This window comes from Ambystoma mexicanum, chromosome 7q (assembly GCF_040938575.1).
Source record: "Ambystoma mexicanum isolate Mex_15411 chromosome 7q, UKY_AmexF1_1, whole genome shotgun sequence".
NCBI lineage: Eukaryota > Metazoa > Chordata > Amphibia > Caudata > Ambystomatidae > Ambystoma > Ambystoma mexicanum.
In genome coordinates this window covers 690125126-691278558 of record NC_090941.1, presented here as the reverse complement: position 1 = coordinate 691278558, position 1153433 = coordinate 690125126, and the positions used below count along the sequence as shown (strand labels likewise).

Here is a 1153433-nt window from a genome sequence, read left to right as displayed (position 1 = left end):
GCGAAAGTGCACATAGCGTGGCGCACACAACAAAAGTAGGTGGAACAGGGGGCATAACACGCGGAATGGGGAACAACGCATAAAAATGTGGGTGGCACGGGGGAAGTACAGGAGGCAAATGCACGGAACGCCCACACGCACTTTCAAAACACATATTCATGGAATCAAACGGGGCTAACGCGTGCACCAAAAAAGATGCGCTAATCCGGAAACACGTATGCCAGCAGGAAGCAGGCGTACATGGACCTGCGCAGCATAACAGTGGGCGCAAACAACAAACAAGCTCAGACTCCAGGATGAATATACCAATCCTAGCAGCAGTGGTCGTGGGATACCGCAGGAGGAGGAGGAGGATAGTCAGGCCCAGAATTTTTACACCCAGAACCAGCCTTTTTGGGATGCCTGATGACCAGGTGTATGGGAGGTACAGGTTTCCACCTCACATAATACTCGACCTGGTGAGTGAGTGGGAGGATGACCTCATATCACCCACCCTGTGCTCCCAAGCACTCAGCCCCTTGGAGAAGGTCCTCAATGTACTGCACTTCTTGGCCACTGGATCGTTTCAGCGGACAAGTGCTATAGTGGGGGGGGTGTCACATGCCACGCAGTCACGCTGCCTACACCAGGTGTTGGCCATCATGACTGCATGCCCATCAGTCCGCAGGCGCATATACCTGCCCAGAACACCTGCAGAAAGGCAGGCTGCCGTCCAGGATTTCTACGGGGTGGCACAATTCCCCAAAGTGCTATGTGCCATTGATTGCACCCATGTGGCTCTACGTCCCCCCAGGGCATCTGAGCACATCTATAGAAATCGCAAGCACTGGCATTCCATCAACGTGCAGGTAGTATGTGATGCCAAGGGAATCATCACCTCAGTATATGCCAACTATCCAGGGTCCACCCACAACAGTTTCATTTACAGAATATCAACCCTAAACCGGGACCTAGAAGCTGGCCGGCATGGCGATACATGGCTGCTTGGTTAGTACAAATGCCACTGCACATGCATGCATGTCAGATACTGAGTAATGTCACAACCCCACTAATGATATCCATCACCACCTCCCCAGGGGACACTGCCTATGCTCTGAGCCCCCACATGATGACGCGAATTCGGAACCCCACCACGCCACCCGAGGTAAGATACAACACAGCCCATATTGCAACCAGGGGCATAGTGGAGCGCACATTCGGAGTGCTCAAGTCACGCTTTCGCTCCCTTGACCACTCTGGTGGGCAGCTGCTATATGCTCCCCCAGTAGTGTGCAGGATCATAGTGGCAGCATGTGTCCTGCATAACATTGCAACACGCCGGGGCCTGCCGGTGGACATGGTGGTGCCCCCACATCCCCAACCACATGCACGCCCGCTGCGCATGGGAGGGGAAAGGGCACGTGGTGAGGCAGCCCGTTCGCAGCTGGTGGCTAATTACTTCACATAAAATCACACCCCTGTGGAGTGCACAAAGCCCTGGTACATACCAGCTGACAATCAATGATGATGACATAAGGGACAGTCAACTGTCACAACCATACCAGCCTGAGATTGGTCACCTGGAAGTGTTACATTGTGTGCATCCCTACCTACACAAACACCACCAATGCTGTGTCATCAAAAGACATACATCTATGCTGTTAAATTCATTACCCCCTAGCAAAATACAACATGAAAACAGCGCCATGTCACCCAACCCCTCCCCAGCTCCGCCACCCAACACACCATGGCATGTAATGCAATGTCAAAGCAAACAAAGAAATGCACAAAACCTGACACAAGTGTCACAAAGTACACTGTCCCCAATGGAAAATGCCCACACACAATATGCTCCCAGTAATGTATACCTAACAACACACATGACCAAATACTTACCAACAATACAATGCAGCAACACAACATCAAAAATAGCAAAAACATGACAGTACTAAGTTAAAGTAGTCGTAGTCTTACTACCTGAATATGCCACCACATCGACCCCTTCCAACTATACAGTGTTGCTGCCACGCAAATGTCTCAGTGTACTGCATACAACATAAGCTGCATCTGCTAAGTGGACGGCCTTGTGAAGACACGAGGAAGGAACCTGCAGATTAGGAGGAAGACATGGATGCACAAGCACATATCAATACACCATTCAGTGTACAATACAACAATAATATCCACTAGGGATGTCTACACAGTATTGACTACAGACTGCCCACACAGCTCATGGGAGCCCAACGTCACTGTGTAATTCAATGTCACTTGGTCACACCCTTTTCAAGCCCATGGAAACGGGAAGCAGGAGGGGTGTGTGTCTCACGAAACCAAGCATCTAACCCAAACTCAGGACAAGCCTGCATGTGCCCAGCCGGAATACAGTGGATGCCCACGGGAGCCACACAAGGCAACACACTGTACAAAACAAATCAAAAATCAAAAATGGCCATGTGGGGGCCAGGGGGTGTGGGGGAGGCCACCCAGGAGGTTCAAGGACAGGGTGCACACCAACACCCACCTGCGTGGATGTTGTGGAAAAAATAAAGCCTCCTTGGGCTCATGGCCTGCACGGCTGTGCAATTGTGGGAGAACTGCTGTCGCTCTGCTCATCCTCTGCTGCTGCATCAGGAGGCGGTGGCACTATGGGAGGCAGCCCACGCAAAGCCCTGGTATGGTCCTCCATGGCAGCAAGCATGCAGGTCTGGAAGGTCTGATTCTGGAGGATTAAAGTGCGGAGATCCCCATGCAGCACATCACCGGTTGCCTGCATTTCTGCATGCATGGCCTCGCGTGATGCCCGGATCGCCTCACGTGTTGCATGCAGCTCAGCTGAGAGCGAATGTGTGAGCTGCTCCAGCTGCTGTTCTGCCCTTAAATTACTGGAAGCCTCAAGTGCAACCAGAGTCTGCCTGAGGTTATGTAGTTCTACCCTCAGGGCTTCCCTGTGGCCCTGGGACTCAATTGATATGGATTCGCGCAGAGTCTCCAGTGCCGCCCGTCTGTCCCTGTTGGACGCCAACATGTCTTCCCTGTGTGATTGGCAAATGGAGTCTGTTGCCTGCTGTTGTTGCTCCTTTCAGGGGGGATAATGGATAATGGAAGTGGCCACCCTCTCCATTGCCTGAGCCATCATTTCTACTGATGCTACCTGGTGGGTTGCCATACGGTACATGGAGTTTTCCCATACAGTATTGCCTGGTGGGGCACAGCCACCGCGTTGACGGGCACCACACCTGTTTGGGGCAAGGCGATCTGCACCTTGCTGTGCTGGCACTGCCTGAGGCTGTAGGACTGCATTCCCCCTCTGATCTGCTGGTCCAGGAACAGGATCAGATGCTGTGGAGTGTGACCCTGCATCCGTAACCGCCAAAGGCGGACCTACCAACATTGACATTCCCATAGACAGTTCTACCCCTGGTCCAGGTGGGTTGGACAGAACAGAACAGAATCCCTGCCAGAAACACTTACCTGCGACTGCACATAAGTCTCATCATCCGACTCAGCACCTGAATAGAGGTCTGGGGAGGTGCACCCAGAGGCACCCCTGGACAGTATGGTCTTCAGTAACATTGGGTTTTCACCCACCAGCATACCACGTCCCCCACGGGTGCCCGGTCGTGCCTGAGATTCCTCCTGGGTCTGCACCATCTCCTCAACCTCAACAGCACCAAGTGCGTCATCATCTGCAAAAACATGAAAGACAACAAATGGAAACAGGCATGAGCACCATAGCACACACATAGGCTTTGACAAGCCAGAGATCCAGTACATGAATTACACATGTCCCACATGACTATAAACCTGCCATGCATGCACTGTCAAAGAGTTGGAAGTGGAGTCAAAAAGGCAGACACTGGGGAGAGCAATGTGGATATGTAACACATTTGCAGCATGTTGGGTAGCACTGGCATCACACATCAGGCTGTGAGTGGCATGTCCAATGCACATACATGACACATGCCACCACACAGATGTCATGTAGCATAGCCACGGTAAATTACAAAACTACAGCAATATGTCAGTGAATGAGTAATGTCACACATCCATGTCACATCGGCATGATGTGAAGATTGATGCTGAATAGTGTTGCAAAATATGCATGTGCCACACACTGAAACACATCCACTGTCCAATAATACAGTCATTGTGGGCTGATCAATGGTTGGTCCCTTTGACATCACAGGAAACACCTGTCATCTTCCACATGCAAACAGGCCCTTATGAAAATGTTCTGCAGGCCAAGACTCCATCGGCCTGAATGGTCTAACCATTAACATAACCATGTGAAAATAGCGCCCCAGTGTGGGCTGTGAACAATGACCGAAACATAGCACATATGTCGCAATAGTGCAGAAAAATGTCTAGCAAAAAGGGGAGAGTGGAAACAATCAGCCTGAATGTACACTTACAAAATGTGAACTATGTAGTTGCAAGATGACAGTTCAAGGTAAAGTGCACTAATGTGTGCCTAATTGGCAACTGTGGGCAGAAGGGATACAGTCATACCCAAATCCAAGGCACGTGAATATATGGGAGGAAGCAAATGGGTGACCCATAACACTCAGGAGTACACACCCTCACCTGGTACTGAATCAGAACCCGTCACCCAAACAACATACACATGGATTACACACACACGCATGGCCACTCACCGGACAATGCTTAGTAATTAGGTAGATCTCCCACACCTTGGATCTGTTCTTCTGTGATGAAGGCCCAGCAACTGACTCATGCTCAGTGAGTTTGTTGTCCTCTTGTGGAGACCCACCACCAGTCACCACAGAGTAGCAGCATGATTTGAGGCCAGCTTGTTCTTTGCTCTGTGTTTCAGGTCATTCCACCACTTGTAGCAATCATCAGCTGTGTGCCTTACAAATTCAAGGGCACTTATCGGTACGCGATGGTCTGCCAGTGTGCCCTACGTTGACCAAGTGTGGTCTTGCACCCTGCAGTCACCAACATTTCGCGGCTATGTGGCGAACATAGGTCACATGTGCATCAAGTTCCGGGTCATTAAAGCTAGGCTTCCTTGACATGCCGGAGTGTGTAGCCATGTCTGGGGTCTCAGCCTGTTTTGCCAGAGCACCCTTCTTCCTCTTCTTCAAAGGTGGAGCGGAGCCTGAGTGGCTTACGCCGCTCTGGTCAGTAGGGGCAGAAGCACAGGTGGACTAGGTACTGGGAGTGTGTGAATGCACAATGACCATAGGTCTTGGTGTAGGCATTGGTTGCAGGGTGATGTTGGCAGGGGGAACGTCAGTTTGATGGACCTGGACCGACACTGTCCTGGCTGGGAGAGTCAGAGCTGGGGCGGATGGAGCTGCAGCTGCCCCTGCAGCCTCCTCACCCTGCATACTTGGGGCAGCAGATGACATGGCTGCCCCAGATCCACGTGGCTTGGTGACAACAACTTGCACCGCCACACGTGGCCCAGACTTGCTGAACTGGAAGTCAGCCTGGGAGTCATCCTGTGCCAGGTCAGGTGGCACAATGGGCTGGTCCAACAAGGACTGAGCTTGGATTTTGTCAGCCACGTTTCCCTCAATCATGGGGGGGGGGCATGGGTGTCCCTGATTGGTCCTCCACACATGGGTGTATAGGGGCACCCTGCAAATCCCGGCCACGTCCCCTACCGTGCCCACCACGGCCACCTTTTGAAGGTCGGCCACCTTTGCCTCCCTTACCGCTTGGTCGCCTCCCAACCATGGCACTGTTGTTGTGCATATGGGAGTTGCAGTAAACAATTGTCCTGGGCAATTGGGGGTCAAAGTGGTAGGGTACTAGATGGAATTCGTACCCTAGTGCTCTAAAAAGGCAGTCTGTGACCCCTGGGGGAAGATGACGGGTCACGCAACGCACAGGCAGCCCAAAATCAAAAAATAACGTGCACGCAATCCCTCGTAGACCACGTGCGTGAAAAAATGAACACGCACTACGCTGTGGCACCCAGAAACACAAAAATAAGCGTACGCGTAATACACGCAGCCTACAATGACCTCTGAAGGGGTACGCGACACACGGGGAAAGCACAGTTGTTAAATACGTGCGCGACTCACCGTCTGCCTGGAAAAAGAACGTGAAAAATACACGCGTGTGCGCGTTGGCAACACCCCCGCCAAAAGAAAAATTGTATGCTGTCTGAGGAGACAGGACAAAAGAAGAAGTGAACGCTGTTTGAGGAAACAGGCCCAACAGAAAATCAGAAAAAAGCTGTCAGAGGTAACAGGGAGTACGAACTTGAAACACTGTGAAGTAATCGCGTGTGAACCGACAAGAAGTACAGATTTCACCCACTCGCTCTCCACGAAAAGCACGTACAAAGAAATGGCATCCTACACGTAGCTTTTAAACTGGCCCACACGTACATGTCACATACGCGTGTACGCGGGCCCTTTCCTCCAATTACACGCGATGACACTCGGACGTGCAGTTTTTCCACGTGTGCTCTGTCATCACATGCTATGAGGGACACGCCCGCGCGCGTAATGTAACTTACGCGCTTACGCGCTAAGGGCCTTTGGTCCAATGAAATCGCGTACGTGTGCTGATGCGCTTACGCGCTAAGGGTCTTTCCTCGAATTACACACTGACGTGCACTTTTTTCACGTGCCAAATCACTCCATATCAAGCTGGCCACACGAAAACACACGGAAGACCATGCTCCTGCCCAGAAGGCCGAATTACTGCCCCCCAGAGACCCGAGCACGCTCCCACCTGCCATCTGCTGCTGCCTGACTGCCTGCTGCCCACGTGCCCTGCCATTTGCTGCCTGCACGTTAGCCAGGGGTGCAGTTGCTGTGACCACCCCTGCTGGAACCGAAGACTCCGGACTGGGATTCCATCGCTCCACAGCCCAGCCCCAGGACCCAGTTGCCCACCCACTCCTGCCTCTGGGGTTGCCATGTCGGGCACAACACCATCTGAGACCACTGGCAACCCCCAGCCAGAGAGGCAGAGGGCCACCAGCTTCAGTGCCAGGGAAGTTGGTGTCCTGGTGGAGCAAGTCCTGGGGCAGTATGATGCCCTCTTTGGAAGTTTGCGCGCCGACTATGAAGGACGGACCAGGATCTGGATGGACATCGTGACTGCCATCAACGCGGAGGGGGTGGCAGTCCGCGACTTACATCATGTCAAGAAGCGCTGGGAGGACTTCAGGTCCAGGACCCTCAACAAGGCCCGGCGCCTCTCGAAGGCAGCGGATGCCAAGGGGCGCCGGGGGCCAGCTGTTGGACCACCAAATGAGGGTCCTGGAACGCATGTGCCCAGCACTCTACATCCAGATCCTTGAGAGGCAGACCCGTCTGGAGTCGAGCGGTAAGTGTACATGCATGGTGATTGGACGCTGTGCGTGTGGTGGTGTTCCAGTAGTGTGCAGGTTGCACATGTGTTTTCGTAGGGCCATGTAGGGATATGTATGAACATGGGCGTGAGGTTGCCAAATGTGAGTCATCTCAGGTGTGAGACACATTGATGGTGTATGTGTTGGTAAGCATGCTGGGCAAATGCAGGTGTGGGAGCACACATGTTTGAATTTCTGTGTATGTACATTGGCATGGTTGTGGCATGGATGGTGGTTCATAATGCATGTATCTGCACTGTTTACATGTGCATGTATGTGTATTTGACAAGTGTGCAACTGTGATGCAACATGGGAGAAGGCTGAATGTCAGATGTGACATGTATGGCGATCTCATCACTGCGACAGTTGGAGGAGATGTACACATGCATCTAAGTGTGGTGGCATGTGTGTATGTCTAGTGCACTCCCAGTGTTTCATGTGATGTCAGGCTCACCTTTGGCTGTACATGCTGTTTTATGTGTATGGATGGTGCTGCCTGGTGCAATATTGCTGTGGAAATGCTCATGTGTGTGAGTTAAAATGACATGTGTGTCGTGGCGTGTGATGCTGTGTCTGAAGTTTGACAATGCCACTCATGTACAACTGTCATGTGTGCATCAGTCCAATGTACAGTGCCCTGATGCCTGTGTTTTATCTCTCCCTGTCTGCAGTGTCGACTGATGAAGAGGGCGGAGAGGGTGCTGTGGAGCACAGCGGCAGGGATCGCACCACCAGCCGGAGACGCAAGGCCCGGCTCCCCTCCCAGGTTGTCATCTCGTTGCGGAGTGAGGAGTCTGGTGCCACGTCCCAGGCTGCAGCTGCCGAGGGTAGGTCCAAGAGGCGGAGGTTGGAGGTGGACTCCTCAGCAGCAGAAGGGGCAGCTGAGACCCCACAGGGTCCAACGGAGGAAGATGGCATGGAGTCATCCAGGTTGGTGGGGGGTTTGGTGGAGGAGGAGGCCATGGAAGGGACACATACGGGGTCTGGAGGTGGGGATTCCACTGGTGCTAGTGGTGCAGTGCAGGACCAGGGACAGGAGGCAGCACAGGCCGCCGCGGAGGTGCCTGTGTGCAATCCTGTCCCTGATCCTGTCACTGCATCATCTAGCACCAGCAGGGATGCCTATGTCCAGACCCATTTTCAGGGACGGGATGAGCGCACAACAACTGGCCTTCCTCTCCCTGCGGACGTAGCTATCCGGGACCGTGTTGAGCCTGTCCTGGCCAGGATAGCGTTGCGTCAACGGGGCATGCGAGTTGACGTGTGGTCTTTTCGTGAAGAGACTGCACGTCATCTCGGGTGCCTCTTTGACCGCGTTCACCTGCTGGGACGCGTCACCAGTGCTGGATTCCTCCGTGTGCTGGACCTTCTTGCGACCCCCTCCTTACCTGAACCCCCCTACGCGCCAGTCGTCCTCCATGCCATCTTCCCACCCATGTATCACCTGGGTACCCTGTGGAGCTGCCTCTGACCCTGCAGCCAGGCTGGTGGAGGACACATCCCTGCCACAGTCGGGAGTCGGACGTCCATCAGGGGTGGCCACCTCATCAACTGCACCACAGCCGGAGGAGGATGTGCAGGCAGCAAGAGCCAGGGCACAGGCAGAGGCACAGCAGCAACAAGGTGGGAGCCATAATTGCTCGGGGCCTTCAACATCGGAGGGGCAGGCATCGGCCAGAGGGCAGGAGGACCCAGGACTGGAAGTGTCTTCCGTGTGGCAGCGGTTAGGCCATGCTATAGATGCGGAGTGCAGCGGGCAGAAGAGGCACGGCTCACGATGGTCAGGGCGGAGAACTCCATGCGTAGGGCTCTGAGGCAGGCCGAGTGCCTCGAGGCAATTCGCAGGGACCTGGAGGTCCACATGTCATCGTCCCTGCGAACCCTCGGGCCATGGAAGAGGACCGCCTCCGGGACATCGAGCAGGAGTTCGATAATGCCCTGGCCCGGAAAATCAGGAAGTGAGCCGTCAGACTAGCCCACTGCCATTGTAAATAGTTTTTAGCATTAGGTTTCCTTTTCCTTTTCCTTTTATTTGTGGTCAATGGACTGCTGGGGGGTGGGATGCAGGGGCACATGAGTGGGACATGAGTGAGGGCCTGCTGGCAGGTGCCCCTGACTGATGGGGGGTGGGGGTGCAGGGGGACATGAGTGGGGGCCTGCTGGCAGGTGCCCCTGACTGCTGGGGGGTGGGGGTGCAGGGGGACATGAGTGGGACATGCATGGGGGCCTGCTGGCAGGTGCTCCTGACTGCTCGGGGGTGGGGGCGCAGGGGGACATGAGTGGGACATGAGTGGGGGCCTGCTGGCAGGTGCCCCTGACTGCTGGGGGGTGGGGGCGCAGGGGGACATGAGTGGGGGCCTGCTGGCAGGTGGCCCTGACTGATGGTGGATGGGGGTGCAGGGGGACATGAGTTGGTGATCACTAGTGGAAGGTGACATGTGTGCTGGCTGGGGGGCATGGCCAGGGGTGCAGGGTAGTCCCCTGTGTTGTGGGTTGCCTGCAGGGGTCGTGGATGGGGTGGAGGGCACACCTGGGAGGACCCACACTGCCAATTCACATGTGGGACTCTCCGTGCACCCCACTAGATACACGTACCCGCTCTGACAGCGGAATCGCGTGTGAAAATTCCCGCGAAACCCAGTAATACACGTACCCCACTCGCACAGGGCCAATCGCGTGTAAAACTTCCCGCGAACCCAGTAATACACATACCCCACTCGCACAGGGCCCTTTTGCGTATAAAACTTCCTGTGAACCCCAGTAATACACGTACCCCACTCGCACAGGGCCCTTCGCGTGTGAAAATTCCAGCGAACCCCAGTAATACACATACCCCACTTGCACAGGGCCCTTCGCGTGTGAAAATTCCTGCGAACCCCAGAAATACACGTACCCCACTCGCACAGGGCCAATCGCATGTAAAACTTCCCGCGCACCCCAGTAATACACATTCCCCGCTTGCCGTGTGCTGTGTGGCGGCCATGTATACTGGTCCCGGGTTAGCGCAGCCCTTTGCGCTGGATTGGGGATTTTGATGGCTTTTCCCTGCACTAGGGGCGTTCTTGGGGGTGTAACTGGCGCTGCTGCAGGGTCGCTGCGCCACTGTGCGCCGCGGCTGGTTTTGGTAGCTAAAATCCATGAATACGCTGTGCGTGGAAATGGATTTTAGCGCACGCGGCTGGTGCAGACAATCGCACGCGCACACTGTGCGCCAGCCGCGTGCGCCACCTGTGCACTAAATTCTATTAATTACCCCCATAAAATGTAAACTGAAAATGCATTACTTGTGCACACACACTTTTTCTTTAAAAAGCTGATATTGGTCATTTGTATAGCTCCAACCGGCTAAACACCATACTTCAAGGCATCTACCACATATAGGAGCTCATGTGCCAATGAGCCATAACGTGAGAATGAAAGGCATCAAAGCCTCGAGTAAGGCAGCAAGGCCTTCCATTTCCGCCATGACTCATTTTCAATCATTTGTATGGTGGAGAGGAGCGGCGGAACGCAACTTACGTTTCCACCTCCTTTCTTCCTCTCCACCATACAAATGCTCCAGCATTTGTGCCAGCTTGAATTTTCATCCTGGCGCACATGCAGGAGATCCCTGTTGGGGTACACCAGCTATATGGACCAGCATAGCAGGCAGCATTTACAATTACAAGAAAATGCTGTCCGACATGGTCGCACGGCAGGCAGGATTTTATTGTAATTTAGAACATTAGGCAGAGTTTAATTGCAATTGTGAACGCCGCTTGCCACGCGAGCAAGGCAAACGATGCTCACAATGGAAATTAAATACTGCCTGGCAAGCGTACATACCAGGAAGTTTTTACTCACTTTGCACAGTGGAGTGCAAAAGTGCAGGGCAAAAAATGGCATACACATGTTTATGCTGCCATTTGTCCTGCAGTTTTGCACTCTGCCGTGCAAATGACGAAAACTTGGCGGTGTGAGCTCTACTTGTATATGTTAAATTACAATTTTTAAAAACATAAGCTCCATAGTGGCTATGAACTGCCGTTCAATACCATAGTTGGTCATTGTATAAGATACAATATGTCTTGGGCTGTACACTTCTTTCGAACGTTTATATATGGTTAGTATCGTTACTCGACCTTCTTAACTCCCGCTCTTCCAAATCGCGAAGTTTTTTAAAGCATACTACTAGCGATTGCTTTCCATCAAGGAATCCTGAATCTATATTACAATACTTTTGTATTTCAAGTGAATGCCCGGAGAACTATATTTTTCTCAGTGTTTTGCTGCCATCTGGTGGTAATCATGAATCCCGGGTCCGCCATTATTTACACAAATCGTGAGAGCAAAAATAATTGTGAACTAATTTGGGAAATACTTGACAACACAGCGAGGCAAAGAATATTCTTGTCTTGAGAGAGATTCTATCCAAACATTTTATACAAAAGCAGGAACTGATGCCAAATTAAGACATCTTGTAGTTACATCATTAAAGATAACATTATTAGACTAACTTACAGTGCCTTACAGCACCTTCAAACCAGTGAATTTTGGGATCCGCTCTACATTGGCCAGTGGAGGTGAGGGGGGGTGCCTTCTCTAGACAAAGTGACATTACACCACCTAATCTACCAGTGTCAGTCATGTTTTTAAATCAAGAACAACCAACTGCAAAAATGGTCCTGACGATTATGTAACTTAATATAAGATATGTAACCAAGGAAGTGTTGTTTATGTCAATATGTGTGAAATTATTATGATGGCATTGCAATTTGATTTCCCTGAGAAAGCACAATGTCAGCATAACGTTCCTGCCCTGCCTTCAGTTCTTTTGTCTTTGCAGTACCAGCAGAGGTTCAGCTCTCAAGAGAGCCTCATTAGGACAAGTAATGTAATGCAAGTGTTTTTCTAGAGTGGCCGTCTGCTACTATTGGCCTCGCTGTGCCTGCTCGGTGAGAAATTTGGCGGGAGGGGGGGCGGGGGGCGGAGGGTGGTTTATCAATGGGACATTTGGAGAGGCAAATGTAAAACCTGTGGGGTTGATGGGTGCAGGTCAGAAGTACCCGCTTCTGTGTGTCAATTTACTTTCTATGGGTTTGACGAGACACTTGGGGCCTAATTCATGGAACGTTTTGATATGGGATTTCACCATTATAAAACGCTATCATGAATCGGGCCCTAGGGAGCATGTTATCCATAGGGATGCACCAAAGATCTGATAGACTACAGTGCTTTGGGTCTGGTTGGCCGCTGATGTGGGGTGCAGGTGACCCGGTTAAACAACAGAGCTTAGTTATGGCTTAATTAGTGTTGGTGTTCTAATGGCTGGGCTTCTGACGGCCATCTGTGGGAGGGTATTGAGCGTATGTGTGTAGTGCAAGGTGGTAGGAGGGCTTAGAGGGGAGACAGTAAGTCAGGGATGAGGGAAGTAGGACTCAAAATTGGAAAGCAACCTGCACTCCAATCACGGGCCTCCTTTAACCAGGTCCCATTTCACAATCTCACAATTCGACTGACAGTCCCTCCCTCCCACTACCCATCTCTCTCTGCCTCTCTCTCTCTCTCTTTGTCTGTCTCTGTCTCTCTCTGTTCCTTTCTCTCACTCACACTCAGATACATTGCACCCCATTTGCAACAAAACAAGGATCTGAGAATGTGCAGATGAGGGAGAGGGGTCAGCCTGGAAACCCTAAGGGTAATGAGAGGCAAGAATGTTTGCTTCAGACACTGGTCTACTTGGAATTTGGGGGTCACAGTCGCCCATTTCGATGTCTTTAATATGTTGGTTAGCAGGCTGAGGCACAGCTCAAACCTTTTTCGGACATGCTCAGGTGCTGTCTAGTGTGACCTGATGAGACTTTTGCCCACAAGGGCATTGCCCGTCAGGGACAGCGCAGAGACGTTTTTATGGAAGGGCAAAAGGGGCACGTGCCCTGGGCCCACATCTTTCAGGGGACCCCACATGGCTGCCCGATCCAGAGAAGTGAGTTCCCGTGGAAACGTAAGAATATTTGATGGTGCTCAGCTAAGGCTCCACACTTTCTACCTAACCTTTGTTGAAAAGTACAGTCTGCTTGTATCTATTGATGCTGTAATGCTTTCTGTGTTAGCTGTGTTATAAATAGTTTGTGTGTTCATTACTAGCATAATCCCGGTAGTATTCTCATGTTTCTATGGAGAATATATTGATCACCTGCAATAACAAAAGTTGAAAGGCTTATTCATCATTTTGAGTTCCTCAATGGTTCAGAAGATAGCTCAGTGCGTTAAGCACTAATTACAGCTATTTGTGTTCATATGCAGATCACAGGACCACATTCAAGAAAGACTGACTCAACCTTTCCTATGTCCTAGGTTGATAAGCCAGCAAGTGTGTGCACACACTTTAGTATAATTATCACCTATTATGGTGCAAAACAATGTAACTGCACCATACATGCAGCTATAAAAACAAACACAGCATCTGTATGGTGAAGACCTAGAACTTGGTTCCTCCAGACAGGGACTGTAAAACCTGAACAGCCACCTCCAATGATGACAATACATTGTCAGTTAAGAGAGGTGATTAGGATGGCTCTGAAAACAAAGTTTCCAGGCTTGTATCCTGACTTTGCCAGTAGACGATATAGTGATCCTTGACAACCCATTTTATGTCACTGTATAGTATTTTGCTGTCTTCCATGAAAAAGTTTGCCTTCTCACATGCTGGTGGCATTGTTTAGCCCATTGCCTGATTTTTCTTTTTACGTAGGATATTTGAGTGAGGGTGCCATGAATGGAAGAGAAACAAGCAAATATCACAGGCTTCTGGCGAGCAGATTTTCAGGTCTGATATTTGACACAGAAACTGTTTACTTTCCTGTACAACTTCAAAGGTTCTTCTACATTAGAAATAACAAACCACAAGTCTGTGCGTCAGCAGTTTTTATTTTAAGAGTGAAAAAAAACAAAAGAAAACCCTGGGTGAAATAGACACTAGCCGGTGTGCCAATACCGCAGTGAGCGTTTGGAAGAAGATACCCTATTAGAGAACCTTATTGAATGTACCCCCGAAGTGACGACAACCTGCTGGAGGAACTCCCTGAAGGAATATGAGCAGGAGCCAAGAAGAGGAGCTAATGACATCATAAAACTGTGCACGACGTCCTGAGATACTGGATGATGTATAGATTCTGAAGAAACTAATGACGAAGTAAAGAAGCGAGTGAACTCTCAAATGTAAAAGAAGAGGATTGCATGTGCACAAAGTGCTTCAGAAAACAACCGTTCAACAAATGTACAGACGCTAAAACGCAAGGTAGATTAAGTCATCATAAAAGCTCTCTATGAGTAGTGAATAGAATGCAGGAGTGCCACCGCTATACAGAAAATGGCCAGAAACCATGAAGCGGGAATGGAAAACTTTGTTGCAGCAAGAAAAATAGGCTCATGGAGCTGCGCTGCAAGACTGTCTGGCCTAAAATCAAGATTCTAGAAGGCGAGGTCAGCTATCCCCTCTGAAGGACGAGTGTGCAAAGGATGAACCTTCTCAAGTTAAGGTGTAAGAAAGAACTCTAAGGATGCCAAGCTTTAATTCATTCAGAGCATTTAAAAGCTGCAAAATGGACCAAATTGTGGTCTCCTGTCACGTGAGCCAAGGATGGAAATAGAGGTTGAACTGGAAGTTCCAGACACGATAGTGAGTGCCCTCTCTCCTGTGCATTCTCAAAGAAAAGGATACTCTGCAAGGCCAAGTACAAAGACAATTCCATGTCAGAAGGCATGGGTGATGATAGATGCTGGGCTAATTGGATGGTGAGGTAGCTTCATATCTGATCTCCGTGTACCTGGGTCTGGGCTTACGTGCTGCTAAATGAACTGTATGTTCCAGACATGGCATAAGTGTGCCAATTGTATCAGTCTATATAACAAAGGATCTTAGTTCGAAGACAAATAAGAAACTGTGCATCTAATATTTCTGAAATGACATGTTTTTAGAAGTAGACATAAATTGTCCACCTGCTAACGTGCAGCCAATAACAATCCTAGCTCCTATAGAAATGTATACTTAGATGTTTCCCTTAACCAATCCCAACCATTGATAGGCTTTTCACTATTGCCACGTAGTATGACGTCACTCTGATGCATTATTTAGTATAAGAACCATATTTTGTGTGGAGATCATTGAGAGACTGAGCGTACATCCATTGGTGTTAATTGGAACCTCCCTGTTTTAGATAATTGTTAATAAAACAGTACTTTGCCATCTTCCTGAGTTGGTTCAGTTATTTCAGTGTAATCCCATCCATTCCACATACACGTTCCTGAGGGCCATAAGCCCACTTGGTAGTATTCCAGAGGGTTTCAGATCCAAACAAGTTTGGCTCCAGAGTTTCGGACGATCGGGCATCCTCCCCCATTAGCTGGAAGATCGTGGAGTTTCCTGCGGAGAGTGGCAGATAGAAATAAACTTGCAAGAAGAATCGAGACAGTGGGCAGATCCCCCTTTGAAGAAATCCCTGCTCGGTTTCCACGGGTGCTCTACGGACGCAAGGTGAAGTGGTCAGATTGAAGGAGGATTCGATACCGAAGGCCTCGAGTTGATTAACGGATGTAAGTAGAATAAAGGAAATGGCAATATAAAGGGGGGGGGATTGTGATATTTTGAGTAACAGGACATTTTGTGTAGATAAAGGAACACCTAGGTAATCCTAAGTGGATAGAAGAGGACGTCTCAAACGCGAACCGGAGCATTAAGAAAGGGTATACGCACAGTCAGGACTGTGAAAGGTGATATCTCAAACCCTGCATAGGCTAAAATAAGTAGAGGTGTGGGGCATACACCCCTTATTATAAAATATTACAAATAAAGAGAAGGTGATCATGGGGGTTATTAGTGTGCAGTATGTTAGTATTTTAAGTATTATTTGTTGTGTGAAGTTTTAAGAAAAAACAAGCTGTGAAGGTTAAATGAGAAGTTGTTTGAAGTAAGGCATAGTAAATTAAAAGCCAGATAGGTTGCTGAAACAAAAGAGGATTGAGCGGTGATTGATGGTGCTTGCTCATATTTGTTGTTTTTCAAGATTAAAGATGGTGGCTGGCTAAGCCTTAAAATAGAGGTTTTATTAATGATCTGGTAAGTATCGACAGTCGATTGTGACTTGTCATTATGGAGACACTCCTCACATGCATCTTTGTAAAGCACTACCAAAACATGCACCCAAGCTCAAATAGTACAGTGCAGAATGGGCAAAGGGCACAGCTGATAAAATGTTCATGCCATGGCCACAAGAGGATCATTGTCGAAAGCGGTACTGCAACACATGACCACATACGTACATGCTGCATACACAGGAAAGAAATTCGAGAAAAGGCTGGCAATTTTAGAACTTTGGAAAATGTACCAAGAGGAGAAAGAGGACCCACCATCAGAGGGGTGGAGGCCGTTGACCCCTCAGCTCTTCTTATCTTGTCAGGGATTAACAGTGTAACTACAGAAGAGATAAGAGTTTATCCTTTAAAGGAACTGAAAGCAGTGGATGGGTATAGGGACCCAATATATGAACCCCCCGCAGTGACAATAGTCCAGAAGAGAGCAAAAGAAAGGATGATGCCTGTAAGTCTATACAAGATAAAGAAGAAAGAGGCAAGATATCCATTATATCTACAGGAATAGACTGAGAAATTAAACGATGAAAAGGAGAAAATGATAGGGCTGACGAGGTAATGTTCGTACAAAACTAATGGATGGAAGGGCAGATACTACTCAAGTTAGATGGGAAAAGCATTGAGGAGGTTAGGCAGAGAGAATATAAGGACGAGCCAGAAGACAAGGACAGGGAATGAGAGAAGAGATTGAGGGAGGATGAGCAAGGAAGAAAAAGCAGGGATCAATGGGAACAGATATATAGAGAACAGGAAAAGGATGGAAAACGGGAAGAGGGACAAAGGAAGTATGACAATAGACAAAGAGATAGTAGAAATAGATAGATAGAAAGGAAAGAAAGAGAGAGGAGGAAGAAGCACAAAGAGTGAAGGACAGTAGGTTACAAAGGAGAAAAGAAGAAGAAGAATGAAGACAGGAAGTGAGAAGAGGGGAACAAAGTCAAGAGGAAGAGAGGGTAAGAAGGGATGCGAGAAAGCAAAGGGAAGTGGATGAAGAAATAAAACAGAATAGGAGGCAGCGAAGTCTGATGTCAGTTTCATCCTTAAGGAACAATTGAGGCAGAGAGAAGATAAACGATGGGATAGAGGAAGAGAACAATTCTCACGGTAATGGAAATAACGCCAGAAACACATAGAGTAGCACTAGAAGAAGAAAGATATGATGCAGAAAATATTGGAGAAAGGATCGATAAGGTCTATCAGCAATTGAGGCAGAACAGCGAGTATGGAACTCAGGGGAGCCGCAACCGATCCCTGGTACCTCCACTATGAAAAGAGGATGAAAACATGTTTAGTGATGTCTTTGAGCAGAGTAAATTTAGATAAAGATGAAGGGGATGATAGTCACACTAGTTGGGGTTTAGCAATGTCAGACCAGGAAAGAGAGTCAGGTCGTGAGATAGGAGGAGAGGGTGGGTGCGCCACCCCAGGAAGCCAACAGGTGGATAAATAAGAAAGATGGTCAGATCTGGAACACCCTAAGGAAAGGACACCAGATCCCATATCATATCCCGAGCTTCCCCGAAGACGATCATATAGTGAGAAAGGAGAGTCTCCACTGTATATGAGTAGGTTAAAGGAGAGTTCCGGGACTTTTTTTTTATTGTCCCTACGGGTCGGCCATGTGTTTGTAAGCATAAATCGGTAGATCGTAGGAAACTTTCCTATGGACCTTACCCGACTTTTCGCCCCTTATCGCACTCGAAATCAGCCTCCATTTTGTGATAATCCTATCATTCCGCCGCATCGACCTGGCTCACCTGCCTTTGCGGCACTAAATCAAATCCCCCGCCCCTGAAACAGACTTTATCAAAACATTCATATTCCCCGCCTATATCCGTGACGTGACTGTGCTGCGTAGGCAAACGCGCCCAGGCGTCTTCTACGCGACTCCACACAGACCCCGGAAATCAACACAGATCAGCTCACAATACAGCGCGCCACAATTCGGAATATGAAACTGTACTTTGAAATCAAACCGCAAGATTGTAAATGTGGTAAAGTACATTTATTTGACATCAAATGTTTAGAGAATATTCAGCGATTTACATTTTTATTTGCTCACGTTCCAAAAAGTTCGTATTGAGGAACGCGATGGTCCTTTGCTGTACACAGGGTCTTAGAGCATCTCACAATACAGCGCCACAATTCGGAATGTGAAACCGTGGTTTAAAAGCAAACGGCAAGATTGTACATTTGGCAAAGTACGTTTATTGGACATCAAATGTTTAGAGAATATTCAGCGATTTGCATTTTTCTTTGCTCTCGATCCAAATTAGTTCGTCTTGAGGGAAGCGATGTTCGTGTGCAGTACACAGGGTGTTGGTTTACGATAAAAATAAGCTCTTCGGTCGCACTGATAATCGCATGGCTGTTCCAACAACCAGGCACTAGGCCACCACAACGGTAGGTATGTTGCATCTAACCGTTAGTACCGCGTAAGGGCATACTTGTACTTGGCGATCGTCCCATAAAATGGTCAGGGTGGTAACGTTGTTCACGCGGAGAAGCAACTGGCGGCTGTAGAACCCGTCCGCAGGTGTCTGGTACTCGTGACACAGACAGTAGTGAATGATGTACCTAAAAACATAAAAAATGAAATTAGTCTCACCATCAGATCCTTATTAAAATTATTCATTTCATAGCGAGGACAGCGCTACTGGGTGTACACAAGTGTTTAAAGGCGTGGCGAGGCATGGAGGGGGGGGGAGTGGAGTACAAGGTAAGTAGCATAAAATAATAAATAAATAGGGCCAGCTGGTGGCAAGTGCAAGGTAAGTGCAGAACAAGTGCTGGGAAGGGGGGGCTGTAGGATACTGAGACAGTCCCCCAGTGCAGGGGTTGACAGGGAGGCAGTGCAGGTGGAGAGTGGAAGGGCCCAGGACCGAGGTCGCAGACAGTGGACCAGTTGTAGCAGGGGAGAGGGAGAGAGAAAGCAGAAGCAAAGAGGAAGGTTTTGAGGTGCTTCAGTAAAAGCAGATGTTTCTCCTCAAGATAGTGCGCGGTAGAAAACAATATGCCACATAGAACGAACAAGTACAACTGAACCCGTCTTTAAAGCCACTGTATAGTAATGAAATTGCGGTATAAACTCATCAAAAGTTACTTACATTATATTTGCATTTTCCATTGTGTCTCTGTGTAGGGCAGACCCGAAACACCACTCCTTCTTTGCCGACGTTACTTCTTCTAATTAACGTGGCTCATCGTTTCGTTTCTGAATTTTTATTCATTATCTTTTCTTAGTCTTTCAGGATGGTCCCGGCCTGTCAAGGTCAAATCACAATAGAACCTTATATTGGGTCGTGGGCCGTTCCGCCACCCGAGCAAAACATCAAAGCAGCTGACCTTCACTTTGAGCGAGCACACATTTCTAGTTAGCTGCAGTTAGTTTTAGGGACATCTTGTCTGCGTGCCTTTTTTTTTATTGTCCCTATGGGTCGGCCATGTTTTTGCAATACGGAAACATTCTATAATTTTTGTAAAAATGATTTATATTACTGTTTGGTTTAATTGCAATGGGCCTGCAACATGAGGAGACTCGAGAGAACAGACAATCAAATTACAATCATTTAAACCGTGATGTGTATTTCTCAATGAGCTCTGCTTTAGGTGGACATGGAACAGAGGCAATGTTGGGTGGCAATGCAGTTGTCCCCTGCATAGGTTCGTTCACCACTCCATGTATGTGCCTATCGAGGACATCTACGATAAGTCTCTCAATAAACTCATATTGCATATCCTCAAACACTGGTTTGATCACCCATTGTTTACTTCTTTTAGTGAAGGCCTTATTGTAGCGAAGCGTCCCTAAAGTTCCGGTCGTCCTACTTTGTTGACGGCCAACATTATGGTTATGTGCCAAGACCGCTAGAAGAGTCCGATTTTTCATGCCTTCCATGCCAAAATGCAATCTTTTGGGCCTGTACTTTAGGCACATATTGTGGAACACCTCCAAATCTCCTGTGTGGCAGAATTCCGTGAGTCCCCTCAAATCTCTTGTTATAGTTTTATCAAATACAATCTTTTCAATGGCCTTGTGAGTGGGTGATGAAGGAATCAACCACTTCTTCTTCCGTGCCTCCTCTGTGGACAAATGGCCATGTTCACATTTGTGGAAATGCTCATTTGTCGACCATCGATGTACGTTGCTACAGTGCAACATTACTGACCGCCATTTTTCCAGTAGAATTTCCAACGACCCTTCACATGTTTTTGAGCTCCACCAAAGATGGTTGCTGATTGACTTGGACCACTGTGAAATACCTTGCATATCTTTTTTTTTTCCTGCAGCCGACAATTTTTTATTGATTGTTTTTGCAAGATGCCATACGTCAAATTGGTGATTTATATTTTTGTACTCTTCTCTCATTGTCTTGGCAATTGAAACGTGTCTGTCCGTGGCTATCAGGTCGATCACCATTCCCCGCAATTGTAGTTCTTGCAATGATGCTACAAAGCCAACTTTCTCCATGGCCACTGAGGATGTACTTTGTGACACCTGCACGAGCACCGAACTCACAATTTTCTTACTTTCCATGTCCTGAAAGTGGTAGGTGCAGTACTTGGCTGAAAATCCTGGGCTGTCGCACTGTCCATCACCGGCTAGCCTGAAGCGTTTGCCCGCGAATGTACTTTCCATTGACATTTTTTCCATTCTCCAAGCTTCGCTGATGGCTGGAAATAGATAATCGGTTTGGTATTTGTAGAACTGACTTTTCGCAATGAAATGGATTCCCACAAACTGAAAGAAATACTGTAACTTTTTAAAACTTGAACCACTAAAAAGTGCGGCCGCTGCACAAAGTAGATTGCCTGCTGGCAGTTGCCCCAGCATGGGTTGTGCAGACCATGCGAACGGATGATATTGTGTACAGGTGGCATGTATTTTAAGGTTAGTGCCTCGAATTGCACGAGTCACATTAATCAATGGCTCCCCACATACTTCCCCACCAACCGAATGCCCACATTTCATCATCATAATAATATCCATCAAACAGCTATCGAATACAATGAATTTGGCCTCTTTCCTTATACTGTCACTCTGCATCCCAGCTGGTTCGGCCTGTAACGTTGAGGACATGTCACTCGCATGAAAGGTACAATCTCTGATATCGTCTTCCGCTATGCTGAGTGATATTGATGGTGTTTCATTGTCGTCCACGTCATTCTCTTCCATTGCAACATCTGTTCCTTGTCCGGAGATGGGAGAAAAAAACAATGTCTTCAACTTTCGCGCGCTCTTATTTTTTGCGGGTGTGGATTCTGTGAATTGATCTCCGACTGCATCCAAACTACCAGGAGGACATTCACTATCAATGGCTGGTGGTGGTATAGCTCCGTTGTCAATCACTTCATATTCTTCCCATTGGCACGATGCATCTCCAGTCTCAAGTCCCTGCCAAAAGGTTTGACAAGCAACATCTCTCGTTCGCTTCACTGTCTGTGTAGATCTAGTTCTTACACCCACTCGCAACTAGAGGACAGATTAGAAAAGGGATGTTCAGTTTAAACACAACTTACAGTATTGAACTATTGACAGTGAAAGACAACATAATATAGTGAACAGGACACTAACCTTCTTTTGCTTTCTTTTCTTTGAAACTTTCTTGCCTCGAACTTCAACATCTGGACGCTGTTGCTCCGACTCGTGTGTGCATGTCTCCACTTCCTCTCGCGCTGCAACGACTATATTTTCATGATAAGCACATCCATCACTCACTGAGGCTCCATCGACTCCCTGAAACATAGAACTTTCATTAGTATGTATAATAATATTGAAAACACAAAATGTACTTGGGGACCAATACCCATACGTACATCTCAATAGCAAAACACGAATGAACGCATTGTGTAGAACATTCAAACGACAATAGTTCACGCATTGTTGATCTAGTTAGATTGAACTGTCAAGATCCATACCTCGGGCTCCGCATAGACTTCCATTGATGATATTATTGAAGATGACGCTTCAGCAACTCCCTGAAACACAGTAATTGCATTAGTATGCTTTTCTATTTTGTTAAAAAGAACATAAACTTTGAGCAGGCGTCAACGGCTCATCTAAATAGACCTGCACAAATGATCAGTTGTCTAAAATAAATAATGGATATGTAAATATGATTCGATTTGCTCGATCGTTGGAAGTGTCACCACCCAGAGATCTGCATCAACTACTAGGGGTGATGTTCTTGTAGAAGAAGCTCCGTCATCTCCCTGAAACATAGTACTTGCGTTAATAAAGAAGGAAGTATAGCGGATGTAATCACGTCATATGATTTCGCTTGATCGAACTGTCAGTATCCATACCTCGAAATGCATAAGAACATCAAGGGACGATGTAACTGCGGTGCACACTTCTGCAAGCTGTTGCGCCGACCCGTAACTGCATGCTCCCCCTTCTACTTGGACTAATGCTCCATCGACTCCCTGAAACATAGGACTTTCATTAGTAATGAACACAATATTGAAAAAAGAAGACAAATAGGAGGGCGACGACAGAAGGACATATCAATGGCTAAAAACGAAAGAAACATTGTGTGTAACAATCACGCTACAAGAATGCAAGATCTGATGATCTCCATCGATGGAACTGTCCGGAAACGTACCTCGAGCATCTGAGTGACATCTACGGTTGTCGTCAATGCGTTGGACTCCTCAGCATCTCCCTGAAAGACAGTACTTGCATTATTTTGGATAACAATAATTATAACTGAAAACAAAGACTAGAGGACGAGTACAAGGGTGTACCATTAGGTAAAATAATTACACGATCAATTAAAACTATTGATTTACATGCCTAAAACAAGTCAGTGTCAGAATAGCTAAGTAAGATTACCCGATAGGCGCTTGAAGTGGCTGATGACTGCAATAACGACACGGATGGAGAATCTTCCGCCTTCATATTGAGTGGATACATAAATGGGGAAATTATTGTTAGCTACTTCTACACACTACCGCAAGGCCGAGAGATAAATACGTAAACTTGACTCACCAGTGGAGGGATGTGGACGAATAGAGTGGGAATAGCGGTTGAGAGCAATTTTCGCCTCGCTCGCGGTGTTTTCTTCTTTATTAGCAATGATGTGGAGTACATGTCTGGGCTAAAGTGCCTGCTGCAGATGCGGTATCGATCACCCCTCTTGTCCGCAAAGACTTCTAGGACTCTACTTTCTAGCTCAGAGGCTGGATATCCGCAATATCGGACCCATTCTCTTATCTGATCTATTGTCTTAGGGAAAACATGCATTATAGTACCTTCAGATTTGTTATGGGTCTTCGAAGGGCAACCGCCAATGGAACAGGCAGGCATTATGGAAAGTTCTGAAAAGTAAAGATCAACAATTCTCTATGAATACCAATGTGTTAAAACAGTAAATGACACATAAAAGGTTCAATGCAAGGTCCGTTTTGGTTCTTGGAACTATACACGTTATTCACATGCGGATAAGTATTTCAATAACTTTCAAAAAATAGAAAAAGTAATTTGACTAAACTCAGAACATGTGACTAGTTCCTTGCATGTACTGTCGTGAACGAAAAGAAAACATGGATGCAATTTGATGACTACTAGCAAATAGATATAAATTAAAAAATTGGACGCAAAATGATTATGGTACATGGATTTACCTTGACGAACAAACAGTTAGATGCAGGGATCAGAGTAGTTTCTTGTCGTAGAACAGGGAGCAGTTCACAGGTTGCAAACTGACGAGTTTGCTCAAAGTGGTCACGGAAGTTCACAGAGACGAAGAGCAGATAACCAGCACCTTCACGGGTTGACTAGCAAAGCGCAAAGAAGTTCTCATTAGAAATATGAAGTGGGTTATAAAGAATTCGAACCAGGGGTGTGTTTGTGAATGAATGACGTGTATATGTCGTGGCATTATGTGGATTGCAGGGGGCCGTCCAGCGTGAGGGGGATGCTTGGCAGGAGACACGGGGTCTGGAGGTAGACATGGGAACAACAAACCCATGCTCTATAGACCACTTTGAAGTGTACATGGTCTTTGGCACCTCTTGGCCTTTATCGCTCCCTGACAGCTCCACTTGCCAGCAGCGCAAGTACCCCGGTGCGAACTGCCTTTGATAGGGCGGGGGGTGGATCGGGGCGGTGGTCGTGCAGACAAGACACAGGAAGACTCGTGAATGGAGACACACTTATGTGGATTGCAGGGGGCCGTCCAGCGTGAGGGGGATGCTTGGCAGGAGACACGGGGTCTGGAGGTAGACATGGGAACAACAAACCCATGCTCTATAGACCACTTTGAAGTGTACATGGTCTTTGGCACCTCTTGGCCTTTATCGCTCCCTGACAGCTCCACTTGCCAGCAGCGCAAGTACCCCGGTGCAAACTGCCTTTGATAGGGCGGGGGGTGGATCGGGGCGGTGGTCGTGCAGACAAGACACAGGAAGACTCGTGAATGGAGACACACTTATGTGGATTGCAGGGGGCCGTCCAGCGTGAGGGGGATGCTTGGCAGGAGACACGGGGTCTGGAGGTAGACATGGGAACAACAAACCCATGCTCTATAGACCACTTTGAAGTGTACATGGTCTTTGGCACCTCTTGGCCTTTATCGCTCCCTGACAGCTCCACTTGCCAGCAGCTCAAGTACCCCGGTGCGAACTGCCTTTGATAAGGCGGGGGGTGGATCGGGGCGGTGGTCGTGCAGACAAGACCCGTTTGCCGCAGGGCCTCACCAAGGAGAGGCCATCTAACTGAATGTAAGAGGATGGCTGCAGGATCTACTACATGGAAGGCAGGGGGGTGAGTTTATAAATACCTCACCCTCCCAGGAGAATATACACTAGATTCATTTAAAAAATCAAAACAACCATTGTTAAAATATATGTTGGGCTTTATTTTAGATTTTAATTAAACATAAATAATAAACATTACACATTGTAAAGTTGAGGTTGCAGCACATCGAGGGAAAATCCGCGGTATTGTCCACTGTCACTGGGGAAATGTTGTCTAATGGCAAGTACCGCACAGGCAGGTATTACTCTCCGAACGCGGTGTCCGAGCCTCCCGTGAAGCCACCAAGTGAAGCAACGATAGGCCACCAGCCTGTACCACCTGTGAAAAAAAAAGATGCAAACTGTATTAAACTGACCAAACTTTCTTATCAATGTCGATTCAGGTAACACATGTCATTTTCCTTAGAAAAAAATTATATCTAGAAAATGCACTATATGGAACCAATTTACATGCGTTCCAATGATATGTAAATGTAATTTTATATGTGGGAGACGACCATGAAATAGTGGTGGCATCACTGACATCACAAACAGAGTATACTTACTCGTTACTCGGATTACGCGGACGAACAGTGCCACGAAGTTCGTGCATAAGCACCATCATCATCCTCAACACTGTCCGTGAGAGGCAGGCTTCCCTGAACTCTGGCAGCTCGGTGATGCATTGCGGACTTTGCTCGCCTTCCTGCTGACTTTGCTCGCTTTCCGAAATGTAGGCCAAGCACCCGGAATTTTCACGGCAGCAGCAGTTCTCCTCCTCAGTTGGCATTAGCTCGCACCGATTGCACGTGCACCAGGTGGAGACGCCGTCCATGCGACATGGTCCAGGCTCTTCATCCGTTGACTGGTCCTCCCAACTGCCGTCCGAATCCCCATCGTTTTCGCGTGCTTGCCTTTCCAGTAGTTCTTCCTCGGTGTACTCGGGCTCGTACATATACGGCATTATTGTGGCCATTGTGCGGTAAAGATAGTAAAATAATTTATAGCGGTGGTACTGGTATCTGTTCACACGGGCTACAAGCGGCGAAGGTAGCTGACCAGAGCACTGAAACGAGTCACATAATACTCAAAGTAACACAGAGAGAGGAATGGAATCGAAAATCTGCTGCTGTATGTTGTGAAACGGTCTGTTTATACTTATTGGGGAAAGAGGCGTCCTGCCATTTCCATGGCAACACGTCAATAGCTGAGGCGCAGCGATTGTTGACACGAGACATGCTTGAAATGGGCAGTACGCGTCTGCTGATGTCAGGCTCAGGGGCGGGGGATTTGATTTAGTGCCGCAAAGGCAGGTGAGCCAGGTCGATGCGGCGGAATGATAGGATTATCACAAAATGGAGGCTGATTTCGAGTGCGATAAGGGGCGAAAAGTCGGGTAAGGTCCATAGGAAAGTTTCCTACGATCTACCGATTTATGCTTACAAACACATGGCCGACCCGTAGGGACAATAAAAAAAAAGTCCCGGAACTCTCCTTTAAGGTCGCCATCAGCAGAAAGATGAATAGGGGCGATTACCCCTGCCATAGATAGACGACTAGTGGGACCCTACTATGGGATGGGGTACTCAGATTTCCCCTTGTAAAAAAAGGCGGGAGCAAGACCGCAATACATCCCATGGCCACATATGGATAAGGATAACTTAAAATGCAAGCTCTCTTGTTTAACTTTGGGGGCTGAAAATGGATATATGAATTAAAGAAATTGACAGCAGGAAACGTGCTGGCCATAAGAGACATAAAAGGTCTACTGGCAGCTATTTTTGAGGAGAGGGATGACGACATTTGGGGGTGAGTGGGGTATGTAAGTGTGACAGCACAAAACACACGCATGATGGAGTGCCATTTAATAATTGTAGGGCAGATGGTTGGAGGGCTCTCAGGGTAAAGTATCCTGACACACCAGGTATGGGTGCAATTATGACACATAAAATGAAGGAAGATGAAGACCCTGTTGCATACATTCAGGATATTCATGAGAAATGGCAGCTTGAAACGCGTGAGCCTTGGGAAAAAACAGTGGCACTATTCTATCATATTTTGTGTCAGGGATTGCCAGAACCGGTATAGCGACAGATGAAAAAACAAGTGGGGATGGAAGCAGACCCATGGGCTGAGATGCAGTTGACTATTGTACATCATTGTTGGTTGCTACAAGAGAAGAACAGAAAAAAAGATGAGAACAGAAAAGTGGAGGAAGCTAAGTTAGTTCAGAAATAATTGTCAAAGTTTGCCATATAAGGGGCAGTATTGACAAGTGGAGAAGGAGTAGGAATGCAAGAAGCAATAGGTATGTCGCAGGTGAATAATTCACACCCGATGAATCAAAGTGGGTACGGGTTTGTGCCACTAGGTAGAGGTGTAGGTTTTAGAGGAAGAGGAGGCTGATTCCAGGACACCCAGGGTGGATTTCAGAATACTCAGAATGAGAGTCAGAATACTCGGGGAGTATATAACCAAGGAGGGTTTGCCAGAGCGCCACCCCATGTATGTTGGAATTGTGAAATAATAGAGCATATTGCGTGCATGTGTATGAGCCGACAACAAAACTGACCATTTTCAAGAGTGGGGACACCCACATGCACCGCCATACAGCAGACAAACAAGAGAGGGCTTTGCCCAAGATCACACATCCTATAAGTACAGCAGGTACAACAGCAAGGGCAAGTACAAATGCACGGGCAGTCGCAACAGGCACCTATACAAACACAACAAAATGTGAATACAGGGCACATGCTAACGCCTAGGATAGGGGTTGTCAATGTGGTAGGAGGAAATACTTTCACAGGAACAGGGATGAGTTTATACCCGCAACAGGACAGCTCATAGGGTGACTTGATATTTTCAGTACTATATGCAACACTAGACCACCAAGAGGAATCAAGGGTCGATATGACGATAGGGGTAAAATCCTTTTCTTTTCTTTTAGACACTGGGGCGAACCGCTCTTGTATCTAGGAGGGAAAAATATAAGTATTGCCACGAATGCTCAAAGGTTCTCTGGAGGTACGAATTTAGTTCCTTTTACTGATAAGTTGCCTGTTTCTATAGGGGAATGTGATATGTCTGTCTCCTTGTTATAGTCACGACAGACGCAAGTTAATATTTTAGGAAGAGATCTGATGATGAAACTCAACATGACCATTTAATTTACTAATCAGGGTATAGTGTGCTTCACTCCAGGAATACACTATTCAAATGTAGGAGAGTTCATACTGCCATTTAGGGCAAGTGGCTCTACGAGGAGTCGGGGTAGATCCGGAAGTCTTCATGTATGGAGGGAGCATTTTATTGACATGGCTACCTGGGCTAGTAGGGAAGAGGGTGAGGATACCTCATGAGTTCTTATTTAGACCACAAATCCCTATGGATGAGGAAAGCAGACAAACCATTCTTATAGAACTGGAAGCAGCTACAGTATGAGGAGAGATAGCAATGCTTCAAGGGGTGGATGACGAAGGTAGATCATGGAGAACAGTGATAGCTCTTGAAGAGGGATACAACTTGAATGACATAACAGATGAGATATGTTCAGAGAAGAACGTATCTGTTAGGCAGAATCCTGTGCAGTTCCCTTGGGGACCACTGCAAAAGATTTAGGACTACAGGTGGTGGCAGTAAACCCACTTGGTAGCAGTCTGCACCACCCAGATTTACCTGGTAGCTGTGGCTGAGCAGTCAGACTTCCCTCAAGAAGAGTTAGGCAGAATGTAAAGTATACACAATAGGCACTCAGACACAATACCACAAGCAAATACTGACCAGAGCTTTGGTATCAAGGTATATATTTATTTATTTTAAAACACACTTATTGAAACACTCCAGCACTATTATTGTAAATCACTCTAAACGCAGTTACTATTATTATATATACATCCCTTATTCCTTATCAGACAAGTCTTAGTTAACACCACTTATTTCCAGACGGAGGTGAGCGCTTAACTATAGATGGCACTCCAATAAGTTAACGAAAAAGGGAGGGGAAAAAGGCAGAATGTAGGAAAATACACCACACTAATACTTAGGAACTCTTAAGCAAGGCAGGAAAGTCAAAAGTTACTTGTGAGCCAAAGTCCATAGGCCGGGCCCACTCTTGGAGAGAGCAGGGCACAAATGCACACAAGATCACACAATGACAACAGGCTTAAAAAGTCTTGCAGGGAGTTCATAAAGGTTTTATTTAGGCTCAGAAAAGTTTAGCCAGGGTGTCCCAGGCTAACCCAGGTTGGAAAGCCGGGGACTAAATCTACCCCGTACAGTCGGTTGCAAGGGCAGCCAGGCGGAACACAGTACCTTAAGTGGAAAGGATTCTCCAACGGGGCAATTGTTCCTGGCAGCGGGTGCAAGTCACGGCGTCGTCAAGAGGAAGAGAAGATCTCGACATGGAGGAAAGCTGAAGGTCGCTGCACTGCCAGGGAAGAAACCAGCCGCTGAGTTTTTCGGTTAAAGGGACTACCCTTTGATTCGCGGTAGTGGTAAAACGTGGTATCCCAGTTGCTGGGGTGCTTGGCACAGGCAAGGCAGCCACGAGATGCTCCAGGAAGCGAAAAAGGAAGCAGACTGGTTATCCCTACCAGTCGAAGGAAGAAGACTCTCTGGGCTGGAGATCTCCTCTGTCGTTGGGAAAAGTGGTGAGACGGTTCAGCAGGGCTCCACCGGTAGTGTCGTCGTAGCAGGTCAGCTCAGCTTCTCCCTCGTCGGATTCTTAGGTCCTGTGGCGACTTCTAAAGTTCCAGTCCCCAAAGCCCTGCTTTTATCCATTCACTCAGCCTAGCTGTCACTCAAACATGCTAAGTGGTGAGTCGGCCGGCTCACCACTTGGGCCAATCAGGACGGAGTGCGACTTGAGTTGCCTAGGCAACTCAGTCCAGGCTGCCTAAATCCCCCTCCACCCCTCCTAAGTACCCCAGACAGAGTGGCACCACTTTGGAGGGCTTCTGTGGAGAAGCCCACCAAAAAGTGGAACAAAGGGCTCAACTTGGGTTGGAGTCACAGAAGCGAACACAAATGCCGTTTTAGAACTGAGTTCTGGCAAAAAATACCAACCGGAGAATTAATATTAAATAAATAAACCGGCGGTATGTTCGAGGCTATAGGAATTAAATAATTAAAGTTGGTAGCCTCGAACAATGGGAAATCCCATAGAGATATATTCACGGTCGAATATAAAAAGTAGTATCCACTGCCACCAGCCAAAACTCGATCAGGGGGGACGGAGATGTGCCCCCTCGACTAACAGACCCCGGGGCAATCGAATTGCCCCGGCCAGTACGTCCACAATATGATGGTCTGTACTGGTTCTGTTCAGAATTTGAGACTAGTAAAGTCAATGGTGACTTTACATGCCCTGGGAGACAGTAGTCAGTCCCAGGGTATGGAGTCTATATTGGGAGGTCACTATGACACCCCTGTGTTACTGCACTGAGGGTGCTGTGTAACACACATCACAAAAACACATGAAGCCCTATGGAGTAAAGGACCCCATAGCCCATTAAACACATCTAGAGTCAAAGAAACACACTCAAATCATGCCCAGGAGTGAGGGTAAAAGAGTCTCACTCTTGGCAGGAGAAAAAAATAAACCCCAAAAATCCAGCAAAGCTGCTAGGGGACTCACTAGGTTAGGAAATTCAGCCTAAACAGAGAATTCTCCCTAACAGTATCAATGATGAGGTGGTGTTTTTTTATTAGCATTACAAACTGGATAAAGATTGAAAAAAAGAGAAATCCCACAGCAAATGGCGATAATGCGGCAACAACCAGCATTTTTCCAGGAAGACCTGGAAAAGGTGTCAAGTGTCCTGTGGACCACCAGCACCAATGACGTAGGCCTATACAAGGGAATAGAAGAGCTGAAAATAAAGCTTAAACCAGTAGCAATTTTACCCCAAGCAAAACAGTACCCTATGTCCTGAGAAGCACTAATGAATCAGGGAATTCAAGTACCATCAGAATCCCTGTGTAACTCTGCAGTGTATCCAATTAAAAAATCTAAAGTGGGGTAGTGGAGATTTATCCAGGACTTACGCCCACTGAATCAGATTATACAGGCAGAGTTTCCTTTAGTTCCTAATCCTGCAACAATATTGTGTAATGTACCAGTTGAAGCTAAGTATTTCATCGTGATCGATTTGAAAAATGCGTTTTTCTCGATCCCATTGCATAAGGACTCACAAGACCTGACTTCCTTTATGTTTAGACAAAAGAGATTAAAACATACCTATTACCTCAAGAGTATTGTGAGTCCTCGTTGATCTTTGATAGGGTCCTACAGATGGATCTTGGTAACATTGAACTTAAAATTGCTGCAATTCAGTACGTAGATGACATATTGATTTGCAGTAAAACAGAGGATAAATGCAGACAAGACTCTGTTCAGTTAATGAATATGTTAGCAAACACGGGATACAAGGTGGACAAGGAGAAACTACAGTATTGTCAGGAAGAAGTGTTGTACGTAGGTCAGTTAATTTCACATCAAGGAAAGAAAGTAACACCTGAAAGAGCTGAGGCTATTATGAAAACACCAAAGCCAAACACAGTGACGCAAATGCAGCAGTTTCTGGGCTTGTGCAATTATTGCAGAGCCTGGGTTTTTGATTACAGCACGATTACAGCTTTAAACCAAGCCACTTTTGCAAGCGTTAAAAAAAGCACAAGTTGGTAAGGAAAAGATAGAATGGATCGAAGGAATGGAGGAAGGATTTGAGAAGTTGAAAAGAGCTATTTGTACAGCTCCAGTTTTAGGTATTGCCAACTACGGAGAGGAATTGTATTTGTTTTCACACACAAATGGGGCAGTAATGACAGCAGTGCTCACGCCAAAGGACAAAGTTGGGGCATAAGCCTATGGCATACTACAGTGGGATTTTATACCCAGTTATGAGAGGACATTTTCCATGCGAACGATCTTTGGCTGCTGCCTCATTTGCAATTGAGAAATCCAAAAGTATTGTCATGGGCTGTTCCATGGCTCTTTGTGTGGAACATGCCTTATTTGGCATTTTAGAGAAACCCAAGGGGACATTCACGTCCCAAAGAGCTTCAGCTTATGAAGTGATGATTTCAAATCAAGTGATTAAAAACATAAGGTGTAAAATAGTGAAACCAGCCACGTTTGTAGCTGAACCTGTAGAAGAAGGTGATCATGTGCATGACTGTGCAAACTATGTTGAATTCTATGATATATAACCTGTTTGAAGGAAAATGCTTTGGCGTGGTGGGGCAATTCTTTTTATTGATGGTTCTTCAAAAATTGACCAGACTAGTGGGGACAGGCATTCAGGCTCTGCAGTTGTAAGACAAAGATTAAATTGTGAATTTGAGGTAGTGGCGAGTGCAAGACTACGTCTCACTTTTCAGTGTAAGCAGCTGAATTAGTAACACTTATTGTCGCACTCGAGAAACATGAAGGCCAGATAGTGACGGTGTACAGTGTCTCTGCCTAGGTGACATCAACCATACATGCGGGGCTGTCACGTTGGAAAAGGAGGGGCTATCTCTGTGCAGACGGCTCTCCAGTGCAACATGTGGCCTTATTGGACATGCTCATTAAAACACTAAGCCTCCCAGTGGACATAGAAGTCATAAAATGTGCAGCACATACTAAATGAACAGACTTTATCTCTCTCAGAAACAAAGCCGCAGACATAGAAGCCAAAAGAGTTGCATATTCTCCAGACATTTTGAGTTTTGATACTGAAGATACTAAAGAAGTTTTGATTAGAAGCATGCTAGTACGAGAGGGGTTTCATATGCTGTCAAATATGCAACTCATAGAAATTCATGGCAGAGCCCCGCTAGGGGAGCAAGAACTATGAAAATGTAGGGGGTGTTCTTTAACCCCAGAGAAGCATTATGGCAACAGGAAACCACTGGAAAGCCAGTGATGCCAGCGGCATTATTGAAAGTCGCACTTGAGCAATTGGATTACTCCACGCATATAACCAGAGAAAGTCTTGCTGTCATAATTGCGGCAGACTGGTTTGTTCCCAATCTGCTGGAACACGTTGCATAGTTCATGGTGAATTGCTTCGTCTGTCAAATGTTTACTTCTGGGCATACACTGAGAACAATTAGAAGAGTAATACCTTGACTGAAATGGTCCATTTTAACATATACATTTCGATTACGTTGATATGCTGCAAACGTGTAATGGATACAGCTTTCTATTAGAAGTGGGATGCCCCTTCTCAAGGTGGATCGAAGCTGGTCCATTTACACACCCTGATGCCACTTGCGCAGCAAAGGCTTCAGTGCACAAAGTATTCCCAAGGTGGGGTATGCACAAAGTACTAAGATCTGATAATGGGCCACATTTTGTCAATGAGTTATTCGAACAAATAGGGCTTCTATTGAGCATAAGGCATAGGTTTTCTTCCGCTTATCACCCACAAGCAAACGGAATATGTGAGAGACTCAACAGCCTCCTCAAAGAGAGGATCGCCAAGATTAAATTGACTTTAAAGGGTGGCCTTATATGCCCTGTGGAACCAGCCAGGTTCTGACCACCACCTCACTCCGCATGAGTTTGTGACAGTGCATCACATGAGAATGCCTCTTAAGCCTCCATCTAGAGTAAGGAGTGATGCCCAGAGTGTAGTGAAGCCTCTAGATGATGAGATGCATGATTATTTGACATGTATGACTACCAGTGTTTCTGTCATTTTTGCAAGACCCTCCCTCCAGCGGTTGCTGAACCAGAAGGAAGACAAGAAGAAGAATTTCCACATCTGCAGGCTCGATCGATGACAAAGAAGAAGGACGACAAAACAGCAAGTGTTTAGCACATATTTGTTTTGCACTGGAATTCAGTGGACACTCCTTATATATTTTAGCATGAAGTGCATAGACTTGCAGAGAAATTCCAGAGGATGTAACAAACTTTTCGAAATTCATTGAAGAATAAATATTGCATCAGTATTACGCATAAATGTCAGTTCCGGATTAGAAATTGGAAGAGAGATAAGTATCAAGATTCATTTCATGGAGAATATCTGTTTTAATTGATAAATACATGATACCTGTCGACATTGACACACATTGGCTTGTGGTTGCTATTTTTATGTTTATACTTCAGCCTTACCCTGCTCTTGTCAGAAGAGACATCAATATACATAACTTTTTACAGGATTCCAAAAATGGTACAGTGATAAGAAGACTCCTGATCGCTATCATTGAACAGAGTGAGCAATTACAAAGGTAAAAGAATTGAATATTTGTATTCAAAATGATTTGTGAGAAGGATAATGTGATTATAGACAGAGCACAAGTTCAACAAGTGTTGGGATGGCACACCAAATGTTTCTCCAGACCTCTATGCTTGATATTTAAATGCATGTGTATTCTCTTTATCTTTTTGTATCTTACATTTCGAAGTCTCTATTATCCTAATGGTCCCATTGAAGAAAGAGCTCCTATGATTTTCCCTACAATAAGTACAAATGATGACAATTTATTTGATCTCTATGGGCATGTTAGATGACATAAAAGAGATGCAGCGGAAGATAACCAGGTGATACCTATCTAGATAATTTTGCTCAACTGGGGAATAATATGTGATCAACACATGAAAAAGGTAGGGGAAAGAACATCTGATGAGAATTGCTATGTCTGCTCTCTCATCCCCTATGCCATGAATACAATAAAGACTTTCATTTCAAAGGAGGCATCAGCATCCAATGCAAAGTGCCTCAGCCATCCTGCAGCATGTACTATTCGGGGACTATTCCAAGGGAGTTGGGCAACCTTGCGATGGAGAACAAGACAGTCATTCCCATACCAGGATGACTATATTATGACTACTAACATGGAGAAGGAGCTTGGATGGACAGACAATATGCTTGTGTAACTTGCTGCAGGACAAGATAAGGTGATTATTGAGGAAATGAAGAGGATGAACTGTTCTGATATGTCAGAAAAATCGTGGATGCCTGGACGCTGGGACTGATCACAGCTGCTAATCTATGGACGAGTAAAGGATGGGAAGATGGAATGATGTCCTGTGCAGCTCATCTGCTGAGGAAGGAAGCAATATGAGGAATTCAGAAGGTGAATGATGAGTGTCTGAAGTCTTGGGCCAAGTACTCCAAATTACTGACCTGGGTGGAAGACGAATCAGGGCCAGTGGCTGTAGTCCCTTTGGTTAATGCAACAATGTGTTTCCGAAGTCATGAAAAGAATCACGTTGGACATGATAAAGGGTGTAAAACCACAATTGACGTACCAGGAATGACAAAAGGGACAGCTATCCTAATGGATTGATATTGGGCCTGCGGATCTAAAGCATATATGAAATTGCGCAGGAATTGGGGTAGAGTGTGTTCCTTGGTGTTCGTCCATGTACCAGCATTGGTGATTCCTCAGAGCGATCTAAACATAAATGAATTCCCAAAGGTGAATGATTATTTGAGATAAAGAAGGTCACTTGAACTCCGACGGATGAAAAGAGAGAATTTTTTCTCATCAAAATCAATGAAGGCGTATGAAGCCATTCCTGATGAACACAAGTTGTTCAGCAAGACTGCTATGATAATGACATCTATATTTATACCTGGACTTCAAACAGCGGTGAATGCCAAATGGCTACAAATCACCAGGTGGGAGCATCTGCAGACAATCAATGCTACTATAAAAGGATTCAACACGATCAGAGAAGAGAAGAGGGCCATAAGGTTGATGACCCCCATAATAGGTATTTCCTTGACATGATCACAGCAATGGAAGGAGGAGTTTGTGCCAAGATTGGTCCATCATGTTGCACATTCACACCTTCTCACGACGGTGAGAATGGGACCTTGACAGATGCCATATCAATGTTGACAGACCTGCATACTAAGATGGAGAAAGTGACAGATGGCATTGAAGATGACAGTTGGTTTGTATTCTTATTCTCATAGATTCTTCATTGGGTGGGAAATGTATTCAAGTTTCTTGGAGCAATATTGGTGCTGATCATGTTTGGATTCTGTATAATAAGGATAATAATTGCACAATGTAAGAAAACGGCAAAGAAATCAGTAGGATTGAAGATCATGATTGATGCCAAGGTTGAGCCAGAAGCCAAAGAGCTAACTGATGACGCTGTCAGAGATGATATAAATGCCAGAATTGTAGCACCTGAAGGAACAAAGGTCTGGTATCCAAAGGATCACAAAATGTTTGTGGGACGATGGGGCTACTGTGCCCTAAATGGACAATGTAATTACATGACCTGGAGTGTCAATGAACACATTAAAACAGCAGGCACCCTATGGGGGGTGATGAAAATATGAAAACCCAAGAAACACTTCTTCAAGAGAAGATACAAGGAAGCAGAAAAACTTAAGAAGGTGGTTGAGGACTCGACCAGAGGGGGGAATGTAGAGGAGCAGCTGTATACATCTGCAGGAGAGCCCACACCCTACCTCCCCTGTATTGGAGACATCTGACTGTGCCATGTTTGACACCAGCCATAGTGCAAATACCGCAGCAAATGTTTGGAAGAAGATACCCTATCAGAGAACCTTATCGAAAGTACCACCGAAGTGACAACAACCTGCAGAAGGGACTCCCTGAATGAATATGAGAAGGAGCCAAAAAGAACAGCTAGTGACTTCATAAAAAGTGTGCATGACGTCCCGAGATACTGGCTGCTGATGAGGTACAGATTCTGAAGAAACTAATGACGAAGAAAAGAATTGAGTGTACTCTCAAATGTAAAAGAAGAACATTGCACGTGCACGAAGTGCTGTAGAAAACAACCGTTCAATAAATGTACAGATGCTGAAACGCAAGGTCGATTAAGTCATCATAAAAGCTGGCTAGGAGTAGTGAATACATGTAAGCCAGAAACCATGAAGCAGGAATAATAAACCATTTCACAGCAAGAATAATAGGCTCATGGAGCTGCGTGGTGAGGCTGCCTGGCCTAAAGTCAAGATTCTAGAAGGCGAGGTCAGCTATCTCCTCTGAAGAAGGACGACCGTGCAAAGAATGAACCAATTTACATTAAAGTGCAAGAAAGAACACTAAATGAACCGAATGCTTCAGACAGCATATAGCACATAAGTTACGCGCTGAGGGCCTTCCCTCCCACCTCCACGCTGCCTTGTCATTAGATGCCACAGATCTGATTCCTCCTGCCTCTGTGCCTTTTACTTTGCCTCCTCCAGCCCTGTAATGCCTCCAAACCCCACCATCTGCTGCTCCCTATGGTTTGTGAGTGTCCACTTCCCACCAGTACTGTCTTTGATGGCCTGCTTTTCCACCATTACCTGTTTGCCTGTGGTTCACCTGTGAGGCTCTGTGACTACCTGTACTGCCAACAGGGAACCTCCACCTCTCTGAACATCCAGCACCACTGCTCTACAGCATGTCAGGACCCGGCTGTCCAACACCTTATCTTGGGGGTTGCCATGTCTTGCCCATCTTCCCCTCCATCTAGCAGCACCCACAAGCCGAGGCATAGGGCTTCCAACTTCACCCACAAAGAAGTTGGCATCCTGCTGGATGAGGCCCTGGCCTACTTCAATGCCCTCTTCAACCCAGCAACTCAGTTCCAAAGGGCGGACGTGTGAAGTGCTGGGAGTACATCACGGCTGCCATCAACAGGTAGGGGGCGGCAGTCTGTACCATCAACATTGTGAAGAAGCACTGGGAAAACCTGAAGCACAGGAGCCATGAGAAGGCAAAGGCCACCCTCAAAGCAGGTGCCACTGTGTAGGTGCACCGTTCAGGCAGCCTTATGTTGTCAACCCCTTCAGCTCAGTGTCCTTGAGACATTCTACCCAGCGCTCCACTACCAGATACTTCAGTGGAAGTCATGTCTGAAAGCTGCTGGTGAGTAGCCATGTGGTGCACTGCTCTACATTGTGTGTGTGTTCTGCATGGGTATGTATGATTGCAGGTACTCATTCATGTACATTACATGTGTGTTCCACTGCTCTTCACCAGTATGGAGCCTCATGCTGATGCTCTGTGTATGTAGGGTAGGTACCATGTAGGTATGGAGGACAGATTGCGGTGTTGGGTGCATGTGAGGGCCATATACACACATGAACTCTATGCATCGCACATTATCAATTGAACATTGGTTCATCAACACTCAGCAGCTGAGATTGAAACATGTGTGTGTCTGCTCTCGAATTGACATGTGGGAGCATCGACCTCTCAGGGACTGCCACGTGTTCTGTCAGACCAATACATGAGTAACCAGAGATGACGTGTGATCATGACATTTGTTTATGCTGGGGGCAAGACCATAGGTGCTTGAACCTCATCAATGGGTGCCTGTACGTGTTGCAGACTTTCTGCTCAAACTGACATGTATGTATGTTGCAACATGTAATAGGATGTAGAATTGCCCAAGCTGGTACCATGTGATGTATTCACTCACTCGCATGGCCATTTATTTATTGGGAATTTTGTAATGCACCTATATAGCAAACGTGTTGCAAGGGGCAACTGGACAAAAGAAGGGGAGGCAGGGTTGAGGAAAAAAAAACGGTCCTACTATGCCTTGTCATTCAGATTGTGTCATTCAGCTATGCTGTGCATATTCAATCCATAGCTGTCAAGTTTCCCTGTCCCATGCATGACTGCTCGTGGCCGTCGCATTTGTGTCCTTTCCTACACTGCATGTCTAAGGGAGCACACAAGGTGTTCTTGCGAGACATCCTATGGTGGAACTGAAACATGTACCCAGGTGCATTTCCCATGGACATGCCTGCATGTCTAACTTGTGAACCTTTGGCCTTGGTGTGGTGACGTTTGCTGATTTGGTTTCATGTGTATGCGACCACACTTTCATGTGCTGGGGTGATGATTGGGAGTCATCTTTCTACCTGCACCAGTGTATTACTATTATTGATGACTGCATGGGTGTGTGTGTGTGGGGCAGTTGATGGTTGATTAGTGCTGAATCCATGGTACTATTGATGCTGTGTATGTGGCGGCACATGCATTGGCAATGTTGACTGATGTCTATGTTCTTTGTCTACTTTTCCACAGTTGCTGCAGCTAGCAGAGAGGACACTAGCTGTGCTCTGGAGCATAGGAGCAGAGACAAGACCTCCAGACCCTGGCGCAAACTGCAGCCACGCAAGATTGAGTCATCATCTTGGGAGAAGGATGTGGCTTTGGCAGCGCCTATTACATCGGGTGTGGCTGCTGAGGGGAAGTCCAAGGAGGTTGTTGTCATGGGGGACTCCTTAGCAGCGGGACAGGGTGATGCCACACAGTGGCCAACTAGGTCAGAGGGCTCCCTGTGGCCTTCTGCGGTAATGGAGGTAGATGTAGTGGAGAAGGCCATTGCAGGCCAGCACACGGGTTCAGGTGGGGGCATCATGGAGGGTGTTCAGGCTACACCTCTGGCCCAAGAACATGAGGATGTGCAGTCCACCATGGAGGGTTGGGCACAAACTCCTGTCCATGGGCCACCCTCTGCAGCATTGACCACCTTCCGTGATTCCTCCACCCAGACTGTGGCCCTACTTGGGGGAGGCGGGCGATGAGACCATCCATTGTATAGTGCAGCCCCTGCTGGCAGGCATTGTCAGGCGGACGGCTACCATTCGGAATGCTGTTCAGGTTACGCATGCAGATCTTGAACAGCATCATGAGCAGGTATCTGTCTACCTGGAACAGTTGACGACTGCACTCCTCTCGAGGTATTCCAGAACTTGGGCACTCACTCCCAGGCAGTAGCAGATGGTGGTTATGTGGAGGCAAGTTGGCGCCCAGGTTCGTCAATTGAGGCAAGGGTCAGGATCAAGTTGGAAAACCTGGTGTCTGCCAGGGTACAATATGCACTGCTACAGGAGGTGGAGAGGCAGCGGGCATGGGATGTGGCCTTTATATTATGTATGTTATGTTCTAACAACTTGTCATGCGCATGTTCACCCGAGGGCATCTTGGCGCAAGGATGTCCACGGAACAGTGGAAATGGCCCTCAAGATTGAACAAAAAGTTCAGTTTTTAGCAGATGGTGAAAGAGCAGATGGTTCTCAGTCCTCCTGTGTTGAAGGGGGAGACTGTACCATGGTTTACTAGCAGCTACAGAAAAAGCCCAGCCACCCATTCACTGAAGGTGAAAATTGGGAACCTGAACCAGGCGACCATTGCCAGAATGCAATGGTCGACAAGGAATATAGGGTTGAAATTTGTCCCAGAGAAACTCAGCCCCAACTTGATGACAGGCCCGATGAACGAGGCCAAGGGACTTGAAAGCTTTTCTCTGTTTCACCGGGAGCCAATGCAGACGATGTAACACCGGCCTGATGTGAGAGCCATACGATGTGTCTGTGGCTACCTGAGCTGCCAGATTTTGAAGCAGCTGAAGCTGATGGATTAGGCCAACTAGTTGGGCCAGATACAGAGTGTTACTGTAATCTAGCCTAATGGAGATAAGAGAGGCAAGGACAACCGGATGAAGAAGAGGGGGAAGAAAGGGCAGAACCTTCCAAAGAACCCTCAATAAAATGTACCCATTTTGGCAAACCGCACTGACTTGCTGGGCCATGGAAAGAGATGCAGAGAGATAGACCCCCAGGTTCTTCACCACTGTCACTGGAACCGGAAACTCACCTAGCGAGGAAGGTCAAAAGTCAGAAGACAAAGAACAAGATTTAGAGGAGGTACCAACCACAAGAACCTCCATCTTGTCCCCATTCACCTTCAGCCAGTTGGCACTCATCCATTCCCCCACAGCCAGAGGGCAGTCTGGCAAACAAGACGACACCCCTCCCCGGTCAAGATCTAATCAGACCTGTACCTGGGTGTTGTCTGCATACAAGTAGCACCTGAAGCCGAGGGAGCGGATGGGGCCGATCAGCGGCTGAATGTAGATGTTAAATAACATCAGGGGCAAGGCGGAACCTGGGGGACCCCACATGAAAGAGAGTTAGAGCAGAGAGAAACATGGAGAGAGAGACTGATTGGCCCCTGCCAGTAAAGAAGGAGGTAAACCACACTAGGACCGGACCCGAGAGGCTGATTGAGACCAGGCGGGCGAGAAGCAAGGGCTGATCCACAGTGACAAAGGCCGCTGACAGATCGAGCAAAATCAGGGCCCCCAAACCACCACCATCAACCAGCCTGGCTATGTCATCTATCACAGAGACTTGAACCCTTTTGGTTCCCCTCCTGTGGCGCAAGCCAGACAGGAGTACCAGGGCTGAGACAGATGAGTGTTGGGCAAGGGGTCAGGCAGCCATCCTGGTGGAGTCTTGCAGGGCAGTGGGCGAGGTGGAGGGATACTTTATGGACACCCTGCAAGCACTCCAGGAACATACAGAGGCCTGCTTACAGGATGAGGATGTTCTGGTGGATTCAGCCCTGGTGGTAGACCTGTCCGACATCCCATCGGACTAGCCCACTACCATTGTAAGTACTTCATTAGTGTTAGGTTTTATTTTGGACCTTTATTTGATTTCATCCTTGGACATTTTTCCCTTCCCATTTTAATGTGTACATCATTTTAATACAAGTTTTGTGTCTTTCAAATCACACTTGTTTTAGTGTCTTTGCCCATGTGCACTTTTCTTTTCTCAATGTTCTCAGAGTGCATGGGTCCAGTGGATGTGATGTGGGTTGGGTCCTCAATGTGTGTGTCATGTTATTACTGTGATGGTTGCTGTGGGACATGTGTGCACGCATTTAACGTGAAGGAATATTTCCATTAGAGAGCTTAAGGTGGCAATAGCTGGTTATCTGTTCCCATTCCTTGTGCAGGACCACTATGTATTTAGTGTTGGTGTGTTGGTGTTGTTTCAGTTCAGTTACGTTTTTTGGTTTGTGTGTAATGGTGTACAGACAGGATTGGTTGTGTTGATGTGTGAGATATGTGATGTGTTTGTGCTCTCTCATTGTGGATGTATACTCACTTGTTCATGTGTCTTGCCACATTTTCCACTCTGTTTATGTGTGTGTTTTGTCTGGTGACATTTCATTTACCTCTGCACATTGACTACTGCAGTTATAGTTTGTTGTCTGGTGCATTAATGTCATGTCCATTGATGTTTCAGTGTTCTTTTTGCACTGGTTTATGAATGTGGAAGTGCTGACAATTTATTTCACTATTGTTGGTATTTTTCACAGTAAGTGTTGTGAGAAACCTGATGGTATTCGTCAACCTACGCCCCTGGGATCTTCCATTCAGGTGGCCAGTGAAGGGTCATCACTTTTGGATCCTGACCCTGCAGGTGGACAAGTGAGGGAGGATCACCTGAGTGGTGGGTCACGGGGGATTAGGAGGAGAACATCTGATGGCGAGACGTGGTACTCCCCCCTTTTCCATTCCACCTCAAAACCCTTTCCCTCAGCTTTCATGGGGTATTTCCAAACCCATTCCATCTCCACCTCCCATTTCCAACAAATACTGAGACAAGGAACAGGCAACTGGGAGTAGTCAAGATTTCCCATAGGAATAACATGGGGAGTTCAAAGGAAACCGGCTGTAGAAAGAACTTAAGTTATCCCTTTGACAGAGTCAGGCAGAGTCAGGCATTTACTAATTATCACTCACACCTGACTCCACTTGACTGTTTTTCCAACTATAAAGGCGTTGTTCTACACACGTGAAAGAACGAGCTGGGGATGTTGTTTGGACCAGAGAAGCCAAGGAGCAGGGAGAAGCAGGATCGATGGTCCACAGGAGAACGGCATGCTGAGACCCTGGCCCAGTGTTTGTGAGGGGCTGCAGCATGGCTAGAGAGCTTTGTCTCCAGAGAGTCAGAGAAAAGCACCCTGCAGGCTGTTATTGGCGGTCGGAACATTGCTTGTTCCCTTGCGACCTGTGCCAGCCCCAAAGGCATCTGAGGGGCAGGTGGTGAGATCCTAACCTCCGACCTGGACAACCAGAAGAGACCGCTTGCCATCGCACTGCTGCCCGGGTGAGTCTTGTGAAAGAGAGTGAGTGACTCAGGAGCACGCGGCTGATTGAAGAGGAGTGGGCGAAAGGAATGCATAAAGCAGCACAGAGCAGAAAAGAGGAAAGGAATCTAGTAAATCAATATAGATTTAAAGAAGAGTGACAAGATTAAGAGAAAGTAAAGGAAAGCAAAAAAAGGGGGACCATGCAAGGCACGCAAAGTGAAAGAACTGTAATAAAGAGGCCAGTAGCGACCCAAAACGAGAGAGATGGGTGCAAGCGACCCGGCAGAATGGAAAGTGTGCAAGTGTGCACAGGAAAGCTGGAAAAGGTGCCAGTGGGCACAGAAAGGTAAAGAGAGTGCAAGTGTGCATGGTAAAGCTGGAGAAAGTTCCAGGAGGCACAAAAAGGACAAATAGGTGCAAGTGTGCACAGAGGAAGTTAAAGACGATGCCAGTGTGCACAAGAAGCAGAGGAAGGTGCAAGTGTGCAGGAGAAGGAAAGAAAGGTGCCAGTGGGCATGAGAAAGAAGTCAAGAAAACAGAGGGGAACAAGAAGTGACGCAGAAAGCCCCTGAAAGTAAAAGGTTAAGAGCAGGAAATAAAAGAGAGGGGTTAAATCTCAGAGTGGTCGCGCTTAGGCAGAGCAAAGAACCTGGCATTTTTTTAAAGTATCTGATGCAACCCTTTGAAAGAACTGTATATGAAAGAAAGGTACATCCTGACAAACCAAATTCGTGTTTTGAAAGTCAAAAGGGGACTGAGCTTGGGGAAGGGAACCCTGAGAGGCTTAACATTTGAACTTGTTGTAGTAAGAAGTCGGGCAGGTAAGGACACAACGTGGTACTTTTAGTATGTTTATTGTCTCTTAAAGTAAATTGGTATCATTGGAGAGACACTGGCAGCACCCCACCCGGCAGGCATTAGATCTCCTCCAACTGTCAACCGTCGGAGCACACGCACGTCATTCAGCATCACACACCAACATTCCAATATCCAGGAACCGCGTGTGCACTCCCCACCACAGACATTACACTTCAGATACAACACTTCTCCCCCCGACAGATTCTTCAAAAGAACCAACGAGGTCAAATCCAATTCAAGATACACGACATGTGGCCACCATGCCATGCACCCAACCCATAAGCAGAGAAAGCTCAAACCGCCCACAAGGACCCATAATACCCAAAGTACAGAACGCTGCAACGGAACACTACATTAAGAAAAACAGAGCGCCAAAACGCCCCTCCCATGTATCAACGTACCCAGATAGTACAACATCTCAACTCTCACTCACCATTCCTACTCACCATATACAGTGGCAACAAAGCCCACCTGCGTACTGCAACCAACTAACTAGGATAACAATAACCAACAGCAACAAGAACCAGCAAAACCAGCATAACTAGCAAAACCAGCAAAACACCTCCCGACTCCTACCTACTCAAATCACAATGGGACCAACACCCCCGAGGGCATAAAAAAAACTGTGCACTACCACCAAACCCCGAGCTGCCCCTCTGAGCTCAGGCCTGCCACACCTGACACACCCTGAATAGCAAAACTAACAACCCTGAAAACCATCCGTGCACACTTTACACCTCCCGCCCTGGGCTGACCCTCAGGGCCCCCAGCCTGCCACACCAGAGCACTAACCAACCCGCCAATGGACCCTCCTGGCCATCCACGACCCACAACAAGCACAACACACAGGCCCCGTGACCGACCAGAAATGGCAATAGAAACCACTAGACAGAAAACCAAAGAAAGAGCTAAACACCCCCTTACCAGCTGAAAAACACCATCTAGACAACAACCCATACCCACTGGAAACACCACACACTCGCCACACACACACCTCAAACCTCAAACCATCACACTCGCCCACACCAAATAACCTTTCACTAAACCAGGCACTGACGCCACAATGAACACACACTGCCGCCAATGACACGTGCCCGTCAACCTAAACACATCACCATGCAAAACAAGTGAGGACTGGCAGGAACCGTACTAGCCAGAGAAAAACTCACTAGGAATACCCAAATGCTGTGATAGATCCACCCGGCAATCTATAGCAGCAACAAAACATCATAGCCGTATTATGAACATATGGTACTAGCGCTTCTCACACTAGGGCTGAATCAACAAAACAAGACATGGAACACCAGTGAATGTAGGCATCACTAACCTCACCAACCTAGTCCGCACCAACCTAATCCGAACCCACCCGGCATTCAGAACTACAAGACCCATAACATCGAAACACGGGCATCAATAACCACACCAACGTAGTCCAAACCCACCCGGCACAACTACACGCAACCACCTGACACATACAGGCACCCTAATCGCCGCGTACATCTCTACAACTGCACAATGCACATGCAGGCACATCAGCACAAGCGTAAAATCACTGTCAAAGTGAACTTGCAACATGGAACTTAATAAAAGCACTTATCTCCTTGTGCACACTATACTTAAGTCCGTAAGCACACCACCCTCAAATCCAGGCCAAACGTCCCAAGGGCATGGCAAAACCGGAAGTATGCCTAAAAATTGAAATTACCCTTACAAAAGGAAACAACTACCTCGAGTCCAACTCCATCCCAAGTCCACATCCCTCGAGTCCGACCATTACCCGGGGAAAGAAACAAAGTTGTACGGACAACGGATCCCCACTGCACCTGTAAGAAAATATAACGTAAAAGGAATCAACATCACATCCCCCCAGGACCAACGAAACAAGTATCAGACAATGGGCCACGACATAAACATTCATACATCACTCACACCACCAAGGCCCAACAATTTGCAACAGGAAAAAGGCCACAACATGAAACAACTATGCACTTACATGCTGGCCTGGACGACACTGAACAGTTATGCCTCTGATATTGCAAGGTCATTTATCTTCATGTAAAAATCGTATATCTCTTCATCAGATTGCTTGAGGGCTCGTAGACGATCGCGACACGTGGAACAAAAGGACTTGTGCAAACACCCTTCCTGTTCGTACACAGTGCACCGATGTAAACACTCCTTCGACCGAAATACTGAAGAATGTCCATCTCCTTGCTTCCTCTTCATGGAAGTTGCTCCGCCGCCTCTTGTGCCCACGTCAACAGCCTCCCCCTGAATGGAACAAATGGAGCCCAAAGATTCCATGCTCAACCGCGGGCCAGCTGTACCTCTCACAGACTTGATGGTCAGGTCGCTGCACACTACGAACGCACCAACCCTGCGTTCCACAGCAGGTGTGCGTTGCGTTCCACCAGAGCGCATGCGCCTTGGTTATTCTCCCCAAGGTTGTCAGGCTCCAAGCCCAGTGAACAAGCCCCAGAACCAGTCCTACAGCTGGCTCAGTGCAGGTCGTGTTCCTCTTCAGATGTAGCGGCCATATCTCAATACCGTTGTTTGTGCTTCAGTGTTGAATGAAGTACTTGGCCACCGCAGCACCCACTGCCAACCAGGGGACAAAGTCCACAACTCAACCAACAGCAGAGGGCACTTTATGCAGGTACAGGACTGCTGGATGAAAGCACACTCCTCAGGCCCAACGCCAGATGTTCAAGACTGGACCCGGGGGTTCCCGCTGCCACCCGTTACAAACCACACTCCTCGACCCGAAGGCTGGACCCTGGCACTGGACCCAGGGGCTCTGCTGCCCTTGCTGCAGACCACAGGGCGTTCCTCAGCCCAACCATTGGACTCTCGGCACTGGACCCAGGGGCTCCGCTGCCCCCGCTGCAGACCACAGGGCGCTCCTCAGCCCCAAACGTTGGATGGACCCTCAGCACTGGACCCAGGGGCTCCGTGACTCCGGTGGCCCCTGCTACAGACTACAAGGCGCTCCTCAGCCCAAATGTTGGACCCTCGGCACTGGACCCAGGGGCTCTGCGACTCCGGTGGCCCCCGCTGCAGACTGCCGGAGAGAGAACACTCCTAGACAGGAGCAGCACCAGGCCCAGCGCCCCGCTGGGTGGGATGATCAGGCTGGAGGGCAGTGTCCTCTTCCGCTCCGCTGCCCTCTCTGCAGCAGCACAAATCCTCGTCGCCAGTGTAGTAAGTAAGAAGTCAGGCAGGTAAGGACACAACGTGGTACTTTTAGTGTGTTTATTGTCTCTTAAAGTAAGTTGGTATCATTGGAGAGACACTGGCAGCATCCCACCCGGCAGGCATTAGATCTCCTCCAACTGTCAACCATCGGAGCACACGCACGTCATCCAGCATCACACACCAACATTCCAATATCCAGGAACCGCGCGTGCACTCCCCACCACAGACATTACACTTCGGATACAACACTTGTGTTTGAACTTGGAAGAGTCCTAAGCATGGGGAAGGGAATACTGAGATGTCCAAGAATTGGATTTGTGTCTGACTTAAAGAGAGGCCTAAGCTTGGGGAAGGGAACCCTAAGAGGCCTATCAAAGTGGAATCTTGATTATTTTGTGTTACTGAAGGAATTGAAACTTGGGGAAGGGGTCTCTGAGACGCTTAAAAAAAGAACTGTGTTTATTTGTGTTATGTTTTGAACTTGGAGGAACTAAAGCTTGGGGAAGGAACCCCAAAGCATTAAAGACATTGGGCCTCATTACAAGTCTGGTGATAACCCTGCCGGTGCTAACGGCGGGTTGCTGCCGGACTTGCAATATTTACCGGCACCTGGCTTGCCTGAAACATAGGGTGCTTATGAACCCAGCGTTCCGGGAAGTCAGGCGCCGGTAAATGTTAATACGCATTCCCATTTGAGTCCGGTAGGACTCAATGGGAATGGGGGCCACGGAAGCACCAGCACCGTTAATAAGGTGTTGGTGCTTCCGTGAATCTCTGTGGGCGGTTGCCGTTCTGCCCGCCAAGTCTGACCCTGTCGGGTGGGACGGAACCCGCCCGCAGCTTCGTACTATGCTGGTCCAGTAACAACGGTGTCGGTAGGCTTACCAGCACTGTTGTTACTAGACAGGCATGGTCAGAATGAGGACCATTGACACTATGCAGAAGGTCCTGTGAACAGTCCCTTTTCTTTGAACTCACTCTTTTGAAGCTGATCAAACAACACCTGATGAGAAGACCACCTGAAACCAATCATGGTTTTCCTATTTTTGTTGAACCACCACATTTTGCTGTTAAAAGACTTCCTAAAACATTTTTGTCAAAGAATGAGGACAAGCATAGGTTTAGACACACACAGGTTTTTATTTTGGAATTTCAGACTTCGACAGCCCTTAGAAACATCAGAGAAACCATCCCTTTAGTGTTATGGCCAGTTAGACATTACGCCAACCCAGGAACTTAAGTAAATAAAGGTTTTGAAGCAATCATCTTTGAGTCTATGGCCCTCATTACGACCCTTGCGGAAATTGACTGACCGGACCGCAACAGCGTAAATAGCGTTTCCGCCATTGCACGAAGGAGCAAAGTGCGGCTAATTACGACCCATCGGGCACGAGCATTACGCCATGGCGGAATCCGAAAGGCTGCGATGGCGGAAATGACCCCAAAACGGCCCTTACCGCCGCCGTACGCTGCACCAGGTGCAATACCGCCACCCATCTTAGCGGTCACCGTAATGAGCGGGCACCGTAATGAGCGGGCACCGCAAATTACGGGCACCGTAAATATACGGAAACGGAAGTAAAAGCATGTGGCCGGAACGGGAAACAGCACGCCGCACAACTATAAAATCCGAATCCCAACACAACCATTAAAAATCCGACCCTGACACACATCCCAACCCGTTAGCAACCCCAGTTAAAAAAATAAATATGGGAAAGGTAGCCAAGAAAGCGTGTGATCGCAAGCGGCAGGTCCACTTCTCCCGAGAGGAACTGACCGTGCTGACCGAGACCCTGCAGGAAAATGCCGCCGTCGTCTTCTCCAGTCAAATGACCAGGACGGCCCTTGCCAACAAGAAGGCCATATGGGCCCTTGTGGCACAGCGCGTAAGTGCGGTGGGGACAACACCCCGCACGCCACAGCAATGTCGCAAGCGGTGGGACGACCTGCGGATCCGCGTACGCAGCATACTTTCTGCGAACAGGAACATCGCCACAGCTACCGGGGGGGGATCAGAGTCGCCCATCAAGTTGACCCCCTGGGAGGAGATCTGCGCCTCCACCATAGGAATGGAGAGCATAGAGGGAGTCGGAGGGATGGAGAAAGGAGTGCCGACATCCGGAGAATCAGGTAGGTTTGCCAAGAGAAACAATGCGAAATCCACAAACCACGAACATGTGCAGTACCATGTGACCCCATAGTGCAATACATACTTTGCCCTGACAGCGCCCTCTAAAAGTCAGAATGAATAAACAAATTAATCAAGATGCCATAAACAACCCCTACATGTGCAGCATGCACCCCCTAACTGCAGGCAGCCAAATGAATGCATCCTCAATCCACACGAAAATGAGACCACCTCCAAGGCCCAGTCCCATATCAGCCTCATGTACCACCCCAATGCATTTGATACGTTGCCATTCCAAATCCGACAGACCCATAACTAACGCTCGCCCCTCTTTACTCCACCACAGGGTCCGATACCAACGACGAGCTGCAGGACACCCCTACCAGCACGCCTGCAAAGAGGGCCAGGACCAACGTCCCAAGAGCCTCCACCTCAGGTGCAAGGATCAAGACACGGCAGCAGCAGGAATCAAGTGCCAGCACACTGGAGGGGACTGCAACAGGCACCCCAGCAGCCAGCAAGTCCACAACCCCAGCACCACAGGTCCCCCCAAAGAACGTATCTGATGGCACTGCCTCTGGTGGTAGCAGCACCATAGGTGACACAGCTGTCATGCCAGCATGCTCCGACACGGAAAACAGTGCTGGCGACGTAGGTACCATCCATGACCTTTCCCAATCCCCCTGCATGTTCCATCCCCTACACCATGACGAAACCACGCAGGGGCACCCTGAAGACGACGACTGGCCAACCCCCACAAGTCCTGTGCCAAGGCAACATGTGTTGAGCAGCCCCCCTGTCACACCACCGCAAATGTCCATGGCCCAGCAGAGGCAACAGTCCCTCGACCTGCTGATCGAGCAACAGCAGGAAGCGTCCACGCTACTCAAGGACCATGCAAATGAATGCGGGGGTTCCAGGGCAGCCATGGAAACATCCACCGAGACACTCAGGGCACAAATAGAGAAAAGTAGTGAGAGCCTCAGGGGAGAAATGGAGAGAAGCACCGAGAGCCTGAGAGCACAAATGGAGAGAAGCACCGAGAGCCTGAGAGCACAAATGGAGAAAAGCACCGAGAGCCTGAGGGGGGAACTGCATGCGACGTCCAAAGACGTTTGTGCTGAACTTGCTGCTGTGCGCCGTGTGCTCTCGGAGCTCTCACAAACCCTCAGAGACATGCATGGACGCGAGCAGGCAGAGACGTCATCCGTGGCAAGTTCCGTCCAGGGCAGCCCCCAACGCAGATCTGGCAGGAACCTGCGCTCCACGGGCAGGGGTGCCCCTGATACCCGTAGAGGGGGCTTGCAATAGCGTCTACCCACGGGCAGCATGCATATCTGGACACTGGTGTTGGGGGGGGAGGAAGTAGGGTGGAGGGGGTGTGTTGGGCTTCACTGGGTGGCGGGTCCATAGGGTGTATGAATCAAATCACATTAACAATACAGCACTTCATTATCATCCAATGACATGTGTGGACATTGATATTTGCGTACGAGGCCTTCATAGGCGTACAGTCCACTATGTGCCTGTACTACACACACACAGTGCCACAGGTCCCCTTTCCGTGTAATAGGCACCATGCGTGGTTGCTAGAAGCATGCATCTATGATGCTCTGTCGGATTGCACGTGCATCCTGTGCCTCATGGACTCCCTGGGGTGCCTCCACATCCCCACCCTCATCATCATCATCTTCAGGTGCATGCAGTACAGCGTCAGGGGGCATGGGCACATTCCTACGTATGCACATGTTGTGCAGCATGACACATGCCATGACCATCTTAGAAACCCTCTCATGGCTGTACATGAGTGCCCCGCCAGACCTGCTGAGGCTGCGGAAACGAGCCTTCAGTAGGCCGAATGCCTGTTCAATGACCACACGGCTACGTGAGTGGGCATGGTTGTAGTCCTCCTCATGCTGGTTCTGTGGGTTCCGGATTGGTGTAAGGAGCCATCTCTTCAGTGGATACCCGGCATCACCTGTATGGGACGAATAAAGGGTGTCAGTGGAATGATAGTGCTAAGTAGCCCCCCCCCCCTCCTGCAAGGTCATTGACGCATCAAATGGGCCACGATGTCATGCATGGAATGAGACTCACCGAGTAGCCAGGATCTGTGCCCTGCGTGTCGCTCCATGTAGCGTGGTATTCTTGTGTTCCTCAGGACCATAGAATCATGGGTAGATCCTGGAAATCTGGCACAACAATGCGTAAAGATCTTGTTGGAGTCACACACCATTTGCACATTGATTGAATGAAATTGTTTCCGGTTGCGGTACTGGACCTCCATGGCATGTGGGACAACCAATTCAACATGGGTGCAGTCGATGGCACCAATGCAACCCGGGATGCCGCCAAGTGCATGGAATCCCACCTTTGCGTTGGTAATCTCCTGGTACGTGCGTGGTAGTGTGATGTGGTCGTCGGCGTGCTTCAGGAGGGCATCGTGCACTTGGGAGAGTGTCCGTGAGAACAGTGGCTGTGAAATGCCATGCAACTGTCCCACTGTGTGCTGGTAGGTGCCTGTGGCCAGGAAGTGGAGTACAGACACCACCTTCAGTAGGGGTGGGATGGCGGTTGGGCTATCTATCATGCTCACGAGGTCAGCATGTGTCATGTCCACAATGGCGATTATGGTGTCCCGGTCCAAACGGTAGAGGGTGTGGATCTGCTCAGCAGTGAGGTTGAACGGATCAGCTCGGAGGCGTGGGATTGCGGGCCGCCTGCGTGGTGGTAGTGGCAGTGCTTGTGGGCCTTGCTGACCCTGCCTTGCCCTCCTCCTCCTCCTTCTCCTCCGTCTCCCCTGTGCGCCTGGTTGTTGTACCTGTTGTTGTTCGTCGTCTTCTTGTAGTTGTAGCACTTGCAGTGCTATCTGGTGCCCCAGGCCCAACATCGCTAGTCCTGCCGGTAGCATTTTGGAGTGGGAGTGGTTGTGGGAGGGGTTTGGGTCTGCTATATATGTGCTGTCGGCCTGTATGGCCTCCACCTGTGCTGATTGAATGAATCTGTGGCAGATGCAATCCCTTCTGGCCGAGCACGTCCCGCACGTAAGGCTGCATTTGGCCGCATGGCATCTTGGGATTGGAATCATGTATCAAATCCCGATGGCAGTGTGATGTACTTTGACTGATTTTCATGCTATGCTCCCATTGTTACACATGCTATGATTGCAGCCGCTTACATACCTGTGAAGAGTCAGTGGTATGTAGGGCTCGATCGATGGCCGACCCTCATGCAGCACAGTATCGTACTTCACCGACGGGCGTGGCGTCCCATTTGTGATTGCAGCCAGTTAGCATTATGACACACAGCCGCACTACATTGATGTAATTGTGAATGCAAGCGTTCACAGAAGCCTTTTCGACGTAATGTTGCAAGTGAGGAATTCGAAGGCCAGGATTTTTGGTTGCGAAGTAGCGGTGAGGAGACGCCCACAGGTCTGCCTGGAAATGTAACGTTCTATTGTTGAATGTCCTTGGGACAGGGCCCATAACGAGCAAGCAATGAATGACATGAATTGAATGGGATGCGCAATAGCGTAGTGGACGATAAGGCAGGACGTTCCCAAGTCCATCTAGCTTCACGACACTACAGATCCGGCCAGGAGCACAGTGGTTTTTGCAGACTGCATTACGCACAGACGCGATGGAAGTTTCACATATTATGTGAGTGAATGTTCATGCGTTTTCATTGCGGGATGAGGGAATGATGAATGGATGCATGGACAGATGATTCCATTTAGGGTCTGCCATGTACATGTGTTTTTTGATTCAATCCCCTTCCCCTGCGCTATGTGATGCAAGGCTGCCATAGTGGGACTTACGTCTATCTGCCCTTGTCGGATCCTCCCTGTCTCGACGCGCCTTCATACACTTGTGTCTAGGCACGTTACTAATCCCATGTCATGGGTTCTATCTTGACGGACGCATGCACAGTAACCGACGTTGCCAATGGTGTATTAACCTCGATTGGTTTCGTTATGTATCGATACTGATTTAGGGGTGTGTATATTCCTTTGGAGTGGGCTAGCATGCATATGGGTGTGGATTTGGTGTGTTGAATGAAGATAGTGATGCATCATGTGTCATGTAGTGCAATCGGTTAATTTGTGTTTCATTTTGGTGACAGGTATCTCCTGCCCTATTGCAGATGCCATCTGTACGCCACTCCTCCAGATGGTTTTTACTCTCGACACCTGCAGCTTCGGGTGAATCAGTGGAGCAGCATTACGATCTTATGGGACGATCGCCAATGGGCCACATGCCCTTACGCTGTTCTGGTGGCTAGGTGCAACATTTCGGCCTTTCAGCTGGACTAGTGCCTGCCTCATGGGACGGACCTGCGGTTCTTGCCGCTTCCATGTTGCCTTTTGGAACGTTGATGTTGGCCCTGTGTGCCATGATGGTACAGGGCGTCACACAAGTGGAAGCTGGTCAATTATTGCAGATGCAGCCCTCGGTGATGATGGATGTTTTGGTGTTATTTTACAAATTGCTGTGAGGCCTTTGTCATTTGGATGTGCATTTAAATTGTATTCCGATATTTGGCGTGTTGCGTTATTCTTTGCAGGTGATGTGGCGATTTTCGATTTGTGGCGGTATGTATTGCGAGATGATCTGCATTGTGTTCCGCCTTCTGAGTTGAGTTGTGTGGTACAGTACTGGCCGCTTTTGCCTACGTAGCACAGTGTGGTCACGGATAGGGGCTGCCATTGTGACTGTTTACATGATGTGCTGTTCAGGGGCGGGGGATTGGCTTTTGGCCGACTGGTGCCTGTCAGCCAGGTCGATTGATGGTATGATGGGATGTTCAGAATGTGGCTGGTCACAGGTGCCTGTGTTTGCGTGCGTTTGTTGGAGGGGGACTGGGGTCATGTCCATTGGAATAGCTTCTGTATTCATGCCATCTGTGCCCTGCAGCTCCCATCGGCCCCTCTTGGGATGTGCCTGGCTGCTCAGTCACTCTGCCAACTTGTGTGGTACATGCTTCTGCTGATGGTTGGTTTGTTTACTGGCAAGAGTACAGGTCTGGTGCAATCCCCCTCAGGATGCTGTTTTGGATGTTGCCTTGCGCTGGTGGCAAGCGATGGGGGACTACTGTTGTTTTGTGTCATGTGTTCTTGATTTCCATTTTGATGTCTTGTACCTTCACATGCCTGTGCTGCATCAGTACGGCTATGGTGAAATGCCGTACATGGATGCCCACTCACGGGGCGCTTCGAACACCTGCATGCATTTCTACGTTGGCATGCATGGGTGAATTGTAGATTTCACTTGTTGCATGGTGTGAGTACATTGCGCCTGCCAGGAGTTGTGCAATGTGGCCAGGGAGTGGAGTACAGGCACTCAGTGGGCCATTTACGGTTGGTTCACGATGCCGTATTTCTCGCCATGGCGGAATGGTCCATTCCGCCATGCCTGATGGCGTTAGGTACATGTCCGCTAGGGTCGGAATTGGCGTACCGTTGCACCATGGTGGTGTTTGCGGTTTGGCATGGTGCGCGCGCGCGTGCTTAGTGCAGTTAGCGTTGGCGTTCACTACGGTGTCGCTAATGGCTTCGTACTTTGCGGTGACGGGTCATAGTCGCACCGAGCGCTTTTCGATGGCGGTATTGCATTTCCGCCATCGTTTTCCCCTTTCCGCCAGGGTCGTAATGAGGGCCTATGTCTCTTTTGATACCATGCCTGTCTCTCAGTGTTCAATGTGTATTATTGGGCTACACTCATCATGTGTGCACTCCATGGGAGATTGCTGTATCCCTCACAAGGTACGGCCAACCACACAACCACCGACCCACATTTGCAATCAGCCACTACCCGCTCTCATATCATGCATCACCTCTGCCACTGGTATCCAGATTAATCCAATGATTGATGGTTTAGTCTAGTTGCTACAATTTTTATTCTCCCTGAGTTCCTCACTATCTGACATGCTTCACATCACTCCGGCACAGGCCTGTTCTGCTTTGGTCACTGGCATGGGCTTTGCCACCCCTACCTAACTGCCTACATTTGCACAGGCTGGGATGTAAACAGACATTTTTTGGATTATCCCCATTCTGTGATTTGTTGGACTTCTGTCTTACAAGGGCATTCCCTTGAAGTAATTTGAGGACATTGCAATGGCACAAAGACATTATACATGTGCCACATTGGATTGCATTACCATGTCACATGTACATTGGGTGGTCACAATGTAGGTGGGGAAACAGTTTGCTATCCTGTTGATGTGCAGATGAGTGTGGTCCACCAGGGAGCAATTGAAGATGCTGCAGGCCTGGCTTCAACAGCAGTGCTCTCAGTTGATCGTGGTGGAGGATATGTGGCAGGTATACTTCATGGTGGAGGCAGGCCAGCCGAGTTGACGTAAGTTGAGGATCCAAATTGGACTTTTAAGGGGTCAGACTAGCAGAGGCCTGCTTGGGGCTTTGGGCGGAATTGAGGAGGGGTGGTTGGTGGTGTCAGGACTTCACGGGGCTGCCCGGGAGTTGGGGCTGAGGTGGGGGGGTTGAGGGGGTGATGTCAGGACTTGATGGGGCGGCCTAAGGCTCAGGACAGGGGTCAGTGGGGTGGTGGGTGGTGTCAGAGATGGCTGCCTGGGGGTTGGGGCGGAGGTGAGGAGGGGTGGTAGGTGGTGCACAACTTGAGGGGCTGCCTGGTGCTTGGGTCGGATTTTAGTGGGGGTGGTGTCAGGACTTGAGGGGGCTGCCTGGGGCTTGGGGCAGAGGGCAGTAGGGGTGGTATAAGTAGTTGAGGGGGCTGCCTGGGGTTTGGGGCAGAGGTGAGGGGGGGCGGGTGCTGTCAGGACATGATGGGTGTGCTACTGGAAATGCCTAATGGAGGGACAGGGCCTCCTAGTCCTTGTCCTACCAATTTTCTGTATGTGTTTTCCTGATGTTTTCTGCCACTGAGGTCCAGCCTGGACCTCTGGCAGTGCAGCTGTTCATTTTATCTTTTGGTGAACAACACCCATGGGATACCCCTACTGCACCCATGAGTGGGGGTGCACCCTTGTACAGCTTATGTGTGTGTTTTGGGCACCTGTGTGTTGCCCACAGAGTAGGGTGTGGGCTGGTGCTGGTGCCAGCTACATTCTGACTTGGCAGTGTCCTCCCTTTTTGGGATACTCAGGCCCTGCCATATGAACCAATGGATTCCTACACAAAGGCTGTCCTCTTGGTTTCTATTGCCTTTTACAGTTTTTCCCAAAGTTATGGGAAGCCCTGACTCTGCCCCTTCCTCCTGAATGGTGTTCGGGTGGAAACACTATATATGTCTGTGTTGTTCCCTTTCCACCTGACTGGCTGTTGGGTGGAACACCATATATGTCTCTGGGGCTGCCTCCTGGCAGACTGACTATAACCTTCCCAGGGACTGTGTGTTGTGGGTATGCCCTAGGGGTGGGGCTTGTGTGAATGAAGTTGAGAGTCAACTCACATTCTCTGTTGTGGGTGTCTGGTCTCTGTGTGTGTGAGACACAATTAATGAGTCAGCCCTGACTGAAATTGACATGAATGCAGTGTAGTGTGCTGAAAGGCTGGGTACTTTCCCCAATCCACATTCTTTGTTATGGGTGTCTGGGCGGAGTGAATGGCCTGAAGGCCTGTGAGCCTGATTGGCTGCCTGCCTCCACGAATGCCCTTCTTTGTCAGTGTCTGACTGAGTCTAGCTCAGCCAAAGTGAATAGGGAACAGATGTGTATATCTGGGGACCTCTCATTTACCAATTTGTTTAGAAGGTGAAGTTGAAGCTGAAGCAAGAAGAAGCTGTTCCTTGAAGCCCAGATGGAGGAGAAGTCTGCTGCTGAATTTCTTCACTATAATCGGAATGTTCTTGTGTCTCCCAAAGACTGATCCAGAGAAGACCTGCAAAGGAGACCTCTGCCTGAGCTACAAGGGACCTTCGTGCAAACAGCTCTTCTTCATCCAAAGTGCCCTGGAAGCCAGTCCTGTGTGCCTGCCGTCCGGAAGAAGGGGTCTTTGTGAGTCCTGAAGAGGAGTGCTCAGACATCTTGAGTCAGAGAAGTCCATTGGTGTCAACCAGGGTGCATTTCATGACTGCTGGAAGCGTTGCTGTCTACCGCCCAGAAGAGGGGCTACCCTGGCATAGTGCTGCTGGACACCCATAGCTGTAAAAGTTCCAAACTGCCCAAGAACATTTGAAGGGACATCCTCACCACCATCACTGACCACTTTTCCCCCCCATGGAGAGTGCAGAGTTTCTGAGTGCCGAGGAAGGTCATTCGGTGGTTTTCCACCACCAAAAGTTAAGGAAGACGTCCACAGAGTCCAGACCTGGTGAGGGTCCTAGGTCCACTCCAGTGGTCGAATCCAGGTCACCAGAAGCCATCCAGAGGTTCGTGCTTCGGCTGCAGCACCGAAGAAACAAAAGTCAGAAAGCCACAACATTCCAAACCCCAACACCGAATGTGACCTATGCACCCGTCGCCGCCAGAAGTCATTGAAGGGTCTCATGGATCTTACTCTCATCTACAAAGCCTATAATGAGGCTTCAGCAAGTTTGATCTTCACAGGACTTCTACAGTCGGAGAAATCATCGATCAAAGGAGAGCACTGTGAAGAGCCAAACTGCTGCACTTTAGAAAGATGTTGGTTGCATTTTTCTTCTTGGACTCACCATCCCAGTGGCTCCTCTTCTAAAGGGGGGTCCTTCTTTGGAGGGAATCATCAAGTGATACAGAGAAACTCTGCCACCTCGCCTGCCAGGGCACCAAAAGTACTGTGACGAGGAAGAGCCTCTTCTAGCTTCAGGAGTAATCCAGGGGTCCCAGATTCGTCTTGGATCCTGTTCTTCTGTGGTCTCTCAAGTATGTTGAGGTGGCAGAACCTTTTAAAAGAAAGCACAAGGTTATTGAACATTATTGGACTGAGCTGTAAAAGACAGTGGCCCTCATTACGACCCTTGCGGAAAGCGACTGACCGGAGCGCCACAGCGTAAATAGCGTTTCCGCCATTGCACGAAGGAGCAAAGTGCGGCCCATTCCGACCCATCGGGCACGAGCACCACGCCACGGCGGAAGTGCAAAGTCCGCGATGGCGGAAATGACCCCAAAACGGCCCACACCGCCGCCGTACGGCGCCCTAGGTGCAATACCGCCACCCCTCTTAGCGGTCACCGCAGTGTGCGCCTACCGGAAAGTACGGTGACCGGAAATATACGGAAACGGAAGTAAAAACATGGGCCCGGAACGGGAAACATCCCGGCGTACACCTATAAAACCACTAAAACCACACAACCACTAAAATCACTACCCTGAAACACACCCCAACCCGTCACCCACCCTAGCGAAACCAAGACAAATGGGAAAAGTAGCGAAGAAAGCGTGCGACCGCAAGCGGCAGGTCCACTTCTCCCGCGAGGAACTCACCGTGCTAACAGAGACCCTCCAGGAGAATGCTGCCGTCGTCTTCTCCACGCAAATGACCAGAACGGCACTTGCAAACAAGAAGACCATATGGGCTCTGGTGGCACAGCGGGTAAGTGCGGTGGGGACCGCACCCCGCACCCCACAGCAATGCCGCAAGCGATGGGACGACCTGCGGATACGCGTCCGCAGCATACTCTCTGCCAACCGCAACATTGCCACAGCCACCGGGGGAGGTCCTGAATCACCCATCAAGTTGACCCCCTGGGAAGAAATCTGTGCCTCCACCATCGGAATGGAGAGCATAGAGGGAGTCGGAGGGATGGAGAAAGGAGTGCAGACATCCGAAGATTCAGGTAGGTGTACCAGATAAAACAATGCCAAATCCACACAGTCCATCCATGTGAAGTACCATGCGTCCACATAGTGCAACAGAAACACATGTCCAGGAGAACGGCCACACACATCGGCCTGATAGCGCACGTTAAAACCCACAATAAATACATAAATAATTAAAAACCCCTAATACACGCACTACACGTGCAGCAGGCACACCCTAACTGCAGGCTGCCAAACAACTGCACCCTCACTCCACACACAAATCAAAGCACCTCCAAGGACCCGACCCAAATCACCCTCAGGTACCACCCCAGAGCATGTGATACAATGCCATTCCAATTCCCACAGACCCATCATTAACCCTCGCCCTCCTTTACTCCACCACAGGGTCCGATCCAAACGACGAGCTACAGGACACCCCTACCAGCACACCTGCAAAGAGGGCCAAGACCAACGGCCAGAGACCCTCCACCTCAGCTGCACGCATCAAGACACGGCAGCAGCACAAATCAGGTGGCAGCACAGAGGAGGGAACATCAACAGGCACCCCAGCAGCCAGCATGCCCACAACACCACCACCACAGGTCCCCCCAATGGATGCCACAGAAGGCACTGCCTCTGGTGGCAGCAGCACCATAGGTGAAACCCAATTGATGGCAGCATGCTCCGACACAGAAAACGGGGATGTCGAAGTCAGATCCATCCATGACCTGTCCCAATCCCCCTGTCTGTCCCATCCCGTACAACATGAGGATACCACACAGGGGCACCCACAAGACAACGACTGGCCATCCCCCACAAGCCCTGTGGCAAGGCAACATGAGGACAACAGCCCCTCTGTGACACCCCCGCAAATGGGCATGGCCCAGCAGAGGCAACAGTCCCTCGACCAGTTAATCGTGCAACAGCAGCAAATGGCCACGCTCCTCAAGGACCATGCCGATGAATGTGGGGGCACTAAGGCAGACATAGAAACATCAACTGAGACACTTAGGGCAGAAATGGAGAGAGGCACAGAGACGCTGAGGGCACAAATGGAGAGTAGCACCGAGAGCCTGAGAGTCCAAATGGAGAGAAGCACCGAGAGCCTGAGGGGGGAACTGCATGCGACGTCCAAAGACGTATGTGCCGAACTTGCCGCAGTGCGCCGTGTGCTCACTGAGCTCTCGCAAACCCTTAGGGACATGCATGGACGTGAGCAGGCAGACACATCATCCGTTGCAAGTTCCGTCCAGGGCAGCCCCCAACGTAGATCTGGAAGGAACCTGCGCTCCACAGGCAGGGGTGCCCCTGATACCCGCAGAGGGGGCTTGCAATAGCGACAGCCCACTGACAATGAGCATCTTTGGACACTGGGGTTCGTGGGGGAGGTAGGAGGGTGGAGGGGGTGTGTTGGGCTCACTTGGGTGGCGGGTCGATAGGGTGTTCAACATGACATCACATATGCCATAAAAAGTGCACGATCAACCAATGAGATGTGTGGACATTGATTTCTGTGTACTAGGCCATCATAGGCGTACAGTCCATATTGTGCATGTCCCAGACACGCACAGTGCCACGAGTCCCGTGTCCATGTATCAGCCACCAGGCGTGAGTGCTAGAAGCATACATCAATGAGATGCTGACGAATGTCACGGGCCTCCGGTGCCTCGCAGACTCCATGAGGTGCTGCCACATCCCCACCCTCATCATGACCATCATCATGTGCTTGCAGTTCTGCGTCAGGGGGCATGGGCACATTTCTACGTACGCACATGTTGTGGAGCATGACACATGCCATGACCATCTTTGCAACCTTCTCATGGCGGTACAGGAGTGCCCCGCCAGACCTGCTGAGGCAGCGGAAACGAGTCTTCAGTAGGCCGAATGCCTGTTCAATGACTACACGGGTACGTGAGTGGGCATGGTTGTAGTCCTCCTCATGCTGGTCCCGTGGGTTCCGGACTGGTGTGAGGAGCCATCTCTTCAGTGGATATCCAGCATCACCTGTATGTGGACGAGAAACGTATGATGTGGAATGCCATTGCTACGTACGCACACCCCCCCCCTTCCTGCCAGGTCATTGCCAAATCACATTCCCCACATAATCATGCATGTAATGAGACTCACCGAGTAGCCAGGATCTGTTCCCTGCGTGTCGCTCCATGTAGCGTGGTATTGTAGAGTTCCTCAAGACCATAGAATCATGGGTTGATCCAGGGAATCGGGCACAACAATGTGTAATGATCCTGTTGGAGTCACACACCATTTGTACATTCAGGGAATGAAATTGTTTTCTGTTGCGGTACTGGGCCTCCATGGCATGTGGGACGACCAATTCCACATGGGTACAGTCGATGGCACCAATGCAACCCGGTATGCCGGCAAGTGCATGGAATCCCACTTTTGTGTTGGTAATTTCCTGCTCCGAGCGTGGTAGAGAGATGTAGTCGTCTGCGTGCTGCAGGAGGGCATCGAGCACTTGCAATAGTGTCCGTGAGAACAGTGGCTGAGAAATGCCATGCAACTGTCCGACTGTGTGCTGGTAGGTGCCTGTGGCCAGGAAGTGGAGTACAGACACCACCTTCAGTAGGGGTGGGATGGCGGTTGGGCTATCTATCATGCTGACAAGGTCAGCCTGTGTCATGTCCACAATGGCGGCTATGGTGTCCCGGTCCAGACGGTAGAGGGTGTGGATCTGCTCATCAGTGAGGTTGAACGGATGTGCTCGGAGGCGTGGGATTGCGGGCTGCCTGCGTGGTGGTAGTGGCTGTGCTGGCGGCCCTTGCTGGCCCTGCCTTGGCCTCCTCCTCCTCCTGCGTCTCCTTCGTGCGGCCGGTAGCACTTGGTGTTCGTCTTCTTCTTGGAGTTGGAGTAGTTGCAGTGCTATCAGGTCCCCCAGGGCCAACATCGCGAGTCCTGCCGGTAGCATTTCGGTGTGGTTGTGGGAGGAGACTGGCTGTGCAATTTATGTGTTTTCAGGCTGTATGGCCTCCACCTGTGGTGATTAATTCCACCTGTGCAAGCTGCTCTCCCCTTTGGCCGAGCACGTCCCGCGCACAACGCTGCAAATCTGGGAATGGCATCTTGCTATTGCAATCATGTATTTGTACCCGATGGCCGTGTAACATTGGTTGACATGTTCATTCTGCTGTGGTCCCATTGTTGCACATACTATCTGTGCAGTCGCGAACAGACTTGTGAAGGGTCAGTGGAACGTAGTACTCGAGTAACGGTGGGCCCTCATGCATCACTGTACCGAGTTGCAATGACGGGCGGGGCGTCCCATTTGTGGGTGAAGGCAGTTGCCATTTTCACACACAGCCGCACTCGATGGAATAATTAGTGATTTCAAACGGCCACAGATGCCTTTTCGGCGTGATGTTGCAAATGTGGAATTCCAAGGGCGGCGCTTTCGGTTTCCAGCTAGCGGCGAGGAGATGCCCACAGGTCTGACTGCAAATATAACGTTCTGTTGTTCAATGTCCTTGAGACAGGGCCCATGGCGAGGAAGCAATGATTGATATGAATAGTTTGGGATGCGCAATTGCTACGTGGGCGATGAGGCCGGCCGTTCCCACATACATGTTACTTCACAACACTGGAATTACGGGCTGGGGCACTGTGGATTTTGCAGGCTGCATAACGCACAGACTCAATGGATGTTTCTAATGTTATGTGAGTAATTATTCAGGCGTTTTGATTCCGGGATGAGGGAATGATGAATGGATGCATGGGCAGGTGATTTGATACAGAGTTTGCCATGTACAGGGCTTCTTGGGATCTATCCGCCTCCCCTACGCTATGTGATGCAGGGCTGCCATGGTGGGACCATCGTCTATCTGGCCTTGTTGAGCCCTCCCTGTCTCGACACGCCCTCAGACACTTGTGTCCATGCACATTAACATTCCCATCTGATGGATTCTGTTTTGACAGACGCCTGCACAGGTACACTCGTTTGTGATGGTGTTTGCACCTCGATATAGATGGTTAGGAGTCGCAAGTGGTTTTGGGGTGGTGATGATCCTTTGGAGTGGGCTAGCATGCATATGGCTGTGGATTTCGTGTGATCATTGAAGTGAGTTGTTGGAATGTAGTTCTGATGGCCATTCTGTTCTTTTTCTTTTCTTTTGGTTGACAGGTATCTCCTCCCCTTTTGCCACTGCCATCTGTATGCCACTCCTGCAGATGGGTTTTACTCCCGACACCTGCTGCTTCGTGTTAATCAGTGGAGCAGCATTACGATCTTATGGGACGATCGCCAATTGCCCACATGCCCTTACGCAGTACTGGTGGCTCGGAGCAACATTTCGGCCTTTCAGCTGGACTAGTGCCTCCCCATTGGGACGGCCCTGCGGTTCTGTGCGCTTCCATGTTGCCTTTTCGTACGTGAATGTGGCTCTGTGTACCATGAGGGAACAGGACGACACACAAGTAGTGGCTGGTCATTTCTTGCGGATGCAGCCCACAATGGTGATTGGTGTTTAGGAGTTCATGGCCTGATGGCTGTATGGGCTTGGTGACTTTGATGTGCATTAAATTTCTATTCTGATTTGGCCCGTGTAGCGTTTTTCTTTGCAAGTGATGTGGCATATGCCTATTTGGGGGGCGATGTATTGTGAGGAGATCTGCATTGGGTTCCAGCTTCGGAGTTTAGTTGCGTGGTACTGTACTGGGCGCGTTTGCCTACTAAGCCCGTGAGGTCAGGGATGGGGGCTGCCAATATGACAGTTTGAATGTTGTCATGCTCAGGGGCGGGGGATTGGGTTTTGTGTAACAGATGCCGGTCAGCCAGGTGGACTGGTGGAATGATGTGATTCTCGGAATATGGCTGGTCACAGGTGCCTGTGTTTGCGTGCGTTTCTTGGTGGGGGACTGTGGTCATGTCCATTGGGATGGCTTCTGTATTCGTGCCATCTGTGCCCTGCAGCTCCCATTGGCCCCTGTTGTGTTTCTTTTGTTCGTTGGCATGCATGGGTGACTTGTACATTTCAATGGTTGCATTGTGGCTTCATTGCACCTACGGGGAGTTGTACTTTGTGGGCAGGGAGCGGTGTACAGGCACTCAGTGGGGCCGTTTACGGTTGATTCGCGATGCCGTACTTCTCACCATGGCGGAATGGTACATTACGCCATGCCTGATGGCGTTAGGTACATGTCCGCTAGGGTCGGAATTGGCGTACCGTTGCGCCATGGTGGTGTTTGCGGTTTCGCATGGCGCGCGCGCGCGTGCTTGGTGCAGTTAGCGTTGGCGTTCACTACGGTGTCGCTAATGGCTTCGTACTTTGCGGTGACGGGTCATAGTCGCACCGAGCGCTATTCGATGGCGGTATTGCATTTCCGCCATCGTTTTCCGATTTCCGCAAGGGTCGTAATGAGGGCCAGTATAAGTTACTTGCTAACTTTTCCCTTTCAGGTTGCCCAGGTGGGGGATCCTCATTCAGAATTACCTACCTAGCCAAAGTATTCTGCCACTGTTTACCCCTAACCTGCCTTTCTTCCAAATTCTATGCTATTACACCTCACTTAAGAATTCACATGCCTATTTAAAACTTCCTGCAGTGGATCTATGTGATCACTGCGACCACACATAATTGTGATGGCCGAAAATGACGACTTTTTTTATTTTTATTTTTTAAATTAAACCCCCTTTACACCACATAGATATGCGGGGGGAGACCCCCTGCATTCCCCCCATATTACTATAATATCCCATACCCCCCACATATATATGTGATGTAAAGGGGATGTTTAAAAAAAAACAGTCAGGCATTTCGGTCGTCGCAATTGTCAGGGTGAAGTTTTGGGCCATTTCCGCTTCCAGTTAGTGCATTTCTTACTGAATTTAAGAAGTGTGTGGTACCACATAGAATGTATATATTTTCCATTCTTTGAATAAGTATTCCAAGTACAAAGTGTTATTATTTATATAAGCAATATGACCCTTCCAGCGGGGGCATTACCGACTCAGGTAATGCCCCCGCCGAAAGGGTCATATAGCTTTCAGTACCCCGGCCTGCATTATGTGCGTGACCGGGGCAATAAAAGCATTTTTTTCTGGACAGGAAAAAAAAAAAAAACGACCAAGAAAATGGCCGCCATGCAAAGGGAAAACGGAGTCCGTTTTCCCTTTCCATGGCGGCCATCGGGAGCGGACGCGCTGAGAACACAAGTGTTCCCAGCGCGTCCGCTCCTGAAAAAGAAGCAGAAGGTAAGTGGGGTTTGGAGGGAGGGGATGAAAAAAAAAAACGTACCGGCGTCCCCGACGGGGGACGATGGAAGCTTTCAGCCGTGTGGAGGTGCGGAGCGGGGATGGCCCCACTCCGAGTCTCCACTCATACAAAAGTGTTTCAGAGCACGACCAAGCAAATGGAGGGGAACAAGAGGGAATGAAAAAAACAAAAACAACGATCTTACTAGGCCCAGTGACATTAAGAACGTGCAAGTGCATGGAGAAAAGAAAAAGGGGTAAAGTGCGTGGAAGAGGGAGAAATGGAAAGTACAGAACAGAGGAGAGAAAAGAATAAATAATAACTGAAGTAAATAAATACCGGGAATGAAGAGGTGGTAGTGCAGCTAGCAAGTGGCAAGTGCATGATTGGTCAGATAGTGTATATCTGATAAGTGCAGACGAAAGGTGTGGGGCTGTATGGGTACAGATACAGATCTCAGTGCAGTGGGTGGGCTGGAGGCAGTGCAGGAGGGAGGCAGGGTGAGCAGGTACCTGGGCCAGAAGGACAGTGGGTGGCCAGGGGAACAGTGCCAAGAGAGAAAACAGGTCATCAGGGGAGAAGAGGGACAAAGGAAGAAGAGAAGAGGAAGATCTTGAGGTGCTTCCGGAACCGGAGATGGTTCTCCTCAAGTTTCAAGGTGGCAGGGAGGCTGTTTCAAAGGGAGGCCCTGTAACGCTCACCTGATTCCCGCAGAGGCGCCGGTCTTGACTGGGTGAATGCCGTATCTTCAAAGGTGATGTGTTACACACGGTTGGCTCTTTGGGCTGGACCTCTGTGCACTGTATGTCTGACTCGAAGAGTAAGATGTCTTAGGTAAGTGAACGCCGAGCTCTCCATCTGCCTCGGGGCAGGGTGCCGTAACCAGTTTCTTCACTGGATAAGGATGCAGGCCTCTTGACCTCAGAGGACTGCTGTCCGTCGTTAACTGCACGAACGGTAAGTTCTGGGCACTTCAAATGTCTTAAAAGTCTTTTGTAATGATATCTCTTGTTTTGCAGGGTTCCGGCGATGGCGGATGGCGGGCTGATGAGAGTTGAGGATCGAACCCGCGTGAGGAATAGAAGCGCCTGGAAGCACGTAAGTAAGCGCTTGTAGCCTGCTTCACGATGCGCACTAACTGTCCCTTTTATCTTGCAGGTACAAGTTCGGAGCTTTAGAGAAGCTGAAGGGTGCTGGAATACCCACTGGATTCGGCGTGGGAAGGAGTAATGGCACGTGAGTAATAAAGTTGCCCAATGTCTTTAAACGCACCTTCTTTTGTCTTTCAGATGCCGGAATGCAGCGCGAGACGTTGGTGACAGCCGATGGACCAGGTAAGAGATGCGCTGCCACTGAAGACCGTAGTGCTAACCTGTTCTTTCTTTGTCTTTACAGGTGCTGCTGAAGACTGGATTCCAGGATGGTAAGCCTTTGTTCCCTTAGGCCCAGGATCAGAAGCAGAAGACACGATGAGCGTTCTGCTGCAGAGAATGCAGAATAACACAAAGCAAGATTCATCCATCGGGTGTGGTTTAAATAGCCTCCTGTAGTACTTAGGTGTCTCCTTCCACATCCACGCCTAGGTAAGAAAAGAGTTCCTGCTTTCCAGAAGAGTTCCAGTGTTCTGAACCTAGGGAGTGGCTCCTGCCCCACCCAACAGGAAAAGTAGTCCCAAACAGAAGAGGATCAGGGGTTCAACTGGCAGGTAAGTAAGCAGCATGGTCTGCTGCAGGTAAGTCCACCCAAGCATTATGAGCCCGGCGCTTCCAGCGCTGGGACTGGGCATCTTTATGAGCCTGGTGCCACTGGCGCCAAGACAGGGTCCAAAAGGTCCCAATTGGGACTGGCTGGCACTCGGAACCGGGGTTATGGGTCTGCTTCCAAGGGAGTCGGGCAAGTCCTGATCTTTTGGAAGCAGAGATCATGACAGGCCCCAGGTGAAGACGGAGATCTACCCCCAGCTCTTTTCTTTGAAAAACGACTGACCCTGAGGGAATTTGAAGTAGAGGAGTGAAGGGCATGGGAGGGGAGATATTTACGGAGGGATAGTTGAAGGTATTTCGGCCGCAGGCCCCAAAAAGCCTTGTGGACAATGCAGAGGGTTTTAAATGTATTACTTGCATCCATTGGGAGCCAATGAAGGGATTTCAGAGCTGGAGAGATACAATCCCAGGGCTTGAGGTCAAGGACAAGTCTCGCAGTCCTGTTCTGGATTAGTTGTAGAGGACGGAGAGTGGAGGCAGGTAGATTTAGAAAGAGGCTGTTACAGTAGTCCAACCTGGAGAGTACCAGAGCTTGGGAGACAGTGAGCTTCGGGGGGGGGGGAAGTACCTCTGAGGAGCTGAAGTAAGAAGTTTGACTTTTTAGAGACGTCAGATATATGGGCGGAGAAGGAAAGTGTGGAGTCAAAGATGACCCCGAGGTTCTTAGCCTCGCAGGTAGGGTTAGGAAGAGGGACAAGGGAGGCCAGCCAGAGAGTGAGGGGAAAGGATGGTGAAGGTGTACCGATGAGGAGGATCTCAGTCTTGTTGGCTTTTAGACAAAGATCATTGGCTGTACACCAATTTTGAATGGCGATTAGGGAATCAGAGATGAGGGAGAGAGAGAGGAGGTGGCCGAGGGCAGCCTGAAAATGAGTTGAGTGTCATCAGCATAGCACTGGATGTTTGAGCAGTAAATGCAAATGCAGTAGGCGAGAGTTGCAGGTATTGGTTGAAAAGCCAGGGTGAGCGATTAGACCCCTGGGGAACACCACAGGTAGGGAGGGAGATTGATGAAAGGAAGGACCCAATTTGTACCTGGGAGGGTCGATAAGAAAGGAAATTGTATCATATGAATTGGTGATGTTTATGAATTTGATGTTTATGAATTTGTGTATTTGGTTAATGTGCTTAAAGTTTACATTTAACTAATGCACAATAAATAAAAAAATAAAAAAGTGGTCTTGTCTTATATATAGCACCATTCTGACACTAATAGTCTCACTGTGTGTGGCTCTGTATGAAAAATGGGTGTTGTATTAGCTGTGGCAAAACCTGTGGTGTTAATGGGCGCAGGTCAGAAGTACCCATTTCTGTGTGCCAGTCAGCTTTCTAAGGATTTATCACAGAGACTTGGCAATATGTTATCCATAAGGAAGAGCCCAAGATCTGACAGACTGAAGCGATTGGGGCTGGTTAGCCACTGATGTGGGTGAGTGAGATACTGCTAAAAAGGAGAGCTTTATCGTTGTTATGTATGGTTGTTGTGCTGATGGCTAGGTGTGTGATAACCATCAGTGATGAGATTGTGTGTATAGTGTAAGGTGGCGGGAGATCTTAGAGGGGAGCCAGAGAGTCGTGTGAAAAGACAAATAGGCCTTACAAGAAAAAACAGCCTGAAACTCGGCAATCCTACCGCTGACCTCTTGCAAACAGGTCCCATTTGACTAATTCACATTGCCACTGTCAGTTCCTCGCTCTCTGCATTCTTCTTTATGTTTACATTCTGCCATACTGTAGATAGGTGCTGTATTATCTTTTTCGCACAGATGTGAGTAGGGCTGTGGGCCATTGTGACCATTGCAGTCACATAAGAATTTGGCAACATCCAGTTTCTAGTTCCCTTGTCCACCCAACAACCCTCCAGATCTAACTCAGCAGAGTCCTTTTCCCACCCTTGTATTTCATCGGCCGTGGCTTTGGCCTGCATTTCTTTGACAGTGGCAATTCCATCTTCTATCATACAGGGTACTTCCTCGGTCTGGACTGTCATCATCTTAATATTTAAATCAGTGGCAGTTTGTTTCGCAATTCTGTCTGCAAACGCGTTTCCCTCTCCTACTTTGCATGTTACCTTTTTATGTGCCTCGCATTTCACTATTGCTAGGTGCTTTGGAAATGTGAGTGCAGATAGTAACCGTACAATCAAAGGGGCATGTTGAATTCTGGCACCATGTGATGTCAAGAAACCTCTCTCAGCCCAGAGTCGACCAAACTTATGAACCACCCCAAAAGCATACTGACTATCAGTATATATATTCACATTCAAATTTTCAGAAATCTCGCAGGCTCTGGTCAATGCTATTATCTCTGTGGCTTGTGCCGAGTTGTAGGGGATTCTTTTGCTTTCTACAACGCTCTCTAGGGTAGTGATAGCGTAGGCGGCAGTTGTCGTGCCATCAGGTAATTTAAAATAAGAGCCGTCACAAAATAACTCTCCATTTGGCTCTTTCTGTGGGGTGTCACTTAAATCAACTCTCCCCTTTGTTTCTTCCTCAGTGACCATTAAGCAATCATGGGGGGGTTATTACTTGTCACCAATTTCTTTTATAGGTAGTGGCATTAATTCTGCAGGATTCAAAGCGCTAGACCTCATAATTTGGATATGGGGCGCGAACAAGATGATCTCATATCTTGTCAATCTAGCAGAGGTGAGGTGTTGCGTCTGTGTCCTATTTGATAGAACGTCTATGGCATGTGGCACCATCAAAATTAAAGTATGCCCCAATACCATTCCTTCCGTTTGTTTCACCGACGCAGCAGTCGCCGCGACAGATCGCAAACATTGTGGTAGTGCACGCTACAGGGTCCAGCGCAGAAGAGAAATAGCCGCACGGCCTATTTCTTCCACCTTGTTCCTGAGTCAAAACTGCCAATGCACATCCTTCACTTTCACAGACAAACAGTCTAAAAACCTTTTCATAATTTGGTGTACCCAAAACTGGAGCAGAACATAATGCAGTTTTCAATTGATCAAACGCTCTCTGACATTCCTCATCCCATTGTAAAGGCATACCCGCATCCTTTCTAATCAAATTCACCATCAGTTTCACAATTAACGCAAAATTACCGATCCATTGTCGGCAATACGAAGCCATGCCTATTATGGCTCTGACTCCTTTCTGTGTGTTTGGAATAGGCATACAAGAAATACTTTCTATACGTTCTGGCGTTAGCCTTCTCCCCTCTTTCGAAAGTAGGTAGCCCAAATTAAGCTAACTCCTTTCGATTATTTTGAAACTTCTTCAAACTAGCTGTATGGCCATGTACCGCTAGGTGTGACAGTAGTAATACAGTGCTTTCTTTACAAATCTTTTCTGTGTCAGCAGTTAACAACAGATCATCTATGTATTGCAAGAGTACGCAACCCACTGGTAATTCTAGCATGTCTAGCTGCTCTTTTAACGCTCTACTGTAAATACTCAGACTTTCCGTGTATCCTTGCGGAATCCGCGTAAATGTAAATGATCGTCCTCCTAATGTGAACGCAAACAAATATCTGCTGTCCTTGTCCACCGGAATGCTAAAGAACACATTTTTTGGATCAACTACACTAAAGTATTCTGCTGAGACAGGTATCATTGTCAATATTGTAGTGACATCTGGGACTAAAGGAAATTGTGGATCTACTACTTTGTTTAGCGCGCGCAAATCAATTATGAAACGATATGGTACTTCATTGCCTCCTTTTTTATAAACTGGAAGAATCGGGCTGTTGCATGTACTGCCTGCAATTTCTTCAATCACCCCTAATTTCACCAAATCTGTAACAATACTCTTCAATCCTTTCTCACCTTCAGCTGAAATTCTGTATTGGGGAATTGGCGGTAGGGTAACACCCTCTTTCAAAAGGATCTTTATTGGCTCTATTTTCAAGCATCCTACATCGTTGTCATGCATTGCCCATAAACAGGTTGGCACTTTACTTAGTTCTCCTGGTAAAGTTTCAGACATGAATTCTGACACAGGGGCATCCTGTGGCCAAATCGTCAGGAACACCCCGTCTGCCGTGCAATTTATAACCGAACCTAACTTTTTCTACAAATTTAATCCCAACAGGTTCTCCCCACAATTTTCTGTTAAAAGGAAAGGACAATGTTCAGTGAATGGTCCTATAGTAACTGGGACTGGTTGGGACACTGGGTTTATGACTGGTGTAACTGCGAACCCTACGGAAACATTCTTTTGCCCTGACAGTGGTATATCCGGAACCAAGTGATGGTCTATTGCACACTTTTGCGCTCCTGTATCTACAAGGAAGCGGTGCTCCTCATTCCTGACTCTCATTTCTACATAGGGTCCTCTCTGATTCACGGGAATAGACACTGGTTCCGACCCCTGTCCTGGGCTGTCCTATTGGGGAAATAACACATCGTCCAATGTGTAATCATTACTATTACTGTAATACATATTTGGCTGTGTATCGAAAATGTTCCCACTCTTCCCTCTATTTCCCCCACTCTGGTTTCCATACTGTTGGTTTTGCTGACCCTGACTCTAGTTAGGAGCACTTTGGTTTTGGGCTTGGTTTTGATTACCTCCATTATTTTGGTGCTGTTGCATACTATTCCTATTTGGTCCATTCACTCCTTGGTGCCCTCTGTGCTGTCTTCTCTGACCAGACCCATTTCTATTCTGCAGATGTGGACATTGCGCTCGCCAGTGTCCTTCCTCCTTACAGTAAGCACACTGATTTGGTCCCAATGGCCCCCCATGCATATTCAAATTACTCCTTCCTTGTGCATTCCGTCTCCCTCTATTATGTCCTGCTACTTGCTGTAGTAGCACCCGTGTTTTCAGTATGCATGCTTTCAAGTCTTCCCCCACCTGTTTTAACAACAATAATTCGTCCACCATCACCTTCTGCCCCGGCGATGGTAACTGCTGCCGTCCATTATGTGACCCCTGCATTCCCTTCCTATCTCTCCCAATATCCTTACCCCTGTACCCAGGTGCAGTAAACATTTCAGCATAATCATTATCTAATTCATTTTTAAGTTCAAAAAGTCCATATACATGTTCTCTCACTTCTTCATCCCTCTCTTTACAGCGTGGTAATGCATTTAAATCTAACAATCGCTGCGGTGGTAACTTCCCAATTAACTGTTTCCATCTCTCCACCAAATATTCACCCATACATTCCAACACTACCTGTCTTTCGTTGCTTCTTCGGAAGTCATATATCGAAGCCAATGTTGTCGTCCCATCATTCCCGCCTATGTACATTTCTGCCTGTTGCTGTAATTCCACCTTCCTTTCTTTGCTGATCGCACTGTGAGTTACCCTTGTGCATCTACTTTGTTCTGTCCTGCTTCTCGGCCCCGTCGTTTCTATTTCACCCCCGGGAGGGACAGACGGTACCGAGTCTGTATCTAAGGCGGGAGGTGCGGATGGGACAACAGAAGCGGGGAGTGTCTGCTGTGGGCCTGGTTGGCTAATAGGAAGTGTTACGTGCGAGGTCTGTGGCTGTGGGAGGGCTTGAGGTACAGGAGGGAGAGTTTGAGCTCCGGGCGGGGTTTGGGCAATAGTTACTGACGTGTTTGGCCTCGCTTCTGATCTTGGGCCTTGTTTTGTATGGATCAATATGTTTTCTATCAATTCATCTGCTATGTGCAATTCTCGTTGTGGGTATATTTTTTCTATCTTCAACTGGTCACGTCTACCTGACCTCCTTAGACTCTCAGTCCACGCCTCCTCCTCTTTTTCCTCCGCTACTTCACCTTTCGATTTATGCCTGCGCGCATGCTTCGCTCTACTTCTAAGTCGGAGCATTGCTTCCCTTCTCCAGTCCTTAACAATATCAAATGCTGCAGGACGCGCTTTCTTTCTTATCAACACCCTTTCCAGGTTATCTATTCTCGCTATCTCAAAACTACCATTAATCGGCCACTGATGGTCTTGTTGCTTTCTGGTTTGCCTATGCCAAGTCTCACAGAATATTATTAATAATAATAATAATAATAATAATAATAATAATAATAATAATAATAATAATAATAATAATAATGTTTGCCTATGCCAAGTCTCACAGAATATTATTGCACCCACTCCATACTTCACATACATCTCATATGCTGGCGTTCCCCCAGGTGGTGCAATTTGGCCATATTCCAAAGATTGTCTACCACAGCGGAAAAACCCGCTAGGGTGGACAGTACCCCAGGCATGTTTCAACCTTCTCCCTGGTTAATCAACCTTACCTAGGGCATTTGATTTTGCAAAGTCAACTCTCAACCAATATCATGTTTACTTTGAATCGGGGAATGACTCACCTGATAAATCAATTTGTCCTTCAGGACACAAGTCGTCTGTATACTGACGCAACCAATGACGTCGTGTCTGCGTTTCTTGGCTTCCTCCTTGTTTCGGGACCCTCGCCTCCTTGTTCTCTAGCCGGGTTCATCGATCAGGGATCAGATGTGTGCAGATCTGCAAAGGAATCTCTCATCTCTTCTACAGGGCGCCCCGAACACCCCTTGATCCCGGCTCGATCGTCCGGTCCTCGCCATTCTCTGCCTTTACTCAATTACAACGTATATGATGGAACAAGTGGGGGAGGGTCCCTATTCGGGCACCATCTTGAAAGGGGCCCCTAGGGGTCCCTCACGTCTATGGAAACAAGGAAAGTCACCACACATGATAGATACGCCAGACACGAGGTTGTATTCCCAAAGCTAGGGTTTATTGCAAAGCAAATAGTCTCAGTTGGCCAACTCGGTCTCATGCCCCGCAACTTGTATCTCTAGACCTCGAGGGACGCAAGAGAGTGAATTACGTACATCAGTTACATATATACAAAATGCTTATCATACAATCAGTTATGACATGTTTAACACCCCCCTTTATTGGGTTTCTTTGAACTCGGTGTGATGATGGACATTTCCAACAATTATGACACTTATGACACCTTCAAATAACTATTCTAATAACAATATGCAATTTTGCAAGTGCGGAGGCATCTTTTAGTTGTTGAACAGAACACAGTGTTTCTGTTCTTGGAAGTGAGCTACATACGGGGGAAGAGTCACATTCCAGACCTTGCTATCTATGAGGTGCTATTCGTGTCCTGGGAGCCGATACGCTCTACAGGGCTCGGTAAAGGGGGGCCATAAGAAGAGCATAATTCAAGCCTTTAGCTGCTTTATTCTAACATATTCTACCATATAACGAGACTGGCTGGCAGCTGTGAAATGATTAAATGCCCTGCGGCTCTGCTTCAAGGCTTCATTCGGGAGGCAGCCGGGCATTCCTTCCCGGCGCTGCCTACGTTGTGTTTCAACGAACTCTTATTAGCCTCACGGCCCTGCGGCCTTGTCCTTTCACATTCAGGCAACAATATTAACAGTCGAGCAGTATAAGCAGAAAATGTGCTGCGAAGCAATAAGAACAGAAAGCAATGAGCAATTGTTAGAACACAAAATGGCGATCCTTGTTACATCAAAATGGCCGTTCATTGGTAAACTCGGAAACCTGTACTTCTATCGTATCGTGCATGAGACGGTTGGCCCACGGCCACCAAAATACGCTTGCCGTCAATCATGAGAGGTATCCATTTTTCTAGACTGACAAGGCGAGTACGAAAACATAGAATAAGAAAACTGAAACAGGTGGGTGTTTTTTAGGGGTGCAGCCGTCATGTTGTGTAGCAGAATGCAACACAAGTAGCTTAGAGTTAATTTTGCCACACTGTAGGGAACTAGTTTCATTAGAGGGCGATTTAGGGTGCAGAACACAGACAGGGAAAGCACTGAATGGCGGCAACACCCAAGGCAGTAGGAGTAATTGACAACCAATAAGCGCAACATTTTTGTTATAATGTCAGCATATTGTGGTGCCAACCATTTAAAAGGTGTTTAGATCATGCTCATGAAGTTATGTACCTGTTGGGATGGATCCTTGTCCGTGGTTGAAGAATAGGGATTGACAAATGTGTATTGGCAACCTAAAGAATAATAGGTAGTTGTATGTCCACAATGAATTAACAAGTTAGAATAGTATTGTCGTATAGCTATGACGATGTATTAATTTTGTTTTATATCTTCTTGTTAGTTGAAAATACGTCTTGTACCTTCTTCCGGCCACTTTACTTGTGAATAAAGCTGGTTTCCATCGTGCACTTTCGTCCGCTCCATTACTTTGGATTAATATGTATGTGTGAGTGTTTGATATGATATTTTTTTATTTTTAATATATACTTTATTTATATCGTGCTTATACACAGGTGTTTCAAGGCGCGACAGAGCGAGGGAAGGGAACAGGAGGGAACAAGACAACGATCTTACTAGGCCTAGTGACATTGAAATCGCGCAAGTGCATGGGAGAGAGAAAAGGGAGAAGTGCCCCCATAAAGGGAAGGAGGAGCAAGTGCAGGACATAGGATTAAACATTGAAAACAAGAAGTATGGCCCGCAGGAGACAGTGAAGGGTTAAGTGCAGAACAGGTGATAGATAAGTGCAAGTATAGGTGGGTTGTAGGGTTCCAGATACAGCCCCAAGTGCAGGGTTGCCAAGGGGGCAGTGCAGGTGTGCACATGGCAGGGCAGGAACCTGGGCCCATTGTTCAGAGGGTAGCCAGGTAACCAGTGCAGAAACAGGCAGGAGATCTGCAAGGTAGCGGAAGAGAGAAGGCAGAAGCAAAGAGAAATATCTTTAGCTGCTTCCGGAACCAGAGATGGCTCTGCTCAAGTTTCAGAGAGGCAGGGAGGCTGTTCCAGGAGGAGGAGCCATCCGAAGAGAGAGATCTGCCCCCAACTCATTGCTTGTGAAAGCGACTGACCCTCAAGGAGTTGGAGGTAGAGGAGCGAAGTACTCGAGTAGGAAGATACTTCAGAAGCGAAAGCTGGAGATATTTTGATCCCAAGCCCCAGTAGGCCTTGTGGACAATGCAGAGGGTCTTGAACTTGATATTTGCTGCCACTGGGAGCCAATGGAGATATTTCAGTGCTGGAGAGATACAATCCCTGGGCTTAAGGGCAAGGACAAGTCTTGCATTCCTGTTCTGGATGAGTTGCAGAGGACAGAGAGTAGAGGCATGCAGATTCAAAAGGAGGATGTTACAGTAGTCAAGGCTAGAAAGAACCAGAGCTCTAGATACAGTGAGCTTCTGGGGGAAGGAGAGGAAAGGAAGAATACCTCTGATGAGGTGCAGTTGGTAGTTTGACTTCTTAGAGAGGTTGAAAATATGAGGAGAGAAGGAGAGAGAGGAGTCAAGGATAACCCTGATGTTCTTAGCCTGGGAGGTGGCAGAAGTAGGAGGTCTAAGGGAGACTGGTTAAAGAGTGGCGGGAAAGAGGAGTGCGGGTGTGCCGATAAGGAGGATCTGTCTTGCTTGCATTCAGGCAGAGATCATTGGCGGCGCACCAGTCCTGGATTGCAGTCAGACAATCCGGGATGAGAGAGGGAGAAGAGCGGCAGAGTGGAGCCTGAAAGTGAGCTGGGTATCATGTGTATATCACTGGAAATTGGAGCAGAGAGCGGCAATACGGTGGGCAAGAGGTGCCAAGCATTGGTTAAACAACCAGGGCGAGAGGTTAGACCCCTGGGGAACACCACAGGTGCAGAAAGAGAGGAGGAGAGAAAGGACCCAAGTTGGACCTGGGAGGGCCTGTCAGAGAGGAAAGAGGTTAGCCATGCCAGAGCCTGATCAGTGATACCCAGGTTATCATGGAGCCGGTTGAGCAGGATGGCACGGTTGACCATGTCAAAGGCAGAAGAGAGATCAAGTAGGATGAGGACAGAGGGGAGACTGGAGTCAAGATAAGAGAGCAGGTCATCCTGGATGTTCAGTAGAGCAGTTTCCATGATTCTGGCCGCTCTAAAGCCAGACTGAATGGTCATGGAGACAACCAACAGATTCAGTGGGAAGAGTAAGCTGCGAGATGGCCGGTTTTTCCAGGCGTTTACCCAGGAAAGGTGTGATAGATATTGGGTGATGGTTAGCCAGAAGGTAGGGTTTGGCTGAGGATTTCTTGAGAAGGGGGTGCACAAGAGAGTGCTTCATAGGGGAAGGGAAGGTTCCAGTGGTGAAAGAGTGGTTGCAGAAGTCGGGCAGGGCTAGAGCAAGGGGAGAAGAGAGGAAAGGCAACAAAGGGAAGGGGGTGGCTGCAGGGTGGCCAGAGGAAGGGGAGAGAGTGGAGGGAGAGGCAGGAGAGGCTGAGAGGGTGGACAGGATGTACTGGGTTTTAGAGATGAAGTGAGAGGCCAGGGTGCAACAGAGGGCCTGGGAACGGAAAGGAGAGGTAGAGACTGTGGAGGGATTGGCCAACTCCTTACAGATTTTAAAGAGTTCAGCCACCAAGTTGTTTTATACCGCAGAAACGTGGCCTTGGATGTGGGCTTTCTTCTTAGTGAGAAAAGAGAGTCGATATTGCCTTTGGAGTAAGCGGCAGGTCAGTTTGTCAGAGGATGTACAAGATGCCAACCATTTCCTCTCAGCCACCCTACACTTGAGTTTAAGGGTGATGAGGTCTGAGACGTACCAGGAGTTGCACTTGATTTTAGGCTTCATGTGGATCCTCGTGACAGGTGCAAGTACATCGAGAGTGTCAGAGATAGCAGAGTGGAGCATCGAAAGGCTGTGTCAGGGTGTGAATCAGCCATAGTTGCAGGAGGGGGAGAGAAAGATGCAGCAAAGGTCCCAACTGACACATGCTTCATGGGTCGAATGACTGAGAAGGTGGGGGGCAGTGTGTGGGTAGGCTTGGGCTGAGGGGTAGTGAGAGAGAGAGATGTGAGGAAAGGAGAAAGTGATCATTCCAGGAGAGAGGAGTGGGTTAGAGTAGGGAGGTCAGAGGAGATAAGAACATCAAGAGTGTTCCCTGCAGAGTGAGTCAGGCCAGAGGGAATAATAGAGAGAGGAAGAGTTGTAAAGGTCGTGAAAGAGTCCAGTGGCGGGACAGGAAGCATTCAGGTGGATTTTGAAGTCGCCAAGGAGGAGGAGTTGAGTGGTCGATGCAAGGAGGGAGAAAGAGAGGTCGGCCCACTCAGAGAGGAAGGAGGTGATCTGACCAGGTGGCCAGTAGATTGTAGCCACGGTGAGAGAGTGTCCAGGAGACAGAGAAAGCCTACAGACCAGACACTCAAAGGAGGAGTAGGCGCCTACGTAGGAATGATAGAGGCAGGAATCCACTCCAGGAAGATCAAGGCTACACCCCCACCAGAGCGGTTGGATCTGGGAGCGGAGATGGTCTTGTAGCCATCAGGAAGGAGAGTGTCAAAGTGTGTGACAGAGCTAGCCCTGAACCATGTTCCGGTGAGACCAAGGACATCAAGGTCATGTTCTTCCAGGAGACGGCAGATGTCAGAGGAGTGTTTGACAGCTGAGCGAGAGTTAATAGTGGCGAGGTGAAGAAGTTTGCCATCCTTTAAAAATTTCGAGGGAGGGGTACAAACCAGAGGTACTCCCTGCGGAGGTGTAGAAAGAGCTCGAGGTAGGGCAGAGGAGTTAGGAGGAGGGGGCAAGGTAGCCAAAGAAGAGAGAGAAGAGACAGCAGGAAAGGAAAAGAAATTGATAAGGCCCAAGGAACGTCTATCAAAGAAGAGGAGGTTTGACTGCGGGCCTTGGACCAAGACGGTGCCATTAAGGTAAACATTTGGGAGCATTTATACACTTGGAGGCACCAGCGAGATTTTCAGCATCCTCGGAAGCTGAAGGTTCCTCTCTGTGCCCATTTGGCAGTGGTGTTTGCCCATTGAGACTGGAATTTGTGTGCACAAACGAGGAGGTTGGCAGGAGACGAGTTCTGCGATAGTCCGGCCCGATCTCGCTGGTGGCATGCTTTGCCAAGTGAGGTGCGGGAACTTGGAGGATGTTCGGCAGTGGAGAACTTCGGAAATCTTAGAACGTGAGTATGCCTGTGCACAAATAAAACAGCAGTGTAGAAAATGTAATATTTGTTGTTTGTGTTTATGTTAAGAGATTAAGAAGAAGAAATAAATAGGGTACCTGCAGTCCAGGAAAGCTGGGGAGACCAGGTAGTTGTAGAATTAGACATTTTAAGAGATATTTTGAAGAAGAAGAAAGAAAACCGCATTGTGTAGTTTAGAATTTGTATACACTCCCCAGAGTAGAATATGGTAAGGATTATAGTTTTGGTTATATTAGGGTATGATTTGGTGTGCAAGGTTATAAGCGCTTTGGGGTATATAATAAAAGGTGGGAGGGTGATTTTATTTAAGGGGGAAAAGAAGAGAGGTAAGAAAACACTGCTGGAAAATTGCTGATTGAAATTGGTAGGAAGAATATATTGGGCCTCATTGCACGTTGTGCGGTAAAAATCGCAAATTACCGGCATGTCGCTATTAACGTGTCCACCCTTGCAAGAGGGCACTAATAGCGTACCATTACGAGTACGCGGACACGAGCATAGCGCCATGCCGGTAATGACCCTACCGCCATGCCGCTAAAGTCCCCAAAAAGTCCCTTACCGGCTTCGACGAAAGTGCAGACAGCACCTCCGCCCTCACGCTACATGCAAATAGCGGTCTTGCTGAACCGGAAATAGCGTCATCGCATAGGAACGGGAAGGAGCACGGCGGCCATCCTTAAAAACACAATCCATTTCCATCCCCTGCCCCCTGGACCTGTTTTGAGTTGCTTGCAATTGGAAATCCACAGGGACACCCTTGACATGCCTAAGGCTGTTAAAAAAACCACGGCCCGGCAGCGCAAGGAAAAGTTTACCACGGAGGAGCTAATAATGCTAATGCTGCTGTGGTCTTTGCGAGCGACATGCAGCGGGAGACCCTCATACGAAAGAAGGCAATCTGGGCAGAGGTTGCATTGAAAGTGAGTGCTGTGGGCACCACCACCCGAAATGTGCGTGAGTGCAGAAAGTGGTGGGATGATCTCCGCCTCTGGGTCAGAAGCATCCTGTCTGCAAACCACAACATTGCCACAGCAGGTGGATCTGATTCGCCCATTAAATTAAAGGAGTGGGAAGAGACCTGCGCCAACCTCATTGGAGTGGAATCAATAGAGGGAGTTGGGACAATGGAGCATGGCGTGGCAACCATTTCAGATGGAGGTGAGTGTACACATGAAAGTATGCACTGTGAATCTTCAGGTCCCCCCAAATGTGAGCCCAGAATCACCTCATGGATGCCCAAACATCCAGTCATGCATACAACCCTGCCCATGTCAGTGTCAAACCCAAACACACACACATGCACACATCACCAGAGACAAGTGCTACACACAATCATGCATGGATGAGCCACTGAACTGACACATCACCTGCATCCTTACCAATGAAGTCCAAATGCCCACAACTGCTTTATTAACATATACTGCATTAAGTACATAGAACCGTAACCAATACCATCCCCCTCTTTGTCCCCGACAGGCTTACATACAGACAGTGAGGATACTGGCACTGCATCTCAGGCACCCCCAGCAAGTAAAAAATCAAGGGCACAGTACACAGAGGACACCCCCACGACATCAAGGGGCAAAGGTAGAAGAGGCCACATGCAGAGTGGCAAACATCCGTGGAGCGCCACTGCCAAGATGCAACTGTCCACACCACCAACAACTGCCCCACCTCCTGAGGAGAACCCACCACCACAGATCCCAGCCACGGAGGGCCCACCCTCAGCTACAACTAGTTCCACAGGAGAGGCGGCAGCCACTGCACCACTCTCAGATGTGGAGGATACAACAGATTTCCACATGGAGATGCACACCCCAACCCCCCCTGGAACTCCTAAGCCATCACCACAGCAGACACCTGGGTCCAGTGTCCCTGGCGAGGACAACATGGGAGGTTTCAGTAGCCCACCGGTGGCTTCACCTGTTGTCCTGGTTGCATCAGAAGGCGCAGCAGCCACACCACCAGAACGCAACAGTGCCCTCGACCTGGCCAGCATCAGCCAGCGCCAAGAGGACATAACTGTGCTGGTTGGGCAGCATGTGGAGGAGGCTGCCCGTCTAAGGGCGGAGATTACCGAGACAGCCAGGCACTCCAGGGAGGCGATGGAGGCCTGTACAAACAGGCTGTGTGGGGAGATTGTGCAACTTAGGGAGGTCCTCACACGGATAGCGGACGCAATGGACCACCAGTTCCCACCACCACCAGGACAGTCAGCCACTTCCTCATCCACCAGTTTGAGGCAGACAAGTCCCCTCCGCCGCTCCTCACGCACCACCAGGCGCACGTCTAGCCAGCCTCCTAATGCTGGTGGTGGCAATGGCAAATAGGGAATGCATGGTCAAGCTTCCACGTGTATAGCTGGACAACAACATTGTGCCAGACACATAAGGAACTGTTGTGGGGGGTGGGGGAAGGGTGTTTTTGGGCTGTTGTCAGGGGTTGGGGGGAAGGGTGTTTTTGGGCTGTTGCGGGGGGTGGGGGGAAGGGTGTTTTTGGGCTGTTGTGAGGGGAAGGGGGAAGGGTGGTGGGATGTTTGGGGACATGCACTCTTACATCTTTACATTTCTTAATACACTGGTGTTTGATCCATACACAGGCTTGGACTTCTTCATTGTGTATGTGTACTTTATTGGCGACAGGGTCCATTGTGCGCTTCAAACAGACACCAGTGCATTACTACCCATATCCATTCCTACAAAAAGAAAAAATGTAACTCAGAATATTTGGTTGATCAGATGCTGTCTCACAGCATGTCCCTCCTGGCCATCCAATCTTGCATGACCTGCATCCTCGTCAACTCCGTCCTCATCACCATCATCATCCTCATCAGGTACGTCCATTTCTACGTCAGGGGGCAGTGGCACATTCCGTGTGATACACATATTGTGCAGCATGACACATGCCATGGTGATCTTGGCCACCTTCTCATGGCCATACAGGAGAGCGCCACCAGACCTGCTAATGCACCTAAACCGTGTTTTCAAAAGGCCAAAAGTCTGCTCAATCACGACGCAGGTACGGGTATGTGCACGATTGTAGTCCTCTTTGTGCCTGTTCTGTGGGTTCCGTACAGGGGTAAGCAGCCACCTCTTCAGGGGATAGCCGGCATCACCTGTATGGGGGGACGAATGGGGTCTGGTTACTGTTCACCTCAAGAGCGGCCTGTTCATATCACACAAATTGACTTTGCATTGTGATTGAAGTCCACAATTAACAGCATGCATGCAGACGATCTGTGTGACTGCAATGTGCAAAGGTGAGCTGGAACCTGCAAGTGAACATGCCCCATTGATGCCTCCTAAAGTAATTGACATGTCCTGGGTGAGGCCCGATCTTACGTGTCCCTGGGCCCAGGCAGAATTGGTACCACACTGCTAGTGTACTGCCATTTAAACATTTATGTTGCCATGCTGAGAGGCATCACTTCAGTGGTGCTATAGGTGTGTGGTACAATACTATGGGTAGGGGTGATCCCTTTGCATGCACTCAAGGGCACATTGCATTATTGTGGTTGTGCAGCGCTGATTCTGTATGACTGTCTCGACGGCATGTAGGAGACTTGTGTATTTTGTGGTGTTGAATGTCGTGCAATGTGGATGTGGATGGATGTTTGATGTTTGTAGACCTCTATTTTTCGCTATGTTGTGTAGCTTATACTTGCATGTCGGTTCATCTCAGGTAGATTGCGGCCTTCCCAGATGGACATTGGCGTACATGTGTATGTGCATTTGTCCTACAGACGACAAGCTACACCCAGTTGGAGTATGTATCTCCCCCCCAATCATCTCCCCCCCAATCACACCCAGTTGGAGTATGTATCTCCCCCCCCAATCACACTGCCATGTTCTTGCCCTGCTACTCACCAAGTAGCCACGAACGTTGTCCGGCTTGTCGCTCCATGTAGCATGGGATGGTTGAGTTCCGCAGGACCATGGAATCATGGGTTGATCCGGGAAATCGGGCACAACAATGTGTGATTATCTTGTTTGCGTCACATACCATTTGGACATTGATGGAGTGGAATTGCTTCCTGTTTCGGTAGACAACTTCATTGTGATGTGGGACCAATTCCACATGGGTACAGTTGATGGCCCCAATGCAACTTGGGATGCCTGCCAGTGAATAGAAGCCAACTTTGGTGTTTGCAATCTTTTGGGCAGTCCGTGGCATGAATATGTGTTCAGGTGCATGCCTCATGAGGGCATCGAGTACCTGGTTCAGCGTGCGTGAGAATACTAGTTGTGAGATGCCATGCATGTGCCCCACTGTATGCTGGTAGGTGCCTGTGGCCAGGAAGTGGAGCACGGTCACAACCTTTAGTAGAGGGGGGATGGCAGTTCTGATTGTCTATGAGGCTCACAATGTCATCATGTATCATGTCCACGATGCTGGTGATGGTATCCCGGTCCAGACGGTACAGGGTGTGTATCTGCTCAGGGGTTAGGTTAAATGGACTGGCTCTGATCATGGGGATTGGTGGCTGCCTCTGTGGTATGAATAGGTGCCGTGGTGGTGCTTGCTGTGCCTGTCTTGCCCTCCTCCTCCTCCTCCTCCTCCTGCGTCTCCTCTGTGCTGCCTGTTGTTGTTGCTGCTGCACTGCAATCATGTCCTCCAGCCCATGTTATGCTGCTAGTATTGGGAACATCTTGGTGTGGGAAGGGGTGTGTGAAGGGGTGTGGTGTGCTCCTTTTGTGCTGCCACAGTGTCCATTGCTTCCACCTGTGCTGATTGTGTCCACCTGTGGCAGGTGGGAACACTGCTCCGTTCTCTTAGCAGGTGGTTCGCGATGCCGGTATTAGCGCCATGGCGGTAAGGGATTTAGGGGGCTTTACCATGCCGCTATTGGCATGTCCGCTTGGCTTGTGATGGTGTGCTATTAGCGGCATGGCGTTATTTACGGGATGGAGGGTCGCGCGCACGTGGACTGGCCGCTATTAGTGGCACCGTACTTAGCGGTGCCGCTAATAGTGGTGAGCCGGGTCATAATTGGCATGGGGATTTAACATTACCGGTATTCCATTACCGGTAACGTTAAATCCCTACCACCTATGTTGCATGATGGATTCACTATAGGTTCACATGTGTAAGGAACTCCACCAATATCGGGAGAACATTGTTAACTTTTTAACTACCATCGGTTTTCCCCCTCAGTGCCAAGGCCTTTTTTGGTGATTTTGGTATTTTGCCATTCAATTCCTTCTAATACCTTTTCTGTTTCATTAGCCCCTTAAGTGCCAAGGACGAGGTATCTCGTCCTTGGCAACGGGGAAGGTAATACCAAGGACGATATACCTCACCCTTGGAACTTAAGGGGTTAAGTATTATAACGAAAGGGTAAGTGAGATGGCAGGCCTAATGTTTATGCCATGGCCAAAACAAGGAACACATGCAAATAATGTTTTGAAGCACATCTATATACATTTAACAGCTACGTATAAAGGGAAGACATTGAAAAATAGATTATGCTTTCTCGAACTATGGAAAATGCTTGAGGAGGAAAGCAAGTATGATTGTAAAATACAGAAGCGCAATGAAATAAGCGTGCCACCGACTGCTCCTCATCTGCAGCAGTGCTACCTAGCATTGACTGTGCCTGGACACTATCCATTACAGCCAGCCGCTGGATATGTAAATCCTTGGTTTGTACTCCCTGATGAAGATAGAGACAAAGTGATAAGACAGAGTACAGATAATACAGGAGAGGCGCTCGCGCTGCAGGTAGAGAATGATGAGCGGGGACATCTAGAAGCACACTTGCGAAAAGTGCAAGAGGAGTTAGTGAGAGGAAGGCAGGAGAGGGGCAAGGGACAAGGAGAAGGAATGGCTCTGGAAAAGTGGAGAGTAGGACATATTAAGTTTAAAATAGACAGCAGAGATGTTGAAGATCCTCATATTAGAGTTTAGGAAATGGCAAACAAGCATAGGGGGGTAGATGGTACCCCGAGTGTGCCCGACAGAGCGGGTTAGCAGAGAACAATGAGTGTAGGAATGCCCTGAGTGTGGGGTGCCCCACTTGTATTAGTTATGATTCAGCATATGGGGAGAGGAGGAGGACTGGGAATGTGTGGAAGAAGCGGTTGACACTTCTCGCGATGACGAGCAGCAAGTGAGCGAGCAGGCGCCCTCAATGCCCCAGTTGGTGCAAGAACCTCAGGGTCACCATTGATTCCACACTTTCTTTCTCTACCCACATCGCTGATGTCTCAAAAAAATCAAACTTCCTACCGCACCTCCATTAGAGGTACTCTGCCTTTTCTCTCCTTCCTCCAGAAGTGCCTTTCCTCTCCTTCCCCCAGAAGCTCACTGTCTCCCAATCTCTGGTTCTCTCTAAATTGGACTATTGCAACAGCCTCTTTCTAAATCTACCTGCCTCTTCTCTCCGCCCTTTGCAATTTATCCAGAACAGGACTGCAAGACTTATTGGCCTCAAGCCCTGGGATTGTATCTCTCCAGCTCTGAAATCTCTCCATTGGCTCCCAGTGGATGCAAGGATTAAATTCAAAACCCTCTGCATTGTCTACAAAGCTTTCTGGGGGCTGAGACCAGCATACCTTCAACTATCACTCCGCAAATACCTCCCCTCTTGAGCTCTCCGCTCCTCTACCTCTAACTCCCTCAGTGTCAGTTGTTTTTCAAAGAAACAAGCTGGGGGTAGATCGTTGTCTTAAGATGGGCCTCCCTCTAGAACAGCCTCCCTGCCACTCTAAAACTTGGGGAGAACCAGCTCTGGTTCCAGAAGCACCTCAAGACCTTCCTCTTTGCTTCTGCCTTTGCCCCCCTCTCCCCTGCTGATTCTGATCACCCTCGGCACCATGCACCTGGCCACCTTCTGTCCTCAGGGCCCAGGTACCTGCTCACCCTGTAACAATCCTGCACTGCCTCCGGGCCACCCCTTGTACTGGGTTCTGTATCTGTACCCATACAGTTCCCCCCTTTTTTTTTCTTCCTGCACTTATCAGACCTACCCAGTCTGCTGCCTTAAACCCAGCACTTGCCACTTGCTGGCTACACTACTATTGTTTGTTGCCTTTATTATTTATGAATGTATTATTATTTATCTGTGTGTCCTTTCTCCGAAACTCTCCTTTTCTCCCCCTTCCATGCACTCTCCCCCTCTGCATCTCCCATGCACTTGCGCATTCTCAATGTAAGATCGTTGTTTTATTCTCCCCTGTTCCCCTTCCCTTGCACACTCTGATACATTTCTTTATGAGCATGATAGAAATCAAATATCATATCAAGAAGAGACCCATTGTATAGAAATAGAATTCGACAGTTGTCAGGTCGTATAGCAGTGTGATGGGAAGGAAAGAAGGGAACACATTTGTGCGCAAAGAGCAGGGTACAAAGTTCCTTCTGTTAAAGAAGGGGACGGGGCTGGTTCAATATGTCCTGTGGCCCCAGACAGATAAGGACAACTTAATAAATAAGTTGCCGTCCCTTACAGCAGGTGCAGGTAAATGGATTCATGAATTGGAAAAAAGAACAACAGGAATAACTTTAGTTGTAGGCTCACAAAGAGTTTATTTGTGTCAATATTGGGAGAGCAGGCAGATGATCTTTGGAGGAGAGCAGGATACATATAAGTAACAGCAAATAGTAACCGCCATGATGGCTCACCATTTAATAATTACAGGGCAAACGTATGGAGCTCATTAGGAGTAATGTACCCAGAAACATCATACATGAGCGTCATGATGATACAGAAAATAAAAATAGATGAGCACCCCACACAACATATTCCGAAACAAGAGAGGCATGGGATAATAATGTGCCAGTATTTTATAATATAGTATGTCAGGGTCGTCCTGAAGACGTACAGACACAGTTGCGAAAGTGAGGGGGCTGGAAATGAGACAGTGTCCCAAAATACAATCACACATCATTCATTTTTGTAGGTTGAAACAGGAAAGGTAAAGGAAAAATGTAGAACAAAGAGAGAAGGAGGAAGTTAAATTGGTGCAAAAGAAATTGGAAAGGATTGCGGTAGAAGGAGCATAGAGGAAGGGCAGCACACCCTAAACCCATAAACTCCCACACTATATCAGACAAAGTATCCATAAATATGCTGCAGGCACAGCAGGCATCATACACTATGACAAACACTTTTGATTATGTACAGCAACAGCAATTTCCAAATGTAGCAATCCAGCAACAGCAAACAAATGCATTACAGATACAAGCCCAGCAATCAAAACAGCAGTGGGGCATGAATTCTAATACCATAGGGTGTTGTGCTGCATTTTGATGGGGTTACAGTTATAGAAGGGAATCCATTTACATGTCCAGGTATCACTACATTTCCACAATAGGACAGCCCACAGAGGGCTCTGGCGTACCCAGTACTATCAGTAACTCCAGACCTGGAAGAGAAACCATGGGTGGGAAAGAGAAATGAAAACAGGACATTTTTCTTCTTAGTGGACACAGTGGTTACTAGGTTGTGTGTTAGAGAGGCTGGATTTCCGTTGTCAGAAATAATCATGGACACAGAGGGATTTTCTGGGGCTTTATTAGTGGTTTCATTCACAGAAGATTTGCCAGTTACAGTAGGAATGCACACAATGTTAGTACCTTTGTTATATTCACAAAATACAGCAGTGAATATATTAGGCAGGGATTTGAAGAGCAGGTTGAACAAGACTATTTCATTTGTGGAGGACTGAATAGTGTGCACTACACCAGGTATTCATTGCATAAACACACATCAAAGCACTCATGCAAGCTTTTTGGGACCAAAACATTTTGAGTGGGGTGCCGCTCGATACAGATTTATTTTCTTATACAGGAGAGGTGTTATTAGGTTGGATCACCAGAACAAAAGACCAACTTTAATGATTGCTGACAGAGTTTTTGTTCAGACCAAAAGTACCAACAGACATTGAACATGGGACAGTGATTATAGGACATTTGGAAACAGCAGTGCTGAAGGAGGACAGAGTGATATTCCATATGACAAATGGAGAGGGTATTAATTGGTGTGCAGTTTTAGTTATTGATCCAGCATTGTGTTTGACAGACATGACTGAAGAATGGTTGTTCCAAGATGAGGACGATGATGTGAGTTAATTTTTCAAATTTGCGTACCATGGGCCTCATTACACGGAAGGCGGTAATGGTTAACGGCCACCGTTAATGGTAACGGTGACCGTTAACCATTACCGCCTTACTACGAGGTCCCTTAGCGGGTTGGTGCTTTAACGCCTGCTTTTTGCAGGCGTTAAAAACCAACCCGCTAAGGGACCTTGGTGCTAATTACGGCACCGCAAAATTGCGGTGCCGTAATTAGCTCCTTCCCCATTCCCATTATGCCCTATGGGGCAAAAATAGGAATGGGGAAGGGCAATGGTGGAAGGGGGAATTACCGCCCCACCAACCTTGGAATAGGGCGGTAATTCCCCTTTCCACCAAGGCGGTGCCGTTAATTTACCGGCATGGTCCAGGGTGCTAATAGCACCCTGGATTACCGCCTTCCGTGTAATGAGGCCCCATGTCAATTAAAAGTAGAGCGCAGAGAAATTCCACAGAGAACATTATTGGCAAAAGATTGTCACTGCATTTTCAGGAAGATTTACAAAAAGTACCTAAATAACTATGGGCCATCAATCCCCATTATGTGGGTCTCCTGGAAGGAATAGGAGCAGTACGAATAACAATGACGAAAGTGGCAATACTATCTTAAGTAAAATGGTACCCCATATCAAGGAAAGCAGATGAAGGGATATATGACACCATTGCTGCATTGTTGCAGCAAGGAATAAAAATACCATCAAAATCGCCATGTAACACAGCTGTATACCCAGTGGAAAAAGCTAAGGGAGGGTTGTGTTAATTCATACAAGATTTACACCCCTTAAACAATATACTAGAGGCAGAGTATCCAGTAATTCCTAACCCAGCTAACATTCTCTGTAATGTACCTACTACTGCCACATACATTACAGTAACTGATCTTAAGAATGCTTTCTTTTCCATTCCACTGCATTCAGACTCACAATATCTCACAGCATTTACCTATAAAAGACAATGATTTCAAAACACAAGTTTGCCTCAGGGTTACTGTGAATTCCCCAGTATGTTTACAGGCCGATTCATGGAATTAATGTGCGCTGAAATTTTCAGCGCAAGCGTGCAAAAGCGTGCGAATCGCAGTACCAGTGCAAATATCGCAGCGAAACCCGCGCACAGCGATTCATGGAAGTCCGTGCTCGTGTAAATCCCAGGATGTGCGCCAAAATTCTGTGTGGCACACGCTGGCGCACACGTCTCCAAACAGAGTACGCTACGCGCACAGCAAAATCGCACATAGCGCGGCACACACAACTAAAGTAGGAGGAACAGAGGGCGTGACACGCAGAATGGGGAAAAACGCATGAAAATGTGGGCGTCACGGGGGAAGTACAGGAGGCAAATGCGCGGAACGCCCACATGCACGATCAAAACACGTATTCATGGATTCGAACGGGGCTAATGTGTGCGCCAAAAAAGACGCGCTAATCCTGAAACACGTACGCCAGCAGAAAGCTGGCATACGTGGACCTGCGCAGCATAAAAGTGCGCGCAAACAACAAACAAGCTCAGATGCCAGGATGAATATACCGTTCCTAGCAGCAGTGATCGTGGGATACCGCAGGAGGAGGAGGAGGATAGTCAGGCCCAGAATTTTCACACCCAGAACCAGCCTTTTTGGGATGCCTGATGACCAGGTGTATGGGAGGTACAGGTTTCCACCTCACATAATACTCGACCTGGTGAGTGAATGGGAGGATGACCTCACATCACCCCCCCTGTGCTCCCAAGCACTCAGTCCCCTGGAGAAGGTCCTCAATGTACTGCACTTCTTGGCCACAGGATCATTTCAGCAGACAAGTGCTATAGCGGGGGGGTGTCACAGGCCACGCAGTCACGCTGCCTACACCAGGTCTTGCCCATCATGACTGCATGCCCATCAGTCCGCAGGCACATATACCTGCCCAGAACACCTGCAGAAAGGCAGGCTGCCGTCCAGGACTTCTACGGGGTGGCACAATTCCCCAAAGTCCTAGGTGCCATTGATTGCACCCATGTGGCTCTATGTCCCCCCACGGCATTAGAGCACATGTATAGAAACCGCAAGCACTGGCATTCCATCAACGTCCAGGTAGTATGTGATGCCAAGGGAATCATCACCTCAGTATATGCCAACTATCCAGGGTCCACCCGCAACAGTTGTATTTACAGAATTTCAACCCTAAACCGGGACCTAGAAGCTGGGCGGCATGGCGATACATGGCTGCTCGGTGAGTAGAAATGCCACAGCACATGCATGCATGTCAGATACTGAGTAATGTCACAACCCCACTAATGATACCCATCACCACCTCCCCAGGGGACAGTACCTACCCTCTGAGCACCCACATGATGACCCCAATTCGGAACCCCACCACGCCACCCGAGGTAAGATACAACACAGCCCACATTGCAACCATGGGCATAGTGGAGCGCACATTCAGAGTGCTCAAGTCACGCTTTCGCTCCCTTGATGGTTCTGGTGGGCAGCTGTTATACACTCCCCCAGTAGTGTGCAGGATCATAGTGGCAGCATGTGTCCTGCACAACGTTGCAACACGCCGGGGCCTGCCCGTGGACATGGTGGTGCCCCCACATCCCCAACCACATGCACGCCCGCTGCGCATGGGAGGGGAAAAGGCACGGGTTGAGGCAGCCCATACGCAGCTGGTGGCTAATTACTTCACCTCAAATCACACCCCTGTGGAGTGCACACAGCCCTGGCACATACCATCTGACAATCAATGATGATGACATAAAGGACAGTCAACTGTCACAACCATACCAGCCTGAGATTGGTCACCTGGAAGTGTTACAATGTGTGCATTCCTACCTACACAAACACCAAAAATGCTGAGTGATCAAAAGACACACTTCTGCAAAATACAACATGACAACAGTGCAATGTCATCCAACCCCTCCCCAGAACCGCCACCCAACACACCATGGCATGTCATGCTATGTGAGAGCAAACAAAGCAATCCCCAAAACATGACACAAGTGTCACAAAGTACAGTGTCCCTAATGGAAACTAGCCACACACAATATGCTCCCAGTAATGTAGAAATAACAACACACATGACCAAATACTTACCAACAATACAATGCAGCTACACAACCTCAAACATAGCATAAACATGACAGTACTAAGTTAAAGTAGTGGTAGTCTTACAACCTGATTATGCCAGCACATCGACCACTTCCAACTGTACAGTGCTGCTGCCACGCAAATGTGTAAGTGCACTGCTTACAACATGAACTCCATCTCCAAAGTAGACGGCCTTGTGAAGACATGAGGAATGAACCTGCAAATTAGGAGGAAGACATGGATGCACAAGCACCAAGCACATATCAATTCACCATGCAGTGTACAATACAACAACAATATCCACTAGGAATGTATACACAGTATTGACTACAGACTGCCCACACAGCTCATGGGAGTCCAACGTCACTGTGTAAGTCACTGTCACTTGGGCACACCCTTTGCAAGTCCATGGAAATGGGAAGCAGGAGGGGTGTGTGTCTCACAAACGCAAGCATCTAACCCAAACTCAGGACAAGCCTGCATGTGCCCAGCCGGAATACAGTGGATGCCCACGGGAGCCACACAAGGCAACACACTGTAAAAAACAAATCAAAAATCACAAATGGCCATGTGGGGGCCGGGGGGGTGGAGGTAGGCCACCCAGGAGGTCCGAGGATCAGGCCAATACTCAATCAGCCTGAATGGTCAAATCATTCACCTTACAAGGTAACACATGTGGGCCAATGTGGGGTTTATCAATGACAGAAGCAAGTCACAAATGTGACAATAGGGCTGAGGAATGCATAGCAAAAGTGGCAGAATTGAAAGAGCACCCTTCTTCCTCTTCTTTAAAGGTGGAGCAGAGCCAGAGTGGCTTACGCCGCTCTGGTCAGTACGGGCAGAATCACCGGTGGACTGGGTAGTAGGAGTGTGGGCATGCACAATACCCATAGGTCTTGATGCAGGCATTGGTTGCAGGGTAATGTAGGCAGGGGGAACGTCAGTTTGATGGACCTGGACTGACACTGTCCTGGCTGGGAGAGTCAGAGCTGGGGCGGATGGAGCTGCAGCTGCCCCTGCAGCCTCCCCACCCTGCATACTTGGGGCAGCACATGACATAGCTGCCCCAGATCCACGTGGCTTGGTGACAACAACTTGCACCGCCACACGTGGCCTAGACTTGCTGACCTGGTGGTCAGCCAGGGAGACATCCTGTACCAGGTCAGGTGCCACAATGGGCTGGTCCAACAGGGGCTGAGCTGGGATGGTGCCAGCCATGTTTCCCTCAACCATGGGGGGGCATGGGTGTCCCTGATTGTTCCTCCACACATGAGGGTATACGGGCACCCTGCAAATCCCTGCCACGTCCACTACCGCGCCCACGACGCCCACCTTTTGAAGGTCAGCCACCTTTGCCTTCCTTACCGCTTGGTCGCCTCCCAACCATGGCACTGATGTTGTTGTGCGTATAGGAGTTGCAGTAAACTATTGTCCTGGGCAATTGGGGGTCAAAGGGGTAGGATACCAGATGGAATTCGTACCCTAGTGCTCTAACAAGGCTGTCTGTGACCCCTGGGGGAAGATGACGGGTCACGCAATGCACAGGCAGCCCAAAATCAAAAATGAACATGCACGCAACCCCTCGTAGACCATGTGCATGAAAAAATGAACCCGCACTATGCTGTGGCACCCAGAAACACAAAACTAAGCGTACACGTAATACACGCAGCCTACAATGACCTCTGAAGGGGAACGCGACACACGGGGCAAGCACAGTTGCTAAGTACGTGCGGAACTCACCATCTGCCTGGAAAAAGAACGTGAAAAATAAGAATTGTATGCTGTCTGAGGAGACAGGACAAAAGGAGAAGTGAACTCTGTTTGAGGAAACAGGCCCAACAAAAATTCAGAAAAGAGCTGTCAGAGGTAACAGGGAGTACGAACTAGAAACGCTGTGAAGTAATCACGTGTGAACCGACAAGAAGTACAGATTTCACCCACTCGCTCTCCACGAAAAGCACGTACAAGGAAATGGCGTCCTACACGGAGCTTTTAAACCGGCCCACACGTACACGTCAGATACGCGGGCGCTTTCCTCCAATAACACGCGATGACACTCGTACGTGCAGTTTTTCCACGTGTGCTCTGTCATCACGTGCTATGAGGGAAACGCCCGCGCGCGTAATGTTACTTACGCGCTTACGCGCTAAGGGCCTTTGGTCCAATGAAATCACGTGCGTGTGCTGACGCGCTTACACGCTAATGCCCTTTCCTCGAATTACACGCTGACGTGCAATATTTTCACGTGCCAAATCACTCCGTATCAAGCTGGCCATGCGAAAACACACGGAAGACCACGCTCCTGCCCAGAAGGTCGAATTACTACCCCCCAGAGCCCCGAGCACGCTCCCACCTGCCATCTGCTGCTGCCTGAATGCCTGCTGCCCACGTGCCCTGCCATTTGCTGCCTGCATGTCAGCCAGGGGTGTAGTTGCTGTGACCACCCCTGCTGGAACCGAAGACTCCCGACTGGGATTCCATCGCTCCACAGCCCAGCCACAGGACCCAGTTGCCCACCCACTCCTGCCTCTGGGATTGCCATGTCCAGCACAACACCATCTGGCAGCACTGGCAAGCCCCAGCCAGAGAGGCAGAGGGCCACCAGCTTCACTGCCACAGAAGTTGGTGTCCTGGTGGAGCAAGTCCTGGGGCAGTATGATGCCCTCTTTGGGAGTTAACGCGCCAACAATGAAGGAAGGACCAGGATCTGGATGGACATCGTGACTGCCATCAACGCGGAGGGGGTGGCAGTCCGCGACTTACATCATGTCAAGAAGCGCTGGGAGGACTTCAGGTCCAGGACCCTCAACAAGGCCCGGTGCCTTGCTAAGGCAACGGATGCCAAGGGGTGCCGGGGCCAGCTGTCGAACCATCAAATGAGGGTCTTGGAACGCATATGCCCAGCGCTCTACGTCCCGATCCTTGAGAGGCAGACCCGTCTGGAGTCGAGCGGTAAGTGTACATGCATGTTGATAGTACGCTGTGCGTGTCGTGTTGTGCCAGTAGTGTGCAGGTTGCACATGTGTTTATGTAAGGCCATGTAGGGATGTGTATGAACATGGGTGTGAGGCTGCCACATGTGAGTCCTCTCAGTTGTGAGACACATTGATGGTGTATGTGTTGGTAAGCATGCTGGGCAAATGCAGGTGTGGGAGCACACATGTTTGAATTTCTGTGTATGTACATTGGCATGGTTGTGGCATGGATGGTGGTTCATAATGCATGTATCTGCACTGTGTACATGTGCATGTATGTGTATCTGACAAGTGTGCAACTGTGATGCAAAATGGATGCACCTGACACTGATATGTAGAAGGATGAATGGCAGATGTGACATGTATGGCGATCTCATCATTGCAACAGTTGGAGGAGATGTAGACATGCATGTAAGTGTGGTGGCGTGTGTGCATGTCTAGTGCACTCCTTGTGTTTCATGTGATGTCAGGCTCAACTTTGGCTGTTCATGCTGTTGTATGTGTATGGATGGTGCTGCCTGGTGCAATATTGCTGTTGAAATGTTCATATGTGTGAGTTAAAATGACATGTGTCTCATGGAGTGTGATGCCGTGTCTGAAGTTAAACATTGCCACTCATGTGCAACTGTCATGTGTGTATCAGTCCATTGTACAGTGCCCTGATGCCTGTGTTTTATCTCTCCCTGTGTGCAGCGTCAACTGAAGAAGAGGGCGGAGAGGGTACTGTGGAGCACAGCGGCAGGGATCGTCCCGCCAGCCGGACACACAAGGCCTGGCTCCCCTCCCAGATTGTCATCTCGTCGGGGAGTGAGGAGTCTGGTGCCACGTCCCAGGCCGCAGCTGGCGAGGGTAGGTCCACGAGGCGGAGGTTGGAGGTAGACTCCTCGGCAGCAGAAGGGGCAGCAGAGACCCCACAGGGTCCGACGGAGGAAGATGGCATGGAGTCATCCAGGTTGGTGGGGGGTTTGGTGGAGGAGGAGGCCGTGGAAGGCACACACACGGGATCTGGAGGTGGGGATTCCACTGGTGCTAGTGGTCCAGTGCCGGACCAGGGACAGGAGGCAGCACAGGCCGCCGCGGAGGTGCCTGTGTGCAATCCTGTCCCTGATCCTGTGCATCATCTGGCACCAGCAGGGATGCCTACATCCAGACCCGTTTTCAGGGAGGGGATGAGTGCACAACAACTGGCCTTCCTCTCCCTACGGACGTGGCTATCCGGGACCGTGTTGAGCCTGTCCTGGCTGAGATAGCGTTGCGTCAACGGAGCATGCGAGGTGACGTGCAGTTTTTTCGTGAATTGGGGTACGTGTATTCCTGGGGTTTGCGGGAAGTTTCACACGTGATTGGCCCTGTGCGAGTGGGGTACGTGTATTCCTGGGGTGCGTGGGAAGTTTCACACGCGATTTTGATGTCAGAGCGGGGTACGTGAATTTCGGGGGTGCGCGGGGAGTCCTACACATGACTATGGTGAGCCGCGCCTCTTCCGCCCGCCGCCGCTCCGCATCTATCTGCTGGCCCAACTGGTGCCACACGGAAGACACTTCCATTCCTGGGTCCTCCTGCCCTCTGGCCGACGCCTGCCCCTCCGATGTTGATGGCCCCGAGCCATCATTTCTCCCATCTAGAGCCTGCTCCTGCTGCTGCTGTCCATGTGTCGTGTCTGATGGTGCCTGCACATCCTCCATCAGCTGGTCTCCAGTTGTGGTGTCCACCCCTGCTGGGCCGCCGACTCCCGACTGTGGCAGGATGTGTTGGTCGGGCCAGGTCCACAGGGGACCCTGGTGGAATCTGGGCCGGAAGACGGTGTGGAGAATGACTGGTGCATAGTCTCCACAGAGGAGGAGAGGTCCGCCAGAGTGCGCGACACATGTAGGAACCCACCAACCAGGGCCCCTCCCAGCAGTGCCACATCACGACGCTGCTCTCCGTGATGGCGTGCGTTCTCCGCCCAGGAAGAACGCACGTCATCACAAATGACACGCGTGCGCAACGCGACACCAACCAGGACGGAGCCCATACGTTCGTGGGACCCCTCGTCCACAGGTAGTGGTGAGGCAGATGACATGGCACTCTCCCCTACCTGCGGACGGGCCTGGGACGGGGCCTCCCTGCTGGTGCATGGTGGTGCAGTCACAGGGTCAGGGACAGCGACATGCACAGGCCCCTCCGCGGTGACCTGTGCTGCCTCCTGACCCTGGCCCAGGACTGCACCACTTGCACCAGTGGTACTACCCCCACCAGGCCCCATGTGCGGCTCAGTAGCGGGCTCCTCCTCCTCTGTGGAGACAACCAACCTGGATGTCTCCACACCGTCTTCCGGCTGGGCAGCGTCACCCGGCCCTTATGCCACAGCCGTTGTGGCAGACGCAGCACCAGCCCCCTCGCTCCCAGATGATGGTAATTCCTGGGAGGGTGGCTGGGCCTTGCGTCGCTGCCCAGTGGAGGCATCCCCGCTGCTTGGCTCCACAGCGCCGTCTCCGCCCTCTTCTTCACTTGACGCTGCGTAGAGGGAGACATAGAACACAAGCATCAGGGTACAGTACAAAATACCCTAGACAGCAAGCAATAACACATGAGTGGCACTGTCAAATGTCACTTCCATCCTGTCATTCCACAACACATGGGTGAATGCACACAACACACATGCAGAAACAGTCCTGGCGCCTGCAATCAATATCAACATCCATGTAGAAGGGCCCCTGTAAACCAAGATGTTGCCTTCAAAGTCACATGCATCCATGGCGTTTCAAAGTCACACACACACTTCTCAGGCACACACACACGCATGTGCACCATACATGTACCTGACATCAGCACCCATTCCTCATCCCCCCTCCATGTCCAGGAACAGAGACAGCCATGCTTTCATGTGTGCATTCGCATAGAGCTCCTCATGTTGCATTGAAACACATGCACCAACCATGTGGTTCACACATAACTGGTCTCACATGCATGACCATGATGTCCCTGCACACACACATCCATACATGGCCTATGTCATACATGCAGGCAAGCATCAGACTACCAGCATACTGCAACATGCCCTGTCTCACACAGCAATGCTTGGCCACTTACCTCTCAACTCCAGACGGGTCTGCCTCTGAAGGATCTGGCTGTGGAGCGCTGGGCCTACGTGTTCCAGGACCCTCATCTGGATGTTACTCATGCATGCCCGGCCCCCCTCCGCGAGGCACCGGGCCTTGTGGAGGGTCCTGGACCTGAAGTCCTCCCAGCGCTTCTTGACGTGCTTGATGTCGCGGGTTGCCACCCCCTCCGTGTTGATGGCAACCACTACATCGTCCCAGATCCTCTCCCGTCCTTCCTTGGTGGCGCGTGAGGTTCCGAAGAGGGCATCATAATGCCCCAGGACATGCTCCACCAGGACACCAACTTCGGTGGCAGTGAAGCTGGTGGCCCTCTGCCTCTCTGGCTGGGGGTTGCCAGTGGTGCCAGATGGAGATGTGCCCGACATGGCAACCCCAGAGGCAGGAGTGGGTGGGCAACTGGGTCCTGGGGATGGGCTGTGGAGCGATGGTATCCCAGTCGGGAGTCTTCTATTCCAGCAGGGGTGGACACAGCAACTGGACCCCTGCAGATGGCTGATGTGCAGGCACCACATAGCAGGGCACGTGGGCAGCAGACAGTCAGGCAGCAGCAGATGGCAGGTGGGAGCGTGCTCGGGGCTCTGGGGGGCAGGAAAATGGCCTTCAGGGCAGGAGCGTGGTCTTCCGTGTGTGTATGTGTGGCCAGCTTGATACGGAGTGATTCGGCATGTGAAAAAATTGCACGTCAGCGTGTAATTCGAGGAAAGGCCCTTAGCACGTAAGCGGGTCAGCACACGTCAGCGATTTCATTGGACCAAAGGCCCTTAGCACGTAAGCGCGTCTGTGATGTATCGCACATGGGTGTTGCCCTTTCGCGTGTAAAACTTCATGCGAACCCCAGGAATACACGTACCCCACTTGCACAGGGCCCTTTCGCATGTAAAACTTCACACGAACCCCAGTTATACATGTACCCCACTCTCACATGCCCTTTCGCGTGTGAAACTTCCCGCGAACCCCGTAATACACGTACCCCGCTCCAATCGTTTGTGAAACTTCCCGCGAACCCCAGTTATACACGTACCCCACTCGCACAGGCCCTTTCGCGTGTGAAACTTCCTGCGCACCCCCGAAATACACATACCCTGCTGAAATCGCGTTTGAGACTTCCCACGAACCCCAGGAATACACGTACCCCACTCGCACAGGCCCTTTCGCGTGTGAAACTTCCTGCGCACCCCCGTAATACACGTACCCTGCTCCAATCGCATGTGAAACTTCACGCGAACCCCAGTTATACACGTACCCCACTCGCACAGGCCCTTTCGCATGTGAAACTTCACGTGAACCCCAGTAATACACGTTCCCCGCTTGGTGTTTGCTGTTTGGCCACCCTGTTAACTGGTCCAGGGTTAGCACAGCCCTTTGCGCTGGATTTGGGATTTTGATGGCTTTTCCTTGCGCGAGGGCGTTCTTGGGGGCGTAACTGGTGCTGCTGCAGGGTCGCTGCACCACTCTGCACCACGGCTGGTTTTGGAGGCTAAAATCCATGAATACGCTGTGCGCAGAAATCGATTTTAGCGCACGCGGCTGGTCCAGACATTCGCACGTGCACACTGTGCGCCAGCCGCGTGCGCCACTTGTGCACGAAATTCTATGAACTACCCCGTTAATACAGTGTTGCAGATGGATTTAGAAAACATACAAACACAGAGCACAATCATACAATATGTTGACAACCTCTTGGTATGTAGCCACAGACGAGCAATGCAGAGGAGAATCAGTGTTACTATTGACTTTACTAACGGAGAAGGGGTACAAAGTTGACAAAGAGAAAGTGCAGCATAGTCAAAAAGAAGTGATTTACTTGGGAAAAATAATATCGTCAGAAGGGAGAAAGGTGACACCACAAAAAGCAGAAGCAAGTCACAATATGCCCCATCCCACTACAATAAAAGAAATGCAACAGTTCTGGGGATTATGCTGTCACTCCTGGGTCTTTCATAACCCAACTTACATTGAGCCCGTGGGGCAGGGATTGAAGAGAAAGGTACACTTGTGTGGACAAGAGAAATGATGGAATCACTTGATGAATTAAAGAATGCGATCAGTACTGCCCCAGTTTTAGCAATGACAATTTCTATGGGGTAAAAACCCCTTGCATATTACAGCATATTATTATTATTATTATTATTATTATTATTATTATTATTATTATTATTATTATTATTATTATTATTAGTGGACATTTCCCATGCAAACACAAATTGGTTGCAGCAGCCTTTGCTATTGAGAAGAGTTCAGCAATAACAATGGGTTACACAGTCACATTTTAGAGCACGCCCTATTTGAAATTTTGCATAAGCCAAAATCCACGCAATGAGCATCTGGATATGAAGTGATAATATCCAACCCTGCAATTAAAGTTGTACAGTGCTGCACAGTGAATACAGCAGCATTTATCACAGAACCAGTAGAGAAAGGTGATTATGTGCATGATTGCTCCACATATACTGACGTATATGATATCATAGCCCAGGTTAAGGAGAGCAAACTTGAGCGGGGTGAGATTGTCTTCATTGATGGTTCGTTGACGATCAATAAGAGTATGGGATAGCGACATACTAGAGCATCACTTGTACATAGTGAAGATGGAGACCTTAAGGAAGTAGCAAAAGCAAGATTGCCATTCCACTACTCTGCGCAAGTGGCACAACTAGTGGCATTGATAATGGCACTTGAAATGTACGTGAATAGAGAGGTGAGAATCTACTCTGATTCCACGTATGTGACATCAAGAGTGCATTCAGGACTGTCTTGCTGGAAACGCAGAGGATTTCAGAGATCAGACAGCATACTGCCATGTTGCCAAGACTGATCGATGTGCTGTCACTGCCTGAGTCAGTGGCAGTCATCAAATGCCCCTCCCATTCAAATGGCACTGATTTGGTAACACAAGGTAATGACACATAAGATCCAGCAGCTAAAGAAGCATTATATTTGTCAGAGACATTGCAGCTAGCAGTAACACAGAGTAAGGAGAAAAATAAAGAAGTGCAGATAAATGCACCCTGTAATACAGTACCCCTCACACAGATAATAGCGCTATGTGCACCACAGCAGGAGCAAGAGCTCTGGGCAAAAAGGAGCTGTGCACTGTTACCTGCTGATTTAGTGTGGAGACAGAGCTTGACAGAAAAGCCTGTGATGCCTGTAGAATTATTGACAGTAGCATTGGAACAATTTCACTACCCTGCACATAAATCGAGAGAGTATATTGCGGCAGAAATAAGTTGTTAATGATTTGTTCCTAACCTAAATGAGCATATTCAAAATGTTATTGTTAATTGTGCAGTCTGGCAGCAATTTACTTCCGGTCATAGATTAAGGACGGTGAAGGCAACATTACCCCACCCTTTAGGGCCATTTCAGCATCTCCATATAGAGTATGTTGACATGGTGCAAAGATGTAACAGCTATAATTATATGATAGTATTTGTATGTCCCTTTTCATGCTGGATACAGGCAGGACCTTGTGCCCATTCAGATGCCATATCAGCAGCATCATTCCTTGTACCTGAGGCATTCCCCCACTGGGGAGTATGCAAAGTGTTGTGATCAGATATGGGCAACACTTTCAAATCACTTATTTAAGGACATTACATCCTTATTGGTCATCAAGCATAAATAACGTTCTGTTTATTGCCCCTGCACTTGGCAACAATTGGCTCCATTGTTTGCCTTTGGCTCTTTTTGCCCTACGCAATCAGCCAAGTTCAGACCACCGCCTTGCTCCACACAAGTTGGTTACTGGTAGAAGAATGAATGTTCCCCTTTCTCCTGTACATGTTCAGCCTGACGCCCAGAATTTGGTGCTGTATTGGGTGATGAATTTCATGCATATTTGACTGCAATGACTGATGCTTTAAAGTTTGTATCTCACCATGTAAACCTCTGAGAGGGGGCATCGCCCAAAGACAAAACAGGACAGAAAGAAGTTCATGATCTGACAGCAGTGATTCCACAGCTCTACCCTGGAGATCACGTTATTGTGCGTAACTTTGTACGAAAATCAGACCCACCCCATTTTACAGGACCACACGTGGTTCAGTGGACAACTGGACCAACAGTGAAGATATGCAGAGGGAGGGGATGGCTCCACCTCAGAGACATGAAGAAGAGCAACAGCAAGGCCCCGTCCGAAGAGATGGAAGAGGAAAAAGCAGCCGTGGAACAATGCTGAAATTGAATTTTTTTTATTCTGTGTGCCCAGTAACAAACACTGATTCAGTTCCTTTTTTCCCACAATACGAGAGACAACAATGGTTAATAAGTAAATTGCCATGGATAATAATGTGTATCATTATTTTCCTGCTTTCTCTTATTTTTCTTTGGCTTGAATATCAGATAAATATGACACAGCAAAAAGTAGAAAATATATTTGGACAAGTAAATATTAGCTGAAAGAAATAGAAGAGTAAAAGAGAAATATATAATGAAGAATTGAGTTTAAGAAATAAGTATGAAGGATTTGGGTCAGAAGTAGATAACATGTAGTATGTCCAGATGCAAGTGGTAGGAAGGGAGAGAAGGAATGAGACTTGCATGTGCTCTCTCATTCTTCATGCCATGGGTGCTCCCAGACTGTTTATAGCACAAGAGGTACAAGTATATACAAAACACTGTCAGGGCCATTATGAGTTTGGTGGTGTGGGAAAAAAGTGGAGGTAATACCGTTTATCTCAATTTTTCTGACACCGTCAAACTACAAGTTTGCTGGCATTGCTGCTGCCTGTATTACTGGATGGTAATACTGGCAATTATTGGAGGTAAAAGGTTCGAGTTAAGCTGGAGGTAACTCCTAAACTTTACCTACAAAAATCACTGGTATTGCCATCTTGCAATACTGGCAAAAATCCCCAATGGAGTCCTAGACCGGTAAAGTGCCACTTGTAATCAGTTGGTATTACCGATAAACTTGTAATGACCCCACTCTGATCCATCGTGCATTTGGCAAAACGAGAGTGTTGTTTCAGGGTTAGTGAGCTCATGCAAAGTTTATGGAGAAGGAGGATACTGTTCTTGTGGATCATTTTATTAAGTAGAAAAAGAATGGCGGATAGGCCAGGATAAAAAAAATATTGCTATGCACTACACTTTACAGTGACCCCATAGAGGAGAACTAACATACAGGACATAAGACATAAAAAGTACCAATTATATGGGAGCAGAACTTCCATGGTGCTGGTGAAGGCCACAGTTACATATCACTGAAGGAGTATTCACAAGAGGGTCTTGGTAGACGGTATAAACGGATGCAGAGCAGAGGTACTGGTTGGATTTGAAAGAGAAACAGTAGCATTTATTAATGATACTTGTTTTGCTGATTGGGAAACATATGCAAGATTACTGTCCTGGGTGGATGTAAAATAAGAGTCCATACACATACAAAGGATGGTACGCCCTTCCTTATGTTTCAGATACAATGCGACATTGCAAGTGGGCAGGAACACAGGGCGTAAGTGTATAATGGATCTGCCAGGAATTAAATTGGGCACCACACTATTAATGGACCGTTATTGGTCATGTGGCATGGGGGCATACATGCATCTCCAACCAAATTGGAGTGGTATTTGTTCCTTCACCACTCTGCACTTACTGGCACTTGTCGTGCCTCAGAGTCACATTGTGGCACTTGATGAATATCCAGCAGATAAGGATGTGGCCACAAAGAAAAGAGCTCCACAATCTTTGGTTTGTAAAGGAGCAAACAAGGGAATTATTTCTTGCAGGCATCTACTGACAGATTAGCAGCAATCCCAGATAAATACAGGCTGTTTGTCCAAGGCCTCTGTATTTTGTACGTCTTTCCATGCCCCTGGTATACAGTTATTGGCACATTCTAAATGACTTCAAATTACCAGGTGGGAGTTATTGCTCTTAGCCAACGCCAAAGAAAAGGGTCTGAATGCCATTCAAGAAGAATTAAGAGCTGTCAGAATAACTGCTCTCCAGAATAGGTATGTGGTTGACCTCCCCACTGCCATCAAGGGGGGCATGTGTGCAAAAATATGGGCCACTTGCTGTACATACGCACCAGCAAACAATGAACATAATGACAGTTTGGCAGATACCATAGCTGCCCTGCACACGCTGCATACTACGAAAGAGAAGAAGAATAGTAAAATAGTAGATGAGGATTGGTATCATCTGATGTTCTCATCGGTGCCTTCCTGGATGGGGAAAATATGTAAAGTAGGATTACCTCACTTCACTGTATTATAGGTCAGTCTCTGCATTTTATAGAAAGTATTGGGATATTGTAAGGGAGTAGGAAAGAAAGAAGCACAGGCACACATGATGTCCCTTACATTTGATACTTTGGGAGGGACTGCTCTTTCAGTGCACACTCATACGCAGAAAGATATTGCACCTGGAAAAGAAGAAATTTGAATTATCCTATTTGAGAGGCCTATTGGTCCATCTAGAACTAGGTTCACACCCCCTTTTGATCACAAGAATTACACCCACCACTGAGTAGATTGTGAAGGAGACATGCACTGCTCTTTCATCACTTGTGAGCAGGATGAATATGTAGCACAAGGCTGAGGGTGGGTCTCTACAGCTTGGATACCGAAGGATGGGTATGATAAGATGATAAATGGAGGGTTTTTTGTCAATAAATTGGTTGGGGGTGGGAGTGTGATGGTGCAGATAAGATCTGGGCAGCACAAGGCCATGTCCCCTCCTATCCCCAGGTAGGAATGAAAATATAAAGGGGTGCAGCGGCCATGTTGTGTAGCAGAATGTAACACAAGTAGCTTAGAGTTCATTTTGCCACACTGTAGGGAACTAGTTTCATTAGCGGGAGGGTTAGGTTGTGGAATGCATAGACAGGGAAAGCACTGGTTGGTGGCATGCATAGTGTACACGTAAGCATATTATATAAAGTACATTCACCATTATTTAAGCAGAGCCCTGGAAGGCCCTTTAGTTAGAGCTGCACAGTATTGGAGTTTGAATTGTTTAAAAGAAGATTTCTGGCAACACAGGGTGTTCAGACGGCACTGTGATACCAAGACAGAGGAGGAAGGGAAGACACAATGGGCCTCATTACGACCCAGGCGGAGAACCATGGTGCTATTAGCACCATGGTCCATGCCGGTGTCCGCCATGGCGGAATGGGGAATTACCACCCCATTCCGAGGTTGGTGGGGCGGTAATTCCCCATGCCACCATGGCCCTTCCCCATTCCCATTTTTGCCCCACAGGGCTCAATGGGAATGGGGAAGGCGCTAATAACGGTACAGCAAAATGCGGTACCGTTATTAGCGCCAAAGTCCCTTTGCGGGTCCCTACTTTAATGGCTGGAAAAACTAGCAAAGGGACCCCGTAATCAGGCGTTAAGGGTTTAACGGCGCCAACACCTTTTACAGCGCCGTTAAACCCTTAACGCCAGGGTCGTAATGAGGCCCAATAAGAGAGAGCAGAAAATGTATGAGTTTGCCTTTCCCAGTGCTTAAGATCAGATATGTAACAATTAGCATTGACAGGTGCAGCAGCAACATTGCCAAGGAGACAGTGGCAAGATACACATGTAGAGGCCCAATGGTAAAAGAGGTTAGGAAAACAATTGCAAAGTGAATAAGTGAGAGGAATTAATTTTGCACAGCGATCCCACATCACATAGATTTTAGATTATGCACCTCCAAGGAACATGTGCATTGTGAAGAAGGATAGCATAAGCTGGCCAAGGTTAGGAAACTGTCTGGGATGTTACGGCCCGGCATGAAAAATTGAGATGGGAGTAAGTTTGGTAGTTTTGTTCAAGACAATGCTTCTGTCTCCCCTGTCACATCAAAGGATAATTGGGTTGTTGAAGAGAAATGCAACACTCAAGGCCGTAGGAGTAATTGCTGACCAATTAGCACACCAATATTGTGGTGCAAACCAATTAAAATGTGCTTAGATGACACTCATGGGATTGACCCTCGGCATGGTTGAAGATTAGGGATTGACCAATGAGTATTGGCACTTATAGAATAATATAGGTAGTTGCATGTTACCAACCAATTAACAAGTTAGAATAGTATTTTTTCTAACTATGACAATCAATTTTGTTTTATATCTTCTTGTTTGTTGAAAATATTTTGAGAACGTCTTGTACCTTCTTCCGGTAGCTTCAATTGTGAATAAGGTGAATAAAGCTGGTTTCCAGTGTGCATTTTGGTACGACCCATTATTTTGAATTCTTTTGGATGTGTCAGTGTTTGGGAGCATTTATACACTACCATGCTCTGTGGCCTGCTAGTTGATCGAGAGCAGGGCAAAGACATTTGTTAGTCATTTTGACAGGTGGGCAGGCAAGAATCCATGTCCCTTTCTCCCAGAGGTCTATGCTGCCGTCTCCCACAAGCACCAAACTCTTCTCACAGTCCACAATTACCTCCCCTTCTACAGAAGGCCACAATTCCACGGGATTTGGGTATCACATTGAGGCTACAACCCTGCAGGGGGCTCTTCAGGCTGGAGCATGGTGTAGAAAAGATACAGGGTAGAGTGTGGATTCCTCAAAAGTGCAGCAACTAGGCCTAAAAGGGAGGTATGACAGCTGCCGGCTGGTGAAGAGCAGTATTCCAGCAGGCAAAAAAGTGGGTTTCAGAGGGGGGAATAATATGGAATTTCCAATAACACTAGTATCTTGAGTTTTCAGTCTCTCTGGCCCCTTGCTAGGTAAATGTCTTTCCAAATCTAGGTGTCACAGCTAAAGGATGGTACTAGCGCAAAATCAGACATGCAATGTTCATCCAGATTTGATGGTCTCTCCTTTCAAGGGAAGGTAGGAACTGTCAGAGATTAGCATATACTCCATGTCTGAGCTGTTCCCCACTCGTGTGCTCCTGGAGCCAGGAAGGTACTTGTTCTCCCATTGAAACATATTTACACTTCAAAATAAGCAAGGGCCTTTCTGCAATAAGTGGGCTGTAGATTGTATTTCGCTCTTGCATTCACAACTTTTACACCAGTTCAATTGATGTCTGGGGAAGACTGTCAAAGAATTGTGTTTGCATAATTTTGAACTGTTTCCAAAAGCTATGGAAAAGCATATGTTTTGGACACATGGGTTCCATTTGGTTGCCTGGTCATTTTCCACTTTCTTGTGGCACCTGTTGTCTAAAGATTGAGCATGAGCATATCCATCTTTGGGAGTCCATCTGTCTTTGGGTATCTATCTTATTGCCTTTGGGTGTCTATCTATCTGTCCTGTAGGTATCTAACTACCGATCCAGCTATCTGTCTATCTATTTCACATGTCAAGTATCAATGGTCACCATGCCTGGGATGAACAAAAGGAGACTATCATTGTCAGCTTTGCCTTTTTGTCTTGTTTGCAAAGTGACAGTTTTCAGATCATTGCAAAGGGAGGAAATTATAGTGTATTCCGGGACCCATGACTGAAAAAAGGTGTCTGTTGTTTTCTGGTCTCCAGCAGAGGAACGGAGGGAGTTGAGTGTTTAAGCGAGAGGCCGAGATACAGACTGAAATGGTCCCACTCCTTCTGCGGCTCTGTACAAGTCAATCGACTGGGTCTTCCCAATGGCATGAATAACAGTCGTGTACTGTATTTTGGTTCCATGGGGCAAACTCTGCCTGAATCTTGGGTTGTCTCATAAGACTTGACTGAACGAGATGGTCAAATCCAACAAGTTCTTGGATATTTTCCCGCTAAACTGTTAGTATGCGTGCATATTGTCCATTTTATAATTAACTGCCCACTGAATTTTTTGTTTCATAAAACCTTGTACTGCTACGGATCCTGCAGGATTGTTTGAACACTTTTCTTTGACCTTTTGAAGAGCTGTGTAGTACAACAGAGCTGGAAATATTGGCTGAATCAAGGAAGAGAGTAGGCCTATATATTCCCCTTTCAGCCAACAAGTGACATATCTCTTTCCTTTTATCCACAATGAAATAAACTATACAAATTGAATTTTCTGAGATGGGTGCAGTTATGACTTGTCGCAGTAGATCAACAATCCTAGCTTTACTAGTAACTCAACTACTTTTTGAACTACTTTGTGTGTGTATTTGTGCCCTGTCCCTTGCTCTGGTCCTTTGATGAGCATATTGTATATATCTCAACAAGTATGCCCTGTGCTCTCAGTATGGCTCCCACTGGACACAGCAACTCTGGGATGCACCAAGGCGCTGAAGTTAGCCTGAATGACAAAGAGCAAAACCAAAACACTTGTAATTCATAGAAAGAATGCAATAATCCCAATGTGCCTGTACAGAACAAATTGGTTGAGGCATATTAGATTGAATGATGACAATTTTTGATGATGATGAGTTTATTTGAAATTAGATTCCATAAAAACAAGCCGCACAGCAAAACATCATTACAAAATCTAGTAAAACACAATTGAAAAAACAACAAAATATATTAAAAATCATAAAAATCACATAACATTCTTATAGATAACTACGCAAGAGCTATATATGCATTGTTAAGTTGAAATATACAAATAAAAATGCTATATAGCTTGTTAAATAGCCATTAAAAATGTCCTTCTATTCAGAAACTTCTTCAAATATAACAATAACGCCCAACTAGACCTATGTGAAGTAGCCCATAGTAGATACGTCAGGGTCGGAGGACATTGAGTTAAACTCAGTTTGCGTAATATTGGGCTTATAGTTCTATCTCTGATCTTCCCTGCAGTCAACAAAGTGCCCAATTATTTTTTGATGAATGCTGAAGCTGTTTGCCAAATTCCCCTGGGCACCCACCTCTCCCCGAAATCCAACAAGTGATGAGAATCAAGTTGCTGGCTAGAAACGAGGGATGCAGTTTGGTTCTCTGGCCACTCTATAGCATCCGGCCATGACAAAGATTCGAGATTGAAATAACTGCCTAAATGAATTTTGCACGTTTCTAATACAGTACGGGTGGAAACAGATGTCCCCATTCCTTTAACCAGCTCTTCGCTGAATAAAGACCATCAATTATGGAAGTCTTCCAAGCCTACAAATTTGGGACTCATTTTCATTAGTAGTCTATTTTTTCTTTCTCGTATTAGAGAAGTGCTTGCTTCCCCCACACCCCAAAAAAGAGCCTTCTGTGTTTATCCATTCATACGGTCTGGGCGCAATGATTTATCACTGGCCCTTATCCTCTTCCAAGGAGTTACCCAGTCATGTTTAGTAAGCGATCGTGGCATGTTGCCCAGGCTTTATTGATGGTATCAAGGTTACATAGAGTATTAGCTGCAACTAGTTATAGTAAGGATAAAAGTGCATTGTGGTATAACCACATATGTGCAGATTTCAGTTACATGGCTATAGTAGATTTGGAGATGTGGTAGAAGGAGAATTGCAAATGAGAGGGACACTGAATATAAAGAAATTCACTATTTCATATTGTGCCATTCTCCTTTTTGAAGCTGGGTCTCTCAGGAGACTTCATATGGTGTCCTCCACATTTGTCATATGTAAATAGTTGCATAAAATTAAATTAAACATATTAAACAGGAGTTCTGTGCGTCACAGCCTGTGGGATATCCTCTCTAGACATGCCTGAGCCATAATTTCATCTACCCATGTACTCATTTTGTCACATTGATGTGGTATGATTTTCTGCCTTACCGTCAAACCTCTGATTATCAATACCTTCTTGTATGACGCTCTAGCATCTATCAATCCCATGGTGTTGAACTGAACCATAATTTTATATAAGCATACACTTATATGCACTGCCTCTGAAATGAAGCAATTTATGTCTTTCCACCATTACTTTAGATTTTAGCATTCCCAGATCATGTGACTCAGATTCGCCTTTGCTTCTTTTCAGTGCCAACATGTGTTCCTTACCTTTCGATATGCTCTTTGCAACTCTGGGAAAACTAGTTCAAGATCTAATACTGATGTGGCTAGTTGTTTCCCTCTCCTGCACGGCTTGGGACACTCTACTTTTCAGCTTTGTCTTCAGCAAATGTTCCACAGCCCCCTCCACATGAGGTAGTGTGAACTGTTATGAAGTATTCAGGTAGTCTAAGTCGGATTAAACATGGGTTATGTGCTTGCCACTGATGGAACGGCGTCATCATAGAGGTCTATTGGTGGTTTTACTGGGCAAAGCAGGAGTACTATTGGTGATCATAATATTAATCTAAACAAATCATTTCCTGGTGATGAATTTAGGGTGTTAGCCTTAAAGCCATCCTGACCCAACATTGTGCTTCTTCTCTGCCCTTGGAGATATCTGGTGAATCCAAGTCACCTGCCAACTGCACACCTTGCTGCCCCACTATCCTGGGGCATCTAGACTATTCAAATCGTGATATAGCAATATGATCATTGTTCCTATGCCTTATTTTTTGTGTGGGCTGTATGCACTGTTGTGATTGTCCCACATCACTGCTCATTCTGAACTTGGAATTTCTAAACAGTCCTTTGTGAGCCAGCCTCTGATAGAGAGAAACCAATTGCTAAATTGGCCGGTGAGGTTGCAATGACCTTTGGAACTGTAGTGTGTTTGGCATTGTGCCCCCCATGAAATCAGCAAAATTCAGCCCTGTGCCTCATCATTGTCTTTCACTGTCTGTAAATCCTCTGCCGGTATCACTGTACTATCCTGACCCAGCTCCACTCCTTCTCCCTTTGTTTTGAAGCTCTCAGCTCACTTGCAACAAAGTATCGATATTTCCAGTAATTCTGTTGACGACGTAGGGTCCATTCCTTTAATAGGACGTGCGTATGTCAGCAGAATCCTGGATGCATCTGCGTAATGGTCTGAAGCTTGGTCCCTGCTGCTGGTCTCTCCCATTACCTGTGTTAATCCCCCACTTACGTTTTGTGTGTATCAGCCGCTTCCTTTGTCGCCTCCGTGGGACCCTACTCTTATTCATGTGGTTGTCAGATACATGGGGTACCTATTTAGTCTACGTGGGTTTCAGACATTTTACTTCAATATTTTCTATGTAAGAAGGGCAACTCTTGTCATCTGACCTCAAAGCTGTGAGTCATTTTAACTAAAACAGTCCATCAGCACTTTTGCTCCACCTATGCCCTTAAGACTACTTTAAGGTTTTTATCGAACCTGAGTTTTAACTATCTATGATAAACAAAAGGCCATATGCTTTTTAGAATTTTTAATGACATGAAAATTACCTATCTGCAGGAGAGGAGGAGTAAGAAAAGTCCACTTGCTGGCTCCACAAGAGGAAAGATATACCAAAGGAATTGAGCATGATTGGTGGAGGACTGAAACGGGGGGTGGGGACAACCCAAAGGGTTATGGGAGCTGCAATTTAAGTTTTTCTGTTTGCTATTCAATTTAACAAGAAAAGAGAAGTGCATAATGGGAGATTTAGTGCCATGCCATAGAATAGTTTGCCATGCCATGCCCCATCGAATTATAGGCCTATTACCAACACTGCCTTTATTCTTAAAATTCTAGATCGGGTGGCATATAACCAGATCTCCTCATTCATGCAACAGAATCAAATTCTGCATGAGTATCAATCAGGATTCTGTGCCAATCATGGAACGGAAGCAGCACTCCTAGCCCTTAAATCCCATCTCATTCAGGGTATGGATAAGGGCCAGACTGCCTTACTGATGATCTTGGATCTTTCGGCGGCTTTTGACCTGGTGGACCATTCAATACTGTCCACCAGGTTAAGAGAAAATGCGTCCTTTTCGGAAGAGGCTATCCTTTGGATATCATCCTTTCTAAAGGATAGGCAAATTAGAGTAGCCAGCGAATTGGCAGAAGCAGATCCAATGCTACTACTATTTGGAGTCCCTCAGGGAGCATGCATGTCTCCGTGTTTCTATAACATCTTCATGATCCCCTTCTTTCAGATGTTGGAGGAGGAAGGGATCGTATTTGCCAACTACGCAGATGACACGCAACGCACCCTTCCCATCTCAGGAATTTACCAAAAGGACATAGCTTTCATTAATGCAATTTATCTGAAAATACAAGACTGGATGGTATCCAATGGCATGGCCCTAAATAGTGCTAAAACCGAACTTCTTTTGGTAGGCTCGCCAAGCAAATTGGATAAGTTAGGAGCAGAATACAAGAACATCAATTTCGACAATTGTATTATCAAAACCTTGCCCAAAGTTAAGACCCTGGGCGTATGTTTGGATACACACCTTAATATGAAGGCTCAGGTGAATAGTCTTGTCTCATCAGCCTCCTACTTTCTTAAACTTTTCCGCCATCTCCGTCCATTTATTTCTGAAAAAAACGCTGAAACCTTGGCGAGAGCCATCATTGGCTCCAAATTAGACTATGGATGTAGTCTCTTGGCGGGTACCCCTCAGACAGAGATTCATCGTGTTCAGGTAATTCAAAATGGGGCCGTGAGAATAGTTAAGGGTTTAAGTAAAAGAGATCATGTATCAGATGCCAGAAGGAGTCTTCATTGGCTGCCGGTTGGAAAGAGAATTAATTTCAGGCTTCTGCTCATCACCCAAAAATGCATTGTTGGTAAAATGCCATCATATCTGAAGGAGGCCATAGTCATGAAGGATAAGGGTAGGTCTCTCAGATCCGACAATTCTAATACACTCAGTGTGCCCAGGCATAAGAAAAAAAAAACAAGGCAGGGGTCATTTGAAGTTGCAGCACCCATTGCATGGTATGCCCTTGCCACGGCATTAAGAACGCTGGCTTCAACAGAACTCTTTAAAAAGAAACTGAAAACACTGCTCTTTGCCTAAACCCCCCAATGGTGAGTCGGTTTAGATAACTATTCTGCTGTATTTGTGGTCTGTTTTGTGTTTGTCAGTCTGTGCCCATCAGCCTTCGGGTACCAGGTGCGCAATACAAATCATTTAACATAACATAACATAACATAGAATGAGCCAGGCTGTCTCAGTAAACAGAGATACAGTTGATCAGAATATTTGCTGAACCTTGGATATAAAACATAAGCATTTTCGCATGTGAATAATTGAATCTAAATGTTGTCTAATTTCCTACATTACACATTGTGGGACTGATTTATAAAGATGTTATCAGGAGTGATACTCCTAGTTAATCCTGGAGTGAGACTGTTCGATTCACAAAGAAGTTACAAGTAGTAACTCAGATTTATGCCTGACTTACTCTTCTTTTTCCAGGAGTAAGACAGGAATAAGTCAGAGTTACTCCTGGTAACTTCTTTGTGAATCAAATAATCTCTCTCCAGGTATACTTCAAGAATAAATCATAAGAATTTCCAGTAATTTCTTTGTGATTTGCGCCTGCATTTGATAACTATTTGTATACAATTCCTGTTTTCAAAAGTGATCAGACCACAGTATCTTATTGTTGCTCATATGAGGACATACTGGTGCTAAGAATATTTTCCGAATGTTCCACTGGGAAAGGTGATTTTAAGACAGGCCAGGTCTCAGATTCTGCTGTGTCTTTGCTTTTGTCAAGCAGCAAAAGAGAAATTATTTTTACATGAAAAAAAACGTTCATAATTCCATGAAATTTCATCATAGGCTCTAGCTAGGTCCACACATCTTTCAGCATAAATACTGGTCTCCACGAGGTGCGTCCTCTTTTTTTTAACAGCACAGAGCCATCTTGGGAACCATGCCTCAGATTGGACGGAATCCCTCATTCTCAGTACAATGGACCACCACCACCACACAAGGCTGAAAGTACAATGTGGAAAGGGGCATATTGGAATCCATAATATACACATAGCCAGCAGTGGCATAATCCTAGTCTGTGTCAGTTAAAGGCATGGTCTAGTAAAAATTTTGATTGTCCCTACGGGTCGGCCATGTTTTTTTAAGCCTAAGTGGCTCGATTTTAGAAAACTTTCCTATGGACCTTACCCGAGTTTTCGTCCATTAAACGCACGTGAAAACAAGCACCCGGGAGCCGCCATTTTCTGATAATCCTATCTTTTCCCCGATCGCCCTGGCTGACCTGCTTTTGCGGCACTAAATCAATTCCCCCGCCCCTGAGCCTGACATTATCAAAACATTCATATTCCCCGCCTCTCACCCTTGACGTTACTGTGCTGCGTAGGCAAACGCGCCCAGTCGTCTTCTACGCGACTCCACACAGAACCCGGAAACCAACACAGATCAACTCACAACACAGCGCGCCACAATTCGGAATATGAAACTGTACTTTAAAATGAAACAGCAACAAGGAACATTTGGTAAAGTACATTTATTTGACATTAAATGTTTAGAGAATATTCAGCAATTGACATATGAATTCCGGAAGCCATTTATTTTCTTTTATCTGTATCCGCAATAACTGTTCCGTTTCATCTTGAGTCACGCGCTGTTCCTTTATGGTACACAGGGTGTTCATTTTCGTAAAAAGAATCACTTTGGAAGCACGGTGAACCGCAAGGCTGTTCCATCAACTAGGCACTAGTCCAGCCAAAAGGTTGATATGTTGCTTCTAGCCACTAGTACAGCGTAAGGGCATGTGGGCCCTTGGCGATCGTCCCATAATATGGTGATCGTGCTCCAGTTGTTGACACGAAGCTGCAGGTGTCTGCTGAAGAATCCATCCGCCGGTGTCTCAAACAGATGGCAGTGGCAGAAAGGGATCAAATACCTGTTATGAAAACAAAAAAATGATAATTAGTCTCGCTAGCCGAACTTCATTAATATTACTCATTTTATTTATTACGGCCGATCAGAAACTATTTGCTTGCAAGGATAGTTCAATGGAGTATGTTTGTCTCTAAAATCAATGCGAAAAGTAACGAGATAAATCAAGGCCAACACACAATGATAAACGACAGTCTACATGCGTGAGGAATGATATGATATATGATATGGCATGTGTAACGCGCCTATACTCAAGTGTTTCTAGGCGTGACGAGGCAGGTGGGGAACAAGGGCAGACAGACAATGATCCTACTAGGCCAGGTGTCTTTCTGATCGCGCATGGGGAAGGGCTGTGCATGGTTAGTTGAATACAAATTAAATAATAGGGCCAGCTGGTGGCAAGTGCAAGGTAAATGCCGGGAGAAGGGGCTGAAGGATACAGAGAGTCCCGTAGTGCAGGTAGTCAGTGCAGGGAAAAGTGGCTGGGTCAAGGACTGAGATCGGTGAGACCAGTGGACCTGCATGCCCATGTGCCCACTACGAACAGTTTTACTTGCTTTTCCTAGCTCTTCATTCATTCATTTATTCATGCATCCATTCATTAAATCTATATAAAAGCGTGTAAAGATTTACTTACATTATATTTGAAATTTCCATTGTGTCTCTTCGTAATGCAGTCTGTAAAACGGACCGTGCTCTTGACAACGATTTTTCGTATACTGACCTAAAATGAAACTCGGTCTAGTTTCTGAATTTTCTGCCTTATCGTCTCTTACGTTATTGCGCACTCCCTTCAAATGTAGTTCTTTCGGCATGGTCCCTGTCTCAAGGTCAAAAAACAATAGACCCTTATACTTCCAGTGCGACTTGTGGGCCTCATCTGGGCGCTGTCCTTCGCATTCTTTATTTGCAACATCACGTAGTATAGGCATCTGTGAGAACTTGAAGTTTAGAATCCGTCTATGTAGTGCGCCTCAATGTGCAAATGCAAACTGGCTTCTCTTCCAAATGCCACGGCCCGCTTGGCTGGCGCGTTCTAAGTGCCCCAATTTTGTCCCTGTTGTCTGCGAGCATTGCAGCCCAAATTGAGACATTTAATTTTTTGCGGAAGGTCAGGGAAAGTATAAAGTACCACAGGAGTTGAGTTAAAAGTGAGATTTATTGTTTGTTATTTTGTTTTATTATTTGCAATACGCAAGCCTCCCCTCCGTTAACAGTGCGCAGCATTTACATTTACATGAGATGAGACATGAGAAAAATATATACATGCACATATGTGAGGTGAATAGAGAGAATTCAAAGACGACACCCAGCTTGTTCGCCACCCATGATGGTGACGGTAGGGGTTAGGTTTACAGGTACACTGTACAATAACATTTATTTACAAAAAGACAATTGTATTCCAATTATTTAAACCGGGATTTGTACTTCACAATCAGCTGTGCTTCGGGTGGGCATGGTACAGTCGCAATGTTCGGTGGCAATGGATCACTGCTCTGCACAGAAACGTCCAAAATTCCATATCTGTGCTTCTCTAACACAGCAACAATAAGGCCTTTCACAAAGTCGAACTGCATTTCATCGTAGACTGGTTTGATCACCCATTGCTTACTTTGTTTTGAAAACACCTTAGCATAGCGAGGCATCCTTACTTTACCCCTAGTCCTAGATTGTTCACGTCCGACATTGCTGTTATGGGCCAAGACCGCTAGTAGAGTCCTATGTCTCATGCCCTGAAAGCTAAAATGCAAGCGCTTTGGCCTGTACTTTAGGCACATATTGTGGAACACCTCCAAATCTCCTGTATGACAGAATTCTGTCAGTCCTCTCAAATCTCTTGATAGAGCTTTGTCGAAAACAATCTTCTCAATGGCTTTGTGTGTCGGTGAAGATGGAATCAACCACTTCTTCTTCCGTGCCTCCTCTGGGGACAAAGGGCCATGTTCACATTGGTGGAAATGTTCATTTGCTGTCCAGCGGTGAACGTTGGTACAGTGGTGCATCAGTGACCCCCATTTTTCAAGTAGTATTTCCACTGAACCCTCACAAGTTTTTGAGCTCCACCAAAGATGGTTGGTGATAGAATGTGACCACTGCAAAATACTTTCAAAACCTTTTTTTTCCCTGCAGCAGAGATTTTCTTATTGATTGATTTAGCAAGATGCCATACGTCAAATTGATGTTTAATATGTGGGAACTGCTCTCTCATTGTCTTGGCAATTGAAACGTGTCTATCCGTGGCTATGAGGTCGATGTGCATTCCCCTCGATTTTAGATATTCCACTGATTTTATAAAACCTAGTTTCTCCATGGCCACTGAGGATGTACATTGTGTTACCTGCACGACCACCGAACTCACAATTTTCTTACTATCCATGTCCTGAAAGTGGTAGGTGCAGTACTTGGCAGAAAATCCAGGGCTGTCGCACTGTCCATCGCCGGCTAGCCTGAAACCTTTGCCTTCGAATGTACTTGCTAGAGACAATTGTTCAATTTTCAAAGCATCACTAATGGCCGGAAACAGATAATCACATTGGTATGTGTAGTACAGCGCTTTAGAAATGAAATGGAGTCCCACAAACTGAAAGAAAGCCTCTAACTTTCTAAAACTGGAGCCACTAAAAAGTGATGCAGCTGTACACAGTAGATTGCCTGCTGGCAGTTTCCCCAGCATCGGTTGTGCAGACCATGAGAACCTATGATTTAATCTACAGGCGGCATTTATTTTGACGTTACTGCCTTTTATTTGACGAGTCACATTAATCAATGGCTTCCCACATACTTTCCCTCTAATGGAATGCACACATTTCAGCATATTTATAATTTCCATCAAACAACTGTCGAATACAATGTATTTGCTCTCTTTCATTAGACTGTCATCCTGCGTCAACGTTGTTTCGGCCTTTGACGTTGTGGAGATTTCAACACATTGGAAAGTAATATTGCTGATATCAAGTTCTGATGCATCTATGGATGCTGCGGCTGGTTCATTCTCTGTAATTTCAACATCTATTACTTCAACATTGATGGGAGAACACAACAATGTCGACAGGTTTTTTGGTGGCAAATTTTTGGCAGGTGTAGATTGTGTAAATTGATCTGCAACTACTTCAGAGCTATCTTCAATACATTCAATAACATCTTCTTGTGGTGGTGCGGTCGCACTGTAGCTATGGTCCAATGCAAATTTTCTGTAGTCTCCAAACACAATTAATTCATGTTCTGGCCATTGGACATGAGCATCTCGAGCCTGAACACGCCTCGCCTCAATTAATAGTTCCTCCATAGTGTACACGGTCTGGCAAGCCACATCTCTAATTCGCTTCACTGTCTGTGTGTGTATAGTTCTGACACCCACGGGTAACTGGAGGAGAGATTGGAAAAGGGATGTTCAGTTTAAACACAAGATGGAGTGCAGTAGAATTGACTGGAAAAAAAACATAAAATAGTCCCCAGCACAAACATTTTTGTTTTTTTTTCTTTGCAACTTTTTTGACTCGACCTTCAACATCTGCACGCTGTAGCTCCGATTCGTTTACGCATGTCCTCCCTTCCTCTTGCGCTGCAACGACTATATTTTCTGTATCCGCATAGACATCACGGAATGAGGCTCCATCGTCTCCCTGAAACATAGTACTTTCATTACTATGTATCAAAATATTGTTAGCATAAAACACATGAGGACGAACACACAGGTACATCTCAATAGCCAAATACGATTTAAACATTGTGTGCAACAATCAAACGACAAGTATTCGACCAGTGATGATCTATTTCGATCGAACTGTCAGTATCCATACCTCTGGCTCTGCATGGACTGCCATGAATGGTTGTATTGGAGAGGAGGCATCCACATCTCCCTGAAACACAGTACTTGCATTAGTATGCTTTTCAATATTGGAAACACAACACACACTTGGGGTCGACGGCACAGGTACATATAAAGAGATAACTGCAAATGATGCATTGTCCAAAAGAATCAAGGAAAATCCAAATATGATCACATTTCATCGACTTATTTCAACGATTCCTTTACATCTGCATCATCTAAATGAGATGTTGTGATTGTGGTGGAAGCTCCGTCGTCTCCCTGAAACACAGTACTTGGATTAGTATGGTTTTCAATATTGGAAACATAACACACACTTGGGGTCGAACGCACAGGTACATATAAAGAGATAACCGCGAAAGATGCATTGTCCAAAAGAATCAAGGAAAATCCAAATATGATCACATTTCATCGACTTATTTCAACGATTCCTTTACATCTGCATCATCTAAATGAGATGTTGTGATTGTGGTGGAAGCTTCGTCGTCTCCCTGAAACACAGCACTTGCGTTAATAGGGAAGAAAGTATAGCAAATGGAATCACGTTATATGATCACGCATGATGGAGCTGTCATTATCCATACCTCGTGCTGCTGAAGAATATCTATGGATGTTGCAAATGTAGTGCGCACTTCCGAAAGCTGTTGCGCCGATTCGTATACTTGAATGTCAGGCTCTGCATCAAGTGCAGGGGTTGACGCTCCATCAACTGCCTGAAACCTAGTACTTGCATTTGTGAGGATTACAATTGTGAAAACATAACACACACCTGAGGTCGACAGCACAGGTACATATCAACGGCTAACCACGAATGAAACATTGTGTAGAACAATCAAACGACAAGAATTCCAGCTCTGATGATGATGCTCGATGGAGCTGTCAGTATCCATGCCTCCTGATGTTGAAAAACATCTAGAAATGTTGTAGATGTGGCGGATGCTTCAGCATCTCCCTGAAAGACAGTACTTGCATTAGTATGGATAACACTAATTATAACTGAAAACAAACACCAGTGGACGATAACTAAGGTGTATATCAATTGGAAAGCAGTAACATTCGGTAAAATAATTACACGATAGAATAAAACTATTACTTGACATGCATAAAACAAGTATGTAGCGGATTAGCATAGTAACATTACCTGATACGCGCTAGAAGTGGTTGATAACTGCGACCACGTCAAGGATGTACAATGTTCTTGCTTCAGATTCAAGGGATAGTCAAGAAGTTGTAAAGGTCAATTAATGATTGATAATGAAATGCCAATATTAAAAATAGCCAGGTAAGCCGACAGAATACTTGAAAAATGCTCAATACAGCACAGTTCCCTGTCCCCATATATATATACATTGCGTTTGTGGGTTATGAAATCGAAAAAGAATATATTGATAAATGTCATTATTCAAAAAACTATACACTCATATCAATATTGAAATTATTACAAGGGATAGAACACCTACAATATCAATTAATCCATTTGGCTACCTACACACTATCGCAAGGCCTAAAGCTAAATCCGGACACTTGACTCACCGGTGGCGGAATGTGGACGAATAGAGGGGGAATAGCGTTTTCGCGCAATTTCCGTGTCGTTCGCCGTTTATTCTTCTTTATTACCCAAGAAGTTGTGTACATGTCCAAGGAAAAGTGCCGGCTGCAGATGCGGTATCGATCACCCCTCTTGTCCTCTAAGACTTGTTGGACTCTACTTTCCAGCTCATCCAGTGGATATCCGCAATGTCTGACCCATTCTCTTATTCGATCAACAGTTTTCGGGAATACATGCATTGTAGTTCCTTCAGATTTCGCATGGGTCTTCGAAGGGCAACCGCTAATAGAACAGGCAGGCATTGTTGATAATTCTGAAAAGTAAATATCGACATTATTATACAATCTTCAAGAGTAAAGATTTGATACAAAAGTAAATGAATCATACAATGATCAATGCAAGGTTTGTTTTGGTCGCAGGAACTATACCAGTTCATTATGTGCTGCTTAGTATTTGCATAAGTTGCAGAAATGTATAATTGATGTGACTGAAATCTGAACATGTGACTCTTCCCTTGGATGTTCTGTCTTGCACGAGAAGGAAACATGCTTACATTATAGACTGGACCCCCGAAGGATGCAATTCAATGACAATAGACACAGATGAAAATAAATAGATCTATTGATAGCATAGCAATGGAAACTCAAGTCAATACCAATGAGACCAATGAACATAGCACTATTGTGTACTCTACTCGAAAATATATAGAAATTTAAAAATCTGCGAAATATGACCAGGATACATGGCCTTACCTTGATCAACAAACAGTTTGATTCAGCAAGCAGAGCAGTATGTTGCGGGAGAATAGGTGGATGGCCACAGGTAGCGCACTGATGGGTATGCTCGAAGCGGTCACAGAAGTTCACGGATAGCACGACGACGATCAGATTAGCATAGATCTCAGTGGTTCCCAGGTAGCACGTTCAGGAGTTGACTTGCAAAGCACAAAGATGTTCTCATGAGACATATCGAGTGGTTTTTAAAGTATTAGAAACTGGGGTGTGTTTGTGAATGAATGACGTGTGTATGTCGTGGTATTAGGGGGGCGGCCTGCTTGAAGGGGAGGCCTGCCTGGAGACACGGGGTCTGAGGAGGCCATGTGACCGATGGCCCCTTGGCGTGGGACACCTTTTGAAGTGTACATGCAGTTTGGCACCTTGGCCTTTCGCGCCCCTGACAGCCCCCCATGCCAGCGCTCATCCCCGGGTGTGAACCGCCTTTGATAGAGGGGGGTGGGATGGATGGGCCTGGGGCGTGCAGATAAGGCACAGGAAGACTGCTGAATGGAGACACACTTATGTGGATAGCAGGGGGGCGGCCTGCTTCAAGGGGAGGCCTGGCTGGAGACACGGGGTCTGAGGAGGCCATGTGACCGATGGCCCCTTGGCGTGGGACACCTTTTGAAGTGTACATGTAGTTTGGCACCTTGGCCGTTTGCGCCCGTCACAGCCCCCCATGCCAGCGCGCATCCACCGGTGCGAACCGCCTTTGATACAGGGGGGTGGGATGGATGGCCCTGGGGCGTGCAGATAAGGCACAGGAAGACTGCTGAATGGAGACACACTTATGTGGATAGCAGGGGGGCGGCCTGCTTCAAGGGGAGGCCTGGCTGGAGACACGGGGTCTGAGGAGGCCATGTGACCGATGGCCCCTTGGCGTGGGACACCTTTTGAAGTGTACATGTAGATTGGCACCTTGGCCTTTCGCGCCCCTGAGAGCTCCCCATGCCAGCGCGCATCCACCGGCGCGAACCGCCTTTATATCAATATACAGTATATCGCCTTTATATCAATGATAGTATATCGTTGCTTATCAATAACAAATGCCACATACCGGAGATTCTTGTGAGCACAGACCCACACTTCAACCGGTGTATTATAGTGGTCAAGACTGTATAATCCAATGGTAAATGTTAGTATAGATATATGTGTGACTTTTATAGAGACATAACCTACTGAAAGACTTTGAACAAGTGTGTTTTAGTGCATGCATTATCGAGAATATGTTATGTTAGCTTAGATAGATAGTGACCACCCTGCTTCACAGCAACCAGACCTTCACCCATTCGGAGCACAGATGTCTGACGTCCATCCTTGAATGGAGAGACACTTGATTCATTTAAAAAATCGAGACAACCATTGTTAAAATATATGTGGTGTTTTATTTTGTATCTTATTTTCATGACCCAAAAATACAAGACTTTAAAGATTATACAGGTCAGGTTGCAGCACAGCGAGAGAAAATCCCCTGTACTGACCGCTATCACTCGGGAACGTTTCTCTAATGGCACGAACGGCACAGGCGGGTATCACTCTTCGAACGCGGTGTCCAAGTCTCCCGTGAAGCCACCATGTAAAGGAACGATAGGCCACCAGCCTGTACCACCTGTGAAAAGGAATGAAACAAACTGTTTTTAAATTACCAAGATAAGTTTAATAAACGTTTGTTGTCAATGACAATTCTTGTAACTAATGGCATTTTACACGGACAAATGCTATCTAGACAATGCACACTATTCAACGACTTACATGCGTTACAATGATATGTAGATGTAATTTTGGATATAGTAGAAGACCATGAAATAGGAGTGGCATGACAAGCAGAGTATACTTACTGGTTACTCGGATTACGAGGACGAACAGTTGCTCGAAGTTCGTGCATAAGCACCATCATTATTCTCAACACAGCCCGTGTGAGGCAGGCTGCCCTGAAGTCTGGCAGCTCGGTGATGCATTGCGGTCGGGGCTCGCCTTCCGAAATGTAGGCTAAGCATCCCGAGCTTTCTCGGCAGCAGCAGTTCTCGTCCTCAGTTGGCATTAGCTCGCACCGATTGCATGTGCACCAGGTGGAGACGCCGTCCATTCGACTAGGCCCAGGCTCTTCATCTGTTGATTCGTCCTGCCAACTGCCGTCCGAATCCCCATCGTTTTCACGTGCTTCCCTTTCCAATAGTTCCTCCTCGGTATACTCGGGCTCGTACATGTAGGGCATTATTGTAGCCATTGTGTGTTAAACAAACTAAAATAATTTATAGCGGTGGTACTGGTATCTGTTCACACGGGCTACAAGCGGCGAAGGTAGCTGACCAGAGCACTGAAACGAGTCACAGAATACTCAAAGTAACACAGAGAGAGGAATGGAATCGAAAATCGGCTGCTGTGTGTTGTGAAACGGTCTGTTTATACTTATTGAGGAGAGAGGAGTCCTGCCATTTCCATGGCGACACGTCATTAGCTGAAGCTCAGCGAATGTTGACACGAGAAGTGCTTTGGCATTGGGAAATGGGCGGTACGAGTCTGCTGATGACAGGCTCAGGGGCGGGGGAATTGATTTAGTGCCGCAAAAGCAGGTCAGCCAGGGCGATCGGGGAAAAGATAGGATTATCAGAAAATGGCGGCTCCCTGGTGCTTGTTTTCGCGTGCGTTTAATGGACGAAAACTCGGGTATGGTCCATAGGAAAGTTTTCTAAAATCGAGCCACTTAGGCTTAAAAAAACATGGCCGACCCTTAGGGACAATAAAAATTCTTACTAGACCATGCCTTTAATAAAATCACGACTTTATGTCATAACCTAGCAAAATCACTATTTTATGTCCGGAACAAAGGTATGGGAGTAGTAAATAGGGATATCTTCCATCAAACCAAAAAAGGGGCAGGGCTTGCATAATGAGAGAGGTGGTTGTGCCCCCTTTTGACTTGACCTGACCAAAGGTCAAGGTCATACGTCATTTGGCCCTCACCTTCTTCAACGTCATTCTGTTTTTTTTAAGGACATGGTGGGAGACATATGCATGTAGGGTCAAAGAAAAGGAAACTGATAAGCGGGAAGAGAGAGAGGATTAGCCAAACAGACCAATCAGTGGCTAGGACATGCCTGGGCAAATTGGGGAAAAGAAGACAAAAGGCATTGACCTTTTTATGGGCGTATCAGGCATCAAACTTGTTCAAATATGTTTGAGGCATATCAAAAGATGGTTGTTAAGCAAATAAGATGCAGCCCAATTAAGGTTTTAATAGTTTTTATTTGCTTTAAAAAAAAGAGTACAGATATGCAATACAAACAAGGCTGTTTATATACAAATGGAAGCATAAAGAAAAACATATCACAGTTTTAAACCATAGGCAACCATCAATGTTCATTATATTTTATCACAGGCGGACAGTCACTGTTACATGGAAATATTTATCAATAAAGGTTGTATATGCACAGGGCACAATAGATATTCAAGGGGAGCACATTTAAATGTTTAATTTTATCTGATTATAGTTTTAGAATGTTCTCGGGTATCAATTGTGATCATTCTTTAATACACACAATATGATATTCCATTTTTAAAATGGGTATGGCCATGGGTAGAGGTCAGTTTGTTTATTTTAACTTGACAAACAACTTTACAGCAAAAACAATATTTTATTGTAATTGTACAAGTAAGGATACAAGGTAAAAACACTTTTTTATTTCAGCCTAACATCTCTTAAACTTTAAGCAGCATTCAGTGAAGAACTTTCTTTATTGCACACAAATAAAAGACATCTGCATCATATCATTATCGAGCAGCAAATGTGAAAAAGATATTTTTTTATAGGTGCTAGGACATGGTGTGTTGGTCAATAAAGGTCTCACTGGTAAAGAGGGGTTTACGTTGCACGCGCCATATTGGTGACCAGGGTGACGGCAATGTTGCGATTAGGCATGTATTTGGTGTAGTTAATAAGAATGGGATACGTGTTCAAATTAGTGCTACTTTGTGTTTAGTTGATACATTTTAGATTCACACGCATGCAGCAACATAATGTCAAATATGCTGATGCAATAGAAAAACAATATAGGTGTGTGATGTGCCACGTAGCACCTTAAAGATGGTCATTAAGGAGCTTCATGCACATGCGAGAAAGGAGATTTGCGCATGGAGAAAACACTGTGAGGGGACGCGGTAGTCTTGAATATACATGCACAAATATACATACATGGGGTCTTTTAGTGAAATGTGTTTGGGACAGTTAGGGGTACACGGGGTACATGTCAAATACACAAATCTGTATGCCGCAAGTCTCCTCATGGCTAGGGGTTTTGTAGGCCACAGAAACCTGGGCTGGCGAGATGTACTGCGACCAGGAAAACTGGTTATGATATGATATGATAAGGCATTTGTAACGCGCCTATACACAAGTGTTTCAAGGCGCGACGAGGCAGGGAGGGGGGAACAAGGGGAAGACAGACAGCGATCCTACTAGGCCAGGTGTCATTCAGACTGCGCAAGTGCAGGGGTAGGGGGAAGGGAAAAAGTGCAAGGGGGAGGGGGGGAGTGCAGTACAAATAGTAGAATAGAAATAAAATAATAAATAAATAGGGCCAGCTGGTGGCAAGTGCAAGGTAAGTGCAGACAAGTGCTGGGGGGGGGCTGTAGTGATACAGAGACAGTCCCGCAGTGCAGGGGTTGCCAGGGAGGCAGTGCAAGTGAAGAGTGACTGGGCCCAGGACCGAGGTCGGTGAGAGTGGCCCAGTTGCAGAATCAGTGCAGTTATGGTGAAGAATTTAGCAGGGGAGAGGGAGAGAGAAAGCAGAAGTGAAGAGGAAGGTTTTGAGGTGCTTCCGGAACCAGAGATGGTTCTCCTCAAGTTTCAGGGAGGCCGGAAGGCTGTTCCAGACGGAGGCTCCTGCCGCGGAGAGAGATCTACCCCCAGCTCGTTGCTTTGAGAAGCGGCTGACCCTGAGGGAGTTGGAGACGGATGAGCGTAGGGCTCGGGAAGGAAGATATTTAGGAAGAGAGAGTTGAAGGTATTTAGGCCCCAGGCCCCAGAAGGCCTTGTGGACAATGCAGAGGGTTTTGAACTTAATCCTCGCAGCCACTGTGAGCCAGTGTAGAGATTTCAGTCCTGGAGAGATATGGTCCCTCGGCCTGAGGCCAAGGCCAAGTCTTGCAGTTCTGTTCTGGATGAGTTGCAGAGGGCGGAGAGTGGAGGCAGGCAGATTAAGATAGAGGCTGTTACAGTAGTCTGAGCTTCGAGAGAACCAGGGCTCGGGAGACAGTGAGCTTCTGGGGGAAGGAGAGGAAGGGAAGAATACCTCTGAGGAGGTGCAGCTGGTAATGTGACTTCTTAGAGACGTCACATATATGAGGAGAGAAGGAGAGTGTGGAGTCGAAGATGACCCCGAGGTTTTTTGCCTTGCAGGTAGGAGCAGGAAGAGGGCCAAGAGAGGCTGGCCAGAGAGCTGCAGGGAAGGAGGGAGTGGGTGTGCCGATGAGTAGGATCTCAGTCTTACTAGCATTAAGGCAGAGGGCATTGGCAGCACACCATTCCTGGATAGCAGACAGACAGTCAGAGATGAGGGAGGGAGAGGAGGAGGCCGAGGGTAGCCTGAAAATGAGCTGGGTATCGTCCGCATAGCACTGAAAGTTGGGGCAGAGGGCGGCGATGCGGTGGGCAAGGAGTGCCAGATACTGGTTGAACCGCCAGGGAGAGAGATTAGATCCCTGGGGAACGCCACAGGTGGAGAAAAAGATGTCAGAGAGGAAGGACCCAAGTTGGACCTGGGAGGGTCGATTGGAAAGGAAAGAGGTCAGCCACGCCAGAGCCTGACCAGTGATACCCAGGTTATCACGGAGACGGTTGAGCAGGATGGCATGGTTGACAGTGTCAAAGGCAGAAGAGAGATCGAGCAGAATGAGAACACACGGAGTGTTGGAGTCGAGGTTCAAGAGCAGGTCCTCACGGATGTTCAGGAGAGCAGTTTCCGTGCTTCTGGCCGCTCTGAAGCCAGATTGATGGTCATGGAGACTATCAACAGCTTCAGCATGGAGGTTAAGCTGGGAGATGGCCAGTTTCTCCAGGAGCTTGCCCAGGAAGGGAGTGATGGAGATTGGGCGATAGTTAGCCGGACAGGAGGGGTCGGCAGAGGGTTTCTTAAGGAGAGGGTGCACAAGGGAGTGCTTGAGGGGGGATGGGAAGACTCCAGAGGCGAAGGAGTGGTTGCAAAAGTCAGCCAGGGCAGGAGCCAGGGAGTCGATGTGGTCCTTGATAGTTTTGGAGGAACAGGGGTGAATCTGTTTAGACGAGACTTTCATAGATCGGACTTGTCTGGAAACCTCGTCAGCAGAAAAAAGGGGAAAGGCAGAGAAGGAGGGAGGAGGGGTGGCTGCAGAAGGGCCAGAGGAAGAGCAGGGAAGAGAGGGGGGGAGGTGATAGGAGGAGAGTGAGGACAGGATGTCCTGAGTTTTAGAGATGAAGTGGGAGGCCAGTGCAGTGCAGAGGGCCTGGGAGGGGACAGGAGAGGTAGAGACTGCAGCAGGGTTGGCAAGCTCCTTGCAGATTTTAAAGAGTTCAGCCGAGTTGTTAGATGCCGCAGAGATGCGGGCTTGGATAAGGGCTCTCTTCTTGGTGAGAACAGAAAGACGGTATTGCCTTTGGAGCAGGCGGCAGGCCAGTTTGTCAGAGGATGAACATGAAGCACGCCATTTCCTCTCTGCCACCCTGCACTTGCGTTTTAGGGTGACGAGATCCGAATCATACCAGGAGTTACATTTGGCTTTGGGCTTCAGGCGGATTTTCATGACAGGGGCAAGGATATCAAGAGTATCAGATATAGCAGAGTGGAGCAAGGAGAGGGCTGTGTCAGGGTGGGAGTCAGCCGAAGGGGGAGGGTGGGGCGAGAAGGTGGCAGCGAAAGCCGCAACTGACACGCGCTTAATGGGTCGGATGACCGAGAAGGTGGGTGGCAATGATGAGGGTGGCTTTGCCTGTGGGGTAGGGAGGGTGAGGTGGGTGGATAGGAGAAAGTGATCACTCAAGGAGAGAGGAGTGGAGAGAGGGGCAGAGAGGGGAAGGTCAGAAGAGATCAGAGCATCAAGAGTGTGCCCTGCAGAATGAGTAGGCCCAGACGGGAGAATAGAGAGTGAGAGAGAGTCGCAGAGGTCACGAAAGAGTCCAGTGGGGGGACAGGAGGCATCTAGGTGGATGTTGAAGTCACCAAGAAAGAGGAGTTGAGTGGTAGAGGACAGGAGTGAGGAGGAGAGGTCAGCCCACTCAGAGAGGAAGGAGGAAATTTGACCAGGTGGCAGATAGATAGTAGCCACGGTAAGGGAATGGCTAGGAGAGAGAGAGAGTCGGCAGACAAGACATTCAAAAGAGGAGTAGGTCTGCGTAGGATTGACAGTGGCAGGAATCCACTCAGGGAAGATAAGGGCTACCCCCCCTGCACGGTTGGGTCTGGGCAAGGAGAGGATCTTGTAGCCATCAGGTAGGAGTGTGTCAAAGCTGGTGACAGAGCTGGCCGTGAACCATGTCTCAGTAAGACCGAGGATGTCAAGGTCCAGTTCCTCAAGAAGGTGACAGATATCAGAGGAATGCCTGATGGCAGAGCGAGCGTTGAGTGTGGCAATGTGGAGAAGGTTGCCATCCTTGAAGGATTTCTGGGGAGGGGTACAGATCAGAGGTTCGCCCTGCGGAGGTGTAGAAGAGGGAGGTGAAGAAGGAGCAAGAGAGGGGGCAGGGAGGGAGGGTAGAGGCAAGGTAGCCGAGGACAGATGAGGGGGGACAGCAGGAGAGGAAAGGAAGTTGATGTGGCGTGGGAAGCGTCTATCAAAGAGGTGAAGGTTGGCCTGAGGGCCTTGGACCAGGACAGTCCCATTAGCGTAGACATTAATGATGGCCTTAGAGGAGAGGAAGGAGGCCAAGAGGACATCCCAACGGGTGCCACCATTAATGGGAGAAGAGGAGAAAGGAGAGAGCACAGAGACCATATGAAGGGTCCATAGGTCAGGCGAGGGCACGAAAAAGAGGATGTCAGTAAGAGTTCCTTGGAGCAGGCACTAGTGTAGGTGTCAGCGATAGGGAGGCCTGGGTTGGAGACCAGGATGTCCTTTTTAAACTTTTTCCTACCAGATTTAGTGAGGAGAGCAGGATAGTCAATAGAGAAGCAGTTAGAGAAGATAGGCGAGATAGAGAGCATGGTTAAGCGAGGTTGAAGGTTGAGGGAAGGCAGCAGGCAGCTGCAATAATATCAAGTGGTTAGGTATGGCCAGGCTTGGGTTTTTACTACTTGGTACTATTGTGGACAGGAGATGTAGGGGGTAATTCATAGAATTCAGCGCACAGGTGGCGCACGTGGCTGGTGCACAGTGTGCGCGTGCGGCAGTCTGCGCCAGCCACGTGCGCCAAATGCCATTTTGGCGCACAGCGTATTCATGGCCCCCACTCATGTCCCCCCACCCACCAGTGAAGGGCACCTGCCAGCAGGCCCCCACTCATGTCCCCCCACCCACTCACCCAGACAGCAGTGAAGGGCACCTGCCAGCAGGCCCCAACTCATGTCCCCCCCCACAACGTCAACATGACCCACAATCATGGCCCTCATGGCCACCCAAATCCCACCGCACGCCACCCCTGCCCAAATAACAAACCAAGCATAACATACACCCCACATTGAAATGGCCATTACATGAAACAACCCAAATGGCATGTATGTACATCAACACATGTCCGTCACACACACACAATGGGTGCCAGTGAATGTGAAAACCCACATCGTGACATGCATGAAACCAATGAGAGAATACCACACATTGAAGTACGGGAAAAATGTATTGAACAAAAAATGTGGTGAAACAAATTTAAACACCAAACAATGGACATAAGGAAAACAATGCAGAATGTCACATAATGATTAAAAAGGAAATCAGAATCCAAAATATATGAAATTAAAAATGTCTCCAAAGTCTCCCTCCAACAAAGCAAATCCAAACAGAAATGAAAAAGTAAAATCCATTGCTCCATGAAAAAATCAAAAAAGAAAATGCCGAAAAATCCACACTCCAACTCTTTACAAGGATGAAATCCTGGGTCCATGAGCCAATTGAAACCTACAAAAATACACTAACTAATGAAGAACTATATACAAAAATGTTGGGTATTGTCCAAGCGCCCCAAAAAAAAATGAAAACAAAAATGAAACCTAACACTAACTAACTAAATATTTTACAATGGCAGCGTGCTAGTCCAACGGCTCACTTTTCGATGTCCCGGGACAGGGCATCATCGAATTCCCGCTCAATGTCCTGGAGGCGGTCCTCTTCCATGGACCCGAGGGTTCGCAGGGACGATGACATGTTGACCTCCAACTCCCTGCGAATTGCTTCGAGGCACTCGGCCCGCCTCAGAGCCCTCCGCGTGGAGTTCTCCGCCCTGACCATTGTGAGTCATGCCTCTTCCGGGCGCTGCGCATCTATGGCGTGGCCCAACCACTGCCACACGGAAGACACTTGTAATCCTGGGTCCTCCTACCGTCTGGCCGATGCCTGCCCCTCTAATGTTGAAGGCCCAGAGCCATCATTGCTCCCACCATGTTGCTGCTGCTGCTGTGCCTGTGCCTGCGCCCTGGCTCTTGCTGCCTGCACGTCCTCCTCCGGCTGGGGAGCAGTTGTCGTGGTGGCCACCCCTGCTGGACGTCCGACTCCCGACTGTGGCAGGGATGTGTCTTCCACCAGCCTGGCCGCTGGGTCAGAGGCAGCTCCACAGGGTACCCAGGTGATACATGGGTGGGAAGATGGCATGGAGGACGAATGGCGCGTAGGGGGTTTAGGTGAGGAGGGGGTCGCAAGAAGGTCCAGCACACGGAGGAATCCAGCACTGGTGACCCATCCCAGTAGGTCAATGCGGTCAAAGAGGCATCCGAGATGACGTGCAGTGTCTTCACGAAAACACCGCAGGTCACCGGTTAGCCACGTCCGCAGAGAGAGGAAAGCCAGTTGTTGTGCGCTCATCCCCTCCCTGAAAACGGGTCTGGACGTAGGCACCTCTGCGGCGGCCTGTGCTGCCTCCTGTCCCTGCCCCTGCACTGCACCACTAGCACCAGTGGAATCCCCACCTCCAGACCCCGTGTGTGTCCCTTCCACGGCCTCCTCCTCCACCAAACCCCCCCACCAACCTGGATGACTCCATGCCATCTTCCTCCGTCGGACCCTGTGGGGTCTCAACTGCCCCTTCTGCTGCTGAGGAGTCCATCTCCGACCGCCGCCTCTTGGACCTACCCTCGGCAGCTGCGGCCTGGGACACAGCACCAGACTCCTCACTCCCCAACGAGATGACAATCTGGGAGGGGACTGGGCCTTGCATCTCTGACTGGTGGTGCGATCCCTGCCGCTTTGCTCCACAGCACCCTGTCCGCCCTCTTCATCAGTTGACGCTGCAACAGGGAGAGATAGAACACAGGCATCAAACTTCAGACATGGTATCACACTCCCTAACACACATGTCATTTCTACTCACACACATGAGCAATTCCACAGAAATATTGCACCAGGCAGCACCATCCATATACATACAACAGCATCAGCATCCGAAGGTGAGCCTGACGTCACATGAAACACAGGGAGTGCACAACACATGCACACACACCAACACACTTACATGCATGTGTACATGTCCACCAACTGTCACAGTGATGAGATCGCCATCCATGTCACATCTGACATTCAGCCTACATGTCAGTGCCACATGCATCCATGTTGCATCACAGTTGCACACTTGTCAAATACACACACATGCACACAGTGCAGATACATGCAGCTGGAACCACCATCCATGTGTGACACCACAACCATGCCAACGTACATACACAGTAATGCAAACTTGTGTGCTCCCACACCTGCATTTGGCCTGCATGCTTACCAACACATACACCATCCATGTGTCTCACACATGAGAGGACTCACATGTGTCAGCCTCACACCCCTGTACATACACATCCCTACATGGCCCTACAAAAACACATGTGTAACTTTCACACTACTGGCACACCACAACACGCACAGCGTCCAATCAGTATGCATGTACACTTACCGCTCGACTCCAGACGGGTCTGCCTCTCAAGGACCTGGATGTGGAGCACTGGGCGTGTGCATTCCAGGTCCCTCATTTGGTGGTCTGACAGCTGGCCCCGGCGCCCCTTGGCATCTGCTGCCTTCAAGAAGCAGGGCCTTGTCGAGGGTCCTGGACCTGAAGTCCTCCCAGCGCTTCCGGACATGTTTGATGTCGCGGACTGCCACCCCCTCCTCGTTGATGGCAGTCACGATCTCCATCCAGATCCTGGTCCATCCTTCATTGTCGGCGCGCAAACTTCCAAAGAGGACATCATACTGCCCCAGGACTTGCTCCACCAGGACACCAACTTCCCTGGCACTGAAGCTGGTGGCCCTCGCCTCTCTGGCTGGGGGTTGCCAGTAGTGCCAGATGGTATTGTGCCCGACATGGAAACCCCAGAGTGAGGTGTGGGTGGGCAACTGGGTCCTGGGGCTGGGCTGTGGCGCGATGGTATCCCAGTCGGGAGTCTTCGGTTCCAGCAGGGGTGGTCACAGCAACTGCACCCGTGGCTGATGTGCAGGCAGCAAATAGCAGGGTACGTGGGCAGCAGGCAGGCAGGCAGCAGCAGATGGCAGGTGGGAGCATGCTCTGGGCTTTTGGGGGCAGGAAAATGGCCTTTTGGGCAGGCGCGTGGTCTTCCGTGTGTTTTCGCGTGGCCAGCTTGATACGGAGTGATTTAGCACGTGAAAAAATTGCACGTCAGCGTGAAATCCGAGGAAAGGCCCTTAGCGCGTAAGCGCGTCAGTGACGTTATGCGCGCGGGCATTGCCCACAACACGGGTGCATCGTGAATCAGCACGTGAGAAAACTGCACGTCACCGTGCTAATGGAGGAAAGGGCCTTAGCACGTAAGCGTGTAAGTGACGTTTCACGTGTGGGCTGGCTTCAAAGGTATGAGTATCACGCTATTTCCTTGTACATGCTTTTTGTGGAGAGCGAGCGGGTGTATCTTGTACTTCTTGTTGGTTCACACGCGATTACTAAACAACGTTTCCAGTGCGTACTCCCCGTTTCCTCAGACTGCATTTTTTTCTTCTTTTGGCGGGGGTGTTGCCTACGCACACACGCGCGTCTTGTTCACATTCTTTTTCAAAGCAGACAGTGAGTCGCGCACGTATTTTCCAACTGTGGTTGCCCCTGTGTGTCGCGTACCCCTTCAGAGGTCATTGTAGGCTGCCTGTAACACGCGTACGCTTATTTTTGTGTTTCTGGATGCCACAGCGTAGTGCAGGTTTATTTTTCCATGCATGTGGTCTACCAGGGTGTCATGATCTCTGCTTCCAAAAGATCAGGACTTGCCCGACTCCCTTGGAAGCAGACCCATAACCCCGGTTCCGAGTGCCAGCCAGTCCCAATTGGGACCTTTTGGACCCTGTCCTGGCTCCAGTGGCACCAGGCTCATAAAGATGCCCAGTCCCAGCGCTGGAAGCGCCGGGCTCATAATGCTTGGGTGGACTTACCTGCAGCAGAACATGCTGCTTACTTACCTGCCAGTTGAACCCCTGATCCTCTTCTGTTTGGGACTACTTTTCCTGTTGGGTGGGGCAGGAGCCACTCCCTAGGTTCAGAACAATGCAACTCTTCTGGAAAGCAGGAACTCTTTTCTTACCTAGGCGTGGCTGTGGAAGGAGACACCTAAGCACTACAGGAGGCTATTTAAACCACACCCGATGGATGAATCTTGCTTTGCGTTATTCTGCATTCTCTGCAGCAGAACGCTCATCGTGTCTTCTGCTCCTGGGCCTAAGGGAACAAAGGCTTACCATCCTGGAATCCAGTCTTCAGCAGCACCTGTAAAGACAAAGAAAGAACAGGTTAGCACTACGGTCTTCAATGGCAGCGCATCTCTTACCTGGTCCATCGGCTGTCACCAACGCTTCGCGCTGCATTCCGGCATCTGAAAGACAAAGGCTTACCTACTCTTCGCATGCTCCGGAGGTCTTCGCACTGCATTCCGGCATCTGAAAGACAAAAGCTTAACAGCTTTTCGCACGCTCCGGAGTCCTTCAGCGCTGCATCCCGCATCTGAAAGACAAAAGAAGGTGCGTTTAAAGACATTGGGCAACTTTATTACTCACATGCCATTACTCCTTCCCACGCCGAATCCAGTGGGTATTCCAGCACCCTTCAGCTTCTCTAAAGCTCCGAACTTGTACCTGCAAGATAAAAGGGACAGTTAGTGCGCATCGTGAAGCAGGCTACAAGCGCTTACTTACGTGCTTCCAGGCGCTTCTATTCCTCACGCGGGTTCGATCCTCAACTCTCATCAGCCCGCCATCCGCCATCGCCAGAACCCTGCAAAACAAGAGATATCATTACAAAAGACTTTTAAGACATTTGAAGTGCCCAGAACTTACCGTTCGTGCAGTTAACGACGGACAGCAGTCCTCTGAGGTCAAGAGGCCTGCACCCTTATCCAGTGAAGAAACTGGTTACGGCACCCTGCCCCGAGGCAGATGGAGAGCTCGGCGTTCACTTACCTAAGGTGAGGGTGTTAACCTTTGGGGTTCTACAGGAGAAGAGAAAGGGAAGAGGAGAGAGGCACCCAATAACCCCAGTTCATTAATCCCATATTTTCTATCTGCAGACATCTTACTCTTCGAGTCAGACATACAGTGCACAGAGGTCCAGCCCAAAGAGCCAACCGTGTGTTACACATCACCTTTGAAGATATGGCATTCACCCAGTCAAGACCGGCGCCTCTGCGGGAATCAGGTGAGCGTTACAGAACGCAAAGCCTATCGCAAAACTCCCACCCAGGCGCTATGGAAACCTCGGATACCGACCAGCTAGCCCAGTTACTTGGGGAACTAAGAGCAGAAGTGCATGCAGCCCGTCAGGAAACGAATGCTCTAAGAAGGGAACTGATTATTTCCAAGGAGCGAACAGACCATCTCGCTAGACAATTGCTACAGTCACAAGCCGGACAAACTCCGTTACCCGCATCAGGGGCAAATCTTCCTTCAACATCCTCTACGAATCCAGTGCAGATCAACCTACCTGGGAATGTACCTCTGGCTCCGCCCGAATGATTTTATGGTGACCCAAAGAGGTTTGCAGTATTTATTAATCAGTGCCGGTTGCACTTCTTATGCCGGCCAGCAGCCTTTCCAACTGATCAAGCTAAGGTAGCTTTCGTGCTTTTGTACCTTAGTGGCAATGCGGCAGACTGGTCGATCCCTCTAGTTAATCAAGATGATCCGGTTCTCCATGATTTTCAAGCTTTTCAGCTCAGTATGGAAAAACTGTTTGCAAGACATTCACAGGGGCAGGCCTTGGACAATGAGCTCCTTTCATTGCGACAGGGTAATCAAGACCTTTTGGCTTATATTGCGTCTTTCAACAGACTGATAGTGGAAACTCGATGGCCTGAGGACAAAAGGATTACGCTGTTTTATAGAGGTCTACGTGGAGAGCTCAAAGATGTGTTAGCCCAAGTAGTGAATCCCCCGCAAGACTGTTCGGACTATATTGACTTAGTTGTTCAAATTGACCACAGACTGCAGAACAGGAAGGCCGATCGTTCCAAGTTTGATGCTCGAGTATTTTCCAAACCACCAACTCCTACCAAAGGAGTAGACTCCGGGGAACCCATGCAAATAGGGGGCCTGAAAGGACCACTAACACAAAAGGAGCGGGAAAGGAGAAAACAGCTGCAATTATGCCTCTATTGCGGAAACTCGGGGCACTTTCTTCGAGACTGTCCGGTGAAACCAGCCAAGAAGGCAGTAGGAGCTGCAGTTACCAGGGTCACAAACTCTGAGCAGGGAAACGACCTCGCCCGACAAGAATAGAGGTCCTCTTGCCGAGCGTTAAAACCAGTTCCGTGACCTCGCATTTCGTGATACCTATGGTCCTCATTAGCCCTGAACATCCGGATCGATTACATGCGATTGAAGCTTACGTCGACAGCGGTGCCATCGGCAATTATGTGGATCATGAAATGGTTTTGAGGATGAATCTGACTCTTTGTCCAAAGCCTGTAAAGGACGTCATTACTACGGTGGATGGTACGGAGATAGCCTCCGGACCAGTAACGCATACCACCCAAGAAGTGACGCTAGTAAGTCAAGATGGACACCATGAGAAGATCGTGTTCGATGTGATCAAGGCCCCTCAGTTCCAGATTATTCTAGGAATTCCTTGGTTAGAGAAGCACAATCCTCAGATCGATTGGCGAGCAAGAACGGTTCAGTTTCCATAATGTGTCTCTACTTGTCACCCTCGACCTGGAGTTGCACTGGCAGCAATTTCCTCGGAGGCTCCTCAGTTACCTCCTGAATACCTAGAATTCCAAGATGTTTTCCGGAAGGATCAGGCTAACTCTCTACCTCCTCATAGGTCTTATGACTGCCAGATAGACCTGATACCTGGATCTACTCCTCCTTGTAGTAGAATTTATGCCCTCACCGAGCCTGAGAATCTTCACCTCCGACAATACCTGGATCAATACCTAGCGAATGGGTTTATTCGTCCTTCCAAGTCCCCTGCTTCCTCAGCTTTGTTCTTCGTTCCAAAAAAAGAAGGGGACCTTAGAACTTGTATAGATTATCGCGCCCTGAACCAGATCACCGTTAAGAATAGATATCCGTTACCTTTGATCCCTGAACTCCTGGATCAAGTCAGAAAAGCATGCATATATACAAAGCTGGATCTTAGAGGAGCCTACCACTTGGTACGAGTAAAAGAGGGCGATGAATGGAAGACGGCCTTCCGCACCAAGTATGGGCTATTTGAATATCAGGTCATGCCCTTCGGACTTTGCAATGCCCCGGCCGCCTTTCAATATTTTATGAACGATGTCCTCAGTGAGCTCATAGATGTGTGTGTTGTTGTTTACATTGACGACATCCTCGTTTATTCTTCATCGGAAACTGAACATCGGAAACACGTGAAAATGGTCCTCGAGAGATTGCGTCAACACAAACTTTTCGCTAAGTTGGAAAAATGTGTTTTCAACGTGACTGAAGTTGAATTCTTGGGATTCATATTATCACCTAGCGGAGTGCGTATGGATTCAAAGAAGGTCGATGCAATTCTCAAATGGCCATCGCCATCCTCCGTAAAAGGTGTTCAAAGCATGTTAGGCTTCGCTAACTTTTACCGCAGGTTTATCCCCGAATTCTCTCGAATAGTCCAGCCCATCACCGCCTTGTTAAAGAAAAACAAACGTTTTGAATGGTCTACCGAGGCGGAACAAGCTTTCCAGAATTTGAAGACTAGATTTATCTCTGCACCGATCTTAAAACATCCTCGCCCAGAACTCCCCTACATCGTTGAAACTGATACTTCGAGCCTTGCCATGGGGGCAGTTCTATCACAAAAGGACCCAGTAACCAATCAGTTGCATCCCGTGGCATTTTGGTCCCGCAAATTCTCGCCCCCTGAAATCAATTACACTATTACTGATAAGGAACTTCTAGCTATCAAGTCCGCCTTTAAGGCTTGGCTGCATTATCTTCTGGGGGCCCGACACACCGTTACTGTGATTACAGATCACCGAAACCTGCAATATTTGAAAACCGCAAAAGCTCAATCCTCTAGGCAACTCCGTTGGGCACTATTCTTTGCCGAGTTTGACTTCATAATTACCTATCGACCTGGTACAAAAAACGGTAAAGCTGATGCCCTTTCTCGGATGGGAGTGGAAGAACATTTGATCAATCCTAAACCTGTACCTATCATTCCCGAACAAAGAATTCTAGGTGTAATCGCCACACAATCCATAGAGGAAGTTAAGGATAAAGCCAGGCTACTGGTAACTCCAGCAGACATACAGAATTGGCATCTGCAGGGAAAGGACTTTACGGTGAAGGACAACCTATTATATTTCCAAGAACGGTTATACCTGCCCAGCACAGATTTACAGAAAAAGGTAATCTCTTGTTATCACGATTCTTTAATGGAAGGACATCCCGGTATGACCAAGACCTCGGAAAAGATCAAGCGCTACTTCTGATGGCCGTCTTGGAAAAAAGATATCAGAGACTTTATAATGTCCTGTGGAGTATGCGCCCAAAACAAGAGTCAAAAGGAAAAACCAGCCGGCCTCTTACGCCCTATTGACATCCCGCCTCGCCCTTGGCATACGCTTTCTATGGACTTCATCACCGATCTACCTCCATGCTCCGGATACAATACGATCCTAGTAATCGTGGACCTATTCTCCAAGATGGCGCATTTCATTCCACTCAAAGGCTTCCCAACAGCAGCAACTCTGGCCCGAGAATTTCTCGAAAACATCGTCCGACTGCACGGTTTTCCTTCAGTTCTAATTCCGGATCGAGGTAGTCAATTTATTTCTCATTTTTGGCGAAGTTGCTGTCGGTCGGCTCAAATTGATGTGAGACTTTCGACCAGCCACCACCCTCAAACCGACGGACAAACCGAGAGGACCAATCAAACTCTGGAACAGTATTTGCGCTGCATGCTACAACAAACTGAAAAAACTTGGAAAGATATCCTTTGGATAGCCGAATATGCCTACAATAACTCTGTCCACTCGGGAACTGGGAAGACCCCGTTTTTTCTTTTATACGGTAGTCACCCTCGAACCTCGGAGTTGGATCCACTCCAAGATCTTGAAACACCAGCAGTAGACCACCTGCATTCTACAATCACACAAGCCTTTAAGGAAGCCGTTTCTCACCTTCAAAGGGCTAAAGAACAATACAAGAAAGGAGCAGACCAACATCGGAAGGAAGCCCCCCAATATCAAGTAGGAGATCAAGTCTGGTTATCCACCAAATATCTACCTCTAAAAGGTCCACGCACATTCAACTCAAGATACCTTGGTCCCTATTCCATCACTACCATAGTAAATCCAGTAGCGGTCAAGTTGGACTTGCCCCCTCACATGAAGATACATCCGGTCTTCCACGTCTCTCTATTAAAACCCGTGCAACCTCAAACTCGACTAACTACATCTCCAACACCTATTCTAGTTGATGGAGAACTCGAGTTTGAAGTCAAAAGCATCCTGGATTCCAAGATCTCCAAATCTAAACTATTTTACCTGATTGACTGGAAAGGCTACGGTCCCCAAGAAAGATCCTGGGAACCTGCAGAATATGTCCACGCGCCTCGTCTAATCAAAAGATTTCATCGAACATTTCCTAACAAGCCCAAACCCCCGGAGAAGCCCGGTTTGGGAGGGGCCTTGAGGGGGGGGTGCTGTCATGATCTCTGCTTCCAAAAGATCAGGACTTGCCCGACTCCCTTGGAAGCAGACCCATAACCCCGGTTCCGAGTGCCAGCCAGTCCCAATTGGGACCTTTTGGACCCTGTCCTGGCGCCAGTGGCACCAGGCTCATAAAGATGCCCAGTCCCAGCGCTGGAAGCGCCGGGCTCATAATGCTTGGGTGGACTTACCTGCAGCAGACCATGCTGCTTACTTACCTGCCAGTTGAACCCCTGATCCTCTTCTGTTTGGGACTACTTTTCCTGTTGGGTGGGGCAGGAGCCACTCCCTAGGTTCAGAACACTGGAACTCTTCTGGAAAGCAGGAACTCTTTTCTTACCTAGGCGTGGCTGTGGAAGGAGACACCTAAGCACTACAGGAGGCTATTTAAACCACACCCAATGGATGAATCTTGCATTGCGTTATTCTGCATTCTCTGCAGCAGAACGCTCATCGTGTCTTCTGCTCCTGGGCCTAAGGGAACAAAGGCTTACCATCCTGGAATCCAGTCTTCAGCAGCACCTGTAAAGACAAAGAAAGAACAGGTTAGCACTACGGTCTTCAGTGGCAGCGCATCTCTTACCTGGTCCATCGGCTGTCACCAACGCCTCGCGCTGCATTCCGGCATCTGAAAGACAAAGGCTTACCTACTCTTCGCATGCTCCGGAGGTCTTCGCACTGCATTCCGGCATCTGAAAGACAAAAGTTTACCAGCTTTTCGCACGCTCCGGAGGCCTTCGGCGCTGCATCCCGCATCTGAAAGACAAAAGAAGGTGCGTTTAAAGACATTGGGCAACTTTATTACTCACGTGCCATTACTCCTTCCCACGCCGAATCCAGTGGGTATTCCAGCACCCTTCAGCTTCTCTAAAGCTCCGAACTTGTACCTGCAAGATAAAAGGGACAGTTAGTGCGCATCGTGAAGCAGGCTACAAGCGCTTACTTACGTGCTTCCAGGCGCTTCTATTCCTCACGCGGGTTCGATCCTCAACTCTCATCAGCCCGCCATCCGCCATCGCCGGAACCCTGCAAAACAAGAGATATCATTACAAAAGACTTTTAAGACATTTGAAGTGCCCAGAACTTACCGTTCGTGCAGTTAACGACGGACAGCAGTCCTCTGAGGTCAAGAGGCCTGCACCCTTATCCAGTGAAGAAACTGGTTACGGCACCCTGCCCCGAGGCAGATGGAGAGCTCGGCGTTCACTTACCTAAGGTGAGGGTGTTAACCTTTGGGGTTCTACAGGAGAAGAGAAAGGGAAGAGGAGAGAGGCACCCAATAACCCCAGTTCATTAATCCCATATTTTCTATCTGCAGACATCTTACTCTTCGAGTCAGACATACAGTGCACAGAGGTCCAGCCCAAAGAGCCAACCGTGTGTTACACATCACCTTTGAAGATACGGCATTCACCCAGTCAAGACTGGCGCCTCTGCGGGAATCAGGTGAGCGTTACACAGGGGTTGTGTGCATGTGTGCTTTTGTTTTTGGGGTGCCTGTGCGTTGCGTGACCCGTCATCTTGCCCCAGGGGTCACATACAGCCTTGCTAGAGCACTACGGTATGAATTCCATCCCTTACCCTACCCCTTTCACCCCAATTGCCCAGTACAATTGTTTACTGCTACTCCTATACGCACAACAACATCTGTGCCATGGTTGGGAGGCGACCAAGCAGTAAGGGAGGCAAAGGTGGCCGACCTCCAAAAGGTGGGCGATGTGGGCGCGGTAGGGGACGTGGCCAGGATTTGCAGGGTGCCCCTAAACCCCTGTGTGTGGAGGACCAATCAGGGACACCCATGCCCCCCCCCAATGGTTGTGGGAATCATAGCTGACACCATCCCAGCTCAGCCCTTGTTGGACCGGCCCATTTTGGCACGTGAACAGGCACAGGATGACTCCCAGGCTGATTTCCAGGTCAGCAAGTCTAAGCCAAGTGTGGCGGGGAAGGTTGTTGTCACCAGGCCACGTGGATCTGGGGCAGCAATGTCATCTGCTTCCCCAAGTAGGCAGGGTGGGGAGGCTGCAGGGGCAGCTGCAGCTCTATCCACACCAGCTCTGAGTCTCCCAGCCGGGACAGTGTCGGTCCAGGTCCATCAAACCGACGTTGACCCTGCCAACATCACCCTGCAGCCAATGCCTGCTCCAAGACCTATGGTCATTGTGCCTTCGCACACTTCTAGTGCCCAGTCCACCTGCGCTTCTGCCCCTACTGACCAGATCGGTGTAAGCCACTCAGGATCCGCACCACCTTCGAAAAAGAAGAAGAAGGGTGCTCTGGCACTACAGGCTGAGACCCCAGACATGGCTAAACTCTCCGGCATGTCAAGGAAGCCTAGCTTTAATGACGCCGAACTTGATGCACTATTGGCCTATATGTCGGCACATAGACGCGAAATGGTGGTGACTGCAGGGTGCAAGACCACACCTGGTCAACGTAGGGCACACTGGCAGACCATCGCGGACATCATTAGTGCCCTTGGATTTGTGAGGCGCACAGCTGATGATTGCTACAAGCAGTGGAATGACATGAAACGCAGAGCAAAGAACAAGCTGGTCTCAAATCATGTCTCTACTCTGGTAACTGGTGGTGGGTCTCCACCAGAGGACAACCAACTCACTGAACATGAGTCTGTTGCTGGAACCTTCATCACAGAGGAACAGATCCAAGGCGTGGGAGACCTACCAGATTACGACGCATTGTCCGGTGAGTGCCCATGCATGTGTGTGTAATCCATGTGTATGTTGCTTGGGTGACGGGTTCTGAATGAGTGCCAGGTGAGGGTGTGTACTCCTGAGTGGTATGGGTCACCCATGTGCTTCCTCCAAAACATTAACCGGCCCTGGATTTGGGAATGACAGTATCCCTTCTGCCCACAGTAGGCAATTAGCGCCACATTCCTGCAGTTGCCCTTGAACTGTCATCTTGCAACAACATTGTTCTGAATTTTTCAGTGTTCATTCAGGCTGATTGTTTCAATTCTCCCATTTTTGCAATGCATTTTTCAGCCCTAATGCCACATATGTGACATGCTTCTGTCATTGATTACACCCCACATTTGCCCACATTTGTTACCTTGTTATGTGAATGATTAGACCATTCAAGCTAATTGACTATTGGCCTGACCACATTAATTTTGGGGGCCTGTTGGAATGTGCAACATGATAGTTGTTTCATGTCATGTTGAAGTGACCAACCATTGATGTGTACATCTGCCTGCAATAACTGTATCATTGTACACTCGATGTGTTGCAGTGTGTGGCACATGCATATTTTGTCACACAATTTTCATTTTTCATCTCATCATGTCCATCTCACATGGATGGGTGACAGTACTCATTCACTGACATATGGCTGTACTTGTCAAATGTACCATGGCTATGCTACATGCCATCTGTGTGCTGGCATGTGTCATGTATGTGTATTGGGCATGCCACTCACAGGCTAATGTGTGATGCCAGTGCTACCCAGCATGCAGCAAGTGTGTTGCTTTTCCATCTTGGTGTCCTCAGTGTCTGCTTTTTGCCTCCCCTTCCAACTCATTGACAGTGCATGCATGCCAGGGTTGTTGTCATGTGGGACATGTGTAAATCATGTACTGGATCTCTGGCTTGTCAGGCCTATGTGTGTGCTATGGTGCTCATGCCTGTTTCCATTTGTGTCTTTCATGTTTTTGCAGGTGATGACGCTCTTGATGCTGTTGAGGTTCAGGAGATGGTGCAGACCCAGGAGGAATCTCAGCCACAACCGGGCACCAGTGGAGGACGTGGTGTGGTGGTGGGTGAAAACCCTTTCTTACTGCAGACCATACTGTCCAGGGGTGTCTCTAGGTGACCCTCCCCAGACCTCTATTCAGGTGCTGAATCAGATGATGAGACTTATGTGCTGTCACAGGTGAGTGTTTCTGGCAGGGATTCTGTTCTGTCCAACCCACCTGCACCAGGGGTAGAACCCTCTATGGGGATGTCAGTGTTGGTAGGTCCGCCTTTGGCGGTTACGGATGCAGGGTCACACTCCACAACATCTGATCCTGTTCCTGGGCCAGCAGATCAGAGGGGGAATGCAGTCCTGAAGCCTCAGGCAGTGCCGGCACAGCAAGGTGCAGATCGCCTTGCCCCAAACTGGTGTGGTGCCCGCCGACGCGGTGGCCGTACGCCACCAGGCAATACTGTATGTTAAAACACCATTTACAGTATAGCAGCACAACAGGGAGCATTGGTTGAAATGATGACTCAGGCAATGGAGAGGGTGGCCACTTCCATTCTCCCCCCTGAAAGGCAGATGGAGCAACAACAGCAGGCAACAGACTCCATTTGCCAATCACACAGGGAAGACATGTTGGCGTCCAACAGGGACCGACGGGCGGCACTGGAGACTCTGCATGAAGCCATACCAATAGAGTTACAGGGCCACAGGGAAGCCCTGAGGGTAGAACTCTATAACCTCAGGGAGACTCTGGTTGAACTTGAGGCTTCCCGAAATTTTAGGGCAGAACAGCAGCTGGAGCAGCTCACACGTTCGCTCTCAGCTGAGCTGCAGGCTACCCGTGAGGAGATCCGGGCATCAAGCGAGGCCATGCGTGCAGAAATGCAGGCAACCCGTGAGGTGCTGCTTGGGGATCTTCGCACTATCATCCTCCAGAATCAGACCTTCCACACCCGCATGCTTGCTGCCATGGAGGACCAAACAATGGCTTTGCGTGGGCTGCCTCCCATAGCACCACCACCTCCTGATGCAGCAGCAGAGGGTGATGAGAGCGACAGTAGTTCTCCCACAATGGCATAGCCGTGCAGGCCATGAGCCCATGGAGGTATTTTTTTTTCTCGCAACATCCACGCAGGTGGGTATTGGTGTGCACCCTGTCCTCGAACCTCCTGGGTGGCCTCCCCCCCTTGCACCCCACATGGCCATTTCTTAGATGCTTGGGTTTCTGACACACACACCCCTCCTGCTTCCCGTTTCCATAGGTTTGCAAAGGGTGTGAACAAGTGACAGTGACTTACACAGTGACATTGGGCTCCCATGAGCTGTGTGGGCAGTCTGTAGTCAATACTGTGTGGACATCCCTTGTGGGTATTGTTGTATTGAACACTGCATGGTGTATTGATATGTGCTTGTGCATCCATGTCTTCCTCCTTATTCGCAGGTACCTTCTTCATGTCTTCACAAGGCCGTCTCCTTTGCAGATGCAGTTCATTTTGTATGCAGTACACTGACAGCAACACTCTGCAGTTGGAAGGGGTCGATGTGCTGGCTTATTCAGGTTATAAGACTTGCACTACTTTGAGTTTGTACTGTCATATTTTGGCAATATTTCATGCTGTGTTGCTGTATTGTGTTGCTGGTAAGTATTTGGTCATGTGTGCTGTTTGTTATTGATTACTGGGAGCATATTGTCTGTGGCCTGTTTCAATTTGGGACAGTGCACTTTGTGACACTTGTGTCAGGTGTGCATTCCTCTGTTTGCTTTCACATGGCATGACATGCCATGGTGTGTTGGGTGGCGGAGATGGGGAGGGGTTGGGTGACATGGCGCTATTTTCATGTTGTATTTTGCAAGGGGTTTGTCATTCATGCTGCATAAATGTGTCTCTTTTTGTGACACAGCATTGGTTGTCTTTCGGTAGGTAGGGATGCACACAATGTGACACTTCCAGGTGACCAATCTCAGGCTGGTATGGTTGTGACAGTTGACTGTCCCTTATGTCATCATCATTGATTGTCAGCTGGTATGTGCCAGGGCTGTGTGCACTCCACAGAGGTGTGATTTTAGGTGAAGTAATTAGCCACCAGCTGCGTACGGGCTGCCTCACCACGTGCCCTTTCCCCTCCCATGCGCAGTGGCCGTGCATGTGGTTGGGGATGTGGGGGCACCACCATGTCCACCGACAGGCCCCGGTGTGTTGCAACATTGTGCAGGACACATGCTGCCACTATGATCCTGCACACTACTGGCGGAGCGTATAGCAGCTGCCCACCAGAGCGGTCAAGGGAGTGAAAGCATGACTTGAGCACTCTGAATGTGCGCTCCACTATGCCCCGGGTTGCAATATGGGCTGTGTTGTATCTTACCTCGGGTGGTGTGGTGGGGTTCCGAATTGGCGACATCATGTGGGTGCTCAGAGGGTAGGCACTGTCCCCTGGGGAGGTGATGATGGGTATCATTAGTGGGGTTGTGACATTACTCAGTATCTGGCATGCATGCATGTGCAGTGGCATTTATACTCACCAAGCAGCCATGTATCTCCATGCCGCCCAGCTTCTAGGTCTCGGTTTAGGGTTGACATTCTGTAAATGAAACTGTCATGGGCGGACCCTGGATAGTTGGCATATACTGAGGTGATGATTCCCCTGGCATCACATACTACCTGCACGTTGATGGAATGCCAGTGCTTGCGGTTTCTATAGATGTGCTCAGTTGCCCTGGGAGGACGTAGAGCCACATGGGTGCAATCAATGGCACCTAGCACTTTGGGGAAGTGTGCCACCCCGTAAAAATCCTGCACGGCAACCTGCCTTTCTGCAGGTGTTCTGGGCAGGTATATGTGCCTGCGGACTGATGGGTGTGCAGTCATGATGGCCAACACCTGGTGTAGGCAGCGTGACTGCGTGGCCTGTGACACCCCCCCCACTATGGCACTTGTCCGCTGGTTCATGAACCAGTGGTCAAGAAGTGCAGTACATTGAGCACCTTTTCCAAGGGGCTCAGTGCTTGGGAGCACAGGGTGGGTGATGTGAGGTCATCCTCCCAATCACTGACCAGGTCGAGTATTATGTGAGGTGGAAACCTGTACCTCCCATACACCTGGTCATCAGGCATCCCAAAAAGGCTGGTCCTGGGTGTAAAAATGCTAGCCCTGACTATCCTCCTCCTCCTCCTGCGGTATCCCACAACCACTGCTGCGAGGAACGGTATATTCATCGTAGCGTCTGAGCTTGTTTGTTGTTTGCGCGCACTTTTATGCTGCATGGGTCCACGTACGCCTGCTTCCTGCTGGCGTACGTGTTTGCGGATTAGCATGTCTTTTTTGGCACACGCATTAGCCTCGTTCGATTCCATGAATACGTGTTGTAGGCGCGCGTGTGGGCGTTCCGCGCATTTGCCTCCTGTACTTCCCCCGTAACGCCCACATTTTCACGCGTTGTTCCCCATTCCATGTGTTACGCCCCGTGTTCCGTCTACTTTTGTTGTGTGCGCCGCGGTATGTGTGCTTTCACTGTGCGCGTATCACATGCTGTTTGATGCCGTGTGCGCCTGCGTGCGCCACGCAGGATTTTAGCGCACATCCATGGATTTACACGCGCCCGTACTTCCATGAATCTATCGCTGCGATTTTCACACTTGCACTGCGATTCGCACGCTTTCACACGCTTGCGCAGAGATTTTCGGCGCACATTAATTCCATGAATCGGCCTGGTAATCTTTTTAAGTACCTGGGAGCCTGTTATTAAGTGTCCAAGGATGTCCGGCCACCTGGTAGGGTCAGTTTGGGGTTGGGTAATGAACCGGCACAAGGAATCCTTAAGGGCAGAGTAGACAAATGGTTCATGGGCTTCAATCAGGTTCTCAGGAATGATCAAGATGTGGCCAGAGGCCATGCATGTTGAAAGGGTAGTCACATACATTAGTGTGAAAGAAGGGCACAAGCAAGTCTGGGCAGATAAGATATTTATTGTCAGTTCAAAGGGTACTTGTTTGTTCTCCCCTCCTCATATTGTTGAAGTGTCCTTGCAAAGACCATGTGCATCATGTTCAGGGTTAGAGGTCCTTCACCAGATGGAACTTGTAATGAATTATGTTTATTGTGTGAATGTGTAACTATGGAACAATGTCATGACCCACTACGGAAAGATCCAAAAAAGGGGTGTGCTGTAAATCAGAGATGATGCAAATGTATGTTGAAATGGGATGGTAGTCAAATAAATGTGTCCAAATAGAGCATGGGAACTAAAGGGAATTAGATATATTTGTATAGGGTTGACCAATCCTTTCTGACGGGATGACTTTGTAATACAATATGTGAGGGTGTTTTAACTGTTGCAAAATGCATACAATGTGTAAAATTATGTGGTTCGAGGAGACTCTGGTTTGTTTGACTCCACTGCATCATCTAGCCCCTCCCAGCCATTTGTGCAATAAACTTGCTTTACGGACAAATGTGAAGTAGCTTCTTAAGAGACAGGCCTACTTTGGGTTAAGGTGATCAGAGGTCCACCTCCACAGACACTCTAGTCATCTTCCCAGGGAATCATTTAATGATAGAACGCTGAAATGTAGATTGCTTTTTAATTAAATGCAGTACATTTAAGACAGTGTTGTTCATTTGTTATTACACACAAAGCTACTTTTGCATATATATGTACTTGCATCATAAGGGTAACCAGCTACACATGACAAAACGTATTTTGTTTATTCACGGGTGCCAAAACACTCTGGCCATCTTCCAAGGTGACATTTGTGGATAGAACCTTGAAGTGTAGATCATCCAACATCAGTCCACAGATGTAAATGTCAGGGTATGCAGAGTTAGAGAGTCCAGTTTTAAATTGTCTAGGTGTATGCGGTTGATGACAATACCAACCACTGTGGAGAGCACATTGAGTTTAGCAGTAGCCTTCATAAATAAATTCCAACATCTTTGGTGCTTTTGTCTTGGTAAGACATGACTCTGCATCAGTCAGTCCTCTGTACAGAAACTCTACTTTGTCAGTGCATGAAACCACAACTTTAGCACCCCGCAACTTGGACAACAGTAATACAGCATTCTTTTTATAATGGGGGTTTATATTGTCCAGCACCTCACAAGCATTTGCATTAATCTTTGTAGGCGGTGATGGTGGCGGTGCAGGTGGTGTGGAGGGTATTTCAATCTCAGGGTGGATAAGAGGCATGGTACTTTGTTCATGCACACCCTGGCGTAAGTAAAACAGACACTTCTGCAGGATAGCTTAATAAAGATTCAGCTTCTCACATGCAGGCACATCCTGCAGTTGAGGACACCTGTTATCTGAGCATCTAAATGGTGCAGTTCTACAAATGTCCCGTTCATCGTCAAGGATTGAAGAGTGTACATTTCCCAGATGATGTCTGGGGACCAAGCACTGCTTCTCTGCATGCTCCATTTAGGGTTCGTTAAAAGACCAGTGATTAGTGGAATAGCTATGACCAGAGACTGCCTATAAAGCCCCCCAAATGTTTTACCAATTTATTTTTAGACCTAAGAGTGGTTATTTTGTTTCTGAGTTTCTTGATTACCACTTTTTTTCCTTTTCAAAGTCTGTAACTGTTTGGAGGATAGAGGTACATTGCCTTTAAGGATATTGAGGGAGATCTTAAACCAACCCCCAATTTCTCTACCCCACGCTCCCTACCCCAACTCTCTCTACTTCCACCCTCCCTACCCCTGATTTGTCTACCCCACCTACCAGACTCTCGCTACAGCCCACTCCTTCAACTCCACTCTCTAGCCCCTCTCATCCTTCCTCTCACACGCTCTTTATTTTTTACCCTCTCACTCTCTACCTTTCTCACTCATATTTCCTCTTGCTCATCATCAATGGCATCATCTCTCAATCGTTTCCTCCCTTGCTCTATTCTCCTTGCTTCTCATTCTCTTGCACACCCACACCCCTTATCACATCCTCATTTCAAACTTTCCACTTTCCTCCTTGTACCCTGGAGCCTATAAATGCAAAATACAAAGAACCCATTTCCCTGTGACATTCAGTTTTCTTATTATTCATATATAATTTCAAATTATACCTGTAACAATCTCCTTTTTATTTCCCAAGCTTTTTTTATGTACTGCGAGGTGACAGAGTCAGGTCAGAATTGGAGATACAACCTAATAATAAGGGCTGTTTTACTGTCCAGATATTGAGTCTCAGGAATAGCGGTTTGATATATTTAGTCCTCCAAGCATCATACGGCCCACAGAACAGCATAAAATGCTCACTATTTTCTTTTTGGTTAGTTCTGAGTCTACATTCCCTCCTAGTACCTGTTTTCCACTTACAGGGGAAAGTGCCTAGTGGTAGTTTACCTAACCTGAATTTTAGAAACAGTAGCCTTATCTCAGTGTCTTCTATCAGTGAAAGGTAAGGATTGCGGGCCAAAATAATCTTCCTATCAAAAATATTTAAGACCTCTTGAATATTTTAAAGAATACCATGCTTTCTACAATTATGAGCTTAGATGACGATAACTCCATATATAAGAAATAAGTTTGAAGGAAGAGAAAAAATGGCTTTCAGCATGAGATACTATATGATAATTCCACCCAAAAAAGTTCTAGGGAAGTAAGAAACTCCTTCCTTGGTTTGTAGGTCTTGTTGCTTTCAAGCACAATATTGGCCCCTTGCAATATGACTCACATTACCTGGCAATTCCACACTGGTCAGGCATTCAACTGGTCCCTGGTTGCCAGACATATTAGTCAATCAGACGGAATATGAAGTTAATGTTATTCTGGATTTGCAATTTCACAGAGGGCAGTTGCAGTACCTTCTATATTGGAAAGATTATGGGCCTGAAGAAATTTCCTGGGGACCAGCATGTTCATGATTGTTATTTGTGGCATTAACTATGTTCCAAATTGAAGCATCATTGGGAGGTGGTGCCAGGTCTGTGGGTCCCCAGTTCATCACCAGAGTCATGTGTGTTGCACCCATGGTAATGTATGAGCATGATAGGATCAGTGATGAATCTGTGGTGATTCCTCCCAGAAACCTGACCTAGGACCCTTCTCATGTGCCCAGGGAAAGGCAGACGCTTCCTGATCCCAACCCTGGGGGGTGGTGTACTACGAGAGGATCACATGGGGGTGGAGGGTAGGCCAAGAAGACTGGGAAAAACCCATGTGTGACTTTCCCCGTAATCCCACATTTTTATGGCTATTTGCCAAACAGCAGAGGTTAGAAAATCTCATTTTGTTGTAAAGGACTACAAGTCCCATAATCCCACAAGTACTGGGATGAGGAAGAGGACTGAAGAGCTATGTTGTAGCAGTAGTAAGGAAATTAAGCCTAATAGCCCACACCTGAAAGAACCTGAAAGACATAAAAGGCCCCCTCAGGTGCAGGTAATTAGAAGGAGCTGGAACTGTGAATGGAGTGCATGCAGTACTAGCAGAGGCAGAAAGAAGACGGCACGGAGCTGGTGAAGCAAGCAGAAGTGGGAGAACCAGGGAGACACTGGAACATGGATGCAACAGATTTCGCCTGCTTGTTGGGAGAGGGTCCTGTTCCCCCAAACTCTGAAGTGCAGAGGCTGTGCAGCGGAACGTGTGCAGAAAGGCTGCCTTTCCCCATGTGAGCCTGATTGCAATGGTTGCCATGCAGGAAACATGCCGGAGACCCAGGCAAGGAGCTGTTGTCAAGCCACAGGTATCAGGAGCAAGCAGGGCTCCATAATTGAGTGGCTGGGCCGGCGACACCTTCAGTGAGGAAGGATGTGGGTCCCAAGTGAGCCAGAAGCAGTACAAGTTGTGCAAAATATGGAAAGAGGATTACAGAAGCTGGTGAGTCAAACCTGGCGTTCTGATCCTTTGCGTGAGCACTGCCGGTAACAGTATCCAGCTTAGTGTTCACTCACGTAGAAGCAGAAGCGAGCTGAAGTTGTTCACTGAATTTCCTAACAAGGGAACAATGGAAAGTAGCACTCATGTGTGATTGGAAATATCTCTTTTACTCAAGTGAAAGCAAACGCTGCTGAAAGCCATTGTTAAACCCTTACATGTTTAAAGAAGTGGTTGATTGTCTCTCATTAATCAGAAGGAACATTGCGGGAAGCATTGTTGAACATTTAAACCTTGTAAAACTCAAGAAGTGCCTAATTTTGATTTCCGAGTGAAGAGTGAACTTTATCTCTTTGTTTACTCAAGCAACCATTGGTCAGAAAAGAAGTTGAGTGTTTAAACATTGTATCTACAGTTGAAGAGAGCGTAAGCATTGCCTAAGCAAGAGTATTCCCTTATTAAGAATGAAAGCAGCCTTTCTCAAAGACAGAAAATGGTCTAACAATTCCTGTGCGCCTAATAGAAGTTCAACCTTGCTTAAGTTACAAGTGTGCAAGCATTACCTGAAGCTAAGAGAGTGGAACTAAGGCTTCTGGGTAATTTTTTGGCTAACAGTTGGCAGAGAGGTGAGGGCAAAGTTGGTGAAGGAAAATTGCTGTTTTTTAAACATTGTTTGAAGTTGACACAACCTATGTTGCCAGAGACTAGGAGAGAAAGAGAGAAGTGGGTCCTAAAGGTAAACACAGGTTATTGTGGCAGTAAGACAAGATAGGCAAAGAGGCTGCCCGTTTTGAAAAGAGATATTCAGAGGAAGAGTCCCTTGCCTATTTGAAGGTATTGAAGTGCCTTAAAGTGACTCTTGTCAGAACCTGTCTTGAGTCACAAAGTACTGAAGTTGTGGTGGAATTACAAAATACTAAAACTGTGGTGGTATATCTGGTTGTCAGTAGATACAAGACTTCAGTAGTAGAAATGAAGTGGAATGCTATGAGAATGTCCTCATGGTACACTTTAGTAGAAATGAAGTTGTTGAAGTAGAAGCAGAATCACTGTGAAATCATCCTGGCAAATATACCTATTGTGAATTCTAATCTTGAAAAGAGACATAACTGTTAACCAAGACTGATGTTTCGCTAACATTTCTAGAAGTTGTATTTCTTTTGGACTGTAAAATGTTGTCTTGGATAACTGGAGGTGGTGGCAAAGCATTGTGGCTGGGAAAACCATTGGTGCTATTCTGAGGAAGTGGAAAGTCTTTATTACACCAAGGAGAAGCACTTTGTTGTTGTTGGAACTGTGGTTAACAAACTTTACCTTAACATTGAGACTTCAAGAACTGACTTGAGACGTTGCTATCTTTGTACATTTCCTTATTTCTTTTGATGAGCATTGAAGCTGAATATATCTTCAATCCTAGGTAGGGGAGTTCACCCAGGTTACTAAAAGGTTATCAATAAACTGTGAATATCATTGTTGATGTTACTTGGATTGAGTTTCCCTTTAGTTTCGTTAGGCAGGGAAATCCACACTAGAGTAAGGATAGTAAGGATAGTAAGGATAGTGAGACATTTTGATATAATGTTTACTTTAATAAAAATGGCACGTTTTGAAGAATCATCAAAAAGTTGTCTGCCTCGCATTGCTGACCCCTCACAGATCCCATTATAGATGAGTGTGATCCCAACTCACGTAAGCCACCCTGTATTTCTTGACACCCCCTGTAAGATTGAAAGAAATAGCCTCCTAAACACAAGGGGGACACTGGTGCAAAAACCTGGCATACCATGGACCCATAACTGAGTGTCCCTGGAGCGCATAGAGGAATAGAGGGATGGCTCTTTGAGCTCAATGGACAGAATATAGACATTATTTTCTAAGCGACGCGCACAGAAGTCCTTTGAACAATTAGGTGTTGCACAGCACATGCTGAAGGGTTGAAAAAAGGCATGATATACAGAGCAGTATGACAGTCAGGAGTGAGAGTGTGAGACACAGAAAAGTGTGGTGAAGGGAAGAGAAGTAGTACAGAGATAGGAGCAGAAGTGAAAGAGGAAAATAGGACCAGCAAGGAGGAGAAAGGGAATGAATTAACAGCAGAGGTGGAGGAGGAGAGAATGAGCATTAAGGAGTTGGAGGAGGAGGGGAAATTAAGACCATATGTAGTGAAGGAGAAGAGGAGTGTGAAAGAGAGGAGAGAAATAAGATCGGAGTAGGAGGACAATCAGAAGAGTTTGAAAGAGGAGAAGAGGAAAGAACTGAGATCAAAGGTGGGAGGGACAAAATTGGGATTAGAGGCGAAGAAGAGGAAGAGGAGTGTAAAGGAGGAGGAGACAGAGAGAAAAAGAATGAGTAGAAGAGCCTGAGGGAGGAGCAAGTGTGAGTAGGAAGAGCAGTCTAGACAGTGGTGGAATGTCAAGGAGGAAAGAAGATAAGGATGGGTGAGACAAGGTGAAAATCAGAAAGGAGGAGGAGCAAAGTCATACGTAGGAGGAGATAATACCTGAATGGAGAGGCTGTAAGGTAATGGTCTGGCTGAGGCCCAAGGTCCTGCAAAGGCTCCATAAGTGTTGGGTGATCAGCACCCTGGTGAGGTGTCAGCAGCCTGCCAATGGGGTTTAAGCTACGAACTGCAAGTTTAATGCACTGTTAAGAGTTTGACACCCAGCCCAGATTCTGACAACCCAGGGCACCAGGAGAGGTAGTGCCAGATGTTGCGAGACGGAACGCAACATTTTGGTAATGTGTTTAGAAGGCACTTAAAGCCCCTAAGGATGTGAGTCACTCTTTACAGACCAGGAAGGCAGAGCTTCAGGAAGAGAGGGAAGGTCTGAGTGTTCAAGTCAGATGGACTTTGCTTATCTGGCAGATACTTTCCGCAGAACATGAACTTCTGTTTCCGTATAGGCAACATGTTGTGGAGTTAATGCTAGGCACAGAACTTGATCATCAGTCTGATTTTGGGCAGCATAGTTTGGTATTAATGCTGGGTATTGTGAAAAGAGAACCATGGATCCAGTAGCTAAAGACAATTTAAACTTGGAGCTAAACACTCACATTTGGAACACTTTGAATGTATTCATTAAGAAGATTACTTGTTATCGGGACTAAACTATTTTTTTAAATATCACTTTTTGTTTGTTTGTCAGAACCAACTAATAACACATGAATGGCCTGATTCACAGAAGTGTTTTATAATAATGACCTGATATGTATTAGATATTTCTCCTCTGTGAAAGATAGTGAGCTAAAGACTCTGGGTAAGTCTCTCGTAACCCGGGACTAATGTCTGGCAGAGGGACTCCCAGGACCCCCTTTTTGTTTGCATATTTGAGTAACTTTGGGTCTCATCCTAAATTACATGGGGAATCCAGACGTGGATCCCTTGCTCACTGTTCTTAGAGAGGCACAGCTCCACCCTACTGATGAGGTCCAACCAGACCCAAACACGTGTCTGGGGTTGCTGTTGCTACTCTTGTTCAGAGGAGAATTGCTTAGCATTTCAGTGCTGGACTGCCCTGGGGCAGGACAAAGACGGATATGTTTTAGATATTTCTCCTCTGTGAAAGATAGTGTGCTAAAGACTATGGGTAAGTCTCTCGTAACTGGAACTAATGCCCAGCAGAGGGACTCCCAGGACCCCCCTTTTCTTGCATATTTAAGTAACTTTGTGTCTCACCCTAAGTAACTAGGGGAATCCAGACGTGGACCACTTGCTCACTGTTCTTAGAGAGGCACAGCTCCACCCTACTAATGAGGTCCAACCAGACCGAAACACATGCCTGGGGTTACTGTTGGTACTCTTGTTCAGAGGAGAATTGCTTAGCATTTCAGTGCTGGACTGCCCCAGGGCAGCACAAAGATTTAGATATTTCTCCTCTGTGAAAGATAGTGAGCTAAAGACTCTGAGTAAGTTTTGAACCGGGACTAATCTAATGTCCGGCAGAGGGACTCCCAGGACCCCCCCCCCCCCATTTTTCCACCTTTTTACCAGCCTCGTGCTACGAGGCAGTGTACCTCTTTTACTCCAGCAAAACAGAAAGGTGATGGCTGGAAGGTTTTGAATAAATCATAACCACTGGCAAAGCTCTGGGCAACCCTCCAGACCATCGTTTTTCAGCCTGCCAAGCCATTACAGAAGGGGAAAAACCATATGCAAATCAGGCTTGGTCCTACCCCAAAAGGGGCAGTCCAGCCCGAACTGCTAGGTCACATCCCTTCTGCACGAGACCACAAGCATCCCCAGACATGTTTCAGCCTTGTTGGGCGTCATCAGTGAGGAGTAGCTTGGGTCTCTAGGCCCGGCAGACTCGGGACCCACGTCTGGGCATACCCGTCCCACTCGGGGTGACTTTAGCAAAACAGAAAGGTGATGGCTGGAAGGTTTTGAATAAATCATAACCACTGGCAAAGCTCTGGGCAACCCTCCAGACCATCGTTTTTCAGCCTGCCAAGCCATTACAGAAGGGGAAAAACCATATGCAAATCAGGCTTGGTCCTACCCCAAAAGGGGCAGTCCAGCCCGAACTGCTAGGTCACATCCCTTCTGCACGAGACCACAAGCATCCGAAGGCGAAGAACGATGGTCTGGAGGTTTGCCCCGAGCAATGCCAGTGGTTAAGATTCAGTCTAAACCTTCCAGCCGTCACCTCTTTGTTTTTGATTTACCTCTTTTACTCCACCACCTTTATTTAGGGATGCTGGTGGCATCCTGGGGTTCTTCAGTCCATTTAGGTGGTTGGCCACTGTTAGTGACAGAGAGGGAGCATAGTGGAACTGTGATGGAACCTCTGCTCCACGTGTGCAGGCTTGAACATCATACTTACTCTCATACCCACTACTCACCAGGGGTACTAGTTCCCAGCACAGCTTCATCTCCTTCTAATCCTTTCCTTCAGATCACACACAACATCTCGCTTCCATGGTTGAGCCGGGCAAAGGCATGTTTGCTTCAGCCTGACTTCAAAATGGCAGCACAACCCTTTAATCCTTGGTCAGTGTCGCAGAACGCCTTATTATCCAATCTGTGAAAAGGAGAGAGAGAAATGTAAAATGCATATTATTGGTAATTACCTAAATGGTTGTGTTGTTTTTTAGAATTAATTCTATACTTGGAATGTCCGTTGGTTTGTTGGCAAGGGTGTTATTACGATATATGTATTAGCTGATGTTACTTTTAGTTGTTATTTGGGTGGGTGAGTGAAGGTACCAAAAATGTTGTTTTACTTTGTATTATGTTTAGTTTTTATAAGTTAAACCGTACCTTTGTTTCCTTGCGCAGCCCAGACTATTTTGCTAATGATCTGCAGATGTGTGCTTTATACAAAGTAGTTAGGAAGGAGTTGGCGTTTCGTCGATTTATCAATATAGTATTAGTTAAATCTATAACATTGTATCCAACCTAGATGAATTATGTTTTCTTTTTTCTATGTTGTATTTGTGATCGGAGGAGTGGGTAGTTATTATAGAAGTATACATCAGCAAAAGTGAAACTAATGTAATGTGACTGACTTATTAGTGTTTACTTTAATAAAATGAAGTTGCATGTGTATTTTTGATTCGTTGGTTCCTACTTTTAATGTTTACACTTCAGAGCACATGGTTGATGTTTTTTTTGTGTGTTAGAAGCACCCTTTCAATCTGTTTATTTGTTATGATTTCTTATTCAGGTTGTGTTTGTAGAATTAGCGATGCTTAATAATTTATAATGGGTGCCATTTTATAAGAAGTGCAAATTGCATGAACGAGACCACAAACGATAGTTTTAGGTCCCCTGCAATAATGTTTACAGGATTTCAAGACTGAGTTGAAACTGAAAGAGTAAACATCCGCAGAATTTCCTTAACTTTACTCTGCATTTTGTGTAACCTGGAAATGCTGCCTGCGAATTACGTTTTGCAGGCGGCATTTACAATGGATTTGTAAGGAATATGCCTGCCTTTAGCAGGTGATACATGGAGGCTGGCTCCATATGAATACACTTATTTTGCGCCTGCATGAAAATCTCATTCAGGCATAAAATGAACTGTACTTTGAAGGCTGAGTAGGAAAGCATGGCGGAAATGTTAATTTTACTTTCTCCCCCCCCCTAAAGGCCTCTTTACAAGTTCAGCGGTGTAGGAAAGAAGTGCTGCTGATTCCGTTACCAACACTTTTTTTTCTCTGTAACATAATTACTGCCATTTTTACTTCATTTTTGACCTTGAGGTTTAAGGTAAAATATCACTGAAATGACTGCAGCAGAGTTACCGCTCATGGTAATTCTGCCAAACACGTCAGGGATTCAATAAATGGAGATTAATACTGCCTGGTAATCACACAGGACCAAGTGCAGTAATGAGTTTGGTGGCGCAGTAAAAAAGTGGCAGTAAACTACTGCCATTTTTACTGCACCTCTGAATTCCGAGTTTGTCCTTGAAGTCATGCAGAAGGTAAGTCTCCACTTCAATTTAAAACAAAAAAAAAATTCTCTGGAATTACATCTGAGAAAATATTGCTCACGGTAGTTCTGCCAAAATACCCATGGAGTGCTATGGACTCCACCACTCACAATCCAGTGATGAACCCACGGGCCTAAGTGACAATAACTGTATATAAGTAAGGTGGTAATTTGGTGGATTTACTGCCGAACTACAGCCAAATTTGGAATGAGGTCTATTATGCCTTGCTTTTACACCTTGATTTACTGCCCACCCAATGAAAAATTACCCCCAGTGTTTTATTTTATTGTTCAAGATGTGACAGTGGGCCTCATTACAGGTCGGACGGTCCGGAAATAACAGTGGCGGTAAACCCGCTGCCACTGTTAATTCCGGACCACCCGATCCTGACTCCTGCAAGCGGGAGTTGATGTTCCCGCCAGGTGTGACCTGGCGGGTTTAACACCACCCACCTGCAGGCGGACGTGGAAACACCGGCACCATCACGAGATGGTGCCGGTGATTCCACTTCCCCATTCCCATTGTGTCCTATCCGTCACCGGAATTCCCGGGACACCAGGGTCGTAATGCCCTGGTATTTCCGGGAGTCACGGGGCGGAATGAAAACCGCCTGGTTACCGCCGGACTTGTAATGAGGCCCAATGTTTTCAAAGTTTGCTTTAGAACTGATTTCAATATGTTAAGAAAATAAAGTAGGATTTTGGGAAGGTGATGATACAATGGCATATTTGAAGAGTATCGTGTATCTAGCAAGATTTGCTTTGAATGCATGTTTTTATGGATTTATACCAACAGACCTATCATGTGTGAGCAGTATGTTTAATTATTGTGGCACCACATTTAGGGCTTGATGGGGGCTCAAGTACACCCTGTATAGTGTGAGGACAATAGAGCTTACAGCTTCATAAGTACACTCAGCAGCATTGTGTGAATAGTGTGAGTTTTATTTATTATTTGGCATATGATATGGTTCAAGAGCAATGTTTCTGTTTTTGCTAGGTTTGGTAAGATAAGAGTGTTTTTCTGGCCCGCTGTGTGTTTTAATCTTATGCAGACTCCTTTATTTCTTTATTAACGTATCCTTTTTTATTTTGTTAAGGTTTCTTACCGAGTTCACAGAAGAAATAATGATCCATGTATAGCAAGAGGATTGTTTTAAGTAATGTCATTTTATTAACAGGTATATAGCACTGAATGTATTTTTGTAAGAGATTGATTCATTTTTTAATGTTATGTTTAGGTGAAGTGTTCCTATATGAACCTACTTTCGTCTTTTGAAATAAGAACCTTGTCTCTAGAGCTTATTTTGATAAGTGGGATTTGGTAATTATTTAATTATGGACATTACCGTTGAAGAGCGGGTTTACTTGCAAGAACTGCACAGAAACGAAAAAATGTTCATGTTGTCATTGTTGACCTATTTCCTCATATGGGCGTTTACTGAAGAAGAAATACACAGGAACCATGGTGGGTTTTCAATATATTTTTAAAGATAGGGAGTAATTATTTTTTGACATACACCATTTTCACCTTGCTTATCTGCAAAAAGTACTTACACTTCCTATACATGGGGTCTACATCATATCTTGTTCCCTTGCTTATTTATTTATTCTTCATTTATAAGGCGCTTAATACCAGCGAGTGGTTTCTAAGCACGGGATTGGGATTTGAACCTGTGTTGCACCGTAATGTTGTTGCCCATGTACAGTCAATACATATAAGGTCTATATTATATCATGTTCCCTTAGTTGTAGCTATACAGACACATTATGTATATGATCAGTATTATGCCTTTTACCCTTTGGTATGATGTTGCAACTTCCACTGCCACATGTTTTGCAATCTAATCTATGGGTTTATTTCAGCCGCAACAATGGCATTCATGTACTTTACCCCTATGTACAAATAGACTTTTTGATTTGGAGTTTTGCCATTGGTAGCAGGATACTTTCATCAGCACAGGGTGGAAGGATTTCCTGTGCGTATGTGTCAATCTGTGGGCGGGGGGTGGGGAGGGAACCCTGTGCGGAGCGGTTTGTAGGCCTAGTGTAGTGGTACTAGTTCAGTTAGGGGTAGATGAGGTGCCTGGAGTAGTGCATGTTTTTGAGTGCTTTGTCAGATCTGTAGCGTAAATGCTGTAATGTTTTTGGTGTATGGGGACATAAAGCAAAAACTGCCATGCCTGTTCCCACACTCAAGAAGCAAGTTCCCTATAGGCGTAGACTGGGAGACACTTGTAGGCGTGCATTGTGTGGTGATTATGGATGTAAAAGATGTATGAGTCTGTGTTGTGAGCCTGGAGTTGTCTTGTTATTTAGGGGCGGAAGTGGGTTTGGGGTATCCATTCAGTGTGAGCTTGTTCGCACAGTAGTGAGTGTGTCAGTAGTCATCATGATGGTTGTTGTTTGAAGGATGGCATCAAGTCTCTATTTGTAATGGATGTGGGTGGGTTTGGGCTGTATTAGTGAGCTTCCCCTTGAATAATGCCACTTGAGGGTACAGGTCTACCTGAAACCATGAAGTAGCGAGCTGTGTTTTAATTTGTAGTTGTGGTTTTACTTTTGTTTGCGTTTGCATGAAATTGTTTAAAAGGACTTGGTTGTTTTGAGTGCTGCAAGCATTCTGAGGCACACATAAATGGGGATATGCAACAATATATTTACATGTTTTTATTGACATAGTTTACTTGTCAATGTTTTGAACTTTTTACCTTTTGTTCATACTAATATTTGTTTCATTTTTTACTAACGAGATAAGTACTACTTATGTCCTCACTGCAAATTTATACCCTCGAGGTTGGAGGATTAACCCAAATACAACTTCATAAGAGTTTGAAAACAGCTCTGGCAGTAATGGTAATTTCACATGTCGGAATTACCACCAAAAAGCAAGCATGAACGAACAATACATCTGTCATTCACTGCTTAGACAAGAATTTATGTTGGATTTACAGATATTTAAATTTACAGATATTCTTCGAAGGAATGGTAGATTTAGCACAAGAGGTAAATAGCATAATTCTGGTAACAGGAAACTGTCAGCGATCTTTAAAATCTCAATCCATTAAAAGTCTCCCATTTTCTCTAGGATAAGAGGCTGAAAATCATGTGCACAATGCCAGGAGATAGGGTCAAAGCAGAGGAGCCACAAATGTGGGTGTGCATGCCCAAATTGAGTGATAGAGAGCTGCAAGTACATTTAGATGAAGTAGTGGCCAATGCCAACTAAGGATTTTATGGAGAGCATCAGAAAACCAACTTCCTGTATTGCTCTCCCCAAATGGCACGGAACAAACATAAATCACCAATGCAATTACAGAGCAAATACTTTGAACGTAGACAGACGCAATAACTCACAGCCACGCATTCTTAGAAGATAATCAGCTCTTATACGGCTATTTATTCAAAGCTTAGAAGTACATAGAAATAACTCACAAAAATAATATGGACATAAATCACAGAAGAAGTAAAGAATTCAAAAGGAAATACATCACCGTGAGCGTAACAGGATTCCTTATCTCGCCCAGAAGCGGCTGGAAGACCCCGGAAACAGCCAGGCCGAGAGCACCACAGCTCACAGGAGGGCTGGACATATGCGTCCTTCTCCGGCTGAAGTCTCACCTGACCACCTCCGGGCTTCCGCATATATACACACTCCACAAAGGGCAGTCAATTCTCTAACCTTCTGGAAATTGCACCTGCGCAGTTGAGGAACAGCCGTCGGTTGCCAACTGGGTCAATCGAGAGCTCCCCCCAAGAAGTGTAGTGCCTCCCTTCTCTAAAAACACGCTCCATGGAGAACAGTAGCAAACCATAACAAAGTTAGCTTTCCCAGCAGAAATGAACTTGACCGCATACCAGGTTTAGAAAGCATGTTTTTCTCAGCACCGTGAATCTAGCACTCAGCAAAATGTGTGCAGCTTTTCATTGCGGCATGAAGTAAATATCCATCATGGCTCTGAGCGCTCCCAGAATGCATTGCGCACCAGCGCCATTTTAGTTCAAGCATAACAATTCCACCCTTGGATATTTACCTTCCATAGCCCGGTGGCACAGGAATCGGTCTCTGAAACCTACGAAATGTTAAAACTAAATTGGGAATACATTGAATGCAACAACAACAAGCAATTATGATAGACAATATAATAAAAATGCAAGCAAAAGCGTAACGTAGTGTACCCCCAATATCAGGTATCCATGAAAATAACCAATCCCACCAATTTCCAGTACGATCTTGAGACACTTGAGAAATGAGATCCCTCAAACCTCGAATATGACTTTCAATAGATTGTGAATGGTCACTTAAATTGAAACAACACATACCTTCAAATGCGTCACACCCTAAATTATGTTTTAGCAATAGATAATCAACAGCAGCTCTGTTCTGCAAAGTTGCTTTTTTAATAACTTGACTATCAAGGAGGAATTCTTCTAATGCCTGCGAAGTATGATTAAGGCTTTTGACTACTAAACATGCTAATTTCATCAAAGATTTGTAACCTCCAGCAGCTAAACCCCAAACTCCCACTAATGAAAGGGTTAATGCTAGAACTTCAGCTTCTGATTTCAAATGTACACGTGAATCACAGTCAGGAGATAGACCTACAGATTCGAAAGTTTGACCTTTTACTTCGAGTTATCGCTGGGTGTAAAGGAAACATCATTAGTCCTAATCGAGTTAAAGCACATGGACCTCCACAAATGTTAGCTGGAATATAAGTGTATGTAATGTTACCACATGAAAAGAGCCATCCTGTTGGAAGTTTCACATGATTCAAATGACTGGCAGTTATCACTGTATGATTAGAAGACATAGTGTTATTTACACTGGTGCGTGGCATTCGCGAACATAGTCATCTCTCGAACATTGTATGATTGTGCTGATTGGTCAACTCTATTTGTCGGCATTTGCCAATTTCTTGTACATTGCATGTCATAACGTAACATACATCACCTTGGGTTATATTATAAGTAATAACATGTGTCAAATTACTCCATTTACGGTCAGTCTCTTTGCAGAATCTACAGAATTCGTAAACTGAAAAAGATTGCCTAATATCTGAGTCTTGAACTAAAGAATCATTGTGTGTGACGCTGAAGATATGCTTTAAAACCGGAACAGGCGTCGGCACCGCTACTAAACACGTAGTCAATAAAGCTTCAGCATTGGGCACATCAGTAAGACAAAAGTGTGATATGTTCAGTACTTGCTGTGCCAGATATATCCACATATTCTCCGCTTGAGTGATCATAGGAGAATGTTTTCGCCTTCCTGCAAATGCATCTTGCACGACTGGCATCAAGGTTGTTTTCACTTGCTCCTGGTTTGTCGCATTTCACGAATCCATGCCTTCGATCTGGCTGGCTTTTCGGCACTGGCATAAGGCTGCTTGGGGACAACATTATTAATCACTATCAGTATCCCCTTGATCACTGGCACAGATGTGACATTTTTTCGTTGGTAGCAGCAGACTGTTTAACTCTCCCAAATGGAGTCCATTTAGTGCCACAATTACACCAACCAGACACAGGATCTACAATGCAAACCCAGAAAAGAGATATCAGTGTTGCACATTACTCTCTCAGGTAACATTTGTCTGCGGGTACATATTGCCATTCATTTCTTTCTACCAAGCTCCATAACTAAAACTACTTGATCTCTGCCTGATGCAATGACATCTGCGGGCACTGGTGGGCCACTTGGCTTTTCCACCCACACCTTTGCACCCGGTACCATACTGTCTGAAGAGCCCAAACCGCGGTCCCCATGGGTAGTTAACACTGTAGGAGGCTCCCCCTTCTTAATCATGGACAACTTAATGGGAATGACTATTAATTGGGCCACTCGATCACCCTTGTGGATTGATAACAATTGATCCCCACTATTCATTAGGATGACTTTAATCTCACCCTGGTAATCAGCATCAATTACCCCTCCCAACACCTGAACTCCCTTCAATGCTAGGCCAGATCTAGGGGCAATCCATCCCATATGCTCTGGGGGAATCTGTACTCCAATCCCTGTTTCAATTACAACTATTCCTCTTGGATCTAATCTGATTTCTTCATGGAATTGCAAGTCTACCCCTGCTGACTCGGGAGTTGCTCGATAGGGAGCTAAAGAACCTGGAGTAATTTCCCAGTACAATAGTGTTTCTCTGACTGAATTGGGTTGAACCTGTAAAGTAGGAGTCATTAATCGCATCAAAGGAGTTTCATGTTCATACACAGGGCTATTGTTTAATACTTGCACCGCATCAAACACACGATCACGCCAGCCTGCCAAACTGCCGTCTCCAGATTTGCGCAACTGTTCTTTCAATAACCCATTCATTCGTTCAATTAACCCTGAAGCAGCTGGGTAATATGGAACATGGTACAACCACTCAATGCTCTTTTCCTGACAAAACTCCTGGATTAATTTGCCTTTGAAATGTGACCCATTGTCACTTTGAATCTGCAAAGGCACTCCATAATGCAGTATGATCTGATCTAACCACCTGATGGTATTCAGTTGGGTTGCACGTTTGCAGGTTACAACCATCAAATATCTGGAGTATGTATCCACAATAGTGCATGCATACTGACAACCTCTACTGATTGGCATGGGACCGATATAATGAATCTGCCAAATTTGACCTGGTAATTTTCCTCTTCTCAATGTGCCTCGAACAATTTGAGGTATAGGTCTATGCAATTGGTGTTGGCACACGGGACATTGCAAAATGATCGTTTTCACTACTTCTAAAGGAAGACTGATTCCTCAAGCTTGTGCCCACCTGATAGTAGCCTTTTCTCCAAGGTGCCCACATTTCTGATGGGCCCATTTGGCCAAACCCGCCAAATCGTCTTTCTGAGCCTCTACATCCACAGATGAAATCTTGGTGTGTTCGTCTGCAACAGAATTAAACCAACGTTCTAATGAGTCTGTGGCACAATGCGCGTCCACATGATATGCAGTGACTTCACTTTGTAATAACATTTCTGCAATATCTTGCCACAGTTCTTTTCCCCACAACTCTTTTGAATGAATCTTCCACCCATTCTTTTGCCAAGTTGGCAACCACACTGCCAATCCATTCGCCACTGACCATGAATCTGTGTACACATAACATTGACCAGGGGTCTCTTGTTTCAATGCTTGGAAAACTGCGTAAAGTTCTGCAAAGTGACTGCTTTTCCCTTTCCCTGTCGTTGTCAACATCTTTTTTGTTTGGGATTGTACGACACTGCTTTCCAGTACCGCACAGTTCCCACATATCGAGCTGAACCATCCGTGAACCAAGCATGTTCTGTTTGCTCCACAGTCAAATCGCTGTAAGGTACTCCCCATTTCATGGGAGACTCACGTTTTTCAGGCACTTCCGGTGGTTTGTAATCTGAGGGCTGTATGTTGGCTACTTGCTCCTGTAATTTTGCCACTCCAACCTTTCCTGATTTGGCTCTGTCTTGAATATACCATTTCCACTTAATTATGCTGGCTTCTTGAGCATGTCCTATTCTATGCGTTTTAGGAGAGCTCAGTACCCATTGCATGATTGGTATTTCTGGTCTCATGAATACATCATGGCCCACCGTCATCTGCTCGGTATCAACAAGAGCTCAATAACACGCCAGCAATTGCTTCTCAAACGGAGTGTATGAGTTACCAGCATCGGGCAACTTACGACTCCAAAACCCTAATGGCACACGTTTCCTGTCTTGTTTCTGCCACACACTCCAGTTAGCATAATTGTCTTGTACAGACACATTTAATTACACTTCTCCTTCCTTCAAGGGCCATAAAACAAGCACCTGCTGCACGTTGTCTTTCGCCATCTCAAAGGCTTTCTGCTGCTCTTCCCCCCACTGAAACTCATATTTCTTTCGTGTGACCTTGTAGAGGGGGGCCAATATTTGCCCTAAATGAGGAATGTACTGTCTCCAAAACCCAAACAGTCCTATAAACTGCTGAGCTTGCTTTTTGTTCATTGGAGTGGTGAATTCAAGTATTTTCTGTCAGGCTTTTGGCACCATTTCTCGATGCCCATGATGCCACTGAATCCCTAGGAATATCACTGTTTTAGCTGGACCTTGAATTTTACTCAGATTAATCTCCCACCCTTCCTTTTTCAATCCTTCCATAAGGCCATCTAACTGGATTTGCACACTGTGCTCAGCCTTGCCTTGGATCAAAATATCATCAATGTAATGAGAGATTTGTATGTCAGGTTTACACAGTATCTTGCCTAAGTGCTCTGCCACCAGCCGGTGACAGATAGGGTGACAGATAGTCGGGCTGTGTATGTACCCCATAGGTAGCCTCGTGAAAGTGTACTGACGTCCACTCCACGAAAATGCAAACTGTTCTTGACACTCGTCAGCAATTGGCACGGAGAAAAATGCATTAGCTAAATCGATCACTGGATACGAAGTCCCCTCAAACTTTTGGACATTTTCAATCAAGGTAATAGCATCTGGGACTGCGGGCACTAAGGGAGGAGTGTGTTTATTCAATTCCCTGTAATCCACCGTCATCCTACACGACCCATCTCCCTTTTTACTAGGCCAGAGAGGATTGTTCCATGAGGTGGTAATAGGGAGTAATGCACCCGCCTCCACGTACTCTTTGATGGTGTCTGAAATGTCCTTGTGCCCCCCAGGAATGCGGTATTGTTTCATTGAACGTAGACAGGCGCAATAACTCACAGCCACTCATTCTTAGAAGATAATCAGCTCTTATACGGCTATTTATTCAAAGCTTAGAAGTACATAGAAATAACTCACAAAAATAATCTGCACATAAATCACAGAAGAAGTAAAGAATTCAAAAGGAAATACATCACCGTGAGCGTAACAGGATTCCTCATCTCGCCCAGAAGCGGCTGGAAGACCCCGGGAACAGCCAGGCCGAGAGCGCCACAGCTCACAGGAGGGCCGGACGTAAGCGTCCTTCTCCAGCTGAAGTCTCACCTGACCACCTCTGGGCTTCCGCATATATACAGACTCTACAAAGGGGGGTCAATTCTCGAACCTTCTGGAAATTGCACCTGCGCAGTTGAGGAACAGCCGTCGGTTGACAGCTGGGTCAATCGAGAGCTCCCCCCAAGAAGCGTAGTGCATCCCTTCTCTAAAAACACGCTCCACGGAGAACAGTAGCAAACCATAACAAAGTTAGCTTTCCCAGCAGAAATGTCCTTGACCGCATACCAGGTTTGGAAAGCATGTTTTTCTCAGCACCGTGAATCTTAGCACTCAGCAAAATGTGTGCAGCTTTTCATTGCGGCATTAAGTAAATATCCATCATGGCTCTGAGCGCTCCCAGAATGCATTGCGCACCAGCGCCATTTTAGTTCAAGCATAACACTTTCTCAAAAAGAAAAACATTTGGAATGATATCAGGGACAAGGTGATGGTAGTGGGGACAGTGCAATAGCATGAAGAGTGATGCCAGAAAAGGTGATTTGACCTCAAGGGCAGGGTCTGCAGTCTTTTTTACATCCACTGCCTTGAGACCGCCGGCATTAGAGGTTGCACTGTGGAGCCGTTGAACGTCCTGCCATGGAAGGAAAAGATCTCCAACATTCTGCACATGGCTAGGCTGGAAGGAATTAGAGCTGCAGAGGGTGGAAAAGGTAGCCAAGGTGAGTAAAAATGAGAAGCATTGCTTGATGGAGATGTTTTTATGGCGAACAGCACACAGGATTGCAGATTCTTGAAGGAGGACTTTTTCCAAAATGCATCCGATCTACACATAATAGAAGCCTGTTCTTTTACGTAAAAGGATCGTCTTAGCACTTTGTAGATGGAATACAGAAGTGTAAATATATGATTTAAGACTCAGGAGTGCAACAATAACTATAACAAGGCATTGTCTGTGCAGCTTCACCTGGTTTCGGATACATCAATGGTCAGGATTTCTCTGTGCATATTAACAACCCCAATATGCTTGGGGGTTTCCGGTGTAGGACTGCATACATAATTATATAAAGAGTACTACAGAAAAACTAATTAGTGGTGCCTACTCAAAACAGTCTCGCATACTCAGGCATCAGCCACATGTATGGTACACATAACTGTCAGTCGAATAAATGGCCTGTTTACGATATAGGCCACCTATTAGATGGTCCACCCTGGTAGTGATACCAACACCCTAACATGTGTGAACAGTACGTTTAATGACTGTGGCAGTAGGATCCTCACACCACACCTCGGGCTTGATGGGGGATCAAGTACATCCTGTATAGTGTGAGGACAATAGAGCAGAATCTTTCATAAGAGCACTCAGCAGCATGGTGTCTTGTCACTCCTACCAAGGCCTGTGCGCTTCTGATGGCACATATAACCCAGGAGGGCAAGTACAGACTCTGCACGTTTCGCAAGCACACTCTATTTATCTTGAGATGTACTCGGCTGCCTCTAAAATGCACAAGTGCTATGCAGGACAATAGCCTTATCTTCATGGCAACTAATTGTATGACACATCTCTCTCAACAGGCACACAAGCAAGCCAGGGAGAGCAAGCCAGTGGCAGTTATGCCGGACTACCACTTGTTGCTTCTCCTCCCTTGAGCCCTCTCCCACAAATGCCAGCACCTCTTCCTCGCCCTCCTCAATATCCCACAGTGCAGTCACCACTGCAGGATAATAAAAAAAGATACTATCAGCCATTGTATCACAAGTGGCAACCACAATCACCGCTAGCGTTTCAGCCACCTCACCAACTCCTGTACATAAGAACCTCATCACCTCTACCACCTGTCTAGCTTCCATCTCACTCTAAAGAGTGCTTCCAGACAACACCACCAGACTGTTTTCCTCCTCATTCTGTCAATTGCTTGTGTCTTACATATGATGATGTTAGCTCTGAGGTTACCTTGCAAGACTATACCCACTTCCAACCCAATCTCCTCCCATTACGTGTCCTGTCCCCTCTAGTGCTGCTCAAGGACTGCAGTGGCATCCCCACCAGGACCCCGATTCTGGTTCTGGTCCTAATGATGGCACGGTAGAGGCTGGGGCAGGTGGATCAGGGCTGAGGAACTTATCTGATGCCCCACATCTCCTGACAACCCTGATTTGGAGGTCCGCTAATGCACAGTGGAGGACCTCTGGAAAAGGCTTAGCAACAAAGATCAGTGACAGGAGTGCATAGAGAAAATAGTAGGGAGGCACTCAGGACATTCACAGGCAGGCATTATGTGATGAGTGCAGGGGGCTTTACACAGGATGGCCTGGACATTTGGAAAGCAGGTCTGCCACATGTTAGATGCCACAGTTTCCATCGCTTTGGTGGGCCAAAGAGTGAGATAACTGGCTGAGGACATGTTAACTGGGCAGCAAAACCTGCTGGGGGCCATGGTCCTCACACTGCAGGACCTCCATGGGTGAACTCTGTCAGCTCCACTCTGGAAAACACCATAAAGCGCTCCCTTGCTGGATATCCCTGCAGGCACTCTGTCACCCGCTCACCACCAGCCCCATTGTGATATGCAAAGACCCACCGCAAATAAAACAATTGCCATTCTGAGAACCTAAAATGGGGTAGGTGGAAGGTGGGAGGGCATGTAAGTTTCGTGAAGAGGGAGGTGTGAGGGCATTGTTGTTGGGTTAAAGGGAGGCACAAGAGAATCTGTGTTGGGAAAGAGGGAGGTGGGAGGTCATGCATGTTTGGGAAGATGGAGATGGGAGGGCACACATGTTGACTTGTTAATAAGTAGACATTAGAATACAAACAAATTAATCCAGTTTTCCTTGTTTTCCTTTTCGCTAGTGCCATGACAATTTCTATATATAGTGATATGCGTGTACAAATGCCCCAAAAAAATTCTCTAGGAATTATTGATGTATAAGGCACCCATCTCATATTTCAGCATAAACACTCTAGGGTGGCACATGGTCCCTGGCATCCTCCTACTCCTCTGAGTCCTGCTGTGTTATGTCCTCCTCTGGAGGCATGGTGATATGCCTCCAGTTCCATTTGTTGGTCAGCATACAACAGACTATAACAAAGTTCCCTATTTTTTCCAGGCTATACATGAGATGCTCCAGGTTCTGTGCTAGCACTGGAACTTGAAATGCTCCAGGTGCTGTGCTCACACTGGAACTTGAGATGCTCCAGGTGATGTGCTAGCACTGGAAACTTACCTTCACAGCCCTTTTGAGTCCCTGATGCAGATGTTTAGCTCATTGTATGTCATCTCCGATAGTGTCCCAGGTCTCCGTAATGGCTACATGAGCCATAGTAGCTGAGGATATCCAGAATCACCAGAAGTAATGTAATGTGCAGATCTTTCTAAGAACTGTAGAAGTGTTTTTTTTCTTAGCTCATGTGCATCTTGCTATCCCCATGATAGCAGCCTTATGGACCTTGCACCGTAAAATTGCCCAAGGCGTATGAGTATTGTTCGTCCAGCTCTATTTCAAGACCCCAAGACTGTTCACTAAAGCATCTTACCCAACTCATTAAGTTAAGGTGTATCAGGGGGTCTGAGTCACACTGGAGTGGCTGAAAGTGTGGGACAATTTTCCCACACACCTGAAAGCATTGGCGCAGGGATGTCCCTGGAGGTAAGGCCATACTTCTTTGAAGAGGAAAGTCATTTGCAGAAGGATGTGGAAGCTCAAAAGGGTCATACGTGTGGAAAAGAAAGTGATGGCAAGAGCAGCAGAGAACAGGAGGCTGGTGTAAAGAAAGCTAGATAGGAAGGGAGGTGGCTTAAAGGAAAGGAGGTCTCTATTAGTGAAGATGATTTGGAGAGGGAGTGGAGGATGAGATTGTAAACAGCAAGCAAGGAGGAGGTGGAGGCAAATGGGGAAAGAGGAAAAGCCACAGGAAGAGGTGGATACACATCAAAAGTAGGTGGTAACAAAGAAGGAAAGATATCCGGCAGAGGTGGGTAACATAAGAAGGCGGTGTGACAAACATTGGGAGGTGGTGGCCGGACGAAGGCGAGTTATCAGGAGAATGTTAAGAAGAAGCATGAAGAGGTGAGGTGCTGAGACATCAGAAGGAGGAGGTGGGGAAACAGCAGGAGAGATGTCAGGTGAAGCTTGTGGAAGTACAGGATGAGGGGATGAAACATCGGGAGAAGGAGGAATAAGTCATTTGGTGGCACAGGTGGAGCAGGTGGAGGAGACTAATCCTGGAAAGGCCATGGCAGAGGGGGAAGGGACCACAGGTACTTTTTTATGTATGGTGGATCAGGGTGTGGGGGGGTATGAACATGTGTGAAGCTATGAGAAGGTAATAGCAGGATCAGTATAATAGTGAAAGAGACCAGGGAATAGTAGAAGGTCCTGCACAATGGGATTTTGCAAAGGTTCAAGGAAAGTAGCCAAAGGAGGGAACTAGGAGTAGTAAGAAATACCCCAGACTACAGTTTATTTATTTTTTGGGTATTTATAAAGCGCCTATACAGCAAATGGTGTGTCAAGGTGCCACAAGTCAAAAAAGGGAGGGGGGACAGGGAAGAAAACAACAATAACGGTTCTACTAGGCCTTGAGTCATTCGGATTGTGCAAGTGCAGTAGCAAGAAGTGCAAGGGGAGCGGTGTGGGGGGAGTGCAGATCGGGGTAAGGGACAATGCTATGGTGGGATGGAAATGCGGGGCAGAGTAGAGGCATACAAATGCAGGGGGGGTGAAGAAGAGGGTCCCAGGGGCTAGGCAAGTGCTAAGGAGAGGCCAGATGGGAAAGTGCAAGGGGATGCAGGGAGTGAAGCCCACATGCTAAGTGCGAGGGCAGGGGTGGACAAGGCTCGGTAGTGATGCACACCCCGCCAGGCTAGTCAGGGTGAGGCAACCCGGAAGGGCAGAGCAGGCTGCAGGCTGGGGTGGGGGAATCAGGCAGACCAGGGTGCTGGGGTAGACTGGGCGAGGAGGACCTGGTGCCCTGTAGTCAATGCAGCAAAGGGGGGCATTGACAGGGGTGGGAGAGAGGGAAAGTGGAAGAGAAAAGGAAGGTCTTGAGAAGATTCCGGAACTTAAGGAGATCCAGCTCAAGCCTGAGAGGGGCAGGGAGGCCACTCCAGATGGAGACTCCTGCCAAAGAGAGAGATATACCTCCCACGTTTTGCTTGGAAAGCGTCCGATCTGCAGAGAGTTGGAGCTAGAAGGCACAGAAGGGCTCTAGCAGGGAGGTATTTAGGTAGAGAGATGTAGCGGGATCACAGGCCCCAAAAACCTTGTGGATGATGCAGAGGGTCTTGAACTCGATCCTCAGAGCCACTGAGAGTGAGGGGAGTGATTTTAGGGCTGGAGAGATGCGGTCCCTTGGCGTGAGGAAAAGGATAAGTCTCGCAGTCCTATTCTGGATAAGCTGAAGGAGGCGAAGGGAGGATAAAGGCATATTGATGAAGAGGCTGTTGCAGTAGTCTAGCTCAGAGAGGACCAGAGCTCTGGAGACATAGAGTTTCTGGGGCAGGTGAGGAAAGAGAGAATGCCTCTGGGGAGGTGAAGCTGAAAGTGTGCCTTCTTGGCAAAATCTGCAATGTGAGCAGGGAAGGAGAGAGAGGAGTCGATGATGACAGCAAGGTTTTTAGCCTCACAAGAGGGTGAGGGGCGAGGGGCGGGGATCCATGGAGGGCATCCAGAGTGTAGGAAAGAAGGAGGGAGCAGGGGTCCCAATGAAGAGGACCTCAGTCTTACTGGCATTAAGACAGAGATCGTTAGCAGTGCACCATGCCTGAATAGCAATCAGTCAGAAATGAGAGAGGAAAAAGAGGAGGAAGTGGAGGGAAGCTTGAAGGAGAACTGTGTTTTCCGCATAACACTGGAAGTGAGGAGAGAAGGTTATCAAGTAGGTCAGAGGGGTAAGGTAGATGTTGAATAGCCACGGCGAGAGGTTAGAGCCCTGAGGGATGCTTCAGGTGGAGAGTGCGGTGGAGGAGATGAAAGGGCCCAGTTGAACCTTGAAAGGTCTGTCAGATAGGAAGGAGGTCAACCAGTGCTGTGACAGGTCTGTGATGACAAGGGTATCACGTTGCCAATTTATAAGGGTGGCATGATTGAGCATATCAAAGGCAGAGGAAAGATCGAGAAGGATGAGAACGGAAGGAGAGTTGGAATCGAGATTTGAGAGCAAGTCTTCACGGGTGTTCAGGAGGGCAGTTTCCGTGCCTCTGACTTGTAGGCGTGGAGACAACCAACAGATTCAGTGTGGTGGATCAGTTGGGAGATGACCAACTTCTCCAAGAGTTTGCCCAAGAGTTTGCCCAGGAAGGGGGCAATGGAGATAGGGTGAAGCTAGCCCTGCAGGAAGGGTCAGCAGAAGGCTTTTTAAGGAGAGGGTACACAAGGGGGTGCTTGAGGAGTAGTAGGAAGCAGCCAGTGGCAAAGGAGTGATTGCAGAAATCAGCCAAGGCTGGGGCAAGGGAGGCAATGTCCGCCTTGATAGTTATGGAGGAGCAGGGGAGCACCTGTTTGGAGGAGACTTTCATAGAGAGGACTTGTTTAGAGACCTCATCCGGTGCTATGGGCGAAAAGGAGGGAAAGGGAAAGAGGAACCAAGGGAGGCCTGAGAGCGAGTGAGGGAGGGGAGTAGAGGAGAGTGGGGACAGGATGTCCTGGGTTTTGGTTGTGAAGTGGGAGGTCAGTGCTTTGCAGAGGGCCTAGTATGGCAGAAGCAAAGTGGAGACTACAGTATGATTGGTGAGTTCCTTGCAGATTTTGAACAGTTCAGCCGTGGTGTTGGTGGTCTCGGAGATGCAGGCTTGGATATGGGCACTCTTCTTCGAGCAGATTGAGAGTCTGTATTGCCTTTGGAGCAGGCAGCAGGCCAGTCTGTCAGTGGATGTGCTTGAAGCCAGACACTTCAGTTCAGCAACTCTGCACGTGCATTTTAGAGAGGCTTTGTCGGAGTCATATCAGGTGTTACGCTTGGAGGGATGTTTCAGCTGTATCCTCATGACAAGAGCAAGGGTGTCCAGGGTGGTGGCGATGGAGAGGTGGAGGTTAACAAGGGCTGTGTCAGTGTGAGAGCGAGTGGCTGGAGTAGGAGGGGGAAGGAAAGCGATGGCAAAAGCAGCAACAGACACTCTCGCTTCATCGGTCGGATGACAGAGAAGGAGACTGGCAGTGCGGGCAGAGGCTTAGCCGGGCAACCCAAGAGATCCAGATGAGGACAGGAGAGCATGGTCAGACCAGGAGAGAGATGGAGTGAGAGGATTGGAGATGGAGATGTCAGCTGAGATGAAAGCATCCATGGTGTGTCCCGCTGACTGGGTCAGAACAGAAGGAATAATGGTGAGGGAAAGAGAGTCATAGAGGCTACATAAGAGTCCAGTGGCCGCATCAGGAAAGTCAAGGTGAATATTGAAGGAGGAGAAGCTTGGAGGTAGAGGCCAGGAGAGAAAAGGTGAGGTCAGACCACTCTGAAAGAAGAGGGAGACCCAACCAGGTGTCCTGTAGATGATGGCAAGAGTCAGCGAGAGGATAGGCGAGACACCAAGCCTGCACCAAGCCTGCGTTCAAAGGAAGAGTAAGACTGAGAGGCATGATATTAGCAGGTCATTCAGGGAAGATCAGGGAGACTCTGCCGCCGTTAGGCCTGGGCTTAGAGAGGATCTTGTAGCCCTCAGGGAGGAGTGTGTCACAAATAGTGACAGAGCTGGCAGTGAACCACATCTCACTGAGAGTGAGGATGTCAAGGTCAAAGTCTTCAAGGAGATGGCAGATGTCAGAGGAGTGTTTCACGGCAGAGCGAGAGTTGAGGGTAGCTAAGAGAAGCTGGTTGCCATTGTTGAAGGTCTTCCGAGGAGGGGTACAGGGATATGGTACACCTGTCAGTGGTGGCGAAGGGGACACGGGGTGGCTGAAAGGGGAGTGGTAGGAGAAGGGAGGAAGTTGATGAGAGACAGAAGATGCCTATCAAGAAGGAGGAAGGAGGAGGTTGGGCTGAGAGCCCTGGGCCATGCCAGTGCCATTCTGGTAGACATTAATGATGTACCTAGAGGAAGGGAAGTGTGCCAAGAGCACTTCCCATCTGGTTCCACCAATAATGGCTGAAGAAGAGAAAGGGGAGAGGACTGAGACCATACGGTGTCAGCTATGGGCAGGCCTGGGTTGGCGACCAGGAGATACTTCTTGAAAGTTTTTCTTCCAGGCTTCGTAAGAGAGGTACGATAGGTGATAGAGTAGCATTTAGAGTAAATAGGGGCGATGGAGAGCACCATGGAGGGAGGGGCAGTGAGTTGGAAAGGAGAGAGAGAGAGAGAAAGAGAGAGAGAGAGAGACAGACAGACAGACAGAGAAACTGCACAATGCATGATGAACTCACCAAGCGGCCTAGCAGCAAGAAAGGCACAGACAAATCCGGTGCACAATGTCACACAGGTGGTATTGCGCTGCTCCAGCAGCAGAAGAGGAAGGAAGATGACAGATGGGGGGATCAGACAGCCTACCAGCAAGACAGGTGCAGAGACACCACTGAAGAGAGTGCAGCGGCAGGCAGAGGGCAAGCTTGGTGAGGAGGTTGACTTGAGCCTGGCTCCGAACAGTTCCCCAACTGCTTTCAGACTTGCAAGGCTCTCTGATATGCCCTTGCATATCAGATCCTCTGCCTGTTCCCTCACCAACTCTCTACCTGAGGGGAAGGAGGAGGAACCTTCCCCTTCAATTGCTTCTTCCACTGCTTTTGCAACATAAGGAGCTGTTGGGTGTACAGATGGTGCAGCTGCAGTTGCCCGATGGGTGCTGATGCTCCCACAAGAATTGCAGGTCTTCAGGCAAGAGTCCCTGACAAGCACTCCTCTAAAGTGAGCTCTGTTAGACCTGAAGTAGGGATCTAGGACACTGCCCCTCCTACCTCACCAACAGGTGCAGGCCATCAGGTCCCCCATATGCTTGCCTTCTCATCACCATGCAAAGCAAGTTTTTATCGTGCTTGGTCTTCTCCTGGACCCTGCTTTGGCCCGGTGTTGCTGCAGGCCCGCTGATTGATGTGGGGGACCTCCTCTTCAGGCACCAGGCTGCTGGCATACAAGAACTTCACTAGAGAGCCGGAGAGGGCCTCCCCTCCACAGCAGAGCAGCACCCGTCTAAGCCTCCCTGCATTGTCACTGAGTGCCAGTTGCCCCCCCCATCTTTCCTCCTTGCAGCATCCATGTTGCACAAGTCCAGTGGCAGCAACAGGGTCCTCGCACCAACGTGCCAAGGCCACTCAGCCAGCTCGCTGTTGATCCGCTCAGGTCACTAATCCTCCATTGTCTTGCACCACAGGCTCATCAGCGCGAAACACTGCTGTTGATTGTCGGGAGGCAGGCTGGACATGCAACACAGACACATCTCGGAACACATAGCAGGGAGCCTGCCGATTGGTGCGGCTTCCTTCATACCTTTCCGAGTCCCACAGTTTTCAGTGATGCTGGAGCTTACTAGCCCATCGATGCTCTCGGGTCTTGGGCCAGGCCGAGTGCCCCTGCTTCTGCTCCATGTGCACCAGCCTCCTTCTCCCCTGCGGTCACCGAACCAAGATATACTGAGGTCCCGGAAACTGAAGTGCAGCCAGTGGAAGATTTGTGCAATATTAGGACAGGAGCCACAGTGCACGAATCTTCTACATGGACAGCAGTCAGGAACCCTACTGCCTCCTTCACTCTGCCAGTATTCCCCTGACGGCCGCCATTTGCAAGATCCAAGGTCGGTGCCATTCGGCAGATGTCTCCAGTCCACATCGAACCAGGGAGTCCCATAAAGTTACCAATAGATCACCAGCGTGCCTGAGTTGTCCGACGCCCATACATGCAGAAGTATGCCGGTACAACAGGCTTTAGAGGTGTTAGATGTCTGCTGTAACTCCCGGTCTCGGGAGCTCTAACACGGAGCAGCCATCTTATTTCCCCCCCCCCCCTCTCCATTCTAAGAACACTTTTACTCCAGTGAACCAAAGACTGGTGAAGTGAAGGCTTGAGGCTTAAGCCAGGTAACCACGAGCATCTTTTAATTGGTCTTTCCATTAGTCATCCAGCTCTGCATGACAGTGACATGTGAATCCTGCAACAGGATCCTACAGAGGAGGCAAACAATGAGGAAACCACAGATGTATGGCACCTGAAAGAAGTGCTGGGGAGTGGCCCTAGGTTTGTGTGAATGTTCACATCCCAGGAACTTCCGGTTTGGTTTGGCATTGGTGAAATGCAATGAGAAGAACCTTTCTTTAATTTGCGCAGTAGAAGATCTAACGGTATGCATCCTGTTAGTTTGTTCTCAGTTAAAGCCCTTTTGTGTTTTGGCCAAAATAAACCTTTGGAAAACTAAGTTCTGGTACATCTGTCTCATTGACAATCTCTGCTTAATGACAGTAGGGAGATGTGTTGGGGGAACTTAGCAAATATGCATCAAACACCTGTCCCAGCAAAAAATGTCACCTGTGAAATGTCATGCAGCATGTCCACAGAGTGCTGAAATGTGCCAGAGTCACAAGACAGATACCAACCTTAGAAGTCATTCTAAGCATGCTGCTTGGAAAAGGCGTGTGGTGTAGCCAGGTAGCTGTCCTGCAGATGTCCTGCAAAGGAACATGTCACTACTTGTTGGCATGAATGCCTGGAGGGGCAGAAACCATCCCACGTTTGAAGCATTCCAGTACAAAAAATACTAGCCATTGCCGAGGATGGCTTTACCTACGTCGGTACCATAATGGGGCCCCCAAAGGTGACAAAAAGGCAATCTGTAGACATGAAAAGTATTTTTTGTTTCATGTGGAAATTAAGTGCCCATACGACATCTAAGCAATGCAGAGTGTGCTTGCCTTTAGAAGTAAGATCCTGAAAAAGACCATAAAAGAGATTTCTATCCACAGAAGGGGCTTCAACTGGGCTGAGAGCAACATCAATTTCAGCACACCACCACTAGAAGTACTCATTTCAGCTACCTGCAGAGGTGCAGGGACCTACAAGAACCATCTAATGTCGATCTACGAGCTGATCAGTTGACCTCTAACCACAAAAACACAGTCTTTAAATGGTCTTTCCATCCTCAGCAGGGTCTTCAATCGAGCTTAGAGCAAAATCAAGCTCAGCTCTGCTCCTGGTCTGCCGTATGGTGTTCTCAACTCCCTCATCCCACCATTGGATGCTGCTTGCCATCCCTCCTACTTTACTCCTCGTTACTGGAGCGACTTAGCACCGGGTGACCCAAGCAAAGGGCCAACAGCTAAAGGCAATCTCCCAGCATTATTCCTAGCCTCTTTGACTCTGAGCCTTTATACCACATCCTCCGCTGCTCCACCTGGAAATACCTAACATTCAACTAGTACATTGCCAGCTACACCTGACTACTACTGAACTACAATGCCTTCTCCCTTCATCCTCCTCACCTTGCTATTATCTCCTTATGCTCTCCCCAATAACATTACATCCTCCACAATTTCCTATACCTATCATAAAACTCATAACTCACCACTCTCACTACATCATCTCCTTACAACCCCTGTTCTGAAACATTGCCAGCCAACAGATCTCCCTGCCAGTCCTACTCTGAAACTAAACTGCTCTACTACTCCCTGCCGCTTCAACTGAACATTGCACTCTGGACCGCCCAGTCTGTTGGCAAAAAGACTTCCTTCATCACTAATTTCACTCTAGCTCTTCTCGCCTTGATTTTCTTGCTATCACTGAAACTTGGATCTCTCCCTCTGACACTGCTACCCTGGCAACCCTTCATGACTCCAAACTTTCTTTCTCTCACTCTCCTCATTACAGGCAGTGATGGCGGGCACCTATTTTCTTCCCGCCTTCACACCTCACACCCACAATGCCACATCCCCCCCATCGCCTTTAAATGTACACTCTCAACTACTGTTTTCCCCCCATCTTCTCATTTCATTTCTATAGATTGCCCTCCTGGTCCCACTGGACCATTTTTTCGATGAACTTGTCCATCTTCTTGATTCTCTCTCCCCATCACATCACCTCATCCTCTTAAGTGACTTTAAGCTTCCTTCTCCTAACACTCTGCAAAACTCTGACCTTGATTCTTTTCTCAATGAACATGCTATCACTCTATTTATAGCCTATCCACTCACTTTGCGGGCAACTCTCCTGCTGTCATGATCTCTGCTTCCAAAAGATCAGGACTTGCCCGACTCCCTTAGAAGCAGACCCATAACCCCGGTTCCGAGTGCCAGCCAGTCCCAATTGGGACCTTTTGGACCCTGTCCTGGCGCCAGTGGCACCAGGCTCATAAAGATGCCCAGTCCCAGCGCTGGAAGCGCCGGGCTCATAATGCTTGGGTGGACTTACCTGCAGCAGACCATGCTGCTTACTTACCTGCCAGTTGAACCCCGGATCCTCTTCTGTTTGGGACTACTTTTGATGTTGGGTGGGGCAGGAGCCACTCCCTAGGTTCAGAACACTGGAACTCTTCTGGAAAGCAGGAACTCTTTTCTTACCTAGGCGTGGCTGTGGAAGGAGATACCTAAGCACTACAGGAGGCTATTTAAACCACACCCGATGGATGAATCTTGCTTTGTGTTATTCTGCATTCTCTGCAGCTGAACGCTCATCGTGTCTTCTGCTTCTGATCCTGGGCCTAAGGAAACAAAGGCTTACCATCCTGGAATCCAGTCTTCAGCAGCACCTGTAAAGACAAAGAAAGAACAGGTTAGCACTACGGTCTTCAGTGGCAGCGCATCTCTTACCTGGTCCATCGGCTGTCACCAACGCCTCGCGCTGCATTCCGGCATCTGAAAGACAAAGGCTTACCTACTCTTCGCATGTTCCGGAGGTCTTCGCACTGCATTCCGGCATCTGAAAGACAAAAGCTTACCAGCTCTTCGCACGCTCCGGAGGCCTTCGGCGCTGCATCCCGCATCTGAAAGACAAAAGAAGGTGCGTTTAAAGACATTGGGCAACTTTATTACTCACGTGCCATTACTCCTTCCCACGCCGAATCCAGTGGGTATTCCAGCACCATTCAGCTTCTCTAAAGCTGCAAACTTGTACCTGCAAGATAAAAGGGACAGTTAATGTGCATCGTGAAGCAGGCTACAAGCGCTTACCTACGTGCTTCCAGGCGCTTCTATTCCTCACGCGGGTTCGATCCTCAACTCTCATCAGCCCGCCATCCGCCATCGCCGGAACTCTGCAAAACAAGAGATATCATTACAAAAGACTTTTAAGACATTTGAAGCGCCCAGAACTTACCGTTCGTGCAGTTAACGACGGACAGCAGTCCTCTGAGGTCAAGAGGCCTGCACCCTTATCCAGTGAAGGAACTGGTTACGGCACCCTGCCCTGAGGCAGATGGAGAGCTCGGCGTTCACTTACCTAAGACATCTTACTCTTCGAGTCAGACATACAGTGCACAGAGGTCCAGCCCAAAGAGCCAACCGTGTGTTACACATCACCTTTGAAGATACGGCATTCACCCAGTCAAGACCGGCGCCTCTGCGGGAATCAGGTCAGCGTTACAGAACACAAAGCCTACCGCAAAACTCCCACCCAGGCGCTATGGAAACCTCGGATACCGACCAACTAGCCCAGTTACTTGGGGAACTAAGAGCAGAAGTGCATGCAGCCCGTCAGGAAACGAATGCTCTAAGAAGGGAACTGATTATTTCCAAGGAGCGAACAGACGATCTCGCTAGACAATTGCTACAGTCACAAGACGGACAAACTCCGTTACCCGCATCAGGGGCAAATCTTCCTTCAACATCCTCTACGAACCCAGTGCAGATCAACCTACCTGGGAATGTACCTCTGGCTCCGCCCGAACGATTTTCTGGTGACCCAAAGAGGTTTGCAGTATTCATTAATCAGTGCCGGTTGCACTTCTTATGCCGGCCAGCAGCCTTTCCAACTGATCAAGCTAAGGTAGCTTTCGTGCTTTCGTACCTTAGTGGCAATGCGGCAGACTGGTCGATCCCTCTAGTTAATCAAGATGATCCGGTTCTCCATGATTTTCAAGCTTTTCAGCTCAGTATGGAAAAACTGTTTGCAAGACATTCACAGGGGCAGGCCTTGGACAATGAGCTCCTTTCATTGCGACAGGGTAATCAAGACCTTTTGGCTTATATTGCGTCTTTCAACAGACTGATAGTGGAAACTCGATGGCCTGAGGACAAAAGGATTACGCTGTTTTATAGAGGTCTACGTGGAGAGCTCAAAGATGTGTTAGCCCAAGTAGTGAATCCCCCGCAAGACTGTTCGGACTATATTGACTTAGTCGTTCAAATTGTCCACAGACTGCAGAACAGGAAGGCCGATCGTTCCAAGTTTGATGCTCGAGTATTTTCCAAACCACCAACTCCTACCAAAGGAGTAGACTCCGGGGAACCCATGCAAATAGGGGGCCTGAAAGGACCACTAACACAAAAGGAGCGGGAAAGGAGAAAACAGTTGCAATTATGCCTCTATTGCGGAAACTCGGGGCACTTTCTTCGAGACTGTCCGGTGAAACCAGCCAAGAAGGCAGTAGGAGCTGCAGTTACCAGGGTCACAAACTCTGAGCAGGGAAACGACCTCGCCCGACAAGAATAGAGGTCCTCTTGCCGAGCGTTAAAACCAGTTCCGTGACCTCGCATTTCGTGATACCTATGCTGCTCATTAGCCCTGAACATCCGGATCGATTACATGCGATTGAAGCTTACGTCGACAGCGGTGCCATTGGCAATTATGTGGATCATGAAATGGTTTTGAGGTTGAATCTGACTCTTTGTCCAAAGGCTGTAAAGGACGTCATTACTACGGTGGATGGTACGGAGATAGCCTCTGGACCAGTAACGCATACCACCCAAGAAGTGACGCTAGTAAGTCAAGATGGACACCATGAGAAGATCGTGTTCGATGTGATCAAGGCCCCTCAGTTCCAGATTATTCTAGGAATTCCTTGGTTAGAGAAGCACAATCCTCAGATCGATTGGCGAGCAAGAACGGTTCAGTTTCCAGAATGTGTCTCTACTTGTCACCCTCGACCTGGTGTTGCACTGGCAGCAATTTCCTCGGAGGCTCCCCAGTTACCTCCTGAATACCTAGAATTCCAAGATGTTTTCCGGAAGGATCAGGCTAACTCTCTACCTCCTCATAGGTCTTATGACTGCCAGATAGACCTGATACCTGGATCTACTCCTCCTTGTAGTAGAATGTATGCCCTCACCGAGCCTGAGAATCTTCACCTCCGACAATACCTGGATCAATACCTAGCGAATGGGTTTATTCGTCCTTCCAAGTCCCCTGCTTCCTCAGCTTTGTTCTTCGTTCCAAAAAAAGAAGGGGACCTTAGAACTTGTATAGATTATCGCGCCCTGAACCAGATCACTGTTAAGAATAGATATCCGTTACCTTTGATCCCTGAACTCCTGGACCAAGTCAGAAAAGCATGCATATATACAAAGCTGGATCTTAGAGGAGCCTACCACTTGGTACGAGTAAAAGAGGGCGATGAATGGAAGACGGCCTTCCGCACCAAGTATGGGCTATTTGAATATCAGGTCATGCCCTTCGGACTTTGCAATGCCCCGGCCGCCTTTCAATATTTTATGAACGATGTCCTCAGAGAGCTCATAGATGTGTGTGTTGTTGTTTACATTGACGACATCCAAAAGGAGGGAAAGGGAAAGAGGAACCAAGGGAGGCCTGAGAGCGAGTGAGGGAGGGGAGTAGAGGAGAGTGGGGACAGGATGTCCTGGGTTTTGGTTGTGAAGTGGGAGGTCAGTGCTTTGCAGAGGGCCTAGTATGGCAGAAGCAAAGTGGAGACTACAGTATGATTGGTGAGTTCCTTGCAGATTTTGAACAGTTCAGCCGTGGTGTTGGTGGTCTCGGAGATGCAGGCTTGGATATGGGCGCTCTTCTTCGAGCAGATTGAGAGTCTGTATTGCCTTTGGAGCAGGCAGCAGGCCAGTCTGTCAGTGGATGTGCTTGAAGCCAGACACTTCAGTTCAGCAACTCTGCACGTGCATTTTAGAGAGGCTTTGACGGAGTCATATCAGGTGTTACGCTTGGAGGGATGTTTCAGCTGTATCCTCATGACAAGAGCAAGGGTGTCCAGGGTGGTGGCGATGGAGAGGTGGAGGTTAACAAGGGCTGTGTCAGTGTGAGAGCGAGTGGCTGGAGTAGGAGGGGGAAGGAAAGCGATGGCAAAAGCAGCAACAGACACTCTCGCTTCATCGGTCGGATGACAGAGAAGGAGACTGGCAGTGCGGGCAGAGGCTTAGCCGGGCAACCCAAGAGATCCAGATGAGGACAGGAGAGCATGGTCAGACCAGGAGAGAGATGGAGTGAGAGGATTGGAGATGGAGATGTCAGCTGAGATGAAAGCATCAATGGTGTGTCCCGCTGACTGGGTCAGAACAGAAGGAATATTGGTGAGGGAAAGAGAGTCATAGAGGCTACATAAGAGTCCAGTGGCCGCATCAGGAAAGTCAAGGTGAATATTGAAGGAGGAGAAGCTTGGAGGTAGAGGCCAGGAGAGAAAAGGTGAGGTCAGACCACTCTGAAAGAAGAGGGAGACCCAACCAGGTGTCCTGTAGATGATGGCAAGAGTCAGCGAGAGGATAGGCGAGACACCAAGCCTGCACCAAGCCTGCGTTCAAAGGAAGAGTAAGACTGAGAGGCATGATATTAGCAGGTCATTCAGGGAAGATCAGGGAGACTCTGCCACCGTTAGGCCTGGGCTTAGAGAGGATCTTGTAGCCCTCAGGGAGGAGTGTGTCACAAATAGTGACAGAGCTGGCAGTGAACCACATCTCACTGAGAGTAAGGATGTCAAGGTCAAAGTCTTCAAGGAGATGGCAGATGTCAGAGGAGTGTTTCACGGCAGAGCGAGAGTTGAGGGTAGCTAAGAGAAGCTGGTTGCCATTGTTGAAGGTCTTCCGAGGAGGGGTACAGGGATATGGTACACCTGTCAGTGGTGGCGAAGGGGACACGGGGTGGCTGAAAGGGGAGTGGTAGGAGAAGGGAGGAAGTTGATGAGAGACAGAAGATGCCTATCAAGAAGGAGGAAGGAGGAGGTTGGGCTGAGAGCCCTGGGCCATGCCAGTGCCATTCTGGTAGACATTAATGATGCACCTAGAGGAAGGGAAGTGTGCCAAGAGCACTTCCCATCTGGTTCCACCAATAATGGCTAAAGAAGAGAAAGGGGAGAGGACTGAGACCATACGGTGTCAGCTATGGGCAGGCCTGGGTTGGCGACCAGGAGATACTTCTTGAAAGGTTTTCTTCCAGGCTTCGTAAGAGAGGTACAATAGGTGATAGAGTAGCATTTAGAGTAAATATGGGCGATGGAGAGCACCATGGAGGGAGGGGCAGTGAGTTGGAAAGGAGAGAGAGAGAGAGAGACAGACAGAGAAACTGCACAATGCATGATGAACTCACCAAGCGGCCTAGCAGCAAGAAAGGCACAGACAAATCCGGTGCACAATGTCACACAGGTGGTATTGCGCTGCTCCAGCAGCAGAAGAGGAAGGAAGATGACAGATGGGGGGATCAGACAGCCTACCAGCAAGACAGGTGCAGAGACACCACTGAAGAGAGTGCAGCGGCAGGCAGAGGGCAAGCTTGGTGAGGAGGTTGACTTGAGCCTGGCTCCGAACAGTTCCCCAACTGCTTTCAGACTTGCAAGGCTCTCTGATATGCCCTTGCATATCAGATCCTCTGCCTGTTCCCTCACCAACTCTCTACCTGAGGGGAAGGAGGAGGAACCTTCCCCTTCAATTGCTTCTTCCACTGCTTTTGCAACATAAGGAGCTGTTGGGTGTACAGATGGTGCAGCTGCAGTTGCCCGATGGGTGCTGATGCTCCCACAAGAATTGCAGGTCTTCAGGCAAGAGTCCGTGACAAGCACTCCTCTAAAGTGAGCTCTGTTAGACCTGAAGTAGGGATCTAGGACACTGCCCCCTCCTACCTCACCCACAGGTGCAGGCCATCAGGTCCCCCATATGCTCGCCTTCTCATCACCATGCAAAGCAAGTTTTTATCGTGCTTGGTCTTCTCCTGGACCCTGCTTTGGCCCGGTGTTGCTGCAGGCCCGCTGATTGATGTGGGGGACCTCCTCTTCAGGCACCAGGCTGCTGGCATACAAGAACTTCACTAGAGAGCCGGAGAGGGCCTCCCCTCCACAGCAGAGCAGCACCCGTCTAAGCCTCCCTGCATTGTCACTGAGTGCCAGTTGCACCCCCCATCTTTCCTCCTTGCAGCATCCATGTTGCACAAGTCCAGTGGCAGCAACAGGGTCCTCGCACCAACGTGCCAAGGCCACTCAGCCAGCTCACTGTTGATCCGCTCAGGTCACTAATCCTCCATCGTCTTGCACCACAGGCTCATCAGCGCGAAACACTGCTGTTGATTGTCGGGAGGCAGGCTGGACATGCAACACAGACACATCTCGGAACACATAGCAGGGAGCCTGCCGATTGGTGCGGCTTCCTTCATACCTTTCCGAGTCCCACAGTTTTCAGTGATGCTGGAGCTTACTAGCCCATCGATGCTCTCGGGTCTTGGGCCAGGCCGAGTGCCCCTGCTTCTGCTCCATGTGCACCAGCCTCCTTCTCCCCTGCGGTCACCGAACCAAGATATACTGAGGTCCCGGAAACTGAAGTGCAGCCAGTGGAAGATTTGTGCAATATTAGGACAGGAGCCACAGTGCACGAATCTTCTACATGGACAGCAGTCAGGAACCCTACTGCCTCCTTCACTCTGCCAGTATTCCCCTGACGGCCGCCATTTGCAAGATCCAAGGTCGGTGCCATTCGGCAGATGTCTCCAGTCCACATCGAACCAGGGAGTCCCATAAAGTTACCAATAGATCACCAGCGTGCCTGAGTTGTCCGACGCCCATACATGCAGAAGTATGCCGGTACAACAGGCTTTAGAGGTGTTAGATGTCTGCTGTAACTCCCGGTCTCGGGAGCTCCAACACGGAGCAGCCATCTTATTTCCCCCCCCCCCCTCCATTCTAAGAACACTTTTACTCCAGTGAACCAAAGACTGGTGAAGTGAAGGCTTGAGGCTTAAGCCAGGTAACCACGAGCATCTTTTAATTGGTCTTTCCATTAGTCATCCAGCTCTGCATGACAGTGACATGTGAATCCTGCAACAGGATCCTACAGAGGAGGTAAACAATGAGGAAACCACAGATGTATGGCACCTGAAAGAAGTGCTGGGGAGTGGCCCTAGGTTTGTGTGAATGTTCACATCCCAGGAACTTCCGGTTTGGTTTGGCATTGGTGAAATGCAATGAAAAGAACCTTTCTTTAATTTGCGCAGTAGAAGATCTAACGGTATGCATCCTGTTAGTTTGTTCTCAGTTAAAGCCCTTTTGTGTTTTGGCCAAAATAAACCTTTGGAGAACTAAGTTCTGGTACATCTGTCTCATTGACAATCTCTGCTTAATGACAGTAGGGAGATGTGTTGGGGGAACTTAGCAAATATGCATCAAACACCTGTCCCAGCAAAAAATGTCACCTGTGAAATGTCATGCAGCATGTCCACAGAGTGCTGAAATGTGCCAGAGTCACAAGACAGATACCAACCTTAGAAGTCATTCTAAGCATGCTGCTTGGAAAAGGCGTGTGGTGTAGCCAGGTAGCTGTCCTGCAGATGTCCTGCAAAGGAACATGTCACTACTTGTTGGCATGAATGCCTGGAGGGGCAGAAACCATCCCACGTTTGAAGCATTCCAGTACAAAAAATACTAGCCATTGCCGAGAATGGCTTTACCTACGTCGGTACCATGACGGGGCCCCCAAAGGTGACAAAAAGGCAATCTGTAGACATGAAAAGTATTTTTTGTTTCATGTGGAAATTAAGTGCCCATACGACATCTAAGCAATGCAGAGTGTGCTTGCCTTTAGAAGTAAGATCCTGAAAAAGACCATAAAAGAGATTTCTATCCACAGAAGGGGCTTCAACTGGGCTGAGAGCAACATCAATTTCAGCACACCACCACTAGAAGTACTCATTTCAGCTACCTGCAGAGGTGCAGGGACCTACAAGAACCATCTAATGTCGATCTACGAGCTGATCAGTTGACCTCTGACCACAAAAACACAGTCTTTAAATGGTTTTTCCATCCTCAGCAGGGTCTTCAATCGAGCTTAGAGCAACATCAAGCTCAGCTCTGCTCCTGGTCTGCCGTATGGTGTTCTCAACTCTCTCATCCCACCATTGGATGCTGCTTGCCATCCCTCCTACTTTACTCCTCGTTACTGGAGCGACTTAGCACCGGGTGACCCAAGCAAAGGCCAACAGCTAAAGGCAATCTCCCAGCATTTACTCCTAGCCTCTTTGACTCTGAGCCTTTATACCACATCCTCCGCTGCTCCACCTGGTAATACCTAACATTCAACTAGTACATTGCCAGCTACACCTGACTACTACTGAACTACAATGCCTTCTCCCTTCATCCTCCTCACCTTGCTATTATCTCCTTATGCTCTCCCCAATAACATTACATCCTCCACAATTTCCTATACCTATCATAAAACTCATAACTCACCACTCTCACTACATCATCTCCTTACAACCCCTGTTCTGAAACATTGCCAGCCAACAGATCTCCCTGCCAGTCCTACTCTGAAACTAAACTGCTCTACTACTCCCTGCCGCTTCAACTGAACATTGCACTCTGGACCGCCCAGTCTGTTGGCAAAAAGACTTCCTTCATCACTACTTTCATTCTAGCTCTTCTCGCCTTGATTTTCTTGCTATCACTGAAACTTGGATCTCTCCCTCTGACACTGCTACCCTGGCAACCCTTCATGACTCCAAACTTTCTTTCTCTCACTCTCCTCATTACAGGCAGTGATGGCGGGCACCTATTTTCTTCCCGCCTTCACACCTCACACCCACAATGCCACATCCCCCCCATCGCCTTTAAATGTACACTCTCAACTACTGTTTTCCCCCATCTTCTCATTTCATTTCTATAGATTGCCCTCCTGGTCCCACTGGACCATTTTTTCGATGAACTTGTCCATCTTCTTGATTCTCTCTCCCCATCACATCACCTCATCCTCTTAAGTGACTTTAAGCTTCCTTCTCCTAACACTCTGCAAAACTCTGACCTTGAATCTTTTCTCAATGAACATGCTATCACTCTATTTATAGCCTATCCACTCACTTTGCGGGCAACTCTCCTGCTGTCATGATCTCTGCTTCCAAAAGATCAGGACTTGCCCGACTCCCTTGGAAGCAGACCCATAACCCCGGTTCCGAGTGCCAGCCAGTCCCGATTGGGACCTTTTGGACCCTGTCCTGGCGCCAGTGGCACCAGGCTCATAAAGATGCCCAGTCCCAGCGCTGGAAGCGCCGGGCTCATAATGCTTGGGTGGACTTACCTGCAGCAGACCATGCTGCTTACTTACCTGCCAGTTGAACCCCGGATCCTCTTCTGTTTGGGACTACTTTTCCTGTTGGGTGGGGCAGGAGCCACTCCCTAGGTTCAGAACACTGGAACTCTTCTGGAAAGCAGGAACTCTTTTCTTACCTAGGCGTGGCTGTGGAAGGAGACACCTAAGCACTACAGGAGGGTATTTAAACCACACCCGATGGATGAATCTTGCTTTGTGTTATTCTGCATTCTCTGCAGCAGAACGCTCATCGTGTCTTCTGCTTCTGATCCTGGGCCTAAGGAAACAAAGGCTTACCATCCTGGAATCCAGTCTTCAGCAGCACCTGTAAAGACAAAGAAAGAACAGGTTAGCACTACGGTCTTCAGTGGCAGCGCATCTCTTACCTGGTCCATCGGCTGTCACCAACGCCTCGTGCTGCATTCCGGCACCTGAAAGACAAAGGCTTACCTACTCTTTGCATGTTCCGGAGGTCTTCGCACTGCATTCCGGCATCTGAAAGACAAAAGCTTACCAGCTCTTCGCACGCTCCGGAGGCCTTCAGCGCTGCATCCCGCATCTGAAAGACAAAAGAAGGTGCGTTTAAAGACATTGGGCAACTTTCTTACTCACGTGCCATTACTCCTTCCCACGCCGAATCCAGTGGGTATTCCAGCACCCTTCAGCTTCTCTAAAGCTCCGAACTTGTACCTGCAAGATAAAAGGGACAATTAGTGCGCATCGTGAAGCAGGCTACAAGCGCTTACCTACATGCTTCCAGGCGCTTCTATTCCTCACGCGGGTTCGATCCTCAACTCTCATCAGCCCGCCATCCGCCATCGCCGGAACTCTGCAAAACAAGAGATATCATTACAAAAGACTTTTAAGACATTTGAAGCGCCCAGAACTTACCGTTCGTGCAGTTAACGACGGACAGCAGTCCTCTGAGGTCAAGAGGCCTGCACCCTTATCCAGTGAAGGAACTGGTTACGGCACCCTGCCCCGAGGCAGATGGAGAGCTCGGCGTTCACTTACCTAAGACATCTTACTCTTCGAGTCAGACATACAGTGCACAGAGGTCCAGCCCAAAGAGCCAACCGTGTGTTACACATCACCTTTGAAGATACAGCATTCACCCAGTCAAGACCGGCGCCTCTGCGGGAATCAGGTCAGCGTTACACCTGACCCCATGTTCATCTCCAACTTTATTCAGCACAAAACACTTCTGTGACACCATCTCTTTCAGACCATCCATTGTATCCACTACCATTATCTCTCCTGCTTCTAACTTTTCCTCTCCACCTACAACTCCCATTTCCAAGAGAACATTTAAACCCTCTGCTCTCCCTAATTTCCCCTCTGACCTTCAACTCTCATTCTCCTTCTCTCCAGATCATTCCTCTACTGACATTGCCTTCTCCACCTTTCAGTCCCTACTTCAGGACTTCTCTTCTCACTGCTATCACCCCTAAATCCCAGTGTCCTCAACCGTGGATCCCCCCATTCATACGCAGACTCCACACTGACATGTGATGACTCCTACATTGATTAAGGTATTCCTCCACTTATGAGAACTTGCAACTATACCTCTCTGCCCTTAACTCTCAAGTCTTCCCTTGATAATTTTAAAAGGAATTTCTACCTTTCTCGCTTTGACACACACTCCAACCATCCTTGCTGACTCCAAGGCACCATAAAGTCACTCCTTACTCCTCCTAAACACACAACTAATAATGCTGCTATTTCAGCTAGTGACCTTGCTAAATACTTTGCTTCCAAAATCTCCAGAATCGCTCCTCAACCTCCTCTTGCTGCCTCCTTCTACTTTCTTCACACCACCTACTCTACCATCTTTCACAACTTGTGTCCTTCTTTGGAATCTGAAAGAAGCAGAACAAAGTTCACACATCAGTTGTACCAACACAGAGGAAGTCCTTGTACTGCTAATGAAGGATAATCCCTCCTGAGCCCCATCAGATCCTATTGTGCCTCAGCTTGTCATACCTATTACCCCTATGGTGGCCTCTCACCTCACTAATCTATTGAACCTGTCCTTTGACTCCACCTGCTTTCCCTCTACTTTCAAAACGACCATGACCATCCCTTTCCTGAAAAAGCAAGGTTCTGATCAAATCCTGTCAACCAACTTTCAACCTTTGTCACTTCTTCCTCACTACTGTAAGGTGTTAGAAAGTTGTGTTCAACCGTCTTACTAACTTTCTTGACATGCATAACCTTTGTGACCCCTTCCAAGCTGTTTTCCGCTTCTGCCGCCCCACTGAACCTGCTCTTATGAATGCATCCAACTGTATTGCCTCTGCTACACATTCCAACCTATCCTCTATCCTAATACTGGACAAATCTGCTGCCTTTGATAACATTTATCACTCTAATCTCCTCAATACTCCCTCCGTGCTTGGAATCCGTGATCAAGCACTTACCTGGATTGAGACCTAATTGGAACCTTGTAAAATTATCTGTTTGTAGCACCAACCCTGTTAACTCACTCCTCTTACTGTTTGTGTTCTACAAAACTCTGCTCTCTGGGCATTTATCTACTCTGTTGGGTTCTCGTACCAACTCTTTGCAGATGATACCCACATCTTTTTCTCCTTTCTTGAACTTTTCACTGACCTAACTACCAAAATCTCTGACTGTCTCTTTGCTATCAAATACTGGATGGCCTCACACTCTCTTATGTTGAACTCCTCCAAAAGAGAGGTGCTTTTCTGTCCTACAAAATTATCTCTGTCTTCTCCTCCCCAGTCTATTCAGTTCCCATGTGACACTCTTCGCTATTCCTCTTCATCTAGAAACTTTGGTGTCATCCACGACCCTTCACACACATTCTCTACTTTCATCTCTAAAACTGTTGGCTCGCCTCAAAGAAAATAAGGCACCTCTTTCCCTTCAAAACATCTCCTATCCCCTCGAGTCTTCCCAAAACTGCATTACTATACCAGTACCCTCTTTGGTCTTCCAAACTATGCATTCTGTACCCTTGACAAGATTATTAACCTTGCTACCAGGATTCTCTTTGAACTCCTGTGGGATGTTTTTACCCATGCATCCAAGCCCTACCATAAAACTGTGCATTACTGGCATTGAAAACATCATGACGGCCAGAACTCCCCAGAGAGTGCACAGGGAAAACATGAAGACTAGGCTGCCACCCATTTTGCCTATGTTGTGAGCACAGGAGGGCACTGCCTAAAACCACCATTGGGCTACACACACAGTAGCCTGAAACCATTGGGAATGGCAATGCTGATTGCCAAAAGCAACCCAGAACTATGGGGAATTCATTTTCTTAATGTCAAAAATGGATGCAATACTGGTGCTTACCACTATCAGAAAGCCGGCGTTTTAAAACCACCAGACGTTTGTGTAGAACTGAACAAATGAACCCAAACCAGGCCAAGGAAAGACTTGCTAAGAGGTGGATACAATGTAAAACTATATTCTGAAATGACTTGAAGGAAGTAATTATTTAATGTATATATAAAAAATAGCTGGGGATGTCAGCAGCTTAAGTGAAAATGGACAGAAAGCCACTAAAATCGAAATGTTTAAAATAAATGAGTGACCTACTTTTGAGTGTAACATAGGTTGCAATTGTTTAAATGTCATAGTTTTGAACTTAGAATCAGCATTCTAGCTGCATGTGCAAAAATTGTAAGTTGGATTTGAATGTAGAAAACTGGGAACTAAAGGGACATTTAGCTGAAGCCTGGCTGAAGAGAGTGAATTCTGCCCGGCAACTACCCCCGACAGGAGTGAAACCTGCTCAGCCACTCTTCCCAGGCCTGGCTGCATTTTGCTGCCCCTGGCAAAAGGAGATAACACTTCTCTGATTGAATTAGGGGAGTGGCACCTGGGGACTACAGGAAACTAAACAAAGCACTGTCACTGGCTCAGGCAAATGTTATATTGGGGGGTCCGTAAAATGGCTTTCTCTTGGGAGAAACTGGGAGGGGCAGTGCCTGTGAGAGCAAGCTGAGCTTGGGGGAAGTGGATAAACCAGAAATTCCACCATGTGCTTTGGAAAAACCACACCCCTTTGGGGCCAGAGCATGATTTTAAAAAGATGGATAATTCACAGTGCGGACTTGTCAAAATTATATAAACAACACCATCATTCTTGTGATTTTTCTGTGCACATTTTAAAAGGTGTTAGGACCCTGTGGTATGTTCTTGGGGATAGTAGCAAAAAAAAGGTTGTTACTCCAAATGAATGCAGGTTAAAAATCTGACACTTTATCATCTGAAACCCATATCCTTGGGGCACATTTGTGTAAAATCTGGAAAGGTTTAGAGGTCGTTATCTGGATGAAAAGGGGAAGAATTCTGTCATAAGTGGACACAACATCGTAAAAAGACAGGGATCGGATGGTTTGGTGCTACAGAAAATATTTTAACTGGACCTATAATATTAGAAAAATGATACATAGATAAATATGTATTTGGGTCAGAAATAGATTGTGTGCAATTTGACAAGGGGAGGTTTCTCTGACCATAAAACCTACAGCATCACTCTGACACTCCATTTCTTTCCCCCAATCAAGGGAGAGAGGAAAGCTTGGCCAATGATAAGTGAGAGGGGCAGGTTTAGCTAGGCCCAGGCACATACCCATTTTCAAAACACATAAAAGGAACATTGAAACCCAGGTAGAGACATTCACTTTCCACTTTCTTGCGGGACGCTTTGCCGGGAGACTTCAGACTTCACATCCAGAGATCCAGACTTCAAATCCATCAATCTCCAGAGACCAGAAATTAACTCCAGAATTTGTAGCAGAGAGGCCTGAATCCACAAGCTGAATCCTCTTCAGCAGGCCTCAAAACCAACCAAACTATTCAACAGCCGGGCGAGCTGTTTGAATTCTTTGCCAAGAACTTTTGCAAGAACCTGTAGCAGTATCCAGAAAGCAGTGCTGTATCCGCAACCAGAGAGAACCAGAGACCAGATCGCTGTGAAGAACTGCTAGCAGAGGTCCAGCCAATCCTGACCCGATCAGTGACGAAGCCGCATTCCTGTCTAAATTATAGTGTGAGTACCCAGTCAGGACTGTGCCAAAACCAATCTCTTAGTTTAAAATAATCTAATCCAAACTATTTTAGCCTATTAGAACTGCCTCCTAGAATCGTGTCATTCTGTCATTTTTTAAACTGAAAACTGTCATCTGTCATTCTGTGCTTTAAAATTTCAAATCCAAAAAACTACCTTTACTAAATCGGCCGTATCTCCGGAACTGTTTGTTTGAGTTTTAACTGTCATCTTAAAGCTAAGATTCTAAGCTTTCCAACGAGCCTAGAACCGACTTCTTACTCCTTATAGTGCCTCTGTAATTACGCTCGACGCACGCGACTAAATTTGGCCGCGATTTGACATTTTGCTTCATTTCAGCCACGTGTAAAAATATTTGTCCGTGCTTTCCTTGCTGAAATTCGTGTGCAACCTGACAATCATTCATAGAGCATTGCTAAAGTGATCCTGAATTAATTTAAGTAGCTGTCACCCACCCTGAACCTCTATAGGGAATTAAAAGCCTTTTTAGCATATTGTTCACTTAATTGCAACCACATAAAAGGATTTTGCCTGTGTTTAAAACTCCTACCCGTTTTCCTCTAAGCTTGCTAGGGGGGAACGGAATTATATTTGATTTGCATTCCTGAGAACTGTGTGCTTTCCTCCCATCTCTTTACCTTGCATAGAGGGGGGGTGGGTGAATTGTCAAAGAAAAGTGATTACATTGTCTTTTGTTGAAGTCATATCAAGTTTATTTTCTGTACTGCATTTTCATTCATCATTGCATTGTCCTTGAAGCCATAAAAGCATTCTCAGCTACTTTATCCTCTCTATATCAACTTCTGAGCCATTAAAAAGAGTGTACCGCTATAACATTATCCATTGTTGATCAACATCATATTCTCAAGTGTGATATCAAATATTAATTTACTATAAAAGTGTGATAGATATATATTGTTTAATTTCCAAATAAACCTTTTAAATTTGCAAAACAAACCTACTTCTTGGCTCAGCGGGGTCGGGGGGATTCTGAGAGAGGGGTGTTATATAAGGGTTGTCATCCAGAGTAAATGAACGGGACATTAAAAATACATCAATAAGGGCTTCCATCAGCATCCCAGACTAGGCATTGACTTAGCTGTAGTGTTGAATTGAAGTCGCTTACAAAGTGGGGGTTCGTAGCCGGGATATTCTGGATTAGATTTACCACTTGTGCAGCTTAATACAGTGTGTCAACTGACCGGATACACATATCCGGTTAGATCACCACGCTGTTTTACACTGTGAAAGCACCCCTCAAAGGAACGCTCTAAGGAAACGGTCTGTTTTGCAAAATAAAATACAAACTTCTGTAAGTCAGGAAGGAACTCAAATTCCAGAATGACGACACTGGTAGACATCAAAATAGCCAGAGAGCACTTCTTACATAAGCTATTTGTGAGAGGTGAATGGACTGAGCAGGGCCAGGATGCGTGGTTGCAGGCAATCACACGACAGGTCACTGCAACTGGTTTAGATACCTGGAGAGATCAGGGTCCCTTACATGTGGCCCTGAGTGAACTATACATGGCTCCTAAAGCTAAAGATGAACACAACAAGATGGTTAGGATAGCGGCATATTTGTATCTTTATATGGGAGCCATGCAGGACAAATGTGCTGAAGGCCAAGATCTGGCAAATAGGCAACAGATCGCGTTAGAGAAGGCCCAATCTGACCTGGTCTCTTCTGAGCAGAGGATGCACAGAAGCCAGGAGTCAGAAAATGAGAGCAGACAGTATCTCATTAAAATCAAAGAGGACATGTGTATCCTGCAACAGGAAAAGTCTGACCAGGATACCAGATTTCTGGCCTTGCAGAAGGAGTACCAAGAAGGTTTGGACTCCTTACTGCAGAGCCAGAAAAAGCTGGAGCAACAATTGGATTTCAATAGGGCATGTACTGTGCAGGAAGTCACCCTGCAAAGCCACCTAGATAGGGAAAAGGCAGAGAGCAATAAACTGATCCTGAAAGACCTGGATACCCAGGCAGAGTTTGATCAGGAGCGCCAGAAAGCTGGTGCCTTTCAAAGGCAGAGGGACGACCTGGCGTCACAAATGCAGGCTCTTGGTCAGGAAAGGGATACCTTAGGCCAGGAAGTCTGCCATTTAAAAAGAAAAATTTAAGAAAATCACATGGCCCTCCAGGGGCTGGGTGACCTCCAAAAAGAGCATCAGGGCTTGCTAGGTCACACCAGGAGGGTGGAGGAGGCTCTGGCAAGAAAGGAGCAGGCCAGTAGGGATGGGACTCAGGAGGTAACCCTCCTGCAGCAGAGACTGGCCCAGCACTCCAGGACCAATCAGGAGGCACAGAGAGAAAATGAGGCTCTCTGTCAGCACAATGATAGGCTCCAGCAACAGGTAGCCATGCAGGAGAGACTGATAGAGTCTAGTAAGGCCTTAACTGAGGAACTGAAAGCACAGGCTCTTGCATTGCAACAGGGAGCAGGGGCTGACAGAGATGAAGTTCACTGGGAAAGGGAAACACCTGAGCATAACCTCAGAAGCCCTAGTACCAGAGGCCTTCATCTCTCTCAGTCCCTGGACTCTGCCACCCCCATGTCCCCTGGCGCGCATGAGCACAGGGCCACAGGAATGGCAGATTACTATCCAGCCAAAAGTATGGGGCTCATAGGCCAGTACCACCCAGGAATGGATGGGCGGGCACCCGGGTATGGGCACATAAGTACAGTGCAATTTAGTGGGGAACCCCAGGAAATTAGGCCCCCTAAGGGCATCCTAAAAACCTCTGCCCAGTTAGGTCACTGGGGGGGGTACTCTTCAAATCCTGGTAGCAAGGAGGGATCTGAAGACTCCTCTGAGCATCACAGGACACAGGAGACCAGGTCCCCACATTCTGCCAGCTATTCCCAGGCTCGCAGAATCCGGGAAAACCTGGAAGATCAGACGGGCACCTCTGGGAGCAGTGCGTCTGAATCAGAGGATGAATGGACCAGGGTTACCCGAACCAAACAGGCCAATAAGGTGAAAAGGGCCTTGCTTAAGGACCCCTTAAAACAGATTAAGGCAATCAGTAGTGTTATCACGCCTTATCATAAGAACGCCAAGTATTCTGTTTGGGAACACTTGGAGCTCTATGAGCAAATGATGGAGACTTTCCATTTGAAGGACAGCAGTAGCTGCATCGTGTACGTCAAATGGACATTCTCCCCTGAATACTCCAGTTTCTTTGCGGTGCTGGAGGACCAAAACCAACCATTCAAGATGGTCCACATATAGGGCGGCCATCTTGAAACATTTTTCTCTACATAGAAATCCCCAAGAGGCTCGCAAGGCAGCCTACAATTTGCAATGTGGGGAGGATCAGGCCCCACAAGAATTCGTGCAAGAATTGAAGCGTGCCTTTGCGCAGACCACCAGAAGGGTGCGCACGGACAGCAGAGAATTCATCAACACATTTTTCCCTGCTCTTCCCAAGTACATAATGACCCAGCTCGTGAGAGATTTTCACGAGAAAAGATCTTTAGACTGGGTCATTGAGCAAGCCACCCGGGTCTATGAGGTGCAGAAGCCCATAGAAAATAAAAGTAATGCGCAGAAAAACCCCAAAACCAACAACACCCCTGCTGTTGCCAAGGTGGCGGAGGTAAAGGTTGCCCCCGATTTAGATTTGGAGATGGGGGGGGGCCTAAAAACTCTAACACCAGAAGGCCCTCGGCCAGTCACAGACAGGGAGTCAAGGAGGTAGTCCCACAACTGGGGTCCCTCGCTCCCCTGATTATGTAAATCCCCGCTACAAGGGAAACCGACCCATCCTGGGTTATGTGTGGACTCCTCCAGCCCAAGGGGGGGATCCAGTCAAACACCTAACCCAGGGAACTTCCCTCCTAACTTCCCACCGGAGGGCAGGAATTCTCCAAATCCTGGGCAGAACTTTTTCCCCAGGTATCCACCCAATTTCCAGCCCCAAAATCATCCATCCTTCTTTCCACAATTCCCTGAGCCCAGACAACCTAATCTGGGGAAGGGGAGGCCAAGGGTGGAGGGGTACCCAAATCTTCCCAACCCGGGGTATTACCAGAGAAGGGATAGCTACCCTTACCTGGATCAGCCCAGGGGAGAAAACAGAACCCGTATCAACCTGAGCGGGTTTCCCAACTTGAGCGCCAGGTCCAAAATATGGCACGGGATCTGGGTCACATACTGAGGGCTCAACAGAACCCTCAGATGAGCATGCCACCGCAGAATGCCCCAAACTCTGGACCTAGTGCTCCAGAACAATGACGGGGGCAGCACCCCGATAACCCACCGGTTCCCAGGGTTCCCAGGGAGGAGGCACAAGGGGAAGGGGGGTGTAAAGCCTTGGAGGAAGCTTCCTTCCCAACTTGTAAGCAGCCCCTGGAAAACCAGGAACCGGAAACAAAATCTTCTACCCCTAAAAGTCTGCCACCCAAGGAACAGAGGGGAGGGAAAAACAAAGTACCCAAACAGACCCATTTTGTGGAGGAGGTACAGGTCTTCCAATTTGAGGGAGAGGGATCCTCAGAGGATCCTGGGGAAAGGATCTGCTCCTTCAGAGATGGGGGAACTCCTCCCAAGGAAAAATGGGTCCCAAGGGATTTCAACCCAGACTGGGTAGATGTGGGGATTGAGCTGTCGTTGCCCATCATTCTATCCCAGAACCAACAATACCAAAATCCCATGGGTCAAACCTATCCTGATGACTGCCTCCAAAAAGGGGGGGGCAGCCCAGAACCCGAAACCATTTCAAGTTGCCAACTTTTTCTTTCAGATTCCCCAGGCTCTTCACAGAATTCTGCCCAAATCTGTTCTCTCGCCATGTCCGAAACCAGAAAGTTAGCCCACCAGTTGTCCTAAAAATTTGCATTATCTGTGCCCCCTTGAGGAGAAGGAGGGAAGATACTATGCCCCAGTACAAGTACAGGGGCAGGGTACAATTTGGGCACTGGTGGACACTGGATCCCAAGCTACCCTTCTGTCCAAAAGGGCCTTTGATGAACTAAATGCAGGAAGGGGGGAGAATTACTGAATTCCTCTTACCTCTCTTCCTGGACAACTGCAGAACTTTGACGGGAAGGAAATTCCTGTCGAGGGTACTGCAGATTTGGACATCATAATTGGGCGACACAAGGTGAAACACCCGGTCATAGTAGTGACTCCAGAGGGCACCCCTTTATTACTAGGGAATTACCTCCTGAGAAGGTTGTCATCCCTAATAGATTGTGTAAACAAGGTCCTCTGGACCCAGAGTAGCCGACCAATACAATTAAAACAGAGTGTCAACCATGTTAGTTTAAATGGCACCTGCCACATGGTTGAACAAAAATCTGACCAAGTAGAATTTCACTTCCAGAACAACCAAATTCCAGACGTGACAGTAATAGCAGTAGGCCAACAGACTGGTTATGGGGGTCCTCTCTATTTCTGAAAAGGAAACACTCTGAATTCTTTACCAATCCACAATCAGACACTCCCACTCCTATAGTCCAGAAAGATGTGAAATCAGCTCAGAGCCTGGCTGATATTCAGCAAATTGGAGAGCAGTTGTTCATCCCTGTTCAGTTAAATGATGGGAAGGACTCTGTTCTCGCCCGAGTGTGTGTGAACAACGGTAAGAGCTTCATCAGCGAAGCCATGTTCCGCCAACTCCCAAATGATCCAGCCATTCCCACATTCAAACTGATAGACAAATGGGAAATGGACCTGGAAGCACCCAATTCCAAACATCTCCTGCCAAGCAGGTGTATGCTCAAAATCTCCATTGGCAACAAGAGCATAGTCCATAATTGTTGGGTCGTGCGAGACGTCACTGCCGCCTTTTACTTAGGCAGTGACATTCTCAATCGCTTTGACATTAATTTGGACCTAATAAACTTCAAAGCTTGGTCCCAATTAGCGGATAATCCCATGGGCTTTGATGATTCAGAAAAAGCATTTAGGTCAGCTCAATTGCTACCTTATGCAGTTGAAATTCAGAGTAAAGAGGAAGTCACCATCCCAGAAAAGACCCGACAATTCTCCCTGGAAGTGAAAGTTAAAAGAGGACAAAAATTGAAAAACCCTGATGCTTATATTCATCTAAATGCTTCTCTCCAACACAAGGGTTGGGGGTAAACCCAACACCATTAGTCAACATAGAACATGACACCATTCCAATAGAGGTGGATAACAGTGACTTAAAGAGTATTACTCTAGCCGCAGGCACCATTATTGGAATGGCGGTTGATGACCGACATTTCTCCATTGATTTAGGAAATGAACTGTTAGGACCAATCCCGAAGGACTGTTTTGACAGTGACAGTGAGGACAATACAACACCAGACAGGATTTTCACCCGGCATGGGGGGACACTTCTTGCCCTTATGGTAAGGAAGATGTGACTTGTGACTTCAGAGGGGATGAGGTGGTTTTCCAGGTCCATGAAGGCTGCCTTTCCCACCTGAAGCCTCCGGTCCAAATCAGCACTCTGACCAGGGACTTCTCCACCCAGCTGGAGGAGGCCGCGGCCTCTGAGATGGCAAAACCAGAAGTCTTTCCAGGCTTCAGGCAGATGGTGGAAGAGAGAGTCAACCTAGCTGATGCCTGTGTGACTCTGGAACAGAAGCAAAAGTTAAAACAAGTTTTCTTGGATTTCCAAGATCTCTTTGCGGTAGACTCATATGACTGTGGTCGCACCGACATCCACACAACAACAATTCCCACGGACCCTGGAATGACTCCAGTGTTTGTGAAACTATCGTTTGCCTCTCGCATCCATGGAGTCCCTTACTGAAATAATTAAGAACCTTGAGTCCCGGGGAATAATCCGTCCAGTCCACAGCACTTTCAATAATCCGGTGCTGGGAATATTGAAGCCAAACGGCCAGTGGAGGCTCTGCGCCGACCTTTGGGAGCTCAACAAATGGGTCCATACTTCCCGATGGCCTCTGCCCTACATTGACCAAGGGCTGGCCCAGATTCAGGGGTCACAGGTATCCACTGCGATTGACCTGACCAATGGATACTGGACCGTGCCTGTCAGTAGGGAGGACCAATACAAACTGGCTTTTACCTTTGGGGGCCAGCAGTACACATGGACCCGGACTCCCTTCGGATACCTCAACTCCGGCAACAAATTCAACATTTTCCTACATAAGGCCATGCCCGACCTGGGTGCGAGGGGCAACCTGGCTTATGTAGATGATGTCCTCATCAAAAGTTCATCTGTGGAGGAACACGTAGCGGAGATCCGTTATGTTCTGACGCAGTTGAGGGCCGCCAGAGCAAAACTTTCCTTTCAGAAAGCACAGTGGTGTAGAACCCGTGTTAATTTCTTGGAGCATGAGATTACTCCTCAGGGTCTCTGTCCCCAAGAAAAAAAAGTGGAAGCACTCCAGAAACTGAAGGATCCCACAACTCTGCGGGAACTAAGGAGCCTCCTTGGACTGACTAATTACAGCAGAAAGTTCATTGAGGGCTACGCAGAGATCACCAGACCCCTGATTCATCTTCTGAAGGGGGGGTCAAGTGGGAATGGGGTCCAGAACAATCTGAGGCAGTAAGACAACTCAAGAGAAGCCTCTCACAAGCGCCTTGCCTAGTTTACTCTGTCAGAAACAAGGAGTTCTTCCTGGAGACAGGGTTCTCTAATAAGTGCTTGACGGCAGTATTATGCCAAAAGCATGACAAGGTCAATAAAGTAATCTCCTATGCGAGCAAAACTTTATCCTCTGTGGAGGAAAAATTCAATGATTGTGAGAAGGCACTCCTGGCAATGGTGTGGGCATTGAAGAATTACCGCCCGTTTATCCAGGGGGAACACATCATAGTGGAGACTCCACACCAGCCTCTGCAAAGTCTCCAAAGTGACAGAATCCGGGCCGGAAATGTGAGTAATTCCCGAATTACTTCCTGGATTCTGTCAATGCAAGGCTTTCCTGTGGAGGTCAGATATGGCCAAAACAAGAAGAGTCCCCTCGCGCAAGGTCTGGCTGACTTTCATGGTTGTGCCAGAGAAAACTGTCTCGAGGACGAAAGTCTAAAAATCAAGGACAACATGGAGGCATACCTTAATTCTCCCCACAAAGTCTTTGAAGAAGACAAGTGTGAGGGAATGCCCACTGTCTATGTGGATGGATGCTCTTACCATGTTGAGAACAACGGGGAAAAAGAACTGGTGGCCGGCGTAGGGAACGCATAGGTGAATGAGTCCCCAGAACCCTCCACTGGATACAAAATTGGTCCCCGAAATAGTCAGGTGGCAGAATTGATGGCTGTGCATCAAGCCATCCTCACTGCTGTCCAACATCAACTCCATGAACTGGTCATAATCACAGATTCGGATTATGTACGGAACGGGTTCGTGGAGCACCTGGTTAATTGGAAAACCAGAGGCATGTTATGTGCTAATAACAAACCCCTGAAACATGGGAAGTTAATCCAAAATATTGATGACCTGGTCACCTCAAATGGGATGACCATCTACTGGAAAAAGATCAAGGGTCATTCCAAAGTAGAGGGACCATACAAAACTGGAAATGACTTAGCTGATCAGCTGGCCAAAACCGGGGCCATCCAAGGTGATCTAATGGAGATTGAGACCCTGTTGGGGGAAATCCAGGTCACTGCTATCACTAGGTCCCAGACAAATGCTCACAATGATCTTTCAACTGCACAATGGAGTAAGGAGACCCCTGATGTTGATTTAATTACAGCTCAGAAGGGGGATCCAATAATTGGTAAGTTTTACCAACACATTGAGGATCCTGAGAACTTTCCCCTGACGGATACCGATTACATTGGGAAAGAGGACCTAAGAGTGTTGATGAAATGTCCAAAAAGGTTCCGGATCCAAGACGGTTTGTTGGTAAGGAAATCCCAAGCTGGCCATGATCAGTGGGTGGTCCCTACCTCATTCCGTAGCCTGATGTTAAGTCACGACCATGATGCGGCCACAGCCGGTCATAGGGGGTTTCACGCAACACTGGAAATCTTAAGAGAGGTTGCATACTGGCCACACATGGGGCAGGACCTCGACCAATACTTGAAGGGGTGTCTTGTGTGTGCACAATTTCACCCATCATCCCTCACACACCGTGCAACTCTCCAAAAGAGGGGGATGACACTGCCATGGTCAGATTTGCAAATCGACTTTGTAGGCCCTGTAATTCGCTCATCTAGAGGAAACAAGTACATGTTGACCATCACATGCTTGTTTACCAAGTGGGTGGAATGTCTCCCGGCCCCAAACTGCAAGGCAGAAACAGCAGCTGCCCTGATGATTAACCACATCTTTTCCCGTTTTGGTCTACCTCAAAGGATTGAGTCAGACAGAGGTAGCCATTTCACCAGCGAGGAAATGACAAAGATGTGGGAGATACTGGGGGTTAAAATGAAGCTACACATTGCTTACCGGCCAGCTTCTTCTGGAAAAGTGGAGAGATACAACCGAACCATTGTGAGCATCTTAAAAAAGTTTGTGGCAGATTCTGGGCCAAGTTGGGATATCCGATTACCTCTGGTCCTAATGGCCATCAGATCTACCCCTTCATCTGCAACTAAAATGTCACCATTTGAGTTGATGACCGGACGCAAGATGGTGCTTCCCCAGCATTTGCTCTACAGGACCCAAGAGCAGACACTGATAAATGTCTCCAAAACTCATGAGTATGTGGAGAATTTAAGGAAACACCTTCAACACGCTTTTGCCTATGCTCAGCGGAATCTAGAAAGATCAGCTGAGAGCATGAAAACCCACTACGACCTGAAAACAACCAGGAAAGTATATGAGGTGGGAGACCGGGTCTATCTATACAATTTCCAAAGGAACCAGGCCAAACAGCGAAAATGTTTGCCTACATGGAAGGGACTGTTTGAAAGTATAGACAAAATCTCCCCAGTAGCGTATAAGATCCGCATCCCCAAAGGTAGTCTGGCGGAAGGGGAAGACAAGTGGGTACATATAAATCAGCTAAAGTGTTGCCATCCTAGGCACACTCTGCAACAACTGGAGGAATCCTCTGGAATCCCAGAGGGGACCGCTCCAGATTAATCCAGTTCCAACCTAAAATATCCCACAGATAGTCTCTGAAATATTATGATTCTTGTAAAAATGCTTCCTGTTATATCTTGTTTTTTAAAAAAAGACTGAAAAATGTAACTGGATGTATAAAATGTATGTGTTCGCCACACCATTAATAGTGGTGGAGAAATGTCTATGAATAGGTATTGCCGCTTTTGCTTTATCATCCTAGGAGAGATGAAACCACGGAGACTGACCAAGGAGAACGACCCGGAGACCGGGAGCAAAGATCCGAGGGGCCCTGGGTACCGCCCAATATTCCAATCAGGACAGGCGAGGAGAACCGATCGATGCAACCGGATGGAGGAAAAGATGCTGAACTGTGCCATCTATGGAATTGGAAGAAGATGAGGCGAACATCCCAGATCTTGCGAGTTCCATCAGTTAAAGATCAAAATGGCCATCGCAAGAGGGGGGGCTTGTGGGATGTTTTTACCCATGCATCCAAGCCCTACCATAAAACTGTGCATTACTGGCATTGAAAACATCATGATGGCCAGAACTCCCCAGAGAGTGCACAGGGAAAACATGAATAATAGGCTGCCACCCATTTTGCCTATGTTGTGAGCACAGGAGGCCACTGCCTAAAACCACCATTGGGCTACACACACAGTAGCCTGAAACCATTGGGAATGGCAATGCTGATTGCCAAAAGCAACCCAGAACTATGGGGAATTCATTTTCTTAATGTCAAAAATGGATGCAATACTGGTGCTCACCACTATCAGAAAGCCGGCGTTTTAAAACCACCAGACATTTGTGTAGAACTGAACAAATGAACCCAAACCAGGCCAAGGAAAGACTTGCTAAGAGGTGGATACAATGTAAAACTATATTCTGAAATGACTTGAAGCAAGTAATTATTTAATGTATATATAAAAAAAAGCTGGGGATGTCATCAGCTTAAGTGAAAATGTACAGAAAGTCACTAAAATCGAAATGTTTAAAATAAATGAGTGACCTACTTTTGAGTGTAATATAGGTTGCAATTGTTTAAATGTCATAGTTTTGAACTTAGAATCAGCATTCTAGCTGCATGTGCAAAAATTGTAAGTTGGATTTGAATGTAGAAAACTGGGAACTAAAGGGACATTTAGCTGAAGCCTGGCTGAAGAGAGTGAATTCTGCCTGGCAACTACCCCCGACAGGAGTGAAACCTGCTCAGCCACTCTTCCCAGGCCTGGCTGCATTCTGCTGCCCCTGCCAAAAGGAGATGACACCTCTCTGATTGAATTAGGGGAGTGGCACCTGGGGACTACAGGAAACTAAACAAAGCACTGTCACTGGCTCAGGCAAATGTTATATTGGGGGGGGCGTAAAATGGCTTCCTCTTGGGAGAAACTGGGAGGGGCAGTGCCTGTGAGAGCAAGCTGAGCTTGGGGGAAGTGGATAAACCAGAAATATCACCATGTGCTTTGGAAAACCACACCCCTTTGGGGCCAGAGCATGATTTTAAAAAGATGGATAATTCACAGTGCGGACTTGTCAAAATTATATAAACAACACCATCATTCTTGTGATTGTTAAGAGGTGTTAGGACCCTGTGGTATGTTCTTGGGGATAGTAGCAGAAAAAAGGTTGTTACTCCAAATGTATGCAAGTTAAAAATCTGACACTTTATCTCTGGGGCACATTTGTGTAAAATCTGGAAAGGTTTAGAGGTCGTTATCTGGATGAAAAGGGGAAGAATTCTGTCATAAGTGGACACAACATCGTACAAAGACAGGGATCGGATGGTTTGGTGGTACAGAAAATATGTTAACTGGACCTATAATATTAGAAAAATGGTACATAGATAAATATGTATTTGGGTCAGAAATAGATTGTGTGCAATTTGACAAGGGGAGGTTCCTCTGACCATAAAACCTACAGCATCACTCTGACACTCCATTTCTTTCCACCAATCAAGGGAGAGAGGAAAGCTTGGCCAATGATAAGTGAGAGGGCCAGGGTTAGCTAGGCCCAGGCACACACCCATTTTCAAAACACATAAAAGGAACATTGAAACCCAGGTAGAGACATTCACTTTCCACTTTCTTGCGGGACGCTTTGCCGGGAGACTTCAGACTTCCCATCCAGAGATCCAGACTGCAAATCCATCAATCTCCAGAGACCAGAAATTAACTCCAAAATTTGTAGCAGAGAGGCCTGAATCCACAAGCTGAATCCTCTTCAGCAGGCCTCAAAACCAACCAAACTATTCAACAGCCGGGCGAGCTGTTTGAATTCTTTGCCAAGAACTTTTGCAAGAACCTGTAGCAGTATCCAGAAAGCAGTGCTGTATCCGGAACCAGAGAGAACCAGAGACCAGATCGCTGTGAAGAACTGCTAGCAGAAGTCCAGCCAATCCTGACCCGATCGGTGACGAAGCCGCATTCCTGTCTAAATTATAGTGTGAGTACCCAGTCAGGACTGTGCCAAAACCAATCTCTTAGTTTAAAATAATCTAATCCAAACTATTTTAGCCTATTAGAACTGCCTCCTAGAATCGTGTCATTCTGTCATTTTTAAAACTGAAAACTGTCATCTGTCATTCTGAGCTTTAAAATTTCAAATCCGAAAAACTACCTTTACTAAATCGGCCGTATCTCCGGAACCGTTTGTTTGAGTTTTAACTGTCATCTTAAAGCTAAGATTCTAAGCTTTCCAATGAGCCTAGAACCGACTTCCTACTCCTTGTAGTGCCTCTGTAATTGCGCTCGACGCACGCGACTAAATTTGCCGCGATTTGACATTTTGCTTCATTTCAGCCACGTGTAAAAATATTTGTCCTTGCTTTCCTTGCTGAAATTCGTGTGCAACCTGACAATCATTCATAGAGCATTGCTAAAGTGATCCTGAATTAATTTAAGTAGCTGTCACCCACCCTGAACCTCTATAGGGAATTAAAAGCCTTTTTAGCATATTTTTCACTTAATTGCAACCACATAAAAGGATTTTGCCTGTGTTTAAAACTCCTACCTGTTTTCCTCTAAGCTTGCTAGGGGGGAACGGAATTATATTTGATTGCATTCCTGAGAACTGTGTGCTTTCCTCCCATCTCTTTACCTTGCATAGGGGGGAGGGGGGTGAATTGTCAAAGAAAAGTGATTACATTGTCTTTTGTTGAAGTCATATCAAGTTTATTTTCTGTACTGCATTTTCATTCATCATTGCATTGTCCTTGAAGCCATAAAAGCATTCTCAGCTACTTTATCCTCTCTATATCAACTTCTAAGCCATTAAAAAGAGTGTACCACTATAACATTATCCATTGTTGATCAACATCATATTCTCAAGTGATATCAAATATTAATTTACTATAAAAGTGTGATAGATATATATTGTTTAATTTTCAAATAAACCTTTTAAATTTGCAAAACAAACCTACTTCTTGGCTCAGCGGGGTCAGGGGGATTCTGAGAGAGGGGTGTTATATAAGGGTTGTCATCCAGAGTAAATGAACGGGACATAAAAAATACATCAATAAGGGCTTCCATCAGCATCCCAGACTAGGCATTGACTTAGCTGTAGTGTTGAATTGAAGTCGCTTACAAAGTGGGGGCTCGTAGCCGGGATATTTTGGATTAGATTTACCACTTGTGCAGCTTAATACAGTGTGTCAACTGACCGGATACACATATCCGGTTAGATCACCACACTGTTTTACATTGTGAAAGCACCCCTCAAAGGAACGCTCTAAGGAAACGGTCTGTTTTGCAAAATAAAATACAAACTTCTGTAAGTCAGAAAGGAACTCAAATTCCAGAATGACGACACTGGTAGACATCAAAATAGCCAGAGAGCACTTCCTACATAAGCTATTTGTGAGAGGTGAATGGACTGAGCAGGGCCAAGATGCGTGGTTGCAGGCAATCACACGACAGGTCACTGCAACTGGGTTAGATATCTGGATAGATCAGGGTCCCTTACATGTGGCCCTGAGTGTACTATACATGGCTCCTAAAGCTAAAGATGAACATGACAAGATGGTTAGGATAGCGGCATATTTGTATCTATGTATGGGAGCCGTGCAGGACCAATGTGCTGAAGGCCAAGATCTGGCAAATAGGCAACAGATCGCGTTAGAGAAGGCCCAATCTGACCTGGTCTCTTCTGAGCAGAGGATGCACAGAAGCCAGGAGTCAGAAAATGAGAGCAGACAGTATCTCATTAAAATCAAAGAGGACATGTGTATCCTGCAACAGGAAAAGTCTGACCTGGATACCAGATTTCTGGCCTTGCAGAAGGAGTACCAAGAAGGTTTGGACTCCCTACTGCAGAGCCAGAAAAAGCTGGAGCAACAATTAGATTTCAATAGGGCATGTACTGAGCAGGTAGTCACCCTGCAAAGCCACCTAGATAGGGAAAAGGCAGAGAGCAATAAACTGATCCTGAAAGACCTGGATACCCAGGCAGAGTTTGATCAGGAGCGCCAGAAAGCTGGTGCCTTTCAAAGGCAGAGGGATGACCTGGCGTCACAAATGCAGGCTCTTGGTCAGGAAAGGGATACCTTAGGCCAGGAAGTCTGCCATTTAAAAAGAAAAATTGAAGAAAATCACATGGCCCTCCAGGGGCTGGGTGACCTCCAAAAAGAGCATCAGGGCTTGCTAGGTCACACCAGGAGGGTGGAGGAGGCTCTGGCAAGAAAGGAGCAGGCCAGTAGGGATGGGACTCAGGAGGTAACCCTCCTGCAGCAGAGACTGGCCCAGTACTCCAGGACCAATCAGGAGGGACAGAGAGAAAATGAGGCTCTCTGTCAGCACAATGATAGGCTCCAGCAACAGGTAGCCATGCAGGAGACTGATAGAGTCTAGTAAGGCCTTAACTGAGGAACTGAAAGCACAGGCTCTTGCATTGCAACAGGGAGCAGGGGCTGACAGAGATGAAGTTCACTGGGAAAGGGAAACACCTGAGCATAACCTCAGAAGCCCTAGTACCAGAGGCCTTTATCTCTCTCAGTCCCTGGACTCTGCCACCCCCATGTCCCCTGGCGCGCATGAGCACAGGGCCACAGGAATGGCAGATTACTATCCAGCCAAAAGTGTGGGGCTCATAGGCCAGTACCACCCAGGAATGGATGGGCGGGCACCCGGGCATGGGCACCTAAGTACAGTGCAATTTAGTGGGGAACCCCAGGAAATTAGGCCCCCTAAGGGCATCCTAAAAACCTCTGCCCAGTTAGGTCACTGGGGGGGGGGGTACTCTTCAAATCCTGGTAACAAGGAGGGATCTGAAGACTCCTCTGAGCGTCACAGGACACAGGAGACCAGGTCCCCACATTCTGCCAGCTATTCCCAGGCTCGCAGAATCCGGGAAAACCTGGAAGATCAGACGGGCACCCCTGGGAGCAGTGCGTCTGAATCAGAGGATGAATGGACCAGGGTTATCCGAACCAAACAGGCCAATAAGGTGAAAAGGGCCTTGCTTAAGGACCCCTTAAAACAGATTAAGGCAAACAGTAGTGTTATCACGCCTTATCATAAGAACGCCAAGTATTCTGTTTGGGAACACTTGGAGCTCTATGAGCAAATGATGGAGACTTTCCATTTGAAGGACAGCAGTAGCTGCATCCAGTACATCAAATGGACATTCTCCCCTGAATACTCCAGTTTCTTTGCGGGGCTGGAGGACCAAAACCAACCATTCAAGATGGTCCACATATAGGGCGGCCATCTTGAAACATTTTTCTCTACATAGAAATCCCCAAGAGGCTCGCAAAGGCAGCCTACAATTTGCAATGTGGGGAGGATCAGGCCCCACAAGAATTCATGCAAGAATTGAAGCGTGCCTTTGCGCAGACCACCAGAAGGGTGCGCACGGACAGCAGAGAATTCATCAACACATTTTTCCCTGCTCTTCCCAAGTACATAATGACCCAGCTCGTGAGAGATTTTCACGAGAAAAGATCTTTAGACTGGGTCATTGAGCAAGCCACCCAGATCTATGAGGTGCAGAAGCCCATAGAAAATAAAAGTAATGCGCAGAAAAACCCCAAAACCAACAGCACCCCTGCTGTTGCCAAGGTGGCGGAGGTAAAGGTTGCCCCCGTTTTAGATTTGGAGATGGGGGGGGCCTAAAAACCTGCCTGCGCAGAATAACTCTAACACCAGAAGGCCCTCGGGCCAGTCACAGACAGGGAGTCAAGGAGGTAGTCCCACAAATGGGGTCCCTCGCTCACCTGATTATGTAAATCCCCACTACAAGGGAAACCGACCCATCCTGGGTTATGTGTGGACTCCTCCAGCCCAAGGAGGGGGATCCAGTCAAGCACCTAACCCAGAGAACTTCCCTCCAAACTTCCCACAGGAGGGCAGAAATTCACCAAATCCTGGGCAGAACATTTTCCCCAGGTATCCACCCAATTTCCAACCCCAAACTCATCCATCCTTCTTTCCCCAATTCCCTGAGCCCAGACAACCTAATCCGGGAGAGGAGAGGCCAAGGGTGGAGGGGTACCCAAATCTTCCCAACCCGGGGTATTACCAGAGAAGGGATAGCTACCCTTCCCGGGATCAGCCCAGGGGAGGAAACAGAACCCGTATCAACTTGAGCGGGTTTCCCAACTTGAGCGCCAGGTCCAAAATATGGCACGGTATCTGGGTCACATACTGAGGGCTCAACAGAACCCTCAGATGAGCATGCTACCGCAGAATGCCCCACACTCTGGACCTAGTGCTCCAGAACAATGACGGGGGCAGCACCCCGATAACCCACCGGTTCCCAGGGAGGAGGCACAAGGGAAGGGGGGTGTAAAGCCTTGGAGGAAGCTTCCTTCCCAACTTGTAAGCAGCCCCTGGAAAACCAGGAACCGGAAACAAAATCTTCTACCTGTAAAAGTCTGCCACCCAAGGAACAGAGGGGAGGTAGGAAAAACAAAGTACCCAAACAGACCCATTTTGTGGAGGAGGTACAGGTCTTCCAATTTGAGGGAGAGGGATCCTCAGAGGATCCTGGGGAAAGGATCTGCTCCTTCAGAGATGGGGGAACTCCTCCCAAGGAAAAATGGGTCCCAAGGGATTTCAACCCAGACTGGGTAGATGTGGGGATTGAGCTGTCGTCGCCCATCATTCTATCCCAGAACCAACAATACCAAACTCTCATGGGTCAAACCTATCCTGATGACTGCCTCCAAAAGGGGGGGGGGCGGCCCAGAACCCTTAACCATTTCCAGTTGCCAACTTTTTATTTCAGATTCCCTAGGCTCTTCACAGAATTCTGCCCAAATCTCTTTTCTCGCCATGTCCGAAACCAGAAAGTTAGCCCACCAGTTGTCCAACAATGTGCATTATCTGTGCCCCCTTGAGGAGAAGGAGGGAGGATACTGTGCCCCAGTACAAGTACAGGGGCAGGGTACAATTTGGGCACTGGTGGACACTGGATCCCAAGCTACCCTTCTGTCCAAAAGGGCCTTTGATGAACTAAATGCAGGAAGGGGGGAGAATTACCGAATTCCTCTCACCTCTCTTCCTGGACAACTGCAGAACTTTGACGGGAAGGAAATTCCTGTCAAGGGGACTGCAGATTTGGACATCAAAATTGGGCGACACAAGGTGAAACACCCGGTCATAGTAGTGACTCCAGAGGGCACCCCTTGTTTACTAGGGAATGATCTCCTGAGAAGGTTGTCACCCCTAATAGATTGTGTAAACAAGGTCCTCTGGACCCAGACTAGCCGACCGATAAAATTAAAACAGAGTGTCAACCATGTTAGTTTAAATGGCACCTGCCACATGGTTGAACAAAAATCTGACCAAGTAGAATTTCACTTCCAGAACAACCAAATTCCAGACGTGACAGTAATAGCAGTAGGACAACAGACTGGTTATGGGGGGTCCTCTCTATTTCTGAAAATCAACCTTTTTTTTTTTTTAAAATATATTTTTATTTTGTATATAAACCAAACAACAATACAACTGAACATAAATAAACACATTTAACAACAAAAAGCACTGCAATCCCCATCCCTCCCCCCTATGAGCCTGTATGGTGTTTGCCATCGGTATCCGCTGTGAACGGGGGGGCGTCATCGCTCTCAGATTCAGTTGGAGCCGACCCCGTTCCGAACAGTTCAGCTATTAACAATTTCCAAGCCGCGAGGGAGCACATTTCCTCCTCCTCCCCTGCAATACTGGTATCCCGCCACACAGCCGTCTCGGCCTCCGCCCATTTCTGGAGATCCCTCCACCAGACCTCCATTCGTGGCTTATGACACTCCTTCCATCCCATGGCAATCCTACGTTTAGCAAGCACATAAGCCAAATCTTTCAATTTCTCGACATGTCTAAGTTTACGCGCTCTGGGATATCCCCCCAATAAGCAGGCCCAGGCCGAATCCACTTTGAGCGTGACACCCTTTCCTGCCAGCTTCTGCGCCACTTCACCCCAATAGCCTGCAATTACTGGGCACGCCCAGAACATGTGTATCATGTCTGCATTCTCCTCGTCACACTTGGGGCACGCCTGGCGTCCAACATCCCGAAATTTGGATATTCTCAGGGGGGTCATGTATGCCCTGTGCGTTATGTAAAGCTGTATTTGCTTAAACCTGGCGTTTCTCGATACTCTTTTATGGTACCCTAGGGCTCGCTCCCACAACCCGTCTGCCATCGGGGCCCCCATCTCCGTTTCCCATTCCAGTCTCAAGTGCACTAAATCGCTCCCAACCTTCGTCATCAACATCTCGTACAACCTAGAGACCTCATGCCCGCCCTCGGATGTGTCATATAGTATCTCCACCGTGGCGTCCGGTTCATCGGCCCGGGTAGTTTCGGGCCACCTATTCCGGATCTCCTGCACTATCCTGTGATATGTCATATATTGACCCCTGTGCAATCCCGACCCTGCCTCTAATTCTTCGAACTCCAAAATGGTCCCATCCTGCCAAATATCTCCCATGGTGACCAACCCCACTGACTCCCAGTATATCCGGATGATTACTCTGAGCTGTCCATCTCCCTTCGCCAGTGCAACCAATGGGAACTGCGACACACACGGCAAAGGGTTACCCATCATCCGGCAGGCCCGTTTCCACATGTTCCATCCCAAAGCTAGCATTCTAGGCCGCTCCTTCATGCATGCATTAGTCACCCAGATCACCTCTCGCAGATAAAACGGGGAGCAATCCCTCCCAAACAGCCTGTGTTCAGGGGTCTCGTCGTCAGAGAGCCACCTGGACACATATTGTAGCTGCGCTGCCACATAATAGGCCTCAAAGTTCGGCAGTTTGACTCCGCCCTTCTCGTAGAAGTTCTGCAGCTTCCACAGTGCAACTCTGTTGCGCGTGCCGTGCCACAGGAACTCTCTGCAAATACTATGTAGCCTCACAAAAAACTTCCCAGGAATCATGTAAGGGATGTTGTTAAAATAATGCAGAAGCCTGGGCAGTACCACCATTTTAAGCATAGCTCCCCGACCCATCATCGCCAGTGGCAATCTTTCCCAGAACCTCATGCATTTCTCGATCTTCCCCACAGCAAGTTCAGTGTTATACTTGTGCTCTTCCACAGTCGTGTGATACACGTCAATTCCCAAGTATCTAAAGGATCTCGTTGCCCACGGGATCTGCAACACTGGCAACCTGTCTACCGGAGTCCCCACATAGCCCCCTAGCGGAAATAGAATGGATTTCTGGGGGTTTACCGCTATGCCGGACAACCAGGCATACCTCCCCATCACCTCTAAGACAAACTGCAAATTTTCTTCTGGGTATCTTAGGTATAGCAGCATATCATCTGCATACAGGGATATAAGGTGACACTCTCCTCTTACATCGATGCCGACCAGGTCATATTGCTGCCGGAGGTAAATCGCTAAGGGTTCTAGGGCCAGGATGTACAACATTGGGGACCAGGGGCACCCCTGCCTAGTGCCTCTGCGCAACTGCCATCTCTCTGACACCACTGCACCCGTGCGGACCCTGGCTAGTGGGGCACTGTATAACATCTCGGCCCACCTAACGTAACCTGGTCCCATCCCGTACCATCTCAGAGCCGCCAGCAACCAAGGCCACCGAACAGAGTCGAACGCTTTAACCGCGTCCAATGCCACTATTGCCATTTCGCCGTCATCATTACAACCCCACTCGACCACCCTGTGGAGGCGTCTGTGGTTGTGAGTAATGTTCCTATTAGGGACATAGCCCGTCTGGTCAGGGTGGATCAACTTGCTGATCACTCTACGCATTCTAGTAGCCAGGACAGCTGTCAGGATCTTGCTATCTTGGTTCAGCATCGACAGGGGCCTGTAGGAGCCACAATCATGTCCCGGTTTATTTGGCTTGGGGAGCGGTATTATAATCGCCTCCCTAAGTGACTCCGGCAACCGTCCCATCTCGTACGCTTCGTTGAGCATTTCCAGCATGGGCGGGAGCACTTCCTCCGCATACACTTTATAAAATTCACTGGGGAACCCATCTGCCCCTGGGGCCTTGCTAGTGGGCAACTGTCTCACAATCTCCTTCAGCTCTTCCAGGGTGATCGGAGCATCCAGCTCCTCTCGCTCCTCATCGCTGACCTTAGGCAAGCCTATATCTTCCAGCACTTCGTCTATTTCCTCCTGGCTGCCCCCTTCGCAGTCTTCGTATAAGACCTTATAGTATTCCACGAATGCCCTGTTCACGCCTTCTTGGGTGTCTACCTCCTCCCCCCTTTCATTGGTTACCAATCTGATCGGGGATCGTGGGGTCTCACTCTTGTACAGCCAAGCTAAGAGTCGGCCCGTTTTATCTCCCCCCGCATGCACTCTCTCGATATACTTTCTATAGTTCAAATTACAGAGCCTATCCCAATGTTCCGCACACTCCTGTTGCAATTTGGAGACCGCCTCCACATCTGTCCCACCACCTTTCAACTCCTCTTCCAGCTCAGTCTCAGCTCTATGCAGATCCGCCAGGACTCCCCCCATCTGTCCCTTAGACTTCGCAATGGCGATCCCCCGCATTACGACCTTAAAGGCCTCCCATAAGGTGCCAGCCGACTTAACGCTCCCTTTATTCACCTCAAAATAAGCAGATATCTCCTCCCTCATATCCTCTTTGAAGGCAGGGTCCTTGAGCGCCTCCGCCCTGAGGCGCCATGTTGGTATACGCGCTCGTGGGGAATACAGCTGCCATCGCATGACCAGGGGCGAGTGGTCAGAGAGGACTCTTGCCCTGTAGTCTATATGTTCGCACTCCGCGACTATGTCTGGCGTAGCGAAAAAGTAATCAAGCCTCGTGTGCAGTAGATGCGGAGCCGAATAGTGTGAGTATTGCCTCACGCCCGGGTGTTTCGCTCTCCACACATCTACCAGGCCAAAATCCGCCAGCAGCGTCTGCAATACCTTAGCCGCCGGGCTGGGCTTAGCCATCTTGTCATCCGACCTATCCTCCCTGGGATTCAACACACAATTAAAGTCGCCACCCCATATCACCGTTCCCCCCATCCCGACACTGAGCTTGGTGCACAGCGTCCTAAAAAATGTCGCCGTTTCCTGGTTAGGCGCGTATGTGTTTACAATGCACACTACTTTGTTCTCTACCAGCCCCCTCACCATAACCAACCTCCCATCCTCCTCTACAACCTCCTCAATTAGCTTAAATGGGACGTGTGGCGCCACCCACACCAGCACTCCTCTGGCATAGGCGGAGTACGTTGATCCTACCACTGTTCCTTTCCACTTCCTCCCTACCAGCTCCAGTTTCTCTCGCTTTAGATGTGTCTCCTGTAGCAGGGCTACGTCTATCTTCTGCCTCTTAAGATACAACATGAATTTATTTCGCTTAAGATAACTGTTAAGCCCTCTAACGTTCCACGTTAATATCCTGAGGTCTCCCATGGCCTATCAGTAGTTTCCTCCCCCCGTCCGAGGCAATCCCTCCCCACTTTGCGAACACCCAATCCCGGTTTCACCCCCAGGCTCATACAAAAACTAAAACACCCCCCCAAACCCCTACCCCAAACAACTGCCCAGCTCCATCCCTGGATCTCAGGCATCCCTGTGTTCGGTCCTCCTTGGAAACCCAAATAGAGAACCCGACAGGGTGTCACCCCACTAACAGTGACTAAACTAAACACAAAAAAGGGGGTGTAAAGAGCGGCTTCAGGAGGCTCCTCTACTTCGCAACCATGTCCGTGCTTACGGACCACGTTTCATAACCATTGACGCGCGCATGTTCTCCAGCGAGTTCAGTGACTATATTCAAGTCTCAATGTTCGTGACCCGACCGGGCCTACAGCTTTACTTATCTCGTCTTTTATTTTCCAACGGCCGTCTGAACATCTGACTCCTGAGGGCAGTTTTGTGCATCCAACCAATCCATAGCATCCTCCGGGGTGACAAAGAACAGCAGCTTGCCCTGAAAGAAGACCTTCAGTTTGGCCGGATAGAGCAACATGTATTTAAGCCCCGCTTCCCGCAATCTCCTCTTCACCGATCCAAAGTTCATACGACTGCGCTGTACCTGCAGGGTGTAATCGGGATAGGCAGTTATATTCGCCGCTCCTCGTTGTATTGTGCCTCCCTTGCGGAAGTGTTCAAGGATCCTTTCTCGGTCCCGATAATTAAGGATCTTGGCTATCACTGGCCTGGGCGGGTTTCCCGGCGGCGGCTTCCTAGTTAAGGCCCTGTGCGCTCTCTCAACCGCAAAACCCTGCGACAGAGTGCCTCCCGTGATCTCCTGCAGTAACATGTTTTCGATAAATTCCGTTGGATTATGGCCCTCGGTTCCCTCCGGTAGGCCCACAATACGAATGTTGTTCCTCCGGGCGCGTCCTTCTGCCTCCTCCGCCCTACTCTCCAAATTGCCCACGCGTTGCACCAGGGCATAGAGTTCACGCTTATGCACAGCGCAGTCCGCCGCGGTAGGGCCCATTTCTTTCTCTAAAGTCTCCGTGCGCTCAGCCAGAGTACGCACGTCCTGCCTTAGGAGGTTCACGTCCTCCTGTACTGCCCCAACCTGGAGTTCCATTGCGGTCTTCAGTTCAGCCACAGCGAGCTGGAGCTTGGTCTCCCAGGTCGCTTTCAGGTCTGCGATGGCAGCGAGGACTTCATGGTTCGCACCCCCGGCGGCCATTTCCTTGGCTTGCGTTTTATCTTTGCTTTTGGCTCCGTCTGGGCCGGGAGGCGTCTTAGCGTATTCGTCGAGCGTGGGCTGTTTGGTCTTCGTTCTCAGGGGCTTGTTTGACATGTCTCCCGTCCTACTATCCCTGCTCGGATCCAGGGCAGGGTGTCACAGTGCGCTCTTCGGGTGCCCCATCATTATCGCCACATCTCTGACACAAAGTTCCTTTGTCCTCCGGCTCCCCCGGCCATCTGGCTAAGCCAGGTCGCGTCTCGCCCTTTGAAGCGCACTTTGGGCCATGAAGGGCCCGGGGCTCAGTTCCAGGTCACACCGCACACTCCGGTTACAAAGTATCTTCGGCCAGGCCCTGCTCCCTTCCCAGGTCCGCGCCGTCGGCCTCGCAGGACTGGGTGTCTTTAATGACCACGATGCACCCGGGTCATGCACCTTCCCCACCACCACGCTCCAGTGCAACCGTCAGGCGCCCAGATCAATCACTCCTTTGTTCCTTCGTTAGGCGGCGGCGGCGGCCATTTTCTCGTTCATCGCACTCTCGCCTCCAGATCTTCTTTTAGCTTCTTGTTGCGCTCTCACAGTGCAGGCCCGTATCGAAACGTGTCCACACGTTCACCTGAGATTCATGTACGCAGTCATATCAGTCTCAGCCAAATTACATCGGTCCTTGCACGGTTTTCCGTCGGATAATGTACGGATCTTCGGGAGCCCCCGTACAGACACGTCCTTTCACATGGCTTCCTAGCCACGCCCCAGCCCTGAAAATCAACCTTCCTTCCAGTTTAAGGTGGTATTCCACACTGGAAGGAAACACTCTGAAATTCTTTACCAATCCACAATCAGACACTCCCACTCCTATAGTCCAGAAAGATGTGAAATCAGCTCAGAGCCTGGCTGATATTCAGCAAATTGGAGAGCAGGTGTTCATCCCTGTTCAGTTAAATGATGGGAAGGACTCTGTTCTCGCCCGAGTGTGTGTGAACAACGGTAAGAGCTTCATCAGCGAAGCCATGTTCCGCCAATTCCCAAAAGATCCAGCCATTCCCACATTCAAACTGATAGACAAATGGGAAGTGGACTTGGAAGCACCCAATTCCAAAAATCTCCTGCCAAGCAGGTGTATGCTCAAAATCTCCATTGGCAACAAGAGCATAGTCCATAATTGTTGGGTCGTGCGAGACTTCACTGCCGCCTTTTACTTTTTTTTTTTTTTTAAACTTTTATTTTTGCTGGCAGTGGTGGTTGACATACACACACAACAGATCGAGAGTATGGTCTTTAAACATGACAAGGTACATTACACTGGGATGTTCACACACAGTAGCATACATTTGCAGATAAAGATCAGCTAGGTGCCATATTGGGGAGCACAATGTACAGAAATGGGGTCTAGGGCGAGCTATCCGCCAAAGAGGTAGCATCGAGGGCGTTGAGATAGCTGTTGAAGGCAGTCCAAATGTTTTTGGGCCGGGACCGGCCTGGGAGGGTAATAATGTAGTCCTCCTCGCAATTACGGGACCAGGTCACCAAGTTCAGCCATTTCTGGAAAGTGGGGGGTGCCGAGCAGTTCCAGTTTTGAAGAATACATTTTTTAGCAATTACACAGCATACATTTAACAGCCTGGCCTCTCCTCTGGCGCCCTCAGCATCCCACTGACCAAACAACGCCCCCATCGGGTCAGGCTCAAGCACCGCATCACAGAGTGCGGACATGGTCTTAAGAATCTCATCCCAGAATGGGGCCAGGTTGGGGCAATCCCAGAACATGTGGAGATGACCGGCATCTTCCGCCCCACAACGGGGGCAGAGTCGGGTGTCGGAGTGGGCGAATTTGGAAAGTCTGCGTGGGGTATAGTATAGCCTATTCAGTAGCTTGTACTGCATAGTGCGATGTCGAAAATTAAGGGAGACCCTACTGGTGTGGGAGCACATTTTACCCCACAGCTGCTCTGAAATAACAACCCCCAGTTCAGAGGCCCAGTCCTCTCTCGCCCTGGGGGGCGGTGTTGCTGAAGCAGTGAGCAGGAGTTTGTACAATGATGAGACCACTCCCCGCGCCCCCCCGGAGTTGGCAATGTAGGAGATGGCAGGGTGGTCTGGGGGTTCGCTGGGGAAGGTGGGCCAAGCCGCCCGGAACGCTGCGCGGAGTCGGTAATACTGAAGTAGCTCAAGTGGCGAGCCCGAGTGGGCTGGTTTCCACGTCTGTGGCGTTATGAATACCCCATCCGGGTAGAAGTCAGTAAGGGCCAGATAACCCAGGTCCCGCCAGTGCCGTGCCAGGGCTGAGTCATTCGTGGGTTCCAAACTGGGGACCCGCCATGCGGGGAGCCATTTGTAGTAAGGGTGAGTCTCGGGGGCAGCAGCGAATATCCGCCTCCAGGCAAACAAGGTGGTCTGGACGGGGTCTATGGGAGAGTCAGGCTCATATTTCCGGTGTAGAAGTAAGGACATAATGTTAGCACCGGAGGCAGCAATGATTTCAAGCCTGACATGCGGGCGGGAAGGAGGACCAGGATACCAGTATGTGGCAAATTGTGCCTGCGCCGCAGTCCAATAACTCATCAAGTCAGGGGCCGTGAACCCGCCCCTATCATAGGGAAGGGTCATAGCACCCCACTTTTTCCGCACCGTGCCGGAATGCCACAAGAATTGGGCACACAGCTTGTGCAGATCAGTGAAGTAACTATTTCCAGGCCAGATGGGAACATTTGTAAACGTGTACAGGAACTTAGGGAGCAGTATCATCTTGACCAGCGACAGCCGCCCGGCCAATGATAAGGGAAGAGAGCGCCAGCGCTCTAGTTTGGCTTCGGCCAGTGCAGCCAATGTCACATAGTTGTCAGCCAGAAGGGTCTCCCTAGTCAGGGACACATGAACCCCCAGATATTTGATCCCATTGGGAGACCACCTGAGCGGGTATTCAGTGGCTGGGTGAAGTGTGGAGTGTGTGAGGGGGAAAAGTTCGGACTTTGTGTAATTTATAGTGAAGCCTGAAAAAGTCCCGATGCGGGTGATGTCCCGGAGGAGAGGGTCGAGGTAGAGATCTGGGTCCCTGACGAACAGAAGGACATCGTCCGCGTATAGGGAGACCACCTCGGAGGCGCCCCGGAGAGGTATTCCCCCGCGCATGTGCCGTTCCCTGATAAAGTCCGCCATAGGCTCGATGGCAAGGGCGAACAGAATTGGGGAGAATGGGCATCCCTGGCGGGTACCCCGGAAGAGAGGAAACAGTGTAGAAGTTTGAGAGTTGACGCGGACTCTGGCAACCGGGGAGGTGTATAATAATCTAATGTAGGAGATCATCCCAGGACCGACGCCCATGGTCTCCAGAACCAGCCACATGTATCTCCAGGAAACCATGTCAAAAGCCTTCTGGGCATCCAATGTCACCGCCACCGCACTCACGCTCTGGTCTATGCGGGCCATTACGTTAAGCAGCCGTCGAATATTGTGTGATGTGGACCTGCCAGGGACAAAACCGGACTGGTCCTCATGAACCATATAAGGCATGACCGGGAGAAAGCGATTAGCAATCACCTTGGCGAAGATCTTCGTATCTAGGTTCATGAGTGAGAGGGGGCGATACGAACCACATTCATCGGGCGGCTTGCCAGGCTTAAGGAGAACCGTGATAACAGCTTCACGTAGGGATGGGGGAAGAGAGCCCAGGCGCAGGGATTCATTCCAGACCTCAAGCAATTCGGGGCCCAATATGGCCACGTGCTCCTGAAAGAATTCGGCCGTAAGCCCGTCGGGGCCCGGTGCTTTACCCTTCGGAAGGCTGGAAATGGCCTCCACTATTTCGTCCAGGGTGAAGGGGGAGTCTAGCTGTTCCCTTGTAGCATGGGAGACGACAGTGGTGGGGATCTGGGCAAGGAGCTCGCGCATCTGCGATTCGCTATGTTCGGGAGGCTGCGAGTACAGTTCGGAGTAAAAGTCTGTGAAGGTCTCTAAAATATGTTGGTCTGACCACTGGGTCGACCCATTGCTACCTCTGACGCAGGTGATTTGGGCTGGCCCCCACTCCCCCCTGGCCAAGGCGGCCAGAGTTTTGCCAGGTCTGTCCCCCTCACCGTATTTCCGCGCCGCCTGAGGTCGGCTAAAGTACTGCACCTCCCTGACGGCCTGCTCGTTGAACAGCTTGAGTTCCTCACTTATCTGGGAAAGGATAACAGGGTCAACAGAGGTGGGGTGGGCCCGCTCAAGATCTCGCAGTTTGGCTTCAGATCGCGACAGGGAGGCCCTAATGGACTTGAGAACCCCGGACTCCCTAGAGATGGCTGCCCCCCGAATGAAAACCTTGAAGGCGTCCCAGCGGACCCCCCGGGTGGTGTCCTGTGGCGAGTTGAATTCAAAGTAGGACCGAATATCCGACAGAATGTCTGCCTTGAAAACGATGTCCTGCAGGGCGGCCGATTTAAAGCGCCAAGTATTCATGGTGGGGGCTAGGATGCCCATGTTAACGATCAGTATGACCGGTGAATGATCAGACAGAGTACGTGCAAGTATACGAATATCTGAAACCCCACCAATCAGTTGGGCCGACAGTAGGATCAGATCAATTCTAGAAGAGCTATCATGTACCGATGAATAATATGTGTATTCCCGCGTTAGCGGATGGAGAGCTCTCCAACTGTCCAGGATATCCAGTGACTTGCAGTGTGTCAAGAGCCTGCGCGCTGCACTCGCTAAGGGTCTGGGGGTAGAGCCAGTCCTGTCCACGGCAGGGTCTAAAATAAAATTCATGTCACCACCCCAGATGATCTGTACACCCACGTATCCCAGGAGTATGGACACCACCTGATCAATAAACTCAGGGGAGTCTACATTGGGGCCATAAGTGTTCACGAGTAGGTAATCTCTGTTGGCGATGGCGCAATGCAGGATGATGTACCTCCCCCCCGGGTCAATATAGCTTCTGTGAAGAGAGAATTTAAGAGACTTGTGAATTAGTGTCAGCACTCCACGGGCCCTTGTAGAGTAGGTCGTGAAGTACCTGAGGGGACCCCATGTGGGCGCAATGCTTCTGGCCAACGGGCCAGTGGAGTGTGTTTCCTGCAGGAGTAACACCTTGCAGTGGTGCCTATTAGCGTAAGCCATGATCCTGCGACCCTTGGTGCAATTGCTGAGGCCACGAACATTCCATGTCATTATCGTCACAGCCATACTAGTACCCCAATCAATAAAATCCCATTGCGGAGAAACCAGAGATAGTGATCCAACGTCAGAGGACGCCAGGTCCCACCTCCCCCAGTACCGGACCCCAGTGCAATGGTCACCGGATCTCCCAATGACAGAGTGCCCATGACTGAAGCGGACAGATATATCTCAATAAGCTTAGTGAACATCCCACCACAGATGCTGAAATGTAGAAACAGAATGATGTACAATTAGAGCATTGCGATCCGGTGCGCGACCAGCTGTCAGACCGCCACTGCCATTTTCGAGAACATGTCCCCAATCCCCACCCCAACCGCGCCCCACCCTCACTGCCCACCCCCAACTTGCAGTGTGAAACCCCCACCCCTCCCCGCAGGTATCTCCAGCTAACCCGACACTCCCCATAACATGGAGGTCGGGGGGCGACATCCAACAGGGATGACACCCTTCCCGTGCCCAACAGGGGCACCAAAGCAGCGGGAACCAAAAAACCAATAACATTGCAAATGCAGCGAGGTGTGCTGTGGCCGTGTGGGCGGCTTTAAGGACAAATATGCATGACAGCAACGCCGTCAGTGACAGGTTCTGCAGTACCCGGATCAGAAGACAGGCCACCATAGCCAGCCGAGCACCTCGCCCGGCTGGGCACACAGGGGGCCTGAGACCATAGGACTGTTGTGAATTGTTACAATGACCACGTTCCGATTGAAGAGTACCATGGACAAGATAGAGAAGGCCAGTTAGTGTGTGGCATCGGCTCAGACATCCTCAGCCTGAGCTCCCGCCGGGTTGGGAAGCGGCAGATGCGCCTCGATGAATTTCACCGCCTCCTCTGGTACAGTGAAAAAGTACAATTTCCCATTATGTGTGATTTTGAGACGGGCTGGAAACAGGATAGCATAGGGGACATTCCGTTCTCTGAGTAGTTTCTTGACTCCAATGAATTGACGCCTCTCTTGCTGGACCGCTACAGAGAAGTCCGGGAAGATTCTCACTGTGTGTGACTCGAATCGCAGGTCTCCCTTCTCTCGGGCCAGGCGGAGAATAAGATCTCTGTCTCTATAATTGAGAATCCTGGCTATGATGGGTCTAGGAATGTCCCCTGGCGTGGGTCTGGGTGACAGAGCCCGATGAGCGCGCTCGACGGTGAAGTATGGGGACATGGCGGGGTCACCCAGGAGGGACCTCAATAATGATTCGACCGCGTCTTCCATGCGACCCTTTAAAGCGTTTTCTGGCACTCCGATAATACGCAGATTGTTCCTGCGGGAGCGCGACTCGAGGTCCTCACACTTTGCTTTCACATTCCGCATATCTTGGGACAGTGATGCCACAGTATCTTGTAGCGCATGTATAGCATCCTCATTAGTTGATATACGGTTTTCGGTGTCCGTGATCCTGGTCCCCGCCTGATCCACCCGTGTCTTTAAAGAGGCAATATTGGCATTGATGTCGTCAAGCTTCTCGTGAAAGGAAGCAAAGTTTTTGGCCATAACTTCCATGATCGTGGTCAGGTCAGGGGCCGCAGGAGAGGGGCAAACGTTGTTCTCCAGCTCCTCAGTAATAGGTAAGTCCCGGTCAGCCTCCTCCCTCTGGACAGCCCTGGCGAATCTATCCATGGCACCCCCCCTGGAGGATCCCTTGATCTTGCTAGGCATCGTCGGTTGGTGTGCGGGGGGGGAGTAGGCGGTGGTCCCAATATCAGAGAGAAGAGTGCGGGGGCAATACCAGGGGGGAGAACCCCAGCTGTGGAGGCCTCTCAGGTGAAGGAGAACAGGGCCCAGCGGGGCTGATTGGGGTGTGCTGGTGTTGGGCAGCACCCAGGGCCCACAGTGTGGAGAGGTCCGGGCCGCAGAGGCAGGCGACCCGGGAAGCGAATCTGGGGGGGGGGGCGCCACTAAGCCAGTCTCAAGCGGGGACGTGGTGGGGGACGTCAATGCCGATCCGCAGGCCGCGGTGTGCTGACGGGTCCCCCAGCGGGCCGCAGTCCGCCCGGGGGGCCGGGCGGGGATGTAGGGGCCACCGGCAGCCGCCCCTTACCTTCCGGGGGCGCACCCCCCCGATCCCCCAGCAAGGGACCACAGCCGAAGCCCTCTCACGGCCGGCGGAGGCCGGGACGCGTCCGCGTCGTCAGCAGCCACGGGCCCCCAGTCAGGCCGCTCCCGGGGGGTGTCAGGCCCAGGACGCCTGGAGGCCGCCGCGACTCCGATCGGGCCGCAGTCCGCCCGATCGAGCGCCCAGGAGAGGTGCTAGGCCCTGAGAAGGGGGAGGGCCTCGGGCCGGCGCCGCGCACACCGCGGGGGAGAGAGCCAGTCTCAAGTGGGGACCCGGTGGGGGACGTCGCTGCCAATCCGCAGGCCGCGGTGTGCTGACGGGTCCCCCAGCGGGCCGCAGTCCGCCCGGGGGGGCCGGGCGGGGATGTAGGGCCCACCGGCAGCCGTCTCTTACCTTCCGGGGGCGCTCCTCCCCGGTCCTCCAGCAAGGGACCACAGCCGAAGCCCTCTCACGGCCGGCGGAGGGCCGGGACGCGTCCGCGTCGCCACCGGCCACGGCCCCCAGTCAGGCCGCTCCCGGGGGGTGTCAGACCCAGGACGCCTGGAGGCCGCCGAGATTCCGATCGGGCCGCAGTCCGCCCGATCGAGCGCTCAGGAGGGGTGCCAGGCCCCGAGAAGGGGGAGGGCCTCGGGCCGGCGCCGCGCACACCGCGGAGGAGAGAGCCGGAGTCAGGCCGCCCAGTCCAGGACCCCGATCTGGGTCGCCCGGGGTCGTAGAGGAGCCGGAATTTCGCTCGGCAGAGGCGCTGAAGTGTGGGGCAAAAGTGATGAAGAGATAAGCGTGTAACGCACAGTGTGGCCGCAGATATAGACGGATATCGCCCAGTCCCACACGGAGCTCAGGAGCTAGGCAGCCATCTTGGGCTGCTCCACAGCGCCACCCCCACTGCCGCCTTTTACTTAGGCAGTGACATTCTCAATCGCTTTGCCATTAATTTGGACCTAATAAACTTCAAAGCTTGGTCCCGATTAGCGGATAATCCCATGGGCTTTGATGTTTCAGAAAAAGCATTTAGGTCAGCTCAATTGCTACCTTATGCAGCTGAAATTCAGAATAAAGAGGAAGTCACCATCCCAGAAAGGATCCGACAATTCTCCCTGGAAGTGAAAGTTAAAAGAGGACAAAAATTGAAAAACCCTGATGCTTATATTCATCTAAATGCTTCTCTCCAACAGCAAGGGTTGGGGGTAAACCCAACACCATTAGTCAACATAGAACATGACACCATTCCAATAGAGGTGGATAACAGTGACTTAAAGAGTATTACTCTAGCCGCAGGCACCATTATTGGAATAGCGGTTGATGACCGACATTTCTCCATTGATTTAGGAAATGAACTGTTAGGACCAATCCCCAAGGACTGTTTTGACAGTGACAGTGAGGACAATACAACACCAGACAAGATTTTCACCCGGCATGGGGGGACACTTCTTGCCCTTATGGTAAGGAAGATGTGACTTGTGACTTCAGAGGGGATGAGGTGATTTTCCAGGTCCATGAGGGCTGCCTTTGCCACCTGAAGCCTCGGGTCCAAATCAGCACTCTGACCAGGGATTTCTCCACCCAGCTGGAGGAGGCCGCTGAGATAGCAAAACCAGAAGTCTTTCCAGGCTTCAGGCAGATGGTGGAAGAGAGAGTCAACCTAGCTGATGCCTGTGACACTCTGGAACAGAAGCAAAAAGTTGAAACAAGTTTTCTTGGATTTCCAAGATCTCTTTGCGGTAGACTCATATGACTGTGGTCGCACCAACATCCACACAACAACAATTCCCACGGACCCTGGAATGACTTCATTGTTTGTGAAGCAATATCGTTTGCCTCTCGCATCCATGGAGTCCCTTACTGAAATAATTAAGAACCTTGAGCCCCGGGGAATAATCCGTCCAGTCCACAGCACTTTCAATAATCCGGTGCTGGGAATATTAAAGCCAAACGGCCAGTGGAGGCTTTGCGCCGACCTTAGGGAGCTCAACAAATGGGTCCATACTTCCCGATGGCCTCTGCCCTACATTGACCAAGGGCTGGCCCAGATTCAGGGGTCACAGGTATTCACTGCGATTGACCTGACCAATGGATACTGGACCGTGCCCGTCAGTAGGGAGAACCAATACAAACTGGCTTTTACCTTTGTGGGCCAGCAGTACACATGGACCCGGACCCCCTTCGGATACCTCAACTGCGGCAATGAATTCAACATTTTCCTACATAAGGCCATGCCCGACATGGGTGCGAGGGGCAACCTGGCTTATGTAGATGATGTCCTCATCAAAAGTTCATCTGTGGAGGAACACGTAGCGGAGATCTGTTATGTTCTGACGCAGTTGAGGGCCGCCGGAGCAAAACATTCCTTTCAGAAAGCACAGTGGTGTAGAACCCGTTTTAATTTCTTGGGGCATGAGATTACTCCTCAGGGTCTCTGTCCCCAAGAAAAGAAAGTGGAAGCACTCCAGAAACTGAAGGATCCCACAACTCTGCGGGAACTAAGGAGCCTCCTTGGACTGACTAATTACAGCAGAAAGTTCATTGAGGGCTACGCAGAGATCACCAGACCCCTGATTCATCTTCTGAAGGGGGGGTCAAGTGGGAATGGGGTCCAGAACAATCCGAGGCAGTAAGACAACTCAAGAGAAGCCTCTCACAAGTGCCTTGCCTAGCTTACCCTGTCAGAAACAAGGAGTTTTTCCTGGAGACAGGGTTCTCTAATACGTGCTTGACGGCAGTATTATACCAAAAGCATGACAAGGTCAATAAAGTAATCTCCTATGCGAGCAAAACTTTATCCTCTGTGGAGGAAAAATTCAATGATTGTGAGAAGGCACTCCTGGCAATGGTGTGGGCATTGAAGAATTACCGCCCGTTTATCCAGGGGGAACACATCATAGTGGAGACTCCACACCAGCCTCTGCAATATCTCCAAAGTGACAGAATCCGGGCCGGAAATGTGAGTAATTCCTGAATTACTTCCTGGATTCTGTCAATGCAAAGCTTTCCTGTGGAGGTCAGATATGGCCAAAACAAGAAGAGTCCCCTGGCGCAAGGTCTGGCTGACTTGCATGATTGTGCCAGAGAAAACTGTCTCGAGGACGAAAGTCTAAAAATCAAGGACAACATGGAGGCATACCTTAATTCCCTCCACAAAGTCTTTTAAGAAGACAAGTGTGAGGGAATGCCCACTGTCTATGTGGATGGATGCTCTTACCATGTTGAGAACACCGGGGAAAAAGAACTGGTGGCCGGCGTAGGAAACGCATAGGTGAATGAGTCCCCAGAACCCTCCACTGGATACAAAATTGGTCCCCGAAGTAGTCAGGTTGCAGAATTGATGGCTGTGCATCAAGCCATCCTCACTGCTGTCCAACATAAACTCCATGAATCATCATAATCACAGATTCGGATTATGTACGGAACAGGTGCATGGAGCACCTGGTAAATTGGGAAACCAGAGGCATGTTATGTGCTAATAACAAACCCCTAAAACATGGGAAGTTAATCCAAAATATTGATGACCTGGTCACCTCGAATGGGATGACCATCTACTGGAAAAAGATCAAGGGTCATTCCAAAGTAGAGGGACCATACAAAACTGGAAATGACTTAGCTGATCAGCTGGCCAAAACCGGGGCCATCCAAGGGGATCTAATATAGATTGAGTCCCTGTTGGGGGAAATCCAGGTCACTGCTATCACTAGGTCCCAGACAAATGCTCACAATGATCTTTCAACTGCACAATGGAGTAAGGAGACCCCTGATGCTGATTTAATTACAGCTCAGAAGGGGGATCCAATAATTGGTAAGTTTTACCAACACATTGAGGACCCTGAGAACTTTCCCCTGACGGATACAGATTACATTGGGAAAGAGGACCTAAGAGTGTTGATGAAATGTCCAAAAAGGTTCCGGATCCAAGACGGTTTGTTGGTAAGGAAATCCCAAGCTGGCCATGATCAGTGGGTGGTCCCTACCTCATTCTGAAGCCTGATGTTAAGTCACGCCCATGATGCGGCCACAGCCGGTCATAGGGGGTTTCACACAACACTGGAAATCTTAAGAAAGGTTGCATACTGGCCACACATGGGGCAGGACCTCGACCAATACTTGAAGGGTGTCTTGTGTGTGCACAATTTCAGCCATCATCCCTCACACACCGTGGACCTCTCCAAAAGAGGGGGATGACACTGCCATGGTCAGATTTGCAAATTGACTTCGTAGGCCCTTTAATTCACTCGTCTAGAGGAAACAAGTACATGTTGACCGTCAAATGCTTGTTTACCAAGTGGGTGGAATGTCTCCCGGCCCCAAACTGCAAGGCAGAAACAGCAGCTGCCCTGATGATTAACCACATATTTTCCCGTTTTGGTCTACCTCAAAGGATTGAGTCAGACAGAGGTAGCCATTTCACCAGCGAGGTAATGACAAAGATGTGGGAGATACTGGGGGTTAAAAGGAAGCTACACATTGCATACCGGCCAGCTTCTTCTGGAGAAGTAGAGAGATACAACCGAACCATTGTGAGCATCTTAAAAAAGTTTGTGGCAGATTCTGGGCCAAGTTGGGATATCCGATTACCTCTGGTCCTAATGGCCATCAGATCTACCCCTTCATCTGCAACTAAAATGTCACCATTTGAGTTGATGACCGGACGCAAGATGGTGCTTCCCCAGCATTTGCTCTACAGGACCCAAGACCAGACACTGATAAATGCCTCCACAACTCATGAGTATGTGGAGAATTTAAGGAAACACCTTCAACACGCTTTTGCCTATGCTCAACGGAATCTAGAAAGATCAGCTGAGAGCATGAAAACCCACTACGACCTGAAAACCACCAGGAAAGTATATGAGGTGGGAGACCGGGTCTATCTATACAATTTCCACAGGAACCAGGCCAAACAGCGAAAAGTTTTGCCTACATGGAAGGGACCGTTTGAAATTATAGACAAAATCTCCCCAGTAGCGTATAAGATCCGCATCCCCAAAGGTAGTCTGGCGGAAGGGGAAGACAAGTGGGTACATATAAATCAGCTAAAGTGTTGCCATCCTAGGCACACTCTGCAACAACTGGAGGAATCCTCTGGAATCCCAGAGGGGACCGCTCCAGATTAATCCAGTTCCAACCTAAAATATCCCACAGATAGTCTCTGAAATATTATGATTCTTGTAAAAATGCTTCCTGTTATATCTTGTTTTTTAAAACAAGACTGAAAAATGTAACCGGATGTATAAAATGTATGTGTTTGCCACACCATTAATAGTGGTGGAGAAATGTCTACGAATAGGTATTGCCGCTTTTGCTTTATCATCCTAGGAGAGATGAAACCACGGAGACTGACCAAGGAGATTGACCCGGAGACCGAGAGCAAAGATCTGAGGGACCTGGGGTACCGCCAATATTCCAATCAGTACAGGCGAGGAGAACCGATCGATCCAACCGGATGGAAGAAAAGATGCTGAACTGTGCCATCTACGGAATTGGAAGAAGATGAGGCGAACATCCCAGATCTTGCGAGTTCCATCAGTGAAAGATCAGAATGGCCATCGCAAGAGGGGGGGCTTGTGGGATGTTTTTACCCATGTATCCAAGCCCTACCATAAAACTGTGCATTACTGGCATTGAAAACATCATGATGGCCAGAACTCCCCAGAGAGTGCACAGGGAAAACATGAAAAATAGGCTGCCACCCATTTTGCCTATGTTGTGAGCACAGGAGGGCACTGCCTAAAACCACCATTGGGCTACACACACAGTAGCCTGAAACCATTGGGAATGGCAATGCTGATTGCCAAAAGCAACCCAGAACTATGGGGAATTCATTTTCTTAATGTCAAAAATGGATGCAATACTGGTGCTCACCACTATCAGAAAGCCGGCCTTTTAAAACCACCAGACTTTTGTGCAGAACTGAACAAATGAACCCAAAGCAGGCCAAGGAAAGACTTGCTAAGAGGTGGATACAATGTAAAACTATATTCTGAAATGACTTGAAGGAAGAAATGATTTAATGTATATATAAAAAATAGCTGGGGATGTCAGCAGCTTAAGTGAAAATAGACAGAAAGCCACTAAAATTGAAATGATTAAAATAAATGAGTGACCTACTTTTGAGTGTAACATAGGTTGCAATTGTTTAAATGTCCTAGTTTTGAACTTAGAATCAGCATTCTAACTGCATGTGCAAAAATTGTAAGTTGGATTTGAATGTAGAAAACTGGGAACTTAAGGGACATTTAGCTGAAGCCTGGCTGAAGAGAGTGAATTCTGCCCGGCAACTACCCCCGACAGGAGTGAAACCTGCTCAGCCACTCTTCCCAGGCCTGGCTGCATTCTGCTGCCCCTGCCAAAAGGAGATGACACCTCTCTGATTGAATTAGGGGAGTGGCACCTAGGGACTACAGGAAACTAAACAAAGCACTGTCACTCGCTCAGGCAAATGTTATATTGGGGGGGCGTAAAATGGCTTCCTCTTGGTAAAAACTGGGAGGGGCAGTGCCTGTGAGAGCAAGCTGAGCTTGGGGGAAGTGGATAAACCAGAAATTCCACCATCTGCTTTGGAAAACCACACCCCTTTGAGGCCAGAGCATGATTTTAAAAAGATGGATAATTCACAGTGCGGACTCGTCAAAATTATATAAACAACACCGCCATTCTTGTGATTTTTCTGTGCACATTTTAAGAGGTGTTAGGACCCTGTGGTATGTTCTTGGGGATAGTAGCGGAAAAAAGGTTGTTACTCCAAATATATGCATGTTAAAAATCTGACACTTTATCATCTGAAACCCATATCCCTGGGGCACATTTGTGTAAAATCTGGAAAGGTTTAGAGGTCGTTATCTGGATGAAAAGGGGAAGAATTCTGTCATAAGTGGACACGACATCGTACAAAGACAGGGATCGGATGGTTTGGTGCTACAGAAAATATGTTAACTGGACCTATAATATTAGAAAAATGGTACATAGATAAATATGTATTTGGGTCAGAAATAGATTGTGTGCAATCTGACAAGGGGAGGTTCCTCTGACCATAAAACCTACAGCATCACTCTGACACTCCATTTCTTTCCCCCAATCAAGGGAGAGAGGAAAGCTTGGCCAATGATAAGTGAGAGGGCCAGGCTTAGCTAGGCCAAGGCACACACCCATTTTCAAAACACATAAAAGGAACATTGAAACCCAGGTAGAGACATTCACTTTCCACTTTCTTCCGGGACGCTTTGCCGGGAGACTTCAGACTTCACATCCAGAGATCCAGACTTCAAATCCATCAATCTCCAGAGACCAGAAATTAACTCCAGAATTTGTAGCAGAGAGGCCTGAATCCACAAGCTGAATCCTCTTCAGCAGGCCTCAAAACCAACCAAACTATTCAACAGCCGGGCGAGCTGTTTGAATTCTTTGCCAAGAACTTTTGCAAGAACCTGTAGAAGTATCCAGAAAGCAGTGCTGTATCTGGAACCAGAGAGAACCAGAGACCAGATCGCTGTGAATAATTGCTAGCAGAAGTCCAGCCAATCCTGACCCGATCGGTGACGAAGCCGCATCCCTGTCTAAATTATAGTGTGAGTACCGAGTCAGGACTGTGCCAAAACCAATCTCTTAGTTTAAAATAATCTAATCCAAACTATGTTAGCCTATTAGAACTGCCTCCTAGAATCGTGTCATTCTGTCATTTTTAAAATTGAAAACTGTCATCTGTCATTCTGAGCTTTAAAATTTAAAATCCGAAAAACTACCTTTACTAAATCGGCCGTATCTCCGGAACCGTTTGTTTGAGTTTTAACTGTCATCGTAAAGCTAAGATTCTAAGCTTTCCAACGAGCCTAGAACTGACTTCCTACTCCTTATAGTGCCTCCGTAATTGCGCTCGACGCACGCAACTAAATTTGCCGCGATTTGACATTTTGCTTAATTTCAGCCACGTGTAAAAATATTTGTCCTTGCTTTCCTTGCTGAAATTCGTGTGCAACCTGACAATCATTCATAGAGCATTGGTCAGGTCAAACAAGTTTATTCGGATTAATAAAGAATCCATTTAATGACAAAAACACTGTTATGCACATATAAAATTACAGTTTCATCAAAACTCCTAAATAATTAAAAACCATGACATTCAAAATGGGTAACCTGCAATAAAATCATTGGTCGTGTAGTTTCATGGGTAATGGCCCCATGACAGCACTCACAACATCAGTTAAAAGCACTGAATAAACATTAAATACCAATTGATAAAAAGTGTTATAAATTCATAGTACTAGCTTGCATCACCTTGCAGTTTTAATATGCCCTTTCTGAAGAACATCGCTCTCTTCAAAAACATGAGCAGTGCCCACGCTGTGTAGGGCGTGTCGGCACACAAAAGAAACATGAGAGCTGCCCTGTGCGAACGTATCGCTGTCTTCTTAAGGGCGGGAATCAGGGTCGCTCTACGAATGACGGCTTAGCCTGCACAAAAAAACAGTAGGTGGGATAGATCCTCGAGGTGGTGGCCACAGATCGGGAAACCCGCCGAGTCGGGAAAGCCTTTCCATTTGTAAGTGTTCCCTTGTAGCCGAAGGGAGTCAAACCGTGCCCTCGTAATCAGCCACCTGTCTTTTTTGTGCGGACTCCAGGTCAGGTAGGGTTGTATTCCTGTGAGTCTACTGATACTAGTGTGAAATTGTCCAGATCTGTGGCCATGATTCTTTTCCTCGCTGTAATCCCACCCAATGCTATTTTATATTGCGCCCCCTCTCTCTTGGTAATTAATGTAGCGGGCGGAAAGAGGGAGCTTAGGTTAATTTCCCCCAAAGTTTTTGAAACATATGCAAGCCAGGGAATTTTTTTCCATCCAACTCTATCCAACACAGCATGAATGATGAAGTGGCAAAGAGAGGCATGTTCATTGGCCCATAACCGGACCCAGAATAAAAGTGGAGCCATTGCCCACTGATCCTCCCAGAACTCCACACCCAGTTCTCTATGCGTTGCTGTTCCAGAGGCACTGGATGGAAGCCCCAGCAAGTTTTTGAAAAATTTGGTCTCCTTCCTTTGAATTTCAGCTGCATTCTGGATGCCCCAAATGGGTGCACCGTACATCGTGGTAGCTACGGTTTGTACTCCATAGATCTTAGTGATCACTTCAAGTGGTTGTCCCTTGCACTTGGACATAAATCTATAGATGCCTCCTAGTTGTTGGCTCATCTTCGCGGATTGTTTGGCCACGTGGGCCCCACCATTTAGTGCTTCTGAGAAACTAATTCCCAAGTAGTCAAAAACCTTAACTCTGGGTATAGTTTCCCCAACACAGAGCATTGGTTTTCCACGGGGCTGAGCATTTTCTACCTACACAGGCCATTACTGCTGATTTCTTAGTATTTATTTTTAGGCCCAGATTATTCATGAAAGTTGCGTAGGCATTAATTAGGGCCTGTAGAGCCCTAGGCGTTCTCGCAAGAAGGACTGTGTCATCCGCGTAAGCCAGTACCGGGAAGCCCCTGCCCCCCAGAACCAAGAAATCCGCGAGAATGTCGATAAGGTCCTGGGAAAGGCCATTGAGGTAGAGGCAGAAGCAAATAGGGGCCAACACACAGCCCTGTCTTACACCGCACCCCACCTGGAAGCAGGCCGTACAATGCCCCCCTGGACCACTACGCACACATGCCTGATTATCTGTGTGTAAGTCGACCAACACCCGCAGGATATCCCCAGGGCAACCTAGGGATCCGAGCACAGACCAGAGTTTAACTCTGTCCACTTTGTCAAAAGCTGTGCTCAGGTCCATGAAGGCTAGATAAACTGCCTCACCCCGGCTAAAGACTGAGTTAGCCACTAGAAGATATAGGTTTAGGCTCTGTTCCATCGTGCCCACTCCTGGGCGAAACCCAAATTGAATGTCAGAGAGGATAGACTGTTCACCAATCCAGGTTTCTAATCGGGCCAGCAAAATTCTTCCAAAGATTTTAAAGGAGGAGTCCAACAAAGATATTGGCCTATATGCGCCGGGGCTGGACATGTCCCCCTTTTTGAAGATAGGGAAGATTATAGCCTTTTTCCAAGAGGGAGGATACTTCCTTGATTGTAGGCAAGTGTTAAACACCACCGTTAAGAGTGGGGCCCACAAATCTACCACAAATCTACCGGATGTTGAAATAGATCAGAGGGAATCATATCGGGGCTCTATTATGAGCTTGAAGCTTGATGGCCTTTTCTATCTCCTCCACCTCAAATTTCAGGCAAGGCCCGACAAAGTCTATATGGGCCTGTATACTTGTTGACCCAAACAGGCTCCCAAAATGAGTTAACTAGGCTCCATCTTCCACGTGGGTGCCACTGCCCACATTGGACCAACAGCTCTCCGGCCCACTTTTTACAAAGGCCCAAAAGGCCTTCTGGTCCCCTCTCAAAGCAGCACTCAGAAAGCCTTCCCAAGCTGACCTTTCGATCTCCAGTTTCCTTCTCTTTAGCTCGTGGTTGTATGCCTTCCTAGCTAGGGCAATCACAGATCTGCTGCTCGAAGCATCCTTGAGTGTCAGCAGCAAAGTTTTCTTTGCCCTTTTGCAGGCCTCATAAAACCACCCTCTCTTCAATACCTTCCCCGTAGCCCTTGTGGCTATAGTGAATTTGGTTGTGAAAGCATCTGACAATTCTACAAATTTCTCAACTACACTCCTTGCAGGTAAGCGGTCACCCAAAATGTCCATCACAAGGGGTTCGTTCTCGCTAATTGTTTTAAAGTGTAGCTCTTCTTCTAGGATTGTCCCCCATTTAATTCTTCTCGAGCCAGTAGGTACTCCCAGCAATGGGCTAGGGGCTATATCCTTTGAAATCCCTTCCCCCAACAAGCCCTTAAGTGACAGACAGATGGGAAAATGGTCGCTATTAAGATCTGCCATCACCGCAAAACTTACAGTGTATTCCCATAGGTTCACCGAAATGCAAAAATAGTCTATTGTTGAGCTGCCTTGATGATTATTGAAAGTCACCTCACCTGGAATATCTGGTGCTAAGCGGCCATTGACTATGCGAAAGCCCCATTCCAACAACCATAGGCCAAACTGTAGGCCTTTTTGGCACATTCTCTCGTCCCTCATACACCTGGGCGGGATATTCTCCACCATGTCCTCCTGAGGGTCCAAAATATCCCTGACCGCTCCCCCACCCATTTTGAGGTTGAAGACCCCCCCCCAAATTTAGGAGATTGGTTTATTCATGCCCTTGTGCAGTAGGTCCTCTATGAACCTCTTAACCTTGATTAATCTATCAAGATCAGAGATATGGGGGCTATTATAAAAGTTGATAATGCATACTTCAACCCCCTTTTCAGCTGATAACAGCACCGCCTGCACAAAGTCCAGCCCTGTCGGAATCACCTCAAACCTACACTCGATGGAAGCCTTAATCAGAATGCACAAACCACCATAATGTCTCCCTCTCAGATTTTGCCAAAAGAAATAAAACCATCAAGGTGTGAGGGTTCTATGGCCCAGGTTTCTTGGAGTAGGATCACTGAGTTTGATTGCAAAAGCTCTATGACTGGCCCCAGGTTCATCTTCCTAATTGACCCCGCAATGTTCCACGAGAGCAGACGGAACTCTGAGCTCTTAGTTGGGGAATCCCCACCGGGTACCAACGGTGTTTGCAAGGCTGCACTGTCCTCAACCATGGCCTCTTGTCAATCTACATCCTCACAGGACGTTAAGATCTCATAGGGATTGTCTAGTGGCAGGCAGGCCACATCGTTTCTCTCCGTGGCATTGCGCTGTCTCTCATTCATAGGGATGGTACTCCAGCCGGCCAACGGTAAATTGGTTGCGCCCGGCCAACCAGGGGCAGTATTCCTCTCTACATGACCCCTACCAGTCCTATTGGCCATTGACTGGTTACACGCCACCTGCCCCACATTCTGGATATAGAAATAGTCCAGGGGTAAGAGTTTGCTAACCAATTTATTACCATTGGGCTTAAGGCCCCGGGCTAAATTGGTGTTCAAAAGGTAGTTAGTTATCTGAGAGTCAGAAAAGGTTACCACCACACAATCCCCATTCAGGTGCTTGGGCCTATTCCCTACCCAACCCACTCGCCTTGCCATACGGATAATTTTGGGGTCTATCTTGGGCCCCATCAAGTTCGAATTTATCCAGTGGGATGCCTTATTGATCAGGGAAAGTGTTGATTCAAAACACCATATAGGGAGCCCAGGTATTCCGGTAATAATCCCCACAAAGGGGACCGCTTCCGGTGGTAAATTCAGGGTTATAGCATTCCCCTGTCCACTCCCAAACCCCTGTGCAGGTGTACTTTCTGCCTGATTACTTGCCATTGTGTCCCTATCAGACCCACTCACCCCCTCTAGTTCTACTGGGACCACCTCCTCTTCCACTAGAACGACAACATCAACTTGTCTGTCTTTTGTGTCAGTGGCCTTAGCACTAGAGGAATCGCCACCAGATGGGGATACAATTCAGGGGCACTGACAGTGCCTGTCAGCTGCTCCCCTTTCCTCAACAATGCTGACCAGGTCACACAGTTTAAGGGAGACTGCCCTAATTGAATCATCCATAATTGCCAGGGTGTTTAAAACCCCCTCTTTTAGCCCTCTCAGGGAGGTCAGCAACAGCTGGAGGGGTCTCAGTTTTTCGTCCATTAAAGCCTCCAGCCATTCTTTGTCCCCCTGACTGGCCGTGGAGCTATCCAGTGGCGTAGCCTCCCTGACCTCGTAGGTTGAAGTGTTTGTCCCGTACGCCCCCTCCCTGGGATGCTGGGGAGGCAGTGACGCCTGGGTTATCCCCCCTCCATTTCTAACCCCAAATTCAAAACCACCAGCCAACGAGAGGCCAGGACCTTTGTCTTTTTCCCCCACACACTCAATACCCGATCCCTCTATCCGAGGGATAACCTCTCTAGAGGCTGCCTCGGCTGCATTCATGCAGTTTACTATTTTGTTGGCCATAACATCCATGTAAGAGTCCAGGGATCTTTGTGATGAATTGGGGGCTGGTTTGGCTACTTTAGGACCTGAATTGGGAGGTGGTTTCACAGTTTTTGTGGGTTTGGCAATTTTTGTGGTTAGGGTGTTCTTGGGTTTCTTTGCCCGTTTCCCAGCGACCCCCCCACCCGTTTCCCCCGCTTTTCTCTTCCCCATAAGCAGGTTGTGGGGGTTGTACTCGGAGGCCCAGACTCCAACTTGGCCGACTTGACCAGGATAGTTAGGACCAATTGGAGGGCAAAAATCACAAAACGTGGCAGAAGACTCGCAATATAAGATTGTTAATTAGATACACTGCACCATCATTGTGGTGGCCCAAGGCACAGTGGATGGCTCGCCTGAAGAAAAGAGACCTTTAGGGGGAGGAAAGGGGGAGAGAAATATCTCGCAGCCCCCTCCTTTGTTCAACTTTACTGACTGTCTATTTTGCCTGCTAGCACTGTGTTAAAAATATTAGCATGTTTAAAAGAAGTAAAAAATGATGGTTATGCGGATATTTTAAAATTATTGCAGGTTGATCAAATATCAAATATTTCAGAAGTTCGTGTCCACAAGTAAGTCAGTCAAAATCCAGGGTTTGGATGTAAAGCAACCAATGTCCATAGAAAAAAAAAAAAACAACTGTACAACAACAACAGACCAACAACAGGTTCCAGCAAAGGGCCAAGCTGAGCCAAGCTGAGCCAGAGGCTTGAGGGCGGGGAACGCCCGGCAGCTTGAGGAGCTGCCAGAGTCCGACTCTCCCCCCCCGCCCTCTAGCGTTCCTTAAGAGTTGCTGAGCTGCCCGGCAAAAAAAAATAGAGTACCTTACTGCCGGTAGGCATCCCACGCTGGCTGGCTGGCTGACTGGATAGCACGGGAATCCAAAAGTGCCCCGGTATATCCGCGGATGCAGTGTGCTCTGAACCTCCTCCACGCCTCCACAACACACACGACACAACACGCCTAACGCGAAGGACGCAAAGGACTCCGACGGACTCTGCGCGCTCTGCGCTGACAGGGGATTATGAATCCTCAGAGCCCGCCTCCAGCCTCCATCTGAATGTTAACCCCTTAACAGCTCCACAGCTCGTCTCCTTCACGCAGGGACCCAAGGACGCAAAGGACTCCGACGGACTCCGCGCTGACAGGGGATTATGAATCCTCAGAGCCCGCCTCCAGCCTCCATCTGAATGTTAACCCCTTCACAGCTCCACAGCTCGTCTCCTTCACGCAGGGACCCAAGGACGCAAAGGACTCCGACGGACTAATTTTGCCGCGATTTGACATTTTGCTTCATTTCAGCCACGTGTAAAAATATTTGTCCTTGCTTTCCTTGCTGAAAAATCGTGTGCAACCTGACAATCATTCATAGAGCATTGCTAAAGTGATCCTGAATTAATTTAAGTGGCTGTCACCCACCCTGAACCTCTATAGGGAACTAAAAGCCTTTTTAGCATATTTTTCACTTAATTGCAACCACATAAAAGGATTTTGCCTTAAACTCCTACCTGTTTTCCTCTAAGCTTGCTAGGGGGGAACTGAATTATACTTGATTGCATTCCTGAGAACTCTGTGCTTTCCTCCCATCTCTTTACCTTGCATAGAGGGGGGGGGTGAATTGTCAAAGAAAAGTGATTACATTGTCTTTTGTTGAAGTCATATGAAGTTTATTTTCTGTACTGCATTTTCATTCATCATTGCATTGTCTTTGAAGCCATAAAAGCATTCTCAGCTCTTTATCCTCTCTATATCAACTTCTAAGCCATTAAAAATAGTGTACCACTAAACATTATCCATTGTTGATCAACATCATATTCTCAAGTGTGATATCAAATATTAATTTACTATAAAAGTATGATAGATATATATTGTTTAATTTTCAAATAAATCTTTTAAATTTGCAAAACAAACCTACTTCTTGGCTCAGCGGGGTCGGGGGGATTCTAAGAGAGGGGTGTTATATAAGGGTTGTCATCCAGAGTAAATGAACGGGACATAAAAAAATACATCAATAAGGGCTTCCATCAGCATCCCAGACTAGGCATTGACTTAGCTGTAGTGTTGAATTGAAGTCGCTTACACTCCCTTGATTCGCCCCTACTTCTTCCTAATGCCAGCAGGCTGGCTGGCTAACTATGCAAAGCAGGGGCGAATTCAAATTTCTACTACTAGTGCATAAATACATCCATGGTAAGACACCGCTGAATCTATCCTCTTATATCAGCCCCTGTAAATCCTCTTACAACTTTTGCCTCCTCCACCAATCTTGTGGCACCTCGTCCACCCTGTGCTTAATCTGGCGTCCGCTCTTTCACTCTTCTCGCTCCGCTGATTTGCAACTCCCCCTCTGCAATTGAAAAAACACAGTGCATATCGATGTATTCAAAAGCAAGTTGAAAGCTGAACGCTTACCTTCTGGCTTTTGAGTGATCCTATTAATTCACTGCTCCAATCTTACTAGTTACACCTTCCCTCACCGGTAACTGGACTCTTCCCTCTCTATTCCCCACCACACCAGCGCTTTATAGTTTTTAGGTCACGGCTCATGCCTAGCTGGCTAGACTGCCTATATGCTGGCAGTTACTTATCCACAGGTTTGTCCACCGTATTGGTCCTGGTATCTGTCGAATATGCCCCTTCTCAAAGCCCATCATCATGCAACTTGAACTCTTCTCATTATAAGAGGTTTACGCCTCAGTTTATTTGTGACCAAGTGAGCTTGTTTCCCTGTAAGCATGCATGCAAATAAATAAATAAATAAATACATACATTTTTTGGTTCAGATGAAAGGAAGACACAAACTTAGAGAAGGAGGAAGAATGATTTTCATCCTTGTGGAAAACCAAGTAAGGGTCACATAGAGCCTGAATTTTGCTGATTCTCAAAGCTAATGTGACCCAACCAAAAAAGCAGCCGTTCATGTCACAAGGCAAATATCAGCCAAAGACATTGGGGCTCATTACGAGTTGGATGGTGTGGTAATAACGTTCCAATATTAATTTATACAGGCACGTTACCACACCGGCCAACTACTGGTTTGCCGGTCTGCTAGCTTACTGGCAATAATCGCTGGTATTACCCGCAAACTCCCTCATGAGGTTTAATGGGACTCCATGAAATGGGGAGTTACGCCATCTACTGGCACTCTTAATCCGGTGGACATTACACTGGGCCGAGTGCCGGCAATCGTAATACAGTTTGTCGGTATCCTGGCAGATTTACCGCCAGGATAACGGCAACCTTGCAATGAGGGCCATTGATTTGAAAGTCTAGTGTGCCAGAAAAGAGAAGACGAGGTTCAGCTTCCACTAAGGATGCAGAGTCTGAATAGGTGGTTAGTGACTAATTGAACCATTAAAGTGTCTTTTGATCACTCGATTAGCCAGCAAAAAGCAGATATCTCCTGCATTTAGGTAGACTTCATTGGCTGAATGTTAGGTATGCCAAGAGCCAAGGGAAATCCCTGAATCTGTGAGATAAGGCATAAGGATAGCCTGCTAATTGCCTAGCCAAATCCACCTGTCTACGTATAGTGAATGTGTAGAGGACTTCCTTGCAGCCCTGAGAACAGGGTACTCTTTTGACCGAACAAGCCCCTCAAACACTAAATCCATAGGGACCAAGCCCCTAAGCAAAGCGCTTAAGAGACTGGGATGGAGGATCTGTTCACCCTGCTGAAACACTAGATTGAAGGCGCCAAGGAGGGGGTAATCTAAGATCACATGTCCAATAACCAGATCCTGATGGGCCAGTGTGGAGCTATGAAGAAGGTGACCGTTTTGAGTGCGTTTCAACTTGTGGAGTGCCTTCTGAATCAGAGGAAATGGGGGTGGCGGGGTTGCCTCCACCATCTGTGCATCTCAGGGCATGAGGAAGGCAGCACCCATGGAATAAAGCCCTGAACTACTATAAGAGACATAGAGAAGACGTCTTTCTTGTGCTGCAAGGCAAACTGATGCACTAGCAGAGTGCCCTAGTGAGAAATGATTTGGTTGATGGCTTCCTGGTGAAGCTCCTACTTGTGCATGTCTTGAGACTGTCTGATCAGGGAATTTGCCTTAATAATGAGCTCTCCCACCAGAGAAGGTAATACTGAGAAGCACTAATGCCCCAAGTTGATAGATAACTAGATGGCAAAAAAGGGGAGATTAAGTACCACCTTGTTTGTTCACGTATAACATGGCAATTGCATTGTGAGTGTAACAAGCAGCCTGTAGCCCCTGAGGGGAATCTAGAAGGCTTGGAAGATAGCCTGGAGTTGGAGAATATTGATTGATGGAGAGAACTCTCCCCCTGAGACCACAGATCCAGTGTTTCTAAGTTGTCCATGGTAGCACCACATGCTGAGAGAGAGGAATGCATTGTCATGAGCATTGTTGGAAATGGAATCATGAATCTGCAAGGTGGACTAGTCCGGCCATCAAAGGAGATATTTCTTGACCTGTGGGGGCACAGGAATATTGACTGACTGAGGATGCAGTTTCTGAAACCAATAGCCTATCAAGTACAACTCAATCTCTGATATGATATGTTTGGTCCTTCATAACACACTTAATACCCAGAGCTTTCTAAGCGCAGACCCTCGAACCTGTGTTGCTCCGTGTCGTCTTGCTTCCAAGGTGATCACGTTTCCCCTGAGCTATCCTCCTGAGCCATGTGAAGGCTGACATAGGCAACCATCAGGCACAAACATCTTTGGCAAAGTAAGACTCGCAACTGAGAGCTGTCAAGGAAGAGGTGGCAGAGAAATATCCTGCACACTCTTACAAGGGCAAAATGATCTGCTGTTCTCTGTGTACCAGATGATACCAATGAAATAAATGGATTGTGAAGGTGTCAGAGAAGACTTCCACTGACAGGCCCAGAGCGAAAACCAAATTCAGAAAGTGTGCAGTTGCATAGCATTTAGCCACTTTCAGCGCTGTAGCCATCTCGCCAACCATTCATCCAACATGGGTAGATGTGGGTTGCTCTCTGATGCAGGGCTGCCATGACCGCTGCCATTAACTTTGTGAAGACTCACACAGCCACACTTAGGCTTAGCCCAAACTAAAGGATTGTGAACTGATAAGACAGGTTGGTGGTAGTAAACTGCTGCAATCTGCGATGTGGACCCTCAGGGGTATATGTAGATCAAAGGCGCAAAGCCACTACCGCTGTTTGAGGGAAGCTAGAATCCAAGAGGGAATAACCGCCTTAAAGCTCTCTACTAGTAGGTAGAGGATGAATTGTTAGCGGCCCAGAGTGGTTTTCTAACACCACTTGTGTCCTTCTTTGGAATTTGAAAGAAGCAGAACAAAAATCCCCTTGACCTGTCAGGTGTGGTCATAGGTTTGCTCGCCCTAGGTGAAGTAGCAGTTCTATCTGCTCTTGAAGTTCCAAATAAAGTTGTAAAAAGCAGGTAGATTACATAGGAAATTACAGGTTTTACATCAGCATAAAAATGTTGCAGTTGTTTTTGCAGGCAGAGGGTAAAAGGGACGCTGAAACATAACTACCATTTAGCCCCCCCCCCTCCACATTCTACAACAATTAAAATGAAGGCATTAAGACATGCGTAACACCTTTACACCTGTCCTATGCTTGGCCATTTACACTCCGGGGACTTGCAAAATGAGCTCCCTGGTCTTTGGATGGATGGAACAGGACCTGTGTGTCTAAGGGGTGGGCCCTCACCTTCTCATGTACCTCCAAAATAAGATGTGTGCTTCTTAACCAAGTCACCCGCCCTGTATCCAGCCTACCACACATACACCTTACTACTGTGTTGACATGCCTGCCTGTGCCCTCACACATACCTGGTTTTTGCTAAGCTCACAATGAACTGATCATTCCTATCCATAGGTAGATAATGGGCAAAGTCACCTATCTCCCTCCATTGCTTGACATTATCGACACCCAAAATGGCATCTGTATTCGCTTGATGGAGGTACAGAGCGCTCTTGGCAACATTTTCTAGCTACGTGCCTCCATAGCCTTGTCCTCTTTTGAGGATGGAGACAGAATACGTTGTTGTGAGGCCGATGAGGAAGATGGGCAGTGAGGGTTGGAAACCACTGTTGAGTGGGCTGGTGGATGGGAGTTGAGGCAGATTTTCTCCTCCAGCAGAAGCCACAATTTAGAGCGAGCTTCACCAAGAGAGCCTCACTGAATGGGTGGGTTCCCACAGATTCTGGGACACATGCAGCACAATATGTTCTATCAGGATGCCTGTTACAATGGGTCTGAAGCCCAAATAATCTATCGGCACCCTTGCTTATACAAAGGAAGAATAATGATGCTATAAGATGAGGAACTCTGTGATTTATATCAAGCTTCTGTGAAAGGCTCTTGTTGTGAGACACTTCACCTTCAATATCTTTGTCTAGAGATACAGGTGAGTCCACTAGTTAGGTGCTCTTCAGAGCAGTTATCATCAGAGCAGAGACTGGTGAATTCACCATGACTGGTATCTCTTACTGTATAGTGGGAATCAAAGGCCCTTGAAGCGACCATATTGGGGCAAACTTGAGACAGTGGCACCGACTTTAGTGTTTCTGGGAGGGTGACAAGGAGAATTGGAGCAGGAGGGGCTACCAGCATCTCCACTGGTACTGGCAGAGGATGAATTCTTCTAAGAGATCTGTGAAAAACAGGCAGAATCTTGCTAACAGGTTTCTCTCCTTTATGAAAGTCCTTGTTGAGGAGGTCAATGGGCCTCGCCAACATTTATTCAGGAGTACAACAGAGTCCCAAACGTCTGCCTCTGTGGCTGTCTCGAGCGCAGGATTTAAGGCCAAGTCCAATTTGTGGGGCTTGGGCTCATCCTTCAGCTTCCATAGGCTTAGATGTGCTCCTCTTCTTCTGTTTGACAATGCTGCTGCACACACTGATCTGGAAACACAAGGGGTGCTGTAATGTGCACTGCAGTGGTGAGGGCTGGCCTTTTGATGGCACCGTGTGAAGTCTTAAAAAGTGGGACCCAGACTGAAGAGCTGGGTCCATGCCGTGAGAGGAAGGAACCTCATGCACAGAAAGGGCCTCTGCGCCCCTCAGTGTTGTGCATGGTTTCTGCTTGGTGGGCCAGCCCTGTGGGGGCAGTTGTAAGACCCAAGAAGAGGTAGAGGGGAACTCTCCCACTGCAAATGCATGGACTGTGCCCATCAAGGATGTGTGTCGAGTCCCATGTACGTCCTCTGGCCTGTATACGGAGCTATGCTCAACTCACCCGAGAGTGCCTCTGCTGTGAATCAGGTAGCATAGGCCCGTGAGCAACTAGAAACCCCCAAGGAATTCTCGCATTTGAGACCAGTGTCGGAGGCTGCAAGACTTGAAGAAGGGCATAGAGTGCCTCTCTGGATTTGGGAACATGTAGGGAATGTGTCCTCTGGTCAGGTATCCTAGAATTGATGGCTAATCTTGAAAGATTAATGGATAAAGTCCCTCCGACGTCTATGAGGGAGAATGGAAGACACATTCTCAGCTTATCATTTGCTTTCAAAATAAGCACTGACAAGGTCAACCGTTTTGGCATGTGCACAGGTATTGTGTGACATTGCCAGCATTGTGGCCCTGTCAGGGGGAGGGGGAGAACACACCCAAACCCGACCATGGTGCGAGAGTGCGGGCAGGCCCCCTCCCCACCCCACCTTACCTGCATTCATAGCAGCGCCACAAGGAGACACGGCCACAGCAGACAGCGAAGACCATGCGGTCCACAAAAACCCAGGGGATGCCATGAAGGTGGCAACATCGGAGGCTGGAGGACTCAGGAAGATTGTATGCGGCACCCCTACAACACCGGCATGGCTCCAGCACACCACTAGCCCACCAGGGAATGTTTTATGTAAAGGCCTCCACGAAGTTTGCATTATATTAAGAGGCCTTATGGACGCCTTCACATCCAACGTCCCTGGACCCCATCAGGGTCCATGTTGAAAAAGGGGCGGGGCTTTCAAATTCCTTTTGAAGCCTCCCAAGCACTGGCATGAGACACCCCATGGAGCCAGGTAAGCCATTGGTTAGGTAAGTAGCCAATCCTGGGAGGGGTGGGTATTTCAGTAAGTGCGTGTGAATGATTCAGTGTAGGTTAGTTGGGTGAGGACAGGAGGTGGAGGTGGACATTGCGAGATCAGAGGAGGCAAGAATGAAAGGTGTGCAGAGGCTATTAAAAGGAGGGTGTCTGCAGAGTGTTTGTGTGTGAGAGTGGAGGGTGTAAGGAGTAGGGGTACAGTAGGAGTGGCAGAGTGGTAGTGGCAGAGGCAGTAGTAGTTGGGAGTAGAGATAGTAGGTAGCAAGAGTGGCGAGCAAGAGCAATAGGCAGTAAAGTGGTAGTTGGTAGTAGAGGGCAATAGTGTGCACCAGTGAGTAGAAAGATAAATAGATTGACAATAGTAGTAGGAGGAGGCAAAGGAAGAAAATGGATAGTGTTTGTAAGAGGGTAAGAATAGTAGTAGAGGAAAAGTAGTAGTAGTGACAGGGAGTTGGAGAATAGGTGTAGCTAGTTGTCAGAGTACAGAGAGAGAGAGAACATCTATAAGAAGAATAGCAAGAGGCAAGGAGTAGATTGGGACAGGGAAGGAAGGGCACAACAAAGGAAAGAGGAGGTAGTGAGAGTAAGAGGTGAAGGAGTTGAGAAATAAGAGAAGTCAGATCAAAGGGGGCAGGTGATTGTGCAGTCCCAATACAGACCCTTGCACTTACTAACCAAGTCAGTGTTGTTCTTTGTGGCGGATCCCTATATTGATGAGTGTCACAATAGGCATTTGCAAAACATTGCTATTGTATGCCCAGGTAATCACACCATTTTCCAGCAGTTGCCATCTCATGGCCAGTGTCATTATGGTAGTGTCTGTCAAATGACTATCCCATGACTGCACAAAAGCCAAAACTGATGGCTTTACCAATGTTTGGTTTTTATTAACCAGCTTAAGGTGTCTTACCTAAGGTTTCCCTTCTAAAACTGTAGCAATGCATTTTGACTCTGTTTGCATTAGCTTGCCTTTTCTGCTGTTTTGTTTTAGGCAGCAGTTTTGTAAACAATGTCCAAATTATTAACAGCTGAGAAACATTTAGTGTGTGTTTTGCACATTCTCAATTGGTTCATATAATCTCAATGGCACCAATTACTACACATTCCAACTTGAATGTCTATGACAGTTTACCTGGTCGTAGGGGCAGCTTAATATTTGTTGCTGCTAAGTCCTTTTGTTACTTAGGAACGTCTTGGTTGATTTTAGCAACACTGTTTAGTAGTACTGTAGTTATTTAGTAGCATAGAAGTTATTTTAAATCATATCTTATAGTAATATTTATTCTTTTATTTATTTAATTGCTTATGGTTGACGAACATACAACGTTGCAATAACACACAACAATCATTAATACACACAATTTAAACCATGTTAAAAGAAATTACAATACATAATACTTCACTTGGCAGCATGCATCTGGCAGCACTGAATCCAGCCTGGTGGTCATGGATTAAGCTCGGAGATGACCAGCTTTTCCAAGATTTTGCCCAGGAAACCAGTGATGGAGATCGGGCGATAGTTAGCCAGAGAGGAAGGATCGGCAGAGGGCTTCTTTAGAAGGGGGTGCAAAAGGGAGTGCTTAGTAATATTTATTAAAACGTACTGGTATGATAGAAAAGTTGTTTCTTGAGCAGTGGTTTGTCCTTTCTGTGCCCTTTCTTCTTTTCAGGTGTTCTGCTCTTTCGGCTTCTTGGTTATTCAAATGTTTTACGTCTGTTTTTTTTGTCGGGAGTTCTGATTCTTGTTTTCTCTGCCGTCACTGCAAGAATGTTTGTATTTTTTCAGTTGCATTAATTGTTGCAAATGGTAAACTTCCAGGATGCTTTTGTAGCAGTAAGGGTGGTGGATTGGGCACTTTGATTGGTGTAACTATGGTGCAGACTGTGGCGAGTGCTTTCTTTTTCTATTTCGCAAGGGTTTTGGATGGTGTTTCGGTCAATACATATACGTTTGTTCATAGATATGTGTGTTATAACTTACTAGTTCTCTTGCTGATGCCTTTGTATGAGAATGAGCAGTACTATGAAGTTTTGGGTAGTCTGCAGAATCTTTAGGGGATTGTATTGACCTTATTTGCCGCTGACAAACATAGCAAATTAAACATTGATATGCATGATCTTTTTTGGCCGTGCTGTTTTTTTCCCGGGGGGCCTGCATGGTATTATGCAAGAGGGGTGAAGTGTTTCAGATCATTTATCAGTGCTGGGTGGACATGTGAAATAAATGGAGTTTGGGTCTATTGAGTTATGTTACGTGGCTTCCTACTGATCACACACATTGCAAATCAATTGTCATTAGACAATTGTGTGTTCAGGTGTGGTGTTAGTGAGTGATGGTGGATGGCTATGAGGATTTCCCCTCATTAGGTAACAAGTGTAGGATGTTGCGGGGTGTTGTTTGACACGCTGTGCAACTGTGACGGATGTGTTTTAAAATGTCACACTTGCAAATCTGATTTGGTTATGTGGTCTCATGTTTGGGTGGGGTGTGAGCAAGCCCTAGGAGATTCCCAGGAGGATTCCCTGTCATTAGCTAATGAGTGTTATCGGTGTGATTTTTAAGATGCTACAAAATGGTTACTTTTTTCATGTCATTTTTATTTTAGGTAGACATGGTGTGATCATAGAGGCTTGTATATTGGTGAAGGTGTGCATGCTTAATTGTGATGGGTGGTTTTGCGCAAGTGGTTAATTTAAATTGAGGTTATTTATGACAAAGCGTGTGCATAATGTTTTGGTAAGTGGCTTGTAGGTTTTGCAAGGGCATGCATTCAACATATCAGTCTCATTGTCAGCGTCTTAATAAGGGAAGAAGTTCTGGGACCAGACTGATATGCAAATGTATATTTCTCCTCCGAGAAGTGTCAGCGATCTAAACCGTGGTTGTAGGTCCACCTGAAGAAATTCCATAGAACAGTTTATTCGAACCATGTTCATTCTCAATAGAGGGGCTCCCACACTCTAGTTAAATTAGATAAACTATTCTGATTTGATGTCTGATTCATACATTTTGCACATACGAATGGGTGTGTGTCTGTATATATAGTTGCATAGTTTTTACATTGATATATGCATTAAAGTTAAATGTCAGTAGTGGCTATGGTGGTTCAGATGGCATGGCATAGTATCTGCATGCTTTTGCTTAGATAGCGAGAGATCAATTTCTTGAATTGACATGAGTTTCGGGGTTGATGTCGCTATATGAATAGAGTGGTTACACAGGGTTTGGGCTATGCGATTGGGTATCAAGTAGATCATTTTGTGTGAAAGACTTTGTTCCATGCTTTGCTTGCACTTTGGCATTTGACTCATTTATGTTCCCCAAACCCTTCCTTTGCATGTGGGGTCTGAGTGTGTTCTGGAGTTGTATTACTGTACATTGTGTAGTATGACTTGCTTAGTGTGTCGTTTTTTTCTTCTATTTGTTTGTCTAGAATGTCTGCATGTAAGTATTTTAGTGATGTTTGTTTTGGCACACTGTTCTTTCCACGATTAGTTCCTCATGTCATAGAACATTCTGCCAATAAAGCATGTGTATTGCCGTTTCCTTTTGCCCCTTTTAATCACCTGGGTAGAGTGGCTCAGAGGGTGGTAGGTAGCTGTTTCTGTGTGGTGCATTGGTGTCCTGTGATACTTTCATGCATTTTGCAGTATATTCTTTAATTATTTTTGTCCCTTCATCTTACTGTACACACGTTCCATCTTGGGTGATCTGGTTGCAGATGCTTGTGTCTGTTGGGTGGCATAAACTTCATTATGTGTGTGTTATTTCATTATGAGGCCTTAGTGCATGCGTAAAATATCAAAAATCAAAGCTAACAATTTTGAGATATGGTGAGCTGAAGAATACAATGTTCTGCCTAGGTGAAAAACTGCATTAAAAAACTCTATATTAAGCAATCAACGCTGATGAAATTTTGCCAAATTATCATGAGTGTTTAATTGGCCCAGAAGAGTTGCATGCCAAATTTAGAGAATGTTTATGGAAGATAAAAAATTACATAGGAAAACATATTTTCCTATTTAAAATTAACTACACAGGCACAAACACGATTTTACAATACAGATTCATTTTGAAAAATGTAATTTTTAAAAAATATTTCTAAATGAGAGAGCACTAAAAATATTAATGTCAAAGCAAATATTAAAAGGTAAGAGAAGTGTCAAATGTGACAAGAAATAATTCCAGATAGATGGGTAGGGGTGTTGGTAGGTCTGGAAATGACCCGGGGCTAGCTAGCCTTTTGGTTGTATCTCCTGAGAGTCTATCCGGGGCTACAACCAAAAGACCAGGGGCTAAATCGATTTTTGGGAAAGTTAGCACTTTCCGGATACATCAACAATTTGCTTTGAATAAAAAAAGAGCCTCTGGAGATTTCCGCTTTGGCATTGTGCAGGATATTCACTGCTAAAAATAATTAAGTTCCTGCACTAAGACAGTTTGAAAAGGACACAGGGACGTCAATACATAAAAAGGACAATGGTAGTGAAATTATCAAATTGTCTAATATGTAAAATGAAGTGCTCAGCAACAATACTGGGGTCTTTTATGGGAAGTAAAGGGAATCTTGGAAGACTGGACAGCAAAATAGTGCTATCTTTTATCCTAGAAAAAAGAGTTATTAAATAATAGAAAGGTTGAGGGGAATGGATTGTTTCATTTTGTGAAAATAGAGATATTGCTAAAGTGAATATTTAGCAAAATTTTACTGCTCATATTTAATTAGGTGGGAGCTTAAATAAAAACCAAGAGCTCTGGTAAATGTACAGACATTGAGACAAAATTGTTTAAATATTACTAAAAGTCAGTTTGGAACAGTAACTGGGAAGTGCCAGAGGAAAGAAAAATCACATCTGTTTTTTAGTATTTCAATTTTGCATATCTTGGCATACTGAGCCCATACTAAATACTAAAAACACACATCTTCTGAATTAATTTCTAGATGGAAAATTGTCCATTATTTGTGCATGGAAGAACAGCAACTTCCAACATCCTCAATAAGAACTACAGGTGTACAATGTAAATATGGAAAACTATGCGGGATCCTACTTAGGACACTTTTACATGGCACTGCTAGTGTGTGTGCCAGGTGTGGTTGTTTGTGGGTTAGTGACATGTGCTTGGTTGATCAGAAAGAATGGGATGAAACCCATGACATCACCACTAAACTAAATGTGTCAAAGCCTTTGAAGTGATCTAGTTAAACACGTGAACATGCATTTCCTTATTTTGGTTCTACTACTAAGCCGAGAGGGTTTCTATCATCTTCCATCTGCTGTATCATGGTGTCTATGCTGCACATAAAACAGCAGCCAAACATATGATGATAATGAAAGATGATTTTGATTTGAAATATGTATTTCCAGATCAATGACAGCACACTTTAAAATTAATGTTTTGGAAAAGATTGCATGTGATAGGTCTGCAACAGATAACATATGTCTAATATTTTTAATTGACGGATAGAAACACATGTGCAAAATCCCAGCTAGAATACCAATTTGTGTCAATAATGGACTACTGGCCCTTCATAGGAAACAGCATATCAAAGGGTCTAACTTAAAGGGAGCTGCATTCTGTGCAATGGAATTCCAGTGCGTTGTGCCTGTACAGTACTTATTGTAGAGGTCTTCCTCATGTGCAATTAGAAAGGCTGTGAAATTGTTACTATGTAAATAGAATTTATAATATGCCCCAGGCTAAAATCTGTTCTACTCTATTTACAAACTATTCTTAATGGTTTGGTCAAATTACTTATCTGCCATCGTGGTAGCCCATGCAATGACATTATCCATAACCCAGAATTCGTTTCAAGGCGGAACATATAAATGTATAAATAAAACAAATACAGTTGAATATAGAAAGTACATGTTCTGAGCATACACATTCAAATGATCGAATCATGCAAGAATCAATCTCGCTCGAAGCCCAATGCAAAAAAACTATTTTTTTTTATTAAAATACAGTATGGCACATGTTACATACAGCAGTAATAATCACATGGTCTAACATCAAGAAGCAATACAATTTTTGAAACAGCACGCTTCTCCCTTACCAATCACTGTTACCTTAAGATTCCCAAAGTTGTGCAAGCCCTTTAGAATACCTTAGCATGTCAGGAACAACACTGCAATATTTGTGTTCATGCCACTGGGAGGAAATAATTCCCTCTGGAAGCTTTATTCACTATTACTACTTCTTTTTAGCACATTCATTAAGTTACCATTGCTCTGTGCTCTTAGAAAATACTGTAGATCTGACAATTATATACATTTTGGAAGTCATGGAAACTGAAAACAACTGATTGCAACACTAGAAACAATATCCTATAAGTATGTACATATGTTCACTGTGTGTTAGACACTAAGAATTATCAAGACAATTCCAATGCATAGAAACAAAATGTTGTGTAACCTAAACCAGGCCTTGTGGGTGAAATAGAGCAGGTCTCTGAGCATGTTAGCACCGACCGACTCATTCGCACCAAATAAGATGATAGCCTTTTAATTTAAAGAATGCAGACAAATAAACAATACATTAATTTATAGCATCTGTACAGGAGAAAATGACACAACAGGATGGTCACATTATATTCTTTACAACAGAGACTGAGGTTTGAGTTGTAATCATTAATGGCGTAAAGATTTCTACACAGTTGCCATTAAGTGATTTTAGATTATGTGACATGATTTTCTTTTGTTGGTTGAAACAAATGCACAACAATATCATGAAAAGATAACAAATAAAATGTACAACATCGTATATACACACATTGTTCCTAACCTCAATGAATGAATCACATAAAATGGTTCATTATCTGTAAATCAAGAATACCTTTATAACATAACAATTCTAAAGCTTCTGGCATGTATACCCCTTAATTCTTCAGGATATAAACCGATTTAAAAAATACATAAAACTCAATCAGATCCAGCTGATATGAAATTGCACAGAACAACGTACTTGATTTGAGAGATTCCTGCTAAGTCAGATGACTGATGCCCTGAGAACATTTTAAAGGCATGTCATCGGAAACAGTCCCTACTGAATTGGGCCCTTAAGTGACCATATCTTAATGTACATCCTTATAGAAGAACAGCACGGACACAGTATGTCGCAAAGCGCTCTCACTATTCTATAAGTTACCGTAGGCTTTGGTTACATAAAGTGCATTTCAATAAGACACAGTCCTCGATAATCGCTATATTTACAGCAATGTGTTTGCAGATCATCCAGCTAATGTTAAAATATTCACATTTTACATTATGTTTCTTTTAAGGCTCAGTAGAAATAATTACTTCAAATCAATCAACAAAAGGCGCTTATGTACAATCAAAAAATATGTGCCTTACTTAACATTTGTATGGCTATAGCGGTCAATGATCTTTTTATGTACAGTGATATGAACACATAATGACATTATCCATGTTAGACGTCTGCTTTTTTGAATCTTCACAGTCACATATTGCACTTTTAGATAATATACACACTGGCCTTTGAAACACATAGGCAATTTCTATAATACGAGGAGACAATGTGCTAACAAATGTTTTTGTGCCCTTAGCACTGGTATTTCGACATTGCTGAGAATTCATATAGCCTATAGAAATGGCTGCATGATGCTTTAGATTAGGGTACAAGAACATTCAGGACCAAAGACATTAATTGGGATGTCTAGCAAAGCAGTGTGGCCTGGTTGGCCAGTGTTGACCTAGGGCAAACATATTCTACTATAGAGGTCATGGGGAGGTTTTTCCACTTTTGTTTATGCTTCCAGTTTCTACACTGGGCCTAGGCATGCTAGTCCTAGGTCGTCCTTTAGCAATGGGGCACCTATTAGTCTAAATATGCCGATAGTGACACATGAAGTATCAGTGGGCAACACGTTAGTGATGCAAAAGAATGTCAAACTGGGATCGCCTCCACAAATTGTGATTGTCATTTAAAGACATTAAAGGCAGAACTGTAGCTAATATGCCCCTCTACTCGTCCACAATATTTCATACTTTACTCTGTATAAAGTTTTCAAGTTTGATTATGATGCAAGCAGTACATTCCATCACTCTCATCGCCACTTCCGAAGTGAAACGATCATTTGGAATTTGTGGAAAAGGAAGCATGTCAGGGTAGCGAGTTTTCAAACTATCCACCCCATAGGCCTCCAGTGTGTGAACGTCATTGGCAAGACCTTCCAGTTGTTGACTGTACTCCTCTATTTTCTGGGCAAGTGCAGTTGGCTTGACATCTTTGTCCGATTTCCCCCGAACAGAATAATCTGCTGCAATTAAAGCTAGCTTAGTGGACAAGTAGCATTTAAAGCACACCCATTCATTGGCGTTTTTGTGAAGGTCATTTCGAGCAGCAGAAAAATTTGCACGAGCTTGCCGTAGCCATCGCCGTGCCTCAACTGGATTGCCAACAGACTTAAATGTCGGAGGGACAAAGAAACGGTCTGAGTGAGGAGATCCTGTAGAAGGAAACGTCTCTTTGTATTGTTGCCTTTCAGATTTATGGCTTGTTGCTTCTTGATTCCAAGATGAATAAAATCTTTGGAAAGAAAATTTGTCTGATTGATACCGAGCAGAGGCTGCTGAATAAGCTCTTCTGGATGTCCTGTCTATATTCTGATCTAAAAACGCCTGTTTTTCTAGTCTGTTAATTTCGTTTTGCAGATGTTTAAATACTTCATTAGCTATGTCCAGATTTTCTGCATTTTTATCGGGGTGCCACTTTAGGTACAACCGCCTTATGATCTTCTTCCTTTCTGATTCCGAAAGCCGCCACGCCTGCTCCATTACTGATGTCACTTCCCTTAGGATTTCTGGCAAGGCATTCATCTTAATTTTCTTGGGCGAGTGGTGTTTTGAAGATGTAGTTTTATGGCTTTCTTTGCCAGGGAAAGAGGGTGGAACAGTCCTGGGTCCAGGAAGGGGATATTCTGTAGGGCTTGTTGGAGTGGAAGGTGCGCTGTCTTTACTTTGAGGAGTTTCATCAGGCCGTGAAAACTTGTACAAGTCCAGGGAACTGACAATCTTGTACTCACTGTATCCAATATCAATCTGGTAATACTTGCCTAAAAAACTTGAGTTCTCTTCTTCTTCCTTTTCTACCTCTTGAACAATGATGGCATATGTGTACGTGGGTTGATAGGAACCATATATATCACCTCCTTCTGCATCAATGAGGTACCCAACATATTCCCCAGGATAAAAGACATTCATTGGATCCATTAGTAAGGTGTAATGAATTTCAGCTGGAATAGGAGTGCCTGCCATAGGAAGTTCAAGTTTTGATGGCTCGACTGAAGTGTCATATTTCACACCCAAGCTGTCAAGCTTGTCATTGATTCTGTAAATATCATTGCAGCCTAACATGGCAATTAAATATGAGGTATCAGAAATCAGGTTGTCAGTGGCCGATTTCAGTGTCATGGCTAGTGCTAACAGGAAATTAATATCTTTGCTGTCTGAGTGCTGTATGTATAGTAATATGACTGCATGGCCATATCTCTTTAAAAAGGCAAGAGTTTCACTTTTACTGTGTGGAATTGGATTAAATCCCTTAACTCTTAATGTGGTTTGCAGCTTTTCAAAGCAGGATACTTTTAGTCCTTCCCTCAATGCTTTACACAGTCGAGTGGCCTTTTCTTCATTGGCTAGGAAAGCATTGTCGTTTTCGTGTTTCATGATTCTAATTAGTCCAGTAAGGAATTGATCAGAAGAAAGCAGGAGCTGCAGTCTTCCCTGCAGAGAACAGAGTGCTCCAAATTGGCAAGTCTTTGGGGTTTCTTCATCCAGTTGTTCTTCAAGAATGCTGCTAAGCAGTCGGGGTCTAAGTTTTTGTGGGAGAAGCATTATGAGTTTGGTGTGGAAACCATGGTCCTTTCCTAGGTAGCACTGACTGAGATCCACAAGCATTTGAACCCCGATGTTGCCCTGTATTCTACTTTTGTAATGTGGAGCGTCATCAAAAACTAAGATGCTTGACTTTACCAATCGTCCATCTTGACTTGGCAAATAAAGGGCAAGATCTCGAACATTATCGAGATCATTCCGAACTTTCACAGACTCATTTTGAAGACTTTTGAAAAGTCCGGACACTACTCGCTTAACTGTACGCATTTCATTGGGATCTAGTTGCTTACCATCAGAGTTCTTAAATATACGACTGAGAACTTCAACATATTGCTTTGTGGCCACCACATCTTCTGTACCTAAAAGTTTAAATAACTGATGGAATGTTCCAAGTTCTAAAGGCAACTTGTATAAGTAAGGCTTAAAGTCAGATTCATACTCTAAATTTATAACAACCTCTTCAGGCTTGAGGAGTTTCCACCCGTCCTCTACCATCACAAAAGCAACACCTCGTAGCTGGAATCGGAACTCCCTTTTTTCTGTATTAAGGAACTCATATATACTGCGCAGAACCTTCACTCTAGTTTTCACCATGTCATCATCTAGAGTGGTTATACTACAAATATTCCTGCAATTGCTCAAAACTTTGTCCAAGGAAGGCTCTACGTTAACATTGAGCATTGTTAAAACCTGCTCAAGCTGTTCCTGAGCACCAAGGGCACTCCCTTCCTGTTCTTTTATTGTTAGCGGAGTTGCTTTCTCTGGGAGAATAGGGCATGATGTCCACAGAAGCTGCAAGACATCAGTCTGCTTGAATTTTGGATTCACCTGAGCTCCACTGAACCGAATAAGAGGAAGTGTCCCATTCACCTCTTGATATTGAGGATGGAACCTAACAAGCTCTGCAGGTGCACGCTCGGAGCATAAGAACTGGATCATAGACAGTTCTCGTAGAAAGTTTCCTGTCAGTAGATCAGTTCTCTCCTGAAATATGTGATAGAGAAGAACATCAATGGTGCACTGCAGTTTTTCATTTGACCACTTTTCAGCATTTGCTTTCATGCTTATCTCTTTGGCGAACTGTAGAAGCTGATGTTGTGAGAGTACATACTTGAGGCCTATGTTTCTCAGAAATGTAACCCATGATGACAGAAACAGAGCTTGATTCTTTGGTTTTGTTGCTTGTTCCAGATTTTTGAAGAAATCTTGAGGTATGAAAAGTTTTTCAGGGAGCATGACTTGAAAAACTCGCACAGTCCTGTCATAAAATTGCCTGGCAGGCTTAAGTCGTTTATCTACATCATATATTAAAGGAAGACCTTCCAGCTTTTCATGGAGCTGCTCTTTTATTCCTGATGATTCATCTGCATTGCATAAACTGTTCTTTAAGTAAATGAGATGCTCCAATTTGGCACTGTAAGACAAACTTTCAATCTTGGGCAAAAGGTGCTTCAAGTATACCTCCAGGTCATCTATGGGTATACAACCCAAAACACTGTACAAGTCCTTAAGGTTCAGTTTTTCCTCAAGAAATGCAGATGAAGATGAAACAGACCACTTTTCTACCTCAACAGAAGGTATACTCTTTGTAAGAACGTAGCATGTGGCAAATTTTGAAATGCTGATATATCGACCACTGATTGCTTTGAAGCACGGAAGTGACTTCAGAACTGTTAAGTCATCCTGAGACATCAAATGGTTTAAGTTGCAGTTAAAATACATTAATAGCACCTCATAATCACTTTCTGCTAACTTTTCCGTCCTAAAGGTGGAAGTTTGTATCATATGGTTTACGACTTTGAGAATGCTTGAGGGATTTTCAATGTTTGCGGTATGCCCTGCCAACAAGGGCAATAAAATATTATCTTTCGAGCAAATTTTGTTCACTGCTAATTGGATGCAACCTGTTTTCATCAATGTGTGAAAAACTTTATCGCTTTGGGCATTTGGAAAAATTGAGATGTGCATTAGGCTGAGGGGAACCAAAACATCACATTCGGGCACAATAAGTTGATTGGAGGACACTGTGAATTTCGTCCCTGGAAGCAATGCCCAGTCTTTCAAAATGTCAATCACCATGTCAAATGTCAATGCATCCTCTGTCTTATCTTCTTCTTTAACATTAACAGACTCACTTATAAAATGCCAGGAATTCTTAAGCCAGGATTCACTTGCAAAAGTTTCTTTCCATCGAACACATACTTTGGTTTTGTATTCTCTTGGCAACACTGAAGATAGTAAATCAGCAAAACTTGTCACATCAAAGACTTTTGCAACGCCACTGGCAAGTAAAATGTTACTGTATCTAAGGAAAAGCGTGTTCATAAAAAGATCCTTGCGTGATGGAATAAGTTCGTGGTAAGTTGTCAGGAACTTTGGTCGCTTTGCATCAAAGACTTGTAAAACACTGTCCAAGGTAATTAAAAGTGGCAATCCTTCAATTTGAATTTCACTTTCTTCTGCATCCTTAAAGCAATAGTCAACTAGAAGTTTTAAGCTATGAAACAGTTTAAGATTGGTCTGTTGCAGACGACAGGGGAGTTTTCCAATTTGACAGCTGGTATCAGCAGAAGAAAATGTCATTAGGAATGTCCGGACATCTGAAGGACTTGTGTAGCTAACTGGAATACCTGCATCTACCAAACAGTGGTAAAGGTTTGCAGTCTCATCACAGTAATAAACTAAGTTGAAGCCAACCTCCAAAAGCAGGTGCTTTAGTCTGTAAACATTTTCTGCAACAGTTTTGCGTGTTGTGATGTTATACTCAATATTCTTCAAGTGCTGTAGTTCATCTTGAAGAAGGTTGTCAAAGAATGGTCGACCCTTGGTTGAGGCAGACGTATTCACCCATGAAATGATAATAGCTGACTGCATGTCTGAGCCATCTATGTTTGGAGCTCTTACAACTGGTAGTAGACGTTTCCGATCTTCATGAATACAACTGTAAATAGCTTTTACAAGGCAATACCAATCTGGTTGTAGGTCAAGTCTGTTTACTGGGAAGAAGGACAAAAACTTTTTTAGAGTGTCTTTAACAACATGGATTGGTGTATTTTGCAGCATTGTTACGGTAGGGTCAGAGCCTGGGAAATAGCGTTTTCTCATTTGTGCCAACAATTCCACATAGGCTGGTGCTATTAGCGCCGTCATTAAGTTGTTGTTCCAGTCACTTCGTACACCCACGCCATCATCGTCACGCCATAGATTTCGCCTGGCAGAATCCAAAGCGAAGTGCCCATTGACATGGAAAGGTAGACCAGTTTCTAAGGTGAGAGGCAGGAAACAGAATGCTCTGTGGGGCTTTTTGTAGTTATGGGTAATGCAAGCAGCAACTCCTCCACGTGGAAAAAGAGTGATGTCTTTGTTCTTGTGCGATGAAACAACACTTTTTGAAACATTTTCCATATTGGAAAAACCTGACCTGTTACAAATAAGCCATGTGGTCAGATTTCCCTCAGAGTCTTCAATGTCCATTGTATAAGTAATCTGCTGGATAGGAATGTCTTTCAACATCTTTCTTTTATTCACACTTTCAATGACAGAAGCATGAAACTGCTTTCGTTTCAATCGATCACCATCTGTAATTTTACCCCTTACAGAATAGAGTACATTAAGAACTCCCGTTGTTTTCTCGATTTCACAAATCGAAATTTTCTCCATGTGATTTAAAAACATCAAGAGTTCTGCTCCATCTGTGCGCAATTTATCTAACAGATTTTGCACCATCCTGTCTGAAGCAGGAACTGATGAAATCTCGGAATGTTTTGCCATTTCTGAATTACGCAGGGGAAATCTGAACATGGTTGTTTTACCAAGTTTGAAGTATTTTCCTAAATAGAGATCAAGGACATCTGAGAACTGTGTTTTGAAATCAGAATCCAAATCCCTAAACATACGTCCCGGACTGACTGATGTTGCACCTGGTGCATATCGTGCATGAGGATCAAAAATGCAGATGATGTCATTACAAGAAATGAAAGATGGGCAGTCTGTAATGTGATAGACAGAATTGAATCCTATACCGTACTGCCCAGTTTTACAAGGATTTGCTTCTTTGGTTCCCCTTCCTAGGTTTTGAATACCTCTGATGTCATCCTCAGTGAATGGCTGGTTGTTGTAAACACAAAGTGCAGGCCCTTGAAGGGGTGCCCACTTTTCATCGAAGATTCTGTCAACTGGGTGATATCTCGGGTCAAACACAAAACAGATCTCCGTAGCTTTGGCATCATCTGCATTTTGAAGAAGCTCTTTTAACATCTCTTTTTCTGAAGGATAAGCATTGAGAATACTTTTTATTCTGCTGGTCAGTTTTTCTTTTTGACCAAATTCTGTCCCGAGAGTGGTAAAATGAATGTTAGAGGCATAACGCTCTAAGGCCTTGTGGCGCTTAGGAATAGCTCCTAGCTTCACTGCTACCTCTCTTGGTATGTCTCCATGGCAGTATTTTACGGTTGTGTCTTTTACTTTAATCCAAGGACAATCATTGTAACACAAAGCTTTAGCTGGAAGCATTGCAAGATTTGTGTCTGGCAACAATATGTCACCATATTTGTTTTCACAAAATTCTTGCGTTTTATCTCTTATAAGGCCCCAAATACCTTCACTAACTATCCGCCTACAAAGCTGGAAGTTATTTTCTGTCAATTGTTGGTTTCCACTATCTCTCTTTATGGATTCAAGAACCAGTGCAAAATCTTCAACTGCGAAAGCAAATTTGACACCAACACTCTCAAAAAGTTCCCGGAAATTGTTTTTATATTTATTAGGAAGTGTGTAGATGTAAGGTGCTGCTTCAAAGTTCAAGTGGAAAGAAACCTTTGATGGATCAACGTATGTATTTTCAACCAAAATAAAACTGCAGTTTTTAAGCTCTGCCATGACTACCGCCTTGTTTGCATCACTTTGCAGCATTGTTTCAAGGAGGGACTTGTAGCAGGAATTGGTGATATTCTCCTGATACAACGTAATATCATCACAATACTTTGACACTTCTTTTAGCTGGTTGATCACAAGGTTAATAGGTGGTTTTCTAATCAACCCTAGGAAATCTTTTACTGCCAATGATATAGACCCACAACCTTTAAAGGAAGGCGAGCTTTCATTGAGAATTGGATTCAAAAGACAAACAACATCTTGATGCTCAGCTGTGTAAAGTTCAGCAGCTGAAAACATTGTTTCCATCTTAAAGTCACTCCCCTTCCAATGCAACGAAAAACCTGCAGGTTTTGTGACGAAAGGGAGAAATTTAATATGCTGGCATTGTGGAGAAAATTCTTTAGCTCTTGGGTCTCTGTATTTTAATTTTTCATCAATCAGGCTAATTATAACATTGCTTCTTTGACAAGCTGCAACATGATCAGTGACATTAATGCTAGAAATTGATTCCATACGTTCGACCAAATCTTCCCACAGAACATCATCTTTTATCATGCCCAGTTGAGTAAGTTTGATCAAGACAACTGGATTAAGATAATTTTGAAACGAGCCAAAGGGAAATCGTCCATCTTCACTGTAATACAACTTCGAAACTCTGCCTTCTGGGTGGATTAGTCTTGAAGGAATAACAAGAGGATGATGCTTCAAAGAACATGGGATGCATGGGGTAACTCGAAGAAGTTCAGAGAATTCTTCAATCCTTTCATTCAATAAATAAAGCATCAAAGGATCACGCAGCTCAGCCTCAATTTCTTCAATATGTGGGAAAAATACTTCAGAAAAAAACTGATTCTCTGAGAATGTGTTTTCAAGAAGTATTTCTTTACAGCCTGCATCTTCAAAGCCAGATTTGACCCAGGAGGGAAGCTCTACCGCACACAAATTCATCAGCCCAGTCTTTTTCAGATATTTTTGAAAGATCTTAAAAGCTGCAGGTCCAATATCTTGCCTTTGAAGCAATGAATCATCTAGAAACCTCACATTCTTCATGGAAACCCACGATAGTCCATCAGAAAACACTTTAAGGCCTTCTTTGCTTTTTGATTTAGCTATGTCTTCATATATTCCATGACATATAACTGAAAAATCATCATGCACAGAATCTGGATCAGGCCAAATAGCATAGTAGCTATAGTCAACTAGCTCATTATTAGCTGCCATGTCACGCAAAACACAAAGTGCTTCTAAGTAAGCTCTTACAATCACATTTCGCATGAAAACAGCATTCCACCTGCCCTTTGTATCTGTTTTCCAAATCTCTTTACGGTTTGACGTAACAGCGAAGCATCCATTGATATGAAGAGGTAAGCCAGTTTTTATTCTTAAAGGTAAATAGCAAAATACTTCACCAATGTTACTACAGTTTGGTTTGATCCTCCACTTTTCATCTTGAGTCTCAGAAAGCATGACCCCAACTGAACCACAAGGTACAAGCCCTAACCGTTTTCCATTTTCATTCAATGAAAATCGTAAAGCTTCTCCAATGTCCATACATGAACACAGCAGCCACGTTGTAGACTCCACAGTTTTTTGTGGCAGCTCATCAGATGGCCTTTTGTTCTGCCCGGATTTAGCCATTTCAAAGAAAGTAGCAGGATCATCTTCTGGGCCTCTAAAAAGAGGAGAATGAAGATCAGCGATTCGTCTAAATACATGATGGAACTCTTCAACGACAATCTGCAATATGCATGAGGACTTTGGTATTTCAGCAGGCAGTCTTTTACTAGTGCTACAATGTTTCATGAGTTTTGCAGCTTCTTTGAGGATGCTTTTAGATGAAGTCAGTACTTTGGAGGAACATACTTTCTTCCTAATGGTGACTGCATCTTGTGCTAAAGTAGGAATAGCTTCTTCAGGTTTCAAATACTTTAGAACCATTGAATTCACATTCTGAGTGAAGAGTATTAGTCTATGCCCGCACATGCTGAACTCGTCCACAAGTGAATAAATGTCGGCTGTATTGTAGTGAATATTGCTTACTTCACTGAGTTTTGCTTCTTGCTGTGTCCTGAACGAAAGTCTAAAAAGGGTTCCTTTGTAACTGTATGGTGCTTCGACTGTCAAAGGTAGCTGGCACTGAAAAACATCTATAAATGGTTTGAATTGGTTAGGAAATTTACGAAGTCTTTTCTGCTGTTTAGTCCAATTAATCTTGATACCTGGGTTAGACCTGTCACGAATGTGTTTACTGATATGGTTAATGTTCGGATCAAACATGATCATGAACTCTCTGCTCATGATGATGGGGATATCAGTTATATGATAAACAGAGTTGAAGCCTAGTCCAAACTTGCCAACTTTGTCAACTTCACTTCTTTTTATGGACTCCCCTAATCGTGTTATATTTAAGAAATCCGAATCTGTGAATTCAGAGTTATTAAATGACCACAATGCTGGCCCATGACAGACTGCCATCCCTGGATCCAAGAGGTTTTCTCTCATATCCATATTCTTTCTCATATCAATTAGAAAATTGCATTCTGAGGCAGAGGCATCATCTGCATTTTGCAGTAACTCCTTAAATATATCAGAAACTGAAGGGTATTCTTCCAAAATGTTTTTGATTCTTACTGTAAGAGGTTCTCTTTGGCCCGACTGCTCAAACCCCATGTTTTCAGGATTAATCAGTCTTGTACTCAGACATGGAACATTTAACCACTCTGCAGTCTTCATAGGTATGTCTTCATGCACCAAAATTATGGGTTCAACAGAATCCTCAAGCAAATCATTAAGATCATCAACTTTGATATCACAATAACAACATTCGTGAATGGGTTTCATCACAAGCTTAGAAGGATTTTTGCTACAATGTATGGGCATGGGGATCTCACAGTCTGCAGAAAGTTGACTACTATACATCCAACGTATGATACTCAACATCAGATGCAGATTTTGTTTGCTTTCTTCTTCATTGAGTAGTTGTTTGCTTCGCTTGTAAATTTCTTTAATGACTCTGAAAATATGTTCTGGGGTCAGTTGGTCAATTGAGCCACAAAACATAAACAACTTGTGGAATTTGGCCATGGTTTTGGGCAAAGTATGCAGATAAGGCTGGAGGTCAAGGTCATGAATGGAATGTATTACAGCTTGCATGGGCGAGCAAAACGTTGTACCTGTCCACACCCAAGCAAATGTCAATGCTTTAAAATGGTCTTTCCCTTTTTCTAAATGATCTTGCATGAAACTATATATTTCAAGTAAAATATGCTGAAATTGGTAATAATCTTCATTATTGAAGGTTTTAGAGCAATTCCAGTCCACAACAACCTTTAAATGTTTTAAAACAGAATCTATTGAAGGGTCTGTGGCAATGCCAAGAGCTTTTTCTACTTCTACTAGGACATTATCAACTAGAGGCACTGACGAACCAACTAGCACAGCATGGGATAAATCAGTCATTTCAGTTGGAGTGCATAGTTTACAAAGATCACCCTTCCATACTAAAGAGCTTGGGTAATTGGGAGGCCTTTCTGTGCAGGCTGGAATCCACTTAATTCGTTTTAGAGTTGCCCTTATGTCGGGTGAATGCACTAGTTTTGGATCTTTATTCAAAACAGTGATTAGAGTTCTAGCTTTTCTGAGAAGATCATCCCTGTTTGAGGTTGCCTTGCTCTGCAGATATTCAATTTTCTTTGCAACTTGCACAATGTCTTTTTCATTGAGGCTGGCTTCATTTTTCAAGCCTATTTGCCTCAGGGAATGCAGCACATCTGAGGAGGATTTGAAGGCTTGAGGCGGAAAACACATTTCTTCTTCAGAATAAAAAAGATTTTGAAGGATATCTATTTCGGGGTCAAATAGTTCATTTGCTGATGCTGATTTTCCCTGGAAGCATGGGATGCATTTTAAAGGCAGTAGCCAATCTATAACAGCGGGTGTTTCATTTTTTAGAGAAGACAAATTTTCAAGCACCCATACCATTATTTGTGTTGTTTCGCTACAAGAATAAAATCCCTTTTCGATATCTTGGAAAATCAGCTGTAGACAGTCTGTACTCTTTAGCTGCTCCACTTTCATCATGTTTGCCAACCGAGTTGTAGCCTCATCACTGCTGTCGATTAGTGGTATAGAAAGTCTCAATTCTGGTGGAAGCTTGGCAGTGTGATGCAATACTTTGCATCCTTTCAGCACTATAAAAGAAGACTTCATTTCATCACATGTTTGAAACCTTCGAAATATCAGTAACTCCTGAATAGTTAATTTATCTTTTTCACCAACATCTGTTAAAGTGGATAAAAATCTTCTAAGTGCATCCTTGTGTGTTGGCGATAACGCTGCAACTTGACTCGATAGCTTTTGCAATGACATCCGATCCATTAACTGCAAAACAGAATTTGGAGTAGGTGGGTGAATATATCTTTTAAGAAGCGGATGCTGTATGGAAGAATCTATGTTGTCAAGGACAATACCACCAAGGTTTCCAATGATTTCAGGTAACATTTCAGGAAGCTGTGTCTCCAACTCATCATTGAGAATTATTGGGGATGGTGCCCTGAGCCTGACAAGTTCCACCAATGTATTTTCTTCCTCCAACATAGTCTTGGGTACAAGAGGCAGGTCTTCAAACAAACTTAAGTCTTCAGAGAAATGTATGTAAATGCTCTTCCACACCATTTTAAGCCAAGCCACAGTTGGGTGTTTTTTATCTTTGCATCCTGGATACCACTGCACCACCATATCCTTGCTGGGCCACAGAGCGTTCACTACTTCTTTAATAAGCCGTGCAAAACGTTCGGGATTCAATAGTTGCAGCTGAGTGCAAGGCCTGCCTGTGAATCATAAAAACATTGACACAATTAAACAAATATTGCTGAACATACATTACCATGTCATATCTCCTGTCAACATAAAAATTGCAGCTTGTGTTTTGTACGAAAAAATCTAATATATTCTTTTGATATTGTGTGATAATGTAGACTCAGAAATAGAAGACTAAGATTTCTCTGAAAACATATAATATATATGCCTAACTATTTTGCAGTCTTTGATACAGTGCAGCATGGTATACACATGAATAGTCAGAGAACACTGGCCTGTTAGTCAGTATTTGTAATAAAATCCACTTGATTTGGAAACATTTCACAATGTTCTCACCGGCCAATCACTCTTGTCTCTCTTGTTCATATGTATGCCAATAAAATACAGAGAAGAAAAGAACATTGATGTCTCCATGTGTGCCATCCAAGGATAGATAAAAGCTAAGTTGCCTCAAACTAAACGGGACTAAAATAATACCCTACTTCAAAGGCCATCGAGCCGCAAAAGAGAGGCTTTCCTAAGGAAGCAAGAATTTGAGTCCATACCATAGCCGCTCAAGAGGGACAACTACTTGGGAGATGTCTCTGACCGAAATGCGCCCCTTTGTGTCCAAAGTGACTGATACTAAGGAAAAACTGCAGATAGTTAAGATAATAGACAATGAATTACAATAATTCTGGGAGATTTACTGTTAAAAGCCATCAACTTATGTTGTACTGCCAATGCCCAAATGTGTCACTAAGAAAAATACAGACAATTCAAAACAAAGCAGGCAGGACCATCTTAAAATACTACCTAACCTCATATAACCAGCGCTTAAGGTGTTACACCAGCTCTGTGTCTCTGGATGCACTGACTTCCAATTGTTTTCAACCATGCATAAAAAACAGAGGGGAAAATTCTGCACTACCTGGGTGAACACTTTAATTTCATTGCAAACGTGAGTTGCTGGAACTCCACTTCCCAGACTCACTTCTGGTCGACGCACCAGTAACGCGTCGCCAGGGCGCGACGCAGGCCTTAATTGAATCACATCAGCACGAGGAAGTTTAGCATATTGTCATCTGAGGGAAAAGCCAATATATTGTGTTACGTTTCGTGTGAAATTGCGCATTTATTTTAGTTTGATTTTTAGCCTGATTTTAGGTTTCCTTATTTTTAAAATTACTTAGATGCAATAGGAAAATAATTGAATTCCATCGAAAACGCCTATGCAATTGTATATTTTAGGACATGCTTTCGTACTGCATCAGTATTGTGGTGAAATGCGCTGACTGATAGCAGGGGATAAGAGGGCTTGTCAAAAGTTTTATGTATTCCATTGCGAACGTGAGTTGCTGGAACTCCACTTCCCAGACTCACTTCTGGTTGACGCATCAGTAACGCGTCAATAGGGGGCTCTGGAAGCCGTAATTGACATCCGTCAGCGCAAAGCGCTGACGTGAAGCCTGTTAGGCCAGTTTGCGGCCGAGTGCAGCAATCGGCAGGGTATACTGCCAGTTGGTTTGTCTTCGGACAAAGAGAATTCTTTTTATCACCCTACTTGGTAGGTATATTTGTGGGAATATTATAGTGTTAAAGATGATGGCAGTAAGAAGTAATGTTGGATATGAAGGTGCTAGTTTGAACATACTCAGCATGAGCATGGACACATTTCTATCCGGGCAGTAAATTAAATACGAGAATTAGGGATAGCCAGATCCAAATTAATGATTCAAGGGGGTTGGGTGACCAGGGGATTATAGTAGCACTAATTATTTTCCAGATCCGCTATGGGGCACGCAATAGAAGTGGCAGAGTTGATTGGACTGTATAAGCATGATCTGCTTCTGTTGACTGAAACATGGTTTTCAGAGGGCTGCCAGACGATATTTCATTTGTTGGTCCCCAAGGATTATCATATTCAGTTTACTAATCGGGTTGGGAAAAGGGGGTAGGTATATCATTGAATTATAGAACCTCTTTGGGAGTTTACCATTTTGAAGAGCTTGAATGTGTCCCAGGTAGGGCAGGTTTCCATTCAGCTTTCACTTAATGCTACAGTATATAGACCACCAGATAATCTTCTTACATTATCAGGGAGAAAATATAAGGAAATGTTATACATTGGAGACTGGAATATCTGGATGGATAATACCCAACATGCAGCTTTGAGGGAGCCAAATGAAATAATTGGGAACCATGGGCTGATGTCTCCGACTATGGATCCCTCACATGTCAATGGTCACTGTTTGGACATATTGTTAGCTAGGAATATTTTCAAAGCAATGAGGGGAACAGTCCCCATCCTTTGGTCCGATCACTTTGTTCAGTTTTTTTACTTTGCTTTTCCAGTAAATGGAAAAGAGAAGGGGAAGGGAGGACCATTGGTGCTTATTTGTAAAATTAAGGACTTGGCCAATATCTCAAGAGATGAGGTATGCCAACAATTAGCTAACATTGATTGCTCTTTATCAAGTGATGCATTTTTTATCCAGGGTGCTGCAACTTTGGATACTATCTGTTCCAAATGTGCCTGTTAAAACCTAAATGTTTCAGACCCTCAAAATCCTGGTTTACGTTTGACTTTATCCCACTCAGGAAGAAGGTCCCTCAAACAGATAAAAAGTGGAGAGAATCCAAATCCTTGGAAAATACTGAGAGTGCAAAATATGCACTGAAAAATTATAAACAAGCCCTCTTTAGGGTTAAAAGGGATTTTTTTCCATACTAAAATTAGCAATGATGGTAATCAACCAAGAGAAATGTTTGCAGTGGTTACCATATTTTGTAAACCAGGCTGTATTGCTTCATCAGTTGAGGCTTCGCTAGCACAGGCAAACAGGTTTAATGTATTCTTTAAAGAAAAACATGAGGTTATACAAGAAAGCATTAGGGCAAAGAATGAGGAGATCCAGACACCCCATAGTCCAGACAATTGAGTTAAGTCTGAATGCTCAAATAGACGCAGCAGTGGTTGGAAATAACACAGAATGTGTAAAGTTTGACTTTCAACCAGTGAGAGAGGAGTATGTTCAATCTTTAATACTAATGCTTTAACCTACTAACGCCTTTGTCTGCAAGCTCGGCCAAAAATATTGCGAAAAATATTGCTTCCTTTGTTACTACATTTGTCAACAAATCACTGGCCGAGGGCTTGGTACCCAGGGAACTAAAAAAATCTATTATTACCTCCTTGCTGAAAAAAAAGAATTTGGACCCCGCTGGGCTAAAAAACTACTGGCCAGTGGCAGGCCTATCATGGCCAGCTAACATTTTAGAGAAGGTAGTGACCTCACAACTGCAAAGTTTTGTGGAGAAGGAGGCACTACCAGATGAGTTGCAATCAGGTTTTCGGCCCAAACATGGGCCAGAAACGGCCTTGCAGAAAGTGTATGACGAGTTACTAGAGGTTGCGGACAGAGATGGACTCACTCTCTTTGTAATAGTAGATCTGTCTGCAGCCTTTGACACAGTCAAGCATAGTATTATAATAGTGCATCTATCAATGCCTGGTAATGTTTCTGACCAAGCTTTGAAGTGGTTTGCATCCTTCCTTGATGATAGATACCAACAGGTGAAATCTGGGCGGTATATGTCAGGCGCTATTGTGATGAACTGTGGAGTGCCACAGGGTTCTTCACTTTCCCCTTGCTATTTAATTTTATATATGCAGACTGCGTTGAATATCTTTAAAAGTCATGGCGTAAATTACCATTCTTACACCAATGATAATCAGGTATACATCAAGATTAATAATATTAAAGAGGCTTTCATTAAAGTGAACCAGTGTTTAGAACATATAAATGGATTGATGTCAAGAAACCAACTCAAGTTGAATGCAGTAAAAACAGAGCTGATTCTGTTCGGACCAGAGAAGCAGGTAGCGGCTCCAAGAGAATCTTTTGCCCCATGTATTCTTGGGGAGAAACTTCAATTCTCTACCAAGATTAAGAACTTAGGATGCATGTGGCAGGAGAATTTGGGTTGTGAGGCACAGGTGGGAGCAAAGATTTAATCTGTCTACTATGCGTTACGGATGCTATGACGAGTTATTTAATACATTACCAAAGAAGACCATGCAGTAGTGGTTGTAGCTATGACAAACACCCATCTAGACTACTGTAATAGCATTTTGATGGGTGCTCCAACAAAGCAACTGCATAGGCTCCAGAAGTCCCAAAATGCAGCAGTTAGATTGATTGAAAGTCTGAGCAAAATAGATGTTTCTCCCCTACGGAGGCCATTGCACTGGTTAATGGTCGAGGACGTATTAAAGTTAAGGTCGCTTGTATGCTTTTTAAGTGCCTAAAATGATTAGCACCGGAATATCTAAGCAATAAAATCTTACCTTATAACCCAGCGGGGATTCTCAGATCAAGCAATAAACTACTGCTAAGTAACCCCTAGTCAACTTTTGTTACCAGAGGGGATAGGTGTCATGTTTCCAAGGACACGCTGGTTACTATGGCATGGGCGGAAGCGCGTTGGTCTACTTGCTACTGGTTCTCTTAAAATGGGGTCCTGGAACATAGGTGGCGGTGCAGTCTCTCTGTGTCTTTCGGCCCTGGCCCCCAACTGGAAAGGAGAATTGTTATCAGGCTCTTCAGCCCAGGGTGCTGTGCGTCGCTTCTCCTGAAAGCAAGCACTTTGTAAGTTCATTTCTCTCACATAGAGTATCTGAAAACCTCCAGGACACTTGTCTCACACTTCCTTCCCATCCCAGCGCAATCTTTCTCCCACGGATCACCACGAGCCCCTACGCGTTCTCTACAGATGCCGATCGGTTATATAGCAACGGTCAGTGCCATTGAGCCTGAACAGCTTTCCTTCTCTGCTTCTACCATACCCCTTCTAACCTGGTCTTCTTTGTTAATAGCTTCCCTCGACCGAGCTGTTTGCATCACACGATGGTAACAACTGTCCCAGTTCTCATGCAGTATTTTCACAAAGGTATGTTTACTGCCTCGTGGCTCCTTGGTTTCCTTTCTGCCATTTCCCCAATAACCATTTTACCTCTCAAACCTCAGGAAGACGCTTCAACCCTCTCCCACAGCCATTCGCACTCCAGAAAGACGCGCAAGTACTATTTATGCAGTGATCCTCATCCAGCTCCTCCCTTCAAGATCCCTTCTATTAATGGTAATTATATTCTTATCTTAATCTAGATTTTACTAAACAAGGACTCGTATTAACGGGCTCCTCTCTCCACAGTGATCCTCCAGCTGTCCGAAGAAGCGAAGCCCAGTACCCCTACTCCAACCACCCCGCCCATATTACCTGTCTGTTGGAAACCAGAGTATGAGACATACATGGAGCAGTTGAACAGACAAAGAGCACAGTATGGACTCTGTGCAGTACCAATTAAAGTACCAATACATAAGAAGATCTTGGAGGCAAGGTACCCGTTCAGAAAACCGTACCTGCATACAAGAAAATATGATGATCATTTGAATGAAAGCCCTGAAGAAGCAGAGCAAATGAAGGGCAAAGATGAATGGTGACGTCACACAGAATCGAGCTGACGTCTATAGAAGAGATGCAGAGCCCAGAGAATGCAGATATTATATAAGGCATCAAGAAAGTATCAAAGATAAGTGATATCTTGGGATCAAGGTGAAGAAGTTTATGCCACAGAACAGATGAAGATATTAAGCTGGTTTATACGTGTACAGAAACGCAATGCAAAAGAAACACAAACAGACGAAGTAATCTTGGGGCTAGCTTTGTAGTGAATAGATTGTGGCAAGCGGCAATATATATATATATATGCATATGGACAAGTAAGGATGGATGTTTCCACTACGCATTATAAGCAGTGCTTGACAGTAGCAAGAAGGCCTCATTTCAGTGTGTCGTAGTTAAAAAGCAAAATAACTTACAAAATGAATCTCAGCAGGAGGAGTTGGATGAGCCAAAGAAGCCAAGGTATTATCAAACTGGAGTGAACTGACATTGGATACAATTTGTGTGAAAGAACAGAAACTCCTGTCCAGAAGGCTTGATCAAAACAAGAGAAAGATGCCAGAGGCCTATTAGAAAATATTATGTTAATACACTAAAAGGCTTGATTCCATGGTCTCCAGTCAGGTGAAAGAATGAAGTTGGAAGAACGAGGTGGTCACACCTAAGCTCGAGGGCAGAGTGTGCCCACACTCTGTAACATTTCTCAGAGGACAGTAAAAACCAGGCTTCAAAGCCCTAATTGACACTGGACCATTGAAGTGATGATGGATTGATATTCTAATTTGTGGGAATCTAGTGTTAAGACAAGCTCACCAGCAACTGGATGTTTAGTCTGCAAGCTGCTAGACGTAGGTGGAAAAGTACTGACGGGGTTTAGAAGCCAACCAATTGTAGAGGACTGCGTAATTAAGGGTTGTATAGTTTGTGTAGCCAATGGGACGTTGTGTATTTAGTGACGTTCATAGTGGCCATTTTAAGGGGGGGGGCTTAATTGCCCCAGCTGATGTTAAGTACCCTATCACTTTCCTTCACTGTTCTATACTGATATGGAACTAATACTTAGATACTCACTTTGAGCCCATCACTTCCCTCAATAGGTTTTTGTAGTATGCCACGGAGGATGACGTTGGTAATGACACAGGTTAACACATCACTGATGATGATTTTGCTTAATATAACCTCTGTTTTTTTGTAAGATTCGTTGAGTAAGAGGATCAAGCGAGTGCTAATATTTGTTGTACTTACTGTTTTAGATAACTGACATTAAAACAGATTTCCTCTTTCCAAACTACCTGAGTCGTTTTGATTATTTATGTATAAATAAAATCTGCATCCCCATCCATCTCAAGGGTAATTGCTACTCATGAAAGGGGTTGGGATACCAGTTCATCCTGTTCTGTCCTGAAGATTCCAAAGAACTATTCCTGACAGGTTTTTCTTCCCCAGAGGGTTTCCCTAGGGGTTCTGCTCTTCCCGCTCTAGCTGGTAGGAGGAAGGGATAGGCAGAATCATTAGGGTGATTCTTTCCTGCATCAATCTTCTGAGTTTCAGGTTAGTGCCTAAGGTTTATTTGTGGGATTGTAATTAATACTGTGGCATTTGACAATAGGAGATTTGCAGTTTTTGTACCTAAATTATGGAATAGCATACCGCAAAAGATCAGAGAATGCCAGACACTTGTTCAGTTTAGGAAGGATTTGAAAACGTTTTTGTTCCAATAATCCTCTAATGGTCTGACAACTAATAAGGACACAGTAACAAAATAACTATCGACTGATTCCCTGTATATAAATTCAATATTCTTCAATATTGACAAGTTCAACTGTGCCCCTATATGGTTGAGTCAGTTGTGGGCGCGTTATAAATACAAAAAATCAAAACATCTAATTTAAGAGATACTAAGATAATGCAGATCTAGCAAAAGTAAACAACTAGTTATTAAATCAATTAAAAACAATCTCTCGGCAGGTATAAACTCACTGTATACTGCTCTAGATAGTGTTACTCACAAAGGAAGTCACTGAAGATAATTTAGGACAAGCTGTTTATTAAAATAAACTCAAGAGCTGTACTTTCAAGAACTACCATAAAAACAATTGGAAATTATGCCACTGACATTCACCCTTTGTCTTACCATGCACATATGGCAGCCTTCCCATCTGCCGAACTACATGTTACAAATGCAACCTATAAAAAAGCTGACAGAATCATATAGAATGGTAAAAACAAACAATACATTGCATGTTTCCTTTTAGTGGGAATTTTCATTTGTGTACTGGCTGCATTGTGTATTTTCTTTTTTATATTGTTTCCTTAAGATTTTCTGATTTCTGTAGTTCTTGGCTTCTGTTCTTTCCTCTAGCAAGGGTTCCACTTAGCAACGTGAAATAATATAATTTTGTGTCAAGCACTATCAATTTAGAATGGCTAATCTAGGTTATGTTATCAGGTTAGAGAGGTAATTAATTACAAGTTACTCACCGCAGTGACTAACGTACTCCTAGTCCATAGTCTCCTTTCTTGCATACTGCATGAGCGTCCCAGAATGGAACCTTGTTTCACTTAAAAAAAGCATTTCCCCTTTAAATTGAAAGGCGTGCAGAGGTGTGGCCATGGTCGTGTGCGCTTCGCTGGCTATGCCCTCTGGCGCCTCACCTTAGTGCCCTTTTACACATCGCTCAGTTTAAGACTACTGACTAACTTTTTGGGAGGGGGTGGAGGAAAGGGCACTATGGACTAGGAGTATGTTAGTCACTACGGTGAGTTACTTGTAATTACTCCTACATCTTGTCCCCTTTCCTCCATACTGCATGGGCGATTACAACTGATGATTAGCCCTTAGGGAGGGGAGGTGGCCCACAGCCTTACGCAAATAGATTCCTCAGCAATGCTTGGCCAAAAGCCACATCTGAACTTGCGCTGGCTTCCAGACAATAATGCTTGCAAAAAGTGGACAGGGGCGCCCATGTTGCCGCCCTGCTGATGGCCTGCCACAGCACATGCCTTTGGAACTCCACTGCGGCAGCCTCCTCCCTGATTGCATGGGTGTCTACATTTGCTGGACAATGCTTGTTCTACCCCTTGTAAGCTTCCTTGCTACCATCCATCTTGCTATGGAAGCTTTAAGGGCTTGAGAGCCCAGCTTTGATCCCCCAAAGGTTACAAACAAAGCATCAGACTTGTGGAGCTCCTTTGTCCTTTTCATCTAAAACCTCAGAGTTCTTGTAACATCGAGACAGTGCAGGACCCTATCCGCGTCTGACTGTGAATAGGGGAAAAACATTGGAAGCACAAGCTCCTTGTCCAAATGGAATGATGATACCACCTATGGTAAGAACGCTGGATGAGTTTGAAACACAACCTTGTCCTTGTGGAAGGTAGTGTATGGTTCAGGTGCAAACAGCGCTTGTATTTCGCTGACTCTGCGTGCTGATGTGAGACCAAACAGCAACGCCATTTTGATGGTGACTAGTCTAATGTTTGTTGTAGTCATAGGTTTCAACGGCTTATGCGTGAGTGCTTTTAGCACCACATCTAGATCCAGAACGGGTGCAGGTGCTTAACCGGTGGATACAGCCTTGTCAGTCCAGTTCGATGTCTTCACCACTGGATTCAATGTGGAGTAGGGCATGGAGTCTGAGTTTTTGTACACCACTATAGCTGCCAGATAGGTGTGACACATGCACACATGCACTCCAGACTTTGCCAGGTGTGCCAAGAATGACAGTACATGGTCAAGGGAGCAAGCCATAGGGTCCCTCCCATTATCTCTTGCCAAGAAACAGAGCCTTGGGCACTTGCTTTTATATTGGCTCTTTCTCGCCTTTTGGATGATTTGCAAATTTTCCTCTGATAACTAAGTGCTGCAGAGTCACATGCTCAGGAGCCAAGCCGCTAGGGCTAGCTTCTCTGGAGCTTGGTGTACCACCGTCCGCCAAGCCCCCCCATAGTGAGTAGGTTGGCTCCCATCAATGTAAGTGCAACTGTCCTTTGCGACGCCAGCATTTCAGATCCAAGTACCAAATTCTGGCTCACCACTGAGGCACCACTAGTATGAGGCGAAGACCCTGGGATTCCCAGACTTTCCGCATTACTCTATGTATTAGCGGAGTTGGCGGGTACACATAGGCCCAAATGTTGTTCCAGGATAGGGGAAGATCGTTCCCCAGAGAGCTCTTGACTCTACCAATCCAGGACGTGAAGTGTTCGCAAGTTTTGCTGACTTCGGTAGCAAACAGATCCACAGACAGATGGCCCCACTGTCGAAATATGTCACCAAGGACTTGGGGGCATATCTCTCATTCGTAGTTGTCCTCTCCCAGTCTGCTTAGCCCGTCTGCTTCCACCTTGCTGTCCTCCGGAAGATGGACAGCTCTCAGACGGATGCTGTGAAAGATAGTCCACTCCCATATCTGGATTGACAGTCTGCACACGGGAGTGGAGATCTGGTTCCCCCTAGCTTGTTGATGTAATACATACATGTTGAACTTTCCATTTGAATAAGGACTCCCCTGTTCTTGACTAGTGGAAGAAAAACTCTCAACACTAGCTATATAGCCCTGAGCTCTAAAACATTTATGTGGTTGTCCTTGTCCATGCCTGACCAAACCATTGGGATAGAGTGGCTGCCCCGGTTGGCCCCCATGGCCCCAGCCCTCTAGTGATGAGTCTGTTGTCATCATTGCAGATGCCGTTGGTTGTCGAAAAGGCATACCCACAGAGAGGTTCTTTTCCTCCCTCCATCATAAAAGGTCTGCATGCAGATCCCTAGGTATGGTTAGCCTGGTGGACTGTGAGTCCTTCTCTTGGTTCCAGCAGCTCGACAGATGCAAATGTATTCTTCTCATCTTGAGCCTGGTAAAGGGCAGCAGGAGGCGAGCTGCCATGCTCCCCAGGAAGTGCTGAAACCACCATGCGGTCATCTATATTCTGATGAGAAAGTGATCAATGAAAGCCTTCAAGGTTTTGATCCTTTCCAGAGGAAGGAAAATCTTTTGCTCTTGCATGTCCCACAGTAGGGGGACACCACTCCCTTCAACGGGAGGTCCATAATCCACTCTTGGACATCTTTCTTTATTAATCTTTGTGAGCCTCATGTCTGTGGCTATGCAGATGGCCCGTCCCGCTGTGTCTATGTGGGCAACTGCTGCTTCCATCATGTCCTTCGATGCCATCTTGGCTTTTGCTAGTCCTGATTTGAATGCGGCCTGATTGTGAACAGGATGCACTGGTAGAAATACTGAGATTTCTCTCCAAAGCCTCTGGTTAGTGGCTGCTAGCATGGCGTCTGCATTTGCCTGCCTATGATGTAAGTCTACAATAAGGTATACCTTCTTTCTGGTATGCAGTGTTAATAACAAAAAATAAATAACGTCAAACATTTTCAGTGACACCTGGAAAACGTATATAAGGGGGGTGGGGTAAGAGATTAAAAGGGGTTGGGGTTGTTGGGGGGGATAAAAAAGCTGTAGAAAAAGGGGCTTGGGAGAGGGTACCCACCAAATTAAAAAAGAGAAAAATAATTTGACTTTTTACGTTACTGAAGGGTCACTGAAAATGTATGTCATTATTTTGGTTGTTGTTATAAACACATGGAACCTTCTTTCCAAAGGCTTCCCACGCCGTGTCTTCCTTTGCTAAAAGGGATGTCATGGAGGTTGACGCAGTGGATGTCTGCGGCTTTAAGTATATCCTCTTCCTCGTCCGTGTATTGAGGATCTGCACCACCCTGATCGGAGCATTGTTGCTGGGTTCCACCTGCAGGCTCAGAGCCCTGGCCCATGGCATCAGGCTTTTGTGAGACAAGCTGCAGCGGAACCTTTGGTACCCTTTGTGGTACTGGGTCTGCCTGCGGCGGTGGCTGTGGAGGCACTTTCACCGGGGCTGGTAGTGGTACTTGCACTAGAGCTGGTGGTTCAGCCGGTGTTGGAGGAAGTACCAGCATCACCTCCTTTATGAGGCCTTTCAGTATTCCTGCCACTTGCTGAGACCTCATGAGGATCATAAATTGCTCAAAAGAACGCTGTTTGCACACAGGGGAAGAACACTCTGGTGCTACAGGCATGATTGCCGTGGGCTGTGATCTAGCGGCCCATTGCCTGGCCTGCATTTAGCTTGTCTCTGTATAACGGACCGATACAGACTGCATCGGGTATGCCGTACACCATGACATTCGCAGTGTATACATTGGCGACCACTCAACCCTAGGGGTGAAGTCATGCCTCAGCATCAAAGGCGTACAGCCCTGTGGACCCTCAGGCTGGGGTGGGCATGTCTCTTCATGTAGTGCCATCTTGTCTCCCAAAGCTGCCATTTTGTCTGTCCTATCAGGAATAGGCGGGAAACTGGAGTCTGACGATGAACCTGCACGACCAGGCACCTGGTTGCCCTCGAGCTGCTGACCGTTACTCGCTCGCACCTCAGGTCCTGACCTGGGAGGCTTGTAGCTCTCAGGCTTGCGCCAGGTAATGCCCTTGCGTGAAGGCATCCCCTTGAGCCTGGACCCAGCGTCAGGGCGATGACTCTCAGGAGTACTCCCCAGCCGGTAGCTCTTGGAGCCTCAGGCCTCTGACTTGTACCAGGATCTGAACGATCCCTCCCACTTACGTTATTCCCAGGAAAGGAATCCCGCTGGCGGGGTGCCTTGGCGAACAGGGTACTTACCTTAGGCCTTGTCTTCCTACGCATGTATTCCTTCAACTGCTCCTTGGTGACCTGGAAAAAAGCTCAATCCAACTGGCTAGATGAATCTTAAAGGCATGCTCTAGTAAAAAAATGTATTTAAAAAATAGATAGGCAACATTAAAAAAAAATACTAGCATTCTCTTTTTTAAAACTTCCTATGTAAAATTTTGAGCTATTCAAGCTCAAAATTCGCAAAAGCAAGCACATGGGCGCATCCATTTTGTGAAATGGATGCCATCCTGTGCTGGCTTTTGCGGCACTAATGAAGGAAAAGCCAGCCAGCTGTAGTAAACAAAAGCTACCGCTGGGTGGCTTTCCCTTCATTAGTGCTGTACGCGGAGGACGGGGACCGGAGACCAGAGAAGGAAAGCTGCAGCTGAATCTCGGTAAGTGCTATTTATTTTTTAAAAAAAATAAGCACTACCTGCGTTTTTTTTCCTAAGTTTTCCGGGCTGGAGGAGCCCGGAAAACTTAGAAATAAAACCGCAGCTTTAAAAACGTTGTATTTATGTTTGCGGTTGCTTTTGAAGCGACCGCAAACATAAATACAACGTTATTGTGTTGGAAAACGCTGCGGTTTTTCTTTCCAAGTTTCTCAGGCTCCTCCAGCTCGGCAAAATCGAAGACAAATTGGAAAATAAACCTTCCCGGGGAATTGCTGACCCGTGGAATTACGAGGGAAAAGGCCTCAACCACTACCGCAGTGAATTAGGTCTGCTACCATTGATGCGGAAAAAGGACTAAGGTGAGGCACCAAAGAGGAAATGCTTTTTTAAAGTGAAAAACGGTTCTGTTTGTGTCCCTAGTGAGGGATGCCTATGCAGCATGGAGGAAAGGGGACGGGACATAATAGGATGAGAGATACAGAGCAGGTTCATGCAGGGTATTTCACTACAGGACTCCACTCCCATCAAATATGCTCGAGGGACAAATCCAAGATGGCAGCAAGACAAGATATTGGATCGGTGTGTGAAGGCACGCACAAATGGGGCCGTTCTAAGAACGCAGCCAGAAGATCACATAGCCAACCTAGCAAACATGTAATGTCACAGAAAGGAAATTGAGGCACACCTGATGCTCGTTAGGCCTGGACATTCTGTGCAACCAAGGTTAAGACCCTATTTAAATATTTAAAGAAGAGGATCTGGCAAAAGGGGGTTGGGAAGTCAGAGAGTAGAAGCAGATTGCAGGAGGATGAAAGTAGTAAACCAATGAGAAGGTGGAGCAGGAGAGCAGAGTAAGAGAATGAAGGCATAAAGATAGAAGGTGAAGAGAAGGACAAACAGCTGGAGAGAGGAAGTCAGAAAGGTGCTGAGTATCCTAAGAGAAAGTTTGAAGGAGTAAGTCAGGGAAAGTATGTGGTCAAAGAAGGAATACACCCCAGTCAGGAGAAGGAGGAGATGATTAACTAGGGAAAGGAGTAGAAGGAAGAGGTAGAAGAATTGATGGAAGAGAAGAACAGAAGCAAGGACCAGGAGGTGTAGGAGAACAAATGAACCCCTTTGCAGTGAGAGGGAGATGTGAGATGCAGGCACCAACTATGCCTGAGAGACAGGACAAGAGATGGAACAAGCATTTGGTGAAGTGTCGAGAAAGTCAGGGAGAAGATGGCAATAAAGTGAGTAAGGAAACTTTTTGATTGATGTGAAACAAAGTGTATTTTTTATGGAGGAATACTGGGTGGGTAGGTAACAATGTATTGTACCTACGGACAACCATAAAGAGTGCAATGACAGAGAACGTTTGCATTCCACTACCTCGCTGGCAAATGTCAAGGCCTACAAAAAACCTAGCAAGACATTCAAAATGCATTTTTACAACCGGATTTGAAGAAAAAGAAAGGTCCTTGAAATGTCTATAAGCAATGATGGCAAGAAAGTAGGTTTAGCAAGTAGCAACTTTCAACCACTTTCATTTAAATATGCTGTGAATACGACATGGTCGAGACGACATGCCAGCGGGTATTTGCAGCGATTGACCATGAGTGGCAGAAAAAGTCTACTTACTATTCTGTTGGTTATGTGCGGATGCTTTCCTGGCTGCCTGTATAATATTTACATTTTCCTGGGAAATTCTCAGTGTCAATTCCACAGGACCTAAGCTAAGATCAGTTTCTGAGGACAAGGCTGAAGAACCAATCCATTCTGCTAATGCAGACGGTTTTGAGATGGTTGAAGAAAGCTATGGCGCTAGGACATCAGGCTGAGCAGGACGGAGAATCATACCCGGTATGGCCAGTAGGGGGCTATGAGAATCCACAAGCATCTGATGGATGACCTGAACTTGGACATCACTCTTTCCTTTAAAGAACATGAGTTGAAGGTAACACATAAAACAAGCCCTCCTTCCAGTCAAACTGAAATGCATCCCCCTAGAGACCTCATCTGAATCCATGGGGTGTAATCTGTGCACTTGTTGTTGGATTCACCAGAGGAAAAACATCCATCATAGAAACTCTGGCGACAGGTACAACTTGGAATTTCCCCCATTATACCTGTTAAATCACCTGTCTAAATGTTGAGATGAAATACCCCAACAAAAGTCTGCTTCTGAATGACCCATTCCCAGATACCGTGTCTAACCAACCTATAGATAGGGACATGGTCCCTCCCGGCTTGCTCATTTAGAACACTGTGCTCGTGCTGTCCATCCGGATCAGGCTCCGGATCAGCGCTTCTCTGCCTTGGATAAGCATAAAAATGTTTTCACTACAATGACCAACAATTTGAGTGGCAGGAAATTCCCATGTCCAAAGAGGATGGGCAATGTTATCCTTCAGAGTAGCACCTCGGCCTTCCATGGAGGAATTTGACATAATTACTGCTGAGAAGGGGGGATGCTATCAGAGGAGACTCCACTAGTAAGACATGCATTACTTACCGTAAAAGCATTTCTGATGATTGTATCTGCTTAGATTCACATGCTGTGCATATGGTCCGACATCCAGTGGTAACCGCGGAGTATTGCATCTTGTCTTTCGGGGGACCGAAAGGGGACGTTGGCATAGGCGTGTCTGAAACACTATCCCTATCGTGACGTGTGTAGTACCCAAAATCCCTCACGCGCCGAGGTCCCTCCAATTATATTTTTTCTGCCATGAGGGAGCCCAAGGCTATAGTGAGTGAGTACATGAAGAGAGAAAGTAGTAAGAAGTCTATGTTCCTTCCACCCCGAGCGGGGAGGCAGGGAGGGCGCATGTGAATCTAAGCAGATACAATCATCAGAAATGCTTTTACGGTAAGTAATGCATGTCTTCTGATGCTTGTTAATCTGCTTAGAATCACATGCTGTGCATAGACTAGCGAGCAGTACCCGGAGTTGGAGGTGGGTTGTGAGAAGGAACAGTAGAAAAAAGATGTCTTAGTACTGCTTGTCTCACCTGAGAATCAGACCTAGAATGAGTGTCTAGGCAATAGTGTTTAGTAAAGGTGTGTACAGAACTCCAGGTTGCCGCTTTTCAAATGGACTCTAGGGGAACATTTGCAATGAATGCTATGGATGCCCCAGTGCCTCGAGTAGAATGTGCTCTAGGCTTGAAGGGCAGTTCTCTCTTTGCAAGAGTGTAACATAGTGTGATGCATTTGACAATCCACCTTGATATTGGTGATTTAGAGACAGAGTCCCCTTCTCTACCAGCTGCCACTGAAACAAAGAATTGTTTAGTTTTCCTCAGTGGTTTAGTTCTATCCATGTAGAACATGACTGCCCTGCGCACATCTAGTGTGTGAAGGCTTCTTTCGGCCATGTTAGTAGGTCTCTGGAAGAACGTGGGTAGTTCGACTGACTGGTTCACATGGAACTTCGAAATAAATTTCGGCGCAAATCTGGGATGAGTGCGCAGAACTACTTTATCTTTGTGGACTGTAACAAAGGGGTCCAAGACCGAGAGGGCCTGTAGTTCGCTAACTCTTCTGATAGAAGTGATAGCTACTAGAAAGGCTGTCTTGTAAGTCAGGTCTTTCAGACTAGCTTTATGCATAGGCTCAAAAGGGGTCCCATGAGCCTAGTTAAAACCACATTTAGATCCCACCCAAGGCTGGGTGAGTGATGGGGGGATACATTCTTTTAACCCCTTCCATAAAGGCTTTAATCACAGGTATTTTCCACCACGACACCTTTTGCTGTGACTTGGTGTAGGCTGACAACGCCGCTAGGTGAACCTTTAAGGAATTGAAGACTAACCCAGAATCCAACAGATGGGTTAGATATAACACAATGTGTGAAGGCGAGCAATCGGTGGGATTGACGCCTTTGGAACTGCACCAAATGACAAAACGTTTCCATTTGCTGGCATGGCAATAACATGTGTTAGGCTTTCTTGCCTCCCTCAGTATGTCCATGCATCTTTGAGGGAGTTGCAGATGTCCGAACTCTATGACTTCAGGAACAGGCTGCTAAGTTCAGAGTTTGTGGGCATGGGTGCAGAGTCTCCCCCCTACATGTTGTACGGGCAGGGCAGCTTTACTGGTGGGGAGAGGGACAATTCCATCAGGTGCGCGAACCAGGGTTGGCGGGCCCACATGGGAGCTACCAGAATCATGGTGACTGGTTCCTGGTGCATCTTGTGCACTATCTTGTTCAGAAGGGGAGTCGGGGGAAAAGCGTAAACAAATTTCCCCAACCAAGTTATCCAGAGACCGTTCCCCTTGGATCGGTTCTGGGGGTACCTGGAGGCCTAATCTGGGCATTGGGCGTTCTCCTGAGTAGCGAACAGGTCGATCTCTGGAAACCCCCATTCTACGAAGACGTTGGATATAATGTCTTCGTGCAGACGCCATTCGTATTCTTCTGGCAGAGTAAAATCTCTGCTGAGTACGTCTGCCAGAAGATTGAGTTCCCCTGGAACATGTTGGGATATCAGGAACATCTTGTGTTTGAGAGCCTATATCCAGATGTTTTGGGACAGCTTGGATAGCCCTGGAGAGTGAGTGCCCCCCTGCTTGTTCAGATAATACATTGCTGTTGTGCTGTCGGTTAGGACCAGCACTGTCTTCCCTTGCAGTTGCTCCTGAAAGGCTTTCAATGCTTTGAACACTGCTAGTAGCTCCAGTAAGTTTATATGGTTGGACGCTACCTGAGGGGACCACACTCCGTGCGCTGTCTGTTGAAGCAGGTGAGCCTCCCACCCTGTGAGAGATGCGTCTGTCGTGACAGTGGCTTCCACTGCAGGGGTGGTGAAGGTTTTCCCCTTCAAGAGGTTCTCCCTCGACCACCACTGCAGAGAGAGAACGAGGGCTGGCGAGACAACTAACAGATCTTCCCATTGTTCGCTGGCCTGACACCACTGGCTGTTGAGCCACTCTTGCATGGGACGCATGCGCAGCCGCGCGTGGGGACCAAGTATATGCATGACGCCATCATCCCTAGCAAACGCATAGCTTTGCGTACCGACACCTCCCGACTGGCTACATACTGAGGAACTTGAGAGAGCATGTTCTGAACCCTCTCGCTGGAAGGGAAGACTAGACCGTCTTACTTGCGAATTAGAGGCCCCAGGAACTGTTTTACTTGGCTGGGGACTAAGCTGGATTTCTTTTCGTTGATAGAAAATCCAAGGCTGAACAGTAGGTCTACTGTCTTTTGGGTGTTCGAAAAACAAACGTCGAACGAGTCCCCCGTGATGAGCCAATCGTCGAGGTAAGGGTAAACTGGAACTGAAAGTCTGCGCAGGTGTGCTGCTGCCACTGCCAGGACCTTGGTAAACACCCGTGGCGCCGAGGCTATGCCGAAGGGGAGTACCTTGAACTGGTAGTGTTTGTCCTGAATCATGAACCTTAGGAATTTTCTGTGTGCTGGCAGCATTGAAATATGAAAGTATGCATCTTTCATATCCAATGTTGTCATGAAGTGCCCTTGTTTTAGCCATGGGATCTCCTCTTGAAGTGTTACCATGCGAAACTTCTGGGGCTTTATGAACTTGTTCGCTGGGCGCAGGTCTAGAAGAGGACGCATGGTGATATCCTTTTTGGGTACAAGGAAGTATATTGAATAAATACCCTTGTTTACCTGAAGAATAGGGACGGCTTCTATGGCGTCCTTTCCCAGCAGCGCCTCCACCTCTTGGACCAGGATCTGCAGATGTTCCGGTGAAAGGCATCAATGTTTCGGCGGTCTGAACTGTGGGGGTCGGGCGAATTCCATGCAGTAACCGTGGGCGATCGTCTTTAATACCCACTGGTCTGAAGTTATCCCCTCTCATGCCTTGAGGAAAGATGTTAATCGCCCCCCGACCGGGGAGACATGGGAGGGGACCTGAACTTGGTGGTCATTTCTGACTCGAGGTTGACGCACCTCTGGAATTGGAGCCTCTACCTCTATTCTTTCTGTGCTTCTGACCGCTCTGGGGTTAGTAAGTGGGGCTTGCAGCCGGTTGACTTGAGTTGAAGTTGCCCGTGACAAAATTATTTTGAGCGGCGCGGGCTTGTCCTCGAAAGGACCGCCGAAACTTGCTGCCCCTCTGTGAAGAGGGTTTTTGGGAAATCTGGTGCAGCGACTTAATAGTCTCATGCTCCTTCTTGGCTGTCTCCAATGCATCGTTTACCGCCTTCCCGAAGAGGTTGGCCTCTTCTATGGGTTTGTTGATGTTGATGATGGATGCCTGGGTCTCAGGCCTGAAGCCCGACGTGCGCAGCCACGCGTGTCTCTTTAGGAGAGTACCCTGTGCGAGAGACCTGCCTGCTGTCTCTGCGGAGTCCAGGGTATTCTTTACAACATTTTGGTTGGCAAGTTTGCCCTCCGAGACAATGGCGAGAAGCTTGGCTCTGGTTGGTTCCGGAACCTCCTGAAGGCCTTCCTGGAGTAGGTTCAATTGGGCATCGACGTAGCTTGCCAGTAACGTTGTGTTATTGGCAATCCGGACGGTATAAGCAGCCGCCGACGTGACCCGTTTGCCTAAGGCATACAACCTTTTGGACTCACTGTCCGGGGGTGACTCTCCCGTGGCAAGGGGAACCCCTGCTCTCTTGCGAGTGTTGGTAGTTTTTCGACCCTTGGGTTCACAGCCCTAGTCTGAGCGGGTGTGAGTAAAGAAGGGGCTAGCCATCTCTTTACAGAGCTCAAGAGAGGGATAGACTGGCTTGCCGGAGGCTTGTCATTAATAATGTTTTCCGCGAAATCTAGTTCAGGCAATGCCTCAAGCGTGGCAATTTTAAAGAATTCTGCTGCTTTTTTCAACGTGTTGAAATGTCAAAGCCATTTGATCATCCACCGGGGGAGCTTGCCGAACCAGTGTGGATGGGGGAGAGTCGAGGCAAACGATATCAGAATTGTGATCGTCCTGCTGGGCGTCCTCCCAGTTGTCCGTTGCGCATTGATCTTGCCCATAATTGCCCAGAAAAGAAGTCTCCTCGTCTTCTGTATAGATGTCTCTATACGTGTGCTTCTGGACATCTTCTTGATAATCAACATAGTGTTGAACATCTAGGTGTTGGGCAACTTGTGTATGAGGGTTAGGGTCTAACCGAGCTTTTTTCGGCGGAGGTTGATCGGAAGCCCCAAAAACCTGCTCCAGCCGATCCATATACCCCTCAAATTGCTCCGTGGTCCACTTGGATGACCCAAATGGACCCAGTTGAGCAGGAACCGGGTCCTCCGCCCTAAGGCGTTCAGAGGATCTCCACAGGGTGCTTGAGAGGGGTACCTGGCTCTCTTCGTAAGAGTACTCAGGATCGTCTTCCAAAACCGTGGAAAACCTTTCGGCGGATTGGCCCATAACTGTGGGCGAAACCGGTACTAGGCCCACCGCCGTAGCAATCCTATTGATGCTCTTACTGATAGTTACAGAATCTTCGGGGGACAAAGCCTCCGATGATGGCTTCTCGGGTAGAGGCCTACTCGTAGTTTTCGGGCCTGCACGGGCCTTGGAAACCTTGAAACTCGTCGAAGTTTCTTGTTCAGAAACTTTGGCGTGTGTAGTTTGGGGAGTAGCGCCTTTGTTATGTTTATTAAGCCCAGTCGTCATGCGCTGCTGCGGATGCAGGGAAGGCTTTGGATCAGAGCGATCCGATGGCGTTTGCGCCTTCTTCGACGAGGTCGTCGAGGAGGGCGCTTGGGTTGTGTGTTTTGTGCGGTGCGATTGTACGCCCCTGTCACCGGGTGTGGTCCCTGTAGCAAGACCGGAGTCGAGCCTGGAAGGGTGAGGGACGGGCGTGGCGGCTCTAGAATGGTCCGCCTCAAGGTCTACAATGTCCGCGTTGGACGTTTGGTCATCCGATGTACCCCCGTCACTCTCGGCTGGTGTCACAGCAGGGGAGGGAGGCTCCACGCGTGACATTCCGTACGCGGCCCACCGCTTCAACCGGCGCTCCTTAAGGGATTAGGTTTAGGAGTTTATACGCCGAACACCGCTTTAGTGCTCTAGGGGGAGACAAGCGTACACGAAGTGTGCTCGTCTTTCCACGGATATCTGACCCTTCACAGAGGGCAGAATCTAAATGGAGTCCTTTCCATAGCAGAAGGGAAGGGTTACCAGACCAAAAAGGAAAGAAGTGGAAAAGAGGAAAGACATCATAGCAGTATGGCAAACCCTGAGCCCACTCTCCCTACTGTGTAGGCCGGCCAGAAGGCCCGACCACGTGGAGGTCCGAATGCCGGATCTTAGGTGCCGGAATCCACAGCCATATTCGGTTCCCCCGTAGTCTTCGCCGAAGATGTTCTTGATAGGCGAAGTGACTTAACAGGGATTTAACCTACAATTCGGTAAGATAAACAATGTCTCATGAAGAGCTCCGCTATAGGGCGACCAGTTATCTGGGAGGAAAAAAACAATCTGAGGGACCTCGGCACGTGAGGGATTTTGGGTACTACACACGTCACGATAGGGATAGTGTTTCAGACACGCCTATGCCGACGTCCCCTTTCGGTCCCCCAAAAGACAAGATGCAATACTCTGCGATTACCACTGGATGTCGGACCATATGCACAGCATGTGATTCTAAGCAGATTAACAAGCATCAGAAATTCTGAATATCCTGCTACCAAAGAAGGTCCTGCAGCATAGGGGCCGGAATAGGTGACTTCCCCACTGGCTGCCTTTTTCTTGGGACCAGGACTGCAGTTGAACTTGTCACACCTAACAAACGCAAGTTGTCAGGAGTCCCAACAGTCCCTGGTACTACCAAACCAATGTACTTGATCTGTTCAGAAATTAACTGATCCTCAAAGGGCTGTCTTCTACTCACTCAGGAGTGGGGAACATTTTGGTGTGCAACCAAAAGCCTATGAATGTGAGGGTTTGCGTGGGGCCAAGCTCTGACTTCATAAGATTGAGCATGGAGCATAGCTCCGACAACAAATTAATTAGCTCATTACAATCAGAAGAGAATAATTGACTCCTGTAATGCCCCCTCAGTAACCAGTCATCCAAATACAGAGACATGTTGACCTCTTGACCGTTAAGCATTCCTTAACAGATTCATGATCTTTGTGAACACCCATGGTTCTGAGTTGAGGCCGAGTGGCAGAACTGTCTGCTGAAAGTAGCCACCCATTGTTGAAAACCCAGATACTTTTGGGTGGTTTCCATAGTGGAACATTTAAGTAAGCATCTTTTAGGTGCAAAGAGAACAGCTTAATCATCTTTTCTAGGGGAAGAAAAGGGATGAGGGAAGAGGTATCCAGCACTTTTCATGCCCAATTAGTTCTTTTTGGATATTGCAAAGATGCAAGAAAAGAATTGCAAACTCTTTTGAGGGCCTGACACTGTCTTTATCGCCTTCACTTGAGAAGCTTTGGCCACCCACTTAAAAAGAGAGAAAGAGATTAAGGGGCACAAGAAGGAAGAGGGAGACAAAATAGCTTTGAAACCTTTGAAATGAACCAGGGGTTGGAGAAATAGTGACACCAAGCCTCTGTATTTATTTATTAAATTTTTTACATTTGTAGAGCGCACTGCAGCCCAAAGGCATCGAGGCACTAGTATATGCACTGCTAATCTACCGCAAAATATTGACTTGTTGACCTGGACATTAACATACCTGCTTGTTGGGGTCTGAGGCCTGAGAAGAGGAGAGGGGCGCGTAGAATCCCTTGATGAGATTCTGCTTTGTTTGCACCTCTGAGCATTAGGTGACCCATCAGTGTCCCTGACCTTTCTTTCTTGAAAGCATCTAATGCCAACACATGCGCTGTGTTCAAGCATTCAGCTTGCTTTGTTATGAAAAAAAATTCCTGAAAATTGATTTGTCTGTCTGTGAGCTAGTCATTTTCTTGTTTAGCTCATCTTCAGTAGATGCATGGAAAATATCTGTCCCATCAAAAGGTAACTCCAAAATACGCTGTTGAACATCTGTAGTGGACCTAGTGAAGTGCATCCAAGCAGTGTGCCACCTTTCAGACCAAACACATACCTCAACTAGTGCTGTATATATGGCAGAAAGAGCATTTAAGCAACTATTGCGCCTCTTGCCTAGCTGCACCCAACACTGACTTAAATGATGCCTGCTTATATGTAGGAGGATCTGAGAGAAAGTCAGCAATGTTGTCCTGCTGGCTCTGATGGAGCACCACTTTCAAAAATATACCTTCCTACCGAAGGATTCTAGAATTCTGTCCTTCATGTTGAAAAGTGTAGCAGATGTATATAATGTAGTCAGGGCAGGGGAGGGTTTAGCACATAGAGAAGCAGCTTCTACTATGGAGGACTGAGGCTGTGTATATGTTGACAATGATAAACTGTTCGAAGCTACATCACGGTATGACACTTCTAATTTTCTGTCAGTGTTCTGGCACGAGTGAGGATTTTGCCAGCTCTTGGATGCTGCTGCCAAAATATCCTTTTGCAAGAGGAGGTCTGACAATCCGACAGTGCAGCAATGCTGAGGAGGAACAAACTATCTGACATTCTGTTATGCAACTACCTTGCAGAACAAGGAACATTCTCTTCCTCATCTGTATTGTGCGATAGACTGCTTATCTTGAGAATTGCCTGAGCCCGCCGGTGTTCGGCAGTGGAGGGATAATGTCCATCATGGAAGGAACAGGTGTAGGATACACAATCGAGTTTAGTGGAGTCTGTGTAATGATGGGAGCCTTGGAAGTATACAAAGGGTTCCCATGGTCTAAAGGTTGAGCAGGTAACCAACCCAGTGGGAAACAATGGGGAGACCACAAAGTCTACACAGTCTACACAGATGGGGCCAGTGTTGGGGACTACATGGAAGCAGCAGTCAAGGAGATTGACTTGCCCTTTGACCAAGAATCTATCAGGGTTGCTCTCAGCAGACTGAATAATTTAAGGGCTCCAGGGCCGGATGGCCTTGCAAGCGTGGTTTTAAAAAAGGATACTGAAACAAGGGCTACTATACTGGACATATTGTTTAGGAAAGTCTATAAAAAGGAATATTGCCAGGGTCTTAGAAACAAGCAGTATTAGTCCCTGTATTTAAAAAGCATTCTAGACTACACCCAAGAGACTACTGGCTATTCTCCCTGCTCGACATATCAAGAGAATTGTTTGCAGGGGCGATGCTAAAGGAAATGAAAGCGTGGGCTGAGGAGAAAAATATACTGAGCATTATCAGACAGGATTTTGATTGGGGGTAGCAACCACGCACAGCATATTAGCCCTCAACCTGCTGATAAAAGCAGCTCACAAGAAGAGCAACCCGCCTTTGTATGCAGCGTTTTTTCATTTTAAAGCTACGTCCGATTCTGTTGAATGGGGGTTACTGTGGCATAAATTGGTTAATTGGGGCATACCAGATGGTTTGTTAAATGTGATTGCCCAATTGCACGAAGGGACCAGTGTTTTCATAAAATGGAGTAGCAGGGGTGAGTGCACTGCATATTTAACAACAATTAAAGGGCTTAAGCAGGGTTGCATGCTGGCAATCCTGCTATTCAATCTTTACTGGGCAGACCTGCTGGGGAGATTAACAATTGTAAGGAAAACATAATTGTAAGGAAAACTGCCCAGAAAATTGGCCTTAATGACGTCATATGGTTATCATATGCCGATTACATTATCCTATCAGACCACACTTATATTGACCAGAAAAGTACAATGAATGAATTGGGATTATACGCTAAACAAAATGGACTCGCATTGAAATTGGAAAAGACATGTGCTTTGGATGTAAAAAGCATGTTACTCGGATAATGCATACTGTTATAGGCATGATTAGCCAAGTAGATAGCTAATTTTGTTTGGGGGTCCCTATTAGCGCAGGAAGAGTTAATAATATATAAGAGGATTAAAGCATCAATGGTGGCAAATATGGCGCGAAAGAAAGCTTGAGAAACCACACTATACAGTATAAAGGGGATTGTGATGATACATGATCTATGTTGGTGCCCCGTGGTCCCGTATGGCTTTGAGGCCACAGTACCAAACAATGACAAACTGCATTGGCTAAACTTACTATAAGGCAGGTATTGGAAAGGTCTATTCGGACTTCCAAGTTGCGTACCCATGGCTGCTGTGAGACAGAAGTTATGGCTGATGTCTTTAGTTGGACAAGTCAGATATAAGCAGGGGATGCTATATCTGAAAATGATAAAAGAGCCCTTATGTCCGCTACTTGCTCATTTAGGACTGGTGATGAATAATACACCTTGTTCGCTGATAAGGGACTATCAAGTCTTAATTATGAATATGTTTCAGAGTATAGGTTGGGAACCCGACTGGTCAGATGACATTTTTTAAATTGAAAGAAAGTTTTTTTTAAAAAATTATGCATTACGTGTGCAAGACTGATGCATGAGTTATAGCTTCACAGAGTCCTATTCTGAGTGTGTGGGATTAACACGTAACCAATTCAGAATGCAACGATATTTGGAGTTACGTCCTTAGAATGAACTAAGATGGTTTATACTTCTGCTGAGACTAGGACAAGCCCCACACTGGCTGTGTGAGGCCAGAGTATGGGTCTCACTTTGGAGAAGAGGATTTGCAGGATATGTAAGAGCAGTGGGGTTTTGAAAACAAATAGACATGTCCTGAAATCCTGTAAAGATTTGAGGGACATCTATATTAATAATCTTGGCCGATTGGTATGTGACCTTGAAAGCATTTTATCGAAGGACTTTTCGTCTTACTGCCTGAATACAGGAAATATGACATAGAAAATATCACGGTGGGAGACCGCTAAGGGGCGCAGGCAAGATGGCTGCCTGAGTGCGTTACTCTGCACCTAGCCTCCCAACCCATGCGTGTGCCGAACAGCGAGCCTGCTTACCGACACAACAGAAGGACGGACATTGTGCTGGAATGCTCAGTGATGTTATCGGGCCATAGTGAGGCACCAGCCTACGCTGCACATGGTACGAAGCGGCATGGAAGGAACTGGAACCATCCGTACAGTGCCCGGGGGAGTGAGTGGAGGTGTGCCGCGGGATAGAACAGCAGATCTGGAGCTGATCGGAGGCCGCAGGCGGGCATAAACCGCTGGTTGTGGCATTAAGGACGCAGCGGATGATTGAAACACCCAGCCAAGGCTCAAAAGTAAGGTGGGCAGACCGAGAGGCCGACGCACCGACCTGAAGATGTCCAGAACCACTAGCAGGGACTCAAGAGGAGTGAGGTCTTCCTGTGAGGTCGGTCGTGAAGGGAGAGCAGGCCCAACAGCGATTCCCTGCAGATATCTGAGGAGAGGCATACAGTCAGGTGTGGTGGTGGTTCGAGCACGGATCAAGGAGCCGGTGAGGTGCAGTTTGGAGGGCCATGCTGGAAGGGAGAGTACCCGGCAAGAGCGTCCCAGAGGGGTGTGCCCATCATTGTGAGCGAGGAGTGTGCATAAGAGGCTCAGAACGGCTCATCCGTTACCATTGGGGAAGTGCCCTCTTGCCAAGTTCCGACTGGAAAGACTGTTGGAGTTCATGCTCTTAGCAGAGTTTGCCTTGAGGTATTCAAAAGGCCTACCAAGATTTACAAGGACCTTGTAGCAATAGAGGGAGCCCCAGAAGCAGCGCCGCAAGACACAGTCGGTAAGGCTGATTTCACTGCGCTGCTGGGGGAGGTTAAATCAATCAGGCGGATATTCAAGCCTCCCCCCAGACCCTGGGCAGCAGAGAGGACAAGCTGGAAGAAAAGGTAGAGGAACTGGAGCAATACCAGCTATCCACGGACTTGCTAGAAATGTGGATGGAGGCACGCTTAAAGTAGTTGTAAGAAAAAGAATATGAAACTGCGCTGAAGATGGATGACCTGGAAAATAGGGAGCGTAGATTCAATTTCCACATCTTGGGGTGAAGGAGGGTGAGGGAGAAGGCGCACTGGGCTTAGAATCAAAGGTGCAAGCAATACTGGACATACTGTTCGAGGACAAAGGAGACTGCAAGAAGGAGATCCTCTTTGACAGGGTCCACAGGGCAGGGGGGCCGCCGGGAGGTCCATGCTCCACACTAGCAAAATGTCATAATTACAGGGACAGAGTCAGAATCCTGGATAAGGCCAGGCGGTGCCCCAACCTCACCTACGGAGGAATGCATGTGAAGATTTACCAGGATTTGTTAGCCTTCACACTTGCACGGCGCAGAGACTGCAGAGCGCTGACACTGTGGCTTTGGGAACACGACACGAGATACCGGTGGGGTTTTCCCTTTTCATTAACTTTTGAACGAGGAGGAGAAGAGTTTAGGGTGGCCACGAAGGAAGAGACTGATGGAGTCTTGGTCCGCATACGGGAAGAGATGGAGCACTCCACGGGAGAGCATTGGGTGGTGCCTGAAGAACGCAGACCAAGAGGTCCAGTGGTGGAGGCGAGGAGGGCAAAGGATCTTGGTTTACGGAGGTTTAAGAGGCTAAATACTCCCTCCCCCCGACATGAGACTTGGCCATATGTGTTGGCATCTTGCACTGAAGGCTTAAATCGAAATTAGTAATTTTTTGGACTTGCTGTTCACGTTATGTTTTTCTATACTATCACAAAGTATAGGGGGTGGGGTGGGGTGACCTTGGTGCCGCTGACCTGTTGTCAGCGCGCCTCAGTAGATGGTGGGTGGAAAGTGGTATAGTGGAGGCATTTTAAGGACAGCTAGTCCTGTGTTGTTGGTTGTTTTCATGGCATGTTTTGGTTATTTGGGTTGGTACTGTTGGGAGGGAATGTATACTGAGGGGCAGCAGATGCAAAGAGATACAAAATGTGACCAGGGTGCGGACATGGCACTGGACCTAGGACAAATATGTAGCGACATGGGACGTTGGGACAATGGATAACGGACATAGGAGGGGATGACTGAGGGTAGTAAAGGAGAATGCAGGTTGGCCATAGCTACTCTTAATGTCAAGGGCCTCAAATCGCCCACTTAGAGGACCCTGGTAATGCAAGAGTTTCATAAAGCAGCCCAGGACATATTGTTGGGCCTCATGGGCAGCTAAAAAGGGAGGGGTGGCCATTATAATCAGAAACCACTTACAGTTCACACACATCACGAAACTGGAGTGGGTGGAGGGGGGGCTATTGATCCTCCAGGGAATGTTGGAGGGAATTAGTGTGCTGCTGGAGTTAGTGTACACCCCTAACAATGACCAGAGGGAATTCAATGCACACGCTCTGGATGAGGTGATAGCGTGTCATGGGGAGCTGACATTATTGGGGAGACGTTTAACGCCTGTGCAGACATGAACGTGGATAAGGTGTCCAGTGGAAAACAGGGTGAGTGGGTGAGCCAAGCACGGGCCGATGATTTTGGAAATTGGATGGAGGTATGGGGCTTAAAAGACGTTTGGAGAATGATGCACCCCCATAGGAAAGGCTACACTTTTTACTCCGCGCCCCATGCCACATACACGCAGATTGATTGCATATTGGTCAATAGAGAACAAGGCGCTAGAATCCGTCAGTGCGACATTTGCACAATGGGTTAGTCGGACCACGACATGGTCCACATGGAGAAAGACGGAACAGGGCTGAGAAGGACTGATTCAAAATGGCGGTGTAATGACTCGCTATGGCGGGACCCACTGTTTGCCGAGAGTCTAAGTGCTGATATAGAGGAGTACTTCCACAACAACGACACTGGGGACGTCAGTATAGAGACTGTGTAGGAGGTGGGGAAGCCGACCTGCAGAGGCCTTCTCATACGGGAGGGGACGAGAAAGAAACACGAGCAACAGGCAATGGAGGGCTTGCTGCGCAAAAACATAACTAAACTGGAGGAAGCCAATTATGGGAAAGGGAAATATGAGGAGAAAGACCTGCTGAGCCTGCAAGAGAAGCGTATGGAGTTGAAAGCGTTGAGTCTGGGGGATGTGGCCAGGAAGTTGAAATTCTTAAAACAAAAATACTATGAAAAGGGGAACAAGGCGAGTGCAAAGTTATCAGCCTGACTTCGGGCACAATACGATACTAAACAAATCAATTTAAAAATAACTATTAAAACACTGTAAAATCCCACCTCTGCAAAAGAAGACAGAGAAATGAAAAACATTACTGTGCAATCTGGATACGTTGTTAGGGAAGAGGAGGCAAGAAATTCAAAAATCTTTCAAGAAGGATAAGTTGAAGAAAAAAGTGCAACATTGGTGGTTTACTATTGTAAAGGGTCCTAAAAATTGGACCAGGGGGGCAGTGCCTCTCAAAAGTACCTTATTCTGTTCCTTGGTGGTTTGACATGGTCAAAACCTGTTTCCAGCAGTACTGCAGTGCAGCTGAACCAGATTTGCGTGCAGCGATTCATGCTAAATTCTAGATTCTAGTTGTCTTGAAGCAGGAGCTCAGTGCGGTTCTATTACAGCGTTCAGGTCATGCAGTGCAGATGGCAGGGTTTTTTTAAGACATTGTCTGGGCTTGTCTGCGTGTGATGCGATGCTCCAGAGGTTAGAGTTGAGGTCCGAAAGTTCAAAGCGGTGACCTTGGTGATCCGATGCAGGATTTGAGGAGCCAATTTGATGGATGGAAAACAGCAATGGTTCCAAGTTCGAAGGGAGTGCCAAAATCAGCACCGACAGTGCCCTCTGGTTCAAGCGCAGTGAACATGGTCCAAATGCGGTTTGACAGTGTTGATGCAGCAGAACAGGGATCTTGGCTGTCCTGGCCCTCCAGATGCTGGGAGAGCCGCTGCAGGGGTTCTGGTACAGGATGAATCCTTTCAGGTTCTGCTCTCCCAGTGTAGGGAAGTTTGGAAGCAGAGAGACAGGTTGTGGTCCTCAGAAATAGTGACCGCCAATGTGCCCTGGGAGTGGGTAGGGAGCAGAACTTGTCTCTGCCTTGAGTCAATGCTTTTTCACCCAATGGCTGAGGGCTTTGGAAAGATTCAACTCTCCCAAAATAGTCCAAATGAACTACTTCTTATGTCCTGGATGGTCTAAAAGTGAGACCCCCTCTATTATAAGGCCACAGGCAATTGGTGGAAAGCAGCCTGCTTTAAGGAGTACAATCCCCATCCTTCATGCAAGGGTCCCTTGCTTCCTGAGGTCATACCCAGAGTGCCTTGTCCCACAAGAAGTGGAGGGGACAGGAAGGACATAAACGCATACAGAATGTAAAACGGAGGAACCCCTCTCCCAACTGACTTGCGCACTTCAATGGCTCTCTGTTGTGCAATCCCCTACTGTGAAGTAGCAGTTTGTCATGTACCTAGCTCTCCAATGACAGGCTCTCCTTGGTATCCGGCTGGGAGATGCCAGGCCTGGTAAGAGGGTAATAACTTCCCAGCTATGGTGTCAAGAAAGGCAGGCATCCTGCTCTATTGTCTTATTCCCTATAATGCAGACAAGCAGGAGATTGGAATTCACAAAGCATCCTAAAGCTGTCTGAGCAGCTCACAGTGTTGACACTGATATGCTATGAATTACGCTGTATGTAATAAAATGCCTGTACTGTCATTTGAGTAACTGGTCATGTAACAGCGCCTTGATGCCTCAGAGTTTAGCGTGCTATATAAATGTAAAAATAAATAATACACAAATTAGATGTGGTTTAATAATTATATGAACCTTCAACCACCATACCGCAACTCAGCTATGGCTTATGTATGTAAATTAAACTGCCACCAGCATGAGAGTTCATCGTAATTGTGCAGTTTTAAAACAGAGGTTCATAGTTCAAAGGCAGCCCCAGCACTGCAATGACTTTGTTGTCACAGCAGCTGTCACACTGGGCACCCATTAACTTTGAACCTTCTATGTGCCACTGGAGAGCAGGTGTTGCAGATCAGGAGACTGACGACGCAAGGCACATGTGTCACTATGCTTTTGGCATGGTGTTTGGTGAAAGGGGGGACTGGTTACCAAACCACTTTTTCTGGATTAGAAATGCATGATAATCTTATTGATAAAAATAAAAAAGCTTGGCGGTTGAAACCCTTCTGAGATGGCAATCCTTCTCAGGAGGGGTGTGCATAACCTCCTTAATCGGGTTCTTCAATAGTACAGTCATCTGAGGAGAGTTCATGAGGCCCAGGTATTTATTGTGGCTCTGATGAATGTGAATGTAGCAGTCCTTAGTTGTGGCAAAAAAGTTGTGTAGAGGAGGTACCAAGCATGATTCGCACTCCAACCGCCCATTTTGAATTACCAGGAATGTTCACGCCGGAATATGTGCCGTATGATGAGCAAATAAACCAGCTGAGAGCCACAGTGGGGCTCTGTCCGGTACCTATCAGACTGATAGCACCTATTGAAGTACCGACACCAAAGAAAACCTGGACAGTGAGGTACCCATTGAGAAAACCATATCGACAAATGAGACAGAATGATGATTGTCAAAATGCAATACCTGAAGAAGCCAAGAAGAAACTTAAAGAAGATGAATGATGATGTCACAAGAACCCAGACTGACTCACATATAGAAGATATGACGACCTGTGAATGATGAAAAGAGACGAAACACCATGGATAAGTGACATCCTGAGTCTAAAGTGAAATAATAGATGTCAAATGTCAGAAACGTATGCCATGAGCGTGATGAAGATATTCAGCCAGTTTAAACATGTACATATGCACAGTAACCGCAAGAAGCTCAGAAAATCGTGAGGCTTGCTTATGCCTAATAGTAAGATAAATTGCAGCAAGCGCAATCTATACATATCTACCTCAAAAGGAGCACTTTATACAAGTATACTTCCACTATGCACAAGAGCCGAATCAACCAAAGGTTATTAAAGGTCTCAAGAGGAGAGCTTTGCAGCAAACAAATCAAGAATTAAAGACAGAGACAAACTCAGATGAAGGCAAATCATGCCAAGAAGCCAAGGTCGTATCGCCTGGAATAGACCCACAGTGGATATAATTAATGAGGAGAAGAACAGAGTATCCTATTCTGAAAGGGCAAGATAAGCCACAGATGGCTGGTAGAATTAAATCAAAAGTATGAAATTGCTGGGAGAATAAGACAATTTCACGGTGTTGAAATCATGTGACCAAGCGAGCAGAACGGATGAAACTTTCACAACTACGCATGGACTCATGCCATGCCCAGATGCCTTAACTTTCCCAGACCAAGAAGCAGACTCAAGGCCAAAATACAAAGAAATAATTGACACATGACCACTGAAGTGATGATTGATTGTGGCAATAATTGGAGGGAGGCTGGGGGTGCAGATGAACTCCCTTCACCTGGCCAGCCATTCTGCACACTGCTAAGCAAGTGGAAAAGTATGAGTGCGGTTGATGCCAACCCAATTATAGTGGACCAAGTAATCTAGGGTCCTATAGTTAGTAGAACCAATGGGACGTTGTACTTTAAATAACGTCTACAGTAGCCATTTTGTAGGAAGGGCTTAGATGCCCCACCTGACATTGTTTATCCAATCCCCTCACTTTGTTATATTAAAGTTACCTTTCTAGAACCAATCAAGTTGCATGCTAAGTTTTGAGATATTACACATCAGTGATGACGAGTTATTGGTATGAATGATGTGTTTTTTCTGAAATTAAGTGAAGTTGAAGCGAGAAGAAAATCGAGCGATTGCCGATATTCATAAACTCCCCGTTTTTTGTACTTGTCATTAAACGGACTCCCTTTGCCAAACTATTGAGTCGTCATTATTGATTTGATGCAAGAGTATTAATCTGCATCCCCATCCATCTCGAGGGTGCTGCTACTCATCTTAAAGTGCTATTTGGGAAACCCCCAGTTCTATAGGCCAGCTGGGGTCCCTACTGCACACTTGGTAGCGGAAAGGATGGTTCGATTAGAATCGATTAAATAAGACACCCATTGACTGTCAACATAAGTAACTCTAGGTCTTCTGCAATATCACAAGTCCTTTGCCATCCAGCTAAGTAGACCGAGAGGCTCCCCGTAGATAGTGGATAGTCGAAAGTGTAAAACCTGTAGGTTGAGGTCTGAAGGAACCTGTGCTTTCTCCCACAAATGCCTTCCCACTTCTACAAGCAGCTAACCGGACGAACTGCAAGGAGAGGCGGTAACGAAGGCGGTGATCCCGAACATCCAGAGAGGAACAAAATGTGAATGGTGAGTGAAAAAGACTAAGGGCCTCATTACACGGAAGGCGGTAATCCAGGGTGCTATTAGCACCCTGGACCATGCCGGTAAATTACCGGCACCGCCTTGGCGGAAAGGGGATTTACCGCCCCATTCCAAGGTTGGAGGGGCGGTAAATCCCCTTTCCGCCATTGCCCTTCCCCATTCCCATTTCTGCCCCATAGGGCTCTATGGGAATGGGGAAGGCGCTAATTACGGCACCGCAATTTTGCGGTGCCGTAATTAGCTCCGAGGTCCCTTAGCGGGTTGGTACTTAACGCCTGCAAGAAGCAGGCGTTAATTCCTCCAACCCGCAAAGGGACCTCGTAGTACGGCGGTAAGGGTTAACGGTCACCGTTGCCATTAACGGTGACCGTTAACCCTTACCGCCGTCCGTGTAATGAGGCCCTAAATATTTTGGAAAACAGTTGCATGCCTTAGAACAAGTAAAGGAAGGTAACAGAGGGAAGCGGGACAAAAATAACGTCAGAGTAAGTGTATAATGTATATACATATATATAAGGGGAAAGAAATATTAACTCGAGGGTGGCCAAGCAGTACATAGAGGTACTGGGAAGATACCCGAGCATAGAGAGGATACCAGGAGGATACTCGAGCATAGAGAATACGCCCAAATACCTAGGCTTTAATATAGTGCTAGAAGAAGCCTGCATTTAAAGTCCTGAATGAATAGGACGACGTAGGAGGCCAGAATCGATGAAAGAACCGATCTGAAAGAGATGGCTTTAAATTCCATGTCAGAACAATGATAGGGTCATGAGATTAGTGTAGCCGGCTGGAGTCTGTCTAGTCTGTTACAAATGGATGGGAGGTCAGATTCTATAGAAACACGATGGTAAAGGCATTGAGGATGTGAGACAAAAGGGAGAGTCAGAAGATTCAAAACGGAAAGAGAAGGAAAAGTAAAAAGGATTGATAAATGAAAGAATTAGGAAAAAAGATAGATAGAGACGAGAGCAGCGGTATCGCAAAGATCAAGAAAGGAAACACGATCATGAGCCAAGAGCAGCAAATGATCAGGACAGGCAAGAACAACGAAGTATAGAGGAAAAAGAACAAACGATAAGGGCGAAGAGAATAAAAAGACGAAGAATTGAGGAAATACGAAGGGCAAAAGAAGGTAGAGATGCGAAGAAACAGGAAAAAGATAGGGTCAGAGAGGAAGCAAGGAAGCGTAGAGATTTCGATGACGACATAGCACGTAAGCGAAGACAGAGAGCACGGGATCTTGAATATCTGGAGAGAGAGGTTAAAAAACCCGATCCAGTAGTAGACTCAGAGGACATAGAAGAATTTTTTCCTGAGTACGATTCAGTACCAGGCACATCTATGGCAAATATTGAAGATTACTTCGACACCAGAAGCATCAGAGAAACGATTGATAGAATATATGATTAAATGGGCAAGAACAGGTACCCCAAGGGAGAGGAGAGGACGAGCGTCTTGAGAGCACTCAGTTGTATTACACTGAAGAAAAGAAGAAGAAAATCGTACCCATAAGCCACAACATAGTCTTTTGACTTTGAACTTTGGACTGAGACATACTGAAGCCTTGATAAGAAAAGGATATGCCAAATTTTGATTGAGGACACTGCAATTGGAAACAAATACAGTATCCAGACTCTTTTCACACAAGAACCTTATTTGGACTCACTTATGGTGTTACACAGTAGTGGCGTCACTAAGGATGTTTTAACATATTTCGAGTTACTACTGAGATCATACCCGTCGTTAGTGGGAAGACTCACTAACATCACTGAATTTCTTCAAGACCCTGAAAACGAAAAGACAATAAGGAGACTGCTCATTGTGATTGCCGAGCAGTTCCTCCTGCTTCCGCAATACAGGGAGGACAAGACAAATGTCCCAAGCAGAAGAAGCAGCGAATAGGCTTGTCAGCGTGCTATTCTTTTGCTTAATTGAAGACTGTCCAGATCTTGTTGGGAGACATACTGACGTCTTGATATGTCTTTGAGATCCAGAGAACGTTTGAGTATAATCCTGAATGGAATAATAATTCAGGTTGCTCTTCAGGATCATCGAAATCACAGAAGCTGCTCACAGTAAGTGCAGAGCAGTTCCAGGACTCAGCAAGGACAAGACAAATGTCCCTGTCACCAGAAGATAGCAGACTGGCAAGCAACGTCTTCTTTCGCCTAATTGAGGACTTTCCAGAACTTGTAGGGAGGCCTGCCAGTGTTGACGTCCTCACTTTCATCAGAGAACCAGCAAACTCTACACAGATAAGTATGCTCCTGCATGGTATTGTGATGCAGATTGAACTTTCTAATCATCATCAGAATTTCCAGGGAAGATTGTAAACTTTCCGCTGAGGGACAGATCGAGGCAGTGTTGACAAAGAATACACTTATGCTGGAAGAGAAGCAACATGTCGTCTGGAGTGAAACATATAAGAGGCATTAACTGGGAGCTTGTTTATTTTGAACACGCACAATAGGAGACTTGCTGAACTTATTACCTTATGTTGACATTTTCATATACAGAAAAGAGAACTGTTTCCAGACACGAGAGACAATCGATTTGTCAGGCAAAGGAGGACAATTGTTCCAGTATCTGCAACCTACGAGCAGAAACAGCAGAACCCAGAGATAATGATATTATCTAGAGTATATTAAACTGTTAGTTTTCTTTCCTTAAATGGTCGAGATGGGCAACCTAAGTAGTAATGTTGTCATCCTTAGGAGGAGAGGCACTCGTACTGTTCCAGAACCAAGTGCTGCAGACTGACTTATAGAGGAATTATGTACCTATGCATTATATTCATTGTTGTTTTACTGTCACTGACGATTCAAACTGCATACCTTACAGCATGGGGAAGTCGGAGATCTTCGTAGCTGTGGAAATTGATGTCCAGACAGCGCACTGTCTATCACACTTAGCAATGTGCAAGACCAGAGGCCAGTTCATGGGAAGTGATGCTTCACTGAAATGGGAAACTGAAGCAATGGATCCAAATGAAGATTATTATGTCCAGGACACAAAGACAAGAAACAATGGAAAAACAAAGCACATTGTTATCAGATATGAGAAGCCAGGAGTCAAAGGAGCAGAAATAAGATGAGAAGCATATCAAAAGCTGAACGTCCAAGGAAAAACTCCAGAAGAAGCTCAAAGGTGGAAGAACAGAGGCCAAATGCAAATTTGGGGAACAGAGCTTTCACCAGACGGCTGTGAAAAAGGAATAGTGATCTGCAGAGCATTGATGGTCTTCAGTCATTACCAGCCCACCATTGACCTAGCACAAATTGAATGCAAGCCATTATGGCCAAAACTTGCAAAACTATTGACATGGGTCGAAGACAGAGGAGGACCCTTACAGATAGTGTAACTGGAGAGTCCAAAATTCTGCTTCAGAAATAATGGCACAAGAAAAATGGAAGAGAATCAGAATTGTGGATGAGGAATGGTACATGGTACTGCAGTGATCATGGATCATTATTGGGCATGTGGATCCAAAGCATATATCAGGCTGCCGAAGAATTGGGGAGGTATATGCACAATAGTGAATGTCCATGTTCCAGCGTTGGTGATTCCAAAAAGTGATCTGAATCTTGACAGTTTCCCGAAAGCAGAAGCTCACCTGAGGAAGAAGAGATCTGTGGAACTGATGAGCCGAATTAAGAGAGATAAGTACTTTTCTGCCAAATCAGAAGAAGCTTTTCATGCAATTCCCTATGAACACAGGCTGTTCAGCCTAACCTCACCAGTGTTCATGACAATTTTTATGCCAAGAGTTCAGGTTGGACCAAATACTAAATGGTTGCAGATAACCAAATGGGAGTTACTGCAGACTATCAACACGACCATAAAAAGAGTCAATGCAATCAGAGAAGAACTGAGGGCAATTTGATTGATGACTCTACAGAACAGATATGTCCTTGACATGATCACAGCTATGGATGGAGGTGTTTGTGCAAAAATCGGTGAATCATGTTGCACATTTATACCATCTCACGACAACGAAAATGGAACCTTAACAGAGGCCATAGGTATGCTGATGAAACTACAGAATCAAATGATCGATGAAGCTGACGAAGTTGATGATGACAGCTGGTTTGGATCACTATTTTCATGGGTTCCACAATGGATGGTAGATGCCTTGAAATTCCTAGGAGCCCTTCTAGTGATGATATTGCTTGGATTCTGTGTTATCAAGATAATAATTTCTCAGTGCCAAAAAACTGCGAAAAAAAAGCCATAGGGATGAAGATGATTGATGTCGAACCAAGATGGAAGCCCAAGGACCTGACTGATGAAGAAATAAGAGACTTTGTGAAATCCAGCATCTATGCACCAGAAGGAACAAAGTTTAAATATCCAAGGAAACATAGAAATTATGTGGGAAAATGGATCTATTGTAGTCCAAGTGGACAATGTCAACTCATGACATGGAACAAAGATGAGCACGTGAGAACAGCAGGAAGCTTGAAGGGAGTCAAAGATATGGACCCCAAAGAAATATTTCTTCAAACCTCTATGCGTGAATCCAGAGGATGAAGTAAAAATGGATCCAGCGGATGCAGAAAAGGTGGATACCAAGGAAGAAGTGAAAGTGGTCAATTAATCGCCCAGAGGGGGGAGTGTAGAGGAGGTACCAAGCACGATTTGCACGCCAACCGCCCATTTTGAAGTACCAGGAACGTGTGACGTATGATGAGCAAATAAAAGCAGAGAGCCACAGTGGCTCTCTGTCCAGGACCTATGAGACTGACAGCACCTATTGAAATACCAACACCTAAGAAAACCTGCACAGTGAGGTACCCATTGAGAAAACCATATCGGAAAATGAGACAGAATGATGATTATCAAAATGCAATACCCGAAGAAGCCAAGAAGATACTAAAATAAGACGAATGGTGAACCCAGACTGACTCACATATAGAAGATATGACGACCTGTGAATGATGAAAAGAGACGAAACACCATGGATAAGTGACATCCTGAGTCTAAAGTGACATAATAGATGTCAAATGTCAGAAACTTATGCCATGAGCGTGATGAAGATATTCAGCCAGTTTAAACGTGTACATATGCACAGTAACCGCAAGAAGCTCAGAATATTGTGAAGCTTGCTTATGCTTAATAGTAAGATAGATTGCGGCAAGCACCACTTATACATATCTACCTCAAAAGGAGCACTTTATACAAGTATACTTCCACTATGCTCAAGAGCAGAATCAACCAAAGGTTATTAAAGGTCTCAAGAGGAGAGCTTTGCAGCAAGCAAATCAAGAATTAATGACAGAAAGAAACTCAGACGAAGTCAAATCATGCCAAGAAGCCAAGATCGTATCGGCTGGAATAGACCCGCAGTGGATACAATTAATGAGGAGAAGAACAGAGTATCCTATTCTGAAAGGTCAAGATAAGCCACAGATGGCAGATGGCTGGTAGAATTAAATCAAATGAATGAAATTGCATGGAGAATAAGACAATTTCACAGTGTCGAAATCATGTGACAAAGCGAGCAGAAGGGATGAAACTTTCACACCTACGCATGGACTCATGTCATGCCCAGACGCCTTAACTTTCCCAGACCAAGCAGACTCGAGGCCAAAATACAAAGAAATAATTGATACATGACCACTGAAGTGATGATTGATTGTTGCAATAATTGGAGGGAGGCTGGGGGTGCAGACGAACTCCCAGCTCCTGGCCGGCCATTCTGTACGCTGCTAAGCAAGTGGAAAAGTATGAGTGGGGTTGATGCCAACCCAATCATAGTGGACCAAGTAATCTAGGGTCCTATAGTTGGTAGAACCAATGGGACGTCGTACTTTTAGTGACGTCTACAGTAGCCATTTTGAAGGAAAGGCTTAGATGCCCCACCTGACATTGTTTATCCAAACCCCTCACTTTGTTACCATATACAGATGTAGTACCTATAATAAAGTTACCTGCCTAGAACCAATCAACTTGCATGGTAAGTTTTGAGATATTACACGTCAGTGATGATGAGTTTTTGGTATAAATGATATGTTTTTTCCTGAAATTAAGTGGAGTTGAAGCGTGAAGGAAAATCGAGCGATTGCTAATATTTATAAACACCCCGTTTTTTGTACTTGTCATTAAACTGACTCCCTTTTGCCAAACTATCGAGTTGTCATTATTGATTTGATGCGAGGGTGTTAATCTGCATCCCCATCCATCTCGAGGGCGCTGCTACTCATCTTAAAGTGCTGTTTGGGAAACCCCTAGTCCTATGGGCTGGTTGGGTCCCTACTGCACAGTTGCCCCAACTGAGGCTTTGAAAGGCCCTTTGCAGGGTGGATATCTAGAAGGACTAGTGGTTTGGAGATTTCCTTGTCCCACATCTTTCCTCTGTCGATTTCCACCCACCTGTAGGTAGACTGTAGATATTGCTACCTGGTGTAACATAAACATAATGGAGGGGTGAACCTTTGCTTCTGCTTTAGTTATGTTGCTCAGGAAGGGCATGCACCTGAAAATAAAGTAGTGAGGGCTCCCTAACCCAAAGCCATGACAACACCCTGGTCATGTCAGTGTCTGTTTTTAATGAGCTTTAATGTAATCTTTTTGCTAAAACTATTGGAACCATTTACTTCAGGCAAGATGTAGGTCTCCTTCCTATAGGGCTATCGTCACAAGGCAGCCTCTTTGACAAATCCACTGTCCAAGGAGAAGTGGGACAAGCCGGTATCAGCAATGACCCCGAGCATCTATAGCACAGTTAGAAGCATTTTCCATTTCCCAGTGACCATCCATGTTTACTTCCACTTGTTGTCTGGAAAATACTTTAGGAAATCTACCATTTTATACCACATTTTGATGTAGCACCGGGTGGTGATAGTGCAGACGTTAATGGCATTGTTAGTAAGAGATGTAAGCAACAACAGCGACAGAATTAGAGACCAGACAGTGATTGACTGGGCGATCAGGCGATGAGAACACGTAATGTTGTATCTAAACTCCCTAGGTGCGTGCCAGTTAAGGGCAGAACAGTAAAGGGAGAAGACCAGCCGTTGACCAGCCCTTTTTGCCTCTTCGCCAATTATCCTATGCTTTTGCCTTCCTACCGGCAACACTTGCATGCATTTACCCCTGAGGCTCCTCCGAATCCCCTCTACATATGGTTTCTCCAATCACGCTATAACTTCGTCCTTTCCTATTACAAAATTCATGTTTGAAAATGACTCCATTTATCATGGAACATCCACCTTCTAACAAACAAAGCTGATGAGCAAACCACGCCTCCCCTAGCACCTATTCACCTTGACTTTCTTCCTCTGAGACTCAAGTTCTCTACTCTTCCATACCACATCAATTGAACATTGCACTCTGGAATGCTCAGTCACTATGTAACAAAACATCCTTTATCACTGACTACTGTCATGCTCTTCTCCCCTAGTCTCCTTGCCATCACTGAAACCTGGATTTCTGTATCTGACACTGCCACCCTGGCAGCCCTAGACGACTCCAAAATATACTTCATCCACTCTCCTCATCAAACTGGCAGAGGTGGCGTTGGACAACTACTCTCTACCCACCTCATAAATCTCCAATACCACATCCTCCCCTACCTCGTTTGAATTCACTATCTCTACTATTACTACACCTCACTCGGTTCACCCCATCGCCATCTATCGCCCTTCTGGTCCCACTGGAGCATTCTTTGATGAACTTGGACAACTCCTAGAATCTCTTTCCAGTAAACATCACCTCATTCTCTTAAGTGATTATAATCCTCCCTCCCCAACCAGTTCTCAGAAATGTGAACTTCAGTCTTTTCTTAGTGAACATGCCCTCCACTCTATCCATACCCTACCAACCCACACCATGGCTAACTCTTTGGAGCTCTACATCATCTCTTCTTTTCTCTCAACCACTAATACCACTGTCACTGATGAAGGCTAAACTCTCTTGCACCTCAGCTAGTCAACCTTATTGCCCCTTCCAAGGCCAAACTCCCCAACCTGCCCTTCGACTCTGCTAAAAATGCAAAGGGCTGACCCGAACCTACCAGCGAAATTTCGACCTGTGTCTCTTCTTTCACACTACTGTAACGTGCTGGAAAGGGTTGTGTTCAATGATCTTACCAATTTCTTAGGCATCCACAACCTTCAGGACCCCCAGACAAGGAGGTTTTCACTCCCGTCATTCCACGGAAACTGCTCTCATCAATGTCTCCAACTTTATCACCTCTGCTAGCACTCCAAACTATCCTCTATCCTAATTCTCCTTGACCTGCCCTCTGACATTGACACTGTCAATCACTCTGATCTCCTTAAAACGATATCTCTTGTTGGGATTTGCGATTAAGCCCTTGCCTGGATTGATTCCTACCTAGCACCTTGCCAATTCTGTCTCCTGGAACAACAGCTCTCAACTCACGCCTCTAACTGTTGGTGTTCCACAAGGTTCCCCTATTTACACTCTACAACGCTCCCCTTGGGGCACTAATCTACTCCTTTGTGTTCTTGTACTAACGCTTCGTGGACGACACCCAAATCTTCTCTTTTTATGAAATCTCCTCTGATCTCCCTATCAAAATTTCAAACTGTCTGTCTGCCATTAAATACTGGATGGCTTCACACTCTCTAATGTTAAAAACTCTTCCAAAACATAGGTGCTCTTCTTCCTTGCCAAATACTCTCATCTCCTCCTCAGCCTATCCAGCTCCCACCTGTCACTGTCCCCTACTCCTCTTTGGCTAGAAACATTGCCATCATCTATTACTCTTCACACACCTTATCTACTTTTATCTCCAAAACTGCACGGCAGCTCGCCTCAACCTCCTAAATGTTAGGAAAATCAGGCGCCTCCTTCCTTTCAACACCACCAAGCATCTCTTAACCACTCTTGTCTTCTCTAAACTAGACTACTGTGCCCGCATCCTCTTTGGTCTTCCCAAATATGCTTTCTGTCCTCTTGACAAGATCATTAACTTTGCTACCAGGACTCTCTTTGAACTCCCTCACTTCACATCTACTTCCTCCTGCCGTCACTAGGCTGGATGGCTCAGGATGTAAAACAGGGCCACATTTAAATGTATTCTCTAGGTTCACAAATCTATCCAAAGTAAGGCTCTATCCAGCTCTACAAGCCTTCTCTTAATCTCTAATCTGCCTCCTTGATTACCCTTTTGGCACCTCCCCATTCCTGTGCTTACTCTCGCTTCTACTTTTCTTGCTCTACTTGCATTGAATTCTCTCCTCGGAAAGTCTAACGGTACAAATGGCTGTTTAGGAAGAGGATAATTGTGTGGCGTTTCAAAAACAGAAACTGAACACAGAGACTTTTTTTGTTTATCACTATATATTAATTCACATGGCAAAATTGAAAGAATAGAAAAAAAAGATAAATATGTGTCTGTAGAGTGGTTTATCTTGTACAAGAACACTTTTAAGACTATTCACTTTTTGTAAATGTGTTAGTTATGTATTGCTTATGTTTCTGAAGTATGAAATAGAATCCATTTGTACATTTTTACATTTTTTTTTTGTAGTTAGTGTTTACCCAGAACTCATCATCTCAGAGACTCTTTCCTTCTGGTCTTTGTGTGTGATTTATGGAATTCTCCACCGCGAACCGCGGTCATCCGAGAAATAGTTCACATCGAGTTTTTCAAAGCCAAATTGAAAGCCTACCTCCTCGCCGCCGAGTAATCCTCTTAACCTAACTTTCATCGCAGAAACATGTTCCCTCACCTCTAACCCGCCTCTGTCCCTCACTTTATATGCTTTCACTCTAAAACTTCTTTCATCATGGTCACGTCCCTAAAATAGCTGGCAATACCAGCTATCTGCACTCAAAAATGTATAATATTGATTGTCCATAATTTATGTAAATCCATCCAGTGACTGTTCCATTTACTCTCCACCACAATCTGGTCAGAATGCCACTTAAACCCATCCCATTGTAAGTAGCACACTGCTGCCTTTCGTATCTGATATGTTTTTTACATTCTTTTGCGATCAAAAAAGAGCATTGTTCTTCCCTGTATATAAATAAATACATATAATAAAAATACTTGAAGAAACCTTTTGAGCATTGTATCCACTTTCCTATGGTCATTGTCTGGGGCATTGGTAAGAGCAGACAGGGTTGGAACACTGCTTCTGGCAACCACACTTACTATGGCATCTGTCGTAGTGTACCCCCCTATGCATAGAGGTACCACATCTGGAGCCTTATATTTTTATCAGTCCAAGCAGGGGCCGGTGGCAAAGAAAGTGGTGTCTTAAAAATATGTTTCCAGGTGCCCCGTCTATCACTCAGTATCGGGATGGTGGTCACCACATATCGCTGGCATGCCTGGAACAGGCCCAGTTTGGCTTCAGGACCCACCAATGTACTGCAAACATTACTAACTTGATGCTAGATCAACTTCCTACATGCCTTCACAATGCAGCTGCCGGAATGCTGCTCTATATAAGGACATTTGAATCTATATCGCATCTTCCCTAAGAACTCCATTGGCTTCCGGTTAAGCAGAGAATTCAATGTAAGGCCATGTGTCTATACATAAAGCCACATATGCTCAAGGCAACGTACCCCTGTCTAATAGCATTCTATTGTTTAAACCAGCGTGGTATCTTCGCTTGCTAAATGTCACCTTCCTACCAATTCCATCATACAGGAAGGATTGAATAGCGAGAAGATCCAGTGGCCTGTACCTGTGGAACAAACTTCCCTACCCTAATGCGGAATATACATAAAACCTGCTCTTGCTGAGAAAACAGCTGAAAACTCATCCGTTCAAAACCACAGACAAATTACCTGGAGGATTTGTTTGTGACTGTATAATTCTATGTGCTCCTCTGAATGTGATTGCAACATATTCTGTGAAATCTATAGCACCAAGATGGCTTTGGGTGTATGTCTGCAAAGCCCCCAAATTAAATCCCATCTCTGTGTTTGGATAGCAACCTTTTTCCCTCGTGTTCAGGAGACTGCGGGTGGGGAGGCCAGATGCCTTGGAAATCTAGTTAGCTGTACCTCTGCCAATGTCATGTGAGACGAGTGCTGAACCTGCCAGTGAGGGAGCTGAAACACGTTCTGACCCAAACAGAAGAGACTCACCCAAATAACACATACCATACTGGAAAGGATGGAAGTGGAATATCAAACAAATTGCTCTTTGAAACAAGAGAAGTATACATTGATCTGGTCTCTATAGCAGTACAGAATTGGGTGAAGGGCCTTTGAACAAGCTAGTAGGTCCCATGAAAGGAGTCGGGGTTCTCTGCACCACCACATGATGAAACCCCAGACCAGGGGAAATGTGTGAGGCCAAATGTGTACTTGGTGACATTTTAAGCATAGAAGAGGAACTGAGTAAGTGTTCAAAAGCTCCTAGACCATCTCTAAAAATGGAGATGAACATATCTGACTGAACTGCCTAAATTCATATCCACAGAGAAAGGAATAATGGGCTCAGAATCTATGCCAAGACCAATAGGTCTTTGGTCCTCGTTGTAGGCTTTTGTGAGCTAGGGAATCGTTCAATCAATTTGGGCTTCACAACCTTGACGCACAAAAATGAGGTAATTTGGCAATGTCACACATATTTTGCCGAAGCAAGGACTTTTAATTACCAGGATATTGGGGGATTTGTGTCGTGATGGTGCTGACTAGTTTCTGCCAATAATGTGTTGGTTTTCTTAAGCTTCTGCTGCACCATGGATTTCCTACCTGTATTAAAGCACTCAGAAAAGTCCCTGATGTTAGACTTGTCTAGCACCTTGGAGTAAAATCTGATAAATCCAGACTTTATCAGAGCACCCTCTGGCGAAGATAGGCTTCAAATGCACTTGGGGCTTCAGTATAGGGTCTGGGAAGCTTGGTGTTTGGGCCACCTTTTCCTCTTCCAAACCATGAGTCCCTGAAGATCCTGTGTAGTGGTAGACCTAACAATCGAGTATACCCAAAAGAAGCTGTTGTTAAGGGACTGAAAAACACACAATCTGATGGGTGTGACAGACATGAGCGATATCACTTGCAACTAGTCTTGAACAGCCCAGAATGTCACTGTCCCTTGTGGAGACTGAGGATACCTGGAAGAGAGCAACAATGCAGTGAAACAGTAAGCTACGTGACAAACATCTTCTCCAAGGAAGGGAACAAAGGACTGTCGTACAGAGATCCAGTCGGTTTTGGTAACGGGAGGGGTGGGACCTGTGACTGCACATTTGTGCCAGACTCTCATTTTTATTTTTCTGAAATGCTGTTGTGCTGCCGGACCATTCCATGAGGTTGGAGGAAAGACGGCCGGACAGACCATTATTGCAGTAAACCTATTGAGCACTTTCAAGGAAGAAGGTCCTAAACAGAACTGTTCCTATCCTTGTAACGAGCATCTAGTGATTAAATCTGATGTCCAGTTAGGAAAGGTTCAGGCTTCATAGAAAATCTTCAGAAGGAATGTTTTCGTAACACTCATGTCTAAAGGAGCACCTACTACTTGGATGAGCAGAATGTGTACCACAGAAAACATTTCTTTTGCATAACTTCAGTTTGGTGCCTCAGAGAAACGTGGTAAAATGTGGGGGTTGAACAGTTAAGATGGCATTTAACTCATCAAGAGAACTGAGAACATTGTTGTAGTGGGCAGTCTTGATCACAAACTGGTTTTCTTCACGTGGGGCAGTGGTACGGTTATACCACTTATCAATAATGATGGATCTAGGGAATAAAAACAACCTTGCCCTCTGGCATTTACCAGAAACCATGCAGCAGACAACTACACACAGCAAACAATACACCACTACAAAATACACACAACGCCTGTCCATGCATTAATGAAATGCACAAAATGGGGGATACGCAGTTTATGCTTGAAGTTGCCCTACGGCCTGTTCCATAACCATGCATCATACAACTGCACACAAAAATAAAATAATAAATATGCATAGGATATTGGTCCACAGGCATGTACTAAAATGCATGCATCAGTAAACACTGCATAGAACACACTCACTTTTCGTATCATCGACCATGTCAGTCAAACGAAATTATCACACATTTTTCAATGTAAAAAAATCACACAACAGCATTCACAATAGGTGTTCACGTTTCCCCATGCTATGGATTAGATAATCTGCTTTCCAACATTTGTACATAATGTCATAGCCAAATCGAAGCTAATGTACAGCTTGCACTAATCCTAAATCTCTGACATACTTTCAAAAGATCCATTTTATCTTTACATTTTATTAAAAGGGGAATCCGTTTTACATAACTCACAGAATGTGTTTGTAAAAGGAAGAAGTACTTGTGTTAGCATGACTTCTTCACTGTTGGTTTAAAACATATTTTAGCTATCCCTTACGATTTCATTATGGACGGTTTCTGTAGTCTCGCTTCACATAATAAGAAAAAGTGCTTGAACCTCCATTTGCGTGCTCACTATGCGTTTAGGGGACACAGCAAGTGCCAGCGCGTAGGCATATATGTGCAAAGCTGTGGAGAGCAGTGGGTGACATATTCTTAAATATGGACTGCAGATTTTTGTTCCCATATTTGTGAGCGTTTTTTTCTCAGGCCTGGCTACTTCGCTTGCCTCTCGTTTGGCCTCCAACTCTTTCCTAAGTTTTTCTCCTTTCTTTGGGGTTCTTTACTTACCTTTTCACTATAAGCATGTACGTACGAATGGTTTTTAATCCCTCCCTTTAGTTCTCTCACCACACTTTTTCTTCTATCCTTACCTCTATCTAGTTCCTTGCTGTAGCTCTCTTTTCTTCATTTTTTCACTCTCTCGTCCTCCTTAGCGCCATTTTATTGAGGTGTTCATCGCTTGTATTCCACAGATTCTCTCTCTCACCTCTCTGTTCCTCCCCACTGGTTTCCGGTCTCCCTTCTGTGCACAGCTCTATTGCTTCCTGTGTGCTCTTCCTCACTTGGCCGTTCACCGCATGTGGCTACTATTCGGCTCTTTTGAGCATCTCTTGCCCACGTTCCCTCTGCCTCACTCTCGCACGGATGAGGGCAGGCCACTAGTAAAGTAAAGAATGCCTCGGTGAAACACCTGCTGACCGTTTTTTGGAGTGCCAATGCAAAGCACTATTCACTCCAGAGGAGTAGTTGCAGGAGAGGGACTGGCATGCAGCAGGGGCCCACCCTTTGAAGCTCTGGTGCAGCTTCCCGATTGCAGCGCTATGAGCCGGCTGCAGGACGCAGACGATGAGCATAGATCATGCGCGTCCTTCCTTCTGCCCGAGCACTACACTCAAAAGCCAGACACAAAAAAGAAAACTGAGCTTAAATCCAGCGCTAATCATTCTGTGGAACACTAGGCGCTCGTCAATTCCCTCTTTCAATACCCTTCATTTTATTAGCACGAAAGGAACATGTTTAATTATTAGAGGCAAAGAGAGTAGCAGGCATTCATTCGTCACACTTTTCATCAAGCAATCCTACCTGAACATCCCCACAGATGCTGCTGTGCTGGAACACAATGACATACAATGTAAATGCATTTAATTCACAAATCGTTTACAGTAATTATTGTCACAAGAGGACATATTATGAAAAAAGAACTGGCAGAAACTCTACACACACAGACAGTCATATATGCTTTAGTGTTAATGTTTAGGGTGCCAGAGGTTTCCCCTGGTGCACTGGAGGATGTGTACAGAGCTGTAGCCATCAACCTTAAAGGTGAGGGATCATGGGTGTCACAGGAATATCATATGGAGATCCACAGGTGGCGCGCCCCTTTTGCTACTGGTCAGCGCGTGCCAATTGAAGACATCATCTACCAGTAAGTCCCATGCTGCATGCAGACTGAGGAACATGCAGCCAAGGTAAATGGACCCAATAATACAGGAAGGAGGTGTTTCTATGCAGTACTAGCAGAAAAATAAGTCAATTTCCGATCAATATTATCCATGAAACTTTCAATTTGAATAAAAATGAATACACGATTGCAATTAATTATTTAATTAATGAATAAGATCCTGTAAAACTCTGAAAAAACTCAGAAAGTATATCCAATTCATTTTGTTTTCTTATAATGCTTGGCTCCAGTTAGAACATGTGTGGGCTATAAAGCAACGGATCTATTTCTTGTATGCATTGCCTTAGCTAAAAATGTTGACAGAGCCCAAGTTACAACTGTCTGTTTACAATGTCAAATTTTTCAAGACCTCAGAATAGGGAGCAGAAAATAACCTCTCAGATGTGCTTATTCTGTACTAAAATGACATGACAGGAAAGGGGCTCTCCGGATGCCAGGGAATAATGTGAGAGTATTGTTGTCATTTCTTCATTTCTACTTTGCCATAATTTGTTTCTGATATTCAGGTTAAGACATTGAAACCAGAATTTTGAAATGTATCGATGATCCCTCCAGAAAATACTGTCATTTAGATACGCCTGCATACCAGTCCCTCTTGAAATCGCTATTAGAGCACAATTTTGTGGTTTCGTCAGCTTGACATCTTCACTGTTGGTTTAAAAAATATTGTAGCTTACCTTACGATTTCATTATGGACGGTTTCTGTAGTTGCAGGCTATAAGCAATGCTGGGTGTGTAAGCTGGATCATGTACAACATCTTGTATATGCATTGCAGCCAATGAATGTAGGGGCCATGATCAGATTTAAGCAAACTGCACACAATTAATTGATAAGCTTAGCTTGTTTGTTAGAAATTGTTCTAAGAAAAAGCGACATTGGTGTAAGCCAGGCTTGATCTTCGAGGTAACGGAGCCTGATCTCATTATGCATCTCAAAAACTGTGGCCGCATTGGGAAGGGCCAGTGGTCTTCTACAGAGGTTGGTTTCAATCGTTTGTAAGCAGACCTAATTTCGGTAGCCCCATAGGCTCATCCCATACCGTGCAAATTTCTAGTTTAAGCTTCATATGAACGTAGCATCATATCAAGAGGATGAGCTTTGAAGCTCTTGGCAAATACAAATAAGCCCCCAATCGCTTGCACAATTCATGTGGCCTACCTCTCTACATGCTGTTTATTTATCAGTTTCTCAATGAAACAAACGCTGAAGTACTCTTTTGATTGCCGCTTTTCCCGAATGAAAGATCTGGTGCCTAGCTCCGGATATTTTCCTAAAGACAAGAACTGAGGATTTCTTTGGGATAACAGCCAACCCCCAACCACTCATACAGGATGTGTAGGCGTCAATGAGTTTTTGCAGGGAATTTGGGTATCACTACATATTATCCCCACCAAATATATCGCTGTATATATGGTCGTCTGGAACGGCCATAGGCGATATTTTTGGGGGGATTATGTTTTGGGGGGTTTGGGAGCAGGGGTTGCGGGGGTGTCCCCGCTCCGTTAAAATAATGCAGGAGTTTCGGAGGTGTCCCCCGCAGGTTCCATGCCTTAATATTGCCGCAAAAATATGGCAATATTTTTGTATGCCGATATTTTTGCAGGGATATTAACACATGGAACCAGAATTTGCTGTTCTGGCTAGGAGCACCCTAATGTTGGCATACAAGAGTATGGGAACCTGGCAACGGTTTATGTGCGGAACATCGGTTAATTTGGCACTCAGCATTGCATGCAATGAATTGGTAAATAGATTAAACAAAAGGGGGGCCAGCACACACCCATGCCACCCGCCCACCGCCTCGACAGGGATTTGGGAGGAAACAGCTCTGTCTCTGCCATATCTAAGCACGGTACAGTTGTACTCATGCAGATGGAATAGTATTCATAGAAGATTTGGCGATATACCCGTGACCAGCAGTGCAGAACATAGCTTTGACCTATCTACAGTTGCATGCTGCAACCCGATCCATGAATGCTTCATACAGGTTTTCTTTCTGTGCATAGACAGATCTGGCTGTAAGTAGGTATACATTAAGGGAATGTAGTTCCATCTCCAAGCCAGCCCTAAAGCAGAGTACTTTATTTGCATCTACCCAATCTTGGAGTCTGTTTAGTACCACGCCTGCAAACGTTTTGGAGGTGTTATCCTACAAGTACATTATCCTATTGTTGTTAGGAGCCATCAGGTCCCATTTCATATAGTTAGGGCATATGATGGCTTTCTTCCAGCTTGGGGGATATTGTTCCAAGTCAACAATGGCATTGAAAACTCGAGTTAAGAAAGGAGTCCAGATGTCTTTGTTGGTCATGAATAGGTCTGATGATATGTAATAGGTACCCAAACTTTTACCAGCCTTGAAAGTCTTTAGGACAAATGCAATCTCTGATACACCAAATGGTTTTGTAATAATAGTGAGTAGATCGTCATATGTCCCTGTGGCATAATTGTGGGTATGATTGAGCAAGTATAGGGCCTTACAATGTGAAAATCGGGTATCATGGGGAATTGTTGTTTTCTCAAATGCCTGGGGTCAAGTCCAATAATCTGCTAGAATGACCTTGAGTTGCGATTGGTTATATCTCCCCAAGACTTGGTAGTACATTTGTACTTATGGTGCGTTACTGCATCTTTATACAGTTTCTTTGCTTTGCAAATAATTTTATGTGATTTTAATCTGAGAGCAGGCAGTTCTTTTTCCTAAATTTGCACTTTCTATTAAACCACACTAAGTTAAGATTTAGAGGTGGTAAAAGGTTGGATGTAGAGAAAGCTTCACCCAAGTGTTGTGTAAGAAGTTAGAAAAGATTTAATTAGGGGAAGAAGCATCCCTCAAACATGCCTTGAGATGTAAAATATTGTTAAGACGTGCTCCTCCCCAGAGGTTCTAATCCATTGGATCCTGCAGCGGTTAATGCCCACTGCACCCTTTTACTACATTAATGTACTTGATAGCTTTTGCAAAAAGTATTCAACAGGGTTAATATCACGGATGAATGATTGCTAATAACCATAGGCCTGACCCCAAAGAAAATGATAGAACGCTAAGACTTTATGCTCAGGATTATGTAATTGATTATGGTAGCACCACAAAGACTATGCAATAACAGGAACATAGTGATTTTGCACAGTGTGCCTTGGCTGAATTGTTAGATGTCTGCAAATCTATGGTGTCAGCCTTTAGGAATTGTGTATTTTGAAAATACTATCAGAAGGTCAAATCATGCTGAAAGTCCTCAGTTGTAGACAGCAAATGCAGGGTAAATCTGCTCAATACTGTTGAACATAGATGGAAGTATTGTGTTCCATTGCTTTGTTCTTCCATACTGCGAAACTCTACCATCCTTTGTAAGATCATAAAAGACAAACTGCTGCACCATCAGTGCTGAAGACATTACTTACCTTTTAGAAATGTTCTTTGTGATAGATTAGTTCTTCCTCCGACTGATTTCTCATCTTCGATGTGTATCTTCCAGAACCAGTTGACTTTGTAAATGTGTTCAGCTACCAGGGAATCCATGCAGCAGCTACGTGTCTGCTCTGTGCCAACTCCAATGTATACTGATAAGCCTGGATGTGACATCAGAAGCAGTATACATGGAGGCATTAGAGCCCCATGATTTCAGTTGCACCGTTTTCACTAGCACTAAGCAGGAGGTGAATAAGTTACCCATCACAAGGGGTAAAATGAGTGGGGAGGCCGATGAGAAATCTGTTGGATTCAGGACTAATCCATCAGAAAGAACATTACTTACTGATAAGTAATGTGTTCTTCTAATTTTCAATGCAGTGCTTACACCCACAGCTTGATCACCTTAGATTGACTCCAATACTAGAAAACTCTGGAGCACTGCCCACCAGAAACGTGAGTCCTGACCAGACAAGCAACCCACACAGTAAATGGGAAATGTGTGCAGGGAAGCTGACAAAGCCATATGACAGATGTCTAGAACTGGCACACCTCTCTGAAGGGCAGAAGAACCAATTGCTTACTTCTAGGAAATGTTCTTTCTGATAGATGTTCCTCCCACAGGTTCCTCATAAATGACATCCATTTTCCAGCACAACTCTTCTCCGGAACCCTTTCCGCCACCAGGGGGTGCAATGCGGCTCAACTCCGCTCAATGCTCCTAAGTGTTCGGACATGACGTTGAGGGCAGTATATATCGATGCACTGCACTCTGTGACCTCAGGTCTGCCTTTTTCTCATGCACTTTGCTGCCAAGGAACTGGAGAACATAAGAATGTTGTGCTTGCTCTCTGTCATGATGCCTACCCCCGGGAATCCGGATCGAGTCCATCATCCGCGGGAGCAGGCATCCAGATACTTATTAAAACCCCAACAGCCCCGGCTGGGGGCTGTTTGGATTCAGTCCTGGCGCCTTAGGCGCCAGGCTCATCATAGAAATCAGTCCTGGCGCCATAGGCACCAGGCTCATAGACTATACTTACCTTATGCAGACCATGCTGCAAATGAGTGCAAGCCAACATGAGGCCTGGATGGGACTATTTTATTACAGGGACTATTTTTCTCTCGGGTGTGGTTCTGGGGAACTTCTTACCTGGGACTACTTTGCAGGCTATTTAAACCACGCCCGAACAGCAGCCCATGCTTCGTGTTATTCTGCATCCAGCAGCGTAACGCTCACCGTGTCTGTAAGTCAGCATCCAGTCTTCTACCACGCCCGCCTCGAATCCGGAGCTCCCAGACAAAAGGAGAAGAGGTTAGATCACGGACATTATTTGAATCCTTACCTGATTCCGGACCCAGCACAGCTCCGAGCCTGGAAAGGACATTATTTCAGCACGCGTCGCTTCGCCAGCAGCAACGCCACGTTATACTCACCAGTCCACCGCATCTTTCGACTCGGCGCTGCCTCCATCATTTTCTTCGTCGAAACCCAGCACCTGGGGGGAAAACAAAAGGAATAACAAGGTGAGCTGAGAAAACCGACAAAGACAATCTCTTGCCACCCTAGGCTTACCTGCTTTACCACCGGAGGTATTATCCTTTAATTCGCCGCATCTTCCTATGCTGCACCTATAAAGAGAGAGAAAACAGCAAGTTAAACTCATGCAACTTTTACCGGACAGTGTTTGGTAATGCAGACTCTTACCTGAACGCCATCAGCTGCCTCCAGGCAATATTCTTTTGGACCCAGCTGCAACCTAACGAGGGAATGGAACAAGAGTGAACATCGGACATATTGAACTCTTTGAACTTTATAGATACTGGAGTCAATATTCCTCAGGAACTCCTCCAGTACCTTCAAACCAGTGAAGTAACTGGTATCTACGCGCCCCTGCATGCCATGCAGGATGGAGAGCTCATCATTTAAAAACATAAGGTGAGGTTACCAAGAGGGGATATCAGAGGTGATTAGTGGGGAGAACGAGAACAGTTGGGGGGCCATCACTAAAGTCCACGGGTGGCTAAATCCCTTTCTCCACTTGCAGGAGAATACTTCTATGAGTCCAGCAGACAAGATTAGGCGGGCCAGTCCAGACTGTCATCTCTGCACTGCGCATCACGTTGTGGAGACCGCAGCTGTCCGGGTCCGATCGACGCCCCTGTGTGAACCAGGTGAGCGTAACAGAACACGAAGCCTATCTACAAATCCCCACGCGGGCGTAATGGAGACCTCAGAAACCAACCAACTAGCTCAATTGTTAGGGGAACTTAGGGAAGAAGTGCACTCTGCGCGCCAAGACACCAACGCCCTCAGGAGAGAATTGATTGTGTCAAAGGAGCGCACTGATGATCTTGCCAGACAATTGCTGCAAAACCAAGCCGGGCAAACACCACTACCTGGACTTGGGGGGAATTCAACCCCCGTTTCATCGAGCAGCCCTGTGCAAGTGGTTCTACCAGGGAGCATTCCATTAGCTCCACCCGAACGCTTTGCTGGGGGCCCAAAAAGGTTTGCCGTGTTCATTAACCAATGCCGCTTGCACTTTTTATGCAGACCAGGAGCTTTTCCAAACGACCAAGCCAAAGTAGCCTTTGTACTGTCATACCTTAGTGGCAGCACAGCGGATTGGTCAATTCCATTAGTCAAACAGGATGACCCTCTTCTTCGGGATTTTCAGGGTTTTCAATTGAGCATGGAAAGACTATTCGCCAGACATTCACAGGGACAGGCCCTGGATAACGAACTTCTATCCCTACGACTAGGAAACCAGGACCTGCTACCTTATATCGCAACCTTCAATAGGTCGGTGGTGGAAACCGGATGGCCAGAGGTAAAGCGAATTACATTATTTCATCGTGGCCTTCGGGGTGAACTCAAAGATGTTTTGGCCCAAGTTGTTAACCCACCTCAGGATTGCGCAGAATATATAGACTTAGTGGTCCAGCTAGACCACCGACTTCAGAATAGAAAAGCCGATCGAGCTATGTTCGAGAATCGGGTATTGGTTAAACCCAATGTTACTCCCAAAGGAACAGATGCATCAGAACCAATGCAGATCGGGGGGGTTAAGGGACCCTTAACTCAAAAAGAAAGAGATAGGAGACGACAGATGCAGTTGTGTCTGTACTGTGGGGCCTCAGGACATTTTCTACGGGATTGCCCTATAAAACCATCCAAAAAAATAGTCGGAGTTGCTGATAGAAATCAAACAGGGCCCGATTCTGGAAACGACCACGCCCGACAAGCGTAGAGGTCTGCTTGCCGAGCTTAAAGAAGGACACTCAGACCTCGCACCTAATCATACCAATGGTCCTTATTGATCCAAGGCAGCCATCACGTATGCACGCAGTTAGGGCATACATTGATAGCGGGGCCGTAGGAAACTATGTGGACCATGAATTGGCTTCTAGGATGAATCTACCTCTCTGCAAAAAGACCACTTCGGATGTTATCACCACAGTCTATGGAACTGATATTGCCTCTGGGCCTGTAACTCATTCCACCACAGAGATGACTGACACTGTTGAGTCAAGATGGGCATCGAGAGACTATTGTGTTTGACTTAATCAAAGCCCCGCAGTTCCAAATAATACTGGGGATACCTTGGTTGGAAACACATAATCCTTGTACTGATTGGCGAGAGAAGAGAGTAACCTTCCCGGAGTGTGCACACACCTGTTACCCGGAAAAAACCTTGAACAAAAGCCTGGCCACAGTCGCTAATCCAGTCATGCAGTTACCTCAGGAATATCAAGAATTCCAGGATGTTTTCCAAAAAGAACAGGCGAACACCTTACCACCTCATAGATCATACGATTGTCAAATCGACCTCATACTCGGTGCACAACCTCCATGCAGTAGGATCTACGCCCTTATGGAACCCGAAAACCGTCACCTACGACAATACTTGGACCAATACCTTGCTAATGGCTTCATTCGTCCATCTAAGTCCCCCGCATCTTCAGCTTTATTCTTCGTGCCCAAAAAGGAAGGTGACCTCAGAACGTGCATAGACTACCACGCATTAAACCAGATCACGGTGAAGAACCGATATCCATTGCCTCTGATCCCCGAACTACTAGACCAAGTAAAGGATGCTTGCATCTACACTAAATTAGATCTCCGAGGGGCATATCATCTGGTACGTGTAAAGAAGGGCGACGAATGGAAGACCGCTTTTCGCATTAAGTACGGATTATTCGAATATCAGGTGATGCCCTTCGGGTTGTGCAATGCACCAGCAGCCTTCCAGTATTTTATGAACGATGTCCTTCGTGAAATCATTGGCGTCTGTATTGTCGTATACATAGACGATATTCTAGTGTACTCCTCCTCAGATTCAGACCATGTTAAGCACGTTCGTGCAGCCCTTGAGAAACTACGCCAGCACAAGTTATATGCAAAATTGGAAAAATGTGTTTTTCATGCTACAGAAGTTGAATTCCTTGTATTTATCCTGACTCCAAAAGGAGTCCGAATGGACTCTCGAAAGGTGGACGCAATTCTCAAGTGGCCATCACCCAGTTCAGTTAAAGGGGTGCAAAGCATGATTGGATTTGCTAATTTCTACCACAGATTTATTCCTGACTTCTCATATGTTGTACACCCCATCACAGCACTTTTGCGAAAAAACAAACGCTTCTTGTGGACCAAAGAGGCTGAAAAAGCCTTCCAAGAACTGAAATTGAAATTCACGTCGGCACCTGTCTTAAAGCATCCACACCCCGAGCTCCCATACATAGTTGAAACCGATGCATCCAGTTTAGCCATGGGGGCTGTCCTGTCCCAGAAGGATCGGGAAATCGGTCAACTTCATCCAGTAGCATTTTGGTCCAGAAAATTCTCGGGCCCCGAATTAAACTATGCGGTTACCGATAAAGAGTTGTTAGCCATCAAATCCGCCTTAAAGGCTTGGCGGCATTATCTTCTCTGTGCCAGGCATACCATTTCTGTAATCACCGATTACAGAAACTTGCAATATTTAAAAACAGCCAAGGCCCAATCATCGTGTCAACTTCGATGGGCCTTATTCCTTGCCGAATTCGATTTCGTGATCACTTATCGACCAGGTTGTAAGAATGGTAAGGCAGACGCTTCATCCCGAATTGGGATGGGAGAAGCATATTCGAACCCGGAACCGGTGCCTATAATTCCTGAACAAAGAATTCTTGGGATAACTACTCTACAGACCTTAGAAGATATTCATTTAAAGATCCAACAACTTTTCGATTCAGCAGCCCTGCAGGACTGGGTTAAAACGGGCCAAGATTATTCAGTTGTCAATGACCTACCTTACTATCAAGGGCTTCTATTTCTACCACACAAGGAACTACAAGAAGAAGTCATCTCCAATTACCATGAAGCTCTGATGGAAGGGCATCCAGGTATTGCAAAAACTGAAGCTAAAATTAAAAGACAATTCTGGTGGCCCACCTGGTGAAAAGATGTAAAGTCATTTGTACTGTCTTGTGGCATCTGCGCCCAGAACAAAAGTCAAAAGAAGAAACCAGCTGGTCTTTTACAACCTTTAGATATTCCACCCACACCATGGCACACTTTGTCTTTAGACTTTATTACAGATCTACCGCCATGTAATGGATTCAACACCATTGTAGTTATTGTGGATCTTTTTTCCAAGATGGCCCACTTCATTCCTTTAAAAGGATTACCTTCTGCTTCAATCTTGGCCAAGGAATTTCTCGAAAATATGTTCGAATCCATGGATTTCCTTCCGTATTGATCTCTGACCGAGGTAGTCAGTTCATTTCGCAATTTTGGCAGAAGTGTTGTCAATTGGCACAAATCGACGTAAGGTTGTCAACCAGTCACTATCCCCAAACCGATGGTCAGACGGAGAGAACCAACCAGACTCTTGAACAATACCTATGTTGTATGCTCCACCAAACCGAAAGCAATTGGAAGGACATTTTATGGATTTCTGAATACGCTTACAATAACTCTGTACATTCAGGAACCGGACAAAGCCCCTTTTATACCATATATGGACATCATCCTCGAACCTCAGAACTCGATTCGCCCCAGCATTTAGAAATGCCAGCAGTAACTCATCTGCATTCTACTATTACACAAGCTTTTAAAGAGGCAACAAAACAATTGAAACAAGCAAAAGAGAAATACAAGAAAAATGCTGATCAACATAGAAGTGAGACCCCACCATATCGAATCGGAGACCAAGTTTGGCTGGCTACAAGACATATACCTCTGAAATGAACTCAGACTTTTAATCCTAGATATTTGGGACCTTACACCATCAAGGCCATTATCAACCCGGTGGCCATCAAATTAGAATTACCCTCTAATATGCGGATTCATCCTGTCTTTCATGTTTCACTTCTAAAACCAGTTCAACCCGGGACAAGATTAACCACACCACCTGACCCCATCCTAATAGATGGAGAACCTGAATTCGAGGTAAAAAATATCCTGGACTCTAAAATGGTTAAATGAAGACTTTTTTATTTAATCGACTGGAAGGGTTATGGACCACAAGAAAGGTCATTGGAACCTAGTGACCACGTTCATGCTCCTCGATTGGTGAAAAAATTCCATCGGGACTTCCCAGACAAGCCAGGGCCAAGGGTAAGAACAACTTTAGGAGGGGCCTTGGGAGGGAGTACTGTCATGATGCCTACCCCCAGGCATCCGGATCGAGTCCATCATCCCCGGGAGCAGGCATCCAGATACTTATTAAAACCCCAACAGCCCCGGCTGGGGGCTGTTTGGATTCAGTCCTGGCGCCTTAGGCGCCAGGCTCATCATAGAAATCAGTCCTGGCGCCATAGGCGCCAGGCTCATAGACCATACTTACATTATGCAGACCATGCTGCAAATGAGTCCAAGCCAACATGAGGCCTGGATGGGACTATTTTATTACAGGGACTATTTTTCTCTCGGTGTGGTTCTGGGGAACTTCTTACCTAGGACTACTTTGCAGGCTATTTAAACCACGCCCGAACAGCAGCCCATGCTTCGTGTTATTCTGCATCCAGCAGCGTAACGCTCACCGTGTCTGCAAGTCAGGGTTTATGGTCATAATCTCGAAAAAAAATATCTCAAATCTCAAAAAAGAATTTTTTTTATGACGTTTTTTATTTGAAATGGGGGGTTCCCCCCAACCCCCCTTTTTTCTACCATTTTTTTTTTTAATCCCGGACACCAAAATAAATATATAATTAAAAAAAAGAGATATTCGACTTATTTTTTTTCTGTCTTTTTTTTTCGACCTTATTGTTAGTCGAGATTTTTTTTCCGATATTTTTTTTTTTTTTTTTTTTATTGTGTTTGGTTTATACAAACCTTTACAATCATTAAAGTAAAAAAATAAAGATTAAAACATCCAGCACAATAACAATTTAACAATGAGTTAAAATCATACATAACATTTGTAAGGATAATGTTTCCATACCACAGTTTATGCTTAATATATCAAATTCGAATTCTCATATTGAAAGTGTAGAAAATTCATTTAGTTTAACTTCAATAATCGACAATAATTCTATCAATTTCAAATTGAATGACAAACTATTACTACACATACAACGGTTCCAAAGTGCTTCCATACTAATGTCTGTTTGGAATTGAGCGTTTAAATTGAAGTTTTTTTTACGGAATGGTGAGAAAAAGGGACAAGCAGTGACCACATGTTTAAGTGTCTCATCTGTTTCCGGAGCTTCACAAAATCGACATACAGTAGAAAAGCCAGCCTGAAATGATGTGTTCCAATTTTTTGTTTTGGATAGAGTTCGAAATTGATTCAAACGAAAGCGGATTAGAAGATTTCTACCCGCCGCAGAGGGAAATTGAGTCAAATAAAATGCACGATCACCCCACTTTCTGCGAAATTGGTTGTATTCAGAATACGATGGGTAAGTTCCCATTTTATCTGTAAGCTTACACCAAAAGTAGAGATCATATTTTTTTTTTTGAGCAGGAAGCAGCAAGGTCATACTTTCAGGGGTTTCATTAATAGCATTTAAAATTGCGTTTAATTTGTTTGTGAATACTTTGAGTGAGTAAATACTTGAATTCTCAAGTAATTTATTCAAGTTAACATATAAGGAGTTTGCCGGAGGGTCCAGCATTTTAATATAGTTTTTTATATTTCGCCAATTTCTTTTTACAGACAGAGGCAGCAGATTGATTTCGTGGCATATAAAAACATTTGGTATGGACTGGGCTAAACCCAGGGCAGACTTCCACATTTTTCCCTGTATTGTATCAAGAAAAGAATCGATTTCATATAAACATATATCCAAAGGGTATAATAAGCAGGGTTCAACTTTGAGTAAGTAAAAATGAATAAGAGGTAATAAAGAAAATAAACAATATTTATGGAATATGATTTTCATCTGAGCGGCTAAAATTTTGGCTTTATTGTTAAGAAATGTTTGCCACATACTTAAAGAGTAAGAGTCCATCAGTGGGTAGCCCAAATAGCGGATGGATGAAGTGTAGCAAAGTTCGACTCCTTGCAAGAGCCATGAAAATTTATTTACCTTGCATCGCCCATCATAGAAGGTAAGAATTGAAGATTTAGTTGGATTAACTATAAGATTCAGATTGTGAGCAAATTTTGCAAATAGATCAAGTTTGTTCTGAAGGCCAAACGGGGTGCGATCAAAAAAAAGAAGATCGTCTGCAAAACCGATCCAATCAAGCCTAAGTGCACCCAATTTAGCTGGAAATACATGCTGATATTTCCAAAGACAGTCAATCCCATAAAGATATAAATTGAATAGGACTGCCGCCATATTGCATCCTTGCTTAACACCAATTTCGGTGCTGATTGGATTAGTTAAGGCACCATTACGATTTAAACGAATTCGATAAGAGGTCTTGCAGTGCAACATGGCGATCAGTGCAACCAACGAATAAGGGATACCGATTTCGATCAGTTTGGCCCAGAGGATTTCTCGAATTACACTGTCAAATGCAGCTGTCAGATCCAGACTGGCCATATACACGGGCCCCATGTGTGCATTTTTCGTCTGTGCATAGAGATGTGCCAGAATTGTTGCATTCAAGGGACAGCCAATGAGCTTTCTAAAACCTACCTGAAATATTGAGAGCAAGTTATTACGTGTGATATACGTTTGAAGCTCCTGCAAGAGTAAAAGAGAGAAGATTTTGGATGAAGCATCAGTAAGTGCAATGGGGCGATAGTTACGTGGCAATTCAGGGGGGCCTTTTTTATAAATAGGTATTATATGTGCTGAGTGCCATGTTGCGGGAATTTCTCCGGTTTGTAAAATCAAATCAAATCGGATCTTTAAGATGTATGCCCAAAAAAGGGGATCCGATTTATACACACACGGAGGGATTCCATCTGGACCTGGAGCTTTTGAGTTATTGAGTTTGTTGATTACACCAATGATGTCATTAACCGTCCATCCAGATCTTGTATTACGAATGAACGTTGGATAATAGTTTTTGACAAAAGAAAAACGATCGGGCAGTTTAAATTTTTGTGTTATAAAGTTAGTCCATGCATCAGCAGAAATTACACATTGCGGATCAGATTGTTGGCCCGATTTTAAAGAGCGTAGTAATGACCAAGATTGCCTTGTATTATATTTTAATAGGTGATACATCATGTTTTGATTATCAGTAATGTACATTGAAATTTTCAAAGATTTAATTCTGTTTTTGTAGACTTGTTTTATTCGATTTAGCGCAATTGACCTACAAAGAGAGGGAGACATAGATCTCATGATCTCCCTGATTTTTTTGTACTTCTCTTTTTTTGAGTCAGCCACCAACTTATTGAATTTGTGTATGTGGTTTGGATTAAATTCGGTTGTGAAGCCTTTAATCAAGGCAATTTTTGATAAGTGGAATTGAATACGTTTCGTATTAAGCTCTTCAACTTTACATAAAGAGAAATTACAATCACGGAGGTCAGTAGAGATGAGCGGATCCGCCGCAATCATTTGCAACAGTTTACAACACACTTTTGTATTCCATCGTATAGATAATAGATGTCGATCAGATTCAAGTAAAGTTAAACTAGGCATAGCGTCAAAACGAGCAGTAAATAATCGAATAGATAGGGAAATTAACATATGATCCCCAAGTTCAGGGTCAGAAATAATAACCGGTTTGATAGAGGAATATAAGCATGTTGATACAAAGAAAAAATCAATGAAAGATTTAGAGTTACCCCTGTGCCAAGAAAAATTAAATGGATTTAGTAATACAGGAGCTGGTTGAATGTCCCATTCCAAAAAAAATCAAGCCAAGTTTGTCCATTTCGTACAGAATTAAGAGAATGGCTGGGAACCAAATTCCTTTTACTTAATGATAAATCATAACATAATGCATTAAAATCACCACCAACAATTATTTTGAGATCTGAGTTTCGTGCAAAAGCTGCTACTAATAGTGAATTCATTTCAACAATGATAATATCAAGAGGAGAAGACAATTTGTTCCAATAAATGCAAACCAACAGTAGGGCATCTTTAGACAAATTTATGGCTGTTAATTCAACAGCCATGATGCTTTGAGTGCAACATATATATTTTGCGACACATTTGGTTAAAGTATTAATTAGAATAGCAATTCCTCCTGATGGCCGGCCCATAGGACCCTGCGAGGCCGCATGTGAGAAAACATAAAAACCCTCAATTAGGAATGGATAGCAGCACATTGTTTCCTGTAAAAAGACAACATCTGGCTGAGGACGATTCTTTTTATTAATCCATGACCGGAAGTTGTTAAGACCGCAGGAGTTCCAGGACACAATCAAGAGATCCCCCAAGCTAGGATCGTCCTAGTGCTCCAGAGTTGGAGCTGGGTGCGACTACGGTAGTACCTGCATATTGTATTCCCTTGAGAGCAGATACAATTGCCATCAATTGTGTAAGGGTACTCGCATCAAGATCTAAAGCTACCCCTTGATCTTTTAATACAGCCGGAGTTTGAATTGCAGGAATCGGAGTGTTGACGAAGCTTTCTGCATCGTCGATGTTGGAAAATAATGTAGGTACTAGACCTATGGAAAGTAGATCCGCCTTTTGGTCCCAGATCAATTTTAAGATTAGTGGAGAATTGTATCTACAAATCATTCTATTATTGTTTACAGTTGCAAGTGTGATCCAGTCAATATCGTTGGATCTGATCAATCTCAGGGCCGGAACAGCTTGCAAGGTTGAGATAAAGTAGGAGCGGTTAAGCCTTGCCTTACCATGAAATTCAACATTACTCTCCCATCCCATAGCGACAGTCCCTTTTAGTTCATCAGCTGTGTTTATCATGGCTGTTACCTTTTTGCTCTCAGGTGATGGGGAACCGTTCGCAATTGGAGGGATGGGTGTTAATTTCTCACCTTGCCTTTCCCGACTTGAGTTTACAATCAGTGAATCAATCTCTTTTTTATTCCCCAAGCTTTCAATATTGTTGCTTCGATTTTCAACCGGGTTAGACACAGCCACTTTTGGCATTTGTGTCAGGGAGTTTTGCTGGTTTTTCGACATTGCATCATTGCATGCACCTTGAATAACTCTATCAGTTTTTTTTATGGCTAGCAGAGGATAAAAGTTAGAGAGCGTGGCTTGTTTTGCAGTCAAATGCGGCTCTTCGAATGTAAACATCGAGGAAGGCATTTCTATTTCCTCACATGAGTTGCTTTTCAATTGCAATTTTTTTTCTTTCGGCGATTGTTTGCACATTTGTTTGTTGCATTTTAGGCAAGCCTCTTTTACACATGCATCAGGTAAATTAGGAGTAAGTGGCTGTGGTATAGAAAGGTTGAGCACCGCTTTAGATTCCGCATTTAGCTGATTCAAGTCAATAGTACCCTCCCCGCCTGACAGATTGCATATTTCTTTTATGTTTGTATTATGACGATCTAGTTTAGGAGCACTCTGATTCTTGGTTTTTTTTTTTCTTCCTTTTGTTTGAGTCTTTTATCAACCCCTTTTCTTTTTTCAGCTCTCTGTTGTGCTCTTTTTTGTTTTCTAGTAAGAACCATTGGGGGAACTTCATCGGACGATAATGATGCAATTGATTTGTCACATGCCAAATCTAAATCGATCACATTTTCCGATAGCGCAAGTAGATCAGTAAGTGCAGAAGGACTATCAGGAAAAGAGAGCTTAGGACATTCAACTGAATTTTGGCCCACGTCGTTGTTTGATTTGGTAACTAGTAGTAAGGTTGACTGAATTTCCCCGAGGGCCAACAATAGTTTCTCAATGTTAGCCGCATTTGTTTCCACTAATTGTTCCATCTTACATTTCTGAGACCCTGAAGGGGATTGCAAAGGCCTTGGGGGATCAGCTACTATTTCCGCATATGTTTTTGTCTGAGTGCCTTTGTCACTGCAGGTGTTAGGGGTAGTGTGATTAGAACTCAGAAGAGAGATTGTATTGCATGCGAATAGCAGACCTTCTATCTTATTTATTTTGGAAGATATTTCCGTATTTTGCAATTGCAAGAACCTGACTTCTTCATGCGTGCGTTCATGACCTTTATCAAGTAAATTCAAAATGCGCGTAATGATAGGAAACGCTTCTGGATTGAATGGTAATTCCATTTGAGGTTGAGAATTCAGTGTATGAATGGAGTCATGGATAAGATTAGTATCTTCTATTGGATGTGGATGGAAACAGTCACGATGAGATGTAACATTGGGAATTACAGTTTGCTGTTTTGTAGCCACAGGCGAATTGGTCCGTTGTTCTGGACAATATAGCTTGGAAGAGCCACCATTTGTAGCTTTTCCATGTGATGTAGATACTTGGGTTGTAGCAGAGTAAGGGAAGGATGGTTCATAAGTAGGCAAAGTAGGTATGTCTGCTTTACATTTTCTCTGTGCGATTGGGGAGGAGGGTTCGTAAAATAGCCTAATACGTCTACCCAAATCAGTTTCAATCATTGGGGGAAGAGTAGAGAAGTCAGCCAGATGATGGTTAAAACTCTCATTTCCCATTTCCCTTTTAATGGCTGCTCTCACAATGCTATCCTCCAGGTTAGGACTATCGTCCATCCACCCTTTGGGTGAGCTGGAATTTATCTCAGTGGTGCTAGAAGGCACGATCATCAGAGGAGTCCTAGACTCCGAACTCGTGATTACCCCAGATTCTGATGGGGCCAGCGAAAGCGCAATCTCCCGATTTTTATTAAAGAGTATAGTTTCCCCATGTTCTAACTGGGGACTAGTATCATGATTGTCTGTTTGGTTACTCAATTTAGGATAAATAACACCTGAACAATTTAATTCAGCAATAGACATTGAATTAGGAAGTGTTATGCATAAATCAGAAGACAGCATGCTAGCCGAGACATTGGGTGCATTATTACATATCTCTGAAGTTACCAAATCAGTACTGGAGCCAAATTCCATCTCATTCAGTGGGGTGACCCCAGTAACGGGTTTAATTTGAATCATAGTATCAGGCTCTTCCATATCCGTAGTCACTATGGGAATGCCCCTTTTGGCGTTAGTTATTAATGAGCGATTTCTCTTGGAGCGTTTAGCTGGAGTGGGAGAGTGTAGCGTAGCTCCACTACGAAGACCACTAACCATTACCCTGCTGTAAATATACTTATAGGCTTAGAGAGACATAGATTGACATAAGCGCAAGCCAGGGAAGTAAAAAAGCTGTTTAAACTTACCCACCGAGCGCGCACCGCGAACAGCGAACAGCAAACAGTACTTTTTCGGTACTTCTGCGGTGCGCGCGGTGCGCGTTCAGCGGGACAGTTATAGGCCAGAGGGAGCACGTCAGTTAGGAAGGGAGGAGCTCCAGCCAGTGGAAGTGACCTATGACAGAAAAGCAGAAAAAATAAGATCGCCTAATTCGTGTGATAGTAGATTCAATCTTTACAATTCACGAGGAATCTACATCTTTGTGTTTTTTTTTTTTTTTTATATTTGAGGTGATTTACAACTCCCACGGGCACACTATATGATGGTGGGCACACAGCATTGGGCACACCAAGCCAAAGTCCGGAAAGAACTCCAGCACAACAAGTGTGACTGGGCGATGCGTTTGATTAGAGAGAAAAGGGCGGGCCAGAAATAGCAGTCACCTCAGTGGAAAGGAAGTCAGGCAAGTTCAGTGCAGCAGATCCAGACGTCCTCCACGAGTCCAAAAGCAGTCGAGAGCACACACGGCTCTCAAATCCTGAAAGCGCTGCCGCCGCGTAGCGTAGCGTGGGCAGAATGGCAGCAAGTCAGCAAACAGTACTTTTTCGGTACTTCTGCGGTGCGCGTTCAGCGGGACAGTTATAGGCCAGAGGGAGCACGTCAGTTAGGAAGGGAGGAGCTCCAGCCAGTGGAAGTGACCTCAGTGGAAAGGAAGTCAGGCAAGTTCAGTGCAGCAGATCCAGACGTCCTCCACGAGTCCAAAAGCAGTCGAGAGCACACACGGCTCTCAAATCCTGAAAGCGCTGCCGCCGCGTAGCGTAGCGTGGGCAGAATGGCAGCAAGTCAGCAAACAGTACTTTTTCGGTACTTCTGCGGTTTCCATTTATTTCTTCAAAGTCACTAGTTGTTCGTCTGTGTGACTGTATATTCTCAAATATTAGTGTTAAATCAGGTTCTTGGATACATGGGTTCAATCCCCGCACGATTTGTTCGAAGAGCGCTCGCGCCTGGCTCCGATATTTTGGCTGACCACCGCAAGTCAGCATCCAGTCTTCTGCCACGCCCGCCTCGAATCCGGAGCTCCTAGACAAAGGGAAAAGAAAGGAGAAGAGGTTAGATCACGGACATTATTTGATTCCTTACCTGATTCCGGACCCAGCACAGCTCCGAGCCTGGAAAGGACATTATTTCAGCACGTGTCGCTTCGCCAGCAGCAACGCCACGTTATACTCACCAGTCCACCGCATCTTTCGACTCGGCGCTGCCTCCATTATTTTCTTTGTCGAAACTCAGCACCTGGGGGGAAAACAGAAGGAATAACAAGGTGAGCCGAGAAAACCGACAAAGACAATCTCTTGCCACCATGGGCTTACCTGCTTTACCACCAGAGGTATTATCCTTTAATTCGCCGCATCTTTCTATGCTGCACCTATAAAGGGAGAGAAAACAGCAAGTTAAACTCATGCAACTTTCACCGGACAGTGTTTGGTAATAAAGACTCTTACCGGAACGCCATCAGCTGCCTCCAGGAAATATTCTTTTGGACCCAGCTGCAACCTAATGAGGGAATGGAACAAGAGTGAACATCGGACATATTGGACTCTTTGAACTTCATAGACACTGGAGTCAATATTCCCCCGGAACTCCTCCAGTACCTTCAAACCAGTAAAGTAACTGGTATCTACGCGCCCCTGCATGCCATGCAGGATGGAGAGCTAATCATTTAAAAACATAAGGTGAGGTTACCAAGAGGGGATATCGGAGGTGATTAGTGGGGAGAACCAGAACAGTTGGGGGGCCATCACTAAAGTCCAGTGGTGGCTAAATCCCTTTCTCCACTTGCAGGAGAATACTTCTACGAGTCCAGCAGACAAGATTAGGTGGGCCAGTCCAGACTGTCATCTCTGCACTACGCATCACTTTGTGGAGACCGCAGCTGTCCGGGTCCGATCGACGCCCCTGTGGGAACCAGGTGAGCGTAACACTCTCTGCCAAGTGGGGTAGATTGTGAGGGCGAAGAGGAGTTTGTGGGAGGAACATCCATCAGAAAGAACATTACCGACAGGTAAGTAATTTGTTCTTCCAATGGATAGCTCCCATGGATTCCTCATCTATGACAGACTCCCATACCAGTATGTGGATCTGGAGAAGAGTAAGAAGACACCACTTATGCCAGAAAACTCTGAAGGACAGCCCTGCCAAAGCGAGTGTCCTGCTCTTAAAGGGAATCGAATCAGTACTGTTTGGCAAATGTGTGCAAATAAGCCGGCGTAGCTGCATGGCAAATGACCAGGCCAGGGACTCCTCTCTTCAGGTCAGAGGTATTTATGTGTTGATTATGTTTAATGCTAATAACGCGCCATAGCCCACAGGCAACAGGGCGCACATCAGGGCATTATACCAGATAGCAGCCAGCCATCTTGTAGAATGAGGCCTGAGACATTCAGGCACTTCCTTCACAGTCAGATCATAGCATTCTGAGATGCAGAGCATGAATCACCTTGACAGGGTCTATTTCGTCACAGCCCTGCCAGCATAGGCACCTGCAAATACTACAAAGAGCTGGTCATCTTACTTGAGATCCCTCGTCCGAGAGACATAGTAGCTGAGATACCGTCCAAGACCCAGCCGGTGGAATTACTTATCTGCCCTGTAAAACACAAAGATGGATCTTCTGAGAGAGATGCAAGTCTGACACAATCTTAGGTAGAAAGGAAGGTCTCACTCTGAGCATTACCTTCTCTTCTGAGAAAGAAATGGGGAGGTTTAATAGACAATGGGCTCATTACAAGTTTGGTGGTCTCCCGCCGGAAAACGGTATTACCGTTACCAGCACTTGGTCTTCCGGAATTACCAACAGATTCCAAGTGCCAGTAAGGGTAGTTACTCCCCATTTCACAGAGTCCCATAAGAATGGGGGGATTCCGGAATGGTGAGCTATTGGCGCTCACCCTGAAGATATTTTTATGAAATTATGAACTCAAAGAAGAAGATAGAAGAGGCTGAGAACCCTGCTTCAAAAAAACCCAAACAGATTTTGGAAATGGGTGATACTCCTAACATTCAGGATGTCTATAAAGTCCTTCTACAGGTGGCCCAGGATGTCAGTGATGTAAAACTCTCTTTGGCTGACTCAACTTGAAAACATTGATGGCAGATTGACAGACCTGGAAAAATCATCATTGTCTATGAGTACTGAAATTGCGGGCAGCTTTCAGATTTACAGAAAGAGAAAGAAATGCGCATGGCTTGGAGATGAAACTGAGGGCAAAAAACATCAGACTGGTTGGTGTGTGTGGAGGACACAGGTGATGCTGAAGACTTCGATTCCTCTGGTCATTCAAATATTGAAGGAAAGTTTCAATTTTGGCTCTGTTTCCATGTGTGACATTGACAACACCTACAGGATTGGTAAACACTTGGGAGATAAGGCAAGACACATTCTGGTATCTTTTATGAACCAAAAGTCAAGAGAAAATTTGATGAGCTATGCCAGACTGAAAGGAAATGCTGTCTTCAAAGGTAAACCTGTTTTTATTTACCCTGACATCCCCAAAGAAATCTTTCTTCTGAGAAAATCTTTTAAAGGTGCTAAAGATATGGCTAAACAACTTAGTTTTAAAGCTTTCCTGAACAAAAGTAATGTTATGTTATGTTACTTTGCATTAATATAGCGCGTTATATACCATTGGTATGGTCTTAAGGCGCTGATAGGTTGAACGCCCTTGGGAACCGAAGCTCAGGTCAGTAGAGAGAGTAAAAGGAGCCAAAAGGTGCTTGTGAGCACCGGGTATGTGTGCAGCTCATGCGGTATTCGTGTAATAGCTGCTTCATAGCGGTAGGTGTGGTGAAGAGAGATCAGGTGTATGTGTTCGCTCTGGTAGGATTTATCCAGACCGGATGTGGCTGCGTTAGGCCTGAGGAGAACGCCTGGCTGGGGGGGGTGTAATCAGCAGTGTTTACTTAGAATGATGTGGAGTGAGCAGCGGATGTTGGTATGAGGACAGTTATACCGAATGGTGTCATAATATTCCTGTGTTCTATTTGAGTGGTGATGTAAAGGCGAGAGTAAGCGTGGTGGTGTGATATGATGAGTTGTATGCTCTTTCAAACGTTCTCTGCATTCCAAACCGAACTATATACGTCACGCAAGTCTATGCGCTCCAGTCCGTTCCATGCACTCCTATCCGCTCCATGCACCCAGTCTGCTCGATACACTCTGGTCTGCTCCGCGCACTCATGGATTCCAGCCCGCCCCGCACGCTCCAGTCCGCCCTGCGCGCTCCAGTCCACCCCGCGCGCTCCAGTCCGGCCTACGCATGCACCCTTGTCTGCTCTACACATGTACTCTTGTCTGCTCCACGCATCTACTCTAGACTGCCCCACGTAAGTACTCATGTCAGCCCCATGCATGCCCTCCTGTTTGCCCCACGCATGCATTGTCTGTCCCATGCTCTACTCATCGATTCTACTCATCAGTATTGGACGCAATCAGTGCTCGTTCGTTCTACCTACTCGTCCTCTCTACGTAACACGTCCGCTCACTCTGGGCACTCGTTCGCTCCGGCACTCATCCGCTTTATGCCTCACACGTACTATGCATTCTATGCATATGCATGTGTTAACCATTGTGATGCCTGATGGGGAGAAGAGCAGTTCAGATCCGGTACAAGCCTTGCGCTGGTTGGAAAAGCATAAAGGGGAAATTGCTGCATATGTGCCACTCAATATGTGATGACTTTCCGGATCCCTTGTGACCTCACTGACTGGACATGGATTTGATCACTTTATTCTTATTTTCATGGTTCATGTTCGTGTTTTAACATATTACAAATGGCGCCGTGTACATCTTTTAGTTAACGTCTTTCGTTTTGAAAATGCACGATAGAACCTTCTCATGCTAGTGCGCTTCTCTCTTGAGTGCGGAACCAGCCCTCATTATTGTCAGCTGTTCTTGTAATCTGATACATATGATTCGCCGAACGTTTTGGAAAGATGCCCGTAGTGTGATGAGCTGGATCGTAATGTTGATGTCTTGGATTGGTGGCAGAGATTGGATACACATGATTTTTCTTTATCTCGTAATTCTTTTTCTGTGCTGATTTGCCCGAGTCCCTTTCGAGTAACGGACCGTATATTGGAGCGGTCAGCTGATCAGGAAGTCGGTGTCGTTCGGTTCCTGAATGAAAGATGGATCAGGAGTGATGCACTGGAACACGGTGGCTTGGATTCTTGCCGGTGAGTGAAAGGGAGTGCAAAGCTTACACGGCGCAATGTTTCATCTCCTCCTGGCTCGCTCGCATATTTGTCTTTTCTCACGTTAATTCGGAATTGAACTGGAAATTGTGAACAAACTATGGTCATCACCCTTCGCCCCGTGAGCAAAGGCTTTTCGTCCTGTGTTAGGGCAGTTTGTTACTCTTCAACATTTCCAGACATACGGCTGACCATTTCAACTCATCTGCACGGACATCTTCAGTGCACAAAAGGTTCTAGGGGATACACGAGACACGAGGAGGAGTGTAACTGTGCCCCTGTTTGGTGGTTTATCTTCGCCAAGGCCTTCCTGAATTGAGGACCTGAGGCTCGCATGCCAAATTATATGCTAGAGTGTTAACCTCACAACGATTTTTGAACTGATGCTGTATGGTTGGATTTGGGGGATCAGTTGTTTATGGTGTATTAATTTAAAATGTTGCTTACTTGAGTGCAGATGCAATTGTCTATTGAATCTGTGGGTGGGTGCACTGTGTTTAAGATATGTTTGTTTAGGTTTTGAACTGATATGGCTGAACTACATATCAGTTGCTAATCCCGCTTGCATTTGCAGTGATTACCTGGAATCTTATATGGTCCCATAGGACACAAGTGTAAACTGTACTTTTATTGCTGTAACAAGTATGAACATTTTAGTTTTGTTATATATCAGGTTGGTTCTAATCTATTTAATTAGTTTTGAGGGCTGCGGTGAATGTGCATGGAGTGTTCTCAAGAATGTACCTGTTTATCGCTGTTTATATTCTGTTACTTGATTTTGATTTATAGGGTTTGCTAGGATTGGCTGATGGAGGTCTTCATTTTGGGGCTCATAAGATAATAGTAGCCTCTTGTTACCCCTTCGTGTTGAACTTTAGTATTCCTTTCACTTTGTGGTATGTATAAATAGCGTTCAATTATTTTATCTATGTCAATTTGCATGTTTTGGGGATGGTCAATGGAGTCCTTCAATTATTCTTCAAATATTACTACTGCTTAGTTTTAATCTTGAGTTCTTATGGGATTCGGGAGAGGTGCTAGAGTTTGTTTCTGTTTTAATGTTTCTTTTGCTGTTTTCTAGGTTGAATAGACTTCACAGTTCTGACTGTTTCTTTAGAGTGTGTTTTTTATATTTTTGTTTTTTATTTGCAGTCTCAATTTTCTCTGGTGTATATGAAGTGATGGCTGTGAGATCAATTAGCAGGATTAACGTGGATTTGTGTGTGGTGTCTTGGAATATAAATAGAATTAATAATTCCCATAAAAAAAAGAAAGTGCTTACGGTTTTGGATGAAATGAGGGCGGACGTTTGCTTTTTACAAGAAACACACATTTTAGCTGATGAGATTAAAAAGTTGGAGAAAGATTGGGTTGGTTATGCATTCAGCTCCTCTTACGCTGCCAGATCAGGGGGGGGTGCTATTTTGGTTTGTAGAAAGGCACCTGTTAAAGTTTTGAAAGAATGTGACGATAATGAGGGAAGAATGGCTTCTTTGCTGATTGAGACTCAAGGGGAACAAATGATTCTGTGTAATTTGTACGCGCCCACTGTAGATAATGGTTAATTTTTTAGAATGGTGAGCCAGACTTTACAAGATTTAAATTCACCAAACATCCTTCTTGGGGGAGATTTTAATACTATTGTAGACCCAATACTTGATAGAAACTTATCTAGAGAGGCAGGTCGGAGTGATCTACATCATCAAGCATTCATATCACTCTTAGATGAGCATAACTTAAAAGATAACTGCTGCATTGAGCACCCCAACAAGCGTGAATATACTTTTTTCTCTGGAGCTCATAGAGTGTACTCGAGCCTTGACATGCTGTTCACCAGTGGTTTTCTGACGGAAAGCTTCATTTCTTGTAAATTGGAACTATTTTGGTGAGCGATCATGCTCCAGTAACACTGCATCTAAAACTAAAATTCGAATGTTGCAGATTTTTTTCTTGGAAATTAAATACTTCTATTTTAATGGATGATGAAATACTAGACAGAATAGTTTCAGAAGCCAACCTTTTTGTTGAGGAGAATCGAACCAGTGAAGTTGGTTTAAGAAATACTTGGAAGGCTTTCAAGTGTACAATGCAAGGTATTTGTATTGGATTGTCAAGTGGTAGACAGAAAAGGGAAGATAATGTTAGATTGGAACTTGAACAGAAAATTAGAGAAATCTCACAGGATTTGATGCTTGATCCATTTGACTCTACAAAATTGGGGATATTAAAGAAATTGAAAAGGAGGATGAATGAAATCCTATCATTGAAGGCAGAACGTAGTCTGTTCTATTCCCAGTGTGCTTACTTCGAAAGGGGTGAAAAATGCGACTGATGGCTCACGTACAGATTAAAAAAAAAGTTCTGAAACTGCTATTACTTCTATCATTGACTCAGACGGTAGGATCACTTTTGACCCAAAACGGATTAATTTAGTGTTCCATGAATACTACATGGATTTATATCACAATGAGGCAGGAATCACAAGAAAAGGGAGAACATTCTTTGAGAATCTATTGATCCCTAAGATTTCAGATGCTGAGTGATTACTTTTAAGCGCTGAGTTGTCAATGGAAGAACTAAAAAACGCTATCTCCAGGCTGAATGCTGGTAAATCCCCTGGTCCAGATGGGCTCCCAATTGAATTCTATAAAATCCTCCCAAATTCGGCACTTGAAATTTTGACAGATATGTTTCTTGCTAGTAAAATAGATAAGGCACTACCCTTGAGTACTTGTCACGCTTCAATCTGTATTTTCTAAAAAAGGGGAAGGACAGCAACCATCCATCAAGTTATCGGCCCATTCGCCTTATTAACACAAACAATAAAATCCTGTGTAAGGTTTTGGCTTTAAGAATGGAAAAATTCCATCCTAAATTGATTGGTGAAGAGCAATCAGGTTTTTATGAAAAACAGACGCACTTCCAGCAATATTCAGAAACTTTACTTACAATGGAAAAGGCGAATGACAGTGATTATGATGCTGCTGTAATTTCCCTTGACGCTGAGAAGGTGTTCGATAGAGTGAACTATGTTTATCTGTACTCTGTTTTGTGGGAGATGAATCTTGGTAATGAGTTCATCTCATGGGTTGAGCTGTTGTATGCCAATCCAACAGAAGATGTTAAAACAAATGGTATTAAGTCTGAACCCTTTTGTTTGGAGCGTGGCACTAGACAGGGGTGTCCTTTTTCACCGCTTTTGTTTATTCTAGCAATAGAGCCGCTGTCTATCGCTCTAAAAAATGATCCAGAGTTAATTGGTGTCAGCTGCTGGGGAGTCAGGCAGAAAATCTGGTTTTATGCTGATGATCTTTTGTTGGTTACGTGGAATTTAAATGTTTCTCTCCCATGCTTGTTGCAGATTCTGTCTAATTTTCTCAAAATTTCGGGTTATAAAGTTAATTGGCTAAAATCTGAGGTTTTGCCGCTTACTCATAAATGTGATAAGACTCTAGTCACTGGATTGGGTTTTAGATGGTGTTATGTGAGGCTGCGCTATTTGGGCATCTGGTTGACGTTATCTGTATCTAGTATGGTTGAGGAAAACATGGGCAAAATCAGTAAAGACTGCAAAATGGATCTAGAAAGGTGGTCGCTCCTTAACCTATCGCTCTGGGGCAAGGTCAACGCCCTCAAAATGAATTTGGCTCCCAAAGTTAATTATATAACCGGTATGCTTCCTTTGAAAATTAAAAATCAATACTGGAGAGATCTGGATCGCATGATACAGGAATTTGACTGGGACAGGAAACCTCTGAAGCTTAAAATTTGGAAATTGTAGCTCCCGGTTGATCAAGGCGGGCTGGGGGTTCCTAATTTTAAAGCTCATCACTTGGCCTTTCCATCACAATCGTTCATTCCATTTTTGAGTGAGGCTCTAAACCCTTGGGTGGTTGCGGAATCTAATGCCTTTGCCCCGCTTGGTCCAGAGGCTTTGCTAACTACAAATTCAAAAGAGCATGGTGGTAGTCAATTGTGACGGATTCTCTGCGCACTACTTGGTGTGAGTTGTTAGAGCATTTGGGCAAAGATGCTTTTAAGTGTCAACAGGCATCTATTCGGCTGAACCCAAAGATTATAGACAACACCAAATCACTTTTTTGGCCTGACTGGTTTCTTTGCGGTATCAGAAACATTAGTAATCTTGGTAAGGATGGTCGATGGATGACAGCGAATGAGGTGAGGGAAAAGTGGCACTTTGAGAGCTTGTCGGATTCAGCATATAGGCATTTAAGAAAGTCAATTGGTGAGGTTGACTGGACTGATACTCTGGAGTTGGACATCTTTCTTGCTAGGCCTAGCAAGGGTGAGGGGGGTCTAGCAAGAAGGATTTATAAACGGATTGTGTCAAATTTTCAAGGCAATGACAAGTTGCGGGATGAATGGAGTAGGAGGATTCATTTTGAAATTTCATCTGAGAACTGGCAGAATATATGCAGAAATGTAGCTTTATGCTCAGTGAATTTGGGAGAGAGGTCTCAACAAATTAAAATACTGAACCGAGTTTATTGGTGTCCAGAAAGACTGGAACAAAGTGGACTCTCAGATTGTGATGAGTGTTGGGCTGTGTATAGAATATTGGCTCATTGGATCACATGTTGTGGAGTTGTGTATGAGTCTGTGGTTTTTGGGCTGAGGTATGTGAAGCCTGTGTTAAAGTTACTGGTGTGAATCTAAATTTAGACTTCAAAACAATGATATTGGGTGATGACTCTGAGTTAATTGAACTTAGTTCTGCTCATAAAAAGTGGCTTTTCAGAGGTGCTATTGATGATATGATATGATATGATATGGTATTTGTAACGCGCCTATACACAGGTGTTTCAAGGCGCGAGATGTGAGATGTGAGCAAAAGTCTGATTCTTCGAGGATGGAAAACTAAGATAGCTCCTACAATTGACAAATGGGTTGAGGAGATGTATAGACTTTCGAATGTAGAAAAGATGATTTATAAAGTGAAAAACAAACTGACCTTTTATAACAAAATCTGGGGAAAATTCAATGATATCTTATAGTTTGTAAGGTTAATTATTTATTTCTTTTTTATTTTTTGGGGGGTCTGCTGAAGTGTATTATATGTATTGGCTGTTTCCTGCTTTCTTGTTCAATCTCTCTCAATTTGATGCCGTTTTCTTGTTCTGTATATAAACTGTAAATAAATAATAACAAGACTACATGGGGGAGTTGCCGGTAAGGGGTGTGATTTACCTCCAGCTCCTGGCTCGTAGTTGTAGTAGTCTTAGTTGGCCGGTGCCATAATGTGCCGATATGCAGTAATACCGGCACGTCAATCCTACACTGGCCAACTTGTAATGAGGCCCAATGCCTGGAGCTCACTCACCCAGCTAACATAAGTGATGGCAACTAGGATAATCACTTAAGAGTGAGTAAACCTAAAGAACCTGAATACACAGGCTCAAACTGAATCCCCATAAGAAATTTCAATACCAAATAATTAAAATCCCACATCACAGCAACAAATGGACATGGTGGAAACTGATTACACAATCCTCTCAAAAATTGCATAACCGTGGGGATCGTGAAAAAAGAGTCTTGATCTGTGGTCCTTTTCACAACTGCAAGAGCGGGGGGTACCCCATTACAGTGACAATTTGAAAGGCATTCTGGGCCAAAGAAAGCAAAACGTCCAGAATAGAGGATATGGCACAAAGCCGAAATATTTTTTCCACCTTCAGGCATAAATCGACTTAGCTCTGGGTCTCTGGGCCGAAAAGAACACATCCAGGGAATCATCCAACAGGTACCAGTCCTTATGCCTCAATCTCTCAGCAGTCAAACATGAAGGTTCAGGCTGGTGAGGTTTGGGTGAGGACTCAATCTTCTGACTGTGAGAGTAGATCCACTGTTTTTGAGAGGCACCATGGAAGACAGATGGAAATGTGTAGCAGTTCCAGGTACCACTGTCTCTGGGCCCCATCCGGAGCAATCAAGATTAAAGTTGTCCCAAACAGGCGCAATCCCCCCGAGAACTAGCAGGATGACAGGAATCTGCGAGAACGCATGAATGAGCTCAAACATCCATTCGACTGTCAGTGTGGCCCTGAAAGCCCCCTGCCGAGGGAAATACCTGGAGCAGAACAACTCACACTCCCTTTTCAAACTAGAAGCAAAAAGGTCCACCACAATAGGAGAAGATCACATTCAGGACTTTCTTTAGAGCTCCCACTCGTCAGAGGCCCAAATCTGTCTGCTCAATGAGCTGCCGTTAGAGATACGTCGTTCCCCAGGTCCCACAGCTACAGTCACATTGCTTCTCTGCACAGAAGCAAGGACCCGACACCACCTTGCTTGTTGAGGTAATGCCTGGCTACTGTGTTGTCTGTCAGCATCAACACGTGTTTGTCCTTCACCAAAGAGAGGAAGGCAACCAGGGCCAGACTGATCACCTCAATTCCAGCAACTGATTTGTTCCCGAGTCCCTCAGGGAAGCCACAAATCGCTCACTGTTAGGTCCTGCAGCTGAGCACCCCAGCCTTTAAAGAACACATCAGTGAACACTGTCCAGTGAACCCAAGGTGCTGAAGCAACGCTCCTTTCACCAGGTTGTCTCAAATGGGCCACCATGCCAGATCCCAAGATTTCCTGTCTGAAACTCGTAACATATCTGACATGTTTTCCTTGAACTAGGATCAATGGCAATGGAGTAGACACTGAAGCAATTTCACGCGTAGTCCGGCCTATGGAATCGCAAAGGTGCATTAAGCCGTGAGACCCAACATTTGCAGAAAAGCTGAGGCTGTAACATGTCCCTGAGATTGAAGGACTTGAATGATCTGAAAGATGTTCGCCATGTGATCCTCAGGTGGAAAAGCCCTACCCAGACCCAGCCCAGTCAAGTGTCCAAAACCACACAGATGAACCAGGGACATAGTGACAGCAAAACCTGAGAATTCTTGAAGTTCAGGGAGAAACCCAAGCTGTGCAATAGGTGTGTGCAGTAGATATGTGCTGACGTCTGGCCTGGGGATGGAGCTCGGATGAGCCAGTCATCAGGTAGGGTAACACGTGAGTGCTCTCCTTCTTGAGTTGAGCAATGACCACTGCCAGTAGCATGGTGAAGACCTGGGGTGACGAAGAAAGACTGAACGTCATGGACCATGAATTGGTGGTGGCAAGGGCCTACCACGAATACCATGAATCTTAGGTATTTCCTGTGCCTCTGATGGTTCGGCACATGGAAATAAGCATCCTGAGGATCCAGGGAGCCCAACCAGACCTGTAGAATGAGGGCTTGGAGGATCTGAATTAGCATTATCATTTAGAATTTGCCTTTGTGAAGGAAAAAGTCTCAGATCCAAAATGGGACTCAAGCTCCTCGTCCTTCTTTGGAACCAGGAAATAGACTGAATTCCAGCCCCTTGCTTGTTCCGAGCACAGAAAATATCATATTAAACTCTTTTCCAGAAGATGACAGATGTCCAAAGGGTTGGAGTCCGGTGGCAAGGGGGGGCTGGTGGTCCACAGGGCATTGAATGAACAGGAGGCATTAGATATGTTGGCAGTCCTGTAAGGCTCAAGGATCAGTTGTGGTGTGGGACCGGGCCATACCCAACAGGAGATTGATGGAGATTGATGGAGTAAATCGCTCTTACAAATGGCAGAGGGCATGTTGAGGCTTGGAGTACACCCCTGGGGTTCACCTGCCTCTACAGAATTGGTGCAACTGCTGTATGTTCATGGGCACCTCGCCTCTGCCTCGGGGGGCATAGGGACTGGAGGGAGGAAATCCCCTTCCTCTACCTCTCCTACTTTCTCTCTTAATATGGCTACCATGTTACAGACCACTCGGGCTGACCTCCCTCTTCCTCTCTGAATGGGGCAACCTCCACATCTCTTCATGCCTTCTCACCCAAACGTATCTTCCTTGGGGACTTCAATATCCATCTCAACTCTCCTGATGTAGCCACTATTCTTTTCTGCAACCTCTGAGACACTCATTCCCTCACTATCCTCCCCTCTGACCTAACCTACTATGCCAGACACACCTTGGATGCTCCCATCTCAACAGACATCCCTCTCTCTAACCCTCTCACTACCTGTCTTTCCTAGTCTGACCACTCCCTCCTCTCCTCCCACCTCGACATCCCCTGTTGCCTGTTGTCTCCATCCAAACTGCCAGCCTCCTTTACCGTCATTCAACCAATGACAGTCAGTCATTGACAGTGTGTCATTTGCTGAATTTGCCCCTCCTTCTCCCCCTCATTAGACTCTCCTTCTGACTCTGTTCTAGCTAACCTCCGTCTCTCTATCGCTAACACCCTGGACATCCTTGCCCCAGTCATGAGGATCCGCAAGAAGTCTACCTTCAAAGACAACTCTTGGTATGACTCCTACTTGGCCGCTTTGAAACGCGAGTGCAAAGCTGCAGAGCTGAAGTGGCAGGCATCTAGCTCATCCTCTGACAAACTTGACTGCCGCCTACTCCAAAGGCAATTCTGTCTCTCCATCTGCTTCATGAAGATGGCTCATGTCCAAGCCTGCATCTCTGGAGTCACCAATAACTCTTTAAAATCTGCAAGGAACTTGCCAATTCTACTGCAGTCTCCTCCTCCTCTCCTCCTCCCTTCCAGCCCCTCTGCTCCTCACTGGCTGCCCACTTTCCCACCAAAACTCTGGACATCCTGTCCTCTATGTCATCTGCTCCCCGTTGACACCCCCCCCCCTTCTCCTACCTCCCTTGCCCCCAATACTCTCCTCTTTCTCTCACATTGCACCGATGAGAGATCTAGAGTTGTCAGCTCTATGAAGGTCTCCTCTAAATAAGTGCCCCCTTGCTCCTCCAGAACCATCAAGGACAACATAGCCTCTCCCACTCCAAACTTGGCTGACCTCTGCAAGCACTAAATTGCCATTGGCTCTTTACCTCAACAACTTAAGCACTCTCTTGTGCACGCTCTCCTAAAAAAGCTGTCTGCTGACTCTAATAGCCTGGCTAACTATCGCTCTATCTCTATCACCCCTTTCTTGGGCAAACTCATGGAGATGCTGGTCATCCCCCAACTGACCCTCCCCACCGATATGGCTGGTTGCTTCTATGACTACGAGTCCGGTTTCAGGGCAGCCAGAGGCACGGAAACTGATATTCTGAACATCCATGAAGTCCTACTCTCTAAACTGGACTCTAATACTCCCTCTGTCCTGATCCTCCTCAATCTTGCTTCTGATTTTGACACAGTCAACCACTCCATCCTCATAAACCATCTCCAAGATACCCTTGGCATCACAGACAGGGCACTGGCGTGGTTGACTTGCTTCCTCTCAAACAGACCTTCCCATGTAAAAATGGGTCCTTGTTTCTCCTCTACCTCACTCTCTACCTGTGGCATCCCTCAGGGCTCTTTCCTATCGCCATGGTTCTTCAACATCTACCTAACCACTCTGGCCCACCTGATCTCCACTTTCTACCCTCATTTCTAGTGTTACACAGATGAAACACAGCTCTCTTTCAAGCTGCCTTCCACTACCTCCTCATCCTCCCTCATACCTGGCTGCTATTCAGGCATAGTGCTCTGCCAATGATGTTTGCCTAAAAGCCAGTAAGACATGGGACACCTGCTCCTTGTTGCCCCTCTCTCTGGCCAGTCTCGCTGGGTCCTCTCCCCTCACCCACTTGTGAGGCAAAAAACCTTGGGATCATCTTTGACTCCTCTCTCTTTCTCTCCTCACAGCATGGACCTGCCAAGAAGTCCAATTTCTAACTGTATCTCCTTAGGGGCATTCTACCTTTCCTCACCTTCCCACAGAAGCTCAAAGTCTCCAGAGCCATGGTTCTCTCTAGGCTAGACTACTGCAACAGCCTCTTTCTTAACCTGCCTCTTTCCTCCCTTCGCCCCCTTCAACTAATCCAAAATAGGACTTCAAGACTTATCCTTGGCCTCAAGCTAAGGGACTGAATCTCTTCAGCCCTAAAATCTCTCCACTGGCTCCTGGTGACCGCAATGATCAAATTCAAGAACATTTGCATAAACCGCAAGGCTGTCTGAGGCCTGGGACCTATTTACATCTAGCTTTCCCTCCCTAAATACCTTCCAGCTAGAGTCCTTCGGTCTTCTGACTCCAACTCTCTGCCGATCAAACGTTTCTCCAAGCAGAGAGTGGGAAGTAGATCCCTTTTCTCGGCTTGCTCTTCCCTCTGGAACGGCCACCCCCCACTCCTTCATACTTGAGCCGCATCTTCTTAAGTTCTGGAAACTTCTCTTGACTTTCCTTTTCTCCTCTTCCTTCCCTCACTCCCTCCCCATGCTAACTCTCCATCTGCTGCTACGACTGGGGTCTGGTACCCTCAGCGTCATGCAGGGGCTAGACCACCCCCTACCAGTTCCCCAGCATCCTTTTCTCAGCACTTGCCCTCGGGCCCCCTTTCCCGGTCTAGCCCTTCCTGGTCCTCCCTGCCTACCGCACTCATCCGCCCTTTCCCCTGGTGATTAACAGCCTTGCCCCCCACCCTCGGGGGTACCCTACTCCTGCACTTCTCCCTCCTCTCTCTCCCCCTTGCACTTACCACTTTGTCATGCACTGCACGTTAGGATTGTCACAAGGCCAACATGACCGTTTTTTGTTGTTCTACTTTTGATTCCCATGTCCCCCCTCAAAACCCATTTTGTCTTGTGGCGCCCGGAAACACCGGTGTATAGGCACCCTACAAATGTCCAATAAATAAAAATAAATATCTCTGGATGCTGGAGGTTGCTGCATTGGCATGTCTAAAGACTTTGCTGTAGCCTTAGAGGATTCGAACCTTCAAAGGGAGTCATCAGTCTTAGCTCTGAAGAGGTTATGCTGATCTAAGGAACATCAAGGAGCTTGGATTGAATGTCCTGGGTGTACTCTAAGTTCCTTATTCAGGAGTGTCTTCTTATGACTTCGCTCATGGCTATCGCCCGTGCTACGCAGACTACTGTGTCCAGCCCAAATGCAGAATCTGTCGGAATGCCTCCTTGCGACCTGAAAAGTAGAGTCAAAATCCTCCCTCACTTCTCCTTCAGGTAGGAATTCTGCCCCCTGCTAAAGCAGACCAGTCCAAAAGAGAACTAGGCCATGGTGCAGGAGGCATTCACCACATTCAAAATTAGACTGTTTGATGCAAACATTTTCTTTCCCCAACCTATCACTGTCCGCGGAAGAAAGGAGAAGGTGGACGCTTTGAGGTTGGCCATTGTTGACTACACTACCAAGCTCTCCGAGGAGGCATGTGTGGACAAGTAAGCAGTGTCAGACGGTGCCAGGTGGTGCTTCTTTGCCAGGTCCCTGTCCACAGCAGGGACTGAAGCTGGCCTTTCCTAGGCTTTCAGCACTGGGGCTTTCGACCACCGTGTTGAAGGGAAAAAGTATTTCCTTTTTCAGACCTTCGTTCAGGAAGTCGGTCAGATTCAACTGTATTTTAGGCTGGGACAGGGCTGACAAGTTTATAGTGTTAACCACCTTTGCAGTCAGTTGATGGAAGGCTTCCCTGGAGTCAACACAAGTGGGAGCTCCAACTCTGGGGATGTGTCTAAACTGCTGGCGGTTCCATGTAATAATGTCGCCACAAAAATATCGCCATACAAAAATACCGCCGAAAAATGGTCGTTTTTTGTGGCGACATTATTGCATGGAACATGCGGGGGACACCCCTGCAACCCCCAATTGTTTTTTTTTTTTTTACATTTTTTTTTTGCCCCTATCGCCACATATATGGTCACCCAAATAATATTGCCACGACATTTTCACGGCGATATTATTTACAGCGAACATATATGTGGAGATATTAATACCTGATACCCTGCTGGCCTCCTGCAAGGTGGAGGCCAGTTCTAACAGTCCTTTTCCTTCCCCGTAGAACTCTTCAGGGAAGTCCTTGACCTCCCCAGGTCCAAGAGGTTCCATCCCAAAAGCAATAGGATCCCCTTCTTTGGCGAAAATATCTTCCATTTTCGACCTAAAGCTCCTCATGGGGAACGGTACATACACCTCCCATAGTGGTCAGTGCCAGAGATGGTGGTGTTTCCCGTTTGACATCCGAAGGCAAAGCCAATTGGTGTAACAGGAGTTCATCGCCCCTGGAGACCCAGAGCCATGCCCCTTAGGGATGCAGTCGCGAATCCCTGCAGGCTCCCTGCCAGATAGTCCAAGGGCACCTGCTGGCACTGTCAGTGCAGCGACTAAAAGGGAGGATTGTGCAGCAACCGTTGGAGTGTAGGATTCGGATGGAAATGGTACCTACTGGGTCGTCTCTGGTGAGCCCCTTGAGTGATGACTTCATTTCGTCAATGAAGAATAAGAGTGATGTTGAAAGGTATTGCAGTGACAGTGGGACCTTTTGTGGTGTTTCTTCATTTCTATGTCATATTTTTGCTTTTTGCAGGTCGCCTAACAAAAAGACAGATTTCTTTTTAGTGGATTTTAAGTAGCATGCAAAATGCACAAAAAAAAATAGCTTTCCTCCTCACCCCCACCATCGTGGGAGGATTGTGCTTGAAATCACGGGGGTTTCACCCTAAACCTCTCTTCCTCAGCCCCCGCCGCTTCCCTCCACACCCAAAATCACACAAACACGCACACATACACTTATCGATTCTCCCCCAACAGCGCTTTCGGATCCTGCTGTACCTGTCAGCCCCTGTGCACACTCGTGTGCAGCAGGGCCATGACAGTTTGATTTAGAAAGACCTCTTTGTGCGGTCACAGACCGTGCTTTCTAAATCGATCTTTTTTTGTATTGGTCAAAATAAAACTATATTTTGACTTAGTATCGTTTCTTTGTCTTTTCTTTGGAGGTAGAAGATCTGTTCTCCGAGTTCCTCTCTGCTCCCCGAGATCAGGCCTCTCACCACTCCTCTCTCCTGGAGCGATCACTTTCTCCTCTCCACTCTTCAGACCAAGCCAGCTCCAGCACTGCCACCTACCTTCTCAGTCATTCGGCCCATTAAGCGTGTGTCAGTTGAGGCTTTCGCTACCACTTTCTCTCCCCCTCCACCTCCTCTGGCTGACTCACATCCTGACACAGCCCTCTCCAATCTCTACTCTGCTATCTACGATACTCTCAATGTTCTTGCACCTGTCATGAGGATCCGATTGAAACACAAAGCCAAGTGAATCTGACCTTGTCACCCTTAAACGCAAGTGCAGGGTAGCTGAGAGAAAATGGCAGGCTTCTTGTGCAACTTCTGACAAACTGGCCTGCCGCCTCCTCCAAAGGCAATACCGGCTCTCTGTCCTCACTAAGAAGAGAGCCCACATCTAAGCCTGTGTCTCTGCAGCATCTAACAACTCGACCGAACTTTTTAAAATCTGCAAGGAGCTGGCCAATCCTGCTGCAGTCTCTACTTCTTCTGTCCCCTCCCAGGCCCTCTGCATGCCCCTGGCTTCTCATTTCATAGCTAAAACTCAGGACATCCTGTCAACCCTCTCGTCCTCCTCTCCTCCTCCAGCTTCTCTCTCTCCTCTGCCTCCGGATCACCTGCAGCTGCCTCTCCTCCCTCCTTCTCTTCATTTCATGGGTTTCCCCTGACGAGATTAACTGGTTCTTTCCCTGTTCCTCCAAAACCATCAAGGACCATATTGACACCCTCAGTCCTGCCCTGGCCGACTTCTGCAACCTCTCCTTCGCCACTGGAGGCTTCCCCTCCCCTCTGAAGCATTAGCCGACCCCTCCTGCCCAGCTAACTACCGTCCAATCTCGATCACTCATTTCCTGGGCAATCTCCTGGAAAAGCTGGCCATCTCCCAGCTAAATCTTCACGATTGTGTTGGCTGTCTCCATGATCATCAGTCTGGCTTCAGAGCAGCCAGAAGCATGGAAACAGCTCTCCTCAATATCTGTGAAGACCTGCTCTCCAACCTTGATTCTAATCTTCTCTGTCCTCATTCTACACAATCTCTCTTCTGCCTTTGACACAGTCAACCATGTCATCCTCCTCAACCTCCTCCGTGATAACCTGGGTATCACTGACTAGGCCCTGGCATGGCTGACCTCCTTCCTCTCCAACCGACCTTCCCAGGCCCAACTTGGATACTTCCTTACCTCTATCTAACTCTCCACTTGTGGTGTTCCCCAGGGGTCTAACCTCTCTCCGTGGCTTTTCAACCAATACCTGGCATCCCTCACCCACCACATTGCTGCTCTCTGCTCCAATTTTCAGTGCTATGCGGATGACATGCAGCTCGTTTTCAGGCTCCCCTCTGCCACCTCCTCTCCCTCTCTCATCTCTGACTGTCTTTCTGCAATCCAAGAGTGGTGTGCCGCCAATGACCTCTGCCTTAATGCCAGTAAGACAGAGATCCTTCTCCATCAGCACTCCTGCACCTTCCTTTCCTGTCACTCTCTGGCCGGCTGCCTCTTGGCCCTCTTCCTGCTCCCACTTGTGTGGCTAAGAACCTCGGGGACACCTTCGACTCCACGCATTCCTTTTCTCCACACATCTCTGACGTCTCTAAGAAGTCAAACTACCAACTGCAACTCCTCAGAGGTATTCTTCCTTTCCTCTCTTTCCCCCAGAATCTCTCTGTCTCTAGAGCACTGGTTCTCTCTAGGCTGGACTACTGTAATAGCCTCTTCTTAAATCTATTTGCTACTACCCTCCGCCCTCTGCATCCAGAACTGGACTGCAAGACTTGTCCTTGGCCTCAAGCCCAGGGATCGTATCTCACCAGCCCTGAAATCTCTTCATTGGCTCCCAGTGGCTGCAAGGATCAAGTTCAAGACCCTTTGCATTGTCCACAGGACCTTCTGGTGCCTAGGTCTGCAATACCGTCAACTCTCCCTTCGGAAATACCTTCCCACTCAAGCCCTTCGCTCCTCCACCTCCAACTCCCTCAGGGTCAGTTGCTTCTCCAAGCAACAAGTTGGTGGTAGCTCTCTCTCTTCGGCTGGGGCCTCCCCCTGGAACAGCCTCCCTGCCTCTCTGAAATTTGAGGAGAACCATCTCAAGACCTTCCCCTTTTCTTCTGCCTTCTCTCTTCCTCTCCCCTGCTGATCTCTGTTTGCTTCTGCACTGGGCATCTGGCTACCCTCTGACTTCAGGCCCAGATCCCTGCCCACCCAGCTGCACACCCACACTGCCTCCTTGCATCCCTTTCACTTGGGTCTGTATATGCAACCCTACAGTCCCCATACCTGCACTTATTATACCCGCTGTCCATGCCTAATTCTTGCACTTGCCACCTGCTGGGAGCACTACTTTTCTGTTTGTTTTTTGATCACGTGTTCAGCACTTTCCACTCCTCCCCAGCCCCTTACACTTTTCCCCGTGCCCTCTCCCCTGAACTTGTGCGTTCACAATGTCACTGGCCTAGTAAGATCGTGTTTCTGTCCTCCCTTGTACCCCTGCCTTGCCTCTTCGTGCCCTGAAACACTTGTGTAGGGACGCCATATAAATAAAATATCATATCATAAAGCATAGCAGCTAGCCGGTTTTGTTCTGAGCAGCGCCAAAGGGATTCATTTTGTGTTGGCCCCCCAAATAGCAAAAAGGCAGTTCTATGCGCAGTCCCCATTATTTTGATTTCTAACTGATCTTGTTCAGGGATTCAAAACTGTCTTTGTTAAGAGGGAGGTTGAGGACGCACTTACTTGTAACGGGTCCAAATCCCTGCCCGCACAAAAGGAGGAATCCCATCCTGGCCCTCAAGTACATTGCTTTCATGTTGTGAGTCAGGGCTTGCACTCCCTTGTTCTCAATCAGTAGTAAGACATTGTAATGCAGATGATTAATGTGATTAATTAATTTATTAATGTAATTAATAATGATTTATTAATTTTATTGCAGATGGTTTACATGTAAATTGCTCATTCGTGTATATCACAAGGTCAATTAAAATGTGCCCCACAGCCTGTTATGCAATCAACACCAGTCGCTTGTGGCATTATCAAATAATATCTACCCGATTGTCTTTCTATTTTCTGTTTCTTTCTGTATTTAATAAGTAAATAATCATTTGTAATGCACCCACTACCAATGTACAGAACTCCTGCTGCACTCAGATGCTTGTCATAAGTGCATATTTGCCCCATGCCTGGAGTAATCAGGCCTGGGTCTATGACTGTGAAAAGGAAAATAGTGATAAGAAGTGTGGCAGTGGGAACAATAGGTAAGCATATCACTTGGGGAGGGTATTCAGGTAGATAAAGATGAGTTAACACCCTTGTTTCTGTTGAATGTATGGCACCTCAGAGGCAGTGGATGAAGCAATAGGTTTGTAAAGTAGAGTGACTGTGGTGAGCCAGTGGTTGCTCAGTGTATTTGACAGGTTTATTTACTTCATGTGAAGTGTGCAGTTGCCTGATGGGCTCACGGTATGCTCAAGTGATCTCTTGAAATATGGAGACTGTGATGATGTGGAAATGTGTAGACATTTCCCAACACAAAAGGACAAACCCTCTTTAACGAGCTATACGAGTGGTGATGGAATGAGCTAAATGGGACTTCTGGAGAACGAGATACAATTCCCCAAGTGAATACTCTGCAGTCATCGTTTTTTCCCTCTCCGACTCCTCCAGGATTCTTGTCTCCCTGCAGCTCATCAGTTATGAACAGAGAAGACATTCAATAGAGGCTTGTGTTGCTAGCAAAGCTAGCAATGAGCTGGCTGCTTGAGAGTGCCACCTGAACGCATCACTAAGTGAATAAAGGATGTGGTAGCATTTGTAAGATATAGTGGAACTATTTGTTTGGCCCCATTTTCCCAGAAAATTGTTCCTGACAGTACGCTTTTGCCCAACCGTGGGCTGTCAGGAAATATCAGATGCGCTAATTGCGCACGAGCGTGATGGAGCTGAAGGTTACTGCAGCGGGACTAGCAAGGTAAGGAAGGGGATAGAAGGTTGAGGCCAGGATGGTGGGAATGATTGGTAGTGGATGCCAAGGGAGTGTGCACCAGAGTTGCAGGTGTGTTCCCCAATATCTTAGAAGGCCAGGCACAGCAGGGCTATCCTCCATATTCCACACTCTTATAGGGGGTGAACCCATAGACCTAGGGCCCTTTAAGATGACATAGCAATACTTAGAGATAGATGGGCAAGCAGAATTTACTCAAACATCAATAATCAAACTGACTGAGGAAGTTGGCAAAACTTGGTCTGTTTTATTTGCAATTATCTAAAACAGGGAGTCACAACGAACGTTCACTCAATTTCTCTCAGCGGATATTATTAAAAACACAACTCTTATAGTCAAAACTCGTCATCAATGACGTCACACTACGTGGCAAACTACAAAAACCTACTTGGGGATGTGCTAGGCTTACAGGGAACATCTAAGTTTACGTTCCATACTGACTGGGGTTGTGGTTGGGTCTCTACTGTCAATTGGGCGCCTAAGCCCATCCCAAGTGCAAGTCATCTTCCGTGTCATACTAATATTCAACACTTCAATGGTTACATAAACTGTAGGGCTCTTTGATACATGGCCCTCTACAATTGGTTTGGCACTCTTGTACCCTTCTGCAATATTCCACATGCTAGCAGCATGCAGGCTACCACTCCAGGTGAAGGGAGGGTCGGCGTGACCATGCCTCCCCTCCCAATTAGCCCAACACCTATCATCACTCTTGCAGTCTGCCAGTCAATGAAGGCTTTGAACTTGGCCTTGCAGAAGCACTCTGTGCCTGAGAATAAAAGGGAGTATCTTCTTGGTTTCGGTGTAGCTCGACCCAATGTCTATTTTGATTTGACCATGTGACTGGAGACCGCATCTTTGAGCTCTTTGCTGTATTTAATATTATTAAATGATGAACTCTTGATGCCTTCAGTGTTTTTCCATTCCACCTCAAACAGAGTTTTTTTTCTTTCTCATGTTCATGTAACTACTGGATGGACAACCAGGCTCACAGTGGCCTCGACTTCTTGGTGCTGGGCCAGCCAAGCCTTTCATGAATTCTCCTTCGCCATCAGTTATTTTCCAACTCCAACTGCGCCACACTGAAAAACCCTTTTCAATCATGGGGTTTCAAGCCTTTCTTAAAGTGCATTGTGGAATATCCAGGTTGTATACATTCCTATGTATTATACATTGGCGCATCGCCGCAACTATTCACTATGTAGCCAGCCATAAGATCACTTTGGTCCTCATTCGGAGGTTGGTGCTAGTCATGGTGCTATTAGCGCTATGACTAGCACCAATACCGGTCCCGCCATCGACTTGGTGGTATGGGGACTTACCGGTCTATTCCGACCATTGCGGGACCGGTAAGTCCCCATTTTAAAAGCCATTCCCCATTCCCATTCAATCCCCCATAGGGCTCAATGGGAAGGGGGGAGGCGGCAATAACGGTATCGTAAATTACGGTACCGTTATTGACCCCAGTATCCCTTTGCAGGTCCCGTCCTTAACACCTGTTAAAACCAGGCATTAAGGAAGGTCCCGCAAATGGACCTCGGAATAGGGCGCAAAGGGATTACCGGCACCAGTGTCCTTACCGGTGTCCGGTATCCCTTTGCGCCCTGGTCGTAATGACCCCCTCTGTCTACTTGCATTACTGCGTCTATACAAGTGTGAACGGATTTTGTATTTTCTTCAGCATTTCTGTAGCATGAGCATCTTCATCTAGGGTCGGAAATGTTGCTCATCTTTACCACCTCATCTTCAGATCCTATAGAAAGTTTTCCTCGTGCATCTTTTTTGGGTGCGTCAGCTCTGCTCCGCATGACGTCACCAGTCTTCTTTCTTACTCGTTTTCACACTTCCTCCAGGACTTTGTCCAGAAGGCCATTATTTCTTTGTGAATGTATATAGGGTTTTCTCAATGGATACCTTGGTACAGGCATCCTCACTGGAACTGCATGTGTCTCAATTTCTGGCTCCCAACATATAGGCAACATGGGGCCGGAGCTTTTGGTGGGGGTACTTGATGCCTCCTCTACACTCCGCCCTGTGGGCCATTCATCGACCAGTCTCTCCTCAATCTTCACATCAAGACATTCTTGTCTGAAGAAGTGCTTCTTTAGGACCCATATCTTTATGACTCCCTTCAGGCATACTGCTGATTTCACATGCTCATCAACACTCCAAGTCATAAGCATGCATTGCCCACTGGAACTGCAATAGATCCATCTCCCCACATACTTCTTGTGGTTCTTTGGGAACAGGAACCTCGTTCCCTCAGGTGCATGCATGCTGACCTTTACGTAGTCTCTGATTTCTTCATCTGTCAGCTCTTTTGGTTCAAATCCTGATTCAACATCAATCACAATCTTCATTTCTACTGCTTTCTTTGCAGTCTTCTTGCATTATGCGATTATTATCCTGATCACACAGAATCGGAGGTAGCCCCTCCTTTTCCAACGTGCTAACCCTGCGTGTACGGTTGACGTCACAGAGGCGGAGTCACTGTACACTGTTACTTCCTGGTCTACGTGATTCTCAAGCACAACAATAAGCACCAACAATTCTGCAGCCTGCGCTGAAAAATGAGACGGTAGTCTCGCACTTGCTACTACCTCAAATTCCCCATTAGCTCTGTGCCTTACTACAGCTGAGCCTGAATGCTTTCCTCCATCAGTTTGATCGATCCTTGAGGAACCATCAATAAAAAGAATCTCCCGAGCTGCTAGAGCATTTTACTTCACCTTCACCTTCGGGATCTCGTCATAGAATTCCTCATAGTTCGAGCAATCATGCACTTGTTCATCCTCTGCCAGTGGTTCAGCTACAAACGTGGCAGGGTTCACCATTTTACACCTGACTATTTTGATCTCCGGATTTGATATAACCGCCTCGTAAGCAGAATCTCTTTGAGAAATCAGCGTACCCTTAGATTTCTCCAAAACAGCAAACAAAGTATGCTCGACAAATAAAGTCATGGAACATCCCAGCACTATGCTGGCAGACTTTTCAATAGCGAACGCGGCAGCTGCCAACGATTGTTCGCAAGGGAAGTGACCACTCATTACTGCCACTGTAATATGCTAAGGGTTTGTACCCCAATGTAGTTCTCTATGTGAGTACTGCTGTCATGACTATTAAAACTCCTCAGAATAATTAGGAATTCCTAAAACTGGAGCTGTGCATATTGCCTTTTTTAGTTCATCAAACCCCTCCTCCATTTCCTCAGTCCATTCAATGTTTTCCTGATTCACCTGTGCCTTTTTCAGGGCCTGCAACAATGGTCTTGTGTATGAACTATAATCAAATACCCATGCTCTAACATAATAGCCTAGTCCTAAAAACTGTGTTTGATGTTTTCAAAATCACCTCAGCTCTTTCATGTGTAACCTTCTTTCCTTCATGTGAGACTAAATTACCTATGTACAAAACCTCTTCCTTGCAATACTGCAATTTCCATTTGTCCACTTTATATCCCTTTTCTGCTAAAATAATCATTTGCTGAATCGAGTCTCCTCTGTACTCTTCTTCTGATGTGCTACAGACCAAAATATCATCTACATATTGCAGCACGACACTTGGCAAATCAATATTGCTTAGGTCCATCTGCAGGACCCTATTGAAAATCGATGGAGACACACAGTACCCCAGGGCAAATGTGTACTTTTCATGTTATTCTGACGAAACGTTAATGACGCGATATCTTGGGAATCTATATGCAATGGGATTGAGAAAAACGCATTTTCAAGTCAATCACCATGAAATATCGGGCCTCAACAGGAATGCTACATTGTATCGTTGCTGGATTCGGAAATAGAGGAAACTCTGCCTCTACAATCTGGTTAATCGGCCTCATATCTTGAATTAAACGCCACACAACCCTCCTCTTGATTTTTTGATAGGATACACTGCAATATTATATGGAGACTCTGACATCACTAAGATGCCTTGATCCATCAGGACTGATATAGTCCCGAAAATGCCCTTGTCTGCCTCTCGAGACATGGGATTCTGCCTTGCTCGAGGTAAAATTGCTCTTGGCTTCAGCTTAATATTAACTTCTCCCACTCCTTTTAACAGACCTACGTCATAGGGGCCCGTAGTCCATAAAGAAACTGTCATTTTCTCCATATCTTCATCAAACAATGTGGGGTGCTGCCGCACTATCAACATTTTCTGTGGGATTTCTCGTCTTTCTGTCCTGATCCAATATGTAATGCTCATCTCAAACATTACATAGTCATCTGACGTGTTGTCTTTAAACATTTCCTCGTTAGTGATGTCAGTCAATCTGTATCCTTCCTCAATAGCAATCACTGTTCTCCATGGCCTGTCCTGATCCCAACCTTCGAGCATGGCCAATTCCCCTTGCACTATGACTGCCTGTTACTCCAAGGGAAAAACCTGTCCCCCCCCCTCTTTGTCCATAGGTATCAACAAAAATTCATAAGATATTCTCATACTCTTGCCCACTATACCGGGTAGCTAAGTTAACAAAATGCGCACCCCATAGTGAAAGACTTCTGGTTTTAATGGCATTCCCTGCAGAGTTATTTGCCCAGTAAATGCTTGATAAATTCGCCCACGTTTAAATATTTTATTTTATTCCTGGTGTTGAACACACTATGCCCTCATCAGTGAAGGAGATCATCATATTTAGCTTTGTCATTAGATCTCTGCCCAGTATATTAAATGGTGTCTGTCTTGAATACAACAATGGGATAGACATGTCACATTCTCCTATAGAGAATGGCAATTTCTCAGTAAAAGGAACTCTACTTGCAGCTCCAGAGAATCCCTGCGCATTCATGGCATTTCCAGATACAAATTGTCCCTCTTGTATACATGAGCGAGTTGCCCTTGTTTCTACCAAAAAAGAAAAGGATTTGCCTCCTATGGTAACGTCAACCCTCAGTTACTCTTGAGGATTGGGTGTTACCGATAGTGCTGAACACATCAAGTCACTCTGTGAGCTGTCCTATTGTGGGTACATACTTATTTCCATACCTGTAAAAGAATTCCCTCCCGCGACAGTGTCACCACCTACTCTAGGAGTCAATAGCTGTCGTGTGTTTGCGCTCTGCTGTATTTGCATGGGTGCGTGCTGTGACTGCCCTTGCGGCGGAATCAATGGTGCTTGCTGTGATTGTAAAGCCTACTGTTTTCGCGGTACCTATGTTTGATATACTGTCTGATCTTGGGCAAACCTGTCCCTATTTTGTGGGCTATATGCTGGTGGATAAACTGCCCCCCCCTCTTGAGAATTGCCCATTCTGCACATACCCTTGGCTCCCACATGTTTGCGCAATGTGGGAGCCATGACTCCAATCGGAGTGTGAATTGTTTTCTTCAACAGATCTATCTGTTTGTAGGCTAGGTGTACCCTATCATTCCACATGTCCAACATACAGGAGGGACTCTCTTAACTTGCCCTCCTTGCATGGCTTGATTATCATTCTGCATATTCTAAAAATCACATTGGTTATTCTGAAAGTTTCCCTGATTATTCTGAAAGCCTCCTCTTCCGTGGAAGCCTCCTCTGCCTCTCAGCATATATCCGTTCCCTCCTTGATCCAACTGCTGTTGGTTATTCACCTGCGGCATACTTGTTACTTGCTGTGATCCGGGCCCTTCTCCACTAGACACCATCGCCCCTTCTACAGCATATGTTGACAATTTCTTCTGTACTAACTTAGCTTCCTCGATCTTCATAGCATCCTCTCTCTTTCGATGTTTCTCTTGCAACAATCGGCAATGGTGCGCAATGTTCAGCTGTATTTCTGGGCACGGCTTTGCCTCCATACCCACCAGCTTCGTGAGCTGTCTCTGTACCTGGTCTGGCAATCCCTCACATAGTGTATGATAGAATACAGTTAAGGGAGAGATTTTCCCCACGGCTCGCGAGTTTCCAAAGACCACTGCTCTTGAAAATTCTGAATGTAAGCAAGCGGATTCTCGCCTTCCTGCATCTTACCTGCCATTATAGCGCCCATATCTGACGTATCAGGATATTGTACTCTTAAGTGCTTTCCAGACAGCTGCACTACAATTATTAAACAGCGCTCCATCATGCGCTGTATTCTGTGCTGTGACACTTGCGTATCCTGCTCTCGTCCAAATGTCGTCAGCCCTTTCCCCAAGGATAGCTGCTAGAAGACCCTTAATTTCTCCTATAGCTAACGTGTTTCCTCTTGTCATTTTTTCTAATTCATAGATTCATTTCCCGGCACCCGAAGTCAAACTCGGGAGCTTACACCTTAGGTTATTCTTGTCCATCTGGGGCCACGGGATATACTGCAGTCTGGCCCCTCTTTTTTCTAACAAGGGAAACTGTGAAATCCTAAAATCGCAATCAGCTTCCATTGTTTGCCTATTCATAGCAGGGACAATGGTTCTTGATCACTTCCTTCCTGGTAAAAACTTCTGCCTACTCACATATGGTGGCGAGTCCCCCCTCTCAGTAAGAGGTCGCCTTTTAGGTCACTCTGGCTGCGCCATAGGCTCTGGCATCCTTTCTTTAGGCACCTCCAAATCTGACCACCTCACTTCCTTGTCTATCTGAAAACACCCCTCGGGACTGCACGCACCACACTCCTCCTCACGGAAGGTTTCCCTGTCTTCGTCTGACATATCCTGTCCTCCTTCTCTTCTCTCTTTAGTGTTAGCGTGTCCAAATACAAGGCTCTATGCATGAGGCTGAATAGACCTCCCTCTTTGCCTCGCGATTGGGCAATTTCAGATCAATCATCTTTCCCTTTATTTCTCAATTCACCTTTTGCCCGCATCTCTTGATAGGCTTTTTCGATTCTGTCTCCAATATTTCCTTTCTCAAAATTCTCCTCTAGATTTACTGTAGAGGGTCCTGGCATAAGTTCTTGTGATGGGAGGAACTCCTCTATGTTCTCCCATGACACTACTGGATTTGGTTCCATTAGCTCTCGTTCAATGCGATCAATGTCACGTGTCCTCTGCCTTCTCCTTTGTTCCATTTGCTCATCAAATTCTCTTTGTTTCTTTGCTTCCTCTCTAACCCTTTCCTCTTCCTGTCTTTTCGCTTCCCTTTTCTGATTTGCCCTACACACCTCGTCGTCTCTGCGTCTTTGCATTCTTTTATCTCTTAACTTCTGTTCTTCCTCTTCTTCTCTTCTTTTTTCTAGCCTGTCTCGTGCTTCGATCACTCTCTGCCTGTTGTCATATTTTCTTTGCTTTTCCGCTCTTTCTTCCTTTCTTAACTGTTCTTCCTGATACATTTGCTCCTGTCTTTGTCTACTCTTTCTTTTAGCCTTGTCTTCTTTCAATTGTTTCTCTAGTTCCATGACCTTTTTATGTTGCTCATATTGGTCTTCCCCTTGCTGTACTTCCTCAATGCTCTTCCCATCAAGTTTCAGCAATATCTGACCGCCCATCCATTCGTTCTCAATGAGCGATATCTTGTCAGCTTTATCCTTTTCTCCTTTCCATCTCTTAATTTCTCGATCTATAACTAAAGTCATACTTGGTCGTTCACTTCTCTCTTTGTCCCGTGCGACTTTAGATATCATATCCATTTCTGGTGTTTTTTCTGGACTCTCGTCATTACTATACCGAAGGGGCTCATGCATCGGGTTACAGTATCCTGCTGCTGCTTTAAGCTCCCTTAACGGATACACTCCTTCGTCTTTCGTACTATCGCCATTTACTTCAGACACGGTAGGGGCAGCAGAAGGCTCAACACACCCTCTTTACACTGGTTAAGCATTTTGTCTTCAGGAGGCGGGTCTTCCCGTTCCTCCTGGAAGATTTTCCAAAGCTCTAGACTAGCTAACCTTTTTTCCAATTTATTTTCCGTGTACACTGCGTGCAGGTATGTAGTCATGTGTTGTAAAACTGCTTCTGACAGTGATCCCCCTTGTGGCCATGGCAGGAAAATTTTATCGGCCATGCCTTTAACCCATTCTGCACTATATTGCTTAAACTTGGGTGCGTGTTTTGGCAGCTGTTTGCAAAGGTGTATGAGCGGAGTAATATACACCATCATGACTAGTCACACTTGACTGTCAATAATTACCGTTATTTTACAAAGGAAATACTTTTCAGATAAAATAACACAATATGAGTGGCACCAATCGTCAATGCTCCAAACCTTTATGTCTCACTTTACTTCAGTCTACCTGTTCAGTCAATACCTTTGACAACTAAATAAATAAATTATCTACTCTCAGCCTTTTACCACAATGTATTGGTTGTCAGCTCTTCGACATTTCATCATTTCCTTAATACATATAACACATGCAATATACAAACAGACAGATTGGCCAGGCCACATATACCTCTGCCAACGCTCCTCGTGGCTACTCTCGCCCCTAAAATGACTCTGATCGGAGTGTGAATTGTTTTCTTTAACAGATCTATCTGTTTGTAGGCTACGTATATCCGCTTGGATTTTAAAACAACTCCTTCTAGACGTCCCTGGATGTAGGATTCTGGGATTACCTTATGGATAGCTCCTCGTCCACATATCTTCACTTGACGCACTTCGTCATTAACTCAAATACCCGACCAACCCTCCATTACTTTCTCTCCATTATCACTTTCCCCATTTAATACACAATTATTTTTGCCACCTTTCTCAATCTACTCACCATCCGCTTTTCAGCTCCTGACCCTCGGGATCGTCTCCTCCTCAAATGGCCACCTTAGCCTTTGGTCCGCTCAGCTGCCTGTAGAAACCGGGAGGGGAATTCTGTGAAAGAGGGACTCGTCCCACCTGCTTCATTTGTCTTGCAAGATCTTGGTTCTCCGCTGCTATCCACAGGAAGGCTTGCAGTCCTCAAGCTAACTGGCGGAGGACATCTGATATTTCCGAGACACTTAAAAGCCTACTAGGTCGATGGATCTTGAACCATCCTACCTCTGCTACCACATGAACCCATAGACCTAGCGCCCTTTAAGACGAGGTAGCAATACTTAGAGATAGATGGGGATGCAGAATTTACTCAAACATCAATAATCAAACCGACTCAGGAAGTAGGCAAAACGTGGTCTGTTTTATTTGCAGTTATCTAAAAGAGGGAGTTACAACAGGCATCAACGGATGTTAGCTCAATTTCTCTCAGCGCATATTATAAAAAACACTAATCGTAAGTCAAAACTTGTCATCAATGACGTCATACTATGTGGCAAACTACAAAAACCTACTTCGGGATGTGATAGGCTTACACAGAACATCTAAGTATACGTTACATACTGACGGGGGCTGTGATTGGGTCTCTACTGTCAGGTGGGCAACTAAGCCCATCCCAAGTGCAGGTCATCTTCTGTGTCATACTAATACTCAACACTTTATTGGTTACACAAACTATAGGGATCTTTAATACGTGGCCCTCTACAATGGGTTTGGCACTCTTGTACCCTTCTGGACTATTCCACATGCTAGCAGCACGCAGACTACCACTCCAGGTGCAGGGAGGGTTGGCGTGATCATGCCTACCCTCCCAATTAGCCTAATATCTATCATCACTCTTGCAGTCTGCCAGTCAATTAAGGCTTTGAACTTGGCCTTACAGAAGCTCTCTGTGCCTGAGAATAAAAGGGAGTATCTTCTTGGTTTCGGTGTAGCTCGACCCAATGTCTATTTTGATCTGACCATGTGACTAGAGACCGCATTTTCAAGCTCTTTGCTGCATTTCATATTATTAAATGATGAACTCTTGATGCCTACAGTGTTTTTCCATTCCACCTCAAACAGAAGTTTGTTTCTTTCTCACGTTCATGTAACTACTGGATGGACAACCAGGCTCACAGTGGCCTTGACTTCTTGGTGCTGGGCCAGCCAAGCCTTTCTTGAATTCTCCTTCGCCATCGGTTATTTTCCAACTGCGCCACACTGAAAAACCCTTTTCAATCATGGGGTTTCAAGCCTTTCTTAAAGTGCATTGTGGAATATCCAGGTTCAATACATTCCTATGTATTATACATTGGCGCATCGCTGCAAATATTCAATACGTAGCTAGCCTTAAGATCACTTTGTCTACTTGCGGTACTGCGTCTTTACAAGTGTAAACTGATTTAGCATTTTCTTCAGCGTTTCTGTAGCATGAGCATCTTCATCTTGAGCCCGAAATGTTTCTCATCTTTACCACCTCCTCTTCAGATCAGAATGCCTATGTTCTTTTGCCTCGTGCATCTTTTCTGGGTGCGTCAGTTCTACTCCGCATGACGCCACCAGTCTTCTTACTCGTTTTCACACTTCCTCCTGGACTTTGTCCAGAAGGCCATTATTTCTTTGTGAATGCATATAGGGTTTTCTCAATGGATACCTTGTTTCCAGGATTCTAGGAGGTACAGGCATCCTCACTGGTACTGCACTTGTCTCAATTTCTGGCTCCCAACATATAGGCAACATGGGGGCAGAGCTTTTGGGGGAGTACTTGACTCCTCCTCTACGGGGGGTGGAGGCATGGCGGATGGGGCTTCAAGGGTTTCCCCAAAGCAGACCAGTGGGGGAAGGGGCAAGAGTGCATGAGGTTTTCTAGCAGCGTGAAAACTGGGCCACGGGACACAGGGCTTCAGCAAAAGTGCCTGTGAGAATACACCATGGAACCAAATAATATTTGCTGCCAAATCCCAAAACGTCATACACTGTTACACAATGATGTCATCAAGACTAAAAACGGAGGGACCGAGTTGTGTCACTGTTGTTATTCCATTTTTTAAAGGCTCTGTCAGTCTTGCTGTTTTTATGATGCTGTGGCTGCCTGAACAACTCTCCCATTTGTTACCTACTGATCGGGTGAAAGAGGCCCTCTCCATCAAAGGACATAGCTAATCACTTTGCCTACATGTAACTATAGAAGGCTGAAAAGCAAATTCACACATGTCTGCTTCGGTCCACCCCAAAACCTACTGAGTGCATTCATTACCATTGTGTGCATTCTGGTCGTCAAAGTATGCTTGAGCACCTCCTTCACGTCTACCACCATTTAACCAAATGCTGGCTGTCTATCATTGCCAAGAGTTTCCCTGATTGTTAATCACTGTACCATTGTGAATGCAAATAGGCGGAAAGCATGCACATGGACATTGAGGCCGTAAGACAAACTCCATGTCCAAATGCATCATGGTATGATTTTGCACCGGAGGCTTGCACTACTTCACTATCTGGTAAATTATGTGTCTTAAGGATAAGAAAACCAGATTGCTGGACAGTACTACTGGATTCAGACTGTTTGGCTACCAAAGGAACATGCTAAACTTTTTCTAAAAAGGCTATAATGGATTTAGCCAATGCATCATCAAATAGAATGAAGGATTATGCCAACTGAAAATGAGATTAAAAAGTATTTCCCTGCTCATGGGTTGCAGGCAGGTCTGCACCAGTCTGCAAATTGAGGGCATCACAAAACGAGAAGTGGTATGTCTTTTGGGACCCAGAGTGAGCAATGGCCATTTTTGGGGGTGATTCTGTCATAATCTGGGGAGTGCCAGGATATCTGAATATGTCAGAGAAGAGTCCCCATCAACAGCCATTTCAGTGAAACACAAAGAACAGGTGATAGACTGCTGCCCCTTGGTAAAGAAAAAAAACAAATTTGAGCCACTAGTAATATAATTATTATTGTTTGCTTGATTAGGTTTGAAAGTCTATAAATATATACCATATCCACCTACATGTCATTTTTGTGCTGTGTCTCTCCTACTACACACGGTAATGGGTAATGAAGGAGAGTGGTCCCCCAGAGAACTCCAGGACTACATATTACTAAAGATAAACAGAGCAGGAGCACAATGTAAATAAACTACAGCAATCCCCTCTCCGGGGAGAGGCACGGGGCAAGTTCTACTCATTATTATGAAGTTACAATGTAATAACGTGGTTTGGAATTAGGACATAGTGTAATCAATTTGATCATGACAATGATTTTGAGCACGCATCAAAGGGATTGCCTTTTTGCAAACACTGATCATTTGAAAGGTTTCTTGCATATTGTAATTTGGGATATGGATAAACCGCGTTTCAGAAACTCGCTATACTAGGCCAATTTATGGGCAGTCTCTTGGTAAATCTGCAGCATAAACTTAATCCTATTCAACTAGGAAGAGCACAAGATATCCCTAGTACCCAACTACTTTAAAAACTTTAGGAAACACTTTATGGGCCTCATTATGACCCAGGCGTAAAACCATGCCGGTAACTTACCGACTCCGCCATGGAGAAAGGGGGAATTACCACCCCATTACAAGGTTGGTGGGCGGTAATTCCCCCTTCCTCCATGGCCCTTCCCCATTCCCATTTTTTCCCCATAGGGCATAATGGGAATTGGGAAGGCGGTAATTACGGTACCGCAAATTGTGGTACCGTAATTAGCACCAAGGTCCCTTTGCGGGTCCATTCCTTAACGGCTGGTAAAACCAGCCATTAAGGTGGGAACCCGCAAAGGGACCTCGTAATCAGGTGCTAAGGGATTACCGGTACGGGTGCCCTTACCGGTACCGGTAATCCCTTAGCGCCAGGGTTGTAATGAGGCCCAATATAGCCTGCCACCAGCCAGGCGATGGTAGTCCCATCCAGTTTGTGTACGAGAAAGCCAGGCTAAAAAGAATAGTGGTCATTTTAGAAGAAGTATCACAACAAAAGTACACGGCTCCTTGGCTTTGCAGTCTGTGCTGCTAAAGGTAAGTGGGCCCTAATGCTATTGGCTATAAAGGCTGCATGTCATAATGATACCTCCAATTGCAGACATTTTAGCTAGGAGATGGTTTTTTCGCCATGGACAACGTCACGCAATGTTCGGAAACAACAATGCTATTCGAGTGACTGTGATAGGTAATCTCATATTCTGAGGACTTAAATAGTGGAAGCATGCGTGTGATGTTTTGGCTGTATTCATGAATGCTTTATTGGTGTTCTAAGAAAAATGTACATACATTTACTGCTGAAATGTAAAACAAGTTTTACATGATTACCTCGACATCTAGAAACTTCTTTCAAAGTGGTAATAATTTCAGGTGACAGATTTTCAGACAGGAATCTTCCTTCGAGACCTGGAAAGAAGGACCTAACAAAGAAAAAAGAAACAGTTTGTTACCAACATAGCAGATAGTAGCTGCCTGCATTCTGTCATAATTTTCAATGATAGTTTAATCACTGAAGTATTATTACACGTTATGAATGTTTGATTCATACCCATAAATCACAACCAAAATGCCATTACAGATTCTATAACCACAAATACAATTTTACATACATACAACATTCAGACTCCAATCTGGGGACTTTCTGTGGTCTAATACAATATTCTGCTTTTCTGGCGCTGCAGAAGATCAGGTCTGACCACCCCTGAGCCAAAGACTTACTCACATAACTCTCTAAGGTGTCAATGTATCACTGCTGGCGAAAAAACCGATCACCTCCCTCACCACAGTCGTAAAGCCTCGTTTTCCAACAGCCACATATTCCGTTTTCCGTCTTAGAAAGAATTAAGAACAATCAACGTTACTCCACACAAGATGCCCAAAATACAGCAGCATTATTAAAGGCAAACTATTTGTACTGCCCCAGCATGGGATCTTTTATAAAAACTCACTCTTGCTAGAATAAAGAGGGAAACAGTACCCATCAAGAAAAAGCTGAGGAATAGCTATTCTGCAGAAGAGCTTATTGCTGGTCATCCATAGAGGTTTTTCCTATATAAAAGAACATAGATAGAAAAACAAACCGTAGGCGCCTTATTTCGAGTATGGCGTTGCAGTAAAAATGTTGGAATTACTTCTACTTTTACTGCGCAACTCTACTACGGGTTTGGAGGGAAAGTGGAAGAAATACCTCCTGCACTTGACAGGGGGTATTCTGTCAAGTTTACCTCCAAAAATTGGAGGACTTCCCACAGCAGTAATTCTTCCAAACCTTAATAGAGTCCAAAGGGACTCCCTAATGCAGTGTTAAGTAACTCCTTTCTGGGCTGGCTTTGACAGTAACAGCCCTTCAACCTGAGCCTTTGTAGAGCCTAGTAACCCTCTAGTTGGCCCTCTCATCGTCACATTATACATTTCCTCTCTTTGGCAAATTCATATGATTATGTGGCTTCTCACGTCATTTGCCAATAATAATCAAATTCTCTTCTCCTTCAGCCCAGAATCAATCTCCGGCATCTGCAACTGTCTATCAGTCAGCACAGGATGGCATTGTGTTATCGCCTAAAAAAAAGGATCCTTCAGCAAACACCCTTACCCCTCATGTTCCGTCCCCATCCTCTAGTGTTTGCAACCGCAGGGTGCCCACTGAGAGCCATCTTAAACTCTGGCAATGCATTACCTCTACCACAAACGTTGCCAGTCTCCACTGTGTCAATATCAGGAAAATCTGCCCCTTGCTCACTTTCCACTCTACTTAAACTCTGATCTTATTATAGTTCTGAGCAAATTGGACTACTGGTCCAGTGTCCTCCTTGATCTCCCATCCTTTTTCTCTGCACCTCGTAAAAGCATTCGTAACTGGGCCATCCGCATTCCTTTGCTCCGCTTTGAACTTCAACCACCTATGTTCGCTGTCTAATGCAGGTTGGCTCTCCAAGCACAACTGATCCCTTTTCAATGCCTTCTTCAGGTCTTTAAATCTTTGTACATATGTGCCCTCATTTCATGGCAGACTATCTCCTGCTACTCTCCTGTATATACTATCAGATTCCAAGCCTTTCTCAACATTACCAGCGACTTGTGTGATGCCTCCTGCTTCTGGTCTTTCACCCTCATGGCCCCCAACCATTGAAAGCACAGATCAAAACAGCCCTTCAGAGGAACCTACTCTTTCTTGAAGCAACCTCTCATGCCCTCAGTGCCATTATCCCTCCCCAGTGATCGACTAACTAAAATGAAACGCTGTACATTTGGTAAATATTGTAAACATGTTAAGTACAATTTAGTGTTCCAAGCCTTTCACACTCCATCTATTGGTCCCTGTGTCACACATTATTTGTTTTGTTTTTAAGATTCTAAGTATAATCCATGGTGGAAGTTTTTGTTCCATAGGGTCCAGTGATGAAGTCCCTTGCTTGACCCAAAGAGTGTGGATAAAGGACAAATCGGAGAGCCAGGTCCAGCCACCTGCTATGTATTGTTGAGTAGTTCAAAGATGGCAAACTGGCATATTAAAGGCTTGATTCATGGAGCAGAACGCGCAGCACAGACATCATTAAGTAGACTTGAGTTATCACTGCACAACCAAATATAGAAGAATGACCAATCACACGTGCATCTAACAACCTGGCACAGGTCAAGGATTGACGGTCCCCAAAACTCTAGGTAAGGAGGCAGGGAGTGTGGGTGTGTGGAGTGGTAGAGCAGCAAGATATGTAGAGGCAGGGGTGCACAATGAGCTGAAGGTGCAGGAGGAGGAGGTGTGGGTGGAGCTGAAAGTGCAGGAGGTGGTGGAGGTGTGGAGAGAGCTGAGAAAGTAGGAAGTGGAAGGGCAGCAAGAGATGTGGCAGCAGGAGGAAGTGGAGATGTCGAGGGAGCAGGTGGAAGTGAAAATAAATCTGAGGTAGAAGGCGAAGGTGGAGGGACAGAGAGAGATGAGGCTGCAGGAGGGAAAAGGACAGGGCCACTTGGAGGAGGACATTATCATGGAGGAGGGGAAAGTACACAGGATGGAGGAAAAGAATATCAAAAAGTAGAAGAGAATACAGTTGGGGGGAATCATCAAAGAAGGAGACGATGGAGGAAGGGAGAATGAGGAAAGACAAATAGTCGGATTTTTATCTGGAGGTACAGAGGCAATAACAGTCAGCCAGTGAGGCAACATGATGAAAATGTTATCTGGGGGAAATGGAAGGAGGAATGAGTTTGGGTCAGAACAGCGAGGAGGTTAGTCGACAGAGGGTTACAGCTGAAACCTAGGAACAGGCTCCTATGTATGAGTGACTGTCAGTTAAATCGAGGAGACTAGTGAGATGGGCTTGGCTGATGAGATCAGGCCCCTGAGACAGGGTTCCATGTAATAATGTCCCATCAAAAATATCACCATGCAAGAAAATAGCTGTAAAATTGCAGTTTTTGTGCCGACATTATTACATGGAACATGCAAGGGACACCCCCGCAACCCCCAAACCCTTTTTTTTTCATGGGGAGCAGGGGACACCCCCGCTGCCCCGTCCCTATATATATGGTCACCTATATAATGTCTCCACAACCTTTTCCCGGCGACATTATATATGGCGACCATATATATAGGGATATTATTACCTGATACCTGAGACAGGGAATCACTGTAGCACCCAAGACACTTCTCATCTACCTCGCCACTGGGAGATGATGGGGACATTACTATTGCAAAGCTTGACACTTCAGCAAGAGTGTTTATTTTACTTGAGTGACGCTATCCAACTGTTGGCCACAGGGAGAGGTCCACCAGGAATCAGGGCATCATCAAAAACTTTTTGTACAAACTTCTGTGCCACTGGGGAGAGACAAGGAGAGACTTTGCGGGGAAAGACCTTTCTAGAGAAAGAAGACTTTTATTTTGCTTGATTTTCTGACCCCTACATTTGAGTAACCCTACCTTTACATAAAGTCACAAATAAAACTAATATCACTGATTACACCACATACTCCAGAATTATCCCTTTTTGGAGCTACAGAAGAGCTTTGGGACATTACTGATAATAAAGAACTGAACTGAGAGTATTATGTCTATTGTTGAAGAAATTATAACCAAGTTTGAGGTTGAAGGAAGAGAATTGCAAAACCAAAGGATTCTGCGGGAACCTAAGCATATTTTGTTTGAGGGCTGCCTGCTGGTCAATTTTAAGATGCTGAAGTGCAGCACATTAACTCACTGTTCTTACTTGTTGCCAGCCATTGATTAATTTGAAAAAAACGTCATGGCAACCAACTTGAATATTAAAAGTATTTCTGAGCATAAACACACAGCCTTTCTTGGTCCATTCAACCACTATGCAGAAATGTTTGCTAAATTCATATGCACTTTTGCTTAGCTGCTCGACATTTTCAAATATCTTGACATTTGTAATTTTTTGAGACTACGGTTCATCTCAAAGAACACCGACTTCAGATACCTCAGAAATAACCCCTTCTCTGCAATGTATGAGAAATAGCGACATGAAAAGGCAGCACAAGACAATTACCTCTTAGGACCAAAGCTTTGGTTGGCAAATGACAGTCAACGCAACCGTCCTGAATTTAGTGCAAAGTATTGCAATTATAATCATTTCCTGGACTTTGACTAAAATAAATGTGAGTTCCGTGGTGATCCAGGTTACAGAATTAACTTCCTCTGTTGCGATGGAGAGGCATGCAAAACCACGGAAAGAGAATTGCAAAACCAAGGGATTCTGCGGGAACCTAAGCATATTTTGTTTGAAGGCTGTCTGCTGGTCATTTTTAAGATGCTGAAGTGCAGCACATTAACTCACTGTTCATTGATTCATTTAAAAAAAAATCATGGCAACCAACTTTTACTATTTTTTGCAGATAACAGAATTTTGATCTTGCATTAAAATGCCATTAAAAAGAACACCATGGCCCTCCTTTCGAGTTTGGTGGTATCCTGTCGGTAATTCTGGCGGGATGCCACCAAAACAGAATTAACACTCCTGCCACCTTATATCCCGGTATTACCAGGATTTTACAGGCGCCGGAAATACCGGTAACTCCCCATTCCATGTAGTCCCACGGGACTCCAAGGAGGAAATTGCGGGAATTTGTTGCCAGTGGGGACTTGATGTATCGGCAGGTCAGGCCTGGAGGTAGATTTTGTGTTTCCCCGGCCCGGTAAAAATGCCTGTGCCAGAATTACCAGCAATTTTATAAGCATTTTTTCCGGACCAGGGAACATGTAATGACCCCCCATGACTGACAGATTTCCACAAATGCACCAACGACTTTTATCAATGTGACTTCGCTTTTTTTATTTCTTTTTTACTGTGCATAATAACGGCCCTGACGGCTTTTTTAAACAGTGGAATATTTCTTCATTCTATATGTTGATACAAATCTTTAAATTACATTACTGTGTCGACTGTTTCAATTATTTTAGAAATATTATTATTGAAAAAAGGATTCAGAGATATATGAAGAAAGGCAATTTTGATATGCATTAATATGCACAATGTAATCCGCATTTGCATGGCGACACGGATTGCATAAATCTGTTTTGCTATGGCGGTCATTGGCGTCACCAGTCAGGGCGTTTGCTCCAGTTTATGTCGCCAGGGAAGTTGATTTAGTGCTCCCGGTGTGTGAGGTCCGGTATCCACAAGATGGCCGTAGGAAACTAAGTAATAAGTGCATCAAAATGTAAGTGATGCTCTGTAAAAAACACACTTATAATACATGTCGATGAAGTTTGGAGATGTGTGTGCTGAGGATTACTGGAGAAAAAGTACTGGGGGAGTGACCATTCCTTTAACACTCATTCCCCTTTTAGATGTGTATTGCCCGCCTCCGCCCTTCTAGCATCGGGGTAGCAGCCAGGCACAAGGTAGCAGAAAATACACCCAGGCTACAAATACTTTGACCTGAAAAGTTAACACAATTAGCCTATTGTGCCTTCTTGATAGATGTAGATATATAGAGTGATTGACTGAGCGCTGAACATCCACTTTGTAGGCTTGCTGCATGTCAAGGGCTGGGGTTCCTACTGAGTAGCAGTTGCAAACCATGGGCTTTAAAATGTCGCCCCTAAATCCCTGCTTCATTTCATACAATACACATCACTGCAGTGCTTTCCTAATGATAGCCCCCAAATAACAGCAGAAGCCTAATATGAATGTATTGTACATAGTTCAGCCTACCAGGTTTCCTTTCATATGCAAAGCTGTCAAATATTAAAAAGGGAACAGGGGGCGATCAGATCCTTGCATATCATACTTCTTTGAACATTCCAACGCTTTATAGTATTTGAACAGAGCAAATATAGAAGCATGCCTTTTTTAGAATGTGTTTCAAATGTGCATGTTGTAATATACATCTGAAATTCTTTGCACAGTGGTACATTCTAGAAATAGCTAAGTTCAGTTGTGCACACAGGCAAACGATTTTTCTTAAAATTTAGAAATATTTATTATTTTAAGAAGTAAAGCAATTGTGCAGGGTTGTAAGTCAATCATTACAGTACATTCTGCAAAATGTACGCTCTTTGTAAGGTTGTTTAGCTCATTCAGCAATGACAAGTTGCTTTCTTGCTTTTCTCTATTCATATTTATGCAGGAGCTCTAACCAGTTTCTCCTGTGAAACGTTAATTACCCATTCTTTGGGCCTCATAACGAATTGGGCGGTACCCCTTAAATGTTGTGGTAACGGGGTTACCGCCGCATTTAAGGGTCCGCCCAATCATGAGTATGGCGTGTTTACCTCCAGCTCAGAGCTGGGGGTAAACATGCCAGAAAAATGCTGATTGTCGGCGCAATCACTGTGCAGTAATACCGTCGAAAATTCCCAAATGGGTCCACTTGACCCAATGGGTAATGGGGAATAACGTGTACAGCTCAACCAGTGATCCGGCGGTAATACCGCTGGATGGGTGGGCAGTAACGCAAATAAAAGTTGGCCCGTATCACAGCCGGGATACAGCCCAACACAATAATCACCTTATCAATTATTGCTGCTGACAGTCATTCACTTAACTCCTACTGTTTGTTCGGTGATGCTGCCCCAATAAAGCTGTCCACAGGAAGGTCAAATCTGCACTGAAAAGGAAACAAGAGGCCTCGAACTTTGTACTGGGAGCGCTGTCTTACCTGGTTATTTCACCCAGTCTCTTCTCAAAAACGTCCAAAGCTCTTCGGGTGTCAGATTAATGACTTCAATAAATAGGGTTCTATGTTCATTTATCGGCTGTTTTATTTTCGCTGCACTTATTGCCGAAAAAGATAATGGAATCCTCCCCAATCCTGCCCTCCCCATTATTTATTCCCTGTACACAACCCCACCCTACCCTTATATGCCCTCACCCTATCCCCCCGCATTTTTGATGTTTTTTTCTACAAACTGTTTTCGGCAAAAAGTGCAGCGGAAAAAAAAACAGGCAATGAATGAACATCGTACCATTAAATAGGTTAGGGAGGACAATGAGCTGACTGTACCAGACAAGCCTAAACCTGATCAGTCGAAGGCCCCATATGGGTATCAGTCCAGACCATACTTACATGCAGTGAGAGGCTCCAGATAGGATATTTTCCAAAGGATGTGAAGTGCTTAAACCTATCAAACTTAAGGAAACCCCTCTATAACACTTTCAACTTCCTGAATTCTGGAGCTCGGTGCCCCTCATGTCATCTCTGTTGGGGCTGCCACTTCCATTCATTCAACTAAGAAGACACCTTGGCCCAAAGTTGTGCTCTGGGGGTGCGCCATCAAGTTCATGTTCTTTCTCCTGGACTCACAAGTGGTGATCACCCTTGGGCCATGAATCCATAGAAGACTATGGGCCTCATTATCACTTTGCTGATGCAGAATTAACATGCTGGTATTACCATATACCGGCTCGTTTCTGCACCGGCAAAGTACTAGTTTACCAGTGGGGTGGAGGAATTACCTCCAGCTAAGAGCTGGAGATAATTCTGCCACCCTATTGGCAAAAATAGCTGGCATTACCCAGCACCGTTATTACCAGTGCCAGTAATACTGTCAAATCCCCTCCAGGGAGTCCTTATGGGACTCTATGGAATGGGGATTTATAACCCTTACCGGCACTCGTAGCCGGTGGTAATACCGCCGGACAGAGTGCCGGTAACAGTGTTACCATTTGCAGGTATTAGGGCTGAGTGATATGCACCAAAAGTCGTATCTCTATATTTTTGTGCTGAACGGCTATATACAATATATATCTCGACTGGTGAAAAATCCCGTGTACACGGGCTAATATGCGTCAAGGAAGACATTTTCAGAGTGCTCATATATTATGTGATATATTTTAATGTAATTTATGAGCCAAAGCATTGGACTCCATAAACCCTGGTCTCTAATTTCAGAACTGCCTCATTTAGTTTGATCAACTTTGTGTTGGTTTTAGAATTTGTTCTCCCAAGTTTGTATAAAATATGCACATGGTGAGGATGAGTGTGCAGGGCTAGTGCTGGGAGGCTTTCGAATGAGGCAAAAGAAGGACTTAAATTGTTGGGGTGCCCTGGGAAAAAAAGATGGGGGCCACAAGGAGGGTGCTCTTGCTTGTCCCCTCTGAGCTCATTCTTGGCCTGATTGTCAAAGGCGCTCAGCTGCAGGCCCATAGCCCTTATCGATGAAACCATCAATGTGAAAGCCCAGTGGAACTTCATAGCTCTTTAACATATAACTCATGCTGTGTGTCACAGTGTTTTGTTAATTTAACACTACTTCAACTAAAGAAGTAGAAGGAGGGTTTATTTCAGCAAGTCTGTTAAATTCATGAATAGTTATATTTTACCATATCAAAGCAATTTAGTAATTTTAACTATTGTCTAGCACACCCTCCCTGTGCAGTTATTGGGTGTGAGGGTCCTTCATGCCTCTGAACTACCCTCTCACACTTCCACTAATTAACCTTTTGCTCTGGCGCCCATGTATTTTTTTTTCACACTTTTGTAATTTGTTATCTTAATCCATTTTAGATATAAAGTTTGTTTTGCTTAATTGTGAAATAGTAATGGAATCCGAATTTAGGAATGTTTTCTAAGGCAACAGCGCCTTTAGCAGTGACAAAAGGCGAAGCGGGCAGCCTCTATTGCACATGACTGCATCAGACATACACATCTGGTATTTTACTATATTGTATGATAATGATGATATTGTTTATGTGGGTTAAATGCTCAGATGTAAGCTGCCAACTACATGTGAGATGTCACAAACACCTTTATTTATAAGACATTGAACAATGTGCAAATACAGGGTTTTTCTTCCTGTTTGAGAATGCACAAAGCTGTGTTATCCTTCAGGAGGCAATCTCTTCCGTGCCTGGATCAGAGTGGGAACAGGGCATCTACTCCATCCTCTTTCTGGTTGGTGAAGACTTTGGGGGAGTCGCAGATGATCATAGAACTAAAGAGAGTCAATCATTTCAGCAAGGAAATCCCTTTCAAAATGCAGAGCCTACAGGGGATCATTTCCATGCTGTGCAAGGAAGACTTTCTTGTGTCTGTTAACCTCATCCTGGAGGCTTATGTTTCAATTCCGATCTTTCAGGGACACAGAAAGTTTCTCAGGTTGGCTGTGGTGGAGGATCACTTTCAATTCCAAGTTTTTCCTTTCAGACTACTTTCAATGCATGGTATTTACAAAGGTTCTGGCACCAATGGTAGCAATGCTACATGTTCAGGGCTGCTGTCTTTATTCTTATTTGGACAACTGGCTGATTTATGACCCTTCATCATCCCTTGCCTACAGGAATATGACTATTATACACGCCCTCCTGTATAGATCTGGTTCAGTACTTAATCTGTGGAAGTATCTTCTGTTGCAACCCAATAAAAGGAGTTTATTGCAGAACTTTTCAACACTAGGTAGGGCAGTGTTTCAATACCCCCTTACAGGACCTTGTCAGGTGTCTTGACCCACGTTTGAATTATTATGCTACAACATTTGGTGCTGTGGGCTTAGAAAATCCAAGATGGCCGAAAAGCCCACATTTGCGCCAGAATCCAGGAAAACCGCGCAGTTTTTGCGCACACCAAAATGGTCGCCTGACCTGCCACTCACCAGTGCGAGCGTGATGGGCCAGAAGTGCCACGAGCGAAATCAGTGCAATGAAATATGGTGCTGTTCAAAATCTGTTTTAATTAATGTCAAAAATTGCTAAAATCATGGGCAAAAAACCACCAAACACAAATCCAACTTCTGGTTGGGTGTTCTACATTACTCCACTGCAGAATCCACATCAATACAATGTTAGCCAGAATCATATGTTATCAAGTAAAATCCCCTTTTTGAAATGTATTAATTCAAGACAGCTCCCAAAAATGGGTGCAGTACCGGCGCTTGACACTAACCGACGCTAGCGATCTAAACTCTGACAGGAGACCGGTATTTCAGGAGCTGAAAAGGAACCTGAGTTAGCTGGAAACTTCAAAGCCTTGCTGGTCAATGAGAAGCCTTCACACCTTAGAACTCCTCACAAGAAGGCAGTTTGATTAATTAAAAGTTCAAGAGGCCTCGGTCCATGGGAAGCATTCCCACCTGCTCTCACCACCAACAGCACAGGATATCGCCTTGACATGTAAATTAGGAGGGGAGGAGAATTTCCCTGCAGCCTGGAGGAAAGAGACAATAGCTTCTTTCAACTGAATAGGATATGCTGATTTGAGGTGTAATAGTTAACAGTTGCTCTGGGGGAAGGAAAGACATTTGATCTCTGAAGCCAAGTTCCCGGGGGCAGGGACAAGCAAATGGGTGTACTGAAGGAGAGGCAAATGTATGTTTTATTAAATTGCTTATAAAATATTGTATGAAGCTGACAAAAATGTCCAATTTGGGGATTCTTAATATGAGAAATGTCCCCACATTTTGAGACTAAGCTCAACGTTGTGGGATGTTCTGAGACTAAACCCCGGGATTTATCAATATTGCAGACACGGGGGTTTATGCTAGAAAAATGAAAACTTACTGTAATATGCATAGAGGGGGTGGGGGGGTGTACCTCCGTGGAAGATTTGATGAAAAACCAACATGGTTTTTCAACACCCACTAAAGGCGCAAAATGTTGTCATTTTTTAACCCAAGCTCTCAGGAACATGGGGCTTGAACAGAGAACTGTATTGAATTAATCTGGGATGTGTACATGTATTCTTAACAACTTGTGTACCTTGGAAACATGCTTGATTATGAAAAATTGGGTTCTCAGTAAAAGCAAAGGGGCGTTTCTTCAATAGATTGTAAAATGTAGCAACACTCTGACTCACAACTCTGTCATCCAAATTCATGCACTATCCAGAGACCCGAACTTAGAAAACCAGACTCCAGAACTTTGAAGCAGAAGGCCTACTGCAAGCGAAAAGTATTCTCAGCTGGCCTTACAATTTTGTAAACTGATTTACCCCATACTTCCAAGGGGCACATCAGAATAAAACAGCCGGGCTGTGCTTTTTGATTCTAGCCAAGAACTTTTGCCAGAACCAGATCCAGAGAGCAGTGCTGTATCCAGAACCACAGACCAGACTGCTGTGCAGTGCCAAGCACTTTTGCCAGAACCAGAGGTCCAGACCAACAGAGCAGAGAGAACCGCAGCTAAACCTGTTGACCAGATCTGTGACAAGGCCCATTCCTTCCAAAATTAGGAGTGAGTATCCAACCAGAGCTGTGCAAAACCAATCTCTTAGTTTAAAATAATCTAATTCAAACCATTTCCACCTATTTAGAACTGCATAGAAATCGTGTGTCCATTCTGTGATTTCAAACCTGTGAAAGTGTCATTTGTCATTTGAATCTTACTTTATTTCTGAGAATCTACCTCCACTAAATTGTCTCTATCTTTTGAACCACACGAACTAGGAGCGAGATTTAACTTTCATGTTAAAGCTAAGAACCTAAGCTTTACAACAAGCCATTCACATGCTGTGCATAGGTCCGACATCCAGTGGTCACTGCAGAGTATTGCATTTTGTTTTTCGTAGTCGAAAAGGGGACGTCGACAAGGCGTGTCTCTAACACTATCCCTATAGTGACGTGCGTTGTACCCACAATCCCTCATGGGTCGAGGTCCCTCTGTTTGTATTTTTTCTGCCCTGAGGGAGCCTTCTATACGTGAGTGAGTACAGAAAAGAGAGAGAGATGTAGAAAGGTATCTATGTTCCTTCCATCCGAGCGGGGAGGAAGGGTGGGCGCATGTGAATCTAATCAGATACAACCATCAGAAATGCTTTTACGTTAAGTAATGCATTGTCTTCTGATGTTTGTTAATCTGCTTAGAATCACATGCTGTGCATAGACTAGCGAGCAGTACCCGGAGTTGGCGGTGGGTTATGAGAAGGAACAGTAGAGAAAAGATGTCTTAATACTGCCTGTCCCACCTGGGAGTCAGATCTAGAGTGTGCATCTAGACAGTAGTGTTTTGTAAAGGTGTGCACAGAACTCCAGGTAGCCGCTTTGCAGATGGACTCAAGGGGAACATTTGTAATGAACGCTATGGAAGCCCCAGTGCCTCGAGTAGAATGTGCTCTTGGCTTGAAGGGTAGTTCTCTCTTAGCAAGAGTGTAACAGAGAGTGATGCATTGAACAATCCATCTAGATATATTGGACTTTGAGACTGCATCTCCTTCTCTTCCTGCTGCCACCGAGACAAAGAACTGATTAGTCTTTCTCAGTGGCCTGGTTCTTTCCATGTAGAACATGACAGCTCTGCGTACATCTAGTGTATGCAGACTTTTTTCTCCCAAGCTGGAAGGGTTTTGAAAGAACGTTGGTAGTTCTATTGACTGGTTTACATGGAATTTCGAGATGAATTTTGGTGCAAACCTTGGGTGTGTGCGTAGAACCACCTTATCCTTGTGAACTGTTACGAAGGGGTCTAGAACTGAAAGAGCCTGTAGTTCACTTCTCTCCTAATGGAGGTGATAGCTATTAGGAAAGCAGTCTTAAGAGTGAGGTCTTTAAGAGTTGCCTTGTGCATGGGTTCAAAAGGCGAGCCCATGAGTCTAGAAAGTACCACATTTAAGTCCCATCTGGGAGCTCGGATAGCTATCGGAGGGTGTATTCTCTTTACCCCCTCCATGAAGGCCTTGATAACTGGTATCTTCCACCACGACACTTTAAGTTGGGAAGTGGTGTATGCAGAAAGTGCCGCCAGATGGACTTTAATGGAATTGAACACTAGACCTGAATCCAGTAAATGGGTCAAGTACAGAACAATGTGTGTGGGAGAGCAGTCAACCGGGTTGATGCTCTTACCTCTACACCAGATGACAAATCTTTTCCACTTGCTAGAATAGCAGTGGCGAGTATTAGGTTTTCTGGCTTCCCTGAGGATGTCCATACATCTCTGCGGGAGTTGTAGATGTCCAAATTCTATGATCTCAGGAGCCAGGCTGCTAAGTTCATGGTCTGAGGGCATGGATGCAGTGTCCTGCCCTTGTCCTGTGACAGCATGTTGTACGGGCAGGGAGGTTTCACTGGGGGAGATAGGGACATCTCTATCAAGTGAGCGAACCATGGCTGCCGGGCCCACATTGGGGCCACTAGTATCATGGTAACTTGCTCCTGGTGCATCTTGTGCACCACTTTGTTGAGAAGGGGAGTCGGGGGAAAGGCGTAAACAAATTTCCCTGACCATTGAATCGACAGACCGTTCCCCTTGGACTGGTTCTGGGGGTACCTGGAGGCGTAACTTTGGCATTGTGAGTTCTCCAGAGTTGCGAACAGGTCTATTTCCGGGAATCCCCATTGCGTGAAGACGTCTAAGACGATGTCTTCGTGCAATCGCCATTCGTACTCTTCGGGCAGGGGGAAGTCTCTGCTGAGTTCGTCTGCTAGCAGATTGAGTTCCCCTGGTACGTGTTGTGACAGTAGGAACATGTTATGTTTGAGAGCCCACTTCCATATATTCTGGGACAGCTTGGACAGTCCTGGAGAGTGGGTGCCCCCCTGCTTGTTGATGTAGTACATGGCTGTGGTGCTGTCTGTAAGGACCATCACTGTCTTCCCTTGTAGGTGTTCCTGGAAGGCTTTTAGTGCTTTGAACACCGCCAGTAGCTCCAGTAGGTTTATGTGCTTGGATGCTACGTTCGGAGTCCACACTCCGTGAGCAGTCTGATGGGATAGGTGAGCCCCCCATACTGTGAGGGATGCGTCCGTGGTTAGAGTGGCCTTCACCGTGGGTGTGGCAAAGGGTTTCCCTATTATCAGGTTTTCCTTTGTCCACCACCGTAGCGAGAGAACCAAGGCTTGCGAGACCACCACTAGATCGTCCCATTGTCCGCTGGCCTGACACCACTGGCTGTTGAGCCACTCTTGCATTGGGCGCATGCGCAGGCGCGCGTGAGGTACCAAATAAATACACGACGCCATCATTCCTAGCAATCGCATCGCTTTGCGCACCGTCACCTCTCGACCCGCCACATATTGGGGGATCTGAAACAGCATGTTTTGGACCCTCTCATTGGAGGGGAAGACGAGGCCGTCCTTTGTTCGAATTAGAGCCCCTAGGAATTGTTTGACTTGGCTGGGGTCTAAGCTGGACTTCTTCTTGTTGATGGAGAAGCCTAGGTGGAACAAAAGGTCTACAGTCTTTTGGGTGTTTGAGAAGCATGTCTCGTAAGAATCCCCTGTTATGAGCCAGTTGTCGAGGTAAGGGTATACTGGGATGGATAACCTGCACAGGTGGGCCGCTGCCACTGCCAGTACTTTCGTGAATACCCTTGGTGCAGATGCTATGCCGAAGGGTAGCACTCTGAACTGGTAGTGTTTGCCCTCTATCATGAACCTGAGGTATTTTCTGTGCGCTGGCAACATTAAAATATGAAAGTATGCATCTTTCATGTCCAGTGTTGTCATGTAATCTCCCTGTGATAGCAGTGGGATCACTTCCTGTAAGGTCACCATACGAAACTTTTGGGGTTTGACAAACTTGTTCGCTGGGCGCAGATCTAATACAGGGCGCATGGTTAGATCCTTTTTGGGTACAACGAAGTACACTGAATAAATACCTTCCATTACCTGAGATAGAGGCAAGACCTCTATGGCTCCTTTTTCCAGCAGTTGGTCCACTTCTTGGAGAAGGATGGTGAGGTGTTCTGGTGTCATGCGGCGTCCCCTCGGGGGTCTGTATGTTGGGGAACTGTTGAACTCTATACAGTAGCCGCGGGCTACGGTGGAAAGTACCCAGCGGTCTGGTGTTATTCCCTCCCATGCTGGAAGAAAGGATGTTAACCGGCCACCGACCGGCGTTGCATGGGAGGGGACGCGAATCTTCGCGTCACTTGGTGGTGTTGTTCGCTTGGGAGCCTCTGGGGGTGGAACCCCGGCCTCTTCCCTTGCCACGGCGTTGACCCCTTTGATTGTACTGGCCGCTATTACCCTGGTAGTTGCTGGCAGAATACTGTTGTTGTTGGTTTTGTTGCTGGCGTTGTCCACGAAAAAAGCGCTTTTTACCAAATCCCCGCCTGTTAGGGGGTTTTGAAATTTGGTCTAAGGTCTTTGTTGTATCAAATTCTTTCTTCGCGTTCTCCAGCGCGTCATCCACTGCTCTCCCAAAGAGGTTGGACTCCTCCATGGGTTTATTAATAAGGGACGCTTGTGTTTCCGCCTTAAATCCGGAATTGCGAAGCCAGACGTGACGCTTCAGTAAAATTCCTTGTACCAAAGTGCGGCCAGCCATCTCTGCTGCATCAAGGGTATTCTTGACGATGCTTTGATTGACCAGAGAGCCCTCGTTAACTGTAGCCAGTAAACGAGTCCTTAGGGGTTCGGGAACTTCTTCGATGTCCTGTTTGAGCTTAGCCCATTGAGCATCGGCATAGCTTGCCAATAGGGTATTATTATTGGCGATTCTGGTAGAGAATGCTGCAGAGGTGGTGATTCTCTTGGCTAGGGCATACAGCTTCTTCCCCTCTTTATCTAGGGGTGCCTCGCTAGTAGATAGTGGGACTCCTGCCCTTTTCCTGGTGTTGGTCACGACCAGGGAGTCCGGGATTGAGTGACCCTTAATATATAATGGGTCTGATTGAGAGGGAGAGAACAGTTTCTCAATCCTCGGATTGACCCCTCTCACCAATGCAGGAGTGGAAAGAGAAGGTGTAATACGTCTCTTAACTGAGGCGAGGATGGGTATAATCTGGCTAGTGGGGGGTTTTTCTTTGATAATCCTCTCCACAAAATCGGTGTCTGGGGTGACCTCCCCAGTTTCGATTTTGAAATGTGCTGCTGCCTTCTTCAGCAGTGCATTGAAGGTGGGTTGATCATCGACAGGCGAAGGGTTCCTGACTAGTGTAGTTTCAGTAGACCTGATGACTATACTGCTACTGCCTGTGTCAGTCGACCTAGCCGGTGACTGCCAGGGATTTGGGTCGCCCTCGCCTGTGTCTTCCTGGAATCCCTCCTCACATAGGTTAGTTTCCTCGTGAAAACCTTCCTCTTCTTGTTGGTCCTCAACATAGGTGAACTCATCTTCCTCCTGGAAGAAGGTGTCTTCCTCAGTGGGATTGTAAGAGTATATGTCCTCCTGTATGGGGTTATAAAACTTCTGGTATTTAGCCCTTGGACTCTCCAGGAGTGCCTCCCTTGGTCTCTTGGGTGCCCTGTCTTCTGGGATGGACATGAACCTATCTAGTTTGTCCATACAGGCCTGGAACCTTTTTCAAAGGTCCACTGAGGTCGGCCAGGACGGTCTGGGTAAGAAAAAGGAGTTTCTTCCTCCTGTAATTGTAATTGTCTGGTTCTGTCCCATAACGTCGAAGAAAGAGAGCCTTCGCCTTCTGAGTAGCCTTCTTGCTGGCTAGGGCCTTCTGTCGGCGTCGGGAACTGGCCTGATCTGTTTTCCGGCGCTTTCGGCGTATCTTTGGCCTTGTGCACGGTTTTCGGCGTTTCACTCGCCGTACGTCTCTGGCCGTCCTTAGATGCTATGCGCGTGAGGCTTTCGGCGATCATTCTCTCCTCCGAGGGATCGGTCGCCATCGCGCTATGTAACGTCGAGCCTTTGCTCGTCGAGTCCTTGCCCGTCGAGTCCTTGCTCGTCGAGTCCTTGGTCGTCGAGTCCTTGTTGGCAACGTGAGCGCTCTTGCGATGCGTGTCGCCGGAGGTTTTGGTGTTAGCGTCCTTATTTTTAGAGTGCCCAGTCGCCTGTCGCGGAAGCGGTGGCGGGGAGGGCTGACGACCCTTACGGTCGGCGGAAGACGCCGGTGGGCCCGGCGTCCCCGTTGGCGCTATGGCTACCTTCGTCTTCGACGAATGTGTGCCGGGGGTATGTGCTTTGGTGTTTTTCCGTGTGCGTCCTTGTCGCCGGGGTGTTCATCCCCATAAACTTGGCGTGAGCCGGGCTTGTCGGGCCGGGGACGGACGACGAGGAGCGTGAACGCTCCTTTGAGAGGTCTACAGCCTCCGTTACGGGGGCCGTGTAGTCACTGTCCTCGTCACAATCGGTGGCAGCGGCAGCGGGCGAGGTGTCAGGCCTAGACATGGCGTAGGCCGCCCACCTTTTGACCCTGCGGTCTTTTAGAGTTTTGGGCTTTAGTAATTTACAGGCCGCACAGCCGTCCTCCTGGTGATCGAGGGGTAAGCAACGGTTGCACCGTTTGTGCTTATCCTTCCAGGTATATTTACCCTTGCAAATCGGGCAAAACCTAAATGGCGTCCTCTCCATAGCTGAGGGTAATAAGTGTGACTATGACCTCGAAAGAGAGGGAGGGGAAAGAGAAAGGCATTCTTAAAGAGAAGAAAGAAAGACCACAAAACCCCACTCTGCCTACTGTGTATGGCCGGCGAGGCCAGGCCACGTGTTCGGCAGCGCCGAAGGATCCCCTCCGCTCGTCCTTCCGTCGAAGATCTTGCTCGGCGGAGAAACGGCTCTGCGTCGAGGGAGGGATCTACGTTATTGATATTAATAACAAACGACCAAAGGTCGAAGAAACTATTTGGCAGTGTCTCTCGAGGAGCTCCGCATAAAGGCGACCAGTAGCTGGGCGGAAAAAAACAATCTGAGGGACCTCGACGCGTGAGGGATTGTGGGTACAACGCACGTCACTATAGGGATAGTGTTACAGACACGCCCTGTCGACGTCCCCTTTTCGACTACGAAAAACAAAATGCAATACTCCGCAGTGACCACTGGATGTCGGACCTATGCACAGCATGTGATTCTAAGCAGATTAACAAACATCAGAAATTAATTTATTCATAAAAGTGTGATATATATATATTGTTTAATTTTTCAATAAATCTTTTAATTTGCAAAACAAACCTACTTCTTGTCTCAGTGAGGTCAGGGGGATTCAAAGAGAGGGGCGTTATATAAGGGTTGATCATCCAGATTATAACTTGTCATAAAAATATATAAATAAGGGCTTCCCTTGGGCATCCAGACCAGGCATTGACTTAGTTGGAGTGCTTTACTGAAGTCACTTAACAACCTACAAACTACGGACCACACTCTCGGAACTGTTGAGGAAGGACAACACCTCGACTCACCAGTGGGTGGCAGAGTCAGTGTTTCTGGTTCACTGGGCTAGACGTCAATCAGCTGGAACCCCTATTGTTTCATCTGTTGTCCCACAGGGATGCTGCCACAATGGATTACTCCAGGAATATAAGAGTATCCCCCTGACAGAGGCACAGTGTGTTGTGGAGCTCGAGGATGGTCACCTACTCTAAGGCTTCATGTTGAATGGTCATGAGGAATGTATCTGATCTGCTAATTGACAAAATACCACAAGCAGTAAATACTGCATGATTATGAGTTGGGAATCCGTATAGGATTTCTGACAATATTTGTCTCCGCCTATAAAGTAGAGGTACAGATTTTAAACATTCCCAACATGGTTAAAACCTGTTATCCCTTAAGTGAAGGGATGAACCACCACACCTCTTCATTTTAGGGGACATAAATGGCAGGGGAACACTCAAAGAGTGAAGTTTTGGGATTCAAAGATCACCCCCTTTGCTGAAAAATGCACCAAAGGTTCTGTAAATATACATGAAATGGTATAATAGCACTATGATCAGCTACTGTAACATATACATGTCCATACCCCAAACAGGGATGCAGTTTTTTACAATGACAAATACAACACATATTTTCTAAAATACGGTTTGCAGTAGTTCAGAAACTCTGCATGTTGTATTGTTGGTTAATACTGCAGCGATCTGCATATCTCACATCATGCAAGTATGCTGGTTACCACATTTGTAAATCGAAAAAAAGGAAAATCACCTAAACTTGTAACGAGTCCAAGTGAACGCACACAATTTAAATTGCGAAAGCTGACACAGAATGTGGCCTATAGGTAGTCACCATAGTAAACTTAAAACACATTTTCATAATTTCCACAATCACAAAAATGTTAGCCCTCCAAGGACAGACATGCATAAACACAGCTAAGGAAGCTGGGCGTTTGACACGTCATTTCCTAGACAGGCCGATAGGCAGACCATAGACGTACCTGGTGATTAGCATCCACATGAAGGACAACTCACTGGCATTCAGAACAACACAAGTAAAACACATCTCTCTTACATATTTCTACTACATAGAAGTCTACAGCCTGCAGCTCTCAAGATGCTTTGAACTCAGACTCATGATCCTTTACCAGAGACTATGCAGTCTACGCTTGATGGGAATTTTAGTCCAAAACATATGGCAAACCAAAGGTTGCAGGCCCTTGCTAGTCCTAACATGTGAAGAAGTGCTTTAGAAATATTACAGAAACCGGTGCAAATAATACATAAGATCATAACCACAGAGTTGTCTTCATAAATGCACATTTCCCAGTAATTTAAATCCTCTTGTAGTTCTTGTTATTAAAGTATAAAAGAAGACCCTATTTTTTGTGGGGGAGAACCTTCGAGGGTCAGAAACATATATGTAAAAATATTTTCAATTTATTACAAAGCTTATAAAAGGCACAATCTAAAAAGAACCAGTAAAGGTATCTAAAAAATTGAACAGTATGCAAATTATGAAAAACGTATCAAATACAATTCATAAACACAAGTGGGGTTAGTACATGTTTTGATGTTCTTATTATTAAGGCTTCCTTATTACATGTATAGCCATTGTGTAACTTTCTTCTGGGATACTCTAGACCATACACATCTTGGATCCTGTGGGAACCCAACTGCAACCGTCAATGCCTCTCTTTCAAACCACATAGCTACATAGTTTGGTTTTTACTATAATAAGAAGGGTGAACTATAATGACCAATTAAAATATTGCTCTGCCTAAAAAATACAGTTCAGCAGAAGGCTGTCCTTTTGGTGTTTAAAACTTTTCAACAAAGCTGCTAAAGGCTGCACAAAGCATGTGGAAACAATGCCACTTTGTTAGGTTCTGGATGCAATAAATGAAATATCTGACTTGAAGTAGCTTGAAATCAACCCATTAGTGATCACGTGTGGGTGACCAGAGAGGGGGACTCAGAGAAAAGCAACAGAAGCAGGGGGAACCAGGTGAAAATGAACAATCTGTCTCTAACCCCTGGGGTCATTGTGATTCCATAGGTGAATGCAGGAGTCCTCTGCCATAACCCTCCACAGGCAGAAAATGCACTTTGAACACCGACTTATGTTGATGCACGCACAGGTGTGTTCAGTAATGGCAACCACTATACATTGCGATGGTAATTAGAGAAATCCCTTTGGGCATTTGCATAAATAAGGGGGCGCTTTCTGGGCATTTTGAAGCATATCCCAAATTCACAAATGGCATGCCTGCTTTTTCACAGAGTGCAGCTGTGTCAACTGTGGACTATAGGGATTGAGGGCTGTCTCTGTTAGCTGGTGTCCTCCTTTTTCCAGGGCAGTACCCAGCTAACAAGCATGAGTTACAATGAATGTCAGAGGTTGGCCAAAGTGCACCGATGAACCCAGGGGTGACACATGTACACAACACCCCCTCCCACCTGGGGTACATACGTTCAATATACAAAGCATTCACAAGGCAGTGGAAGGAGAAAGAGTGTCATGTAGACGTTGTGGTTTGTTTGAGGAATTTTAGAAAGAAGATAGAGGGTAAGCAGTATCAATGGAAAGGTTAGAGGAACTCTTGGGAAAACATGATGACAATAGCAGCTTCAAAATAGTTGCATTCACTAACCCTTATCATCCATCAGCCTGGTGAAAGAATGACATTCAGAATGAGAACAGGAGCGTATCTACAGCCATTTGCAATCACTGCCCATATTTAGTTATACACACTACAACATTCACTACAGTCCTGTGGAGCCCTGCAATTACGCTTTATAGATGTCCCTGTGTTTAGAATCTTTAAATCTTTCATAATGACATTCTTATAGGATATAGCAGTGTATGTTTGTACGCATACCAAGCCATATGATGTATTGCACCGAGTGCTTGACATAGAGGGTCATCATAAATTAGGGTAAGTCACCCTATTTTATGTATTAAGTAACAGTTAGGGAATCTTATGAAATGCATTCCCCTACCATAGTATGAGACAGTAATATGTATCCTTGCAGATAAAAGGAGAAGAGAAATTATGTAAGAAAAAGGAATACACATTCAGAATTGACCCCCTGAGCTAGAAGCCAAGAAGAAAAAAAGGCCCCTTAAGAATGTTGGTGTGCTAGGGATGAGAATTTGACAGAAACATGTACATGTAGGGCTAATTGTAGCCCTACATTTACATGTAGGGCTACATGTACATGTACATGTAGCATTGGAACATGTTCCCTGTTCTTCTGGCCGCGGAGGTGGTCTGCCTTCTCTTTCGGCCACACTTCACCTTCTCTCCATCCCCTACTTCTCTACCTACCTTCCCTTCCTTTGAATTCATGTTAAGAATCTTTAACTCTCCTCATGCTATCTCATTCCTTATCATCTTCCGCCCCCCTGGTCCACTCTGCTCCTTTTATGAGGACATTGACCATCTCCTCGGCCTCATTTCCCCCAGCCCCACTCCTCTACTTGTACTTGGTGACTTTAATCTCCAACTCTCTTCGAACCCTCCCTCCTCTCCTCTCTTCTCCATTCTTGACTCCTACTTCCTCTCTCCCCTCTTCTCCTCTCCCCTCCTACTCACCAATAAGGCTCTACCATTGACCTCATCTTTACTTCCTCTCTCATTGTCTCCCCCGTATCCTCCCTTCCCACCTACTTGTCTGATCACTCCCTACTTTCTTTTTCCCTCTCCCCTCCCTCCCCTTCTCCTCCTCCCCCTCCTTCCTCTACCTCGTTCTTCCGGTGCGACCTACGTGGCTTTAACCCCGCTCTATTTCTTACATCTCTCTCCTCTTCCCTACCCCCCATTTCCCACTTCTCCTCTCTCTCCGCCTCTGATGCCTCCTCCATCCTAACTTAATTTCTCTCTTCTTCTCCTGATCTTCTCTAACCCCTCTACTCATTTTGCCCCTCTCACCGTCCTGCTCAACCTTGGCTTTCTTCTCATCTCTCCTCCATGCGCCGCCTCCTCAGGCGCCTTGAGCGTCAATGGCTCAAACACCCAACCCCCTCTAACCAATCTGCATACTTCTCCTATCATACCCTCTACGACTCGTGCCTCAACTCCTCTAAACGCACCTACTTCTCTGACCTTCTCCAGTCTCAATCCTCCCACCCTCACCGCATTTTTCAAACTTTAGCCCATCTTCTCTCTCCATCTACTCCTGATCCCTCCATCGCCTCTTCTCTCTCTGCTACTGATCTTGCCTCCTTCTTTTCTAACAAAGTCCTCAACCTTCGTCAAACTATTCTCTCCTCCCCTCCTACTCTCCTCCTCCTTCTCCTCCCCCTACTTTTCTATGTCCTCCTTCTCTCCCGTCACTCATTGTGATGTTACCCTCCGCCTAAACATCACTCATCCTACTACTTCTCCTGCTGACCCCATTCCTACACCCCCTCCACCTGAAAATCTACCCCCTCCTTATACCCTACCTTACCTCCTTCTTCAACATCTGCCTCTCAACTTCCACTTTTCCTACTCCTTTTAAGCATGCGACTATCAACCCTATTCTCAAAAAACCTTCTGCTAATCCCCATATTGCTTCCAACTATCGCCCCATCTCTCTCCTACCTTTCCTCTCCAAACTTCTTTTAGGCATTGTCTATTCTCAACTCTCTTCCTTCATCTCTAACCACTCCCTCCTTCCCGCTACCCAATCCGGCTTCCGCCCACTGCACACCACTGAAACTGCTCTCACCTCTGTTCTTAACTCTCTCCTCTCTGCACGCTACTCAAAACACTCCTCCATTCTTATTCTACTTGACCTTTCCACCGCTTTTGATACTGTTGACCATCCTCTTCTCCTCAATTCCCTCTCATTTGGCTTCAAGGACACTGTTCTTAACTGGCTCTCTTCTTATCTCTCTAATCGCTCTTTTTCTGTTTCCTGGGGTGGCTCCTCCTCCCCGTCATATATTCTTATAACCACGGAGTTCCCCAAGGTTCTGTCCTTGGCCCCTTTCTTTTCTCTCTCTACACTTCCTTCTTAGCTCCTATCATCTCCTCCTTTGGCATCTCGCATCATTTCTATGCAAATGATACCCAGCTGTTCCTCTCCTTCTCTTCTTTCTCTCCCGACATTCATGATAAACTATCTTCTTGCCTTTCTGCTATCAAATCCTGGATGTCCTCTCACTTCCTCACTCTTAATACTGAAAAACCTGAACTCCTCTTCTTCCCTGCCAACACTCTTCCTCCACCCTCCCGCTTCCATTCTCTTTCCCCCCTCCCAGCTCTCCTTCTCTCCCCATGCCCGTAACCTTGGTCTTCATATTGACCATCACCTCTCTCTATCTCAGCACATTTCTCTTACTGCCAAGTCTTGTCACTTTCACCTCTACAACATACGTAAAATTCGACCCCTCCTTACCTTTCACGCTACTAAACTTTTAATTACCTCCCTCATCTTCTCCAGACTCTTCTACTGTTCCTCCCTTCTCTTTGGACTCCCCTACTCTCATCTCTCCCCACTCAAATCCATCTACCACTCTGCCATCCGTTCCATCTGCCTTCTCTCACCTCTTGATTCCATCTCCTCTTCTCTCACCTCTCTAGGTTGCTCTCTTTTCACTCCCAGCTCAAATTCAAGTTCCTCTGTCTTGTTTTCAAATCCCTCTATGGTCTTGCCCCCCCACCTCTCCTCCCTTCTCACCTTCTATACCCCTTCTCGTTCTTTCCGCTCTGCTAATCTTTTCCTACTCTCTCCTCCTCCACCTCCCTGTGCCCCCTCCCGCTTCCGATCTTTCCAACTCCTTGCTCCCTTCCACTGGAACCGCCTCCCCCTTCACATCCGCTCATCCCCCTCCTACCCTTCCTTTCGCTCTTCTCTCAAATCTTATCTTTTTCACTCACCTCCATAGCATCCTTCGTTTCCTCTCGTTCTTCTCCCTCCCCCTCATTCCTCACCTCCTACCTAGCTCTCCTTACCCTCTCCATTCTCTCTACCTCCTTCCTCCTCACCCCCTACTCTCATCTAGTCCCACTCTTTCCTCTCCTCTTCCTCACACACTCTTGTAATCCCTCTTACTCCCGTTCTTACCTCCACTAACACCTACCATTCCCTCACACACCTCTGCCCCTCCCTACTCCCTCCTCACCTCTGCAATATTGTAAATTGTTCTTTATACTGTTTTCGAGTTGTGATTCAATTGCCATCTTATGCTTGTTGTATTTTTCTTGTTCTCATGTAAAGCACTTTGGATCAATAAAATACAAATACAAATAATAGAAGAGGCCTATCTGCTAAATACAGAGAGAGCTGGAGTATTTAATTTGTAAATTAGGAGGAAGGAGCTTTGAACAATTACAAAATACATGTTGCAGAATGTTGAAATACAATTGTTGAAATACAATTGTATTTGTTTTATTGATCTAAATTCATTTGTGCGGATATTTAGGCAAATGTGTAATGTGTATTGTTATGCCCTTTATGTTTATATGGCACCATGGCAGTTTGATATCTTAGTACAGCAATATGTTGATGGATTGACATAGCATGGAGGCTGTTATTGTGATGTTGTTGTAATTGAAGTTTTAAAAATAGATTTGTATCAAATACATTAATTTGGAGGTAAATGGCGATTTCTGTAGGATTACACACTGTGAATTAAAATCCACAGCAACCTCATATCGGTTTTAGGTACAGTAGGTGGCCGGCCACTGATATGGGGAGAATCTGGCAGCCCTTAAATGTTTTTAAAGAGAAATAGTGGGCAGGGTCCTCTTTAGTGGCAGCTCTAACATGGCTGCCAAATCAGTAATGTGGGCAACCCTTCAGTCTCCAGGACATGTGGGCATTTAAGTGACTACAGCCACAGAATGCTCTGCCTTTCTTTGTGTTTGTGTCACTTGGGCCTCAAACTACTTCTACTTGATGGTGTTGTGGAGGCGGTGGCCTGGCAATTTACCAGTCACACATAATGCAACACCTAATCTTAAACATGTACTTGAGACATTCTAAAATAACCCATTTGAATGATAGTTCTAACGTTCCATTAGGAGAGTAATGACATACAAATATCTTGTACTCTATATACCACATCAGCACAAGATGAAGACACAATAAAAGGGGGATGATATATGTGGCAATATTGATTAACCAGAAATGGTTAAAACGGAGCCCAGTCAAGCTTTTGTTAATTTTGACTAACGCTGTTATAGAGGGATGTTGACCTTCTGTGGACATAAATTGTCTCTTGCTGTGTGCGTGAAATATTTGCAACCACAGTGTGTGATATACTTAAAAGAGAGGTTTTAATTATTTCTTGATCAGAGACACACAACTAAGACATCAACAAAGCCAATCAAATGGTCTACAGAATTGTGTCCACATGCAAGGTGGCAATTATGTTAGTTAAACCTGAATACATAAAATAAAACAAATTAAATAGGAAAGGAAGGATTAAAAAAGCAGTACTTTTTATGTGCTTCACCTACATGCAGATTGCATTATGGCACACTAAATTTGGAAAAGACACACCAATAATTACTTTTGCACTATACACTGAAAATGTCTATGGTCATAAAATAAATTGCATGCACTTTGTAATGCAGTGTAAAAACTAGCCCCATTAAGCAGAACCCATGTTATGGAGATGTAAAAGAAAAAGGAGACTCTTTACCTTGGGAAATCCTCTGAGGTAATGTAAACAATATCTTTATCTGATACAGATGAGGAGAACATAGTAAAGTTTCCATTCTGCAACGGAAGAAGCTCAAGGCCAATAAGCTCATTGTAGTTCCCATCACTGAGTACAAACTCCAAAAGGTGAAGCTTCTCTTTGGCAGAGCCTCTGTGTCCAGATTTTCTCAATACCTGCCGCACCAAGGAAGGGGTCACTCTCTTCAATGGCTTAGTATTAGGGACTGAAAACTGCACTGCATCTGAAATATTGGCTGGTACTCTAGCAACGTGTGTCCCTGAGGATTGCAGGTAGTTTTGCACTGTTTGTGTATACTCTATGTTTTCATCAATTTCTGAGAAACATAGGTCCTCTACATTTAACCAGCAATTGCCTATGGAGTAAACAACAGCATTCTGCAGAAGGTCACTTAACAAGGGTTCCAAAACAGGCTTCCAGTGTATCCTTGTTCTTTTCATGTCTGGCCATATGTCATAGATTTTACCCGAAGACAGCGGGAAATCAGGATTTTCCTCAGTCTCCATTCGTTTGATCGCTTCCAAGATGAGAGTGGCATATGCCTTGGGGACCACGCTCTTCACAAGAAGCTCATTCCACAGAGCTGCGGGGTCTCGCCACTGATCCAGTTCACGCCACTTGATGCTCCTACGGTTGTCAGTTAGACCAAAGAACCCACTGATATGAACAGGGAGACCTGTCTTGCTTTCGTCACCAGGGGGTAAAGGAAGAAAACAAAACGCTCTGCCAGAAAATTCTGCAAAAGCTCCCTTGTCCTGCCCATCACATGATAACGGCATGGCTATACCGATTGTAGGAATAAATTTCAAGTTGTCGGCCAAACAGTCAAGTTCATTGCACATCCCTCGTCCACCAACACTATTGCATACCAACCAGGAGGTGTGTTGAGCCTCTTTGATGCTCTCATCTTCTACAAGTATGTTAATGTGATATGTCACACATGTTATGCTGTTGCTAGGAACCCCATTACAATAGTCATCAATAGCACTTCCTAAAATCTTGATTGAGTTGGGCCTTTCATGTTTCAGTGATTTATTTTCATTCGCCGTCACCCGGAAAAGAAGTCGCTCGGTTCCATCTGTTTCTCTCACATGCAATGACACATTCTGAACACTTTTAAGAAACAGCAGCACAGTGTCTGCATCTGTTCTGAAGGACTCAAAAAGTTCCAGCACCTTTTGTCTGTTGTAGATATTGCTGCTTAGTAAGGAGGGTTCGAGGCGGAGAGGAAATCGGAAAAATGTCCCGGGAAAATGTCCATCTACAAATGTTTCTTTTGTACTTCCAAAAATGCCCATAAATGGTGCAAATTGGTCTGCAAGTTCACTGATCTCTTTAATGTCGTCTTTCAGATTCCAACACTGGCCTGATTCATGCCGGCCAAAAAGTGTCTGATGGGGATCCAACATTCCAATTTGGTCACCACTGAAGATACTTGGGGCATCTGCAAAAAATAAAAATGGAAATGAGGATTCAATGGTCTGGTCTCAACAAATGAATTCATTTCAGATACATCATTTATGTTGAAATGTCGTTCCGATCTATAGAAACTATGAATGCTTTACAATCACCAATACTTCATTGATATAGGTTTGAGATGAACAGAATACTTTCCGTTGGTAAAGTTATTTCTGGTGGCTGCAATATTCCTACCTCAAATGCCCCTTGTTTATAAAAGGTTATAGGCCCAAGTTGAATCTGCAAATCTTTACCGGAAACTAAGATGCATAGTTGGGAACCATCCATTGGTTAACAGACATAGCGTCATGAGCACCTCTGCTGGAAGATGTGAAGAACGTGACATATACATACATATCTGATTTAAATATGAAGAATCCTCATAAACTGTGCTGTGCTCATTTTGTTGCAGTTTTATCATTCCTTTCACTTGCATGGAAATTGGATGAAGCTCATGCATGGGGCCATGTGTGGTTCCTGGTATGGAATCACACATACCATGCATGACATGGATCCGCTCATGCCCTCATGCACTTCAACCAATTTTCCCCACACCATGCAGGCTAAAGGAATTGTAAAACTGCAACAAAAAAACTGCAACACAATTTGTGAGGATTCCTTGCATTTCAGTCAGATGAGGGATAGGTGGGAGGTCGATACGGAATCTATGGGAGGAAAATCATATCCTTCAGAAAGAAAATTACCAAAAGTAAGTAATTCTTTCACCCAACGGATACCTTCCTCTCGAAGATTACTCCGCTTTTGAAAGACTCCAAAGGCAATAACATAATACATGATGATGGGCAATACACTAAGAAGGACTGATACTGGAGATGAAAACCTGCTGTAAGACTAAGCATCCAAAATAGGAGTCCTCACCTGCTAATGAATTGAGACAACAATGCATGGCAAATGTATGCAGAGGTGACCAAGAGGCAGCATGGCAGATGCCTCCAGGAATGTTCTTCTTTGCCAGCTGAGGTGTTGATGCCTTCTGGAAGCACCAAGCTCCAGTGTCGAGCCCACCACAAACACACAAGACTGTTCCTTGAATATTCTAGAGCTGGTACTGGAAGGCAAGGCTTTCCTCAGCTGTATGTCTCAGATCAACTCTGGTTTCTGGACAGGAGCAATTGCTTATTTGGTTAGGCTACTGAAAAGCCGAGGTCAGACAACTTGCTTACCATTGTGTAAACCAGGGCAGAGTCACCAGGCAATTAGTGCAAAGGAAGATGAGGAGCCCAAAACTGCTCAGGTAAGTGGTGACCACTGTTATGCTCTTTGTAACTGCACATGGACCAGATTTGTAATAAAGAGAGAACCCTACATTGACGGTGGCATGCCTTTGTATCACCATTTGTCATGGATGCTTTCCACGCCCTCAACGTGACCAAGTGAGATGCATGTACACAACCCTCTCACATTGGTTGGCATGAGATGACTCTCTATAAACACAGGTCAACTCGAGGCAACCAGTGGGGGAAAGAGGGTTAGGAAGAGGTTGTGGAAAGGCACAGGAAAGTAGGCTAACCGGAAAGAGGTTCAGGCAATAAAGTAGGATAGGTAAGGGGAGTTACTAGGAAAAGAACATGCATGCCTTGTCATGCCACTCTTTCACTGTCTGCTCAGTAAAGCCTTGCCCTTCCTTGCTTGTGACTGTACACTGTAACGAGATGACAACAAGATCAATAAATACATATCACACGACAAAGTGCTAAATATCTGACACAAAAAACGGCGGTCAGACGTGTACACATATATAGAGCACATGTACATAGCTGTATATTGCCAGTAAGTTTATGAAATACACAAGATATGCCCCTGTGTAGCTCTGGCAACCATCTAAAAACAGCCCTACAGATAACTGGTGTATCAGTCAGTTTTACTTCCTAAAAATGGGCAAATACTCCAAAAAAATAAAAATAGAGAGTAAAAATACACCCCCAAAAAACAAGAAACACTCTCATAGGAGCATGTGCCCTTGCTTTCACCGCCATAGCCAGCTCCATGTATATCTTTGAACCAGTAGCTCACATAATGCAAGAGAAAGAAACTACTATTATTGCAGCCCAATTTGAAAAGGTAAACATTTATCTATTAATGTGCATGAAAAACCAGGTGCAAATACATATTTAGTGCAAAAACCTTTCTGACTTACAGTTAAAACACTTTTACTTGCTTATGAAATACTCCCATTGGGAATGGGGCTTACTTTTTTACCCCCTAAAAAATAATTTTACTCCCAACTTTAAAAAACAGAGAGTAAAATACTCCCACTTCAAAATCTTATCTTGAGCACTGTCTAAAAGGATTAAAAACAAAAGCACCAGTACCAAGGGCCTGTCCGTTTTACTCAGCACATTCATACAAAATAACTTTTTAAGACATGAGCATGGGGGACATTTATGGCATTATTCTTAAAAGCATTTTTTTCATGCCGCTGAACCCGCTTGCAAGTTGTTTGGCGTGAGTCTTTCCTGGCTCCCGGCTCTCAGGTGGGATGATTCAGGGTCTTCGAGAGCAGCAGGCCTGGTGTCCGTGTGCCTTCTCACGTGCTTGAAAGGAGAGGTGCACCACGCCAGGGAGCAGCTTCGGCTCCTCTGCAAATTTCTCCGTGTAATTTCCCAGTTGGGGTGTAGTCAGTGTTTTGAATATGGGTACAGTAGTCTTTTGCTGCCTGAAGCATTTCCAGGAATTATTGCCCCCGGGAAGTGACTGTATCCACACACAGTCTATTCCTGGGAGCTGTGTGTATCTTCCACACTGTCCCTATCCGTGCCTGACCCCTGCTGACGCCAAATGAACACCACACAAGTCCGCTAATCAAGGAAGGCGACAACAAGGGGACCTGGTTTAAAGTGTAATGGGCATGACCTAGAAGGGCACATCACATTGCGTAATCCAAACAATAAATCATGAGATTTTGGGTGACTTATCATAGTCTCAGGGGGTCTTGTTTACATCCAGTTTGTCAATTGTAAATACAACTCTCTGGCTCATCTTGTAAGTAAATTGCTGTCTGCTAATAAAACATCTCACTCGATGTGTAAACAATTCAATCAGTGAGTAAAGCACCCTCATTTTGTAAAAAATCACTTAAGAGAAATGGGAGGGGCAAATGGTACGAATGTGGGTTCCTGGCTGATTTGCATAAAATCAATAAACATTTTGGGAACATACGAATGACCACCGTTTTTTAAATATATTTGACAGATGTGACTGTGATACTCATTTAAGCATTGAACCCTTCTGGACTTGGTACTAGTTTCATTTGTCACAACACTAAAATGCCTGCAAATCATAGATACTCATTTGCACAGCCTTAGATCTCTGGTCTGAGATTTAGGTTGTCCTGTTTGAGCAGAGGAGGACATAATATTTCCCTAAATCTATTTCTTTAATAGGTTGTACATGGATTGCCTGCATGCACAGGAGAAATAGACGTGGGTACTTGTTAGTGGTGGGCAGAAAGAGCCCTACATAGTGCTTGTCCTCATAAAGGGAGGCATTGCCGTGGGCCTCCCCTACACTGCGGCTCCAGAAGGGGCCCCGGCTGTGGCAGTGATTCGGGGGTAAGGTAAGAAGGAGTCAAAACTACAGAAGAAGTTGCAGAGTCATTTGGAGAGCAGAACAGCTTGAGAGAACTGAAAGGCCAGAAGGAGATGAGGGCGGGAGGCAGCAAGGTGGCTTTGAAGAGATGAGAGGCTTGACAGGGGGTGAGTATATCTGTGACTGTGACATCGTGACAGGTGTTATATCTATGAGACTGTAGCAGAGCAAGGACCTTAGAAGAGTGAACTGGGCACTACATTCCTTTCCTGAGAGAGCTGGAAACTAAATCCATAAAAAGTGAGCTTGGCACTGTTTGCTTTAGATGTGAGCTGAGCACTATAAACCTGAAAGATTAACTGGGCACCATATAACTGGAAGCAGGAAGAGGTGAGCCAAGCACTACAACCCTGGATGGATTATAAATAGTGAGCTTGGCATTATATCCCTGAGACTGTGGTAGAGTAAGCAGGCTGCTAAAGCCCTATGACCCCAGAAAAGAGGGTACTACATCCTTTAAAAGTGAGAAGTACACTATGGGCCTCATTACGAGTTTGGAGGTAGCCATGGTTCTATTAGCGCCATAGCTGCCTCAAAAATCGAGTCCGGGTTCTGTGAATGAGGAATTACCGGGTCATTCCAACCTTGGAGGACCCGGTATTTCCTCAGTCACAAAACCAATCCCCATTCCCATTTGAGCCCCCATAGGGCTCAATGGGAATGGGGATGGAGCTAATAACGGGCCCGTTAGTAACCGTTAGTAACGGGCCCGTTATTAGCTCCTTGGTCCCCTTGCGGGACCCGCTAAGGACATCTGGTCTGATCAGACGTTCTGTGCGGGTCCCGGAAGGGAACCTCGTAATAGGGCGGAATGGGTTTACCAGCACCATTACCGGTGCCGGTAAACCCATTCCGCCAACCTCGTAACGAGGCCCTATATCTTTTAAAAGTGAGATGGGCACTTCATTCCTTAGATGTGAGCTGAGCTCTATATCCCTAAAAGGTTGAGTTCAGCACTCTAAACCTACATGAATTTTAAATAGCCAGCTGGGTGCTATATCCCTGAGATTGATATTGCAGAAGAGAAGCAAGCTTGGTGCTGTATCCTCGGGGCTATGTTTTGGTAATGAAGGCAGTGGGCCCTTTATCCTTGAGAATGTAATTGGAGCAAAGAAGCATGCTGGGTGTTATATGCATGGGATTATTTGGTAGAACAGAGATCAAGAGGTATTAGATAGGAGAGCCCTGATGCACTTGTATTGAACCCACCCTGAGATAAGTTTAGATTGTTCTGAGAGAAGAATATCCCTTTCACATAAAGCCTAGAACCCATCAACTTTTATCCCAACTGCATCCTGACAATGCTAATACAATCTCCAAACTCTACTCCTGTGCTGCGTGCTTTGTCCAATTCCCCATACTCCCTTGCTCATTGAGCACAGTGAATTAGGACGTCCTTCACAGTGGTGGAAAGCGTGTAGAGACAGCAGGTACAACTCAGAACAGCAGGAGTGCTGTAAGGGCTAACGCCTGTTTTTCTGAGGGTATTTTTCCTATAAACACTCCATATGGCTGCAACAAATGTTTCCTTGCAGGACGCACATATACCTATCACTGTTTGCACTTTCCAATGCCTTTCTTCTTAAAGGAATAGTGCGCTCAAAAATATTATTGTCCCAACAGATGGGCAATTATGAAAAGCATGCATTAAACATAATTTAAATGAAAGTTCCTATGTAAACTTTTGAGCAAACGAGGCTCAAAGCGTTTACATGGGAGCATCTATTTTGCCATTTCAGGCAGCCTCCTCTGCTCATATTAAGCTCTGCCCTGGCGGCACTAAACAAGCAGAAAAAGCCCTCTACTGGGAGCTTTTGCTTAGTGCAGCCAGAGCAGAGCTGTACATGAGCTTGGGAGCTGCCTTCACTTTCATTTTACGTTTACGGTGCTACCCAAGCCCAGGGAAGCACAGAAAACGTAAAATGAAAGGCAAAAAGCAAAGGCGCTGCAATTATAAATAAAACGTTGTATTTCTGACTGCAGCGGCTTTCACTTTGAGTCCAAGCAAAAGCCGCCAAAGTCAGAAATACAACATTGTTGTATTTCTAAATGCTGCAGCATTTTGAAATACAACAGCGTTGTATTTCTGATTTCGGCGGCTTTCGCTTTGAGTCTCCTGGGCTCCCCCGGGGGGATGGATGTCTATTAAACCTATTCTTGCAAAAGCATTGGTGCTTATACAATTAATATAGTATTCTCCCTTAACTGGGGTATATCATATAAGCAGTAGATAGACACTCCAAATACGTTGTTTCCATTTCCAGAGTTGTGTGCTAACATTTAGGAGATATTTTCAACGGATGTGCTCTTTAGTTATTTGAAAAGCAGGGTCTTACATTACTTCCTGGAGAGCAGGGGAGGGCTGGGGTAGACTGATTGATGAAGGTAATTTATTCCAGAGCGATAGTGAGAACTCCACTCAGAAAGTCATCAACTATTCATCTAAAGGGATTGTGCAATGCATGCAGAAAATGGCGAAAACAGGAAATGGCCACCTTCTTTACGCATGCTCCCAAGCCAGGGCCCATGGGCAATATGTTTTCAATGAGCTGGTAGAGAAAATCCATTGCACCACCATTTTGCCTTCCACTTAGGCCAAACCTTCTTTCCAGGCTCAGAAACAAGGCATCTCCATAGAGATCTGCCTCTGGTTGACAGTTTTGCTGCCAAGGCCCAGCACGAAGTACACTTAAATGTACCCGCTGGGTTCTGTGATGTATCCTTTGGAGTCATCACTGATCCCCAGCTAGCGGGTCCCATCCAGCCAGGGGATGGCAGCTGCTACCAGCTGCTACCTGATCCTGACTCTACGGGTGATATTATGAGGAAGGATCACATGGGAGGAGATGGCTATCAGGAAGGTATGGTGACCCCATCGGGAGAGACACGGTATTCTTCCTGTATGAATGAGGAAGACCCTATAATTGTTCCCTCTTATAGAAGAAACTGATCTTGAAGCCCCCTTGTCCTACCTGTTTTTTCACTGGGACATATTGGCATCTGGGCGGGACCGCCCTTACCGTTTCACTCCTTGACAGCACCAAAGAAGGTCTGCCAAGCCACCGGAAGAGAGAGAGAACACCACAGGTGAGAGATTGCAATGCTTATTATTCATTCCCACAAACCACCATGGATCAAGTGCAAGAACTTGTGAATGCTGTACCAGCCCTCAATACAGAGGTTCAAAGTTTACAAATGAAAACGCTACCTTAAGGCAAATGGTTGCTGCCCGAGAACCTGTTCCCACAGATCCTCCCATGGGAAGCCTCACCTTCAGCAAATGTGATGGTACCCCAAAGTAACTGCGTGAGTTCTTGGACGTCTGCACCATTCAATTTACTTTCAAGCCTCTTGTTTTTGCTACACCCTGTGCAAGTGTAGGATTTATGGTTTTGCATATGACGGGTGGCGCCCTTGCTTAGGCAACCCCTTTTGTTACCACAAAGAGCCTGCTCTTGGATGATTACCAAGGGTTTGTGAGAGCCCTCATGCAGATGTTGGATCGACCCGATTTTACCTATTAGGCTCATGAACCGCTATTTGACATACGACAGAGGATCTCCTTGATTATGTTACCTATTTCAAGCAAATAGACACATATTCAGGTTGGTCGGAGACTGCCAAACTCACTACTTTTGCTTGGCGGCTTAAACAAGGATGAATTTGCTAGGTTACGAAACCAAGCTTCTCTGTCAGAAGACATACATGCAGTATTGCAATTACATTATCGCTGTCAAGAAAGAAAACATGAAAGGAGGAAAAACTGTCCAGTCCCTTTTTGTACACCAGGGCCGTCTGCTACAATTAATACTTCAGAGGGGAAATTGGCGTTGCCTGAGGACCATTGTCAGAAGAACAGCGTCAAAGAAGGTGGGAAACAGCGTCATAGGAGAAAACTAGGTCTTTGTGTGTGTTGTGGGACAAAAGGTCATTTTATATGTGAATGCCCTGTCATACCAACAAAGAAGGTGGGAAATGTATTCTCCCAGCTCTGATAGGGGCTTAGAATCAGGAGGCATCTACTTGTACATATAACCTTAGAACACAAACAACAGCTTGAAATACCGACCCTGGTTGACTGTGGGGCAGTTAGCATATTTATGCACACAACTGGGCTAAATCTCATTCCATACCCAGAGAAGATAAGGAACAAGTTACTTACCTGTAACTTCTTTTCTCCAGCATGGGTCTGGCATTGATTCACATGCTCATGAATATTCCTGTCATCTGGCTGGAAATCCTCGATAAAAAGAAAGCAGTTTTGCTTTGACCTGAAAACTGCTTGTCTCCTCTATAACCAATCACTGCCCTTTGGGTCATACTACCACATCCAATGACAGTCATCTCCCTAAGGTCCACCCCAGGTGGCCATCTTCAGATTTGGTAGAGCACGTAAAGTGGCAATATAAACCAAGAAGAGCCAAAGAGGAGGATGAAGGAGGGAGGGTTTGCATGTGAATCCATGCCAGACCCATGCTGGAGAACAGGAGTCCCAGGTAAGTAACTTGATTCTTCTCCTGTATGGGTTCTGGCATGGTTTCACATGCTCATGAGTATGATTACACAGCAGTACATATACACAACTACTAGAGGTGGCTAGGCTCAACAGAAGCAATACACTCACCTCTGGAACAGACTCACCTGAAGTAAACAGGTTGTGTAGCACCGTTTGGCGACATGTGACTCCCTGTCTATGCAGTAGAATCTCGTGAAGGTGTGGGTGGACCTCCACGTAGCAGCCTTGAAGATGTCGAGCAGGGGAACACCAGAGAGGACCGCCACTGGTGCTGCGATGGCTCTGGTGGAATGTGCTCTCGACCAGCCTGGAAGAGGCCTGTTGGCCAGGTGATGACACTGCATTATACAGCCAGAGAGCCACCTTGAGATGGAAGCCTTAGGCAAGGCCTTCCCGTGATTCACAGGTCCAAAGCTGACAAACAATTGAGAAGTCTTCTGAAAATCCATTGTGCGTGTTACATAAAACTTCAAGGCACGAGCAACGTCCACCGAATGCAACAGCCTCTCATCAGACGTAGAAGGGTTAGGAAAAAAGAGAGGTAGAACCAAAGGCTCATTGAGATGGAACTCTGAGGGGACCTTTGGCATAAAGGTGGGGTGTGTCCGCAGCACCACCCTTGTAGAGTGGAAGGACAAGTACGGTTGATTGCCGGAGAGGGCCTGAATCTCCCCGACCCACCTGGTTGAGGTGATGAGCACTAGGAAAGCTGTCTTCCACAAGATAAACTTCAAAGGGGCCTGATGCATTGGTTCAAATGGAGGCCACATGAACTTAGTTAAAAACACATTGAGCTCCCAAGCAGGAGCCTTCACTGGAGGAAAAGTCCTGAAGAGACCTTTAAAGAACTCCTTGATGAGCCTGTGTGACAACAGGGAAGGTTTACCAAGCGCCCGGGTGTACTGTGATATGGCAGCAAGATGTACCTTGATAGAAGCATGAGCTAGGCCAGCGATAGCCATCGAAAGCAGGTACAGTAGGAGCTGCAGGGCTGTGATTTGCAGAGGCATAATCTTCTGAGTCTTGCACCACACTGTGAAGCATTTCCATGTAAGGCCATAACAAGACATCGTAGAGGAAGCTCTGGCTTTGGCCAGCATCTTCTTGCATTCCGGCAGTAGGGAATAGTGCCTGAAATCTAGGGCTGCAGGAGCCAGGTCGTGATGCTCAGGGACACTAGGTTGCGGTGCAGTATCGTTCCGTTTTCTCTGGAGAGAATATCAGGAAGAGGAGGCAGCTGGATGGAGAGAGCCACTGACAGACAGAGCAGGTTTGGGTACCAGATCTGCCATGGCCACACCAGGGCAATGAGGATCACCCTGCAATGGCACTGTTCGAGTGTTTTGATCACACATAGCAGGAGCTGAATTGGAGCTAATGCGAACAGGGAGAGTCCATCCCACGGGAATGGAAAGGCATCCCACTGGTTCCTCGGCTGAAGATACCAGCCGGTGAGCTTCTGCCACTTGGAGTTGACGGTCGTCGCAAAGAGGTCAGTCTGGGATTCACCCCACTTGTGGAAGAGCATGGAAACATGTGCATACTGAAGTTTTATTGGAAGTTTATCAATCATTTTTCACATAAAGTACTTCCGCTCACTTGCCTGCTCATAAAAGAGGTACAATTTGTAGGGGATCAGCAAGCGGAAGATGCCTTTCAGCACCTGTTCTTCGACAACCAGACATAGGATGCCCCTTCATAGTAGAAGTGGACGCCTCTAATTATGCCTTAGGCGCAGTCTTAAAACAAAAAATGTAAAGATGTTAAAGAACATCCTATCGCCTAGCTATCTCCTACGCTGATGGAGAGTGAACCTAATTATGCTCTACTGGAAAAAGAGCTTCTAGCCATAAAAACCACCTGCACAGAAGAGAGACATCTACTATTAGGAACCACCCATCCTATGCAAATACGAACCGACCACTGTAACCTTTCTGTGTTACAAGAAATTTACTGCAGAAAAAGTCACCAAGCCCAATGGGCGTACATCTTTTCTCAGTACACATTGTTTGTCACCTACATAGCAGGAACCATCAACCATATAGCTGACACCCTTTCCAGATGCTCCTTGCTGCCAGAAGAACGCAATTGTTTTCCTGACTGGATGTTATCCCGAAAAGTTTTCTTATTCGTGATGACTTCCTTCTATGAAGCTTTCTTGTCCAACCCATGCTCCGACTTACAGAATCGGCAAAAGAACCACATTCATTACTAGAGATGGATTACTGATGAAAGGCCGTTAACTAGTCATACCTACCTCCTCGATTCAATAACAAGCCTTGCTCTGGTGTCATGACAGCAATGGAGCCGGTCATCGGGGTGTAGCACCCACTCATGATCTAGTTCAATGTCATTTTTGGTAGCTCACTATGCAGAAGGATGTGAATGACTATGTTACCTCCTGCTCTTTCTGTGCACAGAATAAGTACTCACTGCTTTACCCATGGTGAAACCTTTGCAACCAGCTATACTGCCTGGACCGTGGCATACCATTTACAATGATTTTGTGGTTGACTTACCTCCTTCGGAAGGATGCACCACTATCAGGGTGACAATTGATTCCTTCACTAAAACACTGCATTTCTCTCCACTACCCAAACTTCTGTCTGCTCTGGAAAAGGCTAGGGTATTCCTGAAAGATGTTTTTCGAGTACATGGGCTGCCTTCAACTATCATCTCTGATAGAGGAACTCAATATGTTTCTTGATTTTGGGCTACTTTGTGTCATAATGTGGGCACTGAGTAAGCACTACTTTCTGGCTTCCATCCGCAAACAAATGGCCAGACCAAAAGACAGAATCAGACGATGGAGCAATAACTCTGATGTTTTTCATCTGCCACACAGGATAACTGGGTAGGATTAGCCCTACAGATAAGGGGTGTATTGCCACTTTTGCTCTCTATAAATAGGCAAATACTTCCAAGAAATAAAAATGGAGAGTACAAATACTCGCAGCAAAAAATAGGAAACGGACACGTAGAACCTTGTACCCCCTGCTCTCACCCACACAGCTCAATGCATATGCTTGGACAAGTAGTGCACGTTGTACCACAGGAAGAAAGCACTATTATCACTGCCTGTCCAGAAGAAGTAAACACGTATCTTTTAATGTGTATGAATGATTGAATGCGGAGAACTAAATATTACAAAACATTTCCTTTTTCCAGTTAAAAGCATTTTTACTCACTTATAAAATACTCCCATTGGGAATTGGACTTAGATTTTTACTCCCTAAAAAATCATTTTACGCCCAACTTTAAAAAATGGGGAGTAAAATACTCCCACTTCCAAATCTTATCTGGAGCACTGGGTAGGATTATTGCCCACTGCTGAATTTGCATGTACTAATGCTGTACATTCCTCCACTAAGTTCTATCCTTTTTATGCGTCGTCAGGTGTTAATCAGCGTGTCTTTCCTTACACGAACTCTCCTCCCAATAATATGCCTTCCTTGGATTATCTATCTATCTATCTATCTATCTATCTATCTATCTATCTATCTATCTATCTATCTATCTATCTATCTATCTTTCTATCCGAGTTCTTATATTGCGCCACTAACCCGCAGGCCTCAGGGTGCTCACAAGAGAAAAAAACAACCAGAACACAGTAAAACAAGTCAGAGGAAAAAGAACCGAGACCATCCTAAAGAGCCAAAAAGAGAATGTCAATAGATGTTATAGCAGATGGCAATATAGAAGGTTGACGCCAAGGAGCCATTTTTTAAAGTTACCCACGTCCTACTTCGAATAGGAAGGTTTTTAAATGCTTCTTGAAAATAGCTGTTGAGCCTCTTTCAGCGAGACGTTTAGGCTTTGAGTTCCATAGAGAGGGTGCGCATATGTGCCCATATGCCCTATAGCCGGTCAAGTGGCACAGTGAGTTGAGCGCTCGCTTTGACATCCGTGCAGAGCTTGCTAACGCAGGTTAGAATCCCGGCAGGGCCAAACTCAGCCTTTCATCCTTCCGAGGTCGATACATGAGCACCACACACCGTGGGTAATAATAAGCAGCGCTCAGACACCTGAGGGTTCGTAGAGCTAAATAAATGCTAAATTATTATTTATGTTGAAACAGGCACCACCAATTTTCTTCAATGTGGAGAGGGGTTTAACCAAACAGATGTTACAATTAGATAGCAATTAGCGTCCAGTTGCTCTCTTTTTAAGCATGGCAACAAGATAAGATGGAGCTTCGCCGTGAAGGCATCTGAACACAATGGATAAGCCCTTGTGCTGTATCCTTTGTTGAATAGGAAGCCAATGCGGGCAACGCCTAGCTTCAGAGATGTGCATGTTACGTTTGAGACCATTCACAGCCCGCACAGCGCTATTCTGGATAACCTGTAAGGACTTGATATTTTCCTGGAAAGTGCCAATTAAAAGGCTGTTGCAATAATCCAATTTGCAATTCACAATAGCTGCTGCAATCAAGGCAAGATTTTCTTTGGACAGAAAAGGCCGAATCTGCCAGAGAAGCTGTATAAAGGAGCAGCAGGAAGATTTTAGATAACTAGTCTGCCGATTAAAGACAGTTGAGGGTCAAAAAAGACTCCCATGGCCTCATTCTGAGGTTGGCGGTAAGGGGTTAACGGCGCCGGTAAGGGTACCGGTGCCGTTAACCTTTTACCGCTGCATTACGAGGTCCTTTAGCGGGTCCCGCTAAGGGCGGCTGGTTTTACCAGGCGCCCTTAGTGGGAGCCGCTAAAGGACCAGGGAGCTAACAACGGGCCCGTTATTATCGGGCCCTTTGTTGGCTCCCTCCCCATTCCCATTGAGCCCTATGGGGGAAATTCTGGGTCCTCCAAGGTTGGAATGGCCCGGAATTTCCCCATTCAGGGAACCCAGACCCGGTACGCGGTATGGGGGTAGCCATACTCGTAATGACCCCCCCCCAGTGTCTTGACAGTCTTAGAGACTTGAATTGTGTGTTGGCCAATCATACATTTCTCATAACTTATATCAAGCTCCTTGGTACTATTCAAAAAGGACACAGGGACGTTGTAAGGCACACAAAAAGACCAAGAGATATTCTGATAGACATTATCGAGATACACCTGAATGGAAAGTAGGAGGTCATGTTTGGCTTTCCACCCATCTTTCAAAACATGGGGCCTCATTCCGGGGTTGGAGGTAGCCATGGTGCTATTAGCACCATGGCTGCCTCCAATTCCGGGTCCGGTCTGGCTGAATGGGGATTTACCGGGTCATTCCGACCCTGGAGGACCCGGTATGTCCCCATTCAGTAAACCATTCCCCATTCCCCGTAAACCCTTGCCGCCAAACTCGGAATGACACCCATGATGTGCCATTCAAACAAGATATGTGGGTCTTTTTGATTTCCCCAGTGCTGGAAATGGAAATACGAATCAGAGGGGGTACTCAACTCCTTGGAGCGGAGGGCCGTGGGGTTGAGGAGGTAGGTCGGTGGGGCGTGGCCCCTGGCCAGGTCACGCAACACATTATCTCTTCTTAGAACCCAATCCTGGCCATTTGCATTAAAGCAAAGAGCATTATGGGAACATAAGAATGGCCACAATTTAAAATGTGAAACATGACTTAGAGTGATTTAGTAAGGAACACTTTTGAGAGAATAATTGAACTCTGCAGTTTTGATTGGTCACAATACTAATTGAAACAAAACATGTTTGTAAACTGCAGGACATATATAACAGTTTGGACAGTTGCAACAAGTATGTGATGGTTTGGATTTTTCTGTATTCAGTCTCCCGCCAAGTCTCCTGAAAGCCATCTGCTTGGTAAAACGTGGGTTGTTCATGCATGCAATAACTCATCTTCAGAACTGATCTCGCTGGGAGTGTCCTGCTTTAGCCCCTGGGCCTGGGGACAGATTTATTCTGAAGTCAAGTTATCGCACGGACGACCCAACCCGCGCTTCAATGAGCAAACCACTTTCAGAAGACTTGGCAGTCTGCAGAAGACTCGACAGTGCTGCTGGGTCTTCTGAAAGTGGTCTGTGGGTTGCTCGTCTGTGCGATAACTCGGCTTCAGAACAGATTTATGAGTGTCCTACAATAGCCCCTGGGTCGGGGGATAGGGCAGCGCTCTGGCAACACATGTTTTGCCAGAGCACCACTCTGTCTTGTTCCGGCCCATTACCTGCGCTGCCGATGCATCAATTTGGTTGCCTACTGTCTCAAGCTACCTCCAACTTGGCATAGAATCCACACCGTTTTCCATGTGTCCTTGTTCAAACCCTATGTGGGAAATTGTTTCCCAGCTCCTCATCCACCTACTCCTGTACCTATTCTTTGAGGTGACGAAAGAGAGTTCCTGCGAGTTCTGATATTTCTGAGGTCGTCTTCAGAACTTTATCGACTGGAAGGGATTTTCATAATCAATTCGATGAAAGTCCGGTCTAGGTGTGCCAGGTAGGGGGCATAATGTCACCAATGTGCTCCAGTAGTCCATGTGACAATGCTGGAGACAGACACATTGACCACTTTCGTTGCCGTTAAGCCGTGCTGGAAGCATACTGCACAATCTAGTCTTTTCATACATGGCAAACGGCCTCCTCAATGCTTGACAGCTACGCTACAAAGGCTTTTCTCAACAACGCTGTTTTGCGTTTTAATTCAGGTCACATGATGCTCAATACTGTATTCCTCCTGCTCAAAACTGTAAGTGGTTTCCTGTCTTGTTCTTTGTTCCCTGTGCTGTTTTCAGGATCCACTTTTCTCTCTCCCTTTGGAAGGCTCTGCCGCCTTTGCAGTGGCTTACCCTTCCTCGCTACTGCTTCCAGATCATTGGCTGTCTCCTACCTTCCTCACAGCCTGGCTTCCACTGCCCACCATACTTACCATCTGCACTATTATTGGAAGAACAAAAAGAACAAACACCAGAGTCTGCCACCTCCTTATAAGCCATCAAAGGGTTATTTGAGTCCTTGGCTTTTCCCCTCTTCTAGAGGACGCTCCTCTGGAAGCCCCCTTTGACCTTCCTGTTCTTTCAAGGGGACAAAGAGGCATCTAGGCAGGGTTGCCCTTACCTAGTCACTCCTTGATTGCGCTAAAGAAGGTCTGCCAAGCCAGCAGAAGAGAGAGAGAGAGAAGACCACAGGTGAGAGGGGGTCTGCTATTGATGTCTTCCTAACAATGACAATCTATTATCATGTCACGAGGAGTCCTTTAAACCTTGCTTCCTGCATTTAAGGAAAGCCATTATGACATACAAGTGTATAAAATATAGAGATCTTTCTTCGGATGCCAGTAATTGATCAAAAGGATATCTTTCCTGGTTGGAGCTCTAGCACCATTTTCAGAAATCATAGTTGTACTGTCCAAACCTTCAGGAATTTCTTTAGAACTCATGTTTAAGAATGAATCCTCGAAAGTGGTGTTTCTTTTTGTTCTCACTTCAGGCAGAAGGTGTAGTGAGATTGAAATTTATTTGGTAGACCATTCCTCTATGGTGATCCAAAGAGTTAAATTAATGTTATGAGCTTGCCATTTTTCCTCACCCACTTTTTCTCAGAGTTTCCCATTAACCTGTTGACATAGCTCCCAAAAGTATTAATTCAGTAGGCATACACAGAGGACTTGACTATAATCTGAATAACACCAACAACATTTTGTGATGCAGAGAGCTCTTGTTGAAATATGACCTTTTCAATATTGTTTTTGTATTTAATTCTGTTTATTGATTTAAACAACATCCAACAAGAAAGCATTTCACTCTGAGCGGGCAGCGACAGTACATCCTTACAATAACAGAGTATATTCCACACTTCACCCATGATCGGACTCAGCACTAGATTGTGAAGATGAAGCACCACGTCTCGAAGTGAGATAGTCTTTATATGGCCCCCATATATCTCTGGGCCTCGTGCTGATAAGTGTTGTATGTCTATAATCTGGCTCCATCTTAAAGCAGTACTTTATGTCTAGCATCCACTGTTGTCTCGTAGGTGTGGCTTTACTCCCCCATGTCATAGACACACGTCTTTTGGCCAGAACTAGCAACAACCCAGCAAGACATCTCACATGTACATGTATGTCCCTTGTGTACGGTAGCAATGCCATCCACAGAATCGGCTCCATCTGTTCCTCCACAATATCCCCCAATATCTGAAATACCTCAACCCAGAATCCTTTGATCTATGGGCATTGCCATGCCAAGTGCAAGGAGGTGGCCAGAGCGTAAGAGCATCTCGAACAACCGTCACAATTGCTTGGAAAGAATTTGTGTAAGGTCACCAGTGTATAATTGGTTTGGTGTAAATTCCTAAAAGTAATCAACTTATATCGACTATTGATGGCAATATGCCTTGTCTGTTTACAGCAGTTTTGCCAGATATCGTCTGTAATCGGGTTACCCAAAGTTTCTTCCCATTTCAAATGAACTATTACCGACCACCCTGCTTTACTGGCTAGGATATTGGTATAAAGAGCAGATACTAACCTCCCCTCGCCCTCCGTTATTATGGAAAAGTGAAGAAGAGAAAATATATCAGGTGACTCCTTGCTTGGTATGTCTGAGTCGAAAGTAAAGAAGGATATCCAGCGGAGAGGTACCGCCCCAATACCTTAAACTCCTCTAAAGTGATGAACTGTTCACTAGGAAACAGATTTGAAACCTACTCAATCTCAGGTTCTGCACACATTTTATATAAACTTGCTTGTTAGTGAGTTGAACCTCTGGTATATGTATAATGGGGAGAAGTAGAAAGTACAAGGGTACATTTCATAGCATCCTGCTCAGCTTATGCTAGGCTGGACACATACACTGTACTACACTGTGTACCGCACCTGCATGAGCAGGTTTGGTTAAGACGACCGCCATCAGGAGCGACGTTGCAGTCAGAGCCCTTTCGATCTGAACATGGGGTCTGTCCGGGACAAGAGCAGACCGGTAGGAAAGGTAGCATGCCTGGGCAGCTAAGTAATAGGATTCAAAGTCAGGGAGCGCCAGTCCTCCTCTATCCAGTGCGTAATCAGCCGATCCCAGCTCACCCTAGGTTGTCTGCCCACCCAAAGAAATGCAGAGATACTTTCAAGAAAACATATACAAATCTCCATAGCAGCACAATTTTAACCAAAGAGATTCTGCCGTATAAAGAGGGAGGTAGTCTCGTCCACCTGTCCAGTGCATTCCCTGCCTCTTCCATAACCCTGCCATAGTTCTCCTTGCAAAGAACCTCTCGCGCCCGAGCAAGTTCTATCCCTAAGTATATAGTGCTTGTCATGTGTTTGGTATTGATCTTAAGGCCCAATACCCCACAGGGCCAATACACCACCGAACTCTTGCACTACTGTCATAATTTGGCTTAAATTCTTCCCCGGATCGGTTATAAACAGGACCATATCATCTGTGTACCGTGATATAACCAATTTATGGGAAAATAGCCGAACCCCACTATGAATGTGCCCCTCTCTGATTATTTCAGTCAATGGTTTGATTGCCAAGGCAAAGAGTAGTTGAGATAACGGACACCACTGTCTCGTGCCCCTTCCCAACAAGATCCGATCCAACACTTGTCCATTAACCTGAAGGCGGGCGACAGGCGAGGTATGAATGAGGGACACGAGCGAGACAATCCTTTCCCGTGCCCCCATCCATCGCAGCACCGTAAAGATAAGCGTCCACTCCACAGAGTCAAAGGCCTTCTCTACATCAATTGAAGCAGCCACCAGAGAGGTCTGTTCATCCACAGCTAACATCAATCCAAATATGCGCTGCAGTCCGTAGGACGTCGACCTCCCGTGCACAAAACCTGCTTGATCAGCCTTCACACACTTCGTCATCAGTGGCGCTAGTCGGGTTGCTAATACCTTGGTCAACATCTTATTGTCCATGTTGAAGAGCAAAATCAGCCAGTAGGCCGAACACTCTAAGGGGTCCTTCCCACCTTTCAACAATCGCGTTACTACCGCCTCTCTCATGGACTCTGGCAGAGTCCCTTCTTCAAGGGCCTAATGGTACAATTTAAGGAGGTGTTCAGCCAAAATCGCTGAATATGCTTTATAATAATCGGCGGGAAGTCCATTCAGGAAAGGAGACCTCCCAGAAGAAAGATCCCTGATCGCGCCTTGCACTTCCTGCAACATAAAAGGATTACTAAGCCATTCCCTTTCACCGAGAGTGAACCAATAAAACGCCACCCGATCAAAACGCTCTTCTGGGAAGGTTTGCGAGGCCCCTACATTGTCAATATCACAGGTGGAAAGTAGCCTGCATTTGAATGTCCTACCAAAAAGTGAATCTGGCCCTGCAGCCTGCCATAGAGCTCCCTGATAAGACTGGCATATATATGTGTACAAGGCAGAAACCTGGAAGACTTTGAAACTGTTTTATAGAGATTACTGTGTGGGGCTGATACATGTTTTTCAATCAAACAGACCCATGTGGGCACTATGCCCTTGGGTTGAAACCCTGCCATGAACTAGAATGTAAGGTTATTCTTATGGAACGAGTCCTTTGCTGAAGACTTGAAAGATGCTTATCTATACCAGCAGTTCTTTGCAAAGGCGCCTTCATGAGGATAATTCCTGGTGGCATTCCAACAACACGCCTTTGTAGTGTTGGTTGTTGGCAGTTAATGCCTTATGGAATGCTTTGTAACAATGACTAATTTGTCACTCACATTTTATTTTTACTAACGAATCTTCTTACATCTGTGGTTAATAAAAAAAATATAGTACCGTATGTGAAATAGGAGACTGGAAAAATGCACACATTCAGGGAAGTCTAGTGTAGATTCTTCAAGTTTCTCTGATAATTGCCTTATATGTTCCTTATATATAGCTATTTTTCTTAAGCTAAGAAAATAAGTGTTTATTGTTCAATTGCCCGCCTCATAAAACAGTGTTCCTTTCAGCTAGGAGTCATGTAGAAACAGAATTCCATTATAATTTAAACGTGTTTCTTATGGCTGCTTTTGTCCATTTGTGTATATGGATCCCTCCAGGTTTAAGCTTTTGATTTTGCTGGTCAGATAGCTCAGTGAGATAAGTGCTCAGTGCTGAAATCTGTGTACAGCCAGCAGTTCCGAATTTACAGTGCAAGCAGTGTGAAATCAGCCTTTTATCTTTCAAAAGGTTTATAAATTGAGCACCAATAAATGTGCTGACAGTAATACATATTACAACGCTATGAAGTGGCACAAAAGTACAGTAGCAAGTGATATACAGTAAAACAACTTATTGCGGGGGTATTTTCAATGGTGTGGAGTGCAAAAGTAAGGCGTAAGAAACTAGGTGTGAGCCATTTATGCCCTTTTGTGCCCTTCCAAGGCATAGATGGGGCACAAGGTGGACTTTGCAGATGCACTTTGTTACCCTAATCAGTCTTGGAAGAGCACCTGGTTTTACGCTTGCATGAGATTTGTATGCAGGTGTAGGGATTCCTATGGAATACACCTCACATTTGCACTAGGCGAACAGCAGGCAGATTCCATAGAAATCCATTATCAAATACTTCCTACAAATCATTATTTGCAGGCAGCGTTCTCTTTTTTACAAAGCAGAGAGTAAAAATGAAGAGTAAAGGCCTCGCTTTACTCTTCAAAATTTCTATCCACTTTGTAAAGGATGAAAATTGCATGCAGGAGACCTAATTGCAAGTGCCAACGTTGCCGATCACATGCATGCAATTTGCACTTCTTAAGTTCAAACCCAATAAGTAATTTAATGCTCTATGATGAGAAATTATTTAATGGCAAATGCAATATTCACAGTGTTGCTCAATATAAATAATTAAATATTGCAGTCAATAGTACCAACGTAAATATTATGTTACTGATTATGCAAAATACCTGTTATATGATATACAGAATTAAACCCAATGCCAAATCGCCCGACTTTCAGGGGGTCATCTTTTTTCCTGCTTCGTGCAATTTCCTGAATTCCATGCCAGTCCTCAGGGGTAAAGATGGCATTGTTGTACACGTACAGTGCAGCCCCTATAGAATAAAGAATACAGGTTAACGCATGTACAAATGTATCAAAGCACAGATATGCCATATCTTACACATATTCATAAAGGTTTTTAATGATCAAGGTTTTCCAGAGGATGTAATGACAAAAGGTAAATAATGTGCAATTATACCTGGCTTGCAAACTACTCGTTTTCAAATAATGTCCTGCAAAGACAATTCTGTAACAAGCCAGTTCAAATTCAGGACGCAATCAATGATAATGTTTTGATTTATTTTTCTGAGTGTATTATTTGAATACTTCTTTGAGTGACTATGGGGGTTAATTTCTGTTGAATATAAATTACATGCAGGCTACCACCAACATTTGCACTTTGGTGCTGTTGGGTCCACTGCATGCAATTGTCATCATTCACAAAGCGGATGGTAAAGGAAAGAGTAAATCGAAGCAAACTAATGTCTCTTTCATTTTAATCACCGTCTTGCAACTTACGCTTTGCAGGAGACATTTACTAGAGGATTCCATTGATATCCGCCTTGTCTGCTGCAGGTGTAAACCCAAGAAGGATTCCAAAGGTACCCAGTACCCATTAGTTTTACACATGCATGAAAACCTCATGCAGACGTAAAATGAAATGCACTGACAACACGGAGGGGGTCAGCACAGATTCCTCTCCATGCCTCTCCTCTGCCTCTTCACTGGGGCAGAGTAAGAAATGGAGACGTAAATGCATTAAGCCTCACTTTAACGTATCCATTCTCCGCTCAACCCTATCTAAAATGAGGCTGTATGTATGATGATAGAGGGAATATAGGCACCCGTAGATCAGTGTAGACTGAAAGTGCAAGAGGGATATATTTTTAGACAATGTTTATTAGATCTTACTCGAAAATGCCAAGCAACGGCATTTAATGGATAGTAATTAGCATGACAGAAGGGTCCAAGAAACACCCTACAGTGGGACACCCACAGCAGCAAAACAGATGCGTTTGCCAAATCCGAGGTTTTCAAAGGAGTACAATGGAAAATTAGGAATAGTAGGTACACGTTTCTGATCGTAGTAACTTTTATACTGCCATGTTAAATGTCTGAGTGAAGACAATGCCTCATTACAAGTTAGCTGGTCTGGATATAACGGTGCCAGTAAAACCGTACCGGCACCGTTTTCCGGACCGGCTAACTACGAGTTCTGTGGCTGTGTGGTGGTACACACCGCCAGGTCTGACCTGGCGGGCGTAAAGCCACACGGCCACAGATGGACGCGGAAACACCAGCACCATTACAACATGGTGCCGGTGAATTACCAGAATGCCGGCTCTGGATTTACCGGATCACCAGGGCTATAATGTCCCGGTAATTCTGGCGAGTCTGGAGCCAGTAAATCCTTACGGGTGTGGCAGGCTGCTGCCGGTTTTACCGGCGCGGCTACTGCCAGACTCATAATGAGGCCCATGCCTGTGCCCCTCATTACATGTTTGCTGGTATCCTGGCGGTAATGCCACGGGGATGACGGCAAACCGTGTTACCGTTACCAGCCCCCGATCTGCCAGATATTTTTTGCCGGTGGGGTGCCTGACTTATCTCCAGCGTTTAGCTGCAGGTAAGTCATGGCACCCCACCGGCACACTTGTAGTTTGCTGGTCCAGAACAGTGCCGGTAAACGTTATAACGGCACTTTAATTCCGGACTGGCAAATTACGAGCTCGTAATGTGGCAATGATGAGAAAATTCTCTTGTCGAGACCCCCTTATTGAGCAACAAATGTGAGGTGCCACTCACTCAAGAAACTCTGTATTCAGCTTTGCTTTAATAAGCGGAACTGTAAGGCATCAGGCTTTCTGGGGCAACTGTAATATAGGACAGTGACGAAGCCCACTGCCTTACGCTGGTGGTATCAAGAGAGGTGCACCATGGGTATCGTAGGGAGAGAATTCCCTAAGCACCCTCCCCTTGATCCCCGCAACAGGGCAAACCACAGCCACATGGAAAAGCCCGACAGACTTCCGCTGGGCCCGCAAGGGAGACAGCATAAAGCTCTCTAAAACGAGACACAAAATTATCCAGATACACAGACACACAACCTGGTTCTAAAACGAAAATCCTGCAAGTTTGACGGTAGGTCTGGGAACATCACTTGGCTTGGGTGCCTCTTGTGGTTTAGGAACCCCACAGGACTTGCAAATGATGCCCAGTCTTTAAAACCTATGCCCCCTTGTCTCACAAGCACTCAACAGGGTGGGAAAGTATAGGCAGGGCCCCCAAGTTGCTTGCATTGAGCAGCACAAAGGCTGGAGAAGCCAGGGAGCTCCCTCTCCCTTATACAACCCTGAACCCAAATACTATAGTGAGGATGAAATTCAAAATAGCCACCAGGCCTCTTAAATGCTTAGTCCATATCCCTCAAAGCAATCGGCCCCTAGTGATCCCATAGAGCCCCGCACATAAGCCAACATTAAACACTCATGTGCAGTCCCTTTCCTATAATGGGGGAGTGGTCACCAGCCTATACATATGCACACACTCAGGCTCTGAGGCAGTCTGTGGAGTCCGGAAAGCAAGGACGGATGATGTTTTCAAAGTAGTTTCTTGAAGCTGGGAGAAAAGACAGGAGCTGGAGAGAGAAAGTGAGAAGATATTGGCAAGTACGTGTAGTAGCTTGGAGGAGAGAGTTTCTGAGAGCAGAAAGAGACAAGGAATTGGAAACAAGAGTTTGTGAGACTGCATGGGACAAAGGAATTGGAAAGAGTTTGAGAGAGCAGAAGAGGAGAAGGAATTGTCAGGCCAAAGGGGAGAAGTAGGAGCTGGAACAGTTGGATATGGATGGAAAGGGAGTATTTGCCAAGGAATTTCTGATTCGTTGCAGGAGGTTGTCCACCAGTAAAATGGTCAAAGGTTGGGGGAAAATCTTCTCTTCTGTTATCGACTCGTCACTCTTTCTATTTTCTGAGAACCTGGAATGTGAGTCATAACAAAATCGGAATGGGTAAAAAGGTGTGCCTTTCACCTCGCTTGCCTACTATTACAGCATTCAAAGTCTTGTAGCAGCTGTAGATTATGGGGATCGATGCGGATAAGAGTGGATTGAAGGTGTCCCATTAGAAGATGTCGCCATTCTTGACAGGCCAGTTTAATGGCCAGCAGTTCTTTCTCCAGCGTGGAATAGCTCCTTTCGGCTGGGCCTGAAGTCTTGGAAAAGAAGGCAATATGATGTTCTTTCTTGTCTTCCTGTTCTTGTTTTAAAACAGCTCCGACAGCATAACCCAAAGCCTCTGCTTAAAAAATGTATACTTTTTGGGATCTGGTTAACACAGTACTGGCGTGCTGGTGAATCTTCTCTTAAGTTGAGAAAAGGCGTGATCCGCTTCCTTCGACAATGTGAATTTGGCATTCTTCTTTAATAATGCTGTGAGAGGAAGGACAACCTGAAACAAGTCATGGATGAACTTCCTATAGACGTTTGCTACCCCCAAACCCTTCAAACCTCATCTATTGACTGATGTGCCTTCCATTCCAGAACAGCCTGGACCTTCCTGGTATCCATGGCGATACCTTGATCACAGATGATACAACGAAGTAGGCCACGGATGTGATGTTGGTCTTGAGGTGAAGGTTTGGCCTTGAGATGATGAAGTTGAAGCTGGCGTAGTAGTTCAGATACATATTCTTGATGTTCTCTGACGGTTTCAGAGTATACCAAGATATTGTCAAGATATACTCTTACTGTATGCATCAATACATTAGAAAAGATATGATCGGAGATCCAGTTTTGTAAAGATCTTGACTGAACAGCTTCAAGCATGTCTGGGATGAGGGGTAGCAGACATTTGTCTTTCTGAGTGATGCGATGTAGGCCCCGATAGTCAATACAGGGTCTCAGTTTAGACATATCCTCTTTAGGGATAAAGAACAATTAAGCATCTCCTAATGATTTGGATTCCACAAAGAGACTGTTGGCTACGTTTTCTTTGAGATATGTATGTAATGCTACCTTCTCCACATGGGATAATATGAGCATGCAATTAAAAGGAAACTCTGTACATAGAAGAGGGTTGATGGCACAATCGCCAGGTCGGTGAGAGGGGAGCTCCTTTTCAGATTCGTTATCAAAGACATCTAGAAAGGATTGATACTTTTTGGGTACAGCACACATGACAAACTACAACTTCTGGATGCACTGCAGGAACCACTGATTTTGCTTGTAATCCTGCTTGCAAGCAGCCATTTGCAACACAGTACTCCGAGCCCAAGAAGAGGCTATGTGCCTTCCAATTGGATCTATGTGATTTTGCTGTGGCAGTATTGTTTGCGGCGGAATTGACTGTGCTCAATTTTTGCTGCAAATACAATTTTACCACGGCCAAACCTGCCAAATCTTTGACCCCCTATACCCCCAATACATTCCCCCACACCCTCCACTTACCTTTTGAACGTCTGCTGCCTTTCCTGACACTGCAGCGTCAGTTCCGTTCCTCTAACGTGGGGCGGATCCGATGCCGCAGGGTCCCCTTTTCTCTTTTTTGTGTGGTTTTCTTTCCGTCCCCCGCCTCCATCCTCAGGAATTGGGGGACACACCCGCTACCCATGTTTGGTATTGATTACCCAAGTTGATCGAATTTAATTGATCAAATGGTACTTGGTGAATTTGGACAGATTTACCATCCGATCAATTAAATTCAATCAAATTGGGAATGTCTACCCAGCCAAGGCATTCCCAAGATGACTGGAAAGTGGGTATGATTAAGTCAAAAGATATATATTTTCTGTATGTTGATTGATATACATCTCCAGAGGGGCAGTGTCTTTTGTAATGTGTCCACTAATTAAAGGCCTTCCAAAGACCCCTTCCACAGGTTGACCTGTTTCTTTCCTGTGGACCAGTATTCCAACCTGTATGGCCCGTTTGTGATCCATGAATAATCTGGCAGCCCCAGAATCCACTAAGGCAGGTGTTTCGATGCTGCAAATGTCTGGTAAACTTTCAAAACCAACAACAGGGTTTCCTCTGGTCTGGCATGTGGGGTATAAATTGAGCACCAGAATGACATGAACTAAAAGGCCAAGCTAGGCCTCCAATGCGAGATTTAAGCTAGCTGATGGAAGAGACCCATTGGAACATGCAGGCTATTCTAAATCCATAATATATAACTGAGGCCTAGTGAATGAGAAAAGTAGGTCTCACTGAACCTGGCCAAAATGGAAAGGCACCCAGGTGAAGGAACGTTTGCCTTAGAACATTAATATTGCTGAATGTGCCTAAAGGATTCCAAAAGACATGCGTTTCTCAAATGCTGACTTCATGAATAATGGGAAAAGGCACATTATGACTGAGAAAGACAAACAACAGCATTATACATGAAACACCCATATATGAAAATGCTGTGAATATGGGAAATAAAAAAGAAGTTTTGAAATAAATAAAACACTTTCAAACATACAAACTGACGCCTACTTTGTTTTAAAGTGGACACTGGCTTCACATGTTAAACAGATATCTATGTGTGGATAATTCAGAATGAACAGTCATATCCTTTCAACTGTCAGATTGGACTGCCAACCAGGGTCACGTACCCATCAGAGCTTGGAGGAGCATCCAAGCCACTCTTCTTTGTCACAGTACCTGGTAGAAGTAAACCAGGACTGCCAACCAGAGTTAGGGACCCACCACAGCCTGGAGGAGCATCCAAGTCAATCTTATTTGTTGCAGGGCCTGGTAGAAAGAAACCATGTCTACCAACCAGAATCTGGGACCTCAAGGACAGAGAAGAAGCCCGGGAAGGGCTGGTTGAGGAAAGGAGACATTTCCCCACTGATTGCTGAACTGTGCTATCTAACGAAGGCTGGGGATGGGAGACATTCCCCAGCAGTTGATGAACTGTACCAATAGCCTGAGGAAGGCTGGGGAAGGGAGACATTACCGCAAACACTATAAACATGTACACCTAGAACTGCCTTTGTGTACAGGGCAAGGAATTCCTCAGTACTAAGAAGATCTCCTTTATCTTTAGCGTAATAACAGTGTGAAGGACAGAGCTAGGATACTGGCATAGGACTGTGGACTCTTGCTTTTTGACATCCTTCGTAGTATTGGTAGAAGGAAGGAAACCCCTCTTAGAGCTGGGGAAAGATAGGGTTTTCTTGACATGTTTCACTTTGAATAAAAGTTTATGACAACCACAATGACCCCTCCGTATCAGAGTCTTACTTCTGCACCCTTACATACACAGTCCTTTATTTCTCCTTCTATTCCTTTCTTCTTCGGATAAGGGTCTCCTGGCAGCTCCTATCTACATAGTTTGTGGGGCTTCTGTTTCTACAACATTTGGTGTTTGAGATGAAAGGCTTATTGGTCCTGTTGCTCGTCTTTTCTTCTTCACCTGCCTCCTTTCTTGTAGCTGGAAGTCTATCTGAATCACCATTTTAATCAAATTCGCCAATGACTTTGGACAAGGTACTCTGGCCAACTTGTTCTCTAGATTGTCATTGAGGCCTCCTCAGGTCAAGCTGTTTGCGACAAGCTGCAAAGCATTCCTGCTCACAGGATTTAGGATTAAACTGCGTGCACGTCTTATAAGTGTTCTCCACCTGGTAGTTTGTTAAGCAAAGATTGCACAGATAATCAGTGTCGATTCACAGGAATTTTCTATTACAGTTATGGCAAAATTTGAATGGAGTCTTCTCCATATCTGCTGTCAGGACCGGGGGCTTGAGACCATGAATCATTAATATTACATTTTGTCATTGTCATACGGCCCATCACTACACTGAATCTCATGACTGTGTCCTGCTATAGGCATCGAAGGATTGCTTGACCACAGCAGCTGTTCTTCTTCACATTTCCATTTAATGACTGAACTGTTGGCGATAAACAAACAATCTGCGGGGCAACAACATGAAGGAGAATTGTGAATGTCTGTACACACTGGACAGAGTAATTTGGCAGGAACACCCATATCAAAACATATTTGGTTTGCAGTAAACAATTCTATGGACCAACCACTACATTTAAGACTATGGGCCTCATTACGAGTTTGGCAGCAGCCATGGAGCTATTAGCTCCATGGCTGCTGCCAAACCGGGCTCCTTTACCGGGTTCCCAGAATGGGGAATTACCGGGCCATTCCGAGTTCGGAAGGCCCGGTAATTCCTCCCTCTGGGAACCCGGGCCCGGACCTTCCCCATTCCCATCTAAGCACCCATAGGAGAGGGAGCTAACAACGGGCCGATTACGAGCGGCCCGTTGTTAGCTCCCTCTTCCCCTCGCGGGACCTGGTAAGGACGCATGGTTTTACCAGGCATCCTTACCGGGTCCCGCGAGGGGACCTCGTAATTTCGCGGGACAGGTTTAACTGGTCCGCCTCCATTAGCGGAGCCCATTAACCCGTCGTCGAAAGTCGTAATGAGGCCCTATGTATTGCATGTGAATCTAAACCAGATTCAAATGACCATATAGTTTGTTATACTGCAATATTGCAGTTCTTCCTCCAGATGCGCAGACTGTTGATCATCCACCTTTATGATGCTCTTGTGAACCCGGGTTCAGGTTGCAGTAATCTAGTTTGAACTTGGCCTGGCAGGCAGAGACGTGGCTAATCCAGCAAATTCTCGAAACAGCAAAATTCATTAGGTTTGAAAATCAAAGCTTAAATCTCAATTTACCTGAAAGGGTTATCTTTGGCAGGTATTGCCCAGATACTGTGGGAACTGAAGACTGTTTCCTGTCGAACAAAGAAACACCCAAAAAACGATTTTCTTCACCCAAAAAGCCTTATGGAAACTAGGCCATAAATACTGCATCAACTATTATGCACTAGCAAGAATCCGACAAGGTCAAGGAAAATAAGACCTTCGACTACAATCTTGTCCATACAAGAACTTTGACAGTATAAAAACTACAAAGAGACCTGAAGTTGTTTAGATCTTGGTCTACCTGAGAATGTTGTAACTCTTACCTCTACGTTGCCTTCCTTCTTCTACATTGCCCTACCATCCTCATCCTCTTTTCTACTATCATTATCTGCCATGAAATAAGTTCTTAGGCATGCTTGCCCCCTTTAAAATCACCATTTCATTTTATAAGCTTAAGTTGAGGATTCAATGGAAGAAAATGTAGCCTTACACCTAGAGGCACCAAAGGCAAAGAATTATATCACCATTAGGCTGTTCTAATCCTTTGACATCAATGCAGAGTGCACCATCATTCTGGGCATGCAGACACTGTGAAAACCATTCTTACTACCTTGGCTAATCACAATCAGTCACAATGTTAATATGCAAATGCAAAGCCCTAAACGTAAATGTAAATACAGGCTGTGAGAATACTAAAAAGTGAGTGTTTCTGCCAATTTGATGTTGATATTGTTGCCGTGTTGTTTTAGAGTCTTTGGCATTTTGGATTAAGCCTTGTTTTTGCTGCATCCAAGAGAACCTTTCATGTTGCTGACTATGTGGCTGGAAAGCAAGGCAGTGCAAATATTTATCATATTAGTTATAGCTTCTTGGATGAGGTTACTGTTATCCTTTCTCATGAAACCTTTCCCAAGGAATTTGAGCACATTGAATAATAACGATGTATGTCTTCAGCACTAGTCAGATGAAAATACAACAGTTGCAAAACCAAGTGTTCCTGCATGAACTAGACCTTGGGTGAGGGACTGCCAAAATACTGAATCAGGCTTTGGATCTACTGCCCTCTACAGAAGTGCTAGGACTTCTGAGTTCCTGGTGGAGTGGCTTGGTAGCACAAATAATACAAGAAATGACTTCTCAAGAGTGAGACCTCTGTTACATTTTTTCAAGTGAGATGAACATTCTGAAAACTAACAGTTTCTGTCCTGGACCTAGCTAGAAGGATGAGTATTGGGGAGAGCAACATGTGTCAATATGGTAGCTGCAAAGATGTGCTTTACGGTGAGGAAGCTGCAAGGTCTTGGAATGGTTTTCAGTGCCAAGATGTCTGGTGTCATGGAAAGGCATGTTAATGTATCTTCTATTGTTGCCACGAGGTGCTGATTTCCCTTTTTTACTAATTGCAATATTAGGTCATCTGTCGGGGGTGGATTTGGAATATCACGTGTAATGTACTAATCAATAGATTAGGGTAATGCATCCTGTTCTTTAGGTCTGTAAATGCCAAAAGCCAGTAGGAGAATAAGGATTTGTATTTACTTAATTTCTGCAATATATTGTAATTTTGTGGTTTTTGTATATGCATACTGTAGCCCGATGTGGGTGGGTTGAGAGTTCTAAGCCCTTCGGTCACTTGAAACTGACTAACTCCTGTATGATAATTGCATGCATTAAAGAGCTTTCTTTCTGCAATTCATGCACCTCGTTATTGGTTCCTGGATTTATTGGAGTCTAACAACAAGTTCCAACCATTTTGCCCAGAGGTTCATTTGGATCCAACTGAAAGTGTTTACAATAACTAAAATAAAGGTTTCTTGATTTGATGTCAGTTAAATTGGGTATGCAAATCCTCTTTGTTCCACAATGAGTAGTCCAAGATGGGTTTTCCTATTTCATCTCTTTATAGGTATGCTGCATCTTTGTCCATGCCATTGATGACAATTAGCACACAGCTACACTGGCTCAGACTGTTTACAAATCATGATATCGCCCTCACTGGCCCTTCCGTACCACTCCTCCCTTTCCTCATCGCTATTTTGGCTTTCAGATCCTCTTTTTCCTTTCAGCCTCCTGGATCCTTCTTCTCTTTCCGTTACTTCGCTCCTCTCTGTGCCGTACCGCTGCCACATTAGAAATAGAAAGGGGTCTCTTTTCTTGGAGACGGAATAGGGGGTTTGGGATTTGGGCGGATCATACTTCTCCTGCAAGTTTACAATTTGGCAAGCACTCCCATTAGACTCAATCCTGGGAATGTATGGGTTGTGTGAATTAAGTTCTGACACTGGTAAATCAGGTTCCTCAAGGATTCAATAACACAATGGGCCTCATTACGAGGCTGGCGTTAGCCGTGCTGCCGCCGGTATCCATTTTTTTACGGAACCCGCGAATGGGCAATTACCGGGTCATGCTGAGTTTGGTGGACCCGGTAATTGCCCACTCGCGGGTGCCTGTAATAAGGAACTGCCCATCCCCATTCGGCCCCATAGGGCTAATTGGGAAAGGGGAAGGTGGTAGGATTGTTACCGTTAATAACGGTACCGATGCTACAGTCCTGTTCTAGTCGCGGGTGCCGGTACAGCCACCAGATCAGACCTGGTGGCTGCAAAGGCACCCTTGAGCAGAACTCGTAGTATGGCGGTACAGTAGCAACGGTGCCGGTAGCGCTACCAGCACTGTTGTTGCCTTACCGCCATACTTGTAATGAGGCCCACTGTCTAACTGGACTGTGTCTGAAAGAGAAGAGAGAAGGCACACTAACCCACACGCACCATTTCAAGCTCATCTCATACCGTTGGCATTGCTGAGAGGATTTCTGAATTCTTCAATTTTAAAATTGTAAGCTTTCCTTCGTGGGCTAAGAAAGCAAATCCTTGAGATTGATGAGAGAGTCTAGCCAAAAAGGCATGCTCCTGCCATATGGTGCATATACACTTCTACTCCTATCTCTTTACTATCACTGGGGCAAGAGAACAATCAGACTTTTGTGAGACAAGAAATCTAAGAGTGAATTATTTTAAGACACCATGGGAAGGTCTGGACGAGCAATAAATAATGAGCAAAGTGGAGAATTTCCATCACTGCACTCGGGTAGGCCTAGTTAATGACAGTTAATTGACAGCTCTGCTAAACCTCCCAGCTGAACAGTGGTTCAAGGACACAGTGTGAGGTGTGAGAAACCTGAGGGTGTTCTCACTCCTATTCTCCATGGATCCCCTGTGGCCAGGGAAAGGCCATCACTCTTGAATCCTGACCCACGGGGTGGACAAGCAAGGGAGAATCACCTAGGTGGAGGGTCTGCGGGAACTGGGAGTGGGATGCCCCTGGGAGATACATGGTATCCCCGTTTCCTACTAATGACCGGCCAAACTCTATCCCCATCTTCATGGGATATTATAAACCAACTCCCCTCGCTTTCTCATATAAAACTACAAAAAGTACTGCGACGAGAAAGAGGCAATTGGGAGTAATGAAAACTAGTTGCATTTACCACTCTGGTAATGAGACAAGGAAGAGGCTTGCTGAGAGCAGTAGAGGTAAGGCATGTCCCCTTAATGATGGTCAGGCAGGGCTAATTGTAAACTTGCACCTGCAGCCTGTTAAGGGGCTGCAGGTGTATCCAAAGGCCCATCAAATGAGAGAGAGAGGAAGCAGTGACAGGAGCAGTGGCTGTGAAATTGCAGGCGCAACAGAGAGGCCAAGAGACACAGCAGGAAGCTGTCTGTGTGAAGCACACCTTTGGTTCAGGGAAGAGCGGCCCGGGAGCTGGGGCTCTATGGAACCGAAGGATCTTCGAAAGGGGAGCCATGCTGGAAGGCTCCCCTTTTTCTATTGCTCGAAGTGCTCGTTCTCCTGGGATCAGAAGCCGACCAAGGAGTACCAAAGGGGCAGGAGGTGAAGCCCTGAGGCAATGACCAGAAGCCTGGGAGATCTGCGCTGCAAGAACTCGCTTCAAAGCAACCAGTTAGTTTCTAATCAAACATAAACCCTGTATGCAAGTGTTTGATATTGCGCGCAAGGTTATTTTGTATCAGAGTGGTCGTGTGAATGGTGAGACACGTTTTCGAATGTCTCCAATCTGAATCCTTGCAAACCAGCAAACAAGAAGACTTGTTAATTCTTGAACGTGCGACAATACTTTGTTACGGAGTGGTTCAGTGCATTTTAAAGCATGTTTTCGAAAGTCTGTGAATGCTGAGCATATTTAAAGGTAAACTGCAAAGGCATATTACAAGGAAGTGAATTGAAAATAAACACAGTGATTTACATGAAAACCTTTAAATATTATTGAATGCCGAACTGAAAACAAAGCTTGACAAATATATTTTCACATTCTGAATAACGCACTGAAAGAAGATTGTTACTTATGAAGATTCTAAAGAAATTAAGTTTTACCATTTAAATCAATACACAGTATGCCAAGTCCAAAAGTGAATGCAAATTAAATTGCAGGCAACGTTCATGAACATTGAATCTACAAATCAATTAAGTGTTAAATCAAAGAAACCAATACATGTTGAATCAAACTTTGGACATGAATTTTAAACAGTGAATTAAAATGAACTGCCATTTTCAATCAAGACATTTTGTTGTGCAAAGACCAGCCATATGCAGAGGGTGCAAGTGTTTCACAGAACATTAAGAAAATTGGGAAACACCATAATATCAATACATCATTCAAAGTACGTTTTAGGGAATGCAACTGTGAGGTTTTGAACTATTTTGACTTGAGGACAGAGCCTCTAGATATTTTCAGGGTAATTCATAGAATTTCGCAGAAAAGTGTCGCAAGCGGCTGGCGCAGAGTGTCCGCGTGCGATTGTCTGCGCCAGGCACGTGCGCTAAAACCGATTTCCGCGCACAGCGTATTCATGGATTTTAGGCTCCCAAACCAGCCGTGGCGCAGAGTATCGCAGCGACCCTGCAGCAGCGCCAGTAACGCCCCCAAGAACGCCCTCGCGCAAGGAAAAGCCATCAAAATCGCTAAATCATCGCAAAGGGCTGCGCAAACCCTGGACCAGTTTACAGGGCTGCCAAACAAGGAACGCAAAGCGGGTAACGTGCATATCAGGGGTACGCGTGAAGTTATACACGCGATTAGCCAGGGTACGTGTATTACAGGGGTGCGCGGGAACTTTTACACGCGATTTCAGCAGGGTACGTGTATTTCAGGGGTGCGCGGGAAGTTCCACACGCGAATAGCCTGGGCGCGTGTATTTCAGGGGTGCGAGGGAAGTTCCACACGCGAATAGCCTGGGTGCGTGTATTTCAGGGGTACGCGGGAATTATCACACGCGATTTGGCTGGGTACGTGTATTACAGGGGTACACGGGAAGTTATACATGCGATTCGGCTGGGTACGTGTATTACAGGGGTGCGCGGGAATTCTCACATGCGATTTGGCCAGGTACGTGTATTACAGGGGTGCGCGGGAATTATCACACGCGATTTGGCTTGGTACGTGTATTACAGGGGTGCGTGGGAAGTTACACACGCGATTAGGCTGGGTGGGTCCTCACAGGTGTTCCCTGTACACCCTCGACGGCCCCTGCAGGCAGCCCACAAAACAGGGGACTACCCTGCACACCTGCTCATGTCCCCCTGCACCCCCACCCCTCAGCAGTGCAGGGGCAGCCTCCACCAGGCCCCCACCCATGTCTCCCACCACCCCCACCCCCCAGCAGTGCAGGGGCACCCTCCACCAGGCCCCCACTCATGTCTCCCACCACCCCCACCCCCCCAGTCACCAGGGGCACCCTCCTCCAGGCCCCCACCCATGTCTCCCACCACCCCCACCCCCCAGTCACCAGGGGCACCCTCCACCAGGCCCCCACTCATGTCTCCCAGCGTGCTACGTGTATTTCAGGGGTGCGCGGGAAGTTCCACACGCGAATAGCCTGGGCGCGTGTATTTCAGGGGTGCGCGGGAAGTTCCACACGCGAATAGCCTGGGCACGTGTATTTCAGGGGTGCGCGGGAAGTTCCACACGCGAATAGCCTGGGCGCGTGTATTTCAGGGGTGCGCGGGAAGTTCCACACGCGAATAGCCTGGGCGCGTGTATTTCAGGGGTGCGCGGGAAGTTCCACACGCGAATAGCCTGGGCGCGTGTATTTCAGGGGTGCGCGGGAAGTTCCACACGCGAATAGCCTGGGCGCGTGTATTTCAGGGGTGCGCGGGAAGTTCCACACGCGAATAGCCTGGGCGCGTGTATTACAGGGGTGCGCGGGAAGTTCCACACGCGAATAGCCTGGGTGCGTGTATTTCAGGGGTACGCGGGAATTATCACACGCGATTTGGCTGGGTACGTGTATTACAGGGGTACACGGGAAGTTATACACGCGATTCGGCTGGGTACGTGTATTACAGGGGTGCGCGGGAATTCTCACATGCGATTTGGCCAGGTACGTGTATTACAGGGGTGCGCGGGAATTATCACACGCGATTTGGCTTGGTACGTGTATTACAGGGGTGCGTGGGAAGTTACACACGCGATTAGGCTGGGTGGGTCCTCACAGGTGTTCCCTGTACACCCTCGACGGCCCCTGCAGGCAGCCCACAAAACAGGGGACTACCCTGCACACCTGCTCATGTCCCCCTGCACCCCCACCCCCCAGCAGTGCAGGGGCAGCCTCCACCAGGCCCCCACCCATGTCTTCCACCACCCCCACCCCCCAGCAGTGCAGGGGCACCCTCCACCAAGCCCCCACTCATGTCTCCCACCACCCCCACCCCCCAGCATCCAGGGGCACTCTCCACCAGGCCCCCACTCATGTCTCCCACCACCCCCACCCCCCAGCAGTGCAGGGGCACCCTCCACCAGGCCCCCACTCATGTCTCCCACCACCCCCACCCCCCACCATCCAGGGGCACCCTCCACCAGGCCCCCACCCATGTCTCCCACCACCCCCACCCCCCAGCAGTGCAGGGGCAGCCCCCACCAGGCCCCCACTCATGTCTCCCACCACCCCCACCCCCCCAGCCACCAGGGGCACCCTCCACCAGGCCCCCACTCATGTCTCCCACCACCCCCACCCCCCCAGTCACCAGGGGCACCCTCCACCAGGCCCCCACTCATGTCTCCCACCACCCCCACCCCCCACCATCCAGGGGCACCCTCCACCAGGCCCCCACTCATGTCTCCCACCACCCCCACCCCCCAGCAGTGCAGGGGCAGCCCCCACCAGGCCCCCACTCATGTCTCCCACCACCCCCACCCCCCCAGCCACCAGGGGCACCCTCCACCAGGCCCCCACTCATGTCTCCCACCACCCCCACCCCCCCAGTCACCAGGGGCACCCTCCTCCAGGCCCCCACCCCCCAGTCACCAGGGGCACCCTCCACCAGGCCCCCACTCATGTCTCCCAGCGTGCTACGTGTATTTCAGGGGTGCGCGGGAAGTTCCACACGCGAATAGCCTGGGCGCGTGTATTTCAGGGGTGCGCGGGAAGTTCCACACGCGAATAGCCTGGGCGCGTGTATTTCAGGGGTGCGCGGGAAGTTCCACACGCGAATAGCCTGGGCGTGTGTATTTCAGGGGTGCGCGGGAAGTTCCACACGCGAATAGCCTGGGCGCGTGTATTTCAGGGGTGCGCGGGAAGTTCCACACGCGAATAGCCTGGGCGCGTGTATTTCAGGGGTGCGCGGGAAGTTCCACACGCGAATACCCTGGGCGCGTGTATTTCAGGGGTGCGCGGGAAGTTCCACACGCGAATAGCCTGGGCGCGTGTATTTCAGGGGTGCGCGGGAAGTTTTACACGCGATTTCAGCAGGGTACGTGTATTACAGGGGTGCGCGGGAATTCTCACGTGCGATTTGGCCAGGTACGTGTATTACAGGGGTGCGCGGGAATTATCACACGCGATTTGGCTTGGTACGTGTATTACAGGGGTGCGCGGGAAGTTCCACACGCGATTAGGCTGGGTGGGTCCTCACAGGTGTTCCCTGTACACCCTCGACGGCCCATGCAGGCAGCCCACAAAACAGGGGACTACCCTGCACACCTGCTCATGTCCCCCTGCACCCCCACCCCCCAGCAGTGCAGGGGCAGCCTCCACCAGGCCCCCACCCATGTCTCCCACCACCCCCCCCAGCCACCAGGGGCACCCTCCACCAGGCCCCCACTCATGTCTCCCACCACCCCCACCCCCCAGCAGTGCAGGGGCAGCCTCCACCAGGCCCCCACCCATGTCTCCCACCACCCCCACCCCCCAGCCACCAGGGGCACCCTCCACCAGGCCCCCACTCATGTCTCCCACCACCCCCACCCCCCAGCAGTGCAGGGGCAGCCCCCACCAGGCCCCAACTCATGTCTCCCACCACCCCCACCCCCCCAGCCACCAGGGGCACCCTCCACCAGGCCCCCACTCATGTCTCCCACCACCCCCACCCCCCAGGTCACCAGGGGCACCCTCCACCAGGCCCCCACTCATGTCTCCCACCACCCCCACCCCCCACCATCCAGGGGCACCCTCCACCAGGCCCCCACTCATGTCTCCCACCACCCCCACCCCCCAGCAGTGCAGGGGCAGCCTCTACCAGGCCCCCACTCATGTCTACCACCACCCCCACCCCCCAGCAGTGCAGGGGCACCCTCCACCAGGCCCCCACTCATGTCTACCACCACCCCCACCCCCCAGCAGTGCAGGGGCAGCAGGCAGTCAGGCAGCAGCAGATGGCAGGTGGGAGCGTGCTCGGGGCTCTGGGGGGCAGTAGTTCGGCCTTCCGGGCAGGAGCGTGGTATTCCGTGTGCTTACGCGTGGCCAGCTTGGTACGGAGTGATTTGGCACGTGAAAATCCTGCACGTCAGCGTGAAAACCGAGGAAAGGCCCTTAGCGCGTAAGCGCGTCAGCACGCATACGCGATTCTATTGGACCAAAGGCCCTCAGCGCGTAAGCGTGTCTGTGATGTGACCCGCACGTGTGTTTCCCACACAGCACGTGATGACAGAGCACACGTGGAAAGACTGCACGTCAGAGTGTAATCGCGTGTAATTGGTGGAAATGGCCCTAGCGCATACACGCCGCGTAAGTGACGCTGGACGTGTGGGCCTGTATAAAAGGTACGTGTAGAACACCATTTCCTTGTACGTGCTTTTCGTGGAGAGCGAGTGGGTGAATTCTGTACTTCTTGTCGTTTCACACGCGATTTACTTCACGGCGTTTCAAGTTCGTATTCCCTGTTACCTCTGACAGCTTTTTCTCTTTTTTCTCTTTTACTGGTTTACCTGGGCCTGTTCCCTCAAACAGTGTTCCCTTCTACTGTTGTCCTGTCTCCTCAGACAGCGTACAAATCTACTTTTGGCGGGGGTGTTGCCAACCAAACGCGCTCCTTATTCACGCTCTTTTACCTGGCAGACGGTGAGTCACGCACGTATCTAACATCTGTGCTTGCCCCGTGTGTAGCCTACCCCTTCAGAGGTCATTCTAGGCTGCGTGTGACACGCATACGTTCATTCTTGTGTTACTGGGTGCCACAGCGTAGTGCAGGTTTTTCTTTCTGCACACGTGGTCTAGGAGGGGTTGCGTGCACGTCATCTCCCTTTTTTGGGGCTCCTGTGCGTAGCGTGACCCGTCATCTTTCCCCAGGGGTTACAATCAGCCTTGCAAGAGCACTAGGGTACAATTACCATCTGGTACCCAACCCCTTTGACCCCCAATTGCCCAGGACAATATTTTACAGCCACTCCCATACGCACATTAACATCAGTGCCATGGCAGGGAGGCGAGGATTCCGTAAGGGTGGCAAAGGTGGAAGAGCCACAAGTGGTGGCCGTGGTGGATCCGGTAGGGGACGTGGTCGTTACTTGCAGGGTGAGCCTGTCCCCCCATGTGTGGAGGACCAGTCAAGGGCACCCATAATCCCCCCCCCTCCTCCTGTTGAGGCTGATGTGGCTGACACCATCCATGCTCAGCCCTTGTTGGACCAGCCCATTGTGGCACCAGACCTGGCTGACTCCATGGCTGACTTCCAGGTCAGCAGGCCTATGACACGTGCGCTGGTGCACGTTGATGTCACCATGCCACGTGCATCTGGGGCAGCAAGGTCATCTGCTGCACCAAGTGGGCAGGGCGGAGAGGCTGCAGGGGCAGCTGCGGCTCCATCCACCCCAGCCCTCACACACCCAGCCCGGACAGTGTCGGTCCTAGTCCATGCTGCTGACATTCCCCCTGACACCATCACACTAGAGCCAATGCCTGCACCAACTCCCATGCTGAGTGTGCAATCCCACACTCCTGATACAGAGTCCACCAGGGCTCCTGCCCCTAGTGTCCAGAGCGGCGCAGGACACTCAGGATCACCACCACCTTCCAAGCGGAAGAGGAAGAGTGCTCGTCCGGCACAGGATGATGCCCCAGACACGGCTACACAGTCCGGCCCATCCAGGAAGCCAAGCTTCACGGATGACGAACTGAATGCACTTGTCGAGTATGTGTCCGCACATGACAACGAGATGGTCATTGTTGCAGGATCCAAGACCACACCTGCACAACGCCAGGCACACTGGCAGACCGTTGCGGACATCGTAAGTGCCCTTGGAATCGTGAGGCGCACAGCCAATGATTGCTATAAGCGCTGGAATGACCTAAAGCGCAGGGCAAAGAGTAAGCTGGCCTCAAGTCATGCCGCAACTCTAGTGACTGGAGGTGGGTCTCCAGTAGTAGACATGGAACTCACTCCACATGAGTCAGTCGCTGGGACCTACGTCACGGAGGAACAGATCCAAGGCGTGGGAGATCTGGCTGATTACGAGGCATTGTCCGGTGAGTGCACATGCATGTGTGTGTCATCCATGTGCATGGTGTGTGTGAGGGCTTCTGTTTGTGTGACAGGTGAGAGTGTGTGCGCCTGAGTCGTATGGGTCAGCCATGTGCTTCATGCAATACATCCTGCGCAGCTGCATTTGGCCATAGCAGTATCCCTTCTGCCAACAGTAGACATCTAGCCCAACTGCATGCCAGTTGCCCTTGAAGTGTCACCTTGCCACAACATTGTTGCTTGATTTTTCACTGTTCATTTAGTCAGATTGTTTGCATTCCACCACTATTACTAGGCATGTCGCAGTCCTCTAGTCACATGTCTGACATGGCTATGGTAAAGTGGAGTGACTTTGTTACCTGGATATCATTTGTACAAACATGTCCCTGTGCAATTGCACCATTTCGGACTGGCAGCTCCAGGTGAAGAATCTGACCTGTTTGAATTAGAAAAGCTATTACATGCGGGAACTGGACTGAATGAATAGGTGCTGCCCTCCTCTCCATCTTCACTCAATAGCAATGGTACATGCCATCTGTGTGATGGCATGTGTGTTTCACCTGCCAATCACAGGCCAATGTGTGATGCCACTGCCAGGCAGCATGCAGAAAATGTGTTCATCTTCCATCTTGGTGTCATCAGTGTGTGCCATTTGCCTGCCCTTCATACGCAGTGAGGGTGCATGCATGGGAGGGTTTTAGTCATGTGGGACATGTGTCAAACAAGTACTGGTTCTCTTGCTTCTCAGCCCTCATTGTGTGCCATGGTGCTAATGCCTGTTTGCATTTCTTTGTTTTAATGTCTTTGCAGGGGAAGACGCACCTGATACTGCTGGGGTTGTGGAGATGGTGCAGACCCAGGAGGGGTCCGAGGGCCGACCAACCACCAGTGAGGGACGTGGTGTGGTGGTGGGTGAGAACCCACAAGTGCTGCAGGTCCTGCTCTCAAGGGGTGTCTCTGGCTGCACTTCCCCCGAGCTGTACTCAGGTGTTGATTCGGATGAGACCTAAGTGCCATCGCAGGTGAGTGTTCCAGGGAGGGATTCTGTTCTGTCTCACCCACCTGCACCAGGGTCAGAACCCTCAATGGGGATGTCAGTGTTGGCAGCTAGGCCTTTGGTGGTTACGGATGCAGGGTCACACTCCGCGACATCTGATCCTGTTCCTGGGCCAGCAGATCAGAGGGGGAATGCAGTCCTGCAGCCTCAGGCAGTGCCGGCACAGCAAGGCGCAGTTCGCCTTGCCCCAGACAGGTGAGGTGCCCGCCGACGTGGTGGCCGTACGCCACCTGGCAATACCGCATGGGAGCAATCCATTTACGGTATGGCAACCCAACAGGCAGCATCATCCGAGATGATGGCTCAGGCCATGGATAGGGTGGCCACTTCCATTGTCCCCCCTGAAAGGCTGATGGAGCGACTAGAGCAGGCAACCGACTCCATCTGCCAGTCACACAGGGAGGACATGTTGGGGTCCAACAGGGACAGGCGGGCGGCACTGGCGACTCTGCAGGAGGCCATCTCCATTGAGTCCCAGGGCCACAGGGAAGCCCTGAGGCAGGAGCTCCTTCACCTCAGGACGACTCTTGTTGAGCTTGAGGCTTCAACACACCAAAGGACAGAACAGCAGCTGGAGCGTCTCACCCGTACGCTCTCAGCAGAGATGCAGGCAACGAGGGCGGAGGTCCAGGCATCCCGTGAGTTGTTGCATGGGGACCTCCGCACACTCATCCTCCAGAACCAGACCTACCACACCCGCATGCTTGCAGCCATGGAGGAGCAGACTAGGGCCTTGCGTGGGCTGCCTCCCATAGTGCAACCACCTCCGGATGCAGCTGCACAGGGTGATAATAGCGACAGCAGTGATACTCCCACAATAGGGTAGCCGTGTGGGCCATGAGCCCATGGAGGTGTTTTTTTTTCCCAGGATCCACGCAGGTGGGTTCTGGTGTGCATCCTGTCCTCGGACCTCCTGGGTGGCCTCCCCAACCCCCCCGGGCCCTTTAATGGCCATTTTTTATTTTTTTTTATTTTTATTTTTATTTATTTTATTCCCTATTTTTTTGGGACGATTTGTTGGCTTCCGTGGTTCCTGTGGGCATACGCTGCATTGTGGCTGGGCACATGCAGGCTTGTAATGTATTTGGTTCAGATGCTTGGGTTTGAGTCACACACACCCCTCCTGCTTCCCGTTTCCATGGGCTTGCAAAGGGTGTGCCCAAGTGACAGTGAATTACACAGTGACGTTGGACTCCCATGAGCTGTGTGGGCAGTCTGTAGTCAATACTGTGTATACATTCCTAGTGCATATTGCTGTTGTGTTGTACACTGCATGTTGCATTGATGTGTAACTCATCTTCTGTGTCTACCTCCCAATTTGCAGGTCCCTTCCTCATGTCTACACAAGGACCTCTAGTCTGGAGATGTGGTCCATGTTGGCAGCAGTGCATCTACAACTCTACATGGCGCCAACACTGCACAGTTGGTAGTGGTGGGAGTGCAGGCATTTCCAGGTGGTGAGACTACTAATATTTAACATTAGTGATGTCATGTTAATGGTAGTACGTGCTCAAGTTTGTTGTTGGTCCGGCATTACTGTGAGCATTTCAGGTGTTGCAAGTATCTAATAGGGACACTGTACATTGTGACACTAGTGTCATGTTGTGTGGATTACTTTGTTTACCTGCAAATAGCATGACATGGCACGGTGTGTGGTGTGGCGGTGTGGGGTTGGGTTGGCTGACATGGCACTGTCCTCTTGTTGCATTTTGCAAGTGGGCATTCATTTTAGCTGCTTGAATGTGCAACTTCACAAAACTGCATTGGTGGTGTCTGTGTGGGTAGGGATATACACATTGTGACACTTCCAGGTGAACAATCTCAGGCTGATATGGTTTTCACGGTTCTTTCTCCAGACATTCAGGGTCAGTGTCAGGTTGAGTCATCATTGATTGTCAGATGGAATGTGGCAGGGCAGTGTGCACTCCACAGGGGTGTGATTTCTATGTGAAGTAATTAGCCACTAGCTGTGTACGGGCTGCCTCCCCCCGTGCCCTTTCCCCTCCCATGCGCAGCGGCTGTGCATGTGGTTGGGGATGGGGGGGCACCACCATGTCCACGGACAGGCCCCGGCGTGTTGCAACGTTGTGAAGGACACATGCTGCCACTATGATCCTGCACACTACTGGGGGAGCGTACAACAGCTGCCCGCCAGAACGGTCAAGGGAGCAAAAGCGTGACTTCAGCACTCCGAATGTGCGCTCCACTATGCCCCGGGTTGTAATGTGGCCTGCGTTATATCTTACCTGGGGTGGCGTGGTTGGGTTCCGAATTGGCGTCATCATGTGGGGGCTGAGAGGGTAGGCACTGTCCCCTGTGGAGGTGGTGATTGGTATCATTGGTGGGGTTGTGACCTTGCTCAGTATCTGACATGCATGCATGTGCAGTGGCATTCATACTCACCAAGCAGCCATGTATCGCCATGCCGCCCAGCTTCTAGGTCCCGGCTTAGGGTGGACATTCGGTAAATGAAGCTGTCGTGGGTGGACCCGGGATAGTTGGCATATACTGAGGTGATGATTCCCTTGGCATTACATACTACCTGCACGTTGATGGAATGCCAGTGCTTGCGGTTCCTATAGATGTGCTCAGATGCCCTGGGGGGACGTAGAGCCACATGGGTGCAGTCGATGGCACCTAGCACTTTGGGGAATCGTGCCACAGCGTAGAAATCCAGGGCGGCAGCATGCCTTTCTGCAGGGGTTCTGGGCAGGTATATGTGCCTGCGGACTGATGGGCGTGCAGTGATGATGTTCAAGACCTGGTGTGGGCAGCGTGACTGGGTGGCCTGTGATACACCACCCACAATGGCACTTGTCCGCTGAAATGATCCAGTGGCTAAGAAGTGCAGTACATTGAGGACCTTCTCCAGGGGACTGAGTGCTTGGGAGCACAGGGTGGGTGATGTGAGGTCATCCTCCCACTCACTCACCAGGTCCAGTATGATGTGTGGTGGAAACCTGTACCTCCCATGCACCTGGTCATCAGGCATCCCGAAAAGGCTGGTTCTGGGTGTGAATATTCTGGCCCTGACTATCCTCCTCCTCCTCCTCCTTTGGTAGGCCACGCCCACTGCTGCTAGGAACGGTATGTTCATCCTGGGTCTGAGCTTGTTATTTTTTTAGTGCGCAAATTAATGCGTTGCGCGTGTTGTAGGCGAGCGTGTGACCCGCGCACCCCTGAAATCCAGTACCCAGTCCAATAGCGTGTGGAAATTCCCGCGCACACCGGGATACAGGTGCGCTGACGTACTTGCGTGTGTAAGTGTCCGCGCACACCTGATATACACGTACATAGGCCAATCACGTGTACGCGCACTTTTGTCCAATTACACGCGATGACACCCTGACGTGCTGTCCAATTACACGCAATGAGACTCTGCCGTGCTGTCCAATTACACGCGATGACACTCTGACGTGCAGTCTTTCCACGTGTGCTCTGTCATCACGTGCTGTGTGGGAAACACCCGTGCGGGTCACGTCACAGACGCGCTTACGCGCTGAGGGCCTTTGGTCCAATAGATTCGCGTATGCGTGCTGACGCACTTACGCGCTAAGGGCCTTTCCTCGGTTTTCACGCTGACGTGCAGGATTTTCACGTGCCAAATCACTCCGTACCAAGCTGGCCACGCGTAAGCACACGGAAGACCACGCTCCTGCCCAGAAGGCCGGACTACTGCCCCCCAGAGCCCCGAGCACGCTCCCACCTGCCATCTGCTGCTGCCTGACTGCCTGCTGCCCACGTGCACTGCCATTTGCTGCCTGCACATCAGCCAGGGGTGCTGTTGCTGTGACCACCCCTGCTGGAACCGAAGACTCCCGACTGGAATTCCATCGCTCCACAGCCCAGCCCCAGGACCCAGTTGCCCACCCACTCCTGCCTCTGGGGTTGTCATGTCGGGGCAAACACCATCTGTGACCACTGACAACCCCCGGCCAGAGAGGCAGAGGGGCACCAGCTTCAGTGCCACCGAAGTTGGTGTCCTGGTGGAGCAAGTCCTGGGGCAGTATGATGCCCTCTTCGGAAGTTCCCGTGGCGACAAGGAAGGACGGACTCGGATCTGGACTGACATCGTGACTGCCATCAACGCGGAGGGGGTGGCAGTCCGAGACTTACAACATGTCAGGAAGCGCTGGGAGGACTTCAGGTCCAGGACCCTGAACAAGGCCCGGCGCCTCTTGAAGGCAGCGGATGCCAAGGGGCGCCGGGGCCACTTGTCGGAAGAATAGATGGGGGTCCTGGAACGCATATCCCCAGCGCTCCACGTCCAGGTCCTAGAGAAGCAGACCCGTCTGGAATCGAGCGGTGAGTGTACATGCATCCTGATTGTGAGCAGTGCGTGTGGTGATTATTCGGCATTGTGCCGGTTGCACATCTGTTTGTATGGGGTCGAGTATGGGTGGGGGTGTACAGGGCCGTGGGTCTGACACATGCGAGGGCTGTAATGTGTGAGACATGGATGGTGCTTGTGTGTGTGGGCTTGCATGGCAAATGCAGTTGTGCGTGCACACATGTTTGGATGAATGTGTATGTAAGTAGACATGTCCGTGATGTCAGGCATGTATGTTGTTTTCGGCTGCATGTATGAGCACTGTGTACATGTGCATGTGTGTGTATTTGTCAAGGGTGCAACAGTGATGCAACATGGATGCATGTGACAGCGGTATGTGGAAGTAACAGTGCAACACTTGGCAGAGGTGTAGACATGCATGCAAGTGTGGTGCTGTGTGTACATGTGTGGTGCACTTCCTGTGTTGCATGTGATGTCTGGCTCCCCTTTGGCTGCTGATGCTGTTGTATGTGTAGGGATGGTGGTGGCAGTTGCGATACGGCTGTGGTATGGCTCATGTGTGTGAGTTGCAATGACATGTGTGTTGGGGATTGTGATGACATGTCTGAGGTTTGCCAATGCCACTCATGTGCAACTGTCATGCGTGTATGTGTCCATTGTACAGTGCCCTGATGCCTGTGTTTTGTTTCTCCCTGTCTGCAGCATCAACTGATGAAGAGGGCGGAGAAGGTGCTGTGGAGCACAGCGCCGGGGATCCGACCGCCAGCCGGAGACGCAAGGCCCGGCTCCCCTCCCGTGTTGTCATCTCGTCGGGGAGTGAGGAGTCCGGTGCCGCGTCCAAGAGGCGGAGGTTGCAGTTGGACTCCTCGGCAGCAGAAGGGGCAGCTGGGACCCCACAGGGCCCAACAGGGGAAGATGGCACGGAGTCATCCAGGTTGGTGGGGGGTTTGGTGGAGGAGGGGGCCGTGCAAGCACCAGAGACGGGGTCTGGAGGTGGGGATCCCACTGGTGCTAGTGGTGCAGTGCAGGACCAGGGACAGGAGGCAGCACAGGCGGCCGCGGAGGTGCCTGTGTGCAATCCTGTCCCCGATCCTGTCCCTGCATCATCTTGCACCAGCAGGGATGCCTACGTCCAGACCCGTTTTCAGGCAGGGGATGAGCTGACGTCAACTGGCCTTCCTCTGCCTGCGGACGTGGCCATCCAGGTCCGGGTTGAGCCTGTCCTGGCTGGTGTGGCGTTGCGTCAACGGGCCATGCGAGGTGACCTGCAGTCTTTTCATGGAGAGACTGCACGTCATCTCGAATGGCTCGTTGACCACGTCAGCCTGCTGGGACAGGTCACCCAGGCCGGATTCCTCCATCTGATGGGGCTTGCTCCGACCCCCTCCTCAACTGGACCCCCTACGCGCCAGTCGTCCTCTGTGCCATCTTCCCACCCATCAGTCACCTGGGTGCCCTGTGGAGCTGCCTCTGACGGTGCGGCCAGGCTGGTGGAGGAGGCATCCCTGCCACAGTCGGGAGTTGGAGGTCCAGCAGGGGTGGCCACATCAACAACTGCACCCCAGCCGGCGGAGAATGTGCAGGCAGCAGGAGGCAGTGCACGGGCAGAGGCAGAGCAGCAGCAGCAGCAACATGGTGGGAGACATGAAGGCTCGGGGCTTTCGACATCGGAGGGGCAGGCATCGGCTGGAGGGCAGGGGGACCCAGGACAGAGAGTGTCTTCCGTGTGGCAGCGGTTGGGCCACGCCTTAGGTGCGGAGCGGCGGCGGGCGGAAGAGGCGCGGCTCACAATGGTCAGGGCGGAGAACTCCATGCGGAGGGCCCTGAGGCGGGCCGAGTGCCTCGAGGCAATCCGCAGAGGGTTTGAGGAGGACACGGCATCGTCCCTGCGGACCCTCGGGGCCATGGAACTGGACCGCCTCCGGGACATCGAACAGGAGTTCGATGATGCCCTGGCCCGGGACACCACGGAGTGAGCCGCTGGACTTGCCCGCCGCCTTTGTATATAGTTCTTTAGTTTAGTTTAGTTTTTTTTAGTTTCCTTTCTTTCTTATTATGATTTGGAGTCGACGGACACTGCTCCACTTTTTGTATATAGTTGATTTTTAGGTAGGTTTTTTAGTAGGTTTCCTTTGTTCAGTTGGGCTCATGGACCCTTGGTAGTTTTTTACATAGTTCTTTATTGCATGGAGATTTTTTAACTTTTGACTTTGGGCAAATATTTTTTGGATTCTGATTTGCAGTTTTGTGTTTTTATACGGACATGCAGCTTTTTTTTTCTCATTCACATTGTAGTTTGTTTTCTTTCTTTAGCATTCTTTATTTTTTTCAATACAATTTTGTTTCCATACTTCACTGTGTGGTATCATCTCATTGGTTACATGCATGTCATGTTGTGTGTTTTCCCATTCAATTGCAACCATTGTGTGGGACGGACATGGGTTCATTAGCTTAATGAACATTGGGGGTGTAACATGTGATTTCCATTTCCATGTGGGTGAATGGGTTACTTGGTAGGGCTTTTTGGCTGTGGAGGCTGTCCATTACGCACATGATTGGGGATTGTGAGGACCTGGTGGGGGCTGCCCATGGTGGCTGGGGGTTGGGGGTGGTGGTAGACATGAGTGGGGGCCTGGCGGAGGCTGCCCCTGGTGGCTGGGGGGTGGGGGTGGTGGGAGACATGAGTGGGGGCCTGGTGGAGGGTGACCCTGGATGCTGGGGGGTGGGGGTGGTGGTAGACATGAGTGGGGGCCTGGTGGAGGCTGCCCCTGCACTGCTGGGGGGTGGGGGTGGTGGGAGACATGAGTGGGGGCCTGGTGGAGGCTGCCCCTGGTGGCTGGGGGGTGGGGGTGGTGGGAGACATGAGTGGGGGCCTGGTGGAGGCTGCCCATGGTGGCAGGGGGGTGGGGGTGGTGGGAGACATGAGTGGAGGCCTGGTGGAGGGTGACCCTGGATGCTGGGGGGTGGGGGTGGTGGGAGACATGAGTGGGGGCCTGGGGGAGGGTGACCCTGGATGCTGGGGGTTGGGGGTGGTGGTAGACATGAGTGGGGGCCTGGTGGAGGCTGCCCCTGCACTGCTGGGGGGTGAGGGTGGTGGGAGACATGAGTGGGGGTCTGGTGGAGGCTGCCCATGGTGGCAGGGGGTGGGGGTGGTGGGAGACATGAGTGGGGGCCTGGTGGAGGGTGACCCTGGATGCTGGGGGTGGTGGGAGACTTAAGTGGGGGCCTGGTGGAGGGTGACCCTGGATGCTGGGGGGTGGGGGTGATGGTAGACATGAGTGAGGGCCTGGTGGAGGCTGCCCATGGTGGCAGGGGGGTGGGGGTGGTGGGAGACATGCATTGTTGATCAGTAGTGCAAGGTGACATGTGGGTTGGCTGGGGGGCATGCCCATGGTGGATGGGCTGCCTGCGGGACATGAGCATGGGTGCAGGGTAGTCCCCCGTGGTGTGGGCTGCCTGCAGGGTCCGTGGAGGTTGTGGAGCGTACACCTGGGAGGGCCCACACGGCCAATTCACGTGTGGTACTCCCCAGAACCCCTGAAATACACGTACCCTGATGAAATCGCGTGTGGAACTTCCCGCACACCCCTGAAATACACGTACCCTGCTGAAATCGCGTGTGGAACTTCCCGCGCACCCCTGATATACACGTACCCTGCTGAAATCGCGTGTGGAAATTCCCGCGCACCCCTGAAATACACGTACCCTGCTCGCACTGGGCCAATCGCGTGTGGAACTTCCCGCGCACCCCTGAAATACACGTACCCTGCTCGCACTGGGCCAATCGCGTGTGGAACTTCCCGCGCACCCCTGAAATACACGTACCCTGATGAAATCGCGTGTGGAACTTCCCGCGCACCCCTGAAATACACGTACCCTGCTGAAATCGCGTGTGGAAATTCCCGCGCACCCCTGAAATACACGTACTCTGCTCGCACTGGGCCAATCGCGTGTGGAACTTCCCGCGCACCCGTGAAATACACGTACCATGCTGAAATCGCGTGTGGAACTTCCCGCGCACCCCTGATATACACGTACCCTGCTGAAATCGCGTGTGGAAATTCCCGCGCACCCCTGAAATACACGTACCCTGCTCGCACTGGGCCAATCGCGTGTGGAACTTCCCGCGCACCCCTGAAATACACGTACCCTGATGAAATCGCGTGTGGAACTTCCCGCGCACCCCTGAAATACACGTACCCTGCTGAAATCGCGTGTGGAAATTCCCGCGCACCCCTGAAATACACGTACCCTGCTCGCACTGGGCCAATCGCGTGTGGAATTTCCCGCACACCCCTGAAATACACGTACCCTGCTGAAATCGTGTGTGGAAATTCCCGCGCACCCCTGAAATACACGTACCCTGCTCGCACTGGGCCAATCGCGTGTGGAACTTCCCGCGCACCCCTGAAATACACATACCCTGCTGAAATCGCGTGTGGAACTTCCCGCGCACCCCTGAAATCCACGTACCCGGCCAAATCGCGTGTGAGACTTCCTGCGCACCCCGGTATACACGCACACGTATTTTTTGTCAGCGGGTGTCCGTGTTTGTGGGTACCCCTTTGCAGGTCATTTGTCCTGGAGGGCCACAGTATAGGACATTCATCATGGAAGTATATAGGTGCTATTTGTTGGCGCACCTTTTGGCGCACATTTCTTACAGCCGCAGAGACGCTACCGCCTGCTTTCTTGTGGCGGTCGTGTTTGTGCCTGTGCGCTGGTTTGAGCGTGCGCTTTTTTGCCCTATTCTATTCCATGAATACGTGTTGTAGGCGAGCGTGTGGGCGTTCCGCGCACTTGTGCCCTGTACTTCCCCCGTGACGCCCACGTTTTGGCAAGTTGTTCCCCATTCCGAGTGTTACGCCCGTGTTCCGCCTACTTTTGTTGCGTGCGCCGCGCTATGTGCGAATTTCGCTGTGGCCTGTGCGATTTTCGCTGTGACCTGGCGCACGCTGTTAGATGGCCTGTGCGCCAACGTGCGCCGCGCACTTTTTTATCGCACATCCGCTGGTTTTCTCGCGCACGGACTTCCATGAATCGACGTGCGCTGCTTTTCGTGCGATTTTCGCACTTGCACTGCGATTTTCGCTATTCCACTGCGATTCGCACGTTTTTGCCCACTTGCGCCGCGCTAATTATTCCATGAATCGGCCTGATAGTGTTTTGAATTGAGTTTTGGATCTTGGGAAAGGGAACCCTGAGCACTGCTTAACCCTATATTATTTTGGAATTTAAGGCAATCCTGAAAACTTAGCTAGAACCGCTTTACACTTTGGGAAGGGAGCTGCAAGAAAGCTGTGAGCTGGACAAAGCTCCAAACTTTATGCTGAACACTATTTTGTTGATTGCTGACATCTCTACACAATGAATAAGATTAGTTGTGAGGGCCAGTATAGGTTTTGGACACAGACAGATTCCTAAATTGAACTTGTGGATTTTGACTTTCCTTATATTTGGTAGGGAAATCCCACCATAGCATAGGGCAGGATAGATGTTATTCCATCCTGACATTTAAGTTAATGAAAGTGTTTACTTTGAACTTTGAAATCGGTTGTCTGTGTCTTACTCCAAGATGCTTTCACAGAGGTTACCAAGTCATTACTGTGACACATCCACTCGAAGACTTGCTTTAAAGACACTCTCAGCAAGAAATGTAGAACCCACAAAGCCGTTTTATAAAAAATGAAACAATACATTGATACACAAAAATATGATTTAATTAAAAGATAAAGGCTCCCAGTATGCTAAAGGCATTCATGGTCTTAGTTTACTGCGTATTGGCTCCTTAAGAGTTCTGTTACACTAATCTTTTATTTATTTAAAAAATATGCTCAGGACAGCGGAAGACAGAAGGGTTGCTGCACTACTATAGGAGTACAGCAAGATGGACGATTTATTAAAATTAAAAATCAAGCGGTTGAAAATGAATTGTAATCCTAACTCCTGTAATTTCAAGAGGCCGAGAAAGTAGACAGGACACCAGGCAGTAGATAATGTACCCTTCCTCATACTAGATACCTACAATAAGGATGCCAAACATATAATAAAAAATGAAAGGCAAGGAAATGTGTCATGGCAACCCTCAGATAGCAGAAAACTAAAGTCACCCTGCACCAGCCTGGCCAAGAACGATCAACAGCAACTACCACGAAAATAAATGGAGAATTTACTTTGGAAACCGAAGCAGATGTTGAGGACTTGAGATTGCTAAGCAAACGCATAAGTGTAAAGCGTACTGATAACAGAGATGAGCAAAAAAAAAAGAGTATGTGAAGTTAATGAAGATACACTGAGGCTAATCAAACAGCATGGGAAGAATCAGAACACATCAGATTAAGGAGTCAATTAGTCAGCTGGCAGGGTCAACCTACATTAGTCACAAGCACCTCTGAAGTAAAAGACAGCCTGTAAAATAAAACATATGAAAACATCCCAAATATGGTAATCGAATATTAATATGAACAACTGTGATATTGACACTGTAATAATAACACAGGGTGAAATATTCTAATCAAACAATTTGTGAATCACAGCCAAAAAGCACTAGGCACATATTAAGATATCAGCATAACCAAATTAAGTAGGCTTTCTCACTAAATAGGCTGCTTAAACATAGCAAGCAATGATACACGTTACTATCAGCTATACCTGCCAGATGAATACAAACCCTCCCTCCACCAAAAAGTGCAGTGCTACCATATAAAATGCCTAGCCCAATGCTGGAACCCAATTTAAAATGCTCTGCTGCTCTCGAGCTAGGTTCACGCTATACGCAATAAAATAAAAAAGAACAACAAATCAGCGATGGTAGCCACAATCTACTAAAAACAGTTTATAGTGAAAAGGTCGAATTTAAAAAAGTCGAATGTCAAAATCTTGAAAAAAAAATCTCGAAAAAAAGTCGCATTTTTTTATGACGTTTTTAATTCGAAATGGGGGGGTTACGCCCCCAACTCCCTTCTTTTTGTTTTACCCATTTTTTTTTATTACCGGACCCCAAAATAAATATATAATTAAAAAAGAGGGAATTTGACTTTTTTTTTCCGAGATTTATTTTTTGAGATTATTGTCATTCGACTTTTTTTTCGAGATTTTGACTGGATACCACTAAAAACATTGACAATACCAACACCCTATACCTAACGTCGCCTTACCCTACCTCTTATACTTCTTAATGACCCCTTGATCAAACCACTCAAGCTGAAATAAACCTCACTGCCATTTTCCTACTCTTCCTAACTTAACTGTGCCCTAGTACTACCTATTCCCACTTCTCTTATACCGCTCTTCCCCTATCCCGCATCTTCTCTCTGCAGACCCAGATCTGGGTACAAGGCATGAGCACAGCACACTTTCTACAGACAAGCCTCCTCGCTAGGATAGTACTATCGTTGGAAATGGCACAATAATATAGCCATATAGCCCGAGGGAGGGGTTATTATCACAGGATAATTACCCGTCACCAAGTTATGGCCTGAGTCGAAGCCAAGGGCCATAAGTCGGGGAAGGGACATTAACCAAAGCGATATTATCCCGCCTGGGGTCTGAAGGAATTATTAGCACATAGTGGTAATAAAAATACGTGTTTTGAAGTTTTTCTTTGTTTTGCTCAAAGAATGTTGATGTTGCAGCAAAGAAAGCTCACTCGGACAGGAAGTGTCTTGTTGCCTGGAAATTGCATTGTTGTTTCCCTGTTTGCTTTAGGAGACAACATGTTTAGAATGGGTCAATGCCAATAGTTATTGACTGCACTTTGAACATTCTGTTTGGCTGAGAGGAGGTCAATAACGATCTCCTTGTGCTAATGATGCTTATTACATCTCATCACATATTCTAGGACTAGCCTAAATAACTATTCTACTTCCGGTTTTAACATATTCAGGTGCATGTCCTGGGTTTTGTTGTTTACAAAAAAGTAGATGTTTTAATAAAAATGAATGTTATTGCTATGTTGACGCTGGTGGGGTTGTCAATGTGTTTTGGGTGATATTTTCAGTGCATTTATAGAATAACTGCCACTGCCAATGAGAAGCTAGCTGGAGTCTGAACCAGCGGCCAGCATTACAATGCAAGCAGAGTATTGGGCCAAAAAACATCGTTTGTGGGTTCATATCAACGCTTTCTTCCATGCTCCGAACCGAGATAATGGTGAAGGTCCCAGTGAGACTCTTAAGCCACAGCACAACACCAGTGGCGTGTGCTTGAGTTTGCTTTTTACGTTTCCACCGAAGAGGACTGGGGCAATTTGCCATTATTGGTAAAACACGTTCCTGACACACAGCAACAGCACAATGCACTAAACAGAGCTTTAAATGAGCACATACCTTGATAAGGCACCATGTCCTGGGACCAAAGAGAGTCTGTTCCATGTTGAGTTTCATCATATAGAAATTTGACTTCTGACGCGCCGGCATCCTCTGCGTTCTGGATCAGCTCCTGGGGCGAAATAGGTGAAATACGGCAATTAATCAAATTTCTTTATGCTGATGTTGCTCATGTGTGCCTAACAGTTGAACATGTAAATGGGAAAGTTAAAGGTGTATGAAATTTGCAAAATATATAACTTTTATTTGTCAACACTTCCTGTACACCTTAACATTATTTGAAGAAAGAATAATGTTATTGTGGATAAAAAAGGTTCTCCGACATATTCTACAATCGAGGGGTTGCAAAACAATGCTGCTTCATTAACTTACTCTCTTCTGCTCTTAGTATTCTTTAACAAAAGAACAACATCTCGGAGTTAGCAATATCATCCATGGAAAATATCAATGTGTCTGGTTTCATGCTTTACCATTGTTACATCTGGGACATTAATCCCAATTCGCTTGAATGCTTAAATTGCTTAGAAAAAGATTGCAGCGGCCAATGCATGACTCAAATAAAGAATAACCACATTCAAACAATGGAACATAAGAAAAGACTGCCTTCTCTATATACTCAATCTACGGACAATATGTCTACATTGCAGCTGTTTTAAATTAAAAAATAAATCATAAACAAACCTGTTACCCAAACTACTGACATATTAGCAATAGGACAGGCACTGGCATGGAAGAAATAGCTCATCGAACACTTTCTTCTTTTGGTGTGTTCCCTACACACCAAGGGGTGACATTGAACTCCCCAAAGAAGTTTGAGCCTCAAGTACAACTAAATGTATTCCAGCACACCAGCAGTGAAGCACAGAGTACTTCATGAACCACCCTTAGGTTATCGTCCTGCACATTAGACCCACTCCCACTTGCTGTTGGAGGCCCCTGCTCCCTCCAATTCACTATGTCCCCCGCCTTTTCTTCAGTGTTACCCGCTTTTTTTTAGTGCTGCCCACACTGCCCATTTCCTAGGCCACTCTCAATAACTGTATGTCTTCACGTCCCAAACCCCTCTCTCCCATTTCCCCTCCTTTTCCAATCAATGTGCCCCTGCTCAACCAGCTTCACTACAGTGCTTCTTACCCGTTAACCCATATGCGGCCCCTGAAAGCATGAACTGCTCTCCATCCCTTCCCTATCAATTTTTACCCAATGGCAGCTCTTTAGACCGCTACAGTGCAGCCACTTGCTTCTCTGCCATGACCTAGCTGCCCCATTCTGCCCTGCTCGCTGTCTTGCCGGCCCTGAATGCAGACTTCAATGGCTCTGCCGGCCCTGAATGCAGACTTCAATGGCTCTGTCAGGGAGGGGCCGATAAGACAGTGGTCTGATTGGCTCTAACATTCGAAATCAAAGGGTAATAACTGCCGAAAGTGTTGACTGATCAGCAAACATTTCCCAAGAGCAATGAAGTACCAGGCTTAGCTCTTTTGATTGCAAGTTCGTGAGAACGACTGGCTTGTTAAAGCATAATTTGATGTGTTCTATTTTCCACTTCGAGATACTTGCCTAGAGAAGTCTATCACATTAAAAACATTCATTCATTGTTTATTCGGATCAAATCCATTAAACAGACACCTAAAATAAACCCATCATTACAAAAATAATACAAGATAAAAAGAAAAAAATATAAGGTTAAAATGCATCAAGTATAAAATAGTATAAAAACTATAAGGTTACACATTCCCAATTATACTTTCATAAATCATAAGCAGTCTACATGACTCAAGGTAAAATGTCCATGTGATGTTTTGTCGTTTTCATTGCCTTCCTAAGATAAGATAACACTGCCCAAGCCTTCCATATACTCAGGCCCCACTTGGTCCTTTCCTTCCACGTTCTTGTATTCCTCTGTCTTTGTCTCTATGCCTCACTCCCCTTTCTCCTCCTCCCTAATATTACACCCACTATCTCTATCTCTCTCCGTCACACTGGCTATTTAATTCCTCTCTCTACTACCTACTTCTAGACTTTGATCTTATATTCTACTACTCTCACCCCTACACTACTACTCTACTCCCCTCTCCATGCTACTACTACTCTCCCCTCTCCAATCTACTACTACTCTCCTCACCTCACTGCTACTGCACTACCCCATCTCCACACTACAACTGCTGCTCCACCGACACCTTCTCACACAGTCGCCCACATTTGACGCTTGCAGTCTGCTTCTCATTCAATCCCTACTCTCCTTCTATTGATTTCAATCACACACCTGGCACACAACCAAACCAAGGAACACTTTCTCCCACCAATCAATACCTCACCTTGCACACACGTTCATCAAGTTTCACCCATTATCTTCTTGGTCTCTTGGTTCTCCTTTTCCTCCCTTGGCATCACCCAAGTAACCTACACCTTGCTGTTCCTGTTCCCCTTCTTATGCTCCCCCCTTCCTTCACCATTGGCTCCTTTCTCACCTGAATCCCCGGGCCAACCACTGGCTTTTCATCCCCTGGGGGAGGAGTTAGGGTCGAGCAAAAGTACAAAAGGGGGTCTTAAGCTACCTCTTTCATGGACGCAGGGCAGCCAGCTCAAGTCAATGGCAGCCAGCTACAGCGAAAATTCCCTTCAATGTACCAGTTAGTTTGAGGGCTTCCCGACATGTGCGAGATGGTGGTTTGACAAGAGGACCGCCCTGCAGCACTGTCGCAGGTAAGAGGATTGTTCATGTAGGTTTGGTTGCACACGCTGAGATCACTGTTTCAAGGAGGAGAATGCTCCATGCGCAGGCTGCTGCTGGAGCTGTTTTCCCTGTGCAGACCCATGTCTCATACTGTGTTGTTTTTTTCTATTCTGCTGTGCGGATTGCTCCGAGGTACAGCAGCTCTCCAGTAGAAGTGGTACATATTTCAAACATCAAAGCACAGGTAGAAGGGACAGGGACTTGTGTCCTCACAACTCCCACACCTTGCCTCTGGGGCAGGACGGACTGTGGTGAAAATCTGATAGGCCTCCACCCCAGGCTGATGGGGGTCCCCACGCCCTTTTGACATGCTCAGGTCCATGACCCTGTCACACCATGGTGGAGATATAAAGATCATAATTTGAACAGATATTGGGATTAGTCAAGAAGAGGAGGAATGACATACAGAAACACTGATACCAATTTATCATAATGGGTATAAGACACCTACCAACATGTTGCTTCAACTGCTGCATTTTTAGATCCGAAGCCATAATTGGTTTAGGCTTTTGTTCTCCTTGTTAATTTATGTAGTGAACTGTACAAAACCTGTCTGGAACAATTAGTACTGATTTACATTGTGTTCCCCTGAAATAACTAAAGATCAGTTTAAAAACAAGCCGGATCGCACTGGAGCTGAAATCTTTCTTACATAATGAAGATAGTATTTTATAGGGGACACAGATAGAAATATCAATTGCTCTCAGACCATATTCCTTTGTTGTAAAAAAGTAAAATGAGTACACAGACATTAGGGGAATGCTGTCTAGTTAAACAAGCCCCAATATTGATTCTCCTACACTGGAACGTGGAAAGATGCATGGGTTTGGACAACAACATATGAATGATACACATGACTACAGTTTCACATGGGTATCTCAATCACTGAGAAAGATAGCAGACAATGTTTGGAACCAGAGATCCTACTAAATTTGAAATTTCACTTCCATTGTTTGTGCAAATCTATCATCCATCATCATTTGCGTTCAACAAAAGGAAGGGTTTATAACTCGCATTGGTGAGCTTAAATGCTGATAGAACTATAGCAAGGACACAGGTGCAGATGCTTTCTGAGATAAGGAGCCTACAAAAAAATCCCGAAACACTTCCTCAGCCGAGGTTGCTCAGTGCGCAAGTTCATCAATCATGCAACAGAATGGAATATGGGCTCTCGGAAGCCTGCAAAAGATGATGCACACCAATAGCAACACAAACAATGTAGTGCACATTGTTAAGTGCCCCTGTAGGAAAAGATGCATTGGACACGCCATAAGGATGATTAAGACACAGATAATTGAACACCATAGATCCATCAGGAATCAACAAGCGATGGCCCCTCTGGTTGCACACATCACCGAAGAAGGCCATTCTACCAGCAATATCAAGCACTCATTAGAATTAAATATCACAAGACTGTATCTGATGGAACAAAAATTGATCTTTAAGACATTAAGACATCAAGTCATGTGATGGAAGTGATTGGCTACAGAGATTCTACAGTGATTGGCTACACTGATTCTTGAAGACGTGCCCATTCACCCTTTCTGCCTCAATATCTATTTAAGAGTGAGACATGATTCCTTTTTAGTTACAAAACTTTCAGCCTTTTGGACAGTTATGGCACCCACTTAGGTTAATCGATCTGTAATCAGAAAAAGACCCTTAAGTTTGATACTGGCCAACGGAGATGCTGCAACTAAGGGTTTCCACAGAGGCTGACCTGGGCTATGACAAATCTAAAGCTTTTGGTCCGAAAGTTGCGCTTCTCTGTTAAATTAAGTGATTAGTTCAAGTTTGAGATTTTTGAAATAGGTTAAATTTTAATGCATATCATGAAAAGCTTTGCCATTGAAGAAAAGAACATTTTAGAAATATGAGAACAATATAGTTGAATTCACTATTTTCAAGAAAAAATATTAATAATTGCACAAACTTGTTAAATTGGAACTGAATGTTCAGTTAGTTAGTTAGTTAGTTAGTTAGTTCGTTCGTTCGTTCGTTCATTCGTTCGTTCGTTCGTTCGTTCGTTCGTTCGTTCGTTCAGTGTTTCCCTGGGTTATGTGGTCAGGGACCCACAGGGAAACATTTTTTGGTTCAAGATGCTTGGATTTCAAGAGTATGTTGATGCCAGGACTCCTTTTTGGTGTGAAATCCTCAGTTCAATTGATTGAATTTACTGATATCAGGACTCCTAGTTTTTGAAGGGTCCTCGAATTTGTTATTAGAAGGTCCTCGAATTGGTAGAGGCCAAGACTCCTAGTTGTTGATGGTCCTCAAGAGTGTTTCCCCACTCAAGATTGTGAGTGGTTCTTCAGGAGGAAAATTGATCCTTATAGGGAAAATAGCTCCAATTGGTATAAAGATGTTTCATTTGTGATGATTCCAATTTGGGTTTCCATTTGAGAGGATGGCGAGTTTTGCATGTGTTCATTCCCTGAAAGATAAAGTTACAGTGGTATGTTCACTTGCACGCTCTCTGTTACAGGTTAAACTGTTCAACGCTCAGGATATGTGTACTCACGTTGGTGTGTATCCTTAATGTTGCAAATGGAGGTTCAACGTGGTCTCCTTTGGTTTATTTCTAATTTGGAGTGTTGCAAGACTTTTCGACAAAGGTGCTAGGTTTCAATCTAGCTTGAATGCTACAGATATTGAGACTCTATCGCTTTGGTGAATCTACCACTGAACACTGAAAAACACTGCACAAACAAACTAACTGAACATTCAGTTCCAATTTAACAAGTTTGTGCAATTATTATAATTTATTCTTGAAATAGTGAATTCAACTATACTGTTCTCAGTTTTCTAAAATGTTCTTTTCTTCAATAGTAAAGCTTTTCATGATATGCATTAAAATTTGACCTATTTAAAAAATCTCAAACTTAAACTAATCACTTAATTTAACAGAGAAGCGCAACTTTGGGACTAAAAGCTTATGATTCCTTTTTAGCAATATTTAATTTATTAACAAAAGGTGTAAATTGCTTGATAGTATGAATCCCCATTGAAATAATAATGTAATATAAGTTACAGACAGGGAAAATGCTGTCCGTGTATGTAGCAGGGAATCAATGTCTACTGTATGGTAGCAACTGTAAATTTACCCTAAAAATGTTAGGGTGGATCCAAAGAAAGGTACAATGTTTTCAAATAAGTAATGTGGCAGCAATAAAGGGTGAACCATACGAACTAGTATTGAATAGTCCACACAACACTGATTAATTGAACATGCTCAGTAGCGACATGGAAAATATCTTGCAGTTTGATGACATGACATGTTTTCTGTAGAATGTCAAACTGTGTTGCCAAAATGTTGTTGGATGTTAATGCTCAGATAAATTACTGTTCATCCTTGTTACTTCTAGTCCTAATCTTCCTTGTCACAGTACTTTTGAGGCACCAGCATCCATGACAAAACCTTTTTCTCCTATCAGTGTTCTGCCACCTCCCTCTTTTGCCCGCTCCAGAAGGTATACTACCTCCCTCTAACTTCAATCTACAGCTTACCATTTTTCACATAAGACCATAGCCCTACCATCCCTCTCTGAGAGGCTCAAGTGGGTTGTAAGTACTATGAAGCGGAAGTGTAGGACAAGGACTAATGAGGATAACAAGTCTCGGGAGGATAGCTCAGCGGCAACATGCTCGCCTTGGAAGCAAGACGACACGGAGCAACACAGGTTTGATCCCCGGGTCCGCGCTTAGAAACCTCTGGGTATTAAGTGTGTTATAAATAACCTATCAATCAATCAATCAATTAAGTAACTAATTTGGGCATTACCAAAATGTACCTCTTTCTTGTCGAAGTACTTACTTTTGAGGCATAATAAAGACAATGTTGATAGGGCCTATGAAACACCACACACAAACAATTCAATATAATTAAACTTCTTTATTTTGGTGAACATCATAAAGGAAAAGAAAAACAAAAAAATATAAACATCTCATCTTAATAAAACAAAAAAAACTAAGTTCAAGGCTCAACCAGACGTACAAGAGAAACAATGAAAAAAAAAACCTTTGTATTTCCTTGAATTGTATCTCAATCAGTGTAAAAACAAATAAGAATGAGCAACAGGTTAAAACACTATGGCCAAAGTTAAAATATAATGTTACTATTTAAAATTTGAAATATATATATGAACATTTAGTTACTATGTCAAATTATTTTCATAATACAGATTGAATTTATAAAGCATAATTCATTATAATGATTTAGATAACAACAACCTACCTAATTATCCCGGCAATTCCATGTTCTTCTATCTTATTTTTAAAGCAATTTATTTGTAGGTACATGTGATATACAGTGATTCCTGTGAATACACATTTTGGTCAACAGGGTCCTATCCTCAATTATGCCAGCGCCATAGTCACAGGGGTATCCCTACATATTATCCCCACCAAAAATTGGGGTCCTCGGGGAGTGGGACACCGTCGGGTGAAACGCAGTAAACCCCTTCCTTCAATACCCCTTCCCCATCCTATCACGTAGGACATTTAAAAACACGGCCCCCGCCACCACCTTTCCTAACACAAACACTTTGTGCACAACAGACTAACACCAGAGCCGTTTACCTGGCATGTCCCATTACAAGAGTCAGGCAAAGTCAGGCAATTGATGAGAATTACGCACACCTGACAGCTCTTTCCCTTCCCCACAGGGATAAAAGGTGGACCAAAAGATCACAGTACGAGCGAGGCAGACGGCACAAGGAGACAGCTATCCAGACCCCGCACTTAAAAAGGAGGAGAAAGGTGGCAAATATCAAGAGGCTGACGAGGAGAGACACAAACTTGCCCTTTTCGACAAAACCCTGCGAACCCTCCGTTGAAAGAAACTTAAGACCAAGGACAATAGCCCAAGTGTGCTGCAACAGATGTCAATGCTGCACAAAGCGTATCGGCGCCGATAAGCTGGGGCAAGGGAGACTCCTGCTTCCGTGGTACTGGCCTTGACTACAGTAAAGAGGAATGCCAAGCGGTTCATCACAGCCAGAAAGTCGAGGGGAGAGCTGATAAGAACCGGGCTTCGGTGAATGAAAGTCGCAAATTGGCAAAGTGAAAAAGAACTGTAACATTGTGAAGGGGAGACGAGCTTCAAAAGGTGACTGCCGGTACTGCGTGGGTACTGCTATGAGAAACCCTGGTCAATCCCCGTCTGAGTGAAACTACAGATACCAGAAGGCTGTAGAAGAGCTGCCAAGATAGGTCAAAGTGGTCATGCAGGAGGTCAAGCAAAATTCCTGTACAGTCGAAAGCCTTTGACCTAAGAACTATAACGGAAGTAAGGGAAGTGAATCCCGTGAACATTGAAAGTATAAGTGAATGTGAAGTTGGCGAGAGTGAACCCGGAAGAGGGATGTGGACGAGAAGGGGGCAAGTCTAAAATCCCAAGAAACTGTGTTGACAAAAGTGAACCCGGCCAAGGGATGTCCACGGGAAGTGTTTAAAAAGACATTAACATTTGTGAAGGAAGGAAAAGCCATAGTGTACCGGTGGAGGGAGGCTGGAAGTTAAGAGGGGTCTGCGCCTGGGGGACCGAGGGGTGAAGAACCCTCACCCTAAGTGAAACCAAGAAACACACTTTCATTTTTTTGAAGGAGCTTTTGTTTTGTTATTTGAACACATCAGGCCATCGAAGGCAAGAGACTTTCAAGGGAAACGAGACTTGGCCATCGAGGCTCCTGATAAACTGGAACAGTACTATCGATTTGTGCTGAGGAAGCTTGAGTGTGTGCTGTGCTCCAAGATCCCACTTTACCTTCGTGCTCAAAACCTGGGGAAGGGAGACCCAAGCTACTGCATCCAGACATATTATTTGTGAACACATTTCTTTTCTTGAACACTATCCGACACCCTGTTTTGTATTAGTTGTAAGGTTTGGCAATAGGTTTATTATTATAGGCCCTTTTTATTTGACACAACGCCACTAGCACTGCCTTTTTTTCATTTGATGGTCGACGCTTGCTCCCATCTTAGATTTAGGTTAAGTCTAGGGGTTACCCACCCTGCAATCATTGTCCAATAAACACCCTTGATGTGTGATAACTTGTGTCTGTCTTTACTGTTGCCACCATGAGTTCCTTACAAGACACAGTTACGTTACAATAGGCTGCCACCATTTTGGGAGTGTTTGGCAAACTGAATGAACCACTTGCAGCCATACACCCATGCGCGAGAGTAAGGGCTTTCATAATTCCTGCGCCAGAAACCAGCCTTGACCCCCCCACTCCTATTTACACACTCCTCAGACATGGAAAGGTTACATCTCAATGCCCCTTCTTTTTATCCATGTTGTTTGCTTACTGCTTTGTTTTCCTTTGCTTTCCTCACTCTTCACCCAGCTCTTATCCTCCTTCCTTTTCTTATTTCCCCAGTCTTGATCTGAGCTCTCTCCTAGTGGTTGCCCTGTGTGTGCCTAGTGTCCTTCTCTGTTGCTCTGCTGATCTGGTCCACTCCAGCCTTACCACCAGTGGCCATCGCCGGTCTCCAGCATTACTGTCAGCAGCCTCTGCCTTACCACCAGTAGCCTCAGCCTGTCCCCAGCATTCCTACCGTGGCCTTACCTAGTTGACAGCATTACCTTCTCCTGATCCAGGCTACCACCATTGATATTCTTCTGGCACCTCACTGTCCTCCTGCCATGCTAATAGAAAAGTGCCACATTTGTGGTGCGAGGAGTCCGCTTCCTTTCTATACTGGTGCTGTCTTCCTTGGATTTGAGGGGTGTACGTTCCATGTACTACACTATATGCTTCTAACAGGACACTAATACAGCCATCGTGGACCCACAAGAAGCACCTCACTTTTTTCGAAACCCCCGTAAGAGACGCAAGTGTGACATCCTGCTTGACACTATTACGCCTGATCCAGCTGGCTGTGATGGTTTTAAATGGCAAAAGATCTAAACGGAGTGTCATCATTAAAAGTCTATGGACCAGTTTTCTTAATTAGGTCTAAATATGCAGGATAGCACTGTATCAGAACATAAAATAAGTATTTAGCAAAGTATGCAGGGGAATGGGTGCAGGAGTTGCCGCAAATCCAGGAGCCTTGAGCCTTGAGGCAGTGTTGCAGGAGCCCATGCCCCTCCACTATTTCTATCCCGGCCTGCCCTCACAGGGTGAAGCCCGGGGGGTTGGAGGGGAGGATGCAGGAGTTGCAGCGAATCCAGGCACCCAGGAAGCCTTTCAGGTAGCGTTGCAGGAGACATGCCCCCTCCACTATTTCTATCTCTGCCTCCCCCCAGCAGGGTGAAGACAGTGTGGGAAAGGGTGTGGGAGTTGGCATCCGCAGGGAGTTAGCAGCTGGCAGGACTTCAATGATGTCCGAGTAGTGTTTATCTGCCTTTTGCTACTGCTGCACATGCGACAAGTGAATCCATCAAGCACCCAAGCAGTTCCTTGGAACAGGTGAGAGGCACAGTTGGACCATTAGTGGAAATAATTAGGAAACTAGGCGAATAGAACTTCTGTGCTGATATTGATATTCTGTGACATTTTCGCGACTTTCATCGCGTATTGACCTGCGCAGGGCTTCTGAGCAGGGCCGGTCTTTGCATCAGGCAGCCCAGGCGGCTGTCTGACGTCAGTCAGCCTCTAGGGGGCGCTGCACCAGCAGTCCACAGTGCTAGAATACACATATAACACGTTTGTTTCCTAACATTTTAAAAATGAATGTGCCTGTTCATTTTTATAATGTTAGGAAACAAGCGTGTTACACATGTATTCTACCACTGGCACTGCTGCAGGCTGTGGCCTCGGCCCTCAGGCAGGGCAGTGCTAGAATACACGTGTAACACGTTAATTTCATAACATTATGAAAGTGAATGTGCCTGTTCATTTTTATAATGTTAGGAAACGAACGTGTTACACGTGTATTCTACCACTGGCACTGCTGCAGGCTGTGGCCTCGGCCAGGGCAGTTTCTAGTCCATTTGGTGCTCAGGGCGAAACACTAGGAATGCACCGCCCCCCCCCCGCACCCCATCCCATGTGCCACTCCTACGCGCTCCACTCCCACCACACCCCGCGCACCACTCCCACCGCACCCCGCGCACCACTCCCACTGCACACTGCACCCCATTCCCAAACTAAACCGTTAAGGAACTCCTACCCAAAGTCAAACAGTCTGTCACACAAGGAATGAATTGCCATTTACAACAGTGGCCCACTTTTTCACTGGTGCCCAAGACAATTTTATGCCCCAGTCCCACTTAGGCTGCAGATAATGAGGACTGGGCACACCAACAAAGAGACCATGAATATGGCACATGATGCAGTATATACAACCAACAAAGAACACAAGATGCTGAAGAGGGTTTGTAGGCAACCTAAGCCAAAAGGGCAATGACAGAGAGACACCTGAACCCAATAAACAATCACTTTAGCATTCTTTGAATGGGAATCAAGAGTTATGCTTTGATACAGTAAAGTCTTGACTGTTGTAAGGATACATGAACCAGGATTATTTATTTATTCTTGCAATGTTTGTCGGGTACCTGCATATTTATGTATTTATGCAATGTGTGTCGGATACAGGTATCCGACAAACACTGCATAAATAAATAAATTATCCATCTCCAAACCAGTTCGTAGCTTAAAGAATATTTACTCAGCAACACTGGTCAAAACTATTATCCGCATAGTGAAGTAACTCATCACCAGTGCCATGGAAGTGGTTTAAAGTGTAATAGATATATAGTTTGGAAAAGAAGCAGCATGAAAGAAATAGTGCTGCTTTAGACAATTTATTTGGCCATTTTCTGGCCTTGCAGGGACGCACCATGGGCCCAAATGGGTCCGGGCCCACGGCTCGTCCCGCAAGGCACGCACACTCCCCACAGCCCACTGCACCTCCCCTCCCATCTCAATGCCAGCACGAAACCATTTAGTGACTAATGGGCCACCATTAGCAGTTTCCTGCCGGCATTGTGATGGAAGGGGCTGCTCTTAGCTGCAGGGGGACCTAAAGTGTTTTTATTAGTGTGCTTATGCCCCCACCCCAAGTGGCGCAAAAGTGGTCAGATGGAGCCTCTGACTTCTGTAATGTCACGTAGTACCTTTGTACTACGTGACATTACAGTCGGAAGGGGCAGCGCCAGCACCTGACCTGCGGAACTTTCCCCACGTCAATGAGCCGCCCCATAAACTAGAGAATTCCATCCCCTCCAAAGGCTCTAGGGACCGGGGCAATTGCGTCCCCCGGGGCTATTGAGCCCCGGGCAGTTGCCCGCCTCGTCCGGGCCAAGAAACAGGCCTGGCCTCTGCCTTCAGGCAGGGCAATTGGCAAATAAATTAGCAACATTTGTTGCTTTATTACCTTCCCCCGGCCCCGGGTGGTGCCGGCGCTGCCGGCGCCAGCCAGGCCCATGGGCGCACGTGCCGTGTGCCCTCCTCTAGGGTATGGGCGCGCACTGACACTGAAGTGTGGATCGATTGGGGCTGGCTGGTGTTGTCGGCCCTGGCCATTACAGAAAAGAGGAGCAAGTGGGTCACTAAATCCTGAAGTTGTTCCCATCACAAGCACACACTGCCAAGCAGCAGCAGAATCAGCAAATACAAACAGTTTCTGCATCCTGCCCTCACTGATTGGCCTTGTTTCAGGAAACCCGGCAGTAACTACAGCCTGCCGAGGCAAGCACACTTCTTTCCTCCTGCTCCCGTCCTCGTAGGCGAGGCCTATTGCTGCATAGGCGTTTTATTTATTTTAAAATGGTATTGCGGAGATGACTGGGCCTTCCAAGAACAGCCTCTGGAGGCCACAAAGCTAGACACTTTTGTCAAGGCTCAAGTAGTCATGAAAAAAAAGTAAGCGAGCACTGGAGGTGGACTCTCCTCAGGAGATAAAAAGGCTGGTTCTGGGCAGAGTGTCACCGTCAGCAGATCTTAGACAGTTGCACGTTCCAGCAGGGTTGGATTTATCGGTCCGTTGGCCGGGCCAAAATCACGTTGAGGGCAGGGCCCTGGGGGCCGCTACCACGCTTGGGCCGGTTTGGGGGTTACTATGCCCCCCTAGTTCCCGCTCCCGAGCATATTGTTCGTCGTTCCCTCTTTCCTGGGCATGCAGTGCTGACTTTATTTTAGTGCAAGAGTTTCATACATTTCACTGTTCGCTCAGACTTGTCTTATACTCTTCTTTGTCGTTGTGCTTCTTTTGTTTGGAATAGCAATCACGCTAGTCTAACGAGATAAACAAAAACCTACACGAACACGCCTTGTGAATGATGGTGTGAAGGATGGATGCAGGCGCTGGACCAAAAGCTGATCAAAGCCTGCACAGCAGCTGGCTTGGGAAAGCGACTCAGCAACTACAGTAGAAACTGTCTCTGTGGACGGTTGGCCCGTCTTCTGTATAATGCAAATACCCAGACTTGTAGGATGCATGCTTCACTTTCTTTGTTCCATTGGGGGCGACAATTCGTGGCCTTTAAAATACCCTGCACGGTGCAGCTTCCGATCACCTTTAACACAAACGCTGGGATATGGCCATGACTAGCTAACGCCACATTAATCAAAGCCAGGGCTCTAAAGAATGGTTCACGTGTTGGGGAATCACCTGCTCACACTTTCTGTCGTGCGACCAACCAGTGCGCAAAAGATGTTTCAGAGCGTGGGGCTCTTGATGCCACCCATTTCTGCATTTGATACACCAGCAGCTAAACACACCCTGGGGAGGCAGCTCCTTCCGCATAGTCCATTTCTCTCCCAAGCTCGGGACAATGTTCTTTACGGTGAGGGTAGAGAGCAAAGCGCACTATGCTTGGGGTACACTGAAGATGCTTCCCCTGATACCCGCAGTACTCCGAGTCCCTTGAAATGAAATTCGCCTATACACTGCACAATGTGCAAGGGCCACTGGTATTCAAGCAGCACGCGACTAGTAATTTCCAAAAAGTAAACTTAACGAGTCCCAAGAAAAGGTCTTCTTCCACCCTTTAAGAATTTGATTGTTTTTGTTTTTATGTTGGGATGGTAGACATGGTTATTCTTTGCGATCATACACACAGTTTCATGGTGCTGTCGGGAGCTAAAATGAGTGATCACGAAGGAAACATTTAAGAATTTGGAGAGTTAACAAGCATGAGCGAAACAAACCCCAATACTCGAACTGCCATTTCTCTTCCGCGGTAATGCTCTGCAGTGTGTTTCTATGTAAAGTCCACATTGTAATGTCATAATTTTAGAACGCCACCTCTCCAACATTAACATTGGAAGCCATGTTGAATTGTACATGCATGTTAACTCTCTGCATATGTTTAAAGTAGACTTCACCACTCCCATGGAGTAGTGATATTGTTTACGTGTGTCCCTCCTAAATATATTTAACTTCCTGTGAAATATTTGATGCAATACATATTGCATAAATGCATGTATTTTAATTCTGAGATAGACAGGCTTGTACAGCTATCAGTGGGTATGTAGCTGGTGCTTGTTCTTGAAGGTTTGGTTAACACTGTTCAAGACCAGTTCATCACCTTTTAAGAGTGGCTAAATGTTTGAGGTCATACGAATGACATTAGTGTAGATCTCAAATTGTCGATTCTCTGACCTAAGTCACAGCAGCAAACTGGTCATTGTTACTAAAAATGAAGAGCAAAAGCAGACTGACAACCAGGCCTGTTCGGGTTTGACCTTATTATTGCTGTTTTCTGAGGTTCATGAAATTCAGCAGATGCCAGCATTGACAATTTTGTTAACTCATAGTCCCCACTCCCGCTGCTCAGCCCATGACACATGCATAAGATCACAGGTCGTGGGAAGGGGGGTGCCAACGATGCTTCCCGCCTGGGGTGAAATCTGTTGTAAGACCGGCTCTGCTTCTGAGCATATAATTATATCATTATTTCTACAAAAAAGGGCCTTTTGCTAATCTCCTACGCAGCTCCAAGATGGCCACCCTTATCCTTGCTGTTACATTCACCACGTCAGAACAGACTACGGTACCATTTCCTAAACGAAAATTGTTGTCAGTAAAAAAGAAACATTTCAGCATCAGCTTTCACCCCGATTCGTGAGATAAACCAATTTCTGTGCTCATTTAATGTTCCCGTCAGTTTGGATCCTTGTGGGGGAGGCAACTCTTTACACAATTTTGAGCCCCCTGTTTTCTTACGTGTCAGCCCAGTGATCCTGGACAAATGGGAAGCACTGATCATTATTCTTGTACATCTGCCCGGTCGACCAGGCCCTTTATCAATACCCCTGATTTAGTGCCCGCCGTTACGTCTGCTGTTTTTCCTGTTAGCCGTTGCAGATTTGAGCAGCCTCATCCTTTGGCCACTACAAATGCAACTCTAGATGGCGAGGAGGGACTTATGTCACCTACGTCGATCATCCCTGACAAGCCCTCAGACTCTTCTGAATATGATCAGGACCCGCAGAGTACCAAGAATGGGTCACCACTGGTTGGCATTTGCTTGACAGACTATGAAAGGAAGGTGGCTGCCTGACCTGAACAAAGGGGAGTTACTGCACCAGCAAGAGGTCGAAAAAAAGGTCTCAAATACGATGGCGGAACCTGGCCCGACCTTGCTGGAAATCTCCCCCAGTAACAATCGAGCCAGCAATACCACAGAATCCAATGAGGGTGGGAGGGAGCCGATGAATGGGAATACTATAAGCATTAACCCTACACTTCTTACTGTAGATAAAGGGTTGTTATTTGAAATGGCTGCATCTAGCAGTATTACCCATAGGAGTGCTCAAGAATCAACCCCCTCCGTTTTGTCCCAGACGGCTAATTCACAGGTGGGCAAGGAATACAGGTTAAAAATTCTACCTGGGTGGATTCCAAGATGTCCGCCGTGATCGGGGCAGTGTAGAGAGAGGACTCCTCGCTGCCGCCTCGGAAAAAGATGACAAAAGTGACCTCCAATCAATGGGACAATTGTTGTTTTGTCCCCAGCAAGATCCCGGGATCAGGGAAAAGCATCTTTAAAGTGGATATCAGCGTCATAGCAGTGGCGATCGATGGCGATATATTCGAGGCGTCGTTTGGGCGTGGCGCTCCCCAATGCGGCTAGTGATGACTACAGGGCTCAAGTCGGGACAGGTGCTTTGCATGGTAGCAAAGCACCACCATCGCAGAGGAGGAGTTATCGGCATTGCCAGCAGAGCAGTAGAACTGATGAGCTATCTGAAGGTCAGGGCAGAGTGTGGGACCGCAGAGCTAGTGACGGGGTAGGTGCCAGTGGGAACAGCAGCGCATCAGAGCTGCTGTGTTGGAGCAGTACAGACAGCCTGCGACAATGGGGTTGTGAGGCGCACCACCCATGGCCCCGTTTCGCTGGTCGAGGGAACTGTGCATCCTCCAGAACATAGAGGATTGCAAAGGTGCAGCAGCGGTTTGGTGAGAGCTCCAGTGTTGTATTGTATGAAGAGGCGCCAAGTCATTTGAAATATACCTTGCATCCATAGGCGTTCGGGTTGTTTATGAATGTATGCATGGTGGCTACTCGAGGGCAGTGAAAGACCACCTAATTACGTGCAACAGCGGAGAGAGTCTGTGACCAGGGACTGGATCAGCGGTGTGAAAGGTGCAGGGGGCTTGAGAAACCCTTTTGTTTTTCGGGAGGTCGAGGCAATTATTGTCAAGATACCATCTTTGCCATTTGAAGGAGCGGAGGGGAGAGCTGGCAAGTTAGTGATTTTGGACTAGATTTTAAATGTCCCGGAACAGAACAAAAGTGTGAGGAAGGACTACGGATTTTAAAGGAAGAAGAAGAAGAAGAAGAAGAAGAAGAAGAAGAAGAAGAAGAAGAAGAAGAAGAAGAAGAAGAAGAAGAAGAAGAAGAAGAAGAAGAAGAAGAAGAAGAAGAAGAAGAAGAAGAAGAAGAAGAAGAAGAAGAAGAGACATTTGTTTACATGGGAAGGACAACAACATCAAATCACTTTCTGTAAGGAAGGACTACGGATTTTAAAGAAAGAAGAAGAAGAAGGGACTTTTGTTTACATGGGAAGGAGAACAACATTGAATAATTTCGTGTGAGGAAGGACTATGGATTTTAAAGGAAGAAGAAGAAGAAGAAGAAGGGACTTTTGTTTACATGGGAAGGACAACAACATCGAGTAACTTCATGTGAGGAAGGACTATGGATTGAAGAAGAAGAAGAAGAAGAAGAAGAAGAAGAAGAAGAAGAAGAAGAAGAAGAAGAAGAAGAAGAAGAAGAAGAAGAAGAAGAAGAAGAAGAAGAAGAAGAAGAAGAAGGACTCAACAAAAGGAAGCTTGCAAAGTCCATGAGACTGGAATATTCAGAAGATGGGAATAGAGTAAATCATCTTGTGATAAAGCATTATGCCGTAGATCCCAAGGAAGTATCAATCAAGTATCACATCGACAGGCAGTGGAGAGGGTAAAATGTAAATGTACTTTATTTTTTAATCTGTTAATTATATGATTGCAGTGAAGATTGTGTTGGAAAGTTGAAGGGGTGTTGAAGCTTGAGTACATCAGGCGGTGGGAGGTTAGGGGGGAGGATCCAGCCACTTAGAATCGTAGGGGTTTTGGGTACAGGTGGACCCGCACAATTAATCCCCGGGTGTGTCACAGGGTGAAGCCCGGGTTGGTGGAGGGGAGGATGCAGGAGTTGCAGCGAATCCAGGCACCCAGGAAGCCTTTCAGGTAGCGTTGCAGGAGACATGCCCCCTCCACTATTTCTATCTCTGCCTCCCCCCAGCAGGGTGAAGACAGTGTGGGAAAGGGCGTGGGAGTTGGCATCCGCAGGGAGTTAGCAGCTGGCAGGACTTCAATGATGTCCGAGTAGTGTTTATCTGCCTTTTGTCTACTGCTGCACATGCGACAAGTGGATCCATCAAGCACCCAAGCAGTTCCTTGGAACAGGTGAGAGGCACAGTTGGACCATTAGTGGAAATAATTAGGAAACTAGGCGAATAGAACTTCTGTGCTGATATTGATATTCTGTGACATTTTCGCGACTTTCATTGCGTATTGACCTGCGCAGGGCTTCTGAGCAGGGCCGGTCTTTGCATCAGGCAGCCTCTAGGGGGCGCTGCACCACTAGTCCACAGTGCTAGAATACACATATAACACATTTGTTTCCTAACATTATAAAAATGAATGTTACACATGTATTCTACCACTGGCACTGCTGCAGGCTGTGGCCTCGGCCCTCAGGCAGGGCAGTGCTAGAATACACGTGTAACACGTTAATTTCATAACATTATAAAAGTGAATGTGCCTGTTCAATTTTATAATGTTAGGAAACGAACGTGTTACACGTGTATTCTACCACTGGCACTGCTGCAGGCTGTGGCCTCGGCAATCAGGCAGGGCAGTGCTAGAATACACATGTAACACGTTCATTTCCTAACATTATAAAAGTGAATGTGCCTGTTCATTTTTATAATGTTAGGAAACGAACGTGTTACACGTGTATTCTCCCACTGGCACTGCTGCAGGCTGTGGCCTCGGCCAGGGCAGTTTCTAGTCCATTTGGTGCCCAGGGCGAAACACTAGGAATGCACCGCCCCCCCCGCACCCCTTCCCATGCGCCACTCCTACGCGCTCCACTCCCACCACACCCCGCGCACCACTCCCACCGCACCCCGCGCACCACTCCCACTGCACCCTGCACCCCATTCCCAAACTAAACCGTTAAGGAACTCCTACCCAAAGTCAAACAGTCTGTCACACAAGGAATGAATTGCCATTTGCAACGGTGGCCCACTTTTTCACTGGTGCCCAAGACAATTTTATGCCCCAGTCCCACTTAGGCTGCAGATAATGAGGACTGGGCACACCAACAAAGAGACCATGAATATGGCACAGGATGCAGTATATACAACCAACAAAGAACACAAGATGCTGAAGGGGGTTTGTAGGCAACCTAAGCCAAAAGGGCAATGACAGGGAGACACCTGAACCCAATAAACAATCACTTTAGCATTCTTTGAATGGGAATCAAGAGTTATGCTTTGATACAGTAAAGTCTTGACTGTTGTAAGGATACATGAACCAGGATTATTTATTTATTCTTGCAATGTTTGTCGGGTACCTGCATATTTATGTATTTATGCAATGTGTGTCGGATACAGGTATCCGACAAACACTGCATAAATAAATAAATTATCCATCTCCAAACCAGTTCGTAGCTTAAAGAATATTTACTCAGCAACACTGGTCAAAACTATTATCCGCATAGTGAAGTAACCCATCACCAGTGCCATGTAAGTGGTTTAAAGTGTAATAGATATATAGTTTGGAAAAGAAGCAGCATGAAAGAAATAGTGCTGCTTTAGACTATTTATTTGGCCATTTTCTGGCCTTGCAGGGACGCACCATGGGCCCAAATGGGTCGGGGCCCATGGTGCGTCCCGCAAGGCACGCACACTCCCCACAGCCCACTGCACCTCCCCTCCCATCTCAATGCCAGCACGAAACCATTTCGTGACTAATGGGCCACCATTAGCAGTTTCCTGCCGGCATTGTGATGGAAGGGGCTGCTCTTAGCTGCAGGGGGACCTAAAGTGTTTTTATTGGTGTGCTTATGCCCCCACCCCAAGTGGCACAAAAGTGGTCAGATGGAGCCTCTGACTTCTGTAATGTCACGTAGTACTTTTGTACTACGTGACATTACAGTCGGAAGGGGCAGCGCCAGCACCTGACCTGCGGAACTTTCCCCACGTCAATGAGCCGCCCCATAAACTAGAGAATTCCATCCCCTCCAAAGGCTCTAGGGACCGGGGCAATTGCGTCCCCCTGGGCTATTGAGCCCCGGGCAGTTGCCCGCCTCGTCCGGGCCAAGAAACAGGCCTGGCCTCGGCCCTCAGGCAGGGCAATTGGCAAATAAATTAGCAACATTTGTTGCTTTATTACCTTCCCCCGGCCCCAGGTGGTGCCGGCGCTGCTGGCGCCAGCCAGGCCCATGGCTGTACGTGCCGTGTGCCCTCCTCTAGGGTATGGGCGCGCACTGACACTAAAGTGTGGATCGATTGGGGCTGGCTGGTGTTGTCGGCCCTGGCCATTACAGAAAAGAGGAGCGAGTGGGTCACTAAATCCTGAAGTTGTTCCCATCACAAGCACACACTGCCAAGCAGCAGCAGAATCAGCAAATACAAACAGTTTCTGCATCCTGCCCTCACTGATTGGCCTTGTTTCAGGAAACCCGGCAGTAACTACAGCCTGCCGAGGCAAGCACACTTCTTTCCTCCTGCTCCCGTCCTCGTAGGCGAGGCCTATTGCTGCATAGGCGTTTTATTTATTTTAAAATGGTATTGCGGAGATGACTGGGCCATCCAAGAACAGCCTCTGGAGGCCACAAAGCTAGACACTTTTGTCAAGGCTCAAGTAGTCATGAAAAAAAAGGAAGCGAGCACTGGTGGTGGACTCTCCTCAGGAGATAAAAAGGCCGGTTCTGGGCAGAGTGTCACCTTCAGCAGATCTTAGACAGTTGCACGTTCCAGCAGGGTTGGATTGGTCGGTCCGTTGGCCGGGCCAAAATCACGTTGAGGGCAGGGCCCTGGGGGCCGCTACCACGCTTGGGCCGGTTTGGGGGTTACTATGCCCCCCTAGTTCCCGCTCCCGAGCATATTGTTCGTCGTTCCCTCTTTCCTGGGCATGCAGTGCTGACTTTATTTTAGTGCAAGAGTTTCATACATTTCACTGTTCGCTCAAACTTGTTTTATACTCTTCTTTGTCGTTGTGCTTCTTTTGTTTGGAATAGCAATCACGCTAGTCTAACGAGATAAACAAACACCTACACAAACACGCCTTGTGAATGATGGTGTGAAGGATGGATGCAGGCGCTGGACCAAAAGCTGATCAAAGTCTGCACAGCAGCTGGCTTGGGAAAGCGACTCAGCAACTACAGGAGAAACTGTCTCTGTGGACGGTTGGCCCGTCTTCCGTATAATGCAAATACCCAGACTTGTAGGATGCCTGCTTCACTTTCTTTGTTCCATTGGGGCGACAATTCGTGGCCTTTAAAATACCCTGCACGGTGCAGCTTCCGATCACCTTTAACACAAACGCTGGGATATGGCCATGACTAGCTAACGCCACATTAATCAAAGCCAGGGCTCTAAAGAATGGTTCAAGTGTTGGGGAATCACCTGCTCACACTTTCTGTCGTGTGACCAACCAGTGCGGAAAAGATGTTTGAGAGCGTGGGGCTCTTGATGCCACCCATTTCTGCATTTGATACACCAGCAGCTAAACACACCCTGGGGAGGCAGCTCCTTCGGCATAGTCCATTTCTCTCCCAAGCTCGGGACAATGTTCTTTATGGTGAGGGTAGAGAGCAAAGCGCACTATGCTTGGGGTACACTGAAGATGCTTCCCCTGATACCCGCAGTACTCCGAGTCCCTTGAAATGAAATTCGCCTATACACTGCACAATGTGCAAGGGCCACTGGTATTCAAGCAGCACGCGACTAGTAATTTGCAAAAAGTAAACTTAACGAGTCCCAAGAAAAGGTCTTCTTCCACCCTTTAAGAATTTGATTGTTTTTGTTTTTATGTTGGGATGGTAGACATCGTTTTTCTTTGCAATCATACACACAGTTTCATGGTGCTGTCGGGAGCTAAAATGAGTGATCACAAAGTAAACATTTAAGAATTTGTAGAGTTCACAAGCATGAGCGAAACAAACCCCAATACTCAAACTGCCATTTCTCTTCCGCGGTAATGCACTGCAGTGTGTTTCTATGTAAAGTCCACATTGTAATGTCATAATTTTAGAACGCCACCTCTCCAACATTAACATTGGAAGCTATGTTGAATTGTACATGCATGTTAACTCTCTGCATATGTTTAAAATAGACTTCACCACTCAAATGGAGTAGTGATATTGTTTACGTGTGTCCCTCCTAAATATATTTAACTTCCTGTGAAATATTTGATGCAATACATATTGCATAAATGCATGTATTTTAATTCTGAGATAGACAGGCTTGTACAGCTATCAGTGGGTATGTAGCTAGTGCTTGTTCTTGGAGGTTTGGTTAACACTGTTCAAGACCAGTTCATCACCTTTTAAGAGTGGCTAAATGTTTGACGTCATACGAATGACATTAGTGTAGATCTCAAATTGTCGATTCTCTGACCTGAGTCACAGCAGCAAACTGGTCATTGTTACTAAAAATGAAGAGCAAAAGCAGACTGACAACCAGGCCTGTTCGGGTTTGACCCTATTATTGCTGTTTTCTGAGGTTCATGAAATTCAGCAGATGCCAGCATTGACAATTTTGTTAACTCATAGTCCCCACTCCCGATGCTCAGCCCATGACACATGCATAAGATCACAGGTCGGGGGAAGGGGGGTGCCAACGATGCTTCCCGCCTGGGGTGCAATCTGTTGTAAGACCGGCCCTGCTTCTGAGCATATAATTATATCATTATTTCTACAAAAAAGGGCCTTTTGCTAATCTCCTACGCAGCTCCAAGATGGCCACCCTTATCCTTGCTGTTACATTCACCACGTCAGAACAGACTACGGTACCATTTCCTAAACGAAAATTGTTGTCAGTAAAAAAGAAACATTTCAGCATCAGCTTTCACCCCGATTCGTGAGATAAACCAATTTCTGTGCTCATCTAATGTTCCCGTCAGTTTGGATCCTTGTGGGGGAGGCAACTCTTTACACAATTTTGAGCCCCCTGTTTTCTCTCGTGTCAGCCCAATGATCCTGGACAAATGGGAAGCACTGATCATTATTCTTGTACATCTGCCCGGTCGACCAGACCCTTTATCAATACCCCTGATTTAGTGCTCGCCGTTACGTTTGCTGTTTTTCCTGTTAGCCGTTGCAGATTTGAGCAGCCTCATCCTTTGGCCACTACAAATGCAACTCTAGATGGCGAGGAGGGTCTTATGTCACCTACGTCGATCATCCCTGACAAGCCCTCAGACTATTCTGAATATGATCAGGACCCGCGGAGTACCAAGAATGGGTCACCACTGGTTGGCATTTGCTTGACAGACTATGAGAGGAAGGTGGCTGCCTGACCTGAACAAAGGGGAGTTACTGCACCAGCAAGAGGTCGAAAAAAAGGTCTCAAATACGATGGCGGAACCTGGCCCGACCTTGCTGGAAATCTCCCCCAGTAACAATCGAGCCAGCAATACCACAGAATCCAATGAGGTTGGGAGGGAGCCGATGAATGGGAATACGATAAGCATTAACCCTACACTTCTTACTGTAGATAAAGGGTTGTTATTTGAAATGGCTGCATCTAGCAGTATTACCCATAGGAGTGTTCAAGAATCAACCCCCTCCGTTTTGTCCCAGACGGCTAATTCACAGGTGGGCAAGGAATACAGGTTAAAAATTCTACCTGGGTGGATTCCAAGATGTCCGCCATGATCGAGGCAGTGTAGAGAGAGGACTCCTCGCTGCCGCCTCGGAAAAAGATGACAAAAGTGACCTCCAATCAATGGGACAACTGTTGTTTTGTCCCCAGCAAGATCCCAGGATCAGGGAAAAGCATCTTTAAAGTGGATATCAGCGTCATAGCAGTGGCGATCGATGGCGATATATTCGAGGCGTCGTTTGGGCGTGGCGCTCCCCAATGCGGCTAGTGATGACTACAGGGCTCAAGTCGGGACAGGTGCTTTGCATGGTAGCAAAGCACCACCATCGCAGAGGAGGAGTTATCGGCATTGCCAGCAGAGCACTAGAACTGATAAGCTATCTGAAGGTCAGGGCAGAGTGTGGGACCGCAGAGCTAGTGACGGGGTAGGTGCCAGTGGGAACAGCAGCGCATCAGAGCTGCTGTGTTGGAGCAGTACAGACAGCCTGCGACAATGGGGTTGTGAGGCGCACCACCCATGGCCCCGTTTCGCTGGTCGAGGGAACTGTGCATCCTCCAGAACATAGAGGATTGCAAAGGCGCAGCAGCGGTTTGGTGAGAGCTCCAGTGTTGTATTGTATGAAGAGGCGCCAAGTCATTTGAAATATACCTTGCATCCATAGGCGTTCGGGTTGTTTATGAATTTATGCATGGTGGCTACTCTAGGGCAGTGAAACAACCCCTAATTACATGCAACAGCGGAGAGAGCCTGTGACCAGGGACTGGATCAGCGGTGTGAAAGGTGCAGGGGGCTTGAGAAACCCTTTTGTTTTTCGGGAGGTCGAGGCAATTATTGTCAAGATACCATCTTTGCCATTTGAAGGAGCGGAGGGGAGAGCTGGCAAGTTAGTGATTTTGGACTAGATTTAAAATGTCCCGGAACAGAACAAAAGTGTGAGGAAGGACTACGGATTTTAAAGGAGGAAGAAGAAGAAGAAGAAGAAGAAGAAGAAGAAGAAGAAGAAGAAGAAGAAGAAGAAGAAGAAGAAGAAGAAGAAGAAGAAGAAGAAGAAGAAGAAGAAGAGACTCAACAAAAGGAAGCTTGCAAAGTCCATGAGACTGGAATATTCAGAAGATGGGAATAGAGTAAATCATCTTGTGATAAAGAATTATGCCGTAGATCCCAAAGAAGTATCAATCAAGTATCACATCGACAGGCAGTGGAGAGGGTAAAATGTAAATGTACTTTATTTTTTAATCTGTTAATTATATGATTGCAGTGACGATTGTGGTGGAAAGTAGAAGGGGTGTTGAAGCTTGAGTACATCAGGCGGTGGGAGGTTAGGGGGGAGGATACAGCCACTTAGAATCGTAGGGGTGTTGGGTACAGGTGGACCCGCACAATTAATCCCCGGGTGTGTAGAGGAGCACAACCTCCATGGCGCAATGCGTGGGAGGAAGGGGAATAAGTTGAGCTCGACCGGGCTCTGGGGAGGTTGTTTGGAATTTGTTTGGGGGACAAGGGGGGTTAGCTATCCAAGGAATAACCAGAGTATATATACTCAGATGGGAGGTAAGAAAGTGTTACAAGTCCAACTTTGAACATTAGGGGGTTTAAATTAACCAGTAAAAAGACGTAAAGTTGGTTTGTTTTTGAGCCGTGAGAAGCCTGATGTAGTGACACTCCAGGAAACACATGTTGCAATGAAAGATGCAAACAAGTTGAAAATGATTTGGTTATCCACATATTATTCAATCAAACAACAAGGGAAAGAAGGGAGGGGTCTTAATAGCTCTGAAAGGTTGGGTCGGTTAGAATATATTGGCTAAAGAATTGGATAAGGAGGGAAGTTATTTATTCACCAAAGTGAAAATAGGTAGGATGCGGTATACAATTGCCACAGTGTATGCTCCATACTCAGGGCAAGATGTGTTTTTGCAAGGGGTCATGACAAATTCTACTTACGGGGCATTTCAATATGGCCTGGAATCCTCAGATTGATAGGAGCAGGGGTAGACTGATATTGCAACGACCCCCCTCACGGAAATTGCGAATGACCATGGACAACCTATCACTATTAGATGCATGGAAAGAAACGCAGCACAAAGACAAAGGATATAAGCTTTACTCATCTGTCCATCAGACATTTTCGAGGATAGATTGTGTGTGGGTCTCAGCTTCATTGTTAGGAAGAATACAACAGATGGATACAGGCCCAATAGCCCTATCCGACCATGCACCATTAAAGTTTAAAAAATTCAGGAATGTGAAGGGTCAGGGTTATGGCGGTGGAAATTACCAGAACATATTAGAAACGATCAGACACTGGGTGCAGACATTTGGGGTGAAATTAAGGAATATTTTGAACTAAATGGGACTCAGGGCATACCGGAAAGATGGGTATGGGATGCTCAAAGCGACCATGAGGGGAAAACTAATAGCAAAAAAAAACCAAAGGGAGAAGATATTAACAGCAGCCCAATTGGGGCTGGAAACACAAACAAACAGTTATGAAGGAGATGGAAACGAATAAGGGTGTACAAATACGGAAAAAAAATATAGGTGTCTCGGAGGACAATTAGATTTGCTACAGACAAGACGACCCTAGAAGACAAGACGACCCTAGAAGGCTTTGTTGTATTTAAGACAGAGTTATTATATCAAGGCCAATAAGGCTGGCCGCCTTCTGGTACGCCAAGTCCAAATGAAGGAAGAAGCTAGGAATATTCGTACTATTGAAATCGGGCATGGTAAAATTAGCTCTTCCTCTAGAGATATAATCAACATATTTACAGAGCACTACTCTGTGCTATATTCTTTGGATTGTCCAGAGCCCCAAGTACAAACAACTTATTTGGAACAATGGCGGTTAAACAAATTAGATGCAAATGACAGAGAAGAGTTAGAGGGTGAGAGTACAGTCGATGAAGTACAGTCGATGAAGTACATGAGGCGATAAAGACCCTACCTCTGAACAAAGCTCAGGGACAGGATGGTTTCCCAGCAATATTCTATAGGACGTACATAGAGGAATTGACTCTTATGCTCACTTCATTGTTTAATTCTTTTAGGGGGAGGGTATCATTACACCTTCAATGGAAGGCAAAGGTGGTGCTTCCCAAAGTCTGGAAAGGATAAGGCTCAATGTGGATATTACAGACCCATAGCTCTCATTAATGTAGATGCTAAATTCAACACCAAAATATTAGCAACCAGATTGGGAAGGCTAGTTCCGTTACTGATTCACCCTGATCAATCTGGGTTTGTTATGGGCAGGAAAACGTTTGACAATACTAGACGGGTAAGCCATTTGATGGAGAAAATAAACAGAGCAAGATTGTCAGTAGGGGTTATCACGATTGATGCCGAAAAGGCGTTTGATCGAGTTGAATAGTCTTTTTTATTCTCAGCAATGGAGGCTATGGGTTTTGGCCCAAAGTTCCTGCAAATGGTAAGAGTGAACTACAAATCTCTGATTATACGACCAAGAGGTTTGGGTTACCCGGGGACCAAACCAGGGTCCCCGTTATCTCCAATATTATATACGCTTTACCTTGAGCCATTGTTGTCCAGAATTAGGAATGAGGAGCAAATGAAAGATATTCAATTTGGCGGTAAAGACCATAAAGTGGCCTTCGCTGACGATTTATTGTCTACATGCCCTCTTCTTTATCAGCCCTAGCAATTGCATTGATACAATTTGGGGAGGTGGCAGGCCTAAAAAGTATATACAAAAATCAATAATGATGGCATTTCAAAAAGGGAAAGTAACAGGAAACGTGTAGGCCAACATGACCACAGAAATACGTGATTTTAACCGATTTTCGGCAGTTCAAAAATTCCAAACGTCCGAAAAGTTTGACCAGATCACGCATTCAGTGCTGGGGGCTGCGGGGGTGTCCCCCGTAACCCCTGCTCACTATACTGTGAGCAGGGGCATCCCCTGCAGCTGTCCCGCAGTCCCCCAACCAGTATAGTGAGCAGCGGTTGCCGTGGACAACCCCGCTGCTGTCCCCCAGTCACAAAAATATATATATAATAAAAGCTGCGCGGGGTGCGGGGTTGTCCCCCGGAACACCCCGCTCACTATACTATACAGTTTAGTGAGCAGAAGTGAAAGGGAACAGCAGGGACACAGCGAGACGGAATGCAAGGTAAGTAAGGGGGTGGTGGTGTGTTAGGGGTGACGGTGGCTGTGTGGGTAGGGGTTTGGGCACATTGGGTATGTTCAGGGGAGATAATACCGAAGATTATTTCGAACAAATAATCTTCGGTCATTTCTCCCTCGAACATTCCCAAATCAGTAAAATAACCCCAAATCACAGGAAAGAGGGAAGGTTATGAAGACCAATTTGTATTAACGGTATGAGATATTTGGGAATACAATTACACTCTTTTGAGTCAATGTACCGGACAAACTATCTACCCCTTTTGGTATCAGTAAAACAATGGCTCGAGACACACAATTTTCTATATTTTGTTTTCAAGACTTTATTTATACATTTAATACTTACATAACCAATAAGACATAACTCAATGATACAATGTTCAGAGATACTTATACAAATGCAACGTAGTAACTTTATCTGTAAAAGAATAACAATGAGAAGAGGACAGAAGTTAACATGAACAAAATAGAGAGAAAGCAATAGAGAGCAAAAGAAACAGTAAAAAGAGTAAAATTACAAAATCAAAGAAAGTAATCTCACAGGATGTGAATAAATAATTAAGCATAACGATCATTAAATGCACCCAAAATCCTTTCATATTTGTCAAGTTGGTCCTTTGCATTAAAGGATACCTTCTCTCTCCTAGACAGTAGGGACACACTCTGCAACCAATCCTCAACATTGGGGGAAGTGTCACTTTTCCAAAATGTCAGAATTTGCTTCTTAGCTAGAAGAAGAGCTCTATACACCCAGAACATTTTGCTGCTAGACAGTCCAATATTTAACGAAATTAAACCTAACACACCAAGAAGTGGTTCTCTGGCTATAGATAAATCCAAAATTAGTTCCATTCTCTGAAAGACACCAACCCAAAATATTTGTCTCTTTCCACATAACCACAACATATGGAGCGTGGTGCCCACCTCTCTTTTACAATTCCAACAAACGTCCATATTACACAGCTTGCACGATTTCATCTTCCATGGAGACCAGTATAGATAATGGTTAATTCTTTGTTGCGTATACATTAAGTCTAAGTCCACTTTGTATTTAACTAGACCTGTACATATGCGGTTCCATTCAATATCTGACAATGAGCTATTCAGATCAAAATCCCAATTCCCTCTACCACATTGTGAAGTTAACTGGGATGCAGAAGGTGTAACCAATTTATACAAAGTATATGCAGACAAAGGTACACTCTTGGAGAGAAGGAAAATTGCAGGTGGAGGATGCATTGTAGCATTCAATGGTGAAAATAGTACATCAAAAGGTTCCCGTAAAGCATCATAGCGACAAATCTCAGTTGCTTTCAGCTTATATTTAAAGCACAAGAATTCAAAATCAAAAATATTCTGGCCGTCATGGACCTGCCCAATTCTCCAAATACCTGCCCTTTGCCATGAAATCCATGAAAAAACCTTACCATGCTACCCCACAGCCTGATTTTTCCTTAGACTAGTATCTGCACACAATACAATTTTCTCATCCCGAATCTCATTACATTTACGCCATTCCTTCACAACATGTTTTATGAAAGGTGGAGTTGTATCAACCGGTAATCTTTTATCCATGAACAAAAGGGCATCTAGGGGGTGGGCGAGACGGATTCTCTCTCAATTTTAATCCAGCGTGCGCAATTAATGTGATCATTCACCAACCAATGATGTAATGTGCGTAGCATAAAAGCAGGATGGTAACATTTTATATCAGGGTAACCAAACCCACCCAGATGCACTGATTTATAAAGGACATCTTTTGGGATTTGTGACCGGTTCCCTTCACCCCACAAAACTTGTTCCTAGACTTATTAATGCTTAATAATAGGTTATTTGAAAGAGGCAAGGGAAGCATGCTAAAGACATATAAACATTTTGGAAGAAGAGAGATCTTTACTACATTAACTTTACCCCATAGAGTCAATTTTAACTTCTTCAATTATCTATTTCTGTAATTTTCAGGTGAATATTATATGCAAATAAAGACTCAATGTCCCTATTTACATGAATACCCAAATATTTCTGACAATATCACGGACAGGAAGAATAAACGTAATGAAAATGATGGCTCTCCCAAAAGTGTTATACTTTTTCCAAGCATTGCCGATAGCGGTCCCCCTGAAATTCTTTAAGACACTCAATAAAATACTGAGGGATTATATTTGGCAAGGCAAGCAATCTAGGGTTGCATGGAAGATACTGACAGTACCGGTAACTAAAAGGGACATGGGGGCTCCAGATTTCAAATATATTACCAGGCGGCCCAATTGAGAATTATTAGGGAATGGTTCAAAGGTGACATGGAGAAGATTTGGGCGTAAATGGATAGGTCAGTGGTTGGTAAACCCATTCAGGAAGTATTTTGGTACCAAAAGCAGGATCGTCCTACCAATATGTACAAACTCAAAATCACAGCGCTAATGGCACAGGTATCGGATGCGATGATGAAGCAATCAGGTATCAATACAATTCCTTCCCCCTTTACTCCTCTTTTTCGTAATCCTCAGGTTATTCCGGGTTTGGAGCCGAAAGCATTCAAGATGTGAGAGGATGCAGGATGTTTGAAGATGGGTGACATGGTAGAGGGTCAAGAGATCAGAATATTACAACAAAGCAAACATCCATTTTTGCTGAATGTAAGTGAAAGATTGAGGTTCGCTCAACTTTGTCATTGGCTAATGGTCAACAAGCACTTCACAATAAGGGATCAATTTCTGTTTGAAAAATACATCACTACAAATTCGGGTTATAGACATGTAGTTAGGGCATTGTACAAGATAATCGAAGAGAATTCAAGTCAAGTGGAATGGGGGTACATGAAGCTAAGGGAGGATGATACAGGTACTGCCATAACTGAGAGCCAATGGTTGGCGGTATGGAGTGGAATTCCAAAATTGATATGGGCAATACAGATGCAGGAAGTGTGGGGTAAGGTAATGGTACAATGGCACTTCACACCGGAGAAACTAAGTACGTTTCATAAAAATGTTTCAGTGAATGTTGGCGGGGGTGTAAAGAAATAGGAACATGGGTTCATATATGGTGGGAGTGCCGGAAAATCAAAGCTTTCTGGAGAAGTGTAAATGATGCACTGCATGCGATTTATGGCCCCCAAAAACAAAGAGATATAGGAAAGGCAATGTTGGGATTGGGAGACATTTTAGAGTTTTTAACCAAAAATCAGCAACAAAAAAAAGCATATATGATACTGACGGTTGCTGCTGTGTCTTTTATAGCACACACATTGAAACAATCCAGGGTCCCTACAGAACAAGAATGGCTGATGAAAATGTGGCATTATGTTTCTCTAGAATGGGTTACTTATGTATTACAAGGGGAGCAATCGAAATGTAAGAATGATTTGTGTTGGACTTTTTGCATAAAGACTTTCGTGAGAACTGTTGCCCGCAAAGAATACGGATCTTGGACTTATTCAATTAAAGTATAATTCTCCGGATTTTCAAGGAATGTCATAATCAAAGTGGTAGCTGCCCAGTGGGTGGCCAGGAGGGGGGTTGTGAGGGGAGGGAGTTGAGATGTTTGGGGGTGGAGGGGCTTTTGTATGTTATATGAATGAAAATACTAATAAAAGCAAGTTTTTAAAAAAACCTCTACCTGACAAGGTGAAGAGTCGTATAGGTCACCCCTGCTATACTCGGCACGGAAACCCAGGAAGGACAATAGTTCCTCAGATATCTGAGGAGACTGTATATTTACACAGGGTACCCAAACTGGTGTCAAGTGATTATGAGCCCAGGGAAGCACTCATCAATAAATATACACACTGGCTCTGAGCCGCATGAGGGTGCCTATTTGCAACACGAGAACAAATCCTGACTTGCACAAGCGAAAGCCAGAGGGGTAGCAACGTTCTTCATTCTATCAAAATTGTTTTCAAGAGCCCAAATATTGCCAAGCGCATATGGAGTTTTCTGGCAAGATGTCAACCAGTCAGGAATAGTGCAATTATATCCATTGGTTATGATTTGGAAACCACATCAAGATGGCCAGTGCTTCCGCGACGAATACGATTCCACTTGGAAAAAGGCTTACAGTAAATACACTCCAGCCGAGATCCCCATAGACAATGTTGAAGTAATGCTACTGTATCCCTACTTATGGTTTTCCTGTGGTATGTTTTTAACATCCTGTTTGTTCTGCTATATGCTAAACCTTTCAATACTTAAAATACTGGGCTTAGGTTTTTCTGCAAAATTGTTTAAAAAAAAAAAAGAAATTGACTGAATGTCCCTGTTTTCCTTTCCTTCTTTTGTATTCTTTAAAAATATTATTGTTTTTATTTGTTTTTCAATACTTGTATGGCTCAAAGCTGAAATAAAGTTATTGACTGACTTTATTTAGCAAATGTACATGTTGTGTAGTTTTACTTCCATTGCAAAAGAGCACTAGATTTTACTAAACAAATGTAAGATCTCAGACTCAAGGTTAGCGGATAACGGTTCAGAATGCCAGCTTTCCTTACCTAATACTAACAAAATTTGATGCATCGCTTTAGGCCAGGAAACGGTTGCCACAAAGTCATGTTAATCATTGTTTCTTTTAAAATAGGGTACAAGCACCGAAGTCGAAAGCTGGAAGCAAAATATTCTGTGATCGATACAAATTACAAAAAGGCCTTTGGGAGAAACGCAGGGTCACAGCAAAGCACTGACGCCTGTGAGAATCCTCGGGAAAGGTTCCATGCACAAAAGAGCCACAATCTTCCTCAACGTCTGTGAATGCCTGATAGCAACACACAGTCTTCAGAGACAAGTTTCATCCACCGGCTCAAACAGAGGACTGTGTAGAAACTTCAACACCAGAATATCCCAAGGAGGAGTTCCAGAATACTCAAAAAGCTGCAAGAGAGAAGCTCTGTAACAGACGTCCCACCATAACCTTTCTCGCAGTGGTGCCTCCCCATGGCTCCCCGAATGCCTTCACAGCCAACCACTGTGTTCTCAAAGTGGAGACCGCCATCCCCTTTCTCAAAGCCATCGAATAAGAACTGCAATGCAACCAGAATGCCACACAACATCGTCTGCACCCCACTCGCCATGTACCAGGACACAAAATGTTTCCAATGTGCATTACAGCATTTCAGTGTGGTGGGTCTCCTGCATCGCTGAAGACAATGCACCACCTGAGGAAGCCTAGGTGATGCCACCCACACCACTCAATCTCCAAACCAACCATTGCACTAGGGACACACCCGGTCCCTGCTGGAGGGTCTGGATGGAGACGGGAACTTTGGTGCCATCCACACCAGTGCCACTGCCAAACCCACCAGTAAGGGGAACCAGCACCAATCGGGCACCACCGCAATCATCTCTGATCTGCTCTCCCTGAATTGCACAATACTGCTGGAACCAGAGGTCTCGAGGAATGCATACAGGAGACCCCCCCCCCTCGCTTGTCTACTGACATTGTATTTGTATGGAATTTATTGAGATTCATAAAGAGCTTTCACCAAAACGCTGAACATTAAAAAAATTACAGAAACTGTACAATTATCATAAGGTGAAGGTGAGATCAAACAGTGGGTGCAGATTAGTTTTTGTTAATGAAAAGGGAGAAAAGAAAGTGAGTTTTGAGACAAGTGCGAAAAGTACGGAGAGGCAGAGGAATAAATGTCAAAAGGCAGAGAATCCCTGTATTGGGAAATGAGAATAGATTAAGATGTTGAAAACAAAGAGAACAAGGGTGGGGGTGGGGATAAAGTGAGATCAAATAAGAAAGATAGGGCGGAGAGTCAAAGGGTAAACGAGAATTGGCAAGAAGAGTAGGTGTAATGGGGGCACATGAAGATAAGATAGACGAACAAAGAGGGGTAGGATGGGATGCAGGAAGTCCAAAGAGAAGAGCTCAGCAGTAGTCAAGTCAAGAGACACTAAGGAGGTGATTAATAAAGTGGTGGCTTCAAAGGAAACAAAGGATGGATACGACGAATGTTAAAGAGAATGAAGTGACAGATAAAAGCTGTAGGAGCTTAATGACAGCAGAAAGCGGAATCAAACGTAACACCAAGATTACATGCAGAGGAAGAGAAAGGAAGGAAAGTAGGAGGGAAGAGAATACCAGAAGGGGGAGTACCAGTAGAGGGGCAAGTTCAGTTTTAAAGGGGTTAAGATGTAAAAAGTGGTATAACTTCCAGATTAGGATCCTGGACAAGCAGGCAGATACAGTAGTTTGCAGCGAGTCTAAGAGAGAAGAAAACTAAAGAAATGTCTGTGTATCATCCGCATAGAAGTGACAAGAGAGTTTCAAAGAGTGAATTAGGGTATGGAAAGGGGTAGTATAAATAGAGAAGAGAAGCGGACAAAGTACGGACCTCTAAGGATCACTATAAAGAAGGGGATAAGGAACAGAAAATTGTGCAGCCCAAGAGGCAAAATAAGATCGGTCATTCGCACCCGGGAAAGGCATATTGATCAATCACAATCCGCCTTTCCCAGGCGCGACTGAGCATTCATCGCCAGCGGTGTAAAAGAAAATAAAAGAAAAGTCAATATGGATAGCTGCCATAAAAATTGAAAAGAGTCTATGACCCTTTTCGGATGAAGGTGGCCATTTTGGAACCTGTTTTCCATGGCCGCTGTAGGCCCTTTTCTAGTTTAATGACAGCGGCCATTTCTTTTACTTGGTTTTTCATTCAGACGCAGAAAAAATAACTATTCACATACTCGGGCCTACAAAGCTCGAGCTAGCAGGCTGTTAAATCCCATGTCCAACCTGGCGAAAGGGCGTGAAAGCTACAGAAGTATAGGACTGGAACAATTTGTGAACATTGACAGAGAAACCAAAGGAAGTGAGTGAAGAAAGGAGAGTGGGATGGTAAGAATCAAAAGCAACTGTAAGTAAAGTAGTTATAAAAATCAGTACATGAAAGGGGAGAAGAGGTGTAGGGGTCAGGAAGGTGGGGAGAGAGCATTTTGTAAAGGAGATGATATCGGTGGTGGGAGAGAGTGTCACGGAAAAGTACTGATTTTTGGCTGTTAGAAGTTAGAGAGTCATAAAACGTGTAAAAGCTGATAGGTCTGCCAAAGCTGCTCTGTGGATTGAGTCTTTTTTAGGTCCACAACGTGCAAGAGTATCAAAGGATAATTTCCATGCTACTCCTATTACTTTCACAAGTGGGCTCCCCAAGGCTCCTGCCTATCCCCCGTGTCATTTAATATATACGCAAAATCACTTTGTGACTTGTTGGAGGGGCTAGGTGTGTCATTGACGATTTACGCTGATGACATGCAGCTTCTATTCCAACTATCTAGCAATTATCTACAAGATTATGATGAAACCAATACAATTTCTTTATCCATTCAGTCTTGGATGGCTCTAAATTATCTTGCCCTGAATGGAAGGAAAACTGAGTTGCTCATTTTAGGATCAGCACATAGATTGAAGTGAAGACGTTTGACTCTTGTAATAGTCACTTCTCCATTGCTGGATGTTCAATTCAGTTTGCCCAGCATGTCAAGACTCTTGGAGCCTATTTGGACTCTCAACTCTCTTTCTACAAACATGTGACCAATCTTCGCTATGTCTGCTCCTATATGTCTAGACCATACTTGCCAGAGAAAGATAGGGCACTCATAGCATCAGAAACCATAAATGAAAAATTAGACTATTGATGGGTTCATCCCAAGTAAATATCAAGAAACTCCAGATCACCCAGAATGGGGGTGTGCAAGCAAAATGTGGCTCAAGAAAACAAGATCATGTTACTGAGTAGAAAATATATGAAGATTAAAATTGTCAAGTAGATAAACGATAGATGGGAAAGGGAGAGAAGAAGAAAAAAGTGAGTCAAGATCCACATACAAATTAGAGAGGGGACCAGAGGATCGATATTGAATAAGAAAAGCCAAGGAGTGAGGGCTAATAAAATTAACAAAGTGGCATTCAAATGTGGTAAAGGAGGTAAGGTTGAGAATCGAAGAAGAAAGAAGCCAGGAGGAATGGTATAAGATACCAGTACCACCATTCCTGCAACAGAGGTGAGGGCAGTGAGAGAGTTTAAGGCGGGCAATGGAGCGTAAAGCAGGGGAAGCAGTGTTCTAAGAGGAGATCCAAGTTTCAGTAAGACACAAGAACTGGAGATTGAGTCTAAAGAAGAGATCAAGAGTTGAATGCAATTTAGTGCAGATAGATCAGGCACTCCAGAGACCAAAAGAAATAGTGGGAGAGGAGGAAAGGGATATCTAGGGTAGGTGAAATCCAAAGGATTGCAAGAGCGGGATGAACAATGGGAAAAGGTTGTGTGGACAGGTGGACTGGAATTGTAGAAAGTGTAAAGGGAGAGAAATGAACAGAAAATGTAGAGGGTCCATGGCACAATGCAGAAGCAGAATAAGATCAGAATTAGGAGCAGAAGTGAAGAAGAGCAGTTGCGCTGACGCAAACAGGGGAAAACAAGAGAAGGCAAAATCCTTTGAAGGGTCACCATTTCAACGGGATGCCCAGGGCTGAGACGCCTAGGAGAAGGTGCAGGTAAGGCTGAGGGATCATCACGTGAGGCATCACATGAGGGGCTGTGGTGAAGGAGCAGCGCCCACCATGCACGCTGGCATTAATTGGGAAACAGGGGAAGGCCAAGAGCAGGCAACCCGCTCAGCTGAAGAAGGCACCTTGGACAGCAGTCGTCGGCTCAGCAGGGCAGGAACCTCCATGGACCAGTAGAAGATGAAGTGGCCGACAGAGTCCAGAGTCATGTAATCAATCAGGTGGGGCATCACATGACAGGCTGCGGTGGAGATGTGCCAAATACCATGCATGCCGGCGTTAATTAGGGAGCAAGGACACCTTGGGAGGCAGCCCTCAGTTTAGCAGGGCAGGAGCGTCGGTGGACCAGAAGCAGATAGAAGAGGACAGCAGAGTCAAGAGTCAGGTAAGCAACTTTGTGAGGGGACACTTCCCCCAGTTGACCAGGAACTCTAGACATGCAAATGAGAACAGGTAGAATCTATAAACCCCTCCAGCTGCCCAATCGAGGACACCTTCACCAGCCAATTTTCCTGGTACAGTAAAAACTAGCCCCATCCAGGTGAAGGGAGGCCACCACTTGAGCCAAACCCTCAGAAACACTCTCAAGACAAGCCACAATCCAAACTGGAGAACCCTGAACTGGAAGTGATATCGCCCTACTGCAAATTTCAATATCTGATCGGGACATGAAACTATGCATCCTGGAGGTCAATGGAGGCCAGGAAATGCTCAGACAAGGGGAATGATAGTGTATCCATCTTGAAACATACCCGTTAAGATTCCTTAAGTCCATCAGTAACCGGTGCGTGACTGAACCCTTGGAGATCAGAAGGATGATCAAATAAAATCGCAGACCCACACAGTCTTTTGACATCCTCCAAATAATCCTCTTTTTCAATAATTTTTGAACCCCATGATTGAGGGCCAGTCCCGTGAGCATGCCCTTTGGCTGAAGAAGGGTGATGCGCCCTGAATGAGGGGAGCGGACCAGGAATTCTCTCCTATATCCTAGCCACACCATTCGATTGGCCCAAGAGGATAAGGATTTTGTCTCTTCTGCTCTGCTTCCTTTGACCTTTGTATATTTCTTCACTGCCCTTTCACCTACTCCTTCGTTAAGTCTTCCTGCAGACTGAGACCTTTGGGCGTTTTGCACATTATAAAAATGTATAATAGTAATAATGAATCAGACAAACAGCATAACCATTTGCTGAAGATATATTGCAGACATCCCCCCACAGGCCTTCTCGGTTCGTCAAGAATTAAAAATCCTATGGAGCCAGATAGAACTTGGCAGAATTCTGATCAAACATCTACTAAGCTTCTGTCAGCTCACAGACTGAGAGGGTATTTAATTCATGTGAAACATCATGTGCCTGGTCCAGAAAGACATCTTTGCCTTTCGCTGGAGCTCGTCCTCCTTAAAAGTTTTATGCAAAAACCTTATGCACCTTATCCACCAACAAGGCCTCAAACAATGTCGACACTTCAAAGTGCAGTTTCAAGGCTGTAGCCTTTCGAGGCATCAAAGGGTGCCAATCTTTGCGATTTTGAAGTCCATCACTGCCATGGCCGGAACCAAACCCATCAAAGGCCACAAGAAAAATGTCACCTGAAGGTGCATATCCCCAAGGAGAGGAGTACAGTCAGCCGCTCACATAATTGCCCTGTCCAGCTTCTGAAAGTCACCCAAAACAGTCTGAGCAGAACAGTATGCATATGTACATGCCCTCAAAGACAAATTTTCCCCAGAAGAGGACCTCCTAAAGACTGTACTCACCATCCAACCCACATGATCACAGACAGCCCCTCTTTAGCTGTCATGGACGACCTTCTCACCAAACATGTCAATATCGGATCAATCTCAACAGACTTTAGCAGGGAAGGAAGATGAACTCCGGGTCACTCCATTCTAAAAAACCTTGGTCTTGATATCAGAAATAATAGGCAACACAATTTTGGTGGATTTCTTGAACTGATCTTAGGGTCACAAGATGTGCCATGCATCATGAGAAGGGAACCCCCATATCATCTGCCACCTGATGCAGTACCCTCACAAGTGCCTCCTTATCCAGATACTTATCCAGATACCTGCCCATGGGGTTGCTGACCTCCTCAGAAGCGCTCGAGGAGTTGGAAGTGTGAGACACAGATAAAAAGGAGGACTGAGGTGCAGAAAATAAAACATCCCTTCTTCCTTCTGTCTTCTTGCAACTTTTACTCTCCTTCAAAGCAAACCACACAATTCTCTGGACACTCCCCTCAGACAAGAAAATATTAACTGTGGATTGTGGGCAGAGGATGGTATTAAACCTCCAGCAGGGATGGGAGGAACACTGATTGGAGAAAAAGGTTCCAGTCATAGAGGCTGTTGTCTCAAAAGTAAGTACTGGGACGGGGAAGGACAACAAAGTAATGTATTGATATTTGCTAATAATATGGGAATATTCGAGACACAGAGGCAATTTTATTGAATAATAGGCTTATAGAATACTATTTTAAGATGGCCACCAACATACGGGATAGGATTTACTGAACAGGGAAGAGGGAAGGTACTTGGGTGTTAACAGTAGCAATACCCTGTATGAAAGTCAACATTCATTCAAATGTACTCGCAGAATAACCATAAACGCTGGCAACATGCTGCACCATTGTCAGTGATCAAGACGAGTCTACAGCTTTTATCTTTACAGACAATGCGATTCCATTATGCATTGACATTGAACACAATTGAGCTACTTATTCCCAAGAAAGGTTCAAAACCAACATTTCCACTTTTTAGATGAGTAATATTTACTGAGACACGTCAAATAATGTGATACCCTGGAGAAGGTCCCAAATAACAAGGAACCAAAACAATGAAATGTTTAAGAAATAAAAGATTGTTTTTTTCCGAAAATAGACTGCTTTCTGTTCCAATATGTGAGTAAGGAAGTCATATACACATATGGGTTTAGCAATGAATACGAGGGAAATCTAAGACAACATTTGAGCAGTATGCAATTTTATCATAACCATAACGAGATAGGGGCTAAAGCATATTCACTGAAACATCTGTTCCCACAATGTTTACAGAGCATCACCTACTGAAAATCACTCCTAACACCAATCACTACAGGACCGCACCTTAACTCCTACGAAAAGGCCTACATTAATGAGTTCAGATAAGCTAGAGAATTTGGAAAAGCCAGAACTACAGCAATGGCTAGCATAACATCTGACACAAATGTGAAACCTGAAGTTCTAGGAATTTTAAGGGAGGAGTGCGGAAATGCTGAATTCCTTTTGACCTTTTGATATCTCTCATTTGTCTCTGATTTCATAGACTAGGGGGTCTACAACCTTCAGATCTCCAGATGTGTTGAACTACAATTGCCACCAAACCTAGCCAGCACAGTCAATGGTGATGGATCATGGGAGTGGTAGTTCAAAGCATCTGGAGAGCCAATGGTTGCAGTCCCTTGCCACGGAAAGTTTCCTGGGCAATTGTTATGGAACACTGATTGGTCCTCATATACCCTGCAAATACATGGCAGCATGGGTATTCTCATTTGTTGGGAAGTAGGAGAGAGAACTACGAATCAGATGACAAAATACATGTGTTTCATTTGGAGAAAAATTATTTTTTACTTTGTGTTCCTAAGACAAATAAAGGTTTATGAATAAGCTTTTGAAAGTCCTGCGCTAGTTGGAGGATCCGAGTAGCACATGTATCAAATATAAACTCTGCAGATCTGTTGTGTTAAAGCAGCTTTCGACTCTGTTAATAGAGGGAAACTTTGGTCGAAACGTGCTGCTTACGGCTGCTCTGGGAATCTAATGCATTTTTTAAAACTCTTCCATGTACACTTGTGTGCAGGTACGGTTGGACAGCGGGTGGTCCATGTCAAGCGCTATAAAAACAAACATCGGTGTTAAGCAGGGATGTGTTCTGTCCCCCTGCTATTCAATCGGAACATTGTGGGTATATCAAAGTGCCTAAAACGGTCTCAAATTGTCTGCGTAGGGGTGGATTTACACATATTACTAGCCTGCTTTATGCGGACGAATAAGTGATATTTAGCCATACTTACTCTGGACTCAAAGGGTCCATAGCCGAATTGTGGCAATATTCAGCTGAAAATAGTCTAAAATTCAACAGAGATAAAACCAGGATTATGTACTTTGGAAACAAGAGGATTAACAAAACCTGTTTCTTGCTCACCAGAACGCCCCCTTGATTATATAGAAAACTATAAGTATTTGGGTATCGATATTGATTCTGCATTCACCCACGACGAATGTATAATGAGTAAGAAAGGAATGCGATATTGTTAACACAGGCCATATCAAAATTCAGAACACCAACAGGGAGCATGTTTTAGTTTAGATGGAATACTTTGTTTATATAGACAGTGTTTCAGCCGTGCAAATATGTATGGACTTCAACCACTAACCTTGCAGGATTTAGATTGGTTAAGTGTTCTTGAGGGCAGACTATGGAGGAAAATCCTGGGCTTGTCTCTCTGTGTGCCTACAGCCATTTTAAGGTTAGAACTAAGCCTTAACTCACTTAAAAGCAATGTTATGAGAAAACAAAGCATTTTATATATTAAGTATATGTCTAACCCGAGATGCCCCCTGCGCTCATTGCTTGGTGACACTATGAAGAAAAATAGGGACAAAAGATGTTTCTCTTGTGACAAATTACGTTGATACAACTTGTTGGTGTGCTAATTGGAAGAAGGATTTTTGCACATTGAAAAAATCTTTTGTGACGAAGGCCAATAGATGGGATTGGCTTCTAAATTTAAAACACTTGACACAGCCAAATAGCTATGCACCTATACTTATAGATAGATTGTATGACTTTAAGGTGCGCAAAAATATCTGCTTCTCTGTCCCCTCTCTGGATATGCGTAGATTTAATTTGCTAACCAGCATTAATTGACTCCCTGTTTTGTTTGTGCTAGGATCCGAATTGAAATTATCTAAAGACAAGAGATCCTGCTGACTCTGTAAAATACAAAATGTGACTGAAACAGGAAAAGACATTCTGACAGAATGTAAGGAGCTTAGACCAGTCGATATGTGCAATCTAGGAAAATATGTTCATAAGCTTGAACCCATTCAGAGTGAGTCCTGGGGATATTGCCTAAACACTAAAAATCAGGGGGCACAGACCGCACCTTATAGGGTTTGGAAAGAGGCAGCTAAACGCATAAACCTGAATGGTGAATGTGAAATGTGAAATGAAATGTGGAATTAATTCTATTTTACGAATTGTATTTCATGAATTTTATTACATTTGGTTTTATAGGGAATAATGAAATAATATATTATACTTTATGTTATGTTGTCCTAATCTATTGATATTGATGTGTTTACATCCATGTATATATATAGATATAGATTGTTTTAAAAGGACATTATGGTTAAGTTGCACTAATAAAAACCTATGAAATTCAGTGAAAAATCTTTGTTAACGGGACGTTATAGTTACAAGTACAACCAAAAATCCCCAGAAATTCGACAGTTATGGTAAGCTAAGCAACCATAACTCTCCCCACCACCGTGCACTGCTAAGACTAACACCCAGGACATCACAAAGTTATATCACTATTTTTTGTACTTACATTTTGACACTTTGGAAAAATAAAACTCGAAGATAGATTTCCAAAAGCATGCTTTCAGGTCCTTGCTGATGCTCCTTACGCAGGTTTGTTGTAATCCAGTCCAGCACTTCAGGCTGTAGCCGCAAGCAGAATATTTTTTCCCATTCAAACCTTTGGCTCCGGCCATGCTGCACGTCCCAACAATCAAATCAGAGTACATATTTGTCCTTGCTTAGGGCCAGGCCGTTATATCACAATTTGCTGTACTTACATGTTGACACTTTAGAAAAAAATAAAAGATGCTTTGAGGTCCCTGCTGATGCTCCTCACAAATGTTTGCTGCAATCCTGTCCAGCACTTCGGACTGTAGCCACGATCAGAGTTTGTTTTCCCGTTCAAAACTATCCTGATTTCGGAAAACCTTACCACATAGCCAGTCCCTGGTGGTCATGCCCACTTTAACCTCATTGCTGGTTGTTCGTGGTCATGAGTAGTAGCCAGATTGTCCGGATCTGGCCACTGCCCATAACCACAGGCTATATACCTCAGTCCTCAAAGGTATATCACTTTTTTTTGTACCTACATTATGACCATTTTCAAAAAATAAAACACACACATTTGCAAAACCATGCTTTCGGGTCCTTGCCAATGCTCCTTGCACAGGTTTTCTGCAATTCTGTCCATTTCAAATTTTATGAAAAGTGACAAAACGTATGTACAAAAAATAGCCATATAACGTAGCCCCCAATTGACAAAATCCATTAAGACTTTGCACAAACATTCAAGGCCTTTCTGAAACCTTTTCTACAGATTAGTCAAACAGCAACAAAGTTATTAACCATCTAATAATGTTGAGACTCCCCTCTAATTTGTACCCCCTCTTGATGAAATCCCACCAACTTTGCAAGAACATTCATATCTGGGTCTAAAATCGTTTTGCAAACTTTTGTGCAGATTTGTCAAACGGCACCAAATCTATACACCTTTCAAATATTTTGGGACCCCCCCTATAATTGTGTCCGCTCTTAGGAAAACAGCTCCAAGCTTTGCAGGAGTCCGGTCTAGAATGATACTGCAATATTTCATGCAGTTTCATTGAGTAGTGCCTAAGTTATAAGCCATCCAAAAACTGCTTTTCACCGACTAATGATGCAGAAATATGCATGGATGCCCCTGAACATCTGAGATGTTCACGAACATCACAGGAATGCCCCCGAACATCAGAGATGTTTGCGGACTTCACGGAGGGAAAACGCCTGATTTTTGTCTTTTTATGGACATATCCCATCCCATCCTCCTCACCCCTCACCTCCTCAGAGATTGTTTCATTAGTTTGACAAGTGCAATGTTGTGTTTTTTAATGTTTTTACATCGATTTCCGCGGAATGCGGGTGAAATGGTGTCCGTTTCAAATGTTTTGAGGCACCTCACGTTTTTAATTGACCAATCAGCGGGCATGTACGATGTCTGCAAATGTCACGCTGCTCTCTGATTGGTCCAGAGGCGTCCGCGGACTCCAAATCAGGAAATGAGTCTGTGGACCGGATCCAGATATAGCTAATTTGTTTTGACCTACTTTTTGGCCATTTAAAAAAAAAACTTCCGAACGGATTTACACCAAATTTGCAAACGCATGCTTTCAGGACCAAAGCCGCTGCTCCTCACACATCTTTTTCCATTGTGTCTATGAGGATTTCCAAAAATGTGGGACCCCCCTATAACTTTGCACCCCATGGACGAAACTGCACCAGACGTTGCAACATCATTCTGAGGTGGCCATATACTGTTTGTGCCATGTTTGGTTAGGATTTGTGGAATGGCGCCAAAGTTATAAATCGCCAAAAAAGTGCTCTTTCTATATGTTCAGCAACATAACCATAACTACAGGCCCGCTACCGCAGGCCCTGTAATAAGTGTATATGAATGTACAAAATCGTATATATATATATATATCTTTCACATGATCAAGCGCTCAGTTGAACGTGAAACGCGTTGTGTCGCAGGCCATGCACTACGACTTCCTGCCTCTGTTTTGTCTTGTTGCTATTCCAGCCGTGGTTTTGTAATTTAATAAATTATTTTCACTCATATCTATTCTGGATGTGAGTGTTTTTGCCTGCGGAGAGTGCGCCTAAAAACCTCAGAAATTCTTAAGTTATGGTAAGCTAAGCAACCATAACTTGCGCACCCACTGTGCACTGCAAGGACTAACACCCAGGATATCAAAGATGACATCACAAATGTCATTGAGGACATGACTGATGACATCACATGTCTGGCTCCATCTTTTTTTGTTCAGTGACATGAGGACACCCCTGCAACACCAGTCTAGGTGTTCCCCTTTGTCCCTTGCCGCCGCACTCTGATTGGCTTAGGCCATAGTCTAATTTGATTTGCCAAGCCGGCGTACCGCAGCTGAAGGGCTGCGGCAAAAGGGCCTGTCTGCGACCTCCAGCGCCATTCCCCGTGCCTGCAGCTGCCCGTGAGAGGGCTGGAGCCCTCTCTCAACATCAGTGTCACAGATGACCGCATCCACAACTGAATCGTCACCCGCATCCAGGTAGGCTCATGCCTCCCCATTCCTGAGCAATATATCTTGTAAGCTGCTCCTTCTGCTTCATCAACTTCACTTCCTGAAACACCCGCCGAGGCATTCAGCTATGCTCCATTGCTCAATCTTATGAGCTGATTGCCGAAATCTGAAACTTCAAGATGGCCACCCATGCAACACCAGTCTAGGTGTTCCCCTTTTCCCCTTACCGCCGCACTCAGATTGGCTTAGGCCATAGCCTAATTTGATTTGCCAAGCCGGCAGGCGGAAGCCGGCCTACCGCAGCCAAAGGGCCGTGGCAAGAGGGCCTGTCTGCGCCTGTCCGCGATGGTTCGCCGAACGTCGGGCAGACCCACCACTAATGCGTCACCTTCCACTAATCATTGTGAATATTTAACTAAGCGGTGCATCTACGACTCTGCGACTGACATACGCCCAGAACCATGACAAACCGATCTGCCTTCTTCCCCACAATACACGGCCACAGTAGCGCTCAGAGCACCTGCAAGCTACAATAACTTTGCCACTATCTTGTGCATCCAAGCAACATCGCGATCAGCCCTCGATATGCTTGTATACATTTTGTCAGCTCAGCCTTACAGAGTTAGATCATGCCCACCTATCATTGCCTTTGTTTATGTTGGCTATGAAAATTAGCAGAGAACTGCAATTTGCCTATGCTGCACCCTTAGTAGCAAAATTGATTTAACCCACTATGCCAAACTGTGTTTTTGCACCCTATTGGTAGCAATCTGAACCTGCCCACTATGCCAACTGTGCGTTTGCACCATATTGGTAGTAATCTGAACTGGCCTACTGTGTTTTTGAACCCTATTGGTAGCAATCGGAACCTGCCTACTATGCCAAACTGTGTTTCTGCACCCTATTGGTAGCAATCTGAACCTGCCTACTATGCCAAACAGTGTTTTTGCACCCTATTGATACCCTAGTGGTAGAAATCTGAACTAGCCTTTTATGCCAAACTGTGTTTTTGCACCCTATTGCTAGCAATCTGAACCAGCCCTCTGTGCCAAGCCATGTTTTTCTACCCTATTGGCAGCAATTTGAACTAGCCTACTATGCCAAACTGTGTTCCTCTACCCTGTTGGTAGCAATTCGAACCAGCCACCTACGCCAAACTGTGCTTCTCCACCCACTGGCTGCAATTTGTACTAGCCCACCATGCCAAACTGTATTTCTCTATCCTATTGGTAGCAAGTTGAACTAGCTCACTATGCCAAATTGTGCTTTTCCAACTTATTGATAGAAATTGAACTAGTCTACCAAATCCACACTGTTATCACAACTGTTTGGTAGCTACACGAAATAGCTGACCACCCCAGACTGCGTTGCATTGCTATGTATGCGATCGGCATATATACAGTCCTACTAAGGGCCATTCTAGACCTGATTTGTATGACTAGCACCACAAGCCTATACCCTCCACCTGTACCTCACGCAACTATGATAGGTCATCTACCAGCATTCTTGCATATCCCATCGACACCACTGTCACCTAGTAACTTGAGTCCTGCACGACCACTAACCCCCAACGCTCACATCCAGGACCCACCTAAAACGTGTAGACCATGTAGCTCCTCTACCAGAAACCACAGACTCCGCTCCCCGTTACCCAAATTATTCAAACCTCTCACCACGTCAACAATCAATACAAATATTAAGAAATATTAAGAAAATATGGCCACTAATTAAACCTGCCAACTCCACCTTAAACACTACCCATTTCACTCTTCCACTACCTAAGAATTGCCAGCGGAACAAACCACCTATTGCACCTCTAGAGAATGCAACCAATAACCAGAGCCCATTAAAATCACTAACAGGGAATAATGTCCTACATCTCAAAGGGGCCCTAATAAACGCCTATTCCATAGTGGCACACTCCACAGTGATAGCCGACCTTTTACAGGTAGCAATATTCGATTTCCTAGCCATCACCAAATCTTGGCTTCATGCCGCAGCCGGCCCTGCCCAAATGCTGTCAGTCCCAGAGGATTACACAATACTCAGAGCAGACAGAACTGAGGCCCACGGTGGAGGCATAGCTATAATAGCCAAAACCAACCAAGCCATGAGACTAGCCCCTTCACCAGATGTCAAATCTTGTGAATCCCTGGTCGCTAAACTACCAATCTACGGTTCCCAAACTCTTACCATTAACTTACTATATAGACCCCCTAACCCCATTGGGTCGTTTGAAGAGGACCTAACTAACATCCTTTCTGACAACCTAAAAAATATATATCACAAATCCTTCTGTTAGGTGACTTCAACCTAGGGTTTAAAGACCCTAAAGACCAGCAAGCAGCACTAATCGCTGACACTCTCAATGAACTAGGCTTCAGTCAAACAGGGACTCTTCCCACCCACAACAAAGGAAGAACTCTTGATTGGGTGGCAGACTACAACTGTAGTGCCTCCATCACATCCATCACTCCTCTGTCATGGACAGACCATCACCTCTTAGCATTCTCTCTAGAAGCCATAACACTGACCGCTAAAAACAACCCATCGGCCCCCTCCATTCCTACTAGAAATAAAAAAAACAGTTGCCCGATAAACTTGTACCTCTAATACTACCAACACTAAAATCTCTACCAGATTCCACCGATCCCTCCATCCTAGTCAATGAATACAACAAAATAATGTCCGAAGCCCTAGACTCCATTGCTCCGCTAAAACTGAGAAAGACCAAACCCAAAATGCATATGAATGCCTGGTTTTCTCCATACCTCAAATCACTTAGAGTGGAAAAAAGAAAAAGTGAAGCTATATGGAGACAACAACCATCGGACGATAATAGGTCCAACCTTAGCAACATATCATCCCACTATAAGAAAAAATACTCGTAGCCAAACAAGACTCTTACAACAAAAGAATCTTGCAAGCCAACTCAAGCATAAAATAACTTTTCTTAATCCTCAACAAACTCAAAACTCCTATCCCTGTGCCAGATAACTGTGTGAAGGACAAAAACTGGTGCACTAACATTCAAAAAGCCCTATCTAACATATTAGCATCCCTCCAGGATAAGATCGCCAATAAAAAAGAAAACCTTCACAACTCAACCCCACAACCTAGCACGCCTACGCCCTCACACAAACCCATACACCGCTTCAGCTTCTCCAAGGTGTCTATCCTTGAGGTCGAAAAAGTCATCCGCACCCTCAAACCATACAATTACCAAGGAGGCCCATGCCCAGCCCATAGTATTAAAGATGCTGCTAGAGATCTATCTCCCTTCAGCTCAAAGCTAATTAACGCATCATTTTCCACCGGTACTATCCCCAGCAACCTCAAGGAGTCCTGGGTAATCCCACTTCTCAAATAACAATCCCTAGACCCCTCCATACTCACAAACTACAGACCCATCAACACAGTTCCTTTCCTGCTCAAAATGTTAGACAGGATAGCATACCTCCAAATACAGCAGTATCTAGAACAAACCATCTCTTAGGAGTCTGCCAGTCTGGCTTCAGGCCCCAACACAGGACCAAAACAGCGCTGATAGACCTCAAGGCCCAAATCGACGCACTCAGGGACAATGGAAAAACCCCCCTGATACTATTACTTGACCTCTCAGCGGCATTCAATTTGGTAGACCACAAAGTCCTCTGTAACCACTTGGATTTGGCTGCGCACTTCTCACAAGAAGCAATAGGCTGGATACAATCCTTCCTGAATAATAGGACCATCCATGTCTTTTCTCCTTCAGCATCTGCCGACCTCATCCTCATTACCTGTGGGGGTGCCACAGGGCTCATGTGTCTCCCCCACCATGTACAATATATGCACTAAGCCCCTTTTCGATGATCTCGATGGTCTTAGTATCAACTACACTAACAATGCAGATGATACCCAGATCCTCATACCGCTGACGGGAAATTATGATAAGGATTTGGCCTTGGTGAATAGTGTACCTCATCATCGAGGCATGGATGGCCACCCACGGTCTATGCCTGAATGATGACAAAACCGAGATCACAATCCTCAGCACCACCTTCAACCTTAATAAACTCGGCCATAAATACACCAACTTTAACATTGATGGCAACACCATCAGAGTTGCCATAGAAGTTAAAACTTTAGGTCACTTCTTAGACTCCACCTTATCCTTCACCAAACAGGTCAATTCCATGGCCTCCACCACTGATTATACCTGTAAGCTAATTAGAGCTGCCAAGCCTTTCCTTTCCACGCACAGCTGCACCACCTTGGCCAGAGCTCTAATTCTGTTGAAACTGGACTATTGCAACGCCCTATATCTGGGAGCCAACAAGTATATCATCAATAAAATAGAGCTTCTCCAAACCAATGCCCTGAGAGCAGCGCTGGGTATAGCAAAAAAAAATTCATATTTCTGAGACAAGGAGAATGAATAACTGGCTCACCACCAAGGACAACATTCTACTAAAAACGGCCTCCCTTACACATACATGTTTAAACAATGCTGCCCCACGCTATCATATAGAAAGATTTAAGGGACAATCATCCAACAGTCCAACAAGAATGGCCAACTCTAATACCCTGACGGTACCCATGTTTAAACTTTCTAAAACTGGAGGATGTAGCTTCCCAGTTAAAGCCGCTCAGCTGTGGAATTCCCTACCCACTGCCATAAGGGCAGACCAAACATACCCACACTTCAGACACAACATCATCAATTGGATTAAAGAAAATGACTAATAAATTACTGGGCGCCCCTATCGACTTTTATGGAATTGTGGACTTTATCCTTATTGTAAATACTTGCACAGAACTGTAACCTAAGCTGAAAATATTCTTGTCTCTTTCGGCGCCCTGATGCATTATTAATAATATAACAAACAAACAAACAAACAAAACATGTACAGCAGGTGCTTTTCTTGACTGACAGTCAGGAACTAAAAATTCAAAAGGTACTATATTTGTAGACCTTACCCTTCTCATATGTACTTACACTACTTTCCTTAAGGTTGACTCACATCATAAGATACATATACATAGAGGAAGAAGCAAGCCTGAAACACAGCAATCACTTCTGTGCATGAAGATAAGCAGTTAGGGTATGAACACTTTCTTGTAGTACTGCTACTTTTTTGCATATTTTAATTTGTCTGTGTATGCTCATATTTGTATAAATTGTGGTTTCTTTATGTTTTGTGTATAGTAGTACAATTATGTAGTGAGAGAGGCATTCTTAGCTACTTATTATATGTTCTACAGTACACAAAACTCTGAAACGAAAGCATTCATCATTTTACTATCCAACATCCAAAGGTTTTGATTATTGCACATGTATGATGCATGCTTTAGACATTGGCTACATTTCTACATGAATGGGTCATGCACCGGAAAGAACTCTGAATGCAATGGTGTTTATAGCAATGCATTTGTTAATGAACTATTTATCTCATTATAGTTCTTCCAATGATATCTGATAGTTTTCTGCCAACATTACAATGACCATCCCTTGTGGAGGCAGTTTATGAAAAATATATACACATGTGATGTCATCAGTCATGTCATCAATTACATTTGTGATGTCATCCTTGATGTCATGGGTGTTACTCCTTGCAGTGCAGAGTGGGTGCGCGAGTTATGGTAGCTTAGCTTACCATAACTTGCACATTTCTGGGGGTTTTCGGTTTTACCTGTAACCATAACGTCCCTGTAGCAATGTTTTTCCATTGAAATGCATAGGTTTTTAGTTGCACAACTTAACCATAACGTCCCTTTAACAACGTTTTTTCAGTGAATTTCATTGGTTTTTAGCATGATACCCTTAGTTTGTAAAGATGTATTGTGCAACATAGTGAAGCTGCTGGCACCATGTTAATGCGGACAGCAGTCGCGGACTATGCGTCTGGTGAGGACATCAGGTGGCATCCAAACTGCTCAGGAAGGCAGGTGCTCTCTTACATAATGGTACCAATCACCAAACTCAAAGAACATATACAAACAGCACCATGTACAAGAATTGGAAGCGAAAATAGAGTAGGTTTGCAAATTGTGTACTTATGAAGCAAACAGTACAAAGGCTTAGGGAGTACACCATAACTGAATTCACCAACACCAGAAGTGAGGTCTGCCTTCAACAATGTTACCGCACTGCGACTGTACATGGGAACAAAGAGCGAACGGCCAGATTAAGGACCGGAAAGTAGTAAGACCTGAACGTCACTGCAATGTATTTAGCACACTAAAGTGTGCCTGATAGATGCACAGGTGCTGCATTATATAATGGTAGAAAAGCATAACGTTTCTTTTGTTACGCAGCAATGGCAATCGCCTTAGAGTGGCTGGAAGAAAATGTCCCTCACAACGCAATGATTTATGATACTAACCCCATTGGTACTCACAGTAGTGTGAAGCGTAAATTATGTAATATATACAGCTGAATGTACACCAAACACATTTTCTTTTCTGTAAGAGAACATATTGGAAAGGAAAGCAAGGCAGCACAAGCAGCAACGGAGCAGTAATGGAGAAAATTATAAATGGCCCTTCCTGTGACCCACACCCGCAGGTGCGATAGTCCCCACTGTCCCAATCTCATGGGTAGCATGCTGAAAACGGGAGTATGTGCACGTGCGTTTCCCCAAGGACGGCGAGGGCCGTGCCCCAATAAACCAGAAACATTCCTTCTTCCCTTTCCACTTTCTTCTTTCCAGCACGCCGTCAGTGCGTATTGTTAAAAAGTTCCACACGGATCCACCAATGACATTGAAGAGCTTTCCATGAAACAGTAGCAGTCGTGCACAACAGTCCTCTGCGTACACACCCGCCAAGAAACGTTATTGCGCAATCCCTCTGCCTCCACAGTCCCATTTCCATGGCCGCCATCCTCAAAATCCTCAGATATGGCTTTTGTGCTGTGTGGGGGAATAACTTGCAACCTCGTTAGGGGCAGTTTGTTGTAAGGGGCGGCTATGAAAAGAGACTTTTTTTAGATGCTTCTAGAGAAACACCTTTTTTAGGTTTTTATATGATTTCGTGTTTTCTTGTGCTGACATTGTTACAGTAAACTCTTCGCCGCATCTTGTAGACGGGCAAACAAAACAGCATTACCAATGGGCGACAACGAAATGCCATTTGCTTGGAAAATCTCTGCATTTCCACACTAATGAGATCATTGTTGCAGAAGAACATCGCACCAGCTGACAAAAAAGTATACATGCTTCTGTTGATGAGACACCTTCCTGCTTCTGGCTCGGAACAACATCCAGGAGCATTGTCCCATACTCTTCGTGGTGTTATGGATAAGAAAAGCACCTTGACAGTCGACACATTGTGTAGCAGTGCCTGGCCGACTCTGGATTCCTCCCTCGAATCCCTGTTGACGCAGTAGAACTTTGTGAAGGAGTGCATGGACCTCCAAGTCGCAGCCCTGCAGATGTCGAGCAGGGGTACACCAGAAGGGAAAGCTGTCGTTGCATCGATCGCATTGGTGGAGTGGGCTCTTGAGCGGTCCGGTAGAGGTCGGTTAGACATCCGATGACAGTGCATGATGCAGCCACAGTGCCATCTGGAGATGGAAGCCTTGGACAAGGCCCATGGCCGGTCTTTGTTACAGGCAACTCAGGCGGCTGCCTGACCTTAGTCAGCCTCTAGGGGGCGCCGCACCAGCAGTCCGCAGCCTGCAAGCCAGGCCAGGGACATTCATTTTGATAATGTTATGATACGAAACAAACGTTTATTCTAGCAGTGCAAAAATACACGTTAGCACTGGCACTGCTGCAGCCTCGGTCCTCAGGCAGGGCAGGGCAATGTTAATTCGCAACATTTGTTGCTTTATTACTTCCCCCGACACGGGGCCCGGGTGGCGCCAGCCAGGCCCATGATAGGCACACGTGCAGCGTGCCCTCCTCCAGGCTATGCGTGCGGGGTGCACTGAGTAGGATTAATTGGGGCTGGCTGGTGATGCCAGCCCCCAATTAATTCTGGTGTTGTTGTGGCAATGCCAGTCCCCGCCATTAGGGTAAGCAAGTGGGTGCAGGCATTTTGCTTCAGGTGTGTTAGTTTTAAGAACACAGGTTTAATTCCCGCACTGGAATACAGTACAGTCGATGGGATGTAACATGATTTTATCAATGATTACCCAATATGGTAGGGGACACCATGTGTGTCCTATAAGACATGCCAGCATTTTCCTCTCTTGTCTGCTGTGAGAAGGATTGGGATAACAGTATTTACCTGTGCTTATCGCTAAATTTAAACTACAGCAATCTAATTGCCGTCACATTCTCAACGTTCCAACGAATATGCTCATTTTGAGCAACACAGTAGAGGAAACTACAGATTATTTGATGGCGGGAGGGTGTGCGTATTAAGCCTGAATTTACCAGGTCGAGCAAAATGTAAAGTGTTTCTCCACCGTCGGGGCTGAGTTAAAGGGCACACAGAGCATATATTAACAGCTAATCTTCCATTGTATTCCTTTGCCTATTTTAAGAGTTAGGTATATTTTTGTAGCTAATATGGTGAGGTCCTGGCCCCCTGCACCCCTAGCCCAGGAGTTGGGGTGTGACTATGAGATCCTTCTCACACCACCCCTGAGCCCTGGATAACAGTGGATGGCATGGCAGCACCTAGCTCTCTCTCATAGTCTCCTTTCTTAACACAGCTGCGGTCAGATAGAAGAAATTGTACATGTAAACCACTTCCCTGTTGCAACGGAACAATTTGCCTGGACAATGTGGCATACATTGCAAAATAGTCATGTTTAAGGAAATTTCTTCGGAATTGGTTCCAAAACATATGCTTTTCTTTTTCTCCTGGCAATGTTCTTGTGTTAAAGTCTCACTAATGAATGACTATTATATATAGGTGATTAATGGTAGGCATGGGAGATAATGTAGGCAGAATCTGAACCTGTTTCATACCTCTCTCATCAAGCACATTCATTCCTAAATTAGGAGTATTCAGAATAATGTACAATAGAAAATATCTGCAATACATTATTAACCAATAGATTAGAGAAACTGATAAAAACCAACAGCTGTACCTAGAAAAATCATTGCTTCTATGCTAGCCTGGTTTGAAGTAAATTAAATCCTCTCTGATGATGCTGGGTGTTTCAGTTTTTAAGGGAAAATATTTGTTTGTGAAACCGTTTATGATTGGTGGTTATTTGTGTTGAGTTTGTGCTCTGAAACTGAATGGGTTGATAGGAATTATATATTCTTTCTTGTCAAACATGATAAGAAACAGGGGTTTCACATTGCAGTGTGATTGTTAGTAATGGTGGGGGCCATTTTAAGTGATTTGGGAATCTGTCTCATTCCTATCCCAGCCTTTTCTAAGAACAGTTTATGGGCTAATTGTGTTGTTTCCCTTCCAATATATTGTTATCAGTGTCGCAGTGAGAGACTACAAATAGATTTTTGGGAAGGAGATACGTTTTTCATACATTATTTTAGAATAAATATCCTGGTTCTGTGGCCTGGGCTCTTACCAAGGTACTTTGCTCACTAAACACGTGTTGCAGTGTGACGCAGGAACATCAAGGTGTACTCCAGGTGTCTCTGCAAATAATTAATTTAAAAATGATGCAGATGCAGTAAAAGGCACAGTATGTCTGTGACTGTTTCTGTGTGTAACCAGATCCAGGTAATTTTACAGCCTCAGTCTTAGTGCTGAACAGGCAAAAGATATTCACTAGATAACAAATACAGGCTTGTCAATGCTTGTTTCCATAGTTGCAAAGCTGACGTCTTAAGCATTTTCTTCTTACCTTTTCTCTGTATTCACCATGTTTGCCTTTTTAGCCTAGAAAACTGCCTGCTGGTCCACTATTTTTTGGTTGTCCTCTTTAGGGGTCAGGGTGCAGGGGGAGGGGGTGCCAACGATGCGTCCCGCCTGGGGTGCAATCTGGTCTAGGACCGGCTCTGACAAGGCCTTCCAATAATTCACACGTTTAAAGTTCACAAACAATTGAGAAGTCTTCCGAAAAGTCTTTGTGTGTGCCACGTAGAACTTCAAAGCATGAGAAACATCCTGCGAATGCAATGTCCTCTCCGCTGGCGACAAAGGTTTCGGGAAGAAACAGGTAACATCAAAAGTTAGTTTTGGTGGAATTACGACAGAACCTTCGGGATGAAAGATGGGGTGCGTACGCAGCACCAACCTCGATTCGTGGGAAGTCAGATACTGTTGCTTGCAGGACAGAGCAGGGATCTCACCCACTCGTCTGGCTGAGGTGTTGACCACGATGGATGCCGTCTTCCACAAGAGAAACTTCAGTGGGGCTTGATACATAGGTTCGAAGGGTGCCCACATAAGTCTTGTCATGACTACGTTGAATTACCATGGGAGGGCCCGTGCCTTCACCGGCGGGAAAGATCGGAAAAGCCTCATGAGAAACTCCTTGACGAGTCGGTGGGACTACAGCAAGGATCTTCCAGGTGATCTGTAGCGTGAGATGGCCACCATATGTACCTTGAGGGACATGTGGGCCAGGCCAGCTTTTGCCAAGGAAAGCAAGAATGGAAGAATCTGCGAGTCTGTGACCATCAGAGGGATAATCTTCTGTTACCGGCACCACATAGAAAAACTCTTCCACTTATGTCTGTAGCACTTTAGTGTCAACGATGTCCTGGCTTTGGCGAGGACCTCCCTGCAGTCTGCTGGCAACTCAAAACCGCCAAACTCCAAGGCTGCAGGAGCCATGCCTTCAGGTTCAGGGATCCTGGGTCGTAATGAAGGATTGCACCTTCCTCTCTGGTGAGCAGATCCGGAAGCACCGGCAACTTGACTGGAGGCGACGCTGACAGGCTAAGTAGATCCAGACACCACATCTGCCTTGGCCACGCTGGGGCGATGAGTATCATTCTGCATGGACACTGTCTGAGTGTGTTGATCACACATAGCAGGAGAGGAAATGGGGGAAGGCGTACAGAAACAGACCTTCCCACGGGAAGGAGAATGTGTCCCCCACGCTCCTCGGTTGGTGGAACCTGCTGGGCAACTCCTGGCATTTGGAGTTTGCCGCCATGGCAAGAAGATCGATCAGGGGTCTGCCCCATTTGACGAACAGACGGTCCACCTGATCCTGATGAAGTTCCCACTCATGGCAGGTGCGCCGTTCCCTGCTGAGGGAGTCTGCAATGGTGTTTTTGATGCCTGCCAGGTGGAGCGGGACAAGGAACATCCCCTGCCTGATGGCTCAGTGCCACAATCCCTGAGCTTCCTTGGAGAGCGCTAGGGATCGAGTGCCCCCTTGCTTCCTGATGTAGAAAATGGTGGTGGTGTTGTCCTTGAAGATCCTCACCAACTTGCCCTTCAGAGATGGTAGGAAAGACTTGAGGGGACAGAACACTGCCCAAAGCTCCAGGATGTTGATGTGCAGATCCTTCTCCTCCAGAAGCTACAGACCTCTGGCATGTAGACATCCGGTGTGAGCCCCCAACTTTACGGAGAGGCATCCTTGGTGACCATCAGCTGGTCTGGGGGGGTGCGGTTTGAAATCCCATCCCCTGGGTGATGTGGGAGCGCACCTCCACCACTCTATCGCCCATTGAAACTCCGATTTGAGGTGGATCTTGTCCTCAAATCTCCGAAACACTTGTATCCAGCGAACATCCAAGAATTCTGGTAGGGCTTGCATCTGCAACCAGCAGAGAAAGACGAGGTAGATGGAGGATGACATCATGCCCAGCAACGACTTGACGGCCCGAATTGTGGCTATCTTCGCCGACGACAGTCGCTGCACCTTCCCTTGAATGGCTGCTAGCCTCTCTTTCGAAGGTGATGCTAGGTAGGCCACTGTGTTGAGTCTGACGCCGAGGAACAGCGCATTCTGCGATGGCGCAAAGCAAGACTTCGGATAGTTTAGGGAGAACATCAGCTCTGTCAGTAGCCAGATGGTCTCCTTCATGTGCCTGTCAGACAGTTCCAGAGAGCGGGCGCGTATCAGCCAATCGTCTAGGTACGGGTATACGTGTATGAACTGTAGACGCAGGTGGGCCGCCACTGGGGCCAGGCATTTTGTGAACACTCTTGGGGCTGATTTCAAGCCGAATGGTAGGGCCTTGAACTGGTAGTGTTGGCCTTGCACCATGAATCGTTGGAACGTTTGAAGTTTCCTGTGAATGGGGACATGCAAGTACGCATCCTCTAGATCCAACAACGTCAAGAAATCACCTTCCTCCAGTTGGCCGAGCACGTGCAGCAACGTGACCATCCAGAATTTTTGGGACTTCAGGTACTTGTTCAGATGGCGCAGGTCCAGGATGGGTCTCTAACCCCCTATATTCTTTCTAACCAGAAAGTATCTGGAACAGACTCCGGAGCCCCGGAGCAGCTGAGGAACTAGCTCTATCGCCCATTTCTGTAACATGGGTCGCACTTCTTCCAGGAGTAGAGGGATGTACTGCTCCTGACGGGGAACCAGTGGAATACGAGGGCACCTGCGTTGGAACTCGAAGGTGTGTCCCTGGGAGAGAGCGTTGAGCACCCATCTGTCTGTGGTGATCTTCTTCCACTCGCTGATGAACCTTGTTAGCCGGCCTCCCACAGGGGTGCACTAGTGGGGGCCTGATGTCTTGGCCAGCGCAGGCTTGTTTGGGCGCCCTGCCCTGTGGGCGACAGCGACGCTGACATCCGCTACCGTAGGCCTAGGAGCGACCCCTGTAGACTTCCTGCGTGGAGGATCGGGGAGGTTGCCTGTACGATGTGGAGAATCCCTTGAATGATCTGCTCGATTTTCCCCTGGAGGAGTGACAAGACAATGAGCAATACTGTTATAGAGTGCCAAGGCCCCTGGTCGTATCGGCCCAAGATAGCCAGAACATTAGCCGCCTTGATCGTGGATGCTGATGTGTATATGACTCTCTTCCCCATGGCGTCCATCTTCTTCCCCTCGTTGTCTGGGGGGACTAATGATGATGAAGCTGGGTTGGCCGAATGTTTCCTTGCGGCAGCCAACATTACCAAGTCCGCCGACGTTTGTGACCTCAAGCACTTGGGCACGGAGTCCGGCACCCTGTATTTCTTCTCCAAGCTGTCTCGTTTGGTTGGAGCTGTGCATGGGTTCTTCATGAGGGCTAGGCCTTCCTCCCAAATGTCGTCCAAAAAGTGTACAACCATGATCGTCTTCCTCTTGGACTTTCGTCGCTGATATAAGAAGCCTTCTTTCTTGGTTTCCTCGGGTACCAGCTGGAACAGCTCAGAGGCCCTGGAGATCATCGAATGGAATGACCCCACCTCGTCTGGTGGAGAGACTCTATAAGGGGCATCCGGGTGCAGAGATTTGTTGTCTGCCGGAACGAAGTTCTCATCTTCATCGGTTTCCGTGGCCATCTCCGTACCAGTGTCCGTGTATGTATCCGGGTGCGCGGGTGGATTTGGGTCCTGACGTGGTGGAGGAGGCTGATGTGGAGGTGTCAGATAATGCTTTCTCTTCTAATGCGGAGGCTGGTCAGGGGCCTGCAGCACCACAGGTGTTGGTGCTGGGGGCAACCTCTGATGGATCTCCTTCAATAGGGTGAGGAGTGTCGACAGAATGTCCATGGATATGTCCCTCAGCTGTGGCGGGTCGTCCTCGTGGACTGTATTGATGGACTCTTGGTCGGCGTCTGTGGATGAGATGTCTATTGGTTGAACGCAAACCTTGGAGGGCTGTTTTGTGCCCCCCTCCCTTTTTCCTCAATGAGGGTTTTGAACCGGGATCTGGACCGGTGCCTCCCCCCCACGCCCCAGGTGTACTTGCAGCCTTCGCTGCTGCCACAGCAGGCGTGTCACGCCTCAGAAGCAGGGATACTCTCCGCGCCATAGGAGCCACCCTCGTTGGGTCGGCACCTACCACCGCTGCAGTCCTCACAGAACATGCCGATGAAGTGGTCGGTGAGGACTTTGGCTGCGCGGGTTGAGCCTGCTTGGACTGCGTAGCCTTCTTCTCTTCCGCCTGCCTTGGCTTTTCTGATTTTTCCCGTAACTTGGCCGGGGGGGGATGACTTCCTCTTTGAGGAGGAGCTCGATGGCAGGCTGGCTATGGAGACGACCTTGATGGAGATCGCGGCCTATCCAACCTGGGTCCAGCATCAGCTGCAAACCCAGTGTAATTAGACTTGCGGTTCTTGGTTTTATCTTAGACCACCACGGATGGGGAGTCCTCAAAGGACTTTGACCTCTTCCCAGAGGGAGACCGCTCTTTGGACCGGCCGGTCCTGGGTGAGGCATGACCCTGCTCGACGCACGTGTCAGATGCCTTGTTCGACTTGAGCCATGCCGCCAGCCTGCTATACCTGTCTTTCTTTGTCTTCTTCAAGAAGCCCAGGTGCATCTCGCACCCATCCTTGTTGTAGTCCGGGTGCAGGCAGTATAGACATTTTAGATGTTTTTCCTCCACAAAGACGTTCTGTAGCCCGCATTGGGTGCCGGGCCAGGAGAGGGTCCTTCCCTCCTTTTTCTCCTCCGTCAAGGTTGGAGGGCGCGAAGTAGACCCAAGACGGCCTTCCAGAAACATAGACGAACAACCGCCCTTGAGGGGCGTGCAACTTCACAGACAACGGATCCCCGTTGCCGGCCGTTGGAGGACGGAGCATACGGGCTCTGATGAAACAAAAATTAAATTCTTTTCATGAAAAAACTTGGAAAAAGGTACAAAATAGCTCTGAGAGCAAATCGAGGACTCCCAACACTGAAGCGTGTGGTAAAAATCTGAAGATGGCTGCCAGAGGCAGGGCTTAGGGAGAGGACTTTCATTGGATGGGGGCAGTATGACCCAGAGGACAGTGATTGGTTTAGAGGAGAAATACTGTTTTAAAGTAAAAGTGAAACCGTTTTTTTGTTTTACCGGGGATTCCCAGCCCGACGACGGAGAATATTTATGAGCATGTGAATCCATGCCAGACACCATGCTGGAGATAATATTTGTGACAAATAGGCAGATGACCACCTTTTCAGTTAAAGACAATGAATGCAGTGACTACTGCCCTCTTGGCTTAAAGTTATTGTGCCGGGAAATGGTCATGATCAGAGCATATAGCGCAGTAGCATATATCTAAATTCAGGGCCAGTATGCAAGTGCAGACACATGTACCACACAAGCCCCCCCCCCCCCCCGCCCCCAGTGAACATTCTGAACTGCCACTTCCTTTTTCAGTGTATAGATGTCTGACTCTTATTAGAAGGGATGGTGTGCGGACCATAAGGAGAAAAAGGGGTCCATGGGCCACGATTAAGGTAGTCACTCCAGTGAGCAGTGAGCAATTTAAGCGTACTCCTTCATCCTGTCCTATTTCCTCTATACTCATGTGAGTATCCAAAAATATTCCAGAGGATGGCATGACCCAACTGGGTGTCGAATTTGTATCCATCAAATAGTGTTTGCAAAAAGCATGAGGTGAGGCACAGGCAGCTCCCTTACAGAGGTCTTCCAACAGAATGTGTCTGATAAGTAAGAGATGCAGCCTTGGTTCTAAAGAAAGCATGGATATCCCTAACAGCGTTGAGGGTCTACCAATTTCTCTTGCCAACCTGTCAGAGCACCAATTGGAACAATCCTAACCTATCTGCCTGGGATATCATATGGGGGATTTCAAATATCTACCAGATCCCCTGTGCCACAGCATTCCCTTTAAAATGCTCAATTACCCCATGTGAAAAGGACTGTACCCGGAGAAAAAGACAAGTGAAAGACAAGTGAAAAAGAAACCTGATCAATGGCTTTATGGGACTCAATTTTCTCTATTCTAATCCCTGCAAAGGCCTATGGTGCCAAGGCCTTCCCCATCTTACTGGTGAGGATACCATTTAAGGTCTCAGCATTGAAAGCAAATATCTCCCATAATACCCTCTGCTACAACATAGCCTTTTATTGTCTTTATGACATGTTTGATCAGTCCTTACTAGCCGAAATGGATGCGGGGCAGGGGGGCCATCCTCAGAAGCTGTCCAAGGGCAGGGAGGCCATCCTTGGAAGCTGGCCAAGGGCAGGTGGTAAAGGGTTCCAGCTATTTGCCAGAATAGTTGCACGCTCTTCACACCACTTTTGTACAATCACTAAAGCTTCTCCCATCATGATGGGAGTAAGCCATCGTATACTCCCACCTTCTGCCACCTTCCCTTCCGCCTTCACACACGCTACCGTCATCCCTATTTTGAAGAAACCCTCTGCTAACCCCCTCCTTGCATCCAACTTTCGTCTAATCTCGCTTTTACCATTCCTCTCTAAGCTTCTCGAACGTCTAGTCTACTCTCAACGCTCAACCTTTGTAACCAATCTCTCTCTTCTTCCCCCCTCTCTGCGGCCTTTGATACCGTTGATTACCCCTTACTTCTCATCACTCTCTCTTACTTTGGTATCAATGGATCTGTCCTCAACTGGCTCTCCTCCGATCTCTCCAACCGTTCCTTTGCTGTCTCCTGGGACGTCGTACCTCTGCTACTCTCCCCCTGAACTTCGGCGTTCCTCAAGTCTCTGTACTTGGCCCTTTCCTTTTCTCACTTTACACTTCCCTTCTCGCCCCCATCATTTCTTCTTTCGGTATATCACACCATTCCTACACAGATGACACCCAGCTCTACCTCTCCTTCTCTTATTTTACTCCTGAACTCCACCTTAATCTTTCTTCCTGTCTTACTGCTATCAAAAACTGGATGTCATCCCATTTTCTCTCCCTCAATACTGAAAAAACTGAAGTCTTATTCTTCCCATCTAACACAATTCCCCCTCCTCCTCCCCTGCCTTTTATTCTCTTCCCCCTACTAATCTCCCTATCTCTCCCTCTGCTCGCAACCTAGGCCTCCACCTCGACTGCGCCCACTCCTTCACCCACCACATTTCTCTTAAATCCTGTGCCTGTCTCTACCACCTTTCCAACGTTCTCAAAATCCATCCTTCCCTCACCTTCCATGCTACTAAACTCTTAATCTCTTCCCTCATCTCCTCTCGTCTTTTCTATTGTTCTTCTCTCCTCTTTGGTCTCCCCGCCTCTCATCTTGCTCCCCTCAAATCCCTCTACCACTCCGCCATTCGTACCCTTTGTCTTCTTGCCCCACATGATTCCATCTCCTCTTCGCTTTCCTATCTTGGCTGGCTTCCCTTTCACTCCGAACTTAAATTTAACTTCCTCTGTCTCGTTTTTACATCTCTTTATGATCTTGCTCCCCCCTACCTCTCCTATCTCCTTTCTTTCTACACTCCTTATCGCTCCCTCCAATCCGCTGATCTCTTCTTACTCACTGTTCCTCCATCTCCGTGTGCCTCTTTGAAATCTTTTCTTCTTCACTCCCCATCCTGACATCCCTTCTTAACTTCCCCTACTTCATCCCTCATTCCTTCCCTCCCTCCTACTTCTCCCTATCTTCCCTATTATCTCTCATTCCTCCTTCCCCTCAAATCTCATCTTCCTCCCCCGCCCTGACTTCCTTTACTGCTTCCCTCTTATCTTACTCGGCTCTATTTCTCTTTTATTGTCCTTGGTAAATTGTTCTACATACTGTTTTTGATGGTTTGTTTCATATTTTGTCATTTTATTCTATGTATTCATGTTGTTGTAATGTAAAGCGCTTTGGGGTAAAGCGCTATATAAACTTAATAAATACAAATACACTTCAGCGAGTACCTCTGAGTACCTCTTCGATGCATGCAATCCTGCTCCAACCCTTGTTAGCTATGGGTGGATGAACTCTAAGTCCCGGCTTAAGGGAGGGTATACAATTCACAACTGGCTCCCTAACCTAAGGAATACAACTTTCCTTCTACTCCCAGCTTTAAATCTGTCAGCAGTCCATGATTGTTATGTACAGATGGTCGTTTACACCTATTTACTTCATAGTTTGTACATATAATGCAGTTATTTCCCAAGTTAATTCATTAATCTTTTATAACATGCTTCAAAATGCAGACCAGTCTCTAGTGCAGGACTGGGATTCAAACCTGTGTTGCTCTGTGTTGTCTTGCTTCCAAGACAAATGCATTGCTCCGGAGCTATGCTCCTGTCCCATGTTACTGTGTACTTTATCTTATACCACTGATCCCTCTTCGCTGTTGTGCTTTTGTCCATCTCTGTTGTGCTTTCGTTCTTCTCTGCTCTTCTGCCTCTAAACTCCAATATGAAAGTGCACTGAGTTGCCTAATCCTAAATGTGTCTAGTCTTATCTCTACCCTTAAACATTTCTTTCATTCCCTATCAGGTTTCTGGAATAAGGCCTTTGGGCATAGCTCTGAATATCTCCTTGCTTCTTGCCTTTTTAGACCCTGGTGCTTCCCATCCTTCATCTAGTTGGGACATAAAATGTCAGAATATCTGTGGAAAATCTCCAGGCTACTTGCCAACTGTCTTTTCTCAAACCTTCATCCATTCTCTCTTTCTCTGTAGCAGGAAATGGAATATAGTCTTCAGGCTAAGTTCTGAACATGTTATGTCTCCCTCTGCCCCCGGTCTTCTTCTACTAACACTCTGCCCTTACGCTCAACAAGCTAGGATTTGTTTTGCAACCTTCAGGATTAGCTGTAAACATCTCCTGCCTTATGTCCCTCTTTGTCTTCTCTGACAATTACCATTTTCTCTCTCCATTAGTCCGGATGTGGAAACCTGCCTTCAGAAAATATCTGCCCCTTCACCACGACTCTCGCCTCGTCGATTCTGATTGTAATACAGCATGTAATAGATGTAAAAAAAAAATAATAATAATTAAGCTAATGGGATTTGTCGCTCTCCGGTGTCAGGAGACTTTATTTGGATGACCCCAAAGTGTTGGCCCTTCTCAGAGTTAAAATTAGAAAGACACATTTTCTCTAATACCTATTTAAGCATTATCATCCCTGGCAAGGGGCAATGTCAGACATTAGGTGCCTGCAAGCTTTACTTAACAGCCCAGAGAGGCGGGTCAAAGAGTAAACATAACTAAATAGTAAGCATACGAAGCAACAGTAAACAATAAATGATGCTGTCAGCATCAGCAAAGCAAATTGAAACATACCTTAAGAATCTGCCCTCCTTCTGGATACCTTCTCAAAATATCCTTCAGGAAGTCAACAAGCGGGGGTGTTGTTTGCCCAAATCTACCTACGATAAACAAATATAAAACTATCAACAGTGCATTTTCAGTGCATGTTCCGATTGAACATAAGAATGGAAAACATGTCCGTGTAGCAATGTACTTGAGCATGCCCTGCCCATTGTACAACATTCAACTAATCATTTCTGTAATGTTAAATTATAAATGATAGCTTCCAGTTATGGTCTGGTCTTAATCCAGGGCTCAAAACATCACATTCAACCTATGTATTCAATAATTTTGGAGCTCATAGTAAGATCTTCTCCAGACAGCAAATTGTAACCTCAATTTCTGGGTGATTTATATTGCACCACAGGCAGAACAAACTGCATCAAGGCGTGCAAGCACATGAGTTACAGGTAACAGAAACTTTTTAAAAAAAATAAAGGTTTTCAAATATTTATGAAATGACACAAAGTTATTCATCTTGCGTTAAGGATACGGAAGTGCATACCATAGACAAGGACCTGCTATTGAGAATCTGCGATTTTCCAGATTTCAACTTTGATTTAGGCGAAATAAGGAGATGTTTATTGGATGACATAGAGACCTGACAGGGTGGTGTACCTGTCGATCTTTTCTCCCAGATAACTCTGTGCAAGGTTAGCACATTGAAAACAATTCTGCTCCTAAAGGGAAGCCAATGAAGGGAATGGTGAAAAGGGGCAATAATAAAAATTAAAAATAATAATAATAATAAATAATAATAGAAATTGTTCTTGTCAGATTAAAGATAAGGCGGATCACAGCATTCTGAATCTTTTGCATCCTAGACATTTGGTATTCAGGAATACCAAAATATAATGAGTTCCAATAATTGAGTTGAGAATTGATGAAGGCTTCCACTAAGGTCAGAAAATGATTCTTGTCAACATCGGGGAGTATTTTCTTGAGCAGGTGTAGTTTATAGATTGCGGTCTTGATGGTTTGACTGATCTGGGAGTTGAGATAATGATCGGCATTCCAGTAAACGGCTACATTGTTGATCTTGGTGTATAGCAAGGTGGAAGTCAAGACATGTTTGGGACAGCAAGCTACTGCATTTCCATGTTTCTTTTTTGGGCAGAGAGCATAACCTCTACTTTGGTGGGATTTAACTGAAGCCGATTTTTAAGCATCCAGGTTTTGACATCTAAAACACAACTTATAGATTAGTGAAATCATAATTGGAGCTCTCGATGGTCATATACACTTGCATGTCATTGGCATAAGAGTGAAATGTCAATCTGTATTTCGTGATTAATAATGGCCGGAAATAGACATTAAACTGTAGTGGAGAAAGGCGGGAACGTTTTGCAGATGTAAAATGTGCTGATGTCGAAGCCACCTATATTTTCAAACCATATCCATCTTATCTCACCTGCAATCTATCTTATTGTTCAGTTGTAGATAGACTCATTACAAAGAGCAAAGAGAAGAATAAGTAAAGCATGACATGAACTGCTTTACAAATATCTAACTATATACTTTTAAAAAGAAAAAAACAAATTTTAATAACAAACACATTTTTAATAATAGGTCAACTGTAATTCAGACCATTTATCGAAATTGGCATGTGCCTGGGTACTCACATAACCACACCTGTACAAATAGGAGTAAAAGATTAAAAAAACAGTTTCAGTGCACACAGTGATCCCGTGACTCATTGAGGATTTTCTGTTAAAGTTGGTATTCTTTTAACACAAAATTGTTGCCATTTCCCAAAAGATACATATATATCAAAATACAGTTCAGTTGCTGCATACATTTTTACTGTCTGTAATTAGACACTCAATCTAATTTGTGGTGGAAACATTTTAAAGTCAATTTCTTAAGTGTCCCAGGACGTGCTTTCCTAAAGTTAAAGTCATTCGAGAAATCAAGAGATCAACATTGACAACATTGCCACACTTCTCTTCCCAGACTCTTAACATGGTCAAATAAAAGAAAAGAGTAAATTCTTCAGCACAGTGAACAAAGAATAAAATATGTACCAAAAGTAATAAACAAAATACAAAACAAAAAAGTAACATTAGCAAAACAGGATAACATACCACTACATTGGTTGCCCAGAAACAGGATAGATCATGCAGGCTATACACAAAAAAATAGAATAAGAACATATGAAAGAACTGTTTGAAAAAATCCTAATGCCCCAACAGTATACCTATCTATTTACCTGCCTATCTATCTATCCTTCATATTGTCCCTTCCAATCGACATATGTATCTGTCCCATCGATCCTTCCAATCTATCTCTGTATCTCTCATATCTGTTCTTCCATTTTATCTATGTATCTGTTCTATCTATCTTTACATCCTTTCTATGTATCATTCCAATAGCAGTGTGGAATTGCTATAGCCAAAGCCCAGGGCTTGTTTGCTGTCAAGATCAGCACATTTTCAAGACAATGTATCCAGTGCCAAAGTAGAGAGCAGGTAAATTATGTACAGTTGCATTTATTTTCAATTTACCTACTTCCTTAGGACTGTTGTCCGACTGTCAAAGTGGGTGCATTTTGGGTTACCCAATGGGTGAGAATGGCTCCAGTGGTCCTATGTCTGGATTCAAAATTCAATCTATTTTGCATCCCCCATGGCAGGGATCGACTGCACTTTTCTGCTAGGCCCCTGGTCCACCTCACCATTCCTCCCACAGTTTCTCTCTGGTACATACCTGCAACACCTGCATTTTGCTTCTCCCTCTCCTCTCTTCCCCTTCCCCAGCTCCCCACTCTTATTATGAGGTGGACACCCGGGAACCAGTCCTACTCTCCCTTCCGCTTTTCTTCCCCGCCACCTCCCTCCCCTCATCAGTTCACTCAAGCCCCTTCCTTTTCCACCCCGTCATACTCCCCACGTATCACTCCTCCTCCGCTGGCCATGCATTGCGATGAGGAAGTATCAGACTAGATTACATGCAAAACATCCTCTGCGCAATTAGTGGTGTACACCACTGAATGTGGATTGTGTCTGATGGGTCAAATCCATTGGTGGGCTCCTTTGCATTACTTGTGTCACTGTGGATTAGAGCATGACTACAGGAACTCTGGGTCTGGATAATTTTTCATGGGTGATTCTAGTGCTAGACTGTATAGTTCAATGGTGAAATCATCATGTCTGTGGCCATTCAATGTCTGCACTGAAGCAGTGCTTATATGGAAGGGTTACATTTTGGAATTTAAGTCAATGGGCCTCATTACGAGTTATCCGTTTAATGGCTGGTGATTCCGTCATCCCGGTAGCACTGTTTCAGGCAACCGCAGTGACGGAATCACCGGCACATTCTAACCTTGTGGGAGCGCGCAACCCGCATTGCCGGAATCAGTGTTACCGGCACGGACAACAATGGCAAAATCAAGAAATGGCAGTGTTTCCCTGAAGCCAAATGCCGGTAACAGCAATTCCGTCATGCTTAATCACAGAAACACTGGCAACGGACCAACCAATGCTGGTAACACTGGCAACAGAATCAACGGAACCAGAAACAGCATCATCGCAGGAACTGGAAGCTCGCTGGCGGCCATTTTGAAATAGTTAATCCATATAAAATCGCCCACTTGCTGTAGCCATCCAGTCACGGAAACACTGGCAACATGGCAGGAACAGCAAAGCCATGTGTCTCTGGCGTCCGTCAACAGAAGCAGCGGTTCTCTGAGCCTGAACTGACTGAGTAGATGGCACGAGGTGTGTTTCTGGTCGTCTGTCAGGGCCCAGGGTCTTGACCTTGTGTGGGGAATCACTGCATGCCTCTGCATCGCCACTTGCATGGCATTAATGCTCATCATAATCCTGATCCCCCTCCTCCGCTTCCTCCTCCTCCTCCTCCACTTCCTGTCCTCCTGTTGCCACTGATTCAGCTCCAGCTCTTACAGCTGCACTCCAGCATGCAGCACCTCCAGGTCCATTGCTACAAATAAGAGTGGCAACATGGTTGTGTTGGGCAGTGTTTCTTGTGTGGGTGTGGTCCATTTGTGCTGTTTCTGTGCTTATTGGGTGCACTGAAGTGCATTGGGGGCACCTGTGGCCTTTTCTTCCCCCACCTTGCCCGTTTTTCCTTCTGCTCCGCGGTGCTGGTGTTTCCGGCATGGATTTGCCAATCGTACTGGTATTTTGATGCCAGTGTTTCCAGCAAATCCATTGTCATAATGACACTGTATTTCCGTGGTGCCGGTGCTTCTGGAAAATGCCCCTGTAGGTGCCTCAACTACGTTGGCTGTGCTACCAGCAATGGTGGCACAGAGTGCAGTGTTGCCTCCATAAGTGTTACCGGTGATACGACTCGGAATGCTACGGTCCGGAAAAGTGCTGGTAAACGGAATTACTAGCACTTAATTCCCAGACTGGCACACTTGTAATGACCACCAATGTCTGATGAGGCTGCTGGTCCTCAATTAACCAACAATTGAAAATAAGGTTGAAATCGAGAATTGCTTGAAGATTACATGTCAGTTCAACCTCTGTATGAGTGATGTGCTAGTCTTCAGACTCTGGCTGTCCAATTTTATGATTCTGGAAATTCTAGCCCTATTTGCAAATGTAAAGGAAGTGGCATACCTCATGGAAAGGCATGAACACCATCTGTGGTAAACAGAAGCAGCTGCATTTTGCTCCAGATGAGGACTTGTGCACTTTACATCTGTTGACTACCGGGCTCAGCAACCTGGCTATTTGCTTATCTAATCTGACTATAGAGCAGATAAGTAGATTGCAATAATTGATACTGCATCAATAATTGATACTCTCATCACCCAATCTTATAGAGGAAGCACTGTGCTATGTTCCAAGCTAGAACTACTGTGCCAAATCTCAAGTGGGAGCCCTGATTGACTCAGTGATGTGAAGTGGCCTGCCTGCAAACGTGAGGGTAGCTGACTGGTGAGCAGTCAGGGTGTACAGTGGAGATTGAGCTCTGCAGAGCCTAGGCTAGAGTTGGCGTGTAGCTGCATATTGTGTTGCATCATTAATTGTTGTTGTGGGATGTAGTTGGCTACAGTCTGACAGGTTGCTGAAGTCTAGAGTCCGCTCGGAAAATTACATGCAGCAATAAGGTAATGAAAACAATGGCTACTGTGCTAGGAGGGGAACAACTCGCACTGCGGCTCTGGGATGTTCCCACTTGTCAGCTGGGAGATCTAAGGCACATCATATGTTGTGAAGGACCTCCGATGACATTAAAAGACTGGTCAAGCCTTGGCAGGCAATTGACATGCCTTTGTCCAGGTTCAGACTTTGGATGGCCAATGGAGAAAAATACCTGTTATTTCATTAGGGATTACTGTAAAATACCAGTCAATTCAAAAGATTATCTGTGCAGCAATTCATCTAACTGGGGGAAATGGCCTTAGCTTAGTGAGCCAAGGACGAATCTAGGTTTTGTCCAATTTGCTAACAACTAGGAAAGATGGACTTTCTATTGAATTAAGATCAAGGGAGGAGTTCTGCAAATGATTCTGAATTTGCCTTTTTAATGCATGTTTCAATCCCACTACTGTATTCAATTGTCATGGCGGTAAATAGCATTATACATGTATGATTTGAGCAAGAATTAGCTAGGCGATTTGGCTAGGGGCTTTATAATTTTCAAATTGATTATACCTTTACTTTATGAATCCCATCTGAATCAATTCACCAATACCTCACATCATTCTTTGGTGTCTGAACTAGGGGTCATCACCACCTACTCTTAGTACCCGAGACAAAACATAGCATACGTTTAAAGCTCATTGCGTTTATTATGACTCCGCCCACAATCACCATAATGAAGAGACAAGCTTGAGATAATCCTCTGACTGCAGATTAGTGCAACGTTTTTTTAATGGATGTTTCCCTAAATAGTGATACTGGTGTGTTTGTGTGCCATATTTAATTGTTTTAGTCTGCAAGATTAGGGAAATAATATTTTTGAGAGGGCAAGTAGATTTCTCTTACAGTTTGTCTTTTGGACAAGCAGATATTTTCAAGCATTCCCAATCCCTGATTTCATATTTATCTGCCCTCATATCGTCCCTGTCTACGCTTTTATCTACAGCATTTTGCTATCTGGAGACTGAAACGTTGAACCGTGATTAACTGTTCATTGACACTGGAACCGCTGTGGCCTGTTTGAAGAGAAGTGGGGGTGGAAAGAAGTTACTTCCGAATGTTTACAATAGTGGAAGGTAAAGGTGACCGCATAGAACCGTGCTCATTCTGTGTGGTGAAATGGTAGCTGTTGTTGAAGTGGGTGCACTTTGCCATTTGGACAGCAGAGGGCAACCTAACACTGAGAAAGTGCATCAGCTGAGCACGGAAACATAACTAAGCGTTTTATATATATATATATATATCCAATTAAATACTTTGTTAAAAGGGACGTTATGGTTAAGTTGTGCTACTAAAAACCTATCAAATTCAGTAAAAAAACTTCAATTTTTACTTCCTGACTGTTACTGAAGAAAACTATGTGGCTTAGATATGTCAGTAAAGGAAAAAAAGAGAGAGCCAGCCATGTGATGTCATCAGTGATGTCATCAATGACATTTGTGATTTCATCTTTGATGTCCTGGGTGTTAGTGTTAGCAGTGCACGGTGGCGCGAGTTATGGTTGCTTATCTTACCATAACTGCCGAATTTTAGGGGGTTTTCGGTTTTACTTTGAACCATAACATCCCTTTAACAAAGTTTTTTTACTGAATTTGATAGGTTTTTAGTAGCGCAACTTAACCATAACGTCCCTTTTAACTTAGTTTTTTCATTCAATTTCATAGGTTTTTATTAGCGCAACTTAACCAAAACGTCCCGTTAACAAAGTTTTTTTACTGAATTTCATAGGTTTTTAGTAGCGCAAGTTAACCATAAACTCCCTTTAACAAACTTTTTTCATTAGCACGCAGACAATATACAAAGATGGAGTGTAAAAAGCAATTTCTCAGGGATGGCTTTACACAGAATGTTGCAAAGTAAGAATTTATGCTCGTTCACAGTGAAGGTCAGCTGCTTCCATTTTTTGCTCGCGGGCCGGAGTGGCCCACGACTCGCACTATAAGGTTCTATTGTTTTTTTACCTTGACAGACAGGGATCGTGCCAAAAGACTTCTTTTGAAGGAGGGGTGCAAAAACGTAAGAGACGATAAGGATGACATTTCTGAAACGAAACCGCTTTTATATATTTTATCACTATGAGAAAGATCGTTGGCACAGACGGAGTCGTATTTAGAGACTGCATTACGCATAGACAATGGAAAATGCCAATATAATGTAAGTAACCCGTTAAATTATTTTATACCGGAATATAATAACAATAGCGTGGCGGTAAAGCCTGGTTAAGTTGTACTTGTTCGTTCAATGTGGCATATTGTTTTGTCCCGCGCACTATCACCGCCGAAGTGGTCCGCTGGCGCTCAGACGGCTCTGAAAAAGGCAGAGGAGAGAGGGTGGGTTAGTGGGAATAAGTTAACATACTCCGTTGCACTATCCTCGCTAGCAAAAAGTTTCAAGCCCTAATAAATAAAATGAATATTTTTAATGAAGATCGGCTCGTGAGACTAATTTATGTTTTTAAAACAGATACATCCTTCCCTACTGTCAATGCCACGATTTTCAGACCCCGGCCGACGCATTTTTTAACTGCCAGGTGCAGCTCCGAGTAAACAACTTCATGACCCTCACCATTTTATGGGACAATCGCCAAGGATGCCCTTACGCGGTACTAGCGGCTAGAAGCAACATACCAACCGCTATGGTGGTCTAATGCCTCGTTGTTGGAACAGCCTTCCGATTATCAGTGCGACCACAGTCCTTCTTTTATCATAAACCAACACCCTGTGTAACGCAAAGGAACAGCGCGTGACTCAAGATGAACTTTTGCACATCGACAACAAAGACAAATGCAAATCGCTGAATATTCTCTAAACATTTGATGTCAAATAAATGTACTTTACGAAATGTACAATCTTGCTGTTTGCTTTTAAATCACAGTTTCATATTCCGAATTGTGGCGCGCTGTGTTGTGAGATTATGTGTGTTGTTTTCCGGGTTCTGTGTAAAGTCGCGTAGGACTGGAGACGACTGGGTGCATTTGGCTACGCACCCTGTAACGTCACGGAGAGAGACAGGGAATATGAATGCTTTGATAATGTCAGGCTTAGGGGCGGGAGATATGACTTAGTGTCGCAAAAACAGGTCAGCCAGGTCGATGGGGCAAGTGATAGGATTATCACATAATGTCGGCGCACAGCAGCCTGATTTATCGTTTGTTTAGTGGACAAAAAGTCAGGTAAGGCCCATAGGAAATTGTAATGTCAGCAGACATAAGGAGGGTTCTTAGAACACTTTCAACCTGACAACGAACAATACGAACAGCGTTCTCAGAACACCCCCATTTTGTTTAATTGCAAACATTTCATCACCGCAAGTGTTCTTAGAACACATTCAACTTGCCAGAATACAATACGGACAGCGTCCTCAGGACACCCCCATTTTGTTTATGTACCAACATTTAAGGACACCGCAAGTGGTCTTAGCTCAATTTTAGCTTGCTTACGAACAAAACGGACACATACTCCGTCATCGGTACACCCCACCATTTAGTTTATATAGAAAATTTCAGAACAGCCGTGTTGTCCGCAGACAAATCGAACACAACAAAAGCGTCTAGCACATAAAAAAAACAAAACATTGAACCTATCTCATACTCCCCCACCCTCCCCAAACACTCTTACACACCAACACACTCCACTAAATACAATTTTTAATCCAAGTTTCACCGCGCTGTCCGAAGTCGTCCGCAAATGCAAGATGGCGGACGCCACAGAAAATCTGACGCGCTTCACGCACCACGCCGTCCAATCAGCGAACACGTCGCATGTCCGCGGACATCACGCAAGCCGCTCGGCCAATCAGAGCACTGTCCGCGGAGCGAACCGGGAAGTCCATCCGCGGAGCGAACGGAGATATCACACATTTTTTTGCCTTACATTTTGTTCATTTTAAAAAAAAACTACTGGACGGATTTACACCAAATTTGCAAAAGCACGCTTTTGGGACCAAGCACCCGCTCCTGCCGCAAATTTGGTGTAAATCCGCCCAGCGGTTTGGGCTGTAGGCGTGCGCAAAGTTTTTTCCCATTATGTCTATGGGAAAAACAAATGCTTTGGGACCCCGCCCTATAACTTTGCCCCCCCTGGACCAAACCTCTCCAAACGTTGCAAAAAAATTCAGAGTGGGCCATATACTTTTTTTTGCAAAGTTTGGTGAGGATTCGTCCAGAGGGAGCGAAGTTATAAGCCACCCAAAAAATGCTCTTCCTATGGAAACACCAACTTAACCATAACTACATGGATGCTACCGCGTCCATGTAATATATATATATATATATATAGATAGATAGATAGATAGATAGATAGATAGATAGATAGATAGATAGATAGATAGATAGATAGATAGATAGATAGATATCATGTATCTCTATCACCATTCATTGATTTTCTGTTTGTATTGTGTAATCTGACATGAAAGCTGCCGGGCAAGTCTTTATCCAACGGATCTCTCTGGGATCACATGTTAAAAACTGTCTAGGACTATGGACTTGAGTGGAACATTACAAGCAAGCGCAATGAGGATGATGGCAATCCAGGTTGCTATTCAGCTGGCACCTTCCTGAAGGATCCAGTTCAGGTGACAAACAAGTAAGAGACATACGCATCCACTAAACTTTCTATCTTCATAAACTGGACAGTGGAGGATGGTTAAGTTTTGTTTTGGAAGAATCATGATTAGGTCCCACTGTGCCAAGAGGTCATGGCCTATACAGGTGGAGGTCTGGTGGGTGGGTCTGATTGTTTTGGGATTGCTATGGTGGAGCAAACATGTAACTCTATGGATTGACTTGCAAGAGAATACAGCCATCGCGGTCTTTGCAAGCACAAGACAATGATTGTGAGAACTCTGTTTCTCTGACAATTTGAATCGGCAGCCTAAGAATGCTTACACTCTTCATCAAGCTGCAAACCAACATTACAAAACCCACTGCCTGTCAGCCTTCCAAACAATGTTCTGCTATTATCTCCGAACTCTGCACCTTGATTGCCCTGTGTGCCGGTCCTGCTTGAAAGATTTATTTCAAGTTATTCACCATGTCCGCTGCATGAGCTGGTAGGAGATCTGCATCCCATTCAGTACACCAAGAACATAACCTATTCCATGCGCCTTCATAAATCCATCATGTTCCTGGGGCCACTGATTCCTGTAACAGCTGCCTATTCTTCTTTGATAAGTAAGGCTCTGCCTATTCTTGCCTGAAATAATCCACTCCATCTAGGTTAACTGCCCTTTTAAAACCAGTGGAAGTTGCTATTGCCTTGTCCATCAACACACCCATATAAATCTCAGTAGTACACATGAGGTCTCTGTAGATGTCACCAATTGTTGCAAACCAAACCAAGGACATCAAAAAAGCCATCACACTCACCAATGCATCCATGGCACCCCTCAGCTGTGCCAGTCTCTGTACTAGAATTGCAAAGGGTGGTAAGGCATGTAAGCCCTCCCTCACCCATTCTTGCTGAAAAGAATCCTCACCAGCTGCTTACAGTTCTGGCATCTTGTCAACTCGCTAACAAATCCACCTTATACAGCCCCCACTTGGTCTCTATCTTCTTAAAGATGCCTTCTTTTCTAACATGCAGTCACTGGCACCCTGCAAACAATGTGAAGTCCAGTTGGCCTCCACATTCTCCCTCAACAAATTCAAGACATCCAGCCATGTGTCTACCACAAAACACAATAATTGTGTTTGTAGTATCATAAATGATTTCTCCTGATTCACCAGATAGCCTAGAGTCTCCACTAAGTCCACTGTCGTGGTTGTGTGTCTTTCTACCTGCTTCCTCACCTGAGCTATCAATAGCGAATCATCAAAATAAACAAACAACTGCACCCCTCTCTCTCTTGCAACGAAGCCATGGCAGCTAGCCGTATCATCACTATGAAGTACTGTGGAGCCAAAGTCAATCTAGGTTCGCGGTGGAAGACCGCATTAAATTTAAAATCGGGTGTATGGTGTTTAAATGCCTAAATGGATTGGCACCAACTTACTTAACGAATAAACTGAAGCGGTATTACCTCACACGGCTTTGAGGTCAGAAGATCAATGTCTGCTCATTATTCCGAACTCAAATTGTGTTACAAGAGGAGATTGTAGCTTCTCAGTTGCTGGATCTAGATTATGGAACAGCCTTCCCATGAATCTAAGAAGGGCAAATTCTTTACTGAGCTTTGGAGCAGGTTTAAAGACCTACTTATTCAAATAGGTACCGTCCTCATTTGATCCTTCAGTGAATTTCACTGGCACTAACAATCATCTGGCTGACTTTTCTATTCTATTCAGCCAGTGTTCCATCTGCGCCAGGATACGATTTGGTTTGTTGTGTGCGCTATATAAATGCCTCAAAATCAATCTGAATGGAAGTCAAATAAATGTAAATTTCCTGACCTGAAATGAAGATAGTTTTTATTCGCTGCACAAACAGGGACAGCCAGATAATTTTCGTTTAAATCTAACTGCATCAATCAGTCCCCTTACTGTAAGGTATCCCTCAGAAGGTGTATCCCTTCCATCTTAAAGTGGCAATACAATGCCCAGTCATTCTGAAGCTGATCACTGGCCTCATGCCCTCGTCTTTCTTTTCTGAGGAAAATATTGCTCTAGAACCCTGGGCTTCCTAAGTGAATCTCTATAATAATACATGTTTTCCTAATTCTTGCACCTCTGTACGTACTAGCTCCTGTTCCTCCCTTGATAATTTTATCTTCCCAGGAAGCCTGAGCTGCACAAGCCTCTTAAAACCCAGGAAGCCTACATTACTATTTCCCAACTCGCCAAAAACTGAGCTTGTCTGCAACCGAATCATAGAAGGATACAAGAATGGACGCACTGTCTGCTTAGCTTGAGCACCTTGTCCTCAACTTTCACTACATGCTCGGTTGCTCCTGTCACTCTTCTGACCCAAGGCAAGAATGACAGAACCGGGTACTGATAGTAGTTATAATGACTGCCTGCACACTGAGATACACCATGTGCGATTCCCAGGCTATAGAATGGAGAATCAACCTTGCATTCTCTCGGCAATACCAAAAATATCATCACTGAAAACCTTCCAAATAACTTTCAGAGCTTTCAGAATGCATGCAAACTCTCCAGCAAATCTCATTGTATCTTTATTGAACTGTTCTCCAAAAAGCACCACCCCAGCTCCACCCCATCTCATCTCATCAGTGGCCAACTCACCCGATTTGGAGGTCTATCTTTAACAAAACACTCTGTCTCTGTGAATTGGGCAGTGTTAGCATTGCCCAACATACACACTTCTCCTTGCACCCACTGTCTTGTCTCTTCCACAACCACAATATCTTAAATCACATACGCCTGCAACAGCACGTTAAAAACATTTGCCACTGGCTGTAACACATCCAAAATACAATGCTGCCAAGCCATGAGGCATTTGCCCCAGCCCTTATCAAGGTCCTTTCCCATCGTTTGCAGGAATGCCATCACCTTGGTGTGTAGCTCGGGAATCACTGGCACGTTTTCATTCAAGCCCTCCCAGGTGTACTATGATCTCATTATCACCCTCATCTCTATAGGGATATTCCTCCTCAGCAAGTGCTCTAGGTACAGTTGTACAAGCTCCATAGGGTATGAAGGCAGTGAAAGCATGTGATGTGTAAAAAACGGGTGAAAACATCTGTCTCGTGAACTCTTCTGAAGGGCATTTCTACGCTCCATCCTCTCCACCTACCTCTCAAAGTCTGAGGAACATGAAACTGCACATTTCTGCAGCTGGACGACTTATCAACCCAGCAGTCTCCGTGGCCCCATGTCTGTTCTTTATGCGCGTACCAGACTCTGCCACCTTGGATCCTTCATTTCCTGTCATAATGCAGGACATTTCTTTGCATCCTCTGATCACCTGCATCTCTTACTGACCTCTCCAGGTCCCACCATGACATATGTACATACAAAGACACCCTCCCCCCCATTCATGGATCTGTCATCGTCATGCCTTGACACACCATCCCTGCAGACTAAAACCTCTTCTCTTTGTCCACTAAGTGTCTGAGTTTGTCACGTATCTCTGTGGCCCTGGTCGAATCGTCAGCCACAAGCTCTTTTGTCTTTTCCATTCTCTCTCCAAATTACCCGATCGCCTTAGCCATAGCCTGCTGGACATAGGCCCACAGCCTCATATCCATGTCTGGTCCTAATGTCCCTGATCCAGATGCTCCTTTCTCTGCCATGATCCCTGGTCTCTCTCCGTCCTCAATTCATCATTCCTATCTACGTGACTCTCTCCAGGCTCCTTAATAATAGGGCCTCTCTCTCCTGTTCCTCAAAAAGTATCAGGTCTGTGGGCTGTGCCTGTTACAATTCCCCTAAGACTACCAAGCATCTGTATCGGTCCACCAATGGCTCCTGTGTGCGACTCAAGCAACACTAAAGCCTAGCATGAGTCAGTGAGCCCTGACTCCACCTCGAAGCAGAGGGGTAGAGGGGAGGGCTCCCCCCACAAATAGAATTCACGACTCCTCTGCAGGGCCTTGCCTATTCCTCCAAATGCCCTATGCTTTCCGCCTTCCACACTACATGCTGCCACCTGCACTCCTAGCTCCGGCGCAGCCCTCAAGCTTTCAAGCCGTTCTTCCAAACCCCACGTGGCCATGCAGCAAATGAGGGTCAAAGACCATGTAAGCCTCAAGTCTAAACAAGCCTGCCCACTCACACACAACATGCTGGATGTTCACCCATTTGCTCACACCTCTCTCTCCTCCCACCTACTCAATCATTCTTACAGTTGCTGAGTGTAATTATCTGCCCTGTCAGCAGCACGAAAGAAGGAGAAAGCTTTCAGAAGAAAGTAGTTTATCGAGGGATGGAATGTTTTTCAATGTTTTACATTCTAGGTTCAACGGTAAACGTTCAGCTGCTGTAAGAGAAATAAAGGAATGAGGATATGCATAGTTAGCTCTGTGTCTTGCCTTAAAATGAAGTTTCATGCTGCTCTAGTCATTGTTATCAGTTATTCTGCACAGACGGATCCACTCCAAATAGCTGTGATATATTATATATTCACAGAATGGTGTCTTGGAGGAAGTTCAGATCTATCATACAATGCTTTATGTACCTCAAGCTATTATGGATATTACCTTAAATTCTTAGATAGCAAAATTCATACATTGAAATTAAGGCTTGTAGTGAGCCACAAATTGCTGTGATAAAATGTAGAACAGCTAAGAATGCATACCTCCCTCATTTAAGAACAATAAAACAAACACCACCTATTCTTCAACACTTTTCAGCTAAAACATCCAGTAGGCATAATGTGATTGCCAAGTGACTCTCAATCCATAATTTCAGTACCGAAGATCTTGATATAAGCACAGATTGGAGTTATTTACTAGCGTTTTCATTTTTGTACGTCAATTTAGTTTTTTGGGGGTAGAGATTATGTCATACAAACAGAAAAATACGTTTCATGCTAGCATGGCAAACCTCTACTGCAAAATCATATAAATGTTTTATGTATACCAATTGTCACAATTTTAAATGAGACTTTTAAAAATAAAATGAAGTAATAAAAAGCATAATGTCCCTCAATGGAATGTGTAGCTAAGCCAGATATGGATGGAAGACCGTGTATTAGTGTTGCATGACGCAGCACCCGTCACTTGTAACAAATGTGAACTAATGGGGAGGCTAAAAAGGACACTTCAGATCAACCTGATGACAGGTGACTTGAGACGATCTTACACGCCTACAGTTCAGAGACTGTCAGAGAGAAATGTGCAAGATTATATTAAGCATGAAGAGTATACACCAGAATGCACACGTGCACGCACACGTGGTTGTGGTAAACATCTAGACCATTATTCACAAAGATCACCAATAGCAGGAGTGGAGCACAACATTATTACTGGACATGTTAGTCACAAAGAACCATGTCAAAGACATGGGAAACCTAAGTATTGCAGAACTCACAAGTTCAAATGGTAACATCCACAAGCAAAACTATGTTATACCTGAAAATAGTAGTTGTGTGTAATGTTTGCAATGTGTAAATTACTCATACTCGTAGTGTAGTTGTAAATGGATATTTAAAAATTCTAACCACTTAGACCTAGATTAATCTGCAGTAGCTTTGTTGTATTGCTACATATCTAAAATGCTTTTGCAAATCTTTGTAATTTTCCTTATAAAGTTACAACTTGCCCCCCTACTCCCGCACCCCAGCCTGCCCTGACAAATCTGGTGCAACGGCTAAATGTGCAGATTTGCTCCTTTCCAATCTGCAAGATATAGATCATCTGGGGGGCATACCCCAGCATAAGCATGTCTGAATCGAGAATAGAGTGATTTGAGAAAATGAGAACATTGAGATTTTTTTTCTAGGTGCACCTTAAACCTGGAAAAAAGCTTTTTGTGAATTAGGCCTGCATGTGTTAAACCAGGCGAAATCTTTCAAATGATAACTGCAGTGCTACCAATTATGAACATAAAATGTTTAAACATCATAACTTAAAAATATGTCCTGCATGAAGCTGGATTCAGATACCTCTGTGGAAAGATGGCAATGTGTCCTTCGACTTCATTCCAAGGTTAAAATACAAACATGCAGCAGTTATCCATTCAGTAACTATGTGTTGTACCTCCTCCTTTTAGTCCAGTTGATTGTAGGTTCAGAAAGATATTGAGTGTTTGGGAATGAAGATCGACAATCCTGGTCCAGTCAAATACCTGAAATATAACAGGATGGTAACATTTAAAATGTTCTTCTCTTGTTCCTAGATCAAACAGCACTGGAGTTTTAGACTAACACAACCCTTTTACAAGTGTAATTCTTACAGCCGTTTATTATTGCAAAACATACTGTTATTATTGCAAAACAGACTTTAGTTTAAAGTTTAAACATCATAGAAAATGCATGAAAGGTTCAGAAATGAACCTCCCATGCATTGCACCCTCCCCTGCATCTAATCCAAGCAGACACAGGGGAAGGTCTTTGATTTTTGCACATTTCAAGGTGCCTCCCATTCGTGGATTCAGGATGCGGACTAAAATCCGTTCCAATGCCCCCTTATTTGCAAAAAAGTGCAAAGGCAGTGAAAAGGGTTCATATAAGCTCTAACATGCACGCATTCAGATGCCCTTTGCGAAATTGTGGTGTACCTTTTTTGCCAGTACATAAAGTTTTGAGAATGTGCCCCTCCATGCTCTGCGTGGAGTGGAGAGGACTCTCACAAGAAAACAAATTTAAGTGTTTTTACTGCCATTTTCAACAATGTATAACATTTCCCCCTCCCCCCCTTTCCCCATAACTAAACAAACAGCTGAATTGTCCCTCAGTTCACCGCCCCTCCCGACCTCAGACCAGTTCCAACACCCAAAATCTTTGTGGACAGAGGAATTCCCTTGAGTCACTGAGAAGAAAGGATAAAACAACATCGCAATCTGCCCCAACCTTTCACAGATCCCCCTGAACAGAATATGTCACTCTCTCAAGGGCGACAAAGTTCCAAACTTTCGACAACCATTGTTGCACGTCGCGGACTGTCCTGTTCTTCCATTTTCGAGCCACCAGTAAAAGTGCCACTTTGCTAAGGATCATATAGGCCTTCTTCTGAGCTTTAGTGGGTAAAGTATCCAAAATGTCCCCCATCTCAAGCATGGCCTCCTTAATGTCCTTGTCAGCCTGTATACCAAATATCCCCGTCATCTCCTTACGTACATAGTTCCAGAAGGGCTGCAGCTTCCCACACGACCATCATATGTGGTGCCAGGTTCCTGGTGCATCACACTCTCTCCAACATCTATCAGACACCTCTGAATAGCATTTATGAAGTCTTACAGGAGTGAGGTGCCACTGCACTATGGCCTTGGTCCACATTTCCCTGATTTGCACCGCCCTTGTCAGCCTAGAATGTCCCCACACAGGCAATCCCATTGCTTCCCTCTATTTCATGTCCCAGTGGGTCCTCCCAGCGTTTCATGTAGGGCCACCTCACTGCCTCCCTATGGGTAGAAAATATCCTGTAAAGGTCAGCTACCATATTAGCCTCGCCAGTACTACTTGTTACATATTTCTCAAAGAAGGTGACAGCTCTTGTCGCTGACACCCAAGATCTTGGGATTGTTTATCCAGTGCCGAGTTTGAGGGTATCTGAACCTCTCTCCCTCCCCAGGTTAAATGGTTGTTTATACTGTTCATATGTTTTAACCTCCTCCGCTATGTCCCGCAGCCCCCGGTACCCTGCCTCTGACACTTTCCAAAGGCTCCCGCCTTCCGGCCTGGGGTAAATTGTGGGTTCCTAAATATTGGTGTCATCGGGGATGGGAACGTTGTCTGGCCCTCCTGTCCAACCAGGGAGTCCGAAACCTACCCAACCAAAGCTGTAATCTTGCTCATATACATATTCTTAGGTCTGTCCACCTTGGGGCACCATAGTACTTTGTCTAGGGGCCTCCCTCCACCGCCCTGTCTAGTCTTCCATAGCTTGTCCCACTCCCCAATGAACCATTCCCATTCCACCCTAATCTGGGCCGCCAAGTAGTTGAGGTAAAAGTTCAGAACCCCCAGATCTCCCTTGTGAGTAGGTGTTGTTAGTAACCTCATGGACACTCTTGTTTTTTGCTGTTGTTCCAAATGAACCTACTAATGTGTCGCTGGAGCTCTGTAAAGAAGTGCTTTGGAACCTTCATGGGAAAGGCCTGAAAGTAGTAGAGGATCTTAGGGAGGATCATCATCTTCAGGGTGTTATTTCTCCGAAGCCATGATATCGATAGGGGGCCCCATTCCCTTAAGAGTTGCTTGACCCTCACCAGGAGAGGCGGATAATTGTCCCTGCACAGATCCCACATGGGCCCTCTGAGTTGTACACCCAGGTAACAAATACTACCAAGAGCCCACGCATTTCTCCTTCAGACCCCTCACCGTTTCCCCAGGCACAGTCATATTCAGCATCTTTGATTTGTGGCCATTAATATTCAGGCCCGCCACCCTTGCAGAATTCCTCCAATTCCCTTCCAATCCCCGGCAATGTCTCCGGAGTCATGATTGCCAGTAAGATGTTGGCCGCATAAGCAATCACCTTATTATTCCCCCCACCCCATAACTAATACCCCTGGCATCTGGTGCTACTCTGATAAGGGGGAGTAAGGGTTCCAGGTGAATTGCATACAGAAGAGGAGAGCGTGGGCATCCCTGTTTCGTACCCCGAGACACCCTTATCCCCCGAGACAGCCGGCCAGGGTCAGGTCCCGATAATTAGCCCTCAGCATATGCATGGATCTTTCCCCCATGCCCATGACCTCCATAGTGTGAAAAAGAAAAGACCATTCCACGTGGTGGAAGGCCTTTTCCGGGTCCAGGGCCCCAGGGCCTTACCAGATGGCAACAACAAGATTGCGGTTCACTTCCTCAGGGGTGATATCCCGTCCAGTTCTTCCCTTTCCCCTAGAGTAATCTTTTGCATGGGGCATCTCACCAGATATTCTTTTTGGGCCCTCTCCTCTGGTGAATCGGTTGTGTAGAGACTCAAATAGAATTCTGTAAAAAAGATGTCTATGATGCCCTCATTAGAGTAGCTTTCCCCTCCATGCCCTGCTCTTAACCGTAGTATAGTCCTAGACGCCTCCTTCTTCCTCACCTGTCTAGCCAAAAGCCTATCAGCCTTGTTGGCTTTAATATAGTGTTTCTGCTGCTGTAGTTATAGGAGTGATTGCTCAGCCTTCATAGACTGGAGAACCTCAAGTTGGCCCCTGATCAGCCTATATTCTTTCCTTACTGCGTTACCGGTTTCCTTCTCTATTTTGGCCATTACCTGCTTAAGCTGGTCAGCTAACTCCCTCTGCATCTGGTCCCTTTGCCTATCTCTCTGTGCTTTTCAAGCAATAAGTTCCCCCCTGATGGTGGCCTTGAACGTGTCCCATACAATGTGCCCTTCCGTACCCCGCAAAACGTTATTTACCAAGATGTCTTTGATCCACCCCCTCAGGTCATCACAAATCAGCCGGTCTTTAAGGAGGTGTTCTGGAAGCCTCCATCTCCAGAGCCCTGGTCCCCCCTTCTCCTGTGTAGGTTAAGGTTAATAAGTGCATGATCTGATATCGCTATCGCCCCCAGCTCTACCTCTCTCACCTGCCGTAAAAGAGTATGGGATACCCACACATAATCGATCCTTGAAATGGACCTTTGGACATGGGTGTAAAAGGTATATCCCCTGTACTCCCCCTTTAATTCTCTCCATGTGTCCACTAGGGCCAAACTCCCTATTCCCTCCTTTGTTCTCTTGGTCGGGGCCACCTGCTTGTCTGGGACCCATGCTAAATTAAAGTCCCCTGTGAGCACTATCTTACCCTTCGCAAACTGTTCAATTTTGGATATGATGGTCCTCAGGAACACGCCCTGTCCGGAGTTGGGGGTGTATACTGTCGCCAGGGTGTACGCCTCTCTGTCCCATTTGACAATTGCCATAAAGTATCTGCCCTCGGGGTCTCCCATAGTGTCTGGAATGAGCAGCCCCGGTTGAGCGGGAAGAGCCAAGAGGACTCTGCCACGTTTACCTTAGCATAAGCCCCAATCAACTGGGGATATCCCTGCAACTTAAGTTTGTGTCTCCAACCCCTGTCTCCTGCATCCCCATCCCCCCACTCTGTTTGGGTCCAGCCAGCCTCTAGCCCCCCCCCCCTGATCCCACGTTCCTGCCACTGAACCCTTGTAATACCCCCGAGTGAACCTGTGCGTGTCCCCCAGACCCATGACTACGACCAAGATAGCTTCCACCTCCCCCCGATAAAAAAAACGTCCCTGTCGCCCTCATAATATTTCAGCTCGGTGGATCCTTGTGAGGCTCCGGGTGTGGACCCTCCGCTCCTTACCCCTCGTCAGTTGGTTTGCCTGGACCGCTCAGGCCCGTTTCTTGGTCGAACTCCCAAATGTTCCTTTGAGCGGTTCTCTCACCGGTCTCCGTTCATGCTGTGGACCCCGCTCCTCCTCCAACTTCAGGACCCACAAGCATTCCTTACATGTGATGACACAGTGTTGTTTTCCTTCCCACTCAAACAATAGGCCAAAAGGAAAGGTCTATTCCTAACGTATATCTGCTTGAGCTAAGGCGCCCACCACCGACCCCATTTGTCTATGCTTCACCAGGGTGGCATGTGCTAAATCCTGGAAAAGTTGGAGCTCCGAGCCATTGTAGATTATTGATTTAGACCTTCTGGCGACCGCCAGCACCTTCTCCTTTTCCCCATACTGGTGCAGGGCAACCACTACGTCCAGGGTCTGGCCCGTGTTCTCCTCTCTTAGGTCCCACTTGATGCATTCGGTCCAGCTCTATTCCTAACCAATCTTCCACCTCCAGCAGGTCCGCAAACACATGCTGCGCCATGGTCGCAGGTCCTTGTCCGCCACTGGCTCGGCTAAACCTTTGATTCTAATATTGGATTTTCTCGATCGGATCTCTAGGTCCTCACTCTGTATCTTCAGGTTCTGAGTGACCCTTGCCAGCTGGTCTACCAGCTCGTCACTCTTCCTGGTGACCTCTGCAACTTCCTGTATGGCATTCTCCGAATCCTTCACCTTGCTTTTGGACATGTATACAGCAAGGTCAAATAGTGGGGGGTCCAGGCCCCTACTCCCTGCCCGAGCACCCTGTTAGTCACCTTGGTCTCACCTAGCAGCTGCTCTCGAGCCGTAGATGCCCCTCACTCTGCCTTTCTGAGGGCCTCCATCTGCTGGGAGCCAAGTCCTGATGTTCCCCTCTGCTTTCTTGCCGGTGTGCCACAGGAGGTTCTCTCTATCCTAATAGTCACCGCCCCTGTAGTCAAGTTTTCCTGGTGCCCGGGGGGGTGGGTGAGGTGCCTCCCAGTGCTGGTGCACCCTTGCGAGCCTGGATGGGCTTCAGGGCTCCTGCTCCTCTCCTCCCGCATATCCAATTGCCCAGTGGGGCTGGGACAACCCCCGTTCCTTGCCCCCAGCGCCTGCCTGGGTCAGTGCCCGTGTCTCACCCCCAGCGCAGGGTTTCTCAGTCAGGGGTGGGCCTCCCTCAGTGCCTCTTCAATTACTTTGTCTACTGGGGTTCGACTGCACCCTACCCCCCGGGCAACCAACTAGGGGATCTGGTTGGGGGCCCCTGCTCCTCACCTTGTCCTAAGGCTCCAGTGAGCTCCTAGTGCTCTTAGAGATCTCACTCAGTCCCGGGTGCAAGGCCCCTCATGCTCTATGTTAGGTGTTTCTCAGAGGGCCCTGCACCACTGATCTGCTGCTCCAAATACTGCTGTCCAATGAGGACTCCACCAACCCCCTCAGCAGAACTTCAGCGCCACAGGTCCCTGCTTTAGCAGGGGCGCAGGAATCATCTCCTCCTTCTCAAGGGCTCTGTTATGCCCAGACTCACCCCCGACGGAGAGCCGTCAACGCCCCCAGCCCTCGCCGCATATCATGCTGTTCTCCGGAGACCAACCGGCACCGACCGACCCCTTGATTGGCTATACAAGGGGGCTCTGCAGCTCTCCTGCAAGGCTCCTCTGTATCTGCCACTCCGGGTGGGCGTTTTTTGGAGCCTGACCCGCGCTGACCTCCAAAACTGCGTTACGGCCTCATGGCTCCGCACACATCACAGAGCCAACTCGGCAGGCACTGCACACCTCACGCGGTCTTCCTCCTCCTCCCGCACCTCTGCTGATCCAGGATTTGTATCCCCAACCGAGAATGGCACTTTTGCAATTTCTTTATTATTCAAGGCCCCGGGGGCGAGAGCGTCTCAACACGCAGCTCTCCCCTCAGCAGCCATTTTGGTCGCCTCTCACAAGAACTTTAAAAACAAAATAAAGAGATTAATATGAGGACCATCAAATATAAATACAAAATACAAAAATAGAAATAAACACATTACTAATCCCAAAGTCTATTAGAGTAATATCTCTTGATATCCTAGACAGACATCCACTTTCTCTCCCATATTTTATAGCCATTGGGAAAATAGTGAATATATGTAGGTTTCGTTATAAAAGTTTACACATTTTAGAAACATTTAAACATCTTTCATAATGACTTTCAAACCTAAAGCAGTTAACCCAATAATTAATGCTGAAATGTAACTTTTGTAAGCTGCAGAAGCTTTCTCTGTTTGAATAGAAATTATATTAATTTGTGGAATCTCCAATGGTAAGAGTTATCTTCAAATTATCGGGAGGAAGTTCATTTTTAACCTGTGCATTTAAAATGGTGACCTCACAATGTAAATGTGGATGCCTTTTGTTTCGTTTCACAATTTCTTTTTCAAAGAAATCCTTTGTTGACAATATATTTCAATTTGTTTCATTTTAATTACAGTTCATTTCAAGTACCCAATATCACTAGACCATTAAATAAGCTACAATGCTATTAAACAGGTTTTCAAGTGCAACCAAAAACAATACCCAGGTTTGTCTGGGCTCTGGCGATTACCGCTGAATCCAATCATACTTATCGAGAAGAGACTAACCCATCGTTACACACAATACGTCTGCAGCTAGAATCGGCAGCAAATACTGGACCAGCTTCTTGGTCACCTCTGCCGTACCGAAGACAAGCTACGTTGAATGAAAAAGCTCTGCCCAAACATAGAAAGAAGCCACAGCAACCCAAATGCTCTACTGAGCCTGCAAGTCGATTGGACACTTGACCAACAAAAGGAAATTGCGCCAGCAAGCCGGATGGCGCAGCTGGCCAGTAATGAAGGCTGGTAATTTTTTATTTAGGTTTTATTGGTTTTTAAACATGAGGGCAATACATACAGATATGTGCTTGTTATATATTGCATTGTTATATCAATGTTACATTGCTATTAAACAAAAATGGCACTTTCGTGTAAATTGTCTTCCCCCCCCCCCAATTGGGTTAAGTTATCCCATTTCCTTTCCCTCCCCCTCCCTGCCCAGGGCGGCATTCCTGATTCTTCCAGTTCGTTGGCAAAGGTTCAGCTTGTGATTAGCGCAGGACGGGACGTTTATCACAGGTGGTATGTTTAGGTTGAGAGTTTGTGACAGGCTTAGTTGGCTTGTAACGTTCCAGGTAATATTTGCTTCTTGTTGGGGAGTGCTGCTTACTAGGGTTCTTGATATGTGGGATTGTTCTCTTTTGGGCGTGTGATATGCTGATTAGCGAAGTCGCACCAAGTTTACTCGTGACGTGCGGCCTTATCATGGAGGGCTGCCGTAATTTTATCCATTGTATAAATGTTCTTTGCAATATTAATCCATTTCTTTTTAACTGGGAGGTATGGGGATTTCCATTTAATGACCAGGCCCGCTCTCGCAGCCAGTAACAGTGGGGATGCCAGTCCCTTTATCCTAATTAGCTTGTCATCTTCCTCTTCCAAGCCAAATAAAGTCAGGAGGCGGGATGGCTTCCTTTCGATGCCGTCTATCTGTTTAATCAATCCTAGGACTTCGTTCCAGTATATGCAGACTTTGGGGCAGCCCCACCACATGTGCCAGTAGTTGGCATCCATTCTGCATTGTCGCCAGCATTTAGGGCTGTTGGTCTGGTACATTTTGGAAAGCCTGTATGGGTTGTACTGCCATCTGTGAAGTAGCTTTATTGCGTGTAGCTTGTATTGTGCTGCGATTGATATTCAGGATGGTGTTTTGCAATTTGTGTCCCATGCCTGCTGATCAAATTCTCGAAGTCCTTTTCCCATTTTTCTTTGAGGCGGAGGCTCGGGACTCGATCTCTACAGATCAAGGCGCTGTACATGCGTGCTATCAAACCTTTGTTTGTGGTGGTCGTGTCTAGGATTTTTTCAAAAGGCGTGAGTCCTCTTCGTGTCTTGTCTTTCCATTCCCTTGTGGATAACACACCTTTCAAACTTAAGTACAGGAAGATCGGGATTGGATGCAATTGGAGAGCTTCTTCTAATTCTGTGATTGGTATGAATTTATCCTCTCTCCACAGCTGGCCAACCCTTTCAAGTCCGGCATCGAACCAAGCTTGGTATCTGGAGTGTTCAGGGATTTCCGATGGACCAGAGATGGCTCAGGGGGGAAGGCCATGTGGTGACGCCGGTCATCCCTTTCCCTTCCTTCCATATATTACATATTGTCCCCAATATTGGGAGATTGCGTAGTCTTCTCGTGAGCTTTGGTCTGGGGACCCATAGCCATTCTGCAAGTGTTGCGGGAGTTAGATTGTCGTTGTCCAATTGGACCCATTGCAGGTCCTTTCTTTCTCGTAGATGTGGGATGAGGACTCTTAGTTGGGCAGCCTGGTAGTATCGCTCTTTGTCGGGGAGGCCAACCCCTCCTTGCTCTTTGGGTAGTATCAGAGTTTCATACGGTATTCTTGGTTTCTTTACCTCCCATAGGAATTCGGTTATTGCCCATTTCACTTGTTTAAAGAAGTGTTCTGGAACTGTCACGGGGAGTACTTGAAACGGATATAAGAAGCATGGGAGGCTCACCATCTTGATAGCGTTCAGGCGTCCCATCCAGGAAATCGTAAGGGGTCTCCATTTTGTGAGGTCTGCATTGAGGGTGGTGAGGAGTTGAGGAAAGTTTGCCTCATACAGGTCTGCGATATCTCTCGTTAGGTTGACCCTTAGGTATCTTAGTATTGGGCCTCCGATGATAAGTCCCAGGTGCTCGAGGTCTATTCGTTGGTCCGGGGTGGGTTCGTGAAGCGGGAAGAGGATGGATTTGGTTTTGTTCATTTTGAAGCCTGACAGTGCGCCGTATTCTTTGATAAGATGGATCGCTTGGGGGATCGATGTCATCGGGTTCTGCACATGGAGCAGGATGTCATCCGCGTACAGGGCCATCTTATATTCTCTATCGTTCACCTGTATTCCCTCGACGCAGTCGTTTGTTCTAAGTGTTTGTCCCAGCAGTTCCAGCGACAGTGCAAATAGTATTGACGAGAGAGGGCAACCCTGTCTTGTTCCTCTACTCAGGGTGAACCAGCGTGAATACTGGGAGTTCACTGCCACGGACGCTCAAGGCGCAGTGTAGACAGCCTTAATTCCTCGTCGGAGAGCAGGGCCCAAACCTATTTTCTGTAACGTGGCTTCCAGGAAGTGCCATTCGACTTTATCAAACGCCTTCTCGGCATCGATTGAGAACAGTGTGGGTGTGTTCGGCATTTTCTTGGCTTCGTGTATGAGGTGAAGGGTCTTTCGAGTAGAGTCTGCTCCCTGTCTGCCGAGGATGAATCCCAGCTGGTCATTGTGAATTATGGCGGGCATGTGTGACTCCAGCCGTGCTTTGAGGACCCTTGTGTAGATTTTGGCATCCGTATTTAGGAGAGAAATCGGGCGGTAGGATGCGCATAATTTGGGGTCCTTGCCTTCTTTGGGGATAACCGTTATGAACGCCTCTGAGGAGAATTTTGGAGCAGAGCCCGATTGGAGGATGTTATTGAAGAGCTCAACCATGAATGGAAGGAGGGTATCCATAAAAGTCTTGTAGAACCCTGCTATCTAGCCATCATTTCCAGGGGCTTTCCCTGTTGGGAGCCTTTTAATCGCTTCTTCTATCTCCTCGCCTTTGATGGGGGCGTCGATGGCTTGTGCTATGTCCAGGAGTAGGCTTGGAAGAGATGCCTTGTTCATATATTCTGTAATCGCCTCTGGGTGTGGGGCGGCATCCGAGGTGTATAGTTTCTCATAGAAGCTGGCGAAGGTCTCTGGAATATTGGAAGCGTGGTTTCCAAAGGACACTTCCTCACTTGGTATTGTTGACACCCATTTTTCTCTGCGTTGTCCACGGAGTCTCGCGGCGAGTAGGGCGTCTGTCTTATCCCCTTTTTCGTATTGTTTTTGTTTTAGATATTGAAGTTTTCGCACAATGTGGTTGGTTTCTAATTGCTGCAGTTCCTCTCTCTTGTCGTTGGCTTCCTCTATTATTTGGGTTCTATCGGAGCCAGCGAATTGGGCGCTTTGATCCAGATGGGTTATTTTGTTTCGAAGCTTGTTTTCTATGAGTTGGCGTTCTCTTTTCTTTGCTGCCCCTTCTTTCATGAGTATCCCTCTCCACGTGGCTTTGCCTGCTTCCCATACTGTATTTACAGAAATTTCACCTGTGTTGTTTTGTTCGAAGTACTGATCAATGTACTGTCTAAGTTGGTCTCGGAATATCGGGTCCTTCCAGAGTGTCTCATTGCAACGCCATTTCAAGCTTCTGTGGGGGAGCACCATCCGACTGATAGTGGCCGTGACCATGTCGTTGTACGACCACGTTATTGGGGATATACGGATGTGGACATCGACTCTGTGAGTTCTGGGGTGAGATATATATAATCAATTCTGGTGTATGTGGCATGTGGCGCAGAGTAGAACGTGAAGCCTGTTTGCCGTGGGTTTATGTGTCCCCATGCGTCTTTGAGTTTGTAGGCGTCCATCATGTCTGCAACCTGTTAGCGACGAGATTCCGGTGGAGTGGTCGCTAGTGGGTTGCCAGCTTATCTGTCCCATTCTGGGTCTTTCCACGTGTTAAGGTCTCCTCCCAAGATCACTTCACCTTCTGCTTCGGTCATGACTTTGGGGACTGTATGTTGTAGAAACCTGGGCTGTCCAGGGTTGGGGGCATATATGGATGCAAGTGTAATGGTGGTGCACTGTATTTTGCCAACCAGTACGAGTGCTCTGCCGCTTACGTCGGCCCAGGTTTTCAAGATTTCAAACCGGAGCTCTTTGCTGATTAAGATGCCAACGCCGGCTTTCTTGAGTGGGCCAGAGCCCCAGTGTTCGGAGCCTGTCTTGGCATACAGGACCTTCCTCTCCTCCCCCCTGCTGTATGTAGTTTCCTGTAAGAAAAGTATATTGAGCTTCGCCCTCTTGAACTCTCTGGACACCAGTGACCTGTTGGTGGGGAATTGAGTCCCTTGACGTTCAATGTGCCAATTTTGATTGTGCAAAGCCTGTCGCTTGCCGTGTCATGTCTGTCGATCACTTGTATGTCTTCTTGGTTTGCGCTTCAAGTCCCGTCTTCCATCACTGGGTGCCGACATAGTGGAAGTGGTCTGGTAAGTGCCCGTGGTCGTCTGGAGCTTTGATGTTTTCGTCTGCCCCGCCCTCCCTCCCCATAGAGGTATTCAGCATGATACCCCTTGTCCTCTGCTCGCTTTCTTCGTCTTTCCCCTTTTTTCGATGAGGGCTTGCATCTTGGTTTAGTGGCGTCCGGATTGGACTGAGTGAAAACAGCTGATCCAATGTCGGACCACCGGTGGGGACCGTTACCTCATGGTCCTTATCGCAACTACTGTCAATTTAACTTTTTGAGCCCCCTTCCCGCCCCCCCAACACTCTAATTCTCAACAATAACTGTTATAAATGAAAAGTAAAGTGGTACATGCGGTTTCACAGTTGTCCGTCAGCCGACTGTTCCACCCTGCCCTCCAGGAGGGAGCCCTTCTATGAGTCGGGCCCCGTGTCGGAGATGCGTGGGTCACCTGGATCTTGACAAATACCTATGGAGTATTGTCCGGATGACCTTTTTCGAGATGTGGAACACTGGGGTGGTCTATCATTTGTCGCTGTCTGGTGTGTCGCTGGGCCGCCTATACTTCCTTGACCCCTTCACTCTTTTCCTCCTAGGACCCTGAAGCTCCCATCGCTCCCTCTTTCTTCAGCTGAGCGTGGAGAGCGGTCGCCGGTGGCCCTAGGGGAACAGCAGGCCTGGGAAGCCCTGCCTGGGCCTCCGTGAGTTATTTGCTTTTGGCGCTCTGAGCGCGGTGTTTGGCCTGCTCCTGCTCCCCCCTCCCACTTCCTGGTCCTCCTCTCCCTCCCCACCTCCCTATCCGCCCACCCCCCCCTCTGATTGGCTGTGTGCCTGCTTCCCCTCTGGCCTACTCGACGGCCGTTCCCCCCGCTCGCTTCTTTCTTCAGCTGAGCGTGGAGAGCGGTCGCCGGTGGCCCTAGGGGAACAGCAGGCCTGGGAAGCCCTGCCTGGGCCTCCGTGAGTTATTTGCTTTTCGCGCTCTGAGCGCGGTGTTTGGCCTGCTCCTGCTCCCCCCTCCCACTTCCTGGTCCTCCTCTCCCTCCCCGCCTCCCTGCCCGCCCACCCCCCCCTCTGATTGGCTCTGTGCCTGCTTCCCCTCTGGCCTACTCGACAGCCGTTTCCCCCGCTCGCTTCTTTCTTCAGCTGAGCGTGGAGAGCGGTCGCCGGTGGCCCTAGGGGAATAGCAGGCCTGGGAAGCCCTGCCTGGGCCTCCGTGAGTTATTTGCTTTTCGCGCTCTGAGCGCGGTGTTTGGCCTGCTCCTGCTCCCCCCTCCCACTTCCTGGTCCTCCTCTCCCTCCCCGCCTCCCTGCCCGCCCACACCCCCCTTGCTCTCCCTCTGCCTATAACCTCCCCCCTCCTGGGCAGCCCTCTGCTAGCCCTCTGCCCGGCAGCCCCCGCGGCTAAGGGCCCCAGGCTAAGGGCGACTCCTACAGTGCGGCTCCCTGTGTGTCTGCAGGTGTCCGCAGGGGACACGAGGCGCCAGTTCCACCTGTTCTCCGTTCCCCGGCCCACCCCTCCTACTCCTGGTTAAATCCGCATGGGGCCTTGCCTCACTGTATTCACAGTTGAGGTAAACTAGGGTGTTATCCTCCCCTCGCAGGTTTCTCAAACTTAGGTGGCCCGGTACCTAATACGCATTACTGTTTGCTCTGAACTATGGTAAACTAGGGTGTTTTTCTCCCCTCGCAGGTTTCTCAAACTTAGGTGGCCCGGTACCTAATACGCATTACTGTTTGCTCTGAACTGTGGTAAACTAGGGTGTTTTTCTCCCCTCGCAGGATTCTCAAACTTAGGTGGCCCGGTACCTAATACGCATTACTGTTTGCTCTGAACTATGGTAAACTAGGGTGTTTTTCTCCCCTCGCAGGTTTCTCAAACTTAGGTGGCCTGGTACCTAATACGCATTACTGTTTGCTCTGAACTATGGTAAACTAGGGTGTTTTTCTCCCCTCGCAGGTTTCTCAAACTTAGGTGGCCCGGTACCTAATACGCATTACTGTTGGCTCTGAACTGTGGTAAACTAGGGTGTTTTTCTCCCCTCGCAGGTTTCTCAAACTTAGGTGGCCCGGTACCTAATACGCATTACTGTTTGCTCTGAACTGTGGTAAACTAGGGTGTTTTTCTCCCCTTGCAGGATTCTCAAACTTAGGTGGCCCGGTACCTAATACGCTTTACTGTTTGTTTGCTCTAATTGTGGTAACTTGTGCTTGCCGCTCACTTCCTGTCCGCGTGCTCTCGTTTCGTCTGTCTCCCCCCCCCTCCCTCCTACTCCATGGTGCTCTCTGTCTCGCCTATCTTCTCTAACTGCTTCTCCATTGACTATCCTGCTCTCCTCACTAAATCTGGTAGGAAAAAGTTTAAAAAGGACATCCTGGTCTCCAACCCAGGCCTCCCTATCGCTGGCACCTACACTAGTGCCTGCTCAAAGGAAACTCTCACTGACATCCTCTTTTTCGTGCCTTCGCCTGACCTATGGACCCTTCATATGGTCTCTGTGCTCTCTCCTTTCTCCTCCTCTCCCATTAATGGTGGCACCCGTTGGAATGTCCTCTTGGCCCCCTTCCGCTCCTCTAAGGCCATCATTAATGTCTACGCTAATGGAACCATCTTGGTCCAAGGCCCGAAGGCCAACCTTCTCCTCTTTGATAGACGCTTCCCACACCTCATCAACTTCCTCTCCTCTCCTGCTGTCCCCCCTCCTCTATCCTTGGCTACCTTGCCTCTACCCTCCCTCCCTGCCCCCTCTCGTGCTCCTTCTTCACCTCCTTCTTCAACACCTCCGCAGGGCGTACCTCTGATCTGTACCCCTCCCCGGAAGTTCTTCAAGGAGGGCAACCTTCTCCACATTGCCACTCTAAATTCTCGCTCTGCCATCAAACACTCCTCTGATATCTGTCACCTTCTTGAGGAACTGGACCTCGACGTCCTCTGTCTCACTGAGACATGGTTCACAGCCAGCTCTGCCACCAGCTTTGACACACTCCTACCTGACGGTTACAAGATCCTCTCCATGCCCAGGCCTAACCGTGCAGGGGGTGGTTTTGCCCTTATCTTCCCTGAGTGGATTCCTGCCACTGTCACTCCTACGCAGACCTACTCCTCTTTTGAATGTCTTGTCTGCCGACTCTCTCTCTCACCTAGCCATTCCCTTACCATGGCTACTATCTATCGGCCACCTGGTCAAATTTCATCCTTCCTCTCTGAGTGGGCTGACCTCTCCTCCTCACTCCTGTCCTCAACCACTCAACTCCTCTTTCTTGGCGACTTCAACATCCACCTTGATGCCTCCAGTCCCCCCACTGCTCTCTTTCGTGACCTCTGCGACTCTCTCTCACTCTCTATTCTCCCGTCTGGGCCTACTCACTCTGCTGGGCACACTCTTGATGCTCTGATCTCTTCTGACCTTCCCCTCTCCGTCCCTCTCTCCACTCCTCTCTCCTGGAGTGATCACTTTCTCCTATCCTCCCACCTCACCCTCCCTACCCCACAGGCAAAGCCACCCTCTTCACTGCCACCCACCTTCTCGGTCATCCGACCCATGAAGCGTGTGTCAGTTGAGGCTTTCGCTGCTACCTTCTCGCCCCCACCCGCCCCTTCGGCTGACTCCCACCCTGACACAGCCCTCTCCATGCTCCACTCTGCTATATCTGTTACTCTTGATTTCCTTGCCCCCGTCATGAGAATCCGCCTGAAGCCCAAAGCCAAATGTAACTCCTGGTATGACTCGGATCTCGCCACCCTAAAACGCAAGTGCAGGGTTGCAGAGAGGAAATGGCGTGCTTCATGTTCATCCTCTGACAAACTGGCCTGCCGCCTGCTCCAAAGGCAGTATCGGCTCTCCGTTCTCACCAAGAAGAGAGCCCTTATCCAAGCCCGCATCTCTGCGGCATCTAACAACTCCGCCGAACTCTTTAAAATCTGCAAGGAGCTGGCCAACCCTGTTGCAGTCTCTACCTCTCCTGTCCCCTCCCAGGCCCTCTGCACTGCATTGGCCTCTCACTTCATCTCTAAAACTCAGGACATCCTGTCCTCGCTCTCCTCCTTTCACCTCCCTCCCTCCCTTCCCGGCTCTTCCTCTGGCCCTTCTGCAGTCACCCCTCCTCCCTCTTTCTCTGCCTTTCCACTTTTCTCTGCTGACGAGGTTTCCAGACAAGTCCGATCTATGAAAGTCTCATCTAAACAGGTTCACCCCTGTTCCTCCAAAACTATCAAGGACCACATCGACTCCCTGGCTCCTGCCCTGGCTGACTTTTGCAACCACTCCTTCGCCTCTGGAGTATTCCCTTCCCCCCTCAAGCACTCCCTTGTGCACCCTCTTCTCAAGAAACCCTCTTCCGACCCCTCCTGCCCGGCTAACTATCGCCCTATCTCCATCACTCCCTTCCTGGGCAAGCTCCTGGAGAAACTGGCCATCTCCCAGCTTAACCTCCATGCTGAATCTGTTGGTAGTCTTCATGACCATCAATCTGGTTTCAGAGCTGCCAGAAGCACGGAAACTGCTCTCCTGAACATCCGTGAAGACCTGCTCTTGAACCTCGATTCCAACACTTCGTGTGTTCTCATTCTGCTCGATCTCTCCTCTGCCTTTGACACTGTCAACCATGCCATCCTGCTCAACCGTCTCTGTGAAAACCTGGGTATCACTGGTCAGGCTCTGGCGTGGCTGACCTCTTTCCTTTCAAATCGACCCTCCCAGGTCCAACTGGGGTCCTTCCTCTCCGACATCTTTTTCTCCACCTGTGGTATCCCCCAGGGATCTAATCTCTCTCCCTGGCTGTTCAACCAGTATCTGGCACTCCTTGCCCACCGCATCGCCGCTCTCTGCCCTAATTTCCAGTGCTATGCGGACGATACCCAGCTCATTTTCAGGCTACCCTCAGCCTCCCCCTCTCCTTCCCTCATCTCTGACTGTCTGTCTGCTATCCAGGAATGGTGTGCCGCCAATGACCTCTGCCTTAATGCCAGTAAGACTGAGATTCTACTCATCGGTACACCCACTCCCTCCTTCCCTGCAGCTCTCTGGCCTGCCTCCCTTGGCCCCCTCCCTGCTCCTACCTGCAATGCAAAAAACCTTGGGGTCATCTTCGACTCCACACTCTCCTTCTCTCCTCATATTTCTGACGTCGCTAAGAAGTCACACTACCAGCTGCACCTCCTCAGAGGTATTCTTCCCTTCCTCTCCTTCCCCCAGAAGCTCACTGTCTCCCGAGCCCTGGTTCTCTCGAAGCTGGATTACTGTAACAGCCTCTACCTTAATCTGCCTGCCTCCACTCTCCGCCCTCTGCAACTCATACAGAACAGAACTGCGAGACTTGTCCTTGGCCTCAAGCCCAGGGACCGTATCTCTCCAGGACTGAAATCTTTACACTGGCTCCCAGTGGCTGCGAGGATAAAGTTCAAAACCCTCTGCATTGTCCACAAGGCCTTCTGGGGCCTTGGTCCTAAAAACCTTCAACTCTCTCTTCCCAAATATCTTCCTTCCCGAGCCCTTCGCTCATCTGCCTCCAACTCCCTCAGGGTCAGCCGCTTCTCGAAGCAACGAGCTGGGGGTAGATCTCTCTCCGCGGCAGGGGCCTCCCTCTGGAACAGCCTTCCTGCCTCCCTGAAACTTGAGGAGAACCATCTCCGGTTCCGGAAGCACCTCAAAACCTTCCTCTTTGCCTCTGCTTTCTCTCTCCCTCTCCCCTGCTGAACAGCTAATATTCTTCACTGAAACTGCACTGATTCTGCAACTGGACCACTCTTAACGGCCTCGGTCCTGGGCCCAGCCACTCTCCACTTGCACTGATGCCCTGGAACCCCTCTGCACTGCGGGACTGTCTCTGTATCCCTACAGCCCCCCCCTTTTCCAGCACTTGTTCTGCACTTACCTTGCACTTGCCACCAGCTGGCCCTATTTATTTATTACTTTACGCCACTTACCTTGTACTGCACTTCCCCCCCTCCCCTTCCCCTTGCACTTTTCCCCCTCCCCCACCCCTGCACTTGCGCGATCTGAATGACACCTGGCCTAGTAGGATCGTTGTCTGTCTCCCCTTGTTTCCTCCCCTCCCTGCCTCGTCGCGCCTTGAAACACCTGTGTATAGGCGCGTTACAAATGCCATATCATATCATATCATATCGTGTTCTATTCTGCTCAGGTTCCTCTCGATCTCCTTCTTTTGGGCCTGTTCCGAGGAGGTCCGCAATACAGTCTTGGATCTCTTCTTCGGATCGCAGCTGTATCCTTCTGCTTCCGTGCTCGATGGTGAGGGAGAAGGGGTATCCCCACCTGTATCTCGTGCCTTGCTCTTTGAGACATTTCCTTAAGGGACTGCAGAGACGTCTCAGGGCTAGGGTGAGCGAGGATAGGTCCTGGAATATGGTGATCTGCGCCCCCCCCCAGTGTGAGGGGGCCCCTGGACCCGGCTTTCCTAAGTATCCAAGCTCTGTCCTGGTATCGGTGGAATCTAGCGAGGACTGACCTTAGGCCGCCTGGTGGACCTCTGGCTCTATGTATTCTCTCGGTTTTAGGCTCGTCGATGTCCTCATCTGCCGTCAGGATTTTGATGATGTTGTGTATTGTTTTTTTGAGGTCTTCTTCTGTTTCCCCTTCATGCTCCGGTATTCTGAAAAACCGTAGGTTGTTCCTTCTTTCTTTATTTTCTAGGTCGTCCATCTTCAGGCGAATTTCTTCTTCCCTCTTCTCTATGTTACGTATCCTGAGGTCCATTTGGGTTTCAAGGGTATCTATTGAGGTTTGGTTGTTCTTAACGCCTTCTAGTCTCTCTTCGATGTTATCCATTCTCTATGTAATCTTATCTATTTTGCCACCGAGGCTGGCTCCCATGTTTTTAATTTCGTTCAGGAGGGCAGCAATGTTGCCCTTGGTGGCTGCCGCTCCCGTCTCTGAGACTTCCGTTGACATTGTGGCTCCGTAGTCAGAGCTCGAGGGGGGTGAGGTGTATGCGTATCTGGCTAGCTTGCTTTTAGTGTTCATGAAGCGATTGTTGTGTCAGAGGAGGCACACGCCCCTAATGTGGGGGCTTTACCCTCTGTACCACTGTATGATCAGATTACTTTAGAATTATTCCAGGCCGTTGGGCAGGAGCGGAGCATACCATGTGGGTCGGGGACTAGTATAGGGCTTCTCTAGGCAGCGTCTTGCGCCGTTAGGTCCATCCGTGGTCAAAAGGTTTATGGCGGCCTTCCCGTTTCGGGCAAAGGGGTGGTGCGGACCTCCTGTAGGAGTGGGGTGTGGGTCCCGATGCTGCGCGATCTTATGTGTGCAATTTCACCAAGGGGTCCAGGGGGGACCTAGTGTCTCCTATTGGTCCGTTGGTGAAAGGTCCTGGTGCGTTGTGAGGGATCTGCACCGTGGAATGTCACTTTTTCCCACAAGCGGGGGCGGACTTAAGCTGAGTGCTGAGGCGTTGTGATTCCGGCGCACTCTGCATGGGCGGTGATGGTGGCCTTCTGATTAGAAATGTGCATGTAGCGTCCGTGGGACAGGAGGTGGCACTCGCCCTGGATCCAGAGGCCCTACCCTCCGTTTGATTAGTCGTCTATTGATGGGTACAGTGTGATTCCAGGAGTGCACCGATGTTTAGGGTATCTTGTGCGGGGCCACTGGTGAGTTCACGTGTGACTGATATCTTTTTTGCATTCAGCGTGGTCTCAATTTCACAGGGGGCACATGGTTGCTCTGGTGCTCTTTGTCACTTCAGGCCACTGGTGCTTGTCTTGGTCTAGCCGGGGGCTAGTGGACTACCTTTCCACCACGGGGGAATCCTGGCACTGTCATTCATTCAGAGGAGAGCACCCGCCCCGTGTCCCTCTAAACAACCTTCAATGCAGTGGTGATCTCTCTTCCTTGTTCCCCGTGGACCTCGGTAGCGTACTTTGCAGGGGCTGTATTGGTGGCCCACTGGTTATGTGTGCCGGTTTCAGGGCTGCCAGTTGTGATGTTTAGGTTGACTGGGTGAGGACTGGATGAGGACTGGCATCGCTGTGGAGTGCTCTCGTGGCAAGGTGCCCAACCCGGTAGGTAGGGAGGGAGTTTCTATGGCCTCGAGTGTTCTGGTGCCCACGGGAATTGCGAGGGTGTCGGTCTGCTGCTGGCGCCTTATGCCGAGGTCTGAGGGGGGTCAATGACTTTATTGGAGGTGCCTGGTGTGCAGGCGTCACTGGATAACGTTCTCTCACTATATGGCTTTCAGGGGTTTGTGCCGCTTAGTGTTCCATCGCCTTTGCGTGTTGTGCGTGGCCTTGTTTTGCTTCGGTGGGCCACTTCAGTTCTGAGGCCTTTCAGGAAAGTGTGGGGTCTGGTGGGTTACTATCAAGGAAAGGAGTCATATTCCGGGGGCCGTAGATTGTGGGATTGCAGACTGGAACGAGGGGCTCCTCAGGGGTGTTGGATCGCCTTCGTCTTGACTGTGGGAGCCCTGTACTCGTTTTACTCGGGGACAAGGACAGGTCCCAGAGTGCAGCTGCCTTGCTCCAGGGATGTGTGTGCTCCGCTTCATCGGGAGGGTGGAGCGTGCAGAGAGACCTTCTTGCGGGCCCGTGCGCACTTATTCAATGAGGGGGTGAGGAGGTCTGGCCGCGAGTCTATTTATTGTCCAGGTACATTCTTGTGGACAGGCACCCTCTGTCGATAATCAGTGACAAGTTATCGACTCTCGATACGGCCAGGGTATTCTCTGTGATTGACCTTTCTCAGGCTTATCATCAGATTCCTTTGAAGGAGGAGTGCCAGCATCTGACGGCGTTTATTACAGTTTTTGGAACTTTTAAGTATCGGAGAATGCCATTCGGCCTTGCCTCGGCAGCGGCCGTATTTCAAAGGGTGATGGACAAAGTTATGGAGGGTGTGAAGAACATTGTGGTGTTCCAAGATGATATGCTTGTGTTTGCGAGTTCAAAGTCTGAACATGATGAGGTTTTGAGGCAAGTGTTGGGTAGATTGTCAAAGGCTGGTATGACTGTCAGGAGGGACAAGTGTAAGATTGCGGTAGAGATAGTGGAGTATCTTGGACATGAGATCGATGTATTGGGTGTGAGACCGAAAAGGTGTTTGGTGGATGCAGTGAAAAAAGCTCCTGTGCCGACTGACAAAGACCAGGTGAGGTCTTTTTTAGGCCTTGCGGAATATTACCATAGATTTGTTAAAGATTTTGCTATAGTGTCGGCTCCGATAAGAATGTTACTCAAAAAAGGGGCGAGGTTTGAGTGGTCTCCAGAGTGTGGTACGGCTTTTGAAAGTATCAAGGAAGCAATCAGTAAAGCACCGTCCATTGGAAGGTTTAATCCCATGGACAAAACTGTTCTGATTGTAGATGCTAGTTTGATGGTGTTGGGAGCTACGTTGGTACAATTGGATAAGGAGAATAAGGAGAGAGTCATTGCCTTTGCTTCAAGAGCATTGAGAGGGGAGGAGTCCAAATATTCAGTAATCGAGAGAGAGACACTAGCCATGTTCTGGGCTGTTATGCACTTTAAATTTTTCTTGTGGGGCAGGCGATTTGTAGTTCGCTCTGATCATAAGCCATTAGTGCAGTTGTTTGAGAGTGGGAGGTGGGCTCTGGGTTCACCCAGGATAAGCAGGTGGGGTTTAGGTCTTCAAGGGTATAATTTTGACCTGAGTTTTTTGCCTGGGAAGAAAAATGTTGTAGCAGATTGCCTTTCTAGGATGCCTTTAAGTAAAACTGAGATTGCGGAGGATGAATCAGTGGATGAATCGATGGTGGCTGAAGTGAATGAGGCAGTTGCTCAAGAGAAGTGGTTGCAGGGGGAAGATTCCGATGAAGAGCTCAAATTGATTAAAGAATGGACTGTGAAGGGATGGCCCCATAAGAATAGTTTGGATAGGAGATTTGACATATGGTGGGAAGTCAAGGAGGAGTTAAACATACATGAGAACAGACTGAGGAAAGGACGATGTGTGGTTCCTCCAGAGTCAATCAGGCAGACTCTTTTGGAGCTGGCTCATGGGGGTCACCCAGGGAAAGGGGCGATGAAGAGGAAACTCCGCCAAAATTTCTGGTGGCCGCGCATTGACAAAATGGCAGAAAGAAGGGTGAAGGACTGCATGGAGTGTCAAATGAGTGACAAAACTAAAGTGACAAGGGAAACTCCTTTAGTTCCGAATACTGTGCCAGAGCAGCCGTTGTCTAAAGTTGCTGTGGATATTATGGGACCCATTTTGGGTTTGGGAGATGGATTGAGATTTTTGTTTGTGCTGGTTGATTTTCACACGAAATGGATTGAATGGGAAGTGGTAAGGGAGGTCACGGCTAGAGAACTCATTGCATTTTTAGAGAAGATTTTCTTTAGAGAGGGTGTGCCCACTGAACTTGTTTCGGATAACGGGGTTCAGTTTGTCTCATTGGCAATGAAGAAATTTCTCAGCAGCTATGGTATTAGGCATGTCAAGACGGCATTGTACCACCCCAGGGCCAATGGCCTGGTGGAGAGAGTTAATCGGTTTTTGAAGGAGGGTTTGCAGTTGGCTATGAGGGTGAAACAGCCGTGGAGAGAGATGTTGAAATTCATGACGTGGAAATATGTGACCACGCCGCACTCAGTGACTAGAATGTCACCTTTTGTGCCACTCAAAGGTAGGGAGCCAGAAACAAAATTGTGTCCGGGATGGTTGGGAATGGCCAAAGTGGTTCAAGTGGACAGAGAGCAAATTATGAAATATATCAAGGAGAGCCAGGACAAGAATAAGTTTGGTTTTGATTCTCGTGAGAAGGTAAAAGATTGCGAGTGGAAAGTGGGAGAGTTGGTGTATGTGAGGAATCCAAGATTGGTCAACAAATGTTTGGACAGCAAGTACATCGGTCCTCGCAGAATTTCTGCGGTTAGGAAAGGGGTAGTCATCCTGGAGGGAGGAGAAGTCTGGTCAAAAGGGAAGATTGCTAGAGCACATGGAGTGAGAACTGGTATAGAAGCAGGAGGCCAGGACATGGTAAGGAGGGAGGAGGATGATAAAGAAGGTGTGGTAAGGAGGGAGGAGGATGAGTGTGTTCAAAACAGTTTGAGTTGTTTTCAGAGGTCCAGATCCAAGCCTGTCTGGATGAAAGACTATGGGCCTCATTACGACCCCGGCGCTAAACCATGGTGCTATTAGCACCATGGTCCATGCCGGGGTCCGCCATAGTGAATGGCGGAATTACCGCCCCATTCCAAGGTTGGCGGGGCGGTAATTCCCCATTCACCATGGCCCCTTCCCCATTCCCATTTTTGGCCCATAGGGCTCAATGGGAATGGGGAAGGTGCTAATTACGGCACCGTAAATTCACGGTGCCGTAATTAGCTCCTAGGTCCCTTTGCGGGTTGGATTTTTAACGCCTGCTAAAAGCAGGCATTAAAGTGCAACCCGCAAAGGGACCTCATAATCAGGCGTTAAGGGTTTAACGGCGCCGACACCTTTTACGGTGCCGTTAACCCCTTAACGCCTGGGTTGTAATGAGGCCCTATGTGTCTTAAATTTATTGGAAGTTGTTGTATCTCTGTGAATCACATCCTCAGGTGTTGATTGTAGGATTGTGTGGTTGTTTCTCTTATATGTTAAATTGATTGGTTTGTTTTTAATCTCTTTTCTTCATCTATGATTATATATATATATTTTCTGTTTCCTTAAGGAGAGAGATATGTAGTGATTACGTGTTTCAGAACGCGGTGTCGCGCGAGCCATGCTCTTTGTTGACTTTCATGAGAGCTTGGTTCGCGTGACACGGCGTCCGTTAGCAGTGTGGCTGTGGGAGGACTTGCCTGCGGGCCCGCACCAATAAACTTAAAGTTTGACTTAAACTCACTGCGTCGGCTCATCTTTACAGGGACTTGGGCCTCAATGATCCCTTTTACCATAATGCTACTTCTATGGCAAATTCCCTCAGTGGCCTAGGCTTTATTAATTTTGTTAGTGCCCGTACCCATTTGAAAGGACGCACCATAGACTGGATAGCTGACCTTAACTGCCAGGTAGCTATCAGCGCCATCATCCCATGTCCATGGTCTGACCACCACACTGTGGCCTTTACTATCCCACCCTCCTTGCCCACCAGGCACCCCCCCACCCCCTGTTGCCGCCTACCTGGGCCGGCAGCTCCCGTAAACTTACTAAAGAAAACATTACCCCCCCACCCTGATGAAAGCACTCGACCTGAACACCTCCTCCACCTCTTGAAGGACCCAAGTGCACTGGCTGACCTCTACTTGAAGACTTTGACAAATGCAGTAGACACAGTTGCATTGCCCGCTCCCTGCAAGGCCAAGACCGCTGGCAAAATCAACTCCTGGTTCACTGATGACCTCCTAGAGTTTAGAGCCAAAAAACACCAGGCAGAATCAAACTGGAAAATGTACGCATCAGACGTCCACAAGCTGCTGTTTAGATTGGTCTACAGGCAATATAAACAACCTATCATCTTGACGAAATTTACTTCCTACAACAACAGAATCGTCAATGCAAAGTCAAATGCTAAAGAACTATTCACTAGACTTATGGAGCTGGAAGCCCCGGTCCCCCACTGCCTTCCTTCACCAAAGATGAAGCATGGTGTACAAATATCCAAAAGGCCATGCACAACAAAATTGCCACAAGAAAATCCACGCCAAACAATCTCTACTCAAAAACTCATCACTACCAGCACCAGCCAACAGGCCTTTAATCCCCACCCTTCTGGAACCCTGCCTTCCACTTCTGCAATGTTCCTGAAACTGAAGTTGCAGCCATCATTAAGAGCCTGAAACCATCCAGGTGTAAAGGCTACATCTTCCCCGGACCCCTCATCAAAGACTTGCAGACGTTTTGATCCCCTTTATCACCAGCTTTATCAATGTCGCATTCTACTCTAGCCTCTCCATGCTAGCCTGAAGGAAGCCTGGGTTCTCCCACTGATCAAAAAACCCATAACTAGACCCCTCATCTCCCAACAACTACCACCCGATCACAACAGTCCCCTTTCTATTAAAAGTTCTTGACAGAGTGGCATGCATTAAAATCCAGCACTACCTTGAAATCAACCACATCTAGGAAGGCACCAACCGGGCTTCCAACCAAGCCATGGAACGGAATCTGCCCTACTAGGCTTAAAAAATAAAACTTGATGCAATCAGAGATGAGTGAAAGCCTGCCCTTCTCTTCCTCTTGGACCTTTCGGCCACTTTTGACTTGGTCGACCACAAAATCCTATGTCATCACCTGACCTCCACTTCCAACTTCCCTAACTTCCCCAGAAGCCATGACTTGGGTAGCGTCCTTCTTGGCGGACAGAACATGCAGAGTATTTGCTGAAACGGCTTGCGCCCCACCAGCACCCATCTCATGTGGAGTGCCTCAAGGATCTTGTGTTTCCCCCACCTTTTACAATATATTCACCAAACCTCTTTTTGACTTACTGTACTCCATTGGCATATCGTACACAAACTATGCCGATGATACCCAAATCCTCTTCCCTCTCTAAACAACTATATTGAAGACTTGCCGACCTTAAACACAATTTACATGTCCATCCAAGCTTGGATGGCTACAAACAGCCTCTGTCTAAATGATGAGAAGACAGAGATCCTGATGGTTGGGCCAACAGCGGTAATCAAGAAACTAAATTCTCTTTATTCCACCTTTAATATTGAAGGCCTGAAGATTCTGGTGTACTCAACAGTGAAGACCCTGGGCGTCTATCTTGATGCTACTTTCACCCAGACATGCCAGGTAAACGGAATTGCTTCTGCCATGGCCTATACTACTAAGCTGATCAATGGCATTTTTATATCCCACAAATTGCCTCACCATTGCTAGAGTTATCATTGGGGCGAGGCAAGATTCCTGCAAATTTGTGATGTCATCTTTGATGTCATGGGTGTTATTCTTATCAGTGCATGGTGGTGGCGCGAGTTATGGTTGCTCAGCTTACCATAACTGGCGAATTTCAGGGATTTTTCGGTATTATTGTAACCATAACGTTTCAATAACATAGTTTTTTCTCTGAATTGCATAGGTTTTTAGTAGCGCAACTTAACCATAACGTCCATTTAACAACGTTTTTTCATTGAATATATATATATATATATATATATATATATATATATATATATACATATATGGGATACATTAATCACCGTAATCGTATTTTTGACACTTGTTGCTTGTATCTGCTTAGATTCACATGCTGTGCATAGGCAGACATCTAGTGGAAGCTGCGGAGTATTACAGTTGTTGTTTTCGAAACTCGAAAAGGGACATCGACAGGACATGCCAATAATACTACCCCTAGTGTGACGTCCACTGTACCCATGATCCCACACGCGTCGAGGTGCCTCAGATTGTTATTTTTCTGACATGAAGTAGCATGAGGTGTAGCGCGAGTACAGTTGTATCCAAGCAGATACGTATCAGACAAGCTCATAAGCATCCATGCGTCTTCTCTCCGAGGGGAGGAAGGGTGGGTTGCATGTGAATCTAAGCAGATACAAGCATCAGAAATCCGATTACGGTGAGTAATGTATCCCTTCTGAGGCTTGTGGAATCTGCTTAGATCACATGCTGTGCATAGATTAGCGAGCAGTGGAAGAAGGAGGTGGGATGTTAGAAGGTTCATGGGTAAATACGTGTCTTAGAACCGCTTGTCCCACTTGTGTATCTGTCTTGGAATGAGTTTCAATAAAGTAGTGCTGAGTGAAAGTATGTATTGAGCTCCATGTAGCTGCTTTGAAAATACTGTCTAAGGGGACGTTTGCAATGAAAGCCAGAGTGGCTCCAGTACCTCTTGTGGAGTGGGCCCTTGGCGTAAAAGGCAGTGTCTTATTTGATAGGGAATAGCACAGTTGGATATTTCTGACTATCCACATAGAGATGGCATTTTTAGAGATGTGATCTCCCTCTCTGCCTGGCGCTATAGAGTCAAACAGTTGATCTGTTTTTCTTAGCGGTCTGGTCTTGTCTACGTAGTAGAGGACCGCTCTCCTCACATCTAGTGTGTGGAGTTTTTCTCAGCAGAGCTTTTGGGTTCCTAATAGAATGACGGCAGCTCAATTGACTGGTTTACATGGAACTTTGAGATGAATTTAGGTGAAAACCTAGGGTGAGTCCGTAAAACTAGTTTGTCCTTATGTATAGTAAAGAAAGGATCCTGCACTGACAGAGGTTGGATTTCACTGATCCTTCTTATGGAAGTGATGGCTACTAAGAAGGCAGTTTTATAAGTCAGGTGTTGGAGACTAGACTTGTGCATAGGCTCGAATGGGGGTCCCATGAGCTTAGTGAGTACCACGTTTAGGTCCCAACCTGGCGGTGGGTTCGAGAATAGAGGGTGGAGTCTCTTTACTCCCTCCATAAATTATTTGACCATGAGACCTTATTATGGGAAGTGGTGTAGGCTGACAAGGCTGCCAGGTGGACTTTTAGGGAGTTGAATACTAACCCTGCATCTAGTAGGTGGAGCATGTAGGTAAGAATGTTAGATGGAGTACGATTAATGGGATTGATTTGCTTATTCTGGCACCAAATTACGAAACGTTTCCATTTATCATAGTAACAGTGCCTAGTGTTTGGTTTTCTTGATTCTTTCAAGATATCCATGCATCTCTGTGGTAGATTGAGATGCCAAACTCTATGACTTCAGGAGCCATGCTGCCAAGTTCATAGAGTGTGGCTATGGGTGCACTGTTAGTCCCTCGTGCTGGGTGAGTAGGTTGTACTGGCATGGGAGTTTGATGGGATCACACATTGCCAGTCTGCGCAGATGTGGATAACACGGTTGTCTCGCCCATATAGGAGCAACTAGGATGAGTGTCATTGGTTCCTTGTGTAACTTGTTCACCACCTTCCTCATGAGAGTAGTCGGGGGAAAAGCGTAGGCAAACTTCCCTGACCAGTTCATCCATAGGGCGTTCCCCTTGGAGCCTGGCTGGGGGAACCTGGACGCGAAGTCTGATTTTCGATTGTGGCGAATAGGTCTATAGTTGGAAAACCCCAATGAGAGAAGAGGTGTTCTACAACCTCTTAGAGTAGATGCCACTCGTGTTCCTCTGGCAGGGGATCTCTGCTCAGTGAGTCTGCTAGAGCGTTGTGTTCCCCTGTAACATGTTGTGATGACAGGAACATTTTCCGTCTGAGTGCCCATTTCCCAATTTTCTGTGAAAGTTTGGATAGATTTGGAGAACCTGTCCCCCCGTTTGTTGATATAAAACATTGCTGTGGTGCTGTCTGTTAGGATCTGCACCGACAGGTTTGTTAAATGGGGTTCGAATGCTTGAAGGGCTTTCAATACTGCCAGAAGTTCCAGCACATTGATGTGGTTCTGAGCTGCAGTGTGAGACCACAGAGACTGAGCTGTGTGGTGAAGGTAGTGCCCCACACCCTGCCAGCGAGGCGTCCGTTGTGACCACTGTCTGTATCTGTGGGTCGTAGAAGGGTTTCCCCTTCGCCAGATTTTCTCTTGTCCACCAGCAAAGATTTTGTACCAGTGTTGGCGAAAGGATCACTAGATCGTCCCACTGACCGCTTGCCTGAGACCATTGTTTCGCCAACCACTCCTGTATGGGACGCATGCGCAGGCGCGTTTGGGATACCAGGTATATGCAAGATGCCATCATGCCTATTAAACGCATCGCTTTGCGCACCCTTATCTGGCAGCCGTCCTGACAATGTGGTATTTGCAGTAACAAATTTCTTATTCTCTCCTCTGAGGGAAAGACCAACCCTTCCTCTGTGATTAGGATAGCTCCTAGGAACTGTTTGGAGGTGCTGGGCACCAGGCTTGATTTTTTCTCGTTGATTGAGAATCCCAATTGAAAGAGGAGGTTGATAGTTTGGATGTTTTGTCTGCAAATCAGAGGTGATTCCCCTGTTATGAGCCAGTCGTCCAGTAGGGTACACTGGGATTGCCTCCCTGCGCAGGTGCGCCGCCACCACCGCCAGTACCTTGGTGAATACTCTTGGAGCCGAGGCTATTCCGAAAGGCAGCACCTCCAATTGGTAGTGCTGGTTCGCTATCTTGAAACGCAAGAATCTTCTGTGCGCTGGGAACATTGAAATATGAAAATAGGCATCTTTCATATCCAGTGTTGCCATGTAATCCCCCTTTTTTAGAAGCGGGATTACCTCTTGTAGCGTAGTCATGTGGAACTTTTGTGGCTTGACATAGTTGTTCGCAGACCGCAAATCTAATACAGGGCGCATAGTTAGATCTTTTTTTGGCACAAGGAAGTAAGTTGAATAAATACCTGTGGGATGTCTCAACCCACTAGTCCAGGCCCTGCCACATTACTGTGCATTGCTGGCAGAAGAAGCATCAGAAATGGCCGCCGGAAAGCATGCTGCTTGCTAAAAATCAAGAGAATGTGCGCAGTAAAAATCTGAAAAATATGCCACCATCCACTTTTGCCTATGTCAGTGGTAACAGAGGAGACCACTGCCAAAACCCACCATTGGGCTACCCAGAAAGTAGCCTGAAATCACTTGAAAAAAGAAATGCTGATTGCCAAAAAGAAACACAGAGCTGTTTGGAAATCCGTTTTCTTTATTATCAAAAATGTGCAAAAATCATAGCTCACAAACCACCTAAAAGATCCAACCTCAATGTTGGGTGTTCCACATTATTCTACTGCAGGAATCCACATAAATACAATGTCAGCAAGAATCATATGTTATCAGAACAAAATCCTCTTTTAAAGATACTTGATGGAACGAAAGCTGTCAAAAATGGGTGCAGTACCGTTACTCGCCTCCGACAGGTGCTGGCGATCTCTAATTCTGACAGGAGAACTGGTGTTTCAGAATTTAAATATGCCAAAGAAGAGAATTCCATCAAAATGCCATATAAGAGTGCCACACATTGATTTTCATATTGAAAAAGACTGGAAGTAAAGATATGTTTGCTTATTTTAAATTTATAAATGTATTTTTTTCACAAGGAACTATGTTAAAATTGACCAGAAGGTAACCTGATTCAGTTAAAACTTTCAAGAGGCCTTCTTCCCCTGAGAAACTCACACCTTGTTCATTCCCACCAAAAGGAGGATATCGCATTGGCATGTTAATCAGGAAGGGAGGAGATTTCCTCTGCTGCCCGGAAAAGAAACAATGGGTTCCTTGGGTTGAATAGAAAATGCTAATTCGGGTGTAACTGACAAACAACTGCTCTGGCAGGAAGGCAAGCCATGTGACACTCTGACTCAGCCCAGCTCTGGGGGCGGGCCAGACTGAAAATGTGGATTGAAGTTAAAGTAAATGTTTGTTTTAGAAAAATGCTTATAGCAAAGTGTACTGAACTGAGAAAAATATGAAATTTAGAGATTGTTAAAATGAAATATTTGCTCACAGTTTAAGACTAAGCTGGAATCTGTGCGATGTTCTGGGACTGCACCCCGGAAATTATTCATATTGTAGCCATTGTGTTTATGTTAGGAACATGAATAATTACAGCAATGTGACCGGGTGGGATGTGCATACATGTATAAAAAATGGTGCAGAACTAACATTGAGAAACCCACCAAAAGCGTGAAAAAGTTGCCATTTCTGAACCAAAGCTCGTAGGAACATGGGACTTGAACAGAGACGTGCCTTGATTAATCTCTGATGTGTATATGTAATATCAATAAGTTGTGCATCTTGGAAATATGTTTTGTGGGTAAAATAGATTTCCTAAGTAAAAGCAAAGGGGAGGGATTTCCTTTGGGCCATAAACACGGTGTCACTCTGACACACATGACACACTGCTCCAGTCTCTTTTCTGAAGAAATTCACGTGTCCTGGCGCACAACAATCAGAGTGGAAGGCGCCCTGTTCTGGTAGTTGTCCCGTTGGGTATCTTGTACTTCCATAGCCCCTTAGTATAAGTCCATATTGGTTCCTAAATCTTTAAAGCGCATCTGTAATTTTTGAAATCTTGAATCTGTTTCTGAAAAATCTACCTTCACAAAAACATAGAAAAACAGCTGTTTCTTGATTTCAACTTCTGAATTTCGTTTTCCATTTGCTAATCATTCTACAATCATTGCTAGTGTTCAACTGAACCAATCCAAAGCCACTCTCACTAGTGCTGAATCGCCTTTAGCGAATTAAAATCATTTTAGCATTTTCCCATTTATTGCAAATCACATTCAAAAGCATTTTGACCTGTTTTTAAAGCATTCCTGTTCTCTCTAAGCTTGCTGGGGGATAGTGGGATTGAAACTGCAATTGTGGATTGTTATTTCTGATACCTGTGTGCCCTCATTCCATCTCTCCATATTGCATAGTGGGGGGGGGGTGAGTAATAACAGGGGGAAAGAGTGATCTCATTATCTTTGATTGAAGTCATATCAAGTTTTATTTCTGTGTTGCATTCCTTCCTATCATTGCCATTTCTTGAACCCATACAAAGTATTATCTGATATATTATTTTTCCGATTCCTACTCCTAACTGATTAAAGAGATTGTTGATATTGTAATATTACCCGTTGTTCATTGTTACCCATGATCATTGTTCATATTCATAAGTGTGATATTCAGACATTATCTATATTTACAAAAGTGTGATATATATATTGTTCAATTCTTCAAATAAATCTTTTAATTTGCAAAACAAACCTACTTCTTGGCTCAATGAGGTCGGGGGGGATTCAAAGAGAGGGGCGTTATATAAGGGTACATCATCCAGAATGAAATTAACTTTTGACATAAAAATATATAAATAAGGGTTTCCATTGGGCATCCCATACTAGGCATTGACTTAGTTGGAGTGCTGGATTGAAATCACTTACATACCCCTGTTTACCTGGTTGACTGGGACCACTTCTATGGCGTCCTTTAATAGAAGCGCTGTTATTTCTTCTAGAAGGATCCTCTGATGTTCTTCTGAGTGAACCTTTTGTCTCAGGGGGTGGTCGCGAGGACGTTGAAGAAGTTCTACGCAGTAGCCCCCTACTACCGTGGACAGCACCCATCTGTCCGAGGTGATACCCTCCCATGCGTGGGTGAAGTTGGAAATGCGTCCTCCTACTGGAGATGCATTGGAGGGTACCTGGAGCGGAATGTCACTTGCTCTGAGGTGGGTTGCCACCTTGAGGTGGGCCCCTGCACCGATTACCACAACCTCTATATTGTAGTCGTGGATAACCCTGAAAGGCTTGTCCTTGGTTGTTGCCATAGCAACCTTAGCCTTGGTTGTATCCTGATCCCCTCTGAGAATTTTGGCCCTGAAAGCGTCAAAAATCGCTGTTACCTCTTTGCCCCGTGGACTTGTTTGTGAGCTAATCTAAGGATTTTAGAGTGTCATACTCATCCTTTGCTGTCTTAAGTGTGTCTTCTACAGCTTTGCAGAAGAGCACATCGGGTTCCACTGGCATATTTATTAGGGTGGCCTGTGTTTCTGGCCTAAAGCCTGACTGGCAAAGCCATGTGTGCCTCTTTATAATAGTGCCCTCTGAGGTGACAAGTAGGCACAGCTCTTCCATCTGCTGCAACCTGAGCTAGTTGGTCTTTAAGTGGGTCAGAGTAACGCGGAAACTTCCTCCCACTTATGGCAGTTGTAACTTGCCAAAAGTGTAGCATTGTTAGCAATTCTTGTTTGATAGGCTGCAGAAGAGGCAGCCTTTCTGACCATTGCATATATCTTCTTGCTCTCCTTATCTGGTATCTGGCGGAGCCTCGGAGGAAGCAAGGAGTCTGCCTGCTCTCTTTCTTGTGGTGGTAACAACCAAAGAGTCTGGTTTTAACTTGCCTCTTATGTATAAGGGGTCTGAAGGTACAGGCCTGAACAGGTTTTCCACACGCGGGTTAACGGCCCGTGTGAGATTAGGTGCCTCCAAAGAAGGTTGAATTCTACGTTGCACAGATTTTAGCAGTGGGATAAACTGCCTACTGTCTTTTTGTCTCCCAATAATTGTTCAGCAAAGTCTCCTATACCTCCTGTGTGTCAATACGGAAGTGTTCCGCCACTTTGGCTAAGACCTCGTTGAGGAGGGGTTGATTGTCTACCGGGGAATCTACCACTGGAGGGTCTTGATTAATAGGAGAATCTATGGAATACATGTTCGCCTCCTGGTCTGCGTCCTCATCGTCCCCATAATAAAGTTTGTCTGTGTCCTCATCAATAATTTGAGGGTCAGATGTTTCCACAAATGAGAGATCGTCCTGGTCTTCTGGATCTATTTCAGAGTCATATAGATCTATAATTCTGCCCTGTGCGGGGACATCAGAGCGAGCCTTCTTAGCAGGGGGTTGAGAGGCGGGGGGTTGAGAGCCAGAAGGGGCTGAGGTGGGAGGAGTAGATTGAAAACTTTGAAGGTAATCTGGATTTTTCTCAAAGAAATTCGCCATAAAGGTCATTCTTCGCATAACTCTATCGATATCTTGCGAAGACCATTCCTTTGAACTTGGGATTACAATGTTGGGAATACCCATATCTTCATTAGTAGGAGGTATAAGCTTTGGCCTAGAGTCCTTAGGTTCCGCTATGGGCTTGGACAAAATTCCCTTTTGTGAAGACCTGTCCCTAGTAGGACTCTTGTCGCTGTGAGGGGTCTTAGAGGGTTTTTTGTGGTGTTTTTCCCCAGTCTGGGGCCCAGAGGAGTGTGTAACAGACTTTTTAGGCCTGACATCTTACCAGATGAAGAGCATCGAACTTCGAGTGTGGGTGCCGAGGCTTTGTCTGCGGACGATCGACCTTCGGAAGGTGTTTTTCATGCAACACCCTTGCCGTCTTTCGATGTTTTAGCCCTGTCCAGTGGTGATCTTGAACGTGATTGCCCAGAGGACCGGGACTCAGTGGACCGTTTGCGGGGTGTCGAACGTTGTCGACTGGGGCTTAGGTGTTTTGTGGTATGTGCTTTTGTAGCGCTGCTGCCGCTGGGTGTAGTCCCCACAACATGGCCGCCGGCCTGTCCTACGGGGTCGGGGGCCTGCGCTTGAGTAGCCGAAGTTACTCCGGTGCCCTTGCCGTCCGAAAGTAAGGCATTGCTGCCATCGCTGAAGGCTCCCTCTACCTCCATGGCCTTGAGTTGCCTGGCGTAGTGGGTCCAGTGCTTAGTGGAACGGTCCTTCAACGTCTTAGGCTTAAAGAGCCTGCACACTCGACAAGACATGTCGACGTGGTCTCTCGGGAGACACAAGTTGCAAACTAAATGTTTGTCTACCCAGGGAAATTTACGGTTACACTTAGGGCAAAACTTAAAAGGAATGTTTTCCATAATTCTGGGTTAAGGAGATGGCAGCCGGTCGAGCAAAGTGTAGGAAGGGGAGAATATGCATTCTAAAATGGCCTCCTAACAATGGCCTCCCCCTCTCTCCCTACTGTCTGGACCGAGGCCCGGGCGGCCTTCCAAGGCCGTAGGGTCCGTCACGATGGTCCCCGATGGGTAGTATTCTTTCTCTTTCTTCGGCGTGGTGTTACGGCAGTCGATGAAAGGATAGAAAGAAAAACTATCATAATTATACAAAGTCAATGGTTTATCGGCGAAAGGAACTCAGCTATACGTGTCCGACTAGCATGGCGGTGATGAAGGGGGCTAGGTCTTTGGCCCCTTCTTTAATCACAGTGGCAGGGCAAATATCGCCTTGGCAGTGAGAAGGTTTCACACTTTTTATAATGTCCTCAACTTGAAGTCAGAGGCATGTTGGGCTCCAATGGTGAGGCTTGCCTTTTTAGCGTTGATCTTATTTTGGAGCAAGGTGATTTTATCTGCGAGTGATTGTTGGATTTCTGTGCACCACTCTGTTTCCTTGATGCAGTCTTGTGTGGGCGCTGCAGGGGATTCGAGCTCTTTTAGGATACTGAAGAGTTCCTTAGAGCTGGATTTTGCATTCTGGATTCTGGAATTATAAGTTTCTTTTTTTGCTGCGAGGATAGCTGCTTTGTAGGGAGCGGACGCTGACATAAGTGCAGTTTTGTTGATGATGGAGGGGGATTTGCACCAGGTGGATTCGGCTGATCTTTTTATATTTCTGAGACTTTTTAGTTCGGTGTGAACCATTTGTTGAGGTGAGCCAGAGGTTTGGCTTTCCTGAGTTTAAGGGGGGCTGCAAGATCCAGAGCAGATTTGAGAGTGTTATTGTATAAGTCTACCAAGTTAGGCGGGTCAAGGTTGCTGAATTTAGTCTCATTAAGGATGTCCCTGATAAGCGGCTGGAGGCTGACTATGGTTATGTTGAGACAGTTTCTGGATAGTGACGGAGGTGCCAAAGTGATTTTGCTTGGAAAAGGTCCAGGGATGGAGAATAGGATGAGATGATGGTGTGACCAGGCTACGGGTTCATTTAGGGTAATGGGCATAGAGCAGTTCAGGTCAGAGACCCAGTCCAGCGTTCTACCTTTGGAGTGGGTGGGTGTTGTGATTCTGTGTATAAAGCCCAAGATAGAGATCGAGTTGTCCACAGCTAGGGCGCGATGATCATTAGGGTCTAGGAGGCCAAGGTTCATATCTCCTAAAAGGATAGTTTGGGATCCAAGTTTGGTATGAGTAGAGAGGAGGTTCAGGATGTCCTCCTCAAAGGAGGGAGAAGGGCCAGTAGATAAGATGCAAGAGAATTGTTTGGGAGGGTGAAAGGGTTAGTTTCACTGATAAGACTTCTGCAGAGGGGAAGCCAGCAAGGGGAATGGCTCTGAAGGCTACTTGGGTTTTGGCAATGAAGGCCACTCCTCCGCCTCTGCCTGAAGGAAACTCCAACAATGGGCAAACCAAGCTCAATGTCTGGATATTTACCAATCTGGGTTTAAGAGTGGTACACATACTACTCTTAATTGCCTGGTGATTAACCTATTAATTAAACAAACCCAAGGAGCAAAAGGACAACTTTATCTGGCTTTCTTCGACATCAGTAAAGCATTTCATTGTGTAATTGGAACCAGACATTGGGATAAAATAAGGGAACAGATGCCCTGAAGCCCTGTTAGCCATACTTGAGTTATTGCACACAGATACCAGAATGAAGATCAGGCTTGATCAGCGTGGCACGTGCTCGGATTGGATTAATAGCAATGGGGGCATTCGCTAATGATGCGCGTTGGACCCATTTATTTTTAATGTGTATGTATCCAATCTTAGCACATGCTTACAGGAAGTTGCTGCTAATCCACCGAAACCGGGATCTGTTCCTATTCATCACTTGTTATATGCAGATGAAATTGTAGTATTTGATTACACGCTCAGTGGGCTACAGAGGTTCACGGCTATTTCAATAATTTGGACCAGAAATTGAATACTACTAAATCGAAAGTTGTAAATGTGAATCCTCCCGAAAAGGTTTTAGCGAAGAATGTTTTTAATTGGGTTATTAAGAACGAGAAATTAGAGGTTATAGCTAGTTTTAAATACTTGGGAGCTCTTACTTCAGCCTGTATAGTGAGTGAACTTCAAGCCGTGTTTTGCAAGCCTCCTAATACAATTTACTTCAAGGACAGAGTTGTCCTTAAAGATAAACCCACATTTTTGCCCAAAATTGTGTCTAATTTTCATCTAACAGAGAAAATTGTACTACCTTCTTTTTATCCACCTCCTCATCCTGGAAAGGAGGAGGAGAGATTACACAGGTTTGACCCTTGACGAGCACTTAGTTTTTATATTTCTAGAATGTTGAAATTGCAAAAGATGAGGAATATGAGGGAAGACACAATACATTCAAAGAACAAGTTACTTACCCATGGTAACGTTCTTTTCGATTGGATGTTCCTCCCACATATTCCTCATCACCCCTCCCAACCTCCCCCGCAGAAGAATTTCCGTATTGTTACACTTTATGTTCTATCAGCTTCGATTTAAGATTTTGGTGTGCTCACACTCCCTCGAATGTCCCAGAACAGTGAGCAGACTACAAGGTCAACTACAAACGAAAGACCTTGACTAAGCAGCAGGTCGATGACATACGGTGGACTAATTGGGAAAACAGAGAACAAGTTGACGTAGATTAAACACCTAGGTTTCGTTCTGTTCCCTTGCTGCTAAGCCAAGCCGAAAGTCCAAGGTTGAATAGGGTTGCCAACCCATCAAAAAGCCTGCCACAGACTTTCATATACCATGTTGCAGTTATTAGCCCACTGCCATAGTCTCTGCTATAATCAGCATGTGGCGTACGTAGAAGAAGCTCAGGGCGTGTCCTGCAGACAAGTTAAATCCAATGAGATATTAACCTTATATTTCTATAAGTAGATATGTTCCCCTAATCCAATTCCCGGCGTTCGGTTTTTATGAAATGTCAAGTAAGATGACGTCATAAATGACATATGTGAAACTATATAAACTCTGTACAAGCAAATTAAGGTGTGAATATCGAGCATCTATTTTGATAGCTGTATTTCTCCCTGCTTTCTTTCATTGAGATTAAAGCAGTATTTTACCATCTTCCTTTGGCCTATCTGATTATTTGGTCTCTGATAAATTACTAGTAATTCCATCTTTCCCAGGACCCGGACACGGTACATCCCCATTCCCATTGAGCCCCCATTCCCATTGAGCCCATAGGGCTCAATGGGAATGGGGATGATGCTAACAACGGGCCTGTTAATGACGGGCCCGTTGTTAGCATCCTGGTCTGCTAGCGGGTTCTGCTCTGGACGTCTGGTCTGACCAGATGACCTCAGCAAGACCCGCTGAAGACCTTGTAATGTGGCGGCCCGGAATGAACGGTGCCGGTCCCTTACTGGCACCGTTCATTCCGTGGCCGCCTTCCTCGTAATGAGGCCCATTGATTTTCTTCCAATATTGAGGAAACTCTTGAACTAGTCCTTACTTGTTCTAAAAGTTGTTGTATTGTTTATGCTGCGGTGTAAACATTTTGTGTTTGTCGTAAAGTGCTCCATTAGCCAATCATTGATGGGTTTGCATTATTACAAGTACTGAAAAGAACTTTTTTTTTAAAAAGGCCTGTACCTAAGAAGTGTCACAATCCAAACACCTATGTACATGAACACCCGGTGCCACATCTACATTCAGCCATAGATGTCCTGTTTGGGAACAGTTGATTAGCAGCGCATGCCACTGCTAAGCTATTCTACGCCTCAGTATTTATATCCTGGGTAGAATTTACACAAAGCCCCTACCATGCCTTGGGTTGGGCTTGAGGGGAGCAATGAAGACACAGGAAGCAGCCACTGTCTCTTATCCATTAGGGAACAGGGTCTCATGGCCTTGCCCTGATGATGCCAGTTGGGGCTGTAAGCTGATTTAGGTGCACAAAGCTATGCCGTTGGGTTTTGAGCGGGAAGGATATTAAGTACATGAGGTGCCAGCCGCAAACATTCCAGTGAAGCATTAAGGCACATGGGCTTCTATAAAAAAAAAAAAGCTGTGCCTATCACATGCATGCTGCCTTTTGTTCTTATGGTGATAGTGCAATAGGCAAAAGCCCTGTCATGCATGATGATGCTTCGTGCCAAAGCATCAATAAAATTAGAGATATTTGCCATCGGCTCTAAGCCCTACCGAACGTCTGCTAGAGAGCTGGAGCTGTCAACATAAGCACCTAAAAATACATTTGTATTGCTTAGTCGGACACGGCAATTGACTACATGGTGAAAATAAGTGCAGTACAGTTAGCTCACAATCTACACAATCCTTACTCTGCCCGATCGTGTTTCCAGTTTGAATAACAAATACAAATCCCAAATCAACCAGAGTTATTAATCATATTCCTGTCACAGACTACTCTTTAGGGCTTGTGTGGGGGCGGGGGGGGGGAGCAGCACTCGTAAAATTTGGCATTTCATTTTGGCAAACATCAGAGTATTCTACGTGTCATACGAAACAAAATACTGTCAAGTGCAGCAACACGACCTTAGTCAAGCTGTCACGTCTCCCCGCAGGGATGAACGCCGATGGCGGCAAACATTCCATGTTAGCTGTTAGCACCTGGCCCAGACGGGCAAAAGAGGCGGAAGCTGGGAGATTACTCTAGCATCGCGTTTAGGCTCGACGTGCCACGTGCTAAACTAGAAAGAAAAAGCACACGCATGCATTTGAAAGAATTACTGCAGTTTTACAATTAATACAAACTGATAAGTAAGATAATAAAGGAAGTTAATGCAAATGCTGTAGAGATCCCTGGTCCCGCACGTTTCAAGCCCAACAAAATAGTTCTGGGAGCAATGTCCCTGTCGCAACCTGGAAGCCAAAAGTTCCACTTCAAGTATGATTGAGACTACATGGGATCAAACATCTTTGCAACATGGCACTCCTTAATTTGGCAGTACAAGGTGATCTAAAGCCTGCTACTATACCAACTCTAGCCAAGAAATATTACACTAACCCTTGCAAGTTAATGAACAACAAGGCCATCTTGGCCACTAAAACCCAGGACATCCTGGCCTCGCTCTCCTCTTCCTCTTCCTCTCCCTCTACCTCTCTCGGACCCCCTCTGGCCCCTCCCCCCCTCCTCCATTCTCCTCTTTCTCTCTGACAAAACCTGACAATGTTTCTAGACAAGTCCGATCTATGAAAGTATCATCCAAGCAGGTGCTTCCCTGCTCCTCCAGAACCATGAAGGACCACATTGACACCCTTGCTCCAGCCTTGGCTGATTTCTGCAATCACTCTTTTGCCACTGGATCCTTCCCCTCTCTCCTCAAGCACTCCCTTGCGCATCCCCCCTGTAAAAAGCATTTTGCCAACCCTACCTGGCCGGCAAACTATCACCCGAACTCGATTACTCCTTTGCTGGAAAAACTCCTTAAAAATCAGACCATCTCCCAGCTTATTCTCCACACTGAATGTCTTGGTTATCTCCATAACCATCAGTCTGGATTTAGAGCAGCCAGAGGCACAGAAACTGCTCTCCCGAACACCTGTGAAGAGCTGCTTTCTAATCTTGATTCCAGCCTTCCTTCTGTCTTCACCCTCCTTGACCTTTCCTCTGCTTTTGACACGGTCAGACACGTCATCCTGATCAACTCTACAAGAACCTGGGCATCACGGATCAGGCCCTGGAGTGGTTCACCTCCTTCCTCTTGGACCATCCCTCCCAGGTCCAACTTGGGTCTTTTCTCTCCACCACCCCTCTCTCCACATGTGGTCTCCTCCAGGGCTCTATCCTCTCACCCCGACTCTTCAATGTCTACTTGGCCCCTTTGGCACACCTGATCTCTACCTTCTCTAACTTTCAGTTTTATGTGGATGACACTTAGCTCTCTTTCAGGCTCCCCTCAGCCTCCTCTCCTCTCACTCTCAATCATTCCTGACTGTCTATCTGCGATTCAGGATTGGTGCACCTCCAACGATCTCTGCCTTAAAGCAAGTAAGACAAAGATCTCTTTGCCTTCCTATGAGGCAAAAAGCCTTGGTGTCATCTTCGATTCCACTTTCTCCTCACATCATGCACCTTGTCAAGAAGTCCCACTACCAGCTGCACCTCTTCAGAGGTATTCTTCCTTTTCTTACTTTACGCCAGAAGCTCACTGTCTCCAAAGCACTGGTTTTCTCTAGGCTGGACTACTGCAACAGCCTCTTTCTCAATCTGCATTTCCCCTTCTCTCTGCCCTCTGCAACTAATCCAGAACAGGACTGTGTGACGTATCCTTGGCTTCAAGCCCAGGGACCGTATCTCACCAGGCCTGACATCTCTCCACTAGCTCGCGGTGGCTGCAAAGATCAAGTTCAAGACCTTCTGCATTGTCCACAAGGCTTTCTGGGGCCGGTGCCCGCACTACATCCAACTGTCCCTTCCAAAATATCTGCCTTCTCGAGCCCTTCACTCAGCTACATCCAACTCTTTGCGGGTCAGGCGCTTCTCCAGGCAGAGAGTGGGGGTAAGATCTCTCTCCTCAGCAGGTGCCTCCCTCTGAAAAGGCCTCCCTACCCACCCTCAAACTTGAGCCAGACCACCTGAAGTTCTGCAAACTGCTCAAGACCTTCCTTTTCTCCTCTGATTTCTCGCTCTCCCCTGCTGACCTACCTGTCTGCTGCGCCGACTGGTTGCTTGGCTACCCCCAGAGTCTCACTGGGTACCAGGCTCCTCCATGATCTGTCTCCCCTGCACTGCCTCTAGACCTACCGCAAATGTAGGAGCTGTATTTGAAACTTCTACAGCCCTCTGCCTCCTTGCACTTACCCAGAGCCCCGCTGCCCTGCCTGCACTCACTCAGAGCAATTGCTGCTCTGATAGCACTTCCCCTTCCCTCTTCCCTCTCCTTGGCACTTCCCCCTCTTGCTTCCCCTTGCAGTTTGCACTGTCGCACTTGCACGATCTGAATGACACAAGGCCTAGTAAGATCGTTTGTCTAGTCCTCCCTCTGTCCTCCCTTGTCTTGTCGCGCCTAGAAACACTTGTGTACAGACGCATTATAAATGACATATCATATCATAATGATCACGAAAAGGGAAATTCTTAAAGTATCTGATAATAACCAATTTTGTGGATTGATCCTATTAGACATCTTAGCAGCCTGTGATAAGGTTGACCTTAATATCTTCATTGACTATTTCCAATACACTAGATGAATAGGAAGAAAGGCCTCCAATAGGATTACATCCTTTCTACGAAACTGAACCACAATGGTGAAACCTGATCACTTCCAGTTCACTCCCTGACCTCTAACATTTAGGGTTATTGTGGGCTTTTACATCTTTCTCTGGCTAATTGATGCTGGTATCCACAAGTTGGCATTTGTCATTATCAGGTTTAGCTCATCGTCCCAACTCTACAACCATGACACTCAAATACAGTTCAGGTGAACTGATATTAATTACAAAAGTGACCAAGGGGTCACATTTCGCAGTCTAGTGGATATGAAAATGTGGCAGTTTCAGTGGTGGTACAATTTTAATGCTAGTTATCTGATCTGCATTTTCATTAATTTGGGTGTGAGATTTGGAAAGGAACAGACTCTGTCTGCTTTTCCAATCCGTCCTCCAAAACAGACAGGCTTTTCGGCCAGCAGGACATTTTCATGCAGGTGAAAAAACAATGGATTCCTGTAGAATCTGCCTGATGTTTGCACCACTTGGTAACAGCAGGTGGATTGGAATCCATTGAAATCGTTAATTGTGGGAAGCGAGTATACTTTTTTAATCACAAGGTGGAAATGTAATGTGTAAAGGAAATTGCGCCTGTGTTTTAATTTTTTCTTTGCTACTAGATGATTGAAAGGATTAAAATTACATACAGGGAACCTTTTGCATGGAAGTGACTCTTCTGTGCAATTTAAGTCTCAAAATAATGCAGAACAACCATACAAAACTGGTCATCATACAATCCACTTTCTGTGAAAGAAATAAAGGGAAACACCAGCACAGAGCCCCTGTCATTCAACCAGCCTGCCACACTTGGCATGCGCCTTGAACTGGCAAACAAAGCGGAAAAGGTAAGTGCCCTCTACGAACCTCACGTCAACTTCATCACACAAATGTGATTTGTGACGCTTTCCACACATGTCACTTAGTGAAAACTATTTATTTCCCCCCTGTCTTAATATGAGCAATTAAATCAAGTTAATTTAGGCACTAGTTATAACCAACCTCAACAACTGAAATGTCCTCTGTATGGGACTCCCCAAAGAATCCAACATTCAACTCCAAATGGTCATCAGAAAAAAATCAGCAAGCCAGATCTTAGATCTCAAACTGTGTGTCCTTATCACAAAGGCGTCCCCGGATGCACTTCAATTGATTCCTGAAAAATAAAGAATTACCCTATAAAATATCTTCTTAACCACAAACCTTTCTGGAAGTTAGACCCTAAATACCTAGACTGTTCCAACCACTAAACTCCATCAAGAACCCTTAGATCTTCATTGGCAAATCGTCTACAACTGAAAAAGTCAGGGAAAATAAGATCCCACTATCTCCCATCCCTATGCACCCAGAAGGGAGTTGTTTCACATGCCATGCTCTAATTTCCAATAATGTCATTGATTAGTGATGTCATCAGTGTGCTCCAGGGTTCGGCAATGAGGCGGTATTAAGTTAAGCTAACTTAGTTTCCTACACCTGCGGAGTTTCTAGGGGGTTGTTTTATGTAGAACTGACACCTTAATGTCATTTCACGAATGTTTGTTCACTGAAATTCAAGGGTTTCATTGCGTTGCACTGATTCAACTCAACTGTCTCTTTATTAACGTGTATTCAATTAATTTAATGGGTTTTGTTATGCTACATTATACACCACCCATATTACTAAGGTTTTTTCTTTTGCTACCATAAGTATGGCATGTGCAATTATAAGGTTATTGCAAATTAGTGTGGAATTTCAAGTTAATAAGATGTTACTTAATGTTGAATGGGATTTCAGTGCCTGATCACCACTGTTATCTAATGATTCAATGCATGCCTAAAAATGTCACACTATATGTTACGGTTTAATTATGCATGTCAATGGTGTATAGGTGTGTTGCACAAAAGTTTAAAGATTATACATGCATTTAAAAATGGATGTGTACACATGATGAAAGTAGTTGAATCTTCAGGAATGGCCAACCGAATAATTATTGAAAATTAGAGTACCTAAATTGTTCCAGCGTTAAGGTGTTAAGGAAGTCTGGATATTAGAAATATAGCACAGTTAGTGTATTGTTCCAGCATTGAAGTTATAAGGAAGTCTGGACATGGACATAGGGTAGCACGTTTGGTGTACCTGTCCAGCAGTTATAAGGAAGTCTCGATATTGGGAAAAGTTGTAAGGAAGTCTGGATTTGGAAGTAAGTTAACACTGTTGTGTACCTGTCCAGCAGTATGAGTAGAGTAGTGCACTTTCCACAGTCGTGTTTATCATGCTGAATGGAAGTCTGGAAATAGGAATAGGTAGCACGGTTGTGTGCCTGTCCATCATTTAGGAGTAGATTGAATAGTGCTAGTGATCTTGTGTCTGAGAGAATGATATGGAGATTCTCTGAGGTATAATAAGGCAGTTTTTGTGAGTTAAGGTTAATGAAACACATTGGTTGTACTGTCTAGTAAAGGTGACACAAGAATGAGACCACAAGAACAACTTTTATCTCGAGTAGACAGTTTACATGCGGATAAGAGCCGTAGCTGACCTATTGTTCATGTGTTTATCTGTTTCCTTCACGCAATACTTCCTTGTGATGCCGTTTCTTTTCACGTGATCTTTGTGGTGTCAGTATCTTTTCTATTGTTTCATACTTTTATGTGTTCTCTGTAGGGGAGGTGGTTAATGGGTTTGTCTTCATATGTGTAAGGATCTCTTTGTATTCAGTTGTGGTTATGAGTTATGACAGGATACAGAGAGTTAGAGTAGTTTTCTTCCCTTATTGGGAAAAGAGCAAGTATAAGCTCCTTTCTATACTTCAACATGGAACGTATAATGTCGGGCCGACCTCAATGCGCACAGTATCCTTTAATGAACCTGAATTAAGCTGTGATTTCTTTATCATACTCGCTAACACGGAAGGCATTGTGTTAGTTTAACCGTACCTTCAAGTTGACTGCATTGTGCTAACTCTCATCTTATACATCTACATGGAATGCATAATGCCAGTGTGTTTCCATTATCAAGATGTATAGTATCCTTCAATGAATGCGTAATGCGCTGTGATCTCATTAGCCTATTCGCTAATATGGAATGTATTGTACTAGATTAATATTAATCTTTATTCTCTTCAATGTGTAATGTATCCTTCATCTAGGCACCCCCTCTTGACTTGTGTGCCGTAGCTTTCATACATCTCCTCTCCCACCTACTATATAACCATTCTAGGCTTGCTACTCGCCACTATGTTTCCATTTTGCATTATAAAAGATTGCCTACCCTGTACAGAAAGCTTCTTTATCACCCAGGGAAATGGCCTTTCCAGAATGGGCTGCTACCGGCATCATCCTATCCCTTTTCCTACCCCATTCCTACCTTCCACCCCACCTCACCGCCCATCCAGGACTACATTAATACTCAAAGCACTTAGAGCCCATTACCATCACCCCCACGACGGCTCCAGAACAAGCATCTACTAATATGAATGCCTTTGCCTCCTATCCTATTCAAGGCTATACTAGACTATATTGCTTAAGATCACACACCAAACAGTTCCTTTGAAATCATAACTCGCCTCCAGCTATTCAAAATTAGCATAAGCCTAACACTCTCCCAAACAACAGACATCATAAGACACCACTTATAGTCACCGCCGAACAACCCCTCAGGACATTAGACTCGCAGGTACTGACTACTACCACTTCGCCTCTAGCAGAGGCGCTCTTATCAATGCCCGCTCACTAGGAGCTCATGCTATTGAGATCTATGACCTCATCATTGGGCAACAATTGGACCTCCTGGTAGTTACAGAAACTTGGTGCACCAAGCATCTGGACCACTACTAGCTCTTGCCATCCCACCAGGGTACACCATTATCAGGACTGACAGATCTAATGCACAAGGAGGTGGCATGGCCATAATAGCTAAAACTAAGGTGCAAATTAGGTCCTGCCCCATTAAAGAAATAGAAGGCCACAAACATCTCCCAGACAAATTCTCAGCCAACCCGAAAACAACTACTTATATCCTGGTAATTTACAGATCACCTAATTTCAACACCCATCCGGATTTAGATATCCCTCTTCTATTAGCTCCCTACATCAAACCCAATTCAAGATGCATCATCCTTGGTGACATCAACTTAGGTTTCAATGATAAGCAGGACCATAAAGCAGACGCTTTCCATGCTGCATTCAAAGACATGACCTTTATACAACTAGTGAATGCTCCCACCCACAATAAGGGCCGAACACTTGATTGGATACTCACACTTAACTCCCAGGTATCTATCAATTCTATTGCACCCCTTGACTGGACGGATAACTATAGTGTCAACTTTACTCTTAGTAGCAATGAGATATCCTAACCCTAAGACTAAGAAAATGGATACTTACGAAACAAGAAACATCCGGAGGCTAACAGCCGACAACCTATCCCCCATCCTAAGTGAAGCGTTGTCATCCAACATTGTTATAATTGACAACCCATGTCACCTTGCAGACATCTACCACAAGTGCCTCACAACTACTATTGACTCAGTAGCACCTATTACAACCAAAACACAACGTGCTGACAAACGAACAAGTTTTTGGTTCACGGACAAGTTAGTCTTGCTTAGGCGTACTAAAAGATCCCTTGAACACATGCACAAAAAATCTCTCACAATATACTCGGCCAATGCATTTATAGCTGCCAACAAAATATATAAAGCAGCAATTATAACCCATAAAGCTAATGCATACAACACTCGTATTAGCAACGCCACCTCGAACTCTAAGGAGCTCTTCACCATTCTCAGAGAACTGGAAAATCCAATCCCAGTCACCACACTGGCTAACTCCAGCCAAGAGTGGTGTACCACTATCCAAAATGTGTTAGCCAAAATTGAATTACTACAAAAGAAAATTATCACAAAAAGAAAAATCCTAACTGATAAAAACGCTCCCAATACTACTCTCAACATAACTAATGACAATGCGAATTTGCTATTCCATTTTACTCCAGTGACCCAAGATCTAGTGATAGATACCATTTCTAAATTAAAAGCCTCGAATTGGGGATAGTTTCCCACCCCATTTAGTCAACCTAAGTGTCCCCACTCTGACTCCTATTATCACTAACTTTGTGAATGCCTCATTCAATATGAATACGATCCCGGCCAGTATAAAAGAAGCATGGGTGACCCCACTTATGAAAAAAACATCCCTGGACTCGACAGTGCCTACGAACTACAGACCAATAACCACGGTCTCGTTTTTGCTCAAGATCATAGATAAAATAGCTTACACCCAAACTCAAATTCAAGCCCATCTTGAATAAAACCAGCTCCTAGGAGCTAGACAATCGGGATTTAGGCCTAACCATAGTACAGAAATGGCACTCCTTGATTTGAAAATCCTGATGAACACCATTAGGGACCCAGGTAAACTTTGCATAATACTGTTGCTAGATTTATCTGCAGCATTCGATTTAGTGGATCACGATAAACCATGTGCTACACTAGCAAATTACTTTAGTTTCTCTAAAGACGCCACCCTCTGGGTGAAATCTTTTCTAGCTGAACGCATGTCTAGAGTATCCATTGGTAAAGAAGCAGCAGATCCCATCCCAGTCCCCATTGGGGTACCCCAAGGGTCATGTCTCTCGCCTACCCTATACAATACGTACACTAAGCTTCCATGGGTGTCATCTATACCAACTTTGCAGATGACACCCAGATCCTCATACCAATCACAGGGAATTACGACCATGACACGTTGATCATTAACAAAATCTACGCAATAATACAAAATTGGATGGCTCAGAACAGCCTTTGCCTCAATTAGAAAACTGAGATTCTCATTGTGGGCTCCCAAACTAAAATCAAAGCCCTCCACTCGGATTATGCATCAATCAACATTGATGGTACTCCAATTCCAGTATCGAAACAGGTAAACATTTTAGGAGTGTATTTAGACGCTAATCTAACTATGATGAAAATTGTAAACGCCTATCCTCAACTACCCCCTACACGTCCAAATTAATTACCCTAAGTCGCCAGTTCCTCACGCCTATAAATTGCATTACCCTAGCCAGGGCTCTGATATTGTCCAAGTTGGGTTACTGCAACATACTCCTGCTAGGTACTTCTAATACCAACCCTGGCAAACTACAACTAATGCAAAACAAAGCGTTACGAGCAGCCCTAGATCTAAAAAAGCCAGACCATATTTCTAACATTAGGAGGGAGACCCATTGGTTACCCATCAAGGCTAGAATTATCTTTAAATCTCTGTGTGTTACCCATAAATGTCTTGCTAAGAAAGCACCCATCTATATCAATAACTCAATAAGTAAAAAATAACAGAACGCTCAGATCTAATAAAAACCTTCTCCTTGTGGTCCCGCACTACAAAAGTTACAGAGCAAGGGGAAGCAGCTTCCCAGTCATGGCCCCTAAGCACTGGAACGCCCTCCCATCAAACATCAAAAATAAAGATTCCTTCCAGTGCTTCAAAAAACTTCTAAAAACGTAGTTATTTAACCAATTTTAGTCAGCTGATACCTAGTCAACAACAATCAACCACCCTCAGCTCTAGATAGATGCCAATTTAACACAGACTACCACTAGAATATGTAAATAAGTAAACATGACCTATGCAACTTCAACTAATGTTTTTCCAATATGTAATCTCTTGTATTATTGTATTATATATGCATGTATTTTGAATGCTGTCGAACTACTATTAAGATGTCTGTAACTATGCCGTGATACCTCAGGGTTTGGGTGTACAATAAATGTAATAAATAAATAAGTGTGCTTGAGTGTGAGAGGCTTAAGATTAGGATGTGGCAGATCCTGACAGGAGGTGCTATGTTTCTTTGAGGGTTCAGTTAGTTAGGTGATGTTTTATGCTCTCTTGTGAGCGGTTGTGCTCAGGCGTGGCAGTACTGAGGACCTGGTGGCAGTCAGGGTGTTTTGGCAACTTTCAGAAAGTTAGTATTTGTCTAGAATCATATAGGCATTTTAATTATGGCTATGCTAGAGTTCCCTTAGTTTGTTTTCGGAAGGAGGATGTGTAGTGATCTGCATATGTATGTTTATGTTCATTGAGCAGAGAAACTGCATTGAATGTTTTGGAATGGTATGATGCAAGTGGACTGAGAGAGAGAGACAGAGAAACTGGAAGGATGTTTGCTTACCACTCTCCTACATCTGGCCTATATCTGTAACAAAGACTTAATAAAGAATTCCTTTTCTACTATCCTGGTCTGGAGTGGTTCATGCATCATCATTACTTACCTTAAGACCAAGAGAATGCTTCATGTATGCCATAATGTGATCCTACAGAGAACTGCATTGATGCATGTGGTATTAGTTATTTTATCTAGGTAGAGTAATATAAATTCATTGTTGTGTAAAGAAATGCACCTTTCAGAGTATTCAGTCAGAATGTGCTGTCTTTTCTTCCCCTCCTCGATACACACTCTTTCTCGACATAGCATATATCTGTTCACAGTTTTTCCTTAAGAGGGAACTAATAAAGGTGTCCGTGCCAGAAAAGCGATAAAGGAACAGAATGAAGGAAGAGATGGGCCTGTCGCCACCAGGGCCGATTAGCTACACTTGCGGTCCTCTTTGGAGCAGGGAACGCTGATGAGTAGTGAGGATGCTTGAATAAAGTGCTCCATTTCAAAGAATGCGGCTATTTAGTTGTGCAGCCGCTGTAGTCGCATTCAGTCTCAAAGCCTCAATAGCAGGCAACACTGATCAATTTGATCTAATAACAACGGCAAGCAATTTAAAGTCAGTGACCACCTGCAGCTTCTTACCATCAATATACAATCCAAAATTAGACCTACTCGACAAGATCTTTCTTTAATGAAGCAGTGTGCTGATCCCAGGAGAATGCCTCCCTTCTCCTGGAATATTGTCCAAGTTCCACACAATGTTTCCTTTGTGAGCCAAAATTGCGACTCCCTTGCACAGGTCATAAAGTTCAAAATAAAGTCCAAAATAATTGCCCTTCCCCCGGTCACAAAGTTCCAACATATCAGCTACTTCATAAGCCAGGAGAATGTCTCTCTTCCCCCTAGAATTTGGTCTCAGTCTCAAGTTAGTCCGGGAGATTAACGCCCTTCCCCAGGCCTGTTGGACCTTCCTCCCGGTCCACGTTACCAGAATAATGATTCCCTTCTCCTGGTAGTTACGTCAAAGTCTCCTACAACCAGGGGGAATGACTCCCTTTCCGAGGACTTCTCCTCATTAGATTTCAGATTGACAACACACCAAGCATGAGTGCTGTGTGGGTCCGTGACCCTGGTTTCCATCTTCTTATTTGGTTTGGCCCTCTTGGTCCACTTCCCTGCCAAGTACTGCCAACGAGGAAGATGACACGTATCACTCTCTTGGGTTGGGTCCTCCACCCTTCTTCCTCTTTGGCTTGGCCCACTTGGTTCACTTCCCTGCCAAGTACTGTGATATAAAGGAAGTGGAGGCGTCCTCTATGGTAAGTACACCGTACACTTTATTGTCCTTGGTTCAGTACTCATGTGTTTACGGGGTAGGACAGAAGACACAAGACAGGACACCAGACACCGGGCTCCCCACACCCTTTGAAGCCACCTCCAATCTCCACTCCCAACGTTCAACTCCCAACGGTCACACCACGCACCAACATTCCACCGGAACCCATAGTGACCTCACGGAGCCAGAATGAAACGTTGACCTGCAATGCTCCATTCATACCCACAAGACTAAACACTCCAGCCCTATCACTAAGTGGCCAACTAGGCAATATACCTGAAGCACGAAGGAAAGAAAACAACAATCTTCACCAAACCAAAACCGGACCACAATACTGCCAGAAAGCCCACCACACGGTAGCTAAAGTTGTAATACAGTTTCCTACAACTGACAGGAACTACCACGTTGTCCCACTAGTAACCAAACCCCAAAACACGTAATGTAAACAAGGGATCGGACCCACCGACCTGGAGAAAGGGCCCAAAATGATCCCACCAACTATCCCGGACAAACAGGAACACTCTAGGTCAACAAAAAAAACAATGCACAACCACCGGTCTTGAGCTCCCCCTCAAGACCCCAGGCCTGCCACAACTCGACACTCCACAACCCATTGTGGGCAATGACCTAACCAACTAAACCAACAGAGCACACACTCCTTCTGCCCTGGTCTGCCTTCCAGGGCCTTAGGCCTGCCACGCCTAAGCACAAACCAACTGGCCACAAGCACACCCAGTACATCCAACCTATCAGCCTGGAAACGCTGCACCAGTCCTCCAAACAGCCCACAATACCTATAAGACAACACCACCAAAACATGTCACGCACATCCACATACACTCCGAGGCAGTATGTTAGTAACACACTCCACACCACCAACCGCAAAAACCGGAAATGTGCCCTGCCACTTAGCAAAATCACCGAGGTTGACTAACCTCCCTTACCAAGGAAAAAACGTTCACCAAAACGCAACAATCCCCACAGACATCCTGATGAACAAACGAAAAGGAAGACCGAACGCTAAAAACCTTAGCCCTGAGTGCCAAAAATCCCCAGCCACCCACAAGTCCGGCAAACACACCGGCCACCCACCGATATGTACCCTGCACTCCCCCAGAATGCAATAACACCCAATAAAATATTTTAAACACACCGCTAACAGGCTTAAATCATGCTCCAGCTAACCCTAGCAATGCAACCGACCACCACTAACGGCACCTGCAACAAATTCTGCATGAATCCATTCAAAAACGTGCCATAACTCTCATGCTGCACACTTCATACACTGCACAAACGGCGCTAATCTTGTCTGCACACAACACAAAAATGCATGAAATGATCACTGACGACAATTCCAGAATGAATTACATATGGGTACTAACCGCCCCCCGGCCCATATGTCCAACATACCCTGCATGTGAAATTTTCCACCCGCATGTTCACGTAAAATCCGTCCGAACACTGTCCTTAATGTTCCGCGACCCTATAGGAACCCCAAATAATGTTCCACCAACAGTTTCAACTTTGGAAACCTCCCCGGCTCCTTTTTGGAACCCCGTAATATGTCGACAGTTATTTGACTAATTAGGAACCCCGACCCAAAGTTAAGGTCCAGTCTGCTAGACCCAACCTACCTAAACTGAAAGCAAAACAATACAATCAATGGAAATAAGCATGAACCTGGGACCTAACACACAACAAACAGCCCACCCAGGGACAGGCAATCCTAACCCACAAGCTATGGGCCACCAATAAACACAGACATGCATAACCACAGGCCCAAACAACACCTACCTCCCCAAAGTCAATTAAACGTTGGGTCCTCCTGGATCCTTGAACCATCCCAAAGCGTGGTCAAAACCGCACCAGACACTAGGAACTTCGCCTTTCGCTGAGCCCCACTGAGCGAAAACCGTACACTTTATTGTCCTTGGTTCGGTACCCACAGGTTTACAGGGTAGGACAGCAAGACACAAGACAGGACGCCAGACACCAGGCTCCCCACACCCCTAGTGACCTCATGGAGCCACACGCGCCATTATTACATACTGCCACGAGGAAGATGAGTCGTATCACTCTCTTGGGTTGGGTCCTCAACCCTTGTTTCTCTTCTTCGCTGGCTTGGCCCGCTTGGTTCACTTCCCTGCCAAATACGGCCACAGGAAAGAGGACTAGCATCACTTTCTTGGTTTGGCTCCTCAACCCTTCTTTCTCTTCTTCTTTGGCTTGGCCCACTTGGTTCACTTCCCTGCCAATTACTGCCAAGAGGAAGATGACTCGTATCACTCTTTTAGGTTGGGTCCTCTCCCCCCTATCTTTATGTCCCTTAGCTGCCTCACTTGCCAAGTACTGACACGAGGAAGATAGTCCTGCTCGCAATCTCGGTACAGGATTTGTGCCAGCGGTACATTTGAGCCCCTACCAGTCCCGGCACCTCTCCCAGGAACTTGTCTGCATCCGGGATCGGTGACCGGTTCTTCCTGGGGTCCTTTCATGTTTGGAGTGTTGTGCTGGCTTCTCTGCGTCTCGGTTTCTTTGCCTTGTGGATCTCCTGCCCAGGCCTTGGAGTGGCAGTATGGACGCTGCTTCCTGTGTTCGCGTCACCATCTACTAGCCTCCCGATACCATCTGGACACGATCGGGTAAAGGAGTCTTGTTGTCCTCTTGACTCTGGGAGTGGACTGCTCTCGGCTCTTTCCTGGCCTATTCCCCCTCTCCTTCGTGCTTCCCGGGCTTCACGGTCTCTTGTCCTGGGTGGCTGCATCTCCTCTACAGACAGTTCTTCTTTGGTCATTATCACTTAAGCGAGACCACAGCTCTGCAGAAGTCTATAATGCTGCAGTTCCCTCTTGGCATTGTTCTTCATTGCTCCTGTGTCCCACCTCATCCCAGTACTTGAGTAGCTATGTTCCTGATGTTATTCTTCATCTCAGTACCTTCCAGGATCTTGAGGTAGTTTACCTTACAACAATATATAGACCTACTATCTACAAAGAGATTATCAGAGGAAGAGGCTAAAGTGTGTGTGGGTGAGATGTTCCAATAAGGGCTACACCTTAGATGGTCGTCCTTCTTCCCAGGGGCAAAGTCCCTCCCCATAAGATCCTCTCCCATTATATCACCCCCCGGGGGGACTATCGGGTAGCAGCCGCACCTCCCTGGCCTCATGGAGAGGGGCTCCCCTCCAGAGAGAAGTGACCCCAACCAAAGGTTCATCACAGAAGGTAAATGGGATTGTGTCTTTCAGACATTCGCCCGACATGTCTCCTTTCTTTCACACTCAAATCTTACACTCCCTGTTAGTATCTAATGGTTTTCTCTCGCTACTCTCCTCCTTCCAACTCCTCCTGCCTCTTACTCTGCAGTCTCCTAATCCCTCCTTAGTCCCTCTGGTCTTACTCACTCTGTCCAGGTCTCACCTCCACCCGACGATGTTACTACATGACTAAGTTCTCCTCCACAATACTCCTCCATCTTTCACACTGCTACTCCCTCCTACACACTACTAATCCCTCCCAGATACTACGATTCATGGGTGGGACTGGCTCTAGATTTCTGGCTGTTAGGACTCCAACCCCCGGTTAAGAGGGGTATCCATCCCCTTTTGTCAGGTTCAGGGAACTGGCCTTGTCACATACTTCCACTCTTTCTTGTAATTCCTTCTCCTCTTCCTGTCCACTAGCAGTCTCGGGAAAACAGGAGAGAAAATCTGTGTTCACATTTTGGGTACCAGCCCAATGCTCGACGGAAGAAGGAAAACATCTGTAAGGCCAAAACCATCTCAGAATTCTTGGGTTTGTATTCTTATTCCTGGTCAGTAAGCTAATATTGAATGCTGTAAATGGTCCACTTTATGGCTAGGCACTCTAGCTCAGTTATGGGGTAGTTATTCACTGGGGGAAAAAGCTTACAGCTAATTTACATGATTGCTTTCTCATCCCCCTCCTGCACTTGGGATAATACTCAGTCATAGACAACAGTGGAAGCGTCAGTCTGTAGGATAAACTCTTTAGAGAAATCTGGCATTGTTAGTACTGGGCTCATGCAGAGTGCACCCTTGAGCTGGTTGAAGGCGCCTTGAGTGGTGCTGTCCCATGGGACAATATCGCAGTAACTTTCCTGCAGTCTGTTGGTTAGAGGGCTGGCCTTCTCCGAGAGGTTTGGTATGACACATCGATAATAACCCACTAGTCCAAGAAAGGCTCATATGTCTTTCTTTGTGATTGGCAGGGGCACCTTCTTTACGTCTTCTATCTTAGCCTTCTGAGGTAACTCTTTCTCTTTTCCCACTTGAAATTTCAGATAGTAATGTTGGGTTGGTCAATAAAGGTCCCAATGAGAAAGAGGGTTTCGCGTTGCACACGCCATATTGGTGACCTGGGTGATGGCGATGTTGCAATTCAGCATATTTTTGGTCTAGTTCATAAGGAAAGGGTAAGTGTTACTTTTATTGTTAGTTTGTGTTTAAGTTGATGCATTTTAGATTCACACGCATGCAGCAAGATAATGTCAAATCTGCTGATGCAATAAAAACACAATAAAGATGTGTGGTGTGCCACGTAGCACCTAAAGGTTGGGCAGCGAGGGCCTTCATATGCACATGCGAGAAAGGATATTTACAATGGAAAAACCACTGTGAGAGGACATGGTAGTCTTGAACATACATGCACAGACATACATACATGGGCTTCTTTAGGGACATGTGTTTGGGGTACATGGGGTACATGGTGAAAAAACAAATCTGTATGCTGCATGTCTTCTCATAGCTAGGGAATGTGCAGGCCCAGAAGCCTGGGGTGGCGAGATGAACTCTGTGTGACTGGGGAAACTGGTTGAGCAAGGTTGAAGGTTGAAGAACGGCGGGGGGTAGCTGCGATAATATCAGATGGTCAGCTACGGCCAGACTTGGGTTTTTACGAGTTGTACTATTGTGGAGAGAAAATGCAATCATTTTAAGTACATAGGAGCCTTTTATTAATTGTCCAGGGAATCCGGCCATCTGGTAGAGTTAGTTTGGGACAGGGTAATAAGCCTGGTACAAGGGATGCTTAAGGGCAGAATAAACAAATGGTTTATGGGTTTTGATCAGGTTCTCAGAATGTGCCCCGAGGCCATGCGTGCTGAATTGGTAGTCGTATAGATTAGTGTGAAATAAGTGTGAAATAAGGACACCAGCAAGTTTGGGAGGATAAGATATTTATCACCAGTTTAAATGGAATTTGTTTGTGTCTCTCCCATCTCATATTGTTGAAGTGTCCTTGCAAAGACCATGTGCATCATGTTCGGGCTAAGACGTCCCTAGCCAGCTGGGACTTGTAAGGAATGATGTTTGTGTGAATGTGTAACTATGGGACGACATCATGGCCCACTACGGAAAGAACCCAAAAAGGAGTGTGCTGTGAATATGAGTTGATTCAAAGATATGTTGAAAGGGGATGGTACTTAAATAAATAAGTCCAATAAGAATGTTTGACCAATCATGTGTGGGGGACGATAAAATGAGTGGGAGTGTTTAAACTGTTGCATAATTTATAAAATGTGTAAACTTGTGTGGTTCGAGGAGACTCTGGTTAGTTTGAATCCGTGGCATCATCTAGCTCCTCCCGGCCGTTTGTACAATAAACTTGCTTTACGGACAAACGTGCACTCACTTCTTGAGAGGTGGGCCTACTTTGGGCTAAGATGATCAGAGGTCCATCCAGACATTTGACTGGGCAAGATGGCACTTGGTTGGGTTGGCAGTCAACTGGGCTTTCCTAAATTGGTTACAGACTGACGTGAGATGTTGCATCCATTCTTCCCAGGTGTAGCTTTATATAACTATGTGATTGAGGTAAGTTCCTGCAAAGGTATGATAGGGAGATAGAACTCTGTCCATCGGTCGCTGAAAGGTAGTAGGAGCTCTGTGAAGGCCAAAAAGCAAGACAGTGAATGGAAACGGTCCTTCTGGCATTGAAAAGGCTGTTTTTGGCATGGATTCTTCATCCAGAGGCACTTGCCAGTAGCCCTTTATCAGATTGAGCATGAGATACATTTTGTCAGAATGAGCCTCAAACCTTGATATTTCATTGAGGTGCTGAAAATCATTACAAAACCTCAAGGTTTTATCTAGTTTTGGGATGAGGATAACTGGTGAGGGCCAGGCATTGTATGATCTTTCGATGATGCATAGGTCTACCATTTTTTTCCTTTGCTCACGTATGATTGATCTGCTTTCTGGCCTCAGGAAGTCTGTAAGGTTTGAGACAAATTACTTTTCCAGGGGGTGTGTGTGTTTTATGAACCATTCCTTGTGCCTGTCTCGGATTTGAAGAGAACAAATCGGCATAAGTCACAATCCACTGGAACAATTCTTGATGTTTATTCGTAGTCAGCCCCACTGGCATGGCTACTTCACCTACTTTGATGTGAAAAGGTGTAGCCCTTGTGTTATAAGCATCAAGCACGACTAGTTGCGGATTGTTGGTTTCCTTCCAACTCTGGAGCTTGTTTATGTGGTACATCTGGGATGGTTCCTGTCGGGCTACTTGTTGTACTTTGTATGTTCAAGGAGAGACCATTTCGGTGATGGTTTATGCTACATGCCACCTTTTCAATAGCTTGTTCTCTGGTCGTTAGCAGGACCATAACTTGGTCTCCCATTTTATAAGTATGGAGTCTTTCTTTCTTATTGTAGACTTTTTCTTGTCGGCTTTGAGATTCTTGTAGGTTGTCTCGCAAAAGTTGTACTTTCTCCATATATTCTCGGGTGTTTTTCATCACAGTGTGGTCCCTTGTATGTTGACTGTCAGGTCTCTCCCATTCTTCCCTCATGATGTCCAGTACACTTAAGGGATTCCGCCCAAATACTAGCTCAAAGGATGAGAATTTGGTGGTTGACCGTAGTGTTTTCCAGACTGCACACAGAGGCCATGGAATGAGATTATGACTATTCCCCATCGTCATATACCAGATTTCTAAAGATGCATTTCAGAGTTTGATTAAAATGTCCCACTAAGCCATCAGTTTAATGCTGATAAATGGAGGTATGGAGGGTTTTGATATTCATTAAGGTCTTAATTTCGTCCATCAGTCTTGACATGAAACTGCTGCCTTGGTCTGTAAGGATTTCATTTGGTAAACCTGCTCTTGTGAAGAAAGGTAAAAGGACCCTTACAATAGCTTTGGCGGTGTTGCTTCTCAGTGTGAATGCTTCAGGATATTGGGTTGCATAGACAGAGTACTAAGATGTATCGATTCAAGGATTTAGATAACTCCAGAGGACGACTATGTCCATACGGATCCTGAAGAATAGGACCCGCTAAAATGGCAAGAGGCTAAAGGGGTGCTCATGGTAGGTCCTCAGGTGAGGTTCACTAGAAGACGAAGTGACATCTGTATTCACACTGCCTTACACAGCAAATCAGTCTATTTTATTGTGATTCAGTACTTTGCTCACTTCTAAAGAGGAGCCATCCATTCTCCATCTACGCTTCCTGAGCCAGTGACACCAACAATTCTCAAAAGCTGTTGGCATCATAAAGGACTATAAAGGGCACAGGTCGAGCAGTTGCATCTTTTCGTAATGGTCATCCATGTCCATGATATGTAGTATTAGTGGTTAGAGAGGCATTTTGGTGCAGCCAGTCTAGTCATTTCTTAGTTTGGCTTGACTTTTATTAACTGTCATCTCTGATAATGCAGGCCTGCTAAGTCGAATTACCTGGCTAGATTGGCATTTGGATGCTGCCAGTCTAGCCGTTTCTTACTGCAGCATTGTATATTTTTCTGGGCATCTGTGATAAAATAACCATGATAAATGTTATTGCTTCGACTGGCATTTTGGTGCAACCAGTCTAGGTATGTCTAAATGTGGCCTGGAATGCTTTACTGTAATATGGTATTATGTGTCTAGACTGATCTACATTGGCAGCCAGTTGGACATGTTTTCTTTGTGGCATTGCATTTTTAATAGCATAGCATTATATTAATTAAAGCATTAATGTTCCTGTGCACTGCTGGTGACTAGCATGTACTGGACTTTTAGATTGGTGTTAACCTACAAAACAATTGTAAACGCTCTGCCCTTTAAGCCAATTCTTCTCAGAAAGTGTGCTGTATAATGCATTAAAACACATATTTATATCTTCCTCCTAGTGCAGTGTGCGGCGTACCCCTGCAGCAGCACACTTGTGCGCATTGCGCAAGTGTGGTAATCTAGGCCGGGCCAGAGTGTGGCACAACCTGTGATTTGTTACCGAGTTGGGGAGCGAGCCCACCTCAGCATGGCTCGCAGTGGGGCACCAAAACCTGTGTTACGCCACTGTACAGGAAGCGAGGGCCATGCATGACCCCAGGGTTTAAGAAAGAAGAAGAGCACTCCATTTGTAGGAGACTTGGGGCAAAAAGTGACCCATAAAAGTCGGTGACATTGACCCCAGATTTATTTTGGGGCTAGCTATTTGCACACTGTTAGAAAAACATACTTACCTAGAATTCTTATCCATGCGGGAAGCCAATGCGAAATTGTCTGAATTCTGCTATCTAATCACTTCTAAATTAGGGAGTATACATCTAATAAAACTTGAGCAAGTGTTAAAGCTTATGCACATGTTCGACTGAGGCCGTGGAGTTCTAAGCTGAATGTATATTTAACCAACCATAGCCCAGCAACAATGGAAATATCTTAATCTGCCACTGAAACTTTTACAAGCCTCTACGTTGCAACCACTTCCTTTTTATGTCTATACGAGAGTTTATATGAGAGTGCTTGGTGGGAAAGTGACTCAGATAATTGTTACAGGAATAAGGTATTAGTGCTGTTAACTACATATCCTATTTTGGATGGCAGTAGTCCAGGGGTGCTTCATGCAAAATAAAATGGTATGGTGAAGACCTTTCTCACAAACATCTGAATGTTAGTGCATTCAGAGAAGCACGTGCCTGTATATACATTTCACCTAAAACGAAATACTGTGTTTATACAATCAAAGATTTATATATTAAAATATCATGGCATAGAAAATGCGCATTGCAAACGATTTAGAAACTCCCTCAAATTCTTATCAAAGCACATATGTCAGATGTAAAATGTAAAGAGTGCAACATATTAAACACTGCTACAGTGAATCAGAAAAATATATGAATTTGATATTTACAGTTGCATTAACTGATGAGAAAGAACTGTAAATATGTGGCATTACAATATGACATTGGATTAACTACCTACGTGCAATAGAAGGCCATATTAGACAGCAAAAAAGAAAAACTAGAATAATTAATCGCAGAGGGCTGATCGGAACATGTTTGTCAAGCTTACCTACTTTTTTGAAGTACGCCATGCCTACAACGTCTAAGGCCTCAGGCTTCAAGCTGTGCGCAGACTGCGGCCATCCCATTCCAGTCTCTGATCCACACTGGACTTGTTCATATTGCTTGGGTGAGGATCATGACATCCAGGATTGCGGATTATGCCAGTCCGTGCACCCAAAGGTCCTCCAGAAGAGGGCTGAGAAGATCTTCACTTTTGTCCAAAAGGCAAACGGTCGAGCTCTGAGGTCTCGGTCTCATGGCACAGAACGGCGCTCCAAGGAGCAAGCAGTTCCGTGCAAGACAAGAAGAAGAAGCATCAGAAGAGGTATTGCTTCCTGAGTGCGACCTTGCACCGACATTCCTCTTCTTCTTTGAAGAAGAGCCACCGCTCCTGGGAGTCTGCCAAGCATCCGGCACATGTGCCTTTTCCTAACGAGTCCTCCATGCCAGAGGAATGGGAGAACTTCTGCCTGAAGATGTTGGACATCTTCATCAAGGTGCCGGCGGCTCTGGCCTCGGCACCTGTGGTGCAGGCGACAGCTCTGTCAGCTCTGGCACCGCTGGGTCAGACTGCGTCTGCTACGACCGGCAGGGAACCCTCTGGGGACCACTCCTGGAAGCCTAAGTGCTCAGGCCTGGACCAGACAGAGAAAGACAACTCTCTACGCCGACAAGCACCACCTTCGTGAGCGGCGGCCTCAGCGCCAGCGACGTCCTCGGCTCTGCAGGAATATTTTCCTCTCGCTAGGGATACCTTCATGTCAAGGAGGGTGACCAAGGCCCTTTTGGGATTGAAACGTTGGGTTCTATGGAGATGAGGGATTTCCCAGAAGAATTCTATGGGGAAGGCGAGGACGTGCTAGGCCTGGCAGAGGACCATCAGGGGGCCAGCGGCCTCGACACCTCCCCGGAGATGGAATTTCTGCCTGCTCCTTCCATATGAAGGCAGCACATCACTTTCCAGCGCTTGCTGGCTAAGGTGGCCAGTACTCTGCGCCTATCTGCTCTATCCAGGTTCAGCGCAAACTTTGTGATATTCTGGTCAATGACTCCAAGAAAGAGAAGCTTCTGCCCTTCAATGTGACAGTAAAGACCACCGTATTGGAGATGCGGGAGAAACCTAATTATGTTCTGGTAGTGGACAGTGATCTAGTGAGGAAACACTGTGCCTCATTACGGAATCGGCGGTAGAACCCGCCGGTAGGCGGCGGGCTACAGCCAACCCTGTAACACTGTTTCTGCAGCCTGACATCCCAGGGCCACTGGGATATCATGGCAGGAGGCAGAACAGTAAATCCCCATTCCCGTGGCGTTCGTTGATAACTGTGCCGGTGCTTCAGTGAAAACACTGCAGGTAGGGGCCTGAACTCCCTGCAGGTCAGTCAGGTCTGCCGGGAGCGCTAGGGAAAAAGTGTGAATTAAGGTCAAAAGGCGATGAGCCGCTATATATATATACTGAGCCCAATGTCATGTCCGGCGTGGGGCACGTAGAATAGGACGGCACTGAAGCGGAGCTGCGCTGCGCCCTCTGGTGATGGAAATGTTTCCTGAGAAAGGTACACTGAGATAGGGATATCATAGATGAGAAAACCATGGGAAGAACATCCATCAGAAAGAATATTACAGAGAAGTAATAAATGGGTTCTTCTATAGAGTCTGCTAATTAGATGACTACAACTCACTTAAAGCACCCATGAGCAAGATTGTGTTGTGATGTAGAATTTAGATGATATGGAGGGAACCAAATTAACAGAATAGGGATTATTATGTTATAGCTATAGGTGCAACTGGGCATAAAATAAGGAAATTGGCTAACTCAAACTATAATTGATAAGCTATCGAGGGCATAACATTATACTTAAATATACACATTTGTGTTTAATGGTGGAGGGGCATGATGAAGCAATACAAATAGAACAGTTAAACTGTTTTTTTTTTCAGCAAAAAAGAATGAGACGCACACGTCGCCATCACCAAAAAATGCAGATGGTCCTTTATAATGCAAGGGGAGAGGTCTGAGTGTTCGGTTGTCACAGGCATTCAAAACAGATGTCTGGATGATTTAGTCATCTCCTGGATCCCAAATATTTTCACTATTATGATGCTGATTTATATTTCACCCTACCTTCCAGATCTCTGTAATATTACCACTTGTTGGTTAAGCGGGGTGTTGGTGAGATTGTTCTTCGGATTTTTACTCCAGACACACTAATGCCCGTGCTGTATTATGTTCATAACCCACCTAGAAATGCAGGGATAGACAAAACCCCATACGACACAGACCCTTCATCAAACGTATCTCTCTTCTCTGGTGAGCTGCAACAACTTCCTCTGCTGATCATCGCTAACACACTGGTTAGGCACGACTTATCTTCTCTGACTTACCACAACTCATTGAGAGCTTGAAGAAAAACATTAGAGCTGCTAAGTGTTAGGAAAGATTTCATTTATGTGCAATTTTCCCTCCATGTATGGACCCCCCACACTTTTTGCTTTTGTTTGGCTATCCTAACCTGAATTTTTCCAGTGTTTCCCAGCCTTCAGCTGAACTCCCCTGGGCTTTTGTTCACTTGTTATGGTTAAACTGGCACGTCCTTCAGACTGTCAGTACTGCAAAACTATGTTTCCCTTAGTCTTTGACTATGTTGCCATTTTTGGTACATTTTTAACAGTGCGCAATGTACCTTCTATTACTGTCCACTGGGGTCTCTTTTTGTTTTGTGGTCCTAGACACCCTCGAAGAATTTTTTTGGTGACTATACGAGTGGGCCAGGGACGAACTGGTGGCAGCAGTTACTTTTTATAATGTTTTACTTCTTTTTACGGAGTTAAACCGCGTTTACCCCATTTGGCTGATGGCTGTGGCCGGGTCCGAAAATGGCTGAGCCTTAAAGTCTTTTGTTCTGTCCCATGGCCATTTTGTCCCTTGCCTTCAGCCAGGTCGAGCAACCCAGGATTTTCTTATTTGGCATGCAGCCTCCCGTGAAAATCGATCTCTTTCGCCTGTCACATATGTGAGCCCAGGAAGCGGACTGAGACTGTCTGGTCCCAATCCACACTAATGGTACCAGGATGTCTGGAATGACTGAGACCATCGTGGTCCACGTCTGGGATGCCTGCAAGAGAGCATATCTTCTATTGGAAGTCCTCGATTTTGGCACAAAGCTAATCTTGGATAAGAGAAGGGGCTCTGCATCCATTCCAGGTCGATCACCTGTGTTCTCACTGAACTACAGAAGGAGCCAAGTATCCTACACGAAGAAACAGACTTGTGAAACTGCTGGAGACGCTTTGGAAGGCTGTGGCACCCTTTGCCCTCTGCTGTCCCGTCGGACCCCTGCTTTCTTCTTCAATCAAGGCCTGCCAATGCGCTTTGCCCCTTTGGAGTAGTGGGAACAACTACACTCTGCGTCCCCTTTCTTACCAACAGAACGAGCCCCTTCGGAAGTGTTCCTGGGCCATCCAGCAAACTGTCCAGCTCTAACTCAGGGTAACCCGCAGCACCGCCGCTATCTCGAGTGCTGACCCGAGACTTAAGACATCTACTGCTTATGGTCCCGCCATATTCCGCAGGCCTAGCTCCTCTGGGTCCCGAATAAGGAGAGTGTGTAACGCTGTCTGCATCCACGATTCCCGCATCACTACCTGGTGGGGATGGTCGCTATAGATACCCTGCTGTTCTGCTCTCCTGTGCCCTGAAGCCAGCTGCACCACAATTCTCTTCTTCTTCCTTCAGAAGTCGAGAAAAGGCAACTGTCCCGTCCCGGACAATCGTTCTTCACCACAGCTGAGAGCCGGAGCACTGCGAACCTGCAGGATTCGCACCAACAAGTGACATTGACTAAACTGGCAAAGTTTGGTCCGGACTGTTCCGAGGGTAGATGAGTACTTGCATCACTTACCGGTGACCCCCTTGCGCAACCGATCCCTTTTACGCACGAGTATCAACTAAAGGTATTCGAACTTGGCTGGGTTAGCCTATGCTCCCTAGCTATTCTCGCCATTTAAACGTTGCTTTGCCGCCAAGCGCAGGGTCTACTCGAATAGTGGGAACCAATTCTTCATCGCCTCAACCCCCGTCCTGACTTGCTACAGCCCTTCCAAGAATACCTGCTTTCTGCTTCATCTGCGTGATCGTGTGTTTTTATGCACAACTGTACTGTTGAGCACAGGGCTCCCCTCTTCTTAGGGCTGAACTTGAAAGTTAGGGAACAAACACTAAAGAATTAGCTATTGCTATAACTGTGTTTAACTCAACTCTCTCCTTAAAGGTTGTGGCTAGACTTACCACTGTAAGGCATTAGGAAATGTAAGGTATATAAGTTGTATAGTTTAAGGGTTTGTGTGATAACTGTTTTCTCATTGCTAAAGTTATTTGTGTCTATTTGGTCCGGTAGACACTAAATGTATAGATACTTTGCATACACGTGTTTAAGAGTAATTTGTGGTTCATTGCTGTGTGTGCTCATTGTGGGCTTCCAATCACTCTCACCCTTCCTGAGACCTAGATTGGTCTGGCTTGTTCAGAAGGTTCCCGTTTCACTAAAAACGAGGATGGCCTCCTAAACTTCTGCCCACCAGGTCAGAGTTTAAAAATCCATCTTAACACTAAGCCTCTTTTCATTTGAAACGGTCTCTCTCCCAGGCGCATGGCTTTGGCCCTGAGAACAAGTAGGGTTTACTGGTGTCTTCTCAGTGAAGGATCAAAAGGTGGCAGAGTCTTGACGATCAGGCAGCGAAAGCGGCAACAACTTTAAGCCGGGTCATGTGAGTTAGCTGGAGGTTTCGGCAAAAGAAGTATAGGTTACCATCCTGGAGGTGGTCAAAGTACTGCTTTTGGCATGGGCTGATGGAGTACTGCTTGCGAATCTGTGCCAATATAGCAGTTCAGCTGAGAAATCATAGGTTGGCAAAACATTCGATCCAACATTCCTGACATGCATTCATGGACGTCATTTAGGAGTCGCAACTGCGGCCCCTGACGTCTCCCTTGCTATCCCTAAAAAAAAGCCCAAAAATAATTTCTTTTTTTTTTACATTGTGGCTCATGGGCTGTGGCCAGCAGCATGTGGCTCTTTTTTTCTGGAGTGGCTGGTTTTCTGATGGCTATAGACGGTAAGATAGGTCAGTGGGTTGAGCACTGGCTGCTGCAATGTGTGTGTGATCTGGAGGTTGCAGGTTCGCCTCCCAGCAAGGTCAACTCAGCCTTTCATCCTGCTGAGGTTGGGTGATAGCGTTTGGCCTTGGACGTCTGCTTGCATTCACAGTGATTTGGTAATATGGGTCTATACGCACTGATATCAACGATACATATGGTGATGCATTCTTGTATGAAATGTATATCACTTTACAGTGATATCCTAGCCATATTTTTCCTAGTGTACTCAGAAACAATTCTATGTGATGCCACTTCCTGTTTGGTTGTGTGGTCAAAGGTCGTGTTCCATCGCTTCCTCTGATATCACTTCGGGGTGGGGTCAAATGACATCACTCGTGTAATGTCATCAGAGGTCAAGGGTCGTGTGATGTTACTTCCGCTACCCCTGGCATTTTGGTAAAATGACGTACCTGCATGCATTCCCTTTTCTAAGCTCGGTCAAAAACATTGCCACAGTGTTGACTACCGGCACAAGACTGTGGTGGCCTGCTTAATAATTGCGTGCTTGTGATTGTTTTATTCCGTTATCCATATGTTCTACTCTAAGCCTCTCTCTTAACTGATTAACCCAAAGATGTGGCAGATGAAAAAGCCAAGATCGCTGCAAGACATGTCTTGGAGTGGGCTCTATAATCATGAGAGTATGCTAGCAACCTTGCTCTTCCAGGTTCTTTGTGCACTTGGCAGGCCCCAACCAGCTCCTGAAATCGAGCAACAGTAATCTGACTGGATACCGTTACAGTTGTGATAGGACTCATGTGGGCAGCATTTTCAGAGATTTGTCATCCCGTATAAACTCCATTGTTTCGGCATTCTCTGTCCAAAATTCTGCTGCTGACAATAAAAATCGCATTGCAGGCCTCAGACTGCACACTAGAACACCGAACGGCTCCCTGCCTTAGGCAATCTGTCCAACATGAAATGGCGGTGAAGGTGGAGCCTTCCACTAGAAAAGTAACATTTCCAAGTATGTGAAAAGAATTCTTCATAACAGCCTTAGCACCTAGTATGAGAACAACAAACAGTCCTCAACAGTCACCCGTCAACCTAAAAGTCCCCCTCATAGTGTCAGGAAGGTGTGTATTTTTCAGGAATACCAGGCCCTACCGTAAAAACCAACACCCCTTTTATAGATTTGAAAACTGCAGTACAATAGCAAGACAAGAGAAATAATTCATGCTTGCAGCTATTTTTTTAGTATACCTATATTCGTTTTTTTTTTTTAAATAAATCGCATTATTAAAATAAATAATTATGTAAAGCTGTAATGACATTTCACTCAATTACAAACCATCCATTTTGTGACCTAGAAAGAAAATCTAAGCTGGTTCTGACAAAACTGGATCTAATGACTGTTAAGCTGTTCAGATTTTAAAAATATGTGCATAAACCCACTTGACCATTTTGTCAGATCAATTGATGACACAGATCATTTAATTTCTGAAACTGTTACTAGTTTTAAAAGCAGCTGTAAAAACATTCCTATTAGAATCATTTTACGCTTTGAAAGCCAGTGAATCTTTGGGATAGCTTAGTGGGTTAATAATCTGCTGCAGGTACAGAGCTCTAGCTGCAGGTTTCACATAAATCACTGAATCGGGCACATTAACCCACCAAGCCAACATTCCAAAAGAAACTCACGGGAGAAAAGGCGAGAGTGCTTCTTTAACCCTTTTATAAAGTGCACAGCAATAACATAATGGTCTGTTGCAATTTTTAAGAAACTTTGCCATTATCGCCCAACCAATTTAATTGCATAAGAGCATGAAAGTTTAAAACCTAGTTTAGGCACATCCAGCATTAAGATGGCTCTTACCAATCCCAACCAATCTTTTAGCGGCAGAGGCCAAACACTGACCACTGCTCATCTTCTTCCAACCATCTTCCCCTACATAGTGGTTGTGAAGCAGATATAGGTATATTCCCGCAGAATTTATATTCCCTATCTCCAGGTTGGTCAGGTCAGGTGTGGGGGTTCGTCCTGTACCAAGTGAGACTGATCCACAGGAGAGATACAATCTGGATTTATTGTCTGTAAACCGGGCAACCGGACACATATCTAAAAATATGGTCAGTTCGGTCTAAATCCGGAAGGGTGGCAACTCTAAAACCAATAGTCCAGTCCACTGAGTCATCGTCTCAGACTGTGTTGTAATTCGACAATATCTACTTTAATAAAGCCTATATATCCAGTAAAAAACTTTTAACACTAAAAAATCCTGTGCAAGTTAGCGTTTGAACAATATCCCATTAAGCATAAACATGGTAAAAAGACTACCATTCGGCCTTAATCAATTTTGGGCACTCCCAGCCTAGGACGATCACAGTGGGTAAAATGCAAATGTCTTGATGTCCGTTGGGATGGATATTTCCAAAAGTGGCCATTGCGTAGCATAGATTGAAGCACACATTAAACTAATAAATAGAGCGCTATTCAGTCTTACAATTACAGGGCAATTTCAGTAAATAAATTCCTGCCAAAGATAAATGTGCATTGACAATTTTTCAGTAAAACACACAGACGAGTTGTTACATTACCTTCATTTTTTTTCTCCAATAAACTATTTTTTCCCTGATGTGTTCGTCTGTGTGGTATTATATTCATGTCATTATTAGTAATGCCTGGGTTTTTAATGGGGTTTCATATTCCTTTATTGATTATGTGCCATGGAAGCGATTCCTCTGGGTGAGCCACAGATTGTGGACCACCTGGGGAGTAACTGGTAGCAGGTGGTCAGAATGGACTCACAGTCCCTTGGGACACCCTCCGAAGGTGTGCAGGCACACTGGGTGGCATTGTTTTGATCTGCGTCAGCACAACTTTATTAGCAACAGAGCGCTTTACAATCATACAGGGAAGAACATGGTAAGGGAGGCAGAGAAACAAGGGAGTGGGGATCTAACAGCAGGGAAGAGGGTGCATTTTGTAAGCAATGGGTCTACAAGCAACTGGGGGAGATCAGATCACCCGGTCTCAGGTAGGTTGGGGAGTTGAGGATGTGTGGACCTAGGTGTTCGGGAGGAGCCATTCCTTAAAGAGGAGGGCCTTGACCTCCTTTCTGAACTGTAGAAGAGAAGGTGCTTTTGACATGGAGGACTTTCTAGAGTCTTGGGGGTAGACAGAGGAGGCCTGTCTTCTGGTTCTTTCCTTCCTGCAACATGCTCCCAGCCTTTGCAATGCAACCTTTAAAGCCAGTGATGATGAGTGCAGTCATGGACTGTTCCCACCCTCTCAGGGACTGGTAGGCTCCTGCTTAAAGAACGCTGATGGCTCCAACACACAGACAGAGAGGAGCAGCCGACAATCTTCCTTTTCGCTGTGTGCTGGGAATTATATTGGTGCATATGAGGTGGGAGGACATTTAAAAGAAACGTATGATACTTGTACGTTCTATTTTTCACTTTGGGTCCACAAATACGATTTGATCACTTTGATCAAGCAGGATCAGGTGATGCAGTAGGTTCTAATATTACCAAAACCACTTCTAGGCAACTGTGTTAATTCTAATGTAATCTTTTAATGATGCAAGATTGAAAGGACGGAAATGCAAATGTCTCCTTACTGCAACAGAAAAGGACTGGATCCTGGCATACGAATGCATACCCAAGGACTTTGCCTGACCTCCGACAGTTGCCAGCCATTCTTAGCCTCTCTACCGAGACTGTCTAGAAATGTAAAAAACGTGTGCCAAATGTTTGGGATCAGGGGTCAAGTCCTAAAAATGAACGTGGGGGACTCATCAAAAAAATACAATGACATGTGACGTCTCCAGAAATTAGCAAATCAAGGTGAAATATGCACTTTTCATTAAATTGGCTTTGCATAACCACCCAAATTGAATTGGACGAATGGTATTTGCTTTTCATAAAATCAACACACAAACAAAACCAAGACAGGATATTTTCTTATAATAATGTTTTTGAAAACGTTAAAATGTGTGCATGTTTTAAACTCAAAGAACCAACACAAATGTTTTCCCTGGGACTTGCAGCACCGAAATGTAATTTTCACCTTTAGTTGTTTGTTGTTTGACATCGGTTTATATACTGCGGTAGTGAAGTGTCTGGGTTGATCCCCGAGGTCGGCTTTAATTCATAAATTCAAAGAGGACATCCAATGTTTCTCTTTTAGCTGGGGGGGACTGAGTCCACCCTCGGAATAAAGTGGGGCGACTCCGTCCCCTTTGTACCCTCGATTTAAGCCCTGTTTGGGATATAAGTGACTAAACGCACAACTTATTTATTGCTGACAAAGTGACATTATTGTATAAATCAAATAGACTATGGAAAGCAAGCAACTGGTGCTAAGAATGGTGGCGGTTCACCAAGTATGTTTTTATTTTGCTGGCACTGAATGGATTATAGGTGTTTAGCACTAACAGGGTCCTGATATGCAAATGGTTATCTTACGTCTGTTAAAGGTACAGTGAGCTATAACCGTCCTATAGAACAGGTTATTTGGCCGTGATCGTTATTAGTTGAGGGCTCCCGAATGTGTCCATAATACTGTGTGCAGGAGGCCTTCCAACCGCCCCTGCATGCCGTTTGTTGCATGGATTTGCAGTTAATTTTAGGCACGGAAACCAATCAGTTCACACGTGTTTAACTTCAGTGCTGTTCCGGGTCAGGTGTCGCACAGACACTTACCTCCTTCCTGTTATGGTAAAGCTGTTGCTCGGTCACTGGGAAGTCAGTGTCAATGTAAATTAACTCCTTGATGTCTTTGACAGCTGCAGAAGGCGGTACCTCATAGGTCCTGCAACCGACATATTCATGAAGGACTGTCACTCGGGTCAACCTGTGAGAAAAAAAACGCCATATACTAATAAGTGAAACTGTACTGTACAAATAAACTCCGACTTCATCTCAAGAGGCAGTCAAACCGCTAAAAAAGTAGGGCAGGAAAAGCAAGCAAACATTTGTTGTCTTAACCGATCAGGCAGAGTTATCAAAAACGTCAAGTTCATCAAGAAGTTAACCCAATAAAAGTACAAATTCCGTTGACAGCAACAAAATAACGCAACGCACCAACTATTAACCCTCCCATCTCCTGACTCTGACTCCAGCATACCCCACAGCAACCTCACACGATCCAACGGATCAGTCTAAACTCACAAAAAAACACAACCCACAAATCCACCATGAAACTCAATACCGCAAACAAACATCCCAACCTCTAGACGTTGCCCTTACGGACACAATAACGCCAGTGCGCACAATCCAAATACACCTAGAAAACAGACTCCCACAAGACGCCAGTTCCTCCTGGTTCTACAAGCACCAACAGAAAATCACAACCTCTACTCTACTCCCTCTTCCCTCACTATTCTACCCAAACCACTTTCTTACAGAACCACGTGAGCGCCTGGAGACCATGCCAATGGTAACGCTTTGCGGTATAATGCAACTTAACATATCATAGCAACTTATGCAATCAGGTTTAAGAGAATAACATCAAGTTCATAAATAGGGGATCATTTTGGTTTTCCCTCTACTGTACGTGGAGGGGACCTGTTACATTTCCACTTTGGTGTGCACAGGCCCCATCCGTGGAATTTTCAACATTTGCAAGTCGGAATGCAAAAAAGGGGGTGCCGTAAAATGGTGGCCTACTCGTCTGTATGCCACCCTTTTGCACTCTGAGGTGCAAATGGAGTAAACACTGCCTGCCACGTACGCATGACATGCAGCATTTACAGTGGATTCCTATGGAGTCCATCTGCTTTTAGCTGGTGTGAAATGCAGGTGTACTCCATAGGAATCCACAGCATTTGCTACAGCATGAAAATGGCGGAAAGGAAAGGGGAGGCAGAATTGCAATTTACGATCTGCCCCTCCACTCCACAATACAAATGAATGAAAATGAAGTGCACAGTAAACTGAATGAGTAAAAGTCCTGTGCACTCAATTAATGCTAGCAGCAAAAGGAACTCCAGTGTTTAAATTCCTTTACAGAAGTGACAACCATATTTGCAGCATTAACAAGTGTCCTTGGAATTTCCATGTGTAGTTCAGATGGATCTATGTGATTATTGCGACGGCGGAAAATGGCGACTTTTTTTCAACCCTTTACACCACATATATATGCGGGGGAGACCACCGCAGCACCCCCATATTAATATACTCTAAATCCCCCCACATATATGTGTGGTGTAAGGGGGTTAAAAACAAAAGTCGGCATTTTCGGCCGTTGCAATTTACAGGTCGACATTTTTGTACGATTCCGTTCAGATCAGAGTAGAAGTCCTAGAGAAAGGGCGCAGAGCTCCATATTTTACCGATATTCCACACAAATGGGCTAATTCACACATGTGGCCACTGGAGCAAATCAGGGAGGCCCGTAAGCATCTCAGATTTTCGCCCGCTCCTTGATGCCCTATCAACAAATCCTAAAATGTGTGCAAGTCTGGAGTAATCTTACGCTGTATGAAAAGGGTGGAAAATAACAGGTGCAAATATGAGATTCTCAAGGGCATCGCCTTATTTGGCCTGTGCAAATCTTTGAGAATAAGGTCCAAAGAGTCCAGATCACAGGTGGAAAAGGAGGAGATTAACAGAATCAGCTGGTCTCAGCTGTGCTACTGCTATGCATGGCTCACTTATGTGGCACAGGGCCCCATTTTTGTAATGCTCATAGCTGGAATGCATACTGGGCCCAGGGCCAATGGGCCAGATTCCGGCATGAACTACCGCTGCTGGAGGGCGCAACTGTGTTTCAGAGAGTCTGGCACACACTCAATGCAGCATGTGTTTGCCCACCACACTGCGAAAGTGTGTTGAAGGTGCAATCCTTGATGGGACCCACGAGTGTATGAGGGCTGAGGGCACTCTCTCTACGTCAGGATGAGGTTTGCATCAGTGCAAGTACATAGAGTGTGGCACATAGTACATCTGTCTGTCGGGGCACCCGTGCCACCTTGGCAGCTTACTGCAGAGGGGCCGAGGCCAGACCAGTTGGATTCAGTCTGAGAGAAGAAAAGTGTCACTGGGAAAAAATCAATCCACCTCCCGACAGACCTATATGATATGATATGGTAGTTTATTTATATGCCGCCTATACACAATGTGTTTCAATGCGCTTCATGACAAGGTTGGGAACAAGGGAAAAATACAGACATTCTTACAGGTCATGAACAACAAGAATGTGAAATAACTTCCATACTCGGCCTAGCGACATTTCAGATAATGCAGGAAGGAGAAGGGAACAGACAGGCGACTACCGTACTAGGCCTGATGACATTTCTGGTAGAGCCGGAGAATTAAACAAGTTGAGTGAGAGGGGGTGAGAAGGGGAGAGGAACAAAACAAGTGACTATCGTACTAGGCCTCATGGCATTTCAGATAGAGCTAGAGGAGAAGGGGGGAATAACAAGTAAGAGTGGGGGGAGGAGACAGAACTTTAGATACTATCATACTAGTGCCAGGGACAAATTCTGGTAGAGTAAGTTCAAAGAAAAAAGTAAGGGAGGGGAAGGAGAGAGAAAGAAGGGGGAAGGGAGAGGAGAAGAGAGCAGAGAATAAAACGGTGTGAAGAGCAGAGAAGCAGAGGGGGGTGAATACAGTTGCAGAGGTCAGTAAGACACAAATGTTACAAGGGAACAGACATGAAGGCAAGGATTAGCAATGACTATGGGCACAGCATGGATAAGGGCCAACCTGAGTGCGAAATCCAGGGGAGGTCCAACCATGAAGTTTGTGCAGTACAAGAGTCAATGTGGTCAAAAGTCAAATCCAATCGTTGGCAAAAGTAATTACTGCAGAGCCCTTTGTGAATCAATATAACTTGTGCAATGAATGGGAGTGGTGGGGGGGGGTAGAAGGGAAAGTGGAGGGGGAGGAGGGAAAAGATATCATGGAAAAAAACAGGGGCGGGGGACCAAAAAAGGGGGGGCACACAGCAATGTCAAAGGGAACAGAAGAGGGGAGGGGGGACAAAGCAACATCACATGGGACAAGAGGAGGTGTGGGGGACACCAGCAACATCACGGGGGACAGGGGTGGGGTTGGGGGACACCAGCAACATCAAGGGGGACAAGGGGGTGGGGGACACCAGCAACATCATGGGGGACAGAAAGGGGGGGTTGGGACACACCAGCAACATCACAGGGACAGGGGGTGGTTGGGGGACACCAGCAACATCACGGGGTACAGGGGGGTGGTTGGGGACAACAGCAACATCACAGGGGACAGGGGGGTGGTTGGGGGACACCAGCAACATCACGGGGGATGGGGGACACCAGTAAAATCACAGGGGACAGGGGGGAACACCAGCAACATCACGGAGGACAGGGGGGTGGTTAGGGGACACCAGTAACATCACAAGGGACAAAGGTGGGTTGGAGGACACCAGCAACATCACAGGGGACAGGGGATGGGTAGGGGGACACCAGTACCATCAAGGGGGACAGGGGGGACACCAGCAACATCACAGGGACAGGGGGGTGGTTGGGGGATACCAGGAACATCACGGAGATGGGTTGGTTGGGGGACACCAGCAACATCACGGGGGACAGGGGTTTGTTGGGGGACACCAGCAACATCACGGGGGACAGGGGATGGTTGGGGGACACCAGCAACATCACAGGGGACAAAGGGGGGTGGAGGACACCAGCAACATCACGGGGGACAGGGGGATGAATGGGGGACACCAGCACCATCATGGGGGACGGGGAAACCAGCAACATCACAAGGGACAGGGGGGAGGTTGTGGGTCACCAGCAACATCACGGGGGACAGGGGGCAGAGGGGTGGTAGGAAACCAGCAAAATCACGGGGGATGGGGATGGTTGGTGGACACCAGCAACATCACGGGGGACAGGGAGGTACTAGGGGGACACCAGCAACATCACAGGGGACAGGAGGGTGGTAGGGGGACACCAGCAACATCACAGGGGACAGGGGAGTGGTATAGAGAAATGGAGCATCAGGTTTGAATATGGCATGCTCCAATAGAAGTAAAGAATCCTCCACTAGTCACAGAAAATGATGATGGACTACTCTATTTTTTATTGATTCAGCTGAATTTAATCAACTTTTCAATATACAAAACAGTAAAAACATCAAAACTTTTGACAAAATATTATACAAGAGAGAAAAGGAAAACATCTAAGACTAAGAATTACACAAGGAGAAAAATGTGACCAAATAAATTATGCAAAATATGGACTCAGTTCAAATAAATGTTTTCCTCGTGCACCGTTGAAACTTTTCACTATTTACATTGTAAAGAAAATTCAGATATAATAAAATAATCGAGTTCATTATGGCAACATAGGCAGTTAGTCACTGGACATATAGACAAAAACTATTTAACATTGCACATAAGATTCAATTAAGATAACACAAGATCAGGATCGTTAATAAAAGTAGGAGTAAACAGATGTGATTAGTCACTAACACACTAGTTTCAATGAATTCAAAAAAATGTACAGTTGCTATTTGAATTGAAACATTTTTGGTACACATCAGATAATCCCATCTTTGGACAGTATTTAACATTCCTAAATGGTCACAAAGATAGTTGAAGTACTTTAGGCACTCTTTAATCAACAAGGGACACAACGAGATGAGATGTTCTAGCGTCTCAATCGCCTCAGTGGACAAACAAAAACGGCAAAAGTTTGCTCCCTCTAGAATGAGTCTACTTTTAGGCAATATCTCACGAGTATACCACAAATTAAAACGCAAGCATAGTATACCAGTGCATATATAGGGAGATGGAAATTTGAGCAAATAAGGATCTAGTGTGCCAACGCTTTTATGTTTAAACCTCTGGATGGAGGTATGTTTATAGAGTAAACGTTCATCTCTCGTATTGATCCAATCACTGTGATAAATCAAGGACTTGGCTTTTTCGGGGTTGGTTACCAAAACATTAATGGACACCTCGGCTCTCAGAAGAATAGAAAAAATGCCCTTTACCCAGCCTTTGACAAAATTATGATTTGTTGTAAATATATAATTTGACTCATTGAGGAAGACACAAAACTGCTTTCCAAAATGTTGCTTCAAGCTTGTCTAGTGTCTGCTTGGTATGTACTCACAGGGGGTGTGTGTGGCCCTCTTTTTTTAGTCAGGGGGCCTGAATTACATACAAAAGCCATCATATTGTATCTTTATATGACTAACAATTTGTAGTGCTAATAACTTGTGTATGTAATTCTCCTTGAAAAAGGAGCTGAATATTGGTGACATAGATACAGCAGCCCGTATAGGCTGGTTTTAAAAAATAATTAATTGAAAAGTAAATTGTCACATCTAAGAATGCATATTGGTGTACTCTGTTTTATGCAAAGACCAATGCCATAGTCTTTACTGCGATATCACACTACCGGCAAGTGCCATACAGGTGGGGTAGCCTATGTACTTGTGTTACAAAATAGTGTATGCTTGGACCACACTAATTGAGATTCAAGGCCGTATAGAATACAAGGAGTCGCTTTTTGTTTCCAGTATATTAAAGCAGGTTTCAAGGTAAACTTGCCGTAGCGATGCAAAATGATTTTAGTTTGTGAAATCGCTGTGGATAATTTCTGATTCACAGATCCTAGATGACTTTTAAATGTGACAGTACCCTCGAATATCATGCCGATATAGGTGTAATTTGAAACTAACTATTTAGTTTGATGGTCCAATTAAAATTAAATGCACTAGATTTATTTGCCGAATAAACGATGATTTGTGTTATTTTGGTGTTAATTCTTAACTCATTTTGCTCTATATAGATGTTAAAATTATGGAGCAGTATTTGTAAGCCATTGGGTGTTTGTGAATTGAGAACCAAATCATCGGCATACATAAGAGTTTGTACGGGAATGTTATTTAATTTCGGTGAGTCTGAAGGTACCGCCGCAAAAATGTGTCTAACGTCATGCAGGAAGTAGTTGAAAATAGACAAAGTGAGCAAACAACCCTGTTTGAGACCCCGTTCCGTGGGAATTTATGCAGACAACAGACTCTCAGTGGTTAATCAGATACGAATCGAAGTTTGTGAATGTAAAAAGTAAATCATTTCTAGCAATGTGTGAGGACAGTCATCTCTTTTGAGTTTGGAAAACCGTAAGGATCTGGAGATAGCATCAAAAGCAGTATGCAGGTCAACAAATGCAAAAAATACTGGTTGTTTAGTATTTGGCATTGGGTTTTTATAGCACTGAGGCAGAGCAAGTTTATATTAGAACCCATACCCGCCAAGAATCCAGTATGAAAGGATGGACTACTCTACCATGAGGTGCTCCACGCAATTCACTTCTTTCAACAGTTATTGTAATCATGTATATGACACCTTGGTATGAATATTTACAAATGTTTAAAGTTAAGGTTTTGTAGTGTGAATTCCAATGTGTGTGGCACACAGCTGCATATGACAATCGCCAATAAAAAAACAATCATTCAATACTCTCACTTAGCGTGTAGATATTGTGTTTGTAAATGATGGTAGAGAGGAGTGTGATAGGTCAGGCGTCAGAATATCAAAATCAGTTAATTCTTTATTGTCATAAATACATGATGGTGGGTTGAATTATTTTGCCTTCAATGCTGATGGTGCCAAAGCCCACCTATATAGGAGTGTGTTCATAGCCTAATGATCCAAGTAGAAGCATAGTAACATAACAAAAGCAAAGGGTGCCAGTCCAGCACTGCATATAGAAGGGCAGACTGGCCCTTCTCGCCCTACCTACCGCGTATGTTGCAAATCCACATCTGTCTTTTACACAGTCTAATGAACACACTTTGCATGTAGCTCTTTATAATACTTTGAGAGCCTACTTCCAAGTAAGGAACCACCCTGTCTCACTGTGCGCTAAACTAAAGTCTATCATCAAACTCTTAATAATATCCTTTTACACATCTAGATGCGTTGGGTGTCCTGACCCACGTTTGGACTATTATGCTGCAACATTTGGTGCTGTGGGCTTAGGAAATCCAAGATGGCGGAAGAGCCCACATTTGCGCCAGGATCCAGGAAAACTGCACAGTTTTTGCGCACACCAAAATGGTCGCCTGACCTACCACCCACCAGTGCGAGCGTGATGGACAGGAGTGCCATGAGTGGAATGCGTGCCAAAGGGAAAACAGCAGTGCCTGTTACCTCATAAAGCACTTTGAAATCACCTTTGTTTCTCTGAAATGCAAGCTAAAAATGCCTATTTCAAACATTGCAAGATATTCAAAAATCTCACTGAACACCAGCAGACATTTGGCAGAAGGTAGACTTGTGTGCATACAAAATCTGGAAAGAGAAAGAGCCTAAAATAATGTTCATAATGAAACTGGCTGAGCTGTGGATGTCAGCAGCCTAAGTTAAATTGGACTGAAAGACACTAAAATCTAAATGTTTAAAATAAATGAGTGACCTATTGTTGAGTGTCACATAGTTTGCAACTGTTAAATGTCATCGTTTTGAACTTGGAATCAGCGTTCTAGCTGCATGTGTAAAAATTGTGAGTTTGATTTGGATGAAGAAAAACTGGGAACAAAAGTGACATTTAGCTGAAGCTTGGCTTAAAGAGATTGAATTCTGCCTGACAACTACCCCCGACGGGAGTTGAAACTTGCTCAACAAATGTTCCCAGGCCTGGCCTGCATTCTCCTGCCCTCACCAAAAGGAGATGACACCTCCCTGATTGAATCAGGGGAGGAGCACCTAGGACTGGAGGAAACAGAACAATGAGCCTTCCTTGGCTCAGGCAAATGTTAAATTAGGGGGGAGGGTTCGTAAATGGCTTCCTCTTGAGAGAAACGAGGAGGGGCAGTGCCTCTGTGAGCAACTTGAGTTGGAGGAAGTGGACAAACCAGAAATTCCACCATGTGCTTTGGCAAACCACACCCCTCTGGGCCAAAGCATAATTTTAAAAAGATGGATAATTCATAGTATGGACTTGTCAAAATTATATAATTAATATAATTATTCTTGTGATTTTTCTGTGCACATTTTAAGATGTGTTAGGACTCTGTGGTATGTTCTTGGGGGTAGTAGTGGAAAATAAGGTATTACTCCGAATGTCTGTATGTTAAAAATCTGACACTTTATCATCTGATGCCCATATTGCTTGTGCACATTTGTGTAAAATCTGGAAAAGTTTAGAGGTTGTGTTCTTGATGAAAAGGGCAGAATTATGTCATAGGTGGACCCGACATCTTACAAAGACAGGGATCGGATGGTTTGGTGCTACAGAAAATATGTTAACTGGACATATAATATTAGAAAAATTGTACGTAGATAAATATGTATTTGGATCAAGAATAGATTTGTGTGCAAATTGACCAGGGGTGGATCCTCTGACCCATAAACTACCTCATCAAGATGACACTCAATTTCGTTCCCCCAATCAAGGGAGAGAGGAAAACCTGGGCAATGATAAGTTGTGAGGGGCAGGCTTAGTTATGCCCACGCACACACCCATTTTCAAAAGACAAAAAAAGGAACACTGAAACCCAGGAGGGACATTCACTTTCCAATTTCTTGCGACGCATTTTGCAGGACCAGACAATATCCAGAAGGACCATCTCCAGAACCAGAGACCAGCAGAACCAGAGACCAGACTGCTGTGAAGTGCAGAGCAGAGCTGACCCAGAGAGCTGTGACTTCAGAACCACCCGCCAGGAGTCCAGTCCAAACCTGATCAGAACTTGACGGCCTATTTCAAATTTATAGTGTGAGTACTCAGCTAGAACTGTGCCAGAACCAATCTCTTAGTCTAAAATAATCTGATTCAAAACATTTGAACCTGTCCAGAACTGCATCATAGGAATCGTGTGTTCATGCTGTCATTTCAAAGCTGTAAAAGTGTCATTTTGTCATTCTGAAGTTTACTTTAATTTCGAAAAACTACCTTCACAAATTTGTCCGTATCTTTTGAATCGTAGGTGCTAGGAATGAGATTTAACTTTCATTTGAAAGCTAAGATTCTAATCTTTCCGAACAGCATAAAACCGACTTTCTATTCCTTATAGTTATTCCATAATCGCGTTTGACGCATTCATAAAAATTGCCGCGAATTGACATTTTGCTTCATTTCAACCACGTGTAAAAATATCTGTCTTTTGCTTCTGTTATTGAATTCCGTTTTCAACCTGATAACCATCCCTGAATCATTGATAGTGCTGACATGAACTAATATTAAGTAGCTATCACCTACCCTGAATCTCCTATAGGGAATTAAAATCATTTTTAGCATAATTTCACTTCTTTGCAAACCACATTTAAAGTATTTTGCCTGCGTTTTAAAATCCTCCCTGTGATCTAAGCTTGCTAGGGGGGAACTGAACTACATTTGATTGTATTCCTGAGAACTGTGTGCTCTCCTTTCCATCTTCTATTGCATAGGGGGGGAGTGAATTGCCACCAGGGGAAAAGTGAACATATTATCTCTTTATTATAAAAGTGTAATATATCTATATTGTTTAATTTTTCCAATAAATCTTTTAAATTGCAAAACAAACCTACTTCTTGGCTCAGTGAGGTCAAGGGGATTCAAAGAGAGGGGCGTTATATAAGGGTTTATCATCCAGAGAATAACTTGTCATAAAAATATATAAATAAGGGTTTCATTTAGGCGTCCCAGGCGAGGCACTGACTTAGCGGGATTGCTTGATTGGAGTCACTTGACAGGTGCCAGGAATTTCATTTTCACTATACCATTTTGACCGCTTCATTCCCTTCTGCTGCCAACACAATTCACTTTTATGCATAGCGTATTTTTGTCTATGCCACTCGTTGGCTCAGGATTGACAGTCACAGAATTCACATTCTGGAGTCTGACTTAGAATAAAACATAAAGATATTCTGGGCAAATTAGCCACAAAGCTTCCAGAATTGCCAAATACCACACCCCAACCCCATCCCCACCCCGAGCACCTCGCGCATCAACATTGCACTGTGTCCTAACTTACAATTCTCCAAATCTGCTCTACCTAACAGAACTTCGCCCATGCAATCACAAACCATTCTTCCCCCGCTGAATCCCTCCTTTTCTTTTATTTGCATTTTTAAAGCGCTCACACAGCCCGTGGGCATCGAGGCGCAGTTACAGGAATTCTTTGTTTTTAGTTGCGTATTTATAACGTGCTTAAATACCCAGAGGTTTCTAAGCGTGGACCTAGGTATCGAACCTGTATTGCTTTGTGTCGTCTTGCTTCCAAGGTGAGCACGTTGCCGCTGAGCTATCCTCCCGGGATTGTTATTGCAGCATCTATCTCCCACTTTCCAAAACGATTATCTTCCCCTCACTCTTTTTCTTTCATCCAGCAGAGTAAGGTCTGGATACTGCTGCCCGAGGCATGGTACAACAATCCACGCACTTCCATACTACTACAGTGATGATTTGACGTACTAGCAAAGCGTATTAACATAGCACACAAATTGCTCGGAGGTTGACAAGTTTGGGAGAAGGGCCCGTTGCAATGAAAAGGCCAGTGCAGTATGCATCATGGGCATCATTTTAGGGGGGTACAGGGGCGTTTGTCCACCCCAACTTTCATGGCACACCATTTTGTCCCCATTCATTTGGCTGGGACACCTTTTCTTCAGATGGCATGTCCCCCCATCTTTTTCAGCAAAGCTACTCCACTGAACTTGATAAACCTGAGAGTTCCACTGAAATTAAAATTAGGACCTATGTTAATGTTGGACCAAGGGTCTGCGATATTTATTTACAGTCCTAATTATCTTTAAAATGAAAAGTAGGAGGCCGACATTCAATGGCAATATAACATAGTGCATTCAAAAGTAATTCCTGTGTTTTTTTTGTTTTCCCTGCCTCTGATTCTACAAGTTTACTGTCACATTCCTGGATTTCCACATGAGATTCCCAGTGTAAGAACCGTCACGTTATGCACATAACTCAAACATGCTTTTGTTGTAATATGTGAGAGAGCTGTGAGCATGTGTGTGACATGCTGGGCGGGCGTGGGCGAAGCCGCAGATCACTGCCGGTGGGCGGGCACTGTAGATGGGAGGGGATATTGCACGGTGAGACGCTACAGCGTGACCGCTGGATAAGAAGAGGGCCTTGTGTGAGTGGGCACTGAGTGAGCGGGCACTGCGGGAGGACCGGACATGCGAAACCGGGCGTGCCCGCGCCATCTCTGCTGACAGCCGGGGGAGGGGTAGCGCGACGTGCAGTCCAGGAGGCGGAAAGCGTGTAGACGGAAGCTGCCGGTCTTTGATTTATGGTGGCCGGCTTCATCATGGGACCTGGCTGGGCTCGGGAGTCTGGTGTCCAGCTCCCACCACAGGGACAGCAATCCACCTACGAATACTCACATGTCATAGCCCCCTGCGCGCCTTCTCCTCCCGCCGCAGAGCCGAGGCACCGTCCACCCGCGGGCGCTTCGGAGGAATCGACGTACAGAGAGAGAGAGAGGAAGAAGCGGAAGAGAGAGGGGAGAGAGAGAGCGACACAGAGCAGCGGCAGCCTCGCCGAAACCGCTAGTCTGAGTCAGGCTGCAGAGGGCGGTGTCTGTGCCAGCCTGAGAGGAGAGCGCACGCCGCAGAGCCAACACGCAGCAGCGGCGAGGAGCACGCCATCACCCTGCAGTGAGGGGCCAGCGGACCCCCGCCTCCTCATGCATGGTGAATACTCGCAATGCTGTATGTATGAACTCCTGCGACGTGCAAAATGCTGGCCTGAAACTTTCCACTGAAACGTTTTGCACGGGGGGCCGCTCGGCAGGAGAAAAAAAAATCAACATGTTGCCCCTCAGAATGATCCAAAGGAGGCTCACATGCTCGCCAGTCATCATGGTCTGCTAATGGGGCTGATGAATCTGTAGTAAAACAGCAAATAGAAAACTGTGACTCACTACTCCAGCACGGAATGGCTTTCATGTCGATGTCATCTTGTTATGCGACAGAGTAGTCTACTTGGCTTGTTAGGGGCACTGCAACCAAATTGTTTTGCTAACCTATTGCCTGTATTGAAATGTGGAAGTCAAGCCTTCCGAACACCGATTTTCAACGTATGAAGTAGATTTTGCAAATCAGTAGGGAAAGCTGTTGACATCGAAAATCAGGGCCTGATTCGTGGAATTGTTTTATAATGGTGCAATCCCATAGGAACACGTTCCATGAATCAGGCCTGAGTGTTTTGTCTTGCCCACATTTGGCGTTTTGCTGGCAAGCATTTTAAGGCACCCCCTCTCTTTTCGACACACTCCTATTTTGAGGTTTATTCACATCTGCATAGCTCTCAACCATTTGAGTTTCAAGGGCGGGTGAAATCACCCGATTTTGTTTTTGGCTAGTGAGACGCCCATTGGAATGTATGGGCGAGCAGGAGGCTCAAGCGTGTGAGTTGAGAGCTATGCTTCTGTTTAGATCAACTTCATCACCAAAGGAAAACTCTTACAGACACTGCACGTGCACCCAATTTACACAGACAGCAGTAGCTTTCTTCCACCCACAATCCCACCTTTTTGGTTTTGGCGCTTTGGTGGCGTTAGCCACCTAATCGCTAAAACATTGGTACCGCAAATGTATAAAAGGGGAGTTCAGAAGCAGTGTATGGCGTGGACATGGCAACTTGCAGAGCATGGCAATGAAATGGCCACAGCGCCATCTGGGCCTTCACCCTCTCACTCACGTCTGCTGGCCTGCAGCTGTTGCCAGGGAGCTGTGCACGCTCCGAAGTAGGAGCAAAAGGACTGCACTTAAGTATATGCTAGTTATTATTTTCACTTGTATGCACCAGTTATTTTTTTCAGTTAAACTCCTGTCCACACCGCACAGTGATCTGTTGTCTGCTCTCTGCCAGCAGCGCTCTGGCGCGCATTAGTCCCCCTCCCTTGCCCGCTTTTTGGTGTGCCTGCTCCTCCCTTCCCGCCCACCACCCTGTTGACTGGTCCGAGTGGCCCAATGTTTCTTGCCCCAAGTGTCTAGTGCGCCCCGCAAGCCAGGGTTCGAACACAATATAATATGTATGCAATGCTGCTCTCATGGGGCAGGCTTCTCTCTCACATGTGTTTACTGTCAAGCTTCTCCACCGTAACACACACAAAGCCCCGCCCAACCCATGCTAATTCAACTGGATGTGAAGGACCTACTCTTATGGGATGGGGCACTTCCGCTTTAGATCAATCTTTCCATCTATTCAATGCGGCGAGTGTGTGGGGCGCATTTCACTGCCAGCTTGAGTCGGAGGAGTTGAAAAAAATCCCTTATAGACAATATCATTACGATCTGCTCACCTAGAACCCATTTTACACCTGATATTATAATGCAGCAATAATAGCAGTTTATGCTTCAGCAGTTTCACCACTCCATTCAACCGTAGAACTGCCGCAGTAATGGGATGTGACAAACTATACTGTGTGCACCAATGGGGCTCTGTGCAGACTGTGTGATGCACACAATCGCCAGACACATTTCTGCCAATTTGCCACTCAAGACCACAACTTAAATAGAAAACAAACGCAAAGGAAATTAATTTATAGACAAGGTCACCTGGATATATTTTCAAAAATATAAACTATGGAGTTTGGAATATCCAATGTTCAAGTCGCTTTGACTCTCAATAATGGTGCTTCTAAAAACGCTGAAAAGAGTCCGGACGCTGGATATAGCTTTGTGGGTTAAGCACCTATTTCCAAGAGGTGTTTTCTGGCTGTAGGTTAGAGATTCGAATAGAGGCAATTTAAAAAAAAAAAATAATTTATTGTTTTATTTAACATTTTTATTGCGCGCCAAGCCCTAAGAAAATAATATTAAAATAAGGTAATACGAGGTTACAAGACCACTCCGCTTTATCAATATTCCACGGAAGGGAACCAGAGCCCCCACGCATCATCTCCTTCTTGGACGGCAGATCCTTTATGTTTTATGTTAGAGTTTAAAGTTTTTTTGAGGACGGAATTCTTACTATCAGCCGTGCACTGCAACAGGCACAACATGGAGTAGAGTCAAAGGGCCAAATTTGCAGACCGTTTTCCAATGGGGTTTGCTATTATAAAATGCTTCTTTGAATTATACCCAAAGGGTGTTAATGTTTGAGCCATTAACCCCATGGTTGTGACATTAGCTTCTCAAAGCTTAAATCTCCACCACTTCGCAGAAAGCCTGTTTCATAAATGTTCTACACTGACCCACCCTCTCTCCCCCCCAACATCCGCACTCTCTCTACCCCATCCTGTCTACCCACACCTCCCCTGCCCACCCTAGCCCGCTCTCTCTATCCCTACCCACACTCTGTACCTCCACCCACCCGCCTACCCTTTCTCTACATGAACACCCACCCTACCACCACTCTCTACTCCCACCCACCCTCTCTCTACAGCCACCCACCCAACCTACCTCCGCTCTCCCTAATCCTACACACCCACCCTAACCCCACTCTCTCTACCCCACCTACCCATTCTACCCCCAATCTGCCCCATCCACCAGACCCCTGCTCTCTCTACAACCAACCACCCTACCCCTGCTCTCTCTACCATCTTCTCCCTCTATTCCCACCCACCCTACCCCGTCTATTCCTCCACCCACATCACCCCATCCTACCTCTCACACACTATTTATTGCTTGCCCTATCTCTACCCTAGCCCTGCTCTCTCTACCTCCACCCAAGCTCTCTCTACCTCCTCCCAACCCTGGGTCATACCCCCTCTTTCTACCCCCACCCTCTCTACCACCACCCACCCTACTCCCCACTCTCTCTACCCCCAACTATCTACCCTACCCCCAACTCTCTAACCCCAGTCACCCTACCCCTATTCCCTGCACCCCCACCCTCCCCCTACTCTCTACCCCCACCCTCTCTCGCAAAACCCCACTCTCTACCCCATGCGCTCTACACCCACCCTACTCCTGCTTTCTCTACCCCCACCCACCTACCCCTACCCTCTTTATGAACATCCACCATACCACCGCTCTCTCTACCAACACCGACCCTTCACACGCTCTCTCTACTCGAGCCACATACCCTACTCCTCTCTTTACAGGCACCCACCCAACCCTGCTCTCTCTTAATCAGTTTACCCCCACTCTCTCTACCCCAACCCACCCTACCCTCACCCTTTCTACCCCTACCCTCACCCTCTCTAACCCCACCTCCTCTCTACCCCCAACCTCTCTCACTACCACCATCCACCCGCACTACCTCTATCCCTCCCATCGTACCCCCTCTCTTTACCACCACCCATACTACCCCTCTTTCTCTACTCAACCCTAGCACTTCTCCCTTTACCCCCACCATGCACTGTGCCCCTTCTCTCTGACTCTACCCACCCTACACCCTATATTCCCCCTCCCACCACACACCAATCTACCCCCTCAACTTATTTATCCACATTACTCCCTCTCATTCTACCTCTCTCTCACTTTATTTCTTACCTTCTAACTCTGACCCCTTGTAAAGACTGGAGAGTGGTATCTGTACTTCTGCCCTCTATATGGTAGGGTAAAGGCAAATCATACCCCAGCAAGGCTCTCAATTTGGTAGCAATGGACAAGCAACCAGGCTTAAGCTTTCGGGAGGTGATGCAGGCTGGTTCTTAATTACAGTGTTTCCTCAAAGCCCCCACACAGGAATGTTCATACACTATGTTAGGTGATAACACTGCTTCTTTATATAATATAGGGGTTCAGGAATATATACACATATAAATAATAACACTTTGTACTTGGAATACTTATTCAAAGAATGGTAATTATATACATTCTTTGTTGTACCACACAGTACTTACATCCAGTAATATGTGCACTAACTGCAAGCAGTTGTAAATAGGCAGGTGGATTCTTAAGTGAGGTGTAACAGCATAGAATAGGGAAGAAAGGCAGGTTAGTTGTGAACAGTGGCAGAAACTTTATTTAGTTTAGATAGATAATTCTGAGTGAGGATCCCCCCCCCACCTGTGCAACCTGGAAGGGCAAAGTTAGGAAGTAACTTATGATGTCTTTTACAACCTGTCCAAAAATGTTCAATAACCTTGTGCTTTCTTTATAAAGGTTCTACCACCCCAAAGTACCTGAGAGGTCACATGAGAACAGGAGCCAAGAATAATCTGGGACTACTGGACGACTCCTGAGGCTAGAGTCTCTTCCTCGTCACAGTACCTTTGGCGCCTTTGTAGGTAAGTGGCAGAGTTTTTCGGCTTTACTCGACGATTCCCTCTGAGGATGGACCTCCTTTAGAAGAAGGAGCCACTGGGATACTGAGTCCAAGAATAAAAAGGAACCAAAGTCTTTCTGAAGTGCAGTAGTTTGGCTCTTCACGGTGCTCTCCTTTGGTCGATGATTTCTCCGATTGTAGAAGTCCTGTGAAGATGAAACTTGCTGTGGGCTCCTTAAAGGCTTGGCAGACAAAATTAAGACCCCTGGGACCCTTTGATGACTTCGGGCAGCAACGGTTACAGAGGTCACTTTTGGTGTTCAGTTTCGGAATATTGCAGTTTTCCGACTTTCAGTTCTTTGGTGCTTCAGCTACAACACAGATCTCTGGATGGCTTCTGGCGACCTGGTCTCGACCACTGGAGTGGACCTCAGACCCTCACCAAGTCTGGACCTTCAGGACGTCTTTGTTAGCTTCTGGTGGCGGGAAACCCACTGACGGACCTTCCTTGGCACTCAGCGACTTGGGACTCTGGGGGGGGGGGGAGTGGTCATTGCTGATAGTGAGGATGGCTCTTGAAATGTTCTTAGGCAGTTGGGAACTTTCGCAGCTCCGGGTGTCGAGCAGCACTATGCCAGGGTACCCCCTCTTCTGGGGAGTGGGCAGCAACAGCTTGCAGCGGTCACAAGACGATCCTCTGGATCCTGGGGGACACCAACAGACTTCTCTGATCGAGATGTCTGCCACTCTGCCTCTGGACTTCAAAAACCCCTTCTCCAGATGGCAGGCACACGGGACTGGCTTCCAGTATACTTTGATGAAGAGCAGCAGTTTTTCACAATGGTAGCTCATGTCCTCTCTGGATCAGTCCTTGGGAGTCACGACAGTTTTCGGAATACATTGAAGAAATTGCTGCAGAAGACTTTTCCAGCTGGGCTTCAAGGAATGGCTTCTTCTTGCTTCAGCTTCGACTTCAGCTTCTGAACAAATTCGTAAGTGACAAGTCCCCAGATATATGATATGATATATGGTATTTATAACGTGCCTATATACAAGTGTTTCAAGGCACAGCAAGGCAAAGGAGGAGGTACAGAGGGACGACAGAGACAATGATCTTACTAGGCCACGTGACATTGAGATTGTGCAAGTGCAGGGTAGAGGGCAGTGCAGTACATGGGAACGATAGTAAAATAAATAGAAAAATAAGCAATAAGTAAAAGTGGGACCAGCTGGTGGCAAGTGCAAGGGTAAGTGCAGACATCCGGTGTCAAGTGCTGGTAGGGGGGCTGTAGGGATACAGAAAAACAGTCCCCAAGTGCAGGAGATGCCAGGGAGGCAGTGCAGGGGTGCAACTGGTGGGGGTGGGGACCTGTGCTTGAGATCAGAGGCAAGCCAGGCGACCAGTGCAGTTTCAGCCTGGAGTTCAGTAGGGGAGAGCAGGAGAGAAAGCAGAAGCAAAGAGGAAGGATTTGAGGTACTTCCGGAACATAGATGTTCTCCTCATGTTTGAGGGAGGCTGTTCCAGAGGGAGGCCCCAGCCGAACAAAGAGATCTGCCACCAACTTGTTGCTTGGAGAAGGGACTGACCCTGAGGGAGTTGGAGGCGGATGAGCGAAGACCTTGAGAAGGAAGATATTTATGAAGAGAGAGTTTAAGGTATTCAGGCCCCAGAAGGCCTTGTGGACAATGCAGAGGGTTTTTAACTTAATCCTCGCAGCTACTGGGAGCCAGTGCAGAGATTTCAGTCCTGGAGAGATATGATCCCTGGGCTTGAGGCCAAGGACAAGTCCAGTTGGTCCTGTTATAGATGAATTGCAGAGGGCGGACAGTAGAAGCAGGCAGATTTAGAAAGAGGCTGTTGCAGCAGTCCAGCCTAGAGAGAACCAGAGCTCTAGAGACAGTGAGCTTCTGGGGGAAGAAGAGGAAAGGATGAAAACCTCTGAGGAGGTGCAGTTGGTAGTGTGACTTCTTCAAGACATCAGAGATGTAAGGAGAGAAGGAGAGTGTCGAGTCGAAGATGACCCCAAGGTTTTTAGCTTCACAGGTGGGAGCAGGAAGAGGGCCAAGAGAGGCCGGCCAGAGAGTGACAGGAAAGGAGGAAGCAGGTGTGCCGATGAGGAGAATCTTGGTCTTGCTGGCATTGAGGCGGAGACCATTGGTGGTACACCACTCCTGGGTAGACAGACAGTCGGAGATGAGAGAAGGAGAAGTAGCAGAAGGGAGCCTGAAAATGAGTTGAGTGTCACCCTCATAGCACTGAAAGTTGGGGCAGAGAGGGGCAATGCGGTGGGCAAGAAGTGCCAGGTATTGGTTGAACAGCCAGGGAAAGAGGTTAGACCCCCGGGGAACACCACAAGTAGAGACAGAAATAGACGAGGGGAAGGACTCAAGTTGGACCTGGGAGGGTCGATCATAGAGGAAAGATGTCAGCCAAGCCAGAGCCTGATCGGTGATACCCAGGTTATCATGGAGCCAGTTAAGCAGGATGAAATGGTTCACCGTGTCAAAGGCAGAAGAGAGATCAAGTAAGATGAGGACACGGGTGTTGGAATCGAGGTTGGAGAGCAGGTCTTCACAGATGTTCAGGAGAGCAGTTTCCATGCTTCTGGCAGCTCTGAAGCCAGACTGATGGTTATGGAGACAACCAACAGATTCAGTGTGAAGATTAAGGTGGGAGATGCCCAGCTTTTCCACGAGTTTGCCCAGGAAAGGAGTGATGGAGATAGGGCGATAGTTAGCCGGCCAGGAGGGATCCGCTGTGGGTTTCTTAAGAAGAGAGTGCACAAGGGAATGCTTCAGGGGGGGAAGGGAAGACACCAGTGGTGAAGGAGTGGTTGCAGAAGTCGGCCAGAGAAGGGGCCAAAGTGTCAATGTGGTCTTTGATGGTTTTGGAGGAACAGTGGTGAACCTGTTTTGACGAGACTTTCATAGATCGGACTTGTCTAGAAACCTTGTTTGGGGAGAACACGGGAAAGGCAGAGAAAGAAGGAGTAGAGGTGGCCAAAGAAGGGCCACAGGAAGAGCAGGGAGTAGAGGGAGTGAGGGGGAAGAGAGAGAGGACTGGATGTCCTGAGTTTTAGAAGTGAAATGAGAAGCCAAGGCCGTGCAGAGGGCCTGGGAGGGGACAGGAGAGGTACGGACTGCAGCAGGATTGGCTAGCTGCTTGCAGATTTTAAAGAGTTCGGCCGGAGGATGTTAGATGCTGCAGAAACGCAGACTTGGATGTGGGCTCTCTTCTTGGTGCGGACAGAGAGCAGGCAGCAGGCCATTTTGCCAGAGGATGTGCCAGACACATGCCATTTCCTCTCAGCCACTCTGCAATTGCGTTTAAGGGTGGCGAGGTCTGAGTCGTACCAGGAGTTGCACTTGGCTTTGGGCTTCAAGCGGATCCTCGTGACAGGGGTAACAGCATCGAGAGTATCAGCTATAGCAGAGTGGAGCCTGGAGAGGGCTGTGTCAGCCAAAGGGTGAGGAGCGGGTGAGAAAGTGGCGGCGAAAGCCTCAACTGACACACACTTCATGGGTCGGATAACCGAGAAGGTAGGTGGCGGTGTTGGAATTGGCTTGGCCTGAGGAGTGTAGAGAGTGAGCTGGCAGGAAAGGAGAAAGTGATCACTCCAGGAGAGAGGAGTGGTGAGAGGGATAGAAAGGGGAAGGTCTTTAGAGATCAGCACATCAAGAGTGTGCCCTGCAGAGTGAGTCGGGCCAGAGGGGAGGACAGAGTGTGAGAGAGAGTCAGAGGTCCAGAGGAAGGACAGAAAGCATCCGGGTGGATGTTAAAGTCTCCAAGAAGAAGGAGTTGACTGGTGAAGACCAGGAGGAAAGAGGAGAGGTCCGCCGACTCAGAGAGGAAGAAGGACATCTGACCAGGTGGCAGATAAATGGTAGCCACAGTAAGGGAATGGCTAGGAGAGAGAGAGCCTGCAGACGAGGCATTCGAAAGAGGAATAGGCCTACGTAGGAATGACATAGGCAGGAATCCACTCGGGGAAGGTCAGGGCTACACCCACTCCGGAAAGGTTGTACCTAGGCGCCGAGAGGATCTTGTAACCGTCAGGGAGGAGAGTGTCAAAGCTTGTGACAGAGCTGGCCGTGAACCATGTCTCGGTGAGACCGAGGACATCGAGGTCAAGTTCTTCCAGGAGGCGGCAGATGTCAGAGGAGTGATTGACAGCTGAGCAAGAGTTAAGAGTGGCAATGTGGAAAAGGTTTCTGTCCTTGAAAAACTTCCGGTGAGGAGTACAAATCAGAGGTATGCCCTGCGGAGGTGTAGAAGAAGCCAGAGGGGGCGCGGAGCAGAAGAGGAAGGAGGAGAGGGCAAGGTAGCCAAGGAGGAGACGGCAGGGGGAGGCAAGGAAGCCGTGGGGGAAAGAGTGGGGACCTCAGGGGAAGAAAGGAAATTGATGAGGCACGGGAAGCGTCTATTAAAGAGGAGAAGATTTGCCTGAGGGCCTTGGACCAAAACGGTGCCATTCAGGTAAACATTAATGATCACCTTAGAGGAGTCGAAAGAGGCCAGGAGGGCCTCCCACTGGGTGCCACCATTAATGGAAGAAAAAGAGAGAGGAGAAAGCACAAGGACCATATGAAGAGTTCATAGGTCTGGCTAGGGAACGAAAAAGAGGATGTCGGTGAGGGTTTACCTAGAGGAGGCACTGGTATAGGTGTGACTGATCGGGAGGCCTGGATTTCAAAGTTCTTCCTGCCAGATTTAGTGAGGAGAGCAGGATAGTCGATAGAGAAGCAGTTAGAAAAGATAGGAGAGACAGAGAGCACCATAGAATAGGTAGGGAGAGGAGAGAAATGGAATGGGGGGATGGATGTGGGTAGGGGCGGGGAGCACACTAGTGAAGGACACAGGGAGGGGTGCAAGCAGACTAGACAAGGAGAGACGAGACAATAGTAGAGAATTGAACAGAATGACCAGGGCTCAGGCAGTAGTAGAACAGTTTGCTAGGTGAATGCATTGCTAAGAAGGCAAAAACCAAAGACAGCACTACTTTCACAATGTAGTTTAACAACGGAGACAGCACAAGAGTCCTGTAAACATCTGTTCCCTGTTCACTCTGGCTGAGCCAAGCTCAGGCGGCCAATCACACAGAAGGGCATTCTTACAGACAGGAAGCCAGCCAATCAGGCTCACAGGCATTCGGGCCATTCACTCCACCCAGACACCCATAAGAAAGGATGTGGATTGGGGCAAGTACCCAGCCTTTCAGCACACTACATTACATTCAGTCAGGGCTGTCTCATTCATTGTGTCAGACACACAGAAACCAGACACCCACGACAGAGAATATGTGTAAACTCCCAACTGCATTCAAACAAGTTCCACCCCTAGGGTGTACCCACAGCACACACCACTTGGGAAGGCTCCAGTCAGTCTGACAGGAGGCAGCCCCAGAGCCATATATGGTATTTCCACCCAACAGCCAGTCAGGAGAAAATGGAACAACAGAGACATGTATGGTGTTTCCACCCAACGGCCATTCAGGAGGAAGGGATAGAGTCAGGGCTTCCCAGGACTTTGGGAAACAAGGTAAAAGGCTATAGAAACCAAGAGGCCACAGTGGCCATATTGCCTTTGTGTAGGAATCCATGTATTTCTATGGCAGGGTCTGGGTATCCCAAAAATTGACAGAGCCACAGTCAAGTCAGCATGTAGCTGCCACCAGCCCATACCCTGCTATATGGCCAACACACAGGTGCCCAACAAAATACATAAGGGGTACAAGGGTGTACCCCCAACCATGGATGCCATGAGGTTATCCCATGAGCTGCACTGTCAGAGGTTCAGGCTAGACCTCAGTGACTGAAAACAAGGAAAACACATACACACAAGTGGTAGTACAAGGACTGGAAACCTTGTCCCTCCTATGGCATTTTCAGCATCACATCCATTCTCATTCATATTTCCTCTTGCTCATCATCAATGGCACCCTCTATCAATGGCTTCCTCCCTTGCTCTATTCCCCTTCTAATTCTGCACCCCTTATCAAATCCACGTTTGAAACGTTGCACTCCCCTCCTTGGATCCAGGTGCCTATAAATGCAACATGCAAATAACATCAATAAACGCCAAAACTATTGGCATTGCCAATGCTTGTTTTACTTGCAAGGCCCTAAGCACCAAAAGAGGACACACACTTGACAAAAGCAGGGCTACAGCAAGACCCAATAAAATACATACACTGTCCCCATAAAAATCTCTCAAATGGCAGGTTTATTTATTAATGGTGTGCGTTTTTTGGAAGATATCTTTATTGAGTACAGATAATTCATTCGGATATAGAAAGACAACTGTATGTAAAGCACTGTAGAACTGTCAGACCTGTGTCATCCAAAACGTTCTGTCATGGTTTTAACTTCTATGGTGTTAGTTAGCATATGAATATTAAGTAAATGAGTGTAGACATTTAGAAATCATTTTCACAAATGATATCGCACATATACTCGCGTCTCAACCCGATAATACAACAGAAAAATATCCAGGTGGGGGATAATGCTCTGCAAATCTTGGATAAGGGTGACTCATGCCTCCTCGCCCTCCTTGACCTCTTGGCTGCATTCAACACCGTCGAACACCGCACCCTTCTTTACCTCCTTGCTGACAGGATGGGATTCTCTGGCACTGTCCTGAATTGGTTTACCTCCTACCTCTCAGACAGACGCCAGGCTGTCCAGATGAACTTGTTGCGTTCAAACTGACTCCAGGTCTCATGCAGAGTCCCCCATGCCACCATCCTCTCACCAATCCTTTTTAACCTTTACATGGAGCATGTGGGCACTCTCTGCAAAGATCTCAATATAGCCATCTACCAAAATGCAGATGATACTCAGTTATACATGAGATCAAATAGCGCGCACAACATCATTTGTCTCCGCAATTACCTAGCCACCATCCAGTCCTGGATGTCAACTGCCTACCTCAAACTAATCCCATCCAAGACTGAATTCGTCCTCAAAGGTCTAGGCTTCACCATTGACAGCAAACTGTACTTCCAGAAACACATAGCCATGAAAGCCCAAATAGCCTGGATCAGAATCTCTAACCTTTCATCCCGCAGCAGGACCTTGTAGTCTCACACATTGATGGTGGAAATGCCCTTCTGACAGGGATCCCAGCTGCTCCCTTGGCTCCCCTAAAAGTAGTCCACCACACTGCAGCATGTCTTATTACGGGAGCATGGAAATTTGACCAAATTACCCCCATATTGCGCAAGCTACATTGGCTTCCACTCCAAGCCAGGATACGGTTCATGACAGCATGTATCATCCACAAAGCAGCCACAAGTAGCACACCAACATACCTGGCGGCTAAGCTCCACATATCTGATGGCACACGCTCCTCGTGCATAAATCGGCCAACCGAGTTGAATCAAAGCTCGTCCACAAAGAGAAGATCTGCAAACAAACCTTCTTTGTCATGTACCCACCTTCGAGAACTTGATCCGGGTATCAGCTCAGAATGCCGCCACAATTCTCCAGTTTCGCACATCTCTCACAACATGGCTCATTGAACAACACCTGACCAAGGACTAGTTCCAATGGATGCACATACCAACGCACAGACCTCACAGTACTGCACTAATGTTAAAAGATGCCAGCCCAAATGTGGTCTACCCACACTCGGTACAGCGCTACGCTACTCTCAAGCTAGGTCTGCGCTGTAAACAAAATAATTTAAAAAACCATTGTGAATATTCTTTTTTAAAGGTTGTTTTGCAGACCAATGTGTGGGAAACCTGTCATATGAATGCAACCTGGGAGAATGTCCATATCTTGGGAACCAAAAATCGGAATTAATGAGGTCCCAGTGTCATATGTGAAGGCCATTTATGAGACATAGCCCTCTCCTCACTGAAAAGTCAGACAAAAGTTTGTATTTTGGCATAAAGTCGTGACTTTGGTATCTCTAACTCCAATGTAGAGGTTTGAAAAAGTATCACTGTTTCACTTAGTCCTCCACACTGGCACACATTGCATGATAATTGTGCAGAAGCGAGGAGTCTTGACCTTTTGTGAAAACCACGTGCAAAGAAATGAAGCTGCATTTTCCTACTTTCCAATCAGCGCACTCAGTAAGGAGTGAGATTGACAATACTGGTGTCACAGAGACTTTGTATAAATCTGAAAACTTTGCATAGGGATATGCTTTCTAGAATGTACAGCATTTTCAAGCTCGAAGGAATGTGAAACAAATAATATACTGTTCAATGCTCATGCATTCCTAAAATCTATATTCTTGCAAATAGACACCTATGGCCTACACTTCCTGATCGGTCCTTACTGGTCGGTGGCCCCTGTTCACGTAGTTTTGTTTGGGCTCCCACATTACATTGATTTCTAGACATGCCCATCAGAGGCAGGGAATCCACCCAACCCAGCTCCTCTGATACCCCTGCACCCAACTTGTATCACCTGGGTTACGCCACCTCGGTACAGCGCTCAGTTGCTTCCCAGCTAGGTGCAAGTTTTATAAAGCCCATACACATGTACATACAAACATACTGATAATCAGGACTTGAGACTATGGACACTGAGTATTGAAAGGTAATAGAAAGAGTGGCAGGTTGCATTCAATTCTTGTTGCAGTCCTTTATGAGCACATTGTTACATGTAGCAAGTAATGGGCAGGACAGACAATGGTTACACTACACCTGCATTTGTTTTTCTTTCTCCGGTTCATTTAGAAATAATTTGCATAAAAGACATTGTGCCCACAAGAAGGGTACTTTATGACATTACCATTGCAACACTCATCTTCTCAAAAGGTGTGGGGGGGGAGATTTTCTAGTGCTTGGAAGATTGGGACTGGATGCAGAAGAACACTTTGAAGATGAAGATATAGAAGAACAGATTGAAGATGAATCCTGCAAACATGGAAATAATGGTCATGGCCAAACACGCTGGGACTTGGCCTTTGGATTTATGTTTGTTTGTTTGTTTATTTATTTATTGTGCGAACCGGACCCTGGGGTAGCGGGGCACATGTGACAAGGGGGCTTACAACTTGGTTACAGAAGTTACAAATTTACAGAGCATGGTAAAAACAATTTTCGTGGCTCCACAGAGTGGAGGTAAGGCAGTAAAGTACATATACAAACGGTATGCAGACAGCAAATCATCATATAGCTGATGTTTACATAATAGCAAGTCTACATCAGGTGCAATTCATGCGGTAGGTGCATCTCGGTGAGCCATTTTATCGTGTTCTTTCTGACTTTGTTGAACGTTTGGTCAGATCTAAGGGCGTGCGGTAGGGAGTTCCACAATTGAGCTGCCCTAACTGGGAAGCTGGACCCTCCGATAGTGGTCAGTTTAAATGTGGGCACTAGCAGGCAGTTGGGGCTGACTGTTCTAGTTGGTCTAGTGGTTTTTTTTTCTAGTAAAACGTTCTGTTAGGTACCGAGGAGCTTTGTTGTTTAAGCATTTGTGGATGAGGGAGGCAGATTTGAGGTTGATTTTTTCCTGGGTGGAGAGCCATTTGTGCTTCTGTCTTATTTCAGAAATGTGTGCTCTTCTAGGAATACTTAGGGCCGCTCTAAGTGCATTATTTTGGAGTACTTATATTCTGTTGATGATTTGTTTAGTTGACCGTATGTAGAGGGAATTACAATAATCTAATTTTGATAGGATAAGGGCTCTGGCTAGGATTAGGCAACTGTCGTCTGATAGGAATTGTTTCCCGGCTCGTATTAGTTTACATGTATAGGCCGTGGATGAGGCCAGTGAGTTTACCTGTTTGGTGAGGGATAGGGTCGAGTCGAGGTAGAAACCTAGAGTTTTTACTTCTCTGGCGACCTTGATAATGTTCCCATCGATGATAAATGCTAAGTAGTTTGGGTTGAGTTTAGAGAAGCGAGCTGCGGTGCCCAGGATGATGAGCTGCGTTTTGTCATTGTTCAAGCACAGGCCATGGTTGGCCATCCATGCCTGAACGATGCTATAGACTCTGTTCACCAAAGCCAGATCTTCCCCATAATGCCCGGTAAGTGGTAGGAGAATCTGGGTATCGTCTTCGTAATTGGTATAGGTGATACCCAGATTGTCAAGATCGTCAAAGAGTGGCTTGGTGAAGATATTGTAGAGTGTTGGCGAGACACAAGATCCCTGGTCTGGTGCCGCTAGAGGGGAAACACCCTCATGGTCCTATCACTGAGGAATGACTGTATCCAGACTATAGCCTCCCCTGAAAAGTGGGCCGCAGAGTCCAGGTGATTACACAGGACTCTATGGTCCACCAGGTCAAAGGCGGCTGAGAGGTCTAGTAGGAGGAGGAGTGCTAATTTACCCTCGTCTCTGAGTGAATCTATTTGGGCCTTTAAATCGATAAGGGCAGTCTCTGTGCCATGTTGAGGTCGGAAGCCAGATTGGCGTGCGCCAAGGAGATGGTTCACATCGAGGAAGTTCTGAATTTGGGTATATGCTACCTTATCTAGTATTTTTAGTAAGAATGGCACCGTGGTGATAGGCCTGTAGTTTGTGGGAATTTTGGGGTCCAGCGTTTGTTTTTTCAGAAGGGGGAGTACCCAGGATTCCTTTAGGTTACGCGGGATGGTGCCAGTAGTAAAGGAGACATTGATAAGTTTGGTGATGAAGGGAGCTAGGTCTCTAGCAGCATCCTTGATCAGTTGTGCTGGGCATTGGTCACCTTTGCAATTGGATGGTTTAAGTTCAAGAATAGTTTTCTCTACCTCGATCACTGAGACCTTAGAGAAGTTGAATTGGGTGAGTTCTTTGGGTTTAGGTATAGGTGTTTTGTTCAGGGGAATTTGAGTTTGGGCTGATAATGAGCTAATCGACGATGCACCCATAACATCCTCCACAATGGCTATCTTTGCCTCCTGGTCCTCCTCGATCTCTCAGCACTCAATACAGTAGACCACCAGACGCTTACCTACATTCTGCATTGCCGCATGGGCATTGACGAGACCATCCTCTGTTGTTTCAAATGCTACCTTACTAACGCCCACCAATGCATCCAGATGGATTCCTCCATATCACCAACTCTACCCATCACCTGTGGATCCATCCTCTCCCTCTTGATTTTCGACTGGTACATGAAACCTCTCTGAACCCTCCTGGCTCCACACAACATACACATCCACTAATACACAGAAATGTGTAATCCAACACTGTGTAGATCAATGCATTACCTAATCACCTATTTATGTAATGATAGTTCTCCCAATGATCTCTGATAGTTTTCTGCCAACATTACAATGACAATCCCTTCTGGAGAGTTTTCAAGACAACTAAATGCACATGTGATGTCATCAGTGATGTCATCAATGACATGTGTGATGTCATCGTTGATGTCATGGGTGTTAGTCCTTGCAATGCACAGTGGTAGCGTGAATTATTGTGAATTTGTAGGGTTTTTAGGTTTTTACCTGTAACCATAATGTCCCTGTAGAAATGTTTTTCCATTGAATTTGCAACTTAACCATAACGTCCCTTTAACAATGTTTTTTGTTATTGAATTTCATTGTTTTTTAGCAGGATACCCTTAGTTTGTAAGGAAGAACTGTGCAACATAATGAAACTGCTGGCACCATGTCAATGCGGACAGCAGTTACGGACTGTGCGTCTGTTTGCAGAGATTGCGTGGCATCCAACCTGCTCAGGAAGGCAGGTGCTCTCTTACATAGTGATACCAATCACCAAACGCAAGGAACATATACAAACCGCGCCATGTGCAAGAAATGGAAGTGAAAAAAGAGTAGGTTTGCAAATTGTGTACTTATAAAGCAAACAGGACAAAGGCATAGTTCCGGACAATCGGACATCCTACGCCATCTAGCCTGAAGATCGCAGGGTTTCCTGTGGAGAGCAGCCAAATAGAATTTATGAAAGAAAATTGAGACGATGGGCAGGGTCCCTCTTTGACAAAATCCCTACCTGGTTTCCACAGGCGCTAAGCAGACGGAAGGCGAAAGTGGAAGGTTGGAGGAGACTTTACAGAAGGCCTTGAGTCAAACGACTGAATGGTGAGTAGATTGAAGGGAATGTCAAATTAAGGGGACGGGATTGTGGTAATTTTAAAGTAACAGGAAATGTTGTGTGAAGAGATAGAGGAAGCGCCTAATGAGTCCTGACTCAAGGGAGTTCCAGAAGAACTTGCCTTACACTCCAGTCAGAGTCTTTATGCTACGTATGAACAGGTTCATTTAAGAAGACGAGTTAAACTCTGTTATAGAGTAATTGATTAGAGGCAAAAAGGAAAAATGGTGATCACAGAGTATTTTATTATATGTGCAAAGTCGACTAGTTTGTCTTGTCTGTTGAAGTCGAAGTATTGAAGAGGCAGTAGAAGCTGTGAATCTATTGTTGAGAAGAATTGAGAAGCTAGTAGATACTGTAGTAGATAAATTGGTACCATTCAGAGACAGAGATAATTGAAAAAGGGTAGAGGTTTGAGCGGCGATTTTTGGAGCATGCTCATATTTGTTGTTTTAAAAGCATTGAAAGCCGTTTGATAAAATCTGATAAGTATTGACAGTCAATTGAGACTCATCACAATGGGAGATGTCACTCGGCTGATGCATTTATGTAAAACATTGTCAAAACACATGCCCAAGCTCAAACAATATATAGTGCGGAATGGGTGAAAGGCACGGCAGACAAGATGTTCATGCCATGGCCACAATGGCATCACTGTCAAAAGTGGTATTACAACACATGACCACATACTTGAATGCTGCATACAAGGGGAAGAAATTAGAGAAAAGGCTAGCTATTTTAGAGCTTTGGAAGATGTACCAGGAAGACAGGAAGATCCGCCACCTGGGGAGTGGATGCTTAGTCAGAGAGAGGATGAAGGTGTCAAGCCTTCGGCTCCACTTGCCTCACCTGAAGTGAAAGGCATTGATATAGAAGAGACGTAGGTTTGTATCCATTAAAGGTACTGAAGGCAGCAGCAGGGTATAGTAATCTGATATGGGAACCGCCCGCTTATAGCAGTGACGATAGTCCAGAAAAGAGTAAGAGAAAAGAGGAGATCTTTAGGGTCATACAAGACAAAGAAGAGAAGAGTGAGCGATCGAATATATTGACAGAAATAGAACGAGAGATTAAGAGATGGAAAGGAGAAAAAGATAAAGCTGAAGAGATAACGCTTGTGCAGAACAAATGGATGGGAGGACAGATATTACTCAAGCTAGATGGGAAAGGCATTGAGGAAGTAAGGCAAAGAGAAGATAAAGATGAACAGGATAGAAAAGACAGGGAACGCAATGAAATATTGAAGGAAGACAAACACAAAAGAAAGAGCAAAGAGAGGCAAGAACAGATGTATCAGGAGGATCACCAAAAGAAAGAAGAAAGGACAGAAGAGCAAAGAAAATGTGATAATACACAGAGGGAGATAGAAGATAAGGATAGAAGAGAAGATAGAAGAGGAAGAAGCACAGAAATGAAGGGACAAAAGGATACAGAGATGACGAGGAAGAGGAAGAAAGAAGAGAAGGAGTGAGGAGAGAAGAGATAAAACAAGCAGAGGAGAGAATCAGAATGAAGGCAAGAAAACGAAGCAAATTAGATGAAGAATTAGAACAAAAAAGGAGACAGCAGGATTCTGAATTTAGCCTTGCTCGAAGGGAGCCAGTAGGGCCAAGTCCAGCAATACGCTGGGACAGAATAGAAGAGTTTCTTTTGATGAAGGAAGCAGCGTCAGGGCATCTAGAGTAACATTAGAAGAGGAAAACATTGACATAGGAAGCATCAGATATAGGATTGTTAAGGCTTAGCAGGAATTAAAGGGAAGTCACAGCTATGAAAGTCACGGCAAAAGGGATGCGTCCCCAGCATTTAAACCACGAAACAAAGAAGAGAATCTGTTTTGTCTCGAAAATAAAGCCTTGTCCTTAAGCAGACTGAAAATACAAAACAAGGTGGAGGGGAGAGTAGGCATACTTCTTGGGGACAAAACGTGTCAGACGAAGAAAGAGAATCTCTCCTTGGGTAGGAGGAAGGGAGTGCATGTGCCCCCGAAGGTAGCCTGTATACAGACAAGGAAGTAACATGTTCGGATCTGGAACAATTTGACAACAGGACGCCAAATCCCATACCATATCCAGAACTTCCCTGAGGACGATTGTAGAGTGAGAAAGGTGAATCACTGCCATATGTCAGCAGGTTAAGATCGTTACCAGCAAGGAGACGGTCAGGAATGATCGTCTCCGCCATGGAGAGACAGACGATGGGAGCTGACTGCAAGTTAGGGTTTACACAATTTCCCTTACTGGAAAAAGGGGAAGCAAAACCACAGTATATTCCATGGCCGAAGATGGACAAGGATAATTTAAGGTGCAAGCTCCCAAGTTTGACATTGGGTGCTGTAAAATGGATCTGAGTTAGAAAAGATGACGGGAGGAAACACGTTGGCCATAGAGGACATTAAGGGTCTCTTGCCAGCCATTATTGGAGAGAGAGCTGATGACATACGGAGGAGAGCAGGATATGCCAGTGTTTTTCATGCACAAAATACAGTGCATGATGGAGCGCTGTTTAATAACTGTAGAGCAGATGTGTGGAGGGCTCTCAGTGTACAGTATCCTGACACATCAGATATGGGTGCAATTATGACACGTAAAATGAAAGAAGATGAAGACCCTATTGCTTACATTCAGGATATTCAAGAGCGGTGACAACTTGAAACGAAAGAGCTGTGGGAAAACATTGTGGCATTATTTTACCACCTCTTATGTCAAGGGTTACCTGAGCCAGTTCAGAGACAATTTAAGAATTTGGTGGGAAAAGAAGCCAAATCATGGGCTGAGATACAGTTGACAATAGTGCATAACTGTCGGCTATTGCAGGAGAAAAACAAGAAGAAATATGAGGTTAGGAAAACTGAGGAAGCTAAATTAGTTCTGAAGAAATTGTCAAAATACGCCATAGAAGGGTCGGTATTAACAAGCGGAGAAGGATTCGGAGTGGCAGCAAACAGTGGGTGCATCGCAGGCAAATAGTCAATGCCCGATGGACCAAGGAGGGAATGGGTTCATGCCACGAGGCAGAAGTATGGGATATAGAGGAAGAGGTGGATTTTAGACCAATCAAGGTGGGTTTCAGAATGCGCAAAATGAGAATCAGAATATGCGCAAGGAGGGTTCAATCAAGGGGGACTAATCAGGTGGTCTCCTCCCATATGTTGGACTTGGACAGGGCACATTGTGCGCTTAAGTAGGAACCAAGGGAATGTACACAATGGACAATTCACAAGAGGGGGGACAGCTTATCCTCCACCATATAGCACACAACCTAGCAAAGGGTTTGCCCAAGATCAGACAGTGTATCAGACGCATGAGCCGCGAATGCAACAGACACCACAACCAGAGTAAGTACAAATGAATCCACCTCAAGGGCAATCACAACATGCCCCATGCAGACACAGCATTATGCAAACACAGGACAATAATTGACACACAGAATAGGAGGTGCCACTGTAGAGGGAGGGAATCCTTTCACAGGTACAGGGATATGCATATACCCACAATAGGACACCAGACACCCAAGAGGAACCAAGGGTTGATGTGACAATAGGAGACAAACTTCTTTTTTTTTTAGTAGACACTGGGGCTACTCGTTCATGTATACGAGAGGGAAAATATCCAATGTCGGGAATTGCCATGAATGCTCAAGGGTTCTCTGGAGCTACAAGTCGAGTTCCTTTTACTGATGAATTACCAGTCGCTATAGGAGAGTGTGACATGTCTGTTCCGTTTTTGTATTCACAACAGACACCAGTTAACATTTTGGGAAAAGATTTGATGACAGAACTTAATATGACGATGTAATTTACTGACGAAGGGATAGTGTGTTCCACTCCCAGAATATACTATTTAAACTTTGCAAATTTATACTGGCATTCACAGGGCAAGTGGCTCTGCGAGGCATTCCAGTTGAGCCAGATGTTTTTTCTTTATGGGGTGAGTATTCCATCAAGACGGTTACCTGGCTTAGAGGGGAAGACTGTGAGAATACCTGACAAATTCTTGTTTAGACCACAGATACCTATGGACGAAGAAGGGGGACAGTCTATCCCTATCGAGTTAGAAGCGGCCATAGTACAAAGGAAAATGGCAATGCTCGAAGCAACGGATGACGAGGGTAGACCATGGAGGACAGTGATAGCTCTCGAAGAAGGGTACAGCTCTCGAAGAAGGGTACAGGTTGACTGACATTACAGACAATTACATGTTTATATTGATGACCCAACAGACGATGAAGTAGTGTTCTTTGTGAGCATTACATATTGGATAAGGATAGAGAAAAGGGAAGTCTCACAGCGAATGGCAATAATGCAGAAGCATCCAGCATTTTCTGAAGAAAACTTGGACAAGGTGCCAAGCATCCTTTCGACCACCGATCCTTATGACGTAGGTTTGTTAAAGGGGATAGGGGAAGTCAAAATAAGGTTGAAGCCAGGGGCAAGTTTACCTCGAGCAAAACAGTACCCCATGTCTCGAGATGCCAATGAGGGTATATTCAAGACCATTTCAGCACTAATGGAACAAGGTATTCTACTGGCATCAGAATCATCATGTAATACCGCAGTGTATCCTGTGAAAAAATCAAAGGGAGGGTCATGGAGATTCATACAGGACATGAGACCGATTAACCAGATTGTAGATGCTGAGTTTCCTTTAGTTCCTAACCTGGCGACGATACTGTGCAGTATCCCAGTGGAAGCTTGATATTTCACAGTGATTGATTTGAAGAATGCGTTTTTCTCAATCCCGTTGCACAAGGACTCACAAGACTTGATTTAATTTACAGTTCACCAGACTCGTCTGAAACATACTAGGCTGCCCCAAGGGTACTGTGAGTCTCCACCGATCTTTAACAGAGTCCTGCAGATATCCCAATATCGATTTGAGAAGCACAATGATACAATATGTAGATGATATTTTAATTTGTACCACTACAGAATATGAGTGCAGACAAGACTCGATTCAGTTGATGACTATCTTAGCAGGAACAGTCATGACTGCAGTACGTACACAGAGGACCACATTGGGGTACAGGCCATTAGTGTATTACAGTGGGATTTTGTACTCAGTTATGAAAGGACACTTTCCTTGCGAACAGTCATTGGCAGCCGCAACGTTCGCAGTTGAGAAGTCTACGAGCATTGTGATGGGCTGCTCTATGACTCTCTTTGATGAGCATGCTTTGTTTTCCATTTTAGAGACACCCAAGGGAACATTGACATCTCAGAGAGCTTCTGTTTATCAAGTAATAATTTTGAATCCAAGGATCAAAATTGTCAGGTGTAAAATAGTGAATCCTGCCATGTTTATAGCTGAGCCAGTGACAGAGGTTGATCATGTGCCTGATTGTGCAACTTATGTTGAAATGTATGATTATATAGCTTGCAAAAAAGACAATGGATTGCCAGGAGGGGAAATTCTCTTTATTGATGGTTCTTTGAAAATTGATCAAACTAGTGGAGAAAGGCATTCTGGCGCAGCTGTAGTGCGGCATAGAGCAAATGGCAAGTTTGAAGTGGTAGCAAGTGCAATACTACTGTCTCACTTTTTAGGGCAAGCAGCAGAATTGGTAGCTCTCATTGTCGTGCTCGCGAAACATGAAGGGCAGGAAGTGACAGCATACAGTGACTCTGCCCACATGACGTCAACTGTACATGCAGGGTTAGCGCATTGGAAAAGTAGGGGCTACCACCATGTGGACCGCACTTCAGTGCAACATGCATCTTTATTGTACAGGCTTATTAAGGACTACAACTTCCAGTAGCCACAGCGGCCATTAAATATGCTGCTCACACTAAGCAAACAGACTTTATTTCTTGCGGGAATGAAGCTGCAGATGTAGAAGCCAAGAGGGTTGCATATTCTCCAGATATTTCAAGTTGTGATGCACTGAAAATCAAAGAAAAGGTGATCACAGTTATGGTGGTGCAAGAAGGGTTTAATAAATTACTGATGACCCAATTAATGGAGATTCAAGGAAGTGCATCACAGGAAGAGCAGGAATTATGGAAGCGAAGGGGGTGTTCCTTATCCCCCACAGAATCATGATGGCAACAGGACAGCACTGGAAAGCCAGTGATGCCAGTAGCATTATTAATGGTCACGCTTGAACAGCTGCATTACCCCGTGCATGTAACTAGGGAAAGTCTTGCTGCAACAATTGCAGAAGACTGGTTTATTGCAAATCTGTTAAAACATGTTGCATTTTATGTAGTAAACTGCATTGTATATCAAAGGTTTACCTGTGGGGATACACCGAGAACAATTAGCGGGGTAAATCCTTGACTGAATGGTCCTTTACAGCATTTACATATTGACTATATTGCTATGCTGCAGGTGTGTAGTGGATACAGTTATCTGATAGTGGGGGGGTGTGCCTTCTCCAGGTGGATCGAGGCAGGTCTGTGTACACATCCTGATGGCACTTGCTAGTGTGCAAAGTCTTTCCAAGACGGGGTCGGTGTGAAGTGCTGAGATCCGACAATGGGCCACATTTTGTCAATAAAGTATTTGAACTGATAGGGCTTTTATTAAATATTAAGCATACGTTTTCTTCTGCGTATCACCTGCAAGTGAACTGGATATGTGAGAGGTGCAATGGAACTCCTTAAATAAAGGATTGCCAAGATCAAGTTAACTTTGAAAAAGAGATGACTATATTGCCTGCCCTTAGCTTTATTTTCCCTAAGGAATCAGCCTGGTTTGGACCATCACCTCAGCCGCTTGAACTAGTAACAGGGAGGTGAACACGAACGCCTCTTACACCTCCATCGAGGAGTAAAAGTGGTGCCCAGACTACAGCAAAATGTTAGGAAATGAATTCAATGAATATTTGACATGTATGACGTCTAGCATCTCTCTCATTTCAGATCAACTCAAGTGCCTGGGGGGGGTCAGTCTCAGAACAGAGATGAAAACCATTGAGCAACCGGATCAGCTAAACTACTTTCGCCACCTAAACTGTTTATTGGAGACGCTGGACTAATTAGAAACTTTACCAGAAAGTGGCACGAGCCACGATTTAACACCCCTTTTTGTGTTGAAATGTCACTCCGGGAACGGTAAAAGTCCAAGACAGACGAGCTTGGCTTCATTTGAACGATGTAAAATTGTACACCGGCTAGACCGTATATCACCCCCAACTGTCGATTTAGAAGCAAGACAAGAAGAAGAATTTCAGCATGTGCAGACTCGATCGATAACAAAGAAGAAGGACGATTAAGCTACTAGCTGATAAATGCAGATTTGCATTTGGACTGTGACTCCCCTTGGACACTCCTTATAGATATTATAGCAGGAGTGCAGTTCTTTGCTAGAGTCACAGGAATCATTGAAAATGAACTTTAGAGAAATATTGATGTATCACGGTTATGCCTAAACGACAACACCTGATTAAGAATTGGAAACAAGAACAATACCCAGGCTCATTTCTTACTGAGTATCTATTTGGCTAGCCTCTATTGTCCTCACAGACAGTGATGCGCATTGTCTTGTGCTTACTTTTTTTGTGTTTATTCTTCAAGCTTATCCTGCTCTTGTCAGAAGAGACATTGATATTGCACTTTTTTACAGGATCCCAAAAATGGACCAGTGATGAGAAGACTGCTAATTGCAATTATTGAACAGATATTGCAAATTCAGGAGTAAAGTGTTTCTTTTTTCCTTAAATGATCACAGTAGAGATGAGGAATAACAAGGTGAACAGATTTTGGAGAATGAGCAAGTCCAAGCTATTCCAGAATGGCAGAAATGGTGGGGTCCAATATGTTGGTTCGTGATATACATATGTACCATTATGCGTTGTGTCTTTCTGTTTCTCCTGATTTGCCTTTTCTATGTCATTGATCCAAACAAGGCAGAAGTCCATTTAATCTTCCCCACTCCAGGAACTATTGTTGATGTACCCATTACCCATGAGCCAAAGCCCCTTGTGTTGTCTTCCCGTACTAAAGCTGCTTTAGAGTTGTTTCCATGGGCTGCAACCATTCTGTTAGGGAGACAAAGGAGAAGCGTGGAGGAAGATAATGAGGGGATAGATACATACTTGGATAAAGCAGCATACCTGGGTAATAACATGTGGTATCAGCACATGAAAAAGGTGTGAGAGAGACCATCTAAGGAGGGTTGCCACGTGTCTTCGTTCACACCGTATGCTCTAGAAACCTCCAGAATATTCATAGCCACAGAAATATCAGTGAAAAAAGCCCATTGACTGACACATCTAGCACTTGGCCTGAAAAGAGGACAGTTCCAAGGCAGAACAGCATCTATAGTGTGGATGAATAAAACGACATCTCAAAGAGAAGACAATTATGTGCAAGATTTAAAGACAAGAGAGATGCCAGAAACAAGGTATCGAATAATAAAATATGAGCAGCCTGGAATGGATGGAGCTGGAATCAAGATCGAAGAAAATAAGATTCTAAATTGCCAAGGCAAGAATGAAGAGGAGATCCAGAGATGTTTGGAAAGAGGACTGCACATTAAAGGAAAGGTACTGACTCATGAAGGATGGGTTGATGGGCTAGTTGTATGCAAAGCAGCAATATTGACTGAACAGTGGGAAGCAATTGTGTAGAATGCAGAAAAAGAATCAAAGATCAATGGCCGAAGATTACAAAATTGTTGACATGGGTTGACGATCACGGAGGACTATTGCAGATACTACCGCTGAAGGATAGATCCTTATGTTTCAGAAATAATGGTACAAAGAAGGTTGGAGAGAATCTCCAGTGTAGCTGAATTTTTGATGTACCTGGTATGAAGGACAGGACAGCCGTTGTAATGGATCATTATTGGGCTTGTGGGACGAAAGCCTACATGAAGCTGCCCAAGGACTGGGGAGGAATGTGCTCCTTAGTGCTTGTCCGTGTTCCAGCATTAGTGATTCCTCAGAGTGACTTGAACATTGGTGAATTTCCAAAAGAAGAGGCCCATCTAAGGAGAAGAAGATCACTCAAATTTCTCAATCGAACAAGAAGAGAGAATTATTTCTCTGCAAAATCAATAGAAGCGTTTGATGCTATCCCGTATAAACACAGGTTGTCCAGCAAGACTGCTTCAGAATTTACGGTTATCTTTATGCCTGGGATCCAGATGATGTCTAATGCAAAGTGGTAACAAATCACTTGCTGGGAGCTTCTGCAGACGATCAACACCACTATAAAGGGATGTAATGCTATCAAGGAAGAATTGATCACAGCGATGGAAGGAGGAGTTTGCACCAAAATCGGGCCATCATGTTGCAAATTCATACCTTCTCATGATGACGAGAATGGGACCTTGACAGTGGCAATAACGTTGCTGAAGAACCTGCATAACAAGATGGACAACAAGGCAGAAGACATCATAGATGATGGATGGTTTGTGTCCCATTTCTTCATGAGTCCCACAGTGGATGGAAAACATCTTCAAGCTTCTTCAAGCAATATTGGTGATGGTGATGTTTGGATTCTGTGTGATCAGGGTAATAATTGTACAATGCAAGAAGACAGCCAAGAAAGCAGTGGGAATGAAAATTATGATTGATGTTGAATCAGTATTTGGGCCCTATATCCGAAGAATCACAAGAAGTACATGGGACAATGGGTCTATTGTAGTCCAAATGGACCGTGCAGTCACATGACTGGAGTCTGGACGAACATGTTAAATCGGCTGGTTTCCTGAAGGGAGTGATGAAGATCTGGACTCCAAAGAAACACTTCTTCAAGAAACAGTATCAAGATGTAGAGACTGATGAAGGAGTGGTCGATGATTCAACCAGAGGGGGGAGTGTAGAGGAGCAGCTGAACGCCTCTGCAGGAAGTCCCTCCCCCCTATTGCCTGTATGTTGGAAGTCTGAAACTGCACCATGCTTGACACCAGTATCTGTGACCATACAGCGACGAGTGCTGGAGAAAAGGTATCCATCGAGAAAGCCATACCAGATGTATGACCAAAGACATGACAATCTCCTGGAGGAGAGCCCTAAAGGAATATGAAAACAAGAGGCAGAGAAGCTGGTGACGTCACAAGAGTTGAGAGTGACGCAATAAGGAGATAAGAAGATGCATGGACCTTATAGAAACTGATACCGAAATAAGGAATTGTGTGAATGTCCTTATGAAGAAAGGAGGATTGCGTGCGTGTGTGTGACACACTTCAGAAAATGTAAGCTGTTCAATGAATGTACAGACACAGCAATGCAAGTAGACTAAGCGATCATAGAAGCGAATAGACTACAGGCAAAGCCACCTTTGTATAGTGTCTGGAGATCTGTGCCATACATTTTAGTAAGTTCAAACCCACTGAGAAAGAAGGATTGAGAGCTGTGTGTGTCGCAGCAAAGAATTGGCTGGAGATCGTGGACTTGAAGCGAGAAGGGCTGTTTGACTTGGTATCGAAGCTGGAGCAAACCAATGCCGGTTATCTGTCCATGAAGAACACTGAATGTGAGAAGCTGAATTACCCCTGGTTAAGGTCCAAGGAAGGAACGCAAGTGTAAAGTTTATTAATTCAAGACTATTAAATGCTATAAAATGGGCTGACTCGCGGTCTCCTGTCACATGAGCCATGGATGGAAATAGAAGTTGGGTATGCAGACTAGAACTATGATAAGCGTGTACCCATACTCCCAAGAGAAGAGAAGCTTCCACAAGGCCAAGTTTAAAGACAGTCTGAATGGCAGAAGGCATGGGCAATGAGAGATGAGCGGCTAATTGGGTGGGAAGCAAAGTCATGTCCACCCTCTGGGACCTGGGTATGAGTTTACGTGCTGCTAAGGAGCCGAATGTTGCAGACATGGTACAAGCATGCCAACAAATTGTAGAGGGCCATATAACAAAGAGCCTTATAGTTTAAGAACCAATAGTATTTTGTGTACTTAATAAATGTTGAGGATGACTTGCACTAGAGGCAGGCTTAAGTTGTCCACCTGACAGTAGATGTCTCATCACAACCCGCCCCGGTATAGAAAGTATACTTGGATATTCCCCGTAGTCCAATCGCGATCCCTAGTAGGTTTTTCTTATTTACCATGTAGTATTTCTGTATAAGTGTATTTTTATGTGTTTTGCGCTGAAAGCATGATCAAACATTCGTTGATGTCCGTTCTAACTCCCTGTTTTAGACAATTGATAATAAAACAGTCTGATGAGACTTTGCCAACTTAATGAGTCGGTTGGATTATTTGATGCAAGAGTTATTCTGCATCCCATCCCTTGCAAGACATGTTACTGATTAAGGACCTTATATTCAGTTTTTGGTATAAATAGTGCCACATTGAACCATTCAGACGCTTCACTTCTCCACTCTCCCTGAAATAATGGTCGTGGATGAACCTGCAGTCCGCTTGAGTGCATGATATGCGCAAAATAAATCTTACCTTGCAAATTTGAAACTCTGTCTCAGATGCTCTACTTTGTTTGAATTATAGCGCTTAGAAATCTCAGCAATACCTCCCACACATGCATATAGTTATTATCTCATTATGGGCTTGCAACCCATAATCAAGTGTGCTGATAAAAGGAGGTCATTTTATTGCTTCATTATTTCAGTTACCTTCAAATTTGTAATTGTGACCTTTTTCTCATATAGCTATGCATTTTGATACTTCTACTCTTGCAATTAAAATAGGAAAACAAAGCTTCAATCATTCTCTTTTTGAGTAAGTTGCATCTCTATACTTTTTTAAAACAAAATATATATGTATATATAGTTAGGTTGATTTATCATAAAGTGTGTCTACATTGCAAGTCAACACTATAAAACAGATCATAATTTCAGATCTTCAAACCTACATATTCACAAGTACTTTTATTGTGCTGTGCAAATTAAGCGGTAGAACAGTGTGGTCAAGTGTGTAAATTGGGGAATGGGCTCATATTCAGGTTTCAACATTTAACCAAAGTGTGTGATTATGAGTAACTCATGTAATCTCACTGTGTCTTCCATTCCAAAATTGCTATTCCCTAGAGATGATTTATTTTAGAGGGTATGCTTTTCCAAAAAGTTGTAATCACAGTTTACAAACATGGGCCACCTTTGGCCCAAATACACTCAGGCATTGTTTAATTTTAGATGTTGCTATACGGACACAGGAAGCTAACTATTCACAATCTAAGGTGCCACTCTGTAATTCCTGCCAAGTGTGCATGAACCCTGAGTGTGTTGATAAGAAAAAGTGGCACCAGGCCAGTGAAATAGCTTGGATGGAGGAAACAGTTCAAATAAGATTGATATACATTTTTATATCAAAATTGATTTGAAATATTTTTGTAAATCAAAATGTAAGGGAAAGTTTATATTTAAAAAAAATCGTTATATCGAAATAATATTAATTTCCATATAGAATTCTATATACAAAGTATGATTTTTAATATACATTTGTATATACATTTTTATATCCGAACATATTTTTATATTATTTTTGATATAACATGTCATATAAAAAAACATGATTTTTAAGATTATTTTGTATATAAATCTGTATATAAGAACATATTTGTTATATTATATTGTATATAGATTTTTATATCGAGAAATATTATTTTTTATATAAAATGTTTATATTAAAAATATATCAAAATTGCTTGATATCATTTTCTGCTTCCTATCCCAGCAGGGCGGAACCCCTCTGTGATGTCATCACTGCATCACTCTGCGAAACCCTAGATTCATAGTCCCTGTCTTCAGAGCTCACATCGCTCTCAGAGCTGGACCGGGCAATTCCGTTGAGCGCCGCTCCCAGCCGCTCCCACCTATATATATATTTTATATAAAATGTATATTCACTATCAAAACTGAAATAAATTACAAAACACTTTATATCAGATATGCATTGGATATAAAAATCGATATCAAACATTTTTTAAATCATTTTTATATCAAATGTATATTAAGTTTATATCAAAGCCTTTCAAAAGGGGGCGGGACTAAGACAGGCTGCAGGGGGGCGTGACTACCTGTCAAAATGTTGTTTTGAGCAAAAGGGGACCACTTCTACTACTCTCCATTATTCCGGAATCCCGCCATGATTCCTTTCACCATGATACGCACACATTACATGGTTGAGGGAATGTCCAGAGGTTTTACTGTGTTGTGTTAGGGTGGCAAGAGGCGTACTATTGCTGCCAGCCGTACGTAGGCCAAACTGCCAGACAGGTGTGGCAGCCATCTTGGTACATGTACTTCTGCCAAGCAAATTGCTGCTGCTAGGCTGCCCTTTCTTGTCATTCATGTGAAAATGTGGTTTCTTTAAAGAGGTCTAACTCAGGACGCAAATTACTGAATGCTGTATTTATTGCAAGCATGTAATAACTAGGAAGAACACTATTGTGCTGTTTACTTTATTCATTTATATTACACACATTTACATTTGTGGTCACAAATATGCAAATTGATTTGGACAGTATCCCAAGATTTATTTGATCACATCCTCCGGGCAGGACTAGAATCAAGATTTCCAGATTTCAGATCAGCAATTTAGGCAAGGAACCCCTCCCTCTCTTTTATAAGTGGTGATCTCATTTTCTATGTGAGCAACCACAAACAGCACAGAAGTAAAGCAATGATGTCAGCACTTGCTTATTTGTATTTGTATTTTATTGAATTTATATAGCCCTTTAATCCAAAGCGCTTTACATGAGAACAAGAAAAAATACAACAAGCATAAAATGGCAATTGAATCACAACTCGAAAACAGTACAAGGAACAATTGACATTTTTGCTGAGGTGAGGAGGGATTGGAGAGGGACAGAGGTGTGAGGGGGAATTGGAGGTATGACTGGCGGTAGAGGCAGAAGTAAGAGGGGAGGCGAGAAGGTGTGAGGAAGAAGAGAGGAAATAATAAGACTATATAAGAGCAGGAGGTAGGGTAGAATGGAGTAGAGAGGAAGGAGAGGGTAAAGAAGTACAGGAGTAAGAGGTGAGGCATGAGGCAGTGGGAGAAGTGGGAGAGGAAGAGAAAAGTGTTAGGGAGGGGAATGGAAAAGATAAGATTTTAGAGAAGAGCAAAAGGAAGGGTAGGAGGGAGAAGAGCGGATGGGGAGGAGGTTCCAGTGGAAGGGAGCGAGTAGTTGAAAAGAGCGGAAGTGGGAGGGGTGCAGGGTGGTGGAGGAGGCAGTAGGAAAAGATTAGCAGAGCAGAGAGAACGAGAAGGGGTATGGGAAGTAAGGAGAGAGGAAAGGTAGGGGGGTCAAGACCATAGAGGGATTTGAAGACATGACAGAGGAACTTGAATTTGAGCTGGGAGTGAGAAGGGAGCCAGCCTAGAGAGGTGAGAGAAGAGGAGATAGAGTCAAGAGGTGAGAGAAGGAAGAGGGAGCGGATGGCAGAATGGTAGACAGATTTGAGTGGGGAGAGGTGAGAGGAGGGGAGTCCAAAGAAAAGGGAGGAACAGTAGAAAAGTTTGGAGAAGATGAGGGAGGTAATTAAGAGTTTAGTCGCGTGAAAGGTTAGGAGGGGTTGAATTTTACAAATGTTGTAAAGGTGAAAGCGACAAGACTTGGCAGTAAGAGAAATGTGGTGAGATAGGAAGAGGTGAGGGTCAATATGAAGACCAAGGTTACGGGCATGGGGAGAGAAGGAGTGTTGGTAGGGGGGTAAGAGAATTAAAGGGGAGGGGAGGGAGGAGGAAAAGTGTTGGCAGGGAAGAAAAGGAGTTCTGTTTTTTCAGCATTAAGAGTAAGGAAGTGCGAGGACATCCAGGATTTAATAGCAGAAGAGAGTTTGTCGTGAATGTCAGGAGAGAAGGAGGAGAAGGAGAGGAAAAGCTGGGTATCATCAGTGTAGAAATGGTGCAAGATACCAAATGAGGAGATGATAGGAGCTACGAAGGAGCGAGTGAGAATAAAAGGGGCCAAGGACAGAACCTTGGGGGACTCCATGGTTGAGAGGATATGTGGGAGAGGTGGAGCCACCCCAGGAGACAGAAAAGGTGTGGTTAGAGAGATAAGAGGAGAGCCAGTTGAGGACAGTGTCTTTGAGGCCAAATGAGGAGAGGGAGTTGAGGAGAAGAGGATGGTGAACAGTATCAAAAGCAGCAGAGAGATCAAGGAGAATAAGAATGGAGGAGTGCTTAGAGTAGCGTGCAGAAAGGAGAAAGTAAGAACAGAGATGAGGGCATTTTCAGTGGAGTGTAGAGGGTGGAAGCCAGATTGGGTAGAGGGAAGGAGGGAGTGGTTAGAGATGAAGGAAAAGAGTTGATAATAGACAATGCATTTGAGAAGTTTGGACGTTTGGAAGTTTGAATTTATGGCTCATTCAATCAAGCAGTTGTCACCTAAAGGCCTTTTAGATTCATTACTTGTTTCACTACACCATTTGGGTTTATCACCTTTTATAGCCTCATGGCATACTTGATGAAGTCTTCTCTGGACTATGGCACTGATAGTGCATGAATCTCATAATACATGGGCTGCTGGCGATTACGGTGAACAAGAATATTTGTGCTGAAAGGAAATCTGTGGCACTCCTCCCGCTGTGTGGGCAATACACTTGGCTTACGAGCAACGCATGGTCTTGGTCCACTTCCATGGAATTCTCTTCCCCTTGACATCCGAGAATCAGTCCACACTGATTTGTTAAAAACCAAACAAAGATCCTACCTCCTCACCTCTAAGCTACCCTCTTAGCCTACCTCTCATCTGCCTTCTGGCTAACATGTTTCTCTCACCTTTAACCTGCCTCTGCTCCTCAATGTATCTGCCTCCACTTTAGCTCTACATCCATCATGGTCACATCCCTAAAACAGCAGGTCCTACCTGCACTTACAAATGTCTAATGTTGGTTGTCCTTAATCTATGTATGTCCACCCACGAATTGTCCCCAGTGGTTGTTCCATTTATTCCCCTCCACAACCTGGTTGGAATGTCATTCAAAGTCACCCCATTGAAAGAAGATCACTGCTTCCAATCAAATCTGAGTCTTTAACTATTGTATGTTCTTTTGTGATCAAAAGGGCATTGCTCTTCTGTGTATATAAATAAATAAATACATGACTACACCTTGGGCAGGAAAATCGTGACACTGGACATTCTGCCATGCTTTGGTTGCTTGATCAATCTAATTTCTTATACAAAGTCAAACAGGCAATACTTCTGAGTCAGTTAAAATCTGTGGGCGGGAAGACTGATGAAGTGTTTTCCTAACAGTGAGATTTTACTTAATTGTTTGCTTCTATGGCTATTAGCATATTATTCAAAGTGTCTTCTGCTCAGCCTCCATCACTTGTCCCACCCCATTAGAATTGCTCAGCTAATAGTGTCTATTCTTCCATTCCTCGTTATCTGAAACCTAACTGCATCAAGTGCTGTTAAGGATTTCAATCAGGCGACACATACTTTGGTCTCGGCCTAGTATGCAGCGCACAACTGAGATGCTTTTCTCCTTATTTTATGCAGATTCAATTTGAGATGGTAAACAACTCGAATCACACCCCCTTTTCAAATACTCTGGGTCACTATGGACCATGAACCAGGCTGGTTGGTAAAATGCAATATTTATTTATTTATTTTAAAGTTCAAAAGAAATCATACAATTTTTTAATATGGGGCAGCAATCACCAATGGGGTGATAATAACAACGGGGATGTAAGCAATACACTGCGGTTAATCTTCTAATGGAACCTATAAAAAACACCAGGGACTATGAGCAATTTTTGATTTAAGAAAGATAGCACCCGAGTTAGGATTTCCCCCTGCAATGTTCCCTCAACCCACAAATAATCAATTCTGAATGGATAGAAAGATATGGCAGGTAATCAGGAATAAGAGGCAGAAAACTGACCAAATCCGACCTTCCCTCACCAACTAAGAGTGGAAAACCGATTTTAAACCCCTTGCAATGTTATGAAATGACACTCGGAAATGGACAAATAAATAATTAATGTACGGTTAAAACTTTAAGGTAAATACAATTTCTCATTAAAGCAACAATGCATAGACACTAACAATCACCAGCAATGGATTACCCAGAACATGCAATTGAAAACTGAGTGGAAAGCTTGAGATGGATTGCAGCCAAATGACACGTGTAAAAGTTGCATATCCTTTCAATTTCCGTGTAAATTTACTCGAATGGTTTCTTTAAAAAACGGGTTTTATACTGCAAATCGTGATGCAGTTTTTGAGGGACAGAGGCACATCACAGGAATATTACGAAGTGAAAGAATGGGGTAGCTGGTGAATTGAGAGAGATTTGGAAGGAAGAGTAAGGTTCGTTTTTAGGAAAATATAGCAGTGAAAAAGAGAAAATTGGTTTTAAAAGTGAAAGGCAAATTTTACTTGAACTAGATTTAATGGCTACGAAAAGAGGAACGTCACCCGTGAATATAAAAGTTACGCTGCAGTTGTAACCCTTCATGCAGTGCACCCCTTTTCTTTAGGGAAAATTAATTTATTTAAACACAATATCACGAATGACTTATGATCTATGCAAGACAGAAATGAAGAGAAAAGTGCTGCTAATGCTTGGAGATCAAGGGCAAGACCACAGAGAATTCTGACAGTTTTAACAAGTTACCAGGATAAGGATAGGATGGCTTAGAGAGTGGGATAAGGACAAATGCAAGTCAAGATAGGCTAAGGATTTCTGTGAGGTAGGGATTATACTTACAATCCACTTTTAGTTTTGGGATTTTTAGACCGTCAATGGTTCTGGTCACTACACGGCAGCACGCCTGGCAATGGACAGCTGGGCAAAAGACAGCTGGGCAGGGTCGGATCACCCGATGGTTATTCTGGTCACTGGAAGGCACAGGTACCTCTGGATGCAGTTAGTTGGCAGCAGTTAGTGGGCAGCAAGCCAGGCTGGTTCAGGGTGCAAAAGGTACCACAGCTTTCCCCTTCTTAATGGGAGATTAGGGGGTTGATTCTGGGTCAATGGCCTTGCTGGGAATAGGATCAGCACTGCTTGGGTTTTGCAGTGGGCCCTGGAGTAGGGTCAGCAATGCTTTGGCCTTGTAGTTGGAATCTGGATTCAGCAGGATGAATGGAACAGGAACACCGACACAGGAAAATCAGGAAGAGTGTGTGTGTCTCTAGTGTCTTGTCAGGGACACTTATTAATAATGCATAGTGACATCATCAAAGTATATGACTGGGCAGGCTTAGCTAAGCACACCTCTAGCACATGGGATTGGCCAGGGGTGCTAGTCTCTGCCTCGCTCTCAACTGGTTGGATTTTGGGATAGCATGTCAGATTTATGACGTGAGTTTTACAATGTTCAAAAACCTCCCACAGTTATTTTAGCTAAAATCCAATTTGGCCACAAACGGTACATTTAACAGTTGAAATCTCTTAGCAAATTATATACACAGGTTACATATTTGGTGTAGAGCACAGCACTCCAACTCTGCAATCTGTGAGACATTGTTTCACCCTTCTAATACTTTTTGGTAATTTTGAGTATGAACGATTCGGCCTAAAATTCCATAACTTTATACACATGTGTGTGGATTAACATAAGGGATGTAAGTATGAAAATTTGCATTGGCATCATGGATACTTTCCTTGTAATCCCCGATTCTTTGCCATTTATATTCCCAAGGGGTCAGTGAATTCTACCATGTCTTAAATGAAAGCCCATAAAATCACTTTTAAACTGAGAAATATTTACATTTTTACCAAGTCTTGCTGCAGAGATAAAAGTCTTTACATTTTTATTCATAAATAGTCTTTGGAAGCAAAATGCAGTCCTTTGTCTGTCACTGGACCATTGTTTTCTTTCTTCAGCTGCCACCTACTGTCATTTCCTCCAGAGCAAGGTGGTGATTTTCCAGCTTGATTGAAGGTTTATTGCCCCTTGCCCACTTCACACTTCCTTGTCCTGGGAGTTCCATTGTCAGAGGGTTCAGCCCAGACCAGATTCTTTCCAACCTAGTAATTATCACGGAGGTATTAATATCTACTGAGAGGCCCTTTTGTTTCTGTCATCCTCTCAGCAGAAACCTGAAAGTTTATGGTGATTCCCTTCCTAAGGGGAAGCCTTAGCTCTGCCAACTGGAATAACTTGTTTTTGGGAGCTTGCAAAATCTAGCCAAGTCAGTTTAAAACCTTTATTTTCTTTTATTTGGTCCTGAATAAAAAAACAAGCCTGTTAGATAGACAGCCCATATGTGTTTCCCAGCAGCCAACCCCTTCACACATTGCTAGGCACAGACAAGCTTTCATTCAACAGTTTACTTTTTAAAATGGCCATTTTTCTCTTTTAGTTTTGCAAAGCCCATTTTTATTTTTTTACACGTGTGGCATTTCTTTTTAAATTCAGTTTTGCATCTCTCTCTTGATTCCCACACTGTCTTGAATGCAGGAGTTTTGTTTGAAGCACAGATGCATTGAAATTGACATGGCTCAGATAGCTGGAGTTTCTTTGAACTACTGAGCTTTCATACTTTGTGAGGAAAATGAATGCGTTTTCCCATGCAGGTAAAAGTGGAGTTCCTTGTTGATTTTTCTCAGAGTTGATTTGACAGGGCCTGTCATTCAGAAATCATGCCTGGTTTTGCTGAAGCAAAATGAGATATACTGGGCATGGGAGGGCCTTATTAATCGCAGTGGTTTAAGGAATAACAGATGGAAATAACGTCAGAGCAGCATTTTTTAAAGGTGAAAAAGTGGCCTTTTTAAGGCGGATTTTGGGCTTGTAGCAAGGCAATGCTGCTTTTTCACTTTATCCCATTTGTATATGTCAGAACACACTGGCACGGTCCCTCAGTGTGTCCCCTTGTTCCATCCTGCCCAATGTATGCTTGGCAAGATGGTGAAGCCAGTTTTAAGTCCATGGTGATCACAGGAGCCAGCGCACCCATTTTGCTGTTTCTGCGCAAATGCAGCTTGGTTTTGGCGAAATTCTGTTCAGTGGGTCAATGTAGCCCACAGTGCTACAGGAAACGAAAATACTTTGCGACGTCTCTGTTGTCAACTAGTCTCACAAATATTTAACCATAAATTCACAAGCCTTTAATCTTTAAAAACCTATGGGAACCTCTTCAGGAAAAATAAGGTGAACTACTTGAGTTAATCATAACCATTGGCAAGCTTGAGGAAACCTTAAATACCAGGATTAATTACCAATTTGAAAATTACAGAAGGGAACCACCCATATACAAATGAGTCTTGATCCTACCACCAATGGGAGCAGTCCATTCCAAACTGCCAGTGCATGGCCCCTCTGCACGGCAACACATGTAACTTCAGATATGTCTAGACCTTGGTAAGCCTCAACAGTGAGGTACAGCATAGATCCTTAGGGCTCAGCCAGCAAAGGACCTACATCTGAGCGGACAACCACTCAGTTAGAGAGACAAAATAATACCAAAATGTGAGGGTTGGAAAGTATGAAATTAATTTTAACCACTGCCCCCAAAATAAATGCTCTGCTGATATTGAATATGCTTTTATTCCTCAGGAGATGGATAAGGCTGCATGTGAGTGCTACAGAAAAGGTACTGAACCTACTTTTTGATTGATATCTTTATTGTCATCTTGTCTCTGCATACCAGGGTGTTACCTTAGATCTTTCAAGCCTTTCGTATGCATTTCTTCGTTAAAGGAACCCCATGCACGGTCATTCAGATACTTTTAAAGAAAGGTATGGGGAAAAATTCCGTCAACAAACAGGTCATCAATATTTCCCTTATTGAAGAGCAGGCTCAGAGTTTCTATGAATTTAGAATGGTAACACCCTGTTATTTGTGCACCCTACGGTCCAGTTTTGATCATAATTATTATAATTGGTTTTCTATAACACGCTTATTACCTAAGAGGTTTGTAGGCGGTGACCCCGATTTGAACCTGTGTCGCTCTGCATGGTCTTGCTTCCAAGACGAGCGTGTTGCCACTGAGCTATACAACCCGTGTCCAATCTTTTAGAAATTGCCCAATCACGAACTTCACATACATCTGCATTCCCATTTACTGCTGCACCCAAATCATTTGGATTTCTGAATGGGTAACAGTTCACAAAGTACAGATTGTGTTGAATGGAAAACACCCGGCTGGCTGAGTTTGGCATGGAGAACTGCATCCACACCGAGCATCAAGGTGTCAAAGTGTTCCTGGAAACAGTCTTGGGAGATTGCACCGTTGTTGGCTTGACTGTATGGGAATTATTTGAAGTGTCTGATTATGCTTAACATCTGCAAGACCAGTGCAAAGGTTATCTGCGAAAATAGGCTGTATTCTGGGAACATACAGAAGACATCACCAAACACCATTTGGATCTGTCCAGGATCACCACTGGTAGCCCTGAACTATTCCCAACAGGTGTAGCACAAGGGGCTGGGGCTGAGTCAACAAAGTAGGAGGCATGGCCTACCGGGGCACCTCATTTCACAGGTTTACAGATGTAACACTGGGCTGGGAGGACAGCTCAGGGGCAACGCGTTTGTCTTGGAAGCAAGAAAACTTAGAGCGATACAGGTCGGCACTTAGAGACTAGACTACAGTAATAATTGTGTTATTGAAGATTATGGAAGATTAATTCATGGCTACAGTTATTATGAATACGCGATTGACTTGTGCATGAACATCCTGGCAGTGATTAAAGATGTAATTACATCTATACATATGTTTAGTGGAACACGTGTGTGCAACAATTACATCAGCTTCTCAGAGGTTTTGGTACATTAAGGGAGGATCAATCAATGAGTTCATGTTTTTGGGAACAACGTGGATCCTCGCGCAGACTCAATATATATATATATATTTTTTTTACAGTGCACCAGCCTTGTGATAGAGCAACCCCTTTTGTGAAGTTGCCACGCGCTGGAAGGTGGCCAATCAGAGTAAGACCTAGGGCCAAGATGCACCGAATATTTATGTTATTGTTACACAAGACCTAAAGATCCAGGATGCAGCCACATTTTGCTTTGGAGATCACTGCAGTCATCTAAGTCACATCTTCATCAGGGTCTGCAGTATTTCTTGCTGCATTCTGTAGCAATTGCTCAATTTATTAATAGCATTCACAATTGGTTGCGCTTGCATAACCAGAAAGGGACGTGAAAAGATTGCAGTATTTGTGCAAGCCTGACACTGTTCTGGCGTCCTGAGTTCGTAGCCCTTTTAGGGTTTAGGGGAATGGGATGCTCCTTCTGCCACATGTGTTTTACTTAATGTAGGGGTCCTGCAGCACAGCGGTAGACTGTCTACGCTCTAATTTTACACTCTAATTTTCTACTATTGAATTGCTAAGAATGGCTCTAATTTTACACTCTAATTTTCTACTATTGAATTGCTAAGAATGGCATCTAGTTCATTCAAATTGAGAGCTACATATACATCATAGAGATTTAGAACACGTGCATTGGTTTTTCACCCAGAAAAGAACAAATAAGTCTGCTTGTTGGTCCTGATGAATGCAATTTCATTTAAACAATTGCAGAAACCGGTCGCCCATGATGGGATATCCTTGATTGATTTGACATACACATTTTTCATTGTTTTTGTATTATGGATTGAGTGTATTGCACTTACATATTTATATGTGGGTATAATAAAATGCATAATCCCCACCTGAAAGTGGTATCATTAGAACCTTTCATTGTCAACTCAGTTTTGTGCCACATTGGGGTAGACTTGCCATGCACATTTTTACATACGCTTTAGAATTGTTAGGCATGATCATGACGCTATTCTATCGCTTTTAGATAGGCAGCATGTCACCGCAATCCATAAGGGCAGTAATAACTACCAGGGAAAGAGCATTTCTTCTTGATAAATAGTAGTAGTGGCTTTTGCACTTGGTCAAGTAAGGAGAGTCCCCCTGTGTATGTGTGGTACCAACCTTAGGCCCGCCACTCACGGCGATGTCCAAGTGGCAGGCACAGTCCCTTGTTTGTTCTAATAAAATCTTTCACCTAAGAGAACTACCACGGAAATAGCAGACAGTGTTCTGCAAAAGACATTCTTCAATTTCCATGGCGACCAAGGCAAATGACTCAGGAGCTAATGATGGAGAGGATGCTGGAGCAGAAAAGGTATTGGGTTTGGTGGGAAGGATGTGGGGATGCCAGGGAGTGGAGTAAAGGCCAAGGGGAGGAAGCCATAGGCAGGTGTCGATGGTGAGAGCCTGAGCAGGACATAGATATATAGCAGCAGATAATGCCGGCAATCCGAGTATCCTGATAACCTGCCACCAGGCCAATGCCAGCCCTAATGAATTCTATCACCTGCTATACGTAGGTTATGTTTAACACTTGACCTTCCTGAAATTATCTGTCAATAAATGTCTCTAATGGTCAAGGTATGTGGTTGCAGTGGGCAAAGCAAACAGTGTCAGAGACCGTGAGCAGCCCTGGTTGGGTACACTTTCGTTCTTGGACACCTGATATATCTGATTTTTTTTTTTTAACTGAGTCTGGCTACAGATTTAAAAATTGCTCTCACCTATGGCCCACATCTCATCTTTTGTAGGAGGATGAAAAATGAAATGTCCAGGAGATTGTCAAATTCTTTCTACATGCCTAACATTTAATTCGCTATCTCAATTACCCTATATGCCTGGGCAAAGAAAACATATGTACATTTTGTACTGTGGATCTCCCTGCCACAAAGCCTGATTTACTGTTGTGTGCAGGTGTAGTTATTTCTTGGGGTACCTAATTAAAACAACCCTTTCCAGACTTCTTATGCACAGCTTAATCAGGCAGATGGGCTTGTATGAGCCCCATTCCGAGCATCCTTACCTCTTCTTACGAGGAGCAAGATTACTACATCTACAGTGGGTATATATCGAAAGGAATGATTGTTAGGAAATGCTGATAAACCACATGGAAGAGGGCACAAGGCCAAGGAATTGTTTCTATTAAACTTTATTTTCAGACCATTCAGTACAGGCACCTTGCCCGATACAGGATTATGGATGCCCTTCACAATTTCCATCATAGGCATTGGTGCATTAAATGTGGAAACTATTTCTTGACCCAGGAAGCATATCTTGAGCCAAGCCAGGACATGGCAGAACCTATTCTCCCCAATCATCATTTAAGAATATACTCGTCTCATCCCTGAGGGATGATCCCTACCTCTCCCCTCCAAGGGGGAAAGTGCCCATTCACTGACATTGTAGCCCAATGTGATGCTTGTAAGAGGAGATCTGAAGCCCCTGCTGGTGGATCCCAAGGCAGATCACAATAGCTTCATTTTCCTACAACTAGCCTTGTGCATATATAGGGTCTACACAGGCCCATGTTTCACCTATCTTGTCGTGGATATGAAAGGCTGCGGAGATCACTGGAATAGGATGAAATGTCTGAATAAAAATTACCAACCCCACCCAAAGTCCTAAAACACACACCACGAAAAGTTCTAACTACAGGGGTTGCGGTGGACACCCCTGCATGTTTGCATGGGAAATGTACGAACATTTTGTATTCGTGCATTTCCCATGCAAACATTTCTGTTGCGGGAAAATCAGCTGCAGTGATTTCAAGTAGACCCAGACCACCACCCTCGCCACAGTTCTCAAGTAAAGTAAAGATTAATAAGGGCAGGCTGGGAGACTAGGTGGGGCTGACCAACACACCTAACTCATCTTACTTCATACTTGTCCCTCACAAAATCATTCCAAAGAAATTGGAAGTTTCCATCACATGACATGGCATCTCCCTTTACCAGAGGTTGGCTCAGGAAAATGTTTTATGTGCAAAGGTGCACGCTCTGGTGGAATCTTGTCCAGATCAGGAAATGTTCTTTGCAAAACGGGGAGAAGGGTTTCATGGCCAACAAAGGTGTCTAGTAGTTTTCTGGTTTTCTCAAGACCAGCAGTTTATCTACCATGTTCTCAGACTCATTAATGGCAGGGTTCTGGAAGGGAAAGGCAGGGGTGCTCATTCCAGGTGGGTATGAATCACTATCTGGATAAGAGTCATAAACGCAGGAGAAGTCAGGGGCATGCAGGAGCTTGATGGACATAGTTGGCTAGATAGCAAGGAGGTTGGGAGCTCTACTGGTGGCTGGTCAGCACAGGGGCCGTTCCTCTGTCTTTTCCTTCAAAGCCAGAGTCCCAGTTGCCAGCAGAGAAGGAGGTGATATTTAGTGGCCACTTACTGGGCAGTTAGGGGCTGTCACATAGTCACAAAGGTTTCCCAACGTAAGCTGCAATTCCTTGTAGGACGCGTACATATTGCCCCCAGTCAGAGGCTTTTGAGGTGTCCCTTTTCCAACAGGTTAACCATTGGTGCTGAAGTATAAAATAAATCTCACTAGGCTGGGGGAAAGAGAGAGATGGAGTGCCTAAGGATGTGAGGCATGTTTATGCTGGGGCCCAATGGTGTGTCCCAGTGGCCAGGGTAAAGAACCACTTGTGACAGGTAGTTCAGTGCAGAGTTTAGGGATATTTTAGGGGACAAGCGCTAGGCCCAAAGTGGGGACAGAGGTCTTGGTGGCTAAGTAGCTGGTCAAGAATGTGAACGTTCTCAAATTGCTCCTCATTGATGTTGTTCTAGTATTCCAATGGGGGCGCAAGGTATCCAACAAGCACATTCCCTTTGGTCGCTCAATTGGTTGGTGCTCAACACCTGCATATTCCAAGATTACAATACAGGCGTGCGGAATAGTGCATGCAGCTGTTCGCGTCTTTCTCTGCTAGGTGCATCGAAGGTGCCATGAATACAACTGATAACTTTCTGTTTTAGGAGGAAGAAATTTAGAAAGGAACTTGTCCTGAAGAAAATCGTGTTCTTGCTCCAGCAAGCATTCTAAAACATTATTGCCCCACACTACACATGCTGTTAATTGGCCCCAGCCAACTGCTACAAGGGGGAAGGGAAGAAGGGAAGAAGGGAGGAAGGAAGGGAGGGAGGAGGGAAGAGAAGGAAAGCAAGGAAGGAAGAGAGGGAAGGAAGAGAGGGAGGGAAGGAAGGAAGGAAGGAAGGAAGGAAGGAAGGAAGGAAGGAAGGAAGGAAGGAAGGAAGGAAGGAAGGAAGGAAGGAAGGAAGGAAGGAAGGAAGGAAGGAAGGAAGGAAGGAAGGAAGGAAGGAAGGAAGGAAGGAAGGAAGGAAGGAAGGAAGGAAGGAAGGAAGGAAGGAAGGAAGGAAGGAAGGAAGGAAACAGACGGGAGGGAGGGACGTAGGGGAGGGACATGACTTTTAACTCGGGAGTTGGGCAGAAAGAAACACAGGAGACGTTAGTCTACGTTTAACATCCCTTTCCAATGAATCAGTTTCTCAATTTAATGAGAAACAGAAACGTGCCTGTCAAGAGTGATGTGCAATGCACCGGCTGCAATTGGCTGTTTCAAGCCTGACTCATGTAGTGACTCCTAACTCTGGTGCTTAGATGAGGTCACTGGCTTTGGCAAGAAAATCTTTCAGTTACAAAGGCACTGACTGCCAACGCTGCAATCCCACGTGTGTCTGCTGGCGGCTCAGCGGAGAAACCAGTTAGTAAATGATCGTTATTCTAGCCTTGAGTATTATAAGCACTGGGTTGTGTCACTGTTGTAGCCTAACGGCTTGAGCGCATGGCACCTATACATCTTCAACACATGACTCCTAACTCTGGTGCTTAGATGAGGTCACTGGCTTTGGCAAGAAAATCTTTCAGTTACAAAGGCACTGACTGCCAACGCTGCAATCCCACGTGTGTCTGCTGGCGGCTCAGCGGAGAAACCAGTTAGTAAATGATCGTTATTCTAGCCTTGAGTATTATAAGCACTGGGTTGTGTCACTGTTGTAGCCTAACGGCTTGAGCGCATGGCACCTATACATCTTCAACACACACTGCTGAATGTCATTAAAGGGTTGCCAGAAGTCCTACAGTGGATTCGTTTTAACTGCTCCGCACACTAAAGCACGACACATTACATTTGAAGAAAGTTGGGAGTAGCACCATGGTTCCAGAAAGGCTGTAAAATGCTATTCCTTTAAAATGCATGAGTGAAGCTTAAATAAGTGGTATGCCCGGTGCTTTAAATGTCCTGCAAACTTGAGCCCGGGCTCTTAGGGGGGCGTGGCCTGGCAGGGGGTCGGCATCACAATTAAGAGGCAGCACTAACCTCTCCTGAATGCTGCCTGTCAGGCCACGCCCCTGTAAAAGCCCCTGCTCGATTGTGCAAAAGGACCGGTGCCATGGCATAACAGCCAGTATTCAGGTCAGGAAAGTGTTGCCTCGTCTATTCATTGTGGCGCTGACCCCCTGCCAGCCACCCCTTTCACTAGAGATGCAGGAATCATCACCCTCTCCCATGATATGATATGATAGTTTATTTATATAGCGCCTATACACAATGTGTTTCAAAGCGCTTCAAGGCAAGGGAGGAAACAAGGGAAAATACAACCACATTCTTACAGGCCATGAACAGTAAGGATCTGAAATTACCCATGGGGTGCGAGGGTGCTGATCCCTGCATCTCTAATGAAAGGGGTGTCTGGCAGGGGGTCGGTGGAGGCGATGCTTGTTTTTGTAAAGCCTAAAGCTCTCACTTACATGTGAGAGCTTCAGGATTTAGAAAAAAAGCATTGGCTTCCAGCAACCTGGTGGGCTAGGGTTAGGAGGGGTTTTTAGGGTACCCCGGACCCATCTCAGACACAATTTTCAGAGCCTGCCAGAGCTCTGCCCCAGCAGCCCCAGCCCACTTAACGCCCTGGGTATACCAGTCTTCAGTCATTTAGCAGTACAAGCCTATATTGTGGCCAGCTAAACCTTGCTTCTGAAAAGAGGGCTATCCCTCTGGCAGGGGAGTTCAACCTTTGACGCTCCAGATGCTTTGGACTACAACTACCATCAGCCCTCCGAAGCATAGTCAATGGTGAGGGATCATGGGAATCAAAGTCCAAAACATCTGAACAGCTGCATGTTGCCGACCCCCGCTCTAGCGTGATACCTTAAATGTGTCCCCTCGCCCTGCCCCTCCCTTTGTACTCGTTTTGCCATTTTCCCTCAGCCTAATGTTTTTCTCTTGCCCGCACCTTCCTGTTTACTGGTACAACGTTCTTTCATTGACAGCTATTTTTTCGACAGGTTTTTTTCTGAAACACTTTCCCTAAATATCGGGGGTATACTTTTCCCTAAATATCTGGGGGTATGTGGGAAAGGGCATATAAAGGGGGTTGGTGGTCGGGAATAGTTTAAATAAAACGATAGAGGAGGAGGCGTTGTGGGGAGGGGGGAGATCACAAATATACAAAATAACATTTTCGATGGACTTTTCTGCAAAATAATTTCGTTAAAAAACCTGTCGAAAAAATAACTGTGCTTACATAGAACCCATTCTTCTATTGACACCTCTCTCTTGCCCCTCCTGTCCATGTCCTCGTGTGGGAATGGGTGCACCAGGGCCTGGGTGCGCATTGCTGCAATGGACGGTGACCGCCATGGCCCTCGCTCCAGTCGGCGTGGCCACCTAGACTTCGGTGCTGCAGTCTGGTGTGAGGAATACATCTGCTCACAAGGACTACCCTCATTTTTTTCATATGCAGGAGGTCTAGCTAATGAGAGAATGCATTCTAAGCCAAAGATATTGCATCTATAAAAACATGATAACATGGCTTTGGAGTGCTGAAAAGCAAAGGGACAGCAGACAGTCTACTGATTGTCAGCCATGGGATAGCGTGTCTACTTCCATTAAGTATTATTTACTGCCATCTATGGTGCTGCTTTCTCGGATGTGTACTCGCGACAGCCTGTCGGGCCTTTTATCACGAATCTGTGCCATTTTGCACACACAACGCCAAAGCAATACATCTCCCACAATGCCCTGAGCGACGATAAGATCTGAAACCCGGAATGGGAACATTTCTATCTTCCAAATGCTATGCAGCTATGGCTACCTTGCAGCCAAAAACTACATCACCCGAGAGTCTGTGCGCGGAGCTACTGGAAGAACTGGAAAGAGAATCGGCACTTTTCAGCCTCTCTGCTGCTGGATGCCGTAAACTGTGCACCCAGAAACCTATCGGCAATGTACATATGATAACTGGAAAACCTGAAACCGGTGCCTGCTTTTTTGAGCTTTCCTGATGCTGTAATGCAAGATAGCAGTAAGATAAAAAACAGCATGAATCCTAAGTATTGATTTGGAAAGAGGGGTTCACAGAGGTATGCAAGAGCAACAAAGAGTGTAGTCCTCAAAAACACTGCAAGGTTTGGTGTAAATGCGAAGAGTTTGGGCGTGACACACAGGACATCACCTCCCTTGTTGGAGTAGAACATGAGACGCCTGATGAAATTCGGAGCTGCTTTTTCTTTGTTTTTTCTGTCCACTGTATCCACTGTGGATGCAGCATGGCCACACTCGGGTGAACCACCTCTGCAATGCAGCTTCAGTGAATCAACATGCTGCAACCATTTACTAGTCAGAGAAGCATGTTTTTGTAGTAAACAGCATCACACAGTGAATTCAATCCATTTCACTCTAAAGAGTTCATTTGATTTCTTCAAATAAATGAACCTATCGGAAAAATACCGTCCAAATGACGGATCTCGTAAATCTGCAAAAATGCCTGTGTTGCTGATCCTGGAGCGAAGCGAGAAATGTGTTACAGACAGAAATGGCAATAGATCAAACAACTATGTCTATGCACCTGATGAAGAAAGCTGTTAATTTCAATTATGAATTTGTGAAAATAATGAAAAAAAACGTGTTTTCATTTGCACTGCGAGCATCCCATGTGCACAGGGTGCGTCTAACCTCTTGTTACATTGTAAAAGGTAATGGGCCTTATTACAAGTTTACCAGTTCGGGCACCTGGTCTGGCGGAATGACCGCTGGATTACAAGTGGCGATAGGGTGGTGCTAGCCCCCATAGGACTTCATGGGGATTTCGGCAGAATTGCTACCGGCGGTAATTCCACAGAAAATGTTGGTGCTTTTTGGTGGTAAGCTGGTGGAATTACCTCCAGTGTTTTGTATATATAATATATACTTATATTTACTATCATGAGCAACGTGAGTTATAATAGCTTTATAGACCCCACCTAGGTCTATGCAAGGCATGATGGACCCATAAACCTTATTAAATGCCCTGGAAGAACTTGGGTCTTTAACTCATTCTTCAGGGCCCATAAAACCTGGTATGGCCCCTGGAGCAGGTCTATAAAGCTTAATTATACACTGGAAGAAGCTTAGGCGTTCTACGGAATAATGCAGCCAGCTGTAAACCCATACCATGGTAGACCTGTTGCTCGGGCCAGCCTTTGAACACACTGATCGTGTACTGTTGTGTTGCTGCCTTCTAAATGACTGATGAAAAAAAGATTTTTGCTGCAAATTGAGTCTGATCTTGTACCTGCCACAAATCGAAACATCTTTAATTGCTCAGACCTGAATGAGTAAGAAACAGTGATGATACAACTCCAGGTGTGCTCACTTGGCTTTCCAACTACTGCTTTATTTCCCACATGGTATATCTTGCAGCTCACATTGCCTTGATGTGTCCCCGTGCACCTGCGTACAGGCGTCTGCAACTGGCTCGATTTTAGGAAGGATCGACACTGACTCATTGATACTGATATTTTATTTGTATCACGCTCATACACAAGTGTTTCAGAGCGTGACTGTATTCTGCAAGGGAGCGTCAGATTTTCAGTGTTATCATTCGGTCTTGTGCATTTTCCCTAAATATTATGCCCAGCCTACCACCATAGAGGATTATTTATGTGCATACATTAAATATGTCCCTGTTGAAACAAGTGCACTGTGTGTCCTGCTGCAACATGCCGGTCAGGTGGTGACCTTGGGCCCAGAATGGAAGCGCTATCTATCTCCTGCCGTGTGCACTGGGCTAATTATAGTCAGTGCTGTGATGCTAACTATTTACTGGACATGCAGATCAACTGGTGTCCTTCCGTCTCCCACAACGCCAATATACAGTTCCCAAAAGCAGGCGTGTCTGGCCGCGGCGACCTGGCGCGTCTCCCCAGTCCTTGATGTAATATCCACTTTTGCTTTCAAGAATTGGTTGCCATGAGCAACACTGCACACTAATATTACAGGGAGCATGCTCTCTTCAGCAAGGCAAGGTAGCCATCTAACAGGAGCGGGCCCAATGGCATATCTGGCAAGGTGGTATCACGTATTTACCTCCAAGAGGTTTTAATTGATCAACTCAAGAGCTTATCTGCAGCATATCATGCATTTGGGAAGTCACCCATTAATCACAAAGACAGCATTTTTCGATACATCCCACATTGTAAATTTACATTGTGCAATTACACCATGTCCAATAAAACATAGTAGCTGGATTACAGAAAAATAATCCAGCAGTAACATGGATGTGTCCTTTATTATGACAAAACCAAAATTTGATGGCTGGAAGGTTTTGAGTAAATCATAACCACAGACTCAGCTCTGGGCAACCCTCCAGACTATCGGTTTTTCAGCCTGCCAGGCGATTACAGAACGGGAATGACCATATAAGGGACAGTCCAGCCTGAATTGTTAGGTCACATCCCTTCTGCACGAGACCACAAGTATCCCCAGACATGTTTCGGCCTTGTTGGGCATCATCAGTGAGGAGTAGCTTGGGTCTCAAGGTCCAGCAGGCAAGCAACACACATCTGGGCATACCCGTCCCACCTGGGGTGACTAAAGCAAAACCAAATGTTGATGGCTGAAAGGTTTTGAATACATAAAAACCACGGGCTGAGTTCCGGGCAACCCTCCAGACCATCTTTTCAGCCTGCAAAGCCATTACAGAAGGGGAAAGACCATAGGAAACCTGTCCGGGTCCCACCCCAAAGGAGTAGTCCAGCCCAACCTAGCAGTTCTGGATGATTTGCATATGGTCTTTTCCCTTTTCTGTAATGGCATGGTGGGCTAAAGAATGATGTTTTGGAGGGTTGCCCAGAGCTGCGCCAGAGGTTAAGATTAACGCTAAACCTTCCAGCCATCACCTTTTGTTTTGTCCTTAATTATGGCAACATTTGCAGTAGTATTTCCGTACCCTAGGAGTACCACAGCTCGCCAGAAATCAGACACCATCTGCGTTTAGGAGAGTGGGTTCTACACCTTATTCTGCCAGGGATTGGCAGCTGCCTGAAGTACTCTGGGGCCTCATAGTAAATATATGCATCCAGTGTCAGCAGTAGCCCATGGGGCCCCTAAACTCCCATCCTGCCCCCTTACTGCTCCACAAGTAACAGTCCAACACAGCAAGTAATACAAAACTTCACAAGAGTGTTCTTATTCTTAGTGAATTCAGGTACCACTGGCAGATTCCACAATCCAGTAGAGAACAGGGAAGCAAATAGGTCAATTACACAAGATTTGGTCTAGCTGCACACATAATCCCTCTCCTGCTTCACACACTTTGCACTGCACCCCTGCCACTAGAATGCAGCTATTCCCCACTATAACATCCAGTCTAGCTGTACACATAATCAACCTCCTGCCAGTGGCGTAAAACAAAATGTGGGGGCCCCCCTGCGAGCCATGCTGAGGGCCCTCTCCCCCCAACTCGGCAACAAATCACGGATTGTGCTGCACTTTGGGCCGGCCTAGATTATCACACTTGCACAATACGCATGAACGTGCTGCTGAAAGGGTATGCCGCACACTGTACTAGGAGAAATATATAAATATGTGTTTTAATGCAATATACAGCACACTTTCTGAGAAAAGTTGACTAAAAGCCAGAGTGTTTGCAATTGTTTTGTAGGTTAACACTAATCCAATAGATGCAAGTCACCAACAGTGCACAGCAACATGAATGCTTTGCTATTAAAAATGCCATGCCACACTGAAAACATGTCCCACTCGCTGCACAATGTAGACCAGTGTAGACATGTAATAACATTAGAGTAAAGCATGACAGGCCACATTTAGAAATGCCAGTCGAAGCAATAACACTCATCAAGAAGAGAGCACACATTGAAGCCTGGGTCTCTGCGGCCTCTAACAACATGGCCAAACTGTTTAAAACTTGAAAGGAACTGGTCAATCCGGTTGCGGTCTCCACCTCTCCTGTTCCCTCCCAGGCCCTCTGTATGGCTTTGGCCTCTCACTTCTCTGCTAAAACTCAGGACATCCTGCCCACTATCTCCTCTTCCTCTCTCGGCCCTCCTTTGGCCATCTCTACCTCTCCTTCATTTCTCCTCTTTCTCTCTGACAACACCTGATGAGGTTTCTAGACAAGTCTGATCCATGAAAGTATCATCCAAACAGGTGCTCCCCTGCTCCTCCAGAACCATCAAGGACCATATCGACACCCTTGCTGCAGCCTTGGCTGATTTCTGTAAACACTCTTTCACCACACAAACGTCCTCCTCTCCCCTTAAGCACTCTCTTGTGCACCCACTCCTCAAGAAGCTCTCTGCCGATCCTATCTGTCCGGCAAACTATCGCCCAATCTCCATCACCCATTTCCAGGGCAAACTCTTGGAAAAAAGCTGGCCATCTCCCAGCTTACTCTCCACATTGAATCGGTTGGTGGTCTCCATGACAATTAGTCTGACTTCAGAGCTGCCAAAGGCAAGGAAACTGCTCTCTTGAACACCCGTGAAGATCTGCTCTCTAACCTTGATTCCAGCATTCCTTATGTCCTAATCCTCCATGATCTTTCCTCTACTTTCGACACAGTCAACCACGCCATCCTGATCAATCGACCATGTGAGAACCTGGGCATCACGGATCAGGTCCTGGAGTGGCTGACCTCCTTCCTCTTTGACTGCTCCGCCCAGGTCCAAGTTGGTCCCTTTCTCTCTACCACCTCTCTCTCTACCTGTGGCATTCCCCAGGGCTCTATCCGCTCACCTTGGTTTTTCAACCTCTACTTGGCCCCTTTGGCCCACCTGATCTCTACCTTCTCCTCTAACTTTCAGTGTTATGCTGATGGCACTCAGCTTTCCTTCAGGCTCCTCACATCTCTCGCTCACTTCTGACTGTCTATCCGGGATTCAGGATTGGTGCACCTCCAACGATCTCTGCCTTAATGCCTTTAAAATGGATATCTTCTCATTGGGACCCCTGCCCTTGCTTTCCCTCGCTCACTCTGGCCGCTCAGCTTGGGCGCTCTTCCTTCGCCTTCCTCCACTCTCTCTTTCTCTCCTCTCGGACGTCGCCAAGAAGTCCCACTACCTACAGCTGCTCCTCCTCAAAGGGACTCCTCCCATTCTCACTTTCCCCCAGATGCTCATTGTCTCAAGACCCCTGTTTCTCTCTAGGCTGGACTACTGCAACAGCCTTTTTCTCAAGCTGCCTTCCTCTACTCTCTGTAACTAACACAGAACAGGACTGCGAGACTTATCCTTGGCCACAAGCCCACGGATCATATCTCCAGCACTGAAATCTCTCCACTGGCTCCCGGTGGTTGCAAGAATCAAGTTCAAGACCCTTTGCATAGCCCTTCCCCCAGCTACCTCCAACTTTCTAAGGGCTAGACGCTTCTCCAGGCAGAGAGTGGGGGGTAGATCTCTCTCCTCTGCAGATGTCTCCCTCTGGAATGGCCTCAATGCCCCTCTCAAACTTGAGCGGACACCTGATGTTCCGAAGCAGCTCAAAACTTTCCCCTTCTCTGCTTTCGCTCTCTCCCTCCCCTGCCGACCTACCTGTCTGCTGTACCAACTGGTTGCTTGGCTACCCTCAAAGTCTCACTGAGTCCAGGCCCTTTCTTGATCAGTCACCCTTGCACTGCCTCTGGCCTACCACACACTTAGGGGCTGTAACTGTAACCCTTCAGTCATCCTTGCACTACCCAGAGCCACACTGCCCTGGCTGCACTTACTCAGAGCATTACTGCCCTGTTTTCCGCTCCCTTATTCCTTGCACTTCCCCTCTCCCTTTCCCCCTGCATTTCTCATTCTCACACTTGCACAAGGCGGTCTTATCCTCCCTCTATCTTCCCTCCCTTGCTTGTCACGCCTAGAAACACTTGTGTACAGTGTTATAATAGACTTATATCATATCATTTTATCACAGATACCCCAAAAAAATACAATGCCGCAGTAATAATCGGCTAGATTGGCAGCACCCAAATGCCAGTCCAGCCAGGTAAATACATTTAGCAAGACTGCTTTATCAAAAATGCACAGTTAAAAAATTCATACCAAAGTGAGGAATAGCTAGACTGGCTGCACCAACATGCCTCTCTAGCCACCAATACCACATATCGTGCCTGCTTAGCCTGGACATGGACAACCATTATGATTTATCGCACAATTCCGCCCCACCCACACATCCCCTCTCCCTCCCACGCCCTACCCCAACCTCTAAAATCATCTCCTTGGCCCAGAAAAACCTTCACGTCCCTCTTCCATGTCCCAGAGCTTACGTTTGAGGCTCCTGCCTCATAGGGATTAGGAGTAATGAAGATACAGATAGCTAAATCAGGCATTACCTCCATGTACTTCCACCTCATCCCAGTACTTGTGTATGAGGCATAGTGCCTCATACACAAGTACTGCCTCATACACAAGTACATGAGCGAGGAAGAATAGGGCTAGGAGAAATGACGATTACCAATAAGTAATTAAGGCATTAAACACAAGTAGGGGCTTAACAATATTGAGTTGACTGGGCTGCAGCACTCACCCCCAGAAATGTTGGGCTATGTTGACTCAACCTGGCTGACCTTCAGAGCAGTTGCCGGACAGAACAGGACACAGATGTTAAACAGCACCTGGGTTTCGCTGTTAACAAGGGCCAGGCAATTACTAACGTAAAGCATTTCACTGTTAGTACCTGCATTCAAATGCCACATTTTTTAGGCAGTTTAAATTGTGATGTGGGTTTAGTACTTTCATGCCAGGGAAGTAATTGGAAAGGTAGAAATGGAACAGAGACTGTTCATTCTCACAGCAGTTCATACTGGGTGCTTTCACACTTAAAGGAGAGAGTTAACTGCTTGTATCATTGAAGCTGCACTAGAATAGTCTCAATAAAATGCGTAAAGAAGTTAGATGCCCCCACACAAATAAGTGGCTCCGCGCCCAGCCTCTGTGAAGTTAGTGCCTCTCCCAACATTTGAAGGATCAGCCCCACCGAAATGTAGGTTTTGTTGTGCCCCTGAACACAAGCACACACACCATTCACCATATAAATGCACGCACACCCAGCATCCATACATACATTTAAGTGTGCACCCTTTCACCATACACTCACACAGGCAACCACCTATACATTTAAGTGTGCACCCTTTAACCATGCAGGCACACCCAGGCAGCCACCCATACATTCAAGTGTGCACCCTTTCACCGTACGCGCACGCCCAGCCACCCATACATTTAAGTGTTCACCATTTCACAATACACTCACACACACACATGTCATGGGTTTGAGAGGGGCCCTATTACTTAAAAAAGAAATGGTTTCTTTTTGAAAACACTCTGACTTCATAAAGAAATGATTTCCGTTAAGGACTGAATCATAACGGAAATAATTTCTTTATGAAGGCAGAGTGACTTAAAAAATAAACAATTTCTTTTTGAAGTCATAGGGCTCCCCCACCCCATGACATGGAGGCCTCCAGCCTGGGGTCATCCATGTCATGGGTGGGGGGAGCCCTCACACTTCAAAAAGAAAGTTTCTTTTTGTTGTTGTTCTGCCTTCATAAAGACATTATTTATGTTACAGAAATTATTTCTTTATGAAGGCAGAGTGATTTAAAAAAGACAAAACAAAATTAAAAATTAAAAATATTTGTTTTCATTTTCCCCCCCAAGTGGGGCCCCTCCCAAGACATGTGCTAGCGGGGACCCCCACACCGCGGGGGCTTTGGGGGCCCCTGTTACGCCAGTGCCTCCTGCTTCACACACTTTGCACTGCACCCCTGCCACTAGAATGCAGCTATCCCCCACAATAACATCCCGTCTAGCTGCACACATAATCTCTCTCCTGCTTCACACACTTTGCACTGCACCCCTGCCACCAGAATGCAGCTATTCCCACTATAACATCCAGTCTAGCTGCACACCTAATCCCCCTCCTGCTTCACACACTTTGCACTACACCCCTGCCACTAGAATGCAGCTATCCCCCACAATAACATCCAGTCTAGCTGCACACATAATCCCCCTCCTGCTTCACACACCTTGCACTGCACCCCTGCACACACAATCTCTCTCCTGATTCATACACGTTGCACTGCACCTCTGCCACTAGAGTGCAGCTATCCCCCACTATAACATCCAGTCTAGCTGCACAAATAAGCTCTCTCCTGCTTCACACATGTTGCACTGCACCTCTGCCACTAGAATGCAGCTATCCCCCACTATAAAATCCAGTCTAGCTGCACACATAATCTCTCCCCTGCTTCACACACGTTGCACTGCACCTCTGCCACTAGAATGCAGCTATCCCCCACTATAAAATCAAGTCTAGCTGCACACATAATCTCTCTCCTGCTTCACACACGTTGCACTGCACCTCTGCCACTAGAATGTAGCTATCCCCCATTATAACATCCAGTCTAGCTGCACACATAATCTCTCTCCTGCTTCACACATTTTGCACTGCACCTCTGCCACTAGAATGCAGCTACCCCCACTATATAATCCAGTCTAGCTGCACACAATCTCATCTAGCTGCGCACATAATCTCTCTCCTGCTTCACACATGTTGCACTGCACCTCTGCCACTAGAATGCAGCTACCCCCTACTATAAAATCCAGTCTAGCTGCACACAATCTCTCTACTGCTTCATACACTTTGCACTGTACCTCTGCCACTAGAATGCAGCTATGTCTCGCATACTCTCCGGACTAGAACTCCGCACACACCCACATACCTGCTCAACATGGGTGGCTAGCAGGGACCTGGCCACCCCTACCAACCTTCATACTGGCTAAGTGCACACACGCACTCCGTATCTCTCTGACAAACTTCCCATACCAGGAGTTCGGTCTCCCAAGAGCGTTCAACCTACAGCGCGTTGAGACCATACCAATGGGGAAAGGCGCTATACAAATGCCCATTACATAATAATGGTGAGGGCAATACACATTTTGGCATATCAGTATGGTGGCAGTAATTCACCAAAGGTAGATGCTCTAGCCTGGACCACCAATTACATAATGAGCCATACCCTTCACCCATCAGCCACCCTATCATAGTCTTTCTTTTCTGGACGTTATTAATTCGTCGGCTTCTTTTGCATACACACATTAGTGCATTAATTAGGGCATGCAATGGACTGCACTAGCTCTAACTGTACATTGTAGACAGTGTGCATCTTTGTTTTAGATTTATTCTATTTAAAAGGAAATGCAGGAGCTACTAATTGTATTCATTCATACCGATATGGTGATTGTTTTATAGGGTGCCGTACTCCGCTTTTCACTCAGGGCAGACTGCCTTATGGAAGGGCTAGGTTGAGGGTCCAGAGATTGGAAGTACCTCCTACTGGCTAGCACTGTCCTCCTGAGTTGTGGATGACTGGTGAATACGCTTTTGTTGAGGGGTATCACATGTAGTGTGCCCAGCAATGGCAAGTCTTAGGAATCTGATCACTGTTGTATTTGTAATTAGTTATTTACAATGCATTTATTACCCAGAGGTTTCTAAGCGTGGACCTGGGGTTCGAACCTGTGCTGCTCCGCATTGTCTTGTTTCCAAGGCGAGCACGTTGCCCCTGACCTATCCTCCCAGCACTACGAGAAAAGCTACAGTTTACTCTAAGTGTCTCAAGTTTTTGGTAGGATATAAGTAGGATATAAGTCCCTCCCAGTGCATCCATTACATGGGAAGGCACAGAATAGGGAGGCAGTGATGTGAGGGAATCCGGGAAACATGGCGCCTGAAAGCACAACACACGCATACATTTAGCAGACAGGCTTCAGCTCCAGTAATCTCTGTCTGGGGAAGGAATACCGCGGCGGAGGCTCTGCAACTGATCTTCATTTCTGCAGAGCCTGCAGAGCGGCCGCAATGACTCAGCAACCAGATTTAGACGCAAGACCTCACTGCAGCGTCTAGAGGAGGCAATGGGCAGCGTGGACACGCTGCAGACACGAGTGCTCTGCTGCGCATCAACCACACGTGCATATACTTAGTAGCGAGCGCCCAATACTATGCTGAGTTTAGAACTGCAGAAGCGGCAGCCAGCAACCGACCCGTCTTCTAGTACATCGTTTATTGGTTGCAAGAGTTATGGATTATTAGCAATTCGTGTATTTGTTGTTTGAAAACCACGGCCACTGCTAGATTCATTACTTCTGAAAACCTGCTGCAGACATTTACTATTGCAGCTGTTCGAGCTCTCGCATTCCATGGTAAAAGTAACCACATCATTGCACAAGCCATTGACTTCTGAACTTTCACGCTTGAAATTTTCAGAATTTGATCCCACCTCCTTGTGTTGGCCTTCCCTGAAGGCCTGATCAAGCACTCTTAATGATACTGCTGGAGCACTCCTCACAACTGCCTTTCCTCCTCTCCTGCCCCTCCTCCTCCCCTCTCCCCCTGCTCCTTCCCACTGTTCTGAGTCCTCGTCTCCTTAAAGGGGCTCTATCCTTTAATCACTCGCAAAACCCCCCCCCCACTTAACATGAGACTTCCTGGTCTACATTTGCTCAATAAGCCGTTGGGGTCTCTTTGTGGTTCGATGAGGCCTGCTCGGTTGCTCGCAGGTCTCCCCTGCATTTTCTCGTTGCAGTGTTTCATGTGCCTCTTCACCCTCTGGATCCGCCATCTCGATCGCCGTCCCTTTCGTTGGTTCATCTTCCTCTAGGTATAACTCGTGGAAGAGGGAGGCCTGTGGCGTCATTTCACTGTGATCCTTTGTCCTGACTGTCGCTGGTTCTTTGTCCCTTGTTGCTAGGATGGGATCTGCACGGTATGTCCTTTCTTTGGCTTTCCGTGTCTCTCCCACATCTTGCTCAGGTGTGCAGTCCTTCATCTGGGCAACTTGCGAATGATCCATAGTGGATGTTGATGAGGGCGCACTGTAGTGCCGTCCGATGGCTGAGGCGGCTATTCCCTGTGGCGGGACTTGGTATCATGTGGATGGCAGCGGGTATTCTGTGGTCTCTTTGTGTTGGGTCATAGTGTGACTGCCTTGGGCTTGGGGTTTGTCCAGGGGGTATGCTTCCTCTCCTGTTTGGTAAGGTTGCCTGTTGCTGGCATTTATTGTGGTCTCCCCGTTCGCCCCCAGCACAACATCTCGTTGAGTCCTGGGTGCGTGCATGACTTGCGGTCGTTTCGCAGGACGGGCGAGGTTTGTGTGCTGTCTACTTGCCCGGGTCCGTATCTCCTTGGACTACTTAGTTCTGGGTAGAGTGGGTGTCCGTGCCCGCCCGGTCTGGGTGGATGGGTGTTCACGACCTCGATGATCTCCGTGACGTCCGGCCATGCTATCGGAGGTATCTGGTGTCTTGTTTGGGGCGGTGGTGCCTGGGTCCTCCCATACATTGGCCACTCGTTGGGCCCACTTAGGTGTTCGGGTTGTCTGCGCAGGCTTGGTGGTGGTGCTGGCTGACATGCAAAGTTTGTAGGCAGTCCCACTCTGCACATTGCCTTGAAGTGGCATTCTTGACCACATCGCCGACATCTCTGTTTTATAGCCAGGCATGACCATCTTTGTGAGACCTCGAGTCCGCATTTACGGCATTGTGTGTGGCTCGGGGTTGGGTGCCGGTGGCGTCTGTTTCTTCTTCTCCTCCAAGGTCCTGTGGGCCTGGAGTATTCTGTCCACCCTACTGTGAGGGCCGCAATGGAGTCAGATTTGTTCTTGTTTTCGATGGTGGTTGTCTGTGCTTCTTCTCGCTTGTACGTTCTTGCCAGATTGAGTACTTTCGTTAGGGTCATCAGCTTTTTGAGGTGTTTCCTGAGCGTTGACGAGGTGCACCCTTCTATGATCCTCAGCCGTATTGCCTCCTCATCATTGAAGTTGGCGAAGTCGCAGCACATAATGTTCTTCTGGCGGCGGATGCGTGTTGATTGAACGTGTAGCGTTCATAGTCCTTGTTGGAACTTGCTATCATCCTGGCGTTGACTGCAGAGGGAAGGTGTTGGTACGTGTTTCTTTCTTGTGCTGGAATCGTCTTTATTATGCTTTTTATTTAATTTCTTTTCCTGCTATTTTCATAAATATGTTGATTTTGTTTGGGGGGGTCCTGGTTCCCTATCGCTCTTACAGTCTTCAAATTCCTCAACCCACTCCTCCCACCTTTTTCCTTGATCATGGTGTGGGTTGAGAGTGAATGGGTTGGGACGTCTCATGAGGCTGGCGTAGGATGTGGGGCCCAAGTTTGCTAGTGCTTGTGCCTGGTCAACCATGGTGGCTGGTGTTTATGGTGGCATTTCCCCTAAGGTTGTTGAGGCACTTTCGGCGGTGGTGTGGTGCAGTTTTGTGCCTTGCTTTATAGGTGCGGGGTGGATGGTGTGGGCCTGGGTGTGATCTTGGCTTTGGTGGGGGTGCAGTGTTCAGATTATGGGTATGCAATCATTGCACCCTTTTGCGTGCTCCTTGGTGGCAGGCTGCCGTATTTTGGTCCCTTGTTCTGTGTGGCTCTGTGGGCGGTGCTGTTCCACTCTTAGTCTCTGTGGTGGGGCTTTCATGCTGGCAATTGCCGGTGGCAGGTGCTTGTTGTAATTGTCCTGTTGTCCGTGCCCTCCTGTGAGCGTGCAGGCTTTGGCATGCTTTTGCTAGGGCTGGCCTGAAATACTGTGTAGTCAGGTAGGCAGCTTTCTGTATGTGGTAGTGAGGGCCTGCTGCCCAAATTTTGGCAATCTTCTGTTGCGTGTGCTGGGCTGCGTACCTCATCGGCTGGCTGCTGTGCCGCCTATCGAGGCGTGCGGTGTTCGGTCTGCCCAATATGGGCACGCTGGTATTGTATTAATGTTTTCATGAAGCGGGTGTGGCGGCTTTGGGATTGTGCCATTTTGCTGCACCCCGTAGTGTGGGTTGCGTCCGGTCCGTGGCAGTGGGGGAGGGGCGTGGGGTCCTTACCGGCTCCAGGCTGTGCTGCTGTCGTCATCGGGCAGCCTCTATCACTTGCCGTGACGGTCTTCCCCAGCTCACTGGGTCCCTCCGTGGGCCGTCAGCAACTGCTGGGCTCTTCTCCTCCGTGGCGGTTCTCTCCCGCGTACCGAGTATTCCTCCATGCTGCTGCAAGCTGCTAAGCTCCTCTCTCCTGAGTTTGCTTCTGCCCCGACGCAGGCTGCTGGGCACACACGAGCAGCTGGGTTCACTTCTTCTTTGTTCACACTCATTCAGAGGCAGCTTATTATCTCACTAACTATGATCCAAGCTCACCAGGCAAAGCGGAAACAGTCTCTATATTTGGGGTTTATAGCTGTTTGAGCTGCATTCGACTCCATAGATAGAAATATGCTATATATGAAATTGAAGAAGTATGAGTGCCCTGATACTCTTCTCTCACTGATAATTCTTCGCCATTCAAATACGTCGGTGAGAGTTAGGATTACCCTTGATGGAAAGTTCTCTCCTCTAATTAAAACGCAGCAAAGTCTAAAACAAGGGTGCCCTTTGGCGGCCTTCTTATTTAACTTCTTTATTTTGGATCTAGGACTCGAATTTAACAAATGTATGGGAGACCCTCCTAAGTTAGGTGATCAAAAGATCCCTTATCTGCTTTACGTGGATGATCTTGTGCTATTGTCCCAAACGCCACAAGGCCTTCAAAATATGCTGACAAATTTGGGCCTCTATGTACAAGTAAATAACCTAGAAATCAACATCGAAAAGACCCAAATATTAAGATGTGAAAAGAAGCAGTCAACCCTGAGTAAAAAGTATTCCTGGAAAGTCCATGAGGAAAACGTGCAGAACGTGTCCCAATATAAATATTTGGGGGTGCTAATTAGCAATGTAAAAAGTAGACAACCAGAAGAAGAGGTAAGGAAAAATAAAATACAACAGCTTACCTCTCAATCTCGATTGCTGATTGGAAAGTACGGGAAGTTCTCCATGAAACACATAGTTTTATTCTATAAAATGAAGGTACTCCCGATTGTGCTATATGGCATTGAAGGTTTTCTCCCCTAAGCTAGGTGCCATTGGGACCAGTTGGAATCAAGTTACTGGAAACAGATTTCAAACTTCCCCAATACTGTTCCAATTGCAATTCTGCGTTACGAATTTGGGTTGACCTCTATGTATGCTCAGGTAACTTGGAAACAGTGCGCACTCTTCCGCAAGTGCTTACTGGAACGAGAATGTAACAACATATTGAAGGTGATAGCTCATTATCTGTTGAAATCTTCAAACACCTTTGCTATTAAATGTAGAAAGCATGTGTTCATCAAATTGGCTAATGCCGATATTACGGTCGAGCTTTTACTATCGAATCCAGATAGAGCAAAGTTGAACATATATACTTAGCTGACTGGGCTGAGAACATGTCAAGATGCTCTCAATACAAAGACTTTGATATTTTTTTATTCGGGGTCAAAAATATGGTCTGATGTCAGGGTATTTGCTGGAAAGCCCCTGCCTAAAGGTGAGAATGGGGTACTTAAGATTCAGATTAAACCTATGGTACACGAGAGACGTTCTCTATAAAAGGCAAAAGTTGTCAAAAGAACAAAATTATTGCAATTACTGTACTGTGTTAGAACAAAGGGAGACTCTGCAGCATCTGCTAGTGGAATGCGAAGCGCTTTGTAATGTACGAGCTAGATGTTTCGCAAACATTTTAGTAACACAGAGGGTAATGGAGAGTAATGAAAGGTGGCACTCATTGTTCTGTAGTACTCGCCCAAGAATTCAGCTGTCTATAGTTAAGTTTTTGCAAATTGTGCTCCCTGGTCTAGAGGCGCAAAAGGAGTAATGTATTGTTTTATGAAAGTAATGGGGTAATTGACCAGCTGTAAGAGGCAAGGTATGGCCAAGTTGTGCAATTATTGTAGTAGAATGAATTAAAGTGATTGATTTGTATCTGGGTTACGAAATGTGATGGGTGATGTGATATGTATATAAATTGTAAGAATGTATTATTTATTTTCTCTTATAAAATTGTAAGTATATGTATATGTATGTGCTTGAATATTTGAAAGGTTGTAAAAGACAGCTAGAACAAATAAAAATAAAAAATTGTTACATTAATGTATTATCTATGGATTGCCATTGAATCCTTTCCACAGGTAAATCTATTAATGGTCCTATACTTTGAGCTACCTGTGCACTCACAACATAGCTGGACTGGCAGCGACTAGTGAACTTAAATTCACATCATCTCCTTTCAATAAATTACCGGTAACACATTATCACTGTGAACCAAAGTGCTGACATTTTACTATCAACATATCGCAGTTAGAACCGACTCTACCACCACTGTTCTACAGCCAAACTATCTCATGACATCAAGATCGCATCTTTTACATGGCCCATTTATTCTCGTGCCCCCCTCCCCACAGATTTCCTCAGCATAGCCAGCATATTCATCATTGGTCCCAGTAAATCCTCTGCCTAGATACCCCAACCCCATTGATCCTTTCACATTGCTGATATATAGTCCAACATCAATTTCACAGAGACTCTAATTGTATCTCTTCCAAAACAAGCAATCTATCCTGACTCTGCCATCGGAGATTCCACAATGTTGTCAATTTATCTTTCCGTGCTTCTCTCATTGTGCTACCCGGGATCCACAACTAAGGCAGTAGACACATTGCCCCACTGGTTTTCCTACCTACTGATTTGAGGGGTAAGCAAGCAATTTTCCAACGCAACCGAGCGGTTCTCAAATGCAGAGCTGCTCTATTTAATCCAGACCTCTAAATGCATAACTCTTCCCAACTTTAAGACTAGGGCAACAAACAATCTGTTCCACGGCCTAGGTCCACAATACTAAACAACTAGGTAAGCAGCAACCCTCTACCCCCTCTAAAAGAACACCAACTCCCGATTCCCCCCTCCTGAATCCAACTGCACCATCAAGCCCTACACCGCACAAATCAAACAAAGAATCAGAAAAGTTGAACGGCGAAGGAAACTGATGGTATTTGCCTTATCAACAGCTTGAGACTCTAATGGAATACTGCCTCCACAACTTGTAAGAGTCCTAACAAGAGCCCAAACAGCCATCCCATTCATATACCTCCTGAAACATCCAAGTTAACCCAGTTCCTATGAGGAACCCACCAGATCAGAGAAAGAAACAATAAAAAGAGACACAAGACAAAGCAATATCCCAACAACCTCACCTTTGCCCTCTCCACTCATTAAGTAACCTACCCTATTTTAAAACTACAACTGGAAGAAATCTGGCTTCTACACCAATCATCACAAGACAACCTAGACATGTATGTTGACCAGGATGTTAACCTGTACTCCAGGAGAACCTACTCCCTTTTGATCTCAAAACCCCATCCATGAAGTTGGGACTGCAAACGAAAAACATTGACGAGAGAACCGCAGTCCCTCCCCTCACTGTCAATAATATGGGGGGCACCATGCTTCTTGATCAATGCACGTTCAATCACATAACACTCTCTGGACCTATACAACTTCCTTTGCAAAGACTAAATAGATCCACTCTTCATCACAGACAACTGTGTCTTGCATGATTAATCATTATTCATCCACAAAAGTGTTCAAACAGGATAAAAGATCAAATGCGCTAATAGTCCCAGTAATAGAAGTGAAGGGACAGCATTGGTCCACATATATTCTATCAAATTCACAACACCCTTGTCAACAACATCCTGAACAGTGAGTCACTTCCACTTACCTGCTTGGCCTCTCACACTTCCTTGCTAAGCTTCCTCCTCAGATGCACACCTACTTCCTACAGTCCAACGTCTACTGACAAACTCTCAGATGCAGCCAGCAATCTACCGGTGTCCCATCAACATATGACGATACTTGGCGACTTCAACACCTGACATGAGAAAGAAGACAATCCCATCACATAATCCCTTGCAGCACATATCACTGCACTACATCTCAAACAAATGGTAAAAGGTGGCACACACATAGCTGGCCACACTATAGATGGCATCTTCTGTAATGAAAAGATCATCAAAGTGTGCTCCCCGGGACATCTTCACTGGGGAGACCGCTTATCCATTCTATTTGGAATCTTCAAATAAGTACCACCACATGCAGAACCATTCTTAAGACCCTTGGCCCTATGCAGGTCCTGGAAGAACATGCTATAGAAATGATGGAATCACACATACCAACCATAATTTCGGTCCTACAAAGGAAAACACAAGATGAACAACTACAAAACCTTCACAGCTTCACCAACTCTGCTGAAGATAACATTGCTCAGAAAAGAACATTCAAAAACTCACAAAAAATGTGCAATATAGTACACCCGGAAATCGAACAGCATCAAGAAAGAGAATTGAAAATCTGGAGGAAACAGAAATTGCAACCCGACAGAAGGGCCTACCTTCAACAGCTAATTCTCTACAGGGCAGGAAGCATCAAAGCCAAGAAATCACGCTACTCACAATGCACTAAATTGGCACACGGCCACAAGGACATTTTAAAAAATCATTCAACAATTCAAAGGCCCTGCTGCATGTAACAGAACCCTGCTTCCCACTCAAGACATGCACCATCCCATTTTAGCAAAAAGATACAACATATCGAAGAACAACCTTCTCCTTACCACGTCTGACACCAGCCTCTACGCTGCTAACCCCCTTCAACCTCTTCTCCCCACAATACCTAATCAATACTATCCACTCCTTCAACCTGGCACAATCTCCAGAATATCCCGTCCCCGTAATTTACATGAACACATTATTAAACACCTGGAATTGACACCTGGGCTCTTAACGATCCCTAACGGTTCAATCTATACAAGGGCCGTCCCCCAACTTTGAAAGTCAGCTTATGTGAAGCCACTCCTTAAAAAGAAGAAAGCGGATCCAAACAAGCCTTAAAGCTACCGCCCCATCTTAAACCTTCAGCTTATCAAAAAATACTGAAAAAATCATATAAGGTCTATCTACTTCATGATTTAATCAAAACTAACAACCTTCTTCATGCGTCACAGCCTGCGTTTAGACCAACAAGGGGTAGGGAATCCACCCTGTGCTCAATACGGGACACACTGAAGAACAACACCGATGATAATTCCACGAGTGCACTGCTTGTGGGCATCTAAGCAGCATTTGATACCTTCAGGTGAATGATTCTTCTAAAATGACTGGAGCATATTGTAATCAAATGGAGCGGCCATTCACTGGATCAACTCTTTCCTCACCAACAAGATCACTAACGCTATCCCCTACAGATCCTAGCCATGACACTTGACCTGTGGAGTACTCCAGGGATTCACACTGTTGCTGTTCTTTTCAACATTCACATGACACCACTATTGGACCTCATCAGTACATCCGGCCTTACCTTACCTGCAACAAATACACAGATGACACACAAATAATATGTCAATGAAATAATCTAATCCATCAATGAACTCACCAAACCTAAAAAGATGCCTTGCACACATGGACACATGGATGACGACACATCAACCAAAGCTCAATCCTACCAACATTAGTACCTTGGCTTGACGAGATGGGCCCTTACACAGCACCATCTTCCACGGTAAAGAACCTTGGAAGCCCTATGGACAATAGCACCACAGTAGAACCGCAATTGCCTTACTTATCTTATCGGTTCTTCACTCACAGGGTCACACGCAATCTATCATCAGTCCTAACAAGACTGGATTACGGAACCAGCTTTTGTCTCAGATATCCAGAATACCTAACAGTAAAACTGAAAAGAGTACAAAACACAGAGGCCAGATTGCACCGCAGCATGAAAAGGTTTGAACACATCACCGTGTTGTTCACATGCTTCACTAGCTCCATGTTAAGAAAATAATGCATTTCAAAAGCCTTTGCATCTCCACTGTACATGTCATTGAAAGGGCATAGCCTTTACAAGAATCTTCCAGCACTACACACCCGCCATGACACTTTCGTCGAGTAACACCATCTAGTCCTTGTCCCAGACTTCAATAGAAACATTCAAGGAGGATCAGCATTCTGCAGACTAGCTGCCAAACCTTGTAATTCACTACATAAGCATCAGGTATTTGAAGGTACAAAGTTGTATCAGAATATAGTTTTGTCTGCCTGGATCCTAAGGACTTCTCTGCCCCATCCTTAAGTCACTATCATAAATGACTCTGAACATAGCCCAATTGGGTAATGCCATTAGCCATCCATACCACAGGTGGCACTATTTTTGGGCTACTCCATGATTAAAGTTGTATTTTATTTAACACCAATACCTTCACATGCGTGAACAAAAGTAATACAAACCTAACATATCTACAATATACCTATGCAAACATTGTTGAGTAATCTATACATGTTGGGCTCTAGTATTCATATGCTGACAAAAAAACGACTTCCTGCAAAGTTTGTGATTACACAAAAAATCACATGTGCAAAAATAGCATGATGTTGTGCTTGTGCAAGCCTGTGTACATCTGGGCATGCAGCTTTAAAATAGTAGACACAACGCATGTGACACCTACAAAAATAATACTTCCGCGGATCAAGTTTCACAGAGCTAGGTAACAGGTGTTAGTAATATCAATATCATTACCCGCTTTGTGATACTCAATTTGTATCACCTGACATTTCGGAGACAAATGGAATTGAATGATTACCACCTAACTGGCTAGACGCCATCCACCCCTCTCCTCCCTGCCACCAAGTACAGCTTTACGCATCCCTCTGTGCCCCTCTATATCCTACCTCCGCTGTGCATCTGTTCTGTTATTACCTCTCAAAAGCGCTCCATTGTATATCTGTATTGTTGTATAGCTCTGTAAAGCGTTCTTTTGCTTCTCGAAGCTAGGTCTGCGCTCAATAAATACAATAATAATAATAATAATGACCTGACATGTAGGAGACAACTCAAGCCAGGCTGCTCAACTACGTGAGCTGGATATACAACAAGGAACCTCGACCAACCTAAGAGGAAAGTTGCCCCCCCCCCCCCTATGTCTCATGCCACAAAGTGACCAGGCGATTAACAGTGCATACTATTAACTGTCCAAAAAGGGACAAGTCTGGTTTAATGCCTGCCTAACGGAAACACAGTCCGAATCAGGGATACCTTTGCCGAGATGTCCACCCTCCCACCTATGACACTTCTGATCATACCACAATCTCCAAAACAAAGCAACGTTGCCGCCACCTCACTAAAAGAAGTCACAGAGCATGTACCTCGCTCCTTTTCCCAATTTTTACTCCTCAATAACTACTCACCGCGGATCTTTTTCAAACGTACAGAATATTCTCTTCCTATCATATGAGCCACAAGATCTAGCAGTCAGCCTCAGACCCTGTCTTGTTCCTTTTAACACAGAACCCTGCTCCAGCGCATCCACTGCTGGTATATTAAACACTCGGAACAGTCTGGTTAACATACCCAGGCATCAGATCCCGGCCCGAACACAGTCGAACCCACATCTGCACACATGTAATGGCTGCTTACGACCTGCACTTATCAACACCACAGCTATTTCGCACCTGCATTTTCCACTTTCCACTGATACGGCCCCCCTCCCTCTTTTCTTACAGAGCCACACACACCAAAGACGACATTATTGCCAGAAGTATGCTACATCATACATGAAAAGAAGCACTGAAAAACCATTTAAACAGAGCCGTGCACGTTTGAAATTAAATAAATATATAAATGGGGTTGCTATATCACGCTTCATGCCGGAGTCTAGCCTCTAAGCGCGGGGCCCATGATTCGAACCTGTGCTGTTCAGCATTGTTTTTTTTTCCAAGACAAGCACGTTGCACCTGAGTAATCGTCCCATAAGATGTTTTTCAAATAAAAGACGATTACACTTTTTTGTTGAAACATAATGAAACTTTGAGCGTATTCCAGTCTGGGCACTTTGCCCAGCTGTGCAACCTGGTACACTACTGTGAGGACCATTACCTCAGCAGGGTCACAGAACGTGGCATGAATCTGATCCAAAGAAAATTCAACAAACTGCCTTGCTGAGACTGTCGATTTTATTTTCCATAATCTGTCTCACCGTCTCTTTATTACAGCCTGATATTTTCCAAATAAACAAAGCAATTGCATTGCTATCTCATTGGGGCACCACGTAAAATCCCTTTTAACCCTGGCAAGGTTCAACAAGCATTGACAATGCCAACCATTTGGGAAAGGCACTTGCCAGGCCCTGCCATAGTGGCATTAACTGGCCATTGATGGAAGCGGGTGAGCAAATAGTGCAAGTACCTGGGCATCTAATAACAGTGACTGGCAAATGTCTAATACATATACACAAGTCAAACTGTTGGCTTTCTCAATGCTTGTTTTTAACAGGACTTTGGTGAAGGACATCCATAGTTCTTATAAATCGAGGGGCTGAAGGCAGAGATGCTTAAGCCATTTTTATTACACCAGTAGCATGTTTACAGCTCCAACATGTCATTAACTCTCAGAAGACTGCGTTGAAAAAATACTGGCAGGCACTTCGAGTGGAAAGTTTGAAGGCAAGGTTTGATTAAAGAAAGCTCAAAGAGTTCCATGAGGCACTGTTTTGGGCGGGTGGGGCAGGAACTGGGTGGGAATGGCCATAGGGATTATCACGGCCATGAGCTGTCAATGCGTGGGCAAATAAGCAAACAACACCTACAAGCTTTGTCCCCCTCTTCATACGCCATCTCTTCCTATCTGTTCTCTAATGCAATAATTTCGGCTTATAGGCACTACCTAATAGACAAACCTAAAAAGCACGCTGGCAGCACTTGGAGTTAGACCAGCATAAATCCTGTTGCTCTCTAACACCTCAAACACCCAGCATCAATACCAAGCTCAAAACCCGCCCACAAGTACTTTGAAAGTGTATTTAAATCTTCAGAGGGCCCTGACAATGCAATAAAGACCCACGTGCTGTTGCAAGAGTAATACAATACATGTATTTGTATTAAAAAAAAGAATAGCGTTAGTGTTCCCTTTTATTGTATATACTTAACAGCGTATTTTGTGCTCTGATCAGGGATCACATCTGCCACTCAATCTGGGACCTACAAAATAAAACATGTTGTCACACATTTTAGTCATGGCCTTCAGGCGCCGTTTTCCAATCCGCATTCCATTATTTTTTTTTATTTCTCCCAGTTGACTAGTTACTGGCATCGCAATGGTTCTAGCGGTGGTTAAAACAGATCCGAAAAGTGAATGTTAATGATTGGCTTCAGGACCTGTTTGTCATCTCTGCTAGAGAAAAGTGTGAATTCTTCAGAAAAGGACTTCATGAGGACTATAAATTAATCTGGTCTGCCTTTCTTGATTGTTATACGTAACATTGTTGATTTGTACTTTGATCACTAGTTTGCACGCTGGTTCCCTTCGTGGCATTTTGTGCGGTACCTTTCCTGATATGTTTCTCTAATGTGTGTGGATTAAGCTGAAAAAAATGGGGAAGGGATGAAGCTTCAGTGGTAGTTGTGCACATTATGTTGGGTATTTCCCCTTGCAATGCCTAAGTATTACTTGACCTTAATGTACTTACATATTTATGTGTACATATTTATGTGGACCTTGTTTTGAATTACATGGTTGTATATATTCGTTAATACAAACTTTGAGACAAACTATGGGACTAATTCACAGAAGCGTTTTATAATGGCAATGCCCCATCGGAAAACGCTCTGTGAATCAGGGTCTATGTTCGTGCCACTGATTCTCACTGGTAAGCATGGAAGGGGCATATCCCCATCAAAGCAACCATGTGTGACCCCTGGTAGTGATTAAATGACTCAAACATCTACTTACAATGTAATATCCCTGTGGCTCAGGGATGTTTACATTTCCAACAGGTATGCTAATGGTTTACTTGGGCAGGTGGATGCATGTGACTGCCAGGAATCTTTCCATCGCGTATCCTACTGCTAGGAATGTCAATTAACATAACCTATTGCAAATAAATCCAGTGGCCACAAAGTTAGACAAGGCCTAGAGAGAGATGGTTACGCAGTAGCTCATGGAAGATTAATATGGTCAGGATCACTTAGGTTGGATTTTCCACTTCTTGTTTCTATTTTTGAACATGGACAAGTACACTACTGACATAAGTGAAAATAAAGTATGGAACACTTGCAGCACACATACTCGGTTTCCTTGCCACAAAGAAATCGAAACATTCATTCTGTTTGCCATCTCTCTGTCTCCCCATATGACATAATGGTGCAGACGTGATCAACCACCTAAACCACACTTAGGCTATGGGATGTATATAATGACTAGTTCTGATGAAAGTCTTGAAATAAGATGTAAAAGGCAAAAAACCTGTTGATACATGGATGCAAACATAAACAGCATGGCCATGTATCGTTTTGGACTAGAAATCCCATCTTCTCCAGAATTGGATCTTTCATAGATTCACATGCTGTGCATATTTCCTGTCGTCAGGCTGGGAATCATCGGTAGCATAGAGTAGTTTACACTTGAACTGAAACTTTTAGTCACTTTTATGCTCTATCATAGTCCTTTTTCAGTCATACTGCTCACAGCCAATAAGAACACCTCCCTTAGCTCCTCCCCTGTTGGCCATCTTCAGATTATTTACCACACGTTAGTGTAGGGAGTCCTCACAAATCATCTCTTTAACTTGTCTATGATAAAAATAAAAAAATGTACATCTTTTTCATGAAATATATATTTTTCAATGTCTGCTCGATGACTGGCTTTAGCGGCAACAGCTACCGTTGACCGCCCAACCACCGATATCCTTTGACAAAGTTTCATCTGCGTAGTTGGGCCTACCTCATGGCGGAATCCATGAGGAAAAGCCTGCTCATTGCCTGTGCCCACTGTGGACTGAAGAATGTCTACATAGAGGATCACCACGACAACTGCCTCTACTGCCTTTATCCAGACCATGTCATCAGGACTGCGTAATTTCCCATTCGCTCTCCAACAAGACGCTGAGGGATCGTCATCGCCATCTCATCGCTTGGCTTGAGGACACCAGCGTGGCCTCTGACTCTGCTTCAGTACAGAGTCATGCTTAGTTGGGCCAGGGCAGGTTGGCCAAGCGAACCACATCTAGCAAGAGGTCTAGGTCGAATGAAGTCCAGGCCTCCAAGAAGAGGCACAAGGATTCCTCAACCAATGAGCCCGGATCTTCGCACAAGGACCGGTCTTTGACAAAGGGCAGCGCCGAAGGGCTATCAACAGGGGATGAGAGCCCAAGCTTCGATCGCCTCAAGGACGTAGCATCCCCTAATTCCACATCCAAATCTGAGGGCCACTCTTTATCTTCAGGGTCAAAGACAAGCTCCTCGTCCTCTTATATTTGCGATGAAAACGTCATTGTCGATAACTAAGCCTTACTTCAGGTCGTCTACCCCGAGGCATTCAACACCGTCCATGACTGGTTCGCAGTGACCGTCAACAAAACTGTCTATGGCCACAACTACCTCATCACAATTGTCAACTAAGCTGTCTACGACCACGACTACCTCATCACAACCGTCAACTAAGCCATGAACGACCATGACTACCTCATCATCAGCTAAGCCGTCATCGGCTTCGACTACCATGTCATCAACGACTACCCTGATGGCCACGAGGATCTTGTTAACGGCATCTTCATCCACAGCTGTCACACACTCGTCGGCGACAACCTCGTTGTCCACCAAGATATTGTAACCACAAATGACCACCAGGATATTGTAACCATGGCTTAGTCACTGGTGTTTCAGACACCAGTACAGTGTCTACATTGACTGCCTGTCCGAGAACCTCTTTTCCTAACCTTGGGGTAGCCTTGCTGCTGGGTGGCATCATTGTATCAGAGCCAGCTCTCTCCCAATCAGAGGTGGGGGAGGAAGATGAAGAGGCCATCATATCACTGCCGCCCTCTCCAGAGCAGAGATCATCGCCTCACAGAAGGCGGGTGGAGGCAAGCCTAATTAGGCTACCACCTTTAACCCCTCTGCATTCAGATCAAGCCATCACTCCCCCTACATCAAGAGACATGTCTTTAGTCATTTTATCTACACTCATCACTCTAGTGGCAACCCTGCAGCAACCTCTGCCTGCACCGGCCCTGGTTACAGCACCAGTCAGACAACCTTGCACGGATAACCTTGGCCCTTGCAGGGAAATGGACAACATACCCCCCAGGAGGGATAAGCAATAAGCGGGTAAGCACCAGTCAGTGACTCAGAGGCTGTTGGATACTGGGACGGACACAGACCCCGACAACGGGGCCTCGACACACACGACCTAGACAGATGAACTTGACTAGTTCATCACAGCTGATGGGGAGCCAGATGACATTCCACTCAGAGACTCATCTCCGGATGAGATAGGAGCCTTGACGCTCTTATGTCCAGGGCGGCCACAATGTTTGGCCTTGCACCAGAGGAACAGAGAAAAGAAAGTGATCTGTACCAGCCCAGAGAACAGCGCAGGCAATCCATCATGTCTATCCCGCTGTTGGAAGACATCTGGGATGATGGCCTAATCACCTTAGCACATCCTGCAACTGCCCCGACTAAAAAAGTCTGGTTTGTCACAAAATACAAAGCCCTGAAGAGTGCTGCCTCCTGCCCCCGTACTCAACCCACACCAGACTCCGTTGTCTTAGCTGCAGCCAGGAAAAGGTCGCTGATCCATTGTCATCCTGCTCTGTCCCTCTAGACAAGGAAGGAAAAGGCCTCGACACCTTTGATAAGAAAGTTATTACCACCGCAGCCAGGACTATCTGGGTGGCAAATGCAATGGCCATACTCGAACGCTACGATCGTGAGCTGTTGTACAAATTGGATCAAGTGCTGGAGTTCCTACCAGATGACAAGAAGCAAGAAGTCTTAGACATCTTCCATGAAGGCTAGTTGGCTTCCGACCAAGCCATTATGGTCTCTGTAGACATCGCAGACACTGGTTTTCGCCAGCTGGCGAACGGAGTGGTCCTGCTGTTAGGCGGAAACCTGTGCAGTTCCCTCTGGGACCACTGCAAAAGATTTAGGACTACAGGTATTTGGCAGTAAACCCACTTGGTAGCGGTCTGTACCACACAGATTCACTTGGTAGCTGTGGCTGAGCAGTCAGACTTCCCTCAAGAAGAGTTAGGCAGTATGTGGAGTATACAATATAGGGCAATCTACACAGTAGAATAAGCAAACACGGAACAAGGCTTCGGTGTAAAGATATAAGGGTATTTATCTATAACAACACATCTATAGAAAACACTCTGGCACTCTTACGGCAAAATAACTTCAAGCACAAATTACTATACGAAGAAATAGATCAATCCCCCTAACAATATTTTGACAAGTCTAGATTCACCAGCATCACTTTTTTCCAGACAGAGGTGTATGCGTTAACCTAGATGGCACTCTAGTATTCCTTAGGACGGGAGAGAAAAATAAGGCAGGTTATGAAATCAACTCGGTACCAATACTTTACGGACAAATGCAAGGCAAGTAAGGCAGGGTCTACTGCAGATCACAAAGTTCAGAGGCCAGGCCCACTCGGAGAGAGGCAAGGCGATATGTCCCCAAAAGTGTCTCAGTGGAAATGCTCTTCGAGTCTTTATCGCAAATTGTTATGGAAAGGTTGGACCAGTTCAGAACAGAAAGTTAAAGAACGCTTGGAGGCGACCCAATGGAAAGGCGAGGATTCAGACACCTCACTCTATCCAGCAGAAAGGGAAGCCAGGCGGGTACGGTACCTTGTTTGTGGAGAGTCAGCTCCGGCGGGGGCAGTTGTTCCTGGTGGTGGATGCACGTTGGGCCTTTGCCAAGAGAAGAGATGATCTCGTCGTCGAAGGAAAGTTGAAGATCGTTGCACCACCAGGGAAGAGACCAGCCGCGGAGTGCTCCGTCACAAGGCACCACCTTTTGGCCACGGTACAGGGGTAGTGGCTATCCGGTTGCCGAGGTGCTCTGCACGGGCAATTCGACCACTGCGTCCTGGAGCGAAGAAAAAACAAAGGTGACTGGTTGTTCCCACCAGTCAGGGGAAGAGACTCTCCGGCAGGGAGATCTCCTCTTGTCATCGGGAAGTGGTGAGTTGGTTCAGCAGGGCTCCACCGAGGTGTCATCGTTGCAGGTCGGCTCCGCTTTACCCTCGTCGGATTCTTAGGTCCTGTGGCGACTTCTGAAGATCCAGTCCCAAAAGCCCTACTTTTATGCAGAAAACCCCCATTCATTCAGCCTAGCTGTCAATCAAAACACGCTAAGTGGTGAGCGGGGAGGCTCACCACTTGGGCCAATCACACCAGAGTGCGACCGGAGTTGGCAAGGCAACTCGGTCCAGGGTGCCTAAACCCCCTCCCACACCCCTGTGGTAACCCAGACAGAATGGCACCACTTTGGAGGGTCTCTGTACAGAAGCCTGCCAAAAGTGGAACAAAGGGCTCAACCTTTGGTTTAGGAGTCACAGAGAAGCCATTTTAAAAACCGAGTTCTGGCAGAAAATACCCTCCGATAGACTTATTTAAGATAAGTAAACCGGTGGTATGTTAGAGATTAACGGGAAAAAGGTATTAATCTCCAACAATGGGAAGAATCCCATAGGGTTATATTCGTGGTCGAATATAACAAGTAGTTTCCACTGCCACCAGCCAAAACTCGACGAGGGGGGACGGGACAGTGCCCCCTCGAATAACAGACCCAGGAGTAATCAAATTACCCCTACTAGCACGTCCATAATAGGATGGTTTGTACTAGTTCTGTTAGTAAATGTAGGTCTAGTAAAGCCAATGGTGACTTTACATGCCCGGGGAGACAGTAGTCAGTCCCCGGGTATGGAGTCTATTTATTTTTAAATGCTTTTATTGGCATTTTGTATAGACAAAGGGCAGTTAAGCATGAATGCATCTCAGCATCCAGAGTGTTACAAGATTTGTCCAATAAACATTACAAAACAATAACAGTGAACAAACGAACATTAACTTGGCCGTCCTGTCTCCCACCCCCATAGGGTTACTTGTAAGCCCTGCTCCGGGCCACGATCCAGGCACCACTTGGTTATCCCGAAGGGTCGCAGTGCCGGGGTAAGCATGGGTGTAGTTCACAGGTCTTTTCCATGGCAACTGTCTATGACGATGGGTCTGTTCAGGGGGGCTTGAAGTTCGTTGAGAAGATCATGTCTCTCAGGAGGGCCTTCCAGGATTCCAGTGTTGCACTCACATCCTCGCCTCCCCGGTTATTCCCTTCTTGCCAGGCCCTGGTTTCAGCGCTGGTCCATCTCTCCATTTCCCTGATCCAAGGTTCATATCTGGGGCCTCCAGGAGATTTCCAAGCCATTGCTATCGTTCTCTTCCCGGGTATGGAGTCTATGACGGAGGTCCGCTAGGACGCCCCAGTGTTACAGCACGTAGGGTGCGGTGTAACACACATAGAAAAACATAAGAGACCCTATGGAGTAAAAGACCCCATAGCCCATAGAACACATTGACATTCAAAGGAATCACACACCTTCATGTCCAAGAGTGGGAGAAAAAGAGTCTCACTCTTGGCAGGATCGAAAAAAACAAACTCCAGAAATCCAGCAAAGCTGCTGGGGGACTCACTAGGTTAGGAAATTCAGCCTAAACAGAGAATTCTCCCTAACACCTGCACCGGCAGGATTGGCTCAAGGCAACAGATTTCCGACCAGGGGTCCAGTCCAGGGTTGTAGATACGCCCTTTGATGGATCTGCCCTCTTTGGAAAAAAGGTGGACGAGGCCATGCAGTCCATAAAAACAGACACAGAAACCACTCGCTCCTTGGGCAGACTTCAGCAAAGGCGCCAGTCCTTTCGTTCAGGAAAAGGTCACTATGGCAGGACTTCATGGGATAACCGCACAACGTACCAGTCTTTCTCCTCTTACAAGACCATGTATTCATAAGGGGACCAGTACAGGAAACGATCCCAGTCTTACAGGAGTTCACAGTGAGGCCATGGCTCAGCCCGATCAAAGGGCCAGTCCAGCAAGTAAGCATGACCAGCTCAGGGTCATGCCCTCCCACTTCAGCATCCCAGGATACCTGTCAAAGTTTGTCGACGGCCGGACACTAATCACAACCCAACCGACAAATGGGTCTTATCTCTCCTCCAGCAGGGCCACTCGCTAGAATTCGTGGACTATCCACCAGACATTCCTCCCAAGTACAAACCAGAAAGACTACAACACCTCTTGCTTCAAGAAGTGCAAGCTCTGCAGCAGGAGGGCACAGTAGAGAAGATTCCGAGAGGCGATCAGGGCACAGGAGTTTTCTTCCGCTACTTCCTGTTAAGGAAAAAGGCACTGCACAAGTAGTCAGGGGGTTGGATCCACCTTAGACCAAAGGGTGCTCAACAAGTTCCTAAAGTCGCAAACATTCTCCATGGTAACTCTACAGCAGGTGTCGCAGCTACAACAGGGAGATTTCTTGGCATCCCTCTACCTCGAGGATGCCTACCTCTGCATCCCTATTCACCTCTCACACCGGAGATACCTACGCTTTGTCTGCCCCGCAAGTATTTACCAACTGCCTTGCACCAGTGGTGGCTCACCTGCGGTGAAGGGGCATCAACGTCTACCCATAACTGGATGACTAGCTGGTAAGGGCCCCCTCCTTTCCGCTTGCAGAAAGCAACACTGCCATCACCACCCAGTGTATATTGCAACTAGGGTTTTCCATCAACTTCCCAAAGTCATGCCTGGTTCTATCTCGGAGCAACACTTGACACCAAGACCTGCACCACCAGACCCTCGGACAAAATAATGGATGTTCTTTTACACAAGGTGCACTACCTTAACAGCACCTGAGTGAAGCCAGTCCACAACTACAAATCCCTGATGGGTTTGTTGTCATCATGCCTCCCGTTAGTTTCCAACTGCCAATAACACATGAGACCGGTCTTGGAATTCCTCAATGCCTGCTATGTCCAGTCCTCAGGGTCCTGGAACGACCGCATTACCCTAACACCAGTTTTCATACAAAGCCTTCGCTGGTGGTCAGTAAGGGAACACCTGGTGCAGGGCTTCCCCTTCAGAATGCCAGACCACCAGGCAACCGTCACAGTGGATGCTTCACTGTAGGGCTTGGATGACCTCTGTCACGGCCAACACACCTGAGGGCTTTGGTCGGAAGAGGAAAGTGACACATAACAATCTGCTGGAGCATCGAGCAATCATCTGGGCCCTGAAGTCTTTTCTCCCCCTCCTAAAGGGGAAGGTGGTGCACATTTAATACAACAACACAACGTTAATGTTTGATGTCTGCAAGCAAGGAGAAACCAGGTCCCCACAGCTTTCCATGGCACTGGGCCCTACAGCAGGGCATGTTTCTCATTCCCCTCAATCGACCGGGGATTCAGAGCACTTTGGTGGACTTTCACAGCAGGGAGTTACGCTCCTGCCACAAGTGGGAACTGCACAACGACCAACTACACCTGTTGTTTCAGACGTGGGGCACTCCGGAGATTGACCTTTTTACCACCCACGAGAATAGACACTGCAAGACTTTTGGCAGCCACTTCCCCCATCCAGAGAGCTTGGGGGACGCCTTTACAATTCCATGGGGCGGGAAGCTTCTTTATGCATATCCCCCCATTCCTCTGGTGTCTCAAGTCTTACACACCTTCAGACAGTATCAGTGCAAACTGATATTAGTGGCCCCTGCGTGGCCGAGACAGTTTTGCTACTCAGACCTTGCCCTCTCGTCAGCCCCACCGCTCAAGCTGCTTCCTCACCAAGCACTCTTGGCCAGGAATCAAGGAGCAGTACTGCACCATGACGCAGCCTCTCGCAATCTGACGGCCTGGCTCCTGTCTTCTTAGATTTCGGGGCACTGTCCCTTCCGCAAGACTGCAAGCTGTCCTGGCCAAGGCTGGAGCCCCATCCACCTTGAAATATTACAAAAGCAAGTGGAAAGGTTTTGAAGTGTGGTGCAGAAGCCAACGACTGCAACCTCAGCCATCCGACCGGATGAGCTTTTGCCATATCTTTTGTCCCTGGCTCAATCTGGGTTGGAGCATTTCGCCATAAAGGTGCACCTAACAGCGATTTCTAGGTACACCTGTGAGGCGGGGGTACCTTCCCTGTCATTTTACCAGCTGGTGATGGAGTTTTTACGGGGCTCTTGTGGTCTTTTCCACCGAACCGCCCAGTAACAGCGTGGGAGCTCAATGTGCTACTCTCAAGACTCATGAAGCCAACCTTCAAGCCCATGCACCAAGAATCTATTAAACACCTTTCCTGGAAAACTGCATTCTTGGTGGCCATAACTTCAGCTAGACGAGTGAGTGAAATCCAGGCGTTTTCTGTGAAACCGCCCAATCTAAAGTTTCATAAGGACAAGACAGTTCTACGCACCAATCCAACATTCCTGCCGAAGGTGCCATCTACTTTTCATCCAAACCAGTAGGTGGTTTTGCCTGTATTCTTTGGCACACCCACATCTCCAGTGGGACATACTCTACACACGCTGGATGGGGTCGCGGCCTCAAGTACTACATGGAACGTACTGGATCTTTCGGCACAATGGATCAGATGTTTGTTTTATTTGGACCGTCCGGTCCTGGCAAGGCTCTCTAAAAGTACTTCATTGCAAGATGGATTGCTACCTGCATCTCGTTCTGCAAGCAGCAAGCCGGCAGGCCTCTTCCAGGCAGGCCCCAGGCTCATTATACCAGAGCAGTGGCTGCAACCACAGCTTTTCTCTCCGGAATTCCGCTGCCTGACATCTGACATGCAGCCACCTGGAGATCGGTGCATAGGTTCACCAGGTTGTATTTTGTCGACAGACATTCTGCAGAAGAAGCTACAGTCGGCCAATCGGTTCTGCAAAACCTTTTTGCTTGAGGTGGGTAAGTCTCCAGTGGTAAGTTATGCTGGGAGCTTGCCTCTGCCCGTAGGTATTGTAATACTGCTTTCTAATCTATTCACAGCATGTGAATCTATGAAAGATCCAATGCTGGAGAAGGAATAAGTTACTTACCTGTAACTCCTGTTCTCCAGCATTGGTATCTTTCATAGATTCACATGCGACCCTCCCACCAACCACGCATAGCTCATCTTTTGGCTGTTACTGCCACTCTTGTGCGCTGCCAAACCTAAAGATGGACGACAGGGGCGGAGCCAAGGGAGGTGTTCCTATTGGCTGTGGGCAGTATGACCCAAAAATGACTATGAGCAAGCATAAAAGTGACTAAAAGTTTCACTTTAAGTGTAAACTGCTCTATTTTAGCAAGGATTCCCAGCCTGACCATGTGGAATATTCACAGCATGTGAATCTATGAAAGATACCAATGCTGGAAACAGGAGTTACAGGTAAATAACTTATTCCATCCCTTACCATTGACTATCCTGGCGAGGGCTGATATATATACAGTTACTGCAGGCAAATTCTGCCACGTGAAGTTGCCTCACTTGCCTCCTGCTTCCTGTTTCCCTCTACTGTGCCAAAGGCGGCATAGAAGTGTGCAGGGGTAGAGAATAGGTTCCAGTAATGAGCACGTGTAAAGAAGTTGAAGACATGGGAAAGTGTGGTTTCCAAGGAGTCACAACTGTGAAACCTACACTCGCGGGGGGTTGTTGAGTCCGCGCGTTTCTGGTTAGTTGACACAGACTCTTTTGTGAATGTTTTTTCTCCCTTGGTTAAGGGCAGTGTGAAACACTGCTGTCCTGCATGGATTTCCATCCGTTTGAAAGGGGTAGAAATGCAATTTTAATTTAAAAAAAACAGACATGGAGTTAAAACAAAAATCCACACAGTAACAGTTTTGCGGTGTGCAATATTTAGGTTATTACATCTATCCACATACTGTATACAATTTTGTAATATTCAATATTCAGAATCCCCGAAACGAGGCATGTTACTTTACACTGCTAATTCCTTTAAAACAAAGCTCAAAATAAAAGCAAAAAGCCAGGCGTCCTGTACAAAAATTGTAAAAGAAAACGTGATACTGTTGTGAGTTGTTCTCACACATTCCATGGTAGACGTTTACCGAGACATTGCTGATGACATCATTCCAAAAGCGTGCGCCAGTAAAAGAAATTAAGGACAATAACAATAGTCACTTAACGCAGTTCCCTGAAGCAAGACGGAGTGTCACGTGGGAACGACGCTGTAAACCGTTATTGTGTGTGTTGCTTTTCATCAAGGACACTGCAATCTCTGTCAGGGCACAGGGTGAGTTGCGGAATTCCATCAATCAACCACACCATTTTCTACGGCTCTAGATCGCCTTTCTCATGAAACATTCACCCATTTAAGAAACTGTGCATTTACTGTCACGAAATGAATTGCCACCGTCCTCTGTGGGGCGTTTCAGAAGCACAGCCGACAGAGAGATGACATGTGATACCTTATGAGTCCGAATTTGCGACATGGCACGAATGTTCTACGAAACGCAACGGATACAGTTGATTTCAAAGATGATCATTGCAGGCAAATACAGAACAAAAATGGCTAACACTGGAGGGGCCGAGTGTCCACAGAATAACGAAATGTAATGTATTGTGTCCTTTAGCTGGGTTCAGGGGCGCCGAGTACAGGGGCTGCGGGGCCCGGCCTCCTCCTCGCAGAATGAAGTCGGGGCTGAGATCCTCTAAGCCCCCATCCCCCGCCCACCGGTGAGAAGAGACGCAGGATGGAGGGCCCTTTGTTCCATCCATACTGTGTCTCTCTCTGGCGGCCCGGGGAAAAACGATGTTTAGAAATTGTGGGGCAGCTGCAAAGCAAGAGGCTCTTGCTTTGTCCCTCACGATCTAAAAATCGTTTTGGGTTGGGTATACTTCTACATCTGTGCACCAGATGTAGAGGTACACCCAACCCAAAACGATTTTTAGAAATGGAGGCACAGATGCAAAACAAGTCTGTCCCTCAATTTCTAAAAATCGTTTTGGGTTTGGTGTATTTGTACATCTGTGCACCCCTCTTGGCAAGAAGGGTGCACAGATGTAGAGGTACACCCAACCCAGAAGGATTTTTAGAAATGGAGGCACAGATGCAAAGCAAGTCTGTCCCTCAATTTCAAAAAATCGTTTTGGGTTGGGTGTATTTGTACATCTGTGCATCCCTGTTGCCAAGAGGGGTGCACAGATGTAGAGGTACACCTAACCCAAAACGATTTTTAGAAATGGAGGCACAGATGCAAAGCAAGTCTGTCCCTCAATTTCTAAAAATCGTTTTGGGTTGGGTGTATTTGTACATCTGTGCATCCCTGTTGCCAAGAGGGGTGCACAGATGTAGAGGTACACCTAACCCAAAACGATTTTTAGAAATGGAGGCACAGATGCGAAACAAGTCTGTCCCTCAATTTCTAAAAATCATTTTGGGTTTGGTGTATTTGTACATCTGTGCACCCCTCTTGGCAAGAGGGGTGAACAGATGTAGAGGTACACCCAACCCAGAAGGATTTTTAGAAATGGAGGTACAGATGCAAAGCGAGGGAGGGGGCAGGGAGAGGGCAAATGAGACTGTTTGCATGTCTCTGAGTGTGCACGTGGTGAGGTTGAATGCTATGGGTGGGGAGCGGAGGCGTATGAGCCAGCACTTTCTAGTAGAGTTGCCATATTTCAAATGGGGCAATGCTGGTACTCCTCAGTTAGCTTGCTATGCTCTTAATGGGATAGTACTGCTGTAACAGGGCTTCTATAATTGTTGAATCTTCTCATCGATAATACTATGCTTTTGTTGAGGCAAAGCTAGTTCATCCTAGTGGTGCTGCTATACTTTTGATGGGACAACATCAGCACTTCTCAGTTGAGCTGCTACACTCTTATTGACAAGCCCCAGCACTTCTCAACAGATGTATTTCTTTTTATTTTAGTTGGTTATTCATAATGTGTGTACTACCCAGAGGTTTCTAAGCACAGACTGAGGGAGTGAACCTGTGTTGCGTGGACCGAGGTAGCGAACCTGTGTTTCCAAGGCGAGCACGTTGCCCCTGAGCTATCCTTCCGATACTCTAAAAATCTGAAGTACATTTAATGATACAGAACCATAACTACTGAGCAAGTCTGTCATCATCAGAATAACTTAACCCTGTTGTGGTTATACAAGAGCTGATATATTTAAAGGGATAGAATTACTCAGAATGTAGCAGCACTATTCAATAACCCAAAGTTCTTAAGCATAGTTAATGTGAAAATACTACACTTCTCACCTTTGGGACAATACTGCCACTTCTCACATCGGCTTCTACACCTTTTATGGGGCAGCACTGATCCAGTCTACTGCTCACATGCTCAGAATTGTCATTTCTCAGCAGGACTGCAACACTATACCATTGTGTTCTGTATGTTGAGTGCTTCTTCACCACCAATGTGGATTCATGGCTCTCTCCCAGTGTCTAAATAGTAGACCTGTCTACAATTGGCAACAGGCATGTCCGGAGCTGCCTGCTGTCCATAAGCTGCCACTCAGGATGTTGGGAGCTGTGATGGGGTAAGGGTTAGAAGGCTCGAGCCTGTCGGATAGCAGAATCAGCAGGGTCTTAAAACCTGCTCAGTCCTTCTGGCAGGGCCATGGGGCAAAATGAGCCTGATCCCACATACAGGGGGTAGTTACCCCTTTATCTCTCCTGAATGAAAGAATGAGGTCTCTCAGACACAAGTTATCACCCCTGCACACACATTGAATGAATAGGGTATGGATCTATAGATCGAGAAAACTGGAGTGACAATTCAGAGTGTTTTAACAGAAATATAATTGTCTTCCCAGATGGGAGACTAACTCCATTAATATACATGGGGTCACTGAGATGACCAAGAGTGAAACTGTACATTCAGTTGTGAGATTGCCAGCAACGGTTGATACTATGTTCCAAGGAGTGAGCTGCCCACTCAATATATCACACTGTTTATAGGTGTGAGACCCATCCTGAATGCTTGCCCAAAGGGCCTTTGCCAGAGTTTTACACTGAAGAAGTGAGCATGTGATCTGGGGTCTGCAGCCCACACACACACAGGGGATTCCCATGCTCCCACTTGCGAGATTTGCACCAAATTAGTGAGATTGTGCTCCAAGATAGGAGGCCCACGCACAGTCTTTGCTCTGACGTTTGACACACTCACAGGATGGGACGGCATTTCGTTCTCCCATCCTATTTGTGTTGCTCTGCCTTTTGAGGGCTACTACAACCTGGATGATTATAGAGGGGTGGAGTAGGGGCAGTGATGGCCTACTGGAATGCAACTTGAAGTCTTAAATCTCCTTCTTACTTGACTTTAGTATATGCAGTACATGCTAGCCAATGTTTCCACTGTTCTGCGCTGCGTGCGCCTCCACCCCCCTGCGCGCCGTTGCACCAAGTTGGCAACTACATGCAAATTTGTGGTACCATAACTGCCAGTGATGTCACTTCCTGTATTTGCCCCCCCCACCCCCCCGGGAAATTCATAAGTCGGCTCCCCTGGCTGGGGTCCGACCAGTTCAAGGAACGGAATTACCCACAGGGCGCCAACAAGTACAAAAGGCGTGGACACAGCCAGTGGATACAAATGTCTTTATTAACTCGTGCTCCACTCTGTACTGAACTCCTCCTCTTCCTCCTTCCTCCGTCCTCATGCCTTCGGGCCGTCTCACCCGTCACGTTTCGTGGGGCATGGCTTCACGACATTATAACCTCCCCCATTTTTAACCAAACAGTTAACATCTGGTCCATTTCCTCAATAAGCCTTCGAGGTCTGTCCCTGGCTCTCTGGGGTCGGCCAGGAGGCTCCATCAGGGCCCTCTCTGGGCTGTGATCATTGTTTAGGTCCCATATCTCGCAGGCTGACTCTTCGCCATCCCCTTCATGTGAGATGTCAGATTCTTCCTTCACCGTAGGGTCTCCTTATGTATTTTTTGCTACTTTCCGGGTTATCCTCTTGAAGTGAGACACGCTTTGGTTACTTGCCTACGTCCACCCTCTGCTGTTATCAGGGATCCTTTGACCTTCGTGATTGTCAAAGGCTCACTGTTGAAGGCAGATGTGCGCTTGTGGGTCAGAGGCTGTCGCACTACCATTGTGTCTCTACTTTGTAAGGTTGTCTTGCAGACCTGCCTCTTGGTGCCAGCTTGACTTTTCATTTTCTCCTGGGCTCTTCCATCCCGTTCCCTCAAGGATCGATCTTCTGCGTATGCTTCCTCCGGTAGTGTTAGATGTGGCAAACGTGTTTGAATGTTCTGATCAAACATGATTTCAGGAGGGGGCCTTGCCAGTTGTGCTGTGAGGAGTATTTCGATAGTCTCTGAGGAGTTGATACAGCAGCTTCGCTACAGGTTCTCCAATTAGATGTGCAATCTGAATATTAAGTTTGATGTTGCTCTTGAGCCACACTACTCAGGGGTGAAGACCTAAAAAAGAAAGCGGGGGGACTCATTAACATACCAATTGAACGTGGTGTCACTAGAAATTAGAATATTAAGGTATTAAGGTGTCCTCTAAAAAAAAGTGGGGGGGGGGCTCTGTAAAAAAGCTGGGGGACTCTGTCCACCCGCATGTACCCTCAACTTGAACTCCAACTCTACCACCCTGTTTGCTTGGGCCCACAGAGGTGTTATTTTCCTATGCTTAAACCCCATGTACTCGGCGAACATTCTAAAGTCTTGACTGGTGAAAGGGGCGCCGTTGTCCGATTTCACTACTCCTGGAATGCTGTAAGGTGTGAACATTCTATAAAGAGCAGGAATGGTGTGGTAGGCTGCTGTGGATTACCACTGTGGATCTTACTAACTGCACTTACAGGAATCTGGAGTATTCGTCTATGGCAACAAGCGCATATTGCAACAAGCACATATTCTTCCCCCTTCTATGGGGCTGAAAAAAGTAAATGCCAATTTGATTCCATGCCTGCTCTGGCAGCTCCATCATTTGAAGTGGTTCTGGGTTGGTGCGTGTGGTGATGAGCGTGCACACAGGGCAATCTTTGAAGAGTTCTTCTACTTGCACAGCTAGATAAGGGAACTATGTATTCTGCCTTAGGATCTGTTTGGTCGACACTACTCGCCTATTTTCTTCATGCACCAGCTCTAATATCCTCTGCCATAGAGTTTGGAGTTTGTGGAATTACTATTTTTGTACCTTTTAGTAGCAATCCTTCTTCTGATCTGGTTAGTTCATCCCTCACAAGCAGCAAGCTTCCGATTTCTCTTTTTACCTCTGGGCTGGTATGCTCCCCCGCCTGTTTAGCATGTTTGCACCATCCCTATTATTATATTCACCTTTGGATGATCTAGAAGGCCTGATCGTTTTCTTTTTTCTGGGCAATTTTGAAGATGTCAGCCTCTTTTGGGGTAGCTGCTTGAACCATGTAGTGAATGTACTGGTCCGCGATGGTCAGCCCTGTCGATGTCGTGCAAATAGGGTGAAGGGATAAGAAGTCTGCTAGATTCTCTTCCCTGGGTGGAGTATAATGTTAAAACTGTAGTCATGTAGTCTCAAACCCCATCTGGCAATTCTCTGTTGCATCCTGGCTTGTGGGTTACCATAAGTGAACAGCAGGGCCTGGTGATCCGTTATGATGGCAAATGGCTTGCCATATAGCAACAGATGGAAGTGCTTGCAGGCCCACGCTTCTGCCATCTCCTCTACTATTGAGGTCCTGGCACCAGAAAAAACTACTAAGATGATTAAACCTGAGAATATAAAGAACTCCTGGTTTGAAGTGTGGAAATGGCAGTATTCATATGTCACTTGTTGTTTACTGTGGGTTTTCATTTTACCCATGTATTGCGTGACTTTAATGTTTCTCAAATGATACACCTTGATTTGCATTTTACTGTTTATTCACTGCACTGTTTATGATCGCTGTTCATTTCTGTCAAGTGCGTGCATGTTCCCAACCTCGCCTGATCGCTATATTTTGTACCTTAATAATCCCTATTTCTGGCACACTGGACATTGCCCTCCGTCTGGACTCCACTAAAACCAATTTTCCCTGTCCCCAGCCTGGGCAACCAGTTTACAGCCAGTAACAGAGGGATCACATTCCTCCGAAAGGCCTGGCCAACGCTCCTTGTCAAAAACCTGTTCAGCTCCCAACCAGATCCAGTGTAATCTGCTTCCTAGGGCTGAATCTTTACACCCTCTAATTATCCTGCCCTCTGCAAGTCACCAAGAAAGCTCTTGACCTCTTGCACCCTTTCTGGGAACCTTCTCCATTCCCCAGTCCAGCAATTAATCTCTCCCCATACCCTACAATTAACCTCCCCTCTGAACTCCAACTGTCAACTCCCCTGACCTGGAAATCACACAGAATCCTGGCAACAGCCAAACAAACACTTGCCTGGTGGAGCGATAAAAGATGCCCTGGCAACAACCAAACAAACAGTTACCCAGGTGGAGGGCTTGCCCTGAAATGGGTGGAGCAACAGCCTTATATAAGCCTGTGGAGAGAGGACTGGCAGACACACTCACCCTCTCTCTCTTTCTTGGTTGCTAGTGGTGGTGTGCTGATGGGGGGCAGCAGAGTTCGGGAGGGCCCTTCCACAGGTACCCTTGTCTTCACCCTGCATCCTTTCCCTCCTTTCCTCCTCAACCTGCTCTATATTTCTACCAGTAGGGCACCTGGCCTAGCTGCCCTCCCTGTCTCCCCCTCTCCATGTGTCTCTGTGCCTGTCCCCCTCTCCCTGTGTCTGCCTTGTTGTGCCTCTGTGTGTCTCTCTCTCCCTGTGTGTCTCTCTCTGTGCCTTTCTGTGCCTGCCCTCTCTCTCCTTTCCCCATAACTATCTCTAATGGCTCCCCTCATCCAACTCCCCCCTCCAACCCTTCTCTTTCTCCCTTGGGGTCCTGTCTCCCCCCCTTGTATATCCTGTTGGCAATGAGTTTACTCCTCTTCAAGTAATACATCTGTTCCTGGTTTCTACAGAGACTTTGGTGCCTTCATTGTGTTCCCACTTTTCAGTGTAGCCTACCTGCTATTGCCAGAGGGTGGGGCCCAGTCCGCCTGGGTACACAATGCACCCCCTCTGGGTCTGTTGACTCCCAAAACTGTGTCCCTGTCTGGTGTCTTCCTCACGGCCTCCCCCATTTTGGCCCACCTCCCACTTCCACAGATGATAACATTGGCCACTCCAGAAAAGAGAAAAGAGCTATACAGTGGGAGTGGCGTAAGAACCCTTTCCCCCATACTGTAAGTATGAACAAGGAATCTGTGACAAAATGTAAACATGCCATTACTGAAGCTAAAACCAATTACTATAATACGAGAATCAGCAATGCTAGATCTAGCTCCAGTGAGTTCTTTAAAATCCTCAAAGTGTTTGAGGGTAAAGCCTCCGACTTCCCTCATACGATTGGGGATACCACCTGGTGTCAGGAAGGTGCAGAATGAGTTTGCCAACAAAATAATTTGCTATCAACAAGTGATTACTGATCGGCAACTCAGCCTCAAGGGTTCCAATGTGGACACCGAGGCATTGCACACTCCTGTAACCTCCACCACCAACCTGCCATTGCCCAAATCTGAATTCAGACAGTGTATCCTATTTGGGCCAAAGAGCGTCGAGAGTGGCAATTGAGAATGCACAAGTGCTAACCAAAATTGCCCCCTTGGAGTGCTGCAAGGATTGTGCATATCACCCACCTTGTTCAATATATGTATCAGGCCCCCTACTCAACCTCTTGGATATCTTGGGTGTACAATATACAAATTATGTTGACAACACCAAAGCTCTCCTTGAATTGTCGGGTTATTACGCAGAAGAGTCCAAGGCCCTGAACGAGGTGTACACTAGTTTTAAGCTCCCTTGACCTCAACAATGAAAAGACAGAGTTGCTTATTGTTTCTTCGGGCCCTCGGTTAAAGAAACTAGACCCTCTTTATAAGTGCTTTACCATCATGGACAGTACGATCTCCGTGGCCAGATGTGTGAAGACATTGGGGGTGTATCTGGATTCAGAGTAGCCTCATGTCGCCCACATTCGATCATCCTGTGGATATGTCACCAAGCTACTGCACCAAATAAGGCTTTATTTATCTATCAGTAACAACTTCTAATAGCAACCTCTCTGGTTAACACTTGGCTTGACTATTTTAATAGACTTCTTATCGTAACATCACAAGCCAAACTACATTCCCTCCACACCACACAAAATGGTGTGTTGCGAGCCACTCATGGCTTAACAGAACAACATCTTCTCCATCCATCTAGAAGGGCCTTATATTGGCTACCTGTCAAGCACAGGATCAAGCATAAACTGTTGTTACAAAAATATAAATATTAGTTTGTATCTCCACCCGAGGGTTGGCACGCACTTCCATCTGCAGCCTCCCTCGGCAAGGTAAGATCTGCTACCAGCTTGTAGCCACGGCCCGTGTGGACTACTCCACTGAAATTTCCATATGGGGTTTGTTTTTTGCTGCATGCGGCATTGCTTAACTCCCAGTCCCCAGTCCTGAGCCCTTCCTTCTGCCCACCTACCTCCCTGCGCCCATCCCACCCCGACCCCTGATTGGCCTATTGCCTCACTGTGTTGTTCCATGTTAGTTTGTATCTCCACCCGAGGGTTGACGTACACTTCCATCAGCAGCCTCCCTCGGAAAGGTAAGATCTGCTACCATCTTGTAGCCACTGCCCTTGTGGACTACTCAACTGAAATTGCCTTTTGGTGATTGTTATTGCCATGTGCAGTGTTGCTCAACTCCCAGTCCCCAGCCCTGAGCCCTTCCTTCTGCCTGCATCCCATCCCTCCCCCGACCAGTGAATGCCTCACATTGTTGTTCCATGTTAGTTTGTATCTCCACCCGAGGGTTGGCACGCTCTTCCATCTGAGGCCTCCCTCTGCCAGGTAAAATCTGCTACCAGTTTGGAGCCACTACCCTTGTGGACTACCCCACTGAAATTGCCTTTTTTTAAATTGTTTTTTGCTGTGCACAGCGTTGCTTTACTCCCAGTCCCGAGCCCTTGCTTCTTCCCATCTTACTCCCCACCTCCCATCCCTCCCTGGACCCCTACATCGCTGTGTTGTTCCATGTTAGTTTGTATCTCCAGCCAGCATTGGTGCACACTTCCATCTGCGGCCTCCCTCGGCAAGGTAAAATCTACTATCAGCTTGTAGCCACTGCCCTTGTGGACTATTCCACTGAAATTGCCTTTTGGTGATTGTTTTTAGCCGAGTGTGTCATTGCTAAACTCCCAATCCCCAGTCCCCAGTCCTGAGCCCTTTCTTTTGCCCACCTCTCTCCCTGTCTCCCATGCCCTTCCCCGACCCGATTGGGCTGGTGCCCTCCTTAAGTCTTTACACTAGGTCAACCCCACTGCCTGTTGCAGGCCCCCTGTCACTAATGGCCCAGAGGCAAAGGGCAGCTCCAACAGTAGCAGCTTCAGAGTGTGTTTGCTGGCATTTGCCATGGGAGCATGCAGCACACAGTCAACCAGCAGCAACTGACAAGGTAACAATGGTGCGGGCAGGGGGAACTACGCCTTTTTATCTATCCCTCCTCTCTTATTACTCCTATTAGCTAAGTTTGCAGTCTGCTGCACATCGCAGTTTATGTTATCAATGTCTAGCACTAGGTGAAGTATGTTTTTTTTACAGTGCTGCTGTGTTTAAAAATTAGGCTTTCCCCCCTCTTCTAGGGTAGTCAAATCTGTTTGTTTTTACAGTGCTTTGTGTTAAAAAGTAGGCTTTTCTCTCTATCCCTCTATCTATGATTTCCCCTCTTTCTTGATAACTCGCTTCTAGGTGTCTTAATTTCTGCTGTATGATGTAACCTTTTTCCCCTTTCCTGGACACTTATTCTTGATTGTTGCTTGCTGGGTGGTGTAGTTCGGTTTCATGCACTGCAGTTTCTCCCTCTTACCCTCTCTCCCCCCTTCCTTCTCTCCTTGCCCTCCCTCAATGGTGCTCTCTATCTCCCCTATATTCTTTAACTGATATTCTATCACCTATCCACAGGGGCAGTGGCTACAAGCTGGTAGCAGATCTTACCCTCTCGAAGTCTGGAAGGAAATACTTCAAGAAGGATCTTCTGGTCTCCAATCCAGGCCTGCCCATCGCTGACACCTATGCCAACATTTTTCCCAGCAGACTTTCACCGTCATCCTCTTTATTATCCCCACTCCAGACCTTTGGATTCCCCACGTGGTTGCAGTGCTCTCCCACTTCTCTTCAACTCCCATTAATGGTGGCACTCATTGGGAAATACTCTTGGCATCCTTTCTGTCTGGGCCATCATTAATGTCTACCTAAATGGCACTGTTGCGGTCCAGGACTGCCAACCCAACCTCCTCCTTATTGATAGGCATCTTCTGTCTCTCATCAACTTCCTCCCTTCTCCTGCCTCTCCTCATTCTGCTACCCCTCTGCCACCTCAGACAGGTGTTACCACACTCCTGAACCCCTCCTCGGAAGACCTTCAAAAGTGGAAACCTGCTTCACTTAGCTACCTCCAACACTCACTCTGCCGTCAAAGACTCCTCTGACATCTGCCACCTCCTTGAAGACCTTGATGTCCTCGATCTCACTGAGATGTAGTTCACTGCCAGCTCTGTCACACGTTTTGACATTCTCCTCTCTGAGGGCTACAAGATCCTCTCTAAGCCCAGGCCTAACTGGTCTGGGGGCACAGTGTCCCTGATCTTCCCAGTGTGGATCCCTGCTACTATCATACCCACTCAGGCCTACTCCTCCTTTGAATGCCTCTTCTGTAGGTTTGGTGTCTCTCCTCACCTCTCTCTGACTCTGGCCACCATCTTCAGGACCTCTGTCCAGGTCTCCCTTTTCCACTCAGAGTGGGCTGACCTCACTTCTTCTCTCCTGGCCTATACCCCCATGCTTCTCCTCCCCGAAGACTTAAATATTCATCTCGACTCGACTTTTCTGCAACCTCTGTGACTCTCTTTCCCTCTCCATTCTTCCCTGCGGTCCGATGCACTCAGTCGGACACATCTTGGAAGCTCTCATCTCTGCAGACATCCCCATCTCCAACCCTCTCATTGCTCCTCTCTCCTGGACTTATCAATCTCTCCTGTCCTCTCAGCAGGTCCTGCTCGGTCCCCTGGCAAAGCACCCACCTACAATGCCAGTCTCCTTCTCCGTCATTCAACCCATGAAGCGAGTGTCAGATGCTGCCTTTGCCGCCACCTTCACCTCCTACTCCTGACATCGACTGTCACTCTGACACAGCCCTCACTAACCTTCAACTCTCCATCTCCAACACTCTGGGCCCCTTGCCCCTACCATGAGGATCTGCATGAAACCTGCCCCGAAGTGCAGCTCCTTGTATGACTCTGACCTGGCCTCTCTGAAATGTAAGTGCAAAGCAGCTGAGCGGAAGTGGCAGGCTTCAAGCACATCCTCCAACAAACTGGCCTGCTGTCTGCTTCAAAGGCAAAACAGACTTTCCATCTGCTATAAGAAGAAGGCCTATATATAAGGCCGCATCTCTGGGGCCACTAACAACACGGCTTTACTGGCAAGGAACTCGCCAATCCTACTGCAGTCTCCATTTATCTTCTGCCTTCCCTGGCCCTCTGCACTTCTCTGGCCTCTCACATCATTACTAAACCTCAGGACATCCTGTCCACTCTCTTCTCTACACCTCACCCTTCTCCCTCACCTGCTCCCAGGCCATCCTTGGCCCCCTCCACGCTTCCCGCTTACTCTCCTCTTTCTCTCCCACCTGATGAAGTTTCTAAACAAGTCAGCTCTATGAAAGTCTCATCCAAACAGGTGCTCCCCTGCTCCTCCAGAACTATCAAGGACAACACAGTTTCCCTTGCTACAGTCTTGGCTGATTTCTGCAATTATTTCTTTGCCACTGGATCTTTCCCATCACTCCTCAAGCACTCCCTTGTGCACCTCCTCAAAAAGCCTTCTGTCGATCCTTCCTGTCCGGCTAACTACCGCCCTATCTCCATTACCCCCTTCCTGTGCAAGCTCTTGAAGAAGCTGCCGATCTTCCAGTTTATCCTACACACTGAATCTGTTGGATTGTCGCCACAACCACCAGTCTGGCCTCAGAGCTGCCAGAGGGACGGAAACAGTACTCCTGAACACCTGTGAAGACTTGCTCTCTATTCTCAATTCCAACTCTCACCCTTCTTGACCTCTCCTCTGCCTTTGATATGATCAATCATGCCACCCTTATAAATTCCCTTGGCATCACAGACCTGGACTGGTTGACCTCTTTCCTCTCTGAACAACCTTCCCAGGTTCAACTGGGCCCTTTTCTCTCCTCTATCTCACTCCTGTGGTGTCCCTCAGGGCTCTATTCTCTCATCTTGGCTTTTCAACATCAACCTTCCCCCCCCTGGCCCACTTGATCTCTGCCTTCTCCCTTAACTTCCAGTGCTATGCGGATGGCACGCAACTGTCCTTCAAGCTTCCCTGCTCTCCCTCCTCATCTTCCTCTCTCATACCTGTTTGTCTGCTATTCAGGCATGGTGCACTGCTAATGATCTCTGCCTTAATGCCAGTAACACTAAGATCCATCTCATTGGGACTCCAGCTCCCTCCTTTCCCCCTACAATCTGGCTGCCCTCCATGGGCCCCCTCACCTCACCCTCCGGCGGGGCAAAAAACCTTGGTGTCATCTTCGACTCCTCTCTCTCCATCTCTCCTCACATTATAGACCTTGCCAGGAAGGCTCACTTTCAGCTTCACCTCCTCAGAGGCATTCTTCCTTTCCTGTTATGCTAACCTGGTATCCACGGGGGTGCCACACGATACTGTATGGAGGTCTTAGCGCTGTCCCGGGTCCCTCTCTGCTGGGTTATGTGCCAGACGTTGGGTAGCACCTACAACAGGAGAATGGAGGGTTAAGATACTGGTTCTGTGATGGGTGGACTCCCACCTCCCTCTGGTCCAAATCCCCTCCCTTGGGGTTATTGCTCACCTTAGGTTTGTGTGCTTTGAACTCTCCGTCCTGCGTCTCTGTGCAGGGGCGCGTGGTTGGTGTGGCCGTTCCGTGGACCTAGTTGCTTCACTGGTCCGTGTGCCCTTATGTCGGGTCCAGACCGGCTGTGACTCCGACTCTGCTTGCTGTCTTCCCGGCGAGTTATAATATCTTTTCCGTCTTTATTCTGTCTCTTTCTTTCCCTCTGTTTTCTCTGTCTTCTCGGAGTATTGTTCCACTATGCTTTTTCCTAACAATGTCTCTTTTTGTTTCCACAGGGATGGTTGCGATCTCAGAGTTTCCGCGCCGATGGCGAAGACCACAGCGAGTTATTGATGCGCAGAGCGCTGCGCTGTTTATTGGTGTTAATTGCTAACCACTGTTCTCTTCCCTTCTTTGTACAGGTTGCGGTGATGTTCCGGAGGGATGAGCAATCGAAGCGTTGCTTGCCCAGGTAAGTGCTTTGTTAATGCTGTCCTTGTTCCTTCTCCCTTGCAGGTTGCAGTGAAACCCGGAGATGGGCGAGGTAAGAGAAGCGCAGGGTGCTGCCAGCACTCGCTGCATGCCCAGGTAGGAATTGTTATTAATGCTGTCCTTGTTTCTTTACCTTTGCAGGTTGTGGCGAACTCCGGAGATGGGCGAGGTAAGTGAAGGGCAGGATGGATTCAAGACCGGTTACTTCACAGGTAAGTGTTCTTGCTCACTAATGCTGTTCTTGTTCTTCCAGGTTATTAATGGAATCCGGATCTAGGGCTTCAAGATCGGGGTGCCGGAGAAGCAGATGAGCAGGAGCTGGCACGGTGAGCGTTACGCTGCAGGAGTGCAGAATAACGCAAAGCGTGTTCTGCTGTTTGGGTGTTGTTTAAATAGCCCAGGTAAAGTAGTTCCAGGCCAAGTAGTTCCAGGCCCAGCCACACCCAAAGCACTAGACCGCATGACTTGGTTCTAAAGAACTGAGCTGTGTAATAGGCCTCCATGTTGGATTAAGGTCCAAAACTGGTATTGCTCTATTCCTGATACTGAGCCTGGTGCCAAAGGCGCCAGGACTGACTACATGTATGTTTCTGATGGAGTTTTAAGGCCCTTGGGCCCAGTGTGAAGGGCTTTAGCCCCATTTCTGCCAGGGGGTTGCTATAACTGAGGGGGTCAGGGGCATGGATCGTGACATTTCCTCGCCTTTCCCCAGAAACTCAATATCTCCAGAACTCTGGTCCTTTCCAGTATCAACTACTGTAACAGTCTCTTCCTCAACTTACCTAACTCTTCCCTTTGTTCACTTCAATTAATCCAGAATAGGACTGTGAGACGTATCCTTGGCCTTAAACCCAGGGAATACATCTCTCCAGCCCTAAAATCTTTCCACAGGCTGCCGATTGATGCAAGGATCAAGTTTAAAACCATCTACATCATCCACAAGGCATTCTGGGGCCTGCAACCCCAATACATCCAACTCTCTTTCCCTAAATATTTCCCTGTTAGAGTCTTTCGGTCTTCTAGCTCCAACTTTTTGGAGATCAGACGCTTCTCCAAGCAGAGAGTGGGGGTTTATCTCGCTCCTCCGCAGATGCCTTCATGACATTACACAATTATTTATTAGATTATTGAAAAGATAACTATTTCTTGTTCAAGGAAGGAATTTAGTGCACAATTATTCCATGTACCATGACGTATTTATTTGGCTCAGTCTCATATACAGTGGTCTATGGAGCACTCAACATAATAGAATTCCCATGGAAGTTTGGTTTGGGGTTGAAAGACCGAGTTACAAATGTTCGAGGGAGAAAAGACTGAAGATTATTTTTTGGAAATAACCTTTGGTCTTTTCTCCCCTGAACATTTCTGACTTGGCTAAACCCCTGCCCACACCACCACCTACACCCGTGCCCACACCCCGAACCCCACCCCTCTACTTACCTTGCCTCCGACTCGCTGGTCCCTATGACACCTGGTCCCTTTCACTTCCGTGATCGGGAACTGACGCTGCAGGGTCCTTTCCTTTTTCTTTCCCCTGGAGGCTTTTTTTTTGGATGACTGCGGGGGACACCAGGCAACCCCTGCTCACAATATAGTGAGCAAGGGTGCAGCGGACACCCCACAGCCCTCAGCACCGAATGCGAGGGTTGGTCAAACTTTTCAGCCATTCAGAATTTTCGAAAGGCTGAAATTTGGCCAAAAACATCATTCGAATAATTTTAATGGGCCTTTTTGGGTGAACCCCGAAGTGTAGTATACATAATGTTGTTTTACATTTCAATAACTGGTCTTTGTTTTCTAAGTGAGGTATTACAGAATATTTTGAGGCACTGGATATGGCACTACGAGGGAGAGGAGCAGGGGTTTCTGGGAAGGACTCTGCCACTGTATTGGAAGCTCTGAACTGGTTCCAGAGACTCAAAGAAGTGTAAGAGAATGTAATTGTGTGTGCCAGTGTTTCTTAAAGATGGGCGTATGTTGCAGTAGTTCACGACATGCTTTTCTGAGGAGGCGTCTTATATGACAGGTCTTTGCAGGTGCAAAGTTGTATCAGAATATATATTTGCCTGTCTGGGACCTAAGGACTGCTCTGCCCCATCCTTAAGTCACTATCCGAAAATAGCATGGTTGTGTGCTTGTTGAAGCCTCTGCACACGTGGGAATGCAGCTTTAAAATAGCAGACATAACACATATGACAATGGCAATAATAATACGTCCAGTGTTTTACATAAGACCGCTTTAACTGGGATCATCGAGTTTCACAGAGCTTGGTAACAGGTGTTGGCAATGCCATTATTATTACCCACACTGTGAAACTGCGTTTGTGACGAGGTGGCCCATCTCACCCTTGTTGATGCAGGAGCTCATTCTCATCGGAGACGGCTGGGCATGCATGATGTGTGTCGAGCTTTCAAGCCCACAATGTTGTTGAGCCTGCTTGTGGTTTTGCACAAAAGAGATGTGACCTGGTTGGACTGCCCCTTCGGAGTGGGACCGAGGCTCATTTGAATAAGGTTTTTTTTCCCTTCAGCAGTGGCATGGCAGGCTGAAAGTCGATAGTCTGGAGGGTTGCCCAGAGCAATACCATAAGTTATGATTCGTTCAAAACTATTCCAGCCATCACCTTTTTTTGCTTTAATCCAGAGGATGCCTTGCCTTGCTTTTGTTTGTTTTTGCAGTGAGCATTTCCTTAGAACTTCAGGGCATTCTGAGTTACCTGCCTCCATTACCCATCGCTTTTGAATTCTCATATAAGATTTTACTTGTATATCCATGTTCTATTTTTTGTTTCATATTTTTAGACTTGTTTTCTTGTAATTTACTTTTATCACTGCTTTATTGTTGTTGTGCTATAAATAAATTTATTATTTCTGAAATAAGGCTATTAAGAAGAAGACTTCTCATTTTACAATACATACACAGCAAACAGGCTTTTCTGATAGTTGTGACAATGCCTGCTTTCAGGCCCTGTCAAGGAAGGGAGGGAGCCCAGCACCCCTGTAAAGTGCCGGTGTGCAGGCGGGCACTCTGCCTCACTTACAAACATTAGCAGCCGGTTGCAGCGGACCCCACAATCAAGAAAACACCAGCACCATAATGTGGAACAGAAGCTGTGTAGCCTGCAGGCCGGCGCAACTGGGAGCGCGTGGCTGCATGGAGCACCCCGACAGCACGGTCAGCAACCTCCCTCTGGCAAAGATGGAGACAGCAGAAAAGAGAGAGAGGGCTGATCTAGCTCCTGAACATGATGCCACCAGGTTGCCGCTGAGCAACACATCTATGCCCCGGGATGCGGCGGCTGGGACAACATGGCTGCTGCAGAGGAAGAAGAGCGCGGCTGCAGCAGGCAGTATCAGCTGAAAACAGGAGGAGAGATAACATCAAAGGGTGGAGGTAGGAAGGAGGAGTGTGGGATCCAAAGGATAGCAGAGGGCTGGGAGGAGAACGTCTTGGGACCCAGAGCAGGAGACGGTCAGGTGACACCATCTGTGCAAGTAGAGAGAGTGGCATTTTGTGGAAGGAGGCCCCATCCCTCACATACCTAGAACAATAAGTGGGGCTAGGTTAGGGAAAGATAGGAAAACCCTAGGGAGGTCGGCAGTCCAAGTCTTAGGGAAGTCAAGGGTATCTCCAGAAAGAGAAAAGACGAATAGATGTCACTAATAGGTAGCAACTAATCACCCATTAAGGTTGTCTGAGTTTGGGGTTGGAGGAATGGCGAGAAGTAGTGAGGGAGAGAGAGAAACGGCCCAAGTTCCAACCTTCCCAGAGGCCTGGTTAGGCCCAAGACTAACCAAGGATACCTCAACCAAGCTATTTATATCTCCAATAAACACCCTTGTTACTTAACTTGAGTGTCCAAAGTGGTTATTTGTTGCAGATATCCTGTCAAATAGGCCACCAGAAACCACCTGGCTAGGACGGCTATACGCATATGCAGGTGTAGCCTAGAACCTTACCATAGCTGGGTGAGTGCCTCCCGGCTCAATACTAGGCACTGCTGAGTACTTCCTGTTTTATTTTCCTTTATCACGTTATGTGTGTCCCTTGTAGGCTTCAAGTCAGAAGTTGCCTTGCCTCACATCCATTTGTTTTTGCACTGCCTGGCTATATTGGCTATCCATTTTTGCTTCTTATTGAACAATTGTTACCTAAAATGGCTGACAGCTTTGTCTGATAAGCTAGCGGCAACCACCTGATGGGGCGGTAACCACCTAACTGGCACTGCTGCACTGATGTTCATCTACGCTGCAGGTGGGCCCATCAAGCATGCTGTTTACATGATATGATATTTTATTTGTATTGTGCTCATAGACGTGTGCTTCAGAGCGCGGACGAGGCAAGGAAGGGGAGCAGGGGAGGACAAAAAAAACAATCTTACAAGGCCCAGTGACATTGAGAACGTGCAAGTGCAGGGGAGAAGGAAGGGGGAAAAGTGCAATGGAAACATGCCATGCCATGTCAGACATGCCAGAAACTCGCTAAAGACAAGCCGCCTGCTCCTCTCCTCTCAAAGGAAGCTAACCCTGGAAACAGGCTATGTGTTGTGGTTTGCAGCCCAAGAAAGTATGTTTACAAGGGAGTAGATTCTGCATTTAGCACTGATTAACTCTGCCATTAAGCAGGAACCTGCATTTAGCACAGATTAGCCCTGCCACATTAAGCATGATGCTGCCCACGGCACTCTGATTAAACATTGTTACATGTTTATGAGGTTTTATCCCTCAACGTATAACTGAATCACGGCTCTCACCAAATTTAGGACCAACTTTATTCCAAACTATTTGCCTGACTTCGTCCTTATCCATGTTATTCGGGTGAATATAGTGGCAGGCAGTGTAGCAACCACAGCTTTTGCTCACTACCTCTACTGAATGTGAAGCCCTCCTAATTGAAATGTATGCTCATCCTACAGCGTCTGTAACCTTTGTGATGACTTACTGTGCACATAAATCTGATCCATCCTTTGCAGGGGTTTTTTCTAGCCTTTTTGCTTAATTGTTCATTTCCCGTGCCAACCTTCTGCAGCTGGTGAGTTTAGTGTTTGGTAGGACAACCTCATCTTCCCCAGTTTCAGAACGTTTAGCTGTGCTATGTTTCAGCCATATGGCGATCAAGCCTACTCATGACTTTGGTCACATTCAGGATCTCTTTTTAGTCATGGTCACTGGGCCTCCTGTGGTTCCCCCAAGCTATTAACATGCACTGACCATGCCCTGGTTCCTTTCATGATTAGTCTTCTTCCTCTATATCTCCTGTAGATGTCCTCCCACATTGACTAGTGCATTCCCGGAGAAAAGTTCCTACTGAATCTATTTCCGATGTTCTTGTTTCGAACACAGTTGCTGCTTTTCTGATGAAAATATACCTAATCTTCTATGTGATTTATCACACTAGTTCCTCAACAGTAGATCAAATGATAAGACAGCTATAGATGTTCCAGGGATAAAACCATCTTAATCTCTTGGCTAATAATTTAGTGTAAATTAGGCTGCCCTTGGACGGCTTTCTTCCTCTGTTGCAATTGGTTCACAAAGTTTCATTTGATCTATTTCTGATCATGAAAGTAGAGCGATGCCTGGACATATTGTTTCTATTATGTTTGTGTTCATTAGCACATTCTCTTCTTTGCTCCCTAAAATATGTATCACATATCTTCTAAGTAGTTTGTGGATCTACAGGCACTGTATTACCACATTGTGTTTCTATGCTCTTGAACATGTTTACTATCACTCGCAAGTTAATATCAGCTGCTAAGATTTTACCCACTGTAATCTTCAACTATATTTAATGCATTGCCATTTTTAGACCAGGTTACAGGGAGATTTTGCTATCTCCCTGAGCTCTAGCATCAGTGTGTACATGGACAATGGGGTCAATCACATGCTCCCTGATGCACAAGGGGTGCTTAATTGTCAAAGTTTGGTTATAGTGTCATCCATTTTGAGGAAGCTATTGCAACTGTAAATTGGGGAGACAGCGTTTTTGAATTTGCTTTGAAAAGCTTGTTTTGTCCCCAATTTTGCTCAGCACATTGATTTTTTCACTTTCACTGAATTGCGATCTGGTTAAAGATTATAAAGATGCAGCTACCAATACCTAACAATCAACTGCTCTTTGATGCAGAGACTACCTTTCATTGGGTCATTGCCTCCTAACTAAAGCAGAACTTTCCCACTGTCCACCTTGAAATAGTAGGATACACATGACAATGTCCTTGTTTACTTGAATGGTGTGTGTCAGTTCCATGATAATGTTTGTATAGAGTGTGCATTTCCTGGTGTGTGACAACTTCGAGTTGAAACAAGGTGGAAGGAACATAAGTCCAATATCCGGTCCAAGAACCTGAAGTCTCCAGTGGCTATGTACTTTTTAGAGGCCTGACACACAATTGCACAACTCAAATGTGTGATTCTTGAGCAGGTGAAAATGGGCAGTAGGGGTGGAGATATCCAAAGAAAGTTACTGCAGAGGGAAATCTTGTGGGTGGATTTACTGGACTCGCTCAGCCTTAGGGGCATGAACAATGACTTTGATCTGATGTGCTTTGTATGATGGGTAGCCTTAACGGACCAGAGGTTTTTAACACCAAGGTATCACATGCCCGATGACGGTGCTGGGGCCTTACTGTCATGTCTTTATTGATGTACAAAGTCTTTTACCAATTGTGATGATCGAGTATGAAAAGGTGGTTTACATCTAGTATGGGGAAAGGTATTTGCAGATAAACTGTTATGTACCTACATAAGCATAGACACAACAGGTGTCTTGCAGATGGATTAAATATTACATCAATTATGTTGTGGGAACATGATTATGTGGTTTCCATTAGATATGTGGAAGAATGTCTTTAATAAACTGTTTTGTACTTGCAAAAATACAGACCCAACACCTGATGGTGCAGGCCTGTGCTACTATGCTTGTTCTCTTTTATACACTGAGTACCACGTTAACAGTATAATGTACACAAATGGACTCGTAACTTCAGGAATGCTGTATATATTCTCAATGTCATACTGAATGTCTTATTGAGCGTTACGGCACAATGTGTACACATATCAAGCACCAAATATGGATTTATGGATCAGCAATGACTGTACAATGTTCTCACTCTAAGTACCAAACGCCACAATTGTTACAACATGATGTGATGATATGCCCAGTCTGATGTACAAAAATGGATTGGCAACTCCTAGAATGTCAAATATGTTCTCACTGGTATACATGTTTCATAGAGTGTTATAACACTGTGTGTACATGAGTCTAGCATCTAATAAGGACTTATGGATCCATAATGGCTGTTTAACAGGTACCATTGTGGTATATGGATGAGACAATTATTGCCCGAGTCTCTGCAGGACTCGCAGGGAGGCATGGAGGCACACAGCGGAAAGCTTTTTCTGCGGTAGTGCTCCTATGCCTGTCCGCGTCCCCTATAAGTTGTGGCCGTGACCTTACACCAACGCGGTGTGGTCATGGCACTTATGCGGGTATTAAGACAATATACTGTTAGGCCGGGCGGCCCTTGATAAGGCTGGATATGCAGAGAGCAGGTTATCCTTTACGGACCATTAGTTACTGACACAATATCTACTGTGCATCATATCGGGGGCTTTGGTCACAAGAGCCTGATACTATGTTATGCTACACATCCATTGCATGTACAGGGTATTGTCACCTTATCCCGGCCAGAACCAGTAGACAAATTAGAGAACCTGAGGTAATGTTATGGTACAGCCTCCCCAGCTGGGATCGCTATTGCTACTTAGTCCTATCTTTGCCCACACCAATATGGCGGATTGCCGTCATGGCACCCCGGTACGCATGCGGGGGGAGCCATGATGACCCTACAAACATTACTGAATCCGAGCCGCTCGCAAGTAGGCAGTCGGCTCGTTCACACATCTGGTTGACAAGGTAGACCCGAAAAAGTCTACGAGACAGTATTGCTTGTTATACTCTTTGTATTGTACTATTAACATAGACCACGGGTGTCTGGGAGGAGTGAGTTTTTAACCCACTCCTGCAGTGCAATATCACACATTATTGTCAGGAAGTTTACTTTCTCACGCTCAAACATTATATGCATTCAGAAATGTGATGAGGTAGTAAGCTACTTGTGTACCCGTCGGTGAATGTGCTAGAGTTTAACACGCATTATCTGATGGGAGCCCCGTTCCTCTGAATTAATGGCACAATGATTGTTGAGACATAAATCCATCTGAGACAAATCTCTGTGAACCGTAGACACTTCCGTATCTACTTGTTATCACCATTCCTAGTACTCGCAGCATTCTACTATGATCTACACAGTTATGCTGAGCCTCGGGCTCACATGCCCAGACTAACCCTGATGTTAGTTTTCTCTCCCCCCCTTCAAAATCCATGACCAGATCGTCTAACTGACAGCACTGCCTGCTACTGCCCAGCTGATGTCACCTTGTTTCACACAGCTGGGTGAGTCCCCAATGTGTATACAGTAAGAGATAGAAAATATTGATTATTAATCTTTGTTTCATAGGTATAGCGCATCTTGGGTCATCACTCTAAGGAAGTTAAGGTTAGTACAACCACTGTGAAGACTGATTGAATTATGTAGATTTGTCCCAACATCATCTATAATGAATGGTTTTATCCTTTATAACCCGTTAGGAACCCAATGAAGAAGTACATTGACTCAATAGGAAAAGACAGCTCTTGCCCTGAGGATGGATTATCTTGAATCCGAAACGCGTCGGCTACATAAACACTGTGGGATGTCTTAACCCACTCATCCAAGCCCTGCAACATCACTAGCCATTGCTGGCAGCAGAAACATCAGAATGACCATTGGAAAGCATGATGCTCCATCAAAATCATCCAAAAATGTGCAGTAAAATCTGAAAGATAGGCTGCCATCCACTTTTGCCTGCTTAGTGAGCACATGAGATCACTGGCCAAAATCACCATTGAGCTATCCACCAAGTAGCCTGAAACCACTTGGAAATAGCAATGCTGTTTGCCAAAAGAAACACAGAGCTGTTGGGAATCTGTTTTCTTGATTGTCAAAAATGTGCTAAAATCATGGCTCACAAAGCACCTAAAAGATTCAACCTCTTTGTTGGGTGTTCCACATTACTCTACTGCAAGAATCCACATCAATACAATGTCAGCAAGAATCATATGTTCTCAGAGCAAAATCCCCTATTTTAAAGCTATTTCATGGAAAGACAGCTGTCAAAATTGGTGTTGTACCGTTACTCGCCTCTGTCAGGTGCTGGCGATTTATAATTCTGACAGGAGAGCTGTGTTTCAGAAGTTAAATATGCCAAAGAAGAGGATTCCATCAAAATGCCATATAGAGTGCCACATTTAATGTGGAAAAAGATTTTATTTAAGATATGTTGCTTATTTGAAGTTTATAAATGTTATATTTTTTCACAAGGAAGTATGTACAATTGATCAGAAAGTAACTTGATGCAGTTAAAACTTCAAGAGGCCTTCTGTCCATGAGAACCCTTCACACTTGGGCCTTCCCACCAACAGGAGAGGATGTTGCATGGACATGTTAATCAAAAGGGAGGAGATTCCTCTGCTGGCAGGAGGAAAGAGTCAATAGAATCTTTCAACTGAATAGAGAATGCTAATTTGGGTGTGACTGGTCAACAACTGCTCTGCCAGGAAGAAGGACATGTGACCCTCTGGGTCAGCCAGCTCTGGGGGCGGAGCAGACTGGGATGTGGATTTAACATTGCATCAAATATATGTTTAAAGGGATGGTTCGCCCAAAATTTTGTATTTCAAAAATAGATAGGCAATATTAAAAAAAAACGATTGGCATTTTTTTTCTCCAAGTCCCCATGTAAAATTTTGAGCAATTCAAGCTCATAATTTGCAAAAGCATGCACATGGGCGCATCCATTTTGGGAAATGCATGCCCGCCTGTGCTGGCTTTTGCTTTTGCGGCACTAATGAAGGAAAAGCCAGCCAGCTGTCGTAAACAAAAGCTACCACTGGGTGGCTTTTCCTTCATTGGTGCCGGGACTTAGAGGACGCGGACCGGAGACTACAGTCAGAAAAATAAGCACTAGCTGTGTTTTTTTTTTCTAAGTTTTCCGGGCTGGAGGAGCCCGGAAAACTTAGAAATAAAACCCCAGCTTTAAAAAAATTGTATTTATGTTTGCGGTGGCTTTTGAAGCGACCGCAAACATAAATACAACATTATTGTGTTTGAAAACGCTGCGGTTTTCCTTTCTAAGTTTCTCAGGCTCCTCTGAGCCTGAGAAACTTAGAAAGGAAAACCGCAGCGTTTTCAAACACAACTGCGTTGTGTTTCTGCCTAAATCTGCTTTCCCATTTTCACAAAATGGATGCCCCCATGTGCTTTCTTTGAGCTTGCTTTGCTCAAAATTTTACATAGGGACTTGGAAAAAAAAATTCGATAGACTGCATTATAGAATTTTGTGTCCATCCTGTTGATTCCAAATCTGTAACGTGCAATCTGTCATTTCTGAAATCTTGATTTTATTTCTGCAAAATCTACCTTCACAAAAACATCCGTAACTTTTGAACTGCACGTCCTAGAAGCAAAATTTAACTGTCATTCTAAAGCTAAGATCCTAAGCTTTCCAACAAACCCAATAGCTGCTACTTGTTCTCAATTGCTGAAATTTGTTTTCAATTTGATAATCATTCATGAATCATTGCTAGTGTTGACCTGATCTCAAGTAACTATCACTCATCCGGAATCTTTTTTAGTGAATTGAAATCAATTTAGCATATTTTCACTTTCACTGCAATCACATTTAAAAGTATGTTTGCCTGTTTTAAAATCATACCTGTTTCTCAAAGCTTGCTGGGGGAATTGGGATTGAACTGGGATTGAACTGCATTCTTGATTGTATTCCTGAAACCTGGGTGCCCTCATTTCCATCTCTTCATATTGCATAAGGGGGCGGGGGGGAGTTAGTAGTCACAGGGGAAAAAGTGACCATATTATCTTTTGATTGAAATCATATCAAGGTTTATTTCTGTGTTGCATTCTTTCCCATTATTGTATTTCCTTGAATCATATAAGGTATTCTCAGCTACAGTATACTTCATATTCATACTTCTAATTGATTAAAAAGATTGTCAATTTTGTAATATTACCCATTGTTGATTACCGTCCATATTCATAAGTGTGCTATTCAGATATTATTTGGTTCATAAAGTGTGAAATATATATTGTTTAATTCTTCAAATAAATCTTTTAATTTGCCAAACAAACCTTCTTGGCTCAGTGAGGTCAGGGGATTCAAAGAGAGGGGCGTTAAATAAGGGTTCATCATCCAGATTTAAAGAACTTTGACATAAAAATATATCAATAAGGGCTTCCATTGGACATTCCATCCTAAGCATTGACTTAGTTGGATTGCTGGATTGAAGTCACTTACAGATTGGGGGCTCGGTAGCCAGGGATTCTGGATTAGAACTACCACTTGTGCAGCTTAATACAGTGTGCTAACTGATAGGCTACATAAATCCAGTTGGGCTACTGCACTGTGTTACACTGTAAAAGCACCTCTCAAAAGGGAACGTTCTAAGGAAACGGTCTGTTTTGCAAAATAAAATACTAAACTTCTGGAAATCAGGAAGGAAATCCGTTTCCAGAATGGCGACATTGGTAGATATCAAGATAGCTAGAGAGCTATTTGTGAGAGGTGAGTGGACTGAGCAGAACCAGAATGTGTGGTTGCAGGCAATCACCCAACAGGCCACTGCAACGGGGGTTAGATATCTGGAAAGATCAGGGTCCCTTACACGTGGCCCTGAGTGAACTATATATGGCCTCGAAGGCCAAGGATGAGCACGACAAGATTGTCAGGATAGCGGCATATTTATATTTATATATAGGAGCCATACAAGACAAATGTGCTGAAGGCCAAGATCTGGTAAGTAGGCAACTGAAGGCATTATAGAAGGCCCAATCTGACCTGGACTCTTCTGAGCAGAGGTTGCAGAGGAGCCAGGAGTCAGAAAACGAAAGTAGGCAGTATATCATTAAAATCAAAGAGGACATTGGTATCCTGCAACAGGAAAGGGCAGACCAGGATACCAGAATTCTGGCCTTGCAGAAGAAGTATCAAGAAGGTTTGGACTCCCTACTGCAGAGCCAGAAAAAGCTGGATCAACAGCTGGATTTCAATAGGGCATGCACAGAGCAGGTAGTCACCCTGCAAAGCCACCTAGATAGAGAGAAGGCAGAGAGCAACAAATTATTTCTGAAAGACCTGGACACCCAGGCAGAATTTGAGGAAGAGCGCCAGAAAGCTGGCGCCCTACAAAGGCAAAGGGACGACCTGGCGGCACAGAGGCAGGCTCTTACTCAGGAAAGGGATACCTTAGACCAGGAAGTCTGTAACTTAAAAGGGAAGCTGTAAGAAAATCACCTAGCCCTCCAGGGACTGGGTGATCTCCAAAAAGAGCATCACAACTTGTTAGAGCACACGAGGAGGGTGGAAGAATCTCTGGCAAGAAAGGAGCAGGCCAGTAGGGACGGGACTCAGGAGGTAACCCTCCTGCAGCAAAGACTGGCCCAGTACTCTAGGACCAACCAGGAAGCACAGAGGGAAAACGAGGCTCTCTGTCAGCACAATGATAGGCTCCAGCAACAGTTAGCCATGCAGGAGAGATTGATAGAGTCTAGTAAGGCCTTGACTGAGGAATTGAAAGCACAGGCTCTTGCATGGCAAAAGGGAGCAGGGGCTGATAGAGATGAGGTTCGCTGGGAAAGGGAAACACCTGAGCATAACCTCAGGAACCCTAGTACCAGAGGCCTTCATCTCTCCCAGTCCCTGGACTCTGCCACCCCCATGTCCCCTCGCGCACATGAGCCCAGGGCCACAGGGATGGTAAATTACTATCCGGCCAGAAGTATGGGACTCATGGACCAGTACATCGCAGGCATGGATGGGCGGGCATCTGGGTATGGGCACCCAAGTACTGTGAAGTTTAGTGGGGAACACCAGGAGAGTAGGCCCACTAAGGGCAACCTGAAAACCTCTGCCCAGTTAGGTCAGTGGGGGGGTACCCATCAAATCCTGGGAGCAAGGAGGAATCAGAAGACTCCTCTGAGCGTCCCAGGACACAGGAGACTAGGTCCCCACATTCTGCCAACCCTTCCCAGGCTCTCAGAATTTGGGAAAACCTGGAAGGTCAGACAGGAACCTCTGGGAGCAGTGCCTCTGAGTCAAAGGATGAATGGACCAGGGTTACAAGGCCAATAAGGCAAAAAGGGCCTTGCTTAAGGACCCCTTAAAACAGATTAAGGCAATAAGGAGTGCCATCACGCCTTATCACAAGAACGCTAAGTATTCTGTTTGGGAACACTTGGAGCTCTTTGAGCAAATGATGGAGACTTTCTATTTGAAAGACAGCAGTAGCTGCATTAATGGACATTCTCCCCGGAATACTCCAGTTTCTTTGCGGGGCTGGAGGACCAAAACCATTCAAGATGGTCCGCATATAGGGCGGCCATCACAAAGCACTTTTCAGTTCATAGAAATCCCCAAGAGGCTCGCAAGGCAGCCTACAATTTGTAATGTGGGGAGAATCAGGCCCCACAAGAATTTGTGCAGGAGTTGAATCGTGCCTTTGCGCAGACTACCAAAAGAGTGCACACGGACAGTAAAGAATTTGTAAATACGATTTTCCATGCATTACCCAAATACATCATGACCCAGCTAGTGAGAGATTTTCATGAGAAAAGGTCACTAGACTGGGTCATTGAACAGGCCCCCTGAATCTATGAGGTGCAGAAGCCCATAGAAAATAAAAATAATGCCCAGAAAAGCCCCAAACCAACCAGCACCCCTGCTGCTGCTAAGGTGGTAGAGGTAAAGGTTGCCCCCATTTTAGATTTGGAGATGGGGGGCCTAAAAACCTGCCTGCACAGAATAATTCTAAGCCCGGAAGGCCCTCGGGCCAGTTACAGACAGGGAGCCAAGGAGGTGGTCCCACAAATGGGGTCCCTCACTCCCCTGACTATGTAAATCCCTGCTACAAGGGAAACCGACACATCCTGGCTATGTGTGGACTCCCCCAGCCCAAGGGGGGGATCCAACCAAGCACCTAACCAAGGGAACTTCCCTCCTAACATCCCCCAGGAGGGCAGAAATTCACCAAATCCTGGGCAGAACTTTTTCCCCCAGGTATCCACAAAATTTCCAACCCCAAAATCATCCATCCTTCTTTCCCCACTTCCCTTAGCCCAGACCACCTAATCCGGGAGAGGGGAGGCCAAGGGTGGAGGGGTGCCCAAATCTTCCCGACCCAGGGTACTACCAGAGAAGGGATAGCTACCCTTCCCGGGATCAGCCCAGGGAGAAAACAGAACCCTGTATCAGCCTGAGCGGGTTTCACAGCTCGAGCGCCAGGTCCAAAACATGGCACAGGATCTGGGTCGCATGCTGAGGGCTCAGCAGAACCTTCAGATGAGCATGTCGGCACAGAATGCCCCAAACTCTGGACCTGGTGCTCCAGAGCAATGACGGGGGCAGCACCCCGACAACTAACCGGTTCCCAGGGAGGAGGCACAAGGGGAAGGGGGGTGTAAAGCCTTGGAGGAAGCTTCCTTCCCCACTTGTAAACAGCCCCTGGAAACCCAGGAACCGGAAACAAAATATCCTACCCCTGAAAGTCTGCCACCTAAGGAGCAGAGAGGAGGTAGGAGAAACAAAGGACCCAAACAGACCCATTTTGTGGAGGAAATACGGATCTTCCAATTTGAGGAGGAGGGATCCTCAGAGGGTCCTGGGGAAAGGATCTTCTCATTCAGAGATGGGGGAACTCCTCCCAAGGATAAATGGGTCCCAAGGGATTCAAATCCAGACTGGGTAGATGTGGGGACTGAGCTAGCACCGCCCATCATCCCATCCCAGAACCAAAATCCCCTGGTTCAAACCCATACTGGGGACTGCCTCCAAAAAGGGGGGAGGGGGCGGCCCAGAACCGGAACCAGGGGAACCCAAAACTTCTATCTCCAGTTGCCAACTTTTTCTTTCAGATTCCCAAGACTCTCCACAGAATTCTGCCCAAATCACTTCTCTCTCCATGTCCAAAACCAGAAAATTAGCCCACCAGTTGTCCAAAAATGTGCATTATCTGTGCCCCCTTGTGGAGAAGGAGGGAAGATACTATGCCCCGGTACAAGTACAGGGGCAGGGGACAATTCTGGCACTGGTGGACGCTGGATCCGAAGCTACCCTTCTGTCCAGAAAGGCCTTTGATGAACTAAATTCAGGAAGGGGGGAGAAATACCAAATTCCTCTCACCTCTCTTCCTGGACAACTTCAGAACTTTGACAGGAAGGAGATTCACGTCGAGGGGACTGCGGATTTGGACATTAAAATTGGGCGACACAAGGTGAAACACCCGGTCATAGTAGTGACCCCAGAGGGCACCCCATGTTTACTAGGGAATGACCTCCTGAGAAGGTTGTCACCCCTAATAGACTGCGTAAACAAGGTCCTCTGGACCCAGATTAGCTGACCCGTAAAATTGAAACAGAGTGTCAACCATGTTAGTCTAAACGGCACATGCCACATGGTTGAAGAAAAATCTGACCAAGTAGAATTTCACTTCCAGAACAACCAAATTCCAGACGTGACAGTAGTAGCAGTAGGGCAACAAACTGGTGATGGGGGGTCCTCCCTATTTCTGAAAATCAACATTCCTTCCAATTTAAGGTGGTATACCACACTGGAAGGAAACACTCTGAAATTATTTACCAATCCACAATCAGACATTCCCACCCCTATAGTCCAGAAAGATGTGAAATCAGCTCAGAGCCTGGCTGATATTCAGCAAATTGGAGAGCAGTTGTTCAGCCCTGTTAAGTTAAATGAAGAGAAGGACTCTGTTCTCGCCCGAGTGTTTGTGAACAACGGTAAGAGCTTCATCAGCGAAGCCATTTTCCGCCAACTCCCAAAAGATCTAGCCATTCCCAGACAAATGGGAAATGGACCTGGAAGCACCCAATTCCAAACATGTCCTGCCAAGCCGGTGTATGCTCAAAATCCCCATTGGCAATAAGAGCATAGTCCATAATTGTTGGGTCGTGCGAGACGTCACTGCCGCCATCTACTTAGGCAATTGCATTCTCAATCGGTTTTGCCATTAGTTTAGATCTAATAAGCTTCAAAGCTTCGTTCCGATTAGCGGATAATCTCATGGGCTTTGATGACCAAGAGAAAGCATTTAGGTCAGCTCAATTGCTACCTTATGCAGTTGAAATTCAGATTGGAGAGGAAGTCACCATCCCAGAAAGGGCCCGACAATTCTCCCTGGAAGTGAAAGTTAAAAGAGGACAGAAATTGAAAATCCCTGATGCTTATATTCATCTAAATGCTTCTCTCCAACAGCAAGGGTTGGGGGTAAACCCAACACCATTAGTCAATATAGAACATGGCACCATTCCAATAGAGGTGAATAACAGCGACTTAAAGAGTATCACTCTAGCCGCAGGCACCATTATTGGAATGGCGGTTGATGACCGACATTTTTCCATTGATCTAGGTAATGAACTGTTAGGACCAATCCCCAAGAACTGTTATGACAGTGACAGTGCGGACAACACAACATCAGATAGGATCTTTACCCGGCATGGAGGGAACTTCCTGGTGTACACTTCCTGCCCTTATAGTAAGGAAGATGTGACTTGTGACTTCAGGAGGGATGAGGTGATTTTCCAGGTCTATGAGGGCTGCCTTTCCCACCTGAAGCCACCAGTCCAAATCAGCACTCTGACCAGGGACTTCTCAGCCCAGCTGGAGGAGGCCGCTGAGATAGCGACACCAGACGTCTTTCCAGGCTTCAGGCAGATGGTTGAGGAGAGAGTCAACCTAGCTGATGAAGCAGAAGGTTGAAACAAGTTTTCTTGGATTTTCAAGATCTCTTTGCGGTAGATTCATATGACTGTGGTCGCACCGACATCCACACAACAACAATTCCCACAGACCCTGGTATGACTCCAATGTTTGTGAAGCAATATTGCTTGCCTCTCGCATAATTGGAGTCCCTTACTGAAATAATTAAGAACCTTGAGTCCCACGGGATAATCCGCCCAGTCCACAGCACCTTCAATAATCCGGTGCTGGGGATTTTGAAGCCAAACAGCCAGTGGAGACTCTGCGCCAACCTTAGGGAGCTCAACAAACGGGTCCATACTTCCCGATGGCCTCTTCCCTACATTGACCAAGGGCTGGCCCAGATCCAGGGGTCACAGGTATTCACTGCAATAGACCTGACCAATGGATACTGGACTGTACCTGTCAGTAGGGAGAACCAATACAAGCTGGCTTTTACCTTTGGGGGCCAGCAGTACACATGGACCCGGACTCCCTTCGGATACATCAAATCCGGCAATGAATTCAACATTTTCCTACACAAGGCCATGCCTGACTTGGGTGCGAGGGGTAACCTGGCTTACGTAGATGATTTCCTCATCTCATCAAAAGCTCAATTGTTGAGGAACACATAGCGGAGATCCGTTATGTTCTGACACAGTTGAGGGCCGCCGGAGCTAAACTTTCCTTTCAGAAAGCACAATGGTGTAGAACCCGTGTTAATTTCTTGGGGCATGAGATTACTCCTCAGGGTCTCTGTCCCCAGGAAAAGAAAGTGGAAGCACGCCAGAAACTGAAAGACCCCACAACTCCGCGGGAACTAATGAGTCTCCTTGGACTGACTAATTACAGCAGAAAGTTCATTGAAGGCTCCGCAGAGATCACCAGACCCCTGATTCATCTCTTGAAGGGGGGGTCAAGTGGGAATGGGGTCCAGAACAATCAGAGGCAATAAGACAGCTCAAAAGAAGCCTCTCACAAACGCCTTGCCTAGCCTACCCTGTCAGAAACAAGGAGTTTTTCTTGGAGACGGGGTTCTCTAATACATGCTTGACTGCAGTATTATACCAAAAGCATGACAAGGTCAATAAAGTAATCTCCTATGCAAGCAAAACTTTATCCTCTGTGGAGGAAAAATTCAACGATTCTGAGAAGGCACTCATGACAATGGTGTGGGCATTGAAAAATTACCACCCATTTATCCAGGGGGAATACATCATAGTGGAGACTCCACAGCAGCCTTTGCTATATCTCCAAAGTAACAGAATCCGGGCTGGAAATGTGAGTAATTCCCGAATTACTTCCTGGATTCTGTCAATGCAAGGCATTCCTGTGGAGGTCAGATATGGCCAAAACAAGAAGAGTCCCCTCGCGCAAGGACTAGCTGACTTGCATGATTGTGCCAGAGAAAACTGTCTCGAGGACGAAAGTCTAAAACTCAAGGACAACATGGAGGCATACTTCAATTCCCCACACAAAGTCTTTGAAGAAGACAAGTGTGAGGAATGCCCACTGTAGATGTGGATGGATGCTCTTACCATGTTGACAACAACGGGGAAAAATAACTTGTGGCCGGCGTAGGGAATGCATGGGTGAATTAGTCCCCAGAACCCTCCGCTGGGTACAAGATTGGTCCCCGAAGTAGTCAGGTGGCAGGGTTGAGGGCTGTGCATCAAGCCATCCTCACTGCTATCCAACATCAACTCCGCAAACTGGTCATAATCACAGATTCAGATTATGTATGGAACAGGTTCGTGGAGCACCTGGTTAACTGGAAAACCAGAGGCATGCTATGTGCTAACAACAAACCATTGAAACATGGGAAGTTAATCCAAAATATTGATGATCTGGTCACCTCGAATGGGAGGACCATGTACTGGAAAAAGATCAAGGGTCATTCTAAAGTAGAGGGACCAGACAAAACTGGAAATGACTTAGCTAATCAGCTGGCCAAAACTGGGGCCATCCAAGGGGATCTAATAGAGATTGAGTCCCTGTTGGGGGTAATCCAGGTCACTGCTATCACTAGGTCCCAGACAAATGCTCACAATGATCTTTTAACTGCACAATGGAGTAAGGACACCCCAGATGCTGATTTGATTACGGCTCAGAAAGGGGATCCAATAATTGGTAAGTTTTACCAACAAATTGAGGACCCTGAGAACTTTCCCCTAACGGATACAGATTACATTGGGAAAGAGGACCTCAGGGTGTTGATGAAATGTCCAAAAATGTTCCGAATCCAAGACGGTCTGTTGGTAAGGAAATCCCTAGCTGGCCATGATCAGTGGGTGGTTCCTACCTCATTCCGAAGCCTGATGTTAAGTCACGCCCATGATGCGGCCACAGCCGGTCATAGGGGGTTTCATACAACACTTGAGATCTTAAGAGAGGTTGCATGTTGGACACACATGGGGCAGGACCTCAACCAATACTTGAAGGGGTGTCTTGTGTGTGCACAATTTCAGCCAACATCCCTCACACCGTGCACCTCTCCAGAAGAGGGGGATGACACTGCCATGGTCAGATTTGCAAGTCGACTCTATTGGGCCCGTGATTCGCTCCTCTAGGGGGAACAAGTACATGTTGACGGTGACATGTTTGTTTACTAAATGGGTGGAATGTCTCCCTGCCCCAAACTGCAAGGCAGAAACAGCAGCTGCCCTGATGATCAATCACATCTTTTCACGTTTTGGACTACCCCAAAGATTGAGTCAGACAGAGGTAGCCATTTCACCAGCGAAGTAATGACAAAGATGTGGGAGATACCTGGGGTTAAAAGGAAGCTACATATTGCTTACTGGATAGCCTCTAGTGGAGCAGTAGAACGTTACAACAAAACCATTGTGAGCATCTTTAAAACGTTTGTGGCAGATTCTGGGCCAAGTTGGGATATCCGATTACCTCTTGTCCTTATGGCCATCAGATCTACCCCTTCATCTGAAACTAAAATGTCACTGTTTGAGTTGATGACTGGACGCAGGATGGTGCTTCCCCAGCATCTGCTTTACAGGACCCAAGAGCAGACATTGATCAATGCCTCCACAACTCATGAGTATGTTGAAAATTTAAGAAAACACCTTCAACATGCTTTTGCCTATGCTCAGCGAAATCTAGAAAGATCATCCGATAGCATGAAGACCCACTATGACTTGAAGACTACCAGGAAAGAATACAATGTAGGAGACCGAGTCTATCTATACAATTTCCAAAGGAACCAGGCCAAACAGCGGAGATTTCTGCCTACCTGGAAGGGACCTTTTGAAATTGTAGACAAGATCTCACCAGTCGCCTACAAGATCTGCATCCCCAGGGGCAGTTTGGCAGAGGGGGGAGATAAGTGGGTCCATATTAATCAGCTAAAGTGTTGCCATCTCAGGCACACTCTGCAGCAACTGGAGGAGTCCTCTCGAACCCCAGAGGGGGCCACTCCAGATCAATAAAATTCCAACTCTAAAACCATTCCACACATAGTCTATAAAATACAATAATAAGAATGCAAATGTCTCCTGATTTACAAAATATATATGCCCTCCCCACTACATTTAAAGTGGGGGGAAACGTCTACGAATATGTTGTTGCCTTTTTGCTTTGTCATCCTAGGAGAGAGAAACCATGGAGACTGACCAAGGAGGAAGACCCGGGGACCGGCAGCAAAGATCCGAGGGGCCTGGGGTATCGCTCAATACTCCCATTAGGACGGGCAAGGAGAACCGATCGATCCACCTCTGATGGAGGAAAAGATGCTGAACTTTGCCATTTGTGGAATCCAGTGAGATGATGCAGACATCCCAGTCTTGCGAAGTTCCATCAGTGAAAGATCAATGGCCATCGCAAGAGGGGGGCTTGTGGGATGTCTTTACCCACTCATCCAAGCCCTGCAACATCACTAGACATTGCTGGCAGCAGAAACATCAGAATGGCCATTGGAAAGCATGCTGCTCGCTCAAAATCATCCAAAAATGTGCAGTAAAAATCTGAAAGATAGGCTGCCATCCACTTTTGCCTATATTAGTGAGCACATGAGATCACTGGCCAAAACCACCATTGAACTATCCACCAAGTAGAATGAAACCACTTGGAAATAGCAATGCTGATTGCGAAAAGAAACACAGAGCTGTTGGGAATCAGTTTTCTTGATTGTCAAAAATGTGCTAAAATCATGGCTCACAAAGCACCTAAAAGATCCAACCTCTTTGTTGAGTGTTCCACATTTCTCTACTGCAAGAATCCACAGCAATACAATGTAAGCAAGAATCATATGTTCTCAGAGCAAAATCCCCTATTTTAAAGATATTGATGGAAAGACCGCTGTCAAAATGGGTGTAGTACCGTTACTCGCCTCTGTCAGGTGCTGGTGATTCATAATTCTGATAGGAGAGCTGTGTTTCAGAAGTTAAATATGCCAAAGAAAGGAATTCCATCAAAATGCCATATAGAGTGCCACAAATTGATTTAATGTGGAAAAGGACTTGATTTAAGATATGTTGCTTATTTTAAGTTTATAAATGTTATATTTTTCCACAAGGAAGTATGTACAATTGATCAGAAAGTAACTTGATGCAGTTGAAACTTCAAGAGGCCTTCTGTCCATGAGAACCCTTCACACTTGGACCTTCCCACCAACAGGAGAGGATGTTGCATGGACATGTTAATCAAAAGGGAGGAGATTCCTCTGCTGGCAGGAGGAAAGAGACAATAGAGTCTTTCAACTGAATAGAAAATGCTAATTTGGATGTGACTGGTCAACAACTGCTCTGCCAGGAAGAAGGACATGTGACCCTCTGAGTCAGCCAGCTCTGAGGGCGGACCAGGCTGGATGTGGATTTAACATTGCACCAAATATATGTTTAAGGAAAATGCTTCTAAAATATTGAAACAAGCTGACACAAATGCACAACTTTTGAGATTGTGACAATGAAGAATTCACTCACAATTTAAGACTAAGCTGGACGCTGTGTGATGTTCGGAGACCAAACCCCGGAATTATTAATAACACAGCTGCAGTGTTGTTGCTATGAACCTAAGAACTTACAGAAATATGCCCAGAGAGGAGCTGCATGCATGTATCAAATTTGGTGCAGAACCAATATTGGGAAACTCACCAAAAGCGCAAATGAGTTGTCATTTCGGAAATAAAGCTTGTAGGAACATGGGACTTGAACAGAGACATGCCTTAATTAATCTGTGATGTGTATATGTATTATGAACAAGTAGTGCACCTTGGAAATATGTTTGTTATGAAAAATTGGTTTTCTAAGTAAAAGCAAAGGGGAGTTTCTTCCCTAGAGGGTAAATGGTAGCATCATGATGACACCTCATGACACGCTGATCCTTTCTCCAGTCAAAAGACAGAGATTCCTCTAACCTATCAAATCCTTAGGGGGTTGGACATAGAGAATCAGCCTACCCACCCACCTTGGAAACACATAAATAGGAACTGCTGAGGCCCAGATAGGACACTCATTTTTCCACTACTCACCGATTCCTGCGAAGCACTCTGCCGGACCAGATCCAGACAATATCCAGATAGAGACTCCAGATCTAGATCCAGAGACCAAAACTTAAAATCCAGACTCTAGAACCAAGCTCTAGAACCCTGAAGCAGAGGCCTAATTCACAAGCTGAACCCTTCTCAGCAGGCCTTCAGAATCTTTTGCAACCTGATTCTATCCCCTAAACATCAACAGGGCCTAACCAAACCATTCAACAGCCTGGCTGAGCTGTGTTGCTTCTAGCTAAGAACCCTGTGCTAGAACCCAGATCCAGACCCAGAGAGAGCAGTGCTGTATCCAGACCTGTCAGATCCAGTTCAAGAGACCCACACCGCCGTGCAGTGCTGAGAGCAGAACCCAGAGGACCTGAGACCTGTCCGGCGGCGAGAGTGAAGCCAAACCCCTTGCCCAGATCTTTGACGAGGCCCATTCCATTCCAAAGCTAGGAGTGAGTATCTAGTCTAGAACTGTCCATAACCAATCTCTTAGTTTAAAGTAATCCTCTTCCATCCATTTCAACCTGTCCAGAACTGCATTATAGAATCTTGTGTCCATCCTGTTAATTCCAAATCTGTAACATGCAATCTGTCATTTCTGAAATCTTGATTTTATTTCGGCAAAATCTACCTTCACAAGAAGCGAAATTTAACTGTCATTTTAAAGCAAAGATCCTAAGCTTTCCAACAAACCCAAAACGACATTCCAATTCATTATAGTTTTTCTGCAATCGCGATTTACGCACGTAGAAAAATTGCCACAAATTGCAATTTGGCCCAATTTTATTTTCTGTCAAAATAGCTGCTCCTTGTTCTCAATTGCTGAAATTCATTTTCAATTTGATAATCATTCATTAATCATTGCTAGTGTTGACCTGAACCAATCTGAAGTAACTATCACCCATCCTGAATCTCTTTTAGTGAATTAAAATCAATTTAGCCTTTTTTCACTTTCACTGCAATCACATTTAAAAGTATTTTTGCCTGTTTTAAAATCATACCTGTTTCTCTAAGCTTGCTGGGGGAACTGGGATTGAACTGCATTCTTGATTGTATTCCTGAATCCTGTGTGCCCTCTTGTCCATCTCTTCATATTGCATAGGGAGGGAGTGAGTAGTCACAGGGGAAAAAGTGACCATATTATCTTTTGATTTAAATCATATCAAGGTTTATTTCTGTGTTGCATTCTTTCCCATTACTGGATTTCCTTGAATCATATAAGGTATTCTCTGCTACAGTATCCTTCATATTCATACTCCTAAGTGATTAAAGAGATTGTCAATTTTGTAATATTACCCATTGTTGATTACCGTCCATATTCATAAGCGTGCTATTCAGATATTATTTGGTTCATAAAGTGTGATACATATATTGTTTAATTCTTCAAATAAAACTTTTAATTTGCATAACAAACCTACTTCTTGGCTCAGTGAGGTCAGGGGGATTCAAAGAGAGGGGCGTTAAATAACGATTCATCATCCAGATTTAAAGAACTTTGACATAAAAATATATCAATAAAGGCTTCCATTGGGCATCTCATCCTAAGCATTGACTTAGTTGGATTGCTGGATTAAAGTCACTTACAACACTGATAAGGAGTTATTGTGGATTTGCTCTAGATATTTCAAGGAATGCTTTTAGGTCCATGTGTGAATGTTGTAAACACTGGATACTTAATATTTGCTTTGTTATAAAATTCACTGACTTGAACTGGCTATTGTTAAAGTGCCTGTGTGTGATAACAGGATTGTAACCTTGTATGCCTAGTATGCTATTGTATTTATTATGATTATGATTCAGACTTAATAAATGAGGCTAAGCCTCGAGAAAGATTGATCTGCAGATTATTTGTACGTACGGTATTGGAACTGTTGCTCGATTTACATTGACACATTGATATATGCTGTATATGGTAAATACTGTTATAGGGACATATATGTAGAACCATTGGGATACTTTCCCCTTAAGAGTGCATCATAGGGCCACTGTGTAGCAATACACGGTTTTGTTTTTCATTGTTCAACTTCGAGTTGAAGCCTGCACCAATACATTATAGTGAATGAATCACTGGATTACATTTTCAGGGAACATTGTTTGGCCAGTGTGTTTTCCTTATGTGTGACAGCTTTGTGCGGTACATATATCCTAACCATACATTTTATAGTGAATGAATCGCTGTGATAAATCATACGAGAACATTTTTGCTTACAAATTAGCATCTCTACACAATATTGCAATTGTTTCCAAGAGGTTTAACAAGTCTGCCTATTTCTTGTGAGTGTTCTGAAAGCAAATATTAGTATGCCCAAACACTCAACTCCCTCGATTCAGCACTTTGCAATCTGTCCAGTGTGAAAATAAAAACAAAGATGTGATGGCTGGAAGGTTTAGAATGAATCTTAACCACTGGCATTGCTCTGGGCAACCCTCCAGACCACCGTTCTTCTCCTGCCAAGCCATTACAGAAGGGGAAAGACCATATGCAAATCAGGCTTGGCCCCACCCCAAAAGGGGCAGTCCAGCCCGAACTGCTAGGCCATATCCTTTCTGCACGAGATCACAAGCATCCCCAAACATGTTTTGCCCTTGTTGGGGCTCATCAGTGAGGAATAGCTTGGGTCTCTAGGCCCAACAGGCACGGGACCCACGTCTGGGCATACCCGTCCCACTCGGGGTGACAAAGCAAAAACAAAGAGGTGATGGCTGGAAGGTTTAGAATGAATCTTAACCACTGGCATTGGTCTGGGCAACCCTCCAGACTACCGTTCTTCGCCTGCCAAGCCATTACAGAAGGGGAAAGACCATATGCAAATCAGGCTTGGCCCCAACCTAAAAGGGTCAGTCCAGCCCGAACTGCTAGGCCACATCCCTTCTGCACGAGACCACAAGCATTCCCAAACATGTTTTGCCCTTGTTGGGGCTCATCAGTGAGGAGTAGCTTGGGTCTCTAGGCCTAGCAGGCACGGGACCCACGTCTGGGCATACCCGTCCCACTCGGGGTGACAAAGCAAAAACAACGAGGTGATGGCTGGAAGGTTGAGAATGAATCTTAACCACTGGCATTGCTCTGGGCAACCCTCCAGACAACCGTTCTTCGTTTGCCAAGCCATTACAAAAGGGGAAAGACCATATGCAAATCAGGCTTGGCCCCACCCCAAAAGGGACATTCCAGCCCGAACTGCTAGGCCACATCCCTTCTGCACGAGACCATAAGCATCCCCAAACATGTTTCGCCCTTGTTGGGGCTCATCAGTGAGGAGTAGCTTGGGTCTCTAGGCCCAGCAGGCACGAGACCCAAGTCTGGGCATACCCGTCCCACTCGGGGTGACAAAGCAAAAAACAAAAAGGTGATGGCTGGAAGGTTTAGAATGAATCTTAACCACTGGCATTGAAAATATAACATGATTTAGAGGAAGAAAGCAGCAGTGTCTAATCCAAACAACCGTGCTAAACCAAGCTATGGCAATACGCAAATTAAACATGGCTGCTTTTTGGAGCGTGCGGCAATGATGCTAGTCGGAGATATTAAAACACAAATAAGGCTACAAAGCAAACCACGAGTTTGTCAATGTGCTAGAAATTATGCAGTGGAAGTATTTGGAATGTTCATCATTGGCAAATCTACAATAAATAGCATTCGAAAAACCAAACCATTCGGTTTGTGAAATGCAGAGTACAAGCCTTTTTTACCGCGTGGGAGGTTTCCAAAAATGATATATTACCGAGTAGTTGTTTGCTGATTGAGCAACTGCATGGATATTTCAAAATTGTATTTCTGGCGTTTTACTTCTATTGCCAATGTGAGGCGGCTCATCTCTGTGTGTGATCAATAGGCATGGCACTGTTCCCTCTTTCTTTATGGCTAGGGTTCTTCTCTCCGTTGCTATAGCCTTGTTTAATGGCGCCAGTAAAATGTTTTTTAGATTATTTCGAAGCATTTGGAATGAGTCTTTTTGTGTTCCTTCAAATCCTAAATTCTTTAAACAATATATTCAAAGAATCCCTAAAGTAAGTCAGTATTCCACTGCCCACTTCCTCTTATTTGTTGTAATAGTGGGGTGGTGTAGCGTTGTTATGAGTATGGAGTGATCCGATTGCTTACACGTTGATGAATACTTTAATAATGCACATTTTTCATGCAGAGACTTTTAAAAAAACACCTATTCAAATTATGTATGTCCATATGAAGAATATAATACACACCAGAATCTGATCAAACCACACAACTGTTCTAACATAATCATTACAATAGGCAGATCATAAGTTGCTTCCAGTACAGAACTGAAACTTCTTCGGTTTGAGAGGGTCTATCACACCTAAGGGGTGCTCTCTTCATGCATTAGTACACAGATGATCTGTAAGATAATAACCTCAAACGCTGCCTACATGCATGATCAATTAACATGTACTTGTCTTGGCGCAAGACGTTGATGTTGTCGATTGCAGTTCGAAAATAAGACATCTTTCACTCTTCCTGGTTTTGTGAAATGCACCAAGGGATTTTGGTTCATATTACCCATAACTCTGGCAGTTTTTAAGCCTGACGTTGGTGTTCATTACCTGTTTAACTTCTGACCCAGCAGATATCAAATCCTCAGCCCTATTAAGTCAAACAGAATTACGCTCCTCCCTCTACCTTTCCAGGTGACTTTTTCCTTAAAGTCTACAAGGGACACACATGACAAACATTAAATAACAAGATAATCCAATAACGTAACAGAGGAAAATAAAAACAGGTTGCACTCATATAACCTTCTGCTTGTCCTCTATGCAAAGCTTCTAGCACAGTATGCCCCTATGAAACACTGATACGAATTCAAGGTACTAACCTTGATGCACAGAGAGTTCCCCTTTCTTTGACAGTAGGTATTTCTGTGCTGGAATAGTCAATAGTATTTGATTTCATGTTGCAACAGAGGTTCATTGCTGCAATGAGCCAGTTTAAAAAAAGAATCAATACTTCTAGCCCACTCTGTCTGATAAGGACACATTTTAATTGATTTCAGTGCATTACATATTTATGAGGAACAGCATTTAATGGGATCCACTTTTCTCAGTGTTCCACGGCATCGTCTTACTTTGCTTCTACCTAGAAAATCTGTTGTTTCTTAGTGTAAACTAAAAGTTCTCAGTGGCACCATGTTATTTTCCAGCAGTAATTATCCTAGTGAGAGCTATGGACAATCAGTGACGCGGAGCATCTGAAGGACTTTCTGCACCAGCGGCGAATGCTTGACTTTTATATATAAATTGAAAGGTTTGTTAATCAACTTGTTCATAAAAAGGAAGCACACTGTCTCATAGAGGATCACTCATGTTAGCTGGTAAGATATCTCAGCTGTTTGAGCGCTCGCTGCTGTGATCTGCAAGTCGCAGGTTTGAATCCCGGCAAGGCCAACTCAGCCTTTCATCCTTCCACGGTCAATAAACGAGTACCAAATTCGGTTGCGTGATATTGTATTTAAACATCACATTGATATATAGGGCCTGATTCATGTAATAATTTGCGCGGTAAATAGGGACTTTGTGTGCAAAACCACACATGAAAAAACCTGTTTGATGATTCATTCAGCACTTTTTTTGTACTTTGCATGGATTTCACGCATGCCCGGCATGGCTCTACGAGCAACCGAGTGCCTTGCGCAAGACTTTCCACGCAGGGGGCGGGTGTGACCTGCGCAGGGACCGGTGTAGGAGACAGAACATGCAAAATGAGGAAGAACAAGCCAAAACCTGGGCGATACGAGTGATGGGTCGCAGGCAGTCCATAGCATGCGCACGACAAAGCGTATTCATGGATGTGATCGTGCAACCTCCTACCTGCGAAATGCCCATGCAAAGCCCTCGATCTTTCCACCACACGAAAGCAGGCATACAGACTTGCGTTTACAATTTGCAACACAAAGGTGAGTTAGAATGTCCCATTTAGGGGTGTGTGCAGGCAGAAGGAGTTCCGATCGGACTAAGGGGTGTGCGTACGCAGCATAGCAGGGTGCAAGGATGGTTTACAGGGGTTTGCATGCAGTTTGACTGGAAAATGACGTGAGTTTCAGGAAACTGTATGCATGTTCTCGGGGAGCCGGTTAGAGCTGCAGGGGACCCGTGGTGTGATGCCATGGTGCTGGCCTGGTTGTGGGGGTTTCCACGCACCTTTCACGGGGTGTGTGTGTTTGCACCCGGGAAGCCTGCAAAGGTAGGTGTAGGTGGCTGTTTCTGCTTTGCTGCGGGTGTGTCTGGGCTATCCGGTCGCAACTTGCGGTTAGGCCTACTTTGCGGGAACAATTCAATGAATACGCAGAGCGTGCAAATTTCCATATGCGCGCATGCTCGCGCAGAATCGGTCTCGGCACGCAAGCTTTGCAGGAGCTAAGTGCAGATTTCCATGAATCGGGCCCTAAATGTGGAGCTGTTTGTATCATTAACTAAGCGTTGATTGTGACCTCCCTTTATGAACATAAACCTGCATTTTTATTAATGGTATGCCTAGTATGCCTGCAAAATAAAACATTAGTTCTGAGCATTAGTTAATCAGTCATGCTTATTTTTGATCAAACTATTAAGGTCCACGTGAGGGATGGTGTAGGGAACGACAATTTTAATTTACCATGCTGTGCTCATTAGGTGCCTCAAACATGAAAGTCCTCGGAGATCCTGATATGGTTTGGCATATGTTAAGACGGATTTCTGAACTCTGTCCTGGAGGTGCAGAGGTTCAGAAGGCCAGCCTAGTTTCTAGGAACAGGGTAACCTCTGGACAAGCCAGACCAATCAAGGTAGCGATCACGGCGGTCAAGACTAGGTCTCAAGAGGGGTGAGGGTGACTGAAAGCTCGCAATGAGCACACAAAGCAACGACACTTACAAATTACTCCAAGCAGGTGTTATATTAAAAATATAGACACATTTATTACAAGGCCTTTGTAACATTGACAGTAGCAAAAAATCACAATAAAACGCAAGTAAACCAACATATCTCAATCAAATACAATATATATACAATTACCGAAGGGTCTAAAGAGTTAGAAGCACGAAATATGCAGACCACCTAGATGGGGAGGAAAACAGGCAGTGCAAGTAATCGTTTAGACCCAGTTCGCCTTCAGAGGCCACCTAACTAAAAGGAAGTCCGAGCCCTACGAAGAGTGGAGCCTTGTGCTCAAAAGTACCTGCACACGCTGGTGCCGATGGGCCAAGGGGAGTCTCTTCAAGGACGTCAGGCAGTTCAGAGTGGTGAACAAAGGAGGGCGAACAGATCTTCGCTACTCAAGCGCGGCCTCCACTTGCGGGCAGAAGCAGAGCGCGAGTGCGAAAAAGGTGTGCTGTTTAACACAGCGAGGAAAGGCTATGGGCTACTGCAGGAGGGCGGCCATTTCCTAGCGTTGCTACTCAACGATCCCCGATGCAGGCAGACCCAGGCTTCTCCGCGTCAGTTTCAGTGCTGGCAGGTTCAGATACGAGCAGGGGACTTCTCGGCGTCGTGTAGATTCCACGGCAGCAGAAGTTAGAGTTGAGGATGTCCCAAACACAGTGAACCCGCACAGATTGTTACCATAGCAGGGCAACGAGCGGCTGTGTGTATTTCAGCCCAATGTACACTTCTCACTTCAGAACTGGGAACGCCAAGTGTCCGAATCGTGTGAGAGTGGCAAGGACTCGTAATACAGCAGCAACCTGACGGCGGTTACAGAGCAAGACTCCTGGGTAGGCTGGTCAGTCCACTGGATGGCCCAGAGACACTTCCGAAGGCTTACGTGCAGGAGATAGTGAAGATGCCGAGAATAGTTGTTCCCACTATTCCAAAGGGTCGAAGTACCAGTACAGGCCTTCTCGTTCGATCAGAGGTAGAAAGGGTTTCACAAAGCGACAGCAGTGTAGAGGAGCAGTCCTTCAGCGGGTCACCAGCGATTCCTCGGTTCAGCCTCGTAGTTGCAGGATACTTGGCTCCTGTATCCCTTTGTTAGTGGGAACTCAGGAGATCGACATGGTAGTGGTGTTTCCAGCCTCCTCTTATCCACGGTTCCCTTCGTGCCAAAACGGAGAGGACCCAATGGGAAATCTGCTCACAAAACACTCAAACCATACATGGACCTATCACGGACCACGGTGGTCCCAGGCATTCACGACACACTAGACTCTCTGGCACACAGGATGTGTATTGGGACCAGACATCCCAGCCCAAATCCTGGAGGCACACACAAGGCCTGTAGAAGCCTGCAAAAGCATCTGTGTTTCGTGGGAAAGTACATGCCCAAATAAGGAAGGCCCCGGGTTGGCTCGACCTGGGGAAGGTGAAGGGGGCAAGACGGTCAGCGGGCCGGACAAAGAGCCTCGTGGTCTGGCCATTTTGGAAGCCAGGCCACCATTTTGGGTTAAGCGCGAGAAACGCACTTAAACAGCCAAAAGGAGCTCAAAACACAAAGAAACTATCGCTGCCACCAGTTCCGTCCGTGATTCACTTGCACCGTTCGTTAACAATCCAAAGAGAGTGTCTAGGGCCTGTAGAAGACTAGAGACCCAAGAGAGCAGTAACTTAGCTTACAGTGCCCTCTTGTTTCATGTTGCGCGAAAGCTGCAACATGATAAAAGAACTACGGAAAACAACGTTTCCCGGTACTGACTGTCTTAAGGGCATGTCAGTTTCCCTGTAAGAATGGAGCGAAAGTCCAGAGGAGTGCGCCAGAAGGCTGCACTTCTCTGGCAAAGTCTAGATCATGGTGAAAACAACAGCAAAATGTTTAGGGGTTGCCACATGGAAGGAAAATTACCCACAATTAAGAAATCATTCCTAACAGCATGTCATTCCATACATGCCTAGATATGACATGTCATCAGGGATGTGAATGTCCAATCCTGTGTGAAATGTACTTCTGGATTCACGATGGCAAACACAGGACTTCAATGCCCAGAACTCCATGAAAGACATCACTGAATGAGCACTTCCTAAATGGAAAAGATTTTGCATTTATGCTATTTGCAAAGAGAATTGTGTTTTAGAAGGAGCAATATGGTTCATACAAATGGAAGAAATAAGGAAACATGTATTTGATAAATTCATTGTTTGAAGCGAATAACACCAACCCTTCTACTCACATTATATTTTATACTCTCTTAAATTAACCCATGACTCTGTTTCATATCAGTGAGGGTTATAAATGAAAGTGTATAGCAAAAGTGAACTTTTAAATCATTGATATCATACATAATTTTGTTTTTTAATAAAAATGCATATGACTCACATTACCTCCCTAGCAGTATGACACAGAGGGGGATGGACACACATTTTAAATATATTGTCTGATATCTAAGTTCTGAACATATGTGGCAACATGCACACTAATATCATACTTGCATGGGCCATGAAAGTTATACGAAGGAGGCAGATGACAACATCCGGTAGAAGGCAAACATGCCTGGCACACCCACCCTGGAGGAGACAGGTACCCCAGCTTCTGGTTTAACCTTGACCCACCCTGAATCTCTGGCCCCACAGTGACCCCACCACCCACCAAAAGCCATCATTGTTTCCATGGGCACTGTTGTACTTCAGCAATCGAGCAGGGGGAGATATTGTGAATGGTAGATGTCTAGTTAGACAGGTTGAACTCTCTTGCAGATGTGGCCAGCCCTAGTTCCCAGTCCACCTTCTCACCCGCTCCCACCTACTCCCCTTGGTGTTCTGCCATTCACAACATACTGGACAGACCTTCATACTTGGCGGCAGGGCGGGAGCACATGGAGGGACAACTTGGCGGCAGGGTGGGAGCACATGGAGGAGAATGGAAGGTATCAGTCAACTTCATGTATTGCGATCGGGAAAGTTCTCAAGCAGATGAAGCAGGAACTGTGAGCTAGTTACACCGTGATGGAGGCCATGTTGGAGGAGGCATGTTAGGAAATGAAGTATACTGCAGAGTTGTGGATAGAGGTCACTGCTGCTCGGGCTGATGCTGTGGATGTCCCTGCCCAGGCCAGGGCTGATGCTGAATCCCAGAGGCATGTGTGGCACAGGAGAAAACAAAGAGCACAAGAAAAAAAAACTAAATCTTAATCCAACCTATAATTTAGATGTATAACTAGAGACTACACATAGCGCTATGTGTGGTATTTTCAGTCCCTGCATATAGATTAACTGCATCAGGCTATGTTAGGCCCAAAGGTTCAGACATATAGAACACTAACTGTTGGCTGGCAGACCAAAGCCGGGTGAAAGGGCCAGAAGTTGTGTGTTTTTTTAAACAGATGACTGGTGCACTGGAGTACAGCTTTGCCAAAAGAATGAACTAAAAAGGAAACTGCATTCGGCAGACTGATTGTACAGTGAACATATTACAGATGAAAACTCCATTGCCAGAGTAATTCAAACATACATGCAGAATATGTCAACAGAAGAGAGAACCAGGCCTGTTACAGAGTTTGGGACTAGAAACATGCTATTTTATGGGGCTAATATTATGCATGCAATTAAGAGGATACCATAGGTTTCTAAAGGAAACCATGTTTTGCTCATGGGCTTGGGAACTGTGACATATACAGAGATGGTTCATACATTTCGGTAAAGCACAGAAAGAGCACTATCTGTTGATAGGGCGCCCCTCAAAATCTGATCTTGGGAACCAAAGTTATAAGGAAAGATATGAGTGCAGCTTCCCAGGCTAAATTACAGATGAGAGTGCCAGGTTTCTGAGAATTTATTGAAACAAATACCTAATATCAGGATCCTACCTTTACTCCTTACTGTGGAAATGCCAAAAATCTGTCATTCATGCAGGCAACCACCTGCCGACACCAGACATAGTTCATTGTGATCCATATTTATAGACCAATTTAGATATATATGGATTGTGACCCATATTTGTAAATTGGAGTAAAGTGCCATGTTGAAGATTTTTTACTTCATATTTGAGTTAATTGGAAATCTCATTTCAGACAGGTAGAGCAAGAACTCCGAGAGATGGGGCCTGGAGACCCGATGACCAATCAGTGGGAAGAAGCGAGGCCTTGTTGAGGGGGACGACCAATAGATGTCCAATCAGAATAATTAGCCAATGAGCTGATACACCCTAAATTAGATATTTTGGAGGGTGGCTAGGAGGTTTCAAAACTGGACACACAGTGAAAAAAGGAAAATCATCAGACATGATCAGACAGACCAGATCACACAAGAGAAACTAAGATTGGAGGAGAAAGGTGGAACTAAAATCTGGAGAAAAAAAACAGGAAAAGCGTTGATGCTGGAGTGTCATCCATAACAGAAACCAGGAGAGGGAGTCCGAGTAGGTCCCTATGATTCTCATGAGATGACCGAGGATGAGTTCATGATGCACCTGTGAAGATCCAGAGAGATTCAAAGTAAGTACAATGGGTCTCATTAGGGGTTGGGCGGTGCGGTGCAAATGTAGCAGTAATGCTATTACTGCTGCATTACCGTACCACCCAATCTTGAGTTTGGGGGAAATTCAGAGGATTCACCTCCAGCTCTGAGCTGGAGGTAAATCCACTGACTTGCCATCCATTTATGGTGAAATTACCGTGGCGGTATTACCGCTGCAGTAATTGCGCCGCAAATGCCCCATTGGGTCCAATGAACCCAGAAATAATGTGGGCTTACATCACCACTGCAACTTGGGATCCAGCGCTAATAGTGCCAGACCAATTTGCAGTAACGGTAATTGTGTTGGGCAGTATCCCGGCAGAATTATCACTGAGATACCACTCAAGTTCTGATGAGGCCCAAAATCCCCTAAAGTGGAGAGGTGCATTCCAAAAACAAAATTCCAAACTGTTCAACACTCCCCAAACCACAGATTAAAGAAGAAGGGGTCTCAATGGTAAAGTGAATCTCTGGGTCTATGCTGTGCAGAAAAGTGCAATCATTGTGAAGCAAAGGGAAAACAGCTGATTTAAAAGCACAATCTCTATAAAGAGTGAGCAAGGGATTCCAAATTAAATGGGAACATTCACACTGTATAATGGCAAAGCAAAGGCTTTCAGTATCTGATGGAAAGAGTATTTCCTTAAATGTTTGCTGTGCTAGGATATTATTAGAAATGGAAAGTGCGTAGGGAGGTCAGAGCTAAAGAGCGTTGCACATGTCAATTTCTTTTGGTTCAACAGAAGGGCATTACATATATATATATATATATATACATATATATATATATATATATATATATGTATATATATATATATAAAACAAAGTTGTGTTTCTTTGTAGTTTTGTATCTGGCGTTCTTGGGGACATAACTCTCATGAATGGTGAGGTCTGGTGTCATGAATTTTGCATGGAATTGTAGGTATTTACTTGCCGAATTAATGCAACTATTTCTGGCTCGATAGGTCATCCTGTTCCTGAGATAATTAATCGTTTTGGTTATTCAGCTTTGTTTTTCGGCATTACGTTTTATGGTGTTACAACGCCATATACAGGACATTTGTAGAAAGTGCTTATCATCGCGCATAGAAGCTGAAACATGATCAACATTCAGAAGAAGGAAGATCTCAAGACCATGAAGCTGACAGAATTCTACATGCTTTGAGACAGAACAATGAAAAGGCTGAAGAACCTGAAGCAAGACTTACTAATCAGAGAATTCGTGCTGCTGAAAAACAAAGCAACTGAACTGCTGAAGAAACTGAAACATGAGTTGCTGTCAAGAGAATTAGTGCTACTGAACAACGAAGGAATGAAACTGATGAAGAAACTCAAGCTACACTTATTAATCTGAGAATTCATGGTGCTAAAAACCAAAGCAATGAAACTGCTGAAGAAACTGAAGTGAGACTTACCAATAGAGATTTAAAAATCAGGGAATTGAAATCCCGGACGAAACCCGGTAGTTCAGCTAGTCTGTATACATATTTGTGAAAGTTTGTTTGTATGTTCGGGGTTGTCTCCAGGCCTATAATAGTTGGTGGGCTGGGGTTTTGGGCCAAGGTCAGCATATTAGTTCTGGGGTGTACTGGCGATAGTGAAGTCTGACCAGCCCCACCCATTCACCCTGCACAGGGTGGGGTCCGGCCCTGTGCTATCAGTAGAGGCGTTGGCTTCAGCCCCATAACAGTTGGTGGGCTGACATTTTGGCCCAAGGTCAGCATACCAGTCTGGCGTGTACTGGCGACATTGAAATTTGATCAACCCCACCCATTCGCCCTGCACAGGCAGGGTCCGGCACTTTGCTATCAGTATGGGTGATTTCAGGAGATTGTCGATTTTGCAATTGTTGGCTCCAGCCCCACAACAGTTAGTAGGCTGAAGTTTTTCCCTGAGGCCGGCATTCCAGTCTAGAGTGTACTGGCGATAGTGAAATCTGGGCACTCAAACCCTAAAATAATGTACTCCAAAGAGCAAGGGGTCTACTGTGGGTAATCCTGTCTCAAAAGGTGAAGGAGAAAAGAAGAAATAAAGCTGGTGCAATCCTGTTGTGTGTCTGGAAGAAAATATGTCTCTAATTAGTTGCAAGACCTTTCTGCTTCTAAAAATGGCTACAACTCAGTTTGCTACTACTCATTAGTTGTTTAGAATGAGGGTGATTCGTCAAATGTTCATGTACCCATAAAAAGACGTGCTGCAGCGTGGTGGTCTGCTTTTAGGGGCACCAAGTGAGCAGCTAGGAGCCCCGTGAGGAGGGTATTTACCCCCGTCAATGTGCAAGATCAAAAGGGCCTGCACTACAGTCTGGAAGCCTTGCGATGGGATGAAGGGTTCGATTTTACAAAGGGTGGAGATTTGGAGCCAGGCTGTTTGGGCCTTCTTGGATACGTGTTTCTGGGAGGAAGGATGTTGCTGAATCCGAGTTGCAGATCAAATCCTTCTAGGTGCATATCATTGAGCCATTGCTAGACAAGTTGGTGTTTAGCTACGGTACCAATGAGGATGAATTCGGTCTTGGAGGGGTTTAGTTTGAGGCAGCCAGTCAAAATCCAGGACTGGATGATGGCTACGTAATCGCAGAAATGACTGATGTCTTGTGGGCTTTTTAATATCATGTACAACTGAGTACTGTCTGCGTATTAGTGGATGGATATACTGGGATCTTTCAGGAGCGTGCCCAAAGTCTCCCTATAAAAGTTAAAAAGGATTGGTGAGAGGATGGAGCCTTGGTTGACAATGCAGGAGACTGGGGGTGAGTCTGTTTGTTGCAACCTGTTCAGCTGGATGGCTTGGTGCCTGCCCGAGAGGTAGGAGATAAACTAGTTCATGGCAGTACCAGAGAATCCCATCCTGTCAGTATAAAGGAAGAGGATGATGCTTGGAATTCAGCTGAGAGGTGAAGGACGATGGTGAGGAATGAGTCACCCTTTTCAAAGATTTGGAGGGCATCATTCACCACCTGGGTGGTGTCTCTCGTTATGCTGCACTTGGGGTGGAACCCAGGCGGATTGTCATTTAGGAGGAGTAGTTTAATTCTGGGGACTGTTTGTGTTGCAACTATTTGTTTCAAGATTTTGCTGATTAACAGGAGGTTTGTAGTGGGTTAGTAGTTGGCCAGGTTGTCTGGGTCTAGAGCCCGTTTTTTCTAAAGTAGTCATATGAGACCCGTTTTGAGAGTGTCTCGGAATTACCATTTGGAGAGGGAGGCATTAATGATGCTAAGGAGTGCATTGATTGCCCGGCCAATCAATTGTTTAATGATGGAGGCTTGGATGATATTGGCAGAGTAGGAGGTACGTTTGAGGGAGGCAAGTGTTTTTAGGAGGTCTGGTGGAGAGAGAAACATGAGAACATTTGATCAAGTGGGTTAGTGTGCATGATTGGATGTGGATGGGGGTTGGGGGCATAATGCTGTGGGAGGTTGAATCAATATGTTAGATTTTGTCTATTTTTTCTATTAAAAATGTTTTGATTCTGTCACATTTTTTCTGAATTGCTGGCACCTCGGCTCAGGGTATGATACAATGCTTTGCTACTTTTATGAGGGCTTTGCTCCTGTTAGAGGCTGCTGGGGGTGTGGTGGAGTAGTAAGCAGCCTGGCCTCAGTAATCAGAAACCTATCGTTGGGGCAGCGAGATTGGAGGTTGGTGAAATCTACAGGGTTACGGTTTTTGCTCCACCATTTCTCTGTGGCTCTGTTTGAGCATTTGTTGGAGGCTAGCTTGGGGATATACCTAGGGGCAAGTGGTTTGGTCTTAGTGTGGCTGGCATTTGGGGGGGTAGGAATGGCTCTCCACCAGTTTCATAGTGGAGTTGTTGAATAATTCTAAGAGAACCTTTATTAAGAAATAAAAAAGATGTGCTACAACCCTAAAGGATATGCCCTCTCTGGTCTTGGGAAAGTGAAAGCAGCACTGATCTCGTCGACTTCTGGGATATGCATTATGGGATATGTAGTTTGTGAAATTAAATAAGGAAGTACCAAAGTCTTGCAATCAGAAAATAAGGACAAAAATATTAATAGCCATTGTCCGGGGAGGATTATAATGATGAATGAGTCCCAAATATTCCACAGTGGGTGCCAATTGGCACTCCAGTGGCACAGTCAAGATAGAACTGGCCATTTTCACAATATTTAAATAAACTCTGTCCCTAAAGTTAAACAAAACATCTTGTATCTGAAAAAGCTCCCACAGTATAAATGGTTGATAAATGCATCAATTTAAAGAGCGCATATGCGCTCCTGAAGGGGCTGTTTACTGTTGGGAGTAATGTACAAGATAAGAAATGTTTACATAATGCATATTAATAAAATATAGAGAAGTAAAAAAAAGAGCAGTGGAACGTCCATTGTGGAAAGAATTGGGAAATAAAGTACCAGGTGGACACAAAGAAAGCACCCATGGGTAAGAATCGGTTTTCAAAGTCCAGCCAGTAAGAATCAACAGTCCCTCAGCAGAGCGTTGGCGGCAGAAGGGACGATCAGCCACCCCAAGCGTAATCTTACTACATCCAGTTGTAGACAGTGTTAATCCTGATCACCCTTTCAAGTCATACAAGAGTGGTACAAGCCCCAATGTGAGCCCCTCGTTGGTGTATGGGGTGATGGTGGCGATGTTGCACAGTCCCCAAATTGAGGTGAAATAGCAACCAACAGTTCAGATCCCTGAATGATGAGGAACATCATTATCAAAGTACCCCAGCATACAGGGACCTAAAACCAAAAGGCAAGTTGGCCGCTGGTCACCACACTCCACCTCCTGCAACATGTCCCACTGCAGTCTCTCCACTGGCCTTTCCTCCCTTGGCAGTCTGCAGGATGTCTAGGTTCACTCGACTCTAGGGCCAAGCAAATATATTAACCTTTGTGGGCCTATGCTGCAGCACAAAACCCCTATACAATTTACCGCTGCCAGAACGCACTGTGGGCCAGGTTCCACAGTCGCTGGTTTACCGGCTAGCATGCCTGGCACTGTTCAAAAGTGGTTGCAACAATTCTGCTTGCCCTGCCCGGTGGAAGACGACAGGGGAAGACCAGGGGCCTGCAGCAGGTAGGGGACGAATGTAGAGAGGGCATTGCCAGAGCTGCCTCCCCCCTTACACATAAACCAACGTTAGAGGCCAAATCTGGATTTTTGGATAAAGAGGTATGAATTTTCCCACTGTAACTGGTTAACTGGTGCCCGGATAACAGAAGTCAAACTGTACAAGCGCTCCCAGGGCCATTGTGTGTTTCACAGTCAAATATAGTGATTAGGAGAGACATTAGCTGCCGGAGTTCCCAGATGATTAGTCCTTCCTTCCACAAATATAAAAGTTGTTCATAAAGTGTCCCTTATATTTTGTATGAGGGCTCACATGCATGGATTGTACTTAAACCCTTCCCTGTCCTAATGAGGTATACATAGATCATAAAAGGGTGCCCCCAAAACGGAATTACGAGGTTCATATGCCATGGTCTTGCAGGAGGACAAGAAATGGAAGAAAGCTGGTCGTGTTTTCAAGTGTATGAAAATGGTCGGCAAATAAGCGCAAAAACACTGTGACATTGGAATGGTTAAAGCGCTTCTTTAAAATACACAAACCGTTGAATGTATTTATTTATTCAAAACGGGGGGGGGGTTCTGGGAAACTCTCGACCAGCACGAACACAGCCCATTGACTTGTTCTTGGGTGGATGTCCCCTGGGAGAGTCACAACCAAGTCTTTAGCTCACTATTCTTTTCACAGAGAAGAAATGTTCCCACATATCAGTCCAGTGGCAGTCCAGCACCGAAATGCTAGGAAATTCTCCTCTGAACAAGAGTACCACAGTAACCCCATACACGTGTTTCAACTTTGTTGGGCATCATCAGTGAGGTGGAGCTGTGCCTCTCTGAGAACAGTGAGCAAGGGGTCCACGTCTGGAGACCCCTGGTAACTTAGGGTGAAACCCACAGTTACTTGGTATGCAAAACGGGGGGGTCTGGGAAACTCTCTACCAGCACGAACACAGCCCATTGACTTGTTCTGTGAAAGGGACAGTGAGCTAAAGACTTGGTAGAGTCTCTCCCAGGGGTTATTCACCCAAGAACAGATCATTGGGCTGTGTTTGTGCTGGTAGAGAGATTCCCAGAACCCCAACACCCTGTTTTGTATTTATTTCATGTTCGCTTGTTAGGCACTTATTCAGCAAGTAAACTATATTTCAAAGCACCCACAGGGCAAAGTAAGGGAACATGGGAATGAAACATATTAAAATACATTAATAAAAATATTAAATTCAGTGGAGGGAAGAAAAAGGACACACCTACTATGCCTTGTGAGTATTCAAAACGTGCAAGTGCAGCAAAGAAGAAGGGAGTGGGGGTAGGTGCTGGGGGAGTCCATGCTGATGGGTGAGCCACAGATAAAGTGCAAGGTATGGTAAGTGCTACCTGGAACCGCGTCGGGAGAAAGTGCTAGTCTCCATTGCAGAGGGTATGCTGAGGCAAGTGCTGAAAGTAGACAGAAGCTGGGGTGATAGGGTGTGGGAGGTCAGGGGACCAAACACAGCAACTGTGAGATTACCAGAGGAGAGAAGAAGGGAAGGAGGAAGTAAAGAGGAAAGTATTGAGGAGCTTCTGGAAATATAAGGAAGTCCTGCTCAAGATGCAGAGGGCGGGGGAGGCTGTTTCATAGGAGGGAGCCTGCTGAGGAAAGCGATCGAACTGCAGCCTTCTGGTTAGCAAAACGCTTTACACACAAAGAGTTGGTGCCAGAGGAATGTAGAGGTCTAGAGGGAGAGTGTTTAGTAAGAGAAAGTTGAAGATAGTGTGGTCCCTGGCCCCAGACAGCCTTGTGGATGATGCAGAGGGACTTGAATTTCATCCGTACAGCAACCGGGTGCCAGTGAAGACTTTTTAGGGCAGCAGAGATGTGGCCCTGGGCTGAAGGCCAAGGATAAGTCTTGCTGCCCTATTTTGAATGAGCTAGAGGGGTCGCAGAGTAGAAGATGGAGATTCAGGAGGAGGCTATTGCACTAGTCAAGCCTAGGGAGAACCAGGGCGCTGGTAACATTGAGCCTCTGGGGGAAAGTGAGAAAAGGGAGAATTGCTTTGAGAAGGAAGAGCTGAAAGTGGGAATCCTTGGGTCCTGAATGTGAGGGAGGAAGGAGAGAGAGGAGTCGAATAAGATTTTGCAGTGGGAGTATTTTACTGCCTATTTTTGGAAGTTGGGAGCAAAATGATTTTTTAGGGAGTCAAAATATAAGTCCTGCCCCCATGAGAGTGTTATGTTTTAACTGACATTTTTTGTGAGAAATACTTCTTTGCACCAAATTAATCATACACATTAAAATATAAAGTTTACGTCTTGAGCAATTATAGTAGTTTCTTCATGTGGTACTACGTGCACTGCTGGTCCAAACGAGTCCATGGAGATTTTTGGGTGAAAGTAGGGGCTCAATGTCTAATGTGTCCATTTCCCATTCGTATTCGGGGGATTGTACTCCCTATTTTTATTTTTTGGCAGTATTTAACTATTTTTAGAGAGTAAAAGTGGCCGATACACCCCTTATCTGTAAGGCTTGGCGCATCAGAGGCACAGTATGATGGGCAATGTTAAGAGTTCACAAAATGATATCCTGCACAACAAACTTACCAGGCAGCACCAGGGAAACGTTTTTATTTAAACATTGGTGGCGCTCTTTGGTCATGAATACCATTCTGATAGTAAGGCATTTATTTTTTTCGTGAGGTTTTTAAAGTTCACCATAACAGGCCAAGGATGATGGAGTTATCATATCTGATATATTCAACAGGGTGAAACATTATAAAGTGTATCTGCAGGGTTGGGGGGATAGATAGAAGCCCAGCTACATACAGCGGAGAAAGCTCGCTCCACCCTGGGGAAGTAGGGGCCGGTCCTCGTGCTTCCGGCTAGAAGCAACCCCACAATCTCATGTTTCCAGAACCATATGGACAAAGGCGGTTCTTCTATCATTCATAGTGAAACACATTAGCGGAAGACTTTCGTTTGTAAACGCTGAGAGAACACAGCCGTCAGTGTGCTGCTGCAAATATAGAACACGGCTGTTTGAATAGCCTCGTGATTATTTTATTTTTCACATCAATCTAAACACGAATTTGCAAGTAGTAAAATCTCTAAGCCAAACTTAGCTTGTGTGCCTTTTTCAATTAAGCATTTCGTGTGGGTGAATCAGCAACAGTCAAGAGTGGGCGGGGAGACAGAGCGGCAGGCCCTTTCCCGCCATAAGTAGTCTGGTCGGGATCCCCTAGCCACAGGGCCGGATTATACATTAGGCCAAGGAGGCACCTGCCTATGGTCCCGGCTCTCTCTAGGGGCCCCTCTGCAAAGGATCAAAATAAAGCGGTGCAGAAAGTGTAAAACGTATTAGAAGGTAATATGTGAGGGGGGGGGCACATTTCGACTGCATAGGGCCCTCCACAGGGCTTAACCCGGCACTGCCTAGTCAGATGGCATTGCTACATAAAGAAAAATACTCTCTACATCCCTTTTACAAATTAAATTACTTCTGAATAGATGTCTTTGTTTAAAAAAAACATTTAAGGCCTGGTTAACATAGATAACCATTCGTGGGTGCAATTTAAATAACACACAACTTGAGCTACACACCTGCACTTCACATATAGAGCCATCACAAGCTGCATGCATCACAAATTGTCGTCACGATTGGCCGCGTTTCAGAAAACAAAGTTCATCTCCAGGTTCAGGTTCATTGAAAGCAAAAAACTAAAATGAAACATGAATCTTTTCCCCCGAGAGTAGTATAAAGATAAGAACCACTTCAGTGGCATGTTTAGGCCTCCTGGGGGTCCTGCGACCACTGGACCCTTCTCAGTCAACGCAACGAATCACCTGGAGGGCAGCAAATCTGCCTTCTTGTCTCCCAACTCCCCTTCATGGAAGATCTCAGCACGACCTTGGGTGTGGCTGCGCAGCAAAGCATTGCCACTTGAAAGCTGTCACTGGGTGCGTGTGCTACATGCACAGCAGAGGTTTGGCAGGCAGCCGGACAATTACTGGGCCTGATTTAATTTAAAAAGCATTTTCCAATGGGAATGCCCCCATTGAAAACCACGTTTTGTAAATCAGGCCTCACTTCCGGTTTGTTTTGAGCAGCAATATTTGTGGAATGTTTTGGTGAGAAGGTGAGATGACATGCACATCTGAACGCCAACATCCCCCAGAACCCCCATTTACTCAGGCAAACTACGTGCAAATAAAAATAAAGAACAATTAAGCAAATATTTGAGTTAAATGCTTTTCTTAAAACATTTCATTTTAAAAGTTTGAAGCCAATTAAATTATCCCTGTTTCATATCTTGTGGTACAGTACATTTTCATTTGACCACCAACATTATCCATGCCACAATAAATAAACAAGCAGGCTGCTTTATCAGATGGGTCTATATTTGGAGAATGTGTTCATGGTTAGAAATATAAACCAGAGCAGAGTTTACAGAACTGTCGTGTTGTTCCTTGTCAGGTGGGATGATAAACCAGGCTTGGCTTTTAGACTACCAAGTCTTTGCGTTCTGCTCTTACAAATAATGTAGATAAATTATCAGATTTGCTAGGGGACAACTTGAAAGCTGCATTTTTGCACATGGGATAGAAATGAGTCAGTGAGAAAAGTTGGCAGCGGTCAGTTTCACTGTCTTTACTGGGCGTTCACATTTCCTTTATTAACAGTTGCTTTACACTGACGCTCAGTCCACAACTCATTGACTAGTTTAACTTTTGAGTGATGATGGGTAACTACCCACCCCAATCAAATTTCTGTTGCAATTTAAGAGTTATCAACTATACTATGTATGCTTCTTCTTTAAAGTTTATTTTGGAATTCTGTATTCCATAAAGCTGTACAATAAAATGTCATAGATAAATACATTTCACAATACATTCCAAATAGTTAAAAGAGAGATTACATCATCTAGCACACACATTATATAGAGGTTGCTACACTTAATAGCGTGATAATTAAGATAAACGACACGATCTGTGCACGGCTTTCTAGTATAAGCAGAGAGCAAATACATTAAAATGAGGCAATCATTAATCAAATCATATGTAAACATTTATCACATGTGAAGCCTGTCTCAAATATTTCAATAGCACCCAACATATACGTGGCGATTCAATATTTAATAAGAACAGTAAAGCCACAAGCCATTGGCGAAAAACGTGTTCATTCAAGATCGGGGGCAACATTCTGCATCTATGTAGAGAATATGCGGGGCAGAAAGGAAAAAGTGCAGCATATCCTCCACTAAGGCCCAGCGTAGCTCGCAGATACCTTAGCCATTGAAATTGGTCCATGACGCAGTCACCACACTCAAAGGAACGTTGTTGAATCTAGCCCTCATTATTAGCCTACTCTCATTAGACCTGTTGGTCCATATAAGGTAATTCTGTAAAACATGTGAGAGTAACAAGGTATGTTGATGATTTTAAAAGTGCTCCATCTTCTGTATCACCATCCAGAGCTACCAGGAGACGCTCTTGTAATATATGGATACCAGAATTGCCGATATTCGTGGGTTTACTAAAGTGACTTACAGCATTAATATCTTGAAATTGAGTTCGATGTATTGTAGCTACAGAATAATATCTGATTGTGGCTTGCCTAAGCAGGCCTTGATTATAAATTGTGATTAAACCAAAGCTAGATTATTCCATAGATGAACCCGAAAAGTATTGGTTCGATAACAAGATTATCCTCCAAATATGGCAAATTTAACTCCTTACGTGTAGCTTAGGTGGGGGCAAAAAGGGGCAGGCCCAAAGGTTTCTCATCAAAATTCTTTTCAATGACTTGCAGATTAGATTGGTAAGCATAGCCTCATATTGACGAGCCATATCTAGCCACAGCATCTGGTTTGGAATTGTAAACTGGTCAATCCAATGAAGCCGATTGAATTGTGCATAGTATCATGAATCTAAAAAGGCCTGCCACTAACTGCTGCTTTTTCGCTTCCTGTTTACAAGCATGGGCCTTTCCCGTAGACTTGGATGAAAAACACACTCCCAAATTGTCAAATTCATTAACCCGAAGGGATTTTGCAATCATCAGTAGTAGTTTTAACTTGGGTTTGTCACTCTGACATACAATAATAGCCAATTTATTGGCATTAGTCTGTAGGTCTGGCAAAGACTTACAATCAGTATACTGCGTACCCAAAGGTTATACGGGTCGGGGGTGCGTTCCAAAATCACTGTATCATCGGCATACATTATTCCCGATCCTGGGGGCATCTGTATGCACACTAATCAATGTGTCAGACAAACCATTAATGTACCAGGAAAATAAGCGCTCAAACTCAACCTTGACAAACACCAGCATTTACTGGAAAGTACGAATTGCATTTTCTGTTCTGACCTGTTTTGACACAAGCACAGTTACTTCTACGCAACTCCACCAAAATCTGGACCACAACCCAGGGCAATTCATGTGTCTGAGCATTTGCCAAAATGTGGCACATTTCACATTATCAAACGCAGTGCTCAGTTCCATGAATGCTAGACAGATGTGTTCGTTTTTAACATACAAGGAGAACCCCACAATAAGGTATACATTTAGGATCTGTTTGCTAGTCCTAAACCATGGGGAAAATCCAATTTAATGTCACTTAAAACGTTGTAATCAGACACCCACTGTTCCTTTGAGCCAGTATGATATGGCCAAAATTCCTAAAATGGGTGTCAAGAAGGGGAATTGGTCTATACAATTACCTTTCTTAAAGATCAGAAAAATTACAGCCCTTTTCCTAAAAACAGGAAAAGTGAAGATCTCAACTCATGGCATTGAAGACCACAGTAAGGGCAGGTGCACAGATATCCTTTATTTTTTTTTTATTTTTTTTTTTATTATTTGCTTCTATCAATTCAATGATTATGCAAAGACGAAGAGCAATTGTGTCAGTGTTTCTTTTCTTCTTTTTCTAAGCCTGAAGCATCCTTTATTAATTTAAACAAGTCAGCAGACAAACCGACCGGGCCGGGACATCGTCCTAAAGCTTGCTTGTGTAAAGGGAACTGGAATCTCAGAATACGTGATTTCAATTAGAGCAATTTAGACCTGGCTTCTATGGTTTGGCGTGGGCTTGACAGTAGCAGAGAATGCTTTCCCCAAGAAGTAACATCACTTTGGTTGTTTACAGACAGGGAAGAGAGGTGAGTTATCCAAAAGTAAGCATCTTTATTAGTTTCTAGGCCTACCAGATTGTTCTGATAAATTGGACATCGGTTTATGATTTTCCAGAATTTCCCTGAGTCTTTCTGGGAGGAAGCCTCAATGAGGTTGTGCCAGACCGGCCAAAACAATCCTTTTATCCCCTTTTGGCCTATTTATAAGCAGCCCTCTCTGCCGCAATCTCGATACGCCTAGCAGCAATATTTTTGAGCGTGTCAAACAACTTCCTTTTAACCATTTTAGAATGTTCGTTAAACCAACCCTTCTTTTGAGGGGGTGGTGATAATGCAACAGGGCACAAGCAAGAGTCTGAAATGGGCAATACAAGTTGCATGTAAGATCACATAGTGCTTAAAATCACCCCCAAAATTGTCTTGTGCAATATCAATCTGATAAACAATGTCATCCATAAAAGGCTTACACGGGGAAAGGCTTGGTGTATTGTTAGATGCTTTTGGAGAATTTTGATTGCATGAGCGAAATCAAGGAACAAGTGGCCTGTGAGATGGATACAATTCAATGAGGTCCTTGAGAACATTAATAGCCGCCAAAGTATCTTCCCTGCTTTTATTTAAGTCAAAGTTTGATGTGATCTATAACCATCAACCATAATCTCCTCAATTACTCGGGTTTCCTGGAGAAGTATTATGTCGGATGCTGCTGAATAATTCATTACAGTCATGTCGTGCATACCCTCGGAAAGGCCATTTTGACAACCTTCCCATGTGGTTAAAGCGTCCTCACTGGGAACCGGGAAAGGAAGACGGCTCTATGTGATATTTCCACATTTCCACATTTTAAAGGCCAAACAACAAAAAAACACCCGTTTTTTTCCGGCTGATTTTATGTGGCCTTTAAAATGCGGGTATATCACATTCTGAAAGTCCCTCACTTCACGGAAGGGGATCCCCCTCAACCCCACACTCAGGGGAATAATCCCCCAAACACCCATTTAATCACCCACCACCCCCTTCCCAGCCCAACACATTGCCCCTCCTCTAACCAGTCATGCAAACAGACTCCCCCTTCCCTGCCAGGCCCTCCCTTCCCCTCCACAATAATTCCCCCTCCTCTCCCACACAGACACGCACGCACTTACAAAGCACACATACACAAACACACACGCACTCCAACAACACATAAAATATAGTTACCTCGCTCCCACGCCTTCCCTCTCCAGCCTACATGTGCGGCCGGGCATGACAGTTTGATTAAGAAAGACCGGTCGGAGCGGTCCCCGAGCGGTCTTTCTAAATCTTCTTTGCTCCACACGGGAAGTCAACAGGAGCACAGCTAAGAGTATTGGAAAATATGCTGATGTCTTGTGTCAGGGCAGCCAAAGAGATCCTGGGTAGAGCTACGCCAGGGGTCTGGGTTGGCTCTAAGAACCAAAGACGACCTAATCTGGCAAAACATCCATACCTAACCGACTGTCTCCAAAACCCTTCGAAATCAAAACTCATACATATTGTCCTGCTTTCCACAATACAAAACCCACAGTAATGCATGCCAACATGCTTCATTCTAGTTGGGCGATGGTACTCTAGATTTTCTTTTCTTCCCGAGTTGCCAAAAATAATTACGGTACTTCAAGGGCTTGAATCCCAAATGAACAACTAGGACCGTACTAAGGTCTCCGAATAGAATGCATTTATTTGAAGACACCAGCAACAATGCAAGCTTTGCTTTAAGGTGCCCCAAAAGGAAGGCTGCGAAGCGATATTAGGAGACACAGGAGAGGTAGAAATAAAATGGCCTTTTAAAGTTCTTGGGCAATTTAGACCAGCGTACATGGGGGTGGGAGGGGCTAGGCAAAGTACAATAAGCTGGCTGGCTGTCATCCGACAAGTGCAAGAGATCAAACAGAGATCAACTAGTTGCAGTGCGTGATACTGCTGAGCCCACATACTGAAAAGTGCAAGCGGGGGGAGCACTTATCCAATGGTATCACAGTCAGCAGTGACCTTTCTGGGGGAGCGGAGGTACAGTAGGGCAGTCATGCGTTTAAGCAGATGAATCCAGTCTGAAAAGATGGGTGTTTAACAGGGTTCTAACCTTTTCTTCCTCCATGACCGTTAACACAAAGCCAATACCTGGCAATCTAGCTTTGTCAAATATAGCACAGTAAGAAAATGATGTGCGCAGGATGACACATTGTATGCAAGAGATGAGGACGGGATTTGAGCCTGCACTGCATTTAGACATTAACCACAAAGCTTCTCACCTCCTAGCTGATACAAATATGTGTTTTATTTAATAGCAATGATATCATAAATTCACAAATCACATGATAATCCAACCTGGAGAATATATAAATCCTTATGTTAAGAAAAATGAGTAGAGGTGTAGCTTATATTTACTCTCCTGAACGTAATAATGCAAAGTAATGCCATCATTCGAGTTCTGAAACTGTACTTTTAAGACTTATAAACACACAAAAACAAAACTGTGTTACAGTAATAGCTTGACACAGACTTGCGGCTCTTTATTGTGCATGGTACAAAAAACACGCGATGACACAAAAAAGGAAACCTTTTTTGGTACATGTGAAAACAGTACACAGCAAGGAAATAAACTAGGCAGGAGGGGTTATTTTGTGATTCATTTTCATTGTCTATGAAGAAGGCAGAGGCCGGCTCCATTGGGGAGAGGAGCATTTGGGTACAAATATGACCACCAAGTTTTTATCCACTAAGGTTCACATTGACCCATGTACAACAATTGACTCCCTGATTTTTCCAGGAAGTCTGGCAGGAGTGAAGTTCTATGCTGGGGGCAGGACCAGGACCAGGAATCATACAGACACCACCTGCCCCTGAGTGAGTAGGCGAGACACAGTCAGTGGTTTGGTTGGCTTCAGCCAGACACTGAGCACGGCCCAGTCCAAACCTGGCCTGGCTCGCACAGCTCTGCCCGTGCCTCTGAATGGCTGGTTGTGATGGGCTAGGCTAGGGTCAATGCATGCCATGGTCATGGCATTTGAACGATGCAACTCTGTGCTTACTGGCTTTTCAGAGGCACCACCATGGGCTTTCAGTGGTCAGGTGAGATTTGCTGGTGCTTTGAGTGCAGTGGTGGCTGGTGACTTTGGAAGGTGGTGAGGCGTACATTTTTCCAGGTGAATTTTGAAGCGAGCACAGCGAGCGGGCCCAACCCACATCAAGGAAGCTGCAGGGGGTTCTTCCCCATGACAATTCTGGAAAAATGGCTTCCAAGATGTGCATTTTACTGTCCAAACCCACACAAATATGACCTAAAAAGTTTTACGTTTTAGGTACTAATGGAGGTGCATTATTCTTATGTGCGCAAGTGTGACGGTGTATTGTGCAGCAGCTTGCATTGAGAACAGCTGGTACTATGTGGTATGCATGAAGAGATTCATTATATAGATATCCAGTAATGATGTAAAAATATCATTTTGTCATGCTGTTACCGGCATCCATATGCGTGTATCCTCTTACTAAGGTGGGACTTTAAGCATTATCTGAAATGAAGTAGCACACTGCAAGGGACTTATGAGACGTCAATGACTCTTTTTCAGCAAAGGTGAAAAAGTGGCCACTCTTCAAACAGGCTGGATGCATAGGGAAGTTAAAACAAGAGCCAACGCACAGGGCTTCAATGTAGAGCCAGACCGGAGATGAAATACTCTGTAATTCTTTCAAAACTGCAACAACAACAAAAAACAACCTTTTGAAGCTTTGTCCCCTAATCCAATGCATTTCACGCTTCTTGGGACGACCACTACATGTCTCAACGATGCACACTTCTTATGGGCAGATTTTAAAATCGTGTATGTCCTCCCATCAGATTGCCGGAGGGAACAGCCAAATTGTAACACCAGTTGCTGAATGAGGCCGCACTGTGCCTTCTGGCTTTTCTGACTTATTTGGACCGACTTTTTCATTTGGCTGCAACACGTGTATTGCTGCTTTCAAGGGAACCTTTCTATTGATTTAATACAAGTGCCTCGTGAATGGAGAAAAATAAACAGAAGGATGAAAAGCGCGCAAATGTCCTTAAGGGCAGCCCCTCTCCCTTACATAAAACGAGGCTGTGTCTCTCCAAACAATGATTACTAGTCCTGTTCGGCTCTAGGTCCACAAGAGTTGTGAGCCCTCCTTCCGAAAAAAAAGTTGAGTGAGCTAGAAGACAAATGGATCCATCCCCTCCCCTCCCCCGCCAACACAGCAGTGCAAATGTCAGAACAGAGACAGACGTGAAATTGCGTTATGCATGGATTCAATATTCAGGGAACCCCCCAGACTTAAAACTTCTGCAAACTGTCAAAATCTTACTGCTAGGCATGTGTAGGCCAAACGCGGTGTGTGTCAAACTCTGCCCATCTCCTGAGCCATGGACCTTTTATATGGGCACAGTCAGTGCCGCATTTGGCCACCTAAAATGCCAGTCCGTCAGCCCATAATCGCTCCTTCCGGCCCGGTTGACCGTGTGCCCTCAGGGCTGCGGGCCCTTTCATCAGCTGCGCACACTCGTGCCAGCACTTACATATCCAGGCATTCTTTAGATCTTTAAGAAGTACATGGGAATAGGACGGGTCAGAGATTTCATGGCACGTGACACCACACCCGTGAAAGTGAACAGGCATCTTACATAACAAAAAACAAAACAACCCGTTATTTCTTGTGGTAGTGCAGCAAGCAATCATACTCTGAACACATCACTAGATACAAGAGTGGTTCTCAAGTCCGTGCCTCAGAGTTTGGTTATCTGATTTGACAAGCTAATAGCCTCCTCGTGACGTGAACCCTCGCGCCACGAGCTCCCTCCCATGCATCCGATCCCATCACGTGTGAATAGGACTATTCATGAAGTGTAACAGTGCATTGTTATCATCTTGCAGTTTTGGTTGGAGCCTCTGTCGGTATATCAGACCCTCGGGCGATGACGTGGGAATGCACTCTTACTCTGGGCACAGGCATGGTGCACGTGATCACTGTTACATGGCTAAAGAATTGATCATCTTTTATTACTAAGAAGAAACTACAACATCCAAAAGTAAAACCATTATTTCTGGATGTTGATTGAGGAAGTTACTGGACAGTTCTCTAAAGAAAACAGGACATACAGCAGCGAAATGGATGCCAAGGGCACAGCCAGACAGGACCCCCATTATGTTAGGGTACATGATTTTACTGGTCATTTTGATAGGGATTGCTTTATTCTACAGCACCCTCACCGCGCTTGTTGATTTCATGAGGTTTATCATTTGTTGGTCCCCACATGATTTTCTCAGCCTCTCAATTTCCAGCACTCTTAAATCCTCAGGAAGCTATATGCTGCGTTGAAGTTGTAGGCACATTCTTTGGGAGAGTCAGAAATTAAGGCAGCAGGACATTTGTTGGAAGCACTATTCCGTTATCAAAATGTACACCTAACAATGAAGCACAGTAAACATATCTTGGCCGAAAGTGATTGCAACCCAGGTGACAACATATAACTGGTAAAGCCCTGGCTTCTGATGGCCGTCCTCACTCTTACCGATGCTGCTGAAACAAGGTGCAAGCGCTTCACACGGAAACTAGAAACGCTATGGAAATAGCGTGTGTTGTGCAAGGCCAAGTTTCAGTCATACAAGCGCGGGACGTCTGCTGCAGGGTCTTGAAAAGGTGTACAACAGCGTGTTCTGTTCTTCATGATATGGTGGCTCCGCGCAATGTACCCGTACCGGCCAATCCACCTGCAGCACAGCAATATTTGCCCAATGAGGCGGGCATGGAAAATGAGATGAAGCGCTGCAGCCTTCACAATGGCACATTGTGATGGTAGTAGGCCGTGAGCTCCTGGACTCAGTTTAACATTTTTTTTTTAACATGTTGGCAAGTAAAGTCCCAAACGTTTGTGTCCTAATAAAAAGTGCCAAGAACTGAAATAGGCAGTACGATTACTCACAAACTACTGTTACTTCCAATAGCAGAGCTTGTTTAGGACTCTGCTAATGGACACAAGGCCTTCCCGTAAATCACGTACATAATATACAGACAGCCCACACACGGAATGCGCACTTTTTTGTTTGAGATTCGTGTGCGGACTTAAGGTGAAGCCGTGCCACCACGAAGCAGCATTTTCAGACCCCTGATGTAATCAATAAGCCTTAGCCTATCCCTCCATCAGCAAACACATTTCCTAATAGACAAGTTGACAATGTCGACGCCATTGAAATCTAGGCGGGGTAGGCCCTATATCGACACTCGGCTCAATGCAGGCCCACAGGGCCTAACCGGCCTAGTTTTCAACGACGTTGACATCGACAACTAGGGCCTGCATCCAAGGACTGGAAACGAAGGCCCAACACTAAGTTAAGTAGTCTTGTTCACTTACCGGAGTTGGCAAGGCAAGGTGGATGTGCACATGGGCATGTTCTCTGGGTGGCCGACCATGCTTAGTTACAGTGCACCTACTCAACGCAGCTGTCCAACATGAAGTGGCACCATAACGAATGCGCCCATCACCCCACCTCATGAATGTCATTGGCTGGAAAAAGCACATGAACATTCAGTAAAATCTGCTGCTATGTCCTAACTTACTGTAAAAGGTCAGATGATCAGTGACACTGCGCTGTTTGCGCACAGATCAATACTGGCAGGGCCACCAGCCCCGCCAGCCTCTGACATTAAGATGGGTTACGTAAAGAGCGTGGAGCTATGAGCTCCATGCATTTTACACAAAAAAACTGCGTAAAACGGGATGCGCCACGAAGACACAACGTTAAGCAGAGCAGCAGATGAATTAATTATTTATTTTTACAGCCGGCCCGCTGCTAAAAACGAATGATGCAGATGCAGAACAGAATCAATCAGAAGAAGTGAACACTGGTTCTCTGCACACCCTTTGGGTGAGAGGGCGGCACCCCTCCACCCCAACTAAGCAGCCGCCACTGGGTGTGGGGTAAAAACAGGCAGTATTTCAAAGTACTGCCCGTTTTTACCATTACGACCACGCTCCTAATGTTGCGCAATGTCCCTGTTTTACTGTCCGAGGGTCACTAACAGATAGTTTAGTCTGGGCAGCGGCCATCTTCCTTATGTGATGCAGATATGTGTGTTTTCAATGATACCACTTGGCATAGCTGTTATGATGGAAATTAACTTGTTTAAATTGTCCTGAGTTATAGGATAATGGAACCTTGGAAATGTAAGCCTGGCTGGCCTTTGCAGAGGAGGGGACAGTTCAATTATGTGTTTTATTGTAATGTAATGTTGCTCCGTTTAAATAAATATATAAATATACATTTATTTAAAAAAACATGACACTTCTTTTCTTTTTTTAAATTAGCCGTGATTCTACAAATTACGCATGATACAATCTGATCAGTGTAATGCTTATATGACCTCTTTCCAATTCTCACTCTGTTTCCTTTGTCAGGTTCCACGCTCTGTCTGCAGTGACTCTTGTCCTCCGGGATACAGAAAGGCAGCCAGAGTGGGGGGTCCTGTGGGCTGCTATAACCATTTCCCCTGTCCCCAGAGATCAGCAATCACAAAGGTAGGGTTGCTTTTAAAATGTGAAGACCGCTCCTTGCCAGATTCGTGTATATCATGAAACAGTTTCCCCTTGTTTGCGACTGTGCAGTATGCAATGAATGGATGGGAGGGAGAAAATGGAGGGAAGGCCACTGGGGTTCTTTGACATGCTCAGAAGAATAGTGATGCTTCATCGCAGACTCGGCCTTCACTCGAGATGACAGCATAATCGCTGTGGCTCCCCAGGGTCGGACTGGCCCATAGGGCAATAAACCCATGGCCGAACCAAAAAACGCAAAATGCTGGCGTGGATCAGTTTTTTTGGTCTAAGTGGGACACTTTTGTGGCCAATGTGGTTTAATGAGTTACTTCACCATGCGGCTAATAGATTTGACCACTGTTGCTGAATAAATATTCATCAAAAATGTATCGGTAGGACACATTACCCCGGCCGGCTGGCACTTCTGTCAGTCACTGTAACTTCCTCTGGTGACCCCTCGCGTGAGGGTTCACCAGAGGAAGTTACTGTCCCTTTGTTTTCCCACCTCCTCCCCAGGTCACTGAGACATCTTTAACCCTTGGCGAACCTGGTGATTCCTTGACATATTTCTAGGTTTATAAAAGATGGCTTGAAAAGTACACAATTCAAGCCATCTTTTATAAAGCTTTGCTGAGGGACAAAGACGCCTCAGGCTTTGTCGTGGGCAAAGCTTTATAAAAGATGGATTGAATTGTGTACTTTTCAAGCCATCTTTTATAAACATAGACATGTTTTAAAAAGATGACTTGAAAAGTATGCAATCTGTAAGATATGTGCACAAATATATATAAATGTTATATATATGTGTGCGTATCTTACTATGGTTTGTGTACTTTTCGAGCCATCTTGAAGTACACAAACCATAGTAAGGCACGCAAACAAATATATAAATATAAGCATTTATATATTTATGTGCGTACCTTACTATGGTTTGTGTACTTTTCAAGCCATCTTTTATAAACCCTGAAATATGTTACATAGTAGCTTACATAGTACACACACCATAGTAAGGTGCACACATAAATAAATAACATTTGTGTGCATACCTTACGGTTTACAAACCTTTTAAGCCACGCCTCCAAATTAGCCCCTCCCCCCTCGATTTTTTACCCCACTTAAAGCCCTTCGCGGGAGTGATAGAATTGGGTCAAGTAAGCCAACAACTGATGGAATGACTCTGCCTGGCCCTAAAATGTTGCCAGAATGTGCACCTTCGAAATAGGGTTCTTGTGCTCTTTCAAATATATGTTGGACCCTAAGTACTGCTGGCAGATATATGCCTTCAACAGGTTTTCTTATAGACAGAATGTACGGTTAAAACAAGCAAACTGCACCATTTGTTTAAAACAAACTCGACCGACTCGCCCCGTATCCACTGGTGCTCTTGCCCCTCCTCTCCAGCTCCCATCTCGAAATATCTCAGGACCGGTTTTGGAATCCAGGATCCGCTGCGGGAGCACTTTCCTTGAGAGATGACACAGAAAGCAAAATGTGCTCCGGCCGATTGGCTACTTTTGTGTTCTATGGCGCTCACGCGGGCACTGGTCCATTGGCGGCCCGCAGACTGCTTCCTGTACCGGGTCCTCTGCCATTCGCCCTGGGAAAGGGAAGCCGCCCTACGCTCCGAGGAGCTGGAGGCCCGCATCATCCCAACGCCGCCCCGACCGTGTTAGCTGAGCTGCACAGGCGCCATCCTGGAGAGCATTCTCTGTACGAGGGACAAGCTGCCCAGGTTTATCAGCATATGGGCAGTCCCCCCTAGCATATTCTCCCCCACCCCGCCCCGGGCTTTTCCAGAAAGCCAGCTGGCCAGCTCAGGTTTTATAGATTTTCTTCCAACAACTCGATACCTGATTTGCATTTCTGCCTTAGTTAGTGTCATGTAATGTGATCATCCATCATTCTAATCTCACAGGGGCCTCTCTTCCTTGTAAAAACCGGTGTATGCTGCTGGGCTGCTCTTCGAATAATTTCTGATCTCTCTTTCTGCATTTTCTTCTGTGACTCTCCTTGTCTCTGACCCTCTCTTCCCCTCTGTCTCTCTGTCTCCGCCCCCCCCCTTTCTTTTTGTCTGCACCACCCTTACATAGCCATATTCATATGCAGAATGTTTGGGTATAACAGTAATTTGCACTGCATGCAGTTTGAAGAATTAACAGAAACCCAGCATGTTTTTATTGATTTGGCGATTTCTACATGGAATAATGTACAGACCCAAGACAAAGTGGGGGTACACTTAAGAAGTGGACCAGCAAGCACGCCTTCTTTATCGGACCTCTGTCTCAGCAGCTGATATGTGCCCTTTGACCTCTTGTCCTGCAGTATAAGCTGCCATATATTTATTGGGCTCAGGGTAAGAAAGGGCCGACCCATTGACGTGTGCTTTGGCGCAGAGGTTTGTTGGGCTGCTCCAGAAAGATGCTATTATCTAAAAAAAAAAAAGTAGAACCCTTTTGGTTTCAAATGTGTACCAAATTGGAGCGTACTGGGCGGATTTAAAATAATACTGAACATGTGTATACCATAAACCACAAGCATAACTGCCTTTTCTTTTGCTTAAACGTTTCATAGGTCCTAGTGCCAAAAAATCAGGTCTCTGCAAAATGCAGAGAGGATGCACCTTTTTAGGAAGTTCAATGGTTGGAAATGTGCAAGTCGGCAAATTCATAACAGTGACCTGGGCATTTACTGGGGCCGTGAGCTAGTGCAAATTCTTCACGGTCAGGCCTCCACAGATGCACTAGATGTGTCCGACACGGATTCATAGTCTCCCTGCACCCAAGTGGGCGGTGGGAGCCTATTTCCAGGTGGCAGGTCTTAGATGGTCCATCATGATGCCCTGGCAAAGGGGAGAGAAATGCAGGCAGCGTAGCAGCGCTTCCTACTGCTGCAAATAAGGCCTCCGTGCATGGCCCGTCCCGGAGCATCACCAATCTTTCCCACATGGCACCTCAGCGGTCGGAAGCAGCTGCCCTGCCATTTAGAGCCCTCTCCTGCAGATCAACCATCAACTGATCCAGAGACATCGGGCATGGGCAAGCTGGTCGAAATCTTTTGTCCGCTGGCCATCCCGAACAGGGCCGCTCTTCTAGTGTTCAGCCTCCGGAAAAGCGTCCGGGAATCCGGAGCATTGCAAAACCTACACTGGCGGCCGGTGAAGTACAGAATAGACTTGAAAGTCCTTTGTATCAACAGAAGAGACGCTTGGGACTTTGGTCCTAAAGATTGTGAAACAGATCGTACCATTGCTTAATTTGTGAGGGAGGGGCTCCAGGGGTCAGCTTTGACACTTATTTTTGGGCCCGACACTTATTGCCTCAGACTCACTTTAATTATGAAGTGGTGATAGTCAGTGCATCCATCAACCACAATGAGCAGATGTGAGCTGCAGTGTAACCCCAAATGTGTCGACGTTGTGGGGAGCAGCTATGGGTGGCAGCAGCAGTGGTGCCCATCCGCAGTGTCACATGAGTTCTAGAAAACATTTGGGCCCTGGCACTTATTTGTTTTATAAATTAAGCACTGAGTCCTACAAATAAATTGCCAATCCAGCACTGCGAATGATCTGAGTCTTGGGTAAAGACCCAGGGCTGAGAAAGCCCTGAAAAGCCAAAGGAACAGGTTTGGTGAAAGAAGACGGGGTCCAGTCTTCTGGAAGCCCTTCCCCCACCACCCTGAAACTAAGACTGCACCCCAATCACCTCAAGTTATAAAAAGCCTGACCAACACGACTGTTCAGGAAGGTCTATTCCAAATGATGCGTAACCAGTGGGCCCTTCGACTATCTGGCGGAACGACTGTCTTTTAGCCTGCGCTGGCATCTAAAGATTGTTTTGGAACTAAGTTGTGCATTGGCCGAAAGTTAGCAGTCTTTTTAATGTCGGGGAGGTTCGTTATGTTGCCCATATGGTATGTTATTGTTTATTTATATAGCGCCTACACACAGGCAAGTGTTTCAAAGCGCTCAAGGAGGGAGAGGACATGGGGAAAAAACAGTCACTCAGAGCCCTTGAAACATGACCCCCTCCACAAACCTCTCTCATTCCTCCCACTCCAGTGTTTCTACACTCTGAAGTATCGCGTACATTCGTGTAGTGTGATAACACAACAGCGAATAATAAAACACATGGAAAAAATGCACATTCTCTGCAGCTGTTCTGAAAAGCACATCACAAAAGTGGCTTTTCCACACTTGATAAAGTAACTCCCTTTCATGCCTACAAGATCCACTGCAAACTCAGGGTTTCCATAACAGTGCATACGTATTCACAAAGCTTACACCAGAGAGGCTCTACTGATTTGCTTGCAATTCTTTTTTTTTTGACAGCCACATGATATATGACCAACAATCTAAATCACATTATGGAAACTGAGTTTGCGTTTTTTTTAATGCTCAATTAACATGTACCATGTACTGGTTAGAGCCTGTGTCTCTTTCGGATTTCAAATATTACACTGGACGAATGACGAGAAATAGGTCAAACAAGTTACGGCCTGCCTTGCTTTACACCGGTGTCTAATTGTGTGTATATTCGTCTCTGGCGTCTGCACATTTGTTTTTTACATTATTTATAAAGCGCTCTCTTAACTCTGGGGAATAGCGCCTGTTTTTTTTGTTGCAAATCGTTCTGATAAATGCACACACTATTATTACGTTTTACTGTTTTTTTATTTGTATTGCGCGCACAAACCCTCAGGCATCAGGGCGCTGGAGAAAACCAGTTGGGTGTGGCCCGGAGGCACGGATAATGGCATGCAAGTAGTTATCTTAACATCGACACGTTCTTTCGCAATGCTCCTCCAAAGATGACCGCTCAGCATCTGCTGTTCAGATGTGAGTGTCTACAAGAAAACATTAAAAAGGAGTTGCAACTTTACCTGAGTGCGGCGCTATGGTAATAAGCTAATCACTATTTGTACACATAACCAGCAGCTTACCCCCTTACTTTGCACTCGTACATGGGCCCCTGCTTTTTTAGGAACAATACCAATTAAGTAGAAGGCACACTTTGCTAACTTAAATCTCGTCCGTGCTCTTTGGATGTCTGCGTGCCACCATTGGCCAGTAGTCGGTTGTTGATGTTTGGGGCCTCGCTGAAGGGCAATCCATCTTTCCGCAATGACTATTTGCAAGATCTGCATGCACTAGTGATGACTCGGCGGCGGAACTGCGCATGTCTCTGTTGGACCGATCACTTTGCTCGGTGCCATGGACACCAGTGCCAGAGAAAGAGGATTTTTCCTCTTGAGAGATCCCAATAGCCTCCCGGCATTTTGTGTCGCATTGTAGCATGTTACCCTGGTCTTCAGTACTATCCGGTAGCCTCAGTGGAAAGGGAGCCGAGCTCTCCTTCGGTTTTATACTTTCATTCCGGTAGCCGCTGCCTGCCTTACTTCAGTGGGAAAGTGCACCAAGTCCCATGGATGTACACGTCTTCTTTTCTTTGGGACGGTCAAATCTCTCCTTTGAATGTTGCAATCTTTGCCATGTAATGGTGCCAGCAGTCTGCCCCCACCTCCTCGCCTTCTATATTGTTTTAATTCTATTTCAACAAAGAATGTCCAATTAACAGCTTTCGCTGTGTGAGACTAGAAAGTGTGGTAAGGGGTAACGGTGACCCCCCACCAGAAAGATTTTCAGATCAGAACTTTAAATGTCTGCCAGCAGGGCGAGCCTTCTATCCCCACCAGTGCTTAAGTTGATTTCGCCTTTTCCCATGTTTACTTCTGTCAACAACAGAACAGCAAAACAAGCAGCAAACGTGCTACAGCTCTGCACTTCTCATGGGTCAGGTACGTTGTTTTATTCTCTTCTGCTCTCAGCCCACCTATTGCAGCACAGGGACCATAGGGAATGTGACCCATAATGCCTGACATTGAAACTTCTGTCTTGTACGTTTCTCACCATCAGAAGGCATGGGAAAAAGGGACTGATTATTTTTTGATGGAGTACATACACTCACTGGAGCTGGTGGATGCCCAGTGACTTGTCCATCCAATAGCGAAGGGGCTCATATTCTGTCTATGGCCACAGCAGACTTACTTACACATAGCTCTGATAAAAAGAGGCACATATGTGTCCACTACATCTCTCCGCTCATGCTCCAGTGAATGTATCTTTCCATGTACAGGTCGCGCAAGAACACCCACACACACTCACAGCAACTTAATGCTCTGCTCCTTAGAACGAAGAGCCCCATCACGAGTTCAACTTTGGTGTTCCAAGGTTCCAGTTTCCTTGTTAGATGCTGAGTGTACGAAAATGAAAGTAGGCATTATCACAACTCGTGGCGAACTCTGCACATTTTAGAAAGTCAGTACTTCAAAGTCATCTGTTGCACGTGGGGCTGCACATTGTTTCTTTGTTCTGAGGCTGATCAGAGTGTTTATAGAATCAAATACTAGAGAATAGAAACATCACTGTGCGCTCCTCTTCATTTCATTACATTGAAAATTAAATACTCCAGTTAATATTTCACTGAATTGAAGAATAGTCAACACACTTGTCGTTTTGAAGATGCTTTAATCTAAAAGTGGAGTTTATGAGCAACTGAAAATGTGCCCTTGACACGTGTTTCACTGTCATTAAATGACTGACAGATCTTCCGGAGGGAAAAAGCCGTTCCTTTGGCTTATACAAACCAATGAAAATACTTGTCAAAGGTTTTGCTTTGTTTGGTAGCACGTTGTTTTGCTAAAATATTTAACTTTGCATTTGCTGATTAGGAGGTTGCCCTTAAAGGTGAGTATACCTTTAAGTTGATTCTCTTTGTTTATGAAGAGAGTGTAGTCTTCTGCGGCATGATACAGATCACACAGAACGCAGGTTTACCCCCAGTGAATAAGCATGCATGGGTAAAAGCAATCAGTTCAGCAACCTGAGCAAAATGACAATTTAGCAGTTTATAAGCTTTCAGAATGTCTTATTGCATACACATGACATAGCCTGAAGAAATACTGCCCAGATTACTATGTAAACAAGAACCATCAACAAAGCATATCATCTCAGGTGTCTGCAGTGGGGCATCCTGTAAATCAACTCTGGGGTGTCAAGAAAAGTTCGGTCACCAGCAAACAATCATATGTCTCTCCAACTAAGTGTATTAGGAGTAAAGAAGCAGGATTCAAAATAGAACAATGAGCAACAGCTACATTAGCAGCAGAAATCAAACATTTCTCATAGTTGATTAAACATACATTTGAAATATGTTATGTCTTCTGTTTTAAAGGTAACACCAAAACAGCATGAGGCACCACTATTGTAACTGGATGCCCCTAAACCAAGGTGACTGTTTTTTCTACTAACATTGCAGTTGCTGCTACTGAGCGTAAACAAGATGCTAAGCCCACAGCCGCAGGATCCAATGTATACTTTAATAGGCAATAGGGTGGCACCTATCACCATATATTTGAGTCAATACTCCAAGAGCAAAACCTTCACCTACATCACAATACAGAGTGGACAATTTCGGATAGTTTGGTAGACCTAAGAATGGAGCACTTGACAATTATTGCTTGATTTGAATAAATGCCCCTTCAGCTTTATGGTACTGTTGAAGAGGTTCAGGAGTTGAATCAAGTGTGAGGTTCTGTAAGGGTTTTGTAATTGAAACACATCCCATTATCCACTGTGGTAGTAACCAGCCATTCCAGGAAATCCTCTCATTTGCTTTCGGGTCTGAGGTTTGGGACGTATCACTTGACTCAACAAGGTTGGCAAAGCATTTTTTTTGTATAGCCCTCTTCTGCTTCTGATGCTGAGGGACATGCTTCATAAATAAACGGAATAAATTGAGAGTAATCATAATTTGCCATTTATATAGCGCTTTTATACAAAGTGCTTTGAATGATTTCAGAAATCAGCTGTGGCGAGTCAGAAGAAGGATAAGGACTTGTATCTTTCATTTTTGGAATATCCTTTAATAAAGGAAAAAGTGAAAACTCCTAACTTTCTCTAAGCTATTGGTTGTCCCTACCTAACACAAATTAACTAGGTTGCTTGTCAGTCATCAGTGAGTCCACAAGGAAGATCTGTCCTCCATCCAAATCTAATATAACCTGTCCCTTCCACTATCTAAACCAACTAAAGGCACAGGAGAATGACTCCCCTTCTGTGGTCTGCTTTTCAGCAGTTCACTTTAGTAACGTATTTGTAGGCAGCTCTTGGTAACTATTTTGATCAAGTCATATAGTTCAGATATAGGGTTCTTCACTTTCGCTACCGTGTCCTTTAGACTTTGTTTCATCCTTCAATGTTTTTCTTTTCTCTTTTCTTGTTCATTAAACTTTCACTTTTTTTCTACTCAATGTCCACTATTTTCCCTGGATGGGCCAGGTAGGACTGTCCCCATAATGATTCTCACTCGCTTCCACCACTTGATAGTTACTGGGATGAGTATGAGGGTTCCACTAACAAATCTCAATTCTCTCCCGCTTTGTGGTCTTACTGGGACAAGTATGTAGGTTCCAGGAACTATTCTCACTTGTCTCCACCGATTTGGTCTTACTGGAATGAGTATGATTGTTCCAGTAATAATTCTCATTATTCTCTACACAGGTTGTACCGAATAGTACATTTAAGTATTCGGCCGAATATAGAATAGTTGGACAAGTATTCGGCTAGAGCCAAATACAGAGCCAAATAGTTGCCTTTTTAATAAATGAAGTAATATAGAAAAGAAAACAAGTTGTGAATTAAAAACAGACTTTAAAATATGTATTCCCATTCATGATTGCATTTCTTTACCTTGTTGTCTACCGAATACATTTGTGTAAACCATAAAAGGAATACATTATAAGAAAATAAACTGTTCAATAACAGCACAGTTTGCACTCTTGTCCATTCATAGGTGTCACTTGTTGGGCAGGGCTAAACTAAGACTAGCTTATATTTTATTTCATTTTTATTGGGTATTTATACTGTGCCTATACAGCAATGGTGTTTCAAGGCGCAACAAGACAAAAGGGGAGCGGGGCAGGGATGAAGAATAAAAGAAAACGGTTCTTCTAGGCCTTGTGTCATTCGGATCATGCAAGTGCAGTAACAAGAAGTGAAGGGGTGTGGAGAGGTAGGGGAAGTGCTGGTCAGTGAGGAATGCACAATGACTGTGAGGGAAGACTGTGATGTGTCTATTTGTACTTTAAAATTTTCCTTTTGGGCCTGCCCAACTTTAGCCTTTTGGCTCCAGCACTGAAATAGAAATGAAATTATTACAGCAAATAGCACCATGCTGCCTGCTGAAGTGCTACTGAATACAAGCCTTTGGGATGTTAAAGCCATGCGTTCTACCTATGGTACTGAGTGGGGGTGAGTAATTTGAAAAAAAGTATTTTCATTAATAGATAGTACTTTTCTTTATTTTTCAGATGGGGTATTTTTGTGGCGTTTTGAGGCATGGTAAAAGACACCAGACAAAAATATATAGAGAATGAAGATTGTTTTCATCTTTAATTGGCATGTGCATGTTTATGTCACTTATTTATTTCACTTGATATGATATGATATGGCATTTGTAACGCGCCTATACACAAGTGTTTCAAGGCGCGACGAGGCGGGGGGTGAGGGGAAACACGGGGAGACAGACAACGATCCTACTAGGCCAGGTGTCATTCAGACCGCGCAAGTGCAAGGGTAGAGGGGACTGGGAGAGTGCAGGGGGAAGGAGAGAGGGGGAAAGTGCTGTACATGGTTAGTAGAATACAAGATAAATAATAGGGCCAGCTGGTGGCAAGTGCAAAGAAAGTGCAGTAAAGGTTAGTCGAATACAAGATAAATAATAGGGCCAGCTGGTGGCAAGTGCAAGGTAAGTGCCGGGAGAAGGGGCTGTGGGATACAGAGACAGTCCCGTGGTGCAGGTAGGCAGTGCAAGGGAAGAGTGGCTGGGCCAAGGACCGAGACCGGTGAGTGGTCCAGTAGCAGATTCGGTGCAGGTTCAGTGGTTTTAGCAGGGGAGAGAGAGGGAGAGAAAGCGGAGGCAAAGAGGAAGGTTTTGAGGTGCTTCCGGAACCGGAGATGGTTCTCCTCAACTTTCAAGGAGGCAGGAAGGCTGTTCCAGAGGGAGGCCCTTGCTGCGGAGAGAGATCTACCCCCAGCTCGTTGCTTGGAGAAGCGGCTGACCCTGAGGTAGTTGGAGGTGGATGAGCGAAGAGCTCGAGAAGGAAGATATTTAGGAAGAGAGAGTTGAAGGTATTTTGGCCCACTTGGTACTTGTACAATCATTTGGTCCAATGTTTCTAAATTGTAAACTTGTATCTCCTTGTCTTTGTTACACAAATATACCTCATTTTTAAATCTCCAATGTTCCAAGGAATATTTCTGCTGCCATAGACTGGGGCATTTTGGATACAAAAACATAGACATGTTTTTTAGTAACATCTGTCACTTTTACATAATTCAAACTGACTCATTTTGGCAACATGAGAAAGTTAGAGGGCAGGAATTTTAACCTGTTTCAATATTACAAGCACATCTCTGCTGCAGGCACACTTTCCACTGAGCCAGCTTTTTTATAACCTTGGCCTGCAGGCTGAATACAGTTCGTTGCAGCGGGCACACTAACTCCTGAACTATTTTACTCAGAGTTTAAAACTTACTGGAATCCCTGCAACATCTATATTAATCCACTTAAATTAATTATTTGTATTGTCAATTGGTGGGATTGGAAGCTGTAAGTTTGAGATTTCTCACACAGGTCATCAGCAAATCAAGAGGCTTATAAAGAAAATACCATTTTGCAATAGCAATTTTATGGACTATTTTTCCAGCTCAATGGTATTCAACTGCAAAATACAAGGAAGACCAGAGATATATTCAGAATATTGAGAGTTTTGCTTCAGCACACCCCTCCCCAGCAAACCACCAGATAAATGTCTGTCTATTAAGCACATGAAGGGCAGGGACTTTGCACTTTCTCACCTCTGCTCTGCATTTACTCAATCAAAAAAGTGACAGCATTATGTGTTTAATGATCCTTTTAAAGGATAAACATGACACGCCTGAATGATTCCAGGCACCAGTAAAAGCAGTACTTAATGTATTTTGTAGGGGAAACTATTCAGCGTTGAGCGTTAAGTATTCGGCTGAAGCCAAATATCTAATTTTCAGCCAGAATTCAGCTGGCTACTTACTTGAAGACACATTTTGGTACACCCCTATTCTCTACTACTCGTTCTTTACTGGGTCGAGTATTTGTGTTCAAATAATGATTCTTAACTTTCTCTGTTATTTGGTCATTATTGAGACAAGTAGGAGTGCTCTCGTATAGATTTCCTCAATAAATTCAAAATTAATTCCTCACTGGGACAAGTATGATTCTTCCCTTTGTTATTCCCGGTATCCCTCCCAGGTCTCCCGCCTTCCCCATTACCTTTTTCTCTCAGGGTTAGTGTCACTGGGCCTGCATTCAGGGTGGGATCCTTTCATCTGTTTGTCTAGATGGTTTCTCAAATCTTGGTTTCCTTCTCTTCTTCGTAGTCCCCCCTCCATGCCATAGTCAGGTAAGTAGTCTCGGCATCGTTATTGGACTCCCCAGTTCACTGACTCTCGGTCACGCCACTGCTTCCGATTTGGTTGCTTGTCTGAAGCTTCTGTCCTTGAATTTCTCTCGCTTCCGGTTTCCCCCGTGTAGGCTTTACATGCCAGCTTCCCTCCAGACTAAAAAACTGCGCGTCCCTGGTCCCCTTCAGCTCTCCTCGCGCACCTGACTTGAAACTCCCAAGCTTCTCTCCATGGTGCTTAGGGAGCATTTCAACCTCTGACTCCGCGCATCCACAGTTCTTTGGGCCCAGCTCAAACAGCTGGTTTGGACTTCGAAATCTCTCATCCAAGGATCTCTGCCTCTTTTTATTATGTTTTAGGGGTTTCCCCGTTCAAATGCCAAAGTGATTCTTCTCTCTCACCTTCTTATCTGTATTTCTCCAGTAATCCTCCTCGTCCCAGTACTACACAAGTTTTCTTTTTCAAGCATCAGTACAGCATTACAATGACAGTAACTGATTTTCACTGAATTGTTCTCTCTTTCTTCTTAAAATGCCATAGCAGGAGGGTTGGGGATATTTGGCTTAGGGGGTTCATTTATTTATTTCCAAGCTGGTGGTATAATCTTTATTCAAAGATAACTCAGTCTACATGAACATTGGAAAAGTGTGGCAGGGAAGGGAAGCCAGAGTAAACCAACAAATGCAGCAGTCAAGAGCACACAGACTGAAGACTACACTCAGTGGAGTGGAGTCTTTCCACCAGCTACAAAAGGAATGATCGTGATAAAGACAAAAGTAACTAACACTGCCCACAATTGGAAGAAGGTTTGCTGGAACTTGGTTTAGGGAGTTCTTCCCCAGAATGGGAGTTTTTGCTGCCCAGGGGAGAGTCTCTTTCAGTGAAGGCTTGTTTGCCTCTACCCCTAAATAGGGTATTGCATAGGTGTCTCACCTCCCTAGGATCACATGGAAAGGCTCCCATCTGGACAAAGTGACGGAATCCCGCGTTTTGTCACACAGTACACCTTGATCTCTGTTTCTGTATACAATGTAATCATAGTTTAAAGACAAAGACCCATCTGGAGACTAAACCCTATTTACATTGCTCTGGCAGGTGGCAGGGAACTGTTTAGAGTAGATGGGCACAATATCGGCCATCAATTTCAATATATGATGTAATTGTAGTGATATCTTTTGTATTTCACAGCATTTAAGATGCCACGTAGAAGCATCCCAAGGGGAATTATCATTGGATCTAATATGTAACATAACAATGGACAACTTGAGGCTTAAATCACAGTATGTTGTGTGTATTTATGAGTGTGTTTTTAGATTTAAAAACCACCACAAGACTAATAAAACATTATTATATTAGAACTAACCCACTGTTAGTACACTAACCCACAGTGACTTTTACATTTGAGATTGAGATCAACCATTTTTTAATGTTCTGAATAATGAAATATAACAAATTCAGTTTTGACGGGAATCTTACCACACTGACTGATGAAATGTTTGACCATGTTATTTGCTATTGCTGGACATATGCCATAAAGTGACATAGCTTGCAGAGTTTTCTGTTTCTCTTCTTTCTTTATGGTAATCTTTTTATTTCCTCTGCCGTACTATTCACTCATCTTTCCTTTCGATTACATATCATGTACTACATTATTTTTGCTTTTCTTACGCTCTTGATCATGAGAGTTGCTAAACTGATGTGGAGCAATCCTTGAGAACGTGCATCTGATGTGAAACACATGTTGGCTTACAGTGCTAATTATTAAGAAATCAGAATATAAGTGAACAATGTGATATCTAGCCATGCATTAGAAAACTGATTTGGCCCGCGGATCACTAACATGAACATCTGAAGGACTGCATAGACCCTCCATGTTCAAAACATGCTAGTTTATATGTACGCAGTCAACAATAAAAGGTTGGTTTTGTTTCACATGTAAACAAACTAATTACATGAATCCCACCTCTGTTAGGATTGGATTGGCTAACAGGGAAACAGGGGTAGAACATATTAAGAAGAGGAAAGGGACTAATTCTTTATAAATCAGCTGTTTTAGCCAGCTACGATGCTCTTCTGAAATTACATTGAAGGCTGCTGTACCGGTGATCACCAGTGGGCAAAACCTGGAGACAACACCTGGCCCCCAAGATTATAACTGCCTGGGTAGCAAAGCAAGCAGAAACTTTAATCACTAGGCAAATATAGTAATTCTGGTATATGGTCATAAATCATAAATATTGACACTTTGACAATTTTTCAAAATTCAGATTTTTAGTGCTTGCTTCCGTAATTTGAAGACAAAACTAAGTTACATGGCTGATCTGCATTGGAAACAAGCAGCAAACGTGTTGCCTATTTTTCCAAATTCACATTTCTTGACTGCTTCAATATTTTGGTGGCTGAAATAAGGACATTTTACAACATATCTTTTTCTTTTCCACACTAGTACCATTACGATGACCCATGATGTATTTTTATTAGGTTAGCCTTTCAACTTCCCATGGGCTGGTAACATACTGAGTTTAGGTTGGTGCTGAGTTTTGGCACAGCATCGAAATATAAGCTGTGTTGCCCTCAGACTTCTTTGATCTGAATAAGTGAATCCATCAAAGCAAAGAAGAAGGGTGAAAGTAATCTTTACAGAAGGATTTAAAATGTTTTTCCTGTGATCTTTTTGATCCATGGTTGTAGATCACTTTTTAGGTTGCTCATTATTAGCTACCCAGCGAAGCCATTGACCTTTTCACCTAATGGGCTATCCAGTGCTGGTCTGTATGACCTCACTGATCCCATGGCATGCCAAACAGCACCATCACAATTGTGAGTATAATTTTAGGTTCTTACTGGACAACAAAGGCTATAGATACTTTGTTGATTGGAGGTAGGTAGTTTTAACATTTTAGAAGTTAACTAGCTGATATACCCAGAGTTGCCTGGACTTTCATTCCCTCATAGGTATAGGTAACTGTACAAAGTGTTGTGCAGATTGGTGAAACAGTGTCAAATTGTATAAAGATCAATGCTTTGCCAAGCCAAATACCCACAAACAAATGTTGACTTTTGCTGAAATACAGGGAAAGGGGTGGGGTGTCCACATTTCATGTAGCCAGTAATGTGCAGAGGCTGCTAACAGGCGACTGTGCAAACTTAGGTGCAGATTGGTGATATGGTGTGGAATTGCATGGGGAACATACACAAAGCCACAAACACACCCACACATTTTCACTTTTGCTAAAATCCAGGGAAAGGGGTGGGGTGTCCAAATGTCATGTAGCCAGTAATGTCCGGAGGGTCCTAACAGGTGACTGTGCAAACCTTGATATAGATTGGTGAAACGGTGTGAAATTGTATGGGGAACATACACAAAGCCACAAACCCACACCAATGTCTGCACTTTTGCTGAAATTCAGGGAAAGTAGTAGTGTGTCCAGATGTCATGTAGCCAGTATTGTCCTTAGGGTCCTAACATGTGACTGTGCACAATTTGGTGCATATTGGTGAAAGGGTGTGGAATTGTATAGGGAACATATGCAAAGCCACACATTCACAAATCCACAAATGTTCACTTGTATATATATATATAGGTAGAAGAGTAGGATACTAAGTATTTACTGAACTACTTTATTGCTTATAATAGGAACTGTATATTGTTTGTCTATACTATTATTCTTTATTTTTTGTATTGTAATTCTGGTTGTGTAAAACAGCCTTATACAAATCACCACAATCACATCAATCAGACAGGGAAATCAGTCAGTGAGACAAAATTTCAAATTTAAACACTCAAAATTGGTTAAAAAAACACATTCCCAAGACTTATTAAAAAGCCCACACAATCCTGTTAGCTCCCTGCCCCTTCCCGTTAGCTTCTTAAAAAAAGAAACTTCAAACTTCAATTTAAAATCATTTTACACTTACAAAACCGATACAAATTAAAGTGCAGTTTTATACAGTAACAATCATGCAATCTTTCAAGTATTTAAAATGCCAATACTTAGAATGAAATCCAGTCATCCTTTAAAATAAATGTATACATAATTTGACACTGAGATCCTTCATGGGTTTAAGAACAAAATATTAAATTAAAGTGCAATCATTGACCTTAGCCCACCCCCACTGCCATTTTCATTTGACCATGTACTTGCATTGTGTACACTACTTAGAGGCCAAATACTTCTCAAAATTAAAGTGCCTATGCTTAAAATAAGGTGCAATCAAGAAGCCAAATCCTTTTCAAATGTAAAGTGCCTATGCGTAGTACAGGGTGCAATTATGGTTCCAACCCTACAGTTCCTGTTATTTAATTATGTAATTCGATAAACCCTGTTGCCTTGAGCAGTTTAATCACACTGCATGTCAAACCGGTCACCAAACCACTCATAACTGTATTATAAAATTCAACGAGATCGATATACTGGAAGTCCTGCATGTACTAAGCCCACAGCTCTTTTCGCAATAGTAGCATAGTTTCACATTCAATGATTACGTGACATTTTTTTGGAGAACACCTTGCCTCTTAATGCAGCCACATTCCGCTGCACAGACATTATTAGGGAAGTGCTTTTACAAAATTTCATCTGTATGTAAAACATTCAGAGGCCGATTCATGGAATTAATGTGCGCTGAAAATTCCTGCGCAAGCGTGCGAATTGCAGCGCAAGTGCGAAAATCGCAGCGAAACCCGCGCACAGCGATTCATGGAAGTCTGTGAGCGTGTCAATCCCTGGATGTGCGCTAAAATCCTGCATTGCGCACTCTGGCGCACACGTCTCCGAACAGCGTCGCTACGTGCACAGCGAAAGCGCACATAGCGCAGCGCACACAACTAAAGTAGGCGGAACAGGGGGGGTAACACGCAGAATGGGGAACAACGTGTGAAAATGTGGGCGTCACGGGGGAAGTACAGGAGCCAAATGCGCGGAACGCCCACACGCACGTCTACAACACGTATTCATGGAATTGAACAGGGCCAATGTGTGTGCCAAAAAAGACGTGCTAATCCGGAAACACGTACGCCAGAAGGAAGCAGGTGTATGTGGACCCGGCAGCATAAAAGCGCGTGCAAACAACAAACAAGCTCAGACGCCAAGATGAATATACCGTTTCTCGCAGCAGTGGTCGTGGGATACCGCAGAAGGAGGAGGAGGATAGTCAGGTCCAGAATTTTTACACCCAGAACCAGCCTTTTTGGGATGCCTGATGATCAGGTGTATGGGAGGTACAGGTTTCCACCTCACATAATACTCGACCTGGTGAGTGAGTGGGACGATGACCTCACATCACCCAGCCTGTGCTCCCAAGCACCGAGCCCCTTGGAAAAGGTGCTCAATGTACTGCACTTCTAGGCCACTGGTTAATTCCAGCGGACAACTGCCATAGTGGGGGGGTCTCACAGGCCACGCAGTCACGCTGCCTTACCAGGTGTTGGCCATCATGACTGCACACCCATCAGTCCGCAGGCACATATACCTGCCCAGAACACCCGCAGAAAGGCAGGCTGTCGTCTAGGATTTTTACGTGGTAGCACACTTCCCCAAAGTACTAGGTGCCATTGACTGCACCCATGTGGCTCTACGTCCTCCCCAGGCAACTGAGCACATGTAAGGAAACCGCAAGCACTGGCATTCCATCAACGTGCAGGTAGTATGTGATGCCAAGGGAATCGTCCCCTCAGTATATGCCAACTATGCAGGGTCCACCCATGATAGTTTCATTTACAGAATGTCAACCCTAAACCGGGACCTAGAAGCTGGGCGGCATGGTGGTACATGGCTGCTTGGTGAGTATAAATGCCCCTGCACATGCATGCATGTCAGATACTGAGTAATGTCACAACCCCACTAATGATGCCCATCATCACCTCCCCAGGGGACAGTGCCTACCCACTGAGCACCCACATGATGACGCCAATTCGGAACCCCACCACACCACCCGAGGTAAAATATAACACAGCCCATAATGCAACCAGGGGCATAGTGGAGCGCACATTCGGAGTGCTCAAGTCACGCTTTCGCTCCCTTGACCGCTGTGGTGGGCAGCTGCTATACACGCCCCCAGTAGTGTACCGGATCATAGTGGCAGCATGTGTCCTGCACAACATTGCAACACACTGGGGCCTGCCCGTGGACATGGTGGTGCCCCCACATCCCCAACCACAGGCACAGCCACTGCGCATGGGAGGGGAAAGGGCACGTGGTGAGGCAGCCCGTACGCAGCTGGTGGCTAATTACTTCACCTAAAATCACACCCCTGTGGAGTGCACACAGCCCTGGCACATATCAGCTGACAACCAATGATGATGTCATAAGGGACAGTCAACTGTCACAACCATACCAGCCTGAGATTGGTCACCTGGAATGGTTACATTGTGTGCATCCCTACCTTCCGAAAGACAACCAATGCTGTGTCACAAAAAAACCCACATTTATGCTGCATGAATGACTACCCCCTTGCAAAATACAACATGAAAATAGGGCCATGTCACCCAACCCCTCCCCAGCTCCGTCACCCAACACACCATGGCATGTCATGCAATGTGAAAGCAAACAAAGCAATGCACAAGACCTGACACAAGTGTCACAAAGTGCACTGTCCCAAATGGAAACTGCCCACAGACAATATGCTCCCAGTAATCAATAACAAACAGCACACATGAACAAATACTTACCACCAACACAATACAGCAATGGACCATGAAACATTGCAAAAACATGACAGTACTAAGTCAAAGTAGTGGTAGTCTTACAACCTGAATAAGCCAGCACATCGACCCCTTCCAACTATAGAGTATTGCTGCCATGCAAATGTGTCAGTGTACTGCATACAACATGAACTCCATCTGCAAAGGAGACGGCCTTGTGAAGACATGAGGAAGGAACCTGCAAATTAGGAGGAAGACATGGATGCACAAGCACATATCAATACACCATGCAGTGTACAATACAACAACAATACCCACTAGGGATGTACACACAGTATTGACTACAGACTGCCCACACAGCTCATGGGAGCCCAATGTCACTGTGTAAGTCACTGTCACTTGGTCACACCCTTTGCAAGCCCATGGAAACGGGAAGCAGGAGGGGTGTGTGTATCACAAACCCAAGCATCCAACCCAAACTTAGGACAAGCCTGCATGTGCCCAGCCGGAATACAGTGGATAATAATAATAATAATAATAATTTGGCATTTATATAGCGCTACAAACCCTCAGGTATCTGAGCGCTGCTTATTACTACCCATGGTGTGTGGTGCTCATTTGTCGACCTCGGAAGGATGAAAGGCTGAGTTTGGCCCCACCGGGATTCGAACCTGCGTTAGCAGGATCTGCACGAATGTCAAAGCGAGCGCTCTACTCGCTGTGCCACTTGACCGGATGCCCACGGGAGCCACACAAGGCAACACACTGTAAAAAAAAAGAAAAAAAAAAGAAAAATGGCCATGTGGGGGCCAGGGTGGGGAGGCCACCCAGGAGGTTTGAGGACAGGGTGCACACCAACACCCACCTGCGTGGATGTTGCGAAAAAAATAAATACCTCCATGGGCTCATGGCCTGCACGGCTATGCCATTGTGGGAGAATTGCTGTTGGTCTCTTCACCCTCTGCTGCTGAATCAGGAGGTGGTGGCGCTATTGGTTGGCACCCCACGCAAAGCCCTGCTATGGTCCTCCATGGCAGCAAGCATGCAGATCTGGAAGGTCTGATTCTGGAGGATTAAAGTGCAGAGATCCCCATGCAGCACGTCACGGGTTGCCTGCTTTTCTGCACGCATGGACTCGCGGGATGCCCGGATCTCCTCATGTGTTGCCTGCAGCTCAGCTGAGAGCGAACGTGTGAGCTGCTCCAGCTGCTGTTCTGCCCTAACATTTCAGGAAGCCTCAAGTTCAAGCAGACTCTGCCTGAGGTTATGGAGTTCCACCCTCAGGGCTTCCCTGCGGCCCTGTGACTCTATTGATATGGATTTGCGCAGAGTCTCCAGTGCCGCCCGTCGGTCCCTGTTGAACGCCAACATGTCTTCCCTGTGTGATTGGCAAATGGAGTCTGTTGCCTGCTGTTGTTGCTCCATCTGCCTTTCAGGTGGGATAATGGAAGTGGCACCTCTCCATTGCCTGAGCCATCATTTCTACTGATGCTGCCTGTTGGGTTGCCATACCGTGCATGGAGTTTTCCCATACAGTATTGCCTGGTGGTGCAGGACCACCGTGTCAGCGGGCACCACACCTGTTTGGGGTAAGGCGATCTGCACCTTGCTGTGCTGGCAATGCCTGAGGCTGCAGGACTGCATTCCCCCTCTGATCTGCTGGCCCAGGAACAGGACCAGATGCTGTGGAGTGTGACCCTGCATCCGTAACCACCAAAGGCAGACCTACCAACATTGACATCCCCATAGAGGGTTCTACCCCTGGTCCAGGTGGGTTGGACAGAACAGAATCCCTGCCAGAAGCACTGACCTGCGAGAGCACATAAGTCTCATCATCCGACTCAGCACCTGAATAGAGGTCTGGGGAGCTGCACCCAGAGGCACCCCTCGACAGTATGGTCTGCAGTACCAAAGTGTTTTCACCCACCACCACACCACGTCCCCCACACGTGCCTGGTCGTGGCTGAGAATCCTCCTGGGTCTGCACCATCTCCTGAACCTCACCAGCATCAAGTGCGTTGTCACCTGCAAAAACATGAAACACAAGAAATGGAAACAGGCATGAGCACCATAGCACACACATAGGTCTGACAAGACAGAGATCCTGTACATGGTTAAAACATATCCCACATAACTATAACCCTGGCATGCATGCACTGTCAATGATTCTGAAGGGGAGTCAGAAAGGCAGACAATGAGGACACCAAGATGGAAAAGCAACACCTTCACAGCATGTCGTGACGCACTGGCATCACACATCAGGCTGTGAGTGGCATGTCCAATACACATACATGACACATGCCAGCACACAGATGTCATGTAGCATAGCCATGGTAAATTAGACAACTACAGCGATATGTCAGTGAATGAGTACTGTCACACATTCATGTCACATGGACATGATGAGAAGATTAATGCAGAATAGTGTTGCAAAATATGCATGTGCCGCACACTGCAACACATAACACAGTGATTGTAGGCAGATGTACACATCAATGGTTGGTCACTTCAACATGACAGGAAACAACTATCATGTTCCACATGTAAACAGGCCCTAAAAATAAATTTCAGCAGGCCAATACTCTCTCGCCCTGAATGGTTTAAACATTCACATAACCAGGTAACTAAAGTGGCACAATGTGGGGTGTAAACAATGACAGAAGCATGTCACATATGTGGAATTAGGGATGAAAAAAGCATATGAAAAATGGGATAATATAAACAATCAGCCTGAATGAACACAGAAAAAATCAGAATAATGTTGTTGCAAGATGATAGTTCGAGTGCAACAGCAGTAATCTGGGGCTAATTGGCTACTCTGGGCAGAAGGGATACTGTCATACCCAAATCAAAGGCACATGAATGGATTGGAGGAAGCACATGGGTGACCCATTACACTCAGGAGTACACACCCTCACCTGGCACTCAATCAGAACCAGCCACCCAAACAACATACATATGGATTACACACACATGCATGGGCACTCACCGGACAATGCCTCATAATCAGGTAGCTCTCCCACGCCTTGGATCTGTTCCTCTGTGACGAAGGTCCCAGCAACAGACTCATGTTCAGTGAGTTACTCTGGTGGAGACCCACCGCCAGTCACCAGAGTAGCGGCATGATTTTAGGCCAGCTTGTTCTTTGCTCTGCGTTTCAGGTCATTCCACCGCTTGTAGCAATCATCAGTTGTGCGCCTCACAAATCCAAGGGCACTTATGCAGTCCGCGATGGTCTGCCAGTGAGCCCTACGTTGACCAGGTGTGGTCTTGCACCCTGCAGTCACCACCATTTTGCGGCTATGTGCTGACATATAGGACACAAGTGCATCAAGTTCGGGGTCATTAAAGCTAGACTTCCTTGACATACCGGACTGTGTAGCCATGTCTGGGGTCTCAGCCTGTAGTGCCAGAGCACCCTTCTTCATCTTTTTCAAAATTGGAGCAGAGCCTGAGGGGCTTGCGCCGCTCTGGTCATCAGGGGCAGAAGCGCAGGTGGACTGGGTACTGGGAGTGTGATGTTGGCAGGGGCAACGTCAGTTTGATGGACCAGGACCGACACTGTCCCGGCTGGGAGACTCAGAGCTGGGGTGGATAGAGCTGAAGCTGCCCCTGCAGCCTCCCCACCCTGCCTACTTGAGGCAGCAGATGACATCGCTGCCCCGGATCCACGTGGCCTGGTGACACCAACTTGCACCGGCACACGTGGCTTAGACTTGCTGACCTGGAAGTCAGCCTGGGAGTCATCCTGTGACGGGTCAGGTGCCACAATGGGCTGGTCCAACAAGGGCTGAGCTGGGATGGTGTCAGCCATGTTTCCCTCAACCATGGGGGGGAGCATGGGTGTCCCTGTTTGGTCCTCCACACATGGGGGTCTAGGGGCACCCTGCAAATCCTGGCCACGTAGCCTACCACGCCCACCACGCCCACCTTTTGGAGGTCAGCCACCTTTGCCTCCCTTACCGCTTGGTCGCCTCCCAACCATGGCACTGATGTTGTTGTGCATATGGGAGTTGCAGTAAACAATTGTCCTGGGCAATTGGGGGTAAAAGGGGTAGGGTACTAGATGGAATTCGTGCCCTAGTGCTCTAGCAAGGCTGTCTGTGACCCCTGGGGGAAGATGACGGGTCACGCAACGCACAGGCACCCCAAAAACAAAAAGTAACGTGCACGCAACCCCTCGTAGACCACGTGCATGGGAAAATGAACCCGCACTACGCTGTGGCACCCAGAAACACAAAAACAAGTGTACTCGTGTTACACGCAGCCAGCAATGATGGGGTAAGCGACACACGGGGAAAGCACAGTTGGTAAATGCGTGCGCGACTCACCGTCTGCCTGGAAAAATAACGTGAAAAAAACGCACGCGTGCGCATAGGGAAGACCCCCACCAAAAGAAGACTTGTACGCTGCCTGAGGAGACAGGACAAAAGAAGAAGTGAACGCTGTTTGAGGAAACAGGCCCAAAAAAAATAAAGAACGCTGTCAGAGGTAACAGGGAGTACGAACTTAAAACGCTGTGAAGTAATCGCGTGTGAACCGACAAGAAGTGCAGAATTCACCCACTGGCTCTCAGCGAAAAGCACATACAAGGGAATGGGGTCCTACACATACCTTTTAAAGCGGCCCACACGTACAGCATCACTTACGCGTGTACACGCTAAGGCACTTTCCTCCAATTACACAAGCTGACACTTGGATGTGCAGTTTTTGGACGTGTACGATGAACATGCACCCGTGTTGATGGAAATGCCAGCGTGCGTTATGTCACTTACGCGCGTAGGCCCTTTCCTCGGATTACATGCATTCACACGCGGACGTGCAGTTTTTTCACGCGCACTGAACCACTATGCCCACGTCACGAGGGAAACGCCTGTGCAAGTCACGTCACAGAAGCGCTTACGCGCGAAGGGCCTTTCCTCGAATTACACGCTGACGTGCAAGATTTTTACGTGCCAAAACACTCTGTATCAAGCTGGCTACGCAACAACACACGGAAGACCACGCTCCTGCCCAGAGGCCGAATTACTGCCCCCCAGAGCCCCGAACACGCTCCCAACTGCCATCTGCTGCTGCCTGACTGCCTGCTGCCCACGTGCCCTGCTATTTGCTGCCTGCACGTCAGCCAGGGGTGCAGTTGCTGTGACCGCCCCTGCTGGAACCGAAGACTCCCGACTGGGATACCATCGCTCCACAGCCCAGCCCCAGGAACAAGTTGCCCACCCACTCCTGCCTCTGGGATTGCCATGTCAGGCACAACACCATCTGGCACCACTGGCAACCCCCAGCCAGAGAGGCAGTGGGCTACCAGCTTCAGTGCCAGGGAAGTTGATGTCCTGGTGGAGCAAGTCCTGGGGCAGTATGATGCCCTCTTTGGAAGTTCGCGTGCCGACAATGAAGGACGGACCAGGATCTGGATGGACATTGTGACTGCCATCAACGCGGAGGGGGTGGCAGTCCGCGATTTACAACATGTCAAGAAGCGCTGGGAGGACTTCAGGTCCAGGACCCTCAACAAGGCCCGGTGCCTCTTGAAGGCAGCGGATGCCAAGGGGCGCCGGGGCCACCTGTCCCACTACCAAATGAGGGTCGTGGAACACATATGCCCAGCGCTCCACGTCCAGGTCCTTGAGAGGCAGACCCGTCTGGAGTCGAGCGGTAAGTGTACATGCATACTGATTGGACGCTGTGCGTGTGGTGGTGTGCCAGTAGTGTGCAGGTGGCATGTTTTCGTAGGGCCATGTAGGGATGTGTATGAACAGGGGCGTGAGGCTGCCACATGTGTCAGGCTCACTCCTGGATTCCGTCAATTTCACCCCTCTTCCCGGAGTGCCCCTTACACCCTCCTGCTCACCTGTAGTCTCTTCGTCCGATGCGAGTCCGAATCTCTTTATTCTCAATGCCTCCTCTCTGGAGTGTGGATGAGGTCTGCCTCGAGAGAAAGCCACCCTGCCCCTCTGACACGGGACCAAGGGGGCCCCCGTACCGGGGCAGACCGATTAAGGGGAAAAAGCCGTTAGGCACAAAAAACCCCTTCCTTGATGAAGATGGCAGCAGGATACAAGGTGAGAACTGTGTAACTTGATCAAACCGATAAGCAAAACCACAGTAAGTAGAGTAAGGCGACTGTTCCAGGGGGGAAACAATATTACAAAGCTGGGAAGGCCAATTAAATGGGCTGAGGGGAAAGGACCCGGGAGAACAGGAGAGAGAGAGAATGAGGGAGCCAAAGTAAAGCAGAGGCGAGCTGAGAGCAATGGAAAGTCGGCCAGCAAACAGGAGAGAGAGCGGCAGAAGCCGCGAAGGAAAGGACTTAAGCGTACCAACCCGGAAGCCTAACGCGAAAAGGTTGCAATGCACTTGCTTCCGGGTTGGCGCTCGTTAAAAGTACGTCGCCGGTCGGATGGCTGGAAAACTAGACCGCTGCCGAGGAAAGCGCGGGTGGCGTGACGGCTAGGTCAATGGCCGCTCCACCGCCAGTGTCTCCACAGCTGCCAGCGACCGCCGTGCATGACAGTATACCCCCCTCCAGACCCGAACCCACCGGGTTTCCCTGGATGTGTCCGGTGAAAACGCCTGACAAGCCTAGGCGCGTGTACATGCGACCTGGGCTCCCAGGAGTCCTCTGAACTGGGATAGTTCTTCCATGACACCAGGTATTCCAACCTACCCTTACGATATCTGGAATCTAAGATGGCAGATACCTCATATTCTTCAGGTATAGACTTGGGATTTCTCAATAACCCTGTAGTCTTCCTAACTGGGGTGTTTGGATCTACTGGGCAGAGAAGGGAGGAGTGAAAGACTGGGTGCACCCAATACATGGACTTGGGAAGTTGTAATTTGAAGGCCACTGGGTTAATCCTCTTGATTATCGTGAAGGGACCTATATATCGTGGCGTTAGTTTGGTCGAATGTATCCACCTAGGTAAGTATCTAGTAGATAACCAGACCCAATCGCCCTCCTTCCAGTCAGGACAGGGTAAACGAGCTCGATCAGATAGGTCTTTGTACCTGCGTCTAGCCGAAGCTAAACTCTGTTGAGCTGTGGTGTGGGCTGTAGTTATTAGATCCAGGGTGGATTCAATGGTGGGTATATAAGTAGGTGAGGAAAAAACTGGGAGAATACTGCGAGGATGATAGCCATAAGAACAAAAAAAAGGGCTGAGTCCCATTGCCGAGTGTACAGCGTTATTATACGCAAATTTGGCGGTGGGCAGAAGGTTCACCCAGTTGTCCTGATTTTTATTGACATAACACCTAAGGTATTGCTCGAGAATAGCATTAAGCCGCTCCGTCTGACCGTTGGTCTGAGGATGGAAGCCTGATGACAAAGCCCTCTCTATTCCTAACCTTTGACATAGGGCACCCCAGAATCGAGATGTATACTGACTACCCCGGTCAGAAATAATCTTGTCAGGAAGTCCGCAGAGCCTAAAAATGTCCCTGAGAAAAACATCGCCCATCTCGGTGGGTGACGGCACTCCCCGCAATGCGGAAAAATGGGATAGCTTGGTGAACGTGTCAATCGTAACCATGAGACAAGTCGACCCCTGGGATTTGGGCAGGTCCACTATAAAGTCAGTAGAGATTTGGGACCATGGTCGGCTTGGCAAGTCCGGCTGCAGAAGCAACCTGTAGGGTTTGTGGGTGGAGTTCTTATTCTGGGCGCACACAACACACGTCTTACAGTGTTGCCTTACATCTCGGGAGAGTGAAGGCCAAAAAAAAGACCGAGAAATTAGCTCTAAGGTACCTCGGACTCCCCTGTGCCCTGCGGTTAAATGGTTGTGACCCCATTCCAGAACCTTAAGCTGTAAGGACTTAGAGGGAACGTACAGACGCTGTCCCACCAGTAGAAGACCCTCAGACCAATGGATTTGAGAACGTAAGTCACCGAGTATTGTGGTTGTCAAATCAGGTTTGGTTACTGTCTTAATCTCTTGCAGAAACGAGGAGACTATCCCCACGATCTTGTTTCAGGGAAACATAGGGTGCCTAACGGAGGAAGAGTGGTAGTCTGTAGACCGACTTCTAGACAGGGCGTCTGCCAAGTTGTTTTGGGTGCCAGGAATGTAGGTAATGGTAAAGTCATATTGGCTGAAGAAATGCGCCCAGCGAGCCTGCCTGGAATTGACACATTCCATATTACGGAGGATCTTCAGATTCTTATGGTCAGTACGTAACAGAAATGGATGCGTTCCGCCTTGTATCAGGTGTCTCCATTCTTCACAGCCCACTTTGAGAGCCAAAAGTTCCTTTTCAATAACAGAGTAGTTCTGTTGACTTGTGGAAAGAGTCTTGGAAAGATATGCAATTGGATGTTCCTTGCCATCGTTCAGTTGAAGGAGTACAGCACCTAAGGCGCTCGCAGAGGCGTCGGCCTCGACTATAAAAGGCTGGTCTTGATCTGGTTGAGATAGAATAGGAGCAGAACAGAATCTCCTTTTGAGATCGGTAAAGGCTTGATCAGCTAGTTCCGACCAGAGAAAAGGTTTGGAGTCTTTTTTAAGTAGAGAGGTAATGGGCAGCACAATCTGCGAAAATTGGCTGATGAACTTCCTGTAGAAGTTGGCTAGACCCAGGAACCGTTGGACGTCTTTCAAGGAGGTGGGCGTGGGCCAGTCCAGGATGGCAGATACCTTCCTCCGGTCCATGGTGATGCCTTCCTGGGAAAGAATGTATCCCAAATATGGAACGGAAGATCTATTGAAGAGGCACTTCTCGGGTTTAACTAATAGATGTTGCGACCGTAAACGATGTAGGACCGTTTGGAGATGTAAGGTATGTTCAGAGGTGGACTTCGAAAAAACTAAGATGTCATCCAGGTATACTATGACACTGAGGTATAACAGATCAGAAAACAGGCGATCCATGAAACGCTGAAATATGGCAGGAGCGTTAACCAAGCCAAATGGCATCACTCGATACTCAAAAAGGCCAAACAGAGTACGGAAAGCAGTCTTCCATTCGTCCCCCTCCTTTATTCGGAGCAGGTGGTAGGCACTCCGGAGGTCTAACTTAGAGAAGATGGTAGAACCCTGGACGGCTTCCAATATGTCTGTTATCAACGGCATTGGATAGCGGTCACGAACCGTGACCTTGTTCAGACCCCGATAGTCAATGCATGGCCTTAACTCAGAGGAATCTCTCTTAGGTATGAAGAATAGAGAGGCTCCAGCCAGAGATTTGGAAGGACGAATGAGGCCGTTGGTCAAATGAGAATCCAAACAATTGCGAAGAGTCCGCTTCTCCAGTAGAGACAAAGAAAACATGCAGCTAAACAGAACCAGGGCATCTGGCACCAGCTCGATGGCACAGTCTTCCGGCCTATGTGGGGGTAGATCTAAGACAAGATTGTCTTTGAAGACTTCTGTGAATTCGGCCAACTCCGGGGGAACCTTACAAATCTCATTTACTACTTCCTGTTGGGGAGTAAGGACTTGGACCAATTCTTCTGAAGAATGAACTGAACAATTCTGTTTACACTATGAGGAGGTAAAGGCCATGGTGTTCTGCGCCCAATCGATGAGCGGATTATGCCTCCTCAGCCAGGGAATCCCAAGGATTACTGGGAAATGTGCTGCTCGAATCAAGTCGAATTGTATCTGTTCCGAATGCTGGAATATGCGGACCTTCAATGATACCGTGGTATGGGTAATAGGCCCTGACGAAAGCGGGGAACCATCTACTCCTTCTACCTTCTGGAATTCATCCCGTCTTAGCAGAGGGAGACCTTGTTGGTGTGCCCACATGGTATCCATAAATACCCCTGCGGCACCACAATCCAGCAAGGCCATGGTGGTAAGTACTTCTGTCGGAGTTTCCATCTGGATAGGAACAGCCATGAGGCGAGAGTCCAACATGGTTGGGTGTGCAGCCACCATCATAGTGACATAGGGACTAGCGCTCTGACCTCGGTTACTCGTCCCCTTTAGTTCCGAGGTTGTTTGTTTCCCGACCGTTTAGGCGGAACTTCTGGACAGTTCCTAAGTAGGTGAGCGCCTGATCCACAATACATGCAGAGGCCAGCATCCCTCTGACGTCTTCTCTCTTCAGGTGTCAAGGGGGATCTAGCGGACCCCACTTGCATCGGTTCTTCCTTGTTACTGGAGTGAGGCAGGGAGGGCAATGAGTTGGCACTCAGTAAAAAGGGGCCAGGGGCTCTTTGCTTCTTCCTTTCCGCCTTGCGTTCACTGAGGCGATAGTCAATCTGGGTAACAATGGAGAATAAATCAGACAAGGTGGTGGGGCGGGCTATCCTTGCCAGTTCGTCCTTTATCTCCTCCTTCAAACCCCAGCGGAATATTGTGTACTGGGCCCGTTCTGGCCATCCAGCCTCTGAAGCCAAACATTTAAAACTGGAGATATAAGTCAGCAAATCACTGGAACCTTGATGCACATCCAAGAGTTCTTCCGCAGCAACATGTATTATCTCAGGTTGTTCAAAAGACTGGCGCAGTAAGGTCAAAAAACCCCCGTAGTCTCTGATGATAGGATTATTGTTGGTCACTAGAGGGGCGGCCCAAGCTAAGGCATTCCCTGTTAAATTGGATATCATAAATCCCACCTTGGTGTGATCATTGAGAAACAACTGAGGTCTAAAGGCGAAATAAATGGAGCAGGCTTCCAAAACTTCCTTGAGGCGCTTCAGAGTTCCGTCGAACTTGCCCGAGGATAGGGCCATAGGAGGTAAGTCGGAATCCCTAGGTTCCCGAGTAGAGACCATCTGTCTCAAGACTGCATTATCGGCCTTCACGTTCTGTAATTCTATGTTCATGGCCTGGACTGCGGCCACTAGTTCTTGTATTTGTTCTGGGGTGGCCATCTTCCTTTCTGGGCATTGCAAACTGTCAGGCTCACTCCTGGATTCCGTCAATTTCACCCCTCTTCCCGGAGTGCCCCTTACACCCTCCTGCTCACCTGTAGTCTCTTCGTCCGATGCGAGTCCGAATCTCTTTATTCTCAATGCCTCCTCTCTGGAGTGTGGATGAGGTCTGCCTCGAGAGGAAGCCACCCTGCCCCTCTGACACGGGGCCAAGGGGGCCCCCGTACCGGGGCAGACCGATTAAGGGGAAAAAGCCGTTAGGCACAAAAAAAACCTTCCTTGCTGAAGATGGCAGCAGGATAAAAGGTGAGAACTGTGTAACTTGATCAAACCGATAAGCAAAACCACAGTAAGTAGAGTAAGGCGACTGTTCCAGGGGGGAAACAATATTACAAAGCTGGGAAGGCCAATGAAATGGGCTGAGGGGAAAGGACCCGGGAGAACAGGAGAGAGAGAGAACGAGGGAGCCAAAGTAAAGCAGAGGCGAGCTGAGAGCAATGGAAAGTCCGCCAGCAAACAGGAGAGAGAGCGGCAGAAGCCGCGAAGGAAAGGACTGAAGCGTACCAACCCGGAAGCCTAACGCGAAAAGGTTGCAATGCGCTTGCTTCCGGGTTGGCGCTCGTTAAAAGTACGTCGCCGGTCGGATGGCTGGAAAACTAGACCGCTGCCGCCAGCGTCTCCACAGCTGCCAGCGACCGCCGTGCGTGACAGCATGTGAGTGCTCTTAGGTGTGAGACACATCGATGGTGTATGTGCTGGTAAGCATGCTGTGCAAATGCAGGTGTGGGAGCACACGTTTGATTTTCTGTGTATGCACGTTGGCATGGTTGTGGTGTCACACATGGATGGTGGTTCCTGCTGCATGTATCTGCACTGTGTACATGTGCATGTGTGTGTATTTGACAAGTGTGCAACTGTGATGCAACATGGATGCACGTGACACTGATATGTAGAAGGCTGAATGCCAGATGTGACATGTATGGCGATCGCATCACTGCGACAGTTGGAGGAGATGTAGACATGCATGTAAGTGTGGTGGCGTGTGTGCATGTCTAGTGCACTCCCTGTGTTTCATGTGATGTCAGGCTCACGTTTGGCTGTTCATGCTGTTGTATGTGTATGGATGGTGCTGCCTTGTGCAATATTGCTGTGGAAAGGCTCATGTGTGTGAGTTGAAATGACATGTGTGTCTCAGTCCATTGTACAGTGCCCTGATGTCTGTGTTTTATCTCTCCCTGTCTGCAGCGTCAACTGATGAAGAGAGCGGAGAGGGTGCTGTGGAGCACAGCGGCAGGGATCGCACCACCAGCCGGAGATGCAAGGCCCGGCTCCCCTCCCAGATTGTCATCTCGTCGGGGAGTGAGGAGTCTGGTGCTGCATCCTAGGCCGCGGCTGCCAAGGGTAGGTCCAAGCGGCGGAGGTCGGAGGTGGACTCCTCGGCAGCAGAAGGGGCAGCTGAGACCCCACAAGGTCCAACAGAGGAAGATGGCACATAGTCATCTAGGTTGGTGGGGGGTTTGGTGGAGGAGAAGGCCACGGAAGGGACACACACGGGGTCTGGAGGTGGGGACTCCACTGTTGCTAGTGGTACAGTGCAGGGGCAGGGAAAGGAGGCAGCACAGACCGCCGCGGAGTTGCCTGTGTGCAATCCTGTCCCTGACCCTGTCACTGCATCATCTGGCACCAGCATGGATGCCTATGTCCAGACCCGTTTTCAGGGAGGGGATGAGCACACAACAACTGGCCTTCCTCTCCCTGCGGACGTGGCTATCCGGGACCGTGTTGAGCCTGTCCTGGCCGGGATAGCGTTGCGTCAACGGGGCATGCGATGTGACCTGTGGTCTTTTCCTGAAGAGACTGCACGTCATCTCGGATGCCTCTTTGACCACGTTGACCTGCTGGGACGGGTCACTGGTGCGGGATTCCTCCATGTGCTGGACCTTCTTGCGATCCCCTCCTCACCTGAACCCCCTACGCACCAGTCGTCCTCCATGCCATCTTCCCACCCATGTATCACCTGGATACCCTGTGGAGCTGCCTCTGACCCAGCGGCCAGGCTGGTGGAGGACACATCCCTGCCACAGTCGGGAGTCGGATGTCCAGCAGGGGTGGCCACCACGACAACTGCACCCCAGCTGGGGTTGGACGTGCAGGCAGCAAGATACAGGGCGCAGGCACAGGCACAGCAGCAGCAGCAACATGGTGGAATCATTGATGGCTCGGGGCCTTCAACTTCGGAGGGGCAGGCATCGGCCAGAGGGCAGGAGGACCCAGGATTTCAAGTGTCTTCCGTGTGGCCCACGCCATAGATGCGGAGCGGCAGCGGGCGGAAGAGGCACGGCTCACATTGGTCAGGGCGGAGAACTCCTTGTGGAGGGCACCTAGGCGGGCCAAGTGCCTCAAGGCAATTCGCAGGGAATTGGAGGTGAAAAAGTCGTCGTTCCTGCGAACCCTCGGGGCCATGGAAGAGGACCGCCTCCAGGACATTGAGCGGGAGTTCTAGCCCGGGACATCAAAAAGTGAGCCGTCGGACTAGCCCGCTGCCATTGTAAATAGTTTTTCGAGTTAGGTTTCCTTTTCCTTTTTCTTTAATTTGTGGTGAATGGACTATGCCACACACATTTGTATATAGTTTTTTATTAGGTAGTTTATTAGGTAGGTTTCATTTCTTTCGTTGGGCTCATGGACCCTTGGCAATGGATTGTACATAGTTGGACAATCGATTACTTTGACCTTTTTCATTTGATTTCACCATGGATCCATGCATTTTTCTTTTTTACGCTTCCTTTGGATTTGCGTTGTTGGAGGGAGAGTTTGGACAATTTTTCTTTCGGATTTGTTTGGATTGGTTATACTTTTATACTTTTCATTTACTCATCGTTTGCACATGCTTTTCATTTCTTGTTTGCTGTTTTCTTATGCTTTCATGTCATTGATTCTTTTTTGTACATAATACATTTTCATATTTTAGTTCCATGTGTGGGATTCGCTCATTGGGTTGATGCATGTGAAAATGTGGGTTTACACAATCAATGCCAACCAGTGTTTGTGTGTGACGGACATGTGTTGATGTACATAGTTGACTATTGGTTTGGGTCTTGATATAGGCATGTCAGTGTGGGGTGGATTGGGAAATCATTGTGTCTCAAGAATGGGGTGGCATGCTGTGGTATTCTGGTGTAGAAGTGGGACATGATTGTGCATCTGTATTTCATGTAGGGGGGCATGAGTGGGGGCCTGCTGGCAGGTGCCCCTGACTGATGGTGGGTGGAGGTGCTGGGGGACATGAGTGGGGGTGTCATGATGCCTACCTCCAAGGAGCCAGGTCCGACCCAGCAACCCCAGAGGCAGGCATCATTTCCCCCAAGGGAGTGCCAGCGGGCCCAAGCTGGGGCCCTTTGGACGCAGTCCTAGCGCCTTAGGCGCCAGGCTCATGTTGGACCTCTGTCCTGGCGCCTTAGGCGCCAGGCTCATAAAGCTAGTCATGTGTTCAAGTGTTTTAATGTGCACTTACCTGATGCAGACCATGCTGCCACATCCAGGCCCTCTTGAGGCCAGAATGGAACTACTTTACCTGTGGGACTACTTTCCACCCGGGTGTGGTCGGGGATGGATACATACCTGATCAGAGGAAGGATACACACTTGGAACTTCTTCCAAAGCTATTTAAACCACACCCGATCAGCAACTCACGCTTCGCGTTGTTCTGCTCCTCGCAGCTGGACGCTCACCGTGTCAGCTCCTGAATCTGGACTTCAGCCACGCCTGTCAGCATCCTGGGTCACCTGCAAAGGGAGACAAGAGACCTTACCTGCTAAATCTGCACCACGGAAACATCACACCAACGATCCTGAAAAGGAAGACATTATTTTTAAAAGCATTTCGCTACGATCGCTGCAGCGCTGCATTTCACTCACCTTTCCTGGGCGCCTCCATCTTCAGCAACGATCATCCGGATACACAGCCACTTCCCAGAGCCTAGAGAGAAAAAGACAAGAACAAAAGGTGAGAGAAGGAAGGGAATAAGACTTACCTGTTGGGTCATTCCCATTTCATTTCGGGTCTTGCCGCTTCCAGGCATTCTCCGGACCCCGGCCCCTATGGGGAAAAAAGACAAAGACATTGAATGAGCGAATGCAAAGACATTACCTGAGCGCTCATCCAGAACTTACCTGTCATTTACTGGAACTGCACGTTTCACTTCGGGTCGGCGCCATATCTCCGGCATTCCGAACCCCGGCCCCTAAGGGGAAAAAAGACATAAGCATTAGCGCTTGCTGCAATAAGTCAATGAACCTTATAATTAAGCTTGAACTTTTGAACTTGCAACAGAACTTTTACAGCGCCTTACCTGAATAGTCAAGCTTATTTGAACTCCCATCTAACCTCAATCCAGTGAAGTAACTGGGTTTCAACGTGCCCCTGCATCAGAAGCAGGATGGAGAACTCATCCTTCCAGACCCTAAGGTGAGACTTCACAGGGAATCAAGGAAGGGTATCGAGGAGGGTTGGCAGAGAGTGGGAGGCTTGAGCATTACTCTGTCAGTAGGTAATACTCCCTTTTCACGCACAGGGGTATATTCCTGCAAGCCAGAGAAGCCAGAATAAAGGGGCCCTTCCTGTCCATCTTCAGAGTCTGGCGCTTCACCATTGAAGAAGCATCAGCACTCGAAGCCAGACCTGCGCCTCCGTGGGAATCAGGTGAGCGTTACAGAACGCGAAGCCTACCCACAATTTCCCACCCGGGCGCTATGGAGACTTCCGAGACTGACCAGCTGGCCCAGCTTTTGGGGAATTACGGGCAGAGGTGCATTCAGCCCGCCAGAAGACTAACGCTCTCAAAAGAGAACTGATCTTTTCCAAGGAAAGAACAGATGACCTAGCCAAAAGGTTATTACAGGCCCAGGCAGGGCACACGCCTTTGCCTAATTCCAGAGACATTTCCACATCAATGGGTTTGAAAAACCCGGTACAAATTAATCTACCTGGACACATGCCTTTGGCCCTGCCTGAACGTTTTGCGGGAGATCCCAAGAAATATGCCGTCTTTATGAACCAATGTCGTTTACACTTTCTATGCAGACCCGGAGCCTTCCCTAACGACCAGACCAAGGTAGCCTTTATACTATCTTACCTCAGTGGCAGTGCTGCCGATTGGTCTATTCCATTGGGATCATCCAAATCAGGATGATCCCATTCTCCAGAATTTTCAGGGCTTCCAGGCCAGCATGGAAAGATTGTTCGCTCGACACTCTCAAGGACAGGCCCTTGATAACGAACTGCTATCCTTACGACAAGGTAATCAGGATCTTCTGTCCTACATTGCCACCTTTAACAGACTGGTTGTGGAAACTGGATGGCCAGAAAACAAAAGGATCACATTGTTTCATCGAGGCCTGCGCGGAGAGCTTAAGGATGTTCTAGCTCAGATAGTAAACCCACCCCAGGTCTGCGCAGACTACATAGACTTGGTGGTTCAACTTGATCACAGACTTCAAAATAGAAAAGCAGATCGGTTCAAGTATGAAAACCGAGTACCGATCAAAACCCACGCTAACTCCAAGAGTACCGACGTATCTGAACCTATGCAAATCGGTGGTGTTAAAGGACCATTAACGCAGAAAGAACGAGAGAGAAGGCGGCAAATGCAACTTTGTCTATATTGCGGGACTTCCGGTCACTTTCTTCGAAATTGTCCAGTTAAACCACTTAAGAAGGTGGTTGGAGCTACTGATAACGAATTATTGACACCTGATTCGGGAAACGACCAAGCCCGACAAGCGTAGGGGTCCGCTTGCCGAGCTTGAAAACTAACTCTTTGACCTCGCATTTTGTCATGCCAATGGTGCTCGTGGACCCAAAACAGCCTCAGCAGTTGCATGCTATAAAAGCATTCATCGACAGTGGAGCTATTGGAAATTACATAGACCGTGAATTGGCTTCCAGGATTAAGCTTCCTCTCCGCCCGAAAGTAACCCAAGATGTCATTACTACAGTAGATGGAACCGAAATAGCCTCAGGGCCTGTAATGCATTCCACTGTTGAAGTGACACTGGTGGGTCAGGATGGACATCGGGAAGCAATCGTGTTTGATGTGATCAAGGCCCCACAATTTCAAGTAATTCTTGGAATTCCTTGGTTAGAAACACATAATCCCAGAATTGACTGGCGAGCAAAGAAGATAAGTTTTCCTGATTGTGAGCCAACTTGTTATCCAAGAAATCCAGCTATGGGTTTAGCCACAGCAACTTCCACCCCTGTACAGCTACCGTCAGAATACCAAGAATTCCAAGACGTTTTTCAGAAAGAACAGACTAACACGTTACCTCCCCATCGGTCTTATGATTGCCAAATCGATCTGCTACCCAATGCTCAACTACCTTGTAGTAGGATTTATGCTCTTACAGAACCTGAGAACCTGCATTTGCGTCAGTATTTAGATCAGTACCTAGCCAATGGTTTTATTCGCCCGTCCAAGTCTCCTGTCTCTTCAGCTCTGTTCTTCGTGCCGAAAAAAGAAGGCGACCTTAGAACGTGTATAGACTATCGCGCCCTAAACCAAATAACGATTAGGAATCGTTATCCTCTGCCCTTGATCCCTGAGCTTATCGACCAGGTGAAAGACGCTTTTGTGTACACCGAGGAGCTTATTACCTGGTGCGCATAAAAGAAGGCGACGAATGGAAGACTGCATTCCGCACCAAATTTGGGCTCTTCGAATATCAGGTGATGCCCTTCGGTTTGTGCAATGCACCTTCCGCCTTTCAGTACTTTATGAATGATGTTCTTCGGGAACTTATCGATGTCTGTGTCATTGTTTACATTGACGACATCCTGGTGTACTCGTCTTCAGAATCTGATCACAGAAAACATGTTAGGGCAGTTCTTGAGAAATTGCGCCAGCACAGACTATTTGCAAAACTCGAAAAATGCGTTTTTCATACCACAGAAATTGAGTTTCTCGGATTCATCCTGACACCTCAAGGAGTCCGAATGGACTCGCGAAAGGTGGATGCCATCCTCAAATGGCCATCTCCTAGCTCAGTTAAGGGAGTTCAGAGCATGCTCGGCTTTGCCAATTTCTATCGAAGATTCATCCCAGAATTTTCCCGAACAGTCCAACCCATCACCGCTCTCCTAAAGAAAAACAAACGCTTCGAATGGACTCTTGACGCCGAACAAGCCTTCCAGGACCTGAAAACCAAATTCACCTCTGCACCTGTATTGAAGCACCCGCACCCAGATCTCCCATACATAGTGGAAACCGATGCATCCAGTTCGGCCATGGGAGCGGTCCTGTCGCAAAGAGACCCAAAAACTAACCAACTACACCCAGTGGCCTTTTGGTCCAGAAAATGTTCTCCTCCTGAAATCAACTACGCAATTACCGATAAAGAGTTACTGGCCATCAAATCTGCTTTCAAGGCTTGGCGTCACTACCTTCTCGGGGCAAGACATACCATCACCGTAATTACGGACCACAGAAACTTACAGTATTTAAAGACGGCCAAAGCTCAATCTTCACGACAACTCCGATGGGCTCTATTCTTTGCGGAATTTGATTTTGTAATTACCTATCGCCCTGGCTGTAAGAATGGAAAAGCGGACGCCTTATCCCGGATTGGCATGGAAGAACCTAATTCGAGCTTAGAACCTGTGCCCATCATACCTGAGCAAAGAATCTTAGGCTTAACTTCATTGCAAACTATTGAGGACATCCAAACGCAAGTAAAACAACTTCTAGACTCTTCAATCTTACTGGAATGGAGTCAAAAGGGTCCTCATTACACCGTTAAGGATGACTTACCCTACTTCCAGGAGGGTTGTTTCTGCCAAGAAAAGAATTGCAAGAACTTGTTATTGCCCATCATCATGAATCTTTAATGGAAGGACACCCTGGTATCGCTAAAACAGAGTAAAAAATCAAACGCCACTTCTGGTGGCCTTCTTGGAGAAAAGACATAAAGTATTTTGTTCTGTCTTGCGGAATTTGCGCCCAAAACAAGGCTCAAAAGAAAAGGCTAGCCGGCCTGCTTCAACCCTTGGATATTCCACCGGCACCATGGCACACCCTGTCAATGGACTTTATAACCGACCTGCCTCCTTGTGCTGGTTACAACACAATCCTTGTAATTGTGGACCTATTCTCCAAAACGGCCCAATTTATCCCTTTAAAGGGTTTGCCTTCAGCTTCCACCTTGGCCAAGGAATTCCTGGAGAATATAGTTCGCATACATGGTTTCCCTTCCATATTAGTCTCGGATCGTGGAAGTCAATTTATCTACCATTTTTGGAAGAAGTGTTGCCAACTAGCACAAATAGATGTGCGGTTATCCACCAGCCACCACCCCCAGACCGACGGACAAACTGAGAGAACCAATCAGACTCTCGAGCAATATCTTCGGTGCATGTTACACCAATCCAAGTTAAATTGGAAAGACATCCTTTGGATCGCAGAATATGCATACAACAATTCAGTGCATTCTGGAACCGGACAAACCCCCTTTTATACTTTGTATGGTCACCATCCTCGGACCTCTGACCTAGATCCACCTCTGACCCTGGTAATGCCCGCAGTAAATCATCTGCATTCCACAATAACTCGAGACTTCAAAGAAGCTGCAACTCATTTACAGCAAGCCAAGAAAAAGTATAAAGAAAACGCTGATTTGCACCGAAGTAAAACTCCTCCTTACCAAGTAGGAGACCAGGTATGACTAGCAACTAAACATTTACCCCTCAAGGGCCCGCGAACCTTCAATCCTAGATTCATAGGACCTTATCCCATCAAGGCTATAATCAACCCAGTGGCCTTTAAACTGGATCTACCGTCCAACATGCGTATTCATCCAGTTTTTCATGCATCACTTTTGAAGCCAGTACAACCAGAAACCCGATTGTCCAAGCCTCCAGATCCAGTTCAAATTGAAGGGGAATTAGAATTCGAAGTTAAAGACATTTTAGACTCCAAGGTGGTAAAGTCGAAACTCTTCTATCTTGTTGACTGGAAGGGATATGGACCTCAGGAGAGATCGTGGGAGCCTATTAACCATGTCCACGCTCCTCGATTAGTACACAGGTTTCACTGGAGATTTCCGAACAAGCCAAAACCCCCGGAGAGAAGAACCTTGGGAGGGGCCTTGAGGGGGGTACTGTCATGATGCCTACCTCCAAGGAGCCAGGTCCGACCCAGCAACCCCAGAGGCTGGCATCATTTCCCCCAGGGGAGTGCCAGCGGGCCCAAGCTGGGGCCCTTTGGACGCAGTCCTAGCGCCTTAGGCGCCAGGCTCATGTTGGACCTCTGTCCTGGCGCTTTAGGCGCCAGGCTCATAAAGCTAGTCATGTGTTCAAGTGGTCGGGAAAGGATACATACTTGATCGGAGGAAGGATACACACTTGGAACTTCTTCCAAAGCTATTTAAACCACACCCGATCAGCAACTCACGCTTCGCGTTGTTCTGCTCCTCGCAGCTGGACGCTCACCGTGTCAGCTCCTGCATCTGGACTTCAGCCACGCCTGTCAGCATCCTGGGTCATCTGCAAAGGGAGACAAGAGACCTTACCTGCTAAATCTGCACCACAGAGACATCACACCAACGATCCTGAAAAGGAAGACATTATTTTTAAAAGCATTTCGCTACGATCGCTGCAACGCTGCATTTCACTCACCTTTCCTGGGCGCCTCCATCTTCAGCAACGATCATCCGGATACACAGCCTCTTCCCAGAGCCTAGAGAGAAAAAGACAAGAATAAAAGGTGAGAGAAGGAAGGGAATAAGACTTACCTGTTGGGTCATTCCCATTTCATTTCGGGTCTTGCCGCTTCCAGGCATTCTCCGGACCCCGGCCCCTATGGGGAAAAAAGACAAAGACATTGAATGAGCGAATGCAAAGACATTACCCGAGCGCTCATCCAAAACTTACCTGTCATTTACTGGAACTGCACGTTTCACTTCGGGTCGGCGCCATATCTCTGGCATTCCGAACCCCGGCCCCTAAGGGGAAAAAAGACAAAAGCATTAGCGCTTGCTGCAATAAGTCAATGAACGTTATAATTAAGCTTGAACTTTTGAACTTGCAACAGAACTTTTACAGTGCCTTACCTGAATAGTCAAGCTTATTTGAACTCCCATCTAACCTCAATCCAGTGAAGTAACTGGGTTTCAACGCGTCCCTGCATCAGAAGCAGGATGGAGAACTCATCCTTCCAGACCCTAAGGTGAGACTTCACAGGGAATCAAGGAAGGGTATCGAGGAGGGTTGGCGGAGAGTGGGAGGCTTGAGCATTACTCTGTCAGTAGGTAATACTCCCTTTTCACGCACAGGGGTATATTCCTGCAAGCCAGAGAAGCCAGAATAGAGGGGCCCTTCCTGTCCATCTTCAGAGTCCGGCGCTTCACCATTGAAGAAACATCAGCACTCGAAGCCAGACCTGCGCCTCCGTGGGAATCAGGTGAGCGTTACAGGGGGCCTGTTGGCAGGTGCCTCTGACTGATGGGGGTGGGGGTGCTGGGGGACATGAATGGGACATGAGTGGGGGCCTGCTGGCAGGTGCCCCTGACTGCTGGGGGCGCGGGGTGCTGGGGACATGAGTGGGGGCCTGCTGGTAGGTGCCCCTGACTGCTAGGGGGTGGGGGTGCTGGTGGACATGAGTGGGACATGAGTAGGGGCCTGCTGGCAGGTGCCCCTGACTGATGGGAGGTGGGGGTGCTGGGGGAAATGAGTGGGACATGAGTGGGGGCCGGCTGGCAGGTGCCCATGACTGCTGGGGGGTGGGCGTGCTGGGAGACATGAGTGGGGGCCTGCTGGCAGGTGCCCCTGACTGCTGGGGGGTGGGGGTGCTGGTGGACATGAATGGGACATGAGTGGGGGCCTGCTGGCAGGTGCCCCTGACTGCTGGGGGGTGGGGGTGCTGGTGGACATGAATGAGACATGAGTGGGGGCCTGCTGGCAGGTGCCCCTGACTGATGGGGGGTGGGGGTGCTGGGGGACATGAGTGGGACATGAGTGGGGGCCTGCTGGCAGATGCCCCTGACTTCTGGGGAGTGGGGGTGCTGGGGGACATGAGTGGGGGCCTGCTGGCAGGTGCCCCTGACTGCTGGGGGGTGGGGCTGCTGGTGACATGAGTGGGACATGAGTAGGGGCCTGCTGGCAGGTGCCCCTGACTGCTGGGGGTTGGGGGTGCTGGGGGACATGAGTGGGGGCCTGCTGGCAGGTGCCCCTGACTGCTGGAGGGTGGGGGTGCTGGTGGACATGAGTGGGACATGAGTGGGGGCCTGCTGGCAGGTGCCCCTGACTGCTGGGGGGTGGGGGTGCTGGTGGACATGAGTGGGGCCTGCTGGCAGGTGCCCCTGACTGATGGGGTGGGGGTGCAGGGGGACATGAGTTGGTGATCGCTAGTGCAAGGTGACATGTGGCCTGGCTGGGGGGCATGCCCATGGTGGATGGACTGGCTGCGGCACATGACCAGGGGTGCAGGGTAGTCCCCTGTGGTGTGGACTGCCTGCAGGGGCCGTGGAGGGGGTAGAGGGGACAACTGGGAGGACCTACAGTGCTAATTCACATGTGAGACTCCACGCGCACCCCACTGGATACACGTACCCCGCTCTGACAGCGTAATCGCTTGTAAAACTTCCCGTGCACCCCCAAAATACACGTATCCCGCTCACACTGGGCCAATCGCATGTGAAACTTCCTGCGCACCCCCGTAATACACGTACCCCGCTCACACTGGGCCAATCGCGTGTGAAACTTCCCGCGCACCCCAGTAATACACGTACCCCACTTGCACAGGGCCTATCGCATGTGAAAGTTCCCACGCACCCCCGAAATACACGTGCCCTGCTCCAATCGCATGTGAAAGTTCCTGTGCACACCAGTAATACACGTACCCCACTCTCACACGGTCTATTGCGTGTGAAACTTCCCGCGAACCCCAGTAATACACGTACCCTGCTCCAATCGCGTGTGAAACTTCCTGCGCACCCCAGTTATACACGTACCCCGCTCCAATCGCGTGTGAGTCTTCCCGCAAACCTCAGTTATACACGTACCCCGCTCCAATCGCGTGTGAAACTTCCAGCACACCCACAAAATACACATAGCCCGCTCCAATCGCGTGTGAAACTTCCAGCGAACCCCAGTTATACACGTACCCCGCTCCAATCGCGTGTGAAACTTCCAGCGCACCCACGAAATACACGTAGCCCGCTCCAATCGCGTGTGAAAGTTCCCGCGAACCCCTGAAATACACATACCCCACTGGCACAGGGCCTATCGCGTGTGAAAGTTCCCGCGCACCCCAGTAATGCACGTACCCCACTCGCACAGGGCCTATCGCGTGTGAAACTTCCCTCGCACCCCCGAAATACACGTACCCCGCTCCAACTGCGTGTGAAACTTCCCGCGAACCCCAGTTATACACGTATCCCGCTCCAATCGCGTGTGAAACTTCCAGCGCACCCACGAAATACACATACCCTGCTCCAATCGCGTGTGAAACTTCCCGCGAACCCCAGTTATACACATACCCCGCTCCAATCGCATTTGAGACTCCCCGTGCAGCGGGGTACGTGTATTCGGAGGGGTGCGCTGGGAGTTTTACAGAATTTTCGTGGTTGGGGGCCTGTGCGCCATGTACGGGATTTGTGCTCTGTGCATGGCGCACGGGGAAGGGTTGGGGGCTTAACTGGCGCTGATGCAGGGTCGCTGCTCCACTCTGCACCACGGCTGGTTTTGGAAGCTAAAATCCATGAATACGCTGTGTAAGAAGATTCAATCAAGCACTACAGCCAAGTCAATGCCTAGCCTGGGATACTGAATGAAAAACCCTTATTGATATATCTTTATGTCCAGGTTCATATTCTGGATGACAACCCCTGTTTAACACCCCTCTCTTAGAATCCCCCTGACCCCACTGAGCCAAGAAGTAGATCTGTTTTGCAAGTTTAAAAGGTTTATTTGAAAAAAAATTAAACAGTATATATATATATATCACACTTTTATAATGAATTAATAATTGAATATCACACTTAATCTGAGCAGTAATCAATAATGGATAGTCTGGCAAAAGCACACTTCTTTACAATCAATGATGAGTGGGTATAGGATGGATAAGATAGCAACAATACGTTTATGGTTATGTGGAATGAAAATGCAGTACAGAAAATAACTTGATAGGATTTCAGCAAAAGACAATGTAATCACTTTCTTGGACAATTCACCCCCCCCCCTTTATGCAATGTAAGGAGATGAAGATGAGAGCACACAGTTCTTAGGAATGCAATCAAATAGAATTCAGTTCAATTCCCCTCCAGCAGCTTATACATCAGATAGGAGTTTTGAAACACAGGCAAAATGCTTTGAATATGGTGACAATGCAGTGAGAAATATGCTGAAAATGCTTTTAATTCCCTTCAGGAGGTTCAGGGTGAGTGGTATCTAGTTAGTATTAGTTCAGGCTCACTCTAGCAATGATTCAGGGATGGTTCTTAAGAGGCAAACGAAATTTTAGCAGTTCAGGCAAAAGCTGCTGATTTTTACAGGTGGCTGAAATCAGGCCAAATCGCAAATCGCGGTAAAATTCGCGAGTGCGTGAATCGTGATTACGGAGGCACTATAAGGAGTAGCAAGTCGAATTCAGGTTTTCCGGAAAGCCCAGATTCTAAGCTTTCAGAGGAAAGTTAAATCAAGTTCCTAGCACAAACGGTTACGGAGTTATGAACGATTTTGTGAAGGTTTTTTTCGTATTTGAAATTTTAAAAGTTCAAAGCGACAGGTTACAGCTTGCAGCTAGAAAATGACAGGTGACAGTTCTACTTAGGTTAAATGGATTGAATTATATTATATTAAACTAAGGGATATGTTCTGAGTTTTGCTGAGTACTCACAAGAGATTTTGGACAGGAGGGCGACTTTGTCACGGATCCGGTCACTGCGCACAGCACTTCACAGCGATCTGGTCTCCGGTTCCGAGTACAGCTCTGCTTTCTGGGTCACCGGCACTGCTCCTGGATCTTGGGTTCTGCTGGTCTGGTCTAGCACCGGTCTGCATGGCTCCTGCTCCCGCTTTCTCCGGACACAGCGCTGATCTGCACGGCTCCTGGACACTGCTACCGGTCCCGGCAATGTTCTAGGCAGGGAATTCAAACAGCTCGCCCGGCTGTTGATAGTTGGTTAGGTTTGCTGGATGCTGAGGCCTGCTGAGAAGAGTTCTCAGTCTGTGGGTTTAGACCCTTACTTTGAGTTCTGGATCAAGTTCTTTGGAGTTTTAAAGTCTAAGTGTTGGATCTGGTGCCTTCTGGATGTTGTGTGGTCCGGCAGAGCGTGGTGCAGCAAATGGATTTCAATCCCCCCACCTGGGTTTCAATGTTCCTTTTATATGTTTTGAAAGTGGGTGTGTGCGCAGCATCACTAATCCAGCCCCTCTCTCAATTTATCATTGGTCAAGCTTTCCTTTCTCTCTTGATTGGGGGAAGGAAGTGGAGTGTCAGAGCAATGTCATTATATGGCCTGCAGAAAGGACACTCCCCTGTCAAATTGCACACAAATCTATATTTGATCAAAATACACATTTCTCAAATACATAGTGGTTTGTCATTGCATGTACATATTACCTATCACTTGAGGTAGTCTCTGTCCCAAATCTGCTCTTCCTGAGGGCTTGCCTTCAAAAATGGCAACTTATTTTCGATTTTAGTGGGTTATGCAACCTTGGTTCTTCATTAAAAGTTATACACATATACACAGGCTGTCCATACCTACTCCAGTAAATTCCCATATCTCTAGCTTAAACACAGAGTATGTGGTGTCAATAAATAGCGGGGTTTTGCCCCAGAACATCACACAAATTGGAGTTTGGGCTTGAATCGAAGGTACATTTTTTAAATTAAGGCTCTCAAAGTTATACATTCCTGTCATTTCATTACAAAGAGTTATCAGTGTTTCTGTAAAATATATATTTTGCTTTCAATTCAGTTCTCAGAGTGTTGGAGTCCGCCTCCAAGACTTGGGTGGGTCAGTGACCATGCCTCTGCTGGCAGGCAGGCCTTTGTTGAGAGGAAACAGTCAAAATCAACATATTCTATTCAAGTGCAAGAGCCTATTGTGTGGTCTCCAGGAGGCTGAGGTCAGTCTGCCTTCTATCAATCAAGAGGTCATGTGAGATTCTAACTCCTGGTGTGAATCTCTGGAGGTAAGAGGTTTCCCAGCCTTTTGGCCTGTTAATCAAATCAGATTGTCTTCTGGGAACAGCATGTGGTTAAGATTTTAATTAACTCCCAGCCTTTGATGTAAAGGCCTCTCCTGCAACTCCTGACATGCAGTTTCCCTGTCAGAGTTTAGACCGCTAGCCCCGCCTTGAGGTATTTATCGGTACTGCGTCCATTTTTTGGATCAGTCTTGAATGAATGCATTCCAAACAAGAGATTTTACATGGAAGTATATTATCCAGGTTCAGCACATGGCACTGGTGTGGTTCTGCAGTAAAATAATTGTGTGCCCGTTGAAGGAATGAATTCCCAATAGTTGTGGGTTGCTTTTGGCAATCAGCATTGCCCCTTTTGCAATGGTTTCAGGCTACTGTGTGGGTAGCCCAATGGTGGTTTTAGGCAGTGCCCTCCTGTGCTCACAACATAGGCAAAAATGGGTGGCAGCCTATTCTTCATGCATTTCCCTGTGCATTTTCTGGGAAGTTCTGGCCATCATGATGTTTTCCATGCCAGTACTGCACAGTTTTCCTATTCTGGCGTACATGTGGGCTTTTTGGCCATCTTGGATTTTCTAAGCCCACAGCACCAAATGTTGCAGCATGATAGCTCAAACGTGGGTCAGGACACCCAACAGCTGTGCGTGGAAATGGATTTTAGCGCACGCGGCTGGCGCAGAAAGTCGCACGTGCACACTGTGCAACAGCCGCGTGCGCCACTTGTACGCTGAATTCTATGAATTACCCTGTCAATCTGAATCTCAGAAACAGAGTCCTCCAATGGGAATTTGGAAACTGTTTCAGATAAATTGCCTGTGTGCATCTTCTCTTGTATATCGATAGCAGTTTTTTTCTTCAATATCTTCTTTATTTTTCTTTTAACTTTTAACAAACAAAGAAATGCACCAATAAACACCAGACATAAACTGTTCGGGGAATTGTTTGGTAGCAATAAAAGTACTTTTCACACTTCTAACACAGGGAGTAAAAAGACCCTTTTCTGCAGAGAACCATCTTTAGCTTCTACCCTGGTCAGGAAACCCAGTGGCCCAATCGTGCTCCCTTCTGGAAAAAGTCCACGGTCTCTGTCTGTCAGGGCCACTTCTACTCGGCCAAGGATCAGTCCATTGAGCACCATCTGAGGGTAGGTGGTTTGCACGCCACCCCTGGGATCCGCTCTGTATATCCTAGGAAGGGGGACCAGATGCTATGGAATCTCCCCAGGTTAACCAAGCACGCTGCTTTGATTTTCTCCACCATTGCTGTCTCCCAGCATTTTGCCCACCACATAGTGATCACCAACCCCTCGCTACATTTCCAGAGGACGGGCGATCGTAATCTATGCTGCCGTGAGGAGGTGGGTGACTAGCTTGGCTATATGGCCCGTTAATGTGGATACTCCATCACCTGTGTCTCCCAACAGTGCTATCCTAGTGTCCCAGGGAAATGTCACCCCCGTGATGTGCCAAATCTGCGCTAACACCTCCTTCCAGAATATGGCTAATTTCGGGCAGGACCACAGGAGGTGAGAGAGCGTCCCCATAGCTGTGCATCCCCTCCAGCACTGAGGCGGCAGCCCTGGGTTGCCTTTGTTCAGAGTTTCAGGCGTGACATATCACCTATAGCACACTTTCACCCCTTCCTTGTAGAGCTTTTAAATGTACGGGCCCAGATCTGATTCCACTCCTCCACCCCCAACTCCCTTCCCAGGTCCCTTTCCCATTTGGACATGTAATTCTCTTTCCTCATCGGGTGCACCCTCTCTAGGAGCTCATAAAAGGATGACATTTTTCCCTTAGGTGCTACTGCGATAGGGTGCGTTCCAATGCATTGAGCTCCCTCATGCCCTGTATTTTTGTTCTGTGCTGTGACATCCAGTGCCTGAGTTGTGCGTACCCAAACCTTCTTCTGTGAGTTGAGATTTTTCATTGCATTCTTCAAAGGAGAGGGGTGCCCCGTTGTTGAGATAGCAGGTTTTTATATTGGCTATACTGTTTTTAATGCTCATATTTGACCTCTTCATGATAATAAATATATATATATATAGATGCTAAACAAAAAAGTCAGAGCACTCTTAATTGAGGAGTATAAAAGACACTATATTGAAAGTACAGTTGCATTAGTGATAACAACTGTACATTGAAGATCTTGATATCATCGAACATTTATCATACACACAAGGGTAATACACATTAGTACATAGATACTCCAGAGGTTGGCCAGTGACTATATTTCTGTCCAATAGTAAGCTTGTCACGTGCTCAGCGGTGGTAGTTTCTCTTGCATTAAATCGCAAAGACCTAACTCTGCAGAGTCTTGCTTTGGGTACAACAGTATTCTCTGCTGCAAAACCTACCACAACCCCATGTGCACATTCAGACCGCCTTTGGGGTGGAGATTAGGCTCTTGCATGCATAATATGATGTAAATCATGACAGATCATTTAGTGAATTGAAAAAATATACAGCAGTGGTATGAGGCACAACTTCACACTACACTTTATAACCATCAATATGATTAAGGAAAGGGGTAGAAATGATAAAGACAATTACATCAAGCCATGTTTTTCCAATACCACTGGCGTTAGTCCAGAAATACCACTACATTACCACTGGGATGGTGGTATTTATGTAAATGAACAGATATTATGGCATACTTCCGGTGGTGGTGTTGATTACCACTGATGTTTTGTTCACCTTAAAAAAATCAAACCTGGCTGTATATGACACCCAAATCGATCCAGCACAAGCTTCTGTGCAGCATATTTATTTGAGGAAAAAAGAAGCTGTATTTTATTCCTAAAACAATAAAAAGTGCTCCGCGTCTGGTGCGGGTAGTCAATCTATTTCCTACTTCTCTATTTGCATCCTCGGACAATTACATTAGAAATAAAGCACGACTGGTCGCAGAACCAGAGCAAAAACCAGGACTAAATGAGTCAATCCATCTGACATGGAATGCTCTCTGAAAGTAAGCCTTAAATGCCAGATGCATTTGCATGCCCACAACACCTTGTTCCTACCTTGTGAAAAAAAGCACATTCAGCTTAATAAAAATACTTTAAATTCCCTCATGCATTCCACTATGAACGCCTCGCCACGCAGAAGCACTGCCTCAGAAAAAAACTTCCACAACCATTGTTAAAATGGCTCAGTCACATGGTAAGGGTTCCATGCAGCAAGGCAACCATAAACTACCAGGAGACCAACCCTGAAAGCTTGAATGCTGAAGGGCAGCCTGCCCTTTCTAATGACTGATCCGCCTACTTCACCCCCTTACCACTGAAACTTCCCTAACCCTGCACTGCATGCCTTTACCCTTCCACAACTTCCACAATTAGAATAATTAGGGATATCTGCTGTACAAAACGATGCCATGCGAGAAGTAACCGAAAGGTAGCCCACATGTGTGCCCAGGTACTTGGTTGCACCCAGATATATCCATATACATCCACCATACTTAGATAGACCTTTGAATTAAGGTCACATTAGCATTAGACAGATTAGCCTGCTCAGCTAGCTACCAATTTGAAATTCCTAGTAAACTCCCAATTCACACAATTCCAGTATTCTGCCCCAGAAAATCCCAACTCTCCAACACATATCATGGAAGCACACTGCTGTTGGCGAACCCTAGCTTGTGCAGTTCAAACTTAAAATTCACCACACACATTCCTGCACCCCATAGTGATAGAGCTTGGAAGCCATCACTCTTAGATAAGGCTTTCCAAATTCTTGGAAGAAGTTGAGTACCTATAATCCGAAAATGCAGGGCCCAAACATCTTTGCTGTTTGTGCCTAAAAAGAATCCCTGTTCAGCCAGGAAATATCAAGCACCCTGAAAAAAATGAGCAACACTTTAGCACCCTGAAAGACCGATATTGCACTAATAAGCTCCAGTGCGCAAATGTCCCTTGAAAAATACCTTACATTTGTGAGTATCTCCTTTGAAAAATAGAGAAACGCAAAGTGACATCAACTCCTGCTGAAATACAACTCGTAAACATCCTCCTGAAAAGACAACACACGCATCAGTACACTTCAGCCTCCATTTGTAAGAACCTACAAAAAACTGTTGACTTCATGGATCTAACTATGTATCCATCCGACTGATTGACCACTACCCTTATCAGCGCCACAGGCATAATCCACACATTTTTAACCAATGCAGCCTCGAAGATGGTTAAATAGCCTCCCAATTCAAATGACATCCCTCAATGACACCAAACGCAGCCATTACTTGCACATCAAAATCTTAATATTTCTAGTGAACAAAATCAAGAAATCTGGCATATCTGCACTGAAACAGTGTATGCCCACTGTGACTGCAGTATGAAAACATGCACACTAGAGGGCAATGATGATGCACTCACTGTTCATAATGAACTCTAGTGATGTAGGCCCCTTAGCTCGGTGTCACTGCTCACTAGAGTTTGATGCAATCAGCCATAGGGTCGTCATCCACACCATAATCACCCTACGGGGCAGCCAGAAAAACTCCTCAGCTGATAGTCTTCTTCCCCATAACACCCATTACAACTGGTCAAAATCTCTGGATCACTTAAGTGCAACTGATAAATTGGGTTTTCATGTATCGCGCTTCATGCCGGAATGCAGCCTCTAAGTGCGGGGCTAGGTTTCAAACCCATGCTGCTCAGTGTTGTCTTGCTTCCAAGACAAGCAGTTTGCCCCAGAGCTGTCCGCCCGACCTCCAGGATACAGTCTGGAGCCTCTAGCCAGGTGTCCCCAATGCGCTAAGACTTTCCTGGTAGCTCTCCTCTGCCTATCGCCTCCATCCGCTTTGCCATCACACACTAACTTTCGAATCTTCTAGCACTTTTCACTCCACCTCAGCACTTATGCTTCATTCGTGTGGCTTTGTCTGACAGTTAGACTGGAATCTGCGTCTTCTGGCTCTGTAAAAGGTTGCCTGACTCATCCCTTCTCTTACTTGTTTTATTATTGTTCTGTCGGTCTATACTACTTGTGCATACTATTGGCCACGCAACCCTGATCACTCTGCGGTGTAGCTCTGGATACAGCACCATGTGACTCAGTAGCTCGCTTCTATGCAGTTTTACACCTGGGGCTTGGAACCTTACCCCAACTGCTACCGACTAACCAACGTTATTTTTCTTTTTCTTGTAACATATTTTTCACTGTGACTGAGCCGTGAAGTGGCATTCCCGAAAGTTGGCGATTTACAAAACTGCCAAATAAAAATACAAATATGGAGTCACAGAAGGATCGATTCTCTCTATGGTTCCATTCAAGAAACATATGGAGCCCCTTGGAGCATTGATAGGCACCCTAGATAACTTCAGACACAACTATATGAATTTCACTCAGCTGTATCTTATGATGTCCTCCACACATGCTTTATTGTGGTATTGCATCAAAAAAATGAATACCATAAAAACGAGGCCAAAAACACCACATATTTTAAATCTAATTTCTGCAAGATGTTTGGCCTTTTTAAGAAATAAATATATGGTGGGTTGGGTTAGAGAATTAATTAAGGTGGGGGATCTGGGGAGGGGCCCTCTCATTTAAAAATTAAATAAAGTGCAAAAAGAAACAAACAAACATTTCCGTAATTCGAATTTTAAAAATCAGTGTTTGCAGTCTTGTGTTTTTTTCTCGTTATTATAACGTAGATCCTTTATTGTGACCCACTCTTCTGTGTGGAATAAAAACATTCATAGGAATAGAAAGACAATATCCTCAAGCCCACAACCAATATCAGGCCCAGTGGCCATGACAACCTCTTTCTGATTTACCCACACAGGTGGAGGCAACGGTGTATCAGTTCGGAGAGTCTGTGATTCATTTGCTAGAGAAGGAGCAAGACCCTTCCTCTACCTCCATGGTCATGCACATGATGTGATGATAACCCTGGTGCACACATCACGTTCGGTGAACACAATTCAACAAAAGCTCAAATCTCCCCCTTCACCCCAACATATAAGCTAACTAAACGTGTGAATGATTTCCATGACACACTGGCCTACGGAACAGTGCAGCAGCACATATAAATGCAAGCACATGAGGGGATGATCATGGCAATCTGGTTCTGATGCTCTGGTGCCATTGCTGCGCCTTCCTATTTAAACCTTTTAAGCTGCCTGCCTTACCTACAAGGCCATGAACCTCAACGCTCTCAGCGATGAAGCCTAAAAAAACTAATTACATAATGTGGCACATGCATGCTTCCAACTAAATGGACCCAGATTTCTCTGGGTGGACCTCTACACATGTCAATTTGGACATCCTGAAATTCAGGATGGGGCCGTCGTCTCCACACAATCATTCATCCACACACACCACCTCAGCTCCAAATATGCCGATGTAGCAGGGGGTGCGCGTCATGACTCTTCACATGCTTCTTTAAGTACCCCACAAGAAATATATGAAGTACTATTTCCATTATTACAGCAAAAAATGTCAAAATAATGCATGTTTTTGGGTCCAATGTATGTCTCATTTTCCTAATGATGGACGGTGCTCCCAGCAGCAGCATGCTCAATCCATTGCCACGTGACTGCTCTTCCCACAACCCCCATATATAGACTCAATTCTGCTACAATGTATATGCAAGACAAAGTGAACAACATATACATAAAGCATATGTTTTCATCCACTGGCTCAAAGATCATGTGATTCAAAGATCAGGTAACATACAATGCAAAGTACACGAACAGCTCTTTTCCACATTTGATCTCTTTCACATCATGGAATTATGCCCATTACCACACAGAAATGTGTATGGTCCTGTGCATTGTGCAACCTGTGGGGTGATACATAGCAATGCCTGAAATAAAGAGGCCAGAGTGATTTGCGAAGTCCCATTGAAGTATAAGGCCAGCACAGGAATGGCGATGTCAGACATGAGGCCTATTTTACCAAAAACAGGCCTACATCTCAAAGGAAAGAAATTGGGCATAAATCTCAAAATTGCAAAGATATGCACAATGCATTTCAGCAAGGAAAAGAAAGACATGTGGCTGGAAATGCTGTTTTACTAAATCCATGTAGAGCTGCACTTTTACTTAAAGAGACAGATGGCAGTGTGTAAATTTCTTCAATGTAATACCAGATTGTGCTCAAGTCATCTCAAGTGAAACCAAGCGTATTGCAATTATAAGAAATAAAAGAACTTCTTTTTTCCCTCATCCAAATGGCAGTATGCAGAGACAAGTGCCTATTATACTTTTAGAGTTTGAACATGGGTTTCTCATATAACTTCCCGATACATATGGACAATCCAGAAGTGATATTCATGTATTTTGCTACTATGAGATTAAAGAAGTACATTACACATGGATATAAGGCCCAGGTGCCTTATAAAACGTCATGTAAAATGCATTGGGTGTGAGTTTAAAAGCCATTGCTTGCAGAATTTAACACTCAGCCGGTCGTTTCTCTTGAAGATCAAACCTAACCTCCAAGACCTTTCTTCTGCTGGTCCTGGGGAAAGAGGTCTGGCTGTTAACCATCAATCAGGGCCACTGCATAAAAATAAAGAAAGAAATGCGCTGCCTAGATTTAAACCATGGGGAAAAACAGATAAGGCCATGCCTGTTCTTTCAGCAGAAGTGACCTTGCGGTCACAATTCCCATAAAATGTCCATTAGAGTTGCAGCCAGGGGCATTACAGGCCACAAAGGGAGAGACGAAGATAAACAAGAGCCAGCCTCTGGCTGATCACATGCTTAAGGGGAAAGGGACCTTAAAGTGAATAAAGAAAAGACTGGAGTTTAGTAATACATAGTATTGCATAAAAGTGGCAGCATATGCCACAATGACCATTGCAGACTTTTATTAAAGGTAACAGTAACCCCCTTTGAACCATGCCAAATGATTATTGTGTGATAAACATAACTAAAGTAATTAATGCACATTTTATTTGGGCGTTCCCTTGATTCCGAGAGATTTGAAAGATAAAATTAACATGGGAACTATGAAGTGGCATATTTTGCACTGATATTGCTCCTGAGTAAACAAAGAAAACCTGTATCTCTGCATTGGGAGGGTGTGCCGACTTCAGATTAGCATCATCTGATTTGCCTTAAAATGTAGCTCTTAAAAATATAACCATATTGGTAAATATTTGAAAAACTAGGGTACATGCCATGTTGGTAGATTTTCAGAGTCTAAACAGGCCGAGCCCACATGTCAGTTTGGGATGACAAAGATTTCTCCTCCCACAGCTTTCCTAACTCACACCCCTCATCTCCTTGTCCTATTAGCACACAGTTGGGAGGTGGGTAGAGAAAACCAATCAATCACTTTTGCAGGAATCGTGACAAGTTTGTGATGTCATTTGCCCTATAAGTAAACCAGTTTGCATTAGAATTGGGCTTTTTCTACTTATTCCGGGAGATAACCTGCTTCTGAACTCTTGTGAGAAACACCCAAGCACGGAGACCCCACCTCTTGCATTGGAGACAGGGACCAGGAGACATAGAAGCTGACTGGGACCATGAGGGGACTATCCTGGACTGACACCCTTGCCCAGAGGTGCCCTGCTGTTCCCTGATGCCCATGACAAGGCCTCTCCTGTAAGGGAAACTATCCCAAAGCCATAGATTGTGTAGGCCTTGCATTTTCCAAGCATTATTCTAGTTATTTCCACATAGCAAATAAATATCATGTTTGTCTGTGTAGATCCTTAGCATATTAAAGTAAATCAATTAATTCCCCTGTAGAAACGGGGTGCGTTTTATTAGCATTCAAAACTAACAAGCTCTTCCCAGTGTGTTTTTAGCCAGTAGAGACAAACATTTGCCAAATGAATTGATCCCAAAATCATGTTTACACATGAGTGTTGCAGAGTGCAAAACGAAATTTCCCATTGATCACCTTCATTTTAAATCAGAAGTGTGAAGCCATGTATTTCCTTTGCATCTGTAGTAATAAGTTAAAAAACAAAAAACGAAATTGCCCCTTTGTTCCCCATGTGCTCTGAACCAAACCACAAATCTCTACCTGTTCTTTTTAGGTGTGGCACATTGAATGTTCCCATTGCTTTTCATTCCCTCATAATGCATCTGTGGTAATAAGTTTAAAAAAAGATTTTGCCCCTTGAGCCGCTTTTTCCAAAGAGTGCATTTTATCAGAATCCCAAAATGATTTTCCCATTGTGTTCCCACTCTCTTCCACTGGCCTTCAATTCAGAGGGGTCAAGTCTAATTGATGTTAGGAGGGCGGGGGTTGCTGGGAGAAAATGTATTATAACCAAATCAGCAATCACTGTGCGTCTTGAATTGTTCTTTTTGTCTATTGGAGGGTGATTTGAAAAGACAGCTGCAGGACATTGTGACTGCACATCTCAGTATTATCTCTGTGTTGGGGACCTTACGGAAGTCATTTTTGTTCTTGTGTTGCCACCGCATTGGTGGCTGATGTAGCCTGTTTGTCAAATTTGGCTTAAATTAATGAATTCAAAAATAGTCTTACTACACACCGGCCTGGTTCCTAGTCCATTGTGGCACTGGGTAATTGTTGGGGTTGGGTGCAAGATGGGTTGGAGGCCTTACCAAAAGGAACCTTAACAAACTAATAGTGCTTTGTTGTGCACCACATTCATTGGGGGGAAAGGAACTCCCTGAGTTGAGTGTGACCGCGTAACAAACCGCGACAAACCTCTCCCACCTATGACCCAGCAGATTCAAATAGCTGTACTCATGCACACATTCCAGTGTGAAGTATCCTATGCTTCTATTCCTAAACATGCATCGCATATCTAGGCCCAATTTCCATATACAACCCTACATCACATGCATAAAGTGTCTCTGCCCATTTCTCCATCAGAAACATCGACAATGAGGGTCAGCCACAATACCTTCTCAGCCACAATGTATAGAGAACAATCTATGACCATGTCATGGTGGATGACATGTAAAAAATGCAGTTGTACGTTCGTTCTCCACACACAGCCTTCATCTTTGCAAAATCAGGGTGAATTTCTCTCTCGCCTCCACCAACAGATGTAAAGTGCCTGTGACCATAGCCAAAGAGCTGTGCTAAATGACACCCCTTTCCATTGCACTGCATTACCCCCCAAACGGACCAGCTTAAATAGAGCACTCAGCACAAAGTGGCTGCTTCATTCAACCTCTATACAGAGAAAGACAAGAAAACAAGTGAAATATTTGGTGCAACAGAGTAGTAACAAGCCCAGGACTGTGTTGGTGAAATGTGTATATTGTGTAATCCATGTTTGCCAAAGAAAATGCAAGACGTTGTATTAATTAAATAATTGTAATGATTTCATGTTCCAAAATATATGCCTCCACATTCCTCTGTACGATGCACTTAAAATGCAGTTGTAGAGGAGGTCACAGATAGGGCCTGCACTCCAGCCACCCATTTTGAAATACCAGGGACATACTCACCGAGATATGTGATGTATGAGGAGCAAATAAACCAACAGAGAGCAGCACTAGGGCTCTGGCCAGTGCCCATCAGGAGAGCCATACCTGTTGAAGTGCCAATAACCAGACAACCATGGGCAGCACAGTACCCATTGAGACAACCGTACCAGCAGCTGACACGAAATTAAGACTACTTAGAAACTGTCCCCGAAGAAACCCAAGGGGCCTTCATTGAAGGTGAATGGTGATGACACAAGGGCCCGGACACACGTACAGATGAAAGAAACGACAATCAAAAGATGACACGCAAGGACGAAATGTATAGAATAATGATGTAATGGACTTGGAAGAAGAAACAATGTTGAAATATAAAGACACGTAAACATAAAGCAGGATGAAAATATGCAACTAGCTAACGCCTGTAAATAGGCTTGGAACGCAAGAAGCTAAGAAAACAGTATGGCTTGCTTTGCTTAGTAGAAGAATAGAGCGGCAAGCGCCAACTATATATATCTACCTCAATGAAGCACATTATGCAAGTGCGACTCCATTTTACAAAAAGCAGAAATTAAGCCCAGGATAGTAGGGGTCAAATAGGCCAAGATTCATACTCCATCTAAGCTAGAAGAAACAGCGGAATCGAAACTTAGCAAGAAGCAGCTCATGGCTGGGAATTCGAGGTCAATCCAAGGAAGGGAGGAGAGCGGCAACTTCGAAGAAACGAAACTTAAGAGCATAGCAGCCTGCCCCACGAAGGTAGAGATAAAGAGGCCCAGGCAGGTGGCGAGACCAAAGAGAGAATCAAATACGCAAATAGAGGGAAAATGAAGCATATGTACTAACAAGTGACCAGACAAGCGCGAAGAAGTACCAACGTCTGATGTCACCTAAACCAGAGGATTCCATAACTTTTCCTGATAAGAAGCTACAGTTTCGAGGCCAATCTCAGCCAACTAACTGACACATAGCCCTAAAGAACTGATTGATGGAAGGGAGGCATGGTGAATCATGGGGCACACTGCATCTCAGTGAACATTTTACATGCTGCTAATTAAAGTGGAGATTTATGCCTGGGGGTGTAACTGACCCAATCACAATGGACCAAATAATCTAGGGTCCTACAGTTAGTAGAATCAATGAGACGTCGTACTTGTAATGACGTCGAGGCCGAGTGATGTATAGGGATGGGCGTAGACGCCCACCCAATAAGAGTTATCCAATCCTCACACTCAGTGTTACCATATACAGATATAGCACCTATGCTTAAGTTTTCTTTTTAACCAATAGAACTGCATGACAAACTGTTGAATGTTACACGTCAATGATGATGAGAATTTACTATAACTATTGCTGTCTGAATGAAGAAGTAGGAAGTTGAAGCGAGACGGGCGACCGCATCACTGCTGATTTCCTATTGCTTCCCCATTTTTGTACTTGTCATTAAACGGACTTCCCTTTGCCAAATCATTGAGTTGTCCTTATTGATTGGTGTTGGAGTAAGAGAATCCCGAACCCCATCCACCTCAAGGTGCAGCTATCTCGTCTTAAAGTACTCGAGGGTGAGCTCTGATCCCATGGGCCCGTCAGAGGTCGCTCCGCCCTCCTGTACACAGTGGTAGGTATTAATGTCAGCAAGCCCTTAAAACACACATTCACATACTCGAGGCATGGGTGTGCCCCTCCCCCACCCACAAATATGCCAGCTACATTGTAAAAGCATTCTGGACAGCACACCACAGAACGCATGGGAAATACATACCTATATACGCGACAGGAACTATCCACGCATGAAATCATTTCACAACTAGTTCCTTTCACACAAAGCACTTAAAAATGCCGAATATATTCAAGTGTGTGTGTTTGTAGTAGTAGTAGATAGCTGTGCCAAACATGTTAACGGGAAGCAACCTGTCACTCTCCAGATGTTCTGTGCTATGACACCCACAAGCCCTCACCAGTCACTAGGAAGGATTAGTTAATGGGAGTTGTAGTCCAAACCATCTGGACAGTTAAGTGTTGCAGACCCTAAATTTTCAAGCCTCCACAGTCCACGGAAACGTGCATGTGTTTATTTTGCAAATTGACCATCTCTAGTGATAGCCACTACTAGAAGTGCAAGCAACCATGCAACCACCTCCAAGAGCCAAGAGTTTTAGGGTGACTTTTTAAGGCAGGGATATCAGAGGTGTCCGATGGGTGTTAACTTAACAACTGTGATTGTTATACAAACATACTAAGTACCAACATTGCGCCTCGGGTGCACCGCGGCAAACACATGCTTCTCAGCCTTGCCACTTCACACAGTGTCTCAGAGCAGGCTTTTGCATTAGAAAATGAAAAGAAAAACATCTACCTGGCGTCCTCTTTGGCATCCATGTTTCTTTTCCTTGTGACTTGTATGTGTTTGGAACATGGGGGAGAGCAAGTGTTCATAAACTCTCTTTTTATCTCCGCCTCCTCTTTGTCATTCTGTGTTAGCTCGTGCCCAGCAGTATTTCCGGGTTAAAAACAGTTCACATTGTATATTCATCAGCTCATATTGAGCCCGTTCTTCCCCGAGTGTTCCTCTGTGTGCTCCGCCGGGCTGCGCTTTGTCAGACTTCGCTGCCCCCACTGTCTGCGAAGTATGTTCTCATGTCCAAGGGCAGTGTGTGTGCAGCCCAGGGAGCGGGCTTTGCTCTCGCAGAACGCCCACCGCTCAGCTGTGGCTGTGTCTCGGGGCCACTGCCGCAAGATGCTCTCTCCGTGAGCCGTTTCTTATCCCTGGTACTTCACGGCTGTGCTGGTAACTGAGAAGACGGAACACAGCCTGCTCCTTCAACTCCTCAAGTCGGTCCTGTTGAGATGAAGAGAAATGAGCGAGAAAAAGTCAAAGTAAATCGAAAACACGCAGGGCACCGGCATTGTACACACATCAGGCATGGGGAGCTCGCTTCCGCCCAGAACCCACGAGCAGTTCCTGAATGGGAGGCAGACGTGTTTCTAATTATAAAGTGCTCTGAACAGTACACCACTAGCCATGAGCCGCATGGGCTTTACGGAGGACCCCCACCCCTTTCTCTCTTTCTGTCTCTGGCTTCTCAATATCCTTTACTTGACGCTCGCTTGTCATTGCTCTCATTCTTGTACTATGCACGAGTGTAGGGCTCAATGCAATTCAGTTCAATTCAATAGTGCTTTACAGACAAGTGTTTAAGTCTACTTGGTAGAAAATATTTGACTTTCTCCAATTTGTTCTAATTTCTTTTGGGTGTTTTTTTGGTCTAAAAAAAGGCGGGGGGAGACCCTGCAACCCTCACCACCCTTTTTCCCCACCTTAACCTATGCCCGTACCCCTCCATACATTTATTTAATTTAATTTGAATGAAAAAACGATAAAAAAATTCACTGAAATCAAATGTTTTTCGATCAAGTATGCTAATACTTTTCACAATACTAATTTTTTGTGGACAACAAACATTTTTCATGTGCGAAAACAGGTTTACATCTGATGTAAATATGCAGGGAAAAGGAACCGAGCGGTACAAGGGTTCGAGTGGCCTGTACATCAAAGTCATTCTTACTGAAAACACCCATGGAAGTCCCGGGAAGGAGGATTGTGTGCAGCCCTATCCCGGTTGTAAAGCAAGCTCCACACAAGCTTCTGAGCCCTATGATGTTCATACACCCTGATGGGTGTCAGGGATTCTGGGGCCAGCCTTCCCAAAACACTACCAACTTAATACCCGAATAAGGCGGGTCTTAACTTTGGCTGTAATTCTACCAGCTAGGCCAGCACCATGAAACCAATTTTTGTAACAAGCAGAGAGGTGGAGTACAGTTGCATGAACATAAGTGTGTTACATACCGCTTGCCTCAATCGAGTGATGGGCCATGGCAATAATATGTAATGAGTAAGACTACATGACTACTGCTGTGCATGAGTACAGGGATGAGTCGTGGCTAAAGCGCCCACTCAGCCCTAAACATTCACTAAGCCTAAACTAGCAGTGATCAAAATTATGTAGGTGAAACAGACACAACCTGACGGATATACCGCCTTCACATCTTTTGGTAATGTTCCCCAAGGGCAGTGACTACACTTCAGTAAGATTGTAAGCTGGTACAGAAGCAACACAACCAGCAGTAGTACTGTGGTATCAACAGAAAGGAATGGCCAACAAAGGTTGTATGAAAAAGCGTCTTTAATTAATACTCACAAAAATGCACAGAACCAATTAAAACAATAAGGAGCTATCCCTGCAAGTGAAAAGACAGAGAAAGAAGACTTCAAAAGAAAGCGGGCTCGACTTTTTAAAACAGCAACAGCTTGGAGTTCGACGGGGCTGGTAACCAGGCAGGCAGTGTCGTGTTGGGGATGCTAGAAGACTCGGTGGGTCTTAGATATGGAGACATGAATCTTCAGCGTTGGTGTGAGGTGAAACTCAAAGATGCAAAGGCATTTGAGTGGTGAGATTGAAAACCGCTCCAGTGGTTCCCACGTAGCATCCTGGATGGCTTTGACAGTTGTGAGGAATTCGACCATCTACATGGGGAGTGTGTGCTCGACCTGGGCTTTTTGTGAAGTTTTGTAATGAAAATGAATGATCAGAGATCAACTTCAGAAAATGTGTGGGGCTAATCTGCACACATTTTTCCTCTGCTCACCGCACAACAAACACATAGGGCGACATTACAGGTCTGGCGGTAACCATGCCGGTATTACCGGCGGGTTGACACCAGACCCATAAATATTTACTAGTGCCTAACTTGCCGGTATCACTTGGTTATTACAACCCCAGTGGTCCGAAAAGTCACGCGCCGGTAAATAGTAATTCCCCATTCCCATGAAGTCCCACAGGACTTTATGGGAATGGGGAACACGAAAGCACGGCACCGTTTTTAACAGTGCCGGTGCTTCCGCCGTGCTCAGTCCTGCCAGGCACGGCAGCTCCGGCAGGCAGACATGTAGTATGCCGGTCCGGAAACAACAGTGTCAGTAAGCTTACCAGCATCATTGTTTCTGGACCAGCATGCTTGTAATGAGGTCCATAGTCTTGTGTACTCCGGAGGGGACACAGCCTACAGGCACAGTCCTCTCTGTCACATTTAGCTGGAATGTGACAGCACCAGGTACATCAAAGCATCTCAGGAAGGGGGAAGGCAACACCTTCCTCAGGTCATGGGAAACCTAATTAAAATATCAAAGGCTCCATGGATCTGCCCTCTAAATTCTGCTGGTGGCAGCACATACTGATGAGAGTTAATTGAAACAGTGCTGCGCTAGGCCTGATCGCAGAACTGACAAAAGGGGACAGGAAACCCAATACCTCTTTGATATGCAATGTGTCAACTTGAAGCTAGCTCCCACCCCTCTGTATGAAGGGCAGTGAATGGCATGTCTGAGACAATTGATTATAGTAGAAAATGCACGCAGGGAGACCCCCTTTCAGAGGGAAGAAGTATGTGAATTGAAGGAGACAGAAAGTCTGTTCTTGCAACAAACTTCAAGGGAGACCTTCACTTTGATCAAGAGTCACAGAGAGCAGAGATCTCAATTAACAAGAGAGACACTTGGATCCACAACAGACATGAAGATGGAGGAGAATTAGTAGTACATGTTGTCGCCCTTACCTTTCCTATGGCAAAGCACTCTGGTTATGACCTCATGCATAACAGAAGATTGCTGATGGGGACTCATCATTGGTTCATTAAGGTAGGCTTAGCCTGCACCAATCACTGGGGCCCATTTGGCTTTAAAAGAGGGTTGAGCCTCTCTTTTGGGAGAAGGAGCCAGAAGAAGGACTCATTTGGACCCTGGATGAATGTACAGCCTGCCTTACATCTTCCGCCAGTGAAGGAACGTCAGGTTTACAAGAGGGAAACAAGATCCCTCCCCTAAACATCTCCCAGGGAACAGAGGGAGATAACAGACTCAGAGGACCCGTCCAGCAGCTCCAGAACCGGTACCCAGCCAACAACCAGCGTGCCGTGCTAGGTTCTGCCAGCAAGCTTCCTAGGTGGGATGTCCCAGAGTGTCTCTGAACAAAGGACAAGACCGTTGCCTGCAAACACTCTTCTCAGCTTTGGGCCGTCTGCCTTAAAGGATGACACGAGCCCTGTGAAGAAGCTAGGAGGAGTGCCACAACAAGCATCAACCAGCGTTCATCTTTTAAGCACATTTTTGAGACAATCGAGCCCTCGAACCGTGACCGGCTGCTCCACTGACTGTTGTCACACTGTATCCACTAAAGCCGTCCGAGACACCTCGACCAGCGTTCCATATCCGCCAACCAGCACAGAGACAGTGATTATTGACCCTGAGCCACTGTGTAGGCCAGCCTGCAGCCGACCGTCCTGCCTCATTTGCCGAACTGCCTTCTGCCTTATACCCATAGCTGTCTCTCATCTTGAACTCTATCGCAGGAGCTGCAAAGTGTCCTGGAACCGACTTGACGCTGTTGATCATTGTGGTTCTGTCCCCCTGGTCCTTCTCCAAAGGCCCCTAGTGATATTTATGACCCCTTACTCCCTTGGTTCTGAAGCCAAATAAACTTGAACAGTTACGACTGACTGCTTTACCGACTACCCTCCTGTCAGTATCAAGAGTTTATCACTTTCCTTCGTGAAACTGTCTGTCCTCTGTGTTCCTTTACAGGGTGGGTTGTATTGTGTAGTGTGCTAGATCTGTCTGTTGTTATAATAGTAAAGTAGATATTTGTATACAACCGTGACTGGTCAGTCCCTTTTATCATTGGGTAATAATTGTATTTTTGCTGTGTTGCAATGATCCACAACCTTGCAGAGATAAGCCTGCTGTTCCGTCCACGTTATCAAAATTGGTCAAGGAGGTTTCTAATTTACTTGTGTTTCCAATCAGTTAGGATCCCTTCTGGTGTACTAGAGGTGTGGGGCTGATTGATGATTGATGGTTTAGAAACTGATGTGCATCCCTGGACTATTGGTGCCCCGGAAGTTGATTCGTCACAATGTTGCCGAAACCGGTTGAAGCGGTTTGGTTATGCAAGGAGAGCTAGGGGTCACTCCTTAGGTTCCTTGAGTGGTGGGAGACTCAGTTCAGGGTCTCAGTGGCATGGTGAGGCCTTTCATTTACCCTTCCCATTCAGTAGATAGGACTTGCAAGATTTTGTCACCTCTAGTGAGCAGGGTCCTGGGTACAAGTGTCTCAGTAGGCCTTGATCAGCCAGCTGGTATAACCAAATAGATCCGTAGGATGGCTAGGTAGAAGAGCTTTCCACTTCCTTGGAACTCCCGGTCCTCGCAATTCGGGCAGAGTACTTTGGAGTAGGCTGTACTCCTAATCAGTGACTAGTGAATCCTTCTTCAAGCAGTATTCATAGATGAACCAACAAAATGCTACAGCTGATTTGTCCGGAGCATGCCTTTTGTTAGGAGTCAAATCAGGCTGCTGTCACATATGTCTTTTGCCTTCTGATGCCATACCCAGAGTGATGTGTCTGCAGGAAGCAGTGAGGTGGAACAGGAAGTTTTGGAGCCCTAGCAAAATCCAAGATGGCCCGATCCCTATGTGGATTGAAGCTCACCCTAGGCTATTCTAACTCATATACCCTTCCTCTGTCTGCCTACATCAAAAGGACTCCAGTAATCAGTAATCCCTGGAGGGAGACGGCAATGCTTTCTCAGCAGGATCAAAGAAAGGGCGTTGTGGGCTGGACTCAAAATGGTTGTTGTGGGTGCACAAAATCCAGAGTGCTTAATACACGCCAGGCCCTGTAAATAATTAGTTGCTGTCCACCAAGCTGATAATGATATGATATGAATTTCTTGTGGTTGTATAATTATGTAATCCCAATAACCACCGTGTCAAAACCAGACACATATTGTATGCACTTATTAATCAACTGCCACCAGGATGTCTGAGGACACACACGTATAATATTTTGAATTGGACGTGCTTACAGCTAACAAGCCAACCCCACCTGTTGGAACTTTGTGTTCCATCAGCTGTGTTAATGAATGTACATATGACCTATGAACCTGCCATTATATAAATGCAGTGCAGCTGCTGTGGAATGTCAGTAGACAACCACAGCAAGGTACTTCGTTAGACTATACTCTTTGGCATGAAGCATTTATGAACGCAAGTCTGATTAGCAGAGCTCACTTTCAGACAGAGGCATTACTAGGGGGGGCTGAAGGGGCTTTACCCCGGGGTCTTTTGGTTGTAGCCCCGGATAGTAGCTCAGGGGCTACAACCAAAAAACTAGCTAGCCCCGAGTCCCGGCAGTCCAGACATTAGCATGCCTCAGATCTTTTCCAGATGTAGCAACACCTCTTCTTTCAGAGACAGAATTACTTGCCTCTTTTTAACATGAAAAATCATAGAAGCTCAGGGTTTCCTTCTGTCAAAATGGGCCATGGAGACTGCATTGCAATAAAGATAACAGAATGACCACATTGGATGGTAACTATGGTTACTGCAGGGAATTCCCTACTGCGCATTTACATAATATAGGCCCCTGAGCATTTCATTGTGTCACAGGACATTGTGGGATTTAATCAAAGCCCTCAAATAAAGGAAACTGAAGGACCACAGTAAGCATAGCATGTCAGGTTTCATCATGGAAAATAAGCAAAACCATGACACAGAAACTGGGCGTATTAAGGCAGAGTGTGGAGGTTTCTGCATGTAACACAATGATGTGCTATATGAAAAGGCTTACCTGTCACTTCAAAAGGAACAGCAGCATTTTTATTCACAGTGGCAGAAGAAATGCAAAGGCCCCTTTCACTTGGAAAGAAGGAGTTTCAAACACGACACAAAAATGACTTTGCATGGGCATTTGCAGTTTAAAGCAGGGCATGAGTAAATGTTCCCCAGCTAATACAAAGATGTCAGCTGAAAGACATGGTGTGTGTTGACAAAAAGTAATGTATATTATGCTTCACATGCAATATACCGGCAAACAGTTGAAAAGAACAGCCCACTTAGTTTTGAGGGGTTTCAATGAAAAATTTACTGCGGGCCAAAGACAGGCCCTTTTGCTTGCTCTGGGGCAAACTTCACGAAGGACTCTCACACTGAAAGCCTGGCTTGCATCCAAGCTGTTTATGACTGTAATAAAATGTGGCCCGAAGGGTGTCAAAAATCAGGTTTCCCTAGACCTGCGGTCTCTGAAGGCAATTCTGAGCAGGCAAATCTTTTAGCTAGTGCATGACAGGAATGTGTGGAGGGGGATCTCTGTTTTGCCAAGGCCCCATGTTTTATGACCAGCAGCTTCCAACTTCAAACAACAAGGAGGATAATACAAAAAGAAACCCACGCCAAGGGTGGCAAATGGCACAGAGGAAGGGAAGCTCGTATTTGCAAATTTGAAGATTCACCTTAGTTCAAATGGACTGTCACAATTGTTGCTTTTTCTCAGAAAATAAAAATCATACTGTATACATGTATGTTTAATGTTATAGATGATTTCAAGGCTATTTTGGTGATATCAAATTCCTCCACCTGCAACATAGGGAATTGTAATGACCAGCTACAAGGTGTTCCTGGCAGCTCTTAACATTTGATGAATTTGAGAGTTGGCGAACAGGTTGAGGGTAAAATTAAGAATGTGGGTAACAAATTACATGTTCCTAAGTATTATGCTTTTTTGAAAAAACGGCGTAAAACTGCCAAACAGACATGCAACATGGTGCAGACCGGGCTGTCATTTTATTTAATTCCCCATGATTAGCAGAATTGGAAAATATATATATTATGGCAGTTGCTAGTACATTCTGAAGTTTTTCCACATAACACATTTTGCCAAAAAGTTGACATGAAAACAAAAGGGGTTTTCAAATGGAAGTTGCCATATGCCTGCCCAATCCGATCTGCAAGAACTCTTTCAGGGTACTGCCCAAGATTGTAAACTTGATGGTGTTATCACTAGTATATAAAGTGGATGCACTATGAGAAAGGACAGAGCTGATGAAATATACCACCTGGCAGCTGCAAGGAAACACCAAAAGGAGATTTTGCTGAGAGTGGATCTGGGTGGAGCTGACCATTGCTGGGAATGCCTAAAAGCTAACTGGCTCCTATGGTGGAGAGCTGGGGACCATAGAGTAGAGTGACCAGACCCCAGCCCCGTCCTTCCAGAGGATCCTGACATGCAGCTGGCTTTCTGGGAACATCGAAAAGAGGTTTTCTATGTAAGTAGAATTTAACCCATTGCAACCAAAAGGTGGGGGGAATCTGCTGGCCTTAAATCCTTTCCCTTTATAGCGGGCAGGGAGGGGGCAAAACTGTGTAGATCCTTAGCCTATTTCACTAAACATATTAATTTAATTAATTCCCCTTCGCAGAACAGCAGGGGGTGATTTTTGTTAAAATTTTAAATTAAAAAAGCTCATTCCCAGTGTGTGCTAAATAATATAGACCGTAATTTAATTGGGTAATACTATTCATCCAGCTTCCCCAACACGGGCCTTTAAATAGAGGGAGTCTGACATCCAAAATTCGCAAATCATCCCAATTTCTTTCTGTACAGTTTCCCTAACACAGGCCTTTAAGTTGAGGGAGGTCTGAAATCCAACTTTCTCAAATCATCCCCATTGTTTCTGTCCAGCTTCCCCAACACATGCCTTTAAGTGGAGGGGGGTCTGAAATCCAAAATGCTCAAATCATCCTCATTTATTTCTGTCCAGTTTCCCCAGCACAGGCCTTTAAATTGAGGGGCATATGAAATCCCAAATTCTCAAATCATCCCAATTTCCTTCTGTCCAGCTTACCCAACACTGGCTTTTTTATTTTTTATTTAGTATCACATAGTCAACACATTATTGGCTTTTAATACTTGAAGCCAAATCCCTTCACCCAAAATCACCATAACATCACATGAACCATCAGAAAATAAAAATGAAGTACCATGTTATACTTCAACAGGCAGTACCGAATCTCTAATGACATGTCAAATTAAAATCTGAAGAATGTTCAAAATCTATAACCAAAATGTTGTTACATGTATAACACATGGCTCGAATTGTCCAGACAAAAGGATGTGCCACATGGTCTCTGCTCTTATTGAAATGTCTACTCCAGCTGCTAGCAATACTTCGTTTAAGGAGGGGCATTCATTCAAGAGGTGGTACACCGATTCCAATTGCAGTTCTCCACAGAAACGGCCAAAGCATTCTAACCTCAGTATGGACGAGCATCCTCCAACTATTTCAAATGTTTTAGCACAATTGAATTTCAGTTTCAGGTAATTCCATAGCAAGTTTTTGCCCAAAAAATGATGAAGGTATGTGGGTCGTGTCCCCCGCATCATGAAATAAGCAGTGTACCTTCCAGCATTAACTTTGATTTCTAAGTTGACAGTAAGCTGTTCGACACTCCTTGCCATCAGTGTGGTCTTCACGATTTATTTATAGGATGAAAGAGATTGCAATAACACATCCCATGTGTATCTGTGTGGCATTTGTCCACCACCGCTTGATCTGGGCAAGTACTCTTGTCTGCATGAATTGTATTTTGCAGGAAATGACAGCTGATAACTAGCTCAATAGGAAATGCTGCTTAGCGTGGACTAATTTCAAATAAAAGATGAATCAACTTAATTCCACTCTTTCATATATCAGCAGAATGTCGAATTCTAAATAACACGTTTCAATCAAAGAATAGGAGTGCAATCTCAGAAGTTTCATGAGCATTACAGATTCTAATTTAGTTAGTTCCCTTAGGTTACATAAGGCCCAAATTTCAGAGACATACGTGAAAGTAGGCAGGACTTTCATGCAATAGAGCTGCATCAAAATCTAACTCCCTCCCTTTTGTGAAAAAGATCTAATAGCACCCAAGAGCGGCGCAGTCTTTACCCTCATTTGGTCCAAGTGCCTCACACCTCTAAGGTTGCTGTTGAGGATGATACCCAGATACGTATAGCAAGAGACTTCTTCCACTAGCTCTCCACCCATCTGCCAGTTCCATTTGGAGGCTTTTCTAGATGACTTATTGAACACCTAAGATCTTAGTCTTAGAAGTGTTCATCTTCAGGGAATTGGCTGTTGAGTACAATTTTGGGTAGCCCAACGCTGTTTGCAGGCCACCTGCTGTCAAATCAAGCACAATAATATCATTTGCGTACCCCATCCACTGTAAGGGCACATCTCCAAGTTTCAGGGGGATACAATTAGGGTCATCTAGGTCTGTTCACATGTCAGAGAGGTACAGATTGAACAACATGGGTGCTTATATGCAACCCTGTTTAACACCATTTATAGTGGGAATCCTGCCTGACTTAGTACCATTAACCTCGAACTGCACACTCACGTTTGTTTGCTCGTGTAGCATCACCAACATTTTGATCAAACCAGGAGGAATTCCCCAATTTGATAATTTCACCCACAGTCTGCCTCTGTCCAACATATCAAAGGCAGCATTGTAGTCGATAAAAGCAGCGTAGAGAGGTCTTTTACGAATGAGCCATACCTGTTGGATTGTAGTTACTAAGGCAAGTCCATTAAACTTGTGTGCTGCACCCTTTTCTGTATGTCGTCTGATTGGGGGTAATAATGTTTCTCTCCTCAGCCCAGGCAGTCAGCTCCTCATGTAGAACCCAAGCTAAGATGTTTGCAGGAGCATCCAACATCACCAGCAGGTGATCATTTCATGGGTCAGTCTGGGAGCCCTTCTTCAAGACTGGAACAAGTATGCTGTTGCGCCAAGTGGTAGGAACAGTTTGCGTCGTACTGATACAATGAAACAACTGATTAGATGCCTCTGCCCAGGCAGAGGGGTAAGATTTAATTTGCAGATTGCAAATGCCGTCCGAGCCAGGGGCAGAGGAGGATTTGCTTTTACTTATGATTTTAAGAATCTCCTCTTTATCTTTTGAATAGCTCCAATCTTCTACAATTGTATTGGCAAAAGGTATTTTGGCCCGACTCCCTCCCAGTGATCCTGTGATGTAGGTTACCCATTTGGCTTTTAAGTGGGGGTGTGGGGGTCTGAAATCCAACATTGTCAATTCATCCCAATTTTTCTTCTGTCCAATTTCCCCAAGACATGCCAATATAAATCAATACAACCGATAGCTGTCAGATATCAATTGCTTGTTTTTTATAACTGATCCACTGAGAAAAATGATATGATTGGTAATACTACATATAAGACCGCATGTTCAGCATTTCTCATGTGTACAGCCTGTTTTCTCTATACTACTTTAATACTATACTAATTATACTATTTCAGAAACTTATAACTGATACATTTTGTTACATCTAAATTAGAAAAATAGTTTATAATTTCCCTTTTAATAAACCGAGTACTTGTTTACATGCCTGAAGACAGATTACTATTGACAAGCACATTCATTTATGTGCACATTCAATGTTTGCATCTACTTGCAGCTTCCTGTGCTGTCAAGTGCTACGCTTTCCTAATAAATGTATGCTGTTTCTGCTGAGGGGGGCTGTTGATCTTCCATGACTATAGCTGACCTAATAAGAAAAGTGGGTAAATTCTCATACTTCTCCACCGGTGGGCAATACAACTGGATAGGCGAGTAAAGAGCTATGCGAGACAACAGTTATTCCATCCCTGCCCTCTCTGCTAGGTTTGGGTCTATATGACCTTAAACATTTGACCTAATCACATTTGATCACATTTATTTGACCTTTGTTTCGGTCTAAAATGTGGGGGGAGACCCCGCACAACCACCTGTTAGGGAGAATTATCAGAAATGTGCTTATTTCCCTTTAACTTAGAGACCCCCAGTAACTTTGCTGGATTTTGAGGACTTGCTTTCTTCCCTGGAGAGAGTGTGAGCCTTTTTTCCCATTCTCTCATGTATTTTGATATGTGTTTTACTCTTCTGTTCTTTGATTATGGAGTTTTAGATAACTCCATATGCATCATCATTTTATTGTTGTGTCACACAGCACCTTTAGTGCAGTGGCACAGGGTTGTCCTTTGGACTTCCCAATCTTCAAATACCTTCTCTGGGATGAACTATTGTTCCCCAGAGAATGTAAAGTTAAATTGACTTTAATAGTCTTTTTAAATTCATAGACCCAGCACACATCTTCCTATTGAGTGCTGGAGGCGTTCCTTAGTATCCCCTATGGCTAAACACTCTTGTAGCTGTCAAAAGCTACCCTTTCCTAATGAAATGGCTGGTGGCAGTGGTTTTACAACAAACTACTATGATTTTTCTCAACCGCGAACACCGGTAGCTAAAAATCGGGACCGCCATGTTTTTCAATATGGTGCCCAAGACCCCTCTGTAAAAACAGACTCTGGTCATCATTTTTCACCGTTTCTTTGTGGAAAGGTCCTTCTGGTGTTTAATTCTGTGTGCCAAACCATGTTTGGTCCCTTTGTTCGTGAGCCTTTGGCGGGCTTTAAGACTGAAGTCCGCCCATGGCGTCTGAGTGTCTGGGGTGGGCAGGAAGTGAGGGACTTGCCCGAAACTCCCTGTGCTTGGTCTCCTAGGAGACCCAAATGCACTCTGGCATGATTGGCTGGCTGACTGTCCGGCAAGGACAGCCACCCTGCTGGCTGAGTGACAGCTGGGCTGGAATGAATGGAAGAAAACTGTTTAAAAGGTGAGTCTCCAGGACTGGAAGGCAGAGTCGACCACTGGAACGAAAGAACTGAAGACGAGCTGGAAAAGGACGGCTGCTGCAACCGCTGGACCCTGAAGCTCCGCTGCAGCACCGAATCGCTAGATCTTTATTCGACAGAGAAGCTCCTTCAAGGACGGCTTATTCCTTTGAGATGGTGGGACCAATCAGCTCAGAAGACACCTGGATACCATTCTCAAAGCTGGTTAAGGTTTAGCCAGGGAGAGGGAAACCAGTTTGTGTCTTGAAGCAACGGCTACTGAACCAAAGTGACTTCATTTTGTTTGCTCCGACGACGATCCCATGCAGTACAGGAGTCCCCCGACATTCTCCCTCTTGTCCCCACGATTGAGGCTCAGGAACAGCAAGATCTGCAGGAATAGCCAGGACCCAACGTCTTCAGCTACATCTTTTCTGCTTCACTTTAAGGTACTGTGCCATCCGGTTGAGAGATCCTAACTCTTGTGGTGAACGTTCGTGAAGATTTCCCAACTTGCAGGCCTAATCAGCTTGTGGCCCAACATATCATTAGTTTTCTTCTAAACTACTTCTAGAAACTTTTACCAAGACTTCTCCATCTGTACCAGAACTGTGCTGTCCTATCCAAGAACACTAGACTATTGACTTTGGTCTCTGACCCTCCTGGTACATTGAACCCTTGCATTATTTAAAAGAAGTGTTTTCTAATCCATTGTACAAACCTCTGCCTTTGTATTCCTATTTAAAAGTACTGAAGTGCCATTTGGCTCCTTTTTCAGGGAAGCTCAAACTGTGAATTTTGTACTGTGGTATATTGGAGTTTAATCTTGAGTTGGTTTCTACTAGTGAATGTTTTCTAAATGATTGTGTAAATAAATGTTTAAGTATTTTTTACCAAGAAACCTTGAGTGTAAGTGTCTACTTGAACAATTGTCACTTTTATACTTCTGTGTGTGGTACAGACTTATACCAAAGGTTGGTTTTTGCTTACACCTGTAGTCCTAATGGTCCTAATTGTGTGTGGTGTTCCCAGAGGGTGCTGCATGCAATTCTGCCTAACTCCACCCAACTTCCCCTCAACCTAATCTGTACCCTTAGCCAACCCCATATATATATTTAATTACATTTGACCAAAAAAAAGGTCAGGTGTTTTAGGTCAAATGTTTTTAGGTCAATTACGCTAATACCTTGTGCTAATACCACCAACATGCGTCAATATCTTATTCACAACAAAACCACATATGGCATACGAAACACAACTTCGTAATCAATGCACATAGGCCTATTGACTCTTCTTGTTCGCTCTTGCTGCTATTCGCAGTTGGCAGGTTATATGTTATTGTTGGTTGACTGTGCAGTGAAGCGTTCAACTGGAGAACACACAAAACACAGGTAAAGCAGAGGTCAGAAAACTGCAGTCCTATAGATGCTTTGGGCTATGGCTTCCATGATCCCTCACCATTGACCATTGACTACGTTGGCTGGGGCTGATGTGAGTTTTAGTGCAAAGGATCTGGAGAGCCAAAGGTTGTAAGTCCCTGTCCTGAAGTATGAGCATTATATGCTACGCAGAAGAAGGGTTTGAACCTGCCCGTCAGGATGTAGAGGGCAGAACTTTGTTGAACTATCTTGCTAACGTCACAACTGTAAAGAAAATAGGTGCAGTATAAAAGACTCACAAGTCGGTCCACCAGAGGTCACTGTAACAGATCAGTATCCTCTAGTGGACTGCCTTTTGATTCTTTTATGTTAGAGCAATTGTCTGTGCAATTGAAAGCTAAGCTCTCTCCTAGAGGAGAAGCTTTGAATACTGGTGCCCTTGTAGGAGAGAGTTTTTTGTAGTGACTTCGTCACCTGCTTTGTATGAATGTGTGCATGAGCTGTGACGAAGTGTGGAATGTGGAACCTGGGAACACTGGGATTCCAGGTGTGACAGTTAAGGGACTGGATGATGGGAGCTCAAACCAGAAAGATGTGCTTACCATTATCCTACTTACTCCACCTTCTAAATGAGTGCTGTAACAATGAATCAAGCTTCCAAAAGTCTACGTTCCTGGGTCCAGACTCCTTTCTGCGTGGTTATTGCTTTACCTGTGTCCCAGGTACTTCACTTAGCTTTCCAGTGCACCGAAAATAGATCTACCTTTAAAGAATCAAAAGGCAGTCCACCAGGATTACTTTTCCAGAATGAAACAGCAATTGAGGCCGTGCCAACAAACATGCGCAGCACTCCTTTGCTGCTCATTCTTGCCTCTGCGCTCCAAAGTATGTAGCGCCATCTCTATACCCCTTACATTGAGTCCACTTTGATGGCTCTTGTTCCACGCCCTTGTATGAAACACTGATCATAACTCTGACATCTGCCTTGCAGCACCCTCACCTGATGAGACACTTGCCCTGTGTGACATCTGTCCACGTGACACTCACTGTGTGTGACACTCAACCTTATCAGACTCTTCTCTGACACAGGTCGCATGCCCCTGGACCTGCGAGACATCCGGACTGAGCGAGACTTATCAATAATGATGATGATGCTCATCACACCTGATATTTGCCTGGTGGCGCTTTGCCTGTGTCCCTGACACTCATACTGCTTTACCTACACACACAAGTGAGACTCTCATCTTATGTGATGCTCACTCCTATAACTTCTATAACACTCCACAACACCCATCCCGTGTCTGTTGACACCCCTACCTGTGTTTCTCAAAATCCTTCCTGATCCTTGAAATTAACTGTGCCTTATGACACCCATGTCATGCAGTCATGCATCACTCTACATTCCTTACGACATTCAACTTGCACTTCAAGCCAAAATTCTCACTCTTCTTAAAGCACAATGACATACGTCCTTCCCAGAAATGTACATGTATACAATCTTGGCACATATGCGGCCTGAGGAACACAATATGTAACTGCCCCCTGGCTCAACATAAGCTTAAATCCTTGAATCTGAATTGTTGTGTATGGCGACTGCAGGCAGCCATTAGTAACACACATGCTTTCTAAATGGGACATTCCTCTACTGTGATATCACAGAAGTGAACTTGTTTCACGACAGAGAAATTCAGTATTTCAAGGCCTCCCCGGGTCTCCTCAGGCCGGAGATAAGCAGAGAAATCAGAGTGGGCAGTTTGTAAGGCTGCGCCCGTCTTCGCAACCCACCTTTGAATTTGTGTTAGAAATGTTGAGCATAATGCTGGAACCACAGGTCTTACGGAAGCAGACGCACACCTGTGGTGGCCTTAAAGCACAGCAGTGCCACACTTTTCAGTTGGTCTCTCAGCTGCAGAGGCCTGTTGTGACTAGAGGGAGGGGAAGGAGGAGGTAAGGGAGGTGTGAGAGGGTGTTAGGATGCCAGGTATTCTTTATCCTTTTTGGGTGGTGGGTAGATGGAGGTGCAGAAACACGGGAGGTTGGGGAGGTGGCATCACCTTGTATTTGGCTTTCTTTTTAGGTGAGTGGAGAGAGGGAGGGTCCTACATGTAAAAGGTGAGGGGATGAGAGCTTTCCAGCCATCTGGTTTTCCTTTTGTGGTGGTGGGGACTGATATACACAAGGGAATTTCGTGTCTTCTACCTGAGGAACGGACGACTAACAAAAACCATGGACGCCATGTATCTTCGGTTAAAACTAAACGTTATTTCCAAGCCTTGCCCTGCTACTTGCCACACCACGTCACTTCCCTTGTGCTGCCTCCCACATAATCAGGCTGACATGCCTTCTCTCTAGGACGTTAAAGGGATGTTGGGTGGGTGGCAGGAGACCAGGCAATATAGTCCTTTTCAGCACGGGAAAGGAAACAACAAACACAGAAGGGAATTGAAGGAGGCAAGCAGGATCTTAGGCATTTTAGGGCGATACACAACATATGACTGCAGATGTGTTACTCTCATATAAAAATACATTCAGTCCACTGAATAGCATAGTTACAAGTTGGTTGGTTGTATAACATTTTCTAAATGAAGTCTACTAGAAGCACAATGTTCATCTTTGTACAATGTATGACAAGTGAATCCTTATGGTCCTTTAATTGAGGTAACACATCGTACGATAGAGGGGATGCAGAATAACAAGACTGACTCAGGAAGTTGGCAAAATGTCTCTCTCGACTGTTTTATTTTCAATTGTCTAAAACAGGGAGTTACAACTGACATCAACGGACGTTGCACAGCATAGTCTCAACGCATTTAATAAAAAAGCATTCTTATATAGCAAAAACTCGTCATACTATGTGACAAACTAAGAAAATATACGTGGGATTGTGGTTGGTTTAAGGGAAATATCTAAGTATACTTTCTATATGGGGACAGTTTGTGATTGGGTCTCTACAGTCAGGTGGACAACTTAGGCCCACCCCTAGTGCAAGTAATCTTCAACAGTTATTAAGTACAGAGCACAAAATTGGCTCCCAAACTATAAGGCCCTCTATTATATGGCCCTCTATAATTGGTTGGCACGCTTGCACCCTTATGGAACATTTGATTCACTAGCAGCACGTAAGCTGGCACCCCAGGTGCTGGTGGGTGGACTTCACCGTGTCTCCTCACCCAATTAGCCCCATTTCTTTCAACACCCATGCCTTCTGCCATGCACTTTGCCTTTGAACTCGGCCTTGTAGTAGCTTCTCTTCTCTGGGAATATAAGGGAGTGTGAACATATGCTTATCAAAGTTCTGGTCTGCATGCCCACTTCTATTTTCATCCTTGACTCACATGACAGGAGACTGCAAATTGGTCCATGTTATACCATTTAATTTTCTTCAATAAAGAAACTTGCCACTCATGGTGTTCTCTCTTTGCAACTTAACAAGGGATGCCTCAGCGTCTCACAATCACTGTTCTTTAAGGACTGATAACCAGTTTTGGCTGCTTCAGCCTTTGACACCAGGCCAAACAGCCTTCCTTGGTCTATCTTCGAGTTTCAGCTTATTTCTTTGCTGTGACACATGCATAGCTATCAATCCTTCTTTCTCCATGGGTTTGTGCTTACTAAAATTGTGACGTTGAATATCCATATTGTATATAATGGCGGCACCATCTGCAGTCTATTCACTACGTATAGCCAGCCTTATGATTACTTAGTCTACCTGCATTTCTGCATCTGTACAGTTATAAACAAAACAGCTTGCATTTTCTGCAGTGCTTCTTCACAAGTGCAATTTTCAATGTGCATGTGAAAGTTTACTTGATTCTTTATTTCGTCATCCGGTTCTATTATGTCTAGGCATTATTCTCTTTGACCACACTTCTCAGCACGTCCCACTCACCTTTTGTGATGTCACCAGCTTCTCTTTCTCTCATTTTCATATTCTTTCGGGGATCTCTTTCAGGAGATTGTCAGTTCTCCGAGGATACATTAGATAGGGTTTTCTTAATGGATACCTTGTCTCGAAGACTCTTCTTGGAATAGACACAGTCACTGGTGTTGTGCATGTTGCAACTTCTGGTTTCCAGCATACAGATAGCATGGGGGCGTGACCTCCTGTAGAGGTATTCGACTGCGCCTCTACACACGTATTTCCATTCACTCTGCCATTGTGCATACTTTGATTTAATTGAATGAACTTAATTTTCATTTAAGCTTATTTCTCAAAAAAACTTCAGACAGTGGTTTGTGATGTAACTTATGTAAATCGATGCACTACTCAATTTTCGTGGATTCAGTCAAGTTGGGTGATCTTAATCATTTCCTAGGTAAATAATTTAAATATGTATGTGTATTTCTCTTTCCAAATGTAACTTTTTTAGAATGCTGGTTTCCAAACAAACAAGATTTTCTCAAGAGAGAAAAAAAGGCAAACAAAATAAACATACAAGTTATTTACTCCAGGTGCATAGTGAAAATATGTTTTCTGAGTATGATTAACATGAACTAAAATTAACGTAACCAATGGGATGTTATCTCTTATATGTTTAATTCCTCAATTTACATTTGACATAAATATTCCCTGATTGACGAGCCACAAGAAACAACAATAGTGCTTTCCTTAAAAAAAATCTACTGCAGGAAATAGACTTGTTCTGTTCCAAGCAGAAAGCCATATTAAGTTGCGGCCATGAGAGTATTTGCCATTGCAGTTTGGTTTCTATTTCTATGATCACACCCCTTGCTATCAATTTAAGCACAGCTGTCAGATAAGGGATATTTATAATTGTTTTGGTCTGTCACATTGCTTGAGCCACCTTATCAACATTGCTCTTACTCAAGGGCGCTTAATGGAAGCCATTGGATTGCATCATTTGCTTTACTGTGGAGCTAAATGTAAATAAGAACTACAATGAAAGAATGAATTGAAAGACAGCATATGAAATTGCTAAAAGTGTTCTGCATTGTTTTATCACATTCATACAGCATGAAGACAAATACAGTAATACAGTATTTTGGAGCTTTGTTAAGATGGGCAAACTTAAATGACACATTTCTGCATTTGTTATCAGACACTCATATATGGAAATATAGCTTCATGGAAATATGTAAAGGGGGAATTGTCAGGCAGTCAAACTATTATGTATTTTTTAAGAGCAGTAATGCAACTGAAGAACTGTGGGCGAAACCCCTATTTAATGTAAATATTGACATTTCACTCTTGTATTATTGTCGTGGAGTTAACAAGAAGTATCTCCTTCAATATTATGACATCTTACTATTGTTGTAATGTCTTGCCCAAAAACAACTACCAAACAAATGAATTAAAAACAAAGAGTAAATAAATGGATCAGCATTCAGAACCACAAGGTCCTCTAAATGCCAGAAGTATGCTTTAGAAATTCCACTTAAAATTGTAGGATGTTATCTGATTGAACATGATGCTTTCTATTGAATTACACATTGTCAGAATGCTGCTGGACACTGAACGAGCAAGTAGTGGTTCTTCTCTATGTACAGTGAGCATAGCTAATGAAAAGTAAGGTCTGCTTGAAGATACTTATTCCAATATTTCACAGCTATACATGCAAGAAACGTAAAGATGGTCTTTATTGTGTATTTGGTATATGTATGATATTTGCAGAGGTTTATGTATGCTGACAGTGCATTTTAGAACTTCAACTTTGTGATATGTACAACCAAGAATTGTTTGCATTTCATTGAAAAAGCAGTGTTGTGTAAATGAACTTTTTGTCTCAGAAAAGGCTCCATGGATTCAGAAAACTCGTACAAAGAGGAATTTGTTCAAAGAAAACAAATCATTAAAAACGAAATTGCAGCAAAGCCATTTGCATATTATGTAGGTCAAAATGAATGAAACAGCCCATTGTTTAATCAAAAGCTTACAAACACACATTCAGTAAAACAAATGGGCTGTTTTCAGATTATGATCTCTTCGTTTGACACTTGAACCTTAAGTTAATAACTGTCCCCTTGTCTGTATGGCTTGGAAAAACAGAATATATTGTGTTTGATTGATCGCCCGGTCACTATCTGTAACCAGCTCAGAACATTTCAAAGCATTCCATAAGTGCATATGTCCTTTAAAAGCACACCCTAATGGGATAGATATCACTTTATCATAGGTTACACGAATGCCAGGAAACAGGGAATGGTTTCAAAATAACTGAAACTGAATCTCAGCTGGCTTTCTAGACAGTAACTGTTTAAAATTATGTTAAATCTGTTTCAAATGCAGAACCACATAACATGGCATATTTCACTCTCTCAATGTTCTATTACAAAACTAGACATATGCCGCATGCATACATATGGAAATTATTGACATAAAGTAAGGTTTTCAGAATGAAATAGCATGTACTAGAGTGATGAGATCAATATTTACACAGTGAGAGACACATAAGAATGTGATTTTATATGCTATGAAATACACAGAACGTTTATAAAATTATGGAATTATCCTGCTTAAAAGCTACAATTCAGTGATGGCAGATGCTGGGAGGAGGGTTTATGGGTAAATGAAACCAGAATTGTAAACAGAGTAACCAGCCTTCTGATGTAAAAAAAAAGCCAATAGGACAGAGGTGGGTGTGAGATATATCAGTTCCCATGGGTGGAAAGACCAATCGACTACATTGAGCAATAGAAACCAGTTGAACTCATGTCTCCTTATGGCTGGAGGTTGGTAGGTATTTAAACTGAAACACATAGGAAGAAAAAGTAGTTTTGGGAAAACAGAAATGCAAAGGAGCCTGTTGGAAAGGAGATAAGGAAATTTGGATTCCATCTGGAAGTAGCTGATGGAGAAATCTCTTTTAAAGTGCCTTTTCCAGTTCAGACTGAATGCAGAGGAAGACTCAGATTACCTGAGAGGATGTTTGGTAGCAGGTGGACAAACTGAAAGGTAGAGTTTACCTGGTGGGGCTGCCTGAAGCCAGTTGGTGTCTCTACCAGTCTGTGTTCTTTGAAACACAACAAAAAGTGAGTGATATGACCCTAGATGATTTAGTCAAAGCGCCCAAGAATTCCTTAGATCCCAAACTCTAATTAAAAATGTTTTGGGGAACCCTGTTTAAAGGTTTTATAACTAAAAGGGGAATATTGAGCAAGGTGTACGGACCTTGTGATTTCAAATAAAAATGTAAACTCTCTAGGTTGCATCATTGTTTTAGGGCCTTCCTCTGGAGTACTTAGACATCCTAAATTGAAATGTGAAACTACATGTCCTTTTGGTGTCTCCTTTAGGAAATACAATAATTGAAACCTACTCCTGAACAAAGACATTGAACTGGGCAATGTGAGGGGGAAACCAATTCCTTGAAAATGGTAAGTGATATAAGCTGCATTGTCTCCAGATTTCATCAGGGATAGAAATCCTGGGAACCACAACTCTTTGCAATTATTTACAGCAAATCTGATATTATATAAGTGATAGCCCAGCAGTATCTATTACTACACTAGAAACCAATAGCTTGTCATAGATAGTATCCAACATTGTAGATTTAAATTAGCAAGAGAATCAGAGAATATTTTTTCTGTGAATTGTAACTGCAGTAAATTGTTTTGTTTCACAGCTTCACCATGATTTCATGGTGGATGTGGAAAGCATGATTCTCTGTTGTAGATTGTCTAAACTAATTTTCTCTAAAAACATTAGTATTAAGTTGTGCGCTGTGACAAATCCTTCGATGTTCTCACTTTTCCCCATGTGTGAGCATCTTCCCATGAGGTCAGAGAGGTGAGGCTGCTGTGCAATAGTCCCCCTGGGGGTGGTACTCAGCAGGAGGATCTCATGGGGAGAGACTCCCCCTCTAGGGAAAGGACCACCATCCAAGGAATACAAGATATGCCAACCCTTCATCACCACTACCCACCTCCTACCCATCCTATTATCCCTTCACTCAATCCTCCGTAGCCAACACTTCCATTTGCCTCTGTAGCATTAAAAACCCAAGATTAACTGGGACGAGGAAGGGTAGGGATGACCTTAAAAAGTCTTACCTTGAACATACTGGGACAAAGAAGAGTGGGGATGATATTGGAAAGACTTCCCTGGAAGGTAGTGGGACGAGGAGAACATGCAGAGCAATGGATAGTCCTCAAGAGAATGTGCATACACGTTCTAGTTGTTTTGCGAGATTCGAAGTAAAAACAGATTAAGGACTTACCAAAGGGAGAAGCCACCCTGGAGGAACCGCGAGCGAGGAAGCGGTACGGCAGAGCACCGGGAAGAAACAGGTGAGTGCCGTAAGGACGATGGAACCAAGAGGTCCCTGTCCGGTCCAGCGAGGAGGAACAGGATGGAAGCCTGGCCAGGAAAAGATCGAGGCATGAGAAGAACCTGGATGGTTCACGCAAGCTCTAACGCACATGCAGAAGGCACAGGTACCCTTTGGGGATGCTGCAGCCTATCGGAAAGCTGGAGAAGCAGAGTGAAGATGAAAGCCGAAGCTCAGAGAGCCCCAGACCAACCCTAGTAAGCCAGCAAGAATCTAAAAGGTATCTGGGCCCCTGGGAAGTTTGGTGAGGGCGTAAGGGAGTTGGGGAAAACTCCAAGACTGCCAAGCAGGGGCAAGGAGGGAAACCCTGGGAAGGAAATGTGAATACGGGTTGGGGACTGCACCCAAAAAGGAAGGTGAGGCATTGAAATCACCTTCTTCATGCCAGTACCTGGAGGGAGAAAGAACCAGGTCTGCCAAAGCCAAAAACTAAAGGAACTTTTTCATAGCTATCTTCTTTGCGGCAGTACATGAATAAAAAAAAGCCAGGGGAAGGGAATCATTCCCCCTGGTATTGTGAACTGTGCTAAAAGTGTAAAGAAGCTAGGGGAAGGGAGTCATTGCCCCCAGGTATTGTGAACTGTGCTAAAAGTGTAAAGAAGCCAGGAGAAAGGAATCATTCCCCATGGTGATGTGAACTGCAAAGTAAGCCTGAGAGGAGGCCAGAGGAAGTGAGATATTCCCCCTAGTGCTGTGAACTGTAAAGCAAGATGACCCCATGCCACCCCCTAGGTGCTTTAGGGTGAGGCGAGTCCCATTAAGAGGCCTGTGAGATGCCAGGGCGCGTGCTAAGGGGCCCTTTATGGTTATAATATTATGCATGTTTTAGATGTTTAGACTTAGGGCCTGATCACAAATTTTCGGCCGATTTCCCCCCAGCCAAGAGCTGGGGCAAAATCCGCCGAAGTCCTGATTTGGCGGACCCTTAAATCCGGCGGTAATAGCGCGACCGCCGGATTTAAGGGTTACCGCCAAAGTCGTGATGAGGCCTCTAGTGCGCGCACATAAACAGATGCCATTTTGTAGCTATGGCAGAAGCATAGGGCCTGCATAGCAGTGCATTAGACACAGGCTGCAATCCTGATGAACAAATCTGAATAGACCCAAGCACTGATGGAGAGAAACCTGCTCTGCTAATTTTCACCCAAATCCTCTTTTGTTCTAAAACTGTTGCCAATATGTTAATCCAGAGAAAGAATGTATCCTGCAAGGCCATGAGACAGTGCTAGGCGCCTCCCTGCACGTGTTATCATAGACAGACCAGAGCAAGCCTCCGACCCCCACCCAGCCAAGTACAAGTTAATGGCCCTACAACTGTCCGAGTCACAAGACCCCTGAATTCTGAGATATCAGCTGACCCCAGGCCAACAACCATAAATCAGTCAACCATAAAAGATCTAAGAAAATGGTCACCCTACCTTTACTTTATAATGACATGTTTTGTAATGCAAGGTACAGGGAGGGATACATTATAGTTCAAAAGTGAGGGTGGCTGCCTAGAAAGCCGGAAGACGCGACTGGGATGAGTGAAATGTGCGCGGTTAGAGTGACCTCGAGACGTTCCCTGTACCAGCCTATGATCATGCCAGATGCCCTGTATAATGATAGAGTAGCACTGTTAGTGTAATGTAGCTAATTGTCTTTTTGACCTTGGTTCCCTTGAGACGATGAGCTGAGCAGACCCCACGTGATGGAAGACGGACGGACGGGGCCGGGACCAATGGCCTGCAATCCCCTATGGAGTAGGCCGACCATGTATAGGGTCTTTGTATATAAATGACAAAGTGTCCCTTTTTGAGCTTTTGCCTGCACCCTTTTTGTTCAGAACATTCCTAGGCAGCAGAGTTCTTTGCTGGCACACCTATTTTTTGTGTAATTAAAACTTGTTATCCTTGCAAGAATCTCTTGGCCTTTTTTCCCTAGTGGGTTGGATTTTTTTTGGTGTGAGCGTTTACAGGCGTGTCTTAAATTGGTGACCCTCACATGATCCCAGTGCCCCCACACCTGTAGAGGTGTACAGGCAGCTTCTCCGGAAGGGCCATGCCCACCTACAGTGACCAGTCTCAAAAAACGCATATTCCCCAATGGCCTTACAGGAGCCATCTCTGGAGAATTCTGGTCTAGGAAAAGTAGAGTGCAGTACAGTGTTATTGGGGACCCCATGACGGAGGAGTTCAGTTGAACATTCACACGTGAGTATAGCCTTGCAAGTGATAACCAGTGGCAACAGGTTTATGGGAGAATGTGAAGAGTGTGAATGCGCAGAGATTGAAATTGTTGGTGTGGGGTGGGTTTGTTTTATTTTTTGGTATTATACATTTTGATGGCATATATTAAGGAAAGGAAAATGGTTTTGGCCCAGGATCTTGAAGGGGGAGGGCCTTGACAAACACTGATACGTGCTGATACATGGTCTTGATGGAGGATAGGTTTACATTGGCTTCTCCACATAAAGAAATGTCTGTCCCAAATCAACTCACTCAAATTGTGGAATAACCGCCCGCCCGTCAATACAATCTCAGGATATTAACTCCTTGAAGTCTAGAGCTTCCACACTCTCACAAGACCAACAGATGGTAGATGCACACAAGTTTCATTTGGGTGCATCCTTTCTAGAAGAGATACCTAGATGATATATTTCCGCCTTTTGAGAAGTCATTGTATGTACGTTTCAGATTAGGTATTTTACCAACAGTAATTTCTACCGCTAGGTGGCAGGGGGTGATGCATGGCCTATGCCCAATGTATGGTATTGCAGAGGAAAATGTCACCCAATTCCTATTGTTTTGCCAAAAAACCAAAGGGCTGAGAAGTATGAATATCAAAACAATCTTAAATAATAAGGGCACACGCAGGGTAGGCATTGCCATGAGATTCCAAAGACAATGCCTAGATCCGTATGTGGTCTTTGGACCAGCTCGATTTATCCAAAGGACTTGGTTACAGCGATTCAGGGCACTAAAGAGGGCAGTAATTATCAAATTAAATGAAGAGCTAATAATCAGGGCTCCGAGTATTTGACTCTCCCTGACTTTTACCACTATTTAGTTTAGTATTTTTTTTTACATGTATGAACTTGCTGCTATTGTATTGTATCATTAGATGTTATCGGTAACCTTATGAATTGATATTTTAAGAACTTGTAGAAACTTTCAAAATACATTTTTACACTCTGGCTGTTTAATTGTAAATTGTTTAAATAACTTGTAAGGTCAACACTCAATAAAAGTTTGTTTGACTGAATGAAAATGGAATGGTAGGCAGCCTTCCCGAGTGAGGGGAGAAGGTACCACAGACATTGTGTAACGGAGGAAAAAAGGAAATAAATTGGAGCCCGGCATAATTAGTGGGCTCAGGATTAGTAGCCCTTCTTATTTTAGCTTGTTATTTTTCTTGTTTTGTTTGTGGTTTTATTGTGTAAAGTGGCGGTCTGCAGAAGGGCGTTTTTTGTAATTAGTGGTGTGAGTTGAGTGTGTGGAGTGTGAGAACGGGGGTTGGGAGAAGGAGGGGGTCGGATAAATAGCTTTTGACCTTTTGTTGGGAGGGAGGGATGGTGGACTTACATTTTTGAAAGACAGCAGAAGCGTGCCCGGCACGTTAACAGAGGCATAGAGCTAGTGAGGTGCATGGGCCATTACAATGGGTGGAGAGACACCCATAGAGTATATGTATAAGGCCCTGCCACTGTATCGGTACAGAATTGAGAAAAACCATAAACAGTGGGTGATGAAGCCAATAGGAGGGGGGATGCCCTGCTCATGGCCAGAGCAGGGAGCTCATAACAAGGTAATCCTAGAACAAATTTCTACATTTCTCATGGCTAAGTATAAGGGGAAACAGTTACAAAAGAGGAAAGAGATATTAGATCTATGGAAGATGTTTGAAGATACAGACGATTTTCGGGGAGGAAAAGCACAATGTAATATCACTGGTGACTGTACAAGTAAGGAGGGCAGGGCACCAGCAGAGCGTGGGGGAAAATACCTTTAAACAGCTCGCCCCACAGTAGGTTACACCAATCAGACCTATTTGTCTACTGCAGCAACAGCCACACCATCCCGTATGTATCCCTTCCGGAGGTCCCAGCGCATGCTGATGTCAATAAAAGAGACCTAGAAGTGGCACTGGCAGCGGCGCAAAGAGAATTGAATAGATTACGAGCAACACAGGTTGAAGAAAAGCCCGAAAGGCCAGCAGAGCAAAGTTCCGATGGGTGGAAAGCAGGATACTTTTTCTTCAGAGTAGACAACACAGCTATAAAAAGCATGCACATAGAGAAGGAAGGGGAAGGGCAAGGGGATGAGAAGGCAGACAGCCTGGGGTCTGAAAACTTTGGATCCCGTCGAGGAAAGAAGGACGGGTGGAGTACATTTGATGAGCACGAAGATGATGAGGAGTCAGAGCAAGCACCTTAGCAAACACCTCGGGTGGAATATTTGTGGGAAGGCAGGTTAAGGAGTAGGTTTGGCCAGATGGCAGTGTCAACAAAGAGAGGAAGTGGAAAAAGGACTGATGGGGTAGGGCAGGGATGCAGATGCCCCTTACATAAGGGCTCTGGCAGACCTCACAATGTGCCGTGGGCACAGATGGACAAAAACAATTTGATAAAGGCACTCAAGTCCCTTACGGCAGGTGCAGCCAAGTGGATTTACGCATTTGAAAAGCAGACCACTGGAATACACCTGGCAGTCGGTGACATAAAAAGCTTACTGGTGGCGACTATTGGAGACTAAACTTGGGATGTGTGGGTGAAAGCAGGTTACCCGGGCGTGACTCTGGGGAACGATGCATATGATGGAGCATTGTTCAACAAGATTCAAACAAAAGTATGGAGCGCGCTAAGGTGGCCATAGACCTACAGTAAATTATGCAGTGTACTATGGGCGATGATGATGACTAGGAGATTCTTAAGGTCCAGGAGATGTGGAGAGTGGTGACAGGTAATCCGTTGGACCAATCAATACCTTTTTCTTCTTTATCGAAGGGCCTACCCAAAGACGTGCATTAGACAGAATTGTGGGCATTGGAGCAAAGGGGTGGCCCGAAATACAGAGCATAATAGTACACCAATGCAGAAGAATAAAAGAGAGTGAAAAGGAAATAGCTCAGAGACCGCAGGCAGAGGAAGCAAAACTAGTACAAAACAAATTAGCTAAAACCACTGTGGAGTCATCAGTATCGACACCAGTACAGGCAGAAGCGGCAGGGAGCACCCAAAACTTTGCAAACGCTAGAATTGCAGCATTGTGGACGGAAGGAGGACAGGGACAGTGGGGTAGTAATACACAGTACCCCGGCCCACAGTGGCAACAAGGAGGACAGCCACAAGGAAGTCGTGGGTTCGGAGGATCTAGGGGAGGAGGAGTTAGAGGAGTGGGACCCAGGGGGGAGGAATGGGGCCTTCACAATGTTGGAACTATGGGAAGTGGGGCTATTTCTCGAGGGACTGTAGGAGCAGACAAGGAATGGGTACAGCTGCAGCCAACCAAATTGTGGCCCACCACCCCAGGGGCCAACACAAATGCTGACACCCAGAATGACTTACATACCCTATGAGATACAACAGGCCTACACACAATTGCCCCAGCAGATACCCAGTCCATCAGTGCAGCAGCAGGTGGTACAACAATAAACCCCCCTGAATACATTTCAACAGGGGAGTAGTGCAAACCCATTCAGTGTAACACCAAATGGGATGGTCGCCCCCTTTTGAGGCACAGCTGTGGTGGGGGAAAACCCCTTCTCATTTCCCAGGACAAATACATAGCCTGACTAGGACAGCCCACAGAGAACTCTTGCATGTTCGGTCCTGTTAATGACCCTTAACCCTTGGTGGGGGCAGTGATGAGAAATAACCAATTAATTTTTATGGTTGATTCGGGCGCTGAGAAATAATGCATCAGTGAAGGGGACTTCCCATTATTGGGCAAAACTCTTGACAGGCAGGGCTTCTCTGGGGCTATTTCTAAGGTTCCATATAATGATTTGGATATAAAAGTGGGAGGGATAGTGGTGTGCGTAACCCCAATTGTACTCTGAGACTTCTGTCAACCTGCCGGGCAGGGATCTGCTCAGTAAGTTGAACATGACAATCTCATTCACTGATCACAGCATTGTTTGCACCACACCAGGGCACCAGGGATTTGCTCGATGAGGGCGATGTTAATAATACACGCAATGGCAGGTGAGGTGCTGTTCCTAGGGATACATGTAGACCCAGACATGTTTATCTACGGAATAACCGTACTTGTGGGGGCAGAGCCACAAATTGCCATGGGCTGTTGGAGAGTGCCAACAGATTTCATTTTTCGCTCTGTGGTGTCCTCAGTATTTGTGGCGGGCACAATCTTGTCCCTAGACCTACAAGGAATGTTGGTATCTTCGAAAAGAGTGGTTGTGCTAGGAACAGACAAGCATGGGTGTGAGTGACGTACAGTACTTTGCATTGATCGCACGTACCCCTTAAAGAAGTAACAGACTCGGAAATATTTGAAAACAATGACAGTGATGGAGAAATCATTTTGAAAATGTGCATCCCCTGTGAGATAATGTGCAATAAAGAAGGGTACAGTGTCCCCTGATGGTTGTACAATATGTACCAAAACAGTTGTGGACCACCAACGCACATGATGTTGGGCTTTTAAAAGAAGTTACCCTGGTAGGAGCAGTACTACCCCAGGTGAACCAGTACCCACTAGCAAGAGAAGCAGAGGAGGGAATCAGAGACATAATACAGGCCCTGCTCAACCAAGGGATAATAGTGCCATCCCCATCTCCATGCAACATGGCGATCTATCCTGTAAAAAAGGCAACAGGAGGCAATTGGAGAATGATCCAGGATTTATGCTGCCTTAATGATATGGTAGAGAAAGATTTTCCAGTGGTTCCAAACCCAGCCACCATTTTGTGCAATATCCCCAAAGAAGCGACCCACTTTACAGTAGTGGACCTGAAAAATGCCTTCTTTTCGATACCCTGGCATCCCGACTCACAGTACCTCACAGCATTTACCCATGGCAGAAAGCGCTACGAACATACGTGTTTGCCCCAGGGGTACTGCGAGAGTCCAAGAATATTGAACAGAATATTACATGCTGACCTAGGAAACATCCAAGTGCCCAGCATGATCACCCAGTACGTGGACAACTTGCGTGTGTGTAGCGATAGTGAACAGAACTGCCAAAGAGACTCTATCATACTCCTACAACCTCTACAAGGTGGACAAGGCCAACCTCCAGTATTGCCAACAGGAAGTACTGTATTTAGGTCAGCTAAAATTAGCAAATGGCAAAAGAATAATACCAGACAGAGCAGCATCCGTGCGTGCCACGCCCAAGCCTATAATTTATAGAGTTATGCAACTATTGCAGAGCATGGATTTTGGACTATGCAGCATATACCAGACCACTCCTACAGACCCTCAAAGAAGCACAGAGAGACAATCACAATTTTCGAAAGGATAGCAGACATGTGCTGACCCAGAAGAGTACAATGGGACACAAACTATTGACCTATTACAGTGGTACACTCGCCTCAGTTATGCAAGGGCAATTCATGTGTGAACAAGCACTTGCTGCAGCTGCGTTCGCGTCGAAAAAAGTTCCACAACAGTGATGGAATGCTCAGTTACTTTGTATGTGAGCATTCAGTATTTATCATTTTGGAGAGATCAAAATCTACCCTGACCACACAGACAGCATCAGCATATGAGATTATCCCCTCGAGCCCAAACATTCATGTTGTGTGATGTAAAACAGTGAACACCACCACTTTTTTGACAGAAATGTGTGCAGACAAAGACTTGGAAATGCATGACTGTGCCAAATATGAAGGTTAGGAGGATGCCATTCCCAACACAAAATATAGCCCACTGGAGGAGGCAGAGGTTCTCTTTGTTGATGGGTCAGCGACAATTGATCAGGAGACAGGACAAAGACATACGGGCGCTGCAGTAGTGCACCTCGATGGGGGTGAATATGAGACACTATTGATAAAAAGAATACCTGTGCATTATTCGGCCTACGCAGCAGAGCTTAAAGCGCTCATCGAAGTGGTATGTGCATCAAAAGATTGCCATGTGACCATCTGTTCAGACCCGTCATAAGTCACTACAACAGTGCATGCCAGGTTGTCACAGTGAAAGAGGAGGTGTTTGCGGAGAGCAGACTGTTCCCCAGTACAACATGCTGCACTTCTAGATATAATGATTTCCACATTGTCACAACCCTCTGTGGTGGCGGTCATCAAATGCGCCGCCCACACCAATAACACAGACGATATTTCACTGGGAAATGCTGCCGCGGATGCTGCTGCCAAAATGGCAGCCTATCTTCCGATCCCAATAATTTCCGAGTATGTCCTGACGACACCAACACACGATCATCCAAAAATCCAAAAACCCTGTATACAGCATTGCCCATTTCACAGCTATCGAGTGGCAAAGCAGAGCGCCAAGTGAAGAAAAGGAAATGTGGTCGAAGAGAGGGTGCAAACAGTCCCCAACTCATTTATTATGGTGCCAAGAATGCACTGGCAAGGCAGTAATTTCATATGAACTACTGACAATAACATTTGACCAACTTCACCAACCCGCCCACAGCTCGAAGCAACACATTGCAGCAGACACACAGGAGGATTTGTGTGTCCCCAATGTTCAGGAGCACCTCACAAATATGATCAGACATTGCACCACATGTCAAGGCTTTAGCATAGGCATGCCACTCCAGACTTTACGAGGCACCTTGCCCAGCCCTATTGGGCCGTTCCATGAGCTACACATAGATTACGCTGGCATGGGAGAAAGATGCAATGGATCTCTGTACTTGATTGTTATAGTATGCCCTTTTTCACAGTGGGTCTAGTCAGGACCTTCTGCACACCTGGATGCCAAATGTGCTGCCATATTTCTTGTCTGTGAAGTTTTCCCCCGATGGGGTGTGTGCGATGTGTTAAGGTCTGCTAACGGCACACATTTTTTCAATGAACTCTTTAAAGAGATCATAGCACTACTTGGCATTAAAGCACCGGATGTGTTCAATTTATCACCCGCAGGCCAACGGTCTGCTCAAGAGCACCACATTGAAAAATAACTGGGTGCACTGCTTGCCTCTGGCCCTCTTCAGTTTATGAACACAACCCAGCAAAGACCACCATCTATCACCCCATGAGGTGGTAACTGGTTGGCACAGAAACATACCCATTTCTCCTGTCAGGTGCACATCAGATGCCCATAAAGCCGCAGTAGTCCTAGGTGAGGAATTTAAAGAGTATTTGATAACCCTAACATGTGTCATTAAGTACATCTCCTGACAAATTGCACCTCCCGAATAGAGGACACAACTGACACCACACACACACACCAGTAAGAAGCTCCCATTCTGCCCAACCGCTACTGCCTGGAGAATGAGTTTACGTGCAGAGTTTGGGTCAGTTTGGCCCCTACGAACTTATATTCTCAACCCCTATTGCTGTAAAAGTAAAGGGGCTCTGCTATTGGATACATCTTTCTGATGTGCACAGGGGACCCCGAGACAGCACACAATCACCTTAAAACCACCAGTCCCTGCTTCCCTACCTCAGCGCAATTATACGGCCAGCCAATAAGAATCCTATTTAACCGTTAGTGTATATACAAACATAGCTAGTGAGCATTAAATGCAATTTTTATAAAATCTCTCTCTATCACTCTCTCTTTCTCTTCCCTCTCTTTTTCTCTTTCTTTCTGTTCCCTCTTTTTCTCTTTTTTTTTCTTTCTTTTGTGTGCACTATTTTCTTCTTTGAAGGGATGGAAGAGAATGGAACCAGCATTATCGGATACATCTATATATTAGAAAGAATGTTAGCTATCAGACTGTCCCTAGATGTTCCTATTCATACGAACGTGGAATGCATTTTAGTGAGGCACTATTTGCCATTTTGATGTTTGCATTGGGAATTTATTGGGGAGCTTCTTTTATATGGGGAGCTCATATAAAAGAGGGGGGGCACATATACAAGCACCACTAAGGGCACTGTAAATATGTACAATAATAGTAACGAGCGTAACAACAGCTATAAAAAACCAACAAGTAGACCTGCATATATTAGCAAGAAAATGAGCATAATACTAGAACATCTTTTTCCACTAATTTTCAAAAATGTTTTGCATAACATAAGTATTTACAATAATATTAGTAGTGGAAGTGTTGTTAGAAAACCCTTAGAACCAAATAAAATAGCACAAAGGGCGAAGTATGACGCATACCATGGCCTAGGCCTGGATGCAATTGAAGACGTGTGGCACCTTGAAATGTCAAATAGCTGGTACACAGAGTGTGGTAGGGAGGCAAACAGCAAATGGCAGCTGCTACATGTATTCACTGATCGCACATGCATCAGGGGCACCCAAGGTATTAGGACCACACGAAGTACCAATTATAGAGGCACATTGCTTGGTTCATCTTGCGCTATGTAGGGTTATAGGCACCTTCCAGGCGAGTACGTCTAGAACTTGTCGTTCCAAACCCTCTGCAATGTAACAACACCCGAGAAGCATTAAATGCCTGCAGCAGCCATATTTGGTAATTGAAGGACTCAAGCATATAAACAGCAAGTGGCAAGAAACTGCACTTAGTTGTCTAGCAAAAGGGCTCTTAGGATACGAAGAGGAACTTCTGGTTCGAGTGGAAGCAACTGCGCACAAATCTGGACAGAGAACATCGCAAAATTGAAATGGATTGCAGCGATAAAAAAACCAGTGAAGGTGCAACGAGAACATATGAACTTTGCTTCCACAGAGAAGGAACTATCTACATCGGTTCAAATGAAAAGTGCAATAGGACCCTCCTGATCCCAGACCTGAAGAAGGGTAGCTGCAATAGATTACTACTGGGTCTGTGGCCAACAAGAATATGTGCACCTCCCACAATCATGCAGGGGCTATTGTTTGCTGGCCATGCTGCACTCAGTGTTACTGGTAATCTCAGAAGAACACTTACAAGGGGGGCCAATACCTGACACAGCCCCAACCATTTCTCTTGCATTTGAGGAACAAAATCCAGTGTTGCCACCAGAATTTTGCATCCTCCCTGCAAAAAGCCAGTACGAGAAACGGCAAAGGAAGAAGAGATCATCAGACTATCTAGCCAAAGACTCAGCTACGTTGCTTTGGGAAATCCCTGATGAATACAGATTGTTCAGTTCGGCAAATACATTCTTCCCCTCGCTCTTGCTACCCAGCGTACAGGCAGCAGCTAATGCAAAATGGCTGCAGATGGTACACTGGTAATGGGTCGAGTTGGGAAATGACAGCGAGCATGGGTTCTTCATCATAGAAATCGAGCTGTGCGCCCTGAGGCTGATGACAATGCAGTAACACTACGCCCTCGATATGTTGACGGCAATGGAAGGAGGCGTTTGCCGATAAATTGGGGATTCATGTTGCACATTCATGCCTCCCAAATGATGTAGAGAATGGGCCATTTTCACAGATAATTGCAGCCGTACATGGTCTGGGAGTTTGCATGAAAAAAGAAGCTCCAGATCCAAGGAGATGATTGGTTCAACATTGCATTTGATTGGGCCCCATCCTGGCAAGGAGCCATTGTGAAGATGCTGGTACCTGTCATCGTGTTCATCTTAGTCATCTTCTGGACCTGCCAAATGGGCCTGCGCTGTTGTGCCAAAGCAGTACCTAATAATGCAATGATGATGGTGTTTATTGGGGTTTGAAAAGCACCTTACAATACAAATGACAGTGCGATGCAAACTGACCACAGCATCCCCCACATAATCCCCATCCCTATCGGAGATGAAGTTGACCATTTGGATCACACTATTATTGTCCCACCTCTGACCTTGAGAATTCTGAGGAAGTATGGGGTGCTCTAGCATGAGACTGGGATGTAGTTATATGACATGCACGCCTGAAGAATATGCGTGATGAGGTGAAAGTGTGCGGTCAGTGTGTAGGGCCTAGAAACCAATAAAGGGAACCCCACCATATGAGGAGGGAGTAAGAAGGGAGAAAAAGCGCATGTGTGGGGGGGAGTTTGTTACTATAGAAGTAACAAAAGGGGGGAATGTTGGGAAGAGAATGACTACAACCCCACCCCCAGGCGCATCAGGGTGAGGCAAGTCCCATTAAGGGACCTGGGATATGGCAGGGGGGTGTACTAAAGGGTCCTGCACGGTTATAAAATGATGCACGTTTTTGATGTTTAGACTTAGTTTGCGCTTATAAACAGACGCCATTTTGTAGCTATAGCAGAAGCATCGGGCCTGCCTGGCATTGCATTAGACACAGGCTGCAACCCTGATGAAGAAATCTGAATAGGCCCAAGCGCTGATGAGAAAGAGACCGCTCTGCTAATTTACACAAAAACCCTCCTTTCTTCTAAAACTGTTGCCAATATGTTAATCCCAAGAAGGTAATTCTCGGGTCAGGTGGGGGAACCGTGGTGGTGCCTCGGGTTAGAAGGCATTGCTCTAGTGCATTTATGTGTGACTTGTCCGGGTTATCAGTCTGAACTGCACTGTCTTTTGTACCACAAGGTGCCTCTTGTACCCCAATTGCGACCATCACCATTGCACTGCTAGGCACTGCTTTGGCAGAGCACCGAAGCCCCAACTGGCAGGTGCAGAAGATTACCAACATAAACACGATCACAGGAACCAACATCTTCACACATTGCCCCCATACAGGATGGCATCCAAGAAAAAAGACTTTTGAACCAATCACTCTCCTGTATACCAACTTCTGTTCACATGCAAGTGCAGAGGATGTGCAGTGCCCCTATTATGTTGGTTTGGGACACATTCTCTGCATCATTAGGAGGTATGTAGGTGCAAAATAAATCGCCAATATTTTTGCAGACCCCTCCTTCCATGGCCGTGAGGAGGTCCAGCACATAGCGATTCTGCAACGTCATCAGCCGGATTGTGCGCATTTCCATCTTGATTGCGTTAAGGCCTTGTTCAGTGTCATTGGCCAGCTGGAACACTTCCCACTGCACAATCTAAAGCCACTTGGCATTTTCAGCGGTCTGCACTCCCGGTAGCAACAGCGATGCAAAAAAGTCGGTATTGATCTGGTATTTCTTTCAGTAATTGTGAGGAATCTTGCGATAGATAATTCAATCGTCACCTCCTTTGCAATTTTTCTTTTTCTGCTTTCTTTGGGAATATGCAGAGTATGGGCTTCTGTGGTGACACACAGTGGTGGGTATGACGGGCACTGGGGAAGATGTTGGAGCCGACAGGCCACCCGGTCCCATTATCGAATGTTCTTCACGGAACACCAGGAGTGCTGAGTGCAATCAAGTCAGTGAGCAGGTTCTCCTCCATAATGGCTAGAGGTGCAGATATGCCTGCTATCCACACACCTAGTAGTTATCCATCACGCTGCTGTCCGTATATTGAGATCTGGGATGTATAATGTCCTGTTGCACCTACTATTGGTCTCCACAAAGATGCTCCCTTCATTGTAAAAACACAGTTCATATTCTTCCTGCTTTTGCACTTTGACTGTTTTCTTCATTGCATCGATCCATGTGAGTTTTACCACCCGACCATTCCAGTACCCGCTGCATACACTGTTCACTTTATCTATAATTTCATCTCTGAATCCTAGTAGTCCTCCTGCTATGCAGCTCATGGTAGTTATCTTGTCATCTGTTTGCCTTGAACCTCACGCCTTCCAACTTTAGGTATCGTCTTTGCAGGCGCTGCACACTTTTGGGGTTTTGAGCACATTTCAGTTGATCAGGGTCCATTACTTCTAATTGCACGCTTTGTGCCTGGAAAGTGTGTTACAATGTGCACAAGGTAAGATGGAGTAAACACTGAGCTTCCACAATCGGAAATTCTGTAGCATTAATACCTTGGGGCTCTCGACATGTGTGGAATCAAAGAAACACACATAACAGCTACTGTTAACCTTTGTTTTCCCCACTGAGCTCATGTCTGCATACCCACTATTACTTAACTCTGGATGGTGCACATCTTCTATAGTGTCTATCCCAGGGACTTGGTATTGATTGTATTTGGTCCTTCTAATTTTTCTTTTAAAATGTTTCGACCCACCAAAATGTGAAACATTAGGAAATAATGATAGCATTATTTTTACTTATTTGATAGCATATAAATGTATGATAGCATAATTTGCTACATTCCCCATGCGTTGCTGGGTGACGAGTGTCTCATTAACAGATGCATTATACTGTGAACCATGGACAGCGGCCTCCGTATTATTTGTTTCAGTCACATTTGCAGTTTCAGTCACATTTGCAACATTACCATGGGTTAAAGAACCCAAAGAGCCATTTGTAAAAGATTTATTAGTATTAATTGCATTTCTTATCCCCCTATTTTTATATGGCCACCCATGTTTGTTCAAACATATTACCAGGAGGAGAACTTTTACGTACAGCACTTAACCAATACTGTTAGTACTTTACTGAGTTTGGGTGGGGGTATGGCCTGGGGTGCCTTGCGAACATCAAATAGGTGCACCTAGTACCACAACTCATAACCCTTTACTGCAAGGGGAGTAGCATACACAACCTCAAAGGGGCTGTTTTATCTAGGCTTGCTCCACCAGTGGACAAAGTTCTTAACAAAAACATGGTTGCCTAGGAAAGGTTGGAGAGAAAGCGATGTGGGTGAAGAATCAGATGCAGCGCTGCCCGTATCTTTAGTCCTTGGCAGCGCGATCTGTTGTGAGATGCATTTTATGGCTTTTGTTAGGGCATACAAGTAGCTGCAAAACTTGTCCTCTAAAATAGACTCAGCCCTGTTAGCATCAGATGCTCTCCTGATTGGAGATAGGGGCATGTGCATACATCATCCCATTACCATCTTGTGGGGCGATGAGTGGTGATCCTTACAGGGATGCATGTGCATGCTACAACAGAGCAAGGGGTAAGCAGTGCACCCAGTTTTTCTTTAATGTGGTGCAAACCTTGGACAACTTGCTTTTCAGCAGACGATGTATCCGCTCCACAACCCCGTTGTCCTGAGGGTGGTAAATTGCACACATCCAATGCCTGATGCCCAATAATGCTGTGATTTCCTTGAAGAGCTCATTAAGAAAGTGTGTGCTGTTGTCAGACCTTAATAATTTGCACATGCCCCACCGAGGGAAAATCTCTCTGATCAAAATCTTGGCTGCACAGTATGCATCAGGGTATGCACAAGGACCAGCCTCCACCCACTGTGAGAAAGGACACACTATTATTATTATTATTATTATTTTATTATTACTACTATCAGGTAACGAGACCCATTACACCTTTCACACATATCCTCATAGACGATATGAAACTCACAGAATGGCCCAGTAGGGTGGGACAGTGTACCTCTGACTGTCCGTGGGGTGAGACCAGTATTGCAAGTCTGACAAGTAGTAAAGTTGATAACCATTTTAGTTATATCCTCCTGCAGATTGGGGACAAACCAGTTCTCCTGAATATCTGCAGTGACATGTTGTTTTGATATGTGGGATGGATGATGTACCTGGTCTAATGTAACTAGAAGGAACTTGTGTGGCATAACTTCTTTGCCTGATGTTTTTCACAACAATAAATCTGTAGGGGACTGCTTGCATCCCCTTTTAAAAGAAAATTGTTATCTTCATGTGGGGCCCATAAATCAGTGTGCAATCGGTAAGGAGTTGCAGGAGTCCGGTAACTGCTCTCTACTCTGCGCCACTACTGAGTACTCTGACACAGTTTACACAGGGAGATACACTGCTTGGTTGGCCGCTGCATCCGCGGCAGCATTAATGAGTGAGACCTCATCTGTGTTGCTGGTATGGGCGGTGCACTTCAACACCACTGTCAAGGAGAGTTGGAAGTGTGTCAATTAGTTTACCTAACAGTGCTGCATGTTCTACCGGGGACCAGTCAGCCCTCCTAAATCCCCTCTTCTTCCAACATGGCAGTCTTACGTGCACCACGGCGGTGACATAGGCCAAATCCAAATAGAATGTGACGCGACACCCTTGAAATGCCTGAAGCACCTCAATGAGCAATATAGGTTCTGCTGCTTGGGCCGAATAGTGCACGGGTAATCTCTTTTGCACCAATACCTCATATACCTTGTCCAATAGGTAGACCACTGCTGCCCCAATATGCCTGAACCCTATGCCCTGGTCGATAGTTGCTGCCCCGTCAACAAAAAGCACCCCCCATCGAGTGGGCTAACTCTTGCCTTTGGGATATCATCCTCCTCCCCCTCAAATGTTACACAATCATGTGCTGCAAGGTCTTCCTCTGTACACTGTTCTGTCAAAAACGTGGCAGTATTTCCAATTTTACACCTCACCATATGAATATTTAGGCTGGACAGAATGATCTCATACGTGGACGCCTGCTCCATATTCAAAGTTGATTTGGAACGTTCCAGAATAGCGAACACTGCATGCTCCACGTACAGTGTTACAGAGCACCCCATGAAAATCGTGTATCTTTTCTCAATCGCAAATGCGGCTGCAGCAAGCGCTTGTTCACATGGGAACTGGCCTTGCATCACAGAATGTAGCAGTCCGCTGTAGTAGGCCAATGGCTTGTGGCCCATCGTGCTCTTTTGCATTAGTACTGCAGTCATCAATTGACCATTTGAATGGGAAAATATATAAAACTCTTGTGTGTAATCAGGGGTAGCCAGCACTAGGGCCATGGAGATCACTTCTTTTAGAGCGTTAAAGTTGGTTAATACAGGACCTTCGCCCTCATTTATAGGGCAAAGACCCTGTATCATCCTCCAACTCCCCCTTCGCCTTTTTATCAGATATATTGATGTATTGCATGGGGAGGTGGAGGGCACTATTATTCCCTCATTCAGGAGTGCCACAATGGTGCCCTGTATGCCCTCCTCTCCCTCTTTGGACAACGGATACTGTTTAGCTCGGGGTAACACAGCACCTGGCTTCAGTGTTATTCGGATCGGCGCCACCCCGAGCAAAAGAGCCTTACATTGTAAGCATTAGTTGTCTATAATCTCTCTGGGACCTGCTCCAAGTCACTGTCAGTGAAGGGGGGCGGGGTGACAAGGGCCATCAGGGACAGGGACCTTTCAATATTGCACCATAATGTCACAAGGGATACACACTGCTCCCCATCGTCAACTCGATCTTCAAACAATTCTGCATCTGTCACTTCTTGGAAGGATCAATGCACAATGCAGTATGCCACTCGCACCCATCAGATTCCGTGCCCACCACAAGCATCCATTTAGCTGACACAACCAGGCCCTGTAAGTTTAGGGAAACTATCATTCCTGCTACAAGCTCTGAGGTAACCAGGGGTCGGAAGATGAAGTCTGATGGTACCCGCCAACATGCCTTACCAATCTGGGGCACCACATCAAGCAATAATGTTATTCGTCGTACAGACACATGTCTGGGTCCAAGGGGATACCATGAACCACACCCTCCCTTCCTCTGGCCTGTATGATGACCATGGCCCTTAAGGCACACATGCCTGGGGTGGCATACACCACCCCACGTTCCGTGAACAAAATGGTCATGTTCAGTTTGCTCAACAAATCTCGTCTCAACAAATTTATTGGGCAGGACTCAATATAATAAGGGTGCATGCACTATGCTTCCTACTATTTTGATAGCTACCTCTTCTATGTAGAAAACTATTGCAACAGCCCCAGAGAATTCGTGCATGTCAAGTGATTCACCTGATAGTTGGGATAGTCCCATTCTCCTTCCTGCACCTCTTAATAAAACATTACTAGAAGAAAGTGTCCATAGCTGGTTCTAAATCAACACATTCCTACAAAAAAGAATTGGAACGTGGTGTCCCGTCAAAATGTTAATGAATCTTGGGGCATCCTTGTTTAAAAGACTACTCCAATAACCAGGGACGTCATTTCACCAAAATAACAGGGGTAGCTGAAGTGACATCATACGACCCATGACCCTGGTGACATCACAGCAAGTGATGTCATTTGACCCCGCTGCAAAGTGATATCACGGGAAGTGATGGAACATGACCTTTCACCTGTTGACAAAACAGGAAGTGGCATCTCATAGCATTGTACACTATGAAAAATATGGTTACGATATCACTATAATGTGATGTAGATTTCATACAAGAATGGATCGCCATATGTATCGTTAAAATCAGTGTGTAGAGGCCCATATTACCAAATTACTGTGAATGCAAGCAGACGTCCATGACCAAATGGTAATGATGTGTTATTATATAGCACTTACGCTAAGGGCTTTATATAGAAGAAATATACACCCAGTATCACCCAACCAGTGTTGGTACTCATTTATCGACCTCAGAAGGATGAAAGGCTGAGTTGAGGCGTTTAAGAACAGACTAAATCAGTGACTGACCCCCTGAAGTGTGCCTGAAATAAACCTTTAATGAGTCTAGCAATTATTTTATAGAATTCCAGAAAGACACATTATTTGGTATTCCTATTCTTGCTTATTTAGGGTCAGTGCAAGAAAGCCAGCCACTCCAGAAGTAAAGAGCCACCTGGTGCTGGCTACAGCCCAGGAGCTTGCATTACTACAAATAATAAAAAGGAAAAAAAAAGAATCTTTTTAAAAAAATGTTTTTTAGAGGTCGCAAGGGAGACCACGGAGGTCACAGTTGCAACCTCTGGCGACCCCTGAATGACGTTCCTGTCAATATCCCACTCCATATTCGAGGGTTCCAAATTGTCAAGAACTAAGCCATTTAGATCCTGATTGTAGCCTAGACAAGCTTGGTTAGGTTGATATCTACAGCTACCAGGAGCTACTTTTTGACTCCCTAGGCCAACTGGTGCCATACAAAAAAAACAACGTGACATTAAGTCTGGGTGTTTGGGAATGTGTCTAATGGAGCTTAGGGCACATCTAGCAGAAATATAAACCATAAGGGGTCATATGATGGACACCAGAAAATATTGCGCCTCTCATGTGCAGTTAGAGTTGCAGCACATTCCCCAGAGTTTGCCCCTGCTTACGGGGTGATGCTGGGAACCCCGGAGCTGCTTTTAGCTCCAGATCAACAAATTCTTATTTTGATCCCTGAATGGAATTACTCTGTCTCGTGAAAGGTAGGAGAGAGAAATCAGGTGTTAATCTTTCTGCATTGGTACACTGCTGGGAGATTGCCACAAACACAACTGGGAAGATCCTTGCTCAGAGGATGGTTGAAAGGCATGAGTGTATCTCAATGTAGCTTGCCTGCTTCATGTTAGAGGCAAGCAGAACCAAGCGAGCCTATAGGTCTTCCCTACCTGGCGGCAATTATCTGGGCTCTCTTGTCCCGCTGCGAATAGGCTTCCCAGTGCACCTGTAAATCCCACCAGCTTTACAAGTTTTCACAACACTCCTCTCACAATAAAATAGTCTGAATAAGAAAACGCAAGACAAAAACGGACAAAAAGGCCTTCTTCTTTGGATTGAGATAAAATGGGATCTTGAGGACAGATTCTCAAAAATGAGCGCAAATGAAAAAAGCGCAGATGATGTGTTTTTTTTCTTTTGCACTCATTGCTGACATGCGCAGGTCACCATATTCTGGAAGGTGACCTGCGCATTTCAGGAGGGGCTGGACAGTGGCCTAAAGTTGCACTGTCCAATACAATTGCATATATTAGTGTTGGGAGCAAGTAAGTGCATTTCACTGAGAAGAGCCATTCGAGGCGCCATTAAAGGGCCCCTCTTGGTAAAATGTCAAAGGGGAAAAAAGCATTTCCTTCCGTTAGGCGCATGTCACACTTAAAAAGTAAATCATAACAGTGGCAGGAATTTCTGACATTTAAAAGTGCATCCCGTTTGTGAATTCGGGATGTGCTTTTAAATGTCCAGAAATGCCCCCTTATCTGTGCAAACGAGTACATGGGGGACAAACCATCTGAAAGTGCGCATCTAAGAAGCACCCATTCAGCTGCCCTTTCTGAATTTGGCTGCTCCTTTTTTGGCGCAAGTGAGGAGATGCTCTAGCGGATCACCTCACTTGCATGAAAGTTTTGGAAATCTGGCCCTATGTGTTAACCACTTACACCATGACATCACCAGCCCTTCAGTTCTTCCAAATCACGGCGCTTTCTATGACTTTTCCTGACCATTGTTCATACTGGGCAGCCCACTCCCTTAGCTCCTTTTCTACTCCCATCAATCATTTTGACATTCATATGCAGCTCAACAATTTAATGCAATAGAAAACCATCATCAAATTATTGGTCAAAAAGGGAAACATTCCCAAGTCCAGTTCTACCCGTTCCCTTTTTGGTGGACCACCCTCTTAAACCCTTCTACCTCACGACCGAGTCAGTCGTTTTGTGTGGTTTTAAACTAAATACATCTGTTTGTAATTGATCTGTTTTAAATGATCTGTTTTGCAGGCATTGCGAGGAAGTACGGAATAAAACACAAACTGAAGCAATATATGTGGCAAGTGGCAAGGGGATTTAAGTTGATGAACTATCAGTGTGAAGAAGTGGGTCTGATAAAGGGGAGAACGCCGTAAAACCACAGGGTATTGGCTTGGTGTTCCAAATGACGGAAATGCAGTATTTACAGCAAGCAACATTTTCTATTTACCACGTGCAGCGACTACGGCATGCGTTACCAACGAGGGTGAACGGTAAAAACAAACAGCATTCAAAATACATGTTTTACTCATAATGAGACCCTGAGGAACTTTTCCAGTAACACTTAAAAAAACATTGGAGGTAATTTTCCAAGACCTCCTAAATTGAAAGGTAGGAACCTGTTATATGTGCACTTACTGTAATCATGTCCACTGTGTAACATGTCTTCTATTTGCACTAGACGTGCACAAAGCAGGGCAACAAAACGGACAGTTGCTTGTACGCCTCCTTATTTGACTTTCAAATTGTGTAAATATCGCCGGCCATTTTATCTTCCTTTAGAATCCCTCTGCTTTTAGATCATGTAAAAAAACAGGCGGATTGATGTAGATGGGTATATTACAGCACAACAGCAACTAGGGGGGCTCGGGAGGGCTTATCACTATGTTAAAGAATACCTCCTTTAGTTCCATGGAAATACTATCCAAAACAGTGTATAGATTATTGGTAGTGAAATGCCTTTTGAAAGGAGTGAAAGTACATAATTCGATCTATATTGTTAATATCTACTGGAACCCCTCGGTCTCTAAATTTGACTTGTTCTTGTTGACTTTGTCTGCGGTGTGTGCTGGGAAGGGGAGTATATTACTCTTGCTGGTGATTAGAATTCGGACTGCTTAGCAGCATACCAAAGCTAGAAAGATGGTGTTGCCCAAAAGCAGTCAAGGAGGCCTCAGAGTCCTATGAATGGAAGGAAATGGCTGGACCCATTCCAGGTTTGTAACTTGAATTTGGCAAATGGAAATATTGAAGGTGATATTCCAGGAAAGCACACTTGGAAAAATAATGGATTGGTTTCATGTACTGATTACCATGTCATATCACCTTTGCTTTTTGCGAAATGTATACATTTTAAGATAGTTACTGATCACAACATGTTGATATCCACGTTTAATTTCGGGACTGCGAAAATCAATAATTCGATTTATAGTGATTTAACTGTGGATGGTAATGGGCTCAGTCTCGAAAAAAGAGTGACTAAAGTTGCTGGTCTTAACAGGGGGAATGGTAAATTCTTTGAGGAAACCCTGCTAAACTCTAAATATGAACTAATTACCCCTGAAAATGTTGTAATAGTTGAAAGTAAAGAAAACTATATCTGTAAATAGGAGACCATGTTTCGATTCTGTAATACAAGCCAGAAAGAAAGCTTGGAGATCCCAGCTAGGCTCCTAGGAAACATTAGGCCTTTTTGTGAGAAAAAAATTAGACAACATAAGCAAAATTGTAAGAATTGGCTTAGAGCCTATCAATATTTTCAACTTCAAAAAGAAGGAGAGTTTATGCTGTGAGAAGTTACTACAAAGAACTCTTGCATCCTTTGTAGTCTAATAAAGTATCTGACATATAGCCAAGATGAATTACAATGCAATCCAGCATCAGAGGAAGCCTGGGAATCCCATTTTAAATCCCTTTATAAAAAAGAAATTATAATAATTTATTTGAATCCATTGTCCTCTGAATGGTGCTTACCTATTGATGTCGAGAATGTTGAACATCTTGTTAAAAAAACCTCAATTTCTAGAGCACCGGGACCCAACAGCCTGAGCAATTATATTTTAAAGAGCGATGTCTTATGGTCAAATTTATTATATCTGTCGTTTAAAAATATGATAACAAAGAATATTTTCCCAGTCTCCTGGAAACAATCTGTCACCATTTCAGTGTATAAGAAGGGTGACCAGGCAGATCCAGTGAATTACCGCACGATTGCCCTTCTTGATGCTGACAGTAACAATTTTGCCTCCATCCTTCAGGAGCTCGAAAAGTGGGCAGTAGGCACAAAACAAATGCATAAAGTTCAAGCTGGCTTCCGGGGAGGAATTAATTCTTTAATCAACGGCTTCACTGTGAATTGTCTCCAGGAGACTGCTTGGAGTTGTCAGGCTCCTCCCATTTATGTGGCTGCAGTAGATTTCAGTCAGGCATTTGACGCCATCTACATTTCTCGTCTCTGGGCTAAGCTGAGGAGCTGGAATCTACCAGGGCCTTTATCAGCTATTTTGATACACTTGCATGAAGCTACCACTATACAGGTGCGATTGAACAGGCAGGGGAATGTGATCAAAGAATTTCAGTCCTTCAGAGGACATAGACAGGGGTGTGTTTTGTCTGCCTGCCTGTTCAATCTTTACATTTCACATTTGGGTAATTATCTACTGCCCTTTACATTTGTCCTTCCTAAAGTTGGTACTGTGAAGATCTACTGGCTTGCTTAGGATGACGACGTTATGCTAGTAGATCAAACTCAACAAGGGCTACAAAAATTGCTAATGGAAATTAGAAGATATGCAGAGGAAATAGAATTAGTTATCAATGTGGGGAAAATGAACATTGCTTGTTTTTATAAAAATCCTCAATAGGCTTATAACCAGTGGTCGAAGTGGACGGGAGCGGTCGGGAGCGGTGCTCCTCTACTTCTTTTAATTAGGTTTTACCGTTCCTATACTTTTATTTGAAAAAGAATCTGTTCCGGAATGGTTTCGTTTCAAAATAAAAGTCTACAAAGAAGTTGAAACGTGCATTTTCAGTGCACTGCACAGGACGTTTCCTTAAAGAGCAGGCACATGTGTTTTGGGGGTTTTATTGTGCATGGGAGGGGGCGTGGCGATGGTGTCTGTGGGGAGCGTTGCAGGCCATTAGGGAACATAGTTCCACTACTTATTTTCGTACACTTCGACCACTGCTTAAAGCTATACGTGGACAATAGCACAATCGGAGGCCATATAGCTTAATCGAATCCTTACCTTGGTTGTGACATTCTGGCTTCCCCAAACATTGAGCAAGTATTAACTAGACTGAAAACCAGGGCTGCATAATTTGCATTGCAAATGAAGCGGATTAAGAGTAGATATTGTAGGTTTTCTGTCATTCCGATGATACAGTATTATCAATTTAAAGTGATCCCTGCAGCCTTATATGCCACTGAAATTGGCTACATATTAAGACATGTGAATTGGGAGAAAATAGAGAGCATAGTATAGAAAACATGGCATCAATGGAAAATATTGACTTTTTATATAAATCTTTTGGCACCTCCTTCGAATACAATATTATAAGATCTGAACTCATTCATGACAACCAATATTCCAGGACCAGTTCTAAGCATGACATATTTTGCTAGATCAATTCTAGACAGTAGACGCATGTCTGAAGATTCTTTGAGAGATAATCCTCTCCTGGTTAAAAAGATTCTATTTAGAGAGGATTGGATGGAAACAATTATAAAACAGAAACGTTTTAGGTTTAATAATAGCTTTTCAATGTGAGATAAACCTTTGGGTGTAGTCCCTGCATACCTGCAGGTCTTTCCAAATTCCTTTTGGAGAGATCAGTCTCTGTGATTCAGGCTGAATTGACAAAAAACAGGTGAAATTAGGTCTGTTTGATCGGTTGAGGGCAAGGCAAGTAATTTCTGTGAGTTGTGTAAGATTGTAGAGGCTGCACAAACTAGACAACATTTGTTCATATATTGCCCTGCATTAGTTTACATCCGGCTCCCATTATTTGTGGGATCTGTCCATAATGAACGCTCACTGCTTAGCAAACATTTCTGGGAAAGTGTTTTGAATTTGCATGAAACTCCACTCACTATCGCCGCATTGAAATTCATGAGACTGATAGGTTTCATTTTGCAAAGATGACCATAGAAACATGTTTCAATGTACCATTAGTGAGAGCAATATTCATCAAAAGCAGGGCACCAGGCTCTTCCCTGTCCCTTCCAGGGATCAATAGACTGTTAAGCAACACAACTGAGCAGGGCGATTCCAAATATACTATACACCTCTCCTAAAGGCTTCTCGATCGATGTTCAATTTTTTTTCAATCATGTCAATATAAACAATACACATTTATAGTTCCAAAAGTAGAAACATACAATACAAAACTCATAAACCTAGTAAACACAGGTATACATAATAAAATACATTACAAATACATTATCAAAGAGTTAGGCTTGAGAAATGGGATGTGCTTCACCCCTGTTTTGAGTTATAATCAAATATACATGTAATGTATTTTATTATGTACACCTGTGTTACTAGGTTTATGCGTTTTGTATTGCATGTTTTTACTTTTGGAATTATAAATGTGTATTGTTTATATTGACATGCATCAATCGTGAAGCATTTAGGTTGGGTGCATAATATATTCATAATTGCCTTGCCCAGTTGTGTTGCTTAACGCTATTAGTGAGAGTGTTCAGATATTGGTATTATGCAAATAAAATGTTTTTTTGTTCTGTTTTGACGATTGATAGGTGTTTACATTATTGCTTCTTTTTTTCTTTCATTCTTTTCTCTTCTTTGTTTTATTGTCTTCACTGGTCAAATTGGGTTTTAAGAGTTTTATCGAAAGTATTTTGCTCATGTTTGTGCATTTCTATACATGGATATGTTTATTAGATCATTTAGATTGCATATGCAATAATTTGGAGGCAATAACCTATTTATTTAAACGTATGCATTGATCATTTGTGTAAGGTTGATTAAGTTAACCAATTTACAATAATAAAATAATCAAAAACAGGCAGATTCCATAAGCATCCAATGCATTTGCACCAGCTTAAAAATATCATGCGGCTGCAAAATACATCATGATTTGTACAGCTGAGCATATGGGGGTGGCAGCAATCGTATTCCGTAACCCAGCATGGACATGCAATTCAATGACAGCATGGAGTAGAGTAAAAAACATGCGTAGAAACTGTATGCATGCCTTTTACACATTCTTTTTACTTTACTCCATAATGAACATGGCCCCCTACTATGAAGTCTCACAGCAGATATTCCACCAGATGAACCACCATTTCCCAGCTGCATATTCGAGGTCAAGGGAATATGTGCTCTGTACGCTACTCAGTGCAACACATGAGAGTTCCATCCTTAACATTTACGCCTTAATTTCAGTGTTGGCTAAAGCACCAACAGTGTAATTTTACAACCATTTCCAAGCACCTTGTTGTGCATGGATGTGAATGAAGAAAAGTGGATTAGTAAGCTAAAGTAATAAAAGGAATGAGTGCTGTTTCGGAGCGGGTGGTAGGTATGGGCATTAACGGAAGGAGTGAAAGTTGGACTTTAGACCGCAAGTCAGAATCAGGCAAAGTTGAGCTTTGGAGCTCAAAGAGACCTTTATCTCATGGGTCACTGTGTCAAGAGGTGCCACTCTCAGTCTAATGCCTGTTTTGAGATTTTTTTTCATGTATTTAAACCATTTGATTGGTGTTCTCCTGGACCTTTTTGATATCGAAGGCAGATAATTGAAACGTATACCTTATTCCAACAGCTATGACTTGTCACATATATTTTACAAGGGTTTTCCCTTGGTGTAGCAACAGTGGTATCTTGGAACGAGATACTTTGTCTGCTTAGACATGTCACCACTCACAAATGCTCCTACAACAAATATTTATAATCTGAAAGGGTGCCTTCTTCCGTACACACTTCGATCACCTGATTTTTAACAACACTCTGTTGTTTGAATTTAAGAGCGGGTGAAACATATGACAACATTGTGTTCTTCCCAAAATTTAAGGACACTACAAATATGGTACATAATTCTCTAACTAACGTTGCATATGTTGTACAATGTCTGTTGTACAATGTGATTGTGGGTTGATTGATATTTGGAAAACCAAAAGACGAGTTTTAGTGTGTACCCATAAACATAAATCACGAATCCAGGTTGGCAGCCCACGAAAGAGATTAATGGAACATTTTAATGCTTCCAACCATCAAGAAATAAATTTTAGATAGGCAGTGATTTACACAGTTTTGACGTCCTGCAGGACAGGAAACTTGAAAAACGTTTTAACTGGAAAGGAATATTATTGGATAGTGACTCACTCTAGCATCCACAGATGATGGTTTGAACAAATTGCTAGATATGCAACATGTTTTTTATGTTTAATACTTATAGCGCGCTGCAGCCCGTAGGCATCAGGGCGCGCACAGAACAGGAGACAGAAAAAATGGATAGCAACATAACACACAACAGAAAAGCAAGCAGCAATGGATAGTGAATCAACTGAGTCAATTCTAGATCATTATTCGGCAGGGGTGTCTAATTAAACCGTAACACCTTGAGCCGTTTGCGGAAAATGGGGAGATTCTTCTCTGTATGCATCTCAACAGGCGAGTGTAGCTATGACTGGGAAAGACCGTCCCTTGCCACGCGTTCTTTTAACCTCAGGAAAAACAAGGCGGCAGGTATTACTGGATCTCGTGAATCTTCCCTGCATTTCCTGGGTAAGGCAGTCTTTTAGGTAACTTGGTGTGGAACCATACAAGCATTTATGCTTCATCGTAAGAATTTTAAACTTAATTTTGGACACAATGGGCAGCTAGTGCAGTTCTCTCCTGGCAAGAGTTATATGGTCTCTTTGGGCAACATTTTTAACAATACGAACCGCATCATTTTGCAAGATTTAGGGCTTTCGTATACTATTTTTACTTGCTCCGCCTAAAAGAGCATTGCAATAGTCTATGCGGGGCATTATAATTGCTCTGACCAGGGTTTCACAATTCCTACTTGTGACATAAGGTTTTACCAATCCGTGCAACCTCGGGTGATATTGGGATTTGTTTGTGATGTCGTTCACATGTGTCTCGGCTCCTAGAGACGGGTGGACAATCACTCCCAGGGTTTTGACTTGACCAAAGTCCTGATGCAGTGGCCATCAATAAGGAACTCTGAATATTCAGAGCCCAATCTCGTCCTAGCTTGGAAGGATCCGAAGAACATTAATTTGGTCTTATCACTGTTAAAACAAAGCCAGTTGGCTGGCAGTTCTTCGCTATTTGATATATACTCTGGATTGTTTTACTGTCCTCAGTGTAGTCTCCGCTCAGTTCTATCAACAGCTGATTATCATCAGCATAGTTTGTAAATCTGGCCCCAACTTTGTCCAGAATGTTACATAAAGGAGGCAAATAGATATTAAAGAGTGCCAGGGAGAGACATGCACCCTGCGGAACACTGCAATTAGATGGTCTTTGCATAGAAGATGCCTGGCCCCAACAAACTCTCAACATCCTGCCTGACAAAAAAAACTTCATCCACTTTACACCTGATGGGGAAAGAAGCCCCACGGAAGATAGTGTGGCCAATAGTTTCTTATGATCCAGGAGGTCGAACCCTGCTGATAAATCGAGCAACGTCATCAGGCCCAACTCACTCCTGTCCATGCTGTCCAGCATTTGATTCTGGAGATCAATTAAGGCACTCTCTGTGCCATGGTGTTCTCAGAAACCAGGTTTGTCTTAGATGTAAAATATTGGCCTCCTCAAGATGTTTTTGTGGCTGCATGGTGGCCAAAAGAAACGAGATATTCGTAATAGGCCTGTAGTTACTAAAATGCTTAGGATCTAAACCTGCCTTTTTTTAGCAGCGGTGTAACTACGACCTTCTTCATTTCTTTCTGAATAGTTCTGTGATGGAAAGTAGCATTGGTAAAGCATGCGAGGAATGGTGCCAAGATGTTGGCATTGTTCAAAATAATTTTAACCGCCAGGGTATCTCCGTTCCAGTAAGTGGGCCGCATGTTCCCAAGAATTCGTTCCATAGTCTGTATTGAAATAGTGGAGAAGTAAAAACGTTGCGTTTTCTCGCTCAGAGTATCCTTAATGCTGTTAACCGTCAAAACTGAGGCCGGATCTGCCATCATTTTAGTATGTGCCTCTATAATTTTATCTATGAAAGCTTGTTCCATTTTACAACAATCATCCATTGTAGGTGAGTCTAGATTAGAGCTGAAGTGGGGGTTTTCCAATGTTTTCAAAATGTCAAATAATTTCTTAGTACTATTATTATTTTTATTCCAATGAGGTTCTGCTGTCCTCTTCTTCTGCTTCAGTTTAGTAAGTTCTGCAGATAACCAATTACGATAGCTTTGCTTATTTCTGACTAACTTAGTCTTGACAGGTGCTATATTGTCACGCATATCGGTCACGGCGCAATTGTATATTAAGCCAGCCGTTCTGGAGAGTCCGAATCAGATATTCTTGTCATAATATGGTGAATACAATTAGTAAGACCTTCCTGCTCGATTTTATTTAGATTTCTACTAGTCACATTTTTAAGCGGTTTTCCTTGTAGGACCAGTTTCTCAGGTAAGGGTATCTTAAAACATATGGTTGAATGGTAAGACCAAACAGAGGGGCTAGTGCAGATAGTCAACTTGCATATTCCTGACTGTAACCCAGGCCAGGCCATTGCCCTTAACATGTGTCCCCTTGTTATTTTGAATGATGACATCAATATTTTTAAGGTCCTGTTCCAGGGAGATGGCTTCTTTATCTATGCTATTTCCCTTCCACCTATTAAGGTCTCCTATAAGCAGAGTGGATGCATTAGGGGTATTGAAGCCTGGTAGTAAGCCAAGGCTCCTACGCCTTAAATACTGCCACAGACTGGCTTCCTGCTACTGCGCCGGCGCTCCCGTGCCTGATTCGCAAAAAAGTAGTCCAACTGGGAGATGTAGTGTGAAACCAAAAACGAAACAAGAAGCAGATATTAACTATGAGCTTTGCTGCTACATCTGCAAGTTCATACAAAGCGTTAAGCTGCAGAGTAAATGATCCACAAGTGTGGCTAAATGTAAGTAAAATGCCCCAACGAACAGATTTAAAATTTTGAATCTAGAAGATATTTCTAAAAAGCCTAGGAACACAATGCAATTATTATTAAGAAGCCTAAAATTCCTAAAATAGCACTACAATTTAATTTTAATGTTAGAGCTGAGTAGCCAAGGCTCCTAAACCTTAAATACAGGCACAGACTGGCTTCTTACACCCGCACCTGGCGCTCCCGTGCCCGATTCACAAAATATGTATGAGGTATGAGATGAATCTCTACAATTTGCCCTTCTTGAGAGGGGCGAGTCACCCCTTTTGAGGCTAGGGAGGTGGTCGCGCTAATCAAGACCCTCCCTAGGGGTCTGGGAAAGTGGGACCTCACTGGGAGTGGCTTCCCTATAGGGGACACGGATTCCCATTCCTACCAGGAACTCCCTACAAAGAACACCATGTCTGCCTACATGGAAAAGACTGACATTATTGCTGTGGATTGGCATACCCAACATACTAACATTACTCTCAAAGATTTGGGTGAAGGCAATGCTGGGATACTCATGCAGTCAACAGCTCATGGACATCAACACATCTGATGGGACTACGACGGCGAGAATAAAGCGATGAGGAAGCTGGGATGAAGCTAGAAGAATCCTATGCAGAGGCGAGACTCTGGAGTAAGAACGTCCTGGAGGGGAAAAGCTACGCTACAATGTGGAACCAGCGGTAGTGTAGAGAGAGAGCAGAACGAGAGAGAGAGATGCTGACGTTGTGAGCGCGACAACGCTGAACCAGAGACGGAGACAGAAACTGGAAAGTTACCCTCTCAGCTGTTCTGTTAGCACAACCACACACAAGCTGTGATTGGTCTGGGGCTTGTTAAGCAACACAAAGAACAGGCTGCAACTGAGAAATCAAAGCCATAGTTTCTGTGTGAGAAGTAACGCCTACCCAGTCAGGAAAAGGAAAGAGAGCACTCCTGAGAAGGTAGAGCCGGGGACAGGTACAGATGGTTACGTCGCTGAGTTAAGCAGACCGGAAAGCAAAAAGGGCTTAACGACAGAGAGTGAAACAAGAAGCTAGAGATACCAAAGCGGTTATGGGAGCCCAAGAATCCTGATTGCTGGAAACGGGCAGTCACCCAAGAGAGACCCTGCTGAGTGGAGCAAATCAGAGGGCCAGAAGGCTTTGGGGAGTCCTAGTAAAATAGGTTAAACTTTTCAACACTTGCAAAACAGGGGACATGGAGGGTTCAATTATTCAATCCTAAATCAAGAGCAATTTGAACGACAATGTCCAAGTTGGTAGAAACTAACTAAGAGAATAATTTCTCCTCTTAAGGAACTGGAACCACTGGAGTTGTGTAAAGACTTACAACTTGTGATATTGATCCTGAACAGAGGACTGAAAACCTTACTTTGATAAACAATGGAAAACCCACATTAGACTAATGAACAGTACTTGGGAGCAACCCAAATAGCTTTGGGCAGAAGATGGCCGAGAGTAAAGGTTCTGCTCTAGCAAATGTGTATGTTATGTTTAAAAAAAAGGTTAGATTGCGGACTGAGGACTATTTTGATTTGGACAATTGACAAGCACACCTATGATGCAAATATGCTCATTATTCCGCTGAATAATATTAATGCATAATTTTTGTTTATTCTAAACGTAATGAATGACTTCCAATCACTGATAAAAAGGGATCAAAGTCCACTGTCATACAACCTGCTTCTTATGACAATACCTTGCATTGTTGCCTGTATGTCTTAATTATTTGATTCACCTGTCTATGCACCTTGAGCAATTTATTCACCTCACAAATATTTTTCCAAAGCAAGCAATATTTACAAACTCACAAATCAACTTTTCTTGCCCTCGACCTACCGATCTGAGACGTATGGCGTCTATTTCTTTGGACACAAGATCATATGATTATCATTTCCGATCTGCATTCCTCTCTTTACTCGTAATGGTGAGTAACTATCAGCTCACGGTCCAAAAAACAATGCTCGCTGCCCTTTAAGGGCTATTTTTGCTATCAGAACTTACGACATTGTAACGATGTATGGTAACGTATGGTGCCATTCCATTATGTAACAATACTTACCTTCTTTTTTCATTCTTCATAGCAAACCTCAGTTATTTTGCCAGCCGATACCTATACTTTCTGAGAAGCACTTCTAATTACAATGCCTAAAGTTCCTCAGATTTACACGGAAAGGCACTATATCTAGTGCTTGAGGTGAGAGAGTGACAGCGGAATCACGAGTGTCTGATAAGTGTTCATCTGTAGATCTGGGTACACTCTGTTGGGTGTCACTGGGGATATAGAGACGTGCCATACAGATAGGTGGTATTTTGAGCATGTGAAAGCCAAAATGGGACTCATCACAACCTTGCTGTTATCCTGCCGGTAGAGCCGCCAGGATACCGGCAAAGGCTGTTACTGTTTCCAGCACCCAGTCTGGCGGCATTGCTGCCGGATTACGGGTGCCGGCAGAGCGGTGTAAATACCCATTCATGGAGTCCCATAGAACTCCATGAGGGGATTTGCCATCATTACTGAAAGTAACAAGGGCTTATTTGACCGGTAGGGTGGCTGGCTTACCTCCAGCATTTAGCTGGACGTGACCCAGGTGCCACACTGGCACTCCCATAGTCGGGCAGTCCAGTAAAGTGCTGGTATCCTCAGGTACTGGCACTTTTTTACCAGACTGCCCGACTCGGAATGAGCCCCAATGTAAGATGCACTAAACATATTTGTGGTGAAGAGTGCATGTTGTTATCAACATAGCATGATAACCCCTATAATTTCAGAAGTTCAAGTCATCGCTCGGTGACATAGGAGCTAGTGGGTGATCTATAGGAAGACAGGGAGGAGAGGTTGGATTCACCTCTACAGCCTGTTGAAACATGTCGATGACAGATTTCCCAACTTTCATGCCCAGAAATTGTATGCAATGGAATTTGAAAAAAATAATATGAGGGTTCTATATCATAGCAAAATAATAAGGCAACCAAATCATTGTCCTGTACAATAACAGAATGCTGCGTAATGTGCACTCTGGGAAGATAGACTGGGAATTCCAATAAAAATTAGAGATATATTTAGAACCAGTTTAGAGCTTTTTAATTGTATATGTATATGTACGCATTTTGTGCAATAACCTTGTATTGTTGAATGGAAATGCGTTTTTAGTATATGGGCAGCAATGTAATATTGTTATGTATGTCTTCTAAGGTAATATTCCAAATGTGTTCTATCTATAATACATGAAAGTAATTAGAATATGTTTATATTATACGTTAGGTGAATAAAGGATTTGTGCCATGGTGGTGCCATGGGAAACTGCCTTCTGTTGATCAAAACAAGATGTGGGGCTAAGAATGAATACATACCCAATCCACCTGCCTCCCAAGCCACTCCACGTCTGCTGAAGCCCAGGCTCCAAGATCTGGATCCCATTCCTGGAACCAAGGTGCCTATTACAAGATGCTTGATGCTGAAAAGTCTTTTGAAGGCTACAAAGGTTCAGTTTGCACCCAATGTTGGTGTGAGGGAATTTCAGACCCATGTTCACTTAAATCCAAAAGACCTGACTCTAGTTGTTTGCTGGTTTCATTTTGGTTGACAGATTATGAGCATGTGGTGCGACTGTAGATTCATGGTTCAAGATTCCTTGTGCATGGTCCAAAGAACTTTAAAATTAATTCTAGACCCCATTGCAGGAGCAGGCGGTGTACAGTACACATCTCTGTGTGTTGTTTCCAAAGGTTCAACGGCATTGTCTAGTTGCCTGAAAACGCTCAAGTAGTCAAGGCAGCTTCCTGCGATTTGGTATCGGTCTAGCTGGCTGGTTCTGCTGCAGTAGTCATCGGCCCCATAGGGTAAAGTTAGTAGGAGAAGTAGGGTGCTTCAGAGCACTGAGATTTGGGGTGAGGTTCTTCACTTTCTGTTTTGGATATAGGGGTGTTCCAACAGTAGTGAGTCACAAGAATGGGATTATCTCTGCTTCATTGTACCCCACCCCAGTCTCATGATCTCTGGCTGGTCCCATTAATAAATATCAATGGCACACATCTGATTCTGCAGTTGTTGTTTTTTCAACTACATGCCAGTGGACTTGGAAACCGTAACTAAGGAGTCGTTGGACAAAACCAATTATAGTTCTCCTAACAAAGAATCAACCAGTGCTTAGAAAATGTAAACATTTTAATTTGTTGCGATTGTAATAAGGGTGAAGCATATTCTGATTGAAACAAGTAGTTGTTTCGACAGTCCTGTATTTTAAAGGAGATGTTTACTTATTGCCACAATGAATGAATGAGTGATTTGGTTGTTTAGAACTAAAATGAAAATAATTGTTCTCGGAAATTCTAATTAAGTTAGAACAAATTCTGATCTGACAAAATAGTTAGTTGAGAAGAAAACAGTTTTAAACTGTCTATGTTTAAAAGGCGATTTTTCACTTCACAATCTTCTGAAATGTTGTGTTGCATGATAGAAATCATCATCGCCCCAAAACAGGATGCAAAGCCACGAAGCAGGATGCACAGCCATGGAGAACCCTTTGCTCCCACCTCTAAACTTAACATGGCAAGCTAGTATTCAGGGCGTTTAGCGCTGACAACCACTTTGAATCCTCTCTCCGCAAAGGAATTAACTGAAGGTGATTCGTTTTGCAGTGCTGCTCCACTGCTCAGGTCCTATAAATGGACAATTAGCTGTTTTTGTTGCTTAGGTTTAGCCATAAGCTAAGCCTTATAGATTGATAGGGGCTTCATGATTGTGGGATAATTTCTGATCCCAAGTTATTGCCGAGGCGAAGCGGGGGCAGTAAGCAGGGCAATGGCATTATCCCTAGTGATTATGACCCCTCCCTTGAGGTCTGTAAGTCTCTAGACATCCTCATGATGACCCTCATTTTTCTCCTTTGTGCCCCCAGCACAAACAGAGAAAGAAGGGTCTAGGAACATATGTATCGGTTCCAAGATGGCACTGAGCAAGGGACACGTGTGACCAATGTGTAACAGTGCAACATTCCATGTACCACAGGGAATACAAGCTAGGCGGCTGAGAAAGTCGGGCATTCATACTGTAGAGAGCCACGGTTCCTTTTCTAAAATACATACATTTAGAGTGGTGCATCATGAAACATCAAAAATCAATGTGTGTTTTGATTGTTTGTATATTGTTACACTATACATTTATATGTGCGTTTGGGCTGGAAAGAGGTTGGTGTCATTTATGATGTTAGATTTCTCCTTGTGTATTTTGGGTGATTGTTATAAATTGTTCAGAATTGTAAAATATTCATTTCCGTCTCGTGGTTTTGTATGTTATCTTCTATGTATGAGGAGTATAATGCACTGAATCTATGAAAGCATTAGGGTTTAGCTTCTTTTTTATAATAAGCTATTTATTTAATGAAAATATCAATAAACCATTTCGTTTTTTACTAAATAATTGACTGACAAACTAGCACTTCCTTTCTCGTCATATGAAGTGATGTACCCAGTGAGTGGGAAAAGTGTTCATTAGTAGGTTATACTTAGTTTCCCATTCATATTATTAGATCAGTAGATAGCCACGGATCATAGGAGGAAGCCAGCAGGAGGCAAGCAGGTAAGTGCATGATTGGTTGGACAGGCGGAGTGAGAGTCAGTGTCGTAAGTACGATCCACACTCTCAACCTAACCACAGAAGCCGCATGTACATGACCCTACCACCTTGATTGGCACGAGATGCCCCCTTCATATACACAGGCCACCTCGGGGCATCCAATGGGGGAAGAGGCTTAGGAAGAGATTGTGGATAGGAACATGGAAGTAGGAACACCAGTAAGAGGGTTACGGAAACATAAAGCATAGGAAGAGGGGAAGCAAGGGCGGAAAACACTGTCATCCTAAACTGCACACCTACTAGATATCCCTCACTCCAGTTTATACACACATCGGAGCTACACCAGCTCTGCATAACACCTTGTATTGAACACAAATGCACCCCCTGGAACCATTTGCTTTTAGTACTATTTTACTCTGGCACAACTCATGCCCTGCTTATTTATCAATTTATCTCCTGCATCCATGTACTCTTAATACTCTAGAACACTGTGTTGTCCTGGCTACCCTCATGTTCTGCTTAACATATGAAGAAGGCACAAGTCTAGCACAAAATACAGCTCATATATTGCATGACATGTTTTGACAGCTTTCTCCAATGCATCAGTCCATAGCATGACATCTGTTGAAAGTGAAATAAACAAAACAAAACGCTGTAGTCAGCCAGTCCTTCTCCCATGTTAATTCACACATGTCCTGCTCCCCAATGCACTTATAAGATGTCTCTGGAGCCGCTCGCGATGTCCAGCAACAATGAGAGGCGGTTTCCAAGTAGAATAACCGCCACACCCCGACTCAGTATCAGAGAGTGCAAAGACGTTCCTCTACGTCTTATGTTCACTGTCGCACCCCGACCACCAGCATACACAAAGAATCCTGAAACATGCTTGCATGTTCCCACCGTAGCGCTAATCACAAGCACCGGGGAAGGCGGGGGCGGCTCTTTTCAACCGCATGTGTGTGTGCCCTATGACCCAGCGCACAGCCTGCTGGCTAATGTTGTCCGGCTTTGGAGCCGGAGCTTCCCTCTGCTCCACACAACTCAGAGCCAGGATTCCCTACTGTTGACAGTCAGTGAGGCATACACCTGCAGACTTGGAATGCGGTCTATGTCAGGAGTTAGATGGCACATTCAGAGCATTCTGATTGGCTCACTTGCTGTATAAAATGACCATAAGCTTCTAAAAGGCCTTATGGCCCTCTAAATTCGGACCTCATGTATAATGAATGATACCCCTCACTCTAGTCTACATTAGAACAACCAACAATCTGTGGCAGGAGACCTGTCGAATCAAGTTTAGGATTTTAGCACAATGTAAGTATCTTATCATACACGTAAACTGAATGATATATCTAAAGACAATGGTCCTCATTACAACACTGACAGTAGCCGTGCCAGTTGTGATTTTTTCCGGCGCCTGGCTCCACGCAAACATTGGGGGCTTACGATCCTGGTGTTCCTGGAAGTCAGGTGCCGGAAAAATGTAAATCCCCATTCCCTTTGAGTCCCATAAGACTCAAGGGAATGGGGATGACGGAAGCACCGGCACCGTTAACAACGGTGTTGGTGCTTCCTGGAAAGTCTCTGGGCGGGTGCGTCCCACCCGCCAGGTCAGACCTTAAGCAGTACTGCTGGGGTGGCCTTTGCCCATCCTTACTCCTAATATGAACGTTGACCCTAAATCCTCCTGAGTGGATATACTTTCATGAAAAATATATGAAAGTATTAATATTACTGTGTGCCGCATGTACATTATACGCACTGGTCTGTGGATGTAGTGGCTTACAACACAACTTGTATAATTAAAGCGTCAGTCTCACGTTTCTGTTAAAACGTGGTTCTCTTCACAACCATATATTGCCACGCTGTCGTCAGGTAGACACTCTGCTGTCATTTGAAAGAGGAAGGATCTACAGGAAAACCAAAGCATGAGTTTACATGGTGTGCGTTCTCATTGTACGGGGTCTTCGAAGACAGGTAGAAAGGCTGGCAAGGTTTTTGTACTTAGATAAAAGAAGCGCACTAGTTGCAATTCTCAGTAAAATCCCACCAGTTGGCCAGGGTTTCCTACAATCTGTGCAGTAGCTCTCTCTAACTATGTTAATATAAATTCCAGGATATCCATATCTATATACACGCACGGCAAAAAGAGACATTTTCATAAAATGTCAGATAACACAGACATCCATCTGTTCACTTTCTCTTTTCAACATTTAATATAATGTAACAATAATTACATTAACAGCTCATCCATTATTCAAGAACATGATTAAATTAGCGAAAATGTGACAGGACTGAATATGTCTGCAAAATTACAAAATCTACACAAGAAGAAAGAAAAAAGAATGTCAGTGCAAATAAAGAAATTGAACCTCCAAGAGAGGTGTTCGAGAAAAGGAAACATCACACACATAGGTCGCACATAGCAGTGGTCCTGATCAAGACATTTGGAACATGGCAACACTTGCCAAACACAATAAGGGGTGAGTGTGCCTGATACCTTGAGTGAAGGGTAATGTGCTTGTGCTGTTTCAGATGAAGACGAATGCACGCAGCTGAACTCTGCACCCATTGAAAACGGTTCAGCATGTAGGATCGGATCTCCAAGTAGAATTACCCGCTTATTCCAAATGTGAAAGGGCTAGAAAAGTGCAGGGAATGAGAGCCATTTTGCACTAATGAGGCTATTTGAGCAGTCATAAATAAATTATCGTCTGGCAGGGTTGTCCAACTCCAGACCTCAAGGGACGGGATCCTGACAGGTTTTCAGGCTATCCCTCAATAATATTCCTGAGGAAACACGTGCATACATTTAGAATCATTGTATGCAAATTTATCTCATGAATATTAATGGAGACATCCTGAAAACCCAACATGGATCCAGCCCTCGAAGCCTGGAGTTGGACAAACCTAGGGTCATTCCAAAATATTTTGTTTTTGACACTGGCCAAATGAAGTGGGCCAAAGTTATTTTGGTCAAGAATCCCAGGTGGCTCCTATCATATTTTCAGTCTTTTTTGGGTTCATTATAAAAAATGACAATTCTTAAATGCCTCGATTATCAGAAGACAGCTTGTGAAATTGAGCAAAGGATTTGCTGAGTTTAGGCATACATTTGAAATAAATGTGGTTGTCATATGGTTAGTTATGCACATTGACAAACATTTGATGACAGTAAACAGAGCAGTGACATTGACATTAAATAAATCAGGGACATGTCCAACCCATGTCCAACACTGCATGTCACAGGAATGTTACAATATGTGAAAGGGGGCATCGAAATCACCCGGGACTTATCTGGCAAAAGGGATTTGACCAAATCAAAAACAGCTACTATCTGCCTGATCTAAACATAGCCGAGTGTAGTTGGCTGTCTGGAAGGCTGCTGACAACACTCCCATCCAATTCCAGACTGAGGTCTTCTAGGTTGGAAGTTACAATCAATTCAGTTCCATTAAGTGTGCAGCCGTATTCTGGAGCAAAAATGCATTGGTTTCTATAAACGTTTGGGGATGCTGGGTTGCTGCACTTTCCAGTGGTTTCCCCAGAAAGACTGGATAGTGTCCTGAAATTCTCCAAATCATATGGGTCACTGTAGCACTTCTTTTGGGGGGGCTGATGACATGGGCTATCTTAAAACATTTGGAACAAACCCAGAAGCGAACAAAAAAGTTAGTAACTGAAGAAGCTTTTTTTCTAATCTACAAGGCATTTTGCTGACAGGTCTTTAAATGCTTGTGGGGTGGGGGTGAAACTAGGGAAGCCTGAACATTTGTTTGATTTTACTAACTCTAAAATAGTTCAGTGACCAGACAGAGAATGTGGAAAGAGGTCACGAAGGCCTGCAAACCATAATGTAACGATTACGACCCTCCTTGCCCAATGTCTGTATTCTCCATCAGACTTTTAAACAAAACCTTTTTTCTCCGAAACATTCCTCCCCTTACTAGCAATTCATTAAACTCACCAAATACACATAAGAGCTAATTTTGCTCTGCAAAGTAAATTGGCCGGAGGGGACTGCTTACGTTTGAACTTATGTACAAACAGGTTCCCTCCAGGCAACTTTTCGTCATTTGCACTGCAGAGTGCAAATAAGAACTGTAAAAAGACGAAGGAAGTCTATTTACACTTCTCTATTTGCACTCCACAATGCAAATAAATGCCACCTACCATGTACGCATGGCAGGCAGCATTTACAATGATTTCCTATGGAGTTAGTCTGCTTTTTGCTGCTGCAAAAAGCAGGCGTATTCCTTAAGAAATCATTGGTTGTACGCCAGCATGAAACTCTCATGCTCGCGTAAAATCAAGTCAATTTTTAAGACGGTGGGCAAACGAGGCAGAAACGTAACTCCCATTCCACCCCCACTATCCTTCTTCAAAAACAATTAAAATCCCCTGAGTGTAAAGGAAGGTGTTAAGACAGGCAACACCATTACGCCTGTTTTTTTTATCACTTCCATTCACGCTCTAGGGGACTCGAAAATGAGCCCCATATAGTCTTCCTTTGTATATCCAATCCAAGGTGGAGGGAGGTAATGCATGGAACGAGGAGGAGCAGGACGTAGAGTAATGCATTTTATTTTAAATAATCAGGGAATTTTGTGTCCTTCCTCTTTGCTCCCCTTAATTTTTTAGTTAGGGACTTACAGAGCACAGGTTCTTGGCACACACGAGGCACACAGCAAAACCTGAAGTGCTGCAAAACATACAAAAAATACTTAAGTGATTGACAAAATTGTGAAATTGAAGTAAGAACCAAACACCAAATCATCTCCCACTGTCAAATAGACGCAAACAACTATGTGAGATGGAGCTTGAGATTCATCTCTTCAAACATCTAGCAGGGGAATCTCTATGGCCTGTTCCAGGAAGGTGTCATTTTATCAGACCACCTACCTGGACTGAAGAAGCAAGGAGAATCTAAGAGGGTGCGTTTCCCTTTCCCTCGGCCACTCTTATCCATCTACTTAGAGTGACTGCCACAGTACAAAGATCTTGCCTGGCGGGGTCGAATGTAACAAAGAGAGAATTTGAGTTATAGAAAACTATAACGTATTTGCTGGGTAGAGAAGGATAGCGTCGTGAGGTGGACTTGCCCACAGATGACCAGGAGTCACAGGTAGAAAAGGTAGGCTTCTTTATTAGTTACAGATGCACGATAGCTCATAGGTCAGCCCCAAAGCTTACAGGACACAAGACTCAGGTATGGTAAAGGGACATCCACCGGCTTACCCTCTCTCCAACCAGCAGTTCTCCAACTGTCATCCAAGGAACATTCTGCAGGCAGCACTCACACTACATTCCACAGTCAGAACACTCATGACATCACATTCATGCAAAGCCAACAAGACAGGAAGAAAGTACATTACAACACATAGCCCTGAATACTTTCAGTGGACGCAGTGGATGTAGGGCTGCATTGGGCTTCATTACGAGGCTGGCAGTAGCGAGGTATTCATTTTTTTCCGGCGGCCAGAAAAGGGCAACTATCGGGTCATTACGACCTTGCCGGACCCGGTAATTGCCCTTTTCTGGGCACTGGAAAAAATTCTTCCCCATTCCCATTTGAGCCATATAGGGCTCAATGGGAATGGGGACGTGGTAGCACCATTACCATTAACAACAGTCCCGGTGCTACAGTCCTGTACTGCTCGCGGTTGCCGGTACAGCCACCAGGTCAGACCTGGTGGTTGCAAAGGCACCCGCGAGCAGAACTCGTAGTATTGCGGTACGGTTACAATTGTGCTGGTAGCGCTACCGCACCGTTGTTGCCTTACCACCATACTTGTAATGAGGCCCATTGTTAGAGAGATGAAGGAAAGAAAATGGCAGGAGAATAATCTCTTGATAAATATGGAATTCAGATAAGGTCTTCAGTCAAATAAACAAAGTGTTGAGGGCAACTCACCTGCCTGAAAATACTTTTAAAATGTATAAAACGATAACATGGGATCAATCTTTTGCACCAGAGGAAATAATAAAAAAAAGACCTTCCAAGAAAAGAGATTTAGAACTACTATTAACAAGTGCCCGAAAAGGACAACGCCAACGATCCAATTCTGTGGTGAAGATTCCACAGCCCTTGTAAGGCCCCCTCAAGTCTCAGACAAATGCCAATGAGCTTTTCCTGTCAAAATGAAGAAACAAAAGGTCCCAAAAAAAGCACACAGTACCACAATGAAGGTATATCAAAATGAATGCACAGCAAAAGGCATTGAAGAGTGTTTTCTTACAAACATCCTAAAAGTAATATCAATGTCTGCTGGTAACCGCTAAAGGCAGATTGTCTCTGGGAGTGTTGCACTGCCATCTTCAAATCACCCAAATCCACAGCACCTGCCATTAAAGCGTCTTCTCATAATTTACAGATTAAGAGGAGGTTGTAACCCAAGCTCATTTTCCATATAGAAATTAGCAAGGGTAAAGCGACATGGTTAATTCTGGAGCATTTTTAGAAGATTCAGGGGAGGAAATGTCCCTATACTCAACTGAAAAAAGAGCAGAGTTATGGCTTAAGCTCTCTTCTCCTGATCAAGAGGAGAACCAACGCATTCAGCAAGAACAGGGGAAAAACAGGCAAGATCCTGTTTAGCCACTTTGTGGACAAGCCATCCACCCTTGTGATGCTTCAAGTAAGAACTCTTCATCCCACAGGGATAGTTCATGATTAATCGGCGATGCCAGATACCAAGGAGCTGCTTTTAGCTACTGCTCATCAAATGCATATTTTGATCCCTGCACTATGCTTCTTTTCTGAAAGACCTACAATCAGAATCTATATTTTTCACATCTACTGTGTATATTGATGCCATGCGATAAACCGTCCTTGTGTCTTTGTATTCAAGCAAAAACTAACTGCAATCAACACAACGGAAAATCTTAACTAGGATTTTGGCTGAACTTCTCCCGCCTGCCACAAGAAAAGTTACTGAAAAGCACAACAGATCTTTTTAAACAACTCATTGGTATTCTGTTGGATTATGGCTCAATGTCAGAATTAACTGGTGGACAAGAAAACAGTCAACCCCTTTCGTTGTCCCAAGTTAAAGTTATCTAATCCAGCCTTGATCTTTAATTTACACTATTGGAATTCTAGTCCATTATGAACAAAGGAAAAAGCAAACTAGCAAAGCTGCAAGCCCCAGAATGAAAATACAACCAAGACTCGATAGGTAACTCATACCTGACAATTTCTAGCTAATCACATGCAAATAGAAAGAAAACACTATATGCACAGGTGCAAAAGAACAAAACATAAGGTGGAAAAAGTACAACTTTCTACGTATAAAGGCACAGCAGCTATTTTCGATGTGCACCCTCAAAATTATGTTTGCTATTTAGTAGTTGGCTGACCAAATTCACTGATTTTTTTCTTCTTCCTTTTCCTAATGCTGATTGGCTGGTTCGGAGATTGCGTTAGATAAACCTTTCAAGTAACATTTCAGCCTCAATGTGCCTGTTTGACTCAGTAAACTCGGTAATGCCTCTGCTGCTCGGGGCATATTGCTTAATGGTTTACATATTTTTGTATAATGTAAATAGTACGTGTTCATGTTCTATTACCTAATAATATGAACAAGTAGGTTAATGTCAATTCCTCGGCTAGCTAAGATATTACACTCATTCTCACAACTCTAATCCTTCACTAAGTTAACCTTAAGAAAACGCGCAAAATACAGAGTGCAGTACATATATGTCTATTTCAAACTACAACCACACATTTGTTTTCTTCCTGTAAAGTGGTAGTATGTAAGAACTAGGTTGAACAAATCATTGTAGATGTGTGTCTTTATAGCTATTTCAGCTAAACTGAGGTCTTGCAGTTTCATTTGTTTTCTTCCTGACACGTCCAGAATTAAAAACAAATATCTCAAGTTTTCAAAGAGCAGAGAGTAAGTTGCTTTACCTGCACGTTTTTACCTAATATTTGCAGATTTATATATTCAACTATCAGTTCAGTTCCTCATATTCCAGAATGCATTGCAATGTGAGTTAGAAACAAAGAATAGCTAAACATCTCGAAACTGGCCAATATAAACACTCTGGTGGAGACCATATCTCAAGCTCAGAGATCTCGATCTTCCTCCCTATGTTAAGCGTGAGTAGCTCTTCCAATCCCGCTATCTCTGCTTTCTGTAATTGTGCTCCCAAACGTATGGTGATGTAGGCGGTGAGCAAAACTGTATGTACCTAAATTAGAGCTATTTACTAGACCCATTTAGTGGGGGATAGAATACTCTGAATTCTGGTAGTTGTTTTTTTCCCAGTATAAATGCAGGGCTACTATCGCAGAGCATGAAGAGAAAAACAGGACTGGTTGGACTACCAGATCCACCTGTTATGGTCCTACTTTATAGTGATGTCAGAATGTAAAACAGAGGTTGGGCTGTCTGAAGCAAGAGAAAATGAAACGAATGTCATGAAAATAATAAGGGTCACTCTATGGTCCACTCCAAAGCAAATTTCTATTTGCTGGCCTCAAGAGGTACCGAACAAAAAGAGCAATGGTAAACTTGTACTATACTGCTTAACTGGGGTGTTTAGCTTTGGTTGAACAATTTCAAAATTCTAGCAAATATAGCCACAGACATATTCTTTTTCCAGAATAACAACAATCCTGCCATAAAGGGGAATGCTAGGGATAGGGCTTTGAACTCCAGAGTGCAAGTGAGCATCCAATTTACTATATCACATTTCCTCTAGAGTAAATAAAATGTCCCATGTCAGGACAAACGTGTCCCTATGCCTTCGCCAATGTATAGTTCTGCATTTAAAATGGTTTCATAAAAACTATAAGCCCCAGAATGCAAGGTAGAAAGCAGGAGAGAGTGGATGATTGGAGGGCTATTCCAGCCTGCAATCAGAAAACTTGAGAGCTCTGCTTTCCTGTTTTATTTTATTTTGTTATTTCTTTTTTATTAGAACATTTATTTTAGTTGATACATCAACTTTTTCAATTAGAGATTGATACATAAAAGTAGATAATTACAATGTTCTCTTTGTACAGATTACAAATCACATATTCTCAGTATAGAAGTACAACCAAAATATTTATTGTTGAATAACAATTAATACAGTTATTTTCTGTATGGTTCCTTCGACATAAAAATGATTAGCAGATATATAAATACCATATTAAGACCATGAATAGAACTACATAAATCATATTAAGAGCATAATTAAAAACTACATAGAAACGTATTTAATGCAAAAAAAATGACTTTGCTCTATTTCAAGTTTCAGATGATTCAGGAAATTTACCATGTCAATAATCAGTGAGGTTTTAGAGGCATTAAACATTTCAATCCATAACTGTTCTTTGGTTAAAACATTTCTGCTCATAAAATGTTTATACAAGTGTCCATTTCTTTGAGCTACAAGCGATTCACATGTAGTTATTAAATGTTCAATAGTTTCATCTTGGTCAATACTTTTACAAAAATCTGCATGTTTTTGCTAAAGAAGTATCTTTCGAATATATTACATGCATAGGACTAGTTGATATAAGATTCATGCGAAATCTTAAAAATGTGTTGGCATAATGGCGATCAGGAAATATTTTTCGATTCTGTGGTATTTCATTTAATTTGTTTGGGAAGAACGCACCTGCTTTAAATGCTGGGTACCTCAGACAGGTTTCACCTGTAATAATCCAGTCAAATGTGCATAGCTTTAGTTTTGCTTGTCTGGAAATTGTAAAAGGAGGTATATAGATATATTAGCAGAGTCTAATATCAACTGACATGACTGTTTCCATTTTTCTAGTGGTCCAGAGGAATTCTTTTTCTGAAGTTTTTATAGCTGGAAATAGATTTCTTGTCAAAGGATTTGCCATCATTGCGTTCCTAAAAAGAGATATCTGTAGCCAAGCTGCAGCAACATGTAGAGAAACTAATCCAAATTCATAACGAATTAGGGCAATCGGGAGGCTGGTCGGCACTGGTACAATTGTCTTCCAGTAAATACCCTCCAGTATATCCCATCTGATGTTTTTGAGAAGTATTTTAGACTGGCTTCTATAGGTTATCACAGGAATTACTTTTTGTAGGTAATACATTCTTGCAGGAAGTACCGAAAATGTGCCATATTTTCTTTGTATTGCTTTACCTTTGTTAAGTACCTAATCGAGGAGGAAAAGAGCGAACAGGATTGAAAGCTATCTTTATGTCATTGATAAAAAGAATTAATAGTATTGACGCGAACGGGCATCCTTGTTTTAATCCTGAGTTGGTTCTAATAGGATTAGAAAGAATGCCATCAGATGTTAATTTTATTTTAATTGTCGTGTTTGAGTAAAATTCATGTATTAAATAGTTTATATATGCTGGGCATTCATCGTTTATTAGTCTATTCCATAAAAGCTCACGTCGTACTGAATCAAATGCTTGTTTAAAATCGATTAATGCTAGGTACACTGGTTGTTTGGTCTGTACTGCTTGCATTTTTATCGCAGATAAAATAAGGAGATTCAAGGATGTTCCTATCCCTGTTTTAAAACCCGACTGATATATATCCATTAGTTCTTTTTCGATCAGCCATTTGTTAAAATCGCGCACCACACACCTTGCTAAAATGTTCCCAGGTATATCTAATAGCGCTATAGGCCTATAATTAGCCGATTAGATCTGTCTCCTGTTTTAAAAATTGGTATCAATATTACCTCTGACCACAATGTGGGTATTTTTTTAGTCCTCATAACAATGGTAAAAATTGTATACAGCGTATTTGCCCATTTACCCCGATTTGCCTTTATTATTGCATTAGTTAACTCATCCGGTCCCATATCTCTGGATGAGCTTAATTTTTTAATTATCATTAGTATATCAGTTATATCAAATTTTAAATTACTTATATCAGTTGGAAGACTAATTGTTTTGTTAGAAGGTCCTTGATTTTTCATAAGAAGTGTATGGAAATGGGCTGTCCATGTTATTTCATTAATAATATTTAGCTGAAATGATTTTTGAGCATTCTCTAATGAATTATTGATTATACGCTATATTTCCCCTGCAGATTTAGTAACTAAAGCGTTCAACATTTCCTCGGCTCTGTTTTGTCCTTGAAGATGGAATATTTCTTTAATTCTATTCCTGTATTTGTTTTTGAGGACTGTTTTTAACTGTTTTGTTGCTGTGTTTGGTAGTGCCCTTAGTGCACAGCGTAATTCAATTTTAATATCTTTGACCACAGGATTCCATTTGTGTTTGTGAACATATAATGGTCTATTGCCTAAATTGTTTATTTGTTTGACCATCTGGATGTGATTTGTGTAATCAAACGATTCATTACTATTAGCGCTATTTTGTAATTTGTTCTGGAGCAGAACTATTCATTTCAGATTCCATTGCAATCGATTTTTTGCATTTGTTACTTCGTAGTTACTTTGAGTTGTGATATTCTGCAGCATTTTTTCCATGGGGTATCTAATTGGTTGTTACTAATTTATGATCACTTGCAGATGTCAGAATGCTATTCTTTTGTTGGCGTTTTGGGAGATCAATATATAATCGAGTATTGACCCACAGGAGCCTCTGGACCATGTTATTGCAGGTGGTGAATCATTAGAAAATGATCAATTTAGCATGGTAATTGTCTTATCAACATACTTGCTAGCCATTTAGTTGCCCTAGTGTTATTGCTTTTGTTGCCGTTTGAAATTAAATTCATATTAAAATCTCCTGCAATAATTACAGTTGTTATCCTCAAGTCAAGTAGAGTTTGATCTAGTATATGTCCGATCTTGTTGATGAATTGGGATTCAGATGAGGATACAGGATTCCAATATATGTTTATTATAACAGTAGTTGGGTAGAAAGGATGGTTTTTATTACATGAGTGAATTTTGGCTGATTGAATCCCATAGTCAGGTGTTAACCAGGGCTCTACAGATAGTTCAGAATCATTCCTAATTGCAATTAGTAATCCAGCAGCTGTTCTGCCTATTATTGGTTTAAGTGCATCAACTGTAGTAGGTTGGTGATCGATCCATAGTGGTGGAGAGATCATCCACATTTCTTGTAAAAGTACAATGTCATAATTATTTAAAATATCAGGCTTTTTTGTTAGGAGGTGGGAAAATCCTCTGGTATTCCATGAGACTAGAGTACATTCATGAAGAGTTAAAGTCTCATTTTGCTACTGATGTTTGTATTCATTGTCATTAGCATGTGATAACCATGTCCATTTTGATTCCAAAGATTGGATGGGCATTGTGGAAGTGGATTTACAATTAGAGCAAGATTGGTTAGTTTTCATTTGATTATCATCTTGATTGCACAGTCTTTGATTATTGAGATGTGATTCAGCTGAAGAGTGAGATATTATTGCTTCAAGTAGTAATCCATTCTGCTCTTATATGGCTTTATTATGCCATGAAAGATTTTTAAGAATTAGTGACGGTATTATTATGTGTACAGTGTCTTGTTGTCCTGGTTTTGGATATCTAACAGCGATGATATTGTTAGAGGTGATGTATTTTAATGATGGTATGCTATGAAAGATTGTCAATAGAGTAGTTCTGTTTGGGTATGGATCAGAATATATTCTGTCTTTCATTGTAACCTGTAGTATTTCTGAATGTAAATCTTCTGGTGCACAAGTGGACTTTCTACCCTGAGTCAGTCCTAATTTGCATACTTGTAATGGATTTTTCCTTGCTTCATCATGCTGGGTTGTCTCTTGTTTATCTTTATCACTTATTTTTCGTTGATGAAAGTAGTTATATTTTAGGAGGGGCTCCTCTGGCAAATGGGACTCTTGTTAACAATTCTTCACGTCTTTAAGAGTTTTAAATGTATTGGGATCACAATTGATGTTAACGCAAAATTCGGGACTTTGCAGAGGTTGTGCATTCTGCTCGTGTAAACTATGATGTTTAGTTTCAGTAATAGCAGTATTGTTGATTGGATATACCGACATTTCCATAAGTTCTTCAATAGTAATAGATTTGTTTACATCATTAAGTTCATTTACATTTAAAACATCATTTTTTGTTTTGTCATCTTTCTCAGATACAACAATCACTTTTGATACTATCTTACCTTTGGGAGGTGCCAATTCGATACTGGAAGGTGGGATATCTTCAGTGGGAATCGGCATTTCTATGTCTGGATTGGTAGTAATCGGCCTTTCTATGTCTGGATTGGTAGTATCCGGTCCTTGTGATACCTCTAGCGGTATATTTGCTATGAAGACTTTGGTCTTTGACTTTGTTTATTTTGTTTTTAATAGGAATTGTTAAATTTATTTTTTTGATTGACACATTTTTTTTTTCTTGTTGTTTTTGGTGTCTGCTAGTATTCAAATCCAGACTAATTTCAGATATTTTATTTTCTATTTCTCTTCCTTTTGCATCTTTTGTTCTGTGGGATACGACAAAAGACATGGTAAAGCGAAAGGTTGGAAGTCATTTGGGGAGAGTTATTGCCCTGGTCACCTTCTTCAATAGATTGAAGATCTTTATTAGGAGAAGCACACAAGTCGATTTCAACCACTGCATCATCATTCATTTGGGGGGTTGCTGTATCCTCGCTTCCAGTAGTTGGCACCTGCTGTTAAGGATTTCAATCAGGAGACACACACCTTGGTCTCGGCCTAGTATGTAGCGCAAAACTGAAATGATTTTCTCCTTATTTTATGCAGATTCAATTTGAGATGGTACACCACTCGTATCACACCCCCTTTTCAAATACCCCGGGTCACTATGGACCATGAGCCAGGCTGGTTGGTAAAATGCTATATTTATTTATTTATTTTAGAATTCAAAAGAAATCATACCATTTTTAATATGGAGCAGCAATCACCAATGGGGTGAAAATTACAATGAAATTCTGAGCAATGCACTTGGTTAACCTTCCCCTAGAACATATATACAGCACAATGGAATAGGAGCACTTTTTGATTTAGGAAAGATAGCACCCAAGTTAAGGTTTCCCCCTGCAATTTTCCCTCAACCCACAAATAAACGAATTCTGAGTGGATAGAAGGAAGCAGCAGGTAATCAGGAATAAGAAGCAGAAGACAGAATAAAAATCCAACCTTCCCTCACAGAATAGCAAAGGCCTAAAATAGCAATCAGAAATGGCAAATAATTAACTAATGTCTGGTTAAATTATAATATACATATGTTTTATCACAATAGCATGCAGGTTATATCACTGTCAATCACAAGGCAATGGATCAGCAAAAGGCCTACAATTCGAAATAAGTGGAAATTTTAGAACAGATTTCAGCCAAATGACACGTGTAAAAGGTGCATTTTCTTAATTCCCGTTTTAAATGACCCAAACAGTTTTTAATAAAAACGGGTGAACTACTCTGATTTGGAGTGCAGATTTTGGGCTGGGGAATAGATATATATCTCTGGGACAATATAGAGTTGGAAATAGGTCTCTAGCTATTAAACTGGATGAGTTATGTAAGATAAAAAAAAGGTGCGCTTTGAGCAAAATGAAACCGTGAAATAGGAAACAAAACCAGTTGTGACAAGAACAGTTTTACTTTAAACTAGAGTATTCAGACTAGACCACCAAAGATGGACACAGTAACATCCAAGGTTGATTCGTGAATTAAACCCTGTCAACCCAGTGCCCAACCCTAGCGGAAACCAGTCCGACCACTCAAAATATGACTAATGGTTTAGGATTACACAAGACAAAATTGAAAAGAGATGGAGCTAGCACTTTAGAAAGTCACGGGCAGGGTGCACAGATAATTCTAACATTTTTAACAAGTTATCAGGATAAGGATAGAATGGCTTAGAGAGTGGGATAAGGACAAAGGCAAGACAAGATAGGTTATGGGTTTCTAATGGGTAGGGATTATACTCACAGTCCACTTTTAGTTTTGGGATTTTCGGACAGTCAACAGGTTCTGGTCACCACACGGCTGCGCGCCTGTCAAAAGAAAACAGCTGGGCCGTTCTGGTCACCGGATGGCAAGGACAACAGAATGGCAATTCTGGTCACTGGATACTAAAGGTCAGCTGGATGGCAGGATTGCAGTGGGCATGCATTTAGTGAGCAGAAAGCCAGGCTAGATCAGGATGCTTCCCAAAAGAATACCACAGCTTTTACCTTTTTAATGGGAGATTAGTGGGTTTTCAGAATTGAAGCCTTGCAGGGAATAGGATCAGCAGTGCTTGGGTTTGGCAGTGGGCCCTGGAGTAGGGTCAGCAATGCTTTGGCCTTGTAGTGGGGTCTGGAATCTGGATGGAGCAGATCAGGAACACAGCGCAGGAACTTCAGTAACAGTGTTTGTCTGGAGTCTTGTCAGGAACTCATTTATAATGCATAAGGACATCATCAGAGTATATGGCTGGGCAGGTTTCACTAAGCATGCCTCTAAACTTCGGGATTGGTCAGGGGTGCTAGTCTCTGCCTCACTCTCAACTGGTTGGATTTCAAAGCAGGAGGGCAGATTTATGATATAAGTTTACAATGTTCAAAAACCTCCCACAGTTATTTTAGCCAAAATCTGATTTTGTCACAAACGGTACATTTATACTATTGAAATGTAGAGCATATCACTCCATCTCTGCAATCCATGAGACATTGTTTCGCCCTTTTAATACTTCTTGGTAATTTTGAGTATGAACAATTCGGCCTAAAATTCCATAACTTTATACACATGTGTGGATTAACATAAGGGATGGAAGTATAAACATGTGCATTGGCATCATGGATACTTTCCTTGTAATACCTGATTCTTTGCCATTTCTATTCACAAGGGGTCAGTGAATTCTACCATGTCTTCAAGGAAAGCCATAAAATCACTTTTAAACTTAGAATTGTTTACATTTTTACAAAGTCTTGCTGCAGGGATAAAAGTCTTTACATTTTTATACATAAATAGTGTTTGAAAGCAAATGGCGGTCCTTTGTCTGTGGCTGGACCATTTCTTTCTTTCTTCAGCTGCGACCAACTGTCAATTCATCCAGAGCAAGGTGGGGATTATCAGCTTGATTGAAGGTTTATTGCCCCCTCCCCACTTATCACTTCCTTGTCTTGGAAGTTCCATTGTCAGTGGGTTCAGCCTAGACTAAATTATATCCAACCTAATGATTATCACTGGGTTGTTAGTATCTGCTGAGAGAGGCCCTCCTGTTGGTAGAATCCCCCCAAGTAGAAACCTATTTTTCTTTTGGAACTTGCAAAATCCAGCCAATATGGTTTAACAGTTTTAATTTCTTAAATCTGGTCCTGAACAAGCCAATTGCATAAAATAACCCATGTGTGTATTTTCCCCAGCAACAGACCCCTTCAGATTGCTAGATAATGGCAGGCTTTCATTCAACAGTTTACTTTTAAAATTGGCCTTTCTCTCCTTGTGTTTGCAAAGCCCATTTTACATGTGTGGTGAAAAGCTGGCATTTCTTTTTAAATTCAGATTTGCATCTCCCTCTGGATTCCCACACTGTTTTGCAGCTATAGTTATTTATTGTATACAGGAGTTGTGTTTGAAGCACAGATGCATTGAAATTGACATGGCTCAGATAGCTGGAGTTTCTTTGAACTACTGAGCTTTGATACTTTGTAAAGAAATGGAACGCGTTTTCCCATGCGGGTAAAAGTGAAGTTCCTTGTTGATTTTTCTCAAGGTTGATTTGACAGGGCCCGTCATTCAGAAATCATGCCTGGTTTTGCTGAAGCACAATGAGATATACTGGGAATGGCATGGCCTTATTAATCACAGTGGTTTAAGGAAGAACAGATGGAAATAGCATCAGCAGCATAATTTTAAATGTGAAAAAGTTTCCTTTTTAATGGGGATTTTGGGGTTGTAGCCAGGCAACGCTGCTTTTTTCACTTTATTCAATTGTATATGTCAGAACACACTGGCACACTCCATCAGTGTGTCCCTTTGTTCCATCCTGCCCAATGTGTGCTTGGCAAGACGGTGCAGCCTTCTTTTTGTTGCTGCAAAACGCAGTTTTAAGGCCATGGTGCTCACAGGAGCCAGCGCAACCTTTTTGCTGTTTCTGCGCACATGCAGCTTGGTTTTGGCGAAATTCTGTTCAGTGGCTCAATGTAGCCCACACTGCAGAGGTATAATCATCAATGGATCACCTGTTACATTTAGTGGTTCCTGGTTTAACATATTGGCCTTCATCATATCAGGTATGTTCCACACAAGCCAATCTAGTTTGTTAATAATCAGTTCTGTCATAGTTTCTTGCCTTATTACCTTTTGGACTAGAATTTAAAATAATTTTGTTAAAGCAAAAATAGTTACGTTGATGGCTGTGAAATCCATTTCTAAGCCTGGATTAGTTATAAGCGGAAAGCCAAAGGAAGGACGCGGTGTTGGTTTGGCAAATGATGATGGGGATGGTCCAGAAGGTGATGGTGATATTATATCATTTGGACCATCTGTTGAATATAGTACCGGTGAATTAGAAAGCCTTGATTGTGTTGTAATGTGTTTTAATACATGAGTGTTCAGAAAGCCTGGAATTTGTGTTGAATGATCTGTTGGAGACATTAGATTTAGAGGTGCATTAAATGAAATAGCCTCTGGAAAAATTGACTGATGGCTTGTTTTTGTGTTCGGTTGTCATTGTAAAATTTGTGAATATTGTAAGGATGTATCAAAGTTGAAGTGTGTTTGTTCCATTGCTAAGGACTTGGGATCATGGAGCAATGGAAAGACAGAATGTGAGGTGTAGAACGACTCCCCATCTTGCAATACAGGCATCTTTATCACACATTCCTGCATGGTGTTATCAGAGAGTGCTACTGTTTGTGGTAAAAAAAATAGTTTGAGGTAGACTATTAGATGTAACTATTTCCCATGATGACGGAAGGGGAACCGGTGTTGCCGAAATCAATTGCATTGTTTTGAAGTGGCGTTGTGCATATCGGGGCGATAGGTTCGGCATCCCTGACTTTAGACGTATCATGGTCTGATTTAGTCTAGTGGGTATGCTTGAATCAGAGGGGACCGTAGAAATTTAGAGCTCGTATATCCTTTGCCGTTGGTATAGCACTATGCTCCCTCTATTAGGACAATACCTTGTAGTCGTAATTAGAGTAGATTTCCTGCTACGGTAGAGATACTCTGTGAATTATATAGCGCTGCCTAATATTGAAAGTTTCAGGGCCTGAGCACACCGGCGCCGCATCGCAGACCACGGACAGCAGACAGTACTCACTGGTACTCGTGCTATGTGCACGTCTCACTAAATAGGCGTCAGAGGCGGGTGGGCGTGGCTGCACAGGGAGACAGGAAATTCGGTTAAAACTAATGTTTTAAACTAGCGTATAATGCTATTCTAATTCTAATATTTATGATGACTAGTGAAAGTGTGGTATATAAAATACCCAAAAAATGTCCAATGGGGTAGTTGAAGCTGTAGATCAGTTCTTGCATCAGGGGCGCAGCGTGACCAGCAGGACAGCAGACAGTATCACGCTGGTACTCGTGCTTGGTGCGCACACGGTGGTGCACGTCAGGTCTCACTAAATAGGCGTCAGAGGCGGGTGGGCATGGACAACAAATGTCCAATGGGGGAGCTGAAGATGTAGATCAGTTCTTGCATCAGGTGCGCAGGGTGACCAGCAGGACAGCAGACAGTACTCGCTGGTACTCATGCTCGGTGCACCTTTCCTGTTTTATAAAGTCTAGCTGATGACTGAATTACCTCTTAACCATTCCCAATTCATCTGAAACATGCATTGGCAAAGCCAATAGTATATATCCTTAGAAATTTAGAAGGTCAGATTTTTGTAAGTTCCTCAACATTTTATAATTGCCACTACAGCATGCTATTCTACAACTCAAAATGCAACTCTACGGTTAGGGAGATTTAACATAGCTTACCACTTAACAGGTATGGAACCTTAAAAATATCTTATGTGTTGCCCTCAGGCACATTAAAACCTTCTGCTCAATACTATTTCATTAGTTCACCTCATTTAGAATAGAATAGTTTAAGAGATGGATACAGGTTTGTTAGATAACATCTTAATTCACAAGATTTTTAGACATTTCCCTAAGCTGTATGCACTGCGGTCATAGCTCTGCAGTTACTTAGGATAATTTAAAGAGAATATGAACTCATGATGGTTACTGCCCTTTAAATATTTAAAATCTTCCTATTCAGTCTCTTTCACTAAGTGGTCACACAAGTCTACTTGCTAGGGCATTGCCCTTACCTCCTTCCCCTTCCCTTACTACCTCGTGTGTACTCTGTATTCTTCTTTACACACCCAATTCTTGCAGCTGGCACTTCCGCCATCTGGCTTGTTAACCCACGATTTGAGTTTTAAAGCATATCTGACAAAGATCCCTCCACATTTCAATGCCACACCTGAGCACATTTTCGAGTCTCTCTCATGCCCATCCACTGACTACCTCTTTTACCACCAGGAACCGTACTGGAATTTGTCATCACAAATTGCTAGGCTATATGTGCAGGTCTTTTACCCAGATCCCAATCAGGTTTTAATTTGTTCCTTCGGCAGCAATTGCACAAACATTCATACAAACACAACCATATTACTCCATCTGTTCATTCCCAAATGTCTCTCATCATTTGTACATCCATATTTACCCCCCTGCCCCACTTCATCCTTCTCCTCTTCTGTTTCATCTGCACCTCTTATTTCTCCAAAGCCTGTGGCCTGGTTTTCCCCTCAGCAGGGTCACAATAAGCTCCATTTTGGACAAGCCTTGGCATTGTAAGACCATTACAGTGGTGCTGGGCACAATTAAAATACCTCATAACATGACAAAAAGGCTTGCCCTATACATTTATCAATGTTTGTTATTATAGATTTGCCATTGAAGATAATGTCCAATGCTTACACTTCCTGATGTCTGCCAGACTGCCAAGCTACCTGTCTGCTCGGCAGCCTTCTTTGTGTTTTGTGTTTCAATTTATTTACCAGCACTTATCATACTTGCTCCAGAAATCAGCCAGGGCTCACTTGCAAACCCATAAAGCCCTACTGTTTGGATTATACACTGCTGCTTTCTATGAACCATGTTTATTTCCCAATACGATGGATTACATATGGTTGAGTGGCCGAGTTGTAAAAGTGCACACTGGTGTGGGATAAACATTGTCACCCTAAAGATGAGATTCCTAAGAAAAACTGCTACAAATACTAATTCATTATACTTAGACAATGTGTACAAACTACAATGTTCTGACAAGAAATAGTATGAGGCATACTGCTGCACACTAAATACCCCAGCAGCACTTCAAAGAATCCTTGAAATAATTAATTGCAAAACCCGCCCCTGTACGAGAAAATGCTCTTCTAAAATGCGTAGATGAATTCGCTATAATGTATCATTACATTACTCAATTTGCAGCTCAATGCTCACAGCAAAAATGTTTCCGTGGAATGCAGTGATTCGTTCAATATCGTGAACCATTACACGATGCAGTTCAAAGTTGTCACAGGGGAAGGAAACACACACTGAATCCAGACTTCATCACTGAGCTGACGCATAACATTTGTAGGCGTGTCCTAATATTTTACAATGGTGTCTGTGAAAATATGGCTTTAGTCAAGAAGTAATGGTCCAATGACAGTAGGGATGTCAAAGGATTGTTTTTTCAATGGAAATATAACCTCTGGCAAAATGAAGGTATGTCATCTAATTGAGAAAGTATTTGAAATTTTAAATTCCCCATAAGGTAGAAACATTTTGATGGGCACAGCTCTACAATGTCGTAAATGTTGTAAGAAACATAACAAAACTGGTTAAAGTTAAGTTCTATGTATTGCAACTATGGTTCCTTAATTTTCTTTAGCGATATTGGCCTCTGGTTTGGCTAAGACCTTGCACACACAAAAGCATCTGGTGTGCTTTTTTATAGGAACCCAGATTTTAAAACAGAATATAAGGTAACCACCGTAATCATTATACATCCATGTTATCAATCCCAAGTTCTTACTCCTTTGCAAAGAATAACAAGTGTAAATTACAATGTCTCGTTACCTGCAGTGAATGAACGATCACCCCAACAAAACGTTACTGGTGAAACCTTTCCACAGCACTTACACTGTCCTACAACTTTACAGTACTATTTGTCTGTTTGTTTTATTTATATAGTGTTCCCCACGCAAAGGTATCTGGGCGCAAATGTAAATGTATCTGTAAATAACAGGTGTTTCTTTTATCCAACTCACAGTTACTCATTTTATGAAACTCAGGAAAATAAAAGACAAAAAAATTAAAACCAGTTGTGCAGGTTATACATAGATTTCTGTTGCAGGTGTTTTAACCCACCATACTATCAGACCTGGCTTGTCTGAGAGACCTGCTAGAAACATAATGGCACAGACTTGTGGTTTTCTTTAAGAAATAATTTTTAAATATTTGGCATTATCTTTGCAGGTCATATAAGATCCATGTCTTGAGATATGAGGCGGCATCTTTTAAAGAAATGATGTAGTAGGTAGTATATGATAGTAGGTACGGTATAATTTCTGAAGTGGATGCAGGCTTCCAGCCCAGTAAGTATGCAGTCACGTTGTGGCAGTCAGACTTAAACTATAGTTGAGACTAGAGTGATGCAAACTTTATATCTAATACATCTTTTTTGTTTTGTTAGTGGAACAAATAGCCTCATCTGCGTAACATGGACATTGCAGTCGCCAAGCTCATTAAATACTTGGCATCACTGTGGAGGAACCACATTTAGTGGAAGAGGGGAGATTTAAGTATCTATGCCTGGTCAAATCTTGTTGTTTCTGTAATCATCAGAAAAGGTATAAATATCCATGCAAATTCACTCTCTGCTTTCTAAGCTTTTATTAGGGGGCTCATGGGATATTTTGCTTTTCACTTGGACAGATAAAGACATATGGGTCGATTTACTAACTACGACTTCCATGTGAGCAAGTCACGACAAAAGCCAATAGGTCATGCATGCAGTGTAAATTACGTCCAAAAAGGCAAATTCACGACGTTGGACATGGAAAGTCAGCATATCCTACTCCATGCACAAAAATGGATGCAAGTCAAGCCTAATTCCCTAAGCAAGACCAAGTATATCCAAATATACTCTATATAAGATCCCCTTGGAGGAAAGCATGCCAGCGTAAATAAACACATCAACGAAAACTCAAGTCAAATATGATGAACATGTGGACATACCACCTACGAATATCATGCCTGTGCACCCACAAACTTTTGTCAAACATCCCTGCCATCACCATGCGCATACCTGCATCGCGCACCACACTTACATCAACATCATCATGGTTTAACTTAGGAGACTCCCCACACATCTCCCAAGATTTGTGTTCGCTTATAAATTGCTCCACACGTACACCTTATGCCTGTCACACACGTTGTGACACATAAGCCCCCAAAACACCTGGCAAAACAAAAACACATCCACTGACATGCCCCCTACTGGACAGACACACCCACCAACACAACCACCAAAAATGGAATCCCCCAACAAATCACCAGACAGACCCGCAGAAACGATTCTACCACATGGATAAGAAAGGGTGGAAGCAGGGGGAAACTGTGCCACTGACACGTGCACATTACATGCTGGACATCCCGTCTCTGACATTATGCCACAGACTTGCAGAACATGCACCACATGTCACATGTACACTAGAACCGCTCCGACAATGTCAATCTAGCAAACACAATGCACTTCTCCTGCCTCCAGAGGATCACCGACAACGATTGGGGCTCTCCACCAGGCCCCTGTGGCTTCCTGCAACATCCATCGAATTTACTGGGGTAAGCCCAGTGCTCTGTGCAAAACGCACGTGGCGTGAATTATTTTGACTAAAAATGCTCAAAAATCCTTATTTTGTACCGCGCACGTCATGGACGAGCAGCGCTTTTGGGGGCATTCTACTTTCATGATTTTTGACTTTCATCTGCATATTGCAACTCAGCCTCATAGTTAAAACTGCCTTTCCAACATGGCTGCAAAGCTTTTACCAACTGACTGCTAGCTTGGGTTGGCCCTGCTCCCCCTCCCATTGATTGCCCTTGGCTTGTTAAGCCAATGAGAGCAACCGGGATGCAGGAGCTAGCCATCCACCTAAGGCCCACATCGAGGCCCCTCCACTTCTTCTCTGCCACTTTTCCTGCCTCCAGAGGGTAACCGACAATGCTTGAGTCCCTCCACCTGGCCCCTGTGGCTTCCTGCAACATCCACCGAATTTACTGGGGTAAGCCCGGGATTCTGTGCAAAGCGCACGTAGCGTGACATTATTTTGACTAAAATGCTAAAAAATCATGATTTTGTACCGCGCACATCGTGGAGGAGCAGCGCTTTTGGGGGTTTCTACTTTCATGCTTTTCTGACTTTCATCTGCATATTGCAACTCAGCCTCATTGTTAAAATTGCCTTTCCAAAATGGCTGCAAAGTTTTTACCAACTGACCTGCTGGCTTGGGTTGGCCCTGCTCCCCCTCCCATTGATTGCCCTTGGATTGTCAAACCAATGAGAGCAACCAGTGGCGGGACCCAGCCATTCACCTAAAGCCCACATCGAGGCCCTGTCTACCCCTGTCCACCAAGGTACGCAAGATGCCACACCACTTACTCATAGGTGTACTCCCTCGCCAGTGTCTCCTTGCCCCCCTGTCCCCTGCCAGTGTCTCCTTGCCCCCCATGCCCTCTGCCAGTGTCTCCTTGCCCCCTGACCCCCACCAGTGTCTCCTTGCCCCACTACCCCCCACCAGTTTCTCCTTGCCCCTCCTGCCCCCGCCAGTGTCTCCTTGCCAACTACCAGTGTCTCCTTGCCCCTGCCAGTGTCTCCTTGACACCCCTCCCCCCTGCCAGTGTCTCCTTGCCGCCTACTAGTGTCTCCTTGCCCACCCGCCATTGTCTTCATGCCCCGCTTGCCCCTTGCCAGTTCCTAGTCCCACCCCCTTTTCACTGACCCTTTGAAGGTCTCTTGACCCCCCTCTCTCTTGCCTTACACCTCTTGCCCCCCTTCCCTTTCTCCTCCCTCTCCCTCACCCTTTCCTCCCCTCCTTTCCCTTTTTCCTTACCTCCCTCTGTCAATTTCTGGCACTACCCCAATTGCCGCCAGGCATAGTAATTTGTAGCCGCCTGTCTTTGCAGCAGCCCTTTGCCCCCCCCTGTCAATTCCAGCACTACCCCAATTGCCATCTGGCATAGTTACTCATAGCCGCCTGTCTTGCAGCATTCTTGCCCCCCCTCTCACCTCTCCGCCCCTCTTAACCCTCCCCCCTCTCGGCCCCTACCCCCTCTCTCCAGCTCTAAACCGTATTTTAGCACTTACTCTTATCATCCCTTGACCTCTGATAACAGCTTGTCTGTCCCCTCTACCTTCTTGTTTTCTCTTGAACAGTCGTTGACCCTATATTGATAGTCACTTATTTGATCCTCTCCCTACCCTCCTCCCTCTCCCCTCCACCTCCCCTCCTCACCCCTCCTTTTGTCACTCTTGCACTGCAACAATTGTCATACATAGGGCCTAATTACGAGTCGGGCGGTAAGGGATACCGGGCACCGGTAAGGAGACCGGTGCGGGTAATCCCTTACCGCCCTACTATGAGGTCTCTTAGCGGGTCCCTTCCTTAACTCCTGGTCTGACCAGGTGTTAAGGACGGGACCCGTTAAGTGACCTGTGTGCAAATAACAGGCTTGGCATACGCCGGCCCGTTACTTGCGCCCTCCCCATTCCAATTGAGGGCTCAAATGGGAATGGGGAATGGTTTGGTGAATGGGGACTTACCGGTCCCGCCAAGGTCGGACTGGATCGGTAAGTCCCCATTTCACCAATCCAGACATGGTACCGTTATTGGTGGTAGTCATGGCACAAATACCGCCATGACTACCACCAACCTCGTAATGAGGGCTGCTAGTTTTGTCTCCTCTCTTCCTCCCTCTCCTCTCCCTCATTGTTCCATGCACTTGTACTATCTGTTTATGATTTGATAGTTATAGTTCATATTCTGAACTGCTTCAAGTCCCTTTAGGAATGTAACTGTTTTTTCTCCCATGTTTCCTCCCTCCTTGAAGCGCTTTGAAACACATTGTGTATAGGCGCTATACAAATAAATAATCAAATCAAATCAAGATTGACACAGCACCCACAAGACAAACACTACATACAGTGACACAGGCATATCCCAAAACATACTAAGACACAAATATACAAAACGGACACAGCAACCTCACCACACATGTGACCCCAACAAGAACACATGGCCCACAATGAGCAAACAAGGTACACACTAGGAAGAAAAAAAAACCTTCTCACATGAAAGGCACAACACCTGTGCACACACCCATATCCAAGACACACAAGCAGCACAAAAACAACCCATGCAAACTGACACAAAGTCAACACTGCATGTTCACACACAGGCCATAACTCGTGTCCATTTTGGGAAGTGTGTGCCATGTGGTCATGTAGGTTGTGCTGTATGGGACGTTGTAGGGCCTGACCCTGCACATGGATATGGCAGGTGTGTCCATTGACATGGTGTCGCGAGTCATTCACATGGGAGGCATGAATTTTCTTTCTCCGATGTGTGCACCTTTGCTTGGCCTGTCTGTGCAACTGTGTCATGATGCACATGGGAATCCACGTGTCTCAGGTGAGTAGTCCTGTGCTGGAGGCAGTGTGTCCACTCCATTGAGGATGTGCCCGTACAGCCATGCAGACGTTGGAATTGGCATACACAGACATGGGGTTGTCATGGCAATGGATGTGTAAGTACATCTTCTTCTGTGGCATCCATGCATGAACAAGACAGTAAGTGCAGTGACAGTGGGTTCCCAAGTGGAAAGGTCATGCGCCCAGTATTCCAGGAGGGTGGAGGAGTGGTGTGTGTGCATGACCTAGTTAGATGTCATGCATTCTTGTTTGCATCTGGCATGGCCTGCCTACATCCTCTGGGAACACACTGAACGTGTACTTGCCTGCTATGCCAATGAGGTGAATGGGCCGGCAACCTTGTGGGTTGAATAAAACGTTGCATAACCCGCTCTGTGTGTGTGCACCTGATTGCACAGCAACAGTCCGGCTGCCGTGTGGGTACACAAGTACAGGCAGGGCAGACCTCTCCCTGGGACTCAACATTGGCAAAAAAGCAGTTGGCCCACTCGTGCCGGTACTCAGTGCACCTGAGCAAAATCCACGTGCATGGAGGCCAGATGCAAAGTACCCAGCAACGACAGCGTGGAGCGGAGCTCGACTGTTGGCGGCAGACAGGGAGTCCTCACAGTGTGGGAACTGCCTCCTGGTCTGCAGGAGATGCACTATGCCAGAGCGAGTGGAGACTGCATCCAGCGGCTGCGAAGGAGGTCCTTTTGCCAGCACACATTCACTGGGAGCGAGCAGTGAACGCTTGCAACATGGATGGTGAGGAGACACGCTGGGGGAATCAAGAAGATCAAGCACCTTGGCAGGAAAGACCAACGTTCTAAGAATTCTGAGAAACAGGGCCCATGTAAGTAATGAAGAGGGATAGCAAGGAAGACTAAAACACATCTCAAACATCCAGTTATGACAAGATTGTAGAACATGTTAGTGGCCAGGAGAGAGGGAGCAGGGCTTGTCCCGCAAGGACTGCACTCCTCTACAATGGGGGAAGCTAAGTGGGACCAAGCCAGAGGTAGAAGGACAAGTACTGTTGGGTGTCTTGACCCACGTTCAAGTTATTAGGCTACAACATTTGTGCTGTGGGCTTAGGAAACCCAAGAGGGCGGAAAAGCCCACATTTGTGCCAGAATCCTGGAGAACCGTGCAGTTTTGCGCACAGCAAAATGGTCCCCTGACCTGCCACCCATCAGTGCTAAGGAGTCTGGTGCTGTTCAAAATCTGTTGTTATTAATGTCAAAAATGGATGCAATACTGGTGCTCACCACTACCAGAAAGTCGGCATTTTAAAACCACCAGACACTTGTGTAAAACTGAACAAATGAACCAAACCAGGCCAAAGAAAGACTTACTAAGAGGTGGATACAATGTAAAACTATATTCTGAAATGACTTGAAGGAAGTAATTGTCTAATGTATGTATTGAAAATAGCTGGGGATGTCAGCAGCTTAAGTGAATTTGGGTTTAAAGCCACTAAAATCGAAATGTTTCGAATAAATGAGTGACCTACTTTTGAGTGTCACATAGGTTGAAATTGTTTAAATGTCATAGTTTTGAACTTAGAATCAGTGTTCTAGCTGCATGTGTAAAAATTGCAAGTTTGGTTTGAATGTAGAAAACTGGGAACCAAAGTGACATTTAGCTGAAGCCTGGCTTAAAGAGAGTGAATTCTGCCTGACAACTACCTCCGATGGGAGTTGAAACTTGATTAGCAGCTGTGTTCCCAGGCCTGGCTGCATTCTGCTGCCCCTGCCAAAAGGAGATGACACCTCTCTGATTGAATTAGGGGAGTGGCACCTGGGGACTGCAGGAAACTAAACAATGAGCCTTCCTTGGCCCAGGCAAATGTTAAATTAGGGGGGTCGTAAATGGCTTCCCCTTGGAAGGAAACAGGGAGGGGCACTGCATCTGTGAGCAAGCTGAGTTGGGGGAAGTGGACAAACCAGAAATTCCACCATGTGCTTTGGGAAACCACACCCCTTTGGGGCCGAGCATAATTTTAAAAAGATGGATAATTCATAGTGCAGACTTGGTAAAATTATAAAAATAATATCATCATTCTTGTGATTTTTCTGTGCACATTTTAAGAGGTGTCAGGACTCTGTGGTATGTTCTGGGAAGTAGTAGCGGAAAATAAGGTTGTTACTCCAAATGTATGCATGTTAAAAATCTGACACTTTATCATCTGAAACCCATATCCCTTGTGCACATTTGTGTAAAATCTGGAAAAGTTTAGAGGTTGTCTTCTTGATGAAAAGGGCAGAATTCTGTCATAAGTGGACACGACATCTTACAAAGACAGGGATCGGATTGTTTGGTGCTACAGAAAATATGTTAACTGGACATATAATATTAGAAAAATGGTACATAGATAAATGGGTATTTGGATCAGAAATAGATTTGTGTGCAATTTGACAAGGGGAGGATCCTCTGACCATAAACCTACCTCATCACCCTGACTCACAACTCAGTTCCCCCAATCAAGGGAGAGAGGAGAACTAGGCCAATGATAAGTTGAGAGGGGCAGGATCAGTTATGCTACGCACACACCCACTTTCAAAAGACATAAAAAGAGCCACTGGAAGCCAGACAGGGACATTCACTTTCCACTTTCTTGCGGGACGCTTTGCCGGGAGACTCCAGACTTCAAATCCATCAATCTCCAGAGAACAGAGATCCAGAGAGACCAGAGATCCAGAGAGACCAGAATTGTCCAGTGCTGAGAGCTGACCCAGATCGCTGTGCGCAGAACCAGTACCAAGTGGCGAGAGAACCGCAGCCAATCCTGACCCGATCTGTGACGAAGTCGCATTCCTGTCCAAAATATAGTGTGAGTACTCAGCCAGAACTGTGCAAAACCAATCTCTTAGTTTAAAATAATCTAATTCAAATTATTTCAACCTATTGAGAACTGCATCATAGAAATCGTGTCCCTTCTTTTGATTCAAAGCTGCAAAACTGTCACCTGTCATTCTGAAACTTTAAAATTTCATTTCTGAAAAACTACCTTCACAAAACCGTCCGTATCTCTTGAACCGTTTGTGATAGAAGCGTGATTTAACTTTTATTTTATAGCTGGAATTCTGAGCTTTCTAACAACTTGCTCCTCCTTATACTTCCTCCGTAATTGCGCTCGACACACGCAACTAAATTGCCGCAATTTGACATTTTGCTTCATTTCAGCCACGTGTAAAAATATTTGTTTTTTGCTTCCAATACGGAATTCCGTTTTCAACCTGGTAACCATCCCTGAATCATTGATAGGGCTGGCCTGAACTGATTTAAAGTATCTCTCACTCACCCTGAACCACTAGAGGGAATTAAAATCATTTTAGCATATTTTTCCCTTCTTTGCATACCACCTTTAAAGTACTTTGCCTGTGTTTAAAATCATCCCTGTTTCTCTAAGCTTGCTAGGGGGGAACTGAATTCGTATTGTACTGTGATTGTATTCCTGAGAACTGTGTGCTCTCCCTTCCATCTTCTATTGCATAGGGGGGGGGGTGAATTGCCAAAAGGGGAAAAGTGATTCTATTACCTTTTGCTGAAATCATATCAAGTTTATTCCTGTGTTGCTTCTTTTCCACCTTGCATTTCCTTGTACTATATAAAGCATTCTCAGCTACCTTATCCTCTATACTACTCCTAAGTAATTAAATCAGTGTGCTAGTACAACATCATCCATTGTTGATCACTCACTGTCATATGTCTAAGTGTGATATCAAATATTAATTTATTATAAAAGTGTGATATATATCTATTGTTTAATTTTTCAAATAAACCTTTTCAATTTGCAAAACAAACCTACTTCTTGGCTCAGTGGGGTCAGGGGGATTCTCAGAGAGGGGCGTGATACAAGGGTTCATCATCCAGATTATAACTTGTCATAAAAATATATAAATAAGGGCTTCCCTTGAGCAATCCCAGACAAGGCACTGACCTAGTGGGAATGCTTGATTGGAGTCTTTAACAGTACTAAGGACAAAGGGGGCTAAGTTCCCACATGTGGGCTGGTGCGGATGGATACATCCAAGTGCCTCAAGTAGTGTACTAAAGAGGCAGGCTGAGAGACAGCAATCCAGTTGCTCTGGCAACCGCCAAACAAGAGAAACGCGGACTGCTTCGCTGACGCAAGGGTACAAGACCGGTAAGAAAACTCCCTCAACTCCCCCGCCCTCAATAAGTATCACGGATTGTATGCCTTCATTTAGCCACACAGGCCCCAGCACTGAACCTGTGTCTTCTTCCCTATAGAACTATGGAGGACATACCGCAAGAACTAGTTGACCCCAAACGCCCACTAGTGAGGGCCAGGACAACGCTGGAGTAGCATAGAGTTAAACACACAGAAAACTAGCTATTAGCCCTATGACTTCAGATCACCAGTGTGTTACCATAAACCTCCCTCTGAATCTAACGGAGCTTTGCACTCCTTGTGTTTCCCCTGTCTCATCAGATTCGAGGCACTAGAAACACAATCCGCTCCAAACACCATCTTTTGGTGCACTCAAGCTGCCCTTAATAGAGGTTTACGCTTCAGAACCCAGTCCTGCTCAAAGAAAGGTAAAGTCACCTAGGTCAGTGTGAAATAGGGACACTTCTAAACCCCCAAAACGTTTAACCTTCAATTGCCAGCTAGTCCGTTTTTTAATTCACTGTTTGTTTGAATACATGTAGGCTGATTAGTAAGAACATATGCAGATCATACACATCAATCCAACTTCTCTTTCCCTACAGAGACACCCAATCCACGGCCCAGATGAAGGCAACAACCATTGTTGGCAAACATCACTGGATAAGAATAAGCTACACCACTTCTAGCGCCTAACCATAATTACTGCTAATAACTAGAGATGTTGACCCAGGATTGGATATTATATTTTATGTACAATATAGTGAAACACAACAAAAAAATGGTAAAGCATTGACAAGCCAACTTTTATGAGACAGAACATTCAGGTTGTTATAGATGGACAGACACGGTGACAACAAGAAAAAGAATGCAGGTGCCGATGTAACCAAATTAAGGATATACAGGACAAACACTGTTTAATTTGCTGGAACACTGTTGTTGTTCTTTTTTTCACTAGCTTCTCTCGGTCATGTGATTTATTTCATTTCATTTGATGTCCAAATTGTTAACAAACCCAGAAATAGGCGGTTATAAGAACAACTTGATTGCAAATGGGTCTATACACTAATTGTGACCAAAGATTTATTTTTTGTGTGATATGAATAAGAATAAGGTACAATGTTGTGCAAAACCCTCTCACGTTTTCCAAATATATGCACATGTTGTTTTATTCACCACTTCTATATGTTTAAACACATTTATTTATTTTTTTTTGTCTGAAAAGTTAGCACCCTGCTAAATTATCATGGCAATGCTTTGAAAATGTAAAAGAAATAGACAGGGCAAATTCAAAACGCCCAAGAAAAAGAAATACAACTAGTCTGTATTCCTTTTTATAATAACAGAAATATCCAGATTTGTGGTACCTGAAAGTTAGGGTGGATTCAAACACCTCAGACCAATACACACAATAACATGCAGGATTGAGGTATGTAAAATTCTAAAGTGACAGGACACTTCTAGTTACATCAATACTTTTTCGCCCAGCGTCCTCCTACTATAGGGCAATCATTCTGTTAAAAACGAGAGACACATCCAGTCATGCCACTAATCTGTGCCACACCAAGTCAGGAAGGCTCACAGCCCTCAACAGCAGCGCGTCATGTCTGACACTGAGAATCTCACGGTGCCCGTCATGCCACAAGTGGTTTTACCCCCCAAGACTACAAGAAAATGTGGCAATGGAGCTACCCAACCACTTTGAACTCTCCGAGAGCAATTTAGGGCCCAACTGGACCCGATGGGAGAGAGACTTTGATGGATGTATCAGGGCCACAGGTCCTTTCAACAATGACAAGAAGCACACCTTATTAACGCTGGCCATAGGCCCCAACGTGCATGTCATTGTGGACGAATTTCCAGCAGGCTCAACGCACTCATATGTGGGTTTGAGAGCTGCCCTAATGGAATACTTCACACCCCACACCAATGTGGACTACAATGACACGTGTTCCACACGACCAAACAGAACAAACGTAAATCAATGGACACCTTCGTGATGCGTCTTCGCATCCGCCTAAAACACTGTGACTTTAACAACTATTCCAAAAAGGAGGCTCTACGGTCCCAAATCATTGCAGGGTGTGAGTCAGAAAAGACTGCTCCAGAAGCCTTGGTCGCTAGAGGAAATACTGCGATTGGCCAGATCTTATGTGGCATTAGCACTGCAGGTAGACACCGCGAGTAACGTCAAGGTCTTGGGTGTGCAGTCGGAGGTGGTCAACAAGATGGAGTCTGCCCTATATCACAATGGCAACAGCGAACCCTTTTGCTACAGATGCAGGTACCAATTCCCACATGAGAGTGCATGCCCCGCCCTTGGATAACAATACTTGGCGTGCGGGGGAGACAATCATTTCCAAGCAGTCTGTTGATTGGCCCATCATCAAGCACAAGGTGATGGAGTGGCACCGGGACACCTTGCGCCCGTAGAAGCCCTGTGGGCTCCAAGCAGGGGCGGTTCAACTCTATGAGACACCTTTATGAAGACACAAGGAAAGGAAGGAGAAAGGGAGAACATATGAAAGGGCAACGCCACAATGGCTGTCACACCGCTCATCGACATCGAGACCCAAGAGAAGGCCTAAAGGATGTGTCTGTTACCTTGTGGAGCAGTCCCAATCATACAGCGGGTTCAGCCAGTTATCAGTGGAAGAGCCAAGGAAGAAAGAATATCTCTACACATTAGGGAATCCCACTGCCAAGGAACAGAGCCCCATACTACTACTACAGGTGAATGACCTGTCAGCTGAGTTTTTTTGTTGACACAGGGGCAACAGTAAATGTCATCAGTGAGGAGGTCTACGGCAACACGCCACGCACCCCCAAACTCAGACCAGCGGAGGTGAACATTTACCCCTACGGATCGAAGACCCTGCTGCCGTGCAAGGGATACTTCATGGCAGAGTTCAAATATAAAACTCAGTCAAAAAGACTACCCATTCATGTGCTGGAGGCCACCATCGAAAATGGGTGCATCCTGAGTTTCAAGGCAGCTCTAGACATAGGGTTAATACATGTGGTATATCGGCTCATGGCACACAAATATATTGCCTCATCAGTGAAAATTGAAAAAGTTCTTCCCCACACTCTTTGAAGGCCTCTGGAAACTAAAAAACAGAAAGATCAAATTGCACATATACCTCGACATGCGCCCTGTGGCACAACACTCCAGAGGGATCCAGGTGAACATTCAGGGGAAAGTGAATGAAGAGTTGCACAAACTGCTGGAGCAGGACATAATCGAGCCCACAATAGGGCCCACCCTATGGGTCTCACCGATAGTCCCAGTCACAAAAAAGGGCTCAGATGCCATTAGACTGTGTGTGGACATGCTTGCCCCAAACAAAGCCATAATGAAGGAGTGACACCAAGCCCCATGGATCACCGACATGGTTCACCTGCTATACGGAGCTAGAGTGTTTTTATTTTATTTATTTATGAATATATTCACAGCCAACAAGGCTTTGTATATACTTATCCATCACATAACATCCATCAAATGAAACATCTACATTTGCACTTCATATCATATTAAATTACAATTCATGCGGGGACCGATTCAACTAAAACACACACCGTCAATATAATACAGATAAAATCAATTCACCTTCAGTTTAAAATCCCCTGTGATAAAACACCTGAAATTTCACTGCATTTCAAATAAAATTTTACCATAAAATATATCAAGTTTATGTCATTTCCCTCTATAAACATCTGCTACATAAGAGATTTATTATCACACTCCATTCCATTGTTATATGATTTAACATAATTAGTTATTTTCGTATTCAAGCTTTCACAATGAATCATTCTATGTTCTAAGGACTCGATGGTGTTTTCTCCACAAAGGCGACACATACGATCTTATCTCAGGAGTCCAATGCTCGCACCCTTTATCTCTAAGACTTGGCTGACATTAAACTTTAACAATAAATATTGTCTAATAAGGATAGCCTACCACATATTTGGGTGGTAACTCACACACCATTCTATAGTGAATATAGGGACCACTATTAACATGTGTTGATAGTTGGACACATTTTGACTCAAAGCTGTAAATGCTTAGTTTTTGTTTCAACCAGCATTTACATGCACTCAACTGCAGTCCGTTGGTGCTTCTTTCATATCCTACAAACCAAGAGTTGTGTATCTTAAATATCTTATCCAGTGTTCCCATACACTCAAATCTGTCTACTCTGACAATGGCCTGTAAATAGCTGACCATAATGGTTCCATTGTCAAGGTACAGCAATTTTTCATAGCACATGGCCATCCTGGAAATGAAGTCAACCATGATACCTTTAATGTCCAACTCTAGTCGTAAGAATTCCAGTGACACCCTTTTGGGAATTCTAAAGAGTGTCTGCAACATTTTGGCTTCAAATGTACTCAATTCATTGGTCAGGTTATGTCCCCACACTTCTACATCAGACATCAATACTGGGGCAATTTTTGCTGTGCATAATAGTAGAATTATTTCTATCGACCAACCACCATTTTGCCCTATGAACGAACAAATTCCATATACTAGTTTCATTACATTTGCTTTTCGTTTCATCCCAGAGTACATTCCATCTTAAGTTATCGTCAATGGTCACACCTAAGTATTTATAACATCTTACACATTCTACCTCTGTATTGTCATACTGCCACACATATTTTGAGCATACCCGCAAACCATTGAGTTTAGCATATTTTCCAAGACCATCAAGCAAGTTTTGCTGGCCCTTTGGTCTATGTTCTAACAAGAGCAGGCCATCAGCATACCCAAGCCAATTTTATTTATGGCTACCTACATTAACAGGATATGTATCAAGGCTATCAAGAACCACAGCTAACTCAGCAAGATAGAGATTGAACAATGTTGATGCCACAATAAACCGCTGCTTGACACCCCTGCCAGTTGGAAATGACTCAGACAACTTTCCGTGGCCATCCATACGGACCCCGATACTTGTATATCAGTGTAGTGACATGATCCTGTTCAACAGACCAAGGGGGATGTTCCATGCAACTGGTTTTATACACAGCCTATTTCTCATAACTGAGTCAAATGCTGCGTTGAAGTCGATACATGCTCCATAGACTGGTGTTTTTCGTCTTGTCCACGCATATTCAACCGCAGACACTAGGATCAATAGATTATGTGTCGTGCAGGCATTCATCCTAAACCCAATTTGATACGATGGTAATATTCTGTTTTGTTTTATCCATTGGTTCAATTCTACCCGTAAGACTTTTGCAAATATTTTTGCGAGAATATTGTACATAGCAAGCATCCTATAGTTGGATGGACTTTTCCAACATCCCTTCTTGTACACTGGCAATATGTGGCTCTCACTCCAGGTTGTGGGGAGTATGCCACACTCACCAATGTGAACAAAAAGGATGGGTATTGCTTCTGCTCATAACTTAGGGGAAGGTTTAATCAGACGGTTGCAGGTTCCATAAGGCCCAGCAGCACGGGAAGTGTGCAGTCCATTTATTATATGGATTGTGTCCACTATTGCTGCTTTACAAAAGAAATGGATACCTCTATGTTACCGGTTGCTTAGAGTTCAATGTCATCAAGATATGCATACATTAATTCTCAGATACACTATTAATCGGCAATGCCCTTTTGGCTGCCCCGCTAGCCACTGTCCATATGCCCATAGTATTTCCATTTTCCGCATGGTTAGCAAGCCGTTGCCAGACTTCAATTTCACATTTACGCCGATGATATCTTAACCACCTTCGATAGGCACCTTTTACTTTTCTAATACGCTCACTAAGTCCACTGGCTGTGTTCATACCCATGCTATAGTGGTGGATCTCCTTGATATTAATCTGCAATTGCTTTTTAGCAGCATTAATCCTACTGTCATCTCACTGACCTTTCTTTTCGTACTCTGTTCAAATGCTCTTGTGGGCTTTTGTATTTTCTTCTTTGTTGCATGGTCTCTTTAATACTTGTAGTTACTAACAGGAAGTCTGCTTTTATATCATCTTTTTTTTTTTTTCAAATTATTTTTATTGACAATACTCAAATGAGGCTGAGCAAGAGTGCTGGCCCAACCGGCAATAACATCAAAGTGAAACAAGTTGTCAGTAACATTTTCTGCATTTCTTCTTTTTAACCTTAACTCCCATCCCCCTAACCCCCCCTCCCACCCCTCCCCCCCAAACATTTAACTTGCCAAGTCTTGGGGTATTGCAAAACTTTCCAAGCTTAGGAGTGAACACTCGCTTATCACATGCTTGTATTTAATACTCTTGAGACAGCGGGGCCCAACAAGAGGATCGTTAAACAGTAGGCATCTTGGGTTCGTGGAAGGTGTAAGAGGGTATGCCATTACTACCCAGCTCTGTATGCATATTACAGCCTCATGGTAACACAATCATCATGCAGGAGAACTGCGGTCCATTCTTGCACAAACTCAGACATGGTGTCCTTTGCTATAGCGGTAAGTTTTTCATATATGAAGATCATCCTGAGCTTACAGAGCCATTCCTCTTTAGAGGGGGCCAGGGCGCTCTTCCACTTTTGGGCAAGCGCCACTCTCCCTGCTCGCAGCATTGCACCGATGACCTTGGGATACACATTAGTTTCAGTCTCTGGCATGGGAACGCCCAGCAGAACCTCTAGCGGGTGGAGTGACGGGCTGAACCCCTCAATGTCTTTAATCCAGCTGAGCAATTCCGACCAATAGACCTGTATGGCCGGACAGCCCCACCACATGTGAAACCAGGTTCCCCGTTGGTGGCAGCCCCTTGGACAAAAGGGGGATACTTCCCGGAACATCTTGGATAATAAGGCCGGGGGGCGATGCCACGAGTGTAGGATCTTAAAGCTATGTTCCATGGCAGCGGTGTACAGGGAACCTGAGAAAATAGATTTGAATACAGCCCTCCAAGTGTGGTCGTCTAGTGGCATGCCCAGCCTTTCTTCCCATATGTGTTTGAAGGGTTGTCTACCCTCTAGGTCAGCAGTTATCAGAGCTCCATAAAACTTGGATACCGAGCCCTTCCGAGTTGTGCTTTTAGCCAATATGGTTTCAAATGGAGTGAGGGAGCGTCTAAGCTGGTCAGCCCACCTAGGGTGTGTCAGAATTCCCTTCAGCCGCAGGTATTCAAAGACCGTGGGGGGTCTATCTGCTAAAGCCTCGCTCAAGCTTTCATTCTCTATAAAGCCCTCTTCCCGCAGGAGTTGGGAGACCCTCTCCAACCCCATATCTGACCAGGCCTGAGTGTCTTGGAATCCCCTAGAGCCCAGATCTATGGGGGGGCCCCAGAGCGAGGACAGCGGGGAGGGCCACGTTGACACTAGTTTATTAGCCTTGTTGGGCTTCCATTGTGCCCACAGGGCTGCCAGGGTGGGGTGAGTTCTTATCTGGGATGGAAGACTCCTTGGAGGAGCCCATAAAAGGTCTCTAACTTTTTTCGGGTGGGTGTGCATGTCTTCGATATACGTCCAGTAAGTACCCATATCGTCCCGTATATGCTCCAACATTACCCGGAGCTGGGCTGCTTTGTAATAAAGCCGGAAGTCGGGGAGGCCGAAACCTCCATGGGTCTTCGGGAGGGTCAGGGTGGCGGTCCTGATCCTTGGCCTCTTACCGTTCCAGATGAACATAAGAACTCGAGACTGAAGCACCTCGAAAAAGGACTCGGGTACCACAGTGGGAAGCGCTGCGAATAGATAGAGGAGGCGGGGCAAGATATTCATCTTCACTGTGACCATGCGCCCGAGCCAGGAAAGCGTGAGGGGTGTCCAGCGCCTGAGGTCCCTACTGATTTGAGAGAGGATCTCCGGGAAATTGCTCTGGTATAGTTGGGATAAATCTCTGGGGATGGTGGTGCCGAGGTACCTGGTAGATATCCGTTCAATTCTGACCCCAAGCATGTCGGAGTTGTTTCCGATGTCTTGATCCCCCAAACCCATGGGCATGATACTTGATTTGGACGTATTAATCTTCAGTCCCGAGAAGGAGCCGAAGAGGTGTATAAGATCGAACAGCCGGGGTAGGGAATTTTGGATGTTGGTTAGGTAGCTCAAGATGTCGTCTGCGAAGAGGGAGAGCTTAAACTCGCAGACGCCGCAATGTATTCCCGTAATTTCCGGGTCATTCCTAACCGCTATGGCTAGAGGCTCCATTGCCAGGGCATACAGTAGGGGCGACAGGGGACATCCTTGCCGAGTGCCCCTAGAAAGGGAAAAGGGTTCTGAGGTGCCCCCATTGACCAGCACTCTCGCCACGGGGCCTTTGTAGAGCGCTGCGATCCACCCACAGAATTTGTCACCTAGCCCCATCTTTCGGAGAACCCTACCCATGTAAGGCCATTCGACACGGTCGAAGGCCTTCTCTGAGTCTAGTGAGAGGAGGTACCCTTCCACTCCTTGTCGAGATGCCTCATGCATGAGGTCGAGGGTTTTTCTGATATTGTCCGACCCCTGGCGCCCCGGGATGAAGCCCACCTGATCTCCATGCACCAGGGTGGGGAGCAGTTTGGCCAGTCTATTCGCTAGGAGCTTGGCTAAAATTTTCACATCGGTGTTAAGGAGGGATATGGGGCGATATGATTGGCAATATGAGGGATCTTTGCCCTCTTTAGGCAGGACAACAATCAAGGCTGACATCATCGAGGGAGGTAGGGAACCTTGGTCAAGTGCCGCATTGAACATCTTAGCCATAAATGGGGCAAGCGTGGACCTATATGTCTTGTAGAATTTGACTGTGAACCCATCATCACCCGGGGCTGTGCCGCTCTTCAAGGAGGATATGGTATCTATTACTTCTTCCGGGGGGATGGGGCTCTCGAGTGAGTCCGCTTTGTCCGGGAGAAGGCCCGGTACAGGGAGGGAGTCCAGGAAGCTATTGACGTCTTTCCCATCCCCTGTGTATTCCGAGCGATACAGTTTTTTGTAGTATAGCCTGAATTGTTCCGCTATCTCGGTATCTCTCGCGGTCGAGTCCCCTTCCGGGGTGTGAATTGAGTTCACCCTCCTGCTATTTCTAAGGTCTCGAAGTCTCCAGGCCAAGATTTTATCTGCCTTTTCCCCCTTCTCCATATACCTCTGCTTCAAAAAGGAGAGCTTCTTCTCCGTTTGACCCACCTGGAGGTCTGCCAGCTTAGTTCGCAAGCCCTGTAGTTCCTCCCATTGCCCGGGGAACATCTGTGACCTTAACTTCCCCCCCGGTTGGATGGCCTCTATTTTGTCCTTTAACACTTTCTCCTCCCGTTCCCTCTCCTTCTTTCTCCCGGATCCAATACCTATGAGGGTGCCTCTAATAGTTGCCTTAAATGCCTCCCACACTCCCATGGTTCCAACCTCCCCGTTGTCGTTGAGAGTGAAATAGTCCTCAATGGCTATTAGGAGGGATTGACGGATCTCCCTGTCCTTCAAAAGCAGGTCATTACACCTCCACCGGGATCCGGTTGCCGGGACAGGGGGAAGGCCAATCTTAATCCTTACCATATCGTGGTCGGACCATGGGACAATCTCCACTCCAGAGCTCGTGACCTCTCCCTGCAACGAGGCATCGGCCAAGATATAATCTATGCGAGAAAAGGCCGCATGTGTTTTTGAATAATATGTGTAGTCCGGGTTCCGACCCATCTCAAGGATGCACGTGTCAGCCAAGCCCAGATCCCCATTAACTTCCTGGAAGGCCATCGCCAGCTTCTTGTGGTGACTGACATTGGGGCAGGGCTTATCAGATTTCCTATCCCTCTCAGGGCAAAGCACCATGTTGAAATCTCCCCCAACCAGCAGGGTACCCTCAGAAAATGACATTATTATCCCTCTCATCCCTTCCCAGAAGGTGTCCTGCGCTTCATTCGGAGCATATATGCAGACCAGAGTGAACAAGCGCCCCCTCACCTCCCCCTTTACCATGAGATAGCGGCCTTCCGGGTCTGCTTTTGAGGCTTTAAACACAAAGTGGGCCCCAGGGGAGATCAACAAGGCCACCCCCCGCTTCTTTGACTGAACGGAGGCCGAGTACATCTGAGCTATGGGTTTGGCCCTGAGCTTAGGCTCTTTTCCACGAACCCAGTGAGTCTCCTGCACAAAAAGAAAGTGAAGCCGCAGCCTCACAAATTCTCTCACAATTAGAGACCTCTTCGTGGGCGAGTTAAGTCCCCGAGCATTCAGTGACCCCACTGTCAGGAATTGGAGCGGGTCATCCATTAAAGCGCAGAGAAAAGCTCATAGCTCCAATTTTAGAATAGCAAGCGTTTTTACTCCCACAATACTTCCGCAGCCCTCTGTTGGCTCGAAGCGGCCCCAGGGGTGCGAGGACACCCGAAAGACTTGGCACACTGTAACCGTAACCCCAACAACATAACTCCCCCTTTTTCCCCCCTCCCCTCTCCCCCCTAATCGCCTGGTCGTTCCCTGGCTTCATCCGATTGCCAGACCAGGCCACCAGTGCCTCCCCTCCGCAGGCTCACTAACTCATCATAGCCAACTTTCTGAGCCCCCACCCCCCGGTCCAGTATAAAGTACAAACAGCTACTACATCACCCTCCACTTGCATAGGCAGTTTTCGGTTTAGTCATCTGTCGCCAAATGTTCGCCTCAGCTATTTGGAGGGCTCGGCGAAGCAGGGGTCATTCTCCTAAATTTTCTCTGGCCTCGCACTCTGCGCCTCTCCTTGGGAGCTTTGTTCCCGCTAGGGCCTGTCGGTGCTCGCTCACGTTCCTGCTCTCCCGTTGCCGTGTTTACATTGTCCAAAAGTTCACCTGACACTCTTTGAATATCATCTTCTGTGATCAGGACGTATTTGTAGCCCTCGAGTTCAAAGGAGAGGGAGAAAGGATATCCCCACCTGTAGCGGACCCCCTTGGTTTGAAGCATCTTTGTCAGAGGGGAGCATAGGCGCCGTCTTGCAAGGGTGAAGGCCGACAGGTCTTGATACACCGAAATCCGGGCCCCCTCCCACTCCACAGGGCCCTTCTTACGAGCCAGTTCCAAGATCCTGCTCTTTTCCGAGAAATAGTGAAAGCGAACTAGAACAGATCTGGGGCCTCTGGAGGGTGCACCTGCTCTATGGGCCCTGTCGATGGTTGGTTCGCTAGTATTCGCCCCTTCGAAAAGTGCCCCTATTACCGCATTGACGGCCTTGATGATGTCTGATTGAGTTTCCCCCTCATGCTCCGGGAGGTCCAGGAAACGTAGGTTGCAGCGGCGTTCCCTATTTTCCAAATCGTCCATTTTTAAAGAGCATCTTTCTTCTCTTCTCTCGAGCTCCGACAGGCGCATGTCGAATTGCGTCTCAAAGATGTCGCTTGAGGCCGTGGTGTTCTCTAGTGCCTGGACTCTGTCGTCAATATTGTCCACTTTTTTGTCTAAGGTGTCCAGTCTCAGAGCAATATCCGCCCTAAAGCCTCTAATTTCTTCCAGTAGGGCCGCCATGCCTCTGGTGACCGTGCTAGTATCCGCTGGCTCTTGCTGCGTTTGGGTCGCCATTCCGGGCGTCCTCGGGGGATCAGGGGTCGTGCGTCGAAACCTTTGTAGGGATTCTCTCCAGCTCATCAATTCCACTCAAGCATCTCTGCTCCGCGGCTGGTCCCTCTGGATATTCAGGGCCGGCGAGGCCCGCCTGTCCTCCCCGAGACCGTGTCGTCCGGGGCGGGGGCCTCCGACTGATGTGTAGCCGGGGGCGAAGACCCAGCCCCCGGGGCCCCCGGACTGGTTTCCCCCCGCAGGTATAGAAGTTTTCTCCAGAGGATTCTCTCCTCGACTCTCCCCTCTCCAAGTTACGCAGCTGTGTTTCCGTCGAGGTTGCAAGGGCCCTCTGCACGCCAGCGGGTGGGCGCGGGGTGTGGTCTGCCTGCCCGGCTGGTCAATCCGCCTCGGTAGTGCGGTTTACAGGGGGCGCCCCGTCGCCAAAGGTCCCTGCGGGGTTTGCGCCTATGTCGCCGGCGCTCCCCAACCCCGCTCCCGGCTCTCCCTGCGGCGCCGTCGGCTCCCGGGGGGGTCCTCCGGATTGGGCCTGCACTGCCTCACCTCATGAGTGTAGGGTTTCCACTCATGGAAGGCCGTGGTTTGTCAATATGGGCCAGTGTGAGCCCTCACCAGATACTCCAATTCGCCCTGCGCGGGCTCCTACAGGTCCAATCCCCACTCTTGGGGGCCGCCGTGCTGCGCTCCTCACCTGGTCGCCTGGGCCTCGTCCGGGTCCTCAGCTCCGCCGTGCTCTCGGGGGGCCGCCCCTCCTCTCCGGATCCCCCACGGGAGCCTCCGGGGACACACGACCTCCACGCGGCCGGGGGGGGTTGGGGGGGGCCGTCGGCCCGAGTTGTCCGCCCGCTCGGCAGGCCTCGCTCGAGCCCGGCGTTGGAGCAGATCTTCGCGGAGCCGCGGCGCCGCAGGGAGGAGGGGCCTCGGTCCCGCGAAACTCGGAGGCCCCGTTCTCCGTCGCGGCTCCACCTCGGGGTGCCAAATTTGGGCCAGGGGTGCCCGGGGCACTCGTGTGGGTGGGGGTGATGTCGGTTCCTCCCTCCGGGGGTGTCTGGGGGGGCTCAGAACCCAAAAACCGCGCCTTGGAGGGGAGACGAGCCGAGATGCGTTAGATCATCTCTGCGCCCCCTGGTGGTCCGTCCTTTTATATCATCTTTACCACTACCATAACCATCTATGTGTCGCTGTATATATACAGGAAGCAACCTTTTAACTACATGTCTTGCTTTATCCAAGTGTACCTCATTCCAATGTATGCGGTTCATCCCAGTATTCAGATAAATGTCTCCATTTAAGTTGTGTATCTCTGACGCCCTAAAGCCCATTTAATTTAACGCCAAGGGAATATGATCACTTTCTTCGCGTGTGAGAACCGCCATATCCTCCACCATGGCCAGTGCTCACATATTGGTGAACACATAATCAATAGTGAAGGCACTTTTGCCGCTCACACGTGTGTAGGCTTTATGTGCATCCCTGGGCAATATCCATTCAACCTAGTAAAATTACTCGGGCCTATAACTATGGGCCCTGGGGCATTACCTGAGTCAGTAATGCCCCCGCCGCGAGGGTCATATTGCTTAATTATTACTAGATTCTTAGGGCGGATCTCTTTCCTCTACATAATGATATTGCATATCTTCCAATGCTCGATCTACACTATGCTTCTTTTGAAATTGAGTCTCTGTACCAGATCCATCACGATCACCCCCATCAGCATTCTCAGTCGCAGAATCAACCATGTAGCTACGTAAGTCACTTCCTTATGTGTTAGTCCATACGCTAGGTAGTGGAAAAGGTTGAGTGCTGCAAGGTATTTGTGCCACACCTCTCTTAGCACTGTCGAGCTTTGGTGATTATGCATCCTCGGTAATAGGATGGACCACATCACCAGTCGAAGTATCAAGGTTCACAATACTAATATTTACATTATCCTCAATAATGAGACACGTTTCTTTTTTCAGCATACATAATCGCTTGTGACGTTACTTTCTTTTTGCTGTTTTTTGGTTTTCTAGTGGGCACTACACAACATACAGTCTGTGCATTTTTACTTTGCATCGCCCGTTCACCCATCATAATCCCTCCTAGTGAGCCCTGATTACTCACAGCATTCATGTTGGTACTCGTGTTGGTGCCCTGTTCTCTTACAATTTTCCTGCCTCGATTTATACTTTTGTGCAGGAGACTGAACATCAAGTTTATTTTCCACTCTTTCACATTTTTCAACCAAGTTAGACAATACATTTTCAAATGCCCTAAACATATCTGTAGATGTCATGTTTGAATTACTAAGATCACTGGCACTAGAATTTTGTGTGATATTTAAATGTTGATATAGTTTAACAGTTTCATCAGGCACCATATGTTCACTGGTTGCTATTACTTCTACCTGTGTCCCTCCAAGCGCTACATCATACATGGCTAATGTGTCAGGGCACTTTTCATACAGACAGTGTAGTGGAGTAGACGTAGGGTTATGTACCACGCCTTTATTTCCTGAGAACAAGTCTATGTTATATACGTTTATGGGTTCATTGTTCTCATTCTCGTGCACTGAAATGTCAGTAACAGTATCACTGAACATTATGGTATCACCATCTATTAGATTTACACAGCTATCGTTCAAACTCATCTCACTCTCAACATTGAGTGTTACTTGTGGCAATGGCAGTGTGACTTGATTCTGAATCTCTTTATTTGTAATAGTGTTTACACTTGGTGCTAGCTCCTGATGTTCTTGGTGTACCATTACGCATGTCTAATCAGACACAGTCTGTCCCAGCATTTGTGGTAACAGCCGGGCTAATTACTTTGTCTATCAATTTGGACCCTACACATCGTAGTGATTGGTTGAGATCTAACACAATCACCTGTAGGGCATTTTCTTCATCGATTGCGATTAACTCATTAAGTTTAGAGAAATATGTTGTCATCTTCTTAATTTTAATTACAGTGTCAGATTTAGTAATGGTTTTGGGTACACACGTTCTGCGATGATGCAGTGGATAGCTGCAATTTAAAGGCTGCTTAGAAGATGCAGAGACAGAGGAGACCGGTACGCCTCCCCCAGTTGTTCAACAGAGACAATAGTCACAGACGGACCATACTATTTTTACCAATTGTGCATACCTCAGAAGCTAACATAGACATCACAGCAAGGTTAATCCCAGCAACATGGACAGCTTTATGAATGTCACACTGCACACTGATTGTCCAGTCGGCACTATCAGTCGCAATGGTAGTCGTAATTTTCTTATTACTTAAAACAAAACAAAACAAAACACTTACGGCTTTCACTTGGTGTTATGGTCACACACCTGAGTGAGGAGCCGCCTCCACACAAGTCTTGGTAACTTTCAAGTACTCAAACCCACAACCCAGCAAACAGCCAACAGAACTCGCCTGAGCACTCTCTTGATGCATGTGAGCAGATGCGCGTGACCTGATCAATTTGTAGTGCTTTCAGGTGTTAGGGACGAAGCTTGCAATCAACTGGGGAAAAAGATGTATAGAAACGTAGTACTATGATATGATATGATAGGTTATTTATAACGCGCTTAATACCCAGAGGTCTCTAAGCGCGTACCCGGGGATCGAACCTGTGCTGCTTTGTGTTGTCTTGCTTTCAAGGCGAGCATGTTGCCACTGAGCTATCCTCCTGAGACGAATCTAGTATGTACTCCAAAATGCTTGTTATTATCAGTATGCATGAATATATGTCTATGTATATCTGTGGCACGTTGGCTATTCTCGTGAAAGTCCTAAAATCATACTGCAATTCAATTATACAGGTCTTCAAGTAGATCCAATATTCATCCAAGGATGGTGTCTTGCCAGCAAACAGCCCTCGACTGAGCACTCGTGTGAAGCGCGTGCGCAGATGCACACAACCTGCTTAATTTGTAGTGCTTCTGGGTGTTAGGGTCGGAGCTTGCCAATCAACGCAATTAAATTATGCAGGTCTTCAAGTAGATCCAATATTCGTCCAAGGATGGTGTTTCGCCAGCAAACAGCACTCGCCTGAGCACTACCTTTATGGGCACCTACAGTGTTTTCCAAGCAGGACCTAAACAAAGGAAACCACGCGCTGGAGCTATGTGAAGAGTCCAAGTACATAACAATGTTCGTCACGCATCTGGTTCACTACAGATATAAGCGCCTCTGTTTTGGGGTGTCTTCGGCCTTTGAAATCATCCAGTCTGAGATCTACAATGTTAACAAGCATATCCCCAACTGCCTCAACTTAAGTGACGACATTCTAGTGTTTGGTAAAGACCAAGACCAACACGACAATACACTGGCGAGGGTATGCGTGGCATTGGAAGCAGCCCATCTCACGCTGAACAGGGAGAAATATGAATTGAGGAAAGGCCACATCAGATTTTTTGGGCATGTGTTATGCGTTCCGGGCTCATGGCATGACACCAGACCCTGAGAAAGTTGCAGCGCTCAACAATGCAGCACCACCCTCCAATCTATGAAACCTGCGTCCGTTCTTCGGGCTTGCCAGCTATTGCACGTGTTACATTTAAGAGGTTACATCGGTGAGCAAGATGTTGAGGGCCTCACAAATAACAGGTTCCAGTCACATGGTCCGAGGCCTGCCAGACAGCGTTCAAGACCATCCGACAGCACATCTCATCCACTGAGAACATGGCTTACTTCAACACTACAAGGGAGACAGAGCTCACAGTGGACGCCAGTCTGTTGGGGCTTGGTTCCATTTTGGCACAGGTGGACCCAGAAGGTGATGGGAAGCAGCATATTGTCTCATTCGCCACTCAGAGTCTTTGATATGATATGATATGATACAGCATTTGTAACACGCCTATACACAAGTGTTTCAAGGCGTGACAAGGCAAGGAAGGGGGAACATAGGGAGGACAGAGACAACGATCTTACTTGGCCAAGTGACATTGAGATTGCACACGTGCAGGGGAGGGGAAGAGTTCCAGGCGAAAGGGGAGGGGGCGGTGCCGTACATGGGATCAAAACAATAACAAGAAGTGTGGCAAGCAGGTGGCAGATGCAAGGGTAAGTGCAGACAGCAGGTGTCCAAAACAGCAGGTAGGGGGACTGCAGGGTTACAGATACAAACCTAGGTGCAAGGGTTGCCGGGAGGCAGTACAGATGTGCAACTGGGTGGGCAGTGACCTGGGCCTGAAATCAGAGGGTAGCCAGGTGACCAGTGCAGTATCAGACAAGAAATCAGCAAGGGAGAAGAAGAGAGAAGGCAGAAGCAAAGAGGAAGGTCTTGAGGTGCTTCCGGAACCGGAGATAGTTCTCAAGTTTCAGAGAAGCAGGGAGGCTGTTCCAGCCGAAGAAAGAGATCTACCACAACTTGTTGCTTGGAGAAGCGACTGACCCTGAGGGAGTTGGAGGTGGAGGAGCGAAGAGCTCGAGTAGGAAGGTATTTACGAAGAGAGAGTTGGAGGTATTGAGGACCCAGGCTCCAGAAGGCCTTGTGGACAATGCAGAGGGTCTTCAACTTAATCCTCGTCGCCACTGGGAGCCAGTGCAGAGCTTTCAGTGCTGGAGAGATATGATCCCTGGGCTTGAGGCCAAGGACAAGTGTTGCCGTCCTTTTCTGGATGAGTTGCAGAGGGCAGAGAGTAGAAGCAGGCAGATTTAGAAAGAGGATGTTAAAGTAGTCCAGCCTAGAGAGAACCAGAGCTCTAGAGACAGTGAGCTTCTGGGGGAAGGAGAGGAAAGGAAGAATACCTCTGAGGAGGTGCAGTTGGTAGTTTGTCTTCTTAGAGACGTCAGAGAAGTGAGGAGAAAGGGAGAGTGTGGAGTCGAATATGACCCAGAGGTTCTTAGCCTCACAGGTGGGAGCAGGAAGAGGGCCAATGGAGGCCGGCCACAGAGTGACAGGAAAGGTGGGTGCAGGTGTGCCGATGAGGAGAATCTCTGTCTTACTGGCATTAAGGCAGAGATCGTTGGCGGCACACCACTCCTGGATAGCAGACAGACAGTCAGAGATGAGAGAAGGAAAAGATGTGGTAAAAAACAGAGCAGGCATACTCACAGGCCGAGAAGGAGGGGTTGGCCCTAGTATGGACTTGTAAACACTTTCATTTGTTCCTGTATGGCAAGCCATTCACAGTTGTCACTGACCACCAAGCGCGGGTGTTCATTTATGGTAATCCGCAAGTGAAAATGCCTCCCAGGATCACAAGATGGGGTCTGCGGCTTCAAGACCACCGCTTTCGAATTGTCCATCGGCTGGGGAAAGAGTAGAATCCAGCAGACTTCTTGTCCCACAATCGCCTCAGCCACTATGAGCCCCTCGATTGTGGACCAGTGTATACACTACATAGTACAGGCTGCACCCCTAATGGTGTTGACATTCAACAGGAAATGGAGAACGACCAGGCGATCGAAATCATCCTCTGATGTCTTGAGTTAGGCTGCTAGAAACATGCTAAACAGGCAAGAGAATGTGGCAGGCCAGAGGTACAACACAACATTGGAAGCCTGACGCTTGTCAAAGAGGAGCTTAACCGGTCAGAGGATGGCCAGTTACTGAAAGGAACCAAGATCGTCATCCCCACCTGTGCAGTCATCAACCCACACACTAAGCCTGAACCTTTGCAAATGACTGAATTGCCATATAAAGCATGGGACGCAATCACCATCGACTTCTTTGGTCCCATAGATGATGGTGAATACATTCTAGTGGCCATGGATGAATACACCTGCTTTCTGGAGGTTCAACTGGTGAGTTCCACAGCCACCTACTACACCACCCTGGCGCATAACAGGATGTTCACCGCATATGGGGTGCAGAGAGTGGTCAAATCAGACAACTGACCCCCGTGCACAGGGCAGGACTTCAAAACATTTGCAGAGCACATGGGATTTAAACATAGGAGGGTCACTCCCCTGGGGCCGCGAGCTAGTTGGACAGTGGAACGTTTACGCCTATTTAAGTGGAGAGCCTGGAGAGAAAGCATTGTATCAATTTCTTCGGGATTACCTGCACAGCATGATGGACAAGGCCACATCTGAAGTCATGTTTGGCTGGAACATCAGGACCTGCCTACCTCACGTCGCCCTCTCAGAGGAAACCTATGCTGAAGATCGGAGCATGCAATTGCAGGATACCAATGCCAAGGAGGTCATAAAGCGCCATGCAGATGAGAAGAGGCAAGCCTGCGAGGCACCCTACAGCAAGGGGACACGTTGATAGTGCAGCAGCCCGGCACCCACAAGCACACAGCAGCTTTCAGCAGCACACCACTAACAGTCACCAAAGTGAAAGGGCTTCTCATCACCGCAGGGAATGAACGGAGGAAGGTGACCCAAAACTTCTCGCTCTTCGGGAAGATGCCGGGTGCTATCCTGAGGCAATCGGAAGATGAGGAGAGGGACCAGGAGTCACTTGATGCCCTGTATGAAGAAGATAGAGAGGCACCTGTGATGACCTGGTTGACCCTCTGGGTGGACCGAGCACAGACAGAGGCCAGGTGAGTGGCACTGGCAGGCCTCAGAGAGCAAGAAACCGACCTCATAGACTAATTGAGGAGATGGACAAGATGTTGACTTTATGCTTAAAAAGGGGGTGGGTTGTAGTGTTGTGAAGCCATGACGGATGTCACCTGACAGGGCATGGAGCCGGAAGGCAAGGAGAGCAGGGTGGGTGCAAAGAGAGGGGTTGGGAAGTTACAATCAGTTACAAGCGGGCACTGGTTGAATAAAAAGGTGTATAACCCACTGTGTGTGTCTGTGCCTGATTGCACAGCAACAGTCAGGTTGCCATGTGGGTACACAAGTCCAGGCTGGGCAGACCCCTCCCTGGGACTCGACAGCACCTATATCTGTCTACATAGTGCTGGAACATTCTACTATGGGTCCTCTGAAGCTAGGAGATAAGCACAGCAATGTGTAGTGTTCTGCCGAGTGACTTGATGCAACAACTTGAAAGTATAGCACTAGAGAGTCCTTTACATTGAATCATGCTTTTAGATGCTTGATCAATGTAAATCGACTTAGGGTGTATTAAGGGCTTTCAGAAAGATTTCCAGAGTTCTAGGAGACATACACCAAAGGGGTGGCTTCGCGTAGAACGTTTGAGACTTTACAGAGCACAACCGCTGTCAACACAGAGAGTAAGGCACGTATCCTGATCATGGAAGAAGACCAGCCCTGCAGCGGAAGTTGCTTACCGACAGCAATTGCCATACAAGAAGAATAGTCACGAAAAGCACTCCCAGTAAATAGTCATTCCTTACTTTTGAGACGCATAGAAAGAGGACTATATATAAAATAAGATGGATTACGTGACAATGAAAGTAGATTCGGCATTGTAATGCGAAATATATTTGATCCAGCGGAATGAAAAACACTGGGCATAAAATACTGGTGAACACAACCCAGGGGACAATACCCCCGAATAGATGGGAATATAATAATTTAGATGTTGCTAAATGTCAATATGTGTTCAATCAGAATGAATACAAATCTTCTAAATGAAAAACACATTTTCCTGGAAAGACACATGTTAGTGTATAGCTTACCCAATGTGATACCATGAAGCTTTCTAGACGTCGGTTTACCGAGTTAAAGGTTACTATCATTGACAATTTATACTGCCGGCCATCAGAGTAACACATCAAGCTGGCATTGCCTTTCTGGGCCCCTGTGGCCCAGAAAGGCAATGCCAATTAATGTACTATTAAAAACAGTATGGTACGAATCTGTCCCTTTCATTTCAGGCCAGAAACAATAGCTGATAAATGTACGCCCACCATTAAGGCACCTCCCCATCTAAATCCCCTAACCCCCTCCCCCCTCCCCCCTCAACTCCCATGCCTCCCACCGCCCAGCAGCCCCTCGCCTGTCATAGTGAGAAAGCAGAGACCCTTGTAACCTAAATCTTTAGCAGGCGTGGGCCTGAGCCATTTCAGCAGATGGCGTCAAGCCGAGCATCTGTTCCCATATGGAATACGCATGTGTTCTGTATGTCAGTGATGTGAGCGCAGAAAACATGCACGGCACCCTGGACAGACACCTCGACGCTTTTGTATCTGAATGTTGCTGCCTATGGTCGCAAAGTCAACCAAATGCAGAAAGAGGGGTGAGGAGGCAGATGATTCCCGGGGGCCCGTTCCATTCTTCCCAGAAAGCTCCCGTAAGTGAATTCGGTCATTTATCAAGTGAAAGTACTCTGCGACGCCGTCTATTTGCGTGCTGCGCAGATGCTTTCCTGGCTGCAGCAGAGAGGCCTCGTAAATGAGTCTTTCTTTCACAGCAGTTAAAAAGTCACGTAATTAGCGGAAATAACGTGCTGCGAGAAGAGGTCACATCGTTTTAAACAGAAGCGTTAAAATGCAGTGGGATTTCAATCCAGCCGACAAAAAAACAAGACACTGTGCATGCAATTATTGCTGCCCAGTTACCATCGGCGCTGCTCTTTTCTACCTAAAACAACGAATCAAGTCCAGTGGGACTTGCCAAGAGGCCTATCTGTGACCTAGATTCCCCCCCCCCCCGCCCTCCCTGACACTGCTGCTTCCCTAACCACTGAGCCCTCCCACAGCTGACCATTCAACTGGTCACGGGTTCACACAATGGAAGTTGATTCATTTTGGTATTGATTGAAATAAATGCTCATAAACCTGCAAAAATAAGAATAAGGATTGTGTCACCCATTTGCAAAAGTATGCGCACAACAGACTTCTATAAGACAATAGGCTTGGGCTACTCCTGGCACGTGTATCTCCACGCTCCTTTTGTCATCCATTCCACCCATGCCCCCCCAAAATGATATTAATTCGAACTGTGAGTAAACACTACATCTTTGCTGACACATAGTCATCCAGCGCAATTCACTTACTCGTAGACACTGTAAGCGGTTATGTGTGATTTTACCGAAGTAACATTAAAAAATTCAAAGGGGTAAGTTTTACCCAGTTAAAAAAATAGTGAAAACATGCTGATTTCTTTTTTTAATTTAGGGGGTCACCCCAAAAACCCAGTTTTCCTAGACTTTTAACCCCAGCCCCAACCATTTAACCCTTTACCCCACTACCAAATATATATTTATTTTACATTTCTGTATTTTTTTGGTATTTTTTACTTCGGTCAAAATGACTGGATTACAATGGGGGTCATTACGAGATGGGCGGTAGCCATGGTGCTAATAGCACCATGGCTGCCTCCCATACCGTGTCCGAGTCCGGTCTTGTTCAATGGGGACTTACCGGTGCATTCTGACCCTGGAGGGACCGGTAAGTCACCATTGAACAAGCCATTCCCCATTCCCATTGAGCCCCTATAGGGCTCAATGGGAATGGTGAGAGCGCTAATAACGGGCTCGCGACTAGCAAGCCCGTTATTAGCGCCCTGGTCCCTTATCGGGACCCATAAGGGACGTGTGGTCAGACCACACATTCCTTACGGTTCCTGCTAAGGGACCTCGGAATTGGGCAGTAAGGGATTACCAGCACCGGTCTCCTTACCGGTGCCCGGTATCCCTTACCACCTAACTCGGAAAGGCCCTATGGCTTTAAAACCCAAGGGGGATTTGTTATACTCGCATTAATCAACATGATGCTATTGTGACGTTCCATGCAAAATGGGGAGAATAAAACTAAGTCATACTCCCGTTGCTCAACATATTTTTATGACAATGTATATGTATATAGTGTATGGTTAGTTTACTATGAAAGGCTAGTTTATTATGTAATGTGTTTTGCTTCCAAGGCAAAACCTTAATAAATATCTATATCAACTAAACCTGGAAAGATGTGCACGGTCGCTTAAATTGTCCACATCCCAGTTTCACCATCTAACCAAGTGTATGATCCTGAGCAAATCATTTAACACATTGTGCCTTATCTGCAGCTCTGCAAGTGACTCTGATTCACTACAAAGCTTGTGTTAATGTATCATGCTATTCTAATGGAAAAGCCTAATGACTATAGAGTTGCTCCACATATAACAAAAGTGCAATTTAGGTATTTTACACCACACAGTTATTTGTGGCAGCTTATTCTGAAGTCACTTCGATGGTGCCTCCAAGTATCAAGAACTAATGATGCGCCTGGCAATGTCCTTTTCTGTAAAGTCACTTCTGTTGGTGCAATCCATATAATAATTTCGAAGTTTGCATATATTTTGCCTGAGAGGGCTTGGACAGAGCTCTAATAGATGAGTTTCCAGCATCTGGAATGATCATGCGGTTTTATTTTTGGTTTCCATGTCTTAAAATCGCTGCAAAAATGGCTTGGGAAAACAAAATATTGTGGCAAAAATGCAGAGGTTTTGCCACCACATTCATGTAAAGGATGCGGGGGACACCCCCGGACCGATTATACCATTTAAGAGGAGCGGTGGGACACCCGCGCAACTCCCGCTCCCCTTAAATGGTATAATGGGGAACACCTCTACCAGGTCAAACCACAGCATTTTTGCCACAATTTGTTTTACCAGCAACATTTTTGCCACAATTTTATTACCTGATACCTTTTTTTGTTGTGTGTTAAAATGCATCTTCCACCTATGTTACCAAAAAAGTAGATTGGGGCAGGTGTGGGCGATTTGGGGGCGGCAATGAGACTATGTGGAATTCCACACACTGAATTTCGTTGTCCCACCCGACACACTTACAATGCTGGATACTCCCCTGCTTAGTTTGGTAAGTGAAGCAGTTTTTGGTGGCCTGTAACCTGAACTATTACACCCATTTACTAATTTGTACCAAACTGTCCTGAAAAAGTGTCTGCAAAACTCAAAATACTTTTTGCCAGTTTGGTGAAGATTATTTTTGGCGGCAAGGGGAAAAGTTATACACGGCTCCTAAAAGTGTGCTTTTAACACAAAATTCCATATGGTTCCTTCTGCACACCTAGAGCAAAAACTGCTTAACAAAAGTTCACCATGTTTGGAATGCGTGTAGCACTCAAATTCATTTCACAGAATTTGCCGAGTATGACTGTTTTGGGTCACAGATTTTCACAGCTTGACTCTTTCCACTCTACATGGTGAAGGGGCACCTTCCGCCAACTTCATTTTGAAATTAGGATTTTGGTGCTTTAGTAGCATCTGAAAAGTGGCAAGACTACTTTTAAAGGTGTTTCAGAGCTGTGGCTTGCCACAGAGAATGCACTATGTTATTGTTAGTGTGTATGCATACCTGGGGCCATAATGTGTACTGTGAGCTCTGCTCACATTGTCCAAATGTGACACGTGCCCTCACTAGTGTCAGCACGCAGCCCAGCCCCCCAACAAACATACAAAAACACAATTAATTGTTTTTATTTTTATAAAGGGACCTCTGCTCTGATTTGAAATGACGCCCGGGCCACATCTCATGTTACACCGGCATAACTTCTTTGCACTCACGCACCTCCAGACAGAAACCAGCAAGCTGAATGAGCTTCCTAGTTCCTGTCTGTGTGGCGCACAAACACAAAGCCGGAAAGCGATTCTCTGCGCCGCAGCCCCTGGAAGTGCTGCTGCTAGCGTGGCAGCACAGGCACCAGGCCCTGCAACACGCAGTTCAGCACCCTGGCTGCTGACTGAGTCAGGCCAGCCAGGGTGAGGTACTGAGCCATGCAGGACATCCCTGCCCTGAATGTGTTGCAGCGCGGGTGCCAGGCATCTCTGCATTATATAATGAGACAATGCAAGCCTTGCTGGGCACCCCAGCCAGGCTCTCGCTGTCCAATTACATAATTGATGATTGCGTCGCCCCTGCCCTCCCTCCAAATGTTGGGGGGGATAAAAAGGCATGCCACAGAAGTTGGGAGGGGACAAAACCCCCTGGCCCCCCTATAATTACACCCATGACTGGAATCCATTGTGTCACTCACCAAGTCGATCCAGCGAAAACATTGTTTCGACCAGATTTGACTGCATGTTCAGACCTGATAGGACCAATTGACGTGCACCATCTCAAGCGCTGACTCGATCCATGTAGAGCCCTTTCTCGACGATGACTGGCACGGGGTCAGTGCAACTCGCTCCATATCGACATTGGATCGACTGCCGTTAAGCGCATAGAAGTCTGACTCAATGCTGTCGTGCACACCAGACAAAGAAATAATTTATTGCGAAGCGGCACTGTCCCTGTGGTCCACTTCTGAGATCAGAGTGACCATTAATCCCCTCCTTCTCTGCCTTTTTCTTACAAGACACCTTCTTGAACATAGACATTTTGCAGATTGAGCACCTGAACACCCCTTCCCATTTACCCAGAGTGCTATTCTACAGCAGCTTGCATTTTCTGTGTTTCGTCATAGAGGTGGGTGTTCGCTTCTGTTTTTCAGTTAGTTATTTGCATTTTTATTGTTTAATTAAAAGTCTATATTTTGTAGAACCTTAATTTCACATGATTTTTATTTTTATTTTGAAGCCTTTGTAATATGACTGCATGGGTTGCTACTGTGTTCAGCTCACAGCCCTCCTGAATATATGTAACTTGGCCTCAGGCTGCACTGCGCTCATTGTAGATGGTCAACTTTTTGTTAGCATCAGAAGTCATTCAAGATCAACTTTTTAGGGTAAAGGCATAATGATTGCCACCTAACCAGTTAAACCTGTAAGCATTTAAGCAGTGCTTGGGTGCCTAGGCAAGCAGAGATGGCCTTGCCCTGGAAGCTTGCTGGAGCATCCTACTCACAAGTTCTGAATGTCCTGGAAAGTACCTAACAATTAGAAAACCACCTTTTGAGAAGGACCCAAATTCTTCATGAAGGAATTTGCTCACCATCTGAGAATGAGCACACCTCACCGGGGGTGATTGCTCTTTCTCTGTGCTGAGATTGTTTCTTTGGGAAACACTTCCTTTGGTCATAAGATTTTGCTGTGCCCACTTCAAATTGGCCAAAGCAGTTACGCCTGTGGTCTGAAACTTTGACTCGCCAGATGTTTTGTACTACAACTCCCATCAGCCCTGGGCAGCATAGTCAATGGTGTGCGATCAAGTCATATTCTAAAACATCTGGAGAGCTGCAGGTTGCAGATCTCCGAGTTAGAGCATGGCTATTTCAATAAGCAACGATTGAGGCCTTTAATTTTAGCTGGTTAGCGCCACGATACCGAATAGGTGAACGAGCGTTACATAAATAAAATAAGGTAAATAGTGAACTTGTGAATGCAGGAATCCAGGTGGTAAGTAAAACTTTACATCAAGCTTACATTGGGGGTCATTCCGAGTTGGGCGGTAGCCATGGTGCTATTAGCACCATGGCTGCCTCCCACACCGGGTCCGGGTCCGGTGTGGCAGAATGGGGACTTACCGGGTCATTCCGACCCTGGAGGTCCCAGTAAGTCCCCAGTCTGTAGACCATTCCCCAATCCCATTTGAGCCTGTATAGGGCTCAATGGGAATGGGGAAGGCGCTAATAACGGTACCGCAAATTGCGGTACTGTTATTAGCTCCAAGGTCTCTTAACGGGAACTGCAGAGAACGTGTGGTGAGACCACCCGTCCTTTGCGGTTCCCGCTAAGGGACCTCGGAATTGGGCGGTAAGGGTTTTCCGGCACCGGCATCATTACCGGTGACCGTTAACCCTTACCACCTAAGTCAGGATGAGGCCCATTGTCCTGGCAACAGAACACCTCTATCATTCGGAACGGACAAGGAATTGCCCAGCACACATTGTCCTGCCAGCAGGACACCTTTGCCGTTGGGCACCCTCTTTGATTTGCTGAACGGGAGAGGTGTCCCAATGACGAATGTCCCGGTCTGGCTCTTAAAAGCCTCTCCCGCTTGGTACTCCACTGCTTGGAGCCATTTGAACACAGGAAAACATACCTTAATTTTAATCAGTCAGTATCTTGTAAAAAAAATCTATCAGGACGTACACATATATGCGCTGTGCAGAACCCATGTTTGGAGATATATGGCATTTTAAAATGGATACCAAGTATACTTGGTCAGCCACTGCACTGCATTAACCGATGGCTTCTGCCTTTGAATGAAAGGAAAAATCAAGGGAATTGCTGACATTCCAGTGAATCTGTTCCTTTCGGCCATGGCTTTATAGTTCAGCTAGGTCAAGTCAACTTACCCCAAAATTTCATGGATCAGGGGGCGAGAATGTCTGGTCTGCTCAATGCACATTGCACCACTGTTTCCATGTGTTATTGTATATGTACATATAATGTATGTTGTGTGCACACAGTGTATGTCAATGGAGGTGCTGTGTGCATTTGTGTGTGAGTGAGAGTGTATGCAAGCATATGTGTGTTGACTTCTGTGTCTGAATGAATGATACATAATGCATTGTTTGTATGTTCTATTAGAATTAAGTTTGTGAATTTTATGTTGTGTCACTGGGTGCATAGCAGGCCGGCTGAGATGTGTGAAGGCCCAATTGAATTTTAAAGATAGGTCACAAGTCTTTTGAAAGTTATAACAGAGCGTCAGCAATGGACTCTTGTGGTGTAGTACTCTAGAGTTATCCCTCAGGGATTTGGGTTGTTTGAATGAGGTACAAAATCACGACAAAATTGACCGTAGTCATTTTTGCTGCAAATACGTTTTTACCTCGTTACAAAAAAGAATACATGTCCCCCCAAACCACCAGTACACCCATGAACCCACCCTACTTACCTTTTCTCCATCCGCCGCCTCTCCTGTACCCTGCAGCGTCAAATCCATCCATCTAACACGGGTTGGATCTGACACTCCAGGGTCCCTTTTTCTTCTTTTTTTTGTTGGGTACCCTGCCACCAATGCTGAGGAAGTGTGGGACACCCCTGCAACAGCAGAAATAAAAAATACTGAACATGGGGAGCGGAGGACCCCCCCACAACCCCAGATGTTAATGTTCGGTATCTTAGGCTTCAAACTAATGGTGGTGACCTAATTCAGCAAAAATCTATCATTCAACCAAATTTTATCGAACAATTTGGCTGAAACGATCTCTAAGAGCCACCACCCGTCCTCCCGACACCCGGTCCCCCCCAAAATGTTCAGCAAAGTTACTCCACTGCTTCCAGTGGGTCAAGTTGAGTTGGGTTGAGATGAGGTTCTGATTGGTCGACACATTGAGCGGGATGTGTGAGTTGGATGCTTCCACAGTGGTAAACCAGCACTATAGTTGAAGCGGCAGGGATCTTCACTGGTACAAGACAGTGTCAAAAAGACTTAAAGATGCAGGTAAGCAGCTCAAAGCTTTTTGAATGCCAAATGCAGTACAGTGTATCCTGTGTTAGCTCAAAGGGTATTGAGTATGGCCAAAGCATCTGAAAGATGGTTTGAGTTAAATAAACATGATTTCAGCTGCTCTTGACTTCTGGGATGCAGGGAGTACCAAATCCAGGGATTCCAGGACAAGGAACGTCATTCTGCTGCACTCCTGCTCCAGGGTGCTTTGCTGGAACCTAAAAGGGGTCCTTCACCTCAAGTGACAGGGCCTAGATCCAATTTGGCCACAGTGAGGCCTTGGTCCAACAGCAGTCACCATCACTGTCCCCTGGGGATTGTTAAGGGACAGCGCTCTCCTCTGCCCTGTATGGCTTCTGTCTTCACCTCCCTGACAGAGGACTTTGGGATAGACTCCACCGAGGTTATTCTGGATCTTGTGAAAGCCCAGAGATGAATCAAAGAATTAAGGGGTGCCCCTCTCCTTTTAAAGGATAAATGCCACAGAGAATTGATCCAAAGCAAGCCTATTTTAATGGGCCTACTTCTTATTATTGTAACAAGTGCCCTTTGCTTTGTGACATCACACCCAACGTACCTTCCTTGCAAGAAATGGAGAGGACAGGAAAGAGTACCCTAACAGAAAGCAAGATGGTGGGACCCTTTTCCAGGTTTACCTTCCCTCTCTGACTGATCTAACACTACCCTCTTCCCATGCCTACTACCTTCAAATGGACTCCGGCAATCAGCCATGTGGTGTGAGGCTGGCTCTGTTATGTCAGTGCTGCCTCTGAAGCATCATTCCCAGGAGATCATCTGCGTCCAGATTATTAAAATGTTGCCCTTTGCAAAAAATTTAGCATTTACATTAAGCACCAAAATGTGCTGTTTAATTCATTCGTGTACTATGTTTGCTACGTACCACGAAACAGAATGTAGTAAACCCATTTTGTTTTATGTTTTGTAGCAAAACAAGTACAACAAAAGTTTCTATTTTTCTTTTTTTGCCCTAGTGCAAACTTTTTTTTAGATAATACGGATTGTGAGAAAAACAGTTTGTTCCATTCCTTATTATCTAACATTTGCTCAATTTTTAGCACTAATGCGAATGTTAGATAATCTGTCCCCTTGAGTTTCTGTGCCATGAGGGATCTTGTGACCATTTTGCTGAAGAGTCCTGGCAATTGTTCTGGGTGGCAGCTGTGGAGCCGGCCTAGATGCCAATATACATCAGTCCTGTCACAGTGAAGCCCTGCTCACAGAGCTGACTGTTGTGGTATCCCATTTATTTGGCTGCATAACCGTGTGCTCTTAGCAGTCACCATGCCACAACTTGGCATGGCTTATATTTAAGGATGTATGTGACACCAGACTGTCTAATTCATACAAATATCAGAATTTAGATCAGAGGTGCAGAGAGGAACTCGCAGCAGCTGTCAGGGATGCACAGGTGAACATTTAATCTGTTCTGTGCCACTGCAGAGATGGCACCGTGTATGTCAGTAGACTGGTTACAGCAATACATTTAAAAGAGGGGTCTGATCCAACCCTGAAATGAGGCATCAGTAATAATCGCCACTCCTACTAAAGACACAGACTTTGGGAAAACTGCTTGCATTGGCCCCATATATTGACAGTCTCACAAAAGATTGTGGATTACACCCAATAAAAGGTACACATATTTTAGTTTATAAAATGCAAATTTCTTCGAACTATAATCACAATTTGAGCCTACAATAAAAGAAGATATCGGTATTGAACCTAAAAGAGAATCATACTGTATAAATACAGTGTTGTTATAGAGTCCTAACATGCATGTTGTTCTTTGTGTTTTCAAATTCTTTCTCCACTTTGAACATCACACACACAACAGACCATGCAGCACCGCTGGCACACACAATCACGCAACCTGTTGAACCGAAGGGGTTAAGCTGCCCTGGATGGCTATTCTGTGAACGCTGCACACTTCCCAGTGACAGAAGGGGCGGTGACTCATGTACTATACGGGATCTCTGTTATATCTTTCAGTGTGGTGGCATGCTGGAGCTATCCCCGCGGCTGCCTGCGTGGAAGAAGGGCATGGCATCAGTGGGCATCCAGCGAGGCATGTGATGCCCTCATGAAGGGCTAGCGTGCCTGCCACCCAGGAGCTAAAAATACAGAAAGCAAGACAGAAATAAGTAGACGCGGCATTGTTATGCATGAGAGGAGGGGATGGGGGAACCGCAGGAAACACGCTGAAAAATGAAACTTTGGAGAATGACAAGTGATTGACAGCAGGGGCAGCAAGCACAAAACTTTCATATCACATGGTTCCGCATTTTTAAATCTAATAAATGCGATGCACTTCTAACAAAATTCCCACACTTAACATGAGGACATTAGAATATGGTAACGTTTCAGATATATGTTGTTTTGAGAAGCACATCGGCCCGGACTGCATCTAGGCGGGTGCTATAACTCACACATCCCCTGTCACCCCACCTCCCGCCCCCACCCAACCCACGGCATCCAGAGACAGCACTGCCTCTTGATAACATTGCAGCAGTAACGTTCTGCTGTCAACGCGGTGTGCCAGAGCAAGCATGCCGTGTGCACATGAGGACAAAAGTGTCCCTGTCGTCTGGGGTGCTGTCCGGCCGTCCTCCACCCATGCAGCATACTGCAGCATCCCTGTTTCCTGGAACTCCTGCAAACACACACACACACACACACACGGGCAGCCCTGGAGCATCGAACAGCCATAAAAAGGGCCAATCGTGACCTGTCCTAGAACGAGTCCTCCCTGTCACAGCAACGACACACACCCGGCTCTCTCCTCAGACCGCTATGACCGAATGACCTCAAATAATGATGAAATACTCACGCGCGGTGACCCGGTCCGCGGCGTGGCTGCGTCCCCCAGGCGTGCCCACCGTAGCCTGCCTTCCTCATCCTGACATGCTCAGACGGTGGACGGTGTCCCGTGCAGAAGCACCAGGTGTTCTGGCGGCTCTTTTTTCGCAACCCTTTCCTTAAAGCTTCCACATAACGTGATGCGTGGCCGGTGCTGCAGCCCCAACGTATCCGAACAAGTTCAATGCAGCACAGGCTGCAGCTACCTCGTCCCTGCGCGCTTTTTTTTTCTTCTTAAAGAGATACAGCGCGCTCTAGCCCGAGGCTTTGGATGGATTCCAAGCGACACGGACTAAAATCTCCCCCGCCCCACACCCCCCTCAGATGAGCTGTTGATGTCCTGGGACCCCCTAGCAACTTAACATGTGAAAGGAAACGCGACTGTTTAAATATTGCCTTTAGACGTAGCAGCCTGGAATCTACTCACGCACCGACGAAGGCAGTAGGTCTGCTTTTTCAGTACATGTAGTGTAGTGCTTAAAAGGGCGTACTGGCGGATCGTGGATAGATGTGTGGTTTGGGATGTGCTAATATGTGTTTTGTGCTTTGCATAATAGTTGGAAGTGATGTACAAAGGGATGATTTTTTTTGTGTTGCACTGTAGGAATGGTACCATATGCCCAGTCTATGTATGGCTACTCGTTCACTCACATGCCAGACATTGGCATGCCATTCCCATGAACTCCAGGTACTCAACATCAAGCTCTGCCAATATGAAGGTTATTCTTTATGCCATGAATATCTTACATGGTGCCAGAGATTGGCACTGCATGACAGATATTGCCACACAGTGCCAGCCTCTAGGCCCAGGGTCTCCAACCAGTAGATTGTAAGCTACTGGTAGCTCTCCTGAGGCTTCCCAGTAGCTCCTCTCACCACACACCAAAATTCCCCTGCCCCCCTGGGCCGCCATCTCCTCTCCCTGCAAAGCAAATAGTCAAAAGCTATGTGCATGGTGAGAGGAGGGGCTGCACCTGAGCTTGAAGGGCTTGGGCAGTAGCCCAACAAGGGGTTAACTATCAATAACAAATGGCAAACGTATGTTGTGGCCATTGTCACCAGAGGTGCAAATATGTTTGATTATAAAGGGAAGGCGTGCATACATCTGCATGTCATGTGAAACAAAGCTGGGTCTGTGATGGATTCAGTTTCACTGTGTTTACTTTTTCCAATTAGCATTAATTTGCATGCTGATAATTGTAGACTTTCAATCAGAAAAGGAAAAATTAAGCTACAGCTGTAATCATTTTTATTTTCAGCGTGTGTGTGTGTGTGTGTGTGTAGAAAAAAAGACACCCCATGGGAGTCCCAGCTTGCATGAAAAAAGATACATCTAGCAGTTCATGTTGCTGTTTATGGTAACACTAAATTCATTTTATTTTATGTAACGATACTGAGTTCTCTGAGTTCTCTTTTTTAAGACAGTACTACCCCAATTGTATTAATGGTATTAATGGCTAAGATGGAATTTGCTGTGATATGGAGGAGCCCACCTCTCAGCGTGTTCCAATATAGGAATTCAAGCGCTAATGACAACTTTACATTTAAGTAAATATGGAAAAACTACTAGCTGCACTGCATTCTGGTGCTTGTCCACATTCATAAAACTAAACAGAAATCTAAAATGACATGTGCTACCAATGCCAAGACTTACAAAAATGTATTTGAGAATTATGTTTCAGCCTATGTTTTATGAAACAAGAGTATGGATTAAGTAACTAGGTGAGAAAAGTGAGCAGTGGTATGTATGTATCTATTTTGATATGTATAGGATTTATGTAGCTTACACCTAGTTCCTAAGTGACAGAACACTGTGCAAAACAGGGTGCTGAATACAGGGAGAGAACATTAAGGAGAGCAATGGGATGAGAGGATAGGGTTGAGCCCCCTCGGCTATAGACACAAATCGGGAGATCTGCAGAGATCTTTGAGGACCTGTATGCATATTCTTAAATTCTGGCATGGGATTCTCAGTACTTTGTTTAAATTTTGCAATCTATGAGCAGTGTTTTTGCAAAAAATTGTGCAAAACACCACACAGTTTACAAGTAATTCCAATAGATGCCAGATCACCAAAAGTACACGTGTTATGCTGGCACTGCAACTGTAAAACACATGTTGTTTCATAATTACCATTTAAAAAAATGATTGTGATGTTGGAGCCCTCAATATGTCTGAGAGAGCTGTACATGGAGGGCAGACATGGCCTATTGCGTGATTCTGGCAGAGAGAGGCAGCGATCCTGTGAGCTGTTCTCTGTGATACTGCCTCCTTCATAAACGGTAGACGGGCGACAGGGGTCCACCCATTATGAATGAGTCGCCTCTTGCTATAACCATACTCTCTTTGCTCAAAATGTTAATCTAACGATTCACATATTGTCTGGTTGACTTGGTATATGATTTCTACACGTTTTTAGTCATCGTTATAAAACTCAATGTTATTTTAGCCCTTTGAGTTGCACTTTTGTTTGCAAATTACTTGATTACATGTTCATTTTTTCAATCTTGCCAATTATTTAGACATAAAAACGTTTAAGAGTAGTCAACAATGTAGGCTTTAGCTAACTTTAGCTTGGCTGAATTCTGTGACCTGCCATGCAAGCAATTTGCATGAATTGGAGATATGTTAACTTGGAAGTGGAATTTATTTGAATGACAAAGCGGTACATGGTATATGCTGAATTTTTTAAAAACTGTATAACATACTGATTGAAATACTCCTTAGCTTGTTTTTGCACAGAGAACCCCAAACAAAATGTTTGAAATACCGTTAGTTGAAATAATAGATTCAGAAGCAGGTGCAACATCCAACAAAAGGCAAAAGATGTACCAGTTGCACTAGCATGGGAAACAGATTTTGTTTCTTCCAGCGCATAAGGAAAATGTGTATCTTTGATCTTCGGTGCCCAAGTTACTGTGTAACACAAATGAGTAACTTTGAGAGGCATTTTGCAATAATACACAGAAATTACAAAAAGTGTGGTTGCAAAGTGTTTGGAGCTGCAGGAGTGGATCATTTTCTCCTGCAGCGATCAGTGGAGCAAGAAAGTAGCTGTATGCCTTTAAAACTTGGAGGTGGATTCCATAAAGCCAAGAGTCTGCGCAAAGCGCGGGCACCAAGTGTGGTTGCAAAGTGTTTTGAGTGGCAGGAGTGGATCGTTTTGTCCTGTGGCGGGCTGTGGAGCAAGAAAGTAGTTGTGTGCCTTGTGCCTTTAACACTAGGAGGCAGATTCCATAAAGCCACAAGCCAGTGCAAAGTGTGGTTGCAAATTGTTTGCAGCTGCAGGAGCGGATCGTTTTGTCATGCTGCGGTCCGTAGAACAAGAAAGCAGCTGTGTGCCTTTAACACTTGGAGGCAGATTTCATAAAGCCTTGAGCCCGCTTGAAACACAGGCACAAAGTGTGGTTGCAAAGTATTTGGTGTTCGTTGGGCAGTCGGCAGGTGGGCTGCAATGGACCAGACACATTAAAGAATGCTACACTGGCGGCAGAACAGTATATGTAACAAAGGTCGATGTAGGAGCTGTGGGATGCATTCAAAGGCCCCAAACTGAAGTGCCTTTCACATGAAAAGCATGATTTTTTTATACACTAACACAAAAATGGCTTTGCAGTTTAAATGTGAAAATGTACCACTGCTAACAGAAAATATCAGGGAAAAGACATGGTGCGTGTTGACAAAAATTAATGTATATTATGGTTCACATATAAAATACCAGTGACATTTGAAGAGCCAAAGCAAACCCTTTTGCTTGCTCTTGTACACATGTCTCCACACACTTCCCCACTGGAAGGCTCACATCCCCCATCTAATTACAACTGCAATAAAGTGTGTCCTGCTAAAGGTGTGGAAACGCTAGTGTTCCCCAGAATTGCTGGCTCTGAAGACAGTTACTGCAGTACAAGTTACCCTTGGCTGGAGCATGACTAAAAGGTGTGAAGCCTGGGGCTACAACTTCAATAAGGCAACCAACTTCAAAGAGCAAGGTGCAAACAAAAGAGAATGATAAAAGAAATAAACTCTTGTTAAAGGAGAGCCTAGTGAGACCATATGGCCTGAAGGCTGGAGAATTGCCATTTGTCCCACATGAAGATTGACTATTAATTTAAAAGGACTATTATCATTTAGGCCTTTTCCCCAGCAACCATAAGGCAGATTTTCTTCATTTATTTACACTTTTATAGGTAATTTCCAGACGATTTTGGAGATATAAAATTCATCCACCTGCGACTCAGGGAACTTTAATGGCCATCTAAGATGTGTTTGTGGGTGACTGAAAATGTTCCAAATATGACAGTTGGTGAACAGGTGGAGGGTGAAATTGGGAATATGGGTAATAAGGTACATATTCATAACTGTTATACATTTTGTGTAAAGGGCAGAAAAGTGCCACACGGCTGTGCAAACCTGGCCATCGTCTTATTTAATTCCCATGATTAGCGGACTCATAAAATATGAATATTGTGGCAGTTATTAGTACAATTATAAAGTTTTTCCACATAACTAGATTTTAGCAGAAACTTGAAATGAGAACAAATGGGGCTTGTAAATAAGGCTGCCATATGTCTGTTCCAGACCCCTAAACCAATCCTGAATGGGAGGCTGGGTTTGGGAGGCGAGAAAAGGTTAACGTCCAATCCTATTTGGGTGAACTCTTGCAGGGAACTTCCCCAAGATTGTAAAATTAGTGGTGTCAATGCTGCTATATAAGGGGGACTGCACTAGGAGGAGGAGGAGGAGGGAATGGAGCTGTGGAAAATTACCATCAGGCGGGCTGCTGAAACTTACCATCTGACAGCTGCAAGGAAACACCAGAGAAGATTCCTGAGAGTGCATCTGGGTGGAGCTGTTTGTTGCTAGGAAGGCCTAAAAGCTGACAGGGTCCAATAGTGGAGAGCCGGAGGCCATCCTTGAGAGTTGAGTAACCAGACCCCTGCCCTATCTTTCGAGAGTGTCCTGAAATGCAACTGGTTTTCGTGAACATTAAACAGAGGCTTTCTATGTAGGTAGAACCGATCCTGGGGAAACCAAAAAAGGTGGGGGCATCTGCTGGCCTTAAATCCTTTCCGTTTATAGTGGGCAGGAGGGGGGGCAAAACTGTATAGATCCTTAGCCCATTTAACTACAAATATAAATTTAATTAATTCCCCATTTGGTGGAACACTAGCAGGTTTTTATTTAAAATTCAAAATTAACAAAGCTCACTTCCCAGTGTGCGCTGAAAACTATACCTAGCACTTAATTCGGTTATCCTTTTTTGGTTTGTTGACCACAACTTCTTTAAGCAATAGGGGTGTCTTTGTTTGTAAATCAGTCCAATGTTTTTATCCAGCTTCCCCAACACAGGCCTTTAAGGGGAGGGGTGGGGTCTAAAATCCAAAATCCTCAAATCATCCAAATCTTTCTGTCTGGCTTCCCCAACACAGGCCAAAGTAGGGGGCAGGGGTCTGAAAAACAAACCGCTAAATCACCCTGGCCCTCATTACGACCCTGGCGGAAAGTAACTGACAAGACCGCCATAGCGCAAACAGCGTTTCCGCCATTGCACGATGGAGTAAAGTGCGGCTGATTCCGACCCATCGGGCACGAGCATCACGCCATGGCGGAAGTGCAAAGTCCGCGACGGCGGAAATGACCCCAAAACGCCCCTTACCGCCGTCGTACGCCGCCCTAGGTGCAAGTCCGCCACCCATCTTAGCGGTCACCGTAATGAGCGGCCGGCGCAAACTACGGCCACCGTAAATATACGGAAACGGAAGCACAAACACGGGGCCGGAACGGGAAACAGCACACCGTACACCTATAAAACAGAACCCCCACACAACCATTAAAACTCCGACCCTGAGACACAACCCAACCCGTCAGCCACCCCAGTTAAAATAATAAATAATGGGAAAAGTAGCTAAAAAAGCGTGCGACCGCAAGCGGCAGGTCCACTTCTCCCATGAGGAACTCACCGTGCTCACGGAGACCCTCCAGGAGCATGCCGCCGTCGTCTTCTCCACGCAAATGACGAGGACGGCACTTGCGAACAAGAAGGCCATATGGGCCCTGGTGGCACAGCGGGTAAGTGCGGTGGGGACCGCACCCCGCAACCCACAGCAATGCCGAAAGCGATGGGACGACCTACGGATACGCGTCCGGAGCATACTCTCCGCCAACCGGAACATTGCCACAGCTACCGGGGGAGGATCGGATTCACCCATCAAGTTGACCCCCTGGGAAGAAATCTGTGCCTCCACCATTGGAATGGAGAGCATCGAGGGAGTCGGAGGGATGGAGAAAGGAGTGCAGACATCCGAAGAATCAGGTAGGTGGCCCAAATGAAACAATGCCAAATCCACAATCACCAACCATGTGAAGTACCTGTGTCCCCATAGTGCAATAGGAACACATGTCCAGGAGAACGACCACATACATCGCCATGGCAGCGCCCTTTAAAAGTCAGAATAAATACATAAATAATTAAAAACCCCAAATATACACTCTACATGTGCAGCATGCACACCCGAACTGCAGACTGCTAAACAACTGCATCCCCAATCCACACTAAAATGAGACCACCCCCAAGGCCCTGACCCAAATCACCCTCAGGTACCACCCCAATGCATGTGATACAATGCCATTACAATTACCACAGACCCATGAATAACGCTCTCCCTCCTCTACTCCACCACAGGGTCCGATTCTAACGACGAGCTCCAGGATACCCCTACCAGCACACCTGCAAAGAGGGCCAAGACCAACGGCCAAAGACCCTCCACCTCAGCTGCACGGATCAAGACACGGCAGCAGCACAAATCAAGTGGCAGCACACTGGAGGGGACTCCAACAGGCACCCCAGCAGCCAGCACGTCCACAACACCAGCACCACAGGTCCCCCCAACGGATGCCACAGAAGGCACTGCATCTGGTGGCAGCAGCACCATAGGTGACACCGCAGTCATGCCAGCATGCTCCGACACAGAAAACGGCGCTGTCGACGTAGGACCCATCCATGACCTGTCACAATCCCCCTGTTTGTATCATCCCGTACACCATGAGGAAACCACGCAGGGGCACCCACAAGACGACGACTGGCAAACCCCCACAAGGCCTGTGGCAAGGCAACATGAGGCGTCCAGCCCCTCTGTGACACCACCGCAAATGGGCATGGCCCAGCAGAGGCAACAGTCCCTCGAGCACATGATCGTGCAACAGCAGCAACTGGCCACGCTCCTCAAGGAGCATGCTGCCGAATGTGGGGGTTCGAAGGCAGCCATTGAAACATCAACTGAGACACTCAGGGCAGAAATGGAGCGAAGTACCGAGGGCCTGAGGGAACAAATGGAGAGAAGCACCGAGAGCCTGAGGGGACAAATGGAGAGAAGCACCGAGAGCCTGAGGGAACAAATGGAGCGAAGCACCGAGAGCCTGAGGGGGGAACTGCATGCGACGTCCAAAGACGTATGTGGTGAACTTGCCGCTGTGCGCCGTGTGCTCACTGAGCTCTCGCAAACCCTTAGGGACATGCATGGACGTGAGCAGGCAGAGACATCATCCGTTGCAAGTTCCGTCCAGGGCAGCCCACAACGTAGATCTGGGAGGACCCGGCGCTCCACAGGCAGGGGTGCCCCTGATGCCCGGAGAGGGGGCTTGCAATAGCGTCTGCCCACTGTCAATGAGCATCTTTGGACACTGGTGTTCGGGGGGGAGGTAGGAGGGTGGAGGGGGTGTGTTGGGCTTCATTGGGTGGCGGGTCGATTGGGTGTGTAATGTCATCTCACATATGCAATACAATTCTTCACAATCATCCAATGAGATGTGTGGACATTGATCATTGTGTAGGAGGCCTTTCTTGGCGTACAGTCCACTTTGTGCATGTCCCAGACACACACAGTGCCACAAGTCCCGTGTCCATGTAACAGCCACCAGGCGTGAGTGCTAGAAGCATGCATCAATGATACTCTGACGAATCTCACGGGCCTCCTGTGCCTCGCGGCCTGCTTGAGGTGCTGCCACATCCCCGCCCTCATCATGACCATCTTCAGGTGCTTGCAGTTCTGCGTCGGGGGGCATGGCCACATTCCTACGTACGCACATGTTGTGTAGCATGACACATGCCATGACCATCTTTGCAACCTTCTCATGGCGGTACAGGAGTGCCCCGCCAGACCTGCTGAGGCAGCGGAAGCGAGCCTTCAGTAGGCCGAATGCCTGTTCTATGACCACACGGGTACGTGAGTGGGCATGGTTGTAGTCCTCCTCATGCTGGTTCTGTGGGTTCCGGATTGGTGTAAGGAGCCATCTCTTCAGTGGATACCCGGCATCACCTGTATGTGGACAACAAAGGATGTTTGTGGTATGTCATTGCTACGTACGCCCCCCCCCCCTTCCTGCCAGGTCATTCACGCATCACCCACCCCACATTCACATGCATTAAACGAGACTCACCGAGTAGCCAGGATCGGTGCCCTGCGTGTCGCTCCATGTAGCGTGGTATCCTAGAGTTCCGCAAGACCATAGAATCATGGGTTGAACCTGGAAATCGTGCACAACAATGTGTAAAGATCCTGTTGGAGTCGCACACCATTTGTACATTGATAGAATGATATTGTTTCCGGTTGCGGTACTGGACCTCCATGGCATGTGGGACAACCAATTCCACATGGGTGCAGTCGATGGCACCAATGCAACCCGGTATGCCGCCAAGTGCATGGAATCCCACTTTGGCATTTGTAATCTCCTGCTCCGAGCGTGGCAAAGTGATGTAGTCGTCTGAGTGCTTCAGGAGGGCATCAAGCACTTGGAATAGTGTCCGTGAAAATAGTGGCTGTGAAATGCCATGCATCTGTCCGACTGTGTGCTGGTAGGTGCCTGTGGCCAGGAAGTGGAGTACAGACACCACCTTCAGTAGGGGTGGGATGGCGGTTGGGCTATCTATCATGCTGACAAGGTCGGCGTGTGTCATGTTGACAATGGCGGCTATGGTGTCCCGGTCCAAGCGGTAGAGGGTGTGGGTCTGCTCAGCTGTGAGGTTGAACGGATTAGCTCGGAGGCGTGGGATTGCGGGCTGCCTGCGTGGTGGTGGTGGTGGCTGTGCTGGTGGGGCTTGCTGGCCCTGCCTTGCCCTCCTCCGCCTCCTCCTCCTCCTGCGTCTCCTCTGTGCGGCCGGTTGTTGTAGTAGTTGGCGTTCGTCTTCTTCCTGCAGTTGGAGTACTTGCAGTGCAATTAGGTCCCCCAGGCCCAACATCGCTAGTCCTGCCGGTAGCATTCTGGAGTGGGAGTGGTTGGGGGAGGGGGTTGGGTGTGCAATTTATGTGTGTTCAGGCTGTATTGCCTTCACCTGTGGTGATTCATTCCACCTGTGTCAGCTGCGATGCCTTTCGTGCGAGCACGTCCCGCACACAACGCTGCAATCCGACGCATGGCATCTTGCATTTGCATTCATGTTTTCAATCCAGATGGCAGTGGCATATTGGTTTATTTGTTGATTCTGCTATGGTCCCATTGTTCCACATACTATATTAGCATTCGCGAGCAGACTTGTGAAGGGTCAGTGGAATGTAGTGCTCGATCAACGGTGGACCCTCATGCTGCACTGTACCGACGTTCACCGATGGGCGGGGAGTCCCATTACTGATTGAGGCCAGTTGCCATTTACACACACAGCCGCACTACATAGATGATTTTGTGAATATGAGCGTACACAGATGCCTAATCGACGTGATGTTGCAAATTAGGAATTCGAAGGACAGCGCTTTCGGGTTTCAACTAGCCGCGTGGAGACGCCCACAGGTCTGACTGGGAATATAACGTTCTATTGTTGAATGTCCTTGGGACAGGGCCAATGACGGGTATGCAATGATAGATATGAATAGTATGGGATGCGCAATAGCGTAGTGGACGATTAGGCAGGACGTTCCCAGATACATGTAGCTTCACTACACTTGGAATCCGGGCAGGAGCACAGTGGATTTTGCAGGCTGCATTACGCACAGACTCAATGGAAATTACTAATGTCATGTGAGTAGATATTCTGGCGTTTACATACCGGGATGAGGGAATGATGGATGGATGGATGCATTTACAGATGATTTCATTGGGAGTCTGCCATGTACATGGCTATTTGGAATCTATCCCCTTCCCCTGCGCTATGTGATGCAAGGCTGCCATAGTGGGACCATCGTCTGTCTGCCCTTGTTGGGCCCTCCCTGTCTCGACGCGCCTTCAATCACTTGTGTCTATGCACGTTGATAATCCCATCTGATGGATCCTGTTCTGACAGGCGCATGCACACAGCCACTCTTTTGGGATAGTGTATTCACCTCGATTGGTGTCGTTATGTTTCGCAAGTGCTTTTCGGGTGGAATTGGTCCTTTTGGGCGGGCTAGCATGCATATGGTTGTAGGTTTAGTGTGTTGCATGTAGTGAGTTATTCGTATGGAGTTCGGATGCCCATGCCATTTCCTTTTTCATTCGGGTGACAGGTTTCTCCTCCCCTTCTGCCGCTGCCATCTGTACGCCACTCCTGCAGATGGCTTCTTCACTCGACACCTGCAGCTACGGGTTAATCAGTGGAGCACCATTACGATCTTATGGGACGATCGCCAATGGGCCACTTGTCCTTACGCAGAACTAGTGGCCAGGAGCAGCATACCTACCTTCCAGCTGGACTAGTGCCTACTTCATGGGACGGCCCTGCGGTCCTGGGCGCTTCCATGTTGCCTTTTTGGACGTTGATGTAGCCCCTGTGTGCCATGAGGGTACAGGGCGTCACACAAGGGGCAGCTGGTCATTTATTGCGGATGCAGCCCACAGTCATGATGATCAGTTGGGGGTTTATGTTCGAATGGCTGTATGGGCTTGGTGATTTTGATGTGCATTAAATCTATATTCAGATGTTGCCCGTGTGGCGTTATTCTTTGCTGGTGATGTGGCATGTTCCGATTTGTGGCGCGATGTATTGTGAGGTGATCTGCATTGGGTTCCGGCTTCTGGGTGCTGTTGTGTGGTACGTGCTTGTGCTGATGGTTGGTTTGGCGAGTGGCAAGTGTACAGGGCTGGTGCGGTCTCCCTCAGGTTGCTGCTTTGCATGATGGTTTACACTGGTGGCATGCGATGGGGGACTTGTTCATTTCACTGGTTGCATGGTGTGGCTACATTGCGCCTACGGGGAGTTGTGCAATATGGCCAGGGAGTGGAGTACAGGCACTCAGTAGGGCCATTTACGGTTGGTTCGCGATGCCGTAGTTCTCGCCATGGCGGAATGGTACTTTCCGCCATGCTTGATGGCGTTATGTGGATGTCCGCTGGGGTCGGCATTCGCGTACCATTGCGCCATGGCGGTAATTACGGTTTTGCAGGGCGCGCGTGCGCGTCCTTGGTGCAGTTAGCGTTGGCGTTCACTACGGTGTCGCTGATGGCATCGTACTTTACGGTGACGGGTCATAATCGCAACGGGCGGTATTCGATGGCGGGATTGCATTTCCGCCATCGTTTTTCGGATTCCGCCAGGGTCGTAATGAGGGCCCCTGTGTTTATTTTGAACCAAAAATGTTGGTGACATCATATTCACCATATGTATTGGTACCAATCTTGAAATCCTAAAGCTAGCCATTTTAGCCTGAAGGAAAATCAAAATTGCACCGCACTGCATTTATAATTGTTTCGGGTATTGATCAGTTTAACTATTTCTTGAAGTGAAATGTGTAGAAAGTAAAGAATTGTGATTTGTGTTTTGTTTTAACTAATTTGTGTAATTCATTTGAGTAACAAGAAGTTAATGGCGCATCACAAAAAAGGTGGTGCGTTTAGTTAGTTTAGTGTGATTTCTATTACTCTTAAATTAAATAAATACAAATGTATTTCATCTACACCGGCCTGGTTCTTGACTCATTGGTAGCTCTGGGGGAGGGATCCAAGGGGCATGATATGAAAGAATATGTTAAACAGTTTGCTGCGTGACCCCTTGAGTGGGGAGGGAAGGAACTCCCAGTGTTGAGGCCGGTCTCTCAATAAAAGTTACAAATTGGTGCCTCGTGGCCAGGATTTAGCTGCCTATTTCTGACCCATGATAAGTACATTGTAACAGACTATTCATTTTGATGCAATTGCATTAAGGTAGAGGGAAAGTCACCTTTTTTTTGTTAAAGTGTCACGAGGACTTGACCCCTGATTTACAGGGAGGTGAATAGGTGAAAAATTAAGATTGTGTTAGAATTGACTTGTGTGAGGAAATCAAGCAGGAACAGATGATTTTACCCCTGCTTAATGAACGTTTTATTAAGGTACAAAAAGCCATTGTTAAAATGACTACTGTACACATTGATGAAGTCAGGGAGCATCTCCTAGCTAAATTATTTCTTAAATGAGAATGGGTTGAGGACGATGCAGGAAACTGGCAAACCAGAATTGTGAGAGAGGTTACCTCAGTAAGCAATGATATTTGGCTTGAAGGTGGGATGTTACACCAGGCGCTTGAAGCATTTTATATGACCACAACTGCTTGTGATGAACAAATACAAATGGCTCAGTTAACTGCTCAGTTATATTTTCATTTGCTGTTAGTAGAAAAGCGTTGGCAAAATAGTGAGGCTAGTAGGATAAATCAGGCTGGAAACCTGTCACAGGTCCAGGAGCTCATTGAACAACTAAAAAATTTGTTAAAAACCCAGCAGCAAGAGAGTGCAAATCGTGCAACAGTTTTCTGCTCTGCAAAGTGCACATAAAGAGTGTCTGGAAAATTTGAGCATACTGCAGCATAAGGTGAATTATCAGACTATTTATAATAGAGTGTTGTTAGATTACATTATGGCCCTCAAAGTCAGGGAGTTAGACTGGCTGAAGATGTGACTAAAAAAAGACTACCATGCCCGCTTCGCTGAAGGAGAAAAGCCAGACCCTCATCCTAGGAAGGGCATTCTAATAATCTCTGTATATTCAAGAGAATGGGGTGGGGGTTCCCAAGAATCCATGGTAGGAGGGCTGAGGAAACTGGATTATATCCTGGACCATAAAGGAAATCCAGGGAGAGTGACCCTGAGAGTTCATGCGAGAGGAGTCCAGACCATGCGGTTTCTGGGAGATATTCCCAGTCTCATAGAGATAGGGACTACCTAGGAGAAAGGGAAGGGAGTACCAATAGCAGCTCTGAGTCAGAAGGTGAATGGACTCTGGTGCAGAAGAAGAAAAAGACAGGGAAACAAAGAAAGGGTTTTGTCAAAGACCCAATCAGACAGATTAAGTCTGTAAAGAGCTACCTGATCCCATAACACTAGTATTTGCAAAATGGACTTTCTCACCTGAGTACTCCAGTTTATTTGCGGGACTGGAGGACCAGGATCATTAGAAATGATCCTCCTATAAGACGGCCATTTTGAAATATTTTTCAACACATAGGAACCCACAAAAGGCTTCCTTTAACTTGCAATGTGGGGAGGATCAGGCACCTTGGGAGTTTGTGCAGGAGTTATACCAGGCATTTGCTCAGACTTCCCGGTGGGTGAACACCAATAGTAGGGAGTTCATAACTTCATATTTCCATGCTCTCCCCAAATACATAATGACTCAGAACTCAGTCTCCCGATGTTCGAATGCTTTACATCAAGCTCAATCCCTTAGTGACATTATGCTTAATTAATATTTACAACCTACCCTCAAGCTCGAATGGAATGGCCTGTTTGGAAAGTATCCAAAATCTCGTAGCTGCCATTGAAGCAGCAGGGTTTCAACACTCTTTCATAATGAGGGCAGGTGACTTTAACCTTCAATTGGAGCCAAACGACCGGCTTGAAGGTTTATGGGTTGACCAAGACCAAACCTGGGATATCCCTGAACTGGTGGCGCCTTGACCAATAACAATGTATCCCTAACAGAGCAAACTTCTACCATCCTGCATAACCTCAAACTAAGAGCCAGCAATGGCAGCTTCGACTCTTGAACCTGCCAAAAAAACATTTATCGGGCAAAAGGGTTGCACTCTAATTGATTAGATATTAATCTCTGCATCGGCTTGAGCATGGAAAGGTGAGTTTAGAGTCATCGATAGGTCTGAAAGTGACCATCGCCCCAGCCATCCATATAATCTGGGCTATTCCAGGGATTGGATATAAGGCCCCAACGTAGGGTACCCGCCCCAAAGGGATTATGGGTCCTGCATGAAGACGACTGAAATGGACCAAGATTTCAAAGCCTGAGAGGAAGCAGAGAATGTATGCCTCAATCATAGACAACATTGAGGCAATCTTTAATCTAGACAATGGGCCTGCCTCGGTCTTGGACGAGTTTGAAAAAAATTAAAGTCAACATCCGGCTGGTATGTTTCAGTGCCGGGACAAATTAAAAAACAAACGGTCCAAGAGTATGGTATGGTTTGACAGGTCTTGTAGAGCTGCATAAAGAGCTATTCAAAGGTGTACCAGAGACCAAATGCGGATCGATAGACCAAAGAGCCATCTTTTGAGATCTCATTATAAAAGACTAATCTGCATAAAAAAGACTAAACACCTAAAGGGGAAATGGGAGGGCCTTTTCAGAGCCCACTATCTGAGGGACAACATCAGGGTTTGGAAATTTATCTCCGGCAGTGAATATAAGGGGGACCTCAAGTGGCCTGTGCTAACGGTGAGGGCAGATGGAGGGCACATTGTTGTGATCTGTACACTGCAGACTTCTTTTTGACCTGTTCGTCAAGTTTATACAATAAAACAAGCTCAAATAACCTGTGTATCAACCATCAAGATGTAGAGGACGTGATAGCTTCTACAAAAAATGGCAAGGTGGCAGGCCCAGACTTCATTCCGTCGGATCTTTACAAGGACGAGGCTCTCATCTGGGCCCTTATACTGTGCCAGGTTTTCTACACAGTACTGAATTTGGCAAGGATTCCAGACTCATGGCGCAAGGTGGTTATCATTCCGGTATATAAGAAGGGAGGTAAGGACAGCCCTGCCAAATTTAGACCAATTTCCCTGCTAGATTGGGCTGGAATTTGGAAACACAATCCTGAACCACCTCCAACTATGGGTCAAAAAGGATAGGGTGATTAGCGTCCATCAGACAGGGTTCCAAAAGGGTTGTGGGACAGTGGATCAGTGCCTAAAGCTACCTCCCATCTTTCAAAAATACTCAGTCCTACAGAAAAGACATCTGTATGTATTGTTTGTAGACCTCAGGAAAGCATTTGATACTGTTCTTCGAGAACAAGTATGGCAGGTGCTGGCGAAGCATAAAGTACCAGAGTATTTGATTAGTATCATATCATCACTCTATTCAAATAACGTGTCCTGTTTACGCTATAAAATGGGGCGTGATCAAACAACATACTTTGAGGTGGCTCTGGTTGTTAGGCAGGGCTGCGCCCTGGCTCCCCTCCTATTTAACCTCTACATACAGGAGATCATTGACAAGCTATTAAGGGGGGGCCAGAACTGCCCTAAGTTGTCTACAACTAAATACCCTGCATTATTCTATGCGGATGATGCTGTCCTAATAGCAAAGACACTGCAAGGCCTGAAGGAATACCTAGCAATCTTTCTAAGGAAATCTATCGAGTTGGGTCTCCGAATTAATGCTACAAAAAACAAGACAATGGTAATAAAGCCAACATATGGAAAGAATGTCTCTCTCCAATTAAAGATAGATGATATTTTAATTGAAAAAGTTGATAGCTATGACTATCTATGCATGAGATTTCAGGCAAGTCCAGGCTGGGCCCATCAGATAAATAGGGCTGCCGTCACAGTGGATAAATGTAGTGGAGCTATCTTAACCTTTTTCACCTACCATGGGAGTGGTGACATTTTACTGGCATTAGAACTTTATCAAAGGCAGGCGGTTTCAGCCGCCCTCTATGGTTCAGACCTTGAGGATGTTGAGCCGATTCTTACAAGGGAAAACAACTTCTTGAAGACATTATTATTACCACCCAGTGCTCCAACCGCACTAGTTCATTTGGAATATGGCACTCTACCTCTGAGCATTGAAATTATGTTTCGGCCTGTCTCGCTATGGGTCAGAGTCTAGTCAAAACCGGCTATGAAACCATGCAGTGACGCTCTTTCACATATTGTCTCTTGAAGGAGCCAGCGGCCTGAAATGGCTTTCTCATATAAAAACGTTGTTATTCTGTCTGAACTTGGGGGAGTTCTGGAATGACCATGGAAGCCTTTGTGCATAGAGCTTGGGCCGATTTAAGCCTCTTTTAAGACAGAGAGCAAGGGACCTGCTCTGCCTCGAAGCATCAAAGCTAAAGCTTGGCCCGGACTATCTGCATAAGAGACACATAGAGAGTTTTAAAGCCTATCTGGATCAGATCAGGCCTGCCTATGCTCGATCACTATACATGAGGCCTACACTAGGGATCCTGTCAATTACCGCTTTTACTTCAAAATGGAAGAGCCCCGACCCATCCAGTTGCCCATCTGCGGGGCCACCGAGGAGACAATTGCACATTTCCTTTTATTTTGCAAGCCCTACCAGTGGCCAATGCAGTTATATCTGAGACCTGTGCTGCTGGAGGCAGGTATCAAGACAGGGGGACACGCCTTAACATTTTCGGTCCAAAGCACCAACTTCCCAACGGCATGCTCTGTGGCTCGCTACTTGTACAGAGGAGAAGGAAGATAGCACTTTAACCGTGCACCAGGCTGCATGTATTTCTCTCCTGGTGCCCAAACACTTTGTCATGATGCCTACCTCTAAGGAGCCAGGCCAGGCCCAGCAACCCCAGAGGCAGACATCATTTTCCCCAGGGAAGACTCAGCGGGCCCAAGTCGGGGCCCTTTGGACTCAGTCCTGGCGCCTTAGGCGCCAGGCTCATAGCGACCCCAGTCCTGGCGCCTTAGGCGCCAGGCTCATAGAAGAGGATATGTGTTTAAGTGCTTGGGTGCACACTTACCTGATGCAGACCTTGCTGCTTCATCCAGGCCCTCTTGAGGCCTGAATGGGACTACTTAACCTGTAGGACTACTTCACCACCCGGGTGTGGTCGGGGAAGGATACATACCTGATTGGTGGACGTATAAAAGAGGGCGACGAGTGGAAGACTGCATTCCGCACCAAATTTGGGCTCTTCGAATATCAAGTAATGCCCTTCGGTTTGTGCAACGCACCTGCCGCCTTTCAGTACTTCATGAATGATGTTCTTCGGGAACTTATCGATGTTTGTGTCATCGTTTATATTGACGACATCCTGGTGTATTCCTCCTCAGAATCTGATCACAGAAACCATGTTAGGGCAGTTCTTGAGAAATTGCGCCAGCACAAATTATTTGCCAAGCTCGAAAAATGCGTTTTTCATACCACAGAAGTGGAGTTTCTCGGATTCATCCTGACACCTCAAGGAATCCGAATGGACTCGCGGAAAGTGGACGCCATTCTCAAATGGCCATCTCCTAGCTCTGTGAAGGGAGTGCAAAGCATGCTTGGCTTTGCCAATTTCTATCGAAGGTTCATCCCGGAATTTTCTCGAACTGTTCAACCCATCACAGCTCTCCTAAAGAAAAATAAACGCTTTGAATGGACTCTTGAGGCTGAACAAGCCTTTCAGGACCTGAAAACCAAATTCACCTCTGCACCTGTATTGAAGCACCCGCGCCCAGATCTCCCTTACATCGTGGAAACCGATGCATCCAGTTCGGCCATGGGAGCTGTCCTGTCGCAAAGAGACCCAGAAACTAACCAACTACACCCTGTAGCCTTTTGGTCCAGAAAATTCTCTCCACCTGAACTCAATTACGCAATTACCGACAAAGAACTACTGGCTATTAAATCAGCTTTCAAGGCGTGGCGTCACTATCTTCTCGGTGCAAGACACACCATCACCGTAATTACGGACCACAGAAATTTGCAGTATTTAAAGACGGCCAAAGCTCAATCTTCGCGACAACTCCGATGGGCTTTATTCTTTGCGGAATTTGATTTTGTAATTACCTATCGCCCTGGCTGCAAGAATGGTAAGGCAGATGCCTTATCCCGGATAGGGATGGAAGAACCCAATTCGAGTTTAGAACCTGTGCCAATCATACCGGAACAAAGAATTCTGGGCTTGACTTCATTGCAAACCATTGAGGACATCCAAGCTCAAGTAAAACAGCTTTTTGACTCTTCTGCCTTACTGGAATGGAGTCAAAAGGGTCCTCACTACACCGTTAAGGATGATTTACCCTACTTCCAAGAGCGGTTATTTCTGCCAAGTAAAGAATTGCAGGAACTTGTCTTTACCCGTCATCATGAATCATTAATGGAAGGACACCCCGGTATCGCGAAAACAGAAGAAAAGATCAAACGCCACTTCTGGTGGCCTTCTTGGAGAAAAGACATGAAGTCATTTTTGTTGTCTTGCGGAATATGTGCCCAAAATAAGAGTCAAAAGAAAAGGCCAGCCGGCCTACTTCAACCTTTGGACATTCCACCAGCACCTTGGCACACCTTGTCAATGGACTTTATAACTGACCTGCCTCCTTGTGGTGGTTACAACACGATTCTCGTAATAGTGGATCTATTCTCCAAAATGGCCCATTTTATCCCTTTAAAAGGATTGCCGTCAGCTTCCACCTTGGCCAAGGAATTTATGGAAAATATAGTGCGGTTACATGGTTTCCCTTCCATATTAGTCTCAGACCGTGGAAGTCAATTTATCTCCCACTTTTGGAAGAAATGTTGCCAACTAGCACAAATAGACGTGCGGTTATCCACCAGCCACCACCCCCAGACCGACGGACAAACCGAGAGAACCAATCAGACTCTCGAGCAATATCTGCGGTGCATGTTACACCAATCCGAGTTGAATTGGAAGGACATCCTTTGGATTGCAGAATATGCATACAACAATTCAGTGCATTCTGGAACCGGACAGACTCCTTTTTATACCCTGTATGGTCACCATCCTCGGACCTCTGACCTAGATCCACCTCTGACCCTGGATATGCCTGCAGTAAATCACCTACATTCCACAATAACCCAAGCCTTCAAAGAAGCTACAACCCACTTACAGCAAGCCAAGAAAAAGTATAAAGAAAACGCTGATTTGCACCGAAGTAAAACTCCTCCTTACCAAGTAGGAGATCAGGTATGGCTAGCAACTAAACATCTACCCCTCAAGGGTCAGCGAACTTTTAATCCCAGATTCATTGGGCCTTACCCCATCAAAGCTATTATCAACCCAGTGGCCTTTAAACTCGATTTACCATCCAACATGCGGATTCATCCCGTTTTTCACGCATCTCTTCTAAAACCAGTACAACCTGGAACCAGACTGTCTGAGCCCCCAGGCCCTGTCCAAATTGATGGAGAATTAGAATTCGAAGTGAAAGACATTTTAGATTCCAAGATAGTCAAGTCGAAACTCTTCTATCTTGTTGATTGGAAAGGATATGGACCTCAGGAAATATCTTGGGAACCCAGTAACTATGTTCACGCACCACGATTAATTCAAAGATTCCATCGAAGATTCCCGCACAAACCAAAACCCCCGGAGGAAAAGACCTTGGGAGGGGCCTTGAGGGGGGGTACTGTCATGATGCCTACCTCTAAGGAGCCAGGCCGGGCCCAGCAACCTCAGAGGCAGACATCATTTTCCCCAGGGAAGTCTCAGCGGGCCCAAGTCGGGGCCCTTTGGACTCAGTCCTGGCGCCTTAGGCGCCAGGCTCATAGCGGACCCCAGTCCTGGCGCCTTAGGCGCCAGGCTCATAGAAGAGGATATGTGTTTAAGTGCTTGGGTGCACACTTACCTGATGCAGACCTTGCTGCTTCATCCAGGCCCTCTTGAGGCCTGAATGGGACTACTTAACCTGTAGGACTACTTCACCACCCGGGTGTGGTCGGGGAAGGATACATACCTGATTGGTGGAAGGATACATACCAGGAACTTCTTCCAAGGCTATTTAAACCCCACCCGAACAGCCACACATGCTTCGCGTTGTTCTGCACCTAGCAGCTGGACGCTCACCGTGTCAGCTCCTGCATCCTGACTTCAGCCACGCCTGCCAGCACCCTGGAACACCTGCAAGGGGAGAAAGGAAGAGAATAGGAGAAGAAAAGCCCTTACCTGCTAAATCTGCATCCCAGAGTCATTTCTCCAACGGCCCTGAAAAGGAAGACATCATTTTAAAGGCATTTCGTTTCGATCGCTGCAGCGCTGCATTTTACTCACCTTTGCAAGGCGCTTCCATCTTCAGCAGCGATCTTCCGGATTCAGCTATGCCCCGGCGCCTAGAGGAAAAAAGACAAGAACAAAGGTGAGAGGGAGAAAAAGAATAAGGAAAGCTCAGTTTCCTTTTAAGTCTTACCTGTTGGATTATTCCCACTGCATTTCGGGTCCTGCCGCTTCCTGGCATCTCCGGACCCCGGCCCCTATGGGGAAAAAAGACAAAGACATTGAATGAGCGAATGCAAAGACATTACCTGAGCGCTCATCCAGAACTGTTTCACTTCGGGTCGGCGCCATATCTCCGGCACTCCGAACCCCGGCCCCTAAGGGGAAAAAGACATAAGCATTAGCGCTTGCTGCAATTAGACAACGAACATTATTATTAAGCTTGAACTTTTGAACAGGACTTTTACAGCGCCTTACCTGAACAGTCAAGCTTACCTGAACTCCCATCAATCCTCAATCCAGTGAAGTAACTGGGTTTCAACGCGCCCCTGCATCAGAAGCAGGATGGAGAGCTCATCCTTCCAAACCCTAAGGTGAGGCTTCACGGGGAATCGTGGAGGAGGTATCGTGGAGGGTTGGAAGGGAGTGGGAGGCTTGAGCATTGTTCCACAGTTGGTGATACTCCCTTTTCACGCACAGGAGGGTATCCAACGAGCCAGGGAAGCCAGAATAGAGGGGCCCTTCCTGTCCATCTTCAGAGTTCTGCGCCTTCGACGCCACGCCTCCGTGGGAACCAGGTGAGCGTTACACACTTTCGGGTATGGTAATGCCTACTTGATCATGAAACTGAGGCCTAGTGTTGTTGCACCAACCCTTTTGAGCATTACATTTTAGACTTTTATTCAATTTTTTCGACGTAGTATTTTAACTGTATGATTTTCTATGCATTTTACCTATTTTGTAATGTATTGTAAACTGATGACTGTGCGTCGAATAAAGGTTTTGGGAAAAGGAATAATGACTCCGTTCGTGATTTTCATGAGCATAGGACTCTGGATTGGGTGATTGAACAGGCCACCAGGAATTATGAGGTCTAGAAGTCTGCTGAGAGCAAAAATCCTGCCAAACCCCCCAAACCATCTAACACCCCTGCTGCTGCAAATGTGGCAGAGGTAAAAACTACCCCTCCATTGGATCAGGAGATGGGGGCCTAAAAGTAACCCTCCTGCCTACAAGCAAAATGGAGGGCAGAAGGGAACCCCCAACCCGGCCAATCGAATGGTAGTCAGGCAGGGAACCAGAACAATGATCCCTCTAACCCTGCCACCTATATAACTCTTAGGTATAAGAGTACTAAACTAATCATGGGGTATGTATACCCTCCCCCAGCATAAGAGGGGAACTAATCAGGTAAGTACTTCCCCTGGAAAATTCCTTCCAAACTTCCCTCAGGAGAGAAGTATCACTCCACCTCCCAATCTGAACTTTTTCCCCAGATATCCCCCAAACCAGAACTTCCAAAACAATCCTCCTCTCTCTCCCCGGTTCCAGAACAATGGTTTCCTGAACCCGGGAGAAGGGAGATTCAGGATGGAAAATTATGGGGGAAATTCCCAGTACCTGAGCTACTCTGGGAGAAGGGACGGTTAACCTTTTCAGGAGCAGCAGAGGTATGACTTGTGACCTCTCTACCACCCAGACAAGGTCTTGCAACTGGAGCGACAGGTCCAGCAACTGATCGATGATCTGGGGCGTATGCTGAGGGCTCAGTCCAACTCTCAACCTAACCCTGCGTCCCAGAATTCCCCATCACCCATGTCTGATTCCCCAGGGGGAAATGACAGTAGGAAACCTCCGATAAACCACAGGTTCCTGAAGAGGGGGCCCAGGTGGAGGGGAGATGCCAAGACCTAGAGGAAGCTTCTTTTATCACCCAAACAGAACCCCTAAAACCCTGTCAGCCTGAAAGAGTCTCTTCTACCCCCAAAATGTTAGAACCCAAAGAGCAAAGGGTAAATAGGAGAGGCCAAAGAAGAACCCACTTTGTGGAGGAACTCCAGATTATCCCCTGTGAGAGAGAAGAATCCCTGGAGGATTCAGGTAAGCAGACTTTCTCTTTCAAAAACAGGGGGATCCCTCCAAAAGAAAAATGAGTCCCAAAAGACCCTGAGGGGGACAGGGTAAGTATGGAGATCGACTCAGAACCAGAAACGATTTCACCTCAAACATGTGAGCCAGACAGAATGGAAACAGAGGGGGTGTCCTTTCTCCAAACAGGTTCTGAGAACTGTTGCCAGGTAACGGGGTACAGCCAAGGGGCTGAGGAGAAGGAGGATTCCCCAACAACTCCCATTGCAAGTAGCAATGTTTTTTTTTTACAGATTCCCGATCTGCGACACAGAAAATTAACCAAGATCACACAATGTCAGAGTTCAATATTGAGAACATAACCACCAGGCTGTCAGATAACTCACACATTTTTTGCGCCTTTGAAGAGAAAGAAGGCCAAGTTTATGCATCGGTCAAGGTGCAGCATCAGTGTGAATTATCAGCTCTGGTGGATACTGGATCCCAAGCCACCCTTCTGTCTAAAAAGGCCTTTGACCAACTAAACTCGGGACGGGGCAGGGCCACCAAATTCCACTCACACCACTTCCCAGACAACTCCACAGTTTCGATGGGAATTATGTTTCCGTCAAAGGGACTGCAGATCTGGAAATAAAAATTGGACGGAATCGGCTGAAACATCCAGTGATATTTGTGACTGCAGTGGGCACACCTTGTTTACTGGGGAACAATCTCCTGAGGAGGTTATCACCTCTGATTGACTGTGTAAACAAGGTCAAATAGACTCACACTAACCACCCTATAAAATTAAAGATGAGTACCAATTATGTAAGCCTGAATGGTACCTGTCACGTAATTGATCAACGCTCTGAGAATGTAGAGTTCCATTTCAAGAATAAGCAAGTCCCAGACATCACTGTCATCTCTGTAGGGGAACAAACTGGTGATGGGAACCCTTCTCCATTCTTGAAAATCAACCTTCCTCCCAATTTTAGGTGGTAATCCACAGTGGAAGGGAACACCCTAAAATGTTACACCAGTCCAAAATCAGAAGAAACATTGAGTCCTGTGAAACCAAAGTAGGAAGAACCCGGTCAAGTCTGACAGACATTCAGAAAAAGGGGGCGCAGTTGTTTTTCCCATTCTGCTAAATGAGGGGTAGGAACCAGTGCTCGCCAGATTATGCCTGAATGATGGAAGGAGCTTCATCAGTGAAGAATTATTCAGGAAACTCCCAAAAGATCAGACCATTCCCACATTTAAATTAATTGACAAATGGAAAGTAGGCCTGGAAACCACAAATACCAAACATCGCCTGCCTAGCAGGTGTTTGCTAAAAATGTCCATTGGCGTCAAAAAGCAAAGAGCATAATTGTCGGTTCCTGAGAGATGTCCCTTCCTTTATCTGGGGAGTGATATTCTCAACCGATTTGCAATCAATTTGGACCTAATTAATAATAAAGCATGGTCCTGACTGGGGGATAACCCCATTGGCTTTAAGAACACTGAAAAAGCATTCCGGTTGGCTCAATTGCTGCCTTATGTGGTTGAAGTTCAAGTGAAGAGGTTACCATCCCAGGGCAGGTGCAAACATTTTCTCTCCCCCTCAAAATTAAGAAAGGACAGAACCTAAAACACCAGGACAGCTATATAAATCTAAATTCCCATCTTCAGCAACAAGGTTTGTATTTAAATCCGACACCTCTCGTAGACCTAGAACACAACCCCTTTCGAATATTGGTGGATAACAGCGACCCTCGAAGTATCACTTTGGGTGCAAACACCTATACTGGAATGGCGGTTGATTCCCAACATTATTCTATTGATTTAGGTAAGGAAATCAGGGAACAATCCCTAATGACTATTTCCACATAAGCAACGGTTTTCCTCCAGAACATATTTTTACTAGACCTGGGGGAATTTCCTGGTGAACTCCTCCTGCCCCTACAGTATGGAAGAGGTGACCTGTGAAACTAGGAGGGAGGTGTTAGTTTTCAGAGTCAAGGACCACTACCTCGAATCCGTTGTCCAGGTCAACACCATCAAAAGGGATCTCTCCACCCAACTGGAGGATACCACTGAAATTGCCAAGCCAAAGGTCTTCCCAGGTTTCAGATGGTTGAGGAAAGGGTCAGTCTTGCTGATGCCTGTGAGACCAAAGAGGAAAAAAAAAAGCTGAAATAGATCTTCCTGGAATTACAAGATATCTTTTCAGTGGACTCATTCAACTGTGGATGCACATCCATCCATTCAACTACCAGTCCCACAGACCCCGATGGCTCCAGTGTATGTGAAACAATACTGGTTCCTCTTGCGTCTATGGAATCACTCACAGAGATTATTAAGAATTTAGAATCCTGTGGGATAATTTGTGCGATCCACAGTACCTTCAACAACCCGATACTGGGGTTACTCAAACCAAACGGCCAATGTAGACTATGTGCAGACCTGAGGGTGTTGAGCAAATGGGTCCACATGTCAAGATGACCCCTTGACCTACATTGATCACGGACTAGCCCGGATCCAAGGGTCAAAGGTGTACACCGCCATTAACCTGACCAACAGTTACTGGACCGTATCTGTAGGTAGGGAAGACCAGTACAAGTGTGCTTTTACATTCGGGGTGGAAGCAGTACACGTGGACCCAAACCTCCTCGGGATACATACACTTCAGCAAAGAGTTCAACATCTTTCTACATAAGGCCATGCCCGATTTGGGCGAAAGGGGAAACCTGGCCTATGTGGATGATGTTTTGATCAAGAACTCAACTGTGGAGGAACATATAGCAGAAAGCCGCTATGTTCTAACCCAGTTTCAGAAAGCCAGAGCAAAACTGTCCTTTCAGCAGACACAGTAGTGTAAGACCCTACTGAACTTCTTAGGGCACGACATCAACCCTGAGGGCCTTAATCCCCAGACGAAGAACATTGACTCCTTATTGAAATTAAAAGATCCTACAACTCGAAAGTCCATTGAAGACTATGCAGAGGTCACTTGACCCTTGGTCCATTTATTAAAGGCCGGAGTCAATTGGGAGTGGGGCCAAGAACAACCCGAGGCAGTTAAACAACTGAAAAGAAGCCTTTCCCAGGCTCCCTGTTTGTCTTCCCCCATAAAGAAGAAGGAGTTCTTCTTGGAGACGGGGTTCCCAGACACTTGCCTAATAGTAGTATTGTACCAAAAGCATAATATGGTCAACACAGTCATGTCATACACGAGCAAGACTTTGTCCTCTGTGGAGGAAAAATGCAATGACTGCGAGAAGGCCCTCCTGGGAACGGTATGGGTGTTGGAAAATGACGACCCATTCATCCAGTGGGAGCACATCATTGTCGAGTCTCCTCACCAACCCTTGCAATATCTCCAAAGTGATATAATCCGGTCGTGGAACGTTAGTAATTCCAGAATAACTTCCTGGATTTTGTCCATGCCAGGCTTTCCTGTGGAGGTCAGATATGGCCAAAACGAGAAGAGTCCCCAAGCGCCAGGGTTGGCAGACTTGCATGATTGTGCTCAAGAAAACTGTCTCAAGGACGAAAGTCTAATGACAAACAACAACATGGAGGTATACTTAACTTCCCCACACTAGGTCTTTGAAGAAGACACGTGTCAGGGGATACCCACAGTTTATGTGGATGGCTCCTACCATGTTGATAGCAATGGGGGAAAAGAATTGGTGGCTGCACTGGGAATTCATGGGGGAATGATACCTCAGAACCCTCTGCTGGTTATTAAATAGGACCCCGAAGTAGTCAGGTTGCAGAGTTGATGGCAGTTTATCAAGCCACCCCCACTGCAGTGCACCACCAACTCAATGAACTGGTCATAATCACTGACTCTGATTATATCAGGAATGGGTTTGTGGAGCACCTGATTAACTAGAAGAATCGAGGCATGCATTGTGCCACCAACAAACCCCTAAAGTATGCCAAACTGATCCAGTCAATTGAAGATCTGTTGACCTCCAATGAGATGACCATCTATTGGAAGAAGATAAGAGGTCATTCCAAGATAGAGGGGCCAGATATGACTGGAAATGACCTGGCTAACCAGCTGGCAAAAACCAGAGCTCTGCAGGGGGATATCATAAAAACAGAATCCCTGCTGGACGAAATCCAAATTGCTGTTGTCACTAGGTCACAAACTCATGCGAACAGCAAACTCTCGACTGCCCAGTAGAGTAAAGATACCCCAGATGCAGATTTGATAACTGTACAGAAAGAGGACCCGGACATTGGGAAATGTTATCGACACATTGAAGACCCCGTAAGCTTTCCTCTAACACAGTCAGATTATACCGGTAAAGAGGATCTGCGGGTGTTGATGAAGTTTTCCAAGATGTTCTGGATCCAAGACAGTTTGTTGGTAAGGAGAGCCCTATCTCGCTGTGACCAGTGGGTGGTACCTACCTCATTCCGAAGCCTGATGTTGAATCAAACCCATGATGTGGCCACTGCCGGTCATTGGGGGTTTCACAGAACATTAGGGTCAGGAGCTCAACAGTTACCTAAAGGGGTGTTTTGTGTGTGCTCAATTCCAACCAAGTTCACTCACACACAGAGGGGAATGACACTGCCCTGGTCAGATTTGCATGTACATGTTGACCGTGACAAGCTTGTTCACAATATCTTCCAACCCTGAATTGTAAGTCAGCGACAGCTGCTGCACTAATGATCAACCACCTCTTCTCTCGTTTCAGCCTCACGCAAAAGATTGAGGCAGATCGAGGAAGCCATTTTACCAGTGAGGTGATTCTAAAGATGTGGGAGATTCTGGGGCTAAAAGGAAAACTCCACATTAGCTACTGCCTGGCCTCAAGCGGATAGAGAGATACAACAAAACAATTGTATCTTAAAGATGTTCGTGGCAGACTCTGGACACAGCTGGGACATCGATTACTGCTTGTCCTGATGGCTATTAGGTCTACACCATCTTCTGTAAAAAAGATGTCTCTTTTTGAGCTCATGACCGGACAAAAAAATGTTGTTACCGCAGCATTTGCTCTATAGGACACAGGAGCAGACACTGATACATGCATCCACTACTCATGAGTACATTGAAAATGTAAGGAAGCACCTCCAGCATGCTTTTGCGTATGCTCAGTGCAGTTTAGAAAAGTCAGCTGAAAGAATGAAGACCTATTATGAGCTAAAGACCACCAAGAAAGAATATGAAGTTATGAAGTTAGGGAAAAGGTTTACTTGTACAATTTTCAAAGGAATCAGGCCAAGGAGTGGAAATTCCTCCCATCTTGGCGTGGTGCCTTTGAAATTGTAGATAAAATGTCACCTGTTACCTACAAGATCCATATCCCAAAAGGAGAACAGACAGAAGAAATATGGGTCGACATCAATCAGTTGAAAAGCCCCAGACTTGCTTCATGATTGATTGAAGAGCCAAATGAAAGTCAAGCAGAGGAACCACCTGAAGAATGAAAAGGAAGGATGAACAATCAGATGGAAACTAAGACGAACATTACATGGCCTGTGGTAGCGGGCGTGTAGTTCTGGTTAAGTTGCTAAACCCATAGGAAGACCACTTTTTGGGCGGCGTATAACTTTGCTCCCTGTGGATGAATTTGGCTAAAACGTTGCCAAAAAAGTAAATGGGTTCCGCTTGGAAAGTTAGGTAAGTTTCGTATAGGGTGGGCAAAGTTATAGGGGGGACCCAGTATATATTGTTTTTCCATAGACTCAATGGGCAAAAACTTTGTGCATGCCTACAGGTTTCAAACGGCTGGATGGATTTTAACAAAATTTGCGGCAGGAGTGGGGGCTTGGTTCCGAAAGCGTGCTTTTGTGTGTTTGGTGGAAATCTGACAAGTACTTATGTTGCAAAGAACTGAAATGTACATCTAAAAAAAGTGGTGATATCTGGCTCCGCTCCACGGACCCATTTCCATGTTCGCTCCACGGACAAAAGTCTCATTGGCTTGCAGCACACAGTGATGTCGGCGAACATTGGACGCGGCCGGTGGTTGGCTGGAGGGAAGCGTGCTGTGCGTCAACATTTTTGGGAAACATGCCATGGTGTATCGTAGGACAGTGCAGCGCCGAAAAGGGCCTGGCAAACATACTCTATGCCATCTGGAGGTGGGAAGAAGGGATGGAAAGGGTGGGGGAGTGAGAAGTGGTTCATCTGAGATAAGTTATTAGGTCAAAGAAGACAGTGGTGCGCCTGCAGGATCTGTGTGTACTGCGCCAATTCACGGGTCCCTCCACAGGTGACTACCATGTGTGGGGAATACAGGCAGCCTTTGTTACGGCACGGTAGCTCGTGCCATGACCACTTACCGTGGTGAGTGGTGGCAGCTCAATTGCAGAAGGGCAGTGAATTGCACATCACATAAACATTGTAACAAAGCGTGTGGTATGCTGTGTTGCATGTGGTAAGCCCGGAGCGACTTCCACGCATGGCTGGAGGACTTGCAAAGTCAACTATGGGCCCTGGTTGCAAGTAGGTTTGACATTGTTGCCTTCTGTGTGTGGTTTGTCAGCATTGCATACATTGTTGGTTCGATGGGAGCACCAGAAGTGAGCTGCCATGCGTATATTGTTGGTTCCATGGGTGTGGTAATTGTTAGAACATCCTACAGTTTTCGGTACATGGCTGGAGATGGTGCACTGCCAAGTCCTGCAGTGTGCCCACTGGGTGCAGTGTTGGAATACTGTCAGTATAGAAGAGGGTAGGGTTCAAGTGCATCTTCTATGCACTTGGATACTTCAGTGTGTCAACTGAGTGCAATGTTCTAATAGTGTGTGCATAGAAGTGGATAGGGTTGAACTGCATATTTTATGGGCTTGGGTAGTGTCCATTGCACAGAGTGCTGACTACTGTACTGCACTGTGAAGTATTGGTTTTGTGCACTGAACAGAGTGCTGGGAGCAGGCCCACTGCTGTGAACATTTATTTGGGTCGGTTGACAGTAACAACATAATATGTGAATAAAAGTGGGTAGGGGTGCCGGAGGCTGTGTTGTTTGTAGATTCTGCTAACTGTTGCATGTTTGCATGTATAGCTGTATCACAGTGCAGAGATTGGGTAGGAGTGCCAGTGGTGATGGTACGTTTTTGGATTCTGGTACTTGGTCACATGTTGGCATGAATGGTTGCATTACTTTTTGGTGGGTGTGTCCAAGGCCTAGACTCTTGGATGCATGGCCAAAGGCCGTAGGCCATAGGCCATGCACCCAAGAGCCAAGGCCTTGACCAAAACCACCGTACCAATGCAGTTTGCACTCTGCATCAGTTAGAGGGTGGTGACCTGTAAAGAATGGTTCTGGAGCACATTTTAGACTTGATAGAGCACCAGAAGTGAGCTGACCTGCATACATTGTTGGTTCCATGGTCATTGTTAGAACGTCCTACAGTTTTCGGTGTATGGCTGGAGATGGTACAGTGACAAGTCCTGCAGTGTGGCCCATGGGTGCAGTGTTGGAATACTGTCAGTATAGAAGAGGTAGGGTTGAAGTGGATCTTCTATGTGCTTGGATACTCTGCTTTGTGCAGATTGGTGGTAGTAGAGCCAATGTTGTGAAGATTTTGTGGTTTGGTTGACAGTGACACAATACTTAGTGAATGGAAGTGGGTAGGGGTGCTGGAGGCTGTGGTATGTTTGTGGATTCTGCTAACTGTTACATGTTTCTATGCATCGCTGTGTTATGGTGCATGGGTTGGGTAGAAGTGCTGCTGGATATGTTACGTTTGTGGATTGTGGTATCTGGCCACATTTTCGCATGCATGGCTCCATTATATTTTGCTGAGTGTCAGCAAGGTCCAGACTCTTGTGTGCATGCTCAAAGTCGTGATGGGCGTCGATTTGGATGATTTTGGATGCTGAAATTGTGGATTCTTTTGCCAAACTTTCTACTGGAGGTGCTTTGGAAGCATACACGAGGCACACTCGAAGTGTGTAACAGTAAATATGGAGTGCTGTACAGAAATGATAGTGTTGGAAGCAGAGGTCTTGACTGTCATTGTTGCATGCGTGTGTGAATTTTACAGTACTCAATGAGGGAGGGCTGGAAAAAGAACCGTGAAAAGTGAAGACGTACCGTCCCTGCTTTACTGGGGTGTGGCCCTCACTGTAGCTGGGAAAGCGCACGTGCCACAACCAGCCATTCTGAAGCATGGTGGGCATGGAAATGTTACTGTGGGGATTATCCAATCAGGTGTTTAGGGTGTGGTTGACAGGAAGGGGCGGTTCTATTTTTTCCCAATACTCTGTGTAGTGAGGTTGGTAGAAATGGAGAGACGCACAGTGCTGATTGTGGGTGATACCTTTGTGCAAGGTGTGCCATGTAAATGCCATGCAAAGAGGTGTTGCTGCTAATTTCGGGTTGGTAGGAGTGGCTGCTTTGTGGGGCAGTCTCTATGAGCGGGATGATTCGCCTTTGCAGATATGTGGCCTCTGTGGCTACCGTTAATGTTGTCATGGTGCTTTATGGAAGTCTATATTTGGGTTACATGTCGTGTGGATGTTTGCTCCATCACCTGAAGAAGTTGCTGAATGCAGTGATTAGGAATTTTCCCACTGCCAAGGTTGTTTTCTCATGCATAACACCAAGAGGAGTATGGGGCCATGCAGGTGTAATTTGTCCCCAGCCAGAGCTCGGAAAGTGTCTTATAAACAGAAGCATTTGTGAATTTATGCGCACTGCTGGGATGTTCTCCACCTACTAAGAGATCATGAGGTTGCAAAATATGCAGTGGTTCCATAGAAATGGCATTTATCTGACCGCCATTGGCAATGTCATTTTCTTTTACACTGTGCAAGAAGCGTTGAACAGAATCCGGTAAAAATGTAAGGAGGAGAAGCAATCAGAAACATATGTAAAGAGAAAGAAAAGGTTGTTTGCAAGCACTTAAAAAAACATGAACAAAAAAAAAACCTTTTCAGAGCCACCACTACAGACCTAATCACCTACCCTGTTTAAAATTTCTTTCCGCCCCTCTCCTTCCTAGCACGATAACTCAGCGGATTCCTTGGTAGTTTCAGGATTACACGTGCCACATCTGGCCCTTTTCAGGATGGCAGAAATGGAAATGGGGCTGTGGAGGCTAACGCGTTGCTCAATTAGGTTTCTGGTTGTGGTGTGTACGCAAAAACTGTGGCAGAAGGTCTATTTGTACACAAGACTGCAGAAGGATATGGTTGAAGTGTGCAAGGTAAGGGGAAGGCATCCTATTTGTATGCATGCACTGTATGTACTTGATTTACTTTGCTAAGAAACATTAAATGCTGCTTTTGTGCGATATTTTTACGAATTTTGTAGGAGATGGGTAAGTGCGGAACAAAATGTGTAGCAATGTCGTAAGGAAAGAAGACAGTTACTCTTTGGATATTAGAATGGCTAATATGGGTAAATGAAAACATTGAAAGCATACTGCATTGCAGTGGCACTAGATGCAAATAACAAGGGGGGTCCTGGGAGTCTCTCTGCCAGACATTAGTCCTGGTTACGAGAGCCTTACCCAGAGTCTTTAGCTCACTATCTTTCACAGAGGAGAAATATCCAAAACATATCAGTCTTTGTCTTGCCATGGGGCAGTCCAGCATGGAAATGCTAGGCAATTCTCCTCTGAACAAGAGTACGAACAGCAACCACAGACACGTGTTTTGGTCTGGATGGACCTCATTAGTAGGGTGGAGCTGTGCCTCTCTAAAAATAGTGAGCAAGGGGTCCACGTCTGGATTCCCCTAGTAACTTAGGGTGAGACCCAAAGTTACTTAAAATAGGCAAATAACAAGGGGGGTCCTTGGAGTCTCTCTGCCAGACATTAGTCCTGGTTACGAAAGTCTTACCCAGAGTCTTTAGCTCACTATCTTTCACAGAGGAGAAATATCCATAACATATCAATCTTTGTCCTGCCCTGGGGCAGTCCAGCACCAAAATGCTAGGCAATTCTCCTCTGCTGTTGGTACTCTTGTTCAGAGGAGAATTGCCTATTATTTCTATGCTGGACTGCCCCAGGGTAGGACAACGACTGATATGTTTTGGACATTTCCACTCTGTGAAAGATAGTGAGCTAAATACTGTGTAAGCCTCTCATATCCAGGACTTATGTATGGCAGAGGGACTCCCAGGAACCCCCTTGTTAAGTGGCACTAGATGGTAGATAATGGGAGAAAGAACAGTATGTCTTGTAAGTACGCTGTGGACGTTCAGTGGCAGACAGCCTGCTCAGAGGCACTTATAACAGAGTAGTAAAAATAGTGTACAGAAAATATTTCTATCTGTACTTTGTGGTGATGGGTGGCCATGTGGATGCAGAAATCTTGGATAGTTTTACAGAACTTTCTACTGGAGGTGCTTTCGAATCACACAGCACTTGCACTCTGAATGTGTAACGGTGCATATGAACTGTTGTACAGAACTTACAGTATTACATGCTGACATCTTTGATGTGATTGGTGGATGCGTGTGTGACTATTTAACAGTACCCAATGTGGTATTGCTGGACAAAAAATACTGGAAAGGGAAGAAGGACTTGTCCTGTTTTATTGGGGCACGGCCCTCGTGGTACTTGGGGAAGCGCACGTGCCACAGTCTGCGCTTCTCACAATGCGAGCCAATGGAATGGGACTTTGGCGGGGTTATACAATCAGGTACTGAGGGTGTGGTTCACAGGAAGGGGCAGTAATACTATTTTTCATTACTCTGCGTAGTAAGGCGGTCTGACATGGAGAAACACATTGTATTGATTTTGGGTGATGCCTTTGTTGTAGATCTGCACACGTATGCCCAGGAAAGGCATGTTGATGGCAATTTCAGTTTGGAAGGAGTGGATGCATTGTGGTACACTGTTGATGTCCGCAGTTTCGGCATTTTGCTTGACCTTTGCAGACAAGTGGCCAGTTTTGCTACAGTGCATGTTGTCATCGTGCATTATGGCGGCACGCATTTGGGTTACATGACTTGTTCACGTGTGTTCCATCAACTGAAGAGGTTGATCAAGGCAGTGAAGAGGCTTTTTCCCACTGCCCAGGTGGTTTTCTCTGCCATAACACCAAGAAGAGTATGGGACTATCCTAATGTATGTTGTGCCTAGCCAGAGGCTGGAAGGGGTCTCGTCAGTAGAGGCATTTGTGATTTTTTGTCCGGTCATGGAATGTTCTTCTGCAACCTTGACAGCATTCATTCTCGAAATGCGGTGTGTTTCCATGCAAATGGCATTTCTTTGTCCAGCATTGGTGATGCTCTTTTGTTTGCCCATATACAGGAGGCATTGAAAAGTTTATTGTAAGAATGTGAGAAGGAGAAGAAAACAGAAAACCCTATAAAAAAAAATGAAAATTAAGGTGTTTCTCTGGTAGCATCTTAAAAAAATGGCTCTTTGCAGAGCCACCACTGTAGACGAAATCCACTACCCTGGTTGCAATTTATTCCCCCAGGCCCACACACAGCACGAAAGCTACATTTGGGGCTTTTGAGGACGGCGGGTATGGAAATGTGGAGGCTAAGGGATTGCATTAATATAAAGAGGGGGAAACCCAAAATGAAACACTACTTAAAAAAGTAGTAATTTCTCTACCTCTTGTTTTTGGGGGTTTAGAGAAGAAATATATAGAGCAACGAGGTAGATTGTTACACAACAGCACTTGCAGAAATCATTTAGTATTTCAATAACATATTCATTTTATTCAAAATCCATAAAAACTATTAGACAATTTAAAAAAAGAGTAAAAACTAAAGTGTTAGTAACACCAACAGAGATAAATGTTCTAATAGCAGCAATCCATAATTAGTAAATTAGTCACATCATAATACTTCCAACTATGAATTTCTTTAACAAACATGAGAGAAGTTTGATCAATCAGGATCTCAATACATATCTAGTATTCAAAATTACTAGTTTAATGCCTCGACATGTTTGAGTTCTCTTTCTTTCGTCTCAAACTTTCTTCAGGAGGATTACTCAATTGGTCACATGAACTTTATAATTTAATCTAAGATCATCTTTTCAAAAAACACCATTAATTGCGCTTCTGTAATGGGTGTGCTCGCGTAGGAGTGGGCGTAGTCTAGATGCGTGTACTGGGTGCTTCTATGATACTCTAGAAACACTTCAATCCCTGCATGGGCATTGTCATTTCTCATCGATGGGAAAGATAGAAGTCACGTGATATAGAGTCAGGTAGAGGGGCACAGAAGGCTGCACAGAGGTTCCTCAAATATCTGTCCCCAAGAGCACTTATGGATGGGTGAGTTCTTAAAACGATCTTATTAAATGCGTTTTTGCAGTCTTCCCGGTGGTTGTGGAAATGTTTTCAACACTGCCTAACCACTTTTACAATTAGAGATGAAGGACTGAACAATTTCACGTGATTTCGGCAAGCTGGTTTTGTCGCAAATTTTATGAAATCTATATCACGGGTTGCTCGTGAGCTGTCATTTTGCCGCGGGTCCATTGATCCATTTCTGTGAAGACTGAGTGCTACTGGGGAACCAACATGAATTTTCAACATTCACTGTGATTTTGACAGTGGGCAGCTGGGATTGTATCCCTTTGTTTTTCACAAATCTGAATAAGATCGCTTTTGAGTGCTCATGGGGACAGATATTTGAGGAACATTGGACCTCTATGATGCATGCTGCAGACAATGCCTACGTTTCTACATGAGGTGGTTCATGTACTGGAAAGACCTCTGTAATGCAATGGTGTTTATAGTAATGCATTGGTTAATGAACTATTTATGTCATGATAGTTCTTCCAATGCTCTGATAGTTTTCTGCCAACATTACATGACAATCCCTTGTGGAGGCTTTTTGTGAAAACTAAATACACATATGATGTCATCAGTGATGTCATCAATTACATTTGTGATGTCATGGGTGTTAGTCCTTGCAGTGCACAGTGGTAGCGCGAGTTATGGTTGCTTAGCTCACCATAACTGGCGAATTTCTTTTTTTTTTCTTCTCGGTTTTACCTGTAACCATAACATCCCTGTAACAATGTATTTCCATTGAATTTCATAGGTTTCTGCTGGTGCAACTTAACCATAACGCCCCTTTAACAACATTTTTTCACTGATATATATATAACAGAGAGTCATTTATTCGGTGCACATTGTAAAAATAAAATAAAAAAAGAAAATAAATAAAATACGTTTTGTGAAAAATGTCTTTTTATACTTGTATGCTGTTGTTGTGCATTCCATGTCCATCTTCTTTGGAAAGATGTGTGTAAAAAGTACTGAACTTCTTTTTCTGTTTTTAGAGAACTAACCTCCTGGAGGCAAGAGGGGAGTCCGGTGAGAGCCCCAAAGGACCCCGGAAAGGAAGGAAGAAAAAGGGGTGCCATGCCACACCCTCCAACCTACAGAGGGAAGGGGAGGCTAGAGTGGCCACTCCCCAATGAAGGATATTGCGCCTAATGAACCCTCAACCTGCCCTGCTATTCTCCACCAAAGAGTCATGGAAGAACAGGTACCACTGCTAACAGAAAATGTCAGGGAAAGAACCTGGTGCGTGTTGACAAAAAGTAATGTATATTATGTTTCGCATACAAAATACCAGTGACATTTGAAGAGCCACTTTGTTTTCCATGGAAAAATGCCAGCCCAAGGCAAACCCTTTTGCTGGCTTTGAAATGCCTCCACCTGCAACTCAGGAAACTGTAATGGCCATCTAAGATGTGTTTGTGGCTGACCTGAAAATGTACCAAATGTTAGAGTTGGTGAACGGGTGGAGGGTGAAATTGGGAATATGGATAATAAGGTGCATATTAATAACTGTTATACTTTTGTGAAAAGGGAAGAAAAGTGCCACACGGCCATGAAAAATGGTGTGGACCTGGCTGTCATCTTATTTAATTACCCATGATTAGCAGAATCAGAAAATATTTAAATTATGGCAGTTATTAGTAAAACTATAAAGTTTTGCCACATAACTAGATTTGTGCAAAACATTTGACACAGGAACAAATGGGGCTTGTAAATTAATTTCCCATATGTCTGCTCCAGACCCCTAAACCAATCGTGACTGGGAGGCTGGGTTTGGGAGGAGAGAGTAGGGTAACTGTTCAATCCTATTTGGTTGACTGACCTTTTGCAGGGTACTTCCCCAAGATTGTAAAATTGGTGGTGTAATCGCTTCTATATAAGGGGGACAGCGCTAGGAGCAGGGAACAGAGCTGGGGAAAGATACCATCAGGATGGCTCCTAAAAATTACAATGACAGCTACAAGGAAACACCTGAGGAGATTGCTGAGAGTGTATCTGGGTGGAGCTGTCTCTTGCTAGGAAGGCCTAAAGGCTGACGGTTCCAATGGTGGAGAGCGGGAAGCCATCCTCTTGGGAGTAGACTGACCAAACCCCTGCCCTATCTTTCGAGAGTGTCCTGAAATGCGGCTGGCTTTCCTGAATTTTAAACAGAGGGGGGGAGGGGGACTGCATAGATCTTAAGCCTATTTAACTAAAAATATTCATTTAATTAATTCCCCATTTGGTGGAACTTTACGGGGTGTTTTTTGTTAAAATTCGAAATGAACAAAGCTCACTTCCCAGTGTGCGCTAAAAACTATATCCAATAATTTAATTGGGTAATGCTTTTTGTCCTGCTGACCCCGACTTCTTTAAGAAGAGGGGTGTCATTGTTCGTAAATCAGTCCCATCTTTTTATTCAGCTTCCCCAACACACGCCTTGTAGTGGAGGGGTCTAAAATCCAAAATCCTCAAATCATTACAATTTTTCTGTCTGACTTCCCCAACACAGGCCAAAGTAGGGGGTTCTGAAACACCAGCCACTAAATCACCTTGTGTTTATTTTAAACCAAAGGTGTGGGTGACATCCTGATCACCATATGTATTGGTACCAATCTTGAAATCCTACTGATAGCTGCTTAAGCCTGCAGGAAAATCAAAATTGCACAGCAGTACATTTATAATTGTTTCATTTATTGATCAGTTTAACTATTTCTCGAGGTGAAATGTGTAGAAATTAAAGAATTGTGATTTGTGTTTTGTTTTAACTAATTTGTGTAATTGATTTGAGTAACAAGAAGTTAATGGTGCACCACAAAGAAGGTGGTGCATGCAGTTTGTGTGATTTCTATTACTTTTAACTTAAATAAACACACATTTTCCTGTACACAAGCCTGGTTCTTGGTTCATTGGTAGCTCAGGGGGAGGGATCCAAGAGGCATGATTTGCATCTGAAGTGGGGCTGAATAAAAACATCTGTTAAACAGTTTGTTGCTTGACACCTTGAGGTGAGAGGGAAGGAACTCCCTGTGTTGAGGTGGTCTCACAATAAACCGTTACAGAGCATATGTTCGTGTGCGGAGGTAAGGACAAAACTGCACATCAGAAAGAAGTAACTTTAAACTGAACCGAACGACATTCTCTGTTTTCATTGACTTTACTGAGTGCCGCCGCACACAGTACGCATAAAACAAAGTAACCCTGATTCAATGAGACAGGAACTGCCTCCATTCAGCTAGTAACATTGATGACCAACCACCAAAAAGAAATCCTATGAACTTATTCCGGAAGGCACAGTCTGAGAAAACAAATGAACTATAGAAAAGATGGGAGAACGAGCATAACTTGAACAAGCCACACATTTATTAATCAGTGCTTGAGATCCAACGGGATGTGCCGCTCAATAGAGTGAGAATACTGTCTGTTTTTCATCTGATTCCTGAGCTAAGATCAGTTTCATCATCCTATATTAAGTTTTCCCACATGTTCGATGAAAGATATGTGGGGAAATGTGCGGGTCACTTTTACTCCAAACTTATTGCTAATTTAGTTTGTGACAAACGTGAAGAAGTTTTGATTAATGGGTTTGAACATTATTACTTAAAGAGTGATATAGTTGATAAGCAACCCAACCAGGGAAAACACATAAATGACAAAACTAATTTAATTTGCTCGCTTAACAAAAACAGGTCGAGGCAGGTTTGTTTCGGGAACGAGACAGGGAGTTGGGCCTGGCTCGCAAATACGCTAAACACTACAACCAGAAAGCGACGCGGATTTCAGAATAAGAACACGTAAACTCTTGACCTGGAATTCAAGAGGACAAAATAGCTTTCTGAAGGCCAATAGGAGGGATCTTTTAGTAGGGTATTAGTACATCTTAATACAAGAAACATGGCTGAATGTGTATCCTGTATTTGACAGGTATATATTACACACTAAAAAGGCTATGAAAGGCACCAAATGGAGACCATTTAGCGGAATTCTTACTGCTATAAAAAATGTCCAGGGACCAACAATTTGTAAAAAGAAACTGATGTCAGAAGCAGTCCCGGCAATAGTAGTGGTCAAAAACGAAGTTGGTACAGAGACAATGCTGCTTATAATTAACATCTATTTCAAACCGGCGCGAGTGAACGTGGACAAAGTGGTTGATGAAATGGAAAATGTTTTGATTGAATGGACGAGTGATGGTACCAATGGGCCTATTATATTAGGAAGATTTTACAACTCCACATTTATGATCATGAATGCAGCATTTGAGGAGTTGAATATAGAAACAGTCCACATGGGAAAATATGGAAGAAAAGGGTGTGCGAAGGAGAAAGATTGTGAGCTGTTGACAAGATTCCCGACCAGGTGGGGGTTTCATCAGACAAACTCAGTTTTGAAGCCTGGTTTACCCCTTACCATTTTTGACAGTAGTATTGTTATGTATAAAAGATGGCAGGCTTTGAGAACTGTCCATTTTAAAACACTACCAGACCCGTAGCCATGGCCTTCCAGCAAGGCCAGTGGGCACAGTATATTTTAGAACACTACCAGACCACTGGCCATGGCCTTTGGCCAAAGGCTGTGCCACAGGCTATTTTAAAACACTAACAGACAACTAGCCATGGCCTTTGGCCATAGCAATTGGGCATAGCCTTTGGCACCCCATTCTCCATCAAATGGTTAGAAAACTACTGAACAGAATCACCCCAAACCACAAAAAGGACTCAAGTCATTGCTTCTTGCCCAAGTTGTTGTGCTCCTGGTCCAAATCCGTCCAGCAGTGTGGGCTGTGTGGTTCAGGAAAAATGTAACTTTTTTGCGTATGGGAAAACGAATGGGGACTAGGCTGCAACATTGTTTTATTTTTTTTATTTTCTTAATAACTTTTTTTTACCAAATCACTCCCAAAATGTGCTGTCTTTGGGGGCCCGTGCATACCCAGTAGTCTTCACAATTTGGACAAAATCCGTAGAACAAGTAAAAATTTTACGCAATTCATTGTTTCGGGTTTCCTCTGGGAGTCCGACTCACCTTAACCTTTAACTATATGGCGGTGAGGTATTCGCACCGCGCACCGTCACCACCGGTTTGGCCCCCCAGGCGCTCTGGTGGATCTGAAAAGGAGGGTGTGAAACAAAAGGGAGTACTTGGGGGGCTAGTAGGGTGTAGCGGGAATAGGAGAGTGAGAGTTGTGATGTCCTGTTGGTAGCTTCAGTTCGGTTTGCCCCGTTCGCTGAGCGTAAGGGCAGTTTTTGGGTCGGTGCAAATTTGCATGTGCTGTTGTGCTGGGTTATGATATGATATGATGTGGCATTTATAACGTGCCTGTACACAAGTGTTTCTAGGAGTGACAAGACAAGGAGGGGGAAACAAAGGAGGACAAAATAATGATCTTACTAGGCCTTGTGTCATTCAGATCGCGCAAGTGTGGGGAAGAGGGAAGGGGAGAAGTGCCAGTGGGGAGGGGAAGGGGGAAGTGCAGTTAACGTACAAATGTAGCCAGCAGATGTCTCATAAGTGCAGAGAGAAGGAACTGTAGGGTTGCAGATACAGACCTTTAAGTGCTGGGGTGCCCGGAGGCAGTGCAAGGGCAACTTGACATGCAGAAGCATGGGTCCGAGTTCAGAGGGTGACCAGGTGACATGTGCGCGGAGCAGTCAGGTGCATCAGCAGGGGAGAGGAAGAGAGAAAGCAGAAGCAAAAATGAAGGTCTTCAGTTGCTTCCGGAACCGGGGGCGGTTCTGCTCAAGTTGAGAGAGGCAGGGAGGCTGTTCCAGAGGAAGGCCCTAGCCGAGGAGATAGATCTGGCCCCAACTCTCTGCTTGGAGAAGAGTCTGACCCTCAGAGAGTTGAAGGTGGATGGGAGGAGAGCTGAAGAAGAAAGATGTTTTGGAAGAGAACATTGGAGGTAGAGTGGTCCCAGGCCCCAGAAAGCCTTGTGGACAATGCAGAGGGTCTTGAAGTTGATCCTTGCAGCCATGGGGAGCCAGTGAAGAGATTTCAGAACTGGAGAGATATGATCCTTGGGCTTGATGTCAAGGACAAGTTTTGGAGTCATGTTCCAGATAAGTTGTAAAGGTCGAAGAGTAGAGGCAGGAAGTTTTAGAAAGAGGCTGGTGCAATAGTCCAGCCTAGAGAGGACCAGAGCTCTGGAGACTGTGAGCTTCTGGGGGAAATTGTGAAAAGGAAGAATACCTCTGAGGAGGTGCAGCTGATAGATTGACTTCTTAGAGACATCAAAGATATGAGGAGAGAAGGAGCGGGTGGAGTCGAAGGGGGTCTAGGGGCACCCTGCAAATCATGGCCACATCCCCTACTGCGCCCACCACGCCCACCTTTTGGAGGTCGGCCACCTTTGCCTCCCTTACCGCTTGGTAGCCTCCCAACCATGGCACTGATGTTGTTGTGCTTATGGGAGTTGCAGTAAACAATTGTCCTGGGCAATTGGGGTGAAAGGGGTAGGGTACTAGATGGAAGTCGTACCCTAGTGCTCTAGCAAGGCTGTCTGTGACCCCTGGGGGAAGATGACGGGACACGCAACGAACAGGCACCCCAAAAACAAAAAGTAACATGCACGCAACCCCTCGTAGACCACATGCGTGGAAAAATGAACCCGCACTACGCTGTGGCACACGGAAACAGAAAAACAAGTGTACGTGTGTTACACGCAGCCTACAATGACCTCTGAAGGGGTACGCGACACACGGGGCAAGCACAGTTGGTAAATGCGTGCGCGACTCACCGTCTGCCTGGAAAAATAACGTGAAAAAAACATGTGTGTGCGCGTAGGCAACACCCCCGCTAAAAGAAGAACTGTACGCTGTCTGAGGAGACAGGACAAAAGAAGAAGTGAACGCTGTTTGAGGAAACAGGCCCAAAAAAAATAAAGAACGCTGTCAGAGGTAACAGGGAGTACGAACTTGAAATGCTGTGAAGTTATCGCGTGTGAACCAACAAGAAGTACAGAATTCACCCACTCGCTCTCCACGAAAAGCACGTACAAGGGAATGGGGTCCTACACGTACCTTTTAAAGCAGCCCACACGTACAGCGTCACTTACGCGTGTACGCGCTAAGGCCCTTTCCTTCAATTACACGAGCTGACACTCGGACGTGCAGTTTTTGGATGTGTACAATGAACATGCACTCGTGTTGATGGAAACGCCCGCGCGCATCACGTCACTTACGCACATAGGCCCTTTCCTCGGATTACACGCATTCACATGCGGACGTGCAGTTTTTTCACACACGCTGAACCACTATGCCCACGTCACGAGGGAAACGCCCGCGCGAGTCACATCACAGAAGCGCTTACGCGCTAAGGGCCTTTGATCCAATGAAACCGCGTACGTGTGCTGACGCGCTTACGCGCGAAGGGCCTTTCCTCGAATTACACGCTGACGTGCAAGATTTTCACATGCCAAATCACTCCGTATCAAGCTGGCCACACAACAACACATGGAAGACCACGCTCCTGCCCAGAAGGCCGAATTACTGCCCCCCAGAGCCCCGAGCACACTCCCACCTGCCATCTGCTGCTGCCTGACTGCCTGCTGGACACGTGCCCTGCTATTTGCTGGCTGCACGTCAGCCAGGGGTGCAGTTGCTGTGACCACCCCTGCTGGAACCGAAGACTCCCGACTGGGATACCATCGCTCCACAGCTCAGCCCCAGGACCCAGTTGCCCACCCACTCCTGCCTCTGGGGTTGCCATGTCGGGCACAACACCATCTGGCACCACTGGCAACCCCCAGCCAGAGAGGCAGAGGGCCACCAGCTTCAGTGCCAGGGAAGTTGGTGTCCTGGTGGAGCAAGTCCTGGGGCAGTATGATGCCCTCTTTGGAAGTTCGTGCGCCAACAATGAAGGACGGACCAGGATCTGGATGGACATCGTGAATGCCATCAACGCGGAGGGGTTGGCAGTCCGCGACTTACAACATGTCAAGAAGCGCTGGGAGGACTTCAGGTCCAGGACCCTCAACAAGGCCCGGTGCCTCTTGAAGGCAGCGGATGCCAAGGGGCGCCGGGGCCACCTGTCCGACCACCAAATGAGGGTCCTGGAACACATATGCCCAGCGCTCCATGTCCAGGTCCTTGAGAGGCAGACCCGTCTGGAGTTGAGCGGTAAGTGTACATGCATACTGATTGGACGCTGTGCGTGTGGCGGTGTGCCAGTAGTGTACAGGCTGCACATGTGTTTTCATAGGGCCATGTAGGGATGTGTATGAACAGGGGCGTGAGGCTGCCACATGTGATTCCTCTTAGGTGTGAGACACATCGATGGTGTGTGTGTTGGTAAGCATGCTGTGCAAATGCAGGTGTGGGAGCACACATGTTTGAATTTCTGTGTATGTACGTTGGCATGGTTGTGGTGTCACACATGGATGGTGGATCCTGCTGCATGTATCTGCACTGTGTACATGTGCATGTGTGTGTATTTGACAAGTGTGCAACTGTGATGCAACATGGATGCACGTGACACTGATATGTATAAGGCTGAATGCCAGATGTGACATGTATGGCGATCGCATCACTGTGACAGTTGTAGGAGATGTAGACATGCATGTAAGTGTGGTGGCGTGTGTGCATGTCTAGTGCACTCCCTGTGTTTCATGTGATGTCAGGCTCACCTTTGGCTGTTCATGCTGTTGTATGTGTATGGATGGTGCTGCCTGGTGCAATATTGCTGTGGAAATGCTCATGTGTGTGAGTTGAAATGACATGTGTGTCGTGGAGTGTGATGCCATGTCTGAAGTTTGACACTGCCCCTCATATGCAACTGTCATGTGTGTATCAGTCCATTGTACGGTGGCCTGATGTCTGTGTTTTATCCCTCCCTGTCTGCAGAGTCAACTGATGAAGAGGGCGGAGAGGGGGCTGTGGAGCACAGCGGCAGGGATCGCACCACCAGCCGGAGACGCAAGGCCGGGGTCCCCTCCCAGATTGTCATCTCATCGGGGAGTGAGGAGTCTGGTGCCGCGTTCCAGGCAGCAGCTGCCGAGGGTAGGTCCAAGAGGCGGAGGTCGGAGGTGGACTCCTTGTCAGCAGAAGGGGCAGCTGAGACCCCACAGGGTCCAACGGAGGAAGATGGCACAGAGTCATCCAGGTTGGTGGGGGGTTTGGTGGAGGAGGAGGCCGCGGAAGGGACACACACGGGTCTGGAGGTGGGGATTCCACTGGTGCTAGTGGTGCAGTGCAGGGGCAGGGACAGGAGGCAGCACAGGCCACCACGGAGGTGCCTGTGTGCAATCCTCTCCCTGATCCTGTCACTGCATCATCTGGCACCAGCAAGGATGCCTACGTCCAGACCCATTTTCAGGGAGGGGATGAGCACACAACAACTGGCCTTCCTCTCCCTGCGGACGTGGCTATCCGGGACCGTGTTGAGCCAGTCCTGGCCGGGATAGCGTTGCGTCAACGGGGCATGCGAGGTGACCTGCAGTCTTTTCGTGAAGAGACTGCACGTCCTCTCGGATGCCTCTTTGACCACGTTGACCTGCTGGTGTTGGATTCCTCTGTGTGCTGGACCTTCTTGCAACACCCTCCTCACCTGAACCCCCTACGCGCCAGTGGTCCTCCATGCCATCTTCCCACCCATGTATCACCTGGGTACCCTGTGGAGCTGCCTCTGACCCAGCGGCCAGGCTGGTGGAGGACACATCCCTGCCACAGTCGGGAGTCGGACGTCCAGCAGGGGTGGCCACCACGACAACTGCACCCCAGCCGGAGGAGGACGTGCAGGCAGCAAGAGCCAGGGCACAGGCACAGGCACAGCAGCAGCACCAACATGGTGGGAGCAATGATGGCTCGGGGCCTTCAACATCGGAGGGGCAGGCATCGGCCAGAGGGCAGGAGGACCCAGGATTCCAAGTGTCTTCCGTGTGGCAGCGGTTGGGCCACGCCATAGATGCAGAGCGGCAGCGGGCGGTAGAGGCACGGCTCACAGTGGTCAGGGCGGAGAACTCCATGCGGAGGGCACTGAGGCGGGCCGAGTGCCTTGAGGCAATTTGCAGGGAGTTGGAGGTGAACATGTCGTCGTCCCTGTGAACCTTCCGGGCCATGGAAGAGGACCGCCTCCAGGACATCGATGATTCCCTGGCCCGGGACATCAAAAAGTGAGCCGTCGGACTAGCCCACTGCCATTGTAAATAGTTTTTAGAGTTAGGTTTCCTTTTTCTTTGATTTGTGGTGAATGGACTATGCCACACACATTTGTATATAGTTTTTTAATTAGGTAGTTTCTTAGGTAGGTTTCATTTCTTTCGTTTGGCTCATGGACCCTTGACAATGGATTGTACATAGTTGGACAAAGGATTTTTTTGACCTTTTTCATTTGATTTCACCATGGGTCAATGGATTTTTCTTTTTACGTTTCCTTTGGATTTGCGTTGTTGGAGGGAGAGTTTGGACTATTTTTCTTTCGGATTTGTTTGGATTGGTTATACTTTTCATTTACTCATCTTTTGCACATGCTTTTCATTTCATGTTTGCTGTTTTTTTGTGCTTTCATGTCATTGATTTTTTTATGTACATGAAAATGTGGGTTTACAGAATCAATGCCAACCAGTGTGTGTGTGTGACGGACATGTGTTGATGTACATAGTTGACTATTGGTTTGTGTCTTGAGATAGGCATGTCAGTGTGGGGTGGATTGGGAAATCATTGCGTCTCAAGAATGGGGTGGCGTGCTGTGGTATTTTGGTGTAGGAGTGGGACATGATTGTGCAGGGGGCTGGGGGTGCTGGGGGACATGAGTGGGACATGAGTGGGGGCCTGCTGGCAGATGCCCCTGACTGCTGGGGGGTGGGGGTGCTGAGGGACATGAGTGGGACATGAGTGGGGGCCTGCTGGCAGGTGCCCCTGACTGCTGGGGGGTGGGGGTGCTGAGGGACATTTGTGGGGGCCTGCTGGCAGGTGCCACTGACTGCTGGGGGGTGGGGGTGCTGAGGGACATGAGTGGGGCCTGCTGGCAGGTGCCCCTGACTGCTGGGGGGTATGGGTGCTGGGGGACATGAGTGGGGGCCTGCTGGCAGGTACCCCTGACTGCTGGGGGGTGGGGGTGCTGGGGGACATGAGTGGGGGCCTGCTGCCAGGTGCCCCTGACTGCTGGGGGGTGGGGGTGCTGAGGGACATGAGTGGGACATGAGTGGGGGCCTGCTGCAAGGTGCCCCTGACTGCTGGGGGGTGGGGGTGCTGAGGGACATGAGTGGTGGCCTGCTGGCAGGTGCCCCTGACTGCTGGGGGGCGGGGGTGCTGGGGGACATGAGTGGGACATGAGTGGGGGCCTGCTGGCAGGTGCCCCTGATTGCTGGGGGCTGAGGGTGCTGGGGGACATGAGTTGGTGGTCACTAGTGCAAGGTGACATGTGGCCTGGCTGGGGGGCATGCCCATGGTGGATGGACTGACTGCGGCACATGACCATGGGTGCAGGGTAGTCCCCTGTGGTGTGGGCTGCCTGCAGGGGCCGTAGAGGGGGTAGAGGGGACACCTGGGAGGACCTACAGTGCTAATTCACGTGTGTGACTCCACGCGCATCACTTGTGAAACTTCCCATGCACCCCCAAAATACACGTACCCCGCTCGCACTGGGCCAATCACGTGTGAAACTTCCCGCGCACCCCCGAAATACACGTAGCCCGCTCGCACTGGGCCAATCACGTGTGAAACTTCCTGTGCACCCCCGAAATACACGTAGCCCGCTCGCACTGGGCCAATCACGTGTGAAACTTCCCGCGCACCCCCGTAATACACGTACCCTGCTCGCACTGGGCCAATCGTGTGTGAAACTTCCCACGCACCCCCGTAATACACGTACCCCACTCGCACTGGGCCAATCGCGTGTGAAACTTCCCGCGCACCCTCGAAATACACGTAGCCCGCTCGCACAGGGCCAATCGCGTGTGAAACTTCCTGCGCACCCCCGTAATACACGTACCCCGCTCGCACTGGGCCAATCGCGTGTGAAACTTCCCACGCACCAACGTAATACACGTACCCCGCTTGCACTGGGCCAATCGCGTGTGAAACTTCCCGCGCTCCCCCGAAATACACGTACCCCGCTCGCACTGGGCCAATCGCGTGTGAAACTTCCCGCGCACCCCAGTAATACATGTACCCCACTTGCACAGGGCCTATCGCGTGTGAAACTTCCAGCGCATCCACGAAATACACATAGCCCGCTCCAATCGCGTTTGAAACTTCCCACAAACCCCAGTTATACATGTACCCCGCTCCAATCGCGTGTGAGACTCCCCGTGCAGAGGGGTACGTGTATTCGGAGGGGTGCACGGGGAGTTTTACAGGCGTTTTCGTGGTTGGGGGCCTGTGCGCCATGGACGGGATTTGTGCTGTGTGCATGGCGCATGGGGAGGGGTTGGGGGCGTAACTGGCGCTGCTGCAGGGTCTCTGCACCACTCTGCGCCACGGCTGGTTTTGGAAGCTAAAATCCATGAATACGATGTGCGCGGAAATGGATTTTAGCGCAAGCGGCTGGCGCAGAAAGTCGCACGCACACACTGTGCGCCACCGCGTGTGCCACTGTGCGCTGAATTTTATGAATTACCCTGTTAATTTGGTCAGAATTGCTGAAGTTATTATAAATTCTTATTCGAGCCGCTTTGGATAGTTGCACACAAACCCAAGCAATGTTTTAATACCAAAAAACAATTTGAAATCTTAAAACTCAAGTCGGAGGCAATTAAAAGCTGTTTTACACGTGTAAGAATTTCCCAAAATGAAATTTTGTGGCAAACTTTTCACTGCGCGGTACTCGCGATAACGGGAGAACCGTATTGATTTGGAAAGTGGTTTTAAAGCTGTGGATGTTAGCTACAAGCAGACGTTGAAATTTCGTTTCTAGCACATACACTGAGGGAGTTATAGGCGTTTTAGTAGAGGTCGTTTTTTCAAGATAGGCGCAAGAAGGGAAAACAGGAATGCACTTTTAAAATGACAAAAGGGTTTCTTACACTAGAGGATGACTATGAACAAAACGAATACCACGCAGGAACACAGTCACTTGATCAGAATGACTGCCTGCGGAGGAAACTCGCCTTCTTCAGATGAGAAAAGATCAGTGCAAAGATAGTTTTAACAGTACTAGTACAGGAGGGAAGATAGGATGGTTTGGATAGAGAGTTCAGACAATTCAAAAATACTCCTGACAATACAGGTTCTGAATACAAGATAGGATGGGTTTAAGATAGGGATTGGACTATGTAAGGTACATATGCTAGTGACACAGTTCTTCCTAGAGATACTCACTGGATATGTTTTTTAAATGGAACCATCGGTTCTGGTCAGGGAATAGGATCTGGTTTAGGACAGACGGCTGGGCACATCGGACTGGGCAGGATCTGCAAGGCGCTCTGGTCACAGCACAGCACAGCACAGGATTGGACTGGATCTGCAAGGCACTCTCGTCAGCACGGCACAGGACTGGACTGGATCTGCCCTTCTTGGTTATGATGATATTTATTTTTGGCAAGCAGTACTGTGCAGCCTGGCTGTAGTATGATGCTCCCCCTTAGGTTTGTGGGGTTCTGTTCTAGTTTTTTGAGGCCTAGCTGAAAATGGTTCAGCTATACAATGGGGTTCTGCTTTGCCAAGTTTCTGGAGTCTGGAGCAAGGAAGATGTAGAGTTCAGCAGCAGGATGCTCCGCCAGCATCAGGATAGTGAGTGAATCTGTCTCTCTTTTTGTGGGGTGAGCTGTGTCTATTTATGCTATGAACAGATGTCATAAAGGGGGTGTGTGGGCTGGTTTAGCCTAAGCTTGCCCCTTTGACAGATGATTGGGTCAGAGTCTACTCTCTGCCTTGATAGGAGGAGAGAAACAGAGTGTCACCTTTATGGTGTGATTTTATGAGGCTGAGAATCATCCCCTAGATGCTGGAACACAAAATCTACTTTTGGGACAGTCCATATTTACACCTGTGCAACCTCTGTAACAATCACAAATACAGATTACATATTTTACATAGCAGCTACTCCTCAAAACCCCGTAGCTGTGAGATCTTGTCTCTGCTTTTCACATAATGTTGCCCTTTTCACCAGGAACACAATGTCCAATTTATAAGCAAATTTCTACAAGTGTGCGCGTTTAACGTGGGCATAAGTGTATAACGTTTCACAATTCTAGCGGAAATACATTTTGCGTAAAATCACATTTCTTGCCATTTCATTCCAGAACATGTCACACGATTTTGCCGCCTCTTGAAACGTGCAGCCAAAATTTAGATTCACAAATCTGGTACTTTTATATTTTTGCACAATTTTAAACAGTAAGTTGTCCATCTTTTTAACATGTGTTCTTTGTCCATTTTAAGCACAATTGGCTGTTTGGGTCCGCCTCTTTTTGTCTCCCTGCAGTCCAGGAGCAGTCTCCTCCCTGTTTGCTCCTGGCAGAGGCCATTTATGACTGTCTTCACACCTCGCATTTCTTTAGCTGCAGCTGGTCATTGTTTCTCTTGTTTCTAGACCAGGTTCTTTCTTACCCTATAATTAATGCTTCTGTGTGATTTCCTGCTGGGGGAAAGACCTTTCTTCTGTGAGAAAACCTGTTATTCCAGTTTGGTAGCTTCAGCCAGGTTTAATTTAATTGTATAACTCTGTTGAATTTTTCCTTGGCACAAAACATATGTGTTGTTTCAAATAGCAGCTAGAATTCTCATTCAAGATTTTAAACCATGGGATCAAAACAATTACAATATGGGTTACTATAAGTAACAGGCCTCTTAGTTTGCAAACATTTCGTTTCAGTTTATAGATGTTAAAGTTTAATCAGGCAGGCTTCTGACAGCTGTCATTACAGTAGCCCTCTGCTGCACAGAGATTTTTGACAGATCCACAGACAGGCCACTTTTGCTGTGGAAATCTCTTTATGCTCTCAGCTTTTCAGGACCTTACAAGTTCCCAATGATTTCTTAAACTAAGTGAATTGTAGCACCCAGCAAGAATTTTGGATGTTTAAGGGGGTTCTGTACAGGCATTCTGAAGTTTCAGCAACAAAGAAAAAGGGATTTAAAGCAAGATTTTGGGGTTTCATTTAGCAAAACACTGCTTTTTCCTTCTGTACTCCATTTTCACTAGTTGTGGAGCCCAGTGACATATTCCAGGAGTGAGATTTCTGTTCCACCACTGACGACATGCGTGGCAGATTGGGCAGCCATCTTTTTGTGCGTTGCAAATCGCGATTTTCAGAGGTTTTGGCGCACACAAGGGTTTTGCGGCCATTTTGCTATTTCTGGCACCATCATAACACAGTGATGCAGCGTAGCAGAGCAAAAGTGGGTCAGTACATCCCACAGAGGGTATGTATTGAAGAGTTTGTACGTTGGTTGTAATAATTTTTTTGAATGTAAATTGAAGTGGATAGTTTTGAGGTGGATGTATTATGTTTTTGGGTTGTGGTCATTTGGTAGGTGTTTGTTTCTATGGGTGTGTTATGCTGCGGTGGCCGTGGCCAGGTCCTAGAGTCTTGGGTGCATGGCCGAAGTGCGTAGGCCTTCGGCCATGCACTCAAGACTCTAAGCCCTGGCTATAACCACCGCAGCATAACACACCCATGTTACCAAAGATTTTGACTGTGGTATGTCCGCTGCTTAGGGGATATGTTTTCAAAAATGTGTGTACTGATTGGTAGTAGTGTAATAGTGTTTATAGGACAGTGACATGATGTGTCTTAGTTTGTTTGTTGGATTGTGTTCAGAATGTTGGTATTGAAGACTCTAGGCATTCTGGGTTGTATTTATTGGTGAGGTGTTCAATTGCATGGCTGTGGTATGTTGTGGTGGTGGTGAGTTTAATTATTATATACTTAGTGTTTCTTTTGGTGAGGCTGTATGAAGAGTTTTGGCCAGGCCATGCAGTCAAGATTGTAATGTTTGGCAAGAAGCGCTGCAGCATAAGATAGCCATGGAAGCAACCATTTTGGATTGTGGTGTATGGTGAGGTGTTTGCTTGAATGGGTGTGTTAAGCTGTGGTGTTTGTGAGTCCAATCATTATATACTTACTGTTTGTTTTTTGTGGTTGTATGTAGGTTTTTCATGCAAATTACCAAGAGGGGTCCTGGGAGTCTCTCTACTAGACATTAGTCTAGGCTACGAGAGAATTACCCAGAGTCTTTATCTACTATCTTCCACAGAGAAGAAATATCTCAAACATAGCAGTCTTTGTCCTGCCCTGGGGCAGTCCAGCTCCGAAATGCTATGGAATTCTCTTCTGAAGAAGCGTTTCAATAGCAATCACAGGACACCCTTTCTTTTTTGCATATTTAAGTAACTTTGGGTCTCACCATAAGTTACTAGGGGAATCCAGACGTGGACCCTTTGGTCACTATTCTTACAGATGGACAGCTCCACCCTATTAATGAGGTCCAATCAGACCGATACACGTGTCTGGGGTTGCTGTTGGTACTCTTGTTGAGAGAATGGCTTAGCATTTTGATGCTGGACAGCCCCTGGGCAGGACAAATTCTGATATGATTGGGATATTTCTCCTGTGTGAAAGGTAGTGAGCTAAAGAATCTGGGTAAGGCTCTTGCACCCAGGTGTAATGTCTGGCAGAGAAACTCCCAGGAACCCCCTTGTGTTTTGCATATTTGAGTAACTTTGGGTCCTACCCTAAATTACTAGGGGAATCCAGACGTGGATCCCTTATTCACTATTTTTAGTGAGGCATAGGTCCACCCTACTGATGAGGTCCAACCATACCGAAACCCGTGTCTGGGGTTGCTGTTGGTACTGTTGTTGAGAGGACAATTGACTAGCATTTTGGTGCTGGACTGCCTCTGGGCACGAGAAATACTGATATGATTGGGATATTTCTCCTCTGTAAAAGATAGTGAGCTAAAGATTCTGGGTAAGGCTCTCGCACCCAGGACTAATATGTGACAGAGAGACTGCAAGGATCCCCCTTGTTTTTTGCATATTTAAGTAACTTTGGGTCTCATCCTAAGTTACTAGGGGAATCCAGACGTGGACCCCATGCTCAGTATTCTGATTGAGGCACAGCTCCACGCTAATAATGAGGTCCAACCAGACCGAAACACTTCTGCAGGGTTGCTGTTGGTACTTTTGTTTAGAGGAGAATTACCTATAATTTCGGTGCTGGACTGCCCTTGGGCAGGACAAAGACTGATATAATTGGGATATTTCTCCTCTGTGAAAGATAGTGAGCTAAAGAATCTGAGTAAAGCTCTCGTACCCAGGACTAATGTCTGGTAGAGAGACTCCAGGAACCCCCTTGTTTTTTGTAGTTTTTTCATGACATGGGTAGTTCGAGCAGACATTTTTTTTCAATCACTGTGATAAAAGAAAAACACACATGTTATTGTAGGTAGTTTATAATGAGTATGGCATTGCATAGTAGATATTTCTGTATTTTGTAGACCCTCATAGTTAGCACTTTAGAAGTACTATAGTTCAAACCAGCGCACTGTGCAATTTGCGCAGTTCCTGTGTTTGTTGATTAAATCATTGGGTGTGTGGGAAAAAAATCCATGCTGGATTAATAAAAACCTTTTTGTGTTGTGGTACAATACTTTTTTTTCATTGAGTTCAGTAGGAGGAATTGAATATGTGTATGGATTTTGATTTGGAAGTGGTCGTAGTATTGTTGCAGTTAGATACCTGTTGGCGTATTGTAACTGTTTATTTCTTGTTTCATTTTAATGGTATTCATTTATTTGTTTGGATGTTGCAGAATCTTGGGGGCGGTTAGGTATCTGTTGGTGTTTGTTAACTGGTCATAGTTTTGAAGGTCAAGTTTTCTTTAAATTCATACACAGATTAGTTAGTACATTTTGGTTTTAAGAATATTAAGTAAGCGTTTACAAGATTTGTTGGTAATCTCTGTTTCACAGTAATGTTAGTATCATTACATTTAAGCCATCCACAATTATTTTTTATATATGCAGTGTAGTGACCTCCATTGGTTGTGGATCCTGCATGGTAGATTATATCTATTGTTGTGATGTTTCCTTACTAAGTGATACTTTACCATGTCTGAATCCACTTAGCTTGCAGTTGTTTTTGGTACCATCTGCAGTATAACGTAAAAGTTTACTATTACGTATTTACTATGTGTCTGTATTTGTAAGGTGGCAAGACCCCCACACAGTTCAACTCGCTAGTGACCCCAAGTGGGATAGTACAAAGACTATAGGCCTCTAACACATAACTGCGGTTATGGGGTCAGGGGACCGCGGCCTGGCCGGAGGGGGTTACAGCAGGGCTTCCTCGGACATTCTCGTACGAGCACATTTTGTCAGGGCTCGACATTTGCTGCTTGCAAAAAATGTTTACGTGCTTTGCCATGTAAAGAGGAAATGGGTTGAGCTGAGAGGTGGTGTGGCCTGGCTGTGGGAGTCACTGGGAGAGTGCGAATAAGTAAATCCTTAGAAATGTGGGCCACATTGGTAAATGGTAGCAAACAATTCACACCTTAAAAAAAAATATTTCTAATGCCACTATGGTCTGCAAGGCTATTGGCTGCCATTTTGAGTGAAGGTCAGCGCCGTTGAAATTTTGGTTCAGAACTCAGCAAACCCACACATCGTACACAGTGTAAGGTTCAATTGTTGTTTGACCTTGAAACAAAGGGAGGATTGCAGAGAAGGATGTTACACTGTCAACTATGATAAGGTTCACCATTCCAAAAATGGACAGAGGAACATGTAATTTCATTTTTCAGAAAATTTGTTGACTTGAATGGAGTGTCTGCGTTACGCCGAGAGAATGGAAATGCCAAATATTATGTAAGTTTTACTTTCAATGATTTTATAGAGCAACGTTTCAACTTATTATTCGACGACCGTTATTGCTGGGTTACATTGTACGCGGTTGTTGTTTGTGTCATATTGGAATGGCACGCAAATACAACCTGTGTGTGTACATGGCTTTCTCCCGGGCTCCTGGGCAGTGCAGCATCGAGATGCGTGTACTCCACTAGTGGGTTCCCCCAGGTTCCACAAAGGCGTAATTCAATGCTAATGTTTAATTAAAATTCCCTCTATGTGTTCTTCGTGACTTTAGCTTGCTCCCTGATTGTAGCATCAGCATCCCATTTCGAGGTGATCATAGTGCATAGCAGTAACCTTTGAAGTAAATTGATGACTACTTTTCACGTTGTTTTCTCTGTGTTCCCATTGTTTCACATACGTGTTCATCATTAGTTTTGACACGGGCTCGAATTAATGGGTAAAATGATCAACTGTACTAAAGATCGGATACTGAGACACATTTCTGTTATCGTTTTTAAACAGTTACATCCTGCCTTTCTGCGATTGTCATCGATTCCAGATACCAACTGATGGGTTTTTCAACCGGCAGCTGCAGATACTCGTGAAAAGCTGGATAACAGTGACTCTTTTTTGGGACGATCACCACGGGGCCGCTTTACCCTTACGCGGCAACAGTGATAAGGAGCAACCTGACATCGTTTACGGTGGCCTAGCGCCAAGCTGATGCCACAGCCTTGCGATTCACAGTGTGTCCAATGCGCTTTTTATACCAAAAAGGAACACTGCGTGACTCATGATAAACATTTGTGGATCGAGAATGAAGAAAAAAATCACCCATTTGCTTGATTATGGTAATCGCCGGATGTTCTCGGAGTGTTTATTGTGAAATAAAAGTACTTTAAAAATGTACAGTTTTGCTATTTCCTTTAAAAGTATGGTTTTAAATTCAAAATTTGGATGTGCTGTGTTGTGAGATGATGTGTGTTGATATTCCGGGTTCTGCGTCAACTAACGTTATCATGTAGGTGATGACTGTGTGCGTTTGGCTACGCTGCCCAGTAAGGTTCTGGAGATAGGCGGAGAATATCACTAGGTTTGGTGATGTTAGCCTCGGGGCAGATCATATGAATTAGTGCCGCCAGGGCAGTCTGCCTTGGGCAATGCGGCAAAGGATAAGATTATAACAAGATGGCCGCACCCTGCTGCCTGATTTTGCATGTGTAAAAAAGAGGAAAACTACGGTAAGGTGCATAGGAAATGTTTGTATGATCGATCAACGCATGCTTAGAAACACACGCCCGAACCCTCGGGACAATAATATTTCTGAGCGCACTATTCCTTCAATAGATCCATTTTCTGCTCCAGTCACTGCAGATGATTTTCTAAGGTCTCTGTTTAGTATAATTTTAATGTTTGTATGGTGTGTTTAAAAATAAAATTTGGTAAGTACACATAAAGTAATGGGTAATCATGGGTTGTATAGAGAAGTGTAGTGTCTACTATTAATATCATTGTTTTCACTCATTTCATCACGAGGAAAATGCTCTTCCAGGCATTTCGAAGTACTAGACATTTCTGTGTAAAAAATAAAAAATATATATTATTTTTACTGTACCTAATACTGAAAGTTTATAAATATATCAAATAAATGTGGTGTACTCACTAGTTTCTTGCTAAATTTTGCTGTTACTGCTGTGTCGGTGTGCTGCTGATTTTTGCTGTGCAGTTTGTGGGTGGTAATTCTGTTGGAGGCATATTTATTTTGTTTTGGTATATTGCATTATGTTGCATATGTTATGTAATTGGACGGTTGGTGTCTTACATCTACAGTTTCCACTTCTTATTTATTATTGAATGTAATGTATTTGTGTGCTGCTTTTTTAACATGTTTAGTGTTTCTATTGCATGATACAACAAAGTAAGATACCCCCTGAGTTTTTGGATAGTGCTGATGTTGACTGAGTCCACCCGTGAACATACATATGGTTCACAAACATCAGACCCACTAGTGCAGGTAGGGGGTTCAGTATGTTCTATGTATATAAAGTAAGGGAATCCTAGGGAACATGTATCCAATTTCTATTGTTTATATCTATATTCAGTTAAAAAAAAATGTTGTTAAACGGACGTTAAGGTTAAGTTGCGCTACTAAAAACCTGTGAAATTCAGTGAAAAAAATGTTGTTAAAGGGACGTTATGGTTCCAAGTAAAACCGAAAACCCCCTGAAATTCACCAGTTATGGTAAGCTAAGCTACCATAACACGCGCCACCACCATGCACTGCTAAGACTAACACCCAGGACATCAAAGATGACATCACAAATGTCATTGATGACATCACATGTCTAGCTCCCTCTTTTTTCCTTTACTGACATATCTAGGCCAGTAACAGTCAGGAACTAAAAATTCAAAGAGTACTATATTTGTAGACTTATACTTCAAATATGTTCTTACAGCAATTCACTTGAGGTTCACTCACAGCATATGAAACATATACATAGGGGAAAACACAGACTTGGCAGACAGCAATGCTTTGTATGCATGAAGATGATCAGTAAGGTTATCATCACTTTTTTATAGTTCTGCTTTTCATTTATTACTGTACTTTCCCTGGATATGCTCATATTTGCATACATTGTATTCACACTACTTTCCTTAGGGTCCAGTCACATTATGTGATACTTGTACATAGGGAAGTAGTAGCTTTAAAGCAGAGCAATCATTTCTGTGCATGAAGATAATCAGTTAGGTTATGAAGATTGTCTGGTGATACTGCTGTTTTTTTGTCTACTTCATTTTCCCTGTATATGCTCATATTTGTATGTGTTGTTCTCTGTTTTTGTTTTGTTTGCAATAATTGTTAAGTATTTCAATCCGTCGATACACCCTGGTATCATCAGCCTAATATGCAGCGCACAACTGAAATGCTTATTTTGTTATATATGTAGGTTCAATATTTGAGAGATACACTACTCATATCACACCCCTTTTTCAAATACCACGGGTCACGTGGACCAGGAACCAGGCTGGTTGGTAAAGGCAATATTTACTTATTTATTTAAAATTCAAGAAAATCATACACTTTTTAATATATGGGGCAGCAATCACCAATGTGGTGACCATAACAATATGAATGTAGGCAATCCACTTAAATTAACCCTTTAGCAACACAGATAGAAAACATCAGAGAATAGAGACACTTTTGAATTTTTAGAAAGATAGAAGAGAATAGATAGAAGAGAATAGAGACACTTTTGAATTTTTAGAAAGATAGCACTCAAGTTAGTATTTCCCGCTGCAATATTCCTCAACCCACAAATAATCAATTCTAAATAGATATAAGGAAGCAGCAGGTCATCAGAAATGAGGAATAAGAAACAAAATTTGAATCCAACCTTCCCTCCCCAAACAAGAGAGAAAAACGGATCTGAAACCCTTGCAATGTTAAAATGACACTCGGAAATGGCTGAATAAAACAATGAAGGTGTGCAAAAATCCGTAAATGAGTACAATGCTCTACGGGAGCAACACTGGAAAGTTACAAGCAATCATAAGCACTAGATTGAGCAAAAGCATACAATTAGAAAATTGATGGAAGGTTTAAAACAATTGATAGTAAAAAAAAACACGGGTAAAATGTTGCAAAAATGCTCATTCCCACCTGAAGTTAACGGTTTTTGATAAAAATGGGTGAAATTCACTGATTTGGAGTGCGGGTGTAGCTATTGATCTTAGGTCCAATCAGGAGGTGAAATGGTAGTATGAGGTGCGTTTTTAGAAAATCAGGTAGTGAAAACAGAAAAGGGGGACACAGTAAGCTCCAGGGTTAATTCATGAGTTCAACCCTACTTCCCCAGCGACCACCCTGATTGATAGCTTAGGATTTACAAGACAAGAGAAGAATGACTAAAGAAATGGCCTTTAGCAAGATAAATCAATGACAGGGTTGCAATAAGTATTCTGACAATGTTACAAGTTATTAAGGTAAGGATAGGATGGTTTAGAGATTGGGATAGGACAAGGCAAGGTAGTTTTTGGATATTGGACAGTCAAGGGTTCCAGTCATGACAAGCCAAAGCTCCTGGCGAGACAGCTGCGCATTTCGGTCAAAGGAGGGCACTGGACTGGCACTTCTGGTTACTGGATACTACAGATCAGCTGGATGGCAGGTTTGCATTTAGTGAGCAGCAAGCCAGGTTAAATTCAGGATGCTTTCCCAAAACACCACAGCTTCACTTTGGTTATTGGGATAATTAAAAATTGAGGCCTAGCTGAAGCAGGATGTCAGGATTAATCAGGTGAGTACAAAGGCAGCGAATATGGCAAGGGAAATGTGCACAAAATCGCACAGTGAATAACCTTGAATCAAACAACGTGCACACAAGAACCACGACTCATAATACTAAAACCCCGGAGTGCAGATAGAGTGAAACAAAAATACCTATATATGAAAAGGGATGTGGGGTAAGCACTTAGAACCTCCTTATGACTGAAAGGAAAGTCGGCAAACTCCTTACCCACTATGCTCTTACAGATACTGACAGCGCTAAACCCACGTAGAGGGCAAGCAAGGACAGGATCTGTGTGCTGACACTCTGGATGATACTGAATAAGGAACTTAGAAACAGTACTCACGAGAACCGGAAAGACCACTTGAATGTCAGTAAACCCACGAACCCAGATGATCAAACAAGGACCCAGAAGGCTATAACAGCAATGGGTGGAGGATAACTAAATACCTAAGACCTAAGTCAAGGAGCAAGTAGGAATTGTGATTAAAGAAATAGTGAGGAAAACAAAAGGCATTCACACAGGGACTAGTTACTACAGCAGCCCACACCTAAATAATCAAATGGGAAATAAATGCAGAAGTGAAATGGAAAACATGGCATGGATCCCAATCGGAAGTAAGGTTCAGGAGCAGGGAAAATGATATCACAAAAGGAAACCTTACCCACCCATCCAAGGAGAAAAGGCAGGAAACTAAATCTAAAAAAGGAAAGACTAATGCATCAAGTGTTTCAGTAGCAAAGGACAGCATCAAAGAAATAGAAAACACAGGCAAATTGGGCTGCATCAAAGGGTAAAGCACAGAGAAAGGCTGCCTGCAGACAGAGGAAGACAGAAAGGGAAATCCAGAAAGCAGAAATCAATTTAGCACATGAATCCGAAATCCAGGGCGGAGGAACAAGAAACAGGAACTAGGAACTAGGCACAAAAGCTAGGAACAAGGAACAAGGGACTAGTCACAACAGGAACACTGCAACGATGACCAGCGCTGGACTGAAGTAAACTGAGGCTTTTAAAGCTGCTTAACGAGCACACCCCTCAGGTGTGCCGCCTGCTGCACCTGCAGCCACAGGTGTTGCCTATCCTCCACCCAACCTTGTCCTGCAAGGGAGGAGGTGAAGCAGTGAGCCAGGCATTCTGGGAAGCATAGTCATTTGAGTAAAGTAGCATGCTGGCTGCCAAAAACCTGGAATGGATCTGAAAGGGAAGTAACTTGGAAAATAAGGTTTTAGCACTCCCAATTCATCACAGCACTGTAGCATTAGGTTCGGAGGAAATGTCCAGTTGGGAATAAACCCCAAAACATGCCCCCAAGTGGCGGGAACGGGAGCGAAGGGAGCGAGTCGTGACACAGGATCAGCAATGTTTGGCCTTGTGGTTGGATAATTACAAGAAGACAGGAACAGACAGGAAGCCGGGCAGAAAATCTGGAATCAGTCAGGAATCAGTGTCTTGAATACTAGTCAGGGGCCCTTATTTATAATGCCAGATGACATCATTACAGTATATGACAGGGGCAGGATTCACTACCCACGCCCCTAACAATAGTATTGGGCAAGGGCATAGTCTCCGCCTTGCTCACAATTGTTTGGATATCAGTAAAGTGATGTCATGTTTATGAGGTCGATTTTACAGTATCTAGACACTCCCGCATTTGCTTTACTGAAAATCTAATTTTGCCACAAACAGATATTTATGCAGTTGCAACCTCTAAGTAACTCAGATACACAGGTTACATATTTTGTGCAGCACAGATTAGTCCAAACCTCCAGGCTGTGCGACCTTGTTTCGCCTTTCTGACAAATTTTGGTAATTGTACACATTAAAGATTTGGCCTAAAATTCCACAATTTTATACACAAATGTGAATTGTCCCCAGGGATGTATGTACAAAATCTTATGTTTGCCACATTAATACTTTCCTGGGAATCTGCCATATTGTGTAACTTCTGTTCCCCATGCGGCAATGAGTTCTACCAAGTTTTGAAAGATGGCCCACAAAATTAGATTTAAAACTGTGCACTTTTAAAATTGTTGCTAATTCTTGCTACAGAAATAAAAGTATTTAAAGTTTCTTTATAATATAGTCTCTGGCACCAAAAGGCAGTCCTTTTGTTACTTGATCCTGGGTCTTTTTTTCTTCCTTCAACTGCAAGCAGTTATCATTTCCTCCCAGGCAAGGGGGTTTCCAGTCTTATTGAAGGTTTTATGGTCCCTTCACACTTGACAGGTGAGTGTCCCAGGACTGCTATTGTCCCAGCCTGGAGCACAGACGAATGTCTGATGAGCATGTGAACATTCATTGTCCTATCCCATTCAAAGTTTTTCAAGCTGGTACTTCGCACCTACATGTCCTGAAAGTTTATGGTGTGCCTGCAATTCTAAAGGAAGTTACAAGGCTAACAACTGGCAGAACAGGTTTTAGAGCTTGCCAACTCGGCCCAGTTGATTTTAAAGTCTTTATTTCCTGATTTCTGAGTCTTGATTTAACAAACCTGTGGAATAAAAATAGCCTATGTGTATATTATCACCAGCCACATAATCCTTTTACATTGCTAAGTAAGCAGGCATTTTTTTTCAGTCAGCAAAACCCATTTTACCACACGTGTTAAAACCGCTAACATTTCTTTCATTCATTTTTGATTTGGCAGCCCCATCTAACTTGCAGCCAAAGTCATTTTCCTGGAAGCATGAGTTTTATCTGAACTATGATCCATGAAACTGACCAGGTTCGGATAGTTGAAGTTCTTTTGAAGACAGCTAATGTTTGATACATTGTGGAGAAATACGCGCGCTTTCCCGTGCGAGTGAAAGCAGAGTCTTTGGTTAATTTTTCAAAGTTACTTTTGACAGGGGCTGTCATTCAGGAATTAGGCCTGGTTCTGCTGCGACATAATGGATGATCCTGGGGATTGCAGGGCCCTTTCTAACATGGTAGTTTCATAGTAAATGGATGGATTTAGCGTCAAAGCAGCTTTTATGAAGAGGGAAAAAGTTTCATTTTAAAAGGGAATTTGGGGGTTTTCAGCAAGGCAATGCTGCCTCTTTCACTTAATTCCATGTTAAATGTTGCACCGCTCAACCCAAGCTCCCCTTCACTCTTTCCTGAGGAGGATGAGGTGGACGTGTCTGAAGGGCTTTATCTGGCATTCTCTAAACAGCGTACAGGGTGAGATCTACCTGCACCCTCTCCTGCAGATGCACACTATCCGTGCCTGCACCAATCTCTCAGCTGTGGCACTCTTGATTCGTGCTGAATCCATCTAATTTGCCCACTCACCGTGTTGATACCGGGACTCAGCCCAACCTAAGATGGCCGGCGTAACACTGCCTGAAAACGAGGCTGTTTACCTTTGTTACTAGGCAACCGACACATTATCTGCCAATCACCTCCACTGTAAGGCGGCAGCCATCCTGTGGCAAAGGCCGAGGATAAGGCCCTGTTCTGCCTCCTGTTTGCCTCTCTGTGCCGGTAGTGCCGAAACGTCCACATCTGCAACCACCACTAAAGTGAGGTAAGCAGTCTCTTTGCCACTATTCAGTGCACAGAGAAATCCTACATACCCACCGGCCTTTCATCCGACTAGCTCAAAGCACCTACCCTGGAGCAGCTTTAGCCCTCTATCCAGTGGCTCATCCAGGCCAGGCTCTGTCAACCCCACAACCTATCACCACATTTTCAGCCTGCTTGATCAGGAACACTGCACTCAAAGCTACCGACTTAATCCATGAAACGCTGCAACCCTTCATTGGCCCCTCCTCACCTCTGATTCGCACAAAGCGGACAACTTTCATAACAATTACAACCCTCTCACCCCAATTTGTTACATGCGCTCCATTATATCGCACCCGATATGCTTGTTTTCGCCCACCCACTGCTGCCCCATGCACTATTCAATCACACACGGCTCGATGCCAACCTAATCCTGTGCATACTTACTGTTCCGTTGTAGATGTTGTGTCCTCTCGCTGCTTTGCACTAGCCCAATTGCGCCTATCTAATGCTTTATACCAGACTAACTGTGCCTATTTGCTGCCTAACCGTGCCCACCCTGCTGCACTGGACTAGCCCAATTGTGCCTATCTGATGCATTATACTAGACTAACTGTGCCTATTTGCTGCCTAACCGTGCCCACCCTGCTGCACTGTACTAGCCCAATTGTGCCTATCTGATGCATTTTACTAGCCTAGCCGTGCCTATTTGCTGCCTAACCATGCCCACTTGCTGCACTGTACTAGCCCAATTTCCCAATTGTGCCTATCTGATGCACTATACTAGACTAACTGTGCCTATTTGCTGCCTAACCGTGCCCACCCTGCTGCACTGTACTAGCCCAATTGTGCCTATCTGATGCATTATACTAGCCTAGCAGTGCCTATTTGCTGCCTAACCATGGCCACTTGCTGCACTGTACTAGTCTAATTGTGCTTACCTGATGCATCTTACCAGCCTAGCCTAACTGTGCTTACCTTGCGCAATGTTCTAGCCCAATTGTGCCCACTCTCTGCACAGCATGAGCTGATTTGTGCTTACCTGCCACACTATACTAGCCTAATTGTAGCCTAATCGTGACTACCTGCTGCATTGTACTAGCCTAATTGTTCCCATTTTCTGCCCACTTGCTGCACTGTACTAGTTTAACTGTGCCTACCTGATGCATCTTACCAGCCTAGCCTAACTGTGCTTACCTGCCGCAATGTTCTAGCCCAATTGTGCCCACCCGTTGCACCGCACAAGCTGATTTGTGCTTACCTGCCACTAGCCTACATGTAGCCTAATTGTAGCCTAATCATGCCTACCTGCGGCATTTTACTAGCCTAACCATCTAATTGTGACAGACTGCCCTATACCAGTTTGAACCACCGGACTATGGTCCTCCTCATCCTTATCATGGCCCTCTCCCTCCCCTTTCCAACATCAGGCAACCCTCCCCCATTACACCCTGCATCAGCAACACATCGTCCCTACACATCCACAAATCCTTCTTCCAATATAAACCACAACATCCACCTCTCCTCGAGTACCATTAGCCCCATAGAATGGATCAACCGCTTTGCAGCACCCCCTGCTCCCTGGACCCCATGCCCAGTGGAAGTGAGAAAATCAAGACTCAGCTCTCAATTCCCTCTGCGAAGGACACCCCACTGGAGAACCCTCCAGCCTAGCTTTCCACAGCCTCCCCCCTCCAACACCCTCCCACACCACTCCCCACGCCCAATAGCCCCAAACCACCCAGCACAGAGAAACACCCCATCATTAGGGGCGCACTCATCGATGCCCATTCCATGATTGTTCACACCCTTGACATTGCAGACTTGATACTTAGCAACGACCTTCACTTCCTGGCAATTACTGAGACTTGGCTGCACCAGGCAGCTGGCCCTGCCCTATCTTTAGCCATCCCTGACGGATACTCAGTTCTAAGAAAGGATAGAGAATAGAGCAAAGGAGGTGGCGTAACCTTCATCGCAAAAACATCCCTAGGCTTCAGAGCCACTTCCACAGCCAATCCATCCTCCATGTAGCTCCTCTCAGTCAAACTTCCCTTCACAGCAACTCAAACCATCTTCATCCACCTCATCTATCGACCTCCAGGCCTCATCTCCTCCTTCGAGGAAGATATCGTGGACCTACTAACTAACAACACCAAACCCAGCTCACAAATAATGCTCCTCAGTGACTTTAATTTAGGACTGTCAGATCCCAATGACACCAATGCTTCCTCCGTGGAAAATACCATCACCCAGCTTGGTTTTAACCACAGTGTCTCCTCGCCGACCCACAACAAAGGCAGAACCCTGGACTGGTTGACAGACCTCAATTGCTGTACAACTATCCTCGAAAAGGCCCCCACCGCATGGTCAGACCATCACCTCATCTCCTTCACTATCCAAGGGAACGCCGCGACCAGCCCCTCGCGTAACAATGCCCCACAAATTCTCATCAGGAACAACCGCAATCTAATGCTTCAAAACCTTTGTCCATTGATCCAGAACGTCCTCGACCCTACCCAACTTTAAAGACTTAGACACAAACACACTTATGGACCTTTACAACAATACTCTCGAGGCAGCTGTAAACAGCATCACCCCCATCAAACTAGCCAAAGCTAAACCCGCTACCCACCTCAACAAATGGTTTACACCCGATCTCAAAACCATGCGCAATGCCAGAAGAACAGCAGAAAGTCACCTGAAAAAATCCCCTACTCCAAGTAATAAGGCCCTCTTCACCACAGCAGCAACAGCCTATGAAACTGCCATTCTTAATGCAAAAAAGGAAACCTACGACAACCGTATACTCAACGCCAAATCCAAAACTAAAGAACTTTTTACCATCCTCAGGGAGCTTGAATCACCTGCACCTTTGTTATGCTTGAGCTAAAACATGGCGCTGATGCGCAGTGCATTCTGGGGGCACTCAGAGCTATAATGGATATTTATTCCATGCCTCAGTAAAAAACTGCACTTGCTTTGTTAAAAAACATGCTTTCAATGTTATTCGTTGCTGAGCCTGGTATGCAGGCCTCAGTCAAGGACACGGTGCTGGGAAAGCTGCTGGGATCCACAGGTGCCGGCTGGCACCAGGTATAAAAAAAGGGTTTTGTTATGTCTTGCTCAGGATGATTTATGGAATTGTTTTCCGTGGTGCTTTAGAAGAGGGAAGCTTTGCTCCTTGGGGGTTACTGTCGGTTGACCCAGCCGGCAACCAACGGTCACTCAGTAATGCGCAAGCGCTAATGCCAGAAGGTTCGAGAAATTGCCACCCCTTTTTGAGGAGGGCATATATGCAGAGCTCTGGAAAAGTCAGGTGGAAAAAACACAAAGAGCTCAGTCGGAGGAGGGACATCTTGTTCCAACCTTCCTGTGGGCTGTTGTGCTCTCTGCCTGGCTGTTACCGGGGTCTTCCAGCCTCTTCTGGCGAGATGAGGGATTCAGTTACGCCCATGGTGATGTATTTGCTCTTGAATTCTGTATCCTTTCAGTGATTTATTTCTGTTTTATCACTTGTTGCTTCTTAGCTATGAATAAATAGCCGTATGCGTGCTCATTATTTTGCTAACTGCATATCTGGTTGTGAGTTATTGCTCTGTCTACCTACGTTTAAAGTATTTGTTCTGCTCTGCAAATTTACTGGGGATAAATAACTGCCCGTGCACTCTTGGCGAGCAATACAACCTTCCTCAGAAACTTGCATCAAAGACGCAACCTGGTGTGCTAACATCCAGAAAGCTCTTGCAGACAAAATAACTATGCTCCAATCTAAAATCAAGCAAAAAAAGAGCAACCTGATCAAGAACCCCTTACCACCCATCCCACCACGCAATATTCCTGACTGCCCACTGTTCTCCTTCTCGCTTGTCTCGGCTCTAGAAGTTGAAAACATTATTAAAACGCTCAAACCGTTAAAATGCCAAGGAGACTTTTGCCCAGCCACGGTCATCCAGGAAGGCCCTAAAGAATTAGCCCCGTTCATATCAGCGTTAGTCAACTCCTCTATTGATACCAACACAGTACCCAACAACCTCAAGGAAGCATGGGTCATGCCCCTCTTAAAAAAACCAAACCTCGACCCTAACATCCCCACAAACTATAGGCCCATTACCACAGTTCCCTACATACTTAAAATCCTTGACAGAGTAGCCTACCTCCAGATCCAGAAACACCTGGAGGATCACAACCTACTAGGACTCAGACAATCTAGCTTCAGGCTATCAGGGTTCCATTCAGCCCTTCCTCATCACGTCTTGGACTAGGTACACACAAAAGGAAACATCCCCAAGCCTCCAGCAAATCTGCCTCTATTCCCGATAATTGGGGACTCAAACACCCATTACAAAGCGTCAGAAAACACATTCATACAGAATTTTTCATTCCTTCAGAGAACACTATAAGTTGTCGTGGAAATGCTGGCTTCCACTGCATAGACGTTTGCCTCCTGGATTACGGCGGCGCATTGTGCATGCAGTCAGCTGTTCCTAATATAAACTCCCCCCACTCTGCACGGCGCTGCTTCTGAATTTGTTCTGAAAGCTTTGTTACATCTTTAATTACCTTGATTCCTGGTCTTGAACTCTTGGTCTGTATTTCGGCTCCCCTTGCTTCGTCTCCTGATTCTGCTCTACATTGTTTACCTGGTCGACACGGAACGCTTACTGGATTGTCACGGTTCTCCCTGCTGCGCTGCTCCTACCTGTTGTCGACTCGAAACGCCTACTGGATTGTCACGGTTCTCCCTGCTGCACTGCTCCTACCCGGTGCCGACTCGGAACGCTTACTGGACTGTAAACGCTTATCCCTGCCACGCTCCTCCTGCCTGTTGCTGACTCAGAACGCTTACTGGATTGTCACGGTTCCTCCTGCTGCACTGCTCCTACCTGTTGCTTACTCGGAACGTTTATTGGATTGTCACGAATTTGGAACATTTCATCATTTCAACACATCTAGAATCTGATTTCTTTCCACTTGGGACCTTCAAAGAACACTGGGGACATTGGCGCAACGGCGCAAAGATCAAGTACTTGTGTTTATGCGTCCTCGTGCCGGCGGGAATAGATCAACATTGTTACTTCTGGAACTAACACTCATACTGCTGCAATATTCCTATGGGAACACCCCAAGGCGCATAATATTCTTCTATAGGTAAGCAGACTGTACTGCATCAGTGTTAGCTCTTCCTTACTTTGTTTTCCTTCAGTAATTGCTGCTTCTATTTTCTTAGGGTTACTTATCATACTAGCTTGGAATACAGTAGTCAAACCACTCATTCCTTGATTGTGAGTAACAATTTCAAATACTATTTAGTTTCCTTGGTGCTTTGAACGATACATTAATCCTTGTTTTTTCTTTTGCAGCCAGCTGTGTGGGTTATATTGTCAGAAAGACTAAATTGCTTCACGGCGTGTCAAGCCATCACTTCTGAGTTTAGCCCTTGGGCCTAACACAGGCCCAGACACGGAACGGAAACAGCCCTCCTGGATCTCAAAATTCAAATGGATGAGGCTAAGGACAACGGTAACAGGTTTGAAGGTTTGTGAGAATACCTATTCCGGGTGTGCGCAAACCTCTCTCTAGTCCGCGAACACAGAACTATATGTTGTAGTGTGCTGCAATAGGTGAGGAGAGTAGGTGACCTCTCACATTCACCTATTTATATAAGATAATTTGTCAAAAGGGTGCCCTCCCTAGTCGCGCTCACTTTCATAAGTGATAGACCAAGCGATACCTTGGAAGTATTTGAGATACTGTGTTTATTTATTTATTTAAACAGGCCAAAGAAAACTCCATGCAAAAAAGGTTTATGCCAGAGATGTGTGTCATCCACAAAAAATAAATATTGTATGTTCAAATAATATGTTAACACATACGGAAGAACTAATATCACATGTGGATGGCATTCATGAGATACAATTGCATTTTGAATTCAAAGTAGTCATCACCACGTCATGGATTCACATTTTCGCGCCTTGAAACACTTGTGTATAGGCGTGTTACAAATGTCATATCATATCATATCATATCACATAGGTACAGTTTCTCAAGAATTGGTGCAAATAAGTGCAATTACCACATATATATATAATTGCCAAATGTCACATAGATAAAGTTGCCAACATGTGTTTCGACCCTATAGGGTCGTCTTCAGTGCGTTTTTCTATGCTAGTTGTGTCATTGGCAGTGTAATTAGTTCAAACATTAGTTAATTGTATAAGGGCATATAAAGGTTTTTAACTTTTGCAGTCCAACAAATTATGAGATTATCTGGTTTGGAGGCAGAGCGGGGGGAGGGAGGGAACAAAAGAAAAAGAGAGAGAGTTTTATAAATGTATGAATAACCTGTAAGCATAGCCATTATAAATATGTGTGAAAATTCAACTTAGAAAACTGATAGTGAGTAGCATACATCTATTACTGCAAAAGTAACTGCATCGAAATCCATAGGGCAAACTAATTTGTTGTTACTCAATCAAACTTGTGAGAAAGCAGATACCATATTTATCAGAAAATAGAAACAGTGAGATTGCTAAGGGAAGCCAGTGTCACACTCTTATAAAAACCTCAAACTGAGGTGTGGCTGCAGATAGCGAATAACGCGGAAGGGAAAATCTCATTTGTTTCCTAATAACAGACTATATTTGTGTGAAACATCAAAACCCGAGTTCACTGTAAATGAAACAATAAGAGAGTTGCTGTGAGAAATTTGCCCGTATGGCATTGATTGGATTTAAAACGTGATTCATGTGGATATGTTGTTGGGTATAATATCAGGAGATATGTGCTTACCTACCAGTGCGGAAAGAACAAAGCCATATGTTGGTGTGAGCGTGTTCGTCATAGTCTTTGGATAATCCAATGTCAGTCATCAGCGGGGCGGTCCCAGTTTATCTGTAATGACATGGATTCCTATATAATATAGTATATAAACCGCCAAAGGGCCATCAAATTTAGTGATAACATAAGATTGGTCAGGATGGGTATTACTTCGTACTTACTAGATTAAGCACATGGCCGAGGATGCATGGATGGCTGCTTGAATGCAGCTAGTCAGGAACACCGTGGTCAAGCCAGGAGCGTTAGCACCCACATCTGGTTGCTATGTGAGTCTATCTCTCGCTTCTGGTCACGTGGGGGTAGTCACGTGACTAGATTGCCATAGTGACGCTACCATGCCCGGAAGTGAGTTTCTGTGATATTCTGTTTCGCCTGTAGGCATCAATTCTAAATGGAAAACAAACTAGTAATGCTCTTGCAGTGTGTTCAGTGCGTGTAGCAAAAATGGAGCACATGTGTATTTGGAACATGGTGTACAGTCGGAGAGGTATTAAGAGTCAACAAGTGTGTATAACTCTATGAGCAGGTGTGTTGGCGGAAGTCTCTTCTCCAAATGCTGTTGGTTACTCAGATGGTGCTTTGTTTTAGGTAAAAATATTTGTCAGATGACCAAAACGTGTGTCCATTGACATCAATCCGGGTTCAGTGTTAACTGGCTCCAGGTGAGAGTTACACAGCTGGCTCCCCTCCACATCTCAAAGAAAGAAAAATCTAAAAAGATAACATGTGTGCAATCAGTATTAAAAATAAATATGAGTGAAACCGGATATCTTGAGGTGTCTGAATTGCTACATTTGCCCAAATTGGGAAAGGGTGAATATAAACTGGAACATTATTTACGACATGTTTAGTCAGCCCCCCAAAAAATTAATTCATACAAAGACATTGAGCTCATGTTCCTGGTTGAGGCCTAGTTGTACACAACGGAGTTTACATATCATTCGAGCTTCTTGCTGTCGTAGCATCAATTGTCTATCGACACCTCTCTTATGTGGTTTGATGTGTTGCAATTCTACAAATCTGATGTCCTTTCAGTGATCTGATTGGTGACAAGTTTGCCAATGTATGGCAAATGGTAATTTCGGATCTTGGCTGTTAATTTTGGCTAGATGCTCTCGGATCCTGACTCACAACTCCCAAATGGTGCTCCCAATGTATACCTTTTTACAAACACATAGAATACCATAAATAATAACTTTTGATTGGCAGTTGGTGAAGTCCTTGATCTTCACTTGTAAACCTCCATGACATGTGAAGATCTGAGTGGGAGATAATGCAAATTGGCAAAAATTACATGTGCCACGTTTGTGGAAACCCAAAGGTTTGGTGGACGTCGATAGCCAGTCGGTCTGTCTTGTGGTGTCAGATCTCAAGAATGAGGGACTGAGTAGGTTGCGCAAAGTTGGTGCTTTTGTGAAAATAATATTGGGTTGCTCTGAAATGTATGGTGCAAGATCTGGATCCAGAAGAAGGATGTACCCGTGTTTTTGTAAAATGTGATAGATGAACTTGCAATCCTGGGAATATTTTGTGACATTTGCCAGATATTGTTTACCATCATTAATTTCTGACGTCTAGGTTAGCAAATTGGGTCTTTCCACTGATTCCATTGCTTTAATAGCCTTGCTGATAAAATACTCCTTGTACCCTCTTTCTTGAAATCTGGCTCCGATTGACTTACATTCTTGCATAAATATTTCGTCTTGACTGCAATTTCTCCGAGATCTTAGGAATTCCCCTCTTTGTATGTTATTGTCTGTGACTGCCAGCTGCATGTAAAATTGCATTTACTGCAGTCGTTTTCCTGTAGGTGCGAGTCTGGATGGTGTTAGATGTTATATTGATTTGCAAATCCAAAAACATTATTTCCTCGGCATGTATATGTCCTGTAAAACTGATGCCAAAATTATTCTTGTTCAAATGTTGCATAAATGTTTCAAAATCATCCTGTTTACCAGACCGTATGACAAGCACGTCATCAATATATCTTTTCCATGTGACAATGTGATTGTTGAAGGGGTTATTTTGGAAGATGTATTGATCTTCAAAGAAATCCATAAACAAATTTGCCAAAGATGGTGCATATTTTGCCCCCATGGCGATACCTTTTGTTTGTGAATAGTAGTTCCCATTAAAAATGTACTGGTTGTGAGTCAATGTAAATTCCAAGAAACTGTTCAACATCTCAACATGCATAGAATGTGATGCTGAATGGGTCCTAAAAGTAAAGTCAATAGTTTGAAGTGCCAGTTTATGTTGTATTGATGTGTATAATGCTGTTGCATCCAAAGTTGCAAGAAAGTAGTGTGGTTTCCAAACAATTTCATGCAAAACCTGTAAAGTATGGGTGGTGTCTTTGCGAAAAGCTGGGATAGTAGGTAGCAAATGCTTGATGCCTGAGTCTATGTATTCTGCCAAAGCCTCCGTCACACCTCCTTGGCCACTCAGGATCGGCCTAACTGTTGGTAAATCAGAAAAGGGTTTATGCACCTTGGCCAAAAAGTATATAGTAGGCATAAATGGTTTATTGTTCATAAGGAAGGATTTTTCATCGTCTGTAGGCAGCCCTTTGTTATACCAGTACTGAATCAATGTTAGTAAATCATTAACAGTTTGTGTCATTGGATTTGTAGTTAGTTTCTGATAACATTCCGGTGTGGAAAGGTGCTCCTGAGCCATAGTAATATAATCTGATTTGTTGAGGATCACAATATTACCCCCTTTATCTGCTTCTTTGTTAATAATAGAGTTATCTTGCGCCAGTTCCTGTAGTGCCAGGCGTTCAGATTTCGTTAGGTTGTGTTTTTTACTGACAAAGCTTATATAATATCCATTTATGTGTTTGTGTATGTCATTGGTGATGGATCTGTAAAATATTTCAATGGCATTGCCCCCAGTAGTTGGAGGCATGCATCTAGATCTATTTCTGTGTTCAGTCATATCCGTATTACGTTGATGTAGACCAGTTATCAGTCCTGAACTATGGCCTCTCCTTTGCCCCAAGCGCCTCATCAGACATGACGGAAGTACAAATTGATCTTTACAAATTCACGCGGAAAGTCAAACTTAAAACATTATTTCATAATAAACCGGTTTTTTTACAAACCCCCAGAAATATTACCCCCAATTAGCTCAAGAAGCATTCAGGAAATTGAAAACATACATTTACTCTCAAGTCTAGCAGGAGAAGATGGACAAACCTTCAGTGATATACAAATGGAGTTAGGTGTACATCAACGTAATATGGATATGACTGAGCACAGAAATAGATCTAAATTCATGCCTCCCACTACTGGGGATAATGCCATTAAAATGTTTACAGATCCATCACCAATGACATACACAAACACATAGATGGATATTATAAAAGCTTCATCAGTAAAAAACACAACCTAACGAAATCTGAATGCCTAGCACTACAGGAACTGGCGCAAGATAACTCTATTATTATCAAAGAGGCAGATAAAGGGGGTAATATTGAGATCCTCAACAAATCAGATTATATTACTATGGCTCAGGAGAACCTTTCCACACTGGATTGTTATCAGAAACGAACTAAAAATCCAATGATACAAACTGTTAATGATTTACTAACATTAATTCAGTACTAGTATAACAAAGGGCTGCTTACAGAAGATGAAAAATCCTTCCTTATGAACAATAAACCATTTATGCCTACTATATACTTTTTGGCCAAGCTGCTTGTTTGTTTGTTTGTTTTTTAGTTTATTTATATAGCGCTGCGGACCCAGGAGTAAAAGGGCGCTTGCAGTGACAGGTTACAGAGGTACAATATAAACAGGTTATGCAGTTAACAAAAGAAGGGGTAATATATAATATACAACATATACAAACAGTGATATTTAAAGCAAACGGTTGACCCTATATATGGTCTGTACAGTATATACAATTGGTGCTGTGCTTAGTCTGTCTTGGGAATGGTTTTATCCAGTATCCAACTAATGACTAATTTCCTGAACTGTTGGAAGAATTTGGTCGATTTGATGTTCAACGGCAGAGTGTTCCAAAGTTGAGGGGCAAGGAACGTGAAACTTGAGCCACCGGCTCTTTTAGAGGTATATCTGGGCACATTGAGGCAGAGAGTGTTGGACGATCTAGGAATTCTGGTGCTTTGCTTCAAGGTGAGTTTGTTAATGAGATAGGGGGGGCTAGGTGGTTTAGGGCTTTGTAGGTGAGGCAGAGGGTTTTTAAATCAATTTTGTGTTGAATGGATAGCCGTTTGCAGGAAATTCTTATATGGGAGATGTGCTCACGCCTCGGGATATTAAGTGCTGCTCGTAGTGCGTTATTTTGGAGAACCTGAAGTTCATTGATTATGACTTGGTTCGCTCCTAGGTAGAGGCTATTACAGTAGTCAAGCTTCAATTGTATAAGAGCCCTGGCCAGTGTGAGGCAGCTATTTGTGAATAGGAACGGTCTGCAGGACCTAATTAGTTTCCCAGTGTAGGCGGTGGTGGTCATGTTGACTTGTTTAGAGAGGTTGGTGTTTGCATCGAGGTAGAAACCTAAGGTTTTCACGTTTTTAACAACTGGGATGATGTTAACATCGATGATGAGCTTGGAGTAGTCAGGACTAAGTTTAAGTAGGTTATTGGTAGACCCGACTAGGAGGAGCTCGGTCTTCTCATCATTCAGGCAGAGGCCGTCGTCGTTGTAGTTGCCAGTGATGGTGAGGAATATCTGAGTGTCATCTGCGTAGTTGGTGTAGGTGATACCCAGATGGTCCAGTTTATCAAAGAGAGGCTTTGTAAAGATGTTATAGAGGGTGGGGGAGACACAAGATCCTTGTGGGACACCGCAGGTAATGGGGATGGGGTCTGTGGCAGCCGTAGATGAGAAGACTCTCATGGTACTGTTGGCTAAGAAGAGGGGGAGAAGTGGGCTGCAGATGAGAGGTGATTGCAAAGTATTTGTTGGTCAACCAAGTCGAAGGCTGCTGAGAGGTCTAGGAGGAGTAGGATAGCTGCTTTATTTTTGTCCTTGATGTCATCAATCTGACTTTTAAGGTCAACAAGGGCAGTTTCTGTACCGTGTTGAGGTCGAAAGCCAGATTGACGCAGGCCTAGCAATTGATTGGACTCTAGGTAATCTTGAATTTGCACGTAGGCGACTCTGTCAAGGATTTTTAGGAGGAAGGGGACCGTGGTGATAGGCTTATAGTTGGTGGGGATGGCAGGGTTAAGGGATTGTTTTTTTAGAAGAGGGATTACCCATGACTGTTTCAAGTTGTTGGGTACCGAATTGGATGAGAAGGATAGGTTTATAAGTTTGGAGATGAAGTGGGATAGGTCCCTCGCAGCATCTTTGATGATCTGGGTGGGGCAACTATCCCCTTTGCAGTTGGAGGGTTTGAGGGATGCTATAATTTTTTGGACTTCGGGTACAGTGACCATTTTGAAAGTGAAGCTGGGTGTAGTATTGGTAGGGGTGGATGTGCTAGAGTTGTAGTCGTTATTGTTGGAGAGTTGTAGTCGTTTGGCCTCGATTTTAGTTTGAAGCCCAGTCATTTTGTTGGCCAGGGCATTTTGGATGCTAGTGCACCATGGCGTGTCTTTCACGCAGGTGTCGGTCGGTGGGTTGGGGTTTTGTAGCTCCTTCAAAATGGTGAAGAGCTCTTTGGCGGAGGATTGTGCATTGTTGATTTTAACATTGTAAGCTTCCTTTTTGGTGCGGATTATCTCTTTCTTGTAATGGGAAGAGATGGTCATGAGATTTGTTTTGTTTTCAGCCGAGGGAGTTGTTTTCCATAGGGTTTCCAACTTAGCCTTCTGTTTTCGGAGTATTTTGAGTTCAGGTGTGTACCAAGAGTTCAGGTGAGCTCTGGGTTTGCCTTTGCGTAGCTTTAGTGGGGCAACGGCATCAATGGCCGTAGTCATGGCGTCATTGTAGGTGTTAACTAGGAGGTTAAGGTCAGCAGTGGCTGGGATCGTGTTTAGGAGGGGGGGACCAGTGGCATGATGGTCTCCGCCGTAATATTACGTTTGTTTCTAGTCGGGCAGACTGGTGCGTGGGGGCTCTGCTTGGGTTTGGGGTTGTTGATGTTAATGTCAAGTGGTATGAGGGAATGGTCAGTCCATACCAGAGGTTGTGGGGCTTTGCAAGTGATATTGCAGTTATGGGCTGCAACCCAATCAATAGTTATGCCTTTCTGATGGGTGGGTAGAGTGATGACTTGAGTAAAGTCATGCTCAGATAAGGCGTTAGCTATGGTGGCGGCAGGGTTGTTGTTGGGGTCGTTATACCCTAGATTAAAGTCTCCTAGAATGATGTTTTGGGAGTGGGGCTTAGAGTTCTCGGCTATGAGAGAGGTAATGTCTTCTTCGAAGCTACCAGTAGGGCCTGGGGGTCTGTATATTAGTTGCATAGTGATTGAGCTCTTTGGTGTGGTTTGAATTTTAATGGTGAGGTGCTTGCATGATTTTAGTGGGAGGGATGTAATGGATCTAAGGTCGAGTGAAGATTTGAATATGAATGCTGCACCTCCTCCGCGAGCATTGGGTCTGTCGGCTCTGAGGATGGAGTATTTGTCAGGAATAGCAAGAGTTAGGTAGGGTCCTGCTGCTTCATGTAACTATGTCTCTGTGGTAGCGAGGAAGTCGAGGTCTGCTGAGAGGATAATGTCGGCGATTTCGGTGGGGTGAGCAGCTAGGGATCTAATATTGAGTAGTGCTCCTTTTAGGAATGCCGTGTTAGTGGCATTAGCACTCTTTTTATTGGTGGCCTTAGTCGTGGGCGTAGTGGGCACCTTCCAGGTTGTGGTGTGGAGTCTAAGGCCAAGTCTGCTGTTGCGCGCAGAGAAGGAAGGGTTAGTAGTGGGGCGGTATCCTTGTGGCTTGGGAGGGTTGGTGACAGTGTCGTCTTTTTTAGTAGGGTTGGTAATGTTGGGTATGGTGTTAGCTGGTTTGTCGCTGACATTTGCAATGTGGTATTGGTGAGTAGTGTGTGGGAATGGTGGTAGGGTAGGCAGGAAGGGTGTGGGACAGGGGATGGGGTGGTGTATTGGGCAGCCGAGTTTAGCTAATCCGTTATTGTATGGTATGTAGCTGTTGCTGCTACATGGTTTGTTGTTGTCCATAAAACAAAAAGGGAACATGGTGAGAATGAGCCAAGGGAGCATAGTTAGGAGTGTAGCATTAGTTGGGCTGCTAGGTTGGGGATGGATCTATTGTGCACAGGCAGGTGAGCACGGTGGACAGTAAAAATATAGCCAGTTTCAATTTTTTTTTAGTGCTAGGCGTAGGCTAGATTCAAATTGCTGGTATAGTACAGAAATGGGCAGTTTCAATCGGGCAACAGCAGGATAGATATAGACTAGATTCGAATTTGCTAATAAGTATAAAAATGGGCAATTTCAATCAGGTAACAGCAGGATAGGCAAAGGCTAGATTCTAATGTGCTAATAAGTATAAAAATGGGCAATTTCAATCAGGTAACAACAAAGCCAGTTAAAAGCAAGTTGCTAATATGAGGCAGGTGTGGGCTGGATACTTATGCTAGTGCAGTGCAAGAACATGGCGCAGTGGATATTAATAAAGGTTGCGCAGGAATAGTAGTTGGTAGGTGGCTGAGTAGATACAGGTTACACATTGGTACATTATGTGCCAGTTCGTGAGCACAACGGTGCAAGGTGGACAATGTTAGTAGGTGCATGTGCACCGGGTCCGTGATGGCTGGGAGCAGTTCTGGTCACTGGCTAGGGGGTAGGGCAAGTTGTGATGGGCAGCATGCTTACCCTGTAAGATGGAGGGACGGTACAGGGGGGGCAGGGGTCGTGGCCCTAGGCTCGACAGCGTAGACAGGCTTCAGACAGGCAGAGGTGCCTTTGTTGTGTGCCTTCGTGGTGGGCCTGCTCCAAGCCTGCCGGCTTGTGGTTGGCTTGGATGTAGGGGCGAGGAGCCAATCAGATGTCTTGTGGTGCTGTGGGGCCGGATAGGCTGGTGTTCGTGTAGCGGTCGGACATCTTGGAAGGTGGAGGAGCCTCGTGGGTGCAGATGGTGGAAAGGTGCACTCCAGGCAGTAGAAGGGCAAATCCTGGACAAAGTGGGGCCAGTGAGACGTTTTAATGCAGCGCATATATAATTAATTAATTCCGCTGCGGGCTGTCGAAAAGCGCATTCGCGCTGCCGCGTTTGCCAATACAGCTGAGAGGGGCTTAAGGCCTACCTTAAGGCATGCAGGGCAGCATTGGAAGAGTACTGCTCCAGCAGTAGATGGAGGGAGCTCCTGCTCCTCCAGGCTCCAGATGAGATACAGGCTTGAGACAGGCAGAGGTGCCTTTGTTGTGTGCCTTCGTGGTGGGCCGGCTCCAAGCCTGCCGGCTTGTGGTTGGCTTGGATGTAGGGGCGAGAGGCCAAACAGATGGCTTGTGGTGCTGTGGGGCCAGATATGCTGGTGTTGGTGTAGCGGTCGGCCATCTTGGAAGGTGGAGGAGCCTCGTGGGTGCAGATGGTGGAAAGGTGTACTCCAGGCAGTAGAAGGGCAAAATCCTGAACAAAGTGGGGCCAGTGAGGCGTTTCAACGCAGCGCGGATATAATTAATTATTTCCGCCGCGGGCTGTCGAAAAGCGCATATATAATTAATTAATTCCGCTGCGGGCTGTCGAAAAGCGCATTCGCGCTGCCGCGTTTGCCAAAACAGCTGAGAGGGGCTTAAGGCCTACCTTAAGGCATGCAGGGCAGCATTGGAAGAGTACTGCTCCAGCAGTAGATGGAGGGAGCTCCTGCTCCTCCAGGCTCCAGATGAGATACAGGCTTGAGACAGGCAGAGGTGCCTTTGTTGTGTGCCTTCGTGGTGGGCCGGCTCCAAGCCTGCCGGCTTGTGGTTGGCTTGGATGTAGGGGCGAGAGGCCAAACAGATGGCTTGTGGTGCTGTGGGGCCAGATATGCTGGTGTTGGTGTAGCGGTCGGCCATCTTGGAAGGTGGAGGAGCCTTGTGGGTGCAGATGGTGGAAAGGTGCACTCCAGGCAGTAGAAGGGCAAAATCCTGGACAAAGTGGGGCCAGTGATGCGTTTTAATGCAGCGCGGATATAATTAATTAATTCCACCACAGGCTGGATACAGCTGAGGGGGGCTTAAGGCCGACCTTAAGGCATGCAGGGCAGCATTGGAAGAGTACTGCTTGTCATGATCTCTGCTTCCAAAAGGTCAGGGTTTTCCCAACTCCCTTGGAAGCAGATCCATAACCCAGGTTCCGAGTGCCAACCAGTCCCAATTGGGACCTTTTGGACCCAGTCCTGGCGCCAGTGGCACCAGGCTCATAAATATGCCCAGTCCCAGCGCTGGAAGCGCCGGGCTCATAATGCTTGGGTGGACTTACCTTCAGCAGACCATGCTGCTTACTTGCCTGCCAGTTGAGCCTCTGATCCTCTTCTGTTTGGAACTACTTTTCCTGTTGGGTGGGGCTGGAGCCACTCCCTAGATTCAGAACACTGGAACTCTTCTGGAAGGCAGGAACTCTTTTCTTACCAGGAACTCTTTTCTTACTTAGGCATGGCTGTGGAAGGAGACACCTAAGCACTACAGGAGGCTATTTAAACCACACCCGGTGGATGAATCTTGCTTTGCGTTATTCTGCAACCTCTGCAGCAGAACGCTCATCGTGTCTTCTGCATCCGGTCCTGGGCCTAAGGAAAAAGGCTTACCATCCTGAATCCAGTCTTCAGCAACACCTATAAAGACAAGAAAGAACAGGTTAGCATTCCGGCATCTGAAAGGCAAAGGCTTACCATCCTGAATCCAGTCTTCAGCAACACCTATAAAGACAAGAAAGAACAGGTTAGCATTCCGGCATCTGAAAGGCAAAATCTTACCTACTCTTCGTGCGCTCCGGAGGTCTTCACACTGCATTCCGGCATCTGAAAGACAAAACAAGGTGCGTTTAAAGACATTGGGGAACTTTAATACTCACGTGCCATTACTCCTTTCCACATCTAATCCAGTGGGTATTCCGGCACCCTGCAGCCGCTCCGAACTCGTACCTGCAAAATAAAAAGACAGTGAGAGCGCATCGTGAAGCAGGCAACAAGCGCTTACTTACGTGCTTCCAGGCGCTTCTATTCATCACACGGGCTCCATCTTCAACTCACTTCAGCCTGTCATCCGCCATCGCCGGAACCCTGCAAAACAAGAGACATCATTACTAAAGACTTTAAAGACATTTGAATGACTCGAAACTTACCGTTCGTGCAGTAAACGACGGACAGCAGTCCTCTGAAGTCAAGAGGCCTGCGCTACCTATCCAGTGAAGAAACTGGTTACAGCACCCTGCCCCGAGGCAGATGGAGAGCTCGGCATTCACTTACCTAAGGTGAGAGCGTTAACCTTTGGGGGTTTACAGGAGAGGAGAAGAGGAAAGAGATAGGGACACCCCAATAACCCCAGTTCATTAACCCCATATTTTCTATCTGCAGACATCTTACTCCACACGTCAGGCATACAGTGCACACAGGTCCAGCCCAAAGAGCCAACCGGGTGCTACACATCACCTTTGAAGATACGGTAGTCGCCCAGTCAAGACCGGCGCCTCTGCGAGAATCAGGTGAGCGTTACAGAACGCAAAGCCTACCGCAAAACTCTCGCCCAGGCGCTATGGAAACCTCGGATACTGACCCCCTAGCCCGGTTACTTGGGGAATTAAGGGCAGAAGTGCATGCAGCTCGTCAGGAAGCGAATGCTCTAAGAAGGGAACTAATTATTTCCAAGGAGAGAACAGACAATCTTGCTAGACAAGTGCTACAGTCACAAGCCGGACAGACCCTGTTACCCGCATCAGGGGCAAATCTTCCTTCAACATCCTCTATGAATCCAGTGCAGATCAACCTACCTGGGAATGTACCTCTGGCTCCGCCCGAACGATTTTCTGGTGACCCAAAGAGGTTTGCAGTATTTATCAATCAGTGTCGGTTGCACTTCTTATGCCGGCCAGCAGCCTTTCCAACTGATCAAGCAAAAGTAGCTTTTGTACTTTCGTACCTTAGTGGCAATGCGGCAGACTGGTCGATCCCTCTAGTTAATCAAGATGATCCGGTTCTCCATGATTTTCAAGCCTTTCAGCTTAGTATGGAAAAACTGTTCGCAAGACATTCACAGGGGCAGGCCTTGGACAATGAGCTTCTTTCGTTGCGACAGGGTAATCAAGACCTTTTGGCTTATATTGCATCTTTCAATAGACTAATAGTGGAAACTCAATGGCCTGAGGACAAAAGGATTACGCTGTTTTATAGAGGTCTACGTGGAGAGCTCAAAGACGTTTTAGCCCAAGTAGTGAATCCCCCACAAGACTGTTCGGATTATATAGACTTGGTCGTTCAAATAGATCACAGGCTGCAGAACAGGAAGGCCGATCGTTCCAAGTTTGATGCTCGAGTATTTTCCAAACCGCCAACTCCTTCCAAAGGAGTAGACTCCGGGGAACCCATGCAAATAGGGGGTCTGAAAGGTCCTCTAACACAAAGGGAGCGGGAAAGGAGGAAACAGTTGCAATTATGCCTATATTGCGGAAACTCAGGGCACTTTCTTCGAGACTGTCCGGTGAAACCTGCCAAGAAGGCAGTAGGAGCTGCAGTTACCAAAGTTACAAACTCTGAGCAGGGAAACGACCTCGCCCGACAAGAATAGAGGTCCTCTTGCCGAGCGTGAAAACCAGTTCCGTGACCTCGCATTTCGTGATACCTATGGTCCTCATTAGCCCTGATAATCCGGATCGATTACATGCAATTGAAGCTTACGTCGACAGCGGTGCCATCGGCAATTATGTGGATCATGAAATGGTTTTGAGGATGAATCTAACTCTTTGTCCCAAGGCTGTAAAGGACGTCATTACTACGGTGGATGGTACGGAGATAGCCTCCGGGCCAGTAACGCATACCACTCAAGAGGTGACGCTAGTAAGTCAAGATGGACACCATGAGAAGATCATGTTCGATGTGATCAAGGCCCCTCAGTTTCAGATTATTCTAGGAATACCTTGGTTAGAGAAACACAATCCTCTGATCGATTGGCGAGCAAGAACGGTCCAGTTTCCAGAATGTGTCTCTACTTGTCACCCTCCACCTGGTGTTGCACTGGCCGCAATTTCTTCAGAGACTCCCCAGTTACCTCCCGAATACCTAGAATACCAAGATGTTTTCCGGAAGGATCAGGCTAACTCTTTACCTCCTCATAGGTCTTATGACTGCCAGATAGACCTGATACCTGGATCTACTCCTCCTTGTAGTAGAATTTATGCCCTCACCGAGCCTGAGAACCTTCACCTTCGACAATACCTGGATCAATACCTGGCAAATGGGTTTATTCGTCCTTCCAAGTCCCCTGCTTCTTCAGCTTTGTTCTTCGTTCCAAAAAAGGAAGGAGACCTTAGAACTTGTATCGATTATCGCTCCCTGAACCAGATCACCGTTAAGAATAGATATCCGTTACCTTTGATCCCTGAACTCCTGGACCAAGTCAGAAAAGCATGCATATATACAAAGCTGGATCTTAGAGGAGCTTACCACTTGGTACGAGTAAAAGAGGGCGATGAATGGAAGACGGCCTTCCGCACCAAGTATGGGCTATTTGAATATCAGGTCATGCCCTTCGGACTTTGCAATGCCCCGGCCGCCTTTCAATATTTTATGAACGATGTCCTCAGAGAGCTCATAGATGTATGTGTTGTTGTTTACATCGACGACATCCTCGTTTATTCTTCATCGGAATCTGAACATCGGAAACACGTGAAAATGGTCCTCGAAAGATTGCGTCAACACAAACTTTTCGCTAAGTTGGAAAAATGTGTTTTCAACGTGACTGAAGTTGAATTCTTGGGATTCATATTATCACCTGGCGGAGTGCGTATGGATTCAAAGAAGGTCGATTCAGTTCTCAAATGGCCATCACCATCCTCCGTAAAAGGTGTGCAAAGCATGTTAGGCTTCGCTAACTTTTACCGCAGGTTTATCCCCGAATTCTCTCGAATAGTCCAGCCCATCACTGCCTTGTTAAAGAAAAACAAACGTTTTGAATGGTCTACCGAGGCGGAACGAGCTTTCCAGGATTTGAAGACTAAATTTATCTCTGCACCAATCTTAAAACACCCTCGCCCCGAACTCCCCTACATCGTGGAAACTGATGCTTCAAGCCTTGCCATGGGGGCAGTTCTATCACAAAAGGACCCGGTAACCAATCAGGTGCATCCCGTGGCATTTTGGTCCCGCAAATTCTCGCCTCCTGAAATCAATTACACGATTACTGACAAGGAACGTCTGGCTATCAAGTCTGCCTTTAAGGCTTGGCGGCATTATCTGCTAGGGGCCCGACACACCGTTACTGTGATTACGGATCACCGAAACCTGCAATATTTGAAGACCGCAAAAGCCCAATCCTCTAGACAACTCCGTTGGGCATTATTCTTTGCCGAGTTTGACTTCATAATTACCTATCGACCTGGTACAAAGAACGGTAAAGCCGATGCCCTTTCTCGGATGGGAGTGGAAGAACACTTGGTCAACCCTAAACCTGTACCAATCATTCCCGAACAAAGAATTCTGGGTGTAATCGCCACAGAATCCATAGAGGAAGTTAAGGATAAAGCCAGGCAACTTGTAACTCCAGCAGACATACAGAATTGGCATCTGCAGGGAAAGGACTTTGCAGTAAAGGACAACTTATTGTATTTCCAAGAACGATTATACCTACCCAGCACAGATTTACAGAAAAAAGTAATCTCTTGTTATCACGACTCTTTAATGGAAGGTCATCCCGGTATAGCCAAGACCTCAGAAAAGATCAAGCGCTACTTCTGGTGGCCGTCTTGGAAAAAAGATATCAGAGACTTTATAATGTCCTGTGGAGTATGCGCCCAAAACAAGAGTCAAAAGGAAAGACCAGCAGGCCTCTTACGCCCTATTGACATCCCACCTCGCCCTTGGCATACGCTTTCTATGGACTTCATCACCGATCTACCTCCATGCTCCGGATACAATACGATTCTAGTAATCGTGGACTTATTCTCCAAGATGGCGCATTTCATTCCGCTCAAAGGCTTGCCAACAGCAGCAACTCTGGCCCGAGAATTTCTCGAAAACATCGTCCGACTGCACGGTTTTCCTTCGGTTCTAATTTCGGATCGAGGTAGTCAATTTATTTCTCATTTTTGGCGAAGTTGCTGTCGGTCGGCTCAAATTGATGTGAGACTATCGACCAGTCACCACCCTCAGACCGACGGACAAACCGAGAGGACCAATCAAACTCTGGAACAGTATTTACGCTGCATGCTGCAACAAACTGAAAAAACTTGGAAAGATATCCTTTGGATAGCCGAGTATGCCTACAATAACTCTGTCCATTCGGGAACTGGGAAAACCCCGTTTTTTCTTTTGTACGGCAGTCACCCTCGAACCTCGGAGTTGGATCCCCTCCAAGATCTTGAAACACCAGCAGTAGACTACCTGCATTCTACAATCACCCAAGCCTTTAAGGAAGCTGTTTTTCACCTTCAAAGGGCTAAAGAACAATACAAGAAAGGAGCAGATCAACATCGGAAGGAAGCCCCTCACTATCAAGTAGGGGATCAAGTCTGGTTATCCACCAAATATCTATCTCTAAAAGGGCCACGCACATTCAACCCAAGATACCTGGGTCCCTATTCCATCACTACCATAGTAAACCCAGTAGCGGTCAAGTTGGACTTGCCCCCGCACATGAAGATACATCCGGTCTTCCACGTCTCTCTATTAAAACCCGTGCAACCTCAAACCCGACTAACCAAATCTCCAAAACCTATCCTAGTGGATGGAGAACTCGAGTTTGAAGTCAAAAGCATTCTGGACTCCAAGATCTCCAAATCTAAACTATTCTACCTAATTGACTGGAAAGGCTACGGCCCCCAAGAGAGATCCTGGGAACCTGCTGAATATGTCCACGCTCCTCGCCTAATCAAAAGATTTCACCGAACATTTCCTGACAAGCCAAAACCCCCGGAGAAGCCCGGTTTGGGAGGGGCCTTGAGGGGGGGTACTGTCATTATCTCTGCTTCCAAAAGGTCAGGGTTTTCCCAACTCCCTTGGAAGCAGATCCATAACCCAGGTTCCGAGTGCCAACCAGTCCCAATTGGGACCTTTTGGACCCAGTCCTGGCGCCAGTGGCACCAGGCTCATAAATATGCCCAGTCCCAGCGCTGGAAGCGCCAGGCTCATAATGCTTGGGTGGACTTACCTTCAGCAGACCATGCTGCTTACTTGCCTGCCAGTTGAGCCTCTGATCCTCTTCTGTTTGGAACTACTTTTCCTGTTGGGTGGGGCTGGAGCCACTCCCTAGATTCAGAACACTGGAACTCTTCTGGAAGGCAGGAACTCTTTTCTTACCAGGAACTCTTTTCTTACTTAGGCGTGGCTGTGGAAGGAGACACCTAAGCACCACACTAGGCTATTTAAACCACACCCGGTGGATGAATCTTGCTTTGCGTTATTCTGCAACCTCTGCAGCAGAACGCTCATCGTGTCTTCTGCATCCGGTCCTGGGCCTAAGGAAAAAGGCTTACCATCCTGAATCCAGTCTTCAGCAACACCTATAAAGACAAGAAAGAACAGGTTAGCATTCCGGCATCTGAAAGGCAAAGGCTTACCATCCTGAATCCAGTCTTCAGCAACACCTATAAAGACAAGAAAGAACAGGTTAGCATTCCGGCATCTGAAAGGCAAAATCTTACCTACTCTTCGTGCGCTCCGGAGGTCTTCACACTGCATTCCGGCATCTGAAAGACAAAACAAGGTGCGTTTAAAGACATTGGGGAACTTTAATACTCACGTGCCATTACTCCTTTCCACATCTAATCCAGTGGGTATTCCGGCACCCTGCAGCCGCTCCGAACTCGTACCTGCAAAATAAAAAGACAGTTAGAGCGCATCGTGAAGCAGGCAACAAGCGCTTACTTACGTGCTTCCAGGCGCTTCTATTCATCACACGGGCTCCATCTTCAACTCACTTCAGCCTGTCATCCGCCATCGCCGGAACCCTGCAAAACAAGAGACATCATTACTAAAGACTTTAAAGACATTTGAATGACTCGAAACTTACCGTTCGTGCAGTAAACGACGGACAGCAGTCCTCTGAAGTCAAGAGGCCTGCGCTACCTATCCAGTGAAGAAACTGGTTACAGCACCCTGCCCCGAGGCAGATGGAGAGCTCGGCATTCACTTACCTAAGGTGAGAGCGTTAACCTTTGGGGGTTTACAGGAGAGGAGAAGAGGAAAGAGATAGGGACACCCCAATAACCCCAGTTCATTAACCCCATATTTTCTATCTGCAGACATCTTACTCCACACGTCAGGCATACAGTGCACAGAGGTCCAGCCCAAAGAGCCAACCGGGTGCTACACATCACCTTTGAAGATACGGTAGTCGCCCAGTCAAGACCGGCGCCTCTGCGAGAATCAGGTGAGCGTTACACTGCTCCAGCAGTAGATGAAGGGTGCATAAACCCTTTTCTGATTTACCAACAGTTAGGCCGATCCTGAGTGGCCAAGAAGGTGCGACGGAGGCTTTGGCAGAATACATAGACTCAGGCATCAAGCATTTGCTACCTACTATACCAGCTTTTCTCAAAGACACCACACATACCTTACAGGTTTTGCATGAAATTGTTTGGAAACCCCACTACTTTCTTGCAACTTTGGACGTAACAGCATTATACACATCAATACAACATAAACTGGCACTACAGACTATTGACTTTACTTTTAGGAACACATTCTATGCATGTTGAGATGTCGAAGAGTTTCTTGGAATTTACATTGACGCACAACCAGTTCATTCTTAATGGGAACTATTATTCATAACAAAAGGTATTGCCATGGGGGCAAAATATGCACCATCTTTGGCGAATTTGTTTATGGCTTTCTTTGAAGATCAATACATCTTCCAAATAACCCCTTCTACAATCACATTGTCACATGGAAAAGATATATTGATGAGGTGCTTGTCATATGGTCTGGTAAACAGGATGATTTTGAAACATTTATGCAACATTTGAACAAGAATAATTTTGGCATCAGCTTTACAGGACATATACATGCCGAGGAAATAATGGTTTTGGATTTGCAAATCAATATAACATCTAACACCATCCAGACTCGCATCTACAGGAAAACGACTGCAGTAAATGCAATTTTACATGCAGTTAGTAGTCACAGAAAAAGTGTCATTAATAACATCCCAAGAGGGGAATTCCTAAGATCTCTGAAAAATTGCAGTCAAGACGAAATATCAATCGGAGCCAGATTTCAAGAAAGAAGGTACAAGGGGTATGTTATCAGCAAGGATCGGATCCTGACTCACAACTCCGGAATGGTGCTCCCAATGTATACTTTTTTACAAACACATAGAATCCCATAAATAATATATTTTGATCCGTATCTTAACAGCCAATCTTAACAGCCGAGATCCGAAATTACCATTTGCCATACATTGGCAAACTTGTCACCAATCAGATCACCAAAAGGACATCAGATTTGTAGGATTGTAACATATCAAACCACATACGAGAGGTGGCAATAGACAATTGATGCTACAGCAGCAAGAAGCTTGAATTATATGTAAACTCTGTTGTCTACTACTTGGCCTCAACCAGGAACATGAGCTCAATGTCTTTCTATGAATTAATTTTTTGGGGGGGATGACTAAACATGTTGCAAATAATGTTCCTATTTATATTTAACCTTTCCCAATTTGGGCAAATGTAGCAATTCAGACACCTCAAGATATCCAGTTTCACTCATATTTATTTTTAATACTGATTGCACACATGTTATCTTTTTAGATTTTTCTTTCTTTTTGGCAACTTTGAGATGTGGAGGGGAGCCAGCTGCGTAACTCTCACCTGGAGCCAGTTAACACTGAACCCGGATTGATGTCAATGGACACACGTTTTGGTCATCTGACAAATATTTTTACCTAAAACAACGCAACATCTGAGTATCCAACAGTATTTGGAGAAGAGACTTCCGCCAACCCACTTGCTCATAGAGTTATACACACTTGTTTACTCTTAATACCTCTCTGACTGTACACCATGTTCCAAATACCCATGTGCTCCATTTTTGCTACACGCACTGAACACACTGCAAGAACATTACTAGTTTTTTTTCCATTTAGAATTGATGCCTACAGGTGAAACAGAATATCACAGAAACTCACTTCTGGACGTGGTAGTGTCACTATGGCAATCTGGTCACGTGACTACCCCACGTGACCAGAAGCGAGAGATAGACTCGCATAGCCAGAAGCGGATGCTAATGCTCCAGGCTTGACCACGGCATTCCTGACTAGCTGCAATCAAGCAGCCATCTATGCATCTGTGACCATGTGCTTAATCTAGTAAGTACGAAGTAATACCCGTCCTGACCAATCTCATGTTATCACTAAATTTGATGGCCCTTTGGCGGCTTATATACTCTATTATATAGGAATCCATGTCATTACAGATCAACTGGGACCACCCCACTGATGACTGACATTGGATTATCCAAAGACTATGATGGCCACTCTCAAGTCACGCCAACATATGGCTTTGTTCTTTCCGCACTGGTAGGTAAGCACATATCTCCTGATACTATAGCCGACAACATATCCACATGAATCACGTTTTAAATCCAATCAATGCCATACGGGCACATTTCTCACGGCAGCTCGCTTATTGTTTCATTTACAGTGAACTCGGGCTTTGATGTTTGACATGAATACAGTCTGTTATTAGGAAACGAATGAGGTTTTCCCTTCTGCGTTATTCGCTATCTGCAGGTACACCCCTGTTTGAGGTTTATACAAGAGTGTGACACTGGCTCCCTTAGCAATCTCACTGGTTCTGTTTTCTGATTATATGGTATCTGCTTTCTCGCAAATTTGATTGAGTAACAACAAATTAGTCTGCCCTATGGATTTCGATGGAGTCACTTTTGCAATTATAGATGGATGCTACTCACTATCAGTTTGCTAAATTGAATTTTCACACATATTTATAATGACTATGCTTACAGGTTATTCATAAATTTATAAAACTCTCTCTCTTTTTCTTTTTTCCCTCCCTCCCCCGCTCTGCCTCCAAACCAGATAATCTCATAATTTGTTGGACTGCAAAAGTTGAAAACCTTTATATACCCTTATACAATTAACTAATATTTGAACTAATTACACTGCCAATGACACAACTAGCATAAAAAATGCCCTGAAGACGACCCTAGAGGGTCGAAACACGTGTTGGCAACTGTATCTATGTCACATTTGGCAATTATATATATATGTGGTAATTGCACTTAGCTGCACCAATTCTTGAGAAACTGTACCTATGTGAATGAATCCATGATGTGGTGATGAATACTTTGAATTCAAAATGCAATTGTAGCTCATGAATGCCATCCACATGTGATATTAGTTCTTCCTTATGTGTTAACATATTATTTGAACACACAATGTTTATTTTTGGTGGATGACATACATCTCTGGCATAAACCTTTTTTACATGGAGTTTTCTTTGGCCTGTTTAAATAAATAAATAAACACAGTGGGCCTCATTACACGGTAGGCGGTAGGGACATACCGTTACCGGTAAGGGATTACCGGTATCGGTAAATCCCCTCCCCAATCACGGACCGGACATACTGCTATTAGCGGCACCGCTAAGTACGGTGGCACTATTAGCGGCAAGTCCGTGAGCGCGCGCCCCCTCAGACCGGAAATAGCGGCATAGCGCTAATATCACGGCATCACGAGCCATGCGTACATGGCAATACCGGCATGTAGTAGACCCAAAGAACCCTTACCGGCAAGGCGCTAATACCGGCATCGCGAACCACACGTTAAAAGAGCACAGCAGAGTACCCACCTGCCACAGGTGGACAAAATCAGCACAGGTGGAGGCAATGGAGACTGGCAGCACAAAAGAGCACACCACACCCCTCCCCACACCCATTCCCACACCAAGATGGATGCAATACTAGCAGCATTACATGGGCTAGAGGACATGATTGCAGTGCAGCAGCTACAACAACAGGCAGCACAGAGGAGACGCAGGAGGAGGAGGAGGAGGAGGAGGAGGGCAAGACAGGCGCAGCAAGCACCACCAGTGCACCTAGTGATACCACAGAGGCAGCCACCAATTCCCAGGATCAGAGCCAGTCCAGTCAACCTAACCCCTGAGCAGATACACACCCTGTACCATCTGGACTGGGATACCATCACCACCATTGTAGACATGATATACAACGACATTGTGAGTCTCATTGACATCCGTACTGCCATCCCCCCTCTACTGAAGGTAGTAACAGTGCTCCACTTCTTGGCCACAGGCACCTACCAGCATACGGTAGGTCAGATGCATGGCATATCACAACCAGTATTCTCACGCACACTGAACCAGGTGCTCGATGCCCTCCTGAAGCACACAAGTCAACGCATATACATGCCACGGACTGCCCAGGAGATCTCCAACACCAAAGTTGGCTTCCATTCACTGGCAGGCATCCCAAGTTGCATCGGGGCCATCGACTGTACCCATGTAGAACTGGTGGTCCCACATGCCAATGAGGCAGTGTACCGTAACAGAAAGCTATACCACTCCATCAACGTCCAAATGGTATGTGACTCCAACAAGATCATCACACATTGCTGTGCCCGATATCCCGGTTCAACCCATGATGCAATGGTCCTGCGGAACTCGACAATACCACGATACATGGAGCGACATGATGGACAACGTTCGTGGCTACTTGGTGAGTAGCAGGCCGACCACATGTCAGTGTGATGTGGATTGTGAGTGGGGGGGGAGATGCATACTCCAACTGGGCGTGAATGGGGGGGGGGAGATGCATACTCCAACTGGGCGTGAACTGGTGTCATGAGAAGAATGGACATACATATTTGCATCACTGTACAGTGAGGCAGCCCACAATGGACCAGACACAAAACCACATGCTGGAAGTGAGTGCCACGACAAACATATCAATCCATTACGCCAAACAGGCCATTCCAAACAACATGCACACCGCACAACACACCATTCCCCCCATTTCACAAATCAGCAACATGCATATCAAAATCACAACTGAAATGTACGCTGAACAACATCAGAAATGGTCAGCGCACATGAGTGCATACAAATGGATCCCCTGTAGCCATTGTGGTGAGCCACACCCGTACCCCACCACTGAATTGCCATCAAACAGCATGGGGACATCAACTAAGGAATGGCAGTGTACTAGCAGTGTGGCACTAACGTTGCCAGGGCCAGGAAACACAAATCACTTAAACTCAGGCGGGACATGGCAATCCCTGCCGTATGCATGCATGGTGCATGTCCACTTGCAAGGACCACCTCACCTTCCCACATTGCAGTTACCCTGATTGCCATGCGTGCTTGGATCTGTGGATGTCGTTGAAAATGCAATGTTTGTTTGTGTGATATGTGCACGCTCCACATTATGTAGACACTTACACATACCCATTGTTGCACCCATGCAGGTGATGCAGGTTATCCCCTGAAGAGGTGGCTCCTTACCCCTGTGCGGAACCCACAGAACAGGCACGAAGAGGACTACAATCATGCACACACCCGTACCCGCGTGGTGATCGAGCAGACATTCGGCCTATTGAAGGAACGCTTCCGGTGCCTCAGCAGGTCGGGCGGGGCACTTCTGTACGGGCATGAGAAGGTGGCCAAGATCACCATGGCATGTGTCATGCTTCACAATATGTGTATCAGACGGAATGTGCCAATGCCCCCTGACATTGAACTGCGACCACCGTCTGAGGATGATGACGGGGATGAGGATGGAGGAGAGGGGGCTGCAGGTCATGCAGGTGGCGATGCCCATGAGGGACGTGCTGTGCGGCAGCACCTGATAGACCATTGTTTCTGATGCACATGGATTAGGAGGGTGCAATTGGTGTACAGCTCAGGGCACAGGGTGTATGGAGGACATAAACACAGTGCACCCTTCAACAATAAAGCACACATACACAATAATCAATGTCCAGTCATGTGATTATCCATGCCATTACGTGTGTATTGAGCATTATGTCATTTAAACGTGCATGTACCCTCCACCCCAACAACCCTCACCCCCCTCCCCCCACAACTCCCCCAAACACCCTCACCCCCCTCCCCCCACAACTCCACCAAACACCCTCACCCCCCTCCCCCCACAACTCCACCAAACACCCTCACCCCCCTCCCCCCACAACTCCCCCAAACACCCTCACCCCCCTCCCCCAACAACTCCACCAAACATGGTGTGCACATCAGTGCTGCATTAGTTCCCAAGTGTCAACAGGGACAGGCTGGCCCTACTTCCCTCCTCCACTACCACCATTGGGGGGTTGTGAGTCTGACCGCCGCAAGGACCGGCTGGACCTGCGCAGGATGGTTGTCTGGTCGGAGCTAGTAGACGAGGGGGTGGCTGGTTGATCTGCTCCCTGTGAGTGACGCATGCTCTCCATCGCCTCAGCAATGCGCGTTAGGACCTGCCTCACAGCGGCCATCTCGTCACATAGGCGCGTCGTGTTGCTGTCCATGGCAGCTTTCATGTCCCTTGACAACACCCGGATCTCCTCCCTGGTCGAGGCAGCCTCGCTCACTTGCCGGGCAACCAGGGCATTGAGCTCCTCCTGGCGCTGGCGTATCAGGCTCATGGTGTCGTCTGCGGCCCTGCCCCTGTTACTCCTCGGCGGAGCTTGCTGCATGTGGCCGACATCAGGTGAGCTCGCCACGGGACTGAATGACCCATCCATTGAATCTCCGGCATGCACCTCATGGATGCTGCCATTGGATGTGTTGCATGGGCTGTGGAGTGGGGACAGCTGGGTGCTGGGTGTACGCTGCCCTTCCGGTGTCGGACATGGGTCGTCCACATCACTCATAGGCGCCGTGGCTGCTGCTTCCCCGACGGAGCTATTGGCTGCGGACGGCGTGCCTTCTGGCACTGGCTCCTGAGTGGTGGGTGGTGGGGGTGCTGCCACAGTGTCGGATGGCATTTCGACCCTTGGTGTGGTCGTTGCGTGTGTGGCTTTTGAACGCTGGGCCACTCCAGATATCCCAGTGCCCCTCGATGTACTGGGCCTGGTGCCTGCATCCTTTCCCTTGGCCTGCTTTTTGGGTGGTGGGGCCTGCGTTGCAGAGTCCAGCTCCTCACTGTCAGAATGTGACCCTGTGGGGGAGCAAGACAGGGATAGCATCAGTGATGGGTCAACGTGCATCATGCATATGTTGTTGTTGCTGCAGTTCTTTGGATTTGGACATCTAGTTTGGGTCTGCAGGTTGTTGGCCAGATGGGTGGGTCATCCGGACATGTGTCAGGGTGACACGTGTGTGAGGTGCTGCATGCATGTGGTTGTGTGGGGATGTGCACGGCATATATGCAGGGTTGTGTACATGTGTGTGTGATGACCCCATCCATTAGCTAATTCCCATTTCACATTTGGGGGAGGGACTCATGCTTAGCATTGCTGTGTTTTGCGTGGTCACTCACCTCCGTCTGACGTTGTTGCCACACCACACTCCATTCGGCCCACTCCCTCGATGGATTCTATGCCAATGGTGCTGGCACATGTCTCCTCCCACTCCTGCATCTTCATCGGGGATCCTCCTCCGCCTCCTGTGCCCATGGCCAGATTCCTGTTGGCCGATAAAATGCTGCGTACACGGAGGCGCAGATCATCCCACCGCTTGCGCACGTCCTTTACGGTGCGGGGGGTGGAGCCCACCGCACTGACTTTCTGCGCCACCTCAGCCCAGATTTCCTTTTTTCTCAGGAGTGCAGGGCGCCGCATGTCGCTAGCAAACACTACGTCTGCATTTGCAGCCAGGCTGGCTGCCAGCATTTTCAATTCCTCGTTTGAGAAGCGTTCTTTGCGCTGGCGCGCATCGGCTTTCTTTAGGGCCTTGGGCATTGTTTGTTCTTGTGGGATGTGGTTTTGCCAGTCGTGGTGTTGCTGCAGGTCCTGAGTGCAGGGGATGGCAATGGATTGTGTTTTTAAAGATGGCCGCCGTGCTCTTTCCCGTTCCGGTGCGATGACGCTATTTCTGGTTCCGGTGTTTTACGGTGACCGCTAATAGCAGTGACCGCTAACAGCGGTGACCGCTAATAGCGTGCAGCATGAGGGCAGAGGTGCTATCAGCACTTTGGTCAGAGCCGGAAAGGTGCTTTTGCGCCATGGCGGTAGGGTCATTTACCGGCATGGCCCTATGCGCGTGTCCGCTTACTCGTAATGGAACGCTATTAGCGGTCTCCTACGATGGCGGACACGCTAATAGCGCCATGACGGTAAATCGCATTTTTTACCGCCTACCGTGTATCTCAAATACTTCCAAGGCATCTCTTGGTCTATCACTTAGGAAGGTGAGCATGAATAGTAAGGACAACGGTAAGCTTACCATGCTCCTGCTGTTAGACTTGTCAGCAGTTTGACCTGGTTAACCATCAAACCCTCACTGACCATCTTTCTACAGCAGCTGCCTTCTCCAGCAATGCTTCTACCTGGATACAATCTTTCCTGTCCAACCGCACCACCAGGGTCTTTGCCCCTTTGGCTTTTGCGGAACCGATCCCCATTCACTGCGGCGTTCCAGAAGGCTTGTGCGTCTCTCCAACACTCTATAACATCTTCACTAAGCTCCTCTTCGACTGCCTTGACAACATGGGTGTCACATATACCAACTACTCTGATGACACCCAAGTTATCATTGCACTCACGGGGAGCTATGAAGAAGACTGTGAAAGAATCAATGAGATCTACCTGGAAATCCAGGCGTGGATGGCAGAACACTGCCTTTGCCTCAACAACGATAAAACTGAGCTCCTGATCGTCGGATCCCAAAATCGCCTGAATAAACTAGATCCCCGCTTTGCATCCATCAACATTGATGGTAACACAATCAAAGTAGCCAAAGAGATTACAACTTTGGGAGTCTATCTAGACTCCACTCTGTCCCTCAAGAAGCAGGTGAATGCAACTGCCTCCTCTACGGCTTACACTAACAAACTTATCAACGCATGCAAACAATTCCTGTCGCCCAGCAGCTGCATCACACTAGCTAGAGCCTCTAGTGTTATCCAAGATCGACAACTGCAACATCCTCTACCTAGGCACCTCCGAACCTCAACAAACTACTGGTCCTTCAAAACAACGCTCTTACAGAGGCACTAAGCATACCTAGATCCACGCACATATCCAGCTTCAGACAGAATGCCCATTGGCTTCTTGTTAGGGACAGAATTGCCCTCCGCACCCTGGTTATCACACACAAGTGCCTCTCAAACACTGCCCCAAATACCTAGCTGGTAAATTCAACCTTCACCAATCCGCCAGACCTACCAGAACCATCTACTCACACTGCCTTACCGTGCCCAGGTTCCATCTGAAAAGAGCCGGAGGAGCTAGCTCCCGAGTGCTAGTCGCCAAACATTGGAACGCCCTCCTCCTCAGCCTAAGGATGGAATCCGACTTCTGGACCTTCAGAGCAAAAGTCAAAAACTGGCTCCTAGGCAAGCTCCCATCCTGCACAGTCTCCAACACTGCCCGGGCTTAGCACGAGATGTAATTTTCTCATACTTTTTTTAAAATAATTTTTATTTTTGTTCAGAGGGTTACAACAGTACTAAACAGGTTGGCAGTTGGCGAAGCACATCGATCATAAAAACATAGATAGGTGTTAACAGTATAGGTTGCACATTTTCACATTGCATAGCAGTACTAGAGTGGCGACATTGGATTGTCTTCTCCATCAGATATCATATTACACAAATATAGCCTGAACAGTGCCCATATATCTTTGGGCCGGCATCTCGATAGCAATGTTATAATAAATTGTTCCTCCAGTTCGTTAATCATTGACAAGTCTTTCAAGAAGTCCAGCCGCCTTGGAGGATGTATTGATTTATAACATTTCAGTATATTACGTTTTGCAACCACACATGCCAAGTTAAATAGTCGTCTAGTGGTGGTAGCGGTTTTACCGATATCCCCAAAGAGATATTTCAGTGGGGAAGGTGTGGCAGGTATCGCCGTGATATCTTCCAGAATCTCCGCCACCTCCCCCCAGAATGCAGTGACCGGTGGACAGGCCCAGTACATATGAAAAGAGTCTGAGTCAGGGGCATCGCATTTAGGGCATTTTCCTGTGTGACCTTGTACAAATTTAGCCAACTCAGCTAGGGTATAGTGTAGCTGGTTAAGGACCTTAAACTGAATGAGCCGAAGCCCTGAATTCATGGATACATGTTTGGTCAGCTGGCAATATCTCAACCACGTGTCTTCACCTAGTTCCACCCCAGGTCAGTTCCCAGTTCCCTTTAATATCATTGCTTGACTTGGAATGTGTTTGGACTAGACTGTAGAGCGCAGACAGACTTTTACTATGACCACCGGGTTTCGTCATGGCTGCAATACATTCATGTGTGGCAGGTTCCTCTGGGAACGAGGGCCATTTAGCGGCAAAGGCAGCCCTCATTCTATGAAACTAAAAAAGCTTATGGTGATCTCCACCCACCGGTCCAATAAAATCGTCAAGAGCACAGTATTTTCCTTCCGGAAACATATCGCGCATTCGAAATTGCTTTTGCGGGTCCCAAGCACCCTGGAGGGCCCTATCAAACGTGGGGCTTATGCCTGGGATGTTCCATAGTGGTACTTCTGGATCATACGGGGTTGTAAGGGCGAGCCTATTATATATCATAGACCATGCGCGTACAGTGGCGTTGAAAAGGTCGTATTTGCATGGCTCTTTTCGTTTAAGGTCGAACATGACTGCTCGTAGTTCTATAGGGGAGGCCGCAAATCTCTCCAGGGGGATGTGTGGAGTAGTGTCTTCCGGGTCAAACCAGTGTCTCGCAAAGTGTGCCTGAGATGTTAAGTAATAGAGTTCGAAGTCTGGGGCTGCAATCCCACCCTTTTCAAAAGGTTCTGTCATTTTGGACCATTTCAACCTAGGCGTCTTCCCTCCCCATACAAAAGTGGTGGTTAGAGTGTTGAGTTTATTAAAGAAGGCTCTGCCCGGCCAGATCGGTATATTGCAAGAGAAATATAGGAGTTTGGGTAACACCGTCATCTTAAGTAAGGATATTCGCCCATATAGGGATAAGGGGAGCCTATTCCAGGAGTTTAGCTGTAAGGGATTGTAAAAGTTCACCGTGATTTTCAGTGTACAGTGTGCTCCAGTCTTTTGAGACCATGATCCCCAAATCGCGGATATGTATAGGTGACCATTTAAATCCTTGTGTATCCGACATTTCTCTAGTGCTGGGTGTGAGCGGGAACAGTTCCGACTTGGATACGTTGATCTTGTATCCTGAGTATTCAGAGAACGTCTCAACCTCCAACATGATTGGGCTTAGATTTACTTCTGGGTTCCTAATGTATAATAGGGTATCGTCCGCATAAAGGGAGATGATCTGCGGCCTCCCCGTCATGCGAAGGCCTCTACATGCATGGTTTTGTCGGACATATTCAGCCATGGGTTCTATGGTGAGCGCAAACAGGATTGGGGAAAAGGGGCAGCCTTGCCTAGTGCCTCTGCCCAGACGAAACAGGGGCGACATGGTTTGATTAGATAGTATTTTCGCTCCCGGGGAGGTGTACAGTAGCTTAACACAGTTGACAAAGTAGCTTCCCAACCCAAATCTCTCAAGGACCTGAAACAGATAGACCCAGGAGACAGAATCAAACGCCTTCTCAGCGTCAAGGGAAGCCGCCACCGCGTCTGCCGCCGGATCTATATGTGCCATAACTCCGAAGAGTCTGCGCAGATTGAGAGCAGTAGACCTCGTTGGTACAAAGCCCGCCTGGTCGGGATCCACCAGTATGGGCATATAGGGCAGCATCCTGGTGGCAAGAATTTTGGCGAAGATCTTTGCATCTGTGTTAATAAGCGAAAGGGGTCTATATGACCCCATGTCATGAGGGGGTCTACGAGGTTTAAGCAGAACAGTTATGACTGCCTCTCGCATGGTGTCTGGTAGTATACCACATTCCATTGCTTCTTCCCAAACTGTCAGTAAAAGAGGGGCGAGTACGTCGTGATATTCTTTGTAGATTTCGGCGCCAAGTCCGTCAGGACCAGGGGCCTTACCAGAGGTTAACGCCTTTATTGCCTCCGTAATTTCATTTAGTGTTATGGGGTTATCCAATAACATGCGCGTATCAGAGGTCAAGGTCGGGAAATCAATAACATGCAAATAACTTGCTATTTCTTCTTTAGTTTTGGTGTCTCTATTAGAGTATAATGTTTTGTAGAATGCAGCAAACATGTCATTGATTTCTTGTTCACCATTTACTATGTCCCCACTAGGCGCCTGGATAGCTGTTATAGGGGGGTGACCATGCAGTTTCCCTGCTTTATTACTTTCCCCGTATCTACGAGCTCGGATCGGGGCAGCCATATACTGTACTTCCCTTGCAGCAAGTTTATTAAAGTCTGCCAATGTTGCGTGGATATCTAGAAGGGCCTCCTTACTGTGTGTACAGGTGTATTCAAACTCCAGGAGCTCGAGTTTGGCTTCTGTGGCGTCCAGCTCTTGTCTAACTGCTTTAAGCAAACCTGTGGTTTTAGCCATAATTGCACCCCGAACCCAAACCTTAAATGTTTCCCATAACGTGGCGCGTCGTTTTACCGACCCCTCATTCAGTTGAACAAATTCCTCTATTTCAATACGCAATGATTCGCAGACATTCGGGTCTCTAAGTAGGGCAGGGGGCATTCTCCAGCGTCTGGCCTTGGGGACAGCCTCATCAACCCTCAGAGTAAGTGACACAGGGGAGTGATCTGAGAGGGTGCGGGGATACGTTTCACAGTGCTGGACCATATTCACAAGTGTAGAGCTTATTAACCAGTAATCAATACGAGACTCTGAGTCATGCACTGATGAATAGAATGTGAAGCGCTGCTCTAGGGGGTGCAATTCTCGCCAGATGTCTACTAGAGTCATTTGTTGCATTATTTGTCGTATGGCTAATGCGGCTCGGGTTAAGGGTCTGTATGTCGTTGTAGACCTGTTAAGAGATGTGTCAAGGATTGTATTGAAATCTCCCCCCCAGACCACCGCACTATCTCCAGCTTCAATCAATATATTATATATGGCATTATAGAATTCAGGGTCGTCAATATTGGGGCCGTATGTGTTAACCAAGACCATATTTCGCCCTGCCAACTCTCCCCATACCAACACATATCTTCCCTGTTGATCGATCTTAACGTCATGAGTGCGGAAGTTCAGTTTCGGGTGTATTAGGGTGAGGACTCCTCTAGATTGGGAGGAGTATTCAGTGTAATATCTCAGAGGGCCCCACCTAAACAGGAAATTGGAGCAAACCTGCCCTAGTGCGTGCATCTCCTGCAACAGTATAATCTGAGGGCTATGTCTGGTAACATATGCTGCGATTTTTCTAGATTTAATTGGGTTGTTCAAGCCTTGTATGTTCCATGAAAGGAGTTTAACACTTACACCTTTGTCACTCAGTACCATAGTATAATGTCAATGTCAATAAGTGAAGTAGTTTGCTCGTGCCACAAACCATAACTGTCGTGCCCGTTGCAACCTGACTCTGTATTTTAAAACATTTGCCAACTGTGGCAACAAACCATAATTCCCCAAACAGGCCCGGTATATAGCCAGGCTCAACCATACCGCACATATGCCCCCAGCCCCCACCCGCGTCCTCAACCCCAACCAGATGATGTACCCCTCGAAACATATCCTGAGAAAACTCCTTGGGGTGTGAGTTGCGCCACATAGCCGCCACACCTGGAATCGTCACGGCTCAATCTCAACAATGAACAACAATCAGGGCCGCCCGGACCCTTCGATTTGAAACATTAAATCAGTGCAGCCACAACCACAGGGATAGTCAACCAGCGGGGTCATCATGCTCTCTTGCGCGCTCAGGTAGATTTTGATCTGCGGCCCGGGCCCGGGCCGCCAAAGGGATAGAAGCCTCAACATATGACATGGCTTAAGCAGGAGTCTCAAAGAAGTGGGCTTGGCCCCCATATTGTATCCTCATTTTTGCCAGGAAGACGAGTGAATAGGGTACCTGACGGAGTCTCAGTTGTTTCTTAACAGGTTCATAGGATCTTCTCAGTGTCTGTACATTAGTAGAAAAATCCAGATATATATTTATCCTGTTATTTTCATGTAGCAAAGTGCCCTTCTCCCTGGAAAGTCGCAGGATAGCGTCCCTGTCCCTATAGTTGAGGAGGCGAGCCACTATCGGGCGAGGTGGCGCACCCGGTTTAGGCGGAGGCGCCAGCGTGCGGTCAGCGCGTTCCACAAGGAAGTGGGCCGAGAAGGAGTCTGGACCAAGGAGATCTTTCAGGAGGGCCTCCACTTGGCGCTCCATAGAACCTTTACCAAATGGCTCAGCCACCCCGACCAGGCGGATGTTGTTCCTCCTGGAACGAGATTCGAGGTCCTCACTTTTGTCGAGGGTTTTCCGGAGGTCGCCCTTCAGCTGAGCGATATCGCGGCCATGTTGCATTATCGAATCCTCATTAATGCCAATCCTATTTTCGGCTTCCGTAATACGTGTGCTTTCTTTGTCCACCCTCGCCTTCAGGGAGCTGATTGTCACCCCAATATCGTCCAATTTAGTATTAACCGCCATAAAGCCGTTTTGGACCATTAACATCAGCCGGTCCTCTCTTTCATCCATCTGGAGCTCCGCCTGAGTAACGGATGGTTGCAGCAGGGATGCTGCGGACCCGCCGGGCTGGGAACTGGCGTAAGAGTCCATTGGACCCGTTTTTTTGGAGCACACTCCCTTCTGGTCGTGGCGGCCCATACGGCGAGCCGAATGGCCTGTGTCCTCCCACGTAGCTCAGCACGTTTGTATCAAGCTGTAGGGTCTATATCGTGGATGGATCCCACCAGCAAGTGTCTTTATGGCACAACACGAGGGCCCAGGGTATACGAAGCGCCACAAGGGCACAGAGGTGTTGTAAGTATACAGTTCAGCGGTGCCTCGGTGGCCCTGCGCGAAAGGGGGGCGTTGAATTAAGGATATTCAGTGTCCCGTGCGACGCCGCTCCGCACGAACTTCAATGGCGTGTTACGCGCAGGTCGTCCACGTGGTCCAGCGCCGCGCAGCGCGCAGGCAGTGGCAAAGTGCGCCACCAGTCGTACCCAAGATGGGTCACAAAATCAGCCCAGAATGTCCTCCGTGCGGTTCGTGAGTCCACACCTCAAATGTGCTCCAGAGGGGTGTAGTATGGGTCGCCACCCCTGCACAGTGAATCCAGCCGCTGCCCCCACCCGCGGCAATCGGGCCACCCAGTAGACGCCACACACAGCCGAGGGCCTCCTTCCCACTAGCAGCCCCCGCCACACATCTCCCAGCCGCGTGGGCCGCCCCACGTGTGCTTACTTGCACCCTCGTAGCAGCTGGGGTCCAAAATGCCCAACGGGGCCCGCAGTCACAGCGTTCAGCCTTCGGCCCACTACGGTGCTGCCAGCAGGCCCGAGGTCCACCTCCACCTCACGTAGCCGCCGACGGGGCTCTTTCAAGTGCGCCACATCCACCGTGCACCTACACGACCAGGGGGCATCATCCACCGGCTCCACCGCCCATCCAGGCCTCCCGGGGTTCAATCCTGCGAGGATCGGAGTGTCCAGCCCCTTCCGCAGGAATGAGCACAGGCGCAGCTCCCAGCGTGTCGCAGCCCCTCCCCCCGCGACTCGGAGGAGACTCTTCCGGAGTTCTAGGGCGGCTCGTCTGCCAGCCGCGACCCGTCGGATCTTCGGGACGACCTCACTCCGGGGTAGTCCGACGCCACAGCCTCCGGATCACATAGTTTGTGCACACATATTAGCTCCACTCAGCGCTGCATTTTTTAAAGTCCATAGGCGGCCCTGAAAAAGGATATAGATAGAAAAGGATTCATTCGAGCCGGAGCTCCTGGGCTAGGCTGCCATACCAGTCGTGCGCAACAGTGCCCCTTAATTTTCTCATACTTAAACACCAACTGTAACCCTTGGTCTCCCAGAACTTATTTCTACCTGTTATTGTATGCACCCCATGTTGCTTCTCCTGTGTAAATTCCAGCATGTAACTCTCCTGTAACCTGTAGTATCTCCCACCTGTAACCTATGTAATATCACCTATAACCTATGTAACCTATGTAATATCACATTTGTGTTTTCATGCAAATCTTGTCTGTACAACTGTGTAACCTCTGTATAAGTTTAAGCGCCCAGTTACCCCAGGGTCCGGTGCGTGGTACAAATAAAGAAACTAAACTAAACTAAACAGCTTCGAGGTTCCCTTCTCATTGAAGGGATTGGGTCCGTTCTGGGAGGTCGCCACTATGCCCTGCGAATCGTAACACAGGGTGAACCTGCTAGAAACAGCCCATTTGCAGGGAAATAGCCAGGAGGCGTAAAAACCCTGCTGATGGTAGTAACAGGCGAGCAGTAGTAACTAAGATCTGTAGATAACTTTGGACAGTTAATGTAGAGAACACAGAGCTGACTAGAGGCCAGGCAGAAATAGGAGCGAATAACAAAGTAAGGCAAGCAGGCAAGCGGCGTGAGCAAACAAGGAAGCAACAAAAGACAGCAAGGTAGGCAGGTAAATCCAAGGAAGCAGAGCAGACGAGGAAGGGAGGAAAGAAGGAAAACTAGCGTTGGTACCCACAGTAGAACAACAAGGGTTTCAATGCGAAGAAGGGTGCGGGACAAACCATGGATTAATGGATCACGTGATGGCGAAGTGAAAGCTAGTCCACGGGTGAACCTTGGTGAAAGAAACATGGCTGAACCTCAATGGCAGAGCTTCCATTTGGTCCAAAGCTTCCATGAATGCGTATTCATGACAGTAGGCCTCTTCTTATGGGCAGGTGAACTGGGTTTTCCTGGGTGCAGACGATGGAACTGTCAGATCAATCTTGGAGCTTTGCTGTGTGTAACTGGTTCCCATGAGCCTTCTGCTGCCGAATATACTTTCCACTGAACTAAGTATTGAAGTCCACCCATTCAATACCTAGAATCTTGTATCTCTGTGACCTCAGATTCCATAGAGGAAGGGTCTTTCCATTGTATTTGCTGATTGATCTTTCTTGAGTAGGGATCCAGGATGTATGATCGTAATAAAGAGGCATGGAATACAGGATGGATTTGGTGGAGGCATTTGGGTAGTGTCAATTTGAAAGCAACTGGATTGATTTGTTCCTTGATGGTAAACGGCCCAATGAATCTCAGAGAGAGTTTAGACGGATGTACCCATCTTGGGAGGCGTTTAGTGGATAACCAGACTTGCGAACCCCCTGTCCATCTAGGAACCCTTCTGCGATGAACATCGGCTTGATGCTTGTAGCTTTGCTTGCTTTCAATCAGATTATCGTAAGCTTCGTTGTGGGCTCTGGCGATGGAATCCAACAGAGAGTCAACCGTAGGCACATCGGATGATGGAAGAGAATGAGAAGGAAAGGTCCACAGATGTCTACTGTAGAGGCAAAAAAAGGACTCATCTTGATCGCTGAGTGGGTGGCATTATTATACGTGAATTCACCCGTGGGTAAAAGACTCACCCAGTTGTCCTGTTCAGTGTTGGTAAAACATCTTAGGTATTGTTCCATTGTGTGGTTAAGTTGTTCTGTCTGGCCGTTGGATTGAAGATGATAACCAGATGTAAGGGCTCGTTTTATACCGAGTAGTTGACACACACAAGGCTCCAGGACTCAGACCCCAATGGGATGTACAATGCATGTATATCCAGAATGGCCCTCCAAATCCTAAAAAGAAAATTCACACTTGCAACCTTGAATGGCTATCAATATTTGCGTGCATGCATTTATGTTGTTAGATGCACAGTGAAGAGATCATTGCACAGGTAAAAGACAGGCAGCATAAACAAAAATCTGAATAAGCTCCTGGCGGGTGATGTGACCCTGCCTGGCCTCTGCACACCCAGTATCCACATGTGTGCCATCCGCATGCACGCCTTCATCATCCTCAGGGGGGCATGTCCACATCTGGGGGCAGGGGTATCTTGCGCCGAATGTAGATGTTGTGCAACATTACGCATGCCAACATGATATTGCCCACCTTATTTGGCTTGTACATGAGGGACCCCCAGTACGATGTAGACATCGGATGTGTGCCTTCCACATGCCAAATGTGCTCTCAATTGACACCCTGGTACGAATGTGTGCACGATTGTACGCCAACTCCTGTGGTATTTGTTGATTTCTCATGGGGGTCATCAGCCATTGGAGCTGTGGAATTCCAGAGTCACCTGCAAGGGGGACATAAATAGGGCATGTCAGTGGATACACTGGATGTGTGTACCTTTCAAGCACTGTGACAATGGTCAGGGTATGTACAGTGCCCATATGCGAAATCATGTTACACCTTAAGGCATGTGGGTCATTGTATGAGTGGTGTACATTCCTAACAGGCATGTCATGTCGGTACTACATTGATACCATGTTGACATGACAGGAATGCCAACTAACCAACCCACTAACAACTTCACCCTCTCCATACACCTCTCAAATTCTAACCAAACACAACCACAAACTTACAACGCAGCAATCCACACAAACTTCACCACACTGCAACATCAAACAAAACACACATAGACCCGCAAAACAGCACACAATGTCTTCCGACAGTATACCACCCTAAGCTCAGCCGACAGAATTCTGCTCTCTTGCACTTCTCCAGCTCATCCCCACTAATAACCCCCCCCCAACTCCCCTTTTTCTTTCAGAACCGCCAGAAGGGGCACAGTACTCACGCCATGGTGTGGTTCAAGTACTTATGTGGGCCCACGGTGCCTTGTGGCATTCGGAGATCAAGGTGTTGCAATGAGACGTGCATGTCACAGGGGAGGAGGGCAGATGGGATGTGCAAGTGCTCTTGTGTGCCTGGAAATGGTTGCTGATGTGTGCCACGGTGGGGGACACTGGGTGGGTGGTAGGCTGGGGTGGACACAAGAGTGGTGTCCACATGCACCGTGCATGCTGCATGCTGGGGCATAGGTGTAAAGGTGTGGGAGGGTGGTGGTGTACAGTAGATAGGGGTCTGGTGGCCTGTGAGTGTCATGTGGCTACAGGGCACATGTGTCAGCGGCAGAGGGGTGATTGTCAGGGGAGGGTGAGTGGTGAGGAGGTAGTGATAGCTATTGGGTCATCCACACATCACTTAATGGTGCTTTCTGTTAGGTGCAGAGGACCATTCCAGTGAGAGGACCCACCTTGGGGGGCGCATCATCAATGATGTGCACACGTCACATGATTCTGGGGCATGGTTGTGGGCGCACAGGACCGATCTAGCTAACATGCTATGTCTTTGCCTGCTAAGGTGTCATCTCATTACTTGCCATCTGGTGCACTGAGTGACACAGTGTTTGCCTGCTGTGCCATGCTGCGGTGCTTTATCTTGCTTGTGTCACTGTGCACACATTTTGTGTCTCTATGACTCTGCATCCCATGCTGATGCATAGCACCATGCATTACCCCTGATTTACTTTGTTCATCATGTGATGGGTGCCCCTGCTGTATGTGTAAATTGCCATTGGTACAGGGGTGTGTTGTGGCATGATGATGTTGAACTTGTCGTGGGACATTGTAGCTTCCATGCACATGTACTTGGCTCACCTATACACCCATGCCTGGCCAAAATGATGGATCATGCTCTTTGTGTCTCTCTCCCTATTGCATTGTGGTACATGTGGTCCTGTGTGTCTATATGTCGATTGGGTAGCTCAGTTTCACAATTCAGTACTGCTCTTTTTTTAGGGTCACATGATGGAGTGTAACAGCCACTGACGGGGAAGGGGATCGAGGGCGGGGAATTCCAAGCACCACTCATTGCAATTGTGTCTATCCCCCCAAGGAATACTGTCTCTGTGTACTGTGATTCCTACTCACCCAATGCCTAGCCAGGTATGTTGTACTCTGTGCCTCTCCATGTGTGCTGGCAGTGTGCTGTTATGTAATACCATGGCATCATGTGTTGATCCTGGGAACCGGGCACATCAGTGGGTGATTGTGAGGTCAGCATCACAGGTGAACAGGATGTTCAGTGAGTGGTACTGTTTCCGGTTCCTGTATACTTCCTCCTGGGCATGGGGTGCAACCAGCTCGACATGCGTACAGTCCAGTGCTGCCACCACATTGGGCATACCTGCCATGGGGTCGAATCTTGCCTTAGTGGCATTCACCTGTGCCAGGGTGGTTGAGAGTGCAATGTGCTGTCCCACATGCAGCAGGAGTGCATCCGGCACCTATACACAGTTTGCTGGAAGGTGCTAGTTGCGAGCAAATGCAGGACCGACACTGGCTTTACCAGTGGTGGCATGGCTATACGGATGCTATTCCTGCTTTCAATGTCTCCCTGGATCATGCTCAGCACATATGCTATGCTCTCCCGGTCCAGGCAATACAGGGTTAGTATTTGCATGTCACTAAGGTCCATGGCGAGGCCTGTACAGGGCATATGGGTGCACCCATTGCATGGCAGATCTTCCTTCACTGGTTCCTCATCCTCACCCTCCTGTCCAGTGCCTCTTGGGCCCTCTATTGGCCCTCCAGCCACTGCAGCGCATTGTTGGCTTGGAGCAGCTGCAGGTCAATGCTGGTTGCAGCTAGTGGCAGCATTGTGGAGTTTGAAAGTGTGTGTGTTGAAGGTGTGGTCTTTTTCACCTATTCCAGGCTGCATTGGGTGCACCTGGATGCATTAGGTGCACCGGTGGCCTCATTCACCAAACCTGCATGCATTTACTGCTGTTTACTGCCTGCTTTCAGGCGGGGGTTTTGCCACCTAGCGTTTGCCTGTGTTACCACCATTTTATTGCTGGTATTCCCGGATACGCAAGGCTCGTGATATGACAACGTTGCTGTGGTGGCGGTGTTCCCGCCAAGTCTTAGGTGCATGGCCGTTGGCTATCGGTGCCAGTTTCTCTGTCGCCTTACTTGCCTTGTGACTGTTGTCATGGTGGATTTCACACCTTTGGGGGGCTCCACAAGACTTGTACTTTGGCATCCCAGTAAAAATGATGATATCCTGTATTACCACCACTTTTTTACCAGACCTCCACACTCAGAATGAGGCCCATAGTGCTGTATGTCCTATTGGAAGGCCACCAAAAGGATTGAGTGATGAAATGCAAAGTGGCTGCAACTCCCTTGTGTCCAGCAAAACGAGAATCATGACCTCATGATAGTAGCTGCAAAGGACGGCTGGGAACAAACAGACAGTTGTTAAGGAAAAAACAATCCTTTCTTTCTGACCAACCAGGCCTGATGAAGTGGGGCAAGAGAATGGTTGACGCCTCCTTGACCTCTCGTAGAAAGCATCTGATGGTTAGGAGAAACTTGCTTCTGGGAATGATGGGTTCTTGATGTGGGATGTTGTCAGGACATAAAGCAGGATTCCGAGAAAGACCATCCGCTACCATGTTCTCACTACATGGAATGTGAGTTATGTTAAAGAGAAGAAGGCCCACCAAGCTTGTCTAGAATTCTGACAATCCATCTGTTGCAAGATCTTAGGGTTTCAGTGGTTGGTGCAGATCTCAAAAGGGTGAAATGAACCCTGAAGTAAATGTCTCCATTTGGTACAGGCTTGTTTGATGGCCAGACATTTTTTCTCCAGGACCGAATAGTTAACTTCACTGGGAATCAGAGTCTTGGAAAAATAAGCGATGGGGTGTTCCCAGCCATCAACCCATTGCTTAAGTATAGCTCTTGTAGCTCCAGCAGAGGCATCAGTGTCCAAGATAAACGGTAGACCCTGATTAGGTTGTCTCAATATGGGAGCTGAACAAATCCACCTTTTGAGTTCCTGAAAGGTGTGATTGGCCTTCGAGTCCCACGAGAAGTGGACATCCTACTTGATAAGCGTCGTAATGGAAGCACTAAATCAGGGAAACCCTGTATGAATTTCCGGTAAAAATTTGCGAGTCCCAGAAACCTTTGCGCTTCCTTGACAGATGACGGTGTAGGTCAATCCAGTACGTAGGATATCTTCTTTGGGTCAATTTCTATGCGTTTATCAGAGACGATGAATCCCAGATAGGGAACTGAAGAGACCTCAAATATACTTTTTTCGGGTTTGACCAACAGGTGGTGAAACCGAAGTCGAATAAGGACTTCAGAGGGATGTAGACGATGTTGGTCCAAATTGGAGGAGAACACCAGAATATTGTCCAAGTATACAAACACAGAGAAATACAAGAGATCAGCGAACAGTCTGTCCATAAACTGTTGGAAAACCGCAGGTGCGTTCACCAGGCCAAACGGAATGACCCTGTACTCAAAGTGACCATAGGGAGTACGAAATGCAGTCTTCCATTCATCCCCAGCGCAGATCCTAAGCAGGTGATAATCACCCCTGAGATCAAACTTGCTGAAAATCTGAGCCTCTTGAATAGCCTTAATAATGTCCTTAATGAACGCCACTGGATGCTGATCTCATACAGTGACCTTGTTGAGACCCCTGTATTCGATGCATGGTCATAGCTCATGGGTGTTTCTTTTAGGGATGAAGAACAATGAGGCTCCAGCAGGGGCTTTGGAAGGTTGAATAAGGCCATTTTGGAGATTGTTGTTGAGATACTCCCAAAGAGCTGCCTTTTCAGGAACCGTTAAGGAGTACATACTTCCAAAGGGTACCATGGCTTCAGGAGTTAGGTCTATGGTATAGTCCTCCAGTCTATGTGGTGGGAGTTCCTTGGGAACTTTGTCTTCAAATACATCCTTGTATTCTCTGTACTGTAGTGGGATACTATTAATAACTACCATCTCATGCACGGACGAGGTGCTCGGTACATGCTTGTCTTCTAAAGTAGTGAAACAATAGGTCTAGCATTAGGCATAATGCAACAATACAGTGTTGAGAGACCAATCAATAAGAAGGTTGTGTAGCCGCAACCAGGCTATGCCTAGGATGACAGGGAAGTGCGCAGCCCTGATGATATCGAAGGTTACGGTCTCGTCATGATCAACAATTGACATCTTTGAAGGTACAGATGTATGAGTAATAGGCCCTGAGCTTAAAGGGTGACCATCTACCCCTTCCACAGGTTGGTCGTCAGGTTTAGAAATTTGGGGTATGGCTTCCTGGTGAGCCCATTGCGTATCCAAGAAGTTACCAGCTACTCCACAGTCCATCAAAGCCAGAACATCCGGTCGGAGTTGATTACCCCATTGAAAATTGATTTGAAGAACCATGAGATGTGTGTCCAGATCTCGTTTGTTGGGTTGTCCAAGGTTCACAGAACCTAAAGGAACACCCCGGACAGTGGTCCCACCTAAAAATGGGGTTTGCCATTTCCCGACTTCCGTAGAGGGACCTCAGGACAAGTTCTCAGTAGATGACCCTCAGAGGCGCAGTATAAACACAATCCCTTGTCGCTCCGTCTCTGCCTTTGGAGGGAGTCAAAGGCCCTCTAGAAGTGCCGACCTGCATTGGTTCTTCAGAGCTGGGGGTTCACATTTGAGGTGTAGGAGCGAGAGGCAAGGAAGACGAGAAGGTTTCACGGTTGCATCTTCTTTCAGCTCGTCTTTCAGAGAGACGAAAGTCTATTTGTAATGTCAGAGCAAACAGCTCCTCAAGTGAATTGGGGTGTGTAGTACATGCCAACTCGTCCTTAAGGTCGTCGTGAAGTCCCCTTCTGAAGACGGTAAACTGGGCACCTTCGGCCCATCCAGCCTCAAGGTTATCGTCTTGAAAGAAGAAATGTAGGGCATGAGGTCTGAAGATCCTTGTTTGATATCGAGAAGCAATTCTCCGGCTGTGAAGGCTACCTCTGGTCTTTCAAAGGTGCGCCTCAGCAGATTAACAAAGGCATTGTAATCCAAAAGTACTGGGTTGGAGTAGATAACCAGCAGTGTGGCCCAAGCCAAAGCGTTGCCCACCAGATTTGAGATCCAGAAACCAACATGTGAATGGTCTGAGGCATACGCTGTTGGTCAGAAGGTGAAATAAACTACACATGCATCAAGAACATCTGTCAAGCTTTTGGGGGAGATGTCATATTTTCCTGAGGCCAGTCTTAATAGAGGTAAATCCATCTGGTGAGTGTCCCAAGCAGTGATTAATTGGCATAAGACTGTGTTTTCAGCCTTCAAGCTTTGAACCTCTAGTGAGAGTCCCTGGACCGCGGAAAGCAGTTCCTGAACCTCCTCAGCCATCGCCAAGCTGGGTGGGCATTGCAAACTGTCATAGCTCACCCCAAGCTCCCCTTCACTCTCACCTGAGGATAATGAGACAGATGGGTCTAAAGGGCTTGATCTGGCGTCCTCTGAGCGCAGTTTTGAGGTGCCCTTCTTGTTGAAGACATAGGGTCTGTTCCGGGAGGTCGCCACTATGCCCTGTGAATAGTAACACAGGGTGTCAGAGGTGAACCTCCCGGAAACAGCCCGTTTGCAAGGAAAAACCCTGCCGATTGTAGTAACAGGCAAGCAGTAGTAATAAAGGTCCATAGATAACTGTGGACAGTTAATGTAGAGAATACGGAGCAGGGTAGAGGCCAGGCAGAAATAAGGCGATAACAAAGTAAGGCTAGCAGGCAAGTAGCATGAGCAAAAAAGGAAGCAAGGTAGACATGTATATCAAAGGAGTCAGAGCAGACGAGGAAGGGAGGAAAGAAGGAAAGCTAGCGTCGGTACCCACAGTAGAACGACGAGGGTTGCAACGCGAAGGAGGGGGTGGGGCAAACCATGGATATAGTGTTGGTGAAGTGAAAGCTAGTCTAAGGGTGAACATTGGTGGAGGAAATGTGGGGGAACCTCAATGGAGGAGCTTCCATTTGGCCCAAAGCTTCCATGAATGCGTATTTATAACAGGGACACTGGGTGAAGAAGTTACTCCCATTAGACTGTCATCTTCATTAATATCCCAATGACTTTGGAGGGGTATGTCTAATGTGATTTCAGATTTGGAACACTGTCCAATCACATACATTGAGCAATTAGATTGGCGAAAGTGTACAAATCTCAAAAGGTGGGGTTACTATCCTATATAACACACACTCAATGAGACCGACACTAACAGACTCACTCGCTTCTCACTGATGGAGAGAAAGAAGAATTGGTAACAATATGAAGGAGAAGGAATAGATTGCTCTCCTTTTGGACCCATTTTGAATTATTACCAGCACCCTGTAAGTGAGGCCTAGCAGGAGTTAAAGCCCCAGGCCTTCTTCAGTGGAAGAGACAGCAGACAGTCTGTGGATGAAAGCTGATCAACATTATTCTGTTCCATTAACTGTGTTGTTGCTAATTAACTACAAAGTACCCCAAAGGTCCCAAGAACCCATAGGTGAATGCCTAGATGCTCTTTTTTCATCACTTGTGTATAGCCGCGTTGTAAATGCCACATCATATCATATCATATCATGAAACCCTTTAGCTCTACCATGTAATTTGTTGTGATGTAATGGACATTTATACTACACCCCTTCTCGCCGCGGTGATCTCCCACCCCTGAGGCTTGAGTGGATATTTGTTATTGTGCTCACACCTGGCTTCAGTTTAACACCACTGGGGGGTGACCCCTAAGCAGGGATATGTGTTATTCTCCCTTATGTCAGGAACCAAATTGTTTTGTTTATTATATGGAAGAAAATGGATGGTGACTTACCACTTCATCAATGGCTCGTATAGTTTCTTACCCTTTTTAGGCAGTCCTCAACTTGGAATGGAGAATGGGTGTTAGGCCCACCCCTCGCTGCTTGGAGGATAAAGACACAATCAGAATTGGCCCTAGAAAGTATAGGAGCCTACAAAGTTGCAGATGCAGAGAGATCTCCTCCTGGGAGGTGCAGCAGAGAGAAGCAAGCACATGTCCAGCATGACAGATCAACCCACGGCTAAGCCTGTGGAATGCCTAGCAATGCTGCCAGGGCCAGTACCGAAGGGCTGTATAAACTAACAACTCCTGATGCCCCGTTTGGTAGGACTTGTCAGAGCTATCGCCCACCTGATTAGCACCCATGCTGGGTTGAAACATGTGTGGCATGTTATTAACAATGGCCATTCCAAACAAGGAATACACATGAGAATATGAAGTGAACTGAAAATATATGAATAAATATATCTCACCACTGAGGAAGTTTGTTCTGTTGAGTTCACTACAACATGGACCAAAGAAGCCTGGCCCACATGTGTCTCTCACAGTGGAGAACTCTGGAACAGCGTATGGTCAGCGCCAAGCAGAACCACTGCTGAAGCCTCACAAGAAGACAGCGGGAAGGGATACCAGCTTCATTTGACGTGGAACACCTGGAGGAAGCCGGAAGATACCGAATTGACTTACGTGAACACGTGCCCGTAGAGAGACGGAAGGTACATTATCACTCAAGCAGGTGAAGACAAGTCCCTGAACGTTCACACCAGAGAGAATAAAACCCACTAGGGAAGAAAGGCCCAAGTCGATCTTGTAAGGATGACCATTTTTTAATCTCACACGCAAAAGAGAGCAAAGAACTCTGCTGCTAAGAACGTTCTGCCGAAAAGTAGTATAAGCCGAATCTTATCAAGCAAAACATCCTCATTTATGACGCAAAACATATGGTAAAATCCTGCGTGGCTGGTTGGAGTGCACTATACAGGATCCGCCTGCCCCGTAATGGATGACAGGCCATTGGTTCAAGCCCAGTACGTCTGTCTTCCATCATGTGGGTGCTGCAGTGATCATCTTCTCACGTCAAAGGTCAGAAAACAAATTAATTATCCTTCGACCTTACAACCTTTTTATCATTCATAATGTGCACTTGGCAGGCCTTAAGACAGGCACAAAGGAGGTTCTGCGGCACTCTAACCATGACACACACATTTCACTAACTGCCCTCCGTACCACCCGGCTCCAAGGTCTCCACCCTCGTTTTGAACTATAATGTATCCCTCGCAGCAACCCGCAATACAAATCACACGATTGCCACTTCAACGATGTGCCCTACCCGTCCTCTTTGAACATCTCAGGACTTGTTACTTTGGGTTTGGTGGTCAAAGGGCACCTGGTGCCATGGAATTCAAAGGTCTTAAGATTTAGGTGGTTATATGGGCTATAACTCGTGGTCGCCTGGGGTTGGGCCAGGTCATGCTTTGGCCAGTGTGAGATAACATGCACACCACGCATCGCTATGTGATCACGGCCTTGTAGGCACATTCATCTCGAACATCTTTACAACACTATTATAACAATGAATAGACGTTGTGCCGGTTGGGGGTGTGGGCTGTCCTCATGGGAGCTCGGGAATGGCTGGGCTTGTATTTTTTACAGTGCAGAAAACAAAGTGGTTTCTGCCAAACTGATTGACCAAGCTCATGAGAAGAACAATGCTTGCATTAAGAGAAATGGAAGGACAGTAGGCCTCACTGACAACCCTACTGCTTGAAAGCATTGGATGATTGCTTGGCTAAGGTTAATAGAGGAGTCTCCTGATGGGCTCCCTCACTCTGGAAACAACCAGACACACGCCATCATGAACAGACACCAAGTGTGTGAGACACTTTCACCAAAGATGTCTCCTGTATTGTCAGTGCCATGGAAGAGTTATGCAACCCATTTGAAGAAGACAGCAAGGATCTGACTGAGGTAGACATCAAGCATTCCCAAAAGTAACCATGTTGTGTCATGGTTCACTTGCCTCAATAGTGCCTGTTTCTAAAAAACAACAGAAAAATAAAGTGAAAAGATTTACACAAACATGTTTTGAAAGTTTCGTATCGTTATTTCTTCATTCTGGCACAATTGGATACCTTTTAGGAGTTCATGATACCAGGGCAAAAGGACCTACAATCAGGTGAATACATGTAAGACAATTGGCCTCATTAAAGGTTTGGTGGTATCCCGCTAGTAAATCTGGCAGAATACCACCAAACGGTATTACCATTAGCTGCACTTAGACTGCCGGAATTACCGGCAGGTTACAAGGGGCGGTGTGGGTGGGTATTCCCCATTACATGGCGCCCATAGGACTCCATGGGGGGAAATTGCCAATATTACCTGCACTGGCAATACCAGTGGCGGTAATACCAGCACGTTTTGGTGGTGGGGTGCAGGAATTACTGGCAGCTTGGAGCTGCAGGTAAATCCGGTCACCGCACCACCAAACTTTGAGTGTGCAGGTGCAGTAACCTGCCGGTAAGCAGTTATACTGTCACGTTATTAACGCACCGGCACACTCATTATGAGGCCCAATGTGTTTATATGGAAAAATAGTTGTAAAACTGTTCTTTGAGAGTCTTGAATAAACACAGTTGATGACTTAAGGACAGCATAGGGTTTGGGTGTTCAAATACGTTGTCCGTCTCCTGATTCTGACTTACCACAGCACTTTCCACAGCACTGACCAAGGACTTTGTTCCTTGGTGGGGAGCTGATGGGTAGAGTTCAGAGAGAGGGGGCAGGCATGAGCAGGTAGGACATAGAAGGAGACATCTAAGGAAAGGCAGTGAAGTATGAGGCCAAGCAGACTCATTGAACCTGTAACTGTACAAGACTGCCTAAAAGATTCCTAAATTCCAGCTTTACTGATGGCTTGCTAGAGATTAATAATACCTGTCTAAAGTGTTGTGAAGATGCTAATGATTACCGCTATTGAGGAGTCGGATATTACTATATTAATAATCAGTGAAAATCCATGCCGGCACAGATGCTGGTGCATTTTTATGATGGAGAGGAAGGGGGTGGCAGAAACACAAGTTTCATTCTGCTCCTTTTTGCCACCATACAAATGTTTGAAAATGAGCTGTGGCATGATTGGAATGTGGGAAAGCCCTACTTATGGCGTTCACGCCTTTCAATCACATTACGGCTCTGATGAACATGAGCCCCTTAGTGTTTTTCTATTTCTATGTCTTTTGCTGAAGCATATGCTGAATCCGCTCTGCGGATTGCTCAGGAATAATACAGCAATAAAAGCAAACTCAATGAAGACTCGGAGACATCACATAACAAGACTGTCTCCTTTATTCACTGCACGAAACTGGCGCGAAAATATAAGCTATGCAGTTTCCTAGTACCTGTTCCACTTTGTTGTCCATCTGCGGGAACCACACCTTGGTTCTGAGCTGTCCCTTTGTGGACACGATGCCTCAGTGTCCCGCATGAGCTAGAGCAAGCATTTAATCTTGTAGACTTTCAGGGATGACGATCCTGTTTTCTTTTAGAAGAAGTCCTTCTGGTGAGATCTATGAGTCGAAATGCCCCAAAGAGCTTCTCTTCTGTCGCTGACAAAGGTTGGTTACCCTTGTTTTTGAGGTGCCACTTGCCTGATGTTATACACTCCTGTATTTTCATGAGTATCTGATCGTTTCTCATGCCTTCAAGCAATTGCAATATCGTGACGGGTTGGGTAGTGCACTATTTACAAGGTAATTTAGGTATGGATTGGACTTGATGGATTGTCTTTCATCTTTGGCTGGCAACGTTTACCTGGATAGGAAATCCACAGGATTGTTGTCCTTTCCTAGGCAGTGTACAATGTTAAATGAGTAATCCTGTAGCCGGTGACCCCATCTTGCGATTTGAGTTAGAATCTTGGCTGTAGGCTTGCCATATATGGTTGTGAGGGCTTAATGGTCCATAATGATGGTGAAAGTACGCCGGTATAGGAACAGATGGTAATGTTCACATGCCCATACAACGGCGAGACTCTCCTTCTGAGGCTGCGAGTATGCACACTCAGAGTTGCATAGGCTGTGACTCGCATATGCCACAATTCGTCTTGCCAAATTGGGTGAAGCACCTGGTTTGGTTTGTGCTAAAATGGCCCCCAGGCCCACCTAGCTGGCTACACTTTGGCTTCAGTCTCAAGCTTAGGGTAGTAGTATGCTATGCATGAAGCAGAGGCAATTGTTTTTTAATCTCTTGAAAAACCTCTTCACACTCTGTCAAGCAGGAGAATTCCTGACCTTTCCCGGTGAGTAGTCAGAGGGGCGGGCTAACGGAAGCGAAGTCCTGCATGTATCGAGTGCAATAACTTGCCATTCTGAGAAAGGATCTAACCGCAGATATTGAGGTTGGTGTGGGAGCCTCTACGAGTGCTTGTACTTTGTCTGGGTCTGTTTGAAGACCATTGTGGGAGAAGATGTGCCCAAAGAATTTTAGCATTGATTTGTTGAGCTCACACTTGTCAGCATTTAATGTTAGATTTGCCTCCTCCAGTGCCATGCACACTTTCCTGAGCATGTCGCCGTGTGCTTCTTGTGTGGCTCTGAAGATTAAGATATCATCGTTGTAGTTTCAACACTGTGGGATGTGCTTGATGACTTGATGTATCTTGTTTTGGAAAATCTCTGCCACTGATGTCTTTTGTACCTGAAAATCCCAAGGTGCGTAGAAAACATAGTTATATATCTTGAGTCTGGGTGCAGCTCGAGCTGATGATAGCCCTTATTTAAATCAAGTTTGGAGAATAATTTTTCCCCGTGCAGCAAGTGCATCATGTCAGTCATTTGGTGCGCCTGGTGTCTTTCTTTTTCTATTGCCATGTTGGGGGCTCTCATGTTGATGCAAATGCGAATGCTTGTGTTGTTGTCTTTTTTTGGTATGGGTACGATGGTAGATACCCAGGGTGTGGGTCCTGATGCTGGCTCAATGATATCTTGATCCAATAGTGACTGTATCTCATTTTCCACATGTTTTTGGATGTTGATGGGTATTCCCCAATAGTGTTGAGCAATTGGTTGAACATGCACAGTTATGTGTAGTTTGATTTGTTTCCCTTTCAGTTTCCCTAGACCTCTTAACAGTGTCAGGAACATTATTATCATCATTTCCTTTGGGCTGGTCGTGTAGGCTGACATGATCTGGTACATTACATGTACTAGACCCATCTGGATGGTCGACCAGAAGTTGAGAATGCTTCCCCCTCGAATCTCTCTGTTGATCACGTATATCTTGACCTTTAGACATTTGTCTTTGTACGTGAACGTCGCTGTGAACATTCCTTTGCAGTCAAGGGACTTGTTTGTGCCATATGGATATATGTCAGTGTCTGCTTTCTTCAGCTCCTTTTTGTGATTGGGGGATTTATATGTTTATTTGTTGATGGCATTCACTGTGGCTCTGGTGTCTATGAGGAATTTGCAGCTTTGTCCATTTATTTTCAGCAGCAGTGTCAGGCTATGTTCTGTTGCAATGTTGTTCCCTATGGCGTGCACATATCCTCTTTTCCTGTCTCCACTTGATGATGACGAGTTTGACTCCTGTCATCTTCTCTGTGATGCGTCTAAGTATCTTATTTTCTGTCGTGGCATCCGTCTTCATGATTAAATTCTGTATCTCGACTGTTCAGCTTCATCTTGTCTGTCGTTGTTTCGCCTATCCCAGTGAGACGATTCACGTGTTTTGCTGTGTCTGTGCTGTGTCTGCGGGTAGTTGGGGACCGCCATGTGTGCGTGCGAGGACTTTCTTGCCTTGGACGATGGCTTTCCCACCTTCTATTATCTCTACTGTTGTCTGTCGACTGGAAGAATTTAATGTGTTTACAGACTGATTGGAAATGGTTTTCCTCTCCATAGTTATCGCAGTGGACGCCTACTGCTGGGCATGGGCCAACATGCGGGAAATTGTAGCCACATCTGTGACATTTATTTTGTTCTTGGTTGCGTTCTGGCGTGCGCATGGGGCATAGGGATTGAGGGTTCTGCTTTTCTCAAGTAGTTTTTTCCTGAACTCTGGAGATTCAAATCCTGTGATGGCCTGTGATTCTAAGGAATATCAGTAAAAATCATATTATTTTGCTCTTTTTCTCAGTCTCATGACAAAATTTTCCATGTTTTCCCCTTTGTCCTGCGTGAAAGTATGGAAAATGTGACGCTCATAGTCTATGTTTTTCAACGGTGCAAAATAATTATTCAGTGAATCAATTATGCCCTGGAAAGTGTCAGTCGTGTTCTATGGCATCTTAAACACAATGGGCCACATTACGAGTTTGGAGGCAGCCATCGAGCAATTAGCTCCATGGCTGCCTCCAAACTGCGCTCCTTTACAGGGTTCCTGCAATGGGGACTTACCGGGTCATTCCGACATAGGAGGACCCGGTAAGTCCTCCTTGCAGGAACCATTCCCCATTCCCATTTGAGCCCCCATAGACTCAATGGGAATGGGGATGGAGGTAACAACGGGCGGGCACATTATAAGTGTCCCGTTGTTAACTCCCTCTTCCCGTCGCGGGACCTGAAAAAGACGTCTAGTTTTACCAGACATCTGATCCCGGTTCCGCGAAGGGAACCTCGTAATACGCGCTCCCGGAATAAAGGGGGCCGGTCCCGTACCGGCCCCCTTCATTCCGGGAGCGCAAGGGTTGTAATGAGGCCCCATGTCTCTCACTACCGGGCCACGCGAGTGTAATAATATGTCTCTGAGGCTGCGTTCCTCTCTGATGCCTGTAGCATCAATATATATATGTGTAATTCTTTGAGCCATCTGATCCATCTTGGCACCAGGCTTCTCGCGTCAGAAATATCAAACGGTTGCACAGCTTGCAGTTGTACGGATTCGTGTCCCCCTTCTACTCGGCGCGCAGGATTACAAGGGGTTGAGCTTGTCTGTGGGCTGTGAGAACTGCTGCCCACTTTGTTGTCTGACATGGTGAATCAAGTCATTGTGTGGAGTGAAATGCAGGGCTCACCGTGATTTAATGTAGTTGGGCTTGCTGTGGTGCACGTGCTGGCTGGAGATTGAGCTGTGCATGCGAGCCAGGGAGGCACTGGGGCTTGGTGTGGATGTAGTCTTGTGCAGTTAGCTGGTGGTACTGGTGCTTGAAGACGTTCCTCCGTGGCGATGCACACAGTTTTTGAACGTTGGAGCAGAAAAAAATATCCACTCAGCATCGGAAGGAAATCTTTAAATCTTTTCCTCCTATTGTGGTGATGGTGCACAGAACAGAGGCTTTAAGTCATTTCCTCAGTGGCGGTGAGGGTGCACAAGCCCAGGGCCCATCAGGTTGGAGACAGCGTAGCACGGCGTGGGCAGGACTGACACCGGTCGCATTTTGTGAAGGGGCCTCAGCGTTCACCATCTCTGGGAAGTGAAGAAGACCGGTGTGCGGACCTTGAAGGGCGCAGCGATAATAAACCTGCACGGGCAATCTTTGAAGTAGAAACCTTATCGCCAGTGTTGAATCTGCTCTTGCGGATTGCTCAGGAATAATACAGCAATAAAAGCAAACTCAATTAAGGCACAGAGACATCACGTAACAGAACTGTCTTCTTTATTCACTGCACAAAACTGGAACGAAGGCGGTGGTCCCGCCCTTCAGACTATGTCAGATGCAACTCACAACACAAGCATCAACAACAGAAAGGGAACAGGGTGACTGTCCCTCTTGAACACAGTAAACATAAAGAGGGGATGTTACAGCATAGTTTTTCGGAAGTATGGAAATATATTTATTTGTGTAAATAAGTGGTCATATACATTTCATGACATTATGCTAAGGATCTAGTTATTTACATTGTTTGCATCTGTGTTCGGCTGCCTTCTTTATAGTAGTCTGAGCATTCAGCATCAATACCAAATGGTGAAATGATAAATACCCTGTTCTACATTACATTAGGAACTGCCTATGCTGGGTTATCGAGGCTTTAATGGTTCCAATTTTGGATTTCCCCAAAACCCAGATGGAGCTTACTGATCAACTCCTGGTCTGACAGGTATCCCAGTAGGTATAAAAGACATAAACAGTTCTCATCACTGTGTAATTATATGAGTTAGAAATCTTAAATTAGAAAAAAAGAAAACTCAAGAAAAGCAATCACACATGGTAATGCCCTATTTCATTCAGTAGACTGAACCTGGTACAATCTAAAAAGGAACTGCATGATCCCACCATTACCAGTCTTGAAGGGTTACCACCAGGTATGGGGCCCTTTAAATGTGATCCCTGTGCATTTATCTCCTAACCAAGACTATAAAATGTCTGTAAATGTGAACATTAGGTGTCAACTGAACAGCCTCCCTAATTGAAATTCAACTGAGATATACCTGCCTTAGTGACAACATTTGAAATGCTTGTTACACTTGAAAGAACATTATTACATTTTAGTACCTGGCGAGAGTCAAGCAGAATACAACACACATTCTGATTGGCTCTTGCGTGGTCGTTACCCGGCCGAGAATGCCTCAATTCTCGGCCGAGGTGCCAGCCTCCTTGTCCATGGCACGGGGCGTGGCAACCCCTCAGCCAATGAGGAAGCTGGAAGTGGGGCCATCCTCGCTCTGAGCCTCCCCACGGCTGAGAAGATGCCTTTGCCCCCTGCCAGGGACTCAGGTAAGGTTTTTTTTTTGGTTTTCCCTCCCCTTTCCTCCCTCCTTCCTGCCCTCCCCACCCCACTTACCTTCTTTCTCCTTTGTCCCCGGTGGGGGACAAGAGCAGCCTCCAGCCATGTGGAGACTCGGAGCAGGGTCATCCCCGCACCTCCACACAGGTGGAGGCTTCCATTGCCCACCGCCGGGGACACAGGAATGTTTTGTTTTTTTCGTTTTTTTCCCCTCACTTCTGCTCTCCCAACCCCACTTACCTTCTTCTACTTTTTTTGGGAGCGGAACGCGCTGGAAACACTTCTGTTCCCAGTGCATCCGCTCCCGATGGCTGCCATGGAAAGGGAAAACGGACTCCTTTCCCGGTGGCCATTTTGTTGGTCATTTTCTTGTTGTTGTCCCGAAACAGAAAAAAATGCTTTTAGTGCCCCAGTCACGCAAATCCTGCAGGCCGGGGTACAAAAAGCAACATGACCCTCACGGCGGGGGCATTACCGACTCAGGTAATGCCCCGGTGCCTTCGTTATGGGTACCGGGGCGTTACCTGAGTCGGTAATGCCCCTGCCGCTCGGGTCATATTGCTTAAATAAGTCTAAGGGCCCGATTCACAGAAGCGTTTTATGATGGTGCAATCCCATTGGAAAACACTCTGTGAATCAGGCCCTAAGTGTCATGATTTGGGGTCGGAATAATCAAGTTAAGACACTTGCTCTTGTGTAATTTGTCACAGAATAATGGCATCATTTGAGGTATTTGGAGATCTAAATGAAGGAATGTTTTAAAAGGATTTCATCTTCCAGAGTGCTTCACGGTGATGATGTACTTCAGGCCACCAATAGAATCAAGCTGAAAAGTGCATCTTGCAATGGAAGAGAATGCTAGCCATGGATGTGAGGGCAATCCCGATGCAACCTCTATCACTCCATTGATTGATCTGATAGAGTTGATTTGGCTGACCTGGCTGGGTAGATTTGTGCCCCTTCCTCCTTCACAACTCCATGTGTGCCTCCCCAAATATGTGCAGTTGGACACAGAAATAAATGAGAATGTTAGCCCTAATTACTCAAGTGGTGATTCTAACAGATACACTCTGAGAGGAAGCGTATGCAGCATTCGTAATAGCAACAGCCCTACTTTCACTTATTTTCATATTGCCTTTGGTAGTGAGTGTCATGTTTTTTGGTATAGCTCTCAGACACTTTGAGATTGGAGCCAATATCTTACAAATTTACACAGGACATCTCTTTAGCAGATAAAGCATTTGAGTTTGCTATTGGTACACATGAACCTCAGTGCAGCTTATGGGGTAAGCACGTTTTCTGATATAATGAAAAAATCACTGATCCAGTTCAAGGAACCATTGTTCCTTTCTGAATTTCTTCATTCTGTTATCACTACACATCTATAATAGAGCATAATATTAAAGGTAACTGGCTATGTAGGAGTAGCTTTAAAAGAAGTTAGTCAATTGGAGTAAACTGCAACTGATCGTTGTATAGCAAATTAATTATGGCTTCAGACCATGTTGACTTGAACATTTAGTAGTTACGTCACAATGTGGGGACACAAAAAGTTGCGGCACATTGCAAAGCATCAGGAATTATAATTAGTGTTGTACTTGTGTCAAAATGTTCTCAATTGTCACACGTTGGTTTGAAGATATTCAATTATTGTTATTGAAGTTGTTTGTCACGAATAGAAACAAATAACCCTCCTGGAATGGATGCTTCATGACATTAGGTTTCCATGGTATCAAGAGGTCCTTATCATTTGTTCTGTGAAGAGCGTGCCTAAGACGCATATTCCTTTCTTTCTGAAGCTACACGCGCATTAGAGGAATAATAGATTTAACTAATCAGTGATGGATTACTTTGTACAGCTCTATGAACCCAGTATCAGCTCTCCCATGGCTGGAATGTAAATAGCATGGTACTACAGATGTTAAATAATACATTGAATATTGTCCTCTTGTTCCCTGTTATTTGTTATAGGTGGACTAACGTTAAATCAAACTGCAATTGCTGGCTAATCTTTATTCTGTGATATTATGAATACAATATATTTCTTCTGCCTATGTGTGCATATGAATGATCAATGATAATCGATAGGCAGAACATATAAACAAGATATGGTTAATTGGGGAGGGTGCTTTTTGATCTTTCTAAACTAAATATGTTAACTCATTATTTGAATAATCAACTGTTGATTGCATGTATAGAAAAGATGAGGTATTCACAATCAATAGCATGTATTGGTGGAATTGTAATATATCCCTGTTCTTTCAAATTTTTTATTGGGTTTTAAAATTAGTACATTAGATTACTGAATAATGCTACAGGGTCACCCTTTTTTCTCTTATTCTCTGTTGATCCGACTTCAAAGAGTGGTCTTCTTAAAAGCTTCAATATCTTTCTTCACATTTGCCCAAATAAATGCAGCATCTGGAAATCTAGTTTCCACCCCAAATACTAATGCTTGCACTAAACATGAATGTATACACTTCCAGAACCTGGTACACTGAAGCTATACCTTAATCCCCATCAGAATATTGAAGACTGGATATCATTCTATCAATTCTACTCTAGCTGCCTTGTTTTCAATGACACACACTGCAGTTTTGATCAAATCGGACACCTAAATAAACACACTTTGCAATTATTTTCACAATATTAGTTTCTCTAAAATGTATTTTCAGATAATTAGATACATATTAAGGGCTGATTCTCGAAAGAGAATTTTGCACAAATCTGCGCTGCACAAAGAAATACACAACAAAGATGTGCATGGTTCACAGAAATGCACATCTCTGAGATGTGTCAGTGCACAGAACATGTGCAAAATGAGGACAAAAGAGCTCACAGAGGGCTGAAAGCATAAAAATCAGTCAAATAACGCATGCAAGAGGGAGTATCCAGCAAAAGTGGAAAAACATGCTTCAAAACCCATAAAAGTGGAGAATATTTGCTCCACAAAATGAAAAACATTTACATTGATTGCATTTACATCCTGCACCAAGTGGCACAGGGGCATCCGGGCGCAAACACAAAGACGGGCAACAAATAGTGGAACAACGAACTACCGCACAAAAGACACAACGAAAGACAGCAGGCAAGCGTCATTAGTTAAAACTATTTGCTCCATGAAAAGTCAAGCAAATGGTACAGGAAAGTGTGCAAGTCAAGAGTCAAGGAAATCAAAATAGATATGTCACATCGATCACATCACTAAACCATTCACCATTCCACTGGCAGACATGGAGGACAGGTGCAAGTAAGAGTGGACATATGAACATTTTGGGAGGGGCGGGTGGGTCACTGCATTCACTCTGATACACACTGAGGGAGAACACCTTTAGCCACCTGTGACATTCTCACACAATACCCATTACCCTTGGCAAAGCATTGCAATTGAAATGAAATCCTGCACACCTCCCAAATGCAAAAAGGTTTGCAAGCTGTCCTGACATCAGACCAGTGGTGGAAATGGAAAAAATGCGGTGGGGATTCCCACAAGGGCCAGGGTGGGGGTGGAGTTTGGAGGAGAGCAGTGTCCAAGGATGTGGGGTTTAGAGGGGGCTGCTGAGGTATGGTCTAATGTGATGTAAACGTTTAGTAATATATCTGCAGGATGAGCGAATTTGGGACACCTGATTTCTCATCAAAAGATTTGCATCCAGCATTACTCCTGATGTTTTCACTGATTTGCTGACGGGAAGGATATCTCCTGCTATGGCGAGCAAATCATTCTGCTGGGGAAGGTTCTTCAGTTTAGGACCCGATGCCAGAATAAGTAATTCTGTTTTAGAATCATTCAGGGCAAATGAATTAGTCGCCGTCCATGTTTGTATTATGGCATAAGTATGATTCACTGCATCAGCATCCTCCTGATAGTTACCTGATAGCTCAAAAAGGATCTGCGTGTCATCTGCATAATTGGCAAATTCGACACCAAGGTCCTCCAGCAGATCAAGAAAAGGTTGAATATAGATATTAAAAAGCAGGGGAGATAGACAAGAGCCTGTGGTAGGCCGCGTGTACAAAGTAAAGGGTTAGTTTGAGAGTTCACGACTGCAACTCTTGAAGATCTCGGACACGAGAAGGACGCAATCCACTTTGCTGTGTTCTCGGAGCAGTTGGCTATAGATATTAGTCTCCGATGAAGGAGACCATGGTCAATAATATCAAAAGCCACTGAAAGGTCTAGTAACAATAGCAGCAAGGGATGTTCTTTCTCAATGATGTCCTTGATATTAGACTTAAGATCCATGCCATGCTGTGCCCTGAACCCTGACTGATCGGGATTGGGGGTGTTATGGCTATCTATAAATAACTGCAACTGTATATACGCCAATCTATCCAGAATTTTCAAAAGATAGGGAACCTTAGTGATGGGTCTATCGTTTTTAAACATGGAGGGATTAAGAGAAGCCTTTTTCAATAGTGGTGTTACCCAAGCCTCATTTAGGGCAGCAGGGACCGTACTGGACATGAAGGAGAGATTAATCAGTTTCGTGATCCGTGGCAAAATGGCATCCAGTGTGTTCTTTAGGATGTCTGGTGGGCATGTATCTCCCAAGACAAGATGTATATTTCATATTTTAAATAATATCTTTGATTTCAGGTTCAGTACATACATGAAATTCAAAGTATGGCGTGTTCTCGGCCTGGGCATTACTTTGCCAGTTTATATTAGGACAGTCCTTTTATCAAGTTTGGCCAATTGTTCGGCCATCGCTTGCCGGTGTCCATTTATTTTATGAGTAAATTCGTCCTGCATTTGCTGGCACCATGCGGAATCATCCTTAAGAATAGAGGGAAAGGGAGAAGAATCATTTTCAAAATCTTTTAATACCTTGAATAATTCCTTAGGGCTAGATTTTGCACTATCTATACAGGTGTTATAACAGTTCTTTTTAGACTCCATAATGGTCATCTTATATTTTTGGGCAGATTTCTTTTATTCTCCTACAGTGGTCAGGCATGGATTCTTTCTCCATTGTCGCTCATGAGATCTTTAATTTGTTTGGCCTCTATGATCTTGTCAGAGAACCAGTATTTGTTAATAGTTTCTATTTTAATGGTCCTAGTTTTCTCTGGAGCTAACATGTCTCTGGTGTTGTTAATAGCCGAATACAAGTGGTGGAACAATTTGGAAGTGTGTCCATTGTGCAGATTGATATCGCCCAGTTTTGTGGATACCAACGCAGAGAAGGATGATGATGTAACATTTTTAAAATTTCTACAACTAATTGTAGATCTGTTATTGGTATTGGGTTTTAGGGGAGGGCTGGGTAATATAGTCATATAATTAACTATGGAGGGATCAGACCATGGACACGGCAAGGTACCGATTACGGACATTTGCACACTCTGGACTAGTAGCCAGTCCATCATGTGACCCCCATGTGTGTGGGTACATTCGCCTGTTGAGTATATCCAATTGATTGCATCGCTAGTAAAAGAGATGAGGCAGGTAGGTCAAGTGGGTCCTGTGCCATTAATTGAAGTCGGCCATACCAGTAACAGGTACGTTTATTTTAGTTATGTTATTCAAAATGTCAAGTAACTGTCTTAAAACAGTGGGACAGACTGGGGGGTTTGTAAAGCATCATTAATGTGAGAGAAGTATTTCGGTGAATTTTTATCTTTACTATGAGAGATTCACAGTTGTCTAGGTGATGTACCTTAAGCTCATGACAGTTAAATGTTTTTTCACCACTATTGCTGCGAGGCCCCCACCCCCTGATTTACCCTATTCGTCCTGAAGATCTTATAATCAGGCGGAATTGTGTTACCGCTATCTGAGCAACGCATGATAGCCATGTTTGAGACAATGAAGTGCGTCTGGTTTCTGGGTGTTTAGGTAGTCCTCGATTTCAATCGCATGCTTAACCAGTGATCTTGTATTTAAAAGAGAGATGGACAGAAGGTTAGAGCTTGGTGTGTGCGCTACGCTAGCCGGCGTACAGGTGATGTTACAATATGCTAACGACGATCCGCTGAATGTAGTGGAATGGAGCTGTGGGCTAAGTCTTGAGTACGTCATACTGTCACTCAAGAAGACAGAGCGACAAAATAGTATGGGAACAGGCACTCACCTTTATACCAGGGGGCGGTGTAGAGTTATTAGGCGGGGAAGAAATGGAACACACCACACAAAGTCGCACCTGGAGGTGGTATATGAAGCACGAAAGACTACAAGAATGATGGGTACTGTAGTCTTAGAGCGTGCAGTGTGAGGACACCCGCTGATTCAAATCGCTCTGCTTTAATAAGTTCAATGGGGCACAGAGGTTAAAAACAAGCCTATTTCTTTCATGCTGCTTCTTTTCCAAATTATATATCAATTCCGCTTTAAACCACTTCCATGGTACTGCTGCACTCAAAATATGATATCATTACCACTTGAAAAACACTTTGGGGTCCCATCATCTGATGAGGTGTGAAGACAAGCAGCAAGCGCTAGGGTAGGGCTTGCAGTCAGGATTAAGGACGGAGCCACACTGAATTTCTTTTTTAGTGTTTGCATAGCACTTGAAGGAACAAGCAACAGTAGCAGCCTGTAATCGTGTGTACAGCAAAGCACTGCAAAGGCAGCCTGTAGCATGCACGCTGTGAACATTTAATGTCGTGAATAATTAAAGAAATATGTTGCAGTGTCATAGGCTGAACTGAACTCCCCCACTGGCAGTGCCCAGTTTTCACCACCTAACCCCAGCTGGATGTGGTGAGAGTGCTCTTAGCAGTGCCCGTTCAGTGAGCTTTCTGTTGCAGTGCCTCTCAATAGTGCAAAGGACCAGCAATGTGGCCTTTACCGGCGGTGCACCTGGCTGAATCTCTCAATTTGGCTCGTGCCACATGTGATACGTTCCTCAAATCCATGTGCTCCCATGAGCCACCCTTCTGCCGCCGCTGCACGCCCCCTGTGCTGCCTCTCCACCTCCCCTGTCAGTCCCCAAGCTGAAGGAGTCCGCTGAGAGCTCGCTCCTATCACGCAGGTGCTGCTTGGTCTACTCTAAACAGCACGGTGGGGTTCGTGTGGGTTTCTGTGAGCATCTCCCCGGTGTGTGAGGGCTGGGGGGAGGAGTCATAAGGATGTGGTGCGGTTTGCACAAATCGTTCACAGGGTGGGGGAAACGGGGTAGCTGCACACCTGGCCTGACCGTCCTTCAGATGATTCATTGCTAATAGCAGCGCTGGCGACAGGGCGCTCCAACCAGCAGGAATCCAACCTGCCCCAAATGAAGGTAATTGTTTCTAATAATACGCCGAGTGTTCCATATACAGTTATGACACTGAATCATGTCGTGGTGGGGGGAGGGTGCAAGTAGTTATGCGGGCGGGGCGAGGGAGGGACGCAGAGGGAGGGAGATCAGGAGAGTATGGGAGGAAAGGAATGCAAAAATGACAGCAGGGCAGGATCAACGACAAGATACAGAGAAAAGTGCTTACCAGTAGTGATGGCGAGTAGGAACACAGCGTCGGCGGCTCCAAAATCCAGAATAATTATGGCATGTCAGCTCTAGCAGCAGGCTGATGAGGATGACGTGGCGGCTCCGCAAAATGGCGTAGGCTGAGTGCAGTCGAGCCATCCTTAAGAAGACCTTTGGCCTCGTGTCCTGCTGTGTACACCTAGCGAGGAGCCAGAAGAGCGCTCATGGCAGGCACTTTCTTTCTTTTTGTTTCAGCATAGAGCATGCGTTTGGGGCGGCTGACTCTGGCCGGATGCCGATATCCGGCTACACATCGGGTGTTGGATCTCAGATCCGGCGAGAGCCGGCCCAATTGCCAGCGCTGCATCAGACCAGATTTTCCAGAACAAAACAAGACAACTGTCCAAAATTCCCCAAGTGAAAGAAATGTTACCCAACAAAAACATATGTATAAACTGGCTAGTGGTAATGGTGAATGCTTCGCCAGAGTTGTCATGCATTCCCCTGAGTAAACGTCTCCTGCCCTTGCAGGTATTATTGGCTTAGAAGACAGAGGCTGTGGACTAGCTCTGAGGGAAGCAGCGCGTTGTACCGAGCTACAGCTCGATACCAGCATCATTGTTGCAAGGTATCCCTGCAGGGCAGAGGAGAGGCCATTTGCTGCAGCCATGTTTTCCACACACTGCCACTGCTACATGGACAAACAGATAATGCTAGGAAGCAGCATGACACACCTCTCGATGGTGTGTGTGTCGTCTTCCGCTCGGTAAGCTGGAGCTGTGGACAGCGCCAAGAGAACCACTCAGTGCAGTTAGACAACTCTTCTTTCAAAAATACTAGTAAACCTTGAGATGCACACTGCCACCTGGCGTGCTTGAAAATACCATTCAGTGCGACCTGGCGCTGGACTGCTAATAATTAGTTTATGTTTGGTCTTGAAGATAACATTAGTAAATACTGTTTGGGTGAGTAGATATTTCCAGGTTTACTAGCATTTTTGAATGAATCACCAACCAATACTGGGTTTATTCAAGACTCTCAAAGAACAGTTTACAACTATTTTTCCATATTCACGCATTGGGCCTCATTGGTGCGGTAATAACGTGACAGTATTACCGCATACCTGCACATTACTGCACTGGCACATTACAAGTTTGGTGGTGCGGTTGCCGGAATTACCTGCAGCTCCAAGCTGCCGGTAATTCTTGCACACCACCACCAACAAATGCTGATATTACCGGCACTGGTATTACCCATGCCGGTAATACTGGCAATTCCTCCATGGAGTCCTACGGGACGCAATGGAATGGGGAATACCCAGCCTTACAGGCCCTTATAATCTGCCGGTAACTACGCCAGTGTACGTGCTGTTAACAGTAATACCGTTTGGTGGTATCCTGCCAGAATTACCAGTGGGACACCACCAAACCTTTAATGAGGCCCATCGTCTTACAGGTGTTCACCTGATTGTAGAGCCTTTTGCCCTAGTACCATGCACTCCTAAAAGGTATGCAACTGTGCCAGAATGAAGAAATAACGATATGAAACTTTCAGTACATGTGTAAATCTTTTCACTTTATTTTTCTGTTGTTTTTTTAGAGACAGGCACGGAACCATGACACAACATGGTTACTTTGGGACTGCTTGATGTCTACCTCAGTCTACCTTGCTGTCTTCTTCAAATGGTTTGCATAGCTCTTCCATGGAACTGACAATACAGGAGACATCTTTGGTGCAAGTGTCCTACACACTTGGTTTCTGTTCCTGATGGCGTGAGTCTGGTTGTTTCCAGAGTGAGGGAGGCCATCAGGAAACTCCTCTATTAAGCTCTGGCCAAGCAATCATCAAATGCTTTCAAGCAGTAGGGTTGTCAGTGAGGCCTACTGTCCTTCCATTTCTTTTAATGCAAGCCTTGTTCTTCTCATGAGCTTGGTCAATCAGTTTGTTTTCTGCACTGTAAATTTGCCTGTGCTGAATCCCTTTACTATATCTGCTTGTCTGATTCCAGCTCAGTCATGTATGTCATACAAGTGAACAGGTAGCCAGCTGGCATAATTGGTATGGTCCGGAGCCATGAACCCCAGAGCCATTTCTGTTAAAGCATCATGATGCACTGTGAATGATGGCTGTCACAGGGAATGCACATATACCAGTACCACCAGCTCAAGTTCCAGAACAGTAGCCAAGTAATAAATGCATGGAATTACTTCTCTTCTATGCCGGTGCCACTCATCAAAGTGAGGCACTTCTCCACTGTCAGCAATTCTCAAACATGTTCTGTCATAACCCCTACGCTGTAAGATGTACAGTGCTGCTGCAGTGCTCTGGTGAGCTCTACTTGTGCACACTACAAGTCAGCAGTTGCCCCTGGTGTTGGGATGTCAGCCCAAACCAGTGCTTGAACCCCGACATTACCTTGGAGCCAGTCTCCTAGTGTCTTCCATACTGCAATCTGGATATGCAACCCACCGAACATCACTACTGCTTTGTCCTCCATAAATGTATGGCCACTTCTATTGAATTTGCTTGACCAAGATACACAAGGACTGGTCAAAGGTGATCGCAGATGTCTGCCTTGGATTTATACACTGAATAATTTAAGACATCAAATACGTGCCTGTTCATAACGATTGTTTGGGCACTTTCCAGGAACAGTAGAAGCAGGGCAAGGGCTCAGATAACTTGTGCGTCTGGGTGATGGTGGCTAGCATGAAAGGCGTGTGTCCCTATTTTGTTTTCCAAGATGTATCTAGCATGCTGTAGCCACATATATTCTTCTTTGGTCTGCTCTTTGAAGCCATCCCTCATCAGTGTCATCATCCTAGCAGCTGGGAGGCACAACTTATTGATGCTGCTGTCAACATGTTCTTGGTTTCATGAGATCTGACCTTTCTTGCACAGTTGTGCAGATCGAAAAAGCATTTATTGTGATATTTGGCTTTAATCGGTGTAACGTCTCCAGTAAAGAGTAGACCCAGAGGTACTCTGTAACCAGGAATCTCTTCACAGTCCCTCACATGTTTGTGCATTTTTAATGTTGCTGCTTCATGGAGACCTTCTGTCGCAGTAGGCTATATACAGGAAGAAAAAAAAACATCCTGCACAGCTTTCACAGTACTTGATGAATGTGACCTAGTGTGTTTACATACAGTTTGTGCATCATCACTCTTACCTTCTATCTTGACTGCTCATATTTCTGCTCTTTTAAGTTTAGTATGGTTCTTTAGTTTGCATGTATGATGGTACTGGCCACTGCTTACAATCATGGTTTCTTCAATGCCATGATCTTCATCCATATCTTCCAAATAGACAAGAAGTTGTCGTAGTTCTTTGCACTTGATCAAATGACATGCTAGGTAATTGTACCAACTTGGCCCATCTGTCCATGTGGACTGTGAAGGACATGAGAGATGTTTGTCTGTCTTGTCTTCTTGGCAAGCAAGGCATAGCTTCCAGCTGGTGGTGGAGATGTTGATGGCACAGGATATTTGAGATCAAGTAGCTTGAAGTTCTTGGACATTATGACTATGCTACATGACATCGGTACTTGATAACACTATTTTGCATAAAGGCATCAGCAACCACCACCATTATTCTAAAGGCTTACTGGACTTGAATGTCCAAGCAACTACAGTGACAACAGTCTAGTAGATGGCAGCTTCTGGTGATCAGCATACACAGCCAGACACTTCTTGGTAAACCTGCAAAGATGCAAAACTATTAATAAGTTAACGTTAATGATCTGGTAGTTTCTGCCATGGTACTACCACCACCACCACCACAAACCCCTCCAACACATCCCCACAACAGCAACAACAAACTCTACGGGGATCATTACAGTTTCCCCAGTCTTGAAAGAAGACTGGTTAAACTGCTGGTAATTGCAGCACCAGCATGTTTACCGGACCAGGGACCACGGATCTACCTCCAGGCCTGACCTGCTGGGAAATCAGGCCCCTCACTGGAAAAAAATGCTGCAGTTACCTCCATGGAGTCCTATGTTATGCTGATGAAACACCGCTTTCCTTCCAACTTCCTTCTACTTCCTAGAGGCTAATCCAGAATAGGGCTGCAAGACTTATCCTTGGCCTCAAGCCCAGGGACAATATCTTTCCAGCCCTAAAATCCCTCCATTGGCTCCCGGTGGCTGCAAGGTTCAAATTCAAGAGCCGCACCATCATACACAAGGCCGTCTGGGGCTTGGGACCACGCTATCTACAACATTCCCTCCCTAAATACTCCCCTGCTTGAGCCCTAAGCTCCTCTAACTCTCTTACTGTCAAAGGCTTCTCCAAGCAGAGAGTGGGGGGCAGGTCTCTATCCTTGGGTGGTGCCTCCCTTTGGAACAGCCTCCCTGCTCCTCTCAGACTTGAGCTGGACCTCCTTAAGTTCCGGAAACTGCTCAAAACTCTGCTGTTCTCTACCTCTTTCCCTCGTCTCTTCCCTGGTAATCACCCCACTGCCTCTGTGACCAGTGACCTGATCCCCATGAACCCCACAGGATCCCAGGCCCTTCCTCGCTGTCAATATCACCACTCTCCCCCCACTAGACTGTGGTAGTGGCCCCTGCTTGGTGGCTCCACATACTACCCTTGAGAGTCGCCTGTACTAGCACTTAGCCTGAGGTTCTCCTCCTTGTCTCCCCTAGCACTTCCCTCCCAGGCCCCCTTCCAGCACTTGTCCACTCCCCTGATCCCCCTTGCATCCCCATCCCCTGAACTTCCCTAAATGCACATGCACGGCCGAATGCCACAAGGCCTAGTAGGAACACGACTGCATATTTACTGTTTTTGACATTGTTATCATTACCCCTGTTCCCTTCCTATTTAGTTTTGTGGCTCTTTGAAACACAATTATTTTGTATAAAGAACATTACAAATGCGCAATAAAAAATGTTTCAAAAAATCTGAGATGAGCATCTGGAAGCTTGTCTTCTTTGCTATGAGGCAGGCTTGTTTGTAGGTGCAGCGCTGTATCTTATCATTCTAGTGACAAGTTTTAAGATGAGAGTGCATCCTTTTTCTCTCCAGGGCACAGTCTCGTTGTTTTATTTGATGAAGCTCATCAATGCACCTGTTTTTTGGTAGTTTTATTTTTGAGATAGATAATGAACGATAGAAAAAGAAAGAAAACAAATGATTAAACTACAAAGACAGTAAATGCAACAAATTATGTACACAAAAAAGACAAGACAATTAATGGTCGCTGTATGATGCACAACAAGCTTAACTAGGCTGGAGTAGTCTAGGTGTGCTCTGATTGGTATTAGTAGATTTTTTCGAATATATTTGGCCAAATGGTACATTTCACCGAATTTGGTTTGTACCATTCGACCGAATACATTTAAACAAATTGGCTAATACACACTGATCATGGGGAGCTGGGATTGCATAGGTGTCCCCCTCTCCCCATGATCGTGTGTATTGGCCTTGGCAGATTGCAGGGGTGTCCCCCGCTTCTTTGATATTAGAGGTGGGGGACGGGAAAGAAAAAGAAAAAAGGACCCTGCGGCGTCAGAGCCGACCCACGTTGAGGGACGGATCCAACATCGCAGGGCTGAAGTGGGCAGGCAACGGGAATCAGGTAAGTATGGAAGGGGGTGGAGGGGTTGATTTGACTTCATTTTAGCCTCTGAGAACTTATCGCATGCGGGCTGTTTTTTTTGGTCAGTTTGCCGCGATCAGTTCTCAGACAGCCAAACGTACCCAAACCCTCTGATTGCCAGCTAGGGGTGCTCAAACAAGTGTGAGCAGCCACAATCTTCCAACACAACTGTTAGTGCTGTCCAGGTCCCCATTTAACTGAGCAGGCATTGGTTGTGGTGATGAAAATGGAGCCAACCATGTGTCAAGGACTTCCTATCAATAAAGTCTCTGTATCGTCAGAGATGTAAGGTGCCGACAGATCATGGGCGATGCCTCATGCACCTCCTCATTGGTCAAGAAATCAATGCCATGAAGCAAAAGAAGGCTGGGTTTCCCTAATAGCTGAAAACTCTCCAATAGGCAGCATCTGGTATTTGAGAATGTGCCAACTGGCATTATTACATTGATTGCCTATTAAGGACAGGTGGCAGATGAAGGCCCAGCCAGTTAATATATGAAGACCAGCCAGCATACATTTCACAGATTGTGCCACTTTTTGCCAAATGGCCTTTATACCATGAAAAGCGGGGGGGGTTGGTTTAACCTAGATATCTTGCTCTCATTAGTTTCAAGAAATTGATTTCCACGCTGTTTGATGCATTTTGGCACTTGTTTGTGAAAAGAGTTTGCTAATCTGTTTTTAGGTTTTTAAATACACCCTTATTTAAGGTACATCCGGGGCTCTTATGTCCCCATGTGGTCAGCCGAAACGTGTTTCGACCCGTAGGTCCTTCTCAAGGCTGATACATATTCAAGAACATATAAAGTGACATTTTGAGTAAAGTGTGACACATCGGTGTGACATTTTGTATTGACATATGTGCAGGGTGCATGGTGTTGGGTGAGCATTGATGTATTAGAAATTGTATTATACATTTTGTACATGTTTGAGTAAGTTCCAACATACAGAATAGATTGTGCAGGGGAGAGAAAAGAAAGAGGGAGAGAAGGCAAGGTAGGGTAAGCATGGGATCTGGATTTCTTCAGATAGTCGTCATGTCGGGATATGGTTTCCTCTTACCTAGGGATTGCGGTCCGACACCCCCTATGGGGTCCTGGTGGAAGGTTGGAATGGTTCTGTAGATACAGTGGCTCCTGTTGGGCCCTGCAAAGGGAGGAGTGACAATTAAGGTCAATTATAGGACAGGGTGAGCCCTAGTCATGTGTGCTGGTTGACTCGTGCTGTGTCTTGGCCATTCGCTGGTGTCCGGCTCCTTGCGATAAGTGGTAGCCTGATTTGTTGGTGAACTTGAGGTTGGGCTGGAAGCATGGACTAGGCCATTGTGCTGTGCCTGGTGGCGTGTGGGCGGTACTCTACTTTTGTGGTTGGGTGCCTAATTGCATGGCGGGTTGCGCACGTGTAGTGAAGCAAGGATTTATGTGTTGTGTCTAGGCCGATGCCATGATGGGCTACCTTGATCCCAGGCGGCCCCTGGTTATGGTGGTGATCCTGCTGGTAGGTGGGTGTGTGATGTGGTCTGTGTTTTTGTGCTTATGATGCTAGGACCGTTGGGCTATTTATATAGTTAATCTATTGACATGGCGTGATAATTGAATGCCGGTAACTATATTGAGGTAGGAGTGTAGGTTGGGAGGTGTTGACCCAATTACCTTGAGCCAGTGTCTTGCATAAACACTGGGTGAGCTGTGCGGCAGGCTGCTTGATGGTGGGCGTGTGCCCTGGTGTTAGAGGTGAACTAATCCCCTGGCGGGGTAAGCCCATGTTTGCGGGGTACCTATATTACTCTTGCGTGAACCCGGTGTGAGGCGATACTCCCCGGTGCTGGTGTGGGCTCACTGTCCTGCAAGGCAGTCCTGGGGGGACTAAGCCTGATTGCGTGGGGCTTACCTGGGTTTCAATTCTTGCGTGGAGTCAGTTCCGAGTCCTGTGATTAATGGCACGTCTGTGAGCCGCAGTGTTTAATTTACTCCGCGGTGAGCTGCGCGTGCGCACATGGTGACTGTCGAGTCATCTCTCATGTGCGCATGCGTATTGCAGAATCACATTCCTGATTTGCGCGCGTGCACTCTTGCGTTGCGGGCACTTCTGGGAGAGGTGGTTCTGATGAACCTGTGTGATTAATTGGTAAAGGGAAACAGGGAAGGCGGGGGGCGGTCATCTCAAAGGCAATGGGGGGCGGGAATGTAGGGGTCGTGGAATCCATGTTGGCTCCTGTGGGCAAATGTCTTGAAGTGCCTCTTAAAAAGTAGTGGGTCTGTTATGTAGTGGCACGTATTGAGTGATGTGAGTAGGTTGGCCTATTTGTAGTTTGTGGTGATGAAGTATAGCCTGTAATAGGCTGTACATGTGTAGGACTGGATCTATGGTCTGATTAGTTGGTGTCCCATACGTTTGGTGGGGTAGGTGTAGTTCAGTCCAGAGTACATGTGTCCTGGAGTTTGTCCTGCTGGGTAGCACGGCAGGGTGGTCAAGGGCAGCAGGGTGGGAGGCATGAGCATGGGAATTTTCAGGCAGTGACTTTCACAGAAATACATTAAAGTCATGATCACTGTTTAGGCCATTTTTTTTTAATAATCTTTATTTAATTTTAATCAACATATCAACAAATCGGCAGTGGGAATCATAAAACATAGACAATTTCAAGCAAAATCTCAAATATACAAATATTAATAATCCCAATAGAAACCAACATATTCCAAACATCACACCCCCTGTCCCAATTTTGATACTAAACTCCACAAACTACAACCACAAACAAACAAAAACATTACAACATCAACTCCCCACCCCAACCCCACAATTATCAAATCCAAATTCTCTACACCTTAGCCAAATAAATCATTAAAAGAATCTCAACTCTCACAATATTCAGTCTCCCGATGGAACCGATAAGCATGAGATTTTTCATATCTTGACAACAAGCTGTTTAGGCCATTTTTAACACATCTGTGACGACAGATGAGTCTTGCTTCTTCCTGTTGCAGGCTGAGCATTCTGTTGCCTCCTCTCGCTCCCATCTTGACAGTTCGTAGTCCGATGAATCTTATCTGGTTCTTGTACTCCATCTGATGGTTTTTTTGCCAGTGGTTGGCCAGGGGCAGCTTCGGGTCCTGGGAGTGAATGCTGTTCAAATGTTCTCTTATTTGGATCCGGACCTCCCGGATAGTGCTCTCTGTATATCTTGTCACATACACATATTAATGCGTAAATCACGTATTTTGTTTTACAGTTCAGGTGTTCAGTGATTTTGAATGGTGAACAGCCTTTGAATGTTGCACATTTGGTTTGTGTTGCATATTTGCACATTGAGCAAGTGCCGCATTTTGTAAAGCCAATTGGTGTCTGGCTGCTTAGCCAGTCTTTTGCTGTGATCTTTTTCTCGGATAGAAAAGATGGGCTTAGTATGTTACGTGATGTTGGGGCTCTGCTGAATGATAGGCTTGGGTATGGTTTTAGACTAGGTCTAATGTGTTCGTCCATTAGTACAAGGTTCCAGTGTTTGGCTAGTATTTTTTGTATTTTGTTGCTGTCTGTGTTGTACCGGGTCACGAATCTGATTGTTGACTCTGTAGTTGTCTTTTTCGTTCTCAGGGTGAGTAGTCTCTCCCTTGGTGTAGCGGCTGCTTTTAGTTTTGCTTCTGTGAGGTTTTTGTCAGAGTAGCCTCTGTTTCTGAATCTTAGGTCAAGGAGATCACATTCTTCTTCAAAGTGTTCTTGTGTGTTGCAATTCCTTTTGCACAGATATATCCGCCTTCTGGAATGTTATGGATCACCCTTTTCTTGTGGCAGTTCTTTGCATGCAGTACCGAGTTGACCTTTTGATTTGTTGTTTGAGGTAGTCTACATATTGTTTTAGTTCATCTGGAGTGCCTTTCCATATGAGGATGACATCATCTATGTAACATGACCAGTTGACGATTAGGTTTGTGAATCTTGTCTCTTGCATGGCATGTTTTTGTGCGAATGAATGCATAAAGCAATTGGCTAATGCCGGAGCATAGTTTGCTCCCATTGCGATTCCCCTTGTTTTGCTTATAGTATCCGCCATTGAAAACAAATACGTTGTTAGTCAGCGAGAATTTGAGAAATTCCTTTGTCATTTCAGCTTGTTCCAGGTGCGATGCTGATTCATGGATTAGGACATATCCTAGGCTTGTGATGGCCAGTTCATGGTCGATAGACATATGGCATTTACATCTAGTGTGGCCATTATGAAGTTGGGTTCCCATTTGATCTGTGAAAGTATGGCCAAGGTGTGCATGGAGTCTCTAAGGTATGTTGGTATCCCGATGACTAGTGGCTGTATGACGTTATTAATGTATCTTGCAAGTGTTTCTGTTAGTCCTCCTATTCCACTCATGATTGGTCGTCCTTCCCGGATTTTGTCAAAGTTTTTGTGAATTTTTTGGCAAAAAGTGGAGGGTAGGCATAATCGGGTGATCTGTTCTGAGGAAGTCATGTTCCTCGTCCGTGATGAGCACTTGTGTCTGATAATGCTTCAGTAGTTCTTTGTGCTCTATCAGAATTCTTTGTTATGGGTTATTGCCAAGTTTCTCATAACTACCTGGGGTCTTGAGGTGATTTTCTGCCATTCTGATATAGTCCGCTTTGTCCATTACAACAATGTTCCCACCTTTGTCCACCTCTTTAATTATGATACTATCTTCATTCCGAAGTTCTTTTAAGGTGGTAAATTCGATTTTGGAGAGGTTGTCTTTGTTGTCTTGCTTGTGACTTTGTTGGTCTTCTAATCTATGTAAGTCGTTGGTCACTGCCTGCTGGCATGTGTCAATATAGTTCTCTGCAAAGAGTTGGGGTGTACATTTGGATTTGTTCTTGAGGTCTGGAACATTCATTGCTACATTTCTGATCCCAAGTTCTCTGATACAGTCCTTTTTGCTCATGAGATCTTCTTCGAGTATGCTTAAGAGATGGATGTCTTCTAAGTCACCTATGGTGAGAGAGCTTGGTTATGGTGTCTCCTCTCTGGGTTTATACATTGTAGGTTTGGTGGCAAAGAATTTGGTCAATTTGAGACGACGCGTGAATTTGAAAAGGTCAAACTGGATGTCTACAAAGTTATTGTTGCTTGAGGGCGAGAAGGAGATTCCCTTGTTTAGTACTTCGATCTCTTCTGTTGTTAGTTCTTTACACAAAAGTTTCATAACTAGATTTTGTCGTTCTTCCGTCCTGTTGTTTTTTGGGACTGGGATTGTGTTTGTCTTTGCTCTATTTCTTCCCCCAGTTCTCTTTTGTTGCTTGCATGGTCTCCCGCCTCTCTCTCTTCTGGTTGGGTTCTTGTATCCGTTAGTGGTACCGCAAACCTTACAGTTTTCTTTCTTTGCGGTTTGATGCGATTTGCTTTATTGTGTTTTATTATTTGCTCTAAAAAATAATTTTTTGTTAATTGTTTATCTGTTGCCTGTTCTCTTGATTCCGCTGTTTCTTCTTGTTCGCTGTCAATGTCAGAGCTTCCTGGTGACCTATTTAGTGTACTTTCCTTTGATTTCAGTTTATCCTGGTCGTATTTTGCTTGATAGGTAAATACCCTATCCTCTCTGTAATCTTTGTCATCTCTGAAAAATGTGTGTAGTTTCCTCATCTTGACCTCGTCCTGGTGGGTTTTGAGGATTCTGTACATTGTTTTGAAGTTTTTTTCCTTGGTGGATTGGGGTGCGTCATAGTCTACGATTTCCTTTTTGAATTCTTCAATGAGAATAACAACTCTTGCATGTTTTCTTTTGGCATGCTCTATTAGTAGGTGCATCATTGCTGTTGAACCCTGTATAAGGTTTGTTTCCCACTCGTCAGCTAGATCTGAGTCTTGTGGGTCATCAAAATCCGGAAAGATGAGTACTCTTAAGCCTCTCGGGATTTTCTTTTGTTCAGCGTATTCCTGCATCGTAGTTTTCTCCCAAAATGTGTTTATCTCTTTTCTTGATAGTTTTTCTAGTCTCATAAACTTTTGTTTAAGGTCCTCTTGTGTGTTTGAATCTCTAAAAGCATTGTCTGTGGATCCCCTTGGGGCAAACAGTGCTCTGATGTCTTCATTTCTTGACATCATATATTCCGCCATTTTGTATGAGAGTTATTTTGGGGTTCTGTGGTGTATTTCCAAGAGCTAGAGCAGTGGTTGTCTCCCTAGTGATTAGCAAGATTGTGGAACGTGGACCCTAGGATGGAAATGACCTTTTATACCATGTTTATGCATTAAGGACAGATGAGACAGACTGGTATGGGTAGTGCTGGGCAGATCTTCTGCCTCCGGAGCAAAAAGTTTGAAATTTTCACTAGTTTCAGCTTCCGCCTGTTCCATGACACTATTCTCGCGGGTTCTGCCACCATAGCAAATGCATGCCCAAAATGGAATAATATGCCTGTTAAGGTTTTGCGTGGGGTTCTGGGAGTTCTGTGCACCATTGACTGATTTCTCCTGCATGAACCATTCTGTGCCACACAGGCATATTTTGAGGCCGGGCACGTTTCGCGTCTGCTGAAACAGCAACACATTTAGTTCCTGTGCTTGTTTCGTGCGGCAGAAGCACGAAACTTAATGCAGGTCTTTTCAATTTGCGGCCTCCATTGGACTTTAGTGGCAACCATTAGGGAAGGGCCATTAGTGGGGTTTTTAATTTGATCTGTTACCATTGTGCTAATCATTTGACGCACAAAGGGAACCGCTTCACCCAGGCTAGTACAAAGATGGGTGCTTTTTCTGATGTGTTCATCGGTAGGAGTTGGCTTCCTCTATGAATGATGTCTGTGTGGCTGGCTTTGATACACGATGACCAAGGTGCCAGGAAACCAGGGCGGCTATGATGACCATGACAACCAAGCTGCGCTTGTACTGCTGTTCCACCGTGTTGCATTGATAAGTAAGCATGGGGTAAGCTAGTGTATTGCTCATGCACTGTGGGCGGTTTGTACTTGAGTTGTGCTGTCTCATCATGCTTCCATTGCGAGGGGCTTTTACTTGAGATGTGTTGTCTCATCATGTTTCCACATGCCTCCCTTACCCCCACTTTCATTGGGGGCATGTGTAAGGGGGAGGGGTCAACTTGTATATGACTCATGCATTGTGGAGGCTTGTCCTTGAGTTGTGTTGTCCCATCATGCTTTCACATGCTCCACTTGCCCCCACTTTCATTAGGAAAAAACAAAAGAGGTGATGGTTGGAAGGTTTAGAATGAATCTTAATCTCTGGAATTGCTCTGAGCAACCCTCAGATCATCGTTCTTCGCCTGACAAACCATTACAAAAGGGGAAAGACCATATGCAAATCAGGCTCGGTCCCACGTAGAAACAAACGCATTATGTCTGACTGATGAGGACTCTAACGACACGTTTGAAGAATGTTCTGTGATTGAAGAACACGAGGCAGTCGTTTGCGTAGAGCCTGACAACAGCACTTAGCAGCAGCAAGCATGTACTTAAATGTCACTGGCAACAACCAAACGGCCACTAACTAACTGCAGCAGTAACCCATCCCTCAGAAAGTCTGCAGTGTGGGCTTACATCACTACTGACAAAGCAGGTAGCAACACTACAGTTTGTTTCTTATGCAATAAAGGTTGTGAGCAGAGGCAATGTGGGGTCACATCTTGGGACATCAGGCCAGATAGCCTACATGAAATACCACCACAAGTAGGTATGAAGCCAAGCAGGCCAGAAAAGGAGCAGTACCAGTGATGGGCCCCTACCACATGATCAACCAATGTGCAGTGCTACAACAAAAGCACACACTGCAGGCAACATGCACCAGCCGACGCTTACAGAGTCTTTGAAGAAACAAACTCCTTCCGACCGCAAACATCCGATTGCACGGAAACTCGAGGCTCACACATCAACAATGCTTGCTGTTGATCTGCTGCCCTCCTCCTTTGTAGAAAACAAGGCTTGCAAAGAACTGATGGCATGCGCCGTACCAAAGTGGAAGATACCAAATCGTCATTAATTCTTCAGAGTTGTAGTTTCAGGAAGAGCTGCAGAAGACACTTCAAGGGTTGTAGGTGGCAAAGGTTCACCTCACCATGGACAAGTGAACTAGTTTGCAGAACACTGGCTGCACGACTGTAATGGCACTCTGGGTCTCCTTTTGTAAACCGCAATCAAGCAGCACAGATAGGTCCCCAAGAATACCATGCACTGATTCAAACAACCAGCGCAAACATGGAATGCTCTGCTTGCAGAGCAATGATCAGATGTCACACAAGGCATTAGACATATGCGCAAAACTTGAATCAGTTGTAGCGGAATTGCTTGGTTCACACTTTCTCAAAGTTGGGTGTGTTACTGCAGACAATGGTAGCAATATTGTGTCAGCACTATACCAGGCTAAGATAACCCACATTCCATGTTTTGTGCATGTGATTAACCTTGTTGTGACCTGGCTCCTAAAATATCCCACCATTGGGGAAATGTTGCAGTGTGTTTGCAAGATATGTGCACACTTCAGCCACTCCTATACCATGCACAATGCTTTGGCCCACTTCTAGGACACATTCCATCTGCTGAACCACCAGATCAAGGTGGAGGTTGTCGCTCACTGGAAATCTACCCTCTATATGTTGGAACACTTCCTAGAACAAAGCCTTGCAATAATTGACATTTGCATGGCACCCCAGCAAGCCAACACACTGGGTGGCACTGATCTGTCAGCAACCCGGTGGCACTTGATCAGCAATGTCTACCAGGTATTTCATCCATTTGACGAGGCAACTGGGAGGGTGAGTTACAAGGAAATGGGCCTGCATGACATCTTGCCATTCATTGTTCTTCTTGAAAGGTGTCGAGAGAACATGCGGTGTGGGTGTATAGTGTAGAGGATGCAGAAGGCCGAGGAACTGGGATCACTGCAGAAAAATGTTGATGTGCGTGTGGGCAGATCCACAGATCTGTGCAAATCTACATAATGACTTATACCTTACTGCTACTTTATGGACCCACAGTGCTGGAGCATGTGCCTGTTCTTTTCTCCGAAGAGCAGCCTGCCTCCATACTTGCCAGGTGTACAAAATCACTCGAGGGCAAACTCTAGGAAGTCTTCCCCAACACAGGCAGTGGTCCCGCCATGGCCGGCGAGGGTGATGGAAGGTCTCCCTGGTGGTGTGGATGCCGCAATATTTTACGCTATTGCCACTTATCGAGTATGGGGCTCTTTGGGGATTTGTCTCACGTTGAGGAGGGCATCACTCGTCTCATGGGATCAGAGACTGTAGTGGCATATGTGCAAGATACATCTGTGCTCGGAGATGAACACCTACAGGACTGGATCGAGTTGTTGCTGCTGGAGTCCTTAGCATCCCCCCCCCAGCAAGGGTGACATCAGAGCATGTTTTCAGTGCTGCTGGGAGATAAGACAGACAAGAGGACATGCATGTCTACAGCCAGTGTTCAGAGATTGACATTTCTAAAAATGAACAAAACACGCATACCCAAAACCCCTTTCCTTCCACCAACCTCCTTCAAGACGCATATGCAAGCAGTGATGGCGAAAATTGGTTGCAGTGGTGAATCCGGCTGTGTGTTGTGTTTAGAATTCCCTTCTTCACTTCAATAGAAAACGACAGTGTTGTATTGAAAATAAAGTGTTCGAAGTACATGTGTATATGTTGTAGTGTGGATTTCTATTTACCTAACCTGTGTTTTTTCATTCTATTAAATATTGATGTATTTGTAAACATTTGTATGTTTTTGTATACACAACAAAGGGGTGGTTAGTTGGGAATATGTGGATGGAAGCATTGCTTGTAGGTGTTGGTTGGTCACATTTACCCACCTATTGACTGCCCATGGCCATGCAGATCCCTATGTCCATTCCCACCGACTTCCAGGCCCATCCGACCTAAAACACACCCGCTTGGCTCAGGGATCTCTTTGATCTAGCATTACCAAGCCTTAAAATCAGTTGTCCCGTGAAAACAATACTGATGCAGCCAGTGTAGTGCTTCATTCTATGCCACAGGCACAGATTACATAAAGACACGCTCACTGTCTCTCACATACATGCACGCACACACAGAATCATTCACAAACTCACACAACACATATAATGCATTCACAACTAACTTGATGCACACAATTGTTTCATAATGCTATCTGCGCGTTGATGGCATCCTCTCTCTAAGTGTGGGAAATGTCAACAGTTGATGTAAAATTTGCTATGTTAGTTTGTTTTGAATTGAAAAGAGACACAAAAACTCTTCATAGTGAGAAGGGAAAAGAGAAACAAACATGCAACACTTTTTTATTTAATTCCCTGCCTTGCAATCCTCTGCATGTGTACTGCAGCTAGTCCAGTCCTGATTCTATCATTCTGGGACTTGTGGTCCTGGATTTTCCCATGAAAAGCTGTTCCACTAGTCCAGAATGCTGTGTTTGTGTGTGTACAAGACAAAAAGATAGAGATAATAAAAAACAGACAGAAAATAGCCAAACGGTACGTATCCTTGCCTGGAGTGCTGGTCTGCAAGGGTTTCCTTATCTTCTGGAAGGGCCCCATCACCACCTCTCTCGTCCTGGGGAGGAAAAAAAAGTGGAGGTCGGTTGGAAATATGTGTGTATGTGTGTGTAAGTAAAAGACAAAGAGAGAGATAGTAAAAACGGTCAAAAAGCAGACACGGGTTTCTTATCCTTTACTGGAGTGCTGGTTTGCCAGGGCTTGCTCATCTTATGGCCGGGCCCCATCGCCACCCCCTGCCCCACCAAGGCTTACACTCCCTCACAGCGGGCTCTCCACCCTGTGAAGAAAACAAAAGACAAAGTGGTGTCTAGTTAGGCATTTGTGAGTATGTGTGTGTGTATAAAAGACAAAGAGAGAGATAGTAAACAAAAGTCATAAAACAGTCAAGAGGTACTTATCCTTTCCTGGAGTGGTGGTCTGCTAGGCCTCCCTTATGTTCTGGCAGGCCCCCATCACCACCTCTTGCTCCACCAATGTCACCGCTCCCTCACAATTGGCTATCGGTCCAGGGGAGAAAACAAAAGACAAAGTGATGGTTAGTTGGGAATATGTGTGTGTGTGTGCTTGTTTGTGTGTGTGTATATGTGCCTAGGCATCATCCATCTCCTACTGGTCCTGTCCTTCTCCTCTGCTCTGCCGGATGTCGGCCAGGGTGGGGCAATCGTCTTCCTGTTGCGTCGCTCCTCATAGCCCGGCATTCTTCAGGGTGGTGCTTCTTGATGTGTTCACGTGCAACAGCCAACACATTTTGAAGGAGCATCTCTGACACCCCAGAAACAACCCACAGAACAGGCATGATTCAATCAAGCCACCAAGGAATGGCTCACAGCCATATACATGAGCACGACTGGGATGGCACAACCCAATAGAGCAGGAAAATCAGGGACCCGCTGAGCAGAGGCATCGCTATTGGGAATTTGGGGGGCTATAACCCTGGGTATTTTGTTTTACCCTCAGCTAGAGGCTCAGGGGCTATAACCAAAAGGTATTGTGATTCCAAGCAATACATGTAATAGATTATCACTCTGCCTTCTAACCCACGAATGTGAAGATTTCTATGTGCCGAATGATGCACACTCTCAGTGCCACTGCACTTTTTGTTAATATGTCTATTGTGTTAGTGTAAATAAACCTTGTCTTTAATATATTCTTTTTTGTTTCTCAAGGTGTTTTGTCTTTCAAGCTAGTAGCTACCTTGCTCCGCTGCAATTTTTGTGACCCCATGTCACGCTTTGGGTTAGGGTAGCCTTTGACTCTACTTTCTCTCTCCCATTGTACTCACCCTCCAGAGTCAGGCCCCCATTACAAAAAAGAGGGTTTCGCCCACTTATCTCTCATCAGGAGGAGGGGTGGAGACACGTCCGCGCTGCACAGCACACTCAGGGCGTTCTGTGCGCCGAGAAGGTCTCTCCTGTTTATACCATGCAGGGTTGCCTGGTTTGCTGATAGTCTGGCCCCCGGTGTCCATACGCCTGCCTGCAGCACATGTTGCATGTGCATCTCCGGGTTGCCCTGCTCGCAAAACCAGCGGGTGGGAGCCTGCAGACCTCTGACAGTTACGGCGCCAGGAAGTCCTGAAGCCCGCGGCTAATTACGAGCTCACCCTTGGATGTGGGTCGGCTCGGGCCCAGAAGCGGGCGAGGATACGTAAGCTGGCACCTGGAACATGGTGGTGGCTGGATGCTAGCGAGGACATCCTAGCTGACCCTTGGTGCCGGTGAGCGGCCTGGGAGCGATCAGAAGAGGGTCTGCCCACTGCATTGCAATGACTCAAAGCACCGGTGCAGACGTGGCAGAGACCTGAGCAGGTTGTTCATGCTACTGTCTCTGAAGCTGAGAGGCAGAAGCTTTCCCTAAATCAGGTGCACACGCACTGGCTGATTCATTCCATTTTAACTACCAGCGGATTGTCTGGGGCCCTCACTGCACTGCAAGGCATATGGACATTGAAACTACCCCCGTTTGATGCTGCTGGTGCCACACGTGGGATACAGATAATAGTGTGACACCCGTTGCGCTGAAGGTGGGCAACGCAGGACCTGGAGATGTTCTCGGGAGGAGGAGGAGCACTGTAAGAGTAAGGCAGAGGGGAGTTGCTTCCCATTTGCTGTATGACTGGTACTCTGTGGAACCTACGCACTTTGGGAGGCTGTTGCTGTGCAAGTACTGCTCCATTGATCTGAGGACTTGAATGTGTATGCACTTAGCGGCCTGAAATGATCAGGGGGTGAAGATCCCCCTTGATATTGAAGGAGTGTGGGGCCTGTTGGCATGCAACGGTTGGCATGCAACTGGCTATCTCTGGAGATCGGACACTGATCTTTGGCACACATAGTTAGCAACAACTCTGGTTCTAAGAGGTGTGGATTAGTCGTAACTGGGGCTCAGAAGCAAGTTGAAAGACCGAAGGTGGCCACCTGACCTCTGCCCTACTGACACGTGCAATATGGCCCCTTTGGTTTTGGGGCACTCAGAGCTGGTAGCATCATGGAGGCTGGGTGGGGCGGCCCACCACTGCTTGCCACTAATGACTTATGGGACGACACGCATTGGATGCCTGAAACTCTCCCCTGTTGAGGCTTCCTGGTAGTGCATCCGGTGGAGCGAGCAGGTGGTGCTGCAATTAAATAGAAACTGACACCCAAAGGTACGCTACGGGGTAGTCCTGAATCTGTTTTGGGGCCTCTCACGTTTAAGGGGGTTGTCAGCTCCCAGTGCTAGCTAAAGTGCACTGGCCCTGTGGGGATTGTCTCCCCTGGCTGCGGTGCCTGCTCTGGTGGTTCTGGGGGTGCATCTGAAGACTCCTGTAGGAATTGGGGACTGCACTGTGGACTAAAGCTGGGACATTGGCCGTTGGATGTTTCATCCTTATAAGAACATTTCCCCCACCAAAGGCAAGGGCAAATCCATGATCTTGGATTTGTTTAACAATGCAGGTAGGCACCAGGATCCAGGGCAGAGTACGTCTGCACCCCATACAGAGTCAATCACTCCAGGCACGGGCACCCAGGAAGACTTGGTGCTAGCGGCAATAGCTGCACTAAGATCCTCAGTGGAAACAAAAATAGATGAGGTTAAGGTAGATGTGCAGCTGTTGTAACAGGACATATGCAATCTGGCAGAAAGGGTAACATCATTTGAAACGGAGCTGAAGGACCACAAAGTCCACAAAGGACCAGGAAACCTGGGTCAAGGAGCTGGAGAGAAGGAACATCACTCTGGAGTTGTGGTCCGTAGATGCTGAAAGGAGGACCTGACGGAACAATGTCAGGTTGCTTGGGCTCCCAGAAGGCCTCGAGGGCTCGAACCCACCCAATATGTGAAGAACTTAGAACTGCAGGAAATTGGTGCCAGAAACCTATTGCAAGAATTTGCAGTTGAGCGTGCTCATCGCTCGCTGCAAAAGAGGCCCCCACCGGGGTCACACCCCAGACCATTCATCGCAAAGATTTTAACCTTCCAAGACAGGCAGGTGACTTTGAAGTACTCATTGGAAGGTGGCGAGATCCAGCGGGACAACTCCAAAATTGCCATTTATCCGGATTACATGCCGGCGGTCCAGAGGGCCAGGAATTCTTTTGAACCGATTAAAGCGAGAGGTAGGCACCTGAACATTAAATATATACTTCCTTACCCTTCCTGGCTCAACATTATCTACAAGGGCAGAGCACACTTCCTTGAAACCCCTGCTGTGGCCAACATGTGGCTGGAGCATAATAGTTTGACTTGCGGGGAGGAACCTACCATATGATGCAGTGGGTGTTAACAGAGGGGCAGGTTGGCTTCACTAAAGGTTTGGTGTGCTTGGGCTTCACATGGCGGGCCTTCTTCTGAATTTCAGGTGCCTTATGAGATCTACTTCTGTCAGAACAAATTGCTTCACCAACGATGGGGGCAATATTTGATCACCCTCCACTTCTCCACTTGCTTATTGGTCTGTCCCGCGCATAGGCTGGTGTTGGCCTGTTGCTGACATCCAACTCTGGATAGGCCTAGGTGGTATGGGTAAGCCTGAGCACTATGCACACTATGGGGTGGCATACTCTTAATATGCTAGAGGGGTGTTTACGTGGATAGATGATACTGTGCTGTTCCCGCTGTTGGACCACATTGAGGTGTGCATAACTCTTATTTCCCAAATCATGATATTCCATCACATGTCAACACACTCTGTGCTCGAATCACGCACCACCAGCCGTGTTTTTTCATATGAGGTGGTGATTTTAATTGCTTCAGGGATCCTATATGGGACAGGCTCCTCCTCAGGGATGTCTAGCACCAGCGTCTGCACCTCTTAATACGGTGCTGGCCAATCTTGACTTGGTGGATGTCTGGAGAGAACTAAACCCAGAAAGTAGGGGTTACTCCTTTTTCTCCTCACCCCATGCCATGTGCATCAGGATTGATTACTTCTTTGTCGGCTTATCTGGCCATTCCCCACTACTGATGAAGTGGAACATTAGAAGCCTCAGACCTCGCATCCCATTGTGGGGTATGCCAGCAGACGCCTTAACAAACCAAATCTTCAGACATAAGCTGCAGAAGACGTTGCAGGAATTTCTAGAGCGAAACGTAGCCATTGTAAAGGAGTGGGGTACTGTGTGGGAAACCCTGAAAGTTGTGGTTAGAGGAGATGTTATAGCCAGTACAGAAGGGCATCTGTAGAACGCTGAGTGCTGACCTGGAAAAGATAGAGGATGAAATCCGGGATGTGGAGCCTTGAGGCGGGTCAGCAGACCAGTAAAGAGAGGTTGGCTGAAACCAGGCACTGCTGCCTTGAGGCGTGGGGGAGGTTATCAACTACACTGCTAGAACTACCAGAGCACACGCAGAGGGAGATAGGCCGGGTAGACTCTTATCGTGGCTCTGTAGGAGGCAACACCTCAGACACCTGACGCTCTCTCAGAAATAGGGCTCCCAGACTAGAGGTTGCGCGCCAGGCCACACTGGACCAATCCATGAAGGTTGAAGAAGTGCGCAACACGATTGCTTCACTTGCCACTAGTAAAACTCCAGGCAGTGATGGACTTCTGCCCGTATTTTACAAACCATATGCATCGACTGTGGCCCCGGTGTTGCTCAAGGTTTTTGAATAATCCTACTAAAAAGGCGAATCCCCGGCAAGTATGAGGCAAATCCTAGTAATTCCGATCCCTAATCCGGGGAAGCCAATGGATGAATGTGAATCTTTATGACCTCTCGCCATGTTAAATTATGATATGAACATTTTGACAACAATACTGCCGGGGCGACTTCGCAAAGTAATTGCGGGTCTGATACACAGTGATCAGACTGGTTTTATCCCTGGCCATAACACCACCGCAAACTTGCGTTGACTGCAACACTTATTGCACAGACTAATGAGCGCTCTGACCAGTGTGTAGTGGTATCGTTAGATGCGATCAAAGCTTTTGATACGCTGTATTGGGAATGGCTGGTTGCAGTACTGCAGGAATTTGGGTTTGGCGAGCAGTTCATACCTTAGGTAAAGATCCTATATGCATCGCCGATTGCAAGGGTTAAATCTGGGAGGCAGGTGTCAGCGGCATGGGACATACAGAGAGCAACACGCCAGGGGTGTCTGCTATCGGCCATGTTGTACGTATTGGCACTGGAGCCTTTGGAGGTTTACCTTACTAAAGAATTCCTAGAGGCAGGTATGTGAGTGGGTGGTACTGGTCCTTTAATATCTCTATACGCCAATGACGTTTTGCTTTACCTCGGGGCCCTGGAGCATAATCTACCAATAGTTATGGAGGTGCTGGACAACTTTGCTAAGCTGTCTGGAATATGTTTTAGCAAGGAGAAGGCTTGCCTGTTTCCATTGGTTGGGCTCTGGTGGGGTTAATGCTGGTGATTTACTGGAATTGGGACTCCTGTGGTATGTGTAATCCTTTGGATACTTAGAGGTATACATCATGCACACAACTGAAGGCATGCACACGCGAAACGCAACTGGGGTAGTAAAAGGCCTGAGGAGGCCAATGTAATTCTGGTCTAGGCTTCCACTGTCGCTGATGGGTAGGGTTGCGATTACAAAAATGACTGTCTTACCGAGATTTTTGTATTTCTTTACTAACATTCATCACTACATTAATGTCTATGTCTTTCGCTTGTTGGACTCGCTGATCAGGGGATTCCTATGGGGCTTGTCTCGCCACAAGCTTGTCCTTGCAACACTGTGCCTGCCTTACAAGGAAGGAGGTGTGCAACTCCCAAATCTGGAATGGTATTACCTAGCAGCACAACTCAGCTTTATCACTAAGTAGCTGTCAGACGAAGCTACATCTGAGTCGCTGTTACTACAGCAGCTGGTGGCCCCTGCCCATCTTAAAGAAGTGCTATGGTTACCGCTGAGCTGCCTGGATGGTACCCGTCTATTGATTAACCTGGGCAGTAAGGTGTGGTGTAGAGCACTGAAACTATTGACGCTCGATTGCCCTTACTCGCCTGAGGTCCCGATACTTGCAGATGTATGCAGAAATAGGGAAGACCTTGCGCCAGCATGATGCTGTGAGAGATGGGGTGTCTCTACTTGGGTCGACATGTACAGGATTGGTACATTTAAAGAACTAGATGCAATAACTGAACAGACTGGCTTGCCCAGTGTTCAATTTCTGCATTATTTGAGACTAGTGGGGGTGGCTAAACGGAAATGGTCAGGGTGGCTACTCTACCCTGACTTTGATGTTTTCCCTGGAAGACAGCTGGGGACCAGTATCCAGATTATATAGCGGCTTAGCCAATAGACCCAGCCCTTGCAGCTCTAAGTTGAAATCACGCTGGGAGGCTGACCTAGGGGTGGACATTGGGGAGCGGGAATACATACTTGGCGTCCCCAGAGAGGTGTCTAGGAACCCCTGTTTCAAATTGATTAAAATGAATGTGCTGCACCACACCTACATGAGACCTAATAGGATGGCTAAGTTTAACAGTAGTAAGCAACCGACATGTCCCTGATGTAGCAGTACAGGGGCTGACTTGGTTCATATGTTTTGGGGCTGCACAAAGGTACAGAGTTTCTGGACCCGCATTGAGCAGTCGTGTAGAAAGGCCGGGGTTACAAGATACACCTGGAGCCCAAAGGAGTGCCTGCTGGGAACATGCCAGAGGAATACCAAACATAAACATGTCATTAAGTTTATGAACATGGCGTGCATGTTTGCTAAGCGGTGCATAGCCATGGCCTGCTAATCAACTGGGGGCCCGCAGTATTTACGCTGGTACACAGATTTTGAGACTGAGGCGGAGTCCAGAGTGTTGGTTAGATCAGCACACAACCTTGAAGCACCACTGGGGAAACCTATGAGTCTTGGAGGCTACTGATTTGGGACATGTTTCACCCCTCTGATGACAAGCCACCTTGAATATGATGCCAATCTGTGAAAAGTTGCATTGATAACATGACACCCTGAGTTCTGTGCCCTGTATGCCCCTAGGCTGAGCATAACAGTGAATATCAGGACCCCAACACTAATCAAGGCTGCCCACTGAGGGTCCTGACACACCTTGCCAGGGCATAGAACCAAAAACGCTTAGTACCTAGTTTTACATGCGCGGAAATGTTGTTTTGTTGTGAAATATGTTTAACTGTTTCTTATGTTTGAAGTTAGCCTTGAATGAACGCTTCTTACGCCTGAAGTAATGCTCAAAGATCAATGCTGCACACATGTATGTTTATAAATGCTAATAAAACGATTTAAAAATAAAAATCAGTGGCGTCTCCTTTTCCTCTGCAGTTAATCTATCTGCAGACTCATTGTGAATGCAAAATTATAATACTGTTACGGAGGGAATTTAAGAAAGACACTTGCTCCTAACTATACTCACAGTGCGCTGTAAATGTGCCAAGATGATGTATAGTAGAGGTGAGGCCGTGACCTATTGACTGGCCTCAGCAGCTTGCTCCTTCTCTCTAAATGAATATATTTGGGCTGTCAATAAGTGGGAAGCATACAGTAGAAGTCACTTTGTGGATGATATATACCCAAAATTATATTTCCCCATATAATCCTAAATGCTGGCTCCTGAGATGTGTGCATTCAGCAGGTAACGATTTAGAAATTCGATTATGAAGCTGTGCCATGAACCTGCGGGCTGCACACATAGCTCTACAATGAATTAACCCGCTGTGCAATAAAACAAAATCGAACGGGCAATTACAGGGGAAACAGGGAGGGCTGCCAGTGCAGGCATCTGCATAAGAGGGGGCCTTGACGGATGCAGCAGAGAGGGGAAGAGGCTGGACGCAAAGCCTGCTTGCGTCAATGCATGCTCTCACCTATGCACAGCCCCAGTGGCCTTTTGGTTATAGCCCCTGAGCCTCTAGCTGGGGGTACAATAAAATACCCAGGGTTATAGCCCCCCAAATTCCCAATAGCAATGCCTCTGCTCAGCAGGTCCCTGATTTTCTTGCTCTATTGGGTTGTGCCATCCCAGTCGTGCTCATGTATATGGCTGTGAGCCATTCCTTGGTGGCTTCATTGAATCATGCCTGTTCTGTGGGTTGTTTCTGGGGTGTCAAAGATGCTCCTTCAAAATGTGTTGGCTGTTGCACGTAAACACATCAAGAAGCACCACCCTGAAGAATGCCGGGCTATGAGAAGCGACGCAACAGGAAGACGATTGCCCCACCCTGGCCGACATCCGGAGCAGAGGAGAAGGACAGGACCAGTAGGAGATGGATGATGCCTAGGCACATATAAACACACACAAACAAGCACACACACACACATATTCCCAACTAACAATCACTTTGTCTTTTGTTTTCTCCCCTGGACCGATAGCCAATTGTGAGGGAGCGGTGGCATTGGAGGAGCAAGAGGTGGTGATGGGGGCCTGCCAGAACATAAGGGAGGCCTAGCAGACCACCACTCCTGGAAAGGATAAGTACTTCTTGACTGTTTTATGACTTTTGTTTACTATCTCTCTCTTTGTCTTTTATACACACACGCATACTCACAAATTCCTAACTAGACACCACTTTGTCTTTTGTTTTCTTCACAGGGTGGAGAGCCCGCTGTGAGGGAGTGTAAGCCTTGGTGGGGCAGGGCGTGGCGATGGGGCCCGGCCATAAGATGAGCAAGCCCTGGCAGACCAGCACTCCAGTAAAGGATAAGTAACCCTTGTCTGCTTTTTGACCGTTTTTACTATTTCTCTCTTTGTCTTTTACTCACACACACATACACACATATTTCCAACCGACCTCCACTATTTTTTCCTCCCCAGGACGAGAGAGGTGGTGATGGGGCCCTTCCAGAAGATAAGGAGGCCCTTGCAGACCAGCACTCCAGGCAAGGATACGTACCGTTTGGCTATTTTTTGTCTGTTTTTTTATTATCTCTATCTTTTTGTCTTGTACACACACACAGCATTCTGGACCCAGTTGAACAGCTTTTCATGGGAAAATCCAGGACCACAAGTCCCAGAATGATAGAATCAGGACTGGACTAGCTGCAGTACACATGCAGAGGATTGCAAGGCAGGGAATTAAATAAAAAGTCTTGCATGTTTGTTTCTCTTTTCCCTTCTCACTATGAAGAGTTTTTGTGTCTCTTTTCAATTCCTACAAAAAACTAACATAGCAAATTTTACATCAACTGTTGACATTTCCCACACTTAGAGAGAGGATGCCATCAACGCGCAGATAGCATTATGAAACAATTGTGTGCATCAAGTTAGTTGTGAATGCATTATATGTGTTGTGTGAGTTTGTGAATGATTTTGTGTGTGCGTGCATGTATGTGTGAGACAGTGAGCGTGTCTTTATGTAATCTGTGCCGGTGGCATAGAATGAAGCACTACACTGGCTGCATCAGTATTGTTTTCACGGGGCAACTGATTTTAAGGCTTGGTAAAGCTAGATCAAAGAGATCCCTGAGCCAAGCGGGTGTGTTTTAGGTCGGATGGGCCTGGAGGCCGGTGGGAATGGACATAGGGATCTGCATGGCCATGGGCAGTCAATAGGTGGGTAAATGTGACCAACCAACACCTACAAGCAATGCTTCCATCCACATATTCCCAACCAACCACCACTTTGTTGTGTATACAAAAACACAAAAATGTTTACAAATACATCAATATTTAATAGAATGAAAAAACACAGGTTAGGTAAATAGAAATCCACACTACAACATATACACATGTACTTCGAACACTTTACTTTCAATACAGCACTGTCGTTTTCTATTGAAGTGAAGAAGGGAATTCTAAAAACAACACAAAGCCGGATTCACCACTGCAACCCATCTTCGCCATCACTGCTTGCATATCCGTCTTGAAGGAGGTTGGTGGAAGAAAAGGGTTTTGTGTATGCGTGTTTTGTTCATTTTTAGAAATGTCAATCTCTGAACACTGGCTGTAAACATGCATGTCCTCTTGTCTGTCTTATCTCCCAGCAGCACTGAAAACATGCTCTGATGTCACCCTTGCTGGGGGGGGATGCTAAGGACTCCAGCAGCAACAACTCGTGCCAGTCCTGTAGGTGTTCCTCTGGGAGCACAGATGTATCTTGCACATATGCCACTACAGTCTCTGATCCCATGAGACGAGTGATGTCCTCCTCAACGTGAGACAAATCCCCAAAGAGCCCCATACTCGATAAGTGGCAATAGCGTAAAATATTGCGGCATCCACACCACCAGGGAGACCTTCCATCACCCTCGCCTGCCATGGCGGGACCACTGCCTGTGTTGAGGAAGACTTCCTATAGTTTGTCCTCAAGTGATTTTCTACACCTGGCAAGTATGGAGGCAGGCTGCTCCTCAGAGAAAAGAACAGGCACATGCTCCAGCACTGTGGGCCCATAAAGTAGCAGTAAGGTATAAGTCATTTTGTAGATTTGAGATCCATCTAAACTGTTTGAGAATGGACCGGGTTAGTCAAGAGGAGGTGATGTCAATGATTTTTAGAAAAAGAGCTGCAACGTTAATTGCACACCTGTGCTTAGGTATTTTTTGGCCCTAAAAGACTGGATGCACCACCAGCTCTCAAAATCACATGAATTTACGTAATTTTGAGACAATCTTTCCACGCAATCCCTGCATGACCATCTGCACTGACTATTACAGATGGCACAGCTATATTCATCATTACAGCCAGGTCTCCACTAGCACTCCATGCCTACACTAAGGGCATTGTGCACTTACCTGATCTATTTCTGTTACTTATAGCTCCTTACATCTGACTTCCTGCAGATTGCTCCCCGGTCCAAATAATATTCACTGGAATTAAAAACCTCAACCCAGCGTCTACTTACCTGAACATGGTAAGTTCACCACTGTTGCAGCTCTTTTTCTATAAATCATTGACATCACCTCCTCTTGACTAAACCGGTCCATTCTCAAACACTTTAGATGGACGCACTTCCCCACCATGGCTCCGACCACAACTCACTGTCCTGAAGACCGTTGGGTACATCCAAGCAGCGCTGCTTCATTCCTCACAGCCACTGAAACTTGCCATCAATATACCAAACCAGAAACACCAGTCTGTGTGTCGACAAAAAGACAGTATTGTGATTCCAAGCAATAGATGTAATAGATTAACGCTCTGCCTACTAACCCGCGAATGTGCAGATTTCTATGTGCTTAATGATGCACACTCTCAGTGCCACGGCACTTTTTGTTAATATGTCTATTGTGTTAGTGTAAATCTTGTCTTTGATATATTCTTTTTTGTTTCTCAAGGTGTTTTGTCTTTCGAGCTAGTAGCTACCTTGCTCCGCTGCAATTTTTGTGACCCCATGTCACGCTTTGGGTTATGGTAGCCTTTGACTCTACTTTCTCCACCCCTCCTCCTCCGTCTTTCCCCCGCAGGGTCGGAATTTCAAGCGCTCGTATTCCAACCAGACCGCACCGATTCAGCCCAGGGCTATGCTCCCCAGCAGGGTGCCGGATTCCCCCACATGCAGATGTCCTTGCAAGCTGTTAGTTGTAAGTTCTACCACCGTAACATCAGGATCAATTGAGGATCTCGACAGGAGCTGCGTTAGTTCACAGCCTCACACCATGGGCTCAGGCCACGCCCCCTAGGGCTACTGATAGGTAACAGCATGTTCCGTGCATAAGTAAGGGGAGCATTTCGGCATATTCCACTGCTGAAACATTCACGGCACAAAGTATCAGAGAGCCAACGATTACCAGATGATGCCATTAGCTACCCATTTTCGTACACAGGGTGCCTAAAACGACACACAGCACAGGGAAAGAGGTACCTTCCCCCAGACCTGAAGTTGTCTGTCAGATGGTAGGGTGGGAGTCCACTTACTGACCCCAGCCCAGCCCGAGTCAGGAGCAGGGACAGTGTGATGTGAATATAGTGACTCAGTCCTAGGTCCTTGCCCTCCTGGGCTGGACCCACCTTTTAGACCTATCCAGGAAGGAGACCATACTGCACTGAATGACTCTCCCCTCACCATAGCCCATGGATGACATGGGGAAATTCAAAGGCAACAGGGCCTTATCTGGAGATCATAAGAGAGGGGCAGTGCAATGGGGCAAAGTGGCATAGGGCAATTTTATGAGGCAGTATTAAATGCGAGAGGGACAATCATCTGAAGCTCTATGAATGGTGACACGGAATTGGGAAATGCCTTGAGGACAATATGTTGTGCATTTGCTCAAATGTTCCAGATACAATATGTATATGGGCAAGGAAACAAGACAACCTGCTGGAGCAATGCAAAAACCAGCAGGACAATGTGCAAACATGCCCAATGCCATGGCGGTCTTTAAAAGGACAGGCTGGCGCGCATAGAGTATTTCATGATTAGCAGCATCATGGAATGTTTGAGCAATCCTAAAACATGCTTAGGGCCTTATTCACATACATGTTTTCAATGGGACTTTCCCATGTGAAAGCATTTTTGTAAATCAGATCCTTAGGGAGAAAAATGGTATGTGCTGACAAATCCATCACATTTATTACCAACTATGATTGCATTTTATTTTCTAACAATTCTAATTTTAATATCTGTAATTAGATTACGGTCAATGATGTTCTTTGCACAGTATGTCAAGCTGTTTTAATTAGATCGCCTTTCACATTATTTCAAACAGTTGTGGTTTCTACTGGGATATTATTTATGACTGTAATTTTCCCAGTGTAGCAGTGACACACTTTATCAGGAACGCTTCAGTCATGTGACAACAACATGTCCACTGTGCACCAGGTTTTGTGATGGTCGCTACTTTTACTGAAGGCATGAAAGAGGAGAGGAGGAAAGGAATAGGCGTGCTTTCTTGTTCCCATTCCATAGTTACCTCCCACCTATTTGAAAGTTCACCAGGGGACAATGCAGAGATGCTGTAAAAGCTTTTGATCCCGTCTGTACTGCAAGCTAAATCTGTATGGGTCATCAGAGAGCATATCCTTTCAAAGGGCTTTAGGAGTATGAATGTCATGTGACTGGTTCTTCTGCCGGGCAGCTTACAGTGGACTTTATTGTACACTTATCCCAGTTTATTTACTCAGAATGTTTAAGAAAAGGAAATAATATCTGAAACACAGTCTACTAAACCGAACCCCCTGCAAAGAAAAAGACTGCTAAAGCTCTTCGGGATCACATAATTGCACAAGCCTTAGCATTGGGCATCATTTGTCAATGGAACAGGGTTACAAGAGTAAGCAAACACAAAAGAGAATGGAGTTCAGGTATTTGTAAAATCTATTCAATAGCAGATGGACCACTTAACTGTTCTTTTTTTTAATAGTTTTGTTTAGTTTGGCTTGAATATCTCACCTTGCCACACTTAGCTGTTATTTTAAAGAATGGGTATCTGCACACATATTCTTTCTCTCCTTGAGGTGAAAGTTGATTTGTATCACCAATTTAATCAACCCTTAAACGAAGGCTGAGAGCCCTTCTGTGGACAGCTTGTCCTTAATGCCACCTTGAATCCCCAGCTAAACAACATGTATCATGTCCAGTCAAATCAATTACATTCTGTAGCTATCTGCCTAACGTATGTGATATAAGAGCAATACACTCTCTGACGTACTAATTGCACTCCAAAAAATGATTTCCAGACATATCGAATACTATCCTGTTTTGGGGCGATTGAAAGTTAGTCAAGCTGTTGAAACATCTACAAATTGTGGGGGCTCTTCTACTGAGAAAGAACATGGCTCATTTGTATATTGTATGGTTGTATGGTATATATCCCACTCAGGATGGTATCCTACTACGTTTTTAGCTCACTATACCATTCACAGAGGAGAAATAGTCATTTGCATTTCAGTCTTGTCCCTCCCAAAAAGGGCAGTCCAGCTATAATGTCCACATACAGTGAGACGCCTCAAGTGAAAGATACTGCCCTCATGCGGCCACTACCATAATGGAGCCTTTGGAGGGGATTTTAGAACACCACAGAGACCAAATTTGAAGTCCCAGAATGCCAGTTCTCAGATGATGACTTGTTTGAGCGAGGATTATGTGTAAGGTTGGCAACTCAGCCTATTCCTAAATGATTCTCACCTCCTTGGCTTGCAATGAGTAACCACAGGTGCATTACCTATCCATGGTCATTATTATTATTATTATTAATTTTGTATTCCGCGCAACACGCTCATAGGCCTCAGTGCGCACAGGAGGACAAACAAATCACAGATGAACAAAATTGGGGGCCCCAGGTCAGGCAGCAGTCAGAAACCAAACTGCAAACCATATGAGGAATTAGCCAAATCCTTTGTGTAGAAACAAATCGGCCTTTTTTTGGCCTTCTTAAAGCTGGTAGACATGAGATACTGTGTATACTGGGTGGAAGAGCATTCCATGGACCTGGTGCACATACATCAAAACTGGAGATTTTCAACTTATGTCTCGGGGTGGCTAACTTGATGGATCTGTTGGAAAGTAGAGTTCGAAAGACTGGTGCCTTATGCAACTGTTTCAGCAAATAGTCTCCTATCATGTCAGACAGACACTTTGGGGTGAGAGCAAGAAGTTTGTGGAATATAAGATGGTGAAGTGGCATCCAATACAGGGAGAACCTTGCCTTGGTGATATGATCATTTCTACCCAACCCACACACTGCTCTCACTGCCCCATTTTGGGCTAACTGCAGAGTTTTCAAATTGTATTTAGAGGTACCAGCCTATAAGCTATTAAAATAATCAATTCTAGTATTGACCAGTGCAGAGGCCACTGATGATATGTTACCAGTTGAAAAGTATGGCTTGATTTGCCATATCAGTTTGTTGGTATCGGCACAAGAAGCTTTTACGTGCATACCATGCTTCTTTCTCAGTGAGTCCTGAGTCAAGATAACCCCCTAAGGCTTTCACAAAGGAACTAACCTGAATGGTATAGCCTGAGACTTTAAAGTGAATATACCTGGCTTCAAGATTTTATATCCGTTGGTCCGAACCCAAGATCAACAGCTCGGTTTGATCATTTTTAAGAGCTAATGAGTTGATGATCATCGAGACCTGGATCAGATCATATATTTTATTAATGGTAGCCATGTCTAAGTCGTAGTTCCCCGTCAGCTCAAAGACCATCTGGGGGTCATCGGCATAGTTGGTATATTTAATACCAATGCCATCCAGCAGGTCAAAGAGCGGTCGTGTATATATGTTGAACAGGGCTGGTGAGAGACACGCACCCTTGGGGACACCACAGGACAGGAGCTCAGGGGGAGCCTGAAATTCTCCAATAGCTACTCAGGCCGTTCGAGGACCAAGAAAAGAGGCCATTCAGGAAATGGTGGACTTATAACAGTTCACAATCTTCCGTAACCTCTCAAGGGGCAATGAAGGATCCACCACAGATCATATGCTGCCGAGAGGTGAAGTAGCATGAGCAGAGCAACCTTACCAACGTACACACTCACAACTAGGTTTGCCCATAAATCGAGCATTGCAGTCTCGGTACTATGTCTTGTGCATAAACCTGACTGACGATTACCAAGTAGACAATCCCTATCAATGTGCTCCTGGAGTTGCAGGTAGGCTGCCCTATCAAAGATCTTTTATAAATAAAGGTACACTAGTGATAGGGTGGTAGTTACCTGCAACCTCCAGATCAAGGGTTTCCTTCTTTAATATAGGTGTTATCCAAACCTCTCTTAAACATTGTGAGACCTGTGAGGTGAGAAAAGAAGCGTTAACAATGTTATTGAGTAGAGGCACAAGACAGTGAATAGAATGTTTACTAATGGTGGTCAGGCAGCTCCAGCACAAGCAGTAGGCCTAAATCCACCCACAGTATTAAAAAGTCTGCGATATAAAGCACAAGCCGGACATCAAATATGATTTATATTGTGTTGATTTGGCATTGCAGGTAACAACCCCCAGCACAGACTCCACTCTCCATCCAACGCTCTTCAACTGAACAGTTCAGAACCTTGTGGCGCAGTCTTTTGTATACATTCCATCCCCCACATTCCATGTTTCATCTCCCTTTGTAAGTCACATCATAACACATCTCCTCTCTTTCTGTCAATACTCCTTTTTTCCTTACCATTGCAATCCTATTCTTATTCCAAACTTGTCCTCCTCTCACTCATACCTCACCTCTCATCATTCTTTCACCAAAACTGGTGCAGAATACAGCTTATCACCTTTTCTTTTTACATCGCCTTTCTTTATCCTCACCCAATCTCCACACTGAACATTCAATTCTTTTTTGCTCTCTTCAGACACTCCTTCACAATCCATTTTTCTTTCCTTTCCTTAAATCTTCCTCTCAATTCATCCACCATGCAGTCTGATTCTCTTGCCCTTCATATCCACAGTGGGACTGCTTTGGTATTAGCCTTCCGACTCCTCATCAGTTCTAACTGGCCCATTTCCGTCACAGTATGCAGAGACATGCGCACTTCATATAGCCTTTCCTGTACTGCCACTCTCCTATCTTTGCCACATGCACTGGCCATTCTAATGGCCTCCATTATTCATCTATTAGATCTCTCCACCATCCCATTTCCTTCTGTATGATATAATGCAGACCTTTTATTCTTTATTCCACACCTTTTTAAATACTCCTGGAAGTAACCTTCGACAAACTTCATGCAATTGTTGGTGAGAATGCTACTCAGCACCCTCTCTCTCGCAAATAATTCCTGCAAGAGCTCAACTATTCTCTCACCATGTGTCTATCTCACTATCTTAGACTCAACCCACATGGACAGCAAATCGATGAGGACAACAATGTACTTGCCTCAACCACTTTCCATCTCAACCAGACCTAATATGTCCATGACCAAGTCATCCCACACCTTGCTGGGCACATGTGTCTCAACAAGTGGTGAGATTTCATGACTTCTGCCTTCCCTTCTTACTGCATTCACCATCCAGTCTCCTTTCCACTTTGTGGTCAAAGCCCTGCCACCAATATTCTCCTCTTAAGATAGCCTTGCTGCGAGTGATGCCCACATGTCCCTCATGTGACAGACCAATAATCTTCTCATGAATATCCAGCGGTACAACAAAGCGCTCCAACGGAATAGTAAACCCTCCACTACACAAAACTAATCTTGTGCCTCTCAATAGGATCTCTCTCTCTGGTTTAACAAACCTTCTGGTGGCTTCCCCACCTTGACATCATTTTTAACAATCTTTAAAGCTTCATCCTTGCCCATAGCTTCCAGCTATTCTTCCTTAGTCACAACGCCATCGTAGTACACGTATACCATTTCTGAAATGTCTTCTTGTCCACCTCCCTCTTCCTCTTGACCTTCAAATGTGATTAAGGATCTGCTAAGGTGTTATCCCATCCTTGTATCACTTTCATATTAAAGTTATGACATTGTAGTCACATTACCCAGCTAGCCACTCTTCTAGATACTTTGCTGAGACCATTTGACTCAAATATAAATTTAAGAGGGTTATGGTCAGTTCGAATCACGAACTCCATACCGCACAAGAAATTCTTAAATTTCTTTACTGCCCAATGGCATGCCAATGCTTCCTTTTCTAGAACAGAATCATTTTTGTCAGGCCCTTTTAACACTCGAGAAGCATGAGCAAAGATCTCATACTTTCCATCATCTCTGGTCTGAGACAGTACTACTCCCACACCACCATCACTGGCATCCACAGTAATAACACCTCTTCTCCTTGTATAAAAACATTTGAAAGCCTTTGCCAAGTCTATTTCCTCCTTGATCCTGCAAAATTCTTTCTCACATGCACTGTTCCATATACATTCTCCTCTTTTCTTTAGTAGCTTACTGATTTCTGTCACCTTACCTGCAAATCTTTTAACACATTTCTGGTAGAACTCAATCATACCTAGAAGAACTCAATCATACCTAGGAACGATCTCAGTTCCCCTTTCATTGACGTTCTCACTCTGTTCTTAATGGCATTCACCATTTCACCCTTGGGCTTTAAGCCAAAATCTGATATTTCATGCCTCAGATACTCAAACCTATTCCTTTTAAATATACATTTCTCTTTTCTTAATGACACACCCTTTTTCTCAAGAATCACCAATACAACGTCATCTTGAAAGCAGAATACTCCTTTTATCCCTCTGAACAACCGGTTAATCACTTTTTGAAAAACTGAGGATGCCGATAACAAGCCGAATGGCATCCTCACTAAATTGAAACACACCTTCATGAGTTCTGAATACTGTTAATTTGCTACTCTCTTCTTGTAGCTCAATTTTATGATATTCAGAAGCCATATCTAATTTAGAAAACACCCTGCCCCTTCCTATTATGGATAACATTTCGTTCAGATTTGGTAGTGGGTGTCTATCTACTGTAACACGCTTGTTTAAATCATACAAGTCAACGCACAGCCTTAACTCACCAGTGGGTTTCTTCACCCCCACTAGAGGTGAAATCCACTGTACACATCCTGCTCTTTCAATGATGCCTTATTTTTGCAGATACTCGAGTTCCTTTCTCATACCTTCTCTCAGAATCAATGGTACGGATCGTAACTATGCAGCCACAGGTATACGTCCCTTTTTCAAAATGATCTGATGCCTCATCCCTTTAATTGTTCCTACACCCTTCTCAAACACACTTTTGAATTTCTCCCACACAGCCATATTACCAATCTGCAACATTTGTTCCAACGTGTTGAGATTGAGTCTGATCCGTAATTTCTTTAGGTCATGTCATCCTAATAAAGTTGCACCTTTCTTTGTTATGTATATTTTCCCATGAGCACATCTACCTTTAAAGCTAAATTCAGCATCAAAATATCCTAGCTGTTCTATTTTGTCGAGATTATATATGCCTTGTGTAATATCCCCTCCTATTTGTCGTTCAAACACATCCTTGAGCATCAGCAATATTTATGTCCCTGAGTCAGCCATCATTGCTACTTCTCTCCCATTCACACAGATTACAGCATATGGACTTTCACACTCCTCTTCTTCAACACTTTGTACTACATTTACTGTAATATTTTCTATTGGATTGTCTTCCTCATCTTCCTGGGATCTGCCTTCCTCTTCAGCCATGTATAAAGTACACTGTTTCTACTTGCTCAAGCCTCCTGACTTCATGTTTGGGATGACAGAGCTTAATTTGGTTAACATGAACAAATTGCTCTGTTACCGTTTCACCCTCTGTTCTTAATATTTTATATAGCACTGGAGACACCTTGTCTATAATTTGAAATGGCCCCTGGCAGGCCACCAGAAATTTAGAATTTTTCTGTTTACCCTTTCCAAAATCAAATGTATATACCTGATCCCATACACTATACTCTTTCACAGATGTCTTTTTATCATAATATGATTTTGCACTTTCAGCAATGGGGTTTGGCAGTATCTTCTTACCGCTAAAAGATGAGTGGTAGTTTGGTAATACTTATCCTTGCATTTATATTGGGTTTGGCCTCATATCATTCTAGTGACCATAGCTTGTTACATTATATTGGAGAATCTAGTAATATATACTACTGGTGGTATTTTGTGGTAATAGGTTATTTAGTGGTGAGCATAGTTTCCTTCCCTATATTATAAACCCATCATAAACAAAACCTTCCTTTCTATTAGAATACCTCCTAGTGATGTATAGAGGGCCTTGGACCTATACACACAAGCGGACCAACAATTTTATGAAGAGTGCCACCTAAAGCTTGTGTCCGGTATCTCTGGCTTATCTACACCAGCGATCTATGCACCCGTAGGCCTTGCTGATTCATGGACCTCCAGAAATCTACATATTATATTAAATTCTCTCCACCAACATGCTAGGAGAGCACACATGCATGCACCTATTTATCACTGCTTACTCTGGGATGTTATTATATCTGCATGGGCAATTTCACAAATGTATTACCAAAGAAAATAAATCTCTCCTGTGTCACAAATACAATCCCAAATGCAATATAAAAAAATAAACTACACCTTCTGCTTTTATATATTATTTGTATTGCAAACAAATACAATTCACCATAACAATCTTACCATGTGCATTTTCCATAATCTGTAACAATAAGAAAAGAAGAAAGAATACAGAAACAGAGCAAGCACGTTTTTTCTTTTTAAACATATGACTTGCTTTTTAACATTATATATATGCCGAATCAAGATGCAGAGGGTTTCCCTTGCTACACTGACTACCTGATATTTTTAGATCGTTCATTCATCCAACGGCACACAGTGATCTCACTCAATTTCTCTGCTTACCAAAAATATTTGTTTGAAATCCTCCCACACGACCTTGCTCTCTGCTCGCCTCAGGACGAGAGGCCCAGTGGGCACGAACAGCTTCTGTAATCTTCAGTGTCTTGAATGCGCGGTGAGTAATTCTCAGCCAGCGCTTAGTGATCATGAACTTCTGTCTTCAAAGCCCAGACACCAACTAACTTCCCTCTGTCATCTTTCCATTAGAAAAACTCAGAGCCTCCCCACATGTGATGTGGCACATCTGCAGACACTTCCTTCCAATGATATTAGCAGAAAATGTATTCTGTTAACACCCTCATGTCCCAAACAATGGGAGCATCAGATTATAATAACTGTATCTTTTTCAGTTTCCTGCTGACCTTCCTGCTTTCTGCATTCAACGCAGCAAGAGAAAAGAAGAGAGAAAAAAAGTCCAGTGCATGTTTAAAAAACAAATTTCAAAATATGTATTTTCACCTCATTTTGTACATGGGACAACATTATAATGTTAATGAGTTAGCATTAGTGATTAGTAATTGTTAATTAAATCAGTCAGTTATATAAATAATGTTCAATAATGTAGTCCTCTATGTATGAGGTAATCCAGAGAAAGAAAAAGAAATTATGCACTTTTACTCTCTGCAGTTTTACATTGGGCTTTGGCTGCATTATGAATTCCATACCTTGCATGCCTCCAGCCACATATTCACATGTTATAATGGCAACATAAAAATGGCTGTACATGTGTGCCACATTATTGCTGGCACAACATTTTTGCCATCACATTTATTGAAGCGCTATATACACTAAAGCGCTATAAATATTATAAAGCGCTATATATATTACTGCATACCCCTCCTTTTTCCGACAATTTGGTAATATTCAAATCCACAATTGGAGGAAACCCAACTTGTGCTTCTCTTTTTCTTTCCATCATAGCAGCTCAATAAAATGAATATTCAAATGTTCATAGGAAATCACTACTCAGTCACCATAAAAGCAAAATCCATCTCAAGTGGGTCCATAAATTCTTATAAAATATTGTACACTTTTCTTTCCAACTGAAGTGTCCATAGTCCAATGTCCCATGTCTTTGTTTAATTGTGAAACAAACATTTTAAGTTCAATAACAAAATAATAAAATAAAACAAATAATTAAAACAAAGAATTACCATAACTAATTAACATAATTAAATAAAACAAAAAAGTTGTGGGACTCCATCGCCCATACTTCCAGAATGCATCAGAAATAATGCACCCACAACGCTGCAGTTTCAGTTCAACATTGTTCCATTAATGATGTCCACCTCTGAGACGTCCCGACCATCAACTTCACATCATCTGGTTCATTTGGTGCATTCTTTCATCCTGGCATTGTTGGATGCTTTCCATAGGAATCATCTCTTTTGGCGTCACGGTTACTTTGTCTTCACCTCCATCCAGAGGCATTACTTGACTCCATGACTCCATCATCTCTCGTGTCCTCCAGTCCTGCGACCTCCGACCTCAAAACATAGATTAGTTGCTCTAAATTAAACAGAAAAGAGACAGATTAAGTACATAGCACAATACCAATTTCACCCTTTTACCAAAAATAAAATATTTAGTCCAAAACATTTCTCCCTTTTTCTTTGGTCTCTGAAACTAAGTACATGTTAGGGAGAAAACAAATACATACACAAAACATCATTATACATTAAAAATATATTTCAACATTGCATTAAAATATTACCATCTGCTTCAGCCCCCTTTGGTTAGTGTTTATCACCTATGGTTTTCTATTTACATCTATTTCACAACAAGAATTACATCTATTCTTTCATGTACTCAGGACACTTGAGCTGTTTCTACTTGCTCAAGCCTCCTGACTTCATGTTTGGATGACAGGGCTTAATTTGGTTAACATGAACAAATTGCTCTGTTACCGTTTCACCCTCTGTTCTTAATATTTTATATACCACTGGAGACACCTTATCTATAATTTGAAATGACGCCTGCCAGGCCGCCAGAAATTTAGAATATTTCTATTTACCCTTTCCAAAATGAAATTTGTATACCTGATCCCCTACACTATACTCTTTCACAGATGTCTTTTTTTTATCATAATATGATTTTGCGCTGTCAGCAGCCCTTTCCAAATTCCACTGCACAAAAACAAATGCATGTTGTAAATATCATCCATATATTCATGAACTGTAGATGCGTTTACAAGTGTCTGTTCATGTGTCCTGCATAACAGATTTTGTGGCAACACCATTTTCCTACCTGTCAATACCTCATGAGGGCTGATACCTGTTGCTTTAGCAGGAGTTGATCTGATTGCCATCAAAACCAGAGGTAAACGTAAATCCCAGCTGGAACCTGCCTCTGCTACAAACTTCTTTAATATATCCACCACCGACCTATTACAATGTTCAATACCCCCAGAAGAAGCAGGTCTGTATGCAATCTGTAGTTTTCTTTTTACCCCCAGTGTCTGCCACACCTTACTCATTAAAGCGCTTGTAAAATGACTTTCTCTATCTGATTCTATTCTTTGTGGTAATCCAAATCTTGAAAATATATGATTTACCAGTAATGTGGCTGCTGTTTGTGCACTACAATCTGGTGCAGGAATACACTCTATCCATTTTGACATCAAACAAACCACACTCACAATATATAATGATTCCCCCTGCTCGACCTTTTTACAGGCCCTACATAGTCTATTTGCAAATCTGACCATGGAAGAGTTAACCCTCTTTTCATCAGTGGGGCCCTATGCATAGGTGAAGCAGGTTTAAATTGGGCACATACTAGACATCCCCTAGTATACAATTCCACATCTTGGGACATATGTGGCCAGTAAACATAGTCTTTCAGTATCTCTAATGTTTTTTGCGAACCCGTGTGTCCTGCAGTTATTGCATCATGTGCATGGTGTAGCATTAGCCCTCTGAATGAAAGGGGTACCACCCACTGTATTTGTCCTGTTATGGATTCCCTAATCATCCATCCTGTAGTCTGATTTGTTTTTTATTCTTTAATAGCTCCCTCATCTCTTCTTTTCCCGCACAATCATTTTCAGTTAAAGGATTTTGTTCAGGGTCTATCAAATGATTATAATAGATTCCCAAAATCAGATAATCTTTTTGTGCCTTAATCAGGTCTTGATCTGGTGTATCATAACTCCATTGCACTACTGGTTGTTCTACCTCTTTTGGTGCCTTAGAGCGTGTAACTGCATAAATCTGTATTTCAACAAGTAAGTGTTCAATAGGTAGTAACTCTCCTATCACAGCCCCAATTTTGGCTAAATGATCTGCTTTATCATTTCCCTCCTTATCTTCTCCTGGTGTTTTTAGCTGTCCACGAATTTTCCTCCAGTATATTGTCAAATCATTCTCTGACACTAATTTGTCTATAGCCTGTATCATTTTTCCATGTTTGAAAGGCTTTTTATTGTACTTAATCATGCCTCTTGCTTTCCAGCCAGGCAAATATTCCACAAAGCTATTTCGTGCATAATCAGAGTCAGTCACCATGACAATTTCACTAAATTTATTATCAACTGCAGTAGTAATTGCTTTATAAATGGCTGCCAATTCCGCTACTTGACTGCTCCTAGCCCCAATTCTCATCCCTATTCTGGGAATGTCTTCACATTTCAACCAGACATTTCCTATTCCTGATACCAATTGTTTGTTACTGTGTCTTTTCATCAAAAGCTTTGTGTGGTGATTGTTCAAACTCCTGTAAACTACATTTCACTTCTACTTCATTTGATACATGTTCAGCTGCACAGTCATGTAAATCTGTATTTTGGCCATACCTCACTTCTATGGGAAAGCCTTGTAATGCCAATGTCCATGAAGTAATTTTGGACTGTGCTAGGTTGCCTGACCTCATCCTTTTACTCTCTAGAAATTGTAATGGCTGATGATTTGTTTGAATGATTACCTTTTCTCCCTGAATAATGGAGCAGAAATGCTGTAACGCCCACACAGTGGTCAAAAGGGCCTTTTCACATTCACTGAATTTAACTTCTACTTGAGAAAATGCCTTACTTGCATAAGCAATAGTTTTATGATTTAAATCATGTTTTGGAGATAACACTGCGTACATACAATGTTCAGAAAAACCTATTTCTATAAGGAAATCCCTGTTCTTTATGGGGTATGCTAAGCATGGTGCCTTTATAAGACATTCCTTTAATTTAGCCACTGCCTCAGATTGCTCCTTTTCCCACTTCCAGGGTGTATTCAGCTTCAGTAATTTAGGCAATGGTTGAGTAATTTCAGCATAATTTTCAATACATTTCCTGTTACATCCTGTCATTCCTAATAAACTTTTTAAACGTTTCACACATCTAGGGTTTTTTAATTTCTGTATGGCCTCTACCTTTTTCTTTTGTGGGTTTAGTCCATGTTCAGTCAATTCATGGCCTAGATAATTCACCTTTTTCTTGCACCATTGTGCTTTCTGTAAAGATACTTTGGCACCCGCCTTTTGCAATTGGCCAAGAACATGCCTAATTTCATCAAAATTGCTTTTTAAGCTTTCATGTTTTATCAGGATATCATCCACATAAACTATAGTTCCTCTTTCTGCTGCATCAGGCATAGCCTTTCTCAGAAATATGCCAAATTCCCTCCCACTATTGACGTACCCGAATGGAGTTCTAACCCATGCGTATTGCGTCTTATCAAATGAAAATGAAAACAAATTCTGAATATCCTCTGCCAGTGGCACACACCAATATCCAGATGTGAGATCTAATGTAGTAAACACCTTTGAGACATGCACCTGAGCCAGGCCTTGATCAATGAATGGCAGTGGCCATCTGGACACTGGCACTCTTTTCTTTCATTCTCTCAAATATGCACACAGACGCCATTGACCATTTGGCTTTAACACACCCAAAATAGGAGTGTTGGATGTGCTATGAATGGGCCTGATAATTCCCCGGGACTCCAAGTTTTTAATTATTTCTGCCAATGACTCTAAACATGCCAGTGGTAATCTATATTGGCGCAAAAATACTGGATTGCTACTACACCTTTCCGGTAATGTGGCAACATGTAAATTAGTTAGTCCGCAATCATATGCGTCTTTAGCAAAGACATCTTTAAATTTCATAAATATTTTTCTCAATTCATTTTTATCTTCATCGCTATCACATGCATCTGCTAACAGGATCTGCTCCTCTACCATTTTTGAGAATTCTGGGAAATCCTCCAGTGGAGGAATCTCTGTGTTTTCTTCCAACTGTGTGGCTGTGTCTCTCTGTAAAGATGCTACTTTTAAATATTTTGGCATATCAGCTTCCACTTCAATGTGCTGATTTTCTATTTCATTTTCATTCAAGTCAAATACTATGTAATCTTCTTGGTGACAGCACACTGTCTCATTTGAATCATAAGGGTACACAGATTGAATTTTAAAGATCCCTTTGGGCTGATAATCCAGATATTCTGGCAATACACCCCCTGCATCTACATACCTTTCAGGGATATTTCCAATTACCATGTTATTGAAATCTGCAGTATAATGTGATTTTTGTATGGCCATTCCTAATGAAGAATTTTCCTCTAAATGAATATCCTGATATCCTTTATTATTCACCATAAACTTGACAGATCCTTCTCCAACATCTATCAATGGGGTGTATTCATAATCCAGGCCTTGTTGCTTCATGGACTCATTTAAACACATAAATGCATCAGCATCTTTCATTTGCTGTCCATTCTTGCACTTTAGCGTTATTGCAACCTGCTTGGTGAATGCAGGAATAGTAGTATCCTTTTTCACCTGTAATTCAATTGCATATGGGACCAGCTGTGCGCAATGATAAGCCTTTCTTTTGTCTTCAAATTCAGGTGCAGGCCCACCTAGCCGTGACCATATTTTTTGATTAAGGAACTCTAACACCATACACATTCTGTGCATGATATCATTACCCATGTAAAATTCATTTTGTGTTCCACTCACTATCCACACATTGTTTTCTGCCCAATATTAATCTTTAGCGTACATCTGCCATCAATTCGGTTTTCAAAGTCTGGACTGTCCAAACCAGAGACATATTGGTTTTTAATTATAAATTATGGGATCTCCTCCCACTCCATTATTTTCGGCAGTAATTTCTCATTAATAAAGCTTCTTTCCTGTTCAAGCGCTAAGGTGGCTTTTATCACTTTAGAATGGTCATTTATACCAATGTGAACCCATGGTTGCTCATCTTCCATGTGTATTTCAGCAAGAGTGGTAATGTGTTTTTCTGTGTCTGTTTTAGGAGTAGTATTCTGTTTGCATTTCTTCTCTTTTAAATAGAAATGCAATGTGTGCTCATCAGTTTGCCATTTTTTCCTAGGGTCTAAATAAACCTGTACACTTTCCTGTTTACTTTACATTTTATCTTAACACATCAAAATGACAGTAACACTAGGTACACAGCTATTCTGGAGGTATACCTGCACTGCATCATTCGTTTTGGCAACAGTATGGCATTCATTTACACGGCTGTTTTGTGATTTTATTTTCTTAGGTCTCAATGGTTTTTTGGTTAAGGACCACAGTACTCCATTCACCCCATCTATGAGAGGAGACAATCTTTGCAGGCAATCTGTCCCCATCATTTCACAAATAGATGTGATCAACACTTCCTGTTTCATTCTGTGTTTTCCTATATTTATGTCAACTTCGGTAACACCTATAATAGGCACCTACTCACCGTTACGATTATGCACTGGACCCTCACTTTGCCTCACTGTGATCTGATTCTGTGGAGATCTCCCTTCATTGATACTTTTTACCAATTCTTTGGACATAATTGTGGCCTGTGCGCCGGTGTCAATCATTGCAAATGTATTGCATTTCACTTCCACAGTGAAGGGAGCATAGTACCTGTCTTCAACTTCCTCTAATACGCATAAGAAGTGTGAATTCTTACTGATTTCAGGACTCACCTTTCTCAGGCCTTTTTCACTTGTGCCTAAGCACATTGGTAAATGGAAAGACATTTTCCCTCCTTTCTGCCCATTTCTGTGTGAGAGACTTAATTCATTTCCCCATATTCAGAGGTCTTTTGGAGGGTGGCCACTGTTCGCCCATTCATCTGGGAATCATCAGAGGTCACACTACAATCCTCCAACTGAACATGTGTAAAAACATCACTTGGTAATTTGACATTTTCTAATTATGTGCATTTGTGGTTATTTGGTATGGTACAGGTCCTTTTAACTTCTTCAAAAATCTGCGGCTCAAAGAACTCTTTGGATGATTGATCTGTACCATCCTTTTGAGTATTTATTTTTTTCTGCCTGTGTTTGGTTAGTGTTTTGATTGTCCAGGGAAAGTATTCTAGCATCCCCACTTGCTCCTTGTTCGCTTGTGTTACTCATGCATGAGTTGTCTTTCTTAAATCTGTCCCTTTGTTCTTATGGAGTTTCAGGTTTTTCTTTTTCATTTGTACAAATCTCCAATGTTTGATTTAACTCTAGGTTAAACCAAACTTCTTTTGTAGGTGTATTTGCAAGTTCTGTCACATGTTCATTTGTCAGCATTTTCCTTTTTAAATCATTAAGCATCTCAGAGACATTATGCAAAACTAAATCAGGGCAATCTGTCTTTTTAGCAGTGCAGATATCATTAACATTTAGTCACTTATCAGAAACTACCCAGTAATTGCCTTGGCTTTCTGCCCCCTCCTTAGATTACTGTTTTTGTGGTGTGCAGAGTTTTCCTATTTGCTCAGCCAGCATTTTCTCTTGGGCCTCGAGACACTGGAATCTTTCCATCTCCCTAGAATCTTCTCTCTGTGGCCTAGGTCAATATTGGCAGTTTTCCCCCTTATTGAATCTGTTCTGATATCTCTCAGGAGAGTGATTTCTATTGGGATTGTTCCTGAACTCTTGATTCATATGTGGAGGGGAGCAAGGTGCACCCATCCTTTGATTGTAGTCCCCTGGTGGTGGTGATTTATTGGATTGACGTGGTGCATAATTCATATTCTGCCTCATGTCCTGTCTCTCATTTTGTGAGTATTGTCCCCTCTGCTGATTCCCACTTTCAGTAAATCGATCCACGTATCGGGGTCTATCCTGATTACCATATATCATGGTATTCGGATCAAGTCTACTTTGTGTCCCCAATGTCTGGTAGGGACCATTATTTCTTTGATCCTGACTTTGTCTCTGATTATTATTCATACCTGACATATCAGGCCGATATCCTGCCCGGGGTCTGTCTCCAAGAACCTAGGGCTAATGTAGCTCTCCCTATTACTAGGATCATGTGATTGAAACATTGGTGCAGGGAGTGACGACCTCTGTTGATTACCGCTTTGTTCAGGTGCCAAATTATTTTTACCTGGGCTTTATTTATTTATTTTATTTATTTATATTTATATAGTGCGCAAGCAGCCCAGGGGCATTGAGGCGCTGTTACTTGCAATAACTTAGTTACATGGTATAGGCATGATAGCGATTGTTGACACATTATGAATACTACAAGACATCATACTGTTGTTACAGATATTGCATTTGGTCGTATATTACAACATATATGATAAGTATTCGTGCTGATGTGTCGGGCCTTATGTGAAGAGGGTAGTTTTCAGAATTTTGCGGAAAGTGGTGAGGGAGGCCTCTCCATGGGTAGTGGGAGGTAGGGCATTCCAGTGAGTGGGCGCGAGATAGGGGAAGCTGGATCCGCCCGCTTTTACTCTTTTTACTAGTGGCACAGAGAGCATGTTGGTGTACGGTGATCTGGTTGGCCTGGTAGTGGAGACGGGGTGGATCCTTTGAGAGAGGTATTCTGGAGCAGTGAAGTGAATGCACTTGTGGGTCAGTGTTAGGGCTTTGAATACGATCCTTTCCTTTATAGGGAGCCAGTGGGCTAGTTGTCTGGCTTCAGAGATGTGTTCTCTTTTAGCAATGCCTTGGGCTGCCCGGAGAGCATTGTTCTGTATTACTTGTAGTCTCTCTAAGTTTTTGTTGGAGGTTCCTAGAAAGGTTGCAGTAGTCTAGCTTAGAGCCGGTGATGGCTCTGGCTATGTTGGTGCAGTTCTCTTTGGAGAGAAAGGGTATGACTGCGTTGATAAGTTTGGCATTATATGCAGCTGCGGATGCTATTGCGTTGACTTGTCTATCCATGGATAGGCTGGAATCCAGGTAGACTCACAGAGTTTTGACAGAATCAGAGACCGGAATTTTAATGGAGTCAATGGTGAAGTGGCTGAATTGGGTATCTAGATTTTATTGCGTGTCGGGGAACCTACCAGGAGGAGTTCCGTCTTGTCAGAGTTGAGGCATAGTCTGTTGTCTGCCATCCAGGCTTGGATGGTGTTGTGGAGGTTGTTGAGGGTCAGGGAGTCAGTGTCATAGTTACCTGTGAGAGTGAGGAGGATCTGAGTGTCATCGGCGTAGTTGGTGTAGTAGATACCCATAGCGTTGAGGATGAGGAAGAGGGGTCGTGTGAAGATGTTGTATAGGGTGGGGAGAGAAAGGAGCCTTGGGGTACACCACAAAGTATAATGGTTGGTGATGCGGTGGCTAGGTCAGAGAATACTTGCATGGTTCTGTCTTGTAAGAAGGAGGTGATCCATGCTGTGGCCTCTGGGGAGAATTTGGCAGTGGAGGAAAGGTGCTGGCATAGGACGCGATGATCCACGAGGTCGATGGCCGCGGATAGGTCAAGGAGTAGGAGAAGTGCTGGTTTACCCATGTCTCTAGCATCGTCCATCTGGTTTTTCAGGTCAAGTAGGGCGGTTTCGGTCCCGTGTCTGGGGCGGAAGCCAGATTGGCGGAGTCCAAGGAGTTTGTTCTCTTCAATGAAGTGCTGGACCTGCAGGTAGGCTGCTTTGTCCAATATTTTGAGGAGGAATGGGACAGTGGTGATGGGTCTGTAGTTGTTGGGGAGGTGGGATTGAGAGTTGGCTTTTTCAGAAGAGGGCGGACCCAAGCTTCCTTGAGGGAAGCGGGGACTTTCTCTGTGGTAAAGGAGGCATTCACAAAGGCTGTTAGGAAGGGAGCTAGCGCTTCCGTGCAGTTTTTGATAATGGAGGCTGGGCATGCATCACCTTTGCAGTTAGAGGGTTGGATGTTCCTCATAATGTTGATGAGGTCTTTTTCTTGAATGGGTTTAAAGGAGAAGGGTAGGGGGGGATCCGGGGCAGGTGGTGGGATAGGGATATGCCTATTGGGTAGGGCTTGTTTAGTGGCTAGCTTTGAGCAGACTCAAGGGACATTTTGGCTGACCTGATCTCCATCACGGTTGCTGAGGGTTCTTTAGATTTTGGTCTAGTGTCTTTCATTTTATCATTTTCTCTACACGTACTTCATATAGTTTTGTACTTTGGTGTACAATCCATTCAAGGGACTTTTCACGGTCAAAATCACGGACTAACTGTGATATGATGTCTTTCTGTAGCCCATAGAAGTAGGCAGTTTCAAACTCATTGAAATTGGGGTCAAAAGATACATCAAAGCTAGAAAAAGCTCTCTTTAAGTCTTGCAAAAACTGGCGAGGTGACATGTTAGGCCCAGCCGTAATTGTGTATGCAACCTTTTTTTCCTCTTGCAATGATTGGAAAGGAGAAAAATTACGCCTAATCTCTTTTTCAAACTCTGCCCATGTCATGGTCTGCTGTTCATTTAAGCCTCTAATGATACTGGCTGTGGAAGCATCTAGAGTTAAGTGAAAGTATTGCCTGTATTGTTCCTTAGGTATCTGGAGGGCTTTAAATATATCATGCACCACCTCTAAATTATCCTCTATAGAGCACTCCCCTCCTTTTAAAAATGGTTTGATCAAAGCCTTGATTGATTTCATTATTTTAATGGGACTACTCATTGTCATGCATGGAAATGCACTATTCTGTGATTCAACCCTGATTCCAGGTGTATGGTATTGGTGGTGGACCCCAATGGGTGTGTCAAATCCCCCAAGGGCGCTGCAACCAAGTTCATTCACTGGCCCAGCCACTGGAGCACTAGTCTTCTGTGCAGAAATAAAATTCACCTCAACTCCATTGAATGTGGTGCCCTGTCATCTGTCCTGGGACCTGGAAATGCATATTTGCTGTTCCAAATCCTTGCATTTTTTAAGGAGCCTATCTGCCTCTTTACGCAAATAGTTGTTTTCATCACTCATCTTATTAAATACCTCTTGCATATTGCACATTTGTATTTGGTATTCATTGAATTCTTTGCTTCTCTTGTCTCTTTCTTGAAACATTTTACCATTTCCTGTTCAGCATTTTGGAGATCACTTTCTTTCTCACAATGTTCTTTTTGCAAAACCTGCATTTCCAAAACAACCTAATCTTTGTCTTGTCTAATATGGTCCACCAACACTTTCAAGTGTTTCAATTCTTGTTCACTATCCTCAAACTGCTTCTTGCTTTGAGACAATTGAGTGTTAAGATATCTATATTTTGACTGCATGTCTTTTTGACATACCTCCAATCATGCTCTTAACATTTCCTCTTTTTCACTTGCTCCATCCTTATCAGCTTTTAACCTGCTAATCAGCTTGGCATCATTTTCTTGCATTCGCAGGGATCTATTTAGGATAAACCATGTCTTGGTACATAGCCGTAACAGACAATCTTTCTCTGCATGTTTGTCAGCTGCATTCAGTAGTCTCAAAAGGCAGACCTGAATTATGCTGCCTTCTGCAAAAATGCTGTCTAGTGTTTCTTTCTGTACTTCACCATAGATGCCATCATGCCATTCTGTGGTGTTATTTGATGACCATGTCCCATGTGCATATAGCTTTGCCTCTAGATATTGCACTAGCTCTGGGAATGTGGCCTCCATTTGAGACATTCTAAAATTGACTTTTGGTGTCACACTGCTATCATGAAATGGATTCCCTCTAATACATGTGTGGTAGTGTGAGACACACTTGCCGCTCCCAGTAGGAGCTCTATATCAACTTTCCCAGCCGAAACACCACGTATGTAGGATATATTGTGTAAATATGGGGTTTGGTGGTACTTTCTTACCGCTAAAAGATGTGTGGTAGTTTCGTAATACTTATTCTTGCATTTAGATTGGGTTTGGCCTCATATCATTCTAGTGACCATACCTTGTTACATTATATTGGAGAATCTAGTAATATATACTACTGGTGGTATTTTGTGGTAATAGGTTATTTAGTGGTGAGCATAGTTTGCTTCCCTATATTATAACCCAATCATAAACAAAACCTTCCTTTCTATTAGAATACCTCCTAGTGATCTATAGAGGGCCTTCGACCTATACACACAAGCGGACCAACAATTTTATGTAGAGTGCCACCTACAGCTTGTGTCCGGTATCTCTGGCTTATCTACACCAGCGATCTATGCGCCCGTAGGCATTGCTGACTCATGGACCTACAGCAATCTAAATATTATATTAAATTCTCTCCACCAACATGCAAGGAGAGCACACATGCACGCACCTATTTATCACTGCTTATTCTGGGTTGTTATTCTATCTGCATGGGCAATTTTACAAATGTATTACCAAAGAGAATACATCTCCCCTGTGTCACAAGTACAATCCCAAATGCAATATAAAAAAAACAACACCATCTGCTTTTATACATTATTTGTATTGCAAACAAATACAATTCACAATAACAATCTTACCATGTGCATTTTCCATAATCTATAACAAAACGAAAAGAAGAAACAATACAGAAACAGAGCAAACAAGTTTTTTCTTTTTAAACATATGACTTGCTTTTTAACATTATACACATGACAAATTAAGATGCAGAGGGTTTCCCTTGCTACTCTGACTACCTGATATTTTTAGATCGGTCATTCATCCAACAGCACACAGTGATCTCACTTAATTTCTCTGCTTACCAAAAAAAGTTGTTTGAAATCCTCCCACACAACCTTGCTCTCTGCTTGCCTCAGGACGACAGGCCCAGTCGGCGCGAACAGCTTCTGTAATCTTCAGTGTCGGGAATGTGCGGCGAGTAATTCCCAGCCAGCGCTTAGTGACCATGCACTTCTGTCTTCAAAGCCCATACACCAACTAACTTCCCTCTGTCATCTTTCCATTAGAACAACTCAGAGCCTCCCCACATGTGATGTGGCACATCTGCAGACACTTCCTTCCAATCAGATTAGCAGAAATGTATTCTGTTAACACCCCCATGTCCCAAACAATGGGAGCATCAGATTATAATAACTGTATCTTGTTCAGTTTCCTGCTGCCTTCCTGCTTTCTGCATTCAACACAGCAAGAGAAAAGAAGAGAGAAAAAAAATCCAGTGCACGTTTAAAAAATGAATTTCAAAATATGTATTTTCACCTCATTTTGTACATGGGACTACATTATAATGTTAATGAGTTAGCATCAGTGATTAGTAATTTTTAATTAAATCAGTCAGTTATATAAATAATGTTCAATAATGTAGTCCTCTATGCATGAGGTAATCCAGAGAAAAAAATGATGCACTTTTACTCTCTGCAGTTTTACATTGGGCTTTGGCTGCATCAAAAATTCCATACCTTGCATGCCTCCAGCCACATATTCACATGTTATACTGGCAACATAAAAATGGCTATATGTGTGCCACATTATTGCTGGCAACAACATTTTTGCTATCACATTTATTGAAGCGCTATATACTCTAAAGCGCTATAAATATTAACCTAATCAGCTGTTGCTTTTCTTAAAGGGGGTACATCATGACCCCTTGCTGAAGCCAGATGTCACTGGCACTAAGCAGGATCAAGGACTCTCCTCCGGTGATAACCTGAGTGAGAATTGCTTTGTTCCAAATAGGGATAGCTTAGTTACGCATTCCAGAAACCATTTAGATTTTCAAAATATAATGTCTGAAACCTTCAGTCCACCTCCATCAGCAATTTACCGGACCCTACACCAGATATCTATTCCCACCACTGCAAAGATGGCTGACACTATATGTCCCAACACACCCAAAAAGACCACTTCAGCTAACAATACACTAGGCATTTACCACCACCTGGACCTGCCACACCCAATCCAGATATAGCCCAAACAGGGGACACTGTTATTAAAACCCCTGATATTAAGATAGGACTTCTCATCGCGAGATCTTGGAACAATCATGCACAGGAAATTCACGATTACATTACTAACGACAATCTTAATACATAGTTTCTCACGGAAACATGGCTACAAGAACGTATAGGTCCCACGGTGGACGCTTCAGTCCCAGAGGGATACAATATATACTTTAAAACCAGGGAGATTGGTAAGGGTCAGAGGAGTGGCTATAATAGCCAAATAAGATCTGGCCCTCTTTTCGTCACCCATGCACTGCAATGGTTGCGCAACAATCATGTTAAAAATGACACCCACAAACAACAGCAGAATCAAGTTAATTGCTATCTACAGACCACCCTCCTTGATATCCAACTTTAATGAACAGTTAGTCCACCTCCTAAACTCTCTAAAAGGACCCAACACAGGGACAATTGTACTTGGGGACTTCAATAGGTGGAGAGGAAGTCCACAAGACAAAGAGGCTATTTTACTTGAGAAAAAACTTAACGCTATACACTTTCAGGTAGTCAACACAGAACCCACTTCCAACACTGGTAACCAGCTTGACTGGGCCATATCTAACAATGAGAACATCACAGCTCTTGGGACTTATCCCTGCATCTGGTCCGATCACTAAAAGATCGAATTAAGTCTCACACTCAATGACACTGTTAAGAAATTGGATAACACCCCAAAATCTACGCAAAGTAGAAATCTTAAAAAGATTTCACCAGCCATTCTCCCACTTGGCATCTCAAACATCATGAATGCCATGAGCGAGGATGAACTCTGTAAGAAATTAATAACCACTTTCAATGATCACTTCAAAAAAATCCTCGACCAACATGCCCCACTTAAACAGAAACTAGCCAGACCCAATAAAAACCACCAAACCTGGTTCAATGCAGAAACTTGTAGTCTTAAAAAAGAAAAAAGAAAAGCAGAAAGAAAATGGCAAAAAGATCCATCCACTATCAACACAGAAATCTGGAAAAAGTTAGACCACATTTATAAAGAAAAATTGACATTAGCTAAAAAAGATTACTACAATGACCAGATTACCTCTGCACCTAACTCCACAGGCAAACTGTTACAAATTCTTAAATCAGTCGAAAAGCCAGTAACATTATCTCCCCCATTCCAACCCTCTCAAAGAGATTGCAAGATTGTCCAAACTGTCTTCTCCAACACAATTCTAAAGGCTAGAGAAACAATTAAATCCTGCATCACAGTTAATCACCCACTGTCTTTCTCCGACTCCATTATAGAACCGGATCATTCTGAGACGGCGAAATTCCACTTCTCCCCAATTTCTGTAGATGAGATGATGAAAATCTTATCATCTACTAAATGTACCTCATGTTCAGAAAATATTCTACCACCTAAGTTGATTCTTGATAATGCTGATTTGTTCAGCCCTTTTCTCTGTCGTATGATCAATGCCTCTTTCAGAGACCTCAAAGTGCCCACTTTCATCAAAACGGTAACCGTGACACCTCTAGTAAAAGAAAACAGCCTAATCAATGTGACCCAGTAAACCTCCGTCCCATTACTAACTGCAACATTTTGTTAAAGATCTTGCATAAAGTTGCCACAGGCCAATTACAAAAATATATAGACCAAAACAACCTCTTGCATACCCAACAATCTGGCTTTAGAGAGGCACACAGAACTGAGTCGGCATTGTTGGACCTCCAGACCAAAATGCTGGGGATAATGGATAAGAGCAAATCTGGACTGCTCATCCTACTGGACCTCTTGGCAGCTTTTGACCTGTTAGATCATCAGAAGCTCCGAGAGGCCCTAGACAAGGCAGGTAACTGCTCGCAAGAGGCCATTGACTGGATCTCCTTGTTTCTAGGTAACAGGAGTTCCAGGATACAATGGGGCAACCATTCATCAGCCTCCCAGCCAGTAGATTGTGGTGTGCCCCAAGGAGCCAGTTTTCCCCTCTCCTTTTTAATATCTATATGCGTTGCCTCTGCACCCTCCTTACCAACATGGGTATATTTTTCAACAGTTTTGCAGATGACACGCAGCGAGTTATTGAGTTAACAGGTTGCCACATCACCGATAATGACAAGCTCAACACCATCTACAACTCCATTGAGGCATGGATGAAGTCCAACTGGATGTGCCTTAATCTAGAGCCAAACTTGATTCGGCCTATGCAGCATTTGAAATTAAAAGTACCAAAGTCAAGGTATCGGATAAAGTAAAGACCCTTGGCATTTACCTGCAGGCCTCTTTGGGGGCAGATGTGCATGCAGCATATCTGAAACAATCCTGTCGGTACCACCAAAAACTGTTAAATTGAATCAGACCCCATTTGAATCAACAAAATAGTTCTATCATTGATAGAGTTATTATCTTATCTAGTCTTGATTACGGGAACTCCCTCATGATGGGAGCCAGCATTAAATGCATTAAGCAATGCCAAATTGTCCAAAATAATGCAGTTAGGACTATCACCGGCAAAACCAAAAGGGATCACACTACAAACGAGAGGAAAGCCCTTAATTGGCTACCGATTCAAGACCGCATTACCTTTAAAGCAAAGACCTTAGTCCACCACTGCCTATATGGAACCGCCCCTGATTATTTGAAAAAGCAAATCAGCCCACACATACCTAGACGGTCTCTAAGGTCTGAAAATAAAGGTCTAATTCAATCAGGAATTACAAAAAAGCAAATGGACTGGGGCAAGCATTTCCCGCCAGAGCTACCACAAGATGGAATGAACTCCCACTCCCTCTTAGACGGGAACCAAACTATCTCAAGTTCAGAAAGAACCTGAAAACAGTCCTTTTCAGATAGATCGTACCCTTGGAGCCCCTACTTTTTCTGAACTACAGGGCCTGAACGTCCCGTCTTTCTATCTGTTGTCCTTGTCTTTATGTTAAGCGCCCTGATGCCTACGGGCTGCAGCGCTATGTAAAAATATAAACAAACATAAACATAGTTGAGCGTTCGTGTTGCTGCGATATGTTCACCCTGTGTCACTTTTCCTGAGACCTCACTCTTAGCCTTCTTAACGGAAATGGGAGCCAGCGTTTCAATAATCGAGGTAGTAATATCTAGAAACTCGCGAAGTAAAATGTCTGTCTCACCAGATTGCACCATACTGCAAAGGCCTCAAGAGAAGCCAACCTAAGATTTCTCACTCTAGTTTCTACTCTGGTATACATGCCAACCTTTTTTGACATAACGGGGAGGAGATTAAAGGAGAATAAATAATGATCCATGCAAGAACTAGGAGTGACTATAAGAGGTATAGTCTGAAGATTGTGAGTGAATACCCAATCAAGGGTATGTCCCTCTCTATGTGTGAGAGCTTCCACACGTTGGGTAAACCCTACAGTCTGAAGGGCCTTAAGAAGGGACAGAGCATTTAGGTCAGTATTGTTGTATGCCCAAGGATGGAAGTCTCCAAGCATGATGGCATAGGTGGTAGACCAAAGAGAATCACCAATCAGGGTCAGGAGTTGTTCTTCAAAGGAGGGCAAGCTAGAAGGTGGTCAGTATACAGCCAATATACTAATAGTAGTATTGTAATCAACATTTAAATTAATCAAGGAATATTCAGTTTTCCAAAATGGTGAATTTAAGCATATGCATATTTAGAAAAGTCTTTCATAATCAACGCAACACCTCTACCTCTTCCCTCGGCGTGATCTGTTCTGATGATTTTATAGACAGGAGGAGTGGCCAACAGAGCTGCGTGATTTGTGGTTGCAGATAACCATGTTTCTGTTAAACAGATAATATCCAGGTCCTGCCACCTCAGTAGCATGTTTATTTATTTAATTTTAAACTGTCACTGATAATTTGATCTGTATGTGGGTCAGAGAGTATACCATTTTCTGTATATGATAACATATCAGCAGAGTATGCGACAGATGGAATAGAGGGCTTCATAGTTCCTATTTCATTGCAAGCAACTTGCTGCATATGTTCTTGAGAATCTATTATTGTAGCATCTGAAAAGTCTGAGCGTGTCGTGAAGTTCAACTCCTGCCGTGCCACAGGCGTGGCAGGTATAATGCCATCAATTTTAGCTTCTGGCAAAGTGGCCCTGTAATGGCAGGGTGGGAAACCCAAGCACTTATGCAGACCAGGTAGGACGGGAAATCCCAGGCCCAATAAACAGAAGAGTCAAAGTAAGATACAAAGGCCTGTTTTATTCATCCATCATGTAAAACAGGTATAGCCACAAGTAACAATTCTCTGAGCTCTCAATTTCATCGAGCATGACAATGGTTTAAGAACAGAAAATACATCATCATTAATGTCACATCACAATCTTGGTTACACAAACCTACAAGGTACGGGATTGGTTAAGGGACTCATTAATATATAGAAGCTATAGGAGTTAGTACTTTAATTGGTTATACTTTATCTGATGGCTCCACCTGAGACCACCTCTGAACTGATAATAGAGAATACATGTCTGTTCTTTACCTCTGGATTGGCCAGTGCACTTACTTATGAGAGATTGTGAAAAGAGGCTAAGGAATGGTTTGCATGGACTTTGTTTTGTCGTGGTTTATTACGAGGTCAAACTCAACTCAGGGAGTTCCTTTCCCCACAATGAATGTGCCGCACAATAAATCACTGTGATTTTGATTCGGTTCAGTTTGGTAACGCCTCCAACCCGTCTCGCACCCAACCCCAACAAATACCCGGTGCCACAATGGACTAAGAACCAGGCCGGTGTGTATTCAGAATATAGATTTATTCATTTATGTAAACCAAATTTGACAAACAGACTAACATCAGTCACCAACACTGTGGCAACACAAGAACAAAAATGGTTTCCGCAAAGGCATCAACACAGAGATAACACTGAGATGTGCAGTCACAATTATTTCTTTTTAATTCACCCACCATTACAGAAAAAAGATTAATTTAAGGCACATAGTGATTGCTGATTTGGTTCGGACACTTTTCTCCCAGCAACACCCACCATTCAAACATTAATTAGACTTGACCCCTCTGAACTGAAGGCCAGTGGTAGAGAGTGGGAACACAATGGGAAAATCGTTTTAGTATTCTAATAATGCACTCTTTGGAAAAAGGGATTCAAGAGGAAAAATTGTTTTTCTTTTACTTCTTACCCCAGGTGCAATATTAGGGATTGAAAAACAATGGGAATTTTGTTTTGCCACACCTAAAAAGAACAGGCAGGGCTTTTTGCACCCTGCACATGCAAAGGCACTACCAGGCTTCACACTTCTGATTAAAATGTAGGGGATCAATGTGGGATTTTGTTTTTTACCACACATGCAAAGGAAATACCAGGCTTCAAACTTCTGATTTAAAATGAAGGGGACCAATGGGGAATTTTGTTTTGCACCCTGCACACTCACGTGGAAACAGGGTTTTGGGATGAATTATTTTTGCAAATTTGTATGTCTATACCGGCTCAAAACACACTGGGAAGTACTTGTTGGTTTCAAATGCCAACAAAATACATCCTGTGATTTCTATAACCAAATTAATTGATTTACTTTAATTAAATATGCTAAGGATTTGCACCAACAAACAGGATATTTGCTATGAGGAAATATCTAAAACAATGCTTGAAAATATGCAGGGCCTACACAATCAATGGCTTTGGGGATAGTTTTACTTACGGGCGAGGCCTTGGCAAGGGCATCAGGGAACAGCAGGGCACCGCTGGGACAGCAAGGGTAACAGTCAAGGTTGTTCTCCTCTGAATTCTTCAAGGGATCGCAGTCAGCTTCTATTTCTCCTGGTTCCTGTCTCCACTGCAAGATTTAGGCCTCTCTGCTGGGATGTTTCTTGCAAGAGTTCAGCAGCAGTTTGCCTCCCGGAATAAGTGAAAAAGCCCAGTTCTAATTCAAACTGGTTTAGCCATAGGGCAAATGACATCATAAACTTGTCATGATTCCCACAAAAGGGATTGGTTGGTTTTCTCTACCCACCTACCACCTGTGTCCTAATAGGACAAGGAGATGAGGGGAGTGAGTTTAGGACAGCTGTGGGAGGGTAAAGCTTTGTCACCCTAATTTGACAGTGGGCTCGGCATGTTTTTAAACTCTACAATTCTATCAACATGGCAAGTACCCATATTTTTCAAATCTTTACATGGATGGATATATTTTTAAGAACTACATTTTAAGCCAAATCAAATGATGCTTATCTGAAGTCGGCATGCCCTTCCTATGCAGAGATACGTTTTTTTTCCTAATTTACTCAGGAGCCATATCCGTGAAAAATGTGACACTTCATAGTTTTCATGTTCATTCTTTTTTTACCCTCACACCAACTTTCAAATCTCTTGGAATCAAGGAAAGGCCCAAATAACATTTTCATTAATAACTTTAGTTATCTTTATCACGCAAAAATCAGTTTAGCATGCTTTAAAGTAGGCGACTGTCACCTTTAATAAAAGTCTGAAATGACTGTTGTGGCGTATACGTGGCCCCTTCTATGCAATAATATGTATTTTCCTATTAACTCTGCCTTTCCGTTTGTTCTCTTTAAGTTGCAATTACCCTTAGGGATGTGAACAGGCAGAGGCTAGCTCATGTTTATGTCTGCTTCCCCCTTCAAGCCCTGTGAGACCCTGATAGCCTCTAATGGGCATTGTATGGGAATTGTGACCTCAAGGTCACTCCTGCTGAAAGAACAGGCATGGTCTTATATGTCTTTACTGTGGTTTACATCTAAGCAGTGTATTTATTTCCATATTTCTAAGTAATGACCCTGATTGATGGTTGACACCCAGACCCCTTTCTTCAGGGCAGCAGAGGAAAGGTATTGGAGGTGAAGTTTCATATTTGGAGAAATTACCCCCTTGTGTACCCTGCAAGCAATGGCCTTTTTAAACTCACACACCATGCAATTTACATGCCATCTTATTAGGCACCTGGGCCTTATCCATATGTACTATATTTCTTTAATTTCAGTTTCAAAATACGTTAGTATCACTTCTGGATTGTCCATATGTATAGGGCAGTTATATGAGAAAATCATCTTCAAACTTTGAAAGTCTAGTGAGCACATCTCTTAGCATAATTTCATTTGGAACAACAAAAAGGACATTCTTTTATTTCTTGTAAATGCAAGGAGCTTGATTTCAATTTCAATGACTGGAGCACCATCTGGTATTTAATTGAAGCTAATGTACGCACTGCTCTCTCTTTAAGTACAAGTGCAGCTCCCCATGGATTGAGTAAAACTGCACTGTCACATCACATGTCTTTCCTTTCCTTGCTGAAATACATTGCATATATGTTTGCACTTCTGAACTTCAAGCCCACTTTCTTTCCTTGGTGATTAAGGCCTGTTTTTGGTTCAATAGGCCTAATGTCTGACATCACCATTTCTGTGTTGGCCTTAGATTTCAATGGGCATTTAAAATCACTCTGGCATCTTTATTTCTGGCCTTCAGGGGCAATATTTCACCCCACATACCAGCTTTGATTACTTGGTGGGTCATCAACACATGAGTAACTGTACTCGAAGGGGGAGAGACTCTGAGAGGCCACTTTCCCAATTAAAACATACCCTCTCTGATTCTCGAGTCCATGAGCCAGGGCTTCCAGCTTTGAACTTAACCTTTGTCCTATATCAGGATTCAGAGAATTTTTAAGGAGTTGCTGGCAGGTGCGTTCCTGCATTTTGCATTAAAGTATAGGCACTGTCTTCCCCCTCGTTCACGTGGGGCGAGACCACCTTTTGATTCATTCTGTTTGCCTTTTACTGGGATTTTGATCTATTTGGTTATAAATGTCCTTACACTTTCTGTCCTGTAGAGACTTGGCCGAGCTACTTTTCTTCAATATAGTCTCCTAATTAATGAGCATCTGGTGTTCGATGAGTTGTTTTTATTTCAGATGTTTTCACCTTTGGGCATTATCTTCCGTTCTCTTTGGTATCAACACTAAACACTCCCCTTTCTACTGTAACCCTGGCAGGGGAATAACATCTGGTTTCTGTGTTGCTCGGCCCAACGTTTTGGCTAATTCAGCCATTCTGTCTTACTTGCGGGTTCCGCGTCTCCCGTAGTGCCTTCCATTCATTTAATGATAGCATCACCGTCCATCTTTTTTATATGGCTGCTCTTTCTTGCTGCTCCTTCTGCATTTTAGGAAAGCTTCTATGTGTATTTCTCATGCGTCTTGCGTTTCAGTGTATAGCCTTTATATGTTTTCTAACCTATTGGGCATAAGTATTTTCTTCATGTCTAGGTGCAGTTTGACCTATTATATGTGTAGCGTCTTGGTGACTATATATATGCTTCGTGTCTAGTGCATCTACATGTGTCAATTTCAACAATGATGTTGCCTGCTTTGACACCTAGTCACACCAGGTTCAGTTCTTCTTGATTCTGCATGTTCACCTCTTCTCCGATTACTTCAGGATGAGGCTGGTACGGTTGTCTGAGCGAATAGCGCCTTTTACTTCCATGATACGGGGCGGGGAAGGGAAAGGCTCCATAAATTATGCTCTTCTGTCGTTCCATCGATATGTAGGCAGTGAGGGGCCTACGCTACAGATGACACGTTCATTTGTCTTTGCACAGCCCCAATGGTATTGCATGTTACAGGAGGGATAAGTAATTAATCAGTTGTTACCGCGTAAGGTGAAATTATATCGGCGTAGCACTGACATGTATGAGTTGGACTTATCCTGGGTGAGTCATAACCGAGGTTTCTTTTCGTGATTCTATTGCTTTGAGCGGTTGCATGTTGACCTGCCGGCAGATAGCGATACAAACAGCGTGTTAAATACTCTTAATTGATTTTACTTACTTAGGGTCACTGCAAAAGAGAGTGGATCGTTACCACGGGCAACACGGTCTGGCACAGACTGGCTAGCCCCTGACACGCCGTCGCTGATGTGCCTGGGGCAAAATAAATAACGTGCAAGGACTACAGAACTAATGGGAGTTGTAGTCCTGTCATGTTAGAGTGCACAGGAAACGAATGTATTCTAAAATACTCAAACTGTCAACTTACATACCCTAAAGACAGTGATGGAATTGCAGACAAGTGTGCTGGAGATCAACCCCTAGAAATTCTTTAGTCCCACCAGCACCAAAATATGCACCCAAACGTAATAGGTCCTGGCAACCATTCCTACAGTAAAGGCCTTACAGCGAGAAAAATGACATTCTAGGATGCCAAAAGAAGAAGATGACCAAAGCAGTGAATTAGAAATTCAGGAAGAAGACCTCCCAAAGTTACCTCCTACCCATTTGTCCCTCACAGATGAATATGAGGACTACATATCCACAGATACAGGAGCCGAAAGAATTCCGTAGATAAAACTCATCAAAATATATAGGGGATGGGGGGTTAAAAGAGGTGTGGAGGGGGCTGTGGTAGAGGGAATAGCATAAGGATAGGGCGGGCTTGCGAGTGAGACCCCCAAAATAAAAAATAAAACAAAGATGAGTTTTTTTGTTGGAATTATTTCAGAAAGAAATGTCATCAGAAATAATTCCTGTCAGCGAAAGAACATAGGGCTTCATACGGAGTTGGGCCGTTACCAGCGCTAATTGCGGGATACTGTCCAAGGCAAATAGTGTTACTGCTAATCCGTCCGGCGCTACCAGCACTAGATCACGAGTAGCGGTAAGGCTGTAAATTCCCATTCCCCATTGGGCAGCGCTCCAGGGCGCTATTGTCGTCTGCTCTAATAGTGCCGAAAAGGCCACCTTTTCCACGCTCATAGCTGGAGGTGAATGTAGCCAAACTCAGGATTGGGACAACCCTTAAATGCAGCAGTAATAGCGTTACTTCCACATTTAAAGGTTAAGTCCCAATTTGTAATGAGGCCCATAGATTCATATAAGGGTGAAGTTGTGTCAAGAACAACACATCTCTGTGGCTGTAGACAGTGTAGATACAGTCAGTTGGGCAGTTCAAAGACAGTAAGGGTGTCTGAAAGCCACCAACTTCAGAACAGATGTCCCGGTTGAGGTGGTGAACATGGCATGTAATGTTGAAGATCATTCTGGCAAAAAAGTGGACAACACCCGGTTGGCGATTAAAACAGACATTGACACAGCCTGATCTTTGGATTCGCTCAAGCAGCAGTGACCCTATCATTTGTTTCAGACCAGAGGAAGATACTCAGGCGCAGGTGGAGGTGCACACTCTTTCTACCAGTCTCTTTCACAGGGGCTCCATATATTGTAGGTGCCATCAATATGTATCCCAGTCACACAGCTACCTCTGCAACATCACAAGCAGAGAATCAACCCAATTTAAAGGACAGACATGAAAGCAGGCTTGACTCTCACACTCATCCACTCCACCCCACTTCAGCATCCTGGCGGGGGGAAGGGAATGGGGGTGCCTATCACAATATATTAATCAATGGCAAATTTTGATATTGGGCAATTGGGTGCTCATACTGTTTGCCTATGGCCACATACCAGAAAGTTTGCAAAAAAACACTCGTTACACACTCGGACACACTCTTCTCAACAAATTTCTCAGCGGTCCATCCTTTCTATTGTAACATAGCAGTAGATTCTAGCACAGCTGCAAGATAGTGATCTCTTGGCCTCCGTAGACCTTGCTTGGAGGGCACATATTCCCATACACCACAACCACAGAAGGTTCCTTACAGTTTGTGGTAAGGGCAACACAAGCAGTTGCCAGTGCTGCCTTTTGGGCTCAAATCAGCCCGAAGATTTTCACCAGGCGAGTGTGAGTGTGACTGTGTGTGTGGGTTTGAGGCTCGGTGAGGCTGGGTATCACTAGAGCATTTTTGACAAATCCTTAATTGGCTTGGCATGTTTTACTGGTAGGTTCGGGCAAAGCAAAGTTCATGTGTGTTATTACGTGGCTAGATTTGCATTTTGGTGCAGCCAGTCTAGCCATTGCTTACTGGGGCATGACATTTATTGCTGGGCGTCTTTGATAACACATGCTTGGTAAGTACACTTACATTGCTAGACTGACATTTTGGTGTTGCTGCCCAGCTTCTTCTTACTGTAGCGTGACATTTTATTAACTGAGCATCTATGATGAAGCAAGCATGATAAGTGCTCTTATGAGTCCAGACTGGCCTACATTGGAACCAGTTTCAACATGTTTTCTTATTGTGGCAGGTCACTTATAATGGCCAAGCCAACAGGAGTGTATGTTCTTGCATACGAGTAATGGCATACATTGACAGAGCCAGCTTTGTGCGTAATGCCAATGATGATACTATAAAAACATGTCACAGTGAACATGAGTATGTTCTTATATGGGAATACTGGCATATGTTGGTGGACGCAGCATGGAAATGTATGGGAAAGCCAGCATGAACATCTGTTTTGTTCTGGCATATATTGCAGGGAAAGGCATGAAAATGCATTGGGAAATGCTCCTGTGCACATTTGGTGAATTGTATATATTGTATTTTATTGCATTATTGTAATTTTATGTGACATGGTTTGTTTTAATTGGTTTCTATGTGAACCCAATACAGTCTCTGTGTACAGTTCACAGTTGTTACAAAGAATCATATTTGTTTTGTATTATGTACCTTTGATTTCAAATGTATTAACACCAATTGGCCAATCTAGGTTGGAATTGAGAATGCGTCTTTGATTTTTACTGCAGTATGATCTGTCCATAGTGCATTTCTATGAAATGCAACTCACACTGTAATGGAATAAATCCACCAATGTCATTGTTTAAAAAGCTATATTGGATTGGGAAATGCTTTTCATTTGTTAGTTCTGTTATGACATGTTATTTGGGTATGTGTATCCGCATGCTTGCCGTTGGCTGCAGCTTATTAGCGCCACAGTATTTGATAGCCCTTTAGATCACTAAGAAACAAATGTACTTTTATGGTTATTTTGGAAAAAACGTGCTGAAATATGTGTGATTTTGACAGGGTCTTTTCAAAAATGTTCTCTTGGTGGGAGAACCCTGCGTACTCCCCATGTCAAGTTCAGGCTTGCTCGCTATGCTCGCTCACTACATTGTATGATTCAATTAATTGTGTTGCACCACTTTTAAACCCACTAGCTACTTCCTGTCAGTTTGACAACCCATGAGCCCTTGCAGGACAAGCAAGGCAAGGAGCATGATGGAGAAGCACAAATGGAAAGTGGAAGGATGCTAGGAAACATGAGGGAAGGAAACCCCATTTCATATACCTGTAAGGCTGGATGGAGGCCAGAAAACCACACCTAGGTTCAGTGCTGAAAATTGAAACAATTTACTCTGGGTACTCTCTGCTCCTTGAGGGGGCTGTAGCCAGGGGCATGGAGACCTAACTGAGGGGTGTGGCCCTAGGCCACATCACACAACAGAGTGGGACTCATTACAGGTTTGGCTGTAATTCCACTGAATTCCTGGCAAACCTGATTACTGTTACCACCACTTGGTCCCGTAGAGTTACCATGGGATTACAAATAGTGGTAACTCCCCATTTTTGGAGTCAGTGGTACTCCATGAGTATTTTTGGTGGATTTAACGCTGGCAGAATGATGGTGCGGTAAATCCACAGGAATCTGTAAGGGGAACCACCAATCTATCAGGAAGGAGGAGACGGGATCTAAAGCTGGAGGAGCCACAAGTTAGTTTGTTATTTTCTCCTTTCACCTACAGGATGACGAGGAGGAAACAGGAGTACATATGCACATACTGCCCACTAACAAACTGGAGCAGCACAAAAGAACTGCTGCCGCCTGTGGTTTCACCCGTATCATTGGAGAGGTACCCACTCATAATACATTAAAGGATGCAATTTACCCACTAATAAAGAGCATGTCTCGGGAGGATAGCTCAGGGGCAACGTGCTTGCCTTGGAAGCAAGACGACACAGAGCAACACAGCCCCACATCCGCGCTTAGAAACCTCTGGGTATTAAGCACGTTATAAATAACCTCATATCATGAGAACAGCACCCAGAATCCATGAGTCTTATGTATGCCCACAGTCACCCATACCAAATATATTATAATGTGGTGCCTTTGGTTTGGGGTTGATTTTCTTTCTGTGCCTGTGGTAAAATATGGGGTTTCAGGGTGTTTTATTATAAATCAGCTGGTGATGTATCTAGTATTTAAATAGATGCCACAGAGAACAGATCTGTTGCACCACTTTTGCCTGGAGATATTGTGGGGACACTAGATTAAACCTGTTTAGCAAAGAGAAGTGAGTTGCTGTTAAAGGTATCTTTTTGTTATGGGTTCATGATGAGGTTCTAGCATATTTCCTATTGACATTTTTGCAGAGCCTGGCTCTGATTGTGCCTTGCAGCTCCATGGTGTTATGTCATCCTCTGGGAATTGTTAATTCCTATTGCAGAGTTTTCTGCATAATTCAGTGTGATACATAAAGACTTCCATTGGTGAATTTACAGAGTGCAGAGTGTGTTCAGAGTGCACAGGTTTTCCTTGTCTGTGTAGATTCTGCAGTGCTTTCTTTACATGTGTAAGCGGAAGCAGGCAGTACTCTATCCATTGAGCAGGTGGACTTCCACCTTTGGGAGCAAGTTGATGGTCCTTCTGTTTAGTGGGAAGTGGTTCTGAGCTGGACTTCGCTGTGCAGTTTGTCTTTGGTGGTGTTCCTTCCAAAAAGCACATTTGAAATGAGCCTTGAAATACACCGGCATGGACCACTGGGTTGTCTGCCCAAGCAGATTTTAGTGATTTCCTTGGACAGGCGATCAGAAGACATTGAAATCTGGGTGGTTCCCGGGTTCCAGTTTCTTGTATTGCAAAAGCCAGGAAATAGGCACTAAGTGTGATTCCTGTGGTTTGCCCCTGCTTTTTTAGATTTAAATTGTTGAACAGAGGCCATAGGAATTCCAGACTCCAATGCTTTCCTTAGTTGGCACTCATGCTTTTTCTTGAGTGGCAAAGCCATTTGCCATATCATATGACACTTTGTAAAATATATAACAAGTTGAAATTGATTTAGTTTAATTTTTTGCAGATTATGCCCCCCATATTTCAAAAGTGAAAATCAAGGTATAGTTTTTGAATAACCTTTGCCCCACTCTTAACTCGGCAAACAGAAAAAATGAGACACCAACTGTTTGTCCTCTAAATCATGTTGTGGTTTACAGTATTACAATTATTCTAAGAAATATCGGGACATCTAGACCAATAAGCCACAGTACAATCGTGTGAGCACTGGCCTAGAAGTATCTGTACCAGATCAAGAAGGGATTCATTATTATGTAACTCTCTAGAAAGAGTCAGAAGTTCTACAGGAAGTTGCACCATATGTGCAAAATAGATGGTATATATGTCCTCTATAAGCACCAATTTTGAGAATTTTGTACCTTTGCGATTCTCGTAAATGGAGGTGACAGAGTCTATTCAACTACTGGCACATAATCATGCCCTCATGTCCAGGTGATGTACCGGCTCCGACATTAACCTCTGTGTATAGTACCATGTTAAAACCAGAAAAAATACCAGATTACTGGAAAAAAGCGGTAATTGTCCCAATATTTAAAAAGGGCAATGGGAGCTCCCTGAAATCTTATAGGACCTGATTCAAGGAACGTTTTGCTATGGGATTGCGCCATTATAAAACACTTCCATGAATCAGGCCCATAGAGTTATCTCACTGCTAGACACAGTTCTTAAGATGTTTGGTCGCAGTCTGCTGATGACATTGTAAGGGTGGGTGGAAGCAAACATCCTCTCAAGAATTCAGTCCTGAGCCAGGTCTCAGGACTAGAGAACAAGCTCTAAATCTGTAACTACTCCTTGCACACTTACGGGCTGATTCACATAGTGTTTTCCAATGGGATTGCACCATTTTAAAACACTTCTATGAATCAGCCCCTAAGTATTTGTCAAAAAAGAACATATATATTTGGCTTTCATGTTTGTGAGCAACGCATTCGACAAAGTGAATGGAGACAAATGACGGCAGGTGCTCGGGTCAATGAAATGTCCACCTGGCAACTTAAACATATTCAGGACTATTCATCAGGACAATCAGGCTTGTGTTAGGAGTGGAAGTATGGACCATTGCAATCCTTGTTTTTCCACCTGCTCTGCTGTGCGTGCACCTTTGCTATTTTGTATCTATATTAATGGATAGCATGATGCACTTTTGGGCTGCTATGTAGATGTCCCAAAAATGGAACTCTTGTATCTCCCTGTGTTCGCCGATGCTGATGACACTGCTTTATGAGCTCATACTCCAGAGCATTACAGCATCTCATTGTTAGGCAGAATCCTGTGCAGTGCCCTTAGGGACCACTAGACACAATTAAGACTACAGGTGGCAATTCAAGTTTTACCTTTGGTACAAGCCTGTACTACTATGTCAGAGTGGTAGCAGTGGTGGAGCAGCCAGGCTTATCTCAAGAGTATATGAGCAGCAGCAGAGATTACACAAAGGGACCACAATCACTGTGACTCAAGCAAACACTGACTCAAGGTTTCAGGTAGAAAAATATGAGTACATTTATTTTTAAACCATTTGTTATTAACACAACACTTCTATTAAACTTAAATAAAAACTGCACGCTAAATACACCACAACTAACCAATTCACTTTGTACAGTAAGTCTCAAGGTATGTACCCTGTGTTTGAATGAACCGGTGTTAGGCACAAAACACGTTACCGCGAATACGATTGCGATCACTTTTTGACAGTTCGGTCTACTAAACAAACGCGTATCTGTGACATGAAATGCTACCGGGGCAAAAACACACTTAGCACCTGAGATACCCAGAGGAAGTTGGGGACAAAAATCACAGGCAATATTTTGGCTAGGCAGGCAGAATCAAGAAACGCTAAAAGACAGGAGTTCAAAAGTCAAAGGGCCGGAGCCAGGGTCGAAAGACCCCGGGGCCAGTTGCCGAAGATCATACGGTCCAACAGTTCACGATTCAACGTAGCCAAAAGTACTTTGATATTGTCAATGTTCGGAAGCAAAAGTTATAAGAAGGAAATGAAGAAAAAGAGATTCACCCAGTTTCCTCAACCGAACACAGTACCTTGTTCTAGTGGTGCAGCTAGTGCCCTGGCAGTTGTTCCTGTTGGTTTCCCGCAGACCCACGATTCCTGGAGCTTCGTCGAGAAGGAGGACGTCTGAAGTTGGTCTGCACCACACAGGGATGAAGCCGGCAGCAGCGACAAGGAATGAAAGGTGCGCTCCTTAAAAACAGGCGAGGCTCTTCAGGTGGCTATCCGGACCACTACAGCAGTGTGCAGCGATTTCAACCACGTAAGGGGATCCTCTGGCTGTAGAAGATGAGCTGGTTATCCCCACCAAGCTCAAGGGAAAAAGACTCTGGACTGGATCTTCTCTGAGTCGTTGAAGGGCAGATAGCTCAGGACTGCAGCAGGGCTTCACCGGGACGGGGTAGTTGCAGCAGCCATTGTTCTCTCTGCTTCTCTTCGGTTCCTTGTAGTTCCAGTGCCGACTCTTTGCCTTTTATGCAGAAAACACCCATTCACGCAGCCTGGCTGTCAATCACCCAGCAAGGGGGTTGTCCAGCCCGGACAACTACCCTGGCCAATCATGACAAAGTGCGACTTGGGTTTCCTAGGATACCCTGTGCAGGGGGTGACTACACCCCTCCCTCACATTCAGCCCACCTAGACAACCAGGCGCCTTGAGGAGGGCTTCTGAGCCAAAGCCTGCCAAAATACAGTGAACAAAGAAGGCGAACCTAGTTTGCCGCGCAAAGTAAAACGCAAGAAGAACTTTAACAAAAAGAAATGGTGAATAAACCCAACCAGAGCCAAAAGAAAGATGATTTGGTTAAGCGGGTTTATGTTCGAGGCTAATATAATAGCCAAGAACACTACCACGTTTATCTAATATAATCACGGTAGAACAGTTAGGGTAGACACCACTGCCACCAGCCAAGTCAATGTTAAAAGAGCGAAACAATGCTCTAGGAGGTACAGATACAAAGGGATGCGAGTTAACTCTTTCCAGTACTCCATAGAAGAAGGGGTGTACTGGATCTGTGGTAGATTGACTAAGTAAAGTTAATGGTAACTTTACCCTTTTCTGGGGGACAGTAGTTGCCTCAGAAATGGAGTTGAAGGAAGTCTCAAAGACAACCCTGTGCCACGGCACTGAAGGTGCTGTGTGACACACAAAAAGAAGGGGGCTACTGAAGTGGTGTACTTCAGAGTCCACAATCACAAAAAAGATGGAAACACATAGTAAAACACAGGTAAGAGTGGGGGAAAAGCTCTCACTATTACCAAGTGGAAAACAAATAAACTCCAGAAGTCCAGCAAAGCTACTGGGGGAATCACTAGGTGAGGGAAATTAGCCATAAATGAGATTTCTCCCTAACACTCATCAATATATACACTAATTTCATGAATGAGCTGGACCTTCAAGTAAACACAGAAAAGTCGGCAACATTGGTTTGTTCTTGAAGTAAGATGAGCTTAAAACCCGAAGAATGACCAGTAGCAATTGTAGCATGCCACAGGTAAATTACTTTGATTAGTCATTCACTTCTCAGCTGGTCTAACGGCTAACTCACATCTAGAAAAACAGGCAGTCAGAATGAGGAAATCTCTCTGTGAGATTTTTTGATTCATGAAAACGTGTAAAGCCCAGCACATGAACATGATTTTGATTTTTATATAGCAAAAATGTAGGCCACTGTAAAGTACAGTGCTTCCCAATCAGGGTTTGCAGATTCCTCTGAACTACAGACGATCGAAAATTGCTTTAAAAAATATATATATATATATCAGGTATCTCTCTGTCTTCACCGAATTTTGGGGTTCAAAGGGAATTGGGGTTGGATTTTTATAGTGGATGAGTTATCTCTCAAACCATTGTCACACTGGCTATGTATTTTGTCCAATCCTAAGGGCGAATTGACACAGTTTATATTGACCAAAGTTGTGTCTAAAACAAGTTACATCATAGCCATTACTTGGCTCCAATACATTAAATGTTCGGCAATCAAAACAATGATGGTTCATTTTATTTTAACTAATCTCTATAATATCCTTTCTCATGCAAATATCTGTCTTCACGTATGAAGTTCCTCACTCGTGATTGAAGGAAATCAACGAAACTGATCATTGCTTCTAATAACATTGAGGAATATCTATTATAGAGTAACCATATGTTAGATAGATGTTTGATTGCAGTTTAATTGCACCCACTTGGGTGCAGTGTTAGCAATTTAATCTGGATTAGAATATAAACAAATTCATAATGTGGGCTGCTGATTTAGAAGTACTACTGCATTTCTTCTTTTTCTGTCCGGTGTACTTACATATCAGACGAAGAATGCTAACATTTGTTTTAAGAGATGCTCGTTTTTCAGAGTGACTATGCATTTATCAAAGGCAGAAACTCGGGTTATAGCCTAGGCTATATTATCCTATTTGCTTCAAGCTTGGAGAATTCAATCTCAATGTACTCATTTACTGAATTGTAGGAGATGAATTTAGCAGCAATTGGTTTCAGCTTGTTGTAAGAACTTTTAAATCTGTATTTAGAGTATTTCTGTATATGATGATGTTGATGTACATTTGTTTGTTTTATGGAATGTATGCATTACGAATTAACGTATTGACTGATTAAAGTTATTAATTGTTGTGGCCTCCCTATTTTGGCATATAAGATGGGATGACCAGGATGTTTGAGTTTAATAGTGAAGCCAGGGATAGAACCCTGTATGCGATTGTGGCACTTGACCATATATCTTCTCAGCTTTGGTTGGTACACATGTGCATTAATGCTGGCTTTCAAATTCTAAAAAATACTACTTTCAAAAACTGATTTGAAAAAATAGACAAATCACATACTAATCCTAAAGGTATTTGGTATTTTGATTGCGAGCAAAAAAATACTCAATACCTGAAACGTCGATCTCACCAGACCGCGAAGCCCTTCGCCACGCCAGACATGAGTGCGATGATGGGCTGACTGGTGCGGCCTGGAAGAGGGAAGTTGTGGGCATGAGGAACAGGTAAGTGTATGGGTGTGTGTATGCGCGAGTGAGCATCTGTTTGTATTTTGGTGGGTGCGTGTGTGTTGCTCGGAGTTGGAGGGCGGAGGTGCAATATTTGAGGAGGTGGGAGGGAGGGGGACCGGCGAGCTAAAAAGTGTTCAGCGGTTGAAACCACCCAACTGAAAAAGGTGAGGGCAGCTCCAGGGGTGATTCGAGGGGTGAAACCCCCAAATATGTAATAATCCAATCAGTTGAAGGGCGCACACAATCAGCCTAAAAAAAGCTTTTTTCAGAGCAGCATTCAACAGGCAGGATTATGACATACAACTCACCAAACAAATATACAAATCCTTACAGAAGCAAGTAAGCAAAACAAGAAATAGTATGACTGTGGTTGTATTTTTCCAGTCAGGATGGGCAAAGAAATGTGAGTCTTAAAAATCTCCAGTTTTATAATTGTGCTTCTAAGACTTAAAAATACCACTCAAAACAAGCAGGCTGTTGTCATAGCTTGTCATTGACATCGAGATTATTATGTAAATTTGATATTCGAAAAGAAAAATCTTTGTGTGCTTGCCAATATGGATTCACCACTGGAATAAAGTAGATGGTTTAAAAAGTAGGGTATATTTTGTGATAGCTCAGTTTAACTGTTTTAAGATTACACCAGCTTTTAGGGGAGTCCACATGCAAATGCTACCATTGCTATTCTTATCACTCTTAACTCAGGGAGTACACAGACTCCCCCTCCAACGCGAGTCACTTCAGAGTCACATTCTTTGTTTTCCGTTGGGCATTTACATGAAGCCCAGGACATCTCAGGGTGCCCTAGAGATGACAGCAGGGACTTGCAGACTGTCTGTGAAAGGAAGAAAGGCATTGCAGTGGGGTGCAACCCGTTTGCATTCTGCTCTTGAGTCCAGAAAAAGTACCTTTGCAGTGACAGCCACCATCTGCAGGAGTCTCATTTGCATGAGGCACTTCTCCACGCATAGACTTCTCATACCTAGGGCCAGTGTCACAAAATAAACCCTCCCCGTAGCAAAGTCCACGTCAGGAGACTATACTCTAAAAACCATCTCTCCAGGACAATTTATTCTGAAATGGAATCTCCCCGTGAAATGCTTTCTCCACCATGCCAAGAAAGTATTTTGCCCCCATTTAAAATACTCCACCATCGGGCTTTTTTAAAAAAATCAATTCTCTACATTCTGCTGTCAAACACTCCTCTGACATCTGTCTCCATCTCGAAGACTTTGACCTAGACGTCCTTGCTCTTACCGAGACGTGTATCAATGCCAGCTTTGTCACTGCTCTTGACACTCTCCTTCCTGAGGGCTACAAAATCCTCTCCAATCCCAGACCCAACAGGCCTGGAGGTGGAGTGACCCTGATATTCCCTGAGTGGGTACCTGCCTCCATCATACCTACTCAATCCTACTCCTCTTTTGAATGCCTCGTCTGCAAGCATGGGGTCTCACCTACCATCTCTCTCACCATTACCACTATCTAGAGGCCCCCTATCTCTCTCTTTTCCTTTCTGAATGGGAGCAACCTTGCTCCTGCCTCTAAACCTCTTCTTCCAAACTCCTCCTCCTTGGTTACTTCAACAACCACCTCTACTCCCATGAATCATCCACCTCTCAGTTATGTGTCCTCTGTGACTCACCCAATCTCTCTATTCTCTCTTCTGGCCCAACCCACTCTGCCGGTCACACCCTGGATGCCCTTGTTTCTGGTGACATCCGTATCGCTAACCCGGTCACCACCCCCCTCTCTTGATCTGTCCGGTCTCCCCTCTCCTCCCACTTCGGACCCCTTGGCCCACGATCCGTGCCACCCCCAGCACTGCCAGACTCCTTTGCTGTCATCTGACCTATGAAGCGAGTGTCAGTTGCTGCCTTCGCCTCCACTGTCATCCTCCAACCCCTACCTCTGACTCTCCCTCCGACACTGTCCTTGCTAACTTTCACCTCTCCAACTCTAACACAGTTGACATTCTTGCCTCTGCCATTAGTATCTGCCTAAAACCTGCCTCTAAGAACAACAGCTGGTATGACTCTGATCTAGCATCTCTGAAACGCAAGTGCAGAGTTATTGAATGGAAGTGGCAGACCTTTATCCCACCCTCTGACAGATTGGCCTGCCACCTGCTACAAAGGCAATATCCCTTCTCTATCTGCTCCAAGAAGCGGACCCATATCAATGCCTGCATCTCCGAAGCAACTACCAACACAGCCAAACCTTTCAAAATCTGCAAGGAACTTGCCAATCCTGCTGCAGTCTCCACTGCTTCCCTCCCTTCCCAGGCTCTCTGCACAGCTCTGGCCGCACATTTCACTTAATAAAAACATAGGACATCCTATCCTCACACCCATCCCCACTCCCTCACCTCTCCCCCTGCCTCCCCTGGATCTGCTCCTTCCACCCCCTCAGTCTTCCCCCTCCTGCCCATAGCTGCGGATGAGATCTCTAAAGGGGTCTTCTCTATGAAGGTCTCCTCCAAACAGGTGCTCCCCTGCTCCTCTAGAGCCATTAACGACAACATTGCATCTCTCAACCCGGATCTTGCTGACTTCTGTAACCATTCCTTGGCCACTGGCTCTTTCCCTGTATACCTCAAGCACTCCTTTGTGCACGCTCTCTTAAAAAAAAAGCCTTCCTACCCCTCCTGCCCGGCTAACTATTGCCCTATCTCCACTACCCCTTTCCTGGGTAAACTCTTGTAGAAGCTGGTCCTCCTCCAACTGACCCTCCACACTGATCTTGTTGGTTGACTTTATGACCATCAGTCTGCATTCTGAGCATCCAGAGGCATGGAAACTGCTCTTCTGAACACCCAAAAAACAATGTTTGCAAATCTCGATTCCAACTCTCCTGCTGTTCTCATTCTCCTTGATCTCTACTCTGCTTTTTACACGGTCAACCATTCCATCCTCATCCTCTCTGTGACACCCTTGGCATCACTGATCGGGTACTGGATTAGTTGACCTCATTCTTCAATAACCACTCTTTCCAGCTACAATTGGGCCCTTTCTCCTTCATCACCTCACTCTCTACTGTGGCGTCTCCCAGGTCTCTATCCTATTGCCTTGGCTCTTCGATATACCTTGCCCCTTTTGTTCACCTGATTTCCTCCTTCTCTCCTCATTTGCAGTGTTGTGCTGATGACAAACAGCTTTCCTTCAAACTTCCCTCTATTACCTCCTCTCCCTCCTCTCTGGTCCCGACTGTCCGCCATTCAGGCATGGTGTGCAGCTAATGATCTCGGCCTTAATGCCAGTCACACAGAGATACTTCTGATAGTGACACCAGCCCCCTCTTTTTCTCCTACCCTCTGACCACTCTCTTTGGGCCCTCTATATCTACCATCTTGTGAGTCAAAAAACCTAGCGCCCCTCTTGGACTGCGCTCTCTCCTTCATCCCTCACATCATGGACCTCACTAAGAAGTCACACTTCCAGCTCCACCTCCTTAGAGGAATTCTTCCTTTCCTCGCCTTCCCCCAGAAGCTCAATGTATCCAGAGCTGTGGTCCTCTCCAGGCTGGACTATTGTAACAGCCTCTTCTCAATCTCCCTCTTTCCTCCTTGAACCCCCTCCAGCTAATCCAGAATAGGGCTGCAAGATTTATCCTTGGCCTCAAGCCTCAAGTCCAGGAACTGTATCTCTCCAGCCCTAAAATCTCTCAACTGGCTCCCTGTGGCTGCAAGGATCATATTTAAGACCCTCTTCATCATCCGCAAGGCCTTCTGAGGCCAGGGACCATGCTCTCTCCAACTTTCCCTCACTAAATACTCCCCTGCTAGAGCCCTCTGCTCCTCTAACTATAACTCTTTGTCTGTCAAACACTTCTCCAAGCAGAGAGTGGGGGCCAGAGCTCTCATATCAGCTGGCGGCCCCATTTGGAACAGCCTCCCTGCCCCTCTCAGACTAAAATGCTCAAAACTCTCCTGTTCTCTACCTCTTTCCCTTCCCTGCTAATCACCCCACTGCCGCTGAGACTGGTGGTCAGATCCTCATGAGCCTCACAGGATTGTAGGCCCTTCTTTCAGTCGATACCAGCACCCCCCCTTCCCACCAGTCCCCCGCAGCACTGCCCTTGCCAGCCACTGCTTGGTGGCTCTGCATCCCACCCTTGGGTGCCGCCTACAATAACACTTACACTGAGGTTCTCCTTTGTCCCTGATAGCACTTCCCTCTGGGGGCCTCCAAAAAATAATAAATTACACTTCAAACGAGGTTGTTGAAAATAAAGTCTAGTCAGGAGAGGAACGTCTCTGTTTTCAACTTTAGTTACGCCTACCCCTTGAAGGGGAGATGTCATAACAGAATACACTCTTCCTCTCCATGTGATAGACTCTCAAGCAGAATGAAGTGGGGAGACTTTGTATCAGAAAAAAATCTCTTCTTTGATGGGGGAGACTATATCAGAATACACTTGACACTGGCACTGAACTTGTATCACTTATAAACCCTGCCAGACGCTTAAACAACATATCCTACCCTAAGTTTACACTATTCCTGCTTGCACAATTCAGTCCCAAATATTGCTACGTCTACTTGCAAAGATGCCAATGTTGCACGAACAATCCTCACCGCACTCGCTTGGATAACCACAAAGAAAAGCACACAAGAAACATTTTGTTTAAACGAGGCGTGACATTTTATGCATCGATCAAGCGCAATATTTATTTAAAATAAAATGCTGACACAGCAGGTTCAGTGCAGCCTCAATTGCCACAAGCTCTGCAGCAGTGAACTGCAATTTCGTACTGGCGTTTGCACCGACACCCACATTGCATGATGTAGATATGTAGGCCGTGAAATTGCGCGCCAAACAGAAACCTGCCGCCCAGCGAGGATAGCGTCATTCACAGTAAGGACCGGCGAGCCACGGATGGGTTCTTTCTTTGGGCCATACGTCAGCCGCTGCGTAAAGAGATTAAATCTACACTGTTTGACACGTCTATCCGAGGAGAATTGATGGAGGCAGATCTGCCCACCGGGGAATTCCTATGCGGTGAATATATCTGGTGGTTAGTTAGCTTCTGTCCTGGGGGTTTGCATGGTGCAACATTATTAACTTGAATAGATGGAATGTGTGTGCCGAACGAATGCTCATTTACCCAAAGCTAAGAGTAAATACGCCAGCGGCCAACCACTGGTCCACACTCATAAATTAGAGGACTAATGCCCTCATTCAAATGTTGTGTGTAGACACTGCTTTGGCGAGCATGGAAAAATGTTCTTATTAAAAGGGAAGCCTGAATCTATCCAGACCTTACACCCAAATAATATTTCTTAAATCGCTTCCTTAGTGGGCCCAGTCGTCTTGAAAACAGGCAATCCGAATATTTATAATGTTTTCTCGATGAAACAAGACGGTTTCATGCAAAAGCATGCAAATGGCAAGTGAATATGTCTTCTTCTACCCCCATTACCAAAGAAGTATTAGAAAAGCAAATAGTTTGGGCTTTTGTGTAGGCATGGGATTGGCCACAGCTGGTAAATGTTTTTAGTATCTGGGCAGTGCCTTGCTTGCAAATGTGTTTCTAAAACCTACACTAGGGCCAAACCATTTATCTTTGCCAATGCTCGTTTTTAATCAGGAATTTAGTGCAAGGAACAAATGCAAAGGCACACATATTGCTTAAATATCAAATTGCTGAAGGCACTTCATGAAAGGCACATAAATAAAGCTGTTCCTTTTCTGAAAGCACGCAGCTAACTCAAAGTGATCCCAGTGGCACCTGTTCTGGGCTAGGAGGGGGGTTTTAGCACACTTTTAAAACCTAATGAACAGAATGTATGTGACTCACAATTTCAGGAACATGGAGTGTCCATGACTACAGATATTTCTTGATGATACAGATGAGCCACGTTTGTTTTTTATAATTGATATCTGTAGCCTGTGGGCCAAATTGGGCCCGCCTTGGCAGGGCTGCATGCCTGTCCCCTCATGGTAAACAGATATAGAAAAGGTGTAGGAAAAAATACTTTATTTAGTGTTATGTTGTGTGTGTCTAGTTTTATTTTAGTTTTTTGTATTTATTTATATAGCGCGACAGCCTATAGGCCTCAAAGCGCTGTGACATAAAAGAAAGCAACAGCACATAACTGTTGGACCCATATGCAGCAGACTTACATTTGTTGTGTTGGGGTGTGTGCGTCATGTCTTACGGCCCTTGCCCTCCCCATGAAATATTACACCACAACAATTTGGTCAAGTGTTGGCAATAAAAGGCCACATGTTTTTTATGCATACAGATATGGTTATGGAACATAAACAATAATCACATATCGTAATAATATACTACCTTTGGGTACTGGGTCCTGAGGTTACCCCCATGGGACAGCAGTTACCTGGCCTCGCCTGGGGCGGCCCGGCGATGTTGCCCATAAAAGACATCAGTCTGAAAAATGCAGCACATCAGAAACGAACCGAGCAGCCGTGCCCAGGAGTGAGCTGGGCAACCGAGAGTGAAGGTTCTCCAGAAAACCGTTGAGAAAGGAATACATGTTGAGGAGCACTCACCCTGCTACACGCTGGAGCAATGAAATGAGGGGGCATGGCAGGGTCACGAGACCTTGCATCACGTCATCGATACAGTGGTAAATGACGGCGATGTCCCCACGGCAACGGCAATACTGCCTGAAGATATACAGCATAGTGGGATGCGGCAATGATGCGGGCGCCCGTCTAGGGTACAGGGCCGCTCAAGGAGATAAAAAATGGCCAGGGGTGAGCACGGGTGGCCCCCCAGGGCATGGTGCCACCTGAAAAGACATGTATGTAGACATGGGCCATGTGGGGAGGGCAAGTCGACTCCCGTGGTGAATGGGGCTACCCCTAAAGAACAGCAGGTGCAGGGAGACCACAGCTTGGGGGCAAACAGACCCTATTGTCCATCAGGGGGCATACTCCCCCTAGGGACGTAATTTCACCAAAATGCCAGGGGTAGCGGAAGTGACATCACAAGACCCTTGACCTCTGATGACATCAGAGGAAGTGATGTCATTTGACCCCACCCCGAAGTGACATCACGGGAAGCGATTGAACACAACCGTGTACCCCTTGACAAAACAGGAAGTGGTCACACATAGCATTGTTTCTAAGTACACTATGGCGGAGTGTGGCTAAGAGTGTGCAATCTACTGCAGTCTCTCTCCAGTCTCCATTGCTCCTGTAGGAGGAGCCGCTTTGCTGTTTCTGTGCAAGACCTCCACCACACCGCAGAGCGGGCCGCGGAGTGTGGCTACGAGTGTGCAGTCTACTGCAGTCTGTGCATGGCTGCCATGGCGCCGGATCCTGTAAACCCGTTGCCATTGGAAAATGAGCTCGACACAACGGGTAAGGAGGAATGCCGCTTACTTAGAAGTGCGCGCCTGCGCTTAACCACAAAGAAACACCTACAAAATCGGCCCCCTCCGATACCTCCTGTACGAACACTACCTCAAAGAGGCGAAGATTTGTTTTTACACCCCAGTAACACTAACACCAACGGGACGGGATGATACCAACCTGCAAGGACCCAGGGAGTGCCAACCTCGAGGGGGAACAAGACCTCCTACTTTCGGGCGTGTTTCTCGCGTTCTGCCCTCAGCACCCATTGTCTCCGCCGCAGAGAGCTTCCCCACAGCTCTGGCCCTTGGCGGCTTCCGGAGGGAGGACCGAGGTCCGTGAGCAGGGGGGGCAGCTAGCCGGAGGCCGGGAAGCGGGTCCGCAGCCCCTGGATGAGTCGGTGACGGCCTCCAACAAAGACGCGGAGGCTTCCCCTGCTGTCGGAGAGCGAACGGAGCAGAGACGCTGGGGCGAGGCCACGTCCTCCCCCTTCGCGAACTTGAACTGCCTCACAGAACCGAACCAGGTTCTATACAAGGACACCACATACGACGGAGGAAACCGTGTGACTCCAAATTTAAACACGGATGGCAAACAGGAGTCTATCCATAGTGACAAAACCAGCCAGATAATGACAGTTGCTCAAGTTCATTCGGAACTGCAAAAAAAAGGGTCACCTTTTATGGATGGGGCTTCCCCTCACTTACAAACAGACACTAGAGGCCAGGCTCAGTCCTCTTCCAAAGAACAAGGCCTCCCAGACGTCTTCCACGCAGGAGCACCCCAGCCAACACAATCCACAAAATCAAAAACATATCGGTGGAGTGAGACCACCTCAGCAGAAAAAGGGAAAAAGCTCTATTTAAAACGGAAAGAAAAAACAAATCTCAAACAACAGAAAAACACAGCCTCGATGGCATCTACATCAAAAAAAATGTGGAGAAAAACTAAACAAAAAGTCTGGGAAACCAGAACCAACTAAATCACTAGTGGCAAGTCTAGTAACCGATTTCTTTAACGCTTTTGCCCCTAAACTATTATGCCGACAAGAGGACCTTACAGATGCTGAAATCCTAGAGGCTGTTATGACTTGCCAATCTCCACAAAAAGCCAGAAAAAGGGAAATGGCACCAGTCCAGTTTCCTAAAGAGGACGAAGCTTCAAAGGCTACCAAGGTATCACAAAGAACGTCCCCGCGCCCCCCCAGTACCCGAACCTCTGAACAACCCACCTCCCCGCTCAGCGGGGACTCCACCTCCGACTCCATCCATTAGGGAGGAAAGAGAAGTCCACCTGGACCAAACCACTTTGGGCCAGAAACCTCAGCAAAGGGGCAAACAAAGCCGAATCCACGCCAAAAACCTGCAACAAAACCAGGTGGTCCACACGTCTCTAGCAAACCAACCCTTACCTACATCTATCCCCGATCTCCAAGACTCGAGCGGGGCCAAAGGGTCTGCATTGGGACAGAAGTCCCGAATTCCTCACCAAGAACCCTATCTATCTAGCACTAAAAACCGGCTGTCAAACCGGCTCATCCTGGAGGCTGAGCTTCCCGACCGTGCAAACAAAAAGTTGTTTTTGGATCAGGATCGGCGAGGGTCATTAGACTCAACAATCGGTCCCACAGCCAGAAGACTGCTAAATGAGAGCCATATAACCACGCCATCATCAAAAAGACTCTCCCAACAAATAGGAACTCCAAGCGAAACACCTTAAAAAAAAAAACCTGGACATTCTATCCACCATGTTAGCTGTAATAATTGCCTTGGCACTGTTTACGAAACTTTACGAAGCGATAAATGAGAACTTAAAAGACCATGGGCCTCATTACGACCCTGGCGTTAAACATGGCGCTATTAGCGCCATGGTTGACGCAGGTATTTTACCAACTCCGCCATGGTGAATGGCGGAATTACCGCCCCATTCTAAGGTTGGTGGGGCGGTAATTCCCCATTCATCATTGGCCCTTCCCCATTCCCATTTTTGCCCCCATAGGACTCAATGGGAATGGGGAAGGCAGTAATTACGGTACCGCAAATTGCGATACCGTAATTACCTCGAAGGTCCCTTTGCGGGTTCCTTCCTTAACGGCTGGTAAACCAGCCGTTAAGGTGGGGACCCGCAAAGGGACCTCGTAATTAGGCGGTAAGGGTTTAACGGCGCCGACACCTTTTACGGCGCCGTTAACCCCTTACTGCCTGGGTCGTAATGAGGCCCCATACCACCATACAAGAAAGGATGCATACAAAACTAATCTTTTTAGAAGGTTAAATCACTGCCTTAGACAACCGCCTCACAAAGCAAAACATCAATGGTGAAAAGAGCAGGGAGGTTCTCACCCTCAAGTTCAAGATGAAAACCCCGCTGGCCTAACACCTGAAACAAGACCCAGTGTAAAACTACCACCACCAACTTCTAGCCAATCCCCTCGATTGGATCAACAAGAAGAAAACACCAGGGCAGACCAACGGGAGGTCATCCACATCATAGACAACCCTCTTTCAACTTCCTTATCCCAAAAACTGAACCCAGAGGTTAAAGATCGAGCTTACCCAATTATTTTCTGCAACCAAAGAAGACAATACCGAAAATCTGCACCAAGCTCAAAAACCTACAGGCAAGTCAAACCAAAAAACTGATAGTGGTACCAAAAAAAAAGCTACTTCGACTCACAGACCGGACCAAACCCTTGTTCTTCAACTAAATAAACCAAAAGGGAACAAATCCTCACCTAAAACCACAGAAGACTTTCTCGCGGAGGAGCACTTGATGAACATTTCTCAATACATTGACTCCGACCACCAAACTCTGCCACCAGACTAGGGGCCCGTTGTGCAAAAGGACAAAGTCACAGTGAGGCCCGAAAAACTCGCTCGTCAGGCCAAATTTCCAAGTACAGAAGAAAAAGCCGCCTCCCCTTTCTGCACCCTGGAAGACCGAAGGATAAAGCTTCACCAGAATTCAAAAAGGCAACCTCCTACATCCCCCAGGGGGCGGACAGTATCATTCTCAACCAGGCCGCATTCTCCAACCTCATCGAGCAGAAAGACGGATACTCGCTCCAAAACCTTACATCATAAGAGTGAAGTGCAAGGGCTAGACCGCCACTTGAAGGCCAGAAATCAGAGCAGCCCGAGGAAAATTCTAAACACAGAAGAACCATCCCCCCATCACAAGCACTATAAATCCCGAACCGAGATCTATCACCAGACGACAAGGCATTTGAAAATGTCATCTATAAAACTGGAACAACACGCCGAAAACAGGGACGATATAATCCTCAATAGAAGGGGAATCCTCACTCTCTTCGCCCTCATTCCAGCCCTTCATCGGATAAAGTCTGAAGAATTGAAGATTGTGGATCCATACCACTCTCACCAAAAGACAAAAGCCTACTTATACATCTCCTCAATGAGCGTAAAAAAGGAAATAACTCGATCGAAGGTGGACCTTCTCACCCTGGGCTACATATTGACTGACCAAAGCTGGAAATCTCTAAACAGAAGCCAACATCACACCAAGGTTGAAAACACGAGCCAGGGAAAAAAAACAAGAAAACCTTCCAGTAAGAAAGAACAAAAGAATCGATTATGACGCCACATCCACGGAAAGGATTGCCTACAAAACATCAGAAAAAATCAATGAACATATCCATAAACATTCTCTGGTTCAAAGAGTGGGGAAAAGAAAAAAACAGTCCAGACGAAAGCATCAAGCCCAGAACCAGCAATAACAACAAAAATAAAAACGACTTCTCAAATTGACAAGAGCGGAGACCTCATGCCAGATCAACAGCAGATAAACCAAGGCCCCTACCAAACTCCCAAACGAGGGACAAACTTCAGGGCCTCTGGGACTGGCTTCCAAAGGCACTGACACAAACCAGGAAATAGCAACTCGCAGGTCGGCCCCAAAGTGTCAAAATGGACTTGACAGCCGACCACAAACCAACTCTGCTACGCCTCTGCTATTGGAACACCCGAGGCCACCTTCATCTGTCGTTGCCGGGAGATGCAAATTTGGCCTCTTTCGACATAATTTGCCTCCAAGAGACATGGCTTTGTAAAACACCAGTCCTAGAACGACATCATCCTAGCTCCGGACAACAAAGGCCCTTCTGGTCGCCCTACTTCGGCCTCCTCACAGCCTGCAGACAAGGCACAGGGCTGAAGATCAAGGTCACACTACAATCAAATCTATCAATCTTGACAGTGCTTATAGACTGGGCAGAGCCTACAAAATCCAGGGTGTCCCAAATAGCAATCGTAAACACATACTGGAATCCGGCGGCCATAAATCAAAACACCTACTTGTCTATGATGGAACAAACCATAGACGACATCCAATCTATCCATCAGGTCCCCTTCATCATAATTTGTGGAGACCTGAACGCCCAATGCCACGATCTCGCTAAGAAATTAGGACACACATCAAATCCTTCTCCAGCTGCTAAAAGAGGTCAACACTGGTCGACTTTAATGGCTTCAAGAAATCTACTAAACCTCCATACAACTTTTCCAAAAAAGGACCGTCTCCCCACTTGGGAGCACGGAACCCTCCAAGCCATCATCGACTACATTTTCGTTTTGCGCCCAATTTTGGCAAAGGTCGAAGGATTTCGAAGTCCTTAAAACAAAAGCAGCGACCACAACCAGTTAACAACATCTTGGTACAACAGTTTCAAACAGCAAACCACTATTAGTTTACGAGTTGAAACAAACAACTGGGGAAACCGTCTCAAACTAACAGCCGACTCAGTAAGAAAACTGACAGAAAGTTTTGCCCCTGCAAGATGCCCTGAAAACAAAGAAAATCCTGACTATGTACCTCTACTAGTCCAGTATACGGTGAAAAACAAACCACCGTCCGACTCTTTCGACGTCCCCAAACACGCATACGACGTCCTCTTGGTTGAAAAACGACGAGAGCTACGAAGAACGAGAAGAAGGCTTGGGAAATCTTCATCAAACAAAGAAGAAGTAAGGGCCACCATAAAAACATATCGAAACTGGATGAAAAATCACAGGTTTCAATTATACGAGCAGGACTCAGAAAATATGTTAAAGGCAATATGTGGGAACAAAGCGAGGGAATTTTGGTCTCTGATAAAAACATCAAAGTCCTCGAACAAAAATTTGATCCTAAACTGCATGGGGGAAGAAAAATGGATTGACCACTTCAGCGCCCTCTTCAAACCTCCATCTGACTTGGAACAAACCCTAAGGATTTCCAATGACACAGATTGGCTCTTACTGGAAGACCAGGATGAAATCTTAGACCATCTTAAAAAGCGGAAAAATTCCAGAGCGGCCGTTGGAATGGTTTGTCCGAAGTAGTCTTGAAAAAAACTCCTGCTGAATGGACAATCCTTGTCAAGGAAATCTTCAAGAGATGCACGGCTCAGAAATCTATTCCACCATCTTGGACAAAAGCCATCATTGTCCCGATTTACAAGAAAGGCGATATCAACGACCCGTCAAATTATCGCCCCATAGCTCTTTTGGACTGCTTAGGAAAAGTTTTCGGGAGCATACTCTTGAAAAGATTTCAAACCTGGGCCAAATCGGCACCCTGTAACGACATCTTCCTAACGGGCTTTAAAAAAAACGTCGGCACATCAGCAAACATACTAACAACCAGTGCCCTAAAAAGTAAAGTACTAAGAATCTTTGTGGCTTTCATAGACCTCTCATAGGCCTTTGACCTGGTCCATTGGACTCGCCTCTGGGAAAAACTGGAGGGGTGGAACTGCCCACAAGAAATCTTCCAGCCAATAAAAGCCCTCCATTCGGACACCACCCTTACGGTGCGACTGTCTCAACTAGGAAACCTTTCGGTATAAATACCAACAGGAAGAGGGGTGAAACAAGGTTGCCCATTAGCTCCAGCACTGTTTCTAGCCTGCATAGGTGACTACGGGGAAACCGAAGATCTCAGCCGAATGTTCCCCCGACTTTGACTGCTGTCAAAAATTAGCCGCCTACTGTACGCAGACAATCTGATTCTATTAGATCAGACCAAGATTGGACTTCAAAGACAGTTAAACAACTTACTCCTTTACACTTCAGAAAACAACATGAAAATCAATAAAGAAAAAACCAAAATCATGATCCGGGAAGAGGGTCCAAAAAAAAGATCTGAAAAACACAAATGGTTTCTAGAGGACACAGAGATTGAAAAAGTAAAGGAGTACAAATACCTCCGGGTGATAATAGACAGTTAAAAACAAGAAATCTCCATGCAGGAAAACCTTCAAAACAAAGTAAAAAAGCTGGCAGCTCAAGGAAGAGCGATAGATAGGAAATTTGGAAGATTCTCAGCAATTCCAGTCATAGAATTCTATAAGAAGAAAGTCGTCCCATCAATCACCTATGGCGCGGAGGCTATGCCTTTGATTCCCAAAAAAGTCTGGCCAAAACCAGAAGGCCAGTTTTGGAAGTCAGTCCTCTCTTTGCCAAAATCCACGGCCATTGCAGCAATAAGGCGAGAACTTAGCCTTCTATCCCTTACAGCAACTGTCAAAATCAACTCCTTACTTCTATACCGAAAATGCATCACTGCAGGAAGCCATGAAATCTACGGTCTGCTAAACAAAGAAATACAAGCAGATAAGGTGAAAACACTAGCGTCATGGAAAAACGCTAACAAGGACCTACTACAGACAGTCGCTTGCTCAGAAGAAGACCTCATCTCAAATCCAGTCAGAGTTACCAAGAAATTGAAAGAGCTAGACTGGATATTAAAACAAGACACAGCAGAAAAAAACAAACTGCTCCACCAACTCCCTCCCTCAATCTGTAAATGAAACGATCCTATGAATTATCTAAAAAAATTCTCCAGCAGGATGGCCCGAAACTCCCCGCTAAGAGCAAGGTCAAACTTACTGGACACAAATAAAATACGTTTGATTAGAGGTCTTTTGGAAACCAGCAAGTGCCGCCTATGTGACCTTGACACCGAAACATTCCGATATCTCCTTCTGTCATGCCCAAAAAATCAGCAACTCAGAGCTAAGTACCTTCACCATATGTTAACCGAGGAACGCAAATGGGATGAAGAGAAATGGTGGCGTAGATTGATAGGCAGTGACCGAACAATTTGGCTCCTAGCCACAGTGAAAATTCTTGAACTGACAATGAAACTGCTAACATGAACAGGGTCCCGCCTTGGGAAGTCCTCCGGTTCACAAAACGCATCTTCCTTTTTGTAAAGTTCCAATTTGGAGCACACAAAAAAAAAGAAAAACCTATGAAAAATATGGTTACAATATCACTGTAACGTGATATACATTTCATACAAGAATGGATCACCATATGTATCGGCAGAAAAAAACATGCTATAACGGCAACTTGCGAAAAGCAAGATACATAGTCCGAAATTGATACTTATTCTACTTTAAATGCTTTTTGGAGGATTTTGTCTGCATTGTGAATTTGAGGTGTTTAAGAACAGACTAAATCAGGGACTCACCTTTGAAGTGTGCCTGAAATAAACCTTTAATGAGTCTAGCAATTATTGTTTAGAATTACAGAAAGACAAATTATTTGTTATTCCTATTGTTTCTTATTTAGGTCACTGCTCTACGTGTTACACTTGTGGAGCCCCCTCGTTTTTTTAAAGAAGCCTGAACAAGAAAGCCAGTCACTCTAGAAACAAAGGGGCACATGGCATTGGCCACAGCCTAGGAGCTTTAATTTGTAAAAAGGGGTACCAAGGGAGACCACAGAGGTAGCAAGGAGATCTCAGTCGGCCCCCAAATTATGTCCCTGACTCCCCCCAAACCACTAGAGACAGCACCTATAAGTACTGACAAGGGGTGGCTGACTGCAGCAGTCAACCCAATGTAACTTAACATGTTTCTAAATGTAGTTTGTTTTATGTACATGTACTTTTATGTATATGTATAAGTATACTAATAATTATTTGTTATAGAACTGCTGGTTCATTGCGTGAGGTCTTCCTGCACCCCCTCATGAGAGCATTGAAGATGTCGCTCCCACACTCTTCAGTGGAGCCTGAACTGCTGTGATTTTCTCACCTCCACATCAATGGGTTAGTATCCTCTAACTCGACACAATCCTACCCCTCTGACTTTCCCTCCCTATCTCCATCTCACCTGGCCTCCCACTCTTACAGCCTGTGATTGCACTGTGTTTTCACCTACTTCTACCAATTTGAATTTAGCTGTGTTTTCACCTACTGCTACCAATTTGAATTTAGCTGTGCCCTTGTGGTTGTACTGTGTGCTTTTTCTCTTGTACTTGGTTGGGCCATTGACTGCATTGTGTTACTGTGCCCACTGTTCCTATCCTCCTCCCCTCCTCCCCCCTCTCCCTCCACCTCACCCATGGCGCTGTTTCTCCGATCTTCTCTAACTGTTTCTCCATTGACTCTCCTTCCCGCCTCACTAAGTCTGGAAGGAAGAAGCTCAAAAAGGATATCCTGGTCTCTAACGCTGGTCTCCCTATCACTGACACCTACACCACCACATCCTCTAGACAGACCCTCACCAACATCCTCTTTGTCGTTCCCTCTCCAGATCTATGGACTCTCCAGATTGTCTCTGTGCTCTCTCCTTTCTCTTCTTCTCCCATTAATGGTGGCACCCGCCTGGAGGTCCTCCTGGCCCTCTTCCAATCCTCTATGGTCATCATTAATGTTTCCCTGAATGGCACCGTCTTGGTCCAAGGCCCTCAGGCCAACCTTCTCATCTTTGATAGTCGCTTACCGTGCCTCATCAATTTCCTTTCTTCTACTGCTATCCCTTCCCTCCCTTCCTCAGTTTTCTTGCCTTCCCCCTATGCCTCCTCTTTGGCTACCTTGCCCTCGCCTCCTTCCTCTCCTGCCCAACCCCCGATCTCCATCTACACCTCCGCAGGGTGTCCCTCTGATCTGTACCCATCCCCGGAAGTCCTTCAAGGATGGCAACCTTCTCCACATTGCCACTCTCAACTCTTACTCAGCCGTCAAACACTCCTCTGACAACTGCTGCCTCCTGAAGTAACTTGACCTCTATGTCCTTGGTCTCACGAGACATGGTTCAGGGCCAGCTCTGTCACAAGCTTTGACACTCTCCTCCCTGATGGCTACAAGATCCTCTCTGCGCACAGATCCAACTGTTGTGCCTCTGTCATTCCAATGCAGACCTACTCCTCTTTCGAATGTCTTGTCTGCAGGCTTTCTCTCTCTCCTGGCCACTCTCTTACCGTGGCTACTATCTATCAGCCACCTAGTCAGATCACCTCCTTCCCCTCTGAGTGGGTGGACCTCTCCTCCTCCCTCCTGGCCTCAACCACTCAACTCCTTCTTCTTGGGGACCTAAACATCCATCTGGATGATCCCTGTTCCTCCTCTGGACTCTTTCGCGACCTCTCCAATCCTCTCTCTCTTTCTATTCTCCCCTCTGGCCCGACTCACTCTGCAGGGCACACGCTGGATGTTTTGATCTCTTCTGACCTCCCCCTCTCCATCCCTCTGACCACTCCTCTCTCCTGGACTGATCACTTCCTCCTTTCCTCCCATCTCTCCCTGTCTAGCCCTGAGACCAAGCCAACTCCAACACTGCCACATACCTTCTCGGTCATCAGACCCATGAAGCGTGTGTCAGTTGAGGCTTTCGCCATCACTTTCTCTCCCCCTCCTCCTCTGCTGGCTGACTCACATCTGACACAGCCCTTTCCATGCTTTACTCTTCTATCTCTATACGCTTGATGTTCTTGCCCCTGTCATGAAGATCTGCTTGAAGCCCAAAGCCAAGTGCAATTCTTGGTACGACTCTGACCTAGCTACCCTTAAACGTGGGTTTAGGGTGGCTGAGAGGAAATGGCAGGCCTCTTGTACATCCTCTGACAAACTGGCCTGCCACCAGCTCCAAAGGCAATACCGGCTCCTTGTCCACACTAAGAATAGAGCCCACATCCAAGCCCGTGTCTCTGTGGCCTCTAACAACTTGGCCAAACTCTTTAAAATCTGCAAGGAGCTGGCCAACCCTGCTGCAGTCTCTACCACTCCTGTCGCCTCCTAGGCGCTCTGCATGGCCCTTGCCTCTAATTTCATCTCTAAAACTCAGGATATCCTGTCCACCCTCTCTTCCTCTCCTCTTCCCCCTTTCTCTCTCCACTTCCTCTGGCCATCCTGCAGCTGCCCCCCTCTCTCTTTCTCTTCCTTTCTTCTGTTCTCCCTTGACGTGATTTCCAGACAAGTCCGATCTATGACAGTCTTGTCAAAACAGGTTCTTCCCTATTCAATCAAAACCATCAAGGACCACATTGACACCCTTGCTCCTGCTCTGGCCGACTTCTGCAACCTCTCCTTCGCCTCTGGAGCCTTCCCCTCCCCTCTGAAGCACTCTCTTGTGCACCCTGTTCTCAAGAAACCCACAGCCAACCCCTCATGCCCGGCTAACTATCTCCCAATCTCCATCACTCCTCTCCTGGGCAAACTCCTGGAAAAGATGGCCATCTCCCAACTCTTCCTCCTTACGCTGACTAATCATCCACTCCTCAGGTGGCGGATCTTCCCTTTCTTCCTGGTACATTTTTCAGAGCTCTAGAATTGCTAATCTGTTCTCTAATGTCTTCCCCATGTATGCAGCATGCAAGTATGTAGTCATGTGTGCAGTACTGCTTTTGAAAATGATCCCCCATGTGACCACGGCATGAACATTTTATCTGCTGTGCCTTTCACCCATTCCACACTTTACTCTTTGAACTTGGGCATGTACTTTTGCAGGTTCTTACATAAGTGCATAAGAGGAGTGTCTCACATGAAGACAGTCTCATCTTACTGTCAATACTTACCAGACTCTTAAATAAACATTATACTTTTGCTTAAATCAACACTTTTTCAAAGCCTCTAAAACAAGTATGAGCGCCCACCATCAATCGCCGCTCAAGCCTCTAATTTCTTAATTAGCTGTCTCTATCTTTTGATTGGTACCAATCACTATTGCTCCTCAACTTTTTTTCAATTACCTCACAACTTCTATCGCTTTTTGATATTTTTACTCAACAAACAAGATACAGACAAGTCGACATTATACATTAATAAACACTGTGATCACCTTTTTCTCTCTCACCTTTACTTATACCCTGTACAGGGTTTGAGATGGCACCTTACGTATTTTGTAATTGTATTTGTATTTTATTTATTTGTATAGCGCGCCTGGGCCAAAGGCATCTGGATGCATATCTTAGGTTACACAGACAGGTAATTTACACACATAGAATAGGTAAAAATGCAGTATTGTATGTACAGGCACGATAAATATTACGATGATTCACCAATGTGTGAATGGTCAAATACAATGATGTTGCAAAGTTGCAAGGTTACATACAAGTAATATACAGAGGTGCAGTTGCGATACAGGTTTGGCATGGGCGGCATCGATAAAGCAGCGACAGATGTCTCAGATGTCTTGAGTTGAGAGCCACAATTTAGTTTTACTCTTGAAGGATTCAAAGGAGGGCTCAGTTCTAATAGAGTTGGGCAGGGTATTCCATAATTTAGTCGCTAAGTCTGGGAGGCTCACCGTGCCAGCTTTCTGGAGCTTGAATCTAGGAAGGGAGAGGCTATGGGCTTGGGCAGCTGTGTTTACGCGTTATATGTTTCTGTTCTACCCCTGTTGGGATTTGAAATGCCTCCTTCTGAAACTCTCTTGAGCCAGGACTCTAGGTGCTATCTTTTCTTCTCTTAATATTTCCTGTTACTTCAAAATTGTCACAATCCGATCCCCTTCATTTGCCATTCTCCTTAGTCTACTCACCATTCGTTCATTAATCGACTCGAGGCCTTCAGTATCGACTCCTGCTCCAATCGACCACTTCTCCTGCTGTCCGCAGAGCTCCCGTGGAAACCGGGCAGGGATTTTGTTAAAGGGGGACCTGCCATTGTCTCGGTTCTTCTTGCCAGTTTATTTCTATCGGCCGCTCTCCACAGGAAACCCAGCGATCTTTCAGCTAATAGCGGAGGATGCCCGATCATCCAAAACTCTTGAGACAAACTAGTTTGGATCTTTTCTAACCATCCGCACCGTTACCACGTGAGCATATGGCCCTTTGGGTATCTTGCATGCAATGGATGGGGATGCAGATTAACTCTGACACCAAATAATTGAACCAACTCAGGAAGATGGCAAAGGTTGTTGTTTTATTAACAATTATCTAAAGCGGAGGGGCGCTGTTGTGCGCCGAGCAAGATGGCCGCCTAATCCGTGAGCTCCGTGGCTAAAAATATCCTGATCCAATAAATCCTGCGGAACACTGGAACTGTCGTGTACCCCGAGAATAAAGACAGATGGCTGAGGACTTCAGGAACAAACAGTTCGAAATCTGGGTGAAATCGGACCCCGATCCCTGATAAGGCCATCTGCACTGCTGGGACCCTTCCCCAACGGCTGAACGGCAGCGCACCAGAACTATACCCAGAATGGCTCGCATCGGAACGGAAGAGCGCAATCTGCCCTGCTGTTGACAGCACACTGACAGCAGAGCTCCGCACTAATCCAAGTGCCTACATACTACCCAACAGGACTGTGGGGAGCGGCGGTGACTGCTGCTGAAACAGAGGTCCCCCCCGCTGCCAGAGTGCAACATCTCCCAGATCACCTGGGTCTACTGTGCCGGACCGCCTGGAGCAGGCAGCTGATCTGGATTCCCACCCCTTGGAGCTCAGAGACTGGAGAACTGATCCAGGTGACAGCAGAGGCACAGCGTGAGGGAGCACGGAGGCCGTGCCCACCTTGCCTCACTCCTTGGCACCAGAGATCAGCCAAGGGTACGAGAACACACCTCCAGGTTCAGTGGAGGGAGGGGCACTCTGAAGATCTGTTGCTGGACCTCACCCCGCTCACCCCCGGTGCTCTGCCTACTAAGCAAAGACTGTCAGGGGCAGTGGAGGCGGCGGTGGAGCTGTGTGCCTCCCCCGCCGACGGGACATAGCAGCAACCAGGCGATCTGTGTATTCTGGGCTGGCCCCTCGGTCCAGACGAATGACCCGACCCTGTCCTCTACTGAAGCCCAAGAACTGGGGTCCCGCTCTGGGTGGCAGCGGGGGCACGACGCAGCGAGGTGTGGAGGCTGCACCCGCGTTGCCCCGCTCCCCGGCAGCGGTAATTAGCCCAAAAGATTTGCACGGCTTGCTTGGCACCATCAAGGTACATGCAGGGGAGGAAGGGGTCAATGATCGACTGGGGGCTGTCGGAGCTCGCCCGCATAATTTACTCCTACTGATTGACAGAGCAGTATGGATCCTACGTTCCGCCTGCCCAGCTGGCAGGTCAGTAAGCTAACATCCATACAGTCGCCAGACTATGGCCAGGAGAAAGAGGGGGGCACTCTAATACCCATGCAGTTGAGGGCACCAACAAAACTACATAGTAATTTATCCGTACTCTGGCTGTAGAACACATAAGTACAGTACCTAGAATCGCACAAAGCCTGCAGCACTAAAACGATCCATCCTTCCCATCTGCCACACTGCCAAGCTTACGGAGACACAGAACACAGGTCCTTATTGCCAACCAACCGCTAGTAACACCTCTAGGCACGGAAGCCTCAGGACTCCAATGTAAGGATTCGAGACATCACCTCAGTCCCACTGGGCAGGATTGCCCCAACATTGGCATCTGTGGAAACACACACCGCGGCCAGGACCTAAGATCACCTACTCTGAACTCCATAGCCACCCCCCCCTGTGGTACAGAGGACTGAGGGACCAGCACACAGGCATGATGGGAGGATCAAAACATAAGAAACGGGGACCCATGGACGCATTTGCTAATACTGCCACATTGTTCCCCGATCTTGATCCAGCACCACTCCCTAAGGGCTACGCATCAGACTCCTCTGAGCAAAATGTGGTTCCCTACATGGCAGCAATGGAGAGAGGGTTCGCTGCAATTAACACTAAACTAGACGACATTGGCGATAATATCATCTCCATCCAAGCTGATATCAGGAAGGTTAACACCAGAGTCGCCGATGCAGAGGACAAGATGTCCACCCTGGAAGACACGTCTGTCACGCAGAGCAAGAGCATAGAACAAATCCAAAAGGATGTCAAGACTCTCCAGAGCAAATGTGAGGACCTAGAATCCCGATCATGCAGCAACAACATAAGGTTGGTCGGGGTGGTGGAGCGCAAAATCAATACCTCCATGGAGCACTACCTTGAAGATACACTTCACTCCTTATTCCCGGATGCGCAGTTTTCAAAACAATTCCTGATCGAAAGAGCACACAGGAGACTTACCCATCTGCCTAAACCAGGACCTCCACCCTGAACGATCATAGCAAGATTACTCAACTACCGTGATCGTGATCTCATCCTATGGCTGGCACAAGAACATGGCCCCCTGTCCTATGACTCTAGCCGCATCCACATATATCCAGACTTTTAAAATGGGGTCCAGGCAGCGAGGACACAGTGAAAAAAGTGCTAAGGGAAAGGAAAATAATGTACACAATGCTATTTCCGGCCAAGCTGTGCATACAACACACTGGCAGGACACATTTCTTTGAGACACCTGAAGGTGCCATGTCATACCTAGAGAAACACATTCCAGCAGTGCAGAATGAAACTTGAACTCAGAATTCCATACGACCAGGCTGGAGAAGATGACAAATACACAAGCATTGAGTGAGAAACAGAGCGGCAGTACACCATTCTGATAAACAAATACAGCCACGACTCCGGAAAGAGCAGCGGGCCATCCAGCCCCTTCACTTTGCAAAGTTGCAGATGGTTCAATGGGATACACCGCCCAATTGGGGGGATGGTGAGGGTGGGGGGCGGAACGGGAAACAGGCCGGTTGCCTGGACAAAATCAGATCCTCAATGATTCATATATTTGCACCCATGAATGCAAACAAGGGATCATGCTGGGGGGAGTTACTACAGTTAACTGTCATGGTTGTAAAGTTACAAAAACTGGCATCAATAAAAGGGAAAGACAGTCATTACAAAACCTCAGGCGCAAAACCCGTACGAACAGCTATAACGAGGAATGTCACAACAAATGAACAAAGGCACTTGACATGGAATGTCAGGGGAATGATCAACCCGATCAAAGCCGGAAAAATCCTAGCATATGCCAACAGGCATACGATAGACATTCTTCTACTACAGGAGACTCAAGCTACTGAACGAATATCTGGCTGACTGTGCCGCTCCTGGGGTCCACAAACATATGCGACAGACTACTCAATGCAATCAAGAGGGGTGCTAACTGCGATCCAACGCAGACTCGGATTCCTTGTGTCAAAAACCAAAGTGGACACTAAAGGCAGATACGTAATACTATGGGGTTCCCCACACAGGCAAGAAGTAATTATTGTCAATACATATGGCGCCAACATAGACTCTCTCGAATTTTACCAGAAAATAATGACATTAATAATGGCAACAGATCAAGCGATAGTGTTATGGGGAGGCGATTTCAACACCATTCTTGACCTTTCACTTGACAGAACATCCACGGCCCAGAGGGCTGTCTCAAAGGCAGCATCCACTATCAAGCAAGCCATGACCATGCTACCACTTTCGGATGTATGGAGGGAACTGCATCCCCTTACCATAGACTATATATTGCATTCACAAGTCCATGGGTCGAGCTCCCGCATCGATTATTGGCTCTGCTCCACTGACTGTATCCATGATGTGGGGGAATGCACAATAATGCCCGAACCTTATCAGAGCACTCCCCAATCGTCTTGGAGATCCAGATAGGGGTACGCACACCGGTCCACCGCACATGGAGAATGCCCCCGGATCTCCTGCGAGACAAGTCTTTACTAGAACAGCTGCGGATTGAGGTGATGGAATTCTTCGAACGTAACCAGGATTCCGTCAGTTCACACTCCACAGTCTGGGAGGCCTTCAAGCGTGGCTGAGGGGACACCTGATTTCCAAAGTCCACGGTACACTGAAAGAAATACACACTCAACTGTCCCAGAACGAGGAATACATCAAGAAGGCGGAGGAGTCATACACTACATCACCAGGACCAAGAACCCTAGCCCCGTTACATGACGCCCTGGCCGAATTTGCGACCCTGGCAGAATGAGAGGTCTGGTACATGACACAACCTACCAGAGCTAGAAAACATGGTGAAGGAAATAAGTTTGGTAGGATGCTAGCCAACCTAATCAAGTCAGAATATGGACACTGGCAAATCACCGGCATAACAGACAAGATGGGTGTGACTCACGTGGATCACTTGAGAGTAAACAAGGAGTTCCAGAGGTTCTACACAGAGCTCTACACAAACTCGGGCCAAGTTTCAACGGAAGAGTTGCAACAATACCTTGACCTCTTCCCTCTCCCCGCACTGACCCCAGATGAAAGAGCCGCCATCGACCTTCCCCTGACCCTGGAAGAAGTAATACAAGCAATCAAGGACCTTAGGGTGGGTAAAGCACCTGGATCAGATGGCCTACCTGCGGATCTCTACAAGACCCTCATCGAGGAACTCGCTCCAAGGCTGCTGGAGGTGTGGGAGGAGTCCCTGGAGAGGGGAACTCTGCTGTCATCAATGAGAGAAGCCATTATCACTGTCCTATTGAAACCTCTTAAACCTCCTCAAGATCCCTTCTCATATAGACCACTATCCTTAATAAATGTTGATACCAAAATCTTTGCTAAAGCCATAGCCAATAAATTGAACCTACATATGTCCAAATGAGTACACCCGGACCAATCCGGCTTTATACCAGGCTGATCCACTGCTCTCAACCTGCGGAGATTCTTTGCCATTGCCTCCCAGATGGACCCTCAAGCAAAGACGGTGGTGGTTACCCTAGATGCGGAGAAGGCGTTCGACTCCATGAGCCTCATTACACGGAAGGCGGTGAGCCATGGCGCTATTAGCGCCATGGCTCATGCCGGTAAAATACCTGCACCGCCTTGGCGGAAAGGGGATTTACCGCCCCATTCCAAGGTTGGTGGGGCGGTAAATCCCCCTTCCGCCATTGCCCTTCCCCATTCCCATTTCCGCCCCATAGGGCTCTATGGGAATGGGGAAGGCGCTAATTACCGCAACGCAATTTTGCGGTGCCGTAATTAGCTCTGAGGTCCCTTAGCGGGTTGGTTTTTAATGCCTGCAAAAAGCAGGCGTTAAAGCACCAACCCGCTAAGGGACTTTGTAGTAAGGCGGTAATGGTTAATGGTCACCATTACCATTAACAGTGGCCGTTAACAATTACCGCCTTCCGTGTAATGAGGCCCCATATCTTGGAAGATCATGTACGGCATACTGCAAAAAAACATTTTTGGCGTAGGCTTTCTCCGTAGCATAAGGTTGCTGTACTGCAATCCCACCGCCAGAGTAAGGACCAACAAGACGCTATCACCAAGCTTCCATCTACAAAGAGGCACCAGACAAGGCTGTCCACCGTCCCCTCTAATTTTTGCATTAACAATAGAAGGAATGGCAGCATACCTATGTTTCAGACATGCCTAGAGAGGGATTCGAATCATGGGGACACCCCAGTTAATTTCTCTCTATGTGGATGATACAATGGGCCTCATTACGACCCAGGTGGAAAACTATAGTGCTAATAGCACCATGGCCCATGCTGGTAACTTACCGACTCCGCCATGGAGAAAGGGGGACTTACCACCCCATTACAAGGTTGGCGGGACGGTAATTCCCCTTCCTCCATGTGCTCAATGGGAATGAGGAAGGTGCTAAGTACAGTACCGCAAATTGCGGTACCGTACTTAGCACCAAGGTCCCTTTACGGGTCCCTACTTTAGCGGCTGTTGTAGACAAGCCGTTAAGGTCGGGTCCCGCAAAGGGACCTCGTAATCAGGCGCTAATGGGTTAACGGCGCCGCAGCCTTTTACGGCGCCGTTAACTCGTTAGTGCCAGGGTCGTAATGAGGCCCAATGTTATTCCTCAGAAATCCTGACACTAATCTGCCACCCGTTATGCGAGACATTGGAGACTTCACAAAATACTCTGGATACAGGATAAACCAGGCTAAATCAGAAATAATAACACTGTCCAACTCTACAATCAGAACCGCAACCATGGATGGCTTCTGCTGGTCCCCCACCACCGCTCGATATCTAGGCATCATAATGGCAACAGACAAGCGTACCCTGTACACCAACAACTATGCGCCGTTCTTGATACAACTAGAATACAAGCTCAACTCATGGGTTAAACTGCCACTTTCCTTGTACGGACGCATATCCCTGCTCAAAATGGTGGTGGTACCGAAACTACTGTACCTATTAGTAGCACCCCAATATGGGCAAGCAGCACATTTTTTGATACACTACAGAAAATGGTGTCCAATTTTGTCTGGGGAGGAGGCACGTCCAGGCTAAGCTGGCCAAAGCTATGTGAGAGTTATGACGTGGGGGGGCTGGGGCTCCCGACTTTCTCCTATATTATTACTCCGCACAGGCATATTTTGCCAAATACTGGAATAATACCGCAGAACAATTTGCTCATATACGTGCTGAGGAGTTCACGGCATCTCCCCTAAACCTGAAAAGTATGATATTCGCCAGGGTCGCATAAGAGAAGGTACTGGCAGATCCGTTATCCTTAACAGTGCGGGCATGGTCATGGATACTCAAGAGAGTGAGTTGTGACACACCGTACTGGCCTCACCTATCACTGTGGCACTATCCCACACTTGAACCCACTATGTACCGCACCATACGAAGGAGATGGGACCTAGACAAGGAGGCCAAAATCAGAGATCTCTTTCCTGGGTGACGATATCTTACTGCTGCAGAAATACAAAATAGAACGGGCCCTGGCCTATTCACAATCCCACAATACCAATGCCTGAAAGCAGCCTGCATGAAGAAATGGCCATCCTTCCTGATGGCACCCCCTACACATAAATTCTTATCTGACATTCTGACACAAGACGGATTCACCAGCAATATCTCCACAATGTATAAAATGATACAGCGCAACACCCCATCCAAAAATGAGATGAAAAGGAAATGGGACAGAGATCTGAACACAGTGATCGACGAACAGCAATGGGTAAACTACTGCAGATACACCAAATCCATCTCCCTATGTGCTACCTTCAGGCTTATACAGCTGCAAATTCTAAATCACCTACACCTTACCCCAAGTAAGATCTCCAAATTTGACCATGCTAAAAAAGCCACATGCCCCAAGTGCGGTGCGGTTGCTGCAAATGCGATCCATATGGATTGGGAGTGCCGCCAATCAGGTGTTTCTGGGAGGAGATAGCAGAAACCATGAGCGACATACTGAACATACGCATCCCGGCCACAACGCTGAAATACTTACTGGGGGATATCGGAAAGGCCTCTACAAGGACTCGCAGACTATTTGCAGTGGGAGGAGCAGTGGCCAAGTGCAACATCCTTAGGAAATGGAAATCCAAAACCCCTCCCACACACGGAAACTGGCTCTGAGACCTTATAAACGTACAAGAAAGTGAAAAATCATATATCCGAGGCATCCAAACCACTTCCAGACCGAAAGACATCTGGGGTCTCCTCAGGGAGTACCTACAAAGCGCAGAAGATCCATCCAATGAATGAACTGGCTAGACCTCAAATTCAAAGCCTGTCTAATCTCTATCCCTCCAATTCCCCTCCCTCTTTTTTTTATTTCCTCCGTCTCTTTCCCTTAACATTCAATTAACACAATATATGATAATTCATATCTATTTGATACATCTATGTAATGAATCCCCAATGACACAGTGATACTCCCTTCATTGTAAAATGCCAGCATTAAATAAAGTTTAAAAAAAAAAGAGAAAAAAAACAATTATCTAAAACAGGGAGTTACAATGGACATCAACAGACGTTTGCTCGAGCTCTCAATGCATTTCTCATAAAAACAGCCTTATATGTAAAAAATACATCACCAGTGATGTCATACTACGTGGCAAATAAGAAAAATCTATGAGGGATTGTGATACGTTCAAGGGGAACATCTAATTGTACTTTCAATACGGGCTGGGATTGTGATTTGATATCTACTGTCAGATGTACAATTTATGCCTACCTCTAAAAACATGTCATCTTCAACACTATTAAGTACACAGTATATCATTGGTCTTCAAACTATAAGGCTCTTCGTTATACATCCCTCTACAATTGGTTGGCACGCTCGTGCCATTCTGGAACATTTGGTTCAATTAACAGCACGTAAACTCATACCGAGCTGCCAGTAGGTGGACTTGAATTTACCTCCCCACCCAATTAGCCTATCATCTCTCATCACCCAAGCCTTCCGCCATGCAGATTGTCTTTGAATTTGGCCCTGCAAAGTATCCTTGTCTGTGGGAATATATGGGAGTGCAAGCACACACTATTGTTGTTCTACGACTCCACGCTCAACTCTGTTTTCATCCTTGGTTCACGTGAGAGGAGACCACGATTTGTTCCATTTCTGCAGAATTTAAGGGGCCGATTCATGGAACAAACGTGCGCCGAAAATCCATGCGTAAGCAGGCGCAAGGGAGCGCAAGCGTGTTTCCCGCTGTCCGTGCGCCCAATCCAGCCATGGCGCACGCAGGCATACACGGCGTGCGCTACGCGCACAGCAAAAGCGCACATAGCGCGGCGCACACAACCAAAGTGGGCGGAACAGTGGGCGTAACACGCGGAATGGGGAACAACGAGTGAAAAAGAAGGCGTAACTGGGGAAGTACTGCAGGGAACTACACGGAATGCCCACACGCACGTGAACAACCCGTATTCATGGATCCGAATACGGGAAACCCGTGCACGGCAAAAGACGCACACAGGCGTCAACGCATCCGCCACACGAAGGCAGGCGGAAGCGTCCCCGCGCACAGTACAAAAGTGCGTGCAAACAACAAACACGTATATACAGCTACGATGAATGCCCCATTTGTCGCAGCACTGATCGTGGGACACCGCAGGAGGAGGAGAATAGCCAGGGCACGCATTTTCGCACCACGGACAAGCCTTTTTGGGATGCCTGATGACCAGGTCTATGGCAGGTATAGGTTTCCACCCCACATCATCCTAGACCTGGTCAGGGAGTGGGAAGATGACCTTACATCCCCCACCCTTTGCTCCCAAGCATTGAGCCCCTTGGAGAAGGTGCTCAATGTCCTGCATTTTTTGGCCACTGGGTCATTTCAGCGGACTACTGCCATAGTGGGAGGGGTCTCACAGGCCACGCTGTCACGCTGCCTACACCAGGTACTGGCAATCATGACAGCGCGCCCCTCAGTCCGCAGGCACATATACATGCCCAGAACACCCGCAGAAAGGCAGGCCGTTGTCCTGGATTTTTTCAGGGTGGCACACTTCCCCAAAGTGCTCGGTGCCATAGATTGCACCCATGTGGCCCTACGTCCACCTAGGGCCACTGAGCACATCTACCGAAACCGCAAGCACTGGCATTCCATCAATGTACAGGTGGTATGCGATGCAAAGGGAATCATCACCTCTGTCTATGCAAACTACCCTGGCTCCACCCATGACAGTTTCATATACAGAATGTCCGTCTTGAGCCGGGCCCTGGAAGCTGGGCAGCATGGCGACGCATGGCTCCTAGGTGAGTACAAATGCCCTTGCACATGCATGCAAGTCACACACAGACAAATACCCAAACCCTAATAATCTCAACTATTATCACCTCCCCAGGGGACAGTGCCTACCCTCTGAGCAACCACATGATGACGCCAATCCGGAACCCCACCACACCACCCCAGGTAAGATACAACGCCGCCCATATTGCAACCAGGGCCATAGTGGGGCGCACATTCGGAGTGCTCAAGTCATGTTTCCGCTCCCTTGACCGCTCTGGCGGGCAACTACTCTATGCACCACCAGTAGTGTGCAGGATCATTGTGGCAGCATGTGTCCTGCACAATGTTGCAACATGGCAGGGCGTCCCGGTGGACATGGTGGTGCCCCCACATCCCCAACCACAGGCACAGACGCGGCCCATAGTAGGGGACAGGGCACGTGGCGAGGAAGCCCGGACCCAGCTTGTGGCCACATTTTTCACCTAAACTCCCACCCCTGCGGAGTGCACACAGGCCTGGCACATACCAGGTGACAATCGATGATGACAAAGAGACAGTCAACTGTCACAACCCTACCACCCTGAGATAGTTGCCATGGAAGTGCCACATCGTCTGCATCCCTAGCTACTTAAACACAAGCTATCCTGTGTGACCAAAAGGCACACATATGACATATGACATGATATGGCCTATACACAAGTATTTCAAGGTGCGATGAGGCAGGGAGGGGGGAACAAGGGAAGACAGACAACGGTACTACTAGGCCAGGTGTCATTTAGATTGTGCAAGTGCAGGGGTAGGGGGAAGGGAAAAGTGCAAGGGGAAGGGGAGGGGGGGGAGTGCAGTACAGGGGAAGTAGACCAAAAAACAAATACATAGGTCAGCTGGTGGCAACTGCAAAGGTAAGTGCAGACAAGTGCTGGGAAGGGGGGGCTGTAGGGATAGAGAGACAGTACCGCAGTGCAGGGGTTGCCAGGGAGGCAGTGCAAGTGGAGAGTGGCTGGGCCAGGGACCGAGGTCGGTGAGAGTGGCCCAGTTGCAGATCCAGTGCCGTTCCAGTGAAGAATTCCGCAAGGGAGAGGCAGAGAGAAAGCAGAAGCAAAGAGGAAGGTCTTGAGGTGCTTCCCGAACCGGAGATGGTTCCCCTCAAGTTCAAGTGAGGCAGGAAGGCTGTTCCAGAGGGAGGGCCCTGCCGCAGAGAGAGATCTACCCCCAGCTAGTTGCTCTGAGAAGCGGATGAACCTGACATGCAAGGTGTGCATCACACACACCTGCAAAACAGGCCATGGCCATCACTGTTATGTCACTCAAACCCTCCCAAACCACAACGTGACATGGCAAGCAATACCCATACACCAACACAGTAACAATAAGGTACACATTGCCATGTCCAAAATGTACAGTGGCATCAGACAATGATTCCTGACCTGGAATCAGATGAAATGACAGACCAACAACCTCCCACCCAAAATAAGTCATTTCCAAATGCATTACAAGAGTTGTAGGTGTAACATAACAATGAATGCCTGTCTACATGCACATTGTGCATTGCAAAATCAACACTGCAGCTTCTGTGTGCTGTGTCCTACTCCTGCAACACACTGCTCAGCGCACAGCACAGTGAACAGCCATTGTGTGTGATGCACACCCTGAGCATCACATCTAAGTGACAGACCACATTAAAAAGCAAATTAGGCATGTACAGGATCCATAATTGGTCACAGAACATGTGCTGCAGGGACACAGTGGCCACCAGAAGGCAAACAGTGTACACGTGGATATGCAAGGGTGGGAGTACATGTAGTGCATCAGAGTGCAAGTGTGTGGGTCTGCAAGGACATGCACTCAACATATGCATGTGCACTCAAGTGACCATCAGTGTTCTCTACACATCACATGTGAACATTCACCATGTGTACACCCCAGCATGTCAAACCACAACTATCCCCTCGCACCTGAAAGGTAAACAAAACACATGAACAGGCATTGATCAGCAGAACACAACATGTACATAGGATACCACCATTACAATGTCAGAGTTCCCATCACACTGCAGGGCAAGGCAACTATCAACAACAACCCCCCCCCTCCCTCACAAATGACCATGACCCACTGAACAACTGCACCTGGGTCATGGAGCCTTCAACCTTCAATTCCACCTGGCCACAGGATCACCTTTACCCTTCGTCACCATCTCCCACCTTGTGTGTAAAAAGGTGCCTGCACCTCAGAATCCACACTCATTTCCAAAATCACAAAATCCAAGGCATAAAAACGAACCAGAACACCCTCCCGTAGATGACTTGACGTAGCAGTACCTCACAAAGGCCAAGTACTACCACAATGATGCAACAACCAAGGTAGCACAGTAAAACAATGTCACAACAGGATGTGAACCATGTGTGGTACATAACATAGGATGATGCACCATGAACGGATGTGTACTGTCACAGGTCCCGTGTACAGGCGCGGGAGTGTCATGAAACAACCACCCCCACCATGTCCCGGCTGCCTGCAAGGTCAAACTCACACAGGCCCCTGAGACCCTGGTGGGGAAGGAGGTTCAGGGATATGCAGTCGGGACAGGTGTTGGCACACTGGATAACTGGAATGAGTGGCAGGAGAGGGGAGGAGGAATGACACATGAAAGTAGGGAATGCACGAAAATGTACTACCTGCATGAACACATACACAATCCAAACAAACTTGGACATCATTGTCATGGCCTTCTGTAGTCCAGGCTTAGGAGTGGTACGAACCAACCACCCCCTCTAGGGTTTTGGCGCCTGCAAATTCGGGGCTTACACAGGCATCCGCAACCCCAGCGGGGAAAGAGGGTTAGGGAACGTTGCTTGGATAGGTACGGGAAGCAGGAACACCGGGTAGAGGGTACAGGGTTCAAAATTGCATAGGATTCCGGGTGATTAGGGGGAACAAAACATACCAAATTGAATCACACATACATCCATGCATTAGTGCACCCCCCAGCAAGCCTATGCAGAGCAGTTTGAAAGCAAAACAACAAGACACTTAGCTCTGGTTTTGAGTGCTGGCCTCCTGCCTGCGCCCTCTCAGGTCCGGTTACAGGAGCACTGCAATGCTGCAAAGAGAGCCGCAGTCAACAACCCTGTACGTGCCAATTACACAAAAACACACCACCAAACATGCCCCATAGCAACAAACTACTCTACAAACAGACAATCTGATGTAGATGCTTCGTACCCATATATAACATTACCCCTGCAACGGGTCATACACAGTCAATGCAGTAAGTCAGCCGCCGGTGGGTGCGTGGCAAATGGAACACCAATGTGTCACAATTCACACAACATGCAATGTTCCCTTGGTAAGCAGACAGACCCATATAGCAAGCCATGACTTCAGAGCAAGTTGCGTACCACCATGACCGAAACAAAGTTGGCAGTGCATTTATCATAAAGTACATGGAAATGAAATGCACTGCACCCGAGTATGTCCCTTGCTGTATGTCCCTGTGAGCTGCCCCTTTCCATGTCTTGGAAGGCTACATGGTTGATACAAGTGCCTCAATGGACCTTGGTGTACCGGAGGGTATGTGCCACTGCCCCTGCATGTGTCCCAGACAACCTTACAATCAACAGCCATCAGTCCACCAACACATCTGAGCTGCATTGTGTGCTTCAACACCAATATTCGTCCAAGCTCACCCTCAGTGTTGTGACTAAGCCTGCATGTGCAACTCGCCTGATGCAAGCTTTGCTGTGTTGTGGCCCCCCTGTGCTGCTCACCTTGCCTGGAGTTCCTTGGAACACGTCAGCAGTTCTAGGATGTAGGTCTGCAATCCCTGTGCCTCTGCTTGTGCACACATGTGCATGTGGGCACCAACAAACGTGTCCAGAATTCCGTCGTCCAATGGGCCATGTCTGCTGGCAAAGGTGCTCTGGAGGCTCATCCCCCTGCAGAAAGGGCATGAAACACATGATTAATGCTTCAAAGTCATCTGTGTGTGTCTCTTCAGGCATCTCATTACTTGACCATGTCAGAGAGTCACATCATAAATCACACCATCAGTCCGTCTTTCACATCCAAAGTGTGGAACACTATCTACAGCATGAATTGCAACAAGCATGTGTACAGTAAAGATAAGAAACATACTACACAATGCATAGCAATTAATGTACACATTAATCATGAAACACCCCATCTAGCAAAAGCTGAACAGTGGACAATAACACCAAAATCATCCCCACTAGGGGTGTAACACAAGTCACACAGCACCAGACATGCCACAGATATGACAGTCCAAAGCCCTTGTGTAAAAGTTTGTGACACCGAACCATCCTTGCGAGCCCATGGATAAGGGAGGCAGGAGTGGCATATGTGAGTCAAGGACCCCAAGCAGCAAACACATAGACAAGCCTGAAGGGCCCAGCTGGAACAGACAGTGGATGCCTTCAAAAGCCACAAAGCACCGCATCGTCACATGAAAGCACAATAGACAAGCAATTTTAAACTATATTAACTATTAACTAATTACACTAACTATGGAAAACCTACATTACCTAATTAAACTAACTATCAAACAGAAACTTAACTAACTAAACTAAAAGAAAAATCAAAAATGGCCACATATGACCTGGGGGGGGAGGGGAGGCACCCAGGAGGGGGGAGGTGCAGGGTGCTGCTCAACATCCACATGTGATGATGCTGAGCCAAAAAAAACCCTCCATGGGCTCAACGCCTGCACAGCCCGACCTATGTGGGAGATAGATGGTCGTCCGAGTCTGGCTCATCCTGTAAAGGAGGACGTGGCACAGTAGCCTGGCCACGCCTAGCCGCAGCTTGCCCCTCGTCGGCAGCAAGTCTGCCGGACGGGTGAGCCTGGTTCTGTGTGGCGATGTGACGTAGGTCTGCATGCAGAACCTCACGTGAGACACGTGCTTCCTCTTGCAAGGTAGCACGTGTAACACGGAGTTCCTCCTGCAAGGCCTGGCTGGATAAACGCTGCACCTCCCGGCAAGCTTGTAGCTCAGCCGAGATGGTACGCTCAAGCTGTGCAAACCTCTCCTCTGCCTGCTGCCTCTGGGACATCATAAGGACACCCAGAGTGGATCTGAGGGAAGCATACTCCTCCCTCAGGGCATCCATGTGCGCCTCTGCGTGAGCAGCAATTGCTTGACGCAGAGATGACATTTCAGCCTGGCGTGCCCTGTCTGAGGCCGCCATGCCCAGCCTGAGCGAGCGGGCCGTGGATCGTGCCGCCTGCTGCTGGAGAAGCACCTGCCTAGCAGGGGGGAGCACAGATCGGGCCACACGCTCCATGCTCTCAGCGATGTTCTCCATTGCTGCCCCCTGCCGTTCTGAATTGGCAGTCATGTCTTGCTCCCACTCAGTATACTGCGGTTGCGCGCGGCGACCGCGTTGCCGGGCTTGACCCCTGTGGGGCCCAAGGACCGGGGGTCCTCGCTGTGTTGGCACCGCCCGCGGCTGCACGACTACATGCCCCCCTCGACGTGATGTCCCAGGCACATCAGTGACTGGTGTGGAGGGTGACCCTGCGTCCCGATCCACCACGGGCGGAGGAACCAAGACTGTCTGATCCCTCAGTGCAGGTGTCACAGACAGAGGAGTGTCCACATCAGAATCACTCACCCCTGACACATGGACTTGATGCTCATCCAACTCAACATGGACGTCAGAGTCGTCATCAAGGCTGGACTCATAGGCAGCCAGAGACAAGATGGACTGTAGCACTTGGGGGTTTTCGTGGCCTACCACCCCACGATCCCCACTAGTGCCGGGTTGATGTAGTGGTAACAACCCGGTGTCTGGCATGACAACACCATCCTCTGCCTCCATTGCGTCATCACCTGAAAAATAGAGAGAAAAAAGGTCACTACACATGTCAGAAGCACACAACACACACACACACAACGACAGCAAACGCATCAGGCAGACATGTGACACACAACATATAAACTGCCATGTATGCTGGGTCAACTTTGAATTGCTTCTGTGATCAGACCTGTTGAAAGGTGGCAGTTTCCATGGTAGTGGGTCTATTCAGTGCAGAAAATGTGTACGCCACTCACTACCTACATGTACAAGGACTCCATGGTGTGTGCCAGGAAATGTGAAGGCAGTGCAATGTCAAATTCAGACATCACGTGCATTGTGCATTCAATGTGTACCATATCTAGAAGCCAAGCACCCCTCCACCCCAGTACCAAAGCAGGGATGCCTAGCATGGTATCAAAAGGCTGACCATACACCTGTGTATTGACAGGCAGTGTTGACTGGCATCAACATCTGAATGTGATTCAAGTGACAACACTGCAAATGATGCTGGGACAGTAAGCAGGACACATGATGAAACTCTGGATTCCGCCCATGTGTGAAGAAGACACAACAACAGTTGGACAGAGTCATTGGCCATTGAACAGGCTGAGGCCTGTGAGCCACACAGATTGTCAGACCCTAAACATGTGTGCAACGCAGGACTGAGCCACAGTTGACATGGGAAGGCTGATGAGATGGCAGGCAATGTATGTAACCAAGGACTTGTATTACAGTGATCATCCAGTCAAGGACACATAGGGGCATGTGTGCAATGCACATGGAGCATGAATGGGCACTCATGTCCCTGCGGGACATCTGACCTATGCACAGTACAAGTGAGATACCCTGCATCAAGTACTAAGGCTGTACCACACGGCATATGTTTGGCAGATTCTACGCTGGAAGTTAGCATCTACACAGGACGCATGAACAAGAAAGTACACATTGGCAAGATTGAAGAACACCAGTGCAAAGGTGGAACTGGGGTGCAGAGTGGCGGAGGAGGGGCAAGGGAGCATGCCTACATGGAGTCCCGCATGCAGGCAGAGGAGACATGCATGACGGAAGCATTGCATTACTTACACATCAGAACCATGTACACGTCACATGTAGCGGCAATCATGCACAACACATCCCACAAGTGAAACACACACGTCCTCAACAAACACGCATCAACACTCACTGGACTGGGCATCAAAGTCCAGCATCTCTCCCACTCCTTTGACCAATTCAGGTGGTATGAACTCCGCAACGAGTGCCTCATGCGGAGTGAGCTCTTCCTCTTCTGGTGCAGGCCCACCGCCAGTCACCAGAGTCAAGTTGTAATTAGAGGCACGCTTAGCCTTAGTGCTGCGTTTGATGTCATTCCAACACGTTTTGCACTCTTGCGCCGTGCGCACCTCATGGCCGAATGAACTGACATGTTCCGCAACATGCTTCCAGTGGGTGTCACGTTGGGCAGCCGTAGTCTGACTATTGGCACCCACTAGCATGTCACGGCTGTGGCCCCGCACGTAGTCCACGAGGAAGTCCAGTTCCTGCTTACAGAAAGGCTTCTTCCTCGACGTGCAGGAGGTCGTGGCTGTGTGTGGAGTCCCAGCCTGTGCTGCAGGTGCAACCTTCCTCCTCTTGGACTGTGGCGCAGACCCTGGCTGGCTAATGCCGCCCTGACCAATATGGCCAGTGGTTTCGGTGGATTGAGCCAAGGGAGTGGCAGGTGGAGGGATGACCAAAGGTCTGACTTGTGTCAGTGGCAGCTGGGTGCCCACTAATGGACCCTGCGCAGCAACATCAGCTGTGGTAGGGTCATTGACCGCAACGGTCCTGGTTGGCAGACTCACAACCGGGGTGCTGTTGGGTGCATCTGCCCCTGCACTTGCCAACACCCGGCTGTTCGGGGCAGCAGATGACATGACTGCCCCAGGGACACGTGTCTTGGTCTGAGCAGCCCAGCCTGCCCCTATGGTTTCTCCCCTGGCCTGTTGGAGATCTACCAAGGGCTCTTCAAGTGCCAACGCAGCCTGCGCTGGCAGACCCTGAGCCTGGGTGGCGGTGTCCACAGCTGCACCTGCAGCTACCACTACCCTTCAGCCCGTGGCAGTCGATGGAACGGACTGCCAGGTCACACGGGCGCCAGTGCCAGATGCAGAAGCTGCATCCCCCGGAACCACAGGGGGTGGTGGCATGACTGCACTGACACATGGCACAACATTGTGCTCAAGTGGCGCATCCCTGCCTCTTCCCCCTCTGTGGCCGCCCTGGACACCCTGGAGTCCCCCTACTCCCTGGTCACCACGGCCACGTCCCCGACCATGCCCGCCACAAGGAGGATGCCGAGCTGAGGCGCCCCTCACCTTTGGTGGCCTCCCAACCATGGCACAGATGTAGTAGTGCCGGCACAGATGGAGTGGTGCCAATGGGAGGTGTACACCACAATTGACCTGGGCAATTGAGGTGAAGGGGGTGGGAAGCAAGATGTTAACAGCCCCCCTGCACCTGCAAGGCTGTATGTGACCCTGGTGATGTAGTGATGGGTCACGCAATGCTCAGGCACCCCAAAACTGCAGTAAAACCGTGCACACAACGCTGCAGCCTACGTGCGTGGATTCAACCTCCCGCAGTACGCAGTGGCACCCAGTAACATGAATAACACGTACGCGTGGGACACGCAGGCTACTATGACATCGAAAATTGGTGTGATACACAGGGGCACCCGCAGTGGGAAAAAGAGTGTGTGCGACTCACCGTCTGACTAGCGCGATGCAGAAAAACACGCGTAGCCAATACCCCCGCCAAAAGAAGAGATATGTCCTTGATAGCTGTGAAGTTGTGATGGCGCGCGAAACAGCAGGAAGCAGCAACACACGTCGGTCTCCACGAAAGGCACGTACAGCGAACTGCTGGGCCCGCTCACCTTTAACCCGTGCTGAGGGAAACGCACGCGCGCGTCACGTCACTTACGCGCATGGGCCCTTTCCTCGTATTTCACGCGGACGTGCAGTTTTTCACGCGCGCTGAAATGCCCATGCACGCCTGCGCTTGAGGGGCCTTCTGTCCAATGAAATTGCGTATGCGTGCAGACGCGCTTACGCGCTAAGGGCCTTTCCTCGAATTACACGCTGACGTGCCGAATTTTCACGTGCCAAATCACTCCGTATCAAGCTGGCCACGCGTAAGCACACGGAAGACCACGCTCCTGCCCAGAAGGCCGAACTACTGCCCCCCAGAGCCCTGAGCACGCTCCCAGCTGCCATCTGCTGCTGCCTGACTGCCTGCTGCCCACGTGCCCTGCCATTTGCTGCCTGCACATCAGCCAGGGGTGCTGTTGCTGTGACCACCCCTGCTGGAACCGAAGACTCCCGACTGGGATTCCATTGCTCCACAGCCCAGCCCCAGGACCCAGTTGCCCACCCACTCCTGCCTCTGGGGTTGTCATGTCGGGCACTGCAACATCTGGCACCACTGACAACCCCAGGCCGGAAAGGCAGAGGGGCACCAGCTTCAGTGCCAGGGAAGTTGGTGTCCTGGTGGAACAAGTCCTGGGGCAATATGATGCCCTCTTTGGAAGTTCCCGCGCCGACAAGGAAGGACGGACTCGGATCTGGACTGACATCGTGACTGCCATCAACGCGGAGGGGGTGGCAGTCCGCGACTTCCAACATGTCAAGAAGCGCTGGGAGGACTTCAGGTCCAGGACCCTGAACAAGGCCCGGCGCCTCTTGAAGACAGCGGATGCCAAGGGGCGCCGGGGCCACTTGTCGGAAGATCAGATGAGGGTCCTGGAACGCATATCCCCAGTGCTCCACGTCCAGGTCCTTGAGAGGCAGACCCGTCTGGAGTCGAGCGGTAAGTGTACATGCATCCTGATTTTGAGCTGTGCGTGTGGTGATGTTTCAGTAGTGTGCAGGTTGCACATCTGTTTGTATGGGGTCGAGTATGGGTGGGGGTGTACAGGGCCGTGGGGCTAACACATGCGAGGGCTGTAATGTGTGAGACAAGGATGGTGCTTGTGTGTGTAGGCTTGCATGCCAAATGCAGTTGTGTGGGCACCAGTGTTCCCTCTAAGCTGTGCGCATGTGCGCTTGCCCAGCTTCCTTCTGAGTGCCGCTCAGAAGATTTTTAGCAGCGCACACAGACAAGTCTCACCTAGTCAAAAAGATGTAAAAGGCACTAGCCACAGCAATTACTAGAAATCGTCTTTCACTTAAAATAAGCAACTTGTCTTGATATTCTGCTTATTTGCATTACACTACTATGCAATGGTGGCCGTAAACACCTAAAATCCCTAACAGCAGCAAAATACACACATAAGAGGTTAAAAACTAACATGAAAAACTGGCTCCATGAACAGAAGAATCTAGCCAAGATATGCCTGCACACATTAACCAAATAATGTTCCCTCCCCACCCATGACTTCTAAGATTGATTCTACCACACATTTACCTTCTGACTCGAACTTCTGCCCCAGAACACATTAAGATAGTATCGGACAACCTTGACTCTTCCTCTATTGGCTCTGCGAAAGGTTAGCAGACGTGTACCTAGATCCACTTGTTTTATGTTTGTTGTAATATGAATAATATGAATAACATGAATAACGTTCACATGCCAGAATTTCTGTTACTCATTGTGCCTTACCAAAAGAGTCACCCACACAATACACTCGAACTACCAGCTCAAATATCGGATACTGACTGTAAGTAAGCAGGCTACCTGGATATGTAATCTTATCCCATGCTTCCTCTTCTTTGTACATATGTCACACAAATGCTTTGAAGCGCCCCCCTTGCAAGTAAACGCATTATAAAACCAATATTAATTTGCCCTGTAAGGATTTTCAGAAGACCAATGTGATGCTCAGTGTCTCCTACTGTTGCTTTACTAACCTTACCCTATAAGTGGAGAGCAACATTGCAATATCATTTACTTTGCCAACAAGGGATAATGGGTATGGACTATGCCTGGGATTACTTGTCCATAGTATCAAGGCACTGGATATTCAGACAGGAGAATGCTTTTCACACAAACTGCCTCGTTTTCAAGTGTTCAGAGTTCCTTTGGGCATAGACCTCCACACATTATATGGTAACTCGCTGCTATACAAAACGGTTTCACTGAGCACTGTGTAATCCTACACAATGATATACGGGTTGGGTATGTTGCAAACAATCTTGTATGCACTGCAAAAGAATTGCGTACATGCAGAGTCATGACATTCTTCAAATGCACATATGTTGAAGCATTAAATATGCCCTGCTTGCAAAGTATTGTGGATCTGCAAATATCCCAGTGAGTGTTTACTGCTACAATCCCTCACTTTTTACAGTGCTCTATCAACTAGTACTGGAGGCTAGCACAGGGGCCGGGGAAGGGTATGGGTGGAAGAGCATAGGTCATCACTCCTTGCGGGAGATTAACAAAGCATCAAATTTCAAAAATCAAGTCAGACATTTTGGCAGTACAGTGAAGAAACTGTGTTGCTTGTTTGCTAAAGGATAGGAAATTCTAGTACCCATCTAGACAACAGCACCTTCTTTTTCTTTCTATGCTCAGCTGCTGAAGTCTTTCCAATATTACCATGTGTTCTGTGTGTATCGTCTCTAGCATCCCTCTGCCTCTTATTTAACAGATAACAAAGAAATACAGAAGAGGGATCCATAGTTACAGAAGAAGGCATTCAATCAGTTGTATCTCTGATGAATTGATGCTATTAAAAGACATATATATGTGATTTTCTTCAGCACAGCTCCATAATAAACCTCACTAAGGCA

The 1153433-nt window shown here is 45.9% G+C and overlaps 1 protein-coding gene across 2 annotated transcripts; it reads right to left on the bottom strand.

Moving 5' to 3' along the window:
* Nucleotides 1–248376: 248376 nt before the first annotated feature.
* On the bottom strand, nt 248377–918223 carry SACS (sacsin molecular chaperone). Of its 2 annotated transcripts, XM_069640129.1 has the most exons (10): nt 917990–918223; nt 801212–801694; nt 587411–587561; nt 519102–519189; nt 503362–503447; nt 440645–440756; nt 408471–408617; nt 387076–388558; nt 361334–361425; nt 248377–262002 (listed from the first exon to the last, which is right to left on the bottom strand). In XM_069640129.1, the coding sequence occupies exons 2-10, from the start codon at nt 801289–801291 to the stop codon at nt 250445–250447; spliced, it is 13797 nt and encodes a 4598-aa protein (XP_069496230.1). In that variant the 5' UTR covers nt 801292–801694; nt 917990–918223; the 3' UTR covers nt 248377–250444. The 2 variants fall into 2 exon arrangements, with proteins under 2 accessions (XP_069496230.1, XP_069496231.1); XM_069640130.1 differs by lacking the exons at nt 801212–801694; nt 917990–918223 and adding an exon at nt 599031–599291.
* Between the last annotated feature and the right edge of the window lie 235210 nt (nt 918224–1153433).

Coding starts and splice junctions, on each gene's coding strand:
- SACS (XM_069640129.1), bottom strand. CDS start 801,291: ATGAACACTTGCTCTCCCCCATGTTCCAAACACATACAAGTCACAAGG. Junction 519,190..587,410: donor TTTACCATAACAGGAAGGAG/GTAAGTGTCTGT, acceptor GTTATATTTCAG/GTATTTGACTGGACCAGGAT. Junction 408,618..440,644: donor GGACATGGTGCCTTATCAAG/GTATGTGCTCAT, acceptor TTTATTCTATAG/GGGCTGCACTGTACGTGTAC.